The sequence below is a fragment of the Canis lupus genome, chromosome 5 (genome assembly GCF_003254725.2).
Source record: "Canis lupus dingo isolate Sandy chromosome 5, ASM325472v2, whole genome shotgun sequence".
Classification (NCBI taxonomy): domain Eukaryota; kingdom Metazoa; phylum Chordata; class Mammalia; order Carnivora; family Canidae; genus Canis; species Canis lupus.
Window position 1 is genome coordinate 20,938,314 of NC_064247.1, and position 1,146,181 is coordinate 22,084,494.

At 41.3% G+C, this 1,146,181-nt stretch overlaps 27 protein-coding genes, 7 long non-coding RNA genes, 1 other non-coding gene and 2 pseudogenes across 93 annotated transcripts; 14 read left to right on the forward strand and 23 right to left on the reverse strand.

The window, feature by feature from the left end:
• Positions 1-281: 281 nt before the first annotated feature.
• Positions 282-54,637, reverse strand: BCO2 (beta-carotene oxygenase 2). 6 transcript variants are annotated; one of them, XM_049109451.1, is made up of 13 exons: positions 54,550-54,637; positions 54,403-54,454; positions 45,043-45,247; positions 26,670-26,881; positions 26,358-26,473; positions 25,485-25,587; positions 20,284-20,412; positions 19,104-19,264; positions 17,926-18,093; positions 5,333-5,470; positions 3,668-3,850; positions 2,728-2,838; positions 282-1,500 (listed from the first exon to the last, which is right to left on the reverse strand). In XM_049109451.1, the coding sequence occupies exons 3-13, from the start codon at positions 45,231-45,233 to the stop codon at positions 1,387-1,389; spliced, it is 1,626 nt and encodes a 541-aa protein (XP_048965408.1). In that variant the 5' UTR covers positions 45,234-45,247; positions 54,403-54,454; positions 54,550-54,637; the 3' UTR covers positions 282-1,386. The 6 variants fall into 6 exon arrangements, with proteins under 6 accessions (XP_048965408.1, XP_048965407.1, XP_025321312.2 ...); XM_049109450.1 differs by lacking the exons at positions 54,403-54,454; positions 54,550-54,637 and adding an exon at positions 49,661-49,819 and having other exon boundaries at positions 282-776; XM_025465527.3 differs by lacking the exons at positions 54,403-54,454; positions 54,550-54,637 and adding an exon at positions 49,661-49,819.
• On the reverse strand, positions 52,856-57,615 carry TEX12 (testis expressed 12). Of its 3 annotated transcripts, none has more exons than XM_049109455.1 (6): positions 57,478-57,574; positions 56,579-56,647; positions 55,636-55,714; positions 54,550-54,661; positions 54,403-54,454; positions 52,856-53,641 (listed from the first exon to the last, which is right to left on the reverse strand). In XM_049109455.1, exons 3-6 carry the CDS (start codon positions 55,696-55,698, stop codon positions 53,497-53,499), a joined length of 372 nt encoding a protein of 123 aa, XP_048965412.1. In that variant the 5' UTR covers positions 55,699-55,714; positions 56,579-56,647; positions 57,478-57,574; the 3' UTR covers positions 52,856-53,496. The 3 variants fall into 3 exon arrangements, with proteins under 3 accessions (XP_048965412.1, XP_048965413.1, XP_025321314.1); XM_049109456.1 differs by having other exon boundaries at positions 57,465-57,482; XM_025465529.3 differs by lacking the exon at positions 56,579-56,647 and having other exon boundaries at positions 57,478-57,615.
• A 12,602-nt stretch (positions 57,616-70,217) lies between these two features.
• On the forward strand, positions 70,218-81,857 carry IL18 (interleukin 18). Its single transcript, XM_025465528.3, is given in 6 exon segments — positions 70,218-70,253; positions 70,255-70,297; positions 71,335-71,346; positions 74,648-74,782; positions 75,788-75,921; positions 80,251-81,857. Coding segments are annotated over 6 exon segments (582 nt in total). The 3' UTR covers positions 80,473-81,857.
• A 33,315-nt stretch (positions 81,858-115,172) lies between these two features.
• On the reverse strand, positions 115,173-126,249 carry SDHD (succinate dehydrogenase complex subunit D). 2 transcript variants are annotated; one of them, XM_025465545.3, is made up of 4 exons: positions 126,111-126,249; positions 123,137-123,253; positions 121,592-121,736; positions 115,173-116,128 (listed from the first exon to the last, which is right to left on the reverse strand). In XM_025465545.3, the coding sequence occupies exons 1-4, from the start codon at positions 126,160-126,162 to the stop codon at positions 115,963-115,965; spliced, it is 480 nt and encodes a 159-aa protein (XP_025321330.3). In that variant the 5' UTR covers positions 126,163-126,249; the 3' UTR covers positions 115,173-115,962. The 2 variants fall into 2 exon arrangements, with proteins under 2 accessions (XP_025321330.3, XP_025321331.3); XM_025465546.3 differs by lacking the exon at positions 121,592-121,736.
• Positions 126,250-126,285: 36 nt separating this feature from the next.
• TIMM8B (translocase of inner mitochondrial membrane 8 homolog B) lies at positions 126,286-127,893 on the forward strand. Its single transcript, XM_025465547.3, has 2 exons — positions 126,286-126,417; positions 127,512-127,893. Exons 1-2 carry the CDS (start codon positions 126,289-126,291, stop codon positions 127,677-127,679), a joined length of 297 nt encoding a protein of 98 aa, XP_025321332.3. The 5' UTR covers positions 126,286-126,288; the 3' UTR covers positions 127,680-127,893.
• Positions 127,894-128,054: 161 nt separating this feature from the next.
• Positions 128,055-138,850, reverse strand: NKAPD1 (NKAP domain containing 1). 10 transcript variants are annotated; one of them, XM_035716493.2, is made up of 8 exons: positions 138,711-138,850; positions 138,118-138,246; positions 137,917-138,026; positions 137,231-137,307; positions 135,821-135,921; positions 133,308-133,457; positions 131,889-131,942; positions 128,055-130,449 (listed from the first exon to the last, which is right to left on the reverse strand). In XM_035716493.2, exons 4-8 carry the CDS (start codon positions 137,297-137,299, stop codon positions 129,942-129,944), a joined length of 882 nt encoding a protein of 293 aa, XP_035572386.2. In that variant the 5' UTR covers positions 137,300-137,307; positions 137,917-138,026; positions 138,118-138,246; positions 138,711-138,850; the 3' UTR covers positions 128,055-129,941. The 10 variants fall into 10 exon arrangements, with proteins under 10 accessions (XP_035572386.2, XP_048965417.1, XP_048965419.1 ...); XM_049109460.1 differs by having other exon boundaries at positions 138,118-138,233; positions 138,711-138,795; XM_049109462.1 differs by having other exon boundaries at positions 138,007-138,026; positions 138,118-138,147; positions 138,711-138,790.
• A 20-nt stretch (positions 138,851-138,870) lies between these two features.
• On the forward strand, positions 138,871-145,555 carry PIH1D2 (PIH1 domain containing 2). 6 transcript variants are annotated; one of them, XM_025465533.3, is made up of 7 exons: positions 138,873-139,125; positions 139,430-139,635; positions 140,041-140,261; positions 141,076-141,199; positions 141,570-141,815; positions 142,735-142,994; positions 145,097-145,555. In XM_025465533.3, exons 3-7 carry the CDS (start codon positions 140,085-140,087, stop codon positions 145,229-145,231), a joined length of 942 nt encoding a protein of 313 aa, XP_025321318.1. In that variant the 5' UTR covers positions 138,873-139,125; positions 139,430-139,635; positions 140,041-140,084; the 3' UTR covers positions 145,232-145,555. The 6 variants fall into 6 exon arrangements, with proteins under 6 accessions (XP_025321320.1, XP_025321321.1, XP_025321318.1 ...); XM_025465535.3 differs by lacking the exon at positions 139,430-139,635 and having other exon boundaries at positions 138,871-139,125; positions 142,804-142,994; XM_025465536.3 differs by lacking the exon at positions 140,041-140,261 and having other exon boundaries at positions 138,872-139,125.
• A 2,432-nt stretch (positions 145,556-147,987) lies between these two features.
• DLAT (dihydrolipoamide S-acetyltransferase) lies at positions 147,988-179,078 on the reverse strand. The gene is made up of 14 exons (XM_025465530.3): positions 178,481-179,078; positions 177,854-177,955; positions 177,266-177,390; positions 176,968-177,121; positions 174,043-174,169; positions 171,886-172,073; positions 170,117-170,270; positions 160,490-160,557; positions 159,532-159,624; positions 159,060-159,167; positions 155,058-155,173; positions 151,353-151,515; positions 150,475-150,611; positions 147,988-149,852 (listed from the first exon to the last, which is right to left on the reverse strand). Exons 1-14 carry the CDS (start codon positions 178,757-178,759, stop codon positions 149,723-149,725), a joined length of 1,944 nt encoding a protein of 647 aa, XP_025321315.1. The 5' UTR covers positions 178,760-179,078; the 3' UTR covers positions 147,988-149,722.
• Positions 178,102-181,153, forward strand: LOC112671342 (uncharacterized). 2 transcript variants are annotated; one of them, XR_007410465.1, is made up of 2 exons: positions 178,102-178,311; positions 179,320-181,153. It is a non-coding gene; the product is annotated as an uncharacterized LOC112671342 (long non-coding RNA). The 2 variants fall into 2 exon arrangements; XR_003143547.3 differs by lacking the exon at positions 178,102-178,311 and adding an exon at positions 179,027-179,162.
• A 659-nt stretch (positions 181,154-181,812) lies between these two features.
• DIXDC1 (DIX domain containing 1) lies at positions 181,813-243,346 on the reverse strand. The gene is given in 21 exon segments (XM_025465548.3): positions 181,813-185,137; positions 186,750-186,858; positions 188,021-188,126; positions 194,971-195,037; positions 195,526-195,687; positions 196,219-196,308; positions 197,088-197,159; positions 197,239-197,331; positions 197,998-198,051; positions 198,466-198,477; positions 198,479-198,571; positions 201,397-201,447; positions 202,991-203,044; positions 204,394-204,483; positions 207,804-207,952; positions 209,532-209,644; positions 215,206-215,313; positions 215,932-216,163; positions 218,225-218,350; positions 221,217-221,346; positions 242,959-243,346. Coding segments are annotated over 21 exon segments (2,052 nt in total). The 5' UTR covers positions 243,019-243,346; the 3' UTR covers positions 181,813-185,056.
• CRYAB (crystallin alpha B) lies at positions 242,597-270,160 on the forward strand. Of its 3 annotated transcripts, none has more exons than XM_025465551.3 (4): positions 242,597-242,728; positions 266,901-267,300; positions 268,423-268,545; positions 269,813-270,160. In XM_025465551.3, exons 2-4 carry the CDS (start codon positions 267,100-267,102, stop codon positions 270,014-270,016), a joined length of 528 nt encoding a protein of 175 aa, XP_025321336.1. In that variant the 5' UTR covers positions 242,597-242,728; positions 266,901-267,099; the 3' UTR covers positions 270,017-270,160. The 3 variants fall into 3 exon arrangements, with proteins under 3 accessions (XP_025321336.1, XP_048965423.1, XP_048965424.1); XM_049109466.1 differs by lacking the exon at positions 242,597-242,728 and adding an exon at positions 260,842-260,983; XM_049109467.1 differs by lacking the exon at positions 242,597-242,728 and having other exon boundaries at positions 266,932-267,304.
• LOC118354786 (uncharacterized) lies at positions 244,746-253,233 on the reverse strand. Its single transcript, XR_004815898.2, has 3 exons — positions 252,662-253,233; positions 252,043-252,134; positions 244,746-246,081 (listed from the first exon to the last, which is right to left on the reverse strand). It is a non-coding gene; the product is annotated as an uncharacterized LOC118354786 (long non-coding RNA).
• On the reverse strand, positions 253,770-264,745 carry C5H11orf52 (chromosome 5 C11orf52 homolog). Its single transcript, XM_025465552.3, has 4 exons — positions 261,138-264,745; positions 256,092-256,129; positions 254,892-254,977; positions 253,770-254,668 (listed from the first exon to the last, which is right to left on the reverse strand). Exons 1-4 carry the CDS (start codon positions 261,167-261,169, stop codon positions 254,420-254,422), a joined length of 405 nt encoding a protein of 134 aa, XP_025321337.2. The 5' UTR covers positions 261,170-264,745; the 3' UTR covers positions 253,770-254,419.
• On the forward strand, positions 258,255-258,761 carry LOC112671347 (ATP synthase subunit ATP5MJ, mitochondrial-like; annotated as a pseudogene).
• HSPB2 (heat shock protein family B (small) member 2) lies at positions 264,875-266,042 on the reverse strand. The gene is made up of 2 exons (XM_025465549.3): positions 265,897-266,042; positions 264,875-265,529 (listed from the first exon to the last, which is right to left on the reverse strand). Exons 1-2 carry the CDS (start codon positions 265,988-265,990, stop codon positions 265,075-265,077), a joined length of 549 nt encoding a protein of 182 aa, XP_025321334.1. The 5' UTR covers positions 265,991-266,042; the 3' UTR covers positions 264,875-265,074.
• A 14,311-nt stretch (positions 270,161-284,471) lies between the features above and the next one.
• On the reverse strand, positions 284,472-290,356 carry C5H11orf1 (chromosome 5 C11orf1 homolog). Of its 5 annotated transcripts, XM_025465568.3 has the most exons (5): positions 290,216-290,356; positions 289,901-290,031; positions 287,438-287,668; positions 286,881-286,947; positions 284,472-286,613 (listed from the first exon to the last, which is right to left on the reverse strand). In XM_025465568.3, the coding sequence occupies exons 2-5, from the start codon at positions 289,964-289,966 to the stop codon at positions 286,432-286,434; spliced, it is 546 nt and encodes a 181-aa protein (XP_025321353.3). In that variant the 5' UTR covers positions 289,967-290,031; positions 290,216-290,356; the 3' UTR covers positions 284,472-286,431. The 5 variants fall into 5 exon arrangements, 4 of the variants coding, with proteins under 4 accessions (XP_025321353.3, XP_025321355.3, XP_025321354.3 ...); XM_025465570.3 differs by lacking the exon at positions 289,901-290,031; XM_025465569.3 differs by lacking the exons at positions 289,901-290,031; positions 290,216-290,356 and adding an exon at positions 290,064-290,209.
• Positions 290,357-290,459: 103 nt separating this feature from the next.
• FDXACB1 (ferredoxin-fold anticodon binding domain containing 1) lies at positions 290,460-296,353 on the forward strand. Its single transcript, XM_025465563.3, has 5 exons — positions 290,460-290,717; positions 290,943-291,099; positions 292,383-292,586; positions 292,779-292,937; positions 293,938-296,353. Exons 1-5 carry the CDS (start codon positions 290,546-290,548, stop codon positions 295,115-295,117), a joined length of 1,872 nt encoding a protein of 623 aa, XP_025321348.1. The 5' UTR covers positions 290,460-290,545; the 3' UTR covers positions 295,118-296,353.
• ALG9 (ALG9 alpha-1,2-mannosyltransferase) lies at positions 294,143-407,179 on the forward strand. 13 transcript variants are annotated; one of them, XM_025465560.3, is made up of 16 exons: positions 296,635-296,658; positions 299,934-300,072; positions 301,651-301,785; positions 308,296-308,366; positions 313,200-313,288; positions 315,125-315,260; positions 320,102-320,189; positions 320,382-320,487; positions 328,841-328,963; positions 332,123-332,277; positions 334,964-335,093; positions 335,938-336,085; positions 337,218-337,347; positions 366,929-367,059; positions 392,641-392,759; positions 393,047-394,106. In XM_025465560.3, exons 5-16 carry the CDS (start codon positions 313,237-313,239, stop codon positions 393,082-393,084), a joined length of 1,356 nt encoding a protein of 451 aa, XP_025321345.2. In that variant the 5' UTR covers positions 296,635-296,658; positions 299,934-300,072; positions 301,651-301,785; positions 308,296-308,366; positions 313,200-313,236; the 3' UTR covers positions 393,085-394,106. The 13 variants fall into 13 exon arrangements, with proteins under 13 accessions (XP_035572389.1, XP_025321345.2, XP_035572391.1 ...); XM_025465553.3 differs by lacking the exon at positions 296,635-296,658 and adding an exon at positions 298,866-299,087; XM_025465558.3 differs by lacking the exon at positions 296,635-296,658 and adding an exon at positions 298,868-299,083.
• Positions 295,104-332,292, reverse strand: LOC112671354 (uncharacterized). Of its 2 annotated transcripts, none has more exons than XR_007410467.1 (3): positions 332,154-332,292; positions 323,621-323,795; positions 295,104-295,362 (listed from the first exon to the last, which is right to left on the reverse strand). It is a non-coding gene; the product is annotated as an uncharacterized LOC112671354 (long non-coding RNA). The 2 variants fall into 2 exon arrangements; XR_003143550.3 differs by lacking the exon at positions 295,104-295,362 and adding an exon at positions 313,537-313,651.
• Positions 346,912-349,198, reverse strand: LOC112671352 (secretory carrier-associated membrane protein 3-like). The gene is given in 2 exon segments (XM_035716500.2): positions 346,912-347,311; positions 347,313-349,198. Coding segments are annotated over 2 exon segments (1,092 nt in total). The 5' UTR covers positions 348,279-349,198; the 3' UTR covers positions 346,912-347,185.
• On the reverse strand, positions 380,549-388,765 carry LOC112671550 (RWD domain-containing protein 1-like; annotated as a pseudogene).
• Positions 401,388-401,493, reverse strand: LOC112671569 (U6 spliceosomal RNA). Its single transcript, XR_003143700.1, has one exon. It is a non-coding gene; the product is annotated as a U6 spliceosomal RNA (small nuclear RNA).
• A 62-nt stretch (positions 407,180-407,241) lies between the features above and the next one.
• Positions 407,242-408,829, reverse strand: LOC118354787 (uncharacterized). Of its 2 annotated transcripts, XR_004815899.2 has the most exons (3): positions 408,702-408,829; positions 408,036-408,187; positions 407,242-407,549 (listed from the first exon to the last, which is right to left on the reverse strand). It is a non-coding gene; the product is annotated as an uncharacterized LOC118354787 (long non-coding RNA). The 2 variants fall into 2 exon arrangements; XR_007410466.1 differs by having other exon boundaries at positions 408,036-408,800.
• A 61-nt stretch (positions 408,830-408,890) lies between these two features.
• Positions 408,891-441,694, forward strand: PPP2R1B (protein phosphatase 2 scaffold subunit Abeta). Of its 5 annotated transcripts, none has more exons than XM_025465576.3 (17): positions 408,891-409,051; positions 409,818-409,908; positions 410,238-410,338; positions 413,716-413,948; positions 414,293-414,440; positions 418,535-418,690; positions 418,900-419,014; positions 419,403-419,473; positions 419,825-419,959; positions 420,449-420,622; positions 423,486-423,546; positions 428,121-428,275; positions 429,140-429,282; positions 429,656-429,747; positions 433,918-434,039; positions 440,748-440,848; positions 441,551-441,694. In XM_025465576.3, exons 1-16 carry the CDS (start codon positions 408,938-408,940, stop codon positions 440,811-440,813), a joined length of 1,977 nt encoding a protein of 658 aa, XP_025321361.1. In that variant the 5' UTR covers positions 408,891-408,937; the 3' UTR covers positions 440,814-440,848; positions 441,551-441,694. The 5 variants fall into 5 exon arrangements, with proteins under 5 accessions (XP_025321361.1, XP_025321359.1, XP_035572395.1 ...); XM_025465574.2 differs by having other exon boundaries at positions 440,768-440,848; XM_035716502.1 differs by lacking the exon at positions 418,535-418,690 and having other exon boundaries at positions 440,768-440,848.
• On the reverse strand, positions 438,988-565,281 carry SIK2 (salt inducible kinase 2). Its single transcript, XM_025465571.3, has 15 exons — positions 565,099-565,281; positions 546,984-547,100; positions 543,460-543,523; positions 481,360-481,521; positions 468,051-468,175; positions 467,487-467,610; positions 465,905-466,125; positions 464,205-464,357; positions 456,403-456,567; positions 448,456-448,684; positions 447,687-447,971; positions 447,382-447,545; positions 446,542-446,649; positions 445,557-445,648; positions 438,988-444,874 (listed from the first exon to the last, which is right to left on the reverse strand). Exons 1-15 carry the CDS (start codon positions 565,231-565,233, stop codon positions 444,262-444,264), a joined length of 2,757 nt encoding a protein of 918 aa, XP_025321356.1. The 5' UTR covers positions 565,234-565,281; the 3' UTR covers positions 438,988-444,261.
• Positions 565,282-565,525: 244 nt separating this feature from the next.
• On the forward strand, positions 565,526-616,815 carry LOC112671358 (uncharacterized). Its single transcript, XR_007410468.1, has 7 exons — positions 565,526-565,997; positions 591,455-591,626; positions 592,342-592,573; positions 609,648-609,823; positions 610,550-610,689; positions 614,272-614,401; positions 616,313-616,815. It is a non-coding gene; the product is annotated as an uncharacterized LOC112671358 (long non-coding RNA).
• Positions 596,985-618,865, reverse strand: LAYN (layilin). 4 transcript variants are annotated; one of them, XM_025465579.3, is made up of 7 exons: positions 618,727-618,865; positions 615,208-615,505; positions 609,136-609,293; positions 605,740-605,772; positions 605,008-605,121; positions 602,868-602,964; positions 596,985-600,232 (listed from the first exon to the last, which is right to left on the reverse strand). In XM_025465579.3, exons 1-7 carry the CDS (start codon positions 618,809-618,811, stop codon positions 599,869-599,871), a joined length of 1,149 nt encoding a protein of 382 aa, XP_025321364.3. In that variant the 5' UTR covers positions 618,812-618,865; the 3' UTR covers positions 596,985-599,868. The 4 variants fall into 4 exon arrangements, with proteins under 4 accessions (XP_025321364.3, XP_025321366.3, XP_025321365.3 ...); XM_025465581.3 differs by having other exon boundaries at positions 605,038-605,121; positions 618,727-618,864; XM_025465580.3 differs by lacking the exon at positions 618,727-618,865 and adding an exon at positions 618,039-618,325.
• Positions 618,866-621,897: 3,032 nt separating this feature from the next.
• Positions 621,898-653,837, reverse strand: HOATZ (HOATZ cilia and flagella associated protein). Its single transcript, XM_049109719.1, has 10 exons — positions 653,735-653,837; positions 649,111-649,169; positions 646,566-646,625; positions 644,948-645,019; positions 644,099-644,261; positions 642,995-643,033; positions 642,449-642,519; positions 625,380-625,439; positions 624,734-624,786; positions 621,898-622,082 (listed from the first exon to the last, which is right to left on the reverse strand). Exons 1-10 carry the CDS (start codon positions 653,835-653,837, stop codon positions 622,025-622,027), a joined length of 738 nt encoding a protein of 245 aa, XP_048965676.1. The 3' UTR covers positions 621,898-622,024.
• Positions 646,781-680,778, forward strand: BTG4 (BTG anti-proliferation factor 4). Of its 2 annotated transcripts, XM_035716515.2 has the most exons (6): positions 646,781-647,267; positions 661,305-661,496; positions 661,970-662,107; positions 662,861-663,059; positions 665,457-665,611; positions 680,637-680,778. In XM_035716515.2, the coding sequence occupies exons 2-6, from the start codon at positions 661,324-661,326 to the stop codon at positions 680,644-680,646; spliced, it is 675 nt and encodes a 224-aa protein (XP_035572408.1). In that variant the 5' UTR covers positions 646,781-647,267; positions 661,305-661,323; the 3' UTR covers positions 680,647-680,778. The 2 variants fall into 2 exon arrangements, with proteins under 2 accessions (XP_035572408.1, XP_025321370.1); XM_025465585.3 differs by lacking the exon at positions 680,637-680,778 and having other exon boundaries at positions 665,457-665,962.
• Positions 673,439-693,060, reverse strand: LOC125755028 (uncharacterized). Of its 2 annotated transcripts, XM_049109471.1 has the most exons (10): positions 692,773-692,975; positions 692,451-692,579; positions 692,123-692,315; positions 690,994-691,116; positions 688,830-688,981; positions 680,676-680,762; positions 678,817-678,963; positions 678,198-678,395; positions 675,118-675,240; positions 673,439-674,464 (listed from the first exon to the last, which is right to left on the reverse strand). In XM_049109471.1, exons 1-10 carry the CDS (start codon positions 692,923-692,925, stop codon positions 674,369-674,371), a joined length of 1,401 nt encoding a protein of 466 aa, XP_048965428.1. In that variant the 5' UTR covers positions 692,926-692,975; the 3' UTR covers positions 673,439-674,368. The 2 variants fall into 2 exon arrangements, with proteins under 2 accessions (XP_048965428.1, XP_048965429.1); XM_049109472.1 differs by lacking the exons at positions 678,198-678,395; positions 678,817-678,963 and having other exon boundaries at positions 692,773-693,060.
• On the forward strand, positions 680,896-694,417 carry LOC112671362 (uncharacterized). Its single transcript, XR_004815903.2, has 4 exons — positions 680,896-681,087; positions 689,458-689,601; positions 691,483-691,592; positions 692,649-694,417. It is a non-coding gene; the product is annotated as an uncharacterized LOC112671362 (long non-coding RNA).
• A 2,468-nt stretch (positions 694,418-696,885) lies between these two features.
• Positions 696,886-698,619, reverse strand: LOC112671462 (uncharacterized). The gene is made up of 2 exons (XM_049109473.1): positions 698,300-698,619; positions 696,886-698,030 (listed from the first exon to the last, which is right to left on the reverse strand). The coding sequence occupies exons 1-2, from the start codon at positions 698,466-698,468 to the stop codon at positions 697,465-697,467; spliced, it is 735 nt and encodes a 244-aa protein (XP_048965430.1). The 5' UTR covers positions 698,469-698,619; the 3' UTR covers positions 696,886-697,464.
• Positions 698,620-758,766: 60,147 nt separating this feature from the next.
• Positions 758,767-782,486, forward strand: POU2AF1 (POU class 2 homeobox associating factor 1). The gene is made up of 5 exons (XM_025465586.3): positions 758,767-759,310; positions 777,491-777,621; positions 778,160-778,202; positions 778,287-778,552; positions 781,422-782,486. Exons 1-5 carry the CDS (start codon positions 759,295-759,297, stop codon positions 781,734-781,736), a joined length of 771 nt encoding a protein of 256 aa, XP_025321371.1. The 5' UTR covers positions 758,767-759,294; the 3' UTR covers positions 781,737-782,486.
• A 36,370-nt stretch (positions 782,487-818,856) lies between these two features.
• On the reverse strand, positions 818,857-828,498 carry POU2AF3 (POU class 2 homeobox associating factor 3). 3 transcript variants are annotated; one of them, XM_025465588.3, is made up of 6 exons: positions 827,028-827,264; positions 826,657-826,751; positions 823,477-823,639; positions 822,537-822,591; positions 820,914-821,143; positions 818,857-819,527 (listed from the first exon to the last, which is right to left on the reverse strand). In XM_025465588.3, the coding sequence occupies exons 3-6, from the start codon at positions 823,480-823,482 to the stop codon at positions 819,156-819,158; spliced, it is 663 nt and encodes a 220-aa protein (XP_025321373.1). In that variant the 5' UTR covers positions 823,483-823,639; positions 826,657-826,751; positions 827,028-827,264; the 3' UTR covers positions 818,857-819,155. The 3 variants fall into 3 exon arrangements, with proteins under 3 accessions (XP_025321373.1, XP_025321372.2, XP_048965932.1); XM_025465587.3 differs by lacking the exons at positions 823,477-823,639; positions 827,028-827,264 and adding an exon at positions 828,372-828,498; XM_049109975.1 differs by lacking the exons at positions 826,657-826,751; positions 827,028-827,264 and having other exon boundaries at positions 823,477-824,304.
• On the forward strand, positions 820,799-835,353 carry LOC112671366 (uncharacterized). Of its 4 annotated transcripts, XR_004816078.2 has the most exons (6): positions 820,799-821,021; positions 821,838-822,041; positions 822,393-822,690; positions 823,466-823,749; positions 824,261-824,455; positions 828,295-835,353. It is a non-coding gene; the product is annotated as an uncharacterized LOC112671366 (long non-coding RNA). The 4 variants fall into 4 exon arrangements; XR_003143559.3 differs by lacking the exon at positions 828,295-835,353 and having other exon boundaries at positions 824,261-826,047; XR_004816081.2 differs by lacking the exon at positions 828,295-835,353 and having other exon boundaries at positions 820,800-821,021; positions 822,469-822,690; positions 824,261-826,047.
• Positions 835,354-837,083: 1,730 nt separating this feature from the next.
• POU2AF2 (POU class 2 homeobox associating factor 2) lies at positions 837,084-873,426 on the reverse strand. Of its 2 annotated transcripts, XM_035716705.2 has the most exons (6): positions 873,298-873,426; positions 872,538-872,671; positions 862,349-862,458; positions 842,055-842,097; positions 839,063-839,364; positions 837,084-837,846 (listed from the first exon to the last, which is right to left on the reverse strand). In XM_035716705.2, exons 2-6 carry the CDS (start codon positions 872,545-872,547, stop codon positions 837,445-837,447), a joined length of 867 nt encoding a protein of 288 aa, XP_035572598.1. In that variant the 5' UTR covers positions 872,548-872,671; positions 873,298-873,426; the 3' UTR covers positions 837,084-837,444. The 2 variants fall into 2 exon arrangements, with proteins under 2 accessions (XP_035572598.1, XP_025321374.1); XM_025465589.2 differs by lacking the exon at positions 873,298-873,426 and having other exon boundaries at positions 872,538-872,699.
• A 161,758-nt stretch (positions 873,427-1,035,184) lies between these two features.
• LOC112671535 (60S ribosomal protein L39-like) lies at positions 1,035,185-1,035,585 on the reverse strand. The gene has a single exon (XM_035716706.2). It carries the CDS (start codon positions 1,035,539-1,035,541, stop codon positions 1,035,386-1,035,388), a length of 156 nt encoding a protein of 51 aa, XP_035572599.2. The 5' UTR covers positions 1,035,542-1,035,585; the 3' UTR covers positions 1,035,185-1,035,385.
• Positions 1,035,586-1,146,181: the final 110,596 nt, after the last annotated feature.

A 1,146,181-nucleotide genomic window follows, 5' to 3' on the forward strand; every position in this document is an offset into this window, starting at 1 on the left:
GGAAAGACACACTTATCAGCTCCACGTACTCCCAGATGTCAGCTAGAATCTCTTCCACCCTTTAGATCCAGATAAGATCTAAAACAATCTTCCACTCCTTGTCTGGAAAAGTACAATGCCTTTTTGAGGAATTCTGTGAGATATGAGGGGATTTATGTTCTCTTACGGTGACTTCAGCCTCGAAGCTCCCCCATCTGCTGTATTAGCTCTACTCTGGTATCTTCTCGTCATTCTGTTACTCACTGCTTTTGTTCCGTGTTTCATCAACTCAGACACAAAACTTAGAACTTTCACTTTATTGCCACAATATAAACTCTTACACACAGCATTTGTGTACCTGTGGGAACACTTCACTGAAAAGAACAGGGTTTATGATGTCTGCAACAACTCCTGAGGATAACTGGGAACAAACTGGCGATGCTGGTCCAGGGTTGTGCATGTATCTAACTGCGAATTCACAGTTGCCTAGAACTACAACTCTAGGAGGCTTCCCCAGCAACATGCAACATGCAGAGGGAGGGAGGACAGTGTAACGGGCCTGAAACTGGACTGAAGTGGATGGAGGAAGTATAACTGAAGGAAAAAGGAACAAGGGATCTTGAAGGTATTGGCAAAAGTGTGGCTTACATGACAGACATATGGCAGATTTGGGCGGTTGTTAAAAACTGGTGGGGGGGGGTTTAGGAATGTAGAGATTATATGGCCTCTAGTGCCACCTGTTGCCCAATTGAATGAAGAACTACCAACTCCTCTTCAATTTCTGGAGAACCATATACCTGGAGATGAGAAGAAATTTTAGTGACATCCCTCAAAACAACCCTCCCAAGGCTGAGCTGGGGTAGAAGGTGGCAGCTGGCGGTTCAACTGCTGTGCCCTCTGTGGACAGCGGAGAAACAGTGTGGAAGAAAGCTTCTAAGCATGACATAACTGGCTTCCTGTCCTCCCTGGGCCCCTTTGAAGCTGTGCTAATAGGCAGGCTGTGATGGAAGAAACAAAGTGCTTTTTAGAGCTATATTCATATCTTACTATCTATAATTATTTGTATTTTTTTTCCCAAGTGTGAGGACCTCTGTCACCTCCCGACCTGGTGGTGGTAATAACACAGCTCTATTTTTTCTTTCGTGTATTCTTATGACCTAGAGGAAGATCTAGCTAGTAAATATAAATTTAAAGCTCTCTTCAAAAGGATGTATCAACACTTGCTTCATGTTTTTAAGGATGAGCCCTAAGAAATTATAAAACCATGACTATCTCAAGAACTGTTTTTAATAGAAATTTTAAAACCAGATGTCTGTGGTTTGGAAGGGAAGGTATTCTTTTTGTTCTCTCTTTTGTACAGAATATGTTCATCTCAGAGCTAGTTTCCAGGCATTTCCAGGTGTCCTATCAGGTGGCTACAAAGGTGCCATGGAACCCATAAGGCATTCGCACGGGCACTTCTGCTCGGCCCAGTTCTTCAAAGTTCTTGGCATCCAAGACTAGGAGAAAATTGTTTTCATTCTAGAATAGAAAGACAATACTGAAAATCCTTTTGATCATGTCTTATGCATCTTCCTATCTATCTTCAGCATCTCGCACAGTGCCTTGGCTATCTATCGATTCACTAAATGTTTGCTGAATGGCTGAACTAGCCTGAAAAGGAAATCATAGCTGAAGAAGTTCACACAGAGAGTGAAGAAATTAAGTTGTCTATACCAATTACCTTCATAGAATCTCTCAGAGCTTAAGGATCTTTTTACCTGTTCCTTTTCAATCTCCTAAGAGACATAGAATTTTTTTCTTCCAAATTAGAAATGCCTCCATTTAGTGTTACTTTGGAGCTGTACAAAGGGTAGCATTACAAGGCACACTGATATTTGCCCTGGCCTAATTACAGGAGTGGTAAGTACATGGTGTGAGGACAAAGTCCTTCTAGGCCTATGGCAGATATTAGTAATTGATCATAGCACTTTCCTCACTGAACCCTTAAAAAGCCTCAGAATCCTATACCCAGGCAGTCACTAATAACTGATTTGCCACAAGACTGCCTTAGACAAGAAGTTAAAATATCATGATGACTGAGACACTAAGGCTCACCCCATTACACTTTTGGGGCACTCCGATGAAACTGGCAGTACAAATGGTGGCATGAACGTCAGACTAGATGTCAGAAGACAGACTGAAACACTGTCTTTACCACTATGAGATCTGACACAAGCTGTCTCAACTTCTAAAAGTTACAAATTCCACATGCATAAAATGGTATCCAACAAAGCTGTTCTGATGAGTAAATATAGTGATATGTGTGAAAATCGTTTGTAAATGAATTTCTGTGCAAATATAAATTATGACTATATAGAGACAGAGCTTTAAAGCAATGATAAAGCACAGATTATGATTTTTAAAAGGGCATGTACATGTGAATAGAGGAAGAAAAGGGAGAAAGTGCTGTATTGGAATCAAAAACTATTGACAGGGATCCCTGGGTGGCGCAGTGGTTTGGCGCCTGCCTTTGGCCCAGGGCGCGATCCTGGAGACCCGGGATCGAATCCCTCAGTCGGGCTCCCAGTGCATGGAGCCTGCTTCTCCCTCTGCCTGTGTCTCTGCCTCTCTCTCTCTCTCTCTCTGTGTGTGACTATCATAAATAAATAAAAATTAAAAAAAACTATTGACAGCATCACTGAATATAATCCTCAAAAGGCTCAGTGCTACTTTTCTCTCTGACTAGTGATGGAAAGATATATCTACCTGGTCCGGGGTGATCACCACTGAGAGAATAACCCCACCATCTTCTTCTCTGGTTCCTGGTGCTGGGACAAACACAGGTTCCGAGGGGTAAAAGCCATCTTCTCTCCAAATCTAGAAGTCCCCCAAAACAGTATTTGATTGAAGGCTAGTTATGATCAGGAAGCTTTTGATAGCTTTTATCACATGTCATGAATTTGGCTGTCAGTACAATATTCCAACAGTAAAAGAATCAGGCTCACTGAGTTGAGTGGAGGAGGGGGGTGCTTTTGCAGCTGCAGACTCCATCATTATCAGACACAATTTGTGCAATTATAATTTCTCATCCACCTGAAATATAAGTGTCCCAACAACCTGAACCCCATGATTTCTTTAAAAATAATATCAAGCGCAGACTTGTTTTTCTGGGCTTGTGATTCATTTAAAACTCCATAGATGGAATATACCCCTAAGCCTTAGTGATTCCATGGTTCTCAAACTTAAGAAAAGTAAATGGCTGAGCTGCTTATATGTTAAAGAATCTCAAAACCTACTTTAACAAAACAGAAATTCAATTCAAATATCATGATGACTGAGACACTAAGTGATGTGAGTAGAGGAAGAAAAGGGAGACTCATTCAATTCACTACTCACATTCAATTCAATTCAAAGGGCAAAGCAGGTCTTTTAAAACTTCAGAAAGAGAGGGATACGTGGGAGGCTCAGCTGATTAAGCATCTGCCTTAGGCTCAGGTCATGATCTCAGGGTCCTGGGATCCAGCCCAACATCATCAGGCTCTGCTCAGCGGGGAGTCTACTTCTTCCTCTCCCTCTGCCACTCCTCACCCCACTCATGCCCTCTTGCTCTCTCTCATATAAATAAATAAATAAATAAATAAATAAAATTTAAAAAATAGAGTTCAAAAAAAATAGGGTTCAGAAAGGAAAAAAATATTTTCATTACCGTCAGTGTCTTGTTCACCACATCAACCTTGATCAGAGAATCCCCCACCAAATGCCGAAAGCCACAGCCGTAGAAGAAGCGATACTTTTTGCCACTGAATTGGCCATAGTTGATCTGGGGAAATTCAACACCTCCTTCCTCCTCAAGATCCTCAGGATGTAGATTTTCATAAGCACACCAAATCTAAAAGAGATCCCAAAAAAGATTTGCAGTTGTTGCTTTCTTTCTCACTTATTTTACACAGCGTAGGTCAGTGAGAGGACTGAGTTTACCACAGGGCTTGGGAATTGAGACTTTCTAAGTATTTTTATCCATTGTTCCTCTTTCCATCATATGTACGAATGCATAAAAGATTATCGAGTTTGAGGGCACCTGCGTGGCTCAGTCGGTTAAGCATCCAACCTTTGATGTCAGCTCAGGTCATGATCTTGGGGTTGTGAGATCAAGCCCCATGCCAGGCTCTGCACTGTGTATGGAGCCTGCTTAAGATTCTCTCTCCAAGCAGAACCCCTCTTACTCTGTTGGAATGTAAACTGGTGCGGCTGCTCTGGAGAATACTATGGAGGTTCCCCAAAAAGTTAAAACTAGAGCTATCCTACAACCCAGCAATTGCACTACTAGGTATTTATCCAAAGGATACAAACATAGTATTTTGAAGGGGCACATGCATCCCAATGTTTATAGCAGCAATGTCCACAATAGCCAAACTATGGAAAGAGCCCAGATGTCCACTGTTCATTGACAGATGAATGGATAAAGAAGATGTGGCATATTATATATATATATAACATATTATACACACACACACATAAAGGTATAGAATGGAATATTATTCAGCCATCAAAAAGAATGAAATCTTGCCATATGCAAGGATGTGGATGGAACTGGAGGGTATTATGCTAAAGTGAAATAAGTCAGAGAAAGACAAATACTGTATGATTTCACTCATATGTGTAATTTAAGAAACAAAGCAGAGGATCAGAGGGGAAGGGAAGGAAGAATAAAATAAGATGAAATCAGAAAGGGAGACTAACCATAAAAGACTCTTAACTATAGGAAACAAACTGAGGGTCACTGGAGGGAAGGTAGGTGGGAGGATGGGGTAACTGGGTAATGGGCATTAAGGAAGGCATGTGATATAATGAGCACTGAGTATTATATACCACAGATGAGTCACTAAATTCTACCTCTGAAACTAATAATACAGTATGTGTTAATTTAAAAAAAATTCTGCCCTTTTGCACACATACCCTCCTCTGCTTGCACACATATGCACACTCAAACGAGAAAAAAAAAAGATTATCAGGTTTTGTGACGGTCACATGGCATGTGGAAGTGTGCTTTTTTACTCTACTAAAGCTGAAATATTTATAGCTACACAATGACATGCCTGTGGTAAGTGCAAACTATTTAAAGGTGAAGATGATCAATACCAATATCAAATACTTAGATGATCCATAACGATTAGAGAATTGCATGTTTCAAAATACAAAAAGTAAACAGAGTGCTGACTCCTACTCAGAATTCTGCTGTTCCTGTGACCTTACCCTGCTCAGTCGAATGTTATCAGACTTATTGGGCACCAAATATTGTGTAGAACAGCCAAGGAATAAAGCAATATGACTAAAATTCAAAGTCTTCGTCTAATGTCCTTTCATAGCGTACCTTTCCATCAGCGTGTTTCACAGCACTAGCTGAAGAATAGGACAATGGGCTGAGGTTCTCTCCCTCGGGGTCATTCAAACTGACATGTAAGGGCAAAACAAACCTTCGAGGGAAAGATCTTCCCACTGAATTATAGACCTGTTCAGGAGAGACAAAGAAACAGATGAGAAAATGTCATTCGTGGGATAACAGCACATCCCAATAATTTATACCCAGGGAATATTGTTGGCATTCGTAAGTAATTGCCTAAGTGATAATTTTCATTCATTCATTTATTCCTCAAATATCTGCTGAGGATATCTGTCTACCTCCTATAGGCCAAGCACTGTTTTAGACCTTGGGAATGCAACGGTGAACCAAGTCTCTGGCCTCATGGAATTCACATTCTAATGGAGAAAGGATGATAATAAATAAGAATTAAAACACAGGTTATTGAACGAATGTCTAATAAACAAATGATTACATAGCTCAAGGTCTGATAGTGATAAGTGCCACTAAGAAACATACTGCAGGGTGAGAGCCTACAGAGTAACAGGGTGCTTCCTTCCTCATGTTTGGTCAGAATGGGCCTCTGCATTAGAAAAGCATTAACATAGTAGACCTGGGCTGCTGAAACCTGGCACATTGTCAAGAACGGTCTATTTTCACAACTAGTCAGTCGTTGGCCGGCACCTGGAAATTAAGCTCTTAGAATGTTTTGTCTGACAAGAGTGGTTTTGCAGACCTGAGGTCTTGAGCCACACTGTACTAGCTTCTCCAGATACTAACAATGTGATTTATAATGAACACCTGCTTCCTATGGGCATATGGAGGCTCACTAACCCAGGTTGTGTAGAGGCTATGGGCCTATGCGCCAATCCCCAACAAAACCCGGGACAACCAGCTTGGACAAGCTTCCCTGCCATGTAACATTTCACACACGTTGTCACAACAAAGTTGCTGAAGAGTTCAGGCCTGTCCTGTGTGACTCCACCAGAAAGGACTTGGAAATGTGTACCTGTCAGTTTTCTCCAGGCATCATCCCATGCACCTTTTCATGTGCTGATTTTCCTGAGATCTGTGAGCCCTCCTAGTGAATCATCAAACCAAGGGGGTTTGTGACTTTGGGGACCCCCAACACAGATTATGTTTAAGCAGGAGACACTAACAAAATAAATGGGGTTTTTTTTCTGACAATAAGAATGCTTTCAGCACATTTTCTTCTCTTGAACTACTGTTAAGATGGAGGGCAAACTGCCATTTCCCTTCATACACTTGGTTCATATCATCTCCATCTCACACAGAAATGTTTTTACCAAGTAAAGATTTAGTGCTATTGTTAAACTTCACAAAGAGATTTCTAAAAATTAATTTTAAATTTATTTAAACATTTCTTTTCTTTTGCAAAACCATAGCTGAACAAAAGCACTTCCAGTACTGATGGATTAGGTAATGTCGATCAACTGTCCCACTGAAAACAGCTAAAGAAGCTGGACAAGATTTTTTAAATAGCTGTGTGTAGGCACTGGTGAGCTAAAAAGGCAGTGAAAATCAACAGGGCAGAGATTTGAAGAGAGAAGGAAACCCACAGGTAAATAAGATACTGGGGGGCAATTTGTCCCCTCAGGATATCAGCTGCTTCTCAAAAAGGCTGAGAAAATGAGAGAATTTCTTTATTAGACTTTTTAATCCTGAGATCATTGCAGATTGGCATGGAATAATGCAGAAAGATAAACAACTGATTAAAAATAGGCAAGAGACTAGAATTAACATTTCATCAAAAATATACAAATGGCCAATAGGTACTTGAAAAGATGCTCAACATCATTAGTCCTTAAGGAAATACAAAATTAAAACCACAATGAGACACTACTTCACACTAGGGTGGCTATTGTCAAAAAAATAAAAACAAAAACAAAATAACAAGTGCTGTGAAATATGGAGAAATTGGTCCCCTGTACATGGTACAGCCACTGTGGACAACAGTCTGGTAGTTCCTCAAACAGATATAGAATTATCATAGGATCCAGCAATTCCACTTCCAGGTGTATACAAAAGGAATTTAAAACAGGCTCAAATAGATACTTGTATCCTGATGTTCATAACAGCATTATTCGCATTGCCAAAAGGTAAAAAACAATCCACCCAAATGTCCACCAACAGATAAGCAGACAAAAAAATGTAGTATAGACATACAAGGACATATTTAACCTATAACAGGAATGAGATTTTGATATATATTACAATATGGATGACCCTTGAAAGGATTATATTAAATAAAATAAGCCAAACACATACACACAAAATCTTTGGGGCACCTGGGTGCCTCGGTGCATCTGCCTTCAGCTCAGGTCATGATCTCAGGGTCCTGGGATGAAGCCCTGCATTGGGCTCCCTGATCAGTGGAGAGTCTGCTTCTCCCTCTCCTATTGATTCTCTTTCTACTCATGCTCTCTATCTCTCTATTAAATAAATAAAATATTTAAAAATAAATAAATGAACAAATAAATAAATCCTGTCTGATTCCACTTATATTAGGTACCCAGAGTAGGTAAATGCATAGAAACAGAAAGTAGAGTAGAGGCTCCCAAAGGCTGCAGAGAGTGGGGAATAGGAATTTGTTATTTAATGGGTAGAGTTTCTGTTAAGGATGGTAAAAAAAAGTCTGGAAATGTACAGTGGTTATGGCTGTACAACACTGTTCATGTACTTAATGCCACTGAACTAAACACCTAAAAATGGTTAAAATGATAAATTTTATGTTATGTATATTTTATCACATAAAAAAATAATGCAGAGGGATCACATGTATCCTTCATCCAGATTCACCAATGATAATATCTTGCATAACTAGAGTACAATATCACAACTGAAAAATTTACATTGATATTAATCCACCAACTTTATTCGGATTTTACCAATTCAACATGCATTCATTTGCGTGTGCGTATTTAATTCCATGCAATTTTATCACGTGTAAATTCATGTAGTCACCACTGCACTCAAGATATAAAATCACAAGAATCCTTAATGTTACCTTTATAAAGATATAGCCACATCAACTCCCTAACCACTTGACCCTAGTGAGTAGAGACTTTGATAGTTTTGAGGAACTAAAGGGACAAAAGTTGGAATTCAATAACTGCCAAAAAAGGAGAAGCCCTGATAAACCCCTAGTTCTTTGGGTCAAGACCCTGCAGGTCAGCACCTAAGAGTAAGAATAAACAAGAAATAGTCCAACTCTTTCAGGGACTGCATCCTTCTTCAAAATATCTCAATCCCTATAACTAGATTAAGAATATCTGGGACTCCTCATGTACCCTAGCAATCTGCCAGAAGAAAATAAATTTCTCTGGTGGAACATATCGTCCTGGGTCTCAAAATATCTCTACAATTTTTCAAACACAATATTCTGTATACAACAAAAATTAGAGAACACATGAGAAGACAAGAATTAGAGAACACATGAAAAGACAAGAGAGCATGATTAAAAAACAAAACAAGGTAACAAACAACAGAAACAGGGCCACAAGGGATCAAGATATTAGAAACTATCAGACTTTAAGTATTCTGAATAGGTTGGAGGAAATTCTTTTAACTTGAGCATTGTAGCAGAGAACTAGAAATTATAAAAGAGAACCAAATTAAAATTCTAGAACTGAAAAATGCAATGAGATTAAGAACCTAGTGGCAAAGTTTAACAGCAGAATAGACACAGCTGAAAAAAAAAATAAACAGTAAGATAGATAAGAAGAAAATATCCCAAACAAGATGCTTAGAGAGAGACAAGAAAGGTAAACTCTAAAGAGAACATAAGCAACAAATGGACAGAGTGAAAAGGAGTGACGTGTGTATTGCAGTCTCAGCAGAAGAGAAAGAAAGGATTTACCAGAGGCAGTATTTGAAGAAACAATAGGTGACATTTTTCAAAATTAATGAAAGACATCAAACCATAGATTCAAGTATCCCTAAAAACACCCATGTAAAATAAATAAAAAGAAAACTATATTGAGAGATACCATAGGACTAACTACAGAAAACCAAAGAGAAGATTTTAAAATGAGAGGAGGAAAAATTATCAACTTCAAAGGAGCAAAGCTTAGACTACTGATTTCTCAACAGAAATCAGAATACAAATATCTTTAGAATGTCAAAAGAAAATAGCTAATAACATAGAAGTCTTTATCTATGTATCTATGTATCTATACTTTATCTAAAGTATCCTTCAAGAAAGAAGGTAAGATAAAGATACGTTCCTGACAGGCAAAAATAGAGATTTCACCACCAGTATATCTGAACTGTAAGGAGCACAAAAAGATGGTCTTCTGTCAGAAAGAAATGATTCCACACAGAAGTTCAGACAGACTGAGAGGAATTAAGAGCAATTGAAAGGTACAGATGTGGGTAAATGGGTATGCGGAACTATGATTACATAAAGCAATATTAGTAATAATGCCTTATAGGCTTTAATATAGAAAGAAAATTAAAATACACAACAGCAGTGTATAAACCAGGAGTAGAATAAATAGAGTTAAAGCATTCCAGAGTTCTTACACTGTATGCAAAGAATTAAAAGAATCAATTTATAATACATTGTGTTAAATCAAGGATCTATATTTTATTTTATTTTTTTAGATTTTATTCATTTATTCATGAGACACACACACACAGAGGCAGAGACACAGGCAGAGGGCAAAGCAAGCTCCATGCAGTGAGCCCAACGCCAGACTCGATCCCGGGTCTCCAGGATCATGCCCTGGGCTGAAGGCAGCACTAAACCGCTGAGCCACCTGGGCTGCCCAAGGATCTATGTTTTAATCTCTAAAATAACTACCAAAAGAATGTATACCAAGCTAATGGGCAGAGGGTGAAACAAGGTTTGGAGGAAGGGAGATAGAAATGAAACAATAAAATATACTCAACCAATCCAGAGAAGACAAGAAAGGAGAGAAAGAATCAATGACACAAATAGGTAGTGAATAGTAAGATAGGATTTTTAAACCTTAGTATATTGGTGATTATTCCAACTAAAGGCTCAAATAAAAGTCAAGATTTAGGCACCCAGTGGCTCAGTCAGTTAAGTGGCTGACTCCTGATTTCAGCTCAGGTCATGATCCTGGGATCATGGGTCCTGGGATGGAACTCTACTGCAGGATCCGGGCTCAGTGGGGAGTTTGCTTGAGGATTCTCTGTCTCTCCCTCTGCCCATCTTCCCCCACCGCACATGCGCACAACCCTCTGTCTCAAACAAATAAATCATTTTAAAAAACATCAAGAATTAGCACAATGGATTTTTAAAATATATGTTGCTTACAAGGTACACATTCAGAAAGATTAAAACTAAAAAAGTAGAAAAGTTAGAGCAGGCAAGCACTATGCAAAAAAGTAGACTTTAAGGCAAAAACCATTACTCAGAAATAAATGTTCAATAAATTATCAAGGTAGAACAATTCTAAATTTGTATATACATAATAACAAAGCACCAAAATGTATAAAGTAAAATTTAACATAATTAAAGGGGTGTCTGGCTGTCTTAGTTGGTAGAGCATGTAACTCTCGATCTTTGGGTGGGTCATGAGTTCGAGCCCTACATTGGCGGTTGAGTTTACTTTAAAAAATAATATTAAAGGGCAGCCCAGTGGCTCAGCTGTTTAGCGCCGCCTTCAGCCCAGGGCCTGATCCTGGAGACCCAGGACCGAGTCCCATGTCGGGCTCCCTGCGTAGAGCCTGCTTCTCCCTCTGCCTGTGTCTCTGCCTCTCTCTCTCTCTCTCTGTCTCTCATGAATAAATAAATAAAATCTTTTTAAAAATAATATTAAATAAAACTAACATAACTATAAAAAGAAACAGAAAAGTCTATAGTCTAAGTAAGAGTTTTACTATGCCTCTCATGTGATATCGGAACCTTATATAATAAGCAGCAATCAATAAAAACAAGCATGATTTGGATATATATAAACAAATATGACTTAATTGACATATATTAAAACACTACATGCAAAATTCAGAATATATACTATTTCTAACATACATGAAGCATTGAAAAATGATCTTGTGGGCAGCCCAGGTGGCTTGGCGGTTTAGAGCCACCTTCACCCCAGAGCATGATCCTGGAGACCCAGGATCGAGTCCCACTTTGGGCTTCCTACATGGAGCCTGCTTCTCCCTTTGCCTGTGTCTCTGCCTCTCTCTTTTTCTGTGTCTCTCATGAATAAAAAAATAAAATCTTTAAAAAAATAAAATAAAAATTACCTTGTTCTGGGTCATAAAGCAAATCTCAATAAATTTTATAAATTTAAAATCATACAGTAATATTAAGCTGAAAATTAATGGCAGAAAATAACTAGAAAAATCCCAATATATTTGGAATTTTAAAAATATGTTCCAAAGAAGATACCTCAATGAGAGAAAATTCTTTAACTGAAAGGTAATAAAAATAAAACATATCAAAACTCGTGGGATGCAGCCAAAGAGAAATTTATCATCTCAAAGACATATGTTGTGGGGGAAAGTATAAAAAAATAACAAACTGGGCAGCCCGGGTGGCTCGGCAGTTTAGTGCTGCCTTCTGCCCAGGGTGTGATCCTGGAGACCCAGGATCGAGTCCCACATCAGGGTGCCTATATGGAGCCTGCTTCTCCCTCTGCCTGTGTCTCTGCCTCTCTCCCTCTCTCTCTTTCTCTCTCTCTCTCATGAATGAATAAATAAATAAAATCTTTAAAAAAATGAAAAAAAATAACAAACTAAGGATCCATATCCTTAGTTAGAAAGAGGACACATTAAGCACAGAGACAGTAGAAAGAGTCAGAGAAAGACAAATACCATATGATTTCACTCACATGTGGAATCTAAGAAAAAAAAAGAGGATGATAGGAGAGAAAAGAAAAAAGAGGGAGGCAAACCATAAAACAGATTCTTAGCAATAGAGAACACAGGGTCACTGGAGAGACATGGGTGGGGGATGGGCTAGATGGAGGATGGGGATGAAGGAGGGCACTTGTGATGAGCCCTGGCTGTTGTACGCATCTGATGAATCATTAAATTCTACTCCTGAAACTACACTGTATGTTAACTAACTGGAATTTAAATAAAAACCTAAAAAAGAAAAAAACAAAGTAGAAAAGGAAATAATAAAAATAAGAACAGAAATTGATGAAATGGAAAACAAACACACATTAAAGAGCACCAGCAAAGGAAAAAAGATAGTCCTTTTTGAAAAGCTTCATTAAATTAATAAGACACTGGACTGGCAAGCCTTAGCAAGCAAATGAACAAAAAAGACAGGAAAAATAACCATATTAGAATAAAAACAGGTGGTATCAATTAACCCTAGGTACATTTTTTTAAAACATAGAATGACATTATGAATAACATCCAGTAAATAAATTTGAAATATTAGATGTCATGGATAAATTTATAGAAAAACTCAATTTACCAAATTTGACACAATGAAAAACAGAAAATCAGAATAATCCTATATTATTAAAGAAACAGAATTCATAATTTAAGATCTAACTATAAAGAAATTTACAGGCGGGATCCCTGGGTGGCGCAGCGGTTTAGCGCCTGCCTTTGGCCCGGGGCGCGATCCTGGAGACCCGGGATCGAATCCCACGTCGGGCTCCCGGTGCATGGAGCCTGCTTCTGTCTCTGCCTGTCTCTCTCTCTCTCTCTCTCTCTCTCTCTGTGATATGACTATCATAAATAAATAAAAAATTTTAAAAAAAAGAAATTTACAGGCCCAGATGGCTAACTTCTTGAATTATTCCAAACATTTAAGAAATAATGCCAATCTGATACATTTTCATGCAGAGAATAGAGAACAATTTCCAACCCACTGTATGAGATCACCAAACCTTAATACCAAAACTTAACAAGGTCGTTATAAGAAAAAAATTATAGGCCAATTTTATTCAGAAAATGCATGCAAAAATATCCTAAACAAAATATTAACGAAGTAAATTTAACAATATTAAAAGAAAAATATGTTGCAATCAGTTGGGATTTGGTTCAGGAATGGAAGGTTAAGCTTCACATTCAAAAATCAATAAGTAAAAAAAAAATCAATAAGTAGCTGTTATAAACATTTTTTAAATCAATCAATATACTTCACCACATTGATTACATAAAGGATAAGTCATATGATTATCTCAATAGTACAGAAAAAAAACAATAAATCCAACACCCATCCATGATAATAATTCTAGTAAACTGTAAGTAAGAAAGAACTTTCCTAAGCAAATAAAAAGCATCTTTAAAAAAAATCTAGCAATAATTTTCTCTCTCTTTCTCTCTCAAATAAACAAATCTTTAAAAGAAAGCTAGTCTGAAAAAGCTACATACTCTAGGATTCCAATAATATGACATCTTGGAAAAGGAAAAACTATAGACAGTAAAAAGATTACTAGTTGCCAGGTGTTGAGAGAAGTGGGGAGGGAAGAATAGGTGGAACATGGTATTTTAGGGCAGGGAAACTATTCTACATGACCTAATGCATTTGTCAAAATCCATAGACTTGTACAACACAAAGAATGAAAGCTAATGTAAATTATAGGTTTTACTTAGTAATAATGTATAAATATTGGCTCATCAACTATAACAAGTATACCACACCAAGGCAAGATGTAAATAATAGGGAACCTGGAGAGAGAAGGGGTAAGAGAATATACATGGGCGTTCTCTGTATGTTCTGCTTGATTTTGCTTTAAACCCAAAACTTCTTTAAAAAAACAAAGTCTACTAGTTTGTTCGTTTGTTTAAATCTATAGCAAACAGCATATTTAATAGTAAAATTAAGAAAACTTTTCCTCTCAGATCAGGCATCAGATAAGGATAGCAACTATCACCACTTACATCCAACACTGTACTGGAGATCCAGTAAAGTAGGGCAATTGCACCCAAAAGCATAAGATACCTAGGAATAAACCTAACCAAAGATGTAAAGGATCTATACCCTAAAAACTATAGAACACTTCTGAAAGAAATTGAGGAAGACACAAAGAGATGGAAAAATATTCCATGCTCATGGATTGGAAGAATTAATATTGTGAAAATGTCAATGTTACCCAGGGCAATATACACGTTTAATGCAATCCCTATCAAAATACCATGGACTTTCTTCAGAGAGTTAGAACAAATTATTTTAAGATTTGTGTGGAATCAGAAAAGACCCCGAATAGCCAGGGGAATTTTAAAAAAGAAAACCATAGCTGGGGGCATCACAATGCCAGATTTCAGGTTGTACTACAAAGCTGTGGTCATCAAGACAGTGTGGTACTGGCACAAAAACAGACACATAGATCAGTGGAACAGAATAGAGAATCCAGAAGTGGACCCTGAACTTTATGGGCAACTAATATTCGATAAAGGAGGAAAGACTATCCATTGGAAGAAAGACAGTCTCTTCAATAAATGGTGCTGGGAAAATTGGACATCCACATGCAGAAGAATGAAACTAGACCACTCTCTTGCACCATACACAAAGATAAACTCAAAATGGATGAAAGATCTAAATGTGAGACAAGATTCCATCAAAATCCTAGAGAAGAACACAGGCAACACCCTTTTTGAACTCGGCCACAGTAACTTCTTGCAAGATACATCCACGAAGGCAAAAGAAACAAAAGCAAAAATGAACTATTGGGACTTCATCAAGATAAGAAGCTTTTGCACAGCAAAGGATACAGTCAACAAAACTCAAAGACAACCTACAGAATGGGAGAAGATATTTGCAAATGACATATCAGATAAAGGGCTAGTTTCCAAGATCTATAAAGAACTTATTAAACTCAACAGCAAAGAAACAAACAATCCAATCATGAAATGGGCAAAAGACATGAACAGAAATCTCACAGAGGAAGACATAGACATGGCCAACACGCACATGAGAAAATGCTCTGCATCACTTGCCATCAGGGAAATACAAATCAAAACCACAATGAGATACCACCTCACACCAGTGAGAATGGGGAAAATTAACAAGGCAGGAAACCACAAATGTTGGAGAGGATGCGGAGAAAAGGGAACCCTCATACACTGTTGGTGGGAATGTGAACTGGTGCAGCCACTCTGGAAAACTGTGTGGAGGTTCCTCAAACAGTTAAAAATAGACCTGCCCTACGACCCAGCAATTGCACTGTTGGGGATTTACCCCAAAGATACAAATGCAATGAAACGCCGGGACACCTGCACCCCGATGTTTATAGCAGCAATGGCCACGATAGCCAAACTGTGGAAGGAGCCTCGGTGTCCAACGAAAGATGAATGGATAAAGAAGATGTGGTTTATGTATACAATGGAATATTACTCAGCTATTAGAAATGACAAATACCCACCATTTGCTTCAACGTGGATGGAACTGGAGGGTATTATGCTGAGTGAAGTAAGCCAGTCGGAGAAGGACAAACATTATATGTTCTCATTCATTTGGGGAATATAAATAATAGTGAAAGGGAATATAAGGGAAGGGGGAAGAAATGTGTGGGAAATATCAGAAAGGGAGACAGAACGTAAAGACTGCTAACTCTGGGAAACGAACTAGGGGTGGTAGAAGGGGAGGAGGGCGGGGGGTGGGAGTGAATGGGTGACGGGCACTGGGGGTTATTCTGTATGTTAGTAAATTGAACACCAATAAAAAATAAATTAAAAAAAAAAAAGTAAAGTAGGGCAAGAGAAAGAAAACCAATAACTAGTTTGGAAAGGAAGAAAAAAAACATCATTATTTGCGTAAGATACAATTATAGATGTACAGAATCTTGAAGAATCTATAAATTATTAGAATCACTGAATTGCTACATTCATTACCGAATATAAGATCAATAAATAAAAATCAATCATATTGCTATACAGCAGTATTCACATAAATGCAAGTGAAGATAAATAACATCTAAAGTAATATAAAATAATATTAAATACCTGGGGCACCTGAATGGCTCAGTCAGTTAAGGGTCTGACTCTTGATTTTGGCTCAGGTCATGATCTCAGGGTTATGAGATGGAGCCCCATCTTGAGCTCTGAGCTGAGCATGGGGTCTGCTTAAGATTCTCTCTCTCTCTCTCTCTCTCTCTCTTTCTCTTTCTCTTTCTCTCTCCTTATGCATCCCCCATTCATGCACACTCTTTCAAAATATATATATGTGTATATACATATATGTATGTATATACACATATATATATATATTACCTAGAAATAAATGCCTAGGAGTAATACCCAGGAGGAAATCTATACTTATTCTAGAAGAAAAAAATTAGGAGGACATGATCTACTAAACATAAAGATTTTTTTAATACAGAGATAGTAATCAGAACAATGGGATACTGGTACAAGAATGCATAAGTAGACCAGTGGAACAGAATACAGAGTTCAGAAATAGAACTATATATATGTATACTTAATTTTTACAATTAAAAATTCTTCTAGAGGTAAATGAGAAAATATTTCCATGACCTTATGATGGGACGATATCTAAAATAGGATGTACAATGTACTACTCATAAAAAAAATTGATATCTTGGAAACTTATTCATCAAAAGCACCACTAACATAGGTCAGTTCTGTAAGTATAAAGAACTTTAAAATTAATGTTTTAAAAAGATTTAAAAATAAAACTACAAGGGCATCTGGGTGACTCAGTCAGTTAAGCATCCAACTTTTGTCTCAGCTCTGGTTTTGATCTCAGGGTTGTGAGTTCAAGCCCCACATCAGCTCCACACTGGATATGGAGCTTACTTTATTTTTTTTTAAAGATTTTATTTATTTATTCATGAGAGAGAGAGAGAGAGAGGCAGAGACACAGGCAGAGGGAGAAGCAGGCTCCATGCAGGGAGCCCGATGTGGGACTTGATCCCGGGACTCCAGGATCACGTCCTGGTCCAAAGGCAGGCACTAAACCACTGAGCCAACCCAGGGATCCCTGGAGCTTACTTTTAAAAAAAAAATTTTTTTTTAAATAAATATAAAAAAACTACAGCTCAAACCAATTTATATTGCATAATCTAAAGGGAAAACTTTACCTGGGATTCAGTATCAGGAAAATGTGCATCCCTTCAGCTAGATGAACTGAAACACTTTCTTTTATCAGAGAATTAAGATATTATATAGTCCATTTTGTTACCCTTTCCAGGAAATGTAAGTGTATTTAGTGTTCAAGTATAATAAAGAACTAATCACAAGAGCTCCAAAACACATCTCTTGGTTTTCCTTAATATGCTTTTTATTTATTAGGTATGAAGTAAGTATTTTGAATTATTTTTAAGTATTTTTTTAAATTTTTATTTATTTATGATAGTCACACAGAGAGAGAGAGAGAGAGAGAGGCAGAGACACAGGCAGAAGGAGAAGCAGGCTCCATGCACAGGGAGCCCGACTTGGGATTCGATCCCGGGTCTCCAGGATTGCGCCCTGGGCCAAAGGCAGGCGCTAAACTGCTGTGCCACCCAGGGATCCCTATTTTTAAGAATTAAATAAGTAAATTACAAAGCTGTGTTTTCAATGCTTCAAAACCATTCTCCTTCTTTATTTGCCAAAAAAGCAAGAGAAACAGCTAATTCCAAAGCTAACCAGAACCTGACTAGTTCAAAATTATGTTGACAACTCCTGACAAATCAGTTATTTACCTGATCAAGCCCTTCTCCAGCTTTCCTGAGATTCTGTAGCTGGTAAACTTCCAGGCTTCTTCCATCATCTTGACAGCACAAATCAATTACAACACAGCCCTGGTCCTCAAAGGCATTGATTTGATGAAAAGTAACAAAAGGTTTAGTGTAGTACATTCCTGGAAGAAGCTGCAGGGGAAATACAATGAAAAGAGATATTTTATTTTTTGTTTCATTTTTTTTCTCTAGGGAACAGAACCACGAAGTTTAAATTAAAAAGGTTAATGACCTCCCTTTAATGACAAGCCTAGCAAGTGTAAAAAGTAGAAGCAAACATTTTGATTTGAGCATTGCTTGTTTAAGCCATCACATCTCATATTAAACAATGAACTGGGGCTCCCCTTTAAATGACAAGCCTAGCAAGTGTAAAAAGTAGAAGCAAACATTTTGATTTGAGCATTGCTTGTTTAAGCCATCAGATCTCATATTAAACAATGAACTGGGGCTATCTGATACAAACCAGTCAACTGCTACAACGAACTTAAAAGTCCTGATGAAATATGGTCCAATATTTTGAGGGATAAATAAATCCTGGACTCTACATGATTAAACAGAAAATACTGCCATTAAGTAACTTATGATTAATTCTTTGAAAAATGCACTCATTACCAAAAATAGGATTCTTTTGTGTAATGACATTAGGATAGAATAAATTTAGGATATTATCTCTTTAAAGAGGCTAAAAAAGGACAAACATACCAGTGCCACTAATCAGGAATATAGAAAGATATTTAACCAACATACTTTGGACTTTGGTAGGATTATCATATTTACATATCAAAAAGTCACAGAAGTAAGCAATTAAAGTATGAGTGCAAAAGTTACAGAACACCTCTGCACGAACAACGTTCTCTTTAGCAAATAGTATGATATGGACAAATCCATGCTAAGATGCTAAGAAGGTTTCCTAGATGCCATTATAGTTGGGTCAGATAATTAAAAGTGTAAAGCCATTTCTTACCATTTTCTAATATGCAAAACCCACTGTATTAATAAATAAGTGAGCTTCTACCTATGGAAGAAGGTAATATCCTTGATTAAGTGTGTCTTATGCAAGCAATGCCCAGAGAAGGTAAAAATCAACCACAGGAAAATATGCCTTTATGTCCAATCATTTTAGTATACTCAAAATACTCCACCTGTCCAGTGTGCTTATCCACTACATGAAATCGCGTATTATACTGGGGTTCCCAGCTTATTCCATCTGAAAAGGCCTTTCCCCGAATTCTAGAAGTGACAATTTTCCACAAATTCATCTTTAGAGGCTGTTCAATGAAGATTATATAGTTCCTTGTCATTCCTAAAAGGCTCCAGCAAATAATAAAATGTTATTTGGCAAATTAGAGTTGTCTGAAATGTAACAGTTATGGGGACTCATCCAAATGCCTGGACACGGTACTGCTGACCTAAGCAAAAGCCAGCCACAAAATAATTCTTCACTGTTTCCCAGCTTTGCTTAACATATTTTCTGTTCCTACATAAAAAAGGGAATTTCTTTAGAACAGCTGGGGTTTGAATGCCCTCAGCTTGCTTTTTGAGATCATGACTTGAGCTGAAGGCAGATGCTTAAACCAACCATCTGAGCCACCCAGGCACCCCTAAATTGTTTGTTTTAGGAACAAAGTAAAGAAGCATAATATTAAAATGTCATTTGTGATCGAGATGTTTATTCTGTATTCCATTTGCTATTTACATTGAAGGTAAGGATTCAGGAGCAGATTGGCTATAAAGGTTTAGAACACAGAAAATAAATATTCTGAGAAAGATCTGAAGCAATCAAACAAAATATGAATTTCCCCCCAAAATATAGTCAAGATCTTTTCATGTCTGATCATTACCTATGGCTTTAAAGTTACCTAAAATTTTGAGTTCTGTCAATTTTTTATGGTCAAATTATTTTTTTTATTAAGGCTTTACTTTTTTAGAGCAGTTTCAGGTTTGTAACAAAATTAAAGGGAAGGTACAGAGACTTGCCATATACCCCTTGCCCCCATACATGCATAGCCTCCTTATTAACAACACCCCCACTAGAGTGATCAGCATGTTTACTACACCTGATGAACTTACACAGATACATCAAAAGCATCCAGAGTCCATAACTTATGGTTCACTTTGATGTTGTCAATTTTTTAAATATGTCTTTTTCAGCAGTCATTTGGCCAGGGTAAGAAGTATGTGACTAAACAGAATAAATTTAACTAGCATTACAATGCAACTTTGATCTCATTATCAGCATACTTTGAGGTGTATTGACACAGCATTTGCCCAAACTAGTTCCTCTGCTGCAGCGACGTTAATTGACCTTATCTCCGGGCTTACCAAAGCTATGATAGTAAGAAGGTTTCATCCTCTCTGCAGAGGCAATAGAACATATCACCTGGGCTCCGTGGACTGTCTCCCCAAGATCCACCTTCTCTGGAGGAATCTGAATAACATTATAGCAAGAACCTGGAAAACAAAATCCTGTCTTACACATTCCAGAATAAAAGACAATCCTTTTAACTCATGAACTACACAAAAGCAGTGAAAAGACTTATGCAATATATGCATGACATCCATATTTCATAAAGGGCTATTTCAAAGGAAGACTTGGATTTAAAAAAATATGAACTTCACAAAAATCATTAGCTAAGGTTTTCAAACAATACAAAGTAATCGATCAACAGTTTATTGTGGTTTTTTTTTCATGATTTGTAGCTAAGTTTGTTGCATTTTAATGATCTCTAAAAGTTATCCACCCTTTCACTCCCTGAAGATGATCTCACTCTCTACTTTATAGGAAAAGATTAGGTACCAGTCAGTATTATCCTCAAATTCTTACTTTTTTTTAATATCCTCAAATTCTATTTGTCCCTCTTCCTACTCCCTACAACTATAGTCTCCACGTGCCCCAACATCCACTCTTGTCCAATCCTCTGAATCCCTGGGGGCACTCTGAGTCCCATAGTCCCATCTCATCCTTTCTCATCAATGCATTCATGCAGTCACCTTCATTCATGCAATCATTCATCTTACCACTTCTTCAGAAATCAGCTCAGGTAACCACTCCTCAAGTAGCAATCCCTGACTCTTCCCTACCCCAAATGTAATTGGTGCCCCTCCTCTAATGCCCTGATTATATCCTATACAGTTATAGCACTTATTACACTATGATTGTGACTTATTTATCTGCTTCCCAGTAGACTGGTAAGCTCTTTAAGGGCAGGAATTGTGTCTGATTCATCTTTGCATCCTCAGTACCAAGCAAGGACTTAGTATTCAGTAGGCACAGTACAAATAGCTATTGACCGATTAATTAACATATTTGTTAAATCATATGTTATGTTAAACCATACGTTATAATAAATATTGAGGTCATATCAAATTATATTTCTGGTATTAGAATTGTCAATGCTGGTCCTGAAAAACTGGGGTAACTTACAGAATTTTGTAATTACTGAGCTTCTTTTGGAACAAGATAACCATACAGTTCTCTATTCATTTATTCAGCAATTATTTATTGAGTGCCAACTATATTCCAGGTATTCTTCTGAGTATCCTAAGTTTATCTTCCAGATACTTGTATACAGTGGTGTGCAATATACAAAAGGCTCTTCTTTGATAAAGCTCAAGTTCTAATAAGTACCCATAAGTAAAAACATAAAGCATGAGATGATGGTAAGACCTATAAAGAAAAAATAAAACAGGGAACGGGGATCAAGAGTAAGTGTATATGGATGGAGGCCACTGTTTGCAATTTCAGATATGGTGATCTGAGAAGGCTTCTCTAAAAAGGTGACATTTGAGCAAAGATCTAAAGATGGTGAGGAAGAGAGCCTTGAGGATACTCAAGAAAAACAATTCCAGGCAGAAAGAAGAGCAAATCCAAAGATTCTTAACCAAGAGTTAAGTCTGGAGTGTTCAAATAAAACCAAGAAGGCCAGTGTGGTCCTATCACAGTGAACAAGGGGAAGAGTCTAGAGAGATGAGGTGGGTGGGTTCAAAGGATAAGTGGCTGATATGTTGAGAATGAAATGAAGTGAGACTGAAGCATGGAGACCATTAAAAAACCATTATAATAATTCACATGAGAGAGGATTGTAGGCTCAAACCAGAGTGCTGGCAGTAGAAGTCATATGAGGTAGCTGGATTTTTTATTTATTTTGAAGGCATTGCTGCAATTTGCTTTTTAACCAATTGGATATGGATGTGACAGAGGTGGGAAGGATGATTCCAAAACTGTCGCCTTGTGCAGTTGGAAGGATGAAATTAGCATCAACTGAGATGGGGATTATTTTAAGCAGAAAAAAATCAGGGGAAATCTTCAGGAGTTTGGTTTTTAGATAAGTTAATTTTGTAATGCCTATTAGACATCCTAGTAAAAACACTGAGTAAGCAATTGGATATAAAATACTGGAGAGGTCTGAGTTAGGGATGTAGATGTGTTCTGAGAACCCATTATATATAAAGATGAGTTATAAAGCAATAAAAGACAAGCTCTATAGTTCAAGAGTACCATATTACCATCTAAATGATTACATATATTTAATTAACACTAAAAGTTAGCTGGATTGATTAATATTTAGAGGATTTTTGTTCATTTTTAAAGGTCTCTTAAAGATACCTGGAAAGGCTAAAACAACTAAAAGCTTTTTAATTCTTTTATTTTATTTTATTTATTTATTCATGATACAGAAAGAGAGAGAGAGAGAGGCGGAGACAGGCTGAGGGAGAAGCAGGCTCCATGCAGGGAGCCCGACGTGGGACTCGATCCCGGAACTCCAGGATCATGCCCTGAGCCTAAGGCAGGCGCTGAACCACTGAGCCACCCAGAGATCCCCAAGCTTTTTAATTCTTAAAGATAAAAATTACTGGCAAGCACCTTATTATGAGAATCACTAAATTCCCCCCAAACACATCTTAGGTAGTCGAGCTCCCTGCAGCTACATGTACATTTGAGTTTCAGTTCAAAAACTCCCCACCAGACTAAATCATCAAGTAAAAAGAAGGAAGAGGAAGAAAGAAAATTCAGTTTTAGTTGAGATTAGCAGAAGATAAAGAGAAGAACTGCCCATCTCAGCAGTTGGATTAAGTGACAATATTCAATTCATTAAACTTAACCATTAGTTAATGAACTATTTTTTTGTTTTCCTGGAAGATTTTTATTTATTTATTTGAAAAAAGAGGGAGAGAGAGCACGAGCAAGGGAAGGGGCAGAGAGAGAGGTAAAAACAGACTCTTCACTGAGTAGGAAGCTCGATTTGGGGCTTGATCTCATGACCCCAGGATCACAACCTGAGCCAAAGGCAGACACTTAACCAACTGAGCCACCCAGGCTCCTCATTAATGAACTGTTCTAACCACAAGTTGTGAAGGCCTGAGCAAGGCAGACACATGCCCAGGAAACATCCAGCAAAGGAATGCCCAGAATGACCTGCCCATACTACAAGTCTAACTGTAGGAGACTCTTCAGGACTTTGTATAATAGCAAATTGAGGCAAAGTAACAAGATAGCCTTTGATGACTTGGGGCAGGGGGGCAGGGTTTCTCAAAGATCCAGGAGTCACTTGTACCAAAATCACCTGGGGACTTGTTCAAATGTGCCAAGATAAGGGCCTTGTAAGGGGGTGGTTAAAATGCAGATTCTTGGCCCCTTTTCAGGTCTATTGAACCAAAATCTCTGAAGACAATGCCCAGGAATCTACATTGCTAAAAAGCATTCCAGAACATTCTTAGGCACATTAAAGGCTGAGAACCACTAATCCAATGACTATTTATTTTAGAATATATAATTCAGAATGGTTAAACAGTATTTATCATATTATGAACTAATTACAAAGTTATCTACTTGATTAATAGTTAATTTTTTTTAAAGATTTTATTTACTTATTTATGAGAGACACAGAGAGAACAGATAAATAGGCAGAGGGAAAAGGTGGCTCCCTGCAGGGAGCCCAATGCAGAACTCCATCCCAGAACCCCAGGATCATGACCTGAGTCAAAGGCACTCAACCACTGAGCAACCCAGGTGCCCCTAGAATTAATTTATTAGTAAATGTATTTTTTGTCAACCATATTTTAATCAACATGAAAATAGTTTTTAAAAAAGAGGTACATCTACTTAGAAGAATTCTATGCAGCCTGGTTCTGCAAAACGAGTAATTAATTACACTAATATGTTACTAAAGGAAGAAAAAACAGACCAAAAAAAGTATATAGACATCATTTTTTAAATGAATCTTTTTTTTAATGATGAAAAAAGATGGATAGCCAAAAACGAAACAAAACCACTGAGTCAGTTTACCTATTTGCTGAAACATTTTACCTAAAAGAATGTTTGCTGTGTCCTGTAACAGCTTTGAAGGATTCATCCCTATCCTAGATCAAGTAATAAAGAAGAGGAGAGAGACACGGGTGATAAAGTGTCGGAATACCCTATCTTTACTTGAGCCGTAAAAAAAAAACCTGCAGTATTCATTTTAATATACACCCCCACATTTGTAAATACAGAGGTAAAGACCAACAACCTGCAAAACCAATTACTCACTACCAACGTATACATTAACCTACACAACATTAAACTCTACAAAGCTTTCACAGGTTACAGATGATAGATTGACAGCAAAGAGAGCCAGCAATATCTTAACACCTACCCATTTCTTTTCAGAGGGATACATACTCAAGCTACAAGAACATGAATTTGCATGGTCTGACAGTCTTCTGCACTCAGTAATGAAAAATTCCTAAGATTGTCCAACAAAGTGACTTTGGGTATGATTCAGGCTCAAGACCGGTTTTATATACTTAGAAGCTTGCTTAAGCAAGTATCCTAAACCTTCTTAGGTTCACTCCTTTCATCTGTAAAACGGGGGCAGTTTATTAGTACCTTTCCCAGAGAGTTGTTAGAAGGATTAAATGAGAAAATATATGTAAAAATGCTTAACATCAGCATGTACTAGGCACTTGTGCTCAATAAAAGTTAGCTATCACTATTAGCTATTAGAACTTTCTAGAGCAGATTGGTAGGCAGTTGGAAAAATATGTGGATGACCAGGAAAAAGATGTGATATAAACAGCTGTAAATACAACCACACTATAACCTTAACTTACTTCAGAATGTTATTCCATTGATAAATTCCTTCCCATGTGATAAACAATATACCTTCCCTGACCCCCATATCTCTTTGTGGTAGCATTCTACATTTTTTTGTACTTGCAATATGATACTTTTAAGAAATTCAAGTTTGTGAAATACATATTAAAAATCCCTACAATGCCTGTGAGCCAAAAAGGACGATAGAATATAAAAATGTAAGTCATGCTGAAAAGGTCAAATAGCAAATCAGTTGCTAAGTGTATGTGCAGAAGGACCACAGAACACAGTAAATTGTATACTTTAAGCTCAGTTATACCACTTTGGAAAATTCTCTCAGAACCTTTCAAACAAAGTTCCTATGGGCTTACAACCTTAACCATAATGGAATCCTGGAAAGATAGTTAACTCCTAATTATTTTTAAAAAGACCTCTATCTCAACTTTACCATGTGGCCCATAGGAGTTCCCCATGTTGTATGCTGTTCCATCTGGGTCATAATGAGGATGTGCAGTTGCTCCATTCACAGCAATAAATTTGCTCCAGTCTACCTGCAAATTTAAGACCATCAGGGATTTTTAATGTTACATAGGCAGATCCCTACTTGCAGCATAGACAGTAGGAATGTGTTAAATATTTTTAAAATAGAATAGAAAAACTATAGTATAAGCCCCAATATCTCACCCCCAAGAAATCAAATTTATTTTTCCTACTAAGGAAACTGAGAATAAATAATAAACAAAAACTGCAACACCATTAACAACAAATGGACAAAAACAATTATCCAGTAAGGATTTTCCCCCCAAGATCATAGGAAAGTGCAAAAAATAAGAATTAAAATTAAAATTCTGGTCCAAAATCCTATTTATTTTTAATTAATGTGTTAAGTGAAAGCAGTATGGGTCTAGACAATCTCTAGTCCAATTCTACCTGTAGCTAGGAAGAACATGAAACAGCCAATGTAAATCTATACTATTCTATTTCTCCTTTGCCATAGCCTTCGGATATTAGGACTAAGAAGTCTAGAATTGTCTTTCTTTTTTTTTTTAAGATCTTATTTATTTTAGAGAGGGAAGAGCAGAGGGAGAGAGAGAATCCTGAAGCAGACTCCCTGCAGAACGCTGAGAAAGACTTGGGGCTGTATCCCAGGAGACTGAGATGAGATCATGACCTGAGTTGAAATCAAGAGTCTGCCACTCAACTGCCTGAGTCACCCAGGTGCCCCCTCAATTTCTTCTTTAGATATCTACTACACTAAAAAGTATTTTGAAAGGAAAAAAATTGTAGGGTCTATTTTATTTATTTTTTACCTATATTTTACCTTTTCTGTTTTTTCCAGAGTTTTAATGTCCACTTTATTCATAAAGTTGGTCTCAGTACTAACATAGTAGTCACCTTTGTACTGCACGTAGTTGACGTTGGTATTGTCAGTTATTGCTGAAACCAAACCTCAGAGTTAATTAAACATCACAACTTACTATAGCACACAATCAGAGCAACAGCACAGTTTAAACATCCTCTCATACCTAGATATATGTATTTCAAAGTATATATTTATATAGATTGATACATATCATAATGAAATAATCATCACTATCACCCACAAATTCTGAGTACAGTAAAGGCTGCTTACCAGGCAGCTCAAATTTTGACATGAAACGTTCAAAAACATTCTTGCATGGATCAGGGAGAGCCAGTGTGCCAAATTCTGAGATCACAATTCGATCATGGGCACTATTGGCCTTATAGGTATCACTCTGTAGGAACTTGCTTCTATAGGTCACTGTGCCCTTCTCCATCCTGAACTGGTGAAGCAAAGCCATTCCATCAAACCAGTGACTGTACCTTCAAACAGGAGCAAAAAGAGAAAAACAGTTATCAGTAGGAAAAACATGGTGTCAAAATGAGAGCCTTCAAATATAGAGATAAGGAATCAGAATGAGTTCTTAGCACAACTTGATTAATTAGAAAACTTGAAATTAAGGGATGATACCTTTTGAGTATATCCTGGAATATAACGGTAAAGAGCAACCTACATTCTTCTGACCCCTACCCCATCAAAAAACTCACACTTAGAAAGCTAAAAAGAATCTCTAAATTGCTGACTCCAAAGATAATTCTGATTTTTTAGCCTATGGCCAAGAGAATAACATGCAAGGATATAGAATACTTTACATTTTCTCAATTAAAATGGGTTCCTAAATTTTTAGAAAGTTATCTTCATATCTTATATCTTCCATTGACTTTAAAAATTTTCAAATTATCAGAATTTTGCTAAACTAAATAAATAAGATGACTGTCCTTACTGGCTAATCATTTTTATACATATAATTACAGTAGAAATGATCTATTTAAATGACAGAACAGGGGATCCCTGGGTGGCTCAGCAGTTTAGCGCTGCCTTTGGCCCAGGGCGTGGTCCTGGAGTCCCGGGATCAAGTCCCACATCAGGCTCCCTGCATGGAGCCTGCTTCTCCCTCTGCCTGTATCTCTGCTTCTCTGTGTGTGTGTGTGTCTGTCATGAATAAATAATAAAAAAATAAAATCTTAAATAAATAAATAAATAAATGACAGAACATCAAAAAACCATAAGGAAAAGTTGTGGCTTTGCTTTCTAAATGGTTTCACACCTTACAGTCTTTTCATTAATGTGCTTGATTGAATGCTTAATGTCCTCAGCATGGATAAGCCAGGCTAACACCACTGCCTCAAGGCAATGGTCCAGAAAGCAGGGGATCAAAGAGATATTCGTACACCCTTGTTTATAGCAGTATTATTTACAATAATCAAAAAGTAAGCAACCCAGTGTGCAATAAGCAGGAAGGAAATTCTGTCACATGCTAGAACATAGAATTTGGGGGACAGTGTTATAAATGAGATAATCTAGTCACACACACACAAAAGGTATAGTTCAATTTTCCATGATGAAAAAATTCTGAAGATCTATTTCACAATGTGAATAAACTTCACTAACCTTTACCCCTTAAAATAGCTAAGATGGTAAATTTTATGTTATAGGTTTCTTTTTAAGATTTTATTTATTTATTTGAGAGAGAGAGAGAGAGAGACAGCACGAGCAAGGTGAAGGGCAGAGGGAGAGGGAGAAGCAGACTGCGCAGTACAGAGCTGAAAGTGGGGTTCGGTCCCAGGACACTGAGATCCTGACCTGAGCCGAAACCAAGAGTCAGATACTTAAATGACTGAGCCACTTAGGCACCTCAAAGTATATTTTAATGTCTAGAAGGGCGTGTCCCTTCACTGAAAAATCTTTTTTAGTGTTTTCTTGACTATTCTTGCATATTTATTTTTCCATATAAACTTTATATTGATTTGTTTAACTTCCCTTATTTATTTATTTATTTTGCTTAACTTCCTTTAAAAACTTGTTAGAATTTTTATTAAGATTGTATTAAATTAAAAAAAAATTTTACAAAAAAATAAAAATAAAAATTTTTTTAAGATTTTATTTATTCATGATAGACACAGAGAGAGAGGCAGAGGCACAGGCAGAGGGAGAAGCAGGCTCCATGCAAGGAGCCCAACATGGGACTCGATCCTGGGACTCCAAGATCAGGCCCTGGGCCAAAGGCAGGCATTAAACTGCTGAGCTACCTGGGCTGCTTAAGGAGTACTAACATCTTTATGTTGTTGAATTATCCTATTCAAGAACACAGGATGTTTTTTTCATTTAATTGGGTCTTTCAGGAGTATTCTAAAGTTCACACATTTCTTGTTAAGTTCCTAAATATTTAATCTTTTTTGCTACTGTAAAGGTTTTTTCTACTATTATTGTTCCCTAACTGGTTGTTTGTGTATATGAAGGCTATTATTTCAGTAGGTTAATTTTACACCCTGTTGCCTTACCTTCTATTGTTTGAATTGGTTTTGTCATTGATTCTGCCTGGTTTTCCAGGTTTACTAAGATATCATCTACAAACAGAGTTTTACTGTACTAATCCTCATGCCTCTAGTCAATTTCTTTAGTTTAACTGTATTGGTTACATCTGGTTGAAAGCTGTGGAATAGTGGCTATTCTCCCCTGTTCCTGTCTTAAAGAAATGAGTTGTAGTATTTCCCAATTTAATATTACTGGTTTTAAGACTAAGATTAAAATATTTTATGTGTGTATACTATATACACATATACATACAAACTATATAATGTGTATATACATACATATATCAATATAAATACACACGTGTATATATACATATACACATATACACATCTATTTACATATATATGTATAAATTATGTATACATATATTTATACATGTGTGTACACATGTATAAATATATATAATATCACATTAAGAAAATATCCATCAGGTCCTGTTTTCTTGAGTATTTCCATAAAGAATGGATGTTGAATTTTGATAAAAGTTTTGTCAGCATTTATGGAGATAATCCTATGATTATTTATCCTAAAACCTATTAATATGGTATATGATATTGGTGGATTTCCAAATAATGAACTTACTTCGCATTCTTGGAATTAATCTTACCTTATCATACTTATTTATATTTTAAAATAGTGTTGGATTCTATTTGTTAATAAAATATTTGTCTTGTATTAACACTATATATATTTTTTCATGGATATTCAGAAATAATATAAATAATAGTTTTCTGTACTATGTATCATGTATAGTCAAAATTGCACTTGTTTCATTAAAAAAGGTGGAAAGTTTCCCTTCATTTCCAATTCTCTGAAATAATGTATAGAGAACATCAGGAGTATTTGATATTTGAAGGTTTGGTAGCATTTCTCTGTGAAGAAATCTGGGCCTTGTGCTTTTTTTGAGAGGTGGATACTTAATACATATCTCTTCTTTCCTCTGTAGAAATTGTGTTCACATCTGCTATCTCTATCAATTGTGGTATCTGTGCTTTCCCAGGAAACCATCCGTTTCACAAGGTCCTCAAATGTATTTGCTGAGAGGTGTGCAGTCTCCTGTACATTCTTATGTTTCGATGGTTTCCTTTCCTCCTGCCATTTCTTGTTTTGCACATTTGTGCTTCTGTCCTTTTTCTTCTTGATTGTATTAGCTAGTAGTTTCTCTGTTTGGGTAATTTTCTTCCAAAAACATTATAAAGAAAATAATTTCAATAATTATTGCTATTATAATCTAAGTATCTCTAAAACCACAATACAAAAAAAAATTTAAAAAAATAAAATAAAACCACAACACAGAGTCCCAAACACAATACTCTGGGTATAACAGCAGACACTCAAGTTTCTTCATTTAAGAAACTTCATATTTTTTTCTTTCCTACTTATTTTTTTTGTTACCACCTCATAGTATTGACTCACACTGAGCTGTCAACCAAAACGCTTAAGTAATTTTTAACACATTATGCTGTTACATTCTGAATTACTTGTGCTTGTGAAATCTCTCTTCATCTCATCTACCTTTAAAAATATTCAACTTGTTAGATTCCATCTCATAAAATCCTTCTAGATCCTATCATTCCATGTATCCATTTACTCAAACCAGCCAACTTTTCTTGAGCCCCCACTACTCTGCCAGGCTTGTGCCAAGACGAGTGCTTACAGGCACATAACTATGTCATAAAGTTGTTCTCTGAGACAACAGAAAGGTGTTAACTAATACTATCTGTGCACAGAAGGAGCAACAGAATGGAAGGATGTGGGGATCGCGAAAGGGTCTAGAGGAGAGAAGACTCTGATTCCCTAAGGATGTTTGCCAACTAAAGATGGGGGAGGGGTACTCTAGGGAGAGGTGGTGACAAAGAGAAAGAAAGAAAAAGAGAGAGAGAGAGAGAGAGAGAGAGAGAGAGAAAGAAAGAAAGAAAGAAAGAAAGAAAGAAAGAAAGAAAGAAAGAAAGAAAGAAAGAAAGGGAATTGAAGGCATGTGGTGATCCTGGAGAAACATCCAGTTAACAAATCCGTATGTGGGCAGCTGTCAGTGGCTGGTGATGGTGGAGAAATCAGTCAGCGCAAGATCTATCCACACTTAGAGCTCAAAGACTTCTTTTTTTAAAAAGATTTTATTCATTTATTCATGAGTACACACAGAGAGACAGAGAGAGAGAGACAGAGAGAGAGAGAGAGAGAGAGAGGCAGAGACACAGGCAGAGGGGAAGCAGGCTCCATGCAGGGAGCCCGATGTGGAACGTGATCCCTGGACTCCAGGATCATGCCCTGGGCCAAGGGCAGGCACCAAACCACTGAGCCACCCAGGGATCCCCAAGCTCAGACTTTTAACAGCAATGTATGCAGTTTTGAAACAGGAAGAATGAAATAGGCAGATGTGCATTTTAGAAAGGTCACTTGGGACACACAGTAGAATGCAGGACAGAATGAGGAGCATCCAGATTCGGAGAAACCAATAAGGAGACCACGCAACAATTCAAGTGAGAGATTATGAGAACCTGAACTGACATAGTATAATTAGAAAAGGACAAATTCCAGAAACAAGTGAGATGACTGATAGGATAAAAGCAGCGACAAAAACACAAAGTACAGTCATACCTGAGAGATAGAGATACTTCCACTGAGATGGAGAACATGTGAAGAGCACAGAGTTCCATTTTGAACAAGAGTCAAGCTATTTGAAGCCATCAGAGTAAAGATGTTCTACAGCCCATTGGCAAAGTTACAGGTGCTAGAGCACAAGAGATGGGGACTGGGTGGGAGCTGCATGTGTGAGAGTATCTGTGTGTGACAGGCACAGGCAAGGTGCAAACAAGACAGTAACTACCACGTACTGAGTGCTTAACTAAGCATGTTACCACATCCTTTCCTATATATATAAATCTATAACATATTTTAACTCATATATAAACATAAAATATTATTTTAATATTTATCTCACACATGCATTAATCCTGTGAATAGATATTATTACCATTTTAAGGATGTAGAAACCAATGTACAGACTAAAAACACGCCAGGGTAACAGGGCTGGTAAGTGGCAGGAAAGGGATTTGAATTCAGTGCTGACCCCAAATCGTGGGATCTTACAACACCCCAAAAATTAAGGTGAACTATAAAAAGTAATTTGGCAGGAAAGGGAGTGGGGAGAGAAGGCACTGAAGGGAAAGAAGAAAATGAAAATGTACTGACTGCCAATTCTTGTTAGCCACTGACTGAGGTACTTTTTATGCATTGTCTCCTTTAATTCTCATGCCCAATCACTAAAATCTGTATTATTAGCCCCATTTCTCATGGGAAAACTTGCTCAAGACCACAGCACTGATAAATGGCAAAATGGGATCTGAATCCACTCCATCTACTCCAAAGAATGTATTATTTCTACTATATCAAAGAAAGCATATAATGAGAGAAGAGGAATACTCAGGGCAGAGGCTGGTATGTATCAATATCAAAGGCACAAGTGAAGTGAGATGAAGAACAAAAAATTTATTTTAGAATGAGAAATCTGATGGGTAGAAAAAAAATCAGGAGAGGACACCTGGGTGGCACAGTTGGTTAAGCGTCTGCCTTTGGCTCAGGTCCTGATCTTAGGATCCTGGGATCAAGTACCAGGTCAGGCTTCTTGCTCAGCAGAGTCTGCTTCTCCTTTCCCCTGTGCCCTTCCCCTCCCCACACTCGTGCTCTCTCTCAAATAAATAAGTCTTTAAAAAAAAAGGGGGGGGGGGCAGCCTGGGTGGCTCAGTGGTTTAGTGCCGCCTTCAGCCCAGGGCATGATCCTGGAGACCCAGGATCGAGTCCCACGTCGGGCTCCCTGCATGAAGCCTGCTTGTCCCTCTGCTGTGTCTCTGCCTCTCTCTCTGTCTCTCGTGAATAAATAAATAAAATCTTTAAAAAATAATAAAAGAAAAGAAAAAAGAATCAGGAGAAACTGGTCTGGAGGAGTTCAGGGATGAGAGAATTTTAAGACAGGCAGTCGATAATGTTAAACACTATTGAAAAGTCAGGCTAAGGATTGGAAACCTCATTTCATTTAATAATTACATAGGCTTGGTGACCTTTTTGAGAACAGATACTGTAGAGTGGTGTGTTAGTCAGAGGGCCGTGAACCAAGAAGACATGAGGAAGCAGGTAAACAGAGGCAGTGAGGGAGGAGAATGGATATTAGCTGAAGGGGAAGGTACAACAGCCAACGAAGGTGTTTTAGCGTGAGAGAGCATCTGGAGGCTGAGATGAGGAGTTGGTGAAGGAGAAACAGACACAAAGGAGGGTGTGAATGATGTGGCAAGGTTTCAGAGGAGAAGACAAGGGCCATTTGCTCCTCTGATCATGAGAAGGCAGGAAGAGGCACTTTTGTGGAGAAGTTTGGGAAGAGGGTAGTGGACAAAGCTCAATCAAGTCTGATGGCCCTCTTCACTATGAAGTAGGCTTTACTGTGCCTGTGACATTGAGAGGGACAGACGGAGTAAAGGAGGCTTCAGGAAGGGATGCTCTGAGAAGCTGGGAAGAACAGTGAATGCTAACCATGCCCGGCAACACCAGATTCAGCTGGGGCTGCCAAACATGCTGCTGTTCTTGAACCTGCCAGCGGGTTATGTGGTCTCCCCTGGAACTGCTGGGCAGGCCTGCACTGAGGGAAGACGGGATGGGTACATCCAGGACTGGCAGTGGTCAGAGGGGATGTGGGGATCCCCAAGTAGAGGAAGCATGGACAGTGGTGAGAGTGGGTTTGAAGTAACAGACGGTGGGATCTGTACCAGGGACAAGTCAGAGGAGCATTGATAAACAGAGGACAGAGAAGACAGAGGAGGGGAGACCCTGAGGAGATTGAAATTACGTGGGGGACAAGCAGACTCTGCTAAGCACAGAGCCTGACACAGGGGTCGATCTCATGACCCTGAAATCATTGACCTGAGCCAGAATCAAGAGTTGGATGCCTAACCCACTGAGCCACCCAAGTGTCTCAACACTGAAAACAAGTTTGATGGGAATGAAGGAGTAGGGACACTGGAGTGCTGAACGGAGAGCTGAGTCTCAGAGTTCAAGATATCAAGGGCAGGACGATTCTGTGGCATAAGTTCCATGATGTAGATGTAGCCTTGTCGTTGTGGCACAGAGGGGAGAGTCACTGCAGTGGGGATGGGAGGTCCTGAAGTCAGTCCAGGACAGTGGTAGGTATGAAAATGCTAAGCATAGTTCCCATTCCACCCAAATTCATGTCATTTTAAAAACTCATAAGCATGGAATCATTGATATCATTGCTTAAATCACTGATGAAATCAGTGAAATATTTTTGATTGAAAAAGGGCTCTTAATTGAAGAAGACTGTCACTACTATGTCTACATGTTGACAGAGACTCCTGAATGGCATCTCACAAAGGGACCAACACTCATGACTGAGTGGGGCTACTCTCATCCATAGGTTGGGGTCCCCCGGCTTTAGTTCTCCACCGGCCCAGGAAGTCTGATCAGGGGGGCCAATCACTAAACCAAACCTCTACTTTGACCTGAAGGCATATGTACCTCATATGCAAGGGGAAGGCTAGATCCTGTCTTCTGTAAATGCCTACTGCCGGCTCTGAAAAAATGGACCAGCCACATTACCACTTCCCCCACAAAGATGTTTATCTTTAAAGAGGCATGTAAAAAAAAGGGGGGGGGGCATGTAGTACAAGCCTAGGCCATGAGCAGCCCTGCTGCTTAGTTTTAAAATTTATTAGAGCTACTTTTGCAGCAGATGAAAGACCATATGCTTTTGCAAGAGACTGTTACTCTCTCAGGGTTGGACTAGTTGTTTTATTTTTCTCTTCCTCCTCCCTCTTCTTTTTGCCTTATAATCTTTTTCAAATTATAACTTGCATGGAATCAAGATATGGAAATAGAAAAAAGCTCAACTCTGCTGATTAGAGCCAGGGGGATCCACAGGCCAGCTCATTCACCTTCTTTTTCTCTGCCTCCAAACCACCTATCATCCAGCCATAAAAATAATGGTCATTCAGATTTCATAGCAACATGGGTTAAAAGGCATGAAATTTTTTAAATAAGGGCAAAAAAATCAACTACTATCCAAGATATAAAGAACCCACACAGCTCAATAGTAAAAATAATTAATTAATTAATAATAACAATTCAATTAAAAAATGGAGAGATCCGAGTAGATGTTTTCCCAAAGAAGACATTCAGATGTCCCAGAGGCACATGAAAAGATACTCAAAATCACTAATCATGATGGAAATGAAAATCAAAAAAAAAAAAAAAAAAAGAAAAGAAAATCAAAACCACAATGAAATAGCACCTCACAGTTAGGATGGGTAATATCAAAGAAATGACAAGTGGCAAGTGTTGGTGAGCTGTTGAGAAAAGAGAACCCTCATGTACTGTTAGTGGGAATGTAAATGGTGCATCCACTGTGGAAAACAGTATGGAGGTTCCTCAAAAATTAAAAACAGAATTACCGTATGATCCAGTAATTCTACTTCTGGGTATTTATCTGAAGAAAATAAAACACTAGCCTCAAAAGATATCTGCATCCCCTCATTCATTGTAACATGATTTACAATAGCAAAGATACAAAAACAATCTGTGCATCAGTGGGTAAACCCATAAAGAAGATAAAGTACATATATATATATACAATGGAATATTATTCCATCATAAAAAAGAAGGATATCCACCATTTGTGACAATATGGTAAAGGCATTTTGCTAAATAAAAAAAAAAAAAATCAGGTGTTAAAAGACAAATACCACCTGATCTCATTAATACAAAGAATCTTTAAAAACAAAACAAAAAACAAAAAAACCCAAGTTCATAGAACAAGACAGGTGGTTGCAAGAGATGAGGAGGAGGGGTAAGTTAGGTGAAATGGGTGAAGGAAGTCGAAAAGTACAAAAATAAGTAATGGGAATGTAATATACAGCATGGTGACTATAGTCAATAATCTATATTGCATATTTAAAATTACTAAAAGAAAAAAACCTTAAAAGTCTTCATAACAAGTAAACACTATGTGTGGACAGATGTTAACTAGACTTACTCTGATGATCATTTGCAACACATACAAATATCAAATCATTACGTTGTACACCTGAAACTGTTATGTTAATTATACTTCAATAAAAAAATTCTACACACAATATGATTATAATTATTTAAAACCAATCTATAGAAATGGGGTAAAGCCTAGCAGGAAATACACCAAAGTGCTACCAGGATATGGTCCACATTCCCCCCAACCACCATCTCCGCTCTGTTCGATAATTTTTTTTAATAATAAATTTATTTATTATTGGTGTTCAATTTGCCAACATACAGAATACCACCCAGCGCTCATCCCGTCAAGGGCCCCCCTCAGTGCCTGTCACCCATTCACCCCCACCCCTAGTTCGTCTCCCAGAGCTAGGAGTCTTCATATTCTGTCTCCCTTTCTGACGTTTCCTACCCATTTCTTCTCCCTTCCCTTCTATTTCCTTTCACTATTATTTATATTCCCCAAATGAATGAGACAATATAATGTTTGTCCTTCTCCGACTTATTTCACTCAGCATAATACCCTCCAGTTCCATCCACGTTGAAGCAAATGGTGGGTATTTGTCATTTCTTTTTCTTTTTTTCTTTTTTTTATTTTTTTGTATTTGTCATTTCTAATGCCTGAGTAATATTCATTGTATACATAAACCACATCTTCTTTATCCATTCATCTTTCGTTGGACACCGAGGCTCCTTCCACAGTTTGGCTATTGTGGACATTGCTGCTATAAACATCGGGGTGCAGGTGTCCCGGCGTTTCATTGCCTCTGTATCTTTGGGGTAAATCCCCAGCAGTGCAGTTGCTGGGTCATAGTGCAGGTCTATTTTTAACTCTTTGAGGAACCTCCACGGTTTTCCAAAGGGGCTGCACCAGTTCACATTCCCACCAACAGTATAAGAGGGGTTCCCTTTTCTCCGCATCCTCTCCAACATTTGTGGTTTTCTGCCTTATTAATTTTCCCCATTCTCACTGGTGTGAGGTGGTATCTCATTGTGGTTTTGAATTGGATTTCCCTGATGGCAAGTGATGCAGAGCATTTTCTCATGTGCGTGTTGGCCATGTCTATGTCTTCCTCGGTGAGATTTCTGTTCATGTCTTTTGCCCATTTCATAATTGGATCGTTTGTTTCTTTGCTGTTGAGTTTAATAAGTTCTTTATAGATCTTGGAAACTAGCCCTTTATCTGATATGTCATTTGCAAATATCTTCTCCCATTCTGTAGGTTGTCTTTGAGTTTTGTTGACTGTATCCTTTGCTGTGCAAAAGCTTCTTATCTTGATGAAGTCACAATAGTTCATTTTTGCTTTTGTTTCTTTTGCCCTCATGGATGTATCTTGCAAGAAGTTACTGTGGCCGAGTTCAAAAACGGTGTTGCCTGTGTTCTCCTCCAGGATTTTGATGGAATCTTGTCTCACATTTAGATCTTTCATCCATTTTGAGTTTATTTTGTGTATGGTGAAAGAGAGTGGTCTAGTTTCATTCTTCTGCATGTGGCTGTCCAATTTTCCCAGCACCATTTATTGAAGAGACTGTCTTTCTTCCAGTGGATAGTCTTTCCTCCTTTATCGAATATTAGTTGACCATAAAGTTGAGGGTCCACTTCTGGATTCTCTATTCTGTTCCATTGATCTATGTGTCTGTTTTTGTGCCAGTACCACACTGTCTTGATGACCACAGCTTTGTAGTACCACCTGAAATCTGGCATTGTGATGCCCCCAGCTATGGTTTTCTTTTTTAAAATTCCCCTGGCTATTCGGGGTCTTTTCTGATTCCACACAAATCTTAAAATAATTTGTTCCAACTCTCTGAAGAAAGTCCATGCTATTTTGATAGGGATTGCATTAAACGTGTACATTGCCCTGGGTAACATTGACATTTTCACAATATTAATTCTGCCAATCCATGAGCATGGAATATTTTTCCATCTCTTTGTGTCTTCCTCAATTTCTTTCAGAAGTGTTCTATAGTTTTGAGGGTATAGATCCTTTACCTCTTTGGTTAGGTTTATTCCTAGGTATCTTATGCTTTTGGGTGCAATTGTAAATGGGATTGACTCCTTAATTCCTCTTTCTTCAGTCTCATTGTTAGTGTATAGAAATGCCACTGATTTCTGGGCATTGATTTTGTATCCTGCCACGCTACCAAATTGCTGTATGAGTTCTAGCAATCTTGGGGTGGAGGCTTTTGGGTTTTCTATGTCGAGTATCATGTCATCGGCGAAGAGGGAGAGTTTGACTTCTTCTTTGCCAATTTGAATGCCTTTAATGTCTTTTTGTTGCCTGATTGCTGAGGCTAGGACTTCTAGTACTATGTTGAATAGCAGTGGTGAGAGTGGACATCCCTGTCTTATTCCTGATCGTAGGGGAAAGGCTCCCAGTGCTTTCCCATTGAGAATTATATTTGCTGTGGGTTTTTCGTAGATGGCTTTTAAGATGTTGAGGAATGTTCCCTCTATCCCTCCACTCTGAAGAGTTTTGATCAGGAATGGATGCTGTTATGTAAAGTTTTGTTGGCATTTATCCTACAAAAATAGAATATTTTAGTATGAATTTGCTGAATAAGACCATGGACTCTGTTTTTATACTATGGCCTGATTTTAAAGGTCCAAAACAAATTGTTTTTAAAAGTTTGCCCTTGTGCTAAAGTGCCAGTGTATGTATAATTGATCTGGTTGTAAACTATATTTCAAAGTAAATCCTAGTGTAATAAGTTTTATATAACTAAAGGTTTTAAGCTGCTAAAACACTTCCTATTTTTAAGAGATGTGAGATGCAGTATGGGACTAATTTTTCTTTCTTAAGCCCAAAGATTAAACTATTAAAGGTCCCTCCAACCGTAAAGATTCATTCTGGCTTTCAATAATTTTTGTAATCTATAATACGAATATAGTTTAGTGTATGATGTCAGTATATATTTTGTTACTAGTCCAAGTGCAACCCAGGGGACCATTAATGCAAAAGATGTAATTTCTTGCATAATATCTTGAAACGTGTTTTACCTAAATATAAATTTATCCAACATTAACTTACAAATCTGTATGGGAGACTCAATTTAAAAATTATTAAGTGCCCTATTCTAATTTGGTGGCTTTTTGACATTTTAAAGCAGAATGGCCAAATTGTATTTCCCCAGTTAAACGTAGATTGAGGTGATATTGCTCAAGTCAAATAATGCTATCCTAAAGTTTACATAGTACTTCATGTACATTTGTGAATTTCAAGCATGAAATTAAAAAATAAAATTGCCTCTTCCCCCCTCCCAAAAAAAAAAAAAAAAGGAATGGATGCTGTATTTTGTCAAATGCTTTCTCTGCATCTATTGAGAGGATCATATGGTTCTGGGTTTTTCTCTTGCTGATATGATGAATCACATTGATTGTTTTATGAGTGTTGAACCAGCCTTGTGTCCTGGGAATAAATCCTACTTGGTCATGGTGAATAATTTTCTTAATGTACTATTGTATCCTAGTGGCTAGTATCTTGTTGAGAATATTTGCATCCATGTTCATCAGGGATATTGGTCTATAATTCTCCTTTTTGGTGGGGTCTTTGTCTGGTTTTGGAATTAAGGTGTTGATGGCCTCATAGAACGAATCTGGAAGTACTCCATCTCTTTCTATCTTTCCAAACGCTTTAGTAGAATAGGTATGGTTTCTTCTTTAAACATTTGATAGAATTCCCCTGGGAAGCCATCTGGTCCTGGACTTTTGTGTCTTGGGAGGTTTTTGATGACTGCTTCAATTTCCTCCCTGGTTATTGGCCTGTTCATGTTTTCCATTTCTTCCTGTTCCAGTTTTGGTAATTTGTGGCTTTCCAGAAATGCGTCCATTTCTTCTAGATTGCCTAATTTATTGGCGTATAGCTGTTCATAATATGTTTTTAAAATCGTTTGTATTTCCTTGGTGTTAGTAGTGATCTCTCCTTTCTCATTCATGATTTTATTAATTTGAGTCTTCTCTCTCTTTTTAATAAGGCTGGCTAATGGCTTATCTATCTTATTAATTCTTTCAAAGAACCAACTCCTGGGTTCGTTGATCTGTTCCTCAGTTCTTCTGGTCTAGATTTCGTTGAGTTCTGCTTGAATCTTTATTAACTCTCTTCTTCTGCTGGGTGTAGGATCTATTCGCTGTTTTTTCTCTAGCTCTTTAGGTGAAAGGTTAGCTTTTGTATTTGAGTTCTTTCCAGTTTTTGGATGCTTGTATTGTTCCTTCCAGTTTTTGGATGCTTGTATTGCGATGTATTTCCCCCTTAGGACTGCTTTTGCTGCATCCCAAAGATTTTGAACAGTTGTATCTTCATTCTCATTAGTTTCCATGAATCTTTTTAATTCTTCCTTAATTTCCTGGTTGACCCTTTCATCTTTTAGCAGGATGGTCCTTAACCTCCACGTAGTTGAGGTCCTTCCAAACTTCTTGTTGTGATTTAGTTCTAATTTCAAAGCATTATGGTCTGAGAATACGCAGGGGACAATCCCAATTTTTGGTATTGGTTCAAACCTGATTTGTGACCCAGTATGTGGTCTATTCTGGAGAAAGTTCCATGTGCACTTGAGAAGAATGTGTATTCAGTTGAGTTTAGATGTAAAGTTCTGTAGATATCTGTGAAATCCATCTGGTCCAGTGTATCATTTAAAGCTCTCGTTTCTTTGGAGATGTTGTGTTTAGAAGACCTATCGAGTGTAGAAAGCGCTAGATTGAAGTCACCAAGTATAAGTGTATTACTATCTAAGTATGTCTTAATTTTGGTTATTAATTGATATATTTGGCAGCTTCCACATTCGGGGCTTATATATTGATGATTGTTAAGTCCTCCTGTTGGATAGATCCTTTAAGTATGATATAGTGTCCCTCTTCATCTCTCACTACAGTCTTCGGGGTAAATTTTAGTTTATCTGATATAAGGATGGCTACCCGCGCTTTCTTTTGAGGACCATTTGAATGGTAAATGGTTCTCCAACCTTTTATTTTCAGGCTGTAGGTGTCCTTCTGTCTAAAATGAGTCTCTTGTAGACAGCAAATAGATGGGTCCTGCTTTTTTATCCAGTCTGAAACCCTGCGCCTTTTGATGGGGTCATTAAGACCATTCACGTTCAGAGTTACTATTGAAAGATATGAGTTTAGTGTCATCATGATATCTATTCAGTCCCTGTTTTTGTGGATTGTTCCGTTGGACTTCTTCATAAAGGGGAATTTTGAGAGTCCCCCTTAAAATTTCTTGCAGAGCTGGTTTGGAGGTCACATATTCTTTTAGTTGCTGCCTGTCTTGGAAGCTCTTTATCTCTCCTTCCATTTTGAATGAGAGCCTTGCTGGATAAAGTATTCTTGATTGCATGTTTTCCTCATTTAGGACCCTGAATATATCCTGCCAGCCCTTTCTGGCCTGCCAGGTCTCTGTGGAGAGGTCTGCTGTTACCCTAATACTCCTCCCCATAAAAGTCAGGGATTTCTTGTCTCTTGCTGCTTTATCTTTGGAATTTGCAAGCTTAACTATTAAATGTTGAGGTGTTGAACGGTTTTTATTGATTTTAGGGAGGATCTATTTCCTGGACCTGAATGCCTGTTTCCCTTCCCAGATTAGGAAAGTTTTCAGCTATGATTTGTTCAAATACATATTCTGGACCTCTGTCCCTTTCAGCGCCCTCAGGAACCCCAATTAAACGTAGGTTTTTCTTCCTCAGGCTGTCATTTATTTCCCTTAATCTATCCTCATGGTCCTTTCACTGTTTGTCTCTTTTTTCCTCAGTTTCCCTCTTTGCCATCAACTTGTCTTCTATATCACTCACTCGTTCTTCCACCTCGTTAGCCCTCGTTGTTAGGACTTCTAGTTTGGATTGCATCTCATTCAATTGATTTTTAATTTCTGCCTGATTAGATCTAAATTCTGCAGTCATAAAGTCCCTTGAGTCCTTTATGCTTTTTTCTAGAGCCACCAGGAGCTTTATAATAGTGCTTCTGAATTGGCTTTCTGACATTGAATTGTAATCCAGATTTTGTAACTCTGTGGGAGAGAGGACTGTTTCTGATTCTTTCTTTTGAGGTGAGGTTTTCCTTCTAGTCATTTTGCTCAGTGCAGAGTGGCCAAAAACAAGTTGCATTGGGAAAAGGAGAAAAAGAGAGAAGAGAAAGAAGGAAAGAAAAGAAAAAAGAAGAAAAAAAAGAGAAGAAAAAGAGGAAAAAAATAAAGAAAGGAAAATAAAGGGGTGGGGGAAGCAAACAGAAATCAAAAACCAAAAAAAAAAAAAAAAAAAAAAAAATCCCCCAAAAACCCAAGGGGGAATATCCTCTGATTCTGTATAGTGTAAGTCCCTTGACTTCCCCTGGAACTTTCCAGTGCTGCTTGGTCAATAATTTGTTTTTCCCCCTTCCGTCTAGCTGGTCTTCTGGGGGGAGGGGCCTGTTGTGATTTTCAGGTGTTAGGACTTGGGGGAGTTTCTCTGCCCCCTGCCTGGTGCAGGGCTCAGTAAGTGATGTTTATCCTGTTTATCAGGTGAGGCCACTGTGAGGCTCAGTGGGGGTTGTTTACCCTGTGAGGCCCCAGGAGGAACAATCACAGTGGCAGCGGCCAGCCCTGGAGCCCTGGATTCAGCTCCCACAGTAGCTACAGAGCTCTCAGTCTGCAGGGGCCTGGATGCTCTGGGGGAGGGGCCGCTGATCTGCTCAGCTTGGGGCAGGAGGGTCCTTGCTGTCCTGTGCCCTCCGGGCCTCTGCCTGTCCCGGGGGGAGGCCAGATCCTGGGCTGTGTCCCTGGTGTCCTGTGCTCCCAGCCCTGCACTGTTGGATTTGCGCTCCTGGCCGCGCAGCCCCTTATCTGCGGAGCCGCAGCCTGAGCCCCTCCGAGCTGCTCCCGGGTCCAGCCGTGCCGCGGGCTGAAGCCCTTTAGGGAGCTCGGCGCACTCTCCCCAGGGCACAGGTGTCTGTTAGTGTCCCAGGGAGCCTGAGGGCATCCCCGCCCCTCCTGGGGTCCTGCTCTAACTCCCTGACAGCGCCTTTCCTCCGGGAAGATTGGTGGAAGCCCCTGCTTCTCCGGGAAGATTGGTGAAGCCCCTGCTTCTCCAGGATGGTGCTTTCCTGTCCTGGGGGCACTCGCCCTGGCCTTAGCCCAGCTCCTCACGGGGCCCCTCCCCCTTGGATGCCTTTTGTTTCATTTCTCCACCCCCCCCCCCCCCCGTCTTTCTACCTAGATAGAAGCGTTAACTCTTCTCACTGTAGCATTCCAGCTGTTCTCTCTTTAAATCTTAGGCCGAATTTGTAGATTTTCAGGATGATTTGAAGGTTATCTAGGTAATTTGGTGGGGACAGGTGACTTGGGGACCCTACTCTTCCGCCATCTTGCCCCTCCCCCATTCTTCTATATTTCAAAAAGTTTTATATAAGTAAAAACTTTTATAACGGAAAAAAGTTTCTGGGATCCCTGGGTGGCACAGTGGTTAAACGCCTGCCTTTGGCCCAGGGCGTGATCCTGGAGACCCGGGATCGAATCCCACGTCAGGCTCCCGGTGCATGGAGCCTGCTTCTCCCTCTGCCTATGTCTCTGCCTCTCTCTCTCTCTGTGTGTGACTATCATAAATAAATAAAAAAAAAAAAGAAAAAAAAGTTTCTAATATTCGAAAATGTTTAAAGGGACACTTAATTGGCTCAGTGGTTGAGCATCTGCCTTTGGCTCAGGTTGTGATCCCCAGGTCCTGGATTCGAGTCCTGCATCAGGCTCCTTGTGGGGAGCCTGCTTCTCCCTCTGCCTGTGTCTCTGCCTCTCTGTATGTCACTCATGAATAAATAAAATCTTTTTTTTAAAAAGTTTAAGGCAAAGAAGATTCCTTCCTTACCATAGGGGTTTCTTTAATCATTTCATGTCCCTACTAAACAGAGTAATAATATACTAAAGAATCACTGGTGTTTTTCATTTATTTATATGTATTTTTTGAGAGCTATTTAAGAACAGGCCAAAAAAAAAAAAAAAGAACAGGTCACTGTCCTAGATACTGGGGATATAGGGTGAAGAAGAAAAAACTTTCTGCCCTCATGGAATTTATATTCTAGTGGAAGAACACGGCCAATAAAACAACAAATAAACAACAACAACAAATACTAGGCATTGACAGTGCTATGCATAGAATTAAAATAGGTAACACCATTTTTAAAAAAGATTTTATTCATCTAGTTGGGGGGAGGGGCACATGAGCAAGGGGAGGAGCCGAGGAAAGGGACAAACAGACCCTGAGCCAAGTGCCAAGCCCATCACTGGGCTCCATCACATGACCCTGAGATCATGACTGAACCGAAGCCAAGAAACCAAGAGTCAGGCACTCAACCAACTAAGCTACACAGACACCCTAATAGGTAATATAATTAATAATAGCATTTTTAGATTGGGATATCAGGAAAGGCTCAAAGGACATTTGAGCTGATATCTGAATGACAAGAATCAGACTTGGGAAGACAGATAAGGGCCAATGCCAAGACCCTGAGCAAAAATAAATGTGTCCAGTTTGAGGAACTGAAAAAGTCATGGTGTCTGGCGAGCACTGAGTAGGGGAGCTGTCTGAGGTGAAGACATTGCCTCTTCCTTCAGGAACTTGTGGTGAAACAGAGCTTGGTAGTCATACAGGCACTTCTCTTTTGGCATAAGCCTTCAGAGGACTCTGAATTCATAATATTCTGCAAAGCAGAAAAGTCTGAACTTTCCTTTTTTTTTTTATAAAGATTTATTTATTTTTATTTATGATAGATACAGAGAGAGAGAGAGAGAGAGAAAGAGGCAGAGACACAGGAGGAGGGAGAAGCAGGCTCCATGTCGGGAGCCCGACGTGGGACCCAATCCCGAGACTCCAGGATCAGTGCCCTGGGCCAAAGGCAGGCGCCAAACCGCTGAGCCACCCAGGGATCCCCCTTTCTTTCTTTCTTTTTTTTTTTTTTTAAGAATTAAGTGTCTTATCTTTTCTGTAGACTACGGTTTTCTCACCTGTAATCAAAGGGACTGCATGCAACATTAGCCTCAGAGAGAAAACAGACTTAATGCACATTAATGCACAGAACCAGTCACACTAAAAAAAATCTAAATTGTTCTCCAAAATCAAGACTTACTCATCCTTCCCAAACTCGAATTTCCCAGGCCCAATTCGAAGTAGATAGCCACTGAGCCACTCAGGAAACTGTCCTCGGACTTGGGCAGAAACCATCTGTGGCATCTCCTCCACCGTGGTTAGTAGTGGTGCAATACACGGGAGCCTTTCACGCTTATGGAAGACTGCCTTCTTCTGATGAGTACCTTCCATGTATTTCTTCAAAACTGTGAAGAGGAAATCAAGAGTCAAAAAATTGTACAAGATACCTGTTTCTCCAGAGACAATACTCCTACCTACTAGTAAGGGAAAAGTAAACCCAATACTAAATATCATCTCCAAATCCCTCTACCTCCTCATTCTCAAATGTCACCTCTCTGTTTTGTTTTTTTGTTTTCTTTTTTTAAGATTTTATTTATGTATTCATGAGCAACACAAAGAGAGAGGCAGAGACATAGGCAGAGGGAGAAGCAGGCTCCCTGAGTCTGATGCGGAACTCTATTCCAGGACCTCAGGATCACGCCCTGAGCCAAAGGCAGATGCTCAATCACTGAGCCACCCAGGCATCCTGGTTCTCCATTTTTGAACTACAACAATCCTTTTTTTGTATTCTTGCAGTACAAATCTGCAAGAATACCCCTAAGAATTAACTCAAGATTTTATTACTACTATCATTTCTCACAGTTGAACAATGGTCCTCTTTTCACAAGACTGAGTCTACATATTAACCTCAGATGTGCTAAAAGCAACCTCATTGTTAGAATGAAAAATGACCACTATTCATTACTATCCTAATTACATCTATGTCAGTACTTTTGATACACCAAAGTGGGATGCCAACGATTTCATAGCAATTTATGAGAATTTAGTAGGATCTGTAATTCAATTTCTTCCATTTTAGTGGCATACACATAAATGTGCATGGCATTTTCTAAAAGAAGGGTGTCATTAAAAAAAAAGAAGAATGTCATGAATTAAATTATGCAGTGATACATGGTCTGAAATTATCTGGGCTTCAAAAGTTACGAGAAGAAAAAAATCATTACTATATAATAAGCTGGAAATTATCCCTATTATTTCATATTTATTTGATGTTCACAAGATAGTGTTGCCTAATGCATAGAGGTGGTGAGATATATTAGACTGTGCTTTATTTTATTTCACAGATCTTGAACAGTAAAATAGAAATCTAAACCAGAAAAACTGACACAGAGAGATACTATTCCTCCAAAGAAGTGAGATTTGCATTGCATGATTTTAGCAAAATATTTTACAATGTTATATCTATTATCCCATTTCTTTCAAATCTTTATAAAATTCAGTTTAGAGTACATGATTCCTTCTACTTTCCTATAAATAACAATTCAAACTCAACTATTTCCTAATTTCCAAAAAAAAATGGACTCATCTATCCGTAAGGAAATGCTAGTATTGTTCAAACTCTATCTCAAGTGCTACCTCCTTTAAGAGGAAGTCTAGTGTAATATTTGATAAAAGTACTGGCCCAGGTTCTTCTGCTGGGCTCCAGATTGCTTAGGTTCAAATCCTGGCCTCCCATTTTTCAAATAAATAGCCTTGAACAAGACAACCTCTCTGTGCTCTGTTTCCTCTGTTCTAAGATGGGGATAATAATAATTCTTATTACTTCTAGGGCTATAAAAAATAAATGAGTTAGGTTATGTATAGGTTTTAGAAAAAATGTTACCTATCATTATTTATATAGCTTTCAATGATCAACCCAACAAGACCTAACATCATTTTCCTTCAAATTATTTACTCATTCTACAAAGTGGTAACTGGTAAGGGATAAAAGGTATGTGAATTTGATGTAAAGGAACTTGTTCCCTAGTAAATGGACATACAAACAGACCATTTGTACTGTAATCAGTGTTTTGTTTGAGCACTATTTCTCAAGGTATGATCTGAGGACTACTTGGAACAGAAATACACGGTATTACTGCTAAAATGCAGATTAATGGTCTCCAGACTGGACCTAAGCAGAATCAGATACAGCAAGCAAGTATTCTTAGGCATACCAAAATTTGAGAACCCCAATATTAGAGGTATAAAGAGGATACTTTGAAAACTTGGAGGAGGAAACCCTTAGGTATTTATCTTATTACTTTCATTTATATTATGCATATTCATCTCACTCTCCTCTTAACATTAAAATAAATGTCCTGAGGTCAGTGATTTTAGTCCTCACACTTAAATAGAAACTGAATACCCAGGTTGGACATTTGTCTGAATAGAGATTCATGAATTTAAAACACCTTGCATTTTAGAAAAAATGTATATGTCCATATGTTTTGTACGCCATAGCATTTTTTTAAATTTTTATTTATTTATGATAGTCACAGAGAGAGAGAGAGAGGCAGAGACACAGGCAGAGGGAGAAGCAGGCTCCATGCACCCGGAGCCCGACGTGGGATTCGATCCCGGGTCTCCAGGATCGCGCCCTGGGCCAAAGGCAGGTGCCAAACCGCTGCGCCACCCAGAGATCCCGCCATAGCATGTTATTGGCAGTTTTTTGTACACTCTTCAAACTTTCCATGGCACTTGATATTGTGATCTATACCTCTTTAAACCCTTTTCTATTCTTGGTTCCTGAAAACACTGCATTTTTCTAACTTCCCTACTCCCTCTTTGTTTGCTTTACGCTAGCTTCACTTACTAGCTGACAACCTTGGGTAAGTTACCACTCTGAGCCTTAAGTTTTTCAATGGTAATATGGGGATCATAGAGTGAAAGGAGGATAATATTTCCCATTTGTATTTGTTGTCAGAATTACATATAATAAGAGTAGTTTCCCTTAATTGGCTCCTCTTCTTATCACCTCTTGAGTCTGACCTTGGACCTTTATTCTTTATAATCTCAGCACACCCTCCCTGGTAGTCTCACCAAGTCCCTTAATTTTACCAAGTACTTCTTGCAGGTGACTCTCAACACGCCAAAAGAGAATTATTCATTTTCCCCTTTCCAAATCCATTTTCTCCACCGCTAAATCATCTAGCTTCAAAATCTCTGTGGGCCTTGAATTCGTCTTCTCCACTGGCCCCTCACATTCACTAAGTGGTTAAATTCTGACTATCCCCAGGCAGGACCAGGAAGAGAATGCTAAGGGGATGATATGTGGTGGCCAGTATAAACTATTAGGGCTGAGAAGTTTACAAGGTTATCTGGGGAAATCCTTTGTAAAGATTTTTGCTAGTCCACCCCACCTGGGCAGCGCCCCCCCCCCCCCCCAATTTTTCTTCTGCCTGAACCTGTCCTCCTCAATCTCTCTTACCTATCCAGTCACTTCCTTTCTACTGTCCTAATTTAGGCCCTCACATCCTCTTAGAGGATGTTGGCATAGCCTCTTACTTGGAAGGAGAAACTAGATAGGGAAGCTATCTACCATGCAGAGCCTCTGACTGGGTGGGCCTCGTGATCGCTTGATCCCTTGGGATGGCCAGAGGCCACAGGTCAATTGTCTCCAGCTCTAAAGGATCCCATCCAATTTACTCCAATGTAAGGTAAAAATATTATCATTTTCTATGTGTGCTATGATGTGAAAAATTTCGGGAAGCACTGCTACAAAATTAATCTTCTTAAGAACAGATCTGATTGTATTAAATAATCCTCCAAAAGCCTTCACATATAACTCCTCGCTTCTACCAAGTAAAGTCTAAACTTCTTGGCAGGCACTGAAGGCACTGTACCATCTCACACCAACTTACCTGTCCAGGTGCCCCCTAACTAATGCCTTCCACTCCAGCCAAACTAAACCATTCCCCATTCTCTTCTCATCATAATTACAACCTTCTCTTCACCTAGGATATTTCCCATCTCTTCCAGGTGAAATTCACTTACCCTACTCATCCTTCAAGATCCAGTGCCCATAGCAGGTGCTTCTCAAACACAGCATTCCCATTTTTCTATAGCAAGAACTGATTCTCATTAGTGTGAACTCACACAGCATCTATTTCAGCTCTGTTAAGGCACTCATCTTACTCTCTCTTCTGCGATAAAGATGAATACAATTTATAACCTCTACTACTGGTATTTCTTGAATAAAGGATCACTTGTTTTTACCCCCACTCTAGTACCTAACACACTATGTTGCATACTACAAGCACTAAATTATTAAACAATTTTGAAGTTTATAATGCATATTAATATGATTTCTGGTAGTTCAACATCAGCCAATTTCAAGAAATAAAATCTTGTAATGATAGTACCTATAATAAAAAGCTAGAAAACCACCACCAGACGTTTTAAAGCAGTCCCCCAGAATGCAAATAGAATAACCAAACATTTACATTAGAATGAGAAGCAGTGATTTGCAATTGAGAAGGGTCTAAATAGTGAATATTCTTCATATTGCAGATTCAAGAGAATCCCTAAACCCTGAATCCTGCCCTGTATGTTATACAAAATATACAAATGGAAAGACTGTTTCCCTGACAAGTAAACAGATCCTGACTCAAGTCTTCCTTAACTCCCAGCTCCATGGTGTTGCTGCCTGCACCTGCTACACACAGAGTGAAAAGCTTCATAAGCCCCCAGAACTTTTCAGGAAGGAGACACAGAATTGGAAGCCTAAGGTGCTACGTACGAAGAGGAGGAAGGGGGGTAGCAAGGGGCAAATCCCCTACCTGGGATCCAGTGTACTACCACAGAAAGGAACCCCACTGCAATGGTAGAAAGGTTGCTGACAAAATGGAGAAAGGTCTGAGAAAACATTCTGGTACTGAATTTAGTAGCAGCAGATCCTGTGATTTCCAAAACCTCACACTCACTTCCTGGGCTGTCCTTGGCTCACTGACAGAATAGGAGGGAATGGGGGAGGGAGTCAGGGAGGGCAGACAAGGGGCAGGGCTTCCAGACACCTGCAATCTCTTAGTCTCATTTTCAGGAGAAATATCCTAACTACCTAACCTATCATAAATAGCTGTTTCAAATTCTGAAATTAGACCACTAATAGAGGTCTCCCTTCCTAAACTTTCTTCTTTCAAACCTCTTCTCACAGTACAATTAAGCCCCTTGATCCATCGGCTCAGTTTCATTATGCCACTTCTCTCAAAGATCCACATGTCTTTCCTTAGAGAATATAGTCCAACGTCGTCTAGCAACAAAGAACTCTACCTTTTTGGCCACACCTACTTTCCATCTTTTGTCCCTCTGCTTTCTAATATTTCATCCCTCCTTTTCTTTTCCATTTATTTAATTTACAAAACATTTTCTGACAAGCTAGTACGAATAAGGCTCTGTGAAGGTATGCTCTTAAAAAACATATAACCAGGGATCCCTGGGTGGTGCAGCGGTTTGGCGCCTGCCTTTGGCCCAGGGCGCGATCCTGGAGACCTGGGATCGAATCCCACGTCGGGCTCCCGGTGCATGGAGCCTGCTTCTCCCTCTGCCTATGTCTCTGCCTCTCTCTCTCTCTCTCTCTGTGACTATCATAAATAAATAAAAAAATTAAAAAAAAATTTATAAAAAAAAAACAACAAAACATATAACCCTGTATGTTTTTATTAAACAAACACTCTTGAACACCAATATATCAAATACTGTGCTACAAATTAGGAATATAAGAAAACAAGATTCAGTCCCTGCTCTCTAGCAGTTTAGATGATGCACTATTCCCTTGTGAATTCTCAGCTCCAGAGAAAGTCTATCCAACATACCACATGATTTTGTTCTTTGGTGCCATTTTAGCAAACCTTCCCCTGCCTGAAATATCCACTTCTTTCCTTTCCAAAACTCGTTTCACTACTTTTCTGACCCCTTTGCCAACACCCACTAAGGAGTTAACTAGCACTGCACAGAGATACTCTTAACATTTACCTATCCTGGCTTCCTAGCAAAGACATGTAAGTATATTTCAAGAAAGGAGTGGTTACAACTGTCAAAAGGGAGAACAGAGTATCTTATTCTGTATTCCCCTCAATGCCTAGCAGAGTATGATGTACAAAGATATTCAATATCTATTTTTATTGGTAACTAGTGAGAAATAATTTATAAACTGTGACATTTTATTGAAATGAGTGATATTAGAAGTGCAAACTAAAGGGTAATAACATATCTGCAGTTGTTAATCATCCAAAGATAATTATTTTTGTTTATATGGATGGTACAAAAAACACCAAAACGTGATAAAAATCAGTCTTAATTAGGTTTTCAGGAACTTTTATCATAGGAGGTAGCTTTTCTGACCAGTAAACACACAGTAACTAAAAATCAGGGGATCCCTGGGTGGTGCAGCGGTTTGGCGCCTGCCTTTGGCCCAGGGCGCGATCCTGGAGACCTGGGATCGAATCCCACATCAGGCTCCCGGTGCATGGAGCCTGCTTCTCCCTCTGCCTATGTCTCTGCCTCTCTCTCTTTCTCTCTCTGTGACTATCATAAATAAAAAATAAAAAATAAAAAATAAATTAAAAATCACTTCCCCTAGTCTTAGTCACACCAAAGGAAATGATCAAACCAATTTTCTGAACCAGCATAAAAAAGAACATGTTGAACAATGGTGACACCATTAAGATATAACATATTATGAAATGCCCTCTGAAACAACGTTAGCCTTATCTTTCTCATTAATAATAAATGCTTATAAAAGAGTAACTCAGGAACATTAAATTATGATGTGCCAGTAGATGTCTTTGTATTTAGAACATTATAAAATTCTGTAAGTTAACAGAATAACTCAAAATCTATGTGACGTGTCATAACAACTCAAATATAATCTTCTGGTTACATTTAGTATTTTCAAATTCCATTACTGGGGTGCCTGGGGGGCTCAGTCAGTTAAGTGCCTGCCTTCGGCTCAGGACATGATCCCAGGGTCCTGGGATGGAGCACCCTATCAGGCTCCCTGCTCATGGAGAGTCTGCTTCTCCCACTCCTCTCCACTCATTCTCTCTTGTTACCTCTCTCTCTCAAAGAAATAAATAAAATATTTTTTTAAAAAATAAAATTCTATTACTTTTTTTTTTTTAAAGATTTTATTTATTCATGAGACACACACAGAGCAAGAGACAGGCAGAGACACAGGCAGAGGGAGAAGCAGGCTCCATGCAGGGAGCCCAACGTGGGACTCGATCCAGGATCTCCAGTATCACACCCTGGACCAAAGGTGGTGCTAAACCACTGAGCCACCCAGGCTGCCCCTAAAATTCCATTACTAATAGTTCTCTCATTGACCTTCAACCTATCCTGTGCCATTAGCATATCCCTCTACAAACCTAATTAATTTTTTTTCACTTAGCCAATATTTTTAGTTAATATTTTATTTTACTGTTTTCAATCCTTTCTTGCATGAGTACTTATATAAATGTGGTATATATGCCTTCAAATAGTAATGTGATTGCTATTTTAGTTGTCAAATGAGTTTTAACATTTAGAAGGCAGCAAGGCAAATATCCTGTACACCAGAGGAATATCAAATTCCCTGTGGTGCCATTTGTAAATATGTCCAAATTTGTGATTGCTTATATGGCAAAATATACATAAAACAGATTGAATTACTTATATGATTGACAAATGTGTGCTGTGATTTTTAAAATTCTGTTTAATATAGTTATCACATATAATAGCTAACATATATAATTATAAAACATATTAAAAGTCTTCGATAAAATCATACACGACCTTCCAACCTTTTTTTAGCTAGATGAGTTTTAGATCCTCTAATTGAAATTCAATTTATGAATTATCATAGGTTTTAAATGACTCACCAAGGTTACTTTGTTGTTTAGGCAATCTTATACCACACAGTTGCTAAGGTTTCTAAACATAATTTATTAACTGCACCATTGTATGGTTGATATGTAAAAAAGCCAACTCATATAAGGTTCTGGTTAGTAATTTCTGGTTTTTATTTTATCACTTTTATCACAAAAAAATAATTTTATGCCAAGAATTTTTATTAGTCATATATAATAATTAATAGTTAAAATAATCAAATGATAACATTAAACGCAATAGTTGAGTCATATTTTATTACATATTGTGAAACTGGACAAATTACCTTGAGGTTTTAGTTTTTTTTTAATAATACTGACCATGAAAACCATTTAAAACTATCTCCAATAAAAAACTATCTCCATAGCTATCTATCTGCTATTTAGACAGAGTATTCTAAAAGAAGAAGTGCATTATTGTTAAACATTATCAAATTAACTCACTGAGTTCTCTTTTAGAATTTTAAGAAAGGCTAGGAGGTTTAAAAAAAAAATCTACAGAGAACTTAAATAATTTATATTTCTATGAAATATGCCAAATATTCAACCCTCAAAAAAAAGAAAGCTACATACTTCATATTAATGTCCAGTTTAAAGCCTCTTTTAAATCTAGAAAAGAAATGCAAGGAATTTCCCCTTCTACATTTAAGGTACACATTTTCTTTAGTAACTAGAGAGCTTTCAGAGCATTAATGTCATTCTTTTAGTACAATAATGGGCTTAAATTCTCAGCTTATGTTAAGTACACAATTTTATCTGTGCAATGTGTTTGCAATCACTGTAAACCTCTGTCTCAGGAGCTCTCTTTTTTGTATTAGAAAGTTTTCAATAGTATTGGCTTCTTTGAAGAGTCCATCTATCTCGTCAATATAAGATGCATCTACTGCTGCTCTCTCACTAATGAGGAAAAAAAAGTTTTACGTTAAACTAAATAGTTATAATGTCTAGTGACACTATCACAGTGATGTCATTTGTTAGCAACTTCATTTAAATAGCTTTGCATATCAAAAAGCTTCATTAACTTACAAACACTCTTCAGTGAAAGTTAAATTAGTCATGTAAATATTTTGGACTATTCAAAGTCTCCTGACACTGCAGACTATATATCTTACAATACAATTCCCATATTAAACTATATACATTATTTTAACAGCCACACAAACCATCTTCCAAATACAATGATTGTCCAGTAGTTAAAAAAAGAAAAAAACCTTAAAAAACAAAACAACAGCAAACATCTTACAAACATGATAATCTCAGGCAAATAAAATATTTAAATTCAGTCTTCAAATATATGACATAATATTTTAATATTTCATAAATATATTTATCTTTAATAGCACTCTTATCATTAACTTCAACAAATGGCATCTTTCTCAAAGAAATTTTTTTCATAAAATGTTAAATGTTATATCATCTAATCAGAGATCAAAATACAACCAGCCTAGTACTTAGCTTTGGTAGTAACAAAACACAGGATTTTAGTGGAAAAGTTCATGTTAGTCTTTGAAAATAACCAACTAATTAATTATTTAAAAACTCTGAAATTACAATTACTGGACAGATTTGCAGCCACTGAACTAAACTTCCCATTATGGTTTCGAGAAAAAAATCATTTCTAAGAGAAAGACTCAAGAGGATATACTATAAGTACTTGCCTTAAGATCTTTGCATATGTAGACAACATTAGATTAATTTCCTTGCTCATATCTGTTCAAAAAAAAGTCACTGAGTAAGTTATGAACTATAACAAACTTTCTGTATTAGAAAATCATTGTTTAGAAATATATGCATTTATATATCACCATTCAAATCTTTCTCCAGGGATTCATCTTTATAAAACAGTCCAGAGCTTTCAGAGAAAGAGGAATCTGATTTTCCAAGAGAAGACAGTTGTGGACTATCTGGCATTTGAGGCTAATAAAAAAAAGTAAAGAAAATAGATAGTCAACAGGATTCTTTTTTTTTTTTTTAATTTTTTTTTTTTTAATTTTTATTTACTTATGATAGAGAGAGGCAGAGACATAGGCAGAGGGAGAAGCAGGCTTCATGCACTGGGAGCCCGATGTGGGATTCGATCCCGGGTCTCCAGGATCGTGCCCTGGGCCAAAGGCAGGCGCCAAACCGCTGCACCACCCAGGGATCCCAGTCAACAGGATTCTTAGAACATATGCATGCTGTCCCCAAAAAAGGCAAATAAAATATCTTTCAGGAAAAGAGCAAACATACTAGAAATTATATGCACTCATGTCCCACTTAGTCATTTGACATTTTATTATCGAGAAAACTTTTAGGCCTAACAAGAACCTTATTCAACATGCTAAATTTTACTTTGGTTTTACGTTAGACTTTGATTATGGTATGAATCCCTTGATGGAAAAGTTTCCTGTATCCTGAAAGGGTAGATGTTTCCATAGCAATAATGTAAAACTTTCATTTAGACAACAGACAAATGTCTGGAAAACTCTGCAAGATCTTTAAGGAAGCAAATAATATCCTAAATGCAAACAGATCTATTGGTGGGAGCAGTAGTGAAGAAGGGCAGAACACAGTGCTCTTAATTGAAAATATCAGCAACTATAGTACCTAGGTCTCCTATTTACTAGAGCAAAACAATTACTTAAAATCTTAGGTATCATATATGCATGAAACCATTTGTTTCTACACCACTAATTACAAGAAAGAAATCTCCCAATAGTTTCTTGAAGACCTCCATTAATTTAGTGAAAAAGCAGCTGGAGTCAACATAGTTCCTGCTGGGACAAGCCCAATTCCGGGAATATGAAAACATTAAATTCCATTCATCAACAGAACTTGGTTAAATAGAAAAAAATTTTGAGAAGTATAAAAAATAAAACCAAAGGTTAAGGCTCCAGGAGCATATGGATTACCTCCAGCTCTCTTGGTCTCTTGCAATTTCTAGTATCAGGTTTTACGATGTGACTTGCCATCATATTCTGGAGGCAAGAGCTGCAAAGTTTAAGGGAATGCCAAATGTAAGTACAAACTCCATGCTACAGCTTATTTTAGTCTTCCCCTTTCTTCCTAGTCCCACCAATTTTATTTAAGTTCTAATTGTTCATTTAGGCTCTCGTTATCTGTCATTTATCTGAACTACTTAATTTCCCTCTACCCTACTCCATCCTATCAACTACTGCCAATATTTCAAACTGATTACCATATCCCCTTAACTCAAAATTCCCTTCCCACTATTCATTGCTCCAGAACAAGTTCAATTTCCATGGCAGGGCATCTAAAGTCCGACGTCACCTGGGGTCAACCTACCAACCCATGATTTTCACCTACTCCCTCTGCCTAGGTTCAGCCAAACTAGTCTCCTTGGCACTTTTGCCTCGTTTCAGAATTTAAGATTCTTCTACCTTCAAAAAAAAAATCTTAATGGTGAAATATATCTCATAGTCTACCTAACTGGTTCAATGTCATTTTTCACAGACGTGAACACAGAGGCAGAGATCATTGGCCAAGTTCAAACAAGTGCAACTGAGCCAGTCTAGAACCGAGATTTCGCGTCGGAGTTTCCACCGCCCTATCTGACCTTCACAGAGCATCAAATTTTACTCTTAAATTACTTTTCCATAAATCCTGAAGATCATTTCCCTAGGAATCTGAAAGATTACGGTCACAGTAAAAATGTAGAAACCCACACGGGGATAGCCTCTACGTCTGAAGAGATGAGCCCGGAAAAGAGAAAAAGAAAAAGAAAAAGAAAAAAGAAAAAGAAAAAGAAAAAGAAAAAGAAAAAGAAAAAGAAAAAGAAAAAGAAAAAGAAAAAAGAGAGAGATGAGCCCGGTCTATACTTGAATATCAATTTACTTTTCTTTCTTCTTCTTCTTCTTCTTTTTTTTTTTTCTTTTTTTCTTTTCTTGTAGAAACTATGGTGACCTGAAAAATTGTAATGAATCTGTTTGGTTGGTCACACATCATATTCGTATAAATGAGACAGAAAGACAGCAACAACGAACAATACTAAAACACTGATGATGATCATGAATTCCGTCCTGTGCTCCACAGGGTCCACCAGCACAGCAGCAGGAAAACACCACACGTGCCCCGGAGGGCTCGCTCTGCCTTGGGAAGTTCCAAAAGAGAAGCCACCACCAGAGCCCTTCTCTTCCTCTCCCTTCCCCTTTTTCTCTTCCCTTTTTCCTTCTACACCTCTTCTCTCCCCCTCAGGGTAGCAGAACGCGTGTGGACAGCAAATGAAAACTTCCACAGTTAGGTAATTCTGTTTCTGCAAAAATTAATCTGTTTGTTTTTTTGTTTTGTTTTGTTTTTTGTTTTTTTTTCTGTCATCCACTTAGCCGCCCTCCCCCACCCGCCCTGCCGAGTCCGCCGGGTCACGAGGCTGGGTGGGACTCCTCCCGTGACACACCCCACTCGCAGACGCCGACCTCGGCTCCGCACGCCAATGCTCCGGTGACCTAGACTTTACCAAGCAATGACCCTGCACCTTACGCAACTTTTTTTTTTTTCTCCTCATCTTCTCTTTCTCCTCAACGCCTAGTGGGCCCCTGGGGCCATGTCACCTACCTTTTTTTCTTCCCCCCGCTTCCCTCCCAGCGGCCTTTCCTCCCTCCTTGTGTTCCAGACCCGCTAACGCCCCTGAGAGGAAGCAAGCGTCCGTCCTCTCACTGCCTGGCTTCACACCCTCGAGAACATGCATCCCTCCCGCCCCACCCCAAGCCCAGGCTACTACTACATGGCGACGGGACCTTCCACTTCAGCGAAAGCGCGGGAATGAAGAGGCCTGGTTCGCGACCGAGCGGCGCCAGTGCGCAGACTCCGCGGGCTCCCAGCAGGCAGCGCGTGGGTCACGTGACGAGCCGCACAGCTTCCGGGAGCGCTGCGAGGAGCTCTCCCGCGCTTGGCCGAGGGGCGTACCCCCCTCCCACACCAGTTGCGATCCCTGAGTCAAAAATCTCTCCTCGCCTCCAAGTGTGTATTTGGGGAAGATGGGAAGACCTCCTTTCCTGATGTCCGGTAGGTCTAGTCGACTTAATCGGCAGCATTCAAAAAATACTTTCTAACAGACATGGCCCACATACTTTGAAGTTCATGCTTTCCTGTGGTGACTTTGACCTGCAATTTCAAAGATAGACATTCTTAAGGTTATGCCCAGTTAGTTGATGGGAAAGAAAAAAAAATATATCACCTCATAAAACAAAGGTCAATAACACCCTCCATAAATTCCAGGTACACAGTCCTCACACCTTAGCAAAACTACGTTTGACTGCACAGGCTTCCCCCCACACACACCCTTTGAAACATCTCAATGTTTGCGTGTGTGTGTGTGTGTGTGTGTGTGTTGGCTATTTGTGAAAAAGGCCATTCGTTTTAAGTAAGCTCCCAGGAAATAGGTACTTGGTTTGTTTCACTGGATTTGCTAATATTGTGAAATATAAGTTACTTCATAAAACTAGACTAGATGATCAGGGTGCAGTTATTATGGGCAGTCTTTGTAGGATCCCAACCACTCTTTGGGGACTGATCACAATCTGTGTTGACATCTTCCCCTTGTGTGATAAAATGAGGGGGGAAAGTAGAGTTTTTCATAAAGCCGCAGCATCTACCTGAAAAAATGGTCCTTTACTCTTATTCTATGTACTTCCTAGTCTTTTTGGTGTGAAAGTGGTCTTTCATGAAATAAAAATATAAAGATTTTTAAGACTTTTAATGTCCTACTTGAAAAAATATAAAGCTGCCCACTCAGTGCTCATTCGTTCTGCGTTATTATCCTTATTGTCATTATTCTCAATAGTCCATTAAATCCAAAAGCCTGGGAAATATTGATCTAATTCCTCTTTCAGACTTCACATTGTATGATTTCTAAAGAGATTATTATCTAGTTCCTAAAATATTTCCAAGAAAGATGATTCCACCCAATACATAAATGTTTACACCAGATTAAGAGAACACTATATAAGTTTTATTTTTAGAATGTCATCTCCATTGTATAAACTAAATGAGTAAGAATAAGTGAGAATACACGGAGAGTTATAGTTGTCTAGTGCTTTAAAATATTCAGAGGGCTATCATCATCTCATTTAATCTTTACAAACAATCCTGTGAAGTAGGCAGGACATGAAGACATCTGGGGTACTCTGTATCAAAAAAATGTGTATCCCAGAACTAAGAAATGGGTAAATTGTGCATTCCACATCTTCACAGTTGGAGAAAATGACTGGCAATTAACACGTTTGGTGCTATGCTTTTGATCACTGTTTGACTCCACTTCATGCTTTCATACTCTATAATTGGAGGAGGAAAAATTTGTTATTTCTATTTCAATCATATGTAGATTCTTATTATATACTTCTTAAATATGTGATTTTTTCTTCTTCTAGTGGTCTCTGCACCAAGCACTCTGACTATCCCACCACAGACTTCCTTTGTAATCACTGCTGGGACATGATGTTTTTATGACCTTATAAAATAAAAACTCTATTTTGTTAAAAAACAAAACAAACCCAACTAGCTACTTATGGACACATTTCACTTCCTAATTCTAGAACCCCTCTGTTTCCTTTTTTTTTTTTTTTTAAGATTTTTATTTATTTATTCATGACAGATACAGAGAGAGAGAGAAAGCAATGCAGAGACACACAGGCAGAGGGAGAAGCAGGCTCCACACAGGGAGCCCAACATGGGACTTGATCCCTGGTCCCCACGATCACACCCTGGGCCGAAGACGGCGCCAAACCACCAAGCCACCGGGGCTGCCCAACCCCTCTGTTTCTATACAGTCTCTATACCCACAAAAAAAGCAAAAACAAAAAGTTGCTTTGCTAATTCCCTTGCTAGCAAGGTAATACAATTTAGTGCATGTTCAAGAAAAAATTGTCCAAGGAATTTTGTATCTGCTAATTATTTTCAAGCTGTAATATTTTACTTTGCTTTAAGTTACATTTTAGGTGCTATTATTACATTATAGGGACTTTTCTAATAGGGCTGATTACTCAGCACCGCAAGATAAGGAGTTTTGTACCAAAGTGTGAATAGAAAGGCTCAAAACAGAGTTGTTGTTGTTGTTTTAAGATTTTATTTATTTATTCATGTGAGATAGAGAGAGGCAGAGACACAGGCAGAGGGAGAAGCAGTCTCCATGCAGGAAACCCAATGTGGAACTCGATCTGGGGACTCTGGGATCATGCCCTGAGCCAAAGGCAGGCGCTCAACCGCTGAGCCACCCAGACGTCCCTCAAAACAGAAAAGATGCTTCTAATTGGCCACGCAGTGCTTTTCTAAAAGGGCTTAGGGGGCAGCTAGGTAGCTCAGTCTCTTGAGTGTCTGACTCTTGGTTTCAGCTCAAGTCATGATTTCATTGGCCCAGAGGTAGTCTCCCTCCACCACCACCTTGCACTCACCCCATCCCAGTCAGGTCAGATTCCTCACACAGTGGGGCATCTGCTTGAGATTCTCTCCCTCTATCCCCTCCATGCTCACTCCTTCTAAAATAAATAAGTCTAAAAAAAAAAAAAAGAATCTTTTAAAAAGGGGGGAGGAGTCTTGGAAGTACAGTACTTCTGAAAGAGGCACAAGCTTTGTAAGGCCCAAAACTCCAACTTTTACAGAAGAAATATTTCATTAAAATAGTGATTTTACATGAAAAGAAATACCCATATTCTCTAACAATACTTCAAGTTCTTTTGCCCTAGGAAAGAGCCCACATTTGACAGCCGGTCCAAGGCGTGCCATAGCAGTCTCCTCCCTCCACCTTCTTCCTCCTTTCTCCCAATCGCTTGGTCTCCTCCCCCAGACACTTGGTCTCCTCCCCCAGATGGCTATTAGATAAGACGACAACTGGCTCTGTTTTCGATGCTTTCTGCATTCCTGGCTGCTTCAGCTGCCACCTTTTCCCATCTACACAGCCTCAGGAAAAGAAAGAGACCTTAAACCTTCCAGATCCCTTCCTCTTATAGGAAACTATCGAGCACAGGTAAGAAATATCATTCCTCTTTGTTTGGAAATGAGTCATGGTTTAAAAGTAACTAAGCTAGAAAAGTGTTTGAGAGCAATGTGAGTCCTGTGACACCACTAATTGATGGTCAGGCAGTAACAACAACAATGTAGGGAACATACAGCAAAGTCAAAGTGGAAGATTTTTCTCTTTTTTAACCAACAATGGAGTGTATCACTTTTGAGCAAATGTTCTCAACCTGTTTGGTCTTGTGACCTCTTTCCATTCCTAAAAATTACTGAGGAGCCTGAAAAAGTTTTATTCTTCTAGGTTATTTACTGTATTACTGTCATTTACTGTATTAGAAATTAAAACAGAAATTTTTTTAAAATAGTGACTTTTTAATTTATTTTAAAATAGCAATAAGCACATCATGGGTTAGCATAAATATTTTTTTTTTTTTTTTTTTTTTTTTTTTTTTTTTTTTTAAAGATTTTATTTATTTATTCATGATAGTTACACAGAGAGAGACAGAGAGGCAGAGACACAGGCAGAGGGAGAAGCAGGCTCCATGCAGGGAGCCCGACGTGGGATTCGATCCCAGGCCTCCAGGATCGCGCCCTGGGCCAAAGGCAGGCGCCAAACCGCTGCGCCACCCAGGGATCCCAGCATAAATATTTTTAATATAGATAACTGTATATTTGTAAAAATCTACTCTGAAGAGTGACATTGTTTTTCATTTTTATGGATCTCTTTAATGTCTGGCTTAATAGAAGACAGCTGCATTTCTATCTGCTTCTGCATTCAATCTATGCAGTATCACACAGAATGTAGCCTCTGCTAAACTGTATTGTACACCCCTGAGAAAATGAGAAGAAAAAGACAAATCATATCTTGAAATTGTGATGAAAATAGCTTTGACCTCATTAGCCCTTTGAGAATCGCTGCTTTAAAATGATAAAATAAGGGTGCCTGGGTGGCTCAGTGGGTTAAGTGTCTGCCTTCAGCTCAGGTCATGATCTCAGGGTTCTGGGATCCATACCCCCCCCCCTCTGGCTCCCAGCTCAGCAGGGAGTCGGCTTCTCCCTCTGCCCCTCCTCCTGCTTGTGCACTCTCTCTCTCTCTCTCTCTCTCTCAAATAAATAAATGAAATCTGTTTAAAAAAAAAAAAAAGTGATAGGGGCAGCCCGGGTGGCTCAGTGGTTTGAGCCCAGGGCAAGGCGGCAAGGCTCTGGAGACCCAGGATCGGGTCCCATGTCGGGCTCCCTGCATGGAGCCAGCCTGCTTCTCCCTCTGCCTGTGTCTCTGCTTCTCTCTCTCTGTCTCTCTGTGTGTCTCTCATGAATAAATAAATAAAATCTTTTTAAAAAAAAAATAAATAAGTGATAAAATAAGTAAGCTTCTCTCCAAAGGGAGTCTCCACTCTGAATCTATGATTCTAAAAGCAAACAAAAAATTTTGCCCAAGACTGGTTATTTGGATAGAATCTGCATCAACACCCTTAGCTGGCCTACAGTTTTACAAAATTATAGTATTCCCCAGGAGAATTTTATTTCACAAGAAGGAAAGGGCTGCATAAAAATCTCTGTTTTGAAGTGTGACTAACAAAAATTAGGATGCCCTTAAACTCTTTTCTTTTTGCCTATGTCCAGCTATTTCAATTACTATTAAATCATACTCCACAATATCTTTCATAACCTGGCCTGTTCATAATATCCCTACATGAATATTGTGAATTCCTACATGAATTCTTACAGTAGTGTCATAGCCTACCTCTGTCTTTTTCATAATCCATTTGCTCGCTCAGTAATCTGCATCCCTATTGCTGGCAAGATTAAATTCACATTCTTCCGGGGGCACCTGGCTAGTTCAGTCAGAAGAACATGCAGCTCTTGATCTGGGGGTCTTGAGTTTGAGCCCCACACTAGGTATAGAAGTTACTAAGAAAAATAAATAAACTTCAGATAAATAGATGATAAATTCACATTCTTCCAGTGATTTCCAAAGCCCTCTCTAACCCCACCCTGCCTTGAGTCCACTAGAGGACAGCAGGATTGTTCCACTACAGTCTAAAATATGGTTCCTTCAGCCCACCCTCCACCACAACATTGTTTTAATGATCACATAAATGTTCTTTCATCTCCTTTTCCATTCATTCAAATCTTAAGCATTCTTTAAGGTTAAATTTGATTCTCCTTTTCACACAAGGCCATTCCAACTACATCAGTTCCATTTTTGCTTTTTCCTTTGAGTCTGTATGTACCCATTGATTACATATACATCTTTTATTGTTAACTACCTAAATTTTTATCTAGGTCTTCTTCCATCCCATTTCTGCCACACCTACATGCATATATTCATAAAAGGGCAACATTTTTAAGAACGAAATGGTTTATAGAACTGAATAGTTAGGTTTTGATCTTGCTGCTATCAGGATGACTACGTACCTGATTTTAGGGAACTAGGTAATATGCTTCTTCACTTCATGACATGCCTATGCCACAGAATTGTAATTCCACAGCAAGGATAAATGTGATTGCTTTTCAAATTCAAGACACTTTTACTTTTAATTTAATAGTATGTTTTTAAACTCCAATGGGTTAACAATGCTGGCTATATAATAAATATTCAATCATTACATGTTGTGTTAGATCTGAGGAAGTGGTTACGAGCATATATGCCACATATAAATGTTTCTCTCCTTGCAGCCTTACCTAGAATCTAGAATTACAGAACGCTGGGTTGGATAAGATCTGAAAAAAAATTAACCATTCAACTTCCTCTTTGTTCAAATGAGGAAACTGAGACTCTCCAAATTAAGTCCCTCGCCCCAGGCAAGACTGCAAAGCCCACCACCTAATTTCCAGCATGAGTTCTACCATTCCCTAGCCTTTGGCTGGTTTCCAAGGCTTGTATAACTAAAACTGGCTTTGTTTCAAAGAACCAATTTCCAGTGCATATTCCCCAGAGGATCGTTCCAAGGTGGCTTTTACCTTTAAAAAAAGAAAAAGTCAGTAATCTGAGAATTGTAGATGAGATATTCAAAGTATCTTTATCCAATGGGAACTATAATTTTCATAGGCTAGAATTAAGAAAGCAAAAGAGGAAAATTGAGGAGAGGAGTGAAAGGGGGCACAACATTTGTAATCTTAGCTGTATTTAGATCTAACAAAGAGTGGCAAGAAAATAAAGAATTAAAAATAAACACATGAAATAAAAAAATCAATAGAGAAAAAAACGAAGAAGGAGAATATTGAAGAAGTATTTTATAAAATATATTTTTATTTATAATATATATTTAATATATTTTATAATATATTATAATAATTTTGTTTATAATAATGTATATTAATTAATTTATAATAGTACATATTAAATATATTTTATAAAATATATTTCAGGGGCACCTGTGTGGTTCAGTCAGCTAAGCATCTGACTCTTCCTTTTGGCTCAGATCAGGATCTCAGGGTTGTGAGATAGAGCTCTGCATAGGGCTCCCACTTAGCGGCATGGGGTCTGCCCGGGATTTTCTCTCTCTCCCTTTCCCTCTCCTTCTCCTTCTACCCCTCTCCTCAAGCATGCATGCCCTCTCTCTCTGTCTCAAATAAGTAAAATCACTTTAAAAGTAAAATAAAATATGTTTCAGATTTTCTTCATTTTCCTTCTCTTTCTCATTGGCTTTCAGATAGAGTGAAGGTTTTAAGACAGAAAAGAATTCTACCAATCCCTCCACACTGTTGTCATGGCAGCACAATTTATCCTAGCAAACATTTATTAATTTTAACATTTATTGAATTCCTGCTGTATACAAGCTTTCCAGGTGTTGAGGATTCAAGAAAAAAAGGACAATTCATTTTAAAGAAACTCAGATGGAAGCTGGGCAGACCTATTTGTAATCAAAATAATCTTGTAGGGATCCCTGGGTGGCGCAGCGGTTTAGCGCCTGCCTTTGTCCCAGGGTGCGATCCTGGAGACCCGGGATCGAATCCCACGTCGGGCTCCCGGTGCATGGAGCCTGCTTCTCCCTCTGCCTGTGTCTCTGTCTCTCTCTCTCTCACTGTGTGCTGATCATAAATAAATAAAAATCAAAAAATAATAATAATAATAATCTTGTAGTAAGAGCTATTTGAGAAGCATAAACCGGGATTGATGGAGGGGGTCACTCTGGAAAGAATGACTAGGTATGAATGGAGGAGTCCAGGAGGCTTCCCTAGAGAAAATGTTTGAGCTGGGCCTTAAAGGATGAAGAATGAAAGGTTTGGCAGGCAACAAAAGCAGGGAAGTTGTGGCCTGGCAGGGGAAGTGACACTGGCAACATTATGTAGCCTGGGGGACTCTGGAAGCAAGAAAACCAAGTCAAGGAGTATTAAAATAGAAGATGTCGGAAGTGATGAGGGCTGAATTTAAAACAGTGCTGGTGGGCAGTCCGAATGGCTTAAAATTAACAAGTCAGGAAATGACAGATGTTGAAGATGCAGAGAAAGGGGAACCCTCTTACGCCGCTGGTGGGAATGCAAGCTGGTACAGCCACTCTGGAAAACAGTATGGAGGTTCCTCAAAAAGTTAAAAATAGAGCTACCCTATGATTCAGTAACTGCACTACTAAGTATTCACCCAAAGGATATAAACATAGTGATCTAATGGGGCAACTTCACCCCAATGTTTATGGCAGCAATGTCCACAATAGCCAAACTATGGAAAGAGTCCAGATGAATTCATCAACAGATGAATGGATAAAGATGTGGTGTATATATGCAATGGAATATTACTCAGCCATCAAAAATGAAATCTTACCATTTGCAATGACATGGATAGAACTAGAGGGTATATGCTAAGTGAAATAAGTCAGTCAGAAAGACAATTTTCATATGATTTCACTCATGTGGAATTTAAGAAACAAAATAGGGCAGCCGGGGTGGCTCAGTGGTTTAGCACCGCCTTCAGCCCAGGGTGTGATCCTGGAGACCTGGGATCAAGTCCCACGTCAGGCTTCCTGCATGGAACCTGCTTCTCCCTCTGCCTGTGTCTCTGCCTCTCTGTGTGTCTCTCATGAATAAATAAATAAAATCTTAAAAAAAAACAACAATCACAGGGGAAGGGAGGGGAAAAATAAAATAAGACAAAATCAGAAAGAGAAACAAACCATAAGAGACTCTTAACACTAGAAACAAACTGAAGGTTGCTGGAAGGGGGGGTGGTAACTGGGTGATGGAATGAGCCCTGGGTGTTGTATGCAACTGATGAATCACTAAATTCTACCTCTGAAACTAATAATATACTATATATTAATTAATTCAATTTAAATTAAAAAACTGGATTAATCAGTATAAAAAGTAAATAAATAAATAAAACAGTGGTGATGGCAATGGAGAAAAGATACCAAATTCTAGAGACATTTCTGAGTTATAATTTACAGTATTTATGAAGCAGTTTAGACAAAGGAGTCGAGGACTCCCTGGTTTCCATTTGGGACAGGTTACTTGAGAATGTTTCGGAAAGTAATTCATTAGTATATCCTACAGTTGGACTGTGGGTCTCGAGTCAGAAACTGAAATTTGCAAGTTACATACTGCCCCTGCCCACCTCCCCCGCCACCCAGCTCCCACCCTCTCTCTTCGCTTTATAGCCAAACTCCCTAAAAGAATGATTTGTATTTGCTGTCTTATTTCCCTGCACCTCTTGTCCTTCCCCACCCAATTCTGCTCTAGATCTTTATCAGCGTGCCTCTGCTCCCTCCACATTCCCCATACTGTGCTAACACCAAAACTTCCTACTAACTGCCAAGTTCAATGAACAAGTTTGAGCTTGTATCTAAACTGTGAGCTCTACAGCTTTTGATCTCAAGCATGTCTTTGAAATTCCTTTCTCCCTTGCCTTCTCTGACACTTCTCTCCGAGATTTGCAAAACTAAACTAATTATCTTCTACTCAAGCCTGTCATTCTCTTTTTATTTGAGTTATAACCACTCAGCAAATTGCCCAAGCCATCAACTTTGAAGTCACTTGCAGTTCCTCCTCCTTCCAATTTGATCTACAGCCAATCAGCTTAAAAATCCTGCTGTTAAATCTCCTTTCATCCCCACAGCCACTACCTTAGTTTATAGCTTCATCAACTGTTACCGGAACTGTTAACATTGCTTCTGAGGTTGTTTTCTGGGCTCTGTCCATTTTTACCAATAGAACCCATCCTCTAGTCTGCTGCCAGGGCGAGCTTTTTAAAACATAAATTTGTCTTTCTCCTACTTGAAGAAAATTAGTATTTTTTTCAGAAAAACAGTTCAAATTCTTTAGCCTACTTCAGCCAGGTCTTTATAATCTGACTCTCCTTCCGGAGTTTTGTCAAACTGAACTACATCGCAAGTTGCATTTTATATGAATTGAACTAGGCAGGATCAATACATGAAATGTAAAAAATAAGAGCCTCACTTCATAGACATAATGAAAATATGTGAAGTCCTCCAAATTAGTTTATCTAGAATGACATAATTTCAAAGCTGGTAGGCTAAGTGAGTTGTGAACTGTTAACACTCTTGAAAAAAAAAAAAAACTTGACACATTTAAATGTCTCTTATACCTGACAATGATCTACTTCCTTGTCAGTATTATGTAAACTAGGCTATTCTTTAAATATATCAGAAGTTCCTGAGACATACAGGTTTTGTATGGTATTTTTAAAATATTCACTACTCTCATAATTTTAAATATTTTTATACCTGATAGTAATGCTATTGAAGTGCCGAGGGGTATTGTTACTGTTGTGCAGAAAAACATCTCCAAATAAATAAGTTGGAAAAACAGGTGCAAGAATAAAGGCCAAAGTACCACCATGATACACTGTGTGGAGAGAGCACTATGCAAAGCTTTAGTGGGTGAGAAAGTTGAAACAAAGAAAGAAAGCTAGAATACTACTTTGGTTGTTGTAGATTTATGTACTCCAAGGATAACACTTTACATACTTTTCTATTTACTCCTGAGGAAGTTAATCTTTAACTATGTGAGATCATCAAGAATGCTCACCTCCTGTAAAATGGGGCTGCATTTGCATCAACTACAATAATAATGATGAGGCACCAAATAAGCCATGTTCTCTCAGAATTCCCTGCTTCCTAGCTTTTGCTTAGATTGTTCCCTCTTTCTGGAAAGCTCTTCCTTTGGCCTTGAAAATGCCTGTCTCTCTTACAAATCAGCACAGTTATCACTTCCTCTAAGATATCTTCTTCAACAAGCCAGGCACACAGAGACGGTCTCTTGTAAACCTAGCTCTTAAAGCATTCATTATACTATTTTGGAATTGTTTATATATTTGTCTCTCATTAGACTCTGAGTAATTGGAGGGTAGGTATTGTGTTTTGTCAGCTTTCTAACTCCACGCCTGACACCTAGTGCATGCTCAGTAATTAACTGATGAATGATTTCAAATATTGTGTAATATTATTATTTTTTAAGGTAACAGTGTCCTCTAAATACATTCACTCATTGACTCACTACTCACTCTAGTAAACATAAGTAAATTCATACAATTCCTGCACATACTACTTAGTACTTTTTGGGTAAATTATTTTCCAAAAATACGAGTCCATTACATAACATTAAAGTTTGTGGAGAAGACTACCCTAGCTGTTATTTCATATGTTTGTTTTTTTTTTTTTTAATTTTTTTTTTTTATTAATTTATGATAGTCACAGAGAGAGAGAGAGGCAGAGACATAGGCAGAGGGAGAAGCAGGCTCCATGCACCGGGAGCCCGATGTGGGATTCGATCCAGGGTCTCCTGGATCGCGCCCTGGGCCAAAGGCAGGCACCAAACCGCTGCGCCACCCAGGGATCCCCTATTTCATATGTTTGTATATTATATATCTATATAAATTTGATAACTATCCACATTTGTATGTGTATAAGGAACTGAACCTAGATAAAATTTAAATAGCCACCAATTGACAAGGGTTTTGGGTTAACCTAATTTGGATTACGTTTTTAAACTGGGTTCTAATTTCCTGCTTCCTCTACCATATATATCTGGCTTCAGCAGACTATGCCAGAAAAATGTTCGAGTCAATTCTCTAACTGGAACCTTCAGCTTAAAATACCCCTATATATACCAATGACGACTGTGACCCAACCACCTCCCTTAGAGTCCCAATCATAACTACCCTCAGGAATCCAAGGTACTGTGACGACAGGGTGGCTCAGCAGTTGAGCGTCTACCTTCAGCTCAGGGCATGATCCTGGAGTCCCGGGGTCAAATCCCACATCAGGTTCCCTGCATAGAGCTTGCATCTCCCTCTGCCTAGGTCTCTGCTCTCTCTCTGTGTCTCTCATGAATAAATAAATAAAATCTTAAAAAAAAAAAAGGGGGGGGATCCAAGGTACTGCTGAACTCTGGAGTAGATAGAACCTCTTAACCATTTCTGTGTCATGGACCCACAATCTGGTGCAATTTATGGATCCCTTCTCAAAATAATATCTTTACATGCATAACATTAAATACTGGACTATAAAGGAAATCTATTGTATCAAAATGGAGTTATCAAAAAAAATTTAACAAATTTTGATATAGTATAATTATGTGCTTCTTCATTAACACATAAATTACAAAATCTACTGGGAGGACCAATCACTTCTGTATATTTCAAACCTTATTTCAAGATCTCAAGATAACACAATAGGAAATATGTATTTCTATTAATGACATTACAGGTACTGCCAATAATTTGTTTGTTTCCTACACCATAATGGAAGGAACTGCTAAATGTCAGTTAGAAACTGGTAAAAATAAATATGTAAATTTTTCTCCCATCCAAGTTCACAAATTTCCCTGCTTCATAGACAAAGGTCTGGAAGGAACATACTATATTGGAGTGGAGTGGAGTAGAGTAGGGACACAAGAGAAGAGCACAGAAAAGTTTTAACATTTTCAAGGCCTATATTATTTGTTGTTGTTTTTTACAGAAATACTGTATATTTACATATTATTTGTGTAAAAGGCATAGTATAAGCCAAATTCCAGATCTAAAACTGCTGCTGCTGCTGCTGCTGCTGCTGTGTAGAGAGAAAAAGAGCCACCAGATGACAAGCCTCACCCTCACTGCCAAGTGAAGGGACCATTTTTATCATTGTCTCACTTTAAGTATTTTGACAATGAAGTGATCCCGTTGAATCCCCATGCACGTGATCCTTTTGGTTGAAAGACAGAGCCAATCTGTAGTTAAATGACAGGCATCTTATATTTATATTGATATTCTATTTCTCCCAAGATACTAGGACAATATTTCAGTTCAGTAGCGGGCCACTTATCCATCCTTTATAACACTGTTTTATGAAAAGACACTTTCTAGATTCCAAATATCTGATGGTTGGCAAGAGAACATTTGAATATGTGTATTCATAAGCCAAAGATCCAAGCATTTATTAAGTGTCCAAAGTGTTCATCAGCATGCCGGGTGATAACACTGACTTCTGAATTCAGGGTAGTACAAGGCAGTAAATAGTAAAAATTCTTTTTATATATATGTATCAACCACTACCTTTTCAATGCTTTGCTTTCATTAGGAATAAAGATGGCTACTAACCTAATAGAAGACAATTGCATCAATCCTTGTGAAAATGAAATTTGTTAACAATACACTGTACTTTAAAGGTAAGCTTATGGCAATAGGCCAAATGAGGGTTCAGAAATGTATGCAGCTAGAAAAGATGTTGTGAGGTGAACTATTAAGTGCCTCTTTTTTGTCACCAAATTGCATTGTAATACTCTCTGTAATGACACTCTTCTCGGAAGAGAAAAAATATTGGGCCTCTAGAAATTAACCACAATATGTCCAACATCCTAGCACCTCATCCCACCATAAATCCTGGCACTTTTAACAGTAGCTAACTCAAGGTGGCTTCAGGTACACATCATGAAAATCCCACAAAATTGGGTACATTCAGGGAATATAATTTCCCAAAACAAACTGCAAATCATATAAGAAATACCTTAGATCTAGAGTTCTGTGAGTGAGTTTCACCATTTTAGGTAAACATATTTGATAAATAAAAACAGGTGCTAATGACTAATCTTCCCTGGGCAGTTGGGCTTCACTTGAAAGGCTGACTTCATTTGAAAGCTTTGTAGAAAATCCCCAGGTGACTTTTCCATTGAAATAATAAACCTGGGGCACCTGGGTGGCTCAGTCTGTTAAGCATCCACCTTCAGCCCAGGTCATGATCCCAGGGTCCTGGGATCCAGCCTGCATCAGGTTCACTGTTCCACTGGGGAGCCTGCTTCTCCCTCTCCCTCTCCTCTGTCTGCTGCTCCCCCTGCTTGTGCTCTCTCTCTCTCTCTCTTGTGTCAAATATACAAATAAAATATTTTTAAAAAGAAACAATAAACTTAAGAGTAAATCTCTCATTTTATAAAATTTCATTTTAACTGAAAATTTAAATTTATAAACCCTGGATATAGGTTTTATATCTAATTTACCTGGGAACACACTAAGTCTAATGAGCTTCATTTTATGGGACCTTTAAGATGATTATATAATATTTCTGATGGAGTTCCACAAAGGCCATCACTGGTAAGATAGTGGTTAAATTTTGGGGAGTGACAGGAGAGCAATGAAATGATAGGGTAAAAAATATTCTGAATTGAAATATAGAACTTAACATATTTTGTTTCTCTTTTTTCTCCTTTAGCGGAAAGTGATGGTAAAGTATAAATTTATTTCTCTTTCTTTGTAAAATAAGTAACTACTTGAGTGTCTGTCAGACACACTCATATCACCACTCTCAGCTGAGAGAAACTGGTACCAGTATATTTGAGAAGCGAATCTTCCCTCAAAGGAATATGGACCCCAAAGAACAGCCTTGGAATAAAGATAACCCTAAGGGATACAAAAGGAACCTCTAGCAAAATATGTTTCTCTCTACACCTTAGGAAATTCTCTAGCCCTTAGAATCTACAAAGTAGACTTTGCCTGTTATACAGATCCTGAGATTAGCAGGAAATCATGGATTCTCTGGAGGAAAAAGGGATTGAAGCATGAGAGTTGTCCAAAATCAAGAAAATCTTCCTTCTTCAACCCTCTCTCTCAGAAATGCTTTGGGAAAAAGCCTGGGAGGTGCCCAGGAGCCAGAGATTTCTGGAAATAGATGAGCTGGGGAAGGGTGGAGCAAGCAGAATTATGAGGCTAAGTCACTGAGTCTTATTAAGATGTGAATGCACCCAGGCCTTGTCCTTCTGGTATTTAGGTAAGATCATACCCATGTCTGGCCTGTGACCCTCTAACAGACCCCCAGGTTATTAAAGTCCACAGTATAGTTTCTCATACTTTTCCTTAAAAATAGCACTTTTCCCATTCTTAAAGTAATCCTACTGAACTGGAAATAGAAGATGGCAATTTATTTGAAAAAAAAAATACTACTTTTTCATGTTTCTTTTCCCCCCCCAGCTTTACTGAGATATAATTGGCATATAACCCCTCATGTTTCTTAAAGATTGCCCTACTCTCCACTTACTTAATTCAATAAATATTGATACCTATATCCCAGGCACTATGTTAAGCAGTAGGATACAATGGTGAGCAAAACATGGTTCCCACAGAAAGTAGCAAGCACATCAGGAAGGCAATTGGAATACAATATGTTAAGTGTTACAGAGGCACAAAGGGAGCACATAAAACGGGCACCTAATTTAGTCCAGTAGATTCTGGGAGGGCACTTTGAAGGAGGGACAGATTTAAAGAGTGAATAGGAGTTAGCCAAGAGGAAGTATTCTAGGTAGGGAAAAGACCACATGCAAAGGCCAAGATATGAAAGAAAGCATGGCAGCTATGAGGAATTAAAAGTAACTCAGAATGGGAGTAGGAGAATGGTGAGAGAAGAATGATAATAGGGCGCAGATAAAGAAGGTTCCCTTATTCCAAGATAGGGAATTTGGACCTTATCTTTGGGATAATAGGGGTTCATTGTGCACAGTGTACATGATCTGGTATTCAGAGTGGTTTGCCATAACAAGGAGATCCAAAAACATAGTAACTGAATAAGATAGGAAATGCTTCTGTCAAACACAAGTCCAAGTCAGTAATTTAGGATTAGTATGGCTAGATACTGCCTAATGATGTTGGGACCTCAAGTTTCTTCTCTCTTGTTATTCCAGCATCCCTAGGTTATTGAACACATTCACATACTCGAAAAGCATTACCACATTTCCTGGGTCCGTATCCCAGCCAGCAAGAAAGGATTCAAAATAAGGGGAAGAAAACCCCATTCCTTTTCAAGGCTCTTCTTAGAAGTCACACACATCAACTGCACTCATATTCCATCCATTAGAATTTAGTCATGTGGTCACACCAGCTGTGAGGAAATCTGGAAAATTTAATCTTTATTCTGAGTGGCTATGTGCCTCGTTAAAATTCAGAGATAATATGATCATCTCTCTGAATTTCAACTTTAATTAAAATTGAATTTTAATTCCTCCTGGCTTCAATATAAAGAACTGATGTACGGACATGGGGATACCAATTAAGAGGCTATTATTGCAGTCCCTGTAAGAAATGATGGTGACATGAATTAAGGTAGGCACAGCAGGTACCAGTGAAGAGCTGTGGAGGGATTTTAGAAATATTTGAGAGAATCAACAGGACATGATTGGGGCTGGGGAGAGAAAGAAAAGATGATGGCTACATTTTTTTCACGTAGGCAATTTCTACCATTCAGTTAAATAGGAAACACAAGAGGAAGAATAGGGTAAAGAGGTTTGCAGAGCAAAGAGAAAGACATCAATTTAGTTTTGGATCTTGTCTGTGGGTAATCCTAGTGGAAATGTCCAGTAGACCCTTGGACATAAAGTTTGGAGCTCGGGATGAAAATCTGGGCTGGTTATATAGATGTAGGAGACTTATGCATAGAAATGACATCTGAAGTTATCGGATTAAAAAGGCAAATCAGAGGAAATGTATAGAGTGAGAAAGTGAAAGCCAAGGACTAAACTCTATGGAAAGGATTTAAAGGATGCAGTAGAAAAAGAAGCTGATAAAGAACAGAGTAACCAAAAAGGAAGGAGAAAAACCAAGAGAATGCCACAGAATCCCAGGAAAGCCTTTCAAGCTGGAGTTCATAGGCACCCTGTTAGATTTTGCAGCCTTGAAAACCAAGGGCCAGAAAGTCTATCACATTTGCCAACAAGGAATTTGGTGATCTCGGCGAAAGCAGTTTAATGGAGAAATGGAGGCAGAGGCAGATTGCAATTAGTAGAAGAGTAAATGGTAAGGAAGTGATACAGACAATTCTTACCAGAAGCTTAGCTATTAAAAGGAAGAAAGAAACAAGGCCAGCTACAGACTGGATACAATTGATGGAGGAATATTAAATCTCAAAGTGAAAAGAACTTTATGTTTTCTGATTATAGAAATAATGTGTTTATTATAAATAATTTTAGGCACTGAAACTTAAGAACACTAGGAAAAATAGTGTTAACAGAATGTATTGACATTGTATCGGTGAATTTGTGATGGCACCAATTTGTACATTTCTATAATTGTTTGCTAGCCACACTCAGGCGGCCAGGTTTGGGGTTTTGTAGTAGGAGGACAAACAAATTCGAGATTTAAGATACTGGCAAAGGGGTAGATAAAATGATGAGCCACGAGGTCCAAGCTGCATAGAGAAGAAAGGGAAGAAAGGAAGAGGTTAGACAGGGAGAAAATTTAAGAGGCAGAACTCTGAAGTAGAGGAAAAGCTTAAGAAAGCTAAAGGAATGAGACATTGTGGTTAGAAAACAGAATATTTGAATATAAAACTGTAAAAGTAGAGTAGTTCTGGGTGATAACAAGAACTGGGGCGTGCTCTTGGAAGTGGGTTAAAGAAACACTGTGCAACTTTATCATAGCTGCTTCTGTACCAGATTATGATCAGTAGCTATTGAAAACTGAAAGACATATAGTATGCTTATTTGTAAATTTAGCGGGGGAAAAACGTATTTTTAAAGGATATTTAATGTGCATTGTAGAAGGCCTGGAATCAGATTACTTTGGCAAGCTTGAACCTAAACTCTCAATCATACGAAATTTGAACGACCAAGTCCTCTTCGTTAACGAGGGAAATCAACCTGTATTTGAGGATATGCCCGATTCTGACTGTACAGGTATTTTTAAAAATATATATTTGTAACGTAAAAGTGATAAACTACTTCTAGCCACTCCATTTAACTACCTCTGTTTTTCTCTGATAGATCTAATCCTCAGATGAAAAGTCCTAGGAGTAGTAATAATTTCACTCATAAGAAACTTGATAGGGTATCCCACATTTTTTTAGTTGGGGTGAAAAATAGACGCAATAGACATTGCTAGAGGTCCTGCTGTTGACCCTACATGTAGGTCATCAATCCCTTCACTTGTTAATAGCATTAACTATATAGGATCTCTACATAGATCCTTAATACCTGCTGCTTATAGCTGAAATTGCTGGCGGCATTTTCAAAACTCAAAAATAAATATACAAGCATTTCAGGTAAGTCTGTCTTACGCCAGAAACTTAGAGTGCCTTACAAAGTGAATCAGTTTGCCTCCCAAGGTTTGAATTCTAAATACCAGAGCTAAAGCAGAGTTGAAACAGTGACTGTGCACTTTTGAAAAAAACTAAATTTTTACCTTAACAGATTTTTTAAATGTTCTACTTAGCATTTAAAGTTAAAAACAGGGGCAGCCTGGGTGGCTCAGCGGTTTACCGCTGCAGCCTTCAGCCCAGGGCCTGATCCTGGAGACCTGGGATCAAGTCCCATGTCAGGCTCCCTACATGGAGCCTGCTTCTCCCTCTGCCTGTGTCTCTGCCTCTCTCTCTCTCTGTCTCTCATGGATAAATAAATAAAATCTTTAAAATAAATAAATAAATAAATAAATAAATAAATAAAGTTAAAAACAATCTTTTAGAACTCAAAGGATCTGTAAAACACTCAAAACGTTGCATCATTTGTGTTACAATACATATTGTGAATGTGTTTTAAAGAATGTGAGGGTGCCTATTGAACTGACTGAACCTCAAAGTAATGGTAATGGGTCTATTAAGGATTATCCTTAAGCTAATTTCCATAATACTGATTTGCAAGACTTCTTTCTAACTAGTGTTTTCCTTTATTAATGGTTTGTTTCAGATAATGCACCCCATACCATATTTATCATCTATATGTATAAAGATAGCCTCACTAGAGGTCTGGCAGTAACTATCTCTGTGAAGTATAAGACAATGTCTACTCTCTCCTGTAAGAACAAAACTATTTCCTTTCAGGTAAGACTGAGCCTTAATTTGTTTTAGTCATGTTTTTGTGCAAAATTTGAAAACCCAAATATCCTCAGTCCAACCTTTTATCTAGAACAAGAGTAGCAAGAAGCAGAGAAGCATGAAAATGGATAGTTACTAAAAATTGTCAGACTCTCTAACATTACAATAACATCATAGTTTTTCTGAGCCTGCTATAGGGGGAGAAGGGGCAGACTTGTTTCAGAACCAGAGTCTTCTGAATAATCAACCCATAGATAAAGTAATAATATAGAATACAGACATGAATTATCATGTATTAGTAAAGAATGGCATGTGACTTTCCAGAATGAGTCCTAACACAGAGAATGAAGCTAACTGACCTTCTGTAAGCCCTCTACTTTGTAAATTATGATGATAATGTAATTTATATTTTAATCCCTAATTATTTTGTTCCTGCTTCTTAGCCTAAGTCTTGGCTACATCCTTCAACTTTCAATTGATATATGTTACTTTCTTTGTGTATGTTATTTTCTTTATTTATTTATTTAGTGAATAAATACATTTTAATGTGGGGTTTGAACTCCCAACCCTGAGATCAAGACTCCAGCTGAGATCAAAAGTCAGACACTTAAACCAACTGAACGCTCTTTAATCTGTCTCAAGGTCAGATAAATTACCTCTGGCCACTGCTTATTTTTCTTTCTTCTCCATTATTTTTCTCTATTTTCTCCAGTATTATCAAATAAACAACCATTAACTATAGCTACAGACTGACCCAGAAAACTTTCTTCCCAATAACAGCAGCCAGGGCTTGCTCACAAGTTGACAGTGTTTCAAAGGTGAATCCACAACATGAAAGACTTGCTAAGTGGGGATTTGCCAATAAACAACTGATGTCAAGGTCACCCAGTTCCTACTGGAAGCTAGTTATAACTAGTTTAACTTTGGGAAGGTAGAAAGAGCCACTTTAAAATATAATCCAGGGCACCCAGATGGCACAGTGGTTGAGCATCTGCCTTCGGCTCAGGGCATGATCTTAAGGTCTTGGGATCAAGTTCCATAACCAGGAGCTTGCTTCTCCCTCTGCTTGTGTCTCTGCCTCCCTCTTGTCTAAAGAAAAAGAAAGAAAGAAGAAAAGGAAGGAAGGAAGGAAGGAAGGAAGGAAGGAAGGAAGGAAGGAAAAGAAAGAAAGAAAAAGAAAAGAAAGAAGAAAGAATCTGGGTGGCACAGTCGGTTAGGCGTCCAACTCTTGATTTCAGCTGAGGTCCTGATCTCAGGAATGTGAGATCCCACCTTACCTTCTCTCTCTCTCCCTCTCCCTCTCCTTCTGTCCTTCCCCACCCCACCCCAGCTCATGTGCGCTCTCCCTTTCTCTCGAATTAATTAGTTAATTGATTAAAATATATCCTCCAAGGAAGACCAATGCAACAAATACTTCCAACTTTAGCTGTGCCCTTAGGCCATCGCCTTCCAACCAGAGTGCCACTCCCTTCTGGTGGCAGTTGGAATCTCCCATGTTGACCTGACAGGCAGGAAGCTTAGTTATCATAATGGCTTTCAAGGCCTGGGAGCTAACAAATGAGCTGGAGTGGGTTAAGCACGTTATTATTTAGCAACAAACTCAGAAGGGAAGGAGGGACTTGACTAAGCTCCAGCCTTCTGGGGTAGAGGACAACTAATTCAGTTGTGGAGGCAGATTCAGAAACGGATGAACCTAACCTGTAAGCAGTCTTGTTGAGAGAGACTGGGGAGGATGTTAAGATGGAAATAATACTCAGCGTAGAGTAGGAACTAGGCAAATCCAGGTCTTCGAGAGCCTGAAGCTTCTATAATTTGGGCAGCCCTTTTAAAGAAAGAGAATATAAAAAATCACCAAAGTAATAAAGTTGATGGTTTATTTCAAATAAGAAAAGGCCTGGGCAGCCCGGTGGCTCAGTGGTTTAGCGCTGCCTTCAGCCCAGGGCCTGATCCTGGAGACCCAGGATTGAGTCCCATGTCAGGCTCCCTGCATGGAGCCTGCTTCTCCCTCTGCCTGTGTCTCTGCCTCTTTCTCTCTCTGTCTCTCATGAACAAATAAATAAAATCTTAAAAAAGAAAGAAAGAAAAGGTCTTTAGGAAGACAAGTGAGGGGCTCTGACATTTAAATTTCATTAGCTTCATAGCAAATGGAAGGACTCAGGTGATACTTAGTGGGAAGGAGGGATTTAGGAACAGTTTTATTTTATTTTATTTTTTTAAATTTTTTTAATGGGTGTATCATTACTTGAACACCTTTTCTTTCTTTTTTTTTTTTTTTTTTTTTTTTTTTTTTTTTTTTTGTGATACCTGGGCTGAAGGCAGGTGCTAAACCGCTGAGCCACCCAGGGATCCCTAGGACAATTTTTAATGCATGTTCTTTAATCTGTCTTCCACCCATTAATAAGGATTTTAGTCATGATTATAAATATAGACTAAATTCTAGATTGTAAGACACAACTGGCTGCCATTATGTGCTCACCTTTCTGGATTGGTTACTAGCTATAAAGTCCTAGTGCTTCTGGTTATCCCCGATTTTCTTTGGGCAGGAACCTTCATGACACCAAGAGGGATTTGCTTCAAGAGCTTACTGTCAGTGTCTATTTTTTGTTTATACTACAGGCAGGGTCAGGGTTCTCTCAGATTTACTAGTGCACTTGGGAGAGGACCAAAATAATTAGATGTTAGGTCAAGCTTCCCTTTCCCTGGGTTCAGATTCAATTCCTCCTGATGTAAAGAATACTTTAGGCCCTTGGAGCACCCAAGTTTCACCAGGTAGACCTTTCCAAGTTGAGGGTTCGCCAAGGTCATTGGGATTGTTTCCATGTCCACTTGTGCACCTTCTCAAAGAGGGCTCTGAATAATCAATATTAAAACCAAGGAGAGCCACTGCCCCAAGATTTCCTTGCCTTTGTTCTGAAATAGGACATCGAACTAGTTAGAGATCACCTATTCTGCTTATCCACACCTCTACCTTCAACAATAACTTTCCACACTAGATTTGAACTAAAAGGTTTACCTCTCTCTAATATTTCTAGACCTCTTGGAGTTTTAACTAGGAATGATCTATTACTTATACATTAGACTTTAGCTTAGTCCCAAATTGGCTCCCTCAGTTTGGGGTCTCTTCCTAAATTCTGGTATATTGTAGACAGGCATAGAATTATGAGCTTGGAGTGAACTCGTTTATACTGTCATCAGTTCAGGACTCTCATTTGTTGAAAAAGGACAAAGGTCAGTTAGAACTATAAATTCCACTGATTGTGAAGTTTGGAGGTAGCCCCCTCCACTCAGATTCTTTCAGGTATCTTGAGAGGATGCTGGAATGCTATTTTGGGTCTGGAGGTCTTTCCATCAGTTCCTTAGACAGGATCAGGGTAATCTTTGCTACCAAGGGTTCAAAATTAAAATCAAAATGTCTGCTGGCTCTGGGATTAACATGGAAAGAATCTCAGGTGATCCTCACATTTTCTAGCCCATCCCAAGAAGTAAATATGATGCAATAATAGGAAAAGTACAGTTGGGTGACCAGCAGGATTATAGTCTCAAATGATCTAGCTATCCTTGAGAAAACCTTATGCTGTGGCTGAAAGATATAGGAGTCAACATTTGGTTCAGGGTAGGACCCAGCCAATGTCAGGATAAAAATTGAAATCTACTATGGAACTAGAGTGCTTGGCAGAGCAAAAGTACTGTCTCAGCCAATAAGCAAGGCTATACTGGAACCCAAGGCATTGCCCCAGTACAAGTAGGGGATCTATTTATAGCAAGTTTCAGTCCTCGGCCCCACTGAAGGAAGAAGGAAGCTAAGATGCTTGCAGCTTTCTGCCTCTCTCACATTTGGCTCACAAGAGCTAGTCTATGCCTAGGAGTGGTGTTATCAACTTGTTTAGCTGTGAATGGTTGAAGAAAACAGGAACTAACAGCACAAACAGCTGGTCTGTGCTGGAACTCTACTTCGTCTTGACCAGATATGGACTCCACTCAGGGAAGAGGAAAAAAGAAACTACAAGCCTAAACCTGAATGTGCATTCAATGGTGGGAAAAGCCAGAGTAAACAGGGAGAATAGATTTGGAATTAAGAGGGAGAAGACCCTCTGCCTGTGTCTCTGCCTCTCTCTCTCTCTCTCTCTGTGCGACTATCATAAATAAAAAAATAAAAAAAATAAGAGGGAGAAGAGATCAGTAATCTTACATTGAAAGGTTTGTTTTTTCTTAACTCATGAGAATAAAAACTTCTTTAGTTCTGTGTAGTGATAAACTTCAAAATAAATCACATGTATTCAAACTGTTCATGCCCTTAAAAAATTGAACCATGTTTTTTTTTTTTTCCCTCTGTAGAAAATGAGTCCTCCGGATAGTATCAATGATGAAGGAAATGACATCATATTCTTTCAGAGAAGTGTTCCAGGCCATGATGATAAGATACAATTTGAGTCTTCATTGTACAAAGGACACTTTCTAGCTTGTAAAAAAGAGAACGATCTTTTCAAACTCATTTTGAAAGACAAGGATGAAAATGGGGATAAATCCATAATGTTCACTGTTCAAAACAAGAGCTAGATATGAAAATTGCAGTTTGAATTTTCTGAGTTTTTGTCTTTCAGAAAGGTCATAAGAGACTTTGAGCCTTTAATTGTAGTAATGAAATAAAATGAATTATAGTTTCAAAATATACCACTAAGAAATGAATAAGGGGCACCTGGGTGGCTCCGGCAGTTGAGCACCCGACTCTTAATTTCGGCTCATGTCATGATCTCACAGTTGTGGGATCAAGCCCCACGTTGGGCTCTGCACTCAGCATGGGAGGTAACCTCTCTCCCTCTGCATCTGCCCCTCCCTCCACTCACACACACAGGCTCTCTCTCTCTTAAAATGAATAATTAAAATATTAAAAGAAAAAATAAATGAATAGGCAGGTATCACAAAATTGAAATGAGTCCTCCTTATCCAGGTGAATAAAATATTTGTTTAACATTAGAAGAATGTATAGTTTCAAAACACATTCTACATTGTTAATTGCAACATAGATTATATTTGTGAAGTGTTTCAATCTTTTGGGTTACTAGTCCTAATGACAAAAGATACTGATAACTGAACTTTCTAATTTTTAAAAAATATCATTAAAAACAAGATTTTGTAGAGACTGCTTCACTTGACTAATTTCTGCATTTCTTCCAAAGTCAGATTGATCCTGAATCCAGCAACATATACAAAGGATTATATACTCTGATCAAGTGGCATTCAAACCAGCAATGTAAAGATAGTTTAATATTATAAGATAAATTAACATACTATATTAATAAAATAAAGGATAAAAACCACACAATAATTTCAATAGATATAGAAAAAGCATTAGACAAAATCCAATTCATAATAAAAATTCTCAATAAACTTGAAAAAGAAGAGAACTTCTTCAATGTAGTAAAGGGCATCTATGAAAAACCTACAGCTAATATATTTTTTTAATTTACGTTTTAATTCCAATATAATTAACATACAGTGTTATATTAGTTTCAGGTATGTAATACAGTGACTCATAATTCCATTTATTACTGAGTGCTCTCATGATATGTATATTCTTATCCTCATCGCCTATTTCACCCATCCCCCTACTTACCTCCCTTTGGTAACCACCAGTTCTCAGTATTTAAAAGTCTGGGGTTTTTGTGTCTTTTTTCTTTGTTCATTTGTTTCTTAAATCCCACATATGAGTGAAATCATATGATATTTGTATTTGACTGACTTATTTCACTTAGCATTATACCCTGTAGATACATCCATGTTGCAAATGACAAGATTTCTTTTTATTCTTTTTATGCCTGTGTAAAAATCCATTTTGTATATATACTACATCTTCTTTATCCATTCATGTATCACTAGACACTTAGGTTGCTTCCATGTTTTGGATATTGTAAAGAATACTACAATAAACATAGGGGGGCATATCTCTTTTTGTATTAGTGCTAACATCATACTTAATGCCGAAAAAATAATGTAAGAATGTCAGCTCTTGCAACTTCTATTCAACATCATACTGCAGGTTCTAGCCTGTACAATCACAAGAAAAAAAAAAAAAGAAAAGGGAAAAGTAAAACTGTCCTTATTTGACATACAACATGATTCTGTATATGGAAGATCCCAAGGAATATATGCACACACATATGCACAAAATATATATGCACACATATACACACAAACCCCTATTATAATTAATAAGCAAGTTGAGCAAGGTTGCAGAATACAAGATTAATATATGAAAATAAATGAATTCAAAAAAAAAATAAATGAATTCTATTTCTACATATGAGAATGAACAATCTGAAAATAAAAATAAGAAAACAATTCCATTCACAGTACTAAGAAGAATAAAATACTTATGAATACATTTAGCAAAAGAAGTACAAGACTTGTACACTGAAAATTTCAAAACAACATTGAGGGAAATTAAACTTGATTTAAATAAATGGAGAGATACTCCATGTTCAATGATTGGAACACTCAATATTGTTAATATGGCAGTTCCCTGAAATTGATTTATAGATTAAACTCAATGTCCATCAAAATTCCAGCACATCTTTTCTGCATAAATTGACAAGCTGTATCTAAAATGTGTATAGAAATCCAAAATACACAGAATAGCCAAAATATTTTGAAAAAGAACAAAGTTGAAGAGCTTTTATTTCCAAATCTTAAAACTTAATATAAGCTACAGTTATCAGAACAGTTTGATACTAACATAAGGATAAACACAGATCAAAAGAACAGATTTGAGAATTCAGAAATAAACCCTTGTATTTATGACCAATTGATTTTTGACAAATGCTGTTTGATAGAAGAGTCTTTAGGAAATGGTTCTGGGACAATTGGATATCCACATGCAAAATAATGCATGTAGACCCTTATCTCACTCTATATATAAAAATTAGGGCAGCCCCGGTGGCGCAGCGGTTTAGTGCCGCCTGCAGCCCAGGGCGTGATCCTGGAGACCCTGGATGAGTCCCACGTCAGGCTCTCTGCATGGGGCCTGCTTCTCCTTCTGCCTGTGTCTCTGCCTCTCTCTCTCTCTGCCTGTGTCTCTGCCTCTCTCTCTCTCTCTGTGTCTCTATGAATAAATAAGTAAAAAAAAAAAATCTTAAAAAAAATTAATTCAAAATGGATCAGAGACATCAATGTAAAAGCTAAAGCTGGGGTGCCTGGCTGTCTCAGTTGATAGAGCGTACAACTCTTGATCTCAGGGTCATGAATTCAAGCCCCACGTTGGGCACAGAGATTACTTTAAAAAAAAAAGGGTGGGGGGTCCCTCGGTGGCGCAGCGGTTTGGCGCCTGCCTTTGGCCCAGGGCGTGATCCTGGAGACCCGGAATTGAATCCCACATTGGGCTCCCGGTGCATGGAGCCTACTTCTCCCTCTGCCTGTGTCTCTGCCTCTCTCTCTTTCTCTCTCTGTGACTATCATAAATAAAAAAATTAAAAAAAAAAAGCTAAAGCTATAAATCTTGGGTTTATGTCAAGACCTTGGGTTATGCAAAGACTTTTTAGACACAATCCCAGAAGCATGACCCATTAAAATAAATAAATAAATTGGACTTAATCAAAATTCAAGGGATGCCTGGGTGGCTCAGTGGTTGAGCACCTGCCTTCAGCCCAGGGAGTGATCCTGGAGTCCCAGGATCAACACTGCCCCATGTGTCCTTGGGCAGGACTCTGTGAAGAGTCTCTTCTCCCTCTCCCCTCCCCCGCTTGTGCACTCTCTCAAAAAAAAAAATTTTTTAAAGAAAGAAAAAAAAGATGCTTAATATCATTAGTCATTAGGGAAATGCACATTAACACCACAATGAGAAACCACTTCCTGTCCACTAGGATGGCTGCCATCAACATGTCAAGTGTCAGTAAGGATGTGAAGAAACAAATTCTCATACACTGCTGATGGGAATACAAATAGTACAGCCACTTTGAAAAAGAGTTTTGCAGTTTCTTTAAAAGATACATATAGAAATTCCATTTCTGGGGCACCTGGGTGGCTCAGGGTCTGAGTGTCTGCCTTTGGCTCAAGTTGTGATCCCCAGGTCCTGGGGATCACATCCCGCATCAGGCTCCTTGAGGGGAGCCTGCATCTCCTTCTGCCTATGTCTGCCTCTCTCTCTGTCTTTCAAAAATAAATAAAATCTCTTGGGGCAGCCCGGGTGGCTCAGCGGTTTAGCGCCCCCTCCAGCCCAGGGTGTGATCCTGGAGACCCTGGATTGAATCCCGCATCATGCTCCCTGCATGGAGCCTGCTTCTCCTTCTGCCTGTGTCTCTGCCTCTCTCTCTCTCCTCTCTGTGTTTCTCATGGATAAATAAATAAAATCTTTTTTAAAAAAATTCCATTCCTACATATCTACACTAGAAAAAAACATGTTCACACAAAGATGTGTACATTAACATTCACAGCACCATTATTCATAATAGTCAAAAGTGAGAAAAGCCCAAATGTCCATCAACTGATGAAGGAATAAACAAAATGTGGTATATCCATAATGGAATACCAACACTAATAAAAAGTAAAATATAGATACATGCTACAACATGAATGAACTTTAAAAACATTGTGCTAAATAAAAGAAGCCAAACACAAAAGATTATGATTCAATTCTCATGAAATGTCTAGGAAAGGCAAATCCAGGTGAGATATATGTGACATTCCTCAGGCACTCCTGCCTGCCCTAAAGCTACAGGAAGGAAAAACAAATGACTAACTAATAGAGATCACAGTCCAGAAAGATGTGAGCCTCCCTCAGTTTACAAATGTCTTAGTGGTTTACGAGAAAAAAAAAAAGCATTCTTATCAATAACCTAACTCCCAAAAGTAAAGATCCAACTGTCTTAATGTTAATACTTTGCTAGAGGGAGAAACAACCTTAACTTGGCAATGGCAAGGTCTCCAATATGTTGTAGGTCCTCTTCAGCATATGAAAATTCTTTTGGACACTCCCTTTTTCCTTACCTGAAACTCCCACGTGTATAATCAACCATTCCTCACAACCCTGGTGCAGCAGCTCTTTCTGCCCATGGGTCCTGTCCCTGTGCTTTTAATAAAACCACCTTTTTGCACCAAAGACAACTCATGAATTCTTTCTTGGTCCTCAGCTCTGGATCTCACCTACATTCAAAAACTATATCATGTTTGTCTTACAGTTAAGGGTGGAAATGGGGATTAACTGTCAACAGATATGAAGGATCTTATTAGAGAGAAGAAAACGTTCTAAAACTGGATATGGTGATGGTTGCACATGTTGAGGAGGAAAAAATTTTACTCTATCATTCAAATTTCTTCTAGCCAATCTAAGAATTAAACTGACATGAAACAGATTAACAGGAGAAAATCAAATTTCATTGTATATGTATGGGAAATCCACCCAGACATGAGATACCAAAGATAGGGAAAAATGAAGTATATAAGTCATCTGGAACTAAGGAAAGTGGTGTAGGAGTCTGGGACTTCAAAGAGAAGGAAAGCAATTCACAGAGAGATGAAAAAAAATAAATATTAATAAGCAAATGTTTGTTGGGCCCTTCAGAACCAATGGGACATAAAGAGGAATTTTAACAAACAGACCGCTAAATTCCTCGCTGTTTACAACCCTTAGTTCATTTTATATACTATAGTTATCCATGGCGATACCTCCCTTCTTGGAACAGGTCCTCTATCTAAATTCTTCTTAGACATTTGGAAGAAAGTCAAAAAGTTTCTTTCTGAGTCTTTTGGGTCTTGATTGTTTTCAGCTTAAAGTAATCTACATGCCAAAATGATACATTTTGGGGTGGACTGCCCCAAAATGGTGGTCCCTACCCAACTTGGTAAATCTAAATCTAAAACTAAACATCATTGAATTGTATGATGAAGTTTTGGAATATAGGTGAGGTCCGGAGCTAACAACCAAGAAAGTTTCTTGAGACACTCTGGTGCAAAATGGTGGTTTTATTGGTTTTATTAAAGCATGGGGACAGGACTCATGGGCAGGAAGAGCTGCTGCCCTGGGCCTGTGAAGAGGGACTGATTATATACCTGGGAGTTGGGCGCGGTTTGGGAATAAAAGTACTCTTTAAGGAATTTTGGAAGCAAGGTTTCCAGGACCTTGAGAGGGCTAGCTATTATTGGAAATATGGTATTATTTACCATCTAATAAAACCTGAGTCATGAGACCCTTCAAATCCATATCGGTGGGCCATGTGCTTGGGGAATGATTGCCAACACGTATCTTGGGGATTTAGGGATAAAGGACATTTCTAAATAAATTTTTAAACTTTAAAGTAGACTTACAGGATCCTGGGGGTCGGGCTAAGATTGCCTTTTGCCCTTAGCAACGAGACAGTTGAGTCGGTAGAGGAAGGTCACTCTGTTTCAAGGACTTGTCAATGTGCTGCCCCAGGCTTGTGCTTTGTCCTCAGCTAGTCCTCCGTTCTCCCATCAATATACTTAAATGGATGAATTTATGGTATGTAAATTATAACCTCAACAAAGTTATTCTTTAAGGGAAAAAAGTTGGTTTGACCAAATTTTTATATTAACTTAATATTTTTTCTTTACTATAAAATTAAGACATTTTCACCTCAAAAATTTTAGAAAATACTAAGGAACAGAAAGAAAAAAAAAATTATATCACCCAATCTTCCATCTTATAACCATTGACATTTAGTATAGATCCGTATAGTTTTTCTTTCTATAGGAATGCAAGCTGAAAAACCAAAAAAAAAAACAAAACAAAAAAACAACAACAACAACAAAAAAAACAAAGCAACAAACAAAAACCCTACCCTTTTCCCTGGACAAAATCTGGTAAAGTTTTACAACAATTCTTTCAAAAATGCCATTGAAATCTTGAACATGCAAAAGTAGAGCGTGTGTTGAGTCTGGATGTAAGGAATGGAAAGAGGGAGCCCTGGGAGGGAGAACACAAAGAGAGCCCCAGCTTGAGTCCCCCTCTCCCACCAAAACAAAACAGAACAAAACAAGAAACAGAGCCCAAATCGAGGATTCCCATGCAGGTAATTTATTTGAGAGGTGGTTCCCAGGGAGCAGGAATGAGAAAGAGAATGTGCAAAAGCTGGTCTAAGGTGTGTTGTCTCTGTGGGCCTGATTTGTGCAGAACCTCCTAAGCAGCTGACAAGATTCCTCCCTGAATTATTCCTACGAGGAAGGGAGGCAGAGGCATTTCCCCACCTGCTCCTGACTAGTACTAGTTGAAGGTTGCCCCGGGGATGTTAACACCCACACTCCTGAGCTGTGCTAGGCTGGGCAGATTTATCTACAGCAGAAAGTGGAAAGACACGCAGCCCATTCAAAGCAAAATTGTTAGTATGAGCTGGCATGCAAATCGCTGCAATTATTGCTGAAATCAGAGGTGGGCTGAAGAAATGTGATATGGGGCACCAGACTGGATCCAAGCACCACGAAAAGAAGGTGGAGCTCAAATAGTAAAAATCACCAGAGGACTTTTTTTTTTTAAGATTTTACTTATTTATTCTTGAAAGACACAGAAAGAGAGAGGCAGAGACATAGGCAGAGGGGGAAGCAGGCTCCATGCAGGGAACCTGATGAGGGACTCGAACCCAGTACTCCAGGATCATGCCCTGAGCTGAAGGCAGATGTGCTTAACCGCTGAGCCACCCAGGTGTCCCACCAGAGGACTTTCTAAAAACAGAGAAGTAGAATTCACTTTTTTTGTTGAATCTAAGATGCTACGGACTGTAAAATCCACCATTATTTAATGTACCACCATGAAAGTAAAGACCCTGACAATTAAACTGTGACATGCCTTCAATTGTAAAGCACATTCTTATTTCAGAGATATTAAAATGTGAAAAGTTGCACATTTTAGGATTGACGAAGTACAGACACAATTTAACACTATTTGCATTATTCTAACGTAAATGTCTCCATCTCCATATACTTTAATAGAGTCTGCTAAACACAGAACACTTTGTGCAGCCCCTTTTTTTGTGGAAATTAGGGGGAATAGCTGAATTTCATATCTGAATCAATGTGAACAGAAGAGTGATCTGCTTTAGATATCAAGATAAGCACCCCTGGAGGAAGCAGGAGCTTACAACCAAAGGGGGACCCTGAGTTTCAGGAATCTGAAGAAACTGAGAGCAGTACTAGATTTTCCTCAATTCATTGAATGGGAGTTTGAGCCAATCTTAACCAGATCTTAATTTAAAAAAAACAAACAAAACAAAACAAAAAAAAAAAAAAAAAAAAAAAAAAAAAACTGAGATAATATTAAACAGATATTTTATGTCCTTTCTTTCTTTTTTCTTTTCTTTTCTTTCTTCTTTCTTTCTTTCTTTCTTTCTTTCTTTCTTTCTTTTTTTTTTAAGGATTTTATTTATTCGAGAGAGACACAGAGAGAGAGAGGCAGAGACACAGGGAGAAGCAGGCTCCATGCAGGAAGCCTGACTCAATCCCGGGTCTCCAGGATCACGCCCTGGGCTGAAGGCGGCACTAAACCGCTGAGCCACCAGGGCTGCCCTTTATGTCCTTTTCTTAATTATATTGTTGTTTTTCCTTTTTTATTTTAGGAGGGGAGGGGCAGAGGGAGAGAAAGAGAGAATCCTAAAGTGTTTGTTCCTGGATGGACCCTTCCATTAGTGGACTCTTTTGTCTAGGACCTAAATTAAGTATATCTCACAGAGTTCAATTCAGAAATCTAGAAAGTAAAAACAGTCAGAGGTAGAGGAAATTATTAAATGTGAGGCACGATGCCATGACATTCCACCTATCCCAAAAGAGCCCTTCGATTGACCTATGAAGGAAGCACTTTCTCTTCTTTCTGGCTCTTAGACTCCAAGACGGCGTTCAAGATAGTTTTAGAATCATTAACTCATTTTTTGTTAAGCCATTGGGCAAAAACAAAAACAACAAGTGGAGGCATTTCCAGAAAGTTCTCAGATACCATATTCTGAACTTTTTAAGACCAGAGGCACAAATCAGGCAGAGCCTTGGGCCTTCCAAAGATGTCCTGCAACATGAAAGATAGAAAGAAAGAAGGGGGAGAGGAGGACTTCTGGTTGGCTGGTTGGCAGAAGCCTTCACAGGAAAAGTGCAAATTAAGCTAAGTTTTGAAAGGAAAGAATTTTATTTTTTTTTAATTTTTATTTATTTATGATAGTCACAGAGAGAGAGAAAGAGAGGCAAAGACATAGGCAGAGGGAGAAGCAGGCTCCATGCACCGGGAGCCCGACGTGGGATTCGATCCTGGGTCTCCAGGATCGCGCCCTGGGCCCAAGGCAGGCGCCAAACCGCTGCGCCACCCAGGGATCCCAGGAAAGAATTTTAATAGACAAATGTGAAGAAGAGTTCTGTCCTCGTAGCATGTGAACCTTGATTTGCCAGAAGTTATCTCTGAAGGTCAGGGTGCTACTTGATGTAGCAGATATGAGTCTTAGTCTGTAAACTCTGATGGGTAAGAAATGCAACCTTATTTTCTATATTTTTATTTCTTTTCTCAAGTTCTCAGTGTGCTGAAGCAGTGGGAACTTAATTTTAGTAATTGCTGGATGCCCCCCTTTCTCCATAGTTTTATCTCAGTTCCATAGGGTAAATAATACCAAGGTGTCAGGAGTGGGATGGGTATGGAATCTAGCCCTCGATCATTATCAGCAGATTCTGACATCTGCCATCATCCTCCTTTGGTCCACATGAGCAGGCCCTCACTCCTGTCCACAAAACCCTTTTAGGTATATGGCTTTCTCCAACTACATGGTTGACCGGACTGGTTGCCTGCTCCAGGATTTACATGATCCCTTTCCATTATGTAGCAGGTAGGTGACTGCAATGGGATTGACATAAACCACCACTTCTGCCACCAAGTTCCACTGGTGGGTCCTGATTGACTCTGGCATAATCTCATCCTTCTTGCCTTGATGGCAATTCCTTAGTCACAATGGCTCTTTCAGGGTAAGCACATGACTCAGGTTGGTCCAAACAGAAGCCCAGGACTATTTTTTCATGATTTGGAAAAGAGAAATCCTCCCTCGAACAGGCAGATGTGAGGCCTGAAACTGACACACACATTTTGCTCTTAGGAGGGAAGCCAGCCTGAGGACAAAGCCAACACCCAGAAGAGAAGAGCAAGGAAGCCAGTGCCTAATCAAATCACTCTTACCTCTAAGCTTTATTATGAATCAATAAAACCTATTTATTACTTAAAGCAGTTTGAATTAGATTTGTTATTACTTCCATAGAAAAGCATTCTAATGAATCCAGGCTGTGCTGGTGCATTGAAAATATTCTGGTTTTGGGATGCCTGGGTGGTTCAGTGGTTGAGCATCGCTGCCTTTGGCTCAGGTCATGATCCTGGGGTCCTGGGGTTGAATCCCGCATAAGGCTCCCTGCAGGGAGCCTGCTTCTCCCTCTGCCTATGTCTCTGCCTCTCTTTGTGTCTCTCATGAATAAATAAATAAATAAATAAAATCTAGAAGAAGAAGAAGAAGAAGAAGAAGAAGAAGAAGAAGAAGAAGAAGAAGAAGAAGAGAAGAAGAAGAAGAAGAAGAAGAAGAAGAAGAAGAAGAAGAAGAAGAAGAAGAAGAAGAAGAAGAAGAAGAAGAAGAAGAAGAAGAAGAAGAAGAAGAAGAAGAAGAAAGAAAGAAAAAATATTCTAGTTTTCCTGGACCCACTGGAGTCAGAGAACTTTGAGAGATCATTCAGGTCTTACCTACTAGATATACCATATCTTTTTCTACATCTACCTACATTATCTATCTATTTATCTATCTACATCCATCTATTTATCTATCTTACCTACTAGATATACCATATCTTTTTCTATCTCTATCTACGTTTCTTTTTTACTGTCTTTCAGATGTGAAGGCTCTACCCAGAAAAGGAGGAGGCATAGATCCGCTCTATTTCATATCTTATAAAGCTATCTGTGTGTATGTTGGGGGACGGGGGTGTCAACTTGTACCCCTCTCTAAAATCCAGACCGTGAGAAGTCAGGTTGCCATAACATACTCAACAAGAAAGCTCTCATTAGGGGTGCCTGGGTGGTTCAGTCAGTTAAGCATCTGCTTTCGGCTCAGGTCATGAACCCAGGGTCCTAGGATCAAGCTCCATGTTGGGCTCCCTGCTCAGTGGAGAATCTGCTTCTCCCTCTCCCACTCTCTCTCAGTTGTGCTCTCTCTCTCAAATAAATACATAACATCTTTTTTAAAAAAGCAAGCAAGCAAGCAAGCTCTCATTAGTCCCCCTCCCATCTTTACTTCCTCCACTGCCCTAGGCTTCCTTTCCAAGTTGGTAAGGGAGATTGGTTACTGGTTGGTTGTAGGAGGGTAGCCTGCTCATCCTGTACCTCCAAACCAATTGTCTCTCTTCTGGGTCCTCTTCCTTTCCTTGGTTGAATTGTTGGTCGGTGGAAAGTGAAGGCCAAAGGGTAATAGGACAAACCAGAAAGGGAAGGGGGAATCATCACAGGGCAGTGCTTCCTGGTCAGAGGAAGGTCTAGGTCATAAATAAATATCATATAAATGTTAACTTCCAATTTATGTTTAAAGTCCAGACCTTTCTCCTGAACTACAGATTCATATATTCAGCTCTATACTCACTATTTCTACTTGGATTCCTATCAGGTATGTCACCCTTCACTTGTCTAAAACGGCAACTATCCCTATCATTTTCCTCCATTCATATTTGCCCTGCAGCCTCAAATGTCCTCCACACCATGATTTGTGGTTGAAGCCCTTGAGAGGCAACCTCCTGTACCATGGCCAAGAAAAGCTCTTCTTAGAAATAGACCTCTGTTCTGTCACCACTAAACCCTCCCTTTGCCTTCCTGCCAACGTTATCATTGCCCTTGGCCCCCCAGAGCTCTGTCTACAGGGTCCGAGTCCTAAGAGTGGCCCCCTAAATCCACCTTCTGCATTCACAGTAGTTGACAGTGAATTTGCATATAACCACTGACTGATTAGGGTGTAGTCCCTAACAAAAGAGAAATATAGGCCAATAATGAACCTCTTACTCTCTAGTATGATTTCTATTCCAGCACCACAGGGGTAGATTCTGATTTTGTAGGAGCCTGAGGCCTATGTATATTTGTGGAATAAGAAACAAAATCAAATTGTAAGTTTTAAAAGCCCAAAAAATTCCACAAATATATACAAATAAATATTAATTTTCTGAAAACCCTACATAATATTTTTAAATATTTTAATATTAGTTTTTAAATTGACATACTATACAATTAATTTTGCTTTGGTGTGCAGTTTATGAATTTTAACAAATTCAGATTGATGAAACTGCTAACACAATTAAAATGTAAAACAGGGGATCCCTGGGTGGCGCAGCGGTTTGGAACCTGCCTTTGGCCCAGGACGCGATCCTGGAGACCCGGGATCGAATCCCACGTCGGGCTCCCAGTGCATGGAGCCTGCTTCTCCCTCTGCCTGTGTCTCTGCCTCTCTCTCTCTCTCTCTCTGTGTGTGACTATCATAAATAAAAAATTAAAAATATATATATAAAAAAAAATGTAAAACAGTTCATCATATCCACAATCTCTCATACTGCCCCTCTATAGTGAAACCTACCCCTCAACCCCCATCCCCTGAAAAATACTTGTTCATCTTCCATATAGTTTTAGCTACTCCAAAATATCATACTAATGGAATCAGACACCATATACATTTTTTGAACTGACTTTTTCCATTCAACAAAATGCCTCTGTGATTCAACCAAGTTTTTGCATGTATCCATGGTTCAGATCTTTTTACTGTTGAAAACCTGCTAATTCCCATCTTAGTTGACGGCAACACTATCATTCTAGTTGTTCAAGACAACTATTTAATACCATGAACTACCCTATCTCACCTCCAGGCACTATTGATTCCCCTTATGTTGCATTACTTCTCATCTATAGACCCATCACCTTTTAATATACTGTATGATTAACTTCTACTCTATGCTATTGTTTATTATGCAATTCTCCCATAGAATGTTGGCTCTACAAAGCAGGGACCTGTGTCTGTATTGTTCAGTGATGTATGCCAAGTACCTAGTGCAAAACCTAGAACATTGTGATTCCTCAACATATGAATATAAAAAGTAAAATATAGATTCTGGGACTTGATACTTTTCTACAAATGGAGCAAGTCAGTTAATTAAATAAAGAAGTTCTCTGAGGTCTTGAGGACTCTAGTCGATGGCCTAGCTGAGTTGAGGAGCAGAGGGCAACACTTGTAACTTTTTATTTTGCGCATCATGTAGCTGTGGCTGGTGGTCTCAGCATCTTGCATGGTTAATTACTTACTATAGAAGAGAGACCACCAACACCTGCTGGACCCTGGGCCACTGAGGACAACGGTGCAGGTGGTGCACAATATAGAAACCTAACACAGCGGCCCTGGCTCGTCAGCATTCCTTTTCCACCTTGGACACCTTCCAGAATCCAGAAAGGCTACACCCTTCCCTCCTGCACCTGGACAGGAATAGCTATACCCAGGCAAGCGGTAATAGAATCCCTCCCTATTGAATACGTATTATGTGCCAGACATTATTTCATCTGACCAGACAGATATCCATGAACTGAGCCCCTAATGCAGAGGTTCCAAAAAGCTAGGATAGTCTATGGCAGGTGCTCATAAATTGCGTAAAGAAGCAGTAACAACCTGAATTGTTGCAGGGTAAGGCAGTCTAGTCTCCCTGCTCTTCTAAGGAGTGATCAAACCTGGGCAATGCCTGCCCAAGTCACAGGCTTGTCCGTCAGTGGTTTCAGGAAGATAAGGGCCTAGTTTCCGGGTCCTCTCGCATCTTCGTAGTCTGTCAATCTTTGGTCTGCTACCTCACCTCTTCACCTCACTGCTTTCCAGTCAGCACATCAAGGTTGGAAGCTCTGTGTTGTATGCCTGCGGCTCATATGAGACTTACCCACCTGGGCAGCCCTGGTGGTGCAGCGGTCTAGCACTGCCTTCGGCCCAGGGGCGATCCTGGAGACCTGGGATCGAGTCCCATGTTGGGCTCCCCGAATGGAGCCTGCTTCTCCCTCTGCCTGTGTCTCTGCGCCTCTCTCTCATGAATAAATAAATAAAATCTTAAAATAAAAAGATAACTTACCCACCAGTAGAGGAAGACAAACCAACCTAACCAGACTTATTTGAGTGCTTTTCATGCGTCCGACAAATATTTGCTGAGCGCTCCCTGTGAGCCAAGCTCTTTTACAGGCACTGCGATTCAACAAATGAGAGAAACAGATCCCTGTTCCCTTGGAGCTAACATTCTAGGGGGAAATGAGACAAGATACATTTTTTCTTTAGCGATCAAAATATCAGATAGTGGAAAATGCTATGTGAAGAATTAAGCACTTCTATGAAGAGGTAGCAGTTAAAATAAGAACCGAAGGCCAGCACGGAGCCTCCCGTGCTGAGATTATGAGGAAAGACGTACATTCCAGGCAAAGAAAAGTGCTGGTGCAAGAGTCCAAAAGCTGCTGGGCAGCCCGGGTGGCTCAGTGGTTTAGCGCGGCCTTCAGCCCCGGGCATGATCCTGGAGACACTGGATCGAGTCCCAAGTTGGGCTCCTGGCATGGAACCTGCTTCTCCCTCTGCCTGTGTCTCTGCCTCTCTCTCTCTCTCTCTCTCTCTCTCTCTGTGTGTCTCTGTCTCTCATGAATAAATAAATAAAATCTTTTAAAAAAAATGGCTTATTTGGTTTTTTAAATTAGACAGGTTATTTGGCACCTTGCATTTGATGAAAAGCAATTGCTTAATTTTTCTTTTACTTTTACTAATTATCCTAATTTACTAGTAATCCTATAATATTATATATTATTATATGTTATATTATATCCTATTATATTGTAATTGCAGTTAACTCATTCAAGCTATACCTTTCAGAGTTATAATTATTTGTTCTGACAGTGTCAGACATAGTAATTGCATATTAAACATAAAAAATGTTTATTAATGATAATGCTAATAACAGAGGAGCCAGCCAGCTAAGGCTAAACAGTGAACTCTTCCTGGAATTGGTGATTTTTAATCAGACTTAAGGTAAGAGACTTGTTTTGGTAAGGAAAAAGGGGAAACAATTACTACATACGGCCAACTTCTCAAAAGTGTCATCATATGTGCTTTGTTTTGTTTACAGTAAGAACAATAAGACTGCAGGGAAAAATTTGTGTTTAGTGAAAAACTGCATTGTCTTTTTTATTGATATATAGCATTGTATTATTTTCCGGTGCACAACATAATGATTTGATATTATATTTGGCGAAATGATCACCACAATACATCTAGTTAACATCTGTCACCATACACAGTTACAGAATTCTTTTTCTTGTGATGAGAACTTTTAAGCTCTACTCTCTTAGCAACTTTCAAATATGCAAAACAGAATTAATAACGATAGTGGCCATGCTGTACATTACATCTTCAGGACTTATCTGGAAGTTTGTATCTTTTGACTCTCTTCACTCATTTCATACTCCCCACCCCCACCTCCTGCCCCCTGGCAACCACCAAGCTGTTCTCTGTACCTATCAGCTTGTTGTTGTTTTTAGATTCCCCATATAAGTCAGATCATATAGCATCTGCCTTTCTCTGATTTATTTTACTTAGCGTAATGCACACAAGGTTCATCCATGTTGTTGCAAATGGCAAGATTTCACTCTTTTTTCTGGCTAACTCTATAGGTACCACTTTTTCTTTATCCACTCAGCCATTGATGGACATCTAGTTTGCCTCCGTATGGAACTTCACAGTCTTTTTTTTTTTTTTTTTTAAGATTTTATTTATTTATTCATGAGAGATACGGAGAGAGAGGCAGAGACACAGGCAGAGGGAGAAGCAGGCTCCATGCAGGGAGCCTGACGTGGGACTCGATCCCCGGTCTCCAGGATCACGCCCTGGGCTGAAGGCGGTGCTAAACCGCTGGGCCACCCAGGCTGCCCGGAACTTCACAGCCTTTTTTTTTTTTTTTTTTTTTTTTGGAACTTCACAGTCTTAAAGAGATTCCTCCAGTTATCTGATCCCAATTCCAAGGGAGCTATTTTACCTTTAACTTGGAAAAAACTGATAGCAACCCACAATAATTCTTATCAATAGACAGTTCTGTCCTGTCTGGTGAAAAAGAAATTGATTTCCCTTCTCTCTTCTGGAAAAACTGATTTGTCACCAGTTCCATATTTATTTCAATATTCTTGATCTAAAAATGGCCTGTTCTTTGGATTCTTTGGATTCTCTTTTGAATCAGCTGCAATCTCTCCCCAGTTCCTTCACTGATGAGTAGAATAAAATCTTTAATGGGTGATTATCTTGATATCTGTATAAAAGTCCTGACAGTACCATATTTTGAAAGTTATCTTTTAACAGCATGAAAGGGAGACAATATAAGAAGGTGGGAGAAACTCGGGGAAATAGGAAGAGACAAAAGGAAAAAGATAAGGTGGCTTTCTTGTAAACTCTGAGGGAATAAATTAGAAGTCAGGTCTCCTGAGGGAGTCAGTCAGGTACAAACTTTTCTTTTTTCACATCTGTTGTTGTCTTGAGTTGTGGCATTAGTGTGTGCTGGGAAAATGTAATTAAGAACAAAATCTCCCAATCCAGAAAATCTCTCCACAAAGGAAGAGAAAGAAAACAGTTTTACACCAAATCAGCATTAAACCAGAATGTGATGCGCATCCCAAGCAATCCACTAAGAGATTGCAAAAACGGAAAGAAATCCCACCCCCTTATAGAGCCAAGCAGGTACAACCCATCACAGACACGTTCTCCAGAGAAGCAATAACTAGTCCTTAAGTAAGTGGATGCAATGGCGCCATTTATTACCCATAGTTCATCTGAAATTCACATGGTACTTGGGGCAACCATCTGTGTTAGTAAACTGGTTTTATAGGAAGAAAAAATAAACTCCCATTTTTATGACAGGGGGGTAGTTTTGCGACCCGTAGCTGAAATTAGGCTCCTACTGGCCCTAAGACGCTGGGGGATAGGGGCTCTCTTCCAAGGGGGCCCCAATTCCTTTGGAAGGACACACCTGGGTCATAAAGCTGGCCAAAGGTTGACTTCACTTTTAAAACAATTTGTAGAGACTTCAAAGAGACAAAGAATTTTTAAGTTTTCTGAAGTAGACGCTCTAAGAAAAGGGAAGATGGACACTGGTCCATCTTCTGGTCCATCACTGGTCCATCACTGGTCTCTTCCCTTGTTTTTAACAGGGAGAAATAAGCCTCTGATTTCCAATGTGTATTTGCCCTTCTCTGTGTACACCATTACTCATGTAACTGTAGTATCTAATTGCATGGTTGGAGGTGTGAGCAATGCAGTTCACTAAAAATGTTATGCTCAGGCCCCAAAGGACAAGTCCAGTTTGGCCTCCTTGGGGCTCCCTGCTCCCCTTAGGTATATAGGAACTCTGTGTGAGTAGAGTGTCCAGAGAAAGAGAGGGACTCAAGCCCCCCAGACACTTGTAGCTGAAGGATGCCTCCCATCACTACATTAGTTGTTCCAGAAGGGTCACTCTGGGAGCTGGTGTCACCAAAGCCCTGAGGGGCTTTCAATTTGCTGCTACAGTCTAAACGAGAGGGTTCCCCAAGAGAGGACAACCTGGTGCGTCACTGCGAAGTTGGGTCAGCAGTTCTGAAGATAACAGCTCCTTTGAGGCATCTACTTTCCATGAGCCAAGTCAGCCCCAATAAGACTGAAGGGGCAGGGGCCTGGGTGGCTCAGGGTGTCTGACTCTTGGTTTTCAGCTGGAGTCATGATCTTGAGGTCATGATCTCAGAGTCTGAGATCCAGCCCCATCAGGCTGTGCCCTGACTGCAGAATCTTCGTGAGATTCTTTTCTCTCCCTCTCTCCACACCTATTCCTTCCCTGCTCCTGCATGCGTTCATCAATCAATCAATCAATCAATCTAAAAGAAAGAGAAAAGCGAGTGAGACCAGGTTCCAGCAGCAGACACCCCCCAGAGACCTGTGCCCTCCTGCTCACTCCACCAGCACAGAGGCCAGCTCACTGGTTCCCTCTCCGGTCATCGTGGTTATTCTATAGCAGAGAACTGGGACTCTGGGCCTCACCTACCACCAAGTCCCGGACTGGGCCACTCAGTTCCCCTCCTGCTAGACCCCTCACCATGAATGCTGGGGAGACAGGTTGGACTTTTAAAGGAAGAAGCTCCTGAGTTCCTCAGATACATTTCCTACCTGCTCCTCAGAACCACCACATTATGACATTGGAAGGAGGGTGGAAGGCAGGGAATCCAGTTACACTCTCTTTCTCAGACAATGGAGAAAAGGGTCAGGATTCTGTAGTCACCGAAGGCCGAAGGCCGATCCAGTGGTTTCTTTGGGTAATTTCTGCCGGAAGTGATTCACAGCCTCCATTTACAAGTCAAGAAGCAGCATGATCTTCAAGTTTTGCCTTGCCAGGCATCCAGCTGCACTCGGAATTAGCTTAGAAGTGGAGAAATGAATTTTCTGTGTTCTCAGTACAAAAATTCAGGTTTGAAATTAAAGTTTACTTTTCCTCTGCAAAGAGGAAAAGAAATGGGGTAATTTTTAGAAATAGACTTTGAAAGCCTGAGATAAGTAATTAGGTGAATAACTAGTCTGACACACTGTCTCCTCCCGCCTTGCTTTTTTGAGAGCGCAAGACTGCTTCATTCCTAAAATATCCCAAATTAGGGGTGCTTGGTTGGCTCACTAGGTTGAGCATCTGCATTTGGCCCAGGTCATGATCCTGGGGTCTTGGGATGGAGCACCAAGTCGGGCTCTGTGCTCAGCACGGAGCCTGCTTCTCCCTCACCCTCAGCCCCACCCCAGCCCTGGTTGTGCTCTCTCTCCCTCTCAAATAAATAGTCTTAAAAAAAAAATACTCCAAATTACATTAAAAGAGCATTTAGTTGTTGTATGGTTCTGAGTCTTTTTCTTAATCATCTTTCCTTTTCATTGAGTATTACAATATTCCTAACAATTCATACTTTCTGAAAGTATATTAAGGAAAAGTTCAGACTAAAATGGATCTAAATACTGTGATTCTTCAACTAGCTGCAGCTATGTGAGTGCCAGAGGGCTACTGCCTTCACTTGCAGGTGCTAAGTTGAGCAAGAGTGGGATGGGGGGGTGGGGGGATTTCCACTCCGTTTCATGGGAAATGACCTGAAGAGAAAGTTATGTTCAGATCCAGCAGATCCACTGCCCCTGTGACCCATCTTGGTTCCTAAGTTTCATGGGCTCTGCTGACTCACTTCTCTATTTAAGATGTTTATCACCCAGGAAATAACTTACGCCATCAGAATCTATTTCCACTTTGAATGATACCGAAGTTACAAAGCAACATGGGAAAAAGCTGAATTCCTTATGTGTAAGTTACGACACGAATGCCAGCAAAGAAGAAAAAAGTTTCACCTCTTACAGGAATCCTTCACTCATCTGGCATTACTGACCACAGATCAGAAGTAAAGAGGTTCTGGGCTCCTTTGTTTGTCTGAGCATGGGTGGGATTACAAGGATTAGATTCTTACTTTGCCCAGTTATCCAGTAGAGATAAAGTTCTGACTGTGCTCTTAAGGCCCTAATGCCAATTTATTTGGTTTGTATACATTCATATACATGTGTGCGTGCACGTACACACACACACATAAAACTGTGAAAATACCACTGAGCCACCCAGGAATCCCCAATAAAATCTTTTTAAAAAATAAATCTTTAAAAATTAAAAAAATAGAATTTAAAAATCTATTTAAAAACCATGGGCAGCCCGGGTGGCTCAGTGGTTTAGTGCTGCCTTCAGCCCAGGGTGTGATCCTGGATACCCAGGATGGAGTCCCACGTTGGGCTCCCTGCATGGAGGCTGCTTCTTTCTCTGTCTCTTTCTCTCTTTCTCTTTCTCTCTCTCTCTGTCTCTCATGAATAAATAAATAAAATCTTTAAAAAAAAAAAAAAAAACCAAGGGTACCTGGGTGGCTCAGTCAGTTAAGTGTCTGCATCTGGCTCAGGTCAGGATCCCAGGATCCTGGGATCAAGCACTGTGTCAGGCTTCCTGCTCCCGTCTGTCCCTGCTCCATCCCTGCCACTCATACACTCTCAAGCACGTGCTCTCTATCAAACAAATAAATAAAATCTTTAAAAAATTAATAAAAAATAAATAAAAACCAAAGTCTTATAGGAAGTTTACTTTTGAGTAACCTATCCTGTCAATTGTCTTATATACCTCCTCATTGAGCTTATAAGCTCCTGGAGATCAGGAACTGTATCTTTTTCATCTTTTTTTTTTTTAAAAATTTTATTTTTTTATTTATTCATAGAGACAGAGAGAGAGAGAGAGGCAGAGACACAGGCAGAGGGAGAAGCAGGCGTCATACAGAGAGCCTGACGTGGGACTCGATCCAGGGTCTCCAAGATCACACCCTGGGCTGCAGGCGGCGCTAAACCGCTGAGCCACCGAGGCTGCCCCTTTTTCATCTTTATATTCCCAGGGCCCAGCACAGTGCCTGGTATGTAGCAGACATTTAAATATTTTTTAATGTATGAGTAAATGAATAATAATGATGTATGTGAAATCTCTTGCAAAGTGTAAGGTACTACATGATCAAAGAATTAACAATTATGAATAAGTATTTGAGCATTCAGCTCTTGGTTTCAGCTCAGGTCATGATCTTGGGGTGGTGGGACTGAGCTCATCCTTTTAAGTATATGGTATTAAGGGCACCTGGAAGGCCCAGTCGATAACCATCCAACTGTTGATTTTGGCTCAGGTCATGATCTCAGGGTTGTGAGATTGAGAGGCGTTGGGCTCCATGATGGACATGGAGCCTGCTTAAGATTCTCTCTCTCCTTCTCTCTCTGCACCACCCCCCCACATTCACGCTCTCTCTCGTTAAGAAAAAAAAAAAAGTATACGGTATTAAAAAAAGCAAAAACAAAAAACAAGACACAACACCTTGGTATTGGTAAAATACGAAGTTAGGCCAGGAAAGATCTGGAGAAGCTAATCCTGACATCCTTTAGCAACAAAATCCCTTTCTTCCCACTAGAAGGAGCAGTGTTCTTGCTTCTGATCCAGTTTCCATCCCCCAAAAGTCATTCCTCTCCCCACCAAAAAAGAAAAAAGAATCATACCTGTAATGATTTTTGTTGCTTTGTTTTGTTTGCCTTTAAATCATATGAATCTCAAAAAAACAATGGGGCAGAAAGTGTGGGGAAACTAGTTCTTAAGTATAGCCCTGGTATGATTTGGAGTTAGGGGAAGAAGCAGGGAAAATCTTACTAGGACAGCATATTTTATAAAAATCACCCAAGACCTCATGTCTTTGATTAGCTGAGATTGACAGATAATAAGGCAACAGCAGTAAGAGAAAGATGCAACATCAGCAGAGCAGAAGCATACAAAGGCAAAACTTCTAGGGAACTGGGAATGAGACCCGGACACGTGCACATCAGTCTGCCCTCCAGATAACACATTTTAAGGGTGGGTGTTCAACCATTGGGCAGAAATCAGAACCACAGGAAATCCTCACTCAGTCTGCCTGGTAACAGGCACTAAAAAAATCTAAATAGATACCACTTTGTTCAAAGTTGAGAACAGAGGAAAAAGCACAGAGACTACTAAAAAGACAAAGCAAACAAAGCAATAAAATCAAAGAAAGGAAAAAAAATATTCCAGAGACTTAGAAGCATCAAATACATCTGAATAATTTTTTGCTGGAGCCAGAAAAAATATATAGGAAATCCATGGGCATTTTAAGTGGAATTGAAGAGGGAGGGGTGTCTGGGTGGCTCAGTGGGTTAAGCATCTGCCTTCAGCTCAGGTCATGATTCCAGGATCCTGGGATCAAGCCTCGCATTGGGCTCTTTGTTCAGTGGGGAGTCTGCTTCTCCTTCTGCCTGCCGCTCCTCCTGCTTGTGCCCTCTTTCCTTGTCAAAGATTAAATAAATAAAATCTTTTTAAAAAAGAATTGAAGGGGCAGCCCTGGTGGCTCAGCGGTTTAGCGCCTGTCTTCGGCCCAGGGAGTGATCCTGGAGTCCCCGGATAGAGTCCCACATCGGGCTCCCTGCATGGAGCCTGCTTCTCCCTCTGCCTGTGTCTCTGCCTTGCTCTCTCTCTGTGTCTCTCATGAATAAATAAATAAAATCTTAAAAAAAAAAAAGAATTGAAGATGTGAATTATAGAAGTGAAAAAACAGAAGAAAAATAATAAGCAGAAATTTTTTTTTGATAAGCAGAATTTTGATAATTGTGTAAAATGGGTGATGGGTACTTGCATATGTTTTAAATTTTTACAGCCACAGTTTTTAAAAAATTTTTTTAAATGATTGTATTTATTTACTCATGAGAAACACAGAGAGGCAAAGACATAGAGGGAGAAGCAGGCTCTCTATGCAGAGTCCAATGTGGGATTCAATTCCAGGACCCCGGGATCACACCCTGAGCCAAAGGCAGACGCTCAACCGCTGAGCCCCCAGGTGTCCCTATAGCCACAGTTTTTAAAACTAAAAATCTATTAGATATCACGAATTCTGCAAAACTGCAAAACATTACATACATCTGCAAAAATACGAATTTCACTTCAATAAATGAGTTATATGAATAAGAAAACGTAAGTGTTGGAAAATCCCACGTATAACAGTAAGAAGGAGATAGTGGGAATAATCTAATTTAGGTAATACAGGCTACTCAGACAAAACTGATTAAGAGAAATAAAGGAACCCTAAAGCACATGGAGACATACCCATGAACAAGACTAAAAGGCAGTGAAGAGGACAATGCTTTCCAAATTAATATCCAGATTTTATCCAATACCTGACATGTTATCATTTAAATGGGCATAGGTTAAAACTTCTCATTCATATACTTCCTTGCCATAACATTTCTTTTAAGCTCTTGAGCCTTATGTACTAATCTTTTTTTTTTTTTTACATTTTCTGTTTTATGATGCTGGCTGGGGAGTGTCTGCCCTTCAGGACTAGCTAATTCCTAAGACAGTGAACAACTTTCTGTTGGGCCCCCCTTTCCTACATAAACTGACCAATCCCCAAGCCCATGTCCCCAACCACGTCCTGTGTCTAGCTCCCACATACAAAGCCAGGATTTCCCCTGCCTTTCACCAAAGGCCAGATAGCAGACAAGCAGGGACAGCCCTATGCCCCAAAGCCGGCCGGAATTCCTCGAACTATCCAATCTTCAACTGTCTGCCCTTCCTTGCCTTTCCTGGCTCTGCATTTCTTATAAAGCAGAATTAAGGCGGTGGCCTAGGCTTCCCTTGCTCCTTTCTGTCTGGAGTCTAATACTGGGGCCTCCCCATGTGGCCCTGCATGGCATGGCACGCCTGTCACTTCTAATGCAACTCTTCCTTCAATGGCATTGACCTCTCCATATTTTCACTTAGTCATTTTTATAAATTAAGAGCTGAGCAGCACACCATCTCACTTTTTTGCATTCTTTAGCCATGATGTCTAGCTTCTTCATTTTCTTTTAATGTCTACTTTTTGTGTCAGAGGCAGCTGTTACTGCCAAAAATATTTATTTACAATGTCACAGTTTTGCTGAACACCTGTGGGTCCTTCACTGGTCACATACTGCAGTGGTTCTGTTTCTAACAAACACCTCCTTCTGCACAGGTGCGCTGGCTCGATTGCCGATGCCAAAGACAGAGGGTTGGAAGCCACAGGTCCCTCGTTCATTCAACAGTGTTTCCCTCCCTGACCACTCAGCAAGCACTAGACAGTGTGTTCAGTTCAGGGGTAGGAATACAAAGGCACCTGACACATGATCTCACCCCTTAGAACTGTCACAATTCAGCTGAGCGAGAAAAGCATTTCTAAATTGTAGATTTCTAAAGATCCTAAAGATTTCTAAATTGTAGTAAGTGTGAATTTAGCTTATGGGGCCAGTTCTCCTGCTTTCGCATCCTTCTTGGAGTCTCCCAGGGAGCAGTCTCATGGCCACAATGCTGATACTGAAGTCCAATTCATAAAAGTGCCTATTTGTTTTTCCAGAAGAAGGAAAAGGAGCTATTTAAATGAGAGGTAGGTATTTTTCTGAGAGTGAATAGAAGAAAACTACACAACCAAATGAAATCAAAATAGACTATAACACTCTCTAGCCAGTTCAATAAGTTAGGAAAAGACAAAAGAAAAAGATGAAAAGACACTGGTGGCATATGTGTGCACATAGGGCTCTAGAGGATGGCAGACATGACAAGAGGACAAAGAAGAGCTGCCAGAGAAGCCGGGGAAGGCCTTTCCAGGCAGAGGGAACAGGCAAGGCCAAAGTACGAGAATATTTTTACTTTAGCTTCTGACAACTCCCACACTTTGTGACCATGCACCTGTCCCCAGAAGTTCCTCTTCACTTGCACTACAACTCTTGGGGCATCTTGCAATGGGTTGGCCTGACAGTTTTGCTTTTAGCCAATCCTTTCCTACACTAAAACCTGAAAACACCATGTGGGAAAATGAAACGCTGTGTGAATCCCTCTCTCTGTTTTTTCTCCTCAGATGTCCTTGTAAACCTATTCATATTACAGCCCTTTACAGTTTTATTTACTTATTTGAGAGGGAGAGAAAGAGAGTGGAGGGGAGGGGAGGGAGAGAGTGGAGAGGAGGGGAGGGAGAGAGGGAGAGAGAGAAGCAGACTCCCCGCTGAGCCAGGAGCCTAATGTGGGACTCACTCCCAAGACCCCAGGATCATGACCTGAACCGAAGGCAGACATTTAACCCACTGAGCCACCCAGGCACCCCTGGTACAGCATTTTTAAATGTGCTACTTATTTTAACATCTTTTTATTTTTATTTTATTTTTTACTTTTTAAGATTTTATTTATTTATTCATGAGAGTCACAGAGAGAGAGGGGCAGAGACACAGGCAGAGGGAGAAGCAGGCTCCATGCAGGGAGCCTGACGTGGGACTCGATCCAGGTCTCCAGGATCAGGCCCTGGGCCGAAGGCAGGCGCCAAACTGCTGAGCCACCCAGGGATCCCCTCTCTCAGCCTTTTCTTACCCCATCTACTTGCTGTGTTGGGGCACTCAGCTCTTCACATTACCTTTTTAATAATTTCAATGTGAAATGCATAATTATCCAGTTGTCTGTGGAGGTATAGGAATATCTGCATTATTGGAAATACTCTTGGGCTTCATATGCCTGTTAGTGTAGAGCTGTATGTATGAAAAATGACTAGTAATAATGCTGATTTCTAAAGCCACTGAGGGAATAGTTAATAGATATTTAAAGAAAGTGAGTGTGCCTGTGGCATACTCAGGATTTGGAGTGTGATTGGCTGTATGTGAAGGGCTTTTAAAAATTGTTTTTTATTTTTTAAAGAATTTATTTATTTATTCATGAGAGACACAGAGAGAGAAAGAGAGAGGCAGAGACACAGGCAGAGGGAGAAGCAGGCTCCATGCAGGGAGCCCGACATGGGACTTGATCCCCGATCTCCAGGATCACACCCTGGGCTGAAGGCGGCGCTAGACCGCTGAGCCACCGGGGCTGCCCTTAACATCTTTGTAAATCTTTACAATCCTGTAAAGTAGGTAGGATTTTGCTGAAATAAATGCCTCACATGTTCTCTCTAGACTAGAAGAGTAAATCTGATTGCAGGTAAGGTTTTTAGGTCAAACAAGAGAGAAGACAAAGCCCTGGTAGGCAAGGCTTAGGAGCTAATTCAAATCACACCTTGTAAGTGATGGAAAAACTCAATGCCTAAGGCTAAGCCTGAATGGACAGGGGGTTTGTGTAGCATAGCTCAGACTTTCTTGAGGAATAATATGACAAGCAATGGGGAAACTCAGTCCCCACCTTAAAGGTTTCTGCCACCTTAAAGGTTTCTGTAAATTCCTAGGAGGCATATATTCTCATGGTCACTTCTGGTTCCAAGTTCCTCCCTCCAGTGAATTGGAATGTCATACAGATTATGGATCATCTCGGCATCTAACATATGCTCTGCAATAAAGATATTGCTTTGACCCTAATAGAAATCTACTCCAGTACAATTTCTAAAATAAAACGCTGAACACTCTTATAAGACATAGTAAATATTACTGAAAAATTGTGATGGACAAAAGAACGAGTTATATTGTCAAAATGCAGAAAAAAAATCTTCAAATTATACATGGACACCCTTATCCATTTTGGGGTCATTCTAGAATGAGGAATTGTTTTCACTGGCTACTATACTTCTCTGGCCCCCAGATCCCAGTCTCAGTGCATCTTGCCAACTCTTTTCTCATCTGTCCCTCTGATCTCTCCTCTTCCCCAAGTCCCTTCCTGGATTAGTTCTAGGAATCCCAAATTTTTATTCTATTTTACAGAACAATTTAGCTCCCTTCAGGCTCTGCCCCCAAACTCGGGCTTACATGTGCACTGACCAATCCACTGCATGCTCAGCAGAACAAAACGAAATTTTCATGTAACTAACGTTTGCAGAAGACTTCTTCGTGCGTTGGCCTCATTCTCTCATTTGCGGTTATACAACACATTTTTTCCCTCCATTACATCATCATTTACAATTTCATACAGTACCAACATACTTGTCTCCACGTCTGTCCCCAGTGCTCAGATGTTAACTAAGTGAACACATATTTCAGAGAATGAGGATGAAGGCTCCAGATAGTAACCTTCAATCTGAAAACAAAATTTGAGATCCCCAGCCTATGTCTCTACTCACTACTGAAGCCTCCCCAACTAATTTCATCAATGAACGCAGAGCAGGAAGAGGCCACCCCAGGAGAATGATAAAGTACACACTACCTATGCACTGCTGTTGTATTTTCTTAATCTATTTTTCTGATTGGAATAGATGCTCATTGCCAAAAAACAAATATCACAAAAATATATAATGTAACCACTGTTAGTAGTATGGCAGACACACACACAATTGTCTAAACAAAACTGAAATCAAACTGTAATAACCACTGCACTGTTTTTTATTAAAATGTAGAAATACGGGACACCTGGGTGGCTCAGAGGTTGAGCGTCTGCCTTCGGCTCAGGGTGTGATCCCGGGTCCTGAGATCAAGTCCCACAGGGAGCCTGCTTCTCCCTCTGCCTGTGTCTCTGCCTCTCTCTCTCTCTGTGTCTCTCATGAATAAATAAAATCTTTTTAAAAATAAAATGTAGAAATATATCTTAACACATTTTAACTTTAAGGTTAAATTTTTTATGATGTTTGTGCTTTGGGAATACTTAAACTACGAAGGATATTCTACTAAAATTATGCCACTAAGTCACATTGCTTGAAGTGTTAGATTATATCCAGACACATGCTAACTATTTATCTTCACTGACACATCTTTAATGAGCTGTGTTAGCCCAAAAACCAATCCAAACCATTAAGGCATGGGAGAAAATCCACATGCTACGGTGTCTAAATCTGTTAAATAGATCACGTTTGCTGCAATGTATTTGAAACGAGGATCTGCAATTGAGATATAAGCCTTTTGTCAAAACCTCCCCTTCCTCATATACACTGTTGTTTAAGTTTGATTGGCACCTCGCTCACTGATTTTTCTTTCTTCCCTTCTGTTATAAGGCTATAAACATAGTACCTAAGGAGGTCTTTGACTGCAAGAAACAAGTTTTGCTATATATTATTTTTTAACTGTATAATTTCTATTATCTGATTTCCACTATAACTCATTCTTTGACCTATGAATTATTTTGAGGAATCTCCCTTACTTTACAAATATATCACACTGAGGGTTGTTTAGGCTATCTTTATTTTTATGAAATTCTGATTCTAACGCATTATGGTCAGAAAAGGTGATCTAGGGGTACCTCAGGTCTGGATCTCAGAGTCATGAGTTCAAGCCCCACATTGGAGCCTATTTAAAAAAAAAAAGAAGAAAAAGAAAAAGAAAAGTAATCTGTGTGATATCGATTCTTTGGTATTTATTAAGGCTTTTCTGTAGTTTGTACACATGGTCAGATGTCTTCTTGAAAAGAATGTGTAGGGCAGCCCAGGTGGCTCAGCGGTTTAGCACCACCTTCATCCCAGGGTGTGATCCTGGAGATCCGGGATGGAGTCCCACATCAGGCTCCTTGCATGGAGCCTGCTTCTCCCTCTGCCTGTGTCTCTGCCTCTCTCTCTCTCTCTCTCTCTCTCTCTCTCTCTCTCTCCCCCTTTCTCTCTCATGAGTGAATAAATAAAATCTTTTAAAAAAAAAAAAGAAAAAAATTTTGAGGCTGTGATTAGCAGGTGCATACACATTCAGGATTGTTAGAACACAAATTTTTTCTCTTTTACCACATAATGACCCTCTTATCTTTAACAAGACTTTTTGCCTTAACGTTTACTTCAAATGATATAAATATAGGTAGACCAGCTTTCTTTTGGTTTGTATTGTACTGTATTTTTTTGTCCCTTTACTTTCATCCTTTCTGTGTTTTTATATTGTAGGCTTATCTCTTATGTAATATATAGCTAGATTTTGTTTTAGCTCATCTAAGAATTTATCTCTTCTTTTAAGATTTTATTTATTTATTCATGAGAGACACTGAGAGAGGCAGAGACACAGGCAGAGGAAGAAGCAGACTCCCTGCAGGGAGCCTGATGCAGGACTCGATCCCAGCACTCCGGGATCATGACTTGAGCCAAATGCAGATGCTCACCACTGAGCCACCCATGTGCCCCAGAATCTCTATTTTAACCAATGAGTTTAACCCAGTTATCCTCTGAGTGATCAGTGCTATATCTGGATTTAATTTCTACCATCTTATTTGGGATAATTTACCATGCATTTCTTCTTTTTCCCCTCCTATTATTTAGTTAGTGAATCATCCTTGGGCACCTGGACAATTTCTAAGTAAGACAAAGAACACAAAACATCGGTTACCAGTCACAGTTTTAACACATACTTTAACTACTTTTATACATTATAGACTGACTATTGATTGGCATGCTTAATAGAATGTCCTTATGCCCTTAGATGATGTTTTTCTGAGGTACTCTGTACCTCAACCCTTAGTCACCTGCATTCTGGTTTTCTGTCTGTAAGGAAATAGAAACTTATTGTTATAGTTAAAGATTAACGAAGATAACTAAAGTAACGAATATGAATGATCAAAACTATATTCGATATACCAAATGCAATAAAAGAACATATAAATTTGAAAACAAATGGATATGATTTGTCTATCAAAGGAATTTCTACAGCTTACTAAGATAGAAAATTCAGTAAGTTATATGTGTTTGCCTACCATGCTAGGGTTAATTACATTTTTAAAAAGATGATTTATTTATTTATTCATGAGAGGCACAGAGAGAGGCAGAGACATAGGCAAAGGGAGAAGCAGGCTCCCTAAGGGAAGCCCAAATCAGGATTCGATCCCAGAACCCCAGGATCACGACCTGAGTCAAAGGCAAACACTCAACAACTGAGTCACCCAGGTGCCCTGGATTAATTACATTTTAAAGCTAAAGGCAGGGCAGCCCTGGTGGCTCAATGGTTTAGCACCGCCTTCAGCCCAGGTCATGATCCAGAGACCCGGGTTCGAGTCCTGCATCGGACTCCCTGCATGGAACCTGCTTCTCCCTCAGCCTGTGTCTCTGCCTCTCTCTCTCTCTGTGTCTCTCATGAATGAATAAATAGAAATCTTAAAAAAAAAAAAAAAAAAGCTAAAGGCAAAAGTTTGGAATCTTTCACCCATTTGTGCATTTGCATGTGTGTAACCATATACATATGAAGACATATTAGTAGTAAAGAATAAGATCAATCTTTAAATATAGTTTTTGTGGGGATACCTGGGTGGCTCAGTGGTTGAGCCTCTGCCTTTGGCTCAGGGCGTGATCCTGGGGTCGCCGGATCGAGTCCCACATCAGGCTCTCAGCAGGGAGCCTGCTTCTCCCTCTGCCTCTCTCTCTCTCTCTCTGTCTCTCATGGATAAATAAAATCTTTAAAAAATAAAAAATATATATAGTTTTTGTGCTTCCATCGTTCTCTTGAATCAATCTTTCCTCACTTCCAAAAAAGCTTTCTAATGTGTACACATATATCATCACTCTAAAGAAAGATACTCCCTTGTATTTACAACTCTATGATTATGCCTATATGTAACAACCAATTTTCTCTGACAATTTTCATTTCTTAAACGCAAGTCTTTTTTTTTTTTTTTTCTTAAACGCAAGTCTTAAATTTAGAATAATAGAATTGTTAAGAGGCCTTTTAGGGGCGCCTGGGTGGCTCATTTAGTTAAGCATCTGACTCTTGGTTTCAGCTCAGGTCATGATCTCAGGGTGTGGGATCAAGCCCCACTTTGGGCTCCATGCTGGGTATGGAGCTTGCTTGATATTCTCTCTCGCTCTTCCTCTGTCCCTTCCCCACCTATGCTTGGGCACACTTCCACACTCTCTCTCTAAAGTAAATAAATAAACCTTAAGAGAGAGAAAGAGAGGACTTTTATACCTAAATGTTCTTGGGAGTATTCCAGGCTGTAATTTTTAATTTTTCATTAAAGGAGAAATACTAAAACCAATTAGGCATGTTTGGTATTCCTCATATCTTGATTAGCTCAAACACCGTGTGAGCTGAATTTATAATATCTCAGAGCTCTGCCCAAGGGGTACACATGTTCAAAGGGGCTTTCTTTTTTAAATAACCTTTATTATTATCATCTCTAACTCGGGCCTTCCTAACTATGCTGAACTCTTCTTATTGCAAATGAAAGACAGGATAGTGTTTTAGTGATGCTTACTCAAAAGTAGGAATCATATAAGTTCATTGCCTTCTGTAATATTATTTCATTGTCTGCTTCCTTTATAATTATTAAATGCTGCTCCAATCTAAACCTAGCTACCTCACTCCCCCTTCCTGATAATTTTATGTATTTATTTATTTTTAATATTTTATTTATTTGAGATATATAGAGAGAGAACATGAACAGGGAGCAGAGGGAGAGGGAGAAGCAGTCTCCCCACTGAGCAGGGAGCCCCAACAACATGGGGCTCAATCCTAGGACCCTGGGGTCATGACCTGAACTGAAGGCAGACACTTAACTGACTGATCCACCCAGGTGCCCCTAAAAAGTAATTTTAGATGTTCTACAGCTCTTATGCTCTAAGTACACCCAGTCCTGATCTGACTAACCCTATCCTGTACAACCCTGATATATTACCATATGATGACCCATAACTTAAAAGAATCCAGGTATATCTTGTGCAAAGATATTAGCTTCTGAAATATTCTGTTTTGGAATATTTTGCAACCACCATCCCACTCTTGTTAAAGAATTAAGGATTTAGGGCAACCCAGGTGGCTCAGTGGTTTAGTGCTGCCTTCAGCCCAGGGCGTGATCCTGGAGACCCCATGTCGGGCTCCATGCAGAGAGCCTGACATGGGACTCTATCCCGGGTCTCCAGGATCACGCCCTGGGCTGCAGGCAGCGCCAAACCACTGCGCCACAGGGGCTGCCCCTGTTATATTTTTTTTAAAAATGAATCTCATATGCATAGTCTGTATGCCCAACCTAAAATCTGTTTTTTTGAAAGGCATATCATCATTTTGTGCCTCTCCCACTGCCACCAGCATGGTATGCAACTAGGACACTAGATTAGTGAGATACCAATAAAAGTCAGCTTTGGAGCCACATTGGAAGGTACTTTAACCTCACATAGAATTCTCAAACTCCAGGCCCAGAGCCATGCATACATGCTTCCTAGTGTTGTGTAAAGTGCTTAGGATCTCATAACCAGGATATCCAGCCCCACTGGGGATGGACCCTGACATCCATCTATTAGGACTCCCAAGGAACAGACAACTTTCCCGAGTAGACATCTACTTCCCAAGACTCTATGAATCGAGAACATCAGAGGTAGGGTCACTTTCTCCAAAGATGTTCTCATCCCTGATCTGACAACTGACTCATACTTAGATTTCCACTTCATTTAGTTTATATTTATATTCTGTGTCTGAAAATGCTGCCAAGATCTGAATTCTTTGCGGGTAGAGTTTGTTTTATCTGTGCTGACAAGTCTTGTTTAGGGTGTTTCCTGGATATATTGTGATTTTGTGCTCATGAATTCACATTCATGAGAACTTTATGGGAACTTTTGAGGCTTGTGTTGGAGAAAACTTCCTCCAGCAAAAAATTGTGTACTTCCTGCCGGGCAGGGGTGGGGGCACCACCAAACCAGGTAAATGGTAAATTAGCAGACAGTATGAACTCAGGCCATAAACTGGCATAAGGACTGGCCCTTAGCCACACACTCTCAGTGATGTTCTTTCTGCCAATCAGAACCAAGGCAAGTCAGACAAGTTTCTCCTCTCTGCTCTTTTGAGATAAGTTATTTTTCTAATTCACCCTTTGAGAGTAAAACTCTTCATGGTTCCTGATTTTAGGGAGTCTCCAACCAAATTCCAATTTGAGCCCAGAAATTTGCTCCTGGCTTCTACGTTGCCTTCTTCAAATCTAGAGCCCGAGGCCACCTGAGGTCAGTACATGATCCCATGGCCAACAATTTGCCTCTCTAACCACATGCACATTTTGTTCTGGCTCGAGAGCATTTCCTCCAGCAACATGAGCCATGTTTGAAAAGGTGCTCTCCACATTTAACATTTCTAGGTGCATTGCAGCAAAATGGTTTCTAAAATTTAGTCTGTTGTATTGCCAAAATATAAATTCTATAAATTCTATCTCTTCCTGGATATCTCATAAATTCAAAGCTTTGGCAGTGACCTCTCTCCACTGTCTTAACTAATTTTCCTCCAAAAGTTAATGACCTCTTCCCATCCATGCATTTATGACAAAGAAATTGAGCATACCTTCCTTCCTCTCTTGACCTCTCACACTCCAGTTTAGTTCTTATTGTCTAAGTTCTAATTATCTCCTATGGTTGTTTTCTTCTTCATTCTGGCTACTACTGCCTTTCGTCAGCTTTTCTGCATCATTGAAATAATCTAACATTTGCATGCTTACTTCCCTCAAATGCATACTTCACACGGAAGCCTACATAACCTATTTAAAACAAACATCTGACCATATCATTTGCATAATTGAGAATCATCAGTGACTCCTCATTGCCATCACGACAGTTCCAGTCACTTATCGTGGCGCAGAGGGTCCTATACAATCAGCTCTCCTGTGCTGCTGTCACACAAAAGGCTGTGCCATCTTCTGCTAGGTCTACTATCCTCCAGTCGTCCTGATGCTTCACCCAAGTGTCCTTGGCCATTTGTCAGCTCCCTATCTTTCGGATACCAGGTCAAGACTCCTCCAAGGAAACTTGCAAGCAAATTCTAACTGCACCTTTTGTTAGATCACTTATGGTTATCGCATTTACCAGTATATTGTGATACAGTGTTTAACTTAGCTGTTGTCCCAACGGGACTGAGTTCCTTTTAAGGGCAGAGGATTTCTCTCTTCACCCACAGTGCCAATTACATGAGGTACTTAGTACCTGTCAGATGAAGGAATGTTTTTTCATTTCTATAATATCTTTAAAATTGAGTCCTACTTTCTGCTGCCATTAGAGTTCTGGCCATTTCTTCCTCTATTGTTGAGGCTCCATGTCCTTCTCCCTCTAGTTTATCAACCTTCCTCATGTCATCTACATTCTAAGGCACAGTTCTGATCATGTCCTCCTTAGCCTCAGAAACCTATTGCTGTTATCCCCTGCCTCATTTTCCCTGATGCTCCAGCAGCTCACAGCAACCCAGATTTCCCAGTGATAGCTCAGCGCTGTCCTAATTACAAAACCAACTGGGACCTGGGCAAGCAGTACCCAGCCAGCCTCCACTCTAACTTCTTATTCGCTACCTAATGAAGCTTACTAACATTAGACACTTCTCCAGATCCAACTGTGGGCTGATGGTGCTAGTGCCAAAGGATCCCCATATTACCCAGTTCCTGCCCGCCCCATTTCAACCAAAGAAAACTCCCCCTTACAGCAGTGGTGTCCTGGGGGCTGGGTACAGGATGAGAGGAATAACACAAAGGGGGATCACTATCTACAGAGAATTTTCAGCCAATAATAAAATTGACTGAAGGTCAGTCTGCTATCATCATCATGAACCAGCAATTCTAAACAATGTCAGTTTTATTACTATTTTATTAGTAATTTTATTATTTATATTTTATTATATTTCTCCCTACCAAGGCAGACTCTCCCAACACCCCTCTCTTTGGTGAACCCTACTATTCTGGCATAACTCCCTTTTAAAATCTTTAACCACCAAAAAATAAAAAATAAAAAAATAAAAATAAAAAAATAAAATCTTTAATCACCCCAAAACAGAATTAATCTCCTCTTCCTGAGCCCTTAATATATATCTGAATCTCCTATGAGGCCATACACACATTAAGGGGAGCTTATTTTTAACCCCTACTACAGACATTTATGAACACACTTACCCTTCTGGCCAGCTCCCCTTTGATAGTTTGCCTCAGCTGCCCACTAATGTCCTCAGTGAGAAACATGTCAAGTCCCAGTACCTCTATGCTGCTAGGAGAAACAAACCATCATGCCTTACACTCACCCCTCAGATCAAACTCCCTGCCTACAGAATATAACTTAAAATTCCAAAGGCTGGCATTTATAGAACATTGTAATCTAGACCTCATTTTAATTCCTACTACAGACAACCCTTTCACAGTATGGAGGCTAGGGGTGCCAACACCTCACACAGTCAAAAATCTGTGTGACTCCTCCAAAACTGAACTACTACTAGTGACCAAAAGCCTTACTGAGAACATAAACAGTTAATTAACATTTATTTTTATATTATATGATTTATATGCAATATTCTTACAATAAAGCAAGCTAGAAGAAAAATATTAAGAACATCATTTTAAAAATACATTTATTGTACTGTATTTATAATAAAAAAAATCCACATATGGGACGCCTGGGTGGCTCAGTGGTTGAGCATCTGCCTTTGGCTCAGGGCATGATCCTCCGGTCCAGGATCAAGTCCCACATTGGGCTTCTGGTGGTGAGCCTGCTTCTCCCTCTGCCTGTGTCTCTGCCTCGCTCTGTGTCTCTCATGAATAAATAAAATCTTAAAAAAAAAAAAAAATCCACATGTAAGTTGACTGCGCCAACTGTATTGTTCAAGGGTCAAATGTATTTAATCTTAATACTCTTCTCATCCCAAACTACTCATACTCCATATATTTCTGCCTATTACATATAAGACTTTTTTGTATTACAGTACTTTGTAATTTACCTAACTGCTGAGCCCTAGAAGGAAATTTAAACAGTCCTGTTTTACTGGTGTATATGCAACAGACACCAAGTTCTATTGAATAAAACTAGAGACAGTTAGTACATAAAAGAGTAGAATACAATTTATTATACAGCATTTTATTTTTTAAAAAACTTTATTTTCATAGAATACATTTTCACATTAAAGATTCCTACAGTGGGAAAATAACAATTACTTACAGTTTTTTATATTCGTAGACAGATTATTTTAGGACAAGTAAAATAAACACATTTGAGGATTAAGTCTCAGTTTAGAATCTATAATACTTTCATACTTCTATGAGGGGACCTCTTCCCGATATGGAACTTCTCCATACTCAGAAGCTTTCCAAGCTCTTCTTCCCAGGACTTAGAAATGAATAATGTCAGAGAGCAGTATTTCCTAATTTGAAACTTTCCCTAGGACATGTAACCATCAGTAACCGGTATCAACTGAACAGAGAGGGCAATTTTCAAAAATTAAACACTAATTTTAAGTCTTTACTTATGAATTAACAGGTTTTCCCTTTCTCCGTCATTCCCAGGACAAATACAGAAGTTTGATCATGTACTGATAGTAATAAAGCTGAATTCCCTTTAAGAATTTGATATGCTAACAGGCAAAAGCTCATACATAATGGTTAATTATGCTATGAGTCTTATGAGAAGCTAGGAGACAACCCCATAACTCACCAGAACAAGGAACCCAGTCTCCAAATTTCTTGGATACAATTCGCCTCAAACCTTTTCCTCAAAGACTAAATTCTAAAAAATGACCAGGTGATTAGAAGAGGTTTGTCTCACCATTAGACTTATCTGTTATTTCCTCCTTACTGTGAGCTGAAGGGCATGATAGAGCAGAGGCAAAGAGGTGTACAATCAATTCTGAAGGTATTAAGTCAAAAAGGTCAGAGCTTCCACAGTATGGCAACAGCTTTGCAGATGCCCACATCATGGTAGTTGAAATAACAAAGCCCAGCAAAGGTTAAAGCTGAGAGTGCCAAAACGCCTGCCTTGACAGCTCTCTGCAAACCATCCCCTCGAACATAGTCAGTAACCACTTGTCCAAGGCCCCTAAAGAAAAAAAATACAGTACAAAAGAAAAATCACAAGTCAAAAGGCTAACTTGACTGCAAAAAATAATTATCAGGTTCAAAATACAACTCATTGTAACAGGAATCATAAACCAAAATGAAGGGGCTATGAGTTTCCTAGTAATATAATAAAGACATTGCTTTTCTTTAGATTCAATTTTTCTCATTATTAATATCAAAGAGGGTAGGTTTTTTGTTTTATTATTTTTATTTTATTATATACTCTTTTTATTGAAGTTCAATTTGCCAACATATAAAACTCAGTGCTCATCCCATCAAGTGTCCTCCTCAGTGCCCATCATCCAGTCGCCCTATCCCCCTGCCCGCCTCCCTCAAAGAAAGTAATTACCGTTCTATTTACAAAATCTTGGGGGTTTTGTTTTGTTTTTTAACTAAAACCAATGCTCGAGAGGTGCCTAGCTAGCTTAGTCGGTGGAGCACATGACTCTTGAGCTCAGGGTCATGAGTTTGAGACCCACATTGGGTGTAGAGATTACTATAAAAAATAAACTTTAAAAATAAAATAAAATAAACTTTAAAGCAAATGCTCTACTAAGTTTTTCATTAATTCAAAAAAAAAATTTTATGAAGCAGACACTATGTGCCAGGACCTGTTATAAATGTTGAAAGAAGAGCAAATAAGACAGCACCCCTGCCCTTATGGAACGGATTCTGGTGAAGCAGAAAAAAAAAAGTACGTATGTGCAATGAAGAAATATTTTAGAAAGGATGGACTAAATGAGAAGAACATTCTAAACAAAAGGGACATTGACTGTGGCATCTTTGAAACAGTAAAAAGATCAATGTGGCTGGAGAACACGGGGATCAGAAGGCAAGGGTAGATCACACAGGGCCCCGAAGGTCACAAGTCTGAGTTCAGACGCACTGGTTGGCTCAGTCAGTAAACTGCAGGACTCCTGATCTCAGGATTTTGAGTTCGAACCCCACAATGGATGTAGAGGTTACTTAAAAATAAAAATCTCGAGAAAAAAAAGATTTTTAAAATTTCATTTGAAATGTAATGAGAAACGACAGATATGTTTTAAGTTGGGAGTAACCTAAGTCAGTAGTGACATAATTTTGTTTTTTTAATAATAGCTTTATTGAGATGTAATTCACACGCCATAGAATCGATCCTTTTTTTTAAGTTATCTTTACACCCAATGTGGAGCTCAAACTCACAACCCTGAGATCAAGAGTCATATGCTCCTCCAACTGAGCCAGCCAGTCGCCCTAAAACTAACTCTTTCAAAATATACACTAACACGGCTTTTAGTATATTCATGAAGTTGTGCAACATCATCACTATTTAATGTCAGAACGTTTTCATCACTCCAAAAAGAAACCCCATATCCATTAGCTCATTAACTCAACAACTAGTTTCAACAACTAGTCAACAACTAGTCAACTCAACAACTAGTCAACAACTAGTTTCCTGTCTCTATGGACTTGCCTACTCTGTACATTTTATATAAGCGAAATCATAACAGGTGGCCTTCTGTGTCAAGTTTCTTTCATTTCACATTTTCAAGGATCACCCATGCTGTATTAGTACTTCAACCTTTTGTGTGGAACCTTTTATATTCCTTTGTAGGAATATATTGTATTTTCTTTAGCTATTCATCAGCTGATAGACATTTGGACTGTTTCTACTTTTTGGCTATTATAAATAACATTATGAATATTACTACACAAGTTTTTGTGTGAGAACATATGTGTTCAAGTTTGAGGGGTATAACACCTAAAAGAGGAATCATTGAGTCATATGGTAACTTTTTTTGTTAGGACTTCCAAACAATTTTCCAAAGTGGCTGTAACTTCTTACATTCCCAGCACAGAACTACAAGGCAACTTCCAGACATCCTTCCCCACCTCCCACCCCCCGACATCCTTGAAACACATGTTACTGTCCATCTTGTGGATGACAGCCATCCTAGTGAGTTTGAAGTAGTATCTCATTATGGTTTTGATTTGCCATTTCCCCCCACCTTGGAGAGAGAGAGACAGAGACTCTTATGCAGGCTCCAAGCCCAGCAGGAAGCCTGACTCAGGACTAGATCCCACAACCCCAAGATCATGATCTGAGCCGAAATCCAGCGTCAGACACTTAACTGACTAAGCCACCCAGACACCCGTTAATTTGCATTTCTATAATAACAAATGATGTTGAGCATTTTTTCACATGCTTATGAGACATTTGTAGATCTTCTTTAGATAAATATAATTTTACTTTTAAAAAATATATTTTATTTATTTATTCACGAGAAACAGAGAGAGAGAGAGAGAGAGAGAGAGGCAGAGGGAGAAGCAGGTTCCATGCAGGGAGCCTGACGTGGGACTCGATCCCAGGTCTCCAGGATCACGCCCTGGGCTGCAGGCGGCGCTAAACTGCTGTGCCACTGGGGCTGCCCTATAATTTTACTTTTAAAAAAGGTCACTCTGGCCATAATATGGCAAATGAACAGTGCAGGCAGAAGGGGTGGGGAGCAAAAACAGAAACAGAAAACCACTTAGGAGGCCAAGCGCCTTGGTAAGACTATTTGCTTAACCTAGGCTGGTGACAGGGAAGACGGTGTGAAGGGACAATTGAGGTAAGCTGTGTTTTGAGGAGACAACTAACAGAAAGAGCTGATGGACTAGATGTAGGATAAGACAAAAAGAAATACCTAAAATAATTCCTGGGATTTTTGGCTTGAGCAACTAGATTTAATTGAATTAGGGAAGAACAGGAAAGGAGGTGGCTTTGAGGAAAAATCAAAAGAGAGAGCTGAGTGGGGGAAGAGTGATTCTGGGCAATGTTAAATTTGAGACAACCATTAGACATTCAAGTGGATTATGCTGGTTAGACAACTGGAAAATACAGGTCTGCAGATCAGGAAAAAGTTTAGATCTGAGTTCACCTCAGGAAATTAAGAGAAATTAGGAAAGCAAGATTGAGCCCAGGATTCAGAGCTTTATTATTCAGAGGTCAGACAAAGGGAGAAGTAGGCATCAGAGACTGAAGGCACAGCTGGTGAGACAGAGGAAAGAATGCTGGGTACAGCATCTAGGAAGCCAAAGGGAAATCATTTAAGGAGGGAATGGTCAATTAGGTTGAATTCTGCTGAGAGTTCAAGTAACAGTAGGACCAAAAACAGACAGCTGGGTTTGGAAAAATGAAGGTTTTAGGGAGATTTTGGTAAGAATGACTTAAGCTTTGTAGTTGTGATAAAAGACCAATTAGTACAGGCTAAAAGAGATTGAATGCTGGGGAAGTAGTGCACGATTATAAACAACTCTTTGAAGTCGTGTGTGTATGTGTGTGTGTGACAGAGAGAGAGAGACAGAGACAGAGAGACAGAGAAAAGGAAGGAAGAATTAGTAAGGAAACTAGAGGAGTATAAAATAAATGAAAATAATAGAAAATATATTACTTTAGAATTATCTCTTATTCTGACTTTTCATGGATTTAGATGGATCTCCTGCCAAAAAGCCACATATTAGAGAAATCTTACTGTACTTATGATCTAATATTTAATATACAACTGGAATCCTTTACTTTGAAACGTCTATCTGGTTAAAGGGTAATTCCCCAACCAACCCCAGAAAACTAGGTAAGTAAAAATCTCCCTTTAATACTACAAAATCATTCTGACAAGTCACTTAACCTCCCTGGGGTTTAGTTTCTACATCTGCAAAATAACAGAGTTGGTTAAGATATTCCCAAGTCCTTTCAGTTCTAGCAATACAAAAATGCTTCCCTCTCCCACAATATCATACTGTCCTTGTAAAATAATATAAAATGAACAATTCAAAGAACCCAAGTGTTACTTACAAACTTTTCAGAAGGTTCATTAACTTAGAAAATCTAGGGCAGCCCTGGTGGCGCCGCGGTTTAGTGCTGCCTGCAGCCCAGGGTGTGATCCTGGAGACCCTAGATGGAGTCCCACGTCGGGCTCCCTGAATGGAGCCTGCTTTTCCCTCTGCCTGTGTCTCTGCACCCCCCCCTCTCTGAATAAATTAAAAAAAAAAAATGGTTAAAAAAAAAATCTAACAAACTACATACACTGGATAAAATAAATAGAAACTGGAAATTCAGTCATTCAACTATTTACCTAGTGCTATGTGTCAGGTACTGCTCTAGGCACTAAAGATATTAAGAGTAAACAAAAAGTAAAAAAATCTCCATTTATTTTTTTAAAAAGGGCAAAACTGAACTATAGTGTCTAAGGACAACTAGATGATAAAACTATGATGAAATATAAGGAAGGTATTACTATAAAAATCAGGATAATGGTCCTTGGTGGGTGCATGCTGAACAGTTATGACTGAGGTAGAACACACGGAAGCAGCTCCTACAGTTCTATTTCTTTTTTAAGATTTTATTTATTTACTCATGAGAGACACAAAAAGACAGGCAGAGACACAGGCAAAGGGAGAAGCAGGCTCCATGCAGGGACCCAACCCCTAACCCACGCCCTGAGCTGAAGGCAAGCACTTAACAACTGAGCCACTTAGGCATCCCTCTATTTCTTGACCTGGGCAGAATTACCCTTGTGATAATTCATTAAGCCATGAATTTGATTCTCATTATTTTCTGTATCTGTGCTTTCATTCTAATGAGGGGAGACAACATAAGAAGGTAATTAGCACTACTGAGAAAAATAAAATAGGGGAGAGGGATAAGGAATGCTGGGAAGGACACTGCAATTGTGAACAAGTGGTTACAGAAGGCTTCATTGAGAAGGTGACACTTCAAATATGAAGGAAATGAGGAATAAGCCAAGTATGTAACTAGAAAAAGAGTATGTTGAGCAGAAGCAAGAGTAAATGTAAAGCCCTGAGGTCTGGAGTGTCCCTGGCATGTCTAAGAATGATCAAAGCCAGTGTGAATGAAGAAGAAAGTAGTTGGAGATGTGGGAGCAGAGCCAGACTACATTGGGTCTGTAGACCACCATAAGAATTCTGACTTTCAGTCTGGGGAAGGTTAAAAGACGGGAAAGTGTTTTGAGAAGGAAAATGTCTTGATTTGACTTAATATTTTAACAGGATCATGGGGGCTGCTGTGTTGGAACAGACAGAAGGAGGACCAGTTAGGAGACTACTACTGAATTCAAAGATGATGACCAGGTTTGGGGCATGAACAATTGGAAGAATGGAAAAACCTTTAATTCAGATGAGCGAGAGTGCCAGAGGAGGAGATCTGGAGGAGATCTGGGGGAGATCGGGGACTGAGTATTATAACATGCTATATTCAAAATGTCTATTAGATATGGAAGTGAAGACATTGAATAGGCAAGTGGACATATAAATCAGAGCATATAAATATTCTCTATATGTTTTAATATACATATTAAAGGTCTGAGTATCTCAATCAACTTCTCCCTCATATGCAGTAATGAGACAGGCTCACAGCAAATAAACTGAGCAGACAACGTAACAATGAAGGGCCTGCTGTACTTGCCAGTGACTGTGGAGAGTGAGGGCTGCAGCCAGGGAGTAGTCCATCGCAGAGCCAGGATTCAAATAAGCAGCTGGAATTAGGCCCAGGAGCAAAACACTGACAACCCTCTCACCAGTCCAGTGGAGAGATGCAGCCTTGGAACCAGCTACAGAAACGAGGAACCAGATTCATAAGAGTTGAAAGGGGGAAACACACATCTCTCAGATTCAATGTCTGCCACAAAATAACCCAGCTGACAGAATGGTAAACAGCATGCATATAAGACTTTGTTCTGAGCATAAAGAGAGTAGGATAAAGAAAGTGCTTGAGAAAGATGCTACTTCCCTTCTTTGAAGTTCTTTAGCACAAGGTGTCTTGGTGCCAACAGAGACTGATTATAAGACTGACCCACTTTGTTGACAGGCAAGAAGATGAACAAAATATCTTTGTGGAATTACCAATCTCAAATTTTAGTGTATTAGACAGATAACTTATGAATAATATAAGTTAGTACCACCTGAAGAATTCCTTTAAAACATTACTCTTTTATTTGCACTTTCTAATCTTTAGAATTAGAAGTAAGGTAATAATAAAAATCCTTCCAAACAAAATTAAACCAGCCAATTCAAAAAGTTCTGTTATGAACTTTTAGGATTACGGTCCTTCTGTCCCATTACTTATAAATAGCCCAAAACAAATATGGAACAGGAGAACTTCTTTTAAATAAGTGAGAAAAAAAAATGGGCTTTAAACATTTCTTTGAGAGCCTCTATCTTATTTTGGTTACAGAATCTAATGGAAGGATGGAGCTGCTCCCTAGAAAAATGCACATGAATACATAGATAGAAACTATATTTATAATATCAAGTGCTTTCCTTCAGTCCACACACCCCAAATTAAAACCACTCTCCTAAATTTAACTGAACTTAGCAAAGGACTAGAGAAACAAAACTTTTTCAAAGATAATAAAATAATTCTAAAGAGCAGAAAAAGTGTACTTGCCTAACTTCTCAGAACTCAGATACAACTATATGTAAGCTGTTGACTTAAGAATCAAGAGAGGTCTTATCTCTGCAAAACACAGATCTTTCCAGACTTTAAAACTGAAAATAACAGTTAACTCATTATTCATCTACAAATTTTCTATAATAGTCATAAAAAAGCCATGTGATTTTAATATGGACCTAAATAAAAATAGGCAAGTCAATTTTAGCTATAAATATTTGTCTTTTTAAATTTTCTACTATTCTAAAATTATTTATATCTGGCTCCTATCAGCTAAATAAATAAGATCGACTACATTGTACAGACTCTTCCTACAGAGTGATTTTCTTTTTAAAAAAACTGAAAATGTAGGACTTAGATCAGAAGGGTCTCTATGACTCTAAATGGCATCACTCAACCATGCTGGCATTGTCTGCCCAAAAGGACTGGCTAGGTAGGTCTTCATTTGACAGAGGTGGACATAAGAGTTCTGCTCCACAGTCCTGCCAAAGGCATGAAAATTTGGCCAGATGTAGAGGGCCAGAGCCCAAGAAGCAGCAGCAATGAAAAAAAAAAACATACAGTAGTGGTTGGGAGACAGGTGAATGTGCTGGGTTCTACACCATCCTGGGGCAGGCTGGTCCTGGAGAAATGCTGAAACATGAGCAGGTCTGACCACTGGGATTCGGAGAAACAGAGCTGAGGAAAGAGACATTAGGGAGGTCATAAACACTTCTCTTTTAACAGGCCTGACAGACTTTCTAAATAACCACAGGCAAGCTACTTAATCCCAAAGGGGGCATAACATCTCCTCTGCAAATGAGAACAGTATCTATTTCCCTGGGCTGCTAAGAGGTCACACTAAGTAGCCCTGAAAGATTTAAAAAAATCAATGAAGATTAAAAAAAGATTAAAAAAAAATCAATGAACCATTTATGTAAAACGGCTGCACTCTTACTAATTTTAACAAGTAAATTACAGCTCCTTTCTCTTTCCATGCATTCACCCAACAAACATTTACGACATATAAGAGCAAGAGACAAAGACAGCCTTTGTCCTCAAGGAATTCAGTCTAGTTTGGGAAAAACATCTATTGCTATCTTCCTTTTCAAGATCAGTTTCTCCATGTCCTTTTTTTTTTTTTTTTTTAAATTTTGTTTTTAAGTAATCTCTACACTAAATGTGGGGCTTCAACTCACAACCCCAAATGGAGAGTTGCATGCTCTACTGACTGAGCCATCCAGGTGCTCCTCTCTACTGGTACTCTTTTTGGGAGTGGGGAGAAGGCAGAGGGAGAGAGAGAGAGACAATCTTTAGCAGGCTCTAAGCCCTGCATACGCCAGACGTGGGGCTCAATCTCACAACCCTGAGATCATGTCTCAAGCTGAAATCAAGAGTCGGACACTTAGCTGACTGAGCCACCGGGGCGCCCCTCCACTTGTACTCTTGAACCCATCCTTTTCTGTCCCCCTTTGGATCCTGTCTCTTGGTTAAAAAATAGGCAGACCCAAGTTCACACAAATCACCACTTACTAGGTGGGAGGTGATGAGCAATTAAGTTAAACAGTCTTTCTAAGCCTCAATGTCCTTATCTGTAAAATGAAAATAGTAGCACTTACTTATTAATACTCTGTTGAAAATCAGTCTCCTCTTGCATTCACTCTTAAATGTTTTCCCAGCATCCCATTGCTCTCCTCACATCCTAAGCCCACCCTTGGCCATTTTGTCACTCAGTTTATGCTGCCTATAAGCTGATGACACCCAGTTCTATATCAGCAGCCCTGCTATTTCTCCAGTGTTTCAGAAGTTGACGTGCCTGCTGGGCCTCTCCTCTGAGATATCCTACAAGATTCTCAAACTCGCCACACCAAAAATGAAAATCATTCTTCAACTTTCTTTCTCAACCCAACTTGTCTTCCATTTGCACGCTCCCCCACATTATCTAGTGACATCCCAGCCATTCTTGACCTAACCCCCAAATCTGGAAGTCACATAAAACACCCCTCTCCCTTCAACTCTCAATCACCAAATCATATCAACATATCTCCTTAACATTTCTTGGGACGACCTGCTCTTTTTTGTACTACTTTCCATGTTTAGGACCTCACAATCCTTACCTGCCCTACTATAAGTGTCCTATGTCATCTCCTGGACTTGTGTCTTAGCCCATCCCATCTCCTATGATGTCCATCTACCACAGTGTTACCCAAATGGCCAATCTAAACTGCAACTCTGGGATGCCTGGGTGGCTCCCCGGTTGAGCATCTGCCTCTGGCTCCAGTCATGATCCTGGGGGTCCTGGGATCCAGTTCCGCATCCGGCTCCCCACAGGGAGTCTGCTTCTCCCTCTGCCTGTGTCTCTGCCTCCCTCTCTATCTTTCACGAATAAATTAATAAAATCTTAAAAATAAATAAATAGGATCCCTGGGTTGCGCAGCGGTTTGGCGCCTGCCTTTGGCCCAGGGCGCGATCCTGGAGACCCGGGATCGAATCCCACGTCGGGCTCCCGGTGCATGGAGCCTGCTTCTCCCTCTGCCTGTGTCTCTGCCTCTCTCTCTCTCTCTCTGTGACTATCATAAATAAATAAAAATTTTAAAAAATAAATAAATAAATAAATAAATAAATAAATAAATAAATAAATAAATAAACAAACAAACTGCAACTCTATGTCAAATCTTTCAATGGTCCCGTTCACATCGGGTAAACGCATATTCCTTATCGAGGCAAGTTCTTCCATGATTTGATTCCAGTTCACTTTTCCAGATTCATCTCTCATTCCTCACCTTGAGCTTCGTGCTCTAATAACACCCAGTCTGTTTTCTCTCCTGCCTCGCAGTTTCTACATCCTTCATGATCACTTTTACTGACCCCAGTAGTTCCAACTGTCATGCCCTTCCTTCTGTGACCTTCCTTATCCTCAAGACACACACAGCTCCTTCAGGAACCAAGACAGGGTAATTCTCCCAAAACAAGAAAGCCAAGTATTTTCTTCCTCTGGACTGGCATAACAATTTATGTGCAACACAACGGTTTTTGGCTTTGTTAAATCACATTTGTATGTGTTTTCCCTATAAAAATGAAAACTCTTCGTGGGCAGGGCCTATGTTCCATACACATGTGTATCCCATCCCTACCACGGTGCCTGGTATAAGAAAAATGCCCAGTTCAATGATTATCGAACTGATTTCCGGAACCCGCTCTCCGCCAATCCGGGGTCAATGGGCAAGGCCAGGGGCTTAGAGCCTAAGCCCACCTTTTTCTGATGCGCGTTATAAGGACAGTGAATGGGGAGAAAAAAGACAACTCTTAGGAACAGCCTCAGGAGGACTGTAACTCCCAGGGGCTCTTTCAGATTCCCCTACCGCCGTGTCTGCCCGGAGCGGGGCAGATGCGAGCTCCGGAAAACATCTGGGCGCGTAGACAACGGTGGTTATTGCTGTGGTGTAGACAGGCGCCAGATCGGCCAACGGGACGGCGGACGGATTCCCTGCTTCAGAAGCCTCCCTCCCCCGGCTGGAGGCGGCGCGAAGACCCTCCCGCTGCTAGCACCCCTCACCTCGGCCTCCTTGAGCTCCGCACAGGACGCTCAGCCTCCAGAGACTCGCCATCTCCCTCCTGAAGGCTCAAGGTCACCCAGCAACCCGGAAGCAGTCGCTCGCAAACTCCCACCCACCGACCGCGAAGGGAAACGCCGCGTGAACCGGAAGTCGCGAGCTGGCGCGCGCCCGCCGCACATGCGCGCACACGCTCGGCGGGAGGCCCCGCGCTGCAGGCGGACGATGGCGGAGCTGGGTGAGGCGGACGAGGCGGAGTTGCAGCGCCTGGTGGCGGCCGAACAGCAGAAGGCGCAGTTCACTGCACAGGTGCGGGGACAGGGTCCGGGGGGGAGAGACCGGAGGGTGAGGCACAAGTTGAATTTTCAGACTCTTCCCAGTCCGTGAAGTGACAGCCGCCAGGGAAAACGAGCGGAGCCCGCGACCTCACCCCGGGGGCGGCCTGGGGCTCGCTCCTGCTGCGCCCGCTTCCTCCCGGAGAGAAACGAGGCGTGGCGCCCCAGCCGCCGGTGAGCCGCAGTGCTCGGGGCCCGCTAGGGAGAACGGGTAAAGCCGAGAGGAAGGTTCGGGCGGCGCCAGGGCACAGGCACCTGGTTCGGCGGCGACCTCGCTGTCGCTGGGCTGGGCGTTCGGAAGCTCTGGCTCTGGTCCTGCCTTTGCCCCCTACGGGCGCGCGGCCCTGGACGAGGCACCCATCCGCTGCCGGCCTTGCGTCTGCAGTCGCCTGCTGCCTCACCACAGGTCCTATGCGGTGAGGAGTTTGAGAACGACAAAGCCCCGAAACGTCCGTTGAGAAAGGCGGGCTCCGAAGTAGTCTGGACTGTGGTTTAGGACAGGCGTTGTGGAGCCCCGGCGGCGGGGTTCGAACCCGGCGTGGCCCCTTACTAGCAGCGTGGCTGGCGGGTTGACCACGCCTCGAACCGAGATGACAGCCCCATTTTAGGACCGCAGAAAGTAGGGACTGGCAGCCTAGTACCCAGTCTCCCGAGACAAAGCCGTCAGTAAATGGTTTTCCCCCCGCCTTTGGGGGCTGGGGGTTGGTTCTCGGAGAATTAAACAGCAAGAACACATTTTCTGTGCCCGTATGTGCATTTTTCTAATGGAGAGTGGATCCATTAACCTTCACTGGATTCACAAAGATGTCCATGACCCCCAAAAGGTTTGGAACTTAAGAAGCTAGCCTAAGGGATAGGTTTGGAATGACAAGAGAGCAGTGGTTTGGAGGAAATTAATTGGTACCATATCTTGCCAGCTTACACTGGTGCCACTTGGAAATAGAAAACATAACCCGGCCTGAAAATTTAGTCTGATTACGAACTTAACACAATTGGGGAAAAATAGGTAGTGGCCTTCAAGGAAGTAAATGCAGACAGCAGTGGTTACTAATTTTCTTTCCTCTTAAGGTGCATCACTTCATGGAGCTGTGCTGGGATAAATGTGTGGAGAAGCCAGGGAATCGCCTAGACTCTCGCACGGAGAATTGTCTCTCGAGCTGTGTGGACCGCTTCATTGACACTACTCTTGCCATCACCAGCCGGTTTGCCCAGATTGTCCAGAAAGGAGGGCAGTAGGCCATCCCCTGGGAGGATGACAGAGGCAAAGGACTTGTTAAGCAGATTAAAGGGCCAGTGGGGGATGGTCGTCAGCCTGTCATCAGGTGAACTTGAGGCTGTTATTGGTGCTAAAAAGTAACAGATCAAATGTTCAAGAAGTGAAATTTATTTATTTGGAATTCAGAAATTCCATGTTTTATCACAATTTATTCAATAAATGTGACTTCTCCAACTTTTTTTTTTCTTAATCCCATTTTAGGACTTAATATAGAGATCTCTGATTGGCAGGAACACTAGGAGTTTGTTCCAAGACCAGTAGTGCACATGAGAGATCTTAGGTTTTGAAGGGCCATCCTAAGCCAAATATAGAAGAGAAATTGGGGTTGAGAAAGGTGAAGAACAGAAAAACAGCTTTATTGCTTATACATGACCAAAAAAAGTAAAACATGGCAAAAAACAAAACAGGCAAGATGTGTATTCTTGGGAAAGAAATAGGCCTGCTAGTCTGGGAGGAAGGGAAGGTCAGGACTGAGTAGAACCAACTTCCTGGAGACGCCTTGTTCCACTGGCCCATCTTCCTGAGTCTGTGCTAGAATCAGTACTTTTAAAGCACAGAAACAATACTAAAAAAAATTCGTGCTGAAAACTCCTTCCAACAGATTTCACTTACTCCAAGAACATAACAATTTGTCTTTAGGTTAAGAGGTAGTAGTTACAGACTGTTTTTCCCCCACCTTGGGCCCCTACCAATCCCAAAAGTAAAAATATACGCCATGGAACACTGACAATTAAGTACCAAAGTATTAATATTTCAAGTAAATATCCCCAAAGGTAGCACCTGCTTATAATCAAGGGATAGGGAGCCTCTAGCCAGCCACATATTTTATGACTAAACATTTTATTAGACATCTGTTCTGTAAAGAGAACAACTTTAGTAGTTAGAACTATAAAGTATTACCACCTCATGGAATGTTGTTATATTCTATTGCTGGTGTCTTACGCTGTCCTGCTGCCATGAAGCATTTCTGTATTCTACATGGGGAAAGTAAGGCCAGGGAGGTTAACTTACCTGTTCCAGATGTTGTAACTACCTAATTAGTGGTAGAACCAAAACTAAAGGTCTTGCATTTTCAAGCTTTCTACGCAGCCCATGAAGTGACAACCAGGAAAAACAATGGTGGGTCACTTGATATCCTGTCATAACGAACAAATTCACTTGTGTTCTGCCAGCCTTTTCTCCGTGACATTTTGGTTTCTTAGGATTTAACAGTAGGGATCACAGTATATAGCAAAGGGAAATACTATGGTCTCTGCTTGGTGCTTTAATCAGAAGGCAGACTGGGAAGAAGTAGGTGCGTCCCTGAGAAGCCTGTTTCATTTTGGAACTGATTCGACCTAGTTTCAGGGAAAATCTCAAGGTCATTAATAGATTTAGAAATGAACAAATATTTAAATTGGCAATTGCTACCCTGAATCCTGTTCAGAGCACCATGAGCATGACTAATTCCTAATTTTATCCCATTTGGTTGAGGACTTCCCCAAGATAACTAAAGAAATAATTTTGAACACAAGTCCATTTAGGCGATATACAGCAATGGAAGTAGAAAACCATTTACTATACCAATTACTATGTTTAGGGATATAGTGAGTGTAGCTATGGACCCTGTCCAGCAGGGAAACTTGACAGAAACCCTAGACTCCTAACAGCCGTCTATGGATGTTATCATGAAGGAAAAATGTTTTGCTCTTATACTCATCTTCTCATTAAATAAACTGGACCACATCTATGAGGCCAAAATACAGAAAGATCAAAGCACCAAGGCTGAAGACAAAAAAGGTCAAGTTGTGGCACCTATATAAACAGCAACACGATGTTCCCTTACAACATTCTACACAGCACCAGTTCCAATCCACCTCTTGATCCCAGCCCTTGCTTTCCCCAGATTCAACATCCCAATTAGTGTACCCAGGTTGTTATTGGATTCAGCCTTCTGGGTCCTTTAATTTGCTGTATATGCACTCTACCCTAAATGTGATTAATTGCAAAAAATAATCTCTTCGAGAAAACTTCATAACAAAATACCAGATTCCCTATTAACAGTAAGAGGATCAAGTTTAACAGGCCAAAATAGAAGACAAGAAGTCTGTCAGAACGAATGTAGATGGCACAGGACAGCTCTGACCTCAGGGCCCCTGTGCTGGGAATAGTCACTAGCAGAACCCCAAGGTGGAAGAGCTGTAAGTAACCAGTCAGATGGGAAATGGAGAATGTCTCCTCATCTAATCCTCCTCTGAACTCTCTGCAGACCTTTCATCTGTAGCCACTTTCCAATTTGTGCGTTTATTTGTCCTCTCTTGTATTTCATTGTTAACTAGAGGGATGTGAACATTTTTCTCGCTCTTTTTCCTTTTGGTTTTCTTAGTCTCTCTTTCCTCACCTTCCTCAGAACTGCTGGATGCAGAATCATCCGACTGGGAAGTGTCACTTTCTGCATCCAAGAATAAAGCAGATTTTTTGAGAGACTTTTTCCTGGATTTTTTCTTGCGCTTATGTGGTTGTTTCCTTTTCCTGGTACTAGAAGTCCCGGTTTCTTCCGAGAACTCACTTGAGGAATCTGCTGTTATATCTGTGGCTTCTTTTTTGCTTTTCTTCTGTTTTTTGTGTGACTTTTTTTTCTGCTTTTTTTTGTGGGATTTCTTTGACTTCTTGTGTTTGTGAGACTCGTGGGTAGATGATTTTACTTGAGGAGATGTTTTTTTTCCATTGGTAATATCTTGCTGATCACTACTAACAAAAAAGAGAAACTGCTTTACTATAGAAAATAAAAAGCGTATTTATATTTTAGTATTGAGCATTCTGGATAGAAAGTTGGGGCTGGGGCACCTGAGTGGCTCAATCAGTTAAGTGTCTGACTTCAGCTCAGGTCATGATCTCAGAGGTCCTGGGATTGAGACCCACATCAGGCTCCCCGCTTAGCGGGGAGAGTCTGCTTCTCCCTCTGCCCCTCCCATTGCTCATGCTCTCTCTCTAATAAAATCTTAAAAAAAAAAAAAAAAAAAAAGTAAGTAGGGGTTAACATCTGAATTTTTAACTAAGAGCTTTAACAAAGGATTACTATGAGACTTTATCACTCTGAGTTTTATTTCCTTATTTTGTTTTCTTAAAATTAAGGTAAAAATTCTAATCTGCCAAACTGAGTTACTGTATTGAATACTATGTATAAAAACCTAAATGTTGGGCAGCCCCGGTGAGGCAGCTGGTTTAGCGCCGCCTGCAGCCCAGGGCAGTGATCCTGGAGACCCTGGATTGAGTCCCACGTCAGGCTCTCTTCATGGAGCCTGCTTCTCCCTCTGCCTGTGTGTCTCTGCTACTCTCTCTCTCTCCTCTCTCTCTCTCTCTCTATGAATAAATAAATAAAATCTTAAAAAAAAAAAAAAAACCTAAATATTGGAATCCCTGGGTGGCTCAGCAGTTTAGCACCTGGCTTTGGCCTAGAGCATATTCCTGGAGTCCCGGAATCGAGTCCCACATCATGCTCCCTGCATGGAGCCTGCTTCTCCCTCTGCCTGTGTCTCTGCATCTCTCTCTGTGTGTCTCTTATGAATAAATAAATAAAATCTTATTAAAAAAAAAAACAAAACTAAATGCTGGGGTACCTGGGTGGCTCAGTGGTTGAGCATCTGCCTTTGGCTCAGGTCATGATCCCGGAGTCACGGAATCAAGTCCCACATCGGGCTCCCTGCAGGGAGCCTGCTTCTCCCTCTGCCTCTGTCTCTGCCTCTCTCATGAATTAAAAAAAAAAAACAACAAAAAAAAAACAGGGATGCCTGGGTGGCTCAGTGGTTGGGTGTCTGCCTTCAGCTCAGGACGTGATCCTACAGTCCCGGGATCGAGTTCCACGTTGAGCTCCCTGCAAGGAGCCTGCTTCTCCCTCTCCCTGTGTCTCTGCCTCTCTCTGTGTCTCTCATAAATAAATAAAATCTTAAAAAAAAAAAAAAAAAACCTAAATGATATATATATATGCAGAACATCAATCAGGAGAAGGCAATATACCAATTATCTCCCCACAAAATTGCCTGTTATTTTTCTGGGTTACATTTTTAATGGCAAACGTCATCTCCTTTGTAAAATTAGGAACCCAATTTTACGATACTATACGTCAGTACAGACTTAGTATTAATCTTACAGCTTCTAGCTTTTTTTTTCAATAAGCCTATTTATCTTACCTGTCTGTTTCAAATTCTTCAGGGTATAACTCTTTATAACCACTGTGACCCCATCTGTAAGATGACATATTTCATTACATGTATTAGAGCAATGCATACATTTTTGAAAATTAAAAAAAAAGAGACTCAGGAGTACATGCAGACACAGACATGCACAGAGAACAAAGGAAATAGAGATAATGATAGAGCCAATCCCATCTTCAAGCTCAGTAACTTAGTTGGCTACATTTTTTGTACTGCGTTATTATTTCAGACACAAAGGATTCTTTTGTCCATTTGTAAGAGAACTTGCCATTCTCAGGAAACACTAAGGAACTCTTCTATCCTGCTCTTTAGCTGTAAAGTGCTTCTCCAAAAACAACTTGTAACAATACTGTCTACAATGGGACAATTTTTTTTTTTTTACACAGCAATCCTATTGAGATGTAATTCCCAGGCCAGGAAATTCGCAATCCTATTGAGATGTAATTCCCAGGCCAGGAAATTCATCCTTTTTTATTTTTTTTTCACCCTTTTTTAAAGTGTACAATTCAGTAGCTTTTAGTATATTCAGAGTTGTGCAACCATCAACCACTATCTAATTTCAGAACATTTTCATCACCCAAAAAGGAACTCCATTCCTTAGCAGTCACTCTCCATTCCTCCCTCTCCTGTAGCCCATTGCAACCATGAGTCTACTTTCTGTCTACAGATTTGTCTGTTCTGGACAGATCATATAGATAGAATCATATAATAAATGGTTCTTTGTGTCTGGCTTTTTTCACCTGTTTTCAAGGCTCACCCCTGTTGTAGCATTCATCAGTACTTTATTCCTTTCACCATCAAGTAACATTCCATTCATCCGCCCCCCCTTATCTGTAGTTTCGCTTTCTAGAAGCAGTTGCCCTCCTTCTGTCATATTGTCAAGAGGTCAGGAGTAGCCTAGTAGTACTCAAAATGCCTGCATCATTCACTTCACTTCATCTCACCACATAGGCATTTTATCATCTCATATCATCACAAGAAGAATGGTGAGTACAGTACAATTTTTGATAGATGACATTCACATAAATTGTATTATAGTAAATTGTTATAAATGTTCTATTTTTATTTAATCTCTTACTGTCCCCAGTTTAGAATTTAAACTTTATCATAGGTATGTACGTATAGGAAAAAACAGAGTATATATAGGGTTCAGTACTAGGCAGTTTCAGGCAACCACCAGGAGTCTTGGAACATAGCCCCCATGGATAAGGGGGAACTACTGTACCACATTTTGTTTATCCATTCAGCAGTTGATAGACATTTGGGTTTCCACTTTTTGGCCATTATGATAATCATGCTATGAACATTTGTGTGAAATTTTTGTCAAAATAATTTTTAAAAGTACACATTCTCAGGCCAAATATTATTAATGGTCACAAGAATTTAGTTACAAACCTGTCCGGCATATTAGCTTCATAATCATATAACTTCTTGTTCCAGGATTTAGCCTTAAGAAAATCATCTTCCAGTGCCCCAGAAATTTCATTCTTTGGCCTCCAATAGTCTCTTTGACTTTCTTCATCAAAACCATCACTACGCATCCGGCTATAAGGAAAAGCAGAACTTTTACAATGAAAAGCAATCAGTGAGGTTCCTTTATGGAATGTCAATGCATAAAACCCATTGAACAGGGACACCTGGGTAGCTCAGTGGTTGACCGTCTGCCTTCGGTTTAGGTCAGGATCCAGGGATCCTGGGATCAAGTCCTGCATAAGGCTCACCATGGGGAGTCGGCTTCTCCCTCTGCCTATGTCTCTGCCTCTCTGTCTCTTATGAATAAATAAATAAACACTGAAAAAAAAACTATTGAACAAACTAAAAGGAAAATAAAACCACTTGATATTGTGTTTAAAAAAAACAACAATAGGGGATCCCTGGGTGGCTCACCAGTTTGGCACCTGCCTTTGGCCCAGGGTGTGATCCTGGGGTCCTGGAATCGAGTCCCACATCGGGCTCCTTGCATGGGACCTGCTTCTCTCTCTGCCTGTGTCCCTGCCTCTATGTCTCTCATGAATAAAATCTTTAAAAAAAAAAAAAAAAAAAAAGCAAAAAGACGTGATCTCTTCCTCTCTGTAAGTCTGAACAGTTGTTCAGTGAAAATCTGACCATTACTACCCAACCTATTGCAGAATACAAGACAAAATGACTTATGAACTGTGGCATGCTATAGCTCACTGATTCTCAAGTACAAGGGCATGCAAAGAGGAAAGTAGAGCATAATCACAGCTAGGGACATTTCAAACTACCCTAGAAATATACTCTCTTCCCAGAAAACTAGTAATTTGCTATCATGAGGGCTTAATAACAGTAGGAGCAAGGCCTAACCCATGAGTATGCTGGGGAAGAAAAACAGTTGAGAACCAAGGGATACAGCCTGTGCTTATAAGATCCACTAACAAATCACTAAGAAAGCTAATGAATTACCAAAAATGTTTAAGGGCCTCCTATATGCTAGGCACTATTCTAGCTGCAGGGAAAGAGATAATCAGAATCCCCACTTCCAAAGAGATTATGTTTTAAAGATTTATTATACTATGACAGGTATCGATAATTCACTCTAAAAACAACATTTTGTTCCTGGAAATGCCTCTTGGAATTGAACCACCAACAGAAGACAAATTATCTGCACCAACTTTATTTCTAAATTCTCAAAGGACCATCTTCAGCAAGAAAACAGACTGCAAAGATATTTATTTTTATACTGAGCCTCTGCCTTCTTTACTGTGGATACCCTGAATATTTTCTTGTCTAAAGCCCTTCACAGGGGCAGCCTGAGTGGCTCAGGGGTTTAGTGCTGCCTTCAGCCCAGAGCCTGATCCTGGAGACCCAGGATCCAGTCCCACATCAGGCTCTCTGCATGGAGCCTGCTTCTCCCTCTGCCTGTGTCTCTGCCTCTCTCTCTCTCTCTCTCTCTGTGTGTGTCTCTCTCATGAATAAATAAATTCTTTAAAAAATAAAAAAAAATTTTAAAAAGCCCTTCACATATAGCCAATCACACTCCAAATCCTGAGTATGCCACAGGCACACTCCCTTTTTTTTAAATATCTATTAACTATTCCCTCAGTGGCTTTAGAAATCAGCATTATTACTAGTCATTTTTCATACATACAGCTCTACACTAACAGGCATATGAAGCCCAAGAGATATTTCCAATAATTCAGAGATTTCTATACCTCCACAGACAACTGGATAATTATGCATTTCACATTGAAATTATTAAAAAGGTAATGTGAAAAGCTGAGTGCCCCAACACAGCAAGTAGATGGGGTAAAGAAAAGGCTGAGAGAGGGGATCCCTGGGTGGCTCAGCAGTTTGGCGCCTGCCTTTGGCCCAGGGCTTGATCCTGGAGACCTGGATCGAGTCCCACGTCGGGCTCCCTGCATGGAGCCTGCTTCTCCCTCTGCCTGTGTCTCTGCCTCCGTGTGTGTGTGTGTGTGTGTGTGTGTGTCTCATGAATAAATAAAATCTTTAAAAAAATTTTTAATTAAAAAAAAAAAGAAAAGGCTGAGAGAGAATCAAAGACTAATAGGGGAAAGGAATGAATAATAACTAAGTGACCCTAAGTCAGGAACAGAAAATCTTAAAAGCCACCAGACAAGGTCTGGATACACAGAATCCTTAACTTTTAAGATTGTTCAAGGTAGAATTTTTTAATCATCCATTGCAAATAAATACTAAGAGTTAAGCCACATGCACCATAACCATTACTTTTTATTTTTGGGTCTAGATTTATGAAGAAGGAAGGCTTAAAGATTCACAGAACTGAACTCCTCTATCTTTAGCATACTAAAATGCTTTTATTTATTTATTTATTATTATTATTTTTTTAAATAAAATGCTTTTAAATGAAAGTTGAAGGTTCTGAACAAGATCTAAATTAATACTGGTTCTCAAAGCTGCAACTTCACCTTGAACTACTGGGTAACATTTTCCTCCTGGTCCCCCGGTAAGCATCTTCCATCTGTTTCTCCAGTTCTCTTATTTTCCACATATCTGATTCCTCCTGAATCTAGATTAAAAAAAAAAAAAAACACTAAAAATAACATTTTACATCACAGAAAAGTAACTGACTAATATACTCTGTACTAATTATTGCATTACAGAGTAGGTTATAAGCAGGAACCTGAGAAACAAATTATGGATTCTCTAGAGTGGCTAAATAATCCAACCCAGAGGGACACCTGGGTGGCTCAGTGGTTGAACGTCTGCCTCTGGCTCTGGGTGTGGTCCTGGGGTCCTGTGATCGAGTCCTACATTGGGCTCCCTGTAGGGAGCCCGCTTCTTCCACTGTCTATGTCTCTGCCTCTCTCTGTGTCTCTCTCATGAATGAGTAAATAAAATCTTAAAAAATATAATAATAATTATAATCTGACCCCGTGAATCTCAAATATGTAGAATCCTACAGCAACAGACCTTTTTAACCCTGCATAGACTCATTTATCACTGTATTTTGTAATTAAGCTGCAATTATCAAATGATAACCCTTTATGTTTCAATTTAGTCACCAAGTTCTTTGGATTTATCTCCTAATTCCTCATCTTCATCCCTGTCATTGTTTTCATATGAACTCATCCTCATCTCTCAACTGGAGCACTGCAATTGCCTAACTGGTGTCTCTATTGTTTCACTCCATCTAATCCATCCCCTAATCCAGTTAATAAACCATCTTTCTAAAATACAAAACCCTGCTTAAAAACATTTGATAGGGCAGCCCCGGTGGCGCAGTGGTTTAGCACCGCCTGCAGCCCAGGGTGTGATCCTGGAGACCAGGGATCAAGTCCCATGTTGGGCTCCCTGCATGGAGCCTGCTTCTCCCTCTGCCTGTGGCTCTCATGAATAAATAAATAAAATCTTTAAAAAAAATTTTTTTGATAGCTTCTTTATTGTTTAGAGGAAAAGTCCAATCTCCAAGCATCACAATCCAATTCTAATTCTCCGCTTGAACCTTATCTTCTGTCACTACTCTGCCCCACATTCCTTACTTTCTGGATGCACACAATTTCTTGCCATGCTCCAAAGTGCTTCATGCTCTTTTCTGTTGCCCTATGAGTACATGAGGTTCTGTCTGGAATGATATTTTACAGCTGGTAAATTTGAACCTGTTCATCAAGAAACTAATTCAAATATAGCGGTTCAAATACCATGCATTCTTGCCAAGACTCTCCTAATACGCCAAGGCAGATTTCATTACAGTATGTATCAAATTGATTGTAATTATCTATTTTATTCATCTTTGTATCTCCAAAGTACCAAAATCATGCTTGGCACACTGTATGCCTCCAATAAATGTTGGGGAATAGCTAGTTTGTACGCCTCACCTTATTGTGAGCATCTGTGTGCCGGATGACATTCCTCAGGAGGACTTTCCCCAGTGGAACACGGGACATTCTTCAATCTGAAACGAATCAGTAGATAACATTTAATAACAATAATTTCCTTCATTACCTTATCTTTTATTACAATGTTATAAAGAAGCATGAGATAAAGGAAAGATCACTAAACAAGAAGTCAGAGGTCCTCAGGGGTAGTTTTCCCTTCACCATTCAAAGGGGAAAATGGGGATGCCTAGGTGGCTGAGAGGGTTAAGCGTCTGCCTTCAGCTCAGGTCATGATCCCAGGGTGCTGGGATGGAACCCAGCATCATCCCACTCCCTGATCAGTGGGGAATGTGCTTCTCCTTCTGCCTCTGCTCCTCCCCGCACTTAAATAAATGAAAATTTTTTTAAAAGGGGGGGGGGGGGGCGGAATGCCTGACCACACTAATGTGAAGATGAATGTGCCTTGAGATAGTGGACATCCAAGTCCTTTGAAACGGCACGGAATTAAGTGCCTTCAAGAGCACCATTTTATTTAATCCTCAAAACAACTCCATGTTTTATATAAAGCAAGCATCTTCATTCCTGTTTTGCAGATGAAATTCCCCTCAGCCAGAGAACCTAAAGCAAAGTCCAGAGGAGAAAATCAACTTTCGAATCCCAAAATCAGTTTGTGATGAAGCATATACTTAGATCTGACGATGTCAGGGACCACGAGTGTCAACATTTGCCATCAGATGCAGAGACGCCCTACATTTCTCCACTCAGAGGAATCTTACTTTGTACTTTGTACAGAAGCCTCCAAAAAAAAAAAAAAAAAAAAAAGATGACAAGGATATTCAGTGTGTATCTCCCAGCGGTTTTGAGCAACCACCCCACCGCTCACTCACCCCTCGGTCCTGAGGAAATCAGGCATCTTGCTAGTGTGAGACGAAGAACCACTCCATTACAAGATCTCCTCCGACCCAGGAAGCCAAGGAGTCAGGGCTCAGAGGCAGCTCTGCAGCTTCACCCGAGTCCTTCGTGAAAACGCAGCCTTCCCACCGGTTACTGTGCCCTCCGCCGTGGCCCAGGCCGCGGCTGCCTCTCCCCCAGCCCACAGCGACAGCAAGAGCTCTTTCCGGACTGAGGCCGGAGGCTGCGCCGGCGCGGAACCCGGCGGCCGGCGGGACGCGGCATGCCCCGCTCGCGCTCCTCTGGGACGGCCCCGGGGCCTGGGCGCCGCTCTCCCGAAGGGCTGGGGACGCTCCGGACGGGCACACCCCTCGCCTGGGCCCCAACAAATACCCGGAGCGCCCGGAGGGGGGAGGGGAGGGGGAGGGGCGGGAGGGGAGGGGAGGGGAGGGGAGGCTTCCAAGTGGAAGGCAGAAAATACGCCGCCGTCTCTGTCACCGGGATCCCTGCCCCCCAGCGGCCACGGAGCTCGGGGTAACCTTCCCTCCAAACGCCCTCCCCGTACAAACACACACAAACACACCCATACCGTGCGCCGCAGCCTCGCGTGGCGGGGACTGGGGGGGAGCAATCGGTCTGGGAGACAAGGGAGCGGGCTTCCCTTCCAGGCCGGAAGTCGTGCTCCGGAGAAACGCTTCCCACCCCCTGGAGACCCAGGGACACCCCCCACCCCCCCACCCCCCCACTCCCACCACCCCCCGGGAGGGTGTCCAGCCGCCTCTCGAGGTGGAAAGGCGCCGAAGCCAGGGAGGCGGGCGCCTTCCTGGAAAAGAAGTGGGTCGGCCTCAGCGGAAAAGCAAGCCCAACACCAGAAGGGGAAGATCCCGGAACTGGACGTGAAAACACCGTTCTCCCTGGAGCTTTCCGGACCCAATTAGAGGTTGTACCCGGCCCGGTTACCGTGGTAACAGGCGTCGCGGTTTGTCAAGGAACCGAGGGAAGAGGTGGGTGCGCCGCCGGCTGGGAGGGTTGTCCTTTACCGAAGCCTCCCGTGGAGTTCAGCCCTAGTAGAGTATTCGGGGGACGCACAGCTCCTCTTTTCCTCATTCTGTGGCAGCTGTGGGACGCCCCTCGGGGGGTGGGGGGTGGCGAGGGAGGTTGTCCCTAGGCACAGGATGCTCTTAGGAAGTGTCCCAGCCTCCCTGCAGCAGCACAGCTCGTTCTCCCAGTAACCTACGAGGTAGGTATTATCGCCTTCGCTTGCAGGAGCATAAACTGATACATAACTTAATTACATTATCTGCAAAGGCTGCGATTGGGATCGAGGCGTTGTGCCTTCGGAAGCCATGCTCTCAGCTACTGAGCTTTGAGGGACGTGTCCTGGGGCCTCTGGCAGGGTCAGGACTGCATAGGCACGGGTCAGCCAATACCCCGGACCTGAGCAAGAGGCTGGGTCCCTGGGAATGCAGACTTTGACCACTCTACCCTCCGCGCGGGCGGGGGTCAAGGCAGAGGTGAGGACTTGTGGTCTGAGGGGACAACCTGAGATCCTAAGAAGGGGGACTAGATAATTAGGGAAATAGGTAAAAAAGAGTAGTGCTGATGGGGTTCTTGGGTGGCTCAGTCGGTGAAGCTTCTGCCTTCAGCTCAGGTCATGATCTCGGTCCTGGGGTGGAGCCCCAGGTCAGGCTCCCTGCTCAGCGGGGACTCTGCTTCTCCTTCTCCCTTGGCCCTTCCCCCTGCTTGTTTCTCTCTCCCTCAAATAAATAAATAAAATCTTGAGAAAAAAAAAAGTGGTTCTGAGCCACAGTCTTTTAGACACAGGGTGCTATCTTCACCAAAACAATTCCTGACCTGTGCCGCCTCCTCCAAAAGAAGAAACAAATCATTAGTCACATGTCCTTTTTTTCTCCCCGAAGCCCTGTCTTTCCACAGACTCAAGAGGCCTATTTTCAGGTCCACCATGGAGTCTTCCTCAAAGGGTCGGCTCACCCAGGTTACTCAGCTCTGGAACCTCCTAGATGATCTGGCTGAAAGTGATCCTGAGAGCTATAAAAAGTTCATTCAGCAGCAGCTCAAAGAAGGGAAAGAGCTCTGTGCTGCCCCAGAACCACAGCTCTGTCTACAAAGCAGGATCCTGGTCTGTCGCCTTGGTACTCAGGGGCTGGCGGTGTTGAGGGAAAGAATCCTGAGTAATCAAAGAATCACTTACCTTTAGCTATTGCTACTTTAAGAAAACTTGAAAGACCTTTAGCTATTGCTACTGTAACAAAACTTGAGAGGAACCACCACTCCAAAGGGAGAGTGAAACATAGTGTGGAAGATTAGATTGAAGGAATAAGAATGGGAAATTCACAGTTGATATATTTTGGAGATCTCAAAGCGAGCCATTTTCTATTAGAATAAAAAAACAAGTGGGACACCTGGGTGGCTCAGTGGCTGAGCATCTGCCTTTGGCTCAGGTCATGATCCAGGGGTCCTGGGATCAAGTTCTGCATCAGGCTCCCCACAGGGAGCCTGCTTCTCCCTCTGCCTATGTCTCTACTTCTTTGTGTCTCTCATGAATAAATAAATCTTTTTAAAAAAATGTAATGATTTAACAGAGACTCGCAGAGTTGGAGGTTTTCCACATAAAGAGAACTTAACTTACTTCGCTGGAAGGTAAGGAAGTTGGTGACGCAGGGTCATACCTGGAATAGCTGCTTAGATCACTGCCCCCTCCTTCCTCCCAGTTCCTCTGGGAGCAGCAACTGGATCTTGATGAAAAGTCAGTGGCTTCAGGGAAATCAGATAACAGTACAATTTCTCAAACACAGTTTTAATGAATGGAAAGGCTTACTCGGAGTCTAAAATTCTCACACTCCAAATTCTGTGATGAGCTACCTTTAGGATATTTTTAAATGAAAAAAAAAAGACCCTAGGTTTTGAGATGTGCAAAATTATTTGCTTTTTAGAAACCAAAGGAAAAAGTACTTTTTATTAACCTGTGTCAGTGGAAAAGGATCCCAGCTCCTCAATCAGCCACTCATCCAGTACTTATAAGTGTTGGCAAACCAGAAGATATGTCTGAGACATCAGGTACATAGAATTAAGGGAGAGAAAGTATATTTTAAAAACTTTATTGGGAATAAGCATGGGCCAGATTTTACTTGGTAAAAGGCATTACAAGTAAAATATTTTATTTGGCTATAATGTAGTTAATAACTAATAAGCATACTTTTATTTATATGAATTGAATGCTGCTCAGTTTTTCTCATTGTGACCCATATAAAATGCCAAGAAATGCCCTAATTGGAAATTTTTGTATTGAGCACCATTGTGATTATCTCTGAAAAATACAGAATTTATGCTTACTAGCTTTATCCAAGATTATGACTTAATATATTACCTGACAGTATCATTAGTGAAACAAGTTGTCTTCATTTCACATCCTCTGAATTAAACACAGATGTTTATACAGTCATCAGTGTTGCCTACAATCCTGATGTTCTCCAGGCAGCAGAAAAGGACCAAGTGAAAAAAGACCAGTTAATACGGATGGCCATGAAATGCATTGAGGAAAAATTCCAATTCACTCTCTCACACTCTTACAGTATCACTAAATTTAGAATAAAAGGAAGCATTGAAAGGATGAAACAAAATCTGATGGGAATGCAAGCTCACCCTACAGATTTAAGAGAGAAAATGAGAAAGGGTAAGTTAATAACCGTAAGGGGGAAATTTAACTGATCTAAAATTGTTTTGGATCCTGTGTACATTTTGCAAACCAAAAATCTTGATTTTAAAAGATGAGAAACTTAAGATAGAAAAATATAAAGATTAGATGTTAGAAATATTAACATGTCCTTAAACATTTTTAAATCCTGCAAACTTTTTAACCCAGCTCTTTAAGATTATTTAAGATTTTATTTATTTGGGGGGTGCAGAGGGAGAGAGAGGAGACAGAGAGAGAATCTCAAGCAGACTCCCCACTGAGCATAGAGCCCAACTCGGGGCTCGATCTCACAACCCTGAGATCACGACCTGAATGAAATCAAGAGTCGGATGCTTTGGGGGATCCCTGGATGGCTCAGCGGTTGAGCATCTGCCTTCAGCCCAGGGTGTGATCCTGGAGTCTCAGGATCAAGTCCCACATTGGGCCCCCCGCATGAAGCCTGCTTCTCTCTCTGCCTGTATCTCTGCCTCTCTCTGTGTGTCTCTCATGAATAAATAAATAAAATATTTTTTAAAATAAAAAAAAAAAGAGTCGGATGCTTAACTGACTGATCTACCCAGGTGCCCTGGGTTTAAGATTTTTTTGTTTAAGGTTTTATCCATTCATGAGAGACAGAGAGAGAGGCAGAGACATAGGTAGAGGGAGAAGCAGGCTCCCCACCAGGAGCCCAATGCAGGACTCGATCCCAGGACTCCAGGATCATGCCCTGAGCCAAAGGCAGATGCTCAACCACTGAGCCACGCAGGCATCCCAAGATTCTTTTAAGATTCCTAAATGAATTTAGTTTCAGTTTTATTTGCCATTTTGGCTAACACCACATCTATTACAGTTCATAGCCTGATAATATTTTATGTTGTTGATTAATCTTATGATTTAATCTCACCCTTTTTTCTATAAGAACTAACCTTTGAAGAGATAAGTAGTACTCTGAGCAATCCAGATCACTTTCAACTTTTATTGCCAAAAGGCGAAGTTTCAAGCAAAAAAAGATGTCTGATTGAGGAGATTTCCAGTACAGAGATCCAGGTAGAGATGAAGGAACCAACCTATGAATTAAAAATTGTGGCTGACCAGAAGGAGAAACCTCAGAAAATTGAAATAAAAGTTGAATTACCTGGTATTAATTCAGTGTCTCTCTGTGACCTTAGTGTTTCTGAGGTAAGTCGAATAAGTAATACCATAAATTGTATCAGTCAACACAATATATTATGCTGTAGTAACAAACTCCACAATCTCAGTGGTTTATACCAGTTTGCTCAGGTTACATGTCAGGTAGACCTGCTCTGTTCCAGGAGTCTTGCACATTTTAAGATACAGGTGGAGGAGGAATTCCCATTTGAGATATGCCATTCTCATGGAAGAGGAAAACAAATGGCCAAGCCATGCAATAGATCCTAAACTTTCTCTCAGACATAGTATATATCACTTTTACTCACATTCTGTTGTCTAAAGCTAAGGCATAAGGCTAAATCCTCCATCAATAGGGCTGGGAAGAATATTCTTTTTTTAAAATATTTATTTATTTATTTATTTATTTATTTATTTATTATTTATTTATTTATTTATTTATTTATTTATTTATTTATGATAGACATAGGGAGAGAGAGAGGCCGAGGAGGAGGGAGAAGCAGGCTCCATGCCAGGAGCCCGATGTGGGACTCGATCCTGGGACTCCAGGATCGCGCCCTGGGCCAAAGGCAGGCGCCAAACCGCTGAGCCACCCAGGGATCCCCTGGGAAGAATATTCTTACAGGTAGTCATTGACTTCAAATGGCAGGAATGTATACCCCTCTAACACAAAAAGAACAAAAAATTGGCAAAAGTCCTAGAATCTGCCACAGTCCACTCTCAAGATGACAAAAATTTGCTTCTTTCTCCAAGAAAGTTACCCCTAATCCCAGTATCAGACTCTAAACTATAGGATTTTGCCATTGTAATCTGCATTCTCCTCCTGAACACAGACCTATGAGCTGAAAAGACAAGTAATCTACTGCCATAGCCCCATGCACCATACAATTTGGAATGGAGAGAGGATAACCATAATTAACAGTCTCAGTTTGGAAATGGGGAAAATATGAGGCTTACTGGTGCACAGCAATTCTGAAATCCTGATAGGCAGATACTATGAGGGTATCTCTCCTGCAGGTAGAGGATGTTCTTGATTAGGTTCCACTACAAGATTCCTTGATTACCTAGCCCCCTAGTTCCATTGTTTTCCAGGACTTTCAGCTTCATTCTTTGGATGGTGTTTCCCTTTTTCTGACTCACACTGGCCACGTCGGAAAAGAACATTGGAGGGTATACCACCATTACATGCTGAGCAGTTTACTCTGTTAAATGTTTTGGGAATGATGGGCATAGAAAGGTCATTTTAAATGTTTTAGTCTAGGCTGGTAGTGTTTTATTTGATTCCGATCAGTGCCACTCCCCATAATTCTTTATTAGACATGTTCATTCATTTTTCAGTTCCCTTTTTTTTTTTCTTAATTGCTGTCTTGTGAGCCAAATGTAAGGATTAACTGAGCTCCACCTTAAGCCAGTGAGAGGTTTTAACAAAGAGTGTAATATATGATGTGTGATTCAATCTTTACTGCTAGGCTGTCTTCATCAGTCTTTGTTGCTATGAAATAATTTGTTTTATTTTTTACTGGGCTAAAATAAAAATTAGTTCCATTTCTCAGTCCTGATGTCTTAGAATTTCTGGGCTCTGTATTCTTTAAATACTACTTGCAAAAAAAAAAATACTACTTGCAAACTGGGAAATTGTTTTCTAAGCTCGTCTCTTTTTGTAGTAGTTTATTAAATGTAGTCAATGGAAACAATGCATGCAACCAACATTCTATTTTCACACTTCTTTACCTCAAGCCACAAATTAACAAGGTACGTCTTTTAAATTACTGTGATAAAACTATCAGTTTTACGAAGGGTTTTATCACTATAAAACGCAGATCACCATTTTTCCTATTGTCAGTAAATTTTCCTCACTGTTTGCTGGTCAGCCACAAAGTCAATGCCACATAACCTAGGATGGCAACACCCAACTTATGGCACTGTATCAGTTAACTTTTGATGTATTGAGCAGCAATAACAAAAAACCTCAAAACCTCGGGGAGTTTACAACAGCAACTGTACAGCTCATTGCAAGTCACATGGCAGTAAGTGGGATCCTCCTCTTATGGAAAAGGAGTGAATAACTGGGAATGACACAATAACACATATTTTAACCAGGAAATACTTTCTCTTTTCATCTTTTAAAATAGGATGATTTATTGATTGAGGTCTCTGAGAAGTACAGATTACATCTGAATCTTCCGGAATCTGTGAATACTGAAATGACTACAGCCAAATTTATCAAAGAGAAAGCTACATTAATCATCACAATGCCATTGGTATAAGTCAAGAGCATCATCTGCTTTGGGTTTTCAGTGCTGACTAAAGACATGTGAATAATAGGACCTTCATTATGGGTGACATTATGGGTGAAGAAGTAATGGTTTACCTGAAACATTAGTATTTTCTAAGAGTTCTTTTTGATGGAATGAGATTTTCTCATCAACTTATGTTTGTCTTTTTTTCCTTCTTCTCAAACTTGGCTAGAAGCAGAAACTATTAAAATAGTATTGCCATGATAGATGGTTTTGAAGCCATTTCTCTTAAAGTAACAAATTGTCATTTGGGAAAATTCTTTGTGTTTCCAAGTAAATTGTGAAAATTCTTGATTTACTGGTTGAAATTCTGGTTTACTTGGTTGTCAGTAGCAAAGTTTTACATCAGGAATAAATCCCACACTGTACATGTGAAGCAATGAAAGTTTCCTCTGGCTATACAGTTACAGGGCCAATGTAATTCTATGCAAACATATGCTTCTATGAAACAGCTCTGGTGGGAGGAGTCCAAGCTACCCAGACAGATCTTTTAATATTAAATATGGACTTGTCGAGCAGCCCTGGTGGCTTAGCGGTTTAGCGCCTGCCTTCAGCCCAAGGTGTGATCCTGGAGGCCCGGGATCAAGTCCCATGTCCCGGCATGGAGCCTGCTTCTCCTTCTGCCTGTGTCTCTGCCTTCTCTCTCTGTGTCTCTCATGAATAAATGGATAAAATCTAAATAAATAAATAAAATAAATAAATAAATAAATAAATAAATAAATAAATAAATATCAGTCTGTGAGCTGGATACAGTGATGCAGTAACAGTAACTAGACTGCTTATTGCTCCTAAGTAACTTATTGCTCAGAAGATGCAAAATACATCTAACCCTAAGAAAAAGGATATGACTTTGGGACAAGTGCCTTTCTCCCAGGAAAGTATTTTTTTTTTAACTTATTCATTTATTTATTCATGAGAGACACAGAGAGAGAGAGGCAGAAATAGGCAACGGGAGAAGCAGGCTCCCTGCGGAACTTGATCCCAGGAACCCAGGATCACACCCTGAGCCAAAGGCAGACACTCAACCACTGAGCCACTCAGGCATCCCCTATGAAAATAATTTCAAAAAGACACAAGTGATGTATTTATCAACTTCCATTCGTCAGATGGTTGTTCAATACAAAGTATCAACTTCATAGCCCAAGCAATGTTCATGTCAAACCTTAAACATCCTTAATCATCTTTTCTAGATACAGTACATCTTCCTTGTAAGTTCAACATAAGGTCTTTAAAATTCGTATTCATGCATGGGACGCCTCTGTGGCTCAGTGGTTGAGTGTCTGCCTTTGGCTCAGGGTGTGATCCTGGAGTCCCAGGATGGAGTCCCACATTGGGCTTTCTGCATGGAGCCTGCTTCTCTTCCCTCTTCCTATGTCTCTCTGCCTGTGTGTCTCTCATGAATAAATAAAATCTTTAAAAATAAAATCCTTATTCATTTTAAAGCTTTTTAACTTTAGAAACTAATACAGTATATAGAATAGAAACAATTGCTGTGTGATATTTAAAAACAAATAACTTTCTTAAACTTGGTCTGGATTTGAATTCTCCCAGCAACAGGATAACTTACCATCTGAAAAATTTTCTAGAACTGTATGATGTTCTAAAGTTAACGTATCTATGATATTCTGATCCCTCAGAAAACTTGGAATGCTTTCGCTTTACATTCTCTTCTACAAAATCATTGTCAAAACATGTCCTAAGAACTGCCGTACCTAACCACATAGAACCGGTTGAATTTCTGCTCTGGTATTCTCAGCCCTTGTCAGCAGCTAGGTGTTTGTGTACTCATTAGTAAAATGCATCTCAAGATCTAACATGCTTAATTTTTAATTTACATTCTTGTTATTTTCCAAAATATTTTACTTATTTCAGTGGATTTTTATAAAAACTTCTCCTCCTCCCTCTCCCTAAAAATGCAAGACTTTGCCTAGGAAGAACATTAATAACTGTGGAATAGTTTAATCTGAATCTTACCAAGATTTTTCTCCCTTGAAACTGGAATTTGAGATGCTAAACCAGATTTTTCTACAACCTTGGTTTTGTTTTTTTTTTTTAAGGTTTATTTATTAATTTAAAGTGTCCAAGCAGGGGGAAGGGGCAGAAGGAGAGGGAGAGGAAAAACAGATATCCCATGGAGCACAGAGCCCAATAGGGGCTCAAATCTCACCATCTGCACATCATGACCTGAGGTGAAACCAAGAGTTGGACACTCAACTGGGTGCCCTTACAAACTTGGTTTTAGAGAATTATCAGTAATGATTATTTCCCCAAATATTCCAGGGCTTGTGCATTACTAGATGAATACTCCTTGCAACCATTCATATCATCTCTCAGGCTAGTTAACTCCTATTTCAGACCATGCTTTGGGATAATGTAACTTCACTCAAAAACCTCAGGGTTGTGATAAATATCTAACAGGGCCAGACTATGCTTTTATCTTGCTATGTGGCACACTCCACCATGAGGTGCTTCAGTAACTCCCAAGAGCTTGAAGTGTTAGATTATATCCTTTATTTTACTAATTCCACATGCTTAAAATGCACTTGTATTAAGAGTATACACATATATAGCTATCTCTGGCTTTAATCATTTAATGTGAAAAATAATTATCAACTCATCAAAAATTAGACAAGACACACTGAAAACAGTTTAATTTTTAAATAATTTCAGCAAAACTTTTAACTTTTTTCTTTCAATTCTGGTAAGAGAAATAGACTGAATCCAGATTTAGATTATACCTCAGATTAATTTTTAATTCAGAATAATTTTTATTAGGAGACAACTTTTATTTTTCTTTCAAGGGAACAACAGCTATATAAGCATTTGCCAAGAATGAATTATCTTTGAAGTTTTATGTATTTGAACCAGACATGGCTCAGATTGATGGTCCCTTGTGATAAGCTTATTCCTTCTGCATAATCTTCAATTCAAGCTGACATTACTAATTACCAAAAAATCAATTTAATGTACTGCTTTCATAATAATACAGCAAGGGAAATATTCTGGAATATATGCAGTGTCACTTGTGCACCATGTAATAACATTTAGAAATAGATTCCACACTGAAAGACCTAAATTCCAGAGGGCTGCTCCACACATATACAAGGAAACACTGGTCAGATTTATTTTAAATAGTCATAAACAATTCCAAATATTTATTAAAACACATAAATTCAATAGAAAGTCTGGAATTATGATGTTCCAAATTCATTTTTATTATCCTGAATATCACCTCCCCTCCACTCCCCCTCCTCTAAGAAGAAAGGCAAATCGTAACAAAATGGAAAAAAATATTTAGGCTGATAAGGCAGCAAGCAACCTAAATTATTTTCTCTCCAATAGAATTTTAGGACTTTCTATTATACATGAGACAACACTGGGTGGAAAAAACAGAACACTTTTGTACACACTGAACATTTTTTACTTTATCCAAGTAGAAATGACCACTTTACTTTACTCTTTTGGCTCTCCCAACTGCTTACACCAATGTCTCTCACTCTTCCTTTCAGACAGGACTTGGTGATAAATGGACTTTGGCACATATCTCACTAGAAACCATATTTTACATATATACACTTATTTCAGTTACTCGATACAGTTTTCCAAAGTTATTTGAGTAACAGATTCTGAGAAGTTCATTTGCAAGTAACCACCAGTTAATCTTGGAGGAATAATTTCTACTTTCTTTTAAATTCTATAAGCATATTATTTTATTTGAATGTAATTTTAAATTCTCTCAGAATTATATGTGTAAGTCATTTAAATAAATACCCACACAAATTCTCATTTATACCAAGTAGCTGGTTTATATTTGTATATTCATTTCAAGAGGTGAAAACAACTATTTCGGGATTCATAGAAAAATAAAGGACAGTTGGTTGAAGAAGTCTAAGAAAATGTTAACTTTAAAAATTTTACTTAATTTCCTTAAAGTTCTCTACCCTTCCCATCTGTGATAAACCAAGATCATGTAACAGAAAAATTCAAATTAGGGTTGAATTCCAAAATCAAGCTTTAATTCAAACCCTTAATCCAAGAGAATGAGCTTCTTTCCTTGACTTCTCTTTCCCTCAAATCTGAGCAAACATTTGAGGCAATTACATTTCAAAACCTCAAGATTTCATCCAGATTACTTTTATGTATCTGTTTCAACAGGAAACCACAATCCTACCTCTACATTTCCCAATGGAAGTACTTATCACCAAAGGGCCAGGCCACATGTTCCCCTGACTAGGAATACACAGCTCAAAATCTGGTGTTCATTAAATGTGTACAATATGTGGGTGTAATTGGCATTTAAAAAAATTCAGTAATGCCCATTACAAATAACTTATCTGGACAGACTCAAAAATAACTGGTTAAAACTTTAAAATAAAAAGAACCACCTGTGTAGTAACATATATATATCTTGGTAAGAATGAACCACTGTGACCTGGGAGAGTCTAGAAGTTCTTGGGTTAATTATAACAACATGGTGATAGGTTTTTCAAGGTACTTTCTAAACTCAGCAAGCCACTGGGCTCCAACTGCTCCATCCACAACTCGATGATCACAACTGAGTGTAACAGACATCATGCTAGCCACATCAAATCTAGAAAAAGATAAAAAACATTATTAGGTATCCTGAAAGCAATCACTAGTTTTTAGCCAGTAACCAACCCAAATGCCACCTCCAACCAGGTAATATTATTTTCCACCTACTCTTTATGTACTATACACCTCTACCTCACCCTCTAGATTGACAGACCAAACAGCCATCTGGAGCATGGGCTGGCAAACTATAGTCCCTATTCAAATCCCACCAAATGCAAGTTTTCTGGAATTCATTTACATATTGCCTATGTTTGCTTTCTCACTACAATGTCAGAGTACTTGCAACAGAGACCATGACTCAGAAAGCCTAAAATATTTACAATCTGGCTCCATGAGAAACAGTATGCTTCACCTCTCACCTATAGTAAATAAGGCTTCCCATCTCAAATAGGATTAACTGCATTTAGTAACAGAAGAGTTGCTGCCCTAAGAAACTTCATTTTATACTTAACATTCTATACTAAAGTTCCAAAAGGCCAAGCCAATAATTATAAAACTGAGACTTAAAAAACAGGTATAATATGCAAACAAACAAAAAAATACAACCACCACCACCAAAAACCAAACAGGTATAATGTAATGAAAATGAACTTCAAACTCCCTTTTATTTTGTTACTTACCCTTTTTCATTATCTGCTGGAACCAATCTATCCTCTGAAGCACCAATTGCCAAAATACATGCTTGAGGTGGGTTAATAATAGCAGAGAAGTTCTTAATTCCAAACATTCCTAAATTGGAGATTGTAAAAGTGCCACCCTAGAGAACAAGAGATTAAAAATAGATCATATTAACTGCCTGTCAACATAAGCCAGAAAAAAAGACAAATATTCTGTGGAAAGACCTTAATATAATCTTTAAGAAAGGCCTCTGAACTACCATAAAAAAAAAATTTAAAAAAGGAAAACAGCACGAGGTAAAAGATGTGACTTAGCTTGACTATGATCATCTCACAATGTATACACAGATCAAAACATCAAGCTGTACACTCTGAATATATACAATTCTTATTTGCAATTTATTAATAAAAGCTGAAGTGGGGAGGCAAGCCTAAATTATCAGAAAATATATAACCATTAGAGTATGAACATAAGTCAGTTGTGCAGCTTTTGCAAACTGCTGGAAAATGTCTTTTTAGCTTTAGGGTATTCACTTTTTATTTTTATTTTCAGGGACTTGTATCAGGAAGAATATAAGGCAGAATCAAAGGTGGAAAACACAATAAAAGCATTATGCCACCTCTCCCTTTTAAAAAAGATTTTATTTCACACACACACACACACACACACACACACACACACACACACACACACAAAAGCAGAGGGGAGGGGCAGAGGGAGAAGGAGAAACAGACTCCTCAATAAGCAGGGAGCCTGATGTGGGGCTCGATCCCAGGACCCTGGGATCATGACCTGAGCCAAAGGCAGATGTCTGGGATTATGCCACCCTTAAAATTAATGTAATTCTTAACATTCAGAAGGGAAATAAATAATACCTTACCTGGAACTCATGAGGCTGTAGTTTACCCTCTCGTGCTTTGGTTGCTAAAGAAACAACATCATTAGCAATAGCTTCCAGTCCTTTAATATGTGCATTAAATACAATAGGTGTAATGAGTCCTGCAGGAGTGCTGACTGCAACACTGACATCCACGACATGGTTTCTATTTAAAAAAAAAAAAAAAAAAAGGAAAGGAAATTTCAATAATCATCAATGTTTATTAAGAGCTCATGTGCAGATTAAGCAAGAATACTGATATTTACCTCAGTTTGGGCTACTGTTTAGCCAGTAGCGTACCTTTCCTGGTTTTGACATTTTGCTATACCCACTTCTTAACTTGGACTTTTAAAAAACGAATGAGAAATGTGTCGGTAGGCTGACTTCATGTGTGCTTTAACTGCCTTGTACCTGCCTTGCCTGATAGATGGGTGCAGGTGGAAAAGGCCCAGCATTCAGTAAGGATTACACAAAAAGAAATTCCTGGATTCTGAGATGAAGTAGACTGTTTGGAGCTGAGTCTGCAGAGTTTGAGATAGAGGAAGAGTGGAGGGAGAGGACTCTCTTGTGGGAGAAACAGGAGAACTCAGGATGTAGGGTAGTAGAATCTCAGAACATTAAAAGTAGGTTTCCTACTCTGTATTATGCCATGGGTACCTTTGCATCTGAGTCCCTTCTCAGAATAGATATTTTTAACACAAAATAATTACCAAAATAACTAAACAAAAAACAACTATATAGAAATTCAATTACCACTATTTAAAAAACAAAATTGTGATGTAGTATTAACTCAATAACAAGATCTGGCAAGAGGTCTAATAATTGAAAAAATTTTGAAGTAGTGATAAGCAAAAAACACTCTTTTAAAATGACACCTGCAAAAACTACAATCTGATATGAAAATAAGTGATTTTTATTGGTCACCAGCACAAGTACTATTAATAATACCTCTTTGAGTTGTTCCTTATGTTTACAGTAGGAGAAAATGCCAAATTTCAGTTAGAGGTAATGGAAGGGATTATTTATTCCCCCTCATCCAAGTTTCCAAATTATTCTTAAATTGTATCAACAGCCTCCTTGGAGTTTGTGTAAGGACCCCTGGAGAAGTATTCTGCAAGTGAGAAAAAATTAAAACTTCTCATGAAGGAAGAACTCCAGCTACTTCTAGGCCCAAGTTTTAGAATATTATGGGTATCATATCCCTCAGTGTGGCCAAGCTGACTAGGGGTATTTGTGGGACTGTCACTTGCAAACACAAGAACCTGCTCAAACAGAGCACTGTGTGACCCCTTGGCAGCTACCGCGGTTGGACTCTTGCCAACGTATCACACAGCAAATACTGCTTTCCTAATGATCCTGTATTAAAAAAAGTCTTCCTCCTAAGAGACTAATAAGCACGGTGTTTCTTATCTTGTTGACCACTGAATATAGTAAACAGTACAAATTCAATAAATATTTGTTGAATGCCTATATAAATGAATGAAGGGCATTTGATAGCAATTAATGAACAATTCAGAACTTGCCCTGCAACCTTGATCTGCTCATCAAAGAGGTGTTTTCTTCAGATGCTCTTAAAAGGTTAAACATTAATTTACCCTATGACCCAGCAATTCTACTTCAACTAAAGAAAAATAAAAATGTTAAGTCAACACCGAATTGTTACACAGGTGTTCATAACAGCTCACTAAAAGATGTGTCTTTGTCTTAATCTCAGAATCTATCAATGAGACCTTACTTTTATATATATTTGAGAGAGAGAGAGAGCATGAGTGGAGGGAGAGGGGCAGAGAGAGAGGGAGAAGCAAACTCCCCGCTAAGCAGGGAGCCCAATGGGGGGGTTCCATCCCAAGACCCTGAGATCATGACCTGAGCCAAAGGCAGATGCTTAACCAACTGAGCCACCTAGGCGCCCCATCAATCTGACCTTATTTAGTAAAAAGATCTTTGTGGGTTAATTAGGATCTTGAGATGAAATCATCCTGAATTATCTGGGTGGTCCCTAAATCCAATGCCAAGTGTCCTTGTAAGAGACAGAGAAGAAGGCCATGTGAGATTAGAGTTATGTTGCCACAATCCAAGGAATGCTAGAGCTACCCAAACTGGAAAAAGCAAGAAAGATTCTCCCCTAGAGCCTATGGAGGTTTGCAGCCATACTAACACCTTGCTTTTAGACTTCAGGCCTTCAGAAGTAGGAGAGAATAAATTTTTGTTTTAAGCCACCCATTTAGTGGTCATTTATAATAGAGGCCCTAGGGGGTGCCTCCCAGGGTCCTGGAGTCGAGTCCCGTATCCTCTCTCTGTGTGTCTCTCATGAATAAATAAATAAAATCTTTTATAATAGAGGCCCCAGGAAATAATATAGTCCATAAGGAATAGTTAGACCCTCAGATGTTCTCTAAGAGATGGATGACCAAGCAAAGTAGGTTACCTGTTACGTTTGACAGGCTTGGAAAATGGTTTAGTGTTCTCTTGGAAACTTTTAGAAAGAACTGATGATGAAGGAGTGCATAGCCCCTTCTTAGACAAGCATTAAGATCAGTTTGGTCAGTATTCACAGCATACATGTCTTAATCATAAATAATATTTTCATAGGCATAAAAATATTAATACTGATTTATCCAGAATTTGTGCTATAATCGATTTGGCAGGATAACAGTGTGTGTGTGTGTGTGTGTGTGTGTGTGTGTGTGTGTGTAGGGTACAAAAAAGCTAAATTTTAATCTTCACTGATATCAAATCAGCTGATAAAATGAAAAATCCATAAAAGGAAACAGGAAAATGTTATTTAATAATATGAAGATAGAGGTGCCTGGGTGGCTCAGTCGATTAGGCATCTGACTCTTCATTTCAGCTCAGGTCATGATCTCAGGGTTGAGAGATCAAGCCCCATGTCAGGATCCCTGCTGAGCATGGAGCCTGCTTAGGATTCTCTTCCTCTCCCTCTCATGCTCTGCCCCTGCTCATGCTGTCTCTCTAAAAATAAAATCTTAAAAAAAAAAAAAAAAAAAAAAAGTCGTATTTGCCTCTTGAGAGTAGACCACAGATTAAAAGTTAAATAGGTCACTGTAAGCCACAAAGCAATATTCTAATGTATATACTATTATTTTATATAATATAAAAAAATCTACATAGTAGAAGAAACCTAGGTGCAGAAGTCAGAATCTTGATTCCAATCACAGTTTTGCTACTTACTATAACATATTAATTCAAGCAAAGTTATTTAACTCATTGAACCCTCAGTTTCTTCACCTGTAAAATAGAAGTGAAAGCCCTAGTTCATAAGGTGGTCCTAAGGATTAAAATGAGACATGGGAAGACACTGAGCACCATGCCACTCACAATGCCACCATAATATTAACAAATATGCTTCTTGGTTTTGTTTTCAATTTGCTCCCATTAGAATTCAGCAGAACTAATTGGTGAGCAAAAATCATTTCAACCCTGCTTTATAACAGTTATCAACTTAATTATTCACATCTGTAAACTTATCTGCCTCTCTAAACTCGTAGAATTTGTAGTCTTCACTAACTAAATTTAGCCTTATCTTATAAATAGTTTTACATTGTTTTCAAACTGTTTTGCCTATGGAAGTCATCTCCCTCCCTGTATTCCATTTCTCCTTATCCCCTATATTCCTAGTTACATGTGAGATAGCACAAGAAATCTGCTGGTGGATACATATACCTTGACCAGCAGTATCTTACTTACTGTCTTATAACTGTGTCCAGCCAAGAGGAATTTGCTTCAGGAACTTTTAAACATGCCAAAGCTGAAGCTTTTATGATGAAGTCATTGACAGAAATTTTGCTTCTCCCTTCTAACATCTGCAAAGACAAGAAACCATCGTAGTTTCTTAAACTCTCTTCCCAAACACTGAAACATAACCTCTGGCAGGGACTTGGGGGGGGGGGGGGGGAGGGGGGGAAGAATACAAATGTCCTGAGGTATAAAGGATGAAATGAAATTAAAAGTTGGTTTTTTCATCTTTTTAATGTAGGCCTTTTTGTAGGTCTTTAATGTAGGTCTGTAGCTATAAGCCTCCTACTAAGTCCTGCTTTAGCAGTATCCCTTAAGTTATGGTATGTTATGCCTTCATTTTCACTTATCTGAACAAAACCAAAAGTTGGTTCCGTGAAAAGATCAACAAAATGATAAATGTTCAGCTAGACTGACAAAGAAAAAAGAAGACTCATATTTCTAATCAGAAATGATGTGGGACGTTACTACATAACCTACCAAATAAATTGTAAGGTAATGCTATAACAATTATCCCACAAATTAGATAATTTAGATGAAATGGAAAATTCCTAGAAAGATACAAGCTGCCAAAACTGAATCAAAAAGGAATAAAACCTCTGAATTGATCTGTAACTAGTAATAGAGACTGAATAATTTTAAAAATACCCACACAGAACAACTTAGACCCAGATGACTTCCCCAAATGGTGAATTCTGCTAAACATCTGAAGAATATCAATTCTTCACAAAATCTTCCAAAACACAAAAGAAGGAGCACTTCTCCACTCATTCTGACACACCAGTATTAACCCAATACCAAAACCAGACCAAGATATCACAGTAAAAAAAAAAAAAAAACACACACACACAAAAAACAAAACCCAGAAAAAATAAAACTCAAATACCTAGGAATACAGATCCAAAAACCCTCAAAAAAATTCTAGCAAACCAAATCCAGCAATATATGAAAAGGATTATTCACCACAGCCAAATGGAATTTGTCCCAGAAATGCAAGGTTGGTTAACATCTGAAGATCAATTAATGTAATAATGTCAGAATATAGGACAAAAATCACATGACCATCTCAATAGACACAGAAAAAGCTTTTGAGCAAATTCAACTACCACTTCATAAAAACTAGGAATTGAAAAAAAAAAAACAAACAAACAAACTAGGAATTGAAAGGAACTTCCCACATCTCATGATAAAACAGATCTACAAAAGTCCCACAACCATCATCATTGTACTTTAGTGAAAGACTTACTTCCTCTTACGATCAAGAACAAGACAACTTCCAGTCAACATTTTACTAGATGTGCTAGCTGAAGAAGTTGGGTGAGAAAAGGAAATAAAAGACATCCAAATTGGAAAGGAAAAAGCAAAATTATCTCTATTTGGAGACGAATGATTTTGCATATAGAAAATCTTAAAGAAAAAAAAAAAAAGAAAATCTTAAAGAACACTAAATAAAAAACAAGGTTTTAGGATACAAGAGCAATACACAAAAATCAACAGTATTGCTCTATAATAGCAATAAACACTCTGAAAATGAAATTTATAATAGTATTAAAAAGAATAAAATATCTAGGAATAAATTTAACAAAAGAAGTACAAAAACTTATACTTGAAAAACTGTACAAATTATTGAAAGAAGTGAAAGAAGACCTAAATAAATGGAAAGACACTCCATGGTCATGGAGTAGGAACAGTACTAAGAAGACAATACTCCCCAAATTATTTACAGATTCAATGAAATCCCTATTCCTACAGGAAATACCCAAAACAAGCAAATCTAAGACAAAAAGTAGGTAGTGATTATCTAGGGTTGGGGAAGATGGGAGGATTGGAGTGGGGGCTAAGGTAATGGGAGAATGATTTCATTTTGGGGTGATGAAAATGTTCCAGAATCCATTGTGATGGTCATAGAACTCAGGATATACTAAAAGCCACTGAATTGTAAACTTTAAGTGGCTGAATGGTATATGTGAAATGTACCTAAATAAAACTGTTAAAAAGAATAAAATAATACACTGGATGCATACTTTTCATGTCTAATTTTCAAATAGATTATAAAATAGCTTTACCATTTTGCCAGTAAAAGCATGCAATCATCTTTAAGCCATATAGCCAGTTACTACCTGTTAATGCTTCTTGCTTTATTCATTCATGCATCTAATATTTGAGTACTCTGTTCTAAAAATCCCTGGATATAAAGCAGTGGAAAAAAATGGGTAAAAATTCTACTCTTAGGGATCTTACATTCTAAAGGAGTAGACAGATAATAAATAAATGAAATATATAATATGTAAGATAATGTTAAAGAGAAAAAAACAGAGGAAAAGAACTAATGGGAAAACTGATTACTCACCCCATTCCTCTTCCCTTAATTTTAGAATAAGGTAACCAGGGAAGATGAGAGAAGGTGATACTGAGTCAAATCCTTAAGGTGGTAAAGGAAGAAACCAGGTGGATGCTAGGGGAAGAATATTCCATGCAGAGGGAACAGTACGTGCAAAGGGACTAAAGTAGGAGTATACAGGCAGAGTGTCGAGGAACAGGAAGACAATTTTTTTCGAGCAGAATGAGCAAGGAGTGGAGTGGAAAAGCAGGAGGTCAGAGAGGTTATAGATAACCTGTATAATGCTGAGTGCCACTGGCTTTTACTTTTCACTTCTTTGAAAACAGTTTTCATATCTCCTCCTACTCAATTCTTTTTTTTTTTAAGATTTTTTTTTTTTTTTTTTTTAAATTCATGAGACACACACAGAGAGAGAGAGAGAGGTAGAAACACAGGCAGAGGGAGAAACAGGCTCCCCGCAGGAAGCCCGATTCGGGACTTGTTTTGGGAACCCAGGACCACGCCCTGAACCAAAGGCAGACAACCACTGAGCCACCCAGGTGTCCCTCCTATGCAATTTTTTTTTTTTTTTAAAGATTTTATTTATTTATTCATGAGAGACACAGGCAGAGGGAGAAGCAGGCTCCATGCAGGGAGCCCAATGTGGGACTCGATCCTGGAACTCCAGGATCGTGCCCTGGGCTGAAGGCAGGCGCTAAACCGCTGAGCCACTGGGGCTGCCCACTTACGTCCTTTTTAAAAAGCATTTTGCCTTTATGATATTCCATCAGTATAATGAACTATCTTCAACTTCTTTGCCAATGCAAACCCTTCCTGTTCTCCATAGCTTAATCAAGTTTTTCCCACACCACTGTGAATTCCCCAACTACTTTTATTGGTGTCCTCCTTCTCTGAATTCCTAGAACACTTAACCTATACAGTGTAATTTAGCAGTCAAGGGGCATTACCATAAAGAAATTGACCTACCAACGGGTATTTTTACTTTAATAAAAATTGCCTCTTCTGTTTTTCACATGCATTATCTCCATTAGATTAAAAACTTAAGCTCATGGAGGACTATGACTTATGCTGTATTCCTAAAAGTGCCTCATGCTAAGCATAAGTAGGTAGTTGGTACTTAACTGTAAACAGAGTAAACATACTGTTTCTTATCTAGCCTCATAGAATCATAGTGATTGTGCTAGGCTAAAATGGATCCGTGGCAAAATCAACTTTAAATGAGAAATTTTAATCAAGGGTTAGAAAACAAAAATTCTCCAAGATATTCTCTCAGCAAGTTAAAATTAAGAAGACAACTGGGATGCCTGGGTGGCTCAGTCAAGAGTCTGGCTCTTGATTTTGGCTCAGGTCATGATCTCAGAGTTGTAAGATCCAGCTCTGAGTCAGGCTCCGCTCTGGGTGTGGAGCCTGCTTGAGATTCTCTCTCCCTTTCCCTTGGCCCCTCCCCACCCACCAGTCTCCCACTCTTTAAAATAAATAAATAAATTTAGTAAGAGGACACCATTTTCCATCATCAACATACTGTCACAAAAAATATAGGTAAAAATGTAAATGTTTAGTGGGGAAAAACAAGAATTTTAGAATTTCAGAGTTGGAATTTCCAAACCTCTTACCTTATTAAGTTCTTTCCGTACCAACAAAACTTCTCCCATATTTACATCAATGGAAAGGTAATAATGAGGTATGGTTTGCTTAGACTGCATTAATCTCTGTGCAATAACCTGAAATCAAAGAGATTAAAACATCACTTATCTTAAGCTGAGGTGAGATTTTACCTAATGCAGGGCTCTGTTTGCCTCTTTACCCTGTTCCCTGGTAATGGCTACCTCAAACATTACCAGAACTAGAATATGGAATTGGAATATGCACCAAAACCTGGACTCCGTCTAGTAGTATCTATCAGAGCAATGTTTGTTTATCCCAAGTATTTATTTGGCCAAGCCAAACATCTACAACCAATCATCCAAATATCCCAAATAAAAAGTCTCTGGTAGTGTTTCAAACTGTGGATGCAACTGAACAATCAGAGCAAAAATGCCCCCTACAGCTTTGGCTGCAGCTAAATATTTAGGATAATATTCCTACCCGACGAATGTTGCTGATTGGAACGTCCGTGAAGACCCCTGAAGGAACGGGTGCCACTCCTGGAACCGCAGCAGGCACAGCAGCTGCTGGAGCCTATGAGGAGGTACAGAAGCTCTTAGTACCTGTGGCTCAATCTCAGCATATGCAACAGGCAGAACCTAGTGACTCTTAACAGATGGCAAAGTAAAAAATTAAAAGGCTTATAGAAAATAGCTATTTCTAACTCAAGGGAGCAAAAGAGACTCAGATTTGTACTGTGCTTATATAAGAATTCTGTTTTTAATTTTTATACTTAAGTATCATTTTCTTTGTTCAGAGAAATGATTAGTTAAAATAATTTTGTATTTGCAAAATTACCTTCAAGAAAAGCAATCAATGCATTCTTAAAGGATTAGAAATAAGCATAAAAAGTAATTCACTTTTCTGAACAGTGTTGAGAAAAAACAATGATAAACCGTGCATTTTAAAGCAATCATCCAAAAAATTAAATCATTTTACTTACTTTTAGCTAATTATCTTAACACTTTAACCAACTGCATGACAGTTGGTTGGCTATATGGATTTAATTCCTGTGTGGAATAATTAAGTACATAAAACTCAAACTCTAGTCAACCAACTAATAAGCATGCACTTAAAAATAGGACCTGAAAAAATAAATAAATAAAAATAGGATCTGAATAAGAGAGGATTTGTTAAGAAAAATTTAGTACCACCATTGAAAAAGGAAACTGGAATGCATGTCAGTGTAGCATATCATCTTTCCTTTTATGCGCTGAATGACAGCACATTCATATCTACTGCTAGCCAGTGAAATTAGACAAAAAAACCCCCCCACAATTCTGGTTAAGCTATTCCATTCATAAGTAATGTATGAAAGGGTTTAGTAGGTTGCACAGAATATTTTGCAGGGACAAACTGCCAAGAACTAAACAAAACAAAAATGCTAAATGTAACTCACAGGAGCAGCTTTAGTAGGCACAAAAGAGTCGACATCCTTCTTGATGATTCTGCCTTCTGGTCCCGTCCCTGGAAGAGATGCATAAATATCACGTATGTGAGAGCAGACCTGTTTGTTCCTCCAGGAGACTGACCCCGTGATCTGGGAAGTGCAAATTACTAAGGGTTCTCTACCAAAGACCCTCTGAAGGGGTTCACTGCCTTACTCCTATACCTTAATGGTTTTGGCAGCTTTTACCAATTATTAATTATCATTCACACAGAGTGCTCTCATTTGATCTATAGTGGTTCTTTTAACTACAGCAAACACTCTGTTAAGTATTTAAGAGTTTTACGTGCTTTTAAATTGGGAAATACTGGGATATGGATAAGCTGAGTACAATTTATGCCTCCCAAACAAGTCTAGCTTTCGCCTCTCCTAGTCAGCTCTGAAAACTCCTTTCTGAACCCTGAAATGGATCTCATCTGGGTTCTAGATTCATCGGATCATAAAGAATTCCCTTTGTACAAAGTCAACAGATATGACAATCGTTTCAGACATATTAGGCAAGTTAATTTTTTCACCCCAAAATAGCCCAAATAACTCTCAACTGTAATGATCTCATCTTCAGAATCACTCCTTCCTTGTGTGGTCTCCATCGTTCTGAGCTTTCTCGTAGTGGCCAAGGTTCTAAACTGGCCTGTCACACACTGGGAATGAAGTGTGTACAATGTCACACACAAGGTAAGATCTTCAAATCCTCACACTACAGGCTTACTTTCATTTTCACTCAATTCTTTCCTCCTCCCATGCACAGCCAATCAGGTTTACTTTTAGATTCAAATAGATAATTCTGAATCTTAATTCTAAGATTTAAAACTTAGTTATTAAAATACCTTTTATACTGGCCCACTTCTAGAAAAAAAATGGGTCATATTGATTCATCTTTCCCCAAGGCAGACTTTTAAAAGGAGTCTCGTTGTATGCAGTTCTTCCCAACTCTTTTCCTTCATTATAAAAACTGAGTTGGCTAGGACTGTGTTTATCCTCACTTGGAGCTCTAAAACAGAGGTAGTAGTATCCCTATTAAATACCTCTCTCTTTATAAGCAACAGAAACCATAACCTCCCCTTATCATCAAGGTGGATCTGGATACCACAGCCCCCCAAGAGGAGGGAACCTGCGGTATCCCCTGCCTTAGGCTGGGCTTTAGCCACCCACAGGAATTCACTCAAAATCTTTTACTTTTTTGCCTGTCTCCCGAAGAAGGCACAATAGGCCATCACAAAGCAATATGGTTTAAAGGGAAGAACACCAGACTAGGAGTAAAAAAATGTAGGGTTGTGGTCAAATATAATTCAGAAGACTAGAGTTACTTAATCTTTGCTGGTCTTGTTTCATCTGTAGGATTTTTTTTTTTTTTTTTTTTTAACGATTTTATTCATCCATTCATGAGACACAGGCAGAGGGAGAAGCAGGCTCCACGCAGGGAACCTGATGAGGGACTCGATCCCGGGACTCCAGGATCACGCCCTGGGCTGAAGGCAGGCACCAAACTGCTAAGTCACCCATGGATACCCGGATAGAGATTATACCAGGCCCCGCTCAAAGGAAGACTGTGAGAATAAAATGAGACAGTGATGTGAAAGTGTTTTGCCTTAAATATGAAACATGAGTAGCTGTGAGACAAATCAAACTGAACATTTGGGTTTAAGCTTTCAAACATTCTCCCCAAATGATTACATTTTGGTCATATTTGCTAAGTCATCTGTCCCTCCAAGGAGGGCAGGGGTACTGGAGAATGAATTCAACAACTCATAGCCAAGGATTTAAATAACCATGCTTCTTACAAAAAAACCTCCATAAAAATATAAACTCTTTAAGTTTGGAGCTTTTGGGTTGGGGAACACACATCAATGTGCTGAGAGGGTTGTACTCCCAGAGAGGGCATGGATGCTCTGCACACATTTCCCCAACAACCCCACTCCTTGCCCTATGTATGCATCTCTTCCATTGACTGTTCCCATGTGGTATCCTTTACAACAAACTGGGTACTGGCACATACAGTGCTTTCCTCAGCTCTTTTACTTCTATAGCTAGGTTTATTCCTACATATCTGCTGGATTTGGGTGCAATTGTAAATGGGGCTAATTCCTTGATGTCTCTTTCTGTTGCATCATTATTGGTGTATAGAAATTTAACAGATTTCTGTATGTTGATATTGTATGCTGGGACTTTACTGAAATCGTGTTTCAGTTCTGGCAATATTTTAGTGGAGTCTTTTGAGTTTTTTGTTTTTTTAAGATTTTATTTATTTATTCACGAGAGATACACAGAGAGAGGCAGAGACATAGGCAGAGGGAGAAGCAGGCTCCCTGCGGGGAGCGTGATGCGGGACTTGATCCCAGGACCCTAGCATCATGCCCTGAGCCGAAGGCAGACGCTCAACTGCTGAGCCACCCAGGAGTCCCTTGAGTTTTATATATACAAGATCACATCATCTGCAAATAGCGGCAGTTTTACTTCTTCCTTGCCAATTTCTTTTTGTTGTCTGACTCCTGAGGCTAGGACTTCAGTGGAAGACTGGACATTCTGTCTTGTTCCTGACCACAGAGAAAAAGCTCTCAGTTGTTCCCCACTGAGGATGACATTAGCTGTGGATTTTTCATAGACGGACTTTATGATGTTGAGGTGTTTCCTCTATCCCCATGTCTTTGAGGGGTTTTATCATGAATGGATTTTTGTACTTTTGCCAAATGCTTTTTCTCCATCTATCGAAAGGACCATATAGTTCTCTTTCATGAATGTGGTGTATCGTGTTGGTTGACTTATAAGTACTGAACCACCCTTGTAGCCCAGAAATAAATCCCATTTGATTGTGGTGAAGGATTCTTTTACTGACTGTTGGGATTCGATTTGCTAGTATTTTGTTGAGAATTTTCATATCCATGTTCATCAGAGATTGGCCTGTAGCTCTCCTTTTTTAGTGGAGTCTTTGATTTTGGTATCTGGGTACTGCTGCCCTCACAGAATAAGTTTTGAAGTTTTCCTTCCATTTCTATTTTTCAAAAGAATAGTTTTGAGAGTAACAGGTATTAACTCTTCTTGAAATGTTTGGTAGAACTCCCCTGTGAAGCCGTCTGGCTCTGGATCTTTGTTTGTTGAGGAAGTTTTTGATTACGGATTCCATTTCTTTGCTGGTTATTGATCTGTTCAAGTTTTCCATTTCTTCCTGTTTCAGTGTTGGTAGTTTATAGGTTTCTAGGAATTTATCCATTTCTTCAGATTGTCCAATTTGTTGCCATAATTATTCAGAATATTCTCTTATAATCTTTTCTATTTCTGTGGTGCTGGTTATTTCTTCTCTCTCATTTGTGATTTATTTGGGTCCCTTTTCTTTTTTATAAGTCTCTGTAAGGGTTTATCAATGTTATTATTTTTTTCAAAAAAACAGCTTCTGATTTCATTGATCTGTCCTACAGTTTTAAAAAAATTTTTATATTGATATTTCTGCTATAATCTTTATTATTTCCCTTCTTCTGCTGGCTTTAGGCATCATTTGTTCTTTTTCTAGATCCTTTCAGTGTAAGGTTAAGTTGCTTGAGATTTTTCTTGCTTCTTGAGGTAGGCCTGTATTGCTATGTACTTCCTTCTTGGGGCTATTTTTGCTACAAACCCAAAGGTTTTGGACAGTCATTTTCATTTTTTTTAAAAGATCTTATTTATGAGAGAGAGAGAGAGAGAGAGAGATGCAGAGACATAGGCAGGGGAAGAAGCAGGCTCCATGCAGGGAGCCCGATGTGGGACTCAATCCTGGGACTCCAGGATCACGACCTGAGCCACCCAGGCATGCCTTCATTTTCATTTGTTTACGTGTTTTTTAAAATTTCTTCTTTAATTTCCTGATTGGCCCATTCATTCTTTAGTAGCATGTTGTTTCTTCATATATTTGTAGCATTTCCAAATATGTTCCTGTGGTTGATGGACTTCAAGTTTCACTGTGTTGTGGTCAGAAAGTATGCATGGTTATGATCTGAATCTTTTTTTTTTTTTTTTTTTTTATGATCTGAATCTTTTCGTACTTATTAAGGCCTGATTTGTGACCTAGTATGTGATCTATTCTGGAGAATATCCCATGTGCATTTGAAAAAAACATATATCCTGCTGCTTTAGGATAAAATGTTCTGAATATATTTTAAGTCCATCTGGTCCACTGTGTCATTCAAAGCCATGGTTTCCTTGTTGATATTGTTTAGATGATTTCTCCATTGATGTAAGCAGGGTGTTAAAGTCCCCTACTATTATTGTATTATTATCGATGAGTTCCTTTATGTTTGTTATTGTTTTATATATATTTGGGTGCTCCAAAGATGAGAGCATAAATATTTACAATTAGATCTACTTATTGAATGGTCCCCTTTATTATGATATAGTGCCCTTCTTTATCTTGTTACAGTATCTGATATAAAATCTTGTTTGTCTGATATAACCCATTGTTACTATGGTTTTCTTTTGACATCTATTTGCATGATAAATGTTTCTCATCCCCTCACTTTTTTTTTTTTAAGAGTTAATTTATTTATTCATGAGACACACACACACACAAAGAGAGAGAGAGAAGCAGAGACACAGGCAGAAGGAGAAGCAGGCTCCATGCAGGGAGCCTGACGTGGGACTCGGTGCCGGGTCTCCAGGATCACACCCTGGGCTGAAGGCAGCACTAAACCGCTGAGCCATCCGGGCTGTCCCTCTCACTTTCATTTTCAAAGATTTTTATTTTTACTTTTTAAGTAACCTACAAAACCAATGTGGAGCTCAAACCCACAACCTTGAGATCAAGGGTCACATGCTCCACTGATTGAGCCATATAGGTCACCATCCCTTCGCTTTCGATCTGTAGATGCCTTTTATTTAGTCTAAAGTCTCTCATAGGCAGCATATAGATGGGTCTTGTTTCTATCCATTCTGACACTCTGTGTCTTTTGCTTGCAGCATTTAGTTCATTTACCTAAGAGTAATTATTGATACATGTCTAGTGCCATTTTATTACTTGTTTTGTTGTTTCTGGAGATTTTTCTCTGTTTCTCTCTTGTCTTTGTCACTTTTGGCCTTTCCTTCCTACTCGAAGAATCCCCTTCAATATTTCTTGCAGCCCTGGTTTAGTGGTCACAAATTCCTTTAGTTGTTTGCCTGGGAAGCTTGTGTGTGTTTTAAGTAGGCTTCACATACAATGTGGGCCCCCACGTGGTGGGGCTTTTAAACTGACAATCCTGAGATATAGACCTGAGCGGAGTTCAAGACTCAGACATTTAAACAACTGAGCCATCCTGGCACCCCTGTCTGGGAAACTCTTTATCTCCCCTTCTTTTTTTTTTTTTAAATTATTTCAAACTTTCACTATTTATTTATTTTTTAATTTTTATTTATTTATGATAGTCACAGAGAGAGAGAGAGGCGCAGAGACACAGGCAGAGGGAGAAGCAGGCTCCATGCACCGGAAGCCTGATGTGGGATTCGATCCCGGGTCTCCAGGATGGTGCCCTGGGCCAAAGGCAGGCGCCAAACCGCTGCGCCACCCAGGGATCCCTTTATCTCCCCTTCTATTCTGAAGGATGGCCCTGCTGGATAAAGTATTTGTGGCTATAGATTTTTCCCACTCAGCATAGTGAATATATCATGCCACTCTCTTCTGGCCTGTTAAGTTTCTGTGGAAACTTCTGCAGCTAATCTTATGGGTCCTTCCCTTGTAAGTTAGGGATTTCTTTTGTCTTGCTGCTTTTAGGATTTTTAAAAATCACTATATTTTGCAAATTTAACTACAATGTGTCTTAGTGTTGGCCTGCTTTTCTTGATTTTGATGGGAATTTTCCATGCCTCCTGGATTTGGATTTCTATTTTGTTAACCAGACTAGGAAAGTTTTCAGTTTTTATGTCCTCAAATCTTCTGTCCCTTTTTCTCTCTTCTTCTTCTGGGACTCCTATGATATGAATGTAATTACGTTTGATGGAGTCACTGAGTTCCCTAAGTCTAATCTCACAATCCATCATTCTTTTGTTCAGCTTCATTATTTTCCATGATTCTATCTCCAAATCACTTACTCGTTCCTCTGCTTCTTCTCTCCTAGTGGTCATCATATCCAGCCATTTTCCAATCTTAGTTATTTCATTTTTCCTTTCTGCTTGATTTTTTTTTTTAAACTCTTACTTCTGCAGTAAGGGTCTCCCTGATATTGTTCATGCTTTTCTCAAGCCCAGGAATATCCTTATGACTATTTTAAATTCTCCATCAGGCATATTACGTACATCTGTTTTGATCAGATCTTTAGCCATGACATTTTCTTGTTCTTTCTTTTGGGATGAATTCCTCGATCTTGCTATTTTGTCTAGGTCTCTGTTTTGTGTATGTTAGAAAATTCTATTGCTCCAGAGAGTAATAGCTTTAAGAGGAGGTCACACAGTGGCCAGGACCTGGCACTTCAGGGAGTGTCTCTAGTATGCTGTGTGCACCCTGCTGCTGTGTGTTGGCTGCTCTATCCGTCAGACAATCTTTGCCTGCAGTGGGCAGTGCCCTCAGGTCTCTATCCCAGCCAAGCCTGTGGACCTCTAACTCCAGTCCTTGAGCCCTGCTGGTTGCAAAAACTCATGAAAATCAGCCTCTCTCATTTTCCCAGCCAATGGCTTTTGGGAAGTGGAAGTGGGAAGTTCTCCTTGTATGTATCCCTGTGTGCTCCATTCTCTTGCCTCTCTTTACAACCAGGGCTCCCTCTCTTCTGCAGCATCCATGACCCGTTTCTCCTCAAAACGATGTCTACTCACTTCCTACCTTCCCTGATGTTGTCTCTTCTCTCCCTCTAGATGTTTGTTCTATCAGTCCTCGGGTTGATTTCCTGGGTATTCAGAATGATCTGACAGTTATCTAGCTGTGTTCAAGGGACGAGACAAGCTTAGGGTCCACCTACTAACCACCATCTTAGCTCCTACTCCTCCATAGGAAAGCTTTTAAAATGAGGTGTACACAAAGCTGTTTCCATTTCTCTATTCACTTTCTACTTTTCAGCCTACCCAGACTGGCTTCCAACACACCTTTGTTTTGAAAGAACTGTTATCAAGTCCCCATGTACCATCTTTAAGTTCTGTTGATTCTGTCAAAAATGTATCTTGAAGCTGTCCATTTCTTTTCATTTCCAGTCTGACCATGCTTGTCTAAGTCACCACTGTCAGCTCTAACAACATCTTTAACAGGGACTTTGGGGTTCATTTAACCCATCTGCACAAAACAGCCAAAATGATCTTTTAAAAATACGAATCGTTTTATGTCACTTGTTTTAATCCTTTAGCGGCTTTCTGCTATGCTTTAAATAAAATTCAAATTCAACCATGACCTGTCAAATCCTTGTTCTTACCCCTCCCTATGTTTCTTTCCAACCTCAACCCCATTAACACTGGCCTCCCTAATGTTCCTCAAACATGCCAAGCTCTCTTCCACTTCAGAGACCACTGTTTTACTGGTCTCCCTGTCCCCAGTTCTTCACACAGTTAGCTTACATCTGACTCCTTCTCATCTTTCAGGTGGGATCAAATGTCACCTCATCAGAAAGATCTTCCCCAACCACCATGTCTAACAGCAGTCAAGACTACACATATATTCATTTTGTCATTCAATGGTGTTGTCAACTTGGGTTTATTCTCTCTTAGCATTTGGACCAACCTAGGTAATCACAAGTTATCTTCTTTATCACAGCTAACACCTGTATATGTTTTATATATAGAGGCACCGCTAACTTAAATTTATCCTCACAACCTATAAGGTCTTATTTTTATATACAAATAAAGAAACTGAGACACAAAAGGTCAAACAGCTAGTGTACAACAGAGCCGGGGTTCAAACCTGAGCATTCCAACTCCAGAGTCCATACTCCTGACTACTATGCTATACTTCCTTTCTGCTTTACTCTTTATTTTTGGTAATATAAACATCTGAGACTGAAATCTTTTTTTTTTTTAAGATTTTATTTATTTATTAGAGAGAGAGAAAGAAAGAGAGAGAGAGGCAGAGGCAGAGGGAGAAGCAGGCTCCATGCAGGGACCCCAGACATGGGACTCAATCCTGGGTCTCCAGGATCACGCCCTGGGCTGAATGAAGGCAGCGCTAAGCCATTAAGCCACCGGGGCTACCCCCCTCCTTTTTAAAAGATTTTATTTATTTATTAGAGAGAGAGAGAGAGAGAGAGAGAGAGAGAGAGAGAGAAATCTTATTTTTTTTTCTTCTCTTATGAACAAGTGTTGGACGCACAGACTCCATGAATATTGGTATCTTAAGTAATAGTAAATGAATCACCTAACAGGTTACAGTTTCTTTTCTTCTTTTTTTTAGATTTTATTTATTTATTTACGAGAGACACACAGAAAGAGAGGCAGAGACATAGGCAGAGGGAGGAGAAGCAGGCTCCACGCAGGGAGCTCGATATGGGACTTGATCCTGGGACTCTGGAATCACACCCTGAGCCAAAGGCAGATGCTTAACCGCTGAGCCACCCAAGCATCCCAAGGCTGTAATACTTCTTGAACAAATAGATGACTGGCGTCCCTAGATTAGAATTTCTATCACTTTCTCAAATTTTATCTTTGGTACAGCAGCCAGTGTTGCTAAGTATCTCAAATAATCCTTCACGTCATAAATTCTTTGGATATAATTATTAACTCAGTCCCTCATCTCCTTAAAATTTATTCCAACTTACATTGCTATCCCTAGTTCTAGTCACATATATATACAAAATGGCAATACACCAGTGCAATAACATAAAGATGGAAAAAAGCAACTTCAAATATTTATAAAGAACCCTCTGAGGTCCAAAAAATTTACAGTATTCTATTTTTATTCTTTCAGGAGTGGCTTGCCTTCTAACCACAAGACAAAAGGCAGTAGATAGATGATAACCAGCACTAAGCACCCATAGCTGGACAACTGGGGAAATAACCAGTAACTGGATACGAATTGAAACTTTACTACTGGGGATCCCTGGGTGGCTCAGCAGTTTTGTGCCTGCCTTCAGCCCGGCATGATCCTAGAGTTCCAGGATCAAGTCCCGCATCGGGCTCCCTGCATGGAGCCTGCTTCTCCTTCTGCCTCTCGCTCTTTCTCTGTGTCTGTCATGAATAAATAAATAGAATCTTCAAAAAAAAAAAAAAAAAATTAAAACTTTACTACTTAACAGTAAGGAAGATCCCTTAAGAGTATTTTTCATATCCCTAAAATGGTGAATTCTTACTTTATGAAATGTCATGTGGCAATTCCGAACTAGCACACAGTAGTAGCCATCAAACAGGCTTCAGAATTAGTAATTTCCCCTTTTCTAAATAAGTAACCTCTTATCAGTAAGCTATACTTTCTTTTTGGGGAGAAAAAAGACATGAATAAGACATTTTCCTTTGCCCTCAGGGAACTTCAGTTCAGTTTTATATGAATTTTATTATTTAAAGTCATTTCAATTCACCCCAGGTTTATGTTTTTTTATGTTGTGTACTGCTAAATTCAGTCAGCCTCACATTAACAGGTTTCTTATTATATAACCAAGTCTTAAAACTCAACTCTGCTGAACAAGCACATTATACTTTCACTAATAATTAAGTATTTCCAGACAAACTTACCTTTTACTTGTGTAAGGTCAATACCTTTCTCTGCTGCCAATTTCTTTGCAAGTGGGCTTGCAAACAATCTTCCCTTGGGTCCAGCAGGAGTAGCTGGGCGGGGGGCTGAAGGTGTAGGAGTGACAGGTTGGGGAGTTGGAGGAACAGGGGCCACCTTTTGAAAAAAGTTACATATTGTTAATTTACCACTGCAAAGACCAGTCTGAAAGATCAAGAGCTTACATTTTATTATGAAGTCAAAATAATTTTTTTCTCCCAAAGATCATAATGCACAGTTTTCCTGCTTAACCAACATAACACAGCCATATGAAGAGTAGTAACACTTTATGTTAAAGACAGAACCATGTTATCTTACTCCACGGTAACATGGAAAGACATGGAATTTCATACTGCTAACCAGTATGTAATATCCTTACAGACTTTTATTCACTTTAATCTCTCGCTGTTTCCTTATTCTCTTACGTGGCTTTGTTTTTACTTAACTTCATTTCAAAATAAATTATGCTAGAATGTTCCATGTTGAAGTCACTACTCCTTGCCTATTCCCCACAAACGTGGGGAAGTCAGAAATCAAGTTTTCCCTGACAGAAATGTGTATTTAGTCTAAAGCTCATATGACTCTAACATCTACAAAAGCCTCGTCATAGTGTTGTCTAGGCCTAGAGTACATACAAATACATTTTAGATATATAATGTATCCTGTACAGCATACGACGACAAGACTAGATTCTAAGCAAAACAAGCCATGTTATGTCAAGGTTCTAATGTACTATAGAAATAAGCTTGACCCACTATCATAAAGGAATACCAAAAGTACAAACAAGTTTGAATGATACATGCCCATTTACATACACATGTATTTTTTACAGTATTGTACTATAAAATAACCGTGACTGTATTTTCTCTCCCTTACAATTTTCTTAATGACATTTTCTCTAGTGTGCTTTAAAACTACGGTATACAATATATATCAGATACATATACTATACAAAATATGTGTTGACTATCTACATGGTTGGTAAAGCTTCCAGTCAACAGTAGGCTTTCTCAGTAGTTAAAATTGGGGGGAATACAAAGTCATACACAGATTTTCAAGGGCACGGAATTGGTGCTCCAGATCCCATGTTGTTCATGAACAACTGTATACAGTAACTTCCATTTGCATGCGTATCAACACCTCACGCAGAAAAAGAACATGTCACCTCAGCTTTATTCTCTGCAGGACTCAAGACAGTAGGAAAAAAATAAGCTACAAGGATCCAATAACTATTAGGGGAATGGTGCACTGCCATATACCTTTCAGATCTCCACAAAAGCTCACTATCTCTTTCTTCTTTTTTTTTTCTTTTAAAGCTCTAAAAATATTTTTAGGGGTGCCTAGGTGGCTCAGTCGGTTAAGCATCTGCCTCAGCTCAGGTCATGATCCTGAGATTGAGCCTCGCATCAGGCTCCCTGCAGAGTAGGGAACCTGCTTCTTCCTTCTGCCTGCTGCTCCCCCTGCTTGTGCTCGCTCTCTGTCAAATAAATGAATAAAATCTTAAAAAAAAAATTTTTTTTTTTTAAATAATCTCTATACTCAACTTTGGGCTCAAATTCACAATCCTGAGATCAAGAGTTGCTGGCTGTACCGACTGAGCCAGCTGGGCACCCCAATCATCTTCTTCGTTAAGTCACAGAATCTAGAAGGAACCCAGAATATCATCTAATCTAATCCCTTAATTTAGAGATGAATACGGTAAGTGTTTGCTCAATTCTAGAAGCATACCTACCGGGGGTGGGGTAGATGGTGGGGCCTGTGGTTTTAAATCAGTTACTTCAGTTGGCCTATAGTCAGCAAATGCTGGTATGTCTTCCTCTTTTTCTACAATGATACAAAGTGGGGTTCCTAGAGGGACATCTCTTGTGCCTTCAGGGATCAAGATTTTTGCCAGGTAACCCTCCTCCTGTACTTCAAAACCTGAAATAGAAAGACCATGATGGAACTTAAGAGACTCCACTATTCCAACAAACTCAAAGCACAGTTTTAAGTAAAAAAGCTCTTCTCCTTAAGAAGAAACTAGCTATGGTGCAGCGGTTTGGCGCCTGCCTTTGGCCCAGGGCGCGATCCTGGAGACCCGGGATCGAATCCCACGTCGGGCTCCCGGTGCATGGAGCCTGCTTCTCCCTCTGCCTGTGTCTCTGCCTCTCTCTCTCTCTCTCTCTCTCTCTCTCTCTCACTGTGTGCCTATCATAAATAAATTAAAAAAATTAAAAAAAATATATATATATAAAAAAGAAGAAACTAGCTATGTAACCTTTTTTGTTATTTAATATCTCTGTGTCTCAGCTTCTTTAGCTACAGATGGGGATAACAATAATACCTATGTCACAGGTATGTTATAAAAATCATTATTTTCCAAGTACTTAGAAATAGTACCTGGGACAAAGTAAATACTAAATAAATAGCTGTCAAATAAAACTATGAGAGATTACAGACAGTAATTAGTTCTGAACATTTTCCTAAAAACATCTCTAAGGGAGGCCACTATGCAGACCCACAAGACTCCAAGATGGCATCAACTGTACCAATATGGCATCAATTATACTGCTAAAAATCAGAACCATATGGATGTTAAATTAAGGGAGCTATTAGAATTGACAGTGATATGGGATTATGCCCTTAAAAGTATCTGTGGAGTTTTTCAAAGAGGTGATATTTGGTATTCAACTAAGTATTTCAATGTGAAGAAATATGGCATTATTAGGGTTTCTGTGGTGTTGACCGCTTACATTTTATACAGTGACTTCTTAGAAAGAACTCAAACATGAAGTGTTACAAAAGTAAAACTAAAAGACAACACTGCAAGAACAATTTTTGCCTTGCATATCTTGGCTTTCTGTTGTGTTGTGCCCCTCCCTGACAAATACATCTTTGATGAAATCTTCCCTTTATCAATTAAGAATATCCAATAAAAGATATGTCAAAAAAAAAAAAAAAAAAAGGACTCCAAGGCCACAAGACGGTTTAAAGAATTTGACCAAGGTAATGCTTCTCCAGTGACTAGAGTCTCTAGAATACCATCTCTAGAGCAATTCTGGTATTCAAATTGAAAGGTAAAGCAGATCTATTGTTACCAATGGGTTTTGTTTGTTTCCAACAAACAATCCTTTCTTACAATAAAATCTTTTGGGAGGAATACAATATGCAAAGAGATAAAAAGGTGAAGTTGGGGCAAGGGGTAAGGCGACTAGAGTCTGTTCATTATGTCTCCTTTGTACCAAGGTGCCATCAAGGTATCGTGGGGTTTGAAGAACACAATCTCAAAACCACCATTGCAGAGGATGCCCAGAATTGCCTACTGCATCTTTGGGGACTGGACAGCAAAGAAATAGATCTATCTACTAATCTCTAAATATTATAACAAATATAAGATTGTCTAGGTAGTCTTTGTTCTGAGCGTAAAAATGAATCGGGAATATATGGAAATGCAGTATGATGTGTGAACAGATATATATACATATACATACATCCTATCAGTCATTCTCAAACTATGAAAGTAATCCAAATCCTGGTTTCAGTTTTACCTCAGTCATTTTAAACTCTGTTATTTTCTTGCCTTGAAAGTAATTTTCTCCTAATTCTTCTTTTCTCCCCCTTGTCCAGTTTAAACAGCAGCAGTGCTGATATAGCTTCTTAATAACATAGTAAGACTCTAGATAAAAATAATCTCTAGGTTGACATATCCTCGATTCATTAAGAGTGCAGTGTGGAACTGACAAACTCCACTAGGCACCCCTGCTGTCATGACATAGCCTGTTCCAGGAAACGAATCCCAAAAATTAAAATTTTTCATGTTATCACTCACTCATTATAGGATAGGACGGCAATCCTCTTCCCTCATTGGAAAACTCAGTGCCTCAACCATTAAGAGCTGAAGAAATCTCACCTATAGTGGCCTTGTCAGTCTCTATCTCTGCCAATAAATCTCCTTCACTTAGCTTCTCACCCACTTTTTTTTCCCATCTCTGAACTGTGCCCATGGTCATGGTAGGAGAGAGAGCAGGAAGAACCACCTGTAGAAACAAACACATATTATTGCTTAATCCTAGGAAGCTGTGGACACAACCGCACTGAGTTAAGCTTCAACAGTTGTAGGAATGATGGTGACTCTGATGATCCAAATCCCCATCTGTCTGATACTCCCATAACAGCCAAGAATCAGTGCCTCAACAGTGGCCCACCAGCTGAATCAACCTCCAAACCTCAAGGTTTACAGTATTAGTGATGCTCTGGCCTCTTCTCTTCCACCAAAGTTAAAAGCAAGGGGTAAGTTAGGAAACAGTTCTTTCTAGATAGTCAAAATTAATTCCTCAATTATATATCTAAGCACAGAGCATCTTTTCATCTTTTTTATCACTTAGATTAAGCTAGAATTTTTCGTTGTCACAAAATGATCTTGGTCTAGACTATTCCATTAAAATTCTGCTGCGCTCTGTACTAGCATCTATCTAGCATCTATCTTTTCACTTAGAGGAACTGCATTTCTCCTAAACTTCCCAAATACCTTTCCAAGATAAGAAAAGAATATTATGAAAAATTATACACCATCAAATTGGACAGCCTAGAAGAAATAGATAAATTACTAGAAACACAAACCTTCCAAAACTAAATCAGAGAGAAACTGAAAATTCGAACAGACTGATCATTAGCAATGAAATTCAATCGGTAATCACAAAACTCCCAACAAACAGAAGTCCAGGACCAGATGCTTCCCGGGTGAATTCTATCAAACATCTAAAGAATCAATACCTTTTCTGCTCAACTATTCCAAAAAAATAAGGAAGAAAAGTTCCAAATTCATTCTATAAGGCCACTATTATACCCTGATACCTAAACCATCAAAAACAAACAAATACACTACAGGCCATTATCTCTGATAAACATAGACGCAAAACTCCTTAACAAAATATTGGCAAACTGAATCCAACAATATATTTAAAAAATTTACCACAATCAAGGGGACTTACTCCAGGGATGCAAGGGTGGCTCAATATTAACAAATCAATTAGTGTGATATATCACATTAATAAAAGAAAAGATAAAAACCATTATGATCATCTCAATAGATGAAATAAAAAGCATCCGATAAAGTTCAATATTCATTCATGATAAAAACTCAACAAAGTGGGCACAGAGGAAACATACTCAACATAATAAAGCCCTTATTCTTTTTTTTTAAAAGATTTTATTTATTTATTAATGAGAAACACAGAGAGGCATAGACATAGAGGGAGAAGCAGGCTCCTCGCAGAGAGCCCAATGTGGGACTCCATCCCTGGACCGGGATATCACGCCCTGAGCGGAAGGCCGACACTCAACCACTGAGCCACTGAGGCATCCTTAATAAAGGCCTACATGACAAACCTACAGCTAACATCATACTTAATGGTGAAAAACTGAGAGCTTTCCCTTTAAGATCAGGAACAAGGTAAGGATGTCCATTCTCACTACTTTCATTCAACATAGTCTAGAAGTCCTAGTCACAAGCAATCAGACAAGAAAAAGAAAGAAAAGGCATCCAAATGAAGTCTTCCAAATTGGTAAGGAAGATGTAGAACTAACTATTTGCAGGAAAAATAAGCAAATAAAGGAAATAGTCACTTCCATCTCAAAATTTAAACATCAGATTGGCTGATCTCAATGAAACATTGCTTTGCTATTCATATGGCTTGTGTGTCCCCTGAATTTTGGTGCTTATCCAGTTATTATGGGCTTGCTTCTTACTTTTTTTTTTTTATATCTAATAGCAATAGGATTATGCCGAGAGAGAAATCACTTCAATTAATGTCTCAGGAAGGAAGGAAAAAGAAGAAAAACTTAGAATTCTAATTAGAAAATATTGCTTTAAAAATGTTCTTCTTGTACAAACTTTGTCACCTACATCTACTTCTTAAAAAATCAGAGGAGCCAATAATCTCTATACAGTATCTTAAAAAAACAACTAAGACACAACCATTAACACTTGCACACAAAGCCACAGACATAAAATGGAGAGAAATGAAGTATGTCTTATGTAGTGAGATAGACTTTACTGAATAGGATGAAATAAATGTGTGAACCAAACACCACACAAAACTTCACCACAAGTGGCTATTAATAACAGATCATGGAGAAGAACATTATGTCCAAAAAAGAAAATGATTCCTATACAGAAATTTCTACAAATAAACTAAGTGAAAGAAAAGTTTTAGTCTTAATCCTTTAGAAAAAGGCCAGCTGCTTTTTTACCCATTTCCAATATCCAAAACACACAACTATATATGGGATAACCTTAATATCTAATAAGCTGCTGTAGTTTCTTAGAAACAGATTTCACAGAACCAACAGTGATCATATTTAATGCCTTCAGCTCTTCTGTAAATCTTACTTTCACACTTTATTGTCAGTTTCCTCATTTATTAATATTATGGGACTAGTTCACCCACTCTTAGAAAACGAACACCTAATGTCAAAGGAAAACATCAACTGGGGACTTTTATTCTATAGACAACACTTGAGGCCTATTAAACAATTTATTTATACGAGGAGTAGATATTAAATACAAATCATCCTCAAAATCTAATATAATATTCTTGAGTGAGAAATGCCAAGCACTATCCTATCTACCACACTGAGGTTGGAAAAGTTTAAAGGAGACTGTCCAAGTTCAAACAACTGACATAATGACTAAGAATAAAATTGTCAATTTTCATGTTTAAATCCCTATTCACTTTGAAATGACAAGAGCTAGACATATTTAATGCCCATTTCCAGAATGAAAGATAATGAATAATAAATTTTCTAGAGTAAATACCCAAACGAGGAGCCTCACCTGCATGTGAGTGGGGTAGGAGCTACCAGGAGCCTGAGCGGGAGGTGTAGGTGGCAAAGTAGGGGCAACAGGGGTTGGTGCTGCAGCTGCTTGTGGGGTAGGTGCTGCGGAGGAATCCAATGTGTAATTTTTAAAGGCCTCAATATCCTCAGGCCTATGGAAGAGAAAGAATGTGTAAGCACAGGAGATTGCAAAGCAGATTTAGCTCAGAAGCCTTTAACTCCTGCTCTCTTAATTCTGGGTCAAAACACTCCACACTAAGCACCCTAGTTCTGCAAATTACCAAGGTACTACTCACTTTTCAACTGTGATACAGATGATGGCTCCAACTGGAACATCTCTGGTACCTTCAGCAACAAGTATCTTTGCCATGTAACACTCCTCCAGGCTCTCAAATCCAACAGTGGCTTTATCGGTTTCAACCTTTTAACAGAAACCAGCAGCTTAAGTTTATGCCACCAGTGGGAAATTTATGAGACTGTGCCTAGAATCACACAGTTCAACAGTCATGTGAAGATAAAGCCTCTATTAATAGACCTGAAAGGAATTATTTTTAAAAAACCACCTTAGCTAAAAATCAACCTGGCTAGCTGCTGGCAGGATTACCTAACCAGCCTTCTCTAACATCAAGTTGTAAAAATAAATAAATAAATAAAATAAAATCTAAGTTTCTTAAGCAAAAGGGGTAGCTATCTATCAGGAAAACTAACAGTTAATTTAAGCCAGTTCCTTCTCATTTCGATATTTTATTTTTATTAAGATTTTATTTATTCATGAGACAAAGAGAGAGGCAGAGACACAGGCAGAGGGAGAAGCAGGATCAACGCAGATCCTCGACCACAGAGCCACCCGGGCATCCCCATTTTCAATATTTTAAACAACTTACCTCTGCAATTAGTTCACCCTCATTGATTTTTTCCCCTTCTTTTTTTTCCCAACGGGCTATGGTGCCTGCCTGCATTGTGGGGGAAAGAGAGGGCAAAGGAACCTGGAGGAGAAAAAGGAGAAACACTAAATAAAAAAAAAAAAAAAAAAAAAAAAAAAAAAGCTAAGCTCTCTCTGTCTGGTTAAATGCTTCATTCAACTGTATTTATTGCAAAGAGCGCACTGAGTCCCCGGTCACACGCTTGGCACTGGGGATAGAAAGGGAGTTGTTGCCACCAGCACCAGAAGCTCTCCAGTGGCAAGGTTCCCGCTCCACGGTCCCGTGGGGCTGACAGAGCACCTAACTCAGCAGACATTCCACAAATAGCCTCAGGTTTGGAGCTCTGCTTTCAATGGAACAGATCAAGGGGCGGAAGCCTGGAACTCCTTTCCTTCAATGGAATAAAAAGATGAGCAGAGGTAAGCAAGCCCAAGAGCCAGAGCAGAGCTTGGTTTTGGAGAAGAGACAAATGATATGTGCCGGGACGGGGACGGAAGATCCCGGAGTCCTCAGAAGGAGGATCCCGAAGCCAAGAAGTCTGCCCTGAAGGACAAACGGGGTCCGGAGAAGGGCAGGTCCGGGGCTCACCTTCTGATGCGGGGGCAGGCTATAGCAGCGGCGGCCGGACGACCCCAGCAGCTGCAGCAGGAGGCGATTCCTCTGCGTCGCCCACGAGCTGAGGCTCCCGCTGCAGAGCGCCCGGACCCCGCCGGACCCCGCAGTCCCACTACTGCAACGAGCCGGGGCCGCGCCAGCGCGCGAGGTCACGCGCGGAGCTGCCGGCTCCTCCCGCAAGGCCGCCCTCCGAACCGCGAATCCTGCCCTTGGGGCCGCATTCCGGGCCCGCCGAGCACAGACGCGCCACATAGTGCCAGCAACCCCCACACCCCGACACCAACGCCGTCTCCGGAGTGACCTCTCCGAGAGCAGGGCGCCGCTGCCGTCAGCCGCGCCGCGCCGCCGCACATTGTCGTAAAACGCGCTCCACAGCTTCGCCGCACCCCGCCCCGGGCCAGAAGGGGGTGGGACGTCGGTCGGCTCTTCCTCCCGCGAGTAGGGGAGAGGGTGGCCGGCGGAGCGCAGGGCAGGCGGCTTGGGAGCCGCAGCGGCCGGGGTCGACGCTGGCGCGAGCCTGAGCACCGACAGCAGTGGAAGCTGGAGGGGTCCTAGGAAAGGAAGGCATCGCAGGGCGGGAAGGGCGCGGCCGGGAGGAGGGCGGGGCCTACGAGGTGGCGAGAGCCCTGCGGACGCAGGCCGAGCGGTCGGAGAGGTGGGCTGAGGGGAGTGGCCGAGCTTGCAGGAGCGCGGGAAGGCCGCGGAGGCCTAGGGCGGGGGCGGGGGCGGCGTCGGCGGGCGCGGGTGAGGTGACCCGCCGGGTGTGGGGCCTCGCTCGGCGCCGCTTGTAGCTGACCGAGCTTCAATCGCAGGTTTGTAGCATCACCGGACGTCGGAGTGGAGCCGGGCTCCCCAGCCAGAGGGCGTGAAGGGCGGCCAAGCGGAAGACTCCTTCCCCCCACGGAGGTGTGCCCGAGCGGGACTAGGCATATGCCTCGTAGGAAGATGCACGTTTACGGGACAGATTTGCGTTTCTCATTTCCTGTCGAGAGCTTTGTTTTGCTTGCGGTGACGTGCACAAGGCTGACCCGTAAGCCCTCGTGAGGGCAAGGACCAAGTCTCTGGTGCCTCGGTGCCTCCGCAGGCTTTGGTCCATAGTATCCGGTAAATACTGGAGGTTAAGGGCGGTTCGTTTGAATTAATAAACGAGAAGTTACCGTCAGCCATTTGTTAGGTATACCCCTCTTGTGGGGTCATCACGCTATAATAAGCACAAAATACCTCATTTCTGACCTGAGGGTGACAGTAGGAGGAAGCACGTGCTGTATTTTTATCTCCCAAGTCCCCAGTGTACAGATGGTCATAGGACACCAAGAACAGAAGAAATAGGAAAAACCGACGTGTCAAAACATGTTCAGTCTTGCTAGTCATGAACCATTTGGAAAATCAAAACAACCTCGAGGCACTATTTCATACCTATTAAAGTAGTAAACTTTAAAAAAGCAAAAACCCAGTATTCATGAGATTGCGGATTGAGTGGACCCAATACAGTGGTGGTTTTTTTTAGATGGCAGTGTAAGAAGTGGCAGACTGGGGGAAAATGTTTATATCTTTCCCCAAAATTCTATTCTAGTACCCTTAAAGCATTCAGAACAAGGTTAAAAACCATTCTGGTGTCTTTAGAGCAAAAAGGACTGGATAAACCTAACTCCCCAAAAATGAGGAAAGTTTAAGAAGTCACAGCTGCCTAACAAAGTAATATGTAGGCAATACAACGGAGAAAACTTGCAGATTAAATGGAAAGGTACGTTTGAAATTCTAAGAGTAGAGCAATTATATTACAAGTATGTAAAGCAATTTAGTGAATAACAACTGGAAGAATAATTGTGATCAGTGAGAGGGCTTATACTGTAACTTTATAAATTATTATGAAAATGTTTCAACGATTTTCAATTGACCAGAGTATCTCACTACTTACGATGTATTTGAGTTTGAAAACTATCTAATAAATTAGCCTTTGGATGATACAATCTTCAGTTTTCTGTTCACTTAGGTAGGCTTGTGTAAACCTTGGTTGGCATTTTGAATATTCTTTTGACAGGTGTAGCTAAATCACAGGAGGGCACAGGTCAAACAGTCCAGGGTAGTAAGTTTACCCTAGAGGCAGGCTAGGAAATCTTAGGTTTCATCAAAATAGCCCTGAGAGAATGAACTGAACTCTCATAAACAGATTGGGTAACAATTTAAGGAAAAGGAAGGCTCAAGACTCTAAGGTTTAAAGTAGAGAGACTTGTAGAATGGTGACAACCAATAGAAAAAGGGTAGATGGGGCAGCCCCAGTGGCACAGCGGTTTGGCGCCACCTGCAGCCCAGGATGTGATCCTGGAGATCCGGGATCGAGTCCCGTGTCTGGCTTCCTGCTTGGAGCCTGCTTCTCCCTCTGCCTGTGTCTCTGCCTCGCTCTCTCTCTCTCTCTCTGTGTCTCTATGAATAAATAAAATCTTAAAAAAAAAAAAAGAAAAAAGAAAGAGTAGATGGAAAGATAAATTAGTGTATAACAAAAGATTCTGAGTTAAGCTCTTTACGTATTTAACATAATGACCTGCTTAAAATGGCTTGTTATTAATAGTTGAAAATGTGAAAAAAAAAAAAAAAGTTGAAAATGTGTAATTGCAAGTCAAGTGAAAGCCCAGGACTAAAAATGTAGATATATAAAACATTTAAATTGAAGTGATAAATGAAGCTGACCTAAGTTTTTAGAAAGGCAGCTTTCAAATTAATTTGGAAATTCTGTTTCTTTTATTTATTTTTTTTTTCAATTTATTTATTTATTTTTTTATTTATGATAGGCACACAGTGAGAGAGAGAGAGGCAGAGACACAGGCAGAGGGAGAAGCAGGCTCCATGCACCGGGAGCCCGATGTGGGATTCGATCCTGGGTCTCCAGGATCGCGCCCAGGGCCAAAGGCAGGCGCCAAACCGCTGCGCCACCCAGGGATCCCCTGTTTCTTTTAAATACACATTTCTGAAAGTCTATCTAGTTCATGTTTCTTGCTTTTGCATTCAAGACTTTTGTCATACGGTTTGTACTCAGGCTCTTACTTGTTTGCATGTTTATACATAATTTCAAAAGTAGTGTTAAATCAATGAATTTTCTTTGACAACAATAATGTGTTTTGTGCTTATATTTGAAATACCAATGGTAAAATATCTATAGCAATAAAGTAATCCTTATCTCTGCTCTCCAGGTAGTGAGTAAACAATGCTACCAGGGAGATCACTTGAGGAAATTGACTTTCACTAAATGTAAATGGCTTTGCTGATTAATTTCAGTCAATCAACACAAGTGAAAATGATTAATGGTATTTAGTTTGCAAACTCCATTTTATTCATGGTTTGTTTCTGCTTTTTTAAATTAGTTCACAAATCTGGTACATACAGGCAGTTAAAACTGGTTATCACTGATAATCAGAAGCCTCTGGTATATAACACAGTCTTCATGAAAACAAAACAGGGAGAATGCATGGTGGTAATCTCTATGAAAGCAAAGGTTGCAAACATCCATGTTTCTAAGAAAATATAACTTTACATATATATTTTAAGCAAGCTATACCTCTTACATAAATTCAGACAATAGGAGTGTGCAATCATAATGCTTATTTTATGGAAAAAATGAAAATTATAATTATGACATAAATGCTCTTAAGTAATTAGAGTCCTCTTGAATTGGATGTAGAACATACAGATATTTTCCCTAATTTACAACCATCCTGGTCAAAAGAGCTGAAATGTTAATCAGTAAGTAGGAATGCCATTAACAAGTAAATTTATCCCAAATTCTTTAGGTACAAATTGTAAAATGTTCCAATTCCAGCTAATTTAAGGAACTGAGTGTGAATAGTTGTCAGTTTTTTAAATGATGATTTCTGAAGGAATTGGGCTTTCTTCTAAACTAATTTTTGTGAGAGGATCATTTTTTTTAAATCTCCCAGAGTTGAGAGGTTATTTTATGAACTCTAAACATTCTAGTTCCTTAGTTTTTTCAAAGAAATAGAATTTCAAGGTCAGGATGGACTGTCCCACACAAATGTCACCAGGGGTCAATTCTCTGAATAAGTCAAGAGGCTTCGAGTGCAGCCATAGTGTAACAAATAGTACTCTCTTCAAACCAAAAGGAACCAATGCACCTGCTTCCTCAGGAGGTTCCTGCCTTTAGAAACTGGAATGGGGATTACCCACACATTGTACACAAGAATTACTGGAGTGACATCCTGTGATGGGGTGTTTAGTTATTACATGGCATATGAGAATTAATGAGCTAAAGGGGAAAAATGACTTCATTCTCTCCCCGGAACTCAACTTCAGCTTTTTGTGGAGGCACTAAGCCATTCAGCTCCTCTTCCAAAGGACAGAGATATAAAAGCCAAATAAGGCAGAGGACTTTGACATTTTTCTCTCATTTAATTTTCTCTGAAAAGCTAAATTCTACATAATGGTAAGAATGTTTGCTCAAAGAAAACTGACGAATAAAAACTAACTTAAATATTCAAGATAAATTGTACTGGAAACACAATAACAAATTTTGGCCTGATAACCCTCATGCTGTCTTATAGCAAAACACTAAAATTCATGCAACAGAGAAGTTGGTGACATGAGGACTTTTTCTTCAGACTTCCTGAGGGGGGCGGGAGGGGGGGGCTCAGAATATCCTATTTTCTTCTGTTTGCTTTCATAATGAATTATTCTTCCTTTATGACTGACTTTCCCAAACTTTCCCAGTCATTTCTGCTAAGAAATTCTTCAGTAGATCAGGTAAACTTACTGAAGGATATCACATCTTTTGAGCTCCTTCTGTCTGCTAGAGGAGCAATCAAATAGATTACATAAAACTACCTCCACAACCAAAATGGCAGGTAGAATTAGAACCAGGAGTTGTCATTAGTATACTTGTAATAAAATAAAGCTTGTTCTGAAACCACAAGGGCTAAGAAGAGAAGAGCCTGTATAAAAGCTACTGGGTTCTCTAGAAAATGGGTACAGTATACAGAATGTGAGGACATATGGAACTCACACTCAAGTTATAAAAATAGACATGGTTCTCAGACAAAAAGCAAATGGGTACAAAAGAATTCTCCAAACATGAAATATTTTTAAAAGATACATCTATATAAAACAACAAAATGTCATTTCAGAGCTTCAATGAGTAGTGTGTTGAAATAGCTGGAAAGAGAGATGAACTAGAGACAGACAGGTCAAGAACCCAGAAATGACTTGTCTGACTCTTCTGGTTGGCAGTGTACATTGGTGGTCACAGGCCGACTGCTTTTGGGAATGAATGTGTGTGTGTGTGTGTGTGTGTGTGTGTGTGTGCGCGCGCGTGTATGGCTGATTAGTTGATGGTGCTTTGTAAATGACTGAGAAAACCCAAGTTATTAAGTAATCTCTGGAAGTTTAACTCTTACCTTCTACACTTGACAATGTTGCACATGAGAAAGGATTCTAAGGTTGTTGTTTTTTTTTAACCCAGAATCAACCCTGCCATTCACAACTCATGCACCATGCCCCATGGTTCCTATTGTGCCCTAAAGGATCAATCTAGACTAAATATATAATAGAAAATAACTTGAAATGAAGAAAGGCAGACCAGTAACTCATGCTCAGTACTCCTAAATCACAAATACTGAAATTAATAGTCTGTCTCCTTTTGACTGCAAAGGAGATGCCATGAGCTGAAGTCATGAGAGAAAGAAAGTCAAGAAAATATGGGTAGCAGCACCTTTCCATACCCGCCTGGATTTTAAAGGAGATTTTAACTCCTCATTCCTTTCAAACACAAAGTTCATCAGTTGGAAGGGGAAAAAAAAAATGGCTCTACAGTGAAAGAGTCCCCAGGGAAAACTAGCAGTACATGAAATGTGCCCTCTGTGGGCTAAAGGACAGTTGCAGAACCAGTTAAGACACAAGAGGCAACCCAAGGTCTCACTTCATCATGGTTTTAGCACAGTATAGCACAATATGGGCAGCCCTTTTTCTATCCAATCAACAGTTCAGCACCATCCATGTCCAGTCAAAAAAATTCCTGAAGAGTGGGCTTTCATCTTTGGTACCACCTCATGAGTTACTCTTGGTTTGCAATAGCTGCAAAGAAGCAAAAAAGCTGGTACCTTTGCCTTGTCTGTGAGTACAAATGCTGGGACTCTGATTGCTGCAACCATTGAGGCCAATTAAAAGAATACTGTAACACACAGGAGAGATGCATCCAATTCCCAGGTTCCAGATAATAGCAGCCATGCCCCTACTGGAGCGAGATCATCCATTCCCATTGGTTAAGGCCTTCGGTTTGTTGTCCTCAGAGTAGAATAAAACACTGTGTTCCCACGGACAAGGAACTCCAGATGAACCCATGGTCTACAGTTGGACAGGGATTTTAAATACCACATATGCCAGGCACAGAAATAGTACTGGCTTGAGGCTGTCACACTTGGAGAAGCTTCTGTTTTGGCAGCACGAACTAGAAACTTCTTCGTGTATTCTGGTTTCAGTCTTCTTTCCTGAGTGAAACAGCCAGGGGGTACCAAGTTCCATCAGCCCCCAATCCAATACTCAGCATTAATTCTCTCCATGGTCTTCTTCCACCCAGGCTACAATTTTTCCTTCCCATCCAGGGATGGCATCATCATCGTGGAAAACCTAGAGGAAGAAAAGGAAAAGCCACAGTGAAGAAATAAATAAGATAGGGAGTCTCACCAGATAGCTGCTGCTGATAAAAGTAAGAGCTCAACACAAAGGATAAGAGGAAAGCCTTAAGTTAGAGTCTATGTTCCTTTGGTTTCATCCCTAAAATTATAACTAAATGTATATATATAATATTTTTGATATGAGTAATAGGTTATTATACTGTACTTTGTATAACAGACTATTAGGTTATATATGTTATATATAATATGTATTGTAATGTATTATTATATATTATTAAAATTATGTAATATATATTCTTAGTTCCACATATGTGAATTGGTAAAAGCATCCCTAACCCTGCTTTGCTTATAGAGATTGATTGGAATTAGTAAATTACTAAACATACAGCACTCTGTGGTTCTTAGGAGAGAGCAGTATCATAAACATTACAAAAATGAGAAAGGGTAAAATTTTGGTCCTAGGTGTTGTAAAGGGTTAGAAAGAAGGCCAAAAGAACAGGCAGTTCTTTTGATTCATTCATTCAATTAATTTTCTAAGTCACTAATAGAACAGGGCTATTAAAGGGTTTCAGTACAGAAATATTTATGAAATAAAACATTGGTTTTAATCGCAACGCAAGCACTTGAATATGTCAGAACCCAGAAATCTCTTCCCTGTATTTGGCAGACAGATTATAAAGAGAAACACAAGGCTAAGAAAAACAGTCAAGGAGCTGAGAATACGCATAGGTGACTTCCCAGAAGTTCCTCATTTTCATTATGTGAGAAACTACCAACACAACATACAGTTCCATATACTCATGCCTGTTTTATTTTGCTCAACACAGAAAAGTTTTTTTAAAAAAGGTTTTATTTATTATTCATGACAGACACAGAGAGAGAGAGAGGCAGAGACACAGGCAGAGGGAGAAGCAGGCTCCATGCAGGGAGCCCAACGTGGGACTCGATCCCAGATCTCCAGCATCACATCCTGGGCTGCAGGCGGCACTAAACCGCTGGGCCACTGGGGCTGCCCAAGTTTTTTTTTTTTTAATAAAAGTTTTTTTTTTTTAAGATTTTATTTATTTGTTTATTTATGAGAGACACACACAGAGAGAGAGAGACACAGAGAGAGAGGGAGAGAGAAAGGCAGAGACACAGGCAGAGGGAGAAGCAGGCTCCATGAAGGGAGCCTGACGTGGGCCAGGTCTCTAGGATCACGCCCTGGGCTGAAGGCGGCACTAAACCACTGAGCCACCCAGGCTGCCTAGCAGAAAAGTTTCTAAGATTTGGCTACAGGTCGAGAAGGGACCTCAAAGCCAAGCTTTTGTTCAAGTGTTAAGTCCTTTTTTTTTTTTTCCCACTAACAAAACTCCTTCTTTTTTAAAATTATTTATCCCAGTTTGGCCAAAGTGATTTAAGTCCTTGAACTGAAGAAGCTGCCCACTCCTTGTGCAATTCCCTGACTGCTTCAGTCTGGAATAATAAGACTGGTCTGAGGCTCAGGGAAGTTCCTCTGACCTGGTTAGGGAACTCAGGTACTCCTGGTCCTAGTCCCTGAGGAGGAGGCTCTGGGGTTCAGTAATCACCATTAATACCACCCAGACTCCCCAGGGATTCTGTACCTCCTCTTTGACAGTGCCAAACTCAGGATCCAGCGCTTTGAAGTGATACCGGTGATTTCCCTCCCGGTCAATAGCTGCTTTAAAATCCTTCAGTGTCACCTCCCCCAACCTGCAACAAAGGGCAAGAGCACTGAAACAGACTATTTATCAATAGGTTGGGAAGATGAGACGTTAGCTTTATTTTTTTTTAAAGATTTTATTTATTTATTCATGAGAAACACAGAAAGGCAGAGACATAGGCAGAAGGAGAAGCAGGCTGCCTGTGGGGAGCCTGATGTGCGGGGATCAATCCCAGGACCCTGGGATCAGGACCTGAACCAAAGGCAGATGCTCAACCACTGAGCCACCCAGGTGCCCCAAGATGTTAGCTTTAAACCCAAGCCCCTGCCAAAGACTCTCCAGGAAGAAATGGCATGGCCTTATTAGGTCCCTGCCGCTGAGAACCCAGACAATTCTAGGACGGCAGAGGTTAGGGAGCCACCAGGAATGAATGGGAATGGCATTGGGGTGATCTGATAATTTAAAATAGATTTTTTTTGTTTCAGCAGCAGCCAGATCACTTTTCTCTGTTTTACTCTGGAAATAAGACATAATAAGGTCTCTGAAGTTTGTTGAACCATCAGTATGTTGAACTATCAATATATCTAAGTTCTCTTGATCTCCTTCTTGGCAACAATATTCCTTTCTCTAGGCTGGTGGTAGTTAAATCAGATGTTATCATCTTTATCCTTCCAGTTTCAGAAAGCTCTTCTCTAGCCAAGATCAACTAAGCAAACACCCCAGGAAACGGACATCCCATCACCTTTCTCAGTAGTTGGTTCCAGAGTTTAAAAAATCTTTCTTTCAAAGCCATTTACCTTACAAGGGAGTATAAATGAATGTTTGAGGGCTTTTAACATGAATTCTCAATTGCTTAGATGCAGTCATCAAACAGTACTAAGATCAATGAGTGATAGCCCTGGAGGGCCAGGCTGCTAGCAATCCATGGCTAGCAACAGGAGGTATTGTGAGCCTTTAAAAAACTATTTTGCCTAACTTGGAACATATTTGTATATCAGAATCGGGAGCACCATTCTTGTGTCTCTACCTAGCAGCAGATCGTGTGACTTGTCTCTTGGAATGCCACTGGTGGTAACACTGAAACTAGAATCCCAACTTGTATGCTTCCTACACTGTACTGTTTCTCAAACACCTCAGCTCCTTCAGTGGGCAGTAACTAATGGTTCTGCCTCCTTTCCTTTTTAAGACAAATAGCGATTCCAGAATCTCACCTCTTTGGTATATTGACCATGAAGGGTGTAAGTGACCGGTCAGTGAAGTAGAGCACTTTAGTGCAGGTGCTGCTGACAGCTGGCGAGCTCTGTGAGTGAGGCAACTCTGCAATCAAAAGAGAGACTGTGGTCAGAACTTAATTTGCTCCCAACCACCCTCATTTCCAGTTATTCAAAGTGTCTCAGGAGAATGAAGCCGCCTGAGGTCACTGCACAGCTTTCACACCATTGCAAAACACCAACCATGTCCATAGGGTGTGATCACACAGGGAGTCACCACTAGGGCCATGAAACATGGAGATGCTTTGAACATGGACACTATCACGAGGCCATCATTTCTCACCCATTCCAGGTATTCCTACCAGGGCACAACAAGTGTCCTGACAGAGGCTGTTGCTCAGAGTCAAAAGAGGTCAAAGAAGCCAAACAAGATTTCAACTAAGAAGAATGGACACAGCAGAAGATGCAGATACTGCCAACATTTAGACAGTGGTAGAGAATGCTCACGCGATTCATGAAAAGAGAAATGAGCAGGAACAGGGATCACAGAGCAAAGTAACCTTAGAAACCCAGAGGCCAAGGGACTTCATGCTTCCATTGTAAAAGGCACAAGACCTACTTTATCCCTTGGCTCCACAGGATCTATATGTGTTGGTCCCATGGTTTGTTCTTTTTTTTTTTTTTTAAGATTTATTTATTTATTCCAGAGAAAGAGAAAGAGAGAGGGGAGGGGCAAAGGGAGAAGGAGAAAAAATCCTCAAGGAGACTCCCCGCTAAGCACAGAGCCTGATGTGGGGCTTGGTCCCAGGACCCTGAGATCATGACCTGAGCCCAAACCAAGAGTCAACTGCTTAACTGACTGAGCCACCCAGGTACCCTGGTCCCATGGTTTTTAACTCAAACTCCTTGGTCTTCATCTTGTCTCTACATTTTTTTACAGGTACTTATAGAAAATTTTAATTAATGAGTACTTACGATTATGCTTTTTTTTTTTTTTTTAAGATTTTACTTATTCACGAGAGACAGAGAGAGAGAGAGAGAGAGAGAGGCAGAGACACAGGCAGAGGGAGAAGCAGGCTCCACGCAGGGAGCCTGACCTGGGACTTGATCCGGGTCTCCAGGATCAGGCCCTGGGCTAAAGGCAGTGCTTAAACCGCTGAGCCACCCAGGTTGCCCTGATTATGCTTTTTTAAAAAAAGATTTTATTTATTTATTCATGAGAGACACAGAGAGAGAGAGACATAGGCAGAGGGAGAAGCAGGCTCCCTTGCAGGGAGCCCGACATGGGACTCGATCTCAGGACCCCAGGATCACGGCCTGAGACAAAGGCAGACACTCAACCACTGAGCCACCCAGGCACCCTGATTATGCTTTTAATAAGAGAAAAGACTAATTAGAAATTTTTATCATAAGAACCAACAAACAATAATTATTGTATCTTATAACCTAATTGATATAATTTTTTAATATAATTGTTATAATATTAAAATCTCCCCTGCCATTCCACCTTCATATATTTTCTTGACTTATTCTAGGCCTTTCAACATCCTTGTCCTATTTGAGTCTACTCTTGAGTAGATATTGATTGACTCTTAACAGTATTTTTCTTGCTTTTGTGGACGTGTTATAATTTCTTACTGAATGTCAGACATCACGTGTACGACAGTATTGAGGGACTTAAAAAATGTTTATGCTTAGAAAATGGGCACACTGCTTGTTCTGCTAGGCCATTACTAGGGATGGTTCATCTAGACTGGAATTGAGATGGGATTGGGATTTTTGTTAAGGTTACCTTCAGTGTACCACCCATCATCCTTGAATTCTAGTTATGTTTAGGGGGTGGCTGGTTGCTGGAGGGTTTTTCTTCAGTGTTCCTGTTCCACCTTCAGCTTTCGACTTGTGTGACTATACCTGAGTCAATCTCTCTACACTTTTGCTCCCCTCCCCCCACCCCAGCAGACTGCTATTGCTTATTGTACAGTGTTTGCACACCCAGTGGCCGGGGATGAGGGGAGCTTCCCCATGGTCATGATCCAACCTTGTCTTGAGGATGGGGCTTTCAGAGTGATCCTATCCTTACCTCAAGGGTAGGCAACTTCTAAAGATCTGAGCCCAAGGCAGTAGCCTACCATTTTTCCAGGAGCAGACAGTTCTTTTTTCCTTTTTCCTTCCCCCTAGCCAAAATGGATCTTCACTTTTGCCTGGGACAGGGAGGGAGGGAAAACAGGATTTGCTGCCCTTTCCTAAAGGCTCAAGGCTTTTGTTCCTCAAGGAAGAATGCTTAGTGCTTTTCCTGCAGTGGCAGCTGGTCCCCATCTCTGGGTCTCCACCACCAAGAGAGGTTTCCTCCAGACTCTGTTCCTACCACCAGTATTTTTCATAAGCACATGATGGAGGTCCATAAAGAGCCAGCAAGTGGATGCAAACTCCTCTTGCATTTGTGGCCCTCAGGATTCCTATACTCTCTGCTTAGCCTTGAGCAATTAATTACAATCCTAGCTGAATTCTTCCCTGTTTGTATGGTGGCACCATCTTTCTCCCATGCTCCACCACAATCTTGCATGCATGCATGTATGCTTGCATCCAATCTCTCCTTGGAGCCACCTGTTTGTATTCTGGTGGGTTGGACACCCTATGATCTCATCTCTCTAATGAGTTCAAGAAAATTATTTTATTTTTTCAATAGAGGTAAAATTCACATCACACAAAACTCACCATTTTAACCAGGTAAAGTGTACAATTCAGTGGCATTTAGTACATTTAGTGTTATGTCACTATAACTATCTAGTTCTAGAACATCTTATTATCCCAAAAGGAAACCTCATACCCATTAAGCAGTCACTCCTTTCTAATCTTGGTATCTGTTGAATGTAATGTCCCCTACCCATTGTCTCTATGGATTTGCCTATTCTGAACATTCCACATGAAAGGATTCATCCAACTTATACCCTTTTGTGTCTGGCATCACTCACTTAACATTACCAAGGTTCATCTCCATTGTAGCACGTATCAATACTTGGTTCCTTTTTGTGGCTGAATGATATTCCACTGGATGCACATGTCAGAATTTGTATCAACAACATTCATTAGGTGATGAACATTTAGGCTGTTTCTGCCTTTCAGCTATTGTGAATAATGCTATGTACATGTATGTACAAGATTTTTGTTGTTGTTGTTATTTTTGGATACCAGTTTTTAATTCTTTTGAGTATTTAACTAGGAAGGAAACTGCTGGATCACATAGTAATTCTAGATTTAAGTTTTTGAGGAACCATAAAACTGTTTTCCACAACAGCTATACTATTTTATATCTCCACCAGCAATGTTACAAGAGCTCCAGTTTCTCCACATCCTCAACAACACTTACTTTCCATTCCTTTGGAACCACCTAGTGGGCATGAAGTGGTATCTCACTATGGTTTTGACATACATCTTTTCATGTGCGGATTGGCCATTTGTTTATCCTTGGAGAAATGTCTATTCAATTCCTTTGCCCTTTGGTGTTGGATTCCTTGGTCCTCTGTTGTCAGTCTTTAAGAGTTCTTTATGTATTCCTAATCCTAGACCCTTATCAGGTATATGATTTTCAAGTATTTTCTCCTATTCTGTTTGTCTTTTCACTTTCTTGATAGTGTCCTTTGATGCAAAAATGTTTTTAATTTTGATGAAGTCCCAATTTCCCTATTTTCTTCTTTTGTTGCTCACACTTTGTTGCTTTTTCTTTTGATGCTGAGAATTCAAGGTCATGAATATTTTCCCTGTGTTTTCTTCTAAGAGATTTATACCTTTAGCTCTTATATTTACATCAGTGATTTATTTTTAATTTTTGTACATGGTGTGAGGGAGGGGCCTATCTCTATCTTTTGCATGTGGATATCCAGTTGTCCGGCACCATTTGTTGAAGAGACTACTTGCTGGTCAAATGACTACAGATGTATAGGTTTTATCTGAACTTTCAATTCTATTCCAATAATCTACTGTATTACTTTTAAAGGTTTTTTTAAAAAAGATTTTATTTTTATGTATTTGAGAGAGAGTGAGAGCAAGAGAGTGTGAGGAGCAGGGGCAGGGCAGAGGGAGAGGGAGAGGCAGACTCCCCACTGAGCAGAGAGCCAATCCCAGGACCCTGACATCATGACCTGAACCAAAGGCAGATGCTTAACAGACTGAGTCACTCAGGTGCCTACTGTATTACTTTTAAAATCTGAAATAATAAATACTGTTTTCCCTTAAGAGTAAAAGGCAAGAAAAGAAGTAGATTCGGAAAGATTACTCTTTCAGGAGATTTGGCTGTGATGAAAAGTAGAAAGGGCATAGCCAGAGGGGAATAACTGGAAGTTATTTTGAGGCTATTAACATTTGCCTTGCACCTATCCTATGCCAAACACTATACCATATTATTTGCAAATACTTCACTTAATGCTCATAATCCTTCAGAATTATCTCCATTTCATGAACAAGGAAACTAAAATTCACTGATATTAACAGCCTTGCTCATGATCATATACTCTGCTGAGAGCCAAAACTGCATCTCAGATCTGTTTAATTTCATACTACATATTTTCCCTTATTTCGTGTCCAGTTTTAGACATAAAGTTTGAAGTATCTTTCTACCTACAAGGAGATATCTAGCTGTTATTCAGAAATAGAGCCCTGAAGCTCAGAAAAGGGCTGGGGTTAGAGATTAAAGTTTAAAAATAATCAGCACATAAGAGTAGTTTAAGCTGTGGGAGCGGAAGGGATCACCTGAAGAAAATATGAAAAGGCCAGGTCTAGATCCCCATGGATCTCAACACATCAACATTCAAGGGTTCGACGGAGAAGAGAAGGAGAATGTGTCTAGTTCACTAGACTCTCGATAAATATTTGTTGAATGAATAACTGGTTGGTACTCAAGTTAAAGAGGAAGAATGTATACAGAAGGAAACTATGTAAGAGCAGTAAGTGCTTCTGAAAAGTCAATGGAAGACGAGTTTTGAAAAGTAACCACTTTGATTAAGGAACAAGAAAGTCAACAGTGATCCAACAAAAAGAACATGTGGATTAGATGAGTAACAGTCCGCTGGTGGCTAGAGTAGTGAATGCGAAGAAAGGAAGGAAAACGAACAAGTATAGACTATTCTTTCAATGTCTGATGCAGGGAAATGAGAGAGAAGAGTCAGTAGGTAGAGGGCTAGCGAGTTACACAAGTTTTTGTTTTCAGAGAAGAGACCTTGTATATCATTTGTGAATTTACAAGCAGCAATGAATTTATTTGCAGTATTCAGGATAAGTACTGCAAATACACAAAAGTGAGGAATTTATTAGACTTTTAAAGAAGAATTTCCAAATATTTAGACTTACCTATATTGGCAGTTTATATTAACCTAAAGAAAGTACTAAAGGAGATGGCAATAAAATAAAAAGCCTCTCGAGAAAACAGAAGTGACTATTTCAAAACAATGCTAGACAAAGAAATTGAAACTAATTCTGGTACTAATATAATTTGTTTTGTTCCCAGTGTAAATCCCTCATTCAAGAAGAAAAGGTATCTGGTGACATATATATTAGTTTATTTACCCTACAAAAAAACATTTTACCTTTCAAATTGTGCCGATATCTTAAGTATCTTACTTTAGATTTTTTTTTAAGATTTTATTTATTTGACAGAGAAAGTGCTTGCTTTGGCAGCACTAATATAACAAATTATATTAGTACCAGAATTAGTTTCAATTTCTTTTTCTAGCGTTGTTTTGAAATAGTCACTTCTGTTTTCTCGAGAGCCTTTTTATTTTATTGCCATCCCCTTTAGTACTTTCTTTAGGTTAATATAAACTGCCAATGTAGGTAAGTCTAAATATTTGGAAGTATACTAAAATATTTGACAGAGTGAGAACAAGCAGGAGTGGGTACAGAGGGAAAAGCAGGCTCTCTGCTGAGCAGGGAGCCCGACACAGGACTCGGTCCCAGGGCCCCGGATCATGACCCCCAAAGGCAGATGCTTAACCGATGAGCCATCCAGGCACCCCTAGGTTTTGTTTATTAATGTAGTTTTCAAAACTCTATAAAACTTGCTACAGTCAGCTTTTTACTATTTGGGTTTTTTTTAGATTACTATGTACTTTTAGATTAGGACTGGGTAAACTATAAAAGATGAGAAAATGTGAACATTTTTTTTTTAATTTTTTTTTATTTATTTATGATAGGCACACAGTGAGAGAGAGAGAGGCAGAGACACAGGCAGAGGGAGAAGCAGGCTCCATGCACCGGGAGCCCGATGTGGGATTCGATCCCGGGTCTCCAGGATCGCGCCCTGGGCCAAAGGCAGGCGCCAAACCGCTGCGCCACCCAGGGATCCCCAGAAAATGTGAACATTATTAAAGCAAAAGATAACACACACAATAAAAGAGAAATTATCAGGCAGGGTAGTAAGTTTCCAGCATGTTTGAAGGAACAGGGAAAGAAATCTAAGGAGAGGTCACAGAACAAGTTAAATGACTTCTTAGGTGTGGCCACTAGGAGGTGCAAATCTTTCTCAGGACTCAAACTGAAAAAGACCTCAGCACCAGCTTTTAAGGAAAATCCCCTAAGAATTAAACTTGCCATTAGGAAGAACTGGAAATTTTCTGTGCTTTTTGGGGCTACAGGATGGTTTGTGTGTGTTTTTGTTGTTTTATATTTTTCTGTGGTTAGTGTAAACGTTTTGATACTGTATATTTTCCAAAGATATTTTAGCTTGAGTCCGCAACATCCTGCACGTGGTTAAATATGTACTTGCAGTGATGGTGGTGATGACGATCGTATGTGTTTTCATAGTCCTAGAAGTAACTTGATTTAAGTATTAACTAGAGAAACAACAGAGTGAAGCACCACAAGAAAAATTTTACTCTCAAAATGTTAGTACCAAGAAAAATACTAAATCTCTGATCTAATATGCTAGGAGTCCTTACTGAGCAATAATGAGTACTTACTTGAATTAGGGGGCCAGGACTCCCGGTATTCACTACCTGCTTGACTTCTGGGTGACTTGCCCCGAACCTGAGGAGCCACACAATAATGCTCAGTTAGGATCAGCAGGAGAATTTATCCGAGAAATTTAAATCATAAAAGTATACCTGAAATACATACTTTTCTACCACATCTTCCACAGTATATAAAGCTAAACAATTTATCCTAACAATAATGATGTCCATTCATAAAAGGCTTTCTAGTTTCCAGTACATTTTCCCATATGTTTCCACATCTGATGTCAAGCTCATTCAGAGGAGAAGGGGAAGCAGAATAAGCAATAAAGAGAGACAGACCCTGTGTGGTCAAGAACCACAATTTCTGTGGAGCAAGAGTTATCACGAACTCCCATCCTGATAAAGAGTTAGCTCCACTTAGAGGAAAACCAAAGAAAAAAGCAACCACAACCTTCCACAGGGTCTTCCCATCTTTTAGCATGGCCTTCATCTAAACTAAACTTGGTAAAACTAAGTTCTTTGGGTGCTTGCCTAAGAGAAACAACATAGGAAGAGGATTACCCTTCTGTCTTGTTTCTTCTGGGTCTCCATGGCATGCAAGCGCTCCATCAGGCTGGAGATGCCCTGCTCCAGGCTGTCGATGGTGTGGTGCTGAGGGTCGTGGCCACTGAAGCTGTTGCGGAGGCTGCGGAGTGCATCGCGAACAAGCTGCAGATCACTGGTCTGTGGGCAGAAAGGAGGTGCTGCTGACCTGGCGCAGTGCCCCACTGTTAACCACATCCCAAGTGCTGGCCTTATGATGGTACAGGATAGAGATTCCCAGGATTGGTCTTTTCTTTTCTTTAAGATTTTATTTATTTATTCATGAGAGACACAGAGAGGCAGAAACATAGGCAGAGAAAAAAGCAGGCTCCTTGCAGGGAGCCCAATGTGGGACTTGATCCCAGGACCCAGGGATCATTACCTGAGTCAAAGGCAGACACTCAACCACTGAGACACCCAAGCATCCCCAGTCTTTTATTTTCAAGGGAGGAGGTATGAGTGATAAGAAATCTTCCTTCACAGAAGTGGGCCTACTGTTTGCCCACTAATTATTAATTTTGGATAGCAAGTGCTTCACATCTTTACATGGTCAACAGAAATGCAAGAACTAGGAAACGGGGGTTCAAAAGGCCCGGGGCACTGGCAGTGGCTAGGCTCCTCTTCTGGTTTTAGCTGGAAGTGGAGGTCTGCATGCAAATCCTAAGAACCTACCCCTTTGTGAGTGATTGAAGCAGCTCCTTTTCCTGCCACTGGAAGGAGAAAACCATTGCTTTGAGAGTTGTGACTGTTGTAGTTGGTCACCTATAGCAGCAAGAAGTGATGCTGGTTATAAGGGAGAATTCCAAACCAACATGTCCTGTCTTATTTTTCTTATTTATACTTATCACTTCCTGACATAGTATATCATTGTGTATTTGTTCATGTCTCTCTCAATTAGATTGTAAGCCTCATGAGTATTAAGACTTTTTTTCTCCTTTTGTTCATCATTGTAACCCCAGGACTTGATACATGGTTGGCACTGTTGAATAAAGAATGAGCAAAACGGAAGCCTCAGCCTGGAGACCCCCAACCCAGCCTCAGCCTGGCCACTAGAGGGTCTGAGAATGCTGCTCTAGCAGCTCCTGACTTCACTCTAGTGAGAAAAAAATAAGAATCAGGAGTAATATTTTGTGAGCCTGACTCTGAGCCAAGTGGATCTACCAAGACTGTCCATTTTCCAGATGGGTCATTTTTTTTTTTTTCAGATGAGTCTTCTTTTTTTTTTCTCCCAATAAGTCTTATTTCTAAGACTCAGAAGTTAAGCAAATTGAGGTCACATAATGGTAAAAAGTATATGAAAAACTGGAATATCAAACCAGATTTTCCTTGCCTGGAACCTGCACTCTTTTTTTTTTAAGTTTTCTTTATTTAAATAACCTCTACACCCCACATGGGGCTCGAACCCAAGACCCTGAGATCAAGAGGCACATATTCTTCTAACTAAGCCAGCCAGGCACCTGGAACCTGTACTCTTAACCCCCTCATCAAGTAGCCTCTGCAACCCCGCAGATATGGGAGAGGGACCTCAAGTTGTAAGTTACCTCATCAGCCTCTCTTTTCATACAGTGAGCCAACAGGACATCTTTCTGTTCTAACTCCCGCTCAAGATCCACCTGCAAATAAGACACTATATCAGAAAAGGAGGTCTTCAGGCTGGAGGGGCAGGAAGCCAGTGGGTGACTATTTTCCCACCTGCTGGTAACTGGCCTCAGAGAGTTTCCGGAGTGCTTCCTCCAGTTTGACTTGGTGCTGCTGAAGGAGGCGCTCCTTCTGCCCCAGCTCTTTCTGCAACAGAGACCGAACTTTCAGATGTGTGGCAGAGCCAAGCACACTAAGCAGCAGTTCACCATGGGCCATGCAAGTTCCAATTGAGCAAAGGAGAGCCTCCGGGGGAACAGTCCTTTCCTCAAGCCACACAGGAAGCCATTATACACCATCTCACACAGTACAAAGGATCCTAGGAAAAGTAAGGAGGAAGGGAACTACCTTTTGTAGGAGGATCACTATATACATGCATGCTAGTTAGAAAGAAAGGTTGAGACTGAAGTTTCCAGACAACTAGTTCTATGCTCCTACTCTTAGACTTGCTATCTGTTCTTCAGGGTGACTGAATCAAAGGAACAAAGATTTCCTTGCAGAAAGCAGCCATGAGAACAGAGTACTTAAGATCTCTTTGAACAACAGCAACAATCGACTGTTCAAGAAAGGTCAAATGGAAATCATCTGCAAACTGATAAACATTCTTTTTTAAATATTTTTTTAAGATTTATTTATTTATTCAGAGAGAGAGAGAGAGAGAGAGAGAGAGAAAAGCAGAGACACAGGCAGAGGGAGAAGCAGGCTCCATGCAGGAAGCCCAATGTGGGACTCGATCCCTGGTCTCCAGGATCATACCCCAGGCTACAGGAGGCGCCAAACCGCTGCACCACCAGGGCTGCCCAACATTCTTACCTTATATTCTCCCAAGAGGCGGTTCCTCTCATCTAGCTTCCTCTGTAAGTCCACCTGCAAGAAGGAAGAGAAAGAATTAACTGGCACAGAAGTGTCATCTGCCTACCCTAGTAGAAGACCAGCTACACAGTAGCCAGAACTGATGTTGGCCATGAGAGGACACAGCACAGAGATGGCACAGTCATGGTGAAGACACACAGCTGCTCTGTGGCTGCTCTCCATGTCTTTAGTAAGATAAACTATAGAACCACAGTTCTGCCTCTGTCTCAGTGTCCTCAAAGTTGAAGGCTCAAGGCCAGTGTGGTATGGGCTTTCAGCCAGAAGCAGAGATGACTCTAACAGGACGTAGAAGTAATTGCAGACACCAAGGGCTGGCATCTCAGAAATAAGGTCAGGGAGATAAGGCCGGCAGATCTAACAGGTAGTTCCTGGGGCTTAAGGAGGGCAGAGTTCATTCACGTAGCTCACATTCTGGTTGTGCTAGCTCATCTTTGTCCATGTTTGCTCTCAGCAGTTCTTGTTTGAGCTGAAGAACAGATGTGTCCTGCTGCGTTAACCTCTGCTGCAAGGCATCCTGGGGAAAATGCACACTTGTCACTGTGGTCCCAGTTAATCAATTAGCCACTTATTACTGAAAGGTTTTTTTTTTTTTTTTTTTTTTTTTAGCAAATGGGAACTAACACTTTTATTTTTATATTTTTCTTTTTTTTAATTTATTTTTTATTGGTGTTCAATTTACCAACATACAGAATAACCCCCAGTGCCCGTCACCCATTCACTCCCACCCCCTGCCCTCCTCCCCTTCTACCACCCCTAGTTCGTTTCCCAGAGTTAGCAGTCTTTACGTTCTGTCTCCCTTTCTGATATTTCCCACACATTTCTTCTCCCTTCCCTTATATTCCCTTTCACTATTATATTCCCCAAATGAATGAGAACATATAATGTTTGTCCTTCTCCAACTGACTTACTTCACTCAGCTACTGAAAGTTTTAAACCCCTTGCTGCACATCCAGCATTAGTTCGGGCAGACTGGGAGACAAAGAGAGTACAAGGAGCAGGGACTTTTCTGTCCCCTCCAGGATTCTAGCAGCTAAAGGACAGTCCTACCCATCGTCCTACACCTAGCTGACTGTAACCTGATTTTTCTTCCACCTTTTCCTCACTCCTCTCCTCCACTGCATTCCTGACAGCATGATGCTCTAGAGAATCAGTGGCCTTTGGGATCCAATAGACCCAGATTCAAATTACAAGTCTACCACTTACCTTGATGACACTGACCACGGACAATGCTCTCTCCTTCCTCCCTCATCTGTATTCTGGGCATATAAATACTGAATCTAGATGAGCTCTTTATCCTCCTCCTTCTCTGCCAAATCTCCATCTGCTAGAGAGCCAGGCCCTAGAGCTGCCTGCTACCCTGTTGATATAGAATCCCTGGAATCACATCCACTTCCAGAGCACTGCTCCTGCCCTCCTCCCATTGCCTTCCAATGTCTTGTCTGGATCAGGACCTGGATTGTATTTCCACGCTCAGAACTCTTCTTGGGGGTCGCCTGGGTGGCTCAGTGGCGGAGTGTCTGCCTTTGGCTCAGGGCGTGATCCCAGGTCCAGGGATTGAGTCCCATAATCGGCTCCCTGTGAGGAGCCTGCTTCTCCCTCTTTCTGTGTCTCTCATGAATAAATAAATAAAATATTAAAAAAAAACAACCTCTTCTTGGGCTGATGGGTTTCCTTCCCAGTATCCTACGATCTTACCAGCTTTAGAGAATCTTTCTCAGCTTGGACTCTCTTGGTTCCTACCATGAGGAAGAACTGTGGGTTGTACACACTTAAAGGAGTCATCTGTAACACATTTCTCCAACCATGGCAACCTCATATGTAAATAATGGACTGGAGCTGCACTGCAGTGTATTTGCCCTGACTCTTCTCTCTTTACAGACTGCAAAGAAACAGTGCGGCTCTGGCGAAATTGAGAGCCCATTCTTAAGTATGCTGTCAGCCACGACACTACATGGCAAAGGCCATCCAAGATGCCCCTGGCGTCAGCAGTTCAGAAGAACTTTTCCCAAAGTGTTAGTAAGTGTTGCATGGGAGAAAAGGTACTTCTGTAGTTAATAATTCCAAACTTTTTTTTAGGCCAACCTTTTTATGGCAGACTTTCTCAGGTCCTTTGTATGGGGTTACTCACTGGGACTTTTCTGGCCTACAGGGCATTTCTCAAACTTACTTGAGCATGGAACACTTTGTTTTCTGAAGTATCTCAAAGGATTAAGGCTATAAAATATACTCTGACAAATGCTGCTGAGCTACCCTCCAGTCTAGCCCATGAATGGAAGTGCGGGGAAGAGGGGGAAAAGCAGTAGCTTAAGAACATCCTTCCATGCTTCTAGATGTTTATTCAGCAGATACATTCCCACTTGTGTGAAACAACATATATTCCAGGCTGTTTGCTAGATCACTGTTTGTGTTAGCAAAAGACTGGGAATAACCTAAAAGACCATCAGTAGGAACTGATTATCATATAAACGTACACTGGCATACTGTGCAGCCATAGAAAAAGATCTAGAAAGGTCTTTATGTACTGAAATAAAATAATCTCCAGGATATGCTACTAAGTGAAAAAAGGAGCAATGTGTCAAGCTGCATTTACCTATGTACTATGTATATATACATAGTATAGTACACTATCATTGGGGAAAAATTATATACATACGTGTTTATTGATAACTGATCAGTTGGGATGCCTGGGTGTCACAGCAGTTAAGTGTGTCTGCCTTAGGCTCAAGGAGTGATCCTGGAGTACCAGGATCAAATCCCACATCAGGCTCCTTGCATGGAGCCTGCTTCTCCCTCTGCCTATGTTTCTGCCTCTCTCTTTCTGTGTCTCTCATGAATAAATAAATAAAATCTTAGAAAAAAATAACTGTTAAGTTGCCTCAAAGAAAGAGAACTAGGTGACTGAGCAGGGAAGTGGGCAAGGCTGGAAGACAGACTCTTCAAGGATTATCTTTTTACACCTTCTTCACTTCAAGCCATTTAATATTATTAACTCCTCAAAAATGGAGTAAATTACAATGTTTAAGAGGACATTCTTTAGAATGGAAGAAAACTAAAAAATTGGCTGTTTTTATACATAAAAACCACCAGGGTGACACCGAGGGAAGCGACAGCGCTCTGAGTCAGAACCACCAGAAATAAGCCTCAGCAAAACACAGGTATTTTCCTCAACATGTCACAATTCCCATCCACAAAGCACTTTCTAATATCACACAGCCTGTTCACAGCTCCAGCAAATATATACAAGACCCCAGACCCAACTAGCCTCCTACCACCCACGCTATGTGTAGACAGCTTTACCGTGTAGAGTTTATTTAAGGGGTTAAATGTCTTCCTTTTTACCTTTATCCCCTGTAAGTTTCTGGCTTCTTGTTTACATTTCAGTAGCTCCTTCTGCAAACCAAATATAGTTAGATCAGATGGTTGCGTCTGGGTTGCTTCAGAAGCATTACCTCATTCTGTCAGTAAGAACACAAAACTCAGATAACCATTCCATGAAAAATTAACCCTGTCCTGAGGCAGAGAGCAGGTCTGGTCCAGTAAACTGTAAAGCCTGACTCACAGAGACAGACACAAGATCCATCCCATTCTTCCCTATGCTACCCAGGCTCAAATGCAGGTAGAGAAGAGTCTTGCCAAGGAAGAAGATACCCACATTCCCACAGACTCTTATTCCTACATTTAGCATGCTTCCCTGACAGGAAAACTTAATCATAAAAATCTAAGACTCCCTTACTGAAACATACAATCATATCTTAATATGCCTATCCCCAATGTCATTTGTTCAGCAAAGGGTTAGAGTGCTTCAGATTCTCCAAGTGGGCATTATTCTTTATAAACCAAAAACACATTTAGTCCAATAATGAAATACTAATTACCCATCCCTTATAATAGATTAAATATACGTACATACTTGTCACTAGGAAAGATTTTAGGAGAGGAACATCCATACCCCAGACCCTGCTCTCTCTTCTTTTCCTACTGCATCACATCAAGAGTTTGGAATTAACATATCTAAAATGGGGATTCTTCACATGGGCTCCACAGATGAGCTCTAAAGTTACTCTATTAAAAATTCAAGTCAGGGAGTGTGTGTGCACGCACCCATGCATATTCCTGGGGAGACAGTTTATGGCATTAGTCATATATCTATGACTCCAAAAAAGTCAAAACCCACTGAACTATGAGCATTCTGGGAAGAAATCATTATAAAGGACCATAGTGGACTGTAGTTAATAAAACTGCATCGTGTATTTCAAAGTTGATGAGATGGTAAATGTTAAAAGTTCTCATTAAAAGAAAAAAATGTGGAATTATATGTGGTGGTAGATGTTAGCTAGACTTATAGTGGTGATCATTTCATAACATATACATATATCAAATCAATATGTTGTACACCTGAAAGCAATATATTATAAATTATAGAAAATTATTTTTAAAAGATCATACTAGGGGCAACTAGGTGGCTCAGTTGGCTAAGCAACTGCCTTTGACTCAGGTCATGATCCCGGAGTCCTAGGATTGAGCTCCCTGTTCAGTGGGGAGCCTGCCTTTCCCTTGCCCACTGCCCCTCCCCGCCTCATGCTCTCTTATTCACACACATTCTTTCTCAAATGAATAAACAAAAAAAACCCAAAAACAAATAAAAATTAAAAATACCATATAATATTAGACACATTTTTAATTTAAAATGAAAGATTATAAAATATTTAAAACATAAAGTAGAACCAGTGACATAAATACCTATTATTTACCCCCAAGACTGAAAAGACATTACCTTTTTGCCATATTCAGGACATGTCTCTTTTTCAAATTCAAGAAATAAAACAGACACAGCTGAAGTCCCAAATCTGTATCCCTTCCCTATACCCATTACCATTTTGATGGTGTGTAATAACTTTTTTTCAAAGGGAAAAAGCCACATGTTCTGACATACCTTTAGGTCCTGATTCTCCTCCATACTCTGATCCAGACGACTTTGGATTATAATCTAAATATAAGGCAAAAAGAGGTAGCTATGTAGCTAGGCCATGAAATTCAGAGGTCATTCATTCAACTAATATTTACTTAGCACCTTTTCAATGCTAGCCCTGTGCTATGAGTACAGAGAAGATGAAGAAGCAGTTCCTCTCCTCTGGTGGAAGCACGCACACAGGGCAATGCCAGGAAAAGACCATGGATGAAGTTTAGATAAGTGTGTGTGTATAGGGGATGGGGAGTCGGGAGAAAAGGCAAAGGGATGATGAAATGAAGTTTGCCTTAGAGGTAAATTATTGTTGCTATTCTTTTTAAAAGATTTTACTTACTTATTCATGAGAGACAGAGAGAGAGAGAGAGAGAGGGAAAGGCAGAGACATAGGCAGAGGGAGAAGCAGGCTCCATGCAGGGAGCCTGATGTGGGACTCAATCTGGAGACACCAGGATCATGCCCTGAGCCGAAGGCAGACACTTAACTGCTGAGCCACCCAGGTGTCCTGCTATTTTATAGAAATGAATTGGAGGAGGACAGGAGAGGAATCAGGAAAACCAGCTGGAAGGCTGCTAGAATGTTGGAAGGAGGCCAGAATTAAGGTAGAAGCTGTAAGAATGGAGAGAAATGGATGGAAATATTTAAAGAGTGAACTGACAGAGCTGGGTGACCGACTGGATACAGAGGGAAAGGCCAGAAGGATTGGAGGATGATATTCAGATGTCTGTTTTGGGCATCTGGGTGGATGGAGAGCGATCAGAAACAGAATCCAAAGGGACAAGTAGTTTTGGAGTTGGGGAGACAAAAACTGTTTACTCTAGGACTCACTGAACTGAGATGCTTATGGGACATATAAGTGGAGGTGATCAGCAGAGGGTTACATGCTGCACATACAAATCTACAACTTCACAGAGAGGGCTGAGCTAGAAATCAGTATTTGGCAAGCAACACTGGGTCAGGTGGGAAGTGAGCGAAGTGGAGGCAGATAATGCTGCTCAGGTGAGTGTATAAGACAGCAGGGGCCCTGGGGGGAACTCTGAGGAACACCAGCATTTCAGGCACAGGCAGTAAAAGAGAGGGAACCTGAATGTAAACTCTGTGAGGCTGGGGTCTTAGGTCTTCTGTGTCATCATCGTATCTCCAGCACCCTGAAACCGTGCCTGTACACAGTCAGCACTCACTAGCTATTTGTTGATGAATGAGGGAGGGAGGATGGAAGGAAAAGTAGTCAAAAACATACGAGGAAAATCAGGAGGGTTGAAGTCAGGGAAGAGAACATTTCTAGGTGAGGACAACAGAGTCAAAAGCTAAAAGCAAACAAATACATAAACCAGATTATCTGGTGCCCAGTCACAAAAGAAGAAACTCACCAGTTGCTCCTCAGGATTGACTCCTGGTTCACAGAGGGCCAAGGGCCTCTCCTGTTCGTCTTCGGGTAAGGATCCATTGAGCAGTAAGGCCTGAATAACCACAAAAGCAGAAAAAAACTTGATTCCCATCAGATGACAGAGTCCAGAGTTGAGCCTGGTAAGCTTATCCCAAGTTGAAATCACAACTGAGCTTCCTCTCAAAATCTCCTAATTTCTGGAGAAATTAGGTAATTTCTGGTCCTTTGATACCTCCAATTTTTCATGTTCAGTCTATCAGGAGTTCTTTTTGTCAGGCCCATGCTTAGGACCCTTTCATCTCTCTGGATGCACCTAAATCCTCTGCTCTGAGGCTCCTTGGCCCCAGTAAATGCTCAAAAACCTAGAACTTTCTGCTCAGAAGTTACATTTCAAACCACAGCTGCTCAAACCGAATTCTACCAACTGGAAAGGGAACTAAAAGCAGTAAGATTTATCCTTCCTTAGAAAAGTTTATTATAATGAATTATTTAAAATACACTTGGGGTGCCTGGCTGGCTCAGTCAGTAGAGCATGAGACTACTGATCTCAGGGTTGTGTACTGGAGCCCCATGTTAGGTGTACAGATTACTAAAAAGTAAAAAAAAAAAAAAAAAAAAAAAAATAAATAAATAAATAAATAAATAAAAACTTAAAAAATACATTTAGGGATCCCTGGGTGGCGCAGTGGTTTAGCGCCTGCCTTTGGCCCAGGGCGCGATCCTGGAGACCCGGGATCGAATCCCACGTCGGGCTCCCGGTGCATGGAGCCTGCTTCTCCCTCTGCCTGTGTCTCTGCCTCTCCCTCTCTGTGTGACTATCATAAATAATAATAAAAAAAAAACATTTAAAGCACTAAGTTGGGTTTGTTGGATTTTTGCTAGTTTTAATAACTCTCCATTTTTACTCCCTTGGGCAACCTGTATACAATTTTTTTTTTTTTTTTTTTTTTTACAAAATGCAGTACAGTACTGCAAGTATATTTTCTCTTCCTTATGATCTTAAAATTTTCTATTTTCTAGCTTACTTTAAGAACATGGTATTTAATATATATAACAATCAAAATAAGTGTTAATTAACTGTTTATGTTATCAATAAAGCTTATGGTCAATAGTAGGCTATTAATAGTTAAGTTTTAGGGGCGCCAAAAGGTATACACAGATTTTTGACTGTGCAGAGAGGATTGGTGCCCCTAACCCCAATCCCTATCCCAGTTCTTCAAAGATCAACTGTACTCATAATCTGTAATCTTATTCCTAAAGAAGGCCCCAAAACTGTATTCTTCAGTACTCAAAAACTTGGAACTGCTCGTGCAGGTAGGTATTATGAGACCTATCAGCTCAGTGAAAGATTTAAGAGTCCCCAGTTTATATTTCAATTCTGTCTCAATTCAATCCAGGATTACAGAGGTTAAATTCTATTTCTTTCTCTCTCTTTTTTTTTAAGATTTTATTTATTTATTCATGAGAGACACACACACTCACACAGAGAGAGAGAGAGAGAGAGGCAGAGACACAGAGGAGAAGCAGGCTCCACTGCAGGAAGCCTGATGTAGGACTCGATCTGGGACTCCAGGATCACACCCTGGGCTGAGGGCAGGCGCCAAACTGCTGAGCCACCCAGGGATCCCCTAAATCCTATTTCAATAAATATAACACAAACCACTTCACAAACGCTGGTATATAAAAACTGTTTAAAATCCAGCCACTGGCTGGTCTAACAAGCGCTAACTAATAATAAAATATTTGCAAATCAAATGAATTTGGTTGTCCCATGGAGTGTGACAAGAGGTATAAGAAGACCGGGCCACAGGGAGCTATGGAACAGCAACCTCATAGAAATACTAACTCTAATGGCAAAGTGTCAGCAGCTCTAACTGAGGCATACTAATAAATCAGAAATTCTGGATGTGGCTTAGCAGGCAACACGCTCATCACTGAAAGAGTTAAGAAGCCCAGTGGATGCTGTGAGCCCCATTGTATTCTATAATGGAACTGAATTCTCATTGTGATCATGTGGCTATGAATTAAAACAACTGTTTGCAGGGAATATTAGGGTTCTGACTTTCTGCCTGTCAGATCTCTTCTTTTTCTGTCTAATCTGCCATAGGATTTCTTCCAGACTGAAAAATGCAAGGCAAACTGAAAGCCCAAACTGATGGGTATCTATGTTCATATAATGCAAATCATCCTGGGAAAAGACCTGGTTGGGTATAATCCCAAAGTCAGCGCACACACAAAATTCCATTAATTAAACCAGTCCTTAATGGAGTGGCAGATAAGAGATCTCAAAGGCAGACATTAAAAAAAAAAAAAAACAAAAACAAAAAACAAAAAAACAAAGCAAACGGGGAAAAATCAACAACTCTCCTTGGGAACATTCAGGCAGTAAACATTCCTGGAGCCCTTCTCAGCTCCTGGGGCATACATTATGCAAACTGTTTCTCCACAGTACCAATCCCCTTTTTTCTTTAGGAACCCTTTGTGTCCTCACCCTGCTGCTGGCTGGCTGGGAGCACGCCCTCCACCGCCAGCCGGCTGCCAGAGCCACTCACATAATGTGGGCTTTGTTTACGTATCCATAAATATTTGACAATTCAGAAGCAGTGCAGCTCCCAGCACAAACAGAAAGGAATATTCCTAGGCAATTTCAGGGTCACCAGCACACTACAAGGGGGCTCTCCCAAACAGGGGCAGACACAAAGAGATGGGAGGATTGGGGTGGGGGGGTCATTCAAGGTAGGAACCAAGTCAAGTGGGTCAATCGGCCTCTGGGGTAGAATTGCCCAGCTGGCACGAAGGGCTAGAAGGGCCTTAGAAAAGACTGAAGAAAAGACTGAAGGGCTTTGTTGCTCAAGGGAAACCTCTGTTACCTGATCGTTATGGCTTGGCAGCCGCTTGCAAATGCATCAGGACAGAGCTAAATCCCTTAGCTAGACTCAAATGGAGACCTGCGGGATTACTCTCATGCACTCTTCATGAGAGAATTCCAAGAGAAAAATCCCTGACTGTTCACAGTGCTGTTCTTTGGTGAGGCCCACAGTGCAGGTCAGGGGAGAGACCCACCTACAAGCCAAGAGCTGGACAAAGGGTTTGGTAGGGGTCCAGAAGGGTCCCAGGCTCGCAGAAATCCCAAGAGCTGTGCTGTCAACAAGAGCCCGTAGGCCCATTTAGGAGTACGCACCCAGTGCTCGCTTCGGCAGCACATATACTAAAAATAGGAGTACGCACCCATGAAGAGTTTTCTGCTCTTTGAGGACTACTCCCCCTGTCTGAACTCCCCATTCAACTCTGACCTCCTGTGAATCAAAATCAGTTTACTTTCAACTGATACTCAAGACTTAAAAATCATCATCAATGAGTGCACCAAGGATAAGCCACACGGGAAAGGGCTACCTGCAATCCAGATATCATTTTCTTTGCTTCCTCCATTTCTTTCTCTAAATGTTCTTGCTGTTCCAACAGCTGTTCTTCCCATGAGGTCTCCAGATAGGTTCCGGGGCTACCTGGTCGCCAGTCTCGGGAAAACGGAGAGTCTGTCTCTTCTAGGAAAGGAAAGGAGGGAGTATAGTTCATGTTGAAGAAAAGAGTTTCGAGCAGAAAGCGTCACCGTCCTCTGCCTTTCTCAGGTTGGGGTCACCTGCCTTCTGAACCTGTCCTCCCGGCACAAACAGGACTATCCACCAGGTGGGGCTGTGACACATAAAGAACTGGCTAGGAACTCCGCCTCCCTCCTGTTGGGGAAAGCGATGGAACCTTGAAGAAGTAATAAGATTCCCTCCTTGGGAATCTTGGTATGGGACACATAGACCCTATTCTTAATCCTCTGCAACTGGCCTCCCAAAGCTGCAATCTGCCAGGTACAAGAGAGGAGCTAACTACCAGTTGCAATGAAAACCAAATTCTTGTCGGTTGCTGCGGAGCTTCAGAGGGGAGCCTTCGAGTTAATATTCCTTTGACCATTCCGTCATACCGAAGCCCCGTCCACATGTGACACCGTATGAGTCACACATGAAACAAACTAGTGAAAGCACACATGCACAAGCTATTTAATCTTGCTCCTGGTTTTGTTTTATTTTCCGACGTTTATGGTCTCTTTGCTCTGGTTTCCTGGTGTCTATTTTATCCCATCTAATTGTGTGCACGGCCATTAAAAACGCATTATGGAATACAGAAGGGTATAAACTCTCTGAGTAAGCGTCTTCATTCAGAAGCGTGAATGTAATAAGTGTAATTCCTCTGGGTTGCTGGGAAGATTGAATGAAGTAACTTATATGCAGGGCTCCATGGTGCCTGACCCGGAGCACTCACTCAGTAAATGCTTTCCCTCCCCAAGGTCCCAGGAGTTTCTGAATCAGTAACGTGACTAACTCTTTGCTGCTCATTCCAGGGCTAGAGGCAAGAATTTAAGTCGTTTTTGTTTTTGAGGGCTTCAGTTTCATTACAGCCCTTAGAGATGAATAGAACTATCGAAATCACATGCTTTTGCTTCTTTTATGCTTCCCTGTATGTTTATGTAAGAAGAAGGAGAGTAACTGAGAGAGAAGAAGAAGTCTAAACAAAGGGAACCCTTTGTGGTCCTTTCTATAGCCCTCACACCAAAAGCCTGATTAAAAAACAAAACAAAAAAAACAAAACAAAAAAAAACAACAAAAAAACAAAAACAAAAACAAAAACAAAAAACCCACACAAAAGCCTGATGTAGACCTGCTCTTTATATTTTCACAGGCACCTCAACTCATACTGATCTATTCCTGGTTCAAATTTAAGTCAAGAACTTACTGAAATTATTTCTATAACATAGGAATAATAAAAACAGTTTAGTTGAGTAAGACTTTTGTATTGCCCCAAAGTCACTTCCTAATTCATAGACAGCCAGCAGAGGAACAGCCTGTCTGTGCTGCTGTAAGATTTCTGACAGCTATGATATTGTAAGTGACATTCTGCAAGAAGATAACCACATTCATTGGCTCAAAGGCATCAGAGCCCCCTAGAGCTGACCCTGCATGCACAGGTCACAGAGAGGGAGAGAAGGCCAGGGAATTTATAGGTAGACAGTCAGGACCCCCAAACATTTCAAGACAAGGGCTATACCCTGAGCCAACCCAGGCACACTGACAGTACCTGTTCTGTTCTCTATTCCTTCAGAGGGAATAATCACGAAATCTGCCTTCTCCTCTGACTGGGTTATAATGGATTCGCTCTTGGCACTGTGGATAGGACTGGGTGAAGTCAGGCTGTGATAGAAGGAAAAGTAAGAGAACAATTAGTGTGAACAGTTATTTATTTTTAAAAAGATTTTATATATTTATTTGACAAAGAGAGAGAGAACCAGAGAGCACAAGTGGCGGGAACAGCAGAGGGAGCAAGAGAAGCAGGCTACCTGCTGAGCAGGGCTCCGATTCGGGGCTCGATCCCAGGACCCTGAGATCATAATCTGAGCCGAAGGCAGACGCTTAATGACTGAGCCTCCAGGTGTCCCTGTGAACTGCTGGTTAGAAGCCAACTGTCATAATTTAACCCAGAGACATGTTTTTTATTAACCCTACTGCCCAACACAGTCCCCAGCCCACGGAATGAACGAACATTTGTTGAATGAGTACAGGATGAATTATTGAATGAAAGAATGTTAAAGGAATGAATGACCCAGTCCTAGGAAGTTTTTTCCACAGCAAGGCTGCCTGGAAGCCTAATTCGCAAGGAAGAGATTTACCAGAAGGATGGGTAATCTAGCATCTTACAGAACTCCAAGTTTTGTTTTGTTTGCGCTTTTTTTTTTTTTTTTAACTTACCACCACAACCTGCACCACCACCTGTACCATCACTATCCCTGGGCCCAGATTCAAAGACAGAAAGATATAGTGTGTGTCTTAGCAGCTTTGGGAGCTGGAAGAAAAATCCACTTCCAATCTACTGAAACTCACAGACACAAGCATCACCAGCAGAGTAACACGGCAGATCAGCTCTAGGCTGGTCTCCAGAGAAGGGACTATGCTGAGGTGATTCACGGTGAGGAACTGCTAGTGTGTGGACAGTGCTGGACTGGGCAAAAGGGCAGGGATATATCAACAAGGATCCTACATGACAAGGAAAAGGGGACTCAGAAGGAAATGGGGAAAGATCTGCTAAGGAAAGGGAAAGGTTTACCTGGTTGTACCATCAAAGAGTTATTTAGATCCCTGCTTATACTATTTGCAAACTATCACCACAAACCTCCCAATGATTCTTAGGTTCTCATACAACTATTAGCCTTGGAGGGAACTGCTGTGATTATCAGGGAAGGTGACTTTTAAAGCTGCAGAACAACAGCAAATCTGCGGACAAGATGGGAATGTGAGGCTGGATTTTCCATCTGACAGGGAGAAGGAATCTGAAGAGCCTTTTTTTTCTCTGCACTGCCGCACCTTGAGAATATCAGCTCTGAAACAATCTCAGGGACCCTGGGGTCTCTGGGCCCAGCCCCCTCTCAGGAATTCTTTCCAAATCCATCACCCAGACAACAGTGAAAGTGTCTAGGATGCACTGACCCAATTAATGTGCCCCTGAAGTCTCCCAGGCTAATCCTCACAGCCACGATCAGGAGTTAACATTTTGTCTTCCTAGAGACCAAGAAAAACAAGAGCTGAGCACAAGTGGTTATAGTCAGAGATTTCAAAACCTTGAAAGCCGCCTGAGGACTAGTGTCTCATGCTCCTGGTTGTCCCAAGTTTAAGGGCTTTGGTGGGAATGACCTCACCCAGTGATACATCCTCATCCTTATCAGAACCCCAGAAAAAAATACAAAGTTTTTTGCTTCTTCAAATGAAGGAAAATTGCTTTACCCTATCTAAAGATCTATCACCCCAGCAGGAGGTGGGGGGGTTGTTATAGAGAGGTGGCAAGAAGTGGTATTTAGAAAAGGTCATTGCTTATCCATCTTTCACCACCTGGGCAATCTGGCTTCCAGGCCAACATGAACTAACTGCTGGAAAAGCATTAGTGTCAGGGCTCTCTGTCACCATAAGGAGAATAGATTTATGACCATTCAGGCCTCCGCATTCAGATTCCAACAGAAATGGGGATCCACTTGCAGACAGAGGCCCGTATCAGCTGCTCTTCTTTGAGAAATGATAAAACGACACTTCCTTAGCCGAGAGGTGCTATGGTTGACACGTTCCACTGCCTGCATTTGGCTGGACCACAGTGGGGATGTGTGAGACGCAGGGGGGTGAGGGTGGGAAGAGGAGTGTGAACCTGGGATGCTGGAGAACTGCACGCCTAAAAGCAGAGACGCATGCTCAGCTCCACCTTCTTCCTCTTAAGTGAGTTGTCTCCCATATAAGGGCAGAAGGAGGCGGATGTCTGCACATCCAACCCCACTGGGGGAGTGGCAGAGCAGCCAAAGGAAAACAACATTTTTCTTTCTTGAATTTGAGGCTGCCAGTATGTGAGGCCACAGGGAGGTAAGACCATGAAACTAGGTGGCCAAGTCACAAGATAAAGGACCTGTGGGAGAAAAATCCTGAGGCACATGTCAGAGCAGCAATCTTGCTGCATTCCCCAAGAACCTTATACCAGTGAGGATGGTGCATTCGATCATGTACTTCAGGTCACAGAAAAGTATTTTAATGCTAATTAATTACGTGATTTAGGCTCCCCGAAGAACTCAAAACCCCTATTCTGCAAACAAGTAATGCCCGGCTTGCCATCATAATCCCCTCAAATCAGGGAATTGGTTACAAAAACAGTGTGACTGCTACATTTCTTAATTCCCACAGATCTAACCTCTCTCCAATCTTAGCATCAGACAAACGATCCCCCAGCAAAGTCCAAATGACAGGAAAATCAATCTTTAAAAAATGGGTAATGGGCAACGCGAAAGAGCCCGGGGTCCTCCGGCCGTGCCCTCCCGCAGCGGAGACAGGACAGGGTGAAGGGCCACTCCTCCCTCCCCGCGGCGGGCTCGGCTCCCAAACCCTCCGTGTTGCGCTGCGATCCTCCCGGAGCCGCGCCCCCGGCCATCCCGGTCTGGCCCCGGCCAGCAGCACCCCCGGCCCCCGCGCGGCCCCCGCCCCCGCCCCCATCCCCATCCCCCCCGGCCGAAGCGGCTCCTGCTCACCATTTGACTTGCGTCCCTCCCATGGTCCCCGTCCTGGCTCCGGCTTCAGCGAGCCTGTTTCCCCGGGCGAGGCGGGCGGCGGGGGGTCACGGGCATGTCTCCGCGCGGGGGCCCCCAGACGCGCTGCCCCGCAGGCCGCCTACCAGAGCCGCCGGCCGCGCCCGCGGAGCCCAGTCGGAAGCGCGGCGAGGCGGGCGGCGAGGCGGGCGGCGAGGCCCCGCGGACCGGGATGCTCCCGGGGGTGAGGCGCGCGGTCCCGGCCGCTCACACGCTGCCGCAGCCCGGCCCGCACGGAAGCCGCCTCCCCTCGCCCGCGGCGGGGCCCCGGCAGCGGCATCGCGGCGGCCGCGCGGCTCCGGCCGTGCCCCCGGGCGCGGGCATCTCACCCCATCGCCGGCCCCGCGCCGCGCCGCCCGTGGCTCCGGCTGCGCGCGGCACCCCTGCCCTGCCCTGCCCTGCCCTGCCCCGCCCCGGCCCTGCCCCTGCCCCTGCCCCGGCCCCGGCCCGGCCGGCCCCCGCCCCGGCTCCGCGCCGCCTCCGCCCCGCCCCGCCCCTCTCCGCCCCCGCTCCCAGGCTGGCGGCGCGGCGGGACGCGCGGGGCTCAGACCCGGACTGGGGGGGCGAGGGCGGGGCCCGGGCGCCGGGAGGAGCGGGCACCCCGGGCCGCAGACGCCCTTTCTGCGCCGCCGACCCCTCCCTCCCTCGCCGCCCCGAGGTCGCGGCCGGGATCGCCGGCTCCTCGCCGGGGTGGAGACAGCGCCGCCAAGCCCATCCCCTCCCGCCGTCCCCCAGGCCTTGCGAGCCTTCTAGTTTCCCAGCTGGGGGACCATTCTGCGTGGACGCGAGGTCACCGAGCCCCGCCGGGGGTCTCCAGGCGCAGGGGGCCGGCCGCCTTTCCCTGCATGGGAGCCACGCCCGGTTCACACTCACGCGGCGGGTCTCCCGGCCTTCCTGGGTCACTGAGCCACGAGGTGGCCTCTCCCCCACCCCCCTTCCCGAGGAAGGCGGGGACGGGCAGAATGTTCCAGAGCCTGCTGGGTCCCGGTGCTCACTGAGGAAAACTCAGGGTGCTGACCCAGCATCCCAAAGAGGTGAGTGAGAGGTCAGCTTAGAAGAAAATGGCAAAAATCAGCAAGGGAATGCGAATTACTACTTGACCCCTCTCCCAGGAAATCTGTCACTGCCTGCCCACTGCAGCCCGAGTTCCAGTGGGTCCCTAATTCACAGTGTCAAAGCTCCTGCCCTAGTCTGAGTTCTCCTGCCAGAAAGCAAGGAAGCAGGTGTTCTCAGGAAGAAATCCAGACTCTCCTTTCTGGCTCGCTCTGGCTCTCTCTCTCTCACTCTCTCTGACTCTCTGACACACACTCTCTCTCTCTCTGGCTCTCTCTCTAACTCTAACTCTGGCAGGCACAAAAGAGTGAAAGGCCTGTAGCCATACAGGAAGCAATACATCTCCTTATACAATGGAACGGCCTTTGATTCTGTACCAAATGATAGTTTAAGCAGCAAGCAAGGAAGAAACGCTTTAGATTCTCATACTAGCACACCTATTGCTTAATGGATACAGGGTTTCCTTTTGGGGTGATGAAAATGCCCTTGATATGGATAGAAGTGATGTCACACAACATGAGGAAGATACTCAATGCCACTGAATGGTACACTTTAAAATGATGAATGGCTAATTTTATGCTATGTGAATTTTATAAATAAAAAAGCAATCTACTAAACATAAAAATTAATGTTGAGCAAGGTTATCGGTATATTAAAATGCTGGGAAGAATTCCATATGACTGCAATGAATTAAGAAATAGTCTATCAATCTCAGATGGAATTTTATATGGAAAAAACACAGGAGGAAAGAAAACAAATGCACCTAAGATACATACAAGACAAAGAACAACTAGGCTTTACTAGAACAGACTAAGCTGGGTTGAGGTAGGAAAGAAAAGGTCATAAGAGCATAAATTAAATATGATTCAGCAATGAAATGAAGTTAGTAAATAAGCTAACATGATCTGGGGATATATTTTTAGGAGCATGATTTATATGAGCCAGGAAAGTAGTCTTTTCCTGCCACTACACTTGGCATCGATCAGGCTTTTATTAGAGCACTGTGTCCTATTTGGGTCTTTGCACTTGGCTCAAAGAGCTAGAGATGGCCTTTCTGCTAGGGTCCCAAACATCTTACCCCACTCACAGGCATACTAGTCTGCCACAGTTCCTAGCCCTAGAAATGAAAGTTGGAAATGTTCTAATGCTCTCAGACAGCTCTGCTCAGTTTTTTTTCTCTTGTTACAAGCTTGATACAGCCTTCTGGGGCCAGGCTCAGCGACAGTACCATGGAACTGGCTGTCAGAATCGGTGGCTGCCCTAAGGCACAGATATCCGAGCCAGGGCCTGGGCCCTAACAGCTCCTACTCACGCCCCCATGTGGACAAAGCTGAGCAGTGATGCTCAGGCTCAGCACAAAGCTTCCCTGTGTGGGAAACACCCCACCCTCCCTACCTTCCTGCCAGCAAGAAACCGCAAAGCAGTGCTGAAGACTACCCCTTTAAAGTTAACAGAAACCGAGTGAAAGAGAAATGAGTTAGAAGCCTTACTGCCTGTTGTGTTGCTCCTTGAAGCTCAAAACTCGGAGACTTCTCAAGAGTTCAACTTTTAAGCAAGACATTAGAGCTACGGGGCTGACACCACAGTTACCTGGAGCAGCTGGACTCAGACGGGGACCTCTGCTGCCCTTCATACTGCTGTACCAGGGCGCGCACACTCCAGTAGGGATTCTCAATCTCCTCATCCATGCTGTTGTTCCTAAAGGCGGAGGGCACCAGCAAAGGAGAGGGTGTCAGTCCTCAGTTCAGGTCAACTCAATAAGAAAAGACCGATGGCCACTCTGAGGGCACTAAGGGAAGAAAGAGGAGTAAGGCCAAGCCCCTGCCTTAGAGACACCTGACACCCAGTACGGAAGACAGACATAAAACAACTAATTTCACCAATCTCTGCAACACCTAGGGTCCTGCTCTCTCCCAGCAGACATACAATCCCCACAATGTTTCCTGCTGTGAGTCTTCAGGACAAGTTGGCTTTAGGATATGTTCTAGAGAGAGACTCCCCCAGATGACTTGGAACATTGCTCCCACATATCTCCCAGTGAAGAAAACCCACTGTGCCAAAGGCATATATTTAAATCCTGGGCACCAGAACAAAAAAATTACAAATATGATTCCTTTACTTTCCACTAACTGCAAAGTAAACATCTCTCTTAAAAGGGCTTTTCTCATTTGGAGTGTCCTCTCTGACCCATACTTTATGCTTTTTTCTGCAATGCAGGGCTCTTGAGATGATACACATCCATCTATCTCACGGTATCATTCACCATGAGAGATCAGAGAGAGGAACAAGTTCCCATCCCCAGATTTCTGCCCTTACCTCTGTCTGTATCGAAAGACATCCCGTCCTGACCGTGACATGTCATGACACACATCAGCCAGAGCGGCAGCTGCTCCCTGGGCCACAGCAGTGGCACAGTGTGGTTGGTGACTCTGCAGAGGGGCTCTGGAGTCCCGTCCTTGGCTCACTGTCCTGCTGGAGCCAGGTTTGAAATGAGCTGCTAAGGCAAGGACCAGCCTCATGATAGACTTCAGGTTTCCTTCCACAATATCTGAGAGACAGAACAGACCCAGAGGTCCTAAGAGGGAGGCACAGGGTTCATTCATTTAACACATATTTGCTAGTGATACTGGTCTCTTCGTCCTCACAAAGCCATGTTCAATAGGAAGACAGAACATGTAAAAGCAATTATAATAAAGTATGGTGATGTGTAATGTTAGAAGTACAGGACTCTCCGGGAGCACAAAGTTAGGTCATCTTGTCCAGTCTAGAGGGCTCAAGTAGATTCCTAGGGGAAGTAAACTTAAAACTGAGACTTGACTGACAAATAGTGGTTCATCAAGTGAAGGAGGAGAAGGAAAGAATATTCCAAGAAGAGGGAACAGCAGGTGTGATGGTCTAGAAGTGAGAGAGAGCATGGCATGTGAGAGCCGTGCTGTCCAGTATGGGAGCCATGAGCCACATGAGGCTTCTGAGCACTAAAAGGGTATAGTCTGAATTGAAATGTGCTAGAAGAACAGTACTTAGCACCAAAAAAAAAAAAGTCAGATTGAAACATATCTCATTAGACTTAGTATAAAAAGTAGAATGCACAACATCTCATTATTAGCTTTTACATGGATCACATACTCCACTGATGATATTTTGGATATACTTGGTTAAATAAAATGTATTATTAAAATTAGTTTCTCTCATTTCCCTTTTTTGGTAAATGTAGCTATTAGAAACTTTTAAGTTATGTCTATGAGACTCGCATTATATTTCTGTGGCATGGCTCTGTCACAGAGCCATTGAAAAACGCACAGCACAGCTAGGGCTCAGAGTACAGGGGGAGAGGGTGAAGGGCAAGGCCACAGGCAGTGAAGTCAGAGGTCAAGTCAGAAAGGCCACAGCAAGCCACAGGAAGGACTTTGGATTTCCCCCTAAGGACCTGCAGGCACAGAGCAGTGGCATGAACTCATGTCTTCCCAGAAAGATCATTATGGCTGCCGTGTGGAGAGCAGAGGGGGGTGGACAAAACTCCCCCTAATTAGCCGGGAAACTAATTAGGAAGCTGTTGCACTTCTCCAGGTAAACGACAATGATGTCCTCCACTGCAGTATTCCCTCAAAATAGCTAAGTTTAATGGGCCAGATCCCCAAGCCCACCCCTCAGGGGGACCAGAGCAGCAATATTATGGCACTCTAAATTTTGCCCTAGAAAAAAAAGAAGAATGCACGCAAAAAACAATGTGATAGGTCTGGTGAAAGTTAAACTAAGGAATGGGTGAAATTCTATCTTTTTAGTGTCATGGCATTGCAAATATGCCTGATACTTTCTACAGGGCATTCTCACTGGTACATACAGTATCTGCCCCACCTGAATGATCCCAACACAGAGAACACCAATAATCCAATGTGGAAGGAAAGCTCCCTCCCACCCCCATTCTCATCAGAGCCACAGGCAATCAGACCCAGAAACTGAAGCTGAAATAGAACCAGATCTACAATCATTTTTAGAGAAACAGCGGGAAGGCCAGAGAGCCTGGGGCTCAGTGAAGACACCTGAACAATGGCTTCCTTGTAGCTGCGTTCATTATGGAAGAGAAGTGTTCTCTTCTGGCCATGCAGTTACAACAGAGGGGATGTACAGAGGCCCCAGAGCCCCTTTCATCTTGCCTGAAATATTCCGTGATATAAAAAAAAAAAAAAGCTATAAAATATTTTTCTTCTAGAAAACTGGATGGAAAAAATATAGCTATTATGATTTGAAATAACGCTTGGGCATGAAACCGAAGGAACTTGAAAAACATAATCTATCTTCATTTTTGATTACTTAAATGAGATATTCTAAGGCTAATATCCCAATCTTGTTATTTCTACTCTATTTTCATACATACACTCAGCCAAACTGTTATTCAATAGAGAATGTCTATCTCCACCCAGATTTTCAATGATCACCCTGTCCCAAGAGGGTAACTCTCTTTATGGAAAAATGATATGAGACCATGGGCCTAATCCTATTGCAGTCTACTCAGAACCGTTGGCTATACAATGGATGGTTCTTCCGAGGCTCATAATCCCTGAGTAAAGCTGAGTATACTCATCCCCCAAAGACATGACAAAGCACTGACCTTTAGCTGAAGTCTGGTGCATTCGAATCTTTTTAGAGGCCACAAACTGTAGCACTTTCTCCACATTATTCTTCATTTCCTGTTGGTTACTGGGACTCAGCTGTACCCCATTCAGTTTTTCTCCTGCTGTTAAAAGAGAGAAAACATATAAAAGATATAGGGAGGAACACTATCAAAGTTTCATAATAGCCAGATACCAAGAAAGGGAATATTTGATGTAAATGAGAAGATTATATATAATTATGCAAGTGAGTTAAGCCTTGGTGCTTGTAATTTGGATGGGGAATAAGAAAGTAAAAGCCTTTTGGAGGGTCTTCAAATTTTCAAAGCTAAAAGCAGGAGGCTGTGAAATGACTGTGTGTGCACTTATTCACTCAGCAAATACTCATTGAGCACCCGCTGTGTCCCAAGCACTGTTCTGGGCACCAGTGAAACAGCAATGAACAAGATGGACAAAGTCCCTCCCATTGCAGAGGTCATATCTCTAGGGATGACAAATGACCGAGCTAACCAGTACACGTGTAATATAATTTCAGGTGGTGAAAAGGGCTATGAGGAAAAACAAACAGGAGTAGAATCATGGCCTCCCTGATACTGTATTTGGGCAGAGACTTGAATAAAATAAGAGATGTTAAGATTTGATGAGGAAGCATCCCAGCCTGAGGAATCACAGGTACAAATGCCAGGGTAGAAATGAGTTCAGCTTATCCGAGGAAGAACTACAAGCCCAGTGTGGCTGGAGTGGAGAGAGAGGAGGGAGCCAAGTCCTAGAAGAAGGTAGGCAGGTAAGCAGAGCCAGGACATTTAAGGGTCTATGGACCAGAGAAAAGAGCTGGAATTTTATTGAGTGTAATGTGAAGCCAAAGGAGAGTCTGAGGCAAGGGACTTACAGGATCTGTGTTTTTAGAAGTTGACTATATATGGACTCAGCTTATGTAGAGAGGAAACAGGGAGATTAGTTAGAAAATCAAACTAGCCAAAGTAAGGGATAATGATGGTTCTGGGCTTGACTGGAAAAGGCTGACAGGTGAGAAGTCAGATGTTGGGTGAAACTTTAACACAGAGTAGATAGCACAAATGAAGGGTATAATATATGATATGAAGAAAAGAGAATAATGAAGGACAGCTTCCAAGCGTTCTGTGTTAATGGCTGGGTGAATGGTATCGTCATGTGTTACTTCAGTGAAGAAACTGGAGGATGGAGGAATTGGGAGGCAGAAGGTTACCCAAAGCTCTGCTGCACTTTAGACATCCGGGTGGCACGTTGAGCACAAAGTTGATATTTATGTCTCAAACTCAAAGACAAGTTTAGGGCTAACAATATAGATATGGGAAGAGATCACTTGGGGACAGAGAAACACGAGGGTTACAGACTGAATGTAGAGGACCTCAACATTTAGAGGTCAAAAAGGAGAAAAGCCAGGGGTGCTGGGGTGGCTCAGCTGGTTGGGTGTCTGCCTTCAGCTTGGATCATGACCCCAGGTCCCAGGACCAAGTGCCAAATCAGCTTTCCTGCTCCACAGGGAACCTGCTTCTCCTTCTGCCTGCTTCTCCCCCTGCTTGTGCTCTCTCTTTTTCAAATAAATAAATAAAATCTTAAAAAAAAAAAAAAGGAGAAAAGCCAGCAGCGCAAACAGGGGGAGCCAGTGAAGAAGGAGGGTCCTGGAAGCCAAGCAATGAGAGTGTCTGAAGGAGGAGGGACAAACTGTGTCAAGTTCTGCTAAACTGAATAAAATGGAGACTGAGGCCGAGCCACTGGATTTGATAAGGCAAAGGTTGTGACCTTGATGCAAGCAGTTTCAGTGGAATAGTGGGATCAAAAGCCTGATGATGAGGACATGTTAAAGAAAGACTGAGGAATAAGATAGTGAATTCAGTGAATTTTTCCATATAGCAAAGTCACAATAAAATCCAGCATTTAAGAATGTGGGTTTTGGGAAACCAAGAATACATATTCATATTGCTTGTAGATGCACAGAACGTCTGAAAAGAAATGCAAGAAACTGCTAACACTGGTCCCTTCCAGAAAGAACACGTCACTGGTGCGGGTGGAAAAAAGGCTTTTACATACTTTTGTGACTTCTGCATTTTCTATCTGACTATATTTTCAAGTATAATTGATTCAAATCAGTGAAAACTAAGGTTTAAAATGAACTTTGGGGGCAGCCCCGGTGGCACAGCGGTTTAGCGCCGCCTGCAGCCCAGGGTGTGATCTGGAGACCCTGGATCGAGTCCCACATCAGGCTCTCTGCATGGAGCCTGCTTCTCCCTCTGCCTGTGTCTCTGCCTCTCTCTCTTTCTCTGCATCTCTATGAATAAATAAATAAAATCTTAAAAATTAAAATAAAATGAACTTTGGGGGACGCCTGGGTAGCTCAATGGTTGAGTGTCTGTCTTTGGTTTGAATTGTGATCCTAGGGGTCCTGGGATCAAGGCCCGCATCAGGTTCCCCTAAAGGAGGCTGCTTGTCCCTCTGCCTATGTCTCTGCCTCTCTCTGTATCTCTCATGAATAAATAAATAAAACCTTTTAAACATAAATAAATAAAAATAGATGAACATTGGAATTAAAGCAGGTCTAGCTTTGTGCCTCTGCTTTGCCACATACAGTTACGTAGCCTTGGAAAGTCGAACCCCTAGGACTAGATTGGGTGCCTCCATCTACCCATGTGCTCCTCTTTGTCCTTTCCCCATCAGAGTCCTAAGTACAAGAATGGAATTGACTTCACTTTCCAGTCTTTCCAACTAGATAGGAATACTCCTGAGAGGATAGACTAGTGCTCATAATCACATTCCCGGAGCATAATACAGTGCCTGCACACAGAATTTGTTGAGTCATAAATAAATGAATTAACATTGGTTGAGTATGTTAAACCTTCTACACTTCCATTTCCACATATTACAAAGAAGCAGCAAACTGGTCTGAAGGGCGCATGGAGGATAAAGAAGGCATGTTCTGGCTTATGCTGGCATCAGAGTCCAGGGTCAACTGACCAACAATCTCGATGAGATATGCCAGGATCACCCCATCCCGAAGATCCTGTCGCAGGTCCTGCACCGGCTTCACTGCTGGCCTCTTCTTGAGCTGTGCATTCACCCAGGCCACGTACGCCTGTAGCTGTTGCTGGAAAATCAAAGGTGGAAATAAGACAAAGGTTGCATATTATTCTTATCCTTTGCCCCACACCTTCTAGGCAGCATTTGAGAATGGGCTATGGTGGGAAATCTACATCCAGAGGGAGGAGGAGGTTTCAAGGGAATAAAGAAGAAAGATGATCAGAAATGGAATGTGTTCTAAAAATCTCTAGTTTAATGCTAGCCATCAGGGAAAGCTAACCACTGACTTGGTGGCAATGTAGACACAGATAAGCAGATGAGTGTCTCAAGGACTATGGACTCCTGCTTTGCCTGTGTTTTCTCTGTTGACCAGGGATGAGGACCAGCCAAGAAACGCAGCCAGTTTTCAGGTGTAATCACTGCTGCCAGCAACCCACTGTGCTTCCCAGGAACAATCACTCATGTCTACAATGCACAAGGGACAGTGATACTCAGAAGGCAGGTATTGGGGAACCAGGAATAAACAGCAAAACTGCTCAGAACCACCTCTGCCATCACTACATTCTTCACAATGAGACTTAAGTGCAATCATCTTAGAGTCAATGCAAGATTTATTCTCCTGAGTCCATAATCCTGGGATTGCTACACAGTTAGTGATAATCTGTGCTTTATACTGCCAAAGAGGATCCAGTTGCCTAAAACCTGCACAAAGAAGGAAAAGAAAGGCTTTGGTAAGCAGTGCCCTAAAGACGTGGGCAGGCGGAAGGGAGAACTTTCACTTATTGTGAGACTAAGCTAGACAGTATCATCAGAAGTCTGATGGACATATAACTCATCCCAGCCCTTGGATAATCTTACGCCTTCCATGTTGTGCCTTACACAAAACTTGCATTCAGGTGTTTATTCTGATTATGCATTTGTTCTGAAGAAGGGCACTAAATATCAAAATGGCACATGAATAATGGCCCAGAAGCAGCAGCAGGTCTGTTGGGTTTCTGCCGAAGCCCAAGACCCTGAATCCTAAAAATCAGGCTCAGAGGCTAACAGTATTAAGTTACAATCTGGTTAAAGAACAGTTGATTTTGGGATCCCTGGGTGGCGCAGCGGTTTAGCGCCTGCCTTTGGCCCAGGGCGTGATCCTGGAGACCCGGGATCGAGTCCCACGTCGGGCTCCCGGTGCATGGAGCCTGCTTCTCCCTCTGCCTATGTCTCTGCCTCTCTCTCTCTCACTGTGTGGCTATCATAAATAAATAAAAATTAAAAAAAAAAAAAACAGTTGATTTCTAAGCCACAAGTACTCTGTCAATGAAATGATGCTGGAAATTACTCACTGGCTGCTCCCTGAGCTTAAATTAAATCTTCATTATTTTCTCTGTGTCGATTTGTGGGAATAAATGAAGTCTCTGCAAGACAGTACTAAGGGAATAATCTATCAGCTGCTGGCAAACTGTAGAAGTGCAGCATCAGCAAGGTAGTGGGAGGAAGAACTTAATACATACATGAAGTATACACTATTTTTGGTGTTTGATGTATGTTTTATTGTGTTGATGAATGTACCTGAAACAGGACCTGCCACACAGTTGATGTCATTATTATTTTCATCATTATTATCATGTAATTAATTCTCACAAAAGCATTGAAGGGTCAGTATCCTCTCCATTCTATGAATGAAGTTCAGAGAAGTTATAGAACTTCCCCAATGTCCCCAGCTAGGATGTGGTATACATGGTATTGAAACACAGTAAATGTAGTCTAAGCATTGACGAAGGGCTTTGTGCTAACCAACTCACTCCACAGAACAGGGGAGGCTGCACCTCTGCCTGATATGGGCCAGACTCCTGCCCAAGCTCTGCTCCTTTTTTTCCTACTCCTCAGCCACAGCACCCTGGGAGGCAGACCAGTCAGGCACAGGGCCCCTCCATAGTAAACCATGCTGCTCTGGGGAAAAGGAGTTAAGACCAAAAAAGGCATTTAGGGTAACAGCTGGGATCTGACTACCTGGCCAACATATAAACTTCTAACCAAAAGAATATCCAATAGAAAAAGGACAGTCTCTTCAACAAATGGGTGTTGGGAAAATTGGACAGCAACATGCAGAAGAATAAAACTGGACCATTTTCTTACACCATACAAAAATAAATTCAAAATGGATGAAAGACTTCAAAATCCTCGAGGAGAACATAGGCAGCAACCTCTTCGACCTTGGCCACAGCAACGTCTTGCTAAATACATCTCCAAAGCCATGAGAAACAAAAGCAAAAACGAACTACTGGGACTTCATCAAGATAAAAAGCTTTTGTACAGCAAAGGGAACGGTCAATAAAACTAAAAGGCAACCTAGGGAATGGAAGAAGATATTTGCAAATTACATATAAGATAAAGGGCTAGTATCCAAAATCTATAAAGAACTTACAAACTCAACACCCAAAAAACAAATAATCCAGTCAAGAAATGGGCAGAAGACATGAACAGACACTTCTCCAAAGAAGACATACAAATGGCCAACAGACACATGAAAAAATGTTCCACATCACTTGGCATCAGGGAATACAAATCAAAACTACAATGTGATACCACTTTATACCAATCAGAATGGCTAAAATTAAAAAGTCAGGAAACAAAAAATGTTAGCAAGGATGCAGAGAAAGGGGAAACTTCTTACACTGCTGGTGGGAATGCAAACTGGTACAGCCACTCTGGAAAACAGTATGGAGGTTCCTCAAGAAGTTAAAAATAGAGCTACCCTGCGACCCAGCAATTGCACTACTAGGTATTTATCCCAAAGATACAAACATAGTGATCCAAAGGGGCACCTGCACCCCAATGTTTATAGCAGCAATGTCCACAATAGCCAAACTGTGGAAAGAGACCAGATGTCCATGGACAGATGAACGGATAAAGAAGATGTCCTCTATACATACAAAGGAATATTACTCAGCCATCAGAAAGGATGAATCCCTACCATTTACATCAACGTGGATGGAACTGGAAGATATTATGCTGACCAAGATGAGTCAGTAAGACACAGACAATGATCAGATGGTTTCACTCGTGTGGAATATAAGAAACAGTGCAGCGGATAATAGGGGAAGGGAGGGAAAACTGAATGGGAAGTGATCAGAGAGGGAGACAAACCATGAGAGACTCTTAATTCTAGGAAACAAACAGGGTTGGGGGAGGGGAGGTAGGTAGAGGGATGGGGTAACTGGGTGATGGGCATTAGGGGGGCATGTGATGGGATGAGCACTGGGTATTATAGGCAACTGATGAATTACTGAACTCTACATCTGAAACTAATGATATACTTACTATATGTTGGCTAACTTAATTTAAATGATAATTTAAAAACCTCCTAACCAAGCTTCCTATACCTAGTATCATCTTCAACCCACCCTCCACACATTCCTGCTTCAAATCCTTCACTGGCTTCTCTTATCCTCAAGATAAAATCCAACCCCCTTAGCTGCATTTAGTCTGTCGTGTGCTGGCCGCTACCTCTTCTTCAATTTTACTCACTACCCTCCCCTTGGTGGGGCACATTTCAGTTCATCCAAACCATGCACAGTACCCCAAACACACTGAGCTTTCCAGCCACGTCCCCTCCCTGAGCCTGGTGCCTCCTCTTAAGGCTCAGCTCAAGCATCAGCTTTTCCAGGAAGCCTTCCCTGTCCTTCCTGCACACCTCAGCTCTGATCTCCCTGAGGATGTCTGGTGTCACACAGGGCTCTGACAGCACTAGCCCACCTGAGCCCATACTTTGGGGGTTGGAAGGAGTGGCAAAGGCGACAGTGAGCTCAAAAGAGCTCAGGTCTGAACTATGCTCTACACAGGGAGTAGAGCATAGTTTTAGAATTATTGGACTTTAGAGTAACAGGTACACGACAAATATTTGAGCCAGTGAATCATTTGTCACAGTTCATCAGGCCAAGACTTAAATGACTGAAAAGATTAATAATGCAGGGGCAGAGGAGCACAAATGGTTTACATTAAGCCAAGATCATTATTACTTGAGTAACTAAAGCCTTCTGTTGGCTTTTTTTTTTTTTTTAAGATTTTATTTATGTATTCATGAGAGACACACAGAGAGAGGCAGAAACAGGTAGAGGGAGAAGCAGGCTCTATGCAGGAAGCCTGATGTGGGACTCAATCCTGGTACCCCGGGGTCATGCCCTGAGCTGAAGGAGAATGCTCAACCACTGAGATCAAGAGTCACACACTCCACCAAAGGGGCCAGCCAGGCACCACTCTGCTAGGTCCCATGAACACACTCTCCCTGACACTAATCTGCTGGGGAAGTTTTACTGCATTTTTTCTGTTAATTGGAAACTGAGAATCAAAAACAGTGATCTAACTTGTTCCGGGTCACTCAGACAGTAACCATGACTATGAAATTCTAACTCCTGCCAGTGTTCTTTTCACTGGACCACACTACCACCCAAATAAATTCATCCCCAAGGTTTCAGTGAACCTTTCTCAACCGCTCAGAACAGAAGGCACCTTCATCTAAACCACTTTCTCCCCCACAGCCAATGCTTGGGTCTCTTGAGTAATAATCTACGTGAAGTAGCTGTCTACTACCCCAAGTATGGCCCACAGGCCAACAGCATTAGCATCACTTGGGAGCCCGTCAGAAATGCAGACTCTCAGGCTCCAGCCCAGCCCTACTCCATCAGAGGCCATACTTTTTTTTTTTTAAAGTTTTTATTTATGATAGTCACAGAGAGAGACACAGGCTCCATGCACCGGGAGCCTGACGTGGGATTCGATCCCGGGTCTCCAGGATCGCGCCCTGGGCCAAAGGCAGGCGCCAAACCGCTGCGCCACTCAGGGATCCCCAGAGGCCATACTTTAAACAGATCTCCTAGTGATTCATATGCACATTAAGTTTTGAAAAGCACTGTTCCCATTCCTGGCTAAGCATCAAGATCACAAGGGAAGCTTTTAAAAAACACAAACATGTAGACATGACCCCATCAAATTCTCTCCAGGGGGTATAACTTAGGAAGCTTTATTTTCCCAAGTTCCCTCATAGGATTCAGGTAGAGCTAACAGGTACCTGGTAGGGCCCAGGTATATCGATACTCCTTGACTGCTCCTACATACATCCAGAGCTGTGAGCAAAGGTCAACATCCCTTACATAAAATAGTTTCAAGCATTATTGATCTCCTGTCTAAATCTCTCCAAAACCGAGACATCTAGAACCTAACACAATACTCTGGGTATAAAAAGAGACATGAAGAATCCTTGTTTGAGACATTTCACTTTTATTTCCCTTTTTCTTCCTTCCTTGGCCACCAGAACACACTGTTGACCTACACACTAGGGGGTTATTCAAAACCCTTAAGTATTATTTCCATTTTATTTACTGTTCATTTAGAAATAATTTCATACTTACATAAAAGTGACCAAAAATGGTACAAAGAGTTCCCCAATACCCATTATCTAACTCCCCCACGTTTTTTTTTTTTAAGATTTTATTTATTTATTCATGAGAAACATAGAGAGGGACATAGATACAGGCAGAAGCAGCAGCCGCCATGCAGGGAGCCCCACATGGGACTCGATCCCAGGGACTCCAGGATCAAGCCCTGAGCTAAGGCAGGCGCTTAACCACTGAGCCACCCAGGTGTCCCTCCCCGACATTTACATCTTACATAACCATAGTACAATGATCAGAACAGGTCATCAACACTGACAATGAACTAGTCTCCAAATGTTATTCTAATTTCACCAGTTGTCCCACTGTTCTTCTCCCGTCCAAGATGTCACGCTATGTTTAGCCATCATGCCTCGTTGGTCTCCTCCAATCTGGGACAGTTGTTAAGTCTTTCTCTGTTTTTTATGATCTTGACAATTTTGAAGAATAATGCTCAGTTATTCTGTACAGTGTCCCTCAACAATTTCGGTTTGTCTGAAGTTCTCACTGATTAAATTCAGGATGGATTTGGGGCATGAATAACACAGAAGTCATAGTGAACCCTTCTCAGTGGACCATATCAACACAGACATCATGCCAGTACATCTCATTGTTGGTGAAATTAATTGTGATCAAATGGTTAAGGTAGTGTCTGCCAGGTTTCTCTATTATAAAGTTGCTTTTTTCCCCTTGTAATTGGTAACTATCTTGTGGGAAAATGCTCTGAGACTATGAAAATACCCTTTTTCTCATCATCACTTTATCTGTCCATTTTAAATTTAACATCGATTTTTCTTTCCCAAAAATCATTGAGTTTTTTTTTCCTGATTGATTCCTCTGACGTTTCCCAAATGATTTTTCTAATTCCATCATTCCTTTTATAGTTATTAGAATTTCTAATATGAGAAGTTCTCTCTTCCCTCCCCCATTTACTTATTTATATCAGTATGGGTTCATGGGTATTTATTTCACTTTTACTTATTTATTATATTAATCCATCACTATCATTATTTATTTTGCTGCTCAAATTGTGACAAATGTTAGTTTCTGTATCCTTGTTATATGTGCCCATCACTTTTTAAAAATTTTTGGTAAAAAACACATAACATATAATTTACCATCTCAACTATTTTTAAATGTACAGTTCAATAGTGTTAAGTATATTCACACTGTTGTGCAATGAAAGTAAAGATCTTTTTCATGTTGTAAAATTGAAACCTTGTACCTATTAAACAACAAATCTCATTTCCTCCTCCTCTCAGCCCCTGACAACCACCATTCTACTTTCTGTTTCTGTGAATTTGAATACTTTAAATAACAACTCAAGGGAGCCTGGGTGGCTCAGTGGTTGAGCATCTGCCTTTGGCTCAGGTCATGATCCTGGAGTCCTGGGATCAAGTCCTGCATCGGGCTTCTCCCTCTGCCTGTGTCTCTGCCTCTCTCTGTGTCCTTCATGAATAAATAAAATCTTTTAAAAAAATAAATAATAAATAAATAACAACTCAAAAACGTAGAATCATACACTACTTGTCTTTTTGTGATCGGCTTATTTCACTTAGCATAATGTCCTCAAGGTTTATCCATGTTGTAGCATGTGTCAGAATTTCCTTCCTTTTTAAGACTGAATAATATTCAGTTGTATGTTTATACCACATATTGCTTATCCATTCATCTTGATGGACATGTGGATTGCTTCTACTTCTTGGCTATTGTGAATACTGCTGCTGTGAGCATGAGTGTGCAAATACCTCCTCAAGATTCCACTTTCAATTCTTTTGGCTACCAACCCAGAAATAGGACTGCTGGATCATATGGCCCTATCATGTTTTTTGAACACTTCCTTACTTTCTGGCATCATAAGATACTCCGCACTCCTCAACTTGTACTTTCCTTGCCCAGCTCTGGAATCATCTATTTCTCAAAAGAACTCCAGTTCTTTTTACTGGAGAATAGCTTTTAGAAACCAAACTTTGGGCATGAGTTGTGCTCACTGTCACTGGGGTAACATTCTTGGCCCTGTCAGTAGCAGAGTAGGAAACATGAGTATGTATACACATATACATACACGTCTATGTCTACTTATCTTGACAGAGAGACACACCATGAATTCTAGCGTAAATTACCCTGATCCCTCCTTCAATCCAACGCAGAGTTCACTCCTTTCCATCCCTTTTATTATAACTCGTTTCTCCCCATGAGAAATTGGACTCTCACTCTCCACTATATATTTACTAATATGTGCTCAATCCTAGAGAACACATAAAATAGCGTCAGACTTGCTCATACCTCGTGAAAAATTAGTTTACTAACCATAATATTTGTGCAGAGTTCTTTTTGTCTTTAGTTTTACAGTATTTGTCAAAATACTGATTCACAAGTCACGTAGGTTAGCTCTCCTCCACTCCCTTCGGTGTGGTTATGTTCTTCATTTGCAATACAGTTGGGTTCATTTGTCTAGTATCAGTAGTCCACTGTGGGTTCTCTCCACATTTAGGATGATCAGGTGAAAGATTAACATGATTCTAAAAGTCAGAGCTATACAAAAACATCTAGTCAGGAAGGTGTCACTTCCTCATCATTCCTTCTACTCCACTGTCCTCTCCATTCTTTCCACCTACTCCTGCCCACCCCATACATAACCAACCTCATGAGTTCCTGTTTTTTTCCTTCTTGTGCGAAAAACGGCACAGCATTGATATTCTCTTTGCATTTGTGCTTTTCACTTTGCTTCACTTAATATATTCCGTGTATGCAGTGATTTAGTTTAGAGATTTTTAATTTAGAGATTTTTCCTTATTCATTTTTACAGCTACTGTGGTACTCCATTATGTGGATAAGCCAGAATTTATTCAACCATTCTCCTATATGTGGGCATTTAGAGGTTTTCCAATGTTTTGCAACTACAAACAAAGCCACAATAAGTGACCCTATGCATGTATATTTTCATGTTGATACAAGTCTACCTTCAGGGTAGATTCCAAGAACTGGGATTGCTGGATAAAAAGGCAAGTAGTTGGATAATTTTATCAGATATTGCCAAATTCACTGCCAAAAGGGTTGTATCTGTTTGCATCTCCAAAGGAATGCATGAGAGCACACTTTCCCAAAGCCTTGCCAACAGAATGTTGTCGTACTTTCAATCCTTGCCAATGTGATAAGTGAGAAATTGTATCTTAGTGTTGTTTTAATTTTCATTTCTTTCATTATGAACTTAACCTGTTTTTGTAGGGGCATCTGCGTGGCTCAGTCGGTTAAACGTCTGCCTTCAGGTCATGATCTCGCGGTTCTGGGATAGAGTGGGATAGAGCCCCACATCAGGCTCCCTGCTCAGTGGGGAGTCTGCTTCTCCCTCTCCCTCTGCCCCTCCCTTCCCTCATGCTCTGTCTCTTTCAAATGAAGAAATAAAATCTTTCCAAAAAAAAAAAACTTCTTTTTGTAGGCTTAATAATTCATTTTGTATCTTTTACCTTTTATCACTTTTTTAAATATCTGAATGAATTGTCTTTTTCTCATTTTTCTATCAAAGTTTGATAGGTCCTTTGTCCTTCCATTTTTAAGAATTCTTTAGATCTTAGGAATGTTACCCTTTTGTCTTAGACATGTGTTGCAGATATTTCTGTTTGTCAGTTGTCTTTTGACTTTACTTATAGTATCTTTTTGGCCATGAAAAAGTTTCTATTTTTATATCATCAAATGTATTGATCATTTATTAGATTGCCTCTGAATTCTGAGTCATGGTTAGAAAGCCTTTCCCTTCACTAAGGTGAAAGAATCCACATGTTTTTTTCCTACTTCTTTTATGGTTTTATTTTTTACATTAAGATCCCTGATCCATTTGCAGTCTATTCTTGTGTTTGACATGAGAAATAAATCCAATTCATCTTTTTCCAAACAGTTACCCAGTTGTTCTAGCACCACCATTTATTAAAAACTGCCTCTTTACCCTGCTGGTCTGAGATGCTAACTTTATCATATACTAAATTTCCGTAAGTCCGTAGGTCTATTTATGGGCTTTGTATCCTCACTCATATATTTGTTTATTCACGTGTAACATTTTATTTTTTTATATATTTTTTAAGAATTTATTTATTTATTTGGGAGAGAGAGTGAGTGAGAAAGAACATAAGCTGCAGAAGTGGCAGAGGGAGAGGGAGAAGCAGAGTCCCTTTTGCACTGTCTTTATCATGTTTAGGTATCAATATTATATTTGCTTTTTAAAAAGAAGTAGGAAGTTTCTCTTCATTTTCAATGCTCTGAAATAACACATAGAGCACTGGGACTCTGATGATATGTGGCAGTTTGGTAGAATTCCTCTATGAAATAATCTGGAACTGGTACTTCTTTTGAGAGATAGCTTCTTAATAGGATTCCCTTTTTATTCCACAGAAATTGATCTGTTTAAATTTTCTGTCTCTTTCAATTTGGGTCATCAGGATTTCCCTAGGAAATTATCCATTTCATCAAAGTTTTAAAATATGTTTGCACAGACCTCCAAAGACTCTCACAATTTTTTTCAGTGGTTACTTCTCCATTGTCACTTCTTATTTTGTATATTTGTGCTTTCTCCCGTTTCCTTCTTGGTTGTGTTAGCTAGCAGTGTGTCTATTTTGATAGTTTTTTTTTTCAAACAGTCTTAAAAACAAAATAGTTTCAAGAATCGTTGCTATTCTGGTCTAAGTTCCTCTAAAACCATGATACCTAGAACCAAATACAATTCTCTGGCGGTAAAATCAGACATTCAGCTTCTTCATCCAAAATATTTCACATTCTTCCCTCCTCCCCCTCTCCTTCCTCCTCCTCTTCTTTTTCTTTTTTTGTTACCACCTTACATTGTTGACTCACACAGTACTGTCAACCAAAACCCCTACGTAATTTTTAACACATTCTACTGTTAAACCAATGTCTTCCATCTTCATTCTTGTAAAACTGGTCTTCTTGATCCATATTTACCTATAATAAATTTCACTTGTTAAAATCAACCAACACAGCTAGTAATTGTGCCAAGTCCTGAGCTTACAGGCACATAAATAACTGTGATACAAAGTTAATTATGGTGGGCACAGAGAAATATTCACAAATACTCTGCACACAGGAGGAGCAACAGGGTGGAAGGATGTGGGGATCTGGGAAGGGTCTAGAGTTAAGGGCATTCGCCCAGTTCCCTAAGGATGTTTGCCAGTTGAGGAAGGGGAGAACAGCATCCTAGGGAAAGGCGGTAAAAAAGAAAAGAAAGAGCAGTGAAGGCACATGGTAATCCTGAAGGAACACCCACCCAATGTGTGGGCAGCACCATCAGTGACTCTGGTTATGATGGTGGAGAAATAGGTCAGCACAAGATCTATCCACACTTATACTTAGAGCTCAAAGACTTTTAACAGCAATGTGTGGAGTTTTGAAAAAGGGAGAGTGAAACAGGGAGATGTGCATCTTAGAAAGGTCACTCGGAATACACAGTAGAACGCAGGACAGAATGAGGAACACCCAGATTTGGAGAAACCAATAAGGAGACCAGGCAACAATTCAAGTGAGAGATTATGAGAACCTGAACTGACATAGTATAATTAGAAAAGGACAAATTCCAGAAACAAGTGAGATGACTGATAGGATAAAAGCAGCGACAAAAACACAAAGTACAGTCATACCTGAGGGATAGAGATGCTTTCACTGAGATGGAGAACATGTGAAGAGCACATAGTTCCATTTTGAACAAGAGTCTGAACTATTGGAAGCCATCAGAGTAAAGATGTTCTACAGCCCATTGGCAAAGTATAGGTGCTAGAGCGCAGGAGATGGGGACTGGGTGGGAGCTGCATGTGTGAGAGTATCTGTGTGTGACAGGCACAGGCGAGGTGCAAATAAGACAGTAGCTACCATCTACTGAATGCTTATCCCCCCGCTGGCACTGTGCTAAGTGCTTTACTACATTCTTTCCCAGATATATAAAAATAAATCTATAATGTATATTTTAATTTATATATATGCAATTTATGTTTTAATATTTAGTTATTTATATTCCCGTACACACAATGCACACATACACACTGATCCTGTGGGTAGCTATTATTCCCATTTTACATATGTGGAAACCAAGATCTGAGAGTAATAACATGCCCAGGGTAACAGGGCTGCTAAGTGGCAGGAATGGGATTTGAATTCAGTGCTGCCCCCAAATCGTGGGATCTTACAACACCCCAAAAGTAAGGTGAACTTTAAAAAGTAGTTTGGTTGCAAAAGGAGTTAGGAGAGAGGGCACTGAAGGGAAAAAAGAAAATGAAGAAAATGAAAATGTACTGACTGCCAATTCTTGTCAGCTACCGACTGAAGTACTTTCTATGCATCGTCTCCCTTAATTCTCATACCCAATCATTAAAATCTGTATTATTAGCCCCATCTCTCATGGGAAAACTTGCTCAAGACCACAGCACTGATAAATGGCCAAAAAGGGGGGGGTGGGGGGCCTTGAAACTACTCCATCTTGGTCCAAAGAATATAATGAGATAAGCAAAACGTAAAATTATTGAGGCACCTTGCCAGTCTAGTCAGTAGAGCATATAACTCTTGATCTCAGGTCATGAGTTCAAGCCCCATATTGCACATAGAGATTACTTAAAAAAACTAAAATCTTAAAATAATTTTAGAATAGGCAGTCTGATGGATAGAAAAAGAATCAGGGGGCAGCCCGGGTAGCTCAGGGGCAGCCCGGGTAGCTCAGCGGTTTAGCGCCGCCTTCAGTCCAGGGCCTGATCCTGGAGACCCGGGATCAAGTCCCACATCGGGCTCCCTGCATGGAGCCTGCTTCTTCCTCTGCCTCTCTCTCTCTCTCTGTGTGCTTCTCATGAATAAAAAACAAAACAAAACAAAACCTTCCAGGCGCTTCCTGGTTCATTGAGGGTAAAATTAAAAAAAAAAAAATCAGGAGAAAGTGTGGGAATCCAGGGATGGGAGAATTTTAAGATGGGTGTTTGATAAAGTCAAACTCTGTCCAAAACTCAGGCTAAGGACTGGAAAGCCCATTTTGTTTAATAATTAACAGGCTTTGGTGATCTTTCTGAGAACAGATACCATAGGGTGGGGGGTTAGAAGTCAGAGGCCCGTGAACCGAGAAGACACGAGGAAGCAGGTAAACAGTGGCAGTGAGGGAGGAGAATGGATATTAGCTGAGGGGAAGGTGCAATAGCCAACAAGGGTGTTTTAGCATGAGAGGGCATCTGGAGGCTGAGATGAGAGGTCAGTGAAGGAGAAACAGACACAAGGGGAGGGTGTGAGTGATGTGGCAAGGTTTCAGAGGAGAGGACAAGGGCCACTTGTTCCTCTGATCATGGGGAGGCAGGAATAGGCACTTTTGTGAAGCTTGGAAGGGGGAAGAGGTGTCATTGAACTAACCTGAATTTGCTCCTTGGTAAGTCACATATAGAAGCTACATCTGGTGGAATTGTCACAACAAAGGAAACTTTATTTGTTGCAAATAAGGAGATCACAGTGAATAATTTCTAAAGCTGCAACTCCCCAAGCCAGGGTGGATGGGTTCCTTTTATTTAGGGTTAGGATGCGTATTTAGAAAGAGGAGCCCTGTCATCGTATGTAGAGGGGGACAGAGGTCACACACGCACCTGAAGGAAACATGCCTGGGCATACTCTGTGCTCCTCCTTAGCACTGTAATGGAGTAAAGGTAACGGTCGGTCGGACATTCCACGGGTCTCTCCCCGGGCCAACTGTGCAGCAGGAGTCAGGGCTTAAGCTCAAACTGGTCTGGGCGGTCAGGGCAGTTACTGTTCAAAGGGTACTGTTTCGGTTTACACCCATGGGGTCTGCTGAGTTAGAGATAAACTGGAAAGATCTCAAGGAACAAGGTGGGACAAAGATCAGTGGGGCTACACAGGTGAACAGTAAAGGTCAGATCTCAGGACCTAGCTGGTAACCAGGGCAGTGGATGGAGCTCAATTTCGGTTGCCCTCTTCACTCTGAAGTAGGTCCACTTGCCTGTGACATTGAGAGGGACAGAGTGAAGGAGGCTTCAGGAAGGGATGCTGTGGGAAGCTGGGAAGAACAGCGAATGCTAACCATGCTTGGCAACACCATACTCAGCCGGGGCTGTCAAACATGCTGCTGTCCTAGAACCTGCCAGCGGGTTATGTGGTCTCCCTGGAACTGCTGGGCAGGCCTGCACGGAGGGAAGAGGAGATGGGCGCATCCAGGACTGGTGGTGGTCAGAGGGGATGTGGGGATCCCCGGGTACAGGAAGCATGGATGTGGTGAGTAGGAGTTTGAAGTAACAGATGGTGGGATCTGCATCAGGGACAAGTCAGAGGAGCATTGATAAACAGAGGACAGAGAAGACAGAGGAGGAGAGAGCCTGTGGAGATTGAAATTAAGTGGGGGACAAGCAGACTCTGTGAGCACAGAGCTCAACACAGGGCTTGATCTCACAACCCTGAGACCACGACTGAAGCCAGAATCAAGAGTTGGACACCTAGCCCACTGAGCCACCAGGTGTCTAAACATTGAAAACAAATTTGACAGGAATGGAGGAGTAGGGATACTGGAGTGCTGAGTGGAGAACAGAGTCTCAGAGTTCAAGATATCAAGGGCAGGACAATTCTGTGGCATAAGTTCTAGGATGCGGCCTTGTCATTGTGGCACAGAGGGGATGAGAGGTCCTGAAGTCAGTCTAGGACTGACTAGACTGACTTCTAGGACTAGACTAGGCGGTAGGTATGAAAATGCTGAGCACAGTTCCCATTCTGCCCAGATTCATTTCATTTAAAAAACTCTAAGCGTGGAATCATCGATATCATCGATAAAATATTTTTGACCAAAGAAGGGCCTTTGTCATGCTACTATATCTGCATGTTGACAGAGACTTCTGAATGGCATCTCACAAAGGGACCAACACTCACGACTGAGTGGGGCTACTCTCATCCATAGGTTAGGGTGCCCCAGCTTTAGGTCTCCACCCACCCAGGAAGTCTGATTAGGGGCCAAGCACTAAACCAAACCTCCTCTTTGACCTGAAGGCATCTGTACCTCACACCCTGTCCTGTCCTTCTGTAAATGCCTACTGCCGGCTCTGAAAAAAATGGACCAGCCACACCACCACTTCCCCCATGAAGATGTTTATCTTTAAAGAGGTCTATAGTACAAGCCTAGGCCATGAGCAGCCCTGCTGCTTAGTTTTAAAATTTACTAGAGCTACTTCTGCAGCAGATGAAAGACCATATGCTTTTGCAAGAGACTGTTACTCTCTTGGGGTGGGACTAGTAGTTTTTATTTTTCTCTTTCTCTTTCTCTTCCTCTTCTTCCTTCTGACGGTCAGGGGATTGGACTGGTAGTTTCCTTCCTCTCCTCCTCCTCCTTCTTTTTTTGGCCCCATAGTCTTTTCTCAAGTAAGTCGTGTGAAAGGCAAATATGTAAAATAGAGAAAAGCAGAGCTTCCCTGGTTAGGGCTAGCATGGGGGATCCAGAGCCTAGCTCACTCGCCCTCTTTTTCTCCACCTCCCACCCCCTACCCCAACCACATGAAATAACTTAAAGGCTTCTTGAAGCAGGGCGAAGAAAGCCCACTGAATTCTGTTTACTTCTAGCACTATCACCTTATTAGTCAATTGTTCAGTGAAGACAAGATCCAATAGGTTTGGCAAAATGAAAATATCTGGAATATTAATATATACATCATGAACATGCCCCTAGTTACTGGTCTGTTTTCAAAAACAACAGCTGGAGAATCACAGCATGGCCAATAGGTTCAAGTCAGACCCACGGGGTGGTAGAGCTAAGAGCTCTTGGTGTAGATCCCTGTGCCACAGTGATTCCCCTCTGGAGAAACATGCCCCATTCTGCAGACATGGTGGTGGGCCCAAGGACTGGCCTTCTATGATATCACCCCCTCCACTGGCCACAACTCATTGGTCCAGCTGAGTTGATTGTGACCAGCCAGTCTCTGGAAATTTTTGATCTGGCCTCCAGGAAGAGAATCCTTCTCCTTCTCCCCACCCATCTCTCTCTCTTTCTCTCTTTAAGATTTTATTTATTTATTTATGAGAGACACACAGCAAGAGGCAGAGACATAGGCAGAGGGAGAAGCAGGCTCCCTGCGGGGAGCCTGATGCAAGACTTGATCCCAGGACCCTAGGATCATGACCTGAGCTGAAGGCAGAAGCTCAACCATTGAGTCACTCAGGCATCCCCCCATCCATCTCTCTTTAACAAAGTTCTAACATACAAATCTTAGATGTTGCCATAGGCCATGCTGCCCACCTGAGAGGGGAAAACCCTACAGAGTACAAGGGAATAAAGCCACCCACAGAAAGAACCAGAGATAACTGGCAAAGAGGAGAGGGAGGGAGCTGGCCAGTATTTGAGTTCTTGATTTTCATGGAGACTCTGCTCCAATCTTCCCTTTGCATGGTTTAATTTTTCAGCTTTTCCTTGGATTCCATGAGTCAGTAAATTCCACTTTCTATTTCTGCTAACTCAAGTCGGGTTCTTGGCACTTGCAACCAAACTAGCAAGACAATCAAACATACAGTGTCAGTGACAGCACAGAACTAATCTTGATCCAGAATTAACATCTCTAACTTGCTCTGGGGAAGCTAGGAAGATGCCTGTGTAATCCAGAAGTCTAGAAAGACAGGGTTTTTTTGACAGTCCTTTGAGTCCAGGCATCAGGGAGAAGAAAAGTAGATGCAGCATCGGTGTAAGCTGGCTGGGCAGGATTTTGCCTTGATGAGACTGAAGGACTGTAAAGTTGTACAAATAGTGGTAACAGCAGGAAGTGGCTGGTGTGGAGAGCACTTAGCAACTCCATGAACTCCATCAGCTTTCTCCAAATGGAATGGTTATTCCAAATAACCCTACATAGAAGTTAAAACTCTCCCAAGTAGAGACAATTCCATCCACCATCTTCACTTATGCAGGAAGCACTATCTTGAAACCCCTCTTGCTGCCAAATGTAACTTTCTTTCTGTTTCTCTTTGGAGCCTGCCCTTCCTTCCAAACAAGTTTGCAAACCCAGCCTCTCCTAGCTCCTCTAAGCCTCAAGGTCAAAGAAACTTCCTGCAGGGGACTTGTTCCCTTAGAGTCACAAAAAAGCACTTACTGGGCTTCACCGGGGAAAGTCTGTGATCTACTGTTCCAGTGCAGAAGCATCCAGAAGTGAGAGGTCTGTGGCTCCCTGCTGGCAAGCAAGAAAGGCAGTGGGGCTCTGCCAATGTGCTGGAGTTCAGGAGGAGACCTATCTGGCTCAGGAAGTGAATCTGCTTCACAGGGAAACCAGATTCCTGTGTGGGACTGAGGCCCTTCAGCAGCAGAAGATGAGGGGGTGGGGAGACGCTGCTGAGAAACTGAGGGGAAAGCAGGAGGTCTGGAAAGCCTGAGTTATTATTGGCTTGAATTCTGCCGGTAAAAGAACATGATACAGTATAGCCTTTCTATTAACTCTTTCAGGCCTTAACAGAGCCAGGAAAGGCGACTGATTCATTGAACCTGGTGGCTACTTAGGTAAAAAATAAAGCTCACAAGTGCAACTATCATCACATTTCTTCTTCCTGTATAGGCAGTACTATTCATATTAGGGTTCAGCATGGTGGTCAAAGGATAATATACCACAAAGTGAAAAACTAAAGACTTTCTGAAAGATTTCATCTCCTAACCTTACTGTAAAAATTCCTATGAGTTACAAGTTCCACAAATACTCTCTTCCTTCAGGAGAACAGTTATAAAGTAGGTGCTCAATAAATGTGTATGAATGAATGAATGAATGAGACATCACTAGAGATGAGTGTCCCCTATCCTACAAACAAAGCATGGAGCCCGCTCATAGGGCCTTTGGGATTGGTTCCTTATCCCCTTACCATAGCTGACCATGGATGGTTATGTTCATGACTACTTAAGTGGGACCCGGTTTGGGGATAACACAAAAGGAAATATATTCAGTAAAACGTCATTTTGAGACTTTGGTCCCCACAGCCTACATAAGGCCAGTCATGGCTGAGGAAGCATTTCTGGTGCTTCTCGGTCTCTCTGAAGCGCCTGGGAGAGTGGCACCTGGCAAACGGTGCCCTATCACTGTTCCACATGCCTGGCCAGCCCATCACTCACCATGAGGAACATAAAGCTGTCTGATAGCTTGCTGCCAGGGAGCATCTGTTTAGCTGGCATTGACTCCTGTGGGAACAAAGCCAATGAGCCCGGGTGAGGAAAGGAGAAATCAGCCAGAATTAAAAAAAAAAAAAGGTTAGGGAGTATAGTGCTTTTGTTACATTAAAGACCTAACAGGCCTTTTAATTTCTAAAGCAAAGCACGGAGGAATTCATTGTGGAAATGTCTGAAAATCTGTGGTCTGCCTCATGTTGCAAATCCTACTTCATGGAAGGCATAGGGCACTGAGTGATGTTTGCTGCAGCTGCTCCACCTGCCAATGCTCTTCCTCATACGTCCTACGTCCCCCTTATGGGGATGACACCAGACAAAAGCTCTTTCTGTAGTTCTCAAGGATGGCCAGGCGGGTGAATCTCCGTGTGGGATCTGAGTTTCTACTACTCTGCTTGGAGGGAAAGAGGTAGGGAAAGTCCTCCAGGTTGAACGTTTCAAAAATGAAGGCCTAGACAACTCCCTTCCTGTTGACCAACATTTTCATAAATCCTTCCCATAACTTTCAGTCCCTCAGGCAGTTTACACCACAGCCAAGCTCAGGTTTGCCTGACAAACAAGATTTCTGTATTGCCACAATTTACCCCAAGTTTCATACTGTGAACATTTATTTTATTTTCATGACTTGTGAGCTCCACTAGGGAACTCTATGTTATTTGATAGCTATTTCTAGAGCCTGGCATGGTGTCTGGTAAACACAGTCGTTCAGTGAAGGTCCGTTGAGTGAGTGATTCCATGCATGTTTACCCCACTAGCAGGAAAAAAGGTTTGGCCTCAGTGAGTAGCTTGGTTGGTAAGTATTTGGTGCTTTTCATATCATTAAATAGAAGATATCCCTATGAATCTCCCATGAACATTACCTCTCTTTTAGGATGCTTACCACATTAAACATCCTATTATGGGTTTTTTTCCAGAACACCCACAAAATCCTTGGGAGCAGGAACCAGGTGTGTTTCAAATATTTTATCCATCCCCTCACCCAAAAAATGAACTAAATAACTGAATGAACAAATGTTTATTGGCCAAACCATATTAAAGTCTGAGATCTATCAAAACCTTCCAACACAATCACCAAAGTCTTTTTTAAAGAAAGTTCAGCCCCCTAGAAAAACACCTGCAGAAGTGCATGTTGGCACATCACCCAAAGACAATGTTCATATGGCAGCATCAATACCCAGTAGCAGAGAAAATAAATAAACAGCTTTAAGGCACATGCAGAAAGGGGAAAATGTGAACTGTAGATAGCCTGGCCAAGCCCAGAGCACAGGAAACAGGGGACGACAGCCAGGGTAGGCTACAGAATGTGGCAGTAGCCAAAATTTGTGGATAATTCAAAATGCAGATTCACCATGTCAAGAAAAGGGATTGTATTGATAACAATAACATAGATCAATTCTGTGGGTAATTTGTCAGGTGTGTTGAAGCCAGGGCTTTATCCAGGGAATGTGGCAGAAGAAAATTTTCATGCATAGTTATGCAGAACGGTGAAAGGACTAAGAACAAGGCCTCCAATGGGTAGAGGGAAGCCTTGATTCAGACCGTAGGGTTTCTCCCTGTTTCAGAGTTCCCTTATAATTAACCAATTAGGGCCATTGCTTCATTTCCTGTGGCAGTTTTCTCTGCCACACAGAATGAGGTCACAGCCCTAACCACACAGATCTATAAAGCATCTGGGTGATGAAGAATGGCTTCAGATATGCTTGGATCATTCCCCAGAGATGATTGGACACATGTGTGGTATTCTTAGCCTCAGTAGGAAGAGCTTCTCAGAGGAATCAAAGTGTATTCTGACACCAGCTACATCCTTATCACATGACTCTAACAAAAGAGAGAGAATATTACTAGATCTATCAAGCAACCCTAGAAGCTGGAATAAATCAATCAGGGCTCCATCAAATCTGAAATAACAAATCATAGCAGTATAATCAGTAGCACTAGGCATGATACTCTATGTGAAAAGAATTATTCAATATAATTTATTATGTATGTGAAAGGATTATTTAAACTCTCAGGGGCCACTGGGATTTAACATATTAACTGTAAGTAGTATTTAGATGATGTCAATATCTCAGAGAAACCAGAAGTACCTATTGGCTATCAGAGTTCCAATTTACAAATAGAAAGAATGGATTGTATGTAAGCCCATGAAGGCGATGGAGGGAAGCAGAAAGGATGGGCAGAAAAAAAATCAAACATCAGAGAGGGACAGGGGGCATTACTGCATTACTCTAGATGAGCTCATTATAAATTACCGTGTGTCATTTTGATGAAGAGACTGTGTTACCACCACAAACAAAACTCTCCCACTATCCTTTCCCTTTATGTCTTACCGGAATGGGAGATCAGGGGATATTTATGGAAGCAGTAAAGCATGGAAAAGACAGCCAAGCCTTTTGGCTCTTCAGCTGAAAGGTCTAGAAGTGAAAAGGAGCAGAAGGCAAAGGCTAGGGCTGACTGTACTGGATTCCCCCCCCTAACAAAACACTGGGACCTGACATGGGGGTGGGGAGGCTGAGTTAAAAGGGAGGGAGGCTACAGAAGGACCCAAGGAGCTTCTGCCACAATTGGTGGATGAGTCAGACAGTACGAAGCCTGGGATCAGGGGAGGCCCAGAGGCCCGAGTGAGAGGAGAGGAATCAGGAATACCGGTAACACTCAAAAAGGCGGCTTCCCAGCTCGGCTGTGTTTCATTTCTCAGACTGTAGCCCTTAATAGTGCGGTGCGGTCCGTGTGTGTTCAGGGAGGATGGATGCAAAACAAGGAGCCCCGCAGTGCGGGCAGCATGCAAGCTCCACCCTGGACTCAAGGTTGTGACATCCCTCCGCAAAAGGAAAATTCTGACTCCGTTGATTAGGTGGGGACAGCATTTCTGCAGTTTTCCTCTGTCTGGAACAAGGCTGGGGCACAGGGAGCAGGCTGGGAAGGTTCTGAGACAGGTCGGCTGCGGAGCTTCTTAATTAGAAACAGGAATTGAGAAAAGAGTATTCTGTGCAGTGGGAGAAAGAAAATCTTCCACACAAATTCATGTGAAGGGTCACCTCTGGGGAACAGGCCAGGATTGGAGGGGTGGCCAAAGGCACGCAGGCTTGCCTGTAATGTTCAGATTTAAGAAGAGGATGTATTCATGTGTTAACTCAAAACTGATCTTCAGAAAGTCTTATATTTAAGAGAGACATAGAGGGAAGAGAGGAAGAGGTGGCAAGAAAAAGAGCAAAGAAGAAAAGATGAAAAGACACAACCAACAGCCTAGGTCTCCTGGTAAAGGTCTCCCTGGATGCTGGAATCAGGAGAACCAAAGGGGTGGGGCTTGGAAGCAATGGAAGACACATGGAGCAAATCACAAGGAGGGGAGGGTCCAAAACCAGAATTTCCTGGGTCCCAAGAGAAGGGAATGGAAGAAACCACAGAATTCTGAGAGAAAACCATGAAAAGAGAAAGACCCCCAGCCAGCCCTAGCCCATACTGCCTGTCAGATTGAGGGTCCCATCCCCCACTGGCACACAGAAGGGAACAAATGCTGGCTCCCCTGAATTCTGCCCAGAAACTCAAGCAACTTCTCTCCTCTACGGTCCTGCCTGCCAACCATGCCCTTGGTGGTCAAGAAATCTACTGCCCAGAAAATGGAAAGAGACAGAAACACGAAGAGGGCACTTCGAGTGGACCACCTACTCACCCTGCCCTCTCTCAAACTTTCTACCAATGCAATTCCACCTCACCCCTAACTTGGCCCACCCAGTTAGCTCCTGAAATAGAATGAGCACTTTTGCCATGCGTGCAGAGGCTTCCCTGGGGATTTTCTGGTGGAGAATCCCCGAGGAGGGTGCAACCCACCTCTTTGGGAAGGAGATGACCTCTGAGTTTGCAGTCCTGTCTACTCGGCTCAGGTAAGCCACCAAGGAAGGGCATCGCTCGGCTTAGATGGAGGCAGGCGGCCCTTCTGATTTCTCCCCGTTAGCCATCTCGTCTGTACCGTACCTACCACCTTAGCCTCTCAGGGCTCTGCGGGGGAAGGGGTCTGGGGTCCCCGCGAGGATGGGGCAGGAGAGCCCCTTCCAGAGACGAGGCAGGAGGCGCTGGGGGAGGGGAGCTGGGAGTGGGAGGAGCAGACGGTTACCTCATTGAAGCCCTCCTGCAGGACGTCCAGTAAGTTCCCCCGGGTCAGGCAGGCTAGCATTGTTCCTGCCGGGGGCTCCCCGGGCGGGGTCTCCAGGCCAGGCCGCCGCCTCCTTCCTCTGCACACAAAGACTCTCCGCTCAGCTTAGTGGGATCTCTCCGGAGTCCCGCAGGCCACTTACTGGAAACCTAGACCCGAGCCAAACTAGCGCCTTGCACTGGGCATGCTCGCACCCGGCCTCTGCCGGAGGGGCCCCGGCACTGTCGCGGTTCCTATAGAAACAGCTGGGCGCGCAAAGGGTGGAGGGGCGCTGGCTGGCAGCCCCCGGCCCGGCGTGCGTCAGGGGGAGCACCGCGGGCGCGCGGCGGGCTGGTGTGTGCGCCCAGCGCGCACGCACACACACACACTATGCGTACAACACACTTGCACCGGGCTGGGGGCGGGCCTGTGTGCCTACACTGCAGCACCGACACGCCAGGCCGCCGGCGGGCGGGCGGGTCTATGCGCGCGCTGCGAACACACACACACACACACACACACACACACGTGAGCGCACACACACACAGTCGCTGACACACCGGCCGGCGTGCCGGCGTGTGCATGCGCTTGCAATCACACACCAGGCCTGCAGGCAGGCGTGCCGGCGTGAGCGCGCGCTGCACGCTCACACACACACACACACGCACACACACACATTCTGCAGATTATTTATTTTATTTTATTTTTAAGATGAGATACACAGAGAGAGGCAGAGACAGAAGCAGAGGGAGAAGCCGGCTCAATGCAGGGAGGCCGTATGCGGGACTCGAACCCTGGGACCGCGGGATCACGCCCTGAGCCGAAGGCGGATGCTCAACCGCTGAGCTACCCGGGCGCCCCTTATTTATTTATTTTTTTTTTTTTAAGATTTATTTACTTATTCATGAGAGACAGAGACAGAGAGAGAGGCGGAGACACAGGCAGAGGGAGAAGCAGACTCCTCGCAGGGAGCCCGATGCGGGACTCGATCCCCGATCCCAGGATCACAACCGGAGCCTAAGGCAGGGGCCCAACCACTGAGCCACCCAGGTGTCCCCATTCTGCGGATTTAAAGCCAAACGCCCCACAAGATGGGTGGGAAAGGAAATGAATCAGAACTTTTTCTCCCCGGACGAGCTGAAAACAGCAACCTTTTTCCACAAGAGGCCTGGAGAGTAAGGTTAGGCTAAAGACTGGGGAAGCAGGGCAGCCCCGGTGGCTCAGCGTTTAGCGCCGCCTTCGGCCCAGGGCCTGATCCTGGAGACCTGGGATCGAGTCCCACGTCGGGCTCCCTGCATGAAGCCTGCTTGTGTCTCTGCCTCTCTCTGTGTGTCTCTCATGAATAAGTAAGTAAGATCTTTAAAAAAATAAAATAAAGACGGGGAGCAGAGAGAAAAAAACAGAGAGAGGGAGAGAGAGAACCAGCCAGACTGGGGGGGGGGGCGTGTGTGGAAATTTAGTTATAGATGATATCAGAACACATTTAATAGAAATAGTACTAAAGAAATATCACAGGATCACAACAGATCAAGGGTAAACCAAGGATCACCAAAGCTTTACCTTTAAAACTCGTATTTCTTTTCAAAATAACTGCAAAGTGGCACCTAGATGGCTCAGTTGGTTGAGAGGCTGACTCTTGATTTCAGCTGAGGTCACGGTCACCATCTCAGGGTCCTGGGATTGAGCCCCCCTCTGGCTTCCCCCTCAGGGAGGAGTCTGCTTCAGGATTCTTTCCCTCTACACCTTCCCCACCCCGCTCTGTAGGGCTCTTTCAATAAATAAATAAATAAATAAATAAATAAATAAATAAATAAATAAATAAATGTTTAAGACAAAAAAATTACTGCTAAAATGTAAAGCCCATATTTTTAATGAATGAAATGGGTTTTATTTCTTTTTGAGATTGTATTTATTGGAGAGAGAGAGAGAGAGAGAGAGAGAGAAAGCACAAGTAGAGGGGAATGGCAGAGGAAGAGGGAGAAGCTGGCTCCCTGCTAGGCAGGGAGCTAGACACAGGCTCCATCCCAGGTCCCCAGGATCATGACACCAGCCAAAAGCAGATGCCCAATGGACTGAGTTACCCAGGCCCCCTGAAATGGGTTTTAATTAAAATAGGCACTACAGGTGAGTGGGGGATGGGCTAAATGGGTAATGGGTATTAAGGAAGGCACTGGTTATGATGAACACTAGGTGTTATACATGTAAGTGATAAATCACTAAATTCTACTGAAACCAATATTACACTATATGATAACCAATGGGAATTTAAATGAAACTTTGAGAAATAAAATGAAATAAATAGTATTAAAATGTCCTGGAGCTTTTGAAAGAGTTCAGTAAAAGCTTCCCCAAATGAACCAGAGAGCTATTCCCCTCTGTTTCTAGTTATTCAAGTCACAGCCTTGATTATTTATTTTTAGGAATACTAGTCATTTGTACTCTCAATGCACATTCTTGTTTCTATAGGAAAACTGGAAGCTGAAAGAAAACCCATATTATGTTACATACTCCTCGTGATCCCAGATGGAGGGGAAGGCTGTGAGGTCAGGGCCTTGCCCAAGGATACACAGCTGGTCAGTAACAAAGGCAGTTTGAGGAGCTAGGACTTTACACTTCTGATTTTGCAGAAGGCACAAATTCCTTCCCCAAATACACATTGGTACCTCAGCAAGAAAATCAGTAACAGCTCTTTTCAACCTAATGACCGCCTCCTCAGCTCACTAGAGAGAAAGAAAATCCATACCTGAGCATCCAGAACTAGCAACATCTTGCCTGAATGTCTAAAGCTGCTAAATGCAAAGCTACTTCTGAGAAAGACAAACCTCCACCACCTTCCCCCACCCCCACCACAGCAAGCAGGGAGCAAAAGGCCAGCAGAGGTGTTAAGTGGCTGCTGCTGACTGAAGCTGTGTATTCAATTCTGGCAAAGGCTGGGGAGAAGCCATGACACCAAATCAAACTGAACCTGATCAGCCCACAAGTCAGAAGTCCACTGTCCTTCCCAACTAGCTGGGGAGTTTAGCTGCCAAGGGGACTTGCCATGACCACAGTTCTTGGTGTAATACCGTCAGGTGAGTCACTGATCCATGTTAATGCAACAAGGCCCTTTGAAAAGAGAAACAACATAAAATTGCATGCAACACATCTATATGCATAGTGATGCAAAACCAAAACACTCAGCTGGTGGATCTCTGGATAGAGGATTCTGATTGGTTCCCAGCCCATCAGGCTTTCGACAAAGGAGAAAGTATTGAAACATCAGAGGGAGGTCCTGCTGATAGTTATATGCCAAAAGGTCACTATTTCTCAAAGAACAAGGCCTATATCAAAGAAGGACCTGTGAGCTCAATATTCCCAGGAGAAGACTCATTAAACCATTGGATTTTAAAGCTAAAAAAAAAAAAAAATCTTTTGACACACATGAAGGAATAAAGACCAGGAGAGCTATTTACAGTCACTCAGCATATCAATATGAGCTAAGATCTGGGGCACCTGGGAGGCTCAGTCAGTTAGGCATCTGCCTTCAGCACAGGTCAGGATCTCAGGGCTCCCTGCTTAGTGGGAAGTCTGCTTCTCCTTTTCCCTCTACCTCTCCCCTGGCTTGTGCTCTCTCTCTCTCTCTCTCTCTCTCTCTCTCTCTCTCTCTCTCTCCCTCTTTGTCAAATAAAAATCCAAACAAAAACAAAACAATAGGAGCTAAGTTCTGAACCAAATGCCTCTGATAGTCAGCCCTGTGCTGTTTGCCCTGCACCTCACAGCATGTTGGAGGAATTAGAGGGAACTGTGGTAGATAGATACAAGATTTATTATAGGGCATGTGGCCCACAATTGCTCTGTTCCCTAGAAGTCTGTAATTATATCAACCACATTTTCTACAGTAGTGGTATGCAATAGGGTTTTCTGTGATGGTGGATATGTTCTGTATCTGTGCCATCCAGTCCAGTGGCCACTAGCCCCATGTTATTAGTAAGCACTTAAAATGTGGCTAATGCAAATGCAGGACGAAAATTTAAATAGCATTCAATTTTAATTCATTTAAATCTAGATAGTACCATTTCATAATATTCTGTGCCATCTTCCCCACACAACTAATGAACTGTTCCAAAAATTATACTATTTTCACATATAGTCTGCCTCTCACACTTGGAAAAGCACCAAATCCCTGTTGGAGCATATAATCTCTAGGTTTTTTTGCTCCAAAGATGTGATCATGGTATTTATCATGGTCTGCCCTACCAAGTAACCCATGTGAAGAACAGAGTTTTAGCTCTAAACAGCATTAACATTTACTGTCCCCTCCCTTTTCCCCATCTCACTCTGCTGTGATATCAGCATAAGAGCTGGTAGGGTAAGTGGGTTAGCTAAAAGAACCAGGAATAACTAGGGCAATGATCTGCATCCCGTAGTGCTGGAAGGTGGGGAAACTGCAAGCCGGTCCAGGTAGCTGGAATCATTCCCACCACTGCTGGCTTGTCATTCACTCTGCCTGGGAGGACAGGCAGAGGGTCCAAGCTAGCCACTTCCTGTATATCTATGCCATGCTGCCTGATTTCTGAAATTTTACCAGACCTCCTCCCTCTGTCCTAATATTATCTTAACAATAATGGCAAATGCTTCCCTCACCGACTAAAAGCTACCCACATATCTATGTACAACCATAATAATATTAAAATTGAACTTATACTATATGCTAAGCCCTATACTAAGCACTTATGTACATTAGCTCATTTGATGGTCACAATCATCATAAACAGTATGGGTTTTTTATTATCCCCATTTTACAGATGAAGAAAGAGAGGTCTGGAGGATAAGTAATTTGCTCCAGACCTTATAGCTGCTAAGTGGTAAAGCCAAAGTCCAGGTTCTTAATCATTATGCAATATTTTTATATGATGTTTGAGACATAAAATGGTACTCAATAAATGTTTTTAGTTGAATGAATGAAAAAATAAATGAGTGGAGGAATCACTGGCTAACTCATTTATCACTTTATTAATACAGATAATAATATGCTAGCCTAAGTAAGACTATGAGCCTTAGACAGAATTGCCATTTGGTGAAAAAATTTATATATTTTTAAATTTTAGGGCAGCCCTGGTGGCTCAGCGGTTTGGCGCCACCTTCAGTCCGGGGTGGGATCCTGGAGACCTGGGATGGAGTCCCATGTCAGGCTCCCTGCATGGAGCCTGCTTCTCCCTCTGTCTGTGTCTCTGCCTCTCTCTCTCTCTCTCTATGTCTCTCTTGCATAAATAAATAAAATCTTAAAAAATAAATAAATAAATTTTATTTATTCATTCATGAGAGACAGAGAGAGAGAAAGGCAGAGACACAGGTAGAGGGAGAAACAGGCCCCATGCAGGTAGCCTGACATGGGACTCGATCCCGGGTCCCCAGGATCACACCCTGGGCTGAAGGCGGCGCTAAACCACTGAGCCAGCCGGGCTGCCCCTGGTGAAAATATTGACTGTGACTTCTCCCTGTGTAGAAATGTGTGAACTTCACACCTATGTAAATTTATTTATTTATTTATTTATTTATTTATTTATTTATTTATTTATTTATTTTTAAAGATTTTATTTATTTATTCATGAGAGACACACAGGGAGAGGCAGAGACATTCACAGAGGGAGAAGCAGGCTCCATGCAGAGCACCTTATGTGGGACTTGATTCCAGGACCCTGGGATCACAATCTAAGCCAAAGGCAGACACTCAACCACTGAGCCACCCAGGCATCCCTCACACTATGTAAATTTAATACATCTATTGTGCACAATCATTAATGACTATAAAGAAGCAGAAAGACAATCTGAATAAACATAATTAAAATTGTCAATGGAAATATTTTAAATGACTCTGAAATAATTTCTTAATCTTTTTCTGTTTTCACACATTAGTGAAATTCTTGGCAGTAACATATGTCTACAATTTCAACTGCATTTATCTTCAGAGACATCAGCATAAATGTACACAAAAGGGCTCACATCTACCACCAAAGACCCCAAACGTGTCCTGGCTCTTAATCTGCTCCCTTTGTCTCCAGGCTTTTCTGCTAGCCTACACCCCTTAATCTTACTTAGACAATGCATTCATCTTCCTGCTCAAATGGTCAAGTGTTTTCAAACACTCCTTTTTCCTGTCAGATATAAATTCCTCTCAAGGCCCTCCCCCACATTGCTGGTGCACAGGTTGGGTGCACAGGTTAGCAGGCTCCTCTCTGTCTCACGCATTTCCAGGGCTCATTTTCATCTCCCATGCCTTCATTACTATCCTTCTACTACTCAGATCTTGACTATGCCTCGTTCAAGTTCTGCTTCCTCATAAAACTCCTCTGACCACTTTTGGTTTTCTTAAAATCAAGGTAGATCTTATCTTAATCTTTCTGGAATACCCATGTCCTAGATAACGCATGGTTCATGCCTGTTCTTTTTTTCAGGTTTCTGCTCAAATATCACTTTATCTGTTCAGCCTTCTCATGATCACCCTATTTAAAATGACAATACCCAGGGCACCTGGGTGACTCAGTTGGTTAAGCATCTGACTTTTGATTTCAGCTCAGGTCTTGATCTTGGGGTTGTTGACTTCAAACCCTGCACTGGGCTCCACACTGGGTGTGAAGCCTACTTAAAAAACAAAAAATAAGCAAAAGTGAATAAATAAAATGACAGCACCCCTTCATCCAGGCACTCCCAAATCTCTTTGCCTTATTTATTTTTATTTTTCTTCCTAGCATTCATCACTGTCTTGTATATTCTGTACTTACTTGTTCGTTTGCTTGTCAGTGTCTCCTTGCCCAGAATGTAAAGTCCATGAGAGCAGGGAATTCTGTATGTTTAGTTACAGGTTTATCTCCAGAACCAAAAATATTTCCTAGCACATAGTAGATGCTCAATAAATCCTACCTCAATGACTGAATATTCTTCTTTTTATAATTCAAAGGTCATAGCATGTTCCATATTATATTCCTTAACATTTAATTATAGTTTAATTTATTTTTAAATATTTATTTATTTTTTAAAGGTTCTCCATTTATTTATGTATTTGAGAGAGAGAGGACCAGCGAGAAAGTGTGCGTGCAGGGGCAGGGGCAGAGGGAGAAGTAGACACCCCGCTGATACAGGGCTCAATTCCAGGACCCCAAGATCATGACCTGAGTCAAAGGCAGCTGCTTAACCGGCTGAGCCACTCAGTGCCCCTAATTCTAGTTAATTTAGAAGTGTGAATTTTTGTCTCTTTCAGTGTATTTCCAAGACAGATATAAATAGATAATTTCTGGTATCCTTTTATATTTTCTTCTCCTTCACCAATGCATTTTTTCTTTAAATATTCACTAAATATATGGAGTGCCCACTGTATGTCATTATCTGCCACGTCCTTTTCTTTCAGCAAAAAAAAAAAAAAAAAAAAAAAAACCCTCAGGAACACAGAGTTATGCATAAATACACAAATACACACAGAAGCAAGAAACAAGACTGAAAGAAAGAATAGTAAAAGACTAGTACAACCAAGAATCCAATATTAGTATGTGGGGACAAAGTGTACAGGGTGAGTGACAGACTGAGTAGGAAGAAAAAGGAAAAAAGAGACAGAATGATAAGAGACTAGAGTAGGATGTTGCCAAAGTAATCACCAGATGCCAGTGCTTAATATAAACTGTACTTAAGCAGATATGCAAATACATTCTACATGAATTTTTGAAATTCACATTTCAAAAATTATCTGCAGATTAGCCTGCGGGTAGAAATTAGATTAAGACTAGCGACATCTGGTGGATATTTTGGAAATAACTCTTGAATTTCTCTACCGTATAAACACTACACAAGCCCCCATGCCTCTGGACTGCCATTCATAATAGGTTAGGGCTCCACATTACTAACTACACTATCATGAAATAATCTTTCTGCAGGACCTAAGACTTCACAGCAAGAGGTAGCCAGATTTCTACCAAGAACCCTTCTATCTCTCAGCTGTTGACCCTCTGTCTTCAGAGATATATATATGTAGATTATATATATATATATAATCTGACACCAGGATTCTTCCTTTAAAAGTTAAGTTATTACCTAAAATGTTCATGTCCTTTGACCTAGGGATTCTACTTCTGGAACCCAACCCAAAGGGAAAAAAGTCTTAAATGAGGAAGTCAATTTATCACAGGGGAGGGAAACCTAAAAGTCTAACAAACAGAAAAATGGTCAAGAAAATTAGAACCGTTATAATGTTTACCAAACATTTGTAACCATATGAAAACAAACATTTTTAAAGATTTATTTATTATTTATTAGAGAAAAAAAAGAGAGCATAAGCAGGGAGAGGGAGAGAAGCAGACTCCCTGCTGAGCATATAGCCCCGATGCAGAGCTCAATATCATAACCCTGAGATCATGATCTGAGTCAAAATCAAGAGTTGGATACTTCATAACTGAGCCACCCAGGGACCCTTTGACTCTTGCTTTTCTTAATGTTTGTAAATATTAAATTTAACTGTTCAAATGTTTGTTTTAGGGGTGCCTAGGTGGCTTAGTTGGATTAAGCATCCATCTCTTGATTTTGGCTCAGGTCATGATCTCAGGATCATGAGATCAAGCCCCATGTGGGGCTCCATGGTCAGCAGAGTCTCCCTGTCCCTTTCCCTCTCTGTCTGCCCCTCCCCCATTTGTGCAAGGGATCTCTCTCCATGGGGGGAAGACTAGAAGAAAATACTACATTCTAAAATAATAACAGTGATTGCTTCTGGAAGGGAGCATTATGGTTTTTTAAAATAATGGTTTACAGTATTTCCCAAATGCTCTATAATTAACATGCATTATTTCTATAACAATTATTATTTAAATCTTTTAAACAGCATATATTCTGATTAATTGCTATAATTTTTCAACATCTCCCTGATTTTAATAATGAATCAAAGCAGCTAGCATTTCCACTAAAAGGGGAAGCAAGAAAAAAAGCAAATATATGACAGTTTTGTTCCAGGATCTGAGTCCTGTTGGAGAAATCCCCAGTTGTGGAAATGTCCTAAAATTCCATTAATGTCATCACACTTCTTTTAACGGTATACCAGAAACTTACAGAGGGCTCTGCTGGCAGCAAGGTGTTACAGAGTCTCCTAACCACTTGAGTCCCCATCTTCAGAGTCCCTAGAAAAGCCGGATCACAGCCACCTTAAAATAGGAAGAGGGAGAATGTACAAGAATTCAGGACAGGAAAAAAGTTCCCAAGCTAAACCAACCTAGTAGGGTCAGGACCCTGCCTCAAATCTACCAACTTATGTCATCTAGAAGTTTCAGAAATGGGACCCCAGTTGGTGGGGAAATCCAGCCAAAGATAATGTAATCACAACAGAACTGTCCTAATGATATTTTAAAAACTAGCCACTTACGCTGAATAGTAATGAAGTAAAGAGCAATGCTTCCCTATCAGTCACCAAGGATGCATTTTTCCCTTCTCCCTAAGATCATCAGTTAATGACCACAGTTAAGAATTCTTTTGTTGTTGTTGCTTTTGTTTTTGTTGTTGTTTCACAGTTAAGAATTCTGAAGACAATCAAGACAAATACTGGGAGCTCTGCTTCTGGCATGCACTTCTATTCATTCTCAGGGATTCCATTTTAACCTAGAAAGTCTGCGTTTATATATTAAGGCAGAAATTTTGACATAGCACTTTCAAGTTTACAAGTGTTATCACCTACATCATCTTATTTGACCGTCATAGTAAATAACTGTTGGAAATCAAGCTCCAGCTAGTAGTGAACCCGCGAGGAAGTTGCACTGCCAATTTGTGGTGGAGGAAGTTTTCTAGTCACTTCTTTCGAATCCACCCTGTGCCAGAGAACAGGCCGGGAAAATGATGATAATGCTGATAATGGCAGCGACATTGGACTACATGCCATGTACTGTTCCAAGTGTTTTAAATACTCACAAACCTTCTATGAGGTCGATACTATTACCACCAACTATTTTGTGCCATGATTCCATTTTCGGTACTATGTCGGTCTTAAAGAATCATCGCTCTCAGGGATACATCGAGGGCGTCGGTATTTGGGGAGGATGGCATACAGGCTGAAGGGGTACACGCCCTTAAATTCGTCTCCAAGCTCCGAGAAAGTCTGATTCAGGAACTGCACCCTAAGAACCTGAAAGACTCAGAGCCGGCTCAGAACCTGAAACTTCCGCCTCCTTCTTTCTAGCCGCCCCCCCCCCATTTTAACCCCTCCGAGGGTACCTACTTCTGATCTGGACGCTCGACCAGGAGTAATTCTATTTCCCAGGCATGCCCCCCCCTCACCCCCCTCCCCCACTTTTCAGCACCTACTTCTTAAATCATCCGTGCGTCTGGTTCAGCATCTCGGTCCCCAGCCCTTCTGAGCACGGCCTCCTCCGGCTACAGCATCGCGGCTGCGTCCCCGCTGCCATGGTGACGCGGAGGCCGGCTCGGCCTGGCCCCGCCCACCTCCAGCCGACGCGAGCCAGACCCTGCCCACCGGGGCCCCGCCCCTTCTCGGCCGGCCCCGCCCCCTAGCGGCCCGGAGCGCAGGCTCTGCCGCCTTGGCCCCGCCCCCTGCGGACCGAGCCCGCTCCGCCCCCTGAATGCCCGGACTGGCCCCGGGAGCTTAGCCTTATGCAAAGATGGGAACCCGCCTCTTGGACGCCCCAACCACATCCGTGCTCCGCCCAGCCAAGGCCTGGGGGGTCCCGCGCGAAGCGTCTGAATTTCCCCGCTGCCCTTAGGCTGAACGAGTCTTGCTTTACTTAGGTAAAGCCCGCAGCCCCCCACCCGGGAAAACGCCACCAGGGATATTCCTTTTGTGATTTATTGATCCTAGCGGCTCTGCACCTGCAAGCCAAGGGGAGTTTCCAGGTCACGCACTTCTGTCAAATGACTTGAAGTCCTTGTCACCGATGGTCAGAGATCGCTTCCTCCATGCCTCAGTCCCTGCCCTCGTTTGTCTGTTTAGGTTCTGGGACCTTTGACCCCACCACCGAAGGAATTGCCCAAGCCAGCTCTGGGGGGCTGTGTACAAGAACTGAGAATGCTTTTCCAGAGCTCCTCTTCTTCTTAAACTGTGGAGTGTAAGGTGTGTAAAAGAGACACCGTTAAATTAAGCCCAACAAAATCAGCTCAAGTGCTGGGGTAACCTGGCCTGTCAGCACTTTTCTTGAAAGCAGGAGCAAAGGTAGAGGTCAAAACACTTCCTTCAGGCTCATCCTAGCCCCCTCATTTTGTGGAGCTCCATCCACACCTAGCTAACCCAAATACAACTCCAAGCTAACGGTGGCAAATAAAAGATAGGCCTAGGGGAGGGGGCAAGACTGGTGGCATTCATGGGACTCTGGAGTTCTTTAAAACGTGGCAGGCATCTCTGGGCTGCCAACCAATTCCCCAAGGCAGATTCTCCCCCAAGGGAGTAGTGGTAAAATGATGGAAACAGGTGCGTCCTCCCCAGAGCTCACACCAGGGTCCCATTCTTGCTGTCATAGCGGGGTGTGGCCTGTGGGAAGCGGAGGATTGCGTACTCCGTTGCATTTTCTGACTGGAGGTGTTTCACCTGCCGAGCAGAGCGAGGCTGGGTATAGCTGCACACTTGAATGTCTGCATAATGTAAGCTGCTCTCCTTGGACCTGAGGCCTGGACTCTTCTCCTGAGATCCGGGCTTCTCTAACACCTGCTCATACGTATGTCCTCTTGTGTTATGGACCTGCAAGAAATGGACAGCATGAAGGGAGATTCTTGGCTTGCTTTTGCCCCTCACCTACAAAGCAAGGTCAGTGATTCTGATGTCCCCTCGCCTTGCTCCTCTGTGGGACAGAACCAGCAATTTCTGGTTCCAGATAATGGAGATGTGTCACAGGGTGAAAATGCTGAGTCCTCAGATCCCATGTCAGAACAGCCCCCTGGAAGGGACAGAGGCCGGTCATCACCTTTGCACTGTGCTTGTGCCTGTGCTGCTGCTGCTGCTGCTGCTGCTGCTGCTGCTGCTGCTTCAGTGTCTGTCTTGCTTGGCTTCCTGAGAGAAAGAAATCCAACTTAAATTCAGTCTCTCTTCTCTGTCTCTGCTGAGATTGCCTTCTTGGAATCTCTGTTTGAGTATTATGGTGGGCTTCTAACTAATCTCCCTGCCCCTGTTCTCACCTCTTTGGTGACATTCTCACATCCAAACTCCTTTCATTCTCTGCCCACAATATCTTCCATCCTCATTTTTCACTGGCCCCTAACACAGTACAATGTTGACAGCCCATTATATGGCAGGCTGTGTGCCATGTTCTGGGGATAAAAGGATGAGCAGGCTATTTTCTCTGCCTTGGAGAGCTTACAGTCTACTAGGGGAGATAAATAAGTATACAGACTATTAAAGTACAATGTGCTAAGTGTTCAGCCACACCACACAATCGGTCACTTTCAAGGAAGGGTTAACTTCCTTTTCTTTCTTTCTTTCCCCTTCTTTCTTTCTTTCCCCTTCTTACTTTCTTTCCTCCTTCCTTCCTTCCTCCTCCTCCCTCCCTCCCTCCCTCCCTCCTTCCTTCCTTCCTTCCTTCCTTCCTTCCTTCCTTCCTTCCTTCCTTCCTTCCTTCCTTCTTTCCTTCCTTCTATGTGAGACAATTCCACTGCCTAAAATACCCTTCCTTCTCTGTTTTCCTCTTCCAGCTTGAGAACTTGCTATTATTCCTTCAACATTGGTGTTTTCTCCCATTCTCCCGCACTCTTACTCTCCTATGAATGTGAATCTATGATAGCACTAGTAGATTGCATTGCAGTTACTTGCTTATGTGTAAACAATTCTCTCAAATTTGATTTTGAGCTCTTTGTGTCCTTCTTATGCCTCTCTGCCTCCTTGGGACCCAGCAGAGCGCCTCGCATACACTATCAGTGCTCAATTAATTTTTGCTGGGTGAATGAAAGAATGAGCATCCAACCTTGCCACTCTGAGATGATGGAAAGGATAAGACCCAGAGACTCAAAGCTGGTCTTGAATCCTGGAAGATTTTCTCAGGTGTAGTATCTCCCTTTATCTCTTCTAAGGCTTCTCCTCTTTTTCATCCCTTTGCCTTTTCCAAAGACACAGGTTCTAGCAACTTCTCTAATTGGACCACTTCAAGCCCCCACCCCCAACATCCAGTTACCTGTTTTCTTTTTCCTCTGGGCAATTGATGGGCAGTTCCTGTAAAAAGAAACACAGATCACCTACGTGTAAGGGACCTGGCCTCCATCTTCCCACCTTCATCATTTGTTCTGTGTCCTCCTGAACGTTTTGGGATGACCTTCCCTCACTTCCTTCTAACAAAGCTTCACCCTAAGCCAGCCTAGGCATTTATCAATGGTACCGTATCTCTCCCACAAGGATGGTTCTGGAAGGTGAAGTGGTACAACTGACATAACTAAACCCAAAATACAGCCTCAGGCAACTAGGCACAACATGCCAGGGATATAGCTGGGTTGAGGGCTATTCTGGGATTGTCTAGCAGGCTAATCCCAGCAGAGGGTAAGGGAAACCTGCCAAATAATGGAATATTCCTGGATTCAGAGACCCTCTTGCTGCTGCTTCAGTGCTTCTTTTTTCAGGGTCTCTGCTAACATGGGATTCTCATCTGGGAGTCACAGGAGCTGCCACAACCAGGGCTTACTGGTTAGGACTCCTCAAAGCCCTTTTCTAACATGTGATCTCCCTTCCTGCTTCTCTGTCCTTGTTTTTAATTAACAGAGAAAGTGAGAGATATTTAACCTTTAACATCCACAGCACAGGGAGCTCTGAATTTGGTGAGTGACTCAGCTGCCTTGCCCTTGTTGCAGGACAGACCTCATTTCTGAGCTGTAGGACAGACTCATTTCTGAGCCCCTGGGGTCCCTGGTGGAGCCACTGTGTCTACGTGACTGTCAACTGTTTGATGGCCAGAGAAAAACACTTGTCTGAGGAAATAGGCTGAATAGTTTGGGGCTTACTCCGGATGCTTTTTCTTGCTAGTACATTTCCAACTCTCGCCAGAGCCAGCCCTATCTGTCTGAATTCTGTCCCCCTAAGGAAATTTCCTTCTTTTGCTAGCTAAAAAGAAAGAGGGAGGGAGGGAAACTTCTAGATCATGTCCTTTTTCCTCCTGTGGAAAAAATTAGGATTTTCCCGCATATATTTGTTTGTGTTTTGGTTTGACTTTTGGTTTTAATGCAGCTTGTTAAGTTGAGAGCAAATAGAATCACCATCTGAACTTTACACGTGGTTCAGGAGGAAAAGCTTTGAAACCACTTCTAGGTGTTTCTACTTCTGCCACTTTAGCTCTTCCCTTTCTTTTCTTTTTTTTTTTAATTTAAAGATTTTATTTATTCATGAGAGACACAGAGAGAGAGAGAGAGAGGCAGAGACACAGGCAGGGAGAGAAGCAGGCTCCATGCAGGAAGCTTGATGTGGGACTCGATCCCGGGTCTCCAGGATCACACCCTGGGCTGAAGGCGGCGCTAAACCACTGAGCCACCAGGGCTGCCCTAGCTCTTCCTTTTCTTAAAAAAAAATTTTTTTTTTTACCTCTGTCTATTCATAGCCTTATCCTAGCCTCTAATTCCTTGCCCTTGTCGAGACTGTTCTACTTACTTCTACTTAAATGGATAAAGAGAATATAAATTCTAAAGTAACAGATTTGGGCGACCAATTTTAGTGAATGGAGCCTTTCCCAAGCTGGATACTATACAGTGCCTGGACACAACCTAAATGGAATATTCAGTTAGACTAATAGCTGATGGGATTTTATTTTTAGCTCAGAATTCAGGAAGCTAAATAGGCACTCTCTTATATTGGCAGTATGAATAAAAACTGGCTCAATTTTCCTGCATGGCAATTGATAAGAAGTATGAGGAGGCTTAAACATAAAGTGTGTACCCTCTGCTATAGCAGTTCCATATCCTAAGAAATAATCAGGTGCAAATATGGATGCTCATTGTAGCATTGTTTACAAGGGAATGGATATATAGGATATTTCTGACTGGAAATATTCCCAATGTTGGACATATTTTTTTGCAATTTGCAAAAAAATAGTAAATATCCTATATGTCTAACATTGGGAATTGACTAAATAAATGGCATCTTCAATAAATGGACCATTATACATCTGTTTAAGAAACATGTTGGAAGAACATCTAATAGCACGGAAAAGCTTATTAAGTTAACAAAAAGATAATAAGGCATGTTTTGGGATAAAAGCTATGCATGTAAACATTTCAAAAGGATTACATGGAAGTGACCTTTCCGAGTCATTGGCTGTGCAGGTTGGGACAGTCTGAGCCAGGGATTCTGTGCTGAGATGCTTCAAAGCCTTGTTTAAAATGTTTGGATCCCTCATAGAGGCCTATAATACCCAAGTTTACCAGGAGATTTGGGTAGGAATGGGATTGATGGACTTCACCGTTTATAAAATCAGGATTGCTGATAAAAGAAGTAAAACTATGAGAGCTTTGAGTCCTGGCACCTGCTCATGGTCATCATTATCCAGTTTTGCTTGGAGTACAAATCAGATAGAACTTCAGTCTGGCTGTAAATCTCAGCAAGCTCTGTTAGATGGGAACATGAAGCATTGCTGTACACTTGTAGATGTGTTGTTTCCTTTGTGGCATGAATAAATGTAACTGTGAAGTGCGCCAAAAAAAAAAAAAAAAAAGGATTACATGGAAATATACTAAAATGTTCCTGCCATTTATGGTTGCTATAAATATATTTAGAATATTTATGGTTGCTTCCTATTTTCTGCTCTTTGGTATTTTCCAAAATTTCTTCAGTGAATGTGTGTTACTTTTATAATCAGAAAATAATAATAATAATGATATTTTAAAATAAAAATCTTTTTAATCATCATACTGTCTTAAAGTCTCTAAGTTTATTGAGATAGTAAGAATCAGAGGAGAACAATATTTATCCAGTCCTATTAATACTTAAAATTTTTTAAAAATTTATTTATTTGGGGAAGAGAGAGAGTGAGTAGGAGGGAGAGGGAGAGAGAATCTGAAGCAGACTACCTGCAGAGTGCAGAGACTGATGCGCGATTCAGTTCCATGAGCCTGAAATCCTAACTCGAGCAAAAACCAAGAGTCAGACACTTAACTGACTGAGTTACTCAGGTGCCCCTGGTCCTAATAATATTTTAAGAGGAAAAAAATATGTTTTGGTTGGAATATCCAGGGTAGTGTTTCTAACAAGGCCCTAGAGTCAAAGTGATGGTATCAGACTAGCCGTGTGATATTCAGCAAGTTTTTAGCTTCATCAGGCTTTCATTTTTTATTAACAAAATGAGGATAATAATAGAAGCTAAATCCCATGGACTTTTGGAAGAATTACATTAAAAAAAATGTAAAATACAGGTACCTGACATATAAGGAACATCAGTAAAAGCTGACTGCTATGATTAGCACCATCAGAGAAAGAATTAACCAAAAATGAAGACTGTGAAAACTTGGCACAAAGGAAGCAAAGGAAGCTGTGACACACTTTCTGTAGAAATGCTTAGATGCCTGGGCACTTAGGTGGTTCAGGTGGTCGGTTGAGCATTGGACTCTTGATTTTGGCTCAGGCCATGATCTTAGGGTCATATAGTCATGCCTGCGTCGGGCTCTCTGCCCAGTATGGAGTCTGCTTCCCCTCTGCTCCTACCCCGAATACAATATCCCTCTCTCTCTCAAATAAATGAATCTTTGGGGAAAAAAATTTTTAGAAGACCCTAAATGTCCTATGTCTATGGGACATCTCAGAGTTTAAAAAGTGCACCCCTCCACCCCCACCAATCCTGATTAGCTTCTGAGAAACTCATTATCATTTCTAATTTACAGATAGGCCAAGTGAAGCCCTAGAACTTTGGTTTCTATTTTTTTTTAAAGATTTTATTTATTTATTCATGAGAGACAGAGAGAGTACGAGGCAGAGACATAGGCAGAGGGAGAAGAAGGCTCCATACAAAGAGCCCGATGTGGGACACGATCCCAAGACCCCAGGATCACACCCTGAGCCAAGGGCAGAGGCTCAACCACTGAGCCACCCAAGCATCCGTAGAACTTTGGTTTCTTATGCAAGAAGGCAGGGGCCAAATTACCTATTATTACCACATCCTCTGCATCTGTCATTATATCTGGTACATATAGGCATTCAATAAAAATGTTTGTTTGAACGAGTAGTAAGAACAGGACTGGAACCCAATGTACTGATTCCAAATTACATGTAGCTTTTCAAAGGACCTTATCTATTTCTCTAAATATGATGATGATTTTTTTCACAACCAAGACATCCTCAAGACTGACCTAGACATGGAAGATATAGCCAAGAAAACAGTAAACAAGATAAAACTAGGTCTGGGGATTTAGAGTGATTATATCTCTGGGAAAAAGCAGTAAAGACACTACAAATAATTTATTGTGAGGCTTTCATATATCCTCTGCTCTTCAAACCTATAATCTAAACAACATAGGTCGTGTTAGCTATATTGTCTACCTGAGGACAAAGAGAAGTTACGGGACTCGCCTAAGGTCACACACAGCAAGGAAGTGTGAAAGCTCTAATCAAACATTCCATGGATATTCTCCTCTCTACTTCATCTCTTTTAAATAACATGTCTCCAAAGCTGCTTTGCTTGATGTGGGAGGCAGTATTATGCACGGGTAGAAAGTATGGGGTCTGAAGTCAGACAGGCCTGGGTTGGAATGTTGGTTTATTTGCTCACTAGCCATGTGACCTGGGAGAAGTTAACTTCTCTGAGCCTCAGCTTCTCAGCTGTAAAAACAGGAGGAGTAAGGCCACCTCCCTCATACTATTGTTGGAAAGAGTAAAGGAGATTGCTTGAAAAGTGCCTAGAGCCTGGTAGCTCTCGAACATTATAATTATGATGATCATCCAGGGAAGAATGGAAGGGAGCAAAAGGAAAGGAGAAGAAGAGGAAGACAAGGAGAAACCAGGCCAATTCACCATTCCAGTCCTGCTCTGGCCACGCGGCAGTCAGCATGTTTGGCTATGTTTTCTGAGGCTTTCTGAAAGGAGTCAACACAGAAAGAGGTAATGCTCTGGTGTTGGCACCTGGAGGTGTGCCTGGCAGAGGGAGGTGGCAATGGGAGGTTGGTAGAGAACTATCTGTAGGCTTTCTCTTATTCTCTGGGCCTCCACGTCCACCAACAGAGCCATTACCCTCCCCCACTCTGCCCCTACTCACCAGCATCCCCGGCAGCAGAGCTGGTTTCCCATGGTGCTCTGTCTCCGAGGGAGCCCAGCTGTTTTTCTACATAGAGGGTTGTGGATTTCCTGGTTCCTGGTTTAGCTTTCAACAGCAGTTCCCAGGGAGTCTCTGTCAGTGTCAGATTTCAACCTAGCCGGTTGGACTTTGGAAGCCACCTGCTGGAGTGATTCCCAGGTGACTGTTTCCAGCCAAGGGGTAGAGGAACACACATGGGCTCCAGGTGAGAGCTATCTCACCTTTGGGATTTGGAGCTGCTTTGATGAAGCCATGAATGTTGAGCTTCAAGCTTCAGTGAAAAGAAACCTGAGATAGGAAGGGGCTCTGGGTTTCCTTAGGAAATGTTTCTCTACCACCTTAAACGGTCATTGAAATATAGCCTCTATAATGGAGTGAAGACTCTTACCATATGTTTCCCCAGCACTACTCAGGTTTAATGGAGTTTCACTTTCAAAGTAACCAGTATCAGGTTCTTATTGTCCCTGTCCAGAATCTGGGTTTGAATACTGGAGTCTCCTGGAAACTTAAATTTAGAGAAATTGATTCCTTTTATATGCTCCCTTGCTTTTGGAATTAATGTGGGCAGGTCACTTTTTCTACTTGGGTGAAAAGAGAGGACTAGACTCATTACCTAATCCCCTTTGTGGTCAAAAATCATATGGTTCTAGGATTGGCATGGCGTCAGCACTTCCTGATCTCTTACTTCCTCATCCCAGTACAGAACTACAGAAGCTCCACTTCCAACTCAACTCAGCTTCTCCTTCCAATGCCAATGTTATATTCATTCTACTCTCACCAGCAAGTAGGATGCAGTTGAGCAAATTCCTCTGTAGACGATATGGGCTCTGGGAAAATTTGTGAGCTTGTCTTCAATGCTCCCAACCCATCTTGCTCAGATGTCCGGTTATCTGTGTGCCCCTGCTGGGTGTTCAGGACCCATAGCTCAGCCCTGGGCTCCATAGGGAGTGGCCTGCACACTCCCTTCCTCCCCATATTTTTTTCCTTAAGAGAAATGGGAATAATGGGAGTGATAGTTTTATAGGATTTTGGTGAACATTAAATGAGATAAAGTAAATAAAGCTCTTGTCCACAGCCTGGCACATGGGAAGCTTTCATTAATTTCTAGCTATTGCTATTACTTCTTGTTCTCAGCTAATTGTCAGATGGCAAAGCATCTTACTTTATTATTTTGTGCCGGATCATTGCACTAGCGTCTTACTTCATGGCTGTGCTTCTCCCCGGTAATTCCTTCTGTATTCTAGTATTAACTGTATTCCTTTCACCCCGATACCCAAACTTCTTAGCCTGGCACTCAAAGCCCTCCAAAATCTTGTCTCTTTTCAGCCACTTTCTCTAATTTAAAGGGAGTTTTTAAATAAGATTTTATTTATCGAGAGAACAAGAGTGAGAGAAAGAGAACAAGAGTGGGGGGATGGAGGAGTGGAGGGAGAAGGAAGAGCAGACTCCTCACTGAGCAGGGAGCCCAACACAGGGCTCAATCCCAGGCCCCTGAGATGGTGACTTGAGCCAAAGGCAGCCGCTTAACTCACTCAGCCACCCAGCCTCAGGAAATGTAAAGGAAAATTTTAAAGGAAAACACCAAAGAGATTTTATGACCAGAAACTCCATAGGAAACCACAGTGTACTGTGGTATGATATACCTTAAGCAGCATTTATGGAATTCTAGAATGATAAATAAGGGTATCAATGATTCATGGAAGTCTGTTCCAGTGGGCCCATGACTGGAATAATAATTTTAGGTCTACATGTTGAATTTCAAGTTACATTGTCAAAAGCCAGTGTGTTCAAGAGAAAGTTGTCTAGGTAACAAGTGGTTTGGAAAGTCCTAGGGGCACCTGGCTGGCTCAGTCTGAGGAGCGTGCAACTCTTGATCTTGGGGTTGTGAATCTGAGCCCCATGTTTGGTGTAGGTATTGCATAAACAAACAAACAAACAAATAAATAAACAAACAAACTTTAAAAAAATGTCCTATAAGATATGGTTAAAAGAATTTGGTATATTACTTGGGAAAGAGAAGCTTTTAGAGGACAGGATGATTATTTTAAAATATCTGTAAAGGACTCCTAAGTGAAAGAAGGATTGCATTTATTTTCTGGACATGACCAGACCAATGAGCAGAAGTTACTGAAATGAAGATTTGGGGTCAACAAAAGGAAGAATTTATGAGAAATACATCCAAAAAGTTCTGATGAAGAACTGCCAAAAAGAACTTACAAAGTTCTAAGTTCTCTTTCACTTAAAAAAGTCCCAAGAGGAAGTTGACTAATAGTTGTAAAAGAATTTCAGTGGTATGGGGATTTGGACTAAATCAGAGGTTTTGAGTTTTTTTCTAGCTAAGGAACCCCCTCTTTGAAATAAAACTAACATAATAATAATAATAATAATAATAATAATAATAATAACAATTCCAAAATAGATCAATGGAAATCATTCTGGCTGAAGTCTGAATAAAGATCTCTTCTATTTCTTTTTCTTCTCAACTAGATGTAAGGTTCCTGAAAGTAGACAATAAAAGAGCATTTAAAAAAAATTATGTTTATAATGTACATCCACCACAGTGCCTTACCTGGGGGTTGAGAAACACTTGTCGAGTGAATGGATGAACAAATGAATGTGTCAATAGTTATTTCTCTGAGGTACGCTTTCGTTTTTGTTAAATGGTAATCCTTTAACCAAGAATTGAATTATTTGAATGAGGGCTCTTATCTTGAGAATCCACAGATCCCTAAGAAGGGGTTATAGGAATGGATCTCAAGAGCTGTGTGAACCTGTTCAAATCGTTAAGGCAAGCTTGAGTGTATTTTTCTGGGAAGAGGATCATACGGCTTTTGCTAGATTTTTCAGCCGGGTCTGTAACCTTAAAAAGTTCAGAATCAACCACTTAAATGGAAGAATTTCAGGTGTCCACCACAACCTGGTAAAATATATATTTGGGGCAAGGAGGTCTTATGGACCCTTCTCAAATCAACACATGCACAAACTACAGAGAGTAACTGAGGAGCCAGATGCCCACACTTTTCTGAACACACCATGTCCCTAGTATTAAGAGTCTGCTTCCAAAGGAAGATTCCCTGGCCGCCATCACCATATAAATAGCTCTAGTGCCCCTGCATTTAGTCTTGGACTAAGTGATTCCTCTCTTTGGGATGTTCCAAGATTAGAAACAGATGCTTTCTCTCATAGACCCTGTGCACAGGTTGGAGACACTTGGTGGTTTGGTGACAATGGCAGAGGCGTCTGTGTCTGTGCCCTGTGTATGCCTCCACCGCTCAGAATCAGGGACCATTTTCAGTGGATAGATCTTACTCTGGGAAAACAGGGCTTTAGGCAACTCTCTCCAGCTAACACTGTTTTCCCAACCCCTACCCGAAACAGGCCAGACAGGCTGGAGACCCTTGTTTTTGTGTCTCTAATCACCAGCTCAGACAGTGCCCTCTGGGCTGTTTGGATGGCATATCCCTTTCCCCTCCCAGGATCACTCTCTCTTTTGTTGCATTGTGAGAAAATTACAGCTAGGAATTTGATCTGGAGCCAGTGTCAGCTTCCGGGTATGATCTCAGCATCCAAGTGTGAGCTCAGGGTGCTGTGACGTGGGGCACATCTAACGGAGGAGCTTTTGTCTCGCTGGCTATGGCCTCTTCCCTCCCTGCCCATCCCATCGTCCAGGCCACAGAACAGGGAGCAGCACAAACAAGGCCCTGAGATTTGGGTTTATTCAGCTCCACCCAGAACTAAACCAAAGGCTATGACATGTCTCAAGGGACCAAACCATACATTGTGGGCCATGCACTCTCCCCCTCCCCCCAAGGATGCGGCTACCTCTGGGGCGGTGGGCAGCTGCTCATACCACCGCGGGGGGTAGAAAGGGGTTCGCTGGGTGCTGGCTCAGTGACACTCAGGGCTCAACCCTGGTTGCCTCCTCCTCTTCGTCTGGATCGGGAGGTGCAGGGAGCAGGGAGATATAGACCTCATTGACCTCCGTGTCCAAATGTCGGCCACCCCGAGGTGCCTCCAGGTTAAGGATGCCATCGTGGGAGAGAGCCGCCCGGACCCGCCAGGGGTCCACATCGGCGGGCAAGACGTAGGTGCGGCAGAACTCCCGGGACACGAAGCCGTGGCGGTCCAGGCGCTGGGGGTGCCGGGCAGACACCTCCAGCAGGTTGTCCACAGTCCTTACGGTCACCTCGTCGGGCGTAAAGTGGCTCACGTCCAGAAACGCCTGGAACTTGCCGTCGCTGAGCCGAAGCTCAGACGCCCCTGCCCTGCTACCCTCGGCGGCGCGGGCGGCCCGGGGCCGGACATAGTAGCCATGGTAGAGGGTGGGGGTCAGGATCTCTTCGGGCAGGAGGCCTGAGGGGCAGGATGAGGCAGGATGAGCCGGGGACGAGGGGTGAGGGCCAGGGAGGGCGGGGGGGGGGGCAGGAGGGGGCCAGGGGCCGAGATGGGGGTGCAGAGGGCAGGCCGGGCGGGGACCGCGGGACAGAGGGGAGCACGGGCCCAGCCAGGGGGTCAGGGCCGGGCATCTGCCCCGAGGTCAGCGGGAAGGGGACCGAGCCCTGCTTGGCGGGGGCGGGGGCGGGGGGGGTCCGGGTGGGAGACGGCTCGCCCCAGGAGTTCAGTTAAGCCCGGAGTGGGGTGGAGGCCAGCACTGTCGGGAGGTCAGCCCGGAATCTCAGGAGGTGGGGGCGGGAGGCCGGGGGTGGCGTCTGTGCCATACCTTCTCCGAAGCGCTGCTCGCCCAGGCGGCTGGGGTTGGCGAATTCGTACTCGGTGGTGGCCGGGTGGGCGTGGGGCACCGAGCGGCCCGACATGGCTGCGAGGCGTCGGCGGCTCTGCTCCGAGCTGCAGCCCCAACAGAGCAGCGACCCCTCCAGCTGCGGGGCCGGCCAGGGCTCGGTCCGAGGTGGGGGCGGGGTCTACACCACCCAAAATAGTGCGGAGCCCGGGGTGGGGGAGGGGCGGGGGCCGGGCCCCTGAGCGCCAGCGACAAGTGTGTGACCCGCGCTGCCTGGACCCCCGCGCCCCCCCCCCCCCGCACGCCCTGCAGCTGTCGCAGGCGGCCCGAGGGGACAGCGGGGGGTCCTGGCTGGGCAGCGAGCTGGAGCTGCGAGCTGCGAGCTGCCGCGGGAGGCCGGTCCCGAGGCCCTGCAGCGGCCTAGCTGCGACCCTCACCCTCACCGTTGGCACATTTTCCACATTTCCTCCCTCTGTCCTCCTAAGTCCCGGGCACCCTACACCCGACTGCACAAAGCTGTCCCGGTTTTAACGTTCTGCCGCCGTGTAAGGTGAAAGATGCAAGAAACTTTCCCACCCTTTTTTGGAGTGGGGTGAAGGGTCTTCTGCCCAGACGAATGTCAGGGTCCTCTCCTGAACCAGGGTCAAGCCCGGGCGCCACACAGATATCTGCCTGGCGCTGACTTGCTGGTGATGGCTGCTCTCCTCCAGGGACCCATAAAGAGTTAATGTCCCTGGGGCCCAGCCTAGGAAGATTCCAGTTCCTGCCCAGGCCCAAGATAGTCACTGGCCCAATTCCCCTGGCACGCTAGGCTGGAGAGGAGGAGGAGGGGCACAACAGCCGCCTGCTTGGGATTCCTGACTCCCTCCCAACTCCAGAGAAGGGGGTGTGGGGGGGCACTACTGGGTGTGGACGGAAAGCTAGTGCAACAGGACCAGGACAAGTCACTGGCCAGCTCAGACGTGTTTGTATTTCTCTTTTCTTAGCTCAGTGAGTACTGGGTATGTGTCACACTGCCAAATCCCTGATCACAAGTCTCCATGAACGGGTGGTGAGCTGGGATAATAAAACTCCTGACATCACCATTCCAGAAGCTTCACAAGACTGCGTATATAAGGGGCTGGCTGTAGCTGCGGCTGAAGGAGCTGACCAGCCAGCTGACCCCCTCCACTCAACCTAGCCACCATGGACATCGCCATCCACCACCCCTGGATCCGCCGCCCCTTCTTTCCCTTCCACTCCCCCAGCCGCCTCTTTGACCAGTTCTTCGGAGAGCACCTGTTGGAGTCCGATCTCTTCCCAACTTCTACTTCCCTGAGCCCCTTCTACCTTCGGCCACCCTCATTCCTGCGGGCACCCAGCTGGATTGACACCGGGCTCTCAGAGGTAAGTTTCTGCCAGGAGAGGAGAGTTCTTCCTAGAACCTCCTGGAAACATATCCACCTGCTCTCCTTTTTCTCTCTGCCTGAATATGGCTATGTCTAAGCATCTTAGGCACTTGTACGTCCACCAGGGTTTAAGAAACACTAGGCTACTGGTTCTTTCCACCAGTTTACCTGTTTGTATTTGATGCTCCACTGTGTCCTACTTACTGCCTTTTCTCCACGGGCTGTGAAGATCGCCCTCTATCTCCTAACTTCTAAGTAGGATGCCCCTTTCTGGTTTGGTTCAGAAAGATCTACAGGGAAAGAGCTGCCTTCAGACTCCTTTGCTCGCCTCTTCTGATATCTCATACTCCTGACAAATGTTAGCATCTCAAGTTTCAGAGTCAGGAAACAGTCCTGCCTCATTCTGAGCTTTTCACTTCCACTGAATGGAGCTGAAGACAGCAAACACTGTTTACTTTCTTTCTATTCCTTCCTCTAAGATTTTCCAGGTTTCTCAGCACTGTGACAGGGCACTGACCTGTGTCCAAACCTGATAAGAACAGGGCATAAGTCCAGTCTTGGGACCCCCGCTTGTCCTAAGAGGGTGGGAGAAAGGGGGTGAACAGATAAGCTTGACAGAGCTGTCACAGAGAACGCTTTGGTTTAAAAATAAATATTCAAATGTGAGTAAACAGGAGCTGAGTGAGCAAGGGCTTTGGAAGGACAATCAAGACCAGCAGAACATTCCAGATTGAGTGGGTGGGAAAATTGGCAGGGGCCTGAGTAAAAAGAAAGGGCCTTTGTCTCACAGACAAATGACAAGGCCAGGCATTGGGGTCAGAGAGGCAGCAGGAGCCGTGTCCAGATCCATCCTTGCGATTGCTCCCCTGGGTAGCCTGTCTTTCTTCCTGTCCCTGTACATGAAATTTGGGTCTGATGACCGTGAGGCATGCCTTGGGTACCACTCCAGTGGCTCCCCTGAACCAGAGAGCCATGTTTATTCAAAAAGGGATTTTGACCCAAAAACAGAAGGATGAACTACCTGGAGAGAAAGCGAGTCTGCAGAACGAAGAGACTGCACTGATGCAATCCACATTCCTACCATCTTTTCTCCTACCCTCTCCTCTCTTGCTATTTCTAGATGCGTCTGGAGAAGGACAGATTCTCTGTCAACCTGGATGTGAAGCACTTCTCCCCAGAGGAGCTCAAGGTCAAGGTGTTGGGAGATGTGATTGAGGTGCATGGCAAACATGAAGAGCGCCAGGTGTGTAGTGTGTTTTCTCTTCTGCTCATTCATCCACTGTGTGCTACATGCCAGACTCTACCGTCAGCCTCTGAGCCTGGCAACTGTCCAGTCTTAAGCCATGAGGGTCTGGGACCGGGACAACCTATTTTTGTTTGGGCCAGAGAAGAGGTCTTATTGTTTGTTTTGATATGATTGCCTTAGGTGGGATATATGGGATGTTTATTTCCCATTTAAGCCAGTGGTATTTGGCCACCTTAGAATCATTAGGGGAATGGAAAAGAAAAATCTCAGCGCTTAGACATATCCCAGACCAATTAAATCAAATTGTTTTAGAAGTGGGCCCCAGGCATCAGCATTTCTAAAAGCTCCCTAGGTTATTCTAATAAACATTCAAAGTTAAGGACCACTGATTTAGGAATAGTGCTTGTCAGACACCAGGTTACTTTACATAATTAAATGAATTGCGCGTATCCTGAAGACCTTTGACTTTGAGCCTTTCTTTTGGATGTTCCAGAATGCTCTCATCTTTAGCTCATCTAAAATGCTGAACTACTTGGGTTTGTCTAAGTTTCAGAGCTGCATTCAGCAGCTAGAACCCTGAAGCCCATGTGGAAATCAGTTCATTGATAGCCTGTCTGCATAAATCCTTGAGATTGAGCTGTATAAAGGTTGGGGTCAGGTAGTTTTTAGCAGAATTCTAGAGAATGAAATAGCTTCTCATTAATTTCTGGGAGGGTTTTTAAAAGAGTCTGCTTCTTACCGATTATTGAGAACCCATATACTTGTGCATCAAACAGTATAGTTTGAGGTCCTTGGTCTGTTTCAGCTTTGTTTATGTGATTTAAGTTTGGGTCATAGTCTCCCTGGATGAAGTTTTATTGTTGTCGTTGTTTTAGCAGTGGTCCTGTTGGTCTGGGACATTCTGGGACATTCCTGAAGAGTCAGGATAATTTCTGGACTTCTTTAGGGACTCAGATCTTCAGTGCTGAATGATATTTCAGTAGGCCCAACACTGATATAAACCTTTGGGAAATACTCCTAGAGATATCTATGCTTCAGTTTGAAGAGCTGTGGAGTTTTCACTGTTTCAGATTTCTCAGACTCTCATTGGTGGGAGTGACCACTTAGGCAACTTTTTTTTTAGCCCCAAACAGAACAGTCATTTGGTTTTTTCTTGTTGCAGTGGTGTATGGTCACATGTCAGAGGAAGGAGAATGTCTGAGTTCTCAGCAAGTGGTGCCATTTCCTGTTCTTATCTCTCTCTTTCTTCTTTCTCTTGGATTAGGATGAACATGGTTTCATCTCCCGGGAGTTCCACAGGAAATACAGGATCCCAGCCGATGTGGATCCTCTTGCCATTACTTCATCCCTGTCATCTGATGGGGTCCTCACTGTGAATGGACCAAGGAAGCAGGCCTCAGGCCCTGAGCGCACCATTCCCATCACCCGTGAAGAAAAGCCTGCAGTCACTGCAGCCCCCAAGAAATAGATGCCCTTTCTCTAACTGCATTTTTTAAAACAAGAAAATTTCCCCACCAGTGAATGAAAATCTTGTGATTAGTGCTGAAGCTTATTAATGCTAAGGGCAGGCCCAAATTATTAAGCTAATAAAATACTATTCAGCAACAGATAACTGTCTTGTGTTTGAATATTCTGTATTTTTAAAAAATAAATGTAAAAATACAGCAGATCCATTTAATCACTACATTATGATTTAGGGGACTCTGGGGATATTAAGTCAGAATGGCTGTCTCTACTACTTACTAATAGTATAAATTTAGCAAGTCAACCTTTCTAGTCCTTAGGTATTACATTTGTAACACGTGGAGCTGATTTGTACACTTGTAAAGAGTAAATCCAGGAGGAAATGTAGGTAAAAGCCCTTGTCAGAGTTCAAGGAATATCAGTTCCTCTCTCTCCTCCTCTGATTTTGGCACTCATTTTCAACAACAAATCTGAAAGAACTCTGGATAAATATGCATAAAAGACCTTAGTGAGTCTCTGCAGTTAATCCTGTTGCCAGGCAGGAGGTGGTATGCCAAAAGTGATATTTTCCTACTGATAAGCAATGCCTTCAGCTAATTCGCAAGAGAAATGAATAGGATTTGAGTTACTATCACCAAACAAGCCTTTCATTTGTAATCTCCAAATTATTTATCAAATATCTTGGATCTAAGACTGGGAAGGGGTGCCTGGCTGGCTCAGTTGGTAGAGCATGCAATTCTTAATCTTGGGCCCCTGAGTTTGACCCCCACATTGTATATAGAGCTTAATAAAAAAGTAAATTAAAATATTTTTAAAAAGGGATCCCTGGGTAGCTCCGCGGTTTGGCGTCTGCCTTCAGCCTAGAGTGTGATCCTGGAGACCTGGGATCCAGTCCCACGTCGGGCTCCCTGCATGGAGCCTGCTTCTGCCTATGTCTCTGCCTCTCTCTGTGTGTCTCTCATGAATAAATAAATACAATCTTTAAAAAATATATATTTAAAAAAAGAAAAAACAACGAAGACGGGAAGCATCCAATAACCCTCCTCCTAAAAAAATTAAGTTTCAGGATTATTAATAATTGATCAATAAGTAATTCTATTATTCAGCTTAAACAAAGATGTGTTACTCTACAAAAACACCCCCATCCCACTTGTGGGTTCAGACAAAACTTCTGACTCAACTAGTGAAAAATAGCTCTGGTATAGGTTATCTGGCATATTTGTTCACAGATACTACTATTTTTCTGTAGTAGCTTCTACCTAATTTCTGATTTAAAGGACTGACCACAAAGTAAAGTGAGATTCTTGCCTTCACAAAGCCTACAGATTGGGGATTGGCTACGCTTTTAAAATCTTCTACATGAGGGACACTTGGGCGGCTCATTTGGTTAAGCATGTGATTCTTGACCGCAGCTCAGGTCTTAATCTCAGGGTTGTGAGTTGGAACTCCATGTTGGGCTCCACGGTGGGCATGGAGCCTACTTAAAAAAATAAAAATCAAATATTCTGCCTGAAATAGTTGCCAAAATTTTTCGTGCTGTAGGAGTGTGGAGCTAGGACAATATAAATTGCAAATCTATACAGGTTCAAAATATTTTCTCCTACAACACAACTTCCTAACAGCCAGAAATGCTGTGATCTAGCCAGAAGTCAGATTTCTCTAAAATTAACAGCTAATTTTTGTGGCTGTGTAACAGATACAGGTGGTTGCCTAACCAACCTATTTACCACCTTCGTCTTGCTAACAGCTCCATAGATTGATTTAGGTATCACCATATTCTAGCCATGTGCTTCAGGAAAGTGAACCAAGCTCCAGGCACAGGTGATCTATCTTGATTAGCCCAAACTAATCATGGAAATTCCCTTCCCTCTGTAATGATTAGTCTTGAAAGGGCCATGATCCAATTGTAGCTATTGAGACAGGGGCAAGTTTGCTGAAGATGCTTCCAGAAAAGGTTATTAGTTATTATTATTTAAGATTTATTTATTTGAGAGAGAGAGAGAGAGCAAGCTTGTGCTGGAGTGCAGAGTGGGGGGAGGGACAGACAGATGGAGAAAGAAAATCTCAAGCAGACTCCCTGCTGAGAGTGGAGCCCCGATGCAGGGCTCTATCTCACAACTCTGAGATCATGACCCTGAAGTAATGACTTGAGCCAAAATCAAGAGTTGGATGCTTAATTGACTGAGCCACCTAGGCACCCTGGGTTTTAGTTTTTAAAAAAGATCCATCGGGATCCCTGGGTGGCGCAGCGGTTTAGCGCCTGCCTTTGGCCCAGGGTGCGATTCTGGAGACCCGGGATAGAATCCCACGCCGGGCTCCCGGTGCATGGAGCCTGCTTCTCTCTCTGCCTGTGTCTCTGCCTCTCTGTGTGTGTGTGTGTCTTTCATGAATAAATAAATAAATAAGATCCATCGAGAGAGAGAGAGAGAGAGAGAGAGGAGAAAGGTGGGAGAGCTTTTTTTCTTCCTCCTAATGTTGGAGCATGAGGATGTGACACTCAGATTGCTATAGCCATCTTGAAACTTTGAGGGACCATCCATGATATGCCAAGGATGGCTGAGCAAGAAGGATGGTAGGACTCTAGGTCCTTGATGGATCACTGAATTGCTAAATTGGCCAACTCTAGGCCTTCCTTACTTCAGAATGTCTCATGTCTTGTTTTTGTTTAAATCTATTTTGACAATGGCTTTATGTTATCGGAATACAAAAAAATCTTAACTGACAGAAGCTGAATTAAATAGTGTAAAAATCTGAAGAATGTCCTGGAAATCATATGTCAACTTTAATCATTTTAGTGAATTACCAGATTTCTCAAGCAGACATAATCCTAATGAGTTGGTCTTAAATCATACTTTGACTATTAGATTTTGATATTTATGTTTTTGACATAATTTGTTTGAATGTGCAGGCTCACTTTTTGGTGTATTTTTACTGAACTCAAGTTAGACTACATCTTTACTGTTATTCATTTCCAGGTCACATCTTTTGCTATGGCTGTTCATTGTCATTAGTGTAGAACTTTTCTAGTCCAGTATATTTAAGGACTTTTTTCAGCTTTATAGTTAGCTCATCCATAATTATATATCTGAATTATGCCACGAGTTGGTTGGCAATTCTAACTATCACTTATTTTGTTTTTTTAATATTAGCTAACATTTATTGAGCTAATATTACTGTGTGGTAGGCACTGTGCTAAGTGCTTTAATTTTTTTAAACTATCATTTTTTTAATAGAATAATTCTAAGAAAGGCCCATAGTGAATATCATCCTCAATGGGGAAAAACAGAGAGCTTTTTCTCTAAGGTCAGGAACATGTCAGGGATATCCACTCTCACTACTGTTGTTCAACATAGTACTGAAAATCCCAGGCTCAGCAATCAGACAACAAAAAAGAAATAAAAGGCATCCAAACTGGCAAGGAAGAAGTCAAACTTTCACTCTTCATAGATGACATGATACTCTATGTAGAAAACTCAAAGACTCCACCAAAATATTGCTAGAACTGATACAGGCATTCAGCAAAGTCACAGATTATAAAATCAATGCACAGAAGTCTATTGTATTTCTATATATTAACAATGAAGCAGTAGAAAGAGAAATCAAGGAATCAGTCCCATTTACAATTGAACCAAAAACCATAAGATACCTGTGAATAAACCTAAACAAATAGATAAAAAATATGTAGTCTGAAAACTTTAGAATACTTATGAAAGGAATTGAGGAAGACACAAAGAAATGGAAAAACATTCCACACACACAGATTGGAAGAATAAATATTGTTAAAATGTCTATGGTACCCACATTTAATGCAATCTCTATCAAACTACTACCAGCAGTTTTCACAGAGCTGGAAAAAACAATCCTAGAATTTATATGGAATCAAAAAAGACCTCCAAATAGCCAAAGGAATGTTGAAGAAGAAAACCAAAGCAGGAGACATCACAATTCTGGACTTCAAGCTGTATTACAAAGCTATAATCATCAAGACAGTATGGTACTGGCACAAAAACAGACACATAGATCAGTGGAACAGAATAGAAAACCCAGAAATGGACCCTTACCCTACGGTCAACTAATCTTGGACAAAGCAGGAAAGAATATCCATTGGAAAAAGACAATCTCTTCAAAAAGTGGTGTTGGGAAAATTGGAAAGCCACGTGGAGAAGAATGAAAACTGGACCATTTTCTTATACCATACACAAAAATTCATTCAAAATGGATGAAAGACCTAACTATGAGGCAGGAATCCATCAAAATCCTAGAGAACATAGGCGGCAACCTCTTCAGCCTCAGCCACAGCAACTTCTTGCTAAATACATCTCCAAAGCCAAGAGAAACAAAAGCAAAAATGAACTATTGGAACTTCATCAAGATAAAAAGCTTTTGCACAGCAAAGGAAACAGTTGACAAAACTAAAAGGCAACCTAAGGAACGGGAGAAGATACTTGCAAATGTCTTATCAGATAAACGGCTAGTATCCAAAATCTCTAAAGATCCTATCAAACTCAACACCCAAAATCCAAAAAATCCAGTCAAGAAATGGGCAGAAGACACGAACAGACATTTCTCCAAAGAAGATATACAAATGGCTAACAGACACATAACATACAAACTAACAAACAAAAAACCCAGTCTGGAAATAGAGTGTTTCTAAAGGAGCTACATCATTTCACATTTCCACTAGTAGTATATGAGGGTTCTGATTTTCCTATATTCTTACCAACACTTATTTTGTCATCTATCTTATTGATTATAGCCATCCTAGTGGGTGTCTAAAGTGAATTCTTATTGGTTTATGAGACTTAGCAAGTTGATGATATCATTGATTTATACAACTTAGCAAGGTGAAGAAGAAGGGGAATGCATCTAGGAAGAATGAACAGTATGAAGTCCTGATGTATTTAGGTTTGGTTGGGGGCACTAGATGCATGGGGAAGACAGTGTGAGAGATAAGGCAAGGGAGTTAGGAAGGGATTCTGCTAAGGACTTTGGAATTTATTTTGAGGGAAATAGATGCCAATAAAGGATTTTAACCAAGGGAGTGTCATAATCAACTTTGTCCTTTTAGGGGTTACTCTGGGAGCAATATAGTGATTGGTACGTGGGGACCAGAATGGAAAAGAGAGATACAAAACAAAAGGGCTCTCTTGCAGCAGACTGGGTGAGAAATAATGTAAAACTGGAACAAGGAAAAAACAATAGGGGTGCCTGAGTAGCTCAGTTGGTTGTATCTGCCTTTGGCTCAGGTCATGATCCCAGAGTCCTGGGATTGAGCCCTGGTATCATCGGACCCCCTGCTCAGTGGGGAGCCTGCTTCTCCCTCTCCCTCTGCTCCTGTCCCCCACCACACTCTGTGTGCTTTCTTCTTGAATTAATAACGTCTTTTTAAAAAAAGTCACTAGAGATGTACGAATGGGGGACTCAAACGAGACATAATATGGAGGTAGAATTTATAAGGCCTGAGTGCTTGAATGGGGATGAAAAAGGAAGAGCCAAAATAATTCCTTGGTTTCTGTTTTTGACAACTGTGTAAACTTATGATAAAATATTAAAAATAGGGCAGCCTGGGTGGCTCAGCGGTTTAACACCACCTTTGGCCAAGGGCGTGATCCTGAAGACCCAGGATCGAGTCCCTCCTCGGGTTCCCAGCATGGGACCTGCTTCTCCCTCTTCTGCCTATGTCTCTGCCTCTCTCTCTCTCTCTCTCTCTCTCTCATGAATAAATAAAATCTTTTAAAAATAAGAAAGAGTGGTTAAGATACATAAAAGAGAGCTATGGAATTCACTTAGATATGAATACCTTAGGAGAGAAAAAGTTTGAGACAGAAGATTATGAATACAGTTGTAGGTACATTGAGTTTGTGGCTCTTGAAGAATTCAAATGGAGATACTCAATAAGTAGTTGGTTATGTATATATATTCAGAGCTCTGATGACACATCTAGTATGGAAATAGAGATTTAGAATATGGAAGCACATAAGTGAGAGCTGCAGTTCCGGGAGTGATTAACACCACCAAGGGTTAGCCAAAAGAAGTTGAGGGGATGGTCAACAACAGAATCATTGGAAAGGCAAACTTAAGGGATTGGCAGAGAAAGATAAGCTCATAAAAGAGACATAGTGTCTCGGAGAGATGGGAGGAAAACCTATTTGGCATGTCATCACAGAAACCAAGGGAAGAAAGAAGTGAGTAGTCAGGTGGATTATCAAATGCAGAATATGAAAGTCAAATAACCTATAAGCTGAAGCATCCAGTAGATTGAGCAAACTTTTACTTTCTTTTTTTTTCTTTTTTAAGATTTTATTTATTTATTCATGAGAGACACACACAGAGAGAGGCAGAGACACAGGCAGAGGTAGAAGCAGGCTCCATGCAGAGAGCCTGATGCGAGACTTGATCCCAGGACTCCGGGATCACGATCCGAGCTGAAGGCAGACACTCAACTAGTGAGCCACCTCGGTGTCCCTAAACTTTCACTTTCATAAGTACAGTTTCAGGAAAATGGTAGGTTAAAGAGTAAATACACGACAGACTTCTTAATAAGAGAACAGTAAATTCATATGTGATGCCATTTTTTTATTACTAACACATAGCAATCATAGAGTTGCTTTTAAGCAGAAAAGGAAAATAACAATATGGACAAATAAATATGAAAATATTTAAATGAATAAAAATAAAATTCAGGAGAATGGGCATATTGGCTAATATTTGTAAATGATATAATCATCTACCCAAACAACCCCATTAGAATCAGTAGACAAACTATTAGAACCAATAAAAGAGTTCACAAGTTTACAGGATACAATCTTATAGAATATTGTTCTGGTGGTTCCTGCAATCAAACTATCCCAAAATGTAGTAGCTTAACAATCATTTTATTAGACTTTACTATTTATAGCACAGAGCTCAGCTGGGCAATTCTTGAGCTCCTCATGACATTGACTAGGATCAGTTGTTGGCTTTCAGGCTTCAAGATGCCTTAACTCTCACTCTTGATGATTTAGTGAAGATGGTTGGAAGGCTGGGCTCAGCTGGGCCCCTCTCCCTCTCTTTGTAGTAACAGGGCCTCTTTATAGGGTATTTCCATCAGGTAGTTGGACTTCAGGGCTCCAGTAAGGAGTATTGCACAAGACAGGAGGTGAACGCTGCCTGGGCCTAGGAACCTGTGCAATATTACTTTTCCCATATCTTTTGGTCAAAGCAATTACAGAGTGTCTATATTTGAAAGGAAGGGGTATAGATTTCCACCTTTTGGTGAGAGAGTATCAAAGAATTTGTGGCCATCTTTAACCGTCCACAGAAGTTGACAGAAGGGAGAATATACATGTAATCTCTAAAATTTATAAGAGATGAATAGCATTGGTAGCTGGAATATACAAAGAACCCCTGCAAACTGAAAATGACAGCTGCTCCAATGGAAAAAAAAACATGAACAATGTACATATGAAATTTATAGAAGTGGGAACCAAAAAGCCAATATGCATACAAATAATGCTGAAAATCACTGGTAGTCAGTGAAATGAAAATCAAAGTATAAACAAGCTATAATTTTACAATAGGCTTTCTCCATATTGTATTAGTGATATTTTGGACCAGATAATTCTTTGTTGTGGGGGCTATTTTGTGCATTGTAGGATGTTGAACAGGACCCTTGGTCCTTACCCACCAGATGTAGTAGACATACAAGGTTGTAAGAATCAAAAATGTCTCTAGACATTGCCAATTGTCTCCTGAAGGACAAAATTGCTTCTGGTTGAGAGCCACTGCTTTACACACCTATCAGCTTGGCAAAAATTAGAAAGTCGGTTAATGCTAAGTATTGGCAGAGATATGGCAACATAGGAACCTTAGCCACTGCTGGTGTGTGTAGACAGCACAGCCATTCTTGAGAACAACAGCCAAATTAAATACACAATTACTTCATCACCCAGCAATTCAGAGCTATATATGAGGATGTTCTCTGCAGCTTTGTTTGGCAGAGGGGAGTTAGAGACAATTTACAAAGTAGTAGCAGAACACTCCAGCTAACAACAAAGGGGTATACCTTTTTCTTAGTGCAAAAGGAATATTCTGCAAGAAAAATCATAGATTAGGCCACACATATGTCTTAATAAATTTTACTTTAAAGATTTATTTATTTATTTACAGAGAGAGAGAGTAAGAGCATAAGTGGGAGGGGCAGAGGGAGAGGGAGAGAGAATCTCAAACACACTCTTCACTGAGTACAGAGCCCTATGTGGGGCTTGACCTCACAACTTGGAGGTCACGACCTGAGCCAAAACCAAGAATCAAATGCTTAACCAACTGTGCCACCCAGATGCCCTAAGTCTTAATAAATTTTAAAAGATTAAAATCATATCAAGTATTTTTTCTGATCGTAATGTAATGAAACCAGAAATTAATAACAGAAGGAAAAATGGAAAATTCACAAATTGAACAACACATTCTTTTTTTTTTTTTTTTTCAAGATTTTATCTATTTATTTAAGAGACACACACAGAGAGAAGCAGAGACATAGGCAGGGAGAGAAGCAGGCTTCCTGTGGGGAGCCTGATGTGGGACTCAATCCCAGACCCTGGGATCATAATCTGAGCCAAAGGCAGATGCTCAACTACTAAGCCATCCAGATTTTTTTTTTTTAAAGATTGTTCATTTAGGGGAAGTCTGGGTGACTCAGTGGTTTAAGCGCCTGCCTTGAGCCCAGGGCATGATCCTAGAGTCCTGGGATCGAGTCCCATGTCAGGCTCCCTGCATGGAGCCTGCTTCTCCCTCTGCCTGTGTCTCTGCCTCTCTCTCTCTCTCTCTCTCATAAATAAATAAAATCTTAAAAAAATTGTTCATTTACTTATTTGGAAGATATATATATATCTAGAGAGAGAGAGAGAGAAAGAGAGAGAGAGAGAAAGCACATATATGTGCACTCACTGGAGAGCACCCATGAGCAGGGGAGAAGCAGAGGGAGAAGCAGAGAAGCAGACTCCCCGCTGAGCAGGGGGCCGGATGTGGGGCTCCATCTCTGGACCCTGAAATCATGATTTGAGCCCAACGCAGACATTTAACCAAATGAGCCACCCAGGCGCCCTCAACACATTCTTAAACAATCATTGGATTAAGAATAAATTATAAAAGAAAATTTAAAATACCTTGAGATAAATGGAAAAGAAAAATCAACATATCAAAACTCAAGGAATGCAATGAAAGTGGTACTAAAAGGGACATTTACAGCTATAAACACATACATTGAGAAAGAAAAATGAGGGCGCCTATGTTTTCCAATTTGCTGGCATACAATTGTTCATAGTATTCTCATAATCCTTTTTATTTCTTTAAAATCTGTAGCAATGTCTGTACTTTTTTCTGATTTTAGTAATTTGATTTTTCTGTTTTCTGTTTTCTTAGCCAGTCTAGCTAAAGGTTTGTCAATTTTGTTGATATTTTCACCAGAATCAAACTTTTGGTTTCGTTGATTTTCTGTATTGTTCTTCTATTATCTATTTTATTTATCTCTGCTCTGATCTTTTTTTATTTCCTTCTTCCTGCTAGCTTTGGGTGAAGTTTGTTCTTTTTTTCTGGTTCCTTACAAAATAAATTTAGACTATTGATATGAGATTATTTTTCTTTTAAAGATTTTATTTATTTATCTATTTATTTATTTGAGAGAGAAAGAGCATGATACATTTCTAGAAACACATTATCTACTAAAATGGAATCATGAAGAAGTAGAAAATATGAATAATCCTGTAGCTAACAAGGAGATAGAATCAGTAATAACATCCCAACAAAGAAAAGCCCTGGGTCAGAATTCTGCCAAACATTTAAATAATTAAATCCAATCCTTGTCAAACTCTTCCAAAAAATTGAAGAGGAGGAAGCATTTCTTTCTTTTTTTCTTTTAAGTTCTACTTTTTAATCTTTTTTTTTTTTTTTTTTTTTTTTTTTTTTAGTAATCTCTGTACCCTACGTGGAGCTCAAACTCACAACCCCAAGATCAAGAGTCACATGTTCTTTTGACTGAGCCAGGTGCCCCAGGAGTAAATATTTCTTAACTCATTTTTTTTCTTATTTTTTTAAATTTAAATTCAATTAGGGGTGCTCCTGGGTGGCTCAGTTGGTTAAGTGCCTGCCTCTCTCTGGTCATGATCCCAGGGTCCTGGGATTGAGACCCACATTGTGCTCCCTGCTCAGCACGCAGGGAGCCTGCTTCTTCTTCTCCCTCTGCCTGCTGCCTCTCTCTGTGTCAAATAAATAAGTAAAATCTTTAAAAATTTAAAAAATTCAATTAATTGACATATAATGTATTATTAGTTTCAGAGGTAGAGGTCAGTGATTTATCAGTCTTATATAATACCAAATGCTCATCATATCATGTGCCCTCCTAATGTCCATCACCCATTTTTTTTTTTAATATTTTATTTACTTGTTTGACAGGGAGAGAGCCAGAGAGTACAAGCAAGGGGGAGTGGCAGAGAGAGAGGGAGAAGCAGACTCCCCGCTGAGCAGGGAGCCAGATGGGCCTCGACCCCAAGACCCTGGGACTATGACCTGAGTTGAAGGCAGATACTTCCCTAACTGAGCCACCCAGGCACCCCATCACCCAGTTTTTAACTCATTCTATGATGCCAGTATTCCCCCAATACTGAAACCAGACAAAGATATTGCAAGAAAACTATAGACCAATGCTCCTTATGAATATTGATGCAAAAATCAATAAAATACTAGAAAACCGAATTTAGCAGCATATTAAGAGGATACCTTGCAACCAAATGAGATTTATTCCTGAAATGCAAAGTTGATTAAACATATAAAAATCAATGTACTACACCACATTAACAGAATGAAGCGGGAAAAATGCTAATCTCAAATGATGCAGAAAGAATATTAGAATTCAATATCTATTCATAATAAAAACACTCAATTAGGAATAGCAGGAAATTACCTCAACAAAATAAAGACCGTATATGAAAAACTCACAGCTAACATCATACCCAGTGGTGAAAATCGAAAGGTTTTCCTTTAAGATCAGGAACAAAACAAGAATTTTCACTTTTACCACTTTTATTCAATAGAGGTGGCAGCTTCTGCCACTATTATTGGCAGCTCTAGCCAGAGTAATTAGGTAAGAAAAAGAAAAGCTTCCAAATTGGAAAGGAAGGGATTAAATTATCTGTTTATAGATGACATGATCTTACATGTAGAAAGCCTAAAGATTTCACCAAAAACTCTCTAGAGCTAATAAACAAATACACCAAAGTTGCAGGATACAAAGCCAACATACAAAAGTCATCTACATTTTTATATGCTAACAGAGAATAATCCCAAAAGGAAATTAAGAAAACAAATCGAAGGGTGCCTGAGTGGCTCAGTGGTTGAGCGTCTGCCTTTGGTTCAGATCGTGATCCTGGGTCCTGTGATCGAGTCCTGCACTGGACTCCCCACAGGGAGTCTGCTTCTCCCTCTGTCTACTTCTCTGCCTCTCTCTGTGTGTCACTCATGAATAAATAAATAAAATAAAATCTTAAAAAAAAGAAAACTAATCTATTTATAACAGCATCAAAAATACTATGAATAAACTTAACTAAGGAGGCAAAAGGCTTATATACTGAAGACAATAAAAAATGGCTGAAATAAATTAAAGACAAATAAATGGAAAGACATCACATGTTCATGGACTAGAATACTTAATATTGTCAAGATATCAACCTAGCTAAAGCAATCTATAGATTTATTTGAATCCCTATTAAAAATTTTAACACCTGTTTTTCCATAAATAGAAAAATTTACCCTAAAATTCATATGAAATCTCAAGGGACCCTGAATAGCCAAAATAATATCTAAAAAGAACAGGGCAGCCCCAGTGGCGCAGCGGTTTAGCGCCGCCTGCAGCCCAGGGTGTGATCCTGGAGACTCTGGATTGAGTCCCATGTCAGGCTCTCTGCATGGAGCCTGCTTCTCCCTCTGCCTGTGTCTCTGCCTCTCATTCTCCCTCTGTGTCTCTATAAATAAATAAAATATTAAAAAAAATTAAAATAAAAATAAGAACATAGTTGGAAGACTCATATTTCCTAATTTCAAAACTTATTTCAAACTACAGTAATAAAAAACAGTGGGGTGTTAGCACAAAAACAGATATATAGACCAGTGGAATAGAATACAGAGGCCAGAAATAAACCATTATGCATATGGTTAAATGTTTTTTTTGACAAAGATACCAAGTCCATTTAATGGAGGAAAGTATAGTCTTTTCAACAAATGATGCTGAAAAAACTGGACATTCCACATGCAAAAGAATGAAGCTGGACCCTTACATTATACCATCTAAAAAGTTAATTCAAAAAGGATCAAAGACTTAATCATTTTTTTCTTTTTTCAAAGACTTAGTTATAAGGTGAAAACGGTAGAATCTTAGAAGAAAACCTATGGGAAAATATCCATAATGTTGACTTTGGCAAGAATTTCTTGGATATGACACCAAAAGTTCAGGCAACAAAAGAAAAAATAGATAAACAGAACTTCATCAAAATTGAAAACTTCTGTGCATCAAAGGGCATTGGTAAAGGAGTGAAAGAAAGTACAATCCACAGAATGGGAGAAAATATTTGTGAATCCTGTATCTGACTAGAAATCAATATCCAGAATATATAAAGAACTCCTACAACAAAAGGGCAAACAACTCTATTCAAGAATGGGCAAAGGAGTTGAATAAACTTTCCTCCAAAGATATACAAATAGCTAAACAGCACATGAAAAGATGCTCAAGATCACTAGCCATTAGGGAAGTGTCAATCTAAACCACAACAGATACCATTCTATACCCACTAGGATGGTTATTATAAAAACAAAAACTAAAAAACAAAATAAGTGTCAGTAAGGATGTGGAAAAGTTAGAATCCTTGTGCATTGTGAGTGAGAATATAAAAAAAAATGTGGTGGAAAACAGTTGTTGGGCATTTCCAAACTGTTAAATACAGAATGACCATATGATTAGCAATTCCACTTCTAGGTATACCTCTAAAATAATTGAAAATGGGGAGTCAAGCAGATACTTGTACACCAATGTTCATAGCAGAATTACTCACAATAGACAAATAGCAAAAACAACCCAAGTATCCATTAACAGATGAATGGAATAGAAAAATGTAGTAAATACATAATGGAATATTATTCAGTCTTAAAAGGAATATATGTGGATGAACCTTGAAAACAAGCTAAATAAAATAAACCAGACACAAAAGGACAAATATGACATGATTCCCCTTATATGAGGTTTCTAGAATAGGCCAATTCATAGAGACAGAAAGGAGAACAGTGGTTGTCAGGGGCTAGGAGGAGAGGGGAATGAGAAGTCAGTGTTTAATTGGTACAGAGCTTCAGTTTGGGATAATGACAAAGTTCCGGAAACAGTGCTAATAGTCACACAACACTGTGAATATACTTAATGCCACTAAATTGTACATTTAAAAATAGTTAAAATAGGGAACCTGGCTGGCTCAGTCAGTAAGAGTGTATGACTCTTGATCTTGGGGTTGTAAGCTTGAGCCCCACATTGGGCGACTGACTCTTGATTTTGCCTCAGGTTGTGATCTCAGGGTTCTGAGATGGAGCCCCACATTGGGCTCAGTCCACGCTCAGCATGGAGTCTGCTTGTCCCTCTCCCTCCGCCCCTCCCCTCTGCACTCTCAAATAAATAAATAAAATCATAAAAATAAATAACTTTAAAAAATCATTAAAATGGTAAGTTTATGCCATATATATTTTACTACTACTACTACTACTACTACTACTACCTAAAAAATATGCTGGATACACAGGAAATAGGATATATAACATAAACTTAAAATAAGTGCCTATAAAATATTCGTATTTCAAGAACATATTTTAATGAAGTACTAGAATTAGTAAGAGGCAATAATTCAAATCTTAAGTTTTTTTTTTTAAAGATTTTACTTATTTATTCATAAGAGACACAGAGAGGGAGTGAGAGGCAGAGACACAGGCAGAAGGAGAAGCAGGCTCCGTGTAGGGAAGGGAGTCCGATGCGGGACTCTATCCTGGGTCCCCAGGATCACGCCCGGGGCGGAAGGCGGCGCTAAACCGCTGAGCAACCCGGGCTGCCCCTTAAAATTTTTAAAAAGATGTATTTGTTTATTTTAGAGAGAGAGAAAGAGATGGAACAAATGGGAGGGGCAGAGGGAGAAAGAATCTTGAGCTGACTCCCAGCTGGGTAGGGAGCCCAATGCAGAGCTCAGTCTCATGACCCTGAAATTATGACCTGAGCGGAAATCAAGAGTTGGATGCTTAACCGTGGAGCCACTCAGGCGCCCCTATAACTCAAATTCTTAAGTTGATCTAACAATGCAATGCGGTTTCCACCAATACCCTAATGGTATCTTTCTGTAAAATTTGGCAAGTTGATCCTAAAATTTATATAGAACTTCAATGGGTTAGAAATAGTTAAGGCATTCTTGAAGAAAAACAATGTGAAAGTATCTCATTTATTTTATATTAAGATTTACAAAATTATCGTAATTACAATAGCAAAGTAATTAAGGCATTGTGGATAAGATAGCATATGTAATGACAGTTAGGCCAATGGCATGTAATAGAGGGCCCAGAAAAAGGCCCAAGTATACACAGATAGTTGATTTACAATAAAAATGGTGTTCAAGAGCAGTGGAGAAAGTATGGTCTTTTCAATAATTATTAATAATTAATGGGAAAACTGGATAGTCATATGGAAAAAAATAAAACTCAGTTATTATCTCACATCCTATACAACATAAATTCCATATCTGTGTTTGTAATATAAAATAATGAACGTTTGGGAGGAAATACATGGGAGACATCTTTCATCCATTATATTATCATAATAAACAGGAGACAAAATAAAAAAGGAAAATATTGATAAGTTCAAATGTGTTAAAATTTAGACTGTTGCCTCCCTGTGCTCACTAAGCTCAAACTATTCACGATCCTGTCTCAATCCCTACCAGTTCCCCACTTTGAAAGACCCATCTTTTTTTTTTTTTTTAAAGATTTTATTTATTTATTCATGAGAGACAGAGAGAGAGTCAGAGACACAGGCAGAAGGACAAGCAGTCTCCCTGTGGGGAGCCTGATGTGGGACTTGATCCCAGGACTCTGGGATCCACCTTGAGTGGAAGACAGACACTCAACTGCCCAGCCACCCAGGTGCTCTGAAAGATTTGTCTTAAACCACTGTTGGTTTAGTCCTTACCCGAAATCTCTCAAGATACCCTCCCCGAACATCCCCCTTTTGAATTCTCACAAAGATTGCGTCAAGTTGATGTGCTTCCCTGCTAGAGGTTTAATACCTCAGCTTTGTTTGATGAAAGGTTGCCTTGATGGTCTTTGTGGGGGAATAAAAAATTGATGATTTTTATCTTTTTGAGATATATACTGAAATCTTTGGAGATGAAAATATATAATTTCTGAGATCTGCTCTAAAATTAATTTTATAAATAGAGAAAGTATATAAGGATAGTTAAGATCAGTCATAAATTGTTGAAGCTAGGTGCCTGGGTGTCAGTTGGTTAAGTGCCCAACTCTTGGTTTCAGCTCAGGTCATGATCTTGTGGTTGTAGGATGGAGCCCCATTTTGGGCTCTGTGCTCATTGTGGAGTCGCTTCAGATTCTTTCTCGCTCTCACTCATAATCTCTCTCTCCCCCAAATAAATAAAATCTTTTAAAAAATAAATTATTGGGGCACCTGGTTGATTCAGTGGTTGAGTGTCTGCCTTTGGCTCAGGTCATGATCCCAGGGTCCTGGGATCCAGTCCCGCATCAGGCTCCCCACAGGGAACCTGCTTCTCCCTCTGCCTATGTCTTTGCCTCTCTCTGTGTCTTTCATGAATAAATGAAATCTTTAGAAAAATGAAAAAATGAAAAATAAATTATTGAAGCTGGGTAATGTATATGGGAGTTCATTATACTACTCTGTCTAATTTTGTATGTTTTAAATTCATTATAATAATTTTAAAAAGTCTTTTTCCCCTTTTTGTAGTCTTTAAGAGGGGATATTCATTAAGGTCATGATAAAGTTACAATATCTGATGGTGACCACCCGGCTTATATCCAGGAAGCGCCTCATCAAACATAACCCAAGTCATGCTGGATCTTGCAGTACTGCCATATGGAAGGTAGGGAAGAGCAAAGTAGTTGCAGATTTAAAATAATCCTTTTTTAATCCTCTCCTACTACAACTTCGCAACAGAGAACTAAGAGCAGACATAATTAACTTAAATTTGACATTTAAATCTTGATTAAAACAAACAAAAAAGGGGTTAGGGAATATTTACTGTGCTTTATTCAGAGAGTGAAACTGTATTATAGTCAGCTAAATTCTTACTTGTGCTTAGAATGTGTTCCCTCCTACAATTTACTCTGGAAAAATGAAGCTTCTTATTCTTTCTTAGAATCCTGGACCTCTTGGCAGTTACTAGGATTCCACACACAGGCAGAGTAATGCCCAAGTGGAGGCTCTGAGTAGCTAGCCATATAAGTTGACTTTTCTGTGCATTTGTATCGAGGAGGATCCAGCTCAGGCTGATGTCCTGGAAACCAGTGAGGCTCTCTCTTAAACCCTGGGGGAAGAGAAAAGGGAAGGAAAGACAAGTAGAATCAGTCAACAACAAGGAACTGGTCTCGCTCTTATTTCTGAGGGAACATTTCTGAGTTTAGTGAGTCCTACCAAAATTGAGAAAAGAGAAAAATCATTTACTCATTCATGCACTTATTTACTCATTCAATTTACTTTTTTTTTCAATTTACTTTTATTTGAGTTCCTTCTATGTTCCAGGCACAGAGTTAAGTCCTGAGTATATAAAGATTGAAAAGAACAGTCCACCTACTATGAGTTGAAAGTGGCCTTTTGTTGTTATAGCTCATGTCATACGTTGTTTCAAAATAGTGTCCAAACTGGAAAGAAAAACCAATTAGTTAAAAATATAGGAGTATACACCTAATATTGGGAAATAAAGGACACAATTACATGAATTCTAACATGCTGTCATATTTTAGATTAACTAGAGGTCTATGTCTACTAACTTTCATATCCTTTGTAAGTTTGCTTGTTTGTTTGTTAAGGAAACATTTACGGGCAAAATGCAGATAAATGACAAATCTAGGTAGGCAGCCTGAGTGAGAAGACATATACTTATGTAGATGAATAAAGTCTAAAGAGAAGCAAGAGAAAGAGTACTACCCATACTTTGAATACTTTACTATTCAACTTGATAGTATAGTAGGACAGACATTCCAGTTAAAGACTGCTGTCCACCCCCAACCACCTCACTGAGTAGAGAAGCCTGAGAGATCTCGGCATGGAAGTTCTCAGATTTCTACCTCTTAAATGGCCATTGGCATTTCTTTTGCTAATGGAAGGAAACAGAAGAGAAAGTTAGATTACCTGGGAAGGCAAGGGTTTGGGCTGCACGATATTCCTCAGGTCATATCTTTCCTGGTTCCAGTTTCCCATCAGGGTATGATTTGAATAGGAATTCTCATTAGTGGTACATCTCCATCCATATTGGAAAAACTTGGACATATCATTCCAATCTGTCCATATTTCAGCATGTCCATCTGCATTAATGAGGCTGCCATAGTGTGGGTTTGCAAGGAAATAGGCGAGGGACTGTCTCTGGGAAAAAGTGAGAACAGAAAGGCAAGTTGCATAAACTAGGGAATAGAGAAGGCATTCATCCCTTCTTTATCCTTGGCCAAGTATAACATAAGTACACCTTCCTAAGAATCTAGGCTCTTCTCCCAGTTTAATTGTGGTTCTGTTTCTTTCTCTCCTGGTCCCTGAATCCTTTGAACTATCCTCTCAATCAAAAGTAGCAGATGGCAGACATTAAATGCCACCCCCTAAAGAGGCAGGAAAACCTTCAGTATCCCCAATACTATATGGAAAACTAGCTAAATGTTCAAGAAATTTAGAGATGTAAGAGTTTAAGGTCTAAGAATATTGCTATAGTCCAAGAGAATAGGGAAAAGTGAAAGTTGGATAACTATTTAACACAACAAAAGTTCAATAAATGATAGTTTCCTTCCTTTTGGACTCAGCTCAAATGCCACTTCTTTCATGATGTCTCCCAAGTTAACTTTTCTCTCCTTTGTCTCACACAGAATGGTATCTTCATATCGTTAGCTTTCTACCATACGCTGAAGTTCTTCAAGTATGTGTTGAATCTCCTATACTGAACTGTGTACATACCTTGAGGACAGGACCTGTATCTTATTATCATACCTCTCATTCTGCCTGCTATCCCAGTCAATGGTGCTTTGCACATATCAGATGACCAATGTCTGAATTTCAATTTTTTGTAAGGAATCAAAAGCCTAGCCATTTTAATTTTGGGCCAAAAGATGACTGTGGTCCCTTGGCTGGGGGGTAAGACAATACCTTCACTGATGAACAGTATTTTGATGCTGAGTGGCTTGTATTGTTTGAAGAATTTGTAGATAAGTGATAGCAAATCTTATCCAGCTGTTCCATTTTCTTTAAGGGAAGAGATATCACCAAACCTGGCCGTCCCGTTCTCCAGGCAAAGAAAGAATGTAGGTCACCCGGATCACCATGGCCAGGAGGTCATGATCTGGGAGACACCACCCACCAAGCCACCTTTCCACAGGTAGGGACAAAGCCAATACTGCAGCTTTAAAGGTAACTGCCCTCATATCATGTACCTTTGTGAAGAGAGATGCATGCACTGATGTCAACAAATAGCATGATGACTACAGACTAATTGGTCCCACAAAATCTGACAAGCCTGGTACCCACACTGTAGACCAAAGTGACACTGTCCTTGGAGCTGTAAGGACAGACATCAACATCCACTCAGTTGTCCACTTGGGCTTATCTTTGACTCTGACTTCTCTTTCTACCTCTTACATCCATCCAATTTCTAGGTCTTATTGATTTTTTAATCAGACCACTACCCTCCATCCTTACTGCCAAGTTCCATTTTAGATCACTACCAGCTTTTGCCACCATTATTGCTGTAGTCACCTATCAGATCTTGCCATCAGCCTTGGTCTTCTCCAATCCTTTCTCCATAGTAAAGAATGGTGTGAAAATGAAAATCTAATTGTGTCATCTTCTTATTTAAAAGATGGCCACTGTTTTCCGAGTAAGACTCAAGTTGTGAAAATGGCTTAGGGTGTTCTGTATGACCTGGCCCCTGCTTACCTCTTCAATCTCCTCTGTTACCCACTCTCCAACTACATTTCAGCCAAATTCAACTATTCTGTTTCTCCATCATGCTTTTGCATATATTGTTCCTCCTGCCTCTTAACGATTTTATTTATTTACTCATGAGACACACACACACACACACACACACACACACACACAGAGGCAGAGACACAGGCAGAGGGAGAAGCAGGCTCCATGCAGGGAGCCTGATATGGGACTCGATATCGGGACTTGATCCCAGAACTCCAGCATCATGCCCTGGGCCAAAGGCAGACGCTTAACCACTGACCCACCCAAGCGTCCCTCTTTTCCTTTTAAAAATATTTATTTACTTGAGAGAGCGAGCTAGGGAGAGAGAGAGAGCGCGCGCACAAGCAGGGGGAGCGGCAGGCAGAGGGACAGGGAGACGCAGACTCCTCCTCGAGCAGGGAGCCCGAGGTCCCCTGGATCTCAGATCCCTCAGGATCTCAGGTCTGGGAACATGACCTGAGCTGAAGGGCAGACGATTAACCGACTGAGCCCCTCAGGTGCTCCCTACTCCTCTTGGGTTTCAGTTCAGGTTCACTTCACTCAGGGAATGTTTCCACTTCATCCCGGAACTTGGTGAGGTTCTAGGTCCTTCTGTGCCCCTATTGCACCCTGAACGACTCCTCGTAGCGCCGCATCCCACTGTACCAGGGCTGCCTCCTTCGCTGTGCGGTCTCCACGAGACTGTAAGCTCAGTGAATTCACAGGCCACATCTTGGTCACCCATGTATTTCGCCGCCCGCACGGAGGCCTGGCACATAATAGGCACTTGGTATTTCCTAAATGAATAAAAGGTAGGAGAGAGAAGCACCTGGAGAAATCTCGAGCAGCAGAGACAAAGGGAGGCAGCCATTACGGAAGGTTGTTCTTAAACCCTCTGCGACAGTACCCTACAGGGCGCCCCTGGACCTCAGCCCCGCCCCACTCCCTTCACTCAGACCTCGCCTCTCCCTGGGCCCGCACCTGTGCGCTGGTGCCTGCTTGTGATCTCATGCAGGTGTGACGAAGTCCCTCAGGGCAGCGCTCGGGCTAAAAGGAATTGATCTTGGCCCTCCTGAGGGTGCGAGGAAGGGAGGGGACGGGATGGTCGGAGTCCCCTTTTGCACTCATAGCTCTTTACCCCCTGCCCTCCCCCCGAACTGGCGGCACCCGTCTCTCAGGACAACAGGACGCTGACGACGCATCATCAACCGGCGACCGAGGGAGAGGCCAGTAGAGACCACCCCCCCCAACGGAGGAAGTGACGTAACAACTGGCGCCTCCGAGGACGTGAGCGGGGAGCAAGTGCCGGCCATGGCCCCTCGGCGCCTCCTGTTGGTTGGGGAGGGGAATTTTTCCTTCGCCGCTGCGCTGAGCGAGACCCTGGACGGGAGCACCCGTGTAACCGCCACCTGCCTGCAGCGCGCGGCCGACGTGGCCCGGGATCCCGTGGCCCGGGAGAATCTGCGGCGCCTGCGCGAGCGAGGTAGCTAGGCCAGCCCCTCCGCGAAGCCCCGCCCCGCCCCGCTGCTGGCACGGCCGGAAGTGAAAGGAGGGGGCGTGCGGGCGGCCCCAGGGCGCGCGGGGGTTGCTCCTGAGCATCCGGTTCCCTGAAAGCCAGCTGTGGGCTTGCACCTGGGTTGTCTTGCAAGGTACAGGTTAGGGAGGGATTCAGGTGTTGAGACACCCTCCTGTCTGTATTTCATGCCAGGTACTGAGATACTTTTTTGTGTGGACTGCACCCGTCTGGCAGATGCCTTGGAACTGCACCCCAGGGAGTTTGATCGAATTTATTTTAATTTTCCCCACTGTGGACGCAAAGCTGGAGTAGCTAAGAACAGGGAACTGCTTGCCAAGTTTTTCCAGAGGTGAGGAAATGAGACCACTCAAAAGTAAAATGTTTAAGATGTACGTTACACAGTTACTGCCCTCCTATATTTTAGTTTGGGAAATAGGGCATATGTGTGCAAGTTACTATGATAGGTTTTAGAGCTAATGTAAAGCTCCAGAGGAACCCACAGTCTAGTTGGAAAGGCAGACGTGTCACCCTAAATGTTAAATAAAAGTACAAATAGTGTGCTCTTGGGCGTGTAAAGGGAGGAACACCTATTTTGGATAATGCAAAATAATGGTAGCCAGTATAATCTGATGGCCAAAAACATGGATTCAAAATCCCCACCCACCACTTAATAGTTATGTGATTTGGGGTAAGCTTACTTGATCCTTACTTGCTTTTGCTTCTTCATCCATAAAATGAGGATATTGATGGGAACTACCTCAGATTAATGTGAACTTAAAATAGTGCTTTACACTACTTTACCAAAACATGGTACTGTATGGGAGGTCTCTAGGGGTCATAGTTGTCAAGAAACTTCACATAGCCAGGATTTTTTTTTTTTTTTTTTTTTTTTACGGTTTTAAAAATTAATTTGAAAGAGAGTGCACGAGCTGGGGGAGGGTCAGAGGGAGAAGCAGGTTCTCCAGTAAGCAGGGAGCCTGATTCCGGGCTCGACCCCAGGACCCCGGGATCATGACCCGAACTGAAGGCAGAAGCTTAACCATCCAGGTGCCCCACACAGCCAGGATTGTTTTTTTTTAAAGATTTTAAAAAATTTATTTATTCATGATAGAGAGAGAGAGGCAGAGACACAGGCAGAGGGAGAAGCAGGCTCCATGCACCAGGAGCCCGTCGCGGGACTCGATCCTGGGACTCTAGGATCGCGCCCGGGGCCAAAGGCAGGCGCGAAACCGCTGAGCCACCCAGGGATCCCCATAAGTTAGTATTTTAAATATGAAATTTTAATAGGAAGGGAGTGAAATGAACAACTGAACTGGGAAAAACAGCCCAATCAGTGAATCATGTATAGGAATTCTGCAGACATTGACCTTTCTATGACATTAGATGAACAATGCAGATACAAAGCCAGATAATACCCTGGTCAGCCACTAGTATCAGTTTTGAGTTGAACATTGAATTTACGGTTTTACTTCCAGCTACTTCCTTTGCATGTGTGAAGTCTTATAGACCTTTGTAAATAGATATGATTGTATTTTAATTATTTTACAGCCAAGCCAGGTATGTATAGGTTACTTCCTATGATAATTTCAACTTGTTTCTGATAAATTGCTGGTGCTCTCTTCCCCCTATTAGCTGTAAAGATGTTCTTGCAGAGGAAGGAGAAGTCCATGTGGCATTGTGTAGAGGACAAGGTGGGACTTCTGCTGATAAGCCAAGGAGAGAATGGCACAACAGCTGGCAGGTGGTTGCCATGGCTGCTCTGGGAGGATTCATTTTAAGTGAGGTGCATCCCTTCAGCTGTGAGTCTGTGCCAGGGTACAAGTGCACTGGATATAGGTAAGTAATAACAGAAGCCTAGCCTTTTTTCATCTCTTATACTAATAATGAAAAAAAATCTCTTAGTCAAACTTTCCTCTACCAACTTCCTGCTTTAGTCTCTAGAAATACTTGCTTTTAAAAAAAATGACAATGAATTAGTTAATTAATTAAATAAATGACAGACTCCATACTTGGTGACTATTTTGGCAGGAGTCAAGATAAGTCCTTTCATGTAGAAGGTGCTTTGAACCATATCTTCACCCGGAGCTTACCCTTTGGGTGTTCACAACCCAGAACCTTCAGGATCAAACTGGGTGACCGGTGGTTTTCCTTTCCAGAACCAGAAGCACTTGTAGGAAAGTTGAACAGGTAACCTGCTGTTTTACCAGAAATTACTTCTATCTCTAGTTGTATCCTGATTGACTTGATGGCAACCATATATTAAATGGATAAATTGTTAATTAATTTCAAAAAAAAATGTTAATTTCATGGATAAATTGTTCATGATGTTCATGCTATGAATAGTTGTCAGTCTGACCTTACACAAGCCTTTTTATTTTTTTATTTTTATTTTTTAAGATTTTACTTATTTATGAGAGACACACAGGGAGAGAGAGACAGAGACAGAGACACAGGCAGAGGGAGAAGCAGGCTCCATGCAGGGAGCCTGATGTGGGACTCCATCCCAGATCTCCAGGATCACGCACTGGGTGGTGCTAAACCGCTGAGCCACCCGGGCTGCCCCACAAGCCTTTTTAGAATTAAACTTTGTCATATTGGGACACCTGAGTGGCTTAGCAGTTGAACGTTTGCCTTTGGCTCAGGGTATGATCCTGGGGTCCTGGGATACAGTCCTGCATCGGGCTCCCTGTGGGGAGCCTGTTTCTCCTGCCTATGTCTCTGCATCTTTCTCTCTGTGTCTCTCATGAATAAATAAATAAACCTTTAAAAAAGTAAACTTTGTCATATTTTCTGGTATATTGTAAGAATGGTGGCTATCGGAGTTCTGAAACACATGATCTCTGTTTCTGGTAGATGAATTTTTTAATTTGCTTTTGGAATCACCTTAAAGATAATTCTTTTCTATACAGTTATTTGTGCTTTTTTTTTTTAATTTTTATTTATTTATGATAGTCACACAGAGAGAGGGAGAGAGAGAGGCAGATACACAGGCAGAGGGAGAAACAGGCTCCATGCACCGGGAGCCCGACGTGGGATTCGATCCAGGGTCTCCCAGGATCACGCCCTGGGCCAAAGGCAGGCACCAAACCGCTGCGCCACCCAGGGATCCCTGTGCTTTTAATTCTAGATCCATTATAATTATTTATGTTTGAAGTTTAAAAAGTCATTTTTATGTGTGTTTAAACAGAGGTTTCCTAGAAGCACCTTCCTGTCATCCCATCAAAACCATTAATGAGAAGCTCATTGCTGAATTGGGCAAAGCTTTCCCTCTTAAGAGGCTGAACTGTTCCTTTCCTTTACTGCCAGAGGGAAGCACCAATGTTCTCACTTACTGGAACTGTGACAGTCTGTCGGCTGCCTTTTGGATTAGTCTCTGTGAAGATAACTCAAATTCTGAGTCCCTGACTGGTGGGACAACACAAGACATGAAGGACTTTCTAGTGTTATTTTCAGAACTTAATCTTCTCAAGGATCCTGGATTAGACAGCAAGGAAGAAGCTCATGAAGAAATCTATGGCCAAAATAAGGTGTGCCTTAGACCTTCTCTCCTAGTTCATGTTCAGGCTGTCATCCAAGCACCAGGCTTCTTCCCAGGTTCCCTACACGTCCTCAGTGGACCTGTCTTTCGGAAGTGCTTTATCTTGCCTTTCACAATGCCAGCATTTCATGAGATTTTATTTATCCTTGGGTTTAATAAAAATCTGAAGGATCATTATCTTCAGTCACTGCTGGATCACCTGAAGGGCACTCTTGATAGCCTTCTGACCCAGACATTGCTGGAGGGCTCTAAGCTGAGCAGTTCAGTGGAATTTGTCTTTCAACCAAATGGGAAAGATTATTTTATTTATGTGAAGTCTCATAATTTTGGCCCAGATTGTGCCAAGGATCTGATTATTGGGTCTGTCACATCTGCTACAAGCATTATACACAAAGACCAGAGTTTTATGTTTGTGTCTATGAACTTGGACCTACTAACAATGCTTGTCTGGGGTATCTCAGACTGGAGGATGTTGTGGACCTTTGATCCCCGTTTCCTGAAGAATTTTGTTCCTGGGAAAATAGAACCCTTTAAAAGCTATTCCCTGTATCCTCCGTGCTATGTGCATGATATTAGTTTTTGGTTAGATAAGAAGAAAGAATTTGATGAACTAGAGTTTCACACAGTGGCCCGAGCAGTGTCCCAGGACACTGTCATATCCATACAATTCCTTAGTCGTTTCCAGCATCCCAAGACTCAACAGGTCAGTCTCTGCTATAGATTGACATATCAGACCTGTGACAAGGCCCTCACTCGGCAGCAGGTGGCATCAATGCAATTACAGTTTAGGAAAGAGATTCAGCAAAGACTACATGTAATACCTCGATAGTTTAATAAATTTACTTCTCCAGAGTAATCTTTGTGGGTGTGAGTGCAGGTGCAGATGAAAAAGACAATTTGGGGACACTTGAGTGGCTCACTCAGTTAAGCATCTGCCTTCAGCTCAGGTCATGATCCTGGGGTCCTGGGATTGAGCCCAACATGTTGTCTGGTTCCATGTTCAGCAGAGAGTCTGCTGCTCCCTCTTCCTCTGCCCCTTCGCACTGCTTGTGTGCTCTCTCTCTCAAATAAAATCTTGTAAAAAAAAAAAAAAAAGAAAGAAAGAAAGAAAAGAAAAAGACCAATTTGTAACTGGTAATTCTTTCCAGACTGTGTTTTTTGTAAAGTCTTTTACCTTGGTACTCTAGCCAATGTTAGTTGACTCCAAAGAAACTTGGGGCTTTGTCACTTAAACTCATAGACTGTGGTGGGATTGGTGACCTATGGAGTTGTACTGTATTTTGATCCTGAGTCATGACTAGGAAAACAAATAAAACAGCATCTTGTATTTTAGATACTTTATCCCTGAAGATGCAATAGAACTTCAGTGTCATATTTTTTCACACTGCCAATTCCTCTTCTTTTAACCCTTTTGTGTTATCTCACTAAATCAATTTACAAGAGTGGTTTTTTGAGTCAGACCAACATTTATTAGCTTGGGTAAGTTGAAAGTGCACCATAATTAGTATTGGCATCATCATGATAATATTTATTCCATGAAAGTGTACCATAATTAGTATTGGCATCATCATGATAATATGTATTCCATGGTTGACTATTGCTGAAGTCATGGAACGAATTTATGTCAGATATAGACTTCACACTTGGATTTGTCTGACTCTAAAGCTCATATTTGGGATCCCTGGGTGGCTCAGGGGTTTAGTGCCTACCTTCAGCTCAGGACATGATCCTGGAGTCCCAGAATCAAGTCCCACATCCGGCTCCCTGCAGGGAGCCTGCTTCTCCCTCTGCCTGTGTCTCTGGCTCTCTCTGTATCTCTCATGAATAAATAAATAAATCTTAAAAAAAAAAAAAAAAGCTCATATTTGGGGCAGCCTGGGTGGCTCAGCGGTTTAGCGCCGCCTTCAGCCCAGGGCATGATCCTAGAGACCCCGGATTGAGTCCCACATCTGGCTCCTTGCATGGAGCCTGCTTCTCCCTCTGCCTCTGTCTCTGCCTCTCTCTGTATCTCTCATGAATAAATAAATAAATCTTAAAAAAAATAAAGCTCATATTCCTTCTGCCATTGTTGTTTTTCTTTCCCTAGTCTTCACTAGTAACCACTCCATGTGATTGATTAAACTTTGCCCTCCTGGATTTTGGAGCTTTCTATTTTAAGCATCTCTCAGAGACACTGGGAGATTGGCTCAGACCAGGACTCTAGAGTCCTCTAATGTTAATTAATGTATGTTCCTGTTAATGAATAGTTAGGCTCCGAAGATTGGAATTATATTGTAAACTCTGGGAGGGAAATAACTGTCTTATTTGTTCTTTTATTTGGAGAAAAGCATGTAGAAAGATAAGAATGGAAGCCAAGATACAAACTAGGAGGTAATTAATGCCAATGAGAGATAATGGTGACCTGGATCAGGGTGGTAAGATGTTGTTGGGCTGGGTAATATTTAAAAGGATATGCTGAAGAACTATATGTGTATGGGGGAAGGGTGTGGGGTTAAACAGGAATCAAGCAGTACTGACTGCATGGTTTTTGATCTGCAAGAACAGGAGTATCATTAATGGGGATGGGAACACTGGCATTACATTTTGGGGAGTGGAGTAAAGAATCGAGGGATCTCTTATGGACACATTTATTGCTCAGCTTTCTACATTCACTGTAAACTAATTGAGGGCAGGTAATGTGACTTATACCTTTGTTCTTTTTAAATTTTTAATTAGAGAGTGCACACACATGCACGGGGCAGGGGGGTTGCAGAGGGAGAGGGAGGAAATCTGAAGCAGGCTCCAAGCCCAGTGCTGAGCCCAACATGGGTCTAGATTTCCAGACCCTGAGATCATATCCTGAGCAGAAACCAAGAGTCAGATGCTTAGCCGACTGAGCCACCCAGGTGTCCCTCATTTATACCTATCTTCTATCCGTAATGGTGCCTAGTACATGGACAAGGTAGCATTTGAGCTGGATCTTAAAATAACGGCAGTGTTGTGATGGGAGGATTGTCAGGTAAGGAAGATGTGCATTCCAGGCAGAGGTATAGATAAGGGAGTGGCTGGAGCACTTTTCAGGCTAGTTAGTTGGAATGTAAATGTACATAGGAAAGTAGTGGGAGATAAGATTAGAAAAATAGGATAGGGCTGGATTTAGGTGATGAAAGACTGAATGCTAGAATATGGAATTTGTACTTTCATTTGGCAGGCAATGAGAAAACAGGTGATTTTTGATTAAGGAGGCACTCTATATAACATCTTAAGGTAGCAATGTCTATTAAAGTTGAGAGGCATTTAAGTTTCAACACCTTCAAAAAGAACTTCATTGTTACCCCCCCCCACATTTTATGTATATGTTGTCCTATTTTACATCTTTTTATTTCATGAGTCCCTTTTTTAGATATAATTGATTTTACTACTTTTGTCTTTTAACCGTTATCCTAGCTTTATTTTTTTATTTTTAAAGATTGTATTTATTTATTCACGAGAGACACACACACACAGAGAGAGAGAGAGAGAGAGAGAGAGGCAGAGACACAGGCAGAGACACAGAGAAGCAGACTCTATGCAGGGAGCCTGATGCGGGACTCGATCCTGGGACTCCAGGATCACGCCCTGGGCCGAAGGCAGGTGCCAAACTGCTGAGCCACCCAGGGATCCCCTCATCCTAGCTTTATAAGTTATAACTACCTTTACTGCAGGTTTGCTTTTTACCCATGAAATTTCTTCGTTCCATAATTGTCTACTGCTTATGCCCCATCCCCTCCCTGGCCACATACAGAAGTCCCTTTAACGTGTCTTATAAGGCCCGTTTTAGCACTGCCTATACAAACATTTCAGCGACTGCTACAGAGCTCTCCACGTATGGGACAGAACTCTATGACTGGGGCAGTGGGTAGGGTATCAGGAACAGATGAATAGCCCCTGAGGGTCAGAGGTATGCTATCACCTATAAGACATCAGGCTCTTCCTCCGAATCTCCTCCTGGGAAAAGCATGGGTTTTGTAATAAGACAGACCTGAGTTGGAATAGGGCTCCACCATTTCCTCCTTATGCAACCTTGGACTTCAGTTTACTTATTGATAAGAACAAGGTTGTTATATTACACTTAAAAAGGATAAAGTATGTAAAATGCTTCCCGAATTGTAGTAGCAATAGCAGTGCCAGGTTGCATTGGTTGCACAGAATTTCTTCAGGCTTTCATTTTTCTTATTCTCTGTTCTGCCATTACAGCTTTGTCTGTAATTACTGAAACAGTTAATTAGCTACAGGCTGTCTCTATCACGCTCCCCAAAATACAGAGAGGGCAAGGTGTCAGTGACCTTTTAAGGACCTCCCCTTTCATCTGCTGCTGTGCTGTGATTTTTAACTGGATAAATACCTTAGCTACTTTCCATTGGTATTGAAGAGTGAGGAAGAGAGCAGCGGACGGAGGGATGAATGCCCATAGTTACAAACATGTGGAAAGCGGGTAGCTATGGTGGTGCAAGTCAAGTCTCAGGTCCCATTTCGTTTCTACCTCGGGGTTTGCCCCAATTGGCCCAAACGCGCTATTACTTAGTCTTCTCTGCGCATGTCAAGGTCTTTTGTCCCTCAGCGGACACCGTTGCCAGCCAAATCTATGTCTCCGCGCTTGCCGCCTTCGTAGGGTTCGGAACCGGACCTCTTTCTCCACGCGTGCCATGGCGAGCCGAGGGGCTCGTCAGCGCCCGAAGGGGGTCGGGGGCAGCGGCGGGGACACGGTGTCCGCGGCGGACAAGCTGCGGGAGCTGCTGTGCAGCCGCGAGGCGAGCGGCGCGGAGCCGCGGACCGAGTAGGTGTGCGGGCGCGGCGGGCGCGGCGGGGGCGTGGCGGCCGGGGCGGCGCGGGGCGGCGGGGGGCGGCGGGGGGCGGCCGGGGCTGGCGCGGGGCGGCCGAGGCGGCGGGGGCTGGCGCGCGGGGGTCTCCGCGGGGCGGGGCGGCGCGGGGCGGCGCGGCGGGGGGCAGGCCTGCCGGGCTCCTCCCCCGGGTGCTCTGCTCTTCCCGGACGCCCCCCGCCCCGGGCTCCGTGTCGCCGGGGAGGGAGCCCGGAGGGCGGCCCCGAGGCTGCTGGCCAGGCCCCGGGCGGGCTGGCGTCGCGGTCGCAGCTGGCCGAGCCCCCGAGGGAGACCTTTCCCGGCGGCCTCTCTCGGTTTCCCTCGTCGCCCGCAGAGCCCAGCCCCTCCCTCTGCGGGGCCGGCCCACGACCCCCGCCCCCTCCGGCACCTGCCGCCGCTTCCCGTCCAGCTCCCGGGGCGCGGGGGAGGAGCGCCGGACCTCGGAACCGGAGGAGGTTCTCTGCTTCGCCCGGATGAGGCCTCCGTGCGTTTGAACAAGTGGCGAAATGAGTTAAGGCCGTGGAAAGTAGTGACCTTGTTAAAGAGAAGAAAGAACAGGAGAACGAGAGCTTTGTGGCCTCCCAGGAGTGCCATTGAGGCAGTGAATTAAAAGTACGAATAAGCCTACTCATTAAAAACAGGGACTAAAAAGAATACGATTCAGTTCTTGGTCCCTGGCTTCTGTATTCTACAGCTAACTTTTTAGTTGACTTAAGTGTGCTTTGATGTCCTTGCCATTCTTGTCATTTCTGTCTAGTTTGGGCCGTACTAGGTCTTCCTGACACGTCTCTCTTTGCTTCTGAGCAGGTTATCTGGGAACAAAGCAGGACAAGTCTGGGCCCCTGAAGGATCTACTGCTTTCAAGTGTCTGCTCTCAGCACGGTTGTGTGCTGCTCTCCTGAGCAACATCTCTGACTGTGATGAAACATTCAACTACTGGGAACCCGTAGGTGATTTCTTTAGTTTTCTTTTCTTTTCTTTTCTTTTCTTTCTTTCTTTCTTTCTTTCTTTCTTTCTTCTTTCTTTCTTTCTTTCTTTCTTTCTTTCTTCTTTTCTTTTCTTTTCTTTCTTTTCTTTCTTTCTTTTCTCTTTTCTTTTCTTTTCTTTTTTTTCTTTTCTTGATTTCACCACTTGGGAAGTTGTTGCCAATCAGGATACAAATAATGTACAAGTGTGACTGATAGTAAAGCAACTTTATTTTCACTTTTGTATTCTTTTTATTTTCAAATATTTATTTTTTCATGAGAGACAGAGAGAGAGGCAGAGACATAGGCAGAGGGAGAAGCAGGTTTCCTGTGGGGAGCCAGATGCAGGACTGGATCCCAGGACCCCGGGATCACAACCTGAGCCAAAGGCGGATGTTCAACCGCTGAGCCACCAAGGTGCCCCTTGCTTTTGTGTTCTAAGCTGGTCATTTACCTATTGTTGAAGGTCATAGGAAAATGGGACTTTCACAGAAAGATGTAATTTGTAATTTTCTTAAATTTGTTTTAAATCAAAATAATACTTTGAGATAATTTTTAAAGTTAACAACTACTAGGACGCCTGGGTGGCTCAGCGGTTGAACATCTGCTTTTGGCTCAGGGCATAATGCCGGCGGAATCAAGTCCTGCATTGGATTCCCTACACGGAGCCTGCTTCTGCCTCTGCCTGTGTTTCTGCCTCTCTCTCTGTGTGTGTCTCGAATGAATGAATGAATGAATGAATGAATGAATAAATAAATAAATAAATAAATAAATCTATCTAAAAAAAAAAGTGAACTACTACAGAGCTGAAAGGGAAAACAGTAGCTCTGTTGCACTTCTTATAGCCAAATCCCAGTTCCTAGAGGTGACTGCTTTCTTTCAACTTTTTTGGTTGTTTTTTTTTCTGATGTTTGCTAAAATAAAAAAATTTTTACTAACTAGTATGCTTATAACTGCTTATTTCATGATTTATCCATTTATAAGTCTGCTGACTTCCTATTGCAGAAAATTTAGAGGTGAAATTTTCTGATCCCATTTCACATTAAAAGATGCTTAGTGTAGGTAGTTAAAGGAAAATGCAGGTTTAGAGTTTTTGTTTTATCTCATGAGTATTTTATTCTTTTGAGAGAGTGACAGGTGGAGAGGGACAGAGAGAGAGAGAAGCAGACTCCCTTTTGAGCAGGAAGCTCGATGAGATGCTCATTGCTGATGCAGGGCTCCATCCCAAGACCTGGAGATCGTGATCTGAGCCAAAGGCAGACACTTAACTAACACCTAGGCACCCTTTGGTTAATGAGTATTTTTTAAAAAATGGAGGGTAAAGATCAAGCTTTTGACATTGACTAAGCAATAATCTTGTAGAAATTATAATGCCCTAATATTTTTCAGTATTGGGTCATTTTGATTTTTATCTAATAGTTGCAAATCTTATTGAGAATTTCAGCATTTCTGTGTACCTTTGTCTTACTAACATTTTTACTTGAGAACTTCACCTATATCCTCTTAGCAGGGATTTTTTGGTCAACTTAACCCTGAATCTGCCTGTTCTTTCCTTTCAGACACACTACCTCATATATGGGAAGGGGTTTCAGACTTGGGAATATTCCCCAGTTTATGCAATTCGGTCCTATGCTTATCTGTTGCTTCATGCCTGGCCAGCTGCATTTCATGCAAGAATTCTACAAACTAATAAGGTAAGTTCAGGCCAACCTGAGAGCAATTACAGCTGATCAAGAGGTGAGTCTCTGGAACAGTTTTCAGAAAAGGACAAAATAGATTGGTGAGTAGGAGAGGACTCTTTTTGGAAAAGATAATTGTTCATTCATTCAACAAACATTAATGTAGCAACTTTGTAAAAATTTATTTTAAGTTCAGGATAGTTAGCATACAGTGTTATATTAGTTTGCTGTATGATATTTACATATTCGTTGCAAATATTAAGATTTTATTCTTTTTTATGGCCAAATAATATTCCATTGTATGTATATACTGCCTCTTTATATGTTCATCTATTTGTGGTCACTTGGGCTGCTTCCATAATTTGGCTGCTTCCATAATTTGGCTATTGTAAATAATGCTGCAGTAAACACAGAGGTGCATATATCCTTTTGATTTAGTATTTTTGTTTTCTTTGGCTAAATACCTGGTAGTGCAGTTACTGGATCCTAACCAATTTTCTGAGGAACCTCCATACTGTTTTTCAGAGTGGCTGCAGCAGTTGGCATTCCCACCAGCAAGTGCACATAAGTTCTTTTTCTGCATCCTCATGGAGAAATGTCTATTCATGTCTTTCCATTTAGTTTTTAAAGATTTATTTTAGAGCATGGGCGGGAAGGGCAGAGGGAGAGGGAGAGAATCCTGAAGCAGACTCCCCACTGAGTTGGGTGCCTGATGCAGGGCTTGATCCCAGGACTTAGACATCATGACCTGAGCCTAGATGAAGAGTTGGCTGCTGGGGGAATCCCTGGGTGGCTCAGTGGTTTAGTGCCTGCCTTTGGCCCAGGGCGCGATCCTGGAGTCCAGGGATCGAGTCCCATGTCGGGCTCCCGGCGTGGAGCCTGCTTCTCTCTCTGCCTGTGTCTCTGCCTCTCTCTATGTCTATCATGAATAAATAAATAAAATCTTCAGAAAAAAAAAAGAAAAAGAGTTGGCTGCTTAACCAGCTGAGCCACTCAGGTACCCTGACCTTGCCCAGTTTTTAAAATTGGATTATTTTTTTCCTTTGTGTTGAGCTGTGTAAGTTCTTTATATACTTTAGATACTAACTAATGGCCAGATTTTGTCTGGTGGGCACTTTGTTAAGTGCTGTGGATGTAAAAGTGGCCAAATCCCTGCCCTCATGGAATTTATAGGTTAGCGGGGAAGATGAATGTTGAACAAGTAATTATAAATGTAGTAGATCTCATGGAGGAAAAATACAGTGAGCAATGAGATAGCGTGTTAGGAGGGCCTAATTTAAACAGAGTGCTGAAGGTTAATTAGGAGTTAATGAAGACCTAACCTGATTACTTTTCAGAAATTTAACTATGATACGTCTTGGCATGGATTTCTTTGGGTTTGTCCTACTTGGAATTTACTAACCTTGAATCTTTAGGTTTATGTCTTTTGCCAAATTTGGGAAGATTTTAGTTTTTGAGTACTTTTTCAGCCCTGCCCTGTTAATCCTCTCCTGAGATTCCAATGAGATCAGTGTTGGATGTTTAATTAAGTCCCACAGGTTCCTGAGGCCCTACTCATTTTTTTTTCTAGTCTGTTTTCTCTGTTGATTGAGCAATTTCTAATCTTCCAGTTCACTGATCATTTCCTCTGTCCCCTTCATTCTGCTGTTGAGTCCTATCTGTTGAGTTTTAATTTTGATTATTGTATTTTTTCAGTTCTAAAATTTCCATTTAGTTTTTCTTTATATATTCTGCTGCCTTACTGCAACTTTCTGTTTTTTCATGTTTCCAATGTGTTCTTAATTGCTCGCTGAAGCATTTTTACAATGGCTCCTTTAAAAGTTTGTCAGATAATTCTAACTTTTTTCTCATCTTGTTAGTATTTGTTGATTTTCATTCAGTTTGAGATTTTCCAAGTAATTTTTAGTTGCCATGTGGACATTTGGGGTATTATGAGAATCTAGATCTTATTCATGAGCCCAGCATGCTTCCTCTGGGTCTTACTGAAGCCTTCTGTCTGGCTGCTCTTGATACTTCTATAGCAGGAGGAAGGAGGGTGTTCTTCACCTTTGTTACAGCCAGGTGGGGGTAGAAGTTGAGGTTTTTCTAGGCCTTCACTCTGGTGGGCAGGGTCGGGGTACTTCATTACTGTTTAGAGTAGGATGGGGAGATGGAAGTCCAGACTAATCCACATGGTCTCCACTGACACCGTGGCCAGAGAAGGGGCTTGTTACCACCAGCATGGATCAAAGTCCTGACTTCCTACTGGACCTTTGATGGCATGGGTGGGAGTTGGGCTACATTTTTTTTTTTTTTTTCTGGAGTGCTTTTCTGGAGTACAATAGCTATTGTCTAAAGATTTTCTGTCTTGTTAGGCTACCCCTTTCTTGGCCTGTGGCTAGATTGGCCAGGCTTTGGTTGCTGCTTATACTCCTTGACATTTCTAGCTGCCAACTTCTTTAGTTCTAAGTCTGGAATATAGAAGCAAAAGAAAACCCAGAGAACTTACCATTATGTTTTTCCTGTGGTCTTAAAGTCCCCAGGCAGTCTGCCACCTTCTCTCTACTTGAATCTTATTAGGTTTACTTTACCTATAATATCCAGAGTTTTTGGTTTTATGTAGCAGGAGGAATAGGGAAAAGTATGGCTAATCTATCTTCCATGAAGTAGGAGTCCCTGATGAGAGAACTAGAAGGTAAGTAGGATTTATCTAGGTAAAGGAAAAAAGGGAATGATGGAAGAAAGCCATGAGGCTGGGAAGAGGGCCAGCATGGCATTCTTGTAGAAATAGGCTTGATGCTTGGAAGAGACAGTGAGCAGTAGAGTAGGTTTCATGATACTGAAAGGTAGAAGGAGGCCAGATTTATATAAGCTGATAGGCTCTAGTAAGTAGTTACACATACCCACCAAGGGCATTCTGAAGCCATCCAGATGTTTTAGAGGAGAGACATGATTATATTTGCATTTTAGACTGATCAGAAAGATAGTATCTGTAGAAGGTGATAGAGCACTGTCTTTCCCTTCCCTATCTAGTAATTCATTTCTGGTTTTTTGAACTTAGCAGAGGAGAGGTGTACAAGATGAGGTCTCAGTAGAGAAATAAAAATATGCAATGCTGAAGGCTTTTGTGTCCTCTTGGGTACCACAGTCGCTTCCAATTTGACAGGTTCAATAGAATCCTTCATCTTATGTCACTTTTCCTCTTATATCAAAAACATAAGCAGGAAACGGAACAGGAATGATTTCCCTTGTTCTTCCTTATAATCTCCTTTCTCTTAGGTTCTATCAGTGGAAACCATCGAGAGAGGGTGGATTGTTGCTGGGAGACAATCTGGTAATAATTGGCACCCCAGTGATGGTTACCTTTCCAACTTCTTGCCATCCTAAGCAAGGGTACCTTTACCTCCCTATGGATCTGGATGTCAGTTTCTATGAACTATATACTCAGTGGTAGAGTCCCATATCTATGTGTGTATGTATGTATCTATCAGCTAATTTCATGGAGTATTGCTAGATTGCCCCCCAGAATGGCTGTCTAACTTTACGCTTCTCAACAGTGTTCTATATTTCAGCCACCTCACATCTCCTGAGCACTTGGTATTTCTGATTTGCTAATTTTCATCCTTCTCGTGTATGTGAAATGCTTCTTCTTTTAATTGCATTTCTTTGATTACTCTTGAGGTGCAGAATTTAATTTGTCTTTAATATTTCCTTTTCTGTGCTTTATCTGTTCACATCCTTTGTCTGGTTTTTAGTTGGGTTTTCTGGTTTTCTCTTCTGATTTGTAGAAGTTCTCAATAGCAACCCCTTGAAGATTTTAGATATTGAAAATCTTTTAGGCTGTTAATGTTCTATTAATTTTGCCTGTGGACCTTTGTTGAACAGAAATCTTTAATTTTGATATAGTTAAGCCAGTTAGTTTTTCACTTAATGGTTGGGTGGGTTTTGGGTCTTTCTAAAAGAAAAGACTGTCTTTCACCACAGTCACAAAGATGTTCTTATGTATTTTCCTAGCTTTATAATTTTACCTGTCACATATAGGGCTTTAATCCTTATGATTTTTTTTTAAAGATTTTTATCTTAATGTAATCTCTATACTGGTTGCGGGGCTTGAACTCACAACCCTGAGATCAAGAGTCATATGCTCCACCAAACCAGCCAGGCGCTCCAGTTTGAATATTATTTCTTATAAACTGTAGAAAGATCCAGCTTTATTTTTTGTGATATGTTGAACTGGATTTTTCAGTACCATCTGCTAAATAATCATCCTTTCTCTTCTGATTGGTAATACCGTATATATCCTACACCTTATTCCCACATGTATGGCTCTGTTTCTGTCACCCTTTTCCTAGGTCATTGGTCAAATTGTTAATAAAACACACTGTTTTTATTATTATGGCTTTGTAGTGTGTGTTAATATCTGGTTGATCAGTTTCTTACTTTGTCCTTTATAAAGTTTGTATTTTAAAAATCATTTCACAATATTTGCCCCCCTAATTCTGTTGGGTTTTGATTGACAGTGCATTGAATCACATATTAATATGAGAATCAGTATTTTCATAGGTTTGTCATTCCATCTTTAAGATTTATCAGATTAGTCAGGTTTTCTGTATCCTTTCAATAAAAATTTTAAATGTACCCATGTCAGTCTTATCAGTATTAGGTAGGTTAATGCCTACATTCTTCATATTTTTTTTTTTGCTGTTAGGAAAGGAATCCTGTGGGGTTTTTTTTGTTTTGTTTTGTTTTTGTTTTTGTTTTTTGGTGCTCTTTGCTGATATAGAAGAAAACAACTGATTTTTGTTTTCTTTATCTTAATCTTGCTGAATTTCCATATTAGTGTTATGGGTTTATCATGTGAATCTCTTGGATTCTCTTCCATCTGTGTATATAGGGTTTAGTTTCTTCTATTCCATTCCTTATACCTCATTTTTTTCTTGTCCTTTTTCATTGACCAGGATTTCCAGTAATATGTTGGATGTTAGTTGTTGTGGGGGCATTGTGTCCTGCTTCCAAATACAATTCTTATATTAACTCAGGTTAATTTTTAACTTTCTTTTATTTTTTTAAAGATTTTATTTTTAAGTAATATCTATACCCAAAATGGGGCTTGAACTTAAAACCTCAAGCTCAGGAGGTACATGCTCTTCTGACTGAGCCAGCCAGTCTTTTGAACTTTTTTTTTTTTTTTAATTTACTTATGAGAGACAGAGCGAGAGGAGAGAGAGAGAGAGAGGCAGACACACAGGCAGAGGGAGAAGCAGGCTCCATGCAGGGAGCCCGACATGGGACTCCATCCGAGGGACTTGATCCCAGGTGTCCAGGATCACGCCGTGGGCTGTAGGCGGCGCTAAACCACTGCGCCACCGAGGCTGCCCTCTTTTTAACTTTCTTTTCTTTTTTATGATAGTCACACAGAGGAGAGAGAGAGACAGAGACAGAGACAGACAGGCGGAGGGAGAAGCAGGCTCCATGTACCGACCAGGAGCCCGACGTGGGACTTGATCCCAGGTCTCCAGGATCGCGCCCTGGGCCAAAGGCAGGCGCTAAACCGCTGCGCCACCCAGGGATCCCTCTTTTTAACTTTCTAAACATGTTTTATACTCTCTCCAATTAGATGAGGGGTCCTCACATGTGTAGATAATTTTGTACTAAAATTATCTGAATTCTTAGCATCTAGAATAGTGCTTAGTATATACTAGGTTTTTAGTATGTTTTTATTGAATTAATCTGGCATTTATTGGATCGGTCACTTTATTGAACTCTTTGGAATTTTTGGGTTATAGTGATAAAAATGGGAAGTATTTCTAAGTTACATGCAGTAATATTAATCATGATATATATTTAAGTAGTACTTACATTCTGAAGTATTTAATGCTCTTAAATACACCAGTGTACTATAGTATAAAAACTATTAAATGTAACCCCTATTATGTCTTTTAAAAATTAATGTACTTAATTATGAAATTAATAAAATCATATTACAGGTATATGGAGGATAAGTCCCAGCAGCTTGATATAGCCACCTTTACCATTTTATTACATTTCTTTTCAATCATTTCATATGCTTCTGATTTCCAAAGCTGTAATTCCAATATATAAATAATATTGTATATTTTTACATGGTGTTGAGTAATTATCTGTAGTTATCAATATATTATGGTTGTTTAGGAAATGTTTGTTGAATGTAGAGTTTTTTTTTTTTAAGATTTTATTTATTTATTCATGAGAGAGACAGAGAGATGTTGTGTGGTTTTTTTTAAAGCAGTTTTTTTCCAAAAGTAATAGTGCCACATTCATTCACCATGTTTATGAATAAAACTAACCTTCCCTGCATAGTTTGAGTTACTCCTGTGGTCTGGACTCATAAAAATAGGTGTGCTGGGTCCAGGGGTAGGAAAATAGGTATAATCTTCTATACATACTGCTTTTCAAAAAGATTATGCCAATTCACAATGTTATTAATGACAAATGAGAGTAGTTTTATCTTTAATAGTTTTCTTGTTTCTCTTTAACTTCTGTTTTCCTGTTCTGGGTTTCTTTCAGATTCTTGTCTTCTACTTTTTACGATGTCTCCTGGCTTTTGTGAGCTGTATCTGTGAACTTTACTTTTATAAGTGAGTATAAAAGCTTTGCTTCTAAAAGGGCTATGAGGAATCCCGATATAGCATAAGATTTTTTTTTTGATAGCCTAAGCAATGTTTATGATAGAAAACACTTTCTTCTAGGTCCTAATACTATATTTGAAGTATGACTTTAAAATTTTTTTCTTGCTTTGACATATAATTGAAATATAACATTGTGTCAATTTAAGGTGTACAATATTATTTGATAAATGTATATATTATGAAATAACCATAGTAAGGTTAGTTAACACATCCATCACTTTTCACTTTGTGTGTGGCCAGAACATTTAAGATTGACTCTTAGCAACCTCCAAGTATGCAAATAATATATTGTTAACTATAGTCACCATGCTGTATACTGGATTCCCCAGAACTTACTCCTCTTATAACTGGAAGTTTGTATCCTTTGGCCACCATCTCCTAATCTTCCCTATTCCCTATACCCCTGCTTCCCCAGCCCCTTGTAGACACCATTCTGTTCTGTTTCCACGAGGTTGGCTTTTTTTAGATTCCACATGTGTGTTCATACAGTATTTGTCTTTCACTGTCTGACATTTCACTCAGCATAATGCCCTCAACGTGCATCCACATGTTGCAAGTGGCAGGATGTCCTTTTTAAATTTATGACTGAATAATATTCCATTGTGTATGTATTGCCACATTTTCTTTATCTGTTCATTCATAGATGGACATTTACGTTGTTTCTGTGTCTTGGCTGTTGTGAATAGTACCACAGTAAGCATAGGGGGTACAGATATCCCTTTGACATACTGATTTCATGTCCTTTGGATATATACCCTGCAGTGGGATTGCTGGATCATATGGTAATTCTATTTTTAATTTTTTGAAGAAAGAAGTGGGACTTCTTGTTTTGAAACAGACCGTTGGAGGGGAATACTTCTAATTATCACTTTCCTTCCTGAGGCTCATAAATTCCGTATCTTCATATAAAGTTAGATTATGTTAATATATGTATAACTGGTGTTTTATTTGGTCAGATTTAGTAGAGCCTTATTTTTTTTAAGATTTTATTTATATATTCATTAGGGGGAGAGAGAGAGAGAGAGAGAGAGAGAGAGAGAGAGAGAGAGGGCAGAGCCACAGGCAGAGGGAGAAGCAGGCTCCATGCAGGGAGCCCGACATGGGACTTGATCCCGGGACTCCAGGATTATGCCCTGGGCCGAAGGCAGTGCTAAACCGCTGAGCCACCTGGGGCTGCCCCAGTAGAGCCTTATTTTTGGTCACAAAATACAGAATCATGATTTACCTCTTCCTTGAGCTTAGATGATAGAAAATTATTCCCATTGTGGGACTCATGCTCATACTTGCACCCAGTACATGGTCTTTCACCAAGTACCTATTGGTTGACTGAAGATTAGTGGAAGTGTTAAACACGTAAGTGTTACATTAATAAAAATACCCACTTTTTTTACATGCAACCCCATCATTTTAATAATGCTTTAAGAGGTATTTAGACTTAATAATCATTATTTAAAATTTCCCCACTGGAAAATAGCTAAAAATGTCATAAAGAAATTCTTTGGCCTTGACTCCGAGGGAAAGAAAGCCAGCCAGTGCTGCGTTTGAGGATTGTAACCATACATTGGTTTTCATATGGGTTCAGGACTGAAGTCACATCACCTACATGATCCCTCAAATCCCAAGTTGAGAATTTATTTTAAGTTGTTCTGGGTTGGTAGTATCCCTAGGCATCTTGCAAAAACAAAGTTTCTCCAGAGAAATGGATCTTTAACTCAAGTGTCAATTACTACAAATAAAGTTCTAGTGAACAAGAAATTATAATAAAAATAAATCACAAAGCACAGAAGATATTGTACATGAGACCCAGCAGAAGTAACAACAGAAAGCTGACCTGCAAAACTTCACTTATTAGGAATTACTAAAATTAGAACATAAAACGAATATATTTGATATTTCTAAAGAAATAAAAGAAGGAATTGAAAACATGAATAAGAAACAAGAACCTAAATAATCCACAGGTGAAAAGGAAGTTAGTTAGAGGATGGGTAGAAATATGTGCAAACCATAATCTGAGAAGAGGTTCAATTCCAAAATATATAGTTTTTTTTTTTTTTTTTTTTGCTATTGAGATGTAGGAGTTTCTATTAATCTGAATAAAAATGGACTAAGAACTTCAATAGACAATTTTTAAAAAAGATTTTAATTTATTCATTCATGACAGACAGACAGACACACACACACAGAGAGAGAGAGGCAGAGACAGGCAGAGGGAAAAGCAGGCTCCAGGCAGGGAGCCTGACGCGGGACTTGATCCTGGGTCCCCAGGATCACACCCTAAGCCAAAGGTGGCGCTAAACCACTGAGCCACCGGGGCTGCCCAATAGACAATTTTTTAAAGAAGGTTTACACTTAGGCAGCAGGTATATGAAAAGATATACAATGTCTCTAATCATAAGGGGAATGCAAATCAAAACCACAATGAACTATAACTTTGTACTTGTTAGAGTGCCTATTGTCAGAAAAACACACACACACACACAAAACCAAAAATAAGCGTTGGCAAGGATGTAAAATTGGAACCTTTGTGTTCTGTTGGTGGGAATGCAAAATGGTATAGATGCCGTGCAAGACTGTATGGAGGTTCCTCAAAAAACTAAAAATAGAACTATATGATCCAGTAATCCAACTTCTAGGTATTTATCTAAAAGAATTGAAACAGGGTCTTGAATAGGTATCTGCATTCGATATTCTTTGTAGTAGTATTCACAGTAGCCCAGAAAAAACTTAAGTGTCCATTGACCAATAAATGGGGGGAAACGTGTATGTGTGTGTGTGTGTATGTATATACGGAATATTCAAGTCTTGTAAAAGAAGGAAATCCTGCAATGTGTGACAATCTACAAGAACCTTGGAATGTTGTGCTAAGTGAGCTAACTGGTTACAGGTGGACAAACACTACATGATTCTACTTGTAGGATTCTAAAATAGACTCATGAAAGCAAACTATGGGTTCTTGGTTGCGAGGGGCTGGGTGGAGGGGGAAATGAGAAGTTGCTAATCAATGGATATAAAATTTCAGTTGTAAAAAAATAAATAAAATTTCAGTGTGTTAGGTAAAGTAAGTTCTAGAGAGCTACTGCATAAAGTTGTGTGGATAGTTAATAGTGCTGTATTGTACACTTAAAAATCTGTTAGGCAAGTCGGTCTCCTATTATATGTTCTTACCACGATACACTAAAGATAAAAGGAAAAAGGAACAAGACTACAAAGATAACCCAGCAGAGGGATCCCTGGGTGGCTCAGCGGTTTAGCGCCTGCCTTTGACCCAAGGTGTGATCCTGGAGTCCCGGGATCGAGTCCCACATCAGGCTCCCTGCATGGAGCCTGCTTCTCCCTCTGCCTGTGTCTCTGCCTCTCTCTCTCTCAGTCTGTGTCTCTCATGAATAAATAAAATAAAATTAAAAAAAAAAAAAAGATAACCCAGCAGAAAAAGAACCAAATAGAACTTTTAGTAATGAAAGTAGCATAATATTTAAAATTCAGTGGCTAATTTGAACAGCTAGACACGAACAAGGAAAGTAGAAGATTGATCTGAAGAAATCAGTAAGCTTGAAGTACATAGTGACAACGGGGAAATGTAAGGGAAATAAAAAGATGTTAGACATGTATTGTGGAATTGACAGACCCAGTCAGATTTTAGGAGGTGATAGAATGGGGAGGGGTAGTATTTAGGGAGGTTAATAGCTAAGAATTTCCATAATTGATTGGAAAAAATAAAAGATGCTAATTCATAGAATCAGGGAGCCTGACATATCCTGAGCTGGATAAATAAGAAGGAATTAGTGAAACCACGTAGAATACCAAGCGCGAAGAAAGAGATCTTAAAAGTTGACAGAACTTATGGAACACTACAAAGGAATGTCAGTTATATTGACAGAAGCTTTCTCAAGAGCCAGAAGATAAAAATCTTCAAAGTGCTCAGAGAAAACGATTATCATCCTAAAATTGTGTACTCAGCTAAACTGCCTTTTAAGACCAAGAGTTTAGTAAGGCTTTTCAGACAAAAAAGGGTGAATTTGCCATTAATAGATTCTCAGTAAAGGAGCTTTTAGAAAGGACTTAGGAAGAAGCAAAATTATCTCAGAAACCAGCTCTGAGATGCACTAAGGAACCTGAGCCAGTAAGACAGGTAACACAGGGGTAGGTTTATACAAATGTGGACTAAATGAAGCAGTAATCATGCCTAAGAATGTTTATGGGGTTAAAAACCTCCAAGGAAATAAAGGAAGTGTGTAATTACTTGGGTTTGAGAGACGTGCACTTAGACAACTGTGTATTAACACTTTGTGTGTCTTCTCATCATTTTGTTTGATAACTACCATTTATTGAGCAACTCTGTTCTAGGCATTCTTCTGAGCACTTTTCCATGCATTGTCCTCACAGAATTCTGACAAAGTAGGCATTCTCATTATCCTCACTTGACAGATGAAGAATCTGACAGTGATTTTTGTCACTAGAGCAGGGTAGCTGCTGCTAAGTGGCAGAGCCCAGATTTGAACTTGTGCCCATCTCAGTCTAAGGCCTGTTATTTGTCCAGTATATCATGCTGTTTTCTTGTTAATAGGATACATAATCTTAGTACAGAAAGGATACATTTCCTCTTAGGTAGAGAGCTTCTCTTCTGCTTAAAGAGTAAGAATGTTGCACACAAACCTGTCCAGGCAGTTCTGTGTTTGATTTTAGATCATCAGTGTTGTCTTTCGATGCAGGCATGTTTTTTTACTTTGATTTGAAATATCTGTCCTTAAGATTTGCTATGCTGATAGTCTGCCTTTCTCTTAGGGCCGTGTGTAAGAAGTTTGGGCTGCATGTGAGTCGAATGATGCTAGCCTTCTTGGTTCTTAGCACTGGCATGTTTTGCTCATCATCAGGTAAGTAAAAGGACAGGTGGGGGGTCATGGCAGGTACACTGATCTTTCCCAGTTGCATTGAAAGCAAGAACTTGTCTAGGTCTGGGTTCTGTTTGGGTAGCATATCAGTAATTTGCAGAGCACTATTTCCTACCTGATCTTCATCAACACTTGCAGCAATTTTGTGTTAGGGGTAAGAAATATTTTCTCATTTTTACAGATGATAACACAGAAATTTAAGAAGGTCAAAGTCTAATGACTTACTGGGATTCAAAGAACTCCTAAGTGGTAGAGCTGTTATTTTCATCATGTCGCTTTCTATTACAGTATTGTATTTTTATCATCACGAGGCTGAAAAACACCAGCACCCTCTGCCTTTCCTTGCTGTTAGGGAAAGAAAAACAACTTTATTGTTCTCGTTTGTGTCTAAAAACCCTGTTCTTTATAGTTCTCCTTTCTGTCCATTATTTGCAATGTATTTTATAAAGCTATGCATCCTCTGTTGGGCCTTTTTTTTTTTTTTTTTTTTGACAGTACACTTAAAGAGAATTAGAGTATAACCTTAGAGTGGTGGCTTGCTAGCTGTGCTATCATTGAACATTTCTGTTCTCTGAGCCATGGTGGCCTGCTGTCAAAGGATAGGCTATTTCCGATTCTGTGGAAAAAGCTATTAGTATATACACTAAATATACACAGAAATATCATCCAGCACAAAAGTATGTATTTGACTTTGTCGACAATATGAAAATGTATGTTGTTGTGCAGAGACCTGAGTAACTTTGAGAGTCCCTGCCCTCCGTGAGACTGTGCTCTCCTCCGCTCCAGGCTGGCAGGGACCCCCGATTACCCTGCTCCCTTTGTCTTCCATATTGGCAGCTGTCACTGACAACTTCAGAGAGTATCAATATTATTTAACATTTATCTGTAAAGGTTGTACCTCATGGTATTTTGGTTACTTTGCTATTCCTAACGTTGATTCTGATGAGAGGGAGATAAGAGAGTTTTGTCATCTCAGTTGAGAATGTGAAGTTGCGGAGACATTCAGGGCATCCTTTGATACACAGCCTCTTAACCCCTTCACTGAGTTTGAGAGATCCTATGGCCTCCTTGTGGTCCTTGCCTAGTGCTGATGTTTCTTCCCTAGTGCTAGGTGAAGCATATCTGTACAGCCTGGAGAGACAGGTCTGCATTTTTGTGTGGAAGGGCTGGAAACACTGATCAATTGTTACTGTTGCAGAAACCCTGAAAGTATTCAGTCCATTGCTGTTTACTACAACAAAGTAATGCTAGATGGAAGTAACTAGGGCACATCTATAGGCTGAACTATTTACGTCCATCGATGCAGGATGTGAGGCAGGATGCCAGCCAATATTTGGCTCTTGAGAAGCTTCCCAGAATTCCTAGGGGTAAAGGTTAGTGCCAGGACAATCTCAGAAGACTGTCAGAAGATAAACTACTTCAGAAATAGTCGGCAATGACTCCCAAGTTTTTTGAAGCATATTCCCTGCCTGGAAATACAACCTGGAATTCTCTACGTTTTGGATTTGGGATACAGGCTAGCAGAGGAATGGCATGCTTGGCATTGTATAACTAGGCATGTGTTGGTACCTAAAAACAAAAAACAAAACACAGCAACAAAACCCAAAAAAAACAAGAATGAGAAAATAAGAAAAATAATTGACCTTCGTTTTTTTTAAAGCATTATCATTTTATTGCATATTTCTAATATACTGTTCCTTTAGATATGTTCCTGGTTATTGACTTCCTGCAATGTGAGTAAATTTTTAATAATACCTAATAAACCTCAAACTCCTGTCCCTCCCCTCCTTTCTGTTCCCCGTTTCTTCACTTTTGCAGCATTCCTTCCTAGCAGTTTCTGCATGTACACTACGTTGGTAGCCATGACTGGCTGGTATATGGACAAGACTTCTGTTGCTGTGCTGGGAGTCGCCGCTGGGGCTATCTTAGGCTGGCCGTTCAGTGCTGCACTTGGGTAAGGGACTAACGTGGTTCACCTCCTGGTGTCACTGGGCACATGGTAAATCTCCACATTATCTCCATGTTCTCTGGTTACAACCTAAAGTTATAGGAATGAATTGGACTTAAAGAGATTATGGGAAATGGAAGAATATTTCTCCTGGTGCATGTTGTTGTGATTAATTCTAATAATAGTTATGATTAGGCCTCTGCTGTATGTTAGCTGCTGCTAAACCCCTTATAAACTTTATTCCTAAACCTTACAACAACTTTGCAGAACTACAATCATTAGTGCTTTATTTTTTTTTAATTTTTAAAAATATTTTATTTGAGAGCGAGTGAGAGAGAGCTCATGTGGACAAGTAGGTGGGAGGAGCAAAGAGAGAGGAAGAAGCAGACTCCGTGCTGAGCACAGAGCCGGACTTGGGACTCCATCCCATGACCCTGAGATCACCACCTGTGCTGAAATCAAGAGTCGGCACTTAACTGACTGAGCCAACCAGGCGCTCAATCATTAGTACTTTATAAATGAGAAAACAGAATGCAAGAAAGTAATTTACCTTTAGGATTATGTTTGCTTTTCAACCCAGGCCTCCCTGACCCTACCACTGATGTTTTCCACACATACCACTCTGTGCTGTGTATTTCCCCACTCACCAGCCCTGAAACTGGAGCTTCCCTGCAGTCTTATGTTCATATCTCAGCAGCTTTTTTCCCAGGGCCCATAGTCTTTCTCATTCCTCTTGTGGTTCTTGGTCCCACTACTCTGCTTTAGTCTGTGCTGCCTTCCCTTCTTACCTGCACCGCTAGTAATTTAGAAAAATTCTATACTTTGATATGAAGGTTATTATAGTACCGGTGACCTTTGAACAATAAGGAGGTTAGAGGCGCTGGCCTCTGCACTGTTGAAAACCTGCATGTCACTTTGGACTGCCCAGAATAATAGCCTATTATTGACAGAAGCCTTACTGATAACTTAGTTAATTAATATGTGTTTTGTATGTTGTATGTATATACATTGTTATAATAAAGTAAGCAAGAGAAGAAAATGTTACTATGAAAATAAAGAAAAACTATATTTACAGTACTGAACTGTATTTATAAAGAACTTCATGTGTGTGTACCCACACAATTTAAACCAATGTTGTTCAAAAGTCAGCTGTAGTATAAATATATATATATGTGTATATATATTTTAAAGATTTTATTTATTCATGAGAGACACAGAGAGAGGCAGAGACACACGCAGAGGGAGAAGTAGGCTCCCCATGGGGAACCCGATGTGGGACTCGATCCCAGGACCCTAGGATCACACCCTGGGCCAAAGGCAGCTGCTCAACCACTGAGCCACCCAGGTGTCCCTGTAGTAGTATATTTTTATTATAAGAAGCTTGTATGAGGTGAAAAGAAGTCTTAATCCTCTTTTCCCCTAGATTAATCTTCAAAGATAGTCACTAATACTTTTCTATATACATATATTTTTTTAAGATTTTATTTATTTATTTTTAAAATTTTATTTATTTATTTGTGAGAGACAGAGAGAGAGAGGCAGAGACATAGGCAGAGGAAGAAGCAAGCTCCATGCAGAGCCCAATGCGGGACTCGATCTCGGGTCTCCAGGATCACGCCCTGGGCCGAAGGTGGCACTAAACTGCTGAGCCACCCGGGCTGCCCAAGATTTTATTTTTTATTTGAGAGATAAAGCATGAGTGGAAGGGATGAGAGGGATAGGGAGAAGCAGACTCCTTGCTGAGCAGGGAGCTTGACATGGGGCTCTATCCCAGGACCCTGAGATCATGACCTGAACCGAAGGCAGATCCTTAACTGAGTCACCTAGGTGCCCCTACTTTTGTATATATCTTTCCAGAAATTGTCCGCATGTGTGTAAATGCACACACACACAAATATGTGCATACATAACATAAATTCTTAAATAGAATTATCCTATAACTATATATTTTCTATTGTATGTAGACTTAGATAATTTTTTCTGTGCATTGTGTAGTATTCCATTACCTAACCATAATTTAGCCATTGTCTTATTGGTAGACATGTAGGATTCGTTTTTTGCTATGATGTGTAATGCTTCAGTGAACATTTTTGTACATAGATCTATACATTTATGGAAACTTATTTATGGGATAAATTTTTAGAAGAGGAGCTACTAAGAGGAATAGGTATTTCAAATTTTCTTAATTGTCTTTTAAAGCCTGGTTTCTCCACCTCCAATCTTTTCTTCTGCTTGGCATATCATCTTCAAAATTTTGTGTGAGGCCCTCTCCTATCTTTTCTCCTATATCTCAACCATCTTGATGATTCCCATATCTTAAATCTGGTCTAGTCGTTCCCATATATTCATGGTTTGAATGGTTGCCCATTCACAAAACTGAGCTCTTTTTTTTTTTTTTTTTTTAAACTGAGCTCTTTATGATCTCTCTGTATCTGTTCTTTTACCTGTGTTTCTATCCCAATAAATGTACCACCATCTACTCAGTGCTGAACCAGGAGCCTGAAAATTATCTGTGACTCTTTTCTCTTTCCTATGTCCTATTTATTATACCTCCTGAATATCTTGTTTTTTTTTTTTTTAAGATTTTATTTATTTATTCATGATAGTCACAGAGAGAGAGAGAGAGAGAGAGAGAGAGGCAGAGACACAGGCAGAGAGAGAAGCAGGATCCATGCAGGGAGCCCGATGTGGGATTCGATCTTGGGTCTCCAGGATCGCGCCCTGGGCCAAAGGCTGGCGCTAAACCGCTGCGCCACCCAGGGATCCCCCTCCTGAATATCTTGAATCTGACTGTTCTTTACCTCTGCTCCTGGATTACCACACAGCCTCCTAAATGATCTTCCCATCTCTAGGCTTGATCTCTGTAAATCTGCTTTCTGCAATCAAACTAGAGTTATCTTCCTAAAATGCAAATATGATTGTATCACTCCATGTTTTAAGCTATAATAGCTTCCCCATTCCTCTGTGTCACAGAGTTTGGCAACCTGGGGCCTGGGGCCTAGTCTAGCTTGTTTTGTACAGCCCAAGAACTGAGAAGTTGTTACATTTTAAAGAATTGTTAACACACACCTATACAAACTACCACAGATGCAGAATGTGCAACAGAGACCATATGTGGCTTGTAAAACCTCAAATACATAGTTAGGTCCTTTAAATAAAAAGCTTGCCACTCCCTGCTTTATGGTGTCCAGATTCTAACATGATTCACAAAGTCCTGATGTTCTCTCCTTTTTGCCTCTCTAACCTTTGTCAGTCCCTTCATTCCTTTTATTCTAGCACCATTGACATTGAACTTTGTTGAGTTCTTCAAATGCCTCTGAGTGGCGTGTTTTGAAGGGTCTGCCTTTAGCCCAGATAAGGGATTTCAGGATCACTATCAGTTCGCAGTTTACCATCATTCATTGAATACTTTGTGCTAGGCACTGCTGATGCTAAAGAAGATAGTTATGGTACCTGCTCTTTTGGAGCTTACCTCTTAGTAGGAAAGACAGACATTGAACAAGTAACTTAAGTGTGGTGATTTACCAAAGGAGAAGTAGAGATGCCATGGAAATATAACTAGTTGGGCAGAAAAAAAGAAAAACACAAATGTTAATTCAAAATTTAGATAACAGAATGGGGAAGTTCATGTCACAGAAGAGATACCTTGTGATGGCACATGGCATTGCTAAATAAACAATAGAGATGGTAATGCCATGTGAATTCAGAAACAGGGGAAATTGGTTCTGAAGAGATGTTGGGAGCAGAGTTGACATTTGGGTAAGTTCTGTAGGAACGGATTGGAGTGGGGAGGTAATTCCTTTTGACTGGAGCATGGGTACAGATTCTGACTAGTTCTAGATTTAGAGATCATGGATATGAAGGTGTTTGTTCATGCAAGAGTGGGAGTACCTATTGAGGAAATGTGTGTAGAGAAAGAAGAGCAAAAGTTTGCTTCTGGGACTTAGGACCATAGTAGGGCACAAAAAAGATGTTTAGAAAGGAGCTTTTGGAAAGGGGCCAGAACAAAACAGGAGCCCGGAAGCCTAAAGAGGAAGGGACAGATGCTTTGTGCGACCAAGGGAGGTGAAGCTTTGAAGTGTTTACTGGGTCTGGCTGAGAGGAGGTTCCTGTTGACCTTATGTCTGTCTCACAAGCTTGAAGCAAAGACTTCAGGAAGAAGTAGTGAAGATGGCTCCTGGGTGGCTCAGTGGTTGAGTGTCTGCCTTTGGCTCGGCTTGTGATCCCGGGATCCTGGGATCGAGTCCTGTGTTGGGCTCTCCTTGGGGAGCCTGCTTCTCCCTCTACCTACGTCTCTGCCAAGTCTCTGTCTCTCTATGCCTCTCATGAATAAATAAATAAAATCTTTAAAAAAAAATAATGAAGGCAACATACATATGCCACTTGCTTGAAGGATTTAAGTGTAAGTGAAAAGGGCAAATGGTGTTGGATATATCAGAACTGACATATTAAAGTTTGTAACATTATTAAAATCTTTATAAATTATGGAAGAGACGAATACTCATTTGGCTGGGTTAGTGTAGGAGCACAGAGCACATTCAACTTAATATTTTGAATGTCTATTACACATAAATATGTATAACATGGAGCTCTTTCCAGGAGCTCAGTATTAATATTCCTTTTGCATTGTGGGGTGCAGAGTACTCTCATGGGCTCTCTGAAGAGAAAACTATATTGTTGAGAAGACATCTTCTCCTATTCCAGTTTTCTTTCCTCACTATAACTGCTGGAGACATTTCCCCCCCATTCAGCATGAGGTATCTGTGAATCTGACTTGTTTGAGTCCATATTTTAAATATTTTATTTAATTCCCTGGGGTTTTTTTTTTTTTTTTTTCTCTTAAATAGTTTACCCATTGCCTTTGATTTGCTGGTCATGAAACACAGGTGGAAGAGTTTCTTTCATTGGTCTCTGGTGGCCCTAATACTCTTTCTGGTGAGTTTTATATATAGATATATATATTTTTTTTTTTCAAAGTTGTAATGAAAAGCATGTTCTGATGTAGGAAAGAGAACCTGAGAAATTGTTTCATTCTGCTTTTCATTTTGAAGTTTATCCTGTTAACATTGGGAGAATGTTTCCAGAACAAAACCCTGCAATTGGTATATGTTTTCTGCTCTGCCTTAGGTGCCTGTGGTGGTCATTGACAGCTACTACTATGGGAAGCTGGTGGTTGCACCACTGAACATTGTCTTATACAATGTCTTTACTCCTCATGGACCTGATCTTTATGGTAAGGCCTTAGAGAATCTGGGGAAGAGTAGGAGATAGCTTCATTTGCCTGAGCTTTGAAATTTCAGTTCAGTTGTTTCATTTAATCAAATATGGCATTTCTTTGCTGGTAACTTCTTATTTAAATGGCATTTGGCTAGAGTACAATGATAAGTACATTTTTTCTTGATTAATGCTATTTTTTTAAGAGTTATTTATTTTAGAAAGAGTGTGTGCATGTGGGTAAGTAAGTGTGGGGAGGGGCAGAGGGAAAGGGAAAGAGAAACTTCAGCAGATTCCTTGCTGAGCTGAGCGCAGAGCCCAAGTTGGGGCTAGATCTCAAGACTTGATACCACGATCTAAGCAGAAACCAAGAGTTGGATGCTTAACCGACTGAGCCACCCAGGTGCCCCATGCCTTGACTCTTGATGCTACTTTTTTAAAGTTAAAATTTACTTTTTTTTGTTCGCATTAGAAAACCAATATGAGGGGTGCCTGAGTAGCCCAATTGGTTAAGCGTCTGCTTTTAGCTCAGGTCATGATCTCAGGTTTCTGGGATGGACCCCTGTGTTGGGTTCCCTGCTCAGTGGGGAGTCTTATCTCTCCCTCTGCTCCTCCCCCCAACTTGTGCACATGTGCCCTCTCTCTCTCTGTCAAATAAAAGAAATCAAAAAAAAAAAAAAAAAAGAAAACCAATATTATAATAAAAAAATAGGAAAATAAAAATATTCATAATCACATCATTTCCAGATAGCTGTTGTTAACACCTTGGAGTATATTCCTCCAGAGGTTTTCTGGACATAGACACATTTGGTTTACTTTTCTTTTTTAAATTTGCATTCAGTATCAGGCATTAGGAGAGAAAGTTTGGAAAATGTGTAGACAAAGCAGAGCAAATGGTAAAGTCGGCATGAGAGATGAGTAGTTTGGCCAGTTTAGGATTAAGAGGAAAAAAATGAGATGCCTTAGCCTGGGGAATGCAGTCTACATTTTACCTCCACTCCCCCGCCCCACCCATGCCTTATCTCAGCCAGCCCTGAGCCTGTTCTGTTTGGCCCCTTAGGGCATTTGAGTTAGTGACAGCTATAGAAGGGTGACCTAGAGATTTTCCTGGTCAGATCTGCCATTTTATGAGACTGTTTTTTCATTATAATAAGTGTAGTTTCTTTTGCCTTAATTTTCTGAAGGTCTTGAAGTATTTTGTGTATTTGATCATCTTGGGGTTCTGCTGTGCAGCAGATTAATATTACCTCTGTGTCTTATCAGTTATGCCATGCCCATCACTTTTCTGTGCCACTTTGCTAGCAGAACCAACAGATTGGATGAGGAGATTTATTTATTTATTTATTTATTTATTTATTTATTTATTTAGATGAGGAGATTTAAAGTAAGCATATGTGTGAGATTTAATAGGGCCTTTTGGGATTTGTGGAATATTGTCATTTTAGATGGTAGTGGGTAATAGGTCAAAATAAACCATGTTTTATTCAGTGAGAATTTACAAACTGCCTTGTTTAGAGAATAATTGCTAAGTGAAGGAATTTTAATTTTTTTTAATTTTAATTTTTTTAAAAGTTTAAGTAATCTTTATACTCAATATGGGGTTAGAACTCACAGCCCTGGCATCAGGAGTCACACACTCCTCTGAGTCAGCCAAGAGCTCCCTAAGTGAAGGAATCTTAAAAGGTTCCTTTAGAACTCCAAGATCTCCAAGGACGTGAGAACAAGCTGCAATTTTAAGCTTTTGCCTCTAGATGTCTTCCTTTAGTCAGTTTGTATGTTTTTAATATTCCCTTGTTTTAGCTGCCTTGTTAAAATTGTATTTGGTTCTACAAGTCAATAGAAGGAAGACTCCCCTCTTAGACCCAGATTGCACATTAGAAATTAATTTACTGGAATCTAGTGGAAGCATGATATCCATTATATATGGATGAATAAGTTGTTAATTTGAGTTTAATTTTGGGAAACTGGCTTTACCTTTTCAATGGGTTATTTCATGTTGGTATTTTAATTGCTTATTTATAAAATTTTGAGAAATATATGAAAGCAGTTGCCTAGATAAGTGAGGTTTATAAGTATAGCACAATACAGGTTGGCTGGGAAAGTGGAAAAGACAGAATAAATTCTGATTTAGGTTTCTGTTTTTGTGGCAGCTGGGTCAGGGATCTTTGTGGGATCCAGGAGAGAGGTAGCCAGTCTTTCCTTGGGTGTTGGCATCTGATGTTCATTTTGGCTAGTGATTGCCTGGGAAGAGTTCCTGGAGCTCTGTTCTGCCTGCTTAGATGAACCTGGGATAGCTTCAGTTCAGATTTTGCTATTTCGAATGTACAGGAACTGATGACTTTCCTAGTGATAGAAAAAACTGTGTTGGGACAAAAGGTATCATCATCCTGGGCTTCAACAGGGCTGAAGCAGTGCTAAGTCAGACTTGAGGGTGTTGTTCTTGATGGTAGAATTTTTGTCCTTTTACTTCATCTTTGAATTTGACAATTTTGGGGTGGGGTTGATTTCCATTCTTTTAAAGAGTAACTAACTCCTACAGAGAAAATACTCCTTCCATCTTAGAAGTGTTCTTTGTATATTCTAGGTCTTCAAAAAGATTTGTCATGATGAATAAATGGATGAACAAATTTGGGAGTATCCATCACATTATATTATGCCCTGATTACTATTACATCCTTATAACTATTTTGGTTAGACCTGTTGTGTATTAGATTGGGATTTTTAAAATACCAAATAAAAATAATAGAGGTAAAAGTGCCTTTTTAAACGACAGACTACTTTATGATTGTCTTCTAACTTATAATGGGTGAGTCCATTCTTTGCTGTTTACTTTTTGATAAGTGCTCTGAAGCTATGCAATTGTCAGACATTGAGACAGCATATCTTTTGTCATGGAAACTCCAGCTCTTTCACTTGCCTACATGTTTGGCAATATTTGGCATTATTTTTACTATTTTGTAGGATTTTCCTGCTCCAAGTGCTTCATTAGCTATGGTAGGCAGGTTTCTTATCTGAAAACTACAAACGCATAGTGTTGATAGTTTCTGCATTCATGTCTTAGTGCTGTTAATTTGTAATTGTGTATAAGCCTGTAATACTTCTTGAACAAATAAATGACTGGACTTCAGCTAAGGAAACATTGAATAAGTTACCTTTGAGCATGTGTGTCCTCATAGAATTTGCTGTCCAATAAGGCTGCAGTCACACAAGTAGATAATTATACTCTAGTGTATTATGTGCTGCAGAAGAAAGATAAGGAGTCATAGGAATAAGTCCATGTGGGGGTAGCAAAAAGACTTCTTATAGATGGTGGTCCTTGAGCTGATCCTGGAAGGAAGAGTAAAAGTGTAGTGAGTAGATGCTAGAGGAATATATTTCAGACAACTACAACGTTCAGTGTAGATACTGCTGAGACAAAAAAAAAAAAAAAAAAAGAAAGATTGAATATTGGCTTCTTTTTCTAAAAAGGTTAAAGTAGTTTTACAGTGTTAGCTGATTTTAGGTAGAAACTACACAGGCATGAGCAAGATAAATCCAATCTCTCTGTTGTGATTATAATATAAATATTTATTCTCTTGTTCCTGGTTTTCAAAGGGACCTTTCTATACTCTCTTGGCCAGAGAACATTTATTAATGACATAGTCCAGACCTGAGCTGACTATTTAGAACCCAGGAGAAAGAAAGGGAGTACTTTTTCACAATATTAATTACAATATTTTCTGTTTTAAAAAAAATGCCTATTATATACCAGAAATTTTACATTTTACACAACTGTCTTCTTCCCCTCACAAAAACTCTGTGAAATAGGCATTATTTATCTTATTCCCAGCTGTGGAGATCCAGGTAGGCATGGTGAGAGACTTGCATGTAATTAATAAGTGGCAGAAGTGGGGCAAGAGCCCAGGGCTGTCTGACTCCAAGGCCTGTGTTATTTCCACTGAAAACAACCTCAGCAAAACCCTGGAAGTTGGCAATTGAGACTTTACAGGAGAATAAGGTTGCAGAAATAGAGCATGAGTTGGAAGTAGTAGAAGATAAGATTTGATCTAAAGAAGGGGCAGGAAGTTGTACCTTTGAAGGTCCCGTGCACTTAGGCTGGGAGGATGATTAAGAGCCTTTGGAGAGCTTTGATGGCACAACGACATGCATGCTGGCAGGCTCTCATATGGGAGCATTGCACCACTCTTGTCAAAGAAGGAATATTTGGATGAGGTAAAGAATACTTGGCATTTAGGAAATTTGGTGTAGACGTAAAATTGCAAAGTCATAGACAAAACATCTCTTTGGTGTCAAAGATCAAGAGATAAAACTTAGTGTCACAAGAAAGAAAGTGACTGGTTGTGGCACTGATTTTGCTCTTAGCCTTGTAACATTCACGTTCATAATAGATGTTGAGGTTGATAAGTATTTTTGTGTGGTGAGTGAAGAGTGGTGCTCTCAGAGGAACAGTACACAGGCCTGGGGAAGGCGTGGGAGAACAGGTATGAGAAATGTTCTTCCCTCAAGAATAACAGTGGGTCTGCTCAAGGTTGCCACTTTGTAGCTTAGGATACGATCCCTGCCTGTTTGTGTGTTTTCATCAACATCTGTCAGATCACTCACTGGACAGGACATTTTGGAAGGCAAAGGCAAGTGGCCTTTATTAAAAGGCTCAGTTTTCCATTGTTGCAGTAGCAGAGGATGAAGCCCCAATGAGTCTCTTGAGAGTTGACTGTCAGGCAGAGCTGTTCAAGAGCTTTCGTTCTTTGTTAATCGTTTTTTTATTTTTTATTTATTTTTTTATTTATTTATGATAGTCACAGAGAGAGAGAGAGAGAGAGAGAGGCAGAGACATAGGCAGAGGGAGAAGCAGGCTCCATGCCGGGAGCCTGACGTGGGATTTGATCCCGGGTCTCCAGGATCGCGCCCTGGTCCAAAGGCAGGCGCTAAACCACTGCGCCACCCAGGGATCCCTCTTTGCTAATCGTTTTTGATGAACCTTGGTGTCTTTTCGCTCTTGGTGTTGCAAATTTGACATTTATAAGATGATTTACTATAATTTAGTTCTTGCAGTTCTGTAAAATTATAGACTTATAAAATGGTTTCCTTTCATTCAATCTGTGGAACAGTAAACATTATCCCTTCTTCTTTTAGCCTCTGTGAAGGTTCCCTTTAGCTCATTTGAATGACAGAAATTGAAGCACTTTCCCTAAAGAGGGAGATGGGTGAGTCATTCCCTTCAGAGACCCTGCTTCAGCTTTCACTGCACACTTTGCACCAGTTAAATGCGTAGCTTGTCATTTTGACGCATTTTTTAAGCATAGTTCAGCTTTGATACTTTCTGAGAAATAGCATCAAATATCTCCCTGGAAAGAGATAAAAGTTTTTACTCTTTTCTCTTTTAAGGCAGGCATCTCATCAAGTAGAGGAGGAAGCTGGGTGACAGAGTTCTCTATTTATGTCCCTTTTTGCCTTTGGTTTTTTTTTTTTTTTTTTTAAGATTTTATTTATTCATGAAAGAGAGAGAGAGAGGCAGAGGCAGAGACGCAGACAGAGGAAGAAGCAGGCTCCCTGCAGGAAGCCTGATGTGAGACTCAATCCCAGGACTCTGGGATCACACCCTGAGCCAAAGGCAGAGGCTCAACTGCTGAGCCACCCAGGCGTCCCTTTGCCCTTGTTTTTAAGACTGTTGTCTCTTGAACCTTCACTGCTCTTGGCTTATCCCCCAATTTTTACCCTGTTCTTCCAAGAAGTAACAGTCTATTATGAAATGGTCCTAGCCTAGCTGTGAACTTGATCTTTGAGTTCCTAACATATAAACATAAACATTAAAGTTTACTAGCTTTAATACTTTTGGTTCAGAATCTGAGGTACAGTATGCCTAGGTAAAAAGATAGTCTGCCCTAGCAGGGGGTATTGTAAGTTGCGGTAGAGACAAATATTTGCTGGAAATAAAGTGCTTCCCTGAAAAAACAGTATGTATTTGTAAGGATCAAAGAGAAAGAGGCTTTTTTTTTTTTTTTTTTTCTATTAATGCTTATTAGCATCTGTAAAAGATGATGTGAAAAGTGACATCCTTTCTCCTAGTCACTTTGGTTTTTCTTCTCAGGCTCAGATTTCCAGAATTTGTTTTGGGAAAAGACAGGTCAAAGTTGATAGTGCTGCTACCACATTGCTGGTTAGGAGATGATACAAAAAGCTACCTTTCTGGGGGCGCCTGGATGGCTGAGTTAGTTAAGTATCCAACACTTGATCTCGGCTCAGGTCTTGATTTCAAGGTTGTGAGATTGAGCCCTGAGTTTGGTTCCTTGCAGGGTGTGGAGCATACTTCAACAACAACAAACCAAAAAATGACCTTTTTGGTAACTGGACTCCTAAAGGACTCAATTTAGGAAATGTGTTGTTAAGTATTAATTAAAATCAAGAGAAAATATTTATTTTTTTATATGAAAATCATTGGTTTTCTGTAACCAAAAAGGTTATTTGTAAAGAATATGAGTATAGGGCAGCCTGGGTGGCTCAGCAGTTTAATGATGCCTTCAGCCCAGGGTGTGATCCTGGAGACCCAGGATCGAGTCCCACGTTGGGCTCCCTGCATGGAGCCGGGCTCTCCCTCTGCCTGGGTCTCTTCCTCTCTCTCTCTCTCTCTCTCTCTCTCTGTCTCTCATGAATAAATAAATAAAATCTTAAAAAAAAAAAAGGAACACTGAGTATAAATGTCTCTAATGAACTTGGCCTGGGACAGGACCTTCATTTATGGACAATCACAATCATTGTATTTAGACAGGAAGGAGTGAGCTTTTCCAAAAGGTGACACACAATTCAAGTGGAGTCTTTCCTGAGGGTACCCCCTCCCTCTCTCCCCTAAATGTTTCTAGCTTTACGGGTTTGGTTTCTAATCTTATTTTGCTGTGCAAGCTGCAAAAATGTCAGGTTTTTCTGACTATTCCTCTGCCTTCTGATTACCCTTTTAAGCAATGCTGATTGCAGGAAATTGCTGTGGTGCAAGGCGGGTGTCACAACACACAGTGATTAAAGCCCGCATGTGTCATTCACTGCCTGATTGAAGTAATCACACAGAGGGGAAGAGCAGATGACAAACCTGCTAAATGTGCAGGAGGGGGGTGGTGGTTCTCATCATTTGAGTTTAAGGATTTCGAGTTAAAGAATCAAAACTCATGTGAATAAGGCTTGTGTTTTCAGTCATTTTGTTTCATTCTTAGTCTTCAAAACTTCTAAGTAGGATCTGGATCTGTGAACATTATTTTCCTAAGGAAAACAAGTTAATTGCTTTTTACCGAATGCAGGGTCCCCTGTATACACAACTACAGAATAGTGGTTAAGCATATCAAGGAGGAAGATACTAGAATGTAAGTGGGATAAACCAGGGAGAATAACACGAGAAAGGCCTGAGTAGTGTGGTCCTGCAAGACTGCCCCCACCTCCCCCTGACACACACACACACACGCACTTTCTCTCTCTTTCTCTCTCTCTCTCTCTCCCTCTCTCCAGACACCAATCACAAGTCCACAGATTGTCACTTCAGACCCACCAGCTATAGATGTGAAATTCCAACAACCCCATCTTTGGGTTCAATTAATTTTTTAGAGTGGCTCACAGAACTTAGAGAAAAGTTTATTTAAATTTACCGGCTTGTTCAGCTTGTTATGGAAAATATTATAAAGGATACACTGAATAACCAGATGGAAAAAATGCATAGGGTAAGGTGTGTGGGATGGAGCTCAGAACTCCTGTTCTTTCGAGGAGCAACGGGCTCCTATATGTTCATCAATCTGAAGTTCCTCTGAACCCTGTCTTTTTGGGTTTTTATGGAGGCTTCATTACACAAGCACCATTGGTGAAATCATTGCCATGAGCTCTTTTGCCAGCCCCTCTCTCCTCCTCGGAGGTCATCAGGGTGGGACTGAAAATTCTAATTCCCCTATATCACATGGTTGAATGATTGGTTCCCCTGGCCACCAGTCCCCATCTTTAAGTCACCTGGAAGCTTTTCCCAAATTTCCTAATTAACAGAAGACACCCTTATCACTCTTACCAATTAGGAAATTCCAACGGTTGTAGGAGCTTTGTGCTGGGAATGGGGATGGAGACCAAATATAAATTGCTTATTATAAATCACAGTGTCACCACTAAGCTATGTAAATTATTTGGTTGTTCTGGAAAAGTGACCAGTCCCATTCTCTTCCCATCTTCTGCTCTTGTGCTTCCCCTGTGTGGCTGAGCCCGAGGAACTGAACTCCCGTTGTGGACTCATTCACTTGAGGCATTGTACTACCAACATTACTTGAACAAAGAACATTTTGAGTAAAGCATTGTAAAAGGTGTTGAAGGCATCCACTAATGAATGGTTTCTTATCTGTTTGTTTCCCCAGGTACAGAACCCTGGTATTTCTATTTAATTAATGGATTTCTTAATTTTAATGTAGCCTTTGCTTTGGCTCTCCTGGTCTTACCACTGACTTCTCTTATGGAATACCTACTGCAGAGATTCCATGGTGAGTGGTGTAAGGGAGGATAGGTTTTGGGGGAAGAAAGAGCAGGTAACAATGTATACCAAGAGGTGAAAATGAATCCACTTATTCTGTTCTCTGTTTTCTTCCAATGGAAATAGTTGGCTTGTTGAATTTTTGATCTGTATTTATAAATTTTTGTGAAGATTTAGGTAATAATTATAAATTAAACTAACAAAGGGGAGGAACTTTATATCCCTTCAAGTGAGGAAATCATATCATACAGAACCACCTGGGGAGGCAAAAACAGCTATAAAATCTCAGGAGATAAGCATATTTGAGTTATGTGTTTTTTTAAAGGCATACATGTTAACATGGAAGATGGCTTACAATAATAAGTGATGGAGGTAAACATTCTTTGGGGAATTACTTCAACCAAAAATTTGAGAACTAAACCATACAGGGATTTCCCTCAAATTTGATACTGAAGTGAGAGAAGCTTTGGACTTCCTAGGAAACATTATGCTTCTCTTTGTTCCGTTTTGCTTCTGTGTTTGCCTTATCGTGGAAGGTTTGGTTTGTCATTTATTTTGCTTGCTCTGATTCTGTAGTGCACAGCCAGTGTTTTCTCAAGTTGTCATGGATTTGGATATCTAGTGCCCATGTTTCTTTTATGGGAGACAGATTTGAGCAGAAATTCATATGAGCTTTGGAAAGAGATTTGATTTCAGACTTTTCTGTCTGATTTGGATGCCATATGATCTCTCCATCCCACCCCTCATTCTGCTTTTCTACTATTAATGCTTTATAAAAAGTTCACTGTGTTAACACTATTCAAATATGAAAGCGGCCTTCAGTTACTTTTATTTTAACATAATTATAATGCCGCTTTCCTCACAAAATCAACAGTGATTCCTTAAAATCTATTCAGTTGATATTCAGGTTTCTTGCATTGTCTGAAAAACAGTTTTTTATAGTTAATGTTCTTAAAGGGGATCTAAAAGGGGTCATATACTGAATTTGGTGTTAAGTTTCTTAGGCTTTTTACGAGGTTCCCCCGCTTCTTTTTTCTCCTGAAGATTTCTAAAGAAATCAGGTCATTCATCTTGTGAAGTGTCCCACATTTGGATTCAGCTGTTTGTCACCTGGAGGTGTTAACTTATTCCTCTATTCCTTGTATTTCCTAAGGATCACTTTATCTTTTTTTGAAAAGTAACTTCTTTAACTGTAAAAATAATTCATGCTTATGGAAAATTTGGAAATGCTTGTGATGTAAGTATAAAAACAGCATATTAAGCTGTTCTCTACAATATGAATCCAATTTTGGTTTAAAAATGTGTAATTTATACACATGTCCATCTAGTAAGAAAATGAGTACTGTTTTTTCTGTGTATTTTATTTGTTTTCAAAGATTTTATTTATTTATTCATGAGAGACACAGAGAGAGAGGCAGAGGGAGAAGCGGCTCCCTAAAGGAAGCCTGATGTGGGGCTCGATCCCGGAACTCCGGGATCACGCCCTGAGCTGAAGGCAAACACTCAACCACTGAGCCATGCAGGCATCCCTCTGTGTATTTTATAATAGAAAAAAAAAATTCTTTTAAAGGAAAAAAAAACATAAAGAAGCGGCAAAGAAATTGCCTATTATTCCATCAAATAGTACAACTATAGTTCTGATTTTGTACATTTTATGGAGGACATTCAAAAATTTTAGTCCATATTTTATTTTCTTAAATTAAAAATATATATTTATTTATTTAAAAGATTTTATTTATTTATTAATGAGTGACACAGAGAGAGAGAGAGAGAGGCAGAGATACAGGCAGAGGGAGAAGCGGGCTCCATGCAGGGAGCCTGACATGGGACTCGATCCTGGATCTCCAGGATCAGGCCCTGGGCCGAAGGCGGGCACTAAACCGCTGAGCCACCCGGGCTGCTCTAAAATATTTAAGTAATCTCTACCCTCATGTGAGACTTGAACTCATGACCCTGAGATCAAGAATCCTATATTCTTCCAACTGAGCCAGCCACGTGCCCCAGGCCATATTTAAAAAATGTATTTGTTAAAAAAATGTATTTGTTAGCCTTTAAGATACAAAAAGGAAAAAGATTTCATTTTCTTATAATTAAGAAAATTCCAATCTAAAATACTTCCCGGGAAGGTGTAAATCCTAAATTATAGGATTTATAAAATCTAAAATCTCATGATAAAATCTTAAGAGTAGAAAGTTTAAAGGAAAAGCTTGGTATTTCAGTTCAAGAATTTTCATCCCTGAAGAGTTTTTACAAAAATACAGATAACAGCAACATGAAGATGGATCTTGGTGACAATCCTGAGCTTTTCCTCTATACTTGCTCATTGTAGATTAGATGAACGCCAGAGGGCACTGTCTATCTACCCTTTGCCAGTGATTTCTAGGCATTGCTGATTATCACTAATGGAAGCACAGTAGGGGATGCCTTCCTGGTGGCTTATAGGTTTATCACTCACTGTTCATGTACCTAACCACAGGAACTTTCCAGCAGGTGTAGTGCTCACTAAATTCCTTTAAATCTTTCACATGCTTCACGTATTTTTGAGTTCCAGTTTGAGATTCAGAGTGTATGGGTATTGCAAAAGAGGAGAGAAAACGTCATCAGTTGAACTTCCTTTAAGTGTGTTTTTATATTTACTTTGAAACAAACTCTTTGTGGCTTGACGAAAGCTAGTGATGGGTTTGAGAATCCAGCTTTTTCTTTCCTTTGATCTATAGCTATTTGAACAGACTGATTGGTATATAAGGAGATTAATGTGTTAAAAACAGAATATGGAAATTAAAACCCAAGAAAGGAGTTTGTTATACTTTTGGTTAATCTCAGGAACCTTTAATCTTAGTGGCAGGACTCACTGGGGAAAGAAGCCTTTTTTCTTCATCCAGTGTGGAAATTATTACGCTCTGTTACCCATTTGCTTGACTTTCATTTGTGTTCTAGCCAAATCCAGTATTATACCTCCCATTAGATATTGACACTCTTGGGGGAGCTCAGGAGTGTACACCTCTTTCTAACCCTTTTACTGCATCAGAGAAAGTGTGAAGACAAAAGCTGAAACATTTTATGGGGTGCCCTAGGGCGTATTCCTGTTTGAGATCAAGAGAACATTGAAACTAAATATGTTGTTTCATTCTAATATGGTGAAAGGTGGATATTTTTCTGTGTCTTACAGTTCAGAATTTAGGCCACCCATATTGGCTTACCTTGGCTCCAATGTATATTTGGTTTCTGATTTTCTTCATCCAGCCTCACAAAGAGGAGAGATTTCTTTTCCCTGTATATCCACTTATATGTCTCTGTGGTGCCGTGGCCCTTTCTGCACTTCAGGTGAGTTTCAAGGAAGTGTCTATCTGCTTTGTTCCATTTCACTTTTTAAATTGGTCATAAAGCTTAAAGGCAAATTACAGAATGCTTCTCCCAAGATATTTTATCCATGCATTAAACCTGATATAGATTATATTGTTAAAGCTTCATGCATTGATTGCTTGACTGTTGATCATCCTCTTAAGCTGGTTACATATTTGCATTGTTGATTTGTGTGTTAATTTCTTTCTCATGGAATCCAGTTGCTGATAGAGTTTTATTAAGTCATAGTATAGGCCTGCCACAGGATGGTGGCATCACAGCAGAGCTAGTGGAATGTCTACTCTTCAACTCTGAGATCATATTAAAACTTACTCAAGTTTGGGATAACATCAGGCAGTTAGCAATATGGGACACTTTGTAATCCTGGCTTAAAACCTGTCCAGGTCAATTCCTTGTCAGAACTGATCTTGAATATCTTTGTATTTGTGCTGTCAGAAGCCTCCAGACTCTTTTTTGACCTCTGCTACCATTTGTAACTGGCAGGAAAGAGTAATTATGGGGACAGGTTTTTTTTCCCTAACAAATATATGAAGGTATAATTCACACAAACCATACAATTCACCCAAAAGGTGTGATAAGTTAAATGGTTTTTAGTATATTCACAGATGTATATAACCATCACTACAGTAAATTTTAGAACATTTTTATCACCTCAAAAACCCTGTACCCATTAGCTGTCACCCCCCCCCCCCCCCACACACACACACCTTCTCATATCTCCCCAGCCATAAGCAACTACTAATCTTTCTGCATCTCTAGATTTGCCCATTCTGGGCATTCCATGTAAACGGAATGGCTTCTGTGACTGGCTTCTTTCATTCAGCATAACGTTTTTAAGACTCATCCATGTTAGGATGGTAGTTTTAATTTGTATTATAATTTAATTTATATTATAAAAGTAATTGGACTTTATTGCACATAATTTTTCTTTTATTACTTTTTTTTTTTTTAAAGATTTATTTGAGAAAGAGCAAGAGCGTGCAGGGGGTGGGGAGCAGAAGGAAAGGGAGAGAGAAACCCAAGGAGACTCCTTGCTGAGCATGGAGCCCAGTGTGGGCCTTGATCCTACAACCCCGAGATCACAACCTGAGCCAAAACTGATTTGGAAGCTTAACCACCTAAGCTACCCAGGTGCCCCACTTTTTACTCCTTTTAGAATCAGCCCTGCTATCCTTTTAAAAGATTTTTTTTTTTTTTAGATTTATTCATGAGAGACACAGTGAGATACACTGTGAGAGTGAGATACACACACACACACACACACACACGTAGGCAGAGGGAGAAGCAGGCTCCCTATGGGGACTTGATCCCAGGACTCTGGGATCACAACCTGAGCCGAAGGCAGACACTCAACCACTGAGCCACCCAGGCACCCCCAGCCCTGCTATCTTAACAAACCACTTTCCTTCCAGCATTTTTATCTGTCACATACCAAACTTTATTATGGTTGTAATCTAAATGTACATATAACTTTATATCCCTTTTTGTTTTTTTCTTTCTTTCAATCAAGTTCTTTTATTTCAAACAAACAAACAAACAAACAAAAAAAGATGCAAATGCACACAGTGCCCTCTTTTTTATATCCCTTTTAATAGAACTACATCATATAATTTTCAGGATTGCCATATCTGTACCCATCTTTTGAATAGGAGTATGTTCTAAATTTGGTATAAAAACATTATTATGTAATATATGTAATATACTGAATTTGTTGTAATGATTAGATATATAATTTAGTTGAGGTTGCTTAGTTATTTCACTATTCTAAACAATGCTAGGATGAATATCTTTCTTTGGGTATTTGGATTGTTTCCCTAGGACAGATTATTCCCCCAAGTATGAAAATATTTATGGCACTAACAAGTAAATATTTGCAAAATTTTACTTCCCCAAAGTTTAGTTCTAGTCTAGGAGAGAAAGAAGGAAATAAATCTATTGGAAAGGTTCTCAAAGATTGTGGAATTCATGTCTGTATATGTATATATTGTAATAATATTTCTCTAGTTTATAAAGTAGTTTAGCAGATAATTAACAGCATTTTCCTGATGTTCTATGAAAGGAATTCTTTTTTCTTGTTTGGTCTGAGACATTTTGTTGATACTAAAAACTGATGAAAACTTCTCATTGATAAAGGTAAAAATCAATACTAATTACACCAATATAGAAATACTTCATGTATCAAAGCAAACTGCCAAAAAGCACTTTTGTTTATTTGTTTATTTAAAGCAATTTTTTCTTTTAAGTAGGCTCCACGCCCAATGTGGGGCTTGTACTTAGAACTCTGGGATCAGAGTTGCAAGCTCCACTGACTGAGCTAGCCAGGCGCACCAGCACTTTTGTTTAAATATTTTTAAGAAAGAAATTATTAGGACTTTAAGCACTAGAGAGGTTTCCAAATAAGTTTCCTCTGAAGCTGGTGAGAATTCCTCTGGCTGGCCTGACCTGTAGATAGTCTTATCGGAGTTTGTTTTCATCTTAGAATTTGAAGCGGGTACCTCACTAAGTGTTTGCAAATGCTCAGACCCTTGCTAAAATCTCTTTTGCTGCTTCCTCCTTCTTGGTGTTGTTATGATGTTTTTCGATTATATTATGTATATTCTGCAAGTTCTTTTTTTTTTTTTTTCAATACAGTTTTCTTTCCTTCTAGAAATGTTACCACTTCGTGTTTCAGCGATACCGCCTGGAGCATTACACTGTGACATCGAACTGGCTGGCATCGGGAATGCTCTTCCTGTTTGGGCTCTTATCTTTTTCTCGCTCTGTGGCGCTGTTCAAAGGTAGATGTACAGAGAACGTCTTAACCCATGCTCACAAGGCACCTCATCTTGGGTTTTGATGGTTATGTGATTAATACAGTTCAGCTTTAGCTGGGCAGAGGACTTTACTATAAGGAGAACCTGCAGACTTAATAGTGTGACAAGGATGTGACTTCTCTAAGATTAAAGAGAAGACTGAGAATTCTAAAAGGAATATGACTAACTATAAAATATTTTTTCTATTTTTGGTTTTTGTTGTTTGTTTTTTAAAGGATGCTTTTTCATTTTGAAGGATGAATTAAGGAAGCCTGAAACATAGGAAGCAAATTTGGGGCTCAATTCCCATATTATATTCTTCCTATAATCATTATTTGGATCTAGAAGTTTAAAATGTGTTCAAAGAACAGAAGTTAAAAAGGCAGAAGGGTAGGGTGCCTGGGTAGCTCAGTCAGTTAAGCATCTGCCTTCAGCTGAGGTCATGATCTCAGGGTCCTGGGATCGAGCCCTGAGTGGGGAGCCTGCTTCTCCCTCTCCCTCTTCACCTGCCACTCCCCCTACTCAGTTCCCCTTGCTTGTGGGCTCTCTGTCAAATAAATAAACTCTTAAAAAAAAAAAAAGTGAAAAGGTGTAGAGAAGGGGCAAGAAAGCAAATGGTATTTGGTAAAATAGGGTCTCTGCTGTCATCATCTTCCTAACTGTAGAGATGCCATGTGCCAATGGAGCAGGCTTCCTGCTGCGCTTGTTGGGGACCTTCGCACCCTTAAATTACACATGGGTTTTGAGGGGACATTCACATGCATTATGATTAAATGTCAGACTCTCATCTTACTCATCTTTGGCTTTCATAAACCTTTCTCCCTTCCAGGGTATCATGGGCCCCTTGACTTGTATCCAGAATTTTACCGAATTGCCACAGACCCGACCATCCACACTGTCCCAGAAGGCAGGCCTGTAAATGTCTGTGTAGGAAAGGAGTGGTATCGCTTTCCTAGTAGCTTCCTTCTGCCTGATAAGTAAGTTTTCCTTTAATTCTCAGTTTTAAATCAAAGAGTAAAAATAGGAATTCTATGGCAGGGTCTCCTTAATTTTTCTTTCATTTTGGGATTTTCACAAAAAGTTTTTGAAAAATTGACCACTTTAGACCACTGTGACCTGTGTTGAGTAGACTGAGTACTGTGTCTGGCCATGCATCCTGTACTATCTGTAACCACAGAGGTTTGGGGACTTCTAAAAAACACTGCGAGCCCTAGGCTCCTGCTAGGGGCTCTTCCTGAGGATTCATATTTAAATTTCTATAGTCATCTGTTATTAATCTATTTCCAAAAGTGGTCTAGAAACTCTAGCTAGGAGAGTATTTTTAGAGAAGAAATGTTTGTCATCCAACAATAGTGAAAACTCTTTACCAGCATATGGACACTGGGGAAAGCTATGGTTAAGATATCCGGACCACTTGCCTTTGTGCTCTGTTGTTGGATGATAGCATAGGCTCTGGCATTCCTTGTGTTTGCTTAACTGGGATGGAGAGGGTCCTATTTAGGGAAGAGAAGTCGGATTAAGATGAGTCATCTTGTTCCATTTGGGAATTGGCTTCAGCTTAGTTGGTTGGGGGTATCTTGTGTTTAATGAAGATCCTGTATCAGTCATTAATGATTAGATTAAAATGTTTTTTTTTTTTTTTTTAAGAATTAACTTTAGCTTTTGCCTTTTACATTTACCATAGTTTCCTAACTAAAGATACTTTTGAGCATTACTCAGAAACGAAGTACTTCTCCCACAGTGTGTTCTTACATTTCACTCTTTGTACCTGGTGAATTTGCTTTAATTTTCTAAGTCCCTCTGATCCTTGGTGATAAACTGGGATCCTTCTCTGGTTGTTTGGCAGTAGGACCATTTCGTTGCAAGTTTCACTCCTAAGAATTGGTGGAATGGGTTGAGAGACCTCTCATTGAAAATTTCTCAACGATGTTGGACTGAATAATGACCTTTGTCTCTCTCTCCCTGGTGGAGGTTTTAGAAGAAATATTTTTTTCTCCAAGAGAAATGTTTTTCACATGATTTTCTTTTTTGGCTTGTTTATTTCAAGTACATTTAGCAATATGGGGCCCCTGTGTTTTTCTTACTCTCCCTTATTTGTGTTTCTGACAGTTGGCAGCTTCAGTTCATTACATCAGAGTTCAGGGGCCAGTTACCAAAGCCTTTTGCAGAGGGACCACTGGCTACCCGAATTGTTCCTACTGACATGAATGACCAGAACCTGGAGGAGCCATCCAGATACGTAAGGGCAATAATTTCCTTTCACGACTTTAAAGAAAGTTCTATCCCTAAAATCTTTTGGCATACAAACTGGAGCTTTGATGAAATGGGAATTTCTTAGGAAGTGATTTCTTCAGGGTCAGGGATGTAACCGCTTTTGTTGAGAAAGAATAGTATCACTTTCATTTAAAAATTTCCTTGTATTTTCTATGTGAAACACGTAGTTCAATGTATTTTCTAAGCTGGTTTGGAAATTTTTTTACATTGATTAGAATCATTTCAAAACACATTCTGAAACTCTTATAATTCCCTGGCTCATTAAAATATTTAGTGGGGGACTTTCAAGTTCCCAGTAGACTTTTGACCTGATAATTATTAGTGTATTCTGGTTTTAGCAAATGGACGTCAGTGAATGAAGGCTAATTTCATGGTGAGCGCATGGTGCAATCTCTGTCAGGGTCATGCTTTTTTACCCATTCATCTTTATGTACTCTTGGATCCCATGTGGTTTTATTTTAGTTCCTTTGAAAGATGACACTTACGCCATTTGATACTTGTAAGATCTTTGATTGTAGAAAAGGTAAGAGCAATAAAGATAATGTTTCTGGTTCTTAGAGACAGAAGAGTATTTTACAGAATTATTAGAAAGCACTTTTTTTGGCAACCTGTCTTTTAAAGAAAGATTTATGGTTTAGATGTCAAACACATTTTGTGTAGGTTTTTCCATAAATATGTAAAATGATTGGGACTCGTGGTATTATGAAGCACTCCTGCAGCTAAACATGGCCTTTTGTCTCCCAGATGGAGACCCTCAGGGCTTATGAGTGAGGTTCTTACTGTGGGAGTTCAAGCTATAAGCTATGAAAATGGCCATTGTAAGATATATGCTTGCCCGGGCCCCCTAAGAAGGTAAGATCTGTATTCCACAAAGCAGTTTATATTAGAGATTTTTTCTTAAACATCTGATTCCTTTCCAGGATGGGGAAAACTTTTTTCAGCCATTTTTATTTTAGCTGCAGATATCTCCTGACAGCAGGCTTGATGGGGTTCACCATGAGGACAGTGGGTAGTCAGAAGGGTAGGTGTGTACACTGGGATGGGGGAAGGCATAAATTCAGAATGACGTTATCATAGTTATGTCATGGGAAAAAGTAGCATGGAGTACTAAAAAGGAGCATGGACTTTTCAGCCAGGTAGGTCTGAGTTCAAATCCTAGTTCTGTTGCTTACCTTGGTGACCTTGGACAAATTAACTTCTTCTTTAATTTCAGTTTCTGTCTGTAAAATGGGAATAATGATACCCACTTTGGAAGATAATAATGAACTTAGATATTTGTCATATTTAGCATCGTGTCTGATACATTGGATTTTCCCACAAATGTCCTTAATCTGATAGTGATCCATCAGATGGATTAGAGGTAAAGGAACCCTTAAGAGGATTTATGATGTGCCTGAATCTTTCTTTCCTTTTTTACTTTCCTTGTTCTCCAACCTGATTTTTGTCTACCCGAACTCATCATTGCCTTTTCCACCTAAATGACTTTGCTTATCTTGGTGACCGTGCCTGGACTACCTTTGTCTCCCTCCTTATGCCCTCAAAGCTTTTTTCCTCTCTGTAGCCTTTCCCACCTACTTAAGCCCACAGTGAACTGTGCTCTTTTAAGTGCCTTTAATACTCTTTACTGTTCATGTAGCCATTTATTTTTATCTTACTTTATTTCTGTATTTCTGATACAAATGTCCTGTCTCTCCCCACCAGCCTATGCGTGCTGTGCAAGAGTGCCTGCACCCGGTTTCTTCGGTACTCACCATAGCATCTGGGATAGTGCTGTTTGTCTAGTCATTGGCCTGCGCATGGTTTCTGAGTGGAGAAATGAACATTCCTTATCATTGGAACAGTGATCTTGAGAGAAAGCTGGCTGTAAAATATGCAGTGGCCTTTTACACATTTCGTAGGCTTTGGTGACTGGTTGTTTTTGGTTAGATTGTATTTCCATATTCTCTGCTACCAGATAGCATTAAATTTAGTTAAGTGGCTCTATGTTAGCTTTACACAAAAGCAAAGATTGTTTGGTATACCTATAGGAGTCACCAAAATGCTGTCTGATTCAAAACAAGTCGGATATATCTACTGAATGTTTAGTGTCTGCCATTGTGCTTGTACACCTTCTTGTGTTTGCGAGTGTTCCTGTAAGGTTCTTTCTGACATTTCCTGCCTAGTAGGACAAGTGCCCTCCAAATCCAGGCTGCTCACCTTTCACCCTTTGGATTTTAGAAGAGATACTTGACGGCTTACTGCGAATTCTATGTGAATGATGAACAGGGATTCATTTCTTTCAGTCAGTTGTTTTTCTTCTGATAAAATGAACAATATATATCCATTATATAAAATAATGAAAGCTATCAGTAAAAAAGTAATCTATAATCTTATTACCCAAATATTAACCTATGTTACCATTTTGGTGTTTTTTGTCTTTTATTTATTTTCTTTGCATATACATGTACATATGTATGTAAACAAAAATACCAGCTATTTTTTTTTAAATACCAACTATTTAAAAAATTTTTAATGTTGTAGTTTTTTTCTTTTTTTAAAGATTTTATTTATTTGACAGAGTGTACAAGCAGGGGGGGGTGGGCAACAGAGGGAGAGAGAGAAGCAGACTCCCATTGACTGAACCACTAGGCTCCCCTGTGTTGTAGTTCTTTAAGAAACAGTGCTAGAGAGTACCTGGGTGGCTCAGTGGTTGAGCATCTTCAGCTCAGGTCGGGATCCCAGAGTTCTGGGATCAAGTGCCGCATCAGGCTCCTGAGAGGGAGCCTGCTTCTCTCTCTATGTCTCTCATGAATAAATGAATAAAATCTTTTAAAAAGGGCAGCCCCCGTGGCGCAGTGGTTTAGCGCCGCCTGCAGCCCAGGGCATGATCCTGGAGACCTGGGATCGAGTCCCACGTCAGGCTCTCTGCATGGAGCCTGCTTCTCCCTCTACCTGTGTCTCTGCCTCTCTCTCTCTCTCTCTCTGCATCTCTATGAATAAATAAATAAATAATCTTAAAAAAAATCTTAAAAAAAAAAAGAAGAAGAAGAAGAAAGAAACAGTGCCAGGATTATGACTGTAGTGGCCAAATAACTTGGCCTGGTGTATAGGAACACATGCTATATACTGTATCGATGTTCGTTACTTCTGGTGTCAGTTGTGGCTTTAAGTCCAGGTTCTTTCAAGAACGCAAATTAATGATGTTTCCTGTCTTTCCTGAACATGCTAGATGGCAGCGTTGTTTTTTATCTGCCCATTGGCTCTGAGTGACAGGTTTTAGACAACCTTTGGTTTCAATGCTAAGTGATTTGGTCTGTCTCCTCTTTCTGGCACATGGAAACTAGGAAACATGCAGGACTTCCTTTAGTTCACTCTCCTCCTTTATGTCTGAGTTTATCAAGAATTAAGAGTGTTTGTAAGGCCTCTGCGGTTTCTAACGTACTGATGGAACTATATTGCAGAAATATTTTTTTTGCTCCGCATTCTTTCATAGTTGATATTGAGTAACTTTTGAGCATCTCATTATTGAATGAGTGACATTTTTACAGTGGGACATGCCAGATTTTCTGCCAAAATTCAGTGTCTCTTCTTTATCAATGGACAAATCCAGTTTCTTGTTGATTCTTTCAAGGTGAAGGATACCCTTCTGACTCCAAATCTGATGCCTGATGTGGGAGCCAGAGGAGTAAAAAACACCTGGTCAGGAGGGAACAGACTTTCCTTTGATTCTAACTTAATGCATCAGCAGACTTGAAGGAAGCTTGTCTATCTGTTGTCTTTGAAAAACGGAAGTGTTCATTTATGACTTTTCCCCAAACAGTGATATAGTCAGGTCTGCTGTAATGTGATATAAAGTTGCAAAACGTCATTGTGTGGTAAAAAACCACAAGGCTAATGGGAAAAATGGGATTAGAGACATAATACTCAACAACGACATTCTCAGTGATACATAAAAAAAAAGATGAACATATAAACATGGTAGCACAGTTTCACATATTTAGTTAAGCAGCTAAAAGTACACATGTACTATAGTAATATGGGAGTTTATCTTGAAAAAGACCTGAAGTTTGCTTGTGGAAGTGGTGCTGGAAGGGTTATTCTGCAACGGGACAGAAATTCCTCCTGCCAAAGATTGACAGGAGGGTGCTGCTAGAGGCCTGCAGTGCATTGCAGAAGCTGGAGGACTGTGGACTGTGCGTGTGCACTCCGTGGGTTCCCATTCTGGGGAGGTCAGCTGAGTGTGGTTTGCTGGCTTCACCTTGTGTTTCTTGTGGATTAAATAACACGTGAGCAAAAGCAGAAACTGAATTATACTCAAACTGTTCCCTGATAATATCTGTTGTGTTAGAACAAATTTGCACTTTCAAAACAAGTGTTACAACACAGTTGACTGTATATTCAGTCAAAACTTGCTTTATTTTGTTTTTAAGTCCTTGTTTTTCCCAGTGGGAAGAATTTACAGATATGAAAGGGAATTAAAGATACCACAGAGTCCATGATCTTCATTTTATGGGTGAAGAAACTTAGGCTCAGAGGGGTTGTAATCTGACAAAGGTTAGTCCTGGGATAAGAAGCTTGATTTCAGGATTTCCCCAATATTCTTTTCACACCTCCTCTTAGTTCCAAAAGCCACTCACGGTTTATACCATATGGCCTATCACTTGAGTGTGTATGTATGTGTGTAATGGTTAATCATTTTTTGATGTAACAAGGTTGAAAGGAAGTAAATAGCTGAGCATTAATTTTTTAAAGAAGTTACTTTTACGTTTCTAGAGCTCTGTTATATATATGCCAGGTATTTTAAGTAGCAGTTGTTGTGTTTGTCTATAGAAATAATCAGGGTCCCCAGTTGCTTTTTTTTCCCCTATAGTCTTTATCTTATCCTTCCTCCTGCTCTTATTAGAGCAGGAGAAAATAAATTGTTCTATAGATATCCTTGCTCTTTGTTACCAGCCTGAGGAATGAAGCAAGCAAGTTCAAAATGCTAGAGTATGTGTGGTGGAATAAGATTGGAATTGCTAGGAATTTAAGTGAAACCTCTTCAAAATGCTTCCTTAAGATTAATTCTCTGGTATCCACTATGTTGACATTTAGAAAAATGAACTTTCTGTGATCTTTAGTGATTAATGACCAAAAATTTTGACCTGTGAGTTCACATTTTTACAGTGCAGTACATTTTTACTCAGGAATGTAAAGTTTCAATTGATGAATACATATCTAGTAAATATGGGAGATGACAAAACTATAAAACAGTTTGTGCCTCTGGGTTACAACTACTTAAATTTAAGTGGAGTTTATATAAAAGAAGAAATGAAAAGCCAGAAGGAGGGACACCTGGGTGGCTCAGTGGTTGACCATCTGCCTTCAGCTTAGGGCATGATCCCAGTCTGGGGATCGAGTCCCGCATCGGGCTCCATGTGGGGGAGCCTGCTTTCTCCCTCTATCCCTCTGACTCTCTTTGTCTTTGTCTCTCATGAATAAATACATAAAATCTTAAAAAAAGAAAAGAAAAGAAAAGCCAGAAAGATACTTGAAGTCTTTCCCTATCAAACATAGGCCTCTGTGCTTCCTTTTAAAAAAAATATATTACTGGAGAATATTAATGCCTGGCAAAATGGTGTAGCACTGGGCTGGGCGTTAGAAGCAGCTGTAATTCCTTTTCAGGAACTGAATGATATGTGTTTTTTTCTTAAATGACTTTGTGAGTTTCTAAGGCCCTTGAAATAGTTTTGATCTGTTTCCAATTTGCTGTGACTGCATCTGAAATCCAGTTGTAATTTCAGGATATCTCATTGCCTGTTTTCTAATCAAATATTTATTTAATGGTGGTAAATCTTATCTTGCAACATGATTCCTGGACCATGGGACTTAATGACCAGAGATGGAAGTCTGCTTACTGCTTCTGTCCCAGAGGAGAGGAATATATGTTAGCGGCACACTGTGCTGGGTAGTTCTACCTGAGTGTGATGCTGATGCTTGAGAGTTGGAGAGAGACAGTCCCCTTCCCTGGAATCTCTGTTCAGCTCATGAGGCAGAGTGGCGAGTATTTATTCCTGCCCAACTCCCCTTAGCTCATTCCTATTCCCAACAAAAAGTACACGTTCTTTTTTTTGAAGTCTGTAGTTATTTCTCTTTTTTGTTTTTAAAACAATTTTATTTAAATTCAATTTGCCAACATATAGTATAACACCTAGTGCTCACATCATGAAAATGCACACTTTTTATTAATGATGATTTGACGTCTATCCCACGCCTGTTCTTTGAGAATACATATTTTTCTTTGTCTGAAGGTGCTATTAAATTTTCATCCTTAACATACATTTATTGGTAAGATGTAAACAAAGTGCTATTGATTATCAATAAATTAGTTTGAATTCCCCTCCATACCTTTTTTTCTTCTTCTGCTTTAGAGGTGCTGATTTGTTCTTCTCCAAAGCTTCTAGTGGGTTCTTAGAAACTGAAAGAAGTCACATTTCTTTCAAAATGAGTCTTAAATGCTTGTATTTTACAAAATTTTAAACCAAGGCATATTTTTAGCTTCAACAGCTGGTTGATATGTAGCCTGTGACTAATGAAATGAAACACATTTTTGTTTCACGATCATGTGTTAATGTCACCCTACAATTTTGTTATTTTTGATGCAAGAAAGAATGATTAAATCTGAAGAAACAAAAAAATGAGCTTTTTGGTTACACTTTAAGGCAGATTTAAATCCAGTCTCTTGGTTTTTGATTTGTAGACGATGTTATGGAGGATGGGCTCAGATTTTGCATTTTGAGATACTGATAAAACCGAGAGAAGAAACTATTCTTTCTGATTCTAGCTCTTAGACCTAAGGGGCAGTAGTCCCTTGGTGTTACCAGGGATTTCAACTGAGAAAACTCAAACTAAAAATAGTCACAGTAAAACAGTCTATATATATATAATATGATCCAGATCTTATAAGGAAAAATCTATGTCTGTAGAAAAGAGGGTCTGGGATATAAACTAACAGGTTGATGGTGATTTATTTTGGGTGGTGGGATTATAGGGAATTTTTTAAAAATGCATTTAAAATATTTTTATAGTAAGCCATGCTGTACTTTCATCATTTTTAAAAAAGAACCCCAATAATAGGGGCTATAGACACCAGTTTTTTGAAACGACCAGGAAGCTCTCTTGTGTGCTTACAGACCACACTCAGTATGCTGTCAGCTGACCTCTGGTTTCTTGTTTCTGAGCCCAAGAAGAACCTTCAACTCAAAATTGAGAAAGATTTTCTATTAAGTAATTTTTGCCTCTTAGCCTTCTGGCCTCTTAGTTATTTCAGTCATTAGATCTAAGACTACTTTTGCTCCTCTTTCTGCTTACTAGATTGCCTCAAAGAGATAAATGTGGTTTACCTATTATAAGCTATGAGGAGAAGAGCAACATGAATAACTTTTTTAAATACTCAACTAAGACAGGATGTTGCTGTGGCAAATAGACCATGAAGTTGTATGTTAAACTCTTCCAGGCAGGAGGAGAGTTAAAGAATTACATGAAATTTTAAGTAAAATGAAATAATTTGCCTGTTGTTGAGGTTCCCACAAAGGGCCATGTCTATCCAGTACATGTACCAGAGACTACCTGTTGGCAGGGGCCTTTCCCACTGTCCTGGGTCCCCTGGCCCAAAAAGACCCTGATCTGTCAGTCTTTCCAGTACAATAGCATGAGTGTCTAACCTTTTTGGCATCTTTTTTCATAAATTTTAAATGCTTCTCCTTCTGTTCCTTCATTGGCTCATTCATCTACCCACTTATATAAATTTTTATTGTCACTGACTGTGTATTGAAAATACAAAGGTGACAGAAAGCAAAATGTCCTATCATTTAAGACAAGTCTCCACCAAGAAAAAAAGTGTCTGGGGTCAGGGAAGGAATTGGGAAAAACAATGTATAGGAAGCAGAAAAAGATTTTAAATTTCTATAATCAATGTTCCCTGATAGGTTAAAGGGAAGGTTGGGGACCGTGAAACAAAAGCATTTGCTTTGAAAAAAGAACCATCAGAAAGTAAGAGCTCCTAGAAACTAAGAATAAGATAATGGCGATTGACAAAATTAGAACAATGAAAGGATCAAGTTGGAGCAATCTTCCATTCCACAATAGTACAAAAACAGAACAAAACCCAAAGAAATGGACAATAGGAAAAGGGAGAAAGATGAGCCAGCATCCAGCTAGCTAATAGGAGGTCCAGAGAGAACAAATGAAATGGAAGAGTGGAAATTATCAAAAACTCTGGGAAAATCACCCAGAACTGAAGGACCCTGCTTTTCACAGTGATGAAGGCCCCAGAGTATACCTGAGATGATAGATGAGAAATGGTTGATACCAAGGTGCATCAAGTACCAAAAGAAGTTACTGTGTATTATTATTTGACAATTGAAAAAATCAAAAGGTACCAGGAGAAAAAGCTGATGGACTTGTAAGTAGCTGCCTCTGGGAAGTGGGACCTGGAAATACAGAGGGTACCACTGTTTTTCATAAACTTCGGTGCTACGTAAGTTTTGAACTATGCACATAAATTATTTTGATAAACCTAAAGGTGAATTTGGAGTCTTGTCTTCTCAGACATTTTTCAGCAATGTCATGAGTGCCAGAATATGCTGTAGGAGCACAGAGAAAGAAGGAAGGACTTCCTGCTTCATATAAGAGGTGGCATGGGAGCTGGGTCTCAGAAAATGACAGGGCATTCTCTGGCAGAGGAAGGGGAAATTAACTTTCCAGCCAAAGAGAACCACATATGCAAAGGTTGAAGTATGAAAGAACATTGAGTGTTTGGGGGAAGGTTAAATGGTTTGAGATTTCTAGATTTTCGTTAATTGGGCAGGACATTTTTCATTTCTTTCCTGTTTCATTCTCCTATATTTATGTGACGGTGTTCTCTGCTAAATTATTTATTTATTTAAGGACAATGGTTCATGTCTTTGTCCTTACTTTTTGAAATCTCCACCATACTGAACATAGGATATATACATAGCAGATGATTTAAATTTTTTATTTATTTTTTTATTGATTTAACAATTTTTAACTAAAATACTTATATAGCCCTTCATTTGGCCATCTTGAATTCAAGAGAGACCTCCCCAAAAATCCTAATAATAATAGATATTTAGACTAATTAGGACTCAAGCGCTATCATCCTTCAAGGTCTAGGTATACTCCTCTTAGGGTGCTAGGTTACAAGCTCTGGAAAGACAGGGATCGTGTCCTTCCCATCGTTGTATTGCTGGCAGGGCCCCCCACTGCACAGATGTTAGCTGATGAGCCTTGTCAGCCTTCATTAACAGATCCCAGACCCAGAGAAATACTTAACTCTCCTACTTCCTCTTGTTTTAAGGAAATTCTTAAAATTTCCAAACCCCTGATTTCTATAGCTATCTCTGTCTGCCTTTAATAAGAACAGAACAAATAGGTTTATGTTACCTATCAAGATGTCAGCCAATGAAAAAGGTTCATTTTCTTGCCTTAATATGATAGCATTTGCTATAAGACTGGTTAGCAGTTTTTTAGAAAACAAGATTGATACCTTTTTTTTTTTTTTTTCCAGTTCCACTTTCTTTTTATTTAAATAACCGAAGCAACAGCCTTGGCACAGCAGAGGGAAGCTGGGTTGGGGTGTGTGAGAGGTGGCAGTAGTGTGGCCTATTCGGGGGAGTGGCAGGGGTAGCGGGACTGGGTCACAGTGGGCTCCCCACACCCTTAAGTCAGGGTCAGCAGTTATGGCTGCGAACCTGGGGGCATAAGAGGAGACCCCAAGTAGTGACGGATGTCTCACCAAGCCCCAGAGCCCTCAGGGATGGGGGCTAACTGTGCTCCCTCCAGTGGCAGGGCCAGGGCATCCCTGCCAGGGCTGATGGGGCTCGGAAGGCATTTTCGGCAGCGCCAGCGGCTGCGTTGGCAGCAGCAGTTCGCACCGCGGGGTTGAGGAGAGACACCAGCAGCAAATTCTTGCTGGGCTTTCTGAAAGCTGACACTTGTGCGGCGGTACAAGGAGTGGATCCGCTTTAGCATCACAATTCCCAGCACAGCTATGCCAGTGAAGAGCAGGGCAACCAGGAGCATGAGCACAGCTACAGCTGTGTTGGTCTTCAGCACCACCAGAGCAGAGATCCAGCCACTGAACCCCCAACCTGGGATGCCAATGGCCTGGAGGACAAAAAGCACATCCTGGACGAAGAAAATGAAGAAGAAAACGAAGAAATTGAATGAACTGTTACTCCGGAAGGCCTTATACATGGGGCGGTACCAGCACACAAAGGAGCAGGGAGTGAAAAGGAGGACCCAGAGGATAGAGAGCCCAAAGCCTGAGCCATTGCTGGTCTCCACACAGAAACTGGCCAGGCAGGCAAGAAAATTCAGGAGAAGGGCCAGTGTGCTGCACATCCAGAGGTAGTACATGGTAGATACGGTCTTCTGAAATTCTTGGGGGATCTCCATGGAGATGTCCTGGAAAAAGCAGGGCTGGACTGGGCAAAAAGAAGGTAGGGGGGGCCAATTGTTCTGTCGAGCAGCTGTGCCCCCCAGGGCAGCATGCTGCAGTTCCCGCTCCCTCCAGTCCAACTCCTCGGCCTTCCGGTTGAGTTCCTCCGGCTTCTTCAGCAGCTCAGCAGTGGCTGCAGCAGCTGAAGCCTGGGTGCTGTAGGAGCCATAGTTCTTGGGTTCTGTGGGGCTGAGCTTTCTTGATGACTGCAAGGAGGGTGCCGAGGGTGAAGGCAACGGGGCAGGGGCAGGGGGCTCATAGGCCAGTGGGAGCTCCCGGGTCTCAAAAGGGTTGTAGACGTCAAGAGTGGCATACTGCGGGCTGGGTTGGTGCTGGATCACGGCTGGGTCCTGAAAGGGGTTGTCAAGCTTGCCGGGCCTGATGAAGGGGTTTTCGCCGTCTCTGCTCTGAGCCATGTTTGCAACTGCCTTGATACCTTTTTTTGATTAGTATTCTGTCTTTTCTTCAAGTCTCATCATTGCTGTGTTCAGTCCTTTCCATTTCTCCTCTCATGGTGAAGGGTTTTCAGGAAAGTTTTGCTTATTTTTTGCCTTTTAGTTTATGTTATTTGAGTTTCTCTTGAGAAAGATATACCCTTCTATTAGGGACACAGGTTAACCAGTTCCAGTCACATATACCATCCTGTCAAATCTCGAGGCTCCTTATTGCTTTTTTTTTTTTTTCATTTAAAAAACTTTTTTTCATGAAAGAATTTGATTCCCAGGAATTACAAAGCTCATACAGAGAAGGGTACATGTACTCTTCAATTTCCCCACTGTAACTGGAGTAGAGTTCCTAAACCAGGAAGTTGATGTTAGTATGATTCTGTGCCACTTTGTCACATGTAAATAGATTCAGGTATCCACTGAAAGGATCCAAAGTACAGAACTATTCCACCTGCACAGAAGTCTTCTTTCTACCACTCCTGTATAGTTTCATGCCATCTTCACCATCCCTGACCCCTGGCAACAGTTACTTTATCCTCCATCTCTAATTTTGCTATTTTGAGAATTTTAAATAAATGGAATCATACAATATGTAACCTTTAGACTGCCTTTCTCCCTCGGCATGTGATACCCTTGAGATCCATCCAAGTTGTATGTATCAGTTTGTTCCTTTTAGTTTCTGAGTTGTGTTCCATGGTATAAGGTCGTACAGTTTGTTGAGTCATTTACCTGTTGAAAGGCATTTTGGTTGTTGCCAGTTTTTGGACAAATAAAGCTGTTGTGAATATTTGTGTACAGGTTTTTGTGTGGGATGCACGTTTTCATTTTTCTGGGATAAATGCTCAGGAATATGACTGCTGGATCATACGGTAGGTATAGGTTTCAGTTTTTAAGAAACTGCCAAGTGATTTTCTAGATTGGCTATACCCGTGCAAGTGAAGTATTAAAAGTCTTACCTCTCTTTAAATCCCTTTATCCTCCTGTATATAATTGTCTAAAATATTTCTCGTATGTAGATTGAGAACCACATCAGAAAGTCAAAATTTGGGCAGCCCAGGTGGCTCAGCGGTTTAGCGCCCACCTTCAGCCCAGGGTGTGATCCTGGAGACCCGGATGGAGTCCCACATCGCGCTCCCTGCATGGAGCCTGCTTCTCCCTCTGCCTGTGTCTGTACCTCTCTCTCTCTCTCATATAAATAAATAAAATCTTTAAAAAAAAGTGTCAAAATTTTTGCTTCAACCTTTAAACGATAACTTAGAAAACTTGAGAAGGAAAATTTATTGTATTTATCCATGTACTTATTGTTCTGTTCTTTCTTCCTTTGTAATGTTCCACAGTTCCTTCTTTTATTATTAGCTTCTATTTTTAGAACTTGTGCCATTCTTTCAGGGTAAAGAATGCTTCTTCTCTGGATATGGCATTATGGGTTGGCAGTTCTGTTCTTTCACTGCTTGAACAACATTGTACCATCTCTCTGGCCTCCTTGGTTTCTGATAAGAGATCTGCTGTCATCCTACTTGTTTTTCCTCTATAGGCAAGATGTTGTTTTTCTTTGGCTGCTTTCAAGATTTTTTTCTTTGTCTTTAGTTTTCACAAGTTAAATTATGAAGTATCCTAGAATGCATTTCTTTGAATTTATCCTGATTGGGATTTGTTCAGCTTCTTGATTCCCTAAGTTTAACTGTCTTGCTAGATTTGGGGAGTTTCAGCCATTTCTGCTTCTTGGCCTCTTTCGGCCCTGCCCTCTTTCTCCTCTCCTTCTGGGACTTGGCAACATGAAGGTTAAAGCTTTGGTGAGAGTTCTACAGGTCCCTGGAACTCTTTATTTTTTTTGTCCTTTTCCTTTCTGTTACTCAGATTGTGTAATTGTATTACTCTTTTTTCTGGTTCACTGATTTTTTTTTCCCCTTTGATTCCTCCATTCTGCTGTGGAGCATATCCACTGAGCTGTTTATTTAAGCTTTTGTCCTTTTCATTTCATCTCTGATACCCGTTTGGTTCTTCTTCTATTTCTTTGCTGAGACTTTCTATTTTTTTTTCAAGCATGTTCATAATTGCTGATGGAAGCATTTTTATCATGACTGCTTTCAAATCTTTGTTAGATAATTCTGATATCTTAATCATCTCTGTGTTGACATCTGTTGTCATTTGTCATGAGAATTGAGATCTTCTTGGTTGTTACTGAAATAATAAGTTTTCATTTAAACCAGGACATTTTGGGTATTATGAGACTCTGGGTCTTCTTTAAGTCTTTTGTTTTAGCTGACCTCCTCTGACCCAACAATGGTGGAGGAAAGGGGGGTTGTCTTGTCACTGCCAGTCAGAATTAGAAGTCCAGGTTCTCTTCTTGGTCTCCATAGATACCTGGGAGTAGGTATGGTTGGATGTTACTGCTATGTGGTGGTGGGAAGTTTAGTGTCCCTAGTAGGCCTCTACTGATATCACCTTGACTGAGGGTAGGGGTACCTGTTACTACTCCCCAGGTGGCCTCCACTGATTCCATGGGGGTGTGACTGTTGGACAGTAATGGAGTCCTGACTCTACTATGCCTTCTCTGACACCACCTCAGCATGTAGGTGGTGGGGTGCCTTATTACTGTTAGGTAGAGTGGGAGTCCAGGCTCCCTGTGTGTTTTCCTCTGATGCTATGGAGTAGGTGATGGAGAGAGGAGACTGATTACTGCCCACCAGGGTTGTAAGTCCTGGCTCCCTGCTACTCAGTCTTTTCTAATACCATCCAGGCCAGGAGGAGGGGTCCTTCATTGCAGCCTGGTAAAGGTGGAAGTCTGGATTCTCCACTGAACATTATCAGAAGTGTTGGTGGAATGACACTCTTGAGTGCTGTTTGACTAGTGTTTTAGGGTCATCCAGAGAAACAGAGCAATAGTGTGTGTGTGTGTGTGTGTGTGTGTGTGTGTGTGTGTATGTATTAGAGTAATTTAAGAAATTGACTGACACAATTGTGGGAACCGTTAAGCTTAAAATCTCTAAGGTAGGTTGTCAGGCTGAGAACCCAGGGAAGAATCAATGTAGCTTGAGTCTGAAGGCAGTCTGGAGGCAGAATTCTCTCTTCCCTGAGGGAACCTCACTCTTTTTTTCTTAAGCTCTTCAACTGATTGGACAAGGCCTACCCACATTATGAAGGGTAATTGCTTTACTCAAAGTCTGCTGATTGAAGTGTTAATTTAATCTAAAAAATGTCTTCACAGCAACATCTAGTCTTATGTTAGACCAAATATCTGGATACTGTGGCCTAGCTAAGTTGACACTGCTAGAGTAGACTGTTTATTGTATAAAAGTATTGTTCCTGGGGTCCTGAGGTTGCTAGCTGGTCTGCTTTCTTTTTTCTGCCCTTTGGAGTTGTTTTATATTTGTTTCATACATAGGTCTAGGGTTTTTAGCTGGACTTAGCAGAAAGAAAATGGAAAAGTGCTTGCTCTTGCTTTTTATTTGACATCTTCTTTTAACATAGTGGATCAAATGCTTTATTGATATTTGAGGCCATAGGTTTTTATTTCTAAGCCTCTTTGTATTTTTCCTTAAAATTATTTAGTTCTTCCTTCTGTGTGTTTTTTAAAACATAAAATATTTTGGACTAGAGTGTCTGATTTTATGATTTTTATCTGGATTTTTTTTCTTCCCCTTTCAGATTTTAGTTTAAAGATCTCTTCATCTAGCTGGAAGTTTCTCTAAGCACATTCACTCTCATCTTTGTAAGCTGCGTTCTGACCCTTGCCAGGAACTCATTAGTCTATAAGCTATAATCCAGAAAAATAGTCTTACGATTTGACTCCATTGCTTATGTTCTACTGTGTGCTTCCCTTTATCTTTTGCTTCTCAAGGGCAACTTTTAACTTGACAAGAAATGGAAAATACCTCTTTGCTTCAAAGACTGAGGATCCCACCTGTGAGCTCAGTCACTTGACATACAGCCTTGCCTTCTTCTGTCCTTTGTTTCTAATGTGAACTGGCAGGGCTTACTGCTTGGCAGACTCAGGTCATAACTGGTTCTCTATCAATTTGATACATTGCAGGAGGATGGAATTCTTTCCTTTTACCTGTGTTAGGTCTGTTTTCATGTGGATGCTTTTGAACTCCCTAGTCAGGATCATTTACAGAATGACGAGTTCAAAGCCTGGGAGCCACACCCTACCTCCTGTCTCGTAGCCTCTTCCACCTACCCTGTGTGCCTGGTTCACTTACACCTCTGAGTTTCACAAAGGTAGTTTGCTGCTCCTGTACTGTTCTTTTCTACTACTTTTCTTCCAACTAGTCTACCAAGCCACTTTGTAGGCTACAGATCCTGTTTCCAGTGGGAGTTCCTTGCAGATTTTGAGCAAGGGAGAGCGACTGTTAACGTCTTTTTGTCGTTGTGACCCAGTTTTCCCATCGTTGTTTACCTTGCCTAATCACTCAATAGTTACTTTTATTTTTTTTTAATTTTTAATTTTTTAAAAGATTTTATTTATTCATGTGAGCAGAGAGAGAGAGAGAGAGAGAGAGAGAGAGAGAAGGCGGCAGAGACACAGGCATAGGGAGAAGCAGGCTTTATGCAGGAGCCCAATGTGAGACTCGATCCTGAGACTCCAGGATCATGCCCTGGGCCAAAGGCAGGCACTAAACCCACTGAGCCATGCCAGGGATCCCCTCAGTAGTTACTTTTAAAACTATTTACTTTGAAAATATTGATTTATCTTTTAAAAAATCCATTTACTCTTTAAAAAATATTTTATTGTTTAAGAGAGAGAGAGAGAGAGAGAACATAGGCACGGGGGAGGAGCAGAGGGAGAGGGAGATGCAGACTCCCTGTTGAGCCTGACCTGGGGCTTAATCCCAGGACCAGGAGATCATGACCTGAGCCAAAGGCAGACACTCAAATGACTGAGCCACCCAGGTGCTCCAAAATCCATTTAATCTTAACACCTACAATCAACTCGATTATATATGTTAGTAGAAGAAATACTACATATATAGCTTTTGCTGAATATATTTGCTTTTAACATTTCAATATTAGAATATTTGGGGGATTCACAAAATTTCAAATAAACCAGCAAAGTCACCCATTAAAACCCTACATAAAAATCTCCAGAAAATTGGACATGGGCCCTAGTTTATTTCCCCTACCTAACTGTTCCCAACATTTCAAGTAGGGAACTAGTCCTGTAATTTCATAGTTAATGCAAATAATAGCTTGCATAGAGTTTCATTTATTGAACTAACACTCTTTTGAAGGGTGATGAAAATGACTGTGGAAGATTTGAGTTCATAAAATCATTCCCTTTTCTTGGGTCATGAAATACATTCCAGGAACTGAAAATAATATCAATTGGCTGATTAAACAGTGAATTATAATAGCAGAAGATTTTGTGAGCATGTTTTGCCAACTCCGGATGATTAAAATTAATTTCCTGTCCCTTTTTATTTATACTTTGGTGTAATTGCTTTATTCTGTTGGCTGACTGCCATTTAAAGTTTATTTATCTGGTATTGTCCATCTCAAGTAGTAAGCTCCTAAAGGGCAAGTATGTATGTTTGTCTTCCTCTGGTCGTTCTAAAAATTATAATGATGACAATATAAACTTTAACAAAAAACCGGAAATACAAAAAAGTGGTATATGGCTTTTTGTGTACATGACTTAACCTAACTCTAAAGTAGAAATTCTCTGAAAGTTGTGTACCATATCTTTCTTTTGTTTCCTAACTTGGTATTTAATAGGCTTTTTTTTTTTTTAGAGTGGCTTTCAAATTTCTTTATCTCCAATACAGAATGAGAAATACCTTCTCTATCATGACTCAGCATGTATGCATGAGCACGTGCACACACACACACACACACAGAAGTGTGTGTGAGGGGGTAAAGCTCCACAAATAATACTTATTTTTACTAAGTGAAATGCATTCTTATGCTTTCTATTCTCTTCCAGTGCATTCTAATTTAAAAAGTTTTTAGTATAGTTGGCACACAATGTTATATTAGTTTCAGATGTACAACATAGTGAATTGAGAAGTTCATTATACATTATGCTGTGCTTACCACAAACTGCCATCTGTCACCATACAATGCTATTACAATATCATAGACTATATTCCTTATAATGTATTAATAGACTCCTCTTAATGATGGTAGTGATAGTGACTTTAGTCATAAACACTAATGATTTCATTACTTTCATTTTAATTCCAGTATAGTTAACATACAGTGTTATGATTTCATCCTTTATTATAAACGTATTCTTAAAATATTTTATATAAGCTGGTATTTAAAAGTCAGATTTATAAAAGAAACCTCGAATTTGGGATGCCTGGGTGGCTCAGCGGTTGAGCGTCTGCCTTCAGCTCAGGGCGTGATCCCAGAGTCCCGGGATCAAGTCCTACCTTGGGCTCCGTGCATAGAGCCTGCTTCTCCCTCTGCCTATGTCTCTGCCTCTCTCTCTCTCTGTCTCTCATGAATAAATAAATAAAATCTTTTAAAAAAAGAAAGAAACCTTGAATTTATTGTTGTAAAAAGAAAAGCAATTTCCCATGATTTAGTTTTCTAAATAATGGATTTTGTATAAAAGAACAGATTTGTTTCTACTGAGATCCATTGTTGAGAGCTATGTGTTAGGTAAATTGGCAGTCACTGACTGGCATTACCACCATCCTGGGTGTTCACCCCCATGTATTGATTTAACAAGGAAGGCAAATGATTTTTGTTCATTTGGCTCTTCTGATCAGTTGGTAGTGGCTTACTGGAGCCCAGGTCCAAAAGCATAATGAGATTGTATCTAGTCTCTGTGAAAGAGTGCCACAGTTGGTTAGTGATGTCTAATGTGAGCTGTGTGAAGGAAATCTACTGTCTTTAGTTTTCTGGATGTGCCATCACTCAACTTCAGGAAGGATCTGTGTGGTAATCCTAAGCACTCTAGGTAAGACATGTGACCTATTCCCAAATCATATGTTTTCTCCTAACAGAGCACTTAGAGAAGCCATGTAAAAATTGAACATTTTTCAAATATGCAAGCCCACAAAATTTCCCTAACCCTTTCCATATTTAACAATGTCAGAATAACAATGATAATATCTAGGCTTTAAATAACTCCTTGACATCAGCAAATTCAGAGAACTAAATGATCTTACTTTGCCTTTGCAATTTCTGACAAATACATAGCTTTGCTCAGTGTAAGACTTTCTGATTCCTAAATCGTGACCGTATAAAAATAGATCCTTTACATGTGTTACCTCCAGTGCAGTGATGTCTTCCGATATGAAAATGTTTCTAGTGATGAGCAGCATTAGTTGTGAGAAGAGTAGAATCAACATTGTGTAGTGTATTGACACACGTAATCAGATTTCCTCTAGGGACGCCTGGGTTGCTCAGTGGTGAAGAGTCTGCCTTCGGCTCAGGTGTGATGCTGGGTCCTGGAATCCAGTCCCACATCAGGTTCCCTGCCGGGAGCCTGCATCTCCCTCTGCCTATGTCTCTGCCTCTCTCTCTCTCTCTGTCTCTCATTAATAAATAAATAAAATCTTTTAAAAAATTAAAAAATTGTTGATTTTAAAAAACAAAAAAAATTATTTCCTCTACAATGATCTTTCCTTTAGAGTTGAGAGGGATTTTAGTGGTTTCAGTCCAGATTCTTTGGAGACCTGGTAAAACTTCTGAGGTTGATTTAAGTGACTTCCCTAAGTTACAGAGCTAGAGACAGAGGTAGAGGCAGAGTATTTAGGTATTTAGGTCCTATTTTTTGCTATAAAAGGTAGTATTAGATCGATGTAAGTAAGAAGAATGCTTGGTTGGGGGTAGGGGGCTCAGAGCATTATTCTACTTTTCTGCTGGTGTCATTTAGGAGAGTTAGCTGTTTCAAACACTTGTTTTATGGCTGTTTCCTGATATAATGTACATTCAAATATAGTAGGACATATATATACAGTCAATAGGATTTCTGTTTATAATTTTATTTTTTATAATAAAAAGTTGTGGCTAAAATGGAGTTAAAAAGATAGATAGAAATGCTTTATATGCAAGCTTCCAGAACTGAACTTAATTGTCTCTAGCATCTTTTCTGTAAGTTGAGAAGAAGCAAGGAATATCCATTTAGAATTTTGGTTTACTTTTAAATGTGATTCTTTTCGTTTTCTGTACTTGTGAGGTGCCCTAATCCATTCCCAGTAGCAGGAGTACACTCATAGACCTGAAGGGAGTTGTGTATTCTCATCACAGTAAGTGAGATCCAGGAATAATTGTTGAAATTGGTTTCTCTAGATAACTTCCATAATTTAATTTTTCTTTCTATGAAATATCCAAATAAGTCAAATCTTGTTATGGTGAATTGTCTAGCCTCACTCAAAATTAATGGTTTACTGGAGCATGAACTCATTTTGCTAATTAGAGATTTTTTAGTGGATTTATTACAATGTGATTTAATCTTCATTGTATGACATTTTAGAGGAAATAGATTGCCCTCCTGGGACCAGAAGCTAGGAAAAAAATTCTTGGCACTTAAAGACAGCTAGTCTTAGTTTTTATTAACACTTGGTGTTTGAAGTTGTCCAGCATCCTGGTGCAGCTGGGACCATTCTTTGCTTCAGCAAACGTTTTTGGACTGCCTACTGAGTGCCAGGCATGTACCAGGGATACGGTGCTATCAAGATTGACTAACTTTCTGCTCCCCCTAGAGCTTAGAATGCTCAGCTATAAGAAGTCCTGGGCCTCACTAGTGTTGGTTACAGGGTATATGAGGAAATAAATCAAAACTTATTACAAGTTTTGGAAAGAAAGACATCCTGAATACTGCTTAGAAGCATTAAATTCATAACCTATATCAGCCATTGTTGCTGTTTGATAGCCTCAGTTTATGAGCAGTCTTACTTAGCTGTGGGCAAAGTGAGCAGTTTTCTGAACTTCAGTCCTCCCACTTGACCTGGAGGTTACAGGACAAATTGATTTTGATTGATCTTTCATACTATCCCCTTAAAGTCTTAGAGGATTCTTTACTGCATTTGTTTACTGGAGAATTTTCAGTGACATTTGAGAAATGAGATCTCTTAAACATGGAGATGGTTTCTCTGTGATGTTCCTGAACTGCACTTTGGCCCTTGTCAGAGATCTCTATTTTTAAAGCTATGTGCGTCATTGTCATTTCCAGCCGATAGATGCCTGACTGCAAGTTCACATCCTTCCTGTCTTAGGACTTGTAGGGCTTGGCTCAGGCAGCTGGATAGACAGCAGCGAAGGTCACTGAGAAAAGGAGGCTGGGCTGTGAGTTCTTTCCTTGTCTCGCACAGGCATTCTATGCTGTATTAAGTGTGTTCTTGGGAACAACTGGGGAACCCACTCCTATTGTTAACTTTTCTCCATCTTAAAGTCTCCTCATAGCCTTTCTGTGGCCTTTGAAATCCACTCTCCTCCTGAGTTTCAGAACTGTACTCCTTGGATTCTTCTTCTGCAGCCTCTCCAATGACTTCTTCTGTCTCTTGCTGCTTCCACATCCTCCTGCACTTGATATGTGCTCTTCCGCGCCTCTCTTCTGTCCTGTTTTCTACCCCTTCACCTTTTCCTCCCTCCTCTTATTTTCACCTTTTTTTCACTCTTGTGCACATTTGTTCACTATGGCTTTCCTGGACCCCTGCTGTGTGCTTTATACTAGGCTTGGTTTTAGAATGTATGAGTGAATGCGATAGACACAGCTCCGTCTTCCATAGAATTTACTAACTTCCCAATTAATCCACAGATTACAGTGGTGGAGTGTGTGTGTGTGTGTTTGTTTAAGATTTTCTTTATTTATTTTAGAGAGCGTAAACAAGTGAGGGAGGAGCAGAGGGAGAGGGACAGGATCTCTAGCAGACTCCTCGCTGAGCACAGAGCCAAACATGGGGCTGAATCCCATGACCCTGAGATCATGAGCTGAGCCGTAATCAGGAGTCAGTCGCCCAACTGACTGAGGCATCCAGGCGCCATTTTGGGGTAGTGGTTGCTATGAGAGCATATAATTTGGAGACCTGTCCTAAAGAAATAATTTTTGGCTGGGATCTGAAAGCTTATGGGGGATTTATGAGGTGGGAGTAGGGAGTGCTATAGGCAATAGGAACAGAAGACAGCTGCTAAATCCTGGTGTCCCAGTCATGAGATCTTCTTTTAGTTCCTGGTGTAAAGTGCAAGTTAGCATCTTTTCCCAATTTCACCCAAACTGATTCTTCACTGCAGCCCCCTCTTCTCTCATTCACTGGGTTAGAAGTCTTGGTATCCCTGATTTCCTCTGAAATAGGCCTAAGACTTACCCTTTCTTTCTTCTTTCCCCCTGCATAGAACTTGAGAGTGCATCACTCACAGTTGGGCACTGCCTTAGTGATGGGAGTGCTTGCTTCCAGCCTTTCCCTCCAGAATTGCCATGTGCCCCGCTCCACCTGCATAGCCAGTATGGGTCTCTCTCTTTCTGAAACCCATCTTTTAATCATTTCACTTTTTTTGGCTGAAAAGCCTGGAGTAGATTCCTGATGCACAAAATCCAAATCTCTTAATTTGTGTTCTCCATTATCAGCCCTCAGATTCTCTCTTTTTTTAACACACACCTCTTAGGACAAGCAGATATTTCTTCTATTGCCCCTGTAAACCATCCTCATTTCTGCCTTTTTTCCCCTCTGTTCTCTCTTTTACTGCCACCTCCAGGAAATCTTTTCAACCACTGTAGCCCCCAGTGATTTCTTCCTCTCTGAACTCTGATTGTTCTAATACTAGTTACTTTCTGTATTTTATAGGTGCTAATACCATTTCCTGAACTCAATTATAAGTTTAATAGTGGAGACATGTCCGCAAGAATTTTGTATACACTAGTTTAGGATTCACCACATAGGTACTTAGTGATGGTGATGATGCCCTCAAGATTCATTTTAGTATTGTTTAGTGGATGCTGCTAATTCATTGCTGATGGAGGACTGTGAGTAGTTAATATTGTAATCCTCTTGTCCTACATGTTGGGCATGGCTTGAATTGACAGTAAACACTGATTTCAATTGAAAACCAGAATAATTAACTTTAACGGGTACTAATACCCCAGGGTTCTTTCTTGTCCATCAGCTTCTCACATTTCATGGAGTTTTAGTCAATGATTCCTTCTAATGTTACAGTGATTTGTGTAGTCCTTTATAAGTTCTATTCAAATGAACCCTCTCATTTAGTCCTCATTGTAACTCTCTGAGATAAATGTTGGTGTCCTTATTTTACAGAAAAAAATGAGATTTAAAAAACTTGAATATGGGTCACCCATTTAGATTATGGTGGCGCCCATACCTGAATCTAGGCCTCTGACAGAGAGTTCCTCTTCTAATTGTTTAAATAAATTATTTTCTCTAGCTTTACTGTGATAAAATTGACACATAACATTGTGTAGGTTTAAGGTATACAATGTGATGGTTTGATATATTTGTATATTGTACAGTGATTACCATGGGTTAGTTAGATATCCATCACCTCACATAGTTATCTTTTTTGTCTTAATGTTGAGAACATTTAAGACGTACTTTCTTAGATTTCAAATGTACACATTATATTGGCTTTCCCTCCCCCCTTTTATTTAGAGAGTGAGTGAGTGGGAGTTGGGAGTGGGGAAGAGGGAGAGAATCTCCCCACTGAGTGCAGAACCTAATGGAGGGCTCAAGTCTTACAACTCTGAGATCATGACCTGAGCTGAAATCAAGAGTCAGATACTTAACCGACTGAGCCACCCAAGCACCCCCACAGCACTGTATTGTTACTGATGATCATTATGCTGTTCTTGAGATCCTCCGAATTTAGTCATCCTGTAACTGAAATTTGTACTCTTTGACTAACCTCTCTCCCCTTCCCCCAGGCCCTGCGCTAACTACTATTATACTTGTTTGTGTGAGTTCAACTTTTTTAGATTCCACATATAAGAGTGATCATACACTATTTGTCTGTCTTTGTCGAGCTTACTTCACTAATAAGCATGATGCCCTCAAGATGAATCTGTTTGTTGTCACACATAGCAGGGTTTCCTTTTTTATGGCTGAATAATATCCCTGTGTGTGTTACATACATACCACATTTCATCAATTGATGGACACTTCAGTTGTTTCCATGTTTTAGCTACTGTGAATAATGCTGTGTACTAAATATGGGAGTATAGATGTCTCTTCAAGATAGTGACTTCACTTCCTTCAGATATATATACCCAAAAGTGAGATTGCACAGTAATTCTATTTTTAAGTTTTTGAAGAACCTTCTTACTGTTTTCCATAATGGCTGTACCAATTTACATTCCCACTAACAGTACTCAAGGGCTCTTTTTTTTCTTCATATCCTAGCCAATATTTGTTATCACTTGTGTTATTGATAATAGCCGTATCTCAGTATGGTTTTGATTTGCATCTCCCTAATGATTGGTGACATTGAGCACCTTTTTATGTACCCGTTGGCCATTTGTATATCTTCTTTGGAAAAGATGTCTATTCAGGTTTTTTGCCCATTTAAAATCAGATAATTTTTTTTTTTTTTTTTTTTTGCTGTTGAGTTGTATGAATTCCTTATATGTTTTGGGTGTTAACTCCTTATCAGTTACATGGTTTCCAAGTATTTTTTTTTTTTCATTCCATAGGTTGCCTTTTTATTTTGTTGTTTTGGGGGCTCCTTTTCTCTAAATATTTTATTTCTTCTCTAATAAAGAACCTACCCTAGGGGCACCTGGGTGGCTGAGTCAATTAAGCGTCTGCCTTCAGTTCCATGTCATGATCTAGGGTCCTGGGATTGAGCCCTACTTAGTCTTTGGGCTCCCTGCTCAGGTGGAAGTCTGCTTCTCCCTCTCCTTCTGCCCCTCCCTGTGGCTTGTGTGCTTTTTCTCTCTTTCTCTCAAATAGATAAATAAAATCTTAAAAAAAAGAAAAAAGAAAAGAAACCTGTCCTTGATCATACCTAACCATTTTCTGCTGGGAGTCTTTGTTCTTGCGTGTTTTAGTTGTTCATTAACTGCTTCCCGGAAAAAAAAAAAAAAATTCAGCAGCTGCTTCCCCAAAAGGATAAAGAGGTTACATATTTTGAAATGTACTCTTACTTCAGTTAATGATTTTTGCCATGGTATCTTTCTAAAAATTTTAAGTGGAATTTGCATATGGGTGGTGTGATGAATGGAGCCAAAAGCTAACTGGTATAGTTAGATATTAATTAGTTATTACCCATTTTGGGAGACCATGTATCTGGAACCAAACCTAGATAATTAGACCTGTAGTATGCCCGGCCAGAAAAGGCCAGGCTGAGGTCCAGTATTGAAATGTCATACTGAGGCCCCCTAACTGAAGGAGGTCTTGGCATGAGACCGTGGGAGTCTCTGCCCCTGGCTGCTTCTATTTGACTACAGTGGCATGGCGCTTGCAAAGCTTTTAAAAACTTGTTTCATGTTTTTAAAATCCTTGGGAGCTACAGAGTGGGTGTTGAGACCAGAAAGTCTGCTTCCTGAAGTGTTTATACAGAGAATCATTTTTAGAGTTATGTGGAATGGAATTGGGTCTGACGTCAATTCCCAGTGTGCCTTCTCTCCCCTGGAGGAATAGCCCATATGTAGAGACAGATGTGAGACTCAAGACTTTTACATATAAATAATGCTAGGAGAGAATGGGAACAGTACTGTGAGTTAGAGGTGGGGGGAAGGACAGAGTTTACTGCAGGCAAGAAATGAACAAGTTGTTCTTATAAGCACTTTTTTTAAACCTTCAGTTGTATTACCCATACACCTAAATGTGCACAAAACACAAGTGTGCAGTAATCAATAATATAATAATAGAGCCAGGTACCTGTGTAAGCATCACCAGGTCAAATACTAGAGCATTGTCCCCACCTAGAACTCCATCACCAACTCCTTTTGATTGTGACCCACTCCCCCTTTTAGAGGGACTCTCCTGACTTTTTTTATGGTAATAATTTCCTTGCTTTTCTCTTGATTTACCACTTTAATATTCATTCCTACACAATTTAAATTAGTTTTGACTGTTTTTGAACTTCGTATACATGGAATCATACTGCACTTTTTTTTTTTTGCATATTGATTTTTTTCCTCAACACTTGGTTAATAATAATCGCACATGTTCTCTTTTGTTACTATATAGTATCTCATTGTGTGACCAAACCACAATTTATTGTTTTACTGTTGATGGATGTTTTCTTGTTTCCAGTCTTGGGCCAATTACAAATAAAGCCACATTGAGGGACACCTGGGTGGCTCAGCGGTTGAGTGACTGCCTTCGGCCCAGAACGTGATCCTGGAGTCCTGGGATCAAGTCCCACATAGGGCTCCCTGCATGAAACCTGCTTTTCTCTCTGCCTGTGTCTCTGCCTCTGTTCCTCTGTATGTCTCATGAATAAATAGAATCTTAAAAAAAAAAAAAAAAAAGCCACATTGAGAGGTGCCTGGGTGGCTCAGTCAGTTAAGTGTCTGCCTTTAGCTCAGGTAATGGTCTTGGGGTCCTGGGATTGGGCCCCGCATCAGGTTCCATGATCAGTGGGGAGTCTGCTTCTCCCTCTACTCCCTGCGCTTGCTCTTTGTCTCACTCTTTCTATCTCAAATAAATAAAGTCTTTAAAAAAAAAAAAGCCACATTGAACATTCTTGGAATGTCTTTTGGTGCATGTATTTCTGTTGGATATATATTAGCTTGTACCATGGTGAAATTACCAATTTTGTGAAATAAACAATGAAATATTTATTATTTCATATGGATCTATGTGATACCTGGGGTACATATGTTGGATCATAGCAAATGTACATGTTCAGTTTTTGTAGATTCTGTGATACAGTTTTCTAAAAATCTTGTACCAATCTAATCTCCTGTCAACAATGAATAGAGCTGTTCCACATTCTGGCCAACACTTAGTGTTGTAAGTTTTCATTGTGATTTTGGTTTGTAATATCCTTTTTTTTTTTTTTTTTTTTGGTTTGCAATATCCTTGATTGCTAATGAGATTGAGCATTTGTTCACTTGTTTTTGGCCATTTAGATTTCTTCTTATGAAGTACCAGTTAAAGTCATTTGCCCATTTTTCTATTGGATGATCTCTCTTTGTCTTGTTGACTAGCAGGTATTCTTTATATATTCTAGATATGAATTCTTGATGGTTAAATGTGTTACATATTTCTTCTGCCATTCTTTAGCTCATCTTTTCACTCTTATAGGGTGTTTTTGATGAATAGATAATGTCAAATTGATCCATTTTTTTGGTAGTTAATGCTTTCTGTGTCTTGTCTAAAAAGCCTTTTACTGCAGTTCTTGAAGATACTCTCCAATATGATCTCTCAAGAGCATTATAATTTTGCCTTTCTCATTTAGTTCTTTAGTCCATCTGAAGTTGGTTTTTGTGAGTGGAGTGAAGTTGAGGTCCAATTTTATTTTTCCCCCAATGGATATCCAGTTGTCCCAGCACCAGTCAGTGAAGAGCTCATCCTCTCTCCACTGCTCTGAGGTGTCACTCTGTCATAAATCAGGGTCCATGTTGCCTGCATCCATTCTAAATCCTGTTCTCTTCATTAGTCTCTCAATCTATTCCTGCACTAAACAGTTCTTGTCTTATTTACTCTAAATTTATAGCAAGTAAGCCTGTCACCTTGCTTTTCTTTCCTGACAGTGCCTTGGCTCTCCTTGTCCTTGTACATTTCCATATAAATTTTGGAATTAGCTTGTCAAATTTCACCAAAAAAGTCTGATGGGATTTTTGAGATTGCCTTTACTATATTGATCAATTTATTTAGACTTTGCATCTTTATAACATTGATTCTATAGGAATAAGGTTTCTCCATTTAATACTATATTATCAAAAATTTTTTTGAGATTAAAATTCATCATTTCAGGACACCTGGGTGGCTCAGGGGTTGAGCTTCTGCCTCAGGGTGTTGCCCTGGAGTCCCAGGATCGAGTCCCACATTGAGCTCCCTGCATGGAGCCTGTTTCTCCTTCTGCTGTGTCTCTGCCTCTCTCTCTCTGTGTCTCTCATGAATAAATAAATACAATATTTAAAAAGTAAAATTCATCATTTCAACAGATTTATTTTGTGATAAAATTTACTACTTTAGCCATTTTGGGGATATAATTCAGTGGTCTTAAGTATATTCACACTGTTGTATGACCATCTGCATTCTCCACCTCTAGACCTTTTTAATCACGTCAGACTGAAAGTTGGCACTCATTAGTTTTTTAATCCATTCTTCCATGATGGACTTTTGGGTTGTTTCCACCTTTGGTCTGTTGTGACAATGCTGCTATGAACATTGGGATATAAATATCTGTTTTGAGTCACTACTTTCAGTTCTTTTGGGTATATACCTAGAAATGGAGTTGCTGGATCTTTGGGTAAGCAATGATTTTAAGTGCACTATTCAGTGGTGGTTAGTACATTCATACTGTTGTGAGGCCATAACCACTATCTAATTTCAGAACATTTTCATCCTCCCCAACCCTCTCACCCCAGAAAAATCCCATACCCATTAAGCAGTCACTTCCCTAGGCCTTAGCAACTACTAATCTGCTTTCAGGCTCAATGGATTTGTCTGTTCTGGACATTTCATGTAAATGGAGTCACACCATATGTGACTTTTGTGGCTGGCTTCTTTCACTTTAGCATCATGTTTTCAAGGTTCCTCTGTGCTATACAACGTATCCTTAAGATTGAATAATATTTCATTAACGTATTTGCCACATTTTAATTATATGAATATACCACATTATAAATTGATCATTGACAGACATTTGTCAATAAAATTCCATAATTTTTTATAGAGGACTTTCCCATATTTTTGTGAGTTCTGTTCAAAGGCATACATTTTCAAATTCTTGTAAATTATATTTTCATAACATAATTTGAAAGAACATAATTTTTAAAAATAAAATCATTTTCTATATTGTCCACTGCTGTTCTATGTGAATATATGACTTTGATTTTTACATCATGTAAGTCTAAAGTTTGATAAACTCTGAATTCCAAAATTTATTGGGCAACTAGATTTTATATATACCAGTCATATCATTGTGATGAATGAATTTTGTTATCTGTTTCCATTTCTTCTGTCATTTATTTCTTTCTCTTACCTTACCCATCTGATTGAAACCTGTGATACATTGTTGAATAGCATAGTTAAAAAGCCTTGACTGGTTCTTGATCCCAAGGGAAAAGCTTTTAGCCCTTTACTATTAAATGTGAGATTTGCTGTAGATCTATTCATGTTTCTAATTGCCTTTATCTTAGCTGATACCTGGCATTCTAGAAGGACTCTTTATTGGTTTTAATTTGTAGGAAACATTTAGATGAGCTCCTGAGAACACTTTCCCTCTGTTTTGGGGTGGTCTTGATATGACTTTTGAAGTCACACTGACTTGGGTCCAGATATGACTCTGCCACATACTTGTGATTTTGGTTAGACTAGACTTTTTTTTAGTTGGAAGGAAGCTATTTAACAGCAGAAGTATCCAGATTTTTATAGTATGTTCCATTGAATTAATGAGTTTTGTGAGAAGCACAGTACTGATACGTTTTTTTTTTCTTTTTTTTTTAAATTTATTTATTTATTTATGATAGTCACAGAGAGAGAGAGAGAGAGGCAGAGACACAGGCAGAGGGAGAAGCAGGCTCCATGCACTGGGAGCCCGATGTGGGATTCGATCCTGGGTCTCCAGGATCGCGCCCTGGGCCAAAGGCAGGCGCCAAACCGCTGCACCACCCAGGGATCCCGATATGGTTTTATTTTTTTATTATTTTTTAAGGTTTTATTTATTCATGAGAAACACAGAGAGGAGAGAGAGAGGGGGGCAGAGACACAGGCAGAGGGAGAAGTAGGCTCCATGCAGGGAGCCCGATGTGGGACTCGATCCCGGGTCTCCAGGATCACATCCTGGGCGAAGACGGCGCTAAACGGCTGAGCCACCCAGGCTGCCCCTGATATGGTTTTAAATGAAATGTATTTAAGATTACCTATGATGGTCTGGTGTATCCATGTTGTAAGCAACTGGATGACTACAATTTTGCTAATAGTTACTATATAGCTTTTTATTTTTTGTAGTCTCCATTCTTACAGTTCTGATATCTCAGTTTTACTGATCTCTTGCTGCAGCAGCAGTTCCCATGTCTCTGTCAGTTCTGTTGAATTTTTGAAGGAGATGGTGATGCATGATCTTTCTGTACCACTTACGAGGTGTAGAGTAACCACTTTATCAGCAGAGACAGGGCTTCCTCACACATTAGCATGTGTGGTTAGGTGATGCCCTTTCAATCTCTGAGATAAGAGGTGATAGATTGGAAGGGAATGATAGCAGAAGAGAGTTTTTTGAGTAGATTGTGAACTTATGCTGGCTTCAGAAGTGTCTCTGAGGCCAGAGGAACTTAATATCCAAACTAGAGTCAGAACTCCCAAAGCTTACATACATATTTGGCTAGGTGGGTGCATGTCTTCTTCTGCCCCCAGGAGCCTAAATATTACCCCAGCACCCAACACTCTTATCTGAAGGGAGAGAGCACAGATAATATTGTCTAAAGACTTGGATGTTTGTACTTCTGAAACCCTGTGGGAATTTTTAGGATGGTAATTGATGTTCCTTATCCTGAAAGGACCTTTGCAGTTACTGATGCAGTGTTGCCCTTTCTCCATTTGCAGATTGACATCAGTAAATGCCATTATCTAGTGGATTTGGACACCATGGGAGAAACACCCCGGGAGCCGAAATACTCATCAAATAGAGAAGAATGGATCAGTTTGGCCTACAGACCATTCCTTGATGCCTCTAGGTATGTGGCTAGAGATAGTACGTACTAAGACTAGTAAGGGTGAGAATTAGAATCTTGATTGAATAACTTCCAGTCCTGGGCTGACTGTAATAGCCATCATTTCATTTTATTTTTATTTGGGTCCAAGCACATCTTCTATTCTTGTCCAGTTTCCTGAGAAATCTTAAAGAGTACTTTTTCTAGGCACCAAGTGCAAAGTTTATTCAGGTATCATCCAAGTAAAAGAATCTAAATAAAACAGATCCACTGAAGACAATGCAAATAAGTATTTGACATGGATTACTTTTTTTGTTTGTTTTTTAAAGAATTTATTTATTTATTCATGACAAACACAGAGAGAGAGAGAGAGAGAGAGAGAGAGAGGCAGAGACACAGGCAGAGGGAGAAGCAGGCTCCATGTAGGGAGCCTGATGTGGGACTTGATCCTAGGTCTTCAGGATCATACCCCGGGCTGAAGGCAGCGCCAAACCGCTGGGCCATTGGAGCTACCTGACACAGATTACTTTTGGCAATCAATTTCAGTGGTCTTACTCAGAGTATTGTGACACTGTTAGGAAGATTGACTGTGTCCTTTAAGGAGCTAAAAGTTCATGTCCATTATTTTTGGGATCAAGGCTCAGTCAAGTAGGGCAAATAGACCAGGGCTTGTCTGGCTCTTCAGAAGAGCCTGAGAACTAATGACAAGAGAGGAGTCAGGATATTTAGGTGAAGGAGTAATGGAGTTGAGTGGAGGAGTCAGGTTGTTTGTGAGTGGAGGTCCAGGGAGGCCTGGTGGGCAGAATCTAGGCAGAAGTCAAAAGGTAGAGGACCAGGTCCTGAGAGGCAGGTCTTGGACTCAGAAATAGGGAAGATAATGTTTCTATGAGGAGGGAGTGCTCAGAAGCTGCTGATGAATAAAGATGAGTAAGAACAACTGTCCTTTGGGTTAGGCAGCTGATAAAAACCATTTTGGTAGAGTGGTAGGGGCATGGTGACTTGAGAGATGAGGGGGATGAGAGGAAGATGGTGAACATAGAGAAGTCTTCTGAAGAGTTGTGCTCTGAAGGGTAGCAGAGAAACAGGGCCATAGCTGGTGGTGAGTACTATAGGGAAATGACGATGAGAGATTTTGTCCTTTGAATCTTTTTGTAATTGTGGTGGTGTTGTGTGTGTATATACATATACATATATATGTATATATACAAAAAACATAAAATTTGCCATTTTAACTATTTTAAGTGTACAGTTTAGTGGTGTTAATTACGTTTACAGTGTTGTACAACCATTACATTTTCTTTTTAAAAAAACACATTTTGGGGATCCCTGGGTGGCGCAGCGGTCTAGCACCTGCCTTTGGCCCAGGGCACGATCCTGGAGACCCAGGATCGAATCCCACGTTGGGCTCCCGGTGCATGAAGCCTGCTTCTCCCTCTGCCTGTGTCTCTGCCTCTCTCTCTCTCTCTCTCTGTGTGTGACTATCATAAATAAATAAATATTAAAAAAAAAAGACATCAACTGATGGTAGTAGATTTTTTTTTTTTAAACACATTTTGTGAGTTTAAGGTGTACACTTGTTGGTTTGATACATTTCTGTATTGCCATATGATTATGACAGTAGCATCAGCTAAAACCTTTAACATGTCACATGCTTGTTACTTCTGTTGAGAATGCCATTATCTGTTATCTGTTTCACTAACAGTCATGTTTGTATGCTGATGGAGATGATGTCTTAGCTGAAAACTGATCATGGAGGAGGAAGGAGGGATTGATGGAGCAGTACCCTTAAGGTAGATGAGAGAAGAGGTACTTGTAAGTAGAGGAGATGTTTCAGTTAGTTAGGAAGTAGATAGATCATCTCTCTGCAGTGATGGAGATGTTCCATATCTGCTCTGTCTACTATAGGAGCCACGAGCTGCATGAGGCTATTTATATTTAGCACTTGAAATGTGGCTGCTGTCAATGAGGAACTGAATTTTAAATTTTATTTAATCTTAATTTAAATAGCACACATACATGCTAGATAGAGCAGAATAGAAACTGGCTACAGGTAGGTGTGATAATGGGAGTCTGGAAGTTCTCTAATAGCCTCTGTTTTCTCAGTGAAGCAGGAAGCAGAATTATCAGATGAGAAGGGACTATATGGGGATGTGGTGTTGGAGATTTGAGGAGAGGGAAATAATTGAGGAGAGTAGGAGACAAAAGGAGCTCGAGAAATACAGTGTGATTGGAAGACAGGATCAAGAACCCCCCTGAGTTTTAAGTGGGGCCAGTGTGGTTGCTTTTTCCTTCTCCAGCTATAGAGATAGTCCAGTGCTGAATCACAGAACAGGTGAATTTAACAAGAGTTGGTTTTCTTTTTTAATTTTTTAGATTTTTTTTTTTTAATTTATGATAGAGAGAGAGAGAGAGAGAGAGAGGCAGAGACACAGACACAGGCAGAGGGAGAAGCAGGCTCCATGCCGGGAGCCCAACGCAGGACTCAATCCCAGGACTCCAGGATTGTGCCCTGGGCCAAAGGCAGGCGCCAACTGCTGAGCCACCCAGGGATTCCCTTTTTTTTTTTTTTTAAATTTTTAATTTTTAAAACAAATTCATAGAAGTATAATTTACTTACCATAAAAGCCACCCATTTAAAGTGTGCAATTTAGTAATTATTAGTAAATTTACCAAGTTGTCTGTATATAAATGGAAATATATAATATTGGGGTTCTGTATCTGGCTTCTTTCACTTTGCATGTTTGGGAAGTTCATTCATATTATAGCATGTATTAATTGGTGTCCTATTTTGTTGATGAATACTATTCCATTATATGGATATAATAATTTTGTTTGCCTCTTCCCCAGTTGGTGGATACTTGAGTTATTTGTATTTTTTGGCTATTTTGAATAATGCTGCTATGAACATTTATGTGCACATTTTTGTGTGCAGGGTTGGGTTTAGGCCAAGACAGTTCAACAAAGCATTAAGGGGCAAGGGAGTTGAGTTTATGGAGGTGTCATGGCCTTAAGTTGGGTGAGGAAGGGTGGGGGGTACAGTGGGGGTGGAAGGCCATGAGAGGTGGTGGGATCATTGATAGTCACACATTGTCAGATTGGAGCAGTAGGAGGAGAGAACTGGAAGGAGAAGCAGCAGTGATGGTGTGAAACTTTCTGCATCACATGTGTTCTTAGTTATTGTTATTTGATATAGTACCTGGGGCAAGTCGCTTTGTGCCTTCTATTTTGAGTTGAGAAAACTGTGACAACATGAGATCTGGCCCTGGGAGGATCTCCAGCTCTGAGGGCAAAGCAGATCCTAAGCAACCTTGCTGTTAGCAAAGGGAAACCAAATGGTTCACAAATAGTGATCAGCAGTACATTGGTCACAGAATAAACTCTGTTAATAGCAAATGGGGTAAGGGAGTCATTTTAAGGTGACTTCCCCCCCACTTTTGGTTTTGAGGGATGAAAATGAGAAGGGCTGCCCATCTACCCATTTCCCCTTTTGGTGGCACCCTTGAACCACCGCTGGAGCATATTAACTGAAAGCCTTCGGGACAAGGCCCAGAAACCTGCTTGTACAGTTTTCATTAGAGCATTTGAAATCTCTGGAGGGAAGAGCAGAAAATGTTGGTCACCTTCCCACCTGCCTTGCGGTAAGCAGAGAGTGACTGGAGGAGATACCTGTGCAGTCACACAAGTGCTGTAGCTCCTCTGTGTTCACTCTCCTCAGCCATCCTGTCCAGAGATGCTGCTTGCTGTTCCCCACTGTGCATCGTGCTTCCCTAACATGCTCGATTTTGAGGCCAGAAAGAAAGCATAATGGGCTCAATTTGATCAACATCTATTGAACATCTTCTACATCTAAGATTTTAGACTGTGTGCGGACAAGACTGCTGTCTTGGGGAGTTTATGGTATACCTGGGGAGAAGCACCACACCAGGAAAGTGCTACTGAAGCACGGGAGGGATGGGTTCCCAAAAGGCTAGGGTGAGAGGGGCCAAGGAAGAATCCGAGAAGTGGTGACAATTGAGGATTGCTTTGGTGATTTTGTGGGAGGTGGATTGGAAGGAGGGAAAGTTGGAGGCCTAGCAACAAATTAGAAGATGATTCTGGTTGGCTAGTTAAGAGGCAAGTGAGAGCGTGAATTCAACTGCAGAGGAGGGATTGACTCTGGAGATGCTGGGTGTCAGGAAGATTAGGCTAGAATTTCCCCAGAATCCCACAACTTTCCTAGTGGCCTGTATCAAGCTTTTAACATTGTCCTTTGCTGTATCAGAAGTGTTGTGGATTGCTTTCTCTAGCTGGGCTGGTCCTTGAGCAGAAGCTTTTGCAAGTTTGAGCAGAACTTACTGGAGCAAGGGACCCTAAATTTACCTCATTGTTTGTTCTCTTGATCCCTGCTGCTGCTTCATTTCTCCTCTGCCAACTCCACAAACCTCTAGGGCTGGGGGAGGGAGGGAGGTTATTGGAGAGTGCCTTCAGAGGTTTTTCACTTCCCATAAATTTTACTCATTTCCCATAATTTGGCATTCTTTTCATGACCATATGCTAAGAAAAAAATCTGGTTTAAGAACTGAAAAGGTATAGTTGACTTGAAAGAGTGCAGGGTACAGAGAAAAGAGCAAGGGGTCAGAAGACCTGTGCATTGAGTCCTGGCTTCTTGCTCATTGTTCCTCTCTGATTCCTAGATTTCCACATTAGAACACAGGTAATAATATCTTACCTACTTCATGGGAATGTTGTAAGGATTAAGTGAGCATGGAAAACTATGAAGGTGTTCTTAAATTCTAAAGCATTATATGTGTGTCAGGCATTAGCAGGCAGCCTAGGTTTCCGAAATTATGCTGTTTCTTTCTCTTCCTCAGCATTTCCTAGTAGATATTGATATAACTGGAAAAACACTGAGATCCTACAGCCCAGCTTTGCCACGGCAGTTCATAGCTGTCAGCACCATGACATCTCATGTTGTGGACTTGGGACAATTAATTTGGACTATACTGTCCGAGGCTGTGTACCCCAGAGCACTCTGAGCTTATGCTTGAAATGCTCTTGGGAGCTTGATCCTGGGATGCCTTCCAACCTGTTCACTTGGGTGGCTGCATTTCCTTTGTCTTCTTGAGACTGTGGTTTTTGTACTTTAGCAATTTATGTAACAAGGAGAGAGATGGTACCCTCTGCATGAGATGGTCATTCATGTCTTAGACCCTAGGCTGGGTGAGGCTGCAGGCCTAATTACACTCTAGCTCTTTCTGAGGAAAGGAGGTTTTAAGCCTGTGACATACCACCACATGATCTTTTAGAAATGAAAGCTGATTACTTTCTCAAATGTTTCAGGCCCTAAAACTTAAATCTGCTTCCTTTTTTTTTTTTTTTATTAAATCTGCTTCCTTAATAGTTCACTTTGAGATGATTTTTTTTTTAATTCCATTATCCATCTGTCTGTCTGTCTGCAGATATTTTTTTGAACACTGTCAGGCACTGTGGTGGCTTTTAGGTACATAATGATGAACAGTAGACACAAATTCTTTGTCCTCTTGAACCTTGGCATTAAACAACTAACCATACAAATCAATATATAATTGAAACCTGTGTAGGTGCTTTCAAGAAGTACAGGGTACTGTGAGAGAAGGGAGTCAGCAGTAGAAGGCACCTGGAGTCTTAGATCTCAGAGCCAGCTGGTTAGGCAGGTTTGAAAATCAGGAGATATTATGTCCTTGTCACAGAGCTGGATTTTTTAAAGGGATGTAAAAGAAGTAATTAGACACAGATTTTGCCCTTAAATGACTTATAGCTTGTGTAGTTACACATGCAAAAAACAACTTAAAAATAGTATTAAGACCATAAGAGGTGCCAGGCTGTGTGCTAGAACATCCAAGAAAGGAGACCTCTGTGGAGGTCAGGGTATACTGAGAAGCTTCCTGAAGGACATGGCTCCTGAGCTGAGGCATAGAGAAAAAGGAGGATTTGTACCAGTGGTCAAGAGGGCAGAATTGCCTAGATGATTCAAGGAGAGGAAATCACGAGCACAAGCGGAAACAGAAAAAGGAGCCTTTTGGATGGGGCGCCTCAGGGTTAGTCAAGAAAAATTTAATTTACCTCTTTCACTGGCTTAAATTTGGCTCTTAGGTAAAGTGATCTTTAAGAGATCACCAAATCAGGGGCAGCCCTGGTGGTGCAGTGGTTTAGCACCACCTGCAGCCCAGGGTGTGATCTTGGAGGCCCGGGATCAAGTCCCATGTCAGGCTCTCTCTATGGTGCCTGCTTCTCCCTCTGACTGTGTCTCTGCCTCTCTCTCTCTGTGTGTGTCTCTATGAATAAATAAATAAAATCTTTAAAAAAAATCACCAAATCAGAGTGATTTTTAAAATAAAAGGGGCCCTGTCCTGGGCAAATGAAGATGTATGGTCATTCTGCTGTAATGTGACCAGAATACAGGGGCTTGCCCCAAAAAGCAGAATGGTGGAATGGAGCATATATGGTTCCTTTCCCAATAGTTCATGTCTATGTGTGGGTTTGCCCATGGCTTATTGATTTAATTTGCTGACATTCCTAGGTTGTGTCTCAGCAACCTGGATAAAGACCGTATTGGCACATAAAAATATCCTACTCACTGGAGACTCAGCTCCAGGGGAAAACAGCCTAAAGATAATTAGAACAATAATAATCTTTATTAGTTAGTGATTGTGACTGGTACAAACTTAGGAATTCTGAATATCTGAATACAGGAAGAAGCCTTGTTTTCTGTTGAAGTTTTTAGAAGACAAGCAAGGCCTTTCCTGTTAGGCTAGTGGAGGATGACTCCGTAAATGGGGCTAAATGTTGTTAGCCCATTTAGGTGAATGGCAACCCATATGTCCATTCATTCTTGTCTTATAGGCTGCTTCTCTGCATTATGAGAGGCCTGGAGACCCCAGAACCTGTTAGCCTGAGACAGAACCCAGGCATAAGAGCTTACCCCATCTTCTGGTCTCCCTGTGCACACAGCTGGCACCAAAGCCATGCCTTCCTCTCCCTGATGTTGCCATGTCTGTGTCTGGCTAATTTTATAAAGCTTTCTCTGACTCCTAGGATATGGGTTCTAAGCTAGTTAGCAATATCACTTTTTAAACCAGACACGTTTGTTACTCTATGGCCGTCTCATATTACATACTTTCTAAAATAAGAGAGGATTTTTTTCCTTTTCTTTGAAGCATGATATAATTGCTGCTTGTATAAAATAGCTCGACACGTGGGTGGATGTAATACCTACTCTGAGATTCCCCAGAGAGGAGTGAAGGAGAGTGTTGCAATCAGTTGCCAGCTCAATGGTGGGTTCCTTCCTAAGTGTGGTGAGAATGTTTGGCTGTAGGAGTCTGGTGGGAAATGCCTCTCCAGGATGTTGGAGTTGGCCTCCTGAGCACCAGGGCCTGTTTGTAGCTTTAGAAACAGGTTGGGGGGATCCCTGGGTGACGCAGCAGTTTAGCGCCTGCCTTTGGCCCAGGGCGCGATCCTGGAGACCTGGGATCGAATCCCACATCGGGCTCCCGGTGCATGGAGCCTGCTTCTCCCTCTGCCTATGTCTCTGCCTCTCTCTCTCTCTCTCTCTCTGTGACTATCATAAAAAAAAAAAAAAAAAGACACACACACAAAAAAAACAGGTTGGGAGGCCCTGCCACTGCTTTACATAGCCACTTTCCGCCCACGCTTTCCTCTCTCCTTATAGGTCCCTTTTGTATGGCTTGCTTTGCTTTCACCTTTGGTTTTGGGATTGTGAGTTTTCCTTCTTCCTTATTTTGCACATATTAGCCTCATCTAACTGAATTTTAGGCTTGCCTGATGAGGGACATGAGATAATTTGGGCAGCCTTAAATGGGGCAGGATTTCAGAGCCCTGCAAGTTATAGTTACAGGCAAAGAGTGGATGCAAGTGAGGAGTTAAAAGTTAACACCTTGGGCTGGCACAGTAGGAGAGGGACCTTCTCAAGTCAGAGGGCTTCTACAGCAGCAAGATGGGAACTGTGCTTTTAGCACCTGTCCCGTGTATTCTTTCAGTGCCCAACACAGGATTCTTGGTGGCCACTGAGCTTTACCTGCTGTGGAGATTTTCTTACTGGGACCATGACTCTTGTTTTGGCCTCCAAGAAGAAGTGAATCCAGCAGCTGTGAGGCCTAGAGTCTGTGGCACCTGTATCCATTTTGGTCTTCTGGGGTAGTTTGGTTGATGGCAGCCATTGTGTTCCCAGCCCCTAATGCCAGCAAAAGCAGAGTTGTTTATTTCTGGAAGAAAAGAAGATGATTATAGAGAATCACTGTAAAGGGAAAATTAGTTGGAATCTCTTGTTTTATATTGTGGTGTTAACAAATCGTCCCAAACTTAGCAATATAAAAGAATAGCAGTTATTTATTATTGTTTCCTCTCCTGGTTCTGGAGGTTGACTAGGCTCAGCCAGACAGTTCTTCAGCTACTCGAGTTCTTCATTCATTGGCCATTGGATAGTGGTTGGGACTGGAGGCATTGCAAAGGCTTTCTCACGTGTCTAGCAGTTGATGCTGGCTGTTGGCCAGAACACCTATACATGGCTTCAACACATGGCCTGTACTTCCTCACAGCTTGGTGGCTGGCTTCCAAAAGCTAGTATCTCAAGAGCTACAAAGATTTTTTATGACCGAGCCTTGGGATTCATGCAGTTTCTCACTCTTGTCTCCTTCTGTTCATTGAAAGCAAGCCACTCAACCCATGTTCAAGGGGGAGGAATTAGACTTTCCCTGTTGATGGGAAGACTACTGAAGAATTATGGACGTGTTTTAAAACCATCACAGTTCTTTTGATGCCATTCTTCATCCAAATTGGATAATTTTTGAAATTTTACTTTTTAAAGGAGATTTCTTGTAGAAGAGACATATGGTGCACAAAATAGTCCAGCAGGCTGTTCATCTGCAGCTTTTTGCTACCCAGGTGGAAAAGGGAGACTATACCTTATGGCAGTATTTGGTTGCAGGCCAACAGTTTGACATGTTTCAGGTGGGGTTCATGTCCTTTGAGTAGAATTAGTTCTCATTCCTAATCAGTAATTGAAGTGCTCTTGTCTTTTCCCTACACGTCAATCATGGTGGTATGTCCAGCTCCTTCATCTGTGCCAAGAATACTGAGAAATTGGGAGGAAGAAGAGAATTACAAGAGATTGTAATTCTTTACAGCTCATCATTCTCACTACTTTCTGTTTCTTTATCAGTTCTTGGTCTTTCTTTCTTTCTTTTTTTTTAAATCTCACAGATACTTTGCTGAGACCTTTCATCTGGAAGAGCTAACTCAGGCTAGATTTCATTTCAAAACACATTGGCATTTTGCTCATTGCAGTCTTCAACTGCTTAATCATTGAGATCTGCTGATATTTTAAGAACAACAAACCTTTTGTTTTGTTTTTCTGAAGTTCAGATAGTGTTTCCCGTTGTTTAGAAATTAGTTTTTTTTTTTAAAGATTTTTATGTATTTATTCATGAGAGACACACACACAGAGAGAGAGAGAGAGAGAGAGAGAGGCAGAGACATAGGCAGAGGGAGAAGCAGGCTCCATGCAAGGAGCCCGACACAGGACTCGATCCTGGGTCTCCAGGATCAGGCCCTGGGCTGAAGACGGTGCAGAGCCAGCCACCTGAGCTGCCCTAGAAATTAGTTCTATAGAAGAAGACTGTGTACAGACCGTCTATGCTCGGAGTCTGTGTTATAGAGATTCTCAGGTTTGAAAAGTGTATACAGTCTTTTAGGACTGCCACTGCTTTTAGCTAGCTTAGACCAAGCAGCAGGCATCATCAAAAGTCTTTATTCTAAGTTCCTTGAGAGTTAGAAACCCCTACAATACCTAGCACATACTAAGGTCTCAGAAAATATTCAACAATTATTGGATGTATTTCATGTTCTTTTTTTAAATTTGAGTATAGTTGACACACAATGTTACATTAGTTTCAGGTATAAAACATAGTGTTTCCACAAGTTTATACATTATGCTACTTTGACCACAAGTATATCTACCATCTGTCACCATACATCACTGATACAATATCATTGACAATATTCCTTATGCCCTGCCTTTTATTCCTGTGACTTATTTATCCCATAACTAGAATCCTGTATCTCCCACCCTTTCATTCATTTTGCCCATCTCCCCTCTGGCATTCATCAGTTTGTTCTTTATAGGTCTGATTCTACTTTTTGTTTAAACATTTGTTTTATTTTTTAGATTCCACATATGAATGAAACCATATGTTGTTTTTCTCACTCTGACTTATTAGTTAGCATAATACCCTCTTGATCTATCCATGTTGTCTCAAATTGCATAGTCTCATCCCTTTTTGTGGCTCTGTAATGTATTCCATTATGTATGTATACCATGTCTTTTTTTTTAGTTTAGTTTTATTAAAACTAATAATAATTCTATACATTATTGAGTGCTCATCGTAAGTGCACTCTTAATCCCCTTTCATCTGTTTCACTCATCCCCCTCCCCCTTTCCCTCTGGTAACCATCGATTTGTTCTCTATAGTTGAGAGTCTGTATTTTGGGTTCTCTCTCTCTTTTCCTTTGTTCATTTGTTTCTTAAATTCCACATATGAATGAAATCATAAGGTATTTGTCTTTCTCTGATTATTTCACTTAGCATTATACTCTCTAGTTCCATCCATGTTGTTGAAAATGGCAAGATTCATTTTTATGGCTAATATTCCATTGTATATATACACCACATCTTCTTTACCCAGTCATCTATCAATAGACACTTGGGCTGCTTCCATATCTTGGCTATTGTAAATAATGCTGCAGTAAACATAGGAGTGCATTTATCTTTTCAAATTAGTGTTTTCATTTTTTTAAAGATTTTATTTATTTATTCATGAGAGAGAGAGAGAGAGAGAGAGAGAGAAGCAGAGACACAGGCAGAGGGAGAAGCTGGCTCCATGCAGGGAGCTGGATGTGGGACTCAATCCTGGGTCTCCAGGACCACGCCCCAGACCGAAGGCAGCACTAAACCGCTGAGCCACCCGGGCTACCCAGTGTTTTCTTTTTCTTTTAGTAAATACCCAGTAGTGGAATGACTGGATCATATGATATTTTTATTTTTTGAGGAACCTCCACACTGTGGTTGTACTAGTTTACAATCCCACTAGTGGTGCACAAAGGCTCTTTTTTCTCCACATCCTCGCCAACACTTGTTATTCCTTGTGTTGTTGACTTTAGCCATTCTGACAGGTGTGAGGTGATACCTTTTGTGGTTTTGATTTTCATTTCCCTGATGATGAGTGATGTTAAGGATCTTTTCATGTGTCTGTTGGCCATCTGTGTGTCATCTTTGGAAAATGTCTACTCAGATCCTGTGCCCATTTTTTAATTGGTTTTATGATGTAGAGTTGTATGAGTTTTTAAAAATGTATTTTGGATATTAACTCCTTATCAAATATATCATTTGCAACTATCTTCTCCCATTCAGTAGGTTGCCTTTTCGTTTTATTGATGACTTCCTTACCTTGCAAAAGCTTTTTATTTTAATGTATTCCCAGTAGTTTATTTTTGTTTTTGTTTCCCTTGCCTGAGGAGACATATCTAGAAAAATGTTGCTATAGCGATGTCAGAGAAATTACTGCCTGTGTTCTCTTCTAGGATTTTTATGGTTTCAGGTCTCAGATTTAGATTTTTTTTTAAAGATTTATGTATTTATTATCTGAGGGAGAGAAGGGGAGAGAGAGCATGAGCCAGGGGAAGGGGCAGAGGTAGAGAATTTCCTATAGACTCCCTGCTCAGTGGGGAGCCCAATGCAGGGCTCCATCTTAGGACCCTGAAATCATGATCTCAGCCAAAATCAAAAGTCAAATGCTTAACCGACTGAGCCACCCAGGCGCCCCTCAGATTTAAGTCTTTAATCCATTTTGAGTTTTATTTTTGTGCATGGTGTAAGAAAGTGATCTCACTTCCTCTTTTTGCGTGTAGCTGTCCAGTTTTCTCATGACCATTTGTTGAAGAGACTGTCATTTTCCCATTGTATATTCTTGCATCCTTTGTTGAAGATTAATAGACCATATAGGTGTGGGTTTATTTCTAGGCTCTCTGTTCTCTTGATCTCCGGGTCTGTTTTTGTGCCAGTGCAATACTGTTTTGATTACTACAGCCTTGTAGTATATCTTGAAATCTGGAACTGTGATACCTCCACCTTTGTTTTTCTTTCTCAAGATTGCTTTGACTACTTTGGGTCTTTTGTGGTTCCATTCAAATTTTAGGATTATTTGCAATAATTCTGTGAAAAATACTGTTGGTATTTTAATAGGGATTGCATTAAATATGTAAATTGCTTTGGGTAATATGGAAATTCTGATAGTCTATGCCAGAATTAATACTATCTTTCCATTTGTTTGTGTCATCTTCAGTTTCTTTGATCACTGTTTTATAGTTTTCAGAGTACAAGTCTTTCATCTCCTTGATTAAGTTTATTCCTAGGTATTTCATTACTTTTTTTTTTTTTAAGATTTTATTTATTTATTCATGAGACATAGAGAGAGAGAGAAGCAGAGACACAGGCAGAGGGAGAAGCAGGCTCCATGCAGGGAGCCTGACATGGGACTCGATCCCAGGACCCCAGGATCACTCCATGGGCCTAAGGCAGGCGCCAAACCACTAAGCCACCCAGGGATCCCCTATTTTATTATTTTTGATGCAAATGTAAATGCTGTTTTCTCAGTTTCTCTTTCTGCTACTTCGTTAGTAGTGCATAGAAATACTGTCAATTTCTGGGTATTAATTTTGTATCCTGTCACTGTACTGATTTGTTAATTACTCTAGAAGTTTTTTGGTGGAGTCTTGAGGATTTCCTGTATATAGTATCATGTCATCTACAAATAATGAAAGTTTTACTTTTTCTTTACCAATTTGGATGCTTATTATTCCTTTTTCTTGTCTAATTGCTGTGGCCAGGACTTCCAGTTCTATGTTGAATAAAAATGATGAGAGTGCACATCCTTGTCTTGCTTCTGATCTTAGAGGGAAAGCTCTCAGTTTTTCACCATGGAGTGTGATGTTAGCTGTAGAGTTTTCTGTTTTTGAAATTTTAAGATCAGTAGGGGATCCCTGGGTGTCTCAGTGGTTTAGTGCCTGCCTTTGGCCCAGGTGTGATCCTGGAGTCCCGGGATTGAGTCCCGCATTGGGCTCCCTGCATGGAGCCTGCTTCTCCCTCTGCCTGTGTCTCTGCCTCTCTCTCTCTCTCTCTCTGTCTGTCTCTCATGAATAAATAAAATCTTAAGATCAGTTTATTAAAGTTCAATGACAAAAGCTATCAGAGGGGTAGCCCTGGTGGCGCAGCAGTTAGCGCCGCCTGCAGCCCGGGGTGTGATCCTGGAGACCCGGGATGAAGTCCCACATCGGGCTTCCAGCATGGAGCCTGCTTCTCCCTCTGCCTGTGTCTCTGCCTCTCTCTCGCTCTCTCTGCATGAATAAATAAATAAATCTTAAAAAAAAAAGCTATCAGAAGAATATTCTCCAGAAAATTATTTTTTCTCAGAGAAAAGAAATATCAACACCTCAGCACAGCCACAGATGCTATGGCAGTCACACCTCCCTGCGAATGGGGATAGTTCTTTAGGTCAATCTCTGGGTCAGCAGAATTATAGTCTGGATCATCCTCCTCATCCTCTAGCTCCATGTACTCCATTTCCTGGAACATAGATTCATCCACCTCCACATTGTTTCCAGCATCCTCTGAATATCCAGTGTGTCAAGATTTTGATCCATTTCAAATAGTAGTTTCCCACTTAATTTTTTTTCTTACTCAATCTTCTTCTTTCATTGATTTCTTTTTAATTTCCAAGAGTTCTGCATCAAATTTGGCCTTCCAACTTAAATTCTCGTTTGTAACAGGAATGCCAGGAAATAATTGCTCTTTAGCTTCCTCTGCTTCTTTCTCTTTTTGTTTCTTTTCTTCTCTTCTAGTTTATATTTGATCTATCTCATTTCATTTTTCTTGCGCAACTGTCACTGAAGATCCTTACCATTGCCAAGATTTTTCTTCTGCCTATAATGCTAATAGTTTAAAGATATCGGAGTCTGGGCAGCCTGGGTGGCTCAGCAGTTTAGCGCTGCCTCCAGCCCAGGGTGTAATCCTGGAGACTTGGGATGGAGTCCCACGTCGGGCTCCCTGCATGGAGCCTGCTTCTCCCTCTGCCTGTGTCTCTGCCTCTCTCTCTCTGTGTCTCTCATGAATGAATAAATAAAATCTTAAAAATATATATATCTGAGTCCTCATTCTCTTGTCGATTTTCCTGGGAGAATATTCATAAAGAGGGGCTTCATCTATGTATTTTTCACTGTATATAAACTTGAGGGTAGCCTGGACAGTTTCATCTTTTTCTCCAGCCTTAGATGTCAGAGTAATGGTGAAACTGGGTGGATTTTCTGATAATACCAGTTAATAACATCTCAAACCCCTCTTCAGGTGTCCCCTTCACATCCTCACAACACATCTGTACTGTTGGTGAGAGAGACTATGAACTGCACTGGTGCTATACAGGGGTAGCTAAGAGACATCTGCCTGTGAAGGAGTCAGGGTAAATGGATTCCAGAGCTTCCAGCTTGTGCTATTCCCTGCCATACTCTGTCATCGTGGCCCTCACTTCTGCATGTGGACTGCCTGGCCACCCAAATGACCCTGCAGTGGGGACCATGGTGGACCGGGAGAGCTGGCAGTAGCTAGGTTGGTGCAGGTGCAGATTCCCGGCTCTGAGGCCCTGGGCCTGGGCCTGCTGAGCAATAGCCCCACATGGGCCTCTGCCTCACTGTGAGGTTTTCATATATGGCCTTTATTGTGTCAAAGTATGTTCTGGTAAACCCACTTTGTTGGGAGTTTTCTTTTTTTAAAAAAAATTTTTTTAAAATTTATTTATGATAGTCACGCTCAGAGAGAGAGATAGAGAGAGAGAGAGGCAGAGACACAGGCACAGCAGGCTCCATGCACCAGGAGCTTGACGTGGGATTCGATCCAGGGTCTCCAGGATCGTGCCCTGGGCCAAAGGCAGGCGCCAAACCGCTGCACCACCCAGGGATCCCTGTTGGGAGTTTTCATCATGAATGGATAGTGACTTTTGTCAAATGCTTTTTAAGCATCTATAGAGACAATCATGTGATTTTCTTTCATTTCGGTGATGTGATATACCACGTTGATTGATTTGTGAATATTGAAACATCTTTGCATCTCTGGAATAAGTCCCATGTGATCGTGGTGGGTGTATGCTATTTGCTAATATTTTGTTGAGAGTTTTGCATCTGTGTTTGTTAGTCACATTGGCATGTAGTTTTGTTTTGTGATTATTTCAAATTCCTAAAGCTGGATTTATGCCAGAGTAAAAAGAAAAAAAAAAGTGAAATAAGGATTTCTTTGGAAGTCTCTGATGCCCTTATTCAGTAAGATAAAGATGGTTGAGTGGCCAATGGGCTTCAATGTGGTGTCTCTTGGAATGCTCCTTCTTAGGTGCAGGCACTGGGCTTTAAGGAGATCCAAAGCCCATGTGGAGAAAGGAGGCCCACATGGAGGTGGCCTGAAGGTCCCTTTTCACTAGCTGAACTCTGAGCCTATAGCCAGCCACAGGAGTGTGGCTGTTATGAGGTTTCTAACCAACAGCAGGTGAAACAAAACCATCAGTGAACCACACATTTGAGAGAAATCACAAATTGTTTTTTTTAGCTAAAAAGAAAAAAGATTTGAGTTATTTTAAAGTATGCTCATTGTTTATTTCTTCTCTGTAAATCTTGCAAGAATCATCTACCTGATGTGGTTTTCAGTGTTTCTATTTGTCACATAGAAATAGTCCAAATAAAGGTCCAAAAAGCAGAGACAGACACGGTTGAACACGGTTTATAGTGTCTTCTCTGCAGGAATGGTGGCTAGATCTTGTAATACCTTCATATTTAAGTAGCCATCAGGTGGAAAAGAGACTAGTGAAGTGCATTTGCCAAGCACTGGTGGGACTGAAGGTCACAAGATGGCCTACTACCAGTTCTTTCTCAATTCCCTCATTCTGAATTTTGGCTAAAGATTACTGGCAAGAGGTTATGGTGTTATGTCAGGTGATTGACCAGGGCCATGGATCAGTTAAATGATTCACTCTGTACACAGTCTTGTAGTGCTGTGATTACAGTTTGTGCCTCAGCGAACTTCCAGACCATTACACGGATCTTTGGAGGTGGCTACCAAATAGTCAAAACTGGGAATGTATTCATGAATGTCAAGGGTCTATTGGACATCCCTGCTGGAAGTAGTGTCATTCTGGTCACGTAGGTAATCAGGCTTCAGCACATTTTATGTAAACTGAAACCTGGAGAGGTTACTTGGCTTTCTGCATTAATATTTTCTTGACCAATATTGGGTGCTCTCCACATGTCACTTGTGCTGTGACATCCCGTGGGACACTCCCCCCTGCCACCATCACACGCTGTAGACTCTTAACTTTGCTTGGACCCATCTGATGTCCTTAGGACTGATCTGTTCGGTAAGTGAAGAGAAAAAAGAGCTTTGTAGTATTTTTGCTAATTCCTTTTCCTTGTAGAAGATGAATATTGTTAGGAGCAAGGGAGGTAAAACTAGATGTTCTGATTTATTCTTTCACAGAAGGATATTTATTGGGCACTTTATGTGGTACTGTCCTAAAAACTGGAGATAATGGCAGTTAGACAAAGTTCTTTCATGAGACCGGCACTCTCATGGGGTATAACATACAGCATGTAACTCCTGTGTCCCCCTCTCTTCTTTGAAAAAGAGAGAAATGTCCCCTCTGCACTACTTACAGAAGATTAGTATTTATCACCCCATTTCCTGTTAAAAATTATTAAAGCACAGTCACATTTTTGATGTGCCCCGGCTTTTTGAGCAGTTCTTAAATTGCTTGATATGGGACTGTAGGTTGAGGATGGCTAAGATTAAGTCTTGAGAGGATTCTGAAATTCTCTTTGGAACTGAAGATTTCTGTGCGGCGGACCGTGGACAATCTTGCTGGTTTATGAACTACATGAGAGAGAGAGAGAGGAAACCAGCTTTAAAAAGAAAGAACTGGCAGTGGGTTTAGACTAGAGGTTCACAGGGCTATTAATGTTTGGATGGATGGATAGATAGCTAAAAATAGAAAACCTGAGGACTAGGATGTTTTCTTTGTAACATGAAAAATTGACCCAGCATTTCATTTGTGCCTGTTGAGCTGGTGACCTCGGGGTCTGGCAGGCAGTCTTCCGTGACCGCCAGCAAGGGCAGATTTAAATCACAGCAGAATGCTCCCCCGGCCCTGATCAATAGGGCTGCTAATTGAATTAGAAAACATTCTGAGCTGTGGCTAATTATGCTATTCAGGCAATTGCTTTGTCAACGTGGATTTCATCCTCGAATTGCTTAAGTGACTTTCTCACTGGGAGGGAAAGTCAACTTCTATGATTGAGGTACTTATTTTGTGGCTCCCTAAATTTTTTTTTCCTTTTCAAGTTTTTATTTTACTTTATTGTATATTTTTATTGGGGTTCGATTTGCCAACATATAGCATAACACCCAGTGCTCATCCCATCAAGTGCCCCCCCCTCAGTGCCCATCACCCAGTCACCCCAACCTACCCCCCCACCCTGCCCACCTCCCCTTCCACTACCCCTTGTTCATTTCCCAGATTTAGGAATCTTTCATGTTCTGTCTCCCTCTCTGATATTTCCCACTCATTTTCTCTCCTTTTCCCTTTAATCCCTTTCACTATTTTTTGTATTCCTCGAATGAATGAAACCATATAATGTTTGTCCTTCTCTGATTGACTTACTTCACTCAGCATAATACCCTCCAGTTCTATCCACGTTGAACCCACCATTTGCTTCAACGTGGATAGAACTGGGGGGTATTATGCTGAGTGATGTGGCTCCCTAAATTATGCTTCCTGTGCTTCCCTAGGGCAATGCTATGGCATTTCACGTTATTACAGACATTGTTGTGTGAGTTTTGATAGATATTAGTTAGGTTCCAATTTGTATTTCAGTCTGCTCTGTGTTTCTAGGTCTGTGTTTCCAGGTCTATGCTACTCCAGTGCTCCACTGCTCTTTTCTTTCACAAAGCCAAATAACCAATTTGATGTCACTCTATCCAGTAACAGAGCAATTTAAAAAGCCCTAGTCGTGCTTAACATGTTAAAGTTGTTGAAGGTAAAGAAATTAATTTAGAACATCAGCTATTGTGTTAGAAGTGAAGAATTCAAGCCAACTTGTTTTTTTTTGGGTTAAAAAAAATAGTCCATATACTCATAAGTGATGTACATGTATGTGTATATTGACTGCTCACTTCATCTTCTAGAAGATATTACTGGCTTTAGACCTTCCTTCCTCCCTCCCTCCCTCCCTTCCTTCCTTCCTTCTATCTTCTAGAAGATATTACTGGCTTTAGACCTTCCTTCCTCCCTCCCTCCCTCCCTCCCTTCCTTCCTTCCTACCTTCCTTCCTCCTTCCACCAACATATACTATAACACCAGTGTTCATCCCATCAAGTGCCCTCCTTAGTGCCCATCACCCAGTTGCCCTGCCCACCTCCCCTTCCACTACCCTTTGTTCATTTCCCAGAGTTAGGAGTCTCTCATGTTTTGTCACCCTCTCTAATTTTTCCCACTCATTTTCCCTCCTTTCCCTTATAAACGCTTTCACTATTTCTTATATTCCCTGTATGAGTTAAACCATATGATTGTCCTTCTCTACTTCACTCAGCATAATACCCTCCAGTTCTATCCACGTTGAAGCAAATGATGGGTATTTGTTGTTTCTAATGGCTGAGTAATATTCCATTGTATACATGGACCACAGCTTCTTTTTTTTTTAAATAATAAATTTATCTTTTATTGGTGTTCAATTTGCCAACATACAAAATAACACCCAGTGTTCATCCCATCAACTGCCCCGCTCAGTGCCCATCACCCATTCACCCCCACCCCCGCCCTCCTTCCCTTCCACCACCCCTAGTTCGTTTCCCAGAATTAGGAGTCTTCATGTTCTGTCTCCCTTTCTGATATTTCCTACCCATTTCTTCTCCCTTCCCTTCTATTCCCTTTCACTATTATTTATATTCCCCAAATGAATGAGACCATATAATGTTTGTTCTTCTACGATTGACTTATTTCACTCAGCATAATACCCTCCAGTTCCATCCATGTTGAAGCAAATGGTGGGTATTTGTCATTTCTAATGGCTGAGTAATATTCCATTGTATACATAAACCACATCTTCTTTATCCATTCATCTGTCGATGGAAACCGAGGCTCCTTCCACAGTTTGGCTATTGTGGACATTGCTGCTATGAACACTGGGGTGCAGGTGTCCTGCTGTTTCACTGCATCTGTATCTTTGGGGTGAATCCCCAGCAGTGCAATTACTGGGTCATAGGGTAGCTCTATTTTTAACTCTTTGAGGAACTTCCACATTGTTTTTCAGAGTGGCTGTACCAGCTTGCATTCCTAGTGGCTTTAGATGTTAATGGTAGATAATGCTCTTAAAGACCACGAGCAGAGGAAAAAGATTTACTTTCTAATAAGATTGTTCCAATACCAAGCTCGGATGATAAATGGATTATATAAGGCTTCTCTTATGTAGAGTCCCCACCTTTTATATAGTTTTGTATTCAGGCTTAACTAGAAATGACTCGTGTTTCCTGAACACATAATAGAATTTGATGCTGAATTTCTTGGGACTGTACATGGAGGAAGCATGGCAGAATCAAGATGCTTCCTGGATCTCTTGATGTATTCAAGTTGGACCTGTGCTTGTCCTTAGCAAGATGCCTGTTACAAGCTACACCTGCAATGGGACTTTAAATTCCCCATTGAGAGTGGGACTCTTCTGTCCCCATTATTTTTCTGGCACTTAAATCATTGCTTGACATGATGCTCAGTCACTGGTGGAAGAACTGGATTGAGTTAAACTCAGATCTCATTTGTATAAAATCCGTCCCTCACTCTCTTCAGTGGTCTTTCCTTCTCCTTCGCTCCCTCCCTGCCTTCCATTCTTCCATTCAACCTCCATCTAACCTTTGCTTTTCAGCACATATTGGGTGCCAGACACCGTGCTGTTGGTAAACAAAACAGACTTGGTCCCAGAAATCTGGTACTGGGAATAGGGGTGAAAACAGACAATAAACAAAGTAACCAACAAGTTACACATTGTGAAGAGTGTACCAACACACAAGGTACACTCAGATTAACTGATAGAACTGGAAGCTTAGGGTTTCCTAGGATGTTGCAAGACCTCTCAAAGGTTGCCTCTAAGATGAAGAATGAAAAATGAGTTGGGCTTTGAAGAGTGTTTTAGGCAGAGGAAGGAAAGCATGCGAAGGTTGTAGGGTAGGGAGGGATTGAGAGGATGCTGGCGTAGTGGGCAAGTGTGCGAGGTGAGGTTGGCCAGGCAAGGAAGGGCTAGATCTCCTAGGGCTTTGTAGCCCATGCGAAAGAGTTTGGATTTTATTTAAGCCATTTTCAGGCTGTGGACAGAGCATTTAACCTAAGATCCTGTAGATCTGGTTATATGAATGAGCAAGTCGCCTCTGTTGAGTCTATCTTGGAATGTTGGATGGAGAAAATGAAATAAGATACAGTAAATGCTTTTTCCACACCTGTGCAACCCTCAGTGTTTGTCCTGTCTTTTCAATGTGTATAGTATCACTTTGAACTTTGGTATCAGCTTTTAGTATTTAGTAAATGCTATGTTGTGGTTATGTATCATTTATATTGTTTCTCCCAACTAGATCATTAGCTCTTTGAGAACAGAAATTTTTGTGCCTCAGGGCCAGCACACAAAGCCCCACACATAGTAAACATATAAGGGTTTTATTCATTTAAGGATTTGACATTTATTTAAAAATTTATCTACTGGTTTTTAAAAACTATTATAAGTAGTATGTTTGCCTACTTTTGTATATGTTTGAAATTTTCTATTGTACAAATGGAAAACGGAGTAGCTTGTTAAAACAGTATGGTGTAGAGTATAAAATAAAAATTCTTTATAATAGGGGCTGCATAGTTTTTGCTTTAACACTGTTAAAGATGGGGATCCCTGGGTGGCTCAGCAGTTTGGCGCCTGTCTTCGGCCCAGGACGTGATCCTGGAGTCCCAGGATCGAGTTCCGCATTGGGCTCCCTGCATGGAGCCTGGTTCTCCCCTGCCTGTGTCTCTGTCTCTCTCTCTCTCTCTCTGTCTCTCATGAATAAATAAATCTTAAACAAACAAACACCGTTAAAATTGCTTTTCTAAATGGCTGTGCAGATTTCCACTTTGGCAATATCTGTTTCCTAATTCCTCGCCAGTGTTTGGTTATTTGATACTGTCAGACTTTTTAACTTGTGCAAACCTGATTATTGAAAAATTACATCTGTATTTCCATTTCCCTGATTTACTGGTAAGATTGAACATTGCTTCCTGTGTTTAATTGACCATTTATGTTTCTTTTCTCCATTCATATTCTTTGTCATTTTTCCCTACTGAGTCATTTGTCATCTTGATTGCAGGAATATTTCATATGTTCTCACTGCTAATCTCCTATGTATTGCATGTATTTTGTCCTGGTCTCCCTTATTTTTTATCTTTGTCTCAGCCTGCCTTTTGCTTTCCACAGTAAGGCATAGTAGCCCTTCTTCCACCTCAGGGCAGTCCGTATTTTTCGTGATGTCCCCTGTATGGCCCAGAATCTCTTCTAGAGTTTCTGGGCATGATCTGTCAGCATACCAAGAAAAATAGTCCGCCATTTGCTGTCTTTCCCAATAGACACTTTTTATTTTTTACAGTTTTCTTTTTAGTTATTTTATAAGTAACTTAAAAAATATGAGTAAGAGGATAGTAAAACAGAAACAAAACCTTCATTTGAAAGCTTAACAATTTAAATGTAGTGACCTCAAATCTTTGTTCCATATTCTTCTGCTTCAGAATAAATACATAGATATATAGACAAGTGAAATGGACACCTCTGAATGCACTTGTCATGCATGGACCTGGAATAGGTCCATCTTGAAAATACTGGTTCCAAACTTTAAATATATCTCCAGGAGGTTCTAGCTTATCACTTCTAGTTGTTCTACCACTAGCATCATCAAAATGCAAAACCAGAAATTTTTTGAAACCTTTGATGGCTCATAATTTTGTTGAAGAGAGTATAACTGTCTTCTTAGCTCCATAATTCAGACATTTTCATTCTTAGATTTATAAACCAAGATGATAGATCCATGAATTTTTAAATTTCTTTCCCATATATACTGCTCCTAGTCATCCTTGAATACTAACCTGCCTTCAGCATTTGCCCACTGTGAACTGTATCAAATAAAATTTGGCCCACAGCTCTCATAAAAGATGAAAGAATATGATCATATGTCCTTTCAGTGTAAAGGATGGTCCAGGTTCTTGTTGCAAAACATTGAATGATGAAGTCTTCCCTGTGGGATGACTGACTCAGTGAAAATACCTTATATTCTTTTTGTTCTGAGAAATACCTTGCTCATTCATCAATTTTTGAGAGGATTCATCTGTATATACTGTATAATATACTGTCATCTGAAGATGCTTAGACTGAACTTATACTTAGGATTGGGGTTACCATTCTTACTGGAGGTTCTGCTCTGTATCTTTCTGCACTCATCATCCTCTTCTTTTTTTTTTTTTAATAAGATTTTATTTATTTATTTCAGAGAGAGAGAGAGTGAGCACAAGTGGAGGGAAGGGCAGAGGGAGGACTGCAGACTCCCCGCTGAGCAGGGAGCTTGATGCAGGCCTTGATCCCAGGACCCCAGGATCATGACCTGAGTCAAAGGCAGACGCTCAATCAACCGAGCCGCCCAGGTGCCCTGCACTCATCTTCTGATCTAATAATTGTGAAATGTCTCCTTCCATCCATTTTCTTCTCATTGCCATTATGGACTGAAAATTAAAAAATCCAGGATTCTCAACTGTGTTCAATGAAAGCTAAAAGCAGACAGCGAAGATAGTGTCTCAGGTCTTTTAAACCTTATTGAAAGATGATACAATAATTTGGGGAGCGCAATTAGAAAATTGCAGGATAATGGTGATTACTTTTGCATCATCCTTTTTGGTGACTTCTCTTTTCCTTTGTCTTATTTTAGTTTTTTAAAAAAACATAGTTGGGGATCCCTGGGTGGCGTAGCGGTTTGGCGCCTGCCTTTGGCTCAGGGCGCGATCCTGGAGACCCGGGATCGAATCCCACGTCGGGCTCCCGGTGCATGGAGCCTGCTTCTCTCTCTGCCTGTGTCTCTGCCTCTCTCTCTCTCTGTGACTATCGTAAATAAATAAATAAAATTAAAAAAAAATAAAAAAACATAGTTGTAAATAATCCAAGATACAGAAGAAAAAAATAAAACCACTAAAATTCTGTAATATAACTTAAATTTATAAAAGGTTGCAGTGGGATCCTTGGGTGGCGCCGCGGTTTGGCGCCTGCCTTTGGCCCAGGGCGCGATCCTGGAGACCCCGGATCGAATCCCATGTCGGGCTCTCGGTGCATGGAGCCTGCTTCTCCCTCTGCCTGTGTCTCTGCCTCTCTCTCTCCCTCTGTTACTATCATAAATAAATAAAAATTAAAAAAAAAAACTATAAAAAGGTTGCAGTGGACCCACATGGTAAAGATAGGATGAGGTTTTTTTTTTTTAGTATTTATTTATTTATTTATTTATTTATTTATTTATTCATTCATTCATTCATTCATTCATTCATGAGAGAGAGAGAGAGAGAGAGGCAGAAACACAGGAGGAGGGAGAAGCAGGCTCCATGCCAAGAGCCCGACACGAGACTCGATCCCAGGACCCCAGGATCGCGCCCTGGCCCAAAGGCAGGCGCCAAACCGCTGAGCCACCCAGGGATCCCAGATGAGCTTTATTCTAAAAAATAAGTACAATTTTTCTTTGTTCTTAGAAGACTCTAAAAAAAATTATGAAATAACAGCCTTCCCAAATAGTAAGGAATTGTTCAAAAAAGAGAGAGTGGAAAAACTCACATTGGGCCCAGCAGGCCTAAAATGTTCTATTGGAGCTGTCTGAAGAATTGAGCTGACCAGAAATATGTACTGACCATGCTAACAGAGTTTTGATGGCAGAGCCTGCTGCAATGGAAATGACTCTTAATTAGTCTTAGCCTCTCTTTACTACACTGAAGCTTGCAGGAGTTTGCTCTGGCTTACAGTTTTCTGTTCTGACCTTCCCCTTATCTTTGTGGCATGGACAGAAAGGATAAACTAACTTCTTTTTTACTGAGGTAGGTGCTTCCTCCTCATGTTCATTTTGTTAGCAGGCCTGCTTTATCTCATTTGTCTCTCTTCTAAGCCTCTTTTCTATCAAAGCCCTTGAGCTGTTAGCTGTTGAAGGAAAGTGCATCTCTGTTGAGCACAGAGCACTGCCAGCGTCCCATTTGGGGAGAATCTAAGAGGTGTGTATGCCAAGCACGATATCATTGTGTGCAGGCATTGCGGGAGTCTGCCAAACCCAGGGGTAGGCTGCCAGTACAAATGCCACGTTGACATGACATTTACAAGTTTAGAGTCTGGAAGAGGACTGGCAGCAGAACACTCTCCAGCTACCTCATTTAGGGTGGCAGTAACTGGGCCAACTTCTGATTTTTAGACTCAGAACGCATAGTCAAGAAGTAATACTTCATATAGAATTCCAAACTATCACTGCCACATTTTCTAGGAAGTGATGAATTTGGTTAGCCTGTTTCTGGAATGTAGGATAAACCATAATGCAGGTTATCAAGTGCAGAATCTGGAATGAAATCTGGATTTGAATGAGGGCTCTATCATCTATCACTTACTGTGTGACCCTGACCAGGTTACTTTGTGTAGGCCTCAGTTGCCCATCTCTAAAGTAGAGATAATAGCACTTTCCTCATGGGGTTATTGAGTGAATTAAATAATATCTTTAGAAGTGCAAGCACTTTTTCTAGTGCTTGTCTAATACTGAGTACTCAATAAATGTGAGGGATTTTTCACATTGAGAAACTCATGAGAAGTTCTGCTTTCTGCTCTTTGTATATTTTAGTAACAAGTTGGTATATTACCACCTGCCACGGACCCATGAGCTTGTGTGTATACTCTCTCTCTCTCTCTCTCTCTCTCTCTCTCTCTCTCTCTGATTAGGCACTGCTGGAGTGAGCATGTGCACAGAAAGCCCAGGACATAGTTTTCTTTACCTCTCCTAGGAAACTAAGAACTGGAATCAGGATCATTGGAGCGTTTGGCATCTCTACAGTCTCTTAGATGCAGAAACCACTTGGGTGTTAAGAGTTTATTCCAGTAATAGCAGTCCTTTGATTGACCTGGAACTTATCTATGGCATATTCTGTGCAAAGTGAAGGCCTGTAGCTATTCTGAAGGAAACACTGTGGCTTATTAGGGATGCCATCTTTTCAGTGTTGGTAGCAAGGTACTTGGTCTCGATTAAATCTGTCTTCATGATTTAGTAGTTAAATGAGAGATTTTTCTGTGCTAAATGTTTAGAGTAAGATCCTCACCACTGCACTAAGGTAACTTCATTTTATCATTTTCAACATTGTTGGAAATTCTCTCAAATGACAAACTTCTGACTCGTCTTTTTTCTTTTTTTCTTTCTTTCTTGTTTCTCAGATCTTCAAAGTTACTGCGGGCATTCTATGTCCCCTTCCTGTCAGATCAATATACAGTGTATGCGAACTACACCATCCTCAAACCCCGGAAAGCAAAGCAAATCAGGAAGAAAAGCGGAGGTTAGCAACACGCCTGTGGCCCCAAAGGACGGTCATCCTGTTAACTAGTGATTGCACTGATGGGACTCCCTCCAAGTCATCATTTGTAACATTTGTAATAAAAGCTGTCTGACACAGAGACTGGAATCTGGGTGCTTTGGGCTGGTCAGAGTCCTTCACGTTCTCGTCTTGCCTGTGTCTCTGTTCTGCATGTAAACTTATTGCAGCTAGGCAGGAAAAGGCCCTAAAGTGTGGTAGATATGTTGCTCTACATCTTACTGTTTTTCTTCTGTTCAATTATTTACTAGACCGGAGGAGAGCAGAACTACCTTACAGGAAGAATTGAAAATCCCTGAACTGGATGGCTGCGTTAAACTGTTCTCCATACTCTGGCCTGGCATCTGAGAAGTAGCAAGCCTCTTTTGGGCCATATGGGCTTCTCCACCAAAGCTGTTTGGCAGCTCCTAGCAGACCTTGTTCAAACTCTAGTGCTGAAAATGAGCACAGCCTAATTGCCAACCTACATGTCCTTTTCACCTCATGCAAGACTAAGCTTCTCTAAAGCACTTCACAGGACTAGAACCCTGTCCTGGAGATACTCAGGAAAAAGGCAACTATTTGAGGAACTGTGACCTAATTTCATTATGTAGAATGCCTCTTATTTTCATTTTATTTCCTTTACAACAAACTGTAATATGTTTTCTTTAGGTCTAAGCATGCTGTTGTTTGAATTCAAGACTTCTCTGTATTAAGGTATCAACAGACCAGACCATAACTGTACGGGACATATTTGGAGAAAGTTAATTCTATCACTTGGTAGGTTTGGATGACCTCATATTTTGAAGTAATGTTTTCTGAGGCCATTTCTGAGGAAATTAAGAATTCCCCCTCCCCCTTTTTTTAACAACCCTGGTGGATAAAGGGCCAAGTATGTATTTATAGCACCTATTTTTGATTCTATCTATTGCGAAGTACATTCTGCATGGGGCATGTCTAGTCAAATAGGTAATGATAAGGACCTAATTAAAATGTAGTAAGTATTACTGTTACTTTACTTACAATATTCCATAGTTTACAAAGCACTTTCACATTATCTCGTTTGGTCCTCACAGTCATGACATGGGATAGACAAGGCAAGTGGTTTTATCCCCATTTTACAGATGATGAAACAGACTTTGGCATGGGGGGTGGGGAACGTCAAATGGCTTGCCCAGGGTCACAAGGCCAGTCAGTAATAGAGCTAGGACTAGCACCTGGTTCCCTAACTTCTACCCTAGTGTGCTTCCATCCTTCCTCTCTTGACTCTGAAGACATTACTTGGAAGAATGATGGTGTTGGCCAGAGACCTGCTTGATAATGTAACTTTCTATTTTATTTTTTTTTTTTTTTTTTTTTTATTTTTTTTTTAGGATTTTATTCATTCATGAAAGACACAGAGAGAGAGAGAGAGAAAGGCAGAAACACAGGCAGAGGGAGAAGCAGGCTCCACGCAGGGAGCCCGACATGGGACTCGATCCCAGGTCTCCAGGATCACGCCCTGGGCCCAAGGCAGCACTAAACCGCTAGGCCACCCAGGCTGCTGTAACTTTCTATTTTAAAGAAGACTTTTATCTGTATTTCTTTGAGTTCCTCGGAGCCTCCATTGTGCCTGTCAGACCATCACAGCAGCACCCGATGATGCAGCCCAGCCTGTGTCAAGAAAGTAGTGCTCGTGTTTGGAAGCTCTGTTCTTCTGCAACCACACAGGATCCCCTATTAGTTGCATTTCCACATAGGCTATCTGAGGGCCTATTATAGGTGCCTTATTTTCCTAAGGGTAACTGTGTCTAGTATCTGCAAATAGGATAAAGCTATTTTCCAGAGGATAGAAGCTATTTTCCATCTTCCATCCTTTAAAGAGAAGGTCTTTTCAACAGAAACTGATCCCAAGAGAGGAGAAAAGAAGTAATAAGGGAGGAAGAAAATGGCTGGTTCCCACATGACAAGTCTCCTTTTTGGGATCCCTCTAATGGAATTTCTAGGGTTGAAGCGCTGGAGAGGAACTTGGTCTAGACAGTTTAGAACAGTGATGGGAGAGTCAAGCTCAGCCAGGGTCCCACTTGCTGCTTTAAAGATTTCTGGCATTTAATCCCCAGTACTTGGTTCCTGCTTTCTGAGGCAAATATTGTCACCTGTGGTCTGACTACAGGGTAGAGAATTTTCAGCGAAAGATCTTGATCTTGTTCTACCTGCAGGAACAATGTACTGTCTTTTGCAATGGCTAAAGCGCTCTACTTTTTGCAGAGGTAAATGAGTCCCATAACAGAGGTCCACCGTGAGTAGCTTTTTTTCTTAATCCAAGAGATACAATGGCTGGTCTATTTTATCATCTTGCATGTTAAAAAAAAAAAAAAAAGCCTTCTGAGTAAGAACTTACTGTAAAGAGCACAAAAAAGGTCACAATTGATCCAGGGATTTCTTGGGAATATCCGTTCCTATCCCTTTTCAAACCTGGTTTTGGTTTTCTCTGTTATAGGTCCATCTTTAGTGAGAGCACAATAGATTGTGAAACACTGTGCCAAATGCTAGGGGTAAGGGATATAAAAATGAATGTTTTTTGTGGTGAAAATGAGTATTTCTCATGTGATGTTATATAAACACATTAGGAAAAAAAAAATCTCTGTCTCAGCAATACAGGGATAGCCTCCCTGTATTGCTTCCCCAGCTTTGCCTAGAGAAAAAAAGAGTTTCAAAACACCTGGTCATACAAGCATTTCTCTTCTAGAGAATCATTGTTTAGCATGAGCCTCCTGTAAGCTCTGCCTTCCATAAGGATGCAGTATCTGAGGCACTTCTTTCTCCACAGATTGTTGAATATTGAAGAATGAAGGACTACAGGTTATTTGTAAGAACCTTGATTACAGAGCTGAGTGAGGGGGTGGGTATACTTGGCAGTTTCAGGGTTTTCTAATCTCTATCAAGTTTATTTATTTTTTAGTAATTTCTAAATGGGGCTCAAACACTTAACCCTGAGATCAGGAGTCACATGTTCTTCTGACTGAGCCAGTCAGGGACTCCACTGATCTCTAGATCTTAAGCAGCCTTATCTGAACCCTAGATCTTAAGACACTGAGCCCCATTATTGAACCTGGCAGTATAGTAGGCATCTATTACCAAAGTGTACCTATCACCCGGTACACTTTGATAAAAGACCAGTCACTTTAATCTCCTGGGATAATCCTAGAAAATGGGAGCCCATACTCTTTATTACTGAATGTGAGTTTAGAAACATTGTTTTAAATCAAGGTGGCTCTTGATCTCAACCATTTATTTGGGTCACTTTTCCTAGTTTGGAGTTTTGGGAAAGAGCCTTAAAAACTCATGTGGTTTTATAGCATTAGATCTGGAGTGACTGTTGGGGCAAAGCACCAATGGCAGTCCTTTATTGTGTGTTACATTTCATGGGATTTATTGGAATAATTCACTGTGATTATGCTGTCTTCTATCTGGTGTCAGGCAGCTCTGCTTTTAATTTAGTTATTTTCTCTTAAGAGGGAAAAGAGGAACAATTTCATCCTTGCCTCCATGACCTATTAAATCTCATGTGTTAATTCATTCTGATGTTACTACGTTCAATGCCTTGAGTAAATGGATAGATGGAAATGTGCTCAGCTTTGTTCTTGGGCAACAGAAAGATCAGATTTCCGTATGGCATTGTTGGATTTCAGAGCCCTCTGGTGTTTTGGTAAATCTAGATGAATGTTGCCTTTAATTTTTCCAATATATATGACCATGTAATTTGTGCTGCAGATGAAATCAGGAAGCAGTGCAGTGTTGAAGCAAGTCTTGTCCAATTCATTTATCTTCCTGATTCCCGTACTTTATCTTACTTGTCAGTGTTTATATTACATACATGTATTTTCTGTAAAAGAAAGAATTAAATCTTGGCAATTTGACTTTCCTGTTTAGTGTGATATTTTCTCTTTTGCTACATGGAGTCTTTTTTAAATCTTCAGAGATTGAAACTCAACTCCTCCCATCTGTCCCCACTCTCATTCTTCAGTGTATAGACCTGCCTTCCACAGGCCAAATAGTCTGGAATGTTTATTCTGAAAACTCTAGGAAGAAGCCTTTATTTGTGAAAGCCTGCGAAGGTTAGTTTTATTGTACTTTTGGAAAAACGAAGCACTATGAAGATTACTCAACATGTCAGTGTTGTGCCTAAAAAGTGATAGTTTCCGGATGCACTGTATGTTTTTGGATGAAAAAATCTCTGGACCACGACAGTCTTAACATTCATAGAAATGTGGATCTGGTAATATTTAACATTTAAGCAATTTCCTCCTTTGTTGGAGGTTGTCAGGAACAATAAAAGTTTTTTTGTGAATGAATTTGACATCATTCCCATACCTTGTACCTATAGCCAATAACTTTTAGTAGTTATCTGGTTTTGTATGATTGGTTATCAGTTTTCTTTCCTTAGGACCCAAAATGCCCATGAAACTTGGGTTTGCTTTCTTTCAAGTCATTTCAGAGAAGGGGATTTTATTAATAGAATTCCAGGAGGGAGAAGCCCACAGCCTTAATTTACTTTTCTCTGTCTAGAATGTCATCCTTCCTGGTCTCTCAAGAACATCAATGACACATCTAGTGGCAAAGCCCATGTCACCCTCTCAGTGCTCAGCACAGTTCCCTGAACATTTTGGTAGTATACACGTTTGTTTGACAATGGAGAAGAAAAGTAAAAAAAAAACCTACAACTAATACACAGCCTTTGCTTTCAAGTTGGCAGATTTTTAGACCACGGAAAACAGTAATTCCTCTGCTACCCCAAGGGCAATTTGGAAGGCTTGAAGGAGGCTCCATATTGTGCATGCTTTAGGACTTCTCCTGAAGTAGAGAGGCTTTCACATTAAAGCAGATTCCTCAGAGTACCTTCTACAAAGAGATTTGATATTTTTATTGAATATTTCTATTATTTGATTTTGGAGGGTCAGACTTAGGAGACCTTCTTGAATGAGTTTGGGGCAGATGGCCTCCCTTCCAGGTGTGAAGAAGTGCTCCATTCCTATCAGCCCTGCTAGGAAAAGGAAGTCTAACTGCAGGATGGCTTTGTAGTGATACATTCAAATTCAGTAATACCGAGTTAGCAGGTAATGTTTTAGAACTGAAGGTTGTGTTGGCTCTCTTCAGCTGTGGAGTTCAACATAGATCTGACATCGATATAAATTATAACTAATTGATTTGATAAACAAAATGAGGCAAATTTAAATAAAGGTATGAAGTTATGGAATTGTAGTGACATAGACTGGGAATTCCTATTGGACCTTTTTAGCCTAAATGGCTCATAATGTAATTGAGAGTCAGATTAAACAGCATTTTACCTGAGTAGGAGCATTCAAAAAAAATTGTTTTAAGTGAACTATAGGTATCTTCATGAAATATTTAGGAGTGCTAGCATTTTTTGTTCTTGTTTTTAGTTTCTAGTTTCTGGGCTGCTTATTGTCATTATATGCCTGGAGATAAAAGTATAAACAGTTGACTCTTGATGGTTCCAATGTTAAATGAATCAAGTTAAAATGAATTCCGTCAAGGGTTTTTCGCAGACCTACAACCACAAGTTCTAGCTGTTCCCCACCTTAGGAGGGTTCTCTTTGACCTTCATTGGCCTGCAGAGCTAGTGTTTGGCAACTGGTGCCATTGTCCTGTATTTGCCATTTTAGCTCTTGAATCTCAAATTGCCAAGTGAGAAGGGTATGTTTTCTGGTCTGTTTGCTAGCTGCCCCAGCAGCATCACACTCAGTGCTGGAGAAAACATGACCTATAGAGTAGTGATTCTCAACCAGAGCTGCACAAGTGACTCAACTGGGGACCCTTTACAAAACTGTCACTATCTGCTTGAACCCTCCAAACCCCCTTAAAGAATTCTGAGTTAGTGGCTGCAGGTGGGCCCTGACATCATTAAAAAAAAAAAAAAAAAAAAAACTTTTTTAAAAATTTAATTTATTTAAAGATTCTATTTATTTATTCATGAGATGGGGGGGGCGGAGAGGGAGAGAGAGAGGGAGAGAGGCAGAGACAAAGACAGAGGGAGAAGCAGGCTCCATGCAGGGAGCCCAACATGGGACTCGATCCCGGGTCTCCAGGATCAGACCCTGGGCCGAAGGCGGCGCTAAACTGCCTAGCCACCCAGGCTGCCCAAAAAACAACTTTCTATGTGATTTTATATCCACTGCCATCGATATTAAGAGACTGGAAGGCAAACAATCATGCCAGAGATCCCAGATAATTAAGTAGGCAAAATGTTTGGTGGTCTTTTCCGGTTACAATCCCTGGCTATGCAGGCTTCCATCCACACCTCTTGCCACACCACCACCTGCCGGCATTTTCTGTTTTTTTTTTTTTTGTCTTGTTTTGTTTTGTGTTTTTTTCCTGACTATCACACTTACCTGCCCTTATTATCCATTCTCTCTCTGGGTCCGACTTTCTGGGAAACAATTAACTAATATGGTACTGATGTACACTAATGGATGTTAATAATTTACTGTAGTTCTCTTCCCATTGATTCAGCACATTTGAATGGTAACACATCTGGAAAAGAGAAATGACTTTATTCTGACAATTTCAGACCCATCTAAGTGCCATTTTATTGGTTGATTGAGAAGGATGTTTGAGTAGGCAGATCCAGCCTTGAGGAAAGCTGCCTGGTCTTTAAGATCAGACCATAATGATCAGCACTGCTTGGCCTGCTCAGGTAAGAACCTGTGGCTTTCATGAGCCCTGTGCAGGACTTGCTGGGTGAGCCTACTTTGTAGATCTCATATGCGTCACTCTGGGACATGTGCACTAAGGACTTCCCCTTTGTTGCTCTGCTATGGTATGCTGCAGAGCTTCTCTGGAGCTGTGCTTCCCTACCCGCCTCCCCCCATATGCACACACAGACACGAGAGCAAAGGTTAATCTCATTTTGAGAGAAATGACCTGAAATGTGCCCACTCAACCAACAAGAAAATGCCATGTATCATTCAGCAGTTAGACTTGCTTCTTTCTTGCCTCTATTAAGAAAATGTCTCTAAGTCTCCCTGGTATTTCTGAGAATACATTTTCATTTTTTTTTCTTGCCAGTAAAATATTTGTGGAGCTGTGTAGCAAAGAGGCTGGTTTTACAGTGCTACTTTATTTTTTTATTTTTTATTTTTTTATGATAGTCACACACAGAGAGAGAGAGGCAGAGACATAGGCAGAAGCAGGCTCCATGCACTGGGAGCCCAACGTGGGATTCGATCCTGGGTCTCCAGGATCGCGCCCTGGGCCAAAGGCAGGCACCAAACCGCTGCGCCACCCAGGGATCCCCATGGTGCTACATTTATGAAAGAATCTCAAGTGTTTTTAAAAACTCATCCCCTTCCCCGTGGGCCTTTTCTATAATTGTGTTTTCACAGTCTGTGATTACGGGAGATATTCTAAAAAATAACACCAAAGTTTAAAATTGTTGTCATGGTTTTTTTGTTTTTTAATTTTTGGTTTTGTTTTTTGTTTTACTTCCAACTATCACGGTTTTCTGAAAACTTGTGGAGGCAGCCCTGCCCAGTGCCCTCCTAGAAACTTCCCTAAATGCCCAGCAGAGGGCAGCCCATTCTCACTGAAAATTTCACAGCTCCTTTGCTTCCAGGAAACTAATCTGTTTCAGTATTTGCTGTATTCTTGGTGTATAAATTCCAGTGTAAATGGAAATATCTCAGCTACATTTCTTTAGAATCTGTATCATCCCTACATTGCACTGTTACGTTGTTGAAATTGTGAAAATTTCCAGGAGAAAACCATGCTCATGATTTATGGGAGAACGCGTCATCCATTGCAACAGTGATTCCCTGGTTGGGAAAGGATCCTCAAGTCAGTTCTCAGTTAATTTCAGTTCTCTTTAACATGACCTCCATGTTATTCAGAGGTAACAAAAGGCATGTATTTGGTTGAGAGGGGGGAAGCAGCTACTTTCAGGTTTAATTACCTGCCGATTGCCCATTGTTAAGGTTTCCGAACAGGAGCAAACTGCATCCTACACACAATCTTGACTTTGCATCTGCTCACTTACTGATATTGTCAAAGGCAACCCAAAGGATATGTGAATGGGCAGGGCATTCCCCTCCATCAAATGCCCACACATTATCCCCAGCACAGTAGCTGAAGAAAAGTACTAGCACTTAGCAGGAGCTGTGTCCCTGTAAAGTAACAGCTTTAGAATACCTCTGATTGCTCCTCCTGTGCAGATCACGGAATGAAAAGATAATATTTGTAGATGATTTACATTTATAGGGTACCCACCTAGGCAGACAGGCTTTGAGGACCAGACAAGTTTTAGCTCTTTGATATAGGAGATTTCCTTCTTTATCTGTTGACGCCTGATAACCTCTTTTGAACTCAATCTTAGAACTATATGGGAAGTGCATTGTTATTTTTAAGATTTCTTATTTACTTGAGAGAGGTAGAGCTAGAAGGTGAGAGTATGAGCAGGGGGTGGAGGGGTACATGGAGAGGGAAAGGGAGAAGCAGACTCCCTGCTCAGCAGGGAGCCCAATGTGGAGTTGGAGCTCAGGATCCCAGGACTGTGATCTAAGCTGAAGGCATACACTTAACAGACTAAGCCACACAAGTGCCCCCTTTTGTTGTTTTTAAATTATAGAATTCTTCACAATTTTGCACGTCATCCTTGTGAGAGGCCATGCTAATCTTCTCTGTATTGTTCCAATTTTAGTATAGGTGCTATCGAACAGAGCATGGGGGTTTTTTGGTATTTTTTTTTCTTTTTTTCACTTTTTTCTTTCTTACACCCTCTAGGTGGTGAGATTTGCTCTGCAAAGAAATAATACGAATAATAGCTAACATCTTTTAGGCATTTACTATATATCAGGAATGTTTCAAGTTGCTTTTCTTTCACATAATCCTTACAACAACCTCACGAGTTTGATAACTATTATTATCTTCTTCTTAATCTGATGTCAAGAGATGTTATACATCTTGCCCAAGATTACCTAGGTAGGAAATTGCAAGCCTGAGATTCAAGTCCTCTTAACCATGACTTCATACTCCCTATTTCAAGACCTCTTTGGAGTCCAGAGCCCTCTAGCTCCTTTTTGGATATTATGTTGAAGTGTCTGGAATGATTAGACAGGCAGAGATAAGAATGTGACTTGGTCAAAGTCGGTTCAGTCATTTTACCACCTTCTAAATCTGCCTCCAGGAACCACAGCCTGGAGGCTGTCCTAGTAAGAGTGAGTCTTTCTAGGGGCTTTTTAGAACACTGTGTGGCCCAGCTAATTTTAATCACACGGCTAGATCAGAAAGGGAGCTGGTTTCCTGAAGTCCTAGAAGTTAGTGGAAATTCCGGTTTCTGATTACAGTCCCAGCTGAATTTCTGCTGAGATGTGAGTGGCATGGCCAGGGGGTCTTGGCACTGGTTCTTTCTTATTCTTCTGACCTTTTTCCTGATAGTTCTGCTGGGCAGATCAGGAAAGGAAGTGGGGAAAATACTATTTCCAGGGGACACTACAGGAAAAAGCTTCTAGGGAACAAGGAATATTTTAAGTAGTCTGTTTTTGCTAAATCAAACCTCTGTCTAGCTGGAACCTGGGAACAGTGTACTTCCATGCTGAAAACTACTTACATTGGTTGGGTCTGGTGTGAGACAGGTTGTAAAGGCTTATAAAAATAAAGACAGAATCTGGACTCTGTGGACATAGCCAGGCTAGACAAGGAATATCTGGCAGGAGAGGGCTTTTATACATATCTATGGATACCATGGGGAAAACCAACCAGGGAGAGGCAGAGTCTAGTCTATAGTGTGGTAACTAACCAAGAGCCAAAAGGCTGGTTTGTTTGAATATGTAAGAATTTTCATGGTTCAGAATTCAAAAAGTGTAAATATCTTGGATATTGGTATCCCAGGTTGGGTCCTGAAACAGATAAAAGACAGAAAAATGGGTGAAATTCATGTAAAATCTGGAATATAGTATATGTTAAAAAAAACAAAAGGTCAAATGGGTATATTGAACACTGAAAAATCTCCCTTCTATCCTGTTCCCCAGTACCCTGTTATCTTCCCATAACCAACCAATGTGATTCATATATGTTCTAGAACCTTTAAAAAATTATTTTTAATGCTTATAAAAGCACGTGTGTGTATTCTACTTTGATAAGATACTGTGTACACTGTTCTGGCACTTGCTTTTTTTTTTTTTTTTTTTTTTTCAATCTTAAGATATTTTAATACTGCCTGTTTAGGAGCAATCTATTATTTCCAAGCATTTTCTGTTTAAGTGGCCACAACTTCAATAACACTGTGTACCTTGCTTTTGCATTTAACGCTGTAACAAGAAGTTTGTTTTTATTTGTTTGTTTGTTTTGTAACCAAGAGTTTTTGTTGAGCTGTGTAGAGCATCTGACAAGATAACCAGGGGTCTGTCCTGAGAATGTCGGAGCCCATAATAGAACCCGAACACCTCAGACTTTGGAGAAAAGCCGCCATGATGGTTTGACCTCGGGGTCTGTTGTACTTAAACCCGCCCTTGAGGTTGGAGGAAGTACTCGATCTGGCTGCTGTTCTGGGGGATGTGGGGGCCTGCACACCCAGAGCACAGGTCTCTAAATGTTCTTTTCTTTTGTTTGCTATGGGCTCCAGCTCAGTGAGTGCTTGATGATCAATAACCTCTAACATTTGTGCCACACTTTTCCTTTACAAAGTACTTTCCATTGTGGATAGTATTCCTCACAAGAACCTCATGAGACCTCAGCTGCGATTTGCCCCTATTTTGCCAATGAGAGAAACCTTCTGGAAGACCTTGAGTTATGTCTTCTATACGTCATGTACTCCTTTCATCTTTTCATTCTGGCAGTCTGTTGCCAAAGCTCTGTTGATCGGACTGTTTTCTTTCCTGCTTCTACTTCCTCAGTAGATAACTATTAATGACTAATATTTGAGGAAACCCTCAAATTTATTCTTGTTAGGTACTAATCAAAGCGCTACATATGCATTATTTAATCTTAACAACCACATGAGGTAAGCTTTATAGCTCTATTCTATAGATGTAGAAACCAAGACTTAGGGTAGGTTACTTGTCCAAAGTCACATAACTCGTAATTGGCAGAACAGGGATGTCAATCTAGATCATCTTGACTCCAGTGTATACCCGTTTTTTGTTTTTAAGTCTCCATGCCTAGCGTGGAGCACAATGTGGGGCACAAACTCATGACTCTGAGTTCGAACTCATGATCTCAAGACCTGAGCTAAGATCAAGACTCAGATACCTAACTGACGAAGCCACCCAGTTGACCCTATTTTATTTTATTTTATTTTTTATATATATTTTTTATTGGAGTTCAATTTGCCAACATATAGCATAACACCCAGTGCTCATCCCGCCAAGTGCCCCCATCAGTGCCTGTCACCCAGTCACCCCAACCCCCCACCCACCTCCCTTTCCACTACCCCTTGTTTGCTTCCCAGAGTTAGGTGTCTCTCATGTTTTGTCACCCTTGCTGATATTTTCACTCATTTTCTCTCCTTTCCCCTTTATTCCCTTTCACTATTTCCAGTTGCCCCTATTTTAACTTCTCTGTGTACTGCCCTGAATCGGAACTGGCTATTTCATTTCTTTGATTTGTGCTTCTCAAGAATTCAAGAGAAGTTTTGCTTTGGAAATCCAACACCTTTTTTATATCTAGTGATAAACTGTGGCATGGAGGTAGAGGATGAAGCAAGGAGTAGTAATAATCCATGACTATGGGGACACCTGGGTGGCTCAGTGGTTGAGTGTCTGCATTCGGCTCAGGGTATGATCCTAGAGTCCTGGGATTGAGTCCCACACCAGGCTTCTTGCGTGGAGCCTGCTTCTCCCTCTGCCTGTGTCTCTGCCTCTCTCTCTCTCTGTGTCTCTCATGAATGAATAAATAAAATCTTAAAAAAAAAAAACCCATGACTATGAGTTTCACAGCTTCTTCATTCATTTTAATTCATTGTGTGACTCTAGGCAAGGCCTCTTCTTCTTTATGCAATTCAGTTGTAAAATGCAATTAAAATTTTGAGGTGAAAATATTTGAGTTCCACAGGATTTAAGACAGTCTTTGTATAAATATAAATTCAAAATATCATTAATGCAATGGTGATAATTACTGCTTTGCAATGAATTAGGTACAGACCTGGGAATCCATTTACCAGGGTCATCTTGCTAAATGAAGATAGTTGGAAAATGCCTGCCTGTACCTCAGGTTTTCTGTGTGTGAACTGGACCATCTACCACTTTTTTTTTTTTAATTTTAATTTTAATTTTTTTTTTAGATTTTATTTATTCATTAGAGATAGAGAGAGAGGCGGAGATGCAGGCAGAGGGAGAAGCAGGCTCCATGCAGGAGCCCGATGTGGGACTCGATCCCAGGACCCCAGGATCACACCCTGGGCCAAAGTTAGGTGCTAAACCACTGAACCACCCAGGGATCCCGACCACTTTTTTTTTTCTTAATTAAAATTGTTTTCATGTATTATTTCTTGGTTGCCTTTTCAGTGGGATGCTTCTGGGTCTGCCTTGAAAGAACCACCTGCATGGGATCCCTGGGTGGCGCAGCGGTTTGGCGCCTGCCTTTGGCCCAGGGTGCGATCCTGGAGACTCGGGATTGAATCCCACGTCGGGCTCCCGGTGCATGGAGCCTGCTTCTCCCTCTGCCTGTGTCTCTGCCTCTCTCTCTCTCTCTCTCTGTGACTATCATAAATAAATAAAAATTAAAAAAAAATCTTAAAAAAAAAAAAAAAAAGAAAGAACCACCTGCATACAGGTGTCTTGCACTTGGCCTTCTCTTTCGGGGGGGAGGGGGGTGGCTCTAGAGCAGATCAGCTTGAACGAGCATTTGTTTTGTAAAGCCCTGTGGATGGTGAGGAAGAGGCAAAGTGAATAAATATGAGGCAAGAGGCCAGAGAGCATGACAGTGATGTCCTTTAGACTTCCTTGGGCTGACCCGTTTTTTTCTGCTGTGACACTGGGAGCCGTTATAAGCACAGGACTTGATGTCTATTGATCCCATCTGCTTGTGCTTCTCCATATTCTTGAAGCTTTGTGTGACAGGAATAGGACAAGTTTGACCCTATCTTCCTTGATTCACTAGATGAGTGGACTGGATGTGGGTGTCAGAACTCAGGGCTTTTGTGCTGAGACTGTTACACTGTTTCCCAAGTGTTGCTTTAAACTCCCAGCCTAATCTCAGCTGTTGCTTCTGGTGCTCCTTGGTCATTAGTTTCTTGTGTGCATGTGTGTGTAGGGGTGGGGTGGGGGTGTGGGTGTGGGAAAGAGACCAGAGGAGCGCAATACAGAGGAAGAGTGTGTAGCAGCAGCTCAGAATGACAGTGCTGTATTTGTAAGTACTTAGCTGAATTCCAGAAGTCCGGCAAAAGAGGGATCAGTTTAATTTGGCAAAAACCATAGCCAGTAGAGACAGAAATACTTATTGATAAGCAGTTTTAGCTGTCATTTACTTCTTCTCTTCAAGAGGTGGCCTCCAGAGACTCTTCAGACTCTTCCTGAACAGCTGCTTATTGACATGGAAATTATTTTCCAGATGCTTTTAAATCAATGACTTTGAAATATCAATGTACATTAGAATCACAGGCGTACCCAGTAACATGCCCTGCCCTGCTCTCTGGGTTTGGATTCATTGGATCTAGGGTGCAGGCCAGGAATCTGCATTTTTCAACACGCATCTTAGGTCATTCAGACAGTCTGTGGGTCACACTCCCCAAAAGACTTAGATTTTGTTCCAGTTTCCATTTGGCCCAGTTTATGAAATAGCCTCTTTCTGCTGTAGTCTGTTTTAATTAGTTTCTTTATTGAAGGATTTATTAGCATCTCCATGTTTACTACCTGTTCCATTTTCACAATCATCACAGTAACTAGAGAGGGACCCAGAAGTGGTTAACTCTGTTTTATTAGGAGTGAGGGGGTGGGAGGTGGGATTGAGGTATATAGGGAGAGAGGTAGATCACAGTGAGTCAGAGAGGTCAGAATTGAAGTCTAGAATTGATGACTCTCAAACCAGGCAATTTTTTGGCACCTACTTTTTTCAGCTTGTGACTTCATATTTAATCATAGTTATTTCTTAGGTATCCAGTTCATTGTGCTTGGGTAAGGAAAGCATATCCGAGTTTTAAACAAAATAGCTTAGCATTAATCAGTGTGCTTATTTTTGTTCAAAGTGAGGCTCATCTGAGCTTGAGCTAACATGTAGATGATGATATGCGTGGAACTGACTTAATGTGCTTCTCTCTGCTTGCTTCCTCCACCATTTCTGAAGACTTTTTACATCAAGTCTAAGGGAACAGATTTCTCCTTCCTATGCCAATAGGAACCCCCTCTGATCTAACTGGTAAAGTACAAAATCCAACCTTGAGTGTTATTTGGATCCATTTCTAAAGGAAAAAAAAATTGTGAAAACTCTCAGGCAACTTAAATTATTTTTATTACAATGTTATTTAAACTGGCAAATATAAAGGAGGAATATAATGTTCTTTTATTTATAGTTCTTATACACTAAAAAACAAAACAAAACAAAATAGAGCTACAAATCAAAGACAAGATACTGAATTATTCCCTGTATTGTGACCCAGGTGTTGACTGTGAATGCTCAGCTTCTTTTGAGGTGAACGTGCCTCTGCCACCAAGTGACCTGTAATACCTGTTTTCTCACTCTTGGAAATGCTGCGACAGTGCATTTCCATGATGTCATGTGGCTTTCATTTTGTGCATGAAAACACCATTTTCATTTTAAATCCACTTCTGTTCTTTTTTCTTTATCCTAAAAGGGTAAAAGCACACACATGCAAACCTGAGTCTTGAAATAGTATGGCAATACTGGTTATAAAGTGATCATCCATATAGTCCAGAATATGCTTATATAAATCTAAAAATTATTACCAAAATGAAAACCAAACTGAAGCCATACAGAAAACATCCACAGACTTAATTTGAGAGCTACTGTTCAGGTCCAGTGGTTCCCAAACTTTCACACCTACCAAAGGTTCTATCTATTGTTTTTTTTTTTTTTCCTATGAATGCCATGTTTAAAATGTCTCCTGAATTGCGTTTATTAATAATGTTTATTAATTAGATCTACAATTACTTTTGGAGCTTGTGATCACTATGTAGTTTATCAGTATAAACTGCTTAAATTATAGTCCCAAAACAAAAAAAGAGGGGCCATTCTAGTTGTTCTGTGCTGCCTCAGAAGGGTAAAGGAAAACTTTCCATTAAGTTTTGAAAGAAACAACTCCAGGCCCCTCACCTCCTCCTCCTGGTGCCTTTGAGGACTCTAGAGTTCTAGGGAGGCCAGTTTAGCCTTTCTCGTACAAGCAAAGTAGCCACTCCACCCAATTTGGAAGGATTAAAGCTTGTCCTAGTTTTGCTTGATTGTTGTGCTTGTAGCATGCTAAAGACCTAAAAGAGGGAGGAAGAAAAAACAACAGAAGGCACCATTCCAGTACCAAATTGAAAAGAAACACAAAAACAAGAGAGCAGCATGTTTTTAACAGCTTGCATGGAAAAAGCGGAAAAAATATTGACTGGGGAGTTTGGACAGCAGTGTTCATTTTCTCTCACCGCCCGCGTTATTTGTCTTACGGAGCAGAAGCCAGATACAATTCTGGCTCCCAGGCCAGAGGAAGAGGTGGGGGGTGGGGGTGGGGGTTCTGGGGAAGCTTGAGGCTAGCGGGGGAAATTGGCCTGGAAACCCGGTGGCTCAGGGCCAGGATGAAGTCAGGGGAGGCGCTAAATTTGTTTTCCTCCTGGCCTTGGGCATCCTCTTTGGTCCGCCAGAGTCCCAGGAGCACAGTTCGCATCACTCAGGTAGGTCCCTGACCCCCTCGGCCCATCATGAGCAGAATGAATTCCTGCCCCTGTTTCTTTCGGGTGCGTAAGGGATGCGGGGGCTCCATTCGCTTTCTCAGCCCACCCTTGTTCTGGAGTTCAAACGTGCAGCTCCCGCAGCCGGGTCCGCGCGGGGACCTCCGCCAGCCGGGTAGAGGCTCAGCCGCCCCGCCTCCGCCGGGTGGGAGCGCCGGCCTCGGCAGCGCGGGCCTGGGCGCGGGGCGGGGCCTGGGCGCGGGGCGGGGGCGGGGCCTGGGCGCGGGGCGGGGGCGGGGCCTGGGCGCGGGGCGGGCGGCGGCGACCAGCCTGAGGAGAAAGAACATGGCGGGCGCAGCGGGGCCCGGGACCGGCCCGGGGGCAGCGGGAGGAGATGGAGACGATTCGCTATACCCGATCGCGGTTTTAATCGACGAGCTCCGCAATGAGGACGTGCAGGTACTGGAATGGGGCCGGGGAGTGGAGGCGGGCCCGGCCGGGCGTGTGGTGGGGAAGGAGGAAGGTCGGCTCCGCGGTGGGGGAGGCCGGGGGACTGGAAGAGCCCGACTCGGAGCAGAAATTTGATGGGGAGGAAGGTAAAGAGCCCCGAGGAGCTGCGCTGACTCGGCCCGGCGTTCCTCTGGACGTCGCCAGCCCCCCTCCTCTCGGCGCCTGAGGCGTCCCCGCGATCCCGGCGGTTGTGCGAGCCCGGGCTTCCCGCCGGGCGCCCCTTCCGGGCGGTGCGAGGGGAACGCGCGTCGCGGCCGGGCGGGCGGAGGGCGGCGCGGCCGAGCTGCGGGTGGATGGAGCCTTCCCCTCGGCCTGGAAACCGGCCTGGCTTGCTGGGCGGAAAGAGTGAGGCGGCTTGTTAACCGAGGGGAGTCGGTGTGTTCGCTCTTTCTGGGAAGGCAAGGGTCGTATCCAGCCGTTTCACCTGCTTCCCCGCCGCGCCGCAGGGTGTGTGGAAGTTGTCTCACTTCCTGGATGTCGTGCTCTTTTTCCTTTTTCTGAGGGGCCCTTTGAGGGTTGCTCTTGAGAAACCTTCCTCTGGCTAAAGTGAAGCTGTGTTGCGCTGCTCCCGAGGTTCCTCATAGAATAAGATCTCAGTGGAGGGTTTTCCTCGTTGTCACTGAGCATGTCGTTATCTCACTTGTTTGTCACTTTTCATCCTTTGGTCCAAATCACAGCTGTGCGCTTCATGCTTTCCGCTGTCTTCTTCTCACAGCTCCGTCTCAACAGTATTAAGAAGTTATCAACAATTGCTCTAGCGCTTGGAGTCGAAAGGACGCGAACAGAACTGCTGCCATTCCTTACGGGTATGGGAATGTTTTGTTTGAAGAAAAGGCATGGCCATTTCCATTTTCCAATGGCTTTCAGTCCTTGGACTCTTTTTTAGAATCTGTTACACATGCTCTAACGTACTAAACTTGTGGCCAGATATATTAAGATAGTGACTGTTTAGCTAAGGGGAAGGTAATTGATACAAGATTGTCCATTTCTAACTCATTGTGTAAAGTGGATCCAGAATGCTGTTAGTATCGACAGGACCATCTAGTTAGACATGGAGGGTTTATAGTTTTGTGTGAGTATCCCGCTTTGGGCCAGCTATCCTTGTTGATGAGCATTGGGTTGTTGTCATTTCCAGATACAATTTATGATGAAGATGAGGTACTGTTAGCTCTTGCTGAGCAACTGGGAAATTTCACTGGCCTGGTGGGAGGTCCTGACTTTGCCCACTGTTTGCTGGTAAGTACGTTCTGCCTGCCATTCTTCTAGAGCTTCTCCAGTATAAACAATACATTGTGTGGTGATGGGAACACTACAGCATTTTTTTTTTTAAGATTTTATTAAAAAAAGGGCAGCCCGGGTGGCTCAGCGGTTTAGCGCCACCTGCGGCCCAGGGCATGATCCTGGAGTCCCGGGATCGAGTCCCACGTCTGGCTCCCTGCGTGGAGCCTGCTTCTCCTCTGCCTGTGTCTCTGCCTCTCTCTGTGTGTCTCTCATGAATGAATAAATAAAAATCTTAAAAAAAAAAAAAAGATTTTATTAAAAAAAAAAGATTTTATTTATTAATGATAGACAGAGAGAGAGAGGGGCAGAGACACAGGCAGAGGGAGAAGCAGGCTCCATGCAGGGAGCCTGATGTGGGTGGGACTCCATCCCGGGACTCCAGGATCACACCCTGGGCTGAAGGCAGAGCTAAACTGCTGAGCCACCCAGGGATACCCCACTACAGCATTTTCAATGCAGACTTTTTTTTTTTTTTTTTATGGATTGTCACAGTATTGGCTATTGAGAAAACAATAATGTAGGCACTTTGGACTCAATTAACCCTTTCTCTTTCTGACTGTGAGCATAAGATTTCTTTTTTTTTTCCTTTTCTGCCTCTGTGGACTTGTTAGTGTTTGGGAGAAAAAAGGGTTTGATTGTTTTTAGGAGTTCTCCCCCTCACCACTCTAAATTTGGAGATCTTAATTCTTATCTCATAGTGTCATGATTCTGGAAATGTTAGCTTCTCTCTCTCTTTTTTTTTTTTTTAAGTTTTTATTTATTTAAGTAATTTATACACCCAGCCTGGGGGCTTGAACTCACAACCCTAAGATTAAGAACCACATGCTCTACAGACTGAACTAGTCAGCTTCCCTGGAAATGTCCATTAGCTTTTTATCTTTGATTGTAAGTCTACGGCTTGCTTCTGACTGACTGAATTTGAGGAGTTCGGTTCACAGTGGCTGACATTTACTGAGAGCCTACTGTATCAGGCACTGATGTTAGAGTGTTCACCAGTGTGAATGGAATGAGGTCTCTGCCCTTCTGTGTCAACAAGTAATTACTGTACAGTGTTAGATGGAAAGATAGAAGCACATAGAAGGTACCTAAATAGTAGAAAGGAGAAAACCTCTTGGGAGATGATGTCTGAACTAGGTTTTGAAGGATGACTAGGAATTCAGCAGTTGGACCAAATAGTGGTGTTTGCTTCATGGCTTAAATACGGTCTATATGATGCTGATTTCTGATTTCTATTTCTGCCTCTGACCTTTCCATGGATATAAATACTGCTTATATCTTCCTAGCAGTGATTGATTTTCTCACTTGTATGTCAAACAGGCATTTCAAATTTAACATGCCTAAAACAGAACTCAATTTTCTCCCTACAGTATGGCTCTCATTTAGTGGGCCCATCTCAGTAAATGGCATCACTGTCTACCCCCTTGGACAACCCAAAACCTAGAAGACGTTCTTGCATCCTCTTTCCCTCATTTCCCACATTCAATCCATTAGTAATTCCTATGGCTTCTGTACATATTCCAAATCAGTTCACTTTCCTTCTTCCCACTATTACCTAGCTCTTCTTTCCTTTCCTCTCCCCAGATCTCAAAATCTTTCCTCTAGATTACTCCAGTAACATCTTGACAGTTGCCTTCTACCCAATCCTTCTGGTTCGCTCTTCACCCAGCAAGTGGATACTTCCCGTCTCAGCTCTTTGAAAATCCAAATTCCTGCCTTAGGTTCTGTAAATTAAGGGACAAACTATCTCTGTGAATTTATCTCATGTCATGTTCCTCTTGAGAACTTCATTCTATTTATAGTGGTGGTGTTTTTGTTCTTTGAAGAAACCAAGCTTATTATTGCCTTATTATTGGCCTAGGTATTCCTTCTGCTGTTCTTTGAGCTTCTGGTGGCTAGTTCCTTGTCATTCAGAACCAACTTCAGTGCATCTTCTCAGAGAGGCCTTCCGTGAATGCCTAACCTGAAATTGCCTCCCAGTCATCCCCTTACCACATCATCCTATTCTATTTCTTCACAGAATACTCCTCACCATATGATTGTTTTCTTGATCGGTTATCTTCCTCCACTAGACTGTAGAGCCCCCTAGAGCAAGGATCCTGTCTGCCTTGTTTTTTCTCTGTCCTCAGTGCTACAGTATAGCAGTAATTATTCATTGATTCAGGGGTTTCAAAGTGTGAAACAGGTTGCCTTGCTGGATGTTGAGCTGGCATATGAAGGATGGTAGGGGAGGCCACAGGGAGAGAGCCGGGAGAAACAGGCAGAGTTCAGATTCAGAGAAAACTCCTCGTTGATTGTCAGGAGGTTGGCCTTACTGTATAGTGGTGACAGAGACTATCCAGTGATGCTATACGAGAGGAGCTTGGGGAAGGCAATGGTAGATCGTGAGGCAGTCACAAGTGAGTAAGAACACAGTATCTTCTCAAATGGCTTGTGAAATACCTTTTAGGAAAGCTCAGTACTTTCTACTTCTGTGTATCAAATGATTTTTGAAATGTATTATTAGGTAGACACACTTTCCTTTGATTCATAATTCTGTTTCATCTCTTGGTCAGTTCTGTATGTGGATTTTGTGTTGAATATTTGCAGCTCATGGCATATGCTGAATATACCTAGCTCAGATGCAAACCCAGGTCGAGGTTCAGAGGACCAGCCCTCTTGCTCTTTTCATGGGGCTGTGTCATATTCACTTACTCATCCTAGTCCAGACCGACCCTCCTGGTCTCTGCAGCTGTAGACAAGGGTTCCTACCAGGTCTATACTCTCCATTGTTCTCCAACTCCTGCTTTGTATCTTCCTCACAAGATTCTGTATGTATTCTTTCATATGTTAGATAAGTTGATGGTGTGGCTCTAGTGCACAAGGGTTGCCTGCATTTCCAGGAATGGTCAAATAATACTCCAGAGACTGTAGGTCAGTGGCCTGCTGGGATGTCATCATGTAATTGTGGTGCTCAGTGTTGCTCATGTTTCTGCACTCACTCTTGAGGAAATAAACATGATCTTATCTGAATTTGGCTACATATCTTTTAAACCTAGTCATTCAGCTCGTGGTAATATTAATATTGTGTCAAGTCTCTACTGTGTCATTTGTAGACACCATCTGGGAATTGCCATCTGGGACATGAGATCTTGGCTGTCCTACAGAAGTCGTGTCTTCAGGTTGGACGCACCATATGTTATCACTGTGTGAACTGAAAGTAACCATTTGGTGTGATGTAGCTAACATTCTGGTTACATGTACCACCTCCCTTCAGTCACTTTAAAAGGTGATAATGTGTAGCTAACCTGATTCAGTAAGTTTTCTTCTCTGATTTTCCTTTTTGATCTATTCAGCCTCCTTTGGAAAGTTTGGCAACTGTGGAAGAGACTGTGGTTCGAGACAAAGCTGTGGAGTCCCTGAGGCAGATCTCCCAGGAGCATACTCCTGTTGCTTTGGAAGCACATTTTGTACCTCTGGTGAAACGCCTGGCGAGTGGTGATTGGTTCACTTCTCGCACATCTGCATGTGGTTTGTTCAGCGTTTGCTATCCCAGGGCTTCAAATGCTGTCAAGGCAGAGATTAGACAGTAAGATATGATGTTTTCTCTGTTATTTGGGATTACTGGGAACTCATAGCTGACAATTTACACAATAATACCCTGTTACCAGTGAGTGGCTGATAGGATAGCAGATGTGGTAACATGACTTTTTATCATTAAGTTGAATATACTAGTGGTTTTGTTTATACTTGTTACTTCTGTGAGTCAAAGCCTAAGCACTGATGTTTGTAAGAGAAAACCTCTAAAATGGCCCTGTGTGTGTGTGTGTGTGTGTGTGTGTGTATTTAGGTATGTGTGTGTGTGTGCGTGTTGGGGGGTGTTTAATCCATGGTATTTGAGAGGAAATACCTTCATTATTTTGTTTGCCCCAGGCACTTCCGTTCCTTGTGCTCAGATGACACTCCAATGGTACGACGTGCTGCCGCTTCCAAACTGGGCGAATTTGCAAAAGTTTTGGAATTAGACAGTGTGAAAAGTGAAATTGTTCCACTGTTCACAAATCTAGCTTCAGATGAACAGGTAAGTTAGCCTTTACTATTTAAAGTACATCGATATAGTCCTCTCTTCTGACATTTTAAGGATTTCTTTGGGGAGTGTTGATTCTCTTGTTAAGATCCTTTTTGCCAAATTGATGCTTAATTCTGGGCTAGATAAAGTTTAATATGACCCATCTCAGTGTCCTTATATTTCTTTCTTAACCAGACCATGATTTTCTGTTATATTAGCAGCGGTTAAAAGAAGAGTCAAAGAAGACATGGGAGGGTGCCTGGGTGGCTCAGTCGGTTAAGCATCTGCCTTCGGCTCAGATCATGATCACAGGGTTCCTGCTCAGCGTGGAGCCTGCTTCTCCCTCTCTCTCTGCCCTTCCCCCTGCTTGTGCGCTTGTGTTCTCTTTCTCTCTGTCAAATAAATTCTTTTTTAAAAAGAAAAAAGGAAATGGGAGCCACATTAGAAGGGAAAACCAAATCTACGTTAAGGGGTAACATACCTTTTTTGCTCATAGCAGCCAGTCATGGGAGGAGGAGTTGCCTGGAATTTTTGACTTTCAAGTATAGTGTCTGTTAAGAAGGCTGTTTGACCCTCTCTATCCTCTGGATGAGTATATAGGCTGACTTTGCATAATAGCAATTTTAAATCCAAGGGTCTGTATCTTTTTGGGAGTAGAAATAAGAACAATTAAGGAGCACCTACATTAAGTATGTAATTTTTCTCAGCCTGTTTTAAGAGGTTTACATGTAAGAAGTGCTTTGGTCTTCACAATACCCTCATGAGGTAGAAACCCTGTGTGATATAGTAGGAAACGAACACAGAAAATTAAAGTAACTTTTCAGGGTTGCATAGTTAGCAGACACAGTTGTACAGTTGGTTCCAGAGTTTACAGTCTTCACAGCCAGGCTGTACTGTTTCCCTTTGTGGTTCAGAGGAATCAGCCCCCAGAGTTTCTGGACTCTAGAAGAATCCTTTTAGAGTCTTAATTTGCCTAGTGTGTACCCTAGAATCACTTCACATGTATAGGACCAGGAGCACCAGATACGTACTGATGAGTGTCATTTTCAGATTCAAGATTGAGAGATGGTAAATTTTGCTTTCAAAATAATTTAAAAATGTTATTAAAATAACAGAAAAGAGTACAAAATATACAATTCAATGAATAAGATAAAGTCATCTTATTAGCAAACGGAACTTGGAGAGCCACTACCCTAGAAGCCCACCACAAGCTCCCTCCCAAACATAGTCACACTCTGCCTGCTTCGGATAATACTTTATCTTGACTTTCCTGGTAACCACCTCCTGCTTCTCTTTGTAATGTTTTTACTTAAACATTGTAGGTTAATTTTAAGTTAAACTTCATTTTAAGTTTTCTAGTAGTCACATTTTAAAAAGTAAACAGTGGGAAATTAATTTTAATAATTCATTTTACTTAACCCAATATTTCCAAAATAATCCTCACTTGAACATGTGACACTAACCATACTTCATTTACTCAGAAGCCACATGTGGGGTTGTGGTTACCACATTGAACAGCATAGGTTTAGAATCTTCGTTTAGGAATTTGTTGATTATGCTTCTCATGGTATAATTTAATATTTCCTTTGTCCTCTGTATTTCCTGCAAATTGATAGTTGCATCTAGTATGGGGGAGGAGGGTTTGCAAACTTTTTCTATAAAAAGCCAGGTAGTAAATATTTTTAGCTTTGTGGACCAGTTTCTGTTGTAACTACTCAACTCTGCTCTTGTAACACAAAAGCACTATAATGTGTAAACTAATGGGCATCATGTTCCCATAACACTTTATTTACATAAGGTAGCTACAGTCCTGGATTTAGGCAGTGTTTGTCCCATCTCTGATCTAGAGGCTTAATAAGATTTAGATTTGATATTTTTGGGTGTTAAGACCACTTCATATGTGGGATTGTATTTTTTGTTAAGAGACATATAATTTCTAGTTGTGATATATTAGAAAAAATACTAAGTGCCTAGTTGTCAAATTATGTGTATGTATATTCCATCTGACACTGATAGAATTGCTGTTCCCGGCTTATTCATTCATTGAAAAAATATTTATTGAGTATCTGCTACATATTAGGCACTGTTGTGGTGCCGGGATACAAAGGCCCTTCTGTCATGGAGTGTACATTTTGATGAAGGAAAACAGATAGTAAACAGATAAAAAAAAAAAGCATTAACAACGATAAAGGCTATGATGAAAATAAAGTAGGATGATGTAATATGGAATGATTATAGGGCATTCATCTAGCTAGACTGGTTAGAGAAGGACTCTGAGAAGGTAATATAAACTGAGACACAGAAGAAAATGCCAGCCATGCCCTTTCCTAGAAAGCCAGAGCTCCAGGAAAAGAGAATTCCAGGAGAGGACACCTAGCCTTGGAACATAGTGGGTGATAGAGACTCTGGTAGGCTATGAGGTTGGATAAGATAGGGGACATATCACAGGGGTCCTAGTTTACATTTTAAAAATAATATTCTGGCTTCTGAGTGAAAGCCGAATTGTAAGGGGTAAGGGTGAGATTACAAATAGAAAGACCAGTTAGGAGACTTCTGCAATAATTCAGACAAGACGCCATGATGAACAAGGGTGGTACAGTGAAGGCGCAGAGAATCTAGAGGCAGATTTAGAGGTAGCATCATTAGGATTACAGTGGGATTGCGTGGGATGAGGGGAAGAGCAATCAAGGAGACCTTGATTTTTGGCTTGAGCCCATACTGTCTGGATGGTGGTGCTGAGATGGAGAAGATTTTGGGAGGAGGAGCAGGTATAGAGGGGAAAAGGGATTAACAAATATTTATTAGTATATATTTCCATAGATCATAGTAGTCCCTTGATTTAACATTGTTTTTGGATTCCAAAAATATTTGTATAGTTACTACCAAGAACCAAGTTCTAGCCTTTTTTGGCTTATTCATTTGGATAGAGGAGTGAGTGTTCTGGGCATATAGTAAATTATTGTTGACCAGCAATTTAAAAAATTTGTAATATTTTGGAAAGTTGAGTCACTATCTCTCTTGTGTAGATGTATGTGTATGTTGTACATAAAAAATACATAATCATATATAGACACATGCTGTTCAAGGTTTTGGTCTGTCTCTCTTGGGTGCTTATCTTGACGTATTTTTAGCTTCTACTTACATATTTATGATTCCTAAAGCTTTAATCTCAATTCATAATTCTTCATTGATTTGTCTAATTGAGTATTTCTACTTGCTCAGGGACACATAGGCATCACATTGAAACTTGGCAGTTTATATTTAGGACATTGAGTTCATTCATCTTATACATTTCTAAATTTGTTTTGCTGAATTTTTCTAGGCTTGGCTACCTCAGTTATTCTGTCCCTGATTCTTAACATTGAAATCCAGTGGATGGTGGGTTTTTTGTTTTTTTTTTAAATTACTATTTTGTTTTTCTGTGTATTTCTTTCCAAGTCATCATGTCATGCCTACTATCACTGCCAGTGCAAATGGAGAATTTTGACAACTTAGCTTCCTGTCCCTTACCCTTATTCTCTTGTTTTTCTTGTGAGGTGTTGAATAGTTTGCTCAAGTATAGTTGTCATTTTTTTTTAATCCCTCAACAGTTTATTATAGGAAGGCCTTGAAGATATCATTAAAATGTTCTTTTTTTTAAATTTAATTTTTACATTTTTATTTCATTTTCCTTAATAAAAATTTTGCACTCTAACCAAGGGAATCACCTTACTTTCACACTAGAACAAGGTTGTTTCTACGTCTATGGATTTGTTATGCAAAGTCTGTTTCAAGACATAAAGACATGAAGCTGTGTAGAGTGTTTTGTTTCGTTTCTTTTGAAGGACACCCATAGCACTGCCCTGTGCCACGCATGCTCTACTGCCCTGTGGCTCTGCCTCAGTCTTGTCTGATTAACAGAAAGAAATTTCTTTTGTAAGAGATTTTATTTATTCATGAGAGACACAGAGAGAAGCAGAGACCTAGGTAGAGGGAGAAGCAGACTTTTCACAGGAAGCCCGATGGGAGACTCGATTCGATCCCGGGATCACGCCTTGAGCCAAAGGCAGACGCTCAACCACTGAGCCACCCAGGTGTCCCAACAGAAAGAAATTTTCTTCCTGTAGGATTCAGTGCGTCTCCTAGCTGTGGAAGCCTGTGTCAGCATTGCTCAGTTACTGTCTCAGGAGGACCTCGAGTCTTTGGTGATGCCTACGCTTCGGCAAGCAGCAGAAGATAAATCTTGGAGGGTCCGCTACATGGTAGCTGATAAGTTTTCAGAGGTAAAATTACTGTCCTGACGTTTTTTAAGTACTAAGAGAAAAAAAATCTTGAAACCCACAGATTTGCTGTGTACCAAAAGTTTCTGAATTAATTCTTCTGAATTGGAAGTGCTTGTAGCAAGAACGTACTTGAAGGTTACACTGTTTTGTTTCATTCATGTTAGTTAACTTGTTAGTTTACATTAAAACCTGTACAAATTGTCTTCTAGCTCCAGAAAGCTGTGGGCCCTAAAATCACCCTACACGACCTCATCCCTGCCTTTCAGAACCTACTTAAAGACTGTGAAGCTGAAGTCCGAGCAGCTGCTGCCCACAAAGTAAAAGGTAAAGGAGTTCAATTTATGTTGCAGGATGTATCATTCATTTGGCATTTATTAAATGTCAGTGAATTGTGTGTGCTTTTTGTTGTGGGATGTGTTTTTAAATAAGAGAAAGCTTCAATGTGTGGGGATGTTACATTGTCAACAAGGCTTCTACTCTCTGTATTTAAAACCAGATAACCATTTTATCTTGTTTTTGTAAAAAAGATGCCTTTGCAGATTGGATTGGTGTATATGGCAAGACTGATGAAAAGTACATTTATAATAAGAGCTGTTTTCCCTTCTTGGAGCTTATTTGCTTAAACATGATTTAAGTTGAAACTGTTGATAAACCTGGCTCCTCGTAAATGACTGTATGTAAGCATCAGTTTTTTTCTATTTCTCTCTTGCAGAACTTTGTGAGAACTTGCCCACTGAAGGTAGAGAGACCATAATTATGAATCAAATTCTGCCCTATGTAAAGGTAAACCTAACTAGGTTATTTTTTTGTTTCACCCGGCCCTGTATGTTACAAGGTAAACTTTACCTCAGTTTTTTGTTTCTTTGTTTTACCTTAAAGTTCTTTGAGTTTGAAGGTGGATAAGGAATGATTGGGACAGTTACGTTCATGTGACACTGTTCCTTGTTACTTGTGTTTGTGATTGCAAAATGCTTTCTGGTGGTAGGTTTCCATTGTCTAACTGATGGCCTTAGGAAATTGATCAACTAATCAATATTGAAATAGTGCTGTCTCTTTAAATTCTTTTGGAGAGGGTATGGAAGTTTCTGTTGTCTTGCCAAAAAAGAAAGGCTTTTAATTTTGATTTTATTTTAGGAATTAGTATCTGATACAAATCAACACGTCAAATCAGCTCTAGCTTCTGTAATTATGGGATTGTCTACCATTTTGGGCAAAGAGAACACCATTGAACATCTTCTACCTCTCTTTTTAGCTCAGTTAAAGGATGAGGTGAGTCTGGCTAAAAATTCCATTGCCTTTGATAGTCAGTGATTTGGTTTGGTTTTGGTTTGGGGTTTCACTAAAATAGAACCCGAAGCAGGGATGAAAGGATAAAAAAAGGTAGCTTATTTTAAACCAGTGACAATTCCTGTGTTTGGGTTTGGAGTTACAAGTTTTGCAGAAAATGAGCACAGGGAGCCATTGATGCAGACCTGAAAATGTCTTTGTATCCTCTCTGCATAATATGCACTGGTGTCTTCTCTTTAAAGCTAATGTGTCTTTGTTTTAAATGTTTTTAATTTAAGTTTAAAGGTAGCATCAAAATTGTAATGGTGGCTAACATTTATTGAGTAATCCTGTCTGTTAGGCATGATCATAAAGGCTTTACCTGTATTATTACATGTAATCCTCAAGGCAGTTTTTACGTCCTCAGTAGGAGAATATTAGGCAGAGAACTTGATTCTTACATGTGTTCTTTTGGGGCTTGTGTATTTGCAGTGTCCAGAAGTTCGTTTGAATATCATCTCTAATTTGGATTGTGTAAATGAAGTGATTGGGATCCGTCAACTTTCTCAGTCTCTTCTTCCTGCCATAGTGGAGCTGGCTGAAGATGCCAAGTGGAGGGTCAGGCTGGCCATCATTGAGTATATGCCACTGCTGGCGGGCCAGCTGGTGAGTATGTGCGCTCCATAAAGTGAACGGTAGCCTCAGATAGTGGAGCGGATTGACCGTCGTACATAGGAGGCACGGAGGCACACAGAGCTCATAGGATTATGTTCACTTAGATGCATGAAAATGTGGTCTGATCTAGTTGGCGGTAGAATGGTTTTTATTTTCATTAGTGCATTAACTTCTAACAAAAATATATTATAGAAACACATTTCGCCTTATCACCACCTAAAAGCAAAGCCATAGTAGAATATAATCAGTTTCTTTCTTTTTTTAAAAAAGATTTATTTATTTACTCATGAGAGACACAAAAAGAGAGAGGCAGAGACACAGGCAGAGGGAGAAGCAGGCTTCTCGTAGGGAGCCCGATGTGGGACTCGATCCCGGATTCCGGGATTACACCCTCAGCCAAAGGCAGATGTTCAACCGCTGAGCCACCCAGGCATCCCTATAATCAGTTTCTTGATAAAAAAAAATAACATAGTATGATATTTAGTGTCTCTAAAACTTTGATTTTTGCACAGGGCAGTTGTTTACCTATATTCTGAGCAAAATGTCCCTGAAGACCCCTTTTCCTACATTCTGGTTAAAGGGAGTTGAGACCTCATCACATAGGAAAGGAGTATGAAGTCCGGAGGCCAGAGAGCACAGTAACACACCATGCGTTACTATTTTAAGTTTCATGGTTAGTTTTACTTGAACTGATCATCAGATTAATTAGAATTTCAGTGCTGGGTTTTACAGCCACATCCTTTCCTTTCTCTTTTATTAAGTGCCCTAGATAGTGTTAGGTGTGATATGCCTTTCCTCTGCTGGTAGCACATGCTACAGTGTATTGGAACGGTCTGTGAAAATCTAGCTGGGGAGATGACAAGTGATCTCTTCTCAGGCAGCGGCCGTGTTGAGTGTTTCACTTGCAGTGCTTGCCAGAACCTGGCAGGAATTAGGCACGTAACATTTGTTCAGTGTCGAATGAATAAATACGTGAATATTTTTTGAGAAAGCTCCTACACTTCATTAGTTTATAGCTAACCTTCTGTGATTTGTGTCCATTCTTACCCTCCTTCCATGACTTTCATTTTTTTTTTAAGATTTTATTTATTTATTCATGACAGACACAGAGAGAGGCAGAGACACAGGCAGAGGGAGAAGCAGGCTCCATACAAGGAAGCCCTATGCGGGACTCCAGGATCACGCCCTGGGCCGAAGGCAGGCGCTAAACTGCTGAGCCACCCAGGGATTCCCCCTTCCATGACTTTCGGATCACAGCACGTGGGACTAATTTTTTCTTCTTGGACCACTGAATCTGTATTGCTTATTTGGGCATATTTAATTTATGAAGTATGCCCTTGCGTGTCTGTGGCATTATGTTTTGTAAAATTCAAAGCAGATGCCAGAGTATCAGTGAATAGCTAACAGGGTCAGGTGAAGTCACCTTGTCATGGGTTTGTCCTCTGTCACTCCCAAGTGCTGACGATCATCTTCTCTTCTTCCCTGGTGACTGATCTGCATCTCCTCTCCAGAGTGGAAAGCAGGAGCGCCTGACTGGTTTGCTAAAAACTGAAACAGCTGTCTACAAGGGAGGGGCAGTTTTAGTATCATTTCTTTTAACCTCTGCTCCCCTTAGACCTGGGCCGTTGGCAAAGGTCAGCTCTGTGGTGGAGGGAGTATGGAAGCAAGGCAGGTGGTGATTGCATTTAGCTGGCTCCTACCTGTCTGGCAGGGGGTGGCACACATTAATCGTGAGCGTTTTGTTCAGTATCTTTAACTTCCTGGTTGAAGTATATTTTATCCTTATTTTTCTCCTTATCTGTAAAAATTTTTGTATCAGGTAGTTAGTTTATAAAATTCTTTCAAGAACTTATGTATGGCCTGGCTGGTGGACCATGATGAGTAAATATAAAGTTGAGCCACGTGAATTGGGAGATAAAAGTGAATTAAGACTTCAGAAAAATCCATAACCTGAAATGAAAAGGAAGTTTTTGAAGGCTGATGTGGTAATCCTGTGTATGCTAAAACCTATTCATAATCTGTTACCATAAAGCTGTTTCCTTAGGTCACTATTTTCAAAGACACTTGGTATAACATGTCTTCATTTAAAATACTGGTTAGTAACTCCTTAGCCTCCAAAGAAATAAAACCACTGTCAGGACAGGTAGATCCCACAGAGGAGGCAATAGATACCCCAGCACTGTTCCCACCTGCAGTAGAAGCCCTCCCAGGGGCAGGTGTGTGTAAAACCGCCTGTACTGGGGTGGCTGCCTGTTGCCAGGAGGAGCAGAACTGGGAAGGTCAGGATGGTTCCACCTGTGACTCTCCTGAGGCCACTTTCCCTGGAGTCTTGTGCCTGCTTTATTCTCTGTCCTCTGTTTCCTCCCATCATTCCAGACGTTCTCTTTAATTGTGAGTCTCTCTGTTTCTTCTTCTCACTTCCTTCATCCGTAAGGGTTTATTATGATATTTACCACAAAGGGAAAAAATTGAGAACTATTATTAATGACAGATACTTTCCTGGGTTAACTCATTTTTACAAATAATCTAGATACTGCTTGAGAAACTGTCCATAGTGTATTCCTTCCAGCTCATCTGCGCTGTTGTATCTGGCACCTGGTCCTCCTCTTCTCTCCCACTTAGCAGGGCTTGGGCCATCTCGCTTAGGCTTTTCTTTGTTTATGATCACTAATAAAATAGACTTAACAGTTTGTATATCAGATTCAATGCTGTTCCTTTTCTGGCTAGTTTGTGCATTCAGCTTATTTGGAAACCTGTTTTTTTAGCTTTCAGGTCATTTTGATGTAATGTAAATAGACCTTCTTGATTTCTGAACTTTGGAGATATGTATTAATGGGATCTTCTGTGTCTATAGGGTGTGGAGTTCTTTGACGAAAAGCTGAATTCTTTATGTATGGCCTGGCTTGTGGACCATGGTGAGTAAGTTAAACAGATTAATATAGAAGGCCCATGTTTTTGCATACATCCATTTTGTTCATATATTTCCTTTTTAAAATGGAATCCCAATCTAACCAGACGTTTTGCCTTACCAGTGTAGGGATGAAGAAAGGCTTTGATGAAAGTCTACTTAGCTTCCTTTGAACACAAGTTTCACATTGCTATTTTCTACCAATTTTTTTAATCTTTTTTTTTTTTAAAGATTTATTTATTTATGACAGAGAGAGAGAGAGAGAGAGGCAGAGACACAGGAGGAGGGAGAAGCAGGCTCCATGCTGGGAGCCCAACGTGGGACTCGGTCCCGGGACTCCAGGATCGCACCCTGGGCCAAAGGCAGGCACTAAACCGCTGAGCCACCCAGGGATCCCCAATTTTTTTAATCTTAAATTTTATTTTCTTCATTAAACAATCTCTGCCCTGTTTCTTAGCCATTCTATTATGTTATTTTCAGACTTTTTTTTATATATACACTCCTGCCTTATTCCACAGTCTTCTGCTCGACCATGGCACTGGAGTTTTTTAGTCATCATAGACTGGGCTAGATAGGGATTGGCATCTGGTCAGAGGTGGGGTGAAGTCTCTATTTGGCCTCTTTGAGGTGACTTAGAGAAGGGAGGTATACAGTGGTGCAATAAAGGAGTCTAGGGGTAGGAGATGCCAGCTATTGCTGAGGACAAAGGGGGCCCAGATTTCTGGTTTTGGTGAAAGGCAGGCTTAATTGTACCCTGGCTGCTGCTGAGGCCTCAGGCTCAGGCAGGGTCAGGTGCAACACCTGTTTTAGAAAATATGTTTTAAAGTAATTTCTCTTCTTTTTATATTTATGACATAAATCAACAATCACAGAATCCTTTTCTTCTAGTGCCACAAACTTAGTGAAAGCTGCTTATCAAGATAGACGAGGCAGTGGATGTTTTCTGTAAAACCACCTTACATGTTAACTTGTTAGCAGTTGACTTTTTGCCAAGGTCTCAGGTCTGCGTATCTCCTCCTGTCTGCCAGGCAGTGATGGGTGGGAGGGTGGGGTGCCCTCTGTACCAGCGAGATTCACTGCCAGGCCCTGTGTCCAGGCCTGGCAACTTCAGTGTGGTCTGACAGCTGTTCACATGAGGCCCTGGGGGCTTACAGTGTTCTGGGTGAGCTTTGGTTCCATATTTTGGTGCATCTGCTGGGCATCCTGTTTCGGTTCCACAACACCTTATATAGACTTGATGTGTTGAAAGTATCTCTGTTCACTGGCTATGCTTACACCTGGATATTTGGGAGGAGTGGGATACTTGTGTCTGCTTGTACACCGAGGTGGTTTCATTAAGGGCATATTTGGGTCATGTGGAAGATCATGAGGTTAAGACAGTGAGGAGGAAAGTGTGAAAGAGAAATGTGCAAATCTTGTAAAAGCATATATATGCAGGTAATTTCAGTGTTTTCAAAAAAGGTGTGAGGACTTTTTTCTTGTCCTCTAAAGAAGTTACCTTTTTATGGCCAATTTTTTTTTTTCTTTTAAATGAAAGGTTTGGTAAATCACAGGAAAGAAATTCCTTTTCTTTAGGGAAAATAATGTTTATGTTATTTCTGATACGTATTTAACATTAGTGGGAAGGATACATCCCAGTGGGTCATTCTATGTATTATTATTATTATTATTATTATTTTGAAAGCTTGCATTCTGGATAAATTCTGAGGAACTTTTAAAGTCCTAATGTTCCACAAAGAATTGAGTTCCTGACACCCTTTCTTTTTTTCTTTTTTTTTTATGATAGTCACACAGAGAGAGAGAGAGAGAGAGAGAGAGAGGCAGAGACATAGGCAGAGGGAGAAGCAGGCTCCATGCACCGGGAGCCTGGGATTCGATCCCGGGTCTCCAGGATCGTGCCCCGGGCCAAAGGCAGGCGCTAAACCGCTGCGCCACCCAGGGATCCCTGACACCCTTTCTATATAAGATTGCTCTGTCTGTAGGAGTCAATTACTCCTTCCTCACTTTGTAGATATTTTCCCTCCAATTTGGGAGTAAGAGACCCTTGTTCTTTTTCCTGCAGCAGCACGCTAGCATAACTTAATTGGTGTTGCCACATTCTTTGAATCAGTGAATTTCCAGCTGTGAAATTATTCTGTATTTAATTAATCATATGGGTTTTTTGTTGTTGGCTTTGTTTTGCATTGTAGATAACTACTTTGTAGTGATCACTGATCAGTTAACATTTTTGAAACTTTTTTTCCTGGTTACTAAACTACTAAAAGAATATCATGGGGACACCTAGGTGGCTCAGCGGTTGAGCGTCTGCTTTCAGCTCAGGGCGTGATCTCGGAGTCCCAGGATCGAGTCCCGTATCGGCCTCCCTACATGGAGCCTGCTCCTCCCTCTGCCTGTGTCTCTGCCTTTCTCTGTATCTCTCATGAATAAATAAATAAAATCTTTAAAAATAAAAAATACAGAATATTGTGAAAAATCTGGAGTAGTATAAGGAAGAAAGTGCCACCTCTTTTTCTGAGGTTGAGTGGACAGTATTTCGGAATTTAGAAGGGGAACTTATCTCTTCTAGGAGAAAGGATAAAGAATCAGAGTGAGCATATGGAGTGTGTTAGGCATTCAGAGGAACCTTGCGAGTCCATCAGACCTTGAGAGGATAGGGAGAGAGACAAAACAAGAGGAGAAAATAGGCCAAGCTCTGGAATGGTTGGCATTCTTTTGGCACAAAATTGAGAGGAGGCAAGAACATAGTAGGCATCTGGCCAAGTACAGTTGAGTACAGCTGAGGTCTGGGCCAAGGCAGAGCACATGTGTGGTCTCTGGTTACTCTGGCATTGAGATCCCTTCCTATGGTCATGGCATTGAGGTGAGAAAAATCTCTAGCAAATTAAAAACCAGAATTAGGCAAGACACAGATGCTTTAGGAAGCCTCACCCTATGGGAGGAGCTGGGAGGAGGCTGTGCCAAAGACTGAGACCCTGAAGGTAAAGGGAGGGGATTAGTGTGGTGGGTAAAGCAGTTGACTCTCGTCTGTTCTGTGGGGAGCGCTTCTGCTATCACTGACAGGTTGCTTCTCCCACAGACGTTGGTCAGGTTTCATGTCAGTAATAAATTATGTAGTTCCTCGGCTACGCTGCCTTTCTTATTCTTAGCAGTGGCATTGCCCAAAAGGATCTGTGGACTGGGGAGAGTAGATATTTCCTGCCTGGAAGCCGTCTATAAATTGTCCAGGATGAGGGCTGCAGCTTGGATAGCTCTCCTTGTCCATCCTATTACCTGGGAGGGTGGCCTACCTGGAGAGGGAAGTAGAAACAGGAATCAGCACCCACTGCCCCGGATTTGTTATCCAAGCCCAAGGTTTGAGTCTTACAGGACCTGGGAAAGGAAGCTGCAGCGGGCCTGACTGTTGCTGCTGTGTACCCCAGTGAGTTGTTGAGAAAATAGTAGCTCGGGCTTTCATTATCTAGATTTATGATATCCTTGATAAATCTTACAGGGAGTTGCTAGATGTTAAAGCGCACACATTTATTCACAGATGATACTTGACATGTTTCCACATAAACCTTTTAAGGGAAAAGAGGCGAATGGTTCTGAGGTTTTTATTTGCTGACGTGCAGGTGACCACAGTGACCTCTGTGTGACCTCCCTGCTGGCTTTCTCTCCTCTGATGTTCTTGCTGCTGCTGGAATAATCTTGCTTAAATACCACATTGGTCATCGGGTCACAATTCTGCTTTAAAAACTCATTGTTTTTCTTACAAACTCTAAATTTAGCTTCCACAGTGCTCTGTTCCGAGTCCCCTGACTGTCCAGCCTTGCAGCCTTGCTTACTACAGCTTTCCCTCGTGCCCTGCTCCATGTGTGTCTGTCCTCTCCAGGAATACCTCCCCTCTTTCCTCCACTTATACAGATTCTCCTTAATGTCCAAGGCTCAGAGCAAGGCCTCTCTTTCCTGAAGCTTCCTGGACCCCTCTGTTCTCTCTTCTCTGAACTCCTCCAGCCCTCACGATCTTTGTACATATGCTTCATGCTGATCACTCTGACCCACGTGACTCCTCGGAAGGCATTAGCTTTCTCTCCTCTGATAGTGTGTGGGGGTATCTTCTGTATTCTTCCTGTAATGCCTGGCACCTTGTAGACACTCAGTATTTGTTAACTAGTGTTGCCTCTAATGAGCTCCTGAGCTCCTTTTTCTTGGACATAGACATTTTTCTTTTTCTTTCTTTCTTTTTTTTTTTTAAGATTTTATTTATTCATGAGAGACACAGAGAAGAGAGGCAGAGGGAGAAGCAGGTTCCCTGTGGGGAGCCTGACGCGGAACTCGATCCCAGGACCCTGATCACAACCTGAGCCAAAGGTCAACTACTGAACCACCCAGGCACCCTGAATATAGACATTTTTCAACTATAAAAGACCAAATCAGTATATTAGGAGTTCTATCTGAGCACGTTTGCCATTATAGTAGGAGTAAATTTGGGGTGTTTGTGGAGAGCTTTTTTGGGGCCCCCTTCGATGATGATGTCAGTAAAGTAGGTTATGCTTATGATGTGAGCAGCATGACCATGTGCTCTATCACCTATTCTGCCAGTGTACGCCATCCGGGAAGCTGCCACCAACAACCTCATGAAACTTGTTCAGAAGTTTGGTACAGAGTGGGCCCAGAATACCATCGTTCCCAAAGTGCTAGTAATGGCAAATGATCCTAATTACTTGCACAGAATGACCACTTTATTCTGCATTAATGTAAGTATTACACATCTTTTACTGCTAAGCTCTACTGCTACAGGAGTTATTTGGGGCTGTATTTCTGAAATCTGAATCTGTTGTGTTCTGTTTGAAACCTGTTTCTTATAATGATTAATTCAGTTAGTTGATGGGAGAAAATGTCAGTTTTTAAATTCATGTTAAAAGCAGTAGTTAAAAAAATTCCATAACTAACTAACTAACTAACTAACTAACTAACTAACTAGCTAGCTAGCTAGCAGTAGTTAAGGGTGCCTGGGTGGCTCAGTGGTTGAGCATCTGCCTTTGGCTCAGGTTATGATCCTGGAGTCCTGGGATCTTGTCCTACATTGGGCTCCCTGCATGGAGCCTGCTTCTCCCTCTGCCTATGTCTATGCCTTTTTCTCTGTGTGTCTCGTGAATAAATAAATAAAATCTTTAAAAAAAGAGGGAAAAAAGCAGTACTCAAATCAGTGGTGAATTCTGGTTTAATTCTTTAAATGTTACCTTGTATCCCTCATTCAGATGCTCAGACTAGAAACATTTTCCTGTTGGTCACTTACTTTCTTTTTAAGTTACTCATTTGGCTTTTTGGGTTTGGAGATATTTAAAAACATGAAAGTGTTTTAGGGGCATCTGGGTGGCTCTGTTGGTTAAGTGTCTAACTTTCAGTTTCAGCTCAGGTCATGATCTTGGGACCGGGGGATCGAGCCTTGAGTTGGGCTCTGTACTCAGCCAGGAGTCTGCTTGAGATCCTCTTTGCTTCTCCCCCTTTCCCTCTTCCCATGCATGCTCGCACTCTCTCTCTCTTTCAAATAAATAAATCTTTAACAAAAAACAAAACCTGAAAGTGTTTTAAATGTGCTATCTTAATTCTTTTCCAAGGCGCTGTCTGAAGCCTGTGGGCAGGAAATCACCACTAAGCAGATGTTGCCTATCGTGTTGAAAATGGCAGGAGACCAAGTAGCGAATGTCCGTTTCAATGTGGCCAAATCTCTTCAGAAAATTGGACCAATTCTAGATACTGAGTAAGATTTCAATATTAGTCTTATTTAAGAAGTAGATTTAAGTGTTTACCTTTTAAGTGGGGAGTAATAGCGGAGCCTAAGTTTAGTGATTTTTCACTTGACCTAAGGTAGGGGTTTGTGTAAAAGGAAGTAATTGGACAAGCATTTCTGAGGGTGTGACTGTCATTTGTGTCGAAGCTCTATGTGTAGATCATTGTCTGGAGCTAAGTCTCTTCAGGGTTTAGAATACTTAGTACTTGTCAGGTATATATTATAAACATTTACATTTTTTTTTTTAATTTTAAACTTCATAAATGACCAGAGACTATATATACCCTATAGTATTTATCTGGCCCAGAGGATGCCTCTCACAGACAATATTGTTGGATTTTAGTGCTCTGCAGGAGGAAGTGAAGCCAGTGCTACAGAAGTTAGGTCAAGATGAGGACATGGATGTCAAATACTTTGCACAGGAAGCCATAAGTGGTAAGTCTTTCTGTGTTCTGTCGTGCTCTGGTTAGTGGGGTGTGAGCGAGTGAGGTGGGCAGGTGATGCATGTTTCGGAGCAGGGGCGGGGGGCTGCTAGGATGCCATGCCCCTCGGGGTAGATCCTGGCCCGCCATGAAGCAGGCCACTTTCTGAGTCGCAGTAGAGGGCTGGGTAGAAGTAGGACTCTTGCTGGTGGAAGAACAGTTTGTTGTTTGGATTTCAATCCGTGTTTAAAGTTTTTTTTTTTTTTTTTTTTTCCCCCGTGTTTAAAGTTTTTAACTCGATGAACTTGGCAGAGTAAAGAAACTGACCGCAGCGAGAAGTTCAGAGTTCAGTGATGCTCTTGCATCATTATTGTCATACTAATATTCATGTAGACGGTTCATAAACTTTCTGTACCACTAACTTGATTTTGTTTGGAATTTTCCAGTGCTTGCGTTGGCATAATGAGGAACAGGAGGGAAAGGACTTTTACTAAATTTTTATCACAGAGTTCTAGTCCCTCTGTTCTTAAACTGGGTGGAGAAAAAGTGGAGAACCTTCAAGACCTCATCCAAGCAGATGGCAGCAGCTTACAAGAGATCAAATTTCAGTGACTTGATTCTTTCTAAAGATGAACTGGGATTTTTACTCGTCATCTTTTTTGGAATAATTATTTTTGAAGCATTTTACTGTTTGTGACCAGTTCCTGATACTTGGTACAGTCATTTCTTGATTGTCTTCCTCCTGATTCCCCTGGCACCGTGTGGGCTCCTGCATCTCACTGCTTCATCAGGCCCTGGCCACTTATTATTCCCACCAACTCGGGTGGGTTTGGACCCAGACAGGGAGTGGAGTGATTCTCTTGACGTTTACATATATTTGTGTGTCTCTCCATCATTCCAAAGTCAGTGTACATGGTTCAGAATAACTTATTTTATAAACACTCTATTTGGGAGACACATGGAGATGCATGTAGGGAAAGCCACATTTTCCTGGATCATGATGGTCTGCATTAGCATCTCACATGGAAGGGGGGTGTGGAAGCTCAGGGTTCATGTATTGGATGTTTTGGTTTTTATTTGCTTGATTTTTACTGTAATCATGTCATTCAGAAACCTGGAGTACGGATGCATCTTGGTGCTCACGTGTTGTTGAAACTGACCCGGGCGCCAGTGGCGCAGCACCGTGAGTGCGTCCGAAACACTTCGCTCCCTCCTGCTCTCTGCTGAGAAACATAAAATGTAGTGCCTCCTAACATGCAGTAGTTTCATGGCTTCATTGTAAGATTGCTGTTTGATGTTTCTGATGAGTAGAGAAAGTGCTGGTAGAGTATCCTGAGGATTTCCTGCTCTCTGCCTGGCTCTGTGTCCGGCGTGTTGACATCTGGTCCTTGGTGCTGTAGCTTCAGTACCAGTGTTCCAGAATCGGTGATGCTGGCCACCCACCATTTGCAGTGTTTGTGCTATGTCCACGGTAAAACCTCATTAATTCCTCCTGGAATTTAAGATAATGAGTTAAGCTGAAGGGTTTGCTGGAGCAAATTAACAGTATGTAAGGCAACCTGTTGTATCTGAACTACTGAAGCCATTTTAAACAGCACCCTTTTACCAGTTGTTACGCCAGTTACTGAGCACTCTTTAGTTGTATTAAAATACCTTCCTGGGGATTGCTACAGGCCACACCTTTTTTAAGATGTATTTTACTCTATCTCTGAAATATATACATATGTATTTCATGGAAAATATACATATTTTTTCTTTTAGATTTAATTATATTTTTCACCTACTCAAACTGGCCTTGTCCTAATGAAGTCTAATTAATGAGGTTTTATTGTAGCTTATTTTTTGCTCCTTGTATGTTGCTTTGTGGTTTCCTTGTTTCCATTTTGTTTTTTTAATTCTTTCATTCAGTGAGCCAGGGAGTCCTGTTCTGTTTAACTTTGTACATGAAATTGTTACATGAAACCAAGTTTGACCAGATGCTTCCAGGTTTGTCTTACCTTAGAGAAACCTAACCTTTTAAATCACACATCATCTGCCTCCATTTGAAACTGCCAGCCAACCTTATAGGAAGTGTCTATTTTCTTACTTTTTGGGCCAAGGATTAAATGTATTCCTACATTTTCATTTTAATATTATGCTATAAACATTTAATTTTAGTGTTGGGGTTCTTCTGTTTTTTACTATCTCTAGGTTATGTTCCACTTCAGTGAATTGCATATTTGAGAGACTATTGTCTTGATTCTTGAAACAAACTTGGACAACTGTTGCTTTACTCTTTGGTTGGAAATACCATTGGTTTTGGGATGGACTTTTAAATGTCCTTTAGACTTCAGATATACCCATTGGGAAGCCCTTAAGTGTTGGCCTCTCCTTCTAAGACTTTGGTGAAGGGGAGACAGGAGCCCTGGCTTTCTCAGACATGGGTCTGGGAGCTAAGGAGGCTCTTTTTGGGTGACCCTTTAGGGACTTCATTTGCTCTTCGTATCTCAAGCAATAGGGAATCTGTTGTATTATTCAGGGGGAACTATTCTTGTCATATTAACCACGGATCAGTTTTCCTAACTTGTTATCACTAGAGTGGCGGCTCCAGGAACTCTGTAAGGGCAGGGATTTTTGTCTCTTCTGTCTTCTGCTGTATTTCCAGCACCTAGACCAGTGTCTGGTGTACATAGTAGGTGCTCAATAAAAATGTGTTTAACAAATCTCTAAAATCTGTCCCTCTGATGTGTTACATGCGGGAACAAGTTATCGAAGGTACCACACTACATCCCATTCTCCCTCAGCACCGCAGAAAGATTCTGCAGCCCTTAAGCTTTGGGTCATCCTTCTTCATGTTCCCTGCTCCGGCCACGGTTCTGTGGGGATTTACATGGCTGCCTGAGATGTACGTTGGCATCTGTTTGCTTGATGAGGAAAGTGAAGTGGAGACCTACATAGCAAGCTGATGCCAATAAAGAGGGCTCCTCAACCCTGGAATCCACCTTAGTGTTTCTTCCTATGTTGCGTGGGTTTGACCTGTCACAGGTTTGAGAGACTAGATCTTTTTCCTCTGTGCTGCCAAGAAGACAGGAACCTGAAGGTACGTCCTGTTTCATAAGGACGCACTGGTTAATGTCTGGTTTTCAATGAGGGCTTGTTGAAGTCAGAGTCCTCAGCTCCCAGAAATGCCACAGCTTGGCCACTGGGAGCCAAGGCCTCAGGGGTCTTTGCTGGATGGCTTGTTCTGACTCAGCCCGGCAGCCTGACCTGTGAGCCGTCTCATCCAAGCATCTGCGATCCTTGCATAGGCCTTCTGGGGAGACAGACCTGTCATTCCTGAGCCAGTGGTGGAGCTCCAGCAATGCTTTCTTGGTGCAATCTTATGTATTAGTCACTGTGTTGCCACAGAGTTGACAATCTGGTGCTTTCCTGCAGAAGTCACAGTGGCTGTGTCCCACCCAGGGATGGTGGGCAGGGTGGCCAAACGCACTGCATGCTAATTCTTCCTTCTTGCCTTTACTTAAATTCCTCTAACACTTGATTTTCCTCCTGGCACTCTTCTCTTGGAGTCTCCTCTGTCATCTCTGCTTGGAAACCTGAGGGGAGACGGAGCTGTACCCTCACTTTAAGGCTGAAGTGATGGGTACTCTGTGCTTCTATGACAGTCTCCCTCTGTTGTGTGTCCTGCCTCCATTCCTTGCCCCTTCTTCCTGGTCACTCACATGTCTCCCGTCCTCGTACCCGCGGTGGTTTCACTGTTGCCCGTTTGTCTCCGTGAACCTGCTGTTTCCAGGAAATTACATAATGTTCAGTTGAGATGGAAATCTGGAAGATGAGTTTAATTACTCATTGGGTAGAAAAGCCAAGTAGTTTATTTCTCCAGAGTTCTCTGAGGCTGATATTACCAGTTCTGGAAGGATCCAGGTCTTTTCTGCCTGGTTGGGGGTGTGTAGGCAGGCAGTGACCAAGATGCGGGGGAGCCCCGAGCTGACACTTTCCATGGCGCTCGAGGGAAAGGCACTTTCAGGAAGGTTCTAGGGCGAACCAGCTTTCTCTGCCCAGGGGACCACACGGCTTGTAGGTTCCTGTGCTCTGCCCACCTGGGGGCGTCCTGCCTGGGAGGCGCAGGTGGGCTGAGGAGGGCCGTGCCCTGGTCAGGGGGTCAGGGTCAGGGGCGTTACTGGACTGCTGTCTGTATCTCTAGCGGTGGCCCAGAGACTGAGGAAGCTAGATTTCCCTGTGAAGGACAGTGAGGAGCCCAGCGGCCCTGGGGCTGACAAGAACCACTTCCTGAGACCCAGAGGGCCTGGAGAGGACACCGGGAAGGTAAGTGCTGTTGACACCTGGGTCCCTTCCTCTGGGGGCTGAGGTGGACATGGTCGCTGTGGCCTGGCATTCCGGCAGGTAGCCACTGAAGCAGCGCCCTAACTCCCTGCGGAGACAGGCCGGCTTTTAGGGCCAAGAGTATATTTTTAAAGCCTGTTGTCCTCTCTCTTGTCCTTCGTCCTGAGAGTATTTCTGAGGGGTGGGCATTTCGGAGCTCTGTCACTCCTGTGGCTCGGGGTCCCCCCCCCCCCGCCGCCCCGCTCAGAGACAGCGAGGCTCACACACCGGACAAGGGTGCTTGGGGAAGAGCTCTTACAGAAATGGGTTATTTCCACTAAGCTCAGAGACTATAGACCCTCCATATTTGCTACAACTCCGCTCAGGTGGTCCTGTCCGCTCAAGGACAAAACCATTCCTGTCACTTTTACTGGGTAATGGTCCAAAGCCCCATTTGATGCCACTCTAGAGAAGATGTGCAAACGTTTTGAATTTGAGCGTCATTGTTTGTTAATTGGAGCTGGTATGGGTCACAGCCCTGGGGCTGTTAGGAGGGTGCCTGGGGCTCACAGATATAGTTGACGCTTGAACAGCGTGGATTAGGGGCACGCCCCCCTTTCTGGTGCAGTCAAAAATCTGCATATAACTTCTGACCCCCCCCCAACATTGCTACTGATAGCCTGTTGACCAGAGGCCTACTGACACCACCAACAGCCCGTGAGCGCACACTGTATGGTGTGTGTGTTCCATACTGCGCCCTTACGATCCAGTCAGCTAGAGAGAAGAGCACGTGTTAAGAAAATCCTAGGAGAAATACACCGGCAGGACTGTGTTTGTGGGGTGACCCCGTCCGTGGCCCCCGCGTGGCTCAGCCCGTGTTGTGTGAGCGTCCGCTGGGCCAGGGAAGCCCCGCTGCACCGACGCCGGCACTCGCCCTGCAGGGGTGGGGCTGCTTGGTGAAGGCTCTGACATCGAAACGCTTGTTCTAAGGCCCCGTGGCTTTCCCTTCATTTCATGTAAACTGAGGCCATGAGAACGGTTTCCTGTTGTGCAGGCCGAGGTGCCGCGGGGCTGGTCTGGGGGGCCCCGCGCCTGAGCCCTCAGCCCTTGGGTGTCACGGAGCGCGGCCTGGGAGGAGCCCTTCACTGAAGGAGCAGGAATGATAGTCGCATATTTTTAGGCCCGACCCGCAGCCCTGCTTGGGAAGAAAGGTGTGAGGGGCTTTCTACAAGTTCAGGGCCGCCTGGCCGGGCCATGAGGTGCCTGTCGCCCCTGACCTGGGCCTGGAGTAGCTGGGGACCGGCCCTGGTGGCCGAGTCGGTCCTCACAGCCCTGGGTGGGAGGCGCTGGTTTTCCCGGGGCGCCAACCTCCCCCCAGTCCTGTTCTGCCTTCTGGGGCTTCCCGGCCCGCGGGAGGCCCCTGAGGCTGTGGACGATTTAACCCAGAACCCCCTGGCCTGACCCTCAGGCTGCCTTCCCCGCCTTTGTGTGACCCTAGGAAAGTGGCCCGGGTGAGAGGGAGGGGACGGAGTGCTGCCAGCAGGGCCCTGCGTGTCAGGGGCCGGCGCCAAGTGAGTGATCCAGGAAGTCATCCAGAGCGAACCAGGAATCCTTCTTAACCCCTCGCTCACTGTCCCTGTCGCGGCCCTGGACCCGCCTCAGCCGCTGCTCGTCGCTCGTCGGGGCCCTGGGAGCCGCGGGAAGTCAGGGCCGGCAGCCCCGAAGGGAGAGTTAGGGCGGGGGCGCTGCCGGGGCCTGCCGGGGCCTGCCGGGGCCTGCAGAGCTGCCAGCTCCCGCGGGGCCTGCCAGGGAGCAGCGCTGCTGAGCCCCCGCAGGCCCAGGGCAACTCAGCTGCCCATTGGTGGTGTTGGCGCGGCTGGGCCCCCCCTTCTCACCCTCCCATCCCCCCACCCCCCGTGGCCACCCTCCTGGCCTCTGACGAGGGAGCTGCCACTGGCCTGTCAGGCGAGGGTTAACAGGGGATTTGTTTATTGAATCACGAAGTAGCTGTCACATGATTTTAATCAAAACACCATTTCCCTGACAACAGTGATGTCAGTCCTGTTATTGCAGGAAGGAGCAGCTGTGAGGGACGTTCAGTCTCCCCGCGAGCGCAGGTCTGGGGACTCGCATCAGGCGAAGCATCCGTAAATAGCGGTTGTGGGCGCCGTGGGGCCGAACCCCCTTCCTCCGCTCCCGTCCATCCAGCCGCCTGTCCAGCCGCCTGTCCTGCAGACACCGGCCGAGGAGTCTCCTCTCCTCCTGCACCCCTTGCTTCTTTCCGCCCTTGGGTTTTTTTTTTTTTTTTTTTTCAGTTTTACTTATTTTCCCCAAACTCCAAGCCATACAGGCCCCGAGGATGTCTGGCCTCTGTCCCCTGTGCTCCCACTAGCCCGCAGTGGGGGGATGGGGGACATTGTGTGGCTCAGGAGTCTCAGCTCCTGGGTGAGGAGGGGCTGCTTGTCCTTGTGTCCCCCCCTGCCCCCCGCCACTGAGAGAAGTCGGGGGGCTTCTGGGGCCATCTACGGAGTTTGGCTCTGGATGCTGGGAGGGGAGAGGCCTTTGCTGAGGACAGAACGGAGCCGAGGGAGGCCAGCTGGAGCAGCGCCCTCGAGCTCTGGCCTTCTCGGCACCGTCTCCCTGTGGGACTTTGGGGACTGAGAAGGACCCTCAGGCCCTTGGACCCTATGCCCAGGAGCTTGACCTGAAAGTTGGAGGTGGATGACGAAAGCCCATTTTTGGGTGGGATGTGGCTTCTCGTGAATGCTTTTCTGTCGGTGTTACCCGTGGCCGGCGCTGCCCGAACTCATAACCAAGAACGGAGTCCAAGGCAAGGTTCTGGGCTCCTAACCTGGAGCGGGTGTGCAGAATGGGCAGCCGGCCTTAACCCCATGCAGCGATCTCATAGGTGCCACACGACCACTATCCGAGTCCAGTGTCAGGATGGAGTTCAGTGGAAGCAAGGCAGGCAGAGGGGAGATGGTGTGACAAGCCGTCGGGGCAGCTGCCAGTCTCCGCGGGGCTTTCTGCTCCGCAGGCTGGGCTGGCCAGGCTGCCCGGAACCTCAGCAAACCTATGTGGTACATCAGCTGGCGTGCGTTCCCATATTAGCACCGGGGACAGTGGGCCTTGGCGGTGATGCGCTTGGCCAGTGGCAGGGCTCGGAGCGGTGCCAGGGCCCAGGACTGTGAGAGGTGCTTGCTGCTGCCCCCCACACCGTCCCTGGCAAGAAATAGGTAGGCACCAGTCTGTCCAGAGGGCCTTGGAGCCAGGGTGGCTGCCCCAGGGGGTGGGCTGGGGGAAGCTAGGCGCTGCTTTCCTGGCCAGGCCCTGCATCCCCGGGGCCTCCTCCAGCGGCCTGCTTGCCCGCTGGCTCACTCTGCTGGCACAGGGACCCTGTTCAACATTTGGGTTTCTCTGGTGACTAGAGGGCAGTTCTTGGGTCTCACACTGAAGAGTCAGCGGAGGCTGTGAGTGCAGGGTCCTCTGCGTGATGGGCTTCTGGGAAAGGCCTTGAGGCTCTTCTCCGTTCAGCTGGACCCCACTCCTAGTTAGCAGGTGGCCCTGGAGTGGTAATGGGCTTGCTCCTGAGGGTCAGTGCTCTCTGACCCCTTCTCGGCATCTCAGGCCCCATTATTCCCTCATCTTTGGGGAGCAAGGTGAGATCAAGTAAAATGCTCAAAGCCTCCTTGATGGGGAGGGTGACTGCGTTCTCCCTTTGAGAAGCAGAGGTCTGGGGCGCTGGCAGTGAGGAAGGCGGGCTGGTGAGTTGGCCGCAGACACCGTATCCCTCTGGAAGCGTGGGCACTGTTGCCAAGTCCTGGGCCCCACTTGGCCCAGCAGAGGCCCGGGGCCTGGGGCTCAGCTCTCCCTGGCCCCATCTTCCTATACCTGGGCCAAGCCTCTGGCTCAGAGGTCACAGAAAGGAAGGATGTTCTGGAGAATGTGTAGGTCAGGGGCCTGACTGGCTAGTGTTGGCCAGTCTCTGCTGGCAGGTCTTTTATTTTGGCCTATACCCTGGGGTGGATTTTGGCAACACAAAAATGGAGAAATTTGGTGGGAAAGGGAAAAGTCTGCAAAACATCGTTACTGAAATTGAGTGCTTTCCTTAAAAAAAAAAAGAGGCAATTGAGAGCCAGTAAGTCTTTTGGGGGCAGGGCTGAGCACCTGTGCTGGGTGCTGGGCAGGGCAAGTCGGTGCAGAGGGCTCTGTTCTCTTCCTGCCCTTGACAGCCACCTGCACCCCTGCACCTGCAGGTGGGTGATCCCTGTGTGGGAGCCGTCTCTGTTCTATAGCATGGGCTCCACCAAAATGGTTTGAGCGAAACCAGATCTCAGTTGAACTCGCTGCCAGAAAGTAGGATCTAATACTGCCCTTTCCCTAGGGGTCTGGCACAAGGACCGTGCGAACGTACGAGAGTGGCCTCTGATGCCTCACGGATTGTCCAGCCTGAGTGCACTGAGCAGGTGGCCCTGGGAGGGGCGGCCGTGTGTTCACGCGGCAGGGAGGGGGGCCTCCCACGGCCCCCGGGACGTGACGTGGTGAAGTGGTAGCCGTGTCTCGCTGGCCCGGGTTCCACCCCTTGCTCTGGAGTTGCTTGAACTTGGGGAGCCCGGTACGCTGCCTCCCCTCCTCCTGCTACCGAGGCCGTTCTGGGGTGGAGCACATCCGCGAACCCGGGAGCGGCGGCCCGTGTGCCCGTGGACAGGCTGTGGTTAGCTGTGCTCCGTCAGCGTTCAGTCGCGGCTAACGTGGACTCGGGCGATTTCAGAGCAAGGTATTATTTACCCTGCTGACGTCAATGAGAACATATTATCCACTGTCCTTCTGTAGCCTGAAATGAGCACCAGAGCTCAGGGAACACAGCCACCTTCCAGACTCTACAAATTCCACTCATGGCCTGATGAGGTAAAGGCCCTACCTCCATCTGACATTCATCTCACCCAGGCTCTTAGAAAACAAGTTGTTTTTATTTTAATTCAATTTTAGGTTGGAAACATAAAAACAGTACATTTTCCTCGCAGAACATTACCCCATGTAAATTACCATTTGATAACAAAGATCATTTATTAAACTGCATTTTAGGCAATTTCCTAACATTGAGAGACAGGGTCCATTTTGATTTTTTTCCACATTGGAACTATTATGATTTGCACTCAAAATACCAAAGCTATTGAACTCACCAATTTCTCTTAGTAATTTAAAAAACACAGAAAAAAATAACTACAGATTTTTATCAAAAGTAACTCTTTTCACAAACCAAACATCCAGCAAAGACCACCCTCCCCCTTTCAGAAATAAGCAAAGAATCTTGCCCTTTCTACAAAGTGCAAATATCTTGATCACTTTTATTTCTTAAATCGCAGTCCCCCAAGAGAAGCAAACCTTTTCTGCTGCTTTTCCCTCCAGAGATTTTGGTGGAGGCAGGTTTCTTTCACCACGAGTAGTGGGAAGGCACCTCCTTGGATTTCCTGGACTGAGCAGATCTTGCACCAGATAGGCCCCGCACAGCCAGCGGCGGGTCTGAGTTCGCTCTCCTCGCTTGGGACAGAATTCCAGTCTGTGCCCTTCTTTTCCCAGGATGCTCTTTAGCACTTCAATTTTTACAGCGCCCTTCTACCCACCCACTGTGCCTCTGAGAAGACAAAGTATTCAAAGCGTATTGTTTCATCCCTAAAAGTGTCTAATCTATTTGATGGACCTTGACGGCACACCCCTCCTGCAGACCAGGCCGCTTTCCCGATTCTTCTCTGAGGGCCTCCTTCCATGGGGCTGGGTCTGTGGGGCTGCAGTGCTGAGCCAGAGCCCTGCATTTCGGCCCCCTTGCAATCAGGGAAGGGTGTGTGTGCCCTTCCACCATATGCTCTAGGAAATTGGTAGGTTGTGTGACTAGGAGAAACTAGATGTCTTTGATGTGAGCCTAAACTTCTGTAGTTAACTGGACCCTGGAAGGAGGGCGGTGTATGGGGCCTGTGTCTCTTAAGGCTGCTCCCGCACGGCCGCCTGGGGGTAGCTGCCCAGGGGAGAAGACGCTTGTGGGGACAGGGTCACAGCCACTGCCACCCCCGTGCTTAACTAAGATGACACAGCTGTTGGCTGTGAAGAGTCAGGTGCTACTGAGGAGGGGAGGGAGTGCCCAGGGAGAAGCCAGGAAGCCCCAGAGCTGGTCCTGGCTCCCCCACAGGCCTGGCAGTTCACCAGAACTTTCCGAGCTCTGGTGTCCTCAACTGTGAAGTGAGGACTGTATGCGTCCTGCTAATTTCACAGAATTGTCGTGAGGCTTAGAAGAGATTCCCTGGGAAATGTTTGGTGAATTAAGGTCCAGCTAGGAGTTGTTGCTCCTTGCAGACGGGCAGGCTGACTTGGGGCAGAGCTGTCAGTGCCCCCCTCCCCTGCGGGGGGCTGTGACCCTGAAGCTGCTGTCCCAGAGGGGACGCGGGCAGGACACCCGTCTGAGCTTACCCTGCCGCCTCCTGGGACCACAGGCCGAGCGGGGGGCGCTCTGTGATCAGTGACCCCCCCTGGGGCCCCTGGGCAGGTGGGACACATACGTTTAAAGAGTCTGTCCAGTGTTGAAACAGAGGCAGAGGCTATTGCTCGTCTTCCACACACACCACTCTGAAGAGAAGTTCTGTAAAAATGTCCTGAAGCAGCACAGCAACCCCAGACCCCTGCCTATGCAATGACTCCAACTCACTACCTGTTCTCCAGTTTGTCCCTTTGATGTCTAGGCACACAGAGAGCGAGCGGCTCGGGTGGCTCCCGAGGAGGCAGTAGGGGCGGCCCGGTTCAGGGGTACAGATGTGGCCAAGGTAAGCCCCCTGCGCAGGGATTCCATCGCTGCTCCCGGTGGTGCCAGCAGCGCGCTGTGAGGGCTCTAGAGAAAGGGGGGTGTGGCAAGAGGTCTGGAGTAGGAATTTCCTTTCAACCAAAAGGGTGCTTAGGTGTAACTAAGGACAGAGGCTTTTGAACGTATCCCGGAGAATGGGGAGCCCCGCTCCTTTGATGTCCCCAGCCCTTCCTAGTGGGGCATCCCCCCTCTTAGTGCTAAGGACAGTGTGGGGGCAGGGCAGGGGCGAAGCTGGAGGAGCCTGGAGTTGGCAGGAGGGAGGGTGGCCTGCCCCCTCCCCAGAAGGACCCAACCCAGGCCCTCCTCCTCAGAGGGTGGGGCAGGCCAGCCGCACCCGAGGGACTCTCGAACAGCTTACGCGCCCAGCAGGTCTTTATTTCCGAGGCGGCTTTCTCTTTCCGAGGAGGCAAAGTCTGATACAGGAGGGAAAGGGTTTTGTTCCTATGGAAGCAGCAGACCTCAGCGCCATGCCCTCGTCCTCTCCCGTGGGCCCCAGTCGTTTGTCTTTAAGACGGTAGTGGAGAGGGGAAGCTGTAGAGAACCTTCTGCCCCCTTCTCTGTTCCTGAGGTACTGGGAGGGCGGTGCAGGGTCAGGTAGCTCCCCAGGGGCTTGAAAACAGAACACACACCTTTCTGCTGTTAACACATTCTACTTGCCTTACAGGGACCAGCCTATCAGTTGCATGTACATACTGAGACACACTTGCCCAACTGGAAATTGCAGAACTAGTGCATTTTTCCCAAAGCAGAGACTAATACCCCTGGATTAAAAAAAGACCATAAAAAATAAAGTACCACACATATTGCACTTTTTGCCGAATGAAATTTTTACCTCACGTTCATCTCACCAAAGTCTCTTCAGAGGAGCCTGGTTTACAAGATAATAAAGCTAATGATTAATATACAGTAGTGTACACACTGCTAACGTGAAACAAACTGGAAAGAAAGTCCTTATTTCAAAGTAGCCTCTCATAAAAAGAGTGGTACGAAGCCTTCTTAGTGTTTGAGTGTGTGTGGAAGCCACTTGGAAGCGTCCCGAGGTCACTGGTTAGGGGACAGAGGCTGGAGGTGATCCCACAGGGCTGGGAAAACACTTGATCGACTGTCACCAGTTGCCTCTCAGTAGCTTACATTTCAGTAAAGACGGATCGTTACGGAATTTACTGATTTCTGCTTGAAATAATGAGAAAAGCAAATAGCTTACGACATGGGGTCCGGCAGGGCGGCTCGTGCTCTTCCCCCGGGGAGGGCCTCCCAGACCTGGTCACTGCTGGGGAGTGTCCCTGCAGCTGGCTCTGGGCCCTCTGACCTTCACCAGCCTCTTCTCTGCACCCCCATTCCCCACTGCCCCCCGCCTTACCAGTCTCTGTCACCACTCCCAGGGTTCTTGGGCTGGGGGGGCTCGGGGCCTGGGAGGAGGGAGGGAAGCAGGCATCTGTGTCAACCTGCCAGTGCCACTCCTGCCGTCCCATTTTCAGGCTGGAAGGCATTTTAATTTCATAAACATTACAGCGCTTCTGTAGTATATTTTGGAAAAATATCCTTTAGTCTAAACAAATCAAGCCCTATTTCATAACTGGCTTATTTTGCAAAGACTGAAAACAGATTAGAGATCTTAATGAAAGGATCGCATGAATGAAATGATGTTCTCTATTTCACGAAGTCATCAATCCTAAGCATGAGGAGGAATAAACAATTCAAGGAGGGAACAGAATTCATTCCTACTGGATTTTCAGGAGTTGTAAAGTCACAGAAACGACAGTCCTCCACAGCATCCCCTCTCACTAATGCCCGGACGCTCACCCCAGCGCTGGGGGGCTGCTCCAGTCACCCACACTGGAGGGCTGTGCGCATGTCTCCCCACTTGCCTGGACACCTACTACAACCAGGAAAGGCGACTTAAAGGTGTGTCTAGATGCAGCATCAACGTAGTGTCTCTCTCCTTTGTGCTTTGTGATGCTTTGTGCTTACGCGTTCACCTGCTGATAGGACAGGCCATTCTACAGGACAGAAATGACCATCTTGGGTCAGTAACACTGGGTTTCTAACACTGGGGTGCTGCCGTCCAAGCGACGGGTTCCTTGTTACTTCTAGGTATATGATTGATGAGCTGTTGCATCTAGCTCTCACTTAGTCCCATGAGAAATCTGTAAGGGTTAAGGTTACGTTTCACTAGTCACTGAACGTGTTTGGCAGATGATCTGCTAGATGGTTAACACATTTGTGGTTTTAAATATTGCTGTAATACTTGAACGTTTCGTTGCAAGTCAAAACTTTTAAGGAAATTAAGAATGCGATTCCCACATGGTGGAAAACAAACTCCGAAGTGACTTTGGATTTAGCATTGACATAAATGAAAACTGTTGGTTCTACAGAAAAGAAAGAATTAAAGCATGATCTGGGGGAAAAGGCACAGCACTACCACTTCACATGGGAGATCGAAGTTCATGTTCTTGTCCTTGAAATTTCTAAGCCCTATACGAAACTGTCCAAATATACAAAGCTCAATGAACTACTAGCAACACAGAGTGTAAAGTCAAAGTAGTTACTACATTTTAAAAGAGACTCGAGGTCCTCTACAGCCTGGTGACCCCAGACCAGCAGTCTGTGCAGGAGACTCCGCAGGAAGAGCCCGTCTTCCCTGGCCCAGGGCTGCCCTCCTGGGGGCTCCTCGTGGTTCTAAAGGGGACGATGCTGAAGTCCTAAGGGACCCTGCAGAAGAGGGGGGGTCACTGCTCCCAGGTGGAGACGTCTGCCAGTCTCAGGGGTCAGTGCCAGCTGTCACTCAGTGGCCCCTGAAACAGCTCACGTTCCACTTCTCTGCAGTGGTCTTGGGGACGACCTGCAGCAGCAGCTTCAAACTTAGGATTCAGTGACCAAGCACAATTTTCCTTTATTTCCTGTGCATCAGATTCCATTACATATTCTTGACTTGCCTAACAGAACGTGCTGTTGCTTGGCCTCAGTGAAAAATATAGTGTGTTTCTGTGTTTTGCCCATCTCTAACGGCACATGGTTCTTTTGCTTCCATCGAGGCTTCCCTCAATAATGAATTGGTGTAGTTCTACAGAAAACCTATGTCTGGGTGTCTCCTTGTGGAAAGCTCTGTCCACCTCCCGTGAGAGCCTGCTCCACTTGACGTTTGGGCGGGAGCCTCGGCGACCACGATGCTCCAGCACTTGCCCCAGAAGACTGGTGGACAGAGCCAGGAGAAAGGGATATGTGCCTGGCCAGGCCCTTGGATTCCAGTCGGGCAACTTAATTTTTCTCCATTTAGGAGAGGGCAGGAAGATAAGCTTTAAATTTAAAAGGCTGGAATAAAAATAGAAATCCCCATTCTTCCTTCACTTGACCTGCCTTACTCCAGTGCCGACGCTAATTCACCAGGACGTAGCCGCCATGCTGTGGGTCCACAGCCTCCAGCATCTCACAATCAAAGAGTCCAGGGAACTCGGAGAGGGTGAGTGGGTCATAGCTGGAGGTGGCCTCCTGCAGTCCTGAGCTCCGCTGTGGACAGTCCTGTGTGGCCAGGCTGCCCTGTTGGGTTCCGTCCATTGGGTACTGGCAGGGAGGTGGGTAGTCTGGCTCAGGGGATGCTGCCCCGGACAGCTCGCAAGTCTGGTAGGAGAACGGGAGGGGTGCCGGGGTGGCCCCTGCCTGCTGGGGAGGGGGCGGTGGTGGGGGCGGTGGCGGCAGTGGAGGGGCTCGGGGGCCAGGGGCCGGAGGCAGGGGCTGCAGCTGCAGCTCTCGGAAGGGGCCAAGGAAGGGGCTGTACTGCATCTGCTCGGCGGTGGTAGGCTCCAGGACAGGGCTCAGGGACGGGGCCAGGCTGAAAGGGGGGGGTGGTGGCGAAGATGGTGCGGGCGGCTCCTGGCGGGGCAGGGCCAGCTGCTGGCCCGGCGGGTATGAGCTCTCGGCGATCTGCATCTGATTGAAGTACGCCTGCAGCTGAGACTGCTTCTGCAGGAAGAGGCGCTTCTGTTGGAGTCTAGATGGGCAACAGCAAAAGACATAATTTCACATCTTCCTTAGTGATGGCAATCTTATATCCATCCGGGATCAGTCCTCTCACTTCTCTTTTCCGCAGCAGAAAAAAAGGGGGGGAGGGTAGGAATCACCTGTGTCTGGGTTCCTACACCTGGTATATTGTCTCCCCGATTCTGCTGGTCCCTCAGTGTTACGCTGAACCCTAAGTAATTTTCCCTAAGACTGAGTTTTTCTCCCTATGAAGCGAGAGGCTGGTTTCCCATCTGGAGTGTGTGCAAGCAGGGTGACGCCTGGCCTCTGGGGGTGGCCATAGGCTAATGGATTAGGGGAAGTCTACATTGGCCCAGCTGCTTCTGCTGGTGCGGTGTGGGGACACGAACTACCACAAGGGACAACGGAGGCCCTCTCTGCAGGATGGCCATGTACACTGCTGTAGGCCATGGGTTCTGAAAGCTTAGGTCTGTCTATTCAGAACTCGATAGGAAATACTAGAAGGGAAAGAAAAGAAAGCAAACTCCGGCCTGCCACCTCCTGCTGGGCCCACCTGTCACGGACACTGGAATACCTATGTCAGCAGTCACATCTTGAAAACTGTTTCCCAGGAGAGGCAAACACCAGGGGCTGGAGGGAGGACAACGCAGCCAGCATCCTGAAGTCTTCAACCAAGAGAGGGACCCTCTCACCTGTGTTCCTGCAGTTGCTGCTCAAGGCTCCGTGGTGGTTCTTTACAATAAAGCTGACAGGTGTTCTGTGCTTTTGACAGAAGGCTGGGCTTCTGGAAGAGTAGAAAAAGAGTATAAGCACAATATGATGTCATCTAGGATGCAGCCACTGGACCGTCTGTCTGCCTGAGGATGAGACCAACTGTGTCCTCCAGCATCTGCGCAGGGGGAGGGCGTAGATGCTCGTTCTCTGAGGCCCAATGGCACTGGGTCAGCAGGCCTGCGCTGTCCAAGTCTGGACCAGAACCAGTTTTTCCTTTTCTCATAGTCCTCGAGGATTACAAGGCTTATAGTGATGAAAAACAATGAGCAGAGTGGAGTTAAAGCTTTTTTTTTTTTTTTAATTTAAATTCGATTTGCCAACATATAGTATAACAGCCAGTGCTCATCCCATCACATGTCCTCCTCAGTGCCCATTACCCAGTCACCCCATCCACCTCCCTCCCTCCCCTTCCGCAACCCTTTGTTTCCCAGAGTTAAGAGTGGCTCATGGTTGTCTTCCTCTCTAGTTTTTCCAGTGTGGAGTTATATCTTGACAGCAAAGGCCACAAGGCCTGCTGAAGGAACTGGGATCTATATCATTTGTAAAGGTTTTCAGGCATTAAATGTAGAAAGCTAATAGTAAAATTTTGTTGGCTTGAGATTTCCATCTTATTTATTATTCATTAAGAGGCATAACATTAGAAGCAGAGAAACTGGGTTTCTCATTCCTACTGGTGGCACTCTCCTTTCCTGGGCCTGAGGGCAAATCCTTCTCCGCTGCCAATATAAGCATGAGGCTAAGTCTGAACATGTTTCTAGAAACTACAAATCCAGAGTCAAAGCTACCTGCTTAGAGGGAAAAAAGCAGCTACCCTAAAAACTACCAAGCAAAACAGGTTTCTGTGTGCAGAAAAGCAGATTCTGGGTGAACATACTGAGCTGGAGTACCCGGGAAGGGTCCCACCTGGAGTCTGTGCTGGAGATACTGGGCCTCAAGGCTCTGCCGTGGCGAAAGCTGAGGACGCACACTGTTGGGCACAGCGGGGACCGTTTTCTGCTGCTGAACTTCCTCCTGAGGGGCAAGGGGTGTGAAAACATTTTCAGTTCTCCATGTGGGGGAAAGTTTCATTTCTTTGTTTAAGCACCTTGGCAAATGTCCAAGAGGAACTCCAGCTCTGTAAGATATGCTCAAAGCTCTTCGCAGAACTAGTAGGCTGAGGGTTAATCACTTTGCAGTGAACGATTACCTAGTCAGTACTGCAGCAAAGGCTCTTGATGTCACCGGGAGGCCATGACCTTCGTGTGGGCATCAAATGCTAGAATATCCTTGATGCACTGAAAATAGGCTCAAAATAAAATGTGTTGGATAAACAGCAATATTTTTGGGTCATTTTTAGCACAACTAATCCACTTAATAATTAATGAAGTGATCTCACATCTCACATCAAGAGTAAAGGCTGTAAGTTCGCATTCTGTGGGTGACTGTTTTGAACGTTGTATACGTGGGGGGAGGGTGGTCCATGATGCCGTAAGAGGCCATTCATATAACATTTGCCCCTGGAACCACACATCGCTTCAGTGTGTCTATACCTCCTTATGGTACTAATCATCTGGGACCAGTGTGGATGGGTGTAACCCGTCAGTGGCAGGAGGCAGCAACAAGGAAAGCTTTCAGGCTGTGAGCTCTCCAAAACGACCTGTTTGCTCCGGGACTGCAGTAAATCCTGTAAGTGAATATGGCACTCCTCCAGGACAAAGTATTTGTACTTGCAGAGCCCCTGTGGGAAGGGCCTGGGGCACCCACCTGAGGGCAACTGCCACCAAGGTCCTGGAGTTGAGGAGTGGCTGGGGCCAAGTCAGGGTCTGCCTCTGGTCCTATTTGTTCGTAGAGCAGCTGCACTTTGTTCAACTCTAGGATTCCTTTGGTTCTAGCCAGATTCTGAAGATGTTGTCTAAATGCCACAATTCCTGAAACAGAGAACAATGACTGAATAGTTTAAAGCACAAGGCCTTTTGGTGATCGGAGGTGTGAAACCAACATGGCCACAAATGCCCTCAAGTCCCGCAACACAAGAGTTTTACAAGCTATGATACAGAGTGGCCAGTCACCTTGGGTGAGGGAGGTATCTGACGCCCTGCGGCCCTCTCTGAAGCTCACTGGTGACCTGTTGTGGGCCTCTCGCTTCTGGGAGCTCAAAGCCTGCATGGCCGGGTTGGCAGGTCTCAGACTGATGAAGGGAGATGTCATGCGTGGGGAGGGCTGGTTGGCTAACATGATGTCCTTCAGGGAAGGGTTGTCTTCCAGAAAGTTCAGGTCCCTCTGAACAGACCCCATATCATACTCAGAGTCCACACTGTCAAGGGAGGGGTTGTCACTCATGGAGAAAATTTTCCCTTTAAGAGAAAAACAAACCAAAAAAGAGAGATGACCAGTAGCAAACAGCAGCTTCTCTGAACATGGGATACAGAGGATAACCAGCTTGAGTTGCACAGCTACGACATCCTTATCTCCAATCTCCAACCAAAATATCTTTCCAGAGACTTTTTACATGTCAATTTAATCAGCTTCGAATTAGTGGGGTGAATGCCCCAAAACCTTTGCCCATAAGATCTCTGCCACTCCAGAGAAGCCAGAGTCCTTGATGGATCACACAGTACTCAGATGGATCTTGGCTGTTGAGGGAGCTAGCTCAGAAATATTTCATTTTAATCTCTGGCAGCTGCTGAGTAGACCTAATCCTACAGCCTGCTGAACATGGTCCATAAGGGAATAAGACGCAGGTGGCACTCTAAAAAGTGGTGTCATGACTATTTCTTGGAGACTGGAGCAGGAGTGTGTGTTGTGAAGACTCAATCCGCTGCTTACTGGATATCCTACCTGAACCAGGCACCACGACTAGCTGGTTGGTGACTTCCGACAGAGTGTGCCGTCTCTGCCCACTGCGTGTGGACTGGAACGCATCAAAGGCCTGGCTGGGGTCTTCCTCGGCCTCTCCCTCTGTCTCCAGCCCCTCATCGATGGAGGTCTCCATCATGTTGCTGGGCAACGACTGGCACCCCTTCCTCACTAGGACAGGAGGCACGGGGTCCAGCAGACAGCCATTTACCTAAATGTCAGTGTGAGAGGAAATTAACAGTTGCTGCTCTGCTGAGACATTAAGAAAACCCACAGAGGAAAAAATGTCAAGACTTGTGGCAAACTAGAAATTAAGTAAAATAATAAAAATGTACATATTTGTTACTAATGACAACATGCAGATTAGAAGTTAAGGCAAGTCAACTGCAGCTCTCAGAGACAGAAGCCCTTTATGACCCAAACTGGCATTGCCTCCCATGTTGCTCTGAGTCACCATTATTACAATAAACAATTTTTTTAGTGGTTTCCAGATGAATAGGGATATATTAGCTTGAGGCCTGCCAGTTATTATTATTATTTTTTTAAATAAGGGAAACGATGAGGGGGAGGATGAGATAAAAAACAAAAAAACAAAAACCTGCATGGCTAAGAAAAAAGAGTAGCCACTAGCATTCTTCTAATTCTCAACCACAAAACATTCTGGAGGGTTCTAGACGTACTTTTATGTTCATAATTTAAGTACCTGCCCATTTGATTTAGTCTTTAATTGGTTCTCAGTGCCTGGGGAATGGAAAAAAGAATTCTTTAAAGACAGACTGATACTGCAAAAAGGAGTGAAAAAAATTTGAAATGGCAAACAGCCAAAGTCTTCCATTATAGAATAACAAATGACTCACAGCCCCAAAATTCCAGCAGAGGTTAATGAGCACCAGTGCACTGAATTCTCTCTCCTCCAGCAATACACACAATACCTACAGCTCCCATCCCACAGGGTGAACTCAGCATAACTCCCAAGCGAGTGAGAACTCTGCCCTCCTCTGCAGCTGCCAAACAAACCACCTAATGGCAAGCAGAACCAGCAGACAAAGGGGAGTTGTGGTTGTGAGTTTTCCTGGCTGGTAAGAGCCCCAGCGAGGAGGCAATTATTTACTTCATTACCGTAACTATTCCCCGTGGAAATCCAACCATTTTCTCCTGGGAATCGCTGCTCAGGACCAGCCAGTCATAAGACATGGCGTTCTAAGTGCTGCTCTCACCTGGGATACACTGCCTGGAGCCACTGTTTCCTTTGGAAGCACGAGACGCTCATGTATGTGAGAGGTGACGTGGGACACCCCAGTGCCAGACACAGGAAAAACTTTCCTCTTATGGCAACCACTCTGAAGGCACTGCAAGGCCCTTTATTTGGAGAGGGAGACTCTGTGGGTGACTCAGAGCTTTGTTTGCTTGGGGGAGGGGACAGCTATTCCATAAAAACTGTTCTGGGGCTGTAGCCACTACTTGGATAAGGTGGCTAACGCATGACAGGGTTTTAAAGTGACAAGTGCCCATTTAAAAGAAACAGACGGAAATGCTTTCTTCCTACACTAAGACCAATCTTCTCCACATGGCACCAGAAACAAAAACTCTGAAATCCGGCCAGTGACTCTCATTCTCCCCTCGGCCCTTCCCTCAGTAGGTGTTCCCTGTTTGGACACTCAGTAGCTGTAGGAAACAGTGGCTCTTGGGGAACTTCTATTTATACATGTAAGTTCCTTAACAATCTACTAATACAGTTGTCTAAGAATAGCCAAGGATGATTTAGAAATGAATAAAGTAACTGAGAAAAGACTGGCATTGAGTAAATATCTACTAAACATCTTCATACTTTCTATAACCTGTTAAACTTTTATCAGTTATTTCTTACAGTTTAGCCTTATAACCAGGTTATTTTTTTTCCTTAATAGAGAACCGTCATCTTTTCTGGAGCACTTAAAAGACCTTGCAGTTCCCCTAAATTTACATTCTTTTCTTAAATTCTCGGTTTACAAATTATCTCCGTATCTAGACTACAACAGGAATGATGTTTTTCATTTAAAAACGTTTGCTGAATTCAATTTCATCATGGGAAACAATGATCTGGTTTTGGTTTTTCAGATGCTGTTTAATGATGATTAAATCAGAAAGCAGCATTGGTGGGGGGGAGGGCACTCATATATCATTAATAGATGTGAACACCTTCAGCTCTAAGTTCATTTCCAGAAACAGGTGACAGTCACGCCACCCTTGCCTGCTGATTTACCCGGGGTCTGGACAGAACGAATTCAGCCCTAGGATTTTGTGACTCAAATATTGGGCTGATCTACCTATGTGACCTAAGCTACTAGAAATAAGATCTTTTGCTCCAGGAAATAATCTAGCCTGACTGTAAATTACAGGACTTCAAGATACATAGGTGAAATGGACATTTTTTAATACACTGTTTTTGTCTTTCCTTAAAGCTCAACTGATCACTTTTTATTTTTTTTATTTTTATTTATTTATTTATTTATTTATTTTGATCACTTTTTTTTAAAGAGAGAATGTAAGCATGGTGGGGAGGTGGGGAGAGGAAGAGAGAGAACCCCAAGCAGACTCCCCAGTGAGCATGAAGCCCAACACGGGACTCCATCTCACGACCCTGAGATCAGGACCTGAGCGGAAATCAGGAGTCAGCCACACAACTGACTGAGCCACCTGGGCACCCCTCAATCAATCACTTCTATCTAGTAAGAGACCTCATTGCAATAGGTAGTACACATGTAAAGTCAAACTCTGAAAAACTCTGCCATTAGTTGATTATCACCCTTGGGTCTACCACAAAATACAAGATTCTAGCACAAAAGATTGATAGACTGTTAGGACTGAATATGTGTCTCGACTCCCATGTCCACCCCCTGCTTCATGTATGAAAACCCTAATCCCCACGGTGACTGTATCTGGAAATGCAGCCTCTAAGGAGGAATAGTTAAACTTGGATCACAAGGATGGGGTCCTGACCTGGGAGCACTAGCATCCTTATAAGAAAAGATACCAGAAAGCTCGTACGTGTGTGCTCCTGCTCACATGCTCTCCCTTCCCAAGGGAGCACAGAGGCAAGGCCATAGGAGGACAGAGAGACAATGGTCCTCTAAAGCCAGGAAGAGTGTCCTCACCAGAAATAAAAGTGGTCAGAACCTTCATCTTCAACTTCTAGCCTCCAGAACTGTGAGAAAATACACTTCTGTTGCTTAACCTCCAGCCTGGGTGTTTTGTTATGGCAACAGTGCAGATGGGCAACATATCAATGTGCAGTATTAGCCAGTGAACTCGGACAATATGTCTTATTTCATTTGTATCCTCACTGCCTGGCAAGTTGGGCATGTGCAGAGGAGGTGCTGGCTCAAACCTTAGTTCCACCACTCAGCAGCAAGTTGTTCAACTTCCATAAAGCTCAATTTCTCTCATGTGTAAAGTGGTTTTTAGGAAGGATTAACTAAAATACCATATCTCTTATTATTTCCTGACCAAAGATGATGTTTTATAACTAAAAATTTTAAAGGTGGGAGAATAAAACTATACCATTTTCTTCTAAAACTTTTTTTTTTTTTTTATCACTGAGAATTAAACAAATAACCAGGTGAAAAAGAACTGGATAATCCCAGTTCTAGAAATTTATCCTAAGGAATTAATCAGAGGTATTAGTCAAAGATTTAGACACAAGGACATTCACTTGAAGCACATTTAAGGATGCAAAAAAAATTAAAGTACCTGATGTCCAAAAATAGCCATTAAATAAATACAGTATATTATTAGACTGTTGTTAACTTAAGCTTTCAGATTTCATGGTGGGGAAAAATACTCCTGATGTTATATTTAGTCAAAACAAAATTACATATAATAAAATACAATTTTGTTTTAATAAGTCTACCTACTGACTGAGCCACCCTATACTTACTTACCGACTCACCTATACTCTACTCTTAGGAAACATGCCAAAATATACCTATCTTTGGGTAGTGGGATTATGGAATTATGGAAATTCTCTGAATTTTCCATGTATGATTCTGATTGGTTTTATTTTTTCAATTATAAATTAAAAATTCAAATTCAAAAGTGTTAATTGTCTCTCATTTATAAAGCCTCAGAAGTATATTCTTCTCAGACCTACTCTTATTTAAGAGGAAACATACCTGGCACACTTGCATTTGCCCAGGTTAGCTATCCAGCTATGAAGGAGCCTGGAAAATCCTTTCATTATAATTTCTAATACAATGTTAAAAGTGACTAAACGTATGTGTGTGTGTGTGTGTGTGTGTGTACACAAAACTCATTATTCCTACATCCAAAGGAAATGAAAACACTAGCTCAGAAAGGTATCTGCACTGCTATGTTAACAGCATTATTCATCACAGCCAAGATGTGGAAACAAGCCAAGTGTCCAAATAGATGAATGGATAAAGAAGTTGTGCTATATGTACATAATGGAATATTATTCAGCCACGAAAAACCAAGGACTTCCTACCATTTCCAACACATAGAAGGATCTTGAAGGCATTATGGTAAATGAAATAAGTCACAGCAGCCAAGACTGTGTGATCTCACTTAGATGTGGAATTGGAAAAACCAGAAGAACAAAACCATGCTCATAGAAACAGAGACCAGACTTGTGGTCACCACAGGCAGAGGGCGGGGGGAAGGGAAATTGGAGGAAGGTAATCAAAAGGCACAAACTTCCAGTGATAAATAACTACCAGAGATGGGATGTACAACGATGACTACAGCCAATACTGCTACTTTAAGAGAAGTTTTGGGATCCCTGGGTGGCGCAGCGGTTTGGCGCCTGCCTTTGGCCCAGGGCACGATCCTGGAGACCCGGGATCGAATCCCACGTCGGGCTCCCGGTGCATGGAGCCTGCTTCTCCCTCTGCCTGTGTCTCTGCCTCTCTCTCTCTCACTGTGTGCCTATCATAAATAAATAAAAAGTTTAAAAATAAAAAAAAAAAAAAAAAAAAGAGAAGTTTTGAGAGAATATATCCTAAGAGTTCTCATCAGAAGGATAATTTTTTTTAGAAGGATATTTTTTTTTTTACTTTTTTTTCTCTCTTCTTTTTATTGGATCTATATGAGAAGATGGATGTTAGCTGAACTTACTGTGGTAAATTAATGATATATGTAAATCAAATCATCATACTGTACACCTTAAACTTACATACAGTGATGTCAGTTATTTCTCAATAAAACTGGAAAGAAACTGATTATTCTCAAAGAAACCCTTAAAAGAGAAAGATTGCCCCTTTAGTGTTTGTACACCTTCCCCTCCACATGGTCTCTCTGTCACCTGGTGGTCTCAGTTACTGCTCAGAGTTGGGTGACTGTCTCAGAAAGAAGGTAGTTTTTAGAGGAACCCCAAACCAGTGTTTCAATGCAGACTCCCTAAGGGATTTTACTGATAGTTTTGAGACTTCTGGTAGAAAAGGAGAGGTAAAATTTCTGTGATGGACAATACCTGCCAACAACTGGGAGTAGAAATGGACAAACAACACATTCATTTATGAAGCATCTTTTAGAAGACAAAAAGTAGGTATCCTAGTAAATGCGTGTGAAGCAGTATGAACAACAGGGCGGGAGCTCTGATAGCTCTGTGCATGTGCATTTACTGACTGATCTCCAAAAGGAGGTACTAGGGAGGGAAGAGGGACAAGCATTCTTCCTGACATAAATGCAATGGTCCACAAGTAGGATGAGTGGAGGTCTATGGCCTGGCTGAGTGCCAGGATGGCACAACCATTGTGGGTGGCCAGTTCCAGCATGGCACTGCTCTTCCTACAAATGCAAATACACCATCTAGCCACTGTCTTTATCTTTCATAAAATCATTCATTTCCTGTCTGTTTCCTAGTTACGGTAACAATCACAAGCTTTAAAAATAGTTTGCCCTATATAATACAGCAGACAGTGCCCAATCTGTGTTTCAGGCCTGATGCCCTCACAGATAAGCTTTTAGCAGAATGCATTTTAATTGTTTCAAGGGAATCAGATCTTAAAAATAAATGAATTATGTTGTTCCAATTTATAGCTAAATTTCTAGGTGAGAATGTTGAAGTAGATGAGGTTACTAAACATCCTATAGGCAACCACAGGCAGAGAAAAACAGACTGTCCACAGGAAGTGGCCATGTCCTCAGGGACATGGACATTAACTCTTCGCCGTCAGCAACTCAGCCCAACACCTGCTTGTGCAGCCTGGCCTCAAGCTGCCTTGACTACAGTTTAGCCAAACACATTACCTAACCTCTGAATCAGCTCTCCACATGCTCTAAGCTTACACCATCCCTATCCCCACCTTCCCGGATAATTTCTGAAGCACAATGTGGATTTGAGGGCTTCCTTGATCAAAACCTTTCACTTCCTTCACTTATTTCCTCACTGAAGTTCCTGTGAAACCCTCTTTTGATGATACTGGAATACACTCTTTTGTTGAGGACCAGAGCCCAGAGAAAAAGCCTGTATTCTTGGACTTGCCATTCAAAGCCAAGCTTCTCATCTTTACTTCATACGACTTCCCTTCATCTGCCCTTTCCCGCATACACACACTGAGTTATTGTTCTTAGGAAGGTGGACCTAAGCTTCCCTGGTGTTTGCTTGCTCAGGCTTTCCCCTCCACCAAGATGTTATCCACCCCTATTTTGCCCACCTCTCAATCCCCAGCTCTGACAGGTAACCTAGACTTTCCTGATGAAATCAGCTAAAAGCAACTTCCCCTGCCTCTATCCAGACTTGTAGCACTTTGATTTATATCTCTTTAAGGGACTGATTATATCTTATCAGTTTATCCAACACCTGGCACATTGTCTTTAGTTACTCATCATGTCTCCTCTGGTAAACTATAAATCTGGAGGCAGAATTCATGTCTGAGTTATACTTTTATTACCCAAAGCAGCTAAAAAGACAGGAAACCAATAATGAGTGCTTACAGTATGTCCAGAACCTCACACACATTATCTCAATTAATCCTCCCAAGAGTATCACAGAATTGGGTGTTATTATTTTACAGAACACGGCGGTTCAAAGCAGTCACCTTGCCCAAGTTCACACAGCTAGTGAAGAATGGAATCTATCCTGAACACATTCTAAAGTCTGCCCATTAATACAAGCTTCTGGACACCACTTGATGCTAAGTATATAAAACATGGATTAGAAGTTAATAAGTATCCCTTAAATGAGAAGCTGTCATCTTCTATGTATTAAAAGCCAACTTCATGCAGTATACAAAAATAATCTCCTTTATGTATACTCAAACTGGACAAAGAACCCCACTGAACAAAAAAAGATGGCCTGTCACTTTTTATCTGCAGCACATGTGCAGAAAAGAGGCAATAATAACAAAGCCCGACTCAGGACAAAAATTAGATTTCTGTTTTCAGAATTACAATTTTTTTGTGATCCCACACCTATGAGGGATCTAGAAACATGAAGAGGGAAGGAACTGGTTAAGGGAGGGGAAAGAGGGATCCCTGGGTGGCGCAGTGGTTTGGCGCCTGCCTTTGGCCCAGGGTGCGATCCTGGAGATTCAGGATCGAATCCCACGTCGGGCTCCCGGTGCATGGAGCCTGCTTCTCCCTCTGCCTGTGTCTCTGCCTCTCTCTCTCTCTTTCTCTCTGTGACTATCATAAATAAATAAATTTAAAAAAAAAAATAAAAAAAAAAATAAAAAAAAAAAAGGGAGGGGAAAGAAAAATTCTGTAAAGTATGTATAAGGTCTGACAAGTCACACGACAGCCATTATGATAAGATGACGATGAGAGCCAAATGTAGCCCGGATATTTTTTTTCAAGTCTTCTGCACAAAAACAACACTTCTGAGTGACTTGAGGAAATGACAAAGGTCAGCAAAGCCGAAGTACAACACATGTGGACCAAAGTGAAGGCCCAGCCAACCTGCAGCTCACAGTCTTTCAAACATGTCCGTACCTTTGGTGTGTCGACACACTCTTCTTCCATAAATGCTGCTTCTGCCTGGCAGCCGGATGCCGGGAATGAAAAGGCCTCCATATTGGACGCCTGTGGGAGGAGGGCAGATCGCATCAGCCGCACGTTCGGTGAATGCATGGTCACGGGGAGCCCCACAGTTTGAGCCTGAAAATACGGCAAGAACAATTTGAGAACATTAATACTTTCTATGCAAATACTCAAAATTGTTGGAATAAAATAACTTGTTCTGGTACAATTAAAGAATAAATAGTTGTTGGAACCCAGAAAAAATATGACAAAATATGTATATGGTACAGGTACTGATGTGAAGCAGTGTCTGTCTCATTCCTATTCCACAGTGAGGTGCCTGTCACAGACAAGAAAGCTGGTCTCTCTTTGTAAGAATGCTCTGGTTTTTTTAATTTTTAATTTTATTTTTAATTTTTCTATTGGAGTTCAATTTGCCAACATTTAGCATAACACCCAGTGCTCATCCCGCCAATGCCCCCTCAGTGCCCATCACCCAGTCACCCCAACCCCCCGCCCACCTCCCCTTCCACTACCCCTTGTTCATTTCCCAGTTAGGTGTCTCTCATGTTTTGTCACCCTCACTGATATTTTCACTAATTTTCTCTCCTTTCCCTTTATTCCCTTTCACTAATTTTTATATTCCCCAAATGAATGAGACCATGTTTGTCCCCTTTTCCGATTGACTTATTTCACTCAATGCTTTGGTTTTTAATTCAACATATATTGTCTATATCCTTAAATAGGTCACCATGGAAAGATACAAGGAATAGAAAAATTCCTGTATCTAGGAGCTCAGAACTGAACCAGGGGGTACACAGACATAGACACACACACACACACACACACACACACACACACAGAGACACACACACTCCTACCCAGAACACAAAGTGCACTGCACTTTGTTCTTCTGGTGAGGTGAGATGGTGTGTACTTCTTGACAAGGGTATGTGTGCAGAGGAAGACAAGAGAAGCAGTAGCTACTTGGAGGTGACGGGGTGTCTTCCTTCCAAAGAGGTGTCGAGCCTGAACCCAGCCTGTTGGCCCAGCAGAAAGAGAGATGCTTACTGCTGAGCAACTTGTGTTTCTTAAGTCAACCTACTGTAGAAAGCTCCAGATGGTTTTTAGCCCATTTTCATGTCTCGTTTTTAAGAATGCTAAGTAAATAAGCATTACAAACTCTTCTTTTAAAAGATCATATAGGGGCACCTTGGTGGCTCAGTTGGTTGAGCATCTGACTCGGTTTTGGCTCAGGTCATGATCTCCGGGTCCTGGGATCGAGCCCCAAGTCAGGCTGTGCAGTCAGTGGAGAGTCTGCGTCCCCTCTGCCTCTGCCCCTCCTTCCACTCCTGTTCTCTCTCTCTCTCAAATAAGTAAATTTTTAAAAATATAATAAAAAAAATCATATAACAGAGAGTCTTTCTTTAGGACAACTGACAAGGACTTGACACTTTTGGGGGGCAAGGATTAACCTTAAAGATGAAACTACTGAATAATCCTTCCCTCCTTCCATCTCTTCAAAACTGGCAGTATAATTTATTAGATGCCTTTTGAACATAACAGATGCTGCCAAACATCTGAGGGAACATACTAATGTCTAAAAGGCAAGGAATGGCTTATTTTTTCTCTGTTATACTCATTTGAAGGGACAGAGAATGGTGGTGAGTTTTAAATTCAAACAAACAAAAAGGAACAATATTGGTATGATTTTTAGCTTCTCTCCTTTAGAGACCTAGGTGTGATTCCTGGCTCCCTCCCTCACAGACGGTGTGAACTTAATCAGGGCATCTACCTTCTCTGAATCCTCTTTTCTTTACCTAGAGAAGGTTACAATGTCTATTTCACAGTGAAGTCATGACTGTAAAAGGTAACATGTAAGGTCCTTCACTCACTAACGTTAATTCTGCCCTTCCTCCTTCTGAAGTCATGAAAAGATCACACGGATTCAATACAGGGATCAGTCTGCAAATGTATAGTTCTGTTCTCAGATATTATCTAATGGTTCTTCATTAAAATTTTAGGTTGATGGTTTTCAACGATGGGTATATTTGAATATACTTTGAACATATTTAGAAATATACTTTATGTTTGGTACGTTCCAACATTAACATCATTAGATATGCTGCGTGAGATAATGAATAAAGTAGCAATAGCCAAGTGTTGGCATTATGTGGATGGCAAAAACAAAAGAAAAATAAGTACATTGTGAATGATCCTGAGCAAGATAAACAGTTTTCCTTTCCTTTTCTTTTTTTTTTTAGATTTTTTTAAAAAAATTATTCATGAGAGACAGAGAGAGAGAGAGGCAGAAACACAGGCAGAGGGAGAAGCAGGCTCCATGCAGGGAGCTAGACGTGGGACTCGATCCCGGGTCTCCAGGATCACAACCTGAGCTGAAGGCGGCGCTAAACCGCTAAGCCACTGGGGCTGCCCAACAGCTTTTCTTACAAATAGCTTATTCAACAAATAGCTTATCATTCCTCATGCTTATATTTTTTAAGCTAAACAACTTTTTCTTTCTTTCAAGCGTTAGTCATTTAAATTAATTTTTAAGTCCTCATGTCATAATGTAAAATGTAAACTTCCTAATAAAATATATTTCATGCATTCTTCTTACCCTTATCATCAACTTTTCAATCAAAGGATAAAGCTGAACTTTAATTTCTGGTTCCTAAATTTATAAGGCTGCTCCTTATGTAGGAAATAATTTATTAGGGCAAAGCATTATTTAAAGATATTGCACTAATGACGTATCAGATAAAGGGCTTGTTTCCAAGATCTATAAAGAACTTATTAAACTCAACACCAAAGAAACAAACAATCTCATCATGAAATGGGCAAAAGACATGAAGAGAAATCTCACAGAGGAAGACATAGACATGGCCAACACACACACGAGAAAATGCTCTGTATCACTTGCCATCAGGGAAATACAAATCAAAACCACAATGAGATACCACCTCACACCAGTGAGAATGGGGCAAATTAATAAGGCAGGAAACCACAAAGGTTGGAGAGGATGTGGAGAAAGGGGAACCCTCTTGCACTGTTGGTGGGAATGTGAAATGGTGCAGCCACTCTGGAAAACTGTGTGGAGGTTCCTCAAAGAGTTAAAAATAGACCTGCCCTACGACCCAGCAATTGCACTGTTGGGGATTTACCCCAAAGATACAGATGCAATGAAACGCCACCTGCACCCCGATGTTTCTAGCAGCAATGTCCACAATAGCCAAACTGTGGCAGGAGCCTCGGTGTCCATCGAAAGATGAATGGATAAAGAAGATGTGGTTGATGTATACAATGGAATACTACTCAGCCATTAGAAATGACAAATACCCACCATTTGCTTCGATGTGAATGGAACTGGAGGGTATTATGCTGAGTGAAATAAGTCAAGTGGAGAAGAACAAACATTATATGTTCTCATTCATTTGGGGAATATAAATAATAGTGAAAGGGAATATAAGGGAAGGGAGAAGAAATGGGTAGGAAATATCAGAAAGGGAGACAGAACATAAAGACTCCTAACTCTGGGAAACGAACTAGGGGTGGTGGAAGGGGAGGAGGGCGGGGGGTGGGGGTGACTGGGTGACGGGCACTGAGGGGGGGCACTTGATGGGATGAGCACTGGGTGTTATTCTGTATGTTGGCAAATTGAACACCAATAAAAAATAAATTTATTATTAAAAAAATAAAGATACTGCACTGGAAATGAGATACTAACATGATAACTAGGGTGTGCTGTTTCTTTTCAGTCTCTGCCTCTTATTAGCTGTGACTTCTTAAATGGCAGGATCATGCTATGCCAGACCAAGCGTAACACATTTTCCCTGACAAATTTCACGTCCAACCTGGACTACAGCAACAACTCACTGTGAACTTGGTATGGAGAGAGGAGGTGGTCACATTTTATTGTGACAACCAGTTCATAGGAAATAGGATAGTAGGTTTAAGGGTCTGCTTCTTAGGATTCTTACAATCACTGAAGGGATTAAAGAAGTCTTTAAGGTAGGGTGAAAATATTCAAATGGCATGCCTAAAGAATATGTTATTATAATACGCAGATGGATGATTACTATCCCAAGGAAGTGGACATTACCCAGTTTCTTCAAGAGTGGCAAAAGACGATGCTCATATCCAATTAATTGTAATGACTTTTTATTTTTTAAAAATATTTTATTTATTTGAGAGAGAGAGAGAGAGGGAGAGAGTGAGAGGCACCAGAGGAGTGTGTGTGTAGGAGGGGAGAAGCAGACTCCCTGCTGAGCTGGGAGCCTAATTCAGGACTTGGTCCCAGGACCCTGAGATCATAACCTGAGCCAATGGCAGACGCTTAACTGACTGAGCCAGCTTGTAATGACTTTTTAGATCATATATTTATTATCTCAAATCTCTTCTTCTGAATTTGTGCTTTTCAGAATAACCATTAAAACAAAAATAGTGTTTTCTCCTATGGGAAAATCTTTACTGCTCCAACAGGAATATGCTGGTTATGAACAGAATTGTATGTCCCCTTGCCGCCTCTCTGTATGTTAAAGCCCTAACCCCCAGTACAACTGTATCTGGATAGAGAGCCTTTAAGGAGGTAATTAAGGCTAGATGAGGTCCTAAGGGTGTGGGCTCCCAATCTGACAGGACTAGTGTCCCTCTAAGATGTGGGTAGGACACCAGAGATCTCTCTCTCTCTGTACATGCAGAGGAAAAGCTGTGTGAGGGGACACTGAGCAGGCAGCTGAGAGTTCTCACCAGAAGTCAATCCTGCTGGCACCTTGGCCTTCCAGCCTCCAGAACTGTGAGAAAATAACCTTTTGTGGTTTAAGCCTCTGCAGTCTGTGCTACCCTGGGGCCAACTGTATGATGCTTTTCCTTACAGCTGTGGAGGGCAACTTTAATCAGTGATTAAAGAAGAAACTGGATGAGTGTTTCACTCCTGTCTACTTATAGTTGATAGAAACTTGGAATGGAAGGACTAGTAGGATTCACGAGAGAAGGCATGACACGTATTTCTTCTAAACAGTTGTCTGTAGTCAACTAGATGTAACATTTCTTGCATAGTATATAGCAAATATCAATACTCTAAATCATTCTGAGATAGGACTCTTATTGTTTTCTAAATGGATACTTTATAACTATACCAGAAGTTCTTTAGGGGCAGGGACTATTTCGTACCTCTAAAGCCACAGGGCCTGGCACAGAAGTGCTCTATCTGCTGAACTGAGCTGCTGGTATAAGTTACTTAGTTTTATCTTTGTAGCAAACTCATGAAGTATGTATTGCTATTCCTGTTTTATATTTAAGGACACTGAAGCTCAGAGAGGCTGACTTGCCGGGTCACTCAGCTTGGTATGGAACCTAAGGTCTGTGTGATTCATTCCATAGCTCGTGTGATCTTTGCATGGGATCATGTTGCTTCCCCAATTTCCTATTGCTATACCAACTAAGAAGTGATTTGCCACTTCTTTAAACCAAGAGTAGAACAAAGGATTAAAGCTCTACTAAAACCTTAAGTGCAGAGAAATCTATTTTTTAACAAGTTCAACAAAACATGAGAATGTGAAATCTCATAGGCAAGGGAGCATCTTCTTCAGCTCTGGTGCCTGTTGCTTAGCATCCAGAACGCCCAAGTCTGTGAGGGAACACTGAAGACTTCTACTTGAATTAGATACATTTTTCAGTCCTGGTCTGTAGCTTTCTATGACAACTTGGGCCAATGTGTAAAATGAATTCATGTGGTGCTTGGTAATAAAAAACATTACCAAACATAAGAAGCCATGTTATACATCTGAACTCTCAGCCAAATTAAACATAATTTGAGCTCTCTTAGGGAATCTGCTTCAAGCTTAGATAAGAAAAGCAATCATGTGCAATAATAATTCGCATGTTTCCAGTGTCGATCATTTACGTAACCCCATGCCTTCGTTTATGTACTGTGAAGAAGAATAAAGAGACTTGGGAGGGAAGGATACACCACTATATCTCATTTTTACTACCCCAATTTAGGAATTCTCATTTTATCCCCTTCCTCTCTTGAAAGCAGTGTCATTCAACTTGGAAACTTTGAAGGATTCCAACTGCTCAGAGTTACTCTAATCCAAATATCTGGAAATTTATCCATGTATTACTCACATTAGTATCAATAGTCACAATATTTTATATATTAAAATGTGTCTAACAGTGTATACCATTTGCCTACTAAAATCAAGAAGATGTTATTTTTTTTGGTCCCCGCCTCCACATATTTTGTAGAAGCCAATGCAAAATTCTGTTAAATCCTATAAATTCTGTAAAACTGCCGAATAAGAAATACAAAGTTAGAACTCTTCTGCTCTTACTTGCCCTTTGAACAAAGTAAGCACTCACCGAAGAAGATGGAAATCCTAATAGATGGTATGAATGAACCAAGCTTCTTCGCAACCTCTATACAGATGATTTCTCAACTCTCTTTAGCCTTAGCCTCTGTGCTGGGATCCAGATCTATTCTTCGTTTCAAGCAACCAAGTCAGTGCCATACTTATTCTCCCAGCCTCAAGCTAGAGAACAGAGTCATCTCCAAGTCACTGCTGTCCCTTCCTCCCCAAGATTTACTTATTACTTTATATAATCAACATTTATAAAGCATGTTCTAAGTGCTGCACAATTATCAACTAATTCAAACATCAGAAAATTCTATAATATTCCCCATTCTGTAGTTTGGGAAACTGAGGCACAGAAAGACCTTAAGTAACTTTTTGAAGGCAAGGTAGCAGGAAAAGGGCAGAATCTGGGGTTTGCTTCAGAGTGCCTGCTTTAACCACTGCTGAGTCCATCCAGAGTCCACCTAAGATGGTCCTGTACTCATCCCCTCCATTCTGCTCCTACCAGCACTGTTTTAGTTCAAGTGTTCAGTATTTTTCAACTCCTCCCTGCTCTCCCCAAAGTTCTCTTCCCTGGTCAATCTACCCTTCCTTATGTCTCAGATGAATTAGCTGAAAGCTAATATGATTTTATCACTCTTCTGCTTATACCTCCAGTCATTCCTCATTATTCCCTGATTTTTAAGTAAATTCTTTCCCTTGGCATTCGAAGCCCTTCCATCATGGTTTCAACTTACCACCCCAACTTTTTCACTTCCCTCTGTGCTTCTGTTCAGTTCCCTACACTGGCATATGTGAGCGCCTCTGCTATCTACATGCAGTACCTTCAACTACTGCCTCTCCCTGGCAAAGGCCTACACATCCTTACAGGTCTGAGATCTATCACAAATGCCCACTCTTCCATTAAGCCTTTCCCAGGCAGATGTGTCCCTCTGCCTGTGCCCTTGGTTCTTTTCCTGGATTTCTCTTTCTTTTGAGTGATGGTTATTTATGATGATGTCTTACTTTGCTTTTATACTGTCATGTCTCTGAGGGCCATGCCCAGGTTTTATATATCCTATGCTCTATCGTGCCAAATAATAGAAGCTTGCACATGGTAAATCTGCAATAAGAAGTTGTTAAATGGAATCGAATGTATAGTCTAGTGACATTCTCACCATAAGTCAATGATTAAAAAATGAGAAGCCTCTTAAAGAAAAAAACCTGCTTGAAATAAAATTAATCCTTAGAAATAGGAAGATGCTAAGATACATCATAGAATATAGGAAGTGAGGGGCAGAAACTTTATAGAAGAGCTGAATGTCAAGGATGAGATCAACCAAGGATGAGTACACCCTTTGTTACACTACAAGGTGAAAAATGTGTCAAACATGTGAACAGGCACCTGCAAGATAAGACCACTGGCTAATGTGGCGTTACCTTGGCAACTGTTTGTTCAGCCACGGTGCTAGGCCGCCGCTGGCGGGCATCGAGTCTCTGCTCCACAGGAAAACTGCTCCGATGTGATTTCAGGCGCTCCACCAACAAGTAATAAATGGCAGCAAAGTGGTTATAGCTCTTGTTCTGCAAAGACTGAAAGAGAAAACAAGTGCTAAGGGCAGAGAAGCATAAAAACCAGTCCAATGATCTACATCTTTCTGGAAAAGGAGGGAAGAAATCCTGTGTTCTTAAAGGTAGAGCAACGAACAAAGTGCATCTAAAATGAAAGCTGTTCCAGAATTCCGAATGAAAGACAGACAGTTCCGAGTCTCCAGTACTGATTACATAAAGGGCGATGCCTGTAAGCGACTGGCCCTTTCACATGAACAGGCCCCACTTGTTTTTCTGCATTCAGAGAAAATGCCACCGTTGTCTCATGTAGCAAGTCCCCAGTGCTGTCACATGGTCCCATCTCCTTGCTGTGACTGCAGTGTCAGGTCGGTTACAACCTGGCCCAGGGGCTTGAATTCCATAACTTCAACACAAGTCCAAACTACTGCAAACTCTGAAATGAATGATTAAAGTCTTTGGGGGAAATTTCTGGTGATTATTTTGGGCTGGAGAGTAACATTTGGAGGCTGGATCGAGAGACACTGAGTCTCCGTTCTTAGGTAATTTTTTCCTCTTGTTTTTGCAGTCCCACCCTCGTGAAGCCTTGAAAATAAAGTTGCTTCCCAATTTTTCACATCCCTCACTGGCCAGCTTTTCCAGGACTCTAGCAAAATGGGGAAACAACTGCTCTCCGGCTTCTAATTCCACCTGACCATCTGCATGGTGCTGTGCAGGGCAGCTTAGATGCAGAACCCTGGTGGCAGAAATCACAGGCCTGTTGGGCTGCCCTCACAGCTGCCGTTCTAGATCTGCTTCGTGGCTGAGAACAGAAACACACCACTGAGTGCGTGACGAGCAGAGCAAGAGAGCTGGTCTGGATTCACTCTTGGCAGCATGGTCTGGAGCACTTTTAAGTTCACAAGAGTCATTTTGTATTCTTTTTTGATATACTTCCTCTATAAGAGCACTGTATGCTTTTTACTGTGGTGGAGGTAATGAAAATGTGTTTCTCCTATGAATATGCTAACTACTAAGGGAGAGAGAGAAAACTGAGGAGGAATTTTCCAGGCTTATGGCCCCCTCAGGTCTATGACCCAGAGTACTGCCAAATCTGGAATCCACCTGTTTCTGCCTTCTCAGCTTCCCCAGCTCAGAGCCTAAACTGCAATGGCTTTCCTAAACCCGGTGCCTGCTCTTCTTGTTTCCTGTTCAGCCCTTGGCCTCATTCCCTAGCTGTACATTTATATTCCATACCAACTAGCTTATGACCTGCATAAAACTTCATGCCTCATCCTAGAAGAAATTTTCTACTTTGTATTTAAGTTTCCATCTTTGTCTTTTCCCAATCCTATATAAACTCCACCTCTTAAATTTTTTGGCAGATGGGGCAAAGGGGGGAATTTATATACTGAATAAAAAAAGCAAACATGGAATAGATGTGACTATAATCCCCAGGGAAAACTGAACAGTGGGTGCTGGGGGGTGGCCATGCTGAAAGACCCAGGATGATGGGTATGAGCACAAACTTTCAAGTTACTAAGCACAAAAGAATCCTAAAATATCTTCAGTCAAATCTCTGATCACCTTACCTCAATGGTTTTTTGCTGATCTATTCCAAGGCTGTGCATCAATCGCAGAACCTGTTCATTAAATTCCCCAATGGATGGCTCGTTTTCTTGCCCTTGTGGATAGAGAACAGGTCTCTGTACAGGAACTTCTATGAGCATCCATTTATGCTCCTTGATTTGAGCTATAGTTAGCCGTTTGGACGGATCTAGGACCAACATCCTTCGAATAAGGTGCTCACAATCTACGGAAAACACAATGTTACAAAAGTCATGTAAATCACCTTGCACTTCAGGGTACTGGCTTGACTCATGTGACTTTGCACAATGACACTGATCTTTGTATCCTCCACAGTGCCCACTGGAAAGCAGAAGGTCAGATGAATAAATGAACACATGAAAGCCAGTTGTATTTGTCAGATTCACATGGTGAATGTTGACACAAAAGTAACCATCATTGTGAATGAATACTTAAGAAAATCAGGAGGGTGCAGATCTGCCCAATTTTGTGCTAAATGAAACTTCTATTGAATTTCTCAATGAAAAGATCTAGACAAAGACTTAGATTCTGGTGAAGACAAAAGCAAGCCTTCTCCCTAGAACGAGCACATAACTGGATCCTCAGTCACTTCTGAGGCTGATATAATGAAGGCTGCATGAGTGAGGCAAGAGCTCTCCAGTGGATGGCTGCTCTTCCCTCATCAGTGCAGCTGGAAACACACACAGGAAGCACTAGTTACTTCTGGTTATGTTACAAAAACTGCGCTGCTGTGACTTGGGCACCCACTTACTCTTGGAGCTGCTCCATGCTCTCTACCACCTCGCACAGTCTAGCCTCAGAAACCTCTGCTATGTGCTGGGCACCATGCATGGTGCCTTACACAGATGACATCCATCAATCTTCACAGCGCTCTTTCCAGGAACCACTGTTAATTCCATTTTGTAGACCAAGGCATGGACACACAGAGAGGTGACAGAACTCGTCCAGGTCAGACCGCCAGGAGGTGGTGGACTCAGGGTTAAACCAGGCAGCCTCGCTCCAAGGTCTATGCTCCTAACTACTAGAGCTTTATTACTACCATCACTAGGATTGAAAGAGTTAAGGAAAAACCCAAGGAGTAAATGTAGCTGAGCAACAAGCCAGCTGGTTGTACGTGACAAGCTAACCCAATATGGGCAGGGGTCAGGGCAATGCATCTTAATCCACAGCTTCACCAGTCGTTAATTCAATTAAAAAATTTACTTTTGCAACTTCTCGCCAAAGGATAGGGGAAAATCTATTTCATACTTAGAGTAAAATGGTTGTGAATCTATCTACAAAATGCTTCTCTAAGTCTAAAATAATCTGGGGACATTTAGAGACCCAGAGTACATGTGAAGACTTGGCGTTCTTAACCTGGAAAACTTTCCGTTTTCAGTTACAAGTAGGAAGGCTACAGCTTCTCTCACCTACATGGAGGGGGATGCTTATTTCTATAGCTTTTAAAGTGACTCAGTCACTTTGTTTGGCATCCAAACTCTTAGCACAAGGGAAGCCTTTCCTGAGGCATTTCATTCGGAGCACAAATTCTGTAAAGCACAAGGATAAGACAAACAGGCTTGTTACCTTCTGACATGAAATACGGAATCCGGAATCTTCCCTCTAAAACTCTCTGCCTCAAAATTGGAAGAGTCGGTCCATCAAAAGGCAGAGCTCCACAGACAAGGACGTAAAGAACAACTCCCATGCTCTAGAGAAGAAAACGATGCAGTCACTTTTCCACTGAGGGCTTTAAACACTCTTTGTTTTCCTCAACAACCCTATGGCCCTTAAAATCATGTGGCTAAAAAATTCCTGTTTGGATTTACTATTTTCCCAGAATTTGAAAAAAAAAAAAAAAACCCAAAACCAAATAGTACAATAAAATATCCTATAATAAATACTCAAGGATCGGAATTTAATCATTTTGATTACTACTTAACTTTACATTATTGCCAATATTAAAGGAATAACATCTGTCCCTAGAAGTTCTTTCCTAGAACCTAATTCCAAATACTCTAATTACAGTCCAGTGAACAGGGAAAGTATGAACTACTACCTATGTATTAGGTACCAAGTGCTTCAAAGATGGGCCAAAGTACCAATCATTACCATTATAGATGCATTTAACACAGCAAAGCAAAGAAATACCCAAATATCCAGCTGTGGTCCTTCATACTGCTGCCCTTCAAAGACTTCTGGGGCTGCATAAGGGGGGCTGCCACACCATGTTGCCAGCAGTTCACCACTTTTAAAGAAATTTCCAAAACCGAAATCTATTGGGATGGAAATAAATGTTACTTTTGTCTATACTCTCAACTATACTGAATTTTTTGTAATAAATTTTACAATATGCTGATCAATAATGGCACTACTATGGTGTCTATCTTGTGCTGTGTCCTTAGCACTGAGCACAAGGACTAGAAAATATCAAGTATCCAGTAAATATTTGTTGAATGAATGTATAAATAAATCAAGTTTTCTTCTCAAAGAGAATGAGTGAGAGATTGGAAAAAGACTTTAGGTCATGTATTTTTAAGGCTGAAAGAAAAATCCATTGGTATAGAGAACCAACTTGAATTTGAAAATCTTAGAATTTCAATTACTCCATGATTAAGACTCTTCATCCTTTTTTTTAAATTAAAAAAATTTTTTTCCAGTAAGCTCTCTGCCCAACATGGGGTCTGAACTCATGACCCCAAGATCAAGAGTCACATCCTCTACCAACTAAGCCAGCCAGGTGTCCCAAGAGCTCTTTATCTTTTATAGACTGTAAGGAAAGAAACAAAGGAGTACAATTTTAAGATATCTACCTAAACACAACTGAGTGACTAGCTGTTTTTACAGTCATTACCTGGAGTAGCAAGATATATAACCTTTTAAGGAAACTGAGTACAGTATTTTCTTAGGTAATAATTCTCTAAGTGTTGGCCTACATATTCTGATTTAGGCAGACTTGCATTTGGATAGCTCATTAACATGGCTCTCTGGCCCACCAGCCACAAGCCACCCATCACTAGTATTACTCCACTCATTTATGGAGTGTAGTGGCATTATACCTCAAAACAGATAATGGTCTTCCTTTTATGACATACTGAATCTACAGCTTTGATATATAGTAGGCGCTCTGGAAACACTGCACTCAGATACCTTCAGTATGCATGAAAATTACAGAAGACAAATTTCAGCGAGTTTGGTATAAATGTTGGTTTGTGTCCTTTTGCAAAGCCTTCACATAGTCTCATATTCTTATGAGGAAACAAATTCCTATCATTTTATAAGTTATAGGAATACTGTCTTATGTTGTAACACTTCTGACAGAACTTAGTGATGGAAACTGGCTCTACTCCCAGCTAGTATAAGGTGCTACATGGAGAGTGAGCTTTAAAAGGTGTCCTAAGGGGCACCTGGGTGGTTCAGTTGGTTGAGCGCCTGACTCTTGGTTTTGGCTCAGGTCATGATCTCAGAGTCCTGGGATCAGGCCCCGAGCAGGGCTCAGGGCTCAGCGAGGGGTCTGCCTGAGATTCTCTCTCCTTCTCTCTTCCCTCTCTCTCTCTCTCCCTCTTCCTCCCATCCACTTGTGTGGTATCTCTTTAGAATAAATAAGTCTTTAAAAAAAAAAAAAAAAAGTGTCCTAAGAGGACTGGATTGAATCGCAAGTGCCAGACTCACTGGCTGTATGACTTTGTATCAGTCACCGTAAGCTGTGGTTTCCCCACTCTATAAAGTTGAAATAATAAATCTGTAGTCAGCAAGTTGTTGTGAGGATCGGTAAGTTAACATAAACCCATACTCTGTTTATCTGAGATGCAGCACATAGTATATGATACGTGGAGCGTTCTCTTCGCTCACTGACATACAAACTGGCAAGCAGTAGTGACAGTAAAAACAGTCACAATCTCCAATACCACAGCCTCATGGCAGAGTAAAATCCCTTAAGGTAGGGTGAATTAGAGCAGATTTCCAGTTTTCCCACTTTTCTAGCTTCAAGTAGATTATTTAACTCCCCAAACCTAAATTTCTATATCATAAATGTAGTGATAGTCCACCTACCCAAACAGGCTACTATGAGGATTAAATGAGATTAAAACATGTAAAGTGCCTGGAGCATAGTAGATGTCAAGTGTCAGCTCCCTTCTCCCTCTGTGAAGCTGTTACTATCAACTACCACCTTTCAGAGAGAAAGGTTCTGAGAAAGTATACAAGAAGGGCAGAAAAGTGCAGAGTACCCTGAGGCCTCAGAAGACAAATGAAGGTGTATGTGGGGAAGAGCCTTGGTACCATCTAGACCTGGGGAACAACAGTGTGCTCTGACCCTGGCACTCAGGAATAGGAGATAATGGGGACCTCTCCCTCCATAATGGGACCACAGTTCAGTCCTACACTCTGCTTTCCAAAAGGACCGTCAGAGAGGTCTTGTCTTTTCAAGTGCACCTCTATGACTAACCACTCATATGACATCATAGCCCATATGTCCTTATTGATGCACGTTCCTAATTTTCTGGAAAAACTATACCCTCAAATGAGTCAAGGACTATATGTTCAAATAACATTTGAAGAGGAAAATGTTAATTTCACTTACATAAAGAAACATCAGAAGCTCTAGGATGTGTATTTGGAGATCCTGAAATAGGTCCAATAATTGCTGTACTTTAACCATAATCACAGGATGAGTTTTAGCTCATGTAAGTTGAGGATACCTTCAAATAGCATTGTAAAGTTTTACTATCTCAAGAGCCATTATAGAACTACTTCAATTTGGCCTTCCCTGGACTCTGGTGGAAAGTGTCATCTCAGAGGAGTGATGGGGCCTGGTGGCCTGGCCTCCTTACTACTGAGGCTCTCTTACTGGTACATCTCGTAGGCAAGAAGAGAGCAAGAGCTAGGAAAGCACAGCTGTGCCTATGGTAGCCCAGTCTCAACTGTGGCCTTATATATCTAGGACAAAGAAAGCATCTGTTAACTTATAAGGAGAGTGGTACTAAGCAGATGTTTATTTCTGTTTCCTGTAGGGAACTGAAGAAAATAAAACTTGAGCCAGTAGCAACATTAAAAGAAATACCAAAAGACAATTAGGTTCACTCAAGCTATTATAGTAGCATATATGCAGATGTATTATTATTATAATAATAATAATTATTATTATTATTTTAAAGTAGGTTCTATACCTAGTGTGGAGTCTGACATGGGGCTTGAACTCACGACCATGAGATCAAGACCTGAGTGGAGATCAAGAGTCAGATGGTTACTGACTGAGCCACCCAGGCACCCCAAATATCTTCTATAATCTTGTTAAAGCATTTAAACATTGCACTTGTAATCATATGAGGTATGGACTAAGGAGACTTTGTAGTCAGGTAGATTAGGATCAGATCCTGTGTTGTCCATTTAGCTGTGTGATCTTGGGCAAATTACTTCTTAAAGTTTTGGTTTCTTCATTTGCAAAGTGGAGACAATATCTAAACTTCATCAAGTTATTCTGAGTGTGTGTAAGTTATAATGAATGGATACATGTAGACAATACACTTATAAGTAGATACTATATAATGCTTTAGGCATGCTACTGAAACGTATTGAGTAAGCTACTCAATAGGAGAAGAGTAATTCTTATTGTTTTACTTATCTATTTTCCCCATCAGATTAAATTTCTTCTGAGTAGAGCAGGGAAGGGAGAAATAATACATATCTGTACTCCCAGCACTTAGCATGCAGTTGTAGACAGCAGCTATTCAATAAAGGCTTGCTCAATGACTATGTGGTCATCTTCTCTTTCATAAGTGCTTACTTTGTGCCAGAACCTGAACTAAGTTCTACAAAGAGGATTTCTCCTTAATAACCCTATGAGGTATCCTTACTTTAGGAGAAAATGAGAGTAGAAAGTTAAGTATCTTGGTAAAGACTAAAGAACTGGAATAGAAACCAAGTGTAACTACTGAGCCCTCCCTGTTAGCCACCACCTTTATGTCCTTCCCCAGCACTGTGATATGCAGCTATTTTTGAGCAAGTTAATAATTGCCAAGTTTAAGAAGTGGTAATGGAAAGGCACTTAAAAATAAAAGCTCTTTTATTTCTTCACAGGAACCTAGCTAATTTGCTTCATTCACAATCTGCAGCTTTCTGCTTAACGGCATTTAAGCATTTAAGAGTGCGGTGAGGGGTGAGCAAGAGGGATGCAATTCGGAAATGTCATAGCTGGGCAGGACTTAGCGCTTTTTATTCAAATGTAATGGGTGTTTCATCACACCAACCAAATTCATTCATTCCTTCCTTCAACACTGGAGTGTGTACATGTGTCAACCACTGTGCAAACACACAAGAGAACCTCCTAACAACAGAGGGTAAGACCCCATGTCATCATCTGACTTTTGGAGAAATAGTAACTTGGGCAGTCTTCTTAGATCTGGCCTGACCTTGCTGAGAAGGAAACACCATTCAGCTTCATGCATTCTCTACCTCTGACGTGCAAGTTAATACATAAAATGACGGCTGCTATATCCCTCAGACATTTTGTGACCTGTTTTCCGCCATAAAACTTACACCATATAATGTTGGACTCACTTCAGTATTACTTAACTTTCAATTATGGGATAATTTTAGATTTCCAGAAGAGCTGCAACAATACAGGAAGGACAATTCCCTTTGCCCTTCACCCAATTTCCCCTAATGCTAACATTTCTTATAACTATATTAGTAAAATTATCAAACCTAAGAAAGTAACACTGACTCAGTACTATTAACTAAACCGTGTACCTTATTCAGACAGCACCAGTTTTGCACAAGTGTGCCCTCTCAGTTCTGGATTCCACAATGCATTTAGTGGTTGGGCCTCCTTAGGCTTCTCCAATTTATAACTGTCCTTTGGGTCTTCCCTTACCACGAACTGCAGAGGTCACATATTTTGTCCCTCAGTCTGGTTTTGCCTGGTGTTTTCTCATGACTGGATTAAGATGATGGATTTTGGGGAGAACATCAAGAGGTGAGGTGCTCTTCTCACTGCAGTGTTATCAGGAGATGCATGGTAGTTTGTCTAATTATGGAGTGGGGGGTTAACCCTGATCTCTTGATTAAGGTGCTTTCTGCTGGGTTTCCCCATTATAAAGTTATGATTTTCCCCCTTATAATTAAAAATATATTAGAGAAGATACAGCGGGACTCTACAGATCCTGTTTATCAAACTTTCCACCCATCAATTTAGCATTCATTGGTAGATCTTGATTACAGCAACGATTATTGTAATGTTCTAACAGTGAATTTTCATTCTCCCCATTTGTCTACACTTATTAAGAAGCTAAATCAGGCTGGCTTCAGTATCCTTTCAACATGCCCTCTCCTCTTTCTAAAATTTCATTTTAAGTATTTCCTTATCTCTGGCACCAGAAGAAGTTCCAGGCTCATTTTCTATTTTCCCTTTCCCAGCTCTGGAATCAACCACTTTTCCAAGGATTCCTGGTTCATTTTCATAGGAATGGTATTTTAGAAACCAAAACTAGGACCTAGATGTACTCATTGCAGCTGGGATGTCACTGTTTCTCGGCCCTGTCAGCATAGAGAGTTAGGAAATACATGTATGAACACTAAAATATATGTATATACCCCTTCCCATATTTAGTCTTGGACCTTTCTATATGTATATGTATTTTAAAAACCCCATGAATTTATACTGATACTTTTCACTCCAATCCAGGGTTCAGTTTAGAGTTATTTTGATACTATTTTTATTCATACATGATTGAGCAACTCTGACAAAATTTTGAAGATATAAAAAGCTTCTTACCTCTACAGTAATTTGTCATTTGTGTGGGGAGTAACTGAATTCGCCCTCATAACACACCTTGAGTTTGTCAGATCAATCATGATTTTCAACATCCTTAAACATAGTAGGAAAAAAGCACATCTTTCTCAAAGAATCTCTTAATTTTAAGAAAGTTCAATGTGAAATCCTAAGAAGTTTTAGAAATAAATGACAAGTAGTCCTTCACCATGGTCTAAGAGTTAAAACCAAATCCAAAAACATTTGTCATGCTTACACAGGATCAGGTGTTAACTAGTTGGTATTTTTAAAATATATTATTTCATTTAATTGTAATGACAGGTCCATGAGATGTGACTGTCCTTGTCTTCAAACAAGGTAATTGAAGCTCAAAATGGTTAAATGACTTGCCCAAATATCAATAGCTATGAGTGGCTTAGCCAATATTCAAATACAGATTATTAAAACTACAAGCTAGGTGTTTTTTCTGTTTCGTTTTCTACTGTATCACAGATGTTCCAAGAATGTCACTAGCCAGAGAAGTTTAATTCAACTCAAAGTTGGAGGTAAGGCTGCCATAAACCTAGGAAAAATCTTTTGCATTAGTAGAGAGATTTTCTAATTTATCTCTCTGCCAGCAGAACTTGACAAATGAAGACTTTCTCTTCTCTGCACTATCAGATGCTATGTCAACAGCCTCCCTCATAAATGAATGGAAATAATTGTTTACAAAGTAAATGTCAGAAAGATATGCCTACATTCACATTAAGAATCCATATTCTTTTTAAGAATGCACAATGTGTTGAATAGGGCAAAAAATCTTGTACTTTCATGTGAGATGATACATGCCCACAGCCCTACAACACTAAGGCACGTTCTCCAAGAGTTTTACTCTTAACTATGGTTTTGAGATTTCCTAATATATCCATATTTTCTCACCTGGTTTCTGTGTGGTTTAAAATGTCTACAGAAGAGAGGGTTTGGAGTAGATTGTTTAACCACAGAATTGATTCAATTACTGCTAACCAACTCTCATGGAAACGAACTTGGCCTTCAAAAGCTGAGTCCTCTAATTATGTCTTACCTAACTAACTGGTAACAGACTATGGATATATTTGAAAACAGTACTAGAACTGCTATTGTTATGTGTTTTGTATTTTGAGAGCAACTGATTGACCTGTATCTTACTGACAACAAATGCCAATTATTATTACTGTCATCACTAACTTACATAAGTTACCTGTGCCCAAATATCATTAGTGAAGGGCCAATGTTTTCGGAATAGCAGGACCTTGCACAGAATAAAAAAGCTGATCCTGATGATTATTGTCTGATGGGAACCAAGCACAAAAGAATTCTGTTGTGCCTGCTGGAATGAAATAGATCAAACATTAGCAGTCATACAGACCACCTGGACAACCTGCTAAAAAGCAGATTCTGATTCAGCAGGTCTAAGGTTAGGCTTGATATTTTGCACTTCTAACAAGTGGCAAAGTGATGCTCATGCTGTTGGTTCCCAGATCACTCTTCAAGTAGCCAGGAAACAGAACAAAACAAAGGTTGTGAAATGTATATAGAAGATGTTAAACAGTCTGTCACTGTCTACTGTTATAAAATGTTTACTAATTATTAAATGCTTTTAGGATTTTCATTTAAATGACATAAAGACTAAACAGAAGAAATCATTAAGTAAACTAACTTTTTCCGAAAAGTAAAAAAAAAACCACTGAAAACCAGTCTTTGAGCTAAGAAAAAGTAAATGACTTCTAGGAATCAACACCACCAAGCCAATTTTAAATCTCCAGCAGTGTGTTATAATGTCTAATTTATAATTAAAAAAATTCTCCTACAGAGCAGCAGATGGCTTTAGGGTTAATTTTATCCTTGTTTCTAAAATTACCAGTAGAATTCAGATATCCAGTCTCGCTGGAGAGATACACCTCTTCTGTAATTATTATAATAGGAGCACAGAAGACAATTATGAGGAAATGAAAGCTGACAAATGAAGGCAGGACAGCAGTAGAGACTAAGTTGACACATGAGGTGAACGGCACACAGGTCGGCCAGCACCGATGTCACCGCATGCTTTGCTGCCCACCAGCAAGAAAAGGCCAGCTGCACAGCTTCTTTCCAAATGTCAGTTACTCCCTCTGCACCTGACAGGAGGGCAACAAGAATGGTCACCACAGTTGAGATGAAATGTGAACCCACTGACCAGTGTGAGACATCAATTTGTTCAATGAGGGAGTTCAATGAGCTAAGAAGCAAATAAATGGTCTTCCTTAGCCCCAAATGGAGTGGAGAGCAGAGAGGGAGAAGAAGAGAGGAAAAACAAACAAAACAAAACAAAACTCAACAAAACCCTCTGAGCCATTTTCCACAGTCCAGGCTTACTGTGCTGCTCATGCTGGGTGGGCTTGGCGGATAAAGAGGAGGTCCCACTGTGCTTGATGATGCAGAGCTCTTTCTGCATAATACCAGTGGCAAGAGGATAGCAAATAGAAGACTTTTATTCAATATTTTACTAATAAAACCTACCTCAGCCTCCCCAGTCTTTTTTGATCCCAGGGCCCAAAACTGTAATTATATAATTATATATACAGAAACCCTGCCTCAAGGTCTTCTTGGGGAACAGGAAGGTCGTTAGAAGCAATAATGAGAGATGATGGGTTACTCCAAGGTCATGGGTCAATTCAGAAAGGAAGTATCCCTCTGGGGCTAGAGACAAGTAGCTCATGATGTACAGATCAGATCCATGAGGCTATTATACAGCACTAATTACATTTAAGGTCCCTCTCAGAAAAAAAAAAAGAATTAATTCATATCAAGTAGAGACAATTTAGAATACAAATGATAAACTTGTCTGGTTCCTCTGAGATTTTTATTAATAAGGCTTTAAGGCCTTGGTAATTAAAAAAACATGGTAGTAGGGGTTAGATGGCTATCAAAATTTTCAGGACTTGTTTTTACATGGAATCAGTTATACATTGAATACAAATAATAGCTACCTTTTACTGACTGTTTACATGGTGCCAGGAACTTTAATTAACAATTTATTTAACAGACACTTAAATAGCATTAACTGTGTACTGGGCACTGTTCTAAGTACTTTGCAAATATTAACTAGCAACCACAGTGAGATACGAACTTCTATCATTCCCTCTTCACAGATAAGGAAACTGAGGATGGAGACACTAGGTAATGTGTCCAAGGTCACCCATCTAGTAAGTGGCAGAATCATAATTCAGAGCCAGGTAGTCTGGTTCTAGAGACCATACTCTTACCTACTAGCCCCATCTCTAACATCATCATTAATCCCTGCAGTATTCTGGAGAAACAGATTAATCTCAGCTTAATATATATATGGAAACATAGGCTCAGTGAGCTTAAATAATCAGCCCAAGGTCATACAACCATTAAGTGGCACAGCCAGAGCTTCCACCAACACTGTCTCATATCATACTCCACATTCTTTATGTAGAAGCCTTGTTTGAATTGTGATATTTTTCGAAAACTTCCAAGTAGCGCATACATTTTTATCTTTAAATATTTATTATAAACATTTCAGATTAGGAAAGGTGAAGAATAAAATTAAATGTCCTGCATTTCTTTATTCTCAACTTGATGTCTGAATAGTCATAGCCACAACAGCTAGGACGAAACAGTACCACAACTACTACAACTACTAAGCGCGCCAATATTTCTTTGCATTCTGCCTCATATTTTGCAAAGGCCGGAGGTCTCATCATTGAGGCAATGGACACACATGGGTATGGATGGATCTATGGCTCATCGTGTCTGAAGTCTCTACCCACTGGAGAAGCATAAATTAGAAACTGAGTTCAAAGCTATGTTTCTGTATTTATTAAAATAAACCACATTTGATACTTCTACCCAATTTTGTCTTTTTTTTTTTTAAGATTTTATTTATTTATTCATGATAGAGAGAGAGAGAGGCAGAGACACAGGCAAATGGGAGAAGCAGGTTCATCCTGGGAGCCCGATGCAGGACTCGATCCCGGGACTCCAGGGTCACGCCCCGGGCCAAACGCAGGCGCCAAACCACTGAGCCACCCAGGGATCCCCTCAATTTTCTGTCTTAAGAACCAAGACAAATATTGTAATTTACACCTAGTTTTGGTTTGCACTTTCTCTTCCATTTCAACATATAAGATGGCTAAAACAGTTCATTTATTCAACCCATTTAGCAATTAAAGAGATCTTCATAAGAAGAATAAGCAAAGTATAATTTGAGAGAATAATTTTGCATTTTATTCTGAGTTCTTGCAAGTTTTTCATGGAGTTCCATCTTTCCTACATGTGTTGGAATTCTTTAAAATTCAAGAAGAATCCTCAGAAATCACAAGATGATGTTTTTAAAGGAAAGCAGGACTATAAAAAAGTTATAAAATCTATGGATAAAAATAAACAGCCTGGAGAGATTCTTTAAGTGCACAGAAACATATATAATGAACTTCTGATGGCATGTGAAATTCTTCATGCTGTGGCTCTGCCTACCTGTCCAGGCTCTTTCCCTATCATTTGTCACTGGCCCTTATGTCTCACTGGCTCTGGCCCACAGCTTCCCTATACAATACGAGTTCTCTTATTGGGATGAGCACTGGGTGTTATACTATGTGTTGCCAAAATGAATTTAAATAAAAAAAACTTTTTTTTTTTTTTTTTTTTTAAATGAGTTCTCTGGCCTGCTCACCTTTGTCCATGCTGATCTACCTGCTTGGAGCTGCCATCCCTACCTTACATCCCCTTTGCTTCCCCTGCCTCATCCCACAACAAATGCCTTCTTAACCAAGTCTCAATCATTTCCCTGGTTCTTCCAGGAAGAGTTGGTTTTTCTCCCAGCCTCATGGCCTTTATGACAATTATCTTCTTGTGTTATATTTAGTTAAAGCTCTGGTTCTGGATTAACTCCTTGAGGTGAGAGCAAAGTTGAACTTTTTTGTACTGTTGTGATTTTTGTCTTGAAATATTTCAATCTCCAGGACTTATCCTAGGGGCCTAGGAGAGTAAGCAATAAACAGTCACTAAAATTTGGGATCAATGGTGGTGAGAATGACAGAAAAAAAAATGTAGAAAGGGGATATTTGAGTGCTAGGTATACTGTGTGTGCATGCGTGCACATGCATGTGTGCAAATGCACACCCATGTGTGTATTCATTTGTGAGGTATGGAATGAATGACACTAAATGCATAAATACTAAATGATAAAACCCCAAATTCAGTTACTGAAGTGAATAACCCTTGAGGAAAAAGTGACCAATAATGCTTGGAAACTCAGAATCTGTGCTTCCTGGGGTCAAAGAGACTAAACTGTGAATACCATATAATGACATTAGAAATACTGAGTTATATACCTATCTATATTATATGCCAAAGTTGTAGGAAATATATTATAGCCAGGCAAAACTTGGTTATAACCTTAAAGGAGTATTCTGTATATTTTGTTTTCAAGTTTCTCTGGTGTTCTACTTTGACATTTTCTTTTGAGATGTTAGTGACAGAGCACTCTAATTTCTATAGCATATGACTCACACTGCTAACCTTTCTATGCCTAAAAGGACTCTGAGAACTCTTTGGAAATATTGTTTTTGTGAATTTTTTGTTCTAGTGATAAAAGAATATGAAAGTGAAGCAGGGTTTCCTCTTTCTTTCTACAGAGTTAAGGACTTCAAAACAACAAGAGCCTTCACTGAAGAGGACAACTTGAGGGCAGCAGATGCTTTTAAGAAGTAAACCAAAAATCCCAGTAAAGTGCACTCCTGAAGAATGGCAAACAGGAGTGAGATGAAGGAGACCAACAGAAGGATCAAAAAGAAGGGAAAAAAAACACAAAGGGGAGAAGTGAACACACATAAGAAACTATGGAAACACCAATACTGTGGATTATTATTTTCAAAACAAAAAAAAACAAATCAACACAAATGTTTATGTATATAATGAGAATTTAACAGATTAACTTAAAAACACTGTCTTGTTCAGGCAATCCCATTAGAAAAAAAAAGTCATAGCCTGCAGAATGGAAAATCCATTACTTCCCTGAACCATATGTAACATTGGCATTTAAAATTAATTATTAAAATTAAAGTAAAAGTTAAAGTAAGTAAAAATTAATTATTTGCTTTCCCTCAAATGCCCAGGGCAAAAACTAATTGGAAATGGCACAGAAATAAACCAGTTACATGCATATATCAGAGGCTTTTAACTTCCATTTTATGACACCATGCAGCAGACCAAGGCCACTGTTTTGTCTCCAAGCTTAAGAGTCCAATGAGTATCCAACCTAGCTAGTCAGCAAATAATTTCTTGGTCAGCTCCTCTTATCTGGATATTCCTCTGTTCCTCTTTAACAATCCTAGAATAAAAGACCACCACTGGCAACCTTGCTAAGCTTTTGCTTCAAGTCTCTTATCTTCTTCAATACCTGAACTGAAATCAGTCTCCCTCCCATACCTACACCCTCTGTTGCTGCTTGTCTAACCCAGAGCCACATTTTCCTAACTGGACTACTGCCTTAGGTTTCTTATTAATCTTCCTGTCTTCAATCTTATGCACACCTCCTACCCATCTTCACTCTGCTGCCAGAAAGAGACCTTCACATCCCACATACAAATCTCATCACAGGACCCAGTCCCACCTTCACTCCCATCCCACCCTACAATTTTCAATAGGCTGCGTTCCCTGTTACCAACAGAATCAACTCTGAAATCTCCTTCATGGAGTTCAAGATCCTTCACATTCTGCTCTTCGCCTACCTGTTCCTCCTGGTTGATTCCTTGTGCCTACAGATTTTACATTTCCCCAATATTGAGCTACAGTCCCACACCAATCTCAATCTCTTTCCCCTATACCTGTGGTATTTACACAGTTTGCCTGTGTGTAGTATCCTACTTCTGTTTATCTTCCTGGCAAGCTTCTAATGCCTCTCTTGGGCCTAAGTTCAAATAGTTACTTCTCTGTGAAGCCTCCCTGACTTCTCAGGCTGACTGTTGTTCCTTTGCCTAGATTTCTATAGCAGTTTATACATACATTTTTGGGTAACATATTGTATTTTAATTATTTTATCTCCCCACTAGACTTTTACAATTAGAGGATTTGTATCCCCAGTATACCTAGCATAGCACAGTATTTATTAATACACACATAAATATTTATTGAATTTTTGACCATCTAGATAAAGAAACTTGGATTATAAGCTATAAAACTTTTTACAATTGTGAAAGCTGTAGGAGAAAAACTAGTAAAATAATCTCTACCTTTAACCTCCATGTCAGAGCTCAAAACCTTATTGTATGAAAACAAAGCATGTGACTTTTATGACTGTCTTTTATCTGGCTGTGACCTCTCTGCAGCAATCAGCCATGACCAGGAGAGCAGGGCAAGGCACCAGCAACCTGGGCTGCTCCTCTGGTCAGGCTGTCAGTCTTCTAGCTCACGCACACACTCAGATAAACGGACCTCCTCCAGCAGAGCACACCAACGGACCTGGCCACCATACCCCAGTCCAGCCACTGTGTACACTAATGATGAACATATTTCTCTTACTTTTCATTACACACAGAACTATCAGTAAAACACACTTTGAGAAAGCCTGATGTCACTGGTAGATATGTTCCTGAACCTCTGCCCACACACACATCCAATACACTGGTTTGCGTCTGGTAACATCAGAGCCGAGTGTGTCCCACCTACCTGCTAGCTTGATGTTCATGTTGCTATCCAGCAGGAGATTTTCAGCCTTGAGATCACGGTGCACAATCTTCCGACCATGACAATAATCAACAGCAGACAGGATTTGCCAGAATTTGCGCCTGGCCTCAGACTCATTTAACCGGCCATGGTTAGCAAGGTAGTCTATAAAAAAAAGAGAATTTAGGATTATTCACCAAAACCAACCAACCAACAAAAAATCCCCACTATCAGTAGGCAGAATTTTTTCTCCTCCAAAAGCTATCTTTTTATTTATTTTACTGTATTAGTTGCAGGTGTACAATACAGTAATTCAACAATTCCATGTATTACTTAGTGCTCATCAAGGTAAGTGTACTCTTAATCTGCTTCATCTATTCAAGTGCTTTTTATAAATAAATAAGAGTGAATGTTCAAGTAACATACTGTTTTCCAAGTTCCTTGCTTTGAGAAAACTAATTCCAATCATATTTTACTGGAGTCAGATACATGGAGAGAGCCCAAGACCAGATGATAGCAAGTAGCATATTCACCTTAAAATTCACAATCCTTTTTTTTTTTATGCCTAAGCACTATCTCTATTCTTCTGTATACAAGTTTATCAAATATTTTTCCTAACCATATTTAAAAAATAAAATTAATGTACAAAAAACACCCCATGAATCTATTTTCAAACATCCCATCAAAGGATACCTTTTTTTTTATGTTTTTATTTTTATTTTTTTGGATATCTTTCTTTTAAATAGTCATTTCATGGAGTTATTACAGAAGCCTCCTGTTACATAAGATATAGTGGTCTCTGGAAGTAGTTTAAATAATTCACACCCTGTTTTGTCTGGTGGAGCACTTCTGATTTACCTAAGACTTGTTCTCTAAATCAAACATGATAGCCATGTTCTCTAAGCAAATATACTTTGCCAGATACATTAGCTATCTTTGTACAATGTTATAATCTCTACTAAAGCAGTTTACCTGAAAGTTAATTCTGCATATGTTTACATGAACTCAATAAAATGAAACATTATAGCTCATTCAAGTTTCCACTGAAGATCTAAAAGGCCTCTGAAATGATCTTTTGAGGGAGAGAGAGGGTCAGCATAAATCTTGAAAGGCTTTTCTAAAATTTAAGATTATTTTCCCAACTTAGGAACTATATGGGTGAATCAATATTCAGTCATTTTCATATGTTTTCTGCTCTAGGCTATGTAGTTTATTGATATTTAGATTCCATGGCTTTGACTCATGACATCCTCAATATTTATTATAAGATCAACATTTGTATAGCACTTTACAGTTTATAAGGCATGTTTGTATCACTGAATCTCTCTTCATCTTCCTAAAAGCCCTCTATGATAACTATTATTCTAATTTTCATTTTATAGATGAGGAAACTGAAGATCAGAGGGATTACATATCTTGGCTGAATTCATACAACTGGTAAGTGAATGGCTAATCTGGAATCTTTGAGTTTTAAAAAACTGTATTAAGCTTCTTTACTAGACTCCTGCTGAAATCCAAACTATCCTTCAAACCCTGCTCAAATGCCACCTTGCCCTTAAACAGTTCATCACTTCAAGTAGAAGTAATCATTACTCTGAGCTCCTTATCACTGACAACACATTGGTTCACATTGCAGTTACCTGAATATATCTTATAAATATCTCCAAGTATGTATGTGTTTGGGTGGACACACACACACACACACACACACAGAGTCCTAATTCTAACACACTGTGTGTTAGAAAATAAGATACCTTCACTTAAGCTTTCTGACAACAGGGGCAGTATCATTCTCTTCTGTGCTCCCCACACTGCTTTAGTACCATGCACAAAACATCAGAGGCACAGATTTTATTAAATATTTAGCTGATTAAGGTTCGGTCATAGTATCATCAACCATTATATAATAAGGAATGTTAGTACTATGCTCTACATGTTAAAGGCTTTAAATGTAAGCAGACAGACCTAAATGTGTCTAGAACCATAAAATCCTATAAGTGAGTCTGTAATTTCTCTGACATCAGCTATAGCCAAAACAAAACAACCCCAAACCAGAATTAGGCCTAGACCCATAAATACAGAGAACAAACTGATGGTTGCCACAGGAGACGGGGGTGTAGGGTGGGCAGGATGGTTCAAGGGGAAGGGGAGATACAGGCTAAAATGAGTAAGTCACAGGAATAAGCAGAGGATAAGGAATTTAGTCAATGATACTATAATAGTGATGTAATGGGAGACAGTAGCTACACTCTTGGAGAACACAGCATAATGTATAAACTTGCCAAATCACTAAGTTGTACACCTGAAACTAATGTAATAATGTGTGTCAACTGTACTCTAAAAAAAAATGTGAGCATTTTGTATATGCTTCTTCATCTGCTATGATCACAAATTGAGATGATCAGCTGGCACACCTTGACAGAGCACACATAACAGCCATTCAAAATTCTACAGGGAAAAAAGTTTTCACTTAAGAACAGATACATAGACTTTTCAGTTAAAATATTCAGACTCAGAGTGACAATGTACTTTCCGTTCATAAGAGTAAACCAGTCTCATTTCTATACTGAGTGAATGGGGAAATCCATAACAAAAGGGTTAGCCCCCTGGGCAATTACAATTTACCAAGGGAAATGCAATGTGTTTTCTGTATGGGATTATCTCTTGGCTAGTTAGTGTTATCTCCGCTGAAATTCCACACCAAGTACTACTTAAGCTCCATCTCTAAAGAGACAACTTTTTCATAGACAAATGACTTCTCCAGAGAGACAAAATTTCTTTCTGTTGAAAATGCTGAGTCAATGTGAGTTAATGGGAAAAATTTTTGTGATTTTTGGCAACACAGAGAAACCCAATGTGAACAAATATAAGTATATGGGGGGAAACAACAACAAACTGTTGCCTACAAAATGAGTCCTGGGAAGCACAAGAGAATCTGTGGAGTATAGACTGTTTTTGGAAGTGATCAGTCCAAATTAATACTACCCTAGCCAAGGGGGGGAGGAAAAAAGCTTTGAAGCCTGGCAGAAAGGGTACTGTCTGGGAAGAAAACAACGACGACGATGAAAAAAGCATGGTATGCCTGAACCTAAAATTACCATATAAAGCCAGAATCACATGACAATAAATATATAATACACTATGAGAAAAATGAGGGGATCCTTGGGTGGCTCAGCGGTTTGGCACCTGCCTTTGGCCCAGGGCGTGATCCTGAAGTCCTGGGATCGAGTCCCACATCAGGCTCCCAGCATGGAGCTTGCTTCTCCCTCTGCCTGTGTCTCTGCCTCTCTTTCTCTCTCTGATATACATAAATAAAATCTTTAAAAAAAAAGAAAAAAGAAAAGAAAAATGATAGCATCCACATTCCAGAGATTAAGAGATTGCCTATTTAAAGAAGTTGGTATGTTCACTCCTTAAGTGAACCTTCCTCATTTTGTATGATTTCTGCAGTGTGGGCATCCCTGAAAACTACACCATCTGCTAAGAAATCAGTAACAGAAGTAACTGAGGTAATAACATGTGGCTGAAATAACATCTGTGTAGGTATACTTCATCATTCTCTGAGAGGGGTATGTTCTCAATCCATGCTACAGTTAATACACAGGTCCTCAAGGTAGCATGCAAGAAGCACACTCATGTTTCACATGAAAAATTTAATAATTATGGTAACAGAACAAACGAGTGTAACAGCAGTTCTCCACACTAATTGCCTGTCTGTGTATTTTTGATGTATACGGTTTAAAAAATTGCTTTCTTCCTATGTTTACATTTGCTCTAATAAGTGAAATGTAATCTTGTTGACTTTAATAACAAAAATTTTTAAGGTTGTATTTTGTATGTCTTTTCCTCCCATTTTGCTTTGATGGTAATTGACTTTTATTGTATTTTACAAAAATCAGGGTCTGTGACAAATTGGACGATTAAAAAAATTGGTCTTTCGATACTGATAATTTGAGAAATACTGGTAAATACAAGTAAATAGGCAATTACAATTACAACAACTATGATAAAGGCTAGCATAGGAATAAATAAATATATCCTAATAAAAACTTTTTTTCTTTTTAAATTTTCTTTTTTTTTTTTTTTTTTTTTTAAATTTTATTTATTTATTTATGATAGTCACATAGAGAGAGAGAGAGAGGCAGAGACAGGCAGAGGGAGAAGCAGGCTCCATGCACCGGAAGCCCGATGTGGGACTCGATCCCGGGTCTCCAGGATCGTGCCCTGGGCCAAAGGCAGGCGCCAAACCGCTGCGCCACCCAGGGATCCCCTCTTTTTAAATTTTCTATTTTTTATTATGAAAATTTCAAACATACATGAAAGTAGAGAAAACAGTATAATGAAGCCCCAGATTTAGGAGTTATCAACATTTTGCCATACTTGCTTCTTTTATCTTTGTTTTGTAACGTAAAGCAAATGTTGGCATCATTTTATCATCATTTTGTTTGTTTCACCCTAAATACTTTTGCATGTAAAAAAAACCAAAACATTTTCTTACATTATAATACCACCACACCTAACTAACAATTTCAATTTCTTAATATCTAATTCACAGTCTGAATTCAAGTCTCCTTAGTTGGCTTACTGGAATCAGGATCCAAACAAGATGTACATTTTTCTTTCTTTTCTTTTCTTTTCTTTTTTTTAAGAGAGGGAGAGGGAGAAAGAATCTTAAGCAGGCTTCATGCCCAGCACAGAGTCTGACTTGAGGCTCAATCTTACAACCCTGAGATCAGGACCTGAGCTGAAACCAAGAGTTGGGACATTTAAACCGACTGAGCCACCCAGGTGCCCTAGATGTGATTCTGTATTTGCTTATTTTGTCTTTGGAATTCTTTTTTCTCTAGCACAGTCCTCCTCCCTCCCTCTCCTTTACCTAGGCCACTGACTTGCTGAAGAAACTAGGTTAGTTGTCCTACATTCCTGATTTGTTTTTCGCTTCCTCATGATATTGCTTAACTTATTCTATCTCCTATATTTCCAATAATTTAGAGTTCAATTATAAAGAGAATAGACTCAAGTTTAATTTTTTTGGAGAGCGGCAAGAATATGTCATAGGTGCATCAGCTTGGAGGAATACAACATCTGATTCTCTTACTTCTAGGAGTGCTAAGATTGTCATTGAGTTCTGGGGGGTGATAGCTTGATCCTTTGATTAAAGATTCTCATCTCTTTTTCCTAATATGGTTCTTAAGCTCCAGGGTACATAAGAACCCTCAGAAGTCTTGTTCAAACAGATTGCTGGAGTCTATCTCTAGAGTCTCTGACACAGCAGGTGCTGGAAAGGGCCCAAGAATTTATGTAGTTTTCACAAGTATCCAGGTGATGCTTAAGATACTGGAACAGGGGCTGCACTTGGATAACCACAGCACAAATTTTAGTGTTCACGGTCGGTTGAACCTGAACTGTTACTTCATTAGGGGTTACAAAACTGTGACTTTCTAATTATTTTATTCCTGCCACATCTATAGGATGAAATTCTTGTATTGTCAATTAGGGCTATTTGGCTATCCTGAAATATAACTAAAATAGGTCAGGAAAGATGAAGGCTTAATTCTTCCTTAAGTTAAACCAATTTTCAGAGTAAGGGCCTGACACGCTGGCTACCTCCTATGATAACTATTAAGATTTGTATGTTTGTTTATTTTTTTAGTTTTCTTCCTATTTTATGATTTTCTTAAGATCATGGATTCTTATATCCTCAATTTATTTCAATTAATTAGTCATTATTCTTTTTGATGTGCAAATGTTTCTATCTTTGACCTGTGAGAATTCCTTTACAGTTTCGTTTCTGTTTATAAAATACAGAAATATTCAATTCCTTTGTTGCTTTCTGGCATAATAAAAATATTTCATGCATAACTTGAATATTTCCTGGCCCAAACCTGGAATCAGTCATTTTTCCAAGAAGCTTTGGTTCTCTTTACTGGGGAATTGCATCTGGGTGCTCAGGGTGCTTTTAATGGGCAAGGTTGGTATTACTTTTAAGACTTTACAGGGACAGAACTAGGAAATAAGTCCTTTTAAATAGAAAAAAAAATGACTTCACTCCATTTCAAATTTACCATTATAGGAATTACTTTTCTTTGATTTGTACATATGTATTTCTTTTTCTCTTACATAAAAGATCCTGGTTCTCAACATTAACATAAATTACTTGTTTTATCCTACAATATACATGAAATAATGTCCAGATAGCTATACTAATATTACTACTAACAATAAAATTACTGGATGAAGTTTAAAAGTGAAAATTTCTTTGTAGTTCTTTTTTTTTGTAGTTCTTTTTATCTTAAGATTATACCATCCTAAGAATGCACAGTGCAAAAAAAATAAATAAAAAATTCACGGTCCAAATACTATTGTTTTAAAGTTATCTGAAAAAGTTATCTCTTTGTGGTATATTTCTGTGTGAGTTTATTTTTGAATATGTAAAACACCTAATTAAAATGATGCCAAAAATAAAACTATGCAACAAGATAAAGTCTAAGAAGTCTTGCTTCCACCCTTGTACCCTTCCTCTGCCTACAGGTATTTTTATTAATTTTTGTTTACCCTTTGTTTCATTGGATATGTGAAATTATATATATATATATATATATATATATAAATGTATTCTGCCCACTTTTTTTTTCTTTTTAAAGATTTTATTTATTTATTCATGAGAGAGAGAGAGAGAGAGTCAGAGACACAGGCAGAGGGAGAAGCAGACTCCCCACAAGGAGCCTGATGTGGGACTCAATCCCTGATTCCGGGGTTCAGGACCTGAGCCAAAGGCAGATGCTCAACCTCTGAGCCATCCAGGCGTCCCATCTCCCCACTTCTTACACAAAAACGTTCATCTTTTTTCTTTTTCATTTCATAGCAGTACACAGAAATCTTCCATATTCCTTTTACATCATTGCAGATACTTCTGGTATGTAATAGCACAGGGTTGAGAATGAAGGCTCAGAAGTCGGGCTGCCTGGGTTCAAATTTTGTCTTCACACAAATTTTGTCTGTGCTGTCCATGTGACCCTGAGCAAATTACTTAACTCCCCCTCCCATCCCAACCTCCATTTGTTAATCCAAAAATGAGGATAATAATATAATAGAATACCTCGCAAGGTTATGTGAAGGTTAAATGGGAAAAACAATTTAAAACAGAAAAAAAAAAAAAAGAAAAAACCCTCTTTGTGGTACCTGACACATACAAATGCTCAATAATGTTAGCTGCTGTTATTTCAACTATGATTGCTACTGTTGTTATTATATTATCAGGGGTTGACTTAAGCTACTTTCCTTTTCCAACTACTGACTACCTGAAAGCCCTCTCTCTCCCCCCTCCCGCCACTTTTTAAAGATTTTATTTATTTGAGAGAGAGAGAGAGAGAGAGAGAGAACGAGAGAGACAGAGCATGAGCAGGGGAGAGGAAGAAGCAGGCTCCCCATTGAGCATGGAGCCAGAGCCCACTGACTGAGCCACTCAGCTGCCCCTTATGATGTGGTTTCTATGTTTCACATTCCACTGACATTGCTTTAAAGTCACCAGCAACTTCTCTAGGCTGAAGCCAATTACCTTTCCTCAGTTCTCATCTTTTATGACCTTTCAATTATATTTTACACTTAACTGGCTTCCAAAATAAACATCTATCTCTGTTGATTCTCTGTTTATAGTTTTTCTCCATTTCTTTCACTAATTGACCTTTCTCTTTGAACCACATAAAACTACCACAGTCTAATTCTGGCCCCTTGCCTTTCTTTTTCTATACACTTTTCCTCACAGAATTAATCTAAACCATCACCTTCTTGTGGATAACCTTTGATCTGCTTTATTCTTAGCTGGATGATGTTAATTCTGTTTCATACTCTTCTCACTTAGAACCAGTGTCAGGGTGCCTCTTTAGTCACTCCAGCAGAGATATGTTTTCAGACTCTGGCCTGGGACCTTTTGGTCACAGATTCTATCAAGAAGCTAATGAAAATTATACTTCTATATAAACACACATATAAAATTTTGTATGCAATTTTAAAGGGGGAGGCCTACAAATCTTAGATTTAATCAAGGTTAAGAACTCTGCCTTGGATTTCATTCATCAATTAGAATTTTTATAAAAATAACCTCCAGATCAGCCAGGCACATTTGACCTTTCAATAATTACTCAATTGTGTACCCACACAGACTTTCTTTCTGCTACTGCAGTGTTAATCAAGACTCATCTTTCTTTTTATGAACTTCATCACCACCTTCTAAGTCACTGGAACTATCACCATCCTCCCACCCACCCCCCTCCCAGAGAGGCACCCCATTTCTTCCTCCAGGGCTAAGGGGCAGCTTTCCCAGGATCTTATCAAAGTGAAGAAACGTAGCCAGTTGAGGTTCCTTAAGTTTCGGGGATGTCAGAATCTTTCAATCAGAATCTTTCAATCACTACCTTGAAACTTAAAATTCTTCAGTCAGAAATTATTAGTATCTCTTCAAACTAGAGTTGAATAATAGTCTAAAATATGAAAAATAAATGTAATTAAATATTTATTGTTATATTAAAAGGACTTAATTTGTAATTTATAAGCTGACACCAGTTTAATATTTTTTTGCTTAGCTAGCCTTAAAGGAAACAATCCACTTCAGACAATTAAATCCTGGTCAGAGGTCTCTAATCCATAAATCTGTGAAGAATTCGCATTTCTAATTAGCAGATTCGAAGAGAAATTGTGTTTTCAGGAATATGACCACTATGAACCTTGAGGCTCCAATAAGGCAACAGGAATTGGTTCATTTGTTTTATTCAAAATATTTTGAAGACCCATTATTTTCAATCCCCATATTCAAATTTTTACTCAACTTTTTCTTTAATGTTTCTTTCTTCTAATTAGTACAAAATGTCACTGTAAAATAAAACTATCTCACTGGGGATCAAGACTCTGATCTTTGTCAACTTGGGCTGTGCTGGTTCTAACTGATAATTCTTAGATAAAATATAACTAAGAAAGGAAGGCACATAAAATAAAAACCTGAAAAAGTTTTAGCACATTATTATGTGTTCCACCTTATACTGTAAACACTAATAGAAAATAGATTAGTTATGTGATCTGTTTTGAATTAGAATGACACAGGCTACCCTAATTTTAAATATTAGATTACAATATTACTTATATTATTAAATTACATTAAACTTTTAACCTGGAGACAACTTATGAATGGAACATAAAACTATAGATTTTTAAACATTTTGCTTTTTTCTGTTTTTGTAAATATATAATCAATTCAAATTGTGTGTTTGACAAAAAGGAAATTGTTGTTTGTGGTATGTACTCTGGCAATTTAATTGTGCTTTCAGCAATTTCCCTACATTAGACTGTTTGCATCTGTTAGAACTGACTCTGAATCAGTTCTTCAAGCCTAGTAGAACTACTGAAGCAAACTACAGTCTTCTGAGAAGATGAGTTTTTAGTTTGTTTTTTTTTTTTAAAGATTTTATTTATTTATTCATTAGAGACTTGGGCGGGGGGGGGGGGAGTGGCAAAGACATAGGCAGTCGGAGAAGCAGGCTCCACTCAGAGCCTGATGTGGGACTTAATCCTGGGACTCTAGGATCATGCCCTGAGCTGAAGGCAGATGCTCAACCACTGAGCCACCCAGGCATCCCAGATGAGTTTTTAGTTACATGACATTTTAAAGTTTTTTAGCAACAATTAAAAGCAAATATGTCACACTTTTCTAAAATTATTTATAACTCCCACATGAAAGTCAATAGGTTGCAATACCAGTGATACAAAATGGCTATCAAACAGAAGATTTAAGAATTTTTGATATCTTTAATAAGACATCAATAAAATAAATTTCTGATTTCTTTGGACCTACAGGATTTCAAAATAGAGTAGGAATAAGTTCTGGAGTCAGAGAAGCCTCATTTTGAATGTTGTTTACTTCTCATTGCTGTATGACCTTGGACAAATTATTTAAGCCTTGGGCTACTTTGATTTCTTAGTAATAAACTCCAAGTTTTATTCTTTGTGAAAAGACTCTAAACTATTCCACACGTGAATTCGAACTTTTTTTTTTTTTTTTAAAGATTTTATTTATTTATTCATGAGAGACACAGAGAGAGAGAGGCAGACACACAGGCAGAGGGAGAAGCAGCCTCCATGCAGGGAGCCTGATGTGGGACTTGATCCTGGGTCTCCAGGATCAGGCCCTGGGCTAAAGGCGATGCTAAACCACTGAGCCACCGGGCTGCCCCATGAATTCTTTTTTTTTTTAAGATTTTATTTATTTATTCATGAGACACACACAGAACGAGAGAGAGGCAGAGACACAGGCAGAGAGAGAAGCAGGCTCCATGCAGGGAGCCCGATGCGGGACCCAATCACGGGTGTCCAGGATCACGCCCTGGGCCGAAGGCAGTGCCAAACCGCTGAGCCACCGGGGCTGCCCTGCCCCACGAATTCTAACTTAATGGCAAAGAACCTTTTAAAAACATTTTATTTCCACACCTATCCTATTGGCTTCTGTCCACACACAGCAATTTCTTTAACTTGTTGCATGAAAATATGCTGTCTGCAATGTCTAATAAGAGCCTAGTAGTTATAACACAAAATATGCATTAGAAAAAAACTTGCATTTCCAATTTTGAAATATTTATTAGGCAAATCAAGCAAGAAGCCTTGTAAAAATAAACATGTACAAAGAACACGGTTTTTGGTTCACTTTCTGTATATATGTATATAGATCTTTAAACACACACATACACCCCTCAGCTATAAGTCAGAATATAATTAATTAGAAAAGACTAATGAGCACAGTAGCACACAGCTACCTGGACTCTCAGTTGTACTGATTCTCTTCAGGTCAATATCAAAGCACAATGCTTTCTCCCTCATGGAATCAAATTAAGAATATTAAAAATTTGCTTTAAGTTTAACGTGTAAGAGACATCCTTTTATTCATTCAACAAATACTTGACTTTTTTTGTGTCAGCCGCTATGTTCAACCGTTTGCCCTCATGAAACTTTTTTTTTGTTTTTGCCCTCATGAAACTTCTATTTGGATGGAGGAGACAACAGTAAATAAGTAGATAAATAAAAAGTATAATTTCAGAGTATAATAAATGCCAGGGAAATAGGGTGATCAGCTGGAAAGTATCTGGGGGAGGTTGCTCTAGACAGGGTGATCTGGAGAGGCCTCCATCAGAAGGTATTATTTCAAATGTGGAGAAAAGCATTTAAGAAATAGCTGTAAACATCCATGAAGCCAATAGGACACCAGTGAAGCTAAAGCAGAAAGAATAAAGAAGGGAGCGCCTGTGATGAAACAGAAGTGAAGACAAACTCAGCAAGAATCCAGAAACCTTAGGAGGGAGTCTGTAGTTTAAAATACTGGGAAACCATGAACGGTTTTCATTAGGTGAGACCTGATCTAATTTACATTTTAAAACACTTAAAAATAATCTGAAACTGTGAGCTCTGTGTTAATAAATTGTAAATTCCATTAAACAAAAATTCAAACAAAAAATTTAAGCACCACTATGGGAATGGCCCTGATAAAAAGCTGATGGGCAAACCACAAGGAAATAAAATTCAGTCTGTAGTGCAAATTCATAATATATATAAGAAAATAAGGTTAAATAATAAAAAAGTTCAATCAGCCCTTTAAGACAAGAATAGAAAGATGTCATGAGGCAATGCTGGCTTACAGACATAAAATGAGATACTGTCTAAAACTTAATAAACTCTTAATATCATTTCAGAACAACAGCTAGGTTCTCTTATTGATTTCAATATATGCAGTAACATTTCATTAACTGTCCAGAACTCTTTTTTAGGCAGTAATTAAAAAAAATTATGTCAACTGAATAGCCCAGAAAAATGCCCAGAAGTCATATTTAATACTACCAGATGATGATGTCATCTGATGGCATTCAACATTCCAGACGAATTCCCTAAATAGATATTTTCATCCCACCTATTTTTATCATCTCTACAGGACCTCAAAGTCTGTTGTGAATATTTCTGAGTAATGAATATGACTGGACTGATAAATGAGTCACTCTAAGCTGAACTACTGATGTTGTGTGCTATTTACTCAATTTATGGTAGTGTTACAATAATATTTATAAATGCAATCTGGTCACACTTCTAACACATTCTTTACACAGATAAATACATCCAGATAGCTATTTTGATATGTAATTATTTCTTAAGAAGGAAAGAAATACAGTCCAAAGAACAGATCATCACTTACCAAACCATTTAATTTTTAGGAATTAGTATTCAAATGCCAAACTTGCAGAATAAGCGGTTGAAGATGAAGGAAGAAAATCTGTTAATTTTAATATTTTGGTTTTCTATATATGTACTCTAAAGATACATTTTAAGCAACTATGTGAGATCTAAGATGTTGCCATCATTCACTCATAAATCAAAGGGCAGACATGTTTCTTTTTTCAATAAGTTCTTCAGGTAAATGACAGTGGAAAACAAGACAGGATGAATTGGTTCATTCAGAAATGGGCACAGATGGAGGGGGGTGGGTAAAATGGGTGAAGGGGAGTAGGAGGTATAGGCTTCTAGTTGTGCAATGAATAAGTCAAAGGAATAAAAGATACAGCATAAGGAATATAGGCAATAGTACTGTAACAGCATTGCACTGTAACAGATGGTAGCTACAGTTGTGGTGAGTCTAGCATAATGTATAGAGATGTTGAATCATTATGCTGTACACCTGAAACTAATGTAACATTGTGTGTCACCTGTACTCAAACAACCAATTACCAAAAAAAAAAAAAAAAAAAAAAAAAGGAGGCAAGAAATTAGAAAAAAAAAGAAAAAGACATGGTCACAGAGTGTAGACTAAGCTGTACCAAGTAAGAGTAACTTTGTCAATGAAGCTCTTACAATATAGATAAAGAGCAAATCAAGTTTCCCAGGTATATTCAGAAAAAGTCAAGACTCTTAGTTTATTAGTTATTAGCCAATGGCTTGACTATGACTTATGTTTCTTGGGGTCCCTCCCACCCAGTTAAGTAATAATGACATGTTAAGTCACTTGTTATTGGAGAGAAAGATTAACAGTGAAAGGGAAGGGCAAGTTGGAAAAAAACCAGACCCCAGCTATCTGTTCAACTACATAGAAATTAGAGGATAGTTCAGTAACAAACTGACATTATGAGGTTGAAATGTTTCTGTGGTAGATCCTTGTTCCTATTTCTTCACTCTCTGCCTGCAACAGAATTATATATCCATACTCTCTGTTGTGTGACTCTGCAATGCCTCCCAGTAGAACAGCTGATGTATATCCCTGCCCCAGTGCTTTCAGTCTTGATCATGGGGAATGTGTATGGTTTGACTTGATCTCTTGTGTTTTCTACCATCTCCCACGACAAGAGCATGCCCTAGAATGGGACACATATGTGGAGCAGATCTGAACACAACCTACAGCCTGAAACAGAGCCACCCCAGTTGTTCCACAGATAAAATATTTGTTGGGGTGCCTGGCTGGCCTAGATGGTAGAGCATATGACTTTTGAGTCCCATGAATGGTGTGGAGTTTATTTTAAAAATAAAACTACTTGTTTGACACAGATCACTAAATTGTGGAGTTGCTGTGTTACATCATCATACCAGAAATATGACTGATAAAATTTCCAATACTAAAAAAGAGAGGTTCACCTAGTTAGAAAATGAAGTACACTTGCATAAAGAAATCTTTTGAACATTTTTGGCCCATTTATGTGATATTTTGTGTTCTTTATTAAAAATACACTTGTATTAATTTTTTTATATATCAGGATGACATCTTTAAGTATCAAAATGAACCTGATTGGTACTAAAGAACAACTGGTTGGGAAGTGGTCATATAAATTGTATTAATTATTGCCTCTCTTATGTAGATGATGTAAAAAGACCAGTCTGGTTTCCTCTCAGAGGTCTGCTCGATCGCTTTTTCTAAGCCAGTTTACCTATTATTAGCACTAGGCTTACCCACTGCCTCCAACGCAAGGCTCTCTACTGTGAAAGGGGGATAAAACTGGTTAGGCATGCTTCTGAAGAACAAACGACAATTCAGTTCCAAGGAAGATAAAATTGACACAGGGGTTAATTATGGCTAAATCCTAAGTCAAGGGAGTAATTAAAGAAGATAACTCCAAAAAGACATAGACAAATGTTGAAAACACTAGGCTCTATTCTCAGCTCTTACGCAAATCACTTAATCTTTCTAGGCTTCGGTTTCTAAATATACCTAATATAACTTAACATACTTAATATAACTTCTAAGGTGGCTTTTAAATTCAGTATTAATACTTAAGGGGCTATCATTGGATCTCACTTCAAATTGCCCCTTTATTTAAAAAATTTATTGAGTAAAATACACATAACATGAAATTTACCATCTTAACCATTTTTAAGTGTGCAGTTGCCCCTTGGTTTATTTTTAACTCATTTCTTCCTCTGTGATTTCTGGCACAGAATTCCCTAGGGCACTTATTTTAGGATGGGAGAGATGTTAGATGTATGGGAGTAGTGGCTCTGAAACTACTACTCATTCATCAGCAAGGTAGAAAGGACAGAATCCTAAGGGGAAAATGCTAGAAGCCAGAAGAAAAGCAACAAATGCAAGAAGCCTATAGGAAAGATTAAAGGTAAATGGTTCTAGTTTGGGTAGTATTCAAGGACCGGACACAGAGAGGAGAGCCTGGAACTCTACCTCTGGTAGTTTCAGAAAACAATATCTGACATTTCATAAAGTTAGTAGTATCATGCCAAAACAAGAGTACTCAAAATGACAGAAATATAAATGAAAGATCTCTAACTATGTAGCCAAATTAATAAACTAACAACACCTTTTTAACAACAGAAAAAGAAACGACATGCTTATGGAACCTGCTGGTTCTAAGAACATAGCGGTGATGAACCTGAATAACAGAACAGGTATAGCCTTGAGCTACGTTTTCTTCTTGTGGTCTCTGAAAAATTAGTATTCGACAAAGGACATGACATCATAGAGCTGGGTTTGCAAATTCAACTCTTATGTTTAATGATGTCTCTAGGTGGTTTAAGTGGCTAGTCTTGTGTTACAGGTGTGGTTAACCAGGTAAACAATTAGAATGGGTTTTTCTAATCATTACTCTTAGGAATACCAAACACATTATTACCATGTACTGCTGACACACACACGTTTAAAATAAAACACTCTAAGATACAATTTGGTTCATTTCTCACTAATCTCTAAATTTTGTTAAATCCAGAGTTTAAAATACCAGTGGTCTAATCTACAGAGAAAGTATCTGCAACCTTATCTCAAAGCTCCATATCCATCAATGGTAGAATATAGCTCGATTAACTTGAAAGACATTAAAAGTCCTTGCATCTCTCATAGGCGTTGTTTGTTGTCTATATATTTCCTTCCTCTTTGAGTATAAGGAAAAAAGAATTTAATGGAAAACTAATTTTGCTTTCTAGGAATCTGTTAATAAATGTGAAATCTGATCACTTTTAGCCATTACCAGAATGTTAACAATAAAAAATAAATTGATTCCTTTATAAATTTGTGCACTTAAAAAACTGCTACTCTAAGATTTATTGAACATCCTAGGCATAGTCAAAGAATAATTCTATTGGAGTTTAACATATCTTATAATATTAGGGTCTTTTAGAGCTGTGTAACTCCAAGAGGAGCTAAAGGTAAAGTCTTGGGGAAATTCTGAGCTTACTTCATTTTTAATTTAAAGTCCATCATACTCCAGTATTAACCAACAGTTCAAATAGAATACCTTCTGTACTATTCAAATATTTGTGGACTATTAAGCTTTTCTATAAATAAGGATGTCTGTTAACCAAACAAGTTGGAAAAAGCCAGTGAGATTTGTCAATGCCTTTGGATTTGATCCTTTGAAATTGACAGAATTAAGTAATAAGTGCCAGCATGGATTTATCACTCACATGCAGTAAGTTTCTGGCTTTATGTTTCCTAAAGAAAATTTCATCATGAGGACAAATGACAGACTTAATTCACAGAATTTTAAACTACTATAATTAGGCTGCAGTTTGTGCCATGAATGAAATGAGGCTTTATCAAATATGGGTATCCCCAGTATGTACAGATAAAAGGTAGAAAAGATACTTAGGGAACTGACATTGTGAAGAAAGATTTGGAAATGTAGTCTGTGGTCTATGAATTTTTTTTTTTTTTTGCATAGGAAAACTTCTAATTTTACATGGAAGTCAAAATGAAAAGGTTTTCTTTATAATCATTTTGATGGAACAAAGCAATTCCATAAAGCTAGAATATTTCTATGCATAATCTTTAATATCAAATAATTTTCTAAGGTGTGTCATGTCATAGATACAAGTAGATTCTGAGAGAAATAAATATACATACACAAATATACTTCCACCCCCATCTCTCCAAACTCTTACCAGTTCAGTTCTATTCCAATCAAAATGAGACCTACTGGGATGTGAGAGTAAAGGACCATATATTATGGATCATAAAAAAGAAGTCAACTATAATTCTTGTTCTCTTTCAAACTTTTGTTTTCTACATTTCCTTCCTGATTTATCTTTCACTCATTCATTCATTAAGAAAATACTGGGCACCCTGATCCCTGTCCTCATCTGCATATTCACCTACTCCACATGGACCTCTAATATGCATTTCAAACATAACATGCCCAAACAGAACTCTTGATCATCTTTCCTAAGCCTGTACCCTCCCAATCTTCTCAACCCAGGAAAAGGCTACTCTAATCTTAGAGTTAATCCTGAGACATACCTAGAATCCCACCATTTGTCTTCACCTCCATCATTTCCCCTCTAGTTGAAGTGACCATTATCCCCTGCCTAAACTATACAATAGCTTCTCCTACTTCTATCCTTGCCTCTTTATCATCTATTCTTAATACAGCAGCCAGAATAATTAGAAACATTTTTTTTATATCATGTCAGTCCTCTGCCCAGAATCCATCAGCGGCTTCCCAGATAATTCAAACTCCTTACTATGGCCAAAGAAGGCTCTAAAAGAACTGAAACTGAAAGCGTCTTTAATTTAATCTAAGCAGTTGACTCAAAAATTATACAATATAATGAAATGTGACTAGTCATAACTCAGTCCTAGGATACTCAAATTTGTTAATTCTGACTATTAATATCATGGCCCAATCTCTGACACAGAATTACATTCACAAGTTTACAAGGACACAGATACAAGTATATTCAATGCAACACTATTTGAAATAAACAAAACCAAAGTAATAATCAAAATGTCTATTAATAAAAGAATGGTTAAATAATTTATGGCATAAAAATTATAATATAGAATACTAAAAAGCTGTTAAAAATATGATGAACCTTTATGTATTTACATGGAAGAATGTTTTTCTCTCTCATACCTCCCCCCAACTCCTTGTCTCTTAATTCCAATCTGAGGGCAGTTCCCCACGTAGGCGGCACAGGCTGTTTCCTCTGGATATCTCCACCCTCCTCACTATACGATGTCCTACTCATCCCTCAAGACTAAGCTCAGAGTATTAAGCAATTCCTTAAGCAATTCCTGGCTATTCTGGCTGGGTAGGACAAGAGCTCAATGTTTGCTGATTAAATTAAAGGGGAAAAAAAAACCCTCTGTACTTTCTATATTCTAAAAACCAGCTTGAAACTTCTTTCTAAAAATTAAGTGGTATATATTCTCTCTTTTCCTTAGATCCAATGTTATTTACTTGCATGTCACAAGTTCTACCAGTGATAAAGAAGTATGGTCTTTCCCTAGTAATCTTAACATCTACTTGGAAATGTGTGCGGTGAAGAATAATTTTTTAAACAGCTTTATTGAGATATCACTAGCACAACATGTAATTTACCCGTTCAAATCACACAATTCAGTGTTCTCTAGTACGAGCACAGGAGAATTATTATTTTTTTTAAACAACACTAAAAACAGTCTCTGAATTTGGAAACCATCAATTTGTGATTACTATAAGATTTAACAAAGAGGTGGCTTAAAAAAATGCCAATTATTACAACTTATCTAACTGGCTTAAAACATTTCCTTAAGAAAATCCATGTGGGGCTATATGCATATTATTGGGCTTAGGGGAGCAGGAGAGAAACCTGTACTACTCTCAATCTCATCAAATGTTTTAGAAAAAAAAAAAGACATCTCAGGGTTTGATAAATACATATTGAATAAACAAAATTTCCAACCAGCTAGTAAGTATTTTCAACTGTATATCACTCCAATCTTTTATATTCGAAATGCTCCAAATGGAGCTCATTACTTACTGTTTTCCTATGTTAACTTCCTCATTCCTATTCATGGCACCAATATTTTCCTCAGTCATTTTTTTTGTTTTGTTTTGTTTTTAAGAGAGGGCAGAGGGGCAGAAAGAAAGGGAAAGGGAGAGAGAGAATCCTAAGCAGGCTTCACACCCAATGCAGAGCCTGATACCAGGCTCGATCATGACCCTGAGATCATGACCTGAGCCGAAATCAAGAGTTGGATGCTTAACCACCTGAGCCACCCAGGTGTCCCTCTCTCATGGTCATCTTTGACATCTGGCTCTCCTCCATTCTGTCATAGTCTCTAGCCATAATGTCTAGTCTCCATTTGGAGGCTTTCTTGAAATTAGTGTTTTAATTCATGTGGTGTGAACTCTAAGTTTCAGTCCATTCTGTCAACAACAAACTGGGTTGAGCTTGTCATTAAAAAAGATAAAACTCTTTTATTAACATAGCCAACCATTAATAAGTGTTTTAAGGGATGCCTTCTAAACGAGGCACAAACCTCTTGGTACGAATCCTGTATCTTTCTAATACTTAACTATTGTTACCATATTAAATCTAACTTTTCTTATTCCCAAAATCTGATTCAAATGCTCACACAATCCTGACATCCTCTGTCATCACACACCTTTAGAGACTTTACTCGAATCTGGCATTGCAAATCAGTTAGCTATTTAGGAATTTTGTGCTCCCTTCTCAGGTAGTAGAGAAAGATAATGAACATGTCTTGGAACTGTAGTGAGTGTAAATATGTCATAACTCTTCTCTGCAGTAAGTTCGATTTTCATATCACTTTCTGTCCTTTGCTATTATTACAGGATTTAGGAATTCTGTGTTTCCTGAAACTCATATTCAAGTTCCACTTTTAGCCGAATATGGCATCATAAATGTGGATTGATTAAAATTAAAAAAGGTTTTAAACAGGTGAAGCTTTTGAAACATTACAAATGTTTTAGTCTTGGGGCACCTGGCTGGCTCAGTCAGTAGACCATGTAATTCCTGATCTTGGGGTTGTGGGTTCAAGCCCCACATTGCAAGTGGAGCCTACTTTCTTTCTTTTTTTTTTTTTTTAAAAAGGGTATTAATCTGATGTCAAAATCATGAACATGCCCTAAAATTGAAGAGAAAGAGAATAGCAATGCAAATATGTGTTGGATGTTTTTAGGGTCCTAAAAACAAACAATACACAGAATAAACCAGATTACTGAAATTAGAGGGGGCTGATCAGATTGAATTCATATTGCCAAAGTGTTTTGTGGCAGGCAATAGCCTGAAACTACTACGGCTTTTAAATACCACTTCTAATACATAAGAGTATCTTTTTTATCTTTCACTTACAAACAGAATCTACAACTTTTGAGTAAATCCATCCTTCCAACCCCACCGAAGAGTTCGATTAACTTTATATTAGGTTAGGAAATAACATGGAGAATCAACACCATACCTTTAGGAGAAAGCATAAGTGCCTGAAAGAAACCTCAATGTCACTCTAACATCAGAATTTAACAAAAATCCCACTGCAACTATGTTGGCTTTGCCTTTGTTCCACCAGGTGGACTGGAATCCCTAGCCCCACCAAGACTCCTTAAATGCGATTGTAGGGAGGTAGAGACCAGTCTTTAAATCTTGGAGATTTTAATAGAAAGCAAACAAGAAGGTTGCTTCATGGATTGTCAGGAACCTTCATCCTGTCTACTTGATGCCCATGTGGTAGTTACAGTGACATTGTAAAGCTTCGGTCCTGCTCTGTTTGGAACTCTCCAAGGTTCTGACCCCCATGGTGGTCTAATAACTTAGAGGGTAGTAGCACACAGCACTTGGAAAACCAAAATCAGGAGAAACAGAACCACAGGTGTAGTGGTCCTCTGCCATTTCTAAATATTAATTCTAAGTCTCATACTCACTTTGGCCTTACTCTAATCATTCCATCCCATCCTATGGCTCATCCTATCCCTGCTGCATGCTTGCCTCGGAGCATCACTGGTAGTATATTCCAAATCCTATCACATTCCTACAGTATCTGGATCTAGTCTTTTCTTCCGTGTTTCAACCATTCTCCCAAGTCCACTATTTTATTTATTTTATTTTATTTAATTTTATTTTATTTTATTTTTAAGATTTTATTTATTTAGTCATGAGAAACAGAGAGGAGAGAGAGAGAGAGGCACAGGCAGAGGGAGAAGCAGGATCCATGCAGGGAGCCTGACGTGGGACTCGATCCCGGGTCTCCAGGATCATGCCCTGGGCTGAGGGCGGCACTAAACCGCTGAGCCACCCGGGCTGCCCCCAAGTCCACTATTTTAAAACGTGATTCAGTGGATTGTGGGGGAAGGGTCAGATTTAAGTTAACTGTGATCTGTTTGGTTAGATTAGAGGCAATGCAACTGAAAAAATGTATTTCTCTCAACACTTTATATATTTCAGTCTACTGCCTTCTTACTTGCTTGGTTTCTGAGAAGAGGCTGGCTATAATTCTTATCTTTGCTCCTCTATAGTTAAGGTATGTTTTTTTCCTCTGGCTTCCTTCAAGACTTTTTCTTTATCTCTGACTTTCTGCAGTTTGAATACAGTTCAGGTATTGCTGTTTTGATATTTATTCTGCTTGGTGTATTAGGAGTTTCCTGGATCTGTGGTTTGGTGTCTAGGGGGGAAATTCTCAGTTATTATTGCTTCTCTCTGCTTTTCAGTTTTGGAAATTTCTATTGATACATTCTCAAGCTCAGAGGTTCTTTCCTTAGCTGTATGCAGTCTAATGAGTTCCGAAACCTTCTTGATTTCTGTTTTTGATCTCTAACCTTTTTTTCCTCTCCTAGTATTTCTTTTTTATTCTCAGAACTTCCATCTTTCTGTTTGTATTACTCATCTCTTCTTGACTCTCGTCTACTTTTCCATTACAGTCCTCAGTATATCACAGTACTTGTAAATTCCCAGGATGATAATCCCAACATCTCTGCCATATTTGAGTCTGGTTCTGACACTCGCTATGTTGATGTTCTGTCTTTAAGTATGCCTTATCATTTTTTGTTGAAAGTTAGACTTGATGTAGTGGGTAAATAGTGGTGAACTCCATTACACAGTAAAGAACTGGAGAAAACAGCCATTAGTGGTGTGTTGGTGAGGCATGAGAGGAAAGAGAAGCATTCTATAGTTGTAAGATCAGATCTCAGTCTTTTCCTAAGTGCTTCTTCGTCTGCCCCCAACTCCCAACCCCCAACCTTAGGTGGGACAGAATGACTAGAGTGGGCTAGAGTTGGGCGTTTCTCTTCTGGATTGGTTAGGTTCTATAAAATGCAAATAGGTTACACTTTGTGAAATAGTTTTTCTCTTGAGGGCAGGCCTTGTTAAGAACAGAATATTCTGACATATTACAAAGTGGTTACTTTTCAGGACGCCTGGGTGGCCCAGTGGTTGAGCGTCTGCCTTTGGCTCAGGGCGTGATCCTGGGATTGAGTCCCTCATTGGGTTCCCTGCATAGACCCTGCTTCTCCCTCTGCCTATTGTCTCTGCCTCTCTCATGAATGAATAAATGAAATTAAAAAAAAAAAAAAAAGGTTACTTTTCCCCTCTTCCACCAGGAGCAGGATACCTTTTTCTCATATTCATTATAAGAACCTGATAGAGCTCCCGGAAATGTACGCCCTCAACCCCCTCGCCAAAAACTCTCAGACTTGTTCATGCTGAGTTTCTAGCAATTTATCATTCAGTTGTTCTTACCCCTGGCTGGTTCCTGTGGAGCTTTCTGCTTGTGGGCTTCTGCTCTGGTAAGATGTGATGTGATACGATTCTCTGCATTTGCCTATCTCTCTCTCCAATTTTGAGGGCAGTGGTTTGCCCTGTGACTTTACTTCTTTTGTGAATCAAAGAAGCACTGTTGATTTTTTTAAGCTTGTTCAGCCTTTTACTTGTTAGGGTGGTGTGATGACTTCCAAGCTCCTTACATGCCAGACCAGAAACTGGAAGAATATTTCAAATGTGTAAATTCCTAAGAAATTCCCTCCTAGAAAGCACTCTGAAACTCCAAGCCAAGGAGGAAAAAAGAAAAGATAAGAGTAAGATAAGATAATGAGTAAGTAATAAGAGTTCTCCTATTCCAACTGTGCTCATCAGAATCACTCAAAGCAGTCAGACCATCACTAGCATGGAAACAAAAGGCAGTTCATAATATCCTGATTGCTATTCCCATTTCCCGACTGTCAGAAGTAACCCCAAAAGAACATCTGTGATCTCACCTCACCTCTCTCCAATGCTAGCCTGCCCAGTACCAGTTTACCACTCTCAACATTTTCCCTGAGGTGAAAAATAGTAAAAAGGCATTATTTCCCCGAGAAACTTTTACAGTCTTTCAAAAACAGTTTCACAGAAAAACAATGAAAAGGACAAGATTATGCAGAACTAGCTCAAATACTACAAATAGATTAAAGAAGAAAAACTGATTTTATTTTTTAAAAAGATTTTTTATTTTTCTGTGCACTTGAAGAGTGAGGGGAAGGGCAGTGGGAAAGGAAGAGAGATAATCTCAAGCAGACTCTCTGCTCAGCAGGGAGCTCGTTGCAGAGCCTGATCCCAGGCCCCTGAGATCATGATCAGAGTCGAAATCAAGAATTAGACACCCAACTGATTGGAACACCCAGGCACCCCTAATTTTATTTCCTATACATTTTGCACATATTGAATGGATCCTAGAAGGCAGAAGGGAGTATAAATGGTATGGGGGTAGATTGGCATAACGGTCAGAGCCACCATTAGCTGTATAACCTTGAACAAGCTATTTTTCTGTGCCCTTCGTCTCTTCAACTGCAAAACAGAGATAACTATATATACCTCAGAAGTTTTTAATGAAGATTAAATAATAAGGGTTTAATGTTTAAATAAAACCTGGTACGTGGGATCATCAGCAGAAATTTTTGTCAACGTTTAACTTCAAAATTTATCCTGAAGCTGATGCTTATCTGCACTACTCCCTCCTGAGTCCAAGCCACCATCATCTCTTGTCTGGACCTTGGCAATAGTCCTAACCAGTCTCCTTGTGTCCACTCCAATTCTACTCCAGTCTGTTCTTCAAACATTAGTCAGAGTGACCAATTCAAAACAAAATTACACCAGGTCACTCCTCTGCCCAAAATTCTCCAATGGCTTCCAGCCTCATTAAGTCTAAAATCCAAAGTCCTTACCATGGCCTATCATTAGACCTTACGTGAGGTCACCCATTCCCTGTCCTTTCCCAAGCCTTCCCATCTCCTATAATCCTCCATCTCACTCTGTTCTAGCCATACTGGTTTCCTACTTCAAAGTCTCTGCACTGCTCTCTTCTCAGCTAGGTATCCACCATGCTTTCTACCTAACCTAATTCAGCTCTCTGCTTAAATATCCAAAGGACAGAGTGGTCTGCATCTAACCACTGCCCAGCAATTTTACCTTTATACTGTTTTATTTTACCAAATGTCTTCACTATTTGCCATTTGTATATTTTGTTTACTGTACTTCTTCTCTTAGAATGTAAATAGGCTTCATAAGGACAAGGATTTTGAGCTATCTCCCCCTCCCCCATAACCTCTAGATCTAAAACAACGCTTAGTATATAGTTATGGCTCAGAAAATACTTGAGTTAATGCACGAATAAATACTCATTATTATTATCCCATCTGTGACATCTTCAATAACAAATTATTCAACAACTTTCAAACAGGACTTTAAGCTTCCAGTCTCTTCTGCCTCCAATTTATCTTATATACCACTCCATTATTGCTATGAGAACTCTGCTTTCATAATGTTATTCCTCTGCTTAAGAACATTCCTCTCTCACCTCAGCAATTCCTCAGTATGATCCGCAAGGTGTTAACAGACGTTATATGAAAAGAGAGACTTAGTGGTAAGAAAGTTCGGAATACACATGATTAGAGAAGTTTGTGTAATTTTACTACAGAATTCAAAGAGTCTTTTATTTACTAATGTACAGTATAAATCTCCTGAAGAAGGATTTAGTATTTCCCACTTTGCGACTATAGAATGAATCCTTTTTCAAGAAGCAGGTCAAGGAAACACACTTTTGTCAATCACACTGTAGGAAATATTGGCCTGTAGAACTATCTAACACCATTTTCAAAAGTGGCCATCAGGGCTGTAGGTAAAAACAAAAAGAATACAGTCATCTTTGCTACCCTTCCTGCTGTCTTATTCCATCTTCTCCCACATTTTGTGGGTTCTCTTTCTTACCAACAGAGCTTACTAAGTGGGGGGAAAAGAACTCTCACACTGTAGATATGTATACTGGCATATGTCTGAAAAGAAGGGCCTTTCTGGGTTTTTAACCTACTTTAGTTTTCCTTTAGATCCATAAATAATCTTGTTCTTCAATGAACATATGTTATAGTTTGAATCTTTTGCTTGAATACTGTATCAAGCAAAGAGTCTCATAGTAGATACTCTATTTTTAGTTTCATTTTAATAATTAGTATGCACAAATTCAGCAAGATACAGGCCATGCAAAATGTGACATTCCTACAAAAAATTAATCCTGAAAATCATATTAAATAATACAGCGTGGATATTAAATCTTTCAGGCTTAGGTTTTGGAAGAATGTCTTTACTGGCACTATAATCTTATATGGTATGCTTACTGTGAACAAGGGCCCTTCTCTAAATTATATGCCAAACTTAGCAAAAAATTTTGTGACTCAATATTTTTTCTGATAGTAGTAAGAAGCACTGTTTCACTGAAATCAATGTATTTCTTACTGAAAAGCTCTGCAGAAGTACTATGTCTATAAGAATTCAGAAAATGGATCCAGAAGAGGTATACACCAGACATATTTCAGAGTATCTGCCAGCCATGCCTTTCTGGAATAGTCTTCACTGATAGACATAGTTTTAGGCAAAGCCACTTTGTACTATATCTCCCTTTCTAGGCCCTAACTTAAGTGGGAAAGGGGTATATATCTGACCTAAAGATAATTGTAGTAAACTTTCATCCTGACACATCTCTAATTTTCTTCAGATGAATTCCCACAATAATTTTCATTTTAAAGGAAGAGTTTATACACCAATGTAAACAGACACATACCTCTGAACAGAAGGACTTCTCTTGTTCTTATTAAAAGACTGCCATTTCAATTCCAGAGATGCGGAAAAAGGACTTCTGCCCCAAGTCCAGAAATGGGCCTGCTTAGTGTCTGGATAATCGCACTCTCCCTTGCTAGTGATCGGTTTAGGAATGGTATATTCTGGTGGCTTCCCTTTCTCACGAACAGAGATTATTAATGCAAACAAATCTGGCCAATTAAATTTGAGGTACGCCTGGGTGGCTCAGCGGTTGAGCATCTGCCTTTGGCTCAGGGCATAATCCCGGAATGCCGGATCGAGTCCCACATCAGGCTCCCTGCATGGAGCCTGTTTCTTTCTCTGCCTGTGTCTCTGCCTCTCTGTGTGTCTCTCATGAATAAATAAAATCTTAAAAAAAAATAAATATGAAGAAATACCTACTCATTTCCAGAATTTTTAGAAAAAATTTTCTCACTCCTAAGAAAAAGCCACAGGAAGAAATGCCCCCCACTCTCTTTTCTGGATGTGGTGCCTGGAATGGGTGTAGCCATTTTACGAAGGATAAAGCTCATCCTGAGGATGGAAGAGTGGTGAAAGGTTCTTTATGACATTGTTGAGTGTCCAACCTACCAACTCTTAAAGCTGCCCTTCCTCTGGATTTCCTATTGTTGGTGATAATATATTTCTTCATTTTTAGCCAATTTGGGTCAAGGTTTTACTATCTGTAGCTGAAAGATTGCTGGATCAGGAAGGAGACTGCAATGGGCTGAGTGAGCTGAATGAATCAGCTTCCCTCTCTTGGGATACTAGGCCTGAGAAATAAAGAGGGAAGCTGCCAGTTAGTCGAAAGGAACTGAACTGAGAGAGTCTATAAAAACAGGGAACTCATAGGAGCCATTATAAACAAAACAAAACAAAACAAAAACAAAAACAAAACAGAGGAAGCCAGCTAGGATAGAGAAAAAAGAAATACAGACGTGTAGCAAGAAGCAAAGGGAAAGAGCAAGACAGCTCCTTTAAGGAAAAGATTCTTTTAGATTTCTAGTTCCTATGCTGCTTAGTTAATCTTTCCTTACCCATGCGTTACTATGAGACAGCTCTGTAGCCTATACTACATTTCCCTTCGCTAAAGTTAGGTTTGAGTGTGTTCTCTGCTACTTAACAAGCCCTGTCTTAGGATACGTGAGGGTAGATGGAAAGGGAAAAAATCAAAATAGACTAAAACTGCAGAGTAGAAGGGACCAAAGACAACAGATGAAGGATGAAAGGATGGCTTCGATGATTGTAAGACAACAAGATCATACAAGTAGATAGCAGGTGAACAATACAATCACGTCACCAGTATCAAACAAACTGGCCCCTAAGACAGAGTAAGTCATGCATCAAAGAGGTCTATACAGGATGGACAAAGAAGATACACACACAGCACACACACCACATATACAACGGAACACTACTCAAAAAAAAATTTTTTTGCAACTACGTGGATGGAACTAGAGGATATTATGCTAAGCGAAATAAGTCAATCAGAGAAAGACAATCATCATATGACTTCACTCATGTGGAATTTAAGAAACAAAACAGAGGGTCATAGGGGAAGAGAGGGGAAAATAAAGTAAGATGAAATCAGAGAGGAAGACAAACCATAAGAGATTCATAACTCTAGGAAACAAACAGGGTCACTGGAAGGACAGGGATGGGGGATGGGGTAACTGTGTGATGGAATAAGCACTGGGTATTATAGGAAACTGATGAATCACTAAATTCTACCTTTGAAACTAATAATACACTATATATTAGTTAATTGAATTTAAATTAAAGGAAAAAAAAAAGATATTCTATACATGGCAAAAAGGTGTCCGGGTCCAGTATTAGATTTTCAAATCCGGGAATCCCTGGGTGGTGCAGCGGTTTAGCACCTGCCTTTGGCCCAGGGCGCGATCCTGGAGACCCTGGATCGAATCCCACATTGGGCTCCCGGTGCATGGTGCCTGCTTCTCCCTCTGCCTGTGTCTCTGCCTCTCTCTCTCTCTCTCTCTCTCTGTAACTATCATAAATAAAAAATAAAAGTAAAATAAAAAAAAAGATTTTCAAATCCTTTCATGACATATTTTTACCTTTTGTTTATTCTTAAACTTTTGGAAAAGAACAGAAACACCTGATATTTTTGCTCTGCAACCTCTCCCATCTGGTGCCTCTTTTCCTCCACTCACCACCCCCCATTGAATTTTGCTGATATTACCCTGTATTAGCCCCAATTACATTTCACCTGGGATTTCGCAATACTTGTCAAGGAAATACTATGGTTGTGGGATCTCCCAATTCCAATACAAATTAACCTTGCTAAAGCAGAACTCTACTTCATTCCTTTATTTAAAAATTTTCAATAGCTCTTCCATGATGATAGCATTAATTTAGCCCATATTACTCCTTAGCCTAGTTAATATACAGAAGTTCCATGATACACTTGTCTTTTACACCTTTACTATCTCTTCGTATTAGCATCTCCTTACACTCTACCCTCCCCCTCATTTGCTCCAGTCAACCTGAAATGCTTTGTTCTCCACATAAACCTCATAATTTTCTAATTCTGCACTTTAGCCCATGCTGTTACCTTCACCTGAAGCTCAGCTCCCCCCACTCATAAATTCTCTTCCAACATAGTAGGCAGCACAAAGGACTAACATATTTTTAGAAATAACAGCATATTCTAATTACTAAAATCAGCACATAAATGGACCAGAGCAGATACATGCAAAATCACTTTAAGGGCTAACAAGTCAGCAATACTTTTTCAAAACAAAGACTGAATGCAGCCAAAATGAGAGTTTATCAGCAAAGGCAGCAGCAATCCAAATGCGATCCAAAGGTGCTAGTCAACTAGAGATTCTTTCAATAGTCTCTGAGGTTCCAACTCAAATGCCATCTCCTTCAAAAATCCTGCCTTGCTGTTTAAGGTCTGTCATGGTTACAGGAATAGGTCTCATTTATTCTAACAGAATTGAAAGCAGAAAATCACATCTTATTCAATTTGTAGTCCTCAGCACTAAGAACAGTGACTTACTTATAAGTAATAGATGTTCAATAAATATTTATATAAATTGATTCTTAGGCTGTTAGAGCACAAAATGGGCACAGAAGTTTCCTTTTTTATCTTCAGGTTAAAATAGGAAAATAATAGGAAAGGGTTTTACTTAAAGGGTTTCTACTTCTCTCAATGGGAATTTGTTTTTAGACTCTAGATGTAACTAGATGGTTAGCTAACTCAATCAAAATGTGTGCTATTACACTGAGGGAGGAATAGAAGTTTCTGGGAAAAGTTAAGCAAGAAAACTGAATGGGAACTGAACTGGGCCAGTAGCTTACCAGCAACTCACGTCAGTTTCACAGCATGATTATTGTATTTTATTTGGAATGCCGGAATCACTAACAGTAAAGATCATATACTAGTGTGAGGCATAATGTAAAACAAAATTTCAGATTAGAGATTCCAAATGTTAACAAATGCATTTCAGAAACAAACTGAATGAGTTACTTTGCTTATGAACAACCTGTCCTTGTCTCTTTCCATTAATGAGTTTCTCTAAGAAGAGATAAGGGATGAAGTCAAGTACCATGCCAATTGCCTTCATGGGGTGGCACACTAGAAATCAGTGAGTTCTACATGTAGAGAATATGCAACAAACTAGCCTGGAGTCCCATGATGGCCAGGACACAGTGTCCTTATATTAACACCTATTGGCACTGGATATACTGAACAACACTGTCCGCAGTATATATGGACTGTATGGATACATTCAGGTTGATAATTCTTGGTAAAGTGGAAAATAACACATTCTCTAATAAATGAATAACTAAAATGATTAATAACAGAGAAATGGTTAAAAGCAATATAAATATGTTTTAGGTTGTCTCAGTCCATAAAAGCACAATCTTAGTTCAAAACAGTAATCAGCAATGTTAGAGAGTCAATTCTCTCAATTCCTTAATAAACATTTACAGAGTGTTTAAAATATGCTGCGGGCTCAGGACTCTGCCAGGTACTAGAAATACAAGCATAAATAAGAAACATTTGTTGCTCCCAAGGAGTTTAATCTAGTAGAAGAGACAGACCTAGAAGCATGTAATTATAAAATGGCAAGTACAGTATTGAGAGATATGCAGAGGTCATTACGGGACCACAGAGAAGTGACCTCTGCCTGACCTAGCACAAGGGAGTCAGAGGATTTTCAGTCCACTGTTCTTTCAGTAATGCCTATCACCACTATCACAATCATCATTGTCCTCAAAAGCCTCTGTATACTTAGCCGAAATAGCAGCAGATTCCACCCGTGGACTTTAAGCAATAGTTAATATAAAAAATAGAAATGAAGAAATTGCTGATACCGTCTGACTTATATAAAAATGTCAGATGCTACTAGCAGAGAAGGTGACCAAAACAAGAAAAATTTAATTAATTTTTTAAAAAAAGATTTTATTTATTTATTCATGAGAGACACAGAGAGAGGCAGAGACACAGGCAGAGGGAGGCTCCATGCAGGAAGCCCAATGTGGGACTTGATCCCGGGACTCCAGGATCATGCCCTGAACTGGAAGGCAGACACTTAATCGCTGAGCCACCCAGGCATCCCAAAAACTTTTAATGTAAATATTTAAGTACAAAAATCTTTAAAGATCTTCAGCGCCTCATGTATCATTCATTGTATGTTAAAGTGTATGTGTGTACACTTATACATATATGAAGGATCTACTGATAAACTTAACAGTTTGCTGCACTGCAGAATGTTTTAAATATTAAATTTTCTCTCAAAGGAATATGTATTCTGGAATCAGATTTCATACTCATAATTATCTTCTAAAGGGTCTGGATCTATAAGTGAAAAAAGAAGTCCTTACGGGGGAAATACATTTCACCTCATGTAAAACAAAGTTATAGTCTCCATGAAGTTCTTGTTCTCTACTCTAAAAATGAAAAGCTGATGGGTGTACAGATTCTTAATAAGACACTACAGATGGACATGGTTAGTGAAACACGGATTAAGACTGAGGAGAAGAGGCAGTTGATGACAAGCAGAAAAATGTACAGTTCTCACTTGCATTTAGGTGTGGGGAATTGATTTAAAAGCTACTGGAGATGCCTGTCTTAGAACTGTAAAACAATGCATAAAGAAGTTTCTTTATGCTAATTAAACACAGCATAATATTAAAGAATTTACCTTTTATTTGAAGTAACTTGTAACTGGGTTTTCATGCAAATAAAACTATGAACAGGGTACTAAATGACAAAAATCAGTCAAGAAATAAGCAAAGAAAAAGAGGCATGTAGTTAGTACCTATTTTGGCTAAACAAACTGACAATGGCCAAATATTGTTTGAATAATTATGACTCAAATTTGGGAGCATCTTCCATTGTAGACAAAAACCTGCAGCACAGGAGGTCATATATCAATCAGATATTTCACAAGCGAATGAAATGTTTATCAAAGAAAAGGAACTATTTCAACCCTAACATCTAAGTTTCTTTTCTTCTGTTTTTCCATAAAAATTCATCCTATCATTAGAGCTTCGAAGAGTATTTTCTCCTCTTTAAATATGTTTATTTTGTACTGGAAAACAATGAAATAAATAACAAAGCAGAAATTCCTTTAAGAAGGAATAATAAAATCATTGTTACGGGGCAGATATTTACCGACATACGCTTTATCACAATCATGTTTTACCTAAATAATTTCTGTATTTGCTTTCCCCAACAGTTTTTTTGTTTCAGATTTTTAACTATGTATCCCAACTTATAATTAACTTTAGAATTCTAAAACACACATGCAGGTGCCAAAGGATGGCTAACCAAAAAAAATGGAATAAAGCAAAGTGAAATTAGAAAGGCTTTTATATAGATGATTTACCCATTGTGATAACTTTGAAGAAAAGACAGATCTGAGAAGGAAAAAAGACAACACACATCAAAGAAACCTCCCAGTTTGCTCCACAGTGATCCTAAAATTACTAGTAGAACATTCTGGTACCAGTGTTGAAAATGGATCAAATCTATTTTTTGATATGATTCTTTGGCATAAATCTGTATCCTGTTGCTACAACTGACCATTTCTCGCTGTTTTAAGTTTTTATAAAGCTTCTGTGCAAGGCAATATGCACATTCATGTCTGTGTCCAATCTGATCTCCATCCTGTGAGGAGGATAAGACTCCATTAAACCAGTGTTAGGAACCTCTTCTCTGAAAATGCCAATTCTCTTTCCCAATACCCTTTTTGTTAGATTTTCTTTCCTGCTGTTGGAACAATTCTTCTAGGGCAGCAGAAGGATGGTACCAGGGCTGAGGGTCAAGTTACTGAGCATTTCTGAGCTGAGGAGAAAAATTTAGAGGCTGCTTTTCTCAGGCTATGGTTCCTAGAATGATTCCAGAAATCACAAGATTCAAATTTAAGTCTGAAGTTTATTTATTTATTTATTTATTTATTTATTTATTTATTTATAAAGATTTTATTTACTTATTCGAGAGAGAGAGAGAGAGAGAGAGGGGGGGGGGGCAGGCAGAGACATAGGCAGAGGGAGAAGCAGGCTCCATGCAGGGAGCCTGATGTGGGACTCATTCCCAGGACGGCGGGATCACACCCTGAGCCAAAGGCAGACACTCAACCACCGAGCCACCCAGGCATCCTATATGCAATACATTTGACAGATTTTTTAAAGAAAGTGTCTAGATGAGATCTCAGAAGCACCTATGAATTACCTTCAATCATAAAGTTATATGGGATACATATTTGTATAAGAAGTTAATACTGGCTCCTTGGTACTATTATGTAGGATTTATGTAATGCTTTTGGAGTAGCAAATTATTTCCATTAAAATTATCAGTCCACATACCTCAACATAATAAAGGCCATATATGAAAAACCCAGAGCTAACATCATATTCCATGGTGAAAAACAGAGCATTTCCTCTAAAAAGCAGGAAAACGACAAGCATATCCACTCTCACCACTTTTTTCAACATAGTTCTGGAAGTCCTAGCAACAGCAATCAAATGAGAAAAATAATTAGAGGTACCTATATTGGTAAAGAAGAAGTTAAGCTGTCACTATTTGCAGATAAAATGGTACCAAATAGAAAATCCTAAATATTCCACCAAAAAACTACTAGAATAAATGAAGTCAGTAAAGCTGCAGGATATAAAATTAATACCCAGAAATTGATAGTGTTTCTTTACACTAATAATGAAGTAGCAGAAAGAGAAATTAAGAAAACACCACCATTTACAACTGCACCAAAAAGAATAAAATACCCAGGAATAAACTTAACAGAAGAGATGAAAGATCTGTACTCTGAAAACTATAAGGCAATGATGAAAGAAATTGAAGATGACACAAATAGAAAGATATTCCATGTTCATGGATTGGAAGAATATTGTTAAAATGTCCATATCACCCAAAATAATCTACAGATTCAATACAATCCCTATTGAAGTGCCAACAGGATTTTTCACAGAACTAGATCAAACAGTCCCAAAATTTGTATGGCACTTCAAAAGACTCTGAATAGCTAACGCAAGCTTGAGAAAGAAGAACAAAGCTGGAGGTATCACAATTCCAGATTTCAAGATATACTACAAAGCCATAGTAATCAAAATAGTATGGTGCTGGCACAAAAACAGACACAGATCAATGACACAGATTTTCTCTCTAGAAAAGAGAGCCCAGAAATATACCCATGCTTAAGTGGTCACTTAACATATGACAAAGGCAAGAACACACAATGAGGGAAAGACAGTCTCTTCAACAAATGGTTCTGGGAAAACTGGACAGCTACATGCAAAAGACTGAAACTGGACCACTTTCTATCATACACAAAAATAAATTCAAAATGAATTAAAGACCTGTATGTGAGACCTGAAACCATAAAAATCCTAAAAGAGAGCCCAGGCAGTAATTTCTCTGACACTGGCAATAGCAATATTTTTCTAGATATGCCTCCTTTGGCAAGGGAAACAAAAGCAAAAATAAACTATTGGGACTACACCAAATAAAAAGCTTTTACACAGTGAATGAAACCATCAACAAAACAAAAAGCAACCTACTGAATAGGAGAAGATATTTGCAAATTATATATCTGATAAGGAGTTAATATCCAAAGTACATTGAAAAAAGCAGTCATACAATTCAACACCAGAAAACCAAATAATCCAATTAAAAAGTAGACAAAGAACTTGAATAGATGCTCTTCCAAGGAAGACATAGAGATGGCCAACAGATACATAACAAGTTGCTCAACATCACTCATCATCAGGGAAATGCTAATCAAGATCACAATAAGATATCATCTTACATCCAGAATGGCTAAAATAAGAAACACAATGAACAACAATATTGGCAAGCAAGTGTAGAACAAGAAACTCTTGTGCACCATCAGAAATGCAAATTGGTATAGCCACTGTGGAAAATAGTATGGACTTTCCTCAAAAAATTAAAAATAGAATTACCATGTGATCTAGTATTTCCACTATTGGGTGTCTACCCAAAGAAAACATAAATATTAATTTGAAAATATCTATATACCCGTGTTTATTGTACCATTAATTACAATATACATGGAAGCAACCTAAGTGTCCAACTAGATGAATGGATAAAGATGTGATACATACACATAAGACACATATACTTCAATATTATGCAGCCATCAAAAAGGATGAGACTGTGCCATTTGCAACAACATAGATGGACCCAGAGGGTATTATGCTAAGTGAAATAAGTCAGACTGAAAAAGACAAATACACATATGATTTCATTCATATGTGGAGTGTAAAAAAATCCCAAATGAATAAACAAACCCAAAACATAATCAGATCTATAAATACAGAGAACAAACTGATGGGTACCAGAGGGGAGGAAGGAGGGAGATGGGCAAAACAGGGGAAGGGGAGTGGGAGATGCATGCTTCTAGTTATGGAATGAATAAATCATGGTAATAAAAGGCACAGCATAAGAAATATAGTCCATGATATTGTAATAGTGCTGCATAGTGATGGATGGTAGCTATACTTGTGGTGAGCAGTGTGTCGAATCACTTACACCTGAAACTGATTTAACATTGTGCATCAACTATACTCTAAATTAATCAGTCCATGAAAAGAAAGCTACAGAGCCTGCAAAGTCATCTCAGCCAGAGTAACATATTTGCCACTGACAAAGCCAAAATCACAACTTATTATACTGAGGCAAATTAATCAAACTAAAGTGTCTGTGTCATATTTTAGGTGTTCAATGCTTATCTTTTGAATGACTGAATGAATATACAATGAGTGGTTAGCTTTATATACATCAACTAGACTCAAAAGTAGTGCTTTTTAAATCTATTTATATTTATTATTTTAAAATGCATTTTTATGTTTACTTTCTAAAATATTTTATTTATTTGAGAGCAGTGTGAGAGAGAACATGAATGGGGGGGGAGGGGCATCAGGAGAGGGAGAAGCAGACTCCCCCCTGAACAGAGAGCCCAATGCAGGGCTCAATCCCAGAACCCAGGGATCATGACCCCAGCCAAAGGCAGACGCTTAACCTTCTGAGTCACTCAGGTGCCCCAAATGCATTTTTTAAATCTAAAACTAAAAAACAACCAACTTTTCCCTTAGAACTCAGTTAAAGCCCGTCTGATTCTTATAGAGATCTATGTGTATAATTCAAATTACATTTAATTTTACTTCAGTGAATAGAGACCAATCTTCCTTGCATACAGTATGTGAAATATTAAATGTTTCAGTAAAGAATACGTAGCTTTAGGCAACTTAGCAATATTGTAACTCTAGCCTGAACTCAAGTTCATCAAAGATACAAATGTAGTGATCTGAAGGGGCACCTGCACCCCAATGTCTATAGCAGCAATGTCCACAATAGACAAACTGTGGAAAAAGCCCAGATGTCCACTAACAGATAAATGGATAAAGAAGATGTGGTCTATATATACAATGGAATACTACTCAGTCATCAAAAAATGAAATCTTGCCATCTGCAAAAACGTAGAAGGTATTATGCTAAGCAAAATAAGTCTATCAGATAAAGGCAATTATCACATGATCTCACTCATATGTGGTATTTAAAAAACAAAACAGAGGATCATAGGGGAAGGGAGGGAAAAATAAAACAAGACAGAATCAGAGAAGGAGACAAACCATAAGTGACTCTTAACCATAGGAAACAAACTGAGGGTTGCTGGAGTGGAGGCGGGGGGGGGGGATGGGGTAACTGGGTGATGGGCATTAAGGAGGGCACATGATGTGATGAGCCCGAGGTATTACATAAGACTGATGAATTACCAAACTCTACCTCTGAAACTAATAATACACTGTATGTTAAAAACAACCCCCAAAAAACAAAAAACAAAAAGAGGTCCACTAAAAAGCTAAATCAATTTTTACATATCAAAGAAAGAAAACAGAACTATTCCTCTTTGTTGAAACTCATAATGGGACAGTACCATTTCCAGAAGATTGACACCTACTATAGACCAGTTACATTATTAGGTAAACAAAAGCAGAGCTCATTTTGGTTTTAGCTCTATGGAATACAACCTAACTTTCAGCTTATTTTTTTTACTTTCATTTAACTTCTATAATTTTATGAAAAGAATTTTCCTATTGTAAACATAAAGTAACCTAGGGAAAAAACAAGCAATATGACCAATTACAATAATAATTTGTATTTTGATGTTTGAGTCACTGGAGGTCTGAATAGAAAAAAGTGGAAGAAGTTAAAAAGGATTAAAGAAGATCAATAAAATGGTCATAGTATTTTTATATATTAATGCCTAATTTTGACTTTCCCCAAATAATTATGCCAAAGATGTCAGAACTCTACTAGAGCGTTGTATTATTATAATTTTTATAACAAGTATACAACAAATATTTTCCAAATGATAAGCAAGAACCTTTCTTCCTTTTTAGGGGAATGCTATTTCATAAGAGCTTTTCTGACTGAATTCAATACAGAGGTCAAAATTCTCTCAAGGTCTTAAAAGAATAGCAAGTAGGATATGTAACTACAGATAGTCATGTGTTTCTATAAGATCAGAGATTTTCTTCTACTTGCTCAGAAAGTTCATAAGAGAGATAGTTTAACCAAATGATGAGTTGAAATTTGGTTGTTCAGAAAAGCCAAAGGAAGCAATTCATTGCTAAAGCTAAGATTTAAAATATATCTAAATTAAGGATATTAAAAGTGATAGCTGATTAGCATATTGATACAAGGTATGTAAATCTAATCCAATGTTTTGTGAGGAAAGGATCTACAATCAACTAATAAAGCTTTCAAGACTAATGAACTGTTTATAGTTAATGTTGAGAAAATATTATACTTGCATATGCCTTGAATTAGTGTTTATTAGTAAAGCACTAAATTATATTTTTCTGCCTCTATTCATTCCCTAGTTCATTCCCTCTGGATGTGCAAAGATTTATGAGTGTTCCTAGAACAGCTAATTTTTTTTAAATGAAAGACCAATTCTGGAGAAGAGATCTTGTTAGTTATGAAAAAGTGGTATTAAAAAAGTGCTAGAAATAGTGGTCTTCTGTTGTTCTCAGCACTACTATGATGCCACTCCTACCACCTGTGTCATCAAAGGACTCCCAATTGGCACAACAAAAGTAGATGTAGATGTCAGAACTACACCCGCATTGTCCTTTATCATTATAAAGGACATTATATAAGATACACTCACATACATTAATCCTCATGAATGAATGTGTACATTCATTCCCTATCAAGTCACCTCAGCAAGCAAGTATTATTAGTAGATGGATGATACAGCAGATGATACAACTTCTTAAGTACAAATGGAGCTAGGATAATTACATGGATCTCCGTATCTAGTTAAGCGACTTTTCCACTATAATATTATAAACCTCAAGTATTTGAATACATTCACTTGGTTACCTGTGGTTATCTTGGTAGATGTTAACTGATCTGGGAAAAAATGATTTGCTACGTATTTGTAATAATAGTATGTTATTTTAGAACACAGTGGTCACCAGCTAAAGTGTACAGTATATGATTAGCAGATTCAAAGTCAGTATAGACAGATACATGGAATATGTGCAAGGATCAACAAAATGCTGTACTCACAGATGGAGAGACAAATGCGCAGAAAAAAGAATGGAACTATGTGACACTACCCTAACCAGTTGCAGTATGCTGAAATATAATAGGCGCTAGAACACTGGAACTGACAAGCTACATAACATATCAATTATACAGTATGTGTAGCCTGACAGAATTTAGGGAAGAGTAAGAAGTATTCATTTTGCTGACTCCCAATTCAAGAACACAAACACTGACAGGAAGATTATAATTGGTAAACAAGACATATATTCCAGCAATAGGATATACTTGTCACAGCCTTCCGTCTAGTTGGACTTTCTCCAAAAGATCTACACTCTAAAATGTCTTCTGAACTTAAACTGCAGAGCTTCTCATATTTTTCCGAATGAAAATATACTTATTTTCTCCAATAGTAAAAGCTGTGCATACTTATTGTGGAAAAACTTCAAACACAGTAACACACAAAGTACAGATGAAAACCCCCTATAATCCCACCCCCTCAAACACACAAATGGACAGCTCAGTTCAGATTTTCTAAACTTTTCCCTATGAAAATATGCATTTATAATGAAATATAAACACTGTATATTTGTCATATAAATGTCATATAATATAAACCATGTATTATATATAAATTGCTTTAAATAAGAAATGCTGTTAAATAGTAATTATTTGAAAACCTAAATGTAATCATACCATACATAATATTTTGCAATTTATTTTTCTCATATCTTAATGGTTTATCTCTTAACTTTATTGATTCTCTAATTCCAAGGGCAATTCTTTCAAAGCTACATTTGATTCAGAAAGAGAAACTTTTTTTAAAGATTTTATTTATCTGACAGAGAGCGCGCGCATGGCGTGAGCGAGTGCAAGACAGCACAAACGGGGGGAGGGGGGGGGGCAGGGAGGATAGATGGAGAAGGAAAAGCAGACTCCGATGCAGGGCTTGATCCCAGGACTCTGGGATCATGACCTGAGCAGGAAGCACACACTTAACTGACTGAGCCACCCACGTGCTCCAGAAGAGAAATTTCATTTACTATACGAAACAAATAGAAAAAACCATTTTTAAGATTCTAGATTTATTTTCACCTATAATCCCAAAGAAAGTAAAATAAAAATGCTTCATTACACAAAAGGAATATTTGGCTATCTAATATATAGTTTTGACTAATTGTATCTTACATAAATTTAGTATTCCAGTGAAAAAATATCTGATGAAGATTTAATTTGTCATACGTCTAGAAGGCAATGTGTAACAAAAGCTTGAATATTTGGCCAAAAAATTTCATTTCTAGTCATTTATCTTAAAGAAACAATTAACACATAGATTTAGTTTCAAGGACATTCATGGTAATTTTTATTATAGTAGAAAAGATCTAAATGCCCATTTACAAAGAACTGGTTAAACACATTACATTTAATTGATAAATTACTACATAGTAACTTAATATTACAGAAATATATTTATTGGCCTAAAATATTTTCTTGAGATATGGGGGGGAGTGGTTTGGAGTGTGTAAAAAAGTATATTTTTAGAAAGTTAAATATACCCGTATCATATGAGCCAGCCATTTCGTTCCTAAGTATTCAACCAAGAAAAAGTAAGTATATATCTGAACACAGATTTGTACATTAATGTTTATAGCAATTTTATTTGTAATAGCTAGAAATTGGAAACAAACCAAACATCCATCAACAGGTAAATGGATAAACAAATTGTGGTTTATCCAAATAAGGGAATACAACTCAACATTAAAAGGAATGAACTACTGACATATGCAACACTACAGATGAATCTCAAAATAATTATGCTGACTGAAACCAGACAGAAATGAAAGCACAGACTATATATCTAATTCCATTTACATAGAATTCTAGAATTCTAGAGGTTAATCTATAGTGACAGAGAATGAATCAGTGGTGCCTGGGGGTGAGGGGATGAGGAGGGACATGTGAGAGGGAAGGATTATAAAGGGATCTGAGGAAGCTTACTGTGTGTCAACTGTACCTCAATAAAGCTGTCAGATAACACACACAAGAACTATACATATGTTATCACCCCTCTCTTTGTTTGAAATATAAAACACAAATGCAGAAGTCCCTAAAACATAAACATGAATTATTATAATGAATTATTATAATCACCCCTATACCTACCACTAAGATCAAGAAACAACATTAGAACATTTTCAGCATCCCAGATGCACCTCTCCCACTTTTCCCTGCAAAATCACAACTTCCTCCCTCTTCTCAGAGATAACGTTATCCTGTTATGATAATCATTTCTTCTTTTTCTTTTTTTAGAGAATAACTGTACTATCTAAGTATGTACTGCCCAACAACATAGCTTAGTTTTTACATGTTTGGGGGTTTTATATAAATACAATGTGTTTTTCTGTGTATTTTCTTTCCTTCAGTAACATGTTTTTAAGAGTTATTCACAGGGCACCAGGGTGGCTCAGTCAGTAAAGTGTCTGCCTTTGGCTCAGGTCATGATCCCAAGGTCTTGGGATCAAGTCCTACGTGGGGCTCCTTGCACAGCAGGGAGTCTGTTTCACCCTCTGCCCCTCCCCCCACTTGTGCTCTCTCTCACTCTCTCTCTCTCCCCCCAATAAATGAAGTCTTAAAAAAAGAATCATTCAGAGTCTTTTTTATTGCTGAATAGTATTCTATTGTATGAATATACCACAATGTATTTATCCATTCTGCTGCTGGTAGACATTTTAGTGTTTCTAGTTTGGGACCATTAAAAATAATACTGCTGTCAACATTCTTTTAGGTGGATCCCTATGTATTGTACATGAAATAGAGTGAAATTTCTAGGTCACAGGGGATACTTATTTTTGCACTTATTTAATAATTTACATACTACCAACAGTATATGAGAGTTCCTATAGCTCCGTATCCATGCATTCTCTTTATAGCACTTAATCCTACCTGAACATTTGTTTACTTTTACTTTTTTAATGTCTATCTTCCCCCACTGTAGACACTTCCATTAGAGCAGAGACTTTGCCTTTCTTATTCACTGCTCTAGTCCTAGCACATACAACAGTGACTGGAACAGTGCCTGACACACAACTGGGGTTGAACTAGTAGTTGTTGAACTATCTAATGAATAAATGAAAATTCCAGCCAATTAGTTTCAGCCAGGGCTAAGCAGAAGGATGTATTGCTCAATGACTCCAAAAATACTTATATATTATGTACTAAAAAATGATATACAATTGCTTAATTATGAATATAAGTCTAACAGAAAACTATGTGTAGATACAAAGAATAAATGTGGAAAGAAATCAAAACTTAGGAATACTTGTCTTGGGATACCAAAGGGTCTTTTTCTCCCTTCTCCCCACCTACCCTACCCCCTGCCTTTTATGCATTTTCCAAAATTTCTCCAATAAATATATGAATTTTGTAAAACAAAAAAGAAACTTAAGAATATATAATATCAATGAAAAAGGAACTACTGATGTATACAATAACATGGATGAATCTCACAGACATAAGGTTGAATAAAAGAATACTTTATTCTATTTGTCTGAAATTCAAAAAAAAAAAAAAAGGCAAAAACTAAATCTATGGTGACAGAGAAAAGACAAATAGTAACCCTTGTGGGGATTCTGACTGGGAGGAAACTATCTAGAGTGATGGAAATATTCTCTATTTTTAGGAGACAGCTACTTAAGAGGACACATATGCAGAAAATTCATCAAGTTCATCAAGCTATAAACTTAAGATTATACACTCTTTGTACATATATTACATTTCAATTAAAAAAAAAGAAAAGAAAAAATGAAAATGGGTTTTATGAATTTCTAATTTTCTGTAACCATGCTATCTATATTCCAATTAAAATAAACACTAGAGGTTCAGAAAGCTTTTAAGTGTGTGAATCAATAAAGCAGTGTTAGATTTGTAAGCCAAATTCCTCATACTACATAGAAAAAGCAAAATCTTCTTGTGACACTTTGAGTCTTTTGCTGTCCTCTTCTTCAAATTCCTTCACATTTTTCAGCATGAGACATATTGTACACTTAGGATAGAAGTTTGGAAATAAACTAAGAGGTGAATGTGTAGCAGAGCTTTTTTCATTCCAAACAAATTTGAATTTTCTGAAATCAGTGATAATAATACTGCTCTCAGCAAGACAAATGCTGACAGCAGTCACTTAGAAAATGAGAAACATGCCATGTGGCCAATATGTTAGGAAAAATGTTTCCCTTTTTCTCAGTGCCTTTTGGAAAAATAGTTATTTTCTATATCTGTTTGACACTGTGGCAGACATATATGTCTTAGATACATGCCTCACTATAATGCTGATAGGGGTTTTTTTTTGGTTCACAAGGAACTTGTCTACTTTTTGTCAATTGATAAAATCAGTATTCAAAATTACTAGTCCACTATCAAAAAGTTGTTACTGAAAAATAAAATCTATTCATACATTTGTAATGACTGCTTGACTACTCTACATTTTAAAATATAATATACCAAAAAATAAATAAAATAAAATATAATATACCTTAAAAAAAAAAAAAAAGCAAGTTTTAGCTGCTCAACTACTAAGTGGGACTCTTCTGTGCCAGGCACTTTAGTAGGTAATGAGGACAGAGAAAATGAATGAGATACAAATCCTGCCCTCAAGAAAATAATAGTGGAGTAGAGAAAGATACATAAGCTGATAATGGTACTTTACAACAGACAAAACCATGAGAATGTGAATGAATTAGCTTTAGATTAAATTGGCAGTGGTGCACAGGATAGACTGTTAAGGGGAATACTGGAGGCAAGAAAGCACTTGGAATACTAATCATGAGCTAGAAGTGAATTAATGAGGAACTAAAAAATAAAAAGAACAGAAATAAATATTTCAAAGAAAAAAAGTTGAAGACTAGGCAACTAACTAGATGTAAATACAGAGAAGGATGAACCAAGATATTCAGTGGTGATACCCATGGTCAAACACTGGTGACATTACTCTGAACACAAGAAGAGCTTATTTAGAGGAGGAGAAGGTAATATGCTCAGCTTTGTAATTTACTTCCAAGATATTAAGGCAGAAAGTAAGAATCTGGAATTCAGGCTAATGTAAAGGCTCAGGTCAAAGATTTGAGAATCATCTTCCTAAAGGCAACAAACTTTTGGATTACGGATGCTCATAGTGGGAGAATACACAGGACTCTCTTTTAGGGGACAGGAAAACAAGAGAGACAGGCAAGTCCTAAAAGCAGGAACAGAAACGTGTCACAGAAGAAAATTTCCAAGAAAAATAGAGTGCTTGCTAAGTGTCAAGTTGCTGCAGTCAAGACAATGAGTGAGGACTAAAAAGAAGTAGATCTGGCCATTAGAACACTGGTGACCTTTACCAGATGCTATATTGCCAGTGAGTTTGTAACTCTACGCTCTGCAAATATTATCTCTGTTAATGATTGCCTCTTGTTTTTTTTTTTTGAGTTTCTACAGAACTCTTCTTGTACTTTCTAACAGCACTTACCACATACTATATTATACCATAGTTGTATCTTTAATTCTCCCTTGAAGGAGTACTCTAATTCTCAAATACCTAGTGAAGAAACCCCAAATTACTTCTTGAATAAAAAATCAAATGAATGACCCAAAACAGGATAAAGAAGCAAAGAGAAAATGTTATATACTATTTAATGTTTACCATCAGTAAAGCCAGATACTTACTAAAAAAAAATTAGTAAAAAGCAAACTTATTACAAAATGGTTGAAAAAAAAAAGAGAAAAAATGGCTGAATATAGGGTCACAAAGATTATTCTGCCTATTTCAAGATGGCAGACTGAGAACTGGCTGGTTTTCCCTCCCTACATCAAATCCTGGAAAAGACAAAGTTAATTAGCAGTCACACAAGACAAAAGGAATTGAAGAGCTAAACACTGGGAATAATTCTGTGACGTACAACAGACTAAATAAATTAAAGGGGAAAATCCCAGGCTAAGACCAACATGGATCTTATGGGGTAATAGAAACACAAAGGACAACAGAGCTACCAGTGTTCTATGCCCAAAGGCTGAATACAGGAACAGAAAAGGGCCACGGGAAAATCAACAGTGTTATTAGATAGAATACCACTGTGGGTACAGCCAAATCAAATCAACCAATGTTCATCTTCTACATAACACCTCTGGCAGCGACAGAGGGCAGATGACCCCAGGAGGGAGTAATGTGTACAAGATCTTAAAGGGATGGGCAGTGTTCTCGGTGGCTGGTGACACCTGAAAAAAGGGAAGCATTCATTCCCAGATTAGCCACCAGGATACCTAGTTCAGAAATATTTCCTACTTGCTCCTTTACTTTCACTGAAAATCAAGTGAAAACTCCCATGGTGTTTTAGTCTTCTTCTCAAGTGGGGAGCATTAACAGAAGCAGGAGAAAGTCTAACAAGGAATTTCAATGATAAAAATGCTTATCCAATCACAGAATGAGCAAACTCTCCAGGAATGTAAATCTCATTTAAGATAATACAGGCTCAACAAATGAAGAACACACTCAAATAAAGAGTTAAAATATAATCAGAATAGGATTTTAAAGCAACTATGTTGACTTCCGCTTCTAGCCATAATGTAGAAACAGGAACCAGATGTACCCTTCGCTTAAAACAACTAGAAAACTGGCCAAAATAGTTCAGACACTGGACAATAGACACATAGGACTGTGATCCCTGAGTGAGGGGAAACTAATGAGGTTAGGTCTATGATCTGGCCTTCTGTCTGGAGACACATTCTGGACTTCACAGCAGGGACAGAGATCCCATGCAGAGTCTGGCTGTTTTGTTGAGTAAAGGAGAAGGAATTAAAAGACTGAGATTTCGGGAAGATGTGGGGCAAAATTCTGGAGAGAAGGGAACTATTCAGTATGAAAAGCTTACAGATCTGGTGTAGGATGTCATCAAGTCTTTTGTAAATATTAAGACATAGGCACAGGATACAGTCCTACAAGGCTGGACAAAGAATGATGGGGTGCTGTAGCTGAAAGGCTTCCAGAGCTGAGAATGGGAAATTTATCCAAATTTCCACCTGCCAAAGTGTACAGTTCTCACTGATCATTCAAAGTATTCAGTAGAGATCTTAGAAGGATCACACCTTAGCAGTGAGGCTAACCTATCTCTAGTATAAAGGTTATATTCTCACACCAACTGTAACAAAACTTGAAAGGATCAAACAACTGTAAGTAACTTAACTGTCTACCAAAGCTCAACACTCGTGAAATGAAAACAAAATCCAGACTTGTAGGTCTAAAAGTTCAATGTCCAGCATCCAATAAAATAAAAAAGTATTAGACATACCAAGAAGCAGGAAAATGTAACCCATAAACCAGGAGAGAAAAAGACAATAGAAACAGATTCAGAAATGATGGAATTACTAGACAGTAACATAAAATGTATTATAATTATGTTCCAATATTTAAAGAAAAATATGGTGATGAGAAAAAAGTATCTAGAGAGGAATATATATGTTTGATATCTTCCCAGAGATAAGGGAATATAGCACATTTAAAATAGGAAATGTGAAAAAGAATCAGTTGGAGAACCTGGAAACCAAAAAAATGTAACTGTTGAAATACAAACCTCAACTAACTTGAGAAACCTGATGCCTCAGCAATGGAAAACACTTTGAATTAATATGATTTACCCAGAACCCATCAAGGATTTTGGCACTGATGGTACAGGAATTCTGAAAGCTGGTGTTAGTGAAGATAAAATAAGGGTGACCAGATGAAGGTTTTTGTTTTTGTTTTAAGATTTTATTTATTTGAGAGGGCATGAAAGCAAGTGGGAGGGAGAAGGAGAGAGAACCTGAAGCAGATTCCAGAGTGAGTACAGAGCCCAATTCCAGGCTCAATTCTACGACCTTGAGATCAAAACCTGAGCCAAACCAAAAGTTGGATGCTTAACTGACTGAGCCACCCAGGAGCCCCAGCTGAAGATGTTTTAAGAAGCAATTCAATCCTTATATCTCCCTTCTCCTTCTATGTAACTGGATTAGTGCCCTGTCTTTTACTCCAGGAGAAATCTAGAGGCTTAATCTCTTGAGGAGGCTTGAGTCTCTGTTTCTCTCTCTAGAAATACAGGGTTTTTTTAGACGTAAGGCACTGTTGAGGAAGGGATACCACACTGAAAACGGGATTAGGTAAGCATATGTATACCTGATACTGACATGCCTCAGTCTTCCTTACCTCTGAAGCCAAAACTATGGCACTCAGGCCTTTAACTTTTGAGTAGAAGATTGGAAGAATATTCTCTTGGGACTCTATCCATTCAAGAATAAAGATACAGGGGATCCCTGGGTGGCGCAGCAGTTTGGCGCCTGCCTTTGGCCCAGGGCGCGATCCTGGAGACCCGGGATCGAATCCCACATTGGGCTTCCGCTGCATGGAGCCTGCTTCTCCCTCTGCCTATGTCTCTGCCTCTCTCTCTTTCTCTCTCTGTGACTATCATAAATAAATAAAAATTAAAAAAAAATTTTTAAAAAGAATAAAGATACAAAAATTGGGACTGTCCAACAAAAGAACATAATCAGATCACTCCTACAGTAAAACATATAGCCAACAAATCCCACTGGCTTAGTTTGGTCAGCCTCTTAGTTCCTCATTGCTAACTAGGAATTCACAAACAAGTATGTCTGTTAAGCATCTAAAGAAAGTAACATGAAACATATAACATCAAAACATACATGAACAGAAAAAAAAAATCAACTTGGAGGAAAAAAAGAGACTATATGGGGCCCCTGGTGGTTCAGTCAGTTGGGCATCTGCCTTTGGCTCAGGGCCTGGGATCGAGCCCCAAGTCAGGCTCCCTGCTCAGCCAGGAGTCTGCTTCTCCCTCTCCCTCTGCCCCTTCTCTCCCCTTCACTTATGCTCTCTCCCTCAAATAAAATCATTTTTATAAGAGACTATATAAAGAAATATAATGAAATTATTGTTGTTCTCAGAGAGCTAAGACATTGTAGAATCATCAAATAAAAAATGGTGTTATTTAAAAACAACAATGAAGGGACAAAATAAACTCACAGGTATTAAAAATATGATAGCAAAAGAAAAGCTGGAATAAAAAGTTCATGAAATCTCCCAGAAAGCAGAGCAAAATAAAAGACTTGGAAAAGAAGAGGAGGAATAAAGAAACAAACAGAGAGAGAGAAAGGAAGGGAGAGAAAAAGAAAATCAGGGGTAAAGACCAGGGTAGTTAATATCTGAATAACAGGCACATGAAAGAGAAGATAGAGAAAATTAGGGAAGGAAACTATCAGCTAAGTAATTCAAAGCAATTTCCTAGAACCAAAGGATATGAGTTTTTAGATTAAAAGGGCCCACCAATAATAGCCCAACACCATGAAGTCAGAACACTGGGGACAAAGAGAAGGTCTTACAAGCTCACAGAAAGAAAACAATAATTCACAACAAAGGATCAGGATTCTGATCACTTTAAGCCTTTCAAAAGCAATCCTGGAAGCTATAAAACAATGGAACAATGTCCTCATTATTCTGAAGGGAAATTATTTCCAACTTAAAATTCTATTCCAAGACAAACTATTAAGTATTATGGTAGCATGCTAGATCTTAAGACATAGAAGGTCTCGAAAATTTACTCCAATATATCCTTTTTTTTCCCCCAAGTTTCTGCTCAAATATGTATCAAGGAGGCTTTCTTTAATTGTCTTTGGAAAAGGAACTCCTCTTCACCCTATCCTGGCTTCCCTATCTTCCTCATGTCCTCAAAAACACAGACAGTACATTTGTTTTAATCTCCCGATCTGAAATACTCTCACTAAATATAAATTCCCAAAGGGCAAAGACTATATGTTTACTGACGTGGTCTGAGCACCTAGAACTGTATCTGATATAAAATGATCCTCAATAAACAATACATTGCTTTGATAGAAAAAAACTTTTTTTTAAACAAAAATAGACAATGGAGCCATAGCGTATTGAGGCTATTTGTTTATGAGGATAAAATGCAGGCATTTTCAGAATTACAAGGTCTCAGAGGTCTCACTCAAGGATCTCTTTCTGAAAACAGAGAATATTCCCCAAAAGCGAAAGACAAAGCCATTCCCGATGTGGACTATGGTTTTACCATTTTATTCTAAGTAGGGAATCTCTCTTACCACCTTAATTAGCAGATAAGATCTACCTCTGGTTGGTTCTCTCCTTTCACAAACAAAGAAGTAGCTTTCTCTGAATTAATTTGATCTTATTGAAATTCCTTAATAGAATGACTCACTTAATAGAAATTCATCCTAAAAGAAACAGAAAACACAGACTGCCAAAAGCCTCACATTAATAGAATTCAGCTGGGTATGGTTATGGCCAGGATCAGAATAGCTGATGCTTCTCTCTCTTCCATCTCTGTAGCCTAGCTGCAGCTGCCAGACATGGGAGAAGCTCGCTGCTCACAGCACAGAATGGCAGCTTTGAACCATAACTAAAGGCAGGCTGCCAGTAATCAGCAGGAGATAGCTGAAATTAAAATAGAAGTTAACAGGAAAACTGGACCGCTTTTCAGAAACTTGTCTATTCAATTAAGGCCTGTTATGCTTCTATTTCCAAACATAAGAAGCCTAAAAACAATTTATTTAATCATCTCTGACAAATTCATTTCATTCATCAAATGTTCAGAAACTAAACTTCGTTTGCTAAGATTTACAAATATCAGCTTTGTAGACCTGGACAATCAGCTGTGAACTTTTCTAGTGCAGTGGCCGAGTCACTCCATTTTTTCTTATAAATTCCCAGCATCATTCACAGCATCAAGCACACAGTACTCAATATACCCATAAACCCTCTCATTTTCAGAAGACAATGAGGTTCAGAAATGCTATATGGCTCGCTTAGGATATTTATACTAGAAGTTAGATCTAGGACTAACAAACAGACCTTATTCTGGAATTTTAATGTCTGACCCAATTTAAACAGAGAGGAGGGGGAGAGGAATGACAACTTTCTGAATCATGAATCATGCTGGCTCTTTCACATAGTTACTGGTTTCCCTTAAATGTCAGCTAGAAAGATTTACAAATAATCAATTAGATCTGACCTCTTTAAAGGTAACTACATTACATATGTCTAATAAATATTCAAAAGGACAGATCCTAAATTTTATATCCAAGAACAGTCTCATTTTTACTGCATGATTCAATTTTTGCATACCACCTCTGAAGAACACACCAATTTAATCTTTCTACGTTGACATCTACCATCCTCACACATGTGAAAACAACATTCACCTGTACACCCACACAGTAGATTGTGTTCACCTAGTGAAGCTCCTAAAACAGGTGACCAGGATGTGGCTGGAAAGGCAAGTGGGGCCGTATCACCATCCTGATTCTGTACTCACTTTTGAGTTTATATTAAGACACTGGGGAGCCACAGAAATATTTCAAGCAGAAAACTACAAGGATTAAATCTGCAATTTAGAGAGATCATTCTGACAGCCACATGGAAGATGGGTTAAGAGAAAGACAAATCTTGAGACAAAGATATGAGGCTGCTGAAATGATGAGAAATAATGAGAAATTATCCAACTAAAGCCATGATAGGATGGCAGAAGTGATGGCCGAGTGAAGGAGCACTGCCACTGGGATGTGGGCTAATAATTGTAAAACTTAAGAGTGATGCTGGTGTTATCAAGTGGGTAAAACCTTCAAAGCTTATTTAAACTCCTAAAGAAAGGCAAATGAATAACTTTTCTAACATGACCTTCGTGCTGTCAAGATAGTCATCAAAGGCTGCAAAAATTGTCCCTCAGGTTCTCTGAGTAGCCAAGTGTCTAAAGGTATTCTGCCTAAAACAAAGCCCCTTTTCAATTCCCCCGGCCAGCATCCTAATAGGTTACCACTGAAAGGGAAAGACAGGAAATGAATCAATAAACCTCAGGCACATGCTTGGCCTGGAAAGACATAGCAAGCATATCAAGGAGCAGAAATCTGAAAACAAAGGCCCTGGGTAATTTAATTACCAGACCGGAATCTGCTGACTACCGGTTTAATTGTTTGAACAGTGCCCAAATGTCTGACGAGGTGACCACCCTAGGATTTTTGCACCATTTACTGCATGTGACCACACAAATATGCGAAATACTCCTAAAGACTGTAGGAATCTTGAATAACCTTCCTTAATTACACCTGTGATTCCAAAGGACAATTTTTAAAGGGTCAAAATCTTTTTATAAATAATCCATGGCTCTTTTTGGCAAATTCAATGACCATTATATACGCCATGCTGTCAGGTGAAGAAAACAGCATCCTTCAGAGATGAGCACCAACTGCTACATATGAATTGGATAACAAAATTACTCAGATTAAATTTATATGCCCTTATTTACCATTACACTCTGAAAAAGTTATTTTAGAGAGGTGTGGGAGTTGGAAGAAAGAATGTAACTACAGGGTGGTAACTATCAGTAAGTACTCAAAAATTGCTCAGTACACTAGAGGAAGCCAATTTTCTCCCTTGATTCAGTTAGTATTTCCTCATTCAAGTTTATCTCCTGAAGAGTAAGCCAACAGAAAACTCCTTTCAAAAACTGAACAAAGAAGTCCCCCTGAATGCTTAACCTAGCAGTATTTTTGTGTTGGCTTCACCGAGTAAACCAGGTATATATGGCCAAAGTAGACTATTACATTCAACATTCATTCAATGAGTGTTTATAAAATGCTGTATGTGGTGTTAAATTCTCAGCAGCTTATAAACTAGTAGAGATAAAAAGATACACAGGAAGACTTTAAACCATAATGAAACACGGTATGTAGATAAATTCTAAGATGAGTTGTACAGGAAAAAGAACTATAATGGTATCATAAAAGAAAATCAATGTAGACGAGAGTAATCGAGAAAGGCTTCACTGAAGAAATGGAGCATCAGCTAGGCCTTGAATAAAAAGCAAGACTTGAATATGTAAAGACCAAAGCGCTTTCCAGGGCTCTAGATCAACAGGAGCACAGATCTGGAAATTTACACATTTCTATTTGGAGAACCAATATGGAAATCAGCCTAGTTATGGGTTTATGGTTATTAGATTTGGTAAGACGTCCACTGGCCAGTTTCCAAATTACTGAAGACCGGCTCAAATGCTTCCAATTTTCATGAAAGATAAAAGAGAATAGTCATTTTCACTAAAGTAGACAAAAGCATTACATGTTTTGCCTGGTTTTTGAGTTTTAATGACTACTAAATTTGATGGTATGTATCATAGTTCAATTCAATTAACTGAGACATGCTTAAGGGGATAAAGGGAGGGCAGAGAATCCTTCAAGCAGAAGAAAACAGTAATGTGTAAAGTCAGTAGGAGAGAAGAGGCTGAAGTTCAAGAATGTCAAGAAGACACATAAGCACAGTGGAGTTGTTAAAAGCTCAGGCTCGGAAGTCAGATTTCAGCTTCAAGCTTTGGTTATGCCACTCACTTACTTGCTCTGTGACTTAGGGAAACTGCTTAACTCCGTTTCCTCTACTGTAAAATGGAGATATTAGTAAGTCCCTATCTTATAAGGCTTTTCAGAGGACAAAATGACTATAGTATGTGTACAGAACTTAGCACAATGTCTAGCACATCTAAGTGTTTAAGAAATGATCATCTTTATTGTTTTTAAAGCCCGGGTATGTTAAGTGTAATCATGCTTGTTGGCCTTGATAAGAATCCTGGACTTTAATCCAAAAACAATGGAAGCCCCTGAAAGTTTTAACAGTTTCAATTGAATTTTTGTTGTAAATAGATGGGTGACATCGTATCTTTTATAAGAAACCCTAAAGGAAAAATTTACTGTAGAATTTACTACCAAGAAAAGTTTTGCTTTGAGGAATAGATATCCTTCTCTTAGACAAAACTCTGTAAATGACTGTCTCTCTTTTTCACCCTGAGAGCCAGAATGCTTACAGCCAAATCTGAAGTTCTTAGGCCCTACTGCCTGCATATCTGTTTCCTTCTCTCACCTCCCATGAGTATTTTCTACTCTTGCATACGTTTTGATTCAGCTCTTTATTCTTACTTACATTTTAGAATTAATGTTTTTGTATTATTCTCCTTTAAAGCTATTTCAACTGTTCATTGAATGAGGTACAATCTAATTAACCAAATAAAGGGCATAAATGCCATAACCTCATCATGCATGAATCATGCACTGTAAATGCAGTCCCAGCATGCTACCTCTATCATTCTTTGGTGTAAACCTCGTCAGATGGAGCAAGAAAACCAGATGGCACAGGAAACCTCTCTCTATGCAAAGCAACAGCAGATGAGGAGAGTGCAAAGACCTAAGGCCTTTCCTGAATTAGCAGGGCACAGTTAGGGCAACCAGTGCCAGGAGCAGAAGAGAACTGGAAAGTGGCAAGCTGCTGGGAAGTTATGTACTGGCTCAAGGTTAGAGGTTTGGTTTTTGTATATGAACATTTTTTTCCCCCGAAAGAACATCACAGTCTTTATAACCTGCAGTTGCTCCACTGTCTTATTTTCTCAGCTCACACGGCCTCTTTGTTGCTTCACTTATCTCCCTCCTGAACTTGGATCTCCTGGAGCCATTTCAACTCTGACCTCTCTGGCCATAGCAGCTACTACACACACTTGACCTTCTATCCTTCCAGTACTCAACCTGAGTCATTCTTATTGTCCTACTTTCTCTCCTCCTGAGACAGAAAGCACTGATGACTGTGAGTCTACCATGAACTCCCTCACTGCTAATTACTGATGCTTTTATTCATCCCTTGACTATCATATGAGCACCACCAGCTGCTCTAAACCTTTCCCCGCACTACAGTGTCTAATGTACTGCTCTTTCCCTGATGTCTCATCTGCTACATTACATAATGAATTAAATCTACATTAACAAACTCATCCTGCTTCTATTTTACCCCAAAGCTCTATCCTCAGCCATGTCCTCAGCACCAGCTCTAATTCTCACTGGGACCACACTTACGCATCATGTTCTCAGAGAAGGAGGAATTCCTCTCTTCTAAGTTAACCATTCCCTCTGTGCTTTTGATCCCGTTATCTCATCTAACCAGGGACCTTGTTTCACCAATCATCCTCCTTTTCTTTGCAGCTTCCTCAAACACCAAAAACATCACCACAAACAAAACCTTGACACAATACTGAATTCTACAGACCCTAATTATCCCTCAATTTTTTCCTTCTCTCTTTCCTCAAAAATAATTTTATCGTATATCTTTCTTACTGTCCTAACTATCCATAGGTTTATTCTTGAAATCTGGCTTTATCTCTCCATTTACTTGAAAAGTACTCTCTTCAAAGTCAGTGGTGATCTACTGATGACCAAATACACACCTCCATGACTCCAAGCTCTCTCTCCTTTGTCTAATCAGGACAGCAACTGTCCTTACTCCCCAAGATTCTACTCCACCAATTCCACTTCTCCACTTCTAAAGCAAGCATAATCAAAACTCACTTTTAAGCCTTCTTTTCTCTGATATCTCATCACTAATTACAACCTCACTCATCACTTCTATGTGGATAATTCTAAATTCTATACTTCTACTAATAAACTTTTCTTTTACAGAAAAGAATTTACTGAGGTTTAATTTAGCTATAATAAAATGCAAATCCTTAGGTGGTTACTTAGATGAGATCTGATAATTGTATACTCTTTACAACCACCACTCAAAATAATTCTAAACATTTCCCATCACCCAAGATAGTTCTCTCTTGCCACCAGTCAATTCTCTCCCTCCCCAGAAAGATTGAAAAGAGACTTTCCAACTTCTATTACCATGTATTTGTGTTGCCTCTTCTAGAACTTCCTGTAAACAGAATCACAGAGTATATACTCTTTTGTGTCTAGCCTCTTTCACTGGGCATAATGTGTGTAAGATTTGTTCACATTTTTGCATGTCTAAGTACTTCATTCCTTTCTACTGCTGTTGTCTTCCCATCTATTGCTATACCACAGTTTGTTTGGGATACATTCTCCTATTGATGGACCTTTGGGTTGTTCCCGATTGTGAAAAAGTTGCTGTGAACATTCAATGTACAAGTTGTTTCATGGACATTTGTTTTCTTTCCTTGTGTAAATACCTAGACACTGAATTTCTGGGTAATAGGCAGATGTCCATTTAACTTGGTAAGAAACTGAGAAACAGTTCTCTCAAATGGCTATACACCATATTACACTCCTACCAGCAATGTGTAAGAATACTAGCTCATATCCTCATTAGCATTTAGTATTATCAGCCTCTTAAATCTCAACCATTCTAGTTAATAATGTAATGTTATCTCATTGTAGTTTTTAATTTACATTTCTCTGATGACTAATAATGTTGAACAATTTTCATGTGTTTATTTGGCCACATATGTTTCTTCTTTTGTGAAGTGCCTAATTCCTGTCTTTTGCCCATTGTTAAACTGAGTGGTAGGTTTTTTTATTTTTATTTTTTTTATTTTTTTAGTTGCTGAATTTAAATTCTTTTTTGAATGGTGTCTGCATTCATATCTTCAACTGCCAACAGGTCATATCAAACTAAATGTCCTGCTGTTATCTCCAATACCACATTTAAAATCTAATTTGTACTTTTCTAGTTGAGAACCAGACCCTCTATAGCTGTCAACCACATCACAAATAGTCTTTAATCATGTTTGCTTTAAATTCTAACTCTGGTGGTTTTCCTCTTGACAGTCAATAAGACCTTTTGAGAGGTAGTAGAGTAAATTATTAACAAACAGGCTCTAGAATTGCAGGGTTCAAATTCAGGCTCTGTCACTTATTGGTTGTGTGACTTTGGACAAATTACTGAATCTTTCAGTGCCTAATTTCTAAGGTTTCTGAAAAGTTTAATAAATCATATAAAGTACTTTGAGTAGTACCCAACAAAAAGGGAGTGCTCAATAAATATTACTTGTTATTTTTAGAACTAGAAATGACTTTTGCTTAAAATCTTTTCGACTCCAACAAATGACATCTTAATCTAGGCATTTAGCCTCTTACCTTTGGACAATTAAAACAGTCTATTAAATGGCCTCTTTTCTTCTCTAATTCAGACTACATATCCCTGCTGGATTTATCTTCCTAAAAAAGTCCTTACGCACATTACCATGTTTTGGTTCTCAGATGCTTATTCTAAGAAATAATCTGAACCCTTCATCCAAACACTCTTGGTCTCTCACAACTGGTCTTTATACAGCTCTGTTAGACATCTCTTACATATGAGACTAGGGAAAGAATTCAAGAGTATTCAAAAGATTATGCCTAAAATGGAAAAGCGAGCAGCAGCATTTTACCATTTTATTTAGCGAAAAGGAGGTAAATCTAATCAGTTAAGAGAAGTGAAAGTGGTTGCCTCTAAGGAAGGGAAATGGGGTTGGGGAGGATGGGAAATTGATCTTGTTTCTAACAAACCTTGCAGAATTATTTCTTACATTGGTACATTTTTAACTTTCTTAAAAATAAAAACTTGGAAGAGAAAAATACAGACCAAAAGAACAAACAAACAAACAAAACAAGGAACAAAGAAAGAAGCAAACTTGATTACTAAGTGGATAGCATAATGTGCAGTTTGGCTGTCCATACCTAAGGATAATCCATAGACGTATGGAAGGAATAGTTGGGCACATGCATTTATTTAGTGGAGCTACCCTATTTGCAGATGGAAGAATTTGGATTTTATCCAAAAAACAATGAGAGATGAAGGTTACTGAACACAGTAGTAATGTAATAAAAATAATATCTGGGTAAGATTAAACAGGAATTATTTCAGAAATGTATTTGATTGGAAAAGAAACAGGGAGTGGTAAAACATGCGATCTTCATAACTGAGACATAAGGTGATGAAAGCCTAGATCAGGGTGATGACTGTGGAAACAGAAGGATTTAATTTCAAGTCACTTTTTCAAGAACACAGAGTATGCTTTGCTGGCCAACTAAATATGAAACTAAGGTATTAAAAAAAAAAAGGAATACAACACCCTCCAAAACAAAGTAGGCACTAAAGGAGTATTTGTAAAGTGTGATAAAGAAGAATTCCAAAGTTAGAAACATAAAAGGTAAATTTTAATGCATAGTTCTTAACACATAGTTTATACTGTTTATGTGATTTTTTTTCATCTAAGCCTCCAATTGACTTAAAAGATTTTTGACTCAATTCACTTAAAATCTTATACATATTTTTCACTACTTGATTAATGTTACGGATGGCATTTTTTCACTTCTGTTTTATTTCCTCATGGGCTTCATGTCATAAACTGGCTGGCTAGTAGACTGTTCTTGCTTGTACCTATCTGAATCTACAGTTTACTCTGTATTCCGTATTCACCCTATTTTATATTAAAAAAATAAACTACATACATTTAAAAATCCCAAAATTATATTTCAATTTCTATAACGCAATGTGATCCAAACTCTTAATATCAAAAGTCTTGGCAAGAAAGAAAATTTAGAATATTCCATTTTCACAGAAATGACATCTCACAAGTAATAGCCATCTCTCTCAAATAAATAAATGAAATTTAAAAAAAAACAAACTATAGCTTCAAGCCTTAAAAATATTCCAGTGGGTAAAGACTTAACCTCTTGACCCCACTGTTCTTCTCAACTACTTCCCCATTTCTAGTCTCCCTTTTTGCAGTAGAAATCCTTGTAAGAGTGGTATATTCTGCGCTCTCCGTTTTTCTTCTCTTATTTGCTGTTAAAACTCTTCTCTGTAGCTTTTGACCCACTCACTCCACCAAAACTGTTCTTACCAACTGCCAAATACAATGGTAAACCTTCATTCTTCATCTTTCTTGATCTATCCATTTGATACAGATGTTCATTCACACCACCCTCTTAAGAACGTTTTTTTTTTTTTTAAAGATTTTATTTATTTATTCATGAGAGAAACAGAGATAGAGAGGCAGAGACACAGGCAGAGGGAGAAACAGGCTCCCTGCGGGGAGCCCCATGTGGGCTCGATCCCAGGACCCTGAGATCACGACCCGAGCCAAAGGCAGACACCCAACCACTGAGCCACCCAGGTGCCCAATACCATCCTCCTAAGAACATGTGCCTCACTTGGTTACCAGGACATTGCATTCTGTGGTCTCCTTTGTTGGCTCCTATTTTCCCAAACTTTTAATGTCACAAACTTTTGCTCAATCACATGATCCTGAGATCACCTGAGCCAAAATCAAGAGTCTGATGCTTAACCAACTGAGCCAAGGCACCCTCTATTCATTCATTCCTTCTTCTTCTTCTTCTTCTTTTTAAGATGTTATTTATTTACTCATGAGAGACACATACAGAGAGAGACAGAGAGAGAGAGAGAGAGAGGCAGAAACACAGGCAGAGGGAGAAGTAGGCTCCATGCAGGGAGCCTGATGTGGGACTTGATCCAGGGTCTCCAGGATCAGGCCCTGGGCTAAACCGCTGACCCACCTGGGCTACCCTCCATTCTTCTTTCAAGGCATATTGTCAGTCTGATCACATAGCACTATGTGCACTGCTACTACTCTGCTGAGCCATCATCATCTCTTACTAGGACTATTGCAACAGCCTCCTACCTGATTTCTCTGTTTCTACCCTCCCTCACTACAATCTATTTTCAACACAGTAGCCAGAGTGGTGGTTTTAAAATGTCAAATTAGATTTAGATGTGACATTCTTCTTTGCTCAAACCCCTCTTATAGTTCTTATTTTATTCAAAGTAAGAGCTAAAGTCCTTACAATGGCCTACAAAGCTCCCAAATCTGCCCTGCTTCTGCTTGCCATTTGCCTTTCTGACCTCATCTCCTACTCTTCTTCCTCCCTCCTTACTCTTGCTGCCTCTTTCCAGCTATACTGGCTTCCCTGCTCTTCCTTGAACATACCAAGCACAGTACTCCTTCAGAACCTCTGGATTTACTCTTCCCTCTCCTGGATGATCCTTTCTTCCATAACTATCTGACTGTGCTTTCCAGTCTTTGCTCAAATGTCAGTCCGGCCTTCCCTGACTGCTCTATTTAACATTGCAATTACTTCCCTACTCCCCAATCACCCCCTTTCTTGTTCTACTATGTCCATAACACTTATCACCATCTAATATACTATATAATTTACTTATTTTTTATGGTGTCTATCCCCACACCAGAATGTAAGGTTTGTAACAGGGATTTTTGTCTGTTTTCTTCATTGTGGTAGTCCTAACCATATAAACAGTATGTAACACATAACTGGTTTTCAATAAAGATTTCTTGAGAAACTGATTAAACTGAATGAATAAGCAAATATAAGAAAGAACAGGAAACAGAGAAAAAGGGTAAGAACAGAAGACAGAAAAAAGGATGAAGGAAAAGAAAGAAGAAAAGGAGAGATACCTGCCACAAGTGATGCAACAAGTAACATGGTAAGCTAGATTTGTTTGGCTTCAAAGCCCATACGGTTCTGATTGTAGCATCAGTTAAAAAGCTTCTAAATAAATATCTTAAGAATTTAAATAAGTTTAATAAGCAGTAGCATGAAAAAGAAAAATTGTAAGTAAAAAAGGCAAGATACCTTTCCTGAAACACAATTAGAAAATGATTAAATAGAACTATTTAGGGCAGCCCTGGTGACTCAGTAGTTTAGCGCCGCCTTCCGCCCAGGGCATGATCCTGGAGTCCCGGGATCGAGTCCCAGGTCAGGCTCCCTGCATGGAGCCTGCTTCTCCCTCTGCCTGTGTCTCTGCCTCTCTCTCTCTGTCTCTCATGAATAAATAAAATCTTTTTTTTTTTTTTACATATCTATTTGCCCTTTATCTGAAGGTATGAACAGTTCTTTTTTTATAATAAATTTATTTTTTATTGGTGTTCAATTTGCCAACATACAGAATAACACCCAGTGCTCATCACATCAAGTGCCCCCCTCAGTGCCTGTCACCCATTCACTCCCAACCCCCGCCCTCCTCCCCTTCCACCACCCCTAGTTCGTTTCCCAGTTAGGAGTCTTTATGTTTTGTCTCCCTTTCTGATACTGAATAAATAAAATCTTAAAAAAAAAAAAAACTATTTAGAATTCAACTTTAAATAATACATTTCTCAAAACTACAGAAGTATACATAATTCTTTCTTTTATAATAGCTAAACTTGGGCAGCCCAGGTGGCTCAGCGGTTTAGTGCCACCTTCAGTCCAGGGCGTGATCCTGGAGACCCGGGATCAAATCCCACATCGGGCTCCCTGCATGGAGCCTGCTTCTCCTTCTGCCTGTGTCTCTGCCTCTCTCTCTCTCTCTCATGAATAAAATCTTTAAAAAAAATAGCTAAAATTAAAGATAATTTTGATAGGATTGGAAACTTCTTTCAACCAAGATACAGTAACAGCGAGTGGACTTACCCGCCCAAAACAACCCCCACAACAAATAAAAGACAAAAATATATGACACTGGTTTATAGCACACTGAACATGAGGCAAAGAAGAGTCATCCCTGACAGGCAGGAAAGAAATGAAGTAAGACTCATGAATACCCTCAACTAATGCCTTGAGAGAGAGGATGTAGGCCATAGGATAGGAAAAGGAGACACAGGCAGAGCCCAGCAGAGTCCCCGGGTTAAGGAGACAGAACTGAGAGTCTAAGGAGAACAAGCTGAATAAAGATAACAAAACAGAGCGTACCAAAGGAGAGAGGTGAGAACTGCAAAGCTCTGATATGTGAAGGTCCCCCTTGAGCATCCAGGAGAGTACTGGCACATATGTGAGAAAACCACTCAAGGCTAGAAAAAGAATCATCTATGAGGATTAAAAAAAAAAAAAAATAGTGCCTGGTACCAGGAACACTGTCTGTTTCTACTGACCAGGCTAAAAAAGCTCCAAAATCACAGGGCATTGGGTAGAGTACTCCAAAGTGGGAAATAATAATACCTAGACTGAGCACTACTCCAATCATAAAAGGAAGACTCAAAAGATATAAACTGCTTCCAAGTAACTCAACTGTGTCCCACATCAAAGGTCAGGAGAAGGTATAGGAATACAAAAATATGTGGCAACCAGTAAGGTAAAACTGACAATGTCTGACATCCACTCAAAGACTACCAGGCATGTGAATAAGCAGGAAAATCTGACCAAAACTGGGGAAAAATATGAATGGTTTAAAACTGATTCAGCACTGATAGAGATACCAGAATTAGGGGATGTGGACATTACAAGTTATTAAAACTGTATTCCAGATGTTTAAAAAGCTAACTAAAGACATAGTAGATAGGGACACCTGGGTGGCTCAGTGGTTGAGCATCTGCCCTTGGTTCAGGGCATTATCCTGGGGTCCCGGGATGGAGTTCCGCATTGGGCTCCCCTCGAGGAGCCTGCTTCTCCCTCTGCCTATGTCTTTGCCTCTATCTCTCATGAATAAATAAATTCTTAAAAAAAAAAGACATAGTAGTTATAAAAAAAGAAAGAAAAAGGCCCTAATCAAGTTTACAGAGCAGAAAATTGCAACATCTGAGACGAGGAATTAATGGCAAATGGATTGAGATTAATGGCAAACTAGACATTGCAGAAGAAAAGATGCTAGGACTTGAAGACCTACAAACATCAACTATCCAAAAGGAAATACAGGAAGACAAAGGAGTATTTTTAAATGGTAAAAGACATCAGTGAGCTGTAGAACAATTTCAATCAGCCTAATATATGTGTAATCAGAGTCTCTAAAGATGAGAAATGGGTGGGCCAGAAAAACTGGTTGAGAAACTAATGGCTGAGAGTTTTCTGGAATTGATGGAAGCTATATATTCACAGGTCCAGGAAGCTCAAAGAACAGAATCATGAAGAAAACCATACATATCATAGCGAAATCATTGAAACCAGTAGTAAACAAAAAACTATAAAAGCAGCCACGATATCAAGCCACATTACATACAGAGGAATAAAGAAAAAGAGGACAGCAGACTTTTTTTTCAGAAACAATGCAAATGGGAATACAGGAAGCAACATCTTTAAAGTACTGAAAGAGGAAAAAAAAAAACCCAAATTAGAATTATATACCCAGTATAAATATCTTTCAAAAACAAAGATTTTAGACACACAAAAGCTGAAAGATTTCATCACCAACAGACCTGCATTACAAGAAATGCCAAAGAAAATCCTTCAGACAGAAGGAAAATGACACCAGATGAAGGTATGTATCTATACAAAGAAACGAAAATGAAAATGTGCATCTATATATAGGGATACAGCAATAATTTCACTAATAAATATGTAAGATTTTAAAAAATACTGCAATATCTTTAAAACATAATTGACTTTTTAATAAAAAATATTTTTTATTTATTTATGATAGTCATACAGAGAGAGAGAGAGAGGCAGAGACACAGGCAGAGGGAGAAGCAGGCTCCATGCATCGGGAGCCCGACGTGGGATTCGATCCCGGGTCTCCAGGATCATGCCCTGGGCCAAAGGCAGGCGCCAAACCGCTGCGCCACCCAGGGATCCCATAATTGACTTTTTAAACAAAAGCAACAACACTGTATTTTGTATTTTATAAAATAAGCATAAGTAAAATGTCTGACAAGAACATAAAAGCCAGGAGCTGCAAAATAATGGCATATTAAGACTCATGCTATATGTAAAGTGATGAATAATTACCTGAAGGTAGACTGTAAGTCAAGACTTGGACATGAATGTTCAGAGCAATTCATGTGTAATGGCCAAAATCCAAAACCAACCCAAATATTCATAGGAACAAATGAATGGATAACCTGGGGTATATTCATACAGTAGAAAGCTATTTACAATAAAACTACTTAGCAATGAAAAGAAATGGTATATTGATACAACAAAATGGATAAATCTTAAAACAATTATACTGAAAAATGCCATGCAAAAAAAAAGAGTATATGCTGTATGACCACATTTATAAAACTCTACAAGACACAAACTCATCTATAGCAACAGAAATCAGAGCAGTAGTTGCTTGGAGGTGAGGTGGGGCAAGATAGACAAAGGATATTTTGGGAATTATGGATATCTTGACCGTGGTGATGGTTTCTTTCACGTGTGTGTGCATGCGAAAGTGAATTAAGTTGTACACATTAAATAAAAGAAATTTATTATATATGAATAATTACTCACTAAGGCTATTTAAAAACCATTTTGGATTTAAATGTGCAGGTTAAAAACCAAAAGTGGTTAGACTACCTAAGTGTTCTGGCTCTGTAAGAATAAAAATATGTGAAAACTAGAACAAAATATTTGTAATTTTTTTAAGGGTTAGAATGGATCATAGAAACCAATTAATCAAAACCCTTCCTTATTAGGGATGAAGGAATCAAGTCCCAGAAAGGTATAATGACTTGCCCAGGGTCTCACAGCTATAGTCAGTATAATCAGTAGCTTACTAAAATGTATGAGCCAAAACAGAAGGGACTGGATTATTTCAGTCACCATTACGTCCCCTAAACCTACAACAATGCCTGGGACATAGCTGGAACTCAGTATTTGTCAACTGATTTTTCCCCTGGAAGGAAAGGTAAAAAATGAGGATAAAAGGAAAGAAAGTCCCCCTTGCAATAGCAGATGACAGAATTAAGCAATAGCTTTAATACCATAAACATCATGAACACAAGAGAATAAATTATATTCCACAGCTTTGTTTTACTGAATATTTTATTATATTGTAATGCTTAAAAATTTCTAGTTCATGTTGCCAACTCTTAAACAAGCAGGAAAGTCAATAGGAAATATTCCATTCATGAAGATTAGTGACATTTTCAAATTAAAAACAAATTTAAAGAATAGTAAATACTTACCAAAAATTTCTCCATTTTTGGCATATTCTGTCACAAGGTACAACATATTTTTGGTCTCCATTACCTATTGATAAATAATTCCACATTAGTCTGACAGGAAAGGATTGCAGTTCTATTATATTGCAGCTCAACATTCTATGGAGTTATTACATAAAACTAATAAAAGTATCAAATTTATGAATAATTCATAAGGTGGCAAAGTTTACAAGACAATAACTTTCTGCTAACACTTTTGTGAGAAATCTAGATCCTCACTTTTCCAAGTATGGTCCATGGACCAGCAACAACAGCAGCACTGCTCTGGCATCTGTTAGAAATGGAGAATCTCAGGCCCCTCCCCAGACCTGTTGACACAAAATTTCCATTTTAACAAATGGAAGATCAACTTTTTACCACCTTCTTATGGACTTTTCTAGCCCTTTGCTATATGGTAGACTGATTAAGAATAATAAAATAGAGCTCAATTTATCTAGCCTGTAGTCTAGATAATCTGGCACAATAGTATATTCCTCCTATTCTGTTGTAATATTATTACAAAGTACTGTTATTTTAAAAACATTGTTCAAAAGCTTCTTCCTAACTCCACTGCTGTACAGTTTTATTCAAATTAGTTTTTCTATGTTTAGAAAGGAAGCATGTCAGTGTCACAAACTTCGTATTTCAAACTATACTGAATCAAAAGGAAATTAATTTATAAGCTCAAAATGAGTGAATTTTAGATTCTTTGTAACATTATCTTTTTATGTACTGGCACATGCTAAGAATGAAAATTTAACTGCTGTCTACTGAAAAGGTGGAAATTAATTTTGCTTTAACATGAAGGTTTAAGACTATTCCCAATCAGGCCAGAAAACTAAGAGCTACCAACAACTGGAGTCTGAATAAGCTAAATAGTCAATTTAACTGCTTATTTAGCTCTAATAAAGATGGAATTATATGAATTACCGTAGTTTTAACCTCAGTTTGGCTTATAGTTCATCAGACTTCTAAGGATTTGGATTAGTTCCTTATAACTATCCTCTTTAGGAATTAAAAAAAAAAAGCTTAAAAGGAGAAATACTCTGATATAAATATGACCAAAGAAGTCTGTAGTTTTAGAACTCAGGAACTGTTTTGAGTGGCACACCATGGTCTCTTATTCTAATGGTAATATTAATGGTCTCCAATGGTTTCTACACCTTTTTTTTTTTAAGATTTATTTATTTATGATAGACATAGAGAGAGAGGCAGAGACACAGGAGGAGGGAGAAGCAGCTCCACTCCGGGAGCCCGACATGGGACTTGATCCCGGGACTCCAGAATCACGCTCTGGGCCAAAGGCAGGCACCAAACCACCAAGCCACCCAGGGATTCCCTGGTTTCTACACCTTTTTTTTTTTTTTTATGATAGTCACAGAGAGAGAGAGAGGCAGAGACACAGGCAGAAGGAGAAGCAGGCTCCATGCACCGGGAGCCCGACGTGGGATTTGATCCTGGGTCTCCAGGATCGCGCCCTGGGCCAAAGGCAGGCGCCAAACCGCTGCGCCACCCAGGGATCCCTCTACACCTTTTTAATTGCAAGTCTCTATTAGTAACAAGTTGTTTAGCTAAACATGTATCACATATACATGTATGTGTATATACAAACACATATGCATATGTTTATATGAATATGAGCAGAGACACAAATTACATACTTGTGCCACTGTATAAACACATTATGTACATTATAGAATGCACACAAGAAGATAAATACAAAAAATAAGCGTAGGGTTCTAATATTTGCTTCTTATGCCCAAGGGACACTTGTGCTAACCCACGTGAGTGCACAGAATGGCGTGCCAGTATTAGCTCTGTGTGAGGAAAAAAAAAGCCCTGACCTGTAAGTAGCTCTCTATGGTGTAAATACTCCCACCAAGGCTGATTTTGAGCTGAATCGAAGAACATCTACAAATCTACCAATTAGTTCTTACAAGCTAGCACAGGCTGAGTCCAGCATACCACTGGGTGCATGCCTCACGCTATGGAGATCCAAGTCCTGGGCTAGCATACTATAACATTTTAGTTTAAAAATAGTTTTCCAATAGGGACATCTGGATGGCTCAGTTGGTTAAGCACTGGACTCTTGATTTTGGCTCTGGTCATGACCTCAGGGTTGTGAGATCAAGAAGCCGGTTATAGGCTTGGTACTGAGCATGGAGGCTGCTTAAGATTCTCTCTCTTCCCCTTCTCTTTCTCTCTCTTGCCTCCCCCCCCCCTAAAAAAATAGTTTTCCAGTATAAAAATTCTAATTAGTGAATAGAAGTGTTTAAAAAATGTTTTGTATTACATATCATTCCTCAACATGAATTACTCTTTAAGAATCAGAGATGTTCCTTTTTTTTTTTAAGGTTTATTAATTTATTTTACGGAAAGAGAGAGAGCATGTGCAGATGGGGGGTGGGGGGCAAAGGGAGGGGGGGAGAGAGAAAGAGAATGAATCCCAAGCAGACTCTGTGCTGAGCATGGAGCCAGCCATGAGGCTGGATCCCACAACCCTCAATACCAAGACCAGAGATGAAACCAAGAGTCACTTAGCCAACTGTGACACCCAGGAACCCCAGAGAAGATCTTCCTTTAAAAAAAAAAAACACAGCTCACACTTGAGATGGGTACAATTTATTTTACAAAAATTGTATCTCAATAATTTATTAAAAAATGATTTTTTAAAAAATGACTCCTTTACTTTATCTGACAAAATAATCCAAACAAGATAAGATTTGGCTCTAAGTATTATAAAATATGCCACTAAGTAATATACTATTTTAACCTTTGTATTTCATAAAACATAAACAGTGTATTTTTTTAAATAAGCAAAACTGCCATATCCGCATTAATGGCATCACCACCAAAAGCCAACAGGGTTGAGCATCATCAATGCACAATTACAAACTTTTTTATTTTTATTTTTATTTTTTTAAGATTTTTTTTTTTTTTTTAATTTTTATTTATTTATGATAGTCACACAGAGAGAGCGAGAGAGGCAGAGACACAGGCAGAGGGAGAAACAGGCTCCATGCACCGGGAGCCCGATGTGGGATTCGATCCCGGGTCTCCAGGATCGCGCCCTGGGCCAAAGGCAGGCGCTAAACCGCTGCGCCACCCAGGGATCCCGATTTTTTTAAGATTTATTTATTTATTCATGATAGACAGAGAGAGGCAGAGACAGAAACAGGCTCAATGCCGGGAGCCCGACGCGGGAATTGATCACTGGACTCCAGGATCGCGCCCTGGGCCAAAGGCAGGCGCTAAACCGCTGAGCCACCCAGGGATCCCCAATTACAAACTTTTTAAATTAAATAACTTAGTCTGAGACAACTTAAAATTAAGCTACTAGTTTTTTATTTCCTAATTTTTTACTTATAGAAAATGTGTGTGCTCAGCTTAATAAAAACCATTAATTATTCTTTTTTTATTGACTAAGAAAACTAACACAAAAGAGAAAAATAAAGCAAATGAGGAAACAGGTAGTGAGAAGCATGGAGTGGAATAAGGTTACATCTTACCTGATAAAGTTTGATGATGTGTGGGTGGTCTAACATTTTCATTATTTGTACTTCTCGGTAGATTTTCTCAAGGTTCACTGCATCCAGCTGAGATTTATCAATTATTTTTATCGCCACCTGTGTCCCAGACACAAATAAATATAATTATTATGATGGTTAACATTTTCCAGTTAAGAATCTTTTGTATATAGGGCACCTGATACTTTGCCTGTAAGTTCCTAAGACAACAAAAATACTTCTATTTTTTTAATTTTTATTATTTATTCATTCATGAGAGAGAGAGAGAGAGAGAGAGAGAGGCAGAGATGTAGGCAGAGGGAGAAGCAGGCTCCATGCAGGGAGACTGACGTTGGACTCGATCCCTGGTCTCTAGGATCAGGCCCTGAGCTGAAGGCGGCGCTAAACCGCTGAGCCAACCGGGCTGCCCCCCAAAATACTTTTTTTAAAAAAATTTTTATTTATGATAGTCACAGAGAGAGAGAGAGAGAAAGAGAGAGAGAGAGAGAGGCAGAGACATAGGCAGAGGGAGAAGCAGGCTTCATGCACTGGGAGCCCGATGTGGGATTCGATCCCGGGTCTCCAGGATCGCGCCCTGGGCCAAAGGCAGGCGCCAAACCGCTGCGCCACCCGGGGATCCCAATACTTTTAATTCAATGCTCATTCATTCAACAAGTACTTCTTAAACATCTATCACATGTGAGGCACTGTGGTGATTTTGTTTAGGAGTATCTTCAGTGTGCTATAGAGAATAACCCTGCAGAGTTACTTTAATAAAACATATTTCTCTTTTAGTATAACTGTAATGTTTTACCCCACTTATAAAATGAATAAAAGCTCAGCAGTGCCAACCAGTTATCTTCCTGCTGCAAAGTACCTGTAAACAAATGATCAGTCAAGTAGAAAGCAGTTTCTGCTGTACTGAAATATAGCTTTTCTAGAAAAGCAAGTGATAGATTCCAAAGAATCTAGACATAGCTTTTGGCAGGGGGTGAGGGGAGGGGGGGAGAGTTAAATATAAAGTATTAAAATCAATTTATATGAAAAATAGGGGATCCCTGGGTGGCGCAGCGGTTTGGCGCCTGCCTTTGGCCCGGGGCGCGATCCTGGAGACCCGGGATCGAATCCCACGTCGGGCTCCCGGTGCATGGAGCCTGCTTCTCCCTCTGCCTGTGTCTCTGCCTCTCTCTCTCTCTGTGACTATCATAAATAAATAAAAAAAATTAAAAAAAAAACAACAAAAAGAAAAATAGCAAGTGGATTAAATTTAAGTTTTTATTTGAGAGAGAGTGAGAGAGTGCATGCACACGAATGGGGGTGGGGAGGGGCAAAGGGAGAGGGAAAAGCAGGAACCCAAAGTGGGGCTCAAACCCAGGGCCCCCCCATCATAACCTGAGCCACGCAGGTGCCCCTAAACTTTGTTTTAAAAATCAAAGTGCAAAAACTCATCTGTTAATAATTTGGTAATTTGTGACTGGGTGACGGGCACTGAGGGGGGCACTTGGCGGGATGAGCACTGGGTGTTATGCTATATGTTGGCAAATTGAACTCCAATAAAAAAAATTTAAAAATATATATGTATAAAATTTAGTAATTACTCTAGCTTCTGACTTCCATAAAAGAATCTGATTTAAAAATGTGGCCTCTTCCTATAGTAACTAGATAGGAACCCAAACCACTCCAAGGTTAATAACTTGAAGGGACTGCATTTGAAGGTGAATAACCAGGTAGTCAGGGATCAAGAATCATGTACCTTTTTCTATGCAATCAAAAAAGAAATAATTGGGATCCCTGGGTGGCGCAGCGGTTTAGCGCCTGCCTTTGGCCCAGGGCGCGATCCTGGAGACCCGGGATCGAATCCCACATCAGGCTCCCGGTGCATGGAGCCTGCTTCTCCCTCTGCCTGTGTCTCTGCCTCTCTCTCTCTCTGTGTGACTATCATAAATAAATAAATAAATAAATAAATAAATAAATAAATAAATAAATAAATAAATAAATAAATAATTTTTTAGAAATTGTAGCTATTTGGTTAGGAAATAAGCCATTCTGATTTAAGTAAAATTTTCAGATCATTGGGAACCACTCAAACTTGATTATAACAATTTCTGAAGAAACTCTAAAATGTACTTCACATTCTACCAAAAAGGATTACAAACATAATAAAAATTATCTCTACACAAAAAATGAGTTATCAATTATTGCATATGCTATAATAGTTCAATACTCCTAAAAGGTATCCAAGGCTACAGGACTCAGCTTATCAATTCACTTAATTCCTTCAGACTCCTGTTTATACATTTAGTTTTTTTCTTCTTTCCTATGGCTGCTTTGTCCTTTGTTGTTACCTCTTAAAGCTCTACTGTAAGGTTTATTTCTTACCAATCTCTATTTCAGCTTATTTTCTTATTTGAATTAACTGTAACCCAGACAAGAACTCAAGATTCCCAGGAGAAATAAGATTACTAAACACAATGCATGAAATTAAATTTATTGTCTAAGAAGAAAGGGGGTAAGTCCTTCTCTAGACAGTAAAATACATAGGTTTTGTGATATTTTCACTACATTTGATGGTATTTAATTCCATAATCAAAATATTCTAGAAAGTAAAAGGTGCTAAACTTTGCTAGATAAGGAGACTGATCAATATTGTACTTGATATTAAGGACATTACTGGACTACCTCAGCATTTATTTAAATTTAAATAGATTTAAAGCACCCCCCCCAATTTTATGATACAATATTATCAATTACTTTAGGTAAAAGCTGCCAGACAAAAGATACGTGTATATTTTAACTTCCCCAATATTCCATAGGAAGGTAATATGGAATTTCACAAACATGCTTATTTTGAAGAAAATATCTTGCCCTCCAATTGCTGGAGCATGTCTAGATATCTCATCACTAACAAAAAAACTTTTATAATGAAATGGGTCAGAACCAGCTAATAAATAGAAAAAGAGTATCTTGGTTATCATATCTTTAACATTATAATGTTACAAAGAAAAAACTTAGACCCTCGATTCCAATTTTTTTTTTAAAGATTTTATTTATTTATTCATCAGAGACTGATTGAGAGAGAGAGAGAGGCAGAGCCACAGGCAGAGGAAGAAGCAGGTTCCACGCAGGGAGCTTGATGTGGGACTCGATCCCAGGTCTCCAGGATCACGCCCTGGCATGAAGGCGGGCACTAAACCTCTAAGCCACCCCCTCAATTCCAATTAAAGCAAGGTATACCAAAACTCCATACTCTTTTGAAACCTTGGCCTCAAACAATAAAAAACTGAAAAATACATAAATTATCTAAATAAGCCTTAATAATAAGCCATAAATCTCATTATTTAAATTTTCTCAACCAAAAAAATCTGAAATGACAAAATCTAATTCTTCTATTTTATCTTCTAAATGTACAGACCACAAGTTCATATACTTGTCTCTTTACCCTGCTATCCCTTGCTTATAAGGATTATGAAAGAGTAAAGCACACTAAAGAAAAAGCAGAGCATGTGTTAATGTGTTCCTTTTTTAAATTTTTATTTATTTATGATAGTCACACAGAGAGAGAGAGAGAGAGAGAGGCAGAGACATAGGCAGAGGGAGAAGCAGGCTCCATGCACCGGGAGCCCGACGTGGGATTCGATCCCGGGTCTCCAGGATCGCGCCCTGGGCCAAAGGCAGGCGCTAAACCGCTGCACCACCCAGGGATCCCTAATATGTTCTTTTTAATAGGACTTTTATTACTGTGGTGTATCACACTGATTTGCAGATGCTGAACCATCCTGGCAGCCCAGGAATAAATCCCACTTGGTTGTGGTGAATAATCCTTATAATGTTCTGTTGGGTTCTATTAGCTAGTGTCTTGGTGAGAATTTTTGCATCCATGTTCATTCAAAATGCCATCAACATTTTTCACAGAGCTGGAACCAAAAATCTTAAAATTTTTATGAACCGTAAGAGAACCCAAACAGCCAAAGTAATGTTGAAAAAGAAAACCAAAGCTGGAGGCATCGCAATTTCATATTTTAAGCTGTATTACAAAGCTGTAGTCATTAAGACAGTATGGTACTGGCACAAAAAAACAGACACACAGATCAATGGAGCAGAACAGAGAATCTAGCAATGGACCCTTGCCTCTACAGTCAACTAATCTTTGACAAAGCAGGAAAGAATATCCAACGGGAAAAAGACGGTCTCTTCAACAAATGGTGTTGGGAAAACTAGACAGCCACATACAGAAGAATTAAACTGGACCACCTTCTTACACCATACACACAAATAAATTCAAAATGGATGAAAGACCTAAATGTGAGACAGGAATCCATCAAAATCTAAAGAACTCAGGCAGCAACCTCTTCGACCTCAGCCACAGCAACTCCTTGCTAAACACATCTCCAAATGCAAGAGAAACAAAAGCAAAAATGAACTACTGAGACTTCATCAAGATTAAAAGCTTCTGCACAGCAAAGGAAACATTCAACAAAACTAACAGGCAACCTACAGAATGGGAGAAGATATTTGCAAGTGTCTTGAAAGATAGAGGGCTAGTATCCAAGATCTATAAAGAACCTATTAAACTCAACACCTAAAGAACAAAAAATTCAGTCAAGAAATGGGCAGAAGATACGAAGAGACATTTATCCAAAGATGACAAATGGCCAACAGACACATGAAAAAATGCTCCACATCACTTGGCATTAGGGAAATACAAATCAAAACAACGAGATACCACCCTTGCACCAGTCAGAAGCAAAGATGTGGACAAAGAGGAACCCTCTGACACTGCTGGTGGGAATCTCAATCTCAGAACCCTGAGATCATGACCTGAACTGATCTTAAAGAGGCAGACACTTAACCGAGTTCCCCAGGCACCTCAAAATTGAGTATTCAACCTCAAAAATTCAAAAATATGTTGAATTAAAAACAATAAAATACCTAATAATGTCATTTAAGTTATATTAAGAAATATCATTTCCACTGATATTCACAAAGATTAAAAGGTAAACATCCTTGTGAGGTAAGGTTCAACAAGATGGCCACTTTTATACACTGCTGGTATGACAATAAAACAGGTTATAATTTTTCTGAAATGTAATTTGGCAATTTCTACCAAGAACCTTAAAAATCATCCATCCTGGGATGCCTGGCTGGCTTAGTCAGTAGAACATGTGACTCTTGATCTCGGGGTTGTGAGTTTGAACTCCACACTGGGTGCAGAGATTACTTAAAAATAAAAATCTCCAAAAAAATTAGGTTAAAACAAAAAGTTATCCATCCTGAGGGAGTTTGGGAAGATGGTAGAGTAGAAGGATCCTGAGCTTACCTTGTTCCATTTATATACCAAGATAACAGCCACATTAGTGCAACTAACTCTGAAAACAACCCAAAGACCAGCAGAAAAATCAATCAAATTCACAAAATAAAACGATGTAAAGAAGACCATGACATACATAAATTTTGTGTGCATGGAGGGTAAAGGGTAAAAATTTAGTGCTTCTAGAATGGGTTCAAACTTAAGTAACCATCAACTTACTATAGACTGCTATATGCAGGAGATGTTATATATGAATCTAATGGTAACCATAAATCAAAAACCTATAATGGGTACACAAGAAATAAGTAGAAAGGAATCCAAGCATAATATTAAAAAAAACTATAGGGAAGACAAGAAGAAAGGAAAAAAGAATAAAAACAATCGTAAAACAAGTAACAAAGGGCAGTAAGTACCTACCTATTGATAATTACTTTAAATGTAAACAGACTATTACTCCAATCAAAAGACACAGAGTGACTGAAAAGGATAAAAAAGCAAGACCCATCTATATGCTGCTTACAAGAGACTCCCTTCAGACTTAGAAACACATCAGATTGAAAATGGAGTGATGGAAAAAACATTTAATATGCAAATGGAAGCAAAAAGATAGATAGGGTAGCAATACTTATATTGGACAAAACAGACTTTACAATACAGATTAACAAGAGACAAAGAAGGTCACTACATAAAGAGAACAATCCAACAATAAGATACAACAGTAAATATTTATGCACCCAACATGATAGCAGCCAAATACATAAAGCAACCATTAACAAACACAAAGGAAGAAATCAATAGTAATACAATACTAAGAGATTTTCACACACACATCAATGGATAGATCATCCAAACAAAATCAACAAGGAACAGTGGCTTTAAATGACACTTTGGACCATATGGATCTAACAGATACATTCAGAACATTTCATCCCAAAACAGTGGAATACACATTCTTTTCAATTCCATATGGAACACTCTCCAGAAGAGATCACGTGTTAAGCCACAAAACAAGTCTCAACAAATTAAGAAAGACTGAAATCATACCATGCATCCTTTCTGACCACAGCAGTATGAAACTAGAAATCATATGCAAGAAAAAAATCTGGAAAGAACACAAATACATAGAAGCTAAATAACATGCTACTGAACAATAAGTGGGTCCAACAATACATCAAAGAGGAAATTAAAAAAAAATAGAGACAAATGAAAATAAAACAATGGTCCAAAATCTTTCAGATGCAGGAAAAACTATTTTAAAAGGAAAAATTATAGCAATACAGGCCTACAACAAGAAGCATGAAAAATCTCAAACAACCTGACCTTATACCTAAAGGAGCTAGAAAAAGAACAAATAAAGGCAGAGGCCACAAGCAAAATAGTAGTAGTAGTAATAATAATAATAATAATAGTAGTAGTAGTAAAGATTACAACATAAGTAAATGAAATAAAAAAAAAGTAAATGAAATAAAAACTATAAAAACAACAGAATAGATAAATGAAACTAGGAGCTGCTTCTTTGAAAATATCAACAAAACTGATAAACATTTAGCCAGGCTTAAAAAAAAAAAAAAGAGATGACTCAAATAAAATCAGAATTGAAGGAGGAGAAATAACTATAAAAAGTTTTATGCCCACAAATTAAATAACCTAGAAGAAATGGTTAAATTCCTAGAAACATATAATCTTCCAAAGCTGAATCAAGAAAAAGTAGAATATTTAACAGAGTGATTACTACTAATGCAATTCAATCAGTAACAAAACAAAAACAAAAGCCTCCCAACAAACAAAAGTCCAGGACCAGATGGTTTCACAGGCCAATTCTATCAAACATGTAGAGAGTTAATACCTATTCTTTCTCAAACTATTCCAAAAAATAGAATAGGAAGGAAAACTTCCAAATTCATTCACAGAGACCAGCATTACCCCGATACCAATATCAGATAAGGACACTACAAGACAAAACAAAACAAGCAAAACACCCTACAAAAACTACCAATATCTCTGCTAAGCATAGATATAAAATACTCGATATATGAGCAAACCAAATCAAACAATACATTAAAAAAATCATTCACCATGATCAAGTGGGATTTATTCTAGGGATGTAAAGGTGGTTCAACATTCACCAATCAACATGATATATTAACAAAAAAAATAGGTAAAACCATATGATCATTTCACTAATGTAGAAAAAGCATTGGTGAAGTACAACATCCATTCGTGATAAAAAAAAATAATCTCAACAAAATAGATTTAGAGGGAACTACTTCAACATAATAAAGGCCATATATGACAAACCCACCACTAATACCATACCCAATGGTGAAAAACTAGGAGCTCTTCTTCCAAGATCAGTAACAGGACAAGCATGTCCACTCTTACTACTTTTATTCAACATAGTACTAGAAATTCTAGCCACAGAAATAAAAGGCATCAAATTGGTAAGGAAGAAGTCAAACTTTACTATTTGCAGATGATATACGTTATAAAGAAAACTACAAAGACTTCACACACAAAATATATATATATATATATTAGAACTGATACATGAGTTCAGTAAAGTTACAGGATATGAAATTAATATACAGAAATCAATTGCATTTCTATACACTAATTAAAAAATAGCAGAAAGAGAAATTGGGAAAACAAACCCATTCACAACCATATCAAAAAGAACAGGGTACCTAGGAATAAATTTAACCATGGAGGTGAAAGATCTATACTCCAAAAACTTCAAAACACTGACAAAAGAAAAACTGAAGACAACATAAACAAATGAGAAGATATTCCATGTTCACAGATTAGAAGAATCAATATTGTTAAAATGTCTATACTACCCAAAGCAATCTACAGATTTAATGCAATCCCTATCAAAATACCACTAATATTTTTCCACAGAACTAGAACAAAAAATACTAAAATTTGTATGGAACTATAAAAGACCCTGAATAGTCAAAGCAATCTTAAAAAAGAAACAAACAAAAACAAAGCGGGAGATATCACAATCCCAGACTTCAAGATATACTACAAAAGCTGTAGTAATCAAAACAGTGTGATCTTAGAGTAATTATCATACTCTTGTATGGTCAACTACTCTACAACAAAGGAGGCAAGAATGTACAATAGTGAAAAGGTGGTCCTTTCAACAAATGGTGCTGGGAAAACTGGACAGCTATATATGCAAAGGAATGAAACTGGATCACTTTCTAACACCATACAACAAAAAAACCCTCAAAATGGATATAAGACCTAAATGTGAGACCTGAAACCATAAAAAAATCAGAACAGAGCACAGGCAGTAATTTAATTTCTCTGACACTGGCCATACCAACATTTTTCTAGATAAGTCTCCTTTAGCAAGGGAAACAAAAGCAAAAATAAACTATTAGGACTACACCAAATAAAAAGCTTTTTGCACAGCAAAGGAAACCAACAAAAAACCAAAAAGGCAATCTACTGAATAGAAGAAGATATTTGCACATGATATATCTATGAAGAGGTTAATATCCAAAATATACAAAAAACTCATACAACAAAAAAACAAATCAAATGAAAAATGGGCAGAGGATCTGAATTGACCTTGTTCCAAAGATGACACCCAGATGGCCAAGAGATCCATGAAAAGATGCTCAACATTACTCATCATTACTGAAATGCAAACCAAAATCACAATGAGTTATCAACTTAAACCAGTCTTAACAACTAAGATCAAAAAGACATGTAACAGGGATCCCTAGGTGGCGCAGCGGTTTGGCACCTGCCTTTGGCCCAGGGCGCAATCCTGGAGACCCGAGATCGAGATCGAGTCCCACGTCGGGCTCCCGGTGCATGGAGCCTGCTTCTCTCTCTGCCTCTCTCTGCCTCTCTCTCTCTCTCTCTCTCTCTGTGTGTGTGACTATCATAAATCAATAATTAAAAAAAAAAGACAAGTAACAAGTATTGATGAGGATCTGGAGAAGAAGGAACCTTCTTGCACTGTTGTTGGGAATATAAACTGGCAAGACCACTTGTGGAAAATAGTATAAAGGTTCCTCAAAAATTAAAAATAGAAATACCATATGATCCATTAATTCCACTAATGAGCATTCATTGAAAGAAAACAAAAACACTAATTCAAAAAAATATGTATGGAGTCATGTTTATTGCAGCATTATTTACAATAGCCGAGATATGGAAGCAGCCTAAGTGTCCATCAATACTGTGTATATGTGTGTGACACACATGCATGTACATGCACACACACACACACACACACACACGCTGGAGTATTATGCAGCCATTAAAAAGGGTGAGATTAAGGGAAAAAGGGGGTGAGATCATGCCATTTCAGACATCGTGGCTGGACCTAGAAGATACTATGTTAAGTGAAATAAATCAAATTGAGAAGACAAATACCATATGACTCCATTCCTAAGTGGAATCTAAAACACACACACACAAATGAATAAACAAAAAACAGAATCAGACCTATAAATACAGAGAACAAATTGATAGTTGCCAGAAGAGAAGGAGGTGGGGCACTGGGTGAAGTAGAGAAGGAGATACAGGCGTCCATTTCTGGAATGAGTAAGTCACAGAATAAAGGGCACAGTTTAACAAATATAGTCAATAATACAGTAAAAGCAACATCACGGGACAATGTAACAGGACTGATGGCTACACTTGTGGTAAACACCGTATAATGTATATATAATTTTTGCAAAGCACTAAGTTGTACACTTGAAAATAACGTAGAATTGTGTATCAATGATACTCAAATTAAAAAAATTAAAAACAAAAATAGAGCACACTGTGATGAGCACCGAGTAATGTATAGAATTGTTGAATCATTGTAGAACTTAAAGTAATATAACGCTGTCATCACTCATCTCACTTAGCCTGAGGAATCTATTTCTGAGAATTTTTTTTAATTGAAATTTGATTTGCCAACACATATAACACCCAGTACTCATCCCATCAAGTGCCCTTCTCCGTGCCCATCACCCAGTTACCTCATCTTCCCACCCACCTCCCCTTCCACTACCCTTTGTTCGTTTCCCAGAGTTAGGAGTCTCTCATGTTTTGTCACCCTAATTTTTCCAACTCATTTAAAATATTTTTTTAAACAAAGATTTTATTTTTTAGATTTTATTTATTTACCCAAGAGAGTGAGCCCATGAGTGGGGGAGGGGCAGAAGGAGAGGGAGAAGCAGACTCCTCGCTGAGCAGGGAGCCCAACCGTGAGGCTCGATCCCAGGACCCCGGTGTTACCACCCGAGCTGAAGGCAGTCACTTAACCAACTGAACCACCCAGGGGCTCCCCTGAGAAATTATTTAAAGGAAATCTGAAATGAGGGTTAAGACTTATTTGTAAATATATTCAATGAATATTATTTATAATATAAAAATAGAAACAAGTGGTAATTACATGAATTACAGTAAGCTTATGTTATGACTGTTACACAGCTATTAAAATAGTTTTTTCAAAAAAATAGTTTTTTCCTTTTTTAAAAAAATTATTTATTTATATATTCATGAGGTGGGGGGGCAAAGACATAGGAGAGAGAGAAGCAGCTCCATGCAGGGAGCCCAATATGGGACTCAATCCTGGGACTCCAGGATCATGCCCTGAGCTGAAGGCAGACAGACGCTTAACCACTGAGTCGCCCAGGTGTCCCTAGAATAGTTTTTCTTAATAATACAGAGGATTGCTTAAACGAAAATATTAAATTAAAAAAAATCAGTGTTTAAGTGCAGTCTCAACACGAGGTAGGTATATAAGAAGACCAGGAAAAACTAGATACAACTATGACAAAAATGTAATCTGTGGGTGAAAAAAACTGTAGATTATTTTACTTTTCTGCTTTATAGGTTTCTGTGCAATTTTTCTTCAACAAGCATGAATTACTTTTCTAAAAGGAAAAACAAAAAATGAAGTTATTATATTTATCAAATATGCTAACTTCTCTATTTGTGAAATATTAGTCATTTTCATTTTATTTTCTAAACTTTCTATAAAATGGCTATATTTTCTAAAATTTAAATATTAATGAAAAGACTACTATAAAGGTTTCCAACAAAGTAAAACACAATACATGTAAAAGTAACAACATATAAAATGCAAATTTGTACCGAAGACAAGGGTTTAACTGTATGAGCAGAAGTGAAAGCTTATGATGACAGACAAAAGATACTTTTTCTCTTTTCAAAATGCAATTTAATGGTAATGTTATCCCGTCTTTTTGATAATTTAACAAAAGTTGTTTTTTACTTCTCATTAAAGAAATATTCATCTTATGCATTTAGAGAAACCACACATACAAAAGTAGCTTTGGGGGACTTTATAAGGAAGTTACACAATAAGAACAATATTTCTATTAAAAAAAATCAGAAGGGATTAACATATGTTTGCCATCTCAGGTAACAGTTGTTTCAGTGCTATTTACCAGTAATATACTAATTGTACACAGTCTTTCTAGAGTACCAAAGAGCATTATTCTTATCATACAATTAGATCTTCAAGATTAAACACTAAATGTACTTTACAAGCTTATACATCAAAGCACGTACATTTTGACAAGTCAATGTGACTGAGCGGTTCTTCAAAGAAAGGGTTTCTGAAAGCAGGGAAAGTAAATAGTAAAACTAACATGGAGTTCTCTAGTTATCTTCTAAGTATAAATAAGTTAGAATCCAATTTAAAATGGATTGTTATTATTTATTAAAAAAATAATTTATTTGAGTGAGAGACAGCATGAGCAAGGGAGGGAGGAGGCAGAGGTGAGGGAGAGAGAGAATCTTAAACAGACTCCCTGCTGAGGATAGAGTTTAACTTGGGGCTCAATCTCAGAACCCTGAGATCATGACCTGAACTGATCTTAAAGAGGCAGACACTTAACCGAGTTCCCCAGGCACCTCAAAATTGAATATAAGAATCTATATAATGCAATAAATTCTCAAATTATATACTTAATCTGACTTTTCCAATGGTGGGTAAGGAAAAGAGACTGAAGAAAAGGTTAATGTCATTACATTTTTAGATCCATAGAAATTGAACCAAGGATTAAGACTATAAAAGAAATGATTTAAAAAACTCTATCTTTAAAATTATTTAAGCATATCATTAATGACAACCCAATTTAAAAAATGAGCCAAAGGACAAAAAAAGCAATTCACAAAAGAAATAGTCGTCTTATAAAACCATGCAATCAAAATAAAGAAAAATGTTAAATCAGAAATGTTAATTAAAATAAAAATTATTTTCCCCTATCAACTGGGAAAGATTTTAAAAATAATATTCCTGGTAAATTATTTCTTCCTGGTGAAAATTAACAGATACAACATTTCTAGAGGATAATTTGGCATCTCAGACAGTATGATGTAGATGTAGGGACATATTTATTGCTTGACCCAGGAATTCTATCGCCAGGGGATTACCCTGAGGGAATTACAGATAAGTGCACAAAGACACACACACACACACACACACACACACACACACAAGAACACCCTCTGAAACAGTGCCTTAGAAAGAGAAACAGCAAAATAGAGAAACGATCTAAATGTTCCATAGTAGGAAACTGATGAAATAAAATACAATCATATGATATGTAAGAATGCTATTTAACAATGCTCTAGACTTTTTTTGTTTGTTTGTTTGTTTTAACCCGGGGAAGTGTTAACACATTAAGTAAAAAAAATTAAGTATAGATGACATCAAATTCATTACTGACACATACAATAAATGTGAATAACTAAGAGGCTATGAACCAAATGTTAAATAGTGGTGATATCTTGGTCTGAATGGTAGCATTAAGGATATTTATTTTCTTGAGTTTTTCAACAATATCTACAATGAACATGAATATTTTTTTAACTGGGGGGGGCGACTCATAAATACTATGTTTATCTTAGAGAAGACTTAAATTTTAGCATCATTTTTCAGTCTAATTCCTCCATCATTTATCACTTTAACTGTTTAAAGTATTTTAAAAATATATTTGAAATGAAGAGTTTCTGATGAAATCCCCAAATATAGCTGCCTCTCGTTCTTCTAATAATCTCAAACTGGATATAGGGACTGTTTCTCCTTGAAGGTTGAGAAACCATTCCCCATAAGTGTTCTGTATAAAGGCATATTAATACATTAAAAACATTTTTTTTCAAAAATACAGAGGTAGAAGAAGAGGTCCTAGGTATACTATATAGAAAAGAATGGCATATTCATGAATTTGTGGAATCCATTTGGCTCCAAGAAGTTGACTCTATCATCAGCACTGGCCCATAAGTCAAATGTCAGCATACGAATCCAGGAATGGAAGCCAGTTTCAGTTATTTCCAAATAAATGTTTTTCTTAATTGCCAGATATTCAGAATTTCCCAGTGGAATTAAAATCAGAACGCATTAAACTCTGTTAAAGTTAAAAATTTCTACAGAATATAAAAATTTACACAACTCTTATTTTGGATGTTTGTCCCCAACCACTCCCCAAAAAGAACAGATCCTTTTGAGCAATATTTAGCAGAATAATATGACAAACATTACTTGTCTGGAGTGCCAAGAAACTAGACAACAGTTTCTCATACAGCACATATATTTCAGGACAAATACAATTTTCACTTCAACACACTATAAAGACCATACACAGACCCAGATACAAATAATAGCGCTTAAGTTATCTGGTAACCAGTCCTTCTGTTGTACATAGTATAGCTGCTTCTTAAAATATGGAATATTTCAGAGCATAAGATTAATACCAAGACTAGTGAGGAGTCCTAAAATTTTAAAGGAAGATATAAAATTCAAATGTATTAAAAAATAAGTTCTCTTCTTCAAGAAACACTGTAATCAGGGTATAAATTCTTTTTTTGTTGTTTCTACACTTGCTCTAAAATGCAATTTTGATACTTTATTTGGAAAGCTTTAAAAATACTTACATTTTAAGGTAGCAAAGAATTATGCCTAAAATTAAAAGCCCCAAAATACACACAGAAAGCTTTTCAGTGAACAAAAGCAGTTTTCAGAATGTTCTTGCTACCAGTTTTTGCATCCAGGTAATTTCCTTTCTAGGAATTTGCCTCTGAATTCCACTCCTCCTTTCTGACCCCTCCCCCAGAAAAAACTGCAGACATAGAGTTACATATGCAAATGTTATTCACCCAAATTATTTACCATAAGTGAAAACTGGAAATGTTCAATAATATGAAAACTGTTCAATAAGACAGAATTCATCTACAAGGTAGAACACTATGCAGCTATTAAAAAGTTTATAAAGTTGTATGTAATACAACTGCTTTATACAGCATGTAAAATATGCTATAAAGTGGAAAAAAGCATGCAATTTATATAAGCGTATGTGGTATGTGATCTCATCTATGGAAAAAAATATTTTTTAAAAAAAGACTAGAGGGAAATATGCCATGAGAATGATTTACTCCGATTGGTGGAGGAATTGCACATGTACTTTTTGTGCACTGTATATTCTTCTTTATGTTTTCTACAGTAAGACTATTTCTTTAATAGAAAACAAAAGCAACTCAAGGGCACAAATGGCTTTTTTGGAATTTTATTTGACAAATCCAACAAAAAACTAGCCATACAATTAGAAGGAAAAAATTCTTTGCTAGCACTGTTTTAATAAAACACTACTCAAGGACACTCACAGCATAGCAAAATAGCAACCACTATTGCCTAAAATAGTTTAACAGTCTAAATGCTATTATTCTTTTCCCATTATGCTAATTTTATAAAATTAGCTACTCTAATTCATAAACCAGAAACCAACACTACAAAGCTTTTCTGAAGTATTATATTAGGAAGCTGGATTCTTCCACCACCTGCCTTCCCTTTTGTGTGCAAAATTTACATAGAGATCCAACATGAGAATACAGCTTCAGATGATGATGTAATTATACTTCTTAAACAATCAATGTTAAGCTATTTGATAGATTAGACCAAAATGAAGATCTCTTTTTGTGTACTGATTTTTCTTTTCCTAAAAGGCAAACAGTCTTGGATCTCCCAAGCTCTGTAGAAAATACATCATTCTTCAGGGATTGGGAAGAAGAGACAGAGAGAGCCAAGTAAAAATAACAAGGTCCAATTGTTTACCACACAGACATTTATACTAAGCCCTAAAATTTGCGTTGGGTTCAAACATAGGGGGAAAAAAAGCCCTCTAAGTTTTAAAACACAAACTTATATTGATCTTAAACCATACTATAGTATATTGAAGAAATTTCTATAAAAAGTATAATCATGGTATTTGGCTGATACTGCTCTTCATGCCACTTGAATTGTTTTCACTCTAATTACTGTAGTACGTTCAGCAATGAGAACCTAAAATAATGGTAAATAAAACTTTAAGGTTTCCATTAGCCATCTTAATTATATAGTATTTGAGGCAGTTGTATTTATTGAAGACAGAAATATTTATCCAGTCAATGAGTGAAGATAACACTGCTTTAAAAATCCTCATTAATAGTGTAAGAAACGAATGTATCGGTGCCATTGCTAAACAATTCTTAATGCAAATTACCACAAAAGTTTACAGGGCAACTTTGCAAAACTTGAGATCTACGAGAACTTTTCTCTTCATTAGTTTCCCTATTTCCCTCATTCCCTCTCTTTAAAATTTAAACTTTAAAATTTCCATTCACAACCAAATTACCAGAAACATTCACCCATCTCAAATTCACATTATTTCTTTCACATGTTTTCTTTTGAAAAGCAAAGGGAGACAGGTTCTATGGACTAGAAATTTAGCTTTTAAAGTAAATCATTTTACACATATATACCGGGATCTGAGCCATCTTTCACGATCTGACCCGTGCCTTCAATATTACAAATGCATTGATCTCAGGATCTGATAGCCAAACCACGGCACTACTCCGCAGCGCCCCCTAGCTCCACCAGATATATCAGTTTAAAAGGGACTGGGTTTGAACTGTCAACCTCAAGAGAAAGTGTCACTCATTTCCAGCTCCACCTAAACAGCTTTAAATAGATAACTTATTATCTATATTTGACCTAATAAGGAACAGCCGAGTTAATTAAATCTCGCGACCAATACAGATAAAAGCCGATGAGGAAAAAAAATTATGAACTAATGGGTTTGGAATTCACCGACATAAAAATGTTCCAAAGTTCTGTAGAAGCTTTCTTTAGTGCACAATTTGCTTGATTTTTAGAATCATTAAGCAAGGACTCATAAAAATACACATTAAAAATGCCTTCTTTGAATGTAATTTATGGGGAAATAGCATGGCATTAGGCCATGGTTCTTTAGAGAAATGGAATCAATTCCTTCATTTTTAGAAATGCTGGGATCAAGATTCAGTGATCTCACTACAGTCACATTATTTATCATCACGAACTTAGTATAATTAGTAAGAATGGTAAAATTCGTGAGAGAAAATTTGTGACCTTGGTCCTGATGGTATATAAAAGAAGTCGGATTTGAAATACCTCACCGTGGGGGGTGGGGGGGCGGGCAAAAAGTGAAGATGACACAGTAACCTACGCCCCTGCTTTTTGGAAATGGATTCCTTCACATTAAGCAAAACTTTCAAGAACCACAGCAGCAAAAATCACTGAAGTTTCCAAATGTCCTTCACCTCCCACAGCCATTCTGAAAATCCATTTCGTAGGTTAGTGCATATTCAAACTGTAGCACATTCGCACGAATAAGGGGAAAAACTGAGTAGGATGAAAACTGGGGGAAAGGGAAGAAAGAGGAGAGAGAGAGAGAGAGAGAGAAAACAACAACCCGAAAAGGGACGAAACTCCAGAACAACTACACTAAGGCAGGGTAGAGTACATCAAAAACACAAGGTTTTATTCTAAAGAATGGTTTTGTTTCTACTGTTTTCCTGAAGTATTTAATTTGCACGTCTTAAAATAGAGACCCTGAGGAGAGCAGCTTGAGGCAGTGAAAGGAAGGGGGGCGGGTTAGGTAAGAAGGGAGACTGGGGAGGAAATCTGTACGGTGCATCAGAATGTGCCGCGGAGTGGGGGCTGCCGGATTCAGCGCCAGGAAGCAGCTTGAGGGCTCTAGGAGTAGAGACGCAGGATCGAGGTGGCTTAGGGAACGCGTGTGCGCCGCCAGGACGCGCACCTGGTAGGGGCGACCCGGGCGGAGCGAGACCGAGCCGCCCGCTGTGCCAACGCAGAGATGACCATCCTAACCCGTTCTATTGTCTGGAGTATTAGATGGAAAAGCCTCAGGCGCGGGATCAAGCCCGCCTGACACCCACTCCGAGACGCTGTCGGGCAAAAGGAAGGAGAGGAGATGGACAATGGCCGTCCGGGCATTCCCGGCCACCGGGGCCCCTTCCCCGCGGGGCCCGGGAGAGGCGCCGCGCTCACGGGGGCGCCGCAGTGCCCCGTCCCGAGAGCCCCGGAGCCCCGGAGCCCGGAGCCCGGGCGCAGCCGGCCCCTCGCCGCGCGGCCCGGGAGCACCCGCGCCCGCACTCCCCTCCCACCCCACCCCCCGCCGAGAGCAGGGAAGACGCGGAACTTGGGCTCCGGAGCGGAGGCCACAGACCGGGTCACGGCCCGGGTGGGAGGCTCGGGGAGAAATTCCGTGCGGCCACCGCGGGCGGCGCAGACAAGGCGAAGCCCCGGCCGGGCGGCCGGGTGGCCGGGTTCCCAACCGGACGACCCCGGGTGCGGGTGCGGTGCGGGTGCGGTGCGGGTGCGGTGCCGGGCCCCGCGCCTCCCAGGCCCCCCGCCGCCGCTAGAGACCCAGCCGTCCGCCCGCACCCGCCCGCCGCGGCCGCCCCTCTCCCCCGGACGCCCGCCTCGCACTCCCGCCGAGCCCCGGGCCGCACCTCCGTCTTGGTGATCCGGTGCCGCCCCAGCTTCACCACAGCGAAGTTACCCTTGCCCAGCGTGCCCTCGATGTCGTAGAACCCCACCCGGACCGGCCCGCGCTGCAAGTGCTTCGGGCCATCCGCCATGACCATGCTGGGCCCCGCTGCTAGACACGGCGGACTGGAGCGCGGGCGGGCGGGCGGGCGGGCGGCTGGCGGGCCGGCGCGGCTGGGCTCCGGCGACGCCGCTCCGCTCGCTCCCTCGCTCGCTCCCTCCCGCTCGGCTGGGCCCAGCCAGGCGCGCGCCGCCGCTGACGTGCGCCGACGTCAGGGGGCCGGGGCCGGGAGGCGGGGGCGGGCCCGGGCCTCGATTGGTCGCCATGGCGACCGGAGCCCCGCAGACGTCGGCGGCCGGGAGGGCGGGCGCGGGGGGAGACGGGCGGGGCCTGGACGGCGCGTTCCTTCCGGACTCGGGCGCCCGGGCTTCTCCGCCGCCTCGCGGCTGCCAGGGGCGGGGCGGCCGCCCAGCCGAAGGGCAAGAGCGGGCCCTGGTGGGCGGAACGGAGGGGTGCAGCGGCCCGCACCGGCTCGGCGCTCTTCCTTCCCCCGCCCCCGCCCTCTCCGTCCACCTGGGGGCCTTCCCGCCAAAACCTCTCACCTGTGCCTGCCCAGCGCCCGCAGCTGCGGCCGCGGCGGAGGACCGCCTGAGGCAGCGCGTTGCTCGCGGGCTCCTTTCTTCGGATCCATAGAGATCCTGTTTCTACATAAATCCCTCCACACGTTGATGTCTGAGGAATCATTCTGACAGCAGCACGGTCGCTCACGGACGTCCTCACGGAATGTCAGCGTCTGAAGACACACAGAGCTCCCGAGCCAGAGCCAGGGACGGACGTCAGAGCCTCAGCTCCTCCTAAAATGTATGCGAATTTTTTGCTTCTTTTGAGACGGTCTCTGGGGAGATGGGAGTGTAGCTTTTGCCAGATGCACAAACGTGTCGGTGACCCTGCAAAGGCACCTAATCCAGTTTCTTTTCAGATGATAAGTCAAACCCCAAGGAAGGAAGGCCATCGCCAGGGGCGTGCAGGTGACGGTGGAGCTAGGATTGCAGACCACCACACACCAGTCTTCCATGCAGTGACCCAAGGAAACAGGAACACAGTGATTTTCATATTTTGAAATAGACTACACATGCCTTCAGATCTTGCTTTCTAAATGCCAAGCTCTGCTGAAAGGAACCAGACTTGAGAAATGGATGATTTGAGGGCAGAAAGAGGGAAAGTATGAAATATCCACGAAGCTCTTGTGCCAGAAGACAAGATTTTCAGAGTAATGGAGCACATGTCAAAAGGAAACGAGAGCCAGCTTGAAAGCTACCCCTCCACTTACCAAAACCGGGACAATTTGAGCATCACCAGTGAGTAAGGATCAAAATGGGTTATAACACAATGAATTTCCAAAAAGAATACACAAAGGCATATTTATTCTTAAAACGTTGACTATAAAGGCAGGAGGGGAGAAATAATTCTTGACAACTATTACACTGGAGGAAATGATGAAATTAGGAAGTCACCATTTTGCAACCATTGTGGTAATAATTGATTCTGATATGGAATAGTCAATAGATTTTAAAATCCTAAAATAGTTATTAAAATCACCGAGACAAGATATTTACATACTCCCAAAGTATCCTCAGATTTCTTATTCATGACAAAGTAGTAACAGTTGAGAAATCGGACAGGCACCACCCTAACCAAATAATCATGTAGCCAGTTATGGGAAAAAATGACATGATGTGCCCCTATGATGTGAGATACAAGGATAGGATACAAGATCCCGTATATATTCTGAATCTAATCACAATCAGAAAAATTCAGATTGAGAAATGTTCTACTCATCCACTGGCCTATACTCTTAAAAGAAAGGTCATTGTCATGAATGACAAAGAAAAGGCTGAAATCTCTTATAGATTTAAGGGATTAAAGAGACTGTCACTAAAGGCAACATGTAATCCCGAATTCGGAGAAAAGTGCTATGAAGGAATGTTTTCAGGACAATTGTTGAAATTTTAATATAGGTTCTATATTAGATAATAGTTTTATTTAAATGTTTAGCTTCTTGAATTTTGTAATTATTATGAAAAAGTGTACCCTTATTAAGAGACACACTGAAATATTTAGGGATAAAAGCTTTTGATATAGGTAACTTACTCTCAGATGGTTTAGCAAAGATAGATAATGTGGAAAAATGTTACACTGGTAAATCTAGATAAAGAGTATATGGTAGATATTGCATTGATCTTGCAACCTCTGTTTTAATTTTTTAAATGAAAATATCTGTGTATATGTATTCATTAATTTAATATTCTTTGTGTAAAATCAGCTGGTTCTTGGGCTGCCCACCTGCTCACTGTGCTTGTCTTGCACTCTCCCCAAGCAATATCTTATTCTGCTGTGAATTACGTTGTTTGCAAAAGTGAAGAGGGGGAGATTTCTGGATTGAGGAGAGTAGGATGAGGATTTGTCAAACAAGACCAGGAGCCCACATATATATACCTGAACTCAAAGAGTTTTCATATACATTTTGCCAGTTAGATGAATGTGTTTAAGTGCTCTGAGAGTGGAAATTTGGGAATTTGATGAAAAGCTACTTACTCAAGAACCAGAAAATGCTGTTGGAGAGGATGTGGAGAAAGGGGAACCCTGTTGCACTTTTGGTGGGAATGTGAACTGATACAGCCACTCTGGAAAACTGTGTGGAGGTTTCTCAAAGAGTTAAAAATAGGGCTACCTTACGACCCAGCAATTGCACTACTGGGTATTTACCCCAAAGATACAGATGCAGTGAAATGGCAGGACCTGCACCCCAAATGTTTATAGCGGCAATGTCCACAATAGCCAAACTGTGGAGGGAGCCTTGGGGTCCATCAAAAGATGAATGGATAAAGAAGATGTGTTCTATATATACAATGGAATATTACTCAGGCATTAGAAACGACAAATACTCACTCACCATTTGCTTCAATGTGGATGGAACTGGAGGGTATTATGCTGAGTGAAGTAAGTCAATCGGAGAAGGACAAACATTATATGGTTTCACTCATACGGGGAATATAAGAAATAGTGAAAGGGATTATAAGGGAAAATGAATGGGAAAAATTAGAGAGGGTGGCAAAACATGAGAGACTCCTAACTCTGGAAAATGAACAAGGAGTAGTGGAAGGGAAGGCAGGTTGGGGGATGGGGTGACTGGCACTGAGGGGGGGGCACTTGACGGGATGAGCACTGGGTGTCATACTATATGTTGGCAAATTGAACTTCAATAAAAAAATATATTAAAAAAAAACAAGAAAATGCAAATAAAGACCCAACTAAAACTAACACCTCCTCCTTTAAAGTACATATTTCAAACAGAAATCAGACTCTTTTCTATCTGATTATTTTAATCAGATAACCAGGCCAACTACCTCCTTGCACAGTCTGGGAATAAGACTTGATTTGGAGCTGGAAAGAGGAGAAAGAGATGGCAGGGAGTACCAACAGGTTTTTGGCAAACCAGAGATCAGTATGAGGATGCTGAGTGTCTGGAGGTCAGAGAAAGAGAAGCCAGAGATAGAGGAGAAGTAAGTAGGAGGGGTTGTGCCAAAAATAAGCCTTGCCCCTTTGGAAATGCAGCAGGTGCACCACTGAAAATTACTAGTAGGCTGTAAATAGTCCGCATACATTTCTCCAGGGTTCTAAGTATTGCAAGCTTGGACTCTGTGATTCAGCTCTGTTTCCTCAGTCCAAGAGATTTACTTTTCCCTCTGCAATTTTAATCTTGTGTGTCTCTTCTCCTCTCCTTTCCTCCCCCACCCCCCACCAAACACATACCACCACCACACATCAGGAGAAAGAATATAAAAGGAAGAAAGAGAAGGTAAGAGAGGCTTCATTTAATTCCCATCTTCTTCATCTCTAGTTTTAGTATCAATGAGGTAGAGTACTCTGGATACCAGATTTCCTATCTCCTTGACCTCTAATATGCAATATGCCCAGCTAATGTGAGTTCACTATATTTGCCATTCAGTTGATTAAAAAATGATAACATGTCAAAAGCCAAAAGGGTATACATATATAAATAATTAATGTTGGTGAGAAGCTGAGATAAGAATTCTATAACATACTGAACTTAGAAAAAAATGTAGAATGAGGAGAAGAGTTAGCAAAGAGTTAATGAAAGAGTGATTTGAAATATGAGGGGGAAGAACCTTCATGGTTCACATAGTGCTGTACATATTTTGCTGAAGCTGATAGCCCATGAACTTGAAAAAAAGACAAGTACCATGTTTCCTTGATCATGAACAACATCTGCATTTTTTGCTGTATTATCCTTTTAGGACTGAATAAAAGTCAACCTACCAGTAGGCTTAGGACTGAATTTAGATTTAGTTCAAAACAGAAAACTGGTGGAATCTTTATTGCAGGACCTTGCTTAGAAAAAAGAGATTAAAAAGCTAAAATGAATACTTTGCTTTTTATATTTCACAAGACAGAAAGTACATCAGAAAATCCAAATCACTGACCTGTGCCAATTACAAGAGCTTTTCATGGGTATAAAATAGAAGTATTCCCAAAATATGCATCAATCTGTCAGGTTAATGAAAATGTGAGTGCCACTATATTGAAGATACTATTATGGAAATAAAACTAGAGGATTGACATTATTTAAGCAAAACTTTCTTTGGCTCCTTTAAAGGATGGATAACCATGCCCCAGGTTTCAATGTTTCAAGTGTAGTTTTAGCTGCAATGGATCTTCTCTAGTGAAGAACATGTGAGTCTCTCTAAACTTTGAAATTAATTTCAAAATTTTTGTATCTTCTCCCAGATGACAGATTTTCTTAGGATCCTAAATTTGAAAGGGATCTCAGAGAGTATCATAGGAGTCCATCTTCCCATCTGATACAGAAATCTCTAGACACTTGACAGATGGCATCAAGCCGTGGTTTCCTGCTTCATGCTTCATGCTTCATTACACGTCTCACATGTAATCTATGTGAAACAGTTCATTTCAGTAAAAAATACACACTCATATTGTATTCAAAGCTGCTTTTTCAGACTTCTGTCCAGTTTTAGTTCTTTTTCTCTGGTGCAAGACATTATAAACAGACACATACCTATTGTAATTTTTTTTCTATTGTCAAGGCAAAACATTCTCAACTTCACAGTCTAGCTAATTATGTTTCTAGCTCTCTCCCCTTTCTTCTTGTGCTTCTCTGGACTCTGGCTTTTCAATGTCTCTTCAAATATTGTTCCCCAAACTGAACACAGTAGCCCAGGTGTAGTCTAAGCAATGCAGAACACTGGCCCATCTGTCCTTTGATCTAGACCTCTACTCATACTCTGTCAGCCAAAGATTGTGCTGGTTTTGGCAGCTATAGCCCAGGGTTAAGATTAAGGCCAACTAAAATTTCTGGGTCTTTAGAAATAACAATTATTATTACCATTTTCCTGGGCAGTTGATTTTTTATAAATATAAATGGAAATTCTGATAGTTAAAATGTCATCTTACTGATTTTGCTCATTGTTCGAGGTAATAGAACCATTTTGATTCTTTACTCGGCCATGTATCAAATTACCTAATCTTTGTTCTTGGAGCCATAGGCTAGTTCTATCAGCATGCCTTCTATATCTTTATTGTACCAGAACAGTGATATAAAGAATAATTACCACAGTGTATGGCTTATGACGGGTAGGGTTAACTGGTAAACAGGGCAAATCCTGGGCCAGAGTTTTAGAGCTTGTCACTTGATGTCTTCCAGTTTGATGTCCAACAATTTATTGGTCAACAGCCATTGGAGTTGGGTTTTCATACAACCATGAGTTCCAGGAAGATATTTTTTTTAAGATTTATTTATTTATTTTAGAGACAAGAGATAATGCCAGCAGGGGGAAGGGCAAGGAGAGGGGAAACAATCTCAGGCAGACTTCAACTGAGTGTGGAGACTGACACAGGGCTCAATTCCACAACCTTGAGATCATGACCCGAGCTGAAATCAAGAGTTGGACACTCAACTGCCTGAGCCACCTAGGTGCCCCCAGGAAGATTCTATGTCTGTACTATTGGGATAAGATTCTTGTTTTGCTTTGTTTTGTTTTATAATTAGATTTTGTTTGTTTTTTAAAGATTTTATTCATTTGTTTGAGAGAGAGATAGCAACAGAGATCATGGGCAGAGAGGAGAGAGAGAAGCCAGCTCCCATGGAGCAGGACCCTGGGACCATGACCTGAGTCAAAGGCAGACACCCAACCAACTGAGCCACCCAGGCACCACTGGGATAAGATTCTAAAGAGGGTCCTCAGTATTCTAATATCAACATTTCAAAGTACAAGCTACTCAATTCTCAGTTCCTTTCCATTTAGCTCATTATTTCCTATTATTGGAGTATTTTACTAATCTCCCCTAATCTCAATAGGGTGTTTGTGAACTTCTTTAAGAATCGTATCTTAGTCATTTTTGAAATTCTTGAACTTTTAAGCAGAACTCCACAAATGCAGTTTACTTTGACATTTATTGCATTCATGTGCTAGGCACCATAGATGACACTGAGGATGCAAACGTGAAAAAGCTAGTCTCTGCTCTTGGGGATCTTATGCTTTTGAGTGGGAGCTCTAAAATCTGAGTTCTTGAATGTGAATCGTGGATCTACTACTTCTTAGCTGGTGACCTTGGGAAAATTGGGTAGCCTTTCTCTGCTTTAGTTTGTTATCTGTTAAATAGTGCTAAGAGCAGGGCCTACTTCAGAAGATTATTGTGAGGAGGGTAGACACATAAACAAATACTTGTAATTTAATGTGGTGAGAGCCAAGAGAAGAGGTTTGCACAGGGAGCTTAAAGGAGAAGCATTTAGCTTAATTTAAGGGTTTGCAGGAAGGCTTCCAAAAGATGAAACTTGAATTGTGAAGGCATAGTAAGACTTGCCCAGGTGGGAAAAGCTTGGATGAGCATCTGAAGAAGAAGCATCATGAATGATGGTCCTGAAGGTATGAAGAGGCATGATGCGCTCAGATAACTGCCATCAATTATGGACTTTGAGACTCAGTGATGAAAGAGTTCACAGACAAAATGGAAAGATAGGAGACCCAGTCACGGAGGGCTCTCTCTTCTCCTTTTAGCCAGACTGCTGCTCTTCAACCCCTTCAAAGAAATTCTGAAGCTGCAACTGGTAGGAAGCTGCTGGAGCAATGGATTCCAACTGTGGCAGTGATGAAATGTAAGGGATGAGGAAGACAGAGATGTTGAAGATTGCTACCAGGCTTTTGACAGGAGTAACAGGTGCAACCAATTACTGAGAGCTTACCATGTACCATTTACTCTGCTGGACACTAAACATACAAAGGTGGATGAAAATCTGAACCCAGTCGCAAAGAACATACAATCTATTTCATTCAGACACTTAGTTCTTATTTCTCTAATATATATGAAGATATTGTGAAGACAAATAATTTGCCAATATCAACATATATTATGACTGGGTGCTGGCACAGAGTGAGTTGTGCTAGGAGCTATGTGTTCTTATTGCTGTTTATAAGCTCTGGATACATAATTCTGGAGCTCAGTGGAGAGAACTAGGTAGAAAATTTAGAGATTGATTATACCGTTAGGTGAAGTCAAGGATGCAGAGGGTATCATGCAATGGGAATACCAAGCATTGAGGAGAAGACATTGCAGCCACCTGTTACTCACAGCTCAGGGGATACACCCACAGATTCATGAGGGGCCTGGTTTTGAGTTTTCACCATTATGACTCATCTCTTAAGGGAATAAACATTACAAGTAAGTAGTCATTCTTTTCTCATCTGAAGTCTTAGAAAATATGTTATATTGTAAAAACTGGAGCCTTATTAGCTAATTTACCAGTAGACTTGTTCTTTCTGGTTTTGTAGGTGTATTTTGGGAGCCACAACTGTGTACACTTGTTTTTTAATATAATTATCCAATTTTGGTGACTATTAATTTTGACCTAATTTTAAAAAAAATTTTTTTTGGACCTAATTTTACCAGATTCATTTAGATGGTTTAAATGTTTGAACTTAAATTTCTTGTTTGTAACTACAAAAATTATTTTTAAATTTACATATATTTTTAGTCTCCAAGACTGGGGATTAAAATTTATTTGCTTAGTTCACTAGTCTAAAGATAAAAATACAGAGGCACCTGGGTGACTCAGTCAGTTAAGCATCTGTCTTCGGTTCAGGTCATGATCCCAGAGTCCTGGGATCTGGTCCTGCTTTAGGATCTCTGCTTAGTGGGGAGTCTGCTTCTCCCTGTCCCTCTGGCCCTCCCCTCAGCTTGTGCTGTCTCGCTCTTCCTCTCACACATTCTTTCAAATAAATAAAATCTTAAAAAAATTTTTTAATATAAAATACAAAAACAAGTCACCCACCTACCTCTCCCCTTAAACCCCTTCCTTCCAAATAAAAGAGTGAAGGAAAAAACAGAATCAGCACTCACAGGAATGGGAAAATAAGAGAAGCATCCCCTCCCTACCAAGGAGAGGCAGAAGAATTTCAAAAAGGAAGTAATACTCTCAATCATGAAAAAGATTTCAAGCAAGGTAAAGATGGAAAGAATTCATCGAATGGGAAGTGTGACAAAAAAGGAGTATAGACAGTTTTTTTTTTTTTCAAGAAATTTGTCTGTGAAAGAATGAAGGTAGATGGGACATAGAGTCAAGAGAAGCTGTTGTTTTTTTTTTTTTAAATTGGTAGAGACTTAATTTTTTGGAAAGAGTCAGAGGAGAGATTGAAGTAGAGGTGATGAGAGCAAAGGACAAAGAAATCTAGAACACAAAGGACTCTTTGGTGAGGAGGTGAGATGCTTCCTTTACTCAAGTGTAGGTTGGAAAGGAAGCAAGGCTGCTTTGTCTGCAGGTAAGTGGGTATTTTACAATGCAGAATCTTTACCATTGGCATCAGTACCCTTTGTGCAGTAGGAAGCAGACCATCCACAGAGTGTGAGAGTAGAGGAATGGAAGCTTTAGATGAGTTGTGGAGGTGTGAAAAATCTGCAATGAGAATGAGGGAGGAAGTTGCCTAGGACACATAGCAAACTTGCTGGGCAACAGGAAGTTCCAAGATAGTTCAAGTGAGGGGGGAAAACCATGAATTGGTAGGAATACCAATCCACATGCTCATGGGACTTTTCCGGCAATGTCTGGTATCCTGGATGTCAGATGGATACAGGGCTGGAGTTTGCTGAGTGTTAAAGGGGGAAGGGAGTTGAGAATTAGGCAAGAAAAATCCACTGAAAACAAGCACCATGCAGTCTGGAGAGAGAAATACAGGAGGATAAGAAGGGACAGGGAGATGGATGAGAAAGTGGAGGACTTAAGAATTTGTGAAGTATAAATGAGATGAGAGTGAGGGCAGGGAAGATCCTGAGAAAGAGTCATGTCTGTGCTGGTATATTTGAGTTAGATATTATTTTAGGTGGTGGTAAGATCCAGGGAAGATCCTCAAGAATGGGTGATTAAAGTGAAGAGGAGTGGTCTACCTCTATCCCCACTATATTCCAAGTTACTTGATACAATGCCTGGAACATAATAAGCGTTGGATATTTATTTGCTCAAAAAAAAAATTCAAATGCTTTCTTTCCTGCTTCTCAGTAGTTATACCAATTTCCCTCTTCTCCATATATTTCACTGGTTAATTTCAATTACAGTAAATGCTCTAAAAGAAAAGTACTGCCTGCTATAAGATTGTGTAACATGAGGTCCTGATCTGGTCTGGGGGTGTAGAGGTCAAGAAGTTTCCCTAGGGAAATGGCATTTAGGAGTAAGCCAGGGCATGAGATGTAGGGAGAACTTTACCAGCGAAAGTGAAAAGATTTGTATCTTGAGGTGGGAAGAAGCTGAAAATATCACGACTGAAGAGTTACAAAGGATATTAGAAGGATAGGCTGATGGTATAGGTTAGGACCACATTACATGATATTCTATATATCAAATCATGAAGTAGATTTTGATCCATTAGACTTGAGAAGATACAAGTTGACTTATACAATAATTGTTGTTAGCTTATAAGCATTAATTGGAATTATTATATGGATATGTGATTCTACACAGTTGAAATTTGAAAGCTAAAAAAATCACATTTGCCTAAAATGTCTCCTCCAGCAGCCTGCTACTTCCCTTCTGTAAAGCCTTATTCCTTTGGATTAAGCAAAGCAAATGCAATAGCCTTCAGAAAAATCACAATTTAAATGCACTTTGCTTACATGGAGAAAAAGTCTCTAGGCCTTCCTCTCTGCTATTCTAATTTTCCCCATTAGTTTCATGATGGGGTTAATAAGGTATCTCCATAGGGCAAAGATAAGCATCAATTAGTGGAATGTGAAGAAGGCAAGGAATAGCATAGAGACCTTGATGATAGGGATAAGACGTTCAGTTAGGTAAGCATTGTAATGGAGATTTTGAATGCAGCCAAGCTCCCAAAGGATACTCGTTTCATAATTTGCCTAGTATAAATCTATGTAAAGCTCTAAATTAGCCAAGATAGAAATTACCAGGGGATGGATGCTGGCCCCAAGATCAATCTTGGAAGAATTGTAGAGGAAAATCATCATGAAACTAGGAAATGATGGGGGTGGGGGGACAGGAAAAATGTCCAGGAACAGGGAAGCATGGGGTGTGTGTGTGCGTGCACACACATATCTGTGTGTATAACTGAAACCTGGGGCAGGACACTTTTAATGGCGGATAGTTGGAAGAAAGGCAGGCAGGGGCTAGCCTTCCCTACCAACCCTCCCCTTCCTCCAACCCTACCCCTTCCTGTCCTAAGAGGAAATTACCCTTAAAAGGAAAAAGACCCCATCTTGTTATACTACACCACCCTGAAAGGAGCGCTCCACCCTTTGCCACATAAACAACTACCTGATAGGTAGATGAGCATGTGTACAAAAACCTGATTGGGTGACAGGACATGGAGGGTTAATAAGATTAAAACAGCCCTACAACAATCTCATAAAAAACCCCTAGATTTAGAAACTCCCAGGACAACCCTCTGGAGTGCACTCTGGCTTGGGGAGCTTTGTACTATCACCCAATTAACTTTGCTTTGCTGCCTACCACTCTTTGCCTGGTCTCTCTCTTCATTCTTTGAAGTGATGTGACCAAGAAACACAGGCACTGAAGGAAAAGAAATGCTGCAAGGCTTTGTGGAATTAGCAACAGAGGCTCAGACTACTGGTTTCAGTGGCCTCATAACCAGAAGCCAGAGTGTGAAAAGCTGGTGGGGATGACTGCCCTTGAGCATTTATGGAACAAGCCACCACAACTCCCTCTAGCCCCGAGGGCTGGTGAATTATAATCGAAGAGTACCTCCTCTTAAGACTGCTTCTCCTTCAGGGGTGGAGGGTGGAGTGGGTCTGAAAATAGGGCCCTGACTTCAAGAGTTGCTTGATGACATGATACCCAGCCAGAGCAATTAATGATGGTACTCTGGTGCTCTCACCCTAGGGTTATCCCTTCTCCCCTCCTTAAACTCACTGGAGGTTGACATAGACTGGGATTTACCCTTTGGTCTTTTCCCACACCAAATGCTCAGAATAGCTGATACCATCAGAGAAATATATGCTCACAGGCCAAAGTAATGACACATTAGGAGCACAACTACTTCAAAAGAAAACAACAGCCTGAATCAAAGATGACACTAGAAGTAAATATATTAAATCCAAGGTTTAACAAATATAAAATATCCATAATAAATAGTTGGGAAGAAAAGCACTGAAGTCAAGAGGAATTACCAGGCATGAAAAATATGTAAGAGCAAAAATCATGTAACAGTTGAGATAGAATGGACATGGCTGAAAAACAAATGAGCAAGCTGGAAGATCAGATTAAGGAGCTCTTCCAGAAGGAAGCAGGGAAGAAGAAAAAGAATACATAAAACAAAAGTTAAAGACTGAATTTCAGATAAAGACTGAATTGCAATGAAAACTTCAATTTATAGATAAGTAGAGTGTCAAGACATTGTCGGGTGCAGGGGTGCAAGAGCACTGGGCTCTGGGGGTACCAAAAAGACCAAATTTGGTCATTCTCCACTGACAAAACCCAATGGTGGTAAAACAAGAAAGGAATTTATTTCAGTGAGGCCAACACTGGGAAGACAGTGGACTAGTGTCACAAAGAATGAAAGTGCTGAAAATACTTCTAAGTTTACACAAGGAAAATGTGGGACAAAGGTTGGTGGGTATATGCAGGTGGGGAGCAAGAATCAGGTGGATCATTGTCTTGGGGTCAGTCATGGATGGGGTCTTGCTAGCTCAGGGCAGTCCTTACTGCTTGAGGAGCAGTTTCAGTTTCTATGGGGTATGCTCTGCCTGTAGTGTCTTTTGCCTAAATTAAGAGATAAGTGGGAAAGAATTTACTGAGTCGGAAAGTTTGAGGTCAAAATGGAGGTAGCTGAAGTCTTCTTTTAAGAAGAGAAAAATAAAAGTGGAGAAGAAATATTTGAAGTGATGAGAACAAATTTCCCAGAATTCAAGTTGTAGAACCTCATATGCAGCACCAAACAAGAGTGATAAGGAGAAACCTTTAGTAAAATTATAGTAAAATAAAAAATCTTACAGGCAAAGATAAAATTCTAAGAGTTTCTAGAGAGAGAAAACAGGTCAGTTCTAATGGAAAAGGATCTTAGGCTTTATATGAGCAACAGAAAGACGATGGTAATATTTTTATTTTTAGTTTTTATTTTAAAGATTTTATTTATTTATTTGAGAGACAGCACCGGTGGCAAGGAGGGCCAAGGGGAGAGGGAGAAGCAGATTCCCAGCTGAGCAGGGAGCCCTACCCAGGGCTCAATCTGGGATCATGACTCTGGGATCATGACTTGAGCCGAAGGCAGACTCTTAACTGACTGAGCCATCCTGACAGTGACTGAGCACTCTGACAATGATAATATTTTTAAAGTATTGAAAAGATAAAAGAGCTTTGAGTCTAAATTTATATCCAGTCAAATTATCATTTGTTTTGGCATAATAAAAATATTTTCAGGCATATAAAGCCTCAAACGGTTAAACAAGGACCCATATTGAAAACACTATCAGAAAAGAGACTCAGAAGGAAGCAAATTTAAGAGATGTAGCTAGAGGTGTAGGAAGTAAAGATAATCAAATACTTGAATAAAATTTGGTGTTTCTTTCAAAAATTAGCAAAGACCAAGGAAAATAAAATGAGAAAATTTGTAATAACCTAGACTTAAATTCTACACAATAAGAGGTGCTATCTTTAAGTTAAACATTTTAAATATAAAATAAATAAAATGATAAATTTATAGGAAGTAGAAGGGAGGAGAAAGGAGGAGATGAGAAAAATAGCCAAAATCAATGAAATAGAAAACAAAAATATAATACAGAAGATCAACAGAATCAAAAGTTGGTTTTTTGAAGAAACTAATAAAATAAGACAATCCTGTGGCAAGGATGATCAAGGAAAAAAAAGTAATTAAAAAACTAGTATTCTCCTTCTTTTAGTCACAACTTTAAAATTTCAAGAATCTGAAGCATAAATGAAACTGAGAGCAAAAGTGTCCATTTTGTTGTTCATAATATCTCCACACTACATAAACACATTTGAAGTAGATGGACAGATTCATAGAAAAATGTAATCTACTGATAGAATTAAGAAGAAATAGAAGTCCTTAGTAGTGCTACACTATCTGTTAAAGATATTAAAGCAATATAAAAATAATCTGAGACCAGTGGTTTTGTAGGCAAGTTCTACTAAACTTTTACAAAACATACCAAACTTATTACAAAGTGTAATAGAGAATAGAAAAAGAGGGGTATTCCCTAACTCACTTATGAGGCCATAAGTAAGTGGCCATAAGGCCATAATTTTTTAAAAAATTTAAATTCAATTAGCCAACATATGGCACATCACTAGTTTCAGATGTAGAGTTCATTAATTCATCAGTTGCATATAACACCCAATGCTTATCTCATCACATGAGGCCATGCAATCTTGATCCCCAATCCCCAGGTAAGACAAGGATAGTCTGAGAAAGAAAAATTACAGATTATTTCTTTGGGATCTCAGTGTAGAAATCCTAAATAAAAATATTTGCAAAGTTAGTCCTACAGAGTATACAAAGTAAGATACGCCATGTAGAGTTGTCTGAAGTATGCAAATAGATTTACAGAAAATCTGTAAGTGTAATTCATAACATTAACAGCTTTGAGGGCAAAAATAACACAGTCATTTAAAAAGATATATAGAGAGGCACCTGGGTGTCTTGGTTGTGTCTACCTTTGGCTCAGATCATGATCTCAGGGTCCTGGGATCAAGCTCCGCATCAGGCGCTATGCTCAGTGGGGAGTCTGCTTCTTCCCCTCTCTCTGTCCCTCCCTCTTCTCATGCTCTCTCTCAAATGAATAAAATCTTTTAAAAAAAAGATACGGATAAATATTTCATAGAAATTTAGTATGACGGGCACTGAGGTGGGCACTTGGGATGAGCACTGGGTGTTATTCTATATGTTGGCAAATTGAACACCAATAAAAAATAAATTTATAAAAAAATAACTGAAAAAGTATACCCTCCCTAAAGCAGGAAATAAAATGTCACCATGCAACTTTTTTTAAAAAGAAATTTAGTATAAATTCATGATAAAAATTCTTACCAAGTCAAGAATTTGCTTAATCTGATGAAAGAATTACACCATGGCAAACATACTTAATGGTGAACAACAGTAGCATTCAATTTAAAATCAGGAATGAGACAAGGGTGCCCTGTATCATCACTTCTGTTTGATCTTGTATCGACAGTTTTTGTTGGTATGGTAAGGCAAGAAAAAGAAGGTAGAGGAATAAGAATTGGAAGGAGGAAATAGAACAGTCATTATTTGCTGGTGGCATGATTGCTTCAGAGAAAATCAAGGACTCCTGGGGCAAGTAGAAATAACAGGAGAATTTAGCAAAGTTAGCTAATTCCTGCGTGCCAAAATAATCACAAAATTTAACAAAAGACACCACCTCTGACATATTTTTAAATGTCAGATAAAAGTTTTAAAAAGATGTGCAGGATTTCTATGAAGAAAGTGTAAAACTATTGAGATTTACTAGACAAAGAAGTTCTAAATAAATGAAGTGAAATTCTAGGGTATTTATTTCTTTAAAGGAAAAATCTTTAGGATTGTAAATATTTCAATTCTCATATTGGTTTATAGGCTTACTACAATCCCAGCAAAAATTTCAATAGGATTTTAATGGAACTTGATCTCTTATTCTTGGAAGAGTCAAGGCCCAAGAAGTCCAAACATTTCTAAAGAACAAGAATAGGGAGGAAAGATTTTCTTTACTAGGTAACAGGATTTACTTTGAAGCTACAGTATAAACATAGTATGGTATTTGTTCAAAAGTAGAAAAATAAACCTTTGGGCAGATGAAAAACTCAGAGCCATACATTTATGGAACTTTAATATATGATAGATGTATTGTGGCAGATCAATAGGGAATAGAAGGACTATCTTATAAATGGATTTGTAAAAAATGGTTATCTATATAAAACAGATACTGATCCCTACTTCATACCATTTGTGAAAAAAGAACTCTAGATAAATTAAAGACTTGAATATTAAAAGTAAAATTTTACAAATTCTATTAGAAGATATAGGTAAATATCTTTCTGGTTTTGGAGTGAGAAGCATTTATTAAAGATACATTTTAAAAGATCAATAAATCTGGGGATCCCTGGGTGGCGCAGCGGTTTAGTGCCTGCCTTTGGCCCAGGGCGCGATCCTAGAGTCCCGGGATCAAATCCCACGTCGGGCTCCCAGTGCATGGAGCCTGCTTCTCCCTCTGCCTGTGTCTCTGCCCCTCTCTCTCTCTCTCTCTCTCTCTCTCTCTCTTTCTGTGTGTGACTATCATAAATAAAAATTTAAAAAAGATCAATAAATCTGGCTATATTAAAATTAAGATTTGAACATCAAAAAGAATCTTACAGAAAGAGAGGGTACCAATAGGAAGAAAGCTTTTACAACCTAATAGGCCAACAAAAGATTAATAGGAAGAATAAAGATTTCTTAAAATTAATAAGGAAAAGACTAGCCCATAGAATATGGGCAAGAAATACAGACATTTCGGAGTAAAAACACATATGACCAATAAAATCATTATGAGATGGTCAACTTCACTGATTGGGAAAGGCAAATTAAAACCACAATGAGATACCAATTTAGACCCATTCAGTGGGCAAAATTAAGGAGTATGACAGTGCCAATTATTACAGCAAATATGAATTGACAGGGTATCTTATATAAACTCTTGAAAGTGTAAATGAGTATGGCCACTTTGGGAAGTCTGTTATTATCTAAACATTGAATGTTTCTATATGCCGTAACTCAGCAATTCTTCTTCTAAGTATACACATAAGAGAAACTCCATGTACCATAGGTGATGTTAACAAAAACATTCCCAGGAGCACTGGAAACATTTAGTGAGATAAATACTTGAAACAACCCAAATATTTATTGATAGGAAATGGATAAATAAACGTGGCAACTTCACACAATGTCATATTATGTAACCAAACAAATAGCTATAAACAAAAACATGAATAGTCTGAGTGATACAGTTTTTTAAAAAAGGAAGTTCCCAAAGATCTTAGAGTTTAATTCCCTTTTAATCATGTTAAAACTAAAGAAAATGGAATGATCTTTAGAAATACAAATGTGTGATAGAGCTGTAATTTAAAAAATAAGTTATAATAATAACCTCAAAATTCAAGGAAGGGGCAGTAGAAGAATAGATTGGGGAGAAACCCAGAGGTGGGTGTAAATGATTGTTAATGTTCTAATTCTTATATTGGGTGGCTGGTTTACATTTATATCATTAATAACAAACAAATACACAAAAAACTACATAGCACATCTAAACAAAAGAGGGCCATGCTGAGGCCAATAATCAGAGTGTCATGAATCAAAGATAATTCAATTCTCTGCACTTGAATGGAAAGGAAAATATGATACCAACTCCTCTGCTATGTTTTATTATTAGGTTATAATTAACCCACACACCAATTCTAGTTTTGGTTTCTACTACAATCTTCCTTTTACAAATGGACCAAATCTTAGCGAGTTAACACAATCTGCTCAAGGCCACCAAGCGAGCAAGTGGTGGATTCAGATTTTGAAGAGTCATCTGTTTGACTCTAGGGCCTCGTCCCCAACTGCTGATGGTATTAGGCTCCCTGTCACCAAAACCGGTTTACTCACTACGATATCAACCAAGAGGAGTTGTTCTGCTTGAAGAGAACAATCTCTAAATATGTGAGGGTAAAAGGTCACCCAACAAGTATTTTGCCACATCAAGTTGAAGATTTTGCACATCTGTGTCATGATGGAAAAACGGTGTTAAAATGAAGTCACATACCATGTCATTAAGTAAAACAAATTGGAATGTGGAAGAGCTCAAGTAAGAAATGCACTGTTGGATTCATTCCTCTGGTATCTATAACATTACTTCTTCATATGCCATTCAAGAATGCAAAGATAAGAAGTGTTTACAAAACGTTTTTAGTGGCTCTAAGTTTGCTTTATGTCTAATTTATGCTACTTTGTGACCTCATTCTTCTGGTTTATTTCCTTCAAGAATACCAAATGTGATGCTCATGCCCCCTCTACTGGTCAGTCACATTTTGTTGTAAGTATCTTCCTAAGTAGACCTCCATCCGACTATCAAAAGATTAGATAATTTTTCTACTTTCCTGAATTTTTTTTTTTTTTGCTTTTGAGGGCAGAGTTGATAGTGAGAAATATTATATAAATATATATACACACATTATATACATTTTAAAAATTTATATATATATATAATTTTATTTTATTTTATTTTTATTTAAAAAGACAGAATGTCACCAAGAACCTGTTTGTGGGCAGGTGCCACGTAACTTGTACAGATACTTTTGGGGAAGAATATCGGAGGTGTGGGGATCAGCTTGAGAGGCAGGCTCTGCAGACTTTGCTTTACAGCTAAAAGAATCTATTAGTTTTCTTCAACTCATCAAATTAAATCTATTAGTTCCTATAATAGATGTCTGTCCTTTTGGGTGTATCTCTACCCCATATCCCCTGAAGTTGGTGTTCTCTCCTCTTTCCTGTGTTTATAGGTCAAATTGATTTGTCAGAGTAAAATGAAGGCCTCTGAGGGCAGGAATCACATTTAATTTTCTGTCAGATGCAGCCTCCAACTCCTAAATAGTGCATACCACATGGTAAATAACAATTATGCTACTTAGCTACCCGGTCTCAAATTGCCACGTAACAGCAGAAAAAATCCCATTCAGTACCCCAAGGAAATCCAAATCAAAAGGATGAAAGAAGAGGCTGTCCACTCCTCAGAAGACTAAATACAGTGATTTTACTGTTGTGCCCATAATCACTGTTTAATCAGAAACATTTCAGGTATGTTTTTCCCAAGATGCTGAAGTTCAGTAGTCAAGTTCAAAAAACATCTATTAAAAAAACTTCCTTTTTCTCTACCCCTGAACCTTCAAATCCTTGATCTCTTATTCTAAAATTTATATGGAAGAGTCAAGGCCCAAGAAGTCCAAACATTTCTAAAGAACAAGAATAGGGAGGAAAGATTTTCTTTACTAGGTAACAGGATTTACTTTGAAGCTACAGTATAAACATAGTATGGTATTTGTTCAAAAGTGTCTAAATCCTTAGACACTTAAGAGGGCAAAACAATATGGCTCTTTTATTCTTTTCAACTTATGTACCATTTTATCACAAAATCCTGATACAAATATAGAAGCAACTCTGAGTATCAAGAAGCTGGACATGAGGCAGCAAGCTTTCGTGAGCAGGAAGCTAGGAGTCCTGGGTTCTGGTCTTGGCCCACCAACTGTAGCTAAGTAGTCACTGGAGAGTTACTTCCATTTACTTTGTGCCTCAGTTTCCTCACTTGTAAAGTAGTAATAATCCTAACTTCTCTATATGCTAACTTCACTGGGTAGGTAGGTTAGGTATGGGAAAGCACTTTGTCAATAATTTTTTTGTTTGTAGGTCCTCTTCTCACTCCTGCATTCTCTCTGGAGCAGAGTAGAGAGGGACATGTCACATGCACTCTTTCTTACTCCATCATGCATCCAGACACTGGGCATTTCTGACTGACCTCACACTCACAAATTACTAAAGAGCATAGGACCCCTCTCCCACGTGGGCATCCTGCATTGACATAGCATGGCCATAAGCCTAGACACCCACTTGGCTAAGAACTACTGTTTGGGCAGACATTTGAATGATGGAAGTACTTGTAGTACTTTAAGCGTAAAGACAAGTTAATCAAGTCTTAAAATCTTCCCTTTAAACAAGAATGAAGAGACTTTTCTGTATCCAATTATTGTCCTCTGATAGCACTGATAATACATTTGTTTTACTTCTTTCATGCTCACAAATTCAGGGTGGTTTTACAACTGTTGCACATGGGGGCTGAGCAATGTTTTGCAATGTTAAGTAATTCATACCCCTCTTAAACTGTGTGTATATCAAGGTCTAATTAAAACATTAATGAAGCATGATACCAATTCACTAATTTTTCACATTGGCAACTACAAGGACAATATATTTTAATGAGGAATGGTCTTCTTTTTATAAGTCATTTAATAACATTAAATTTTCAAAAATTAAATTTAAAAAGTTTAAACTGTTGACATTATCTTTCATATTATCTGCTATTTTAGTATCTATATTCTTTCCTTTTAATTTCAATGGATGCTTTGTGAATACTTTAGAAGAGACATAAGTTGTTTGACAATATATGAAAAATCTACATTTTAAAGTTTTACATTTAGTTTTCATTTTTGATAAAAATATGGTAACATTTTACACAGTTTGAATACGTATTTATTTCATTGTTGGTAAAATAAAAATTGTATGAAAATCTTCATTTTCACTACTTAGTGATTTTGTTAAAATAACAGCAAATATAGTAGATACTCTATAAATATTAAAGATAAAATGCAAATTTAATAAAAAAATTTTAAAGATTTTATTTATTTATTCATGAGAGACACACAGAGAGAGAGAGAGAGAGAGAGAGAGAGAGAGAGAGAGGCAGAGACAGGCAGAGAGAGAAGCAGGCTCCATGCAGGGAGCCCAACGTGGGACTTGATTCTGGGTGTCCAGGATCATACCCTGGGCTGAAGGCGGCGCTAAACCGCTGAGCCACCCAGGCTGCTCAAATTTAATAAATATTAAGCTATCTTGAAGAGTATGAATCTTACTCCAGAACAGAAAAATCTATTGTAGAAGTAGTTTCTCAAGTGGGGTTTCTTAAGGGGGGATAGAAGATGTGCCATGATGGGGCAGGGGTTGGGGAGTGAACTTCTCAAAGTCTTTGTTAAACATATTACATCTTCTGGAATACAAATTTTCTCCTTTAAGCTTTATTTATAAAAAACAGAGTAGGTATGAGATTTAAACAAATATTTAAGATAAACAAGACTTTAGAGAAGTGTTTATTTCCTAAGGAGAATGTTGGACCACTTTCCCAGGGCTGTGCATTTACACATTTGGGTGCCTGTGTGTGTGTGTAGCTGGCACTCTTTTCTCTCAGGACTTCACTGGAAAAGTTTAAGAGGCACTAAGAGAAATAATAAACATCTGACTTAGACAAGTTTTTAATAGGCCCAGGGAGGGCTTGACAGAACCCTTTAAAAATCCTTCGTTTGAAGAGGAGTGAAACATTATACCATGTGGCACTTGGTTATTTTTGTATGTGGCACTAATGAGACTCATTCATTAATTCTGTTCCTGAGCAGACTGGTTAATTGAGCTCTTCAGTTTTACTGAGATGACCGAACCTTGGCTGACCTAATGTGTCACTGCTTGGTCACTGGCAAAAGCGAAGGAGAGAATGTGGAAGGCACAGCACAAGCCAATAGTGCTTTGGAAAAACAACTCAACTAATGTCTTAGGTGGGTAAGCAGTGCTCTCTTCATGCAGATCTGTACTCTGAGTTCTCAGTTCCACTGAGGCACTGTGAAATCCCAAGTGAGTGCCATCCTTCTGTTCCCCTCTGCTCTATTTTATCAGGTCTGCAACATGAGTGTGGTGATAGTAGGGAGGAGAGTCAGAAAACAAGAAACAATGTCAGGGGAAAGGTGGCTTGGTCCTAGTTCTGCCTTGAGCACTAAAGTAGTTATGAAATTTGGATCAAGTTCACTCAACTTGGGATGCCTCAGTGGCTCAGTGGTTGAGCGTCTGCCTTTGGCTCAGGGCGTGATCCTGGAATCCCACATCAGGCTCCCTGAATGGAGCCTGCTTCTCCTCCCTCTGCCTATGCCTCTTCCTCTATCTGTGTCTCTTGTGAATAAATAAAATCTTAAAAAGAAAAAAGTTCACTCAACTTTGCTAGGCCCCGTTTTCCTCATTTGCAAAGGAGAGCTTTAGTTACCATATAATCTCTAAAGTTCCCTCTAATTCTAATGTTCTGGATTATTTTTGAACATCTACCAGCAAAGTTGTCCTTCACTTTTGTAAAACTTCACCGCCCCCCCCCCCCCACCAAAGTGTAAATTTAATGAGATTCAAAAAAGGCTTAACCAGATAGCTTTTACAAACTCTGTTAGGATCAATGAGTTTCTAAGCTTCTCAAAATGTAACGGTTATACCCATAGTTTTGGATTTTGAATTGGAAGTATCAGGAGAAAAGAATGATGTCCATTAAAAAAGTATTTCCTAGCTTTGTACCCTGAAAAGGCCTAGAAACAGAGACCCAACTAGGAGCAGTGAGCACTCCTAGCACCCAGACTAAGGTCTCTATGTATGTTTTCTTTAAAAGTAATCAAGGATGCTGTGCATGCCAACCAGACCCCTTTTCAGGAGAAAGGCCTTATTCCCCCCCAAGCTGAGGACATTGGCGGCTGTTGGCTCTTAGCTGAGTCACTATCTGGGCATTTCCCTAAAACATGATTTCTCAATCTCAGTGCTATTGATATTTTGGACTGGATAATTTGTTGTAAATGACAACCCTTACAATATGATTATCATCTAAAGAACAAACTGATTGTAATCTTGGCAGGTTCTCCTTTTTGCTCTAAAGGCTTGCTGTGTTCTTTGGACAACTCAATTGTTCTGAAGTATGGTCCCCTTGCAAAATAGTTAAAGTAAACATTCTTAAGGGTTTCGGGTCTCAGTTCTCCTTTCACAACTGATAACTGTTGAAGCTAGATGAAAGGTCCTTTAGGTCTTTTTTAATGCATCTACTTTTGTATATACTCCCAAATTTGCTTAAGAAAATATGATACATTGGGGGTACACACAGTGTCAAAGCTACTGTTAGTGCTTTCATGCAACAACACAGAGTTTAATCCAATTTTAACTAGTTTCCATACTTGAAGGCTACTCTGAGGCTGTGTTCAATTTTAAAGCATATGCTACTGAAGATGATAAACCATCACAAAGATGGTACTGGAGTTGGCTACATAGAACCAAGGAAAGTTATCTTTTATGGTTGTAAAGCTTGGTTTTCTGGCCTCACTAGTGATGGTACGTTCCTTAATGTCAAACGACAATGAAGGGAGCCAGAACTTACACATTATTTGCTATATTCAGTGTGCATGTAAAACATATATATGGCCTTTGACTTATGATGGCTCAGCTTACAATTTTTCCACTTTACGATGTTGTGAAAATGAGCAAAAGTGATACAAGTTCAGTAGAAAGTGTATTTCAGATTTTGAATTGTGATTTTTTTTCCCAGGCTAGCCTCATGTCATACAATCCTCTTTTGTGATGTTGTGTAGTTCCCAGTCAGCCATACAATCATAAGGGTAAACAATTGATACACTAACAACCATTCTGCACCCAATAACCATTCTCTTTGTCATTTTCAGTATTCAATTACATAAGACAGTCAATATCTTATTATATAAGTCTGGCTTTGAGTTAAGAGGATTTTGCTCAACTGTAGGCTGATGTGCATGTTCTGAGCACATCCAAGATAGGCTAGGCTAAGGTAGGATGTTCAGTAGATGAGGTGTATTAAATTCATTTTCCACTTAAAATATTTCCCATTTATGATAAACTTATCGGGATGTAATCCCATCGTAAGTCAAGGAAGATCTGTTGATCCAAAAGCTATGGCAACTGAAAACTATTTGTTTTAATCAGTGTTTGGGAAACAAAAGCTGGTATTTAGCTTCAGGGTTGGCTTCTTCAGCACTGGTATTGGCAGATCCAATTCACAATAAAGTCCTACAACACTTGTGTTGTTTTTTAAAAATCCCATATGGACTTACTTTGTAAAACCTCTTGGCACATTAGCACATTTTTGTTTCCTGGAGGTTCCTTTGGATTTGTTTGGCTTTGGTATCATGATTATTTATTATATTTTTCCTTGCAATACAGAAAGAAAGAATACACTTGTTACATTTTGTCATTAATGCATTTAACAAGTATTTATTGATCTGTGTCCAAGCCGTTGTTCTTGGCACTCTGGAAAGATGTAAAAATGAATCTGATAAATATTGTGATCTCAAAATACTTTCAGCCCAATAATGAAGTCAAGTGATGGGCCAGGCATTGAACTAGGTGCTAATAAATACAGAAATTAGAGAAGGCTTTGTGGAGAGAATAATCTGGAAAGTATAGTCATAAAGGACAAATTTGAGTTAGCCAGAAAAAGTGGAGTGGGGTAGAAGGTGTCCTTTAAGGAGATGGCACACTGAATACAGAGAAGTGTGAGGGTGACTTGATGTAATGAGCACTGGGTGTTATATATAACCGATGAATCACTAAATTCTACCCTTAAACTAATAAGTTAAAAAAAAAAAGTGTTGGGATAGACCAAAAAATAAACACAAGAAAACAACTATGTCCTATATTTGCAGATCTAAAAACCTGATCCTTTAGGTCTCAGAGTAGACTGGAATCAGTCTGGAGATAGAGCCACAGGAATGAAATCATGGTGGTTTTATATGTAAACCAGACTAGTATCTTGATAATCTTAAGGAAATATATCATGCAGACCAGAATGCCCATGACCTGAATATTTCTCTTTCTCCAATAGATCTATGTGAGAAGCTTATTTATGATTATTAAGATTGCTTTGTAATCCTGGCATCAGAATTGGGGTTTAGTCTGTTACATGCATCTCTGGTTCTAGTCTATACTAATATATGCATCTCTGCAAAATGGAATAGATCTGATGAATTTTTTTTTTTTTTAAGAGACAGAGAGTGAGCTCATATGCATGTCAGAGGTGGGTACAGGTTAAAGGGGAGAGGGAAAGAGAGAATCTTAATCAGGCTCCATGCCTAGTGCAGAGCCCGATGCCAGGCTTGATTTCACAACCTGAGATCATGACCTGAGCTGAAATCAAGAGTCTGGCTTTTAACTAATTGAGCTACCAAGGCACCCCTAGATTGACGAAATTTGAGGGCCTTGTCTCTTTAAGTAGTACTAGATGTTACAAATTGATCACCATAGTTTTTTTTCTTTTGTTTTTAAAGATTTTATTTTTAAGCAATCTCTACACCCAGCCCCTGAACTCACAACCCCAAGATCAAGAGTTGCATGCTCTACTGATTGAGCCAGCCAGGTGCCCTGATCATCATATTTTTTCTGTGACCATTTCTTTTTTGTTTATCTGCATTGACCATCTAGGTTTTAATTGTCATTTCTTAATTTTACATGTCCAATTGCCAAATCGTATTAATTTGGCTTCCTTAATGTCTCTTGAATTTATATACTTCTTTTGATCACCACTGTCTTCATAATCTCTTGTCTTTATTCTTATTGACATAACCTTCTAAGTGGTCATATCCCCGCCCACCCCACCCCCACTCCCCAGTTTTGTCCTCTTCTAGTTTCTTTTTCACACTCTGGCTATGATGAGCTTTCTGAAGTACACATCTGATCATGTGATGCCACTGTTAAAACCCTTGACTGTCTCACACAGTGTGTGGCTCCTAAACACAAATAGTGCAGTAGGGGATACCATACACAGCACTACTTCAAGTTTTGAAAAAGTAGCCAGTTTGTCTCATCCATAGAAACAAAGAGAAAGTCAAGCAAAATGGGGAGATAGAGGAATGTGCTCCAAAAGAAAGAATAAGAAAAAAAATCTCAGAAAAAGAAGTAGAACAGAGATAAGCAATGTGATTATGATTATGTGATTAAGCAATGTGAATGTGATTATATCCGTAAGGATCTTGATGAGAAACAGAATTTACCTCAGATTGGTTAGTGGAGAAAACTTAAATGAGAGTGCTACTTGAGTAAGTGACTGGGTGATGGGCACTGAGGTGGGTACTTAACGGGATGAGCACTGGATGCTATACTATATGTTGGCAAATCGAACTCTAATAAAAAAAATACAAAAAAAATGTGCTACTTGCAGATAAATAGATAGGGTTAAGAAAGCAAACATGGAATGGAAGCTACTAAGAGATAGCCACAGGGGGAAGCTGTTACTACCCTAGGATTGATGGAGAAGGAATGGATTTGTTGGCTCACAATGAGTGCTGGAGGAAGGGCCAGAGGGCACAACCAGTTCTATTGATAAGACATCAAAGTGGGAAGGGAGTGGGGAAGAGATACAATGACCTTGCCTGGAGAGGATCCACTGGAGCTTCCCATTGTCCAAATTGTAAGGGAAATCAGCTGACAAGGGAGTCAGGTGATGCAGTCTGTGGTGGTCAGTTGGGTGTGGCACAGAGCAGGGCATAATAGGATAGAATATGGAGTTGAGCAGGGGTGAGGGTGAGATATGGCAAATGATGGATAATCAGCATGGGGATTCATAATATCTAGCTTGCTTAACAGTGTTATTAGGAGGACTAAAGGGGATGTTGGTGAAAGTACTTGTCACAGAGTGGGTGCTCAGTGAGTTCACAGCCTTTCTTTTTTATCATAATCCAGCCCCTGGAAGAGAGTAGATGCTAGCTAAATGTTTGGTAAACCAGTTTTAATGTTTCTTTTCATGCCGTTTTATTATTTCCTGTAAAATGAAGTTTAGTGGTTTCTATACCTCTCTCCTTTATGACCCCAAAAGAATTCCCTTCCTCATCAGGACTAGAGACCTGTGATTCTTCTCTTTCCCATGCTTTTTATTTTCTAAAAATTTTAATGGAAACTTTCAAGCACACCGAAAAATAGAATACAATAAACATCCATAGGTCTCTCATTCACTCTAAGAAAGTAATCAACAGCTTGCTTATCTTGTTTTCATTCATCCTCTCTACCTTTTTTCTCCCTAGCACATTTTAAAACCAATCAGATCATTTTGGTATAAACCTCTTTAGCCAATAAAGCCTTTTATGTTTTACTAAACCATTGGCTGTCTTCACTTCGGATAAAGCAAAGGTAAATTTTTTTTTTTATTCATAGAGATGCAGAGAGAGAGAGAGAGAGAGAGAGAGAGAGAGGCAGAGACACAGGCAGAGGGAGAAGCAGGCTCCATGCAGAGAGCCTGAGGTGGGACTCCATCCCGGGTCTCCAGGATCACGCTCTGGGCTGCAGGCAGCGCTAAACTGCTGCAGCCACTGGGACTGCCCTAAAGGTAAATCTTTAATTTTATCTAATGTTCTATGTTCAAATTTTTCCAATTGTCTCAAGATGTCTTTTCTGATTAGTTTGTCCATATCAGTAATGGAACAAGGTCCCCACATCTGTAATTTCTTTGAATTCTAATCCAACCTGAGACTGGTGTCTGCCCTGGAGGCAAGTTGTTGTGAGGACCTGATATGGGGCATTTGGGGGCCACCCTCATGGGTAATAGTCCCTCCTGTGTTTTCTTGACCATCCACACAAAAGAGGCAGCTCCAGATCCCCCAAATTGTTGTTAGCTTTCCAGCCTACCCAATGCAGTGTAGTATTGAGGCTAGGGAAGAGGTGGTTTGAGAGGAGTTATCTGCCAAATAGAATAATGTGCTGTGATGTCTAGTCCAACTCCATTTATTTAAGACTCTTGTTTATTGTAGTACAGGTAGGGCTGGGGATGAAATGATGAGGATGCTGTGGCATAGGTTTAGGTAAAGTTCCTCAGCTGTAATCCTACCTTCTGATCTTAGTCTCTTATAAAATCAGCTGTTAGGGCTATGTGGCCATCTGTAGTTACAATCAAGAATAGAAATTAAAAAAAAAAAAGAAATTAAATGAGAATTAAAAAAATAAAAATAAAATCAGCTGTTAGAGATTCTAGAAAAAAAAAAAACAACCAAAAAACAAATTACCACCAAGCTTCTTTGGCCCCTTTCCTTTTGTGGCTTCTTTAGGGTCAAAGGAAATGTCTGTAATTCATGCACTGAGATGAAGAAGGAAGTTACAGGTTATTAAATCCAACCTTCCAACCAGTAGGAGACTGCCTCTGATGATAAGAACTAACACCGTGGTCAAGTGACTGAAAACTACGTCTGGGGGCTCCAAATCCTATCCCCTCCAGGGAATTACACAGCCTGTGTGTGAGCCTCGAGGGAATGAAGACTTTATAATTCTCACAGTTAGCAGGTATCTTCCTGGGTTTCAATGAAATCCCTCTTCCTCTGTTGGGAGGTTTGCTCTGTTGCTTCCCAGAATTTGGGAAGTGGGAGATGTAAATATATGATGGCTGGAAAATGCACTTTAATTTACAGTAGAAACAGTCTCTTTGCCTCAGTACAATTAGACTAAAAGTGTACCAGGCTCCTAAACACAAATAGTGCAGTAGGGGATACCATGCACAGCACTACTTCAAGTTTTGAAAAAGTAGCCAGTTTGTCTCATCCATAGAAACAAAGTCAAGCAAAATGGGGAGATAGAGGAATGTGCTCCAAAAGAAAGAATAAGAAAAAAAATCTCAGAAAAAGAAGTAGAACAGAGATAAGCAATATGCCTGATAAAAAATTTCAAGTAATGATCCTAAAGATACTCACTGGGCTGGAGAAAAGAGTGGAAGAACTCAATGAAAGCTTCGATAAAGAAATAGAAAATGTTAAAAATTGAATACAGTAACCAAACTAAAAACACACTAGAAGAGGTCAACAGTAGACAAGTGGATACAGAAGAACTTAGTCATCTGGAAAAGAGGGTAATGGAAAGCACACAGCTGAACGGAAAGAAAAAAAAAGAATTAAAAAAAAATAAGGATAGATGAAAAGATCTCTTGGACAACATCAAGCAAACATTTGCATTATAGAAGTCCCAGAAGAAGAGAGAAAGGTATAGAAAACTCATCTAAAGGAAATATAAACTGAAAACTTGTCTAACCTAGGAAGGGAAATAGACATCCAAATCTAAGAAGCACAGAGTTCCTACCAAGATAAGCCCAAGGAGGTCCATATGACGGAACATAATAATAAAAATGTCAAAAGTTAAAGATAAATAAGTCTTAAAAGCAGCAAGAGAGAAAGAAAGTTACTGCAGGAGAAAACCTATAGGCTATCAGCTGACTTTTGGGAGGGAGTGGCATGATATAGTCAAAATGCTGAAAGGAAAAAAAAAAAACCTATAAGAACACTCTACTTGGCAAGGTTATCATTCAGATTTTTTAAAATAAAGTATTTATTTAATTTTTAAAGATTTTATTACTTTGAGAGAGCAGGGGAAGGAGCAGAGGGAGAGAGGGGAGAAAGAATTTCAAGCAGGCTCCATGCTCAGTGGGGCTTGACCTCAAGACCCGGAGATCATGACCTGAGCCAAAAATCAAGAGTCAAATGCTTAAATGATGGAGCCATCCAAGTACCCCTATCATTGATATTTGAGAGATAATGAGTTTCCCAGACACACACACAAAGATAAAGGAGTTTATCACCACTAAATCAGCCTTACAAGAAATATTAAGGGGATTTCAGGTGGTAAAAGGCCATAATTAGACATAAGAAAACTATGAATAAAAAGATGTAAAATATGAAATCATATACATAAAATGTAGAGAAGGGAGTAAAAAGGGAAGAGAAGGGGAAAAAAGAATTTTTTATTTATTTAGAATGTGTTTTAAAATAAATGACCAAATTAATATAGACTTCTATTTACTTACAATGTTATGTATGAGCCTCATTGTAACCACAAACCCAAAACTTAGGATACACAAAAAATAAAGAAAGCACAAAGAAAGAGAAGAAGAGAAGAAACAGAGAAAACCACAAAAACAACCAGAAAACAAATTTTTTAAATGGCAATAAGTACAATATTATCAATAATTACATGTAAGTGGCCTAAATGCTCTGATCAAAAAGACACAGAGTGGCAGAATGGATAAAAAAGGCAGACCCATCTATATGCTACTTATGTGAGATGCACTTCAGACCTAAAAACATAACAGACTGCAGGTGATCAGATGGTAAAACATTTACCATGTAGCAATACTTTTATGAGACAAAATAGACTTTAAAACAAAGACCGTCACAGGAGACAGAAGAACATTACATAATGATAAAGGGATAAATCCCAAACCAAGATATAATGATTATAAATACCTATACATCTACCACTAGTGCACCTAAACACGCAAAGCAAATGGTAACAGACATAAAAGGAGAAATTGACGGTAATACAATAGCAGCAGATTTTAACACTCCACTTACATCAATGGATAGGTCATCCAGACAATTAATAAGGAAATGATGCTTTTGAATGATACATTGTACCAGATGTACTTCACTGATATATAGAACATTCCATCCAAAAACAACAGAATACATATTCTTTGCAAGTGCAAATGGAACATTCTCCAGAATAGATCACATATTAGGCCATAAAACAAGTCTTAATAAATTTAAGGTTGTAATTCTACATCTTTTCCTACCAGTATGAAACTAGAAATTAATCACAGGAAAAATAAAACCTGGAAAGCTCACAAACATGTGAAGACTAAACAACCAATGGGCCAATGATGTAATCAAAATATATGGGGACAAATGAAGATGAAAACACAATGGTCCACAATCTGGGACACAGAGAAAGCAGTTTTAAGAGTGAAGTATATAGCAATACAGGCGTATCTCAAGAAACATTAAAAAACAAACAAACAAATCCAATCTCATACCTAAAAGAACTAGGAAAAGAAGAACAAACAAAACCCAAGGTGAGTAGAGGAAAGGTAATTCAGATCAGAGCAGTAATAAGTGAAATAGACACTAAAAAAGTAATGGGGGAAAAATTGATGAAACCAAGAGCTGGTTCTTGGAAAAGACAAACAGAACTGACACCCTTACCCAGACTCAAGAGGAAAAAAAAAAAAAGACCCAAATAAATAAAATTAAAAATGAAAGGGAAGTTACAGCCACTAGAAGTAATAAATGAGATGTTCACTAATGGGAGTTTTTTAAGGATCAAGGACAAGAAGAGCTAGATGCAGTGGTGACCCCTTAGCTATTATCTGCTGCTGGTTGATTGTCCAAGGGAACAGTTGGGCAGATCAAGCCACCAAGTTGGCAGCCCATATAAAGACGACAAAACCTGCTAACTAAATATCAACCCCAATATTCCTGGAAGGATGGGAGGACCTCAGGAGAGCTAAGGATTGGAGATTTGGACACTGCACTGCTCCTAAAGCCAACTGGAAATATAATGAATCCTTATCCCAGAACCTCTTATGGAAGAAATGATTCTCCATATTCACCACTGCATCCATTATGGGTGAGATGCTGAGATCACATCAGAATCCACAGCTTGCCTACACGCTGTTAGTAAGGAGAACATTGAAGAGAATGCTGCTTAGACCAGTAAGCTTGATACAGCTGAAACTGCTTTTCAGGGGAGAATTTGTCTGAAGAAATTGATAAGGTCAACAAACTACTTGGTTACAACCAACCTCCCCTAAAGGCCCTAGATAAAACAGAACACAAGAACTCACACATCTTGATACTGTGTAGTATTGAGTTCCAACCTGGAACTAAGGAATATATCTGAATGGAGGCAGGAATGTTCCATTCCTCCAGCCGTGATCTTCACTTGGAAGAGGAGTGAAGGAGTGAAGGTTGTCCTCAGGAGTCCTGAGGTTGAATTTTGGGAAGTATTTCTGAAATATTGGAAGGTTTTAAAATACATGCCCAAATAAGATTATAGATCATTACAAAACTCAGTTATCTACTTAGCCAAGGTGGCAATAAGATTCTAAAGGCAAATGTATACGGTTAGTTAACAAAATCTAGCTAGCTCTTTAAATAGGGAAGAGTCAACTTTAATAGAAACTTCATTTTTCTAGGCAGATTAAAGATAAAGAAAATCCTTTGTTTACAACTTGGACCAATAATCTAAAACTGTCACTTTAACAGGAAGAAAACTCAAACTCCAATCTTTTGTCAGTGTACTTCTGATATTAAAACTCATGATTCCAACAAGATGAATTTAAAAGGTATATGCAGTCTCTTTCCCTCCCTGTCATCTCCCGTGTTGATATACAATGTTCTGACCAGAATCTCCCATCAGGAATGAAGGGCTCTCAGCTGTGGGAATGTGCCACCAGTCCTTCAACTCTCAGAGGCCATTAGGCATGGCCTTGACGGAAGACAGGTGCCTTGCTAAGGTCATGCCCTCTTCCCAGCTGGTCACATTCAGTGACTGTTATAAAAGTCCAGGCCTTTTGCCCTAATTTTGGATGGTTCTGAAGACTAATCCTACTTTGGAACTCCTCAGGGAATCAGTGAAAGCTTCTGTTGATACTCTTATCACTGCTTGACATCTGCTTGATCTGCTCTCTTACTTTCCCTTCTCTTCCCCAAGTGTTGATCACTCCCAAATACACTTTTTGACATACATACTAGTCTCCAACATCTTCATCAGTCCGACTGTGCACAAAATTTCTTTCCAAAGATCCCCTCTTACAAGCCTTCTATAACTTTCCTTTTTACATCAGACTTTGTTCTAAGTGTTCCCTCTTTGAACAACCAGTCCCACTTACCTTGCAAAGAGTCGTTCTTATTATTTCCAGTAGTCTTAATTACATTTATTAACATTATTTACATTTATTTGTTCTTAGATTACCCACAAAACTGCACTAGTCAAAGTAATAAAGTTTCTCTCTGAAACAAAAACAAATGAACAAACAAAATAGAAACAAACTCAAATACATAGAACTGTGGTAGAAAGACCAACACCATGCGGTTTTTCTCTTCTGACAAATTTTGCAATAGAGATAACACGAACCTGCCTTTCAGCAAACAGGTAGAACAGAAATTCTACCTCTAATGTTGATAACTCTGAAGACAGGTCCAATGTAATAATACCAACAACTTGAAATTAGCTTTAATATCAAACATTTTCCCAGATCACATAACTTTGAAAAATGTTTGAGTTTCCATTTTCTGAGTTTTAGAATGCCTGATTATTACAAGCGTTTGCCTTTAAGCCAACTAAATGGAGTACTTTAAAAAATTCATTTTAGGAAACATCTTACATTTACAATATACAGGGACACATATACAAATACACAAACAAGATGCAAACAAAATCTTAAAGGCCCAGTTTCCAAGTATCTTTTTATAAAACAAATCCATTGCAAGATGGGATTATAATTTATAGATCCATTATTTGGTCATTTTTCTTAGGAGTCTAACGAATATTGTGGCCAAATGGTGTTGCAGAAAAAAAAAAAGATTGTCATTTTAGAGAATACAGCCTAAAGGACTGCATGTGGGGATGAAATTGTCATTTCCCATATCCCAGTGAGAACACGGCTAGTTTTATTCAAAGATACCAAAAAGTTACAACAATGAACAAACCAAATGAAGCTGAGGGTACCTCTGTGAGCATGAGCTCCTCCCCAAAAGTCAGAGCTTCACCCAAATGAACCAAACAGAAGAAACAAGGTCACATGTCATTGTACACGAAGTACTCACCAAGAGATGTCCGTTCAAACCAAGCCCCAAAACTAGTTCCTTGCTATTATAGGTAAATTTGGTGCAGAAGGTTGGCAGTATCCAGGTGAGGTGAGTCCCCTGTGATTGCCTCTAGGACCAGAGCCTAGGCAGCCACTGGGCTGGTCACTGACTTACTTTAATGGCTGGGGGTTGATGAACCCTGAGAAAGAAGCTCCTGGCTGCCTTTCCAAATCTGTAACCAAACCCAATTCTGTCCACCTGATGCACAGCTAAGATAATCACTGTGATGTTGAGCAGGCCGCAAGGAAAGGGCTGATCTGAGAAGCAACCAGACCAGGAACCCAGCGGTGCAAGCCTCAACTCTACCTCCCCAAAGGAGAGTCAGAGAAATTTAAACCCAAATTAAAAGGGCCTGGGTAAAAAGTTGCAGCTGTGCTTATTAGTCCCATTAACATTTTGGTCACCAGCTTCAGTGACATAAAGTAAGTTGTTAACGCAACTCACCAGCTTCCTAGGCAACTCACCAGCTTCCTTTCTTCCTAGGCAAAAGGAAAGCTTTTAAAACTAAAACAACTCACTTACCTCCCCCACTCCGGGGAGTGTGACCAACAGGTCCTATAAATTTTTAAGCTGCCCTACATAGGCTTTTCTACAACGACCCGAAAAATAAATTGTTCATCCATTCAACAATTATTGATCATCTACTCAGTGCCAGGTGCTGTCTCGGGTGTAGGAGGTAGGATTACTAGGGCAGATGATGAAGCACAGCCTAACAGGGGCCTGAAGAGGGCAGCACAGGGGAGGGTTAAAAGGACAGGTTACAGAGCCAGGATATCTAAAGCAAAATGGGAACTCTGATGTTTTGGGGCGATGAATTGGTCCTCACCACGGCATTACTCTTGTTGCTTTAAATCCACAAAATCACTTCCTGGAAACAGGCATAAGTGACGTGTGTTTTACACTCTGTTCTCTGTCCTAGTGTGGTGGGTAATTGGGTGGTGATTACCATCTGCTGACTGTGATACTGCTCTGACCCAGACCAGCTAACTCTGTCTACTTTGGGGCGCCATTCAGGAGGCAAAATGACAAACTATGAAAAAATACATGATGAAAACTTAAAATAACAAGATGGAAGGAGTTTTCAGGTGATAGAACTCTCAGACCTCCCAAGTGTAAACAACTGACATCAAGTAAGTTTATAAGAAAATTTTCTGTGGATTCAAGTCCAAAAGTATTTGACACAGGTCCCTAAAACAAAAGGGAAGAATAATTACCATTGTCAGCAATATCATGTTGATGCTTCTGTAAAACAAACACACAAGGCAGGACGACAAACACGATCAGGGTGGGGCACACAAGCCTAGAAGCCAAGACTCAGATTTCAGTTCTAGTTTGTAAAGTACTTCCAAGTTGGATATTTCCAAGTTTGGATGTGAGGAGAAAGAAAAAGAGGTCCCCTGAGGCCACATGCTGAGGAAAGTCTCTAGACACAGACAGACCAACATTCTGCTTCCTGCTTTTGATTGGATTTGATTTGATTCTTTGAAAAAAAACGATCTGAGAATTGCCAATGCACAGGCCAGCCCAATGCCAGAGTACATGGGGTTTGAAAAGATTCTGTAATTTCTGTCTCTTTGTGATTACATGTGCTGCTGTATAGAGTAGGAAAAACAGAACCTAGTGGTGGGTTTCCCAGGTCCTGCAGCCACAACCTTACCCTGGCAAGGAAAGTGTTGTCCCTTGAAAGTCATAAATAACCCATCCATTGGTAGTTATTTTCTACTACGTGCCTGATGGTGGGCAGGGCAATTTCTCAGAAGGTTGGTCTGGAAAAGAAATTGGGAAAGGGGATATGGCCAAACTCAATGGAGATCACATGTTCTCCCCCATGACCTGATCTGAGCATTTTCATACACATTCTGAGTCTTTTCCTCATAGAAAACAGGAGAATTTTGCTCCTCCTTTCTTTCCCACTCCTGTTCATTCAAGTGTTTTTCATGTATCCTAATAACCATATATTTCATTTTCCACCCATCCAGACTCCTTGCTCCTCCCCATTCGGTCCGGGGAGAACTCGTAAATGTCATTGGTCACAAAACCACTCTCCATGCTCGCCAGAGTCATGAATCCACTTTCAGATGGGTTCACAGCCATGTTGTCATAGTCACAAGACATGTCATCGGGAGTGGCTTCTCCAGAGCACACTCGGAATGAAATGTTCTTCAGGTCTGGCCGGGTCTCAGCTAAGTCGGCTTCACTTTGTTTTCGGATGATGTTGTAAACCTCTAGGTCTGGGCTGTTCCCTTGGCGAGGAGAGGGCCAGATGGTGTGCTGCTCCTTTGTGCTGGGGCCTGGCTGCTCCCGTTTCCTAGGAGGAAGGAAAACTGGAGCTGAGTACTTTAGACAAGGGGATTGAGAATAGCCCTGTGGCTTCTGCTCCAGTAGGAGGAAGTCATCCCAGGCAATCACTACACGGCATTTCTCACCCACAGACACAGGTCAAGGCTTCGGGGTGGGGTGGGGTATGAAAATAGGAAGGTAGTGTTATATTCAAAGTGCTTGTGTATCTATATTCACTGCTGCCAAAGCATAGAACAGAGGTGATTATCTGGGGAACCCCAGAGCTCCTGCAGCATCCATGGATAGAACTGGATGGGAAAAATATCACATTTTAAAAAACTCTTCTCCAAGCTGTCCTTCAATTCTGAATGTAGGCAACAAATCAGAGTAGAATTAGTAATATCTTTGACTTGATACCAACAGAGTCACAGATGTTTTCATATCACATCACAGTTATCATAGATACCTTAAAATATTTTACACTCCTCTCTACTTCAAAATTATGCTAATTATACTCACCACTAAATAAATAACACCCACCCACACATTAATAAAGAAACACACCAAAAAACAAACAAACAAAACCAAAAAAAAACAAAAAACAAACAAACAAAAAAAAGAAACACACCTATTGCCAAACCACATTCAGTCTTCGGAAATATTTTGCTAAATTGTTTTTATCAGTACAATTGCTTTCTTTGCAATCCAATACATTTTATTTTATACATTTAAAGATCTTGTTCTGGGAAGGGGTCCAGAGGCTTTACCCAACTGCTACAGAGGTCTCTGGCCCAAAAAGATTAAAAACTGGGATACCTGGGTGACTCAGTGGTTGAGTGTCTGCCTTTGGCTCAGCTCATGATACTGGAGTCCTGGGATCAGTCCCGCATCAGGTTCCTCGCAGGGAGCCTGATTCTCCCTCTGCCTATGTCTCTGCCTCCCTCTGTGGGTCTCTCATGATTAAATTAAATATTAAAAAGAAAAAAAAGGTTAAAAACCTCTGAGATAGGCTCTAGCTTCGGAGTCACAATTCCTAAATCCTGTTGAGGTGCTAAATAGACTAAGGAAGAGAAACTTAAAACAACAACAACAAAAAACCAACTGCAGAGTAAGCAGTTGGAAAATATATTTGTAATATTTTAATTGAATTCTATTTTTAGATCAAAAGGAATTAACTAATAAAAATGATCATAGTAAGAGCCAACTATTTTCAGTGTTTATTATATGCCCATTCTGCATGCATTAACTGTTTTAAATCTAGTAATCCTATAAGGAAGATATTGTAAAATGAAGCAGGTTCTACCATTGACCCTTGAACAATGAGGGGGTTATGGGTGTCAACCCCCAACGCAGTTTAAAATCTGCATGTAACTTTTGACCTACCCCAGACTGAGCCATTAATAGCATACTGCTGACCAGAAGCCTAATACATATTTTGCATGTTATATGCCTTATATACTGTATCCTTATAAATAAAAAGTTAAAGAAAATGTTATCAAGAAAGTCATAAAGAAGAGAAAATATTTACATATATTTTCTTTATATGTATAAAGAAATAATATTATATATATATTATATATATATATATATATACATATATATATATAAAGAAAATATATTTATCTTTCTTGAAAATGTTATCAAGAAAGTCATAAAGAAGAGAAAATATTTACTGTAAAAATATTTACAGTACAGTATTTATTGAAAAATACTCAAAACATGTATAAGTGGACCCACACAGTTCAAACCTCTGTTATTCCAGGGTCAACTGTGCATTAAAATCTTACTAATTCATCTTCCAATGGTTATCAAAGGGAGTTGAATCTTAAACTGGACTTTAGTTTTCCTGTTGTAAAATGGGCATACCAGCCTTCTTCTTCTATATATGGTGTGATGCTGGGGAATAAAAAGGCAACTGAGAAGAGCTGTAGGACCTTCCAAAATGGTGGCACACGATCCATAAATAGAGATGCTCTAGGACAGTTAGTGCGGCTATTTTGTAGCAATCTATAATTATATATCTAATGAAAAGCAAAGTCAATTAAAAGGCTTTAACTATTTCATTTCAAATAGAGTGATTCAGTTTCAGATGTTTGCCAGAAGGCTTTGGAATAGTCATTTTTCAATGGCTCACTCTTTATTCCTTTACCCAATGAACCAACATTTTTGGAGTGAGGGCATACATTCATGAAAGCACTTTGCTGAGCGATGTGTGGAAACAAAGGAGGGGAGTAACAGTTTCACTCCTCGAGTCATTTGGAATCTTCCACACACACAAAAATTAAAGAATATAAGATCACTTTCTTTTTTTCTTTTTTTAAAGATTTATTTATTTATTTATTCAGAGAGAGCAAGAGAGAGGCAGAGACACAGGCAGAGGGAGAAGCAGGCTCCATGCCGGAAGCCTGACGTGAGACTCGATCCCAGATCTCCAGGATCACACCCCAGGCTGCAGGTGGCACTAAACCACTGTGCCACCAGGGCTGCCCAAGATCACTTTCTTAATTACAACCAAGCACAAATTCTTAGTACTTCTGAATGCCCTGAGCCCATCAGAGAATTTACTGTCAAATCTGCCATGGTAATTGAAGCAAACAGAGCAATGTCCAAATCTCAAAGAGTCTAGAAGATACAAAGGTCTACACAGTGAAGATTTTACTTGCCTCTTTCTATAGATCCAAACCCAACACACAACTGTGATGACCACAAGGAGAAGGATGATGCTGGGGATTAGAATGTAAGCAAGATTCAAGGCAGCTTCTGAAAAGAAAATCATATATTATCAGTGTTAGTGATATTGTTACAAGCTTCAAAATGAGCTTAAAAATGCATAATCAACACAGAATATTCCAAAGAGCATATTCCTGGAAGGAAATATATATACAGTTACCCAGTTAGCAAAGTCTTCTAGTTTCAGTAAGTGAGCATTTTCTACGTATTACCCGAAGTAATAGAGAAAAGAAGTTTACATGTTGGAGTTTCTTGCAAAATATCAGAACCACACTGTTAGAATTATATATATTTTTTTTCCAGAGGAAAGAGATTCTCTCTTTTCTTGTCTTTGCTCTTCCTTAACAAAGTAGAGTCTGCTTGGGCAGTGGTGATGTCTTTGGACAGAAATGGCAGTTCCCAAGGTGGGGTGGGGAAGAGGGAGGGAGGGAGGGAGAGAGAAGCAAATCTCAGGGCTATTACCAGGAAAGGGAAGATCACATGAAGCACATGAATCAGACTGTAACCTTCCCAACAAATCTGACTAAGACTATTGGATCCATTTGGGGCCAAGAGCAGTGACTGTGGAGGGCATTCAGAGGCCTGCTATCCTGACCTTTCCTGTCCTTTAAGACTTGGAACAAAGTCTAAATTTTCTGTCATGGGGATTTTAGGAAGAATCTGGGACTGGGGGACTGACTCCTTTCTTACTGGTCCAAGGTTCCTAACCTTCTAGAAGCTGTTGCTTTGTTTTCCTGTGAGGCTGCAAACCTGGCCACCATACACACACAGAGAGACCCAAATAAAACCCACTTTACATGCCACTATGATAACAATGAGCAATGAGAACTCCACCCACGTCTGTTTAGAACTTTGTACTTTTTTCGAAGCATTTTCAACACATGTTATTTGTTATACAATAGAAAATTTGACTACCTTTGTCCTTGGTTCCTGGAAGAGAGGCTCTAAATCTTTGGAATTTCTCAGGTAATAGGAATAACTTTGTTATTCAGGAGCCCCTCAGACCAAACAGAGTTTATGCTGATGAGGTGTCTCAGAAGGGGGACTGAGGATGGTTGGGGGTGGTGCTAGAGATTGAGTTCAATTACATGGCCAACCTCAATAAAGTGGTGAACACGTTGATGTGCCAGGAGGGTAATTATGCAATCTGATTCCATCGGGAGAGGATACAGAAACTCCCCATATGGGACCTCTCCAGACCTTACCCTATCTGTTTCTTTGCTGGCTGCTCCTGATTTGGATTCTTTACAATAAAATGCAGTCATAAATATACTGTTTCCCTGAGTTCTATGAGTTGTGCTAGTGAGTTATCAAAACTGAGGGGGTCGTGGGCATCCTCTGGATTTGTAGCCAGCTGATCAGAAGTGAGAGTGGCCTACACCCCTAAACTTGTGTCTGAAGTGAGGGCAGTCTTGTTGAGGACGGAGTCCTTAATCTGTGGGGTCTGCCCTAAATTGAGGTGGCTGGTCAGAACTGAACTGCAGTATTAAAATATCCTATTTCATTTTAGGGGCACAGTAATGCTCTCAGGTGAGAAACACAGCATTACTTCCATTATGCAAAAGATGACACCATAGCACAGAGAAATGAAGTGGTTTAAATGTTGCCCAGTGACATAAGCGCAGATCTCCCTCTTAAAACTCAAGGTGAGAGGCGAAGTTGAAATTCCATTAGGACTCCAATTTATCACCCCATTTTCTTTGATCCTTTATGATTTGAGTTGTAAAATATTTTTGCCCATTTCCTCTATCTGTTTCACAAGGGAGTATCAAGCACAGACATCATGCATCCTGCATCCCGCGTGGGATTTCTGCTCTTATTCCTCTACTGCTCTTGCAGTACCCCAACCCCTACCCTATGACTGCTGGGTGGTCCCCCACTCCCATCATCACACAGGCACTTCACATCCTGGCCAGTCTACTCTCCCGGGGTGTTTTACTGATGAAACCCAACACTGTACACACTTTCTGCAACGTCTCAGATGCCCTGTCTAGTTCACTTTTTTTTTTAGTAGTTACGGGAACAAAGTAGAGAAAGTAACCATGGGTAATTTATGATTGAGAGTTCCATCACCTATTTTCCCCTGGAGAGTTCTGTCCATACCGTTGTTTCCTTTAAATGTCTCTCTGGCATCTTCTTTCCCTGCGTCTCCCGGAAGTATGGGTGTTGCTGGCTCTGTTCCTTCACCTGAAAACAGACACATGGACTTGAGGAGGAAGGCCTCACAATCCAGGTGGTCTCTGAGGTCCCACCAGGTTGTAGGTGGGATGCCAACAAGAGGTAGCAATTTGACCGAGGCTATGGTGCACATATAGAAAAGTAAAAGGGTTGAATTTGCTGGCCAACAGATTTAATTGTTTTCATCTTCCTGGTAAGATTTTTGCTGCCAAGAATCATGTACTGAAGTAGACAGCAGGCGGCTGGTGTCAAGGCACAGAAAATACAGAGGTGCCAAAGGGCAGGGCCAATGACTCACTTCTAGGATTATAAATTATCTGTGTGGCTCACTTCTTTTCTCATTAGATTGAATTATTCCTTTCATATTGTAAATAATGACAAGTCACATCCCGAATTGAATTTGTGGGTTGTTGCTTTTCAGCTTTGGGAGAAATAGGCAATACCAGAAGAGAGATTAATGAACTACTTGACATGGCTGGGTATGGCATACACTTCTCCAAATGGTCTGACTTCACATCAGCCCCCTTCCTGTTGGAAAATCTGGTCTAAAGAACATATGGTTCTACATCCTTACAGGGAGCCTGGGAAACAGCCCAAATTAACCCAAATCTCAAATGAAAGGCTTACCTCCAGGCTTTATAGAAGGAGCTGTTGGTTTCTCTGTGGCAGAAAGAAACAAATATGAAAATAGTAACTAAATTTCCATGACATCTGGATGAAATTGGCCGAATCATGGCATCCACTTATTTACACATTCAATCACCTGATATACTTTATTTAGTGTTACTAGATGCCAAGATCTGGGTTAGTAAGTCAAAAGAATCACTTTTGCAGCAAGACTAGCCTTCCCCCAGCTTTGCTTGAGTATTTTTTTAAAAAGTATTTTAAAAATTTCAAATATGAGAATTTCCAAATATACACAAAAAATAGACTGGTAGAATGAAACTCTATGTACCCTCACTTAGCTTCAACCCTTATAACATGGCTAATCTTGTTTTAAAAGTAACCCCTACCCCTTCCCAGCTATGCTCAGGCCTGGATTATTTTAAAGCAACCAAAGACATCTTAGCATTTTCCACTGGGGTTGTTTTAGAGAGTAACAAACACTGACCTCCAAGCAGTGGAAGTGGCGGTGGTGGGAGGTCGGTAAGCAGACCACTGCCAGCCCCTAGGCAGACACTGGTGATCTAGACCATAAATCAGTTTAAATATCTCAAAGAGCCTCAGGACAACCAAGCTGCACAGAGAATCTACATCTACATGTTTTTACCTTTGGCTAGGAGTATGTCCCCCTGTGGTACTGGTAGGAAATCTCTTATGCTAATCAGATGCTCCGGGATTCATAGGGATAGGGTCCTTAAGGGCATGATTTTGGAATTCACAATCCTAAGGCCAGGATAGCAAATCTATTCTGAAGTTTCTGAAGGAAACTTTTAATCATCTTTCCCATAAGTGTGTGTGTGTGTATGTGTGTGCGCGCATAGGCACATGCATACACACACGTGAAAGCGTGTAAAGGTGATACAAATTGTTCATTTATTTCCAAACATCCAACCTATATAGTGCCTTCTACATATAAAAACATCATCATGTTCTAAGTGTTTTATGAAAACAAACACAATTTACCCTGGTAATAGCTTCATTGACGTAGTTGCTATTATTTTGGTGATTTTGTACGCCATGTATCCAAGGTACAGGAATAACTTGTCTAAATCTCACAGTGAGTGAGTAGCTGAACTGGAATTTGAACCAAATAAATTCAAGTAAAAATTAAAATTGCAAGGAGACAAACTGTGGTAGGTAGTGGAGATAAAATAGCAAATGAGAATAGTTCCAACCTTCTCTGGCTCGTACACTCTATAGGATGGCCATAACATATGGAAACACAGGATAATATTAACAAATATTAATTTTGTGATATTACATTATAATACATAGTATATTCAATAACATTACATGACCTATTCATTTTGTTTGTCCCTCCATGGTTCAATCCAGTGTGCAAAAGTGTATTAAACATGGCAGATTAATGCAGCATTTCCATTAATCCTTACGATGCATCTGCAATGTGCTGCCTCAGCTGATTTGTCTCTGATTTTCACTGAATACACATAGGTGTATTAGCAGACCCCAGAAGTAAGTGAGGGTTCAGATCTGGCTAGTGTGCCCCTACTCTACATGGTCATGTTGTCAAGTTCAGTTTTAGATATTATTCAGCCCTTCCCTTGCCACTCTGGCATATAGATCATGGCATATAGATCATGTGCATCCCTTGGAACTGCACTGGATGACCTTCCCCTAGCCCATCAAATGCAGGGATTAACTTGTTAAATAGGTATATTTCTAGACCTCATGCCAACCATGTAGTGAAGGGGACAAACTTATAAATAGGCAAAGCATTGTATGTGTGAGATGCCAAAATCCTCCTAGGAGGAAAACCAAACTTGGTTTTGAGGGGCCCTTGGAAGGTTTCCTAAAGGAAATTTTTTCAATTTCTTATTTTGAAAAATTTTGGATTTATGAAAATTTGCTAAAATAGTACAAAGAATGCCCATATATCCTTTACCCAAATGTTACGATTTTATCACATTTTGTTTATTTATTCTGTTATATTTGTCTATATTTTTATTTATGTCTCGATACATCCACATATGTATGAAAAACACATACAGACATACATGTGTAACTTTTTTACCGAGAATAAGTTGCAGACATGGTTACTCTTTATTCTAATTAATTCAATATGTATTTAAAAAGATGGGGGGGGGCAGGCTCTTATGTAACCACAGTAACGTGATCAGAACCAAGAAATCAACATTGATAGTCTATTGCCTAATAGACCTTACTCAAATTCTGCCAATTGTCCTAATCCTGCCTTTTATAGAAAACCATCATCATCACCCAGGTTCCAATCCACAATCACCTGTTACACTTAATTGTTATAAGAGAAAATGATGTTGAATGTGAACCCAAGTGAGAAAGAGTTGCTGGGAAAGGGTAAGAGTGTTCCAAGTACCGGGAACAGCAGTTAAGAGCTCTGGGGCAACTTCACAGAGCTCAGAGGGGAGTGAGGGGCACCTCACAGAGCACATGGGGAAGTGGGGGGCACCTCACAGAGTGCATAGGAGAGTGGGATGCACCTCACAGAGCTCACAGGGGAAGGATGGGGAAGGAGGGAGAAAAAAAACACCTTTTAGCAGCAAAAATCACAGCAAAAGCCTAAATTCAAACAATTTTAGGATTACTTAGTCTTCAACTAGATGCAACTAACAAGCCATTCTGTTCTGGCGAGGCAGGAAATGGTGCAGGATGGTCACTGGGTAGTTGGCTTCAGGGAGCTGAGAAACTTCAGGACAGATCAAAATCACTTGAAGTCTAGATCTAAGTGGGTTATGAGGGAGGAGTCTGGGAAACCCCAGCAGAGTGAGACTGCAGGCTTGTAGCCAATTCAAAACACTCAACAGATCCAGAGGCAAAGGCCAGTTGGATTTGCAAAGGCATGCAGAGAGGGTGGTTTAAGCCTGCTCCTCACGGAGACTGCCATCTGTCCAATGCCAGTGAAATTAGTGTACTCCATCATCTACTTGCTCTGGTCATTATTCTGTTTCCTTAAAGCCCCAGAAAATAATGCCATGTGGCTCTTAGAAGACTTGCAGGAACAGTGGCCAGCTTCCTTTCACATTTTTTCTTTTTCCCAAATTCTCTACAGCCAAGCTCACATGTGGAAAGAATGAGAATTTGTGATTGTCCACTTGGAGGGCTTTTTGCTTCCTGAACTTCTCACCATTCTCGATTTGTCGTACATAAACAAAACCCTTTCTTTCCTTCATCCCTTCCCTTAGCATCAGCTACTCTTCTCCTCTGCTGAGAATAGCCCTCAATGAGGAATTGTCACTCCACTCCCCTGGCATTTGCAACAAGCTGTCTCAGAGACCATGTAACAATTCTGAGATAGCAGCTGCTTACAAAGTTAAGAGAGGACACTGAGAATTCAGCCATGTAACTTGGGAAAAGATTCATTACCATCGGAATATTTGCAAATGAAATTGTTCTTCATGTTGCATCGGTCATCATTCCACTGGAACATGTAGAGGCCCCCGACACCAGCAGGAGCCGATGGTTGATGGTACATGACCACGCAGACCTCACTGCCGCATGAAGGCTCATCCACATACCAGTTCCTGTAGGAAAGAGGTCAACGATGGACACCATTGGAGAAGGAAACTCCAAGACTTTAAAAACCTTTGTTTTGCCATCAAGTGCCGTTGAGACACGAATTTAGGATTCTACTTCGGAAGACAATAGAGAGAGAGGCAGGAATTGAAGTGCTGCCAATGAGCAGAACCACGTGCTTTCTAATACAGACATCACCATCAATCCTCTGACATTTACCACAACCTCTTTGTAGGGAGGAATATATTACCATATGATATCTGCAAAGTAATTATGAGCAAAAGCAGTTAGCAGGGCCAATCTGGATGATCTTGTTTCTTTCTTGCTCTTTGCTAACTGGCTTTTGTTTCTCCTTGTTTTAGAAATCAGATGCATCGAGAAGAGGCATGGTTTATCTCAGCCAGAGCTTGACCTGCTCACATCTCTCTGCTTTTTGACAGTCATAGACAGTCATAACTGCCTTTCTAGCCCTGGGATGTAAATGGAAAATTCAAGCATCTGAGCAAGACTTTCCAAAATGTAGAGGCTGTCAAAGCAGGTGAGGGGGTGGCGGTAAGAGGAGACGGCCCACATAGTCTTTTTCAGTTTTTAAGTTGTTTCCACGTCATCAGGCAGACGAGCCCCTCCCTCTGCCTCTGCTGCCAGATTTCTTGTCTTTGTCTTCCTACCTCTTGAATGGGGTGCATTAGCAGCCTGCGCTTCACTACCCAGTGTTACTTGGAATTAAATGGTGCTGCCACCCAGTTGGATATTGGGTGCCAGGTTAAGGCCTTGGATTCTACAGAGAATCTAAATGCTGTGAGCACCCGCTGTATGCATTGACTCAGGGCTGGGCTTTGTAGTCTGCATGGTCATCCACCTGTCTTGCCTCCTTCCAAGGCCCAGGTCTTGCCCTGATGCTCAGATTATTTAGCTGAGTCCTGCTGCTCTGCATAGATCTTGAGAGCCTCTCCTTGGAGGCAGCTGAGAGATAGGTCTCCTTGTAGCACCTAGGTATGCCTCTGTTTGAGTGCTATGTTACTATCCACCAAAGGGAAGATCCTCTGCTGCACCCACTGGGTTGATTTGCCTAGATAATAACTGAACTTGAAGCACTGCTTGGATGCTGCATCTGGACAGCTGGGGGCCCTGACTTGGGCTGGGCTCTGACCCAGTAGTTATAATGACCAGACCATATTCTAACCCACTTGGTAGATCTTTTACCTTGACTTACCCTGTTCTTTTTCCCACTGGCATTATGGCTTTATGTTATTTCATTTCACAGCTGATGGAATAGATGGAATATTATGCCAGGCACCTAGGTTGTGGACTCAAGCCAGCTCTCAGGCTGGGAACTCACTGATAGAAGAGGAGGCCAGGTTCTTCAGGAGGAGGGACCCTGCAATGCCACAGTTGGCATACATGGTAATCATTTTTCTTGTTCTCCCAAAGGGACTATGGCTATTTCGTAGAGTTATCCATGCATTGGGGAAGGGGAATATCCAAACGTTATAAGAACTGTTGGGCACAGGATGCAAGTGACATTGATATTTGAAGACTTGAAATGTCATCAAGGCTACCAGGAACATATTGAGGTCAGGTATGAAATGGAGTTCTGGCCTAGGACCAGCTCATGGGGGGACCCATAAAGTGGGCATTTCCTATATGACTTGAACAGCCGTATTTGGTAGTTGGTATAGTTCTACATTGGTTCTTTAGCCTACAAAGTAAGAGCTATAATAGTGGACTAGGTCAAGCAGAAGCTTCTGAAATTGCACTCTTCCACACCCTCTCCAAAGCAGTAAATAAAAAAAATCAATATTTTATCCAGGAGAAGATGACAGAAAGTAGTACTTCCCTTGAAGATCTAGAGAATGCAGTGGGGTGGGGGGTGGGAGTGGAGGGTAGTCTCCATCATATCTCTAGTTAGTTCACTAGTCTGGACCCTGCAAAAACCAGGCAGATCCCAAAGGATGATACCAGAGTAGCATAAACACAACTAAGTAGAAGTCTCAATTACAGCTGCTGTGCCATATGTGGTATCTTTGCTAGAGCAGGTTAACATGCATGCAGGGTACTTAGCATGCAGATCCGGTGAACATAATATTTTCCATCAGAAAGAGAATCAGAAACAGTTTGCATTCATTTGGAATAGACAACAGCATATATTTATGGTCTTACTTCAGGCCTATGTTAATTTTCTCACCCTCTGCCATAGGAGACTTTGGTATAAGGAGACTTTGCAGAAAATCACAGTAGTCTACTATATCTCTGACATCATGCTACTGAACCAGATAAACTTAGTAAGACACTCATATGTCTAGAAGGTTAGAGATAAACTCTATGAAGATTTAAGAGCCTGCCACTTCATGAAAATGTGTAGGTTTCTAGTGATTTAGGGAATGCCTGAACATCCCTTTCATATTAAAGGACAAATATTGCATCTTGAAGCATCTTTCAATAATGTAAAGGAGGAAGCATAGCACCTAGTTGGCCTCTCTGGGTTCTAGAGGTAACATATTCCACATTTGGGAATATTGCTCTGGCCCATGTACCAGCCAACATGAAGGACAGCCAGCTTTGAGTGAGGTCTGAAGCCAAAAAGGACCCTGAAGCAGGTCTAGGCTGTGGTGCAAGCATATTTTCCCATTGGGCCATATAATCTAGGAGATTCTATTAGTAGAGGTATCAGTGATAGGAAATATAATGCTGTATAGAATTTGTGAAAAGCTCCAATGAGAGAATAACAGTGTAGATCGCTAAGATTTGATAGCAAGGGCATGTCATCTGTAGCTGAGAAACAATCACCTTTTGGAAAACAACTCCTGGCTTGGCTACTGGGCAAGGAGCACCAAGAGACTGTGCAGTCCAACCTGCCCATGATGAATGAGGTGCTGTCAGACACAACTAGTCCTGGGCTGGGCAGGCCAAGAAGCAATCCATTCTAAGATGGAAGAGGTATATCCAGAACCAAAGAGCACTCACTGTATAAGCAGGCAGAGCAACCTGCCATGGCATCTACCACTGTCATTCCAAAGCCCCTCTCAGCTTACACCTATACCTGCATAAAGGAATCCTTTATGACTTGCTTCAGAGGCTGCCTGAGTTTGGTTCATGGATAGGTCAGCCAAATACGGGAGTATGATTCCACTGGACAGCAGCTGTATTATGACACCACTCAGAGTTGGCCTTGAAAGGTCAAGTGGTAAGGGGACATCCTCCCAATGTCTTCAGCTTAGATGGAGCACTTAGTTAACTACCTTGCATGGGCAGAGACATTACTGGAGGTTAGAATATATAAGGACTCAGGAGTAAGGCAAGAGCTTGGCCAGATGATCAGGAGTCGAAAAGGAGGAAGAGAAGATTGGAGATGAGGAACTCTTAGATAGAATGACATGATATGAATATACATAGGGGAATAGGCATAAAGTATAAGGATCTATCACATGTTAAAACCCATCAGAAAGCACTTAGCATAGAAGAGGCACTAAACAGCCAGGGAGACAAAATGACTCAGTTAGTTGATGGCAGCTAGCTTATAATCAGCCACCCCATTGCTGGCACAATAGATACATACTCTACTAGCCATGTGGCAGGGATGAAGGCCATGCATGGGATCAACATGTCCATTTCCACTCACCAAGGCTGATCTAGCTACTGTAAACATCTAACCTTCCAGCAGCAGAGGCCAAAGCTAAATCCCTAAAGGAAGACCAACCCTAGGACACCAACCTGGCATCTGGTAGCAAGTTGACTATGTTGGACTCTTTCCATCCTGAGAGGGGCAATGATTCATTTTGTTGGGAATAGATGTACAGTCTGGGTATGAGTTTGCCTTTCCTGCCTCAGGGCCTCAATCAGCACCAGTATGCAATATTTGATCAACCAACATGAGATTCCAAATAACACCTCATCAGACCAAGGGAACTATTTTATAGCAAAGGAGGTGTGGGAGTAGGCTTGTCGCCTGGGGATTTACCGGTCACATCATATCCTGCACCATCTGGAAGTTGCTAGCTGGACAGAATGGTGGAAGAATTTGTTGACAACACAGATGAAGCACTGGCTTAGAGGGAACACTTTGCAAGGAGGGAGCATTATCTCCCAAGACTCAGTGCACACTTTAAATAAATGTCCTCTGTATATCATCCCATGTCCCCAAGAGTAAGACTACATGGGTGTGAGAACCAGTGGGCAGAAACAGGAGTAGCCTTGCTTACTACCACTAGTAGTGACCCACTTGGGGAATTTGTGCTTCCTGTCTCTGCAGTGCTGGGCTCTATAGGTTTTAGATGGCCCAGTACCCAAAGGTGAAATACTTCCACCAGAAGATACAGGAAAAGTCTTATTAAACTATGAGTGATGGCTGCCACTTGGGTGCTCTGGGATCCTTATGTCTTGAGACCAGCAGGCCAAGAAGAACAATGATTATCTTTGCAGGAGGTAACTGGTCCTAATCCCAGGAGGAGGTAGCCATCCTGTCACCCATTCTGGGGAGGGAGAAATATATTTGGTATCCAGGTTATCTACCTGAATTCCTGTGGGTACTCACATACCTAATTTCGATGGTAAATGGAAGTGTTAAATGACTCCAGCCTGAGAAGTGCAAGATGACTGGGGCCTAACGTTCCTCAGGGCTGAGGGTCTGGGTCCTGCCACAAGGTAAGCCACTGAGGCTCCCTGAGCAGAGAGTGAGGGGAATCTAGACTGGATGGTAGAGGAGGGAGGTCAATGAGTATCAGCTGTGGCCCTGGGACTAGCTCCTGTGGTGAGGAGTGTAGTTCGTCATACTAACTTTCCTTTTTTCCCCCTTTGTTTTAATTAGAGAGGGGGGGTGCAGAAGGAGAGGGAGAGGGGAGGGAGAGGGAGAGGGAGAGAATCCTAAGCAGGCTCCACGGCCAGCATGGAGCCTGACACAGGGCTCGATCTCACAATCCTGAGAAATTAAGAATGGGATACTTAGCCAACTGAGCCCCTCAGGCGCCCCACAAATTTCCCTTTTTAAAGTTTCTTCCAGGAAGAGAGGCCTGTGAGAACCTGGAGGGGCTACCTGTGGCACCCAGATGGAACATGTGGATCTGATTAGCATAATGGATGGACTCTGATAGACGCTGACCTGTTGTCTTCAAGATAACAGGTAAAAAACATATATTTTAATCTGCATTCTTTTGATTGACAATGATTCAAACTTTTTTTTCCCATGTGATCATTGACCAGTTAGATTTTCTATTTTTCAATTGCTTAGGTTTTTTGCCTCTTTATCTTTTGGGGTTTATTGACTTACATAAATTTTTAGTGTCTTAATGACTTACATAAACGCTTTATCGTAAAAAAGATATTTACTCTGTAATTTGTTACATTTATCCAGTCTTTTTTTTTTCTTTTTTCATTTATCCAGTCTTATGTCTGCCTTTTCACTCTGATACCTTTTGATGTTTGTCCATGTCACTGCATTTCTTAGGGAGGAACAATGGCAAGGCCATGGTATCAGGGTGGGGTGTGAAATGAGTGGGTCCTGATGCTGTGGGTTTAGGAGGATCCTCCAAAACGCAGGCTTCCTTGAGTTCCCTTTTGGCCCAACCAGGCCCACCCCTGTGGTATGGAGCCCTACAGTAAGTCTCAGCCCCACAGATCTTCAATCTCTCATTGGGGTTCTAATCCAAAAGGCTGGACAGCCAGAACCACTGACTTCAAGCATCATGTGCTATTAAAACAATGCTTCTGGGCCACATCTCCCTGGACAGAGCTCTTGGGACATGAGTTGGGCACAGATCCGGGCTGATTCACCACCCTCACCACACTGCTTTGGCCAGTGCCATCCTCTAAGGGCTCTGCCTGGCTGGACCTTCACCTCTTCCCCACTGACCAGGCATTGTGGATTCAGCCTGCCTCCTTTTTGAGTTATGTCAAGTGAGTTAGCTCTGTGGGTTTCTACACACTTACCTGAATGCTGACGTGCTGCCATCTGTCCAAGCATAAAGGTCCTGGCAGGCTGTGCTGTTGCTTTGTCTCTCCTCCCGCCTCCGGAGCCCAATCCAGAAATCACCATCAGACGCCAGGAGGTTTTCAATGAACTTTTCTATCAATCTCTGCTCATCCTGAGACTCGATGCTAAGGAGCTGGCCCCCATCTGTCCTGCAGGCTGCATTGGCTTCCTCAAAGTTCAGTCTTCGAGAAGCATCATGGAAGTAAATGACTTTATAACAAGGCCTTTGTGTCCCTTCCCGGCAGACTGGCTGTCCTAGAGAAAAAAGAAGCCAAGCTATTTTAGTACTCCCAAAAGTATACCAGGGCAGGGATGCTCAGGGGCAAGTGAATGAAGCTACCCCTGGGCAGGAATTCTGATTACTCATCTGTGGACTGTATAATGTCATTTAGTGCTTGAGAGCAAATTAATATCCCTCCCTGCATCGAGATGCAGTAATTTCAACTCTGATGCCTGTATTGTGTAGGGACTCCATGTTTTGTTTGCTCCATTACAGATTCTTCAAGAGCAGACATTTTTGACTATGCTTTAAAAGAGAGGTAGCTAAAAAAAATAAAAAATAAAAAAATAAAAGAGAGGTAGCTGAAGACTTATGGTTTCACTTAAGGTCACACACATATAGCACTTTCACGTCATCAGGAAGTCTCAGGGGACAGTATTGTTTAGAGTGAGTTATCTCTGGTGCTTCCTTAGGTAAGAGAGGTATTCTGAAGTTGGCTGTGGGCTCCTCTATCCTGGAACCCTCTGCCTGTGTAGTAGGACCAAGATTTCGCCCATGCTGTCCTATAAGCAGAAGCTAAGAGCATCCAGTCGATGGGGTTTTCTGCTCTGAATGATCTCACCGAAAGACATAGTTAAGGTTTACTGAACTCTTACCACATGGCATGAACTATGCTAAGGGCTTTTACATTTACATCTATACTTTATTTCATTGAACCTCATAGTAATCCCCTGATGTAGATATTGCTTATGCCCCATTTTACAGAGGAGAAAACTGAGGCTCAGAGAAAGTAAGTAATTTGGCTAAGGTCACATAGCTACTGGTAGCATCATCAGAGTCAGAACGAGGTTCTGATTACAAAGTCAAACCTGTAACTGTTGAACCGTGCTGCCCAGTTGCCACTCTGCTGCAGTTTCAGGCTGCATTGGGAGCCTATGTAATGTGCCTTATCCAACTGATACCTGGAAGGCTGAAAACCATCTCCGACGGATGGGATTCTACTGAGGAGGAGCAAATTGTTCACCGGTACATGCGCCCCTAGCTTGCATCTGGGCAAAACCTTGCTGTGAGCAAACTTCGTTCCATCAATGTGTATTGAGTGTAGGCTTTGTGGCTGGCACGGTGCTAGATGCTGGGACTATAGAAACAAAGGCCAGGGACACCTGGGTGGCTCAGTGATTGAGTGTCTGCCTTCAGCTCAGGGCATGATCCAGGGATCCCAGGATTCAGTCCTGTATCAGGCTCCCCACAGGGAGCCTACTTCTCCCTCTGCCTGTGTCTCGGCCTTTCCCTCTGTGTCTCTGATGAATGAATAAATTAAATCATATATATATATATATATATATATATATATATATATATATATAAAAGAAACAAAGGCCAGTTCCTAGCCTGCAGAAACACATGCCCCTGGACCCAAATGTACAAGTGAAAACTAAATTTCAACAAAGGAAGTCCCTTGCAATGTAAGAGCCAGATTGTGGGCTGTGGGTGTGAGAAAGGGATGAAGGGTTTTGGTTTGGGAATCTCTTCCCAGCCCTCAAGGAATGTTCTCATTTTCCTAATTTGTTTTGCAGCCTTGTGGGGAATCAGATAGCATTCATCCCTATACTGACCAGTATATGGGGCAAAGGCTGCAGACAGTTGACTGCATTTTCAGTGCTGAAGGGGAACAGCACATGTAGATAATCCAGGAAACTCCCAAGAAGTCTTGTTTCTACTGCTTCTTTTATCACTTTTGTAAGGAAATTCTCAATAAGCAACAAGTTATAAGAGTTTTGCATCTTCTCTCTATTATTCATCTGCTCTTGCTAGAACTCTAACAGGACTGGCTCATCAGCAAATGAAGAGGCCTCAAAAGTGCGATATTTTCACTAAGAGGGTGTTCCAGAGAGAATGGGTGCCCCTGGCCAGAGAGGCTGTGGCTGGCACACTGCCTAGGGAGAAGACCCAGCCAGCCCAGCTATTGTGATTCCCTCAAGGTGGCTCCAAATGGGGCAGCCAGTGAAAATGAACCTCAGGTACCTCCAACCTGGTACACGGGCATAACATAAGGTGGAGCTGAATTTACTGGCAGTCCCCAGTTTTCTACCTTTGGTTTATCAAGGGAAAACATAACACCTTAAACGGGTTTCCTGTATGGTCCAGCCTGACCACACTCTGCAAGTCAGCCGGTGAGTGCCAGAGAGAGCCAGAGCTGGAAGGATGCCTGAGGCGCATCTGGTTCCCCTGCCTTCAGGAAGTGTCTTTCTCTTCTCATTTGCAGGAAGGGGAAGGGCGGGGGCTTCTGTTCCCCACGACCTAGGACAAAGCCCATGCAGCCCTAACCTAGGCAGCTTAGTTCAGACGCACCCCCCCTTCTGCCGCCTCGCAGCCCACCCCCATTCCGAAACACACTTTAGATCCTTTCTATCAGCTCTGCAAGCACGGATAACGGAGTGGAGGCTGTCATTCTCCATCCTCTGTGGGCGGTCTGTCCTCGCCCCGAAGACCTGAGAAAGAGGCACGGACATCCTCCCCCCCGACATGCAGAACAAATAGAAGAGGCAAGAAGCCAAAGCACTGTACCTCCTCTGAGGTCCAAGTCCGAGGCTGCATTGACACGACAGGAGGAAGGAAGCAAGAGAGTCATTCCCCTGAGTCAGGCGGGGCTTGTCCCGCGCTAACCCGGCTTCTTTCTGGATCTCTAAGCGCTCTGCTCCAGAGCTGGATCCCGCCATCCTCCCCCCACAGAAGAGACCAGGAGCAACAGGCTGGGCTCCCACCGCACAGCCGATCCAGAATCCCCACCGTCCCCGCCTCCTCCCGGAACAGGAGACCTCCCGGGTGGGCGGGAGGAGGGTCGGTGAGCCTGTCCCCGCGCGGGGGTGCCGGCAACTGTTGCGCCACGCGCGGTGGGGCGGGCTCGGGGGACGCCTCCTGGGACAGTGTGCCCACTGCCGCACCTGGCCTATGTGCCCTAACGCCCGGAACTCCGGACGGGGAGCGGACTTTGAGGGTTCCAGGATCCGCAAGGATCCGCGCGGGTCTCAGCCAGCCGCGGGGCGACCGCTCCCCCACCAGCAGGCGCGCGGGAGGGGAGTGGGGGCTGGGTCCACTAGCGGAGCGGGGGACGCCCCTCGCCTCTGCAGGGGGCCGGAGAAGCGGTGCTGCGGGCTCGAAGGCGGCCCGCAGCGGCTGGGGAGCGGCGGGCGCGTCTGCGGAGCCCTCCGGGGACCGGCCCCGCCCCAGCCCTCGCCCCTGCGCGCTCACTCACCGCTCAGCAGGCGGCCGGTGGCGCCCCGGGGCCCCGCCAGCAGCGCGGCCAGCAGCACGGCCTGCAGCGCGGCTCCCGGCTGCATGGCCCGGCTCGGGTGCGCCCTCGAACACCGCGGACAGCGCGGCGCCACGGCGCTGGAGCGGACCGACCCGGGGCGGCGTGCGCGGCGACTGCAAAGGCGGCGGCAGCATCTCCCGAGAAGCCCCGGACCCGGCGTCCGGAGGAGGCGGGGAGGGCGCGGAGCCAGCGCACCGCCCCCCGCCCCCTGGGACGTCACGGAGGGCAGGGCAGCCCCGGCCCTGGACCGCCAGCGACCGCCTCCTCCAGCGCGCCCGGCGCGACCGACCCGGCCAGCCCGGGCAGCGAGCCGGGGAGGGGAGCCGGTTCCCGGCGCGCCCCGGCCTGCCCCACCCCCTCCACGCGCTTTCCACAGGGATCCTGAGGTTTGTCCAGGGCGCGGGGCCGAGTAGGAACATCCCGGTCTGACTTCTCTGAAATCTGATGAAGAGAGCACTGCAGCTAAACCCGGGGCCACATCTCCACCCCACTCCTCGCCGAAATGGCCAAATTCACCCGGGACCCTAGGCTCTGCAGGGTCCGTGGGGGTGGCGGGCGCCGACACTCCGTGGGGCTCGGCAGGCTGCAGGCCAGGTGCTCAGGGCCACCCCTGAGAGGGCAGTGGTGGATGCCGAGAAGAGATGCTCAAGCGAGCGGTGTGCCACTGGCCGGACGGGTACGGGACAGTGTGGCGAGCGTCCAGAGAGGTGGCTAAGTTGGAGTTCGGGCTGACAAGAGAGTAGCTCCAGCCGAAGCCACAGGGCATCTCTGAACTCGGCAAGGGAAGAATCCTGCTCTTCTCAGGGGACCTGTTGGGAGGTGGGGGTGATTGTCCAGCCCTGGACCCGCGGGCAGCAGGGAGGGGAGCCTCCCGAGGGAAGAATGATCCCTTCCTCACCAACTTAGCCCTCAAGGTGTGTTCCCTCTTCTAGACGGTCACCGCTATTTGCTTCTTGCGGTAAACACAATGTTTTAAAATATACTCAAATAATAAAGTGAGCCTCCCGCCCCAAAACTAAAGCATTAAGTGGAAGAAGGTGGGTCTGATTTCCTTGCCTCTTCCCCCCACCATGCTTCCGTGAAGCACTGCCGAAGCCTGGTCGGGGCCTCTGACTCCTGGGCTTTGGTCTCAGCTGGAGCCACTGCACTTCTAGAGGAAGAGGGCTGGGGCGGGGGGGTGGGGGGGTGGGGGTGGGTGGAGAGTCGATTTCAGTATCAGCTGATAATATAGACAAGTCCTGCTACTGAAACCACGAAATAAAGCAGCATCAGCAGGATGAGGCCTGACCTTTATGGCAAGCTGATTTACAGTTCGTCCTTATGTCTGAGTTGGAGTATCTCATATCCAACATGCATTCTTTCTAGAAACTCCTGGTTTTCAAAACAAAGAGAGGACTGCCATGGTAAGGGAAGCACTTGAGTTGGCATCTGATATTCTGCTTTTCTTCACTTAAAGTCTATGTAGCCTTTGGCAATTCCTGAGTCTGAGTTTCAATTAACTCTTGATGTTACCTAAGAGTTTTGCGCTGGTTTGATGGGGCAAATACACATGTAAGTGTGCAGATAGCTGGTAACCTAGTGTCACTTGAAAATGATGTATTTCCAGTATCACAATACATATTACAGCTTAGGGAAGCTGTTGCCTTGGCCCAAATAATTAAATTGTGCCCTGAGTTCTCCCTTTGATACTCTGGCCCACAGTGCCTTTGTTAAGGTATGTGGTCAACTTAATTGTGCTAGATTATAATACCAACTCCAGTTCTGAGCAGGTCCTGTATTCACACCCTTTACCTGTGTAACTTTGCAATTCTTCTAAAGGGGCTAAGTAAAAAGGACTCTAACAAATTGTGTTATTTTTTAAAGATTTTATTCATGACACACACACACACACAGAGGCAGGCTCCATGCAAGGAGCCCAATGTGGGACTTTAACCTGGGAATCTGAGATCACACCCTGAGCCAAAGGCAAATGCTCAACTGCTGAGCCACCCAGGCGTCCCTGTCCACTTCTTTTAGTAAGAGTCCTGAATGTTAACTAGCAGATGATCTTCCATTTAAAGACTATTTGCCAGCCTCCCTTGCAGTTTGGTTTGTCCCTGTGATTAAGTTCTGACCAGTGGCTCACCCACTCCTCTGTGGGTGCTGTGGGGTGGGAGCTGCATCAGATGGGGGTTATGTCCAGAAGTGGCAGATGGGGGCTGAGAGCGAAGTGAATGGTGGTCCTCCAGAGAGCTGGGAGCCTCAGCAGAGCACTGGAACAGAGCACAACCCTGAGGAAGACTGCCAGTTACACAGCACAGAAGGCACAAATACTTCACCTTCTCTTTCCAAAGGGAATGACTGTTGAAAATGAGGTAGGCTGGCAATGAGATTATGCATATGTGTGTAAGATATAGGAATGTTAAGCCAGCTATTAACAGAACTAGAAATAATTTATGGCTTCAGAGACATGATCCAGAAATGGAATAAACCAAATTTTGGAAAGTGGATTTCATATATATATATATATATATATATATATATATATATCCATTATATATATATATAAAATGGATTTTAAAATGGATCCATTTCTATATATAGAAATATTAAATATATATAATATAGTATAAATATTTATAGTAAAATTTATAAAAATATATAAATAAGTATATATATAATTATATATATATAAATTTTTTCACAGCAAGAAGGCTTTAAAGTTTTCAGGACTTTGTAAAGTTGGGGCACATAATAGCCCTTGTTTCCTGTTTATCTGATATTTATAACAGAGATCCAGTTTAGCAGTTCTGGACACCTCCTTCTGATGAAAACAAGATAAACAGGAGTTGGGACACCTGGGTGGCTCAGTGGTTGAGTGTCTGCCTTTGACTCAGGGTGTGATCCCAGGGTCCAGGATTGACTCCCACATCGGGCCCCTCAGAGAGCCTGCTTCTCTCTATGCCTATGTCTCTGCCTCTCTCTGTCTCTCATGAATAAATAAATAAAATCTTGGAAAAAAAAGATAAACAGGAGTTTGAGAGTTTAAGATGTGAGAGATGATTGTGTGGTATCAAATACAGTATATCCATCAAGTAAAATAGATGCATGTTCAATAATTGGTAAGATTCCTAGAAGTCTGCATATTGAACTTTATTTGTCAGTTTTAACAAAGTGATCCCAGTGATCCTGACATAAGAGAAGGTTGTTTCAAAAGTAAAGATGTACATGAGCCATCCTCTGCCATGTGCCAAGCGTGTTAGTCCAAGGCTTTGACCTCCTCTTGGTCTTCCTTATCTGACTTTAATATCACTTTCCTGTTGGCAGTAACATGAATCAGTTTTACTACACGGAACTTGGTAGTTGTGAACACAATATAGCATGGAAACAACTTTGGAAAGTCTCCCCAGCAAAGATTTACTGTCTTGGATTCTGACTATGCATTATATTTTGCCACCAAGTATGAACTTACAGGTGGGAGGAATGGCCATTATGATGGGAAGTGTGTTTTGAGGGTTTGGGACCCTAAATATATTTTGCTCACACTTCTGATTATCACTGATAATTGATTTCTTTGGATACCCATTGTTCCTTCTAGTTACACTGCCTTTAAAATGCAAGTATTCCTGTGGTGGGCACTAAACATATTGATACTAAAACCTTACTATGAACATACTTTCTATTTCTAGTTCTGACTAAAGGAGACCTGGATTATCCTAAGAAGATCTGTTAGAGGAGGATGGTAAAGGTGTATCTCTGTGTATAGGGGGTGTTGGGTGAACAAAGGATGGAGGGAGGAAAAAGAGGGAAAATTGAATTATTTTATAATTGTGTCTAAAATATTTCAAAAATTTAAAAATGTTTATAATGTACAGTATAAAAGCATCACCTTCTAAATTAGCTAATACTGAATTACATGATATTTTTGAATGAAAATTTTTTGTTACCAATATTTTTTGAATTCCTGCATGTAGTCAGTGTGCTAGGCACTTTGGGTGACCCAATTTCTCATTGAGCTTGCAAAATAGTTGAGAGACAAGTCAAAAATATATGAGGGGTGCCTCAGTGGCTCAGTTGGCTAAGTGTCTCATCTTGATTTTGGCTCAGGTTGTGATCTCAGGGTGGTGAGGCTCTGTGCTAAACATGGAGCCTCCTTAATATTCTCTCTCCTTCTCTCTCTCGCTCTCTCTCTCTCTGCCGGCCCCCCACTCTCTCTTTCTCAAAAAAATATAATGTAAGAGTTAATGAGTAGGTAATTATAGAATATGGCTGCAAAGTCCGGTGTCATTATTTGTTGAAGAAATGGTACAGATGGTATAAGAAGCTCAAGGGAGAAAGATGTCCCAGTGGAATGGAATGAAATCTAAGGCTTCCTGGCAAAGGAGGGAAAATGGGCAAGTTAATATACAAAAGGAATTACAAAAGACAAGCATGTAAAGAATTATCCGTCAAGCTGTGAAATAATGTTTTACTCTTAGGTGAATCAACAGGGGTGGTAGCAGGAATGTTCTGAGCATTCCTGTAAAAATATGCCCAGAAACCTAAGGTGCCCAGACTTATCGCTGATGCTATGTAAGTTCCAATCTTGACCCATTATTTGAATCAATGAAAGTGCATCTTTCCATTGACTAGTTTTGCTCTACCCTTAGAAGCTTATTCAAATCATCTGGCTGAAAAGCAAGAAATTAAACTGCTGAGAATTACATAGACAACACAGCCAGGTGATTAAATGATCTTTTCACTTCCTCCAAAACTTATTTTTTATTTTTTAAAAAGATTTTATTTATTTATTCGACAGATTGAGAAAGAGAGAGACAGCACAAGCAGCAGGAGTGGCAGGCAGAGGGAGAGGGAGAAGAAAACTCCCCTCAGAGCAAGGAGCCTGACCTGGGCTCCTGGGACCCTGGGATCATGGGATCATGACCTGAGCTAAATAAAAGGAAGGAAGCTTAACTGACTGAGCCACATAGGTGCCCTTTACAAAACTTTTTAAAATTTGTGTGGACACATTTGTTTTTTAAGAGTATTACTTTGATAACATTAACTGGAGTCAGCCTCAATACCCAGTGAGATAGGAATAAAAATTCTATTACTCTCTGTTCTTCCCTGAATACAGCATGCACATATTTATTTGTCAAATTAAGGTTGTTAGCTACATTGGTTTTCAGTCATAATACAAAAATGGAGAGATTAAAAAAATAAAAATGGAGAGATTTTTATTAGGGCTTCTTTAATGATGAAGTTGTGATAGCGGGTTTCCTTTAAACTCTTCTGGACCAAGTGCCTCCTCCAGCTCCAGTGCTATTCCAGGGATAAGGCAATTAACCCCTCACTGTGATGCTAAAGTTCTTGCTACATGAACCTAGATTTAGTGACCTTAGGGATGCCTTTAGTGGTATTGGAGCTGGTAATCTAAAAGGCCTGCTAAATTGCAACAGGTGAGGGACTGAGTGTGGGGAGAGTAGAGGCTGAGAGACCACTGCTGGCAGGTGAATGTGTAGCCCAGAATGGGAAAGAAGGGGAAGGGAATGTGTACAAAGATTCAGGCTTGGAGCACCTGGGTGGCTCAGAGGTTGAGCGTCTGCCTTTGGTTCAGGTCGTGATCCTGAGGTCCTGGGGTAGAGTCCTGCATCAGCCTCTTAGAAGGGAGTCTGCTTCTCCCTCTGCCTATGTCTCTGCCTTTCTCTCTGTGTCTCTCATGAATAAATAAATAAAATCTTAAAAAAATATTTAGGCTTGATCTGCTGTCCTGTTTGACCATTTTATGCTGGCCTATTGCACAGTTATGCAAGTGGGCACAAAAGCTTTAATGTGGATGAGGAGTTTTATTCAAGGCAAGAAATCTGTAAATACAGTGGGTGGGTTTTTAGAAGATTTGAGGGGAGGGGGCAAAGGGAATAGGAGAAAAAGTGCTTCTCTATGGGGGGATCTTGAAAGGTAAGAATATTTTTGACAAAATTAAACTTACTTTGCTTTGTGTACTTTGGCTTTTGGCTTATAAGGAAGGGAAACCAGTTCTTTCTAAAAACAAAATAAAACAAAACTCAAAAGAGGAAAATTTTTACTTGCATGGACTGACATTTCTTACTTAAAAAAAAAACTGAGGTATAATTATCACAGTGTTTACACAGACTATCTTCTTAAATCTGGAAACCCTGGGATTAGAAATATTCCAGATTAAGATTTTTGGGGTTCATTCAGGGGAGCAGGTGTTTGTACACCTGTATGTTTATAGGGTGCTATTCTTGTTTTACTATTTTATTATGTTTCTCTTCATTCAGCATTTGTTTTTGTATGGTGTAAACAAGATCAATCATTGTAAAACAAAGATTAGCACTGCAGTGGCCCATGTGAGTATCTGACAGTTTTTATCAAACAGGACACCAAACCTGCTGGCATCACCTCGTTTCTATCCTAGCAGAGCTGCATACTCTGGAGATTTGATTTCTCAGGGATGACCAAAGTGCCTGATGTCTACCCCCACACCAGTGGATAGATGGCTCTGGACCATGAGTATTTAGATTTATGGGGACAATCCATAAAACCTCTGAGGATTTGCCATAGTTCCCTCCCTCCTCAATGATAGATTTATTTGGATGCCTCCTCAGTCTTACCAAGATCCTTTCTTCTCTTTGTTTTCTTAAGAGTTGTAGAATCTCATCTCTCCTTTTAGCCTGTTTAAAGGGGAAAAAAAGTGGGTGAGTTTCTTGACTCAGTAATAAAGATTTTGTCTGTAAAGAGTAGATTTTTTTTTTTTTTTGCATTTCCTTCTGGTATTCTTTGGTAGAATTTAAAAATATTTGTTTTCCATGATAGATTCATACTTTTCCAGTGTATTCCAGAGAATCCTGGTTTACAAAATAATGTGGTTTTGATACTCAGTGGAAGGGTGTTTTCTTGTGCCCATCCAAAATCTAATAAAAACTTTTATTAAGACTTTATTACTACATGAACCATGCTAAGAACTTAATGTACATTATGCCATTATTTTCTTTTAATAACTCAGAAGTTATTATACCACTATTACCCCACTTTACAAAGGAGGTAACTAGGTTAAGTAACTTACCCAAGCCATGAAATGACAGAACTGGCGTTGATCCCAGCTCTGTTTGACAACAAAGCCCCAGCTATTGTCCACCCCACTAAATTGCCATTAAATGGTAAGATCAGCAAACTCAAACAGCGTGCCACAACCCAAACCCGTGACGGGACGACTCTGAATAGCTTACGCATGGACTCTCATTCTCTCATCTCTCTTGCCTTCGATATTGAGACATGGACACTCTCAGTTAAGTTTTCCTAAGTGTAAAAAACTAATTTACTGCAGGCATGAAGATTGATAAATCTGTATCTCAAGATATAGACTATAAAAAAAGAGACAAAAATAGGTCCAAAAATTCTTTCATAAAATCTGGTTATTTTCAGTTTTGGAAAGCCAGGCAGAAAATCACATCTGGGGACGCCTGGGTGGCTCAGCAGTTGAGCGTCTGCCGTCTGCCCAGGGTGTGATCCCGGAGTCCTGGGATCGAGTCCCGCATCAGGCTCCCTGCATGGAGCCTGCTTCTGTCTCTGCCTGTGTCTCTGCCTCTCTCTCTCTGTGTCTCTCATGAATAAATAAATAAAACCTTAAAAAAAAAGGAAAATTGCATCTGCAGTATTTGAGGACAAAAGAAAAACCTGAGAATCAGACAAATAAAATATGTACCTTCAAGTGGCCAAATAAAATGAAAGGAGCTCTGTTTAGACTCAGGCTAGAAGAAAGAGATAACTGAGCATAGATACAGATTTGTTGTAGCCAGGTAAAAATTCGAAGTCATCCGTCCATTCAAGTTTACTAAGTACTACGCTATTTTCCTGGGGCTGCCCTAACAAAGTACCATAAACTGGCTGACTTAAGACAACAGGTATGTATTGTCTCACAGTTCTGGATGCTTGAAGTCCAAAATCAAGGTGTTGGCAGGGCCATGGTCCCCACTGAGATGTGTAGATGTGTAGGGGAGCCCTCCTTTGCCTCTGGTGGTTGCTGGCAATCTGTGGCATCCCTTGCTGGCAGCTGTGTAACTCCAAACTCTGCCTGCATAGGCACATTCCTTTCTCTCTGTGTGTCTCTGTCTTTTCGTGGCTGTCTTAGAAGGACACCCCACCCTCCTCCAGCAATAACTTACCTTAACTAGTTCCATCTATAGCGACTCTATTTCCAAATAAGGAGACATTCTGAGGTCTTGGGGATGAGGACTTTAAGGTATTGTTTTAAAGGGGAGACACATTCCAAACCATAAGGAGTACTTCTGATGTAACATTTCTGTGCTAGGGGCTGTACAACACAATTCCTGCCTGCAAGGTCATTACAGAGAATGGTTTCAAATGTGCTACAATGCAGATGGTATAGGATGTAATCCAAGACCTGAAGAGAGACCCTTAATTCAGACCAGGGTGAGTATGTATCTACGGGGAGAAAGATGTCCCAGAGAAGACAAGCTTGTTCCTACAAATGGTAATCACCAGAGGAGCAATAGAGACAGGATGGTGATACAAGACTTTGAGGCAGCAGAAAGAGCGTGTACAGAGCCTTGGAGGCAGCTGCATCGCTAAGTGGTTTCTCAGGAGGAGTCCTCCGCCCGGATGCCTGCAGGAGAAGCTACTGATCTTGGGTGTGCTCCACAGAGACACTTGAGAGGGGGAGCCCATACAGGGCAGGAGCAATCAGCAGCTGGGGCAGGTGCACCTATGCCTTGGCTTTGTCTCATTTTGTTCATGTCCTATGAATCTTGCCTTTTATAAGTCTATGAAGTTTTTATTTTGGGACAGGATTTCTACCTTTTACTTGAATTTTAGGTCTTGTATACCACTGCTATTGAAAGAGAAATAATCCAGGGTACTTGTAAATACCAAGCTAAATTTCATACTTGTTTACTTGCCAGGGACTGAATAAAATAATGTCTGTGGATAAGGACTTCGGATGTTTTCAACATAGGGATTCAGAGTTGGTGTCCTTTCTAGCTTTTCCATTACACATGTACTTAGTGGGAATTAACTGCTCCCATACTGTGATTCCATAGCACTTTATACCTTTTAGGTATTGCTCTTACTTTCCTTGTTTTATCTCATAATTGCTACCATGACTCTTTCAGAGTCTATTCATCATTTTATCCTTCCTTAGGGCTTAGCAGAGCCTTGCAGATGATAGTCCATGAATTTTTGTTGAACTGATTGTGGCATAATGTCTGAATGATATCATTGCACTAATACACACAATTATTAGCCTAAAAAATAAAAAAAAAGAAAAAGAAAATGTTTTAGGTAGTGAAATTAAACAATGGATATATCTTAAAACCCTAAAAAAATCCTAAAAAACCCCCAAAACTATGTGATTATTTTGTGTGTAAAGCACACCTAGGCCTGGGTAGCCATAGGCAAATTATATTGTTGTAACACTTCTAATATACAAATAGACACATATTTAGTTACAAGATCTAAAATACTATTAAAATTAAAAATTCATTTGTCTTGAAGAGAGAGATGCATCTATTCTATGATTGGTGCAGACCAAACGCTTATTCACGGTAGGAGAGTCAGAACAGTCACTGACTCTGGAGTTTAGCCAGCACTGAGGCACCAGCATCATGGTGTAGAGTGAGTTCTCCTGGCATGTGTAACCTGACCAAGGGCTCCAATTATAGACTTTTTTTTTTATTTTAGAGTGGGGTAAAGAGCAAATGGCTGGGGAACCTCTAGAACCTGACTCAGTCTGTGGCTCCTAGCATCATCCCCGACCCCTGCTCACCTTGTCCTCTGGCCCTTTTTTTCTTGGTAAAAAATAAACAGATTTTATGTTAAAAAAATGCATTTTTTTCTTTTGACTTTAGGTCCTTTTTTATTATAATGGCTTTTAGTACCAAACCAGTTTTATAATGCACCAGAAACAAAGCTTTCAAATATGATTTGATTTCTGCTTCCTGGACATGTTTCCTGGGAATGAATAAGAAAACTTCTGTAGGCAGTTTTGTTCTGTCACCAGAACAAAAACACTGCCAACTATTCTAATAAATCTCTGCTTTGATAACTAAATAAATTCAGTGATAAGAAAAAATCCTTACAATTTACCTTGTTAGTAGGGATAAATGATTTACTTGTTAATTTTATAACAACAGGGATACCTGGGTGGCTCAGCAGTTGAATGTCTGCCTTCAACTTAGGGCATGATCCTGGGGTCCTGGAATTGAGTCCCATATCAGGCTCCCTGCATGGAGCCTCTGCCTGTGTCTCTGCCTCTCTTTCTCATGTGTCTCTCATGAATAAATATATAAATAAATAAAATCTTTAAAAAATTTTTATAACAACAAAAGAATAACCATTTCTAATCACAGTGTTTTGATTATGGCCATTAATGGAATATTATATTTACAAGGGGTTTTAGTAATAAAATTTATTAATTCTTAAAATAATAATATAGGGAGATCAGAATTTTAATATTTTAACATAATATTTTCTTATATATTTATACATTTAATTTATATTATTTAGGGCAGCCCAGGTGGCTCAGTGGTTTAGTGCCACCTTCAGCCCAGGGCATGATCCTGGAGACCGGGGATTGAGTCCTACGTTGGGCTCCCTGCATGGAGCCTGCTTCTCCCTCTGCCTGTGTCTCTGCTTCTCTCTCTCTCTCTCTCACTGTGTCTCAGCATGAATAAATAAAATCTTTTAAAAAATTTATATTATTTATATACTATTCTTGAAAAAAATCAATTATGGAATAAAAATTGATTCCAGGAAATTAGGCTATGATAATATAAAAATTTAATATCGCGTAGATGGTTAATGAATTTTAGTGTCACATCAAGGATTCTTAGTTTTTTGTTTTTTAGGGACCAAATGACTTGGGTGGCCACACAGATTATGGAGCCAAACATTTGGGTTTGAATCTCAATTCTGCTGTACGATTAATGGCAAATTAATACCTTCACTATCCCTCCTGGTTTCTCCTTTCTTCCCTCCAACTGTAATCACTAATCCACAGGTTAGAGGTTTATGATCCAAGTAAATCCAAGAACTACTTTCTGAGCCTTGGATATCTCATTTCTAAGGAAAGTTGTTGTGAAAATTAAAGATCATGCAAACACTTCTTAACATTCTGCATGGTATTTGGTAGATATTTAATAAATGGTAGCTATTATTATTATTAGAGAAAACTTTCCTTCTAATGTTTTCAAAATGTGGAAGAGTAGGAAAAAGAGGAGAAGGATAGATTGCGTACCCTCTGTGCACAGCTGTGGAGGGTACTGATGCCTCCACTTCTGGCCTACTGGACGAGCTGGTGGATAGAGTTGGGTGGAAGAAAGGGTGAAATGAGGAGGGATACCCAAGAGATTATTTGCCCTTGAGTATGTAGTGCAAATTCCTCTGCCCACAAATTCTCCAGTGTATTATAAGCTTTCTCCTTAGTTAATCTTCAGTTATATAAAAGAAACTCTTAATAAACACTAGACTTTAAAAGAAAGGTCCTTTCTTCTCAAGACCTGGTTCTCATGTGAAAAATACATTTCTTCTTTGGATTATGACTGAAATTTGTTGAGTGAAACATTCATCAGAAATAGCATATGTGGGGGCACCTGGGTGGCTCAGCCATTGAGCCTCTGCCTTTGGCTTAGGTAATGATCCCAGGGTCCTGGGATCAAGTTCTGCATCGGGCTTCCTGCAGGGAGCCTGTCTCTCCCTCTGCCTGTGTCTCTGCCTCTGTACTCCATATCCTATGTTCTTCTGCTAGATCCCTTTGAACACATCCTAGAGATTTTGGAATAAACACACACTCGTGCATGTGCACATGCATGCGTGCACACACACACACACACACAGAGTGATAAATGGTTACTTCATTCAGTCTTCATTTTGAAAATGAAGAATAATTAGGATTAACCATGGTGACTAAGACAAGAATAGTGTCTACTCTCAGAAAAATTTATATTCTAAGTAGAAAATGAGTGCTATGGTAATAGAGAGTAGGGTTCTAATCTAGCTTGAGGTCAGCTTTGATCAAAGTTTATTTAATGGTATCATGTAGCACTTTGCAAAAAGTATATTAAAGGATAAAGAATAGTTGAATCACAGTAGTACCTTTTATTTTTTTAGGTAGGCTCCATGCCCAGCCTGGAGCCCAACACAGGGCTTGAACTCAAGACTCTAAAATCAAGATGTAAGCAGAGACCAAGAGTTGGACACTTAACTGACTGAGCCATGCAGGCATCCCAATAGTAGTACTTTTAAACTGATGAGCTTTCTAAGATCTTATTTAATATAATATTATGATAGGATTTTTTGATTAAAAGTTAACTATTCAATGGGAATTACATTCCAAATTTAGAATATCATTTAGGCAGAGCCAAGGCTCTGTGGTTTAACAGAGGTTAAGAACATTATCTGACTTTTTTCCTTGAGGCTCCTAAATTTAAGTTTTAATTCTAGACCCATGATTAGGAGTCCAATATGAGCAGTAGGGAATTTCAGCTCTTAGTCTACAAATGTCATCCTCAGTAGGTTCTCTTTCTCTTCCACGTTACAAGTGCTAACTTGAGGAAAGTAAGAATTCTCATTGACTTTAGGTAAAACAATGCATTGGCAGTAAAAAGTCTCACATCTGGGCTTGATTCCAAAAGGCGGTATCTACCTGCTAGCTTGCTGATTTTGATAATGCCTCCACTTTGAATTTACTCTATAGCTTTACTATCATTCCCTGTGCCTGTTAGTTGAAATCTGATTTGTAGATGCTACAATTTCCATATAGTAAATTATACCTACCATATAGTAAGATACAGAACTCCTGGATCTCGAATGATCTACTATATACCTTGAAAGACAGCCCGAATAATCAGTGAAAAGGCTTTCTCCAGAGGAATTTCAGAAGATAAACCTAAGAGCAGTAATCTATGAGAGTGGATGGAAGATGTCAGAGGGTTATTAGCTGGAGGAGAATGCTGACTAGAAGGGCAAAGATGCGTATCTCAGCACCTTTCATACCTCCTGGAAATTGCTTGATCCTGGCTTAAGTCCCATAGCCCTGACATATATAATTTTCATTTAAAAATGACAGCTTGCTAAAATGAGGAAAACATATCAGTCATTACATAAGAGAGAGTCAATACAATTTTTCTTAAATGTAGGTTTCAATAAAATATTAACTTATCCATTGTGAAGAATAAAAAAATAGATTTTTTTCTTGGTTCTGCTACATATTTTTTCTTAGTTCTGCTACACATATTTTAATGGAAACCAATAATAATTACCAGAAAAGTGTAGCCCTTATTTTAAAATCTTCACACAAAATAAATGCATGAAAGTAAAAGAAGTGATTTTTAAAAATTGATTAAGGCACTTATTTTTTAAAAGGCCGTGAGATTTGAATTTTAATGTTGAGAAAAACAGGAGCCTGAAAGAACATTGCATTTCAAAATTCAATAGAGTATATGTGATTGAATGATATATTATTGATGATTCACTCTGAGATAATTACCAAGGCTTGTCCTCCACAACAAATTACTGAGTCTTCAGGATTTCCATCATATCGATATATATTTAGATAAGATGAATGGATTAATAGCACTGACCTCCTATTTCCAGTGTGTCTTTCCTGTCCTGCCCATTAGGCTATAGGAAGGAAGGTGTAGGGGTTAACTCCCAAATCTCATCCCTGGTCCTTCCCTGAGTTTCAGGCCTATCCAACAACTCCACCTGCTCATCTCAAAGGCACTGAATTGGTTAAAGTCTCAAACTGGTTAAGTCTCAACTGAATTTTTAACCCCGCCCCTCTCCAACAAAACAAAATACCAGTGTAACACCTGACCTCTGTCTATCCCTTGTGTCAGAGAATGGCACCTGTTGTATAATCCAGAGTACTATGAGTTACCTTTGATAGCTTGCTTGGCCTTACTTTTCATATCCAATGTATAATTGAAGACTTAGCTATTGTACTTCCTAATACTCACTCACCTCCTCTTTTCTAATTAATCAATCTTACCATCACCTCCCAGCGGGGTGATTGCAATGTCCTCCACTCTGGTTTGCCCTCTTCTGCTCTGGCCACTTTTGATCCATTCTTTGCTCCATCATACATATTTCAGTGGAAACTATTCTCTATATTTTAGTATCCTGACTTTTGCAAACAAATCTGGTATTATCAATCCCCAGTGTCAGACCCTTCAGTGGCTTCTCATTGTTCTTACCATGGCCTAAACTTTGCATTACCTCACTGATCATTCAGCTTCTGAAATGGATTTTGGATTTGGATTTTGAAGCATAGGATCTTTGCAGAGCTGCCTCTGCTGTCTGGAATGCTCTCCCATTGCTCCCTCCACCCCTTCTTCTGGCCTATGCCCATTTCTCCTTCAAATCTCAGCTTGTCTTTGCAGAAATCCTTCCTGTTCCCTTGATTGGATCAATACTGCCCTATTATCTTGATGAAATCCCAATAGTTCATTTTTGCTTTTGTTTCTCTTGCCTTCGTGGTTGTATCTTGCAAGAAGTTACTGTGGCCAAGTTCAAAAAGGGTGTTGCCTGTGTTCTCCTCTAGGATTTTGATGGAATCTTGTCTCACTTTTAGATCTTTCATCCATTTTGAGTTTATCTTTGTGTATGGTGAAAGAGAGTGGTCTAGTTTCATTCTTCTGCATGTGGATGTCCAATTTTCCCAGCACCATTTATTGAAGAGACTGTCTTTTTTCCAGTGGATAGTCTTTCCTCCTTTGTCTAATATTAGTTGACCATAAAGTTGAGGGTCCACTTCTGGGATTCTCTATTCTGTTCCATTGATCTATGTGTCTGTTTTTGTGCCAGTCCCACACTGTCTTGATGACCACAGCTTTGTAGTACAACCTAAAATCTGGCACTGTGATGACCCTAGCTATGGTTTTCTTTTTCCCCCTGGCTATTCAGGGTCTTTTCTGATTCCACACAAATCTTAAAATAATTTGTTCCAACTCTCTGAAGAAAGTCCATGCTATTTTGGTAGGGATTGCATTAAACGTGTAAATTGCCCTGGATAACATTGACATTTTCACAATATTAATTCTTCCAATTCACGAGCATGGAATATTTTTCCATCTCTTTGTGTCTTCCTCAATTTCTTTCAGAAGGGTTCTGTAGTTTTTAGGGTATAGATCCTTTATCTCTTTGGTTAGGTTTATTCCTAGGTATCTTATGCTTTTGGGTGCAATTGTAAATGGGATTGACTCTTTAATTTCTCTTTCTTCAGTCTCATTGTTAGTGTATAGAAATGCCACTGACTTCTGGGCATTGATTTTGTATCCTGCCACACTGCCAAATTGCTGTATGAGTTCTAGCAATCTTGGGTTGGAGCCTTTTGGGTTTTCTCTGTAGAGTATCATGTCATCGGTGAAGAGGGAGAGTTTGACTTCTTCTTTCCCAATTTGAATGCCTTTTATTTCTTTTTGTTGTCTGATTGCTGAGGCTAGGACTTCATCAAGATAAGAAGCTTTTGCACAGCAAAAGATACAGTCAACAAAACTAAAAGACAACCTACAGAATGGGAGAAGATATTTGCAAATGACATATCAGATAAAGGGCTAGTTTCCAAGATCTATAAAGAACTTACTAAACTCAGCAGCAAAGAAACAAACAATCCAATCATGGATTGGGCAAAAGACATGAACAGAAATCTCACAGAGGAAGACATAGACATGGCCAACAAGCACATGAGAAAATGCTCTGCATCACTTGCCATCAGGGAAATACAAATCAAAACCACAATGAGATACCACCTCACACCAGTGAGAATGGGGAAAATTAACAAGGCAGGAAACCACAAATGTTGGAGAGGATGTGGAGAAAGGGGAACCCTCTTGCACTGTTGGGAATGTGAATTGGTGCAGCCACTCTGGAAAACTGTGTGGAGGTTCCTCAAAGAGTTAAAAATAGATCTGCCCTACGACCCAGCAATTGCACTGCTGGGGATTTACCCCAAAGATACAGATGCAATGAAACGCCGGGACACCTGCACCCCGATGTTTCTAGCAGCAATGTCCACAATAGCCAAACTGTGGAAGGAGCCTCGGTGTCCATCGAAAGATGAATGGATAAAGAAGATGTGGTTTATATATACAATGGAATATTCCTCAGCCGTTAGAAATGACAAATACCCACCATTTGCTTCAACGTGGATGGAACTGGAGGGTATTATGCTGAGTGAAATAAGTCAATTGGAGAAGGACAAACATTATACGGTCTCATTCATTTGGGGAATATAAAAAATAGTGAAAGGGAATAAAGGGGAAAGGAGAAAAAATGAGTGGGAAATATCAGAAAGGGAGACAGAACATGAGAAACTCCTAACTCTGGGAAACGAACTAGGGGTGGTGGAATGGGAGGTGGGTAGGGGGTGGGGGTGACTGGGTGACGGGCACTGAGGGGGGCACTTGATGGGATGAGCACTGGGTGTTATTCTATATGTTGGCAAATTGAACACCAATAAAAAATAAATTTATTAAAAAAATACTGCCCTATTAAATGTTGTCTTAACATCATATATAATTCTTTCACTAATCTCTCTCCCTGACTAGACAGCAAGTTTCATATAAGGATAGAGTTTGTGTATTTAAAACATGTTGGACTCCATCATCTGACTCTAGTGCCCAGCACAGTGCTAGGTACATAGAGGTATTCAATAAATATTTGTTGAATGAATCTTGCCCAATTCTTCCAAATCAGATTCTCCTAACTTTTGTCTTCATGATTTATTTTTCCTATATGGCTTTGCTTGGCCCTTCTTGCCTGGGCTTAGCATTTCCTCTTCAACTTAGATCCTTAACTTGTCTACATCTCTTTTTAAGGCTACAGAGTTTTCAGCTGCTTTGGGCAAACATTGAGTAAAATTCAGCCTGGCGCCACATGACCCTATGTTTCAGTGTGGAGTCTTATCTCTATGAAGTAAGACCTACACAAAGTCCAATCCAACCTCACATTATAGGCTAGTGTCTTTACCTGCATCAAGGTTTACATTATGTCTACTGGCAGCATTTATAGTCATTAACTCCAGAGAATGTAAAGATAATATATAAAACATTATAACCATCATTAAAAATGATGGTTTTTTTCTTTGTTTTTAGTTATTCTGTGCTCTAAAAATGTAACCTTTATAATAAAAGTTTCAAGGTTTAGATATACTATCCTTAATAAAAGGTAAATTTTTCTAATAAATGACTAAATTACTGTAACAATGAAAATATACTTTTACCTAACAGAATCAATTGTTTGTAAATTGATTTTTTTTTTTTTTTTTGAGAAAGAGAGCATGTGAGTGGAAGGGGTAGATGGAAAGGGAGAGAGAGAATCCCAAGCAGGCTCCATGCTCGGCACGGATCCTGATGCGGGGCTTGATTTCATGATCCAGAGCTGAAATCAAGAGTTGAAGGCTCAACCAACTGAGCCAAATTGATTTTTAAGCATCTTTTGGCTTGGTCAATTTTTTCTTCTATATTAATGGCTTTAAAATAGTTTTCTTGGTATGGCAGTAGGGGAATAACACAACTGTTGAGCAATGTGATTGTTGAGGGGAAGGATTTATGCTTCTAGGACTTTGTTTTCTTTTTTATAGCAAAGCCTCTCCCTCGTACCAAAGTTCCAGCATGTGGAATACTGTCTTGTGCCCTGTGTCCAATTTCTTTCTTGTTTCCTTGTCTAGTATCCCAGGTATTCTGGGACAGTGGTCCTGTCTTATTTTCCACCCCTGACCCTGTATGCTAATTCCCATGGCAAGGTTTCTCTTATAGGCTTTGAACCTTGGCACCATGACTTTCCATTTCTCTCTGTTGCCTTTTCCTGGTATCACTTCCTTTGGAGAACATACAATGCTCATCAACTATGGCTTTGTTCTGTGACCTGCAGACTCTATTCCACTATTGTCTTGTCATTTATTTTAAACATACATAATCTTTTTGGGCTTCATTCTGCATTCAATAGCTTCATTTAATCATGTTTTACGAGCAGATCATTAGTATGGGTTCTTGACCAGTTGTATCTTAGGGTTTAAAATGTTTTATTCTGCTCCTAAGGTGGATGTATATAAAAGATAAAGTACATAGATCTCTGGGGGGGGGGGGGGAGAGGAAAATATGCTTTTGGGACCTGGCCCTGTCCAACTGCAGCTGGGTCTGTCTTGGGCAATGAATTCATTTATATGATCCCAGATCTCATCTATTTGATCCCTTTCCCTAACTATATTTTCATGGATTGTAGAAGTTACAAAGAAGATTAAGAGAGGAAGGAACCTCTCAACTGAAAATGTTTCCCAAGTTTGAATAATGTTTGAAAACAAAGTGGTACTATAGATAACATTAAAGAGTAACTCATATTTATGTAGTCTTATCATTTGCTACCAAAATATTTGCTTCTTACTGTGAATGCACGCTCTATTTTTATGATTCTTCTACTTGAGTTCTTTGACAAATTAGGAACAACAGGAATTTAAATGACTAAGTATATTTTGTTGGTAAAGGAGAAACCTACTGTTTCCTAATGGTATGTATTTTATGGGAGAAAAGGAACTTTGCTAATATTGCATTAGAGAAGGATGGTAAAACTAAAAAGAAAAAACGCTAGATAACACTGTTACTGAGAAAATTTAGGGTTGTCTAGGAAGCCAATTCTGATCAGTTTGGCACCAAAGAGGATTTTCTTTTATCTGAGCATCATGGCAATGACACTGAGGAAATTTCTTACATGTTTGGTTTGGCTCTATGAAACTGATTTATAATGAGTATGAGTATCCCTCTTAATTACTTTGAAAGTGTAGGATGATGGAGGATAACAGTAAAGTTTTCCACTTTCATGCTGTTTCATAATTCAGTAAATAAAAGTATTGTGAAGCTTCTAAGATTCTTCTAAGAATGTTCTCATAGCATAATTTGCTTCTGGTTCATGGAAGTGCCATATAGCAAGCTCACTTTTGAGGATGACTTAAACTATGGTCAATCTAGTTGCACATATTGTGTGATAGAATGGATTAAAACCTCATTCCCCAAAAAGAATGTATTGAGGATGTTGTTCTATAGATTGCAAAAATTTCTTGTAAAAATCTTTAGTTTGTATGCACTCATGTCAGACCTTTCATTCCAGATGGCTATTTCCAATACGCCATCTCTACATATGCCTTAAAATACTGCTCTGATCTCGTCTTCCTTCTCCCAGCAAATGAATTATTTAAAATTCTTTTTATAAAGAGATAATCAGCTAAAGAGCTTTCTTAAAGGTGGCAAAACTAAAAAGCAAATTAGTTTTAAGATTTCAAAAAAATTAGCTGACTATTCATTTATTATAATGTTTTCAGACTACTTTAGAATTCTCAAAGGAAGAATAATGGTCTAGTACAGTGCTATAAGGTTTCCTTTATGGACAGAGTAAGCCATTTAATCTTGACAGACTCAACTGTTTTTGATTTTCTGCCATGGACATCCATCAAAGAAATAGTAGTTGTGATTAATAGCATTTTGTCCACTAACCAAAAGCATTTATAATGTATACCTGGAATATATTCCAATATGGAGGGTAACATTACAGTTTAAAAAAAGTTCAGCAACCAAAAAAATCAATATGAGTTGGGAGAAAAAGCTTTTATGAAAGTACTTTTAAGACATACAGAAAAGAAATTTTTAGATTTTTCATTAGTTTTAAGAAAAAGTAAAAGAAAAACCTTAGGAGAATTAATGCAAAATATTTTTTCCCATTTTAAAATGAAAATCAAAAAAAAAATAAAATGAAAATCATACTGAGTATTTACTTGTCAATGTACATGTTCAAAATGTGTAGATTCTCTGAAATTGAATAGATCATTGTACATTTTTTATTAGCTAACAAGAACCTCTCATTGCCACTTATTTTCTGCCACCAGACTAAAAGTTCTAGAATTGCGATGGCAGCAGTGCAGGTGAAGTGCTACAGACTTAGAAAAATGGCAGTATCCAAAAATTGACTCTATGTTTTCATAATTACAGGGAGTCACATTTCCTCCCACCACACAGAGACCCATGAGATAAAAGCAAAACTGAGAATAGAAGTGATGTGCTAACATGCTCCTAAAGCAGACTTGCACATAGATTAGCTTGGGGGAGTATGCTTGCAAAAGTTATCAGCCTAGAAAAATTTGCCAGATGGATATATGTGGGGAAGGCAAAACGGAAATGGAAATATCATTGTATAGAGCATATGTTCACCATTAATTCATTCATTTATGCATTTATTTATTAAAGAAACAAATATGTAGTGGGTTCCAATAAACAGAAAGGCACTGGACTTAAGCAATAAGAAAGGATCTCCATCCTCAGAGGGGAGAAGAGAATTTGCATCTGTTGATTTGTTGTTGTAGTGGCCAGGCTCTTCACATAAGTTATATCAACTCGATGAAGTTTTGTTTATTTTTTATCATTCCTCCTTTTATATCTGAGGAAGCTGAGCCTCACAGAGTTAAATAGGTTGTTTGAGGTCATGCAAACAGTGAGTGGCAGAGTTAGATTTCCAAACTTGCTCTGTCTCTGAAGTCCACTACACCATGGTGCCTAATTTGGCAGGAAAGACAAAAACACACACAATGGTCCATAACACAGATCACCGTGATGAAGACTGTGTGAGAGAGAGAGAGGCAACTTGCTGTAGGAGCATGTGGCAGGAAGCTCTTCGTTCTGCTTGTCTCTAGGTCACCTCTCCTGGCACAGAGAAGTTGGCACTTGAGGTAGGCCTTGAAGGTACATGGGGAAGAGCGCTTTGGTATAGACACGAAAGTGCACTGCAGGTTGGATAAACAGCTTATAGTCTCACAGGGTTGGAAGCAGTGTTTCTCACACTTGTTTTATTCATACTAGAGTTTTGAATTTTAGGTTATTTGGCAGCAGCCTCAGACAGTGCCACAGCCAGCAATCATTATAATACAATGAGTCTCATGGGCTCTGGAGTTAGGATATAGACTTTGATTCTCGGCTTTGCCACTCGCCACTTGTGGGAACTGGAAAACCATTTAAGCCTTGTTTGATTAAATGGGGATAATCCTCATGAGGCTATTTTAAGGAGAATGTGAGTTGATATATGTAAACTGCTTAGCTTAGTTTATAGCACATGGTATACACTCACTAAACTGGCTGTTACAAATATATCATAATAATATCTGAGGATATCTATTATAGCATCCAGTTATTGCAGGATTCTCTTGCCTTTTGTACCACGGCCTTGTCTGAAACAGCACTCTACTATGCTGTACTAAGCTCTCCTAGGTACTTATATGAGACATACATTCAGTAACTTTTTTTTTTTCCTGCTGGCTTGCTGTTTCCTTGGGCTTCTTCTACTCTCAACAAATAGAATCTTCTTCTTTACTGCATTGCAGGACCCACTTGACTTAATGTACAATTTGGCAGATATCACAGAATAATGTGTATATTTAGGTTCAGCAAAAATTACTTTACCTATTCCACCACTTTGATAGCACATATGGGGAGGATATAGAGTGTGCCCTAGCCTAGTGGTTGCGAACCAATGGTACAGAGTGGGCTACACTGGGGTCAGGAAGGGTACAGGGGAAGGGGAAGTGTAGTAGGAGCAGTCAGTCAGGTTATGGTCAGATTGGAAAGGACCTTCACTACCATGGTGAAGGATTTGGTCTTGGTCCTGCAGAAATGGAGAGCCAAGGATAAAACAAAAGTAGATGAACAGACGGAATTGTGCCCCCTGCCATTCCGATGTGGAAGCCGTACCTGTATGGGTAGCTGTATTCTGAGATAGGGCCTGTAGGGGGGTAATGAGGGTTAAATGAGGTAATTAAGCTGGGGCCCTAATATGATAGGACTGATGTCCTTATAAGAGGAGGAAGAGACACCAGAGTTCTCTCCCTGTGCGATGTGAGGACCCAGTGAGAAGTTGGCCATCCACAGGCCAGAAAGAGAGGTTTCATCAGAAGCCAACTATGATGGTATCTTGATCTCTCTCAGCTTTCAGAACTGTGAGAAGATAAAATACTCAGTCTGTGGTATTTTGTAACCACAGCCCTAGCACACCAATATAGAAGGAGACAAGCATAACTGGACTTGGGTTTTAGGAATTTAACTAGCACATTGTGGAGGACTGCTCTGCATAGTCTTTGGTCCACTCTATATATTCCTTAAGACTCAGCTCCTTTGGGAAGATTTCTTGATTCCCTAAATTTCACTTTGATGTTCTTCATGTTCCCATAGTATTATGTGCATAGCCATCTATCATAAGACTGTATCATAACTTTTGACTTTGTCTCTCCCACCAGACTGTAAACTCCTTGAGATCAGGGACCACATGTTATCTGTGGATTCCCAGCATCTAGTATGGTACTTGGCACTTAGTACTTCTCAATCAATATTTGTAGAATTAAGAAATTAATATAGAAGAACCTGAGGTAAGGAAACCAGTTCTAAGACGTACTGATATGATAGACCATCAGCAGAACATCCACCTGTAACTCACACTGTCTTAACTGTTTGCAAAATGTGATAAGAACTGACAAAAGTTTGTTCTTTACTTTTTTTAATATTTTATTTACTCATGAGAGACACACACAGACAGAGAGAGAGGCGGAGGGAAGCAGGCTCCATGCAGGGAGCCCGACATGGGACTCGATCCCGGGTCTCCAAGATCACGCCCTGGGCTGATGGCAGCGCTAAACTGCTGAGCCACCAGGGCTGCCCAAAAAGTTTGTTCTTTAATCTTTTATTTTTAATCTCCTCCAAAAATGAAATTAGAAAGTGTTGAGGTAGTTGAATTTAATGATTTTTACCTCACTAAAAGTTAGACTCCATCCCACCCATTAAGTCCCGGTATAAACACAGAGTGCCTAATATCCTCAAGAAAAAAGAAAATGCTGACTATTTATAATCACCTCATTTGTTTGGAGGAATCCCCAGTAGTCTATAAAGTGAATTAATGCAGTCGGCAAACACAAATGCATTATTCTATAATCTATGTAGAATTCCCGATAAGTCTTTCAGAGTTTGCCAGTATATCCAATGATTAAAGACATTAAGCCCAAATGAATCTTCTATCTTTGCTTTTATAGCCCAGGAACAGTTACAGGAATGGAACTTATCCATTAACCAAAAAAAAAAAAAAAATGTTCCTATAAATCACTGTATTAATTGCAGAGTTAAAGTCTGTGCCTGTGTTAGGGAAAGCAAATAAGAGATGTTGCCAAAAGGAGACGTGTTCAGTTGATTTGACTGTATTAATGTGTTCAATTTCAGCTTTTAGTCAAAATGGTTCTAGATGACAGGCTCATTCCTCTGAGTCTGTCACTTAATCACTTAATTTTGACCTATTAAGATAGTCTATTTGATTTTTTTCCAATTGTTACAATGTTCTTAGAATGTTGTATATGGTTTGGGGCTTTATTGGGTGGAAAGTGTGTGAATCCATTTCCCCCCATTTCCCTCTGACTCTCTTGTTCCTGTATATCCTTAGGCTTTGGCTGATGCTGACAGTAGCCAAAATTTAATGGAATTTTTAAATTTTCAATTAAAATTCTAATAAAGTTTCTTTAATTGCTCAAGCTGATGTACCAGAAGTAGAAATTTTTTACATATATGTATTTAAAAAGAATAACTGGGATTATTTAGAAAATAATAATGAATTTCTAATGAAAATCAGATGACTTTCTGAAATATTGGCCTACCTTTTGAAGATACTTTTCTTTCTCCTCAGATTCCTGAATCTTTATGGTTTCAGCAGTGACATCTGTATTCTCTAAAGGAAATAAAGTCAAATTCAATCTGAAATAATTTTATCATGATTTTATAAAAATGCTGATATAAACTTGGATAAATGTTAAAAGGTAACAGAGTAGGAAGGTAAAGACAAATATGTACTGTCTTGAAACTTCACAAACTAGATTCATAAATAATTGGAGACTGAATTAATGAGCTATGGCAAAGGGAACCTCTAATCTCTTTAGAAGATGAGTAAGCCTGAGTCCAGAGACAAGGTTTCTGAAGAGAATGTATTTGCAGTATCAGAGTTTCCAATTTCTACATTACTATTCAAGATGTTAGGGGAATTTAGACATTCTCCTTTGGATAAATAGGGTAGTCTCTGAGACAGGGTTTTGGTATGCAATTCAGGAAGTTATGCCAAAGTGTAAAGATATCTCCTTATACTTATTACCTATCTTCTGAAGAATCTAGGAATCAGGATGTTGAAATACATGAAACTTGGTACTTACTGTTTTTCTCAAGGGAGAAAGGCTGGAGGTAAACTTTCTCTAAAAAACACAAAGGGAAGTAAAGAAATTATTGGGAAGACTACAGCATTAAAGGTATTTAAGCTTTCTACAAAAAGGGGGTTATTTAAGCTTTCTATACCTATAAAAGTTGCATAACAAAAGTTTTTTTTTTTTTTTTTTTTTTTTTTTTTTGCATGACAAGTTTCTATATCTTAGGCTTCCTAAGGTTTTTACAGGTCTGGGAACTTGGTTCCTAATATTGATTCTGCTTTCAACTTTCTCTGAGGCTTTCATGTTTAAACTTGATTATGTAAACAACCACCCTTAACATCCTCTCAGTCAACATATAGCATTTCTCCAGATTATACTGTTTGGCCAAATAGATGCCATCACCTAAGGGATACTTTCAGATGTGGTTTTAGATGTAACAAATATACCACTGATGCTTTCTGGGTGGAAGGATTGCTGAGAAGTTAAAAAAAAAAAAACCTGTTTGTATTGGGTTTTTAGACATTTGAAATAATTTTTTCTAATGATTCTTTTTGTATATTTTTTATTGGAGTTCGATTTGCCAACATATAACACCCAGTGCTCATCCCGTCAAGTGACCCCCTCAGTGCCTGCCACCCAGTACCTCCAACCCCCTTGCCCACCTCCCCTTCCACTACCCCTTGTTCATTTCCTAGTTAGGAATCTCTCATGTTTTGTCAACCTCTCTGATATTTCCCACTCATTTTCTCTCCTTTCCCCTTTATTCCCTTTCACTATTTTTTATGTTCCCCATGAGTGAAACCATATAATGATTGTTCTTCTCCGAATGACTTCACTCAGCATAATATCCTCCAGTTCTATCCACGTTGAAGCAAATGGTGGGTATCTGTCGTTTCTAATGGATGAGTAATATTCCATTGTATATAAGATGAAGATGTGGCATATATATATATGTGCATATACACACATATATATGTATACACACACACCCAATGAAATGAAAGATTATTTTAGAATTAGGTTTGTCGGTTTCTCCTGGGAGCTGCTCTGGTTTCTTCCAGGTTGGTTACTTAGGGTGGAGGCAGAAACCAGAGGCGGGAGGCAGCTACTCACCATGCCCAGGGGGCCTAGAGGGCCGGGCCACCCGCAGGCGCTGGCTGCTACCTCGGGGCAGCACCAACTGGGATTCAGTAGTAGGATACAGTGACGCAGCGATCCAGAACTGCTTGGCCAAGTTGGAATCCTGTTCGGAAGATCCTGCGAACACCAGTAATCCCTGGGGACAAATTTCAACGGATTTCTGGTGGCTGGGGAGGCCTCCGCCGGCCCTCGTTTCCATGGCAACTCAGGACGCCGCTCCGAGTTTCCTCCTCTTCTGCCAGCCCCGCCCTGCAGAGAACCGTCAAGTTGGCGGCCACCACCGCCCCAAGCCCTCCTTCCTCTCCTGGGTAGATGCTGGGGTCCAGCGCGTGCCTGTGGGCTCTCTGAAGCCCACTTCTGCACTATCACAGGCTTCTGGACCAGTCCAAGCCTTGGCGGCCCGGGTAGGAAGAGTCAAAACATCAAGGTTGGGGTGGTTCTTGTCCCCGTTGGCCTCGGTAGGGCAGCACTTAGCTCTCTTACAACCTCAGCCAGCCTTCAACCCACACCCTACCCAGCTTCCTCCTCCACCCCAAATATATCTAAATATATAAAGCTTTTAAATTCTTAGCTCTTCCACCCCAACCCACCTCTCCTCCCACAACAGATTGCCACAGCTCAGCACACCCTATGTGGATATTGGTTGGAGAATTCAATAGAGCAGCTAACATCCTAGTCTATGGGAGCCAGAGCTCTGAACTGGGCCAGGAAGTACCTGTGTAAGGTTTTTGTTGTATATTCCCCTCTGCCCCATCCTCTTAAGAGAAATCTTACGGAAGAAGGTGGATTTAGATTGTAAATGCATTTACTAATCAGTCTCACCGAATGCTGCCTGCACTGCAACAGTTGTAAATGATCACTTAAAAGGACTATATGTGTGAACTCAGTCCCTTCCTGAAAAAAAAAAAATCATGAAAAATATGAATGTATCCTTATAAAAATATTAATAAGTGTGAGTGAATAACTTTCCTGGGAGATTTCGTTAATCTAGGAACAATGAAACCACTTCAGCCATAGCAAAGTTGCAATTACTGTGGCAGGAATTGAGATGGACATTGTAAAGCCAATTCAGGAAAGGTAATAATCACAACTTAGGACCTTAGGGCACTTTATTCTTTCAAAATAATACAGTCTCACAGTTCAAAAGTTGATTATCACAAGTCTATACAATGACATGGATCAGTGAAGGAAAATATCCTATTTCCCAATTAGCTAAAAAAAATTTTTTTTGGGTTAAGAGCCTGAAGGAAACAAATTATAAAGACATATAAACTATACATTGTGTATTTAGCTGCTAAAATACTGATTTCTCTCTCGGTTAAGCTATTAATAGGCAATGGGTAATATTCGAGCGTTCCAATCCCCTCCCTCCCCCTAACACGCTGATGTGCATGGGCAGCTCATTTGGATGATTCCCAAATCTTTTTACCTGGCCGTGTGGTTAGTGATTGGTACTATTAGCAATCAGCTAACTACACTGCCTAGTAACTAGACTCACAGAAAAACAAGGTTTGCTTCCATCACACACTGCAGTCTCAAGTCGGTGCCCCATACGTTGTGACAGACAAATCACACTGGTTTTCCCTGGTTCAACCGTAGCTCACTTCAGCAGGTGGGCTGGCGAATCCCTTACTACATACTGGCGATCAAGGGCAGCATGTCCAGCATTAGACGTTACATAGGGCTCCTCCCCCAAATCTCAATGTCACTCTAGCTCACAGTTGAAGCCATTACATTTTACACCTGTCGCTCGCTCTCCCGCAGGCGGCTTGCCCAATCTTGCTTTTACTCCCGGGGTAGCTGGGACTTGAGCTGCCTGGAGCAGCAGCCGTCGGCCACCTAGCAGGAGTGTCCTCGCAGGCTGACAACGTGCTGGGCGCGCAGCCCTGCGCCCCGCAATCGCTGACGCATCAGGTCTCTCGAGGCGTCGCTTGGTGCCAACGCTCGGGGTTGGCCGTTTGCCGCCCGGGGTGGCGTCCTCCTGCCCGCGGGCCGGCGGGTGATGCTGTGCCTTGTTTTGATGGCAGTGGAGTTAGTGATTGTAAGCAGCAGAGTACAATCAGCTAATTACACTGCCTACAAACCGAGCACCGGGCGCCCGCGGGCTGCAGCTCCCGGACGGTCGGCGGCGCCGCTCCAGGCCCCGAGCCAGCGGGCCGCGGGGCGCGGGTCCCCCGGCCTCGGCGGTGCCACCCGCGCGGGCGCCGGGACGACGCCCCGGACCCCCCGGCGCCCCCGCCCGGCCCCTGCCGGACACCTGCGCCCCCGGCCGCGCCCCCCGGGCCAGCGCCAAGTGTCCCCGTCTTCCTCCCAAGGCCGCCGAGTCCCCGCGCCCGCCTCCCGGGCCTCCCGGGCCTCCCGGGTCCCCTTCCCCCGCCCCCCGCCCCCGGTTCCCTTCCCGGGTCCTTCCCTCGAGGCTCCTCTCGGGTCGGGCTCCCACCTCCTCACTCCCCGGGCCGCTCCGTCCCAGAAAACTTGTCTTCAGCCCCCAGCCCGAACCCTAGAGCCGGCGCTCTCAGCCCCGAGAGCCCCGCAGCGCCGAGTGGCCGAGTGCCCGTGGCCGTGGCGGGCCAACCGCCCTTGGAACCCCGCGGCGGAGGGGGCGGGGCGCGCGGGGGTGGGGGAGGGGCGGGGTGGGGGAGGGGCGGGCGGGGAGGGAGCTGCGGGCCCCGCCGGGGGCGAGTCCCTGCGGGGGAGGCCCTGGAGGCCGCGGCGCGGATTCCCGAGTTTCTCTTCCTGCTAGGGCAGTGGTGACCAAGAGCTCCTTCTGCCCTCCCGCCCGTCCTCGACGGGGAAAACAGCTTGGCCCGGTATCAGACTGCAGGCTCCGATTTTCCAAAGGGAGATAGGCCTGCGCGGCCTCTGGCTTGTGGGAGCACTGCCTTCCAGGGGCCCCTCCGCACCCTTGTCTTCCCCTGGGGCTTCTCACACCCTCGGAGGGCCCTGCGGTGAAGGGGAGGGTCGGCTCGGCTCTTCTCATCCAGTAGTTAGAGCAAAGCTCAGTCCGCACATGTTGATTCAAATGCCTGCTATGTGTTCAGCACCTAAGGTCACGCATTCTACCCTCCATATGTATAATCCAGGTGGTGACAAGATGTGAACACGCATTATTGACCAACCCAAGACAATATATGATAAATTGGTAAGCTGGGGACAAATAGAAGAGGGTAGGACGGGGCATCAGTGAGAACTGTAATTGTCAGGGAAGGTTCTCTGAGGAGGCAGGCTTCAGTAGGTCCTGCAAGCAAGACTAAATTTGGCTATTCAGGGTGAGGGCTGGGTGGCCAGAAAAACGATGTCTTGCGAACCAGTTACATTTTCTCATTCTCACAATTCCACATCTGATAACGTAGATGTATTATGTGTGTATTTGGAGTAGATTGAACAAAAAGAAGACAGTTACAGAGAGTTTCTGGGAGACCTCTACTAATACTTCTTTCCTTTAGTTACTCCTTCCCCTCTTTTCCTTCAGTGAATGAGTCAGGAAAGGATAAAGAACATTCTAATCCCACACTTTGTGGAGTGGAGTTGGTTGGCCCTCCAGTACCGTCTCCATGCATCTGGTATAGCACACTCATTGTTGATTCCAAAAGCTTAGATCTAAATTATTTTCCCCAGAGGAAAATTTCCCAGCTGGAGATTGATTCCCTAAACCTAGGAAATGGTTTCATAGATGCCACTGGTAGCATGAATTAGGGGCAGGTAATCTAGATCCTAAACTCACACTATTAAACCGCCAGAAGAACTTCCCAAGGATGAGCCTGAATGTTACAGCATTATCTTCCAATAAAAGACAGCACATTTTTTGGCCAGATGCATCCTGTGTTCTGAGAACACCAAAGTGAGAAGTAAGAAATTAAAGTATAAAATGTATAGTGCAGAAAACATTGATTCTCAAGATTAACTTGTAAAGTTAAATTGCAAAAGGCAGATCACTTCGTCAGATAAGATCATTCATCTTATCTTTGGGAGAGGCACAGTGTTGTAGAATACACCACATAAATCCCACACGCTTCTTTAACATGTACAGTGTCCCAAGCCATACCAGACAAAATGCTGGAATCAGAGCTAATTAGCCTGTGAGCTCTCTAGAGGTAACTGTAGAATCAGTTTTGTATTTGATAGTTAAATATACATACATATATAAATGCAGGAATGAAATAGCTTCCATTCCATTAACAATATGCAGACTCACAAGTTTTGGTTAGGATATCCTTATAAAAACAATTCTGTTTTTCCAAACTGCTATTTACTTCACCCGATACAATATTAAATACCTCTTCCTGATTGATGTTTTGTGATTAGTCGCATCTTACATTTCTTACCTGAGCTAGATTGCTGCCCTCCAAGGTAGTGGTTGCAGCAGATGCCTTGAAATTTTAGATTCTTAAAGCTTTTCTTCAAAGATAATTTTAAAAATAAAGAAAACATATGTAAAAGTCATCAAGATGCATTGCTTCCAAAAATCACTTTTTTTAAACGCAGTTTATTTTGCAGGTAGTGCAACTAAAAAAAGTAAAAACGAGGAAAAAAATGTGGCCTTGTCCTGGTTCGTTCTTTCTTTCTTTCTTTCTTTCTTTCTTTCTTTCTTTCTTTCTTTCTTTCTTTCTCTTTCTTTCTTTCTTTTTCTTTTTTTTTTTTTTTTCAAAGAATGCTTCTTCTTAGGGTTGCTGTTGATTTGGCCTGTAGTTACTAGAGAAACTCCAAGGATCTCATTCCCTTTATGGTTCATGTCTAGGCATGCCTGGAGACCAGGGAGACCCATGATTTAATCTAAGTAAGAATGCCTGTGGTGTTTTAAATGACCAAACAGAAGATTGCATTTATTTTAGACAAAACCAGGAAGGTACCTTTCAGAGCAATTGTTTACTGTTTTATTGAATTTCTGGGCTTTTGGTGATTCGAGTGATGAGGAAGGAGTGCTAAGGAGAGGAGATGAGGTTGGTGATTAGGAACAAACCCAGAAGAGTATAGAAAACACATACCTTCTGGTTCAGCTTTGGAGAATTTGTATTGGTTAAATTTACCACTCCTCGATAAAAGACTAGAGTGATGGGAATTGGGAATTAAAACGGAGACAAACTTGCTCTCTTCTTTAATATAACACAGACACACCATCTGAACATTTTTTAGCCTTCATAGCTTTTGGAGGATGTTGTTTGGAGGAAGAAATGAAGAATCAGACTGATGAGAAATTGTTGGAGTTTAGCAGCTTCTTTTAAACCTATTTTCTAAATGTATATTTTCTCTTAGGAAATAGAGAACCATGTTTTGATTTTTATATTGATCAATAAACATCAGACTAGCTTATTAACATTTATGACACTCTATTTAGGAACTAGTTTACATGTTGATGCAAGACTAGATAGAAGTCAACATAGTGCCTTTGAAGAGCTAAACATCAATGAATCTGTTCAATTATGAGAGGAGACTTTTTTCTAGCTAAAATGAACTGCCAGGAATTTTTATAATTTCATACTTCTGATTTCATTTCATTGTGTTCTTATTAGTAAGAGTGCACCAGATTCTTCATTAGCTTATTTATATTTATTGATTAATCAATACTGTTGCTTTCAGTATGAAAATGTTAAAGTAAATCAGAAACGATCTAAAAAAGAGACTTTATTACTGAAGTTGCTTGAGCTTTTTGTTAAGGATTCAGCAGTAGGAGCAAACACGTTGCATATTTGCCATCTTGAGAGAACACAGGATTTGTGGTCTAGTTGGAGAGATGATTTGTGTACATAATTAAGATAGCGATGGTTTAGTAATTATATCAATATAAATATATAATTAATATCTATATATTATTTATATTATATATATTTACATTATATACCAAGATTGTTAGATTTATACATGCTTTAAGTCTTCTGAATAATGTAAGATTCATTATTATTTTAAAATTAATTTTTAATTTTTAAATTTTTAATTAAATATTTGATAAATTACTTTCAGGTATATAACATCGTGATTTGACAATTATATACATTATGAAATAGTTTGCTAAGTGTAGCTACCATGTATCACCATACAAAGTTATTACAATATTATTGACTGTATTCCCTATGTTGTACTTTTCATCCCTTTGACTTATTTATTTCATAACTGGAAGTTTGTACCTCTTAATCCCCTTTACCTATTTTGCCTATTTCCTGAATCCTCTTTCCTCTGGTAACCACCAGTTTGTTCTCTGTATTTATGAATCTCTTTCTGTTTTTTGTTTGTTTCATTTTTTAGATCCTCTACATAACTGAAATCATATGGTATTTGCCTTTCTATGTCAGACTTATTTCACTTAGCATAATGCCCTCTAGGTCCATCCATATTGTTACAAATGGCAAGATTCCATCCTTTTTATGGCTGAGTAATATTCCATTATACATCTATATCTATCTATCTATCTATCTATCTATCTATCTATCTATCTATCCACTACTTCTCTTTTGTTTAATTGTCTATGGATGAACACTTTCATATCTTGGCTATTGTACATAATGCTGCAATAAATATTGGGGTGCATAATCTCTTCAAATTTGTGTTTTTGTTTTCTTTGCATAAATACCCAGAATTGGAATGACTGAATTATATGGTATTTTTTATTTTTATTTTTTTGGAGGAATCTTCATACTGTTTTTTTTTTTTTATAGTGGCTGCACAACTTACGTAAGCTTCATTATTGCCAGTATTTAGCAAAAAAGAAAAGGCAAATCACCGAAGGTTGGCACACAGAGAAGGTTGTACAGAAACTATGGGATAGAGCTGGATCTAGAAGGAAAAGTAGGACATAGATAAAGGGAGAAGATAGAGGTTGGTATTTTTGGTAAGACGAGCAATTTGTGAGGGAAAAATACAAGCCAGTTCATGGAGACCGTAACATATGTGGTCAGTTGGGAGAGCAATGAGTGTGTCCCCACTTGGGGAAATAAGATTAGAGATGTGGGTAAGTTGGAGATAGATCATGGGGGACTATAGGTGTCAGGCTACCAGGAGTTTTAATCTCATTCTCCTGCCTGCAGGGGTCTATGACTTATACCACATGTTGTTCTGTGGTAATTAATAGAGTGGCATGGATTAGAGGAGGGGGAGACTGGGGAGACTCAGCATCCATTTAGGTAATTATTTTAATGACCTAGGTATGAAATGATATAGGAATCACTTGGTATGAATGGGAAAGATTCGGGGAAGGAAAGGGCATAAGACCTAGTGACTGGTTAAAGTGGAGGGAGAACAAGATGAACCTCCACGTTCTAGTTTCAAAGATGCTGGGAGGCAAATCTAGTAAGATGCTAATTATGATGCATTTATGCTCAGGCATGTTTAGTTTAGGTGATGAAAGGACTTTCATAGAGTTGGATATTTGGGGCTGCAACTCTTGAAAGGAGGGATTTAGATGTTTCCTAAAGGTGCAACAGTTGAAGTCCTAAGGATGAATGAGATCTCCAGGAGAGGTATGCTGTCTTATATTTTACTGACCCTCCAACATTTGCTCTGGTCCACCCAGGACAGAGCAAGGTGTTTTTCTTGAAGAGAAAACAGAGTGAGGTAAGCAGAAGGCTTGGGACTTAACTTTGAGAGTATCCGTGTCCTCTTGTAAGGGCTGGCAGTAAGAAGTAAATCTTGAGCCTACAAGGAGAAGCAGAAGAGAGGACTCCCACAAAAGCCAAGCTATTGTAAACAGGGTCATATACCTATATGAATTCAAGGGAATATATGAATTCAAGGGAAATAGTTGTCTGGGAACCATCAGGTCATAAGGCTTGGTCAGTGGGCAGTAGATGACTGTACTGGCTTTTCCAGACTGTTGTCTCAGGGCTTTATTTATTGAGTCAGTGAGGGGTCCATGGACTTCTCTAGACTATTAGGAAACATATTAACTTTTCTGGCTGCTTCCCCCATACTGGTTAGCCTCTGTCGCCTCCCCAAAAAGTCTCAGGTAGATATTTAAGGATTTTAGAAGTAATTTTAGAGTTTCAGTACAGACAACAGATGATCTGAATGCACAGTTGAAGAAAGTCTATTCTTAAAAGCTCTAGAATGTGTTCTGTAACTTTATGAAGCCAAAAGCAGGAAATTGACTGATTATCTTGTTAATAAATTCGTCAGCATGAAAATACTTTATGCCATTCTTTTAAGCGCCACTGGAGGTCTACTTATTTTTGTTTTTATTTCTATTCTCCCATTTGGCCCTTAATCCTTTTTTCTAGGCGGGGTTTGTATTCCTCAGTTTAAAAAATTTTTATAACTCTGAAAAAAAGTCACATAATTCTGATTTATTATCTTTATTTCCTCTATCTCCATAGAATATATCTCAAGGATGTCATTAAGTTCAAACATTCAGTCAAGTGTATATGGTCTTTCCCCTTTTAGCTCATCTATAACTTGTTTAAATTGCAAGCTCCATTCCTACTTTCCGGGTAAAATCTTGGAGCCTGGGAGTAGTATCTTCCATTAGTAAGAAAATATTATTTTCCAGTACTCTATTGCATTTTTGAAATTAGCATTTCATAATAGCAGAGAGTGGTGCTGGTGTATATAACACACATTTACTATATTAGTACAGAGCACTATGTATACAGTTTCTTGCATCCTGAATGGTTTGCAGTGGAATATCTTGGTTTCCAACTTGATGCATTTCATATATATGTGACTTCACTGACATGTCAGTGAAGAGAAAACAGAGCGAGGTAAGCAAAAGGCTAGGGACTTAACTTTGAGAGTATCCATGTCCTCTGTAAGGGCTGGCAGGAAGAAGTAAATTTTGAGCCTACAAGGAGAAGCAGAAGAGAGGACTCTTCTGGTCCTCTGGGAGGGCTATATATATATATATATATATATATATATATATATATATATGGGCCTTCTAGCACAATACCACTTCCATTATGATTACTTATTAATGCACATAGAAAATACAAATAAAGTAGGAAAAAGGCTTGTTGTAAATACACTTGCATGGTAACTTTATGAAAAAGAAGCATCAGATAGTTTGATTCATTTAGTTTATCAGTAAATGTTTCACTTAATAGATTAGGTGGCTCTAAATTTAATATCTTTTGGGTTTAAATTAACATCACATAACTGTAGAGTTTAATCAGGTAACATTTTGCCATACAAATTTTGTTTCAACAATTAGTGTAACTTCCTTAATATGTGGTTTGAACATAATGGGATGGAAGAGTTCATGGCTTCGTAAGATGGTACTACTTATTTGAGGTTATAAAAAAAATACTCTTCTGTCAGAAGTGGGATTTTTTGCTCAACCATCTGTATTTTTTTCCTCATTAGCAATGATGGGCACTTGCAAATGGCTGGAATTCCCAACTTAAGGAAGGCACACTAGGGAAATCAAATAGGTCTGCTGTTAAGACTGGCTATCATGTAAAAAGTCCAGTGAACATAATGTTCAAAGTAGATGGTATTTTAAAATTATTTCACCTCTTTTTACATCATTAAATATTGAAGTTTAGTTAAGATCAAGAAGACAAATGTAGAAGCAAATTTTCAAGGTTTACTGTTAATTGATGAACCTCAGGGCTTGTAGATACCTTAGTGGTGGGTTGAAGTCTCTCATGCTGAAATGAGGAATGCAATTCAGGAAGGTCTTACCTTGTGCAAAGTCATTTTGATCATTTTCGAGTTTTCTACCATCCGATTCTGTTATAGACTTAATAAGATGGTGAAATATGTCTCTGCTGTGCTTCCCCTTCATTCTTCATCCTCATTCCGAATGGCCAGAAACCTCATTTCCCCCAGGCTTCCTTCCCTTTTCCAAACATCTCTGGACAGAACAGGATTCTTTTGTTCTACTAGGGATAACCCATTTGACATTTTCAGAGGGAAATCCTGAAAAGACATCTAATCAAGGAACTAAATGCCTGAATAATGGAAATTTTAGACATTATGTAGAAACCGTGGGAGAGGGGCATCTGGATGGCTCAGTGGTTGAGCATCCACCTTTGGCTCAGAGCATGATCCCAGGGTCCTGGGATCCAGCCTGCATCAAGCTCCCCACAGGAAGCCTGCTTCTCCCTCTGCCTATGTCTCTGCCTCTCTCTCTCTCTCTCTCTGTCTCATGAATAAATAAATAAAATCTTAAAAAAAAAGTGGAAGAGCTGTTTTTGGGGCGTTTGTTTTTTGTTTGTTTGTCTTTAAATTTTAGCATCTATTTTCTATTCTACTTAAATATGAGGTTGGTTTAGGCTGACCCAGGCTAGATCTTCTGCTAAATTCTAATATCCTGTCAATGCTGATTACTACCTGGGTGTTTATTTCTTTTCTTTTCTTTTCTTTTCTTTTCTTTTCTTTTCTTTTCTTTTCTTTTCTTTTCTTTTCTTTTCTTTTCTTTTCTTTTCTTTTCTTTCTTTTCTTTTCTTTTCTTCTTTTCTTTTCTTTTCTTTTCTCTTTTCTTTTCTTTTCTTTTCTTTTCTTTTCTTTTCTTTTCTTTTCTTTTCTTTTTTTTTATTGGAGCTCAGTTTGCCAACATATAGCATAACACCCATGCTCATCCCACCAAGTGCCCCCCTCAGTGCCTATCACCCAGTCATCTCAACCACCCCCCCCAACCTCTCTTTCCACTACCCCTTGTTCGTTTCCCAGAGTTAGGAGTCTCTCATGTTCTGTCTCCCTCTCTGATATTTCCCACTCATTTTCTCTCCTTTCCCTTTATTCCCTTTCACTAGTTTTTATATTCCCCAAATGAATGAGACCATATAATGTTCGTCACAATAAATACCCACCATTTGCTTCAATGTGGATGGAACTGGAGGGTATTATGCTGAGTGAAATAAGTCAATCGGAGAAGTACCTGGGTGTTTAATTGCCATAGAAAACTCTGTACGGGGCAGCCCCAGTCACTCAGGGGTTTAGCGCCACCTTCAGCCCGGGGTGTGATCCTGGGGACGCGGGATCGAGTCCCACGTCGGACTCCCAGCATGGAGCCTGCTTCTCCCTCTGCCTGTGTCTCTGCCTCTCTCTCTCTGTCTCTCTGTCTCTCTCTCTCTCTCTCTCTCTGTCTCTCATGGATAAATAAATAAAATCTTAAAAAAAGAAAACTCAGTACATCTCAATCTGAACTGGCCACTGTTCTTTTTCTACCAGCTCTTCTGTTGAACTCCGTTATTTCTTTCTTTCTTTTTTTTTTGAACTCAGTTATTTCAATGATAACATTATTGTCTTGGCTATTCATGCTGGAAACTTGGAGGGATTTTTGAGTATCCCACTTCTCAAAACTCTGCATCCAAATAGTCCCTGTGTACATACCTGATTTCCTACTCTAGATTATAAACCTCTTGAAAGGACAGGTGAAACAAAATTTTTTTAACCCCGCGGCACTTAGCAGCATCTCACGTGCAGTACATGGTCAGTAAATAGTCATGGCATGAATGTCAATTATAGTAGAAGTTCTAGTTCTCATTATGTCTAGGAGGTGATTTAAGTAAGGTGTTTAAAATCATCATAAACAAGTAACTGAAGGAAGTCTTGCATGATGTTTAGTTTCTATTTGTTCTTTCCTGAACTCTAAGTACATTGTTATTCTACTGTTCTATTCATAACATCCAGGCCTGCCTGGGCCTGTTGCAGAAAATATCACTAGGGAGGGTTCAAAGCCTCATCAGCTAATGGGTTGCACCAACTCAAAATGCACTGTAACAGTATGTCATCTGGGAAGGTGAACTAATGAAAGAATTAATAAACGCCTGGCACCCCTGCAGTATTATAAATGCAAACACTAACCATTTGAAAAGGAGAAATTTGAGGATATGCTAATGCATATGCTGCCTTAGTTCCAAAGCAAATTTTACATCAGCAATATATGAGTAGTTGTCCTGATTTCCAATTTTTTTTTACTTCTAACATAAATTAAAAAAAAAAAAAACTTTGCAAAAGTTATCCCAGCAAAGGCTAGAAAAGATGAGGACAAATGATGCAAATTTGTGATAATAATCTTTGTTGAGCTCAAGGCATTACGAAGCAATCAAGAGTATAAAATAAATGTGAAATTCCCTTAATGGCTAGGGAGCTATCTCTCTTAATGCTCTTCTATCTTTGCTGCCCATTATAATCACTTGGGGAAGCTTTTAAAAGTCCTGATTCCCTGGTTGCACTCCATTCCCCTGAAATCAGAATGGCTGGGGGGTAGACTGATGGCAGGCATCAGTATTTTTAAAAGATATTCAGGTGATTCCAAAGTACAGTAGTTTGGAAACCCCTGTAACTGAGTAAGAGGAACAAGAAATATATAATGGAAAGCTGAAATCAGCAAGTTACTATAAAAATGGAAGGTCATTAAGGTCCTAGTCATAATTTTATTTTTATATGTTTTGGGTATATAGTACATACTTAAATACTTAATAAATTGAATTGAACCAACCTTGTTAAATCATATCATTACTAGATATCCAGGTGTTCAGCCACCATTTTCACAGTCTTTAGATGATCCTTTCTCATATCTCCTAAAGCATCAAAGATAGTGCAATCCTATCTGTATTTCCAGTAATAATATCTATAATTAATTTCAGTTCATCACTGGTGAAAGCTTTAAGTTATACTCTCCAGCATGTCAGGAGCCATCCATATCCATATTTTACTACTACTAGCAATGAAGTTTTTATTCCAGCCAGGAGGGAGTAATCCATTTCCAGAATTCCATTTTAGAGTCTGTTTTCTTAAAACATCCCTGGTACAAACTGTTGTAGATTGAGTTCCTTAGAAACAGCCTCTAAGATGGGAAACTGCATGCAAGTTTATTAGGGAGTCCTCTTGAGGGATACACATGAGAGGGTGACAAAGATAGGACTGGGTGGAGAGACAGGTAGACCAATGGTGCAGTTGCAATTGAGCACTCAGTCTATTTTATGGGGAGTTCTGGAAATGGGATAGCCCTTTAGAATAGCAAGGAAGCCAGGATTTTGTATCCCCACATTAGCCAGTCAGTGGCTGCACAGCAGGCCACGCCTTGCAGGGGATGGGAGGATATCTTTACTGTGAGGTAGTTTCCAAGAGTAAGTTCCAATGAGAGATGCAGCTATAAGCCATCAGCATCTGATAGTTCCAGCAGTTGGGGGATGATTGTGTTGACCCTGAAGAGGAGAACTGGTTGAAGAACCTCAGTATTTATTAGTGTTCAAAATGACCTATCTTTGGCCAATGGGAGCTCTTCATGTAGGTTTTTATGTCTTTTGACATGACCCACTGGTTTTGTATAGTTTTCTTGCTTTCTGATAAAATATATTTCAGGCTCATGTAATATATGACCTGAACCAGAACTGAAATCAGTCATTTCTCCAAGGACTTTTTTAAGTAAGAAATTGTATTTAGAGACCACAAAATGAGTATAAGGATTGCTCATTGATTCTAGGCCTTTCAGTGGACAGAACCAAAATACAAATTTTTTGGAAAAAAACCTCAGGTTCATATTAATACTACCATTTCAAATTTAACATGATATAATTTTTTACTTAATTTCTTTGATTTTTACACTTTTACCCTTTTCCTTACATTGAAAATCTTAGTTCATAGCAACACTATAGTAAATATTTGTATTTCTCTATTCTAGTATATTCTCTCTCTCTCTCTCTCTATATATATATATAATTTCGAAAGAGTAATACTAATATTATGGTAAACAGGCTACAGAATGACATTTAAATCTTTCCACTTGGATTTTGTCAAAGTACTTTGTTTGATCTTTACTCTTTTTTTAAAAAGATTTTTGTTTATTTCAGAGAGAGAGAGAGAGAGCATGAGCAGGGAGAGGGGCAAAGGGAGAGAGAGAAGCAGACTCCTCACTGAGCAGGGAGCCAAACTTGATCCTGACCTGAGCCAAAGGCAAACACTTAATTGACTGAGCCACCCAGGGGCCCCTGCTTGATCTTTATTGTACTCATTTGTTTTCACTTGTAACAGGATACATTCTTGGCAAATTTACAGATAACAGGTAGACAAAACGATAAGAGAATTTATTGAATGACAAAATTGGGTCAGAATCCTGTTTCCTTATAGTGATGGTCTAAATTCAACACAATGAAATATGATAGGTATAACTGCAAAATGCAGTTGTTCTATACCCCCTTTAATTAATTAATTAATTTTAAAAGTTATTATTTAATTTATTAAAAAAATTTTTATTGGAGTTCAGTTTGCCAACATATAGCATAACACCCAGTGCTCATCCCACCAAGTACCCCCCTCAGTGCCCATCACCCAGTCACCCCCACCCCCCGCCTACCTCCCCTTCCACTACCCCTTGTTCATTTCCCAGAGTTAGGTGTCTCTCATGTTTTGTCACCCTCACTGATATTTTCACTCATTTTCTCTCCTTTCCCTTTATTTCCTTTCACTAATTTTTATATTCCCCAAGTGAATGAGATCATATAATGTTTGTCCTTTTCCGATTGACTTATTTCACTCAGCATAAAACCCTCCAGGTCTATCCAGGTGGAAGCAAATGGTGGGTATTTGTCATTTCTAATGGCTGAGTAATATTCCATTGTTTATACCTCCTTCTAATCCATAAAGCATTAGTAAAGACTGACAATAAAATGATAAATTTACTATTTATCAATAAGAAAGGCTACCACTTTTTGAGCACTTATTATATGCTAGGCACTCTGCTAAATACTTCATATAATTTTATAATCTAATCTGGATAAGAGCCTTATGATAGTAGTAGTAATCTATCATCTACAGAGCATTTATTGAGTACTTGGTGCTCTAGGCATTTTATACTTAATTCTCATAACAACCCAGAAAGAGTTCCAGATCTAGAAGTCTGGTTCCAAGGATATAGGTACTATACTTCACCCCTTTTTTAAAGATGAGATTTTGAAGATGAGAGAGACTGAGAAACTTCTCTAAATTTCTGGCAAATGAAGGACTGGGATTCAATCCATGATGCTTTATTTCATAGCTGGTTTCTTTTTTTCTTTTTTAATGATTTCATTTATTTATTCATGAGAGCTGGTTTCCTAACTGCTCTGCAATACTGCCCTCCTGTTACAATTGCTAGGCAGGCTTTGGACTGGGTACGTTAATATGTCATTCATTGTAATCTTGTTAACAATCTGGGTGGGGGGCATCACTCTTGTCCCTCCCATTTTACAGATCAGAAACTGAAAGTTCAGGAGATAAGGAAGTTGCTCCAGATTACACGGTGAGATGTAAAGTTGCAACTCACATCCAGGTCTAACTCCAAAGCCCATATTCTTAAACATTATGCTGTACAGGAAGGGAAAGATGTAAAAAACCAATAGCATTAGTGAAAAAGACTACTTGCAAGTTCATTGTGAGGCAGTGGTGGGATGCTACTGCCAGCAAAACGAATGGCACCTGAGGCTACATTCTAGAAATACAGTATTTGCAGCAAAGGAGGAGACAGTCCCACTCTAATCTGTAATGGTAGAGCATACCTGGAGCATTTAGTATCTTTCTGGGCTCTGCAATTTAAACAAGCATGATCAACATAGCTGAAACTCCTCCACAGGAGAGCCCTGAGCCTGGTGAAGTGTCTGAGTAATGTGTCTATAGGAAGAACTGTTAAAAAGTTGAGGTTAGCCCTCTGAAAGAGAAGACCCAGGAGAGGCTGGTATTTGAAGTGTCTTCTTGTGGTGGAGTATTAGATACAGTCTATGGTTCCAGAGGGAAGAACCAAGGCTTCTGTTAGGAGGAAATAGCGCCTCCAAGGGAGGAAGCACTGCTTGGTATTTGGAGCTTTTTGAAATGAAATGGGCTTTCTCTAAAGGGAATGAATTCCTTTTCACTGATGAAGAACCTGAATGACCACTTACTGTGGGATTAAAGATTATATGTCAGGTGTGGTGGTTCTTACATTTGAGTGAAAGAATCATCTGGAAGAACTTGTGAACTACTGGTTCTCAAGCTTCACCTTTTGAAGTATTGATTCAACAGATCTGGGATAAGGTCCACGAATCCACATTTTTAACAAGAGGCTGGGTGGGTCCAAACGGGGTGGTCAGTGACCCACACTTTGAGAATCAGTGAGACTAGATAAACTCCAAGATCTCTTCTACTTGTTTTACAAATAAACATCTTAGCAAAAGACGTGTGTAGTCAACATAACGATTGTTCAAAGAAAGTTGTCTTAAATTTTATATGAGATCTAAGACAAAATATTTTAATATGTTGACATTACAATTAGAGACAAAATGACTGGAATGTAGGATGTTAGATATGGAAGGTGAAGGCTTGATTCTCAATCTATGTCATAAGAGATAAGACTTTAATGTTATAATCAGCAAAATAGAAGAGACAAATCCAAATGGAAGATCTTTGACCATTTTAAAGAACTTACTCTACCTATAGCAATCTGATGGGGACCTGGAAGGAGCTATCTAATTACCCTAATGGACAGCACCTGTGTAAGGTTAAACACACCTGTCCTGCCCTGGGACCCGGGATTATATAAACTTCAGCCTAAAACCAACAGAACAGGTGTGGGGGAGGGTATCTTCTAACTCTGGCCCACTTTCTGTTGGGGCCAAAGCACTTTTTCTGGCAAGTATCATGTATGTTTGATTAACCTTAACTTTCACTTGATGCATGCAACCTGAGAGCCACGTTTTAGAACTACTATATCCTGAAATGTTTTGCTCTCTGTAAATGTTTTTTAAAAGCAGTGCTTGGGTATAATTTATTGTCCCATATCAGGGTTTTATTTATTTATTTATTTATTTATTTATTTATTTATTTATTTATTTATATTCATGAGAGGCACAGAGAGAGAGAGAGAGAGAGAGAGAGAGAGAGGCAGAGAGAGAAGCAGGCTCCAAGCAGGAAGCCTGATGCAGGACTTGATCCCAGGACTCCAGGGCCATGCTCTGGGTGGAAGGCAGACACTAAACTGGTGAGCCATCCAGGGATCCTGACTTTTTTAAAAAATTTAAGTTGCATAATCGTGTTTCATTTGTTTCTTAAGTGTATTAAACTTTTAAAAAGAGAGTCTTTTTTCTTTGAAAATACTGAAAACTGGTTGAGGAATTGGTATTCGTTGGTGTTTTGTTAATTGATAGTTATCGATGTGCTTCTTTAGTTCATAAAGGATAAACAAGTGATTTCTGTTTTAAATTTAAGGTCCCTAAAACTTCCTAATGGCAAATACACGTTGATAATCAGTGTGACCTGTTTCTATTTTATTTTCACTTCCTTTTAATGATTACAGACCTCCTTTCCCTTGAATCATGAGGGATGAAATTGCAACTGCAGTTTTCTTTGTCACAAGATTGGTAAAAAAACATGATAAATTGAGTAAACAGCAAATAGAAGACTTTGCAGAAAAGCTGATGACGATCTTGTTTGAAACCTACAGAAGTCACTGGCACTCTGACTGCCCTTCCAAAGGGCAAGCCTTCAGGTGAGAGCTGGTGTATATGATGGCAAAGGGAAGGAAGTAGCAAGTGATAACCATTGGCAATGATTCTTTTGCCAGTGTCTGAGGAACAAAAGTTTTATGGTCTTAAATTGATTGGAATGTGGGCTTGAGAGAAAGACACGGAGCAGGTGGCAGTGCATAGTTGAAAACTATATAGTTTAAATATAGTTGAAGACTATAGGGCAAACCCCTTATGTAAGGTGGGTTAAGCTGTCTCTATCTTGTGCTTACCACAAAAGATATGCAGAGAACATTCGTCACACTAATTGTGTGACTTAGTGATGCAACTTACATTATGAGTAGCTGTTACAAGTTGATGGTTCTATCCCTAAAACTGTGGAGGGTGGGGACTGGGTAGGGTTGCGGGTGAGGGTGGAGCTGTTTGTTCATCACATGATTGTTCTACGAAGGCTCCTGTCCCCACGTCTTTGTTTCCCTTTCCTTGCTTTTGAAAGGTGTATCAGGATAAATAATAATCAGAATAAAGATCCCATTCTAGAAAGGGCTTGTGCTGAAAGTAACGTGGATTTTTCTCACCTGGGACTTCCAAAGGAGATGACCCTGTGGGTAGATCCCTTTGAAGTGTGCTGTAGGTGAGTAATCTCATGGGAGGTGGTGTGACCCTCCCTGAAACTGTGGGTTGCATAGTTCTGTACACCTATGTTAGTGGCAAGGAGGGCACTGGCTGGTTAAGGTTTCAGATGCAAACTTTATTTGCACAAACTTCCGGTAGGAGTGGATGGCCTAGAAGCACAAAGACTTCACGTAGTATTTCAAATTTGCCTTTGATCACTACACGTTATTGCCCACTGTAGATTATAATGCCTAAGTATTATAAGCAGTATCTAGGCGGCAGAGAAGTTGCAATGCAATCCATTAGCTGAATTGAAAGAAACTAGTTTTTGTCTTTTTCTGAAAAATTCACTGAGAGCCCTTACAAAGACCGCCGTTAATTACAACCCTGTGCTAGCTGAAGGTCACAATGTCTCTTAATTTGCTTAACTGTCAAACCATTTCAATATGTTTTTAAAAATGTGAGTAAAGGGCAGCCCTGGTGGCTCAGCGGTTTAGCGCTGCCTGCAGTCCAGGGTGTGATCCTGGAGACCCGGGATCGAGTCCCATGTCAGGCTCCCTGCATGGAGCCTGCTTCTCCCTCTGCCTGTGTCTCTGCCTCTCTCTCCTCTCTGTGTATTCTTATGAATAACTAAATAAAATCTTTAAAAAAAATGAGTAAAATAACTTTTTGCAAATGAGTAAAGTGGTCTGTAGAAAAAAAATTAGAGATAAAAAAAATCTTGTGAAATTTTGGATCCCTGATGAATACTTTATTTTCTTCTCCTACTTAGGTATGGTGAGAAAAATCATCCATTTACAATTGCTTCTTTTAAAGGCAGGTGGGAGGAATGGGAGCTTACCCAGCAGATCAGCTTTGCTGTTAATAGAGCCACTTTAGACTCCACCTCAGGCATTTCCTCGGATGAAGAAAGTTCTAACAAAGAACCTCAGATCATTCCTAAAGTCAGTAATCCTAAGAGTATATATCAGGTAATGTGTGTTCCAGTTCTTCTATATGCTTTTTTTTTTCCTATTCTAATTCTAAAAAAAAAAAAAATTGTTCACTGTCAAAGTGGAAAATGGAAAAACTATAAACATTTAAATCACAATATTAATATTATGGAAACATTTTTTTCTTCTATATGCAGTTTCTCTACTTGGCTGAGTGCTCAGGAGCTGCATAGTCTTCTATAGTCCTGTTTCTCCATGTAGCATTTTTTTTTTAAGAGTTTATTTATTCATGAGAGAGGCAGAAACATAGAGGGAGAAGCAGACTCCCTGTGGGAAGCCTGATGCAGGATTCAATCCCACGACCCCAGGATCATGACCTGAGCCAAAGGCAGATGCTCAACCACTGAGCTCCCCTCTCTCTGTAGTATTTGAACACAAGTCTCCTTTAATCCAAATTCCTTCATGATTAAACATTAAAATTAGTGGGCTTTTTGCCAGTAGAAAATAATATACCATTTATAGAAAATTTGGAATATTAAGAAATGGTTAAAGGTCTATAATCCCACCACAAGAAAAGTTTTCTAAAAAAAAAATAAATGATAAAGCAAAATATATTTTAACCACAACTCTTAGAAAGACAGGTATATTTGTATGTTGGAAGTAGGTTTCATTAAACAATACTCATCCTTATTTTACATAGTGCTCCCCATATTTTCTATTAAAGTGATTTCAGTCACCTAAATTGATCTCATGACTCAGAAATAGTGGCAACCCTCAATTTGAAAAACATGGATCTAGACAGACTGTCTGTTGACATTGTATGTATATACTGGTTTGTATGTTTTCTGAAATTAATCCCTTATGTTAAAATAATTTAAATACTTAACATTTTAATATTTTTTCCCTTGTAATTTACTTAACTAATCTATTACTGGCAGTCATCTAGATTATTTCCACATTGTTGTGATATAAAAGCTGATAATTTGTAAAGATGACTGAATTTTAAGTTATTTCTGGATATTTGATTCCATGTCTATGGAATTACTGGCTGATAGGATAGGGACATTTTACTGTTCTGAATGTATGGCCAAAGTACCATGTAGGAGGTTTTGTTTATTTGTAGTCTAACCAGATCTAGGTGAAAGTTTGTATTTTATCATTTTTCCTAAAATTGGTTATTCTCATTTAAAAATACATTGCTGAAGATGCTGTTATAGACTACTTAATTTAAGTAAACATTAAAAACAAATCTCTAAGTGCCCAAATGTTTTGGGTACTTGTTTTATGAATTTTTTCTTCACCAATTTACCACTTGAGGTCTTAATATATTATTATTACATTCTCTTCAAAGGTTAGAAATATTTTAATCCCTTTTCATATTACTGGCAAATATTTTTTCTGTAGTTTGTTTCTAAACTCTACAGTTTATTATATAATTCTGCATGTATAAATGTTTAAAATCATGTAATGACATATATGCCCTTAATTCTTCTATTATTTTTTTAATTTACATATATATATATATTTTAATTGGAGTTCAATTTGCCAACATATAGCATAACACCCAGTGCTCATCCCATCAAGTGCCGCCCTCAGTGCCCGTCACCCAGTCACACCCACCCCCCCGCCCACCTCCCTTTCCACCACCCCTTGTTCGTTTCCCAGAGTTAGGAGTCTCTCATGTCGTCTCCCTCTCTGAGATTTCCCACTCATTTTTTTCTCCTTTCCCCTTTATTCCCTTTCACTATTTTTTATATTCCCCAAATGAATTAGACCATATAATATTTGTCCTTCTCCGATTGACTTATTTCACTCAGTATAATACCCTCCAGTTCCATCCACGTGGAAGCAAATGGTGGGTATTTGTCGTTTCTAATGGCTGAGGAATATTCCATTGTATACATAGACCACGTCTTCTTTATCCATTCATCTTTTGATGGATAACTCTATTCTTAGAAAGGTTTCCTTCCATCTGGGGATCAGATCTATAGTCAGCTATATCCTCATGGAACAATTTCTTTTCAGTGTGCTCTGCAAAACATCTGTATTGGTCATTTGGGATGTTGAAAATGGATATTTCGAGACCTCAGCCCTAGAGGTCATGATTAGACAGCTTTGGGTTAAGCCAATGAGGGGAATGGTGGGGTAGAAGAGAACCCAAGAATATACATAAATTTGAAGATGTGTTTTCAAGTATTTTAGTTGGACTAAAGATTTAATTTTGTTAAAAGGTATGACATGACTTTATTACCTTCCTGCCCCCTATGCAAGCCAATTTTCCAAGGAGCATTATCTGCTTTGATTTTTATTCATTTGTACTCTCTATGCTTTCTGAAGGCTTAGCTTCTGAGTTATGGGTTTATGTTTAGTACTTAGGTCTAGCTTATTACTTTACAGATGACCTTCATATTTTCTTTTTCACTTTTTTCCCCCCAGGTTGAAAACTTAAAACCGCCCTTTCAATCTTGGTTCCATGTCTCCCGCAAAAAGAATATGGCAGATGGCCGTATGGGCCTCCTAGGGAACACTTCTCATGCATCGCATAAACATCCTAAAGGTCAGAGGTCTGGTGCTAACCACCGGGTGGACAGGTACCACTGGGTGAACACAAACCGATAATGCAGTGGCTGGGCACCTCGTGGCATAGAGCTCAGAGGAGCTGCTTTATGTTCTCTAAAACAGAAGAGAGTCTAAGGTTGTGAAGCCCACAAAACAGAAAAAGTACTCCCATCAGGGACTAGGGTGCCATAACAGTGAATCCTTTCACACAGATCATGACTATGTTCTTAACTGTACTTTTAATTTGTATGTAATTTTATGTGAAGTTTTATGTAACACTAACGAATGTATTCAGTAAGGTAATAGAATGAAGATATTGACCTGGGATAAGATTCAATGAATTATGAAAAGCAACAGTTTAAATAAACGCACTATGTTTTTAATACTTTTCTAGTTCAGTTTTTTGCAAGAAAAAAGTTTGTGTTTCTTCATTAGCCCCATTTAAAACAGGTATCCTGTTATCTCCTTTGTTACCCATCATCACTACTTAATTTCGCAAGACCACTGGGAGCTTATTTTAAAATTACTCTTTAAGATACAAAATTCCCTTGTTTGTGTCTTCTAAAGATTTTGATCTATTTCTATTTGTAAACCTCTTATGACTTATAACAGTGACAACTGCTCATTATAAGATTGAAGCTAATGGAATTAAAATTAAAAATTTGATTAAAAATTCCAGCTAAGCAGAAAAAAAAGCACCAAGAAAAAAAAAAATCCCTCCTGCCATCCAGCCAGAAACCACCATTATTAACATTAAATAGTGATCGTCTTTCCAGTCATCCTATACATGTATATAGATGTAAGAAGTGATATACAACTCAATAAGAAAAACCATACTATAGGAGCTACTTAACGAGTAACTAAAATTAAAAATTGAATTCAAGTATCTTAGCAAAACAAAGATACCTAAAGTGAAATATTCGTCAACTTTCTGCCACAGAATATTTTATTCGCTGAAAGATTTCTCTGGAGTTCAACACCAGGAAGCTAAAAACTTTTTATCTTTAAAACTTTGTGTGTTTTTGTTTTTTGTTTTTTGTTTTTTTCAACTTTATACAGTAGTATTTGTTGCTATGCAAGCTGTAGAAATAAGCACTCTTAATTTTTTTTTTTTCCCCCTGAGGACAAGTTGAATGAGTCTTAAAGTCTTAGGTCACGCTTTCTTTCTCTTTCAATTTCACAGACCTCACACGAAATCGATGTTTTTGGCATGATACTGTGGAGATAATCGGAAACTAGTTTGATTCCCCGCCCCGCAAAACCCCTTCATTCACACAAACACACACTTTTACTTTCTTGGGTGACTTCCTTTGCCCGCCAGACTGAAAACCTTTCCCTCTGTCCTGGAAGTCTATAGCCGTGTGTTGGTCATTCCACATCAGTTTTCCCCAAAATACTGTGTTCCTTTCTGATCTGCAGATTTAATTTTTCTAGAGCAATCGTTGACAATATTCTAATACTTCCACCCACCCATTTTTAGGGATACCGGCTCTCTCGATGTGGGATCATTTCTTTTTTCTGTCATAATGATTTATCTGATTGCTTTATCTTTATTTCATTTTTTTAAAACCACGATGGTCTTAAGTCTTCCCTCTGCCAGTTTGATTCTTAGTCCTGTCTAGTTTTTGTTTCTTACCCATTTCTTAGTTCCATAATGATATTTGGATTTCAATTAGCTATTTTCTGTAGGAATTATTCCCATATGCAGTTTGACTAAAAAATGGAAGGACTGTATAAAATAGTTACTATATGTAGTACATCATAATACTTGTGACAGAAGAATGGGTTTCTAAGAACTTTTGCCCAGAGGATTTTCTTAATTGTCTCTTGAAGTATGTGAGGCTGTTTTGTTCTTGTTTTCGTTTTTTGTTTTTAAACTTCTTCCAGCCAATGGAGATGATAAATCTGTGGCATGTATATTACCACTCCTGCAACCCATGCCATGATGGACATCGCTAATGAATCACAATATTCTTATTTGGATTTGCAGATGACCTCAAAATTCTGTGCACACAGTACCAGAGATAGCCATTAGAATAGTTCCAAGTTGGTACTCAAAAATAAATCAATTCCACCACAATTGAGGATTGGCCCAGAGGGAGCCATCCATGAGCTTTAGAGCCCTTGTAATTCTTTAAAGCTTCCCATGTGGCCTTGAAAAGGAGGAGGGGGGTTTAATGAGCTATATATTTTTTTGCTGTGATTACAAGTGATCAATACAATTAAAAAGCCTCCAAATAGGGATCCCTGGGTGGCGCAGCGGTTTGGCGCCTGCCTTTGGCCCAGGGCGCGATCCTGGAGATCCGGGATCGAATCCCACGTCGGGCTCCCGGTGCATGGAGCCTGCTTCTCCCTCTGCCTGTGTCTCTGCCTCTCTCTCTCACTGTGTGCCTATCATGAATAAATAAAAATTAAAAAAAAAAAAGCCTCCAAATATATTAGTACTGTATCTATTAGTGTATAATAACCAAATTAGATCTTCCTAATCTGCATTTTGAAATTTTCTAGGAGTATGTACTATTTTTGTTTAAAATTAACCTTCTTGAGAGAGCTATAGATTCACATGCTATTAAGTGGAGAGACTCTGTGTACCTTTACCTAGTTTTCACCAATGGTAACCGTTTGCAAGACGATACTATAATATACAATATAATATTACAAACGGATATTGACATGATGCAGTTGGGATACAGAACATTTCCATGTTCCTCTCTATGGCCATACCCTTCCCCCAAACCCTTCCTCAACCCCCTGGCAACCACTAAACTGTTGTTCCCCACTTCTGTAATTTTGCCATCTCAAGAATGTTGTAAATGGAATCCTATTGTAGGCCACCTTTTGGGATTGGCTTTTTTTTCACTGAGCGTAGTTCTCTGGAGATTCATCTAGATTTTTACATGAAGCAGTACTTTGTTCCTTATTACCATTAAGTAGTATTCCATGGTATGGATATGTCACAATTCGTTTAACCATTTACGTATTGAAGAAAGACAACTGGGTTGTTTCTAGTTTTAAGGATTATAAATAAAACTGCTATAAACATGCATATACATAATGTGTGAGTATAAAGTTTTATTTCTCTGGGATAAATGCCTAAAAGAGTAATTGCTAGGTTGTATGGTAGATTCATGTTTAGGTTTTTATGAAACTGCCAAACGGTTTTATGGAGTGGCTGTACCATTTTATATTGCCACAAGCAATGCATGAATGATCTCCTTTCTCCATGTGTCTGCCAGACTTTCAGGTTCTTGAGTCCTAGTTTTTTGTTTGTTTGTTTGTTTTGTTTTTCTTTCAGCACTGGAAAAATGTTGTGCTTCTTCCTGGTTTTGTGGCTTCTAATGAGAAATCTGCTGTGATTCACATTTTTAACTCTATATCTAAGTTATCATTTTTTTTTTTTTTCTGGCTGCTTTCAAGACTTTTTTCTTGGCTTTTAGTTCTTGGAAGTTTAATTATATGTTTTGGTGTGGATTTTTAAAAAATTTATTTATCCTGTTTGGGACTCATTTAGTTCCTTGAATCTGTAGGTTTACTTCTTTCCAAACGTGGGGAGTTTTCAGCCATTATTTCTTTGACTACTTTTACAGCATGCCCCTTTTTGTCTTCTCCTTCTGAGAGTGAAGACTTAAATGCTAGATCATTTGCTATAGTATCATAGGTGCCTATGGCTCTATACATCCATTTGTCCTTTTTATACTCTGCTATTCAGATGTGGTAATTTCTATCATTCTATCTACAAATCCAGTGACTTTCCCCATCTCTGTCCCTTCCATTTTTCTATTGAGCTTATCTAGTGAGCTTTTTATTTTACTTTTGTATTTTTTCAGTTCTAAAATCTTTATTTGATCCTTTGTCTTCTTTCTTCTGTGACTTTATAGTTGTTGTTTTTTTTTTTTTTGCTGAGATTTTCCATTTTCAAAATTTGTTTCAAACATGTTCATAATTGTTTGTTAAAGCATTTTTGTGATGGCTTCTTTAAATTTTTTTCCCTGTAATTCTAACATCTTTGTCATATTGGTGTGTTGGGATCTGTTTATTGTCTTTTTTCACTGTTTTTAAAAAATCTTTCTGGTTCTTATTATGATAAATGGTTTTTTTGCCTGAAACTTGTACATTTTGTGACATTAGAAGACTTGGGATCTTATTTAAACTTTGTTCTAGCTGATTTCCTTTGAACCACCATTACAGTGGTGAGGGTGGTGGGGAGTACAGGTGCTGCTTTGTTTCTGCCAGGCTCCCTGCTACCTAAAGAAGGGGTTCCTCACACCTGCTGGGCAGGTAGGGGAGTTCAAGCTCCTCATGTGGCTTACAGGAACACTTTACTTAGGGTGGCCTTATTACTGAAAGGCTGTAGTAAAAGTCCTGACTCTGCCCTGGGTCTTTGCTGATACCACTGGAGCGGGGAGGTGGTGGTGAGGGAACTCAGTACTATGCTATGTTGATAATGTCCAGATTCCCCATGGGGTCTTCCCTGACACTGCAGAGAGGAGTGGGGTTTGTTACTGCCCTGTGGGGATGAAAAGATGAAGATTCCCAGCTCTGTGCATGGTCTTCTCTCATAACATCCCAGGAGGAGGTTGGGGTGCCTGGCAAGGTGGAAGTTTAGACTTCTCACTCAACTTTTGCTGATGTGGGTAGGGCCATTTTGTTGTTGTTGTTGTTGTTGTTGTTTTTCCTGTGATGTTTGGCTATAGTAAAGCAGTTGATGTCTAAATGTGTTTTGTCTTGCTGGGCTGCCTTTTTTTTTTTTTTTTTTTAAGACTTATTGATTTGAGAGATGGAAAGGGGAAGGGCAGAGGGAAAGAATCTGAAGCAGATTTCCTGCCGGGCATGGAGCCCTATGCGGCGCTCAATCTCACAACCCTGAGATCATGATCTGAGTCAAAATCAAAAGTTGGTTCCCATAGCCGCAGGGTGACTTCCCTGGTCACCGAGGCAGTGCATGCATGTTGGGGTTACCTTTACCTTTTCTATAAGTTACCGAAACATCTACTTCTTTCGTTTGTATCATTCCTTCAAATAAAGTAATTTGGTACCCAAAAAAAAAAAAAAAAAAAAAATCAAAAGTTGGTTGCTTAACTGACGGAACCACCCAGCTCCCCCTATGCTGTTCCTTTTTCTTAGTCCTTTGGCTAGAGAGATCATGCTTTGGGGGAGCTTTTTGGTTCTGTGCCCATTTGTGTTTATGGATTGCTGTTTTTTTCGTTTCCACATCAGGAATACGTGAGGGAATAAGAGAATCTGTGGAGTTTATCATCACTTCCTGCCTCAGGTTTTGAGGTTCTTGGCTGGTCTATTTTCTTAGTTATGCCTTTCAGAGTCTTCTTATTTTTACACATAATGTCCAAGAATTTTATTTCTACTTGGTGGAAGGAGTAGGGAAAGGTATGTCTACTCCATTTGCCTGGAAGAAAAAACTGTGTAGCACTTTTGAAATTAAAAAAAAATAATTCTTAAAACACTTAAGTATTATGTTTTTTTGGAAAGGGCTCTTTTTGTGAATAGTTGGTAAAATATGGCTTTTCTATCTACTGAAGTTTCCTTATCCTTTTTCTGACAAGTGGGCTGTGTATGTGTGTGTGTGTATACATAAGTTAATTCCTTGAAGATAACTAGAAGCTGAACACTTCTAAACAGAAACAGCAATAATTGCACAAAATACAGCCTGAAAGAGATCATGATCCCTGCCTTGTAATCTGTGGCATTTCCATTAAAAAGCATGTGCTTACCCAAAGCCTGCACTGTTGGTATATTAATAATGGAATCAGAAGGAAGGCTCAAGAAGTCAGCCAAGGAGCTAATAGGATCATGTTTTGGCAGGTGCCTCCCTCAGCCAAGAATGAGGAATACAGAAGAAAGATCTTTAAGTTCTGCATGATTTTTTCTTTGCCACTCTCTGAGGCCCTGGACTCTTGGCCTAATGACTCTAAACAGTCTTGTGTATATGGCTTAGTTAATCTTCCCTCTGCTTTTTTGGGAAATGCATCTCATAATTTATGTGGATAGCTAAAGTTCTTGAGGAGACATATTCAGTTTTTATCATAGCTAAGTATTACTTTCTTCTCAAAGTACTGGTGAAGTCTTTAATCTTATGAAGTTACTCTGATTTGGGGGATGTGTTTTGTTTATGAAGAGACCGGAGAACAGGTGTATCACAGTCCATCCTTAGGGGGACTGCATTTTATTAGCATCTGTGCTAGGAAGGCAGCAGAGAATTTTAATCGAGCTAGTAACTAGTGAAACAGTTTTAAGGTTGACAAATTTGGTACTTACTTTGTCTGATGGCTGGTGTTTTAAACTGAGTCTTTTTGTTTGTTTGTTTGTAAAACTGAGCCATTATTTAAGATGACTGAGTGACCAACCTCTAGCAGCAAAGAAATGAGGATGCAGTGTTTGTGTAAGATGGTGGTGTAGTGAATTATAACAGATCTCCTCATGGCTGGATTTAAAACTCTTTGTTAAGCCTGAATCATCAATCTTTTTGTCTCACAGTTGTCTAATGTTTTTAGTTGTAATTTATTTTCCCTAAAGTAATTGAAAATTAGTATTTTGGATGGATTTAGAGTGAAATCCTCAGGCATGTATGGACATTTCATCATTACAACAAAAGATGTATAGTGCCAAAACTTTTGAATATGAGGTGGATGCTGAATTTGCTAATTAGTTATCATTCATCATCCACACACATAATGTTTGTCAAGTTCTCTTGACTAGCCTGTCTTTGTTGCTTTGCTTGAAAGACTCAAAAACAATTGTTATGTAAAAAGAATCCCTTCTGCTACTCATCTTGGAGTATAATGAAGAGAATTATCCATGTGAGAAGTAGCTTGAATTGCTGGCATTGGATTTGTCTTTTGAGTTGGCTTTTGATTTGAAGTTTGTATTTGAAAATAATATTTTGGGGATCCCTGGGTGGCGCAGCGGTTTGGCGCCTGCCTTTGGCCCAGGGCGCGGTCCTGGATATCCGGGATCGAGTCCCATGTCGGGCTCCCGGTGCATGGAGCCTGCTTCTCCCTCTGCCTGTGTCTCTGCCTCTCTCTTTCTCTCTCACTGTGTGCCTATCATAAAAAAAAAAAATAATAATAATAATAATAATATTTTGGCTTCCACTGAATTCATAGGATAGGTGTCTCTCTCCTGATCAAACACTCAAACTTGTTTCAGATGACTGAAAGTCACCTCATCTCTCTGAGGTGTTCCAACCAGAACTTCTGCAGTGAATTCTGTGTAGGCCACATGGCTTGTATCTTGTTGCCAGATCTCTAAATTCTCATTCTAGATCACCAAATATTGTGCAAATATATCTACTTTGTGTAACTCAGTAACAGACAATTTCAGATAAGTTAATCAGCCTGAGGGATCCCGGTGGCGCAGCGGTTTGGTGCCTGCCTTTGGCCCGGGGCGTGATCCTGGAGACCCTGGATGGAGTCCCATGTCTGGCTCCCTGCATGGAGCCTGCTTCTCCCTCTGCCTGTGTCTCTGCCTCTCTCTCTCTGTGTGACTATCATGCATAAATAAATAAAATCTTAAAAAAAAAAAAAAGTTAATCAGCCTGATAAATGACAATATATACAAATTTACATTTCTAGAAAGAGGTTGTCAGTATCTCTAAATAATGAATATTTTAATAAAATATGTGGTCTAATGATTTTTTAGTCACCTTAAATCATGTTATCCTCTGTACCAAATATTAACCCCTGTTACGTTATATATCCACCCCCAAGAATATAGTATACATTTATGTGATTTATACATCAATATTATAGGTACTACAAAATTCTCTTATCAACTTTATTAGATATCGTATTTCCAAATTTAACATCTTTTAAACATGCAGACTGAAATGAAATCACCCTAGACCTAAAAATAAAGCAGAAAAAGAAACATTATATGTTGTTCTTTTCATAAAAAGACAATCCACAGAATGAGGAAAAATAATTGCAGAAAAAAGAATTCCTACAAATCAATTATATAGAGAAGCCAATGAAAAATGAGCAAAATACTTGACTGGCACTTCTCAAGAGAAGGCATTCATATGGTGTATACACATAGGAAGGCTGGGTACCTTCAAGGGCCATTAGGAGAGTGCAAGTTAAAACCATGTACCCAGAAGAGTACATAAAATAAAAAAGATGGAACATACTAAGTTATGATAAAAATGGAGAGCCACCAGAACACTTACCCACTTGTATATACTCAGACAATCACTTGGGAATTCTGGTTGGTAGTATCTGTTAAAGTGGGAAATATTTACCCCTTAGGACCCAAGATTTCCAGTTCTAAGTAATACCTGATTTGGTACAGCCACAGAAAGGTGCATAAGGCTATTTGTAGTAACCCCAAACTGGAAAATACCCACAGGCACATTAGTGGTGGAAAGAATAAATGTTGATATATCCATACAACGGAATGTTTTATAGCAAAGGGAATCCACAAACTATAACCACATGCAACAATATGGATGCACCTCACAAACATGATTCTGAGCAAAATAAATAAACAAGTAATACATAATTTATGATTTCTATGTATGTGAAATTCACGAACAAAAACAGTTTATGATGTCTGAAGTCAAGATAGTAGTTATTCTTGGGGGACAGATGCCTGGATGGAGGGGACATAAGGGGCTTCTGGGAAGCTGGTGAGGTTGTCTTTCTTGATGTTGGTTACATGGAAATGTTCACTTTGGACAACTCATGAGGAGTGCATTTTATGATATGTGCACTTTTAAAAGATGTGTTATATTTTAATGAAGTTTTAAAGGTGATTTTCACATGGATGATAACTTTTCATAAAGTGGACTGGGGTCCAGGGCTGAAGTCAATGTTGTTATTTCTCCAGGTTGCTAGTTTTTGATCTTGATCTTGACATGTAAGGTCACCACTCTGCAAGAGAAAAATGAAGGTATTTGGGGGTTTTCTCTTTGCTAATTTACCCATATACCTTACAAAATATTAGTGTTGGTCATTTGGAACCAAAATATTTGTTGGTTTTTAAAGATACTTTTTTTTTTTTTTTTTTTTTTAAATAGGCTCCATGCTCAAAGTGAGGCTTAAATCCTAACCCTGAGATCAAGCGTCACATGCTCTACCAACTGAACCAGCCAGGCACTGCTAAAGATATAACATTTTACATGCTAATGATAAAAAACGAACAACCTTTTATACAATAGCAGCAGGTACCATAACAAAAGAAACCCTGGATGAGAAGGCAAGGGGACCCAGTTCTAGTTACTTCTTCTTGCCCTCTTCCAGCTGGGTGAATGGGAGCAAGTCTGAGTCTCAGTTCCTGCTTTCTGGGGTTAATGCTTTACCTACCCCGAAGGTAACTCTGAGATCTAAGATCTACCGTCTCCTGTACTGGGAGAACTCTTAAATACAGTGACTGATGATGTGCTTTTCTTACCACCATTAATTTCCAGTCCTTTGTTCTGCTGACATGTTCAATTACAAATGTGGCTACAAACACACAATAAAATGTTTCAAGGTGCAGAGCAAAGTAAAATCTTAATGCCGTATAGATTGTAAGGGCATCTCACCTTCTCTTGGTCCTCATGCTTATCTCTTGGTTTTCTTGGGATCTGTTGTTCTGCAGTGAGGAGGGTTTTTAGAAAATGTTCCATATTGGTGAAGAGGAGAAGATCCATGTTTCTCTTAATATACTGTGGAGAGCGTGGAGGATAGAGTTAATACCTTTGCTCCCATTTCTTTTAAGTATTCCTGAATCTTCTTAGCCAGACTGGACCAGAGCATAGTACATACAATTCTGCCTTTAAAATAAAAGTGAGACCTCTGCATAGATGGTGGCTGATAGAGGACTAGCATCCAAACTCCACAACTACCTCTGTCTTGGGCAAGTTTTTAACACTTGTAAGCCTTGGTTTTCTCATCTGTAAGTTAGGAATAAAAGTAGTAACTACCTTATAAGGGCATGGGGAAGATTAAACAAGATGATGCACATAAAACTCTCAGCAGAGCAGCTGGCACATGGCAAGTACGTAATAATATCTGCCATGACCTGCCTTGTGTTTACCTCTGGTAGACTGGAATATTTCAGTATATGGCATCAAGGGTCCATACAAACCCATTCGTTTATATGGTAAATACACTTGAAAGCCTACTTATGAGCCTGGCAGGGGGGCTTTATCAGGAAACAAAACAGACAAACATCTCTGCCCTCATGGAAGAGAAGTAATAAATAAGCCTAAGTAGGAAAATTGTGTAGTACATTAGGAAGTGATACAGGAGAGAGAAAAGCAGAGCAGGGTAAGGAAAAGCTGAAACGCAGGAGAGTAGAGGGTTGCAAATGGAGATGGGCTAGTGGAAGCAGGCCTCAGGGAGGAGGTGGCACTAGAACAGGAACATGGAGGAGGTAGGGGAGTTAGACATGCTCTAACTCCTTAGACCAGGTTTCTCAACCTCAGCACTACTGACATTCTGGGGTGGCTAAGATTTTTGTCCTATGCATGTGGGCTGTTTAGTGGCATCCCTGGCTTCTATCACTAGTTGACAGTAATAGCCCCTTACTTGGAGCAGGACCATGGAAAATGTCCTGTGGGGGGTAAAATGACTCCTGGTTGAGAACCCCTGCCATTGCAGGCAGAGGGGAGTGCACACTTGGTGTGTCTGAAGAACAGCAAAGAGGAAAGCATGGTTGGAGATGAGTGACCAAGGGGAAGAGTGGCAGGTGAGGGAGACAAGGGGACTTGACTTCCTTAGCTTTGACTCTAAGTGAAATGAGGAGCCCCAGCAGGATTTTGAACAGATCCATTTTCACTTGAAAAGGATCACTCTGACCAATGCGCCTAGAATAGACCAGGAAGGAAGAATAGACTGAGGAGAGGTGAGGTTGGAATAGGGGGGCCAGTTAGTAAGTATTACAGTAACCCAGGTGAGATGACATGCGCTCACACCAGGCTGGTAGCACTGTAGGCAATGAGACGTGGTCACATTATGGATATACTCTGAAAGTAGAGCAACAGGATTTCCTGATGGATTGGTTATGAGGTGTTTGCAACAGAGAGGTTTCAAGGAAAACTTTGGCTTGAGAAACCAGAAGAATATAGTTGCCATTAACTGAGATAGGGAAGGTTTCACATAGAAGAGGTTTGGATAGAAGATGGGTGTGGGTATGTTGAGTTTGAGATGCTTCTTAGACCTGCAGGTGGAGGTGGCTAGTTAAGCAGTTGAGTTCATGAGTTCAGTTAGAGAGTTGGGTGGGGCTGGAGATAAAATTTGAGAGTCCTTGACCAACAGATAGGGTTTTAGCTAGAAGATGGGATGAAATCCCCAAGGGGAGCGAATATAGACAGAGAAGAGAAGAAGACAAGACTGGACCCTGGCCCTCCAACATGAAGAGGCCAGGGAGAAAAAGCAGGATCAGCAAGGGAGACTGAGAAGGAACAGCCACACAGGTGGGGGAAAGCCAGAGGACTCTGGTATCCTGGGGCCCAAATACAGACTGTACTGAGGAGGAGAAAGTGAGCAGATATGTCCGATGCTGCTGTCGGATCAGGAGAGAGACCTGAGCATTTTCTGGGGTCTGTGAGGGCTGAAGTGTGACTGAATCTGGTGTCTGGATGTTCACCCCCAATGACCACACAATAAATCTCTGACTTGGTAACTAATGGAGACCTGATCAGAGACAGGTGTTTATGGAAATACACTGAGGAGTTAGGAGATCTAGAATCTGATCTCAGATCTGCCACTACAAATAGCTTCATAATTTGGGGGCAATAGCTTATTCTTTTTTTAAATACAAAATGTGACTAAAAATATGTATGCTACCAAAAAAAAAAAAAGTATGCTCTCTACTGCAGGATTGCTGGCTGGATCAAATGAGACAATATATACATAAAAGTGCTTTGAAATTTATAGTTTTATATAAATGTTTAGAGAAAAGATGCTCTTGTTTATAACTCAAGAATGACTTGCTCTTTAATGGAGGATGACAATTTTAAGATCACAGATATTTTTAATAGTTAAAAAGCTGGATGATAGTATTCTTGTAAAAGTGCTTTAAATCGGGGGCACCTGGGTGGCTCAGTGGCTCAGCATGCCTTCGGGTCAGGTCATGACCCTGAGGTCATGGGATCAAGTCCCGCATGGGGCTCCCCCGTAGGGAGCCTGCTTTTCCCTCTGCTGGTGTCTCTGCCTCTCTCTGTGTCTCTCATGAATAAATAAATAAAAATATTTTTTAAAAAGTGCGTTAAATAGCATAATATTAAGAATATCATTGTCAGACCTGCACAGAAAACAGCACACTGCAGCTCAGTAAATAGGCTACCAACTTGGCATCTAAATTTAGTCACTGAGTCACCGTGAGTTTTATAGATGGAATTCTGTAAATTGATAATATGTTAGCAGGTCACGAGTTAACAAACCACGGAACCACGTTTGCAATCCTTGTAACTCAAAGAACCAATACACTCGGTCTGCCTTGTAGAATACAGGATTAAAAAAATATCTCATCAGAGGTGGTTTGAGAAGCAGGCTGAGTGTCAAGGCAGTGGGTCACCTGGGGAGGCCAGAAATATCTGAATATGGCAGACCCAGACATTTACTCTAGGAAGAAGTCAATTTTGAACTGACATGTGCCGTACCAGTTAAAGTTAGTTACCTCTTCTGATGACTCTGGTTCCAAGTGAGACTCACACTTCCTCTCAAGGAGTTTAGAGAGAAGATCCCTTCCTCCTTCAGAGATGGGCTGCTCTCCCAGCAAAGCAGCGCTTATGCTTTGGTCAAGCTTACCATCCCAGGAAATTGCTGACATTCGCAGTGTGGTAGCAAATGCTTCCCTGATATAAGACTGCAAGGCCTGGTCAAGGAAAAGGCAAGGGGGCCGCGTCAGTTCCATCCTACACAACTGCTAGTACAACTTCAAAATAGTACCTCAAAGAAAAATGGGGCTTGATGCTGATCATCTTCACTTGCCCTGACCATGGGTGAGGACTGTCACTCACCATTCTGGTGAGGCTCATGTAGCGTCAAGGAAGTAACCACAGAAAGCCATGAGGCCATTCTCGTAGGAAGACCACTTCTCTCTGAATTCCTACAGAGTGCTGCATGCATTTTGTTATATGCTGCCACGGGAAATTTGATCAGGAAAACTTCTTCCTGGCCAGGTAGTAGGAACCAGAGGCCAACAATGGGACCTAAGTAGCTTTGAAATGTTGCACAGCTTAAAGAATTTATTATTCTGGGGGAGAAGCAAAAGGCCCTGTGCATTTTATAAGTACCTTGTAAAATGACCTCAGAAAGGCAGGGTTTGAGTCCTGGTGGAAGTCCTTGGTGGCCACGTGGGCCAGGCAGTGGATCAGCAGCAGAATGAAACTTCCCACAGATGCCAAAGACTCTCTCCCAACAAACAGTGTGTTTTCAGCTCTCTGAGTAAAGGAGATACCCAAACACAGAAATGTCAACCTCAGGGAATGTTTCCACTACCTCTTTCTTTTCCTCACTTTATATGGTCTAAAATAACTTTTGGAATCATAAAGTCAGAGTCTCCCTGGGGTTAATGGAAATTTACTGAAGGAAAGATTCAGAGGTAGAGGGGAAAACTATCGCTTCAGTTCAGCTCCCTGAATAAATCACGTTCCCCATTTTTTGTTAACCCCATGGTACAGAAAATAAACTATTAGAAATTCAGAGTGAGGTTTCTCCGGCATCTCTGTTTTTTAAATCAATGTCCTCCAATCACTGTTTCCTTCAGCAGTGGTTCTCAAACTCTATCTGTGGATAAGAATCACAAGGGAGTGATTTTATCCTTGTTTTAGGGAAAACCCTGGTAAAACTTCCTATCACGCTCCCCAGGTGGTTGACCCACGAGGTCCATGAACCACAGTTTGAGAATTGGTGCCTTATAAGGCTCTCTGACTTTATCTTTCACGCCTTTATTCATGACAGACACACAGAAAGAGAGGCAGAGACATAAGCAGAGGGAGAAACAGGCTCCCGCAAGGAGTGCAATGTGGAACACCCTCTCAGACCCCGGGATCATGCCCTGAGCCGAAGGCAGATACTGAACCACTGAACCACTCAGGTGTCCCCATCCTATCTTGTCTAATTGATTTGAAATAACTCCCTTGTTCAGGCAATAGGTTGGTATGGAAAAGCATTAAGGATTTGGAGTCACAGACTCTGAGATCTGTCCCTGGAATGAGCTCTGGGTGGCAGCACAGAATGGTGACTAAAAAACGAGTTTGGTGTTTAAATACACCTGAACTTGAGTTTAAGCTCTTGCTAATACTGTGATCTTGGGAAAGTCAGTTGGCTTCAATAGGCCTCCATCTCCTAATTCGTAAAATGGGTGCAAGAGCACCCACCCTCTAGGGTTGGGTTGTTATAAGCTATAAATGACATAATGTGTGTAAGGCGCATGGCCAAGTGCCTGACACACAGTACTCAATGTGTCCTGAGTTAGCTTTCCCAACATTAAAATGGGATGAAATTAATAGACTTAATGAATTTAAATCTACTTAATAGATTGCTTTGATGATTAAGTGAAAGAAAACCTGGAGGGTACAATGTACGAGTAATTCTTGGTCTTATTAACCCCTAACAACCAACTAGTCAAGTGTGAACCATTTCTTAGTCCTCTAGCATTGGTTGGCAGTGCCCATCTCAAATCACTGTTTACCAATGAACTGCTGACAGCATTTAAGGTCTGTATACACTGGCTTCAGGCTACCACCAAGGCACTGTCAGTCCTACACATTTGAGGGACTGGAGGAACAGGAACAATGCCAATCCCTTTCTGTAGAAAGATGCTGACTACAGGATTTGCCGAAGCTGGAACCATGATTCTTATGGGAAACACCAGTCTGGAACCATCGACTTTGATGACAGAGATTCATTAATGGGCACAAAGCCATTATGATTCTCTGGGCACAAGCAGGGACATATTCATTTCACTAATTAGAGAAAGCTTTTACATGGTGACATTTATTATTCCTTACTAAATGACTTATTACCAAGGGAGATAAAGTATGTCAGGACTTGAGAGACAAAGATGTTTTATAACATTTGTTCTTTTTGCTTCTATCTCTTTGGATCCTAGAATTTTATAAACTCTCATCTGGGGCTGAATTTGCAGCACCTGATAGAAGAAGGAGCCTTGGAAGGCATTGTCTGAGGCTTCCATGGCAGGAAGACAAGAAGCAATCTGCAGGGTGATTTCAGGAGCCTGAAAAGAATAAGAAACAAATAAAACCAAAACCAAAACCCATCGTCTTGCTAAAAAAAATTCTCATGTGGCTCAGCTACATAGCACCAACCAAATTAATGGCAAGTAAATGCATTTGAACATCAGTTTAAATTGTAACAGGATATGGAGATTCAGCACACACTATAGGGAAGTGGAAAGAGGATTTATGTGGTTGAGATTTATGCTAATTACAAGAAGTAATTTATTGCTTTTCTAAATAGAATGTGGCAGTCAGGCAAGGGGGCTCTCGAGCACGATGCCTGGGTCCTCGCCTCGCTCTACCCTTTTGGTCGTGGAATTTTGGGTAAGTTAACTCCATCTTGCTTTTATTTATTTTTATTTTTTTAAAGGAGTGATTTGAGGGAAACTTTTTTTTTTTTAAAGATTTTATTTATTTATTCATGAGAGACACAGAGAGAGAGGCAGAGACAGAGGCAGAGGGAGAAGTTGGCTCCCTGTGGGGAGCCTGATGCAGGACTCAGGACTCAGATCCTGGGATCACAGGATCATGCCCTGAGTGGAAGGCAATGCTCAACTGCTGAGCAGCCCAGGCATCCCCAATATCGCTTTTAAAATGAGAAGAAAATAGATATATGAGCCTGGGAAGATGGCAGAGTAGGAAAAGGATCCTAAGCTCATCTCGTCCCATTGATATACATAGCCACATAAGTAACTAACCCCCCAAATGACCCAAAGACTGGCAGGACAGATTCTTCACAGTTAATCATAGAGAGGAGGTCACATTGGAAAGGGTAGGAGGGCTGGAGAAATGGTCAGGAACCAAACCCCTGAGGGGGAGTTAACCATACATATCTGTTTGATTGCAGCCCCAGCAAAGGGCTGGAGCAGACATCTGATCTGACTGCTGATCCCGCCTACCAACAAAAACCTCACAAGGGGTAGTATAAGGAGACAGGCCCATAGTTCAGGTCACTGCAACCCTAAGAGAGGGACTGGGGACAAACATCTGGTCTCGGTATAGGCCCCACCAACAAAAGAAAGCCTCTCAGGAGACAACACAGGGAAAATAACTGCCCAAGGCGGTCCTAGACTGGCCTCTTAACAGCTCAGGGACCAAACCCTGCCCACAAAAAGTGGGCCATTACAGCTGCCTGGAGTGAAGGCAAACATGTCTCAGCCACAATATAGGGTACACAATACACACAGGAGACATCCTTGAAGCACCTGGTCTGGTGAACAGTGGACATTGTACTGTAGGGCATTACTGGAACTCTTCTTCATATGGCTGCTACTTTCTTTTTCTTTTTTTCCCCAGTAATATTTCCGTAAGATATAATTTCTTTTCTTCCTTTTTCCCCAAGTGTTTATTTAAATTTCAGTTAGTTAACATACAGTATAGTATTAGTTTTAGGTGTAGAATTTAGTAATTCATCACTTACATAAACACCCGGTACTCATCACAAATGCCCTCTTCCTTAATGCTCATCACCTATTTCACCATCCTCCAGCCACCTCCCCTCCAGTAACCATCAGTTTGTTCTCCATTGTTAAGAGTCTGTTTCTTGATTTGCCTTTCTTTTTTCCCCTATATTCATTTGTTTTGTTTCTTAAAAAAAAAAAAAAGATTTTATTTATTTATTCATGAGAGACACAGAGAGAGAAAGAGGCAGAGACACAGGCAGAGGGAGAAGCAGGCTCAATGCAGGAAGCCTGACGTGGGACTCGATCCAAGGTCTCCAGCATCATGCCCAGGGCTGAAGGTGGCACTGAAATGCTGAGCCACCCAGGCTGCCCAATTTGTTTGGGCTGCCAATTTGGCTTGCCCAATTCCACATATAAGTGAAATCATATGGTATTTATTTTTCTCTAACTTAATTTGCTTAGCATAATACTCTCTAGCTCCATTCACATCACTGCTAATGGCAAGATTTCAACCTTTTTAATGGCTGAATAATATCCTATTGTGTGTGTGTGTGTGTGTGTGTGTGTGTGTGTGTACACCACATCTTCTTTATCAATTCATTAGTCAATGGACATTTGGGCTCTTTCCATTATTTGGCTATTGTAGGTAGTGCTGTATAAACATTGGCATGCATGTATCTCTTTAAGTTAGTATTCTGGTATCCTTTGGGTAAATACCTAGTAGTGCAATTGCTAGATCCTAGGTAGTTCTATCTTTAACTTATTGAGGAACCTCCATACTGTTTTCTAGAATGGCTGCACCAGTTTATATTCACACCAACAGAGCATGAGGGTTCCCCTTTCTCCAAATCTTCACCAACACCTGTTGTTTGTGTTGTTAATTTTAGCCATTCTCACAGGTGTGAGATGATATCTCATTGTGGTTTTGATTTGCATTTCCCTTATGATGAGTGATGTTGAGCATTTTTCATGTGTCTGTTGGCCATCTGGATGTCATCTTTGGAGAAATGACTGTTCATGTCTTCAGCCTGTTATTTAATTGGATTATTTGGTTGTTGGGTGTTGAATTTTATAAGTTCTTTATATATTTTTGATACTAATCCTTTATCAGATATGTCATTTGCAAATATCTTCTATTCCATAGTTTGTGTTTTAGTTTTGTTGATTGTTTCCTTCACTGTGCAGAAGATTTTTATTTTGATGAAGTCCCAATAGTTTATTTTTGCTTTTGTTTCCCTTGCCTCAGTTAGTATGGCTGATGTCAAAGAGGTTGCTGCCTGTGTTCTCCTCAAGGATTTTGATGGTTTCCCACCTCATATTTGGATATTTCATCCATTTTGAATTTATATTTGTGAATGGTGTAAGGAAGTGGTTCAGTTTCATTCTTTTGCATTGCTGTTGTCTGGCTTTCTGAACATCATTTGTTGAAGAAGCTGTCCTTTTTCCACTGGACATTCTTTCCTGCTCTGTCAAAGATTAATTGACCACATGGTTGTGGGTTTATTTCTGGGATTTCCCTTCTGTTCCATTGATCTATGCACCTATTTTTGTGCCAGTACCAACTTATTTTGATCACTACAGCTTTGTAATTTAACTTGTAGTTTGGAATTATGATGCCTCTAGCTTTGCTTTGCTTTTTCAGGATTTCTCTGGCTATTTGGGGACTTTTGTGGCCCATAAAAATTTTAGGATTAGATGTTCTAGCTTTGTGAAAAATGCTGGTGATATTTTGATAGGGATTGCATTAATTAATACCCACCCACTACTCTCCAGAGCAGGAGACTTAGCTGACCTTCCTAATACATAGAAAGAAACACAGATTTAGACAAAATGAGGAGACAGAGGAATATGTCCCAAATGAAAGAATAGGACAAAATCACAGCAAAGAGCTCAATGAAATGAAGAAAAGCAACATGTCTGATAGAGAATTCAAAGTCCATAAAGATACTTACTGGACTTGAGAAAGGAGGAGTGGATCTCAGTGAGATCTTCAACAAAGAGATAGAAAGTATAAAAAAGAACTAATCAGAGATGAAGAACTCAATAGCTGAAATTAAAAATACACTGGAGGGAATTAACAGCAGATTAGAGGATACAAAAGAATAGTCAGTGAGCTGGAAGACAGAGTAATGAAAGCAACCAAGCTGAACAAGAAATTTTTTTAAAGGAATAATAAACAATGAGAATAGGTTAAAGGATCTCAGTGACACCATCACGTGTAATAACATTCCCACTACATGGATCCCAGAAGGAGAAGAGAATGAACAGGAGGCAGAAAACTTAGAAGAAATGACAGCTGAAAACTTTCCTAATCTGTGGAAGGAAACAGATACCCAGATCCAGGAGGCACAGAGAGCCCCCAACAAAATCAATCCAGGAAAGTTCACACGAAGACATATAATAATTAAAGTGGCAAGAAGTAGTAATAAACAGAACTTTAAAAGCAGCGAGAGAAAAGAAAACAATTACATACAAGAGAAACCTCATAAGGCCATAAACTGATTTTGCAGCAGAACTTTGCTGGCCAGAAGGCAGTGGTGGGATATATTCAAAGCCCTGAAAGGAAAAAACTTGCAACGAAGAATACTCTATCCAGTAAGACTATAATTCAGAATAGAAGGAAAGATAAAGAGTTTCCCAGAAAAACAAACGTAAAAGGAGTTCATTACCACTAAACCAGCCTTATGAGAAACATTAAAGGTAATTCTTTAAGTGGAAAGAAAAGGTGGAAAGAATTCTTTATTACACTGTAATCAGGTGTAATAAAATTAGGAAAGGAAAAAATTTCATACGTAAATAGAAACATAATAAAAGTAGATTAATCACTTATAAAATGGTATAGAATGTTTTTTGTTATTTTTTAATTTTAGAATTTAAATCATAAAAGCTAAATAACATGTTGCTAAACAATAAATGGGTCAACCAACACATCAAAGAAGAAATAAAAAATATATAGAGACAAATAAAAATGAAAGCACAATGGTCCCAAATCTTTGGGATGCAGCAAAAGCTGTTGTAAGAGGGAAGATTATAATAATACAGGCCTGGGGATCTCTGGGTGGCCCGGTGGTTTGGCACCTGCCTTTGGCCTAGGGCGCGATCCTGGAGTCCTGGGATCGAGTCCCAGGTCAGGCTCCCTACATGGAGCCTGCTTCCTCTGCCTGTGTCTCTGCCTCTCTCTCTCTCTCTCTCTGTGTCTATCATGAATAAATAAATAAATAAGTAAATAATCTTTAAAAAAAATACAGGCCTACCACAAGAAGCAAGAAGAATCTCAAGTAAACAACCTAACTTTATAACTAAAGGAACATGTAAAAGAAGAGCAAACAAAGCTCGAAGCTGGGAGAAATAAGGAAATAATAAATATTAGGATAGAAATAAATGAAATAGGGACTAAACAAGATCAATTAGAACAGAGCAATGAAACCAGGAGCTGGTTCTTTGAAAAGATAAACAAAATTGATAAACCTTTAGCCAGACTGAGAGAGAAGAAAGAGACAGAGAGAGTGGACTCAAATATATAAAATCAGAAATGAAGGAGAAATAACCACCAATATCACAGAAATACAAAGGATTATAAAAGGATATTATGAAAAAATATATGCCCACAAATTGGACAATCAGAAGAAATGGATAGATTCCTAGAGACATATAACTTTCCAAAACTGAATCAGGAAGAAATAGAAAATTTTGACAGACTGATTACTAGCAATAAAATTGAATCAGTAATTAAAAAAAACAAAACAAAAACAAACTCCCAACAAAGGTCCAAGACCAGATGGCTTCACAGGTGAATTCTACCGAACATTTAAATAAGAGTTAATATCTATTCTCAGACTATTCCAAAAGGTAGATGAGAAAGGAAAGCTTCCAAATTCAGTCTATGAGGCCAGCATTATCCTGATACCAATATCAGATAAAGACACTACAAAACCTCCCTACAAAACTATATGCCAATACTCTGATGAACATAGATGCAAAAATTCTCAACAAAATATTCGCAAACTGAATCCAATGATACATTAAAAAAAATCACTCACCATGATCAAGTGGGATTTATTCCAGGGATGCAACTGTGGTTCAATATTCACAAATCTATGAACATGATAGATCATATTAACAAAAGAAAGAATAAAAACTATATGATCATCTCAATAGTTGCAGAAAAAGCATTTGGCAAAGTACAACATTCATTCATGATAAATCCTCAACAAAGTAGGCTAGAGGGAATATAATAAAGGCCATATAGGAAAAACCCACAGCTAACATCATCAAATGGTGTTAAAACTGGGAACTTTTCCTGTAAGATCAGGAACTAGACAAGTATGTCTTCTCTCACCACTTTTATTCAACATAGCACTGGAAATCCTAGCCACAGCAACCAGACAAAAGAAGTAAAAGGCATCCCAATTGGTAAGGAAGAAGTAAAACTATTTACAGGTGTCATGTTTCTATATATGGAAAACCCTAAAGACACCACCAAAAAACTACTAGAACTGATAAATGAATTCAGTAAAGTCACAGAATACAAAATTAATGTACAGAAATGTGTTGCATTTCTAATAATTAAGTAACAGAAAGAGAAATTAAGAAAACAGTCCCATTTACAATTGTACCAAAAATAGTAAAATACTTAGGATAAACTTAACCAACAAGGTGAAAGACTTGTACTCTGAAAACTAAAAAACACTGATGAAGGAAAATTGAAGATGACACAAACAAATGGAAAGATAGTCCATGCTCATGGATTAGAACGATTATTTTTAAAATGTCCACACCACCCAAAGCAATCTACAAATTTAATGCAATTCTTGTCAAAATACCAATAGTATTTTTCACAGAGCGACACAAATAATTCTAAAATGTCAATGGGACCATAAGAAACTTCAAATAGCCAAAGCAATCTTGAGAAAGAAAAACAATGCTAGAAGTACCACAATTCCAGATTTCAAGATATACTATAAAGCTATAATAATCAAAATAGTATGGTACTGACACAAAAAGAGACACATACATAAATGGAACAGAATAGAGAGCCCAGAAATAAACCAATGCTTTTATGGTCAAGTAATCTATGACAAAAGAGGTAAGAATATACAATGGAAAAAAATATGGTCTCTTCAACAAATGGTGTTGGGAAAACTGGACAACTACATGTATATGAATGAAACTAGACCACTTTCTTGTACCATACATAAAAATAAACTCAAAATGGGCTAAAGATCTAAATGTGAAACCTGAAACCATAAAACTCCTAGTAGAAAACATAGGCAGTAATTTTTTTGATGTTGACTACAGAGACATTTTTCTTGTATGTCTCCTAGGGCAAGGGAAATAAAAGTAAAATCAAACTATTGGGACTATACAGAGTAACTGTGCACTTTTGCACAGTGAGTGAAGGAGTCATCAGCAAACAAAAGGCAACCTACTGAATGGGATAAGATATTTGCAGATGACATATTTGATAAGAGATTAATATTCAAAATATATTAAAAAATTCATTACAACTCAACACCAAAAAACCCCCCAAATAATCTGATTAAAAATGGACAGAGGACATGAATAGATGTTTCTCCAAATAAGACATCCAGATGGCCAGCAAACACATGAAAAGATACTTGACATCACTAATCAGGGAAATACAAATCAAAACCACATCTATCAGAATGGCTAAAATGAAAAAACATAAGAAGTAACAAGTGCTGACAAGGATGTGGAGAAAAAGGAATATTTGTGTACCACTGGTGGGAATGCAAACAAATGAGTAATCGTGGAAAGCAATATGGAGGTTCCTCAAGAAAATAAAAATAGAATTATCACAGGTCCTGTAATTCTACTACTGGATACTTATCCAAAGAAAATAATTTGAGAAAACATATGCACCCTTATGTTTACTGTAGCATTGTTGAAAATAGCCAAGATAATGAAGTAACCCAAGTGTCCATCAACAGATGACTGGATAGAAGAGATGTGGTATGCATATATATAGATATATAATGGAATATTAGTCACAAAAAAGAATGAAATCTTGCCATCTGAGACAACATGGAAAGACCTAGAGAGTATTATGTTAAGTGAAATAAGTCAGGCAAAGAAAGAAAAATACCATATAATTTCACTCATATGTGGAATTTAAGAAACAAATCAAACAAAGAAAAAAAGAGATAAACAAAAAATCCAGAGAACAAACTGGCAATTGCCAGAGGGGGAGGAGGAATGGAGGAAACAGGTAAAGGGGATTGAGAGTACACTTATCATAATGAGCACTGAATAACTTATAGAATTGTTGAATTATTATATTGTGCACTTGAAACTAATATAACACTGTATGTTAATTATACTTGAATAAAAAATGAGAAGAATTAATAGCATCTATGTCATAGAGTTTTGTCAAGATTAAATGAGTCAATTCATGCAAGTTATTAGAACATTTTCTGGCATTTATAAAGCACTTAATGGATTCTACTTACTATCATTTAGAGACTAGACTGTAGATTGGTAAAATAATTTCTATCAGTCCCCTAAAAAGAGAGACTAGTAAATTCCCATTCCAGCTGCTTAATCCTAACATATAACCACCACCTGAAAGACTCCTTCCTGGTCACCCTGGCCTTCTTGGCTGCACAATGACCGCTCCACGGAGAGGTCAGAAATTAGACTTACACGAAGCTCGGGGGTGAGGAGGTGCAGGATGGAGAGGCCGTACTGGTAAACCACAAACTCCCTGGCAGAAAGGTCTGTGGGTTGTACAGTGATAAGCTCTTCCTTCTGTATTATCTGAGGTTTTGGGTCTTCCTGCAAAGAGCTTTTTGGGGCTTTTGAGATCAAGAGAAAACAGTAACGATTTCACTAACTTTTCTGTCCGGTAATGATTTTTAATAAAAGCAAAAACACAATTCAGCTTAGGAAAAACCTATTTGTTTTGATTGATCCATCCAGCCATGCCCTATGCGCGTGTGCGTGCGCACAAACACACACACACACACACACACACATTGTGCCTCAGATGCTCCCGCCTGTTTTCATGGAAAAGTAAGTGAACCTCATTCAATAGGATTAGAGGTACCAGAACAAAAAAAAAAAATGAGGGTCTGGAAAAGATGGCAATCAATTTTCTTCTATTTTATGGGGTTGCTTGGAATACTAAAGGTAATATGTTCAGAACTGTGTCTGGCAAACAGTGAGTACTTGGTATATGTTAGCGGGATTAACATCATAATCTTACTTTCTCACAGAAGGAGGCCTTGGGTCTTTAATAAATATTTCATATTATCTTTTTATTCTTGATAAGACAATGAAAAAAAGCTTGGGTAGCACGGTATAGGAAACAAAGCTGAACTAGCAGCTGGAAGACCTGAGCTCTGGTCCCGGTTCTGGGAGACCCTGGGAAAGACACTTAACCTCTTCAAGCATCAGTTCTCTTATCTATAAAAAAGTAAGTTAATAATCTTTTGCTATCTTACAGAATTAGAGTTTGGGTGACCAGGTGTAAACAAGGCATTGCATATAAAATTGCTTTCCATATTATACAGTCAATACCATTGTGAGACAATGGAAGTTGAAGTGGTGAGAACCCACAATATTTCTGCCCACAATCTTCTTAGTTTCCTGCAAAGGGAGGTCCAATTAATACTAAGATTGGTCAAGTTCTGGGGTCAGCAAAACTTAGGCTTTGCTAGCCGAGAGGCAAAATTGGGGTTCATATTCAGTGTTCCCATCATCTTGGTAGATGCAGGGTATCACTATCCTGCAGTACCTTCCCTTGTTTCTTTGCAAGAAAGCAATCTGTCCTCTGGGCAACTCACCACAATATGTAGCCTGCACCCCCCTCTCAGCGCTGCATTTATCATGCTGAATAATTTTTCATGAGGGTCAGCGGGTTAAGAGCACAAGCTCTGGGGTTGAATTCCAGCTGAAGTCCTTGTTAGCAACATGATTTTTGACTACTTACTTGACCTATTTAGATGCTTTAGTTTCCTTGCCTATAAAATGAGTAAAAGTATCTACTTTCCTGGGTTGTTGTAAAGATTACATGAGCTAACACATCCAAAGACTGAGAATAGCACACCGACATGCCGCAAAGCACTCCATAAAAATGTTACTCTTCTTTTGACTCCCCCCCCGCCCAATCATTTACAAACATAAAACTATTCTTAGCTTGTGGGCCACATGAAGACAAAAAGAGCTGACTGGAGTTGGCCTGTGGGCCGTAGTTGGCTGACCTCTGGTCAAATTCAAGGATGTTTATGGAATTGTGCTGGCTAGTGGCCTGCATCATGGTCAACTGAAAGGCATACATTATTTCCTTTTAATCTTCTTCCATTTGGGAGGTAAGTGCATTGAAATAAATCTAAATCTTGAGGGCAAGGCCAGCTACCTTCTCTTTTGACTTCTAATGTCAAGGGGTAGTATTAGTTAAGTGATCTGGAGTCCCCTTTTGGGTCAAGGTCTTCCTATTCTTTGTCTCATCTACCTATCTCTTTGTGTCTCACACTTTTCCATTAATTCCTTGTAACATGCGGATGGCCAAGAAGGGGTAAAATCCCAAGGTTTAGATTCAGTGTTTAGTGGGAAAGCAGAGGGTCTTTAGGATTTCCCCTTTGAAATTGGTCAAGTTATTATTATAGTGAGACTTTGAGTCCTATTTGCTGTTCCTTATACGGAAAAGGCCCTTGGAGATCTTAAGTTGGATGTGGGGAGAAATGGATAATTGGTAGGTCAGGATTCTATCATCCCTAGCCCCGGGTGGGGGGGTGTCACACCACCAAAATCCTTCAGGGTACCATGATACTAGGTCCAGACAGAGATTACAAGGACAGGAGGTTACCTAGCTGGTGATGCACCTGTCCTTGCAATTCAGCTTCCTTCTTGTGGGCTTGGGACCAGATGTCTACTTTCCTCAGGGTAGCAAAGAGTAGTGAGGTCCACATGGTGTCAACTTTATCTGCATCTGAACAGAGGGGAAGAAGATAGTTGTTGGAGTAAGGACCCAGACATAGTATCAGATGGGACAGGTGGCTTGTAGGATGGCCCCCAGGGGTTTAACCGACTAAACCACCCAGACACTCCTAAATGTTTGTTGTTTTGAGCCATAGGATTTTCACATAGTTACACAGCAATATATAACTAATATGTATGGTTTCTTATATTGATCCCACCATGTTTATCCACACCCTTGTGTTATCCCTTCCCCTTGAATGTGGGTTGGATCTAGTAATTCATTTCTAATGAACAGAATATGGTACCAGTAATGAGATCAGGATACAAAAAGGCTGTGGCCTCCTTTCCCCCCGCCCCCTTCTCGCTTATTCTGAAGGAAGCCAGCTACCATATTGTGGGCTATCCCATGAAGTCCACGTGGCAAGGAATTGATGCCTCTGGCCAACAATCACAGGAAAGAATTTTGATTCCCCAGGAAATCTTGAGGTGAGTGCAGCTCTGGCCCGACACCTTGATGTAGTCTGTATGAGTCCCTGAGCCACAGGCCTCCAACTAAGCTGTACCCTGATTCTTGACTCACAGAAACTGTGGAATAATAAATGTTTGTTGTAGTTTTAAACCTTTTACTTTTATTTATTTACTTGAGAGAGACCGCATGTGCAAGCATACAAGTGGGGAGAGCAGTGGAGGCAGAAGGAGAAGTAGGCTCCCCACTGAGCAGGGAGCCCAACTCTGGGCTTGATCCCAGGACCTCAGGATCATGACCGGAGCTGAAGGCAATGCTTAACCGACTGAACCACCCAGACACCCCTAAATGTTTGTTGTTTTAAGCCACAGGATTTTCACATAGTTACACAGAGATATATAACTAATATGTTGGTTTCTCTATGTTCTTCCTAAAGAACCTACCATGGCCACACTCTTGTAGTGCCAGAAACCCTAACTGTAGTATTAGAACTCATCAAAACATCAGCATTAGCATCAGAAGGGGCTGTTGGGCCAATGACCAGCCTCACCTGTTCCCGGCCCCTGGGCCTCCAGGCCTGGGGCATGGCCCTGAGCTCCCATCAGCACTGTAGTGAGGCTCTTCAGGAAGGGGATCAACAGCGGGCAGGCAGCAGCTGGGTCCCAGAGAGAAGTAGTGATCATTCCATAGAATCTGTCTCCAGGGTAATTTTCCAAACATTCAGGGGAGCCTGAGGCAACAATCTAGGATAAGATAATCAGAACTTGGTTCCATGCATGGTTCCCAGCCTGTCCCACGCGGCTGCTTTGGGAGCTTCTCTCTGAAGCTCCCACTAAATCAGACACGCAGATCTCCTTGGCCAAGTGCATGGACGGTACCTGGGTGTGCAAGAGGTGGAGGCGGCTCAGCTCCCGTTGGTACTGCAAGTGACCAAGGGCCTGATCCAGAAAGCTCTGTCTCTTCCTTACCACCTCCTGAAACTCATCAGTGAGATGCTCTAGGTGGTCCTAGAGCACAGGAAATGAAATGCCCAGTTGAAAATGAAGCTCCTTTCTCTCCTTCTGCTTCCTTTGCAGCCCACCCACTGCTCCTTGGGCCGCCCTATTCCTGAATATCACATTGTCCTGAAGAATCACATGTGTTTACACAAGAGGATGTGCTCATTTCACAAGGGGCCCCTTACCAACCTCTGATCCTCACCTTGCTAGAACGGTTCCAGATCCGGGGGCTCTGACTCCTGCTCTTCTGTAGCCACATCTCCTCCTCCTGGCCCCGCAGCCAGCCCACTGCTTGCCTGAGTTTTTCCACTGTCTGTCCTAGACTCTCCAGGACATTCTGCATGGCTAGCATCATCTGTGCCTCCTGCTCCCACTCCTCTCTGTCTGCTGCAAAGGGCAGAGAAAAGAATCACATGACAGCAGCCACCTCTGGGGACAGGGAGAAGAAGAAAAGACAGGGTAGTTTATTGGAGCTGTGAGATCAGAGCCAGGGCCTGGCTGGGGGAGCCTGGGAGGGAAGGAGGGACTCCCCATGGGGCAGCTGTTGGACATGTCCCCACTCTCAGGAGATTTCTGCTCTGGGCCCTGGGCCCAGGGGCTGCTGTCCCACCTTGAGAGAGCAGGCCCCACTCTGGGCTGCTCTGCATGCTCAGGGCTCTGGCTCTCCTCTGGGACTCCCGCAGGCAGCAGGACTCCAGGGCTGCGCGGGCCTCCTCAGCGGCCCTCAGCTGCACAGGGCAGGAAGCACAAAAGAAAGGCCTCAGAGAGGGAGGCTGGAGCTCTGGGCTGCACCGCCTCACGGGGGCCCTGCCTCCTTCTCCTCTACCCTGAGACCCTCAGCGGTGGCCCGAGTCTAGGGCTTGGAGCCAGAACAATCTGGGGCTCAGTCTGTCCTGAGAAGGGTTCCATTTTTGCAGCCAGCGGGGGAGACAAAGGCCCCACGCTGCAGGAAAAAGCTGTGGAGTCTGGGTAAAGGGGTGGGTGGATGCGTGAGGAGGTGCCTCTGGGCCTCACCTGCTGCCGGGCATCTCCGCCTGGAATGGAGAGGAGCTCCCAGCTCAGGTGCCCCAGCTGTTCTGCTAGACGCCCCTCTTCCTGCTCCTGGTGGCACCAGTACTGCTCCCGGGCTCTCCGCTCCTGCTCTAGGGTATCCAGCTGCAACATCCAGCATGCTGGGGACTCATACACTTCTCCTCACCACCTGGGATGTGCCTGAATGTCCCTAGCGCTGCTTCTCCACACATGGGCCTCACTCAGCCTCGGGTGTCCACGGCTGAGCTTGGTGAGGCAGCTGACTTGGTTGTAGGTGGAGAACTAATGACCACGCTCCTTCTTCTAGCTCTCAGCCCCTGTCTCCCTCCTAACGCCTGGCCTCGCTCTGGAGTCACCTGGCACCCTGCTCCCACCTTCCTCCCGGGAGGCCAGGGCAGGCGGGCATGTGGCAGTGGGACATTGTTCTCATCCTCCCCCACATCACCTCTTCATACTCATCTGTGAAACTGTGAGTCGGGGCTAGAATTAAAAATGTCTTGGCTCCTAATGAGAATCTTTTACAACACATCCATCTTTGTTCCTGAAATGAACCGGGCTGAGAATGTATGGGAGGACCCTAAGTCATTTCCATTTTCCTGGAGACCTGCCAAGGGCTGAATTATTGCAATAACCTCCTGACGGGGCTTCCTGCTCTAGGCTGGCCCAGCTCCCATCTCTCCTCTGTACTGCTGCCAGAAGGAACTTTCTAGAATGCTGACTATATATACATATACACACACATAAAAATGTCTGGAAGGAGGTGTGCCAACCCCTTAATAGCGGCTGCATTTGGTGGGAGACTGGGGGCAAGGTGAGTAGTGTCTGGGCAGGGGGCTGCTGATGGTGAGAGGAATGGGAGGAGGGACCTTGTGCTTCTTCATTTACATACGTTAAAAAATGTAGGATTATGAGTAATTTATTTTCTTTTTGTATTGTGCCAAATTTTCCAAATTTAAAAAGTCTTAAAAATATTCATATCTGATCATATCACATGTCTACTTAGAATCCTTCAGTGGCTCTGCATGGCTTTCATGGTAAGCCACATTTCCGGGGCTCAGCCAGGAACAAATCTACCACGTGATTTGTTTCCTGCCTTCCTCGCTGGTCTTCCCTCACCCTTCTGCAACAGTTGTGGTCTCATGCTTGCCACCTTTTGCTGGCCCCTGAGGCCTCTTCTGACTTCTTCTGACTCAGGCCAGGTCTTAAACTTTTAGGGAAGCCTTCCTTGAGTCCTCTGCCATGTGATTTGGATGTCCCTCCTCTGGGCTCCCTTAACACCCTTATAAACCATGATCATGATTGGAACCCATGGCTGACCAGTTTCCTGAGGACAGGAGCCCTGTCTAGTTCTTTTGCATCTCAACACCTAACACAGTGCCTGGAACATAGAGGGTACTCAATACACACCTGCTGGATGAATGGAAAAAAGAATAAACTGAATAAACTGCTCCTACATACCAGATCAGGGTTTCTCACTCCCCGAGGTAGGGCCTCCAGTACTTGGACAATGGGCACCACCACTCCAACACAGGGATCTGTCCGGGCACCGATGACAGGACCAGGTTCCCCAGTCAAGGGGTCTATGGCTTGAGCCCCAATTGAGATTGGGACAAGACCTGTGGGAGAGAGACAGGGAAAGAAGGAAGGGGTGGTCATGGAAAGAGGTAAACATGGTGGGAAGGGAGCCGAAGGAGCCCTTAGAACCCCTTTTGCCCTTCGAGGGGTTCTGAGCTGAATTGGAGGGCTTCTTGGAGACCACAGATCCTGAGGGTGAGGTTTGGGACTGCTGGTTTTTGAAAGGATTCAATTTTCTCAGTGGGGGATAAATGACTTGTGGCCCTGTGGTTCTGGAAAAAAATAAAGTGGTTTCTGAGCACTTTATTTTGGGTCTCAGCAGCCTTAGTGGAGGTGTCAGAATGACTCCATTCCATGGCTCATGAGTAAGTAGACAGGGGGTACCCCTCCTGAGCTTTCCAGGGCTTTTTCACCCAGGGCTAAGTCACATCCCTGATCCCCCTGGGGCTTTCATGGGCCCTCAGTTCCACTTACCTTTGCCGTCAGCATCCTCCATTGAACCTGCCAGGGGTGTGGCGTCACCAGAATCCCCATCAGTCTCCATGCCCAGGATGGGCACCATGAGCCCTGAGCCCTCAGGGTCTGGAATCTCCATCCCATACAGGATTGGGACCCACAGCTCGGTCCCAGGATAGCACATCATTCCTAATATGAAGGGAGGAGGGCACAGGGTGGGGGATTTGAGGGCTAAGTGCCAGGCTCAAGAGGCTAATCCCTGACCAGAGAAGCTTCTCTCTAAAGATTGCATTTGTTTCCTTTGGGGCCTAGCTTAGCATTTTGAATTCAGTAGGAAGTGGCATCAGGACTTTTGGGAGGCTCGAGAACAATTTCCAGGCCACCCTAAAATGGTAAAAGAGAAAAGAACAAATATTCTTGAGCACCCACCATGTATCAGAAGTCTGAATTTAAGAACTCCTTATAAATTACATTTTACTTGGTCCTGTAATGGAACTTGAACTACTATTTTTATCATTTTAAGATATTAAAACAGAGGCAGAGTGACATTTAGTAACTTGCCCAAGGCCAAAGAGTTGTTAAATGGTGGGGCAGGGCTTCAAATTTGAATCAGTTCTGATCGCAAACCCTGGTTCTTTTTTGTCACATCATGGGCAAAAGCTTCTAGAAAGAATGACTGAGCTAAGCGCCCAGGAAGATGCCCTTCCTACTACCTTTCCTTACCCGTCCCTGTACTAGTAGAGGCAGAAGGGAGGTAGAGGAGGCAGGTGGACTCGTCTCCTGAGTCTATGAATGGGCCGGTGATGGCTGTGGCTGGGATCAGGGAGAAAGGGAGGCGAGGGCCCGGGCTTCAGGCCTGGCTGTGCAGCTCACAAGCTGCAGGACCCTGGTTGGGTGCATCACTGAACTTCCTGCCCCTCAGACTCTCTGGTGTAAAATGGGTTCCATAACACATTATGGTGTGGGGAGCCCTCTGAAATAACAAGAGAACACAGACTTTACGAACATAAAGTGGAAGACCCAGCGGGATTGGTGAGAGATTGAAGGGCAGAGTCCAAGCCAAGCGTTCAGGGGGTCGGGCATGAAGCCACCACATTTCTTGTCTCTTCCCCTGGTCTCATGTGCACGCAACCTGTGGGGCTGTAGCCCTGAGCCTACGAGCTGAGAGCGCTGGAGCACCAGGTGGTTCTGGGCCTGGGATTTCAGGGCCTGAGAGCCTAGGTCTCGGTCAGCAGGTACCTATTCTCCCACCGCTGGCCGCGATGCCCTCTGCCGTCCCCAGCTGCCGCTCCAGTCTCCGAGACTGCTGAAGGACATGGTGTAGACTCAAGGCCAGTGCCTGTCTCATGTCCTTGATGGCAACTTCCAGAAGCCCCTGTGTCCTTGACCCCGGCCTCTCCTGGCAGTTCCGGAGCATGGAGATCACTCTCTTCTGGGCCAGCAGCACGTTGGCATCCAGAAGGGCCTGTGATCCTCCCATGTGGGGCACTGTCCGGCCCTCCTGTTGAGAAGCTCCCTGCAGCCGGACTGTCTTCTGGCTCAGCGGCTCCTCAAAGCTGTCACCAGGAAGCATAAGGTTCCCCAAGGCATCTCGCAGCCCGCCCAGTGCAAGCACCTGACCTGGAGATGGGAACCCAAGAGGGTGAGGTAGGAAGGGGACCGAGCAGATGATGGAGAGAGAGTGGGGGAGGGAGAACTGGGTCCTCCAGACCAAGGGAGGGACAGGGCTGGGGGATGAAAATTTGGGGTGGAGGAGTGTATGGGAAGAGGGACAGGGCCCAGGGTGGCAGGAGGAGGAATGCCCCTTCTTAGTTGGAAACATCCTTTGCTTTTACTGCAGAACCAGCTCGGGTCTCTTTTTTTCTCCCTGAGACACTGCGCTGGAGATGGGGAAGGGGACAGGGAAGCTAAGACTGAGAACAAAGGTGGGGTGAGAGCAGAGTGAGGATACAGGATGGAAAGATGGGTCTGGGGTAGTTTGCTGCCAGGTCCAGAACCTGGGGGTTGCTGGGGGCTGGGGGAATTGGGAAGCCAGGTCGGGCACGGAGGGCTGCCAGACACCTGTGTTTTCATCCAACCCGACTCCCAGGATCGGTGAGATGCTTCCTGTGACTGGATCCTCCATGGGGCCCCCCAACTCTAGAGGGGCCACAGTCTTGGTGAGAGGATTGCAGTATGTGCCCCCAAGAGTGAGCCACTGCCTTGTTTGAGGATGTAGAGTCACAGCCAGCACAGGCACCTCAATGCCGGTTGCGGGGTCTGTCATGAGAGCCCCCAGCTGTGATGTCCTTCTCGGCTGCAGGATGGGCAAGCGGGTGGCAGGAGGGCAGCCTGTGGCAGGACAGGTTGGGTAGGGCACGTAGGGGAGGATGGCCGCTTCTGATGTTCGGATGCTGCCTGGATGGGGAGACAGGAAGGTATTGGTACTCTTGGTACGTCAGCCCTCCCTCCCCAGCCCTGCAGAGCCTTCTTTCACCATGCAGCTTTCCTCAGCCTGCACGCTTGGCAGCAAGAATGTTACAGCGTGTTTACTCCTCTGCCTATCATTGTACCCCACCGTGCAAGGACAGAGCCCTGCTCCCTGCCTTGGATTCCTGAGAAGATCATTCCAGAGGGCCCCAGGAGTCCTGGGCTGGGTGGAAGCCACTTCGTGGTCAGGGTCTCACCAGAACTGAAGTCAGTGGTGGGCACCAGGTTAGCTCCCTGCAGATCGTACCCCAGATTGCCAGCCTCAGGCAGCACCTTCCCAGTGTCAGGGTGGATGAAGTAGCCAGGGGGTATGGACCCTGCATGGCCACTGGCTGGAAGCATCACACAGTTGGGGCCCGGGACCATCAGCTTGGTGACCGGATTCACACTGATGTCCTGGGTGCCCCCTTGAGGCCCTGCTGAGGAAGCAGGAAAGCAACTGCTCAGCCCTGCCAGTGAGGTGGAGGAGGCAGGTGAGGGGCTCCCTTGGCTGGTGCCTGGAAGGAGTTCACAAGAACCCCACCCCAACCCCAATAGCATGTGCTCCCCAAGGACAGAGCATCTTCCTTTATTTGCTGAGTGCAGGGCATGATCCCCCATTTGAGACATGGCATTGTGATATCATCATGTTGGAGGCTGGCAGTGACTGGGACTTTGGGAAATGGTGGCGATGGCCTAGGGGTCACCTGATGGGGGTGTAGACTCCCAGATCTCAGAATTCCCACAGAGAACCCAAGGGGATCCTTCTCCCCATTTTCATTTCCAGGCAAGTCCAGCATTCTCCAAATGTGGCCTTTTGCACTCATTTGTACTCTTGTCAGGCATTTGCTCTCAGGAAATGCTCCCTTATGTGTAAAGCCATGCTTTGCAGCAGTGTTGCTTGTCTCCTCCCCAGTTCTTCCCATTTCTGAGGCTCCCTTTTCTGCAACACAGCTGTTTGCCCAGGGCACAGCACAGGAAGTCCCTCTCAACTTTGGGGGATTCCACTTTGCTTTGCCCTTCTCTTCCCTGCAGGGTGTCGTAGCGGAGGGACCAAGTTTCTGCAGGGCCAGGTTTCCTGGGGGGCTCTGGTATCACGGAGCAGGACCCACCTGGCCGCAGCAGCTCTGCCCCAGTGGCGGCACCCAGGGCGCCCCAGGCTCTCAGGCGGTGGCCCTCCTGCAGCACAGCCTGGGACAAGCTGCCCAGCGTGGCATCCAGCTGGGGGATTCCCCTGCAGCGGGGACATGGGGGAGGCCCTGTCAGTGCAGTTAGGGATGGAGAGAAGACACTGCTGTGGCCAGTTCTGGGCCTGGCGGAGGCCCCCCCACCCCAAGCCAGGTCTCACCCAGCCTGACTCAGATGCACCAGGTACACACCCGCCTGGGCTCGGCCCAGCCTGGGAGGACGTCGCCGGCCTGGAGCCCGCCTGTGCCTTCAGCAGCCGCCGAGCCACCAGGAGCGCCGAGCAGAAGGAGGCCCACTGCTCCCGCCTGGCCCCGAGGTCTTGGCGGAGGAGCCTCAGCTGCCGGCTAAGGCTTGCGGCGTACTCGGCCGCCAGACGCCCCCTGCGCCCCGCCTCCTCCTCCGCGGCCCTGGCTGCTGCCTCTGCAGCCTGGGAGCAGAGACAACCCTGCCTGCGTGCCCGGGGGGAGGGGGGCACGGACGCCGGGGGCAGCAGCCCCGGGGCTGGGCACCCACTGAGCCCCGGGGCTGGGCACCCACTGAGCCCCGGGAGCTCCAGAACATTCTGGGCAGGCCAGCTGCAGCGGCAAAGGGGTGAGAAGTCCCCAGGGGTGGGGGTAGTGTGTGTGTGGGGGGGCTAAGAGCCCCGGGGGGCCTGGGAGATGGGAGCGTGGGAAAGGGGCCACGGGGGTCGGGGGTGGGGGGGACCCGAGAGTCACATGTAGGCCCAAGGACCAGATGGGGAGGTGTGAACACAGCTCGACCTGTTGCAGCTCCCTCGGGGGGTTCCCCAGGAGCTGGCCAGTAGAGGCTGGGGTGTGACGCCCGGCACCCCACAGCTGCCGGAGAGAACGGGCTTCGCGCAGGAGACCGAGGCAGAGGAGCCTGAGCTGCGGGAGAGGGCGGCGCTCACCTGCCAGCGCCCACCTGCCAGGCGCCCACCTGCCACCGCGCTCCGGAAGCCGCGCGGCCTCTCTCTTTGCTTTGATCGCAGCGCCCTCTGCTGCCCGTTGGTGGAGGGGGTCCCCCCTCCTGGCACCGCGGCCCTCACCCCCGGCCCCGGCCCCGTTTCCACACTTGGACTTCCAGTGTGTTCTTTTTTGCTCCCAACGCCTGCGACTTACCGGCCTGAGTTCATGCATTCCAGCGGGGCTACCGAGGACCAGGAATAGGCATCCGAGAGGCCCAGATGGCCTTAATTTTCCCTACCGTTCCAGGTGGACTTAATAGATTCCCCATCACTGATCTGAGGCCCAAAGTTTTCCTAAAATCAGCCCTAAATTTAATAAAAAAAATCTTCTATCTCCCCTCCTGTATACTTTCCCTTTCCCTTGCTTCCTTATGGATACCTGGAGGATTTCTTTAGGTTCTATATCCTGTAACTAGCTCCCTTCTGCCACGGCTCCATTTTCAAACCCGCTCACTTCTACAGCTTCTCCACTTACCTCTTCCTTCATCTGGCTGATTTTCGTTGTCACCGACAGAGACTGCCTGAGCAGGATTGAAAAGAAGCGTTCTGGGTCAAACCACTCCAGGTCTACCTGTTCCTGGGCCTCCCAGGGCCCACCTGTCAGGGGATGGGAAGCAGGATTATCCTTTTGAAATGCCAAGATGAGCACCCTCTATAGATCTTCCCTGCATCTTCTTCCTGCGGATCCTCAATGTTCTAGACACAGTCTTGCTCCTAAGAGTATGGTTCTCAGATGAGCAACATCAGCCCTGCTGAGGACCTCGTTAGAAACACAGAATTCTAGGTTCCACCTCAGACCCATTGCAGCAGAAGGTCCCCAGGTAATTCATATTCCCATTTAAGACCAACTAATTCCAGGGCTGCTGAGGAACATACTCTGAGTAGCAAAGATAGAAGGTGAAACAGTTCAGTGTAGTACAGGGGTGCTTTCTGGGATTCACTCCTCTAGGTAGTACTGGACAATTTCTAACTTGGGCACTTGGTACATGGTTATATTCTTTTTCTTTTTGAAAGTTTTTATTTTTTATTTATTTTTTATTAAAAAAATTTTTTTGGAAAGTTTTTATATAGATGTCTTTACCCCCCGTCTATACTATGTACTTCTAGAACCAGGTGGTGTCTAGCATACAGTGGCCATTCAATAAATATTTACTGAGCAAATGAATACATGAATGGGGGAGCCATGAGTAATCTAGGAACATGAAAGAAGGAAGCAGGAGCTGGCTCGTTGGATTTGGGGACACCTCTGGGATTCTAGTCCAAGTCTACACTCACCATGGTCTCCCTCAACTGTGGGGGTATCAGAGTCTTGGTGTTGTCGACCTCTCCTCACTGATGTCAACCCAGCTCTTTGGGAAGTGTAGGCATCCAGGTTGTACCCTTGCTGATGCGTCCTGAAGGTGGGGTTCGGAGTGGCCTTCCGGGCCCAGCTCAGGCTGTGACACTGAATCTACATGATATATAATGTGGTGATGTGAAGGCCAGGGAAGCATCTTCTTTGAAAACTGGGAGGAGGAAGATCCCTGCTAAGCTCCAGTTAGGGAGCACTTCATTTTCTCTTGTTTGGACCCCTCTATCTCTTTGTGGCTTTCCCCCCAATCCATCTTGTCTTCTGCCCTATTGCTAGAGTGAAAATAGGATGCGTGAGACCATCGTGGTCGGGTCTCTCAGCTCCAGCCTCTCGTCTCTGTGTTTGCACCCCTATGTTTGGTTCCCTGAGCAGGTGAATGCTGCTTCATGCATCTGTGCCCTCCCACACGGTCCTCCCTTTCTCATCCCCACTCTCCTCCCAAGCCCATTACCCTCTCAGCCCCCTACTCACCAGCCCCTTTGTGAGTACAGGGAACACGTTCTCCCACAGCTCATATCTTGAGCCCCTTCCAGGGATCACCTCTTTGCAGAAGTCTGTCCTGACCCACTGAAGAAGGACTGTCAGCTAGCTCCTTCCTTTCTGCCGCCGGACGCCCTGGACAAGCTTTCACCATAGTCCCCTAATGTTCCCTGACATTTGTTTGTTTCCTTGTCTCTATTCTGACTACTAAACTTTGACCACTGGAGGCCTGAAGGTGTACCTTTGTCACTTTTGCATCTTAACTATTATAATGCCTGCTGCAAATGGGCACCGGACAGCCCATTTACACGGAGTTGGAGAAGCAGTCTTGCATAGGAGGTAAGACGTCACTTGTCCAGCATTACTCACCAAGAGCATCAGGCTGAACCCCAGGAGCAGGACAGTCTCCCCCAGGACTTGTGGCCAGTCAGACCTCTTCAGGGGTCTGGGAATCTTGGCGATGCCAGTTTGGATGAGATACCTGGGAGTCGTGGAGGCGAAGGGCCCTTCTCTGAAGCACCGGCCCCCTGGTGGGAGGGTGCGGATGTACTAGATAGAGAGAGATTGTTCAGCTTTTCTCCCACTGTCTGCCAGAGGCTGGTAAGGGGACAGAGTGGGACCCCAGGCCTATCAGCATGAACCAAAGAGTCCAGGTCTTTGTGCATACCTTGGGGGAGCAGAATCTGGGTTTTCCCCCAGGAAACAAATTCGCATCAAGTAACTGAGCAACTGTATGCATGTTCTGGGGTGAGTCAGCACAGCCTCTTAGAGGCTGAGCAGATAGGGTGATCTGCTAAATCCTGTGTGTCACCAGTGGGACCACTGCTCCTGGATCAGTGGTGGCAATATATGTAGGTCACAGGGATACAAGCCTGTGTAGATGGGCTTGGAATGTGTCCCTTCAGGATGAAAGAGGGAGGAGGGAAAGAGGGGATAATGAATTAGGGAGCCGTGAGAGATGTCTAGACACTGTGAGGTCCTTGGACACAATGTTATATTCACCCTTACGATCTTCCCTTCCCTATACTTTGCATATTGGAGTGAACCCTAGGAGCCTCTAGAATTATCTGTTAGGACTCTAGGAGGCTGAAACTTTGATATGGACACCCTGAGTGTCTCCTTCCTTGAGGATCATCTGAGATGGTTATGAGGCAGTATTTTTTAAGGCTAGGGGGAAATGATGGGCCAGTGACTTAAGTGAGGCCAACCATCATGGACAAACCATCTTCCGATGCCTGTTGCTGCTCAGACGAAAGACATAGACCCCAGGCTGCTGGAACTGCTGCAGAAAGAGGTAGGGTTCTTGATTGTGGAGCCGGAACTCCTCAGGGATGGCCCGGAAGCGGCCCCAGTCAAATTTCCCCAGTGTGTTATAGAAGTGGCCTCTGGGGATAGATAAAGGAGGTAGTATATTGTCTCCTGGGAGTGGCTACAGACACAGGAGCATCTTTTCTCCAGCACCTCGATGGTGGTGGGGCTATGTCCTCTGGACACTCACAGGTCATACTCAGGGTAATGCTCATGGGTCACCAGGAAGGCAAGTGTATCATTGATTTGGAGGCAGACTGTGGGGTTTCGGATGCCTGGCTCTGGGGGCAACAGATCCCCATGGCTTGTGTTGAGGCTCGCTGACCAAGAAGAACTCCGATATCCTCCACTTGACTTTCCTGGGCAAGCAAGATATAGGACATAAGGAACAGCAGCTCATCTTTAGACAGATTCTTGCCGGTGGAGGTGGGAGAGGAGAGGTAACAGGTATCAACTGTGATGCTCACCTGCATCGTGGCCTGGGGGCCCGGGATCCCTGAGGAACAAGCCAAGGGAGTGCAGTAGCTCATGACCTGGTCTGATTAGGCCCAGGAACCCAGTCCCTGGAACAAGACAGGGATCTCCTCAACCTGCAGGGTCTAGGGAGAGTTTTCCCTAGTGCATGGATACAACAGAAACTGTTCATTTCTGATTTGCACATGGCAGGATTCAATTTTCTAGAAATTGAGGGGTCACCTGTTGGGGGGTGTTGCCCATCACTGTCTAGCTTTGCCTGAAGGGGCAATGCTGATGACATGGAAAGGAGAGGGTTTGTCCGTGTGTGGTCCTGAGCTGTGGGCCTGCCCATGCCTCCCTCTGTCCAGCTGTCTTACCATCCATCCTGACCACATACAGAGGGACTGGCTTCTGCCTTTGGTCTAAGTTGCAGGGGTGGCCTACAGCACGTGGTGAGGAAGGCCTGTCCAGAAGGTAGAGTTCCTGGGAATGAGGAGTTACAGTGTCATGTCCTCCCTGAAGACATGGCAAGTGACACATCAGCCCCCCAGGGAGGTGGAGAAAGCACAGGGCCTTCCTCAAGTCCTGTCTGAGTGTCCTGATGAGGATGGAGGGAGGTGCTGGTGCTAGTAGTCTAAGAACTTCACAGGGAGGGTAACCGGGAGTCATAACTCTGGGTACTGTCTTTTGCTCATGTGGGAAGATTTACAAGACAGTTTCCCCCTCTTTAATGAACAAATCACTTTTTCAAGGAGTTCTATAGGATAAAATAAAATCAACAGTGGGGCCTCTTCTCTGGTTCTAGAGGTTGTGCCCATGACGTGGGTCAGCAAGTAGGGGCCCAGACCCCGTGCACAGGCATGTCAGACATGTGCTGGGTCCTTGGCTGTCTGCAGTGGGCCTCAGCTCAGCATGGGGTTGAAACTTGGGCACTGTACCTGGCTCCCCGTGCCTTCAGTGATGGAAATCTGTGGGATGCCCTCAGAGCAGCTGAGCTGCAGGACGTGTCTCTGTCCCTCTGGGCACAGGAGACCACACATTCCACTTGAGTGTTGTCCCCAGCACAGACAGAGCCCCAGGCCTGGGTCATAGCCATGGGCATCTCCTGGTGTGGCACACACCTGCACAAAGACTCACACTTCTTAGGGACACCTCGCTGCGGGGAGGCTGTCCCCAACTCTCTCCAGCCTCAGAGTATAGAGCACAGGTCTCCATGTTTCCAGAGAGGGCTAGTAGAGTGAGTCCAGCAGCTAAGAGATTGGGCATGTGAAGGGCCAGGAGTGCAAGGGCTACACTACAGAGATACCTCCTACCTCCTGGGCACAGTGGTTACTCCACTGATCCTTGGTCAAACATAGCCCCTCTTGGTTCAAGGTGGCCCCATCCTTGCAGCTCTCATGTTCCCGCTGGACACAGCCCCTTGGCTCTCCAACATCTTGGTGGCCTGGGAGGCAGGGGCACTGCCCATCGCTGGGCTGTGGGTTGGGGAGGGAGGAAATGTGGCTTAAGATTGGCTGGTTGATACCAGTTGTGATGAACCATACCTTTGACTGTGACACTGCCTGAGATGGGCCAGGAGAGAAAGGAGGAGGGGAGGGGAGGGGAAGCCAAGGTTCTGCTGGTGCTGGCATGTTAGTCAGAAAGACTTGGGAATTTCAGGAAGGGAAGGATTCACATGCATATTTGTTGGCTTATAGGTAAAGTTGGAATTGGAAGGGTTTGGGCCAGGGTACATTTTGGGAGTGGTCATGGTAGAGAGCAACAGACTGCCCTTTCTTCTGAGTCGGGTTGTCAGATTTAGCAAGTAAAAATGTAGTGCACCCCGTTAAATTTAAATTTTAGATAAACAAGCAATATGTTTTAGCGTATGTCTCATTCGATATTTGAGATACCCTTATGCTAAACAATTATCCGTAATTTATCTGAAATTCAGGTTTAACTGGGCACCCTCTATTTTATCTGGCAACCTACCCTCACGTCACTTGGAAACCTGAGCTCACCCTGGTCAGGTTACACCTGAGCTGAACCTCACCAAACAGTCCTGGAAATGCAGCTTGTCCTTGGGTCCCACCGCCAGAGGACATACCTGGAACACTCGGCCAGGCCTCAGGCACACACATGTGTCCTTGCCATCCTCTGGCTGGGTGGCCTCTGAACCACAGGGAAAACAGGCATCCTGACCAGGCCAGTGGTTGAAGAATCCTCGAGGGCAGGGGTGACAGAGGGGGGTGTCGTGGGGCCCTGCTCCGGAGAGGAAAGTCCCAGGGGGACAGGGAGCTGGTGGTGAGCCAGGGCAGAGTCCACCTGCAGAGTGACAGATGCACAGCCATTAGAGGTAAGATTTAGCTTTCAGGAGCTTCCTGTCCCCAGGTGATTCCCCCTAGAGGGCCCAGGTGGACCCCAGACTGTTCTCTTTTCCCACTCAGGGGCTTCTGATCCCCAGCCCAAGCATCTCCTTTCAGAGCTGTTTCTCTTGCCCCATTCCTTAGCTTTACCCCCCAACTCCCCCGGTGCACATTCAGCCCCAGGCCCTACCCTCTGGGCACCCTGGTGGGTGCGGCTCTTCTGCACAGGACGTCTGGTTCCCACAGTCCCGAGGACTCTCCCTGCCCAGGCACACGGCGCTCTGCAAGGCAAAGCAGAAGAGAGCTAGACAGGCCCATGGCCCTGGGATGCCTCTGAAGGATAGAACCCTCACCTCCCGGGCAGGGGTGACAGCGGCAGTGAGGGAGGCCCACATGCAGGTTGGAAGAGGATGGCCACCGAGAAAGACCTCTGGGCATGCAAATGGGGAAGGAGGAGCAAAAGGCAAAGACAGTGACAGCAGCCCCTAGAGAGGACGAGATGGGGATGGGAGAGGTAGAGAGAGATGTGGGCACAGGGATCTGCAGGCAGAGAGGAACGCCAGGAAGGACAGCCTCTGCCACTCACAGAAGCTCTAGGGAGCACTCACTGAATACTTCATGAAGATGAAATCTGAGATATGGATCCTGTGGGCAGGCTTTGGCCCAGACAGCTCAGAAAGTGCCATGTGCCATTTCCTTCCTAGAGCAGCCGGTGTGGTGTGTGGGGTGTGTGTGTGTGTGTGTGTGTGTGTGTAGACCTGGGCTCAGTGAGAGTAGAGAACATTCTAGCTTCCTCCTTGTGCAAGGCCAAGCCAATTTCCGTGTGCAAAATCCTGCTGGAGGGACATGATGGGAATGAGACACAGGCTTCTGACCTTGGTGCACATTCAGCCAAGTTTCAGAGATTCACATAAATTTAACATTAGGGAGGACCCTAGAGATGATTTATTCTCTCCTCAGATGAGAAGACTGAGGCTAATAAGATGGAAAATTTTAACAGAGTCTCACAACCAGTAAATGCTCTTAAAGAATATGTACACTTGAAATGCCCGGAAAGGAATAGCCAGGGAGCGCTTGGAAAACCCACGTGATGCAATGCATCAAGCACGCAGCAGGTGGTGGAGAGCCAGGGTATAGACCTGGCCTCGTTGTTAATTACCTTTGGATATTAGGTAATCAGTTTACTAATCACTTATAAAAAAGTGATAATAGATAATACTGCTTGGCTTTCTTCAAGAGCAGTTGTGAAAATCAATCCAGCTAACAGGTGAGGAAGTGCTTGGAGAGCCATAAAGTGCTAACAGAAGAGAGGTCTCATGGATGAGGTGTGGCTGCAGGAGAAAGGGAACTGGGACTCTAGGACTTTCAAGTCTACCCACTTACAACTTGTAAATAAGACCTCTGATTCCAAGTTTGAATAGTACCGGGCTGGGAGAGCCTTAATAAAATCTGTTTTATGACTTTGTAATCAGGCTTTGGTTTGAGAATAATAAATATGTCTCTGATTGGATTTGTTGCATTGAATTCACCAAATCTGCCCCTGAATGATTTGCGGCTGGCTTGCTTCTAAAAAGGGATCCACCCATTCAGGACAAGGTGTCCCTCTGCTTGATGGCACTTCAGTTGCTCATCCATTTATTCCCTCATCCTACAAGTATTCATTGTGCACTTACATACCAGGCTCTCTTCTGCATCATGCTGACAAGAACTAGATGCTGTTTGTGGGGCCGAGGTCAGAAGGGGAATTACCGAGCTGCAGAATTAGAGACTCCTTGAAAAGACATACTTGAAGGGGGAGACGTTAACATCCCTGGGAATCTATATTCTGTAAAACACAGCTTACATCGGTGCTGTCCAATAAAAACACCATGTGAGTCCCATACGTAATTTCAAATTTTTTAGTAGCTGCATTACAAAACTAAAAAGAAACAAGTGAAATTAGTTTCAATAACATGTTTTTATTTAACCCAATGTTTTATTTTTTAATATTTTTAAGATTTTATTTATTTATTCATGAGAGACACGAGAGAGAGAGAGAGAGAGAGAGAGAAAGTCGGAGGCACAGGCAGAGGGAGAAGCAGGCTCCATGCAGGGAGCCTGGTGTAGGACTCGATCCCAGGACTCCAGGATCATGCCCTGGGCCGAAGGCAGGCGCTAAACCGCTGAGCTACCCAGGGATCCCCTAACCCAATGTTTTAAAATATTACCTTGACACCTAGTTGGCATAAAAATTAATAATATGATATTTACATTCTTTTTTATTACAAAGTCTTTGAAATCCATTTTATACTCACAGCATATCTCAGGTAGGACTAGCCACCTTTCAAGTGCTCAACGACATGGCTAGTGAGCACTGTATTGGACAGCACAGGGTGCCATCTTCTGGCAAAGCCACTTCTCTACAAGGTCCTCTAGGCTGGCATGCCACCCCCACCCCTACACATCACCTCTGTCATCTGCTTTGTTCTGAGTGGCTCAGGCATCCTGCTTTCATCTTTCCAGAAGGTGGCACTGTGATCTTGCAGGAAATGGTGGTGGTGGTGAGGGTGGTGGTGTTGAATGGAGGGTGAAGACAATGAAATGCAGTTGTAAGGGAGGATGTACATGTGTACGTGTGTGTGCAAATTAGTATCAGTACCTTAATTATTTTGGTGGAAATGAAGATTAACATCTATGTCTTGTTATAATTCTCCAAACACTTTACTATTTCTGCCAATTGCTCAGGGATCTTTTAATTTTAATTTATTTTTTCTCTTTTACATATGTATTTAAAAATAAAAATTGTATGTATTAAAGTGTACAACACGACGATTTGATATACATGACTTGTGACGTGATTATTACCATCAAGCTAATTTACATATCATTTCCTCACGTTATTATTTTTTGTGTGATAAGAGCACCTGAAACCAACTATGTTAGTATGTTTCCAGTATTTAATACAGTATTATTGACTGTAGTAATAATGCTGTAAGTTAAATCTCTAGTCTTCTTTATTTTATGTAATTGCATCTTTGTACCCTTTTGCCCAAACCTCCCCATTTCCCCTACATTCCTGGCCCCCTAACCACACTTCTGCCCTCTCCTTCCATGAGTTCAATTTTGCTTTTCAGATTCCACATAGAAGTGAGATAATACAGTATCTTGTCTTTCTCTGTCTAGCTCCTTTCACTTAGCTAAATGTCCTCCAGATTCACCCATGTTGTCACAAACATCAGGATTTCCTGCTTTCTCATGACTAAATAATCTTCCATTATATGTACTTACCCTCTTTTTATCCACTCATCCACCCATGGACAGTTGGGTTGTTTCCATGTCTTGGCTATTTTGAACAATGCTACAGTGACCACAGGAGTGTCTCCTCAACATACTGACTTCATTTTTTTTTTGGATAATAAATATCCAGAAGTAGGATTGCTGGATCCTACAGTAATTCTATTTTTAGTTTTTTGAGGAAATGCCATACTATTTTCCATAATGCCTGTATCAATTTACATTCCCACTAACAGTGCACAAGGGTTCTCTTTTCTCCACATCTTCCATAACCCTTATCTTTTGTCTGTTTGATGATGGCCATTGTAACAGGTGTGAGGGGATAGCTCATTGTGGTTTTGATTTGCATTTCCCTGATGATCAATGATGTTGAGTGTCTTTTCATGTATCTGTCTTCTTTCTGAGAAATGTTCATTCAGGTTCTTGGCCTATTTTTAATTTGGGTGGTTTGTTTTCTTGGTATTGAATGTTTGAGCTCCTGAAAGGGAGATTGTGATTCAGTACTACAGGTGACCTGGGGTGCAGCCCCAGGATTCTGCATTTCTAACAAGCTAAGGTAAGGCTGTGATCACCACACTTTAAATAGCAAAGATTTGTGACGAGTTTTGATGTGCACCATCCTTCTTGACACTCACAACAAATCTTGTGGTTTTTGAGTCTCCCTAAAGCCCACACTCTCTGATAGTTGGTCTACATTTGTTGCTTCCAGGTTCTTGTACTGTGTCCCTGAACTCTGACTTCATAGTCACTGTCCTCTAAAACTTCCCTCTCCAAGGGCAGCTAGTCTAGATCTTTCTAGATTTTACTTCTGACTTTACCTGATTCTTCACTGCTTCTGACAGGTTGGGGACTTCTTAACTTCCATGATTCTGAAGTCCTGTTTCATATTTTTTTCCTCTGTTTTTCCAGGTTATTTAAGTTTTTTCCCCCCTGAAACATGGTTGATTTTTCTTGATAACTTTTTTTCATTTGTTTTTATTGAAATTCGATTTGCCAACATATAGTATAACACCCAGTGCTCATCCCATCAAATGTCCTCCTCAATGCCTATCACCCAGTTACCCCAAACCCCTGCCCACTTCTCCTTCCACAACCCTTTGTTCGTTTCCCAGAGTTAGGAGTCTCTCACAGTTTGTCTCCCTCTCTAATTTTTCCCACTCAGTTCCCCTCCTTTCTCTTATAATCCCTTTCACTTTTTTAAAAGATTTTAAAAATTTTATTTATTCATGAGACACACACACACACACACACACATACAGAGAGAGAGAGAGAGAGAGAGAGAGAGAGAGAGGCAGAGACACAGGCAGAGACACAGGCAGAGGGAGAAGCAGGCCCCATGCAGGGAGCCCGATGCGGGACTCGATCCCGGGTCTCCAGGATCCCGCCCTGGGCCGAAGGCGGTGCTAAACTGCTGAGCCACCCGGGCTGCCCCCTTTCACTTTTTTAAGAACAGTTTTAGACTTATGAAAAAATTGCAAAGACAGTACAGAGAGTTCTCAAATACCTCACACCCAGTTTCCTCTATTATTAACATCTTGCATTAAGTTGATATATTTGTAAGAATTAATATATTATTATTAACTAAAGTCTGTACTTTGTTTTGATTTCTTTAGTTTTTACCAAATACCCTTTTCTGTTCCATCCCATATTATATTTAATTGTCATGTCTCCTTAGGCTCCTCTCAATTATGACAGTTTCTCAGACTTCCCTTGCTTTTTTGACAATCTTGGCAGTTTTGAAGAGTACTTGTCAGGTGTATTGTAGGTTGCCCCTCCATTGGGATTTGTCTGATGTTTTTCCTAATAATTAGACTGGATTGTGGGTTTGGGGGAGGAAGGCCACAGAGAGAGAGTGTTGTGTATACCACTTTACCTCAAGAGAACATACTATCGCCATGATGCATCACTGTTGGTGTTGACTTTAGCCACCTGGCTGAGGTCCTGTTTGTCAGGTTTTTCTCCACTAAAAGTTCTTTTTATTTTTCTTCTTTCCATTGTGTGCTCCTTGGGGGTGGGGAAGGGGAGACCTATGCTCCATCCACATGATGGTGGAGCATCTACATAAAGTATATGGAATTCTGCTTGGGAGATTTGTCTTTTCTCCCTTATTTATTTATTCAATTATCTACTTATATCAGACTCATGGATATTGAAACCCTTCCCCCCCCACCTCAATGACTCAGTGTTAGTCACTGGGAATTCTTTCAGTTGGCTTGTGAGTCCTTTGACATAACCCATCATTGTGGGTTTTGTTTTTTTAAAGCATTTCCTTACTTTCTGGCACAAGTACACGCCCTGGCTCATCTTATACATCTCCTGCTCTGGTCTCAGAATCAGCCACTTCTCCCAGGAGCCGTGGTACCTGTTTGGGAAGAGAGGAATTAGGAATCCAGGTCTGTGAGCTAGGCATGCTCAGTCTCTTATTTTTCAGTTACCTTTCCCTTCCCCTTGTGTTACATCTCCTGTTGCCCGCCCATTGACCACGGGGCTTTCCTAAGACTTAATCATGCATTCAAGTCAGTAATAAAGTCCCACTTTGCACAAGGACTTTGTGGGAGATCAAAAATGAATAATGTGCAACCGTGGAGTTTACAGCCAAGTGCAGGAGAAGATGCACATAGAGATGTGAAGCAATTCCTAAGGACCTAGTGACCTGTGCAGACTATGGGATTTGGGAAGTCTCTGAGCTCAGAGCTGAAGGAAGGATCTACAGTCTCTATAGTCTATTTGCAGACTCATCAAATCTACTTTGCTGGGGGCCCCAATAAGTGGTCCTTCTCTGGATGGAACATCAATTGCTAATGCTAGGTTTCTCTCTTCTTCATCAATGCTTCTCACCTTGCTGTTTTTTGGGGGAGGGGTGTGATTTTTGTTTTTTCATTTAATGCCAGTTTACAAAGAAGAAGTGTATGTCTGTCAGTGGTTACACACTCACTCTGTTTAAAATCCATCCAGATGCCTTAATGGTCTATGTCAGGAGTGGGAGGGACCCCCAGGGCTGTTTCCCAAAGCCCATAGGGAGAATAAGCAACTTCTCTCGCCAACTCTCCAGAGCCCTGACAATATATGTGGCACAGAGAACTTCAGCAGTATTGGTAACATTTTATTTCTTAATTTGGGGGTGCTTGTGTGGGGGTTTGTTTTTGTTTTCCTCATTCCTTCTTGTATGGCTAAAACATTTCATAATCACATCTGAAATGTATTAATGGAGAAAATGGAAAAGATGTGTGTGGCCTTAGTCTATGTGACCCTGTACCCTTGCTCCTGGAGCCAAGATTGACCTGCCAGACACCTGCCCCTCCCAGCCCAGAGCCAGGGAAAGAACATCTGGTTTGGGCCGGATGGGTCTGTTGGAGCCTGTCTGATCAGGTGTTGCTTGGTGTTGATGTGACTCAATACTTAGGTGGTGTGGCAGATAGAGAACTACCCCTTCCACCCATTCTCCTTGTCACCTCCCTCATTCCTGAGGCCCTCCTCTGACTCCCAGAGAGCCTTAGAGCAGTGACATAGAGACAACCCTTTCCCACAGCAGGGGGTGCTGCTGGAGCCATCTTACAAAGGCCAGATAGGACTTGAGGTCTGGAAAATTACCCCCCCCCCCCATCTTGGGCAGCATCTTTGCCTCTATAAAAATGGACTCACACTTCCTTATCTCTCATCTAAAGCCATCTGTGAACAAAAGCCTGAAAAGGGCAGCTCCTGAAATGGCAGCAGCCAAGAAAAACCAAAGGTCCTGCCAGCAGCCAAGACAGGTGGAAGGCAGATGAAGCAGAAGGTCAGTTGGGGACGCTGCTCTGGGCCAGGACTAGAATGACTGTCTGAGTCCCTGAGGGAAAGAATGAGAATGCAGCCTGGTAACTGTAATGTTCTATTTGCAAGGCTGGGCCATGAAGCCTTCGGCCCGGCTCTTGATGGGGAGACATTAAAGATGTCTGAAAATTCCCTCCTCTTGAATTTGCTTGACCAACAAAATGTGGCGGAAGTGAGATTCTGGGATTTCTGAGCCTAGGCCCTTTAATGCCTTGCTGTTTCTGTGCAGTTCTTTCAGAACATTCTATCTGGGAGCCTTGATCTGCTATGTAAAGAGTCTCACTATCCTAAGACTGCCATGCTAGAGAGGCCATATGTAGGCCCTTTGATCCATGGTCCCAGCCAAACCAAGCCTTCCACCTTCCATCCATACCTACTATGGCTCAAGACCTGAAAATGAAGCCTTATTAGGCTCCGAGATCAGCCTATCTGTCAGTTGAATACCACAGAGGAAACCCTCCCACCCCCTGACACCACATAGAACAGAAGAATTGCCTGGCTGAGCCCTACACAAATTTCTACACTACATTGTGAGATGTAATAAAAATGATGGTTGTTCTGGGATGCCTGGGTGGCTCAGCAGTTTAGCGCCTGCCTTCAGCCCAGGGCATGATCCTGGAGTCCCTGGATCAAGTTCCACGTCGGGCTCCCTGCATGGAGCCTGCTTCTCCCTCTGCCTGTGTCTCTGCCTCTCTCTCTCTCTCTCTCTCTCTCTGTGTGTGTGTGTCTTTCATGAATTAATAAATAAATAAAATCTTTAAAAAAAATGATGATTATTCTATGCTTCTCAGTTTTGGGGTTGTTTGTTACACAGCAACAGATAACTGAGACAGCTGGGTGCCTGCATCTAGGCCGCCTATCAGATTATCAACTTCCAAATCCTGCATTGATATGAGACAGGGGTTCATGGTTCATTCTCAAAATGGCATGGCAGAGGGCCTAAAAATGAGATGCAAGGTACTGAGCATCTCTTCAAATGGTGTCCTGGAGGCTCTTTGCTGGGCTAGCCCTTTGGGTCCTAGAGGTGAAGTGTGAAGTACATAGAGAAACTGACCTAGAATGACCAGGTGGTGGGGGCAAAGGGTGCCTAACTGAAGAGGCTGGGTAAGCCTGGGAGGGAGAAGCCCCACGGGGCTAAATACTGTCTGGAAGAGGAAGAGAATCAACTGGGAGGACTAGTAAAGAGGGAATAGGATTTTGGCAGGAGGGCGTGGGGAAGAGTGCTTTCCGAGGGGAAGAGCAGGAGGCTGCGGGAGTATGGGAAGCCTTGAGCTGGTGTCTGGCCCAGGGGTTCAAGCAGCCCTTGGGCTGGCACCTTCTCCCTGACTCTGCCTGCTGCTGTGCTTGGCTCCCTTTAAAGAGTGCTCTGCTGGGTGCATGGTGATCTCACACCAACAGAGCAGGTGCAGGCCTAGCCCGTAAACCACAACAGGGGCCCGTGCTGCCACAATGCATGGGCAAAGCCTCCAGAGCTGGATAAAGCGTGATTATTTGTTTAGCATCATTCGCAAGAGTCCCAGAACTAGTCCGAAGCAAAGCAGAAACTTTTGTATTAAGGAGATTAAGCCTTAAACTCAGCTGAGCGGTCTCTGCCATGTGGAGTGGCTTTGTTATGCCTGGCATTGTGTGTGATTATATGCAAATCACCGGGAGGCCTCGCTGGGGTCCTGACCACAGAGGCTTAGCTGCCCTCCCAGGGGCAAAAGTGGGCAGGAGAGGTGGCAGTCATGTGCCCTGGCCAGACTGCACCCAGCACCACAGGCAGGCGAAGCCTGTTTTCCCTCAAATTCAGGAAATTGGGGTTTGGAAAAAGTGTTTACCGAGTCATACAGAGGTTTCAAATGGTTAGGTGCTTAGGGACAGAAGTGCTACTGAGGAAGTATCACTGGAAATTCAAGGTAATGTCCAAGGAGGATGGAGAACATTCCTATATTCAGGGTTCCTCTGACCAGAATATCTGGGGCATTCTCTAGAATTTTCTCTTTTGAAACTTGGAGTAATATATATTTGGTTGCCAAGAAGATGGGGACATATTTTGGTTTTCTTTTCTTTTTCTCCATCAACCAGTAGCCAGAGTCCATAGTGGTCAATCCCAAAGACTCAGGATTATCTCAGATTTACTGATCCAGAAATGTTTAATGTTGGCTCTGTGCATGCTGCAGTGCTAGGTGTAGGGAGTGGGGAGTGGTGGGTGGTTGGTGAGAACAGAGATGAATAAGATAGCTCTGTTGTTCAGGAGTTCACAGATAAGATGTGTACCCAGATAACGGAAATACCTGGGGGAATTTGGTAAGTGCTGGAAAAAGTGCCCTGGGAGAGTGCTTGGCTTCAGTTAGGAAGGGATCAGGGAAGTCTTCCAAGAGCCACGCTGGAAGGTCCAGAGGCCAGGGCAGGCCAGGGGCAGGGGCTACACAAGCCAAGGGATTTGTGTTGGATAGGATAGGTGCAGACTGGGGATATGCATGGAGTACATTGATACATTGTGTCCCTAGGGACTGGCCACCGAAGCTTCTGCATACTGGGCCCAGTCTCTTTTTGGGCTAGAATTTGGCCTGCACAAATTGGAGCCAACTGTCTAACCCACAAACGTATGCAGGGTTAGGACCCGATGTCAGCATCTGTGGAAATGCAGAACTTCCAGGGGGTGGCCGCAGAGACTTCCTTGTCCCACCAACTGATGGCTCCGAGGGCGCCCTGGCATCCTCCTGTGACTTTTCCCCTGAGCAGCATCTTCCACTGCTTTTAGGTCCTCGATTGACAGTGAGGTTGAAAGTCTCCAAGCCCCTATTCCAGGTGGGCATAAAATGCTGCCTAGCTAGGATCAGGGGTGATAGACATCAGTTCCTTCCTCTTAGAGGCTCTGGGCCTGGCCGGGGTCCTGCAGGTGTGAGCTGAGCATAGGAATAGAGTGAGGTAAGCCCTAGGCTTATCATATAAGATGTATTGCTGGTGGACATCGCCCTAAGAACATGATCAAGGCTGAAAAGAAAACCCAGAAAGACTGGGTGGCCAAGCCATCAATGGAAAACCTGGACATCATGATAGAAGCAGGTAGGAGACCGCAGGGTGAAAACTGGGGCACCTGGCCTGCTTTTCTGAGTTGCTGAATGGTGGTAGGGGTGCAAGGCATGGCTGCAGGCACACTCCTTTGGAACTTGAACCTCATCATGGGCAGTGAGGACACTCAGAGGCTTGCTACCCCCTACATGGTATTTCCAGGGGGAAAGGCACCCGTCCTCAGTTGAGCGGAGCTCTCTGGGCCAGATGGGAGCATTGAGATTTGGGAATGAGAAATATTAGCTTTGAAAACAGAGATACCCGTTCCTTTCTAGCACCCTCCACTCCAGACGGCAACAGAGCACCTGCCTGCTGAGGGGCCTCTCAGGGACAGTAAGAAGTTGAGGGTCACTGGGCCCCCTTGCTGAGAGGAGAGCTGAGCGCTGGAGGATGCAAGTTACTGTCTACCATCCACAAGGTACCAGTCTTTCTTTTTGCTGGAAGTTTCTGTGAGCATGGGGTCCCTGGGTTCTGAGGGGGTGGGACTGTCGAAGAATCCCTCCCTCATCCTCAAAAAAGAAACCCAAACTCAAACCAAATTGCTCTGCGGAACTGTGTGCCCTTTGCCCCATCAGGGCAGCAGATGTTTCTATGAGGGTGCAGGAGATATTGGGGGGCTCGAGTCAGGAGCCAGGCAGGAAGCCAGGCAGGAAGAGCCCCCAGATGATGAGGGAGTTGAAAAGAATTTTGTAAAGATATTGTCTGGACTTAGGTTGGATAAAAGACACCGGCAGACAGGGCTGTTCACCTGCTAGGCTTTTGTTCTGCTCTGCTGCGAGTGCTCTCCACACAGCCCCTGGGGTGGGGTGGCGGTGGGGAGGGCACGCTGTCTGCCATCTGCGGGAGGAATACAACAGACACCCACATGCCAGCCAACGGAAACCCTCAGCAAAACAAACAGGGTGAGGAGGGTGCCGGCCTGGAGTGTGGCAGGGCGGGCGAGGTGAGAGGGCACCTGCCTTGGGCGCGGCGGCCCGGGGACTCTGCCGCACTCGGAGCCCTGGGCCTGCTGCCCGGCAGAGCGGGGTCAGGCAGCCAGGTGAGAGCCAGGTGAGAGCCAGGTGAGAGCCGGAGCCTCGCCTGCATTCAGCAGCCAGGTTTGGAGAGCTGGGGTTTAGCTAGAACCCATTCTAGTGCTCGCCAGGAGCCCTGGTCCCGCCCTGGGGTTTGCAGCAGGAGATGCAGCCACGGGCAGCGGGCGGGTTCGGGGCCTGGCTTTGCCGCTCTGCTGGATACCTCTCTGAGCCTCTTGCTTTCCTATCTGTAAAATGGGGAGATGATAGCGCCTAGCTTAGAAGGTTGTTCGGAGGACAGGAATAATATCTGTGAAAAGAAACTTTGCAAGCTGCAGAATATTGCCCAGTCTGACTGCTTTAACATGTTACCTGTGTGGCTGACCCTTTGGATCACAGCTGCTTTCTCCTGGCTTGTGACACACAGAGCATGTATACATTGGTGGGGGAGACCTCCGGCCTGGGCAGGTTGCATCTGGGAAGTCCCTCAGCTTACGGGGAGGAAGCCCTGGCCTTACACTGGGGTTCAGGGGCCTGGCTCAGTGAGGAAAGTGGGGAATCGAGGCGGCATGAGCTGGGGGGAGGGGTACAGAATTACATCTGATGACTTGGTGGCATTGAGTGTGGGGCCTGGCCTTGGCAGGGCTGGAGACTGGATTACAGATCTCCGCCAACATCCTTACTGTCCTGGGCGTCAGCTTCCCAGCGCCGCCCCCCTTCCCTGCATCCACACCTCAGCACGGTGACTGGCAGCTGGGACCAGTGTCCACAAACCTGTTGGGACAGGGCAGGCAGCTTGTTTGCTCTTCCCAGGGCAGAGCCTGGTGGGCCGGACCCAGAAGTATTATGTTACTTAGTCAAAGAATTCCTTTCCTTGCCTGCCTCCATTATAAAGGGGAAATAAACCCTGAGTTGTCTGCCCTTGTGTGGCCCCAAGCCAGGTCCTCAAGTGTCATTTCTGGGGAGCCGCTCTCCCCAAGGCAGGGTACAGCCTCCAGGGAAATATGAGCTCCTCTTCCCCTTCCTACTAGTGCTGGGGGTGGTGGTGGGGGGCGCCTTCTCCATCTCCGAGGATGCCCTGAATTCTCCAACATGACCCTCGAATGTTTTTCTCATTCCAGGTCTGAGCTCTTGTGAGCAGAGTAGGGCTTGGAGCTTTTCTTGTCCGAGTGAAGGCTGGGGCTGGGGTCTGGGTCCCAGCACTGTGCGGTTGCTGCTGGTATGTTCCAGGAAACACAACCACCAAAGATACATGCCATCGCCTGTGGCTGGGTACCCTCGTCTGTGCTTTGAGAACCCGTGATGGGTTTTAGATCCTCCAAGGCTTGTGCTGCTATAATTCAGGGTTCTGGTCAGAACCGGGCAGCCCTAGAGGAACCTGCACCAGACTTTCTGAATTGCATCTCACTGGAGAGTCCCAGGACCAGGTGAGATCCTAACTACAGAGATCTGCTAGGTGAGGTCCTCTTATTTTGCCCTCAGGGTTGGGATGCCTGATGGAATGCTTTCCAGGGAATTCTCTGGAATAGTGTGATGTGCATTTTATGACCATTTTTTATCTGTGGCCCACTGTAAGCAATAAAGGCTGGTTTATGAATGAATTCTGGGCATTGTCTTCTTCCTGTCTGTCTCCCCTCCTGGGCACAGTCTGCCTGGCTTGGCCCAGCTGTGATGATGAGGGCTTCTAGAACTACTTCTAGGAGAGACAAGTATATGGCTTGAGACGCAGTGGTGGTCAGGTTCCTTTTCTGAAGAATGTGAAAGTTTGAGTTATTTTTTTTCTATATTTTTAAAAGATTTTATTTATTTATTCATGAGAGACATAGAGAGGCAGAGACACAGGCAGAGGGGGAAGCAGACTCCCTGCAGGGAGCACGATGTAGGACTCGATCCCAGGACCCCGGGATCAACCACTGAGCCATCCAGGTGCCCCAAAAGTTTAAGTTTTTAGATAGCATGAAACAGGGTAAAATTAAATTTGGCTAAGACATTTCCCTGCCTCTAAACACGTTCACATATCTTCTACCTGGTGGAACAAAACTGTATGTGACTTGCTAGTTTCTCCCCTGTCTGTTATTTTCTTTACATCTGACTTAAATATCGGATTGCAGTGTGGATTGCTGTGTTTGTTTAGCATCTGTAGGCCAGCTATGAGTGATCTCGACAGAGGAGCCATGATCTACGTTCTTTCATGTCATGCCACGATGACATGTCTCCAAGGCTGTCAGCACGTGGAGAGCCAGGGTTTGCCTGTGTGTTCACTGCCCTCTCTCCCTATAAGACAGTGCCTGGCACCAATGATATTCAATGAATATTTGTTGAAGGAATCAAATACCAGAGGAGTGAATACTGGGTGCTCATAAGTGCTTACTGGTTTACTCTGAGCCGTCCTTCGTCTTGGCTGCAACCCTCTGACTGATATGGTGTTATACTTTTCCTTCTTATCTCTTTGACAGAGTCTCCTTGGCTCTAGCTCTGTGTTCCTTTTTGCTTAGTTCTCTGGCTTCTACTCTGACCCCTCAATGTGTCCTCTGCTGGGAGTCCCAGCCACTCTTTGTGACAGCACCTACGACTTTTATACTGATGGCCATCAAGTATGTGTCCTCAGCTCTGAACTTTGTTGAATGCAGGCTCTTACATCTCAAACTGACTGTGGGCTAATGAATGGAATCATGGAGTATTTGTGCTGGGAGGAAAGTTGGCAGTTAGCTGACCTAAACTTGGCACTCACCCTCACCTAAGTCCTCATGATTCTTCTCTACTCCTGTTGAGAAGCAGCCTGTTTCATTGTTGGCCAGCCCTGGTGGTGGTCCTCCATTCCTTCATCTGCCATCTTGTCTAAATTGTTAGCCTCTGGGCAGCAGGAGCCATATCTTATGCAAATCAATTAACATTTGTTTATAAATAGTGTATATCTGATAATACAGAAAGTTTGAATATTTAACTTAGGTGATAGGTGTTCTTCCCTAAATATGTTTTGGGGGTTCTCTCCTCTCCTCTGGTTTTAGAATCAGAAAGCCATGGGTTCAAATTCCAACTGTATCATTCAGGGTCTATGAACCTGAAAGTTGCTTCTCCAAATCTCTATTCCCTCCTTGAAACAGTGATAATAGCAGCTCCTACCTCGTAGGCTTGGTATGTGGACTTGAGATACTGTAAATTCAGTTTTTAGAGCACTGACATGTGTCAGCAGCTGTAAAATGGGATTTTTTGTTATTCTTAGCAGGCTGACATGAATCCTGACCTTGGGGCTCCAGGCCAGCCACTAAGCAATGTGTGTGGAGCTCTTGCCCAGATGTCTCCATCCCTGATCACCTCTGAACACAGACTGAGCCTATAGTCCTTTGTCCCCTGGGCAAAGGTATAAGGATCAGCTCTCCCTTCAGAGGAGTCCCTTAATTTTGGCTTCTGGATGTGGATTGCTGTTGTCGCTGACACGGACACTGTGGGATCACATGGGGAGAAGGAAACTGGTCTGGATGTGCAAAAGGCACTGTGCTGAGCTGCTTCTGTGGCTCCTGTCCTCAAGGACTTGCAATCTGGTGGAAGGAAAGGCCAGCTGGGGTGCGGTAGGTAGGAGGAAGGGCTGCCTTGTGATGGGTGGACTTGGTAGAGAGAGCATTAATACGGCAGTTAAGAGGTAAAGTTCTGGAATCACAAGGACCAGGACTCTAATCTAGGTTCTGCTACTTTGTGCTTGCTGGACTTGGAGTCAGTTCTGGGGCCTCTCTGGGGTTTTGGGGAGAGGATTAGATGGAGGAGGCATGCACTGCCCAGTGCTCAGCTACACACAGCAGAGATCCCTAAGTGTCCCCCTTGTTATTATGCACTTTCTGCATGGGGGTGGGGTGGGGGTTGGGGGGAGTGGTAGGGGGTAGTGGGGCGGGGATGGGTTGGGTGGGCGGAGACCGCCCTGACACCTATGCTAATTAGAAGGGACAGAGATTTAGACAACTGGGAGAGGGGAGAATGCTCTGAAATGGAAAGAAACAACAAAACACAGCAAGAACAAATAACAAAAACTCACAAAACAACAACAGCACAGAGCCAGGAAAGATGAAGGGATGTTTCAGCACCTTGGGCTCTACATCAGGACGGGAACAGAGAGAGAAACCAGGGAAGATCTGAGACAGTGAGTGGGACCAGGTGGAGGACACGTGAAGCTGGCCTGTCGCTTCTGTGCAAACTCTATTGTGTCTCTCATGGCATTTGGTTCAGCAAATGCTTATTATTTGCTCCTGAGATCCTTGGTCTAAGTAGGGGGGCTTGTGTCTCTCACCGCCAATGCACTTCGTAGGCTTACGGCCATCTTGAGTGCTTTCATTAAACCTCCTGGTTCAAAGCCCCATAAATGTCCCTTTTTCTTAATCTCTTCATAGTTGGTCAGCGAATTCAAGGGAACCTTATCTGTACTATTTATCATTGAAAAGCTATGAAGTATCTTTCTTCTCAGGCTTTATTTTCCAGACAGAGGTGTCCGCCTCATTTTGGAGTCAGAGAGCTGGACTTCACTAGTTGCTGAGCAAGTTACTCAACCTCTGTACTCTATTTCCTCCCGTAAAAACTTTCAGTAACGTGCCTCTTAGCAACCAGTGTGCCTTCTGGTACCTGCTCTGCAACACTGGCTGGACTGTAAGCCTGTCTCCCTCCCAAAAAGTATGCTTTTAGACATCATCAACGGAGGGTGGCTACCTCAAAAGTATGTTCTTGTGAGTAATGGCTTAAAGGGTACAGAGTTTCTTTCTGGGTGATAAAAATGTTCTGGATTAAGTAGGGTTGTGATTTCACAACATTGTAAATGTCCTGGAAGTCACATAATTGTACATCTCAACAGGGTTAAAGTGAATTTTATGTTATGTGACTTGTAGCTCAATAAAAATAAGTAGGTTGCTGTGAAGACAGGACAAATTTATAATGGGAAAAGGTGAGAACAGTGCTTGGAACATAGTGAGTGGGCTGATACAGTGAGTCTAATTTTGCTTACGTAGTGGTCTGTCACTGGACCTCCTCCTCATTAGGCTCTCGCACTGTCTTCCTGGTTATCAGATCCTGGCTGCCCTGGAGCTGTTTCTGTCTCTCAGGCTGGTGTTGTCACTCTGGCTCCTCCGGGAGCAGAGTGGATGCTTGTAGTCCCACTTCTCCCAAATCTCTCCAGACAGCTGATGGCCGGAGGCTGGGAGTAGCTGCATAGGCCGGAATGGCCAGATCACTGAAGGAAGTCAGAAGAAAGGATATGACATTAGACTTTGTGTCCTAGGGCTCTGGGCCCCCGAGCCAAAGTTTAATTTTGCCTGACTGTTCTCTCCAGGCCTCCTCTCTGGTCTGCCATCCCCAGGCCCAAGTTTATAGTCCCCAGCTCCTCTTCCTCTGATTGGAGACTCTGGAAAGTTCTGTAGATCAGCGGAGGCTGTGCAGGCTCACAAGGCAGGGATGCAAGGGAAAGCAGCAAGAACCATGTGGCAGGGTTTGAAGAAATCCTGAGGGCTGCGTGGGGGGAGATCTCTCTTTAGAATATCATCGGAGGTGACATTGCAGGGAAACTGGAGATGGGTAGGGAGGTGTCTTTCACCTCCCTCCTCTTCTATCTGTGCAATAGTCCTTGCTGATGGCTGGAACCCTGGTGTTTCCATTCTACACAATGTCATTCACCTAAACCCAGGGTTTTCAGGACAGCCTAACCCAGATGTCTTCAGTCCTGATATCCCCATCTTACCTATGTACTTGTTGGGCTACAGGTCCTGTCAAACCCCACCTCCTACAGTGTCACCTTCACATGGGGCTGCTTGCCATGGAACTGTCACAGAGCATGAGGGGTCATGCTGTAGACATGGCTGCCTCCTTGCAGAGCTCATGTGTCCTCAGCCTAATGCTCGGGGTGGGCGACACCAAGAGCACGTGCCTCATGATGTGACACCTCTATCACTCTGTTCCCATTTTCTATTGAGTTGACTCAGGAAGGGTCAGGAAAGCAGGCTCAACTCCCTGTTCTCAAGGCTCAGTCATCTAACCCCTATCCTCATGGGGTAGCCATAGCTTCTGGGTGGTGCTGGTTTTGGGGTCCCTGAGCTGTCAGGGTCTCCCTGTGAGGACTCCCTTCAGACACAGCTCCCAAACATGTTTTTCATCTTTATTAATCTCCTCTTCTCACATTTCTAAGGGCACAGCTGCATTTGTTATCTGATGGGCTTGCTGCCAGCCCCATGAAGCTTGACAGTTACAAAGGGTGGATTAGCTGCAAAAGAATATTTATTAGAGAAAAAATCCTTTTTATTCTTCTGTCCTTTTTGTGGAATTAGTGATATATTGCCTGGGTGAGATAAGAGCAGCCCTTTGTGAGCGAGAGCAGAGGTCCGACATCTAGGGTATTGGTGATGCCAAGGTGAGTGGTGATGATCCTCCTTGACCGCTGTGGACCATCTCTCTCTCAGCCTCTTTTGGAGGATCCTGCTCAATTTCACAGCTCAGAGAGATCCATGCTGTGGCTGGCCTTCTCCAGAAAGAGGATCATCTTTTTCTGACTGGATCTCACTTTTCTTCTAAACTCCAGGGCTAGAGACGGGTAGAAACTGACCATTTGGTAATTATTTTGCAATGTCATTGCTCCACTTGCTGGGGTTTGTTAATGGCATCATGAGAGAGAAGAGATGTTCCTATGGAAAAGTGAAAGCAGCAGTGACTTTCCTCAGGCACTGATGGAGAAACTCTGCCAACTGAGGGAATTCTTGGTTGTCAAGAATCAACGCCTTTGTGGGGAATTGATTTTCAATCTGCTTTTGAGACTTTGGTGGTAGGATTGCAAATGGAAGATGTTTGCATTTGGCTGCTGCAAGCCCAGGAAATGTCCTGACTGTGCCACTCAGAGTCCTTGTGAGGTCCCAGAGGACATGCTCTGCTAGGGCACAAGCACTTTGAGTAAACTCTGAGAAGATGTCAACTTTCTCACCCCAACCTGGGAGCCGCTGTGCCAGACCTGCCTGGGCCTGTCCACCTCTGATAGAGTGTGATACAGGGGAGGTAGGTAAGAAGCGCTGGGTGCTGGCTGATTTGGTTCTTCTGATGCCACTGGTGGTTATCATATGGAATTTAGGCCAGTGTGGGCTGTTGGAGTTATGGGAAAGCCAGCAAATCAGGATCTCTACAGCAGGATCTGGGGTCTCTGAGCAGGGAGGGAGAATCACTGTCAGAGGAGAAACCATGATAAAGTATTAGAGCCACAAGGGACATTGAAGATGGAGACCCTTTTTTCACCCATCACCACTAGGATTCAAATCCCCTTTGACATCTCCACCACATATGTCACACATATTTCTAATATATCCTCTACAGTGTGGTCTCCTAGAGGAGACTATGGCTTTTAGAAGAGAAGGTGTTTTTCCAAGGAGCTTTGGTGACCTCAAGGGAGAAGAGGAGGTGCTAAGATCTTGAGGAGACATGACTGCTCATGAGCAAACCCGCTCTTTCTTCCTTCCTTCCTTCCTTCCTTCCTTCCTTCCTTCCTTCCTTCCTTTCTTTCTTTCTTCTTTCTTTCTTCTTCTTCTTTCTTTCTTTCTTTCTTTCTTTCTTTCTTTCTTTCTTTCTTTCTTTCTTCTTTCTTTCATTTCTTCTTTCTTCTTCTTTCTATTTTTCATTGACCTGTCCTTCCCATTGGCCTGTCCTTCATGGGTTCTTGGCTACTCTCACTTCTCTTTTCATGGGACACCCCTTGCCTCATTGGTGGGCGGAACCGGAGGCATAACTCCTATCCACTCATCGTTTCTTTCCCATACCAACATTCTCCTGTTGACTCCCTGGCTTTGGACGATGATACCACCATTCTCCAAGTCACCTGGGCTACATAGCCCAGGTCAGTTTGGTGCTTTTCTTGCCCTACTTTCTATATCCAGTCAGTTCCCAAACTGAGTATGGTCTACCTGTGTAGTATCCTTTCCACTCATGCCTTCCTACCTGTTGCCCTGGTTTTGATCATTACTTCTTATCTAGGTTAGTGCAGCAGCTACCTAGCTGGACTTTCAAGTTTTTTCCTCATTCTTCTTAAATTTGCTTTATACTCTGGCTCTAGATTTATCTTCCAAAAGGCTCTCATCATAAACTTGTAGTATTACAAGCTATCCTATTCCAATGCCAACCTGAAAATCTTCAAACTATTTAGAAGGGCAACACTGGGGTTTCTCTAGTCTTATTTGCAGTCTTATCTTTGGAGGGACTGAAGGTGTGAGATCTGGGACATTTTGTGTTTTGTCTGCTGGTGTATCCCTGTGCTCTGCACAGAGCCTACATACAGCAAATAGGCCCTGGCATGCAGCAAGGCCTCAGCAATGCTTGTAAACTTCTTCCCTATGCACAAAGGCTGCTGCCTATTAGAAGTCCTCACTGCTTCCAAAGAGTACGCTTCATTTTCCCCACATTTACCAGTGTACATACACTCCCTGGAGTGAGTGCCGCACAATCTCTGTTTTACTCCTACCCACATTCCAAGCTCCATGAAGCCCTCTACGATTCCCCAGAGAGACATGCTCAACCCCTCTCTGAAATGCCGTGGTGGTTCTTACTCTCCTGAGGCACTTGGCATAGTTTGCTTTTATTTGAGGACTTCTCAGGTATTTCTTTACTAAGATTTGAGTTACCTGAGGGCCAGGATCCTTTTTATTCATCTTTCAATCACTTAGTATGATGTCTTCCTCTGGATGTTCTAAGTAAACTGTATTGAATTAAATGAATAGGCATTACTTATCTGCAAGCCTGTTTGATTAGTAACTACACAGTCTTACAGCTTTAATGATGGTGAATGACTTTGAGGCCAATTAACATTCATTTATGCTACCACCACTGGGGGTTGATTAACTCTAATAAATGTGAACAAATTAACATTTGTTGTTTTATAGCAAAAATTACATGAAGCTGAATCCCATGCCAAGTTGTGAAGCATTGGATCACGGAAACTGGGGCTGTGGGTGGGAGATGCTCTGAAGTTGCATCCATGAGGACCTCCAGTGTTCCCTCGGCTGACTATGCTCCTGTATTCTATCAAAGATGTACTTCCGAGGGGTGGTCAGGCAGCAGAGACCCATCAAATCCATGAGCCTGTGCTAATTCTTGTTGCCTGCTCTGCTTCTCCAGTAAGCCTTTGCCTCACTAGTGCTGGTGGCTCTAGGTTGTGAGGATCTGGGGAGGGTTGCTATGGTGACCTTTGTGCCAGGGAGGGAGAGGGGCTCCTGCCTCAGAGGCTTGCTGGTTCCCGGTGGTGTCCCTCCTCTGTAGGGTTGTCAGCTCACAGCCCCTCCGGAGAATGACATCATAGGGGAAGAGCTGAACTTTTATCCTGGCTAGTCATCTCATCTCTCTAGGCCTCAGGGTTCTCATTGGATGGCAGCCTCTGCTTTATGGGGCAGGGAGTTGCAGTGGCATTGCGGAGGATTAAATGACATAATGAATGCCATGGCACTCTGAGAACTCAGTGTGTTATACTATCACTGGTGAGCAGTGTCTAAGAATTCCTTTGGGAAGGCTTTGACCAGCTCTCTGGGTGGCAGTCAATGTGGGTACTTAATGGAGCCACCTTGTGCACCTGACTCTTTGAGCTTGGCACAGTGAGGACCCTGGAACACGTCCCATCAGTCTGGCCCCATACTGGGTTCAGGGCCTGTCCTGGGTGTCATTTCGAGTTTTGTTTGAAGTCTTGTGTTGTCTGCGGAGCCTTGGCAGTAATACAAAGGGCTCTGCTTCTCCAGATCTCCCAGATAAAGCTGCCCTAATTTGGGAGTGGTTGGTTGAGGAGGAGCTGGAAGATATTCCTGGGACCTCATTTCACAGAACGGTGAGCAGGGGAGAGACTCCCACCAGCCTTCCTGCATGGGTTACCATTTGGCGAGCTGTCACTAGGGGGAGCCCTGTCACTGTGATGCCTCCTCCTGCTGCCACTGGGGTGAGGGTCTGTCTAGGGGTCCCAGGAGGGGCTCTGGGAGTGGCCAAGGGAGCTCTCCCCTTAGACATGCGCTGAAGAGTGGCTAGATCAAGAGTTGTGGGCTGCAGGAACCTTAGCTGCGAAACAAGTGGAAATCCGCTGTGTCTTGTGCCCCAGGGTTGGAAGGGGACTTGGGATAATACACAAAGAAAAGGCACAAATATCCCAACTTAGAGCTTCTTAGGTAGTGAGGAAGAGACAGAGGGGTGTGGCTTCACTAAGACTGAAGCTGCAGTGGCATCTGCCCCCTAGAGTTGCCCTGGCTCCCTTGCACAGGGCCGCTGTGGGCACTGGCTGCAGGGGGTACCCACCCAGGGGCTCCTGACTGTGCTCTGTGTGGTTGCCTATGTCTGTGCTCACTAAGTGAGCCTGACCCTGCTGATCTGCTGCACCCAAAGGCAGGAAGTTTCTAAATGAGAATGCTTCCAAGTGGTAACAAGCCCTTGACTCCACTTCGGACTGGGAAGAAATGAAGATAAGGTAGGCATCCTTCTTTCCAGTGCCAGCTGCCCATTCCCAAGGTGGCCATGAGCATTTAGGGGGACATATGCATGTACCTGGGACTCTCCAGGTGGTAAGGTGAGCGGCTGGGATATCCCCCCCTCCTGCAGGAGGTCTGAAGCTCAGATGGGACTTGCCTTTTCCCTCTTGGAGGAGGCTGCTGTCATTTCTCCATCTTTGTTCCACACTAGATGAGGTCCTGGGAAGCCCGAGGATGGAATGTTGGGTTTGTCATCAGGCCTGTATGCATGTGAGATGAGACTGTGTGGCTTGAGTCCAGGCTTTTGAGCAAGAGGAGGCCTGGAAAGTGTGAGGGGCCTCCCCCCGGGAACCATTTCTCATGGGCAAGTGGGGAGGAAGCCTGGCAGAAGTGAGGCAGTGAGGCGGGATTCATCCAGAGATGCTCTTCCTTTATTGGTGGCTTCTGAGACACGTCTTTGAGCCTTGGACATTAAGATGGAGATTGATGGAGATTGGGCTGCATGGAGGATAGTTGACTCAGAGGTAGGGGAGGGATTTGCTGGACTTTTTTCTGAAGGTCTCTGGGCTTGGAAGGATCTTCCCTATATCCCTCCTCCTTGGGGTCAAAGACAAGACGAGCATGGGGTAGTTTAGGGGGAATCCTATTAGATGGAAGTATTAGAGATGCCCTTTGGGTGAATGGAGAAGGGGCCATCTTCCTGTTTATGAGTTTCTGAGATGGAGAGAGGCTGACCTCCAGCAGCTTCTGTGCTCTGTAAGTCCTGTGAACTTGGCCTCAATGGTACCATAATAGAAAAGTGACCATAATCTGCCACATCTTCCACCTTTTGTAGACCTCAGTGTATGGCACTGCTGGAGAAGCCAGCCTCAGTTTGTCTCTCCTGCACACCAAGTGGTCTGGACCCATTTAATGTGGGAGCCCATAGGGACATCCTGCCTTTCCACGCCCACGAGTGCAAACCTAAGCCTTATCTTTGCAAATAAGCTGGCTAGCTCTACTCACTAGATGCAGAGTAACTTCTTGAATTGTCCAGATTAGAGTTTTCAGATTTTGAGGGACCCAACACAAATTGTTAGGTGAGAGGGGAGGCCTGAGTGCTCTTTCTAACCTCAAGGCCTTTACATGTTTCTCTCTTTTTTTTTTCCCCCCATGGCATATTCCCCCGTAACCCCATCCCATCCTTTTATCTAGGCAATTCTCAAGCATCCTTTAGAGCCCAGCTGGGTGTCACTTCCAAGTAGGCCTTCCCAGACTGCCCAGCCTGGGTTCTCTCTTCATGCTCAAAACTCTTGGTAGCGGTTGCCACAATTATAAATATTTGAATTCTGTAATTGATTATTTTCTTTTCCCTCTTATAGAATGTAAGCTTCATGAGGATACTGTCTGTGAGTTTATCTTGTTTGCCACCCATCACAGTCGCTGGCAGAAGTTGGATACTCAACAAGTAAGAGCCGAATGAATGAATAAATGGGGTCACAGGGTCCCCAGTGGAATCTCTCCCATTTCCTGGCAGACAGACTCCTGTCTCAGACTGTGTAGATGCTGTTTTGTGTTCTTATCTATCGCAGGTGGGCTAAGTAGTTCTAAGTGCAAGCCTGTGAGTTCTGAGGCTTAGTTCTTGTGAGATGATCACTAGTCTCATCCCCTCCTGTTTTATCTCCCCTAAAGTCTCTGCTAAGTTAGGGTTCACTTCCTACCATGCCCACTGCCATCTTTCTCCTGATTCTGAGCTTCTGGTCTTTGCATGAAAAAATGAGAAGGTTGTTGGCTGTTCTCTCCTGATAGAGCTCCAGAGCTAGAGCTTCTTAGCTTGGCATATCCTGCCCTAGATGCAATTTCAGGATGAGATTGAGGAGCAGGTCATCTGGGCCAATGGGATGGTTTTGGAAGAAGCTTTAATTTCTCCTGAAAAAAGTCCACATCTGGTTTTTGCCAGTCCTCCAGAACTCTGGAGACCTGGCTCTGGGGGGCTGTGAAGCCTGCCTGTGTACTTTCCTTTGTCTAGAGAGCTGGACTGTAGCTTGCTAGCTGAGCTCTGAGAACCTCGAGGCCACTCTAGCTGTGTGTAGTGGGCCTGCTCCACCCCCAGCCACTCTCTCACCTGCCTGTGATGAATCAGCAACACCCCCCTCCTCCCACCGCTATCTTGGCATTGTGCAGCCCAGCTAAGCCAAGTCTGGTTACAATGAGTTGGTTCATCTGGAGGCTTGTATCCTGTACTCTCTTCCAATGTGACATTTGGCCAATTGGCACCCGATAGTAAAGAACATCCCTGGGAACCAAGGTGGCTGAGGACTTGGGACCTTGCACAAGCCAACGGCAAGGGCCATGTTGAAGGGAAGGTCATCCTCTTGCCAGAACTTTCTTTCTCCTCCATCTTGGTTCCTGTCTAGCAGCACACGGCTCTGGCTGGTGGTCAGCAATCCACTGCTGGTGTTTGTTGGTGGCTTGGCTCTCCTCCATCTAGCCAGGGCATTTGGACCTTTTTTCTAGGTCTGCTTATGAGCTCAGGAAGTGAGCCAGTAAGTTTCCTTACAAATTGTCTCTGTCGATGTCATTTTCCATCCTAGTCCCAAGGGGAATCTGTCTCTTTATTTCCTCCACGTTGACACCACTCTTGCCCTTGGCTCAAATACAAAAACCTTGGGTTGCACCCATGGAAGGGGAAGGGATGAGGGGGCACATATAAAAGAGCTTTATGCTTGGTCTTCAGTGACAGACAAAGCCTTGAATGTCCAGGGTTGTAAGTCCTCCAAGGAGGGAAGTAGTCACAAGCCTATTTCTTGGCCCCTGTACTAATTGGCTGTGGCTTTTGTCAGGAACTCTCTGGCACATCTGTGAGCACCGGTGTTGATGTCTGTTATGGGCTAAATTGTCCTCCCTCCCGCCCCCCGCCACCACCCAACAAATTCATATGGTAAAGCCCTAATCTCCAGTACCTCAGAATATGCCTGTATTTGGAAATTATCTTTAAAAAGGTAATTAAGGGGATCCCTGGGTGGCGCAGCAGTTTGACGCCTGCCTTTGGCCCAGGGCGCGATCCTGAAGACCCAGGATCGAATCCCACATCGGGCTCCTGGTGCATGGAGCCTGCTTCTCCCTCTGCCTATGTCTCTGCCTCTCTCTCTCTCTCTGTGACTATCACAAATAAATAAAATTTTAAAAAAAAGGTAATTAAGGTAAAATGAGGTCGTATAGGTGAGCCCTAATCCATTATGACTGGTGTCCTAATAAGAAGAGGAGATTAGGACAGAGACAGGCATGGAGAAAAGACCACGTGAGGACAAAGAGGAGAAGGTGGTCATCTGCAAGCCAAGGAAGCTCTGAGAAGAAGCCAGCCTTACCAACATCCTGATCTTAGATTCCTAGCCTCTAGTATTGTGGGAAAATAAACTTCTGTTTAAACCGTCCAGCCTGTGGTACTTTGTTATAGCAGCCCTAGCAAACTAATACAACCTCCTCCAGCAATAACAGAAGGTTTGCTGCAGGGCCAAGGGAGCAGTAGATTAGATGATCACATTCTGACCATTTTTTCTTGGTTTGCAGAAGGGCCAAGGGAACAGAAGTTTAGATGATCACATTCTGACCACTTTTTTTCTTGGGCTCTCAAGATTGCTGGTATCCCTCTGTCTTCTCCAGTTCTTTCTTCTTCAGGCAGCCAACAACCCCATCTTGTTTTGGTGGTTAGCCAAATAACTACCATCATTGGTGGCTAATACACAAAGCATTTCTCTTCTGTTATTTCTCCTTGTAATGCAAACTGCAGAATCTGAGTGCAACCCAGCATGCTGGTCCTGCCCTCTGGAAGCTCACATTCTAGGGGGAAGAAATTTAACTGCAGTGTGGCAGGTGCCATGATAGTAGTCAGCAGAGGGATATGGGACCACAAAGAAATACAACCTGACGTTGCCTTGGGAGGTTGCAGAAGGCTTCCTGGAGGTGATGGCAGAGCAGAAAGTCTAGGAAGACAGAGACTTGGTCTTGCTCACCTTCCTTCACTCATGGAATCCAGCACAGTGCTTTGCATGTGGTAAGTGCTCATCTAATCTGTTGGGTGAAGGACACTCTCAAAGTCCCTTCCGGCTTTATGATTCCATGATCCTGTGACCACAGAAGCCCATGGTCGTCAGATAGTGGAAGGTGCTACCAGCAGACAGCACGAAGATGAGCCGACGTGGGGTTTTGCAGTATGCAAAGTAATTTATGAACAATTAAACTGGAAGTGGGGGAAGGAGAGCATAATGAGCCTCCCTCCTTAGCGTTTCTGGGCGCATCCTTAGGCGTAGCAGCAGGAACACAGCCAGCGCACCTGCCCCACGTGCATCATCAGAGTTGACGTCTCACTCTCCACAAAGCAAAGGTTGGTCAAGCTCCTCACAGCTGTTTCCTGGAGACAGGAAAGCCCCTAAGTTCCCAGGCAGTGTAAACTGACAGTGTGTTTATAAAATACGCGCCGTGGTCCAAGAACACTAAAATGCCTCAGACGCATGGCGCGGCAGCTGGCGCAACAGGGATTCAAGATGCTTGGGTGCAGGAGAGTGTGGGAGAGGGAGCGGGTGGGTGCCAAATCAGCGTGGCTCTCCTTCGGAGAACACCCAAACGGATCTAAAACCGAAGTTTAGAAAATAACAAACATACACGCCTTTTGAAAACAAATTGTGCCCAGACATCGTTTAAAGCTGAGTGGTTGACCCCTAGACGGTGCAGACCACCCGGCACCCAAATGAGGGGCAGCTCCTGCTCCCTGTCCGAGGGTTCCAAGAGCTTAGATTAAAACCCTTCCTGCCTTGCCTTGCAATATGGAACCGAAAGAGCCCACTGGTCAGAGGACAGGAGAGTGTGGAGAGCTGTCCCCCTCCCTGTGCAGACAGTGTGGTGCCTTCAGATGAGCTGTTTTGTTTCACGCAGAGCTGAGCTCACCTGGGAGATGACCTTGTGACAAGAATACCAAGCTGAGTCCAGATCAGCAAAGAGAGGACAGGAAGAGGAAGAGGAAGAGAAGCAGAGGCAGCCATGCGAAGCAGTGACTGGCAGAAACCGAGTCAGAACGGCTGGTTAACATCATTTTTAAGCCTCAATCAGAGTCGGTAAAACTCTGACAAGGGCAAGTCCTTGTAGTTAATCAGTCAGTATGTAAAAAAAAAAAAAAAAAAAAAAAAAACACCTGGTTCACACCCAGGGACATAAGGCAGAAGTGTTGGAGTCACCTAACTCTGTCCAAAAGGTAGGCCCAAGCCTTGAGCTGCACTGGGCCCGAGTCCCCTCAAGATTAAACTAACACATGGCAAACTGTGTGCACTTTGACCCCCTCAAGAGCTCACCGGAACTTGGGAAGGGCTGGGGCACTGGCTTCCCCCAAAGCCTACCCTGAGGGAATTCACCTGCAGGCCGAGTGAGGCTACTAATCTGCAGAAAAACAATCGTAACGATAATAAAAATAATAAGGATGACTTCTATTTATCGAGCATTTTATCTGCTCAAATAGATGTTGTGCTAGGCATAGACAATGTCTCAGGTAGTCCTGTCAAGGATCATTATTAATTCCTTTCTACATTTGAGAAAAAGGAGACCCAGAGAAGTCAAACAGCTTTCTCAAGGTCCCAAAGTGCACAGTGGAACCAGAATACAAATCCAGGAGCTCTGACCCCAAAGCCCGTGCTCTTAGAGGTCATCCTGACCTGCCCTGGGCAAATATCTTCCATGCTCTCCAAGTACAGCCTGGGGATTCCAGTACTTGGAAAGAGGCATGAATATTGGATTAGAACCATGGCATGCTCTGGATTTATCTGAGGACATGAAGGACCCCAAATTATTCCATCCCATTGACATGGTGGATGGCTTCTCAGATCTGTTCTTCTGACCCGACCTCAGGGAGCCAGAGTCCTCTGAGGTCTGGGGTATGTGTGTATGGGGATCCCAAGTGAGGGGCACATGTTATTAAATGTGATAATATAGCCAAGAAGAGGTCACAGGTCTTTACATTGAGGATCCAGGAAAGGAACTGATGAAGGCTCTGCAGACTCAGACTCTATAACCCCATTCCTGCAGTCAGGCTACACGATCAGTAATGCCCAGCTATCCATCCCCATGCCCACTAAGCCTGTCTCTATTAACAGCTGGACGTCCTAGGTTGCCCAGAATGAAAAATATCCTGAAACTTAACAGTAAAGGAGCTGACACATTCCACTGTATTTTTAACCTTTTGGCCTCTGGCTCCCCTGATGTCCTCCTCCCTGACCCCTACCCTCAACCCCCAAGGCTGCCATATCCACCCCTTCCAGCTCTGAGACCAGGAGGACTTCATCCTGGAGGTCAATTTTCTTCTTTGTTGAATGTGGATCTGTCTTGGGAGGCTGTTGGGCTGGCCACTCAGAGAGGCCATTTCTAAATCACATGGGACCTCAAGCCATACTCGCCTCCTTTTTGAACACCTGCTATTTTGAACACCAGGAAATACAGAAGAATCCTGACGACCTCCCTCTCTCTTGCTCTCCCTTCCTCCCTCCACCCCTCATCTCTCTGTCCCCTGTTGGGCTGATCTCTGGGACCTAAAGTCAGAAGGGTATGATTCTTCTTAAAATGAAGGAGAAATTTCTGATTCCTCTTACCCCTGTCCTTTCAAGCTGTCGGTGCAGTGCTATCTTTTATGCTCACTTTCTCTGAATTCGCAGCAAACTTTAGCAGCCCGAGGACTGGTATTTCCAGCTGCCAGCTTACAAAGTAAAGGAAGTCTGAAGAGGAATGAGGGTAAAGGAGAAGCCTTGAGGGAAGGAGTGATCAGGATGGGGCTTCTCTCCACTCGGGCTGGTGGAACATGCTGGTAGTCAGCAAACAAGCCACAGGGTTTTACCGAGTGGGGCTAGTTCTGTGTTGTGCTCTGGGAAACGCAGGTAGTCACTCCCTCTGCTTCCAGAGGAGTTTGAGAAGAGTTGGTTCCTATCTTAGGGCACCCTGCAACCGGAATCGCATTTTGGAGCTAGCTGGCACACGGGTTCGTGTGCACAGCCGTGTATGCTTTTTAGCTATTTCTTTGGGGATGTGTGACTTTCCCTTGTCCTGCTCCCTCTCCCCAGGCCCCCGGAAGACTTGCACACTTAGCACCTAGCTCTTTTAAGCCTTCACTTCACCCCACCCCTTAGGGCTGGGGTAAGCGGCTCCTCTAGCAACCTCCAGCATGAGTGTCCCTCTGTGAGATACTGAGCTGCAGCCCATGCAAATCACTTTTGCCTGGAGACCTTCTCAGAAGAAAGGGAAGCTCAGAAGCATTGATCTTGCTCTGTGTTTTTCTTTGCTGCTGCTTTCAAGTGACCCCGATCTCATGACAGATATGGAAATGGGGTGTGATTTTGGGGGAGGCGTCTGAGAAATGGGAACTTGGCTTGGGTGTTGCTTTTGAGGGTCGGTGGGGAGAGAACCACAAGCCCGTCCAGATCTTATCTCCCCAGGAAGGGGCAGGAAAACAGAACAGCAAAACAGTTGCCCAGATGCGAATGTCACCTAGTGGCTTCACACTGCACGCCCACGTGTGGTGGGGCTGCCATTTCTCATGAAGGCAGAGGGAGAGGGTGAGGCATGGCAGGGATTCCCTCGGCCCTGGATGGGGAGGCACGACTGCATGAGGAAGGGGCTGTGAGGGCCCCCGTGGGGGCCAGCCCACCTAGTAATCGGGCCTGGCCACCCCCCAACCTTGCCACCTGCGGTCTCCAAGGACCTGGGAGGGGCTGGGCTGCTCTCTCTCTCTCTCTCTCTCTCTCTAGGACAGTCACTTATTAAATCCTCAGTATGTGTCCCTCGTGCTCTGGAGAAACTGATTAAATATATGATAGTCCTGGCCCACGTGGAACTTAATAAAACTTGAGTGGGGACACCCACTGTGATAAAGGAAAAGTTAAATAATGTGCAGCACACACACACATCACACACAAGAACAGTTACAAGTGGGACATGACTAATTGGCAAATGAAAGACGTTTGCTCTCGCTTTGCTCCCACACTGACATTTCACCGAACAGAAGGATGGCACAGCACCGCCGCTCGCTGAGCCGGGGGAGGGCAGGGGAGGGGTGCCTGGCTGGCTGGGGGGTCACCTCAACATGCGCCTGCCGTAGTGTCAGGACTTTACACTCCAGAAGTGGATTCAGAGCCACCCGGGCAGGGCTCTCAGAAGACCCTGCTTCCCACCAGACGACAGTCAGCCCTGCTCACATCTGCTGTTTCCTTCCATCCCTACTGCGGCTTCCTTCCTCCACTGTGGCTCTGGCGCCCTTGGCCGCCTCCCCACCAGGCCGCTCCTCTCCCAGGCCCGGGCGGACCCCCACCGAGGCACCTGTACCCTGGAGCCAGGCCCACCTGGGCGCAAACCCTGGCCCCACCGTGGCTGCTGAGCAAGTCACTTGCTCTCTCTGAGGATTAGTTTTCTTTCTTTCTTTCTTTCTTTCTTTCTTTCTTTCTTTCTTTCTTTCTTTCTTTCTTTCTTTCTTTCTTTTTTCTTTCTTTCTTTCTTTCTTTTTCTTTCTTTCTTTCTTTCTTTCTTCTCTCTTTCTTTCTTTCTTTCCTCCTTTCTTCTTTCAAGATTTTATTTAATTATTCATGAGAGACACAGAGAGAAGCAGAGACATAGGCAGAGATCCCGATGTGGGACTCGATCCCAGGACCCTGGGATCACACCCTGAGCCAAAGGCAGATGCTCAGGCACCCCTAAGTATTACTTTTCTCATTCAAAATGTGGCAGCTCCTTTCCACTTGTGAGGGTTTATGAGGATTATGGTAATGATACTTGGGAAGGGGTTAGCACATTTTGAGCCCTCAAAAATAGAGACTATTATGCTATTTTATAACCATAACTCTGACTCATCTTGTCAGATATAATCACTTTCTCCTGAGTGTCACTACAGAATGTAGTCATGATAACATGTAGTTATTTTAATAACAGTATATGTAATAATATGCTATATGTAGGCCGTGTGCTATATATATATTATATACTTACATGGTATAACTATATAGTGTATGTTCTCTATTCTATATATAGTATATACTGTGTATATACTGCATGTTTAATAGTATATAAACATATGATGATAATAATAATAGTAATATGATATGATTAACTGCTTGCCATGTACAGCCATTGCACTATGAGCTTTGTATATATTAATTTACTTAATCCTGATAAGATAGATGAGAAATTTTTGTAGATGAGAAACTGAGGCATAGAAAAGTTAAGCAGCTTGCCTAAGGATATGAAGTTAGGAAGAGGAAGAGCAGGATTTGAAACGAGGTAGGCTGGCTTGAGCATTAGAATTTGCCGTATGAGCACTTTGCATGCATCCCTGGGCTGTAAGTCTCATTGTGCACTGCCTGTGTCTAGTACATTTTTTGTAACCTTCTGGCACCTTGCACCAGGCTTGCGGCAGTCTTGGAATGCCTGCATACAAGCAGATGCCATCAGCAAACATGCCCTTAGTAGCTAATAGCTGGGAATGGAGGACATTGATTTCCTGGTCCCCAGGTGCCTATAGCCCTGGCCTCCTGCTCATTTCTAGTCCAACAAAACAGGCTCTCTCTGAGCCTGGCAGCAGGTGGCAGATTTTTTTTCTTGCCCCAGGGAAAATCACTTTGAGTATATGAGGCATACTGTAATGAGACAAAATGACCACCAAGCTCATGAGAAACAGAAAGCTAGAGGTTCATTTTGCAGTTAGGGACTATATGAGAAAAGTCAGCAGAGGTAAGGTGCTGGGCACATGCATGGCTTTAATGATAGGGTGGTCCAACAGTAAAGAGAGATGATCCATGGGACACTAGCCAAAGAGACAGCGTGTTGGGAAAACAGCCTATCCTGAGCCATCTGCCCCTGCCCTGACTGCCATGACAGGGCCTGACCATCATGGGAAGGTCATTATCTGTACTGTCATCAAGAGACAAGAATGGTACGATGAAATGAGCACAGATGGTTAACAAGTCACTTATGTCTTCTGATCTTAAATTTCCTCTTATCTATGGTGAGGATAGTAATAAAATCTGTCTCATGGGTTTGCTGGAAGAAAGGGAATCATTGTGTGTCATGAAGAGTGGTGAAGATACCTTATATCTGCAAATGCTTTACTAATAATGAGAATAAATAAAAATAATAGAAATAACATCCAACCTGCATACAGCACTTGCTATACACCAGGAACTCTCCTAAGTGCTTTATTGTTTTTTAAAGATTTTATTTATTTATTCATGAGAGACACACAGAAAGAGGCAGAGACACAGGCAGAGGGAGAAGCAGGCTGCATGCAGGGAGCCCAATGTGGGATTCGATCCCGAGACCCCGAGGTCACGCTCTGAGCTGAAGGCAGACACTCAGATGCTGAGCTACCCAGGAGCCCCTCCTAAGTGCTTTATATATATTTAATCCTCACAACAGTCTTATGAGACAGTAGGAGTACTTTGTCCATTTTACAGATGAAAAACTGAGGCACAGAGAGGTTAAGTAAGCTGTCCAAAGTCACACAGCTGGCATCCAAATGAAGGTTATCTGGCTCCCAATCTGTGTCCTTAATGGCCATGTAGTTAAGATGGCTGTGAGTATGTGCACCAGGAAAGCATGTCTCCATCTATCACTCAGCTAATTCTCCCTGCTAAGGCACAGAGGCACAGAGGAAATTAGGCTATTCTTCACACTGAGTTCAATCCACTTCTTGGAGAAGGGTCTTGAGTCTCTTTAGAAGCCAAACTTGGGAGAGCTTGCCTGATGCTTACCCCAAAATATCAAAAGGGTCATCTTGGTTCTTGTAGGGAGGCCAGATAATCCCTCTGAACTGTCTGGGTTCTCACGGTTCTGACCTTTCCGGGTCCATCAGAATCCTCAGGAGCCGACCAGGGCAGCCCTGGAAGTGCCTCAGTAAAGCAGATCACAAACACTCATTAGGCACCTGCCTCACGCCCGCACTGTGCAGGAACAGGGGGGCATGGCACATAAAAGAAATAGGATTATTTCTGGTCTCTGTTCACAAAAACTTAGAAGTCGAGATGGAAAGATCATATAGAGGAAAGAACAGATTAGGATGACAAGACAATACCATTAGGTAACCATGTGATAGCACACAACATTGTTCAGTATTGCCAACATAACTGTGGGAGGTGAGTGGAACATGTCACTAATTGTGTCTTCGTGTCTTGTTTTTTTTTTTTTCTTAAAGTTCTAATTTTTTTAAGGTACCCAACATGGGTGACCTGTCTTCCCTTCCCAGAGAAGAAAAGCAAATTCCACGCAAGGAACATTTTTCATCCAGTAACTCTCACCATATTCAAGATGTGTCTCTGGCCTTGCCTATGTATTTCTTCAACAGAGCTGGCAAAGAAGGTGACTGGACTGTTACAGCTGAGAAGTTGATGTGAGCAGAGGGGACTCACGGCCAAAAGGTTAAGCCTGCCAATGTCTTGCCCTCTACTCCTTTCCTGGCATGCTCTTAACTCCCCAGGAACCCTGGAATGCTTCCTACCCTGAAAATCTAGGATGCTCCAGCCAGGGTGCCATCTTAAATCTTTGGTGGGCTTTAGCCCTTGCTCCTAGTGGGGTGACTTTGGGCAAGTTGCTTAATCTCTTCCAGCTTTAGTTTTTCTCATCTAGGAAATGGGTCTATTATAATGAACGTGAGGAGGAACTGGAAATATTCATACAGAATGCTTACTATAGTGATGGGCACATTACGCATTTTTCTACAGGGGTGTTTTTCTGCTATTATTAGCTCTACTGTCTATACCTCACATCGCTTTCACCACCATCATCTTTACCACCATCTCTAGCAATATCATCACTATCATTGCCATCTTCATTATTACCATTGTCATCTTCATCTAACCAGTACCCCCCGTGTCCCATTTGCTTAGGACCTTTTTCATCAACTGCCTGGCTAATGTGATAAATATGATGCTCTCCCAGTGTGACAATGGCTTAATTTGTCATCCTGCTCGGAATAGATCTCTGTGCAAGTTTTCAGAGGCAAGGGAGTGACTTGGTGGAAATCCACGCTGACAATTGGAGTCCCTGGGGTGGGATAGAAAGGATGTTAGTTTTGGTTGGATGGTCTGTTGGCCATGGATCATCTTCTCTGCAGCTGTTGGGTCTGTCCTAGAGATAAATTCTTTCCCTGAGTTCTTCCCATTTTCCCATGAATAACAGTGGTAAACAGTGCAGATAAAGAAGACTTTAGCCCACAAAAATCATTTTCCTATTAATTTTAGTGTCATAGTAAAGAGAAGATACTCATTTCAACTTTAGTCTCTAATAATGGGAGTGCCTGGAGGAGAACAACAGAAATGTTTGAGGTTGGGATTCTGAAGCCTAAGAAACAGAGATAATTACCTTTGGATTCCCAGACAGATTTCTGTGTACACAATTGTGTTTCATCTTTGTAACCTGCAGCTATACTTTGAGGGTTTCTGAAGGAGAGAAATTACCTGTGCTGTGTCCAGAGTCATGGCCCAGTTAAGAGCTTGTAAGAAGACCGACAGCAATACCACTGGGAGCCCCCCACAAGAGAAGCTCTTCTCTGGAGAGAGGTTTCTTCGGCGATTCACAAGGGTACAGGGACTCCTTTGGAAATTTTTGCTTGGGGGGCTCTTCTCTGCAAAGGGGTGTTCATTTCCGTTGAATTTCTTCACCGAGTCAACACAGGTTGCAATGTGGAAATGAGTGTGTAGAGACATTTCCGATGTGGCATTTCTTTTTTTGCCTTTGGATGAAAACACAGTCAGACCTTTGTGCACAATGTGGATCCTGAAAGGCCATGGAAGGTAGAGTGGGAGGACCTCTAAGGTATGTCAGGGGAACATTTAGCACAAACACAGCACATGCCAACTTGCCTCAAGCCTGGGGGACTGAGGGCTTCTCTGCAGCAACCCCTCTTCCTACACACTCTCCCAAGAGGAACTGGAAGGCATCCCTTTGGCTTGTATATGAGGCTTGATCCATTCATCCACTGAACAAATATTTATTGAGTGTCAGCTAATGCCAAACCTATCCTAGGTGCAGGAATATAGCAGTGAACAAAAACAGTAAAAAATCCCTATTGATACAAATTTCACTTTTCCTTCGACTGGCTTAATATTCCTATTTGGCTCTCTATGATTATATATAAATAAGCACCTTTATTTTTCATATACATGTATGTGTTTCCTTAGATTTTATATGTAAATCTTAAGTTTCTCAGGTTTATATATAATGCATAATAAAAATGTAAATATGTAAATATATTTATATATAAGTGAAAAAAGTTACAAATATATCTTCTTAGATATATCTTCAAGCATTGAGTTTATCAGACTGTCTTTGTACAAAGTCTAGAGTATCATCATTCACTTACTTTTTCATTCATTCATTCATTCACTCAACACATACTTTCTGAGTGTCTGCTTTGAGCTGAGTAGTGGTGATACTGTGATGAAGAAGGCAGAAAATCTCTCATATAAATTATTATTATTTTTAAATTATTTATTTATTTATGATAGTCACAGAGAGAGAGAGAGAGAGAGAAAGAGAGACAGAGCCATAGGCAGAGGGAGAAGCAGGCTCCATGCAGCGGGAGCCTGACGTGGGATTTGATCCTGGGTCTCCAGGATCGTGCCCTGGGCCAAAGGCAGGCGTGAAACCACTGCGCCACCCAGGGATCCCTCTCATACAAATTATAGTATAGTTTAGCAAGTATGGAGGCAAATATAGAGATGCCATGGCTTTCTGATGTACAGATCTTACATCTTATATCTGAAAAGATATACCTTATATCCAAAGAATAATGCCATATTTATTGGTAGTTGACATATTTTCAGCATTAATGACTTTGCCCATACCATGTATATAGTCTTTTCTTTTAAATTTATTTTAAGGCAATTTTAGTTTTATAGAAGGGTTGCAAAGAAAAAGAACAGAGAATAACTGGATACCCTTCACTCAGCTTACCCTAATGTTAAGATCTTATACAACTGTGGTACATTTATCAAAATGAAGAAATAAGCATTGGTATAATACTATTAACTAGATTACAGACTTTATTTAAATTTCTCTAGTTTTTCGGTTATTTTTTTTTTCTTTTCCAGAATCCAATCCAGGAAAACCCATTGCATTTAGTTATTATATCTCAGGAAAGCTTGGGGACTCATTTATACTAGCATGTAAATGACTGATTCCACTATAAAGTGCTAGTGCTTTAGAAGGATCATTTTCTTTCTTTCTTTCTTTCTTTCTTTCTTTCTTTCTTTCTTTCTTTCTTTCTTTCTTTCTTTCTTTCTTTCTTTCTTCTTTCAAGATTTTATTTATTTATTCATGAGAGACACAGAGAGAGAGAGGCAGAGACATAGATAGAGGGAGAAGTAGGCTCCCCATGGGGAGTTTGATGTGGGACTTTATCCTGGGACCCCGGGATCATGCCCTGAGCCAAAGGCAGACACTCAACCACTGAGCCACCCAGGTGTCCTGGATCATTACCTTTCAATGAAGATAAACACATATATGGTTTTCTCAGCCTTGGTCATGTGTCAGCATCACTTGTGGCACATTTGCAATACTGAAGCCCAGGCCTCACTCAAACTCTATAATGTTAAAAAGCTCCACAGGTGATTCTCATGAACAGCCAAGGCTGAAACCATTCCTAGTTTGAGCAGAGAGGTGTTTAGTGTGTGGTCCCTGGACCAGCAGCAGCAGTATCACCTAGGCACTTAGGAATGCAAATTTTGGGGCCTGAATCAGATTTCCTGAATCAGAAAATCTGGGGATGGGACACTCACACTCTGTGTTTTAGTAAGTCTCCCAGGTGATTCTGATGCGTGGTAAAGTTTGAGAACCACTGCTTGGAGCAAAAGGACCAAGGTCTAACTGGGACATTTTAGTCAGGAGTGAGGAACAATGGACAGAGGGCACGAGTTCCCCCTGAGACCACATTCTATAAATCATTGTCTGGTCTGTTTGTCTCTGGTTCCTTGTCCATTGACTGAGGCTGTCTCAGATTTGCAGACCATCAGTCGTGTTGGAACCTTCTCTTCCAGTAGGAAGGACAGCTTTACTTAGAGTGGCAATAATATACTGAGTAAGAGTATTAATTGGTGGTGTTTATATCAGTGGTCATGGCTCCCCCCTGCCTTCCTCTTATGGCCCACAAGCCACAGACCACATGTGAGGCTGGTGGACAGGGCAGAGGCAGAGAATAAAGTTATGGTAAGGGAAGTAAATAATTTGATTTATTAAGCTGAATTGGACTGAATCTGAGGTCATAGAACTTTTTTGTGGTGCAAATTATTTCTTTAATTATAAATGTAATCTCAAAAACAGTGACCCCAAAGCCCTCACTTTGAAAGGTAATGTCTTAGAGGCCTGTAGCATCATATGTGGGGAAGATTTCCTAAACACTTGGCTGCAATGAGGGGACATTTTGATTATTCTACTCAACCAGCACTATACTTGGTACAGGGCTGATGAACAAGAGGTGCTTGTCCATAAGCAGGAGGGCACTGTCCCTAATCTCAGGATCTAGGAGGGGAAACAAGCAGGTGACCCCAATGAGAAGGAGTCATAAGGAGCTGAGCATCTGGTACATTCTCTGATCTGCTCTCTGGGGTTCAAATAAGTCCTGGGTAAGGTAAATAAGTCCTCAACCCTCTGGGTAAATGAGGGTTGAACAGGAATCAGCCAGATGTAAGGATGCAGAAGAGGGAAGAAAAGAGTAGGGAGAAGAACATTCTAGAAGGAGGAAGAGCTTGTGTGAAGGCCTGGGGTCAAGGGAGAGCCTGATGTGAAAGTTTTAAGAGTGCAAGCTGAACGTGCAGGGCCCTGGAGAGCTTAGGGCATGGAATAAAAGATGAGGCTGGAAAGGCAGCAAGTCCGGATCTCCAAGGGCCTAGGAAGGCAGAGAAAGGATTTGGACTAAGGCCTAAAGGCAACTGGAAACCACAGAGGGGTTTAAAGCAGTGGAAGAAGATGATAGATTTGCATGAGAAATAAATCTCTTGGCTGCACTTCGTAAAGTGGATTGGTGGGGGAAGCAGTGGTATTGGGAGACAGGAGCCGTCTATCTTACAGAGTAAACTCGTGATTGTTTGCTTAGGAAAAAGCGGACATGAACTAAGAAATTATGAGCTTAAAATGTATTTCCTCTTGTGTTGTTTCTCAGCCCAGGTTTTGTTCTTTGGATGGCATATCTATGGCAGCTCTCTTCAAAGTATATATGCGTTCTACATATGGAGTTCCTAGTCAGTGGCGTAAGTCAACTGATACTAACTGAACATTAGCCTCTTGCGAAATCACAATACAAAACATGGTGCTGGACACCATAGGGGATCCCAGGAAGCCATAATCCTTACCCACAAGGAACTAACAGTTGAATTACGGAAATAAAAACTTTTAAATGTTCAATAAAAATCCAAGCTGTGTGGTATTAATTATCAAAAAGTGAGGATAGAATTTTAAACACTCTACAAGGAGTAGTAGTAGAAGTAATTTTGTGAAAGATGTAGGTCTGGAGCTTTGAAGGCTTGTGGGAATGGGTAGACACACCAAGAGAGGTCGGTGCAGTTGGGGTGGGGGGTGAGCAATGGGCATTGTGATTGGATCCACATTTGTGGTTTCAATTTGTCCTGACTTTCAGGGAAAGTCGACTAGACCTCAGACATAAAAGAGAAGAACACTAGCTTTTGGCAAAGAATAAGGGAGTAGTAAATGTTCCCATTTGAAGTAGTGGTCACTTCTCTGCCACCCCTGCTAGAACTGCAGCAGGATCTGGAAAGGCATGTGGGGTCGGCCGGAACAGGCCTGGGGAGAGAAGGCCTGGCACTGCTGCAGGGGAGTGAAGTGAACCTTCCATAACTCTCACTGGCCACCCCAGAAATCAGCGTGCTCTGCTTTTCCAAACTTTACCTAGAGCCAAGACATTTTAGAGGTCACCTGTAACAGAGGGGGCCATTTCAAAAGTCATACCCACCAGAAGTCCCAACTCCTGGCCTCTGGGCACAGAGACGATCTGCTGTCATACAGAGTTCAGTTTTTCTAAGGGGTCGATTTGGTTCTTAGTTGCCCTCAAGCCCCAGGTGTATGTTGCCACTTTATGGCCACCTGCCACCCTCCCTGGGCAGCAGACAGGGTGAAGGGCAGAGGTACTTGAAGTGGCCCTGGAGCAGCAGAGGATCCCACTGGCCAGGCTGAGAGAAGACAGGCATGCCTCTGGGGGACACCTGGGTATAGCACTGGTGGCTCAGGGAATTTGTCTCAAAGTCTGGCCAGAAGACCTTGTCTGGAAGGGGAGTTCAAGAGAGAACGTCATGGTGCAGAATGTTCCCAACTGTGTGCACTCTTTGGAGATGCTTATGGGCTGCCTGACTGAGGGCCAGGGAAGCCAAAGGAGTAGGAGACCCCAAAGACAGCCTGTGGCCCTCACTCTGCTTTTGCTGGGGTTAGTCCTCTTCCATCTGTTTCATACTTTGGAGGTCTGCTTAATAATTGAGTTGGAAAAGAAAAGGATGCCGATGATGGAAATCAACCTTTGTCAATCCAATGGCCTTTCCACAGCATTGTATTTTGGTCCCAACTTGAAGGAATGTCCTCAAAATAGGGAAGGTGCTTGTTGGGCACCCCAACTCTATGGAGCATGCTTGGGTGGAAGCACTGAGCCCCGGGATCTGCTCAGCATGTACCGACCAGCCAAGGCTCTGCTGGGGTCGCTGGGGGCAGGGGGGAGCCAGAGCAGAGAGCTGCCAGCAAGAAGAACAATGGGCCAGTGTGAGTGCTGCCCGAGGGGCTCAGCGGAGGGGGCAGTCCGCGGGGCTGTGGAGGCGTGTTTGTCCAGGCAGGAAGCCACAGGGGACCCTGAGCCAGCCTCCCCTGGCACATCTCCTGACCGCACCTGTAGCAGAGCCCCGGGGACCTTGAGGATGGCATAGTGGGTGCTGGGAAGCCCGCCCCAGCCCACCTGGCCAGGCAGATTTCTTAGTTCCTGGTCCTGCTTGGGGACTGCCTGCATACCCACCACTGCTCCTGGAAGGATTCCCCGTTGTGGTCAGGCTGCTCAGCCTTCTCCCACGGCCACCTCCTGGCCTCTACCCCTGGGAGGCTTTCCCTGAGCGGGGGAACTGAGATTGGATGCAACAGTTCCTAAGAGGGGAGGGTGTGATGGGGATAGGACACCTCCTAGGCTCTCGTCAACATCTGTGGAAGGAACGATTTCATGAGTGGGGGGCGGGGGCTTTCCCACTGGGTTAGGACTATTGGGCCAACACAGGTATAAACTGTTCTTGGTGAGTAAGAGTAATTGTATCTCAAGAGACGCCAATCCTGTTGCCAGTCACCTGGGGAGAAGACCCGCTTCTCAGACCAGGCACGAGCATCTGAGGAGGGAAGAGGTGGTTGGGTGGGGGTGGGGGGGCGGTATTAGAAGTGAGGTGGCATGGAGATGAGCCACACAATGGCATTAATTTGAACAACATGCATGGAAAAGGCAGGACCTGTGAGCCACTGAAATGAGCTGATTGTGGCAAGTTCTGAAAGGTAGACTTGGTTGGCTTGGCTTCTTGGCCAAGCCTGGGGTTCTCTGGGCTCATTCTCACCATAGTCTCTCTCTTGTGTGGAGCTTAGTTATATAATGGCCGAGCTTCAATGGGTTAAGTCTACTATTGCCAGCCACATGGTGCTCCTTTTCATGCACTCTGATTTGATACTCACGATAGCCTGGTAAGGAATTATTATCTGTATTTTACAGACGAGGAAATTGAGGCATAGAGTGTCAAATGACCTGCTTAAGATTACAGTCTCAAGTGGTAGAACCAGAATTTGAACGAGAACCTATCTAATTCCAGAGAACAAATTCTTAACTGCTTTTTGCTGTGGAGTCCTCTGGACAGTATCAGCCTATCTTGACTGCACTGAGTGTTACTAATGGGATGTGTTGGATTTAAGCCCAGAGGGAGCTTTCTGAGGGGTAGCAGAGCCTCTGGGAGGCTGTGGGACAGGTAGGTCACTTGGTCACTCACTCCTCCCTCCTAGAGCATTTCCTTCCCAAGCTGTACCTTAGACACTCTGTGCTTATGTAAGTAATTTAGGAGCTATCCTCCACAGTTTCTTTCTGCAAGCTCTGCCCAGTGGCCCCCAAAGATGGGAGTGGCTAATGAGGGAATTCTCTTGAGGGTCAGATGGTGCATCTGAAATTTAGAATGAAAGTAGATCTCCAAATAAACAGTTCTCCAGGTGGCCAGCATCCCAGGGACCTGCACTCAGCTACTGCCTGGTTTCAGCATGCACTTCTCACGGGGACTGCGAGCCACGGTCAACTGCCAATGCCACCTGAGGGTATTTGGAGGGCTGGACAGGGGCAGGTGTTCAAATGTTTGATGTCAGCCATTTGCTCCGGCTGATCTAATCAGTCCAAGCTGGCATCACATTCTCTGACAGGTGAGAGCAGAGGGCTATCTAGATTACACTCTGTGACCCACCATCATTTATAAACTGATTTAATAACCTATTTCCTCAACCCAGAGAAATAATAGGGAGCTCCCTGACCACAATGAGTTTGGAGGGGGCCTCGGGCAGATCTATGTAGGATCAGCCTGCAGTGATCTTTGTACTCACTGGTATGTATGTTTATGACTCTAGCTGGCTGTATCATGTAAGCCACTGTCACCACTGTCACCCTGTTACCTGTCCTCATGCCTCTCTTCAGTTCAGGCAGGACCACTGGACTCCCACTGGGGTCCAGGCACAGCCCAACTGCAGCACTGAAATAGTCATAGCTATCCCTTTTATTTATTTTTTAAATATTGTATTTATTTATTCATGAGAGACACAGAGAGAGGGAGAAGCAGGCTCCATGCAGGGAGCCCGACGTGGGACTCGATCCCAGATCTCCAGGATTATACCCTGGGCTGAAGGCAGCACTAAACCACTGAGCCACCCAAGGCTGCCCATAGCTATTCCTTTTAGATGCTCCCTATTTGCCAGGTGTTCTCTATTCATGAGAGACATTCAGGCACTTGCAGTGTTTTGCACATATTAACCAATCTAATCCTTACAAAAATTGTAACATGTATGTGCCCAAAGAAGATAACTTGCCTGTTGTTGGATGTGTTGGTTCGAGACTCAAGACTCAACATCTTTAGGGGCATAAGTTTGAGTCTCTTGTGGGCCATTGTACCCCATAGGTGGCGGCCTGAGTATAAAGTTCGTGGTGCTTAGTGAGTGCAGATGGCCTTGATGGGCTGGAGAATTGCTCCCCTGTCCCTTCAGGGGCAGCCACAGTTGTCCACATGGTTGTTTCATGTTCTGACAAAGAATAAATGGCCAGTGATTAAGCCATCCATGAGGCTTTGCTGAGCACATACTCTACAACTGGCTTTGTGTCAAGTTTTCTGGATACAAAAGAAACCCAAGATGCTTTTTTAAGGAATCTGCTCTTCTTATACCAGAAGAGATTGTTTGCCATGGTTTTTGCTCAGGGCTGTCAATGTGTTGGGCAATCCAGACACAAGCCGAGGTGGCTCTAGGACTGCTCAGCAATCTGTCTGTAACTTGCTCTGGAGTCTAGTCAGTACACCTGCCTGTGAAGGCTGCCTCCCTAATGCAAAATGGTCACCATGTTGCAGAAATAGAAGTGGTCTGAGTTGCATCTTCAACTGAGCAAGCGGGACCAGCAGCTTTTGCAGAAAGAGGGAAGGCAAGGATATTTGGGTCTTATTAGACTGTTGGCTGCTAGGCTCAGCATCCATCCCCTGATCAAACTCTTTTAGGCAAACAGCATAGTGGGAAGCCCACCAGAGCCCTTGCCCCACTTCCCATACTCTCTGACTGAACTTGGCCCTCCTTGAACTCAGCCTCTACTTTCTTTGCCACTGGGAGGGCATTGGTTGGTGCTCAGTTGACATTTGTTGAGTGTAGAATATCTGGATTTAATGTCAATGATTTTTTTTAAAGATTTTATTTATTTATGAGAGAGAGAGAGAGAGAGAGAGGTGCAGAGACATAGGCAGAGTGAGAAGCAGGCTCCATGCAGGAAGCCCGATGTGGGACTTGATCCCAGGACTCTAGGATCACACTCTGAGTCGAAGGTATGTGCTCAACTGCTGAGCCACCTGGCATCTCTCATTGATGGTTTTTATCTGTGTCCCTTAGTTGGGATTAAAAGAAAATGCTTTTCTGCATGTGCATATTTCTGGGGAAATATCTGTATTTGGGGAGATGCTTTCTGATCCACTATTTTCCTTGTTCTGGTGTGAGGATATTTGTGCTGGTTGTCCCACTCCCCACCCCCTCCAGCAACCCTCACTAGAATGCAAGTTCTATGAGGCCAGGAACTTTCTTTTCCTTGTTTACTACTATATCATCAGTGCTAAATCCAGCCTGGATAACAGTAGAATGACAGTCAACAAATATTTGCTGAATGAATAGATAGATGAATGATTGGTTGTTTGAAACTTAATCTCTTGTAGAGAAGTGGTGTTACCTAGTGATAAGAACTGTTCTCACCACAAGAAAACAATGTGTAACTCTATGTGATGATAGATGTTCATGAGACTTAATGTAGTGATCATTTTTGCAGTATATACTTACACAAATCATTGCCTTGTACACCTGAAATTGATATGTCAATTATGTCTCAAGTAAAAAAAAAAAAAATAGAAGAAAATAAAAAGAGCTGTGGAATCTAAGTGCCCAGGTGGGATCCTTGGCTCTTCTTAGGAGCTGTGTGTTTTAGCCAAGTTTCTTAACCTCATTCTGCCTGTTTTCTCATCTGTAAAGCAAGGCTAATACTTCAAAGCATTGTTCTGAGGATTAAATGAAATAATATGTGCATAGTATTTAGAACAGTTCCTGGCATATAGTGAATGTCCAGAAATCTTGGCTATCACTGGCTTTGCAACTGGGAGGTATGTGTGCAGCTCCTTGAGTAGTTTGATCTCTGTCCCCTCCCCTCACTTTTATTTTACTTATTTTTTTTCATGGTGTGACTGTATTTATTTGTGGAACATATTAACTAGGGGAGATTCGTTTTTTTAAAAAATATACTCATACCAATCAATTTATATTTATTGTGTACCTGTCACATTTCTAACCCTGTGTGTGTTTTTGTTTTCTGTATTTGCTCTCACAGGTAATGGCAGAGATGTTGGGCTCAAGTCAAAAGCTTTCATATCAATTAAAATTTTTCATATTAGGGATCCCTGGGTGGCGCAGCGGTTTGGCGCCTGCCTTTGGCCCAGGGCGCGATCCTGGAGACCCGGGATCGAATCCCACGTCGGGCTCCCGGTGCATGGAGCCTGCTTCTCCCTCTGCCTGTGTCTCTGCCTCTCTCTCTCTCTCTGTGAGACTATCATAAATAAATAAAAATTAAAAAAATTTTCATATTAAAAATAATATCAACAGTAATGGCCACTATTTAGAGACTCTTACTATGTGTTGGGTATTGTATCTTTTGGCAGCTAAGTGATTGCCCAGACCAGGCAATGACGTGTAGGTGTTCTCTGTCCATGTCTGTCTGACTTTGTCTCTGGGTTCACTGAGCACACACTTAGCTTACTTGGTTCACTAGTCCCTCTCTGGGGGTACTGTGGCTACACGAACCTCACACAGTTACTGCTTGATTGAATTAACAGCTCTGTCTTTGGAGGCAGATTCCACCCCCCCCTTGGGCATTAAGATGTTTAAAATTTCGAGTTGTCTTTCTCTCTTTCTTGTCTTTTTCCTCTTTCTCTTCTTTCTCCATTTACATTTCTATCTCCTCTTCAACTTTTCCATATCTTCATTCATTCATTCATGCATTCATTCAAGTTGCTCTCCCCCCAAACTACAGTTCCCTGCTCCACAGCTCCCTCCATGACCCACAGTTGCCCAGGAGCATGGCACACATGCAGATAGACTTGTTGTGGCATGTTGCAGCCTTTTCCTTTTTGTAGTAAATTAAACCTTTGATTTACAAGGAAACAGACTTTAGGTCTATTGTAGTTCCGATTTCCATAGTGTTTGGGCACAAATCACGAACTACACCTGGTGAAAATCCTGAGTCACCAGAGGGCTTGGTGTTGCAGGAAGAGGAACTGGAGATTTTTTGGTTGCCTTTTAGAAGGAAAGATGATTGATAACCATCAGTGGGCAAACTCCCTTCCCTTTACTCTTTTGAACCTTTAGTTTAAGGAAAACAGGGGTCAATAGCATCCCTGATTTCTGTTATTTGATGGGATCACTGGTCACTTGGGAGCTTTTCAACAATACACAGAAAAACTGAGATTGAATGGTCTGAGTCATGGACATACCAAGTGGGTGCCAGGTCACAGGGCCCCCTGATCACGATTCCTTAGTGTGGAGACAAAAGGAGAGGAATTATTTCTGGGTGCACAGCATTCATGGTGCCAAGTTCCTTTCTGTGTGTGGGAAATGATGGTTACGTGCTTCCCTAGACAAAGGATCTTCCACGCTACGCTTGAGCTGGAGATTTTTGTTTCTCTTCTTAATCAGGGCTTTCTAGGGGCATTCCAATGAATAAGAGTTTGAAAGAGGATAGCTAGGAAAAGAGATCTTGAGAAAAAAAGGGACTAGTTTTTAAAAAATTTTAATGATGTATGTGATTCGTATTAACAGATTAAGAAAAGCAGTGTGACTATCTCAGTAGATGCAGGAACATGACATCCTATCGTCATGTACGTTCTCACTATACTGGAACAGAAGAGAACTTCCATTATCTGGTAAACTGCATCTTTAATAAAGTCTATGACTTTATTAAAGAGTACACTTAATGGCAAAAGAGATCTGAGAGTTGACAAGGCTGCTTTCTCTCACCACACTCAAGTGGGAGATGCTTGGGTTTTTGCCCAGGAGGGTGAGGGGAGAAGGTGACCCATAAGAGATACTCTTAGAGTGCCTTGAGCTACAGATGGTCAAGGACATCACCAATCAGAGTCAACAGCCACCCCAGGCAGGACCCTTTGCACATGTGTAAAGTATAGCCAATTAAAATCCTCCCTGGAAGGAGGTCAGTCATGTGGATCTGTGTCTGGGCAGGGGAGTGAGGGTAGGGGGTTCCTGAGCCTTAGGAAAGACTAGTTTCTGATCGTTTAAGTTAGTTTTTCCTAAATCCCAAAGTAATGTCACCCTGAATTTCTGAAAAAAAATTTTTAATAAAAAAACAGCCAATAGAGTCATGGACCACTCCCAGACTTACAAAGACAAGTTTTCTGAGGGTGGGGCCCAAGGATATTTCTCTGTAATAATTATAATTATTACATAATTTGGATGGAAACTACTCTTTAGAGATTCCTGTAGGAATTTAATTTAAAAAACTAAATTTAATTAATTAAATTTAATTTAAAAAATTGAGTTTTTCACATCAGTGATAATCGTGTAGACATAGTGGCTGTGTTTTCCTCATATGGAATCCCTAATGTCTAGCATAATTCCCAGTATAGAGTTGGTGCTCAAAAAGTATTTGTAGAAGTGTAATGGAAGCTATTTATCGAAGGGGGCCATCAAATGTGCAGACTGTGGGGGAAGGTACTGTTGACATGGAGGTGAAACTATCAAATTAAACCTATTACTCAATTTGTGGTGCCAAGTAATGGTAAAGCATGAAAAAAAAAAAGTCCCTTTTCCTCGAAAGGACCACATGTGGGTAGAATAGTCTGGAGACTTTCTCTTTTGCAAAGAATGTTTTTTAAGGCTCCAGAGTAACAAGCAAATCCAAGCTAATAACCACTAAGTTTTCTTGACTGCCCTCCAGGATTATCTATGTCAGTCTTGAGCCATAGATAATAACTAAAGCCATCTGGTCCTTGGTTTTCTCATCAGCAAAATGGGGGCACAGACACTTGCCAGCTGCTTATGTCAAAGAGACATTGTCAGTATGACTAGGGGCCATCTGTTTAGTTCCAGGGGTCATTCAGGAGAGCCATAAGAAGCATTGGGCATCCTCCAATTTGTCATGAATCCCAGGCTGCTATATACAATAAAGCCCTAGCTTCTGAATACTGGCACCCATCCAGGCTACTTTGCCTTAGGTCTATGCAGTCTCTATTTGATCAGAATGAATGTGATTTCCTTTTTAATTGCACCTAGTCATAACATCTAATTATTTAAGGCATCATAAAGGTGGAAATACCAACCATTAATGCTACTCCCAGATAAGAACCTGCCATGCACCTGTCAGCCGTATTTGCAGGTGATGGCTGGGAGCCAGGGATGACAAGATGCAGTCTGAATCCCACCACTTCTTTGGCAGAGGTAGCTGAAACTGCCCTTATCTTAGAAAAGAAAACTGTTGAAGCTTGGAGGGTCCCTAGTGTGCCTGAATGTTGAGAACAAAGACATGAAAGGGAATTCAGTTATGTAGTGTCTTGATCAGAATGAAACAATGAAAATTAGTGATGTAGAGGATTTTACACTAGGCTATTGCATTTCACCTTTGCATTAACAACAATTATTATCTTTTTTTTTTTTTTTTAAAGATTTAATTCTTTTATTCATGAGAGACACAGAGAGAGGCAGAGACAGAGGCAGGGGGAGAAGCAGGCTCCCTGCAGGGAGCCTGCTGCCAGAGTCAGAGTCGATTCCAGCACCCTGGGGGCATGGCCTGAGCCGAAGGCAGATGCTTAAGCGCTGAGCCACCCAGGCGTCCCAATTATTATCCTTATTATTACTATCACTGTTACCTTGATTTGGAAAAGGAGGGCACTAAAGCTCGGAGAGTTGAAACTACTTACCCAAGGCCACTCTGCTAGCAGGGCAGTTAGATTCCACACCAGGCTTTCTGACTTTAAATTAAATCATCTCTTCACTATGCTCTGCTGTTTTGCCCAGAGGCAAATTCTATGGAAGAACAAAATGATACTTGTTTGCGGGAGAAATGAGAAATGGCCTTAGCTGACTTGGTGTGTAAAGGAAGCATGGGGGATTGCCTGGAGGCAGAAATGAAGTTGGATACTATACCCCATGGAGTGTCCATATCACTTGAGGGCTCATTATTGTTCTAGCCAGACTTAGGCAATATATCTTCCACGTATTTAAAATTTTGATATCATAGTACTTCTCTGGAATAAATGGTGGTTCTTAATGGAATGGAATTCCCATGAGCTCTGTAGACTATCTCCCAAAGGAAATGTATATATACACATAGGACCCTCACTTTAAAATCACCGGGTCTCCCTCTCCACTTCCACTCCACCCCTAAAGTCAGGAAATCTTTCTCTAGATATGATTTTATTAATTGATCTGATTTTTCTGGGCCACAGACAATCTTCATGGTCTAGGGGTTGCTCAACCTGTAGGCCATCAATTTTTCTATGTTCTAGTCTGAATATCTGTATTGGTGATAAATCATTCCTTTGAAGGTCATATGGATTTTTCTGTCTACCTAACACTAAGTATCTGGCTATGCCACGCTGACAATTTCTTTGTTTTGTTCATTGCTATATCCCTGAAGCCTAGAACAGTTCTTAGTATAATTATATGATGTAATCTGTATGTTTTATTTTTTGTGTTGACTATGTTTTTAAAAATTGTTGTGTGCAAAAATGTTTACAGATTAACCACATATATGTGATAGAAAAAAAATTTTTTTTGAGAGAGTGCACACCAGGAGATGAGAGGTAGAAGGAGAAAGAGAGAGAATCTTAAGCAGGTTCCATGCTCAGCATGGAGCCTGAAGGAGACTCCATGTGGGGCTCTATCTCATGACCCTGAGATCATGACCTGAGCCGAAATCAAGTCAGCCATTTAACTGACTGAGCAACTCAGGTGCCCCAGAAAAACTTGTTCTTAAAGAGATTTTATTTACAATTGTTCCATTATGTACATCACTGTGGATATTTGGTATACAAACTTTGCTAAGTTAAGAAAGTTCCCTTCTAGTCTTAATTCTGTAAGAGTTACTATTATTTATTAAAATTACATTAGATGCTAGACTTTATCAAGTGTTTAGACATTGAATGGGATAATTTCATAATTTTTCTCCTAGAGTTTATTAATGTTGTGAATTACATAGATAAAATTTTTAAGAATAAATCATTCTTGTATTCCTGAGATAAATCGTACTTTATCATGATGTGCTGTTATTACTATTACTGTATCACCATTGTGGATTATTTCTTAATATACCATTGAATTCAGCAAACCAAAATTTTATTTAGGATTTTTGAATCTCTGTTTACAAATTAAATGGGCCTGCAATCTTTTCTTGTTTCAAAATCAAGAATCACATCAGCCTTTTATTTTCAAACTACTTGTGACTTTTTCAAGTAAAAAGTTTATTTGAAAAACTTATCTAGTTTCAAAATCAAGAATCACATCAATCTTTTATTTTCAAACTACTTGTGACTTTTCTGTTTTGATTCTATCTGAGAGACAACATACTGTTAGGTTTTGTTTTTGTTTTTGTTTTGTTTTGTTTTAGAATTTAAATTCAATCCAGGAATCTGTATCTTTTAATTGGTGAATTTAATGTTTTTTATATTTATTACAATTACCGTGTTATTAGAACTTATCCTGTTATCCCATTTCTATTTTCCATTCACCATATTTTTTTATACCTCCTTCCTGTTTTCCATAGAAAGATCCAGTTTTCTTCAGCTGGTTTAAAAATGTGACATTCTATATCTGTTTTTATAGTAAGAACAGAAGTGGCAGTTGCCCCTTACTTCTGATTCATACTTAGGTTTATATTTTTCCCTGTTGATTTCTTAAATTTGTCAATACCTATATTTTCCCTTTTGTAAAACAAAAACAATAACACATTTTAATTTCTCTTTGATCTCCTCTAGGTCCTCATATTACATGCCTCTGCAAATTAAACAAAATATAAGGTGAATAATGTCCCTTGGACTTGAACAATCAGGCTGATATTTTCTAGATATTTTGTTCTAAGTGATTTGGGTTGCATGTTCTCTTTCTTTCAGCTTAAAAAAATATTCCTATCATAAACTGTACCTATGTACCCGATCATCTTTTGCTCCCATATTCCTTGAAATTCTCCCAGTTGCCTTCTTTTTTTGAGCATTTCCTCAAAGAGCAATTTCAATGGAGGGCCTTGTATGTCTGAGGATATTTTTGCTATGCTACAATATTTAAATGATAGTGTGGCTGGACTTAAAATGATAGGTTCAATGTTCTTTTCTTTGATACTTTAAAAATATTTCTTCATTGTTAGTTTGCATCTGGTTTTGCTGTTGAGAAGAATACTATTAATATGTTTTTTGTTCCTCAGCTGTTAATATACTCTTTTTCTCCCTCGGTTTTTAGATTGTCCTCTATGTATGAATTGTTTTTAAACCTCATTATAATGTGTCCAGGGATTAGTTTTTCCTTACCCCTACAGTTTGACTGTCCATCACTCTTTCAATCTTAGATCTTTCATAATTTCCTTTTAAACTTTAGGAATTTATCTTCATCATATTCAGGACAAGGACAAGATAAGAATAAACACTGTCCCCATTGCTGTTTTTCATGGTACTTGCTAATATTATAAGGAAAGGAATAAGAGATGGAAGGGTTGGAAGGGGAGGGAGAAAACCACTATTGTTAACAAAAGAGATGATCATCTACCTAGAAAGACCATCATAATTAATAGACAAGCTGGTCAGACCAGCACAAGAGTTTAGCAAGGTTGTTAGAAGTAAGATAAACTCACCAGTATTATTAGGGTGTTTCAATAACATTAATAGTCAACTCAAAAATACAGTAAAAAGTAAGATGCCATTCACAATGTCAACAGGAGCTATGAAGCAAGTAAGAATAAACTTATCTAAGAATATATCATATCTCCAAGGAGAAATTTTTAAAACCCTAATGACATAAAACATGGAATATGATCTCAATAGATGGAGAGCTATATCATGCTTATCTGGATCAAATTAATCTTACAATGATACCAGTTCTCCTTAAAGCAATGTGTAAATTCAATAAAAAAAAAAAAAACAATAAAAATTCCAGTTGAATTTTTTGGAGGCCCTTGATAAATTTATTCTAACATTTTAATATGTACTATAATAAATAATAGTGAAAACTTTCAAGTATTGGTAACAGACAATGAGACCAATGAAATAAATAGAATTTAAAGATAGGCCCATGTATATAAATTAGGCATTTCTATTTAGAAAAGAAGTTAACAGATACCAGATTAGGAGAGGAAATTAATATGGCGTAAAACTAACATCTAGAACTTTACATGTAAAATCTACAAAGAACTCCTTATCAACCAGAAAATGACAGCAACTCCACTGGAGAAATTGGCAAAGAAATGAACAGTCATTTTTGAGAGGAGGAAATCCAGAGGTTAATAAGCATATGAAGAGGATATATTACTATGTATTAGTATTAGTAATGTAAAACAAAACCACAATGAGCTATCACGACATCCATTAGGTTGGCAAAAATTGAGAAGCTGGATTATTCCAAGTTTGGTGGTGAAATGGAAATCTGCGAAGCTGGTGAGGTATTGCATACACATGGACACTTCCTCCCCTTTTGAACATGCCATGCACTTTGGCTTTGGATTTTTAGTCACAGAAAATGTCTTCCCAGAAAATATTAGATACTTTGACCAAGTCTTGGTTCCCAAATACCTGCTTATATATGGTCATTGATATCCAAGTCTTTGCTGGAAGCACTGAGCTGAGCTGGAATCTGCTTCCCGAGCTTCAATGCTGTCAGAGGTAGCAGGGCTTAGAGATAGGCATGATGGTGGGCTTACCTACCGACATTTTTTGTTTTTACCTGCTGTTGTATAAGATTTGATTTGTCAGCTCACCTCTAGCTTGTCTTCTTCCTTCCTTCTTGGAGAGGGGACTATTATCCCAGGTCTTCCATTGATCTGTTCTAGCTTTTAAACATGGCTGTCATTTGGCTTTCATTGACTTCAACTTAACGAGTATCTGTCAGTGTGATTATTTAAAATTCTGACTCTAGTAAGATGGGCTTGGGTCTGACAACCAGCCTATCACCTAATAGCCCTGTGACACTGAGCCAATTAAACTTCCTCAGCATCTGTTTCTCTGAGACATATGGATAGAAGTTTCCTCACCGAGTTGTGGTAACTTGATCAGATAATGTAGTTTTAAGACTTAACCTAGAGCTTGGTGCCTAGGAAGTAGTTGTTATTATGAGTGCTTCATGGAAATCATTATGCTAGGCTGTGAGAAGAGGCCAAGATAAATAAGAAAAAGTTCTTAATTTCATAGAACTTGGAGAAATAGGACAAAACTCAGAGCAGTGTGAGGTAGGACCAGTGAGGTCACATAGCCTCCTAAGAACCCTGTGAGACAGTCAGAGGACTGCTTCTTCATTTTATAAACAAGGAAATGGAGATTCAGAATTATCTGACTTGGTGAAGACACAGCCAGTGAGTGGCACAGCCTTGCTGGGAACTCACCTCTCTCTAGACTGAGCCAGGCCAGATGGATGTGCCTCAGTTTCCAGTGGAAAGAGTTGTGTCAGATGGCTCTGGGGCAGTGTGGGAGGCAGAGCTGCAAGGCCCCGGACCTGCCCTAAGGGGCTGTAGTCAGGGAGTCTTGACCCCAGTGATTGGGTCACTGGGGCCTGAACATGTGGCATCAGATACATGGTGGCAGGGGGCTTCCAAACTGGGAGGGAGTCCACGGCCTAACCCGCATATGCTGTGAGGTGGTGAGCCTCACTACGTTTCCTTTGAGAAGCTTCATGCTAATAGGTGGGTGAGTACTAGGAAGGAGGCCTTGTTCATATTATATGGTTAAAGAGCATGGGCATCTTCTCTTCCCTTCCCTGGGTGAGTTGGCCTCTTTCTCCATGGGCATATGGACCATTGGAACCAGCGTGCCCCATATTTAAGCGTGATTAAGCCTCGCAATTTTGGTAATGGCTGGTGGGCCAGGGAGGGGCTATTGTGTTTCAAAATGGAATAAACAGAAAAGCAGTATTAAAAGAATGAAGAGGTTGTTTAGTGAGGCTTGAAGAGACTACAGGTGTTTCCTCCTGTGTTGAGAACCAGTGGCCCCTGGGAATTGCATTTCCCGTTGAGCAGGGCCCATGGCGGACTGAGTCCTGCTGCCATGCCTGTGGTATAGAAACCTGAATGGGCACCGTAGAATATCCAGAGTCTTCCAGGGGTCTTTGAGACTCACCCTGGGTGTGTGGGGATCCAAGACCCGACACGCGTGCTCGCACAGCTCACTCTCACAGCCGCGTTCCCACTCACCACAGTACCGGCCTGCAGTGTGGGGCAGCCTCTGGAGGACCACGGCCCCCTGTGTGGTGGTGGCGTTCAGATCCGGCTGGCTGGCTCTGTGAGCCAGTGGTGGGCCTCCGAGGGCGCACACAGTGGGGAGACAGGCAGCCTGGCCTGAGGAAAAAGTGCGCCCGTGCCTGAGGTGGGAGGATGTGATGACGCGGTGCCCCCGCGCAGCGGGAACTCAGGCCTTTAAAAAGCTGAGGAAACAGCCTCTGAGCAAGCAGTGGCTCCCCTGGAGGAAAGCACACCCGGGTCTCACATTCAAGAAGCCAAACTGTCTGCTTCAAAGAGAAAAGGCAACATCCTGTCACAGGCCATGCTCTGGCAAAAACGTAAGTGGTTTGACCGTGGCTGTCAGAGCCATGTCAGCACAGGTAGGGGCCGGGAGCCACCAGCCAGCCCGGGACTGAGAGGATGTGGTCGTGCTGGAGGCACCAGGGCTCTCTGGGTCCCCCACCCAGGGCAGCGCAGGGGTGAAGTGGGTGAGGGAGCCCAGTGGCAAAACCAACCTGTCAGAGGTGATGCTCATTTTCCAGGCTAGTGTTCCAAGGTGGGACAGCTCATCGCGTCTCCGCTCTGAGGCATGAATCACTGTGGTGAGGAGAGGCCAGTTCATGATTCACAAAACGAAAAGCCAAATGTGACATTGGTTTGGGGCTGAGAGGGGAAGGCCATGGGGTCCTTTACACGCGTGGCTTTATTTTTCACAAAGAGCTGCTCTTCAGCTGGTGGTTCAATTCCCTGGGCCTGTTCCTCTCTGAGTTACTTAGGTTTCTGCTGAAGGTGTCATCTGTTTCTGTGAGTGCACGGGGACAACGTGGAACCTTGGCTTTGTTGGGCAGCTCTTTGCTCGCTCCACTGTCCTGCCTCTTGGCATTCTTCCTGGCGCTCTGTGGCAAGCCTTGTGGGTCCCCCGTGCAGGGGGTCAGCGGGTTTATCTTTAACCTTAGTGTTTATCCCTGGGGTTGGATGGAACAACCGTGAACTTTATTTTCCATTATGTGGGATCAAACAGAGACTTGTGTTATTAATAATTGAAATCATACAGAGAGTATCTACAACATTCCCTTCTTGAAATAACAAAGCCAACTCAACAGCCTCCTGACAGTTGAACATTTTGGGGGCTCATTTATGTACTTCCTCAAGGAAGAAATATTACCAAAAAATTGCTCTGCCTTTTCAAAAGTGCTTAGGTCTTTAAAATGCCTTTTGATGAATTTATATACACCCTACTTCAAGCAAACTTAATATAAGAGAATCAAGATTTACAGAAAAGATAAATTGGGGAGTGTTTGTTTATTTTACAAAAAGATATTTTCTTGGAGGCCTTAAAGTTCTGAAAATATACTTTCATTGATTAAAACATAACTTACAGTTACTTTATCACCAACTCATTGTTTCCTTTATTTCTTGTGTAAATTCTCTGGAATTGAGCTTGTTAATATATAATTCGGAGGAGAGATTTCAAAATTTGCCAGATTGTGAAGTCTCATTGTTTGATACTGGCAAGATGCATTTTTTTTTTTTAAATAAAAAGAGATGAACTTTAATTTGGACTTGAGAGCTATGGAGTCCTTCCAAGATCATTAGAGGTATGCTAATAGGGGTGCTGTGCATAGAATCCTGAAGGGTAGAGCAGTAGTAGTTATTGCTGAGGGCAGGTGGGTGCTAAGGTCTTTACTGGAAGCTGCTGAGTGTCCAAATGACCTTACACTTAGAAGGCTGAATTGGTGGGTTTTATGTGAGCTCTTGAGGAACTTTTGCCTTGGTTCCTACCCATTCAAAGCAAGTAATTTTCCTTTTTATTTTTATTTTCTTAAATCTTTAGGTTTCTCATATGTAAAATGGGGCAAAAATAATACCCATTACTCAGAGCTACCCTTATCTTGGTAAGCTAAGATGCCACTGAAATGATGCTGGTTGCTTTGGTTTTGCTCAATATCTGTGATACGGGTTGCTTCCTTGCATTCATGGGCTGCCATATTCCCTACTCTTGAGTATACACTACATTTTTCCTTCCTTAATTCCTCTTAAGAGATGAGCATTTTTTTTTTTTTTTTTTTTTTTTTTTTCCCGAAGGAGATGGTGGAGGCATGTTTCTTGCTCACACTCTGGATGTCAGTCAGGTCCAACAAAACTCCATTTTAGGGAGACCACAATGTAAGCTGGTCAGTGGAATAACTGGAGTGAATGGTTCTACATGTTCATATGTACACAGTCAAGATTCTCTTTACTTGTCCTTCAGCACCCTAAAGGAAATTAGGAAAAGACCTGGGCACTGGACCCATCCCCTTACCCAGGATCCGAATAAAACCCTTGTCCAGGGCACTGAGGGCACCTGGGGGACTAGACCCTGTGGGAAAACCAGTAAAAACAGGGCAGCTTTGTCAGCCCACTTTGAATCACCTGATGGAAGGGCAGAGTTTGAAATCAGACATGAAGAGTGCTGAAAAGGCACTTTCTTTTTTCAGAAAACACCCTCGGGCCATGATCTGAAATGACTGTACTATGGCGTTCTGGAAAGGGTTAAGAAAACATCCACTTTTGTACATGTTGCCTTCTCCCTATCTGGCCCATGATCCCTGTGTGGGGACTAAATGTGAACATTGGCTTTGATTCGGATCGGCTCACAGAACTGCTGGCACCACAAGTGGAAATCTGCAGATTCTGAGCCTTGCTTGATTGGCTAGTTAGATAAAGAGGTCACTCTACCTGCAGATTCTTCTTCTGGGTTCTGCTCTTGGTCCTACAGACCCTGCGTCCATAGGAATTCACATCCATTCCAATGAGAGGCTCTTGTTAAGGAACTAGTCACAGTGCAGTATAAGCAGCAGGAACAATGGAGTGAAACAGGTCTGGGTTTGAAAGCTGGCTCTGCAGCTTCATTATTCAACTTTCGCAGATTCTGAAAAATCTGGAGGACCGGGGTTTTAATGCCTGCCTTATGAGGTTTTAGTAGGAGCTAAGGTAGGAAATGTAGGCCATGTCATCAAGTCTCCTGAAAGTGGTGATAGAGCACCGTCCATCCTGCTGCCCATCTGGAGGGATCAGGGAGGTGCTAAATTCCTTCCTGTCTATCCTTTTCTGCACTTTAATTAGAATAGTTAAAAAAGCACAATCAAAATATTCTTGAATGATAGGGTCTTTCAAACCAAGAGTTTTCCAAGAGTCTAAAGCAGAGGTCTGCAAACCGTGGCCTGAGTGCCAAATCGGCCCCACCACTTGCTTTTGAAAATAAAATTTTATTGGAACATGGCCATATCTCTTTATTCGCATATTGCCTAGGGCTGCTTTTGCTACAACGGAAGCGTCGAGTAGGTGTCATAGAGACTATATGGCTTACAAAGCCTCAAATATTTACCATCTGGTCTGTTATAGAAAAAGTTTGCCAACCTCTGGGCTAAATGATTTGGTCATACTTTACATGTTCGTTTCCTTAGGTTTCTCTGCAACCAGGGGTCACACATGCTCAACATTAGTGGGAGATAAAAACTTGCAGCAAATTGATTAAATGATTTGCATAAAGCCAAAATTTGATTTGATTGACTTCTTCCTTAACAGCTATGGAACGGAGTACCATCAACTGAACACCATTTGTTGGAAAATGAATGAATCATAGGACTGCTTTTTATTGTTGTTATTTGTATAAGGGAAAGATTTACATGATAATAAAAGGCAGGCTGACTGATTTTCTTTGAATTGGTAGCTTGTCTTGATTCCTGTAGGTATGACCCTGGTGTGCAGGGAGGCATTATAAGAACAGGAAATAGTGATTGCTTAATTATTAAGGTATGGACATGCCTTTGCTTTTAGACAACTGCAACAGAGCAGAGGTTCCCAAACTGATAAATTAGGACCTCAAAATTCTCATTATTGTTGAACTCTGCATTTACTCCAGGGTTCTACTAAACAGCCAATTTTTTAAAGGGAAGTTAAAAAATTCAGTTAAATATAAGGAAAACTTGCAATAACCACATAATATTTGAAACCTTTCTCTTGTAGAAACTCAGGCAAATGTCTAACAAGAAGTGATTTAGGTCTGTGGAGTACCTCTAACATTTCTGTTCTGTGTTACAACCTTTGTCCATTTATTTTTTTTTCCTTTGTCCATTTAATAAGCACCTTTACTTCTCAGCAAGTTTGTGTATTGATTCAGTGGTTCTTGGTGATAAGGACAAGTAGAGTCTAAAGGACAGACACAACCTCACACGCACAGAAGGAAGTGAAATAAGGGACAAACGTAAACCAAGCACACAGATTAGTTGGTAAAAGAGCAATAATTTTCAGAGTGGACACTTTACTTCCGTCTCTCTATTATTTACTAAAGAAAAACATCAACTTTGTTTCTCTCTATACCCAGAAAGTTCCCAAGTCAGAGGTTTGGAAATCTCTCTTCCAGTTCAAATCTGCAAATCTGTTCTGTTGTGAGGAACAGAAACAACCACACTTATTAGCTAAAAATCTGGACATTTAATTCACTTACAAGTTCTGTAAATTTTTGCTTTTAAACCTTCCCATTACAAAATAAAGGTACTAGGTTCTTACCACCCCTCCGCCCCGACTTCTTTCTAAAGAAGTTTGTTTTCCAGCTAATGAAGATGAACACCAATTTCTGACTTCGATCCAACCAAACCAAAGTTGGCTGGTTGATTAAGATCATCAACATAAGTTTCATAGTTATGAAATACTTAGCGATGTTCTAGTTTTCTCATTTTTGTAGTGCTTGATAAGTGTGGACTGCCTGGAATGGAGAAGCCTTTTCTGGAATCTTCTTGTCCTGGTTGTGTGATGCTATGAGCAAAACATAGTTCTTGCAGGCAGGAGACATGGAGCTATAAGCTATTAGGAGCGGGGCCATACGCAAGCCACCTATGCTCTCTGGCTCTACAATGGGACTTGCCTATACGTGGCTATCAGGCAGGGAGATCGAACTTGACTCAAGTTCTTTTCCAGCCATAATTGCTGAGCTTTCATGCAGGCTTATACAAAATAAATCCATGTTTTAAACACCAAGTCTTTAATATTAGAGAAGGCATTTTTCCATCTGCACAGAGCTGTGCTTTTCAACCTTGGCTGAACATTGGAATGCTCTGGAAAATTTAAGAAATACTAATGTCCAGGTCCCAACCCAGAGGGTCTCATTAAATCGCCCTGGACATTAGATTTTCAAATCTTCCCAGGCAATTCTAATGTGCAGCCATGATGAGAACCTGGAGGTTGCAAGGAATGGCTTCTAATATAGCTTTTGACCTTACACTGCTGTGAGCTGCCATGTTCTGTCCTTTCAATAAGGACCCATACCAGCTCTGGGGCATGAGAGTAAGTACTTACATGAGTACCCTGCAGCATACCAAATGTTCTGTTGCATCAGTTTGATTACATTGGTTTGCTAGTGAAGAGACCTGAACAACATGGATTTAAATAAAACAGTGGGGTATGATCTGTCACCCCGAAGAAGTCCACAGTGGGCCACGCAGGACTGTCCACAGAGTCTGCAGTGCCAACAACATCTCTGGCTACTCCTATTTTCCTGGTCTGCTGTCTTTGGCATGTGGCTTTGGTCCTCAAAGCTGTTTCTTAGTTGCTACTGTCGCTCCAGCCACCATATTGGTGTTTTGGACAAGGAAGAAGAAGAGGAAAAAGAAAGGCAAAAAGATCATCCTTCTCTGCCGCCCCTACAACTACTGCTGACATCTTATGGCCACTCCTATCTGCCAGGGCGAATAGTGTCATTGTGTAGCTGGGCACATTGATGCCCCCAGAACATGGGACTTGTTAGTAAGAAGGGACAGGGCTGATGTCAGGTGCAGCAGCTGCCAGTCTTGGCCACATTTTGGGTGTCTTATCTCATTTAATCCTCCTAGAAACCCCAGGAGGTAGGTTCTGTGTTAAGCTATATTTTGTAGATGGGAAAATGGAAGCTTGAAGATTAGGTTAGTAAGTCAGCCTGAATATTGTCTCACAAAGCTGTCCTGTGTCTCCACAGTGGTGCTCGGCTCACTCACAGGGTGTAGGAGGGTTCTGTTGGTAAAAGCACAGTCCTCCCACACCAGCTAAAGGAGAGGAAGCCCAATGGCAGAAATGAAGTGGCCAGCTGGTGGATTCCAGGCTCATTTTGATGGGTGTTTCATCTTTCTTACTGCAAGGAATAAAGTCTTTGCATCTATGCCTCTTCCACTGGGCTCTTTGCAGATTGTTTAGCTGCAATGGGAGGGCTCCAAGGGGACAGAGTGACCCAGAATCTTCCCCCCAAAGCCCAGCCCATCTGTTTTCTGGGCAGCACTAATAACGAACCCAGTGTGGCAGTCTGAGTTGGGACCCCAGGCTCCTGCCTCCATGGCACTTCCCTCATTTTGAACTGTCTAGACTTTGGGAGAGTCAGGTTAGCTCTTCACACATGTGTGCACATGTGTGCATGAGTGTGGTGTGGTATGAAAAGCAATGTACAGAAAGTAGGGGTTTATTTGGAATTAGGGAGTGGCATCTCTGTTCTTTCAATGCCATTAGTGGTTTAGAGCTTAGCCTCTGGGGCAGGCAGATCTGAGTTCGAATCCTAGATTTATGCCTCACTGGTTGCACGTCCTAACAAGCGCTTCTGCTTCACTCTGCTGCCACTTCCTTAAGTATATAACGAGACCAGAATTCTTACTTCTTTGCTTCATGGCGCTGTGGTAGGTGTTTACTACTGCGCTTCGTATCAAGTCAATGCTCAATAATAAATATTAGTTACTATTCTTATTTTCCCGCTCTCTCTCACTCTACCTCTGAGAATAAAGCTTATGCAGCTAATTATAGATGGTAATTTGTGTGGCTTCTGAGTTCTGCATTTCTTGTGAAACAGCAGGGTGCGCATTTTTAGTCTTGTAACTTGTGGTGGGGTTCACCGGTCAGGGCTAAGGCTTATGGTTAAGGTGGCCATTCTCTGACCCCACTTGGAACTTGGGCTACTATTTTCTGCCACGCCTCATAAGGCATCAGGCTCATGTTGACTGACAAAATGTGTTTGTTTTCTTTTAATTCACGAGATTGGACTGAGGTGTTTACAATCTAGCTGTCAGAAGACTGACCCTCGACTTTTGTTAAGAAATAGCACAAATGATACCGAAAACTGAAACAGCAGTGTGCTGTCTTTCTTAGTAATGGTTTCATTAGTATCACTTTCTGGGAAGAGCAGGCAGCCAAAGAATTACAAACCAGAGTCATTCTCAGACCAGGTGTTGGGACGAAAAAGGATCTGACCACACTGAAGAAAAGCTGAATGACCCTTGAATCCTCTAGAAAGAGTCATAAATTTAATTGGAAGATAAGTGTACAAAGATTGTGAATCCCTTCCCAGGACTGAGAATTACTGAGGAGATAGCAAAGAAAGAAGAAGAAGAAGAAGAAAAAAAAAAAAAAAAACGGAGAGAGAGTTGAAAGCAGGAGTAAGTTTTAATGCTGGAGGAAGGCAATACTAATTCAGGAAAGAAAGGCATAGAAGGAAAACCAGTCATCCCATTTTGTCATCCTATGCATGCGTGCAGCCACTCAGTAATAGGATTATTCTTAGTAGAGAAATCAAACAATGACATCAATTGTCTTCAGCAGGAGGGAGGAGAAGATGGAATCAGGGAAGGTACCCTGAAGCATATGGCATTAGTTATAAATCCTCCAGAATAAATGATAGACTTCTTGCTTGGATCTTGGGAGACAAAGAGGCCTACTAGGACATAACAGAGGAGCCCTGCAAAGAAAATCCAAGGATGTCCAGGCTAGTGTTTGCAACATTTTGGGCACAAATGTCTTTATTCAAACCAAACCTATTGTAGAACTCCAATGCAAAAATAAAAATGGAGCAATTCTGGGGGAATCCTAAAGCTCTGATTGCTCACTCACACCCAGACTCCCCTGCTTCCTTCCCTTTATTGGCAACTACAGGTGCCTCCACTGTATTCCAGGGTTTTTAGATCATAGCTTCACAACCGTGACCTGGACCAATCCTCTACTCCTTCAGCAAGATCCCTGATAGCTGATCCCAGGTCCTTGGTTTAAATGCTTCTGGGGTAAAGACTACACTTCTGGAGCAAAGTGAAGCCTGTTGTATTGGTCTCCATGAAGCTTTGAAGCTGTGAAGGTCATGTTTTCAGTCTATGTCGCTATCTTGTGAACAAAGAAGAGGGTATGTTCTTCAAAGATTGACCTGGTGACTCCTTTCTCAGCCTTGCCATTTTTAAAAAAGATTTTATTTATTTATTTGAGAGTGAGACAGATAACACAAGCAGGGGGAGTGGCAGAGGGAGAAGGAGAAGTAAGCTCCCTGGGGAGCAGGGAGCTCAACGTGGGGCTCGCTTGCAGGACCCTGAGTTCATGACTTGAGAAGAAAGCAGACACTTAACTTACTGAGCCATCCAGGCAACCCCTAGACTTGCTATTCTAACAACTTCTCCAGGGTTCTTCACAAGGGAATGTCCCCATATTGTGAGGCCATTGGTTAGTAAACCAGGGATTTGGCAAAAAAGCTCATCTTGACTGGCAGTTATATGTCACATCCTGAATCAATTATGAAGGCTGACTTTACTCACATAGTCTGTGCCCCAAGTTGCCACAAGCCTTGGTGCTGGAGCATTTAGATCTGACCCCTTGGTGCTGGGTCTGAAGAGTTCTTCCAAGGAATTGGTCTCAGGAAAAGTTGATTTCTTTTTTTAAAAATATTTTTATGTATTTATTCATGAGAGACACACAGAGAGAGGCAGAGACATAGGCAGAGGGAGAAGCAGGCTCCATGCAGGGAGCCTGATGTGGGACTCAATCCTGGGACTCCCAGATCACTCCCTGAGCCAAAGGCAGATGCGTTTAACTGCCGAGCCACCCAGGTATCCCAGTTGATTTCTTCAATAAGAATCTCTTTGGTCTGGAAAATCCCAAACTAGATATTATTTAAATCAAATAAAAAAACAGTCACAATTCTTCTCTTTCAGCTGCCTGACCATAGGTTTTTCCTATTCTTGATTGGACTGGCAATTCTAGATTCAGGCTCTGGGTCTTAATCTAATAAGGAAAGATGTATCTGTCTCCTCTGCTCTATCTCCTCACTCTGATGCTAACTTGCTATAGAATTTGTGTGGGCACCTTGGGTTGGCTCACCCCCCATATGGTCTTGTGCTCTTAGTGTAGACCCTCTCTGTTCCTACACTGATCCCTTATGCTCTCAATAAAGCAAAGGCAATGCCCAATATGTCAGCCAGAATTCTGTCTTGCTCTAGTAGGTGATAAAACTCTCCTCGCTGACCACCAAAGAACCTTCTTGTGTGTACTGCCATGTTTCTATCCCATATGGGATATGTACTCCTAGGTTTCTAGCCCTTTGGAGAAGTACCATGGCCTCAGTCATGGCTCTGTCTTTGTCCTTTGGGAGATACATAGAAGTTCTCTGAGGAGTTACATCTGAGATCAGGACATCACATGCCATCTTACTCTGTCTCTCAAAAATCCTAAGGTCTTCCTTCCTGGAGTTGTCCTTTAAAAATTTAAATCTGCCGCAAATCTACTCCTCTGCTGGCTTCTGAAGAAAGAAGTCCTTCTGCTCAGCTCATGGTATCCTTATAAGAGGCCAGTGCCAGGATTTTGATGTCTCCTATCCAGGCTTGTTCTGTTTGCAAGTGAGGTCTTTGACTCAACTCTCTGCAGCATTATTGGCCCCACTGTCTCCTAAACATGGCTGTCCTGCTGCTTGGGGACACCAGGTCCAGAGACCAGGGGGATGACTTCTAGGAGCACCATGAAAACAGGTTGAGACAGGCCTTGCTGGTGGCAGAAGGCTCTGGGTGTGTTGAAGATAGAGACATTCAGTATCAGGATGTAACAGGACAAGGGCAAGTTAGAATCACAGCGCCAGGGCTAGCTACTTCTCTGATGAGTGATAGGCTGAGATCATAGGAGAAATAGTCATTTGTTCAACACCTGTTACATACTAAGTACTTAACTGTGTTAATTTCATACAAGTGATAATCCTATGAGATAAAGATCCTTACTCTCATTTATCAAATAGGAAAACTGAGGCACATACATGTTAAGTGATTTGCCAAGGGTCACACAGTGATAAGCTATATAGTAGCTTTCCAAATTAGGTCTGCCTGAGTCCCAAACAACATTATACCACTTTTCAGCGGCAAGGATTTTAGGGTTCCATTAGATGCTTCTTCTCCTCCCAGTTGAAATAAGTCAACCCTTAGATGAAGGCAGGTTCTTACTTCACCAAGAGCAGTTGTAGCCTGACTCAAAAGCTCCTACAAATATGAATCTCAGAAAGATAGTTTTGAGACAGTATAGAACCTCTGGAGCCAGTTGACTTCCATATGGAACTGGAATTCCTAGGGCTGGTCTTCCTTTAGTGGGCTAACTGGCCAAGATAGGATAGGACCAGCTGGTGAAACATCTTTAGGGCTCATCTAGGGTCCTCAGACTGGGGGTTAACACTGAACATCTGGGAGTACTTTGAATGTCTTGGGCAAGACTTACATTCATGGTGTGAGCTGAGCCTCACCCCAGACCAGTGTCCTTGAATCAGAGGTAGAAGAACCATGCTTCATTGCACTTTCCTCTTTGTGTAGCCCCTATGGACTGGGGACCCCTGCTTGCTGCTCATGTAAGTCCTACTGAATCAAGTGGAGGTGGAAACCAGCCAAACAAGCCAGAACACTTCAGTTGTGAGGCAGTTGCAGCTCTGTCACAGTTTGTAATTCTAGGTCTGCTTATGCATTTATTTAATTAATGTCTGCACGCCACTCAACTAGGTGGTAAGCTCCATGGTGACAGGGACCCACCATTTGCTACTCTGCTTAGCAAATATTTGTTTAGGGCATGCTCTGCTAGGGCTCTCTTGGTCTTGTCCCCTACTCTGAGACTTAGTGTATCTCAGATGGGAGCCTTTTCTGCTCTGGTAACCCCAGTTTCTGTAAGACACAGGCAGATGCAGCTGCTTTCTCAGGTGGACCTATCCTCTGTCATTTCAGTCGAAAATACCAAAAATAAAACTTTGCGGGAAATTGTTTGGGTCTCTCAGTTCTCGTCACTCATGTGAGCAGATTGCTGGTAACCTTCTCATGGACTTCTTTTTCCTCTCGGATGGGAAATACTGTTTCTGGGGAAATCGGCAGTCAAGGGAGACTGGATTAGGGTGGTCCAAGTCCAGACTCTGACCCGAGGAATGAGAGTCAGAATAGGGCAAGGGACGTTTTGTGACTGACCTCTGGGGTTACCCAGGAAAATAAATGAACTTACCTAGGCAGAGGGCAGGCAGAGGCAGAAATGGACTGAGCTTGGAATCAGAGATCTTGGGTTTAGCTGATGACACAGCTATTTACAAGTGTGGACTTGGCAAGTCACTTAACATCTCTGGGCATCATGTTCCTCATCAGTGGAAAGGAGGGTGAGAGGGAGACCTCCACTGCCTATTTCAGAAGTTGTGGTGAGGCTTCAAATGAAATCATTTGTGTCAGAGCTGTATGAGTCACAGAAAATCATGCAAAGATGAGTGTGGTGATTTCTGAGCTCCTGGGGGTTAAAGTCATGACCAGGAGACACATGGACCTTTGGCATGCATGCATTCAACGTGCTGAATCTTCATGAAGAAGAGACAGAACACTAACACTCTCTGGGAGTAGAGAGAGGAATCCAAGAGCCTTGTGTGCTCACTCTGCTTGTTCTGCAGGAGGTTTGGAGGGAGGATGGACACATGGTGTGGAATGCATCCTTTGGACGCATGGACGCACTGAGAGCCCCTGGGGGAAGGATGTCTCGGCAGCAGTGCCTGTGAAGACAGGCTGAAGGCTCTGGCACTACTGACCTTTTGTCTGATCTCACCCAAGGTCATGGAGTGGGACATCCAGTACTTTTGGGATAATCCAGGTAATCCTGAGGCTATGGAGAGGGAACATCTCAGGCAGGAGCTTGGTGGATGAGAGTGGCCTATGGGTAAACTGTCTCTCTGCTTAAGCCTAACATAATCTGAGAGCAATGTGTGATCACTCTGGGTATCCATCCCAGGCTGGCTGGGGCTTCCTTGAAACAGATCACTTGGCTCCTAGACCCCTTTGTTCTGGGGCTCTGTGGTTCTAAGATCTGTGGTCACCCCAGATCTACTTTACAATCCTCTCCTGGCTCTTCTTTCTCAGGTTGTTTCTCTAAGTCCTTTTGGCCACCCATGTCTGTGACTCTCCTCTATCCTTCCAAGTGACCTCTTGGGGTCACGGTAGATCACTTGATGATTCTCATCAAATGATGGTTGATCGTTGAGCTCTGTGGGTCTGACAGGAATATGCTTCTTAGAATGGGGACAAAGAGGGGAAATGTCACTACTTTTCCCTTCCTTTCTCTGATCAGACTGGAGAGTCTGTGATCAGCCACCATCTTGGAGCGCTCTTTGATGGAGGCATCCAACGTCTACACATCAAGACACTGTGGCTTACTTCTTTTTGACTATCCCAGCAGCCTTAGGAGCAACATCAGATTGTAATTCAGTTGAAGTTCCACTTTCTCATGTCTTCTGAACACTTTTTTTTTTTTAAAGATTTATTTGAAATAGAGAGAGAAAGTGCATACTCATAAGTCATGATCCCATGACCCATGAGATCATGCCCAAAACCAAGAGTCAGATGCTTAACTGAGCCACCTAGGAGCTATTCTTCTGAACACATTTAAAGGCACTTTTTTATCCATCTATCTTTCTCATCTGCCCTGGATGTTATCCAGATTACTAGAATATATGAGTGATGTGGTGATACTTGCTAGTTGCAAAGCCCTTTCAGTTTAAACAGTGAATGGAAAGCCTACATTTACATGTGTATGGAATCTCTTTGTTGGCCTCCATTAAAAAAAAAAAAAAGTAAACTGCAATCTAGTGTAAATTGGTCAGGAAAGCCTTTCTGTAGCATGTCAAGTCCAATCTTTGGCCAAAGCCCAAGTTCTTTCTTCCTGTCTGGAAAAAAATCAGCCATTGTCCATGAATGGAAAGAACAAATTTGAAAACTTTGACTCAGATCTTCAGCAGAAGAGGAACATTCACATTAGTGTTTCAGTTCAGGATGTGGATAATCCTTGAGCTGATCTGAGCTAAACTTTCCCAGGCACCCTCAACTACCTTGGACTGAGAACACAAACAAACTTCTAACACAAACAAACTTCTTTGCATTAAAGTGAAAAGTGTCAGCAACTTTTATGACTTTGTTTTCGGTTAGAAGCTAGAATAAGTTTGTTAGCCCTAGGCTTGAATTCTATTGTTCAATTATTTGTTTTTGGTTTTGCGATGAGTAAAGAGAAAATTATTTGTTTTTCTTCTTAGTGAATCTTTTTTTTTTTTTTTTTTTTAAATAGTAGTGACGTTTCAGCAGCAAGAAAGAATAATATTTACTGTGGTTACTTGGAATGATCGATAGTGTGTCATGTGTCCTCTTGGGCTAAGAAGGTTTATCTTTTTGTCTTTCAAAATGGCCCTGTGTGGCTGCTGGTTTGAGGTTTAACCTCAGTTATAAACGGAAAGCACTGTCAGTGAGCTAGATTGTCAAGATGGGTGGGATGGGTGCCTGTTTCTGGTACCCTGATGACAGAAATGTAGACATACCCAACTAGCCTTCAGAGCAGCAACACTAACTGGTATTCAACTTACTGCCTGCCTTGGAGGCTCATGGGAAATCTGTAACAGGACAATTGCTAGGAGAAGAGTCTCCTTCCAAGAGGATCTTGGAGGCTATCCTAGGTAACACCTGTCTGAAGAGGATCTCTGAAAGCAGCCTCGGGGAGAAGTTACAGTGATAAATGCCTCCGTGCTGGCTCTACTAGGAGCCATTAGAAGGGACCTACCTCCTTAGCCAAGTAGCTTCCTCTCTGTGGTGTGAATGTGGTTTGCATGGGGTCATTAAATAAACAAGTGCTGACGATTTTGCATATGTCCTCAGTGATATTTATTATACCTTCTTCAAGAAACTGGAGAGCCATGTTTATTTAAATCAGTGGAATCCATATGTTCCCTAAGCTCAATGCAAACATGCATAATGCCCACAAGCAGCCAGAGCACTGCCTGAAGTGACCAGTTGGCTCAATCTGTCATGGTCTGTGCTCTCCAGAGGAACAACAGCTGCAGGACTCTTATTTTTGTGATGTGGAGCATGTCTGGGTGTGTGGCAGGGGGAACTGAAATGTCTTCTGCTGACTTTTTATACCTTCAGATTTTTTTCATCGCTCATTTTGGAAAAGGGAAGCCCTCACTGGGGCCAAATTTATAGGTTTTTCTGTAAATTAGTTTTGGGTGTTTTTTTTTTTTTTTTCCCAAACTCCGCTGGTGACTGACTTCCAGTGGTGGGAAGGTAACATGGCTGAATTTCTCACACTGAAAAAGGAGATTCCTAGCGAGGTTCATGTTTAGGTGGGAAGATTTTTCTCAGTGGCGGATACTCGGATGCTCCCAGGAGACTTAATGGGCCTTCAAACCACAGGATAAATGGTGAGGAAGCTTCAGGCTTTGAGGACCTGCTACCTGGAGCTGCAATTTAATTTAGGGGGCTGTAAATATCTCTGGTCAACTCTCCTCTGGGAAACTGGACTTTAATCCTCTCTGCTTATATATTAATTATCATTTGATCTTCTGTTTTATTTTCTTTGTCTCTTATTGTTATTTTAAGAAATTATTTTAAGAATCTTAATTAAAAAAATATTCTAGTTTAGTCACTTTAAAGCTAGCTCAGTTCAGGGATCCAGAAGCCCCAGGGCAAAGCAATCATGATTTAAGACAAACTTCTTTTCCTATTCCAAATTTGTATCTGTGGGCTCATTTCTTATGCCAGTGGCAGTGGGGAGTACAGTGTTTACTGTAGAATTAGAAACGGTTGTTGCTGCTTCCCAAAGATTGGTGTGAAAGGCACGGACTGCAAGTCTTGGCTTTGCAAATACACTTGGCCATCGGACTCCTTTGGGAATTGTCGTGAGGCTTCTGATCCTGAGGTTTCACGGCCACCTTCTGAAGTCCCTGTCAGAAGCACTCTCTCTTGTGCCTGCACACTTATAGTTAGTTGCCAGATTCCCTGGCAGCTGGTTGTGGACTCGTAGGTGGGTAGGCAGGAGATCTTTGAGAGCTGGGGGAGTTTTGTGACTGCAGTAGGAAGAGGTGAGGACTGAGAAACTGCTCTCCATATGGTCTGTGCTGGGCACACCTGTTGACTCTGTGGGTTCTAAGGAAGTCCAGACATCGGAGGCTGATACCCTCTGCTCACAGCACCTCCCCCAAGCCCTCTTTGTTCATTGATTCAAAAACAACAGGAGGCAGGAAGTCATCACTTTGACAAGATCCTGGAAATGCCCAGCTGGCCTCTTGGCAGCCAAGTGTTCCATGTGTCCACTTCCTGGGAGGGGGTGGACTCGGGTAGGAGTCCTTTGGGCCCTTCCCCAGAAGCATACATGCAAATCAGAGGGGGTGAGCTGTGGACCTGTCTTTGATGTGGACCTGTGGGATTGAGGTTTTCTTGTCCTCCAGCTGAATTAGAAGTGTGACCCCCAAATAAGCCTGTCCCCTGAGTTTCTCCCCAGTGCATAATGCCTCAGGCCATACCCTATGCCTAAGAAGAGCTGGAAACCTGATTGCAGACCAGCAGAGCCCGAACGTCGTGGGTGTGAACAAAGCCAATGTGGCTGTGGGTGACCAAGAATGAACGAGTAGAGTATGGGAGCACAGGTGACCTCGCTCTCTGCCACGTCAGGCCCCACCTGGGTTCTGGAGCCGACGGTGGGCATCAGTTATCATGAGGGGAAGTGGCACATGGGAACTAGGAAGGGGGGGCTCCCAGAAGGAGGGTTGGAAGGATTCAGAACAGGTCATCAAGAAATAGCTGGAAGGATGGGATGTTCATTCAGACTCCACAGGGGACCTGGTGTCTGTCTTCAGGTGCTGCTACTAACACTGATGATAATATTAGCTCACCTTTATTTAATGCATCCTGTGTGCAAGCTTCTGTTTGAAGCTTCCCCTACCGGTTATGTATCTTTACGATCCTCACCGCATGGATGAGAAGGCTGTAGGTGGATTATGAATGGCAAATTTCACCAGAAGGCAATGCAAGGAAAAATGGTGCTTGTTATGATGTGGCAGGTCCAGGAGGAGGAAGAGCTTCCTGACACTAGCTCCCCAGAGGAAGGTGGAAGTGGTGAAGGAGGGGAGGGAAAGAACATGTACCATAGGGGGACATTGCTTTGGGAGCTTCCGTGTATTTTTGCCTTGAATCCTCACACCTGCTGTGGGAGAGATGAGTTACTGAGGCCCAGGGGTATTAAATAAATCATCTGAGACCTTTCCACCAGTAAGCGACAGCCCAGATTTGAATGTAGGTATTTTTGGCTCTTGAGTCCATTGTTAATGCTACATATAGGAATGCCTGCTTACAGGTAGTCTCAGGGCACTTGGCACCAGGCTGGGTCTCTCTGCTCCACACTCCGGCTTCAGTCTCAATTTCACAAGTTGTAACTGTTCCGTTGCTTGTCTCTCCCACTAGATGCCAGATGCATGTGGGCGGGGGCCACAGCTTATGCTGTTCAGAGCTCTGTTCATAGTGTCGGGGGATATTTGAATGAATGAATGAATGAATGAATGAATACCAATACAGATTCCTCACTATGATAAGGGAAATTAAAAAGAAGATAATAAATCTCCTATTAGGACATTAGAGGGAGAATCTTATCTTATCCCTTATCTCCCTTAGAGGGAGAGAATCTTATCATCTTATCTCCCTTAGAGGGAGATCAGGAATGAATTATCAGTAGTTCTAACCTTGCAGAGCTTCAGAATCACTAAAGGAGTTTTAAAATACAGATTCTTAGGCCCACATCACCCCGCCCCCATCAGAACTCTCTGATAGCCTGGGCATCTGCGTTGTGCATCACTCCCTGGTCAGTTCCGCTACTTGGCCAGGTGAGGAAGCCCCCTTGGATGCATCTGCGTCTGGGGTTCTCTGCATTACGTGTTCTGTAACACTCCCTTTCTTGCTTCGTGCTGCCTCTCCCTGCCTGCTGGCATCAAGGCCAGGCTGTGTGTGTGTGTGTGTGTGTGTGTGTGTGTGTGTGCCTGGAGCATGGATGGAGGTCTGTGCTGGGTCAGGCACGGGTTCTTATCAGCTGGGTATTTACTGAGCAAAGTTCAGCCAGGGCAGCACTATGGTTCCGGGTTTAATAGATATCCAGACTTCCAGGCTTTTGACTCAGAGCCCACGTCCCTGGGGCCCTTATCGGTGGATGATAATGGACTCCCTGTGCGAGCCCCCAGGGCCGATGGTACTCACTTTTCATGTCGGACCCAGGTCTGCCCTTGAGAGGCCCAGGGCCCTAGGCTGTGGGCTGTCTGGGTGGGCAGAGTCACTGCCCAGCCATGACTGCTCTGGCTTGCTCTCCCCGGCCAGGATGTACCCCGTTCCAGCTCAGTGCTTTCATTTCCCAGCTTTGATGACAAAAGGCACAGGGAACATCTCAGCAGCAAGGCTGGACAGCTCTGGTCCTAAGTGCGTAGATCACCATCAGGTACTTGTCCTGGGATCCACAGAAGCCCTGGAAACAATTCCCCACAGCCCAGGAGAGGTGAAGGGAAGGTGAATGCCAGCACATTTCACATAATGAACCAAATAATCAACAAATACCCGACTGAGCTTGCTATGGACATGCTACTGGGGAAGGTATAGAGAAATGAGGTATCATATCTCACCTTGACAGGTTTAGGATCTAATTAGGGGCATAAGAAATATACATCAAAAGGATTATTAATTACAGAGCAGACTGCAAATTTATTAAATGCTCACTCTGTACCTGATTTTTATACTGAGTATATGCTGTGCTTCTCATTTCCTAAGCCAGAGTCTCCTTAGGACATTCCTTTGCTAAGAAATTGCACTGAGAGGTGTTAATGACTTGCCCAGGGTCACGTGGCTAGAATGTGGCAGAGGCAGATGTGGCACCTGTGTCCTCTGATTCAGAGTGCCTGCTCTTATGGTGGCCTTTACCATCCCCTATGCCGAGCACTAAATTGGTCTAAGAGGCTGGAGGATGAAGCCACTTCTGTGGGCAGCCGCGGGCAGCCAGGAGGGCTGCACTAGTCTTGAGCCAGGTTGAGCCAAGAGGCTGAGAAGTGTAAGCAGGAACCCTGACCATGGGAAATCACAAGCAGAGATGAGGACATGAGACATGCAAGGAACGTGAAGAGAAGCCTGAGTAGAGCTCCCGGCCAGAGTCAAGGTTTATGTGGTACTTAGTGTGCAAAGTGGTTGGAAAATGGGTTGGACCAACACAGCCCAGGACTTTCAGTTGTACTTTCAAGGTTGCAGGCCTTAATTGATGGGATGGAAGGAAGTCACAGAAGGTTTGGGGCAGGAGGAGTGACGATACTGAGGGAAATTGTCTAGGAAGTCTCATGGGTCCTCCTTGTTCAGGCACAAGTGAGGTAAGCAGGCACCCTGGGATGGGGGCTCGTCCAAGGGGGAGATGCTCAGTGACATTGCTTTTCACAGCCACAGCTCCAGAACAGGCCCCAGCCCCACCCCGGCCGTACCAGGGTGTCCGTGTGAAGGAGCCAGTGAAGGAACTGCTCAGGAGGAAACGTGGCCATGCCAGCAGTGGGGCGGCTGTTACACCTACGGCGGTGAGGGGCCCCTGTGGCCAGTGTGTGTGTGTGTGCGTGTGTGTGTGTGTGTGTATGTGGTGGGGTGTCCAAAGGGGTTGGATGGGAGTATGCTTCCTTGCCCTATGAGATGCTCATTGAGGCCATGAAGCCAACACATCGCCAGGGTATGGCTGCTGAAGGATGGACCTAAGATAGAACGAGTCAGTGGTCCCTGAAGTAGGGTGAGGGCTTTGGGTAGACTGGCTTGGCCCGCTGAAGACAGTTAGGGCCAGGGCCTGAGTGAGCGGATAAATCACACAATCCTGGCGTGAGCTGGGTGCTCACTGTGGGAAGAGGATGATGCCAGTTCCCTAAGTGCACAAGGTTCTTGCTAAATGGAAACATGAATCCCTCAAAAGTATGGGTGGTGATGGTTGGGGCACAGGGTGGGTGTTGTGTTCTAATAAGGAAAATTCTCCCATCCCTTCCTGCCCTGGGGAACCTCTGGGCAAGTTTTTTGCACAGGGCTAGTTGGAGACAGCAGAACATTGATCCTAGTCTTCTCTTCTCCCTCTAGGTGGTGCTGCCCCATCAGCCCCTGGCCACCTACACCACAGTGGGTAAGAGCCCCCTATAGCCCTGGTCCCCTCTGTGCCCCTCATCCGGGTGACACCTGCAGTTCTGTAATTTGCTTCTTCCCACAGGTCCTTCCTGCCTTGACATGGAGGTCTCTGCTTCCACAGTGACAGAGGAGGGGGCCCTGTGTGCCGGCTGGCTCTCCCAGCCTGGCCCGGCCACCCTCCAGCCCCTGGCCCCGTGGACACCCTACACGGAGTATGTGTCCCATGAAGCTGTCAGCTGCCCCTACTCAGCTGACATGTATGTGCAGCCCATGTGCCCGAGCTACACAGTTGTGGGGCCCTCCTCCGTGCTGACCTATGCCTCCCAGCCGCTCATCACTAATGTCACGGTACGTCGCACAAAAGCTTTGCTGCACCAACCCATGCCAACTGCACCCTTTGGAACATAGGCTGACTTCCTGACCCCTGATCATTCTTGCTATTGATTTGCAGGATAACTGAGCCATTAGGCTCACCCTGTCCTGTAGGGCGGCCTGCTCTTCTCCCCAGTGACCTAAAATATCTTCCGCAAAGAAGGCTCATGGCCTCCCTTGTCACGCCTTGTGTTCCTCAGGGTTGGGAGGTTCTCCAGCCTCTCTGCTCTATATCTCTCCTGCTGACCCCAAAGCAGCAAGTCTTGGTAGGAAGTTTAAGTTTTCAGGTTAGAGATCTCAGGTGAGATCTGCGTGGGGTCTTGTGCCAGAGCCAGCATTTTCTTTCTATTCAGATGGCCTAGGGGGTGATTGTTCACTGAACAATGGGATTTGCCAGATGATCTTAAGGCTAAGTAGCAGGTGACACAACTTTTCAGAAAACTACTTTTTACAAAAGATTTATTTATTTTTAGAGAGAGAGAGAGAGTGTGTGTGTGTGTGTGTGTGTGATTGAGTATGTGAGTAGGGGAAAGTGTGGAAGGACAGAGAGAGGGTGTCCTCAAGCTTGGCATGGAGCCTGGTGCAGCCTGAGATCATGACCTGAGCGGAAACCAAGAGTTGGATGCTCAACTGACTGAGCCACCCAGGCACCCCACAGAAGTCAGACACACCTGCAGGATAATTTTTTGAGTGTTGCCTCTAGCATCAGATTGCCTGGGTTCCCTTCATCCCTTCACTTAGGAGCTAGGAGACCACAGAGCCTTGGTGCCCACATCTGTGAAATGAGAATACTGATAAGAGAGCTGATGCCAGGCTCCAGTGGGAGGGCACATGTGGAGGACTTAGCATAGTTCCTGGCAAACAGAAAACTCTCCATAAGTGTTATTATGATTGTCTCAAAGTCGGCCAGCAGCATTAACTAAGGGCTTCCTTCAAGTGCCAGATAGGAAAGGAATGAAGGAAGAAAGGAAGATAAATAGTTTTATATGAGTGACACCTGTGTGAGCAAAGGAATGGGAATCCCCCAAGCGTTCAGAGAAGGAAAGCTCCGTGGGAGTAGCCATATCCAGCTGCAGTTCAGGGTAAACTGTGGGAGGTGGAGCTGGGGCCTCATGAGTAGCTGCAAAGCCCACGTTGATGATGGAGTTTGCTTTGGTTCCTTGCCTCCTGTCCATTTCCCTCAAGAGTTGAGTGTCATCCTGATGCACCTGCCTTTTCATCACTATCCAGCCCAGGGCCCACAGAAGCCCTCCTGCCCTGTGCCCCCTGGCTACCCAGCAAACCGGTTGTGGGGCCTACATGGTGGTACTAGGAAGGAGTGCCTTCAGCACCTTTCCCAAGCAACTCATTTCCATATCGGGGGCCTTGGGTGGGGGGAGGAGGTGGCAGATATAACTGTTCCCAGTCATTTCAACCCCAAGGATTTCTTTCATTATTTACCTTTCATTATCTCCACCTCCTACTTTGAAAGGTTCTGTGTATTAAACAGACTGTATTTATTAAGAAATAATTTATTTGTTTTGCCACTTTGTAATTAACTCATCAAAGCTGGTTGGAGCTACCAGTCAGCACTCCTGATGAGCAGGAGCTAAGACCTGTTGTAGCACTGGGTTGACAGAATTCCATCTCTGAGTAAAGAAACCTGCAATTACAGGTGGCCTGCATGGGTTTATGACTCAAAAAAGTAGGATTTCCATTTGGATTTTTGAAGAACTGGAAATTTTAAGGCTTTGCTGGGAAGCTGGAAGGCCTCTGAGACCCTTTCCAGCTCTACCATTCTGTAGGAAAACACTGTAAGCCTTGCTACTCCAACTATGGTCCCTGGACCAGCCACAGTGGCATCACCAAGGATCTGAGTGGACTTGCAGAATCCCAGGCCCTACCCCAGCCCTCCTGGACCAAAATCTGCATCATAACAAGATTCCCAGGAAACTGACATAAACTCTTCCTGAAATGACTCTAATGGTTTACTCTCACAACACAGTGGCAACCAGACAGAGATAGGATGGGGGAATGAGGGACAGTGTGTGGGGGGGCGGATTTGGGCCTCTCTTACATCATTTCATGTAGAGACCTTCCTCCTCCACCTGCTTCCTCAGCTGTAGAAGATAGGAAGGACCCAGGCCCTTCTCTCCTGCAGGCTTGACCTCAGGTTTGCAGTGTGGTAGCTGCACAGGTGAGAGGCATAGTTTGCAGGGCACCTGAGAAAATAACCCTGGGAGAGCCATGGGGGTCCAGCTCAGAGATATGAGGACGAGGACGTGGAAGGCACCGGGAAGCTTTAAGGAAAGGCTAGTTCACTAACACAGTAGTGCTTCCCCAGCTTCTAGGTCTGCCCAGAACAGGAGGGAGGTGAGTGGGGCTCTGTTGGCTTGGGTGGATCTCAGGATGTCAAGGCTGCCATAGGGAGCCAGGGAGCCAGGGCCGTCTTTGTGTCTAGGCCTGCCAGTAGCCAGCCACCTTTGGGATATGGCTACCATGCCAGGGGACAGGCTTGTTAACATGCTGTACTTTCACTGATTTTTAAGATGGACATTTCTCCCCACCCACATTTTAATATCTTTGAAATTGGGATGCAATTTATATTCAATAAAACCTGGAAAAGCATCTCTAATCAGCTCGGCCCAATGGTGTCTGTTCTATAGGTAACTCCATATAGAAGAGAAATGGACACCTGGGGAGGTGGTGTGAGCAGGGACATGCAGCTGGTGACTTGGACCCAGCTCAAGTCTGTGTGGCTTCTGGGGGAGACTGAGCAGGTGGAGACAACACCAGGACAAGGATGGGCAAGGCCAAGGGGGTCCCCAGCACTGCTAACCCTTCATCCTGTGTCTTTCCATCACAGACGAGAAGTGCAGCTGCGCCCGCGGTCGGGCCCCAACTGGAGGGCCCGGAGCACCAGGCGCCCCTCACCTATTTCCCGTGGCCTCAGCCCCTGTCCACTCTACCCACCTCCACCCTGCAGTATCAGCCTCCGGCCCCAGCCCTGCCTGGGCCCCAGTTTGTCCAGCTGCCCATCTCCATCCCTGAGCCAGTCCTTCAGGACATGGAAGACCCCAGGAGAGCCATCAGTTCCCTGACCATCGACAAACTGCTTTTGGAGGAAGAGGATGGTGATGCCTACGCACTCAACCACACGCTCTCTGTGGAGGGCTTTTAGGGCATGCTCCTGAGAATCCTGTTCCCTGAAACTGGGATTTAAAACAGGGAACAAGATTCACATCTCTTTGGAGTAGCCATTTTATGACTACACTTTGCATTCCAAACTAGAATGATAGACTTTCCTTCCTCCCTCTTCTTTCTCCTCCCTGCTCCCTCTTTCCCTCCTCCCTCTCTTCCTTCCCTCCTCTGTCCTTCCCTCCCTCCCCTCTTCATTCCTTTTTTCCTTTCTCATTTCTTTTTCCATTTCAGCTCCTATTTGAGAAGAAATTATAGGGATTTAGTGATAATATTGACACCAGTGTTGCAGACCTATGACCCAGGTGCTTTTACTTCTGCCTCAGTTCATCAATTGGGACAGCAGCCCCACCGAGCTGGGGGCCAGCAATGCCCTACCATCTGTCACTTTAAGATGGATGGGGTGTCCTACCGCCCCTCCAAGGGCAGACCCAATGCCAGAATCCTTGAGCTGTCAGTTCACATGGTGGCCCCTTTGCTGTTCTCAGACTTACAGTGTCAGGCAGCAGAGTCTCAAGGCCTGGGGTTCAGTGAGGTGGTGGGAGTGAGGGTCCTGGGGGTGGGTAGGGTCTGGATCAGGGGACGGAGGAGGGAGGGGAACAGGTGTGTGTGTGCCTATGGGGGGGAGGGGGAGGAAAAGATTGGGTGGAGAGAAAGAGGGTCCAAGGAGCCATTCTGCTCCAGATTACTTGGTGATTAAGGAGAATAAACTTAAGAAAAATATCGGTTTAATTGGTGGTTTTGTTTTTCTCCTTGAGGATCTTGCAAGGAAAGCTGGGCTCTATACTCAGGAGAATGAATAGGTCTGTGCTTCTTCCCCTGTGCAGACCTTCCATGGGGCTTCCGCGGGGGTGGGGGTGGGGTGGGGGGGCAGAGCCACTGAAGCCCAGGGGTGACTGGGTCCTCACTTAGTGCTGCCATATGCTTCTTGTGTGTTTTAAAAAACTCCACAAGCCAACATTGTGTGGAGTCAAGGCCTCTTTCCTAAGCACCATCCTTCCTGGGGGATTCTAGAGCCTCTAGTAGTACTGCGAGGTTTCATTTTGATTTTTTTTTTTCCTGGGGAAACTTCTGATTTGCAGATGCTTGCACACAGTTGTTGTCCGTGGGGTGCTGAGCGGCTGACAGCAGCCCATCTGTCCACTTAAACCAGTGTCAGCAATAGGCAGACACGTTAGTTGGTGGAGTCTATGTAGGAGCAATCAACTTTTCTCAGAAACGGTTTCTTTGACACATTTTCTTTACCATTTTAAATAGAAACTCTAGAAAGTTGCCTTTGATTGGATTTTTCTCTGCTTTGTGATTATTTTGACCCAAATTTCTCAGTATCTGCCTAAAATCCCAATCTTGATTTATTTTTGTCAGACTTAATATTTAGATTTAAAAGGTTAAAACTTCAGATAACAAATTTATATCTTTGTTGGTAGAGACAGTGAGTAGGCAAAGGAGAGGGCCTGTTTGGTTTTCTATAGAAAACACTATCCAAGAGTTTTCAGCTTATTATTTGAGGGTTTGAGATGATGCAGGAGCAATCCCCATAGGGAGTTTGAGTTGGTAAGAACTAGCAAAGAAATTAAGTACTTTAAGTATCTGCTAAGATTTAAATGGTGACTTTTTTTCCCTCCTTATCTTGAGGTAAAAGGTCTTGGTTGTAATAGTCTCTCTAGGTTTCTTCCTGGGTTTTCCTGCTAAGCTGGAAACATTTTAATAAAGATTCAATCAGACTTCTTTTTTGCCAAAGTGTTTTATTTCTTATCATATTAATCCCCTTTAGCTTGCAGTTCCATGTCAGGCAGGGTGATTGTAGGCAGGAGCTTACATGAGTCTTGTTGACTTTGCAACTTGATCTAACTGCAAGGGAAGATGCAACTGGCCCCACTTGCCTGCTGGTCAGGTCCTGTGGGGCCAGGAGCGGGTGTGTGTGTGTGTGTTTGTGTGTGTGTGTGTGTGTGTGTGTGTGTGTGTAACATGCCAGGCCAGTAGGCTTGTTCTCCAGGATAGCAGGAATCTGAGGCTATGAAGGAAAAATTTTAACCCAATTGCTCTTCTTGTTATTCATGTTACATGGGTAAATTCTCATGATGCTGGGTGTCCAGAGGTAAGTTTGACCACTGGTGTTTCCATCTGTCAGAACCTAGGGGCATGTGACACAATGAAGAGTGCCATGCCCAGAGGAAACCCGTCTCTCAGGGCCAGACATCACAATGAAATGGAAATTCAAGAAGCCTGCCAGTCCCCTCTGACATGAGTCCTTGGAATGAGTAACAGGTTGGAAAGGTCTCCTTTTCCTGTGATTGTCTGAGTTACTACAACTTCTGAGTTCACTGTTTTCACTGTTAATCTCCACTGGGGTAACTTTTTTTTAATAGTCCACTTTATTCTGTCATATATCTTGTTTCCAGATTTTGGGGGACAATAGTACATCCAACTATTTGGCTCCCTTTAGATTATCACCACTGTTGTGATAATCTAAAATCACTGTTGTGATTTTCTTATTCTCTATGTAGATCATAACCCAGAAAAAAGATGTGGAAGGAAAGGTACTTGAGGTTTTTCTTCCCCTCTGGTTTTGCCAAGGCTCAATGGTAGAGGAAGATCTTTTAAAAATGCATTTTGCATTTCTCACCAGCTTTCATGATGGAAGTGTGAGCCACTTGATCTGCAATGTGGAAAATGTGGCTAGCTTGGTCGTGGTGGGTGCTCTCCGGATTGTGATCCGTGAAGCTGCCCATTTCTAGCATGAAAGAGGCAGCAAGGAGATGAGTGCATGGTAAGAAAAAGAAGCTAGGCATCTACAAAATAATAACGTTGCCAAGAAGCTCACATTCTCTGATCGTTCATCTGCACCCATCTCTAAGTGGAAGTAGGAGACACATTCTAAAGCTAAACATGAATTTCTTTCCTATTTTTTAAACACGAATTTCTTGAAATCAGAAATCATAACGTATTTTGCAGTAACTTACTTTGCGAGTCAGATATGAGGCACTCAGTAATTCCTCATTGAATTCAATTATGTTCCGTTAAAGGAATACTGAGATGGATGATGCAGTTGATTATAGTGAAGCCACCTTTCTTAGACTCATAGGCACAGATGCCTCTCTAATGCTCCCCCCCCCCCATGAATGCTTGGATAGAAACTTCCATAAGCTGGTATTCTTAATCTATTTATTAGTTCTTCCATGTACAGCTATGGCTTCTGTGGAAGGGCTTTAAATTTTTTAATTAATTTTGTTAAGAACACTCAACATACTTCCAAGTATACCATACAGTATTGTTATCTAAAGGCACAATGTTATACATCAGATCTCTAGAACTTACTCATCTTGCATAACTGAAATGTTATACCCACTGATTAGCAACCCTCTTTCCCCCTCCACCTAGCCCTTGGCAACCACCATTCTATTCTTTGCTTCTATGAGCTTGACTATTTTAGAAAAAAACTCATATATGTGGAATCATGCAGTATTTGTCCGTCTGTAACTAGTTCATTTCACTTGGCATAATGTCCTCAATGGAGAAAGAAAATGTGGCATACACATACAGTCAGTGGATTTTATTTAGCCTTAAAAAAGGCAATCCTAAAATACATGACACCATTGATGAAGGGGTTCATTCAGTCATTGAATCTGTCATTGAGTGGCAACTCTGGGCTAGGCAGGCATCACGAATTATTATAGATTTCTGCTTTGAAGGAATTTTCTAGATCAGTGATCTATTTTGGTATGCGTGCCCATCCCTCTACATGTTTATTTAGTTATTTATAAATTATATCCCTGAACTACTCTATGAATATTCATTATAAAACAGTCACAATAGAAATTTAAAAGATGAAGTAAATATAAAATAGAAAATATTTTAATTATTCTCATTTATTAATGGTATAAAAGTTCTTTTAACTTCATTAACTATAAATAATATTTAGAAGGAGAAATATTATTGAATATGCCTAATTGATTTTTAAAGTCTTTGTGATACTCCAATTTGAAGATCTGGGTCTAAGTTCAATTGACAAAAGTATTTTGTTTGAGTGTATGTCATAACTGAAAAAAGTACCATGCAAAGATACTGGGATCCAAATAAAAATAGTATACCATCGGCTGTGCTAAAGGAATTACAAAAATCATTTCATAACTCCTTCCATTGGTTTTGCAAAGATTTTATTTTTAAATCTTGCTAGGAAATTGCCATTTTAGCTCACATCAACTAGACTGAAAAGCTCATTGAAGATGCTGCCTTTTCATATTTTTAACACACTGAGTTAAAAACCACTCAAAATCTTTACCAGGTAAATTCTTAAGCAAGCTCAAACATTCTGCTTCTATTAAAAAAAAAGTATGAAGATAGAGTTTTCACAAGTGCCACACATCTATATTGTAATTGTTAGCCACAGTATCACATAATGATGGTTATATTCCTAAATATTTACTAAACTCTCACTTCCTAAATGTTTTCCCCATTACATGAGTTTCTAAAAGCGTCATTAAAATGTCATCTTTGCCTTGATGGGCCGATTAAATGTGAATTGTGTTCGTTATTTTTTTAAAAAGTCTGCAGGTAGCGTATTTTGGACAGTCAACTCAACGAAAAAAGAATAGCAAATTTAGTATGATTATATTTTTAAAAATATACATAATTTGGTTTTTGGTTTGACAGTTCTTTGGAGTCTTTGGCCATGAGATAATTGGTGATTGTCTTTGTGGTGCTAGAGTCTCACACCGTTAAGAAGACTGTATCGTTGAAAGGTTCTGTGTCTATAACATTAATCACACTGGATTACCATCCTGTAAAACTTACTACATTGCAATAGATGGAAGTGAATGTACTTAGCAAGGGCCCACCATCACACTTTCTCCCACTCAGAGCTTGCTCTTGTCTCTTGGAACACTCTCAGACCCATGGGTCACACAACTAAGTTTGAGTGCCAGCCAGCATTAGTCCATGCTGGGGTGACAGTTCATCTATGATTGAGCATTGAAGATCAAGAGTTCCCAAAAATCTTCCATCTAGAGCAAGCTGGGACATTTTGTCCCCCTAGTCCACATATTTAGTACAAGTAGATTTAGTTTCTTTTTTCCTCATAAATTGAGGTTTTTAAAAAGATTTTATTTTATTTATTCATGAGACACACAGAGGGAGGGGCAGAGACATAGGCAGAGGGAGAAGCAGGTTCTCTGTGGAGAGCCCCATGCAGGACTCGATCCCAGGACCCCGGGATCATGACTTGAGCCAAAGGCAGGTGCTCAACCATTGAGCCACCCAGGTGCCCCAAATTAGTAGTTTCTTTCTGTACCCCAATGGATTGTCTCATGTGATCCCTAAGATACATACATCCCACTTTAGAGCTTGAATGAAAGATTCTTGCTTGCTGGAGTTGTCACTTAAAGCTCCCATGGGGACCTCTCAAGGAAAGCTGGCTCTGGCCTGAAGAACCTTGCCACTACTGTTCTAAGTCAGTACTAGTCTGGAAATATCAAAATGATGTTTCTCATTTGAAAGGAGGTGTGCTAGTAGCATGGGATAGATGGTCATTACATGCTCCCTTAAAACTAAATCAAGTCCTCACAAAAGGTTTTCTTATCTAACCTGGTCCTCAAGTGACACTGTATTAACATGACTGTGTCAACTCATCTGGGAAAAATCCTAAAAGAAAGCACATTTTTCATAAGGTCAAGGCACCAACTTCTTTTACCCAGTTCACTTAGGTGAGAAACTGTAATAGCAGTGCTCAGCCTAGACTGTACATTAGAATTACAAGAGGGGTTTTAAAAATCCCTGTGTCAGACTGAGACTGAGACCAACTGAAACAGAATTGCTCAAAGTGGGAACCAGACATCAATTTTTAAAGCTTGCCAGATGGTTCCAACAGGCAGCCAAAGCTGAGAACCACTGCTCATCTATCCTCTCTCCAGTGGTTTTGGGATTATTCTTGTGTCTGAATGCTGAAAAACAGATCTCAGATGCAACTTGTGTGTGACACATAGAATCAATGCCATTCTATTTCATCAGAGTCAGGTTCCTACCTAACAGGGCAGTGTGATAGTCCTGCAGAAGTTCTTCATTAGAGAGGGAAAACCCGAAGGTCTTTGCAGTCACTACAGCAGGCCTCTAGAGTGGATAGACTCGGTTGAGAGATAGAAGCTAAACTGTTTTAAATGTCAATTATCTGCCAGCATGAGACTTTTCTTTGACCATGTGTAGACCCCTAAGCAAATCCAAGAAGAAAACATAAAGGAAAGAACAGGATGTTGGGAGTCTCTCCCCTAGTCTTGCCTGTATACTTTTAAACCTCAGTCATGGATTGATGTATTCAAATATGGAGCAAGTTATACCAGCTGAAAAGATAATGGGGATGGGAGCTATAGTAGAATCCCACAGGTAAGCCTTCGCTGTGGCCACCTCAGGACCCTCCCTGGTCAGTGCGCCATGACCGTCAAGCCAAACCCAGTTGTACAGAATGAACCATGCAAGACTAAAAAATCTGCTTATCCCAATGATATTGTAGAACTCAGGTATGACCAACGTCCTTATTTGCTGTCTTAGAATTCTACTTGTTTCAGTGAAGCAAGATGGTGTCTGCAGTGACTCAGGAGGGCTCCAGAGGGGTTGTCACTAATTTCTAGTGAGTGAGACTGATCTTTGCTTTATTTGTCGCATGCAATAAAAAACGTTTATGTGCGAGTATTGTGCTACTTTGTCCGGGAATTAAAAAAGTCAGGCATGGCCCCTATTACAAGAAATCCAGGGTTAGTAGAGCAAATGGAAGGTACTAATATAGTGAAAAGAGCAGAGTGGTAAACAGAAACTCAGGTGCTGTCCGTACCTCACATTTACTAATAAAGCTGTTACTATCTCATTTAACCCTCAGATAAAGCAAAAAAAAAAAAAAAAAAAAAAACCAACAAAACAAACCGAATGTTTAATTTAATTCCTTTTTACAGGGGGAAGAAACCCTTAAAGGGGTTAAGTGACTTGTCCACGTTTACATGTTCACCTCAATTCATCAAGCGTTTGCTGCCTACAGCTGGGCCACAAAGGCAAATGAAGATGAGGCTGACTGGCTGGTTGGACTATCCCCACCTGGATGGCCTCAGACTGCAGTAACTCATGTGGTCGCCAAGGTCTTTGTATGGGACAATCCATTCCCAAGGGCGCAGTTGGGGGGAAGTGAACACAAACATTTCAGACGTGTGCTCCAGGATGCCCAGTCAGCCCTGAATCCAGAATGGATGTGCAGAGAGGAAGGCGCCACTTTAGGCCAGCCAGCTGGTCCTCCTTGACCTTGAGATCTAGAATCTCCATGGTTAGTGATGTTCTCCCTCAGACATATGCTCTCAAGTAGCCTCACGGTGCTGATTATTTGTGCCCTGATATACAAACCCTGTGGCTTTTGCTACTAAATGAGGTCATACTATTTTGGACGTGCCATGTATATATAATATAGATAAATGAATGGATGTAGATTTACATAACTAAATATATTTCCCAGATTGTAGCCAGAATTCTTACCTTTTTGGATTTTTGTGGTCTCTATGAAGCTTTGTCCTTCAACTGACCCATAGCCAATGGGTGTGTCTGCAGAGACAGTGGCTATTTCGTAGGTGCCTTGATTTTCAAAATTGCTGTTAAGATTCTGAGCTTGCGATGCCACCTGTGGGCTGGGATTTTGTTTTCTCTCTCTGTCAAAGGGAGTATCTTTTGCCCATTTCTTAGGTGAGGAATTCTGAGGGTTAGTAGGTTGTGGCTGCAAAGCACTCTGTGCAAGCAGGACTCGATGATGGTAGCTTATGTTCCTTATGCTACTTTTTTGCATTCCTTTTTATATATTATGCACCCAACCAACACATGCTTTAGTGAGCTCAATTCTGTTAGTCCAGTCTGACACTTTCTACTGTAGATAGATTGGATCCCACAGAGTGAGGGCTCAGTCCCAACACATGGCACCCCACGGCTTCAGGTGTCAATCATCAGTTTGGGTTGTACACTTGTGCTTCTGACCCACTGGTTGTGGCCTGGAACTCAGAGTATTTTACTTTACAGCAGGTTGGAGAGGTGCACAGGGCAAAGGATAGGGAAAGGGAGGGGTCCTTCCATGTTCTCTCCCAGTGCACCCCTCTCCCCAAACCTCCAAATGTTCACAAACCCAGAAGCTCTCTGAACCCCACCCTTTGAGTTTTTTTTTTTTAATTCATTAATTCATTTGAAAGAGAGAGAGAGAGAAAGAAAACAAGTGGGGGAAGAGAGGGAGAAGCAGGCTCCCCGCTGAGCAGGGAGCCTGATGTGGGACTCAATCCCAGGATCCCAAGATCCTGAACCGAAGGCAGACACTTAACCAACTGAACTACCCAGGCAACCCTCTCACCATTTGGGGTTTTATGGAGGCTTCTTATATAGTCACTGATTGACTAAATCATTGGGCCTACCGATCAATTCAACCTCTAGCCCATCTTGAACTTACACTTCCACGTTCCCCCTTTTAAACAGAAATCTATGTGTCATCTTACCAAACAGTTAAAGCATAATCCTTTTTGCACAAGCTGATAAAGAGTGCAAGGGCTTTGGGGTAAAGATGCATTAACGATGCCTAAGCTACTGTAGACCTGTATTTGTCTTTCTGCCTAGGGAAGTAAGTCAGGATAAAGATTTTTTTGGAGTTGCAGCACTTGGCCCTCTTGGTCTTTGGGACCAGTGATACTGATCTATGAGCTTGAAGACAAACGAGGCAGAGAGAAAATTCTTGTGATGCTGAAGGGGCTTTGAGCTGATCTGCCAGCCACTCCTCACAGGGACAACTTCCTCTGCTATGCTATTCCACGTGCAAGTTCTGATTAGATGCACTTTTGAAATGGAGTAAGAGGCTCTTTCACACATCAAAAGCCCTTGTGACCGCATCTGAGGTAGTGGTACATAATGAAAAGAAGAGCAGTTTAGAGCAGACAAAACTGGGTTTGAATGAATATAACATATGTAATAACATCATTGAAGTGTGTCTTGTGACGTCTGATATTTCTATCTTAAGTTTTCCATGTTAGTTACTCCTAAGTAGAAGGTGAGAAGATCTTGCATCTTATACTTAATGTTTATTTATTTTTTTTAATTTATGATAGTCACAGAGAGAGAGAGAGAGAGAGAGAGAGAGAGAGAGAGAGAGGCAGAGGGAGAAGCAGGCTCCATGCACCGGGAGCCCGACGTGGGATTCGATCCCGGGTCTCCAGGATCGCGCCCTGGGCCAAAGGCAGGCGCCAAACCGCTGCGCCACCCAGGGATCCCTATACTTAATGTTTAAAAACAGCTCACAGGTATGCTAGAAACCCTTCACAAACAAAATTTAAAGGCACATGAGCTTTCTTACAGCTGATGTGAAAATGGAATCTCCTGGCTACAAAATAATTTACCTTGTTATTATTGACTGTTCACAGCAGTCATTTGTCACCAGTTTTAGGTCTGACATAAGAGTATCTTTCATATACTTAAATGATGTCATTGTCATGACCCTTATCATACTGGTGATCTGAGTTATTAAAATTAGAATGTACACACCAGAAACACTATATTCTTCTGCGAAAGTTCAGTGCAATGACATGGATTTATCGAAAGCTGTGTGTCCCGTAATCCATCCAGGGCATAGATGGGCTGGTGAGCTGACGAACAGCAGGGATAGGTAGACCTACCCCTGAATTATCCAGGGTTTTGACAGAGACAGTTTCTGATATTTCACATCAATGTTACTTTTTTCCCTACCCATCATTTTATCATGAATATTTTCAAACATGTGCAAAAATTTAAAAAACCATACAGCAAACACCCGTATACTCACCACATAGAACTCCAATGTACATCTATCTCTAGTTTATCATAAACTGATCTAAACCATCTATTTTTTCATTAATCTATTTTGTATTTAGATGCATTTTAGAGTGAGTTGTGGATATCAGTATACTCACCTCTAAATGCCTTAGGATGCATGTATTAAACTGAGATTAGGGTTCTTGTTTTTTATTGTGAGGTCAAATTTATATACAATGAAACATATAAATTCAATGAGCACACCTGTATAATTTGAATTGCTATCAAGATATAAAATATTGCTATCACTTCCAAATTCCCTCATGCTCCTACCCAGTCTCCACTGCCACCTCCTTGGAGGCAACCACCAATTATTTTTCATCATAGATTATCATTGCCTGTTGTCGAATGAACGTGAATGGGATCATACCATATATACTCCCTGTGTCACTCTCCTGTCACTCAGCAGATGTTTTTATATTTATTCACATTGTTGCACATATTGTTTGTTTCTTTGAATTGCTGAATAGTATTCCTTTGCAAGAACATACCACATTTTGCTTATCCATTTTCCTATTGATCAACAACTGGGCTGTTTCCAGTCTTTGGCTATTATGAGTACAGTTGTTAAAAACATTCTTGTACAAGTTAGTTTACTTTGTGTATGTCTGTATGTGTACACATATGCTTTTATTGATTTTGGGTAAGTACCCAAGAATTAAATTACTGTATCATGCAGTATGTATATATCCGGTTTCATAAGAAAGTTGACAGATCTTTTTCCAAAGTGGCTGTACCATTTTATTCCACACCCTTGCTAATATTTGGTATATTTCACTTTGGTCTTAATTTGCATTTCTTTGATGACTAATGATGTTTGACACTGTCTTATACATATTTGTTGTTCTTTTAAAATTTTATTTTATTTATTTGAGAGAGAGAGAGAGAGAGAGCATGAACACAAGTAGGAGGAGGGCAGAGAGAGAAGCAGATTCCCTGCTGAGAAAGGAGTCTGACATGGGGCTCAATCCCAGGACCCTGGGATGATGACTTGAGCTGAAGACAGATGCTTAACTGAGCCACCCAGGAGCCCTTATTTATTGTCCATTTATCTTTCTTCGTGAAATGTCTGTTCAAATCTTTTGCCCATTTTTTAAAAAGATAATTTGTCTTCTTATTGAGTTATAGGATCTTTATGTATTCTGAATACAATTCCTTTGCCGGATATATATTTTGTGGAATATTTTCTCTGGGCTACAGCTTCTGTATTCATCTTTCTAATAGTATCTTTGAGGAGAATAAGCTCTTAAATTTGATGCAGTATTTTCTTTCATGGGTATTATTTTTGTATCTTATCTAAGAAATCTTTGCCTAACCCTCCCCACCAAAGTTGTGAAAATATTATCCTATTTTCTTCTAGAAGCTTGGTAGTTTTATGTTTTACATCAAAATCTGAGATCCATTTTTTGGTGGGGTATGAGATAGGAGTCAAGGGTTTTTTTCCCCTACACGTACAGTTCAGCTTTCTAACACCATCTGTTGAAAACCCTTTCCTTTCTCATACAAAAATAGTAATTTGAAGGGGCACATGTACCTCAATGTTTATAGCAGCAATGTTTACAATAGCCAAAATATGGAAAGAGCCAGATGTCCAACAACAGATGAATGGATAAAGATGTGGTATATGTGTACAAGGGAATATTACTCAGCCATCAGAAAAAATGAAATCTTGCAATTTGCAATGACGTGGATGGAACTACAAAGTGTTAAGCAAAGTAAGTCAGTCAGAGGAGACAAAATACCATATGATCCCACTCATATGTAGAATTTAAGAATAATATAACAATGAACATAGGGGAAGGGATGGAAAAATAAAAAGATGAAAACAGAGGAGGAGACAAACCATAAGAGACTCAACTCTAGGAAATAAACAGAGGGTTGCTGGAGGGGAGGGTGGTGAGGGGATGGGGTAACTGGGGGATGGGCATTGAGGAGGGCGTGTGATGGGATGAGTACTGGTGTTATATGAACTGATGAATCACTAAATTCTACCTCTGAAACTAATAATACACTATATGTTAACTAAATTGAATTTAAATAAAAAGTTAAAAAAAAAAAACGAAAAGCCTTCCCTTTCTCCATTGGATTTGTCTGATGTTTCTGTTGAAATTAAATTAGTACATATGTATGGTTCTATTTCTAGACTTTCTTTTCTGACCTATTGATACATTTATCTATTCTTAATTCATGTAGCTCTGTAGTGAAATTTGAAATCAAATATTTAAGTCCTCCAACTTTGTTCTCCTTTTTTCAGAATTGCTTTGAATATTTTAGGTCCTTTTCATTTCCATGTAAATTTTAGAATCAGCTTGTCAATTCCTACCAAACGGAAAAAAAAAGCCTGATGAGATTATGATTGGGATTGCATTAAATTTGTAGATCCATTTGCAGATAATTAGCCTCTTAAAACATTGTTTATTTCAATCCATGCACATGATATGTATCTTCAACAGCTAGATCTCTTAAAATTTTTCTGAGCAAGGGTTTGTAGTTTTTAGTGTACAAGTTCTATTCATGTTTTCAAAATTTATTCCTAAGATTTTCATGTTTTTTATGTTATTGTAAAATAAATTGTATTTTAAAATTTCATTCTCTAATTGCTAATATATACAAATACAATTAATATAGTCTTACTAAACTTATTTATTGGTTATAGTAGCTATTTTTTTTTGTAGGTTTCTTAGGATCTTGTATATAAATAAATATTCATGTCTGAACAAAGTTTTTACTTCTTTCTTTCCAGGCTTTTTGGATTATTTCTTTATTTTGTTTTATTGCATTGGTTAGGACCTCTAGTAAATGCTGAATAGAAGTGGTGAGAGGCAACATACTTACCTTATTCCCTATCTTAGAAAGAAACCATTCAATATTTACTATTATGTATGATATTAGTTGTAGGTTTTTAATGGATGCCTTTTGTAAGATTGAGGAAATTCCCTTTTCTTTCTAATTTTCTGATTAAAACAAAAACACAGTGATGCCAAATTTGTCATATGACGTTTCTCGATTCACTGAGATAACCATGCAGTTTTTCTCCTTCATTCTATTAATATGGTGAATTACATGGATAGGTTTCTTTGAAATTCAAATTAACCTTGTATTCTTGGAATAAACCTCACTAGGCTACAATGTAACTTTTTTGGTGACAGATTTCATCTATATTTATGAGGGCTATTGGCCTGTAATTTTCATGTACTGTCTTTATCAGGTTTTGATATCAGATTATGCTAGCCTCACAACATGAACTGGGAAGTATTTTCTTTCCATACTCTATAATAGGTTGTGAAGACTGGTGTTTGTTGTTTCCTGAAATGTTTGATACAATTTGCCAGTGAAATTATCTGGGCCTATAGCTTTCTTTGTGAGAATGTTTTTGATGCCATATTTAATTAAAGCTTCTCAACCCTGGCACTATTGACATTTTTTTTTTTTTTTTTTTTTTTTTTTTTTTTTTTTTTTTTTTACTATTGACATTTTTGACTGGATAATTAATTCTTCATTATTTGATGTTTTGCAGGATGGTTAAGGCCAAACCTGCCCTCTATCTTTTAGATGCTAATAGCTCTCCCTCACCCAGCTGTGACACCAAAAATGTCTCTAGATGTTGCCAAATATCCCCTGCGGAACGAAATCACTCCTGGTTGAGAATTATATTTGATCTATTTATATTTTTCAAAAATTTTATTTATTCATGAGAGAGAGAGAGAGAGAGAGACAGGCAGACACAGGCAGAGGGAGAAGCAGGCTCCATGAAGGGAGCCTAACGTGGGACTCAATCCTGGGTCCCCAGGATCACACCCTGGGCAGAAGGCAGGCACTAAACCACTGAGCCACCCAGGGATCCCTTGATCTGTATTTTAAAGATGCATACTAATGTCATTGAGTTTTCTTTTAACACTTTTTTTTTTTAAGATTTTATTTATTTATTCATGAGACACACACACACACAGAGAGAGAGAGAGAGAGAGGCAGAGACACAGGCAGAGGGAGAAGCAGGCTCCATGCAGAGAGCCCAACGTGGGACTTGATCCCGGGTCTCCAGGATCAGGCCCCCGGCTGAAGGTGGCACTAAACCGCTGAGCCACCAGGGCTGCCCTTAACACTTTTTAAAATATACATATTTAAATCTATAAATTTTCCTTTAACACTACCTTAGTCATGCTCTGCAAATTTTTATATATTGTATTTTCATTACAATTAAATTAGGGATATTTTCTAATTTTCCTTGTGATTTCTTCTTGGATTGGTAAGTATTTGGATATGTTTCATTTGCTTTCCACCTATTTTTGGCATTTTCTAGATAGCATAATATTACTGGTCTGTAATTTAATTCTCTTGTGAGGCAATATATTCTATAAGATTACAATCTTTTCAAATGTATTGAGACTTGTTTTATGGACCAACATTTGGTCTTTCTTGGTGAACATACCACATTCTCCTGAAAAAAAAAATCAAATTCTATAATTGTTGGATGTAGTATTCTATACATGTTAATTCGGTTAAGGTGGTTGGTAGTGTTGTTTAGGTCTTCTATGTATTTACTGATTATTTTTGTCTAGTTATGCTGTCAATTGCTGAAAGAAGGGTCTTAATATCTCTATGATTAGGAGTTTATTTCTTTATTTAGTTCTGTTGACTTTTGATTCATGTGTTTTGAATTTCTGTTATTAGATACATACACATTTATGGTTGTCATGCCTTCTTTATAGACAGATTCTTTTATCTTTATAAAATCTCTCTCTGTCTCTGGTCCTACTGTTTGTTATTTTGATGTTAGTATAGCTACTTCAGCTCCTTGTGCTGTTTGCTCAGTAGTGGTTTTCCTTTGTAAGTAGAAATAATACTATACTATTTTATATTTATACTGCATTATTTATGAACAGAGTTAGCGTCTACATTCTCCTTTCATCTCCACAAAAATCTTTTTTTTTTTTTTAATTTTTTAAATGTATTTATGATAGTCACAGAGAGAGAGAGAGAGAGGCAGAGACACAGGCAGAGGGAGAAGCAGGCTCCATGCACCGGGACCCTGATGTGGGATTCGATCCCGGGTCTCCAGGATCGTGCCCTGGGCCAAAGGCAGGCGCCAAACCGCTGCGCCACCCAGGGATCCCTCCACAAAAATCTTAAGGGAAAATGATGCTGTTATCTGCATTTTACACTGATGAAACGGAGTCTACAGGAATTAAGTGACTTTCCCCAGAGCACAGTGGTTAGTGAGTAGAAATAGAGCTTGGTTTCTGTCTTGCTCCAAAGCCTGGCCCTGAAATATTATGATAAGCTTTTTTTCATAGATTAAGTGGAAGGAGAATTGAAAGAATCCAGTGTAGCATGTCAAGTGGTAAGTGAGGGCAAATGTAGGAAGCATATGTGGAGAAAGCGGTCCATTTTCTATCATCTAAAGACATGGATGCTCACAGTTCCTCTCCAGAGCTCCAGGTTGACTCTATTAAGAAAAAGCTGTTGGTTATAAAGGCATTGAGAGGAATACCTGGGTTGCTCAGTGGTTGAGCGTCTGCCTTGGGCTCAGGTTGTGATCCCAGGATCCTGGGATCGAGTCTCGCATCAGGCTCCCCACAGGGAGCCCGCTTCTCCCTCTGCTTATATCTCTGCCTCTCTCTGTGTCTTTCATGAATAAATAAATAATTTTTAAAAAATAAAGGCAGTGAGACATTGTCACCATAGGGTGAATGGAATCATTAAGATCTCTGAGCATCAGAGCAGGGTTGGGCTGTGAGCATCACTCACAAGACACATCTGAAGGCATCAGCTATGTGTTTCCATTTTATTACATGGAGATAGAGGGATGGAGATAGAGGCAAGGATCAGGTGCTCTCTGCCTGGCCACCTGCCCTAAGATTCCATGACTCCTTCTCATAGAAGCCATAAGAAAAGCTGATGTCTCAAGCTGCCACTTACATGAGGAAACTGACCTTCTCTGAAGGAGCCCTTCCTTGCCTCTCACCTGGCAGTCTAAGCCACAGGTGGCCACGCTGTTGGTCCTCCTGGGGCTTGTCTGCTCCAGCTGGACCTGGGAGCTCAGCTATGCAAATACCAATTATGAGCTTGAATTTGTTCTTACGCCTTTTCTTTGACACCCCCAATGCCCACAGGCCGGCTAGAAGGAAATCTGTCTAGGGAATTTGGATAATTGTTTGTTTGTTTGTTGTCTTTTGTTTGAATGTGTGATTTCGTTAAATATTCCTAACTTAGTTACTGTGATTTCCGCAACAAAAAATACACTTCGCTTTTGTTTGCCTCCTAGCCCACTTCACTTCAATCACTTACTGTTCTTAAAATAAACTGTAGACCTTTCTGCTTCTGTGCCCCTGACATGCCATTTCTCTCCTGTTGACTCGCCTCCAATGCCCAGTTCAAATACCACCTTCTCTGAGAAACCCCCACCACCTTGTCAGTCAGAATGAACGACTCAGAGCTCCTAGGGCCCATTGTAGGAGGCCTCCCACCGTTGGTGAGCTCCAGAGATCCCCTGGAGGAAATACATTCCCCTTCAAGAGGTATGGAAGACAGAGTTTGGGCTTCAAACCACTTGTCAGGGCAAACCCATAAATCCACCGGATGAACTACGTGCCCGTCAGACCTGTCTTGGCTGGTCACCCTCTGCTAATCAGGTTGTCACATCGTGGGAAACTGCATTGATCATCTGTGTCTGTTTCCAGTCGGGAGCTGGATGGAAAGGGTTAAGCCATTAGGCATATCCCCCCCTCCGGTGGCCTGGTAATTCCCGGAGAATCCTGGCACAAGTAATTTGCATACTGCAGACTTCTCTCCTGGATGAGGCAGTGTGCTGCAATCCCAATGCAAACGAACTCCAGCTGTATTAACGTCCAGGGTTTAGGGGGCTGATTGGACCATGCCTGGGAGCCCTTGTAGGAGATCACTCTTGCCCTTTCAAGGCCCAGGCACAGTAAGGTACAGATAGATGGAACTTCCTATGTCAGGGGTGAGAATTATGCTGGTGGTGACTCTCACCTCCTCCTCACCATAAGGGGTTAGGGAGTTTGAATGGGGCAGGGGGAGTGGGAGGCTCTTTGGTCTAGCCCCATGACTCTTCCATTTGTGAGCTTCATCCTGGCCACACACATGCTCAAGGCCATCTTCTCCTGTGGTCCTACAAGGCTTGTTATTAATTTATAAACACTCACAGTGCTCTGTGAGTTCTAGGCTCTGCTCTAGTATTTCATGGGTGTGAACTCATTTCACACTCCAGTACCCGCAGCAGTCCTGCTCTGGAGTCTGTGGCTGGCCGAGAGCATGGCCTACGAGGTCGGATGGATCTAGTTTCAAATCCTGATTCTATCACTTAGCCATGTGACCAAGGGCAAGTTGCTTGGTGCCTCTCTGTCTTAGCTTCTCCATCTATAAAAAAGGTTCTCAAAGGATTGCCATGAAGATTAGATGAGATAATATAATATATGCAAAGCACTTAGCCTCAGGCCTGGTGTCTTGAGTGATTGGTGGCACTGAGGAAGAATGAGAAAGAAAACCTGAGAGATCCCTCTCTGTAGCCTATGGGCTCTCCAAAACATTCTCCCCTGAACAAAAGATCACCTTCAGTGTTCTAGAGACATGGGGCCCGCCTGTCTCACTGAGCTCTTGAACTCCATCCTTAGGTGCTCTGCTCCTTGTTGGGGGGTGGGGGGTGTCTAGGAGAGTGTGGGGTGGCAGTGACTCAGAGTTCCTACCAGAAGAGTTTCAGGATGCAGACTGGAAACTCGGTCCCGTGCATTTGTGCTTCTGATCAGATTCACTTCTCTGCTGGGGGGCCGGGGGTGGTGGATGGGGAGAGAGAAACCTCTGGCTCACTCCAGCAGAGCAGGGCCCCTGCTTGGGGGAGTTACAAGACACCACCCTCCTTATGTGTAGTGCACTCTGCCATCCGAAGCCCTCCTCATGAGGGAGACTCCGTCAACGAGGAGACCTAGGCTGTGAGATCACTCCCTCCTCATCTCCCGGGAGATAATCGTATTCCAATCTTGCCCCTTTGGTGGGCTGCGTGCGGGGAGAGACAGGAATCCTAAGCAGGTGCCTGGGATGCTCCTAGGGGAGACATGGCAAAGACATCGGGGTCCTGGATGGCACAGAATAGTCTGGAGGCCCTGAGTGAACTTGGAAGCTCAGACCAAGGATGACTTTGCCCCCTCAAAACTTCACTTCAGGCCAGTCCTGAAGAGATCTGGCACTCTTAGACTCCCTCAGACCCAGCGGGCCCCAGGCCCTGGGTGGGGAGGGCCTGGCTGGGCAGCAGCCTCAGGCACAGGGACAGAGATCTTGCATGCCAGGCGCCCCCCCACCCCCACTCCCACCCCCTCAGAGTAACCTGCCAGGAGAAAGTTAATGAGTGATTTATTAAGTCCCACAGGTGACATTCCTGCTATTCACCTCCTAAACCCAGATGGCGAGGAGACTTTTATTAAGGGTTTAACAGAAATCTGATTTTGCTGAGGAGGATGCATTTGGATTTTATATATGTTAGAGAAGAATCTTTGTAGAGATGGCTCATGAAAGACCTCTTGCCGTAGCGTGGGAGGTAAATTCCACCCTGCACAGCTCCTTGGGGACCGGGTCTCCTCTGAATCAGGATAAGGGAGGTAGAGCTATTACCAATATTTAATCCAGATACACAGGATTCGGCTCTGCAAAGCACCATGAAGGAGTTGTGTTTGTAGACTCTGGCCAAGTGCCCGGGAGAGTCCCTCCCTTGCTTTAAGGCTGAGATTACGGAGTTGTTTTTTCCCAAAGTGAGTCACTGGAGCTCAGATGCATATGCTGTGCTGTACAGCAACCGCTTCCCCAGACTCCTACTCCTACATCCCATCCGATTGATAGCCCCTATATTTTGTCACCTTTCCTCACTCAAGTGGTAATTATTTTCAGTTTGGCTCATATATTTTCAGAGCTTTTCCTATATCACATTCACATAAGTGTGTGCACAGAAAACATTAGCATTGCTCAGTATCCATCCATCCATGAAACTGTGCTCATAAGCATCATTTTGGAGACTCCTTCACTTCACAATGTCTTGACCCTCTTTCCAGGTAAGCATAGTGGGTTCATTCATTCCTGTCTGCCACTGCCTAGAATTTCCTACAATGGGTACACACCTTAGTTGTCTGGTTTCTGTGTTCTTTCTTGGTCATTCTGCAGTTGGTAAACATTTAAGTTGTTATCAAATTTCCATCATCGTGATGTTTTAGCCAAAATTCTTGGACATGGCTCCTTGTGTGCTTTTTGTCAGTATTTTTCTACAGCAGAGGAAGTAGAACTGCTCTGTGTGCCAGAGTATGCAAAACATTTTTTTTTAAAGATTTTATTTATTCATTCATGAGAGACATACACAGAGAGGCAGAGACACAGGCAGAGGGAGAAGCAGGCTCCCTGCAGGGAACTTGATGCACAACCCAAGCCAAAGGCAGGTGCCCAACCACTGAGCCACCCGGGCACCCCTAGAGTATGCAAATTTAAAATTTTAGTAGATACTGACAGATGGTTCTCCAAAGAGGTTTCACCAATAAATAACTTTTTTCACAATTGTTACGCACAAGTTGGAGTGAAGGACCATCTCTCCAGGAGGATAGTGCAAGAAAAAATGGGCTTTAGTGGCAATAGAGCACACATGGGCAGCAGGCAGTGAGTGATATGTGCAGTAGCTTTGCAGCTTGATTCTTGGGCAGATGACAGCCACTCTGAGTCTCAGTGTTCACATCTGCAAAATGGAGCCAACAATCTCAATAACTCAGAGGGCTATTGTGAGGATTAACTGAGATGATATATGAAAAGCTCATAGCATCTGGCCATGTACATATGAAGAACTGATGACAATGATCATCAGCTCCAGGGGGAGGAAATGATGACCAGTGGCGCTCAGAGCTGTCTTTCTTGGAAAATCTTTAAGGAGAGCAAGCTCACAGCTGGACTGGACCCAGGCGCCATCTCCTGGATGACAGGGTATTAATGACCAGCCAATTTCAGAGCAGAGCTAAGTCACAAGCTGTGACCTCAGCTTTGACAGACCAGCCTAGGGGAGGTGGAAGACTATCGACATGGACATTCATCATCTTTTTATGAAAATTACAAATTTACAAGATTTGTACAAGAAAGATCATTTCTTGTAAATTTGTGTTGCCAACTTTTTGGCTTTGAAATATCTTAACTTTTAAAACCTAACCTCTTTCACATTTTGTGTGGCCAATGTGCAGGATCCTAGGCCATCAAGGCAATGCCAATAAAGTAGTCATACTTTCCTTTTGGATTTTATTTTCTTATCAACATGGCACAGTCTTGGCTCTGACCTTCACCTGATATGAGTAACTTTGAGAAAACCGTGGAACTGCTTTAAGTTTCAGTCCTTTGTAAAAATTGGATGACAAAAAAGCTAGTGCTTATGGAACACTTAAAATGTACCAGACATTTTGTTTATTAATCACTTTATGTGTGTTATCAGGTTATTACCTAATTTAGTGCTCACAATAAGTAGAAGTAAGTAGTGGTCTCTGGAGGCAAATCTGGATTGAAATCCACTAGCAGTGTAGACTTGGGAAAGTGACCTAATGTCTCTGTGACTTAGGAAGTTTTGTTAGGAAGGGTAATGGACTGATATACAAGACTCCAGAAACAGCCCATGGGATCCCAGTGTGAGAGCCTTTCCCCAACCATGATGCCCCCACCAGGGACCACCCTGGATATTGCCGGGAAGCCAGGGAGATAAAGGCCCTTGTGACAACCCAGGTAAATATAACCATGAGAGCAATACCCACCCCAGTGCCAGAGTTGGGCCAGCTGTCCTGAAGAGTGGCCTCTCAGGCTTGGTAGATGGCACCAGTGTTGGCAGTCCTTGGCTTGAGAGGAAGCAAAGGGGTTGGTTCATACATTCCGGAGGGAGGTGGGGTACGGGCAGGATCTATTTTAAGGAATTGGCTCACATGATTAAGGAAGCTGGCAAATCCAAAATCTGCAGCATGGGCCAGTGGGCTGAAGATCAGGGAAAGGCTGGTGTCGCAGTTCAGGTCCAGAGACCAGGGAAGGGCTGATGAGAGTGGAAACTGAGGCACAGAGGGATAAAGTGACTTGCCTGAGGGCAAACAGCAGTGAAAAGAAGAACCAAAATTTGGACCTAAGCAAACTTTTCTTGGAGCAGACGCCCCTACCTGCTGTAGTCTGTGGCTTTGGTCCAACAAGGTTGTTAATGTATCCGTTCCCTTGCTGAATTTTGGAGAGGTTAAAACAGGTATGTAATGTGCACAGTGACTGGCAAAGAGGTGACACTCAATACTTGCTAATTCTGTTCTCTTTGCTCTCATCTGTTCTTAAAAATGAGGCATGTGGCCACAGACAGCCTGGTTACTATTATACCATTACTCAGACCTCTCTGCATCTAGGAATGGATTCTGAGCCAGAGAAGCATGTGCTGTATGTGTGTTTGCGAAGCTGGGTGGCTGGCAGCTGTGGGGATGCTGGGCTGGCCACCTGCATTCCTCCGTGTGTCTCCAATCCAGACTGGGGCCCAGCCCTGGACAGGCCAGGAGCCTGGAAAGAGATAACAGGGCTTGAGACTGACCTGTAAAGCCCAGGGCCCTGCAGCCGACAGGTGGATAGGGGCTGGGTGGCTCCAGGGGCTTTTATGGGCCTGCCTTTTGTCCTGGACTGTGGCTCTGGCATGCACCCAGCCCCTGTCTCTACTGCCAGATGCCAAGCACCATTGCAAGGATGAGGAACTAGTCAGAAAATGGTCCCTGAGGCCACCTCACCTGACCTTCTGCCCCAGTTATTGTTCTGACTTGAGACCCAGGAGGAAGCAATTGAGTTGCCCGGCTGTGGTATGTGCAGATGATGTCTGCAGGCTGCTCACGCTGGCCCCATGGGGTAAGTGACCAAGTGCAAGGAGGGGAGCTCTGGGGCCAGCAGGCCTGAGTTCAAGTCCCAACTCCCTTTACTAACTTTGTGATGCTGGTCAAATCACTTTACTTCTCTAAGACTCAGTTTCTTCATTTATAAAAAGGGGGTAATATTACTGATCTCTGAGCTGCTGGTTCAGTGAAAGGGGTTCACATAATGTCAAAGGTCTTGGTCTAGAATGAGAGCTGATTTCCTCTTGTCTCTCCTCCGAATCGTTCCTTGTCTGATGATGTTGGTCCTGATGATGAGGTTACCTTTTCTGACCATCTACCATCTTCCTTGAGCCTACAGGCTTCGAGGAGACCCCACGCTTGGAGCTTGGCCACAGAGTGACCGACAAAGCCAGGCCAGGGCCCCGTCCCGCATTCTTGAGAGGGGAGGCCAGGCTCTGCTGAGCCCCAGACAGCGGTGAAGTCCCCCTGCAGGGAACGAAGCCCAGACCTGCTGGGGTGGATGAGTTCTTGTGCATTTTAGTTATCTCTCCTGGGAACGTGTCCTGGCTGGCTTTGATTGATTTATTTTGGCTTTCAAGTGAGAGCACAGGGATTTCTGAATTTCAAAGCCCTCTAGCCAATATGCAAATGGCTTTAATTTAAGGAGTAACAGACAGGTGGAATTAACACTCCAAAGCCAGCACTTCCTTGGTAGTTCCTGCCATAAAGCTGATCACTAAAAAGCACGATGATTTTTTTCCTTGTAGAAATCGTTTGGGTCTCTTCCATCCTGTGGTCCTTTAAGGCTGTTGGGTCATTTTAGGTGTTCAAGAGGAAAACATTTAAGGAGAAAATTCTTTTTTTTTCTTTTATTTTTATTTATTTATGATAGTCACACACACACAGAGAGAGAGAGAGAGAGGCAGAGACACAGGCAGAGGGAGAAGCAGGCTCCATGCACCGGGAGCCCGACGTGGGATTCAATCCCGGATTTCCAGGGTCGCGCCCTGGGCCAAAGGCAGGCGCCAAACCGCTGCGCCACCCAGGGATCCCTAAGGAGAAAATTCTAAGAGGAAGGAACTTTTCCCCTGCTTTTGGATATGACACTTTGTTTTCTGTGTGTAGGTTTAGCACGAGTGGGTTGGGGACTGTGGTTTAGATGACAGTTGGATCAGTCATGGACCCGAGAAGATGCCAGGCGACTCTGGGGCTCCCCCTAGAATTCCTTTTGGTCCTTCCTCTTGTCTATCTTTCCTTTAATTCATTGTGGAACACTTTGGTCCAACAGAACAGACCCTAAGTAAATGTAATTAAGATAATGGTTAAAAGAGTCACTTGGGTGGCTCAGTGATTGAGCATCTGCCTTCGGCTCAGGTCGTGATCCCAGTGTCCTGGGATTGAATCCCATATCAGGCTCCCTGCATGGAGCCTGCTTCTCCCTCTGCCTGTGTCTCTGCCTCTCTCCCTGTGTTTCTCATGAATAAATAAATAAAATCTTTTTAAAACAATAATAGTTAAAAGCATGAACTTTAGAGTTAGACAGATGTGGATTCCCATCCTGGTTTTTCCCACTTCCTGTCCTTGTGACTATAGGCACTTCATTTAAACCACCCTAACCTACAGGGAGGGACCTGGGTTACCTGTAAAATGGAAATAAGAGCACGTGTTTCATTTTGCCAGGATGAAATTCCCACCACACAGTCCAGCAGACCGTTCTTATAGACTCTCTCACAGAATGCTTAATCCTTTGTTCAGTGTGTTACAGACAAACAGCAGCCCCAACCCACCAGAAACGGGGCGGGGGGGGGGTCCTACTGTGGTCGCAGACTGTGCTGAATGCTCTGTGGGGACATGAGAATGGTTGGCTTTGGTTTTTTGTTTGTTTGTTTTGTTTTGTTGGTCCTAAGGAGATCTGGGAGAGACAAGACTCACACATGAGCAGAGAGGGATGACAGTGTGTGACAGAGTGTGACAGACCGCTAAGGTGAATGAGACAGGTGATGAGGGGAGCAGCAATGCAGGGGGGAGGGACCCCTAGGAGGAGGGAGGAAGTTCCTCCTGTTTCCTGAACACTTACCATGTGCCAGGCTTCACAGGACTGGACCCCTCCCTCCTTACCAGGAGCCCTGGGACTTGCACATTTTTACTCCTGTTTTATTCACAAAAGGGCACCCTGGCTCAGAGGCATGAAATGACCTGTCCAAGAGCATATGGCCAGAAGTGGCTAGTTGGCATTGGAGTCTGTACAGTGGAGGGCAGGCTTGAGCTGGCCACAAAGGAGGGGTAGGGTCCAGAGGGGCCAAGGCTCGGTTTGCTGCCCTACGGGCTGTGGAATTGTGCCTTCCTAGGAAACCATTGGGAGCACTGCCCAGGGCTCGAGGAGGCCCCCTTCGGATGCATTGCTGGGCTTGTCACGCCTGGCAGGCTCTGGGCATCAGTGCCAACCAGTCCGGACAGGTGGAGACCACATAAGACTTTTGCCTTGCCACAGCCCAGCGGTGAAATCTGACACGTGCCCTGGGCACACAGGGTGCCAGGCATTTGCCTTCTTATCAGGCTGGGCACATTCCACAGCCAAGTGGCCACCTGGGTTGCCTCTGTCAGGGTAGATCCACTTGGAGCTGTGTACACATTTGCATTGCTGCCCATCCTTCAAGTTTTGCATTTTTGAGAATTTGGCCTGGCTGCAGGGTGTGCTCGGCATGATGCCCTGACTGCTGCTTGCTCTTTAGCACTGACCAAGCTTAGGACATCCTGGGACCAGCCTGGTTCTGGTGTTAAGAGCACCTGGATTTGAATCCTGCCCATCTTTCTTAGTTGTATGTCCTTGGGCAGATCACCTCAACTCTCTAGGCCTTTTCTTCCTTACCATAAAATGGGAAGGATAAAAGCTATTAACCTTTAGTTTCATTTTGAATATCAAACATTATAGAATCTGACCTAGCTTGTCAGGTGCTCCACAAAATTAATAATCATATTTTCAACGCCATCAGCTACTTCTGGAATAGCGTCAGTTCCGAACTCTAGAATAGTGCTCAGAGAGGAGTGTGCAGGGATGAGTATAAGAGTGGGTTTGGGGGCTTGATGCTATCTTGCTTGTTCACACTTGGAGGAACCCCAGCTTCAAATCCTAAGCTGCCAGAGGGAATTGTGCTGAGTTTGAACAGGTGGAAATCCTATGCTTCACTAGATTGCTCAAATAGGCTGTGTTATTGTGACACAGTTTTGCCTTTAAGAGGCAAACTGCTGGGCTGAAATGGGCTCGAGGGGTGTTTAGCTCAAACTGTAGCAACCATCAAGTGCAGATGCAGGCATAGGATTCTTGCCCGTCACAACCAGGGCTTAGTGGAAAGAGAACACAGAACATGTCTGATACTCTGGATTTAAGCTCAGCTGCCACAGTATGATCTTGGGCAAATTCCTTCCCTGCTCTTTGACCCTTTCTTATGGTAGGAGGCCTGCATCCCTTTATCTCTCCCTTCCCTTTGGCATTTATAAGAGTCCTGTTATTTGGCATTATTGCAATTATTATTATGGTGAGCAAACAAGCTCAGACCACTTAAGGGACTCACTCAAGATCACTTCTAAGAAACCCAGAGGGAGAACAAGGTGTCACACTGGGATTGAGCCTCCTATGTGTTGAAAACCTCAGCCAGGACCCCTGGGACCCTCTCGAAGTAGCTCTAGGTCAGTGGAGAACCTGAACCCATCCTTTGGCTTTCTAATCACTGTGTTTTTCCAAACTAAATTTCTCTTCTCTGGTGACACCAGCTGCATATTTGCATAGTATATCTCTGAGAACAATCTCAGGCCAAAACTCTGACATTTTATGAGATGTTAGTTAATTATATGAGGCACCATTGGTCTGCTGCCATGGAGCAGATAGGGCAGATTGACTATTTCAGAAGGTTGTAAAAATTCTCAGGACAGTATTGCCAAAAAAGCTCTCAATGGACTGCATGGTGTTTTTATGGAGGCATTTTTTGGGAGGGTGGGTCTGACTTTAGGGAGAGTCGCTAAAGAATAGTCTTCATTGGCCTAGGGTTTTGATTTTGATCAGTTCAGCCTGAAATCAACTTTATTCTCAAATACCTGGTTGACCAGCCTGTCCATCCAAAGCCCTAGTCAGGTGAACACAACACAGGGTTGGATGGGAGAGTTGAGGGCAGTCCTGGTTCATTCGAGGTTCTCCTCTGAGTTTCAGAAAGTGGACTGACCCCTTAAACGTGGTGGTTCAAACAAGGACTTTATTTTGCTTCTGCAAATGTAGGAAAAAAGTCAGTGTGGCTGGAGAAGCTGTGGCTTCCATAGATGCAATGTTAGCACTGTTTTCTCTCCTTGGCCTTCTACTTGTCCACAGAAGAACATGGAAGCCGATTACTGTGAGTGTCAGAGAACAAGGAGGGCTGCATAATGGACCTGCACTGGGCCAGGAGGAGCAGATTTCCGCAACTGGGCCTCATGGAGGTCTGAGACCTCAGCTTAATCTCACCTTGTCCTGCTGCCAGCCTGGATGGAGAACCACGTATAATGCCCACACTACTCTGCGAGAGGAGGTCGGGGAGAGAGAGGCAGGGGCTGGTTGCAGGAGTCAGGCCAGGGCTGGAGGTACTGTGGTTTGATTGGCAGTTTTGGAGACATTCACCTGGGGTTCAGGAGTTGGCTGAGTCTTAGTTCCAACCCTCCACACCCAAGGGGAGGGGAGTGCCATCCCCCTGAGCTTCACAGGCTGAAGTAGAAGAAATAGAGGACAGAAAGAATTTCTGAAAGTCTTCCTTTAAGAAAAGGTAGTGCATCAGGAGGTACAAACTTCTAGTTATGAAATAAATCAGTCCTGGGGACGCAATGTACAGCATGGTGACCCTGGTTGACAATACCGTCATGCATATTTGAAAGCTGCTAAGTGAGTAGATCTTCAAAGTTCTCACCCCAAGAAAAAAAGTTTCTGTTGTAACTACATGTGCTGCAGCTATTAACCAGACTTCCCGGGGTGATCATTTTGCAATGTATACAAATACTGAATCACTCCGTTGTACACCTGAAGTGAATAATATCATACGTTGATTATACCTCAATAAAAAAAGAAATGCAGAAGCTCAGTCCCCACCCCAAACTTATTTAATCAGCAGTCATTTTTAACAAGATTCTCCCTCAGGTGATTCATATGCTCATTAAAATTTGAGGAAAAAAAAGAAAAAAGAAAAAAGTGAAGGTAAACCAAACTGCCCTTCCTAGTGCCAGCTGCCAAAACCCACCAAATTCCTTTGAGTGTGCCACAGCCCTCCCCTGCCCCCCCCCCCCGCCCCCCGCAGTTTCAGGGTCCCCCGCAGAGGAGGGGGCTGGGCTCCTCTTCCTTGCTCACGCCAGGGTGAGGGGTTCCCTCCCTGGGGGAGCCTGGGTGTGTCCTGCAGTGGCTACGCCAGCATTCACTCTTCCTGTTCAATCAGTACTTGGGACTCATTCTTGAAATAGAGTCCTCACTTTTTTCTTCTTTCCCTCCCTGCCCTCTTTCTCTTTCTCTCTCTCCCTTCTTCCTGCTTCCTTGATTTTTCTTTTTTCTAGCGTCTCTATCCCCAACCCTCCCCCTTTCTAGACACTGATTTTGGTCCCTACCCCATGACCGTCTTGCCTCAACAAAACTATGGGCTCCCCGAGGCTAGGGACAGTGTCCCGAGCTTGCACCCCACCTGGCCTGTGCAGAGACTTTCTAGAGCTATGTGTCAGCCTGGTTCTCGGTGAGGCTGTGTCCTTTCTGGCCTGTGGCCGTGCTGCAGAGACCAAGGCAGGGCCACCACCTTCGTCCCCATGCCTCCAGCCAAGTCCAGGGCTGCGGCCCTAGCCACCTGCTGCTGGGGCACTTTCGGTAGCTGATGGTTGCCTGTCTCTGCCCTGGATGACTTGTCTTGTCTTCTACAAGCCCAGAGGTCCATCCACAGCTGCTTGTTTCCATTGCGCCCCTTTCCAGAAGCAAACAAGCCAGTCTGGAGCTCCCCTTTACTGCGTTTCTTTATTCCCCTGATGGCAGCAAGAATTCTTAGTGACTGGGTGGAAAAATTAAACAAGTCTGAGCTTTACGTTTCTGACTCAGCCTGTCTGAAAAAATAATACAAACAGAAAAATAAAAAAGGAATTTGTTGAGCTCTATTCATAGGCTGTTACTCCACACAAACCTCTAACATCATCCACACATTAAGGGGGAAATCGTGGCTTTTTGTCAGCATAGACTGTGACCGCAATGCAGAGATGCATGAGAGCGAGGGCCTAAGAAGTGTCCACTAAAGAGTTTCATTGAAGCCTCAAGGTTAAAGAGCTCATGCCATTGTGTCCTTCCCACTAGCCAGGCACTGGGCTAGATGTTTCATGCACATCCTCACTGAGTCCTCAAACAACTGTAGGAGGCAAGCAGGTATTATTGTCATACTCACTTTATGCAGGAGAAGACTGAAGCCTAGGAAAGGGTAAGGAGTTTGGCAAAGCTTAGGTGCCTCGGGGTTCGAGCCTGAGATGACTGGTCAGTGCCCACGTCCTTAGCTCCTCTATTGTACTTAGCTCTGAAAGGAAAACCATAGTGTCCAAGTTTAGAAAGTTCTCAGGAAATCAGGCTCTGCAGTGAGACAATCCAGCTTAGAATGGAGGCTCAGATAAATACATTATCACAAGAGGATGATGAAGTCTACCCTCATTTTATGTGTTTGGGTCCATTAGCCTAGTCCTATTTACTTCTACACACCATAAGGATAGTTGGTGTAGCTGCCACCAGAGGAGGATACCTTGGTCCCTTGCCATTCAGAGTATGGTCAAGAAACTGGAAGTTCCAGCATCACCTGGGAGTGTGTGCCCACGCCCCACCCCACACTTGCCCGGCCAGAGCCTTCACTCTATCCACAGCCCAGATGCCTCCTACATGGCAGAGTGACAAGGGCTCAGTCTTGGCTTGTGTGGCCTGAGCAGCTGGATTTTTCTCAAGAGCGGAAAGCAAAGATAACTGGCTCACAATTCAGCTCATCCCTTTTTTTCTATAAGAACATAACATTTGGGATCCCTGGGTGGCGCAGCGGTTTAGCGCTTGCCTTTGGCCCAGGGCGCAATCCTGGAGACCCGGGATCGAATCCCACGTCAGGCTCCCTGCATAGAGCCTGCTTCTCCCTCTGCCTATGTCTCTGCCTCTCTCTCTCTCTCTCTCTCTCTGACTATCATAAATAAATAAAAATTAAAAAAAAGAACATAACATTTATTTAAGAACAATATTTGATCATCCATGATGTTACTGATAACGACTCACTCTTAAGAACTGGCCAGTAAAAGACATCCATTTGCTAGTGAAGTTTCCCTGAAACCAAATACCTGGGCACACTTCATGTACCTCATCCACTGAGCATGACCTGGTTTCAGCCGTAGACACTTTCCTGAATCACTTCACTGGAAGAGGTCCTTGAAGATAGTGCAACAAAAGCATTTCACTGCCTCCTGTGTGCTCATTATGGGGAAGAACAGACTGTGAGCTCTTGTTAAACACTTCTACTTGAAATCCACGGCACAATAATATTTCTATTATTGTTTTGTTTGGTCCTTCAATTATTGCATCTCTTCTGATTTATTTTATGGAAGATAATTTCAGATAGGATTGTGAGGTTTTGTTGACAGGGACTGTGTCTTAATCACCCTTCTGCCTGTGGAGTGCCCGGTGCAATGTTTTATACAAAGTAGCTGCACAATAAATATCTTTGGAATGCAGACCAGCAACTCCAGGCTTTTCCCAAGAATGCTTTCCACAGGGACCTTCTAACTTTAGGACATATACAATAACAGCTCCATGGCATAATCTGAAACAGAGCTATATCCTGGAGCAGTTTCCTCATAGAGGCCATGCTAGTATCTGATCAAGTCTCTCATTGACGTTCCCATTCTGCACTTTTTACTACATAGTTTTCTGGTTTAGCGTTTTGTTGTCAGAGTCAGTAATGTCCTCATTCTGCTAATGGATGATGCTGAACATGGATGAACAGGGAGTCGATGGTGTGAACTCCCCACTCAGGAAAATTCTGCTATAGAAGCATCTAGGCCCTTCCCTAAGGAGATGAGGACATAAACTATGGGATTAGACAGATTATGTTTGAATTCTGGTCTTCTAATTTATTGGCTTGGGCATTTCACTCAAACTCTGGATTTCAGTTCTCTTGTATATAAAATGGGAAAACAATACCTAGCCCGTTGGTTGATGATGGGGGCCCGATGAGATAGTGGTGGGTAGTTGGTCCAGGGAGCTCTATCTGTAGTGGTGACCCGCCAATGTCAGCAGAAACATGATTTTCTCCTAAAGTGCAGAGAAAACAGAAAAACCAGATAGGCATGGAAGTCTTTCCCAAAGGATTGAATATGACCCTTCTTAGAAATTTGGTGATGCTCTCAGAATCACCATTCCCTCCAAGACAGGATGGCCCTTGTGTCAGAGTCTTGGAGGATTTGGAAAGGTCTTGGAGGATCTGGCCATGCCATGTGACCTGACTTCCTAGGATGATGCTGGGTGTGACCTCCTTGTGTTCAAGAAAAATAGCATTCCACCAGTTGTCCCCAGGACAGAAACCAGTTTTGAAGAGGTTTTCTGAATGAGTAGGTTTTACTCCAATGATTTGTGTGCTTTGGTTACTAAATTGTAGCCCAGATAGGTGAAGGTCCTTGGCCAACATTACAGAGCAGGTAAGTGGTGGTACCAGGAATCAAACTCAGGTCTGTCTGGCTTGAGGGCTCTGAAGTCTGGGCTGTACTGCTTGGTGTGGAGACAATGGGGTCAGCATCTGGGAAGCTGAATTCCTACTCCTCCCCTTTGGGCCACAGGAAGGGGAAACACAGAAATGAATGCACCTTCCCCCGCACTGCAGGGGGGTGGGAGGGAAGACGAGGTTCAGGCTCTGCATGGCTGACCAGGTGGGAAGGCTCAGGTACATCCTCCACAGGTGGCTTCCCCCAGGCCATCATGGAGCCCTCCTGCTCTAGTCATTCCCATGGGACAGGAGACAAGCCCCAGAAAGGGCAGCCAAGCCATTGCAGCTCTGCTCCTTCCTTTGGCCCTGAGGAACGCAGGGGGCAGGCCTCATCCTTCTCATCTCATCTTCTTCACAAAGCCTGGTGGCCAGTGAGTGCCTGAAACCCTGGCACGGAGAGAAGCCGCAGGGACAGTCTCCAGGCTTGTGTGTCTGCTGCTGCTCACAGGGACGGGCCAAGGGCCAAGCTACTCATGGAGAGCCTGGCTCCTCAAACCCAGCTCTGGTGGCGGCTGCGGGACCGAGAAGCAGTCCCAGGGGCACTCAGAGGAGGAGAACCCAGGACCAGAGCTTCAGGGTTCACATCTGCCAGCCCTGGCTCCCCCAGACCCTCCGTCCTGGCGGCTGCCCTGGGCCTGGGGCTCCAGTGAGAGTGTAGATGGAGTCCCAGCTGTGTCTTTCAGGGCAAGGGGGATGTGCAGAAAGATTTCCTGAGATGAGGAGGTGCTCAGGCTGAGAAGGGCTGGGACCAGGGCTGGCTCCCCCCACGGGGCCTGTCTTCCGTGCCCCCCCGCTGGGTGGGCTGCACTTGACACAGAGAGCAGTTTGAGGCTCACTGCAGAGCAGCAGGCTGCTGGGGAAGGAAGAAACACTTCTGTGCCTCACTCAGGCCACAAAACACATAAGATGAAGACACCAAGCCCGGCAGAAAGTAAGCGAGTCCTCTCACCTGCCTGGCTCAGCGCCTCAAGGGGAGGTGAGAAGAGAGGGAGAGCATGGCAGGAGGTGATTGTAAGTCTGGCTGTGTGCTCCCAAACATGCAAAGTCCCTCTGCAGCAGGAAGAAAGCAGAAGGAACCACACAGAGAGAAAGTCAAAGGATCTCCACGTGATGCCAGACCTGTGATCCCTCCAGGTCAGAATTCACTGATAATAATAATAATGAACATGGGGGAATGTTTACTATTGGCCAAGACTCAGGCTCTCGATGCATTTTAAAACCATGTCTTTCAATAACCTTATGAGATTATTGCTACCAAAGGTTGTATTTTGTGTTTGTCCCTTAAAGTAACCTCAGAATTTAGGCACACACCCCTTTATCTTTTGCTCCAACCCTCAGACAATTAGCTTTTTCTCAGTAGCACATTGTTGACTCATAACAAGCGTATATTCAATAAGGATCTTTAGACTGAGAAACTCCACTGCCTTCCCTCCTGAAAGATGGCCATGTCCTTGGACTAGTCACTTTGCTGCTCTGGACTCAATTTCCTTGCCTGTGGAATGCAGGTTGATTGGACGAAACCGCTGGTTCTCAACTCTAGTCGAGCATTAGGATCTTCTGAGGGAGTTAAAAAAAATACTAATGTCTATTCATAGAAACCTCCACATACCTACAACACATCAATGCATGCCTATAAGGAAATGAGATCTATGGTCTAGTTAGCATTGTACTAACGTCACCTTCCTGATTTTGGTTTTGTACTATGTTATTCAAGATGTCAAGTCACCACTGCGGGAAGCTGGATAAAGGGTATGTATTCTTTCTGTAATTTCCTGTAATTTCCAAATAAAGAGTTAAACAAAAATCCTAATGCCCAGATCACTCCAGAGATTGTTATTCATTGGTGTGGGGCTTGGACGTCAGCATTTTTACAACCTCCTCAGGTGATTGTAATATGCAGCCAGGGTTGAGAATTACAGAACTAGGTGACCTCTGGGTCCCTTTCCAACCCTAAAATATTATCAGCCAAATTAATCACAATCTCTATCAGAACTATTTAAATGTTCAACTTGTAGGGATAATTTTTTTAAGTGTATGACTTCCTATGTAAAAACTTTCTTTTGTTTGTCCTAAAGTCACTCTTACTTGAGGTAAGGGCCCTTGCCTTTTTTACTTTCAAGCATTGCTGTCCTCTGGCTGTATCATGGAGCAGCTACTTCGCAAGTGATGACCTTCCTGGGGTTCCTGTTGCTGGTGGGGCCACCACACACTGGCAGTAGACCACTTCTAGTTTGCTTTGGACCACAAGTCCTGGCAGACAGGTGCCACCAGCACTGCTCAGTTCTTGGCAGAGAAGGGCAAATGCTTCTCTCTCAAGTGCCTTTGCTTTATTCTCTATGCCTCTATCCAAAGCTCTATGGGGAACCAGATGTTTCCAAACAGCTGGGGTTACCCATAGGGTTATAATGTGGCCAGGGGAATATTCAAACAATGCCGAATGGGATTGTGGTCTCACGGTCTGAAAGAAAAGTGTCCTGAAAATTAGACCTCTCACAGGGAGCTCCCTTGAGGATGCTCCTCAATTCTTAGTCCCCTGATGGGTCCTCCTTTCAGAGAATGCCTCCTTCTTTGTACAACCACAATGAAATTCTAGCTCCACTCTAGGGTGATGGTCACCTTCCCACAAACTGGTGGAACCTTTGGGTTCACCGATCCCCCTCCTCAGGGTAATCAGATGACTTGAGTAACCAGGGCAGTGCTTTTCTTGAAATCTGGCTAATTCAACCAAGAGTTGCACAGTAGGGGAAGAAGGTGGTGGCTTTGGAGCTGGGACACTCCAGGTCCAGTCCTGACGAGTTAAGGGGATGTCTTCTCTCTCCTCCCAATTGTCCAGATGGCAACAAATGGTGCTTTCTCTCTGTCCCTGTCTCTCTCTGTCTCTGTCTCTCTCTCTCTCTCTCTCTCACACACACACATACACACACACACACACACTTCCACATTTCCCAAGAACCAACAACACATTCTCTATTCATATTAAGCAAGAAAATCTATTTTCTAAGTGGATGCCAATCCCTGCCCTCAATGTGTTTGATGCTTTATTATCACATAGAGCTGTGTCCTCAGATTTTCTTATCCTTCAGCCCCTACATCTTGCCCAGAGGCCTATTGGAACTTAAGAAGTGGGGCTGCTTATGCTACTTTTTATTTTTTAATTTTTAAAAAAGATTTTACTTATTTATTTGAGTGAGAACAAGTGAGAGAGCGCAGAAGGAGAGAGGGAGATACACACTCCCTGCTGAGCAGACAGCCCGACATGGGGCTCGATCCCAGGACCCTGAGATCATCACCAGAGCCCAAGGCAGGTACTTAACTGACTAAGCCACCCAGGTGCCCCTGTATGCTACCTTTTAAAGCACAAGTCCACATGGTTCTGAATGACCACTCTCTGGCCTCAGAAAAATGCAGCTCCTGAGACTTAGGGACACCACACTGACCAAATCCCCTTTAGATAGGTCATCTCCATAACTTCATCTTAAGAGGAAAGGAGGAGGGATAAGAGTTAACCACTTTTTTGGGCAGCCCTGTGAGGGGTTGTGCTGGGAGTTACTTAGTGTTTGAGGGTTTGGAAATGATGGCAAGTCCACATTTATTTTCATCTATATTATTCAATTTTCATTGGCTTTGAGTCTAGACTGAATAATAATTTAAAAAAATTTTTTTTATCAAAATGTTAGCACCCCCTTCCCTCTGCCCTCACCTCCCTATCCCCCTACTCCCAGCTCTATCTCAGGTAACCTTATCTGTACCTTGCTCCTGATGCCCAGTTGCAGTTCAGGCCAGCAGCCAGGATGTAACTACTCGGGGCCACTGCTTGAGCTAAGAATTTCCAAATGTCTACTACCTTCAATTTGTCTCATCTTACCTCTCAGGCTCTAAGGGTTGACTCCTAATTGAAATTTCCCAAGACTTTGAAAATTAATCCACGTCCATCCTAACTGAACTGCTCACCTCTTTGAATTTTTGAAATCTCACCTCCTTTTACCCTTTGAAGGTACAGAATCAGTCATGCACATAGTAGGTACTTAATTAAGATTTTGTTTTATTAATTCTGTGGTCCCGAATCACAAAATTATTCATTTGTTTAAGCTCCCATCTATACTCTTACTAAATGCCTCTGTGGTATGAGGAGATGGGTCCAGATATGCCTGCAAAAAATTCAACTCCAAATAGGTAACTTCTCCAGGTGTAATGCATGGAAAGTTGACTAAGGCCATTGGAAGTTCAGACCACCAGAGCTGGAGAAGGCAGCCTGATTACAGGTTGTGCAACCTTGGGCACGTTCTTCTACCTCTCCGAGCCACACTTTCATTGTTGTTAAAAACAAGACAAAAAAAAAAAAAACAAAAAAACAAATTGGCAATAATAGTATCTATCTTGTGTTGTTGTTTGAGGATTAAATGAGATAAATACCTGCAGCCCTGGGCCACAGGAAGAACTCAGTCTGTATAAGCTCTTATGGTGCTGCTAGGCCCTAGAACAGAACAGACATTGAATACGTGAGTGCTTTTCAAGTGTAGACAGAAAACCGTCTAAATCAGAATCACCTTAGGTCCATTTAAAAAATGTAGATGCCTGGCTCCTGCCACAGACTTACTGAGTCATGCCTTCTGACACCGAGAAACAGGCCTCTGGATTTTGTGCAACTTCCCAGGTGTATGCTGATGAGAGGCACTCCAGCTTGTCCCAGCGCTGCGGGCAGATGTCCTACCGGCTGCAGGAGGGCCCCCTAGCTGCTCTGTGTGAGCCTGAGTGCTTAAGGGGCCGGGTGGGCAGTGTTCATTCACTTTCTTCTGTGCCAAGTGACCTGTTGGCCCAAATATCTGGAAAGATCTTAAAGACCAATTTCAGGTGGAATTATTCACTATAAGGTGCAGTAGCTCTGTTAGCCCATGTTTCACATTTTTAAAAAATCTTTTTTCCAGACTAGACTAGACTTAGGCAAATAGTAAGGGACATATGAAGAAAGAATAAGAAGCAAGGAGCAAATGCTCTTGGTTAGATCTGCAAGATAACTGATTCAGAAGGGACAAGATAGAAGCAGAGAATGAAAAAAAAAAAAAGAATGGCATCAGGAAAAGGATATTTTTGTGCCAACCACTGGCCATCTTTGGGTTCTCTGCCTTTGTCCCTTGGGCATAGCTCAGGTGGGGTGGCGTGGATGACATGCAGAGGCTTATTATGGTCTGTCCAAATAGATGTTTGTTGATGAAGGTCAGTTTCCATTTAGTTGGAAACTATTAAAAATTTAGTTTTATTGGCATCTCAGAAAGGCAGCAATTGTTCTATTTCCCTGGCACAACTATGCCATGAGGCAGGTTGCAACTTGTTCTGTTTGCCCAAGTCTTAGTGGAGTCCCTAGGGAGGTGACAATTAGGCATGTCATTTTGAAAGCCTATCTGCTTCCTGATAGAACAAGGCCCACTGAGATGGCGGTTTGTCAACTTCTCCTCCTCAGTCCCCAGAGTGGGGGCCTCTGGCAGCTCTTGTGCTTGGCACCTTCATATCTGTGGACAGTCTGACTAGCTGTGTGTGGGACACACCCGTGGCTGTATGAGGAAGTCGGAGTTTAATGGGGGTGATTTCATAGGTTCCAGAGCACTCTTCCACAAAGGACAGCTCAAACTTTTCACTATCAAAGATGAGTACAAAGCACAGCTCTGGCATTCTTCAGACCCAAGCCTGGGTACTTACTGACTGGGTAGCATTGGGCAGGTGATTTGACTTCTCTAAGTCTCAGATTTCTAATTTTGCTCTCAATGTTGTGAAGCTTGGGAGAGGAGACAGGAGTAAGAAAATCTGTAGGCAACTCTGGCTCACAGAGAGGGCTTGGGAAATGGTAGCCATGGCTGGGACCAATGGTACCAGTATTGCCACCATTGTGCAGAACCTCAGGATATGGAAAATGATCCCTGACTTCACTGCAAGGATTAAGTCCTGGGCTTTACTGCCCTTGACAAACAGGACTGAACAGTATAGTCTGACATACATAGCTCAAGGTAACTTCTCTTCATCTTGAAAGATGGTTGGGCTTGTTCAAATAGATTAATCAGAGGCAGTAAACTCTGAAATTCAGTCATAAACAACATGGTCAATCGTCTCAACCAATCTGTAAAAATGAGTGTGTAAGGCCTAGTTAAGGACTTACTGCAGAAATTCAGAAATCTAAGGTAACAACAAATTCCAAACTTTGTGGTCCACCAACAGCATAGTGGCTTTCAAGAGAAAAAAAAGATCAAGTATTTTCCCAGAAAGTTTACAAAACAACACTTTGGACATGAAAAAGAATTATCTATGGGTTAATATTGCTGTAGGCAAGATGTGCCTTTTGGTCATATTAACATTTCATTGACTAATGTTAGATATGAGAAGCTAATGTTTCATTAGGTGTCAGAATGTCTTTCTCTGATGTTGCTCCAAGATGTACACCCTCATTTGGAGGTGAGACTGCCTCTCCTTTTCAGCCATCACAGCTGTGTCTACCTTCCATCCCTATGAGAGCCAAGGCATCTCGTCAAATTAAAATAACTTAAAATTCATGAATAAGAGAGATGAAACTATTGAAATGTAATTGGTGATTTCCAGAATTAATTGGTATTATTCAAACCAATTGGAAACTGTCATCAGAAAATTAAAAAATAAGCCGATGTTTAATAATACAAAATTTATTAGTTAAAAAATTAGCATCTGTTCATTACATAGAAAAGTAAAACAACTGAACGTTCCCTACAAAAAGTTTTAACTGTAAGCATACAAAGTAGGAGTGGCACAATGACTGGATCTGAGGACTTCATATCCATGCCTAAGTGAGCATTAGGACATTGAAAATGGTGACATGGGAACCGGGCTTGTGATATTTTGTTAACAGGTTGCATATTTTGAGTTGTCATTTGGTGTGGTCGAAAAACAGAGATATTCACGCCATGTTCCAAATTCACATAATTACTATTAACTATAGCAGATGTCACAGTTTGCTCCTCTCTTATAGAAATCACTGGTGGCTGCTGCTGAGGGGGCAAAGTTCACATAGTCTGTGCTGGGATAGGAAAAATACTCCGATGCTCTGATGGTGTCCAAGTGTTCTGTTTCACAGGACGCACAGTAGCAGACTGAGGTGCTTGCGGAAGAGAAGCAGTCGTACTGGGTGTATGGGGGCAAGTGGGAGTAGGAGTAGTCTTCTGAGGGATAGCCACAGTTTCTGGAGTCCAGAGAAGGGGGAGAATTGTAATTCTCCGGAGCATACGAAGGTAGCTGAGCCAGCGAGTAACTGTAGTCTAAGGAACCTGAGAGAGTGGAGGAATCCGAAGGCGATCCTGGGGTCTAGAGAAAACCAAGAAACAAAGAGCTTGATAATTTAGACAGGATTAAAAAAGCTGAATAGAGAGGATTTATTAACAGTAAGAACATTAGAGGGAAAAATACAACACAACAAAACACCCAGCCCAACCCAAGTCTGCAGAAGTAATTTTATTTGCTGACTGCATGATTTCAGGACACCTTGTTCTATATTTGTCTTTTTCTTCCCCAACAATAAATCGCCTTGCTTCACTGGCTTTCTTTGTTATAATCATACTTTAGAGGATGCTTTGTTCCTAAACCACAGAATCCCATTGTGCTTCAAGTCACCTGCACACCAAATCTTGCTGTGTGCCACGATATAAGCTGCAGGTGGCACCTTGGATGTCCCTCCACACCCTTGACTGTGGAGAACAAAGTGAACATACCCAGGCAGAAAGAACTGAGATCTTCAATAGGCCAGTGTCTGGGAGACTCCAAAACGTGAAACTACTCTTACAGTCACTGAAGTCTTGTCCCCAGAGAAGAAAGGTACTCTCTGCTTTCTCTTAAGCAGGCCTACAATGATGATTGAGAAAGCCTTCTTGGGAAGCCAGAAGGGAACTAGAGTGCAGGGGTCTGGTGTGCATAGTCTGTGGAGTTAATTTCCTATACCCCCAAAATTTAGTCTGATACCTACATGGACTTTTGACAAAAGTAAAAAGTATTTACATTTTAAAAAAACTTAGTTTTTATGGTTAAAAAAACAACATGGGAGTATCTAAAAATCCCAAACAACTGGTGTCTACACTGGAAATCTTACACCATTTTAAATGATACCATATTTTCAAACATTTAAGGTTCATCAAGAATAGACAATCCAAATTCTTTGAAGTATGAGGGCTTCTTTTTTACCAGCCATCTCAGGCTCAGAAGAGTTCTTGTGCCTACACCAGACCAAAACAACCAGTTAGTGGGGCCAGTTCAGTGTCAAAATAAAACAAAAACCCCTTATCAGAATAACAGTTTGGTACTGTGTAGATGCAGCCTTAATTCGACCTTCCAGAACTCAAAAAATCCAGGGATCATTGTTTAAATCAATGATTTGCAATGAACAGATGTCTTAACTACAGTTTAACAACATTAAATGAATATTGCCAGGAAACCTCTTTTTACTGCCACACACCATGTGGTTGGGCAGAGCTGCTTTGGGAAATTATCATCGTGTGTATCCAAAGGTTTGCCTCCTGCACCGTGTGGCTTCTCCGACCCCCACTGAGTTTTAAATGGCTCTCTGCTCATTTCCTGGATGACTTCCTTGTTGATAGGGTTTGTATGATTTCTCACGAGATGATGCAAACTCTCTTACAAAGCACAACTACCTTACAGTAGGCAACAATCAGGTTTTTGTAAAGAACTGAGATAAATTACCAGGCTCTGGTTAAAGCAGAAAGGGGCAGTTTGGAAGCTGTCAGGGAAATAGTGCGGAGTGCTTTGCGTGGCATTGAGCGAAGAGTCCAGGTGTGTCTCTGCCTGAAGGTAGGAATCAAAGAGCTGGTCGAGGCAGCTTGTATTTTCTTCACAGGAAACACAACTGGAAAGTTCTCGGGGTTGAAAATAATTGGGTGTAGAAGGAACTGGTTCAGACTCAAAATACAGCCCTAGAAGAGAAAGGAAAAAGGATAACATTTTGTTGTTGTTGTTGTTGTTTAAAAATTGCACTCATGGCTTTGAATAGAATTCTATATTCTGAATGTTAACCATGTCTAGGGGAGAAGGGGGGACTTAAGTTCTAGAAAAGTAAACAGGCACGCAATTTGGATTTTTTCGTTGCCTTAGCGAATTCAAATCAGTGGACCGACTCTGGTTAATAATGTGGGAAGTGGCTGTAAATATGGCCAGGGCGAAAATAAAAGAATGACAATCCACCCTGTGTCCAACTGTCACAGTCAAATAATGGCTCAAGGCTCTCCTTTCTTGGAGCATAAGGCACCCACACCCCATCTGCAGCTCAGGTAACTTCACCTCTCAGAAGTAACGTATAAAATTGTGTGAGGCTTTAGGAAAACTTCTGATGCCACGGGATGCAATGCCCTTGATTTAAGCTTCTTGCTTCCCTAAACTTTTCATACCTAGTAACTTATATTTTGAAAAGTGATACGAATGGCAATATAAATTATAAAAATAGAAACCAAGAATGCAAAGTGAATTAGTAGTACCTATTATTAATTACAAAATATAAAAATGTTTCCTTAGGAAACATGTCCATATGCTAGGGGAATTAAAATGAATTGTTGGCTACCAAACAAGAATAATTCTGAAAACATGACTTCTCTTCCATTTTCTTATTAATAGGCTCAATGTCTGATTGCTAGCCTTAAATGTTCAGAGGAGAGGGGTTTAGAGTGTATCCATCAAAGGACAACAGAATACTGGATATTTTGAAGTCTCAAGGTTCCTATGCTTAACGTTAAAGTGGGACATTGGGTGGTGAGCCCCCATAAGCACAGATCTCCTTGCATATGAGGTCCTAAAACACCCAACTGCTGGCTGGCATAGGTAATATGGTTATTCGGTTATTCGAATTGAGCTGAGAAAACCTGCAGTTGTTTGAACTGCTCACTGGGGAGAGGAGAGAAAGGGAGGGAAACAAACCCCGTGGGCTAGAAACTAAATCAACGGGAGCAAAGGCATTATTCTAGAACCCGAGGGTGTCTTGTATTCCATCTAACAGTACATTAAAAAAAAAATAATAACAAGTTCCTGAAAACACTTCTGAGAGTTTAGTTACTTGGTGATGAGGAACTGGGATAAATGGGAAGAAATAACTCTTGGGACAGAATAGGAAGCAGAAAATAGACATTTCAGAAATGAGAACAAAAATGTCCCTTTTTTCCCTTGCATCTGGAGTCACTGTGGCTCGTTCACCTTCTGATTGGTTGGATTCCAATTAAATGGTGGTGCCTATCTTCACCTCTGAATCAAGCACTGAGAGACTTTGGAGATGGGCTTTTGAAAGAGGTTTGGAGGGAATGGGACGCTGGCTGTACTCACCTGCCGGGGATGGTGGGACTTGGTCTGAGAGGCGGACGCCGTTGCCTGCGGACAGCTGCCAAAGCAAGAACGTGAGCACAGAGCAGAGTGAAGTCAGAGCTCTCAGGGCAAAGCTAAGCCATTTTCACATGAACTTTGTTGCTTCTGCAATAAGGTAAGCCAGATTCTTTCTTCTAAAAAAAGGTGGCTATCGTTATATACAACCAGAGTCCTATATTATTTAGATTTGGTTTTTATGTTTGCTTGGTCACCCCCCCATCAGATTTTTCCCACCTAAAATTTAAATTTAAGTCGAATTTAGATAAAAATGATTTGTATATAATATATATGATTTGTGTATTATAGAGAAATGGAACCGTTTGAGAATACTCAGTAAACTCCTTTCTATTAAACTACTTAATTTAAAATTAATAAGAGTGAAACCTGTTCAATCCCAACCATCTATGACTGAGTCAATCATTTTCTTCAAAAATTTCTTATACTCTCTGGCTGCTTAGCCTTAGGAATTTGTTTTCCCAAAACGACACAGTTCCTGACTTTGCTAATCCTGGAGAGCTAAAAATATGCACATGTGCTTACTAGCTATGAAATGTTAAAATATGATGCATTTTCTTAATACTGTAGTCAGGGAGTTGAAGCCTATCTACATTCTAGGTAATGCTCGGGAAGTATTTCACCTCTTTGTATGACTTGCTTATTTCACCACTCTCTCTGAATACCTGAGATTCATTGAAATTTATGAATTATCTCTTAAATATTTAAAGTAAAGCATCTTGTATCTTCCAATTGAATTGATGATTGCACTGAGTAATTTAGGATTCTTTTTAAGGTTTCAGATGGTGCCTTTAAAGTTTAAAGGGACCAGCACTGCTCTGTGACCTGTGCTGGGAAACCAAGCTCACCACACCTCTCTCTCTCTTGGATTACAGGCTATACTTACTCCCATTCAGCACGCCAACGGAGGAGTACACTGTCAGCTGCTGCTGAAACAGGAGGTGGTGTTAATTTTGAAAATGATCCATGCCGTAATGTCACGAACCAGGAAGCTGGAATCCTTCCCCAGGTCTTTATGCAAATAGTTGGCAGCAGCTCGAGCTGAAGGACTTGGAAGGAATGGGTTTTTAAAAAATCTGCTTCACGGCAGAGCTCTCATTAACCCCATTCCTCCCAGGGAATGGTCTGTTTGTCTGCCTATCCACATTCTCTGCCTCAGGTATGTTTACAATCTCCTGCTTGATATTATCTTCCCAGTCATGGGTTCACTTTCTATTTCACTCCAAGAATACAAAGAAAGGTGCCTTTCTCTTAGATTTCAAAACAGCACACACACACAAAAAATCCACAATCTACAATTTATAAAGATACATCAAGGCTGTTTAGAAAATTAATGGTTGAAAAGAGTAAATTGTATCTTTTCATAAATACTAAATCAACTTTCCCTTTCTCCTAAAGGTAAAAGAATTGTGTGTGTGTGTGTGTGTGTGTGTGTGTGTGTGTGTGTGTGTAGGGTTGTTTGCAAACTGATCTGGCTGAAATAAGCTTTTTAAAATCAAATTTAGAAATTTGGCAGCAGACATTTCTCCAGGCACTGTTTGCCACCTGACATTTGCTTCAATCTTATAACTTCCATTCATGATTGCCTTCTTAAAATTCCAAATTGCGGATACTACTCTGACTGTATAACAAATTAAGTTAAATATCTTCCTGCTTTGTCTATCTGATAGAATTCTCTCTCCTTGGCTTGAAGCTTCCCAGAGGCGTCCCTTGACCATTGAACAAACTGGAGATCATAACTGCTAAACCAAAGGGTCTATACCAAGAAGCAGGCATACGCTGTCCCCTGACACCTGCCATCCTTGCCTGCTGAGTATATGCCTTCGCAGCTTTCCTAGAATTGCAGATCCTTCTGATGGTTTCTGGTGAGGGATTTTACATCTGGCTCTCATAATTAAATCATCTATGTATTACTTCTATGTGCCTGTGAAGGCATGGGCCAATATAATGTTCCAGGAAGCAAAGAAGAGCAAGCTTTGCTGTGCATGTCCCTGCAAGGCATTGGTTCAGAAGTACTGCTTTATTATTTCTTGGGGGGTGGGGGATTGGGGTGAAGGCAGCTAGAACTCAGAAGAACTTAGATAAATCAAACAGCTCCAGGAAACGGATACTGGTCAGATGCACAAGTGAAGCGTTTTACCTTGCTTTCATTCCTGCAGTTAGCTAACAGGGGAACAGTGGCCAAACCAACCTGTAGGAGGCCAACAGCAATAAAGTCACCATGCTCAAGTGGGACTTCTCCAGGTGCATCGAAGCAGAATTCTACGATGTACCAAACAAAGCTCCTTAATGAGAGATTATTTTTTATTGTGAACATCCTGATTTTATTTTTTTTGCATCAGAGGCATTTCCCAATTCCATTGTTCCTGGTCTTATTAATTTTATAACCATCTCTGAACTGAAGGAATTGATGGTTGAGGCTACCAGACTCCTGCTCAGCACAGCTAGATCTACAGAAGGATGAATTTAGGGAGCTGATAGGTGGGAATGTTTCCTTTTTTCTTTTTTCTTTTTTTTTTCACATGAAGAGTAAGAAGACTTTGGCCCTGTTTTTAGCTCTGCCTTTAGTAAGACTTTGAACTTCAGCTGGAATAGAGGCATGCGGATCCCGATCTATTTACCTCATTTGGTTGCTATAAGAACTAAATGAAATCAGGAGTGTGCAAATTTTTAATCACTGTAAAAACCCTCTGCAAATGGAAAGATGCTTTATTATGTAGCTAAAATTCTGTACATGGAGGTATTAACTTCTCCAACAAATGTAAAATTTGTGCTGTACGGGCTGTATCACAACAAGCTCACGCCTGAACTCGAAACTCTGAGCAAAGAGACCAAACGGACATTACTGGATAGCTAGTTTTCAATCTTGGTTGTAATTTTATTTTTGTTCCTTTTCACAAATGATAATAATAGTAATGACAGCTAACATTCATTGAGCCCTTACTAAATGGAAAGCACTCCTGTAAGTCCTTTCTATGCAATAACTCATTTAACCCTCATAAAATCCTACTACCTTCAGCTTCAAGATGTGGAAACAGGTGAAGAGCCTGAGTAATTCTCTAGGATGTGCACACACCATGGAGGAGCTGAGATCTGAACCCAGTCCACTGGTTCTGGAACCTGCTCCTGTATCATTTACCTCTTCCACAAAGGCCCATGTCAGGAAGTCGTGCATTGCACATAAACCGCAGCAAGCTCAAAAACCATTGTGGGGAGGAGGATGCCAATAAGCTGGAGACAGAACCAATCCTAACATTGGCAATATGTGCCCATCTGTCATATCCCATATCCACACCCAGAGCAACCCACAAGCAATTGTATGATCAGGGCTTTCAGCAATGAATTGCCCTCTGTAGGAGGAGAACCCTACCTAGTTTATTTAGTTCTGCTGCTGCTCTGAGCACTCTTGGCAGGACTGCCTGCTTCAGAAAGTATATAAAGTGGTGGGGCACCCTTATGACAGCCCGTATGACCTCATGATTACCTAACTGCTTAAGGCTTCATATTAAGGAGGTGTATCTGTACCCTGAGCTGTCTCTTCTGCAGATATATGGCCCATTTCTGCTCAGGAACTTTCTATGCCTGGTGATTTACAGATAAATAACCTTGGAGGCTGGGTTTCATAAGAATGAGAAGCAGGGGTGGGGCATTTTACAGAGATTCTCTCGTTGAAGGGCTCACTAAAATGAAATGAGTTTCTGGCACGTGTCTGGGCACACACAGTGTTTTCCTACCAGAACAATCTACTCACCCGCTGGCTGGCTCCTCTCCCTGCACCAGACCTGCAAGCCCATTATATTGAACCATGATCAGTGAGGGATGAGCTCCCCCAAATGCTGAGCCCAACAACGTGCTCCAGCTGTTCTTTGTGGCTTCCTGTGGCAGACGGGGAAGAAGCCTGGCAGCACAGAAGTTACAAAGACAGCTGAGGAAGGCCAGGTCTGGGGACTGCGGAGAATATGCCTGAGTATACGATGGAGCTCGGCCAGGCCACCTACACCTTTCCAGAGACAGGGATCAACGAAGCCAAAGGCAAGACGGGGAGGAAGAGAGGGTTTCTGCTTACGGTTCCCCCTGAGGCTGCCTGGTGTGCCCTTCTCTGCTGCAGCAGCTCCTTCACGGTTATCTTCACCCGGACACCTTGATACACCTTCGGTTTTTCTGGGGGGAAAGGCAACTGAGTCAGTGGTCAAATGGGAGGTTTGGATGCAGAAGGCCAGGTTTCCAAGTCTGAAGAAGGCAAAGAGAATGCTAAAAGACAGGTGGGAAGGAGCCCCAAATTTCTCAAACTTGAAATGAGGAGAAGCTGGGCAGACTTCAGGGCCCCAGTGGGAGCAGAACCTATGGAAATCTGTGGGGCTGGGCCCTACCCCTAGACCAACAGCACACGGGGTATTCTGCTCAGGAATGTGAGAACAGCCTAGGGAAGCTCACCACCTTGGCTAAATTAGGGGAATCTCGGCCCTGGGCCCGGCCTGCTGGCGGGGGAGAGGTGCGATGGCCTGAGAGAGGCCGCGGCCGGCGCACCGGGCCTTCTCTGATCCGTAGCAGGTGACTTGGCCCACCGCGCGTGGAAGCCCCGAGTCCCGACCTTCGCCACCAGGCCAAGCGAGGCTCCTGCGGAGGCTCTGACCTCTGCATGCCCTTGGTCTGGAAGCCAGCCCCGGACGGGCGGCGGGGGGGGGCGGGGGGCGCGGGGGGTCTTGCGAGCCCGGTCCGCGGGCTGCTGGGGCCTTGCTGCAGCGGCCGCCGCCCAGGCCCGGTCTTTCCTCGGCCCCTTCCTCGCCTGCCCCCTCGCGTCTTTTCCTCCTCCCCGCTCGGGCCCGCTCCTGCTCCCCCTTCTTCCCGGCGCTCCCCCTCCCTTCGGGTGCAGGCGTCTGGGCGGCGCACGGAGCCTCCCGCCAGGCCGAACGGGGCTCCCGGGCCGGCGGGGAGGGAGTCCGGGCGCGCGGGGAGCGAGGCGGCGGCGGCCCGGGGAGGAGGTGAGACCCGGCTGTGCGCCGCGCGGGGAGGGGGCCGCGTCCCAGGCTCGGGGCGGCCGCGCGGGGAGGGGGAGCCCGGCCCGGCCTCGTGCAGGGCCGCCAGCGCCGCGCCTGGTCACCGCCGAGAGCGCAGCGCGACCGCAGGGAGACCCGCGCCGGGGCCGCGGAGCCGGGTCCCCGCGGGAGAGGAGGCTGCGCCGCTCGCCGCTCGCCGCTCGCCGCCCACACCGGGGGGCCCGCGCCGTGGCCCGCGAGGCCCGGCTCTCCGCGCCCTGTCGGCGGCCCCGCTCCCGGGCGCCCCGCGCCGGCTCGCGGCTCGCGGCTCGGTGGGCGGCGCGTGCAGCCCGGGGGTCGGCGGGGCCGCTGCCGCCACCCCCACCCCCACCCCCAGCCCCAGCCCCGCCGGCGGCCGGCGCTCCCCGCGGGCGTCCCGGGCTCCCCGCGAGCCTCTAGCTCCCCCCGCCGCCGCTCCTGGGCACGCAGAGCCGCGCCGCGAAGCCCCGGGGTCACGGGCGCCGCGGAGCAGGAGCAGGAGCAGGAGCAGGAGCAGGAGCGCGGCTGCGGGATCAGGGCCCGCGAAGGCCACGGCGGCCGGGCCGGCCTCTGGGCCTCTGCCCTGCGAGCGCGCGCCGAGGGGCAGCGGCCACGGCGTGGCCCGTGCGCTCTCGGGATCGCCGGCTCCTCCTTGCACGCCCTGACTATGTGCCTCTCTGTCCATGCAGGGAAAGCTGTGGAAATACACCCGGACCCAAAGGCCCTGGCTCGCGTGACCCTACCCCGGGAGAAGCAGCCCAGTTACCCGACATCGTGGTCAGCAGAAGCTGGGGCGCTGGCTGGATGCTGCAGCTGCAGGGACTCGGTGCCTCCCAGGGCTCCTGTACAGACAGAGAAGCAGAGATGCAACATTTTAAAGTTTCACAAAGCATCCAGCTGCACCCAGGTTCCTGGAGCAGGAGACAAACAGAATTAATGTTTTATACCTTCGGGTATAGGTTTGAGTTTTTTCCCCCTCATGCCAAGTATTTAAAACCTCTAGAAACCCATGATTTGACAATCAATGATTGCGCGATACTTTCAATTTGAATATTCAAAGGCTTAACAAAATGGACTATCTTCTGCAGAAATCCTGCACACAGGCACCCCACAGACAGTCCAAAGAAACAGGGAGCCAGACCCCTTTGGGCCCTGGGCCTTGCTTTTATTGTATTTTAAACATTTTGCCCACCTTTCCACAGACAGAGCCGGAGTCCTCAAAGATGCTCTGTATTTCTGCCTCAAAGGCAGCCCCAGGAGCCTGGAGTGACTCAGGCTGTCCTTCCTGACCTCCTGAGCCAGACTGGCCCACCAGACTCAGTCCTATATCCCTAGTCTCCATTTTAGGGGAAAATCTCAGGTTTCGGGGAGTGAACATGGCAGCCAGTAGATATGGAGTGGCAAGGAGTCATTCCTGCCTCAGGTTGCAGGTTGCAGGTCGCAGGCCCAGCCAAGGCCTCCGCTCTGTGCCACATGTCCTTCTGGCACCACTTGGCCACAGGCCGGCTTCCTTGCCTTTGGCCCGCTCTCAGTCTGGGCCCCAGACACCGCAGTTTCAAGACAGAAGGCCTGCGCATTATGACCCTCTGCTCCCCCACCAGGAGCTGGGGAGGTCTGTGGGACCTCACCCTGGAGACTTTCTGAGGCTGGTGTTTCTTCCACTGTGAAGTTCTCTTGCCTCCCCTCTTTCTCTGGCTGGAGCCATCCCTGCCCTTTCTGCTGCAGGAGTATGTATTGAGTAATAATGATAAGCTTGGATCCTGCTCCTTTTAGCTGAAAGGACATTTGTGTGCAGGCCTTCACACTGTGGGTGAGAGGTGGGAGATTCTTGAAGTCAGGCTGCCAGGCAGGTGCAAGCGTGAGCCCCTCCCCAGGGATGGAACTGTGCCGGGTGATGTTCTCCAAGCGCTTGCTGTACCTCTTCCATGTGATTTGGAAGGTTGAGAAAACAGGAGTGGTCCCGAGAGGGAGTGAGTGCCAGGCCAGATGCTCATCTAGCCCCTGGGGGAAGAGGGCGGCACCGGAAGATGGAGAAGCAGGATGGAGTTCCCTTTGCAAATGAGCCAGGACATTCCCATGATGCCAGGCCAGGCGATGGTTACAGGCCTCTGCTCCCTGAGTTCTCTGAAATGCAAAGAATGGAGCTGAGCCCCACAGGCCACCAGAAAAATAATCTGAATTCCCTTGAATGTGTCCAGTGCAGGGCGGAACATACACAGGTGGGGAGCAGGGGTCCTGGGGGTGACAAGGCTCTGGAATCTGTGATGGGGAGGAGCTGGGAGCACTTGACATGGCACCTGGCTCTGGAGGGCAGGACGGGCTGTGTCTGCCTCTACCCCACTAAATCTGTCAGCTCCTGGAGTCTTCCCACAGAGGCCTCTGAGCCTGTGTCCTGGGTTTTCCCAGTGGGCGTCAGGCCTGAGGACCAGACTTGTGAGGAGAGGAGGATGCAGGGGGTTCAGAGAGCCCCTGTCTCCTCTCTCCCTGCCCTGCCCCATCTGGACACCGCTCCTTCTGATGGGATAGTGGACAAAACAGCTCAGGGAGGCTCTCTTGCCCTCGAGAGACATGACTTCTTTTCTCTTTTGTCTTCCTCCTTTTCGTTTTCCACTTCTCTTTTGCTGTTTAAAATCTTTGTCTTTAGACTTTCTATTTATTTTTTTCCCCAAGTTTCTTTTTTCTTCATTGTCTTCTTCTTCTTCTTTCTAAATGTGTCACTTTCCCTCTGTTCTGGGGACTTTCTCATTTTTTCAGGCTTATTTTCCTTGCTAACCTCTCCTCTTCCATGGAGATGGGCAGTGGTTTGTGGAGGCTACCGAGTTCCCTTGACAACATCACTGAAGCTCATGCCACTGATTGGCTACATGGTACTTGCTGAAAGCAGGCGGAGATTGGAGATTGGGGGCCCATGAGAGATGGGGTCCTTGGGAATCACAGGGTCTGTAGAGACAGCGAAGAACCCTGTCCCTTTCTTGAGCAGCCTCTGCCTGAACCATAGCCGCGGTTCTGAGGGCTTCTGTGTTGGCGCCTGCTCTTGAGATGGATGTTCCATTGCTGTTGCTGGCAAGCAATTTCAGAAAACTGAGTTTCCTCATGCCTGAGCCCTGTTTTGAGAAATAACGTCTCCCAGTTTTTACCCCAATATGAAGGAGCTTTGTTTCCTATAATTTGTTTCTGTAATTGCAAAACCCCAGCACAGATATTTAACATTCAGACATCATGCTTGTGAGTGCAGAGGAGGGTCCTTTCTAATGAGTCCCGTGAATCTTTCCTACAGATCTGCATGTGTCATGAGGCCTGAAGCAACCAGATCTACCCCAAAGACCCTATGGAGTTGGATGGTCCTCACAGGAGACTTTTTTTCTAAAAGTTGTCATTTATCGAGTATTTATTGGATATCAGGCACCGTATTGTATGGCCTCCCATTTTACAGCTGAGGCTCAGAGGGGTAAGCAACATGCCCAAGGTTATTAAGCACATAAATGGCAGGATTGGGTCTCAAGCTTTGGTAAATCTGGTGCTAAAGCTCTTTCTCTTCATTATCATTGTTGTCTTCTTGATCTTTTACATCAGAGGCTTTCAAACTTTCTTGACTTCAATCCACAATGATTTCATTTTACATGTTCACATACTATACAGTAATATTTACATGTTTATTAAACTTCTCATGAAACATGGGCAGCCCCAGTGGCCCTGTGGTTTAGTGACGCCTTCAGCTAGGAGCGTGATCCTGGAGACCCGGGATCGAGTCCCATGTCAGGCTCCCTGCATAGAGCCTGCTTCTCCCTCTGCCTGTCTCAATCTCTCTCTCTCTCTCTCTCTCTCTGTGTCAGTCATGAATAAATAAATAAAAAATATTAAAAAAATAAACTTCTCATGAAACAGTGTACACCACTGTATATGAAGCATTCTGACATTTCCTCTCCAATCTTTTCCATTTCGTGCTATTAATGAAAAATGTATGTCAATTGGGAGTCACAAAGATAATTTGTTGACGCACTAATGAGTTGTGACCAGCATTGGAAAAATGCTGTCTGTGAGACAGGCAAACACACTTGTCATTGTTGTGCATGTGAAAGTATTTTGATGTTCTGTTTGTTTTGCTGTCAGGGTGTGTGAGGAGACTAAGGCAGGGCAGCATACTGTCTTCAAAGTATTCTGTAAAGACTGGGGGCACCAGATCCCTGAAGGGGAGACTGGCTGGAAGACAGGGTGAGCTGTGCATTAAGTTAATTAACAGTTTGTGCTTCTCTGACTGGGGGGCATTGTCACCTCCGGTTGTCTGCCCTGAAGTCCTGATAATCATTCTGGGATTTTTAATAAAAGACTGAAAAAAAAAAAAAAGTTGCAAGCTTTCAACAGGCTTTAACAAGCTCACTTGCTTAAAAACATAACACAGGGTCCTGATGCTTGCATGTTGAAAGGGAGCTCTGAGGTGCTGAGAGTGACTTAGAGTCTTTTTCCAGTGTCCCTGCTGGTGGTCATCCCGCCTCTGGCTCCCTCCACTGCTTGGCTGAGCTCCTGGCCCATGGTGGACTTGTGTTGAGGAAGTGGGGGCTCAGTCTTTGTAAGGGAGCCTTTTCCACCATTTACGTAGAATGATCATTGATTGAGCTAAAATCCAATAAGGTATTAATTGTGCATCAACTATGTACCAGCCATGATATCAGGAACACAAAGAAAAATAAGTCCTGGTTTCTTCCAACAACTGCTCTGTAAATAACATGAGATACCTGTTCTCCCACTTCCATACCACTGCTTCTCCACCAAGAGTCTGTCTGGTTCATTCGCTGATTCATTCTCTTAACGGCATATACTCTGGCCAGGCCCAGTGCTAAGCCTGAAGAAGTCATGCCCAGCCCTGCCCCATGCCCCCAGCCATTTCTTTCTGAGGCTTATTATCTGTAGTTTCTCTAATTTTTCACATATTATAGTTTTCAGATATCTGAGCCCCCGACTTCAGAAACCCTCTAGTTTGTCATTGACCTTCTTAGAGTCACTGAGCACCCAGAATAATGGGAAGAGAATGCATTTATTTTTAAAGTTTTAAGTGGAGTATTTAGCTGAAATTTTTTTGGCAGGCTTTCATATGCAAATGACACTGCAGAGTATTATATTTTTGTCCCCCAAAGTAGGAGATATCATGAATATGAAAAGACTTTTGGTATAAGGAAAAAGGGGGAGTTTTATTCCCTCCACATTTGACTGCAGCTCTAAAATTCTCTTTATTAATGCAAAGTTCCTTTGTCATTTTGGCTTTGGGACACTGTTACCAAACCTTGTGGGGAATATCAGGTTCCAAAAATATGGTAGAAACAAGTCTTTCCTGGTCCCAGAGTGACTGTTGGGTTCAATGACCAGGAAGACTTACAGATGGAGGTCGTCTAATGATTTGTGGTAACTCAGTTTCTTAATCATAAAACATAGCCAAAGTTTTAACTTTTCCTTAAGAGGCTTCTGTAGCGAAGAAGTATTTGGTAATTTGTCATTTAAGTAAGGAAGATACTGTCAGACACTGCTTGAAATGTTCACCCTTTACTTAAAACATTTTTATTATGCAATATCTGAGACATACAAAAACATATGAAGATGACTGTGATAAAAACCTATGAATATATTACCAAGGTTAAGAAAGAAAACAATTGAGTGATCTTTCATTTATGACTAAATTAATTTACCAAGCATTAAACGTTTGGATCGTTCTACTTGAGATGTTTCATCAGGAAGAAGGTCAGTAGAGATATTTTTCAGTTTCTCTAATGCAAAAGAGCTAATTCTTGAATATTCTTTGTTTTGTCCACATTTTCTTCCTTTTGGAACTGTGAAGGTTTTTTACTGTTCTCTTTTGGTTTGTAATAGACTAGCAATGATGTAGCATATTGCAAATCCACGCATCTTATTTATCAGAGGTTAAGAGTAGAGGACACTTCTGTATCAAAGATCAAAGAAAACATGGCATCATCATTTACGGATCATATTAGAAGATTTTCTTCTTATTTATTTAGACTGATCTTTAGGGATTTAGCTCCTTATCCATTTATCATCATTGTTTTATTTTTTTAAAGATTTTATTTATTTATTTGAGAGAAAGAGAGAGAACAGAGGGAGAGTGAGAGTGAGAAGGAGAAGCAGACCCTTGGCTGAGCAAGGAGCCCAACATGGGGCTCCATCCCAAGACCCTGGGATCATGACCTGAGCCGAAGGCAGACACTTAATAGACTGAGCCACCCAGGTGCCCCAATCATATTTGTTTTAATCACACCAGAGATAGCACTCAATGTTGAATGACTTTTATTTATAAGATTTCTTAGCAACATATTATAGTACATGTAGATACTAAGTGAATATATAAACATTTTTCTGTACCCCATCAAACTTCAGTAGTAGTCCTTCTTAGGGACACTTAAAAATACTGAGCCAATCATCTTAAATATATTATTACCACTAATGTCCAGTATCCACTACTACTACCAACATTTGTGGAGAATATGGCTAAAGTGAAATTTTAAACATGATAACATTTTCTTATACATCAGTCTCAGAGAGTTGTCACCCATAGCGTTAGAGTCTAAAGAGTTAATCATTTTTTAAAGATTTATTTATTTATTTATTTATTTATTTATTTATGATAGACACAGAGAGAGAGAAAGAGAGGCAGAGACACAGGCAGAGGGAGAAGCAGGCTCCATGCCAGGAACTCGATGCGGGACTCGATCCTGGGACTCCAGGATCGCGCCCTGGGCCAAAGGCAGGCGCCAAACAGCTGAGCCACCCAGGGATCCCCCGAGTTAATCATTATTGTGATATAATTTTAGTTCAATTTAACAAAGATTTTCCTGAGCATCTAGAAAATGCTGGACACTGAGCCGGATGCTAGAGACACATTACTGAGCCATTCATGGGTCCTCTGCTTGATGAGACTGGTCAGAGACTTACCCTTTAGCCAGCATGGATGAATTTGCATTTAGGATTGCTAGAGTTGGTAGTTAATGAATATGGTCTGTAAAGAAACAGTGTAATGTTTTGAATAGAAAGGATACTTGAGACAGAACCTAAAGAAATATGATTTTGGTGTGTGGTTGGTAGATTCCTCATAATGCAAGGGAACTTAAATTTGGATCCATCAGTAGTTATTTCAGTTTTTTAAGTGTTACTGATGTTTTATTTCTTGTGAGTGTATTATTTAGATTTACACAATAAAAAAGGAGCACAATGATACTAGTAGTGTGTGTGTGTGTGTGTGTGTGTGTGTGGTACATCTATCTGTACTATGTAAATGTATGTTTTACTATTGGGATGAGGAATTTTTTTCTCTTTGTGGAATTTCTTGCAGAGAACTCTTGTACTTCATGATACTAGAGAATTTCCTCCCCTACCACAAATGTACCTTCATATTTCTACTATTAACCGAGGTGTAGCAAGTCATAATGCTTATTTAAGAGCATTTATAAAACAAACGAGGTGAAGATGTGGTTTTCTTTCATTCTTTGGGCTTTGCATAACATTATAAGAGGAACACAAACACTCTCAACTACATGCTATAGTGTCTGTTTCCAGTGATTTGGGGGGAGAATTGTGTATATTGCAGGTATTACCTTTTTGCACAGGTAAATTTGCTTTCTGTTTTTTCTTGATATTATTATCTAGTCAGCTTTCCTGGGTAACTAACTTATACTTGCTATCATAATCTCTGCTTACCTTAAACCCAAAAGAATCTTGTGTTTTAAAAAAAAAAAAAAAAAAAAGAATCTTGTGTTTTGAACCTGAGAACTCTAATTTTCCCTGCTTTCCCCAGGAAAGTTATGAGCCTGAGGGTGGCAGGTTTAAGGAAGAAAGGGAGAGGAGGATGTGTATTTTTTTTTGTTTTTCTGATGTTGGCTGGCATGTGTGTTATTATAACAAGGTGCAGTAAGTCCCCCATGTGCAGTAGGACATAGAAATACTTGAGTGGGAAACGGGATAGAGAATAGGATTAATTTCTGTGTCATAATTTTGTAACTTGGTTTCATTTTTTTTTTGACAAAGGATTGTCAATTCCCAGGATAAACCAGAACCAAATTGAGATGTATGTAATAATATAGAAACACATTGTCAAGCTAACTAGAATTCCTAAAAATCATATACCACTCCCCACATACCCATACCCTTTAAATAGGGTAGCTGAAATGGGTACTAGATGCAGTACAAGCCTGTGTATGTCTCCTTTCTTGTAAATTAGTTTTGTGAAGCACCATGAAAGGGCTTGATGCTTTAAGAAGAATGTAGATTGCACTGCGATCACCGCATTGACCTCCATTCTGAGGTCTGGTTGCTGAGCTCTACTTACCTGAGAGCCAGCACGTCCTTAGGTTGTGAGAAGATGAACATGGTAAGTGAGAAGAGCAAACTAAGGGAAATGAGCTTGTCTCACATTTAGTGTTGTAATCAAACAGAAGTTAAAGTGATGTGGACACATATTTATGGTTTACACACCAGTATTGTGTTGTATCCTACTTAGTAAGCAGCAGATGATTGTGATTATCATGAAATTTATACAACCAATTTGGAAAAATGGCTTTTCAGACCCTCGTGAAGACCCCTAAATCTAAAGACAGGCCAGATCTCTTCTTTCTGAGGCAGGGGCCCAGATGACAGATGGCTCTGCCAAAGATCCTGGGACCAGGACTGAGGTTTCAAGTCTCACAGGACTTAAGGAAGAGCAGCTTTCTTGTCCACAGTGGAGATTTCCCCCTTCCCTCGAAGAGCTAATATTGAGCAAAGTAAAGATCAGGCCATGACAGGGTGTAGTGCGAGGGAGGAAGTAAGGCAGGGGACCTGGGAGAGGGCAGCCCAACGTCTGGGTACCAACAGTGTTCCTTCCTGATCTGCTCCTGCGGGGCTCCCAGGAGGGTCTGTATCCAAGCGTTGGCACTCCATAAATTGGGAGTGTATTTGGTTAACCAGAAAATATCCATGAAGGCACAGAGAAGGAGGAGTATCCATTAGTCACTTCTAAGTGTGAATTAATGTCTTTATTTGTTTTTTCTAGACTCCTACATGGCTGAGGTAGAGCATGGGGCACAGATGATGTGATGGAAAGAGCATTGAGTGGCTTTAGACAACCAGGTGGAAAATGAGAGCAATGGGCCCCCAGGAGATGGAAGGGAAAGGCACTGAGTCAAGAGGGACTAGAGGTCTCAGGAAGGGTGGGGAGGGGCAGAGGAAGAAGGAGAGAGAGAATCCCAGGCAGACTCTGTGCTGAGTGTGGAGCCTGATATGGGGCTTGATTCCACACCCCCAAGAGCATGACCTGAGCCAAAATCAAGAGTTGGATGCTCAACTGACTGAGCCACCCCGGCACCCCAATACTTTCTTCTTTAAAATCGTGTGGTATAAAATGAGTTTTATGAGCCCTAATCTATACTATATTCTCTGTGTTCCCTCTTATAGAACACACTCAGTTTATAACTAAGAAAAACTGAATGGAAAAATCAGTATATTTCATGATCTGCACAAATTTTTTAATGTAATTTAAGAAAAAATATGAGCGTTAAAAATGACATTTCAAAGATAACAGAAATTCAGAATGTGATGGGTTACTAAAGTTCCAAAAACACATGACTATCAGGTGTCTCACTAGAATATAGTCCCTGATATCCTGAATTAACATTATGTTGTGTTTCAGTGGAGCGATGGGAGGGAGGATTACAAATAAATGCCATGGTCCGTTAACAAAGGGTGGCATGATGGCCTATTCTGAAAATCCAGTTCTGAATGAGCTGGAAACGCACTGAAAACAATCTGTCAAATACAAAACTCAGCTCCAAGAAAAGCACAGGAGAAGTCCTTTGGTGCACCCCTCAGTAAGCTCTGCGGCATTCGTATGACCCCCACACCAAGCTCCCATCTTCTTTGGTCCATGAAGAAGGGTCCTGAAGGCTGGAGGTGTCTGTGCCCTCTTCTGGGGACAGGGGCACGGCCTTGTGTGGTAGCTCGTTGGACATCGTCATGAAAGGGGTGAAGGGATAGGGGGGTGGTGTCGGGTACCCTGGCACATGGTACAGATCCTCCAGCATGTGCAGTGAGTAGGACTGAGCCCCAGCTAGGGGGGACCCCCAGCTTGAGCTCCTGTGCTGGGTGGTGCTCCCTGACTCCATCTGGGAGAGGCAACCTGTGCTGGGTGGCAGGGTCTGCAGGGTGTCGGCGGGCACGAGGTCTGTCTGGCTGAGACCATCAGGCACTGTTTGCTCCCATGAGTCCCTCTGAAGAAAATGGAAAGGTCACTGGGGTTAGTTGTTGGGTTGATACTCCGATGTGGACAGATTTCCTCACCAACACTGGCAGCTTCCACGGTGGACTTGGTATCCTCCGTCTGCCGTTCCAGCCTCCTTAGCAGGCTGCTGTTCCCTCTGATGTCTGAACACCAGCCATGAGAGTTTTTAGTTCCTTTCTTACTCTAGCATTAGATATATCTATCTATCTTCTATTCCCCAGAAAACAACATTAAATGAGTAAAATGAGGGAACAATAGAAGGAACATTTATACAGCATTTTGCCATTTCCAATGTACTATGTCTTGCATTCCTTTCGAGTTGCACAATACAGGGGATCCCAGAATCCCCCTTCCGCAGTGGGGACATCTGCTCCAGCTACTCCTGAAAGGAGTAGGTCTCTAAACTACCTGATGGGCCTTTGCCCTCCCTGAGTCAAGAGGTAGAAACTTCCCTAGGCTTGGAGGGGGAAAGATCTGGGTTCATTTCATGGCTGCACCAGTTATTACCTTCCTGACTCTGAGTACCTCACTTTGCTCATCTGCAAAATGGGGCTTTAATAAGTATATCCCAAGTTGTTGCAAGTATTAAATGAACAAAGGAAGTTCCTGGCTGGAGTAGGTGCTCAGTAATGTTAATTCCCACCTCCCTCCATTGCCTCTTTGGTCTAAATTCCCATCCTTAGAGATTCATTCCTTTGTAGTGGAAGGCTTTACAGTTTGCTGCAACATGGGTTTTAGTGTTCTTCAGATCTTTATGAACTCACCTCTTTGTTAGGACTGGGGCGGGGGGGGGGGGACAAGATTCTATAGGGTAGAAATACAGAGGGGAGGGGCGGCCTGGGGACCCGGAGGGAAGGACCCCTGATTTTCCGCGTTCAGGTATGTTACAGCCTCGTCATGTGGGAGATGAACTTCGGGGCTCTTTCCTTGCGTGTGGAAGGAGCGATGGGGGAACATCTGGCAAGATCAGCAGCGCACTAACAAAATGGGTATAAACGGTGGTCCCGTCCAAGCCGGTCGGTCTTCCAGGGAGGCCCCTCGGAGCGCTTGCTGGGGGAGCAGCCGCAGGCAGGTGAGTGTGGGGTGCGGGGCGGGCCGGCTCCGGCTTCCACCTGGTTGCCCCGCGCAGGTGCGCAGGTGCGCGAGAGCCCAGCCCCCCCACCCCCCCCCCCCGCCTCCCCGCGGTGGGGCGCCTGCATACTCACCAGCACCAAGTGCGAGGGGTCCCCCGGGAAGGGCGGCGGCAGGAGCGGAGGCAGGGCCGAGGCGCCGAGCAGAGAGCCGGCGCTGGGGGGCAGGCCTGGGGGCCGGGGGTCCGCGTAGGGCTCGGGGAAGTAGGCGTCCAGGAGCCCCGCGGGGCCGGGCGCCGCGGGGGACTCGCAGGCGAAGGGCTTGGCCGCGGAGCTGGAGGTGCACACGTCGTTTGCGAGCTGTTTAGGGCTGTGGAAGTCCGAGTCCGAGAGGAAAGATCTCCGGACACCGTAGTAACCTGACGTCACCGGTGAGCCTGTTGCCAAAGGAAAAACACACGTGCGGAAATTTCCCCGTGGGAAGTGCGGGTGTATCTGCTGCAGCTCGGGCTTTCCTCGCGGGAACCTGTCCTAATGCAGGCCGGACACCGAGGCAAACATTTAGATACAGAGAGGTCTCGAAAAGCATTAAAGATTGCTGCATTGCCTCTTTCAACTGGTTCAGCCCAAATAGCTAATACGTTTCCAGTTCACTCTGCCCTTGGAGAGTTCATTTGAGATGCTCTACTCCTTCACTTGCTCAGCACGCATGATGCACTTTCTGTGTTCCAGTTACTGCGCTAGGGCAAGTTGGGGTGAAAAGAGAAAAGAAATCCCTTGCCGTTTACACTATATCGAATGAAGTGTCTTTTTCCCTAGCTTCTGAGCTCGGTCCCCATTGACACAAAACCGTTAGTAACAGGAGGATCATCTGAGATTCAGTATCTCTAGACACCTTGATGCTGCAATCCCACCCCAAATCAGAGGCAGGCTGTATGCTGCTTCTACTTCTTTGTATACTGACATTTTAGCGGATGTCTTGTACCTAGCAGGCATCAAAACATGGCTCGATTGCTTTTGGGATGACAGCTTCTGGGCAATCAACTCAGAGGACTATGAAAAAAAAAATGTGTGTTCTGGCTTTGATGAGTCTGGTGTTATTTGCTGCCCTCTTGTGTCCGGGCCGGGTCCCTGACTGGGCTCCCCTGGGCCCTCGGAGGGCGTGGGAACAGAATACCTCGCACAGAAAGTTTCCCTTGGTGAACACAGAGGAAGAAGCTGAAGCTGAGAAGAGTCTCAATTATGGCAACGCCAGGGAGATTGTCCCATGAGGGAAGAGAGGTGTTTGCTAAAGACTTTGAGACTCTATAGCTCAGCTGCAGTGGGAAACACTTCATCATTTAGAACATATCCGGGGACATGGACTCGAGCCCTGTAAAATGACTGGTTTAATCATTCCAGCTGCTGATGGATGATCTAATTAGCTAAGATCTACACCCGGAGGTCACAAAAAGGCTGAGGAGAGGAGGATGCAGGTGCTTGTCGTCCTTACCTTCTCCCAGCCAGAGTGGTCCCCTGTCGGACTCTGTCCCCACCCACTCCGCATACTCATCCACAGGGAGAGGAGACCATTCTTCTTTGTTATCATGACACCATCATGCAATATTCCACTTACTTGGCACTTTGGCCCTTGCCACGTGGTGTGGCACTTTCTATTATGTTCACTACTCCCTCACCTGAGCTACAACCCTCTTTCCAATCCACCTGCCAGCTCCATGGGGACAGAGCTTATGTCTTATACATTTGTTGTGAATCCAGTAGTATAATACCGTGTTCAACAATTATATGTAAATTTATTCATTCATTCAGAGGAAATAAAAATTCCCTGTAGAAACTTACAGGAAATTCTATTCACTCTACTTTCATCTTAAATTCTATAGCCCCAAACTTCTAATCTGCTTATGAATTTGAAAGCTGTGGTTAGGGGTTTCATCATAAGCATGCTTCCATAGAAGAAAAAAATCTATGCAAATGAAAATTAATATCAATAAATAAAATTCTGTTTCATGCTGTGAATTTATATCCAAGGGAGTGATTAAGACCGAGAAGAGAATGAAGAATATGTAAACAAGGCTTCCAGGACCTCATGTCTTTGCTTCCCATTTCCAAATAAAAACAACCACCAAGAAAAAAAAATCCTGTGCTCTTGTAAGCATATATTTTTCTCCTTAAAAAGGGGAGGAATAATTTGAGATCGTAAAAGAAGTTGCAAAAATGTCTTTCTATAGAAGGAAGCAGATGGGGCACCTGGGTGGCTAAGTGGTTGAACATCTGCCTTTGGCTCAGGTCATGATCCTGGGGTGCTGGGATTGAGTCCTGTATCAGGCTCCCCACAAGGAGCCTGCTTCTCCCTCTACCTATGTCTCTGCCTCTCTCTGTGTCCCTCATAGATAAGTAACTAAAATATTTTTTAAAAAGGGAGCAGATGTAACCAGATTTCAGGGATGGTAAACATGATTGGAAAACACAACATGGAGACATTTGGACATGTGAGATCTCCTATTGCTCTTATTACTTTTCTATCCAGCTCTGAAGCATACTAACATTATTGAGAAAGTCTATGGTGCTTCTGAGTGTGGGATCTGAAAGGAGTGTGTGTGTGTGTGTATGTGTGTGTGCATGTGCATGCACGTGTATGAGAATCCCAGCGGTAGTACTAAAAATAAGAATACCCCTATCCCATCCCTGCAGGAATATTTAATGAGACATATGTATTGAAATGAATGCCAGATGCTTATCTAAGTGCCTGACAGATAGCAAGCACCTGAAAGTAGTTCCTCCATCTGCCCACTGGTCTCTCTCCTGTTTTAAGGCAGGTGCATAATCTATCAGATCCTGGTGCCAGAATTTTAGACATTTTAAAGTTGTATCAAGGGCCTAATTGCTACTGCTTCTGCTCAGTAAGCTTCTGCTGGACAACAGATGGAAAGGCTGCCTTCAATACAGAATGAGCTCTGGATTCAGGAATGACTGAATTAGGTCTGTCTTCACTGATTTTATATTTTAAAAATAGCTGGTTTGAAAAAGTAAAATTTCAGGAGTGCTGTCATAAAGGAATGGAAGCTCCGATGCCTCCCTGAAACTCAAAAGGGAATTAATTAACAGCTCATTGAGCTCAAGTACTCACCTGGCATCTGAGCAAATGGAGACTGGGAGTTGCTGACACTGCTCTGGAAGGCAAAAGAGAGCGCAAGTGTTTTCTTTAGTTGCAGTTTGAATTAAAAAAAAAAAGATCAGGGATACATTTTACAAGCTTTTTTTTCTGATACTAAGAAACATTATTTGGGGGTTAAACTGGGAGAGCAACCCCAATTAAGAATTCGATTATTGGGGGCACCTGGGTGGCTGAGTTGGTTGAGCATCCAGCTCTTGATTTCCACTTGGTCATGATCTCAGGCACTCAGAGGGTAGAGGGGGGAGTCTGCTTGAGATTCTCTCTTTCCCTCTCCCTCTGCCCCCCACCTCTGCTCACATGGTCTCTCCCTCTCTCTCTCTCTAATAAATAAATAGAGGGGATGGGAGATGGGATAGCTGGGTGATGGACATTAAGGAGGGCACATGATGTAATGAGCACTGGGTGTTATAAAAGACTGATGAATCACTGAACTCTACCTCTGAAACTAATAAGCTATATTTTAAAATTGAATTAAACTTAATTAATGAATGAATCTTAAAAAAATTCAAATATGAGAGAACAAAGTTTTACAAGCGACAGAGAGAAACCAAAGTTAGATCCTGGTAAACATGCCAAAAAGCACAGGCTAGATGAAATGGAATAATTTGCCTTTTGTTTTGTACTGTTTCTATTAATATGAAATATAGGTCAAGTGATTTATATACATGCAGACATACATACCTATGCTTGGCATTTGGCTTCAACATTCAATGGTCACTGTCTGCCTTCATGCAGAATCAAAGCTCCACCAAGGGTAGGGGCCTTCGACCATGGCTTGTGCTCAGTGCCCAGAATGGAATGTGGTTCATAGTAGACGTAAAAATATGTGGAATAAAGACCCAGTCCTCAAAGAACCCACAGTCACAGTGATCATGGGAAGTTGGGGCATGTTGTCTGTTGAATTATGCTCCCTTAAAAGATAACTGGAAGTCCTAATCCCCAGTACCTGTCAATATGACCTTATTTGGAAATAGGATCTTTGAAGATATAACCAGTTAAATTAAGATGATGTCATAGTGAATTTGGGGTGGGCCCTAAATTCAATATGACCAGTGTCCTTCTAAGAGGAGAAAGACACACAGGGACCCAGACCCAGAGGGGTGAAGCCATGTAAAGATAGAGGCAGAAATTTGAATGATACAGTGTCAGGCTAAGAATCCACAACCACCAGCAGCTAGAAGAGGCAGGGAGATTATGCTCCTTTAGAGCCTTCAGAGGGAGGCTGGCCCTGCTGACACCTTGATTTCGGACTTCTAGACTCCAGACTGTGAGCCAATTCATTTTTGTCACGTTAAGCCTCCCTCCACCTGCCCCTCTCCCCCAGATTTGTGGTGCTTTGCTATTGTGGCCCTAGGAAACTAACATAGTTACTGATGATGAAACCGACAATGCTGTGTAGTGTGAGGAGTGACGTGGCGGTGGTGGTGGGGAGATGGAGTGAGGGGCCACCTAAGCTGGTATTAGGGATGGACATCTGGGGGGAGGGCGGCGGCCGGAAGGGTGACACTAAAGCTGACCTCTGAAGGAAGGGTATCCTGGTGTGCAGAGTCCTAAAATATACAATTGCAAATTTTGGCTCCACAATACCCGGGAACAAAGTTATATAAGAAAAAATAGCTGTTGGAAGAGTTAAGAGTCCTCAACATCTAATGCTTTGGATCTGAGCTCCTGTCCCTCACAGCACTGTAGACTCAAAAATTGGAAGAGATTTTATAGAGAGCCTTTTGCAACCATCCACTTGATGCCAAATTCCTGTCCACATTATTAACGCTGGGTGCAGTTAGCCATTAGGGCTGTGGAAACCAGCACCCTCTCAGAAAGTCCATTTCTTCTCTGGGCACTACTGACTGTCACAAAGCAGGCAGAAAGGAATCAATTTCTTTTTTCTCATCTTTTTGGTCCACACACAATAAGTTTAACCCTTCTTCCATGTATGGCCCTTCACATATTAGAAGAGAACCCATCATTTCCCCAACCGTCTTCATCAGTTTGGGCTGCTCTACCAGATGCCATAGATTGGGTGGCTTGAGCAAGAAACATGTCTCCCAGGCCTGGAGGCTGAAAGTGTGCCCAAGGGATTGGGTTCTTGTTGGGGGCCCTCCTCCTGGTTTGCACCCATCTGGCTTCTCACTGTGTCTTCATGTGGTGGGAAGAGAGCTTATCTCTCTCACGTGTCTCTCCTATGAAGGCACTAATCCCATTCACAAGGGCTCCACCCTCACAACCTAATTACCTCCCAAAGGCCCCATTTCCAAATACCATCACGTTGAGGCTTAAGGCCTTAACATATGAATTCTGAGGGGTCACAGGTATCCAGTTCATAGCACTAAAGTGGCATTCAATCTTTCCAGGCAGACTAATCCTTCAACCATGGGGCACCTGGGGGGTTCAGTCGGTTAAGCGTCCGACTCTTGATCTCAGGTTTTAATTTCAGAGTTGTGAGTTCAAGCCCCACTTTGGGCTCCGTGCCTCTTAGAAGGATCACAGGTTCTTTGAGTGAAGACTCTGGAACCAGAGTGTATGTGTTTGAATCCCAGCTCTGCCTCTTAGTAGCTGTGTGATCTTGGGCACCTGAGATTAAATGATATCCTATATGCCAAGTGCTTAGGTTAGTTCCTGGCATAGAGCAAGTAGGAAGTAAGTGTTAGCTGTTACCACTCAGATGCATCTTCATGCCCCTTCAAATCTATGGCATGTTCCTCTAAACCTGTTCTGATTTCTGTGTCTTGCTGTATAAGAAGTTAACACTTTTAAGTGGCAGAAGGAAACCTGGGGCAGGAAGGGTCAGAGGTGGGTGCAGATTGGGGTGCCCTACATCTTCCATACGAAGGAAAGGAGGCAGTGATGAAACATAAAGCACTTGGGTTTGGGCACATTGCCCCACATTGCCAGGGCTCATCCTCTTCAGAGTTTCCCTCCAAGTTCCAGCCATGTCTGGCTGGGTGTCTCTCCGGAGGCCCGGACCAAAGCCTCCATGCTCTGGCTTCTGCTTGGGCCTCCTCTGTGCACACAGGGTGTGTCTCTTCTCCCACTCGCTCTCCCTGCCTGCTCCCCTTAACTGCTCTGGCTGAGGCTGGACTAGGAGGAAGGCTTCTGTGAGATGCTGGCCCACGTCCCACCTGCTGGACAGAAGCATCAGCATCCTATCCTCCATCAGCATCTGTCAGCCGCTCCCGTCTCAGCTGGAATGGCTCTGCCTCCAGCCTCTTCCTTGAATCATGGATAAAACTCAGTCTACACTGGCATGGTCTCTACAGCTTCCAGCCTCTCTGCTGTGAAGGCTTTCCTCTCGTTCTCTTCTACATACACCAGCAGTCCCTGGAATCTTCTTACATTCCTCCTTCTTCTGCCCGGGCTTCCTTATCACTGCGGGACAGCCAGTTGCATCATTGCAACTCTGTTTTCATTTTTTTTTTTTTTTTTGGTTACCCATAACATTTTACCTTGCATATTTAACAAAGACTACAACAATATCTGAAAACTCCCCATGACAAAATCCTTAGATCTTGAACTCTCACTACCCCTCTCCTACTCTGTATGCGTATGCTATCTTCTTTCATTTTAGCTTGTTTCATTACATCTTCCCAAATTAGACATCTTCATTGTCATCATTTCATTAATTACATCTGTAGTAGATTTACTTATATGTTTACCATTTTCTTGGCTTACTCTTCTTCCAGATTTTTTTTTTTAAGATTCATTTTCTATCTTCTAAAGTAATCCTTCAGAAAACTCCTTTCCTGCTGGAAATGGTGGTAAAATGTTTCAGTTTTCATTTACCCGAAAATATCATTTCTTTTTCTCTTGCACTTGAAAGATAATATTGCTAGGTTCACAACTGTAACTTTATAGTTATTCCTCTCTCAGCGCTTCAAAGATATTGCCCCACTATCTTTCGGCTTCCATAATTGCCGTTGACCTTGCAGTTATACTTTGGATGATTTTTCTGACTGCTTTTAAAAAATTATTATGGAAGTAGAGTCAACACACAATGTTGTATTAGTTTCAGATGTTCAATGTGGTGATTTGTCAATTCTATACATTACTCAATGCTCATGTCGTAAGTGTAGTTACCATCTGTCACTATACAATGTTACTACAATATTATCAACTATGTTTCCTGCACTGTACTTTTCATCCCTATGACATGTATTTTTTAACTCAAAGTTTGTACCTCTTAATCTTCACCTATTTCACCCATTCCACACACCTGCCCCCCCCACCCCCGCCTATGGCAACTAGCAGTTTGTTCTCTGTATTCAAGAGTCTGTTTGTTATTCACTTAGCATTATACCCTCCAGTTCCATTCATGTTGTTTCAAATGGCAAGATTTTATTCTCTTTTATGGCTTAGTACTATTTCACTGTATATATATATACTACGTCTTCTTTATCCATTCATCTATCGAGGACACTTGGGCTGCTTTCATAAACTGGCTATTGTAAATAATGCTGCCATAAACGTAGTAGCGCATATATGTTTTTGAACTAGTTTTTTTGTATTCTTTGGGTAAATAGTCATGGAATTACTGGATCATAGTGTCGGTCTACTTTTAATTTTTTGAGGAACCTCCATACTGTCTTCCACAATGACTGCACCAGTTTGCATTCCCACCAATGGTGCATGGGGTTTCCTTTTTCTCTAGATCCTCGCCAGTACTTGTTGTTTCTTGTGTTTTTGACTGTAGCTAATCTGATAGGTGTGAGATGATATCTAACTGTGGTTTTGATTTACATATCTCTGATGATGAATGATGTTGAGCATCTTTTCACATGTCTATTGGCCATCTGTGTATCTTCTTTGGAAAGAAATGCCCATTCAGGTCTTCTGCCCATTTTATAAATCTCTGCTTTTTAATAGACTCTCTTTGTCTTCAAGTTTCTTCAAAGTAAACTCATTTTACACCTGGAAGAGTTTCAACTGTCCTCTTTTTACATACTGCCTTGTCTGTATCATCCCCATTCTCTCTTTCTGGGATTCTGTTTAGATGTATGTTAAACCTTTTACCTTTATCCTCTATACCTCAAACTTCCCTTTATATTCTCTATATCCATGATTCTCTTTCTGTATTTTGCTATAAATTGCTATAGACTTCTTCAGATCTATATCCAGTATACTAGTTCTTTCTTCAGCTATAGTTGTTGTTTTACTCATACGCTGAATTTGAAAAGTTATCAATAAATACATATTTTCTCATGTCTATAAATTCCATCTGGATTTTTAAAAAATCTGCTTGGTAATTTTTGATAGTCTCTCATTGAGGGTTTGCTATTTATTAAGTTACTATATATTTAGTATTTGGTAATTCTAATATCTAAAAGTTTTAGGAATTTAAATTTATTGTTTATTGTTTATGCTGACTCTCACTCATAGTGGTTTGCTTCCTTATGCATCTTGGTGATCTTTGGTTGAAGCTTATATCTGGTTAACCTTAATCTGTAAAAATCTGGGGTTCTAATTTGAGAATGCTTTCCTCCAGAAGATTTATGTTTATATTTCTAGGGAGCCAGCTCCCTTCCAGGTTCCCCAGGTTAATCCTGAAGTCCCAAGTTCGGCTCCCCAACCTTGGCAACTGCTCAGGGATCAGTTCATTCATAAAGCTGATTTGGACACCTGCTCTCAGGGGAACTTGCCTTTTTGGTGTGATTCCCTTCTCATCATTCAATGACTTAATTTCTGATCAGACCTTTCCCCAGCCTTCCATGCCAACACTTCCCTTTTACAACCCCTCCATCTTGGAGAGTTCCCTTACTTCCTGCCAGATCAACAACTTATTAAAATGTGTTTTATGCAGGACCCAGTTTTGTTGTGGGTGAGATCTTCCCACCCTCAGACCATCTAGTCTGACCAAAACAGTTAAACAGCTAAATATTGCAACTAGATGTAGATACCTTTCTTTAGATACCTTTCTTTTTAGGCACAGCATAAAAGATTTTATTTTTCTATTAATTTTCAAATTCTCTCACAGAGATTTAAATTATAATAGAAGTAATTCATAAACCCATACTTGTCACTTCATAAGTATACTGTTAACCACATGTGTCATCTCATTTAGTGATCACCGTAATCCCCAAAGATAGGTAATATTATTGCCATCTTAATTATGAGGGAACCCAGGAAGAGAAATAACCCACATTATTTAGTAGGTGGAACTGGTAGTAATGGTGGTTGGGGGGCTCAAATAAGAACCTTTGGAATTTCAGAGCTGATTTCTTATCTAAAGCACTATGTTGCCTTCCAAGCATTCTAATATCTCAAAAATAAAAATGGGAAAATATCCTAAGTAGTTAAATTTTGTTTAGTACACAGGAGACTTAGGGACATCCAGAGAGAGCATATAATTATACCAAAACTCACAAAAAAGACTTAGTGAGATTGATACTTTCCTGTCTCTCTCTCTCTCTCTCTCTGTCTCTCTGTCTCTGTCTCTCTCTCTCTCTTTCTCTCTCTCTCTCTCTCTCTCTCTCTCTCACACACACACACATCTCCTTAGTCCTTCAATGGATATACTGTTTTTAGGGGGTCAGCTTTATTGAGGTACAACTTACATATAACAAAATTCCTAAATTTTAAACACACAATTTGATAAATTTTGACAAATTTTGACAGACTCCTGTGACCCACTTCTATAATCATGACATAAAACATTTCCATCAAATTAATTATTTTATAGCTATAATGAGTGCTACCCTCTGTATGGTGGCCTGGGAAATATTTGGTGGGGGGTGGTAAATATAAAAGGCAATGATAATGTGCCATGTCAGTTTGCCTCACACAACATAGAATTGAGTTCTAAAGTCCCTGGGTAGGGACTGGGAAGGCCTTCACTGGACAGATTTCAGAACTGGTACTTACTCCCCCATCTCATTCTCAGTTTTTTATAGGTTGAGAAAGAACAGCCTAAAATATGGGTCTATAGCATATCACTAGTTGTCATTGCACTTATGAAGGGAAAACTCACATTCCTTTCTTCCTCACTCAAAATATTATGTTCATACAGTTGCCTCTTATCATATGAATCCTCCAGAAATAATATTGAAATTAATATTGAAGAGCCTATAACTTTTGACCAAGGTAAGATGGTATATAATTTTTATTTTGCATACTGCAAACAACAGGATCTTGCAATGCCAGGTAGCCAAATTCAGAGGTTTATATTTGAATGAAATTTGCCAGCCTGCAACTTCCTGTAGCTTACACAGCAGCCTCACAGCTGCCCCAAGAGCTCCTCCATGAAAATGAGTTAATTTGAACTAATGGGTCACCAAGGTAATAAAGTGATAAGATTAGGAGTTTCACCTTGAGTACATTTATCATCATTTTTATGACCCTATAATATTTTAAGTGCCAACCTAGTTAAAGAAATATATTGAAATGTACTAAGGAAAAGACCTCCGACTAGCATAAGATTTTTCATGCTGCTATATAATTTATTTTTAAATTCTAATGACATAGTTTAGAAGGTGTCTCTTTAATCTTTGCTACTAATGCTAAATAATAATAATCATAGCCCTTTATGAATAGCTGGGCTCTCTTTTAAAAGAATTCGTAGCACTTTATGTATTTACTGTCTCACTGTCATCACACTATGGTTAAGAGATGGATCAAGTGGGTGACACTATACTGAACCTTCTAAAACCGTGTTTGTTTGTTTTTTAAATATTTATTTATTTATTTATTTGAGAGAGAGAGAGAGAGAGAATGAGAATGAGTGAGAGGGAGAGGGAGAAAGAATCTGAAGCAGACTCCTTGCTGAGTGCAGAGCCTGACATGGGGCTTGATCCCATGTCTGCTAGATCATGACCTGAGCTCAAACTAAGAGTCAGATGTTTAAGCAAATGAGCCACCCAAGCACCCCTAAAACCGTGTTTTAGTGGCTGAATTTAGACCCACCATAAGTCATGATTTTCCTCCAACTTTGAAATGAATATAATAATGCTGGGTGTAACATAATCAGTCTTTAAGTGGTTATCCGTGTTAGGCTGGAATACCTTCTTCTTCCAGAAGAAAATGGGCGTAGAGAATCAGATGCCTTTGTTAATGTTAAAGCACGTAGTTGAAGCAGGGGGATTCTGATTGGTGTGAAGTCTTACACAATGAATGAAGGATGTCAAGTCTATTCTAATTTCATTAGTTTTGCAAAGTTTGAGACAGGTTTTGATTTATGGGCCACTCATCTGAGCTGCATAGCAATTTAACCATAAATAAGAAAAATAGTCCATTAATGAATAAGAACTACAGTTTGAAACATCTACCATGTGCCAGGTGCTTTATATGAGTTTATTTTATTGTAAACTAGATATTATCATCTCAGGTTTACAAATAAGGAAACCAAGCAAGCATCAGAAAGTTAAGCAATATGCCCAAGATTGCCCTTCTAGTAAATTACAGAACTAGATTTAAACCCAGATTTTCTGGCTTCCAAATTTCTGCTCCATCAAGCTCTCAATAATGGAACAAGCAAGTTCACTGCACCTGCCCCTCCAACAAATCAGATATTTTCTGGGCACCTCTGATGTGCGAGATCCAGAGCTGAGTGTTGCAGGTGCTAGACAAAATGCAGCTCCAGGGCTTAGATTGGGATTCACTTAGGGAGATAAGCCGTTTGTGGTAGATTAACTAGGACCACAGTTTCTTTGCAGTTTCTCCCATTAAGAAGTGGAGTCTGTTCCTCTACCCCTGGAGTCTAGGATGGTTTTGTAACTTGCTCTGGCTAATGGAATGTAGGAGAAGTGATGTTGTGTGCACTTCAGAGTGTAGACCTCGAGAAGACTTGCAGCATTCACCTTCACCTGTTTTGAAATACCACCTCGTGGTCTCTTAAGGAAGTCAATCTCAACTCCTAGAGGAGAAGTGACTGTGGAAGTGTATTCCAATGCTCCTGCTGATGGCCAGTAACGACTGCCAGACATTTGAAGAAGGCCATCTTGGACTTCCAGCATGGCTGAACCTCCAGCTGAGGGCAACTGAATAACTGAGCCCCAGGGAAACCAGCAGAGGAACATCCAGCCAACCCACAGAATTGGGAGAAATATATAATTGTTATCACCTACTAAGGGTGGGTTCTCACTCAGCAACAAGGAACTGATGCAGACATACCCAGGAAAAAGTCACTTGTGGTGCAGAGCTCATGGATTCCAATGCCATTAGATTATATAATGTGGAGGTGGGATGGAGGTGAGTAGCTGCCTGGGGAGAAAGTGACTTAACACATTATATAGTGGGTGATATTGGAGTCCATGCACCTAGTTTCCAAGTGCATGGCCTATGCTCTACATACTCTGGGAGTCAGACAAGGGAGCAACTGAGGTACAGAGCATTTGAAATGGACACTGAAGAATGAGGGGATGTAGATAGGAGAAGGGAGGCTCCCAGGTACGAGGAAGTTTGTGAGCCAAGCACAGAAGTAGAAAAGCAAAATTCTTTTTCAAGAAATGAAAGCAAGTTCGTTTGTCAGGAGCAAGAGTTTCATTTAATTGATTAAATAAAAATGTATTGCGTGCCTACTATGCACCAGGATTATGGTAGTTTTCAGAAAGAAAAAGAGGAATAAAGCATGGTATCTATTCTTAGGGAGCACACAGTTTTATAGGGAAGACAGTTGCATAACTGTCTGACTAGGGCCAGAGGACTAGCATTTCATGATTAGAAATGCTATTCATGCCAGACTCTATGTCAGGCACATTATAAATATCAGTATGTGTCTCATTTTTATTAAGGACTCATATTTGTGTGCTTTATGTACTCTGCACTGTGCTAAATGACTTGTATGCATTATCATGACATCCTCATTATTAACATTACATCCTCATTGCAAACTAATGAATTAGATTGTTGTAAGTTATTATCTCTAGACTAATAGGTTGGGGAACTAACTAGACAGTATGAAGGACTTGTCCAATGTCGCAAAGCTAGTAAGTGACAGAGCCACTTTAGTACAGGTAGAGGCTGGAGGGTGGGGGTGAGTTGCTATTTTGGGGGAAGGTGGCTGAACACAGGATATTGTGGGAGAGATCTGAATCTGGTTTGGAAGGGTGAAAGGACACCAGAAAGGAGATAGTATATGGGGCATTGTATTTGAGGAGAAAGCAAAGGTTCGAGTGTGTGGCCAGCATGTTACAGACATGGACACGTGTGCAGGAAGTGTGTGGACAGGAGGCTGACGAGACACTGGAGGAGGGTATAGGAGCCAAGTTATAAAGGGAGCCATGTGAGCCATGCTGAGGAGCTTGGAATTTGTCCAGAAGCAGGCAGTGGTCTTTTCGAGGCTTCTTAGCCATGTAGACAAGTGGTATTGGCATTCCAACAAATTTAATCTGGTGCTGACAACAGTAGGTCAGGAACGGATGATGGGTGAGTGTGTGGCTATTGCAACTGAACAGAGATCCAGCGATGAGGGTCTGATGGGCTCTCCTAGGGGCGGAGCGTCAGGAGATCAGCAGGTGACATTTATCAAACTTTATATGTGGCTTTGTTTTAGAGCCCACCAAGGGCTGCTACTCGCCGTGTGAGTGCCGAGGGCTGCTGGCCACCTGTCCCGGTTGTACCAATTCCCAGGGCTCTTTCTGTCTTTTCTTCTTTATCACCAACTTTCCCACTGATGCCTGTGTGTAAAGAGGGGGCTGGCATGTTTCCCTCAGATTGCACTATTTACAGAGAAAAAAAATCCCTATATCCTTAAATGATTTAATGGTATATCGTACAGGTCCAATCCTGAAACCACACAGATTTGTGAGGAATGAATATTGACATATATCCTTAAAAACATTTGCCTTTTGTCTACAAAGTCCTAGATTACAGAGGATTGATCTCACAAAGAAATTGCTCATCTGGTTCTGTGCACTTTGTTTTCATTATCACCAGCCTCTGGCAAAGTAGGTACTATGCAATCGATATAAAACGGAGACATAAAAGGGTTAAATAATTTGCTTACAGCCTTCAAATGTAGAGAGTTGAAATGAAAACTTAAAGTCTTGTTTAGATTCTCTCTTGGGGGAAGGGAAGTTGCCATGAGTACATTAATTTATGCATGTTTGTAATAGTACATATGTAAATATTGAACATAGATTCTGAAGTTCATTGATTTGTTGGTACAACAACTTAATTTCTTTTTAATAAAATGTCCTAGTAAAATTCTGGAATATTGCACATGGAACTCAGTGTGGTACTGTGGAGGAGAAGAACAAGGGGATGGGTAAGCAGGAGAGGTCATCAGACTTTTATTTTTTACTCTATACCCTTTCTTCCATTTGAAATTTTACCATGCATTCTTTTGTAATTAAAACAGATACTTAATGGAAGTTAATAAATAGAATTCGGGTCATATTTTTATTGTAAATCTCAAAGTTAAAAAAAAAACTATGATTCCCAAGTGTCTTAAATTTCTGGTGTATGAACAATTTTATGTCCTTTGGAAAGCTAACACAGCTATAGGGTTCCAACTTTCTAACAGTTTCTCGAAATTTTACTGTTAAACCTCTCTTGCTTGGCACAAAATGATGTCCAGGCTGTCTCTGTGAGAAAGTGATTTCTGCTACCTAAGTTATAAAATGAAACACATTTTTTTTTTTAATTTTACCCCTGATCCGCCTTTGGAATGCTATTTGTATTTATGTAGCTAAGTAAGAACAACAGAAGCCACTGGGATGCTTGTTGATAAATGGCCCTGTACAACTGTGGCCAGAACAGGATCTGCAGAACTTCAGCCCTGCCAGATGGACTTGCTATAGCTGTTTCACTGCAAAACCTGATTATTTTTGCAAGCTGTATGAAAGAATTCACCACCAGGAAATATTTTAGATTTTGTGATATTTAAAACAACAACAACAACAACAGCCACAGAACCAATAGAACAGCTGAAAAAATAAGTTGCTTGCAAAAGGTTCCCCTTTATTATTATTATTTTTAAAAATTTCTGTAATTGTGAAAGAGCAGGTGGTTGGGTGGAGAACATGGAAAGCCCTGGAAATGTGGTTCAGTTCTATAAACAAGGCAGGATAGTGGGCTAATTAAAGTCAGACAATGGACTATTTTGAAAGGCATAGATAAAGCATTCATTCAATGAATGCCAAGGACATAATATGTACCTCTGTATTCAAACATTGGCATTTTGAGTTTAGGAGGCATGGCCTGCTAAGAAAAAAATTTTTTTCCTTTTTTAATTCTTTCTGGGCTCATAAAGGGGATGAGTTGACAATGTGAACAGGCAATATGCAAAGTGCTCATTTGGGGGAGGCACTCCCAGGGTAGACACTGATTATCTTGAAAACATTACAAATAAGTGGATCCTTCTGATGGCAATTCAGAAAAAAAAATAGCAAGGACAAGTGAGATGTACTTATTAAAGAAAAATAATAGTTTTCCTAAGAGATTTAGCAATCAAACACAAAAGGATCAGGTACTTCTAAAAAATAAGAAAAATCAAACACTGGCATAGCAGGAAGGCACACTGGGTCATCTGATGGCCATGTGCTGTGTCCAGGCAACCCAGAAAATCTTACTGAAGCCAAACCACATTGTAGGATGGGTTCAGTTTATGAGAGTTGAGCTAAAAAATAATTTTTATAGCAAAGTTTAAGAAATCAGAGAAGAGCGTGGGTATTTCTTGTAATAGCAGTCGTATGGGATTTTCTTGCACTCATGTCTTCCGAACTTGGGGCTACTGCCCAAATCTTACCCTTCTTCGTCCATGGATTCAATTTTACATACAAGTCTTCTGTTCTTAGTTTTGACAAGACAATCATGGCTGCAATGGCTGGGATTTCTTCCTTGAAAAGGGAGGGTATGGCTAACTCCCTAAATTTAAAGCATGGATAAGCAGTTTGTAGTCTTCTTTCTTCTTTTAGCCTCCTCTTTGTTGTAGCATCACCATTAGAATACCAAAGAGAAGTAGCACAATATATAAATTGTCCAAGTTTTAGTAGGCTTTGAGGGGTACATCTTGATTAAAATTAGATTTTGATAGTAAAAGCTTCCATCTGTCTTTAGCATGAAACACTAAAAATTGGCTTAGTGTCTAGGAAATGAGACCATTGGTGGTCCACCTTTCTTAATCTTTTCTCAACCTTTTGTAAGAAGTTAAGAGCATAAGGAAATGACTCTCCCTTTCCTTAGTAGCTGTTATAGTTATCAGGAATATGCATGTGAGTTTTTTTGTGTGTGAAACTATGAAAGAATGATGGACCCTAGGGAGACTGGGGGAACATCTAAGAGGTGGATCACCAGAGATGGCAGGTCAGCTGAGCTGGTAAACTCTATATTTCCCTGGGTTCAGGGGTCTGTCTCTTCCAGCCCTCAAAAGGGAGCTGATACAATCTCTGCCTTCTCAAGTGGGAGAAGTGACATTCTACGTCCATTCTCCAGAGTGAGCCATGGGACAGCAGCTTCTCAGGCAGCTAGGTAACATTCAAAAAAGAAACCACACTTCATCAAAAGGCACAGCAAGAAAGTAACCCCTCGGCAAGAGCAAAAGGTCAGTGAAGTATGGGTTGGGTGAGGTAGGCCCTAGAGATATCTAGGAGAGCTGCAGAGAAGCTTCTGCAAGGTCAGTGTGGTACTCTATGATTCTGGTTCAGGAAATGTTTTTCTCTTTTTATGGAGAGGGCCAGGTGCCAGGTGAGCCCAAGAGATCAGAAGTCCAGGAGTGGTGGGGAATGACAGAAAGGAACTATAGTCTGGAAGCAAGTTCTAGGACAGAGCTAGAGACAGGTTCTAGAAGGAAACCAAGAAGTTTTCATGTGTAGTTCCTTTGAGGGTATCTGGCCAGCATAGAAACAGAGGGTGCTGGTTCTAATTCAGGCTGGGTGTGGCATCATCTAAACAATCTATGGAATCACTGCAGGGACAGGTGGATTGAGAGGGAGCAGAGGTCATGACTGAGAGCCAACATCATGCATGGAATCTGAAGGGTGACAAGAGGACTCAGTGGAGGCCTTGAGGCAAAGTGGGGTTTCCAAAGATAGTTATTCCTTGGACCAGAAATGTATATTAAGGAGATATGAGTGCCACCCTCTCAAGGCTGTTGTACTTCTCATTGATAAATGGCATATATTTTAAGGTATATAAGTGAAAATATTTATAACTCCCTATTTCAGAGCCTAGCCAAATGATAACTATTATTATGAAGAATTCTTATCTACCCCAGAGAGAACTGAGGTGACAGGAGAAGACCTAGGCTTCGAAGTCAGCACCACTGTGCCACCCATACCAATCTTTGACTAGACATTCAAGTTAGTGTCAGAACATTTGCACTCCACATAATTGCTCTTGTGCTTTACAGGATTTTTCTGTTCCCCATTTCCCTGGCAAACTCAATTTGCGAAGTTCTACTTGAACTAGATGAAAGGGGATTTATCTTTCTCAGAACAAAGAGAGGTTCAGCTTGGCCTTGGAAGTTGGGGGATAGTCTTGTCCATGGGTGGGACATGTTCTGAGGTCAGGAAAAGCTATGGAACCAAATTGAATATTGAAACGGGAAGAACCTAACTCTCTACTTCCAGCCACAAGGATGCTGAGGGCCAGTGAAAAGAAAGGAGTTGCCCAAGATGACCGAGAGCCAGAAGGAGGGGTTGAAACAGATTGAGGAAGGGGCCTTTTTCTTTTGGTACAGAAGAGAGGTCTTGGATGTTATCATTCAAAGCTTCAGTGAAATTAAAGAAATCTTGCGATGCTAGAATATACAATTTCCGATTGCGTGTGTGTGTGTGTGTTTAACACTTCACAAGAAACCCAAATGTAAATCACAGATATGGACATCACACTGTTTCCACCCAGTGGTAACTGAAGTGTGCATGTGATTGGTACTGCAAAACAGCAGCTGGATATGTAACTAAACAAATCTCTAACTAGCAGGCTTGATAGAAGGACAGACAGTTATTATGGATGGAGCTAGGCAATACACATCTGTCTCACAGTTAGAGTTTGGCCATCTCTCAATAAAGATCAAACACTTTCAATTATCTAAGCCATAAATGCACAACATGGTTATCCATTTACCTTCTGTTACTCCGAATTTCTCCATCAATATACACTACTGTCATACTTCATTCTATGTTGACAATGTTTTCCTTCCAGAAATAATTAGGAAATATTATTAACCAGGACACCCAGCTGACAATATGGCTTTATTCATGTGTTCTTGGCATGGAGATCTTAGCAGCTAATTTAAATGTAAGGATTTAGAAAATATAGAAAAATAAAATAATTGTAAGTCATTATGACTTGGAAAGCAAACAATTGAGATAGATGTAAAAGAATCATGACAAGTGGAAACAGCTAACTTTTGGTCTGTAATGTATATAATATCTACAATTCAAGACTGATGTAATATAAATATAGTTCAGACCTTTCAAAGCAACCTAGAAATCTTTATGTATTTTCTTTCATGTTTATGTGGAATATTAATCTAAAATAACTTTCCTGGATATTTCCTTATTGTTATTCACCATAGCATTTTGATGAATAAGCAAGATAGCTGTTCGCATGCCCATAAACCAATAAAAGAGACTGAAGAGCAGACCCTGATCCCAGGCTCATCGCAATCTCCTCCACACTGCCTGTTCTGCTGATAATTTTTACTCCAGCCTGATTGTCGTTTCCTACTTAGTAAGTCAAAATTTTTTTCCCTCATGCCAGCTGTTGTGTACTCAATGATTTTAAACGAATTTTTATGATAGCTTAGGAAAAACTTGATTAGAAAGCTCAAGAGCCTGCAAATCATTCACTGAATTTGAAAGCAAAATGAAAAATTGTGGCTATTAGCCTTACTGCTTCCTCTTGTTATCCCTTTTTGTTCTTTACAATAGATAACTGAGAGTTCACTGAATTTTGCGAGGTTATTAAAATTTTTCAATGATTTGCTTTTATGAAACTCAATTGAAATCGTGTAATTGAAAAAACAAGCAATAAAAGCCTACATCAAAAGTCTAATTATATATATTTTTTGGTACTAGATGTGGGTGAATGGCTCATATTTTAAATATTCTGATAGAAGACAAGTAATGTAGTAAAGAATAACACAGAAAAAACTGAGAAGGCAAGAGAAAAACCATTATTTAAAACCAGATGTCCACAGTAATAGTGTGAAACCACAGGCTCATGGCTAGGACGTATAAAAGTGGTTTTAAGTCCAGTCTTTGGTGCAAATCTCTTTGGTGAAAGGGATTTCTCTCCTTTTCTTTCCTACTGCAATGATGTGAAAAACATTTCATGGTATCAGAAACAGATGTTCTTGAAGGAAATTGTGGTGAAGATGGATTAACAGAGCCTGTGTAAACTTATCAAAGTGTTATCACAGAGAGTGGGGCACCAATTTGGGCATCAAATGGACACTTCCTAAAGGATACTTCTCCAGAGGGACACACATTTCATCATATATGTGTATTAGCTTCCTAGGCTGCTGTAAAAAATTACCACAACCTGGGTGGCTTATAAAGACTGTAATGTCTGTCTGTACAGTTCTGAGGGCCTGGAGCCCAAAACAACATTTTGGCAGGGCTGTGCTCCCTGTGGGACTTTAAGGGAGAATCTATTCTTTGCTTCTTCTAGCTTTTGGTGGCTGCCCACATTCTTTGACTTGTTGGCTGTGCGTCTCCAACCTCTGCCTCCTGACTGTTCTGCCTCTTGCTCTTTTGTGTGTCTTCTGTGTGTGTGTGTGTGTGTGTGTGTGTCTCTCTCTCTCCAACTCTCTCATGAGGATGCATGTGATTGCATTCAGAGTAATGCAAGGCAATATCTCCTGGGATAATCTAGAGTAGGTACCTCCTCCGAAGATCCTTAACTGAATCACATATTTTGCCTAGAACCTTCACAGGTTCCAGGGTTTTGATGTGGGATCTTTGAGGGTCCGTTCCTTGGGCTGGCACCACTCTGTATGGCAGAGCTGCATGGGAGGGCCTCCAATCTCCTCAAGCTGGCCTTTCATTGCTTATTACCCATGCCGTCAGTAGCAAAGTTTGAACATGCCTAAGGATGGCTTCCCCATCTGAACTTATTCAAGATGTTCAACACACTGTTGCCTGCGGCACTGGCATGAGGAGGAGAAGGTAGGCTAGGTATTATCCATGCAATTAGGATCCCAAGTGCCCACCAGCAACGTGAGTCTCCATGATTCCTGCTCATCAGGTTGCATTTGCAACAGGGACAGAAATAAATCTTCCAAAGAATATTGTGTCTTTCCTGAGATATACAGATATTCTAGAATAGTGGTTAACAGGTGAAAGGGAAAACCAATTTATGGAGGTATTTTAAGCCAAATAACCAGATTTTGGGAAAACATGCATTTAATCACTTAAATTTAAGAGGTGATTGGAGTAGGGATGAGAGTAAGATACTAGTGTTGAGACATCAGTTAATACACGTGACCGCATAGACAAGGCTAAGTTCAAGCTGCCTATGCACTTGATGCCTGAGAATAACTACCATAGTTAGGGCGGGTTTGCACCTTTCTTATCCTAGAAGTTCTTGCCCCATGATATATTTTCCTGTCTTCTGATTTTCCCTGTTTTCATGTGCTATGGCCCTTGAACGTGTCCTTCCAAAATCCATATGTTGAAATCCCAATGCCCAATGTGATGTTATTAAGAAGTGGGACTTTGGGAGGTGAGTAGGTTATGGGGGTGTAGCCCTCACAAATAGTATCAACACCCTTATGAAAAAGCCCCCAGAGAGCTCCTTAGGCCCTTCCTCTATGCGAAGACACAGTCAGAAGCCAGCTGTCTGCAACCCAGAAGAGGTCCTCACCAGAACCTGTCCATGCTGGCACCCTGATCTTAGGCTTCCAGCCTCCAGAGCTATGAGAAATAAATGTTTGATGTTTATAAGCAACCTGGTCAGTGGTATTTTGTTACAGAAGACCAAATGGACCAAGATGGTGAGTCAGAGATTGTTCTATCCCAGTCCACATAGATCTGTCCCTTTTAAAGGAATATTAAGTTGGGAGCCAGAAGATTTGCCACCTGCTAACTGTGCAACCTGAGAACAATCGCTTCCTGCATCTTCTCCATGTTTCCATCTGTGAAATGGGAAACCATGTAAATATGAATTTCACAGGATTTGTATGTCCATCCAATGAGACCACACAAGGAAGTGTGCTTTAAACTGTCTTTATGTAAATAGTATTGTAGTCTTCATATCACATGGCATATTACATGCCACCTGGTCTTTCATCTTTAGTCTAGTGCTTGGTTATGTGGGCTTGTATCTTCTAAATGTATAAATCTTATTCTTTTCCACTACATTATTTGGTGTTTAATGGCATAGACTATGTATTATATGTTTCTTGTATCCACTTTCACTGTAACACTGTCAGTGTCACTGGGCCAACAGAAATAGCTCGACAAATTATAATCTGGGTAGATATGAGAACGTTGGCTGTGTGAGGCTTGAACCCCTGCTCTTTGCTCTAGAGTCAAGTTCTCAAACTCTGATGTGCAAAGGAATCACCCAAGGAGCAGGTTAAAAATGACCATTCTGTGGCTCCAGTCCAAAATCTCTATGTTAATAGACATGGAACAGAGATCAGGAATCTGCACTTTAAAATAAAATCAAACAATATGGTTTATTATGTTTATGTTGTTGTATCTTTTCACCCTCTCAAAAGAGTGAAAAAATAATAAAAATAATAAATAAATATAATATATATAATAAAAAAATAATAAAAACATATTATGTGATAGTCACAGATCTTAACCAAAATATGTTAGGTAATTTTAGAAAGAAGAATATAGTTATATTGACTATTTGGAAATACTATGCTTTCTTATCTTTTTCTTAATTCTATCTGGCATTGTGCCTTATCATTGTATGTATATATTGATGATGATGCCAAGGAATGAGTTAGAACCTCATTCACACTGGGCAGATCCAATATCTGTTCTTTTACTGTGTCTTTATTCTCACTGTGATTCCTGTCTTCCGATTGACAGTATGCCGAGAATGTCTGTTAGGTCTCACAATTCTGGCTGTAGCTGTGGCCAAACAATCCACGTTACCTTTCGTGAAGGTTCATTTGGAATGGACTCTGAATTCCCTCTCTCAGGCAACTGTGTGGCTCAGTCAGGTAAACATCCGCCTTTGGCTCAGGTTATGATCCTGGGGTCCTGGGATAGAGTCCTACATTGGGCTCCCTCCTCCGAGGAGAGTCTGCTTCTCCCTCTACCCTCCCTCTGTGCACACTCTCTCTCATTCTCTCTCTCAAATAAATAAATAAAATCTTTAAAAAAATGAATTCCTCCCTCCCTCCCATGCTCTCTCTCAAGAGACTAAACTGGTATGGAAATTTGTAATGCACACCCCCGATGACTGAGCAGGCACTGAGAAACACTGAACACACAGGGAACCAATTATTCCGATTTTATTTTGATCAACTAAGCTCCATTTGTTGAACTAGAAGAAAGGAGGCACTTTAAAATAAAGGAAGACAGAGACGTGCAAAGTTCTTGGATGGGAGGACCTAGAATCTGGAGTTGGTTCACTTGAAACATGTCTCAGAAGTTTGATCCTGGAATGGTGTTGAACACAGTCCTGATATTCTGAGCAGCCCCACTGGAAGAACCAATGTGCCAGCCGCCATGCTAGGTGCTGTACATAGTTGCCACATTTGTTTTTGTGTCCCACATCCAGCAATGCACAACAGACGCCTGACATTCATGTTGTCACATTTTACCAATAGACTAAGTGATCACAAACCCATCTTGATAGCCAACCAACCACTACTCCTACTCCAGAATCACTTTTGGAGCTCTGGGTGCAACTATTTAAACATTTTAAGCACAGGGCAGAGCTATTTATGAAGATATGGATGGTAGACAGAGGTTTCAGACAGAAGACATCTCTTACTAGACTATTTCAATCCAACTTTGCATGCTATAGAGAGGATTTTTTTAAGTTGTCTCTAACAAATTTAGAATAATATGTCGATGATGGTTAACATTATCCTCACCAGCTGAGCTTTTGTTAATTTATGACTGGGAGAAATGGAAAAGTCAGGACATATCATCCTTTTATTGCCACTTGCTGAGATAGCCAATAAGTTCACAGAGTTCTTGAAGGGCTTACTCACAGATTGACACCTGTACCATGATATTAATGGTAGTAATTATAAGTGTGTGCCAGGTCAAGGAGGGCTTTGCTATCGAGAATATCAGAATCAAGAAGTGAGACTTGGTGTCAAGGGAGAGGGGGAATAACTAACATTAAAAGAGGACTTAGCCCCCAAAGACTTCAGAATGAATTAAATTGAGACTTACGTTAAATCTTGAGTTACTTGTCTGCCTGGATCGTTTTTCTGCCAGTAGATCTTTGACTGTGTGCTTCACTCGCACGCCTTGATACACTCGTTTGCTGTAGTCTCCTGGGACTTAAGCAAATAGAAGTAATGATCAAACGTGGATGGAGTGATAGGTTAACCTCCCTGGGGATGTATTCAAGGGCTTGTCATTGTGATGCTGTTTGCTCATTAAAATTATAGACTTCTTAAATTTGAAGTGGCTTCAATAGAGTCCACTTAGTCCTCTTTCCTTTATTTTTTTTTTTCTTCTTTCCTTTAACAGAAACTCATCCGAGCTCTGCTTATGTGGAAACCTCTCCCCCTCACCCCCCACTATTCCATCTTCTATATAACAGCTCTTCAGAGTGTCCTCTTTTTTGTACTCTGATTTGTCAAGATTTCTTCCAGGAAGGCTTAAAATTTATGCTTTAGTCACAAGATCAGGAATCGGATGCACCTTGAAATAATGCTTCTTACTATCTGATGCAAAAGTTAGATTTGCATGATTCAGTTTGCAGAGTGACAGCATTCTTGCCATATCATATTCCTCCTACTTGATGTGGGTGAGCTGGTCAACTGGACTGCTTTAAGATTATATTCTTAGGAAGAAAGCCATCTGTTTCTGTTTACTGCACCAAATTAAGCAGTTTTTCTTATTAAAAACACAGTCTTTCGACATGGGGAGTTGCTGCTTTGAAACTAGGCCAAGGGGGCAGCCCGGGTGGCTCAGCGGTTTAGCGCCTGCCTTAGGCCCAGGCGTGATCCTGGAGATCCAGGATCGAGTCCCATGTTGGGCTCCCTGCGTGGAGCCTGCCTCTCCCTATGCCTGTGTCTCTGCCTATCTCTGTGTCTTTCATGAATTAATAAATTAAAATCTTAAAAAAAAAAAAGAAAAAAGAAAAGAAACTAGGCCAAGGATAAGGAAAGAGTCATTCATTCATTTAACAGGTATTTGTTGAGCACTTACCAAACATATTATTGTGCTCCCTAATTAAACTGTATTACTTCATTTGATCCATTTTACAAATGAAGAGACTGAGATCTGGGACTAAGCTATTTGCCAACGTCTCGAAGCTGCTAATTAAGCAATGGAGCTGGGATCCAGACTTAAGGACTGTAGCTCTCACAACTGGAAAAGCTTGCTATTTTTACCATGAGGAAATTACAGAGAAATAACAGATAGAGAAAAATACTTCTCTGAAATAATTCTGAAATTGGCAACACTGCTTCTAGAGATAGTGAGTTCCTTGTCACCATGGAAGGTCACGCAATGACAGGAGGACATTCTTTTTGAACAAGTATAGAAGCGTTCAAGCACCAAATAGTAGTAGAACTGTAGGAACTATAAGATATTTTCTAAATCTGAAATCATTGTTCTGAAGTACGTTGGGTGGTTTCAATTCCTTTTTATTGAGTCATTGCTGGCTTACTAGCAATTTCAGGGATCCATGTGCATGGCAGAAGGAACTCCCATGTATATGTGTAAGCATATCACCCAAAACACTCTAATCTGGTTAAATTTGTAGATAGTCTAGGACCTACTTGACTTATGAGTCAAATCTCATTACAAAGAGAATAAAAGGAAGGAAGAAAGGAAAGAACCACAACCCAAAGTGAAGGTCAAGTGGCCCATGGCGTGGAAGAGGCTACTGGCCCAGTAAGCAGGACCTCCATGATCACATGTTACTCTGGTCCCTGACTGGAGATGATCGCAGCTTCTTAGCTCCAGTTTCTTTGTCTGTAAAATCTCTCTGTGGCATTTTATAAGATAGGCATATAAAAATATGCTGAACTACCAAGTTTTACATAAAATGTGAGTACAAAATGAAGGAGAAAAAAAAAATCTAGGTTCCAAGGTGGTGTATTATTTAGTTCAAATGAAGGGACACACAAACCTGATTTCAGCAAAATAAAATTATTTGAACGGTCCTTTGAGTCTTTGTTTGGGAGGTTCTAATTTTGCTCTATATATCTTTTAATTAAAGAAGCTAGAAGTATTTATTTTAAATCAACTTCCAAATTTTTAAAAATATTTTATTTATTCATGATAGATGGTGGTGGGGGGGGGGGCAGAAACAGCCTCCATGTGGGGAGCCAGATGCGGGACTCGATCCCGGGACTCTAGGATCACGACCCAGGCCAAAGGCAGGCGCTAAACCACTGAGCCACCCAGGGATCCCCTCAACTTCCAACTTAAAGCTTGATGATGTTATGTTTGTTCCAAAGGAATCTAGGTGCTCCTTCTAGAATATATGCGATGCCTTCATTTTTGGAAAAGCGTAGGGCCACATTTACTCATCAATGATTTATTGAAGCATTTTCTATGTGTCAGGCACCATGTCAGGACTGGGGATACCAAAGAACTTGCTATCTAGTGGTAGGAGAGAGACATTTAGACGGTAATTTTAATGCAAAGGTGCTAAGTCCGACAACAGAATTCTGACTAGGATATTCTGAGAAGCATAGATGTGTCAACTCCTTGTGAGGGTGAGGAGGGCCTGGGGAGGGCAGGGGAATCCAAGCTGGAGGGTGGGCCATTTGGTTATGATAAAGTGAGCAAGAACATTCCAGGCATCGAGGACCTCAGGGGCAAAGTCCAGGAGGCAGGAACAGAGTGAGGTGTGTGAGGGAGGAAGTGAGACTGGAAGATGAAATGAATAAGCTCTGTCATGAAGTTTCTGGTGGGCAAAGGAGTTTGGACTTCATTCTGTGGACAGTGAGTCATTGGAAGCTTTTAAGCAAGGTAGCAATATGGTTAGATTTGCATTTTAGATAGACTTTTCTAGCAGCTATGTAGGGGGTGGATTTAAGAATCACAAAGGCAGGGCAGCCCGGGTGGCTCAGTGGTTTAGCGCCGCCTTCTGCCCAGGGTGTGATCCTGGAGCCCGGGATCCAGTCCCACGCTGGGCTCCTTGCATGGAGCCTGCTTCTTCCTCTCCCTGTGTCTCTTCGTTTCTCTCTCTGTGTGTGTCTCATGAATAAGTAAATAAAATCTTTAAAAAAAAAAAAAAGAATCACAAAACCACAGGGAGATCAGTCAGGAGAGTTCTAGAAGAATTCAGGTAAAAAAGAATAGGTTTGGGTTTTTTTGTGGTTGTTTTTGGTTTGTTTTTGTTTCTATTTTTAGAGAGGGACAGGAGGGAGAAGACAGAAAGGGAGAGAGAGAATCTTAAGCTGACTCCACGCTGAGTGCAAAACCCAACTTGGAGCTCAGTCTCACAACCCTGAGATCATGACTTGAGCTGATATCAAGAGTCAGAGCTTAGCCAACTAAGCCACTAGACCTTTCCAAGAGATAAGGGGTTGTGAGTAGTGGTAGACAGGAGGGCAAGGAGCAGACATTTGAAAATTATTTAGGTATGGGAGAGAGAGAAGAGGGAAGATTCAAAGGTGATTCCCAAGTTTTCCTCATGGGATTCGTCTGGGTACATAATTTTGAAGCCATCAAGATGTGGTGGTGGTAATGAAACGAGGAAAGAGGATGGAATTGCCTGGGGGAGTGTTCAAAAGGTACGGTCATGTGATAGTACACGTAGAAACAATACCATGTGTCAGGCACACCAGGATAAGCAGGTCAGGCTACTCCCATGGCCCCAAAGGATCAGTATCTTGGAAACTCCTATGATGCCAACTCTTGACACACTGGTTGGGAATTTCTGGAGAAAATAGTTACAAGTAGAAGCCTGGGGAATGTCCACATTTGAAGCATTGTCAGAGGAGGAAGAGAGAAATGAAGAAGATAATGAAGAATAGTTGGAGAAGAATGGGGCAAAACCAGGGGAGTAAGGCATCCACAGGATTCGGGGGAAGAGACTTCAAGAAAGAAGGGAAAAGTATGGGGGCACCTAGGTGGCTCAGTGGTTGAGCATCTGCCTTCAGCTCAGGGCGTGATCCTGGGGTCCTGGGATTGAATCCCACATCGGGCTCCCAGGAGGGAGCCTACTTCTCCCTCTGCCTATGTTTCTGCCTCTCTCTTTATGCCTCTCGTGAATAAATAAATAAAATTTTTTTGGAAAGATTTTTTTCCCTAAGAAAAAGGGAAAAGTAAGAAAGGCAGGAGAGAATGGTCCAGGAAGATAAGGATGGCAGAGCATCTGCGGCTTTCAATTCAGTGGTTGATGTCAACCTTAGCAAGAGAAGCTTTGGAAATATAGCTAGAAGCCAGACCATAATGCCAAGGGCCAACCCAGGGATGGAGGTTTCTTCTTGATATCTGAATGAGAAAGGGAAGCAGGAGTTGGATGATAACTGGAGAGAGCTACAGGGTCAAGGAGAGGTCTGCTTATATTTTTCTATCTATATACTTACAGGTGACTGAGATTTGAGGATATTTGAACAGATCAGAGGAAGGGATTAAAGATTTAGGAAAAGGGTAGAGATTGATGAAAGAAGGTTGAAGAGGAAGCAAGAAATTGGAGGCCAGGTCATAAGTTGGCTCTCAAGCCCTGAGACTAGGATGAGGAAGGGCCAGAGAAGAATGGTGACCAGGCCAGGTGACCTGGCCGGTGGCTGGGACAGCTCTAGTGCACCCGGAACAGCCTGGAGTAGGAGACAAGACAAGACAGGGGGCAAAGCCAGATACACAGGTCAGAGCGATCCAGAGCACTCCAGGGATCCTCAAAGTCTGATTCCTGGACCAGCAGTGCCAGTTTTGCTAGGAACTTGCTAGACATGCCGATTCTCACGCCCTACGCCAGATGTACTGAATCAGAATCTTTAGGACTGGGGCTCAGCAAGCCATATTTTAATAAGCCCTCCAGGTGATTTTGATGTTTTCTGAAGTTTGAGAACCACAGGTATACATAACAGTGAGGACTTTATAGGGTTCTTGTTCAGGTGGGGGCCAACTCTAACCTGGGGATTCCTGGCTGAGTGAAAAGGGGAACATCTGGTGATTGACGGAGTGGATGCAGGTCTGAGAAAGAGGGAGGGGTGGGAACAGACAAGGTCCAGCCTGGATCCCTTGTCTGTCTGCAGACAGTCTTGGCTTCACTTTTTCCTGAAGCGCTTTTTAATTGATGATTGCAGTCTGATTCTCATCAATTTGTGCTTTATGTGTATGCCAAAAAGCCTGGAAGAAATACACCTCTTTTAAATAAGTTTAACAAGTAACCACATGGTAATTACTAGAGGGATAAAGTTCACGAGATGGCAAATAACCAGATCAAAACTCTGAAGTTTTGTCATAAACAATCAGTCTTATGTACAACTTGGCACTGACTTAGTGCAAAGTACCGGCCAAATGCCACAGGGGATGCAAAATAAGTCTAGAACGTATAGCAGATGTCCTCAAAGAGATCCCATTTCAGCAAAAGAAATGAGATATTCACATGTGAAAGGGGAGGGTGGGGAAGAGAACACTTTGGGTGGTCGGTGACAGTTTTGTGGGAAGGGATGTGATTCAGGTTGGACTCACAAGGATGTGGATGGGGTGGATGGGTTAGGAGTAGGGACAAGGTCTTGCGGGCATCAGGCCTGGCATGAACAAACACAGAGACAGGAAGGAGCAAGGCACATGTGGAAAGGGTAAGGAACGATAATGGGAATTAATGGGTTTATAATGGCATCTCCATGTAGATAAATTTCAAATAGATACCATTTAGCCCAGACCTATCCCGGCCAGGCTGTAGTCTTGATTATCCATCTTCACTTGGATGTCCAGTAGACATTGCAAACTCCGCATGTTCAAACCTACATTCCATTCTCCCCTCCACCTCTGCTTTATCTGGAACCCTCCCTTATCTCAGTAGGCAGCATCTCCAGCCTTCTAGGTGCTTGGTCCCAAAGCTATAGGCATCATCCTATCATCCTGGGTTCTTCTCTTTCTGTCCTACTTCATAAATGTCCTTTAGGAATTCATGATGGGGCTACCTACAAAAGAGATCCAGGAGCTGCTGACTTTCCTCCCACCTCCCTGCTACTAATATCTGGGTTTAATCTCTCATCATCTGGCACGTAGATTACTGCAGCAGCCTCAGGACCCTTCACCCCCAGTCCTGGTCTATTGTCAGCTCAGCAGCCAGAGTGATGCTTTAGAAAAGAAAGCACAATTGTGTCACTTCTCCCCCCAGAACCATACAATGGCTCCCCATTTCACTCAGAGTAAAAGCCAGAGTTCCTAGAATTGCCCTATGGAAACTTGTTCCATGATACTGCTGATCTCCCCTCCATAACTCTCCCCTTGCTCTCTGTACTCCTGCCAGTCTCTGAAATGCACAAAGCCCATCACTTCTGCCTCAGGACCTTTGCGTTGGCTGTCCACTCTATCTGGATTATTCTTCCCCCGGTTATCCACATGGCTATGTGCCCTTGTCCCCTTCACGTCTTGGCTCAAATGTCATCTTTCTAATGAGAACATACTTAAAGTTGAATCTTTCCCATAAAATATTCCTAATCCCTCTCACTCCATGTTACTTTCCTTTCTACATAGCATTTCTCACTTTATAATGACTTATATAATTTCTTTACTTATTAACTTTTATTGCTTACTTGCTAGAATGGAAGCTCTATGAGGGTGGGAATATTTGCCTGTTTTTACTCAGTGAAACATCTCAAGTGCCAATGCCTAGAATGATACTTGAAATACAGTAGACTTTTGTAATTATTTGTTGAAAGCGTCCTTTTGGTGGGGTAGGGGGAAGGGCATGGTTAAGATTAATGGACATGCTGAAAGTCTTGAAAACCAGAGTATTATAATTTATGTTGTAGGTGATGCAAACGACTAAACCTTTTGAGCAGGAGGGTATTGTGACTTTGACATCTTGGGGGAAGATACAGAATACTGTTATGGAAGATTAGTCTGAGGATGAAGCCTAGGATGGATTGAAGATGAGGAAGCAGGAAGGATGGAGAAAGGTAAAACAGAGGCTAACCAAAAACAGTGGAAATGACAAGGAAAGCACAGATTTAAAAAGATTCTCAAAAGAAAACACACACACACACACACACACACACGCAAATGCACAATAAAAAAGACCACCAGGATTAAGAGGAAAAAACAAGGAGACAGGGAAGTTTTCATGGGGAAATAAGAGTTCAGTTTTGAACATGTTGACTTTGAGGTTGTGGGGGCATCATCAAACTAAAATATCCTACAGATAAGATGGGGGCTCTGAGTAGCACTTCTAAGAAACACCTTCACGACAATAATAATTAAAATGACAAAAATAAAATTCTTTGAGGAATTTTGTAGCAGTGGAAGAGTAGACATCAAGTATGGAGCCTTGGAAGCCACCAGTTCTGATTCCCAGTGGAAGGCAGGGGCAGGGCAGGTGGGAGCGGGGACGAGAGTCAGAAATGGAGGTTTGTAACATAGCAGAGCTTTAGAATCAAGGAAGTGCAAAACAGAAGTAGAGAAAGGAATAATAGGTGTTGTCAAGAATCTGGCACCTAGTACATGCTCGATAAATATTTGGGGAGGAAGCAAAATGACTTACAGGAAAATGAAGGCACAGAAAGACCGTAGGGTTTGGAAAGGTGAAGATTTTCAGAATGTGGGAGACAGCATTTTGTAAGAGGAGTGGATGAGATCCTTTCTCTAGGGCTTCATGGGGACTGAAGGCTGCTCTGAAGCAGTGCTACATAAAAGCAAATACTTCATCTGACACAGCACAAAAAGTGAATTCAAATAAAATTTAATTAGCAATGGAACTTGGTACAATTGCTTTAAACTATAGCCCAGAGTATTCTCCATGTTTTGAAAATTCTTAAAGTTCCTTAAACCTGTCCTGCGCTCCTTATTTAGGGAGGAGTTAAAAATTCTATCAGTATTCCTTTTCCCAAACATTTCTTTCCTCTGGTGCATTGTGTCTATTTAAAGAATCCACACCTGCAGAAACCAGGAGATGCTTAAGAGTTTTTATTCAAATACTCTGGATACAAACTTGCATTCAGATCAGTTGTTGCGAAAACAAAGATCTGTGTTTCCGGAGAGAAAGCACAAGCAAATTTATTAAGGAGAATCAACTTATCCTTTAGAATTTGGAAAAAAAATGTTATACTTCCGTATTGTGATTATGCACATGCCGCCAATTGTCTCAGTCACGTCCTCTCCTTACTGCTATTTATTTTGATAAAGAATGTGGCACTGAGGGGGGAACATGACGGGATGAGCACTGGGTGTTATTCTGTATGTTGGCAAATTGAACACCAATAAAAAATAAATTTATTATTAAAAAAATATATATATAATAAAAACAAACAAAAAACAAAACAAAAACAAAAACAAAAATAAAAAAAGATATGGCCCATAGTATTCTTAGGGGTGCTGTTGCTTTATATTGTTTTTGAAAATTAAACATTTTCTGCATCAAAACAAGTGCATATATTCTGAAATTGAATATTTGAAATGTAAGTGGTTCATAAACTATTTTTAGTTATTAAATATCAAATACATTTATGGTGCTTATTTGAAGCCCTTTCTTATTTTACTATTTTTGATGATACTCTCTGGGGTCTGTTTCCTTGCTTTCTCTAAACAGGTGCTTGCTCTCTAAGGTAAAGGAATAGAGAGAGTTTGAAACAAAGAAAGGATAAAACAGAAAACGATCCCATAACTTTAGGAAAGAGCAATTCAAAAATACAACAAAAATATTTTGAGTTGTACATTTGACAATGGAAAAATTAGGATGATAGATGACGCCTCTCTGAAAGGTAGTCCCTCCTAGTATGGATGGGCACATTCCCATTCAAGACAGATTAGAATAAAACTCCGGAATGATGGATTACTGGTGGATAGAGTCCACATTTGTTCCATTTCTCTGCCCGTCAAGGGAAGTGCCCAGAATGAGGTCCTGAATGGTCTGGTATCAATACGGGGTGCCTGCCCACCCTCTGGCTCAAGTGCCTCCCCCTCTGCCTCATGAACCTAACCAGCTCAGCCTGCCTTGCTGAGGATGAGAAAGCCCTCACCAAAGGGAGGCAGATAACCATGGAGGGATAAAAAGTGGTAGCTTTACACACATTAGAGACTTGGTGTTTGTGCTTCCACTTCTGATCTGAGGACTTGATGTCATGTTAGTTTTATTATGGGAAACTTCCAGGACAATACAAGGAAAGGCATATTCCGCAATCAATAATAGCATGCGCAAATATTAATTACTAAGCAGAAATAATATATATTATTTTTGAAAGCTTAATCTGGAAAGAAAGATGGAAAGTTTTTAAGTGAGGCCAAATTAGGAGTTTGGTTCGCCCACCCTGCAGGCACCCACAGCCCCTTCCCCCTGCCTACCCTCCTCCCACCCGAAGTCTCACAGCTGATCCAAAACTCAGCACTTTGGTCAATTACCAATTTCATGCTGCAGTGTGTAGAGGCTCTTATGTGATGACTCTATCATCTTATTTTTTGAGATCAGACTTTGAAGAGTGGGGACATTTAAAAAATATTAATTTTTCTTTCAAGGCACTTTACAAGGCATTTTTGAAATACTCTGGCATTATTTATTAACACTTAAAATTCTATTTTTTCATCTCAAATTTGTTCCCAAACAGATGGGTTTTACTCTATGCTGACACTAACATCTGTATCCTCAGAGTGAACAAATTGGGAAGATCTATAGACAGTTTGAAATCATGAAATGGCAGTTTAGGCTCTTCCTTATCATATGCATGTGGGAAGTCCTTCATCCTTAGACTAAAAATCTGAAACAGGATGCATGAGTAAAAGATATTTCAAATTCTATAGAGATGTGGATTCTCCTCCTACACTTTCCTTACCACTGAGAGCTTACCAGAAATTATTTCATTTAACACAACATTTTGCTATACTGGAAAGGAAAGCTGGAATACCTGTCTCCATTTTATAAAAATAATGTTCAGTAGAGTTGATCTTCCAAAATAAATACCTGCCTAACCTCTAGGCAGCAAAAGTAAACCTGACAACTAGTAATTAAATGTGACTAGAAATTATGAAACTGTCACCAAGCATTCTAAATTGTTGGTCTCTTGTCTGTGTGGTTTTTTAAAAATAGTTTTACATGTTTTAGCCAGAGTTTCAGGGTATTTCTTCTTGTCCGTTGCTTTGCATTATGACTTTGGGATGTCAGAAATAAACATTAGGATTATTAAGGTTTTTTTTTTCTTTTTTTTTTTTTAGTATGTGTGCTGCCGAAGCGAGCACATTAAGGTTTTCTTTAAATAAAGCATTGCAATAATTGACATTGACTCACCACTTTCCATTCTGGATGGTTCTGGTGAATTCCCTTCTGACCGGCAATGTAGGCTATCTGGTGAATGTCGTGTTCTCCTTGATACGGGATCCCAGACTCTGGCAAGGTCAGCCTGATCCTGATGGGAAAGGCTCCTGTACATGGTAGTGATGCTTCTGAAATGACTTGCTTTAGATTTGATTAAATGCAAATCCTCTGGTGTCTGTTTCTCTACAATTTGCATCCCCAATGTAGATTGTATATAAGGTACTATTTTCCTCCCCAAGAAGATTTTTATTTAGTAACAATGAGTTTCCATTAGGAACAGACTCTCTTAAAAGTTTATTATGGAAACAAGGAATCCATTATTTGTTTTTTGAATAGTAGTGCCATTTTCTATTTCTTTCATTTAGAGTCAGGTTTTAAAAAATAGTGCATATGAAAAAGCTTCTCTGTCTCAGTAGGAAATATAGGTTTTATGTCTGTAATATGTAGATTGTGAGTATATAATTTTTAAAAGCTACGCATCTTTCAGATATAGATAGAATTCTAGGCAGAAAAAAATCAAAATTAATACAAAATGAATACATTTTAATACAATTGGACAGCCTTATTACATATAGAACATAAATATATGATCCAAACCAGAAGCTCCTAAATCTGACAGTACCTCAGAATTAGTGGTGGACCTAATAAAAATACCCATGCCCAGCCACATCCAATTCTAATTCAGAAGCTTCTCAAATAGGGCCCAGAGAGCTATATTTTAAAACAAACTTACTGGGGCACCTGGGTGTCTCAGTCAGTTGAGTGTTGGACTCTTGGTTTCAGCTCAGGTCATGATCTCCTCGTGAGATCAAGCCCAATGTCCGGTTTCATGCTGGGCGGGGAGCCTACTTCAGATTCTCCCTCTCCTAAGATGAAATCAGAGAGGGAAGCAAACCATAAGAGACTCTTAACTCTAGGAAACAAACAGGGTCACTGGAGGGGAGGTGGGTGGCGGGATGGGGTAACTATGTGATGGAATGAGCACTGGGTGTTATATGTAACTGATGAATCATCAAATTATACCTCTGAAACTAATAATATGCTGTACGTAATTAAATTTAAAAAATTCTCCTTTTTCCTCTCCCTCCACCCCTCCTCCCTTTAAAAAATAATAAAAAAAATAAAACAATAATTTTTTTGAGAGTGGTCTTTTTGAGGAATATTCGGTGTCATGAACTCCTCTAGAACCAAAACCAAAAACAAAACAAGCCAAAAAACCCCCAAACAAACCCCAAACAACCAAATTTTTGGTAATTTCTGACATTTTCCTTATTAATCTTCAAGGACCCATGATTGCTGCTTAACCTAATTTTGGTTCCATTTCCTAGTCCTGCACAGAGTTAGTTTAGTCTGGATTGGTCTGAGACTTGGAATTTCAGGGCTTGAAGTAGGTAGGTATCATCTGGTAGTCCTTCAACCTGGCTCTGTCTCAGAGGCCTTCACCTCATTTCAGATCAGTGGAATCTGGAGGTTTCCTGGAGGTCCCCAGAGGTCCCCGACACGGACTTAGAAGGTCTGCAAAGTCTAAACCAATTTCATTAACTATTAACTTTTTTTCCCTTTAACTCTCTCATTCTCTCGTGAAAGTACAGAAGAGTTTTCTAGGGCCGTGTCACATGATATATGAATGGGAGATCATGGCAGATATGGGAGCATCTAGTTGTTTTCTATGAAGACAGACATTCAGGAGAGATTTGCAAAATTGTAAAACAGTGCCACTCTTCTCAATAACTTTATTTGGGAAGCATAGTTATTTTTAATTAAAATGTTATTTACATCAACATGTAATGGTTCATTGTTGTTATTTTAAATGAATAGTAAATATATTTTCTTAATCCTTAGTTTTGATTTTCAATATAAAATATTTATACGTGGATATAAGTCATATTTTAAAAAGCTCTTTGGTGTCCTCCATAATTTACAAGAGAGTAAAAGGGTTCTGAGACCACATGGTTTGACACCTGATCCTATGCAAGAACATCTACAGTATAAATGAGTTTCTAGAATGTTCTAACAAATTTGAAAACATTGTGTTTGCGCTTCTATTATGGAGAGAATTCACCTCTTATGTCCTTCACATTTCTAAAAGAAAATAAAAAAGACAAAATTTGGCTTAATTTCCTAGTTTCTAGCATCTGTTTCCTTTTCTCCTTTAAGTGAATGAGAAGAGGAAGAGCCACAGCCATACTGATCATATAGCCCCCGTGATTTGTATTCTTTTCCAAGCGGGGGTCATCCCAATTCTTTCTTACTCTGCTAACCAAATAGCTCTATGTTAAAATAAAATAAACATTATTAAGTGAACTTTACTATCTCTGCAATTAATTCCCCAAACATGTTGATTCTTCTCAACATTGCACTGGAAGATTTTAAACTTTTTAGGTAGAATGGAACCATTTTAGAACACAGATATAACACACATTGCTGATAGAGTCCAATCTTTCTTAGCACAGTGTTCGATCTTAGGGCCTGTCATACCTTTCATTGTGTCCATGATTTCTTCCCTCCACAAAGTCTCTATCCCAGTGGTCCTGCACCCCCTGCCTCGGCATCACCTGTAGTACTTAGGAAATATAATCTATCCTAGATTTGCTGAATTGGAATATCTGATGATCCAATGCAGCCAATCTGCATTTTAAGTGAGGCCCCTGCCCTCATGTGATTCTTAATAAGTACTGAAGGCTGGGGGGCCCCTGCTCTAGCTGTAAGTGGTGGTTTTCAAATAAGTCATCGACTTTTCATATCTCTTTGTTTTTTGCATGCCCTTAAATTGGAGCACCCTTCTCTCACTTCATGTGATTAAAATTCTACAAATCTTTCAAGATGCATTACCAATGCTACCTTCACCAAGATGAATTTAATGGCCCATTTCATGGTGCTTCTCCCTTGACTGTCTCTAATGGCACTGATTTCATGCTGCTTTCCATGCCGGGTCAGTGGTTTGCATATTCATCCCTCATCTCCAACCAGATCATCTTTCTCTTCTTCTCAATATTTCCACAGCATTTAGCTGTGTTTATGGTCCTGTGCACCTAGTAGGTGCTGGCCCTGGCCTGCAATTAAATCCATCAGAAACAACAGTTTCTGGGTACAAGCAGCAGAAAAGATAAAGCATATAAGAGGGGATTCCATTATTTTGCATGATAAAGAAATGTTACCATGAGTATAATCTTTCTCTTTCCATGAGCTGAACATACCATTGAAGAGTTTGTAACCATTTCTCTGTAGGCTGGTCCTGTATCCAAAACTCAAACACATAATGATTTTCTAGAGGAAAGTTAATGTAGAAATGTCCAGAATTCTGCAGAGGCATTTAGGATATTAGATGTCATTGGAAAAGCTGGAATGCATTGATTTGCAACAGGTACTTGCTTCCACTATCAAATACCCTTTGTATGCTTGGCTGTATTTGCATAGAATTCCAGAATTGTTTACAGAGAATTAAATATACTTAAAAAAAAAGATCCCAGAAAGGTTGTTTTCTTATTCCAAGGAAACAAGTCCTTGCATATTTGAGTGGATGGCTGTTGCTGGAAGGGTGTGGGTTGGCCATAAGTTTGGTCTGTTTGCTTCAGTTGCTGGTGGGTTTAGAAACATGGTGTGGACATAGGCAGGTTGTTGGGTCAAAACAAAGCCTGATGATGGTCTGGGGCAGCTTGTTAAGAAGGAGGGTGAAATAAGATTATGTTTTGGTAGAATAAACACAAATCCACATAGCACAGGCACAATTAGTATTTGTCTCCTTTATCTTGTAGTGGGAACACCCCTCAGATATTCCAGCCACAATGTTTCTGTATCAGCTTTTTTATTCACTCCAGAGCTGGGCACCTGCTGTGTGGGTTTGGTAGCTCCTGACAATTTGGCAGGGGCTTCACTGATAAATGTGCTACAAAGGTAGTTATGGTGGGTGAGGGTGTACAAGGCAGGTGTGAGGGACCCAGAGGAGGCATGCCAAAGTGGGGACGAAGGCACCTTCTCTTTCCCCCCACCCTGCCTTTATTCTAGTGCTTTCCTATTGCTCTGGCCTATCTTTGAGGGATGGTTGAAAGGAGCAGATGATCTGGTGGTTGAGCTCCATTGACAACGCAAAAGAGCCCCACGACACCTTTATTACAAGGGTGCAGGAGCAGAGGGAGACAGAGGAGAAATGTGCTAGCAAAAACACATGCCTCGTAAATGGAGAAAAGAATGGGCATCGTGACATAATAAGAAATATATATTTCTTGGTTCTTGACAGAGCTCCTAAAAACCTTTGTAATTTCCTGAATGACAGGGGTGCTAGGAGCATTTTGTTTTTTCTAATATTGGTCTTTGACTCAGGTTCCTGGCCTAGAGCTCTTAAATCCCTTGGAATTTCCTGGATGACAGGAGCATCTTTTGCTCTAAAGGGGACTCTAGGTGGGCTCCTGGGTAGCTTCAGGATGGGGGTTGGTCATCAGAAGACCAAGCCATGATTAGAAGCTTGGAACTTTCAGCTCCCACTTTCAGCTTCCCTCCCTCTGGGGAGGGAAAGGGGACTAGAAACTGAGTTAATAATCGATCTTGCCTATCTTGATGAAGTCTCCATGAAAACCCCTAAACTACATGGTCCAGAACGCTGAAGGGTTGGGGAACTCAGCAAGGTGCTCAGAAGGGGGCACCTCAGAGAGGGCACGAAAGCTTCCCACTCCTTGGCTTATGAATCTATTCCATTTGATTGCTCCTAAGTTGCATCCTTATGATAAATCAGGAATAATAAGTAAACTGTTTCCCTGGGTTTTGTGAATGGTTCTAGCAAATTATTGAAACCAAGGAATGGGTCATGGGAATTCTTGATGTATAACCTGTTGGTCAGAAGTACAGGGGTCAATCTGTGACTTGTAATTGGCATCTGAAGTGGGGGGCAGTCTTAAGGGCCTGAGACCTGTGGGGTCTGCACTAAGCCTGGGTAGTTAGTGCCAACATTGAGTTAAATTATAGGACTCCCATTGGCATCTGCTGCAAATTGGAGAGTTACTTGTGTGAAAATCCACACATTTTGTGTCACGAGTGTTGTGAATAGAGAAAGAAGAAACCTTTCTTTCTTTTAGGCACAAGCAGACACCTGCTCCAGTGGGCCCAGTAAACTCTCATATGCAGACAGATGTTTCTTTTCTCCCTACACCTGGATGGATGTGGAGACTGCTATGGCTCAGGGTGGCTGTGTCTTCTCCTGTGGCATGAATGCAGGTTTCAGGGTTCTGCTTAGTTGAGGGGGTCATAGTGATCCTGATGAAGACTGAGCAGAGAGGAGGGGCCATCATAGTTTGCCAAGCATGAATGCAGATGGCTCGAAGCAGACCTGACATATAGAGAAGGGCAGGGAAGGTAGCAGATAAGGCCACTTGAAGCCAGGTGACTTGTCATTTAGAAAGAAGTACCTAAGATGTGTAATGAGGGGACCTGGCCACTTATCATCCAGTCCTTCTACATGTGGCCAATTTTATGGCCGTAGCCTTTCCTTCAAATCTGAAAATAACTGTTTTGCAAATACTCTGGCATTTGGGCACACAGAAGTTCAGTGCAAGAATAACGTGGAGGGGGATGCCTGGGTGGCTCAGCAGTTACGGTCTGCCTTCAGCCCAGGGCAAGATCCTGGAGTCCCTGGGATCGAGTCCTACATTGGGCTTCCTGCATGGAGCCTGCTTCTTCCTCTCTCTCTCTCTCTCTCTCTCTCTCTCTCTCTCTCTCTGCCTCATGAATAAATAAATAAAATCTTAAAAAAAAAAAAAAAAGAATAACATGTGGATAGACTGTTTCCACTGCAGGGGACACTGAACAGGCAACTTGTATCCCTCAATTTGCATGGAAGAAATGCAGTCCTGGATCTGCTGGGTCAGAGAAAAGTTATTCAATGAATTCTGGTGTTTTGATGGAGGCACATTGGAGCATGAGGGATCTGGAGACCCCGCTCCGCACCCCTGCCCTGAGAGGGCTACTCTGGCAGCAGGGCGTGCTTCTGGGGGAGGCTGAGCCATAGTCATAGGAGAAGGTGAATGAGATTGCTCAAGAAACCTTCGGGCACACAGTTATTTTGTTTCTCAGACTGTACCATCCTATGACATCCACTGGACCGTCCAGGAAGCATGAGACTTCTGCAAGTATCTCTTTGTGGCAGGAGAGGTGGGTGGGTTTACTTGCTGAGCAGTGCATGGGGACTGAAGAGAGTTCTTGGACCTGAGCCTATCACTTAAAGACACTGGTCAGTTCTCCTATGCCCATCCCCAGAATCCATTAGAGAGGGGGATGTAGGGATTGAGGAAAAGCTGAGTAAACTGGTATGTTGGTGCTGAGGGTAGATGCCTGCCCATTCCTACCCCTGGGAAGATGCGTGAGCCCACTTGGGGGTTCTTGCCTTCTGAAGTGTGGCCTGAGCCCACTTCTTGGACGAGTTGAGGAGCCCTGATAAACCACCACAACAAATAGCTTTTTGTCAGGTATAGCCTGGTCTGCAATGATGAGAAGGTCTTTGCATTTATTTGGACAAAGTATCATATCTCCCTGAAGCTAAGCACCTGTGATTGTAAGTCACACTATGATTTTGTGTGTCACTGACACTGTGCATTAAATTAGTGGTCAAATCTTGTCAGCCCTGCCTCCTTTGTGGTTCCCCTTAGGCTCCTTCTCTTTGCTTTTAACCTGTCCCAGCCTCTATTTTCTCCTCCCTAGCTGTTGTGCTGGTTTTCTGGAAATTTCTTCATCTCTGACCTCCCTCTCCACTGTCTATCTCAACCAGCCTTGGAGTTGTGATCATTCATTCCCCGACCTCGAATCCCCATAGATACCCTATAGCCCACCAAATGTAGGACAGGTTCCTCTCTGGTCCTCTGCAGTGGGGGCTATGACCTCCCCATCGGAACCTTGGGTTTGTACCTTACACTCTTATGCTCACCACTTCCTGGTTTTTTCATATTTCATTACCTTCAAGCTTTGTCCCATACTGTTCTCTCCCCTGGTAGCCTTTTGTTCTCCTCTTCTTTATTCCCATAAAATTTTCTGAATCCTTCAAATCCCATCTCCTATAGAACCCTGTCAGTGAAGGCTCTCCTGTTGCCCTGATTTGAAGGTGATTCCTCCCTAGTTTCATTCTGTAGGAATGATTCCTCCCTAGTTTCATTCTGTAGGAACTACAGACTCTACTGTGCTTCCTTTTCTTTTCTGAACATTATTGATTTGTTGACTTGCTTCATCTTCTCATTCTGGAAGTTTCTTCATCTCTGAGTTCTGAGAAGGCTCAGACGGTGTCTCCTGCAAAACATCATCCAGCACCTTTTAAATAGCAAGTGCTCAAATATTTATTGAATATATGAGAACTCTCATATATTGTGCAGTGTGCGGTGAATGGCTTGTACTTCTCTGAACAGTAGCATGAAAGAGAAGTGAACTCTATGTTTAAGCCACTAGAATTCAAGGTCTTTTCTACTGCAGCTTAGCCTTTCACACACATCCAGTGGGAAGGATACACAAGTCGGTAATGGCATTGACATCTGCAGAGCAAGGTTCATCCACTCACCAATCTCAAGGCATGCATATCAGCTCTGGATGGCAAACAGATGATGGCAACCAGGTGACTCCTCTGGTTGGAATGAGTTTAGGGAGCTCTTCAGTGGTCTTAGCCTATGTAATAGGGAAAGACAGTGGTCTGGCAGCTGTGAGAGGGATGGGATGGAGATCGGAGAAGCTCCTGACATGGGACAATCCTGACCAGTAGGGCCACATGACCACTGGTGAGACACTAAGACTGAGCTCAACTTAGAATGATGGGCGGAGAAGCCACACTTCCCCCAAGGATAGAACCAATGGTGAAAAATGAAAATAAAGGTGAGCCAAAATAGACAAGAGAATGGAGTCTGGGGAACCTGGAACTTCAGAACTCCAGCAGACAGACTAACAGGAAGGCAATGGGGTAGACTGTGACATCAGTCCAGACGTGCCCAAAGGCAAGAATTCTTGAAGCTCAAATACAGAAATACTATGTATCCTCTGCCTTGGTCTGAGTCCTGGGGCTTACAGGGCCTGGGCTGCCTTTAGAGTAGATGGAATAAAGCTGTGGGGTCAAAAAGAACATTTGGTCAAAAAGCTCGTTCTAAGAAAATAAATATACCAGAGCTTTGGTTCCTGCAGAGTCAAGAGTTTATCACGCCGAGCACAATGCTAACCTAATGGAACTTAGGACCAGTCTGTGTAGATGGGTCACCGCTGAACCTGGCATCGACTGACCTGAATCTAGTTTTGTCCACACAGACCTCTCTGGTCTGATCCTTGGCTTGCTTGGAGTTCTCCACCCCTCTAGGTTTCTAGAAGTAGGGTGGAGGGAACCTGGTCAGCAGCCTGGTTTCCTGGGACTCTGAATTGATCTCACCAAGTAACAGTCTCATCTGTTCCAGACACCAAAGCATGAGCATTGCCCAGCATTCTAGAAGCTGTATTTCCATCCCATTCCCTCAGACTCTACCTCCTAGTTGTCCTCTCTTTCCTGTAACTCTCCATCATCACGTGTCTGACCTTCACTAAAGTTCTGCTAGGGGCCTTGATGTGCCCTGCCCACCCCTCCCCTGCAGACCTGTGTGGGCAGCCTTGCACTCCCTTGGTCTGGTCTCCTTGGACTGCTCCTTAACATGTGCCAGGTAAGGCACAAGGGATGGACACCCACCACCAACTCCTGAAATGGCAAGGGACAAGGGGCCCCCTGCAATAGAGCACTCGGATCCCCTCCCCTCTGTGCCTGGAGGTTTCTGCACAAACTCAGCAGAATCTGTTCTTTGGGAAGGAAGAACCTTCTCTTCCCCAAGTTCCCTTTCTTTCCCGGCTCCTTCATTGTCATTAACTTTTCTACTGAGTCTCCCGCAATACTGAAGAAGGCCCACAGATATGGGGGGAGAGGAGGGGTCCACAGTCCTGGGGAGAGATCTTAGGAGACACAAATTTCCAGTTTGTTGGAGGTAAGTGGCCGGGGTCTGGGGTTCAGGTCTCCTGGATTCTAGCGCTCTCTTTGTTCCCGATGCGCTGGGGAAACCGTTGCACAGGCTGGCATAAAAAAAATGCATCTTTTAACGATGTGTGGCTATTGGCTACAGGGAATAGAGAAAGCCTCTGAGCGGGGTTAGATTCTGCTTCTCAATTCCCCTTTCCTGCCTTGGACAGATCTCGGTCCCCTCCTGGCCCGGGGTACTCCAGGGACATCCTTTGGGTGTTGTCCCTTTAATCCACTAGGTGGCGCCTCAGCCCTATCAGTCACCAAAGGGCTGGCTGACAGCGGGCTCTGCAGAGGATTTTTTTGGGGTGGGGTGGGGAAGGGAGCTGCTTTGAGATGGAGGGAATGTTACTCTTTTCTTCCTGAAAACCCTGGAAGTCAACGAAAATCTTCCTTCCATGACTGCCTGTGAAGAAGGAGGCCATTTCCCCAAGTTCTCTGTCTTTATCTCAGACTCCATCTACCCGCCCTTTGCAGCTAATAGGAGGAGGAAGTAGCACATACAGGAGGAGCCTCTTTCTTTGGGTGGTCCTCGGGTGGGAAGTCTTCTCTTGTTCATGGGAGACAGCAAAGCCAAGTGGTTAAGAGCACAGGCTCTAGATTTATTGGGTCATATTTAAACCTGACTCCACCTATAAACTATGTAAACATGGGCAAGTCACAGAACTTCTCCCTGCCTCAGTTGGCTCATCTATAAGAGGAGGATAAAGAAAGTGGCCTGCCTCAGGATTGTTGCATTGTGGTAGGGTAGCTTTTATTTGTTAACACTGTCCAGGTTAGATACTAGATCAAGCAAACTTCAGTTTTTGGTAGGTTCTTTATTTTTATTTATTTATTTTTTTATTGGAGTTCAATTTGCCAAAATATAGCATAACACCCAGTGCTCATGCCATCAAGTGCCCCCCTCAGTGCCTGTCACCCAGTCACCCCATCCCCCTGCCCACCTCCCTTTCCACCACCCCTGTTCGTTTCCCAGAGTTAGGAGTCTCTCATGTTCTGTCTCCCTCTCTGAGATTTCCCACTCATTTTTTTCTCCTTTCCCCTTTATTCTCTTTCACTATTTTTTATATTCCCCAAATGAATGAGACCATACAATGTTTGTCCTTCTATGATTGACTTATTTCACTCAGCATAACACCCTCCAGTTCCATCCACGTCGAAGCAAATGGTGGGTATTTGTCATTTCTAATGGCTGAGGAATATTCCGTTATATACATAGACCACATCTTTTTTATCCATTCATCTTTTGATGGACACCGATGGCTCTGCCATCTTGCTGGCCTTGGTGAGAGGATATCTTTTCTAGTCTTTTCTCCAAGAGGGAACTTCAGTATGCCTCCGTGCCCCCAGGACTGGGAGAGCCTTACCTCTGAGCACAGAGCTTGTAGAAGACAGCCTGCTCCTCCGGTCGTGAGCTGCTTCTAGTAGTCCATAGCTTTGGAGGCAGAGCATCCTGACCTGACCGTATGCCAGAGCTCCAACTCGAGGCTGGTTCCCTATCCCTGTCAGCCGGCCCTGGGCATTTCTCTCTATAACTATCATGTATCTAACTTGGTATTTTTTCTTTACGTGTTTGGATCCTCTGCTAGATATAAAATTTTGAAGTCGGTTTGGTTTAAAAACATTTATCCAGTGACTCTTTTGGGCAGATACTGGTTAATATGCTTTGTATCTGTTGGTGGAGTGTGGATCTTCCAGCAGCCTGGGAGTAGGAACCAGCCCTCTGTTTCTAGGGAACAGTAGGGACTGAAAGTTATCATCAGTTCAGAGGTTGACTGTGGGGATGCAGAGCTGTGAGAGAGAGAACAGCCTTGCACTACACTAGCCCTTTCTTTTCTATTTCGGGCCGTCAAATAAAATCCACATTTCCTCAGGAGGGTACTCTGAAAATCACAGAGGGAATATCCTATACTCTACCGACAACTCCTCTCCTTATCTCAGACTTATCTGATTTGTCTGTACTTTTATGTTCTTCAGATTTGTCCTCTAATTAGTGGCTTATCAACTGAATTTGGGGTTAAGTGGGGACTGAGGATAAGAAGAGATTGAATTCTCCATGGGCTTGGGAATTTTGAGCATGACCTCCCTCAGGTATCAGAGGAGGGTTTGGAAGCCTGTTCCCTGTCACCAAGCAGCCCTTTGGCTTCTTCAGCTGGGCAAACAGTCTTTCCTTCCCAACTGGCTCACAAGAGAATGAATATTGTGGAGAGGAGAGGATTTCTGTGCCTACACGAAAAAGACGCACTGTCCCACTCATCCCTGACAAACAGATTTGTGCCTTGGATTCTGTGGTGAAAATATTGTGTGTATATGTGTTTTTTTTTTTTTTTAAGTTTATGCATTTTTGTTCTGAAGGCTGCTGAGGCCTATTGCATGATCTTTTGCTGATACCCTCAAATGGGAGCTGGATCCCACAGCTGAAAGCAACAGGTGAGAGCTATCTGCTATTGTGGAGAGAACCATCAACTCATGGGGACCCCTGGAAGCCACTTCCTCTAGGCTTGTTAGGAAGTAATGAATAGTCCCTCTACCACCAGCCATTTGCTCCTGCCCACCTCCTGCATCCCCCAATCTATACAAGAAAACTAAGGAGTGAAGAAGGAAGAGAGAAAACAAGCCATTGAGGTGCAGTATTTGTGTTGAGAAGCTATTTCCTCTCTGTCTCCTGGGGGAGGGAGAAATGAGTTATAAGCCTCAAGCCCAGTGACAGGGAGGCTCCAAGGAAATTACCTGTAGAGGTTGAGCAAGGGGAGGTGGGCATCCTGGTCTCCAAGTAGGTGACTTGCTGATGTGTGCTCACAGGTCCCATCTCATCTCATCCAAACAGGGATGAGGACTTGGGAGATGGTGAGGTTGAGAGATATGGCCATGGTGAAGACCCATGTGTCTCCTATAGGCCTGGAGAACACACTGGAAGGTAGGTAGGCTTGCATCATTTAAAAGAGCTGCTCCTGAGAGGGGTGCATGGTGCTGTGGCATGGTCTTGGGTTCTCTGCAGTTATAAGCGATGGGTGTTGGGGGTGGGAGGAGAAAAGGAATGAGGTGGAGGGTGGAGCCAGGGTTAGATCTCCCCTAGTCAGAGAAGTGAGAGCTCTTACATGAGCTCTTTGAAGAGCAGGTGTTTGAATGCCAACCACATGGGGGTGTCTGTCTACAAAGCCAGTTAACTTCACCCTCAGAAGAGAAGCAGCCCTTGGGAACAGGAATCACAGGCGCCAGTTGATAAGAGACCCCTCTCTGTCTCTTTCCCGGCAGCATACTGGAGAGAAGACCAGGCGCTGTAGGGTGGGGGAAGGCAGCTCAGAACTTCCCATGCCCTGGTGCTCTCTCAACTCCTAGGGCCTCTGGTTAAACCCGTGCTGATGGGAGGAGAGGTTATATGCAAATCAAGTTTGAGATTAGAGTTTTAATTGGACTGAGTTCTAATAATAGGAAAATAACCAGAAAACTTTTGAAATCTGCCTAGCATGTCACCAAGGAATGCAAAGGGCAGATTAGATTGAAGTTGCTTGAAGGCAGTAATTAGAGAAAAATAAAACTACATCATGTTCATATACCACTGAGTTGAGACACAGCAATATACTAATCACAAGCTGTTTACAAATGATTTGTCCTGAAACAGATATAGGCATCCCTAAAAGAAATATTTAGCATAAATTGGGAGATGCCTTTATTAGCAGGAAATTACAAGAGTTTCTAAGACACAAATGTTTCCTAACACCAATATCTTAATCAAAAGCAAATTATAAAAGGCCAATTGGTGTTAGGTCTTAATAGATTTCCATGAACTTTGAGGTAAGAGTTGAGGGTTAAGAGTAAGGTTTATTGATTGTGTGTCAACTCTACTGCAATTTAAAAAAAAGGTTATTGACCTAAACCTCACTTGCTAGTCTTCTTAGAGTAAGCTCAAAGTCCATCAAGCATTCTAAAACTCATGTCAATTAAACCTTCCTCAGAGCAGGCTTCCATTATCAGAATATCTCTGGAGTTATTCTAGAATCTCCATCTATTTGGATTGATTCTGTCCAAATACTCCGTCTCTAGGAGCTTCCATTCATTCTCTTAGGACTGATGATTGCTACAAAACTTCAGTAATCATCCCCAACCCCCCACCACCAAGTCAGGACAAAAGCACCTACCTGGTGTTGGTCACCACTTTTTCCTGGATACTAAGGCATACCTTCTTTCAGCTTAAGATGGTTTCCCTGCCTGGTCATTGGCCATCAATTGTGACTTAAGTTCTGCCTAAGATTCTCCTTCTCATTGCCCCCGACCATGACCTCAACTTAGCCAAACTTATTAAATTCTCCTGTTTGGCCAAGACCTTTGCTCTGCCTATTAAGCTCCGCTGTCTGTCTTGGTTAAACATTTTCAGACTGTGTCACTTTTTGTTTTAAAATCCTTTTTTTGGGAGGTGAGTAAAGATAGCAGATTTTGCAAGTGGAAAGGATACTGGTTGGAAAGCATTTATGACAGGGCTACATCTCATAGTATTAAATCTGTGTTTTCTGACATAAGTACAGTGTTTCTTTCTCCCTCTGCTCTCTCACTGGTGCCCTGGGGGCCAGCTTCCCTACCCTGGCCCACACAGAAGCAGAAACAAAGACTTAAAGGAGCCGCTGGCCTAATTCAGGAAGAGCAGACTCCCCTGCATGCTTATATTTAGCTAGAGTTTCCACCCCCAAAGGCGAAGTAAGCCTGGAGGTTTGGGAAAAGGGAAGAGGAGGTAGCGGGAGTAGGCCGCACAGAGTGTTCCAAGTGGGGAGGGGAAGAGACTCAGGCTGGGTGAGCATTAGGAATGGAGCTTGGGCTTGGCCTTGTCATCCACGAATCCATCCCTGGCTTGTGCACAACCTGTTGTCCAATAGCCCTGGGTTTTTGCAATCCTGTGAACAGAAGGTGAAGAAACTTCATTCTTCACAAAAGAGGAACTGCTTAGAACCCGTTGGATCTCCCTCTGACCCAAGGAAACCATGGCCATGGGCCCATTGTTACATACTTTAGGGCCAGCTGAGCTGGTTTGCTAGCCTGGGGGTAAACATGATGTAGTTCGTGAGGCCTGGATGGCTCAGCAGTTGAACTTCTGCCTTGGGCTCAGGGTGTGATCCCAGGGTCCCAGGATCGAGTCCCACATCAGGAGATGTGAGAGAAGGAGCCTGCTTCTCCCTTGCCTGTGCCTCTGCCTCTCTCTCTGTGTCTCTCATGAATAAATAAATAATGCTGTCAATTTTATAGATTCAAATGAATTACAAGGTACAAGAAAATATTTTACCTGGGTCTTATGATAGCTATTTGGAGATTCACTTTGCTTTGAGTACACTATTTTGATTTTCAGTATTGACTGATATGGATCTTTCTGTTATGATAGTTGTATTAACCAATGCCAGCTTTTCCAGTAATCGACCTAGTGATTTAGTTGGAAACTCAGAAATTCCAGTTCTGGCTTCAAATTATGTGTTCCAATGACAGACTCATGCTTGATTGTTTTGCAGAATTAAGTACACACAGATATATCATCAACAAGTCTGCTACCAGTGTTAATTGAGTCCATTTTGGGACATTTCTTCATGGGAGAATGTGTTTATGTATGTATATAGGTTACAAAGTAGTAGAAGATGGGATTATAGCACTTGAGGAGCTTTTACAGTTGACTCTTAAATAATACAGTAGTAGAGACATTGACCCCTGCACTGTAGAAAGTTTGGTATAATTTTTGACTTCCCCCTCAAATTTAACCACTAATTACCTACTGTTGACCAGAAGCCTTGCCGATAACATAAACAGTTAATTAACACATATTTTGTTATATGTGTTATATACTACATTCTTACAATAAGTGAAGCTACAGAAAAGAAAATGTTAAGAAAATCATAAGGAAGAGAAAATAGCTTTACAATTTTTTATGTACCATAAAGAATCTGAGTATGAGTGGATATGCACAGTTTAAACCTGGGTTGTTCAAGAGTCAACCATAATCTGGCTAATGTAACGTATAAAGTTAGTACGTTTATATTTAGAATTATCTTGTGGGTAAATATTTCTTGGCCCCTGAAAATGTGCTTATATAAATTTATGGCAGGACATTAACATTGAAGTTTCAATTATGGCATTAAGATACAAAATATGCTGTTTACCAAAATGAGATGTGAGAAATATATATATATATAACTGGAGTCATGCAGTATGTAGCCTTTCCGACTGATTTCTGTCACTTAGCAATGTGCATTTAAGATTCATGCATGTCTTTTTGTGTCTTGATAGTTCACTTCTTTTTATCATTGAATAATATTCCATTATATGGATGTTGCAAAGTTTATTTAGCCATTTACCTACTGAAGGACATCTTGGTTGCTTCTAGTTTTTGACAATTATAAATAAAGCTGCTATAAATATAAACATTGTTTGCAGATCTTTGTGTAGACATAAATTTCTCAAATCAGTTGGGTAAACACCTAAGAGTGTATGAAAAAACTATATTTAGCTTTCTAAGAAACTGCCAAACCGTCTTCCCATGTAACTGTACAGTTTTGCATTCTCATCAACAATGAATGAATATTGTTATTGTGCTGCATCCTTGCCAGCAATTAGTGTTGTCAGTATTTTGGATTTTAGCCATTTTAATAGATGTATGGTTTATCTCGTTTTAATTTGCAATTTCCTAAAGACAAAGAGCGTTGAACATCTTTTCATATGCTTATTTAGTATCCATATGTCTTCTTTGGTGAGGTGTCTGCTCAGATATTTTGCCCAATTTTTAGTTGGACTGTTTGTTTTCTTATTGTTGAGTTTTAAGAATTTTTTTTTCTACTTCAAACACAAGTTCTTTATTGGAAAGTATTTTGTGAAGATTTTTTTTTTTCCCACAATCTGTGGCTTTTCTTTTCATTCTCTTAAGAGCATCTTTTGAAGAGCAAAAGGTTTTAGATTTAGTAAATTCCAACTTATCAATTTCTTCCTTCATGGATTTTTGCTTCAGGTATAGTATTTAAAAATTCATTGCCAAACACAAGGTCACCTAGATTTTCTACTATGTTTTCTTCCAGGAATTCTGTGTTTTGCATTTTATATTTAGGTCTATTCTTGAGTTATTTTTTGTAAAATATATAAAGTCTATATCTAAGTTGGCTTGTGTGTGTGTGTGAGTGTGCATCTAATTGTTCCAGTGCCATTTGTTAAAAAGACTTTTTTTTACCATTTAACTGCTGCTTGTATTTCAAAGACCAGTTGACTGCATTTGTTTGGGTCTATTTCTGGACTTGCTGTTCTGTTCTGATCTTTATGTTCCTATTCTTTCACTAGCACCATGCTGTTTTGATTACTTCAGCTTTTCATTTTTTAGGTAAAATACACAGTACCTGACCTTAGTAGGGACTATATGAGTATAAGGTACATGTGTAAGATTGAGTGGAGATTGAAATATTGGTTAATGTCCTGAACTGGACTCTTAATTTTTGAAATTTGACTGTATTTTGTTTAAGTGAATATGGCAGTGTCTATTACCTTAAAATGAATGGAAAACTCAGGAAATCTGCTGAGTTTTTATCTAGTGCAGGGGCAAAGCTTCATTCACTAAATAGTTTCAAAGGGCAGTGTGAAGACAAAAATAAAGTTGAGTTTCAGTGAAATCCCACTTAATGGGCCTATTCAACGTGTGTGTCCAACACATAAATATATTAGAATTCATATAAGCACTTAAATAGTTATTTCATGCTCTTAGGTTAATGTGGCCCAAATCATGTACCCTCAAACATCATAACTATATACAACAAGTAAATACTTGAAATGTATTATCAAGTATAAAAAATTTATAAATGTTAATTCTATTTTCTGATGCCACATTTAGAAAGGAATTATGCTGTTTCCTTTTCTTAATATTTTGTAGATATAACCCAAATACAATGTGAGTGGTTCTAAATAATGTTTCTGTTTTGTTTTCTTTAAAAGTATACACTTTAAGTTTCCTTAATAACATTACAGTCTATTAATTACCAGCCATTTGTCAGGGCTTGCAATTTTTCTAAATCGTGGGTATAATGCCACATCTATTATGTCTTACTCTGAAGAGCACAAGCACTTTTTAAGATATTTTCTATATCTTATCTCATTTTAATATCTGAGACAAAATGATAACATGCACCCCTGGGACATTGTGGTTAGAGGCTCTCATCACTGGTATTCTTGGGAGTTGCATGTAATCTCCATGGTTGCCTAGAACTGCCCTCGTGTAGGGTGAATAATGTCAGCCGTGAAGAACTGACCAAAAACATTTAAATAGTTCAAAAACTATTAAACACTTGCTTAGTAGCTGATTATTTTACATTTTTTCCATGTTTGCATTTCAAAAAAGAAAGGTATTGCTAGAATTCACCTCTTTGTAGAAATAAACTTGTTTAGTTAAGAATGACTAGTTAACCTGGATCAGGTGTTGGTTAACTTTTTCTATAACTATTTTAGGTTTTCTGGACCAGACAGTCTCTGTCTCAACTACTTAACTCTGCCACTGTAGCCTGAAAGCAGTCATAGAATATATAAACTAATGAAGTAGTTCTAATAAAACTTTATTTATAAAACTACCAGCATTTGGCCTGTAGGCTATCATTTGCTGACCATTGGCTTGGAGAGTAGCAGGTCCACCCACTTCAAATTTTCTCTTTGTTTGTAAAGAAGTGGAATCAAATAAATGCTAGTAGGTGACTTATAAAATTTAGCATGGAGTAATAATCACAACGGATGCTTTTGTTGTCTGTTAGGAGTCCTTTAAGAAAACTTCTCAGGTTACCAGAATTTTATCTGGAAATGTTTAAGAATAAGAAAGAACTAGTTTTAAATGCCCCCTTGTCTATTCAGGGATGGAATCAAAACAAAGGCCAATTCCGTAATAGTGCTAATGAACCACTGGCATGGATTGGCCTGACTCATAGACAGTGGCCCAGTTCTTGGCAATGCCTGGCCATTTGAGAGGGAGCCTCTGATGACTCAATTATCTGGGGGGCATCGCAGAGGAGAGAGAAACAGACACACATGCATGCACCCAGACTTACGTACTTTCCAGAGGAAAGACTCTACCCTGTCAGGAATGGCATATGTGTTCTTATGTTAGAATAAATCACCTGATTTCTTAGTCCCACATGGATGACAACCAGCATAGAAAAGGTGGAATTAAATACGGAGAATAAGAAAGCCATGGCTGGAGGCTGACTATGTGAGAGTTAAGGAGGACATGAGCTTAAAACAGACACAGCGACTCAGATCCCCAGTCTTGTAGTCATTTACCACTGGGATGAACAGTCCTTACGCACAGATTACTGCTATTGATTTTGGCGAAGATAATTATGAAATATGGACAAGCTCAGTCAGAAGTATCATGGGAATAAAGGGGTATTGATATATGTGTGTTTGTGAAGAGATGTGACTCAAGCTCAGGGAAGTTGACTGAGGTAATGGCTTCGATGCAGATGAAAAAGAGTGATTTTCTGGAGAAAACAGGACCAATTGTTGAGCATCCCAAAGTACCACTACCCCATATACTTCTGGGAGACAAAAGTAGACAAGGGGCCTCTGGAATTATATGGCAAAATGAGATCGAGAGCCTAACTGATCTTGACCCCAGGTCAACATGAAAACCTTAAGCATATTCTGCTTACCGTCTTAGGAAAGGGGAGAAAAAAACATCCACATGTGTAACAGCTTTCCAAAAATGATTTCAATCCAAGTGGTTAAAATTATTAATAAAAAAAGTCTTGGCACTTAAAGGCGTAAAATTATTTGAAACACTTCATTTCACAATGATGTTGAATAAATAAAGCCTTGCTCTCCCTAAGTAAGGCCAGGTGTAGAAACAAATTACTTTTTTTTTTTTTTTGCTAAACCCTTTTGGAGATTTGTACTTGCATAGGATTGTTTCCATATAGTACAAAGTGTGGTGCGGGTCTGACTGTTATTTGGTAATTGTGATCAATATTAAATACCTAAGAATAATTGATTCCTCACATGAATTAATTTCATGCAAATTTTAAGCTTAGATGCCTAACACTGATAGGATTAATTGAATAACAGCCAAGTATCTTTCTTTCTTCCTCTGCAGAAAGCATTTATATTACTGAGAGATTATTTGAAATTCTGAAGTCATCTAAGGTTTCCAATCTTGTTGCCAAGAGGAATTGAGTGAACATTTTTTTTTTGTTTTAAAAATTTTGCTTATTACTCAGGTTAAACTGTTTCATCTTTTCGCTCCTCCTTTTTTAATATAACAAATAATATATAATAGATATAGATGAAGACCCATTTGTATGCTTCCCCAGCCACACTATCCTTTTTCTTACCCCAGAGTTAACCTTCATCCAAATTTGTGTGTTTATTGTTTTGTATGTGTATTTTAATTGCTATGTACTATTCCAGTGTATGAAAAAGCCACAGTTAATCCTCCATCCATCTGTTGATGGCATTTGGGTTGTCATACTGGTATAAACAATAATGAAATCAACTTTGCAATGTTTGTTTCCATGCACATGTATCTAGAAGCACTATTTCTGGGTTTGTTTATCTCCAACCTGGCTTTTATTACAAAATTGCTCTCTATTGTGGCTGCACGGTTGTACAGTCTCCTCAGTGGTGAGGACTCTCATGTATCCACATCTTTAACACACCCAATATTATCAGGCTCATCATGTCAAAAACGTTTTCAGGGATCCCTGGGTGGCGCAGCGGTTTGGCGCCTGCCTTTGGCCCAGGGCGCGATCCTGGAGACACGGGATCGAATCCCACGTCGGGCTCCCGGTGCATGGAGCCTGCTTCTCCCTCTGCCTGTGTCTCTGCCTCTCTCTCTCTCTCTCTCTGTGACTATCATAAATAAATAAAAATTGAAAAAAAAAAAAAAAAAAAAAAAAAAAAAAAAACGTTTTCAATTGGATAGTATTGAAACTCATGGGTTTTATTTGCATTTGCTTGACTGTTAGTCACATTGAACATCTTGCCATATATTTTTGCCTCCTTCTTGTGTTCATTAAAGCCCATATGAGACAACAGAGAATGATAATGAGTTGGAGGGGAGGGCGAAGTTTCCATGGATAGGAGTTGAGTTCTTCAAAAAATGAGGGAAGTGATTATAAGTTGAGGAGACGTCAGCAGTGAGGAGAGGGAGAAGGTGTCGAGAACCTCTCAGGATCAAGAACACGGAATCAGTGCTTTGAGAGGGGCACTGGGGACCCAAAGACTCTTACCAGAAAAATGTGGAGCTACTTCCAGAGGGCTGAGAAGTCAGGGAGCCAGAGAGTTTCAATAAGACAAATCCAGGTTTTTATTTCAAGAAGTAGAAGACACAGGGGTGTTAGCTGATTGAGGACTGGAAGCTCCAAAGACCCAGCTAAAGGATTTGGTCAGAATTAGTCATAGAAGGAATGGGATAGAGATGAAATTTGGGGGATAATGGGTACAAGGCATGGCAGGATTGGCCCTGACATTCTTTTAGAGGAGGGTAGAGCCTGTGTAGAGGGATGTGCTCTCCTGATGGTATGACAGCTCCCGGGGAGAGTCACTAGGCTTGCTGCTGTTACTCACATGTGGGCCCCAAGAACTTAACATGGTGCCTTTGCCTGAGCCAACACTTCCTATGCTTCCTGTCTGCTGAGAGACCCAGCTATCCGCATCCAGAGACTAGAGCCAGAAGCACTTGATAATCTCTGCTTCTAGAGTAGGGTTCACAAAAGGAATTCAGAATTTAGAAATAAAATTCACTAAGGAGCTCCCCAAAAAAGGATTTTAAAAATATTTCTGTTTTAGCTGTATAAATATGAGTTATTTTGTTTTCAGCTCAGCCTTTATCAAAAACTTCACAGGAAAATATTTTTATTATTTAAACATGGCTTTCCACTGGGATTACATTCTATGCAAACATCAGTTCTGAGTGACTCAGGGATTGTTTGTCTTCAAATACTGCATAAAGTAGAGTATGTTTACTTTACGCACATTTATCTACAATTGAAGGGCTATATTTGGGGAACATTTGTTACTTGGAGTACTTGATGTTTATAAAAAAAAATCAAATTTTGTACATTTTACCAAAATTTGGTGCTAGTGAAAATATAAGATTTCTTCTGTTGCATTGTGTCAAATTTGTAACAGTAAAGCAATTGTAGACATTTAAAAAATAGCCAAATCCTAAGCCTTCTAAATCAATATAGTACTCATAATTTCTTGGTATTTAGTGGAGACTTCTAATTTGCCAAGAGTAAGCAATGGCTTTAGACAAAGGAATTAATAAGGCTGGAACTCATTTGGCCCAGTGCCCCACTTCACATCAGATTATGGGAAGTCACATCCTGCTCCCACATTTTGCCTGTCACCATGTGGCCTTTTGTCTTGAGTGTCTGCTGCCTTTGCCCAGACTGAGATAACACATTTCTTGTAACTGCATCTATTTAAATACTTGAATGTATATTTAAATATTGATTTAAATAATCAAACTTTTGGTTTAATGAAAACTATTGTAAGAAAATAGAGAACCGTTATTTGATAACAGTAGGTCTTACTACAATTAATCTTCAATTCTACCCTTTAATTTCCCTGTATTTCTACCATGATGGTTTTTCATTTACAACGTTTCAAAGAAATGACATTTTCCACTGAAGTAAATGTGTATCTGGCTCACACTTTTGGGTCAAGTTGGTCAGTACTCAAGGCATGGATGCTTAGCTGGAGACAAAGTAGCATGCTTTTCAAAGGCTCTAATGGCTAACACTCATTCATTCAACAAACATACAGTAAAAGCCTACTAAATGCCAACACTGTAGAAATGCTGGAGATACAGCAGATAATATAACTCTTATGTATGCCTGCTTTCAAGCTTAAATTCTGCATCAAAATGTATCTGTGTAGAGAAGCTGCTTCCTGGTCTTCTCACAGTGACTTGGTGCTGCCAGCTGTCTTCTCTGGTCAAAGCCTGTGACCAAGGAGCAAGAAGTACTTTCACTTTATTTACCTAGACAGTCCTGGCACCAACAGGATGTTAATCCTTGAAACACCCTGGTGAGCCTCTCAAGAGAAAATCTCAGTTTCAGTTAAAGAGAGGAGTCATGGCTTCTTACGGCTGCCACAACAAAATACAGGTGACCCTGAACAACATGGGGGGTAGGGGCACTGACTCCCCATCAGTTGGAAACATGTGGATAACTCTTGACCTTCCCAATAACTGAACTACTGCTAGCCTACTACTGACCAGAAGACTTACTGAAAACACAAACAGTAGATTAGCACATATTTTGTTATATGTATTATATACTGTATTCTTACAATAGAGTAAGCTAGAGTAAAGAAAATATTATTAAGAAAATCATAAAGAGGAGAAAATACATTTAGAGTTCTGTACTGTAGTTACTGAAAAACATTCATGTATAAGTGGATCCATGTAGATCAACTGTGCTATGAACACAGTGGCTTACGACAACAAAAATTTATTCCATCTAAGTTCCAGAGACAAGAAGTCTGAAATGAAGGTGTCAGCAAGGCCATGATCCCCCTGAAGGCTCCAGAAGAATCTTCCTAGCCTCTTTTAGCTTCTGGTAGTTGTGGGCAATCCTTGGCATTCTCTGGCTCATGGCATCATAACTCCAGTCTCTGCCCCCAACTTCATATGACCTTCTCTGGGTATCCTCTGTGTCTTCAAATCCCTCTCTCCTTATAAGGGCCACCCTAATCCAGTATGACCTTATTGTAATTTAACTATACTTGCAGAGACCCTATTTCTAAATAAGTTCACATTCACATATATGGAGGTTCAGACTACAATATATCTTTTGAGGAAACACAGCCCACAATGGAAGAGAGTGGAAGAGACACTGTAAAAATGGGGCTGAGGGAAGAGCTGAGCTTGTTTATAGTTGGGTGAGGGCTTCATAGAATTAAGCAGAAAGGATTAGGCACAGGATCTTGGAGAGATGACTGGTCAGAAGGCAGAAAGTGGGGAGGGAGAGCTGTAGCAGCCATGCCCACGAAGCAGGACCCACAAACTTGGATAACTGGGGACAGGTCAACTACTGTCAGGGAGAAGGCAGACTAGATGGGGAGTAGAGTGAATGGACTGGACAGCATGTGCTCATTTTGCAGGATCATCACTGCGCTGCTCCAGCTGGCTGTCATCACAAGAGACTGGGAAGCAGTGTTGCCAAATTGTCCCATTTTCTAAAAAAAGCCAGTACACCAAGATTATGTGGCATCTCCTGAATTTTAAATGATGGTAGCTAATTGACAAATGTTAATGTGTTGTATAGACTACAAGTCCCTAGGCAGGCTGGATTTATGCCACGATGGTCAAGGATCATGTGACTAGGGGAGACAGGACATAGGGGACAGGCAGGCAGGGCAAAAATGTAACAGGCAGCTCCAGGTTCTCATTGGCATGCTGCCTCTCTCCCTGATTCCATAGTAAATGGATTGTCTGCAGTCTCAGCTCTGGGCAGTGAGAATCAGCTGAGAAGGCTGCTGCAAATAGGCCGCCTTTTCTGCTAGAGACAGGTATGGCCCCAGGCTTCCAAAACCTTACTTTTCATTTGAGTGGACATCACTGTTGTACCTAACATGGAAGGTTTACTGTGTAAACCACCCAAGGAGCCAGAGCCTTTAAGGTTGAGAGGATTTAGATGTACAGAAGAGGTGGCAACAGGGCCCTCGAGGATGGAGACAAAGGAGGATGGCGTGTGCGGGAAGAGCGAGGAGCACACCTGTGACTACCTGATGTCCAGAGAAAACAGCGAGGTCTCTCCGTGTTCTAGATTCACTCACCTCCTCGCACTCTGTCCCACAAGGCTGAACTTCCTGGACTGAATCAACTAAACTCCCTCACCCTTTGGCATCTGGTCAGGTTTAGCCAATGAAAGTACCAGTAATGGGTAATAAAAAATTGAGGAGGACAATAGCCAAACTGTGGAAGGAGCCTCGGTGTCCATCGAAAGATGAATGGATAAAGGAGATGTGGTTTATGTATACAATGGAATATTCCTCAGCCATTAGAAATGACAAATACCCACCATTTGCTTCAACGTGGATGGAACTGGAGGGTATTATGCTGAGTGAAGTAAGTCAATCGAAGAAGGACAAACATTATATGTTCTCATTCATTTGGGGAATATAAATAATAGTGAAAGGGAATATAAGGGAAGGGAGAAGAAATGTGTGGGAAATATCAGAAAGGGAGACAGAACATAAAGAGTCCTAACTCTGGGAAAGGAACTAGGGGTGGTGGAAGGGGAGGAGGGCGGGAGGTGGGGCTGAATGGGTGATGGGCACTGAGGGGGGCACTTGACGGGATGAGCACTGGGTGTTATTCTGTATGTTGGTAAATTGAGCACCAATAAAAAATAAATTTATTTAAAAAAAAAAGAAAATTGAGGAGGAAGGAAAAGAAGGTCAAGATATTTATTCCCCCAGGAGCCCTCATTGCTGGGCTATGGGTTGGCAGTGGCTCGACCAGAGACCAAGGCTGCTGTTGCCCTGGGAAGCCCTGATCTTCAGCTGTAGGTCTCATTATTGGATTTCTGTAAATGCCTGTTCTTTCCTGGTTAGGCCTAGGGGTGGTGGCAAGCTCTCTGCTATTGCTAGCTCTAAGAGGTTCCACCAATTCTGGTTTCCCTTGAACCTGTGACCATCCTTCTGAGTAGTCCCTTCATTAAAGTTTTCTCAGGTGGGGCACTTGGGTAGCTCAGTGGTTGAGTGTCTGCCTTTGCCCTGGGTCATGATCCTGGGGTCCTGGGAGCCTGCTTCTCCCTCTGCCTGTGTGTCTCTCTCTCTTTCTCTCATGAATAAATAAATAAAATCTTAAAAAAAAAAGTCTCCTCAATTATCCTGCTTGAGTATGCCAGTGTTTCCTGCTGGGAAAACAGATAAATAAATAATCACCCTCAAATATATGTATATATATTACATATATGTTCTATCTATCTATCTTCTGTCATCTATCTCACCTTTGACCTTAGGATGTCTTTCATTAGGTTTAATGTTTAGCATTGTAAGAACAACCAAAACCTCTAAGGAGCTCCCAAATAGAAGGTTCCCCAACTGATTCCTCTTGCTATCAATCAAAGTAACAGAGGACTCCCTTAGAATTCTACTCCCTTGATCTGTGCTTCTGCATTTCACTTCATGGGCAGTGTGCTGTCCCGGGGGTGTTCATGCTATAGCTCACTCACACTCAGCCACTTAGAATGAAAAAACTAGCCCTAAGAAGATCCCAGGATAAAAGAATATAAATGTATGAAGTGTAAGCATGGCAAACTGGCATGAGGGAACACTGCAATCAGAGCTTTAACAATGCCTATGGTTTTAAATCTGATTCACCTTTAGTATGTTCACCAGATGAAAACTGTAGTATTGTCTTCACCATTTTAAGGTCCAAATCATCAAGGCCTTGCCCGCAAGTTCACCATGGTTCCATTCAAAGCTGTGGTCTCTACAGCCCTCTGAGCGGTCAGACCTCTGCTTCCATGAATTCCTTTCTGGTCACAGGGCTCTTGATGAGTGGCTCTTATCTTAGTAAGTGGAAAGCTCTGAAAGACTTCTTCATTCTCCCCATCTGCCCTTCTCCATCTTTCTCTCACTTTCTTTTGATTTTTTATTTCTTGGCTTTCTGATCTCTTTTTCTCTGGAGCTCAAAATTTTCTCTTTAAATTATGATTTCTTTTCTCGTTTTTTTCCTGAAGCTTCTAAAAATGGTTTTCCTTCCATTTTCTTTTTTAAAAGTTTATTTTAATTCCAATATAGCTAACATACAGTGTTAAATTAGTCTCATGTGTACAATATAGTGACTCAATAATTCTGTACATTACTCAGAGCTCATCAAGATGAGTGTACTCTTCATCCCTATCATCTATTTCACTCACCTTCACCCACTTCCCCTTGGTCACCACCAGTTTGTTCTCTGTAGTTAAGAATCTGTTTCTTGATTTGTCTCTCTTTTTTTCCTGTTTGTTCTTTGTTTCTTAAATTCCATATATGGGTGAAATCATGTGGCATTTGTCTTTCTCTGACTGATTTATTTTGCTTTGCACAATATTCTCTAGCTCCTTCCATGTTGTTGCAAATGACAAGATATCATTCCTTTATATATGAATGGATAAAATCCACTTATCCATTCATCTACCAATGGACACTTGGGTTGCTTCCATAATTTGGCAATCGTGAATAATGCTGCAATAAACATAAGGTATATCTTTTCCAATTAGTGTTTTCATATTCTTTGTCTATACTACCCAAAGCAATCCTTATCAACATGCCAATAGCATTTTTCACAGAAAAAGAATAATCCTAAAATTTGTATGAATCCACAAAAGACCCTGAATAGCCAAGGCAATCTTGAAAAAGAAAAACAAAACTTGAGATATCACAATTCCAGATTTCAAGTTATACCACAAAGATGTACTAATCAAAACAGTGTGTTACTGGAAAAAAATAGACACATAGATAATGGAACAGGAAAGAAAGCTCAGAAATAAACCCATGCTTATATGGTCAATTAATCTTGGACATAGGAGGCAAGAATATACAATGAAAAGACAGTTTCTTCAACAAATTACGTTGAGAAAACTGGACAGCTACCTGTAAAATAATGAAACTGGACCGCTTTCTTGCACCACGCACAAAAATAAACTCAATATGGATTAAGGGCCTAAATGTGAGACCTGAAACCATAAAGATCCTAGAAGAGAGCAGAGGCATTAATTTCTATGACATTGGCTGTAAAAACATTTTTACTAGACATATCTCCTGAGACAAGGGAAACAAAAGCAAAAATAAACTTTTGGGACTACAACAAAATAAAAATCTTCTGCACAGCAAAAGAAACTATCAACAAAACTAAAAGGCAACTTACTGAATGGGAGAAGATATTTGCAAATGACAAATCTGATAAAGGGTTAGTATCCAAAATGTACAAAGAATTTATATAACTCAACACCAAAAATCCTCCAAAGAATCCAATTAAAAAATGGGCAGAGTACTTGAATACACATTTTTCCAAAGAAGACATCCAGATGGCCAACAGACACATGAAAAGATGCTCAACATCACTCATCATCAGGGAAATGCACATCAGAACCACAATGAAATATTACCTCACATCTGTCAGAAAGGCTGAAATCAAAAACACAAGAAACAAGTGTTGGCGAGGATGTGGAGAAAAAGGAACCCTCATGCACTGTTGATAGGAATGCAAACTGTTGTAGCCACTGTGGAAAACAGTATGAAGGCTCTTTAAAAAAATTAGGGGGATCCCTGGGTAGTTCAGCAGTTTGGCGTCTGCCTTCAGCCCAGGGTGTGATCCTGGAGACCCGAGATCGAGTCCCATGTCGGGCTCCCTCCATGGAGCCTGCTTCTCCCTTTGCCTATGTCTTTGCCTCTCTTTCTCCCTCTCTGTGTCTCTCATGAATAAATAAATAAAATCTTTTTAAAAAATTAAACATAGAACTACCATATGGCCCAGTAATCTCACTATTGGATATTTATGGACACAGAAACACTAATTTGAAAGGATATATGCACCCCTAATTTTTCCTTCCATTTTCAACATAACCCTAGTTGGAACCAACCTCCAAACCAGTGGACTGTACCCAGTATGCCCAGGAGCTAGGTTGGCATTCCTGAGTATCCTTGCATTCTTAGTTCAAACACTGGTACATAAATGGGCAGACATGCAACCCAGATTGCATTTCCATTGCTTTGGCTTTAGTTGGGCTAGTTTCTCTTGAATTATACAAGGAAACTGAGTGCTATAAAAGGAAATTGTGTTGGCCTATAATTGTGATGTGCCTTTCATAAAGTCAATTGGATCTTAGTTTCCTTATCTGTATAATGGAAGGAACCAGAGAAGTATTTTTAGCAGTGTACACCCTTGTCAAACAAAATGTTATATGTAAAATAGATCTATAATATTTTTCAGTTCATATTTATCATATTTACACATTATAAAGTCATTCAATGACAGTGACACTAAATGACATTTAAATTGGGAGAGGTGATGGTGGAGAATGGGTGAGGGATGCAAGCTCAGATGAGCCTCATTTCTAGCAAATGTGAATGTAGATTGTGGAACCTGCCCAGCACTCTCCACAGAGCCCTAAGAGTTCTGAGAACAGTTTGATGGCCCCTGATCTCTCTGGGCTGAGAGATCTCAAAGACCTCATGGCCCCAGAGTGTGACCATGGAGAGGAACATCAGCTTTACTGGGAACTTGTTAGAAATGCAGAATTTTGGCCTCACTCCAGACCCACTGAGTCAGGATCTCAACAAGATCCTCAAGTGATTTACTTGTCCATTAAAATTTGAGAACCAATTTGGAAAACTTTCTCAAACTTGGCTGCACGTTGGAATCACACCATATGTCTTCCCAAGCCTTAGGAGGTCCTTTCCTGCTCTGAAGTTCCATGATTTTAACATCTAGCCTCATGAATTGGGGGTGGAATATGATATTTTTGTTAAATACACAACTAGTTTGATCATTTAGTCCTGAACTCTGTGGTGTGTGTGTGTGTGTGTGTTTTAAGCCAGATGCTGACAAATAAAGTAGATAGTAAAGGAAACCTATGTTTTAGAAATGTGTGAACAACCTTCATTATCTTTATTCCGTATCTAGGTAATTTCTAGGGCATTAAAAAATGACATCTTGAGACCATGAAAAGATGCCCAGCATCCCTCATCATCAGGAAAATGCAAATCAAAACTACAATCAGATATCACCTCACACCTGTCAGATTGGCTAGTATAAAAACGACAAGAAACAACACATGTTGGTGAGGATGTGGAGAAAAGGGAAGCCTTGTGTGGGTTGGTGGGAATGTAAATTGGTGCAGCCACTGTCGAAAACAGCCGTAAAAAGAAGGAAATCTTGCCATTTGCAACAAGGATGGACCTAGAGGATATGCTAAGTGAAATAAGTCAGAAAGAGAAAGACAAATACCATATGATTTCACTTACATGTGGAATCTAAGAAAGAAAACAAATGAAGGAACGAAACAAAACAGAAACAGATTCATAGATATAGGGAGCAAATTGGTGGTTAGAGTGGGAGGGATGGGCAAAATAGGGGAAGGGGCTTAAGAGTTACAAATTTCCAGGTATAAAATAAATAAGCCACAGAGACGTAAAGTGTAACAGAGAATTTAGTCAATAATATTGCAATAACTTTGTATGGCAACAGATGGTAACCACATTTATGGTGGTGCGCATTTCAAAATATATATTAACATCGATTCAGTATGTTGTATACCTGAAACTAATATAATACTGTATGTCGGCTATGCGTCAATTAAAACAACAAAACGCATTGAACTGTACACATAGGATTCATGCATTTCACTATATGTGAAATCATATCTCAATAAAAAGGTTATCTTAGAAAACGACTCTTGGTACCTTTACAGAATGTATCAAGGAGAAATATCCTCAGTATAAAAGTGGGGCGAGAGGATAACCCTGAGTAACCACATCTTAAACTTCTCACTTTTGTTTTTACTCTCCTTAGTGATCTCAAAGTAGCTATTAGAACTCAACATTCTTTGGGCACCTGGGTGGCTCAGTGATTGAGTATCTGCCTTCGGCTTAGGTCGTGGTCCTGGGGTCCTGGGATTGAGTTCTGCATCGGGCTCTCTGTGAGGAGCCTGCTTCTCCCTCTGCCTATGTCTTTGCCTCTCTCTGTGTGTCTCTCATGAATAAATGATTTTTTTAAAAAAAAGAACTCAACGTACTTTATTTCAACATATACTTCTCCTAAAAGTGATGCCTCCCATGGAGATCACAAGGTGGTGATGAGCTGGGATGTACATATTTCATTGTACCTGTGAGAGCCGGTCTCTTCTACTACATTAGAGGAAGCATCTGCAATTGGCAGTCTTTTTGACATTTGAAAAGTCCTTGCTCTTTTTTATTTCCTTATAATTTCTGCCATAAACTAGACTTCAATACAGATGCAGCCTATGAATTTCATAGCATTGAAAGTCCCACTTCCCCACTTTCTTTCCAATTGTAGAAATTGTATGTATAAAAAAGCTGAACAGGAAGTGTGATGACTGATGAAAACAGCTATTTTTACCTAACTCAAAAAGCTATTCCCAGCAGAATTGCTGTTGGCAAGAAAAATGCACTTTTCTCTAGAGATGTCACTAACACACTTGGTACATACTGTTGCACATCTTAGGAGGCAGTGCATAGGTTCCACCTATCAGGTTCAAGGCTGGTGGACAGTAGATTTTTTTCAATCTTGAATATTTTCATCATAAATATCAAATGGGCAAATAAAATATAAAGATCCAACTACAAAATGGAAGCTACTTTGTTAGATAGATTGAGAAATGCAGCAACTGGCCTTTCATTTGAGGGAAACTTTTTCTTGCTGCTTGTGATGTCAGATCTGTCTTTATTATGATGTTCCAAACACAATGTCCTTCACGTAGGAGGGAGTCAATTGCCACCCGCTTGTTGGATTACAAACTGGTCGTGATCTTGTATAAACCAAAGCCAGAAAGTTAAAAAAAAAGTATAACTACCTTAAAAAAACCTCAAAACACTGTGTGTGAAAGCAAACCAAGTGAAATTGACATTAATATTTTGATGATACCATGGAATGTTGATCAGTATGAATTTAGAAAAAGTCCCAGCTAGCAGTGAACTTTCTTCTGTTCACCCAACAACATATTGTTGCATATTCAACAACTAGTGCCTTAGCATTTCTGATTTTTTCTTCTAAGAACTGTACTCAGTACCCAAATACTGGGTATTTTCTTTTTTCTGAGTGAATGAGGTCCACAGAGCTACAGTCTATGGGGCTGTATTTATATTTACAAAAATAATTAGGCTAAGATCAGAGGGAAAATGTGGGTCCTTTCTACTCCTCAGGGGCTGAATGCAGATCCCCTTGTCTCCATAGGAAGAGTGGGATAGAAAGCCTGCCCAGGAAGGCTTGAGGCACTTCGAGGGTTGAAACAGCTGGAGCTGTTTGTCCATCAAAGGAAAGTGTAACCAAAACATAAGGGAAGAGGTATTTTTCAAGATGGGGGATGACTCTAGCTGAGAATGACCACTCATCTTCAGTTTAAACTTCTATGGATTCCTGTTGAGGGGCAGACTTTTGAATAATAAGATAACTGATCTAAACCATCTGTGTTAAAAACACTCTGCTCGTCTGAAGAGACTACATTATGCTCTGTTAGGGAGGTTGAAACTATACCAAAAGTCAGATTCATGGCTGGTTACAAATATATCTGAAAGCTCTAGGATTTCTCTGAGACACCCTATTTTCAGAGGAGTTGCCTAAAATGAGCACATTATATAATATTAGAAATAGCAATCATTTATTGAGTGTTTATTATGTCCAGGTACATGTGCTTTATGATGTTCTCTCTTTTTTAGATGTTCTCCTTTTTTAATGCATTGTCCAGCTCTTTCTTCCTTTTTTTTTTTATTAGAGGGAGAAATAGGCAGAGAGAGAGGGAGAGATAATCTTAAGCAGGCTCCATGCTCATGCAGAGCTCAACGCAGGCTCGATCTCATGACCTGACATCATGATCTGAGCCAAAATCAAAAGTCTGATGCTTGACTGACTGAGCCCCTGAGACATCCCAGCACTCTCCAATTCTTTATGTCTCTAATGAAAAATCTGAGCCACCAATTACACTTCCTTCTCTTTGGATCCACATGTACTTTACTTTTGATCTGATCTTAGCTCCTTGACATCAGAAACTGTATATGAGGCACTGCCCTTGGAACAGGGTAACACAGGTAAGGCAGGTAACACAGATTTCCTCTGTGCTTCACAGAACATAGAGTCTGTCCTACAGCACCCCACTCCTCATATGGCTCAGGTTTGCTGAATGGGCGAGTATATATTTATACAGATGACACGCACTTGCCCAGGTAACAGCAGCCTGATGCCGAATTAATGGAGATGGTTATAGTCATTGTATATCTGAATCACAGTCCTCGCCACACAAATCACTTGCTTCTCACCTCGCAGTCCACGAGGGGAGACTGATAGTTTTATTTGAGGTCTTTCTGAGCTCATGGTGTATCATTGCCACTCCATTATGACTGACCTTCAGTCATATCACACCGCCTGTCTCGTGTGATTTTTACTCTCACTCGTTTTGGTGTTCTAGAGGTTGTCTCTTCTAGTTCTTGCCATCAAGATGTAAAGAATAAGTCCCCTGTCCATTGACGTTAGGAGTACTGTTCCTGGAGCCACACACACAAATTCATTATCGGTCCCCATTATTAGGCTGTTGAGCTCTTGTATTTGACTCGCTCTTGCTTTATTGAACTCCACTTTTCACTTTTAGACATGCATCTTTGTTTCATATTAATGGCGACCATCTTCTTGCCATGGTGCTCCAATTCTTCTCCTTTCAGAGTGAGTTCATCCACATTATTATTATTTTTTTTTATTTTATTTTTTATTTTTATTTTTATTTATTTATGATAGTCACAGAGAGAGAGAGGCATAGAGACACAGGCAGAGGGAGAAGCAGGCTCCATGCCCTGGGAACCTGATGTGGGATTCGATCCCGGGTCTCCAGGATCGTGCCCTGGGCCAAAGGCAGGCGCCAAACCGCTGCGCCACCCAGGGATCCCGATTATTATTATTATTATTAGAGATAGTCATTATTCCTCATATATAGAATTTTTGAATCTGAGGACCTGACATTAGCACCAATCCTTCTAATTAACCTGAGCTCACTGGACTCAGTTTGATATTTGACTATCTTCTTTTCTTCTCCTATACACCCTATTTGATTAATGTATTTCATTAATCTCACTACTCCTAGGGCTTCAAACTTCCATCTTTATGCCAATATCTTATTGGCATATTATATTAATTTTCATCTCTAGATCTTTCTCTTGAGTGCCAGACATGAACTTCAAAGCGCCTAGTAGACATGTTCACTTCGATGCCTGTGAGCATCTAAAATTGAACTTGTTTTCATGAACTTGTTTCATGAACTTTGTTTCATCTTTCCCCTACATTGCTTACTTTAGTAAAGGCAGGTCATCTCTATTCTTGTTGCTCAAGCCCAAAGCTTTAGAGTCATCTTAGACTTACTCCGTTCCCCCGCCCCCCCCCCCCCACAATCACCTCCAAAATCTCAAAGTTCAAATACTGTTGAGTGTATCCAAGTTCTCATGACTGGTCTCACCTCTCCATCCTTAAAGTCAGTTCTTGTCATTTATCAAAGGTGGTTCCAAAAATTGCCTTTCACCTGTCTTCCATATATGTGGTCACTTTTGTTCTTATCCCTTTTCTCTTCTCCAATCAGAGTTATATTTCTCAGCTTCAGATCTGATGATGACTCCATCCTGCCTAACATTATTCCGTGTCTCCTTGCTGACAACCAGACAGTCTGGGTTTACTGACAGGATTTCATCAATAAGCAGACAGTATCAACCTGGAATTGAGGGGTGGATCTGGGATTCAAGCAAGAAGAAACTATTTTCTGACAACTAAGAGGTATGACTACTAATAATAACACTTAGAAGTTTTGAGTATTTATTCAGTTTTAGGCATGGTTCTAAGAGTTTTATATCTATGCATTTCATCTTGACAAAACTATGACATAGGTACTATTGGTAGACCCTTTTTATGGATGAGAAAAATGAGTCATAGAAAAGTTTAAACAATTGCCTAAAGTCACAGCCTTATGTGGTTGAGTCAGGATTAGAACCCAGAACTCTGCCCTTGAGCCTGTTCCCTTAAGCATCTTGGACTAGGAAGCAGGAATGATACCAGGAGGAAGCACTTGGAGCAGAGAAAGAAACTATGAAGCAGGGATTTGTGACTGCTTACTTATAGCTTTCACACACACACATATGCATATATACATGCTCAGGTACACAAAAGTATGCACACATGCATGCTCATGCACATGCACATATATGCATATATACACGCTCATGTACACACAGACATGCACATGCATGCTCATGTACACACACATACATACACATGCTTATGTGCACACATGTATGCTCATGTATACACACACACACACACAGATGGTAAAGGACACACCGGGATTTTGCCTTTGAAGAAACCCTCTCATTTCCAGTAACAGCATCCTGATGTTACCCTGGCAAGTAGAAATAGGAACAATGTGTCATCGCAGTTGCTTTTATATTCTTTCTCATCTATAGATTTTTTTTCAGCTCAAAGCTAAATATAGATTAAAAATGAGAATTCTGAACCGTGGTAATTTTGGTCATAGCTATTTACAGTACACTTTAAAACAGATCATTAAAATCTAGCTTTAAAATACAAAACTAATGGAAGAGTTTGGTAGATAATCTGGTCTAATGATGTACAGAGTCATATTAAGGACAGTCCAGAAGCTCTTCAGCCTGAACTGGAGAACAATAAAATTTTTACCACTGCCCCCTGAGGTGACCTGGAACTCCCTACCTCATACTATTTCAACAGCAACAGCTGTGGAGAAGTTGGGACATCTGGGATCTGGCTTCTGGTCTGGTCTGTGGCCACTTGTTTAAGGATGACACTTGGAGAGGTCCTAACCTCCCTACACCCATGTGGGGTGCAGTTGTGTTAGTTGGAATTGTTCGCTGCTATGACTTCTGTGTCCTTCCAAAATTCATATGTTGAAACCCAACCCCCAATGTGATGGTATAAGGGGTGGGGCCTTTGGGAGGTGATTGGATCCTGAGTTTAGTGATCTTATAAAGGAGACCCTGGAGAGGTCTGCCAACTCCATGTGAGGACACAGTGGGCAGACAGCCCTCCCTGAATCAAGCAGTGGGCCCTCACCAGACACTGAATCTGCTGGCATCTTGGTCTTGGACTTCCCAGCTTCCAGAACCATGAGAAATAATGGTTTATTGTTTAAACCACCCACTCTATAATATTCCAGTTCTAGCAGGCCGAACAGACTAAGGCAGCTGCCAAGAATCAGAATGCCACGTGGGTCAGCTTCAGCACGCATGAACGTCACAGAGAGGATTCAGGAGTAACTCACTGACCCAAGGGTGAGAAGTGCAAGGCGGCCTCCTCTTCCCCACCCCCCCTTCCATTCCCTCCTCTCCTCTCCTCTCCTCTCCTCTCCTCTCCTCTCCTCTCCTCTCCTCTCCTCTCCTCTCCTCTCCTCTCTTCTCCTCTCCTCTCCTCTCGTCTCCTCTCCTCTCTCCACTCCCTCCCATGGGCTGTGGGCCCTCATGTCTCGGTCTACCTCGCAGCTCACTATTTTTGCAAAACAGCTCTTTCTTCTCTGCACATAGGTGACCTGACTCTAGCTTTTATATGACTTGAGGTTCATGTCGGAGTCTGACCTGACTTAGAATCTCAGGATCATGGAAGAGAATCTGATGCTGGGTTAGATGTCCACTCATGATTCAATTAGCTGTGGGAGAGCGTGGGGCTGAGTGCCTGGCTGCCCCTGGGTGGGATGTTGGTGCAGACTCTGAGAAAGGGACGGGAGGAATTAATTTAGAATGATTTAAAAATTACTAGAAAATGGTTTAGATGTCTATCATACAGCAGAAAGAAGTCTTTTTTTTGCATTTATTACTTGAATGCCCCAAGTCTTAAGAGTGGGTCTGTGTGAATGGGAGCAGACTGACATGAACGCCCAAACCCTGAGGCTCAGGAAGTTAAAACAATTCCCAAAAGTCACAGGACCGCATGGGAGAGTCGGGCTAGAAATCCGGTGCCCCGGCCCTGAGCCCATTCTCTTCAGTACCTTGGACCAACCAGCATGCTGGCAAGGAGGAAACCAGGAGGGAGAGTTTGGACCAAAGAAAGAACCAGTGAAGCAGCGAGGATTTGTGTCCACTCACTTACAACTTTCCTACCCTCTCCCCAAACACAGTCTGAGTCCTGGTTGAGGTTTAAAACTCTTATCTCAAGTATTTCTGGGGATCCACACGGGGTTTCTGACCAGCACCCATATAAGTCAGCCACACCTATTAGAGCCACTGTGGCACCAGCTGATCTTGCTCATCTGCCTAGGCTTCTGCCCCAGGGAGGCCCGGACCCTGGTGGTTCATCCTGGCCACTAAGGGCACTAGGCCCCCATGGCATGGGGCAGAACAATGCCTCTCCTCTGTGTTGTCCTTCCTCGGGGCAGGTTACACGCTCGCGGGCCCCACAGCCCAACAACATTGCAGAGTTTGGCTAACGGGTCTTCTGCTTCTCCCCTGGGCTGTCCTAGCTAGGACAGCTGGGCCCAGAAGGGTTCAGGAATAAGCCACCATCTGAAACTAGCTCTCCTTGTGACCTGCCAGGCCTTGTTGCTGATCTGCTCTGCTCTGCTTGGCAAATATTCCTTTTGATTCCTTCCCCTACTGTGCTCTCCACTGCATTTTAGATGCTGGTCTATCGTGACTAGCTGAGATGTGAACAGCTGGACTCCAGTACTAGACACTGTTAAGCATTTGCTACAGGGAGGCTCCTAGTTCCCATGTAAACTAGTGATTGCAAGTAGATAAATGGGTGTGTGTGTGTGTGCGTGCATGTGTGTGTGTGTGTGTGTGTGAGACGTTCGTCACTAGCCCCACAGGATGGACTTGTACCTCTCTCCCAGTGGAGACCCTGGATACCCATAACTTGCCAGATGCTGTCTCAGAGATGTGTAAGACCTCTAGCTTCCTTACAAATTGTGCACAAATCTTTTATGCAGACCATAGGCCTTAACTGGTGGTCCAGAGTGTACCAGTATTCTGTAGGTCTGCTGTTCTCTATTTGGATTTGTGAACGCCCTACGAGTCTGTAAGTGAGTACTAGGAATCTGTGATTGATGGTTTCTACATACTCATGCCTCCACTTAGATTATATTTGATTGTAATATTGCTCACAAAGCAAAGTTTTGTGAGAGGTCCGTGATATTTCCAAGTTTTTGGACACAAGCGTTCATTGTTGTCTCTCATTCATTCATTATAGTGATGGCTATTATTAATGACTACAAGATGCTGTCTATTTTTAACTCATTTTATCTTAAAGATACAAATGGGATTGTGTATAGCAGCAATCAGTATTTCTTCCCTTTTGCTAAGAGGCAAGGTGGGCCAGTAGACTAAAATTCTAACTCCTGATTAACTAATTGTATAATCATGGGTCATTTAATTTGTCTGGGCCCCATTTCCTTCACTACAAAATGAGATTACACTAGATTATCTTTAGATTTTGAGGTATTAATATAATATGACTTCTGACTTTTTTTTTCTTTTTGGGAGGAAATAAAGAGTACATAAATAATCTGAGGAAATTCTTATTTATTTATTTATTTATTTATTTATTTATTTTTTTTTTATTGGAGTTCAATTTGCCAACATATAGCCTAACACCCAGTGCTCATCCCGCCAAGTGCCCCTCTCAGTGCCCATAACCCAGTCACCCCAACCCCCACCCACTTTCTCTTCCACTACCCCTTGTTCATTTCCCAGAGTTAGGTGTCTCTCATGTTTTGTCACAATATGAGGAAATTCTTAAAAAGATACATTAATTCTAATCTAGTCTCCAAAGTAGCTTTGAATCCATGGTCTATCTTCTAGAATCTTCTTCAGGGTAGTGCAATCTATTCAACAAATAGAAGGTAGAAGAAGATAGATCATGGATTCAAAGCTACTATTAAAGCATCAATTAAAAATATATTGGATACCAGTGACTTCTTAACCATATGTGATATCTACTAATAGAAAATTTTCATTCTTTCTTTTTGTTCTTTTAGTTTTCCATGTAATTGGTTAGGTCAAGGATCATAGAACAGACCTTCACAGTTCTTTAGTAGACTCTGAATCAATTTCAAATAGACTTTCACTTTCTTCATACCTGTTTACTTAAGTGTAAATATGGAAAATACTTTATATTACTTTAAAAAATACTTTATGTGTCTGCCTTAGAATTAGCAGTTGGAGTTCATCCTATTCATAGGTTTATACAAATTGGATTTTAAAAAGATTACAAATTAAGGAGTAAGGATTTTGTCCTTAGAGTTTAGAAAGTACAAAATTTATTTCAAATGGATATAGTTGGTTGTACCTGTTTTTTTTTTTTTTTTAATAAAATTCCTTTCCAAGGCTGACTTATTTGTGAAAACATTTGCACTACCTTACCCCTAAGCCCAGGGAGGTTAGTATTCTCCTTTTTCTTAAGAAGTAGAGAGGCTTACTTGACAAAACAAGCTAACTGTGGTGAAGGCTAGAGCTCGACAGTCAGTCTCTGTCTCTGTATGGCCTTGTGGACACAACATCTAGGGTTGGGAGCAGGGTGTTGCTCTTGACCACACCTACAGCAGACAGAGCTGCTGTTCTGATTTCCTACAGCTTGGAGACAATATTTCCCAAACTTACTGATGGAAGAATAATGGGAGATGCTTGGAGGACAGATGGCTTCCCCAGGCCACCATCTTGGGGGTTCTGATTCCATAGAGATGGATTGGGTCCCAGGAATTTGTGTTATTAATGAGAATGTCAAGTAATTTTTTTTTCATCAAAAACTCAGGCAAAGACTTCACTTTGAAACACTTCCCTTTTTCCTTTTAAAATTCCTATTAAATTTCTCTGAAGTCACAAAATTACCAGATGATTATTGCCATCAGTGATGCTTTCACTTTCTGAATGGTTGCCTGAGTTGCCGCTCTCACATGCACCATTCATTTTATACACCATCACCAGCTTATTCTCCTGGAAATTCAGCTCTCATCACTATTTTTCCTACTCACAGAATACCACAGCTGCTTTGTTGCCTGTAGAATTACGTCCAGATTCCTCAGTCTGGAACTTAACTCTATAAATTGGTCCTGACCTGTCTTTTCAAATTCTTTCCTGCCAAGTTCCTGACTTTTTAATGTCCTAACTCTTGGCCTGTTCTCTCTGCTTATCTATGTTTGTCCATACCTTATCTATCTTCCAGGGGCCAGCTCAAAAGTCACCTCCCCTCTGAGGTGGGATCTCATTAGTCAGAGAATAAGAATTTATTGACTGCTAACTGTATGTAGGGCATTGTGCTGAACTGCTTACATATATTGTCTCATTTAACTCTCAGGAAATGATCTAGGAAAGAAATCCCTTCTCTGGACCTCATCCCCACAGGACAGCAGTAGCTCTTCATTTTTTGGATTCCATATTTCCGAATTCATCGACTCACTTTTATTTCTAATCCCATAACCAATACTCATGGCTCTTTCCAGGTCATTCTTGAATGTGTTCAGAGTGGTGAAAAATTCAAATCACTTGACACACACCTCCCAGCGGAGGTCAAGCAGGGTGATGTCTGCCTTCTTGTTTCAGCCTTCATATTATAAACAAGTGTCCCTTTCTCAGTCTATTTAATGCCATACAATTTTTTGCATTTTTGTGTTTTTGTTAGTAATTTTGTTGTTTAAAAATGGCCGCAAAAATAGTTCTCAAGTGCTGGCCAGCGTTTCTAAGTGCAAGAAGGCTGTGATGTGCCCTACAGAGAAAATACATATGGGTTAGATGAGCTTTGTTCAGGCATGAGTTATAGTGTGTCACCTGTGAGTTCAATGTTAAAGAATCAACAATAAAGTCCATTCAGGAAAAACTGGGAATGTCCACTGATCTGTACATAAGGCTGCCTCAGAAAGTGCTGTAGTAACATCTGTAGTGTGTGATGAAGTTTTAGAAAAAAAGGAAAAGCTGGTACATTTGTGGATTCGTGAGATGAAGACCTTATGAAAAGCATAGTGGGCTGCACTGTGATGACACTGAAAGCCGAAGAGACATAGGGTCACATTACCAAGGGTCAGGCCTTTACACCCTCCTCGTTGGGGTTGTCTCAGCTCCACAAGTTCTAAAAGGCCATATGTCAAAGACAACATTAAGCTTGCAGGCATGGGGATCCCTGGGTGGCGCAGCGGTTTGGCGCCTGCCTTTGGCCCAGGGCGCGATCCTGGAGACCCGGGATCAAATCCCACATCAGGCTCCCAGTGCATGGAGCCTGCTTCTCCCTCTGCCTGTGTCTCTGCCTCTCTCTCTCTCTCTCTGTGACTATCATAAATAAATTAAAAAAAAAAAAAAAAAAAGCTTGCAGGCAAGGCAGGTTCTGCAGATCTAGAGGCTACAAAACAATTAAGAAAATACATGCTAAGTATTATATAGGAAAATGGGAATATGGAAGAGCAGGGTTTCAGTGCTGATGAGCCCCACTTATTTTACAAGACAGCTAACAAACAAACCTGTATAATGCAAATATATTTCAGTTGAAAAATGTGACCTGCGGCATAGAGGAATCTAAGCCTTATTTTCCCTGGGAGCTATCGATGGTTCAGCACTTGCTAACTTGGTATCCACAGTGACTTTAGAGAATTTAACTGCTGTGAATAGTGAGAATTGACTGTCCTTTGTTTTTTAATTTTCTTTATAAAATGTGTTTACTTTCTTCCGTATTATAGATATTACACTGGATATCAGTGTAATCAGCCCCCCACTGTCCCCCTCAGTGGGGAGGAGAGGATCCAGTCTTCATTCTTCCAGCAACAGTTGTTGAGGGTCTGGTATGCAGCAAAAGAGACTGCGTTCCTGCCCTCAGGTAGTGTGTAGTCCAGTGGGACAGACAGACAAGCAGACCAATAGTTGTCACAGGGACTCAGAAAGGCCCAGGAGCCTTGATGTGATTCATTAAGGGATTGCACCTCATTCGCAGTCTAAGCATTAAAGGAATGGACCTGCCATTTAAATTTCTTTTACCATATGCTCTACCTCTGAATAAGTCTTTGCCTCTTGGAAATGATTCTCTGTCTCTGTTTCTTTTTTTTTTTTTTCTTTTTTCTGTCTCTGTTTCTATGTCCCATGTCTATTTCTATAGCTTCCTGAAGACCTGTAACAGTTAATGTGTGGTTTTGATGAATAACAAGATATAGGTTTCCATCTTTTTTACTACCACTGACAAGAGAAACACAGCTCTTCTTAAGTTTTGAAGAGGAGAACCGTACAGGTTATGCCCTGCAAAGCTGCTAGCTCACAAAATGAGCAGATGGCACTGACCGAGCAGAGCCCATTAGGCTGTGTCTACAATGCCAGAGAACAGGCCATGCCCTGCATCACAGAGAGCAACACTTGGATGCAAAATCCATATGCAGGAGCTGCGCAGGGCAGAACAAGGAAGGTCCCAGCATGCCTGGGTGAGCTGTCACAGGGCGCCTCGTTCCAGCAGGCCTTGGCTTTACTACACCAGCCCTAACTAATAACTGTGGTTTGGATCAAGACTTTATGGTCACATAATAAATGAATCACTTTCTTTTCCTTTCCTCTTTTGGCAAGAATTGAAAATAATTAGTGATCTATTCAACAATTCCAAATACTTCTGCTAGTCTTTTTGGAAGAAGACTTTAATATACTTGCTAGAAGAATCTGGCTGATGTCCAACGAAGGCTGCATTTCTAAGCCTTTTCTTTTATCTTTTAAAGGAGGTAACATCAATTTTGGGGGACAAATGGGAATGAAAATGAGATGGAACCTGGGTTTGCCTTTTGGATATTTCTTCTCGGCCTTCTCTCATATGGATTTTAGACTTATGTACCCAGCCCTCCAACCAGATTCTAAGACCTGCTAGATTCTTCTCCTTCTTTATCTCCAGGCTGCTAGATAGTTTCTCTGTGGCTCCCCAGTCCCTGTGGTCAGTTAAAAAGAAATCACCAGTTAGGTGCCTGCTCTACTCTACTATGGGAGTGGACGCTTCAAAGTTGAATAAGACCCGGTCCCTGACTTAGAGGAGTTTATTGTCTAGCTGGGAAAAGACACAGAAAGTGATTGTAATGCTTTGTGATAAGTAGAGACATCTCTAGAACGGCAGAGTAAGTGAATGCTTCATCCCACTGGGAGAAAAATCTTAGGCTATCCACAAATGCTCCTTCCCTGTGGCTTTGAATAGTCTCTTGGTAATCTCTTTGTCTCTTCCTGGTTCTCTTCAGCTTTGCCTCTTGGAAAGGCCCCTTCACTTCTGTTCCATTTCTCTGTCCCTGCTGTCTCTCTGAAGTACATCCTAAAGCCTTATGTCAAGCTGACTCTTCCCTTTTGTGAAGCTGGCCCTTCCCTCCCATTGTTCTATGCTAGGATCAAGGCTTACTCCCATCAGGGCCTCATTTGTTAGAAATCTATTTGTTTCCCATATATAATCTCATCTCCCCAAGGGGACTTATCAACTCTTGAGGCAAGACTATGCCAGTCACTTCCTTAACATACCTCTCATAAAAACCAACTAATGTTGGGGCAATAGAATCTGCTCCACAATAATTTTTGAAATTTGGTTTTGTCAGTATGGCCTCAGTATTCACATGCTTATTCAGACGTGGAATCCGATGAAAGCTAGTGATGCAGAGAGGGGTAGTCTAGGGAGACTTTCCAAGCAGAAATTATTTTGTTTGTATATGTCAAGCCTTATTTGCATTTGACCCTGTAAAGATGCCTCTTGAGTTTTAGAAAATAAACTGTCTAATTTCACATCCCTGGTGGTTTCCATATTGCATCCACTTTGAGCAGACCTTCAGAACCAATGTGGTTTTCATCGTGCATGGACACAGAAGAAACAGGATGAGAATTTTCCCCAAACTTTGATATTCTAAGTCAGGATCTTGAAAGATGGAGGGAGGCTCTCAGGGTCCAGAATATTGATCCATTTTGTCTGACTTTGGCCTCTTGGGGGAGAAGTAGGATTCACATAATCTTTCAAAAATATTTCCCTACGTTTGGGGCCTTCTACACTCAGGCTTCTCATTATTATCTTCAAGGCTTCCTGTGACCTGCCAATTATCTAAAGGATTTTTCTCTACCCTACAGAGGCATCCGGTTTCCTTACATTTCTTCTATCCCTCTCTGTGTGTGAGCTGTGCTCTGATTTTTCACCTATTCATCGGCACCCCATAAGAGTATGGACAAATCATATGAAAATGAGAGCTATTTGATTTTTTTTCATGGTTGTAATGAAAGGTTTAGTGAAGAAAGGGATTAAAATTACTGCTTTCAATACCATGTTCCCTGTTGGTAATTCCAAAAGCATATGGATCGTACATTTTGTTCTCCCAGTAAGAGAGAAAAAGTTTCTTTTTGTATATGATCCTTAATTATTTTTTTTCTGTGAATAAGGCCCCTTAATAGAACATAAATAAGATGGTTCATTACCCATGTTTTATATATTTCTCTATTGTTGGATTCCCTTCTCAACTCAACCATTATTTAAAAAAATTTTTTTTTTCTCCTTAACTTACTACTCTGATGTGAAAATTGCTCAGGATCTCCTCAGTGTTTTCATATGCACGGCTTCATCCTTCTCTGTTTTCACCTGGAGAGCAAGGAGAATTCTTTTTGAGCCAAACCCAATGCTTCACTGCTGTTCTGGGGGGCCACATCTTTCACTCCCTCCAGCAGTTATTTTAAGAGAATAAAATCAACTTTGTTACAGTGTAAGGAAGCGTTTTCTAAAGCATTCCTGGGTATTCTAGTTCTGTAAAAATACTTCACAAAAAAAAGGTTCTGTCGTCATATAAGTTTGGACACATGGCGTACATACTCATTCCATTCCCTTCTGGGAGATTTCCAATGCACATATTGGAATATATTAAATATATTAAAGCCTCTGAGAGATCCTGCCTCCAACAAACCTGTTTACTTTTGTATCCTTGTCATTTCCCAAATGTTTTTGTTCACCAAGTCCTTTCCATTCTTAAAACACAGAGTTGGCAAAACATACTTTGGGAGATACTGGGAAAGGAATTAGGAAATAGAGCTTGATAAGCCTGGATAGATTGCAGGTATGCAGTGGCAGATTCCTGTATATGGCTTTTCAGGTCCTATTTGTTTTATCCGTGAAATGCAAGCTTCATGGGGGCAAGGACTTTTATCAGTATTTATTAATTCACTGCTAAATCTCCAGTGCTGTAACAGGCTCTGGCATGAATCTGCACTCAATAACCACTTGCTCACTGGGAGAATGCATGCATCTCCGGATCACCATGGACACCATGACTTTCTTAGCTCAGTCTTGGGGTGGCCCTCATTTCAGACTGAAACTGCACTTTTACCAATTGCCTGAATTCTATAACCAGTTGTTTCTTCTCGTTTTAACATTCAGAACTTCCTGAATTCTTCATCTTTAGCAGTTGTGTGGCACACATTTATCCTATTCATAGCTCCCCATCATATTTTGACAAGTCTTTCTGTGTATTTGGGGCAAATTCCTTTGTTATGAGTCTTGTTTCCTAATGTAGAAGTCAATACATTTTCAGGCTTTTTTTGCAGGAAGATGAATGACAAATATAAGAGCAGAATGTTGTGAGGAATAGGCTTTGTTACAGACCCAGTGGTGCAGCTGAGGTCAACTTCCATGCAGAAACAGGAGCATCGGTGGGGACTGCAATCAAGTGGCATGGATTGCTCTGGAGTGGCGGTGGAAGGTCAGCAACTGCCTCAGCAGGCTGGTTCTGCAGGGTGGTCTGAGCCATGTCCCTGGAAGCTTAGCAAAGAGCTTGGTTTTCCAAGACCCAGAATTGACTCATTCTAATATGATTAAATGTCCCTGCTAAACATGATATCCATCCTATAATTCTGCAAGTCTCAAATCCCATTTCAGAAGACTTTTTTTTAAAATTTTATTTTTAATTTTAATTCCAGTGTAGTTAACATACAGTGTTCTATTAGTTGCAGGTGTAAAATATAGTGATTCAACAATTCTTTGCATTATTCAGTGCTCGTCATGAGAAGTGCACTCTTAATTCCCATCATTTATTTCACCCATCCCCCCATTCACCTCCTCTCTGGTGACCATCAGTATGCTCTCTCTAGTTAAGAGTCTGTTTCTTGGTTTGTCTCTCTCTTTCTCTCTTTTTTCTTTATTTGTTTTGTTTCTTAAATTCCACATTTGAGTGAAAGCTATGGTATTTGTCTTTCTCTTATTCTGCTTAGCATTATATTCTTTAGCTCCACCCATGTTGTTGCAAATGGCAAGATTTAATTATTTTTTATGACTGAATAATATTCCGTGGTGTGTGTGTGTGTGTGTGTGTGTGTGTGTATATATATATATATATATATATATATATATATATATATACATTTCTTCCCTGTCCATTCATCTATCGATGGACACTTGGGCTGCTTCCATAATTTAGCTATTGTTAATAATGCTGCTATAAGCATAGGGGTGCATCTATCCTTTTGAGTTAGTGTTTTTGTATTATTTGGGTAAATACCTAGTAGTTTGATTATTGGATTGTAGGGTAGTTCTAACCTCCACATTGTTTCTCACAGTGGCTGTACCAGCTTGCGTTCTCACCAACAGTTCTTGAGGGTTCCTTTTTCTTCACATCCCCACCAACACTTGTTGTTTCTTGAGTTTTTTATTTTACCCATTCTGACAGGGGTGAAGTGATATCTCATTGTGGTTTTGATTTGTATTTTCCTGATGGTAAGTGATGATGAGCATCTTTTTATTGTGTCTGTTGGCCATCTGGATATCTTCTTAGAAGATTTTTTTCCTTATTGCTAAAGATCTCTATACTTTATAGCTGCTCACACCATTTTTTTCTTATTTCACCTACCTCTTTTAATTAATTGTATATACACACAAACATCCCTCCTGCCTGTTTCTGGGTTCCTGATCACACTGTGTATATGGCTCTCCTCTTCTGAGGGCCAATGTCTATGATTTGCTTTTTATAATGGGTCTTTTTGTTTTTAATTTGGATAATTGAGACAATGAAGGATTCATAACTCCTTATAAATGATTCCTTTCTATGCCCCTCTTGTACTTCAGAGATTCTTCTGCACTGAAGTGGTCGTGCTTAGGAACTATAGTTTCTATTTCCCCTAAATTGAAAAAGTCTAAGTTAAATTTTAACAATTTACTTTAATATTCCAATCATTATATCTGCCAAACACAGTTGGGAAGGGAATAGGGAGACAAGATTAAGTTTGGCTGCTAGTAAGAAAAATCCAAGGTAAAAGTAATTAAAATAAATCGGATATACATTTTTTCTCTAACAAGAGAAGTCTAGAAGTAGGTTAATAAGGTACTAAATATGGTGACTCCATGGTCACTGAGGACTCAGTCTCCTTCTTTCTGTTTTGCTGACCTTAGTTAGTAAATGGCTTTCATTTTCAGGGCAATCTGCTGCTCACAAGATGGTTGAATAGCTATCGCTTTTCCATCCTGTCTCTCATTTGAATCAATCCCCTTTCCAAGAAACCACATGCAATGACTTCCATCCATATATTATCATCCACTTCTATCTCTAAGGGATGGTTAGAAATGTAGTTTTTTGAAATATTTTATTTGTTTATTTATTTATTTATTTATTTATTTATTTATGAGAGAACACACAGGGGCAGAGACATAGGCAGAAGGAGAAGCAGGCTCCCTGTGGGGATCCTGATGGGGACTCCATCCCAGGACCCTGGTATCACATCCTGAAACAAAGGTAGATGCTCAACCACTGAGCCACCCAGGCTTCTCGAGGAGGAACAAATCGTTGGGCAAATTGCCACACCCAATGATGTAGGGTTTTGCTTTCATTCAAAGGAAGAAGGGGAATATATGTCAGGAAAACAACAGTCTCTGCTTTGAAGATTTAAAAAAAATTACCATTTTTTCCGTTATTATTTTTTGATTTTTTAATTTTTACTGTGGTTTTACAAAAAGATGCTGTTGACTATAAATCCAAGGTAAAAATGTTGTGAAGATTTCTCGTAAAACATATCTTTTATAGGAAACAATCATAGCTCAATTCTTTGCTTTAGGAGGAATGTCCAGAAATTCACGTGGTCTTATGGGCCAGAGCATGGGCACAAGTTATCTGCACTTACAGCCACTGTGAGCAATGCAGTCCTCCAGGATATAAAACAAGCTTACTTTGTTAGCATAACTTCTGATATGCATTTAAAAGAAGCACAAGAGGCAAGACATGTTCCAAATGAAGCATTTTAATAATGCTCCACATATTAATTCTTGAGAACCAGATTCACGATTCAAGGCATTTTGAGCTTTTATAAAAGATTTACAACTTTGAACGCAAAACAGAGTCGGCTTTTTCTAGGCTCATTATAAAAACCAAATCATAGCCACCATCACACAAAATAGTTTTGTTATTTCTTCTTGTTCCTGGGTAGATTATGGGAGGTTGGGTCAGGGTGATCCAATTCAGAGAAGGATCTGCTCAAGATAAAGACACATGATGCAGAGAAGAAACTGTCTATGCTGATGTCATCTCGGATAAGTTATGTTGGCATGAGCTTTCTTTTGCCATTTTTAAAGTGACAGGTTTAAAGCTCAAGACCAAAATCCAGTGCTTCTTAACACTTTTGTGATGTGATTACCTTTTCTTTTTTTAAATTCTGCTTACTAGCAATCCACCAGAAGTCAGCTTCAAATCATTCTTCGTTCCCAGATATTCAAGGGTCAGAATACTGAGCCATTTTTTCCAGGGTTATTTATTTGAATTAATAACAAAGAATTCAGACCTTGCAAAATGCTGTACAAGTCTTGCCTCTTCTCCTCCTTCCTCCCACATAGCTCATCCTTGTAACAAACAACTGGTTCTGCTCAGCCCTGGTGATGTATCTGTAACCGCCCTTCCCTTCCCTTCCTCTTAGAGGAGGAATGCCGTCATGACTGCTTTCTAAGCAGCCAAGGAGAATGCTGGCTTTTACCAAAATGAGAAGAGACTGATACTGCTCAGTGGGGCAGGACTCTGCGCCCCTCTTAGAGAAGTAGCACACAGTAGCCCTACACTGTGAATTGTAAGTTCCAATGACCCCTAATGATCAGATGTAAGTTTCCAATGACCTGTGGTGATCAGATGGATTAGTGCTGGCTGGACCAATGTGTGCCTGGGGCTGAGTTAGGAAGTGGATGCTGTGGTCAGCCGTGAGCTCCTGTCTTCCCCAAACAGCCCCGAGACAGGGCTGCCACAGGAGCCCTTGCTCTGGTTTGACAGTCAGATGCTTCATCAGCCGGGTCTTTCCCTCGACTCTTGCAGGTATGCAAAGAACAACCTGGGTGCTGGGGAAGCAAAGCATTCTTTCAGCACTGGCAAATTTTCCATCCTATCCTAGCCAAGGCTCCACTGAAGTGGCGAACTACCTGCTTCTCCAAGCTGTCACGCTCGGTGCTGTGCAGCCGCTCCTCGGGGTGGTTTGGAGGCATCCCAGTGCGGGGAGATCTTCAGGGGCCGTGGGAATGGGAAGGCAGCATGCACAGGGTCGGGCTGCCGGCAGAGCGGCCCTCTGTGCCTACAGGAGACACACCGGGGCATCCCTGCGCTCCTGACCAAGAAGGAAAGGATGGAGGGAAGATGCAGCTGCCCCTCTGGGTCGGCATAGAGCAGGCTTAGGACCGCTGGCCCCACTCCTCACCGGTCTGACAAATCTGACCCCGTGCGCTTCATGGATCTGCTCTGGCAAATTCCATTCAAATTATTTTATTTTTTATCATTTTTCTAATTTGCAAAGGAACAGATGCAATGAAAATATAAACAAGAGGTGCTATCAAGCACGTTAAAAGGAAAGAAGCCATATCCCAGACAGTTTAATGAGGAACATAAAAGAGCAACCAAAGTTTTATAGTATGTATTCTTTTTTCTTTTTTTTAAAGATTTTATTTATTTATTCATGATAGAGAGAGAGAGAGAGAGAGAGAGGCAGAGACATAGGCAGAGGGAGAAGCAGGCTCCATGCATGGAGCCTGATGTGGGACTCGATCCCAGGACTCCAGGATCACACCCTGGGCCAAAGGCAGACGCTCAACCGCTGAGCCACCCAGGTGTCCCTGTATTATTTTTTCAAAAATTTTACTTGAATTTATGTAATGAATATGTGAAGTTAAAGCCATGATTATTTTGTTTTGAATTAAAATTAATTTTCTATTTATTCAAACTGTAAATTACATAACATGGGAGGAAAAAAACGTGGAGCTTAAATCAACCTCCAGTTTGGGAGAGGAGTTTTTACAGTTTATTTGTGCAGCTTTGTGAACAGGGGACCTGACGGTCTTTTCAACTATTGAAATGAAGGAAAGTGCAAGAGGAAGCTGACTAGCGACTCTGAGCTTAAGTTGTGGTTCTGGCCTCCTGTTTCTGTCTTCTTGAGTTTAGGTACTGATGTAGTACAATGGACAACCTAGGGATGGAGAAACCTGACATGAGTAGCAGGACCAAAGATTTGGAGGACCAAGATCCTTAAAATGGAAACTATTCTAGGATGTAGAAGATCAGGAAGAAATTTAGTGTGGGATGACAGATTGCAGTGGCTTGAAAGCTCTGATAAAATGAGGAAGACAAAGGTTAAAACTCTATTTTTCCTTTTCAGAGCACAGATGATGAGGTGGCTAAGAGCAACTATCTGCAGTTTCTTTTCCTAAAATCCTTTAGTGTAGTATTTTTTTGAATAAGTCATTGTTATTCTTACATTTTCATTTTTATCTTGGCTTCCTTGGCACCCGCCGTTATCAGTATCATTGATATTATCTATTTCTCTCTCTGCATGTGTGTTTTATGTATACACATCTCCTTTAGAAGTTTATATATGGAGAAGCTACAGAGAAGAGGTAGGAGCAATAAAATCCTCATTTGCAGCTGGAATCTGGAAAACGAAAAGGATAATTGTAAAGTAGAAGGAGGAATGTCTGGCACACAGTAGGCACTCAATAAATGGTTGTTGGATGGGCGAATAAGGGAAACTCCTCCTTCATTAAAAGATCATTGCTACTTCATAAAGAATTACATAGGTTAAAAAATGATGGCATACAGTAACTGCATAATGTTATTCTTTTTTTTAAAAAAAGATTTTATTTGAGAGAGAGAGAGCAGGGGGTGGGGCAGAGAGAGAGGCAGACTCACTGCTGAGCAGGGAGCTCAACTGGAGGCTCAATCCCCAGACCCCAGGATCATGACCTGAGCCAAAGGTAGATGCTTAACCTACTGAGCCCCCCAGGTGTCCCTATAATTCGTGCTTACAACACCCCCCTTGGGGAATGAACAGGTCAGGTGTCATTGTTATCCTCATTTGCTGATGCAACTGGGAACTTGAAGAGACGTGCTCAGGACTGGTAAGTAGCCAGGCTGAACCACAGCCCGTCAAGCGATTCTAAATTCTGTGGGTTTTGTAATTTTTGACTTCTGTCCTCTGTGTGCATGTGTGTGTGTGTGGGTGTGGGTTTGTGTGTGTGTGTGTGTGTGTGTGTGCACAGTGAAGTACCTCAGTCTTCAGCAATGGCACAAGTAAGGCCAGATCTCCAGTGCAAGCCTGTTTACATGGGCCCTGGAGAGTTCAGGTGACCCTTCTCTGTACCTTCTATGAAATGGTCTATGACTATGGTCTGAATGTTTATGTTCTCCCAGAATTCATATACTGAAAATCTGATGTCCACGCTGATGATACAGGAGGTGAGGCATTTGGGAGGTGATGAGGCCAGGAGGGCAGGATCCTCATGAATAAGATCAGCATCCTCATAACAGAGGCTCGAGAGAGCTCCCTTGACCTTCTGCCATGGGAGGATGCAAGAAGTCTGGGGCCCAGAGTGGAGCCCTCACCCAACCATGCTGCTCCCCAAGCCTGGACTTCCAGCTTCCAGAACCATGAGAAGGAAACTTCTGCTACTTAGAAGCCAGCCCATCTGTGTTGCTTTGTTGCGGCCACAGCAGTTCAAACCAAGATGCTCATTGGTGTAGCCATGAAATTATCCTTTAATTTACATTTGTTCCCACTTCTCAGCTTCATTTTTGCCCCTCACTTCATAATGTTCATTCTCTGTCGCATTACTTATTCTGAAAAGCAAACTCTTTGAAAAGAGAAAGGGGGATAAAAAAAAAAGAGAGACAATAAGCTTTATTCCAAAGCTATGAGTCGACTGCCTTTGTTCTGCAAAATTTTCTTAGGTAGGACATCCATCTCCTATGTCTGTCTTTTTTACACATGTGCAACACATTTCAGAAAGATATGAGTGGGTTCAATCATAACAAACATTCACGCTTCCACATCTCCCTTCTGCTCAGCGATGGGCTCTCAATTCTCTAGTGGAAATGACCAGTGGAACGACGAATAGGAGTTTCTTGGCAGAAGCAGCCACTCAAAGAAGTAAAACAAACTCACACACCAGGGTGATGTTGTTCCTGGACCTTGGAGAGAACAGCTGAGATGAAGAGGTCTGGGTTTTACCAGGAGAGCCCCCTCTCTGAATGTGACCTTTAGCTTCAGCGTGCAACCTTTGGGGACAATAGACCATAATCTCCGCTTTCAGAAAATGATGCCCCTTCCCCCTTTGTTGTCACACATTTGTGTAAGACATTAGATCTACAGATATATTATACTCTTAACCTTTTCTGCAGTCCAGGAGTTGACCACAGGAAGAACACAGTAACATTTTCTGTTTGTGTAATATATTGTGCCTGAGAACCATCTGTGCTTTGGAGGGAGCTCAGCAATGTGTCTGTTTCTGCATGCTGTTCTTCTCCGGCAGGCAGCAAGGGCTGTTTTGGGGGCTCCTGCCTCCCAGGAGAAGGACTGCAGAGAGCCCCTCAGCCCATTTCATAGAAGGTACATAGGAGGGTCACCTGAACTCTCCAGGGCCCGTGTAAACAGGCTTGAACTGGAGAGCTGGGCATACTTGTGCCAGGGAGGGGGAAACGAGCCTGAGAACACTCCTTAGCCACAGCCCTCTTTCCAGGGAAGCAGCCAAAGGTACTTCCTGTCATTAGGCTCCTTTGATGTCCTTCACGGCGCCCTGACTACAACAGATTGAACAAGACACTGCACACACTAATCTGACAAGGGCAACCATATACACCAGATAAAGGAGACCTCATGACCTCTGAGGGTCAGCCAGGATTCTTCATGAGTATCGGTTGTGATCTTCTCTTAGGCAGTTTTAATACCACACACACATACACACACAGATACAGACACACACACACAGAGACACACACAGAATAGTAAAACAGAGAGGGTTGGAGAGGAGCAAGAAGACACAGAAAGTGAGTCAAAGACTGCAAAACACCTAAGTTAGGGAAAGAGGGAGGCTCTGACAAGATAATCCAGTCACCTGAGAAGCGATGAGCCACTGTTTCCATTTTGCATTCCATTTTTCTTTAAGGGTGGTGTTGAGATATAGTTCACATGCAATAAATGACATACATTTGATGTATAAAGTTTGATAGGTTTTGACATGTGTATGTACCTGTGAAATCATCATCATAGTCAAGATAATAAACATGTCCGTTTCTCTCAGAAATTTCTTCATGCCCCTTGGGAATCCTTCCGTCCTGCCTTTTCCTGTCCTTGCTCTCTTTCCCTAGGTTTGTGCCAGTATAAAGTGGTTTGTATTTTTCAGGATTTTATATTAGTGGATCTGTACAGTGCATGCTCTTATCTCCCATCTCTCAAACAGCATCATTTTGAGGTTCATGCATGTTGTTGCATCGTATCAATAGTTATCCCTTTTTACTGTTGAGAAAGTGTACCATTGTAGGAACAGTTATGGTTTTCAAAAAAATCCATTCACTTGTTGATGCACATTTAGGTCATTCCCAATTCTTTGCTAGTACAAATAAAACTGCTCTGGACATTTGCATACAATTCTGTGTATGAATATGTGTAACTTTTCATTTGCTTATTTGCCATTTATATATCTTAATATCTAGTGGGTCAAAGCAGAAATAAAAGGGAAATAGAGTATTTTGAACTGAATAAAATGAAACTGCAACATATTACTATTTATAGGATGTTACTAAACTGTTATTTTGAGGGAAATTATAGCACTAAACACCTATAAGAGAAAAGAAGATGCTATCTAAATTTGTGACCTCAGCTTACACATTACAAAACCAGAGGGAAGAAGAACAAATGAAATCCAAAGTATGGAGAAGAAAGGAAATATTAAAGAGCAGAACAGCAATCAGTGAAATTGAAAACAGAAAAACAATAGAGAAAATCAAGGAAAGCAAAAGTTAGTTCTTTGGAAAAGATCAAGTATAACCAATGAAGCGCAAACCACATTGATCAGGAATAAAAAAGAGAAAGCACAAATTACATTATTGGGAACGAGAGAGGTATTGTCAGTAAGAATTCTACAGATATCAAAAAGATAGTGAAGGAATTTTATGAACATGTTATGCCAATAAATTTGACAACTTAACTGAAAGGGACCAACTTCGTGAAAGATACAAACTATTCGAGTTTATTCAAGAACAAAGAGGTAACCCAAATCGACTATCTATTAGAAAAAATTTGAGGTTAAAAGTTGTCCTGCACACACTCCCAAAATCCAGGTCTTAAATAGCTTCACTGTGAATTGTACCAGATATTTACAGAATCAATAACAGCAATTCTCTATAAAATCTTCAAGAAATTGAAAGGAAGGAATTATCTCCCAATTCATTCTAGGAGGTTAGCCTTGCTCTGGTGTAAGCTGAAACATTATAAAACACAGCATGAACATGACAATAAAAGAAAAGTGCATGGTTGAAAAAATTTTTAACAAAATTTTATAAAATCGAATCCAACATCTATGAGGCCAGCATCACCTTAATTCCAAAACCAAACAAAGACCCCACCAAAAAGGAGAATTACAGACCAATATCCCTGATGAACATGGGTGCAAAAATTCTCAACAAGATACTAGCCAATAGGATCCAAAAGTACATTAAGAAAATTATTCACCATGACCAAGTAGGATTTATCCCCGGGACACGAGGCTGGTTCAACACTCATAAAACAATCAATGTGATTCGTCATATCAGCAAGAGAAAAACCAAGAACCATATGATCCTCTCATTAGATGCAGAGAAAGCATTTGACAAAATACAGCATCCATTCCTGATCAAAACTCTTCAGAGTGTAGGGATAGAGGGAACATTCCTCAACATCTTAAAAGCCATCTACGAAAAGCCCACAGCAAATATCATTCTCAATGGGGAAGCACTGGGAGCCTTTCCCCTAAGATCAGGAACAAGACAGAGATGTCCACTCTCACCACTGCTATTCAACATAGTACTGGAAGTCCTAGCCTCAGCAATCAGGCAACAAAAAGACATTAAAGGCATTCAAATTGGCAAAGAAGAAGTCAGACTCTCCCTCTTCGCCAATGACATGATACTCTACATAGAAAACCCAAAAGCCTCCACCCCAAGATTGCTAGAACTCATACAGCAATTTGGTAGCGTGGCAGGACACAAAATCAATGCCCAGAAATCAGTGGCATTTCTATACACTGAGTCTGAAGAAAGAGAAATTAAGGAGTCAATCTCATTTACAATGGCACCCAAAAGCATAAGATACCTAGGAATAAACCTAACCAAAGAGGTAAAGGATCTATACCCTAAAAACTATAGAAGACTTCTGAAAGAAATTGAGGAAGACACAAAGAGATGGAAAAATATTCCATGCTCATGGATTGGCAGAATTAATATTGTGAAAATGTCAATGTTACCCAGGGCAATTTACACGTTTAATGCAATCCCTATCAAAATACCATGGACTTTCTTCAGAGAGTTAGAACAAATTATTTTAAGATTTGTGTGGAATCAGAAAAGACCCCGAATAGCCAGGGGAATTTTAAAAAAGAAAACCATAGCTGGGGGCATCACAATGCCAGATTTCAGGTTGTACTACAAAGCTGTGGTCATCAAGACAGTGTGGTACTGGCACAAAAACAGACACATAGATCAATGGAACAGAATAGAGAACCCAGAAGTGGACCCTGAACTTTATGGTCAACTAATATTCGATAAAGGAGGAAAGACTATCCATTGGAAGAAAGTCTCTTCAATAAATGGTGCTGGGAAAATTGGACATCCACATGCAGAAGAATGAAACTAGACCACTCTCTTGCACCATACACAAAGATAAACTCAAAATGGATGAAAGATCTAAAAGTGAGACAAGATTCCATCAAAATCCTAGAGGAGAACACAGGCAACACCCTTTTTGAACTCGGCCATAGTAACTTCTTGCAAGATACAACCACGAAGGCAAAAGAAACAAAAGCAAAAATGAACTATTGGTACTTCATCAAGATAAGAAGCTTTTGCACAGCAAAGGATACAGTCAACAAAACTCAAAGACAACCTACATAATGGGAGAAGATATTTGCAAATGACGTATCAGATAAAGGGCTAGTTTCCAAGATCTATAAAGAACTTATTAAACTCAGCAGCAAAGAAACAAACAATCCAATCGTGAAATGGGCAAAAGACATGAACAGAAATCTCCCAGAGGAAGACATAGAGATGGCCAACATGCATATGAGAAAATGCTCTGCATCACTTGCCATCAGGGAAATACAAATCAAAACCACAATGAGATACCACCTCACACCAGTGAGAATGGGGAAAATTAACAAGGCAGGAAACCACAAATGTTGGAGAGGATGCGGAGAAAAGGGAACCCTCTTACACTGTTGGTGAGAATGTGAACTGGTGCAGCCACTCTGGAAAACTGTGTGGAGGTTCCTCAAAGAGTTAAAAATAGACCTGCCCCACGACCCAGCAATTGCACTGTTGGGGATTTACCCCAAAGATTCAGATGCAATGAAATGCCAAGACACCTGCACCCTGATGTTTCTAGCAGCAATGTCCACAATAGCCAAACTGTGGAAGGAGCCTCGGTGTCCATCGAAAGATGAATGGATAAAGAAGCTGTGGTCTATGTATACAATGGAATATTCCTCAGCCATTAGAAACGACAAATACCCACCATTTGCTTCAACGTGGATGGAACTGGAGGGTATTACGCTGAGTGAAATAAGTCATTCGGAGAAGGACAAACATTGTATGTTCTCATTCATTTGGGGAATATAAATAATAGTGAAAGGGAATATAAGGGAAAGGAGAAGAAATGTGTGGGAAATATCAGAAAGGGAGACAGAACATAGAGTCCTAACTGTGGGAGAGGAACTAGGGGTGGTGGAAGGGGAGGAGGGCGGGAGGTGGGGGTGAATGGGTGACGGGCACTGGGAGGGGCACTTGATGGAATGAGCACTGGGTGTTATTCTGTATGTTGGTAAATTGAACACCAATAAAAAATAAATTTATTATAAAAAAATCGAATCCAACAATATACATTAAAAACCATACATTATGACCAATTGAGGCTTATCACAAGAATGTGAGGTTAATAATACCTCTGAAAATCAATCAATATAATTTACCATGACAGACTGGGGGCGGGGGGCAGGCGAGAAAAGAGAATAACCCCTACTTGATTATCTTTTTAGATGCAAAACAAAGTATCTGACAAAACTTAACATTCATTCCTCATAAAGACTCTTAGCCACTTAGGACTAGATGACAACTTTCTCAATTTGATCAAGGGCATCTGAAGTTACCATCATATTTAAAGATGAAATGTTAAATACCTTTCCTCTAAAATAAGGAACAAAATGAGGATATCTGCTCTCACCACTTCTATTCAACATTGCACTGAAGGTTCTAGACCTGTAATACAGCAAAGAAAAGATATAAAAGGTATGCAGCCTCTGAAGGGAGAAATAAAACTAATGTTTGTTCATAAGTACTTGATCATCTATATGGAAAAATCTTATGGAATTTACAAAAAGGCAGTAGAACTTACAAGTGAATACATGATATAAGATCAATATACAAAAATCAATTGCATTTCTTTATACTGACAATGAGCAATCAGAAACAAAAAAAATCCCTACCATTTACAATCATATCAAAATAGGAAATATTTATAGATAAATCTAGTAGGTAACATGCAAGGCTTGTAATTGAAAACAACAACATTTCTGAGAGAAATGAAAAACTTAAACAAATGAAGATCTATCTATCTATCTATCTATCTATCTATCTATCTATCTATCATCTATCTATGCACACACACATACACATTCATAAACTGGAAGAGTCAATGTTGTTAAGATGTCAATTTTCCCCAAGTTTATCTATAGACTTAAAGTTATCCCAATCAAAATCCCAGCAGATTTTTTTTTTGTAGAAATCGATTTTAAAATTCATTTCAAAAAACAACAAACCTAGAATAGCTAAATAACTTTGAAAGGACAAGAGGGAAAGTTCGAAGACTTACAGTACTGACTTCAAGATTTATTATAAAGCTACAGTATCCAAGATATTGTGGTAATGCCATAAAGATAACAATCTTCAATGTGTGTGCACCTAATAACAGAGCTACAAATCAAAATGATGGTAATGCTGATAAAACCTAATCGAAAAATAGACAAATCTAGAAGTATATTTAGAGATTTCAGCATTCTTTCTGTAACTGATAAAAAAGTAGAAACTCAGAAAGGATATAAAAGAGAACAGAAAAATATAAGTTAACAACGTGACCTAATTAACCTTTGTGGAACACTATCTTCAAAAACTATAAAATACTCATTCTTAAATGCATATGGAGCATTCCCCAATATAGACCACATATGCTGGGCCATACAATGAGATTCAGTAAATTTTAAAAAGAAAGAACTCTCACTATTTCTACTTGACATTGTATGGGAGGTACTACCCAGGGTAATAAATTAAGTAAGAGAAATAAAGGACATATAGATTTAAAAAGGGTGAAAAAAGAGTCTTTGTTCATAGATAACATGTAGTATACACAGACAGCCTTAGATAATCTACATAAAACCACTAGAATGAATAAGTGAGTTTAGCAGGGTTGTAGGATTCAAAGTCAATATATGAAAAGTAATTGCCTTTCTATATAATAGCAATAAATCTCTGTAAAATGAACTTCAATGTCATTTAGAATAGCATGTAAAACCACAAAACACTTGTGATTAAAATTAGCAAAAGATGTGTAAAATCTGTATACTGACAAAACACAAAAATATTGCTGAGAGACATTAATGGGGATCTAAACTGAATGAAGAGTTATACCACGATCATGGATTGGAAGACTCAATATTGCTGAGATGATGATTCTCCTCAAATTAATCTACACATTCAATATGATTCTGGTTAAAACTCAGTATGCTGTGTGTATGTGTGTGTAGGAATTGGCATGTCATTTCTAAAATTTATTTAGAGATTCAAAGAATGTAGAATAGCTAACAATCTTTAAAAAGAAGGTCTGTATTGGTGTAAAGATAGCACAAGAGTTCAGAAATAGAACTACACCTTGAGACTACGGCACAAAACAATTCAATGACAAAATGAAAATCTTTTATTTTTATTTATTTTTTAAAAAAAGATTTAATTTATTTATTTGACAGAGAGAGAGAGAGGAGAGAGAGAGCACAAGCAGGGGGAGAGGCAGGCAGAGGGAGAAGGAGGCTCTCTGCTGAGAAAAGAGCCTGACATGTGGTTCCATCCCAGATGCTGGGATCATGACCTGAGCTGAAGGCTGATGCTTAACCCACTGAGCCATCCAGGGACCCTAAAATGAAACCCTTTTAATAAACAATGCTGAAACAATTGGATATCCATATAGAGAGATAACCTTCAACCTGTATCTCACACTATACACAAAAATGCATTTGAGATGGCTATTATATCTGAATGTGAAGGGCGGTGAAAATCAGCCCTGTGAGGGTGCAAAAGTCTTGGATATTACAATAGTTTGTGGCCCTCTAAAGAGTCATAGTATAAGAATGGACATACAATATATCTTGTGTATATTAACACATTTCATGTCAGGGGACTGGGCTGATTGGAAAGAGAACATCTGAAAAGACTCCTGTGGAAGTATTATTGTTATAAATTGTGTCTCCCAAAAAACTTATGCTGAAGTCATAACCCCTGATACCTGTGAAAGTTATCACGTGTGGATATAGGGTCTTTGGGGATGTAATTAAGAAGCTATGATGAGGTCACACTGGAGTAGGGTAGGTCCCTAATACAATGACTAGTGTCCTAATAATAAGAGGAGAAGAGACATGGAGAGAAACACACAGGGGAGAAGGCCATATGAAGACAGAGCAGAGACTGCAGTGAAGTGTTACAAGCCAAGGAATGCCAAAGATTCCTGGCACACCATCAGAAGCTAGCCAGAGGCAAGAGAGGATCCTCCCCTAGAGCTGTCAAAGAGAGCAAGGGTCTGCCAACACCTTGATTTTGGACTTTCAGCCTCCAGAACTGTGCAACAATAAATTTCTGTTGTATTAAGTAAGCCCTCCATTTTTACTTTGTTAGGGCAACCCTAGCAAACTCACATGGGGAATGATAATGTAACAAAGGTCAGGGAAGATTGCTCTAGAAGAAAACATAAGGGAATATTTTTGTAACTTTTTATAACTCTTGGTCAGGCAAAGATTTCTCACATGGATCCAGAGACAACTAGCCATAAAGGAAAAAATAATGAAAAATAGGACTTCATCCAAGATTATACACTTCTGATTACCAAACAGTCAGGCCTGTTAAGATCATTGTTAAGAAAATCAATAGAGGACTCTCATATGTAAAGCATATGTCCTCCCATGTCCAGGACCATCTCCCTGGAAGCCTAAGCTCTCTTACACACCTGGCTGTTGTGCAGGTAAAATCAAAGGAAGCGCATCATGAGCCTATGTAAAGAAAGTCAATTCATACGTTGAGAAGTCTTACTAAAAGTAGTAGTAGAGGAGCCTAAACCTCCCCTACATCTACAAGAATGTTGACAGCATTGAAACAAACACTTTCCTCAAGGGATCCCAAAGTTTCTCTTAAAAAGCCTACATTTGGCAGAATCATTACACTTGTTTTTGTCTCGTTTCTTGTTCAGACTGGTTTTCCTAAGGCAAGTGGCAATCTACTCTCTGCCACTTGTTTCCCCTTATCTTATATGAAAAGTGTACTTTGCTTTCTAATTCCTTTTATATGGCTGGTTTTAATTAACGGTGATAACTACCATACTCTTCTCTGGCACAAAGACCTGGCTAGTTACTGCTAGTAACTAACGAGCACACATTGTTATGGTTCGGAACGAACACTGCCAGAAACAAATCGAGCTGTGAGCTTACCATAAAGTCCCACTTATTCTTTTCACCCTATTTCAGCAGCTTCTAAAAAAGCAATTTATTTTATTGGCAGGTGGTCTGATTGGTGGATCATTTAATATTTCTTTGTTAGCTTGTAAAGACTTTATTTCTTTTTTGTAGCTCAGTGGTTAGAATTGCATTACATCCAGAACCTAGCACTTGATACAATATTATCCATCATATATGTGTGTGTATATATATATGTGTGTGTGTGTGTATATATATATATATTTTTTTTTACTCAAATTACATTCCAAACTGTTTTTCAAGCCCATGACAACAACATGTATCTGTAAATTGTTCATACAGTGAGGTGATACATGTTCAGCTGAAAGTATATCCTCCCTCCTCTGGAGTCCTATAGCATGTGGTGCCCTTCCTGGCCTGGAGTTAGAGCTCGTAAGCTTTCAGAAGTGCAAGCCCGCATCACTCAGACCTGTTTGTAGTTAGGCACTCAGCAATCCCTCCATCCCTTCAAGTGGCTGTTTGCTAGCTGTTTCTAACTTGTAACTCTCGCTTCTCTTCTGGGAGGGCAAGACCATCGTTTGGGTAGGGGCTCCAGTGGAAGAGGAGATCTACTGTAGGACTGTATCCTGTGGCTACCTTCAACTGGCCTCTATTGTGGGGTCTCTTGAATCTTCTGTGGACTGTAACCTTCTTCTCTTTCCCCATTTCTTAACAGAATGCCACTCGGTGTAGGCACAATGTAGGCACTCAATTTGTGTTTGCTGAATAAACTAATTGCCTGCTTGTTTTAATAGGTTCCCTCCTTCGAGGGGACTTACAGAGCTCTCTCCTAAGAGGCACCGAGTTCCCTACAATGCTCTATTCTTTTTGCTGGACCTTTGCCACTCACTCAAACACTTAGCTTATATTCCAGTCTTTAGTATTGAGGCTTTACAAATTTGTTCTTTACTCGTTGGCCAGAATATTCTGGCTGCTGTAAGTATAATTATTATAAATATAAATATAATCTTTACAAATGTACCCTCAGGCATGTGCTCTGGGAATCTTCTAAATTCTTTTCTCTGGGAATCCAACATTTATTGATCTAGGCAGTGTGCCCTGCATCCATCAATTAGGTGTTCAACACTTATTATGTAATTCAATCCAAACTAAATTATCCCCATTTTATAGGTTAGGAAACTGCGGACTGAGAGGCTTAAGGAACGGATCCAAGCATTCAGGACTGACGATGTGTTACCAATGCTCTTTCCTACTACTCCTTACACCACAGGTTTCTCTGATAAGAGTTATTTGAGGATAGTAGAAAACTTATTAAATATTAAGCACATAATGCTGTTGGAATTGAATGATTCCCCTCTATTCTCTGGGCTCCACACAGGAGGTATGTTAGAGTGGGCAGGTCTGGGTGTCCCAACATTTTGCGAGGACAGTAAGACCTCACAGCTAATCACGATCCTCAAAGTCACATTCTGTTCATCACCTCCCTTTAGAACCACTCATAAGTGTTTCTTCTGTAAATGTCTGCAATCTGTGTTTGTTTTCCAAATTAAGAAGCTGGCTACATGTTTCCTCTGGACTCATTTAGAGCCCTCTGTATGATGCCCTTACCTGCCTGCTTATAACTACCCCCAGATTTCTGTGATCTCTTGAGCTTCGTTCTTTGGCTTAGGGCAGAGATGTGTGACCATCCCAATAATGTCAGCTGGAGCAATACATTTTTAAGTAGTTGCCTATGCCGGATTTACTCTGAGGAAGCCACAGGATTCACTCTGAAAAGCAAAGTTCTTTGAGAACAGAAACTATGTCATATTTATCTATGTGTCTCTGGCACCTGGCACATAATCATTAAGAAGTGTTGGCTTCATAAGGTAATTAGATGTTATTGTTTGGTACATTAGGAAGCAGTGTCAAACTCGAGTACCCGAATGAGAGGAACATCTGTTTCTGGAAAGCCAAATTTACTCCCTAGTTCACATTTCCGTTGATTCAAGATGGAGCTAAGATAACATAATGGACATTAAAGTCATTTTCCCCTACCGCTGTTCCACTTTCTTATATATTTCAAAGATGTGACCTATTGTTTTTCTGAGTGCTTCTATGTTTTCATTTCATACAAGATAGTTACATTTGGGGAGCAGTAGAAATTTAAAACAATGAAAATTCATGTGAATTCTGGAAACCTAAGCCTGGACATAGCTAGAGACAGAGAGTATGCAGCTACACAAGAAAGTTAAATAAACAATCCTGCTTAGAAGGGGAGGACTATTACCAAATACCTGGTGAACAGAGGTGTCTTTCTCCTGAGCTCACCCTGGAGTTGGCTGATGAACACGCTTCTCCAGGTGAGGGCCAGAGCCTCACTGATTTGTTTCCCCGGCTCTTCACTAGTAATTTGAATGCAGTAGGTGCTTGAGGAGTGTTGACTGAAGGGATTTATGAGGGGATTAATGAAGAAATCAAAATGAAGCTTCTTTTTGTTTGTTTAGAGAGAGAGAGAGAGAGCACACGTGAGCAGTGGGGGTGGGGCAGAGGGAGAGGGGGAGAGGGACTCTTAAGCAGAGCCCAACTTGGTGCTCAATCTCACCACACAGATCACGACCTGAGCCGAAATCAAGAGTTGGATGCTTAACTGACCAAGTCACCCACGTGCAGCACCCCCACCCCAATGAAGTTTCTTTTATTTTAAAAAATAATCAAGATCAAGAAGCCAGGGGATATAAAAAATCTATTTCTTGGCTGTATATTCTTCTTAAGTGTTAGAGGGTGAAGAGGATCATTGATCCATTTGGGTGGAGGTTTCTGCACTGAAGGCAAGGTAGAAACACCGCTCAGAGGTGAGTGTGCTATGCTCACGTCAGCTGTGCCAGCTAAGAGGACTCACACCTCACATGTGTAAGGAATGAGGTTATTTGTTAAGGGATGATAGATACCATTTGGCTGCTTATAAAATACTCAATTTCACTTGGTAAGACCAACAGCCAGAAGGTCAGTCTGAACTCATGGCAAAGCTTCAACACAGAAAACCAAAAACAAACAGAAAACGAGTGGTATCTGTGGTGTCCATGACTCTTTACATGGCTGTCACATCCTAGCTTTGGCAGAGGCCTGACTACAGCTTAGGACTGCGCTTAGTAGGAGATGATGCCAAGGCAGGAGCATAAGTGGGGCTCCCCGAAGGCAAACATAGGGGTGGCTGAGTGTGAACAAAAATGTGTCTGGGCTTACATCATCACACTCTCAGACAACATAGGAATGGTTTCTGAAAATACTTGGAAAGCAAAATTTAGGACATGTCAGGAGGAATGTGGTTCATTTGAGTTATGGGTTTTCTTCTTTCTCCACTCCCATTCCCATCATCTATCGTGTATTTACCTATCACTGTCCATCTGTCTACCATCTATGTGCATACCTATGAATGGATGTATCTATCATCTTTCTACCTACCCATCTATTGGTCTACTCAATGAAGTGGGATGGAATCATTTACAAGATTATGCGAATAAGAACATTATGTTAGGAATCAGGCCAATCTTGACCTTCTTACTCTTGTTTCAAACACTCACATTTGTTTAGCTTCTATTGCTTAAAACATTTATTTTCTTTCAGTATATAGTGCTCATATGAATGAACATCCTTCAATCCTGTTTGCTCAAATATATTAATTTTTTATATTGTATTAGGTCTTCTTCATTAGACTGAATGTTTATGAGGACAATGACTTCTTTGTGTTCCCTGCTAATTCTCTAGACCTAGCATAATGCCTTTACTGTTAGGGGCTCCTGAAGATTTAATAAATGTAAGATTACAGGAACAAAAGAATGACATGAAAAAATGAATTTAGTAAATGTATTTGAATACAGCAAAATTCCTACTACTTATTAGTGTGGGTCTTGGAATAGGACAGACATGAGTATATGTGCATCCTACTTTTTATTTGCTGTGGGAATGTAGACAAATGACACCTTCTCAAAGCTGGTTTCTCCATCTGTGAAATACTTTAAATAAAAATGCATTTTGATCACCAAAGCTGGTTCCTTGGCCTCTGCTAATTATCTTCCTTTATTGCCTGCTAATTCTATCCCCTTTTAGCATTATGAATATGTAAAATTGGCATAGTCCCAGGAAGTTTCACTATAGGTTCAAATTTTATGTTTAAGAAAGTATTTTTTAAAAAGATTTTATTTATTTATTTGAGACAGAGAAAAAGAGAAAGAGAGAGCACAAGCAGGGGTGGGGGGAAGAGGTAGAGGGAGAAGCAGACTCCCCACTGAGCTGGGAACCTGATGCAGGGCTTGATCCCAGGACCCTTGTATCATGACCTGAACTGAAGGCAGGCACTTAACCAACTGAGCCACCCAGGCACCCTAAGAAAGTATTTTGATTAGGAAGTTTCCCCTGAGAAATCATTCCACTTAGATTTTTGGGAATTATCTGATCTTAGACAAAGGATTTAACATTTCAAGAAAGTGATATGGATCTTAATCTGAGCAAGATATGATCCCAGTACACTTAATTCCCACGACTAATGCATTAAGTCTGTTGAATTTAAATCAAAGTAGTTTGTGCACTTGTCTTGGGGTTTCCTATGGGGCTTGGTTCTGGAATGGGGTAGTGAGGGGGGGCATTCAGCCTGAACCTCACATTTGCTAAGATCCACCACTTTACAGTTTTAGACATTGTCTCACATACAATCATCATAATCATGTGTTAAAAGTGCTGATTTGTCAAATATATTTAAAGTAATATTGAACAAATTTTCTAATTCCTTTTGGCATTCATGCTTAAGAAATATATTATTAAATCCTCAAGAAATTGAAATAGCTTGCTTTTTCTCAACTTTTGAAAGCTGTATTTGGTCTGTGAGGCAACTTTTGTGTTTCTGTGACTAATTTTTCCATGAGAAGATATGCTTTTGTACATGCCATAAAACTGCTTGGATTATTTTTATCTCAGAAAAGTGAGGCAGAGAGATCTCTGCCACATTGCGTTTTAACCACCCAGTCACTAGATGGTATCCAGTAGTGATTAGAGATAGTTACTCTTGATTGAAAATTCAGGGCTCTTGACATGTTGCATGCTATACCTAGTCCTTCTGTGCCAGAGACAGGACTTCCTGGCATGATCTACCAACCACAGAAGCCTAAGCTCCTAAGAAATCTCATGTGAAATTTTTGCTTCTGGCAGTGGTGATATAGGTAATTTGGACAGAACTGACATATTTTAGGAAGATATTTTTAAATATGTAGACTTGTCAACTTTTCCATGTGTCACTTTTTTTTTATATATCTCTATGTCAAATTGGTGGATATATATATAATCTTTATCTCTTTCTATTGAAGAAGATCATTTGCCATTGTGAAATGACCCTCCATCTGCAGCACTGCTTTTTGCCTTAAAGTAATTTGTCATTTGTTATCTTTCTCTACAGTTTTTCTAGAGTTACTGGATTTTTCTTGAGTTGAACTACATTTTTTTTGTGATATTCAATAAAGTTCTTAGAAAGCCAGATTACCCTTATTTTATCCTAATACATTTATTCTTGATGCTCTGTGAACTACTGTGATATTTTCTGCTCTGTATCCCTATCTATAGGGCTGCTGTAAAAGCTGCTTTGTTCTCACATGACCTCACCCCTGTCAGTGAGCATCTAACCCAAACTGAGCCAGTATCTTTTTTTTTTTTTCAGATTTTGACTAGAACTGAGTGTCAGTCCTTAATTTGTGCTAGGGGTTACAAAAAGTACCTAGGAGATTTTGATACTCATGTTTCCCATCATGTGAAAGAGAGCTGTCTTTAGTGAAAGAGAAGAAAACTTAGCTGAGAGGTGAGGGGTACAGGGAAGGAGTAGATGGGTTGCCATTTGGGTTGCTAGTTTCACTAGTCCCTGAAACCAGCTGGGGATCTGCTATTTCAAAAGGTCTTCTTTTGTCAGTCTTTCCTGGATTCTGACACAATAACTCCAACATCTTGCTCAAACTAGTTGAAGTTGGATTTCTATAATTTACAACCAAATGAGTTTGTATAAATATGTTCAGCAATGAATCATCCATTTTGGCTCTAGGAAGATACTAGGCCATGGTTTTCAGAAAATGAATTTCAACTAGAGGCTCGGCAGTGCCAGCTACAGCTCTGCTCTGGATTTTTAAGAAAAAAGATGGTAGGCAGGGCCATCCAGGAATTAGCAAAGTCAGGGTAACTTCTTTTAAGCAACATTGTCTGGAAAAGTGTTTTATCCCATAAGGTGCAAACACAAAATCTTACCTTTGGCTTATGACCAAAGACACTATGTGCAGAACCTGAAATCAGCACCAGTTGTGAAACGTCACCCTACAGGCATGATGCCAACCTCTCTAGGCAAACAGAACAGTCAAGAGTATGAAAACCAAAAAGAAGGGGCATGATTGGGGGTGAGGAAATGAATCTGAAGTAGCTTCACGCTGAGGCTTTACATAACTGTAGCGATATTTGGGGAGTATTTATCAAATCCTACTTCTTCCTCTTTGGAGAATGGAAATTACCTTTAGTAGTTGAAATAGGCTTTGCTCTTTGAAGGCTTGATTTGTTACCCCATTTCTCTCTCTGGACTCAGCTGCCCAGTTCCTCTGCCAACGGGTTGGTTCCATTCCTGTGGCAGCAGAGAAATATCACAGCCAATAAATCAGAAGTACTGCAAACAGACGCTAGGTCCAATATTTGTTTGTGTCTATTTAACTGTAAGGATATTATGCTTTTCTTCTTGTCAAGAGTAAGAGAGGGCTGTTTCAAGGAGGGGTGAAATCATGGGAAATGAAGCTAAGACATAAGTCAGTTATGAATTAACTCTTCTCATTTCTGCCTCTCTGTCTGGCCTGCCAGCAGCAGGAATTAGAAATTCAGATTATATAACATAATTGGGCTTCAGAGAAAATATTTACCCAATAATGTCTTATGAAACTTAATTTGCAAACTTCAACTCACTTTAAGTATGACTTTAAATCACATGTTTCAAACTGACACTGAAAACTGGGTGTTATTCTGTATGTTGGTAAATTGAACACCAATAAAAAATAAATTTATGATTAAAAAAAAAAAGATATCCTAACCTGTTTGCCATGCCAAACGTGGCCTAGAACAGGTGACTAGGCTGAGTCTCAGCCATAAAAAAAAAAAAAAAAAGACAAAAAAAAAATGACCCAAGTGCCACAAACAATAAGTAAAAATAATGATGAAGTAGTTCCTTATTTGGTTACCAAATTAGAAAATGAAGTATTTTGCATAAGCACATTTTCTAAATAACTGAATATTTTTTAGATTACTAAAGCTTAAAATTTTTAAGGTTTTAAAGGAATATTTCTAAGACAAATTCCATATTTCTTTGTCTTACTATGTAGTATAGGAAATACAATAAAACTTATTTATTCAATAAATATTTATTAAGCACCTACTATGTGCCAGGCACTGTGAGAGTTCCTCAAGCTATGAAGAGCAAGACACACATGATCCCGAATCCTGTGCAGGCACATCTTAGCCATTTTCTGAGGACTCATGAGTTATTATGAATATGCATCATAGACATGATGTTTCCAAGTGCCATGGACTTACTCAGGACTCAACATTTCGTTAGTTGTGTTGTGGTCAAATCCAACAACCTTTTTTTTTTTTTTTTGCCTCATGTCTGATTTTGAAGCTTTATTTAATAAGACTTTGTACACTATTACATCACAAAAGAGTTCTCCTATATTTTCTTCTTTTTTGAAGATTTTTTAAAATTTATTCAAGAGAGATGTAGAGAGAGAGGCAGAAACACAGGCAGAAGGAGAGGAAAGCTCCCTGGAACCCTGGGATCAGGACCTGAGCGGAAGGCAGACGCTCAACCACTGAACTGCCCAGGAGTCCCTTTTGCGTATAATTTGATCCTTCCTAGTATAATTGGAGTCTAGCTCTGTATATTGTATAAGGAAGGGATACAGTTTCATCTGTCTTCACATAATCACATATTATTATTATTATTTTTGCCAAGGTTCTGTGTATTCTTTATTAGGTGAAATCCTAAATATCATATAGGTTTTGTTGCACTTGTAAGTGGTATACCCTTTCCCAAGTGACTATTACTGGTATAGAGGAAGTCTCCTGAATTTTCTAAGTTGATCTCTCTGGCGATAAAGCTTAACCTCTCCCATCAGTTCCTTTTGTTTACCTGTTGATTCTGTTGGCTTTTCTGGTTAGATGATTATGTTATCTGCATATGATGAGACTTTTAGAGGTTTTTTTGTTTTTGTTTTTGTTTTACAGTCTTTATATATTAGCTTTCTTGTCATCTTATAACTAACCAGGACTTTGTAAAACATAATGGTAAGCATCCTTGGTTTGTTTCCAATCTTGATGGAAAGTTTTAAAATTTCTCTGCTAAGAATGATGTTTGCTTTAGGTTTTTGGTACTTGATCTTTATTAAGTTAAGGAAATTTCCTTTTTTATTCCCAGTTTTTCAAGAAGTATTTTAAAATTATATCTAGTTATTCAATTTTATCAAATTATTTTTGCTGCATCAGTTGAGATAATCCTATGATTTATCTCCTTTAGTTTATTCATATGGTGGATTACACTGATATATTTCTGACATTGAACCAACCTTGGGTTTCTGGTATTAACCCCACTTAATAGTGTAGTATTTTTAATACACTTCTGGGTTTGCTTACCAAATATTTTTATTTGGGATCTTTTACCAATGTTCCTGCATAGCCCTTTAATTCTCCTTCTGTGACCTGTTCTTACCTATTTTGGGAATCAAGATTAAATTAGTCTCATAAAATGATTTGTACAGCGTTCCTTATTTTTCTACATTTTATAATGACCTATAAAATAAAGATATGTTCTTTGAATATATGATATAACTTATCTATAAAGTTATCTCGAGCCTTGAAGCTTTTGCTGTGTGGAGAACCTGCCATTTCACTTTTTAAAATTGTTATTTATTTATTTGGGTTTTAAATTTATTTTTGATCCAGTTTTGACCGTTTTATATTTTTCTTTTCATTTATATAGTCCAATTAGTTACCGTGTTACTGGTATTCCCTTATTTCCTGTTTCAGCTGTTCTTGAGCTTGTTTGGAGGTTCTAGCAAGGAAGTGCAGCTAGTCCTATACCCTTGACCGAAGAAGAACAGTCCTCCTCCATCGGGGAAGGTCATCCTCTTGGAGCTTCTGCTTCAGAAGGAGGGAGGGGACAGCTGCCTAGCCAGTCAGATCTGCCGAATCAACCCAGGAGATCAATGGAGTGACAGATGTTGCAGCCAAATCGCCCCCACATCCAGTTGTTTTTCTCTTTCCCATAATGTAATAATTTGTGCCCTTGTACAGTATATAGTATATAGATTTATGAATTAGAGAATAGTATATGACATATATACACACTATACAAGGTACTACATATTTTATATATATATATATACACACGACATATATATATATGATATATATTACATACAAGGTAAAAATACACTGTATCACATATGATACTATATGCTTCTACATACATATTCAATTATAATACAAAAGTACAGGGGCACCTGGGTGGCTCAGTGGTTGAGTATCTGCCTTTGGTCAGGTCATGATTCCAGGGTCCTGGGATTGAGTCCTGCATCAGGCTTCCTGTAGGGACCCTGCTTCTCCCTCTGTCTATGTCTCTGCCTCTCTCTCTGTGTCTCTCATGAATAAATAAATAAAATCTTAAAAACAAAACAAAAACAAAAAAATCAGTACATAAGTACAATATGTAATAGACATGTGCAATAACATATTAACATCCAGTATGATTAAAAGTTAAAAGCTATTATATATATTATTTACAGTTATGACTCTTTTTCATTCTGTATTTATGTGTTTCTACACTGAGTGCCCCCCTCCCTCCCTGGGCTCCCCCTGCATCATCCCACCCTCCTGACCAATGGTTTATTTCTGCTACACATTTCTTCACATAACCAGTTTCAGGCATTTAGTCTTCTCTGCTTCTCTTTTGTTCTTTCATTGATTTATCCCTCCTTTATTTACTGTGTCCTCTTTTGGTCCTTTGGGAGGGGTGTGTTTATTGCTCCTTTTTCCAGATTCTTGAATTGGATGCTTAGGATTTGTTTTCAGTCTTTCTTGTTTGCTGGCAAGTGTAATCCAAATGAAAATTTCCCACCAAGTACTTGTTTAACTGTATTGCAAAAATTTTGGCATGTAATATTTCCTTGTTTCTCAGTTATGAATATTTTGTAATTTCCTTTATGGTATTCTTTTTAACCCAAGGATTATTTAATAGTATGTTACTTAGTTTCCAGGCATAGGAGATTTAAAAAAAAAGTCTTTTCTTGCTGGATTCTCATCCTATTGTATGATGAGCAGAGAATATAGTCTGTGTGATGCTGATTATTTGTAATTTAACAGAGTTTTGTAAATATTCCATGTTTGTTCAAAAACAATGCATATTCTCTGTTGGGTATAAAATTCTAGACATCTATTTGTTTGAGCTTATCAATCATGTTATTCAAATCTATGATCTTTTGCTTGTTTGTTATTTTGTTTTGTTTTGTTTTGTTTTACTTGACTTAAAAGTTTCTGAAAGGGTTGTGTTAAAATCTTCAATTGTTGATTTGCGCTCTGCAGGACGATGCTTTATATATTTACAGGATATATTCTTAGGCACATATATGCTCATTATCCTTATACATTTGATTTATCATTCCTTTACTAATATATAACGTCTCATATAATAACTAGGAATACTAGGAAGTGAGAACATTCTGATGGTACAAACATGAGGGTGTTTAGTAACCAATCATATGTAAATGAGAAGGTAGCTCTATGGATAACCCTCCCATTTTTAGCCTGGAAATCTAGGTGAATGACAATATCAATTACTATGATAAGACACACAGAAAAGCAAGAAGGAATAGCAGAGATGAAATGGGCAAACATTTATTCATTCATTTATTTCCTCATTAAGTAAATATTTACTGAGTGCTTATTATATTATATATGTCAGGTAGCATACCAGCTATATTTTTCCAGGAAGCTTTCAGTTAAGTTTAAGATAAGTCAGTCACATATCCTATCAAAGTTTTGCTTGCAAAGCACCAAAGTATAAAGACAAATCATAATGTAGCTATTCATATGCAAGAAGTTGAATATGGTGGGCTTTCTATAGTGCATATTTGAAGTTCAGCTCAGTAAAATCTCCAGTCACCTATAGGGAGTTCCTAGGCTATAAGTAGGCTTCAGATAACAGATTAGCATGATTTACAAACTACAAGTTGATTCCAAACTAAAAAATATTCATCTTAAAAAAATAAAAAAATTCATCATATTCTTTTATTTTTTAAGATTTTATTCATTTATTCATGAGAGACACAGAGTCAGAAACATAGACAGAGGGAGCCTGTTTCAGGACTCGATCCCAGGATCCTGGGATCACAACCTGAGCCAAAGGCAGATGCTCAACCACTGAGCCACCCAGGTGTCCCTCAGCTTATTCTTATAAATGTAATGATCCTATCTCTTAGCACCAAACTGGACCCACATTTAACAAGCTCTTCAGCTTATTATACTAAAATTGTATTTTGAGAAATGCTGCTGTACACTCTACTAATTCAAATTACAGGATGTTAATAAACAAAGAAACAAAATTCAAAACCTTACTGCCTCCCAGGCTGGGAATGGAAAATTGGAACACTCGTAGGCTTATTTGGTTGTGATCTTGTTTTTCAGGGACTGCAAATTTACTTTGTAAATACATTTAGAACATTAAAAAAATGTATTAATATAATCTAAGGGAAATACTCTTTGTAGAAGGTATGAAAAACATAATTTCTTTATATTTCTAGGTATACAGTCTCCAAACTAGCCTACTTTCCATATCTGCAGAAAGGCTTTATTTGTTTATTTGTTTGGGCTTTATTTATTTATTTATTTTTTTACTGCTAGGGATTCCTCTTTTAATAATGTTAGGCTCAGTGACCTCACAGATTCTTACTGGTCTCTTCCATTGTGGAAGGGGGATGTCTTGTTTCTTGTTGTTAGTTTCCCGGTTTGGGAAATAGAAATTAGTGAGAAATTTTTCTAGTTTTCTCTGCTAGCTGAGAAGATAAAAAATTAACTCATTTGACCCTGCTAAAGTATTATTTTCTCCTCCAGAAACTACTAGGAATATGCAGCAAGGCACACTGTCCTGTGATTTCTAGAAGCATCTTGAGAGCATTCTGGGGGGAGGGATCCCATGACCATCCCTTATCGATAAGGAGATTTTTTCCTCCCCCCACATAGGAAAACTTTCTAATTTGTTTCCGACTGACAACAGAAGCAGGTTTGGGAATCTATTCAACTTTAATAATAAGAGACTCTATGTAGATTATGATCTACTTAAATTTAGAACTACTTTAGGATTAAGGCACAGAAGTAAAATTGAAAATAAGGCTAAAATTGAATAAAGTTTAATATCCATGGTATTAAAGGGATAAAGACATTCATTATATATTGGCAGATATCGACTTCTGGACCAGGATAACAAGAATGCCCCCAAACTGAACATTCCATAGATAGTATAATGAAGAAGCATACATGATAGACCATTCTGTTTAGGCTATCCAGTTAGAAAATGATAACAATTTATGGGCAAGTAATGTACAAGTGATTTTTCATAAAATATTCTCAGTTGACAACTAGATTAAATGGAAAAACATGTAGGAGATTGGAAGAGCACCATCGTGAATGGAAAAGTACACATGGAACAGAAATGAGCATCATCAAACATGGGGCCATGGGGGAACTTGAACTTAATCCAACAGCAAATGAAGAGACCCTGCAGCAGAACGAAAGTGAAGACATACACAAGGCTGGCAGACAAAGGAGGACACAGAAGTGCCCATGACTTAAAAACTTAGGAACACATAAGTATCTCCCATAATGAAAAGCAACTGTTATATATCTGGTGATTAGTGCTTACATTACCTCTCTTATCTGCTGATCTAACAATGTCTTATCAAAATATTCATAATCTTCACTAAGTAGGAATTGTTACTATTCAGCCCAGGTGGGCAGCTAGTGAGGCTTCCAGTCTTCTAGATCTATCTTAACTACTTGGTTGACTAATTGTTCTGGAATTTTGACAGGGACTGGTATTGGCTGTACTGGCTTCTATTTATATCCTCTTCTTTTCCTTCTCTTTGAAAACCAGAGTAACAACTGCCAGTCTTGAGTTCTGGTTATTAGAAGATACATATTGAAGCCACAGTGAGATAATCACTAACCATATACTGGAATGGCTACAGTGAGAACCTGTGTTAGGTGTTGAGGACACAGAGTAAGTGATGCTCATACACCTGCTAGGGGAAATGAAAAAAGGGTGAAAATCACTTTGGCACTTTTATTTTATTTTGTTTTATTTTATTATTTTATTTTATTTTTATTATTTATTCATGAGAGACACACACACAGAGGCAGAGACATAGGCAGAGGGAGAAGCAGGCTCTCTGCAAGGAGCCTGATGTGGGACTTGATCCCAGGACTCCAGGATCACAACCTGAGCCAAATACAGATGCTCAACCACCAAACCACCCAGATGCCCCAGTTTGACACTTTCTTAAAAAGTTAAACCTATACTAACCATACGATCATACCACTCTACTCATAGGTATTTACCTAAGATAATTGAAAACACATACACACAAAACTTGTGTGCAAATGTTTACAGTTGCTTTATTTGTAACAGCCAGAGACGGCAGGCAATCCTACTGTCCATCAATAAGCAAATGGTTACATGAATTATGGTCTATCAATGTAGTGGAATACCACTAAGCAATAAAAAGAAAAAAAACCTATCTGTACACACAACAAAATGAATGAATATTAAAATTGCTATCATTTAGCAACTCTTTCATTAAGAGCCAGAAAAAAAAGAGTCACTAACATTCCATAGATTTAAGACTATAAAATATGAACAAATCTATTGTGGCAGAGAACAGGCTAGTGGTTTCTGGTGACAGGGGTGGACAGGGAGGGAAGATGGAATTTCAAAGGGCACAGGAAACTTCTAGGGTGATAAACTCTCAATTACGATGTAGTCCTACATCGCCAGTAATCAAATTGCATATTTTGTCATATCATATGTCAATTATGTCATATCATATGTCAATTATGTCTAAAGAAAGCTGAATAGAACATAAAAATAAAGTGTCCTTCACTCTTAGTGTCAGGAAAGACAGAATGCATCTCAGTTTGATATGTATAGGGGGTCCTGTAACATGTGTAGAGAGGACCCTCTAGAGAGGACCCTACGAGTTCCATGGTCCCTGCCCCAACTGGTCTCACCTATACATTTAGCTACCAAATATGGTATTTGTAGCTGGCAACAAAGTTCAGTTTCTGTGATAACTATTAAAGCTTTGGTATGGTGACAGCCACACAAACAAATGACAAGGTAAATAAATGTCACATTAAATGCAAAATAGCATTGACTTAATAATAATAAGCATTAATATTAATAAGCTTAATAGCATTTAATAGCACATTAAATGCAAAATGTAAAAATAGCATTGACTTAAGAGAAAGATGAACTGACTTCTGGTTGGAGTTTCTTCTGACATATTCTAGACAAGGTGCTCACGTTGGACTGGTTGAGCCTCTGTTTTCTGCTCTGAAATTTTTTTTTCTGCTCTGAAATTTGATGATTATGTATACCAATTGTGTATAGAAATAGAGTTATGGGACCCCCCCACCATGTTGTAAATCTTCTTTACTCTAACCTCTAGCATTAGATTGCCTGCTGCTTGAACCCACTCATATTTCCTATGAGTGGCTCTTAAACCTGTGGTCTTTATTTTAAATGCAGATTTTGAGGCCACGGCCAGGATACTGAAAAAATCTGAGGCAAGGCCCACGAACGTGCAGTTTATAAATAGGTGGTCTGAATGCCATGCTTGATTCTCTAGCCTGGTAACAAAGAAGGACATCTCATCTGTACCATTTCTCCAAATTACAGACTATTAAATCTACTAAACAGTTCCTCAATGTGATGCCAGCTTTTTAAATCACAGGGTCTTTCAACATCTTATCCCTTCATGAGGAACACATTTTAAACCATTTGTACTGCTTCATCTACCAGAAAAGTCCATCAAAAATAGAAACTTTTCACAGCATTTCTTGCTCTATCACCAGCCTTTGAGTCGATAGATTACTGAGATAATTGCGGTATCGGAGGATGGGCCCCCTGCTCTGCATCTGCTATAAATTATTCTGCAGGCATAATAACCTTGATAAGCTGGTGCAGAAGCAATTCAATTTCAAATGTGGGTTGGTTAAGGCACTGAGTACCCTAAGTACAGATTCCAGAACATGTTAGAAATAACCACTACAAGATGTTCTGGAATTGAGCTATAATGTTAACCTAACAGATATTGGCAGGCATTCTTTTATTTGGTAAAACAAATAAGGCAGTGGAATTTATTGTACTATTTAGTAGGGAAAACAAAGCAAAAACCTGTACAGAGAAAACAAAGAAGCTCTTTTGCTTTTAACAAGGAAATTAACCTGTCTTGAAAGAGGGGCTGCTGGGCCACATCTGGACCTCTGCAGCCTCCGGTGGACTTCCCCCTCTCCTGAGCCCGCCCCTTGCTCTCTCTCCAGCCAATCAATTGCAACCTCCTTATTGAACGACCTGCACAGCAACCCTCACCTTGTTCTCTTCTCTCCAAGGCCCCTCACCTGGGTCAGGCCTTCCTCACCTCTCACCTGACCGTTTGCTACAGCCAAAACTAGGGCAGTATGGTTCTCAAGTTCTGGTCTTCGGACCAGACGCATCAGCACCACCTGGGAACTTGTTAGGAATGCAAAATCCGAGGCCCCTCTCCAGACCTCCTCTAGAGCTCCTCCAGAGATTTTGGGGGTGGAGCCCAGCGATGGCTGATTTAACTAGTGCTACAGATGATTCTGATGCTCGCTAAAGACTGAGAACCATCGCTCTGAGCTGCTTCCCCTTTGCTGGGTCGTCTTCCCAGTCACACTTATTTTACCCACCGCTGTCAGATAAAATTCCCAAAGTATAGGTATGATCATAACATACCATACCCTAGGGTAAGGGCCTTCAACCTCTTTCTTATTAATACCAGTAACATGGAACATCTTCCGAGCACTAACCGCTAGGCAGAGCGGCTCCCAGCTGGGCATTATAAATATTTACGAAACATATGAAGTGTGGATGTGTGTCCACCTACTCTTTGTGGTGTCAGCCTGCAATGGCCCCCATCAATGGTTCTCAGCCCTGGATGCACGTTAGAATCACCAGGGAGGCTTAATAAAAACATACCACCCAGGAATAAATAAGTGGGTCTTGCATCATATTTTCAGAAGCTCCCTGAGGTGATGGGTGTGAAGTTGGGGTTGAGAGCCACCAATTCCTGTGACCTCTTATCTCCTCGGCCTGATTCACCCACGGCTGAGGTAGCTTTGTCCCCATCTGCCGCAGCCACTACCTTGCCTCTGGCTCTGTCATCCATCTCATTCTTAGACAGAAGAATGTATGGTGGGTGGGTGGGCAGTGAAGGAGCTGACTTGGCATCCTGTCATCTACCACCTACCTGGTGTCTCCAGCTGAGAAGCTGCCCTGCCTCTCTGCAGTCTACTTTCCACACAGCAGCCTGAGTGAGCTTGTTTTAATCTAAGTCAGACCACAGTGGTTCTCTGCTCAGAACCCTCCAGCAGACCTTCCATCTCATTGACAGTGAAAGCAAAAACTCACTCCAGGACCTCTGAATCTCCTCCTTTTCCCTCCACTCCACACACCCTTCTACCTGTTGCCTCTCCGGCCTCAGCAACTTCTACTCTCCCTCCAGCTTACTCCACTCCAGCCACTCCATCTTCTCACCGTCCCTTTGGCACATTCCTGCCTCAAGGTTTTTGCACTTGCTGCTTCTTCCACCTGCAGTCATCCTCTCCCATTTAGCCACGTGCCTTTCTCCTTTACCTCTTTCAGATCATAGCTGTCAACTCAGCAAGGCCTACCCTGACCACTTCATTTGAAAATGCTGACATCGTCTCAGTGTTCCCTAACTTCCTTCTCTGTTTTGTTTCTGTATGGTCTTGATTATCTACCTCTAAGTGCAAACTCCACAAGGAAGGGAGTTTTGTCTGCTACATCTCAGGACTTAGAACAGCATATGCACATGGTGAGTGTCTAATGCATGAAGGCCTGGCCTCGTGGTCAGGCTGTCTATCTCATAGTCCAGGGTAGGGCCCAGGCCTCTGTCTTGAGCCCTGGGTGACCTCTCCTCTACCCCAGGCCATGCGAGACAGGATCTCCCCTCTGGCCTGGCTCGCAGGGTGATAGAACCGCTCAGCACACCACACCATCCCTACTGCCACGTCTCCTAGTCCTGCCTCTGGCCAGCCTGTATTCCTGTTAGCCCGACCAGCTCAGCCCAATCCTGCCGCCTGATTCAGCAGTCGCCGATTTGTGTGCGGTCTGTAGATGAAGTATATGCAGTCTATACCATTCTGGTGGAGGACACCTGTGGGCAGGCCTAGTGCCCATCTTCTTAGTTTGTTCCATTTATCTCTGGAGCTCTAAGCTCTTTTGCTGATAGGTGACCTGCCATGTATTACAAACATTTAACCAAGATCATGGACTGTAAGCTCAAAGAGCACAGAGATTTCAGGACACCTGAGTGGCTTAGCAGTTGAGCGTTTGCTCTTGGCTCAGGGCGTGATCTTGGAGACCTGGGATCGAGTCCTACATCGAGCTTCCTGCAGGGAGCCTGCTTCTTCCACTGCCTGTGTCTCTGCCTCTCTATCTCTGTGTGTCTCTCATGAATAAATAAAATCTTTTTAAAAAAAGAACAGAGATTTCTATTTTTTTTGTTGTTTATTATATTTCTCCAGTACTTAGCGCAGTGACTGACCCACTGTAGTCACATGCTATAAAAATACCCGTTGAATGAACAAATGGATCCCACTGTTATTGCTTAAAAATTTCGTTGCCATTGCTAAGCTCTCAAAGTATGAAAATTAAGTCAGAAAAGCAACACAAGGCCCTGACTCCATTTGAGAGAAGTTCCAGAGTGAGCTGCCAGGATTCTTGGTTCAAACCCCTCATCATTCAAACCCTTTGTTGCTTGGTCCTGAAAGGGGAGTATGCAAGAAATAAATCAAATGTGTGGAAAGTCACTTTAGGAATGCTAGTAAAGGTATAAAATAACAGAAATGGAGTTTCACAGCCATATATTACAAAATCAACAAGCATCTGTCTTGAAATTTGAAGAGCTGACATCTAGATGTTTCCAAACATCCAGATGTTAGATGAGATGTAGTATAAGCATATATATATAATTTTTACTTTCCTGGTGATACCCAGCCTTCAGGAAATTAGATGAACCACTGTAAAACAAGTTACTTTCTCTTATGTTGAAAAAAAAAAGACAATTTATGATGCCTTTCCATGGTGACATTTCCTGGGCCACAACAGCCTCAGGAAGGAAAACAACACAAAACATCTGAAGCTCTGATGGTCACGGAAGTGCCAGTTCTTTCTCTTGCTTCCGACAGGAATAATATGAGTAATGACAGTGGCTTATTCTGGGGCGCCATGAAGGAGACTTATATATGTGATCTTATTTGGTTATCCTAATTGTCTATGAGGAAGAAGTAATTATCCTCAAATAAACATAAAGAAAATGAAGTTCAGCAAAATCTGACTTTAAGGTAGGGATTAGGGGAGCCAGGAAAGAAAGATCTTCCTTCTTCTTCCCCTTCCCCCTGACTCCCATGTGTCACCCACCTCTCAGACTCATCCCCTCTTCAGCTGTTTGCCTGTCTTGCTCATGGCAGTCGGCACACTTACACTGACATATAAGCATAAAGTAGTGTAAACACAGGATCATACTTATGCTAAAAAAATCTTTTATTGTTTATCTGAAATTCAAATTTAACTGGTTGTTCTGAATTTTTATTTGCTGAATCTGGCAATCCTGTTTCCGATATTCCCTTTGAAAAAAATTATTATTATTATTTTTAAGATTTTTTATTTATTGATTTGGGAGAGACAGAGAGAGTGAGCAAGAGCATAGCAGCGGGAAGGATCAAAGGGACAGGGAGAAGCAGACTCCCCATGGAACAGGGTGCCTGACATGGGGCTTGATCCTAGGACCCTGGAATCATGACTAGAGCCAAAGGCAGATGCTTAACTGACTGAGCCACTCAGGTGCCCCTGAAAAAATTATTTAACAAAATATTTTATTAATTTATTTGAGAGCAAGAGAGAGTGAGCAAGTGAGAGAGAGAGAGAGAGAGAGAGAGAATTAGTTGGGGAGAGGGGCAGACTCCCCACTGAGCAGGGAGCCCAATGTGGGGCTCAATCTCAGGACCCTGAGGTCATGACTTGAGCTGAAGGTAGATGCTTAACCGACTGAACTATTCAGGGGCCCCCTCTTTGAAAGAATTATTAATTTCATGCTATGATATAAGAGGATCTAATTAGGAATAAAGAATACAAAGACAACTGTAGGAAGTACACTTTAGTCTCCCATTTCTCTTGCCTCATTAGCCCAGAATGTCACTTAGTAAACTGGGTCTTAAACCATCATTTGTGAGCTTGTTCCTTCCCAGTAGATGATAAAGCTGCTATGGGGAGATAGGATTATTTGCACAACTGGGTCCACACCTCTCTTCAGCACCTCGTTTAGTGCCTTCATGAAGAGGCTCCACTGTTGGGAGTCATCCAAGCCAAACTGGGCCAACCCAGAGGCCTTAGGGAGGATGAGGGAGGCAGATGCCTGGTGGGAGTTCTGATCTGCTGATTCTGCTTGAGCAGGAAATACACTCAATCTTCGTATGGAATATACAGGTTTTATGTTTGCAAATTCTTCTACTGGCAAACATTTATTTGTAACTCCAGATCAATACTGTGGCACTTCAGTCATCATTTGCAGATGTGCACAGTGTGGCAAAATGTTTAAGTCCACCGGCATATACCTTCTCAGCTGAGGTAGAGCAAAGTGATGCTCAGCCTGTTTGCTTGAGCTCTCCTACTGTAGACAAGTGTCCTTCTCGTGGGGTATTAAGTGCCATGTATTTCACATTTTTGTACTTTTGGTTGGTAATTTCATTGTTTGAAATGGCCCCAAAGTGCGGTGCTGAAGTGTGGCCTCATGTTGCTGAGCACAGAAAGGCTGTGATGGGCCCTGTGGAGCAAAGGTGTGTGATAAGCTTTGTTCAGTCATGAGTTAGTCATGCCGTTGGCTATGAGTCCAATGTTAATGAGCAACTGTATTTATATGTAGCAATTGGATCTATCCAATATATGAATAGTCAATTTAACATAATATATAATCAATTCTGTACATAATAAGGCATCTTTAAAAAGAAACATATATCCAGCATTGCTTATGTATTGATCTGTTGATGAAAATGTGCCTGTGGCTCACAGGAACCTAATCTGCTGGGAGCTGTGACTTAGTGTTCTTGAGTGTCAGGTTCACAGTGACTGTAACTACTGTGCATAATGAGAATCAACTTCTATCTTCTAGATTTTCTCATTTCTAGGATTTTAACAGTCAATTCATCATAGTGGTACAGACCACTGTGGGTCACGGAGATAGATTACTACAACACTTTCCTCAAAAGAGGGGAAAAAAATCCCCGACAGACCATAATACTGGAAATGGGAGAAGGGATGCCAATGGACTTGCTAGTTTTTCCAAAAAAATGAAGGTGATCCTTTTGAGAACATTCTAGCAGCAAACTTTCCTGTTTCTGGCATTTGTTTTTCCTTCACAAACTTAATTTTTATTCCTACTTTTCAAGGAGAAAGTTTCTTGGCAGTAGGTGATGGTACTTGTGGGATTTTATCTTGGGATCAGATATCTTTTTGTTCCGCTCAGAGAAAAATCCAAGCAGAGAAATAGCAATGGATTGCTTCAGAGCTTGACAAGCATAGGGTTAAGATGTTCCATAAGATTTTTATTAATGTAGCTAGGGAAGGCCAGAAAAAGCCAATTTATCGATGTCAGTGCCCTTAACCCCATTTTGCCTGAATGACTCAATCATCTATTGCACTGGATCTTGTTTCTTCTGGGAATTCTAAAAGGCTATTAGAATTAAATTTCCACCACTCATTTTGTACATGTTGCTTTTGAAAGAAAGCCTTGTCCAAAAGGCTTCTCATCTCCTAGAGTGAGGTACAGAGATCCCTGAACAAAACCAGACAGGTAGATTCTAATCTTCTAAGATGTTCTCTGAGCCTGTCTTTCTTTTCTTTTCTTTCTTTCTTTCTTTCTTTCTTTCTTTCTTTCTTTCTTTCTTTCTTTCTTTCTTTCTTTCTTTCTTTCTTTTTTCTTTCTTTCTTTCTTTCTTTTCTTTCTTTCTTTCTTTCTTTCTTTCTTTCTTTCTTTCTTTCTTTCTTTCTTCTTTCTTTCCTTTCTTTTTTCTTTCTTTTTTCTTTCTTATTTTTTGAAGTTAGTTGTTATGGAGAGAAACTGGCTCCCTATGTCCTGACTTGGTGGGAAGTGTTAATCAGTGACTCCTACTTTCCTTTTTTTTTGATATTTTTTAAATTCAATTTGCCAACATGTAGTACATCATTCTTTCACTTAGCTCCTTGGGTGGTGCATCAGGCTCAGCAGACTCAGCCAGAGCAGAGTGGTGAAGGGACTCACCCCGGATCTTGCTGTTTCTTTACCTCCCTAGTCTACATCCCTGGCATTCATTCTCCATCTTTTCCACCCTCGTTTTTAGAAAAAAAATAACAAGAAAAGGAGTTTCTGAGACTATTAATTGGTATAACCATTTTGTGGGGCAACTGGCAATATCAACCTAAATTTGAAATGTGGCTACCCTCTAAACTTGTCAATTCCACTGCTGGGAATTTATCCTATAAGTAAACACACAAAGATGTATGTACACAGATGATCGTAAATTACTGCTTTTAACTGTAAAAAGAAAATATCCCCCAAACAACAACAACAACAACAACAACAACAAAACAACTAGAATTAAGCTACAATGCCATATGTGAAATCCATTAGAGAGTAAGGCATATCTCTCCGTACTGACTTGGAATGATGTCAGTTAACTGAACATGGCAAGTTGCAGGAAATGTATGGTATAGTCTGGTTGTGTAAAAAGAACACATGTGTGTAGAAAATGTATAAAAAGAGGTACACCTGGGTGGCTCAGTGGTTGGGTGCCTGCCTTCGGCTCAGGTCATGATCCTGGGATCCAGTTCCACATCAGGCTCCTCGTAAGGAGCCTGCTTCTCCATCTGCCTGTGTCTCTGCCTTCCTCTCTCTCAGCCTGTGTCTTTCATGAGTAAGTAAATAAATCTTTTTAAAAAAGAAAATGTATAAAAAGATATTCACAATCTATTGATAATGGTGGTCATTTGAATTGGGAATGGCAGGTTAGGTGAAGGGTAAGAGCTGAAGGGTGGCTTTTAATTTATTCTTTACATACATTTGATTATTTATTTTATGACTTTTATGCTGCTATAATAGCATATTCTATCGCAGGTTCCAAAATATTTTATTTTTCATTCTGGTAATTTCTGTGGAGAGGCAACCGATATATACCACCTTTTGAAAAGTCACATGTCAATAGTTGGGCTGCCACATCCATGTTGTGCTGCCTTGACTGTCCACTTTATTGATGTTGGATGAATTTGGATATTTCACATCTCATTTCTGTGCTACATGTTGAGTAGGTATCTGGGACACATCAACAAGTAGGTATGGAGAATATTTAAATATGAAAAGAGTAGCTGCCAAGTAGTGGGGTCCAATGAGATGGGGCCTAATTGTTGTGCTAGAGTTGGGGGCTCACAAAGTGACCACACAGAGACTAAAACGCAATGACCTTGACCAAGGTGATTGGTTCTGAGGTTGCACTACTAAGAACTTGTCCTTGACAGATAGCAGGAACATGAAAGAAGGCAGCTTATGTGCTGTACTGACCTGGATCCAGAAGGAGAATTCCAGAAACTCTGCTCTCAATGGTTTTATCCATAATCAATTCAAAATATGTTTGTGGCCTAGGCACTGTATTTGTTGACATGTGCTGTGTAAAAAAATATTCTTTGAGCTTTGATCAACTGACTCATTCATTCAGTTATTCAGCCAGCATTTACAGAGCTCCTACTATGTGCTAAGCACTGGGCATGGTTAAATACTAAATGATCACCCTCTCTTGCTTAGCAAAGGCCACAAGAAAATACTAAAGCATTTGAGTGCCAAAGAGTAGAGTCATTGAGGTGTGAGATGCTGAATTTCGTAACTATAAAACAACACTACCATCTGTTGCAACAAGAGAAAACTCTTTATTGCTTACTTGAAAATGTTCATAAAGAACTTCCCTGACAGTGATTTGCAAAGTCTCCTCATTCAATTTTCAACTGTCATGTTTCAAAACAAGTAGGGATTAGATCAGTCAATGTAGCAAAAAATCTCTTTTGGCCAACGTCTGGAGATGGAAACTGGGAACTGTTTTCATTTCAGGTCTCAGGGAAAATATCAAAGGGGAATAGTTAGATACTCTTATTGGGGAGAAAGAATTCAGATGATATACAAGGATCCCTCAGGGAGAAGACAGGAGACAAGCAGTTGGGGGGAACAATGTAATGACTCACTTCTGAGTTACTGAATAACATGAAATAGGTCAATATAGGAATCTCACATGTGGACCTGTGAGAGTGACTCTGGCACTTCGTGTCAAGCACAGAGCTTATCTCAGCTCCTCTATGATTCTTTTCTGGATTGAAACAACAACAAAAAAAACAAATTCATCATTTCTTATGTTCTTCTCCCTTCTCAGATCTCACGTATTCCCCTGCCCCCCTTCTACCTTTCTCTGTTAACTAAGTTTGTTTGCTGTATCTATGTGTCTGTTTCTGTTTTGGTTGGTGTCTGTTTTGTCTGTCAGAGTTCCACATATAAGAGAAATCATACAGTGTTTGTCTTTCTCCATCTGACTTATTTCAATTAGCATAATTCCCTGTAGGTCTACACATCATGTTGTTCTAAATGGCAAGAACTCATTCTTTTCTTATGGCTGAATGATATTCCATTATATATATCACACCTTCCGACATCATCTATTGATGGGCACTCAGGCTGCTTCCAATTTATTTTATTGCTAAATAAAATAGCAATATTGCTTATAATATTGCTACTATAAATAATGTGGCAATAAATATAGGGGTGCAGATATTTCCTCGAATTGATGTTTGAATCTCAGTTTGACGGGGGTTCTGAGTACTCTGGAGAGAAGAGAAACAAAGAGGTGTGAATGCAAAGACTCTTCATTCTGCTCCCACGCCCTTGGAGGTGAACTCTGGGTTACTACGTATTGTGCGACAGGCAGTGTGCTAAATATGTTAGTAAAAAGAGCTAACATTTACTGACCTCTTATGAACTGTTGGGTAACTTTAAGTTTAACATAGATTGAATCACTTGATTGGCATAGTGGACCTGTATGGTCAGTGGGTTCATCATTCTGTTTCACAGATGAGAAAAGTGGGTTACTGATTGGTGACTTTGGCTCAAAGCATATGACACAGGTTTGAATCTGGCCAGTCTGACTCCCCGGTCTGCTCCTGTAGCTGCTGTGACAATGCCTTTCCACTTTCTTTTATCTCACTTAACCCTTACGCTGGACATCTGCCCTTGGGACAATGACTTTCTCGGTGTCAGTGATGAGGAAGCTAAGCCTTTTCAAGGCTGAAAGACCTTGCCCAATGTCACAAAGTGTTCCAGTAGTAGATCCTGATTCAAAATCAGATTTATTCAGTTCTGTTATCCTCTTTTATAGCATCCCATAATCTCCCTTTGCTTATTTACCTAAAAGATTACACCAATATCTTCCAGGCAGTAGAATTTGCTGTTTGGACAAATGAGTTGAGTGAAGTCCCAATGAGGAGCTGAGTGACTTGGTTATTCTCCACGGTGTCCTTGTGCTTGCCGTCCATTCCTTACCCTCCTCTGCTCTTCCCAGGGAGGCTGACCACTCTGGGGCAACATGTCCCATTCACTTGTCCTCTGGCTTCCTATTGGGTTCATCTCATGGGGTATTCTTTTTTTTTTTTTTTTTTTTTTTTTATCTCATGAGGTATTCAACCCAACGCTTACTCCTGTCCTCCCTTGCCTCCCTGCTGTTTTCACTGGTCTTGTTCTTTGGTTGCTCTGCTAGGGCTCTGGCTCTTTCTGGAATACAATAACATAATTCCTCCTTGCTACCCACCACCCAGCCCCTTTAAGCCTAGAGATGATAACAGTTTTCCACTTTCTTGTCACTTTCGACTTTCCTGTCAGGGCTCTGGCTGATATAAGACCCTTAAAGAAGCCATACAAACTTTCAGATTCTCAGTTTCCTTTAATGTAAAGTGGGGGGGATATAATACTGACTAGAATGGCAGTAATTATTTCAGTTGTTCAATACAAGGTAAGTGGGCAATAGGTAGCAGCCATTTAAATGATCATTTTTATTATGACTATTCTCTGCTCTGAGGCCCTCAAGCTCTCATCACCAATGGTATATGACTAGTCAGGATCATCGTAAACAGCATGAATTCATGCCTCTTTAACAACCTCAGTGGGAGTACAGGAGTGGGTCTCCATGAGCTTCACCTTTCACTTCACCTTTCACTGAGGTTGACTGTTGGAAATAACAATAGTTTTTGCTTTTTGGAGATTGTATCTTTTTTATTTACCACATACTGTGCTAGATACTTTAATTAATTCTGACTGTGACCTTAAGGAATGGTTACTCAGACAAAGTGGCCTGTCCAAGGTCAACCACAGCCAGCAAAGCTGAGCGCCTGGCTCCGCGGTCCTCATGGGAGCTAGAGGAGGGATGGCCATCGGCAGCAGGTCTCCCCACTTCCTTCCAAGAGGAAGCTCAGCTTTCTCAGTGGTATGTGTCCAACAATACAACACTCACCTCCCTTCTTTCCCCCCAAACCTACTTATTATTCTGTCATACAGGAGACAAACTGGGTTCCCCAGGGTGCCTAATGAGTTTGGTAAACCAGTTAAAGTGGTGATGCTGAGTCTTGAGGTGGGTGTGTTTGATTAAGCTGTGGTGACTTCAAAGTGAGGTCAGGGGTCTGTGGAATCCATCAAAGGAAGCTTCTTGCCAGGAGCCACACAGAAGGATGACAGAGTGGGAGGGAGTCCTGCAGAGAGAGCACTGGCTGGGGCACTAGAGGGGACAAGAGGCTGGTGAAGCGAGCACAATAAAAGCTTCAGCAGGGGTGAGGTCTCTGCATCCCATGTGAGTGATGGGGTTTCTACTAATGAGAAACTTGGAGAGAGAGTGGACCTCACGGGGCCTTGGAGGCAAAAGGAGGAGATCGGGGTGCCCACGCCAAAAGCACTGCCAGAGAGTTTGGCTGCAAAGCCCCCCAGGACAGGGAGCTCAAATTTGCTTTCTCATTAGCTGAAATATTTGGAATAAATAAACGGATGTCTCTGGAGCCCATTTTATTGCATTTGGAATCATCTTTTGTCAGGATTGGGAGAGAGAAAGACACTCCTCATGCCTCAGAAGTGTAACCATTTTGAAAATACTTGAATAGGCTATTTGATTACTTATGGGAAAGAAACGATGATGTACTTATGGGTTTTCCCCTTCCCCTCCACCCTCAAACAAAGAAAACACTCCATGTGTATGTTAACCTTAAAAAAAGAAAAGATCCCCTCAGCCTTTCTTGCTGACTAAGAGAGAAGAAGTGGACAGCTGCCTCACTGGGGAGTGCTCAGCAGGGAGCTGGGAGCCTTGACATAACCTTAACATATCCGGTGAGGGCTTCTCTCTCCACATAACAGCTTCTAAGGAAACTTCTAAATAAACCTCACATTGAGTAATATTTTATATATATATGTATTTTAAATCTGTTTAGCCCATGTTAGCTGGGGTCTCCTTGCTTCTTGAGAACCAGAAAAAAATGGTTTTACTCCTCTGTGGATCTGTGAGGTGGATAAGAGTTTCCTGGTCATCTTTGGGTCTTCTTCAGTTTACAAACCATTTTGTCATATCCATGCCTGGTGTACAGAAGGCTAAGATATAAAACTAGGCCTCTTCTTTGATTTCCACAAAAAGACTCACTTCACAGGGGTATTGTGTGTGTAGTGAAATCAGCTGGGGACGTTGAGGATCAGAGGAGTTATTTCCAGCGCAAATGTAAACAGACTTAAAATGAATGTTAGATGTCCTGTACCTGAAAGTCCCCTGGGCATCACACCCTGAGGATTTTCCTTGATCATTTCATATCACAAGGTACGTCAGCCTCAAATCAGCTTGGTGGCCCCCCTTTTCTTGGCTTCTGAAATTTCTGTTTTTTTCTTATACTCTTCACACATACCACCAGCATCATCACTACCATCATCATCATCACATCAGCACCTCCATGTCTATCACCACCATTGTCACCACCACCACCATCACCATCATCACCACCATCGTCATCACCACCATCATCACCACCACATCACCATCTCCACAACCACCACCACCACCACCACCACATCATCACCACAACCACATCACCCCCGTACCACCACCATTACCACCACCATGTCATCACATCACCACCATCACCACCTCCACCTCATCACATCACCATCATTACCACCATCATCACCACTACCACCACCACCACCACCAGTGAGAAGTCTCACCAATATCAGATCATGCTGGCACCCTGATCTCAGATTCCACTTTCCAGAACAGTGAGAAAATACATTTCTGTTGTTTAAACTATCCAGTCTATGGTGTTTGTTATGGCAGCCTGAGATAAACAGAGGTATTTCCCCAAATAAAGTCAATCTCTCTTCTGCCAGCCACCAAAAGTAATTTTGGTATCACTATGAGGACAAGTGATCTATTTCACCCATCTCCTTCCCAATATACCAGTATCAACTAACAAAAAATCTAATGTCTCCCTTCAAGTTCCTGTGTAGGTAGGAGACAGATCTGGACTTTGCTGGTTGGGCCTGGGTGTGTCTGATTTACCATTCTAGGCGTAAGTTTATCTGATAATTAAGTATAGTAGTTGGAATAAATGATCTATGTTGAAATGCACTATAGAGATGATTTCTAGAGATGGCAACCGGTAGATAATCCCTGAACAAGAGCAAAACCTTACTGATAAAGGTAGCATAAAGGCTGAGAATGTAAACTGCTGGCATCTTCTCTTGGAGTTTATGTGTGAGTGTAGAAAAGTGACTCTGGGAAAGCTCTTCACACTCCACCTCACTTGAATTTCACTTGACATTAAAATCAGGATTGAACATAAAAAAGGTTGATAATGTGTTTTCCTTTTCATACCCCCATCTTAGGGCCCATTTGTGTATTTTTGTGAAGCACTGAGATGAAATAGTTGAGATGTCTTTCAAGTTGTTCCATTAATCTGAAGTTTCATTTTTTAGGAGAAGGAAATTTTTCTATCCTTCATCATTTAAATTCTTTGTCACTCTCCAAGTATTTATGCAACCCTTAATAATATCTCCTATTACTCTTGGTAACATGATCATTTATCTCAAAAAAATGTGTTCTCTGAATCATCTGAGGATCTTGATAAAAATAAATTCTCAAAATCCTTTTTTAATTACAGAAGATTCAGAAGTCTATTGTATGCTGTGCTAAAGCATACTTCCTTCTCGGCATTTGCTCCTTTTCCACGAATCTAGAGGAATGCAAGAATCCAGATAAAGACCATTTAATTTTATCTGGGTCAGACCTAAAAGACTCCTCATGGGAAGCATGAATTTCCTGCCTTGACAAAGATAAAATTATTATCAACTCTGAATTTGTAAAACAGAAAAAAGTTTTGGGATGGCGACAATTAGGATCAAAAGCCAGCTGGACAATCCCTTTTAGGAAAGAACATGGGATCTTGAGTTAGGCAATGAGAGTACTGGCCTTTGTTCTGTCAGTTGGGCACTATTTCTTGCTGTTTATAGGGACATTGGTAATACACTTCTCTGAACTGGGTTGTCCTGTAGGTTAACTGTGGTAGTATAAGCAGTCAGAGTCTTTGAGAAAGCCCAATAAATAGCTCCATCTTCCCTGATTAAACTCTGAGCCAAATGAGAAATAACATAAAAAGGGTCGGTAAGCTTTTACTGACAAAAGCTAGGTTGGTGAGTGTAGCGTAGTGTAAAAGCCAACAATGAAGTGTTAACTTCTGACACCCCAGTTTCAACTCTGGAACAATATGGAGCTGGGGAGAGACATTTCCTTCTAACCTTGGTGATTCATATCGAGAGACTTTATGTGTTAGATTTCTTTGTCTCAAGCATCCTGTTTAAGAAACCATCCTGTTTAACTTAAGCAAAATAAATATGTCAGAAGAATAATGAGGACTCTCAGAATGGACAGGAAGAAGGATAAGAGCCAAACGACCCTGGGGGCTTGGGATGGGTTGAGATTGGGTTAAGGAGGCCATAAGACAGTCTCATGGCAGGACCGTTATAGCAAAGATCCTGGCTTGTGAATGACTGAAATGACAACCATGTGTGGTCTCTTTTTTTGCTGCTCAAGATTCAGGGTATAAGACAGGGGTGTCTAAGTGGCTTAGCTTGGGTTGCAGGCTTTCCATGAAGAAAGGTGATTGGAACCTTGGGTGGGTCCCATCAGTCTACAGGTATTGTCAAAGAGTTAATCCCAATAAAAGAAATTTGGCTTCTATTGGAAAGAGAATATAAAATTTAAAAATCCAATGCAGTAACTATCATAGTGGGAACTTTCCTTGCCTTTGGAGTTAGTCTAGTGTTTGTATACAAAAACCTTTGGAGTCTGTCCTAAGCCTAAATTTCTAAATTTCTAGGTTCATTTGTCACTTTTTTTTTTTTTTGCTCTTTCTGCTGATTATTTGTTGCACTCACTGTGTCCTTTCATGCTTCTATACCCTAATTTTCATCTGCCTCCTATACCTCTCTTACTCCTCTTCTATTCTTATACCTGGAACACTCCTACTCATCCACCAAAGCCCATGTTACTTCTTATCTTCTTGATAATGTAAGGCAGAATTAAATCATCCCCTTTATTTTTCTGCATATGCACATATCTATTATTATACTACTTATCACATTGTATCATAATTATTTATGCATTTGTCATACTGAGAAGGGCAAGGACTAGGCATGCTTCAAACTTCTGTGCCTCACACACAGTAATGATTCAGTATGTTTGGTTTCTGTTTTTCCTGAAATATTCATAATAAGACTGTTGATGTGATGACTACTGGACAGAGATCGGAGTACTAACTTGGTCCTGGCCTTCAGTATTTACAGCCACATAATCATAATGTCTTAGTTTCCTCATCTGCATAATAAGGAGAGTGTATTAAATTGCCATTTATAAAATTATAATATCTTTATAAAATAGAAGTTAATTTTTCTCTCTCATGTAAGAAACCCTGAGATAAGCAGGCCAGGTCTGCTGTGGTAGCACCACAAAGTTACCAGACACATAAGTTGATTCCATTCATGCTTCATCTTGTTTAGAGTGCTGCCTCATTGCCCAAGATGGCTGCCTGAATCCATAAAGGAATTAGAACGGAGGAAGGGATGTAGGAAGGCCCACTCATTTCCTCAGGGAAACTTCCTAGAAGTTTTAGAAAACACTACCTACCTATGTCTTCCTGGCCAAAACTTAGTCACATGACCAGACTGGTGCAAAGGATGGTGGGAAATGTAGTTTTTTTTATCCTGGCCACAACAGCTGCACCTAAACATAAGCTTTCTTTCAAAGGTGAAGGGGAGAAAGGATGAGAGGTAACTATCAGTCTCTGCCATAGTGGACTTCTTTGGTGAAAATTATTGGAGAAGTTTTCTGAGATTAAAACTAAGCTTAAACTTGAAAGATGAGGAGGATTCAATTATGCAAAAAACTATGTAAAGGATGTCTTATGAAAAAAAAATGTCTTATGAAAATATGAAAAGGTAACAGCAAACACCCTGAGGTGGTATGGTAGAGGTCCTGTTATGCGTCCATTAACAGTATACCAACTCCTTTGTCATCTTCCTTTTCCAGGGCATTCTGGAAGACTACATCCCCCGGCCTTTCTTATAATTAGGATGAGGTCTTTTGACTGAATTCTGGCCAATGGCCTTTGTTCCATTTCCAAGGTTGGGTAACCCTCCTCCTACTTCCTTTCTCACAGCCCTCACCAATGCAGCCAGTGGGGATGATGTTCCAAAATAGAAGGAGCCTAGATCCCTGAGTCGCTTTCTGGAGGACAGTATATTAGACTCTGACATGAGTGGGAAAAAAATGATTTTATTAAGCTATTGCTTTTTTTGGTTGCTACCTCAACATGTGCTATCCTATTTGGGTTAATATAGATATGTCTAGAAAGTAAATAAAAAGCAAATAGGACTTAAGTACAGAAAGTGAAGTGTAAAGTGTGAGTAGCATAAGATGAAATTGCAGAAGGCAAGAGTGGAAGCAAGAAACCAGGTAATAAGGTTATTTCAGTAATCCAGTAGGGATGGTGTTGTGTGGATTAGTGGTGGCCATGGCAATGGAGATGAGTGAATGGGTTCCAGATAAATTCTTGAGCAAGAAATGTTCTTCTTTTTTTTTTTTTTTAGAAGAGGTGGAAGATCTAGATCCATACTGATTATCTTCCCCTTGCCTTCTTCTGTAGCTCTAAGACTTATCTACAGAACCCCAAGATTCATGGAGATACAGTTTAAAAAAATCATTGAGGGATCCCTGGGTGGTGCGGCGGTTTAGCGCCTGCCTTTGGCCCAGGGCGCGATCCTGGAGACCTGGGATCGAATCCCACGTCCAGCTCTCGGTGCATGGAGCCTCCTTCTCCCTCTGCCTATGTCTCTGCCTCTCTCTCTCTCTGTGTGACTATCATAAATAAATAAAAATTTTTAAAAAAATCATTGAACTAGATGATGCTGAAGATCTTTCTAGCTAACATTCTGCAATTTTACTGACATCTTACTTATAAGATATATAGCCTGACCTATTTTCAGTTTGGATCTTTTGTAAACTAAATGTTAATTTGAGGAGCCAGATTAAAAAAATAATTACTGAATTAAAATTTCAGGAACTATTGAGCAGAGTGCCAAAAAATTAGATGTCTGATAAGAACATATTTTTGAAGATATATGGTATTTTTTCTCTGATTAAATAACTAACACATGTTCCTTATGTGAAATCTAAAAAAAAAAATATGAAGAGAGAGAGAGAGATTATGAAAGTCACTTATAGTCCTACAACTTGGAAATAACCAGGATTCATTTACATTTCAGTTTCATCAAGGTGAAGATTAGAGTTGCCTGGGGAATGGGGGTACGGGGTAGTGGGTACAATAGAGCAGGCTTTGCAAATCAGAAAGAAAAACATACAGGGTGTGGACATCCACTCTTGTATCTCTAGGGACTCTGGGCTAAAAGGCATACATCTGTAAGGACAAAAAGGCACAAATTTATATCTGACAACTCATTTCAAAGAATTTGGAATCAGGAATTTGGAACTAGAAGTAACGGACTTAACTGACTTGAAAATCTGAAATATGAGCCTGTGGTGTAGAAAGCCAGTAAAAAAGCCAACTGACTCATCTCACAGAACTTGAGACTGCAGGTCTTTCAAAAAGTAGGAGTTGCAGGGTGGGGCTAAAAACAGGTGGATTGCTGAAAATTCTTATTTATATTAGCAATTAGACCCCCGTTCCTCAGAGCAACTGACCTCAGCTCCATGGCTCTGGCCAGTGGTTTGAAGTTTACTGTCTAGAGAGGATGAATCAGACAGATTCTCAAATTAGAGAGGTTATAAACAACTAAGGGTGTGACAGAGACACCTTGCTGAAGATAGAGGATGTTAGATGAAGATCTGCATACCAGAAGTGACACCTCCCACATCGAGCCCCGTTTGGCCTCCTGGGTACTAATGGCAAAGCTTGCAACCATCTCCCTAAACCTAAACTATGAGATTGGGAGATCTGTATCTGGGAAACATAATGTGCCCAAGAGTGAAGTGTTAAAGAGAGGACTTTTTGTGAGTCTTTAAAAAGACAGTTGTGTCCCTAGACCTTCTTGCAATAAAGCCCAAATTACCAGATATTTAAGAAAGACTTAACAACAAACTGAACAAACAGGAAAGAAGTCATTGAGCCTTTTTAAGATTATCAGAAAAATAAGAAAAGAAAATGTGCCCATGAAAAATAATAGATTGCTTTAAAAAGGAAAGGTCTTGAATATTAAAATGTGAAAGCGAACATTAAAAATTCAGTGGAAGGCTTGGAAAACAAAGTTGAGAAATTATTTCAAAATATGTCTCCCGAAAGTAGTGAGAAAAGGCAAGAAAATTTAATTATCAGTTGAGGAGTTCCAAAAAGATATAAATGATACAGGTTTCACAAAGAGAGACCAGAGGAAATATAGAATTATTAAAGACCTATTCTGAAGATATTGCCCAGACCATTGGAATGAAGTTTCAAAGAAAAGGCAGCATGATTGGCCAGCAAACTGAGTGATGAAAAACAAAAAGTGAAACTAAAAAAGGCATATCACCATAAAAATGTTAGGATGCTAGGGAGAGAAAATTGTAAAAGCCTCCAGAGGGCGAGATAGGTTACATACAAATGGTTGGGAATCAGAGTAGGATCAGACTCCTGAAGACAATATGGGAAGCTAGAATGATGGAGTTACAAAACAGAGTTCTGGATACAATGGAACCAATCACCAAGCACAAAGGTAGAAGACGTTTTGGGACCTGAAAGTTCTTAACATTTTTCTGTCCCAAGTATCTTTTTTTGTGAAACTCCTGAAAGATGTGCTTCCCTAATGACTGGTTATCATCAAGAGAGAAGGCCAGGTGTCCTGGAAACAGGGTTTAGAACACAGGAACGGGGTGAAGGCGATTCTCAGGGTGACCCAGAAGGAAAGTCTTAGGACAGCTGATGAAGGGCAGCCCTCTGGAGCAACTGGTCCAGTTCAGAGCAGCTCCATCCAGCAGAGATGTCGCAAGGGAAAGACTCCAAAGCTGATGAGTTTCCTGCTGGGCTGGAATTCTGCTCTGTCAAAGAGTGAGGCAATGAATTTGTGAAGTCACACACTGAACCGAACGACTGGACTAAATGAGGAAATTGTTGATTCCAGGGGGCAAAGTATTACAGAGGAAAGGAAATGAAACTATTGTATAGTACTTGGATCTACTCTGCATTGTTTTTACATAGTCATAAAATGAAAACAATAAACATTGGTTCAACTGAAGAGGGTGATAGAGCTATTTCAGAAGAATAGGGAAAGATGAGCTCATGTGTTTGTGTGGAGGGCATGAGGGGTGTGGCTGAGAGGTGGACTCTCATCACTCACGTTTGCATTCAGTAGATGTGGTGCACATGTAGAAATTCATAAAAGAGCAATATATACCAGCTATTTAGAAATGTGGATGCAAACACCAGAACAAATAGCCAAAAACATGGAAAGCGTTTGTTTATGGGCAACTGGAATTGGGAAAGAAGATGGACGGGGCAGGTATCTGATTTTTTGTACATCATTTTGATTAATAAGAATGAAACAAGGCTTAAAAATAAAAAGTACTATCTTAAAATCTAACATTTCGACCAATATCTCATTATATAATTCTTATGGAATTATAAATACACTGATTTTTTAGCCAAATATCTAAATGATCTGAAAGTAATTCCCAAGCAGTAAAGTAGAAAAGCTACAAAGTTTCCTGTTCTTTTCTCACAAATTATTTGAAAAACCTTGCGGTCATTTGAAACTATTTCATGATATCTGAATATATTCAGAAGGACATTCAAGAAATATTTTTGAATAAAAAGTTGAGCTTGAGTAGTAAATGTTCCAAGTTTTTAAAATAATGAGCCTGTATTTTTTTTTCAACTATAAAAGTTGTAGATTATGTGCTGTCTGTATTTAAGTTCAATGCTACTTAACACAGGGTCTGGCCATACATATGGGAGATGCTCGCTAAGTGTTTGGATGGAATTGAAATTTTTGAGTGCCCTGGAGACCTGGTTGAGCCAAGAATTAAGGGAGGGGGCTCTCTCTGTTGACTTGCTACAATTTGATTTCTCACTTTTCTGTTGGAATGAAAACGAAATTCACAAATTCCTAGAGGCTTTTACTAGGAGTGAAATTCCAAACTTTTATGATCCTTGTCTGTGAAGGAACTTACTGGACTCCATGCCTTAGATTACTGACCTACATCTGGATTCTAGATGGATTCATGGTTTTCCTCATAGTCTATAAATCACACATCCAAAATGAAACCTCTTTAATCTGCTCCAGCCCCAGCTGCTTGTCAGTATTTTGTTAGCAAGCAAAGAACATATCATATAAAAAGTCTTTTTAATTTAGGAAAAAAATTTTTTTCGTTTTTCCCTATTACTATTTTATATTTGATTTAATTATGTTAATCTGCAATTAAAAATTTCCTTTCCATGTATTATTAGTGCTACTGATAATATCTCCTCCTTTAAAGTAGTCTCTTCCCCACTTATATTTTTTAAGATAATATTTAACCAATACATATTTATTGTTTATGGGAAAGTGTAGGAGGAAATGCCACTCAAAATATTGTAACAGCTTCTGGAATGCTCACCATGTGCCAGGTATTGATCTAAATATTACTTCCAGAAATTCACATAATCCTCTTGCATTCGTTTTCTATGGCTGCTGTAACACATTATCACAAGCTTAGTGAATTAAAGCAACACAAATTTATTATCTTAAAGTTTGGTAGTTTAAAAGTTCCCCTGGTCTCCTTGGGCTAAAGTCAAGGTATCAGTGGGGCTGAGTTTTGTTTCTAGAAACTCTAAAAAAGAATCCTTCTGGAAATGTCCACATTCCTGGGTTCATGGCCTTGTCCTCCTTCCTGAAAGCCAGCCACACAGCATCTCTCTAACACCACTTTTATGGTCACATCTGACCCTTCTACCTACATCTTCCACTTTCAAGGATCCTCTGGATTATACTTGGCCCAGCTCCATAACCCCACATAATCTCCCTATTTGAAGGCCAGCTGATTAGCAATTGCATCTGCAACTGAATTTCTCTCTGCTGTATAAGGTAGCACACTCGGATTCCTGGGGATTAGAATGTGGACATTTTAGGCATATTATTCTGCCCACTACCCCTCTCAACAACACTAAAGTACCTACAAGCACTAATATTATTGCCTCCACTTTACAGATAAGGCACAGAGAAGCTATGTAAATTTTCTGAGAGCACAGGGCTAAGATCTGAACCCAGGAAGTCTGCTTCTGGAGCTCTTGCTCTTAAAAGCTACATTTACACCAAGATAACTCGCTGTCAACATATTGTACTTTTTACTTTGTCTTTCTTTTTTGTGTGCCTTGTAAAGATAATTGTTAAATAATGGTTGTAATTTTGTAGTCTTTTTACTCATTCTATTTCTACTTAACATTACTACATGAATTTTGCCCTGTGTCTTTTTAAGATGTCTGTATGGCATTTCTAGTTCAGCCTCAGGGCCTTTGCACATGCCTATCATGCTCTTACATATATTCATATGGCTTACTCCCTTTTATTTCACTGTGCAATGCCCTCTCATCAGAGGGCCTTCCTTGACCAGTGTTGTTAAAAAGAGTAACCTAGTCCTTACACACTACTTTTTTTTTCTTCACAATATTTCTCACTAATTGATTTCATGTAATGTATATATTTATTCATTATTTGTCTCCCCTACTAGAATGTAATCTCCACCAGGACAGGAATTTTATTTTGCTCATTGATGTAGGCATTCAGTAAGTATCTTTGAATAAATGAACGGAGAGTGAAAATTTTAAAATCACTGAAAGGCAGTCATGATGCCACTACTCTGACAAAATCAGCTATCTGCATTTTCTATTCAATGCCCATTTGTAAATATAATTTCATGTATTTCATTATACCATAGAGGCAATTATGTACATGTGTATTTTAACTAAATATTAAATCTTATGCATGTGTCTAATCTTTCACAGATAACTTAACCTCTTTGAGCTCATTTCCTAGTTAGGAAAAGCATATTTAGATTATTATGTTAAATATAATAACCTAAGTAAGTACCCAGATAATGCATAACAAATAATTGTTACTAAGCAAATTATAAGTTTGCTTTGTTTTGATTCCATTTTCAATACTTTGCTATTATTAAATAATGCTTCACTGAACATTTGTTGTTATTGATATTTTTGTATTTATTTACTTTAGGATAAATACCCAGGAGTGGTAGGTATTACTGTGTTGGAGTTGTTCAAAGTATTAGCTAACTTAATAAAATTGAATCAGCTTAGGATAAATATTTATCTCAGTTTTAAGTGTGAATTTCTTTGAGGACGGATAAATGATATTATTCTTTATATTGTATTTTATTTTGAGTATATACTTTTTGTTATTTCAGAAATACTTTCTTCTATTCCCAGTAGTATTTTAAGTCTTCCAAGGTATAAACTCTCCTTTACGCCTTAAAACTAATCAGTATTTTGCTTAACACGGGGAAATGATTTCAGCCCTTTCTGGGCCGAGTGGATTGCTCACTTACTCTAGCTCTGGATCTTCTTTGAATTTTTTAGAATTGGTGCTCAAATTATTTCCTTCTAAGTTATTTTTTTTTGACAAATCTTTCTAATTTAACTGTTGCTCTTAAAAATAGATTCATCATCGGTCTGTTGCTATAGTTGTTTATATCTTTCTTGGTCTTAATTTAGTCACAGCATCTGTGCAAAATGATATGAAAGTTATTTATTACTCCATCATCCAGAGGGGATGCTTGATTCCTGACATTTATATTCCCTCAAACATAAAAACCAGATAAAAAGAAAATCAAACTTCATGCTTTGGGAACTGAACAGATTGCTTACCGTGGTTAGGAGAGAATGCCCTCTCCCACCTCCTCTTCCTGAATTATAAATACATTTTTCAAGAATTGTGTCCCTGAGTAACCAGATAGTCTTCTTTTACATCACATTTGTTGGGATAATTTTGAACTGGGGCGGGGTGGGGGGAAACTTTACTGGGCATGCAAAATAGCTGAATGGTTAAGAAAGGAATTTTTGGAGGTCTGCAGACCTGGGCTGGTCATCATCAGCACGTCTGCACCTGCGTCAGTCACTTTGCCTCTACCTGACAGATTCCTGAGCTGTCAGTGGGGATAACAGATACTAGCTCGCAGCTTGTATAAGGAATAAATGAATAACTGTATGCAAAGTGTATGCAAAATATTGTACATTTCATTAGTGCCCCAAGTGTTACCTATTATAATCCTTAAGGTAGAAATAAAATGAGCTGCAAGTACAATGCTGTGTCCATCTGAGTCACTGCTGCAAGCTTTCACAGGCCTGCCTGGCCTTCTTCTCACAGCTCTTCTATTCCACTATGGGTTTGAATGCTTTATTTAACTCAGAGGCATCACTTAGGGTTTTTTTTCAACTTCTGCATTGAATTATACTTTTTAAAAAGGCTTGTGCTTCCTATTTAAGCATCAGGAAGAGGATCTAGTAGAGTTACCTGGATAGTTACATAGAAAGAAACAGACTTCACTTGACCAAAAGGATTTAATCTGTGCAGCTTTGGAATGCCAGCTAAAGAGAGATTGTCACCTTCTTCTCAGAAGGAGATGGTTGAGGCATAAGGAAGGGCTTCCCATATGTAGCAGACCACATACCCAAGACATATATGATCATCTCAGACCAGCAATCAAGGGACAAAAAAAAAATCTGAGCTTGTAGAACAGAAAGAAATTTCTATTATGAGCCTCCATGCTACTGAGACTGTGGTACTTAGCTTCATTGAGGCACCCCTGTCTTTTGATCCAGATTTGTGCCTGAGTTCTGGGATGTGGGTAGATGATGCTGTGCCAAGGCCTGTCATCCACAGATGCTGACATTTGTGAGATGTCCTTGTCCATATTGTGTTTGTCTGTGATTGGTCTCTGCAGGTTGCTGACTAGCTGTTGCATGTTCCTACCTGAAAGGCTATTAAGGTTCCTAGAATCTCCTTGCTTCCTCTAAGTGCCAGGAATTTAATATGAGGCTCTAATTCCATGCCAGGCTAGGTCTCTGTGGAATGGCCTGGAACCCTGACAACCTTCTGTCACTCTTGGCCACCAGGATTTCTCCCTGCTTTCAGATCCCACTGGGACAAGGACATTCTGTGAGGCAGCTCGGACCAGGATTTGATGACACAGCACCCAGACTTTTTCCCCTGGATCTGTGTCTCCCAGGATCTGGGTACCCCTCTTAGATTCCTCAATCCTGTCTGGAGGTGCTATCATTTGCTTGTCAGCTTTTTTTTTTTAAGACACCCACAAGTTCTACACAAATCTTACTTCCTCTCAGACTCTCTCTTCCTAACTTGACCCAGGGAATCTTAATGATATCCCAGAATGGGAATGCTTTCTCTGACTCATCACATATTCTTCCAAATCTCCTATTTGTGCTTTTGATTTCTTTTGAAACATTAGAAATTATAAGATAGCAGAAAATGTGAAATAACAATTTGTCAGAGATCAGGAAGGAAATGGAAATTAAAAGGGAAAACTTTTAAAGACAAAAGTCACATCAGATGCATTAAAGATTGTTAGAAAAATCATAACGAAGTTCAACATTAAGGAACACATATACATGTTAGAGGAGCTCATCCAAAAGGAAAAGGAAAAGTCACAAGAATGATTCCTTCTGGCTCCTTCTCTGAACTCAGTATTAGAGAAGTCATGGAAGTAGCAAGGAAATATGTGAATCTGAACATTTAACATGAAACACTGGGATGCCCCTGGGGAGACAGAGAGTGGTCGTTCCCCCAGGAGGGAGAGAACAGCAGGCGTTGGAAGAGGCGCTGGCATCTGGGGGTGGACTTGGGGAGCTTCCAAGTTGTGTTCTCTTTCTCCTCCTACCCTACATTTGAGGACCTTTGCTGTCTCTTCACCAGTGTGCTAAAAAACAAAGCCAAAACCAAAACAAACATAAAAACACAAATTCCCCTCAGTGCCACCCCAGTGCTTCCAGCATCCACAGGCAACACCAGGGCCATGTGGGTGCTCACAGTGGTGAGGGCACTGTGACAGTTGGACAGCAAGTTGGTGGGTGGTGCTGGCATTTTGTCATTTCACCACCACTTCATGTTTGTTTAGGGATAGGGAGTGAAAGTCAAGACTGAAAACTTCTCACTGGGGGCAGGAAAGAGGAGCAGTACAGAAAATGATGGGAATGATGGAGAGAGTCGAGGAGTGGAACCAGGGTCTTCCACTTTAGCACATGAGCATTTCTTCTCCAAGCACATAAGAAGAGGCACACCAACTAGAAATGAGAGTCTGGCTCCTTCTCCCATTACTGACCAGGGAAATATAGCTCATAGGAGACACTACCAAAAAAAAAAAAAAGACTGCAAGATGAATAAAATATACCATGCACAACTGGATTCATGGCCTTTACAAGTTAAACATTTAATAATAACTTATATCTTCAAAGAGATTTGGAAGAATATTGTTGAATGAGTAATAAAACAAGCTGCTATGAAACAGAGTCAAGTGGAAAAAATTGGGTAAGAAAAATATAATTACTGAAAAAAAAGAACTTAATAAAGTGTATGACCTATGGATATAGCTGAGAAATCAGTGGTCCTCAGGACTAAGCTAAGGAACTCCCTTAAAATGGTACCACAATGGCATAAAGAGATTACAAATATAAAAGGAAAAAATAAGAGATATGGAGGATAGAATGGAAATGATCCCATCCAAGTAATAAGTGCCGAAAGAAAGAAAGAAAGAAAGAAAGAAAGAAAGAAAGAAAGAAAGAGAGAAAGAAAGAAAGAAAATATATGTTATATATGCATTAACAGGGTAAGAAGTGTTTGGGAAAAAAGCCCAGGAATCTGCTTAAATTTAAGACTGAAAGGACTTGTAGCTAAACAAGTTAGATCAGAAAAAAAAAAAAAATCACACCTGACACATTATAGACGTTAAGTACATAAAAAGCAAATAGAAAAGTCTGCAAGTTTCCGGTGGGAAGGAGCATGAAAATCCTAACTGGCATGTGACTCCTCATAGCAACACTGGATGCAAGACAATGCAGTAAGGTGGAATTTCTATCTAGTGACTGTGATAGCCAGGTAAACGATTATATCAGTGTAAGGATGTAGTAAAGATATCCTCAGGCATTGGTGACCACAGAAGATTTACTACACAGAGATCCTCTTTGAAAATACTCTTGGAGGAAGTTCTCTGATGGAAAGAGAAATCCAGAAGAACGTCATAAGATATGTGGATCAAAAGGGTGGATATTTGTGTCCCCTCGAAGTTCCTGTGTTGAAATCCTGTCCTGGGTGTGATGGTATTAGGGGGTGGTGCCTTTGGGAGGTGGCTAAGATACCATGATGTCATGCGGATAGAGCCCTCATGAATGGGAGCATCTGAACAGTCACTCAGGACGAAGCTGCCTTTCTCTCTCTTTCCTCTATGTGAGGATATGAGGAGTAGTCAGTTATCTGCATTCCAGAAGAGGGCTCTTGCCAGAATCTAACTGTGCTGGTGCTCTGATCTCCAACTTCCAGCCCCAGGACTGCGAAAAATAAAGAGTGTCACGTAAGTCCCTCCATCTATAGCATGTTGCTATGGCAGCCCAAACTAAGATAATAAATAAGTAACTTAGTGAAGTTCACTATTATTTCAAAAGAAAAGATGGTATATTCATAATGATCTAGAACTAAATTACAGCTGATTAAAAACATAGTTAGGAAAAAAGGTTGTGACCAGAGGAATTGTGAAAGTACTTGTTTTATTTAGGTAGTGGATGTTGACGTGAATAATTAAACTGAAAGATAAATATAAATACAACTCTCGATCTTAAATTGGCATAACCATTAAATAATAATAAAAAAAAGAATGTGCAACTTTCAAATCAGGAGAAGAGAATCCTATCTATTTTTTTGGAGGGCAGGAAAAGAGAAAAAGGAAGTGGAAAGAACATATGGTAAATAGAAAATATGAAAAGTGTGTGTGGGAACACATTCTAATATACAAATAATAATAAAAAATAATAAATGCGAATGGGCTTAACTTACTGAACAAAAGAGTTTGAAAGGTTTATTTAAAAAGCATGTTCTAGGGGCGCCTGGGTGGCTCAGTTGTTGAGCATCTGCCTTTAGCTCAGGTCATGATTCCGGGGTCCTGGGATCAAGTCTTGCATGGAGCTCCCCTTGGGGAGCTTGCTTCTCCCTCTGCCTATGTCTCTGCCTCTTTCTGTGTGTTTCTCATGAATAAATGAATAGAATCTTTTTTTTTTTTAAAAAAGCATGTTCTATGAATATACTTTTAGAAGAAACATTTAAAACTAAAGGATACAAAAAAATAAATAAAACTAAAGGATACAGAAAATTAGAAAATAAATGTATGGAGAAATACAAACTGGACAAAGTTCTTTTTTTAAAAATAATAAATTTATTTTTTATTGGTGTTCAATTTGCCAACATACAGAATAACACCCAGTGTTCATCCCATCAAGTGCCCCCCTCAGTGCCCGTCACCCATGCACCCCCACCCCCCGCCCTCCTCCCCTTCCACCACCCCTAGTTCATTTCCCAGAGTTAGGAGTCTTTATGTTCTGTCTCCCTTTCTGATATTTCCTACAAAGTTCTGATAGCAATTTTGATATTAAAGGTGGAATGCAAGGGGAAAATATTATAAGGGTGAAATTGGAATGTAAAAGAATAATCAAGAAATTAATTAGAAACATATATGCACCTTACAATACAGGCTGTAATAAAAGCCACAAACAGAACTATAGAGGAAAATAAATAAAACCACACTGACCATCAACCATTTAAACATACTCTTTTCAGAAGCTGCTAAATTAAGCAAAATGTAAATGCATTACTAAATAACTTTGGTGAAAGAGGAAATTCAGAAGAAAAATCACAAGATATTTAAAGCTGAACAAATGAAAACACGTGCTAAATTTGTGGGCCTAGTGAAAGCAGTACTGAGTGAAATTTATAGATCTAAAAATTATTTATGATAAAACAAACAAGCTAGAGATTGACAGTTTCAGAAATGGGAAGAAAGAGGGGTACCTGGGTGGTTCAGTTAGTTAAGTATCTGCCTTTCAGTCAGGTCATGATCTCAGGGTCCTGGGGCTGAGTCCTGCATCAGTCTCCCTGCTCAGCAGGGAGTCTAATTCTCCCTCTTCCTCTGCCTACTTGTGCTCTCTCTCTGCCAAATAAATAAATAAATAAATAAATAAAATATTTTTTAAAAAATTGGAAAAAAGAGTAAGAACAATTGGAAACAACCAAAGAGGAAAGATGTGATGGGTATAAAGGCAGAAATTGATGAATTACAGCATAACAGTAGCTAGTGACTTCTAGCTAAGGGATAAAACAAAATTAAGAATCCAGAAATGGGCAGATCCCTGGGTGGCTCAGTGGTTTAGCACTGCCTCTGGCCCAGGGCATGATCCTGGGGTCCCAGGATCGAGTCCCACATCGGGCTCCCTGCATGGAGCCTGCTTCTCCCTCTGCCTGTGTCTCTGCCTCTCTCTCTCTCTCTCTCTCTGTCTGTCTCTCATGAATAAATAAATAAAATCTTAAAAAAAAAGAATCCAGAAATGGAGAAACAAAGATAAAGGCCTGGGAATGGACATCCAATCTACGTAAATACTTAAATCTGGAACTAAGAAAATGTGCAGATTGCAAAGACAGAAGAGAATGCAGCTATCATAAACCATCACTTGTTGGAACAGGAATAATTGAACTGTGTTGGGCTGAATAATGCCCCCCAAAAAGTTAGCCATGTCTTAATTCCTGGAACCTGGGGCTGCCACCATAAATGGCCAATAGGACTTTGTAGATGTGATTACATGCAGGGGGGTAGGGTAGAGAGATTATTGGCCACTATCTGTGCAGGGCCTGCATGCAGTCACATATATTCTTATAAGACAGAGACAGAGGGAAGCTTGACACACAGCACAGATGAAGAGACGCCATGTGACCACAGCGGCAGAGACTGGAACAATGTGGTCATGTCCCAAGGAATGCTGGCGGCCTCCAGAAGCAGGAAGAAACAAGGCAAGGAGTCCCTTCCGAAGCTTCGAGAGACTGTGGCCCTGCCAACACCTTGATTTTGGACTTGATTTTGAAACTGATTTTGGATTTCTGGCTTCCAGAACAGTAAATGAATACATTTCTGTTGTTTAAACCATCAATTTTGTGGTAATTTGTTCTATAGCCAAAGAAAATTTGAAGTGGGAAGAGGAGAGGAAGAGGAAAATAGTGCAATGTAGCATATTCCTTCTTTTCCATCAGAGAGTTAGAAATATTGTTTAAAGTTAAATTAAAAAGACCTCTAATGACCCCGCCTCTTAACATTTCCATATTATTTTAGAAATGGTTACCTCTTAGATAGTATTTCTGATGTTTAGAAATTCATATGTTGAAATCCTAATGCTCAGCGTGATGGTATTAGGAGATAGGGCCTTGGGGAGGTGATTAGGTCAGGAGGGTGAAGCGTCATGAATGGAACTGGTGGCTCTAGTAGATGGAGGCTTGCTTGCCTCCCACCATGTGAGGACACAGGAAGAGGGTGCTGTTTATGAACCAGAATGTGGGCCCCTTACTAAACAACAAATCTGCTCCTGGACTTCCCAGCCTCCAGAACAGTGAGAAATAAATTGTTATTACTTATAAACTACTCAATCTGTAACATTTTATTATAGCAGCAGAAATGGACTAAGACAGGAGGTTTGTAGAGGATGGAAATCAGATAAAGAGCCCATTAGCAACCCTGTCGGTAAAGATGAGGGTGAATGGTAATATTCTTTCTGGCACGCTGGCTATCTGGTGGCTGAGTAAGTACCGAGTGACTTCCTAAAGTTTCCAAAATAAGGCAAATGACACTTTGTGCTCCCTCACACTGACCAGATTCACTCTAACTTTTAACTGGAATACATCTTGCTCACCAGAAAACATCTCTGAATGGCAGGCACTTGGCTCTGTTGGTCCTCAGGAGGGTCAGGCATTGACTGTGCACTCACCACAGCAGATTGTGTGCTTGTTGGTCTCTAGGGGATGGGGCTGCTCCTCTGATTGCACGAACAGAATGACACTGTACACAGCTGATCCTGCAGTGCCTTTCTTTGCTTTCTTCATTGTGGCAAAGTGCAACACTTGCATGGTAACACTGCCAGGCACAGGTAGAGAACCAGCTAGTGCCACAGAATGCCACTAGAGTGGGAAGAAAAAAAGGAGATTTGAGATTTATTTCTGCTGCGCCTCCAATTTGTTGTGTGCTTTCTGCAAAAGAATGAATTTCATTTCCTCATGCCTTTTGTCTCATCTATAAATGAGATGGTTGGACCAGAGCATAGTTCTTTACAGTTCTATTATTCTGTGACACTGACACTTAATAGTTAAGCAGCAGCAATGATGTAGATGTTTCTATCTATATATATGTGTTTATCATAAGTAATAGTGGTTGGCAGTGATCCTTTTGGAATATTGGAGCTGAACCTCTTCTAAGTGCTTTTGCAAAAATATTATCTCAAGATAAATGACACGTATCTCTCAATTAGGTAGTAAAAGACAGGAATGGAACTTTCATTCTACTGCTTTATGCCCATATTTTATTGACTTAATTAAACTTTGCATTTAAACATGGTATATGTCTGCAATTTATTAGAAAATCAAATGGCAGTGACATTTTGTGCAGGCAGATGATACGGAAAGGTTACATTTGCATGAATCTATGCTTTAGTTTTTACTTTTAGGTTCTGAATTATAAAAGAGCCTTTTCCCTAGTCATTAACTCATTTTACAGATGTATTGATTAGATGATAATCTGTTTGGAACTAGGCACTGATTTTCATGGCCTTCAGTAAATAAATGGTTGAAGAGAGGAGTGCTAGAGAAAATCATCCAACCATTCGCATGGATACTGCTTGAATTCATGGCCTAATCTCAGTGAAGCCAGCCCTCTGTCAGCGGTCAATTCTTTAGGTGCTTTTGGTCACTTTCCCCCCATTTCCCTTAGATATGAGCCCAAATCTTCATCATTTACCAGAAGCCAGCTCTCCAACTGTTGCTGCCTTCACTCTCAGCAAATGACTCCAACACCCATTTCGATGAGGAAAATGAGGTCACACCAGAGGAACGATGCTAACACTCACTGACTTTGTGCTGAGTAAGGGTTGGTGCTCTATAGACTGTAACAGCCTCCCACAATGCTGTTAAGTGGAGCAGCCAGCTGGTCGGAAGTTCTGGGATCTGGAAGCCCATCACCAATCACATTACACCTGATGGTGTCATTGTTGGCATGTTATGGGAGAGTTCAGTCAAGTGTCGTACTCTTTGTCATAGAACTGAACTCTTCCAAATCTTATTTTTCCTTCCTTAAAACCTAGGAATATGTCTATATACCTACTCATTCTCTTCTCCCTTCTGGCAGGATCCTTCCTTTCCAAGGCTCACCTTCCATTGACACATTTGGTTTATCATCCCCTGCCTTCTCCAAGACTTGAAGAAGGTCTTGCTTCTTCTCCTGCATCTTTAGTCTCTCTCTCTCTACTGGCCCCTTTCTGTCAGTCCAATTCATTCTTGTATTCATTCATTCAGATAAGATTGAATTATTGATCCTAATCCTTCTCTCTGCTTTCCTAGGATTATAGATCCACCACTTTGCCATATAACTCAAGGTGTTCTCTTGATGTCCTTTCTCTGGGTCTGTTTTCTCATCTGCAAAATGAAATGATTGGTCAAAATAAAATTCCTTATAGCTTTAATATTCTGTGCACTTAATATTTAATCAGTAGCAATAATACAGACATCCCTATCTGTATATTTGTTTTTAATTTAGTGTCATCCCCACTAAGAGTGGGCAGAGTCTACTTTCCCAACCCATTGATAGTTAGGATTGCTCATAGAACTCTCTGTGATTAGTGCAATGTTCACAGAAGTAATAGTGTGACAATCACAGCCAAGGCTTCAAGAAGCATGGCATGATGTTGCTTGCCTTCTTGTTTTCCAGTGGTGTACTGAGAGAAGAATACGACCTTGGTAGCTTCTAGTCCAAGAAGAATGAGGAAGCACATGGTGCAGAGCTGAACACAACCCCCAACTTGGAGCCAAGCCCAGCCAAGCTCATTCAAGATCAGCTGAACCCAAGCAAACCCATAGATCCATGGGTAAGAAAGAAATACTCATTGTTTTAAGACATTGAATTTTAGGGTGATTTGTTATGCAGCATTATTGCATAAAAAAAACTAATGAATACACTACACAATCCATTTTTTCCATTCAACAGTTATCTGTTGGATAACTGATAGATACCAGATGCTTGTTGTGGGCTTCAGGGATACCATGGGAAATTAAATAAAGAGGCAAAAGTAAAGGAACAAGGCCATTTCACATTCTGACAGATGCTATGAATGAAAGGAGATGAAGAGGGGTGAAAAGCACTACTGGGGGCTGTGGGAGAGTGCACCTTTAGTGTGGGTCGTCAGGGAAAGCCTCTGAGAAGGAAACATTTGGAATCCCAAGGAATCCCAAAGGGGAGGCAGCTGGAAGATGGTCTGGCCAGAGTGCTTTTTTACAGAAGAGCAAGGTCCTACAGTGGCAATGGGCTTGGCTCGGAGCAGGTTTAAGTGTCTCTCAAAGAACCCAAAGCTGTAAAATTAACATAAAAATTCCAAAGGTCAAAAGTGGGGCCCATATCTAGAAACAATGCCAAGCCTCAAGCAGCTGAGCCAGCCCAGAAAACAAGGGTGGCTGCAAACAGAGGCAGGTTCTGGACTGGCCGTTTTGGCCATTTGTCACATGCCTGGGGAGTGGGGGTGGGGCTGCTTCAGTGTACAGCTGGACAGATAGATATCTGCTACTCCACTGAGATGGAGGTTGTGTCTTTTCATTCTCTGCATCCTGTTGGGTGTTGCTTGGGCCAAAGGTTTTCCATCTTGGCTAACAATGCATTACATTGTTTTCACTGGATGCACATCATTTCATAATTTTCAATGAGAAAGCTCTGCATGCTCATTTTTTTGTTGTCATCCCCCACCCCTCATTCTTTCAATCAAAGTTAGATGCACACGTGGTATAGAGTCATGAGGGCAGCCCCTCATGCTCACATTCCCCAACCTGGAAGCACTTTGATTTCTCTAACCCAATTATTGGGTATTTCACCATTTTGACTCTAAATAATAGACTTATTGCTATGTCTTGATCTGCTATCTACACATATTTTATATTGACTCCTCACGAAGGACTGTGAAGATTGAGTTTCTTCCATCCTCCTTTCCCACCAAACACATTTATCTACTGTACAACCTTTTCCTCTCAGTATAATGTTGATAATTTTATTTATGTTATCCAGGATATTCAGTATTTACAGTATATGATTATACAAGTTGCTTTTAATAGCTAAGCCATACAACACAATGTAATTACTTTCCCTTTCTGTGCAAGGCAGACTCTAAGATGGTCGCTTGTGATCCCTGTCTACTAGTCCTCAGGGCCTGTAGGTTCCCTCCCTTGAGCAGGAGCTGGGCTCACTGACTTGCTTCTAACAAAGAGAAATGACAGAAGAAATAGGATATTGCTTCTGAGATGAGGTTACATAGAGACTGGTTTCTGTCTATAACATTTTCTTTTTTCCTTTTGAGTAATCTCTACATCCAATGTGGGGCTTGAACTCACAACCCAAGATCAAGAGTCACACACTCTACTGACTGAGCCAGCCAGGAGCCCCTGAGGCATTTTCTTTGTTTGCTCACTGCCAGTGTCATAGAGTTCTAAAGATGTCCTCCCGAATTCCCATTACACAGTTATTCAAACACTAATCTCAGTAGCGTTGTGAAGGGATTTTGCAGATGGAATTAAGGTTCCTAATCGTTAAAGTTCCTGACCTTAAAATGAGGAATGTTATTAACTGAATGGTTGTGTTCCTCAAAATTCACATTGTGAAATCCTAATACTCAGAGTGATGGTATTAGAGGGAGGCCTTTGGGTGATGATGAGGCCACAAGAATGGAGCCCTTATAATGGGATTATTGCCCTTATGAAGGAGACCCCAGAGAGCTCCCTTACCCTTTCTTCCATGTGGAGACACGGTGAGAAGACTGCTGTCTGTGAACCAGGAAGCAGGTTCTCCCCAGATTTGGCATCTCCTGGTGCCTTGGTATTGAATTTTCCAACCTCCAGAAATGTAAGAAATGTATATTTGTTGTTTGGGATTCTCAGTCTATGTGGTTTTATTATGCAGCCCACATGGATTAAGACAGGCAATTATCCTAGGTCATCTGGATAGGCCCACTGTAACCACATGAACTCTTAAAAGCAGAAGATTAAGGCAAAGATGTAGCCAAAAAAGGCAGGAGACATGAGGCAGATGGGGAGACCAAGGAGGTTTGAGGAGTGAGAAGGACTCATCATTGTTGGCTTTGAAGATGAAGGAATTTACGAGCCAGGGAATGTGGGTGGCTTTAGAAGCTGTGACCCCTGGTCATAACCAGCAAGGAAATGACCCAATCTTACTACCACATGAAACGAGATTCTTCTAACAACCTTAATGAGTCTGGAAGTGGATTCTCCCCCAGACCCTCCAGCCTGCCTGACACAGCGATTTCAGCAGAGGCTCTGAGCCCATCTGGACATGTGACCCACAGAGCTATGTGATAACGAAGGGTGGTTTTCTATGCTGCTAAATTTGCAGTCATCATTACAGCATCTATAGATAGCGAATCTATTGCAGGAAGCCAGCAGTCAAATTTTGAGCAAAGTGAATCGGGGGAGTGATAATGTCAAGGATTTGTCACGATAAAGCTATGTTATTGAATGAAATTTCGTAAAGGATTACGAGAGAGGTCATGCATTTACTCAACAAATGCTTATGGAGTGTGTGTTGGGGGCTACCACCATGAGTAAGATCAAGTTCCTGTTTTTGTGGAACTGACATTCAAGTCAGAAAAAAGGGTGTGTGGTTATTGATCATTTTTGTGCTCTGTTCTTGCAAGTGTACTCTTAACCACGGGAGAATTCATCACAGTTGGCTTAAGGCTTTTAGGACAATTAAAGATTATTTGACAAACATTTGATAAACATTTACTAAAGCCTCAGATTGCGCCAGGTCCCTGGGATCACATATGTGGTAAACAAATGATTCCTGTCCTCACAAATCTCATGTGAGGAGAAGAAGGCAGACACAGGAGTTCATGGCTCCTGTGCCATGATACAAGAGGAGAGAGGGTCAGGAGGCCCAAAGAGGAGTGGGTTTAGGTTTCTACAGCACTGACTGACACCATAACTGGACACTTTTTATTTACCAAGCACTGGCTTTTTCTCTCTCAAAACAACAAGGAAGACACCATATTTCTTCTCATTCTTATTTCTGTTCCCAGCATAGATCCTGGAGAAGGGTAAGAATGCATTGGCCTTAAGCATTGTCTAACTTTTTACTTCTGTTCATAAAAATCAGGGATCTATTAGATATTTGTACTTGAGCTGGAAAGATGTGTTTGTGCAATAGCAGAGTAAGGTTTCCTAAAAGGTTTGGTTGCTGGTTTTGTGTTTCTCGAGCACCACAATTTTCTGACATGTGCTATTCTCAGAGCAATCTCATTACCATTACTCATTTACTAATTTAGTGAGAGACCATTTGCTTGGGGGAGCCTTAAGTGTATTTTAAAAATAGCTAACATTCAGGTTTCCTTGATTGTGTAAAAAAAAAAAAAACAACAAAAAAGAGGCTGTTTGTTTTATACACAGAAATAACTGATTTGAAATCAACCTGTTTTCTTCTATATACAAACATGCACATAGATGTGTATAATCTACATTGAAATAGTCTTATATAAGTTTGCATACATAGCTCTCTGTGTTCTTTTTGATAGATATTTCTCTGTTTTATCATTAAGAACCAGAGATCAGAGGCATAGCTTCACATTTGTGCGGCTCCTCTATTGTTGTAATTATTGATTTAATCAATAATTACCTGCTACATGCCTAGCATTGTGATTGGTCTTAAGGATATGCACATGAACGTAAAAGAGTCCCAGGTTTCAAGTAACTCAGTTTGGTTGAGGAGCAGATGTCTAAGTTAATTCCTGAAGGAGAAGACTAAGTAAAAGCTTCCCTCTCCTTGAGAGAATTTGGACCAGTGACAAGATGATATACCAAGCTCTGTGACAAAAAGAATTCAAGGTAGGGGCAAAGTTTTCTCCCTGCAAGAGTGCTTCACTAGGGGACACAAAGTTGCCATAAATAGAATTCTATTAGAAATGAATCAGGCAGGAATTGGGAGTGAAAATTGGATTGGAATCCTATTTCAAGAAACCGTATTAGTTAGCTAATATTAAAAAAAAACAAATAAAGCAAAATGTATCATGCTCAAATAGGATAAAAATGTATTTCTCAATCACATCAGATTGGAAAAAAACATGCCTAATTGGTGGAAGGTTTTCTGCATGCAGTTACTCAGGGGCCATGGCTCCTTCCATACTGTGGCTTTATTACCTTGAACATTGGCTTCCAAGGCCCCTGTGTTCGGGATCTAGTCCACAGAGAGTGAAAGAGCAGGTATACGTGTGAGGCTTTTATGGTCCAGGCTTAGAAGTAGCACATGGTGCTTCTTGTTCCAGTCTACTGGCTCGACCTTGGTCACATGACCTCTCACCTAATCAAAGGAAAAGCTGGGAATACAGTTTAGCTGTAGAACTAGAGAAAAGAAAGAGGTAAATGGTTAATTTCTGTCACAGAAGTCTTAAGCTGAATCACACTTTCAGGTTGAAAAGTCATGGAGGGTTTTGCACCATTTTATGCTTTTCTTCCCAGGCCAGAGAACCCTTTAACTATTTCTTAAATTATTATGTTCTAGGCTATTCTACACTTTTTTTTTGTCTCCTGAGTCTGGACCCCCTGTACTTTGTCAACATCCAGCTTTACACTGTGGGGTCCAATAGGGAATGCGTTGTTCCAAATCTGTATAACTGGTAAAAAGTAGACTTGGACAAATTCTCCCTTCATTAGCTTGACATAGCCCCATACTACATTACCCAATAGCTCTTCTGACTTCTTATCATTTACTTTCTTTGCTTTATTTTGTATGGGTCATAGATCAGAGAAGTGTAGACCATGTTTTGGTGACACCAACATAAATCTCCCAAGTCATTGGAACTCTTGCTCACTATGGTGTTCCCCATGTCTAGCACAACACGTGGCATATAATAGGTATTTAATAAGTATTGAATGAATGAGTTTCTCAGCATCTTACAAGATACCCTGAACATAGTAGACAGTTTCATATTTTTCCATTTCTTATCCTTCTAGGCTGCATTCCAGGTGATCTGTGCATATCAGTTTTCCAATTTAATCCTTTTTCTCTTCAGTGGTGTGTTGAGTTGGTCATCAGTTGAACTCTTAAAAAAGTTTCAATGTCTGTACTCATCATTTCTAGAATTTGTATTTGTTTTTTTCTCCAGTTGATTTGCTTTTTTGGATTTTGTTCCTTCCTTTATTTCTCTGACCATTTAAACATATGTATCTTGAAGTCTCTTTCAGAATTAGCTCTAAGTTTGTAGATTCTGGCATTTGAGGGTTCTTACCTGTATCATCCCCATTGCACATGTGAGCTCATCTGCTGGCTGGCCCTGGTATGCTGAGGGTGAGGACATCAACCGAGGCTCTAGACACAGAACCATTTTTAGATTAATTTTTATGTTAATATCTCATTTTAGGATCTCTTTCACCTTGAAGGTAGTACAGATTTGGACCAAGCACTAAAGACAGGCATTTGCAGTTCTTTCTGGTAGGTGACTGGAAATAGAGCCTAAAGCTCCCATATCCTCCTCAGTGAGCTTAAAACCATGTCCCCCTAAGGCACATATCTGGTTCTTAGGGTTTGTCTGTCAGTTCCTTCTTCACTTTTGGCACCCTTTCTTGCTTTTTTTAATGTTTCACCACGTATTAAAAACATTAAAAAAAATACATTCACCCCAGCATTTCTTACGGGCTTGGAGCAGGCACTGGGGTTTCCCACTGTGGTGGACACTGTGATTCGTGGCCCAGAAACCCCTTCCCCGAAGGATTTGTTTACCCAGCTGCTGGTAGTGCTGTCTGTAGATAGTCTTCAGCTGTCGGGCCCTTCAGGGTTTGCCTCAGCTGCAGAGAGCTGCCTCGTCCAAGGTCGCGCCCCTACCCCTGGGCGGCCCACGTCCAGGGAGTGATTAATGTGGGAGTGCAGAGGCCGGGCCATCTTGCACCGACCTGGGACACTTCTGAAGAGCCGTTCTGGTTCTAAAGCTTCTCCGGAGCTTGGCCAAGGCAGTTACACGGCTGCCATCAGCTCGGCCTTTCCCTTTGCTTCTGCTCCCTTTGCTTCTGCTCCCTTTGCGGATTGCATAGGGGTGGATTCCATGGGCATTCCTGCTACACATCCTGTTGTCTAAACCCCACAGTGGCTTCCTGGGACCCAGCCTGGGACACCACATCAAGCGGCTCTATATTAACCACAAGTCTCACATTTGAAGGTGCTCAGAAATGTTTGCTGGTGATAGGTGCCTGGGTGGTGCAGTCAGTTGAGGATCCAGCTCTTGGTTTTGGCTCAGGTCATGATTCCAGAGCCCTGGCATTGATCCCAAGTCAGGCTCCCTGCTCAAAGGGATTCTGCCTGTGAGATTCTCTCTCTCCCTTTGCCCCTCCCTGCCGTGCTCACTCTCAAATAAATTAAATAAATCTTTTTTAAAAAGTTTGCTGTTGATACTGTTGGTGTAAACAGCTGCCAAGCCAGTTGTTTCATCCTCCAATACTTGTGTGATGCTCATCCACTTGTCACTTGAGCATACTCATTTTTCAAAGATTTGTCTTTTCTTTAGATTTCTATCTTATGTTTCAAGCTCTTAAGACCTTTAAGTTTTTGATTTTTTTTTTTTTTTCCATTTGATTTCTTCTCTCTGCAGCTTTGTGACATTTTGGAGTTTGGCACACATTGCCTCCTACACCTTCATCCCAATAACTGATAAAAATATTTAATGGGAAGGATTAAGCAGAGCCTCTCCTGATAATTCCTCTTAGGAGCACAGAATCACTATTTTGACTCAATTTCAAATAGCTGCAAAGCTATGCTACAATCCATATTTTTCCATTTTACCAAGAAGAACATCAAGAGAGGCTTTGCAAAATAAATGAATTTATGAAATCCAGATTCATTCTACCAAATATTCCTCATTTGATAACTTTATAAAAAAGTAAGTTGGCTAATTTGATATGTGTGATATGTGTGATTCTCATTGAACATACATGGGCTCCTGCTGTTTCCTTATCCTTTCATAAATGTCCACAAGTGTTGAAAATGTTAGCTGCTATAAATATGACTATAGAATTCTAAAATATGCTACCATTTCTGAAAAGTGAATGTATATACAACTCCAGTGATTAAGAGTCCTATTGGTCAATTTATTAGTTCTATATGGGCCTTAAAAATCTGCAAAAGCTGACAATGTTTTGTATCTTTATTTCAGGCAAAACATAAGATAGGCTGAGTTTACAATATCAAATTTAAATTATTCATAAACCAGAGTGTTTAAACACTGGAAAGTGTTGCTATTTGGGGTGTTAAAAAGTTTTTCACTGGAGGCCTTTAAATAACTTTAACTGAAGGCCTTTGACAAAAACAGTTTAGATACCTATTCTTGACCTAATTTTTATAAAATTAGGAATAACATTTTACTTCCTTTACACACAAAGGACATCTTTCTAAAGACAATAGCCAACATCATTCTCAAGGTTAACCTACTAGAAAAAATTCCCGTTAAAATAAAAAATAAGACCTATCTGATCCATATCACCATTGATAATGTTTTTCTATTTTTTTTGACAATTCAGTAAAATGCAAAGCAGAAACAAAAGCTATAAGCACAAGAAGACATGCCTGCCTTTATTTGCAGATGGTTTAACTACAGACCCATGAAATGCAAAATAATCAATGAAAGCATTCTTAAAATTAATGAAAGTTTAGTAAAGTGGTTAGTCATAGTTTAAATGTACAAATTGCTATATTTAATTTAAAACACAATAGCCAGTTTTATGACAGGAGAGAAAAAATATTGCATCAGTAGTAGCAACAACAGAAACATCAATAAAAACAAACCATAAAATTCACAGGATTAAAGTCAACAATAATTGTGTAGGACATAATGAGGATGACTAATATTAAATTTTACTGGGATCCTAAAACAATTGAATAAAAGAAGAGGTACAATATTCCAGATGGTAACATGTATATTGTAGAGAAATAAATTCTCTCTAAATTAAAAGTCCTGGCCTACTCTAATAAAAATCTGAATTAGGAATTTTCTAAGAAATTTAGTCTAGAAACAGAAACAGATTAGGAGAGCTAAGAACTTTCTTTTAAAAGAGGAGAGATATGCCTGAGGTCCTCTTTTTGTCACACAATTGACAGAGTTCAACATGATAGAGCACGGGCTCAAAATAACTGTATTTTTCCTCATGTTGACCTTTGATCCCTGGCCTTGAGGACTCTGTTTCTTTTCCATCCCTTGGATGAAAACATGGAGAGGTTTTTTACATTTCTAGTTACTTTTGGGTTTTTAAAAATGCATTTTGGTTACTTTAATAATAAGAACACTCTCATCTTAGTGATTACAATGTCCAATGTAGTGTTAAATTAAAACTGTAAGTTTCATTTACAATTATATCCTCTCTTCTCTCTTGATCAGGACCAGATAGTTACCATAATGGAGACAGAGAAAGCCATGGACCTCCTGGTTGTTAGGGATCTTGCTCCTCTACTCTTTGATTTGCCACATGCTTTGGCTCTGCCGGAGTTAAAGAGGGTGATGGAGGAGGGACCAGAACAGGAAAAGTCTTGCTGGCTGGCATTGATGATTCCCAGGGATGATGCCAGCAGGATGTGCTGATTCTCTGTCTCCAGCGCTGGTTGTCTCTTTCCTGGGGAGCTCTCGGATGGGAGGTTCTTAGCACATGCCATGGTTTTCCTCTACAAGCCACTTCTAATTCTTCCCCAGCCCCTGGGCATCTGGTGGCCACCCTTTCCACCCCCATGCCACCTCTCTGAGCCTCTCTTGGGTAGGAGCCAGGATACCTCCGTGGCTCCCATCTGATTGGTGAGATTTACTTCTCAGAACCTGTGCTCCCCAAATGCCAGGGGACATGTGTCAAATTCTCTGAGTGCTTGTTGATAGAGCTCTCACATGGCTGAAAATTTAAAAAGAAAACCTTTCTGTCCCTGCTCCGTCCGTAAGGGTGGTGGAATGGGGAGCACTGCGTGCTGTGACAACTCTCTACAAAGAAATCCTTCCTCTTGGCTTTTTAGATGTCAGAACATCTATTCCTTGAGCTACACCACTCAAGGACTCCGAGAGCCTCAATAAATCCCAACTGACTTTGAGCTGACTGTGACAGACAGACTTGAAGGTGAGCCCTGCCTTTTGGTGTCCATGCCTCTGCGTGGTCCCCTCCCTAAGAAGGAAAAAGTCCACAAAGGCTATTAATTCACAATTCACAAAGAAATCAATGTACATAGCCACGAACAGTAAAAAAAATATTGAATATCAAGTCAAAATAAGATATGAATTTCCAACAGCAAATTATACCTTTATGAAATAAAATGTCAACAAAATTGGCAGATAAAAAATGGCAATGTATTAATTAATATGCTAATTAAAGTGCAGTGAGACAGGAATGATTATAAGCTGTGATGGAAACATAAATGATTACCAATGCCTTTGAAAGCACCTTGATGATTAACTATTAAGAAATTTAATAGAATCTATAACTTCTGGTCAAAAAATTCTATTTTAGGAATCTATTCCTAAAGAAATCTGAAAAAAAGAGAAAAGAATTATGTAAAGGCTTTTCATACAGCATTATTTAAACTAGCTAAAATTAGGGGAAAAATAAATACCTAATGAAAGTAGACAAGATGAAAATGATTTATAATACAAAATATTAACCAAATGTTAATGTGAAAATACTCCTATATATGATATTCATTGAAAAAACTGACATAAAATCACTTACTAAAATTATTTGTTGGGTGCAAGTGCCAACTATTTTTTAGGCATTGTGTTAAATACTGAGTATTTAGTGATGCCAGTTTTGTTATATATCTTTTTAGAAGGAAACATCACCATAATTACCACTGATTTTTCTGAGTTGTGGATTATTATATATGTTTTTTATTAATTGCCTCATGCTTCTCTGCATTTTCCAAAATTTCTCCATGTTCATGTAAGGCAAGAAGTGAAAATCTTTAAAATTTCATTTCTTCTCATACTTTCACCAGAGTTCCCCCTAAAGATTAGGCGGCATCAAGCCCCTCAGTGGCATAGGAGACCTGGTAACACAAATTATCTTCTGGTTTATCACTGGTTAATGGGGTGTGGGAATGGTGGGTAGTTAAAAACAAGAGGAGCTTACATTTTTGGATGTGGTGGAAGCTTGCAAGTGTTGCATAAGTAGAGCTTTTTGAAGAGGACAGTGTGCCTGCCTGCTGAGATTTTGCAAAGCGGCATGTACGTTTGAGCTCCCCGAGAGCCTGGCTGCCTAGCAACTACCACATAAAGTCATCTTTCTCTTCTTAAAAAAAAAAAAATTCCAGGCTATGCATGATTTAAATGAAGATGTTCTAGTTCACTGGAGCTTGGAGAGCAATTACTTGTAGCTGTCTTTGGCATTTGTGCCAGGCACATCAGAAAATAAAATGAAGATGCTATGCATGCCCTGTGTCTTCATCTCCAGCATGTGGAAAGTAGTGCAGAGGAAGGAAGAGCTGTTCTCCTGGGGTCTTACTTCTCCCTTGCAGACTGAAAGTCTCTTGGAGAGAAAGTGGGGAAAAGCAGGGTTTGGGCCTGGTTGGCCTGGTGAACGTACTTGGAAGGCCAAGAGTAGGGAGAGGGTGAGGGCAGAGGAGAGGGCACTCAGCTTTCCTGAACCCTTTCCCTCCAAGGTCACTCTTCTGCCCTGAGAAGCCTTAGAGAAGCTTTCTAAAAGCTAGATATTTTTTTTGTATATTTTTTTATTGGAGTTCAATTTGCCAACAGATAGCATATCACCCAGTGCTCATCCCGTCAAGTGTCCCCCTCAGTTCCCATCATCCAGTCACCCCATCCCCCCACCCACCTCCCTCTCCACTACCCCTTGTTTGTTTCCCAGTTAGGAGTCTCTCATGCTCTGTCACCTTCTCTGATTTTTCCCACTCATTTTCTCTCCTTTCCCCTTTATTCCCTTCCACTATTTTTTTTTATTTATTTTTTATTGGTGTTCAATTTACTAACATACAGAATAACACCCAGTGCCCGTCACCCATTCACTCCCACCCCCCGCCCTCCTCCCCTTCCACCACCCCTAGTTCGTTTCCCAGAGTTAGCAGTCTTTACGTTCTGTCTCCCTTTCTGATATTCCCCACACATTTCTTCTCCCTTCCCTTATATTCCCTTTCACTATTATTTATATTCCCCAAATGAATGAGAACATATAATGTTTGTCCTTCTCTGACTGACTTACTTCACTCAGCATAATACCCTCCAGTTCCATCCACATCGAAGCAAATGGTGGATATTCGTCGTTTCTAATGGCTGAGTAATATTCCATTGTATATATAGACCACATCTTGTTTATCCATTCATCCTTCCATGGACACTGAGGCTCCTTCCACAGTTTGGCTATAGTGGACATTGCTGCTACAAACATTGGGGTGCAGGTGTCTTGGTTTTTCACTGCATCTGTATCTTTGGGGTAAATCCCCAGTAGTGTAATTGCTGGGTCATAGGGTAGCTCTATTTTTAACTCCATACAGTTTTCCAGAGTGGCTGTAAACTAGAGCCGGGGACATCACATTGCTAGATTTCAAGTTGTACTACAAAGCTGGGATCACCAAGACAGTGTGGTACTGGCATAAAAACAGACACATAGATCAATGGCACAGAAGAGAGAACCCAGAAATGGGCCCTCAATTCTATGGTCAACTAATATCCGACAAAGCAGGAAAGACTATCCACTGAAAAAAGGACAGTCTCTTCAATAAATGGTGCTGGGAAAATTGGACAGCCACATGCAGAAGAATGAAACTGGACCATTCTCTTACCCCATACACAAAGATAAACTCAAAATGGTTGAAAAATCTAAATGTGAGACAAGAATCCATCAAAATCCCAGAGGAGAACACAGGCAACACCCTTTTTGAACTTGGCCACAGCAACGTCTTGCAAGATACATCTATGAAGGCAAGGGAAACAAAAACAAAAATGAACTATTGGGACTTAAGATAAAAAGTTTCTGCACAGCAGAAGAAACCGTCAACAAAACTAAGAAGATTTTATTTATTTGAGAGAGAGGGAGAGCCGGAGAAATCACAGAGGGAGAAGCAGACTTGCTGCTAAGTAAGGAGCCTAATGCGGGGCTTGATCCTAAGACCCTGAAATCGTAACCTGAGCCGAAGGCAGACGCTTAACCGACTGAGCCACCCAGGTGCCCCTAAAAGCTAGATTAAATAAGTTCTTCTTTTTTCTGCAGTCACTCCGTCCCATTGTGCTCGTCCCACAGAAATTTAACATGACCCTGGTGCCTTCCTTGTTACTTAAATTCTGCCCTGCTGTCTGCATCCCCACACGTGTTGTGTTGGAGAGCTCTTCACTAGGGACCACTAGCCATCCTTGATTCACTCCTTTCCTCCAATGACCAGTGGGACTTCCTCCAGGGCCATTCAGATCTCCCATCCTGCTCATCGGGTGACTCCACTCCTGCTTCTGTATCACCTTCAGAATAGCACCTAGGTCATGAAGCCATCTTTAAGCTCTTGCCAAAGTAGTATATGCAACAGGGGAGCTGAAAATCGCAATAGCAATGCAAGGAAGGGCGAGGGTGACAATATGGCCTATGTGACAGACAGGCTCTCCTGTTTCCCTTGTGATGGTCAAAGATATTAATGATTTTATATGCCTGCACTAACTTTATATGTAAGATTCAAACTCATTTTAATTAGTGACTATTATTTGTGAAAGCACTAGTCTGTAAAGGGTATATAAAAAGGAGTGTGACATTCTGCTCTCCGAATTGCTTGTAGGCTAACAGGAAAGACGTATTAGTACGCAAATAATACAAAGGACACAGAAAGTAAGGGATAGTGTCTAATGCAAGCTGTAGCCTGGGGAGAAGAGCCTCCATGTCTGAGGCAGGAATATGCTCCCATCATGGTGCCTATGGGCTCCAGGGGCCTGGTTAACCAAAATGCTCCTCCTCCATCTGGGGCTGAACAGGCTGCGTGGAGGGCAGAGAGGCTGAAAACCAGAGGAAAGACTCTTCTGGGACTAGCTATGGATGGTACTAAACATGACAATGGGAATTCCAAGAGGCAAAGCCTGAGAAGCCTGTAGGAGGGCAAGAGATCCTGCCAAGTGGATGAAACTCAATGGATCAAAGCAGCAGATGGCTTCCTTAACTAAAGAGACCAAGAGGCCCAGTCTGCAGAGCAGGGAGGAGAGGAAAGAACCACCCCGTGAGGCTGACTAGGAAGTAGAGCCTAGAAACAGCAGCCCCTGCCAGGGCTCACGGGAGGGCAGCTGACATGGGGATGCCACCATTTATCTAGCAGCTTCTGCATGCCAGCTGCCAGTCTATTACCAAGGGCTGTGAAGGCCCGAGAGTTTACCCCATCAAGTCAGCCTGCCAATTTCCTGGCTGCTGGTAGGAAGCCAACAGGGAGGCCCAGCAAGGGCCCAGGGAGCAGTGAGGGGTGAGTGGTGAGGGGTGAGGGGTGAGGGGTGAGGGGCAGCCCAGCAGGAGGCCTGAGCACCTACATGTGTTTTGGTTCCCCTCTGTCAAGTCGCAAGGGAGTCATGCAGATAGCGCCAAACAGATGCCTGTGCACACAGTAGGCTTCCTTACAGGGCAGGACTGTAAGGAGTGAAGGGAGTGAAGGGAGCCCATGTCTTTTTGTTTTCTTCATAATACAAGTGTTTTAAAGATATCACATGTGGATGACTAAAATCTGCAAAATGCAGGCTCAGAGAAAAGCCTCCTGACCTTGTGTTCCCTCCTGGTCTTCCACGCCTGGGTGTCACTAGGGTCACGTGGAACTACAGAGGGTCTTCTGAAGAGCTTTTCTCAACTAATCTTCTCGATGATTTCATTTTTTGCATGCTTAAAAAAAATCAATGTATAACTGACACATAACGTATCAGTTCCAGGTATACAACGTCATGAGTTGCTAATATTTGTACATATTGGGAAATGATCACCACAACAACTAGTTAACATCTGTCATCACACATAGTTACAATTTTTTTTCTTCATGAGTAGTATCTATTTTATTTAATTTATTTTTTAAAGGCAGTATCTATTTTAATGAGCAGTAGGCATGCCTGCCCTTTGCTCTGGAGGGAGACATTTTTCCAAGGCTGTTTGCCATACACATACCCTTTAAAGGGAGCCCAGAACAAAGGACAGTCAGTGCCTCTGCTCACAAGATGTGCAGACATGCAAGAGACCCACGGAGAATTGCCTCCCGGCAGCTATGTGCTTAATACCTAACGACTAGTGTATACAGTGACCTGAAAGAGGCTACTGAGCATGCTTTGAAAATGCAAGTTGAGAATTTAAAACTGAGGAACTTTCTAAAATTCTAGAACGTTTGTCATTTTCCCCATGTTCCTTAATTTTGTGCATGTTGCCTTTTTTATGTAGAGGATAAACAGTAACAGTTAAATGAAGGATTTCTGAAAGGAAGGAGAATAATGCAAAGACTATTTTGCTGGTCTTCTATCAACCTCCATTTGAAACAGGCTAGGGATCTCAGCCCTCCTGCAGGACGTCTGTCTGTCTGTTTCTCCAGTGCCTGCAGGATGGACTTGCCACCCCAGGCCCTGCATGGCTGGGGAGCCTGTTTCAGTTCAGGTCCTGCCTCCCTCCAGCACTGGGAAAAAGGGCAAGCAACTGTCCCCAGAGATCCAGCCTCAGGCTACAGCTGCATGTGGATACTGTCTGGGCAGGCACTTTCCTGGATCTTATACAACAATGCGTTTAAGAAAGAATTAATCTAGGCAGAAATGACAGTGCTAATTTTATGCTACTTTAACATTAATCATAATTCTTTCTTACACTCAAGGATTTCTAGAAAAATTCATTTGATTTGTAAGATTTGATCTTAGCGCTTTCAGAAGAGCTGGGATTTCTATGCATTTTTGAAACATTGTACTCCGATATTCGATTCCTGTTGTTTTGTGGCAGTCAATTATCAATGATCACAAACAAATTGTTCTCTTCTCTCTTTCTTTTTAAAGATTTTATTTATTCATTTGAGAGAGAGAAAGAGAGAGAGCACAAGCAGGAGGGTGGAGGGGCAGAGGGAGAGGAAGAAGCAGACTCCCTCAGGAGCCGGGAGCTCAATGTGAGGCTGGATCCTGGGACCCTGGGATCATGACCTTAGCCAAAGGCAGATGTTCAACTGACTGAGCCACCCTGGCAACCCTCCAATTCCTTTTTTTTTTTTTTTAATTTTTTTAATGTCCTTTTTTTAAAAAAAGTGTCCTTTTTAGGACATTTTATTATCAGTCAGCTTCTAGACCAGGAATTAATTTCATCTGGGAAAGTCACAGGATATGAAGCTGTAGACTCCTTGACTGGTAGTAGTTGGCTCTCAGCAAAGAAAAATTGGCTAGAGTAAACAAAACAACTGACATCATCTACGATTTGTCACTGCTCTGTTCAAAATTAATAGTTCTTTAAATTCTAGAACCTATCACTTTCCAAAAAATAATAATTAATCAATGATGAAAACAATGTTACACAATAACAATGAAGCTTAACAATATTGTCTGCTATATGTGAAAGCACATAATGCTGAGGGAAAAATTAAAAAAAAAAAAAAAAAGAACACCAGAGTTTCCATAATGCTTTCTTTAGATGACACCTGGAAGCTCATCTGGAACTTCTTACTTGGTATGGGATCAAGTAAGAATGTAATAATGAAACTCACCACATTAAAATTTATGATGCCCTTAAGAGACACAACATCAATTCATTTTTTTTTCCTACAAAATCTTGGTTTAAATCTCTTGAATATTTTCCAGAATTAATTAATAATGGCTTTTGACCTGAAGATATCCTTGGTAATGGGGTTTGGCAATTCTTTTTAGAAGATATAGTTCTTAGGATTAGACAAGCTGGTGACCCATAGTGAAGAACTCAAGAGTGTAAGTCAATGTATCACTGAGGTTTATAGGGCAGGATTACATTCATCCTAATAAATGAGCGTGGATCATGAATCAGAATGGCACGTAGGCAAAGAGGTATAAGTGGCTTGGCCAAAGGCCATAAGTGCTATTAAATAATTACCCAGGAAGTGTAGGGCTTTTGAATTTAGGTCTATATAGCATATACTTTATATGCCTAGGACATTATGTTCTGTGAACCTATATTTAGCCTGTTACTGAGATGGGTATAGCACAATGAACAGGGCTTAAACTTTAGAATCGGGGCGGGGGGGAAGGAGGGAGGGGCAGAGAGAGAGAGAGAGAGTTCACAAGGTCTCTGAGTTCAAGGGAGGGCTTATTCACTTGCTGGCCAGTAATTTAACATCTTTGTCTCTTAAGATTAAGGAGAGAATATAACACCTACCTTCTAGAGTTTATAGAAAATTAAGTAAAATACCACAAGTAAAATGGCTAGCATAGTGTCTGGCACACAGCATCTGCGACTGTATCCATGCTAACTCAATATTATCACTGGAGTACTACCTAGCAGTTTTCTTTTTTAAAGATTTATTTATTTATTTGAAAGAGACAGAGACAAAGAGTGTGAGTTGGGGAGGGGCAGAGGGAAAGAATCCCAAGCAAACACCTCACTGAGCATGGAGCCTGATGTGGGGGCTTAATCTCTCAACTTGGAGATCGCGACCTGAGCGGAAATTGAGAGCCTGTCACTTAACCGACTGAGCTGCCCAGGAGCCCCTGTACCCTGCGGTCTTAAAACAGATTAGTCGTGTTAACCATCTAAAACACTCAGAAGCAAAGTTTACGACTGGGAAAATCAGAATGAGTTAACTGGTATTGCTCATGGACCTACCAGGGAAATGCTAAGTACTGCATTTTAGAACAGTTGATTTAGCAACTTAGGAAATTGTTTTATGATGAATATGAAATTAGATAAAGAGAGCTGATAGAAACAAGAGCAACTTAACAAAATTCATTGATCAATTCATTCATTTTTTTCATCCAACAGATGGTTTTTGAGGGCCAAATGCCTACTATACAGTATATGTATGCTGAAGGTATGAATGAAACATCAATAATCATCCCTGTCCTCCACTCAAGATATTGCTAAGGGGAGAATGAGAGAGAATTAACATTTGTTCATTTAAAATCAATGACAATTTATCTATGTAAACGTCAAGCTACTTTCACATTTATTTCTAGCTATACTAAATACAGTTCTTGGAAAACAAATATATCTAGTTGTTGAACTGCCCCTGCAAAATTCTTATTGCTTATGTTGTGGTGGATTGATTAATAAAACTTTCTTTCCCTGAACACAAATTTCTGTAAGAAATCTTGCCTAAAGATGGAATCAATCCTGTAGGTTCTTACTCTCTCTTTCAGAAAGTAGTGGACAAAGATGACAAGGACACCTCACCTCCCCCCAGACCCCAAGGGCAAGTTCTTCAGTATTCCTACAGGATGGGGCAATCCATCCTCCTGGATAGAGACATGATATGGGTTTGTTGGTGGAGTGGGAAAAACAGGAGATTCCTCACTGGAACTGCCCCATTCAATCAATTCCCAATATGGGACACCTGCCTAGATGCGTGGAGGAGAGAAGCCTGGGATAGCTGCTCCACTTTTAAGTGGGGGAGATGGACCTGAAAGGCATGAGTTTCCGAGAACATGGAGTATTCTTTCCAATGGACTCTACTTTTGAGAATGTTGGATCTTGTGCCCCATCAGAAGGAGGCTTGTTAAAACCTATGTTTACCCATCTGGAGGAAGAACTAGTTCAGGATTAGGTTAACAGAATGGAGAGAACATCATCCCAGGAGTCTCTTCTCATGGAAGCCCACACCTCAGTTGAATCTGGGGCAGTATACGAGTGTGTATGTGTGTGTGTGTGTGTGTGTGTGTGTGTGTGTTGGAGAATAAGAACCTGGGATTTTTATCTAAGTCTTCTAGACTTTGGAACTTGTTCTGAAAAGAGACTTATGAACTCTGCATGTGAGAGCAAGACCTAGAACCCATATAGGTCTGACTAATGGTGACCTCAGAGAAGGGGGTATTAGCATGGAGAAGAGCAATCAGAATGCTCCATGAAGGAGCTGAGATCTGATCTAGGCCTGAAACAATGAGGAGAATCTGGATAAGTGGAGAGCACTGGGTCAGATGTCAGAGTATCTGTGTTCTAGTTCTGCATTTCCCACTTGACTAACTATGTGACTTTGGATACATTTCTTCACTTAATTTTCTCCTTTACAAATGAAGATGCTTGATCCAGGATCTAAGGTCCCTTTATTAGCTAACATATGTATTTGATAATAGCAAAAGTGTTTGGTAAGTAGCTATATGCTGTATCAATGCAATTTCAATTTAATTTCAAGAGACCCATGTTCCAAGTTCAGAGTTTGCTGCACCTACAATGCCTGTGAAAATGTGAATTTTTTTATGACAACCTATCCAATTACTTTTTTGACTCAATAAACATCTATTAAGTACTTGCTGTGTGCCAGGGTCTGTGCTAGGTGCTGGCCTCGGAGATGGGTCCCACCCAGTCCGTAGAAGAGCTCAGTATATAGGAAAGTAGAGTACCACTGTATGTGTAATAAGTAATTATGTTCAGAATATGGCAGAGTGAGTGATTAAGTATCGGACAGAGGAGGCCCTGAGTAGGTTACACTTCCGAGTTGAGTTTTGAAGGATTAAGGGGAACTTCTCAAAGAGACAAGAGCACGTGGACATTCTAGGCAGAGAAGATAAATACAAAGGCAAAAGGTAATGAACCTTACAAGTGCAGGAATCTCCAGGAGGCTGGGTGCTGTGAATGAGTATGTGAAGTGCGGAGGTCAGGAGAGCTGCTGGAGAGCTGCTGGTAGAGGTGAAAAGCAGGAATGGACTGCAAAAGACACAGCCAGAAAGCTGCTTGATGTAAAATGTGAGTGCTTTTGGCAATAAGGATATGTGGTCAAAAATACACTATTAAATATCAAGGATCAGTAAGCTGTAAGACAGGGAATGTATTAGTCTGCTTGGTCCACCATAACGAAGTGACAGATGAGGAGGTTTAAACTACAGAGACTTATTTCCTCACAGTTCTGGAGTCTAGAAGCCTAAGATCCAGGGGTCGGCAGGGTTGGTTTCTTATGAGGCCTCTCCCCTTAGTTTGTGGATAACTGTCTTGTCCCTGTGTTCTTCATCCATACTTTCCCTCTGTGTGTCTATGTCCTTCTTTTCCCAGCTCAGAAGGACACTGGTCACCTTGGATTAAGGCCCAGCCATATGAACTGGTTTTCCCTTAAATTACCTCCTGAATGACCCTGTCTCTGAACATAGTCATGTTCTAAAGTATGGAGGGTTAGGACTTCAGCATGTAAATTTGAAGGGGATAGAACTCTGCCCCTAACAGGGGAAGTCACACATTCAGATTTACTGGAACCCAAATCTCTGTGACTAGCCCACACAATCTGGAAGCTTGCTAATAGTTTTTATCTGGTAAAAGGGGTGTGCCTTTTACCTCCTTTCAAAGATTCCTTCCCCTTCCTCTGTCCCTTCCTTATTAAGAAAAAACTAAGTGACTATTTCTCCAAAACTCTAATTTCTGGACCCAAGTCACAAACATGGCAGGCATGGGATTTAAAGAATTGTCGAGGGGCCCCTGGGTGGCTCGGTCGGTTAAGCATCTGACCTCGGCTCAGGTCATGATCTCAGGGTCCAGGGATTGAGCCCAGAGTTGGGCTCTCTGCACAGCGGGGAGTCTGCTTCTCCCTCTCCTTCTGCCCCTCCCCACCCCTTGCTTGTACTCTCTCTTTCTCTCCTTCAAATGAATGAATAATATCTTAGAAAAAAAATTGTCCGGTTTCCTCATCTGTTAAGGCCCATCTCAAACTCTGCCTCGTTTCCAATCTTATTACTGTGTCTCTTCTCGTGTTAAATCAGATAGCCCTGATCTTTCTGGAGCATTTGCTCCTGGAGGTGAAACTAGAGTACTCATGTTAGGCACTAAGCATGGAGCTACAGATTCTGAAAGAAGATTATCCCATGATGGAGTAAATGACAGCAGAGACCTTCGAAGGGCCTACTCTTTGAGGAAACAGTGGATAATTCAAACAGAAGGAAGATAGACAGTGTTACAGGACTTCCACCAAACACCAATCATTTTCTACATATATCACAATGAATTCTGTTCTTTGACAAAATAATAAACCTAAAAGAAACACAAAACATTGCACCCTTGCTGTTTTAGCTGAGTGTGATTTTCAATCTGTGGGTGGATGACTCCCATTGGGGATGGGGTGTGGGAAAGAAAATTCTTGTAAAGACCTCCATGGTCAATATGCTTTCCAAGTAACTGTGACGATACTCAAAACTGAACAGAAGAGCGATGCCTCTCATCTCTGTGTGCTGCCATTTTCAATGGACAGGTAAGCATACAGTTACAATTAATAAAATTAAAATTCCTCTAAAAAGTATTAACAAAGTACTAGTGGATTTTTGCTGTATATTTTTCCTCAACCTGCTTGATGCTGACAGTATTCTGAAGAATTCTTGAAATTATTTAAAGTTAAAAAGGAGACCCTCTTAAACGAAAAGTTTGGGAGCCAACTAATCTTGATAAAGAGATAAATGCTTGTCCTTCATGAAAAAAAAAAAAAAAAGAAATGTTTGCTCCAAGAATTGAAATTAGCAGCTAGTGAGAATTTAAGATTTTGTTTCCATCTTTTGGTTTGGTTTTGATGACACTTTGTTTTCAGTGTAATTCCTTAGAAGGGCTCTAGGGTAGGGCTGGGAGCCAGCGGTTTGTTTATGTTTCAGCCAGCAGGGAGAAACTCCAGGATTCCTCTACAGGACACACGAGGACTAGTGCAGAGTGCAGACAAAACAGGATATTACTTTCTGATTTAGTTCCTTGTGAGAATTTCCCAAAGGGCTCTCGTGTTGCTTCTTCTAAATAATCTGCATGGCAAAGTGGCCCCAGACCTGCCCTGTGACCCCTTTGCAGATTAGTGTAAATGGGTGTTACCAAAAAATAAATGATTCACAAAGGAGGATACAACAAAAAATAGAGATGCTGGAGGGAACAGTAATGAGAGCGCATAGTCATGAAAGGTATTTGTGCGTGACTTTGAGGGAAAAGATGTCTGTTCACAGGTATAAATGAAGACTCAAACCTCCCTTCCATGGGGGAGGAGGAGGACCAACTCAAGACAGAATTAAGACAGAATTACATTTGGGTTCAAAGGCATTGTCAGTACGTTTGGTACCAGCTTTATCTTCCTCATCATGTTGGAAGGGGTCTAATCTATATGCCACTTTGAATTCCCTAAACATATCCCATAGGAGGGTTGGGTGAAGGGTAGTGGGGACCACCCTAGGCTAATTTACCCCAGCATCCCCTTGCCCAAAGATCCACAAAGAGCAGTGGCTCTATCCCTTGTCTCTTCCTTTATAGGACCCTCTACCTCTCTCTAAGCCAGTGCTCAGAAAAGACTGTGGAGGAGCCTGTTAAAATTCAGATGCCTTCCCAATGGCGCAGGATAGAATTCCGGTCCCCGACAGCCCTACATTGGGTTTATGGCCCTTCCCTCACCCAAGTCCCTTGTATGTATGGCTCAGGCTGCAGCCACTGAACAGAGTTCACTGAACTTTTTTGGCCTTTAGATAATGCAGTTCTGTCCAAAATGTTCTTTCTCTAGCTGAAAAATGTCTTATTCTTGAAGGGAAAACTTTCTGAGAAGCATCCGTGACTCCTCAGGCAGGCCAAGTGCTTTTAAGCACTCGATAAATTATAGGTATTATTATTGTTAGGCAATTAGCCCTCCCCACCTCGGGATTTCCATAGCCCTGTCTGTAAATGTTAGAGCATCTAGTTGCTATTACCATTGTTTGCGTATCTTTCTCCCTCACTAGTCTGTACATCTAGCATCTCGCACGGTACCTGATACAGCATTTGTCCAATGAACTGGGCTCAAACTCAGGTACTTGGAGGAGCCATTGAGTAACACATTCAGAAGACAAGGTACCATGGCAGGGAAGGCTGGAAGTGGGGGAATGGAGCTCCTGGCCATCTCTTAAGGGGCTGCATCTATTCTACCCTGGGCAATAGCTGTTATGCTAGAGTACTGAGATTTAAAAAACAAAACAACAACAACAAACCCTAAACTAAAACACACTGTAGACCTGAATTTTTATGTGTACTCTCTAAATTTTGAAGTCCTGGCAACTAACATGACTTTTCAAAACCACTGAGGAAGCCAAGTAAAACATGTTTGAGGTCTGCCAGTTTCCATCTTGTTTAGAGACTGGAGAGGGTGAATGAGTGTTGACTAGTCTCCAGATAACACCCCACTTCTCCCAGAGCCAGGATGGCCCCTGCAGGTCTCTCTGCCAACGTCAGGAATAGGAGCACTTCTCTTTCCACTCTCTAGAGCTCACCACAATATTCCAAATCCAGAGTCTCTATGGGTTTTCAGTCTATTGACCAGCTGCCCAACCACAGAATTTCCTGCCCATGTTAGGGTTTGGCTATCGTTGCCTTTCAAAGTCAGGCTTTGCATCCCTCAAATGTGCATGTCTGTCTGGGAGTCCGGACAACACCACGCCTGTGTAGGAACTAAGGACAGAAGGGACTCTGATTAGAAGGATGGAGTCAAACCCATCTTCAAACAGGGAGAGGAGACCTAATTAATTGGTCATTAGGGGGCTTAGATCACCGTTCTGATAATACTGGAGTTGTTTCAGTGATTGTAGGTTCTTTATGTTTTTTTTTTTTTTTCTCAGTTATTCTTCACCACAACCTTGTGGGGCGAGGTCCATTGATAAGGTTACAGAACTTGGGAGGGAGAATTCACCTAATATCACCCAAGGAGAAAGTGCAAGACCTCGGTGGTCTGTATATCTCCAAAGTCTTTGATTGTGTCCACTCCTCCAAGACGTCCCCTGAACGAGGTAGGGTTTGGGCTGGGAGGAGAGATGGAAAAAATGTTTTCTTCACTTTCCTCTCTTATCGGTAAGGTGAGGTGACTATTCAGAGATAGGTAATTCTCCTGCCCCTGGTTTCCTGATTCCATAGTCCTCACAGCTCTGACAGGCAGAGAAGTGGGATCTCAGCTTCTTGTGCTAGGGATGCTTCTTTAATTCTATTTATCTCAGCACTTCCAATATGTACTTTACCTTGGAGCACTTTCTCAGAGCACTTACTTCATATTCATGGTCACTAGTATTCCATGGAACACTCTTTGAAAAATGTTTCATTTACCTCAACATAGGGCAGCCTCTTAGGGCATAAGTATCTTCCGGACCAAAGAGAACACTTATGAGCAAGTAATGATGCTGACTCTAGGCTAGGAGAAAGCTAAAGTGGGGAGCCCTGGAGTATAAGGAAACCCAGAGGGACAGGTTTATGATAATAAATAGGCTCAGACTTTATGAAAACCATAGGTAATGCTGTGGAAAGGGTACTAAAAAGAGAACGTTTAAGAAAGACCTTGATTATGAGAAAGGTTGTCAACTCCAGGAATATCTTACAGTGAAAGGCCAGGAAAGGAGAGGTGGGAAATATTTCTCTCTGAAGGATTTTAAACAGAATAGCCTCCCCTTTGGCAAGTCTCAGGTGCGGATGTTTCTAGTGTCAGAGGATAGATTAGATTATCTCGACATCCTTAGAAATCATCCATTTTAGCCATCGCTTAAAAACCACATCTGAAAGATGAAAGCCAGGGAAATGCAAGGACCACACAAATTTGTAAGCAGGTGAATGGCAAAGCTCAGCCCTGCACTCATCTGATGAGACTGCTTTCTGCCATAACACCCATTGCCTTCGAACCTTCCAGACAGATACAAACAACCAGCGATTGCACCAGGCTGCCTCGCACTGCAGCCAAGCAAACATGAGATGTGTGATGACCACAAATGGTCAGCCCTGCTGAGTAGCATGCCTAATGAGAAGACTCGCCCAAAATAAACAAAATACAAGGGGATTTGGGATTCCTAAATGTCACAGCAAGGCAAATTCCAACTTCTTGTAACTTTATGAGATGTTATAATTAAAAATAAACATGCAAGCCTGGGCACTCACCCCTAGGTAAAGATTTCACGGTCTCTTGTGCTGTGACAGGCCATTAGTTAGGGTAATTAGGCAGTACGTGCATCTCCTTCTCAAGGCGGAGCAGGGTGGAGGCTGGAAATGGCAGGGGGACTCATCTAAGCCCTGAGACACATTCATGCTAGGAGGGGAGATGGGTATCCCCCGGTACTAATGAGAGAGGGTCCTTGGACTGTCTCCAGGAGCCTTAGGCTACAATCAGCAAGCCCCACTGGTTAGCACTGACAAGCGATGAGTCATCCTTCCAGCTTGAATGAGGCTCATTATTCAAAAGGAGGTGCCAGAGTGCCAGTTGGAGTGGTTGGAAATAAATATACCCGAGTGTTTCAGCAATGTCATCTAAACTCCTATTCTGAAAAATGTCAGATGCTTCCCACCTCACTGTCGCTGGTGAGCACTCTGGAGCGTCAAGTAGTAGGCTTGGGTTAGCTCTCTGAGAAGAAAAGTAGAGCTAGTAATGCCCACCCTGCAGGGTTATGAGGGGTAGAGGTACTGGAGAGAGCCAAGCATCCAGCAGAGTGCCTGGCCCTGCACCGGCATGCAAAGTTGAGCAGGTGGGCAGCATACTTGAGCATTGACCCTGGCTCTTTGGAACGTCGATGGACTTGGGTGCAAAACTGGATTTTGTTGCTTACTGTGCAGATTTGGACTATTCTAACTTCACTCTCCTTGTCTACAAAATGAGCAGAGAAATAATTGTCTTATTATCTACCTTGCAGTATTACTGAGAACAACAAGATTGCCCAGAACAGTGTCTGTATTCGTAAGGCATCAAATACTGATTCTTGCTAAACTAAATGTTTAGATATAACTGAAATTCACTTTTATAGTCTGGATACCACTCTGCTGCCTGGACCTTCCTTCTGCTGCCATCTTGAATATGTACCCCCAGGTTGAGAGTATCTATGTACACCTGTATAAGTACTTGTTACATGCCACATTCTGTTCTAACACTCTTCTGGTCTTTACAGCAAGCCCATGAGGCTTTACAGATGATAAACTGGAGGTGGAAGAGAGTAAGTGATCTTTCTGACCATGTCACATGTTCAGAGAGTGGCGGTGCTGAGATCAAATCCAGAAAGCTAAAAAAACAAAACAAAACAAAACAAAACAAAAAACCAAAAAAACAAAAAAATAAATCCAGAAAGCTCTCCTAAGAGCTAGTCCCCATCACACCACTGCCTCTTGCAAGATACAGATACCGTCCCCTTTCTCTCTCTCAGTTCATTCAGGGAATGTCATGGACAGAATATTATGTAATCATAATTGTAAGTTTTTGAGTAAACCTTATGAAATAATTGCTTTTTCATCTGTATAGTAGCCCCATTTTGCAGATGGGATAACTGAGGCAAAGAGAGACAGGTTCCTGAGCCTTGGTATATCCCCAGTTGCTTAAGCTCAGACTGTTTCTGTGATGCTCAGTACTTGAAATTCCCTCTCCTGAGCAGTTTAGTGAATTGCTTCCTGCTCATGTGTGTTGAGCCTGAGTCAGCTCCCCGAATACCTGTGAGATCAAACCACTCCTCATTTATTTTCACTTGGAGGTGTTTTATAAATGACTCTGGTCTGGGCAGTTAAACTTTAAAAAAGTAATTTCCCACACATATTCAAAGAATTCCCTTCCTCTAATTGAAATTAAATTAGATATACAAAATTGATTTCTTTCTGATAAGACACAGAAGCACAATCATGAGAAAATAGCTAGAAGCTCTGTTGTTTTGGCTTCCTGGTTGTCACTGCCTTGATAATCAGTAAAAGATCCACGCTGAATAGGCCAGTGACAAGAGTCCTGATGTCTGCCTTACACATTGCATTAATGCATCCTCTGGCAAAGTCATTTGTTAGGGACACAGGAGCCACGCAGTGTCACGCCCCACAATGCTGACGTCATCCTGCTTCCCTCCCTCACTCCTACATGAGGTCACTTATTTGTTTCAAACTGCTCCAGCCAGCAAGGAGATTGCTGGAAGTAGTCACAAGACTTTGGGGCCATAAAATTCAGTGAAAATAATTTTAATTTATTTTGAAAATTTAACATGTGATAAATCACAAACTAATCAAAACTTTCATCCAATCCAACTTGGAGCACTCCCTATCTGGGGCTTTTTGCTTACTGCTTCTTCCTTATTAGACCAGTATTTTCTGAGACTTATCTCCAATCTCAGAACTAAGCTAGAACACTAGACATGACAAATGTATTCCTAGAAAACCATATATCTAAGAGACTCTGCAATATATAGTTCCAAATATATATATGTGATTACCTAGTGGAACTTCTTGATTTGAATGATAGGGTTTATTAGCAAGAATATTCAGATTGCCCTTTTGGAATTTGTCTTTTGAAAATCTACCCCATCTCAACTTGTTGGTAAGAAGAAGCTAAAACTGTGTGGGCCTCACATGCAGGCAGCCTAGAGTGTCATGTCCCGGAGAGAGGGCAGGAGTTCAAGTTCTCCTGTGCTATAAACCAGCTGCATGACTTTATTTATTTATTTTCGGCTTTGTAACTTTATTTTTTTTTTTTTTTTTTAAAGATTTTATTTATTTATTCATGATAGTCACAGAGAGAGAGAGAGGCAGAGACACAGGCAGAGGGAGAAGCAGGCTCCATGCACTGGGAGCCCGATGTGGGATTCGATCCCGGGTCTCCAGGATCGCGCCCTGGGCCAAAGGCAGGCGCCAAACCGCTGCGCCACCCAGGGATCCCCTGGCTTTGTAACTTTAAATAAGAATTAAGTCTTCTGAGTTTCAATATACTACTTCTTAGAAAAAAAAAGGGGGATAATAACACAGACTCAGAGGGGTCACTGTGAGTATAAAATGAAAAAAAAGAAGAAAGCAGTTTGTAAACTCACAATACTAACCAATTGTTTAAAATTATAGGCTTTGACTTGAGGAAAGCTGGAAAAGATTAGATCTCTTGCCTCCAAATGATCTCCCTTCCCTGGCCATGACTCCCTGGCATTCCCATTAACACTAGTGCCACAGAGTTAAGGTGAGTAAACCTGAGAGTACATTGCATTTGTGTGATACCTGTTTCTGGAAGTGGAAACTCACTAGGGCAAAGATTTGCTTCTAGAATTATTTGTCCCATTGCTTAATAGTAATAATGGTGATGTAATGGGCTATTAAAAATGGCCTTTCTGGCTTCAAAGGCCCAGAGCAAAGGGCCAAGTGCCTTATTTTCCAAAATGGTGTTTAGACCACCTGTGCAAGACTTTCAAAGAGAATGGTGCATCACTCATTTGCACACCGTTTGTCCATCATCTATTTAGAGGGATCAAGTCAGAGACCAACACAATAGAAGATGTCTACGTAGAGATGCCAGAGCACTGTGCATCCACCTGCCCGAACCCATCACACTTCTAGGAGTGGAGAAAAAGAGTAATTCTGTCTTTGTTCCTTCAAGCCAGAGAGGGGTTTCCCCGAGAGAAGAACTCAAGCACCTTGAAATATGCCTGTTACATTTAGGGGAGCATGAGAACTAGCAGGAAAGCTGTGGCTGGATCAGAACAGAGGCAGCCACACTGAGAGGAATGGTTGCACCAGGATTTTTTCCTCTCTCCATGGAATGAGGATGAGTGAGCACTTCTCAGGGGCCAGATCTGGCTCAGGATGCACAGGGTAGACCATGAGCTCTTTAGAATCCCACCCAAGAGGACTGCTGAGGGGCCATGTGACCCAGGAAGGGGGGTACTGTTGCCCAGGAAAGAGGAATTATACTGTCTGAGAGGAGTTAATGATTTTCTTGCTGTGAGTTGCAGCTTCTTTGTTGGGGTCCTTGCAATCCAAGGAGCACATATGAGGAGATTACAAAATGCCCTAAGAGAATAGGAGTTAGGGGATCCCTGGGTGGCTCAGCGGTTTAGCGCCTGCCTTCAGCCCAAGAGATCCAGTTACAAGTTGGGCTCCCAGCATGGAGCCTGCTTCTCCCTCCTCCTCTCTGCCTCTCTCTCTCTCTTTCTCTGTGTGTGTCTATCATAAATAAATAAATAAATAAATAAATAAATAAATAAATAAATAAATCTTTTAAAAAAGAGAGAGAAAGAGAAGGAGTTAGTAGGGCATCTACTAAGTAGGCACCAGAACCTACAGTGCCATCTTTAGGTTAGGTCCCTGCAGTCAAGAGGAAGTGTCCTGACCCCATCCCTCTACTCCCTCATTCCTTCCTTCCCATCTCCTACTCTGTGCACCCAGAGGCAAGCTGCGAAAGAGGTAGAGACAAAGGAGGGCAACACGTGGAAGGAGAGAGAACTTAGCCCTTCTCCACTTCTTTGGTGATTTCCTGGCTGGAGCTAGAGAAGGGGAAAGGTTTTAAAATGGATAAGAAAATGGAATTAAATAGTTATGACTTGGGAATGGATATTTCAATTGTTAAAAGGACTATTCTTGTGGATCAAAGTGACTTAAAGACTTACTTCCTGAGAATGGTGAGAGGAACTGTGATTTTTTGTTGTGTTTCATTTGTTTTGAAATGTTTTGCTTAGAAACATTTTTAATGTTCCTTATTTAATTGCATTATCAGAGAACATGTTCTCAATTATGCTAATTCTTCAGAGAAGGTTGATACTTCTTTTGGAGGCTTCCTTTCTGAGTCTTTTCCCTTCAAACAACCTCAATGAGCAGCTTTGGATGCTTAAATTTGAATAACTTCATTTGTACTCCTGCAATGATACTACCCATTCCTATTTAAGAATAGATATTGTGGAATCATAGAACCAGCATTCTGGAGTCTAATATTCTTTGAACCGAAAAACAAGTACTAGTGTGTGGCCATTTTTAATAACTGATTCATGTCTTTTTGAAAAATAGAAACATGCTCTTTATTTGTAAGTACAGGGATATATCTATATCTATATCTATATCTATATCTATATCTATATCTCCATCCTTGAGATTAAATCTGTTAATTATATTGTTCAAATTTACATATTCTTACAACTTTCTTATCTGTTCACTTTTTCTGGAAGAGTGTATTAAAATCTTCCACTATGTTTATAGATTTATTTATTTTTTTTATTTTTTTAATATTTTATTTTTATTTATTCATGAGAGACACACAGAGAGAGGCAGAGATAAAGGCAGAGAGAGAAGCAGGCTCCCTGCTTCTCCCAGCCTGCTGCAGGGAGCCTGATGTGGGACTCAATCTCAGAACCCCAGGATCATGATCTGACCCAAAGGCAGATGCTCAACTACTGAGCCACCCAGGTGCCCTTTTGCTTACAGGTTTATTAATTTCTCCTTGTAATCAAGTTAATTTCTACATTAGGTATTTTAAGGCTAAGTTGATAGGTGCATTAATATTTATACTTGTTATATATTTTGGTGGAATATCATATTTATTATTATATGGTATCCCTCTTTATTTAGACTAAATTATATTTTGTTAATTAAAGTTGTTAATTCTACTGATTACACTTTAAATTCTATTTTATCTGATTTTTAAGATCACTGCACCAGATCTTTTTAGCTAGTTTTGCCTTTTTACCATTTGTCTTTCCAGTCTTTCTGTGTAAAATTTTCTTTAGTTGATTCTTTAATAAATAGCAAAGAACTTTATTTTGTATCTAATATAAATATCTCTGTCTTAAAGTAGACTTCAGAATAAGGAAAATCATCATGGATAAAGAGGGGCACTACATAATGACAAAAGGGTAAATCTCCAAGAACACAACAATCCTTAATGTGTAGGTACTTAACAGCATGTCAAAACATGTGAGATAAAAACTGATAAACCTACAAGGAGAGATAGTTATGTATAGTTAAGACCGCAATCCCATTCTATTAGTAATTGACAAGTACAGCAGTCAGAAAGACAGTAAGGATATAGTTGAAATGAACAGCAGTACCGATCAACGGAATCTAGTTAACATTTATAGATTACTTCATTCAACAGCAGAATTTGAATCCTTAAGTTCACATAAAACATTCACCACGGTAGACCAAATTTCAAGCTACAAAAACATAACTAAACTAATTTAAAAGAATAGAATAACCTAAGGAGAGATGGCAACTCCCCAAATAAACAACACAAAGTTAAATAATACATGGGTCAAATAAAGAAGTTTCAGAGAAATTAGAAAACATTTTTAATTCAATGAAAATGAAAATATAATTTATCAAAATTTGTAGGATGCAGCAAAAGCAGTACTTAGAGGGAGATTTATAGCACTGAATACATATGTTATAAAAGAAGAAAGATCTAAAATTAATCTTCTAAGGTCCCATTTTAGGAAACTAGAAAAAACTGGAGGGTATTATGCTGAGTGAAATAAGTCAATTGGAGAAGGACAAACATTATATGGTCTCATTCATTTGGGGAATATAAAAAATAGTGAAAGGGAATAAAGGGGATAGGAAATTAGAAAAAATTATTAAACATAAAGTTGGCAAAAGGAAAAGAAAAAGAATAATAAAAATCAGAGCAGAAACCATTACAACAGAAAACAGAAAAACAAGTCAATGAAACCAAAGCCTACTTCTTTGAAAAGATCAATGAAATTGATCAGAAAAGACAAGATGCAAATTACTAATATCAGAAATGAAGAGGGGCCATCATTATTGATCCTATGGACATTAAAAGGATAAAAATGGAATATAATGAATAATTCTTAGCCCACAAATTTGATAACTTAGATGAAATGGACCAATTATTTGATAGAATCTCTGAATTTTAATTGATGAGTTCATTCAAAGTATTACGACTATTTATATATATGAATTATTTCTGTACTTTGTGTTTTCTATCAAAATTTTTCTTGTCTATTTCTTTCCTATCTTCTAATGAATTAATCTAGTTTTTCTTTTAAATATCCTTCTCCCTCCAACTCCGCCCACCAAATTTGGAGGCTATACATTGTGTTTCTAGGGTTTAAATGGTTTACCCTTAAAAAGATTAGCAGAGACTGCTAATTTTCCTTTATTGTCTATTTCCCCCTTCTGATTAGTAACAGAAAGGCTGATTTTAGTTGAAGACATAGCTGCCTAGAATAAAAAGCACGCCTTCTAACTTTTCTTGCAGCCACATGTGGCTACAAGTGACCATGGGATCTAGCATGTTGAAGGTCACAATGACATTAACAGTAGCAGTTTGAGTGGAGTAGTTAGTGGAGATGAAAACCTGACCTGCATGAGGTCCAGAGAAAGCGAGAGACCATTAGAGCAGAATGTTAGAGACAACTCATTCCGAGGAGTTGTTTTGCTTTTTAATTTGTTGAGATGAAATTCACATAACATAAAATTAACCATTTTAGAGTGAACAATCCAGTGATACTTGGTACATTCACAATATTGTGCAAATACCTCTAGTTCTACAATATTTCTATTTCCTCAGAATACAATCATGTACCCCTTAAGCAGCTTCTCCCCATTCCCCACTCTCTCCTGCCCTGTGGCAACCACAAATCTGCTTCTGTCTCTATGGATTTATCTCTTCCAGATATTTCATATGAATGGAATTGAGGAGTTTACTATCTGCAAAGGATACACAGAAATGAGGCAATAGCACAGGGGGATAGAGGGACCGCATAACTAAAAGTCAAGGCTCTGCTCTTTCCATTCTCTGGTTTGAAGCTGAAGGCTCTGCACTTCTCAGAATGGTTTGTGGGAATCTTTCCTCTGGCCACGTGAAATGTCACCTCCTCAGCATTCTATTTTACACTGTTCCAGACCTCTCCTCGTGGCTGCTTCCAAAGCAGACAGGGTGGAAGTAAGAGTAGAGGTCTCTCTTCTCTCTGGATTCCAGCAGTCCTCACCAACGCTGTTAAAATTACACTTGCAATGTCTTTAAAGACTCTTTCAACTGCCCTTTATCATCCAGAAATAGATGGGGATATATGAGTGGAGAGGCGAAGGCTGCTAAGCCTAGCGCATGCCTCTTGTCTCGATGACATAGTAAGAGAGCAATCAAAGTGGGTTCATGGAGGATATTGGGGATCCTCAGCTGCAGCAACTGAGATCTTCTAAGACCACACATGGTTTGGGTTCTTCATGACAAGCAATGCTCTCAAATTAATTACAGCCACTCCTTTCTGGGTACATTTTTTTTTTTTTTTTTTTTAGCTAGTACTATGCTGAGTGCTCTCTATGCTTCTTCTCACATATCTTCACAACCACTTTGTTGTGCTACTGTTACTTAAGTGAGATTCTTACTAGTACTCTCATTTTACAGATGAGGAAACTGAGGCTCATAGCAGGTAAGTAACCGGTTCAAGATAGTGCAGCTGGAATAGGTGGGACGCATGTCCTTTTGACTTGAAAACCTGGTTTAGCCAACACACTGCATTGTCTGAATTTTAGCTGAACTCTAAAGGCATCTACAAGATGATAGCAGGCCAATGGTCCCAGGAGATCTTGGCGAGAGAGCCCTGCAAATTCTCTATGAGGAGGCCACTCATATTTTGTATTATCTTATTCAAATCAACTTGAGTGACTCAATATTTCCTTGCATTTTATGCATGTTGCTTTGCAGTTAGAATTGGTTGGCTCTTACCCCTGGCACCAAGCCAGGGCTTTTCTTATTTTTTCATGTTTGCATTCAGCCATTTGAAGGTTGCTTTCTATCGCTGTTTGCTCCCAAGATCTGGTTTGGCTGCCATCGCCCATCCATTGCTTTGACTTACTATTTCTTTACTTGACATTTCATCAGCCTCATTTCTCACTTCCCACCCTTGGGAGACATGTTCAAGTGCAGCTTTTCACACTCTCATTCACACTTGCTCTCTCTCCCCCTTTGCTTCTCCAGGCTCCCAGCTCACATGTCAGCTAAGGGCTCAGGAGACCCTCTCTGGCTTGGGCTCCTCAGCCTGAGGCTGGGCTCTGCAGTCTGCAGTGTCTTCCCAAAGGCCATTTCTAAGGAGGCTGGGGATACGGTGGCACAACTCACCTTCTATGGGCATCAGAGCCAAAATCAGGAATTTCAAGTGGTGTTTACTTTGTGGAATTGGTAGTGAAGGAGGTACTGTCCTGTTTTGGCAAACTTAAATGTAGGGACAAAACAGATGGTAGATTATCAACCACGAAGAAACGTATTACAAGAACAGGGGAAGAGTACTAGGATTAAAAACGTGTGCCTTTAGGGCACCTCAGTGGCTCACTTGGCTAAGTGTCTGCCTTTGGCTCAGGTCATGATCTCAGGGTCCTGGAATCCAGCCCCGTATCAGGCTCCCTGCTCAGGGGGGAATCCGCTTCTCCCTTCTCCCTCTGCTCCTTCCCCTCCAACCGCCACCATTCGTGCTCTCTCTCTCAAATAAATAAATAAATTAGAAAAATAAAATCTGTGCCTTTAGCATACTATATGAGGTATTACCATTGGAAGAAGCTGGGAGAAGGGTATATGTGAGCTTTCTGTACTATTTTTTGCAATGTTTTTTGAGTCAAACTATTTCAATATAGGTGATGGTAATAATAATAATACATATTTTTGAAACCCATGTCTATGTCTGTATCTCAATTCCTATTTATATCTATACCAATTTTATTATAGATCTTACTACTTTTTTACAACTGGGAATTGGGAAGAGCCAAGCTGGTTATGTCACTCAGTACTCTGTGCTTTGAATTATTCACATGTCACACTCTTTATTAAAAAAAAAATATATGTTGTTTATATATTAAACAACATTTTCAGATATAATTCACCTGCCACCCAATTCACCCATTTTAAGTGTACTATTCAGTGACTTGTAGCATATTCACAAGATTGTATCAACATCACCCTTAAAAGAAATCCCAACCCAGTAGCAGTCACTCCCTCTTCTTTCTATCCTAAATACTTCATATTACCAGAGTCATGAAATATGAGAACTTTTGCAAGTGGCTACTTTCACTTAGCATACTATTTCCAAGGTTCATCCATGTTGTAGTATATGTATTCAGTCCTTTTTATTACTGAGTAATATCTCTTTATATGGCTACAACTCATTTTATATAGCATTGATTAATTCACAGATATTTAGGTTGTTTCTACTTTCTGGCTATTATGAAAAATGCTTCTATGAATATTCATGCACAAGTTCTTACGTGACATATGTTTTCATTTCGCTGGGGTGAAATACCTAGGGGTGAATTGTGGGTCATATGGTAACTCCATGTTTAACATTTTGAGGAACTGACAAACTGTTCTGGAAAGAGACTGTACCAGCTGAAGCTTCCACTAGTAGTGTATAAAAGTATCGATTTCTCCACATCCTCATCAATACTTGTTACTGTCTTTTTCACTGTAGCCATCCTAATGGGAATGAAGTTTACCTTACTATGGTTTTTATGTGCCCTTCCTTGATGACTAATGAATCACAGCATCTTGAGCTTATTGGCCATTTGAATACTTTTTCTTGAAGTGATCCTTTGCCCACTTTCAAATTGGGTCATTTATCTTTTTATCACTGAGTTGCAAGTGTTCTTTATATACTCAGAATACAAGTCCCTTATCAGATATATCATTTACAATTTTTTCTTCCGTCCTGCAAGTTTTATTTTCTGTCTCTTGAAGTTTCAAAATCTTCCAAAAATATGAGGACCAAAACCCAACCTCAGGATATTGTGCAGGTACTATGGGTAGAAGCTGAAACATTTTAGTTGAAAGCTGCCAGAAGTTGATTGTCTTGCTGAAGGTTAGATTCAATAATCTTTGGTAAGCCTATTCTTTTGCTCATGCAGAATCAACTGAATAGGCCCTTTAGCTGCACAAATATAAACCAAGTCCTGACTCACTGCACTGACTTGACAGTTTTCTTAATGCTGAGGCTTTAAACAGAGAAGCTGGATTCTTTTAGTTAATGTAAACTCCTCTGTATGTTTTAGTCAGAGCACTGTCTTTGCAGATTTCCTTTTGTTTATTTGGTGGTGGGGTGGGTGGGGGAAAAATGTTTCTTGGCACTGCATGCGCTGTGCCTGCACCGTGGCTCATTCTGGCAGAGATGGATGGTGTTTGTGTGTTTAACCTTGAATTGTACAGGAGAGATGAGCACAAAGAAAGGAAGCCAGAGGGGCTGTTTTCACAAGAGGCCTTCTGGGTTCACTCCAGCTCTCTGGGCTCACCTGTGTGGCTTTGGGGTTCAGGTATAGAAGGGTGGCACCTAATCAGGCAGAGAGTGAGTGTCCCTTCTCTGCAGGCTGGGGAGCGGTGGCATGGAGGGCACCCCCAAGATACCTATGGAACAGACATCAGTATTTCCACAAACACCCTTCAGTGCTAGCTGCAGTGGCAGGGGTCTCTTCCACAGCAATCAGATCAGCAGCCCAGGAGGAGACAGAGCAGGCGAGGGGGTGGGGAGGTAGAGCAGATGGCATGTAATGGCTGAAGACACAAAGTTGTGATGTGTCCCGGGAACAACCAGGGTTCACTTGGAAGGGGAAAAGTTGTAAGATTAAGTCAAACTGGGCCATTGTAACTTGTGCCTCTTCTATCTCACATGACTGTAGCTGTATCCACAGTTCAGCTCTATAATGGGTGGGTCAGCTCAGAAGTCACAGACTGGCAGACAGGGTCCAAATAGGGTCATTCTATGGATGTATTTGGTTGGATCAACACAACCTTTAATTAGATTGAATTTAAATGGCAGTATAACACCCACATTCTCTCTTCAGTTTGCCACAGACCCCACCATTCCCTATTCCTCATACTGGCCTGATTCATATAGTCATGTTATCTATCTAGCCTCTATGGATATTTGAATTACTGAGCCCTTGATTAGAGTCTTTCAAATGACCTGTTTCTGAAATTCTATGATTCAAAGTCATCTTAGCAAGAGGGATTTGACTATCCCAGCTCACAGACTCAACCAGCAGTTCCCAATAAGGGGTGGGGACACTCACTGAGGAGAGGGGCCAGCTATGATCACAGGAGGTCAACACTGCTTGACCACAATTTTCTGCCATTTTTATAATGAACTGATGGACCAAGGGGTGAGAAGCTGCTGGGAGAAAACCAGGCAATAGATCCTTTAGAAGACTAGTATACCAAACAAGGGTCAAGGCACTCCCTAACATCCAAACTTGCTCCTAGGACAGGTTGCAGAACCAGTTTTTAATTTATACCATAGATTTGAAGCCATGTCAGCATGTTCCTTCTTCAGAAGCTTCTCTTTGCAATCTTCATCTCTAACAAATGTGTCCCTGGTGATTGATCATATTTCAAATACCACAAGCAGGTGGCAAAGGCATTTTTGTGGTTAAAGATGCTTTCTAAATCTCTTGGAATTTCACTGCATAAAAAAGGTCCATTCTGTTTATCAGAAGTCCAACTCTAAGCATTAGGGGAACATCATTTAAAGAGAAAATTACTTACTTTTCTAGAGATGTTCTTTCTGCTTTCCTAAAGACCACATTATCAAATTACAGGTGAGTGGTATTCCATACATTTTGAAATCATCTCATGTAATCATCCCATATGATTATAACTCCACTGAGATCATAAGACAGACAATATTATTCTGCTTTTCCACAGAACAGAGCTGAAGCACAAACATTAAGACCCTGCTCAAAGACATGACTAGTTAAGTGATTGAAACATGAAACTTCATGAGTTCTCACACATAATTCAAATGAAACTTTTTAGGAAAACAGAATTTACCCTAAATTCTTCCCTATAAACAATATTTATACAAGATTTCTAATTCCTAGTTTTATGCTTTTTCCTCTTCTTATTTGCCCTTGTGCTTTGGATACCTGCAGACTGGGGCAGAAATTGTGATGAAGAGAAAGCAGGACTGAATATACCCAAGATCATGTGCAATTTTATGACAAATTACTGAAGGGATGTTCTAAGAGGAAAGGTTAAGTGTGGTAGTGTTGAGAACCACTGGCATATAAAAAGTGTAATAAATCAGTGTAGCAAAGAAAGAGAAGACAGTCTACCATGAACTTGATCTAATAGCATCAAATCAAATAATATCCAAGCAGGATATAATAACTGCAATCTCTGATCAAGATATTCCTGTGCAGATAAGATCTGGCCCAAGGGTTTGTATTAGCAATGCTACATGCCCAGGGAGAAAGGGGATTTAAGGAGTGCATCGGCTGAAAGCGTGTGAAGTTCAAAGCCAAGAGTATGAAAACAATTAGAAACAGACATCTCCTGTTTTACCACAGCTTGACCAAAAAAAAAAAAAAAAAAAAAGTGGATGGTTTACATAAGTAAGAGGGCTCTTCGAAAAAAGGCATATTGCTTATGAGACAATGTTCAGGAAAATTTCGATTTTCCTAGGAAAAAGAGAATGCAGTATTTGAAGGAGCCTGGTAGGTGAGCACCACAGAAGAATCCTAGAACTCTTAAAGGTTTGTACATCACTCGGGGGGTTGTCTCTCCTGCCAGGGTCTATGTGAGAGACTGGGCATGAAGCAAGAGGTCTGAGCTTGTGCTGCTTTTGCGAAGGTCAGGCATCAAATTTAAATAAGCCCCTGCGCAGTATCAAGAACTTAGATTCTGTGGAAATATTGACTGTTTACAATCATGAGAGAGTGAATTCTAAGAAATTGTGCAACAGTAAATTGTCAGTCATGGACAATTACTAAGAGCTGTAATTAAGGGATAAAGCTCTCATTCAGAAGAAACAAACGACTGGGAGAATAAACAGAATTCTCATTAGTGACTTTTCTAATTTATTTTCTTCTGCTGCGGCTCATCAGCTGAGAATCACTGTGTTAGGTCTTTGCATGTGAAAGTTGTTGTCAGGGCGCTCCTTCTGATTGCTGGTCACTCCTTCCCACCTAGGTTTTTTCCTGCACTTTTTTTTTTAAGATTTAATTATGTATTATTCATGATAGACACACAGAGAGAGAGAGAGGCAGAGACACAGGAGGAGGGAGAAGCAGGCCCCATGCTGGGAGCCCGATGTGGGACTCGATCTCGGGACTCCAGGATCGCGCCCTGGGCCAAAGGCAGGTGCCAAACCGCTGAGACACCCAGGGATCCCCCTTTTCCTGCACTTTTTAGCGAAGTTTTCCTTTTAGACATATTGGTAGGACTGGCAGGACGAGCCTGCCAAAGGTCTGTCCTCATGAGAGGCAAAATTCACTCTAAGGAAGGGAGGACTGAGCAGCAAGGGTATAGTGAAGGGACATGCTGGGTGGGTGCAGAAGGGGAAGAGTGGTGTTAAATTCAAGTGCTTCTCAATCATTTGTCCAATGATCCACCAACTACGGAATCATATCTGACTATCAGGTTTAGGGGACTATAATCATGAATAAAAAAAACTAAATGGATTGGTTTCCTAGAATCTCCATGAGCTACTGAAAGCAGTGCTGGCAGAAATAGGAAATGGCATTCTTGTTGGTGTGAGTTGGGGAGTGTTAGAGAGTAGGTGGTTAGCAGATGTTGGGCCGACATTGATGAGAATAAGTTTTCTCCGCAGTATCAGCAGGAGCATCTTCCATGGTCAAAGACAGAGCACCAGGGCCTTTGGCACAGAGGCCAGCCCTGCACAGTTGGTGGCCATGACGGAGGCCCTGACTGGGTTGGCAGAAACCATTAGTACAGCTGCTCCTTCCTCCCTGGCAGCAACTGAAGTCATCATTACTTCTCTGTGCAGTAAAGTGGGGAAGGTCAGGGGCAGGTGTGTGCCATCCAAAGCACTGGCTGGCCTTCCCAGAGCTATGTGGGAAGAGTTTTGAGGGTCTTGGATTTCTTGAAGATTGAATGTGAGCACAACCTAAGAAATTCTGTTTTGCTGATGCAATCTTTTGTAGCCAATGGTAGGTGTGGGCTTGGGGAATACAGATGATACAACAGAGAGAAGGAAAGTCTGTGTCCTGTGAGTTATATGCCTGACTTTGGGGGCAGGATTGGTGAATAGGTGCTACCTCTTGCCTGGATCCCACCCTTAAAATAGTTTGATCTTGCTTGGAGGTGTTTACTTTTCAAATCAATTGGAATGGGGAAGGGCTGGATGGAGAAAGAATTCTCTCGGATTCAGATGGTGAATAATTCCCCTCCCCCCCTTTTTTTTCCTTAGAGAGGGAGGAGGAGAGAGAATCTTAAGCAGGCTCCATGCCCAATGTGGAGCCTGATGTGGTGCTCAATCTCACAACCCTGAGATCATGATCTGAGCTGAAATCAAGAGTCAGATACTTAATCAACTGAGCCACCCAGGCGCTCCAGTAATTTCTCTTTTCTTGGCTGCAGGGAGGAGGCTCTGAAGAAGAGAAGTCTACAAGATGTGGGATATGCAGCAATTCCAAACTTTGATAGTGCAAAAGGAAAAAGCTGGCATTGTGAATGGAATAAGAAACCAAGTTATATATGACCACATTCGTTTTAGGTTTATAGAGATGGTGGGAAGGAGAAGAGGAGGGTGCAGTCGGACAGGGGAGGACATTTGGATTTAGGAGTGAGTGGTCATGATGAGAGACAGGTAAGGTGGAGAGCCAGAGAAAGGTTTGGGGAGTAAATACAATGGCACAGATAATACACAGTCTTTGTAAATTTGAATCAAGAGGAAAGAATGTCCTAGTCTGCTAAGAAAGCTGGCTCCAATTGCCCAAATAAGAAATAATTAAGACATAAATGGAAATATATAAGGATATAGGAGTGGATAGAGGAAGAAGTAGCAATTGGCTTCAATGAGATGTAGGAGTAAGGGGAGAAGGGTGGAGTCATTGTAGGACCATGCTGAGAGCAGAAGTCCTGTCTCAATCTTGGGTTTGGCTCAATCTTACCCAATCAATAACCAAGTCATTGGCACCTAATGAGTACTATTAAGCTGAATGCTGTTTCTAAAGCTATATGCTTGGAAATAGTATCACCAAATGGTGTTTGCATATCTCCTGTTCTTCCTCCTTTTTATGAGTTAGTTTTTTAAAAAACTTGTTTTTGGTTCCAAAGCATATTTTTCTCATTATAACAAGATCAGATAAACATTTTGATTCCTCATGCTTCTCTGGTTTTTAAAAAGGCCAAAGCAGTTCAGCTCCCTAGTTAAACAGGTATTCCAGACTATTGGACATTAATGCATAAATTGGGCCTTGACAGAAGCAAACTTTTCTTTTTGATTATTCACTTAAAGTTGGGAGTCGGTGGTGCTCATGAAAATGTGCTGATGCATCCAGAGAAATGAACTCTATGAAACAATTTAGTTCCTCATCATTGGCCCTTCTGATTGTTACCTGATTTCAAACTTATATAACCTAATAATTGTAAACATATCTGTTGAACTGGCTTAAGCACAATGAAAGACTATATGCACGAGGTCATGGCAAACATCATTTTTTTTTTTAGTTCTCTGTGTCCTGACGTGGCCTTGTGTCAGAAAATGACTAGTTTTGAGGGATTAGAAAACCATTCATGCCCCCAAGAACCACATGGAATATCAGGCCATCACAAAGGAAGGAGTGATATCATGAGAAAACCCTTGGAACAGAACTTGAGTTCAAGTCCCAGCTATACCAGGACACCTTGAGAATGTCACCGAAATTTCCTAAGTGTTGATTTCCTCATCTGTCAAGAATTTCTTGAGTCCCCTGTCCCCATTGCAGAGTAGAACCCCGGCTTCTCAAGATAATCAGGGTTCCTATTCTCACCAATACTCTTTGCTCATTCGCCCACCATTGTGAGGAAACCAGAGAGCAGATAGGAATCTTAACTTGAGACCCTTTAAAGTCTTTTTGCGGATGTGTTCCTTCCCACCCCCATTCCATGACAACAAGCAAGACATCTAATTTGGCAGAATCCAATGTGTGGGAATAGAAAGCCAAAATTCCCTAAGTGGATCCCTGGGAGTGATGGTGAGAGAGGCCAATCTTATACTCACCCCTTAATCCCATGATGTGTGTTACATTCCACAATGGGGTACCCAGCACCATGTATCAACTGGTGACTCAATACAGATACTGCATCTTGGAAGATAGTGCTAAAACACTGTGGGCAGTTGTCCTACAGCCAGTGTGTCAGCAAACTCTTTAACAGTCCATTCCATCATTCTAGGTGAGCTGAATCCAGGTGAGGAAGGTCTGTGGTGAAACCAGATCATGTGATCATGTGCCCACTGTTAGACCTTCTTGGCTAAAAATTTTTGTCCCATGCTCTGAAGTAATTTTGTGCAAGATCCCATACTGGTAAATCAGGCCGTAGGCCATTGGGTGTGGTGCTGGCAGAGGTACTGAGGGCAGCCAGCATAAATCCATCCCCAGAGTAGCATGATCAGTTCCACAAGGATGAATGACTGCCCCCTGCAAGGTAAAATGCTATGATATAGTCTACCTGTCTCCAGCGACCGGTTTCATCATGGGATGATGCCGTGTTGAGGATTTAGTTTAGAATAGTCTCTGCTACTGGCAGTTTGGGCACTCAGCTGTGATAGTAGCTAGATCAACCTTGGTAAGAAAGAGTCTGTGCTTTCAGCCTCCATCTATAATTACCCAGATTGCAAGCAGTAGGGCGGCTGACATCATGGGACAAGCTGTCTTGGCCCATCGTTGAACTGTTGAATGTCTCCTCTCTGGTGGGCATTACTTTAAGGCAACAAAATTCTACATGCTTGGTACTCATTTCCAGTGATCCAGTCACAGGCTTCTTCCCCAGAATTCCTTATCTCCTATCTTTCAAGCTTACTCTTCCCAGATGCTAATCAACCAAAGTCATTTACCATGTATATCTCAACCTCAGGTCACTTCTCCCTCCATACAAAGTGAGCGACCAACTAACTGTATTGCTTGCATCTCTGCATCTTTACCCATCGATAGGATTTCCCTTTGCTACTTGTCCATTAAAGTCACCTCTGAGTGTAGCCAAAATGCAACAGTAGCCACTTTTGGCTACAAACATACGCTCAGTTGTGTGCAAATCAGCCCCAGTAGTTTTCCTCCTTGACCAGTTGGTCACAGAGACCCCCTGTGAGGACATACATATACGTTACACAGAGGTAGGTGTATGGGAATATAGGCCTATGCTCAAGATGCTCCTTAAACCTGCTCAAGCCCAATCCTGAGTTTACCATTTCCATTGTGTGATTACTAGTGTGTTTACTCAACCTTATGGTAGATCTGGTAATCCCAGATCATGATGAGTCATTCTAGATACACCAGGGCCCTGTGGCCTGAAGTAAAAAAATGACTCTGCTCCACAACTGGAGGGTTCTAGTAGGGTTTACTCCTACTAGAGTGTGCCAGAGGCTCCAACAGCATCCTTATGCACCATGTATCTTTAGCATTGTCAGCTCTGCTGGCTCGGAGGCCCAAGTTATAAGTATGTAACTCAACAAATTTATGCAAACAAATATACTCCTGAAGCCACCACCCAGATCAAGGAATAAGATGTCTTTAGCTGGCCCTAAATTTTAAGAGAATTTGTCAGGTAGTTTTTATAGTGAGGAAAAAATACAAAAGAAATTGTATGCTAAAGAAATCATAGAAACTGGGGCAGCCTGGGGCTCAGCAGTTTGGTGCCGCTTTGGCCCAGGGTGTGATCCTGGAGACCCAGGATCGAGTCCCACATCAGGCTCCCTGCATGGAGCCTGCTTCTCCCTCTGCCTGTGTCTCTGTCTCTCTCTCTCTCATGAATAAATAGATAAAATATTTAAAAAAATTATAGAAACTATCTTTATATGGCTGTTTTTCATATTGACTCTGCATAACCCCAAAAGTGTCATATTGCATTCTGTAGCTATTTTATGGTGAGCAAATAAATATAGCAAAGTCCCTGCCTTTATGGAGCTCGTCATCTAACAGGGAAGATAGGCATTGATCATTAGTCCTGATGCAAATAAATACTAAATGTTCCTTTTCCCTCAGGTTCCTAGCTTTGTGTCAATTTGTCTCGTCTTGTTAGCCCAATTACTTAGGGTTATAACCCCAGGCTTGTTCCATACCTCTAGTTCCTTTGGTCTTGCATCCAGCCCTGATCATGGTATCTGGACTCCTGCTTTCTTATATGGGCTCTGGTTGACCTTCCACCTCTGGTTCCTAGGACCTTCTAAAGTCTTGGGAAGAAACTACCTACTATTCAGGTCCCGGTGGAGACCAATCCTTGCTTCAAGCCACTGGGCTCCTGATGGTGGAAAGGAAGCAGCAGGGACAGCCCTGATGTAGGAGTGACCTCACAGCTAGAGGCCTGAAGATGAGCTGAGTTTTCAGCATCCACAGCTCAGCAGAATAGCTTCTGCAGTGTCCTTTTCTAGCTAGTCCTGTCTGGTGGTTTGGGGCAGTCCTCCTGGAAGCTCGGTCTTTTGGCTGTTTCTCCAACCTCTTCCTCAATTCTGTGGATTACCTAAAATCTCAAATTAATTCCTCTTCTGCTTAAAATGGAGCCTGCCATTTGCAACTAGGAACACAGAACCATATGCATGGTGGGGCCTGTTAGTAAAGGCAGAATCACAGAATGTCAGAGTTGGAAGGAAGCCTTAGACATTAGGCTAAGTGCCCCACACCCAACTAATGTTCCCGATCCATTCTAGTTCCTACAATTCAGAGGGATTTCTAAAACACTGAAATCAAATTATATAACTCACTTGTTTTATATGCTGTTTAAAATCCCAGAATAAACCCCAACTCCTTAACACATCTACAACACCTCATATGCTGTAGGCCCTGCCCTACTTCTTTACTTCCTACCAGTCTTACCTCTGTGCCCATGGTGGTCGTCCTTCCTGGCCCCTGGACATGCCAAACACAGACCTGCTTTATAAACCTTTGTCCTCACTGTTTCTTATAACTGTAATACTCCTCCCTGAGGCGTTGCTTGGCTGACTTCTCTTCACTCGATTATCAACTCTTTGGAGTGACTTTTCTTAACCTTCCTTTCTGAAGAAGCCCCCTGTGGCTTGCTAGCCAATCACTTTTTTGTTTTCTTGCCATTTGTACACTTACTGGTTTTTCCCTTCATATAGGCTGTCTCTATGAGAGCAGCGCCGTTGCCCATCTTGTGTTACCGCTGTATACCCAGAGCAGAGAATAGAGCCCAGCATGTAATAAGTGCTCAAATAACAATTATGGAATGTATGAATAAGTGGTTATGGAAATAGCTGTGGAGAGCTTGAGATGTGAGTCAGGTAAACTGGATAGAAGGGACGAGAAATGGAACCACTCAGGCAGGAAGGCAGTAATAGTACCACTGCACACAGTCACGCATGCATGAAGAGGACAGGATCTAAAGAGGCAGGTCCACAGTGTAGAGAGCACAGTTTCTATATTATTATGACACTTTCCTGGAAGACAGAGAGTGAAGTGTCTTCTTCTAACAAAATTAGTATGTTCTGAACAATCTTCCATTCGACGGAAAGAAAGTCTCTTCAGGAAGGGACATTTGTTTCTAATCTGTACAGAGACACCACAGGGACTTGCAGTGACCCTGACATGAAAGGAGGTACAGAAGGCTAAGAGGCACTTGGCATACTTGTGCCACAAGGGAGAGGCTTGTCTGGTGCAACGGAGGGAAGCCAGCCTTGAAAGCCAGGCAAAGGAGTGCTAACTTGGTGTGTTAATAAATTAGGACACATGGCTGATCTTGCTCCCAGTGGGTTCGAGGGTTCTGCTGCCTTCCACAGGTGCCCGAGACGGAGTCCATGAGGTTCTAAAGGAGCAAGAGACCATTGGAGGCATCACCATAGTCATAAACTTGTGTCATGGTCCTGCTGGGCAGGAAGGGATAGGAAATAATGCCTGACACCCACCAGGCGATCAAGAAATACTTGCAAAATGAACATGAGGCAAAAACCTACATAAATCATAGCATGGAAAATCCCCCCCCCCCCCCCCCCGGAATCTAATTGGCTATAGATGACTGTCAGCGTAGTCGTGGGGGCAGACTGGCAGAAGAAGGTACAGAGAAGATATGTGTGTCCCTGGGAGAATCATAACCTCCACCATCTCCTTAGTGAACAAATGGGCCCGGAAGATAGAGTTCAATCTGCAATCAGTCTCCACGAGGCCTAGGAGGCATCTCTTTTCTTCATATCTCCAGTTTGTCCAGATGAAATCTCTTGAGGTGGGCATGGCTCACAGAGAGACCAAGCCAAGAATTCCTGGTGAAAATGCCTCTGGGTAGAATCAACTCCCCATCTTTTTTCCCTGTTTCTTGGAAGTTTTTATGAACACAAACCACATATTTTTATAACTGTTCTTCATTAAAACCATTGAGGCCTGAAAACAAGACAGCAGGCTGGAGCTGACATTACTGCTGAGGGATCTCACTTCTTTGCCTTGCCAGAAGGCCCAGGAACAGAGACTGAGGCTGGGTGGGGCCAGCAGGGTAAGGGAGGTGGGCTTCCTTCCTGACTCCCTGTCCTTCGCCCCTCCTCTCCCTCCTTCCTCTTCTCTGTCCTTGCCTCCCTCTTTCCTTCCCTCCTTCCTTTTCTTGGTCCCCTTTCCTCTTCTTCATCCACTTCACGGTCTTTTCTAAATAGCATCCATGTTATAGATACCACGCCGATGCTGAGGACAAAGCAGTTCAGGAGAAATCCCATCCTTAAGGAGTATACATTTCAGCCTTTCCACGCATTTTGAGGGATTTGGCTCAAACTCCGATTTAGGAGTCAAAGCACTTGTTTTGTGTTTCAAGGCTGTGGGAGCTCAAATATGGCTGGGCTGCTGAGAGGTGAGCTGTAAGAGGAGTCAGGAGGGGCTGGGTGTGACCTGCTGCTCTGTGTCTTGCAAGGAATTCACTAGGACAGGCTGACAAATAGGACCCATGGAGCCTCTGTCCTGCGTGCACATCTTAGTAAGAATCACTGGCTGGCCATCAGAAACTGAGTGTCCATGAAAAGGAGGCGCAGCTTACAATCACTGGTCAATTCAACAGATGTGAAACGTGACAGGGTTTTCAGACACGAGTTGTCAGGTAGAGGCTTCTCTAATTTTCAAAGCGATTTTATATTATTCTGAGATGTTAATTAAAACTGTTAAGATCACTGTGATCATTTCTTTGTAGAAAATAGCCCAGAATTTCTATGTCTTTGCTGATAAAGGGACTAGCAAAGCAAATAGTTAAATTCAGAAGTTGAGGACAGCAGATCAAGGTTCTAGTGACAGACTAGTCACTACTAAGTGACTTTTTTAAAAAAGATTTTATTCATTTATTTGAGAGACAGAGAGATCACCAGCAGGGCAGGGGGTGGCACAGAGGGAGAGGAAGAAGCAGACTCCCTATGAGCAGAGAGCCGAACACGGGGCTCCATCCCAGGACCCTGAGATCATGACGTGAGCTGAAGGCAGATGCTTAACCGACCGAACCACCCAAGCGCCCTAAATTGGATAACTGTGAGCAATTAGCAAACTAATTTATCTGAGTCTTGGCCTTCTTCTAAGTGGGTTCCATAATATTACCTATGTCACCCACTTCACAAGGGTATTATGAGGATTCATTGGAATAAGAACATAAAAGTTACTTGAACAATGAAAATTCCTGCTCAACTAAATGTGGGCATGATAAACCGAGTGTCTCAGAATCATGATGCAGGAAGATGCTGTGACTCTTAGCTTAGGGACTAGTGACTCTCCTGAGATTCTTCCTCATTTTCTTTGCCCCTGTGTTGAATTTTCTTCTTCTTTCGTGGATTTCGCCAAAGCCTGGCCCTTTAAACAAGAGTTCCCGATGTTTCTTTGCATGGCAATCTGACCCATACTAACCAAGGAAACTTGAGCCCTGTGACTGTTGGCATCAGCCTCTTCATGCTTCCAAGAAGCTTCATTCAAATGTGCCCTCTTCCCAAGCCTGGCATATGAGCCCTTCTGGTCTCCCTTACTGTCCCTCCAAGTCCTCATTCCTGTCACAAAGGCAGTCCCTCCTTCCCAAGTGATTACCTTCTTTTCAGTGCCTCGTTAAGCAAATTCCTCTGAATTATCTGCTGGTTAGAACTTGACACAGTCTTTACAGCCAATTCACAAGCCCCATGAGAAAGCTAATCAGTCTTGTGTTTTAAATAGTCATCTGGCTTTGGGCCAAAGCCCACCTTTCCTAGTTTAATCACTCATCTTACTCAACATTTTTAGCTCTGACTCTTATGTTTCCAAAAATGAAACCTCTCACCCTCAACGTGAATTTGCCATCATTTTTACGGATGAAAAAATGATGTCACAGTTATTAAAAGGTCATTCCCAAAGAGGAGTCATTGGAGTGTTTTGAATTATTTATCATTGAATTGTGCCTTAATCTCCGGTGGTTTCCCTTTTAAAGGGCAACCCTTATTTGGATTAAGGCATTCTAATATATTTGAATTTTAAAAAATAATCTATGTAATGAGCAGGACTGTGGTCATCCTACAGCTTGATGCCCATCTAAGGATCTGGATTTGTAAACTGTTTCCTGAAGAATGTAGAATGGCTTACAGTAAACATGTCTGTCTATAACAGAGCTTTTAAAATAGGAAATTCAAAACCATGAACCAGTTGGGAGGATGAAATATTCATGAAACAGTTCCTGTTTTTGAACATTAAACTGAATTGCTCATGAGCCAAAGGGAAAAAAGATTTCAAAAGATTAGAACTCAGTCTTTCTATCACTAAAACGGGAATATTTCAGGTCTTTGAGAGAAAAGGACAAGGCAGCTAAACAACTTTTTGGCACCCACTCCATACATGCCAAGAACATTCATGTACATCACCTTTGTCACCCCCCCACCACCACCACGCTGTAGGACATTGTAGGATTTACCTCCTATCTCAGGGCAGGTAATCCCTTACCTGTGAACAAGGGTGATGATAATCTCTGATTCATCAGTTTGCTGTGAGAATTCAGGGAGATGTTTATAAGACTCTAGCTGAGTATCTTGCACAGGGAAAACATCTAATAAATAGCACCTGTAATTCCTGTAACATCCCCAGGAAGGTGTTACTACCTCCACTTAAGAAGCAAAGCTGCATCATTGGTCAGAGTGTCACTAGTATATGCAAAACCCAGTACTCCAGTCCAGGTCTCTTTAATCAAAAAATCTATGGCCTTTTGACTATACCTGTCAGAAAGGAATTTGCTAAATGAAGCTTTTTTTTTTTTTTTTTTTTGGTTTTTTGAGCATTTTTTTTCTTTGAAAGAATACTGAATGACATAATGAGCAGTACAGGAAGCAGACTTTCTAGGGCAATTTTTTACTCTCTATAAGAGCCTTGAGATTAACATTGGACCATAACTCAGAGAAATAGTTTCTGGAAGGGGCCAGGCTACAAAGCCCAGCTCTCTGAGGAGCTTAATTATTATAGAGAATGAGCCCCTTTGTCTATCCCTACACTCCTAACCCTGGCTGGTCACCTAGGTATTTTATAATATCACCGAGAGCTTAATGGGCCTGATCACGGCAGCAGGAGAAGTGTTCCTTAATGGAAATAGCTCAGGCCCTCAGTAACCTCCTCCCCTTGGACTGCCCCTGGATGAGGTTAAGAGGAGAGTTCTCTCCACTTTGCAGCAGCCCATCCCCAGGCTGCCTCTTTGTTTTGCTTCTAGTTTTCACATCCTTGGCAACAGGCTTCTGCTATATATTCTGGGCCCTCAGCCTGCCAGCATTCTAGGACATGTTTCTGGCAGGCCCCAGGAGAGAAACGGTATTATTGTCTGGCCTGTCTCCTTGACCAGTTTACTCTGCTGGAGCTGGCACATGGCCAGCTGTTGAATCAGAGGCTCCCCCTGCACCCCTCCCTGCCCTTGTTCCACCCCGTCCTGGCTCCCCAGGCCTTACCTTCTGGAGATCATAGAAGGAGAACACTAATGAATCTAGGTGCCAATCTAAGTCCTGCTCACGTCTGATCTTCATCAGTTTCTGTGTTCCTGATCAGAATGTCTCTTGGTGGTACAACTGGATCTACTTGCCCTAATCAAGGTCTCTCATTTCCGATCAAATTATGGTGGTTGATTAAAGTACCTATAACTGATTGGCTTGTCTTGGCTGATGAGACAGGATACTGCATCAGATGTTGGAGCCCAATCCCACTGTGTACTATGATTGAAGAAGAAGTAGATCTGTGCTCACGTGCGGATAGTGGATAATACTAGTGGTTGTGGTAAGACACTCCAAGACCAGAGACTGTTTATTAGTAGTTTCCTGGGACATAGTTTCTTCTAAATCTAAGAGCCAGAAAGGCAAAGATAATGGCCAGTGAATTTTTCTAAGCATGTCATCGACCTGGAGAAACACAGACCTGATTGCAGAAAGGCAGTCAAGTAAGACAGAACATTGACTTTCTGGTCACTCAGACCTGGGTTTCTGCCTCTTTCTTTTCATTCATAAGCAGCATAACCTTTAGCCAGTTATTTCTCTTTCCTGAGCTCTGATTTACCTACTTCCTGGGTTTTATTGTGAGGATCAAACAAAATAGTCTGTGTAATCAATAGTGGCTTAAACTTATATCCTCAATCAGTTATAGCAAGGATTGGTCTCCACAGGGCCTGAATAGTAGGTAGTTTTTTCCCAAGACTTTAGAAAGTCCTAGGAACCAAAGGTGGAAGGTCAACCAGAGACCATATAAGAAAGCAGGATTTTTTTTCTTTCTGAAATAATGGGGGAAACAAATTCAAATATAGCATCAGGATTAAATATTTGAGGTTGCCATTACAAGAGCAAGAGACCAGGCACTGTGTGGCTCAGTGGGTGAAGCATCTCCCTTCAGCTCAGGTCATGATCTCAGGGTCCTGGCCATTTTCAGCATGGAGACACAGGGACTTCTGACTCACTGCATGCTGAATTGTGGTGCTGGAACCTTTCTTTATCTTTTTTTTTTTTTTTTTTTTTTTTAAATCAAGGCAACTGTGGGGAGTTGAATTCTGAACTTAAGAGGATGAAAAGATAAAATGCAATTTTCAGCTTGAAATTATTTTTCAAACTCCTCAGCAGGATGGATTTTCGCTCCTGACAGGTTTTGTCTAATCAGACACTTAGGGTGGCAGCTCGACTCAGAGCCTGTCCTAAGGCAACGCTGTAGAGAAGCGGCCTTGGCACTTGGTTTCTTGGTTTCTTGTCCTCTCCTGCCTCTCTTGCTCTCCTCCGGGGACCTTCAGCTCTCATGCCTGGCAGCACAGCGTGGGGCAAAAAGCAACGGGGGTAGCAGAACCTGGTTTGAATCCCAGCCCTGGCAATTACTAGCTACCAACAAGGCCTTCATTGTCTCCTTTATAAAGGGGGCGCCATAAGCATGTTACATGGCAGCACTCAGAGACTCGGAGGAAATAACGCAAAGGAAGTGCTTTGCCAACTGTAAGAATTGCACACATGTTGATTGCATTTTCTTTAGACTTTTGATTATCTCAAGCCTCCCTCCCTCCCACCCTCCCCCTTCCAATCTAACAAGTCTTGCTCTGCTTTCATGTATCATTCAAAAATTTTCCCCCATCCCATCCCTTAGTAAAGTCTACAATCCTTCAGGTCACTTGAATGGATGACAGACTAGAGGAAGAGCAGGAAATCCAGCCAGCCTTTGTCCCTCTCCTCCACAGGGGCCAGAGGAGAGGGTCAGTACCATCAATGGCACCTGCCAGGAAGCAATACAGCAGCTGGGCAGCTGAGCCTGAATTGCTGATCACTCACTGCAGTTATAGGGAGCATCACACTTCACCGTGTGGAGGAGCTCTGTTGGCTTTTTTCTTGTCTCTGAGAACTGCAAGCCTTCCATCGGTGGCTGTCTGATTTTAGCATAGGGATCACCAATAGCCAAAGGCCACCTGAGGCCTCGGGACATGGCCATGCCCTGGTGGAACTGACCTGGTGAATGCCCTCCACCTTTCAAAGGCTGAGGACATTTATAAGTCCTCCACCTTCAAAACAGTCTTAGCAGCCAGAGGGGCAAAGATGGAGAGGAAGGAAAGGCTCTAGCACCACTATTTGGGTGGGAAACCCTGTAAGGAGATATCTAGTCTTTTCTAGAGAAGAGAGCTGATCATCCTTAGTGCGCTACTTTCCCAAGACTTTAGAAGTCTGACAATAAGACCCCTTCCCTTGATGATTTTCTCCACATGAAACCTAATAGTATTCCACAAACTCTAGGAAACCACAAGACAGTGAAAAGAGCTTCAAGTCAACAACACAGATCTCTTGATTTGGAGTCAGACCTCGAAATTTAATGATTCCTATGTACCAAGGACTGTCTCAAGTGCTTCATTTTTAAATCATTTAACCTTTACAATAACCTCATGAAATATCCTCCTCTCATTTTTGTAGATGCAGGCACTCAGGCGCGTTGAGGTTAGACAATTTGCCCAAGGGCGGAGGGTCACTAAATGGCAAAGCTGGGAACTAAATCCAGGCAATTTGGTTCCAATCTTGTCCTTAAACTAACATGTAGCCAATATCTTTATCTATGAAAGAAAATAACTAACGCTACTACCTTACAGAGTTTTCTGAGGTTATCTATATGAGGGAGAACACAGGGAACAGCCAGCTCATGAGTTTTGTGTGGATCAAATGGCATGTCATTCACAAGAGTTCTATAAAAAGAAAACTCTCGTTATTTAGGGCAAAAAAGGATCTCTTGGCCAGTCAATAAATGACAGATGAAAAAATACATATTGGTCCCTACGTGTTCTGGCTAGGTAAGTAGCCTTGATCCCCATATGCTGGGGGCAGCATGCTTGGATTTGAAAGCTCTGGTACTGGTAGGATCTTATTCTAAAATTTCTTATGAAGGAAATAGAAGTTCTTCTCCTGAAAAAGAAAAATTGCTAAGCAAGGGGTATTACTTTCCCCCCCCCTCATGAAACATCCTGTGCTTGGAAAGAAATTCTAAGGAGAAGGATCATGGGTCAGTAAAATAAATCATGGCCTTGCTTGTACCTTTCTTTCAGCTTCTGAGGAGCAGTGGCAGGGGAGAGAGGACAGCTCGCCCTCGGACCCATATGGCAGTCGGAGGAGCCCTTACTCTACCCGGCACACTGTGTCATGCCAAAGCAGAGCTCACCCACCATCACACTTACTGAATCATGTGTGAATTACTTGTTCACTTGCCTACCTTTTCTACCAGCCTGAAGATGGCTTATGGAATGGGAATATGTTTTATTCTTTTCACTGCCTCAGAGCTTAGCACCGTTTGGTTCAGGATGGAGGTACATTCAGAATGGTCTCTTGCTCTTTTTTTTAAAGATGTTATTCATTTATTTGAAAAAGAGAGGGGGGAGAGAGAGAGAGAGAGAAAGAGAGAGAGAGAGAAAGAGACCACAAGCAGGGGGAGGGGTAGAGGGAGAAGGAGAAGCAGACTCTCTGCTGAGCAGACAGCCGTACAGGGGGTTTGATCCCAGGACCCTGAGATCATGACCTGAGCTGAAGGGAGATACTTCACCCACTGAGCCACACTGTGCCTGGTCTCTTGCTCTTGTAATGGCAACCTCGAATATTTAATTCTGATGCTATATTTGAACTTATTTCCCACATTTTTTCAGAAAGAAAAAAAATCAAGGTGATAATTTTTATAACTCGATTAAGTGTAAAAGTCTTTCTCACACCTTCCCTTTGTCTGTGTGGTCTCCTCTGACCTTCCCCACTCAGTGTCCTGAAAAATCCCTATTGCTGTCAAATGAATCTGTGGGGATGAACATTAATGGTGTCAATGTACCTCGGGGAAGCAAAAAAGATGCTAGCATGATCTAGTAGGAACATACATAAAAACATTGTTTTCCACGTAAAAATAAATTTCCTCCCACTTTATTCCTTTATTTAGTAGTTACTAAAATTATAAAATTGACACACATACTTGGTACTTTTTTTAAGTGCAAAGGGCTATCCACTGAGAAGCAAGCCCTGTCCATTGTCCCATGTCTGCAGCTCACCCACCACAGATCCACACTAGTAACAGTTCCTTGTGTAATCTTCCAGAAACTCCTGTGCAAACACTTAAGTATAAAAGTGGGTATCTGATACATCTATTTACATTGTACACAAATGAGCTCATGTTGTACATACCACTTTGCACCCCCTTTTCTTATATGTAACAATCAATCTAGGTGGGAGATACTTGCTCATCATCAGCACCTTATTCTTTTTTTTTTTTTTTGTATTTTTTATTGGAGTTTGATTTGCCAACATATAGCATAACAGCCAGTTCTTATCCCGTCAAGTGACCCCCTCAGTGCCAGTCACCCAGTCACCCCACCCCCTGCCCACCTCCCTTTCTGCCACCCCTTGTTTGTTTCCCACTTAGGAGTTTCTCATATTCTGTCACCTTCTCTGATATTTCCCACTCATTTTCTCTCCTTTCCCCTTTATTCCCTTTCACTATTTTTTATATTCCCCAAATGAATGAGACCATATCATGTTTGTCCTTCTCCAATTGACTTACTTCACTCACCATAATATCCTCCAGTTCCATCCACGTTGAAGCAAATTTCTAATGGTTGAGGAATATTCCATTGTATACATAGACCACGTCTCCTTTATCCATTCATCTTTTTTTTCTTTTTTTAAATTTTATTTTTTATTTTTTAATAATAAATTTATTTTTTATTGGTGTTCAATTTGCCAACATACAGAATAACACCCAGTGCTCATCCCGTCAAGTGCCCCCCCTCAGTGTCTGCCACCCAGTCACCCCCACCCCCCGCCCTCCTCCCCTTCCACCACCCCTAGTTCGTTTCCCAGAGTTAGGAGTCTTCCATGTTCTGTCTCCCTTTCTGATATTTCCTACCCATTTCTTCTCCCTTCCCCTCTATTCCCTTTCACTATTATTTATACTCCCCAAATGAATGAGACCATATAATGTTTGTCCTTCTCTGACTGACTTACTTCACTCACCATAATACCCTCCAGTTCCATCCACATTGAAGCAAATGGTGGGTGTTTGTTGTTTCTAATGGCTGAGGAATATTCCATTGTATACGTAGACCACATCTCCTTTATCCATTCGTCTTTTGATGGACACCGAGGTTCCTTCCACAGTTTGGCTATTGTGGACATTGCTGCTAGAAACAACAGGTGTCCTGCCGCTTCACTGCATCTGTATCTTTGGGGTAAATCCCCAGCAGTGCAATTGCTGGGTCGTAGGGCAGATCTATTTTTAACTCTTTGAGGCACTTTCACACAGTTTTCTAGGGTGGCTGCACCAGTTCATATTCCCACCAACAGTGCAAGAGGGTTCCCCTTTCTCCACATCCTCTCCAACATTTGTTGTTTCCTGAATTGTTAATTTTCACCAGGTGGTATCTCATTGTGGTTTTGATTTGTATTTCCCTAATAGCAAGTGATGCGGAGCATTTTCTCATGTGTTTGTTGGCCATGTCTATGTCTTCTTTGGTGAAATTTCCTTATTCTTTTAATAGTCATGTGAAACTCTACTGTTTGTGTTTATCAAACTTTAACCAATGTCCTTTTAATGAACATCTAGGTTGTTTGCAAAGTTTTGCTTTAATAAAAAGAGTGCTGTAAAGAGTATGCTTGTGCCTATAATTTTCTACCATTGATATTGCCAAACTGCTCTCTCACATTCTCACCTAGCACCCTGGGGTGTGCAGTGCATTTATAATTGTGATAATGGTACATACTACCTGAGGCTTAAATATTTTCCAATCCATAACTGAAAATGGTATCTCATTGTAATTAAAAATTCATTTCTTCAACTTTGAGCAACATAGTCAAACTTTTGTGTTTCAAGGGGGATGCTTTTTAAAGTTTTATTTAAGTAATCTCTACCCCACTGTGGGGTTTGAACACTTGACCCCAAGATTAAGAGCTGCATGTTCTCCCAGCTGAGTCAGCCAGGCACTCCAAGGGGGGTGTTGTTCTACTTTTTATAGGTATACACTGCCTATTTCTATCCTTAAGTCAAACTCTGGATATTAAGAAAACTCACCCTTTGTCAGCAATACATATTATAAATATTCCCCCTAATTTGGCATTTGTCTTCTGAGTTTGTTGGTGGTAGATTTTGTCATATAAAGTTTAAAATTTGTATCAGGTGACATTTACAGATTCTGGCTTTTTTTTTATGTCACACTTAGAATATTATTACTCAGGATTATATTTTAAATATTCTCTATATTTTTTCCCAGTTATTTCTCAGTTTTGTTTTCTAAACTTAAATCCTTGACCAATAGGAAACTTACTTTCGGTGAAAGAAGTGAGGTAGGAATTCAGCTTGATGTTTTCCAAATAGCCAATGAATCATCTCAACACCATTAGTGTGTTTCCTTCACAAATGCTTTTGTGTCTATTTCTAGACTATTCCACCTCATTGATCTATTTATCTACACTTGTGGCAGCGTCAGATTTTCCAGGTTACAGCTTTAGGGCCATCCTCCCAAATTTACTATGCTTTTTATTGAGTTTTCTGGCTATTTCCTCATGCTAAGTTTTTTCTTTATGAAAATATCAGTTTATAGGTTTCATAAGAAGCCCTCCTGTTAGTATTTTGATTGGGATTAAATTGTAGTTATGTGTTATTTTAGGAAGCATTATTATTTCCTTAAAATATTAAACATTCCTATAGAAAATATGACATTTACTTCAAGCTTCTTTTCCTTTTCAACAAAGATTTCTTCTTACAGGTTTCCTTTGTGTGTCTAGCACATTTCTGTTTATTTCTAGGTATTTTGTCCTTCTTTTTTTTTTTTTTTTTTTTCAGCTGAAAGGTCTCACATTTATTACTGAACCAACCTACTGGTATAGAGGCATAGTAACAGAGAAAATCATTCTCTTGATAAGACATGTCTATTGGCCAGGTAGGAAGGATGTTTCCATATTGATAAGATAGGAATATGTGATCTCCATGTGGCTTAAATATGTGTGCCAATTATGTTTGCTATTTCATCATGTGCGATGCTTCCTCACAGACCCAGTTTGGTTCTTCTCCAGTGTCTCCTCTTGGAATTGTACCTGATTTTATTACCAGTTTTCATCCGAATCCACTGGGGAATAGGACGATTCTGCTTTTGTTTCCTGGCCAGGAATCGCTTGATTCTGAAAGTCTTGTGAGAAGACATGGCGATCACAGTCAACCACACGCAACCAGGATGGCGGCGGAAAGGAGAGCTTTTGAGAGAGGGAGAGAGAGAGAGAGAACAAGCAAGGGGAGAGGCAGAGGGAGAGAGAGAGAGTCTTAAGCAGGCTCCATGCCCAGTGCAGAGCCTGACACGGGGCTCCATCTCACAGTTCTGAGATGATGAACTGAGCTGAAATCAAGAGTCAGAAGCTAAATCGAATAGGCCACCCAGATGCCCTGGTATTTTGTCTCTTTAATAGAAATTATGATTGAGATCTCTACTTCTATATTTTTTGGCCATTTAATACTTTGACTCTTCTATATCATTTTTGGAGTCACCACATAATTATATCTAGTTTACAAAGAAGGATGCATAAATGCTTATGCCATAATCTCTGGCATATTTGAAAAAAATCTGTTGTTTTTCCACTTGAAAGAAAATTGGGTCACTCACCACTTTCTAACACTGGATAGTGAGGACCCACTGCTTTTCCTACATAGGCTAATTTTCTTGGGGGGAGGTAAGGGATGCTAGAGTTTATTACATTTTTTCTTTATTCTTGAAATCTGATAACTGCATTGGGATATATCTTAGAGTAGATTGCTCTGTATAATTTTTTTTTCAGCTGCAATAGGCCATTTTAATCTGTATGGATTCTAGATTTCTTTTACTTCAGGAAAATTTCTTCTTAGGTATTTTGAATATTTTTTCTTCTAATTGTTCTGCTCTCATTCTCCTCTAACACCAGTTCTAGAATCCAGCGTCTTTATTTAGTCCATCTTCTACTGACATACCAGTAATTTACTTTCTAATTGCTTTCAACTCATGATTTGTTAATACTTAGGACTTGCATGTTTTTGTTTCAAGTCTGTCCTCCGCGTCTGTGTTTTTCAGTTGGTGTCTATTCTAGGCTTTTGCTATTTTGAACGTGGATTTAATTTCTCTGATGGTTTTGTTTCCTTCAACTTCTCTTCTGAACTGTTCCTACTATCATCAGGAATATACACTCCTTTAATGTCTTACTCTCTTTCACCTCTTTCTTCAACTCTTCTTTCAAGAGCTTATATTTATTTAGTTGATGCCAATGGAAAAGTACTTTTCTGAAATTCTCCCATTTAATGTGATAATTATATTTGGAAATTTGTTCTTCATCTGTATTTCTATTTGATCAGCTGCTGCTTCTCTCCTCCTGCTCCTTCTCTTTTTTCTTCCTCCTCTGGTTATCTAAGTATCCATCTCATGCTGGTTTGTTTCTGATGATCACTCACCACTGAATGAGGGCCAGTCCACCTGGGAGAACTATTTACCAAAGACCAGTGCCGGGGGTGGGCTGGTTGGCAGCTTGAATTCAGGTGCCTTGTCTCACAAAGCCTTCTCAGTATGCTGCCTTCCCTGCCTACGAATACAGCCATTCAGCTTTTGGTGTTGTTCCTTTAGGGTAAGAATAAGATAAGAAAGCTGTACAATAAGCCCTTTGTGTAACAAGTGTTCTCTGTAGTGATTTATCTTAGAGCTGACTTTGATCAAGGGCTGCAAACCCGTTGTCTCTTGTTCTTTTTCCTCTGCCTGCTGTACTTCCAGTCTTCACAGGTGACTCATTTGTGCAGTGCAACCTTCCCTGTTCCTTCTGCCAGACTGGACCATGGGATGGATTTGGGGATGCTCCTGGGGTCCTCTCATACCCATAGGCTTTGAAAATCTGTATCTTCAATTATTGGATGGACCTCTGTGGACCAACTACTTACTGTTTGAGAAATCTATATTCTACACATTACTTGTAAAGGTGTGTGTTTTTCCTGGGAAGTTTTCTTTTTTCTTAAAAGTTTTTCTTTGGGAACTCAGTAACCTTTTATACGTGGCATCTGAGTCTCAGAGTAGAGGACAAAGGTCGCTCATGCTTCCCTTCCTTTTTATACTGGTAGTAATGTTCTGCTTTTCCTTGGGGAAAAAGTTCCTTTCTCAGGACACTTGATTTTGGTGTGATGTCAGTCCTACAAACATCAAGGAACATGGGCATATGACCCGAAGCAAGGAACCCCATGGAAATTGGAATCCAGGTGGCCACCACAAAACAGAAATAGGGCGCTACTGGCCAAGCTTGGAGAGATAGTCTGTAAGTCACTGCTACTGATATACCCAGAGGGGTCTTGCTTCCCATCCCTCCTAAGGCAGGTTGTTTGACTATTTGATCATGCAAACTATTTGTGTCCTTTCAGTTAATTCTCTTTTGTTTATGTACACAAGAGTGGATTTCTGTTGCTTGCTCTCAAGTATTCTAATTAGTACCCTCATGGGGGTTCTGGAATCTTCCCACGGTAAGCTACTGGGAAGGGGCAGAACTGGGGTTTGCATTCAGATTTTTAAAAATATTTTATTTATTTATTCATGAGACACACACACACACACACACACACACACACACACACAGAGGCAGAGATACAGACAGAGGGAGAAGCAGGCTCCATGCAGGGAGCCCGACATGGGACTCGATCCCAGGTCTCCAGGATCACACCCTGGGTGGAAGGCAGCGCTAAACCTCTGAGCCACCCGGGCTGCCCTGCTTTGATATTTTTTAACCTTCAGTGTCATGACCTTTCTTCTATGCAACACATGAGATGAATTAAATACACAGTAATCATATCTTTGGAATCGAATGGGTATAGCCTGAATATTATTTCAGGATAGTTAGGGAGAGTAGAGGAACAAGAATCTGAGTCTCCACTATGGAATAGTCTACACCGTGGGACACTGAGAAAAGCCTCAGTAAAAGCACAGTACCCAAGATGTGAGGCAGGATTAGGATGTAGTTTAAGTAAGAAGAGGATTTGGGGGTCAAAATATGATGTGGGAGAGGGTACGGTGTGGATGGCGGGTGAGGGGACAATGCCATTCTTGGTAGGTGGGTTCCCAAAGCCAAAAACGCATGTGAGAAATAGGCAAAAAGGCAGTTGTCATGAGAGCTCTGAAAAGGGCAGCAGGGGCCCCCGCATTGGCCTGGGGTTCCAGTAGGACTCCTTTTCCACTTGTTCATTGACCAGGAGCAGTAGGATAGCACAGGATTGGGAGTTAGACATGTACCTGGGCTCAAATCACAGTTGCAGAAATTATTATCCACCTCACCTGGCAAGGCCTTTAACCTCTCTATATCTCAGCTTTCTCAACTGCAAATTGGGGATAACTGAATCTTTTTTACAGACTTGTTGAAGCTCTGAAATAAAACATGTTTAAATGCTCTGTCTGACAGATTACAGGAACTCCATAAAAGGTAGATGTACTGTTGGGACACCTTGGGGGCTCAGTTGGTTAAGTGCCTAACTCTTAGTTTCACCTTAGGTCATGATCTCAGGGTCATGGGATCAAGCCCCAAGTCAGCCTCCATGCTCAGCAGGGAGTCTAATTGAGATTCTCTTCCTCTGCCCCTTTCCCTGCTCTCTCTCTCTCCCTCCGTGTCTCTGACTCTCTAAAATAAATAAATCATTTATTTATTTATTTATTTATTCATTCATTCATTCCTTCATTCATGATAGACATAGAGAGAGAGAGAGAGGCAGAGACACAGGCAGAGGGAGAAGCAGGCTCCATGCCGGGAGCCCAACGCGGGACTCGATCCCGGGATTCCAGGATTGCACCCTGGGTCAAAGGCAGGCACTAAACCACTGAGCCACCCAGGGATCCCCAAATAAATCTTTTTTAAAAAAGGTAGTTGTATTGCTATAAGTGATCAAATCGGATGACTATAATAAATCTCCCAGCCTCTCTCCACTCCAGTCCCTCCTCAGCAATCTGCCAGTTTTCCTTCTAAATACGGACTTGGCGGGCCCACAATCCGTCCACACATCTCAGGATGGCCTTCCTAGCCTCACCACCTTTTTGTTCTCAGCCACATGAAACTTCCCTCTATTTCTGTAAGGTACTTTGAAGTTTCCTGGCTCTACTGTGTGATGTTTCCTCTGCCCAAACACCCTTTGCCTGTTCCCACTTGACTCCCTCTGCTCTCCTGTTGGTCCTCTGCTCACTTGTCATCTCCTATCTGAGGCCCTTCTCATCTGCTCAGGCAGAGTCAGGTGTGCTCTCTTGTATCTATAGCACTTTGCACATTTCCTTACTGCAGCAATTTAAAAGACTGAAATATAATAATTAATTTCTTTATTATTTGTGCAGCAGAGTAACTATTACTTATCAGGAACCCCCTCTGTGACTAGAGCTCTGCTTAGGTACTTTTATACACCTCTTATTTATCACCACAATAATTCTATCAGCTGGGTGGCATTCTCTCTACTTTTGAATTCAAGACATGGAGGCTGAGAGGGATCAAATACCCAGGTCAAGCTCACCCAATTAGTGGTGAATTCAGATTCTCTCTCATTCAAATGCCCAGCAACTGAGAAAAATGAAATGAGCAATGGTGCCAAGCAGAGATGTCCCATGCCAAGCAGAAGAAAAAACACCCAACATCTGAGTTAGCCTCCAGATTCAGGTACACGTATGATTTTCACCAGGCTTTTCAAAAATCAATCCCAGCCAAATGCCATCATGCCATTGAGCCATTGCAGGGAAATTGAGAATGCACTTGTTCATGTCCATGCCTGCCCAGATACATTTCTGAGGAAGTGTTAAAAGTCAAATGGGTCTGACATCCCAGCCATCCTCATACCATCCTGCATGGTCCCATATCTACCTGGGCTGTAGGAAACAGTGTCATTTCCTTTATGTTTTCCTACTGGGGCCCATGTATCATCCAAACACCCTCCTGAAGCTGAAATTACTCAGTGAGCAGGGCCAAGCATTTCTTCATTCTCCATCCATTCTCTCACATTTATTTATTGAGCACTTACTGCATGCTGAGCATCACTGGCTGGCCAGCGCCTCTGCTGAATGGGCATGGGAACTTAGCACAGCACTCCTTATGCCTGTAGACTGTAAGGCACAAAATGTAAACAAATGTGCAGGCAAATGTCACCCTTCTCTGAGGCTGGCTTGTCTGGATGTCTAGTGCTGAGATTTCCTTCACTTGAGGGGCCTGATGACATTACTTTGATGACAGTAACATTTGCCAAATTATTTTTATCGCCCGCAACCTCTCACCTGGGGAGTCACCTTATTTGTATTCAGGACTATGTGTAATGAATTCACACAAAGAGGAAGGGCTTCTTGGGTTTACAAAACAAACAGATGAATGGACCCACCAAATGCCCTGCAATTTAGCCAGAGACTGAATCTTTCTTCGCCACAATAACAGAGGTAAACCCTCACTATTAACTGGTACAGCCATAGTCGAAGAGGAGGGGTCTTATCAGAAAAAGATCCTGTCATTCTGATGTGCACGTTAATGGACTTGGATCTGCAAAGTTGAGCCTGGAGTTTATGAGTAGGAGCTGGAGAGAGATGAAAGGCTCCACATCGTAAAGTGAAGAACGTTTTGAATTCTCAAGGTCTGAAAATCAGTTTATTCTTCCTGAAAATTGTTGCTGGAGTTTCCCAGGTGCACTGGGTATCATGAAGTGTATGCAGTGGTATTACACTGCAGGTCAGCTCAGACAGAGGGGATGTTCCAAAACCAGGGCACTGCTTCCTATGCCCAACCTCACAACCACAGCACAGCCCCAGAAAGCACCAGAAACCTCAAAAAGCCTGAGTTCCAGTTTCCTACCAGCTCATGGGGACAAAGACTTCCAATTTAACTTGATTTGGAAGAAATGAGATTTGCCTTGCTGGTCTGCATCTGTATCCTGACCCTTTACATGCATTCCTACATTCCCTCTGTCATTCACTTCATTCAGGAGCCAGCGTGGACTTTCTTGGGTTTGAACTCCTCCTCTGCTATTTTGCTTGTCTTTTGGTCTGAGGAAAAATCATTTAATCTCCCCAAGCCTCAGTTTCCTCAACTATGAAATGAAGATAAGAGCACTGGCCTCATGGTATGATGGACAGGATCAAGTGAGGTAATGCACAGCCAGTGCAGAGTAAGTGCCCAGCTCTGTTGCAATTATAAAAGAATATTTCATAGGCCCAACACCCCTGAGAACTCTGCAGTACCAGGAGGCACTCTGGCTTAGGTCTGGTTCATTTATTCTCTTGAGTTCCTACTGTGCTTCCAAAGGGGGCCTGCCAGAGTTCTCCCTGCACACTCTGGGACTTGTGATGAAATCCCACACACTAGTGCCTGTGACACACCTTTCTTTCATACCTACCCACGTGTTCTCAATGCGTCGGCCTCAGATGAGCTCTGTGCTTTTGTTAACTCAGGATCTTCACTCATGCTGGTCTTTCACTGAGAGCTTGCTTTCTTCCTTCTCTGTCTTAAATTCTCTTCCTTCCTCTATGTGTGGCCAACTTTTATTCATCCTTCTGGTCTCTGCTTAAATATCACCCACCCAGAGAAGACTTTTACACCTCTCAGTCTGTGTTATAGCCTTTTATGAGCTCCTAGAACACCTGAATTTTTCTTCTGCAACAATGCTCATGCTTATATAACTACTTGCATAAATCCGATTTCCTCATTAGATGAAAAATTACATGAAAGCAGGAGCCACACTGGTCTCATTCTTGGCTGGATAATTATACAGTGGCCAGAACATGGTTCACACTTATAAGTATTTGGTGAATGAATGGATGGACATTCTTCTAAAATAGCTTTAATCACTCCCCTCCTTCTGTATGTTGATTAATTTACATATATTTCCTTATTCATATCTTATTTGCATATGACCATTAGGGGCCAGGAGAAAGAGAAAAAGGGATGATGAGTCCTACACTAACTGATGAGATAACTTTGCCTTGTGGATTTAACGTTTGTTACATAAATAATGCACACTTGTAGAAAAGATAAAATATGAGTAAGTAAAGAGAAGAAAATGGAAATCACCAGTAATCTCATAACTATTAATATTTTCTTATTTGTCTTTTCAATCTTTGTCTTTATAAATTTATGAAAATGTAGCATCCTCTATATACTGTTTTGCAGCTGATCATTTTGCTTAATATATCATGAATATATTTCAGCATCAAGAAGTATAACCTCCAGCATATTTTTTTTTTTTTTTCCTCCAGCATATTTTTTAATGGCCGCATTTAATGACATTATATAGAATAAAATATTTAACCAATTTCTTATTGGTGTACCCTTAGACTTTGTTTTAAACCATACAGTGGACTGTAGGAAACTGCCTTGTAGCTTAATCTCTGTGCACTTCCATCATTATTCCCTTGAGATGAGTTCCTAGAAATGGAGTGATTAGATCAAAGGGCGCATTTGTTTCAGAACTTTGTAATACACCTTGTCAAACTGCCCTCAAAAGTTTTAGGTTTGTATATTCCTTCCAGTAAGGTAATGATGGGCATTGAGGAACTCTGATTTTGCCTGTGAGATTGGCTTGGCCAGCCCATCCTTTGAGTCTCTCCAACCAACCAGGTACAGTGTTCAGTTCCTGGCCACTCTTTTTTGCATTGGTTGCTCTCACTCTGTCTCTCAGATTCTGATTATTTTCCAACAGTTTCACACATATTCTGGGATCTACTTCATAAACAAACTCGATGTGCTGATATCTCTCCTACTCAGATACCAAACTCTTGCACTGTCTGGAGAGAAGCCCTACACTCTCATTAGCAAATGGTATTAATTCTCACCTTTCAGTGCATCAGTGAATAGAAATACTTAATATCCAACTTAAGAAAAAGCAATTTTCCTCTTTACAGAAACTGGAAGAAACCTTCCCATAAGAGCAAGGGGTAGTTATATTATATGACCAAGACCTTTTTTTTAAGGCCAGCATTGCAGGAAGCTGCCCCTATGTGTTACAGGTAAATAGTTTCTCTTAAAATGTAGGAAAATCCCTTTGCTCAAGATATAATTTAGCACTTAATTCTGCCAAGTGCCTGTACAAACTAATCCTGACAACAAACCTTAGAAGTCGATATTATGATCTTGTTTTACATCTGAAGAGAAGGTTTAGAATGTTTCATTCATTCATCCAATAAATATCTACAAAGTGCCTACCATTGTGTTTGGCGACATGGAAGTTACTGGTGGTCTTAATGAAAGCGCTTTCACTGGATGGAAAACCTGATTGGAATGGGCTCAAGAAGGAACAGGAAGAAATTATTTGGAGATAGTGACCATGCCATAGACTGTTCTTTTACAGAGCGTTGCTGCAAAATGAGTAAAATGAGATTGCAGCACACTGGGGCGGGAATGGTTCAAAGAGAGAGGGAAAGGTTGATGATGCCAGAGACAGAGACATGGCAAGATGGGCTTGGCTAAGTGCAGAATGCTCACCTGCGGTAACGGGAAGATGGGTGTGCTGGAAAGGTCGGAGTCTGGCAGTTCTCTCTTCTGATGCCTTTGTTTCTCTCAGGAAACTAGGAAGCAAGGCTAGTAACTGAGAGGGAAGATGGGAAAGGAGGTCTGTGGAGAGTGGGAGAAGCAGAACATGGGTGGGAAAGTAGATGGGGAAGGTTGCAGGGAGTATGGGCCTGCTGCGGGGTGGCACCGAGGGCCCGGCTCAAGGTGATAATCACACTTAATGAGGCCAGTCAGGAAGATTATGTGTTTTTCTCCAACCACATCCAACTGTACAGGTGCAGGTGAGGAGCAGACAGTGAGGAGTTGCAGCTGCATTTGTGGCTTCACCAAACTAGGATGCCCAAAAGCGAGAGAAGGCGAGGAAATTAAAGATACACGCAGGGTACAGTTACTGAATGACTGGAATCTTGGAGAATCTTGGCTCAGGTATGAGTGAATAAAGGCCTTGGATGTAGTGAGGGATTGACACTAGTGGATGGGTGGGCCAACCATCCCGATGAGGGTCAGCTTGTCTACGGAGGTGATGGAGGCCGGGAATCAGGAGGGCAGAAGACGACGGTCGGAGTGGGATAGTTGAAATCGGAGCATGTAACTCACTTTTTCTCAAGGTCACACAGTACTGTGTTGTAGAGCTGGAGTCAAACCCACGTCTCTCTGTCCCCCGGCAGCTAAGCACACACTGAGGGCACCGTGAGAGACGCATATGCTCGGAGAGGCACTGCTGCTCTTTACAGTATCATTCATGCCAGTGAGGACCCACGACTTTCCACGGACATTTACAGCCACACACAGGACTGTGGTGCAGAAATTCTCCTGCCTTCTCCAACCCCCACCCCCACCCCCTTCCTGCAGAAATAGCAACCAGCTCAGGCAGGCTTGGCTGCTTCCTCGGAGGACATATGTTTGCTGATGAGGGGAAACAGACTAGGCCGGCTAATGGGGAAATGGGGGTCCCTGATGGGCCTGGGCTTTAAATATCACTTTCTGGGGCTGGTGCCTTCGTGGTTTCCTCCGCGAAACCGATCGTTATCTTTGCAGGTCCGCAACTCTCCTGGGGGTGCTTGGTAAGGGTCCCCGCCCTCTTCAGACATTAACCATCCTCTGCTCGCAAAACCGCCACAGGTCTCGTGTGGTGGTGCATGTGGGGCAGAGTTAAATGCGAAACAGACCCCGAGGCCCACTGAAGTCGTGAGGCCGACTGACGACAGCCCAGGAATGCGGAGACCGGGCCCGTCCCCTGTGACGGCTGACGGTAGGAATGTTAACCCTAAATTTCCTGCCTGGAGTCTGATCACAGCGGGGAGTCATGTTCTCTCTCACTGTGTCTCTCTCTCACACCCACGCACACACACTATGTCTCCCTCTCTCTCTCTCACACACACACTGTCTCACACACTGTCGTTCTCTCACATACACACTGTCTCCTACACGCAGTCTCACGCTGTCTCACATATACACAATGTCTCTCTCTCTCACACACACACACTGCCTCACACACACTGTCCCTCCCTCTCCCTCACAAACACACACACTCTCACATACACTGCCTATCTCAGACACACTGTCTCTCTGTCACGCGCACACTCTTTCTCTCACATACACATAGTCTCACACTGCCTCACACACGATGTCTCTCTCACACACACACACTGTCTCTCTGTCTCTCACACACACTGTCCCTCACACACACACTGTCTCTCTCACACACCCTCTCTCCCACAGTCTCTCACACACACTGTCTCACACACACCCTGTCTCTCTCACACACACTGTCTCATATATTTACAGTCTCTCATACACACACACACATACAGTCTCTCTCTCACACACACCGCCTCACATACACATTCTCTATCTCTCTCATACACACACACATATCATAAACCCTGGAGGAGTGTGTTCAGGCACTTTGATAGCTGTGTCTCTGGAGGCCACATACTATGAATTTTGAAAGTTGTGAGAAAAATATACTCTCTCTAGTCCTCGGAGATTCTAATGACCATTTAGAAGAAGAAGCCATAAGATTTGCTCTTATTTTGAAGTTTGGATGTTTTGGAGTTGTCAATCTCACATTTTGGGTTCCTTGGGCAACCTAGATGAAGGATCGGGTGTCTGTATCGGTCTCCCCAGCAGTCCTCACTGAGGGCTGCAGCTTCTTCCTCAAGGAGATGGAGAAGCTGGGCTTCCACCCAAGAGGGACTTTATGCCTCATGCATTTCAGAGAAAAACATGACTCAACCAGAGACACATAATTTAATACTGGGTTTATCTAGAGAGAGAGAGGCAGAAGGAATAGTGATGATGTGTGTATAAATGTGTGTGTCCGTGTGTGTGTGTCCCTGTGATTCTGATATGTTCTCTTACACAGCCACACATACATATGCACACACCTATACACGTATACAGTGGCACCTCATCTTCTATACCCACTTGAGAACTGCTGTTCTACGTGTTTCCCATGGTCCTTTTCTAAATGCATATGCTCTTCTTAAGTAATTATCCAAAATAATAATCAACAATGTCATCAATGTGGATTGACTTTCTAGGGTTCCTACTGAGTAATTGAATCTGAGTGTAATTACATGTATTTAATAATTTTCTGTACTTTCTAGTTTAAATCCACTAAAATCACATTAGGGGAAGATTCCCCAAAGAGAAAATCAATTTGACAAAAACCTTCATAAGCCGGGAATCAATATCCAACATTATGGCTACTCTGGACTTGAGTGGAACTATGTCCAACCCGGTTTATCACCATTAAAAGTCTGCTCCTGGCTCAGGAAAACATCCTGGACCTAAATAAAATATTTTCCTTATGTTCAAGGAATTAACTGTATCCTAACTCATTTTTATCTTTCTATCTATCTTATCATTTCTAGAATGTTCTTTTATCAGCCCTATCCCAGTTCTAATTGATGAACTGAGGCTAAGAAGAGGGGAAAAGGGAGGAAAGAAGGGAGAGAGGGAGGAATCAAAAGGTAAATAGAATATACAGTTGATGAGCACTTAATATGACTCAACAAACACCTACTATGTAGGGGCAGATTCTGTTCAAGTGCTGTTGATGTTGCCCCTTCCATTTAGGAGGTGACAGTTTCCATTAAGTAACTGATTGCCACCAGCAGTCATACCAGCAGGACTGGATCAATTAGTGATTGGAACTCAATGTAAATAATTACATAATTTATAATTTTGTGCTGTTCTAGTTCAAAGTCACCATAAACAAATCATGACACTTGGACATTACCAGGATTCTCACCAAAGGAAACAGCAATATGACTAAAGCATTCACGTGCGCCAGGCTCGTGCTTGAGTCACATCCAATTCTTCTATGACTCACCACTGTGAACAGGAAAAACATGAATTTGGCCTACTCACATCTGGATTCTGATCATGGGATAACTACAGAAAGTGCTTCAATGCCCTTGCTTCGGAATAAATATACACTGAGAGGACCAAAGCGGACCAAAGCTCATGTCACCTTCAAAAGATACTCTAGCCTGGTATCCTCACAACTCCCTTGCTTTGAGTGGTTCAATTTATCCCACCTTTACCCAGGGGCTCAGAATGTGCAGCAGAAGTGAAGGCCAATTTGGGGAACTTTTGAAGTTGGTTCAAAGAATGAGCAGCTCTCACAAAGGAGAGAAAGTTTGTGCTCCTGGTCAGCTAATACCAAGTACCTCCTCTATTCCCTGCTGTTCCCATCTCTTTGTTTTAGTCACAAAAGCATGGTGTGGCTGAGGCAACTGGTGTCCTGGACCTATCCTCTCGTTGGCCTCAGATTTCAGTGTCTGGGGTACTAATGTCCAACTTTTGGCCTCTGCCTCTCTTTGCCTGGGGGTTTTCTCTGACCTTCAGGAATGATCTGTCCATTGGAATGGCATTGTGGAAATATTGAGGATTCGCTGCTTCTGGGAGCAACCATCAATAAAGAACTGATAGGAAGAACTGCTCTCTTATGTCTGGGTTTTGGTAACTCTGAGGCTCATACTTTACACTGCCTTCTAGAATTCCCCAGTAGGATTAAGCTCCAGTTGACCACAACAGTCACTTAACTGATAACACATTATTTATTGGTTGGCTTCTCTTCTCCGACACACTTCCCCCTATCCTGCCAGTTTTTCCTGGGATCACCTCCCAAATAAATTACACTTGAATCTCAAGATCTACTTCTGAAGGAACCCAGACCAGCCATATTTTCTCATCATAGTTTTTCTCACCTTGGTGGAACCAGAAGCTTCAATTATTGAAATTGTCTTGATCTTTGATTATAAACTAGTGTTGAAAATCCAAACGGCCACAGAGACAAGGCAAGTTACATAAATAGGAGAAGTGAGCTGGGTAGAGATTTTGCTAACCAGATGGGACGTGTGCTGTCTCGAAGAGCAGCTGCAGCTCAACCCCGCCAATTGTTGCCATGTGGAAAAGCAGGCCCAATGCAGCCACATCAAGTTTTTCATGAGAATACAGAAATCCAGATTTTTGTGTAGAATCTCTTAATATGTAAATGTTGGCCACAAATTTCAGATGCTTTTATAACATTGAATTGGCCAAATAAAACACATCTGTGAGCCATATTTGGCCCAGGGTCCACTAGTTTGCAATCCCGGTTACAGAAATACAGGCCTTAGCTAGAAATTCATAGCTGACACTTAAGGTAACAAGAGTTGCTGCTCTTAAAATGAATTTTCAAGCTATTGTCACATTTCTTGAACGGGTCTTGTTCTCACCCCATCCCTGAGTGGTTGTAGCCAACATTGCATATCTGCTCAAAAAACAAAAGAGACCCAAGTGGAACGCTAATCATGGACTTGGCATCAAACTGTGGTCTGGCTTCATATGATGTTCTTAGAGCCAACTGGAAAGGAAAACACCACCCAAATCCGTCACGACGTGTGCTATCACAGTGGGTTTAAATTGGGTGGAAATGTTGTGAGTTTAATAAAATGGAACTGCTGAGATGTACATATATATCTGAGTTTAGCTGATAGCTCTTTCAAGGGCATTGTGATGTCAAATGTGTTTGGCAGTTTCAATTCTCTTAGCACCCACATTTGCACAGTTCTTAAGACAGGGGGTGATTGGAAGCATGTGTGTTAACGGTAACCACGCATAATGTGTGGAATTAAGGAGAATGTGGAGGTTTTACTCTGACTTTCATGGTCCTAAGCTAAGCCAACCCTTTCCAGTTGTGTGGGAGGAGAAGAATAAAGGGTTACATCATTTTCCTTCTTGTTCTTCTGTTTTTTAATTTTAGGAAACAACTTGAGGCTTTTAGTCTACCTTTTCTCTTTGGCATTTAGGAACCAAAATGCACAAATAAAAGGAGTTTGGACTCTGGCATAATCATCTCCTCCAGTAAGAAAAATCACTATCAAGTGGTGCCTTTAGTTCTGTGTATGGACCATTCACACATTGGTTTTGATAACTGCAGTATGGTTGTATAAGATGCTAATGTAAGAAGAAGCTGAGTGAAAGATTTGTGGGAACTTTGTGAATTATGTTCCCACATCTTCTTAAATCTAAAACTATCTCAAAATTAAAAAGCTTATTTTTTAAGACTGTTATACACATGATTCTAGGGGCACAAAAGGACTAAACCAGGTAAGCAGAACTTAGAGAATCCTGCATTGGTAGGCTTTTGAAGGGGGAGGATCTTGGCACGCTGACATAATACAAAGAGGTGTATTTTACTTCTATTTTATAGATAGAAACGGAAGTTCAAAGAACCTTACTTGCCAAAGGTTATCCAGCTAGTGAGCCCATGATAACAAAGATAGGTGATTGATATTTCCTGCTATGAACATCTTCTGGAGCTAAAATGTTTTATGATGGTGATTCCAGGCAAAGGGAAAAATAAAACAGTAAAGGTGACAGATATAAAAGGCTAGATATAGGTAGTAAAAGTAAATATAAGAATGTTTTGAATAATCAAAATGATATCCCAAATCAGTAGGTGAAGGATTACTTCTTCAATAGTGTTAAGACAACTGAATTTCCATTTTGAAAAAAAAAAAAAACTTTTTAAAAGATTTTATTCATCCATGAGAAACACAGATAGAGGCAGAGATACAGGCAGAGGGAGATGCAGATTCCTTGCGGGGAGCCTGATATGGGACTCAATCCCAGGACCCCGGGATCACAATCTGAGTTGAAGGCAGACACTCAACCACCCAGGTGGCACCCAGCCACCCAGGTGCCCCTAAAAAAAAAATTAATATGGAGCCCAGTATCTCCTACCCTCTCCCAATTTACAGAGAAATTGAGCTGAGAGTGAAAAATGAAACTGTAAATGGGCTAGAAGAAAATAAAGTGACTTTTACTATATAATCTTGATGTGTACAATGTTTTCTAAGAAAGGTAGAACCCATAAAAGAAAAGACTGATGGATTTCCTTAAATTTGAAGCAAATACACTTTTATGTCTCAGAAACTACCCACAGTGTAAAAAACCCCACAATTGTCCCTTTGTAGCTACATCCATTTCCCTTCTGCCCCCACCCCCTCCATCACACCTGGCAAGTACTAGTTTGTTCTGCTTACTATAATTTCATCATTTCATGAATATTATATACATGAATCATACAGTAATTTTTTCTATGCTTTGGTTTTTAACCTAACACTGTATTTGAAGTGAATTTCTTGTGGACAACACGTAGTTGGGTGCTTTTAATCCACTCTACCAATCTTTCTTTTTTAATTGGTATATTTGGACCATTTTTATTCAATATAAATATTGATACATAATGTCTTAAATCTGATATTATACGTATATTTTGTTTGTTTTCTTGTTTTCTGACTGTTCTGTTTTTGTTTCTCTATTTTATTTTCCTGTCTTCCTGAGGGTTACTTGGACATTTTTTTGAATTTGATTTTCATTTATAAATAGTGTTTTTCTAGTTATTTCTTACAGATCTTTTTTTAGTGGTACTATCATCACTACATTATATACACAACTGGTCAGAATTTACTAGTGTCATCATTTTACCAGTTGAGTGTAAAATAGAAGACTTTCTTTCCTTTATGTCCCATTATCCTCCCTCATTCATAATATAAATAACTTGTACATCTAGAACCACATCAGTCAGTGTTATAATTCTGTTTCCATATTAAACATAATTTAGAAAACTCAAGAGGAGAGGTAAAGTCTGTTGTATTTACTCATGTCTTTTCTTACCATGATTTTTGTTTTTTTCCTAATATTTCAGAATTCTTTCTTTTATTGTTTCCTTTCTGTTTACAAAATCTTCCTTAACTATCCTCTTAGGGTATATCTACTGGCAACAAGTTCTTTGTTTTCTTTCATCTAAGAATCTTTTCATTCTTTCTTATAAATTCTAGTATAATAAACATACAGTGCTATATTAGTTTGAGGTGTATAGTATATGGATTCAACCATTCTATACATTACTCAGTGCTCATCACAATAGGTGTGCTTTTAATTTTCTTCACCTATCTTACCCCCTCCCACCTACTTCCCTTCTGACAACCACCAGTTTGTTGTCAATATTTAAGAGTGTTTGTCTCTATTTTATCTTTGTTCATTAGATTTGCTTGTTAAATTCTACATATAAGTGAAATCATAAAGTATTTATCTTTCTCTGACTTATTTCACTTAGCATTATACTCTGTAGATCCAGCCATGTTGTTGCAAATGGAAATATTTCATTCCTTTATATAGCTGAGTAATATTCCATTGTGTGTGTGTGTATGTGTGTGTACACATACCACATCTTCTTTATCCATTTATCTATCAATGGACACTCACACTGCTTCCATAATTTGGCTATTGTAAATAATGCTGCAATAAACATAGAGGTGCTTATATCTTTGCAAATTAGTATTTTCATATTCTTTGGGTAAATACCTCATAGTGGAATTACTGGATCATATGATAATTCTATTTTTAAATTATGAGCAACCTACATACTGTCTTCCACAGTGGCTGTACCAGTTTGCATTCTCACCAACAGTACACAAGTTTCCTTTTCCTTGGCATCCTTGCCAACACTTGTTTCTTGTGTTTTGATTTTAGCCATTCTGACAGGTGTGAGGAGGTATCTCATTGTGATTTTGATTTGCATTTCCCTGATGGATGATGAGTGATGTTGAGCATCTTTTCACATGTATGTTGGCCATCTACATGTCTTCTTTGGAAAAATGTCTGTTCATGTCTTCTGCTCATTTTTGATTGGATTATTTTGGGACATTTGGTGTTGAGTTGTGTAAGTTTTTTGTATATTTTGGATACTGACCCCCTACTGGATATATCCTTTGTAAATATCTTCTCCTTGAATTCAGCTGGTTGTCTTTTTTTATTATTTCCTTTTTTTATTGTGCAAAAGCTTTTCATTTTGATGTAGTCCCAATAGTTAATTTTTGCTTTTGTTTCCCTTGTCTGAGGAAACATAACTAGAAAAATGTTGCTATGAAAACATCAGAGATATTACTGTCTGTGCTCTTTTCTAGGCTTTTTATGGTTTCAAGTCTTATATTTGGGTCTTTAACCCATTTTGAGTTTATTTTTTAATGCTTTATTTAAATTCAATTTAATTAACATATACTGTATTATTAGTTTCAGAGGTAGAATTCAGTGATTCATTGGTTGCATACAATACCCAGTGCTCATTACTTCCAGTTCCCTCCTTAATATAATGCCCTTTACTCAGTTACCCCATACCCCCCACTCATCTCCCCTCCAGCAACCTTCAATTTGTTCCCTAATAGTTAAGAATACCTGTGGTTTGCCTCCCTCTCTGTTTTCCTCTTATTTTATTTTTCCTTCCCTTCCCCTATGTTATCTGTTTTGTTTCTTAAATTCCATGCATGAGTTTATTTTTATGTACAGTGTTAGAAAGTGGTCCACTTTCATTGTTTTACATGCAATTTTCCAGTTTTATGAACACTATTTTTTGAAAATATTGTCTTTTCCCCATTGCATATTCTTGGCTCATTTGTCATAGATTAATGACCATAATAACATGGGTTTATTTCTGGGCTCTCTATTCTGTTCTATTGATCTATGTGTCTCTTTTTGTGTGAGTACCATACTGTTTTGATTACTACAGCTTTGGAGTTTGTCTTTAAATCTGAAACACTATACTACTGTGATACCTCCATTTTTGTCCTTTTTTTTTTTCAAGACTGCTTTGACTATTTAGAGACTCTTGTGGTTCCTCATACAAATTTTAGAATTATTTGTTCTAGTTCAATGAAAAGTGCTGTTGGTATTTTGATAGGGGTTGCATTAAATGCAGATCAAGCTGGGTAGTATAGACATTTTAATAATATTGATTCTCCCAATCCATGAGCATAGAATATTTTTTCATTTGTTCATATTATCTTCAAATTCTTTCATCAGTGTTTTATAAGAGCACAAATCTTTCACCTTCTCAGTTAAATTTATTCCTAGGTATTTTATTATTTTTTGGTGCAATTGTAAATGGGCTTGTTTTCTTAATTTCTCATTCTACCATTTCATTATTGGTGCATAGAAACACAACAGATTTCTGTACATTGATTTTGTATCCTGTGACTTGACTAAATTTATTTACCAGTTCTAGTAGTCTTTCAGTGGAGTCTTTAGGGTTTTCTATATAGAGTATAATATCATCTGCAAATAGTGAGAGTTTTACTTCTTCTTTACCAATTTGGACACCTTTTATTTTTGTTGTCTGATTGCTGTGGCTAGGACTTTCAGTACTATGTTGAATAAAAGTGGTGAGAGTAGACATCTTAGCCTTATTCCTGATCTTAGGGGAAGAGTTCTCAGTTTTCACCATTGAGTATGATGTTAGCTGTAGGTTTTTTTCTATATACCCTTATTATGTTGAGGTATATCCCCCTAAGCCTACTTTGTTGAGGTTTTTTTTTAAGGTTTTATTTATTTATTCATGAGAGACACAGAAAGAGAGAGGCAGAGACACAGGCAGAGGGAGTAGCAGGCTCCATGCAGGGAGCCTGACGTGGGACTCAATCCTGGGACTCCAGGATCACGCCCTGGGCCAAAGGCAGGTGCTAAACTGCTGAGCCACCCAGGGAGCCCTGTTAAGGGTTTTTTATCATGAATAAATGTTGTACTTTTTGAAATGCTTGCTCTAAATCCATTGAGATGATCATACGGTTTTAATCCTTTTTCTTGTTGCTATGATGTATTACATTGATTGATTGTGAATTTCGAACCACACTTGCATCCCAGGAAAAAATACCACTTGATAGTGGTGAATGATTTTTTAAATGTATTGTTGGATTTGGTTTGCTAGTATTTTGTTGAGGATTTTTGCAACTCTGTGCACCAGAGATATTGGCCTGTAGTTCTCTTTTTTTTGGTTTTGTTGTCTTTCTCTGGTTTCGGTATCAGAGTAATATTGGCCTCATAGAATGAATTTGGAAGCTTTCCTTTCTCTCCTATTTTTTTGGAATAGTTTGAGAGAATGTATTAACTCTTCTTTAAATATTTGGAAGAGTTCACCTATGAAGCCATCTGGTCTGGGATTCTTGTTTGTTGGGAGTTTTTTGATTAGTGATTCAATTTCATTGCTAGTGATCAGTCTGTTCAAATTTTCTATTTTTTTCCTGATTCAGTTTTATAAGTTTATTTATTTCTAATAATTTATACATTTCTTCTAGTTGTCCACTTTGTTGGCATATAATTTTTCATAATATTCCCTTTAATCCTTTGTATTTCTATGTTATCCTTTTTCTTTTTTAAAAAATTTTATTTATTTATTCATGAGAGAGAGAAAGAGAGAGAGAGAGGCAGAGACACAGAGGGAGAAGCAGGCTCCATGTAGGGAGCCCAACCTGGGACTCGATCCCGGGTCTCCAGGGTCATGCCCTGGGCTGAAGACAGGCGCTAAACTGCCGGGCCACCGGGGCTGCCCTGTTATCCTTTTTCATTTCTGATTTTGTTTATTTGAATTCTCTCTCTCATTTTTATTTTATTTTTTTAATTAATCTGGCTAAAAGTTTATCAACTCTGTTGGTCTTTTCAAAGAATCAGCTCCTGGTTATGTTTATCTGTTCTTTTCTTTTTCTTTTTTTATTTTCTATTTCACTTATTTCTGCTCTAATATTTATTATTTCTTCCCTTCTACTGGCTTTCAGCTTTGTTTGATCTTCTTTTTCTAGCACCTTGAGGTATAAGGTTAGGACTTTTCTTGCTTCTTGAAGTAGTCCTGTATTGCTATAATCTTGCTTCTTAGAGCAGCTTTTTCTGGATTCCAAAGATTTGGGGCCATCGTGTTTCCATTTTCATTTGTCTCTATGTATTTTATGATTTTCTCCTTCACGTCTCGGTTCATTCATTCAGTGTTTAGTAGCATGTTGTTTAACCTCCATATATTTGTGTTCTTTCAAGATTTTTTTTGTGTGTGTGTGGTTGATTTCTAGTTTCATAGCATTGTGGTCATCAAAATGCATGCTATGACTTCAATCCTCAATCTTTTTGATCTTTGTGAAATATTCTGAAGAATGTTCTATGTGCATTTGAAAAGAATGTGTATTCTGTTTTTGGATGGAATGTTCTGAATATATCTGTTTAGATACATCTGGTCCAATGTGTCATTAAAAACCACTGTTTCCTTGTTGACTTTCTGTTTGGATAATCTGTCCATTGATATAAGTGGGGAGTTAAAGTCCCCTACTATTATTGTATACTATCAATTTCTTCCTTTATATTTATTAATAGCTGCTTTATATATCTGGGTGCTCCATGTTGGGTGCAATATTACTTACAGTTCCTATATCTTCTTTCTGAATTATCTTCCTTTATGACTATGTAGTGTCCTTCTTTGTCTCTAGTTACAGTCTCTGTTTTAAAGTCTATTTTGTCTAAGTATTGCTACCCCAGCTTTCTTTTCACTTCCATTGGTCTGATAAATGTTTTCTATCCCTTCAGTTTTAATCTGCATTTGTATTTAGGTCGGAATGAGTCTCTTGTAGGCAGCATATAGATGAGTCTTGCTTTTTCATCCATTCAGTCATCCTATGTCTTTTGATTGGACTGTTCAGTTCATTTATATTCAATATTGATAGGTGTGTACTTGCCATTTTGTTAATTGGTTTATTGTGGTTTTGTTCTTCCCTGTTCCTTTCTTTTCTTGCTATCTTTTCTTGTGGTTTGATGGCTTTAATGATACGCTTGGATTTCTTTGTCTTTATTTTTTTGTGTATATATTACAGGTTTTTTATTTGTGGCTACCATTAGGTTTATATATAAAATCTAATGCATATAGCAGTCTATATTAAGTTGATGGTCACTTAAGTCTGAACTCATTCTAAAAGCACTAAATTTTTACCCCTCCCTCCACACACACATTTTAGGAATAGAGTGTCATCTTTACATCCTTTATTTTGTGAATCCCTTGACTGATTTTTATAGATGTACTTGATTTACTGCCTTTGTACTTTAATGTTCATACGGGTTTTGTAAGTGATTAATCTACTATGTTTATTGTGTTTATATGTGCCTGTGAAATTTTTTTCCTTTTCCTACTTTTCTTAATCCTACTTATGGTCTTTCCTTTCTACTCAAAGAATCCCCTTTAGTGTTTCATGTAAGGCTTATTTAGTGATGATGAACTCCTTTAACTTTTGTTTGTCTGGGAAACTCTTTATCTCTCCTTTTATTTTGAATGAATGATAGCCTTGCTGGATAGAGTATTTTTTTAGTATATATTTTGATTATTTTTTGATAGAGCAGGTTTTCTTCATTTCAGCACTTCAAATATATCCTGCCACTTTCTTTTGCCTGCTAAGTTTCTGCTGAAAAATTCACTGATATCCTTATGGGGTTTCCCTTGTATATAACTGTTTTCCATTCTCTTGCTGCTTTTAAAATCCTCTCTTGGGATCCCTGGGTGGCGCAGCGGTTTGGCGCCTGCCTTTGGCCCAGGGCGCGATCCTGGAGACCCGGGATCGAATCCCACGTCGGGCTCCCGGTGCATGGAGCCTGCTTCTCCCTCTGCCTGTGTCTCTGCCTCTCTCTCTCTCTGTGACTATCATAAATGAATTAAAAAAAAAAAAATTAAAAAAAAAATAATAAAATCCTCTCTTTATCACTATTTTTTGCATTTCAATTATATGTCTTGGTATGGACCTCCTTGGGTTGATTTTGTTGCAGGCTCTCTGTGCCTCCTGGATCTAGATTTCTGTTTCCTTCCCCCGATTCAGGAAGTTTTAAGCTACTATTTCTTCAAATAAATTTTCGTCTCCCTTTTATCTTTCTTCTCCTTCTAGGGTCCCTTTAATGCAAATGTTATTATGCTTGATGGTTTTGTTGAGTTCTCTGAATCTAGTTTTGCTTTTGATTATTCTTTTTTTCTTTTTCCTATTCGGCTTGGTTGCTTTACATTACTCAGTCTTCCAACTCACTGATTCATTCTTCTGCTTCCTTTAGTCTACTATTTATTCCTATTTCTCTCTCAAATAAAATCTAAAAAAAGATTTTGAGAGAGAGAGAATGAGAGAGTAGGAGTGGGAGGAGGGGCAGAGAGAAAGGCAGACTCTTCACTGAGCAAGGAGCCCAATGCAGGGCTCAATCCCAAGAACCTGAGATCATGACCTAAGCTGAAATCAGATGCTTAACTGACTGAGCTACCCAGTACCCTGCCTCTAGTATATTTTTAATTTCAGTTATTGAGCTCTTCCTCTCTGATCAGTTCTTTTTTATATTTTCTATCTCTTTGTTTAGGGTATCACTGAGTTCCTCCATTCTTTTCTCCAGCTCAGTGAGTATCTTTATGACTATTCCTTTAAATTCTCTATCAGATACATTTCTTTTTTTTTTAAATAATAAATTTATTTTTTATTGGTGTTCAATTTGCCAACATACAGAATAACACCCCCTGCTCATCCCATCAAGTGCCCCCCTCAGTGCCCGCCACCCAGTCACCCCCACCCCCCGCCCTCCTCCCCTTCCACCACCCCTAATTCGTTTCCCAGAGTTAGGAGTCTTTATGTTCTGTCTCCCTTTCTGATATTTCCCACACATTTCTTCTCCCTTCCCCTCTATTCCCTTTCACTATTATTTATATTCCCCAAATGAATGAGACCATATAATGTTTGTCCTTCTCTGATTGACTTATTTCACTCAGCATAATACCCTCCAGTTACATCCACATCGAAGCAAATGATGAGTATTTGTTATTTCTAATGGCTGAGTAATATTCCATTGTATACATAAACCACATCTTCTTTATCCATTCATCTTTCGATGGACACCGAGGCTCCTTCCACAGTTTGGCTATTGTGGACATTGCTGCTAGAAACATTGGGGTGCAGGTGTCCCGGCGTTTCACTGCATCTGTATCTTTGGGGTAAATCCCCAGCAGTGCAATTGCTGGGTCGTAGGGCAGGTCTATTTTTAACTCTTTGAGGAACCTCCACACAGTTTTCCAGAGTGGCTGCACCAGTTCACATTCCCACCAACAGTGTATGAGGGTTCCCTTTACTCCGCATCCTCTCCAACATTTGTGGTTTCCTACCTTGTTGATTTTCCCCATTCTCACTGGTGTGAGGTGGTATCTCATTGTGGTTTTGGTTTGTATTTCCCTGATGGCAAGCGATGTGGAGCATTTTCTCATGTTCTTGTTGGCCATGTCTATGTCTTCCTCTGTGAGATTTCTGTTCATGTCTTTTGCCCATTTCATGATTGGATTGTTTGTTTCTTTGCTGTTGAGCTTAATAAGTTCTTTATAGATCTTGGAAACTAGCCCTTTATCTGATACGTCATTTGCAAATATCTTCTCCTAGTCTGTAGGTTGTCTTTAGTTTTGTTGACTGAATCCTTTGCTGTGCAAAAGCTTCTTATCTTGATGAAGTCCCAATAGTTCATTTTTGCTTTTGTTTCTTTTGCCTTCGTGGATGTATCTTGCAAGAAGTTACTGCGGCCGAGCTCAAAAAGGGTGTTGTCTGTGTTCTCCTCTAGGATTTTGATGGAATCTTGTCTCACATTTAGATCTTTCATCCATTTTGAGTTTATCTTTGTGTATGGTGAAAGAGAGTGGTCTAGTTTCATTCTTCTGCATGTGGATGTCCAATTTTCCCAGCACCATTTATTGAAAAGACTGTCTTTCTTCCTTTCAGTGTATAGTCTTTCCTTTTTTGTCGAATATTAGTTGACCATAAAGTTGAGGGTCCATTTCTGGATTCTCTATTCTGTTCCATTGATATCAGATACATTTCTTATCACCACTTTGTTTAGCTCTTCTGCTCTGATTTTGTCCTATTCTTTCATCCAGGACATATTCCTCTGTCTCCTCATTTTGTCTGGCTTTCTGTTTGTGTTAGGAAAGTTCAACTACATCTCTTGCTCTTTAAAATACTGGCCATATGAAGAAGAGGTCCTGTAGTGCCCTGTTCATAAGAATCTGGCGCTTCAGGGGTTTCTCCTATGTGTTGCATGCACCCTATGCTGTGGTTGAGATGTGTTTGCATTCAGTCCAGTCATCTGCAATAGCTCTTTTTGCTTATTGTGGGCAGAGTTGGTGCTGTTAAGAGGGCAGTCTGGGATCACCTGGGTTTGAGTTGGGTCAGACTAGATATTTACCAGAACTGCAATTGCACCAGACTGCAGGATGCTTTCCCTGTGTTGTCCCCTGAGAAGCTCTCATTGGTGTATGGGGCTTATAGTCAGACCCAAGCACTGTCCCCAGTCCACCACTGGGGCTGCAAACAGACTGGTGTGTGTGCTTATCTTCCCCTCTCTCCAGGGCAGGAGCCACTTTGGAGTGGTGCTGGCCACTGGTAGCTGTTTGCACAATGTCATCCTTTGATGGACTCTGGTGGAGTGAGGTGGATTGGGTGGTATGGATCTGCAGGAGAGTGAAGGGGTGGGGTACACTGTTAGTGAAACTAGCTGGCAAGTGTTTGTGCTGGTTTCTATCATTTCCTGCGGGTGTCTAAGTATCTAAGCTGGGAGATGGAGGAGAAAAATGGCACTAGCCAGCTCTTTTCTTCTTTGAGAAGTTTCATAAATATCCCTGTCCCTCTGTACAAGTTCTTACAGTAAATATATCTCCTTCCTGTAAACCCCAGAGATTAGTTGTTTCCATGCTAATTCTCAGTGGATGCTGTTTGTTGTGCTGTCTCTTTAAGGGTGGGGACTTGGTTTCTTACTGCCCTCCAGCTCTCCCAGAGCTGAGCCTGATGATTTTTAAAGTTTCAGTGTTAAGCCCCTCTAACTGTCAAAATTCACAAAGTTAAGCCCCTCTAGTTTTCAAAGCTGAATGTTATGGGGATACATCTTCCCAGTGTGGGTGCCCCATGCTTGGGGTGCCTGGGTTTTGCTCTCTCCCTCTCCATGCTTGCCATGTTCCTCCCCCTTGTGGTTAGTCTCTCACAGGTTGATTTGTTTCCTGACCATGTATTGACCCTTCCTATGGTTTTGATCTGGCCTTCCTATGACTAACTGTGGAGAGTCTGCTCTGCCAGCATTTAGGTCGTTTTCTGGGTTATTTACAGTGGGTGCTATCTAGATGAGCTCCTATAAGATTCTCCTCCTCTGCCCTCTTCCCCAGAAGCTCAGATCTCTCCTTCATTCTCAAAGGATATTTTGGTGGCATAAGGTTCAGGGTTGATGGAGTTTTGCTGTTGTTCAATACTTAACAAAATATTATTCTACTTCCTTCTGGCCCCCATAGCTTCTGATAAATCCACTGACTTTAGAATTGTCTTTCTCGTATACAAAGTTTTGGGTTTTTTTCTGGCTGCTTGTGAGGGCTTTTTCTTTGTCTTTAGTTTTCAGAAGTTTATAACATATCTTGGCATAGTCTTCTTTAGTTTATTTTTCTGGTTGGGGTTTGCTCAGCTTCTTGAATTCATACATTTCAATCTCTTGCCAAATTTGGGAACATTTCAGCCACTATTTCTTTGAGGACTCTTTCAGCCATTCCCTCTTTCTTCGTCTTTTCTGGGGCCCCAAAGATGACAGGAAGGTTAGATCTTTTGTTATAGTCCCACAGGCCCCTGAAGCTATGTTTACTTTTTTTCCCAGTCTACTTGCTTTATTCAGACTGGATAACTTCTACTAGTCCATATTCTAGGTCACTGTCTTCTTTCTTCTGTCTCTTATATTCTATTGTTGAGCTCATCGTTTTAGTGTAGTTATTGTTTTTTTTTTTTTCAATTCTAAAATTTCCATTGAAAATTTCCATTTTCCATCCATCTCTATGATGCGTGAGAAGGTATATCTGTGAATTAGGGGAGCTGAATTATCTGGTGATCATTTCACAGTCTAAATGACAGGGCAACTTGCTCTGTATCACACTTAGCAATGTTTAAAGTCAAGGAAGTACCAATGTCCCTGTGTCCTGATTCAAAGATATTTCCACTATGAAAGGGCAGACTCAGGACTTCTTTTGTTGCTAAAGAGTGAAAGATAAAGAAAATATTATTTGGTCTAAAGGAGTAAAAGAAAATGTACTGCATCCTATTAGTCATCAACATATCTCATTTTAACAAAATGATTAGGTCTGATGACTGAGGCCTCTCTAGAATAGATAAAATCTGTATGCTCAAGATGAAATTTGGGTCAGGATGAATTTAGATTAGATTATCCATTCACCATTTCACTTGTATATGATTTCTTCAAGAATCTTTCCAATGTTTCAAGTAAGCATACCTTGGAATATGTCCAGTCCTAGCCCACTGGAAACAAGTTACCTTTCTGCATTTCTCAACCTACTTTTCCAGTGTTTTGATGAATCACATTGACGGTGAGTTGGCAAAGGCTGAATTTCTCAGGAAAGCCACCTTCTGAGTTTTTTGCTCCTTTTGAAGATTTTTTAAAAATTTATTTATTAATGAGAGATACAGAGAGAGAGAGAGAGAGAGAGAGATAGGGAGAGAGAGAGAGAGGCAGAGACAAAGACAGAGGGAGAAGCAGGCTCCATGAAGGGAGCCTGATGCAGGACTCGATCCCCGGTCTTCCAGGATCAGGCCCTGGGCTGAAGGCGGTGCTAAACCGCTAAGCCACCCGGGCTGCCTTTTTTGCTCCTTTTGAACAGAGTGACCTCCGGTTTCTTGTTATCCTCAACCCTTTACAAGATCATCAGCTTTATCACTGGCTCTACCAACCCACTGTTACTGCAAATAACAAATTAGTAAGAAGGCAAAAAGAAATTTTATTAATTGGATTAGAAAATTAAATACTGAAATGTAGTTCTTTTCAATATTTTGATTGGGAGCATTAGAGCTGACAGTTTTCTGGAATTTACTCAAAAGTTTTAATGATCTTGCTTCAGGATGAAGTATGTGTTCTGATTCCCAGCTCTTGTCCCTTTCAAAGTGACCACATTTAAAGAAAAATGTTAGAGGCAAAGTCCCTGCAGGAGTGCTTTGCAAGTGCCAAGTGTCTTTCTTATTTTAATCCTGTCCTAAAGAGATAAGGCATATTGTCTCAGAAAGAAACTCAAGGAAGAGCAGGGGGAAAGGCCTGTGCTATGCTCAGTGTTGTGGGAAGAAATTTATCTTTACTTATGATTGTACCTTTATTTTTTTTATTTTTTATTTTATTTTTTTTATTTTTATTTATGATAGTCACAGAGAGAGAGAGAGAGAGAGAGAGAGAGAGAGAGAGAAGCAGAGACATAGGCAGAGGGAGAGGGAGAAGCAGGCTCCATGCACCGGGAGCCCGACGTGGGATTCGATCCCGGGTCTCCAGGATCGCACCCTGGGCCAAAGACAGGCGCCAAACCACTGCGCCACCCAGGGATCCCTGATTGTACCTTTAAAATATGTTTTCATTGATGGTGGCCTCCCTAGCTCTGGTGCTTGCATCAACTGAACACCATCAGCAGGGTGTAGTAGTGTCACTGGTCCCTCATTGCCTGAGTAGACACTCAGGATAACAAGAAAATGCCAGGTTGACTTAGGAATAACCTTGCTGAAGCAGTAAAAACTAGTAATTTTTGGATAATAAATTATTAGCAAATACTTAACTACTTTATAATAATAAATTTATACTTTATAAAGGAAAATACATTAGAAAGTAATTAATTTTAACAAATTAATATGTTGTTCTAAAATCATTTAACCTTTGATTATTCATCTTTTTTTATTATTTTGTGTAATGAAATGAAAAGTAAACATAAAGGAATTCCATTGCACACCAGAATACAATAGTTTTTTCTAGGTAAAACATTTTTTTTTTTTTGCACAATGAGTAATTGGCCTCTCTTTAATAAAATATCAAATCCACTTGGAAGAATAACTGATAAACTACTGTTCATCAGACTTGAGTATTTTCTCAAAATAAACCAAGTGGGACTGTCATTTCAAGAAAAATGACAGCATGCATTGCCAATGATAAAATTTTGACTTCCAAGCAAAAATTAGAAATTCCTATCTTCTACTATGAACTTGGCAGCTCCCAATATATAAAGAAAGACTTTTCTGATGAGGTTGGAAGTGATATTAACAAATGGAAGTTTTATATACTGTATAATGAAATGAATTAAAGTTTTGAAGCTCTGCATAACTCAGCGAACCAGTATTTTCCAAATGATGAAAAGCATGATGTTAAAGAATCATGCATACTGAAAGAGCCATTTAAATGCAAGACTGACCAATGGATTTTAATGTAACAAGTAAGAAAGTTTCATTGATATGGCTCAGATCCCACGCTGCATCTACCTTTAAGAAGCTACACCTGTTGAGTCCTCACCTTCCACTACTTCTCAGTGAGGCCAATTTTCTTCAAATTAATATCTCACTACCAGCTGAATACAGAACCATCTATGGGAATCCAGCTGTTTGCTACAAAGCCAGACATTAAAGAGGTTTGCAAAAATGTAAAAAAAATAAAATATAAGAAAGTTTCTTCTCTCACTTTTGTTGGTCCGTTCTAGAAATGCAGTTATTTTCCTAATATCTATTATTTTTGTCAGCACATTATGTGTTTATTATGTTTTAAATAAATACTTTAAACTTTTCTGTTTTAATTTCAGTACAGTGAAATATAGCCACATATAGCCTATATCAACAAAAGTTTTTGGAGGTCCTCAATCATTTCAAGAATAGAGAGAGAATGATCCTAAAACCAAAAGTTTGAGAACCACTGCTGTAGGTCATCCCTTAACAATTTTTTCCCTATTTGGCTTTTAAAGGACAAATAATATAATTATCTTTACAGGGGCTATGGAGGATTTGTTAATCCCCCCCTTTGTTTTTTGTCTTTGTTTTTGTTGGTTTTGGTTGTGACTGTAAGCAAATGGGTGCTTTCCAGGTAAAGAAACAAGGAAGAGGGCCTGATTTCCTCAGGAGCCCTACCTAGAGGCCTCCATCCAGCCGTGGGCTGGAGTGGGCAATGCACAGAGACCATTTGCACTGTTTGGTGTGATTTTCCTGGTTTCATACTATGAATCTGCTCAGTAAATATCTTAACTCAATAAAGAGTTTTTAGCATCTACCAGGTGGAAATCCCAGGGCTTTTGAGAATGCGCGTCATCTAAGATGTGACCCTGATAACACAGTCTATTGAAGGAAACAAAAATAGCAAAGTTGTATGTGGTGCCAGGAAGTATTCCAACTGCTTTCCTCCTGATATTTTCTGAGTGAATCCTCACAACTGCCATATGTTAGAATAATTCCCATTTATCAGAGGAGAAAATTGAAGCTCAGAAAAGATTAGTATCTTGTTCAACTCTCAGTAAACAGTGTAGCTGGCAGAAGGACGCAGATGTATTTGATGTCAAAGTCTGAACTTTCCGTTGTCCCTGGAAATAATATTAGAAATGCTGTAACAGAGCTCAGAGTGAGCAGAAGAGGCTGATTTTAAGAGGGGAAACCCTGGCATCGCACTGGACCTGGAAGGAAATGCAGCTCTTCCCCTGGAGGGAGAGATGTACCATCCATGCAAGAGACTACTGCTTCAGCAAAAAACCCATAGCTACTAGGACATCTGCATCTTTGCAATGTTGTGACTTGAAACTTGAATATTACATGGAACAAAAATGAAGAAAGCTTTAAAAGAGTGGTTGAAGATTTTAGACTTGGTTCTAGAAGGGTGGCAGCCTTAAAGGATTTTGCAAAGGGAAGTGGCACGCTCCAGGCCGTGGCTTAGGGGAGATAACAACGTGCACAATTAGACATCTGCATTTGCTTAGCCACAGAGAGCTCAAGGGCTGGAATTCTTCCTCCAAAGGAATTCCTAATGATTTCATTTGCAACAGGTCAGAGCTTCTGCCCAGTTGGCATTAGGGTGTTCTGTGTGGCTTTGTTTTGACAAACCTTGGCCATGACCCCCTAACACAGAGAAGAGCCCAGGTCACACCTCCCTCTGCAGCAGGAAGCTCCCTGCCTACTGTCAAACAGCATTCTCAAAGGTCAGCCTTTTTTCTGCCATGACTTCCTCCTCTCTTGCCTTCTCCCTTCATGTGGTGGATGTTAACCTATTGAAATCTCCTTAGGATGTTTTCAGGAAGTTGGTTTTTAACCAGGGGAGGTCTCAAGCAAGCCTAGCAGGACCAGAAACCTAGAAGCAGGAAATTCTGTGGAATCCACTTGCAAACTACTCAGGCTGTCACCTACCAACCGCCCCCACCCCCCACCCCTGCCCTCCCTCCTGAGAGCTGACAACTCCATTTGGAAACCTTTTAAGGACATCCTGAGTGAGATGCCACTATTTTTCAACATCCCGATATGCACATATGACTTACTGATAATGTCGGTGTGCTTCTGATAATAAAAGTCACCTGCGATTGTAACATTTAAAAATAAAAATGAAAAAAATCCCAAAATTAAAATAAAATAAAAATGAAAACAAAGTACAAATTAAATTCTTCAAAAAATCAAAAAATAAATGCAGACACACTTGCTAATCTTTGTGGGAGCTGGGGAGGAAAAGTGGTGAAGTGCTGTTTAAGTGGTAAACAAATATTTTTACTAAATCAATCTCAGGAAGTCTCTCTCTCTTTGCAGGGTCCACACATGCAAAGTGGTTCATAAAAACCCCAACTAGATTCAACCGATTCACCCATTATTTGGGGGAGAAGTCGGGATGGGGAAGTCAGTAACTATATAACTGTTGGACTAAATATAAGCATTAGTTTTTATTTTTTATTGACTTTGTAAAAAGTTGTATTTAACTGCCCAAGGGAGCTAATAAAAAAGTAAAATAATGTCTTCCCCAAGTAGGGGTAATTAAAGCCAAGGGCCAGGAAGAAAGTTCTTAGCTCATGTATGAGAAGACAGGCATCTTTTCCCTGAGGACAGATAGTGCTGATTGGAGAAGACAAGGGATGGGAAACTCTCAACCTAATTGCAAATGACAGGGCACAAGGAAAATACATCCATTTATATTGAATTCATTGTGGGGACATCTACTTGAACTCTAAGGCAGCTTGGATCTCTTGAAAGCAGTTCTATTAATTGAAAAGTTTTGATTTTTCTTTGACAATGTGTGAGATCTTTTCACATCCACTTAAAATACAGGTACCCATTTCATGTCCTACTCTTTAAATGGTTTCTGATTATGTTGCCAGTTGGAAATTACTGGCTTCCATTTCTGAGTGTCAATGATGGCAGGCATGAGTGATTTTCAAGTTTAAGCTGAATTGTTTCAAGTCATTTTATTTTTGTTTTTCCACTCTCCTATTTTGCCATTTACAGAAACTCCAAGACAATGCAGACAAACTAGATCTCTTCTTTTAAAAATTTGCTGTGGCATTCAGTAAACATGCCCTCATTCTCATCTTCATTTTCGGCATGAAACTCATTAGCAGACAGTTGATTGAGAAATCCTAACAGATGTCATGAGTGTGGCAGCCTGAAATCAAAGCTGACTCAGGAAGGGCCTGATGATGTCAGGGACACGTCTATTTGTTTGCCTGGATTGGTGTGTCCAACAGAAGTTTACAGCTGGCCAGCAGTGTGGCAAGAAGAATGCCAGGTTAAGAGCAAAACATCATATTGGACTAGGAGGAAAGAATGGGAATATCTGCAATCCTTCTTCAGGAAACTTAGAAGGCATGGTTTCTCCTTCTAATTGGCTATGTACTATGTGAACATTAACACTGTCTGGTCCCTGGGACTGCTGGCTTGTTCTAACTTGTTCACTGAACACAGTTTTGTGTGCACCGTCCACATACTCAGAATTCTTCAGTCTCACTCTCTTGGAGCCATGTTCAACTGCCTTGGTCTGATATTTAGAACCCTGGGCAATCGGTCCCCATTAGTTAGTTATTCAAGCATTACAGACACTGGAATGCTGGGCATTGGAGGATGCGTAAAATTGCCTCAGCAAATAAAGAAAAGGGAATCCAGGTACAAGGTAGAGATAGGCAAAAATACAGAAGCTTGAAGGTCAAGGTGCTTTCGGAGAATGGTAAGTCATACAGTGTGACTGGAAGGTAAGATACATGGAGGAACTCGGGAAAGATAAACTCTCAGAGAGGTAGGATGGTCCAATCTAGGGTCTCATGAGCCATGCAGATGAGACTCAGTTTTATTTCTGTAGCTATTGGGATAATCAGCAAAGGCTTTTGCAAAGAAAGGTATTATCAATGCTGGCTTTTAGAAAGGTGACTGGTAACACATGAATGTCCTGATTGAAATTGCCAGAAAAGGCCAAATAACTGCCAGAAATCTTCTCAAACATTGTAATTCCACAAAAAACATTTTACATTTGTTAGAAATTACAGAGATTACCAAGTGGCCCAAGACATCATGGTGAAAATATTTAGACAATTGGCAAACTCCTCTTTCTCTATATGCTATTTCCAAAGGAGATAATCTTTAATCCTCTCTTCCATCCAAATTATTCCCTGTCTTGGAAAAAAATGCCAAAAATGTTTGGGAAAATATACTCCACCCGTGTTTTTTGGAAGGGCTGGTTATTTAGTTTCTACATGAGCCAAATTTTAATCCACAGGAATTTTCTTAGAAAAGAGGTATTGCCAAATTGTTCCTCCAATATAATTCTGATGGGAACCCACCATAGGTGAATGTAAATTATAGTCATACAATGTAAAAGAGAACATTAACTACACTAAATACTAAAAATGTATTATGAAGTATTTGACACTTCATTAGTCCTTGTCAAAAATTCACAGATAATAAAAAAAGCATGAGGATTTCAGAGCTTACATAATCCAGATTTTCAGGGGGTGCCTGGGTGGCTCAGCCAGTTGAGTATCCAACTCTTGATTTTGGCTCAGGTCATGATCTCAGGGTTATAAGATCAAGCCCTTTGTTAGGCTTCGTTAGCCCTTTGTTAGCCCAGCATAAAGCCTACTTAAGATTCTCTCTCTCCCTCTCCCTCCACCTCCCACTCTCTTAAAAAAATTAAAAAGTGTAGTCTATATTTCCATCAGATGCTCATTTGGTCATGGAGATTCTTTTAAGAACATTCTATAAATATTTTTGAGCACTATGTGAAGCTCTGCAAACATATTGGTGAATAACACAGACACAGTCCCTACTCTCAGGGAGCTTACATTTAAAATAAATACACAAAAAAGATAAAGAAGCAATTATCATAATATGATATCACATAATAATAGCTATGATGTGAAAGGGCTTTGATGAAGAAAGTATATGGTGTTATGAAACCATACAGGGTAAATTGGGGCAGGGAGGTGGGCAGGGAACATGTCCTTTAAGAAATTACAACTAAATTGACATCTAGAGCATAAGGAGGACCTAGCCCAGCAAGACAAGTGGCCAGGGAAGAAAAGAGTGGATATGAGTATGAGCAGGGTTCTAAGACTCAGAGTCAAGAGAAAGAATTGCATTCAGGGAACCAAGTAGTTTACTCCAGTGTGTGTGGAGGATGGGGGTGGGGAGCAGGTAGGAGGGTAGGACATCTAAAGGTGAAATTGGAGAAGTAGGAAGGGGCCAGATCCCACCAAGTCTTGTAATACTCCTAACAGAATTTGGGATTTGGCCCAAGGGCATTAGAGAACCACTGACTGCTTTTAAGCAGAGGAATTATGATCATATCCGAATCTCAGAAAGGTCATTCTGACCATGGAGAAAAGAATGGATTTATGGATGTGGGCAAGTTGGAGGTAGGATACTCAGTACAGAAGGATGTGATAATCCTCAGGAGAGGAAATGGAAGCCTAAGCAAGGAGAGTGGAAATGAAGACACAAAGAAGGAAATGGATCTGAGATATATTTACAAGAAAGCATAAGAAAGCCATAAGCATAATTGTTGCTCAGGATGAGGGAGAAAGGGCAAGTGAGGGTAACCCCCAGGTCTCTGGCTGGACAAGTAGAAGTGGCTACTGAGGGAGAGAAGAGAAACAGATAAAGGGGTGAAAACAAGGGGTTAATTTTCATTCCTGTTAAGTTTAGTGTGTCTAGTGGACACCCAAATAGAGAACATAACATGCCACTGGATATATGGAGCTGGACCTCAGACTGAGGTTTGAGTCATTAGCGCACGGATGGGTCATGGGAGACAATGTGTGTATATAATGCTCAGGTCTCCTTGGTAGCAGAAGTCCCAAGCATCCGTTAGTACTGCTTAAAATGGGGACAACTGTCCCATGTCTCGGTCCTTTTTAACCACAGCTTTGTGATCTACAAAGTCTATTCCATTCCATATCTAGGATCCTAAGAGTATCTGTGTCTTTCATCATACATAGACTCATCTGTCTCCTCTCAAAGAAATCACAGTTTTTAATCAATTACTTTACCCATAGAGCTTACCTTAAGGCCATCATTCTTCACCTTTATTTCTGGTTGGAAGGAAGCTATACAAATTTCAAGACTTTACCTACCCACATAAAAGCATAAACAGAGAATCCAAAAGAGTAAAATCAGAACCTCTGGTTTCAGGGAGAATAGCCAAGCTATGTTTTAAGGGGATTTATTTGGGTCATCGGATATTTAATTTAAACTGCATGCTTCCTACTCGCCTTTTATTAATTCATCTTTAAGCCTGCCCTGACATGGTCAGAACTTATTTAGGATCCCTTGTTCCGAAAGATCAAATTGCTTTTCTAAAGTACATTTGGTTTCTAAAACTTGGCATCTCTGAGCTTCTGGTGCCAATACAAAGAGCATATACATATTCTAACAATCCGTGGATTGTTGTTGGTGAGAGGCATCAGTCCTGGCCTTTGGGAGGAAGGGCACGGCACATTTCTTCACAGGGGGAAGCGATGGAGCTATTATTACTTTCAAGACATCCCTGGTTTGTCCATTCAGAAAGGCACAAGTCAGGCTCTGTGGCCCATTCAAAGGATGAGGCTGTGAAAATGGGTCCCCTGGTGACACTTGGACTGCCAGCCCTTCCCTAGCATCCACTCTGCAGCAGACGATTCCCAGCACCCGAGTTTGTTAACCTTGACCTCTCCTGTCACCATGGAAACACAACACTGCCAAGGGAACTTCCTCTGTGATTATCATTCAGACTGTGAAAGAATAGAATAGAAAATAGAATAGGAAAAACACCCGGAAAATTTCATTGCCCATTTCATGTAGCCATTCAGCCTTTTTCTTTAGAACAAAGAAGCTCCCAGCAATTTCTTTGAAAGTTTGGTGTTGAGGTGGAGGGGTGTGTGTGGGATGGGAAGGAGGAGTCTGGCCAAGAACTACTGTGGCAGCTAAACATTTTACCAACCTCTATTCTGTTTGAGGGGTTGAGGCTTACCTGCAGTATATTACTGTATCTAGAATAATTTATAGTTGTCCCCAAAAGAATAAAATACCAGGGAAGTGAACAACCTGTACTCTAAAAACTATAAAACACTGATGAAGGAAACTGAAGATGACACAAACAAATGGAAAGATATCCCATGTGCATGCATTGGAAGAATTAATATTATTAAAATATTCATACTACTTAAAGCAACCTACAGATTCAGTGCAATCCCTATCAAAATACCAATAGTATTTTTCACAAAACTAGAATAATACTCACATTTGTAAGGAACCACATAAGACCCCAAATAGTCAAAGCAATCTTGGAAAAGAACAAAGCTGGAGGTATCACAATCCCAGACTTCAAGATATACTGCAAAGCTATAGTAATCAAAACAGTATTGCACTGGCACAAACAAAGACAGACAGCCCAATGGAACAGAATAGAGATCCTAGAAATAAACCCATGTTTATATGGCAAACTAATCTATGACAAAGAAAACCAGAATATATAACACGAAAAAGATAGTCTCTTCAATAAATGGTGCTGGGAAAACTGGACAGCTAAATGCAAAAGAATGAAATTGGACCACTTTCTTATACCACACACAAGAATAAACTCAAATTTATAAACATATAAGATCTGAAACCATAAAAATCCTGGAAGAGAGCATAGGTAGTGATGTCTCTGACATCAGCCATAGCAACATTTTTTTAGATATGTTTCCTAAAGCAAGGGAAACAAAGGCAAAAATAAACTATTGGGACTACATCAAAATAAAAAGCTTTCACACCAGGGTGCTTGGGTGGTTCAGTTAGTTAAGCATCCTACTCTTGTTTATGACTCAGGTCATGAACTCATGGGTCCTAAGACTGAGCCCTTGCATCGGGCTCTCTGCTCAGCCAGGAGTCTGCTTGAGATTCTCTCCTTCTGCCTGCCCCTCCCCCACACTCTTTCTGTCTCTAAAATAACTTATTTAATTATTAATAATTAATTTAATAAAAATTTATTAAATAAAATAAATCTTATTTTATTAAATAAAATAAATAATTTAAACATAAATTACACTATGTTGTATACCTGAAACTAATGGAATTAAATAAATTTTTTAAAAAGCTTTCTTGCAATGAAGGAGTCCATCAACAAAACAAAAAGCCAACCTACTGAGTGGGAGAAGATATTTGCAAATGACACATCCGATAAGGGGGTTAATATCCAAAATATATAAAGGACTTATACAACTCAACATCAGAGAAACAACCTGATTAAAAAATGAGCTGAGGACCTGAATAGACATTATTCCAAAGAAGACATACAGATGGCCAACAGACACATGAAAGGATGCTCAACATTGCTAATCATCAGGAAAATGCAAACCCAAAGCACAAGATACCACCTTATACCTGTCAGAATTGTTAAAATAAAAAAGGACAAGATATAACATGTACTAGAGAGGATGCAGGGAAAAAGGAACCCTGTTCACTGTTGGTGGGAATATAAATTGGCACAGCCACTGTGGAAAACAGTATTAAACATAGAAATATTATACAATCCAGTAATTCCACTACTGGGTATTTATCCAAAGAAAATAAAAACACCAACTGGAAAAGATATAGGCACCCCTAAGTTTATTGCAGCATTATTTACAATAGCCAAGATGTGGAAGCAACCTATGTGTCCATTGATAGATGAATGGGTAAGGAAGATGTGATGTGTGTGTGTGTGTGTGTGTGCATGCATATAATATATATGATATTATACAGCCATAAAGAAGATGAGATCATTCCATTTGCAACAATATGGATGGACCTAGAGGGTATTATGCTAAGTGAAATAAGTCAGACTGAGAAAGACAAATACCAATGTTCTCATTCATATGTTGAATAAAAAAAACCAAATGAATAAACAAACAAAATGCAGAATCAGACCCATAAATACAGAAAACAAACTTATGGATACCAGAAAGGAGGAGAGCAGAAGGATGGGTAAAATGGGCAAAAGGGAGTGGGAGATACAGGCTTCCCATTATGGAATGAATAAGTCATGGGGATAAAAGGCACAGCTTAGGGAATATAGTCGGTGATACTGTAATAGCATTGCATTGTGATGACAGATGGCAGCTACATTTGTGGTGAGCATAGCATAACATAAAAAAAAGTGGAATCACTATGTTGTATACCTGAAACTAATGGAATAAACATTGCATGTCAGTCATGCTCCAAAAAACCGAATCAAAACATAACAAAACCCAGAAGCCAAATAAATTAACAAACTATCTAGAGTAACGATGTTATCCTTAATACTACTTGACATGATTTGGATTTTAACCGGTAAGCTGCTAAGCAAACAACTACCATTATTATTATTTCTCTACCACCCCTTTGAATAAGGACCAGAATGTGATAGCAATAAAAGAGGCTTGATTTCAATTTTTAGTAGTATTTAGTAGTATCTGGCAAAGAGTTGGAAGGAATCATGGAGACCTAGTGGGCAAGATGTACTGTGTATGTGTGCATGCCCTTAAAACTGGGCCCACAGCTTTGCTCATAAATTCTACATCCAGAAAAAATTAACAAGAACTTACTTGGTCCCATATCTTCCTTTAACAGACCAGCAGTAAGAAGTCTAAAGAGATCATGCTCTTCTCTCGCTTAATCTCTTCCTTCTTCTGCTTCTCTTGCTCCTTTCTCTTCCTCTTCCTCCTCCCCCTTTTCCTCTTCCTAAAGTGACAAAGGTGTATAGTTTGAATTTTGCATTGGTCTGAATTAATGTTTTGTTTTGTTTTGTTTTGGTCTGAATTAATGTTAAACAGGTGTGTTGAGTTCCACAGGTGAGGCCCAGTGAAGAAGTTGGAAGTACACCTGGACTCACAGTGAAGCTAGAGGATCAGTGTGATTTCGGAAACACTGGGGTTTTGGTCATCAATTAACACAGAGGCCCTGGCAATCCAGCAGTCAGGACCTGGCATGCTCTTAATATGGGTTTCCTAGGCCACTAGTTGCCCAGGAGTGGAAGGGATCAGTAGCTGTGGAGGCCAGGTGTCCCCAGATTCACCAGGGACAGAATGAGACAGGAACTTCTAAAGGTTCTAGGAACTCCGGCCTGAGTTTGACTCTGCCCTCCAAAGAGTAGGAAAGATGAGGTGGACACAGTGTGCTTTCATTTGTGATGTTTTATCATGAGCTGCTGTGTGTTCTAAACCTTAAAGCCTCTAAGCATGCTGATACAGAGAACACACACCACGGGCTTTGGAGTCAGATGCACGAAAGTTTTAGCAGTGGCTCTAACACTGATGCCCTGGGGCAACACTCATAACCTATTTTAGCCTTTGGTTTCCTCATGTGCAAAATGGAAACCACAAAAATGCTGATTTCAAGGGAATTAAAGAAACAAAGCCATATAATGTGTCTGATGTGGAGTCTAACATAATAATGACTTCTGACTACGTCTCACCCCAGTGTCTGGCTGTTTCAACAACACAGACTGGCTCAGAATATAGAGAATGCTGGAGGAAATTTTTTGTGCTATTCGCTCTGGACTTAAGAGTACAAAACAAAACAAAACAGTACAAAACAATATTCAAAAAATATTCAAGACTCATTTACTCTTTGCTTTTTGTTGAGTTTCTTAGGTGAATATGAATAAGAGGGACAGCAAAGAAATTTGGTGTCATAACATCCACAGTAAAAAGCACACTATGATTTCAGTGAATATGTAAAGAAGCATTTCCTAATGGTTTCTGACTTGCCAACTCCTTTTATAGTAAAATCTTACAAACCCTCTTAAGAAGTTTACCAATTATTTTATCATTTTTACATGATATATATTAAAATGTTATTTTAAATTAAAAATAGATATTTTAGATCTATGTCCTAAATTCTTCAGCTAGGTGCTGAGAATGTGGGTATTTATATTATTATCTACTTTTTTGTATTCTCTAAATATTTCATCCTGAGAACATATTATCTTAATATTTAATTTTCAATAGTCTAGTAATTATTTTAAGAGGAAATCTTTACAATATTTTCAGTTATCAAGTAATATATACTCTTTGATTTATTTTAACCTAATTCTATATGCAAAGGAATAATTTATAGACAAATTTTAATATGACTTTATATCATATTTGGCTTTGGGACCAAAAATATATTACAATGAAATGAAGTCTAACTATATGTTCTTGAACCAACAATTGCTTTCATAACTTGAAGGTTGGAACTTCTCTTTTGAGCTTACAAAAAATCAACTGGTATCCTTTTTAGATATATATAATTTTCAGGTTTTGTTGCTAAATTATAAGATGAGGGAGAAGGTTTCAAGCTTTGATTTATAAGCATTGATCCACAAACAACACATTGTGGCTGTGGGTAGACTTTACTCTCAATAGATGGAAAGTCAAACTGTATATAATCACAGCTATATTTTACATTTTATTTTTTTTAATTTATTTTTTATTGGTGTTCAATTTACTAACATACAGAATAACCCCCAGTGCCCGTCACCCATTCACTCCCACCCCCCGCCCTCCTCCCCTTCTACCACCCCTAGTTCGTTTCCCAGAGTTAGCAGTCTTTACGTTCTGTCGCCCTTTCTGATATTTCCCACACATTTCTTCTCCCTTCCCTTATATTGCCTTTCACTATTATTTATATTCCCCAAATGAATGAGAACATATAATGTTTCTCCTTCTCCGACTGACTTACTTCACTCAGCAGAATACCCTCCAGTTCCATCCACGTTGAAGCAAATGGTGGGTATTTGTCATTTCTAATAGCTGAGTAATATTCCATTGTATACATAAACCACATCTTCTTTATCCATTCATCTTTCGTTGGACACCGAGGCTCCTTCCACAGTTTGGCTATCATGGCCATTGCTGCTATAAACATCGGGGTGCAGGTGTCCCGGCGTTTCATTGCATTTGTATCTTTGGGGTAAATCCCCAACAGTGCAATTGCTGGGTCGTAGGGCAGGTCTATTTTTAACTGTTTGAGGAACCTCCACACAGTTTTCCAGAGTGGCTGCACCAGTTCACATTCCCACCAACAGTGTATGAGGGTTCCCTTTTCTCCGCATCCTCTCCAACATTTGTGGTTTCCTGCCTTGTTAATTTTCCCCATTCTCACTGGTGTGAGGTGGTATCTCATTGTGGTTTTGATTTGTATTTCCCTGATGGCAAGTGATGCAGAGCATTTTCTCATATGCATGTTGGCCATGTCTATGTCTTCCTCTGTGAGATTTCTCTTCATGTCTTTTGCCCATTTCATGATTGGATTGTTTGTTTCTTTGCTGTTGAGTTTAATAAGTTCTTTATAGATCTTGGAAACTAGCCCTTTATCTGATATGTCATTTGCAAATATATTCTCCCATTCTGTAGGTTGTCTTTGAGTTTTGTTGACTGTATCCTTTGCTGTGCAAAAGCTTCTTATCTTGATGAAGTCCCAATAGTTCATTTTTGCTTTTGTTTCTTTTGCCTTCGTGGATGTATCTTGCAAGAAGTTACTATGGCCGAGTTCAAAAAGGGTGTTGCCTGTGTTCTTCTCTAGGATTTTGATGTAATCTTGTCTCACATTTAGATCTTTCATCCATTTTGAGTTTATCTTTGTGTATGGTGAAAGAGAGTGGTCTAGTTTCATTCTTCTGCATGTGGATGTCCAATTTTCCCAGCACCATTTATTGAAGAGACTGTCTTTCTTCCAATGGATAGTCTTTCCTCCTTTATCGAATATTAGTTGCCCATAAAGTTCAGGGTCCACTTCTGGATTCTCTATTCTGTTCCACTGATCTATGTGTCTGTTTTTGTGCCAGTACCACACTGTCTTGATGACCACAGCTTTGTAGTACAACCTGAAATCTGGCATTGTGATGCCCCCAGATATGGTTTTCTTTTTTAAAATTCCCCTGGCTATTCGGGGTCTTTTCTGATTCCACACAAATCTTAAAATAATTTGTTCTAACTCTCTGAAGAAAGTCCATGGTATTTTGATAGGGATTGCATTAAACGTGTATATTGCCCTGGGTAACATTGACATTTTCACAATATTAATTCTGCCAATCCATGAGCATGGAATATTTTTCCATCTCTTTGTGTCTTCCTCAATTTCTTTCAGAAGTGTTCTATAGTTTTGAGGGTATAGATCCTTTACCTCTTTGGTTAGGTTTATTCCTAGGTATCTTATGCTTTTGGGTGCAATTGTAAATGGGATTGACTCCTTAATTTCTCTTTCTTCAGTCTCATTGTTAGTGTATAGAAATGCCACTGACTTCTGGGCATTGATTTTGTATCCTGCCACGCTACTGAATTGCTGTATGAGTTCTAGCAATCTTGGGGTGGAGACTTTTGGGTTTTCTATGTAGAGTATCATGTCATCGGCGAAGAGGGAGAGTTTGACTTCTTCTTTGCCAATTTGAATGCCTTTAATGTCTTTTTGTTGCCTGATTGCTGAGGCTAGGACTTCCAGTACTATGTTGAATAGCAGTGGTGAGAGTGGACATCCCTGTCTTGTTCCTGATCTTAGGGGAAAGGCTCCCAGTGCTTCCCCATTGAGAATGATATTTGCTGTGGGCTTTTCATAGATGGCTTTTAAGATGTCGAGGAATGTTCCCTCTATCCCTACACTCTGAAGAGTTTTGATCAGGAATGGATGCTGTATTTTGTCAAATGCTTTCTCTGCATCCAATGAGAGGATCATATGGTTCTTGGTTTTTCTCTTGCTGATATGATGAATCACATGGATTGTTTTATGGGTGTTGAACCAGCCTTGTGTCCCAGGGATAAATCCTACTTGGTCATGGTGAATAATTTTCTTAATGTACTGTTGGATCCTATTGGCCAGTATCTTGTTGAGAATTTTTGCATCCATGTTCATCAGGGATATTGGTCTGTAATTCTCCTTTTTGGTGGGGTCTTTGTCTGGTTTTGGAATTAAGGTGATGCTGGCCTCATAGAACGAATTTGGAAGTACTCCATCTCTTTCTATCTTTCCAAACAGCTTTAGGAGAATAGGTATGGTTTCTTCTTTAAACGTTTGATAAAATTCCCCTGGGAAGCCATCTGGCCCTGGACTCTTGTGTCTTGGGAGGTTTTTGATGACTGCTTCAATTTCCTCCCTGGTTATTGGCCTGTTCAGGTTTTCTATTTCTTCCTGTTCCAGTTTTGGTAGTTTGTGGCTTTCCAGGAATGCGTCCATTTCTTCTAGATTGCCTAATTTATTGGCGTATAGCTGTTCATAATATGTTTTTAAAATCGTTTGTATTTCCTTGGTGTTGGTAGTGATCTCTCCTTTCTCATTCATGATTTTATTAATTTGAGTCTTCTCTCTCTTCTTTTTAATAAGGCTGGCTAATGGTTTATCTATCTTATTAATTCTTTCAAAGAACCAACTCCTGGTTCTGTTGATCTGTTCCACAGTTCTTCTGGTCTCGATTTCGTTGAGTTCTGCTCGAATCTTTATTAACTCCCTTCTTCTCTTGGGTGTAGGATCTATTTGCTGTTTTTTCTCTAGCTCCTTTATGTGTAAGGTTAGCTTTTGTATTTGAGTTCTTTCCAGTTTTTGAATGGATGCTTGTATTGCGATGTATTTCCCCCTTAGGACTGCTTTTGCTGCATCCCAAAGATTTTGAATGGTCATATCTTCATTCTCATTAGTTTCCATGAATCTTTTAATTCTTCCTTAATTTCCTGGTTGACCCTTTCATCTTTTAGCAGGATGGTCCTTAACCTCCACGTTGTTTGAGGTCCTTCCAAACTTCTTGTTGTGATTTAGTTCTAATTTCAAGGCATTATGGTCTGAGAATATGCAGGGGACAATCCCAATCTTTTGGTATCGGTTCAGACCCGATTTGTGACCCAATATGTGGTCTATTCTGGAGAAAGTTCCATGTGCGCTTGAGAAGAATGTGTATTCAGTTGAGTTTGGATGTAAAGTTCTGTAGATATCTGTGAAATCCATCTGGTCCAGTGTATCATTTCAAGTTCTCATTTCTTTGGAGATGTTGTGCTTAGAAGACCTATCGAGTATAGAAAGAGCTAGATTGAAGTCACCAAGTATAAGTGTATTATTATCTAAGTATTTCTTCACTTTGGTTAATAATTGATTGATATATTTGGCAGCTCCCACATTCGGGGCATATATATTGAGGATTGTTAAGTCCTCTTGTTGAATAGATCCTTTAAGTATGATATAGTGTCCCTCTTCATCTCTCACTACAGTCTTTGGGGTAAATTTTAGTTTATCTGATATAAGGATGGCTACCCCTGCTTTCTTTTGAGGACCATTCGAATGGTAAATGGTTCTCCAACCTTTTATTTTCAGGCTGTAGGTGTCCTTCTGTCTAAAATGAGTCTCTTGTAGACAGCAAATAGATGGGTCCTGCTTTTTTATCCAGTCTGAAACCCTGCGCCTTTTGATGGGGTCATTAAGCCCGTTCACATTCAGAGTTACTATTGAGAGATATGAGTTTAGTGTCATCATGATATCTATTCAGTCCTTGTTTTTGTGGACTGTTCCACTGAACTTCTTCTTAAAGGGGAATTTTGAGAGTCCCCCTTAAAATTTCTTGCAGAGCTGGTTTGGTGGTCACATATTCTTTTAGTTGCTGCCTGTCTTGGAAGCTCTTTATCTCTCCTTCCATTTTGAATGAGAGCCTTGCTGGATAAAGTATTCTTGGTTGCATGTTCTTCTCATTAAGGACCCTGAATATATCCTGCCAGCCCTTTCTGGCCTGCCAGGTCTCTGTGGAGAGGTCTGCTGTTACCCTAATACTCCTCCCCATAAAAGTCAGGGATTTCTTGTCTCTTGCTGCTTTAAGGATCTTCTCTTTATCTTTGGAATTTGCAAGCTTCACTATTAAATGTCGAGGTGTTGAACGGTTTTTATTGATTTTAGGGGGGGATCTCTCTATTTCCTGGATCTGAATGCCTGTTTCCCTTCCCAGATTAGGAAAGTTTTCAGCTAGAATTTGTTCAAATACATATTCTGGCCCTCTGTCCCTTTCGGCGCCCTCAGGATCCCCAATTAAACGTAGGTTTTTCTTTCTCAGGCTGTCGTTTATTTCCCTTAATCTATCTTCATGGTCTTTTAATTGTTTGTCTCTTTTTTCCTCAGTTTCCCTCTTTGCTATCAACTTGTCTTCTAGGTCACTCACTCGTTCTTCCACCTCGTTAACCCTCGTCGTTAGGACTTCTAGTTTGGATTGCATCTCATTCAATTGATTTTTAATTTCTGCCTGATTAGCTCTAAATTCTGCAGTCATGAAGTCTCTTGAGTCCTTTATGCTTTTTTCTAGAGCCACCAGTAGCTGTATAATAGTGCTTCTGAATTGGCTTTCTGACATTGAATTGTAATCCAGATTTTGTAACTCTGTGGGAGAGAGGACTGTTTCTGATTCTTTGTTTTGAGGTGAGGTTTTCCTTCTAGTCATTTTGCTCAGTGCAGAGTGGCCAAAAGCAAGTTGTATTGGGAAAAAGAGAAGAAGAGAGGAGAGAAAGAAGGAAAGAAAAGAGAAAGAGAAAAAAAGGGAAGAAAAAAAAGAAGAAAAAGAGAAAGAAAAAGAAAGGAGGAAAAAAAGGGGATGGGGGAAGGAAACAAATCAAAAAGCAAAACAAAACAAGAACCACGGGGGAGTATCTTCTGATTCCGTGTACTTTAAGTCCCTTGGCTTCCCCTGGAAGTTGTCCGTCTAGCTGGTCTTCTGGGGGAGGGGCCTGTTGTGCTGATTTTCAGGTGTGAGCAGTTGGGGGAGCTGCTGTGCCCCTGCCTGGTGCAGGGCTCAGTGGGGGTTGTTTACCCCGTGAGGCCGCAGGAGGAACAGCCCCAGTGGCGGGGCAGCTCTGGAGCCCTGGATTCAGCCCCCGCAGGAACTCTGTCTGCAGGGCCTGGAGGCTCCGGGGCGGGGCCGCTGATCTGCTCAGCTCCGGGCAGGAGCGTCCTCGCTGTCCTGGGCCCTCCCGGCCTCTGCCTGTCCCGGGGGAGGCCGGATCCTGGGCTGTGTCCCGGCGCCCTGTGCTCCGGAGCCTGCGCTGTTGGATTCGCGCTCCCGCCCCGCAGCCCCCTCCGCGGAGCCGCCGCCCGAGCCCCTCCGAGCTGCTCCTGGAACCGCGCAGGCCCCTCCGCACGGAGCCTCTTCCTCTGCCCGAGCCCCTCCGAGCTGCTCCCGGGGCCGTGCAGCCCCCTCCGCGGAGCCGCCCCCCGAGCCCCCCGAGCTGCTCCGGGTCCCGCCGTGCGCGCTGCAGCCCTTAGGGAGCTCGGCGCACTCTCCCGGGGCGCAGTTGCTGTTACTGTCCCGGGGAGCCCGAGGGCATCCCCGCCCTCCTGGGGTCCTGCTCTAACTCCCTGCGAGCCCCTTTCCGCCCGGGAAGGTCGGTGCAGCTCCTGCTCCTCCGGGACGGGGCTCTCCTGTCCTGGGGACACTCGCCCCGGCCTCAGCCCGGCTCCTCGCGGGGCCCCTCCCCCTTGGAGGCCTTTGTTTCTTTACTTCTTTTTCCCCGTCTTCCTACCTTGACAGAAGCGCGAACTCTTCTCACTGTAGCCTTCCAGCTGGTCTCTCTTTAAATCTCAGGCCGAATTGATAGATTTTCAGGATGATTTGAAGGTTTTCTAGGTAATTTGGTGGAGACAGGTGATTTGGGGACGCTACTCTTCCGCCATCTTGCTCTATATTTTACATTTTAAACACTATTAATCTACTGGTGACCTGATGTCTGATATGAGAATTCTGAATGCTATCTGTGGGTATAGTTGGAACATCTTGAGGCAAATTTGAAAAATTATTGTCATTTTGTATTTCCCTTTGACTTGCTGTATTTCAATAGTGGAATTCCTCACAAATGTAACAATGAATGGCTGACAGTAAAAGCAATATAAAACAGCATATGAGCCAAAAATATCGTGGTAGCTATAGGGGTTCAGTGCAGGATAAATATCTGAGTGAGTAACGAAAGCCTTCATCTGATGTCCACCAAGTCTTGTGTGCCCAGAGATCCAGACATAAGGACCAACAATGACATAAGTCTCCTTTAAATTCTTTTCCATGTATTAGACTTATGTCCCTTCTATTCTAGGCTCTAGGCATTGGGAGAGATTTTATTCCTCTTATATCCAATGGCACCTAGGTCAAGCATGGCACGGGTTAGACATCCCATAAGTGTTAGAGATTTAATGGAGGTGAATGACTTCCACTAAGTGGCAGATCAGACAACAGATGCAGGGGACAAAAGAGTCATCAATCAGAGTCAGAGATGACCTGAAACTAGAAAAATAGAAGCCTGGTGTTGCAACTATCAGGCACTGGAATCAGAAGGGACACTCAGGTGTCTGACAAGCACCAGATACTAGACCTATACCAACAGGAACAGCACAGAAGCCAGGGCACATGACCCAGCTGCAGTGTTGAAAGAGGTAGCTCTGTCTGTCCAATAAGTATTGCTCCTAAGGGACATGGTGATAACTATTCATTGATAAGGAAATAGTGAAGTTGAGGGAATGGGCTGTGCCTCACCTGACAGGTGAAGCACACTGACCAGAAGTCTAGGATTGTTCCGGAGTCCAGCAGTTGATTAGTAAAAGTATGATTCAGGGACCAATATTCAGGCCTTGGGAGGGAGGTTGGTACAAGCAAGGCAAGGATTTGAACTGAAGAGGTGTGGAGAAGCCCAGTTTACCAGTAGCAAGAGTAACAATACTGAGCTAACAGGGGCTGGTTGACCAGACAGACTCACTAATTTCTGTGGGAAGTATGACTTGATCCTGGAAGTGTGGGTGGGGCTGGACCTGCGGGGAGCCTTGTCAGGGACAAGAGGGGAGGGATACAAAGGCTGGGAACAAGGCTGGCTCGAAGAAGAGCTTCTCTGTGGTGGTTCTGTTTTTCTGAGGCCAATCATTTTAACTGATGTGTGAATAACTTTTTGAACTTATTCTGTATTTTAAGACTTCTTTAGTTTTGTACAGACTTAATACCAACTGTTTATGCAATAAAAGTTTATTCTGAGAATAAAAGATTTCTAAGACATTGGTAAATGATACATGTACATCAATCATATTCTAAGCAGTTAGGCTTCATAAACTACTTTTTGTTTTGCATATTTTGAATCTACCCCATTAGGTGCCTACAAGTTTCTAATTACTGTATCTTCGTGATAAACGAAGATTTATCATAAGGCCCATTTATCATGAGGTCATCATCTTGCTTCATCCCTTACGATTACTTTTGCTTTAGAATCTATTTTTTTTTCTGATGCAAATAGAGCTATAACATTTGGCTTTTAATTCATGGTTCTTTGGGGTAACTTATTCTGCTGTTGGACTTTGAATGTGTCTGTATCCTCATAATTTAAGGATGTTTCATGTAAACACCACGTAGCTGACAAATTGACATTCTTTGTTTTTTCAACAAAGTTTGTATATTTTGATCCCCTTCTAATTCACTTGGATTGATGAACATTTTAGCTAATGTTTTTCTTCAAGAGGTTTGGAAGCCATCTACTGTATTTCCTCAAAAATTACTCTTAGCTAAGTCTTTACCCTTTTGCCAGAAAAATACAAAGACCTTAGAAATTGTAATTCCATTAGCTCTCCTCTGTTACACCATTTTGACATCATTTTTATACCGTAAAACTAGGCACTGTCATTGTATTGTCTTACTCAGTATCTATACAGACTTTTCTATGCTGGTATTGGTTCTGTTGCTTCCTGGTGTTTCACTTCCATTCTTGTCATTGAAATTTCTTCTTCTTGAGGTTCAGCCTTGAAGTTCCTCCCGTAAGACTCTCCTTCAATGATAAACTCTGTTTTTTTGATTGCACAAAAATGTCTCTGCTCTTCTTCTTAAGTAATAGTTTAGCAAAGGGTGAGGTTACATGTAGATAGTTGCTTGCTGTCAGCACATTGAAGATATCGTCTCTTGCATTTATTATAATGGCTGTACATGCATTGAATTTGATTCCCATGTTCATGAATTGACTACAATTCAAAATAAGGGTTTTTGAAAAATCAATCTACTATTGTCTATGCTGTAATGGAATCCAAATTTATGTTTAATATAACAAATCTATTAAAATTATAACTTATGGGGAGCCCTGGTGGCTCAGCGGTTTAGCGCTGCCTTCAGCCCAGGGTGTGATCCTGGAGACCCAGGATTGAGTCCCGCATCAGGCTCCCTGCATGGAGCCTGCTTCTCCCTCTGCCTGTGTCTCTGCTTCCCTCTCTCTCTGTCTCTCATTAATAAATAAGTAAAATCTTTAAAAAATAAATAAATAAATAAAATTATAACTTATAACCCTCATCCTTTAAAAAAAGGCTTTGAATTGGCTATTCAAATCTGGGAGATTATACATGGACACATTTCAAGAATTTAGTTAGGATGATAAAGACTTATATACCTTTAAGAGAAGGGTAGATATTTCTTGAACATTTTTCTTGAAACTTCCAATCATGGAAAAAGTAGAAATAGTATATTAAAAGGACACTGTCAAATGTCAGCTTCAAATGACTTAATATTAAGCTGCTGCCTTAGTGTAAAATGTCTAATAAACAAGTAGATTTGGCATAGATTTTCAACATGTGCTTAGAATCAGCATAAAACTAATTATTTAAGTTAAGACAAGTTTAAAACTCAAGTAACAATTCTGTACATTCTTAATATACTTTCCATTTTTCATATATATTTTTTTCTTTTTTTTTTTGTTATACCAAAGGGGAAGAATTCACCCTTTCTCTCTTTTCTCTCTTTGCAAATAATCCTTTTGTTAACTGACTGCAATTGTCAAATAACAAATGCAACAGAGTCAAATATGTATTTGATTAATCCAGTGGCTCCTTCTTAAAGAAAAAACAGACATGTTGCCAGTGGTCTGTGGCATAAAGCTCATTTCAAAGGATACTTTAAATTTCACTTTTTTCTTTAAACTATTTTTCTTTCTTTCCTTCTGTCTTTCTTTCCTTATTTCTTTTTGTTATTGTTTTTGAGACAGTAAATGGGATTCACTTTTTGTTTAAAAACACAAACCAAAAAAACCCTCTGTGCATGTTGGGTTTTTTGACTTTCCATTCTATTCCACTTAATTTAATAAAACATTTTCATATCTGCTAAAATATGAAGTCTAATACCTGATACAAAGGAAGAACATGGCAATAGGATGTTCAGGTAATAACTCTGGGAAAGGAACTAGGGGTGGTGGAAGGGGAGGTGGGCAGGGGGTGGGGGTGACTGGGTGACGGGCACTGAGGTGGGCACTTGATGGGATAAGCACTGGGTGTTATTCTATATGTTGGAAAATTGAACACCAATAAAAAATAAATTTATATAAAAAAATAAAGCATACTCTCAAAGGAAAAAAAAAAGGATGTTCAGGTAAAAGCTGGGGGAGATGGAGGACGTTTCACAAAGTATATCAATCATGTGGCAAGTGAGTTGTACATTAAGTAAGAGAGGAGACTCCGGCTCTCTCACTCCTTGTATTTAATCCCTGTGATGGGATTTCCACCAGGAAACCTCATGAGTCCACTTTTTATGCACTTTTCCCTCTTCATGTCCATGGTCATTTTTTTTTAACGATTTATTTACTCATGAGAGACACACAGAGAGAGATAGAGAGAGAGAGATAGAGAGAGGCAGAGACATAGGCAGAGGGAGAAGCAGGCTCCCGGTGAGGAGTCCAATGCAGAACTCGATCCCAGGACTCTGGAATTATGACCTGCCCCAAAGGCAGACACTCAACTACTGAGCCACCCAGGTGTCCCATATGTTCATGGTCATTATTGTGGTCAACATCATCTTTGTTACTTGCTTTAACCCAGGTTTGCTGCTTTTTAACCGGCTCTCCCCATTGACTTAAAATACACCTGACCAAACATACTTCTGCTTAAAATCCTTGTTTATATTATTTTTCTATCCTTCAAGTGTCTGGCATATAGTGGTTACTAAATAAATGCATGGAATTTTTGTTTTTTTGTTTGTTTTAAAGATTTATTTATTTATTCATGAGAGACACAGAGAGAGAGAGAGAGAGAGAGAGGCAGAGACATAGGCAGAGGGAGAAGCAGGCTCCCCACAGGGAACCAGGTATAGGACTCGATTGCAGGATCATGCCCTGAGCCAAAGGCAGATGCTCAACTGTTGAGCCACCCAGTGTCACTCCTTGTTTTTAAACATGATAAAGATGAAAAAGGAAATGAGAAGTAATGGAGAGATCTGTACATTAATTCAATTAACGACTATTTGGACTCCCACTATGCGTCCAACACTGTGCTTGGTGTTCACAAGGGTGAACACAATATATGCAGGGCTCCTGTTGCAGGGAGGCTTTGGTATCACTCATTCCATCTAAACAAGTAAACAGCTAAAATGTTCAGGCACTATGTACTGGGTATTGTACTAAGAGTTTTATCCTGAAGTGACCTCACGTGGTCTTCACAACCAAGGAGCTAGGCACTCTTACTATGCCCATTTTGTTCAGGAGACAAGGAAAGCATACCAAGGTTAAGTAATAAGAGATGTGGCTAGGATTAGAAACAACAGACAGACCAGAACTATTTCCCTAATTCAGATCCATAATGTACAGTCATTGTCCTATTCATTGGAACAGACCTTTGATTCCTGAAGCAATAAGGGAATGCCATACAGCAGAGGAAATCATCAATTTTCTGACTTCAGAGAACTGACTTCCAGAGTCAGGCATAGCTATCATTGGCACTGGATTTTCAGAGGCCGCCAGAATTCCTGGGACACCATAATTAGGGGATTCATTTCTGTACCCCCTTAGCCCTCTGCTGGAAGCATGTTGGCCAAGCTTGTCAGTCTGAGATTTTCAGATCAAGAATTTATCCAACTACCTATTTTGCATTTCTTAAATCTTTAAGATTTGGGTTTTTATATTTATTGTATTTGTACCTTTCAAAAAGTTTATGCTTATTAATCTTTTTCACATTTTTAAAATGTCTTGATAGTCATTATCCTTAATACTTTTTACTTATTATTTACTTCATTTTTTAATTATCTTTTAATTTAACTTTTAAAGATATTTTTACCTTCTACTTCATTTCTCTGAGTTTGGTTCCTTTTTACTCTTCTCAACCAGGTCCCCAACTTAATTTAATTTTATTATTTTAGTAAAGGTGACTTATTAAATGTGTTTAAATGTGATGCCTTGGGGCAGCCCGGGTGGCTCAGTGGTTTAGCGCCGCCTTCAGCCCAGGGCGTGATCCTGGAGACCCGGGATGGAGTCCCACGTCGGGCTCCCTGCATGGAGCCTGCTTCTCCCTCTGCCTGTGTCTCTGCCTCTCTCTCTGTCTCTGTCTCTGTGTCTCTCATGAATAAATAAATAAATAAATAAAATCTTTTAAAAAAACGTGATGCCTTTTTAAGACGTTAAGGTCAACTGTTGCATAAACAAGGGGAAAAGGCCTTGTGGAGAATGAGTCCCAAGACATGGAGATGGTGTATGATGAGCCATCTCAGAAGGCAAAGATCATGTGGACTGAGCTGGGCAGGGCTTTGTGTATGAGGTAGGGTGTGAATCTTAAGTCCTGAGCAGTTGTGCCAGGAAGCCAGGCTCTCATCTCAGTTCTTTCATTAACTACCCTTGTGACCTTTGGCAGACCCCTTCCCTGCTCTTCTCAGCAGTAGCAGGAAGGGGCTGAAATAAATCATTTCCAAATGGGCCTTTCCAGCTTTGGTATTGTGTGTGCCCTGTGATTCAGATGGTAGTGGATTAGCAGAACAAAGCAGAGCATTTTGATTGAGCCATATTAAAATGGCATATCAAATTATCAAAACACTGCTTTTTATTACTGTTCTCAAAAGAAATACATGATGTATCCCTGACCCTATGCCTAAGCCTTGCTCTGTTCCTCAGCCTGTGAGCCCCATCAAAATATCCCTGGCACCAAAATGGCAATATCAAAATAGCATGAGCTCTTTGCAGAATGCCAAGGCTTCTAGTTCTACAGAACGAGTTTTGGATTCCAGGCAGAATTGCTCACTTACCCCTTAGCTGTGTGACCTTGGGGATCAAACTTTTCAACCTTGGTTTCCTCATCTGTAAAGTAAGTTATAGTCTTGACACTGAAGATATTAAGCTAGAAATAAAATGTGTAAAGGGCCAATGCATACTTCATCACATATAGAAAGGAAATAAAGCTTAAGGTAGTTTAATGGTCCCAAAAGAACTTCCTAAAAGAAAATCATCTGTTCACACAAAGTCGTGTGTGTTTTGATTCATGATTTGTAGGTTGGGAGAATCTTGGGTTTCAGAAGGGCTCATGGCCCTGTAGACTAGGAAGAGATCAAGGGCTCGGGTGGGAAGGGAAAGCAGAGATCAGACAGTCAGACAGTTGGAACACGTACCGAACAACTTATCAGATGTACAAAGAGTAGGGAATGTTTATGAAAAACAAGCCCCCACATCTCACTCACTCCTATTCCCAGATCAGAGCCCTTTTTTTCTGAGTCAGAGCTGGAAATCAGCATTTAGAAGTGTTATTGCTCACCAGGGGCATGTACTGGTATGATACAGCAACATTACTCTTGAGCTCTGTGGCATCTTGACCTTGTCTGGCTTAGAGGAATCTCAGCAAGATTCATTTGTGGCTTTATGTAGTGACCAAATTGACTAAAAGGCCCAAAGATAAAACATATGTTGCTCCAGCAGGAAATTTTGGAACATTTGGTGAACTTTATGAGAAATAAGATAATGTTGTAAAATTGGGTTGTCTGGCTGCTGAATTCCTGAGGCAAAGTAAATAACAAGAGTACTGGGACATGGCGGGGGGAGGGTGGGTTGAAATTGCCCGGATGATGATGATGATCTAGTGACAATGATTTCTTGAGAATCACAAAGAGAAAGAATACATTCAGGTTCTAGAAAATGGTCTGTATTCTTGATTTTGGTATGGCCCTCTACCCTCAAGACAAAGACTTACCTGGACAGTTATCTCACTTTGAATTTTCATTCTTTTGAAAAAAATAAATGGGCACCTGTGAGATATTATAAGCTATTGCAAGTATTTAGGATATCAAATCAATTAAGACACAACCATTCCTGGCTTGAGTTGACAGTCTTATGGGTGTAAAAACCTGTGGACAGCCCAGGGTACAATCCAATGTGCTGGGTGCCATTACAGAAAATTGAGCAAAGTACTGTAAATCACAGAGGATAGATCAGCCAACTCTGCCTGTGATAGTCACAGAGTCTTCTTAGAAGAGATAATATACTTCAGTTAGTTTCTTACAATAAAGTTAATTCAAGAAATGAGAAAGGGAGAGATTTTAGATGCAAAGTTTGTACAAAGAAGGCACAGAGTCAGAAATTGATATGGCACAAAGTGGTAAGGCTGAACATAGATTGCAATTTGACAAGAAGGCCATGATGGCAGGAACTTAAACTGCAAGATAGAGTGACAGAAGGAAGTGAGTCTAGGAAGTCACTTGGATGATAGCCTTCATGGTAAGCTAGAGAGTCTGGATTTTATCTGTAAAATCCAGGAAGGCCAAGAAGAGCTTTTGTTGTTTTGTTTGTTTGTGTTTCTTTATTAACCTGAGACAGAACATAGTAGTTTTGTTTTTAGTAACACACATTCAGTGGAAGAAATATGTTTAATTAGTTACCTTCAGGAGACTTTGGTGCAAGACTGTTTCACTAGTCATTGCATCTCTTAAAGTTAATGGTCTAGTCTTGGAAGAAAGGATAAGCAAGAAAGTTAGAGTGAAGCTGGAAGTAAGTCTCAAAGCTGAGGTGGAATAGAATATACGGATGACAGATCAGATGTACAGATGATAGAGGAGCTGGAGGGAGGTCTTGATGATGGCAGCAAGAATCAATTGTAAAATGGGCTATGTGGCAACACAATAAATTGATATGAAAAATAACTTCATTCTTTTGTTAGATAGGTGTTCTCTTACGTGTTTTTGCTCATACAAGTGCAATAGAGAGTGTACATCTAATTTTTTTAATGTGGGCAAATATGCTTTGCTTTAAGAAGATAAAATGGGGTCTGGTTCCAGCCTGCTCATAGGGGTAGGACATCACACATGCTAGAGACGATTATCAAAATCCATGATCTCCTCTTCTTTCTGGGAACATGACTGGACTTCATGTCCCAGCATCCACTTGTGGCCCTGTGATTGAGTTCTGGCCACTGGAATGTGAGTAAATGTACAAGAATTTCAAGCTTGCCCCATTAACTTCATGAGGCATTCCTCTATGCTCTATCTCCTTCTCTGGCTGGTTGGAATGGAGACAACTTTTGTGGCATTAATCAAAGTTACAAGGTGAGGGTGATAGAGCCTACAATAGTCTGGGTCCCTGAGTGACATCGCAGAGGCTTTTCACCTATTTGGTACTGTTACAGCAGTAAAAAATAAGCATCAGTCAGGGTCTATTTGTTACAGAGGTTACTCTACCCTAACTATTACATCAAGATCTCACATTGATTTGTTAATTTAATGAATACTTACTAATATTAATTATGCACCTGGCACTATATTAGACGCTGGAGATGGAGTGCAGAGCAAAGTATGTAATTGTCTTGGTCTCACAGACCCACAGAGTTTACAGCCCAGGAGGTAAACACTAATTGTATATGTTTCTGCTTAGAGTGCCTCAATGTACTATTTTATTACATCAAAGTTTATTTTTATATTGAAAAATCTCCCTTCACATAATATTAATTTTTAAAGACATGATGAGTGTTACTTTGAAATAATTTTCATAAGAACCAAGAACCAGCATCCAGTATGGAGAGAGCTGATGTGTGAGCTCTTTCCAAGTTTCTAGTCACTTTAGAAATTTTATATTTTTTTAGTGTAATTGCAGAGTTTACACTTATCTATATAATACAATTTATGTTGTCAATAACACCAGCTTACTTTTCCAGTACTAGAAAAAGTGTTATTTTGACATTAATAATAGTGAGAATTAATAGCCATTTATATGAACTTCTGCTTTTGAAAAAAGGCTTTTAAATTGAGTGTGTTTATATATTAGCAGATGGGTGTACAGGGGTTGAACAGGTCTGGGGGAGGACTGATGGACATCACTTTGGATGGGTTCCACTGGAGGTGCCCACCAGACATTTAGGAGGATCTGTGCCTGGTAGCCAGCTGAGTTCTTGACTTGGAGATCTATTTGTAGGTTGAAGTAAAATAACCAATAGTGAGGAGCAGAGTAAAGACACAAGGGGAAAAAAGATACAAAGAGAGGTGACTGCAAACCTGGATTGTAGGTTTCTTAACCACATGAGTTGCTTGGCATAGACCCTCTCTTCAACACTGTGAGTTCAAATGCTACATAACAAGTTACAAATTTAGCACTTTAACACAGCATTACACTTCTCATAATGAGCACTGAATAATGCATTGTCATATCATTATGTTGCACACTTGAAATTAATATAACACTGTATGTTAATTATGCTTCAATAAAGAAAAATAAAGCAATTACTGATAGGTTAAAACAAAACAAAATGAAACATACACTTATTATCTAAGAGTTCCTGTGGATCAGGAGTCCAGGCACAGCCTAAATGGGCCCCCTTACTCAGGGTGTCACAGGACTGTAGTCAAGGAAGGTGTCATTGAGACCACAACCTTATCTGAGACTTGGATTCTCTTGTGAGCTCACTGGCTGCTGGCAATGTAGTAGAAGGTAGTGTCTGATTAGGTCAGGCCCACCCAGGATCATCTCTTCAGATTAGTTTGGGCCCTTAATCACATTTGTAAAACCCCTTCACCTTTGCCATAGAGTGTAACTTAGTTACAAGAGTAGAGAGTGATATTCTATCATATTCACAGGACCACCCACACTCAAGTGGAGGTGGCCACACAGAGTATGTATATGAGGAGTTAAAAACCTTGGAGGTTATCTTAGAATCCTGCCCACCATAAAGGCCATGGATATATTCATTTATATAACAACTATTTTTTGGGCACCTAATATTTGCCAAAAGTTATTATGGTATCTTTGAAGACAACAAATACTTTTTAAAAAATAGAGCTGGGGTAGCCCAGGTGGCTCAGCAGTTTAGTGCCGCCTTCAGTCCAGGGCGTGATCCTGGAGACCCGAGATTGAGTCCCACATCAGGCTCCCTGCATGGAGCCTGCTTCTCCCTCTGCCTGTGTCTCAGTCTCTCTCTCTCTCTCTCTCTCTCTCTCTCTATCTCTCATGAATAAATAAATAAAATATTCTTTTTTTTTTTTTTTTTTTTTTTTTATGATAGGCACACAGTGAGAGAGAGAGAGAGAGGCAGAGACACAGGCAGAGGGAGAAGCAGGCTCCATGCACCGGGAGCCCGATGTGGGATTCGATCCCAGGTCTCCAGGATCGCGCCCTGGGCCAAAGGCAGGCGCTAAACCGCTGTGTCGCCCAGGGATCCCTAAATAAAATATTCTTAAAAAAATAAAAAATAGTGCCAAATAAGCAGAATTTGGACTGCTAGAAGTTAGCAGGGTAAGTGGCTGTTTAAAGTGAGGTATTAAGCATGGGCTTCCTGGGGAAAGTAACATGTAAGCCCAGACTCCTTACAGTTACCACAGCTTTCCCTTTTTCTATGCCTGGGGAGTCTTCAGATGTTTCTCTCAACTTATTTTCCTTTAATCCTTATCTTTATTTTTATAGAACTAATGAAGTAAATTTAAAAATTCTACATTGGATTTTATTACATGTAAATTAAGACTTCACAAAATAAAGTGAGCCAGAAGGCAAAAATCTCATAAGCCAAAAGAAACCAGGGAAACCCCTGAGGTTTCAAGGGGGCTCAAAAGGCAAAGATCTGTTGTTTAAAAAAAGAATCCAACATGCTCATGTTTGGTACCATCAATGAATCAGTATGACACTGGGCCTGCCCAAAGCACATGGTTCATTGATTCATCGATTTATTCATTCATCCCCATATAATATGCTGAGAATTTGTTATATGCAAGGCTTTACACTAAGCATGGAGATTTCAAAAATAAGTAAAGTATAATCACTGACTTTGAAGAACTTACAGTAGAACGAGACACAGAATCTTGTGTAGATAATTTCAATTATAGCATCCTGTCAGCAATACCTACAGCTAGTTTTATATATGAAGAAAATACTCTTCCTGGGTATCTTAGCAGGAACCATGAAATAAAAATCCTTAACAATTTAGTGAAGGGAATAAAGGGGAAAGGAGAGAAAATGAGTGAAAATATCAGTGAGGGTGACAAAACATGAGAGATACCTAACACTGGGGAATGAACAAGGGGTAGTGGAAAGGGAGGTGGGCAGGGGGGTGGGGTAACTGGGTGATGGGCACTAAGGGGGGCACTTGGAGGGATGAGCCCTGGGTGTTATGTTATATGTGGGCAAATTGAACTCCAATTAAAAATAAATAAATAAATAATATAAAATTACAAAAAAAAACAAAAAACAAAAAAACAAAAAAAACAATTTCTAGATTAGCTTTCTAAAATGTGGCCTAAGAATATTTTGCCAGATGTATACTATTCTACAGACCCAGGGTGGGGGGTGATGAAGTAAATGTGTCTACCTACAAATGGCTCTTGAGCTGAGCCTGGGGAGAGGAAATGCTTACTAATGTTGTGGCTTGACCAGAGAAGAACACAGAAGGGAAGAGCAACCAAATTATTTAATACTGATAGGTCGGTGTTTACCTAACAGTCATATAACAAACTGCACTACCAGGAAGTTAGGGAAACAGTAGCCTCATAAATTGTCTCCAGCATGTTCTGCCACAGGTACTACATGAGAACTGTAGTGTCAAAGCTCTCGTCTACTCTGGATCCTAATGCACCAATCCATGGAAGACTGGCAGAGCTGATGATGCTGGATCTGTGCAGGGGCTAAGCTGCTCAAGTGCCCTCATATTTGCTGGCTATTGCTGGGGGAAAAACCATCCTAAAATTTAGTGGTTGGAAATAACTGTCATGTGTTTACTTCACAATTCTGCAGATTGAGCTCATTTGGACAGTCTTCTTGTCTAGGCCAGGCTTGGCTGGTCTCAGCTGGGTTTACTCACGGGCTAGTGGTCAGCTGGTGGGTCATCTGGGACTGTTGGTTTATGATAGCTTCATCTGGGACAGCTGGGTTGACTGAGGCCTTTCCCCAAATAGTCTCCTCACTACCAGGCTTATTTCCAAGATGGTCAAAGGTTGCAGGAGCAACAAGTAGAGAGGAACTTATTATTTTTGCCATATTAATGTAATTGATGACTTTGGTGCCAGTTAGTCAATTTTCTATATAACAGCTCATTGACTTGGGCTAATGCAGAAGTGATATTTCACCTCACTATTTCTTAAAAGCTAAGCACAATCCAGTGACACACTTATTTTGTTTTTTCCAAAGGTAGGAGACATAGGAAAGATGACAACTCCAGGCCAAAGAGTGATTCATTTGGCACTTTTTGAGCAGCCTGCTGGCAGAAAAGTGTACAAAGCACGTTGTGCTAGACGTAGGGGTAAAGCAACATGGTGCTGGCACCACAAAGATGTCAGTCTGAAGGTGGAGGCAGTCTGTCCAGCTGGGAAGGGGCTTTCCTCATATATGTATGTGTGACACTGACCTGCCCAGATTGCTTCAAAAGTCCCTCTCCTTAGCTTTCCCTTTGTCTGACTCTCCCCTGCCTCCCCTACTAGCTCCTACAAGTGGTAGTAATGTAGGTTAAGTGATCATCTCACATAAAGGTCACAGGTAATTCCTCCAATGCCCTGGATTCTCCTGAGATAAATGAGGATTTGCTGTATATAAATAATTTCCAGTAGTTTCAGGGAGCTACTAAATTAGCCCCCATTCTCTATGAAGTGAACATATTTTATTCACCAGAAAATACCATCCAGATGTTTTTTTTGTTTGATAGTAATTAGCTCAAAAACATTTACTGAATCCCCTTGTGCCCCACACCATGCTGGGAGCTGGGAATGCAGACATAGCCCTGGCCTCGTGGAATTGATGGTCTCACGGAAGATGCATTGAATTAGCATTGAAATTACCATGATTGCTATGAAAAACTATTGGCTATCATGAGAACATAAGACAGAGGGGGAGCTCAATTCCTCTCAGGGAATCAGGGCAAGTTTCCACAAGAATAGTTGTTTCATCTGAGAGCCAAAGGGGAAGTAAGAATTTGTCAAGTAGAAGGGGTGACGGAAATGGGAGACCATGTTCCCTGCAGTCGAGGCATTCAGAAAGTGGAAGAAAGCTGGCTGGAACAAAGAGAAGGCAAGGCAAGCAGCATGGAGGGACATGTAGATGCCCATAAGTCACATCAAAGTTTTTATTTGTAGTTCCTGTTGGCGTCACTATTGTTATTATTAAATCTTTCCTTCATTATTTATAAGTCAATTGCTTTTCAAAAAATTATTTAATGATATTAAAAAATGCCATTTTTTAAATGCTATTTCTAATACCTTTGGTCTGTCTGTCCTCAGATACACCTAGTTCTCCATCACTGGGCCAATCCATATCACTTCAATGTGGCACCACATATGCAGTTCTTGACAGTGCTGCCTCCCCACCTCATTGAGTATCTTGAGAATTGAATCCTGGGAAACCTCACCCTACACTCAATTTGTCATCTCTTTTGGCAGATTTCAATCCCTAGGACTACTTTTTACCTAGGCTATTCAAATTAATTGTGGAAGTAAAATTTTGTGAGGCACTATATGAATGTTTGCTCATACACAAACATCTAGAATTTATGGCATTCCATTAAAAATCAAAGAGAAGCTGAACTAAGCTAAATACACCCCTCTGGTTGGCTTGCACTATTCTTTCCCTTTAAACACAAAATACATGTTACTCCAGGTGGCCTCCACCTCTCCTCTCTGGGTGAAACAAATCAGGTGACGGACTTCCATGACGGTTTTCATCTTCCAGGTCATTGGGTTGGTTTCTTGTTCTTATTTCATTGCTTCTAGTTTTAATAATACTCCCTGGTATTTACTAAAGAGCATCCTGGGGTGGAAACCCCCTGGCTCAGAGGCCTTGGGTTCAAGTTCTGATGCACCGGTTGCTGGCTGCTCTCTGACGCTCTCCATTGGTGTCTTGATGCTGCAGTGGCTCTATGTACAAGACGGCTCCCTACAGCCCTAAAATCATACCTATTCATGGGCTCATGTAGATTTCTGTGCTGGTTATTGAGTATTGTAATTTGCTTTGTTGACAAATAATCGTGGCCAGTTTAACGTCTATATTTAGAGTTGCTTCAGTGTGAAATGTTCACTTTGTCAGGATTGATGAAAACTTCTATGTCTAAAGAATGTGCCCTTCAGTGCTATGGAATAAGGAAGAATAGGCACTTCGCTTTTCTCTGTCTCTGACTTGAATCAACTTTGGCCTGTTATTTATTTTATTTATTTATTTATTTTTTAATATTTTATTTATTTATTTATTTATGAGAGACAGAGAGAGAGAGAGAGAGAGGGGCAGAGACACAGGCAGAGGGAGAAGCAGGCTCCACCCAGGGAGCCCGACGCGGGACTTGATCCCGGGTCTCCAGGATTAGGCCCTGGGCTGAAGGTGGCGCTAAACCTCTGAGCCACCCAGGCTGCCCTGGCCTGTTTTTTATTAAGGTGTAAAAGATGGATGCCTATCACTTAATATACCTCAGATGGTGTAATCCTGCTTTACCAGAAGATAACCTCCACTTGGAAGATACAGGATTTTTAAGCAAATAATGCCAACTGGAAGAAAACAGAGAAGACAAGAAATGTCTCTTTTTGTCTTTATTGTATCCAAGTGAATGTTCAGCCAAACTATAAACATATTTACCACAGAGCAATTGTGGTTTTTCTCCTCTAAAATGTTACTTGATTATCTTGACACAAGGCAATGTTACTTCATTGTCTGGCCACAACACAAGTTCCCTCCTCTAGTTAGCAACAAACCAACTTTCCTTAGAGAAACATACTTGATCAGCCTCTTTTTAAAGCTGATTTTCCTGGAAAGTAGCTACCGAGTTATCTGAAACTAACCAAATAATGCATATAAAAAATATTTCCTGAAAATAAAAGGTCATTATTGGCTAGATATTTGGACATTTTATAGATGGTGGAAACATGAAGGCTTGGGTGAATTCTCTAACATGTATACGGTGGGTGGGATGAGAGGATGGGTTAATTCTTGAAATACAATTGATTGCTATCAACCATTTTGAGTTCCTGGCAAAAACAAATGAGATGTTGTCTGTGATCCTTGCCACATCTTGTATATTGACTCTAATCAGCATGAATACTATAGGGTATTCCTTAGTTCCATTTATTTAGCAAATGTCTATGGGAAGTCTCTAATGTGGCAGGAACAACAGCTGCTACTCAGTGCTGGGGAAGCAAATGTGACTAAGAATTTGATGAGCTCCCCAGATACCTAGAAGATAAAGAAGTTTCTTAGCACAGACTGAGATAAGTGATAAGACACTATTCACAGATGCACTTGGCCTGGGGGTCAGGGAATGGAGAAAGGTCATCTCTCGGAATGCCAGAAGTAGAGGTAATAATAAGTATCACAGCTAACTGGAAGCTTCTGTATAAGGGCACAACCCAGAAATTTCAAGAATGGCTTTCTCTCATATCCCATTGGCCTGATCTTACTCTGAGGCCGTCCCTAACTGCAAAGGGGGCTGGCACGTGCAGTCTCTAGCTGAACAGCTATTGTCCTGGAAAACACTGGACTTTCTATTACTAACAGGAGTAAAGAGAGAAGGACTATTCTGAAGGGGGAACAGGAAGCAGTTTCTGCACCTGTCATTTTTTTCTCCCAGTTTTCTTGAGATATAATTGACATGTCATATGTATTAGTTTAAGGTGTACAATATCGGCATCTGATACATTCAAAAACATTCAGGCTATATTGGATATATACAAAAATGATCAACATAGGAAGTCTAGCTGGCATCCTTCACCTCACAGAGTTATAATTTTTTTTATTGTGGATGAGAACTTTTAAGATCACTCTGTTAGCAACTTTAAAATATACAATGCAGTAATTTTTTAAAGAATTTTTTTTTTTTTTTTTTTTTTTTGAGAGAGAGTGCCCATGAGTGAGGGGAGGAGCAGAAGGAGAGAATCTTTCAAGCAGATTCCCCACTGAGTGAGGAGCCCAGTGTAGGGCTCAGGTCCACAACCCATGAGATCATGACCTGAGCTGAAATCAAAAGTTGGATGCTTAGCCAGCTAAGCCACCCAGGTTCCCCAGTATTGTTAACTGTTGGCACCATGCTATATGACAATCCCCAGGACTTCTTTATCTTATTAACTGAAAGTTTGTACCTTACCATCATCTTCACCCATTTCGCCCACCCCTGCCCACCTCTGGCAACTGCCAATCTGTTAAGTATTTGAAGGAATGACAGAGAATCGCTTAGAATTGGAAGGACATCAGGATTGGAAGCACATTCAGAGGTCATCTGGTAGCCTCTCTGGGGATATTTGGACCTCCTTTCCAACGTTCCCCATCTCCCCCAACTCCCCCAGCAATCTCAGGTGCATTTGCAGTGAGGGGGTTTGTTTGCAATTCTTCTGTTCCAGACACATTAACTGAAAAGAGATGAGCCCTGCCATTAGAAGCTCTCATCACCCTGTTAACATCATCAGTTCTCAGAATCTTGATCTTAAAAATAACAAGTGACACATTAATGAGATTAATACATTAGCTAATGTAATGGACTCCTTTAGTGGAGGCATGGGAAAGCTATCCATCTAGCAAGGAATATGTTTCTTCTGAATCCTTAGCAAAACTGGGCTTAGAAAGGGGACCATCGGGCTTTAGGGTCCAGCCTTTAGAGGTTTCCTTCCAGACAAGAACTGTGGAATGCGCTTTGCCAGGACCCCTAGTTAACTGAACGTCAGGATAGGCACCACAGAAAGAAAGCTAAGAGAATGCTGAGCCCCCTTCACTGACCTTGCCTAGCCTCAAGGGGACAAATGGACTAAGTGGCTCAGTTCCTTACATCCTTTGCAGATCTTCCCTCTGCAGAAAAATAGGAGCAAAAAGCTTAAAGGCAAGATAGGCTCCTTTAAAAAGAAAAAAAAACCTGTGCTAGTTTGCATATACACTGATGTTATCTATCATTTAATTAAAGCAGTTTGACATTCTCAGGTGTTTCTTTAATGGCACAGGCACACTTCAGTTTCTCATAGGCTGGAAAGTAGGGTATTATCAGAAAATCTGGCACAACTCTGGGTGGATTGTGTGCATAGTTTTAACTGAATTCTCATTTTATTTTTAACTTCTAGAACAGATGGAGTCTGGGGACTAAAATCATCCCACTCTTCCCTGAGCATTTGAAAATGAGTGGCTGTGAGCCCATCCATCACTTGACCAGAATTTATGTAGATCACCTCCTCTCTGCCACATGTCTGGGCTGGGAGTGAGAGCTATTTTTATTAAAAGATACCTGTTGTGGGATCAGCACTTTGAAGGTTTTGGGGGACATAGACAATGGTCACTGCTGGGTTATAACCAGGCACCACGGGTACGTACAGGTACGAATGTGACAATCAGGTGGAGAAGGAGGCAAAAGTCATAAAAGATCACAGGACAGTGAACAACCAACTGGCTGTGGCTGGATGAGACCACTGAGGCTACTGGATGAGCTCCATGAGGAGGAGCACCTGCGTCCACTAGTGACGTTGCTGGGGAGGCCGTCAGGGGGGCTGCTGAAAGAGTGCCTGGTGTTGGCCATCCCTGCTGCAGGAATGGGGAACACAGGGCTCTGAAGAATAGCTGCAAAGAGGAAGAAAGATGCTGGACCTGAACTTATTTTATCTGAGCAACAGCTTATGTGCCAGAGAGATAGAGAGATAGGGAACGAGGATTCTTCTAGCAGGAACCAGTTAATCTGCAAGTATTCACTGGCACCCATCTGGCTGGCAAAGAAAGTGGCTGTAAAACCGGAGGAATATTTATGGGGCTGAAACAGAATAAACCTCCCTCCTCTGGAAGGAGAAAAGGTGGCTCCAGCTTGCTCTAGGAGTACCTCCTGGGCCAGGAAATGAGCTGGGAATGGGAGGAATGTACCAGCCCAGGGCTGTTTAACATCTTCCAATCTCAGCCTCGCAGACTGGGTGACAAGCCATGGGGCCCTCTAACCCCTCCCTCTCCGTCCCTGCTGCAGGCTCCGTGGCCAGGGCACCCAGACTCCCAGTCACACGCTGTGCAGGGGCCTGGGGCACCAGAGAGTCTGGCCACAGGTAGGTCTGCGGGTGCTGGACACCCAACTCAGCTGCTCTCTCCTGTAGCGTGTGGCTTTGCCTGGGAGTGACTTCAGCCCAGTTTTGAACAAACACTCCCTCAGCACACTGTGCCAGGCACTGTTAGTGCTAAGCACTTTACAGCATTAACTCATTTCAAGGGTACGCTTATCTCCATGAGCGCGGAAAAATGTATAGGATTTTGAGCCATTATATTGTACCCCTGAAACTAATATAACACTATGCTAATTATACTTGAATTAAAAAAAAAAAACATACAAAACATTCCTCTCTGCAATACGTAATTTCATTCTTCCCAATTGCCAAACGAGGCACAGTGAGGTTGAAGAGCTTGCCTAAGGTCACACAGCTGGCGCTAGCTTCTAGAGTGGGTGCTCTGGCTCAGAGATCCCGGCTGCCCCACAAGGCAGCACAGCATCACCCAGCCTTCTGCGGGGAGGCAGCAGGTTCCCGGGCAGGTGTCCATGTATGTTAGGTCAGCGCTGTCTCCAAAACCCACACACTCCTGAATTAGAAGCATCCTCCCATCCTTCTCTTTGGTAGGACCAAATATCCCTTTCATTCCTCCTCCCTTACTTCCTCTTAAAATGAGATTTTTGTTAGTGATAATTATTTGGGATAAGGGATTTTCTGGAGCAGAAAACTGTCACCTGAACAGCAGGTGGTTTGCCCTGCATTTTTTTTAATAATAAATTTATTTTTTATTGGTGTTCAATTTACCAACATACAGAATAACACCCAGTGCTCATCCCGTCAAGTGCCCCCCTCAGTGCCCGTCACCCATTCACCCCCACCCCCCGCCCTCCTCCCCTTCCACCACCCCTAGTTCGTTTCCCAGAGTTAGGAGTCTTTATGTTCTGTCTCCCTTTCTGATATTTCCTACCCATTTCTTCTTCCTTCCCTTCTATTGCCCTGCATTTTAAAAGGGAAACGAAGTGAGTGCTGCTTTGTCTTAGATGACACTATTAGATGTGGCTCTCAGGGGGTGCTGGCAGATGAGCCCCAGAAGCTTGCTTGATATGACACTGTTTCTTTTTTCCCTGAAAGTATTCAGTTAAGTCCTCTTTGGAAAGCTCTGCCTGGATTTCCCTCACCCTTGGGGCAATCCACAGGACACAATCATCGTCGACAATATGTCTCGTGGTCTGAGCTATTCGTCCAGTAGAGTCCATGCAAACCGGGGAGTGGGAGTACGGAGTTGGGGGTACTTCAGTAGAGCAGTCCCCCATGTGAAAACTCCTCGGAGGCCTCTCCACGACCTCTCCCTGCAGTATTCTGGATTTCTGTGGGTATCTCCAGAAAGAATATGTATGTATAACCCCAGCCAGACACACATACTGACATGTTCAGTAACTTTGAGAGTATAGTCTAAGAAAGAGAAACACATCCCTTGGAACACACTCCTCCCCTCCTAGTCCACCCTGGAGACAGCAATCTGAGGAGCAGTATCAGAGGTCTACTTCCTTTCTTAAACCATCTACCTCAAGGGCCTACCAGCCCATTACAAAGTCCCCCCAGCAATGGTACTCCCCACCCCCAATCAACCCCCTTTACTACAGAAACCTGAGAAGACAGAGAAAATTGAAAACTAGAGGTTTTATTTTGTTGTTTTTAAATCCTGGGTCAGATAAAATTTTTAGGCACAGCACCCTTCTCATTGAATCTATACACAAGGAAGGCATCTGGGACACGATTTATCATATCCTGTTTAAAGCACGCTCAGAAAGCGTAGAGAAAGGGGAGGAGAATGTATCCTTCAAAATCAGCTTGTTTGTCTCTTATTTCTACCAATTCGTGAGATGACAGGAGGCAGGGGCTAGGCTTGCCTCACCCACTGCCGAATTCCCAGTTCCTGGTTTACCGAAAAGACAATGGCATGACTTTCAGAGGAATAACTAACGGAGGCCCACCAGCTTCCCAACACAACAGCCTGATCCATTCTCTTCTTTCCTGAATTCTCCTTTAAAGAAGCATCTCAGAAACTACCTAGGGACTCTTGGGACTGACACCTCTCAATATCTGTGCATGGATTTATACCAGGGCCCAAAGAGAACCACAAAGTAAGGAAGACGTCATTGCAACAAATCACCAGTCCGGGGCAAAGACATAGTATAGTCATAAACTGCAGCCACCAAGTTGATTCCCTAAAAAAGAAATATTTGGAGTGGAGAGGCCAGGCCCAAGTCACAAGCAGGAGACATAGAGAAGTTCTCCCATCCCAAGCACAGAATTCTTTTTCTGCTTTTTTTTTTTTTAAAGATTTTATTTATTTATTCATGAGAGACACACACACACAGAGAGAGAGAGAGAGAGAGAGAGAGAGAGAGAGAGGCAGAGACACAGAGGGAGAAGCAGGCTCCATGCAGGGACCCCAATGCAGGACTCAACCCCGGGACTCCAGGATCACAGCCTGGGCCGAAGGTAGGCACCAAACCGCTGAGCCATCCAGGGATCCCCTCGAGCACAGAATTCAAACTGAGGTGTGGAGCCTGAGCAAATTCCAGAGGTCTGCAAAGTCAACTGAATGAGCCCCAAATTAATCTAATTGTGTCAGATTCATTCACAGCATAACTCATCCGCTCCCTTCTGGAAGCTTTCCCCTCATCCTCAGAACTTCCCATTTCTGGGGCACCTCGTGCATTCAGCTCCTTGCAGAAGTCAGGGAACATTCCTAACTCCTCACCAAGTTCCACTAATTTACCTATTCAGTGTTTCTGGGATCTGTCCGTTCTTCTACTCCTGCTAGAAGTTTCTGGATTCCATTCCTCCCTTGTCCTTACTTCTATGCTCATGCCCTAGTTAAAGACAATTTCCCGTGTCTGGGTTACAGTACCACCTGCCCCCCAGGCCTGGCCCTCCCAGTGCTTCCCCCTCTAGGCAGAACAATCTTTCTGAAACACACCTCTTCTTGGGTCCCTTAAGTAGAACCCGGTTACACTGAGAACGAGGCTCAATTAGCGTGGCCTGCGACAACCGCCCTGCGGGCTAACCTCCCGCTTGCTCTCACATCCTCATACTTGTGCTCCAAGAATGCCCGATGATTTGCCGTTGCCAAGTGAGCTCGGTGTGATGCTCCCACGACTTGCTGCCTCTCTGCCAAATCTCTTGCCTTCTCCTTTTAAATATTTTTGTGGCTTTAATTTCTTCTTTATTTACTAAAGTATGAAATGAACAGAGTTAAAAGAAATCAAATAGCAAACTTCTGTTTCTGGTAAAATGTCATACTTTGTATACTCACAACCTGGGTGACCCAGAACAACTAGAAACACTAAGTGGAAACTAACTTTTTCTCCTTTTTTTCTTTCTTTCTTTCTTTCTTTCTTTCTTTCTTTCTTTCTTTCTTTCTTTCTTTCTTTCTTTCTTTCTTTCTTTCTTTCTTCTTTCTTTCCTTCCTTCCTTCCTTCCTTCCTTCCTTCCTTCCTTCCTTCCTTCCTTCCTTCCTTCCTTCCTTCCTATCTTTCCCTTTTTTCCTGTGAGGAAAATTATTATTTGACTGCAAAAAATCTAGAAACATTGAAATAGCAAAGAATATCCTGAATGAAATAACGTGAGAAAGAGATTACAAAACAAGAAACAAATGGTTGCAAAATGTCAACTCTCCTAAAGTGATCTGTGGAGTTAGGGCTAACCTCATAAAACTTTACTGAGTTTAGCTTGGGATATTGTTTTGCTTAGGGCTTTTTAGGGCGGGGGGGAGTATATATATGTGTGTGTTATTTAAAAAACGAATCAAAATTTATTGAGGTAAATATTAGGGTACTTTGACAGGTTTCTAATAACAGCTCCTCACATATGGACATGCTCTTTATTTGTTTTAAGTCTCCACCCAGTCATGTCAAACTTCAGTGGTGGTTTGAGCAATAGTAGCTCTCTTTTCTTGATCAAGATATAACACTTATACTATCTAATTCTGTAGAGTCCACTGAGATGGAAATATTATGTTTGTAAGAATTATATCAATATTTTTAGAAATGAATTATAAATGTATCCTATGTTCTAAACCATTATTTTAGAAATTAAAATTCTATCACACTTCAAACAAGAGCAAAGGTAGTATCAGTTAAGTAACAGCAGTCAAACTGAAAGGAGGTAAGTCCAAATCACTTACAGAGAGAAAAGGCAGGAAAATGTTCTGCTGAATCCAACCAGTGTGTGAGCCTGGATCCCTGTGCCCTGACGGCTGACATCATCACCAGGTGATGCCCAACCCTCTTGGCCTCTGCTCAGAGATGCTTGCTGAGCAGCAGAGGCAAATGGGCCACTTGGAAGAAGCTGGCATGGGGTAGAGGAGAGGTCCCGTGAGATGGGCCAGGAGGAAACGGCTGGCCATGTACTTCATCCCAGTGGCCACACAGGTGACCCCATTGTCATGAGACTTCCCACAGAGACAGTCCCCAGACATGAGGCTCCCCTGGAGCAGTGAAATGCCTGGTGGTCTGAAAAATGTTCATGAGACTGAGATGGTTTTTTTCTTTGCCCATTTGTTTCACTTGTAAACTTCCACAGCAACCTTCCTGTCAGCACTCATATCTTTCCAACCAAAATGTTGTTTCCTGGGCCCTGCTCACGCCCCAGAGTCTGTTCTAACCACCACCCTACAAGGGTGTCTGGGCTCAGGCCCCACAGCCCCAGGACCTTCTCATCTGCAAGTTAAGCTCCCATTTTCTGACTGCACTTGTAGTGAGAATTGGACAAAGTTTTCTAGGTTAAATAGTTGAGTTCGTTCAGTGACCCTGCACTTTTCCAAATTCTTCCAAACCTCAGAGATTTATCTAAATTATCTAAATTCTGAGAACAAGATTGCCCATGAGAGAAAAGTGCTTTCTCTTTCAGAATGAGTGTTCGAGTCAAGGATTCACTTTCTCAGGGCAAGTTTGTGCTTTGACTCTTGGCTACAGACTCAGCCAAAGAATGAAGAGAAATATTAAAATGTTTCAGTGTTGGAAGCTCAATAAATGTTTCCAGTAGGGTTTAATTCAATGGTTAGATGAGTCACCTAGAGATCATGTAACTCAGTAGATGGAGAAATGGGTTTCTTAAGTAGGGCATGAACTTTTGAGGCACTACTTTTCAAGGCCTATTCTAATATTACCGGTAGCTGGGTTGGGTTTGGGGGTCTTGGGGTTTGGGGAGAGTCGTGTGGGATCTTAGGTTTGGAAATTGCCCTCTGTTACCTCATTCTTCCACCACAACACTGGGAATATGAGCTCTGAAGTCTAGATCAATGGCAGGAACTCTGCATAGAAGTCTGCAGCTGCTCAGCTCTCTCACAGCACCACAGGGAGTGCAAATTTGGCAGAAGTTCCCCAGCACATTGATCTCAGAATCTAATGGGGCCAATTATGACTTGTTGGGCTCTGTTCTTTCTCCTTCCCTAGGATCTTCAGGCATTTAAAATACCCATGAACCAAATAAAGGAGAGTGCAATTGAAACCACCTTCCTGAAAATCTAATGGGTGCTGCAGCCTCTCTCTACTCCAGAGCTTCCAACAACCTTCCTGCCACCCCCACCCCTCTGTCCATTCAGTGAGAATTTATAGAGAGCACAGCAGGTACAAGGCCCAGTGCTGGCTTCTGTGGGAGACACCTTTCTCTGGGCCTTCCTGTTATCTGCAGAATCTTCTTTGCCACTAATTTTTCCCTCTTTGATTAATCTCAAAGCTTCTGCTGAGAGTTGTGCCTTTACACAAAGCCTGAGCACCCCTGGAGGATGGCAGGACTGTGTGAAATGTTCCAAGCTGTGCTCAGTAGAAACATCCCATTAAATCTCTCGGTCTTTATCACAAGAACATTACAAGCTGTTCCCATCATATGCAGTCCAGTTGGAGTGAATGGTGCCAGCAGCACGGAGCTTATCAGACACCCCCTGCCTATGTCTTGCATTTGGACTTAGACCTTGAGGGTATAAACCATGCCACTCTGTCTGCACAGTGGTCTTGGCCATGGCAGTGTGGGAGGGTTGTTTCTGTGTTCCTACAAGGCAAAATCTGCCTAGTCCTGTTCATCCATTTGTTCCCAGGGAGGACAACAGTTTTGTCAAGAGCTGCAGAATGTAAAAATGTGACAGCTGGAGTTCTTGAAGTTATTTCGATTCAATCTTGTAATGTTGTCTCTGACTACAGATCATTTGTATGCCTATGGCCTCTGTTTCTCATTTAAATAAATGCTGGAAGTATAACAATACCTGACTTCAAGATATACTATAAAGCTGTAGTAATCAAAACAGTACGGTACTGGCTTAAAAATAGACACATAGGTCAATAGAATAGAATAGAGACCCCTGAAATAAACCCATGATTATATGAACAACTAATCTATGACAAAGGGGGCAAGAAAATGCAAGGGGGAAAAGACAATATCTTCAACAAATAGTTCTGGAAAAACTGGACAGCTACCTGTGATGACTCTCATTTATCTCCATCTTGACTGTGTGGGTTCCTTATGACCAGGGGCTATATTTTGTGCCAATTTTATTCCCAGAACCTAGAATGGTCCATGGTATAAAGTAGAGACTCAAAAAGGTTTGTTGACTGAATTATCAAATGATGGTTATTTTTGCGAAAGTAAATTATTTTTAAAATCCCATACATTATTCCTAACCTACATCCAAATTTTGACAAGATCTATCTATTGTCATCCTTTTTTCTTGGGTTTCATGAAACTCACCTGGGCTATGACAACAGTCCCTGATGGGTCCATCCACTTCCAGTCTTGCCCCTGCTTCCAAATTCATCATTGGCTCCTCTCCAAAACTGACTACACTAAAAGAAGATCTGCTTCAGGTAACTTTTCAGTTTAGAAGCATGGAATATTTCTTCATTTCTTTTGAGATAAAACCCAAACCCCTTCCTGAGGCATGGAAAGCCCTTTAGAATCTTGCTTCTGCATACTGCCCCTCCTGTACCACTCCATTTGTCACGTCTTGAGTTAGAGAAGCTTCTATTTCCAGCTCAACGACTTATTCACAAAAGTTCAAGAGCAAGTTTGTTCATCTGGACAGGAATTTCATCAACTATAAAATGGGCAAGCTACCACTACCTATTTCTGAGATTATAATGAGGATCAATGTAAAAAAAAAAAACATGTAAGGTGCTTAGCAGGGTACTGGTACATAGTGAGGGTTAAATAAATGTTTGCTATTATTTTCATTATTATAGACAACATTTTAAAAATATTTCTTGCCTACTCTCCTTTGTGTTCTATCATATACTATTTCTCCTGTCTTCTCCTCTTTGTCTCACTATTTGCCTACCTCAATTTATTCAAATGTTTTATAAGTAGCTTTTTTTAAAAAGTAGGCTACACACTGGGCATGGAGCCCAACATGGGGATTGAACTCATGCCAATGAGATCAAGACCTGAGCTGAGGTCAAGAGTCAGACTCTTGTCAGTCAAACTGACTGAGCCACCCAGACGTCCCTATAAATAGTTTTCTATAAATAGTTATTAAATGAATGAAAATGAGTTATTGGACTCATTTACCTGTTCTACTATACCATGAGACCCTCAGAAGCAAGAAAACATTTCTTATGGTGTCTAGCATATCACCAGTATTTGATTAATGCTTTCTATAAGGAAGAAGGAAGGAAGATGTGAAGGAAGGAATGGAGGGACCTTTAAGAGACTATGAGAGAAAAGGAGGTCTTGGCAGGAAATCCTCCCTTTAATAAATTAAATAATCCCATTCTAGAGATGCTGAGATGATTAGCAAACAGATGGATTTAGGGCCTGGAGCCCAGGAGAAACACCAGGGGCAGGTACAGACTTGGGAGATGCAGTATATGGGTGGTTGAAGGCATGAGAGTGGATTCAGCTGCCTCAGGAGGATGCTCAGAAATAGAAGTCAAGGAAGGATTGATTCCTGGGAGACACTGATATTTAAGGGACAGACAACAGCACGTCCAGCAAAGGAGAATGCATCTCCTTCCCTGAACCTAAGTATGGTTTCAAAATTTCTCACTTGTGACCTGAATAACTAAGAACATTCCATCTCTCCTTCAAGGGGCAAAAGCTAGGTTAAGTAAATGTTATTGAGTTATATGCCAAACAGCTGTGTGCTTCCCCAGTCTGATTTCTCTCCACCATTCCATAGGAGACTTGGCCAAGTCTCCCCTCTCTCCCCAGTTAGAAGCTCTGTTCCCCTCCTCCACCCCTACTCTTCAATATTGGAGTCTTTCCTTATGCTGATCTTCCCATCTGAACCGTCTTCCCTCTTCTTTATTTATCCAAAATCCTCAGCCTCCAATGCTTCTCCTAAGATCCGCCCCCTCCATGAAACCTCTCTCAGTCATTCCAGTTCACGGTGCCATCCCTGTCCTCTCATGTCTATGGATTTGTGGTGTTACACTTACACTGTCTTGTTTGTTGGCTTGATCATTCTTAAACTGACCCACCAGCTAGCCCGGTCTTCCTCCAGAAAAGAAGCCATGTCCTAGGACACAGTTTCACATCTTAACTGCCTAAACCATAATCAGACAGTGTGCGCCCATTCTTGTCTCCCTTACTCTGAGACCTTTTTCCACACTGCCTTTCAGGAAACTTCTGGATAGCCTGAAAGTAGAGCTCAGGCTTTGGTGTGGGTGGTCTGGTCTTGTCTGGTTGAACAGAATAGCTACTGAACAGTAAAAGCTCTCCTGCAGTCTCAAAGAGTTAAAACCTCCTGCAGGGTTCAGGCAGCTCTTGCCAGAGAGGCAGCTCTTTCAAAGTCAAAGTTAGTGGAGATAATTCATTCTTAACTCAGAAAATTCAGTTAAGATCAGTCAAGTGCAGGGCAAAGAAGGAATGTTGGCAATGTTTTCTCTGTTAAATGGGTTAAGTTGGTGACTTAGGGACACCAACAGGACTCTTAATCCTGATAACTTTGGAATCTGACATACAGAGTCTGGCTATTGGGGACAAATGTGCCCATAGGCTGGGGAAGAACAGGCTGGGCAAGCTCCAGGTAAAGCTGCTCCATCTGGTCATGGAGGAGACTGGTGGGTGGTAGATGTGGCCTCTTGGCTGTAGCTCTCTCCTGGGCCCCATATGCACACTCACACTGTGTGTTAAACAGGCAAGTCCCTGACATCAAGACCTAGACTCAGGCCTCATACTTGGCTTGAACCCTAATAAGCTCATAGAATTCTGGGTATTCCCAGAATTAGATAGAAACCCCAAGTGTTAATTTCTTATGAAAATCTTTTTCAGGATGACCTATTTAAGAGAGACTCAGTAATGCCAGTCTTGCTATGCCTAGAGTCTGCATTGCCAAATGGAACACATGTCCAAGGAAGAGAAACAGTCCCACTACCTACCATTGGAGGGTAAAGTCAGTGTGCTAGTCAAGGCTCTAGGGCATTTATGAACACATCAGTCTTAGGGAAAGTGAGTGTCATTACCTCCATTTTGCAGAGAAGCAAATGGGTTAAGGCAACCCAGACTTGTTTTCAAATACTAACTCCACCATTTTCATTTAAATCTGTCCTGAGGAGGCAGCCCAGGTGGCTCAGAGGTTTAGTGCTGCCTTCAGCCCAGGGTCTGAACCTGGAGACCTGGGATCAAGTCCCACACTGGGCTCCCTGCATGGAGCCTGTTTCTCCCTCTGGCCATGTCTCTGCTTCTGTCTCTCTCTCTCTCTCTCAGTCTCTCTCTGGGTGTGTCTCTCAAGAATAAATAAATAAAATCTTAATAATAATAATAATAATAATAATAATAAGCAGAAGAAGAAGAAGAAGAAGAAGAAGAAAACTGAATTTTGGGACACCTGGGTGGCTTAGCAGTTGAGCTCCCGCCTTCAAGCTCAGGGCGTGATCCCAGAGTCCCTGAATTGAGTCCCGCATCGGGCTTCCTGCATGGAGCCTGCTTCTCTCTCTGCCTATGTCTCTGCCTCTCTCTGTGTGTCTCTCAGGAATAAATAAAATAAAATCTTAAAAAGTAAAATAAAATAAATCTGTCTTGAGGGCCTACTGTGTGCTGAGTGTTGATCTAGGGTCACCTCATCAGTGAATACAACAGCGTGGATCCCTGCCATCACTGAATTTACATTTTGTAGAAGGGTGGGAAGGGAAGAGAGGAAGGGACCAATCAAGCCAATGATAAAGTAATTTTAAATGGAGAAATTATAAATAATAACAGCCAGTAGCCACATACATTTTAGATACTAATGTGTTCTGGGTCACAAACCATTTATTCACTGGAAAAAGCTATTTAACTTCTCTGAGCCTCTCTGTTCCCATCTGTGCAGTGGGTATATTAATTGTGCCCACTTCATGGTCCTGAAGGTGGTGCAGGATTAAGTGAGCTGTGAAGTGCCAAGCATACTGTTGGTACTTGACAAGTGCTGGTTCATTGTTACTATTAGATTGAATGACTTACCCCAGATCACTCCCAATCATGAGTCACCTCTTGCCTTCAAGGGCAGTATCCTCGGGGGCTGGCAGCCAGGGCTGCCTTCTTTTTCTTTGGGCTTGGAGGAAGCACACAGGTTTTAGAGTTCAAATCTAGCTCCATCCCTTGCTACCTTTTTTGTGAAATGTCTGTCATCTGTAAAATGGTTGTTACTACTACCTACCTCTCCACACTGGCACACACATTACTGAGTTCTCACCAGGTATTGTGCACATTCAGTGCTCAATAGGTAAGTTTCCTCCTTCCTATTGATATGAAGCCATAAAACTAGCATGGCCCAGGTTTCTGTGATCTGGTCTCCCATGAGTTCAGAATATGATTATAGCATCTGTTGCCTATGAATAATAGAGAGAGAATGATGGCAAGTCTGGATAATGCTGGTGGGGATGATACGCATTCATTTGACACACATTCTTCAAGTGTCCTTTGTCTGCTATGTCTGGAGGTGTCAGGATGACCAGAGATCAGTCCCCGGTCTCCGAGTCTCACGGTCTCGTGGGTAAAGCACACCTAAGAACAGACAATGGCAGCAACTTAGTTAAGGCTGTGTTAGAGATGTCAGCAAGATACTTTGGACACACAGAGAAAAAAATATGCTTAATTCTGCCTACAGAGGTCAGGAAAGGCTTTGTGGAGTAAGCGACATTTGAGTTGAAGGATGAATAGTTTTCCAGGCTAAGTGGAATGCTGTAGAAAGGTGATGCTGTGGGCAGAAGTAACAGCCTATAATCAAGGCCAGGAAGGGAGACAGCACAGTTCAGCATGGCTGGAGCCCAAAGCAAGGTAGAGAAGTGAAAATGAAGGGAAACACGGCTGAAAATGTGGCTGTCATCTCAGAAGCAGAGGCCTCAGACAAGTCACGGTGAAGCTGACGTGTGACCTGAAAGGCTCCCAACACTGTTAGGAGAACCAATGGATTGTGAGGGACAAGTGAGTGAATGATGAGTGAATGAATGATCTATATGACACCTATACATTTCAATCTATATTTCAGAAAGTGCTCTTGTCTATAGATTGTTTCTTCACTTAAAAGATGGGGGAAATTATTGTGCTTCACCAAGGAGTCTTAAAAAATCTTTATACATGCTTCATCCATGAAACCTGATATCATTCACCCAGAATCATGTCATAAATACTGGAATGGCAGAGAGAAGGTTGAGGAGCTGTCCTGACATCGGCACCCTCCAAAACCAGCTGACAATCTGTAAATAAAATCCTGCCTCTTTTCACATATGGGGCTGTGTCTGTACTGAGAGCTAGGAACTAACAGGTTGGAAGTCTCCAAACCCACAGGGCAACAAAGGCCATTAGGCCCAGCACAGCAGCTAAAAGTTCATGCTCCGGGATTGGTCTGAGCCTAAATCCACACACCACCTCTTAGCAGTTGTGTGATGGAACAAGTTCCTTAAACTCTGGATTTCAACTTTCCCATGTACAGAAGTTCAGTAGATACACTTTGGGAGTTTGTACTAGCTCTTGGTGCTATGTCCTGGAACCCACGGATGGCTGCACATAACTACAGGTTACGTCCAGGTGATGCAATGGGTATCCGTAGCTAGCCTGAGGGTTTGCTGCAGCTGCCAACTGCCCTACCAAAAATGGGCCAGTCTCACAGAGGTTTAGCATTAGGGAGTATCTTCGTGGTGATGAACAGTTCTGAGTGTGTCAGGAGAGAATCCACTGCTCTCTACATGTGAAGAAATTATACAGAGCTAGCACACACACACAAGCACATGTAAATACTGGCGAAATCTTAATAAGGTCTGTAGACTGTACCAATGTCGGGTTCCTGGTTTTGATATTGTATTAAAGTTACATATATACATATATATAAAATGTTACATATTTTAGAATGCTGAGGTGGGCAGAAAACACTCTGGAGTCAATCTGAGCCCCCAAAATAAGATCATAACAAATCACAGCTCAATCCCCACCCCTCACCCTCTCTACTATTGCATGCCCCACCCCCACAGAATTCATAAACTCTTCCAACCAAGAAAAAGATCTCTCATATGCCTTAAAGTAGAATTTACTGCCTGGTTCTCCACCAGCCCTTCCTTGACTATCAGCTCACTAAATATTTATGAGGGCTTTTCCAAGGCACAAAAGCTCTGAATTCAGTCCCCAGGGCCACTGCACCAATGAAATGTGTGAACTTCGGGCTCTCTCTTGCTTCACTAGTCCTGTCTCTAAACCATCTTTGCCTACACGGACTTCAGCCTTTATATTTTGGGGTTTTATTCTTTCAAACAGATGATAAATACTGGTGGATCCTAGCAAAAGAGAAGATAGTCCACCTGGAATCTAGAAAAAAGACAGGAGAGTCATCAAAGAATACAGAGCACCTCCCATATTTTGAGGTATAATATTAGGTGGCAGATTTAAAGGATTGTTAGGTTAGAATTATAAAAGCATGAATGACCACAGGACATGTAAAATATGGAAGAGCCACCTTTGTAGCTGACCTAGCTCAGAGTGGATTGTACCTCACATTTTCTTAGCTTGACAAAATAATTTTTGCCCTCTGCTCTCTCATAAATTCAGCACTCTACTGAAAAGCTGTGTCCCTGACCGTCTTTGAGGAACTTGGGATATGGGAAGTAATAGGACACTAGAATGTGACCCTAAAGTTCAGGTCTGAACACCTTTTCCGTGGTTGGGACGGAGGAAAGACCCAGAGCCTTAACACCAAGCATCCTCTCTTTGCCTCTGCCTCCCAGCCTTCATCCTCTTCACTCGGTACCACTAAATACACACAATCTAAATTATCTTCAGGGTCACTAGACAGAACCAGGCAAGGTCATCTTTCTGTACTTTGAAAGCCTAGCCTTTCATAATTTCAGGAAGTTTTATGGCTATAGAAAGAGAATAAGGACACACACACACACACACCACGACCTCTATGCCTGTTCTTTTTATAGGCTGTAGCACATCTGTTCATTGTAAGGCTGCAGAAACCTAAAACTTGAAATGTTGATAGAAACAGGTATGTTTTATTCCATGTGCTAAAAGAAAAATTAATGAGGCAAATACTGTTTCTATGGCCAAGTTGGGATGGAGACAGTGACAACCTCCATCTATACCATTGCATTCTTGAAGCAAGAAATGAGACCAGAGAACAAAGTCATCTAATTTTAATCTCTTTGAGAGAAAAGCTGCAGTTCTATTTAGGTAGCAGCTCTTCTGAGGGCTGTGGAAAAGCATTCCAGAAATAAATATGATTGCTCCATGAATGAATGAATGTAGGCACTCACCTGAGGTCCAGCCCCCTCCCAGGACCTGTCCCTAAATCCTGGGTGAGTCAGAGGTGGCATAAGGCACCAGGAGGAGGGTCGGGCCAGGAGCCCTGCGGCAAAGTTGTCAAGTTGGTCGGGTTTGAGCCAGGATGGAAAGAAGGTTGGGCAGACATCCAGAGAGGAGCTTTGTAGGATTAAAGCTCCACTAGTTGCCTGGGATGCAGTGAACTATAGCCTGGGCATCTGAAGGCTACACGGTAGTGTGAGGGTGTGGAGTTTCTTCGAACCACAGAAAATTAGCCTTTGACTTCTAACAAATGGACTAAGCTTGTGGATTCATGAAAGGAAAGAAGAACAAACTGAATGGTCTGAAAACTGTGGGGTCCCAGCAGGAAAGGGTCGGCCCAGGTCTTGATGGACAAAGCACTCAGGGACCTGAATCCAGGTCTGCAGACCAAGAATGTCACATAACTGAGCTTCCAGGACAGGGCTGCTGTTCCTGCCTTTCTGATCCCACTGTGGTGTCTGCATGATGTCAGGGAGAATGATTGGAACTGGACAGGAATGGGTGTGTGGGGGCAGCAGAGACATGGATGTGAATAAGTTACAGCAGGCAGGGGTGGGAGGACTGGGCTTGGGTCACCCATAGTGGGAATTAGCCACAGAGAGGATGCTGAAAGGGGATGACGGGGTGCCAGAGACACATTTAATAGGCTTAAACATTTCACATGAGAACGCCATGGGGTAGGAAAGGGCATCGTTTGAGTGGAGTTGTCCATTCATCTATCACGCATGTGCTGTGACATGGACGCTGCACACACAGACCACAGACTGGAGTGTGCCCACTGGCCTCCCCTCCAGCAAGGACCGGCCCCAGTGAGCCCCTCCCCAGCACTTTCAGACAACAGAGGGGGTTGTGGATGTTTATCTGAGAGCTGGAATACTCCCCTTCCTGAGTTCCTCCACCCACCAAGCCAAAGGCTCTCCCCCTGCAGTGAGGGAACATCTGTGCCCTGAGATGAAGGCCAGAACTGAACTGATTAATTTACTAATCCTTTAAAATCAGCTCCAGCTCCCAGAGTGAGAAGCCAAAAAAACAACAAATTCCCTCTTTTTTTTTTTTTAATTTTTAAAAAAAAATTTTTAAATGGAAACCCCGAAGAGAAAAAACAAATTCTCTGAGAACCACAAAATCTGTCCCATCTTACTGGGGGCTCTCACCCACTTGTACCAAACTTCCCTAAAAGCCTATGTGCCCTTTCCAATTCAACCTGCCGCATACCCAGGACTGGTCTAACCGGTTCCTCATTCCTCTGTACATCCACTGGGAGACAAAATCATCCAGGGCCCCTAGTCAAAGCCTGCATCTGTGTAGGGTCTTGATGAGGACAGTGTGGGGCCACGGGACATCCACAGTATAATGGCTACAGTGTCAGGCTCTGTGGGAAGGGCTGAGATACTGGAGCATTTTCTCCAAGAAGAGCTCAATTAAATAAGAAACAACCAAATCTAATAAAATGCAAAAATAGTTCAATGCAAAATGGCTCTTGCCACTGGGAACTGGAGAGAGTTGCAAGCTCTAGAGACAATTTTATAGGGTCTCCTGGCATTGTGGAACTTATTAAAATCATAGATCATAGAGCTGAGGGCTGGAGGGAATTTCAGCCCTACTTCCATTATTCTTCCTACATCCCTAAGTCAGAGAGGCACTTAAATCTCTCAGTAAAAGACAAGATGGTAGAAGAGCCTGCACAGACGACGGGACCCTAAACTGACCCTCATCGCACCAGCACACTTCCTTACCATTCCGATCCGCTGGCCCCAGGCCTCCACATGAGTCCATTTGATGGTTTCTCTGTCCTTACTGAGGGTTCCTGTGTTTTATCAACACTGCCCTGCGTAGGAAAAGCCACCTTTCCTCATGTCTCCTTCTTTCTTCCACCACCTCTCGTGTCTTCGAGAGGAAAACCCATCCCTCCTCTCTGTGTTTTCCCACTCCTCCCAGGTCTGCTAGTCTTCTGTTACTTCTCTACCGGGCTCTGAGTCAGACATCTGAGACTACCACTGGCTCAGATTTTGTACTCATTTGTTTGCCTCAAGTAAGTTCCCCTTGACCCATCATCAACATGCCCCCAGGTCTGGGGGAACACTCATCATGGAGGCAGAGCTGTCCTGGTAATCATGAAGTTAGGGTTCTAGCCTCAATTCTAGAGTAACAGAGTGTATAGGCTTGGGATGATCTCTAAATTCCTCTGATTCTCACCATATTCCCCCCCTTTTTTAAGATATTTATTTTTATTTATTTATTTATTTATTTATTTATTTATTTATTTATTTATAGAGACAGAGAGAGAGAGAGAGGCAGAGACACAGGCAGAGGGAAAAGCAGGCATCATACAGAGAGCCCGATGTGGGACTCGATCTAGGGTCTCCAGGATCAAGCCCTGGGCTACAGGCGGCGCTAAACCGCTGCGCCACCAGGGCTGCCCACCATATTCCCTTTTAAGTGGAAATAAATAATACTTCATGGAGTGGTTGGAAGGATTAACAAGATGATGGAAAGGCTTTGCTTCTGTAAAGCACTGAAGCCATATAAGGTATTAGCTTTATTATTACTCTACCATATTGGTGAGGTCTCTAACATGGACCCTGGGTAAGTCGTCCCTGCATTAGGCAATGCCCAGCATATGACCCACTTCTCTAAGGATTGATTTCCTTTACAGATGGGCCTGGGGAATGGCACTTCTCTTCCACAGTCCTTCTAGTCAAAAGTCACTGACCACAGGTGTGGTCACCTGATCTAAACAGGTAATCATATTCTCTTACCAGGAAGTTTAGAGTTAGGATTCAGAGCCCCTGGTCAATATCTGATGCTGACTTCAACTGAGGACACATAGATGTGAGAGATGAGGAATGATTATAGTTGGCCCATAATCAAAGAAGCAGAAAAAGAAGTATAAAGCAACCACTGGCATTCACCTACTTTTGCATCTAAGGTACAGACTCTAGAACTATAAATGCTACAGCAGATGAGCCAGCATGTCCTGCATGAACTACAATGCGTCCAGTGTGAGCTGGTGCTTGGGCAGAGAAGAGCATGCAACCCCTGAATCCAGATTCGCCTGACACTCACAGCTAGGCCTTGGTGTTCTCCTGGCATAAATCATTTCACAGAGTGTCAACATCAGATGAAGCCACTCTGTAACCAGGATGGATCAAAACAAAAACAAGACCACTTCATAACTATGTCTGAACACAAACAAAACATGAGCACTGTCCGACTACAGAAATGATCAAGCATCGCCCCATCTTGGCTAACAGGAGTGGCTGCTGACTCTTTACCCATCACAGTCTTAGCCTAGGTCTAGTCTTCTCTTATTCTAGATAAGAGAAGCCCATGTACTTCAAATCACCTTCAAAATAGTGACCAGCCCTCCCTGTAGAGGACTCTGGGCATTTTTTAAGAAGATCACTGCAAAGGATTTCAACAGTGCAAAGGAAACCATTTCCTTACTGTTTGTACTTTCCTGCCTTTCTCTTTCTGCATCACAGCCTCGCACTTAACTGTTCCTAATAAAAAGTTCATTCATAAGTCCTGGTGCTTCTAAGTAAAGCAATAATGGGAGTCCTGGTGTCCTGCTTCTCATCACAAGAGAATAGGGTATAATTTCTTATATTTAAGGAGACCTAATTATCAGGAAAAGAATAACATTCTTCTCACTGTTAAAATATATTCCCTTTTGTATCTTGAATAAAAAAATAATTTGCGCATAAAAATCAATATGGATCTCTTTTTCTGCATACAAACTCCAATACCTCCCTTGGCCGAAGAAAGAAAAAAAATCAATGTTAAAACAAAGGAAAAATTGGATGGTTGATGTCTATGACTTTTTCAAATTCAGAAGAATTTTCCACATACAGAAACCTCGTAATTGAAATCTCTCTTCTGTTCAAGTTGGCATTCATCAATTATGACGACAATAAATGCTTTCTATTCTGGATGAAAGTAAACGTTCTCTGATCCTTGAAGCACAATAATGAGACACTCATTTTTAAGTTGTGGGACATTGATCTCTCCTGAAAAATAGTTTAGGGTTTAAGAAGCAGAAACTGTTCCTTTCTGATCACCCCTTCTCCGCTGGACCTCTAGGGATAGACCTCCCAATTCCAAATCAAACTCCTCACTTCTTTGTTTTACTTTTGGGGTTTTTGAATAAGATTTCAGTTTTCAAAAGGTGCTTTCTTGTCAGTAGCAATGGGCATACCCAGTCCTTGGATTTTGGATTCTAAATATCATTTTTTACTGAAAAGATTCAGGCTTCACTTAAATACACACACACACACACACACACACACACACACACACACACACAACCAAAACAAAACAAAAACCACTGATTCCAGGACTGGAGAAGTAAAAGCACAGGTGGCCTGCAAGCCTATGAAATCTTATTGTACCAGAGAGCAAGGAAGTACTCAGAGACTAAGGGGTCCATGCCAAAAATATTCAAAACCCAGCCTGAGGGGCCCATGTTGGCCAACTCAAATTAAAAAAAAAAAAAAAATCCACGTCCACAGTAGTAGTCAATACAAAGAAAGAGACGAGCATCATGGGACAGGAAGGAAAGCCCTCCTCAACAAAAGAGTGCCAGGTGAATAAAAGTGGGATGAATCCCAGAAATAGAAAATTGCTATTCTACATCCTTACTATGATGACTGTTTCAGGTAAAGCCCAGGGACCCCAACGGGTCAGAGTGCAAGGTAGCAGACTGGCCAATGCTGAGTATCAATCCACATTTTAGTTACTAATTACAAAAAAGACAGATCTTTATGATAGAATGCTTGGGCAGCCCCTACCTTATTCTCAGGACCCAAGTAGGTGTCATTTATAGTGGGGCGGCCTGAGAGCATGTGACAACAAACACAAAACAGCACCTGGGAAGGTGCTTCGAGGATAGGAAATACAGGGGATACAGGAAGAGATTAAGTGATGCCTAGAATGCTATCAGGAAAATCCGGAGCGTGGGACATTCTACAAGGAAACTGGCCTGACTGAAAATTCAACATCATGTCAAAAAGAAAAAAATTCTTGGGCACCTGGGTGGTTGAGCATCTCCATTTGGCTCAGGTCGTGATCCCAGGGTCCTGGGATTGAGTCCCACATCAGGCTCCCTGCTGGATTTCAGGTTTTCCTCCACAGAAATCATTTCTTCGCCATTCCAAGCCTGTTCCCATCTCATTTAATGAGGAGGGAACCCAACTGTGCTATTTTAGCCTCCATGTGTCTTTCATTTCAGAAGGGCCCTTTGCTTACACCAAGGAAAGTGGCCAATAGCTGTGTTTTTAAACACTGAGTGTCACTGGCACATAACAGGAACTTGAGACGTGCTTCTCAGATGGTTGAATAAAGGGAGCTTTATTGGGTGCAGTAGGGAATCTTGCAAGGAGCCATTCAGTGAAACTTTTTGCTAATCTTTCAGAGACATCAATGTTTTTACTTCATGGTTCCATGACACTCGCTTGTGTGTGTGTGTGTGTGTGTGTGTGTGTGTAGTGAAGTAAGAAGTGGAAAACTCTCTCCCTCTGTCACAAAAACTTAAGAGGGCCCCAAACCATGGTCTCTCAAGCCTTGAAGTGTAAAGAATCCAGTAAGATTGTTCTTACTTGTTTGTTCTGTCCACATACACCTTTCCCAGTATACCCAGTATGCTCACATGTCTCCAGTATAACCAGACTAGAACACAGTTTCAAGAAGCTACCTGGAACCACAACTTGTTCCCCTCAACCCCCAGGGTTAGCATAGAGTCTGGCTGGTCATGTCTTGCTCTTTTGATTCTGATGATTCCTCTCCTGCTCGTAGATTTAGCTTCTAGGAGAATCCACCCACACATGTATGTGGTCTCCCAAACAATCTGTGTCTGAACCTTAATTATAAATGGACTTGAGGTTTTCATTTCCATTTTTCCCTTTCAAAGGACTCTATTTCTCATCTCTGTCAGTACATGCATTAAGGTGCTGGGATTGGGACATCATCACTATATGTGTTGTGTATGTATATGCATGTACATATAGAGGTGTATATGCACATACTAATAACCACTTGCACATACACACTTACATAGGTCATTCCAGACATGTAAAATGATAGTTAGCTCTCAAGTCTTCCAGTCTCTCTACACAGACTGAACAGCTCTGCCTTATGGGTTCACTTCAAGCACAGTTATATTCTATCTTAACACAAAATTTTAGCATAATTTATCTGGCCATATGCTTGTCTTCCCCAAAAGTCTGAGAGATCCAATGGGCAAGAAGCCCTATAACTCCTTACTCTTTTATTCCCAGTGGCTGGTAAATAAATAGGTACAACGCTGTTGTGTGCATTGATACAAGAAGCAATGTCAGTCAGACAACTATATCATTAAACAGTGACTCAGTCAAGCAGGACATGGCACTGTGGCAAAGGGCTCTTACATCTTCCTACCTCCTACCTACACAAACCTGGACAGTACTAGTCCTTCCAGAAAGATTTTTGTTCTTTTCAGAATGAAAATTCTTGAAATTAAAGAAAAAAAAAGTCCTCCATTTGTCCTACACAGAAACCAGTGATGCTAAGACCTTTATAATTGTTTAATGTTAACTAGAATTTTTTCATGGCCTAATTTTTAAAAATTGCTTTCCTTTACTATCCCTTAAGTGTATGTGTTTTTATACATGCATTCTAGGCTATAAGCTCTTTAGAGAGAGGACTGGTCAATCTTTATATTTCTATGATTTCTATGATTCCAGCATATGGCCACACTAATCAACATTAAGTTATAACTAACTATAGCTGTCCCTCTAGAACACTGCTTTGGGAATAGCCATTAGCTAATGAACAAACAATTCAGGTATCAACTATATGATGTTATCTATAGCTGTCTCTAAATACTTGGTGCTGTGATTATTTGGTAGAGCTGGTCTTTGCAGTAAGTAAAAGAATACACTGGTTGGTTCTAACTTGTTTTGTGTGATAGCTTCTAATTCAGCCATATGTACAAGGATTTCTGGTACACATATGGCCCTTGCCCGCTCCCACACCCTCTAGGACCCTATCGCTTTCTCCTAATATCTTTCAATCTGGTTAGGGCACCATGGTCTCTTGTGCTCCTCTCTCCTTACCTTGCTCTATGGCATCAGGAGGAGGGCAGAGCAGCTTCAACCTTACAGAAGATGGGACTCAAAGGAACTTGTATTCCTAAATAGTGGTGAGAGGAAGATCTAGAGGGATGAGGGAGGAAAGAGCTAGATGGAGCTAAGGCTCTTAAGGGCTTAAGGTAAGGTGGCAGGTATGATGCCAGACATTGCATCTGTTATTTCATTTAATCTCCTGAAAAATGTTACATATTGTCTTCAGTTTACAGAAATGAAGCTCCAGTTTCCAATGTCACATAACAAAGGATGTAACAGGACCCAAGCCAGCCATCCCTGATCCTCTCCATGAAACCCAGCTGGGAGCCCTGATTCTTATGACTCACTTTCCAATAGAGGTGCAACCTTAAATAACTTCACTGAATGAAGCATTTTGAGTTTTTCCTCCCAAGTATTTTTATTTATTGTCACATAACATTCTGTATTAATAAATCACACAATCTGTATCTCTTTCCACACTGGTAGAGAGCAGGCTATCACATCTCCCAAGGAGAGCTTTAGGCTTGCTCTTTCTCTCTAGCTTCAATTTGGTGGAAAAGAATATCTTTCCCTTAACCCCACTCTCAGTCAAAGTCTTAGTTCAAATCACTTGATTGCAAATTAAAAAAAAATCACCCTCCCTTCATCTTGTCCACACAAAAGGAAACTAGAAGGAGACACAGGTGTCTTATGGAACCCAAGGTCAAAAAGTATGATCAGTCCTCAAACAGGGCTGGAACCAGGAACCGATGAGTCTGTAGCAAGTCAATGAGGTTCTTATTCTCTCTCCTTCTCCCTTCCCCCTACTTGCTTTACACATCTGCTTCATCCTTTGCCCTTTCCATTTGTTTGACCTTCTCTGTTTGGGCAAGTACTTGGCTCTTATACAATCATTCACTTCAGCTGTCAATCACTTCTCAGTTCCAGCATCTCACATAGCCCTTACCATGTTTCAAGGCCCCACTTGTAAATTCTCAGAAGACAGAAGCTGATGGGCCTAGCCTTAACCACATAGGTCACCACAATTTCATCGGTGGTGTCCGTAGAGGCAGGTGACTTGATCCCTGTTCTCTGAGAAGGAGGCATGGGCAGGCTCTGAATGGATGTGAGAACAGGGAAGGCATGCTTAAAGGCAGAAATGACTGGAAGTCTGGTATAACAGGAAATATAGTAAGGCATGAGTATTGTCAGTGATAACAGAAGAGCCCAGAGCCAGAGAGGACAAAGAGGATCCCTACTAGCATAGCTGCTAACAGTGCAATGACTGACAGGAAATTATTGGACCACAAATGCTTTAACCCTAAGTTATATTTCTGGCCTTTTGACTCTCTGATTTCATCTCTTCCTGTCAATATTTGAAATAACGAAATCCTGGAAACAACCTAAAGGTCTATCACTATGGAAACGGTAAATCAAATTCTGGAACAGTCATTGTATAAAACACTGTGCATCTATTAAAAACAATGAGTTGGATCAACAAGCATTAAACTGAGAAAATATTCAGGAATTTATTAAATAAAAAAATCACAGAATAATGTATATAATATCCTATTTTATAAAACAACAACACAACTACAAGGCAAAGTTTTAGCCAGCTATATATGTGTAGATATGTGTAAGTGAGTAAAGATATACCAAACTATGAATGTTGGTTACTTTGGGGGCCAGAAGGGGGAATTAGCGTGTGAAAATTAATGGTTTCTTTATTTATCTCTGAATGACTTCTGAGAAAACCCACAAGTTATAATTTTTTAAGTTTATAAATGAAGAAGAAATTTTTTTTTATTCTATATTCAGGAGCCCATCTCAAATACCCCATTTTTGGCCTTCTCTGATCCCCTACATACACAGGGATGCTCTGTGCAAACTCCCACAGGACATGGACTCCTCTGACCATTCTGATATTCTGTCTGGAATGATAGATTGCCTATTTCTCTTCAACTTACTTACACTGTAACTCCATCAGGGAGCCGTTTTTGGACACACCTCCCTCCAACAACAATGACATCTAAAATGGTATATTATACAGTAGAGATACTTGGTAAATCTTACTGAATAGGATTAACTCAATATTTTGCAATGCTTCCAGCATGTCCTGTGTGTTGTCTTCAAAAAGGTAGATTCTTTCTAGGAATTTGCCTTGGCCTATAAATGTATAATCTCTAATCTAGTATAATGCCATATTATTTTCTAGCCATTTCAAGGTAATTTATATATATATATATATATATATATATATATATATATAAAGATTTTATTTATTTATTCATGAGAGACACAGAAAGAGAGAGACAGAGACACAGGCAGAGGGAGAAGCAGGCTCCACGCAGGGAGCCCGATGTGGGACTTGATCCTGGGACTCCAGGATCACACCCTGGGCTAAAGGCAGATGCTTAACTGCTAAGCCACCCAGGCATCCCGAGGTAATTTATATTTTGGATCATAGTTTGAGGAGAAATCAAATGAGTCTTTTTTTTTTTTTTTTTTTTTTTTTACTATTGTGAACTGGTAACTTGGAGAATTCCAAGCCACCGTATGTCCTTAAAATTAATTTGGAGAACCTCAGCTGACTTGGCAGGCACAGTCCAGCAGGTCCAGGGCTTGAAAAACCAAAGCAGTGATTCACACTGGCAGAGATGATGTGGCACATGTCAAGCTCTTCCAAATTACACTCATGCTTGACCTGCTACTCTCCTTCTGAATGCACTTCATTCCTGAGAAACCATCATTCAGGGAACATAGAGTTAAACACTTAATAAATCTGTGATCAAAATCCAGGAGCATAATTAAACCTTTGATGAAAGTGATAGAGGATGGGAAGAGAACCCAGGTAGGACTCAGAGAACAAAGGGAAGGGCAGGATTGGGAAAACATTTGTGCTGAGACTGTGGTCAGAAATTATGAGACTTTTCATTGTCCTTTCGACCATGCTTTCACTCGGCTCTGATGGAAGTAGTTTATAAGGAACTAGAGACAAATCTCAATGGACATTTAAGAAGTTCCTGAGGAATTAGACCAAGGTACTCTCAATAATGCAGGCACTTGAAGCTGACCTTGAGCCCACCCATTGCCATACAACAAGAATAATTTGCCCAGTGCAATATAGACTTCAGACTTAATAGTAAAACACCATGCCTGTAAAAATTACTAGAATAAGAAAAGACCTGGGGAGGAGAGGTCAGATAATGTATACCAAATGGGGTGCATAGAGGGAGAACATAGTGAGGGACAGCAAGATACGATGAAGAAACCCCCTGTTCTAACAGGGGTCCAGAGACCTGCCTCTGCTATGAAAATCCTCATTTGTGACCTTGAACTTATCTTTCCACCTCTTAAAATTCTCAAGGGAATGCCATCTTTAAAAAAGATTTTATTTATTTATTCACAAGAAACACAGAAAGAAAAGCAGAGACATAGGCAGAAGGAGAAGTAGGCTCCCCTCAGGGACTTGATCTTAGAACCCCAGGATCATGACCTGAGCCGAAAGTAGATGCTCAACCACTGAGTCGCCCAGGTACCCCACGGGAATGTCATTTGTCCCTCACACCACAATATGCAAAAGAATAACCTGGGAATCTTGTTAAAATGCAGAACCTGATTTAGTAGATCTGGTTGCATCTCACAAGTTCTGGAGTGATCAACAGACCACACTCTGAGAAGCAAGGAATTCAACAATCGCCAGATTCCACTGCCATAATTCTCATGATCACTTGGGATTCTCCTTTGCCACCAAATAAAGGGGAATGGAAATTGAACAACCCATCCTTTCTCATCTTCCAAGCTTAGAGGAAAGCACTATCTCCTTTTTATGTTAGGAGATTTTTCTGCTTGTCATTTGGAAAACTGACAAGGGCAAGTGACAGATACTTCAACCAACTTAGTTGATATTCTAGACATTTCCTTGTAGTGCATATATATGTATATATACACACATATATACATATATATACACACAGATACATGTTTGTCGAAATGGGAATTATAGTGAATATATAGGTCTGTGCTCACTACCAAGTTATATTTTCTCATTTCAGGAAAAATCTTCAAAATTGTGAGTTTAATGACTTTATAATATTCCAGCATACCCATTACTCATATGGCAATTGCTAGACATTTAAGGTTTTTGTTGCAATCTTAAACAATACGTAAAATCCTTACTGTTTTTATAGCTACCACTTTTTAAATATCTACTATGTGCCAGATGCTGTGTTAAATGCTTTACATATGTCATTTAATCCTTGCAATGACCTTTCCAGATGAATATTATTATGATATTTATTCTATTGAGCAGGAGGTTGAGACACAGAGAAGTCACATGACTTACCCAGGATCACAGCGCTAGTCAGTGGCAGAGGTATAAACACACTTGGGGGCAGCCTGGGTGGCTCAGCGGTTTAGCACTGCCTTCAGCCCAGGGCGTGATCCTGGAGACCCGAGATCGAGTCCCATGTCAGGCTACCTGCATGGAGCCTGCTTCTCCCTCTGCCTGTGTCTCTGCCTCTCTCTCATTCTCTGTTTTCTCTCATTAATAAATAAATAAATAAAAACCTTTAAAAAAATAAAAAATAAACACACTTGGGTCTGTGACTCCAAAGCCAAGCTCATAACCACTGTGTGGCATCTCTTTGTATATAAACCCCCAGGTGCCTTTCTGATTACTTCATCAGGATAATTTTTTTGTTTGTGTGTGCATAAGTTTTTTTGTTTAATTGCAAAAGTGGAACAGGCTCAGAGAAATAATTTAGGCAGTGCATAGATGTAAGTAAAAAATATACAACCTCTTTTCTTCTCTGATTTCTTGAGGTTCATTTCCTTTCTATGTGTTTTCCATGCTAAAATAGCACACAGGAAGGCAGAAATTATGTGGTTTTCACCATTTCATCCCTGGCACAGAGTTAGCCAAATATTTGTTGAAAGAATAAATGAATACTTTTTAAAAATAAAAATGGAGCCTTACCATATATTGTTTCTCTGAAATCGTTATTTTCACTTAATAAACCTTCAGTAAGTTTCCAGGGCACAACATACAGATATAATTATTTTTTAAATAACTGTATAATACTCCATGATATGGACATACCATAATTTATTAAGCCATTTCCCATCAATTGACATGTATGTTTACAGATTTGGGGAGTTACTACTGGTACTGCATTAAATATCCACACATATTTTCTTTTTTGTTTTTAAGATTTATTTATTTATTTTGAGGGCAAGAGAGCAGGGGGAAGGGCAGAGGGAAAGGGAGAAAGAATCTCAAGCAGACTCCATGCTGAGTGCAGCTCCTGATGTGGGGCTTGATCCCAGGACCCTGAGATCATGACCTGAGTGGAAACCAAGAGTCTGACACCCCACCACCTGAGCTACTCAGGTGCCTCTCCACGTGTACTTTCATATGCTAATGCTTTTTATCTCTTTAGGGTACTTTCTATAATTAGGATTACTAGTTCATAGGGGATGTATATTTTAAATTTTAATATATAATGCCAGGGTATTTCTCTAAAATGCTTGGCCAATTCACATGCAAACAAGGAGTATGTAAAAGTCAGCACCTTGGTGTTTTGATTTGCATTTTCTTTATTACTGCTGAGGTTGAATGCCTTTTTAAATTTCTTGCTTGCTCGCTTTTTTTCCTGTGAATTGCAGGAAACTTGCTCTAAGTAAAATTGCTGGATTAAAAGATGTGAACATTTTAAATGTGCTTGACATCTAGCCAAATTGTCTTCCAGAAGTGATAGGATAACTTACCCTCCCACAAGCGGAGCATGTAACCTCCAAACGAGGTATTTTAATTAAAAAGTAAAGGTATCTGCCAATTGAGAGTCTCTGCTGATTTACTTGGGCATTTCTCACTTTTCCTTCAGAAAGCCAGGCAGAGCTTTTGTTTCCCCATTCAGAAAGCTCCTGGAGAGAAGTTTCATCCCCAAAGGGAAAGCCAGTGGGGGAGGGGAGAATCTTCAGCATGAGGGCCTTGCAGGGGCAGCCAGCAGCTACAGTGGGAGGTTAAAGGCATTTCCAAGAAGGTAATGAAACAGGAGAATGAGTGCTAATCTTGTGTCCAGAAGAACTGAGAGAGCCAGGCCAGAATTTGAAGGCAAATTTATACTGGTGTTTGCTGTGGGGCATAGCCAGGGTGCTGTGGGGGAAGCTTAATTTCTCCTTTCCCACCATCGGAAGAGTTGGCCACCAATGGGCCTAGTATAACTGAACAGAATTTAATTCAAACAAGCAAATAGTGTTCAACATTTGCCATAAGCAAAGTCCTGACAAGGGGAAGAGATTCTCTCTCTATAAACTTTATCAAGTAGAGACTATAAAAACCCTAAACCAGAGTAAGATGTAACTGTTTGGAAGGTACATCAAGCTATGGTAAGTTGAAACAGAGAGGTTCCATCTACTTACTAGGATCAGGAAAGGCTTTCTAGACAGAGGTCAGGAGGTTAGAGTGGTGCATCAGTTCTAAAAAAGGTTCTTATGTTCCCCCACCCAGCCACTCTTCAGAGCTTCAGGCAGCCACCAATCCATGTGCTACCCTCACAGGTCCATCCATGCATTGCCCTCACATCAGTCCTAGACCTACAGGCTGATCAGCATCAAGTAGGGCATTTAACCACCCTCTTCTGAAAACTGAAGTTTAGAGGTTCTGTTTAAAGTAACAGCATCTGGTGTGTCCCCAGCTAGGTCAAGTGAAGATTTAAAGTGACTGTTTAAGAAAAACAGCTGGTGGTGACCCCTCTGGATGTAGATTCAGCTGGGGGTTTGTATTTTGCTGAAGAAAAGAGGAGGGAGATTTTACACAGGAGAGGATGAATGAAAGAGAAAAAGATAAGGAATGGGTGACTTGGTTGTGACATGGTTCCTATTCCCTTTGGATCTCTGGGGTTCTGAGCCCCACAGGCAAGAGAGTTCTCAGAGGTTATGGGTCTCTGGACCAAGGCAGGATGATTTCAGTGTTTCACTGAGTCTTTAACCTGAGGCCAGCTTTGCCCAGGACTGTGAGCACCAAAGGTGGCTATTCGCAAGAGAGTGAGTCCTTATGAAGGGCATCTGACACAGGGCTGGGCTCTTCCCTCTAAAAGCTCCTGAGCAACAGGAAGACTGAGGAAGGGGAATTGTTGAGGTCCTGCATGCTGCTGCTGGGGCTGAAGACCATCAGGATCTGGGCATTAGTGTCAACACAAACTCATTTGTACCTACACTTTCCTGAGACCTGGAAACAATGAATTACCCAGGGAATGGTATCTGATAGCCTACCTAGAGTGGAGAACATGGACTCAAAACGTCTTCCTCAATTAAGACACTCAGCTTCATTAGATGAAGCCTTCCTGTTCAAGCACAAAGAACATCCCATATCCTATCCTGATGTGCTGTCCCTAGGTTCTGTTCAAATCCCCAAATTAGACTCTTGATTCTTTTTCTTGTCTGTTTTATTTTTTAAAGAAAAATATTTAAATTCAATTTGCCAACATACAGTATAAGACCCAGTGCTCATCCCATCAAGTGCCCTCCTTAGTGCCAATCATCCGGTCACCCCATCCCCCCATCCTCTTCCCCTTCTGAAACCCTTTGTTTGTTTCCCAGTATTAGGAGTCTCTCGTGGTTTGTCTCCTTCTCTAATTTTTCCCTACTCAGTTTCCCTCTTGTCCCTTATAGTCCCTTTCCCTATTTCCTATATTTCACATATGAGTGAAACCATATGAATCTTGATTCTTTGGTAAAAACCTCTCTGGAGGCCAGAGTCACTTTAACCCAATTAAATTCCCATCACACAGTGTTTATTAGCAGAGATATATTTGAACCCTGAACAGGGAAGATGTTTAACACCTATTAACTTGGTTTGATTCAATGTGTGAATCTAGTGCATATAATTTTAATTTCCTTTTAAAAATTTTTGTTCGGTAAATGCTATATTTTTTTGGTATGACTTCTCATCTGCAAAGACAAAATCCAAGATGAACTTGACATAGGCTGTTTATTCATGAACCTGCAGCAAGGGAACCCCATCTGTCCTCATGTTTATTTCAGTAAGGGCTCAAAGGCCTTAGAAAAGACAGTAGGTTGTATAAAGTAAAATGAAATACTGAGTGAGACAAGATTCTGAGTGCCAGGCTTTCTGCTAAGGTGGGGTGTGGAAGCCAGGGACATTTTCTAAGTGGTGTTCCGTACATTTAGCAGTCTGTGATCAGCTGCAAGGGGGCAAGTGAGCAGTGGGGAGCGGGGGGACATTTCAAGAGAGGCAGCATTTTCTGTGGCCAGCATTTCCCAGAAGAACCCGGGGCTGGGAAAAGCTGAGCACCATGGCAGGAAGTTTCTCACATCAAAAGCCAGTCATGTATAATATAGATATTTTTTAATATTCTTCTGGAAGATAACTAACATCTTAATTCAAAACTGGAGCTAGCAATAATTGAGAAATGTATTCATTAGCAAAAGTTTATATACTTCCTTTTAAATGCCCCACCTCCCTTGGCTGTATGATGTCCAGCCTTAATCAGAATGTCCTCCTCACATGCTGGGGTGTCCTAGAGCAGGTGCTCTCTGCCTGCCACATGCAGCTCAGGCTCTGAGATGCAGCACTTCCCCTCCTCTGAGCATCTGTCTGTTCTCCTGCATCTGGGGATGGGCTTCTCTCTGGCCTTGGTTACTCTCCCCTGCACCCCTCCATCCTCTACTTGATCCCATTTCCTGATGGATGGCAGAAGAAATGATAACAGACCACTGTGGTGATGTTCAGGGCTGCTAGGCATGTGGAAGCCCTAAGGAGGCTCTTCTCTATGTGCTCTCAGTGACCACAATCTTGAAGGGATCATCTTTCTTCTCTTCTGGGAGAATCCCTATAGCATATCTCCTGAAGAAAAGCCTAAGGCCAGCCATTTTAAGCCCCTCCACCTCCATAGAGGAAGAACTGCCCCCTGGCAGTCCCTAAGCACCTCCACTCGTCTTGATTTGCTGTCCCAGGATTGACCTTGACCTCATCCAAGAAAAGATGTCAGTGGTGATGCTCATTCTCCTCAGGGAAAGCTCCAACCATGCACAGGGGTGTGGTCTTACCCTCTGGCTTTCATCAGGATAATTAAATAACAGAAGAACACAGTTCAACCTCAGAACATTCCTGGCTAATCAGTCTTAAGGAAGATGGAAGATTAATCTTTGACAAGGACACCATAGTATAGGAGGTATGATGTGCAAGAAACTTTATATACCTGATTTTGAATCCCTCTGGGAGCACTGGAGGTAGGTGGTGTTCACCTCGTTTTACAGATGTTGGAAACAGAGTTCCATGGAGCTTCAGTGACAATACCAGCACCCAGCGGGAGGCAGCTGAGTCAGAATTTGCACTCAACTCTTTCTGCTCCTAAAGCCTCTGTTCTGTTCACAAAGCTAAGACCAATGCCAGACGTGCTTTAAAAAAGCACTGGTCTCTCCTTACTGGTTATCTGCCCGATGCTCCACTGTTTGAGTCTTTTGGCTGTGGATTCCTCATGAACATTCCTCTCCTCTTACAATGTTTCTCTCTCTCCCTCAGTGAATTTTCAGTCAGAAAACCTCCTTCTGTACTGCCTCTCCCTCCCCATCTCCTTACTCCCCTTTCTCCTCCCTCTGGTCCTGCTTCTTCTAAATGTAGAACAGGGTTGTGTTTTCCTACTTATTTGCAAACCTTTCTTAGGAGAAGTGACTGGCGGTGTGATTAAGGAGTGAATCCCTTGTCTTTTCCTGAGAGCACTTTTGCTTTCCAAGGAGACCAACGTGGCTGTCACAGATCCCAGCTTTCTGATACAGCTCAGTTTCTTTTTAAAATGTCAGAGTTCAAGGGCTGTGTCTATATAAATACTGAAACTGTGAGCACAAGTTACAGGTCCTTGGAGAAGAAAAGTTGCCTAATTGGGTGGCCAGCTTCCAAAAGTTCTCTTGGTAATCCTTCCTCATGACTGTTTCTCTTTTGAAAAATCATTTCCAGAAGAGTTTGGAATTTGCCTTCTGAGGTGTCAGAGCACCTATCTCAAAACACACTCCACTAGCAAAATTATCTGAAACAAATTATTACTGAAAGCAGTGAGTGCAGGGCTTGTGTCCAAACGTTGGAAAGGCGCTTACTAGTCGCGGCTATTGAAGGCACTGTAAAAGAAAAACAGCTTCATACAGCTATCGCTTTTGTTTTCATTTTTAGATCACCTCAAGGACTACTTATACAAGCAAAATAAAGCAAAGACCTGAAAAAGAATTGTCTGGATAACTCAGGTTAAAAAACCTACCGTGGAAATAGAAAAGGAGTACCATAGGCTTGTTAGACTCTCTGCACATAGGTCAGATTTCCCCTATCCTGTGAGATTGGGCAGATCACTTACCTCTTCTGTGTTCTCCATAGCTCTTCCCTTCACTCTGCCTGTATAGACCCCATTTATAACTCTGATACAGAGAATGCTTTGAACATTTCCCAAATGAACAGCCCCCTCCTGCTGCCAGGTTTGCAGGCCCTGTCCTAGTGCTTCTTTAACATCCTGGGAAGAGAATGAAGAGAGAGGGTTTCCACCTTGATTTCCAGAGTATTTGTCCCTGACCTGGGCCCATTGTTGACTAGGCTCGATTACTTCAGGTTGTAATCCCAAAAGTTTTAAAGTGAAGAAGCAAGGAAGGACACAGTTGAAGAAACTTAGGGAATCAGGGGGTTTGTTAAGGAATTATAATCATTGATTCTCTGAGTGTTAGCTTGGGACCAGTGAGTGACTTTCGGCTTGTTAAAAAACAAAATTTAAGTGAGTAAATTTGAAGATCTAATTATCAAGCCATTCAAGAATTGGTAAGCATCTCATCTAGCAAGTAGTAGGGAGCCCAAAAGAGCCATACAAATTGGAAGGGTTTTATAGGCAGAAATGAGGCAGGACATGAGCACAAGAAAAGAAAGGATTGTATCAGACAAGGTCACCTTCCCTTAGGAAGAAGAACAGGGCCTCTTATAGGGCAGATTACTTCATCTTCCTTTAGGGGATACAGAGGGCCCATGTGACAGATTACCTCATTGATGCTGACCAGAAAATGCCTGACTAACCAGTTAAGACTACATTTCTGGGGAAGGTTGAAACTGTAATTAGTTTAGATATTATGCCCTTGTTTGGTGACTTGACCTAAGTGACTCCATCTTGGGCCTATGGTTTTCTTTTTAACAGTTTTTATGCTCAAGTATTTGTATATTCCTTGACCATAAAGAAACTGTTATCCATTTGTCTAACTATACCCAGTCTTTCTTCTGGATTTTGATATCAGCACAGACAAGTCCTAATTGCAACAATATATGCTTTAGGAAAAAAATAATAGCTGGATTATAAGACATTCTCACCGTAAAGGCAAGTAGAACCCAAACCTAGCTAGAGTGGGTAGAGATAAAATTCTACAGCTAATAACTGATACCTAACTAGAGATCAACAGGGTTGCCAGATATAAGGTCAATTTACAAAAAATCAAAAGCACTTTTCTATAGCAGCAAAATCCAACCACAAAATATAGTCAAATTAGCATTCACCATAGTAGCAAAAGTTATAAAGTACACAGTAATTAACAAAGAATATCTAAAACTTCTAAATTCTGTTAAGGAATAGAAGAAAATCCTGATTAAATGGAGAGATAGTTCATTCTCTTGGATGTGATGATTTTGTTCTATAAAAATGGTCCATCCTTGCTGAAATTAATCTATAAATTTAATAGAAATGTAACGTAATACCAATCAAAATCCCAGCTAGATTGTTTTGAGGAATGTGATAAAGTTATTTTAAAATGCATTTGAAGTGACCTCAGAAGATGACAAATTAGGGATTCCAGGCTTTGTCCACCCTACAAAAAACAATGTACAACCACACATCAATAAAAACCCCTGTAAAAGAACTCCAGAGTACAATTACGAAGCTGCACCAAAGGAGCTCAAATACTGAGGATGGACACGTAGAAAAGCACACAGAGCATTTTACCTATTTTACTTCATCTCCTAACCTAGCATGGCTTGGGGCCAAGAGGAATCCCTTTGGCCATGACCTACCACCTCCAGGGACAAGGAGAGCCAGGAAGACCTCAGCAGCCCTTGCTGCCACCAGGGACAACTGTAGCTTTTGCCATTAAGGACCTCTGTTGTCTTTGCTGATGCTGACTCCGGCTGATGGAGTTGCTCAGAACACATGCTGCAGAACTCCCTAGGCAGGAGCACGCCCCGCACCCCTCCCACCACACACACACGCACACTCACACACACTCATCAAGGATATCTGCTCTCACCACTTCTATCCGACATAGTACTGCAAATCCTAGCCAGCCAGAGAAATTAGATAAGAAAAAGAAATAGGAGGCATCATCCAAATTGGAAAGGAGGAAGTAAAATTATCTGTTTGCAGATGATGTTATAGTATATGAAGAAAACTCTAAAGACTCCACCAAAAAATGGTTAATAAATTCAGTAAAGTTGCAGGATACAAAATCAATATATAAATATCAGTAGCATTTTTGCATTTCAGTAGCTGCAGGGAGCTATCCAAAAAGGAGATTAAGAAAACAATTCGATTCACAATGGCAACAAAAAGAATAAAATATTTAGTAATAAATTTAACCAAAGAGGTGAAAAACTTGGAAATGACAGCTACCAGGGTGCCCAGGTGGTTCAGTCAGTTAAGCATCTATCTTGGGCTCAGGTTATAGTCCCAGTGTCCTGGGAAGGAGCCTGGGCATTGTCATTGGACTCCCTGCTCAGAAGGGAGTCTGCTTCTCCCTCTCCATCTGACCCTCCCCTGCTTGTGTTCTCTCTTTCTCTCTCTCTCTGTCAAATAAATAAAATCTTTTTTTTTTAAATGATAGCTACATACAGAAAAATGGATGTTTACATGCAGAAGAATGAAATTAGACCTTTATCTCACATCACATTCAAAAGCCAATTCAAATGGATCAAAGAGGGGATCCCTGGGTGGCGCAGTGGTTTGGTGCCTGCCTTTGGCCCAGGGCGTGATCCTGGAGTACCCTGGATCGAATCCCACGTCGGGCTCCCGGTGCATGGAGCCTGCTTCTCCCTCTGTCCTGTGTCTCTGCCTCTCTCTCTCTCTGTGTGACTATCATAAATAATAAGAAAAAAAAAAAAAGAAGCTGCTTCTTAAAAAAAAAAAAAACAAATGGATCAAAGATGTAAATGTAAAACCTGAAATCATAAAAGTCCTAGAAGAAGTACACTGAAAATTATAAAACATCAATGAAGGAAGTTAAAGAAGACACACATAAAGGGAAAACTATCTTGTGTCCATGGACTGGAAGAATTAATATTGTGAAACCGTCCATAATACTCAAAGTGATCTATAGATATAATGCAATCCCTATCAAAATTCCAATAGCATTTTTCTCATAAATCAAAAAAAAAAACTATCCTAAAATTCATATGAAACCACAAAAGACTTCATATGGGAACCTAATAAAATGATAAAGGTCTCAGTACAAAACAGGAGAACTAATAAAAAAACATGAGTAGATGTTGATGGGAGAGAACTATGGGGGGGCGGGGCGGGTAGAGGAGGGAGATGGTCAGCAGGTAAAGACTGAACAGGAAAGGAAGCCTACGAACACTACTACATTAGTGGATTTTACCCCATCTATGTAAAATAGACAATTTTATTATTTTTTTAAGCATGTGACAATTTTTCAAAGAGGAAAAAATGTTGGGACTGCCCTTGCTGTGTCTGTAATGTAAAAGAACCACAGTAACAGTACCTCTGTCTGCTTGGGAGCATGGCTATAGGAAAAACACACTCATGACCATGATGTACTACCGCCCAGGCATCTGGCTGGGCTACAGGTTATCTGAGCCTGTGTGCTGTTGCCCACTCTGAGCTGGGCACTGTCTAGAATGGAAGAATGGAAAGAGTGAATTCAAAGGGCAAGAGAGGATGGGGAGAAGGCAGGACCCCAAGTTTACTGGCTATTCTGGGTGAGCAGGTGCAGATAGCTTAAGTGCACTGGATCTCATGGATCCTCCAGGCTCCAATTCTGTGTTGGGTGTCATTTTTAAACAGGACTTCTTGGATCAACCTTTTGAGCTGAACTGATTGATCAGCGTGTTCTAAGAAACAAGTGTGGGTGAGCTTTTGTCCTCGAGTTGGCAAAAGTCCTAGATGTTTTGGCCTAGTCGCTGATGCTTTAAATCACATTGCACAGGCTCAGTTCTTCCTGTCAGAAGGGTAGTGATGCTGGGCCCATGTGCCAGCAGAAGGCCTTCTCCCCAGCAGCCCCTGCAGCCCCATCACAAGGGCCGGAGAGGAATGATCGCTTGAAATAAGTGAGTGATCTGCGGCCACTATTTCCAAGAAGACATGCTTGTTACATATTTATTTTTTAAAGGCACATTTTGGAATAAGATTTTCCCACATTCGGAGGGAGGAGAGGGGAGTTCCCCCCCCCCAACTTAAATTGTCTCATTTCCTCTACTTTCTTCATCAGTTTGCCAGCAGAGGCCAAGGTGAAGTCTTCCCAAAGTGACTGCTATGAAAGCATGATGTTTCATGTGACCCCAGGCTCTCTTCTGTTCCTTCTGGATGCAGTGTGATGTCATGAAGAGCAGAGGGCTTTGGAATCAGATGGGCTCTGTGTCCTGCCTGCCTTGACTCCCTCCAGCTGTGATGGAGGGTAAATCATTCCACCTCCGTGTTCTTCAGCTTCCTCTTCTATAGAATGGGGAGAGAGTACCCACCCCACCATGTTATTGTGGAGATTAAATGACGGTGAAGATAAAAGTGCTAGTGCTTGGTGTATATTAAGAGCTCAAAAATAGTTGTTCAGATTTATTTGTTCATTTATTCTCTGTTATGGAGCACTCAGCAAGATGTCAATGTTAAATCAAGTTCCATGAAGAGCCCATTGGGGGACATGGGGCCAACTGGCTAATCAGGAAAATTTCCTTTTATACAGAAAAGCAAATATGCACAATACAAACATGTTTGGGGTTGTGTTGTAGGATTGTCTGGTTTGGTGTGTGTTTGTAAGCACAAGATGAAATGTGAGTGGATACATCGAGATGCCCAGGCTACTCCTTGCCCCAGTTACATATGTGCTGGCAGATAAATGATGTGAAGTTCTAATTCTGGAAGCCACTCCATCAGAGGGTGGCAGGAGAATGCACGGGTTCCCCTGTTAGTAGCTCCAGCAAAGCTGCCATTGGAAGGACTCTGTACCTTACTCCACAGCCCTCATTTTGGAAAAAGAGATTTCATGCCCAAAATAAAGGTCTGAAAAACATGCTTCCTCCCCTAAGCCCCAAATACATTCTTTCCAGAAAATCAATAAAGCTAAAGTGTTTCTTTTCTATTTCTTCAGATATGGGATGGTTCAGACCACCTCTGTGGGGTCTACAGAAGGGCACTTTGAAGTGCCCCTCTCTGCTGTGGTCTATAAAAATGGTCCTCAGGCAATTAGCAAGCCTCACAATGCTCTAATTAGCTGCAGCGGGCACCGGTCAGGAAAACCCAGGTTTCGTTGGGCTGTGGAGATCTGACACAACAGAGACAGTCTTTGAGCCTCATCACCATCTCGTGCCTGATTCTACCAAGCTCCTGAGTGGGTTTGGGCCAGTCAGACCCAGCTCACCAATTAAGCTGAGTTCTTGATTCTGTAGCCTAGATGATGGGCCTTTGCCCTCTACGTTAAATGTTCTTGCTTTGTTCCTAGAACACACTTTGCCCTCTTTCATCTCTGGGTCTGTACACATGTTCTATCTATCCTCTTCCTGGAATACTTTTCCCCAAAATCTTTCCTTCACAAAATTCTCTTGTTCACTGAACAAAATTGTCTTTATCCATTAAATCTTAGCTTGGATGTCACATCCTCTAGGAAGGATGTCACATCCCTCTCCTTTCCCCCAAAGCAGATCAGAGGTATGTGATTTTTCTCTGGGTCCCGGAACACCCTGAAATCAAAGCACCCACCATGGGGTGCAGTAATCGCATGCACATAGGTCTACTGAGCTATGAATCTGGGCAGGCAGGGCCATGTCCAGCTATTCCCATGAGATTCTCAGCACTTGCTCAGTGCCCAACTTATACAAGCGCTCACTGACACAGGCCAACATTTATTCACTCTGAGAATCCATGTGCCCATCTTATTTTTAGTCTCCTCCAACCCAAAAGCTTGAAAATGGACCGACAATACAAGGAAATGTCCAAAGAAAAAGATTTTACTTAAGAGTTCACGTCTAGGGGATCCCTGGGTGGCTCAGCGGTTTGGCGCCTACCTTTGGCCCAGGGTGCGATCCTGGAGTCCCGGGATTGAGTCCCGCATCGGGCTCCCTGCATGGAGCCTGCTTCTCCCTCTGCCTGTGTCTCTGCCTCTCTCTCTCTCTCTCTGTCTCTCCCTCTCTCTATGTCTATCATAAATAAATTTTTAAAAATCTTAAAAAAAAAAAAAGAGTTCACGTCTACTTGACTTCTTAGTGGCTTTAGGCATATCATCCCAAGTCCAAGGGACCTTGTTCGTCCGCAGGGAATAATAATGCCTTAAAAAATTTGAAGATATGAAGGTCTTTTCAGTTCCTTTCAAAATAAAGGATTTTATTCCACGAATGTGTATTATTATCAGGAGAAAGGGAAAAGGCAGAGCTTGGGAAGGAGTGTAAGGAGAGGGAACAACCCCAAACGGGTTCTTTTGTAACCTAGTGTTTCTGATTCTGTGCAAGCAGGTGAAGGATAACAGCTGACTTACAAATTTTACAATCTAGTTTTCTCCTAGCAGGTCATAAACTTAAATCAAGTTCACAGCTTTTAGACTCAGATGTCACTTCTTATTAGCAAGTAGTTTGGGATGAGGGGAAAACTTTGGGCTCAGATTAAAAAGGCAAAAGCCAAAACCAAACTAACTAACTAACTAACCAACTAACTAAAAGAGCCAAAAAAAGAAAAGAAAAAAACTAAGAGCCATCTCAGACCCCAAGCAGCTTCTGGCATGTGATGTTTTGATGATTTTAAGGTAACCAGATGAGAGATCTGTGGATTATAGTCCTATGTGTTATGCAGATTTCAAAATAAAAGGTTTGAAAATTTTGAAATTAAAAGTTCTCTGGGCAAAATGTGTTTTTGACATGGTTGAACCAAAACTGTGCAAAGAGGCCTAAAAAATGATTATTCTAAAACAGCTGCCTTTTCCTCCTGTCCCTATTCAAACTTCTCTTTTTTTAAATCTTATGGAAAGAGGATGGAATGTTATGTGACAAAATCCTAGATTCAAATGACCTGCAAAAAATAAGCTATTGATCAAGTTACTTAACGATTTAAACCTCTGTGTACTCGTTTTCAAAATGATGAGGATGGGCCAAAGGCCTTAATAGGTGACTCATCAAAAAAGATATACAGATGGAAAGTAAGTACATAAAAAGATACTCAGTATTAATACTCAATATATGTCATTGGGGAAGTGCAAATTAAAACAACAATGAGATACAACCATACACCTATAAGAATGGCCAAATCTAAATGCTGACATTCCTGAAAAAGCTGATGAGGATGTGGAAGAAGAGGAACTTCCGTTCATGGCTGGTGGGAACGCAAAATGGTATAGTCACTTTGGAAGACACTTTGGCAGTTTCTTCTAAAGCTAAATATATTCATACTATATGACCCAGCAGCCACACTGCCTGGTATTTACCTAAAGGAGTTGAAAACTTAGGTTCATACAAAAACCTACACAGCAATGTTTATGAGTAGCTTTATTCATTATCGCCAGAACTTGGAAGCAATCAAAATGTCTTTCGGTAGATGAATGGATAAATGAATTGTGGTCCATCCAGACAATGGAATGTTATTTAGCACTAAAAAGAAATGAGCTATCAAGCCATAAAAAGACATGAAGGAACCTAAAGTGTATATTACTGAGTGAAAGAACCAGTCTAAAAAGACTATACTGTATGACTCCAACTATGTAACATTCTGGGAAAGGCCAAATCACCGACACAACAAAATGAGCCCTGCTTTCCAGGGGTGTAGAGGGATGGGGGATGGGATGAACAGAGTACAGAGGAAATTTAGGACAGGGAAAAGACTCTGTATTATACCATAATGATGGATACATGTCATTATACTTCTGTCCAAACCCACAGAATAAACAACACTGAGAGTGAGCATTTCTTTGGTAGGAAAAACAAACAAACCAGCAAACAAAAACATAGGCCAAATTTCAAATCAGACAATGTTCTAGGAGCACAGGTGCCTTCTCAGTAAGCTTCTTAGTGTTTACCTCAATATTTTATTACAGCTTGCTTTAGGAAATATCAGTGACTGGTAAATATGGACTTATTTATGTATAAAGAAGCAAGCAATAGAAACCAAATAGCTAAAACAAAATGTCTTGGGAAAGTACGATAGGGGTGGGTAACTCATGACATCAAAGAAAAAGCTGGAGAACTAGATCTCAACAAGGACAAAAAACATTTTGGCTCTAACAGTATAGGGAACAGGAACTACCTGCCATGGACAGATGCATGTGGCTCATAGTCTGAGGAGCTTAAAAAACATAGCTGTAGATTAGTGTTTTCACCATTTAGTATTGCCTATTAGTATTCTGATTGAGTTATTTTAAGAAAGTGATTATCCTCCCACTGGCTGGGAATAGCTTTGAGTAATGGTCTTCACTTTTTGCTTCAAAGTATGATTATCCTAAAATTTGGGGATGGAAACAGAGCAAAGTCCTATTTATAAAATTTTTAATATTCTGTACTTGGGGCTCACTTGGCTACTGTTGAGTGATGGAGAATAATGAACTCTAGATGGTATTTGAAAATGGTCATTTGGGATCCCTGGGTGGCGCAGCGGTTTGGCGCCTGCCTTTGGCCCAGGGTGTGATCCTGGAGACCTGGGATCGAATCCCACGTCGGGCTCCCGGTGCATGGAGCCTGCTTCTCCCTCTGCCTGTGTCTCTGCCTCTCTCTCTCTCTCTCTGACTATCATAAATAAATAAATTAAAAAAAAAAAAAAAGAAAAGAAAATGGTCATTTTTCCTAGTTACTGGCCTGAAAGGTGGATTTGTTTTACTTTAAATATTACTGATTATAAATTTGTCATGGGATTGCCCAGTATCAAAAGGCTAGACAGATTTTTTTAAAAATTACTTTTTAGTAGATGGACATAATTTAATTGGGAACTGGATAAATTTGGGGAAACAAATTGATTACTTATAGTGGGCCAAATATTCACAGTATCACTTGAAGGACAGTTTTGATTTTTGTCCCATCTTATCCTTGTCAGCACCTGTCTCAGATGTGCAGGGCGCCTGGGTCTGACGTTCAGACACTGAGATGGTTTCCAAGGAGATGTGATAAAAAAAAATTCTGTCAAAGTTGCATAGGAGTCGGGCTGCTCAGTAGGCAATGGGGAATCACCTCCTCTGTAAGCTGGGCTGGTACCTTAGTTTGGGAGGGCGGGGTGGGGGTGGCTTGTTTTAACAAACTGAATTTACATAAAATTGAACAGGCTCTGTGTCTGGACCATATCTGGTTGAAGCTTTTCACAGCACAGAACAGTGAGCTTGACAGGGGCCAGGCCCCTCTGTACCATCACGATTCTTCCCACCTGCTGGCAGTGTTACCGCCAAAGAGAACATTCCTGGGCAGAGTTGTCTGTGTGCATGGCTCCAGGTCTTCCCCACCCCTGCCCTGATGTGGGAAAAATCATCCTAACAAGGCTTCAACCAACTTTGTGCAGGCTCCACCTGCCAGCACCTACCTTGGGCTCCACCCCCACCCAACCATGCTTCCTATAGCATCTCTGAAAATGTGGAGACACAGAGGACAGGAGCTCATGAACAACTGCCACCCCATTCCTGGGGTATAGTTTCCTCAGAATGTCCCATAGGGTTAAACTTCAGGGGCAAAAACAGTGGCAAATTCAATATACATCCTTTTGGTTTTCCTCCTTCTCTGTTTTGCTCCCTTGTCCCTCCTTCCTGCTCCTTGGGATCACTTTCTAAGTCAACTACCTGCACACAAACCTCTCTCAGGCTCTGCTTTGTGGCTAAGACAACCACCCCCCCACACACAAAGTGTCATCTAAAATAAGCCTACCATCTTGATCAGATCCCCAAGTAGCATAAGATTTTCTCTTGTAAGACTTAAATTTGAAGGACAGATTAAAATAATTCTTTCTTCACAGATATTCAACCTTTTGCATTCACACATGAAAAAAGAACTTTCCTACAAATTTTGACTATAAAGCACTTGAACCTGAGTTCTCACTGTTTTGTAACTTCAGTGTAACCTTCCACTACAGTCTGGAGCCCCCTTCCCATGGGAATCTGGAGCCCCCCTCCCACTGGAGCCTGGAGCCCCCCTCTCACTGGAGTCTGGAGTCCCCCCCTCCCACTGGAGTCTGGAGTCCCCCTCCCACTGGAGTCTGGAGCCCCCCTTCCACTGGAGTCTGGAGTCCCCCCTCCCACTGGAGTCTGGAGCCCCCCTTCCACTGGAGTCTGGAGCCCCATTCCCACTGGAGTCTGGAGCCTCCCAGGCAGACACCCTGGACAGAACAACTGGCTCACCAAACTTGTGAATGAGGTGTCAGAGCCCAGTGTCAACAACTACTCTGTTCTCATTACTAAAACATCGGGGCCTCATGATTTAAAAGATTAAGCAGAAAGAAAGTGGTGATTTGTGGGCAAGGATGAGGGAGAGAATCCAGTTAAAGAGATTACAGACCTATATGTCACCAGACTTTGCCAGATTTGTCTGAAGATTTGCTGTCATTAACATTCCAAGTTACTCCTTGTCTATGATGTGCCCGCATCATGCTAGGCCCTGTACGGGTAGAAAAATCATAAATGCTTTCAATCTTCAGAGAATCTGCAGTTGAGTTGGGGGAAAATAATTGGAAGATAATGTTAGATAGTGAACAAGGCCTAAATTGCTTTCAGAGAGTGGGTTCTCCATAAATTAATAATAAAATTACAATAAGTGAGAGTAGAATTTTGCCTAGAAAGACTCTGCAGAAGAATCCACATTAAATTAGGAAAGTATTGAATTAGGATGGTAGAAAGATGAAGGGGGTTATATGAACAAGCATGGAAAATCATTCATTCAGCTATTTGCATCCAATTTGGGCTAAGCATCCAACTTGGTGCTGGGAATCTAATGTCCCTGGAGCTGGAAGCCTTGGAGGACTCATGAATAAGCTAGGTCTGCAGTAAGCCAACTTCCATGGGACAAGCGTTTATCTGAGGAGTCCGTTGAAAGACAAAATAAAAGAAATGTTGATAATTTTATGAGAAAAAATCTTTTTATAGATTTTAATTTTTGAGGGACAAAACGTGTCAGTTGAGGATAAAAGTCGCCTTTGATCACTACCTTACATTTCAAATTCTATGATATACATTTCTTTCTCTGGATAACTAAGAAATTCAACCAGTAGACAGCTATCTCTTTGATCAATAAGCCCTTACATAATTTTTTTCTTTCCAGAAAAAATAAATTAGGACAACATCCCATATTGACATTCAGGACTTCTCATTTATTGCTTTTCTGATCAGAGTCTCAACAGATGCATAATTCTATATACTAATAAAAGCTCTTTTCAATAAAAGCCTGGCTTTAGGCTTTGATACATAGCAGTTTAGGAGATTCTCAAGCAAGATTTATGCCCAAATTCTCTCTGATTACTGCAATTTTTCAACCTGTTCTTTCAAATCGGACATAAAATGAAGCAATCAGATACAAAGTGATGGAAACTACTTAGAGTTCTAATAGGGGATAAGCCTTTTACTTGTCATATATTGAACCAGATCCTGAACAAGTACTTGAGACCTAACAGGGGTGTCACCGGAAATAGCATCTAAATGCCACCTTATCTCCGCTGAGGATTGAGTGGGACACCTACTCTGCTTCCTCAAATGCTGCATTGCTAGTGTTCCATTTTATATACTCCAAATATAAGGGGAAAGCACAGGACTGACCCAGTAGTTGTTTTATTGCAATGAATACTGTTTCTTTTTGAAGAGCAGAAACAAGTAATTTGTATGGATTATGGCTTCCTGACTTCTGATTATATAATGCAGAGAGCCATCTTCGTGAAAATGGAAATTGATTTAAAAGCAGTTGGTGGCTGTGTCTGACATAAATTTGATGAGTAAAATGAAAAGAGACTCTGACGATGTCAAAGCAGATTTTCAAAAATTGACAGCATGCAGACTTGGAGAAGCTTCATTTTGATCTACTCAGGTCAGTGACTGGCACCTCAGCCTCTGTCCTTCCCTGATTAGCCTTATCCTCTGGTTCACAAAATGGAGACAGGTCATGCAAAGAAGTCAGAACTGTCTCCAAGTTTAGTTTAACCTTTATCGAGAATCTACTGAATATCAGGCACTGTGCTATACCAGAGGGAATAAATGTATCAACTTGTTCATTTAAAAAAAAAAATACTGATTGTAGCTATGTGCCTGGCTCTGGGAATGCAGTGGTGACTAAGACAAAGCCCCTTTAGAGTGGAGATTCTAATGAGAGGCCCAACTTCAAAAGTTTACAGAAATGTTCATGATACACTTTCGGGCATGGTCTTTATCCTTGAGAATCTGATGGCCAAATGGAAGAAGTCAATGCATTCAGGAAGAAGGAGACCAGCTGGAAATAGAGGAAGGCACAAGGCCAAGAGTCTGTGGTCAGGTGCTCTTTCAAATTCACCTTGGCTTACAATTCCTTTGGTTTCTGGACTAGGGGCTTTCCATCTGATGATAGTCTAGGTAACCTTTTATTATAGAGGTGTTTACGGTCTCCTTTTTTCATCTGAACATAGTTGTGTAGTCCAGGTTAAAAATCTCACAATTTTTGACGCCTGGGTGGCTCAGTGGTTGAGCATCTGCCTTTGGCTCAGGTCATGATCCCAGAGTCCTGGGATCGAGTCCCATACCAGGCTACCCACAGGGAGCCTGCTTCTCCCTCTGCCTGTGTCTCTGCCTCTCTCTCTCTCTCTCTCTGTGCCTCTCATGAATAAATTAATAAAATCTTTTAAAAAATTCTTACAATTTTTTTAAACTTATTTTTTTTAATTTTTATTTATTTATGATAGTCACAGAGAGAGAGAGAGGCAGAGACACAGGCAGAGGGAGAAGCAGGCTCCATGCACCAGGAGCCCGATGTGGGATTCGATCCCGGGTCTCCAGGATCGCGCCCTGGGCCAAAGGCAGGCGCTAAACCGCTGCGCCACCCAAAATCCCAAAAATTCTTACAATTTTTATACTTGGCTGTTGAGCATTGAGTAAATATAGGGATCCCAAAAATTCTTACAATTTTTATACTTGGCTGTTGAGCATTGAGTAAATATAGGGAACCAAGCAAAGTCTTGGTATGAAGATGTGCAGAGAGCCCTAATCCCTCTAGTCTTTTCCAGGGCAAATAGGTCGATGCTACTTAATCCGAGATGCTAGAAATCCACAGAAGCAAAGGTAAGATCACCTGATAAGACCTTTGAGTCCAAACACCTTAGCACCAGGGCCACACTTGCAGACTAGCTCTTTCCATCTCCCCAGTTAAAGCTACCCTTGCCCGGAGTCAACCAACTCTGCCTAGATCTCCTCCCCTTCTTTTCTGGGAGGGAAGTGGGAACAGATGTGTTGTGAAACAGGCAAGAGAGTTCACTTTTATGAGCCTTTGTCAAAGCTAAACTCCTTGAGTGGAGCCAGAGACCTCACACTGCCTCCTCCCACAAGTCCATGTGCATCACAAATTCAGTCAGGCTTCCCTGTGGTCTGAGGATCAGCCTGGCCTCCATCCTGACTTCCCCTGGAAGGTCAGTGGGGCAGGAGATCCCAGCACACCAGTCCCCAACTTCACCCCTTACTTCACAAAAAAAAAAAAAAAAAAAAAAAATTGAGGGGAGAGAAGAAGCTAAGTTTAAGACAGTGTGTAAAAATATCTACTAACACAATTCTAAAAGCATGTTTTCTCTAGTAAGTCAATAAAAAAGAGTTTTGTTTCTGTCTGTTGTTCTTTCTCTTGTACTCTCCCCATGATTTTCTGAGTAAATGTTCAAATTATTAATTATGGCACCAGCCATGTTTTTATTATTTTTAAGTCAAATTTCATGAGAGAACTGCACACTCATGTTTCACAATGTGTCGCCTAATAACAGGAGGACTGTAAGCACACAAACAAGCCTAACCTCAGTGAGCAGAAGGCTGGTCCAGCCTGGTAGCTCAGCACTAGCACACACTCTCATAGCCTAACCCTGGCTAGATGAGGGGTCAGGTGGAATGTGGCAGCATGGATCCAAAGAGAGATTTGGTTTATTTTTTTTGTTATTGTGAAAATTATTCACTATTTTGCAAGGCTGAAAAAGAAGGCAGCTATTTTTAAGTGAGCAATTATGCACAGGTGATAGAATTAAAGATAGAGTTTCAATTTACGTTATAAGGGGCTAGGACAGAGATGTACCTGGGGCAGGTCTTATCTCCTTTAAGGGTTGATGGACAAAGCCAAAGTGTGTCTCTGGGATATTAAGGATGAGTATGCAAGAAGAAAGAGGTAGCCTATTTAAGGAAAGCATTCTGAAGCTGATCTGCTGTGATACACCATAAAAAAGTTTTTGAACTTCTTTTATTTACTCACTTAGACCTCTTTTATTTATTCATTTGACATGTATGTTTTTGACACCTCTTCAGGAGACTACGGTGCCAATAGAGTAATGGACAAAACATGCTCTCTCTTAGCTTTCAATATACAAACTAATTTTAATGAAGGCATTGTAATCTAGTTACAGAGTAAAAAAACATGTCAACTGGCCATTTGCAAAGAGTAGTACTGAGGATGACAGGCAGTGCAGAGCCTTTCTCTCTCCAAAACTACAACTATTTGTACCATATGCATTCTGAGTCCCCCCTCTGTTTGTACTCCTCTTAGGGTAGGTAAGTCCAGGCAGGTGCAGTGATGGTCAAGGAGAGGGACTGGCTGCTGGATTGATCCTTGCCGTAAATAATCATGCCTGCACTGTAAAGATTGAAGAGTGTCTGGAATATATGGATTCACCAGGAATTTCATTATAGATACTAACTAGTAACAGTGTTGAAGAATCATGCACTATTGATGACTATCACTATGGTCCATAAAGAAAAATTAACAAAGCTTTACATTCTATAATCTTCCTTTCTTAAATGTTACCTGTGATACTAAAAAGTCACAGATGCCTGGGAATTGATATGGCAATCCATTTTATAAAGAAGAGAGCTTGTTCCAATTGGGCCACTTGTTAATGGAAGAGCCAAGCCAAGACTTCTATCTTACCCTTGGGTTCTGGGCACCATAGCATGACATGCCCCTGCAAAGTGGTAAATTATGTAGAAATGCAATTGTTTACCTTACTTAGGTATCTCCACAGTGCCTGAACATGGAGATATTTTTACTGGTAGCCTGAGTATCTCTTGAGAAATTTTGTGAATGAAGGTGTGAAAACAATTCTGCCAAGGTGGAAATTAGATTTCAGTGGTGGTGTATGAGATTATCATCTCATTCACTCTTGCAAAGTGATAAAGCATGAAATGAGGTGACAGGGAAAATATTTCCAAACCTTGCCATTTGAAAGGCTACAGGAATACTTGCAGATTATAAATTTAGCATAGTGGGATTCATTTTTCTTTTGAAATGAAAATTTCTTTTGGAGGACAGAACACTGAGACTTTTGACTGGGAGTAAATTGATTTCCCCATAGTTTTAGCTGTTTGGTTATATCAGTTAAGAGCTGGTGAGGTCCCAAGGTGAACAAAATGTAATTTTCAGAAGCATCAACCATGGAATTTCCC

What these genes read in the sequence shown, in the direction of transcription:
- BCO2 (XM_025465527.3), bottom strand. Translation starts at nt 49,748, where the DNA reads ATGTTTTCTCAGACCTTTCTCCATTTTGTCAGCAACCTTTCTACCATT. An exon ending in GGTAGTACACTGGATCCCAG is followed by an intron (nt 45,248 to 49,660) that starts GTAGGGGATTTG and finishes TCCTCTTCACAG; the next exon opens with TTTTGAAGAAATACATGGAA. An exon ending in TGGATAAGCACACTGGACAG is followed by an intron (nt 18,094 to 19,103) that starts GTGGAGTATTTT and finishes TTTCCCCTGCAG; the next exon opens with CTTCTTCCAGGAATGTACTA.
- TEX12 (XM_025465529.3), bottom strand. Translation starts at nt 55,698, where the DNA reads ATGATGGCAAGTCACATCGTAAAACCTGATACTAGAAATTGCAAGAGA. An exon ending in CCTGGAGAAAGATTTGAATG is followed by an intron (nt 54,455 to 54,549) that starts GTGATATATAAA and finishes TTTTTTGAACAG; the next exon opens with ATATGAGCAAGGAAATTAAT. An exon ending in ACATATGCAAAGATCTTAAG is followed by an intron (nt 53,642 to 54,402) that starts GCAAGTACTTAT and finishes TTTCCTCATTAG; the next exon opens with TGAGAGAGCAGCAGTAGATG.
- SDHD (XM_025465545.3), bottom strand. Translation starts at nt 126,162, where the DNA reads ATGGCGAGTCTCTGGAGGCTGAGCGTCCTGTGCGGAGCTCAAGGAGGC. An exon ending in CGGAGCTCAAGGAGGCCGAG is followed by an intron (nt 123,254 to 126,110) that starts GTGAGGGGTGCT and finishes CTCTTTCCTCAG; the next exon opens with CTCTGTTTCTCCGAATCCCA. An exon ending in CTCACTCTCCACAGTCACTG is followed by an intron (nt 116,129 to 121,591) that starts GCAAGTACAGCA and finishes TTTTTTCTTTAG; the next exon opens with GGGCCTTGGACAAGTGGTTA.
- TIMM8B (XM_025465547.3), top strand. Translation starts at nt 126,289, where the DNA reads ATGCGCGCACACGCTCGGCGGGAGGCCCCGCGCTGCAGGCGGACGATG. An exon ending in AGGCGCAGTTCACTGCACAG is followed by an intron (nt 126,418 to 127,511) that starts GTGCGGGGACAG and finishes TTTCCTCTTAAG; the next exon opens with GTGCATCACTTCATGGAGCT.
- NKAPD1 (XM_049109457.1), bottom strand. Translation starts at nt 137,299, where the DNA reads ATGTCCCGTGTTCCACTGGGGAAAGTCCTCCTGAGGAATGTCATCCGG. An exon ending in GAAGCTAATATGCCGGACAG is followed by an intron (nt 131,943 to 133,307) that starts GTTTGTAACTAA and finishes GTCATCTTACAG; the next exon opens with ATGGGGTCACAGTGGTTATA. An exon ending in GAAGAATTTGAAACAGACAG is followed by an intron (nt 130,450 to 131,888) that starts GTAAGATAAATA and finishes CTTTTTTGTTAG; the next exon opens with TAGTGATCAGCAAGATATTA.
- PIH1D2 (XM_025465533.3), top strand. Translation starts at nt 140,085, where the DNA reads ATGGAGTCTTCCTCAAAGGGTCGGCTCACCCAGGTTACTCAGCTCTGG. An exon ending in AGATATGTCTGAGACATCAG is followed by an intron (nt 141,200 to 141,569) that starts GTACATAGAATT and finishes AATTAAACACAG; the next exon opens with ATGTTTATACAGTCATCAGT. An exon ending in GTGACCTTAGTGTTTCTGAG is followed by an intron (nt 142,995 to 145,096) that starts GTAAGTCGAATA and finishes CTTTTAAAATAG; the next exon opens with GATGATTTATTGATTGAGGT.
- DLAT (XM_025465530.3), bottom strand. Translation starts at nt 178,759, where the DNA reads ATGTGGCGCGTCTGTGCTCGGCGGGCCCGGAATGCGGCCCCAAGGGCA. An exon ending in TACGGAAAGAACTTAATAAG is followed by an intron (nt 155,174 to 159,059) that starts GTAAGAGGTTTG and finishes TTGTCTTTGCAG; the next exon opens with ATGTTAGAAGGGAGAAGCAA. An exon ending in TACAGCCTCATGAGTTCCAG is followed by an intron (nt 150,612 to 151,352) that starts GTAAGGTATTAT and finishes CTTGTTCTCTAG; the next exon opens with GGTGGCACTTTTACAATCTC.
- C5H11orf52 (XM_025465552.3), bottom strand. Translation starts at nt 261,169, where the DNA reads ATGGGAAACCAGCTCTGCTGCCGGGGATGCTG. An exon ending in CTCTGCTGCCGGGGATGCTG is followed by an intron (nt 256,130 to 261,137) that starts GTGAGTAGGGGC and finishes TTCTTTTTACAG; the next exon opens with GAACTGCCCATCAATTGCCC. An exon ending in GGCACAAGCACAGTGCAAAG is followed by an intron (nt 254,669 to 254,891) that starts GTGATGACCGGC and finishes CATTTCTTGCAG; the next exon opens with GTCCATAACACAAGAGGACA.
- HSPB2 (XM_025465549.3), bottom strand. Translation starts at nt 265,990, where the DNA reads ATGTCGGGCCGCTCGGTGCCCCACGCCCACCCGGCCACCACCGAGTAC. An exon ending in CGAGCAGCGCTTCGGAGAAG is followed by an intron (nt 265,530 to 265,896) that starts GTATGGCACAGA and finishes CCTGCCCCTCAG; the next exon opens with GCCTCCTGCCCGAAGAGATC.
- CRYAB (XM_025465551.3), top strand. Translation starts at nt 267,100, where the DNA reads ATGGACATCGCCATCCACCACCCCTGGATCCGCCGCCCCTTCTTTCCC. An exon ending in TTGACACCGGGCTCTCAGAG is followed by an intron (nt 267,301 to 268,422) that starts GTAAGTTTCTGC and finishes TGCTATTTCTAG; the next exon opens with ATGCGTCTGGAGAAGGACAG. An exon ending in GCAAACATGAAGAGCGCCAG is followed by an intron (nt 268,546 to 269,812) that starts GTGTGTAGTGTG and finishes CTCTTGGATTAG; the next exon opens with GATGAACATGGTTTCATCTC.
- C5H11orf1 (XM_049109469.1), bottom strand. Translation starts at nt 288,526, where the DNA reads ATGGAACAGCTGGATAAGATTTGCTATCACTTATCTACAAATTCTTCA. An exon ending in CCAAACCCTTGCCTTCCCAG is followed by an intron (nt 286,948 to 287,437) that starts GTAATCTAACTT and finishes TTTTCTTTCCAG; the next exon opens with TTTGGACACTATTTTGAAAC. An exon ending in AAGGCCACTTTCAACTCATA is followed by an intron (nt 286,614 to 286,880) that starts GTAGGTGGACTG and finishes CTCTTCCCCCAG; the next exon opens with GGTTTAAGAGAGAGCCTCAC.
- FDXACB1 (XM_025465563.3), top strand. Translation starts at nt 290,546, where the DNA reads ATGGCCCCTCGGCGCCTCCTGTTGGTTGGGGAGGGGAATTTTTCCTTC. An exon ending in CTTGCCAAGTTTTTCCAGAG is followed by an intron (nt 291,100 to 292,382) that starts GTGAGGAAATGA and finishes TCCCCCTATTAG; the next exon opens with CTGTAAAGATGTTCTTGCAG. An exon ending in CTTGTAGGAAAGTTGAACAG is followed by an intron (nt 292,938 to 293,937) that starts GTAACCTGCTGT and finishes GTGTTTAAACAG; the next exon opens with AGGTTTCCTAGAAGCACCTT.
- ALG9 (XM_025465558.3), top strand. Translation starts at nt 298,953, where the DNA reads ATGGCGAGCCGAGGGGCTCGTCAGCGCCCGAAGGGGGTCGGGGGCAGC. An exon ending in AGCTTCCTTCTGCCTGATAA is followed by an intron (nt 336,086 to 337,217) that starts GTAAGTTTTCCT and finishes TGTTTCTGACAG; the next exon opens with TTGGCAGCTTCAGTTCATTA. An exon ending in TGGAGGAGCCATCCAGATAC is followed by an intron (nt 337,348 to 366,928) that starts GTAAGGGCAATA and finishes CTCCATTTGCAG; the next exon opens with ATTGACATCAGTAAATGCCA.
- PPP2R1B (XM_025465574.2), top strand. Translation starts at nt 408,938, where the DNA reads ATGGCGGGCGCAGCGGGGCCCGGGACCGGCCCGGGGGCAGCGGGAGGA. An exon ending in GTCAAGGCAGAGATTAGACA is followed by an intron (nt 413,949 to 414,292) that starts GTAAGATATGAT and finishes TGTTTGCCCCAG; the next exon opens with GCACTTCCGTTCCTTGTGCT. An exon ending in TAGCTGATAAGTTTTCAGAG is followed by an intron (nt 418,691 to 418,899) that starts GTAAAATTACTG and finishes ATTGTCTTCTAG; the next exon opens with CTCCAGAAAGCTGTGGGCCC.
- SIK2 (XM_025465571.3), bottom strand. Translation starts at nt 565,233, where the DNA reads ATGGTCATGGCGGATGGCCCGAAGCACTTGCAGCGCGGGCCGGTCCGG. An exon ending in TCCGTATTTCATGTCAGAAG is followed by an intron (nt 466,126 to 467,486) that starts GTAACAAGCCTG and finishes TGTTTTCCGTAG; the next exon opens with ATTGTGAGCACCTTATTCGA. An exon ending in ATCAGCAAAAAACCATTGAG is followed by an intron (nt 464,358 to 465,904) that starts GTAAGGTGATCA and finishes TTTCTCTTTCAG; the next exon opens with TCTTTGCAGAACAAGAGCTA.
- LAYN (XM_025465579.3), bottom strand. Translation starts at nt 618,811, where the DNA reads ATGCAGCCGGGAGCCGCGCTGCAGGCCGTGCTGCTGGCCGCGCTGCTG. An exon ending in GGCAGCACGTCAGCATTCAG is followed by an intron (nt 609,294 to 615,207) that starts GTAAGTGTGTAG and finishes TCTTTCCTACAG; the next exon opens with GAACTGGTATGTGGATGAGC. An exon ending in TCCTTCTATAAAGCCTGGAG is followed by an intron (nt 605,122 to 605,739) that starts GTAAGCCTTTCA and finishes GTCTGTTTTCAG; the next exon opens with GTGAAGGAACAGAGCCAGCA.
- HOATZ (XM_049109719.1), bottom strand. Translation starts at nt 653,837, where the DNA reads ATGAAGGGGAAGCACAGCAGAGACATATTTCACCATCTTATTAAGTCT. An exon ending in CTCCAAAGCTGAACCAGAAG is followed by an intron (nt 646,626 to 649,110) that starts GTATGTGTTTTC and finishes CGCCGGCTCTAG; the next exon opens with GGTTCGGGCTGGGGGCTGAA. An exon ending in AAGAAAAGTATCTTCAAAAG is followed by an intron (nt 625,440 to 642,448) that starts GTAGGCCAATAT and finishes CCCTTTAAACAG; the next exon opens with GCTAAAAGGAGAGATGAGAT.
- BTG4 (XM_025465585.3), top strand. Translation starts at nt 661,324, where the DNA reads ATGAGGGATGAAATTGCAACTGCAGTTTTCTTTGTCACAAGATTGGTA. An exon ending in TCCAAAGGGCAAGCCTTCAG is followed by an intron (nt 661,497 to 661,969) that starts GTGAGAGCTGGT and finishes TGCTTTTGAAAG; the next exon opens with GTGTATCAGGATAAATAATA. An exon ending in CCCTTTGAAGTGTGCTGTAG is followed by an intron (nt 662,108 to 662,860) that starts GTGAGTAATCTC and finishes TCTCCTACTTAG; the next exon opens with GTATGGTGAGAAAAATCATC.
- LOC125755028 (XM_049109471.1), bottom strand. Translation starts at nt 692,925, where the DNA reads ATGATGCTAGCCATGCAGAATGTCCTGGAGAGTCTAGGACAGACAGTG. An exon ending in ACAGGTGCATCACCAGCTAG is followed by an intron (nt 688,982 to 690,993) that starts GTAACCTCCTGT and finishes TGATCTCAAAAG; the next exon opens with CCCCAAAAAGCTCTTTGCAG. An exon ending in TTCTGAGGTCATTTTACAAG is followed by an intron (nt 678,396 to 678,816) that starts GTACTTATAAAA and finishes TTCCTTGACCAG; the next exon opens with GCCTTGCAGTCTTATATCAG.
- LOC112671462 (XM_049109473.1), bottom strand. Translation starts at nt 698,468, where the DNA reads ATGGTCCCGGGCCCCAACTGTGTGATGCTTCCAGCCAGTGGCCATGCA. An exon ending in CACCACTGACTTCAGTTCTG is followed by an intron (nt 698,031 to 698,299) that starts GTGAGACCCTGA and finishes CTCCCCATCCAG; the next exon opens with GCAGCATCCGAACATCAGAA.
- POU2AF1 (XM_025465586.3), top strand. An exon ending in CGGCTGTTACACCTACGGCG is followed by an intron (nt 777,622 to 778,159) that starts GTGAGGGGCCCC and finishes TTCTCCCTCTAG; the next exon opens with GTGGTGCTGCCCCATCAGCC. An exon ending in GGCCACCTACACCACAGTGG is followed by an intron (nt 778,203 to 778,286) that starts GTAAGAGCCCCC and finishes TTCTTCCCACAG; the next exon opens with GTCCTTCCTGCCTTGACATG.
- POU2AF3 (XM_025465587.3), bottom strand. Translation starts at nt 828,498, where the DNA reads ATGCTTTGTGAAACTTTAAAATGTTGCATCTCTGCTTCTCTGTCTGTA. An exon ending in TCTGCTGACCACGATGTCGG is followed by an intron (nt 826,752 to 828,371) that starts GTAACTGGGCTG and finishes CTTTCCCCCCAG; the next exon opens with AAAAACCGAAGGTGTATCAA. An exon ending in AGGCAGCCTCAGGGGGAACC is followed by an intron (nt 822,592 to 826,656) that starts GTAAGCAGAAAC and finishes TTGCTTTGGCAG; the next exon opens with CTGTCCGCAGGCAACGGCGT.
- POU2AF2 (XM_025465589.2), bottom strand. Translation starts at nt 872,679, where the DNA reads ATGTACAGGAGCCTTTCCCATCAGGATCAGGCTGACCTTGCCAGAGTC. An exon ending in ACCATCCAGAATGGAAAGTG is followed by an intron (nt 862,459 to 872,537) that starts GTGAGTCAATGT and finishes TATTTGCTTAAG; the next exon opens with TCCCAGGAGACTACAGCAAA. An exon ending in CAAGTAACTCAAGATTTAAC is followed by an intron (nt 842,098 to 862,348) that starts GTAAGTCTCAAT and finishes TTTGCCTTCCAG; the next exon opens with AGCAGTGTCAGCAACTCCCA.
- LOC112671535 (XM_035716706.2), bottom strand. Translation starts at nt 1,035,541, where the DNA reads ATGTCTTCTCACAAGACTTTCAGAATCAAGCGATTCCTGGCCAGGAAA.